This window comes from Leucoraja erinacea, chromosome 26, assembly GCF_028641065.1.
Source record: "Leucoraja erinacea ecotype New England chromosome 26, Leri_hhj_1, whole genome shotgun sequence".
Classification (NCBI taxonomy): Eukaryota; Metazoa; Chordata; class Chondrichthyes; order Rajiformes; family Rajidae; genus Leucoraja; species Leucoraja erinaceus.
Window position 1 is genome coordinate 14,169,507 of NC_073402.1, and position 1,153,433 is coordinate 15,322,939.

The 1,153,433-nt window shown below is 42.9% G+C and overlaps 10 protein-coding genes and 3 long non-coding RNA genes across 30 annotated transcripts in view; 4 read left to right on the forward strand and 9 right to left on the reverse strand.

Annotated features, from left to right (window-relative positions):
• The window catches only part of LOC129709670 (platelet-activating factor receptor-like), a 13,321-nt gene extending 11,126 nt beyond the window's left edge, over positions 1-2,195 (forward strand). Inside the window, exon 3 of the mRNA XM_055656172.1 lies at positions 3-2,195. Within this exon, the coding sequence (XP_055512147.1) occupies positions 3-1,032 (1,030 nt within the window). The 3' untranslated portion in view covers positions 1,033-2,195. The remainder of the gene's footprint in view (positions 1-2) is intronic.
• Positions 2,196-239,903: 237,708 nt separating this feature from the next.
• On the forward strand, positions 239,904-802,117 carry LOC129709671 (disks large-associated protein 2-like). The gene is made up of 14 exons (XM_055656173.1): positions 239,904-242,106; positions 410,954-411,031; positions 441,122-441,148; positions 627,303-627,380; positions 724,992-726,086; positions 757,551-757,771; positions 764,870-765,041; positions 769,075-769,312; positions 775,783-776,123; positions 784,295-784,389; positions 787,192-787,616; positions 793,817-793,908; positions 794,974-795,126; positions 797,489-802,117. The coding sequence occupies exons 5-14, from the start codon at positions 725,058-725,060 to the stop codon at positions 797,705-797,707; spliced, it is 2,985 nt and encodes a 994-aa protein (XP_055512148.1). The 5' UTR covers positions 239,904-242,106; positions 410,954-411,031; positions 441,122-441,148; positions 627,303-627,380; positions 724,992-725,057; the 3' UTR covers positions 797,708-802,117.
• A 16,269-nt stretch (positions 802,118-818,386) lies between these two features.
• smim12 (small integral membrane protein 12) lies at positions 818,387-822,041 on the forward strand. Of its 2 annotated transcripts, XM_055656175.1 has the most exons (3): positions 818,440-818,501; positions 820,751-820,794; positions 821,391-822,041. In XM_055656175.1, the coding sequence occupies exon 3, from the start codon at positions 821,396-821,398 to the stop codon at positions 821,675-821,677; it is 282 nt and encodes a 93-aa protein (XP_055512150.1). In that variant the 5' UTR covers positions 818,440-818,501; positions 820,751-820,794; positions 821,391-821,395; the 3' UTR covers positions 821,678-822,041. The 2 variants fall into 2 exon arrangements, with proteins under 2 accessions (XP_055512149.1, XP_055512150.1); XM_055656174.1 differs by lacking the exon at positions 820,751-820,794 and having other exon boundaries at positions 818,387-818,501.
• A 15,199-nt stretch (positions 822,042-837,240) lies between these two features.
• LOC129709675 (uncharacterized) lies at positions 837,241-839,063 on the reverse strand. Its single transcript, XR_008725541.1, has 2 exons — positions 838,902-839,063; positions 837,241-837,904 (listed from the first exon to the last, which is right to left on the reverse strand). It is a non-coding gene; the product is annotated as an uncharacterized LOC129709675 (long non-coding RNA).
• Positions 839,064-840,584: 1,521 nt separating this feature from the next.
• LOC129709674 (uncharacterized) lies at positions 840,585-853,810 on the reverse strand. Its single transcript, XR_008725540.1, has 3 exons — positions 851,252-853,810; positions 844,631-844,735; positions 840,585-840,624 (listed from the first exon to the last, which is right to left on the reverse strand). It is a non-coding gene; the product is annotated as an uncharacterized LOC129709674 (long non-coding RNA).
• A 25,057-nt stretch (positions 853,811-878,867) lies between these two features.
• On the reverse strand, positions 878,868-925,447 carry LOC129709676 (interferon alpha-inducible protein 27-like protein 2B). Of its 13 annotated transcripts, none has more exons than XM_055656180.1 (10): positions 925,292-925,447; positions 923,225-923,331; positions 922,090-922,215; positions 921,007-921,132; positions 919,878-920,027; positions 918,600-918,635; positions 917,756-917,905; positions 914,005-914,040; positions 880,999-881,148; positions 878,868-879,250 (listed from the first exon to the last, which is right to left on the reverse strand). In XM_055656180.1, the coding sequence occupies exons 2-10, from the start codon at positions 923,274-923,276 to the stop codon at positions 879,147-879,149; spliced, it is 930 nt and encodes a 309-aa protein (XP_055512155.1). In that variant the 5' UTR covers positions 923,277-923,331; positions 925,292-925,447; the 3' UTR covers positions 878,868-879,146. The 13 variants fall into 13 exon arrangements, with proteins under 13 accessions (XP_055512155.1, XP_055512154.1, XP_055512158.1 ...); XM_055656179.1 differs by lacking the exon at positions 880,999-881,148 and adding an exon at positions 913,167-913,328; XM_055656183.1 differs by lacking the exons at positions 878,868-879,250; positions 880,999-881,148 and adding exons at positions 909,428-909,855; positions 913,167-913,328 and having other exon boundaries at positions 919,878-919,973; positions 921,064-921,132.
• Positions 925,448-928,356: 2,909 nt separating this feature from the next.
• On the reverse strand, positions 928,357-936,344 carry LOC129709678 (interferon alpha-inducible protein 27-like protein 2A). Its single transcript, XM_055656190.1, has 6 exons — positions 936,190-936,344; positions 935,742-935,848; positions 933,560-933,586; positions 930,689-930,724; positions 929,860-930,021; positions 928,357-928,774 (listed from the first exon to the last, which is right to left on the reverse strand). Exons 2-6 carry the CDS (start codon positions 935,791-935,793, stop codon positions 928,686-928,688), a joined length of 366 nt encoding a protein of 121 aa, XP_055512165.1. The 5' UTR covers positions 935,794-935,848; positions 936,190-936,344; the 3' UTR covers positions 928,357-928,685.
• A 5,678-nt stretch (positions 936,345-942,022) lies between these two features.
• Positions 942,023-950,247, reverse strand: LOC129709679 (interferon alpha-inducible protein 27-like protein 2A). Its single transcript, XM_055656192.1, has 6 exons — positions 950,091-950,247; positions 949,643-949,749; positions 947,467-947,493; positions 944,588-944,623; positions 943,759-943,920; positions 942,023-942,436 (listed from the first exon to the last, which is right to left on the reverse strand). The coding sequence occupies exons 2-6, from the start codon at positions 949,692-949,694 to the stop codon at positions 942,348-942,350; spliced, it is 366 nt and encodes a 121-aa protein (XP_055512167.1). The 5' UTR covers positions 949,695-949,749; positions 950,091-950,247; the 3' UTR covers positions 942,023-942,347.
• A 2,953-nt stretch (positions 950,248-953,200) lies between these two features.
• Positions 953,201-967,727, reverse strand: LOC129709681 (interferon alpha-inducible protein 27-like protein 2A). 4 transcript variants are annotated; one of them, XM_055656195.1, is made up of 5 exons: positions 967,471-967,727; positions 959,866-960,042; positions 957,087-957,130; positions 954,530-954,691; positions 953,201-953,370 (listed from the first exon to the last, which is right to left on the reverse strand). In XM_055656195.1, the coding sequence occupies exons 3-5, from the start codon at positions 957,124-957,126 to the stop codon at positions 953,282-953,284; spliced, it is 291 nt and encodes a 96-aa protein (XP_055512170.1). In that variant the 5' UTR covers positions 957,127-957,130; positions 959,866-960,042; positions 967,471-967,727; the 3' UTR covers positions 953,201-953,281. The 4 variants fall into 4 exon arrangements, with proteins under 4 accessions (XP_055512170.1, XP_055512171.1, XP_055512169.1 ...); XM_055656196.1 differs by lacking the exon at positions 959,866-960,042 and adding an exon at positions 967,262-967,351; XM_055656194.1 differs by lacking the exon at positions 959,866-960,042 and having other exon boundaries at positions 967,471-967,722.
• A 5,564-nt stretch (positions 967,728-973,291) lies between these two features.
• Positions 973,292-980,818, reverse strand: LOC129709680 (interferon alpha-inducible protein 27-like protein 2A). The gene is made up of 5 exons (XM_055656193.1): positions 980,707-980,818; positions 979,982-980,026; positions 978,438-978,599; positions 975,091-975,252; positions 973,292-973,450 (listed from the first exon to the last, which is right to left on the reverse strand). Exons 2-5 carry the CDS (start codon positions 980,019-980,021, stop codon positions 973,371-973,373), a joined length of 444 nt encoding a protein of 147 aa, XP_055512168.1. The 5' UTR covers positions 980,022-980,026; positions 980,707-980,818; the 3' UTR covers positions 973,292-973,370.
• A 26,258-nt stretch (positions 980,819-1,007,076) lies between these two features.
• Positions 1,007,077-1,057,247, reverse strand: LOC129709682 (uncharacterized). 2 transcript variants are annotated; one of them, XM_055656199.1, is made up of 10 exons: positions 1,056,966-1,057,247; positions 1,051,967-1,052,084; positions 1,023,133-1,023,215; positions 1,021,839-1,021,895; positions 1,020,026-1,020,141; positions 1,018,479-1,018,571; positions 1,016,848-1,017,022; positions 1,015,523-1,015,632; positions 1,013,247-1,013,345; positions 1,007,077-1,011,375 (listed from the first exon to the last, which is right to left on the reverse strand). In XM_055656199.1, exons 3-10 carry the CDS (start codon positions 1,023,167-1,023,169, stop codon positions 1,011,112-1,011,114), a joined length of 951 nt encoding a protein of 316 aa, XP_055512174.1. In that variant the 5' UTR covers positions 1,023,170-1,023,215; positions 1,051,967-1,052,084; positions 1,056,966-1,057,247; the 3' UTR covers positions 1,007,077-1,011,111. The 2 variants fall into 2 exon arrangements, with proteins under 2 accessions (XP_055512174.1, XP_055512173.1); XM_055656198.1 differs by lacking the exon at positions 1,051,967-1,052,084 and having other exon boundaries at positions 1,056,966-1,057,244.
• Positions 1,057,248-1,081,894: 24,647 nt separating this feature from the next.
• sf3a3 (splicing factor 3a, subunit 3) lies at positions 1,081,895-1,114,496 on the reverse strand. The gene is made up of 17 exons (XM_055656200.1): positions 1,114,338-1,114,496; positions 1,112,079-1,112,126; positions 1,110,961-1,111,013; positions 1,110,396-1,110,501; positions 1,110,051-1,110,123; positions 1,108,860-1,108,951; positions 1,105,736-1,105,818; positions 1,103,098-1,103,236; positions 1,101,749-1,101,817; positions 1,100,603-1,100,670; positions 1,100,368-1,100,472; positions 1,097,553-1,097,622; positions 1,095,603-1,095,767; positions 1,093,302-1,093,412; positions 1,092,246-1,092,336; positions 1,087,964-1,088,019; positions 1,081,895-1,084,274 (listed from the first exon to the last, which is right to left on the reverse strand). Exons 1-17 carry the CDS (start codon positions 1,114,431-1,114,433, stop codon positions 1,084,197-1,084,199), a joined length of 1,503 nt encoding a protein of 500 aa, XP_055512175.1. The 5' UTR covers positions 1,114,434-1,114,496; the 3' UTR covers positions 1,081,895-1,084,196.
• A 3,692-nt stretch (positions 1,114,497-1,118,188) lies between these two features.
• Positions 1,118,189-1,138,476, forward strand: LOC129709686 (uncharacterized). The gene is made up of 3 exons (XR_008725542.1): positions 1,118,189-1,119,400; positions 1,131,871-1,131,957; positions 1,135,632-1,138,476. It is a non-coding gene; the product is annotated as an uncharacterized LOC129709686 (long non-coding RNA).
• The last annotated feature ends 14,957 nt before the right edge of the window (positions 1,138,477-1,153,433 follow it).

A 1,153,433-nucleotide genomic window follows, 5' to 3' on the forward strand; every position in this document is an offset into this window, starting at 1 on the left:
AGGGAGACAACAATGAACTCCAGTGAAAACCATAGTTTGATTACAGGAGCAGCTCTCAAGGCGTGTGATGCTTGGCACCCAGTTCAGAACTTCATCCTGCCTCTCGTCTACCTGCTGGTCTTGTTCATCGGACTCTTCAGCAACTTTATTGCACTTCTGATCTTCCTGCAGAATGCCAGGAAGATTAAAAAAGCAATTCGAGTGTACCTGATTAATCTCACTCTGGCCGACATCATGTTTAACGTCACCCTGCCGTTCTGGGTGGTTTATTATTTTAAAGGCGGAGACTGGGTCTTCTCTGAGGCCATGTGCCGGATGGCAGGAGTGTTCTACTACGTGGCCACGTACAGTGCCATCACTTTTATGATCCTCATTAGTATCAACAGGTACTGCACAGTTCAAAAGACAAAGCTCCCAATTCCTTTGAATGAGCCGACTGGATCTTTGTACACCTCCGTCTTTGTGTGGATGTTTTGGGTAGCGTGTGGCATTCCCGCATTGCTGCAGCAGCAAACAACAAGGTGGGGGCTTCACGCCACAAGATGTTTTGAAGAACAATCTGAAGGAAGGACATATGTGTACGCATCTTTCATTTTCTTCCTCATATCCTTCTTGTTTGTCATACTGAGCTACGTTTCAATTATGAAAGCTCTTTCCTCCCAGAGGAACATTCTGCAGGGCATGCATCGGAGGATGGCTAGATCAATGGTGCTGGGGATGCTCATTGTGTTTTTGGTCTGTGTTTTACCCTACCATCTTTCCCTCATCCCCTGGGAGTTAAGCAAGGCAAATACCAAGGGGACGCCTGGATGTGCTCCTCTTAAGGGCATAGATATAGTGCACAAATTGAATTTGGCTTTGTTGAGCATGAACAGCTGTGTTGACCCTATCATCTACTGCTTCTCCGTAAAGAGGTTTCGCAGAGAGTTGAAGAAGATATTCAGAAAACTGGCCCTGCGTCTGCCGTTTCAGGCACACACAATTGAGGCGTCAGAAACTCAAATCAGGTCAAATTCAGTCACTACTTCATAAACGTCAGGCAGATAATAAATGGTACAATATCTTAACTTATGTGTCAACAGTCCAGTGCTTTCACATAGACACAAAAAATGCTGGAGTAACTCAGCGGGTCAGGGAAGACCCTTCTTCAGACTGGTTGTTTTCCCCTTCCTTGCCTTTCAGTATGAAGAAGGGTTTCGAACCAAAACCAAATCAAAACAGCAGAGATGCTGCCTGACCCGCTGAGTTACTTCAGCTTTCTGTGTCTATCTTCGGTGTAAGCCAGCATTTGGAGTTCCTTCTGACACAGTCTAGTGCTTTACATCTTTTCACTGATGTAAACTGGGTGAAATTACTCTTCGATCAGTTATTGTAAAACATCTACTAGGCTCTCTCCAGTTCCATCCAACATCAAATGAAACATGATGACTCAAGAGACGATTGTGACCGTTTCTGTTATGATAAGGTCTATACGACGAATTTTGAGTCTCTGTTTTTAACCGTATGGAAAATGGAAACGGGGTAATGTTCAACGCGATTGCCAATACCTGCGCCAAAGACTAAAACTAAACCATGTCTGCCACATTGGTGGATTTCATGGAGCATTGGGTACTTGAAAATGTATGAGGGATGTTTTTGTGAGGAAGATTTGCAGGAAAAGTTCACAATTTTTAACAGAACATATGAAATGCCTAGTGTGGGGTTGTTTCTCACTATGGATCCTGACATAAATCTTCCATTCCTGAGAGTATTAAAATAAATTGCAATTATGTACATGACGCTGGTATTTTTCTCCATTTGAAAAAAATCCTTGTCATTTTGGTTTCTTTGGAAACTAGTTTGCAAGCTTAATTTTGTCACTTCTTTGTGCACAAACCATTTCGTGGATTTGTATTCTGTAATTTTATTAAATGTTGAAATATTTATGTTTATGTTTATACCCTTTTAAATCCTGACCTTGATTTTGCTTAGCTGTGGAGTTGAAGGCAATTAACACAATAATTGAGGCTTCCATTGTGACTGTTGTTAATGAGAATTCTACAAAGTCTTATTGATTGTGTGGTTGATGCATGTAAATGAAGGCTTACGCACAAAGTGTAAAATAAATCTGCTACTATTTATAGAAGACATTGGAGTCACAGAATAATTTGCTTCATCGAATTAGTGATGGTATTTTCTCTCACATTCACCATCCAGTCCACTTCCACTCTGCTGTTCACTCACCATGTGCCAAATATATTTCAAGCATCCAGTTAAATTGTTTTCGCCAGAGATTTGGCACTTTGCTTTAACAATTTCTGACATACTAACTGCCCTGTCCTGAATGTAATGACTGTTCCCCTTATTTTTCCTTTTTTTCCCCTCAGTTTTATTTTTATGTCACCATATCCATTCCACATAATCTATTTTACTTCTTCCCTGAAACTTCCCAAATTCCAGTGAAAAATATTCAATTTCTTAACTGTCCCTTGATTGCTGTAATTCTCAAGATTATAGGAACATAGAAAATAGGTGCAGGAGTAGGCCAGTCGGCCCTTCGAGCCTGCACCACCATTCAATATGATCATGGCTGATCATCCAACTCAGTATCCTGTACCTGCCTTCTCTCCATACCCCCTGATCCCTTTAGCCACAAGGGCCACATCTAACCCGCTCTTAAATATAGCCAATGAACTGGCCTCAACTACCTTCTGCGGGAGAGAATTCCAGAGATTCACCACTCTCTGTGTGAAAAAAGTTTTCCTCATCTCGGTCCTAAAAGATTTCCCCCTTATCCTTAAACTGTGACCCCTTGTTCTGGACTTCCCCAACATCGGGAACAATCTTCCTGCATCTAGCCTGTCCAACCCCTTAAGAATTTTGTAAATTTCTATAAGATCCCCCCTCAATCTTCTAAATTCTAGCGAGTACAAACCGAGTCTATCCAGTCTTTCTTCATATGAAAGTCCTGACATCCCAGGAATCAGTCTGGTGAACCTTCTCTGTACTCCCTCTATGGCAAGAATGTCTTTCCTCAGATTAGGAGACCAAAACTGTACGCAATACTCCAGGTGTGGTCTCACCAAGACGCTGTTGAACTGCAGTAGAACCTCCCTGCTCCTATACTCAAATCCTTTTGCTATGAATGCTAACATACCATTCGCCTTCTTCACTGCCTGCTGCACCTGCATGCCTACTTTTAATGACTGGTGTACCATGACACCCAGGTCTCGTTGCATCTCCCTAATCTTTAGGCACCTTTCCTAATCGGCCACCATTTAGATAATAATCCACTTTCCTGTTTTTGCCACCAAAGTGGATAACCTCACATTTATCCACATTATACTGCATCTGCCATGCATTTGCCCACTCACCAGCCTATCCAAGTCACATTGCAGCCTCCTAGCATCCTCCTCACAGCTAACACTGCCCCCCAGCTTCGTGTCATCTGCAAACATGGAGATGTTGCATTCAATTCCCTCATCCAAATCATTAATATATATCGTAAATAGCTGGGGTCCCAGAACTGAGCCTTGTGGTACCCCACTAGTCACTGCTGGCCATTGTGAAAAGGACCCGTTTACTCCTACTCTTTGCTTCCTCTCTGCCAGCCAGTTCTCTATCCACATCAATACTGAACCCCCAATACCGTGTGCTTTAAGTTTGTATACTAATCTCTTATGTGGGACTTTGTTGAAAGCCTTCTGAAAGTCCAGATATAACACATCCACTGGTTCTCCCTTATCCACTCTACTAGTTACATCCTCGAAAAATGCTATAAGATTCGTCAGACATGATTTACCCTTCATAAATCCATGCTGACTTTGTCCAATGATTTCACCACTTTCCAAATGTGCTGCTATCCCATCTTTAATAACTGATTCTAGCAGTTTCCCCACTACCGATGTTAGACTAACTGGTCTGTAATTCCCCGTTTTCTCTCTCCCTCCCTTTTTAAAAAGTGGTGTTACATTAGCTACCCTCCAATCCTCAGGAACTACTCCAGAATCTAAAGAGTTTTGAAAAATTATCACTAATACATCCACTATTTCTGGGACTACTTCCTTAAGTACTCTGGGATGCAGCCTATCTGGCCCTGGGAATTTATTGGCCTTTAATCCATTCAATTTACCTAACACCACTTCCCGGCTAACCTGGATTTCACTCAGTTCCTCCATCTCATTTGACCCCCGGTCCCCTGCTATTTCCGGCCGATTATTTATGTCTTCCTTAGTGAAGACAGAACCAAAGTAGTTATTCAATTGGTCTGCCATGTCCTTGTATCCCATGATCAATTCACCCGTTTCTGACTGCAAGGGACCTACATTTGTTTTAACTAATCTTTTTCTCTTCACATATCTATAAAAGCTTTTGCAGTCAGTTTTTATGTTCCCTGCCAGTTTTCTTTCATAATCTATTTTCCCTTTCCTAATTAAGCCCTTTGTCCTCCTCTGCTGGTCTTTGAATTTCTCCCAGTCCTCTGGTAGGCTGCTTTTTCTGGCTAATTTGTACGCTTCATCTTTTGTTTTGATACTATCCCTGATTTCCCTTGTTATCCACGGATGCACTACCTTCCCTGATTTATTTATTTTATTATGTCAAAATGCCTGGTGTTTTTCCTGGAAGAATCTTCACCTCGTGATCCAACTGGGACATGTGCAAATCCCATTATTTGTAAAACATTGCCAATGACCTTTAAAAAAAGTTGCATTAAGGTAGCTAACGATTCTCAGAGAAAGAAATCTACCATCCGTCCTTGGCTTGACCTCTAGGTGACTCCAGACTATTATGGTTGCACCTCATGTGTAGGAAGAACTGCACCAAAGTGCTTATCGGTTTACACCAAAGATAGACAGAAAATACTGGAGTAACCTAATGGTTTCTGAAATGGTCAATCAATTCAAAGGCTGCGATAAAAGCTGGCCTGACCTGTCATGCTCAGATCCCTCAAACAACTAAATTAAATACAGGCGAGTACAACAGAGATGAAGAATTGTTTTAGCTCCTGATGACAGAGTATTTGTAGTGACCATTGAGATATAACTTCCTACATTCCTCCTGAAAAAGAAAGATTAACATCATCGACAATCAAATAGTAGTTTTGGTTTGCAGAATAACATTTCAAAAATTATGGCAACCATGCTAAACTAATTGGCTCCTGATATTTACATAGAACATTGAAGGACACAGCACAGGAAAACATAGAAACATAGAAATTAGGTGCAGGAATAGGCCATTCGGCCCTTCGAGCCTGCACCGCCATTCAATATGATCATGGCTGATTATCCAACTCAGTATCCCGTACCTGCCTTCTCTCCATACCTTCTGATCCCCTTGGCCACAAGGGCCACATCTAACTCCCTCTTAAATATAGCCAATGAACTGGCCTCAATTAACCTCTGTGGCAGAGAGTTCCAGAGATTCACCACTCTCTGTGTGAAAAAAGTTATCCTCATCTCGGTTTTAAAGGATTTCCCCCTTATCCTTAAGCTGTGACCCCTTGTCTTGGACTTCCCCAACATCGGGAACAATCTTCCTGCATCTAGCCTGTCCAACCCCTTAAGAATTTTGTAAGTTTCTATAAGATCCCCTCTCAATCTCCTAAATTCTAGAGAGTATAAACCAAGTCTATCCAGTCTTTCTTCATAAGACAGTCCTGACATCCCAGGAATCAGTCAGATTTGTAGAACAGGTCCTTTGGCCCACGATATTTGTGCGAACATGATTTCAAGACCAACTCTTATCTGCCTGCACATTATCATATTCCTCCATTCCCTGCGTATCTATGCGACTATCCAAAAATCTCTTACGTGCCACAATCGCATCTATTGTTGCACACAACAATATGCTGTGCCAGAAACGTGACCAGAATTTGAGAAGGTATTGTCACTATCCAATGGAGCATCACAGATATGTATCAAACCTTTTCAATTTTATTCTTGAATCTTTAATCTATGTAAGAGTATAAAACACAAAGCATTGGCTGCTCTTAAACCAGTGGCTGCATCTCTGATCTGGTCATAGTTAGAGAAGAAGGAGTGCAGTTGTTGAACAGGAACAGATGGCCATTCATGATTCAAGATTCAATTTAATTGTCACATGTACCAATTAAGGGACAGTGAAATTTTGAGTTACCATACAGCCATACTAAGTAAAAAGCAAAAATACACACAGCACATAAAATAAATTTAAAATAAACACCACAGTGGAATCAACATTCCTCACTGTGATGGAAGGCAATAAAGTTCAGTCATCTTCCTCCTTTGTTCACCCGTGGTCGGGGCCTTTGAACGGTCCGCTGTTCAAGCCCTCTCGTTGGGATGCTCGAAACTCCGGGGTCGGGACGGATCGGAACACTCCATGACATGGAGCTCCCGAGTTGGCCGCTTCTTACCGGAGAACACAGGCTTCACTGTGTTAAAGTCCACAGGGCCAGCGGTCGGAGCTCCAACACTGGTCATCCTCGGCAAAAGATCCCAAGCTCCACGATGGTAGGTCCACGCTGCACCCGCGACTTGAAGCTCCGGGCTGGTCTTCAGGAAAGGCCGCACCACTCCACATTGTAGGCCGCAGGGTGGGGGGGGGGGGGGAAACGCAGATGTGACACAGGAAAAAAAAATCACATCTCCGTCGAGGTCAGTGACTGGAAAGTTTCCCCCAATTCCCCCCCCCCCCCCCCCCCCCCCCGCACTTCCCACATAAACATACCAAGAAAAATTAAAACATACATTCAAGACATACTTAAAATAATAAAAACAGAGAATGGATAAGAAAGACTGCGGGCGAGGTGGCCATTACCGGCGCCACCCGGTGGTTTGATGTCTGTGTTAATATTATTGGAACTACGGTTTAGTTTAGTTTAGAGATACAGCACAGAAACAGGCCCTTCGGCCCCACCGAGTCTGCACCGACCAGCGATCCCCACACATTAACACTATCCTACACACACTAGGGATAATTTTCATTTACACCAAGTCAATTTACCTACAAACCTGTATGTATTTGGATGATGGGACAAAACCAAAGATCTCGGAGACATCCCACGCGGTCACGGGGAGAATGGGTAAACTCTGAAACTCTGCAAGCGCTGAAAGGCACCAACTCTACCGCTGCGCCACCGTGCCGCCCATGCAGTATCTGCATTTTAAACAAGGGAGTAACATGAAGGAAATTCCTGCACGAGGGAAATAAATTTCTCCAGAGAATAATTAGTAACCAGAAAATCTGAGAAGACAATTCGGACCTGCCCCCATAAGTTTGAAATAATACAACCTGGATTAACGTGCCGCCCATGCAGTATCTGCATTTTAAACAAGGGAGTAACATGAAGGAAATTCCTGCAGAGGGAATAAATTTCTCCAGAGAATAAATTAGTAAACAGAAAAATCTGAGAAGACAATTCTGACCTTGCCCCCATAATTTTGAAATAATACAACCTGGATTAACAGTGACTGATGCTAAACAATACAATAGAGCAAGCGGAAATAAACAAAGCATGTGTGATGCCATTTGTTCTTAAGGGATGACTGGTTCATCAGTTTAATGCTTGTTGTTCTTACAATTTGTTTTGACTTGGACTGAAAATGATGCCTTGTGATATATTATTGCTTTATATACCCGATCCGTAAACTATAACTTTGAAAGCATCTTTATTGGTTGTTTCTTCATTGATGGGTTATTTAAAACACATTATGAACTGACTGGAGCAACTTTCTGCGTTTTTTTTGTTTTATTTGTGGTTTGAGGATACTTTATTCAAATCAAAATTAGGGGCGATAAGACAGTCAGAAAAAATCCAATAACAAAGAATAGGAGAAACATCTCCAGCCACAGACTAGTTAAGAGGATGTTGGATCCAGAACCAGTTGTTCCACTAGAGTTACAATACCATAATCTATCTGACATTGTGGAAAATATTCCATGTGCATCTTGCTCACAAAAGTAAATGTATGGTACAATGGCGCAGCTGGAAGTGCTGCTGCCTCACAGTGTCGGAGACGCAGGTTCGATCCTGACCTTAGGTGCTGCCTGCGTGGAGATTGCATGTTCCCCGTATGACTATGGTGGGTTTCATCTGGGTGCTCACATTTCCTCCTACATCCCAAAAGATATGTGGATTTGTTTGTTAAATCGCTGCTATAAATCCACCCCTAGTGTGTAGAGAGCGGATGCAAAAGCAGGATAACAGTGAACTGGTGCCAATAGGTGATCATTAGCTGCCATGATGGGCTGAACGGTCTTTTCCATACTGTATCTTTCAGTCTTTCAATAAATCTAATCTGATAATGATTGTCCTATCAGTGTGCTTTCTATCATAATCCAGTGAAGGAATATTTTTCAGAATATATCCAAGGACAATGTGGGAAGCTAGAGAATAAATGTCAGGAGCCCTGGCTGGGATATATCAATCATCGTTAGACACAGGTGAGGTGCCGGATGAATAGTGGGTGACTAATCTTGTACAACTATTTAAAAAGAGTTGCAAGGAAAAACCTGGGAAATATAGACGAGTGAGCCTAACATCTGTGGAAATTAATTTACTGGAGAGGATTTTGAGGGATAAGAAGCATTTGGATAGATGAAGGTTGATTAGCGCTTTGTAAGTGGGTGATCGTGTTTGAGTCTTTTGAAGAAGTAACCGGGATGGAAGATTGCAACCTTCACGTGGCCCGTCCTGTTTCGACGAAAGCAATCAACCTGGTGTGCACAATCAAATAAGATCAAATAGAACAAGTTGTCCTACAACTTTAGGCTGTGCACACCATACGCAAAAAGAAGAAGAAGTAACCAAGAACGCTGATCTGGGGAAGGCCATAGACGTTGCCTATATGGACTTCAATGAGGCTTTTGATAAAATTTCGGAAGGTATGGAAGGTTGCCCTGGCAGGTGGGATCACACGGCATCCAGGGATAGCTGGCTGACTGGATAGAGAATAGGCTTCATGGAAGGAAGCAGAGGGTGGTACTGGAAGTTTGTTTTTTGAACTGGAGGCCTGTGAGTCTAGATACTGAAAGGATGTTATTAGGCTGGAAAGAGTGCAGAGAAGATTTACAAGGATGTTGCCAGGACTCGAGGGCCTGAGCTATGGGGGAGATTGAGCAAGCTAGAACTTTATTCATTGGAGTGCAGGTGGCTATGCGGTGATGTGATAGATGTGTATACATTCATGAGGGGAATTGGTCGAATGAATGCACAGGGTCTTGTGCCCAGAGTAGGCAAATCAAGAACCAGAGGACAAAGGTTTAAGATGTAAGGGGAAAGATTTAATAGGAATCTGAGGGGCAGCTTTTTCACTCAGAGGGTTGTGGGTATATGGAATAAGCTGCCAGAGTAGGTAGTTGACGCAGGTAAAATAACAATATTTAACACTTGGATAGGTACATGGAAAAGAAAGGTTTAGAAAGGTAGACAAAGATAGACACAAAGTGCTGGAATAACTCAATGGGTCAGGCAGCATCCCTGCAGGGAAAGGATGGATGACATTTCTGGTCTGGGCCCATCTTGCTGTGCTTTGTTTCTACACTAAGATTCAGATGGGTATGGACAAGATAAGTGTGTGGCTGGGACATCTTGGTCGGCATGGACTAGTTGAGCCGAAAGGCCTCTTTCCACGCTGACTTTATGACTCTATGATACCACTGCAGGTGTTCCTCAGTGCCATATCTTAAGTCCAACCATTGGCAACTGCTTCATCACTGACTGTTTCCACCATGGTCAGGTCGGTGGGAGATCCCCCCGACATGGGTATCATGTAATCCCGTACTACCTGCTCCAGGGTTGGATAGTCGCTGACTAAACCGTCTTCCCCACCTGGTTTTCCAGGTGAAGAGGAGGCTGTGGACCCCAAGCAGGACCAAAAACAAGACCTGTCAAAGACGAATGAGCTTCTAGCGAGCCAACGGCCATTTACACATCAGTAGAAGTTGCGATCACTGTCGTACATAGCATTGTAAGGAATGATGATAAAGCACACACACCAAAATCCTATACTTTCAGTGGCGGATGTCCGCAGGAACTGGAGGACAGAGATGTGTGGTGCATCCATCACCGTTCCTGTTGGAAACCAGCATTACTGCATCCCTAATGTTTTCAGCGATGATGAATGAATAAATTCAGATGTGGGACATTTTGCGGATAATTGTATAACATTTAATTCCATTTGCAGCTCTACAGCAAAATCTGATGCAATAAGGCCTAGATAGACTACATTTAGGTATAGCCTGATTGGAAGGAGATAATATTGTGCCACAAAAGAGCCATGCAATGACCATTTCCAGCAAGGGAGAGTTAAATCACCTGCAACCTACATCCAAGTGCAATACCGTCTGTGAGTTGTCATCATCAACATCTTGGTGACAACATTTACCAAGAGTGCAACTGGACCAGCCACATAATTTTTATGAAGCCTCATTTATATAAACAAAATTAAATTAATGCAAAGATAATGGCCATGTTTTTCCAGCCATAACTTTGGCAAGTATTTTGTCAGAAACATAAGATGGTCATATTTTTCTGACTTCAATTGATCAAAGGGGTTGCAGCAGATGTTTATAAATAATTCATTAAACTTCAGATAGACTATTCTATTCAACTGGGCCTGCATTTTCAGCATATCAAAGTTCTGAAGCTGCTGCAGAGGAGATTTTGTAATATGCGGTCTCATATGTTCTTATGGCATCGAAGGAGGCAATTTCGCCCATCAAGTCTATGCCAGCTCTTTGAGTAACCTCATCAATTCCATTCCATCATTCATTTCCCAGCAATTTGTACTTTCTCCCATGTCTATCAACTCGACTCTGATTCTCCTACCAGCTGCCTACACTAAAGATGAACTCACAGCGGTCAATTAGCCTACCAGCACTTTTTGTGGATGTCTGAGGTAAGTCAAGACAAGTTGAATTTATTGTCATATCGTAGGCCCCCCTCGGTCATGACTGACCATGGGTGATGCATCCTAGTTGTTGGCTGCTTGCTCCAAACCTCGGCTAGAGCAGTGTCGCTTACGATGATGTGTGGTCAGATGCAAGCCTGGGCGATGTCATATGGAAGACAGGCTGTTGCTCATGCAGCACATCCCCCCTCTCCACGTCGCTGATCAATCCAAAGGAACAGCAGGGCCGTTACAGTTTGGCACCAGCGCCGTCGCAGGAGCTGCCAGAGCGAGGTTGTAGACAATGACAAACTGCCTTAGGGCCTCCAACTCCGGATGTTCTTGAGGTTTACTCCAGGAGCCTTTTCCATGACTGGATATGGCCACAAGGCAGTGGAGGTTTAAAATCAGAGTTTTCTCTCTCCTAGATGGACTGCCTTCCCAGGCTGATGAGCACCATCTACCCAAGACTCGTGGGGGCGGGAACGTCTACCTTCCCGTGCAGGTCTATAGCACCTGCCCACTGCCCATATTGTCATATACACGCTGAGGAACTGGTACAATAAAAATCATAAGGTCATAATGTCATACGTGATAGGAGCCAAATTAGGCCATTTGGCTCATCAAGTCTGCTCCACCATTCAATCATGGCTGATCTATCCCCCCCCCCCCCCCCTCCTAATCCCATTCTCCTGTCTTCTCCCCTTAGCCCCTGACACCCATACCAATCAAGAATCTGCCTTAAAAATATCTACTGACAGCCACCGCAGCCTTTTGTGGATAATAATTCCATAGATTCACCACCTTCTGACTAAAGAAATGTCTCATCTCCTTCATAAAGGAACATCCTTTAAATCTGAGGCTATGACCTCTAGTCCTAGAACTCCCATTAGTGGAAACATCCTCTCGACGTCCAAATCTTGGATGTTGTAGGCAAGAAATTCTTGCTGACAGCAGCATCACAGGCACATAGACTAAGATTACACACTAAATGTAATTTTTAAGTAAGTTATCCAAGACAATGTAAAAGGAAAAAGACTTCACAAAAACAAGACATAAGGGCAACACCCAATTAAAAAATAAGTCCATGGTGGAGCATGGGGGTGGTTGTAATATCCTCATGATCAAAGGGGTATCAAGCAAGTTCCATACAGACACCACTGGAAGTCAGGATTGGGGTGAGGTTTTTCTGGACCTGTCAGGCACTGTGCTGCAGAATATGGGTGATGTAGACATTTAATTACATGGAGAGTTTAGATAAAACAGTGCTGCTCCCTGTAAAGCAGAGAAGTGTCAGAGGAGACACTGGATGTGTTCAAAGTTATGAAACAAATTAACAGAAATTCAAAAGAAACTGCTTCCACTCGAAAGTAGACAAAAGGGGAGAACATCTGTCTGAGGAAGGGTTCTGACCCGAAACGTGAGTCTGAAGAAGGGTTCCAATCTGAAATGCCACCTATTCCATTTAGACAATAGACAATAGGAGTAGGCCATTTGGCCCTTCGACCCAGCACCACCATTCACTGTGATCATGGCTGATCATCCACTATCAGTACCCCTTTCCTGCCTTCTCCCCATATCCCTTGACTCCGCTATCTTTAAGAGCTCTATCTGGCTCCGCTATCTTTAAGAGACCCTTCTTCAGATATTGTGCAGAAGAATTTTAGTCCTGTAGATATTTTGGATATCTGAGATATCGTAAGAATTGGGGAAAATATAATTTAGATTAAATTGAAAAGCAGTAAAACCAAAGGTCTTGCAATTTTACAAGAACATTGTTTTTGAAAGTCAACAGAGAGGCGAATGAACTTATCATGCTAATTGAACTAGTGGGTTCAACGGCGGCTCAGCAACGCGCTGTGGAGAGCAGAGAGCATGTCAACGCACGAAAGAAGACATGGCCGTCCACTGCAGCCAAGGGAGTTTCCAGCCGTAACGTCTGACCATGACACTGGAATCTAGCCCCTGCGGTCGAGAGGATGTGGTTGCTTGTGTGCACCAGCCGTCCTGTTTCGACTAATGCAATCAACTCGATGTGCACAAACGGAAGATCAAATAGAACAAGTTGTCCAACAACTTTAGTCTGTGCATGCTACACGAATGAAGAAGAAGCCTCTCCACCTTAATCTCTCCCATGCACAGGTTGTTTTACAAGTGCACAACCATGCTATCGCCTTCTACAACGGGCCACTGGTCTCATGCACATTTTGTTCCACAGAGTTCTTGTAGTTATACCAGCGTTGTTTGGCATGTTTTGTCTCACCTATGTTTTGATGGCTGTCTTAGAGCTTCCATGTATATTATATTCTGCAGAGGCTGTCACTTATCATTTATAAAAGTGCAACATTTATCCTGTCAGAATAATACCCCAGGGAGTAAGTTGTTATAATCTTACTATTAAGTGTAATAAGCTAACAGCATTGCTACTTGGACAGTTTGATGGATTGATGAGGTACGACTCTCCGCAGATATAACGTGGCAGGTGGCTAGCGACATTTGATGGCTGGTACCACAAAATGAAAGAAACTAGTTTTGACGGAGCTTACATTTGAAAGGCTGTTGCCAAACATGATAGAACCATGGCCTTATTTCAGTCTCTGCAATCACAACAAAAAAATGCTGGAGTGGCTAAACTCCATTAACTCAACCAAAATCCAGTATGAAGAAGCATCCACATGTGTAACATGCCTTCCGAATGTACAATTGTGATGTTTAAAAGACGTTTGCATGGGTACGTGGATTAGAAAGGTTTAGAAGGAAATGAGCTAAACGCAGACAAATGGGACTATCCCAGTTATAAAACCTGTTTGGGTTTGGATGGGTTCGACTAAAGGGTCTGGTTCCGTGCTGGCCCATAACTCAATTATGACACAGAAGGATATTATACTGGTCATCAGGTCCACGTTGACTCCCAGCAGAGCAATCCCACCAGTCCTGCCCCCTCCCCCCACCTTATTTTGTGTTTTGTAGGATGAGGGAGAACCTCATTGAAGTGTACCGAATAGTGAAAGGCCTGGATGGAGTGGATGTGGAGAGGATGTTTCCATGAGTGGGAGAGTCTAGGATCAGAGGCTATAGTTTCGGAATAAAAGAACGTACCTTTAGAAAGGAGATGAGGTGGAGTTTCTTTAGTCAGAAGGTGGTGAATCTGTAGAATTCATTGCCACAAACGGCTATAGAGGCCAAGTCAATAGGTATTTTTAAGATGGAGATTGAGAGATTCTTGACTATTACAGGTGCCAGGGTTATGAGGAGAAGGCAGGAGAATGGGGTTGAGAGGGAAAGATAGATCAACCATGATGAATGGTGGAATAGACTTGATGGGCTGAATGGCCTAATTCTGCTCCTATAACTTATGAACACAAACTTATTTTCATTGTAACCCCGCAATTTATTCTCTCTCTTACATGCCATCAACTCCTCTTCTGATTCTCATTGCCAATGATCTAAAGCATGTGTAATATTTAGTAGTCAATTAACTTTCCTGTAGGTCTATGATTGAACATATAATGATGGAAGTGGACAGGTATTGTACATAATTAGATAGATGGATATATTCTAAAGTAATTGCGGATACCTTTGGTAAGATATAATCATATGAATATATATGGCGGCTCAATTTGATGGAACTTACTTAGGTTTAGGTTTATTATTGTCATGTGTACCGAGGTACAGTGAAAAGCATTGTTTTGCATGCTATCCAAACAGATCACATCTACTGTACATAGATAAAATCAGTTCTAATTCAAGTGCAATGGATAGAGCAAAGGGGAAGATACAGTGTACAGAATATAGTTTTCGGCCTTATAGCGCATTGTAGTGTATCACCACCTTAAATAAAGTCCAACGTCCTCAATGGGCTAGAAGTGAATTGAAAGTGCCCTAGTGTATGGACGGACCATTCAGAAGCCTGATAACAGAGGGGAAGAAACTGTTCCTGAGTCTAGTCTTGGCACTTTCCAACTTCTGTTACTTCTGACCTTCTGCCGGACGTTAACATGGAGAAGAAGACATGACCAACGTGATTATGTGGGCTGCTCTTCCGAGGTATCATGAAGTGTAGAAGGAAGCAATGGTGGGAAGTCTTGTCTGTGTGATGAACTGGCCTACATCTACAACTCTCTGCATATTAGACCAGGTTGATACATAGAACATAGAACAATACGGCACAGGAACAAGCCTTTTGGCCCACAATGCCTGTGCCAAACAAGATGCCATTTTAAACTAATCTCCTCTGCCTGCTTGTGATCCATATCTCTCCATTCCTTGGTGGTTACCAATGCCAATTTCTGATCAAGATGTCTGAAGTAATTTGGTGAGGCACATTACTACATTCCAACGGGATCTTTGAAGTTAGTGCAGATATGATATGCCATTTATTGTCACTATACATGTACAGTGAAACTGAAAGCTGCTCGTACTCAGTGCATACATACAATTTTACACAAAAAACAAGAAACAGAAAAACAAAACAGAAGGGAGATGGGGGGGGGAATAGGTGCACAAATTCTACGGCGCTACATACATATATACATATATACAGATGGAAGTCCGTGTTGGGCGGTGTAGTCAGTGCATGTGTGGATTTGAATTTATGGTAGATATAATTCTCGGGAAGCAGCTATTCCTGAGTCTGTTTGTCCTGGATTTGATGCACCTATAGCGCCTTCCAGAGGGCAGCAGGTCGAACAGTCCAAACGCAGGATGGGAGCTGTCTTTGGTGATCTTCTTTGCCCTGCTAAGGCAGCGGGAGGTGTAGATGTCCATCAGGGAGGGGAGAGGGCAACCAATGATCCTCTGCGCTGTCCTGGTTCCCCTCTGACGCCTCTCCCTGTCTGCCATGGTGCAGCTGCCATACCATGCTGTAATGCAGTATGTCAGCAGGCTCTCGATGGACGAGCGGTAGAAGGTCAGCAGCAGGTTAGAGTCCAGGTTGTGCTTCCTGAGGACCCTCAGGAAGTGCAGCCGCTGCTGAGCCTTCTTGATGACCGCCGTCGTGTTGTCCGTCCAGGAGATGTCAGCAGCGATATGGACGCCGAGAAACCGGAAGGTGTTGACCCTCTCCACACACTCGCCGTTAATGTGTAGGGGGACTAAGTCGGTGCTGTGCCTCCTGAAGTCGACAATGAGCTCTTTTGTTTTCCTGGTGTTCAGAGCCAGATTGTTTTCTGAGCACCAGGTTGTCAACTTCAGGACTTCCTCTCTGTAGGCTGCGTCGTCTCCCTTTGAAATAAGTCCGACCACAGTAGTGTCGTCAGCAAATTTGACGATGCGGTTGTTGTTGTGGGCCGGACTACAGTCGTAGGTGTAGAGACAGTATAAGAGGGGGCTTAGCACACAGCCCTGTGGGGAACCGGTACTCAACCTGCGAGTGGAGGAGAGGTGGGGGCCGAGTCTCACAGTCTGGGGCCGGTTTGTGAGGAAATCCTTAATCCAGGCACATGTGACAGTGGGGAGGCCGAGAGTGACCAGTTTACCAATGAGGATGTCCGGGATGATTGTATTAAAGGCTGAACTAAAATCCACAAAGAGCATCCGGACGTAGCTCTGCCCCTGCTCCAGATGGCTCAGCACAGAGTGGAGAGCTACGGTGATGGCGTCTTCTGTGGATCTGTTTTGGCGATAAGCGAATTGGTGGGGGTCGAAGTCTGGTGGTAGAGAGTCCTTGATGTGCTGGAGGACCAATCTCTCGAAGCACTTCGTGATTACCGGAGTGAGGGCAACAGGACGGTAGTCATTAAGGCTGGTGATGGGAGACTTCTTCGGCACAGGGACGATTGTGGCTGATTTTAGGCAGGACGGAATAACTGCCTGGGCCAGGGAGAGATTGAAAATTCTGGTGAAGATGGCAGTGAGCTGGTGGGCGCACGCTTTGAGCACCTTACCAGGGACTCCATCTGGGCCGGTAGCCTTCTTGGGGTTCACTGCCAGGAGCACCCGTCTGACATCGTGTTCCCCGACAGTGAGTGGGGTAGTGCAGGAGCCAGGTGAGGGTGGGAACAGGGCTGTAGCAGGTGAGTGCTGCTGTTGTGATGTTTCAAAGCGGGAGAAGAAGCAATTTAGCTTTTCTGCCAGCGGTGCACTCAGGTCTTCTGACTTTGTGGCACAGCCTCTGTAGTTGGTAATGTCTTGTATGCCCCGCCATACCTCCCGTGTATTATTGCTGGACAAGTGGGACTCTATGCTCCTCTTGTGGTCCGCCTTGGCCTTTTTAATACCACTTTTCAGGTCGGCTCGAGCAGCCCTGTACAGAGCTCTGTCACCTGACCTGAAGGCAGCATCGCGGGCTCTGAGGAGTGTGCGGACCTGGCTGGACATCCAGGGTTTCTGGTTTGGGAAAACCCGTATGTTTTTGTCTACCGTCACATTTCCGATGCAGAACTTGATATAGTCCAGCACCGATTCTGTGAGAGTTTCCAGGTCCTGGTGTTCGAATATGTCCCAGTTTGTCTGTGTAAAGCAGTCCTGTAGATTGGAGAGTGCATTTTCAGGCCAGGTTGTAACAGATTTTTATGGTGGGCCTGGCACTGCGTCTGAGGGGGGTGTAGGCTGGAGAGAGCAGGAGGGAGAGATGATCTGACTGGCCGAGTTGGGGGAGGGGGATGGCTCTATACGCGTGCTTGATATTGGTGTAAACATGATCCAGCGTGTTCACCCCTCTAGTAGAACACTTGACATGTTGGTAGAATTTCGGCAGTACAGTCTTCAAGTTGGCCTTATTAAAGTCCCCTGCGATTATGTGAACACCTTCGGGGTGGTCCCGCTGCTGTTCGTTAATGGTGTTCAGCAGGAGAGAGAGCGCCTTGTTTACATTGGCGTCAGGTGGAATATACACAGCCGTGACAATCACGACTGTTAGTTCTCTCGGTAGAAAAAAAGGCCGGCATCTTACAGACATGTACTCGAGGTCAGGGGAACAATGATTGTCTATGATTGTCCCGTTGTTGCACCAATTCTCATGCACGTATATACAGAGACCCCCTCCCCTGCTCTTACCGGAGTCCATAGTCCTGTCCCCGCGGAGCAGAAAGCGTCCTGCTAGCTGCATGCTAGCATCAGGTATCCCCGGGTGAAGCCAGGTTTCGGTGATGATCATAACACAGCAGTCACGAACATACCGATTCCCAGCGAGTTGCACTTCCAGGTCGTCCATTTTGTGAACCAGGGATCTGGCGTTGGAGAGATACAGGCTCGGTAGAGGTGGCTTGTGTGGCCGATTCCTTAGCCTTAGCAAAGCTCCAGACCTGCGGCCTCGCTTCTGCTTCCTCTCCCTCCTCCGTCTGCGCCGCCTCCTAGACCCGACAACAATCCACGGGGACCCCGGTGGTCTTGCTATGTCGCCCGGGATGTTATACTTGCGGTGGAAGGCACCCGAAACCGCAGGCTGACGCTGTACAACGATATCCCCGATATCCACGAGGTTCTGTCGGGAGTAGCGGGTGTAGCGGGTGTTCGCAGAACCGACTGCAAAGACGTACACGGACAACACAACACAACGTACACAAACAACAAAAAAGAGCACCGAGTCCGGGAGCCGTGAGCCGCTGCGACCGTGCGCGCCGCCATCTTGGTGTGTTCCATGATGTTCCATGAATGCAAAGTAATAGTGAGGTGCTAAGCATTGGATGTTTTTGCTGAGTTTGATTTGATGCATTTTGCGTGGACATATTCATGTTAGTGCTATGGATTCTTGGTGTAGTGTGTTATGATACGTTTCCATGTGATACATAGAATCACTTGGAGAATTCAACGGGATTGTTGATTGTTGATATTTCTTGAACCTTGGAAGGAGCTTGCTGTCAAAGCGAGATGAATTTACTGATGAACTTGCAAGAGTTCTCTTGAGGGTTTAACTGATTTATGCATAATAGAAGTTGCAAACATTTTTGCTGAGGTTTATGCTGATGAACTTGCTGAGATAAACTCTGATGTGAATCCCAAAAGACTTTGTCAGCCTTTTGACACATTGTGACATTTTCAGGCTTTCAAAGTGACTCACTTACTATTATCCTTTATTTAAAGAAAAAGCACATTGTCAGCTTGCAGATGGTGTCTGGAAACTTCACCAAAAACCACAACGCGCTCTCAAAATTAAAACCACGGTATCGCATAGGTTGAAGATCCCTAATCATTTATTTTCCATTTGTGATTCAACTCAGTATAGTTGCAGAAAAAAATAATCAGTGGATGAAAGACATTTCCTGACCAACCTTTCACGATACATCATATCCTCAGCTTCTTCTGGCACTTCCATTATAGTTCAGATAGGGGTTCGAACTTCTAGCAAATGAACTTTCCAATAAGTAGAATTAAAGTTATGATTATTCTGAACTTTTCATTATAATCATAATCTCATTATCAAGAGATGTTAACATTAATTAAAGATCTTTACAGTAATGGTCGACAGTGTTGAAAATGGGTTAATGTCATAGCCAATGGATCTTGCAAAATATTTGTATTTGAATAGATAGGAAACAAATGCTTTATACACATGAAATTGACCCAATGCTTTCTAAAAATTATATGCTTACTATGTGCTTATTAAAAATTATAATTTTAAGGACACAAGATTTATCAGCCTTGAATGTCAAATCTTAATTCATTAGTACACAAGATCATAGAAGCAAGGAGGTCCTACTGCAGTTGTACAGGGCCCTGGTGAGACCGCACCTGGAGTATTGTGTGCAATTTTGGTCTCCTAATTTGAGGAAAGACATTATGCTATTGAGGGAGTGCAGCGTAGGTTCACCAGGTTAATTCCCTGGATGGTGGGACTGACATACGAAGAAAGAATGGGTCAACTGGGTTTATATTCACTGGAATTTAGAAGGATGAGAGGATATCTTATCGAAACATATACAATTCTTAAAGGATTGTACAGGCTAGATGCAGGAAAAATGTTCCCAATGTTGGGGGAGTCCAGAACCAGGGGTCACCGTTTAAAAATAAGGGGTCGGCCATTTAGGACTGAGACGAGGAAAATAATGTTCGCCCAGAGTTGTGAATCTGTGGATTTCTCTGCTACAGAAGGCAGGAACGGGGTACTGATTTTAGATGATCAGCCATGATCATATTGAATGGCGGTGCTGGCTCGAAGGGCCAAATAGCACCTATTTTTCTATGTTGCTAATAACAAATAAAAGCACAAGTAGGTGATTTTGTGCCTCCACCAATATTTAATAAAATCATGGTTGATCTATTAGCTCATCAGCATTTTCCTGCATAAATCCCATTTACTTTAATTCCCCTAATATCTAAAGATCTATCCATCTTTATCTTTAATATATTGAGAGATTGCACCATAGCCTTCCAGGGTAGAGAATTTCAAAGATTCTAAAGGTTTTCAAAGATTAACGAGCCTGTGGTAGAATAATTGAACTTCCTTCTCTGTCCTGAATATGTGACCTTATTTTGAGTTGTAATCCCTGATACTACGAAAGGATGCTTCAAGGCTCCTTTGCATATCCTGCACTGGGAAGAAAAGGCATTACTAGTGATGATCTGTGTGTGCTTGGATATGTCACTGTAGAGTTTTATGAAGACACTTCCAATAACGGAGCAGAGTGTTGACAGCAGAATGAGAAAATGATTAACTATAAAACACTAACAAAAGTATGAAGAAGGCATGGAGACACACAACCATTTTCATGAGAACATTTTATTAGGATTCTGTAATATGTTAACTTGTAATTTACGATGATGTTCAATCTATTAAAAAAAATCGAAGCACAAACCACTTTGCCCTGGTTTTTTGCAAAAACAGCAAGAAAAATAATGGTGTCGTTTGAATGCTATCTCCCGGAAAGTCTGATCTGAAACTTCAACAAAGAGCAAACAGGATGGAGGGTGATAATCTTCTCTCATGTTTGGCACGTTAGAGTTTTATCATGATGTAGCTGGGCTGTTAGAACTCATGAGATCACAAACACAAAAACAGTTTTGCTGATTCAAGTTATAGCTCTCTGTGGCCTAAAACAGGAGACTAATTAGAGTGAGGAGTAATTGATGAAGCTTGGTTTTATTATCAATTTACTGTTAAGGGAAGACCAAATGATTTTTTTGATGTCTCAATCCTGGGGATGGGGCAGCTGGGTGTTGAGAAGGCTCAGTCAATGCATTCAAAACAGATCAATAGATTTAGGGAATGTAGACAAAAATGTTGGAGAAACTCAGCGGGTGAGGCAGCATCTATGGCAGCATCACCTCTAACATTTTTGTCTACCTTCAATTTTTTCAGCATCTGCAGTTCTTCATTAAACAATAGATTTAGGGAAGTTAGTTGAGTCCAGGTCAGGAAATTGTTATCAAAATGTTAGTGTCGGCTCAGCGACCAAACCAATGGAGCTGACTTGAAAGGTCAAATAAAAGATTCACCCATTTTCTGTGTCTTTATATATTAATATTGTTATTTTATTGGACTTGTTTTTTGTGTTGGTTTTGTTCTTTTACCTTTTATGCTGCTGCAAGTAAGAATCTCATTGTGTAAGAAGGTTTATGCCGAAGATAGATACAAAATGCTGGAGTAACGCAGCTGGGTCAGGCAGCATCTCTAAAGAAAAAGTGTCTGAAGACGAGTTCCGACATGAAACGTCACCTATTCATTTTCTCCAGAGACTAGACATTATGTGTCTAAGAATTTAATTGATCCGGTACATAGGACCAATAAACACCCTTGACCCTTGAGGATCTCCATCGAATTGGCTCTCGCCCCTTGTTCACTTTAAGGGTTGGACGGCCTAACATATACTTCAAACACTTCCATGTTCTTATGTTAAGCTTTCGTCTTCATTTACAGAATCGTACTTTTCTGTCACGCACCGTCGAGTGGTCAAGTAACTCGTTTTCCAATATATTTAAGAAGGAACTGCAGATGCTGGAAAATCGATGGTACACAAAAATGCTGGAGAAACTCACCGGGTGTTGCAGCCATCTATGGAGCCAAGGAAATAGGCAACGTTTCAGGCCAAAACCCTTCTTCAGACTGATGGGGTGGGGGGGGAGGGGGGAGGTGGGGGGGGAGGGGGGGAGGGGGGGGGGGGGGGAGGGGCGGGGAGAAGAAAGGAAAAAGGAGGAGGAGGAGCACGAAGGAAATTGGAGGAACAGCACTTCATATTCCGCTTGGGGAGTCTGCATCCTGGGGGCATGAACATTGAATTTTCCCAATTCTGTTAGTCCTTGCTGTCTCCTCCCCTTCCTCAGCCCTCGGTGTGGCTCCTCCCATCCCTCAGCCTTCAGGCTCCTCCTCCTCCTTTTTCCTTTCTTCTCCCTGCCCCCCCCCCCCCCCAACCCCCATCAGTCTGAAGCAAAGAGTATCTTTGGTCTAAAGAAGGGTTTTGATTCGAAACGTTGCCTATTTCCTTTGCTCCATTGATGCTGCTGCACCCGCTGAGTTTCTCCAGCATTTTTGTGTACCTTCGTTTTCCAATATATTCCCTTATATTCTAAAGTGAGCATAAAACTAATCACGTTACCACATACTTCTACGTCTTCGGCACATGACCACCCACATTGCAATGGTGTAAACCAGCATCTGCAGTTCATTCCTACACATTGCAATGCTGGAATTGCACCAATTTCGATCAATCCATATGTGGATTCAGGCTGAGCCTGTAACAATCTGGGGAGAAACAAGCATGGTTTTTTGTGCTTACATTTAAACACTAGATGGCAACAGACATCTCCGGTTGAGCCACATTGCACTAGGATTTTAGGGATTTGCTCTCTGATCCGAAAAGAGAGCACCGCCCACTTTCAGTCGGTGAGCCGGAGTCTCACACACGGGATGGGATGATTCACTGGGGAATGTCCCGCTGCAGCCATGGCGGCTTCCACCTCCTACAATGCCCCGTGACGCAGAAACCGCCCTATGCTCCAAACAGAGCCGCTCGGCATTGTGGGTGAGGTGTCTGGCACATGCGCAGTGCACGTTAGGTGTTGCAGAGGTCTGAGGGATTTCCCCTGGGATTCCCCTTCACCTGCTACTTGTTAAGACTCTGACCTCCAGCCCTGTGTCAAATCTGTTCACTGGCGGTGCGGGTCAATGAATAGAGTGGAGTCAGGAAACTTGGTAGTTGTAAGTAGGATTCATACTCCTCCCCATTGCTGCCCTTGGACTTTGTCTCTGGAGTTCAACTACAATGTTGGGAACTGTTTTCTGCACTTTGCATCTTTCCTCTTCGCTCTACCTATTGTACTCGAGTTTGGCCTGGTTGATTATGTATAATATTCTCTGATTTGATTAGACACAAAGTGCTGGACTAACTCAATGGGCCAGGCAGCATCTATAGAGGAAAAGGATGGGTGATACTTTGATTTGGGCCCCTTCTTCAGTGCAATCCCAACAAGGCAACTGGTTGAAATCTGATCCGTCTTTCTAATTCAGTTCATATTTCCTCCAACTCACCCACGCTCTCTCATACCTTCCACATCCCTCTTTATTTAAAGGTAAATAATTGGCAGTCTGCAAAAAGGGTCCCAACCCAAAACGTCATCCATCCTTTTTCACCTGAGATGCTGCCTGACCTGCTGAGTTACTCCAGCACTTTGTATCTAACTTCAGTATAAATCAACATCTGCAGTTCCTTTCTACTCAATAATAAACTTAAACTTAAACTAACGTCTGTCCTTTCATCTCTGGCCTTTGTCCACCATCTGCCTATCAACCCCCCCCCCCCCCCCCCCCCCCCCCCCCCCTGTATCAACCTAATTAACTTGCTAGGTGTCGTCCAGCCCCTCTCTCTTCCAGCTTTTTACCCTCTCCTCCCCAGTACAAGCAGTCTGAAGGAGGGCCCTGACCTGAAATGACACCTATCCTTGTTCTCCAGAGATGCTGCCTGACCTGCAAAATTATTCCAACAGCTTTTTTTTTTTTTTTTTGTAAACCAGCACCTGCAGTTCCTTGTATCCTCATTGACTCTAAGGGGGCTGAGATCAGAGTAATTGGAGCACTGCCTGACCTACTGAGTATTTTCAGTGTATTTTTGTTTCAGATTTTACAACATCTGCAGTATTTTACTTTCACATTTACAATGTAAATTGATTGATTAAAATAAATCGCTGACAATATTTTTAACTTAAGTAGGAATGGAGACACATGAGACTGCTGATGCTGGAATCAAGAAAAACACAAAGTACTAGAGGAACTCAGTGGGTCAGGCAACATGTGGGAATGGAATGACGAAGATTGATGAAGGATCCTGATCCAAAATATCACCTGTATATTCCCTCTCCAGGTGCTGCCAGACCCATTGAATTCCTTCAGCAAGATAAAAGGATTCATGGGCAAGAAATTGGTAGGTAGTGTGGAAATTTGGAGATCTGAGCAGAACATTTTGAGGAGCATTTTATGGCTCTTGGCCCATTGGAGTTTAGAAGCCCTAAACGTTATTCCCTTATCCCTTATCATGTATCTATACAATGTAAATTGGAGGAAACCGGAGCTCCTGGAGGACACCCGGGAGCTCCGGTTGCCGGTTGTACTCTGGGTCACAGGGAGAACTGGTCCTGTCTCTTGTCGTATAGATACATAATAAGGGAATAAAGTTCAGTGCAAGGTAAAGCCCTTGGTAGGTCCGTCTGCTGTAACCAATCTGCGTTATAATAGGTCTGTTAAAACGAGGGTTTACTGTGGTACAAAAGGGCCCAGAAATAGTTATGGCATCTCACGCATGAAAAATCTTAATTTTCAGTTGTATAATGCTGCAATAAATCAGCGTAATGCATTTCAATTTCCAGACATTTGTGTACAAACGTGTTTAAGGGTTGTGGATGAAAACACCTATGAGGTGAGTTGCACCAATTCTAAGCCAATGTAAAAAAAAAAGTGCCGTGTATCTCTGTGAAAGCATTGCACAACATCAGTGACAACACCGTGAGTGGCAGCCTCGCCAACAACCTGTCTTGTCCCTTTCTTCTTTGTTATTTTTAGTCTGTTTTATTTGTATGTTTTAGGTAATCTTTGGTTTTTGTATTATGTGGGGGAAACTTTTTAAAAATCTCTTTCCTAGACGGAGACGCAACTTTTTCCATGTCGTATCTCCGTCCACTCTGCGGTCTAACATCATGGAGCTGGTGGTCCCTTTGTTAGGGATCGACCTCGGGAACTCCAGCTGCAGGAGCTTTGACCGCTCCGACTGGGGGCGCCTCGATCTCCCCCTTGCGGGGGCTTCGATCGGCGACTGTGGATGTTTCGATCGCTCCGACCACGGGAGAAAAGGAGGAAGAAGGTAAAGGTTATTCACCTTCCATCACAGTGAACCAGTGGCAGCGCTGCCTTAGCAGCTGCGGCCCGCCTGCAGTCCGTCTGTTTTTTCTTCTTTTTTTTTTGTTTTCTTTTGTGCTGTTTTAGTTAATTTTAGTTTATTAGGTTGTGTATGTGTGGTGGGTGGGGGGGGGAGTGGCAGAAACAGGTTTTTAGTCTCTTCCTTCAGGGGGATGCAACTTTTTCTTGTCGTATCCCCCGTCTCCGTTTCCGTTGTGCTGAGGCCTAATGGCGGAGCTGGCGGCCTTGGGGTTGTGGCAGTGGCCCAACTTCGGAGCTGTGGCGGCGTTCCGGCAGCGGCGGCCCGACTTCGGAGCTGTGGCGGCGTTCAGACGTTCCGGCGGCGGACCCGACTTTGGAGCTGTGGCGGAATTCTGCCGTTCTGGCGGCGGACCCGACTTCGGAGGCTCGGCCGTGGGCCAGTGGACGACATCGTCGGGAGCTCGCTGGTCACAGGTTGTAACAGGTTAGTGACCTGTTGTTCCGGAGCTCCCGCGACAACAGCTTCCTCAGCGCAGAGGGAGAACAAGGAGGGAAGAGACAAAGACCTTAAGACTTTTGACTTCCATCACAGTGAGGAGATGTCTGGTTAACACACTGTGCTGGATGTTAAATTAGAGGTTTATTGTGAGTTTTTGTTATTTTTATTATATGTATGACTGCAAGACACAAAATTTCGTTCAGACCGAAAGGTGTAAATAACAATAAAGGATACTTTGACTTTGACTTTGACTTTGTGTGTGAGGTCACCAAAAGCAAGATGGATGCTGCCTGTGCTGGTGGCGACTCGGAGGGATTGCTGTGAGTGCGGTGGTATCGGTGTTGCTTTCTGACTGTTCAGGCGGCCAGGGACTGCAGGCACAGAGAGCAACAAACGATCGATGTAACTCTGGTCACATCACGGTGAAGAGTGTGTGTGTGGCCTGGACATTGGACTGATGGCTGTGGGTCTCCACTTTTGCTGTGCGCCTAGGGATTCTCACACGCCGTTGTGGTGGCTGTTTATGTTTAATTCGTATGTAATTTTGTTTCTTGTGTTTTTGTCTTGGTATGACGGCATGGTAAAATCAAATTTCAGGGGACCTCAGGGGACACGTGACAATAAAGGACTATTGAACTATTAAACATACATAGCAAGTAATCTGCAGATTTGCGAGGATAATAGAAAGATGCCCTTTATTATTCAATTTCTGATTTAAGGAGACAGGAGTAGCCTGAGGGAACAGAGAGATAAGAAAGGAACAGTGTTTGGCTCGCCTATAAAAGGGACTATAAGCTTTTAAGGCCCCACAATATGTCATTTGAGGAAATATACCTCTTTAAAGTAGTCTCCCACTCGGGACCAGAGAAGACACGAAGACTCTAAATTGGGCCGTGGAGTGTCAGCGTTTCAGATGCTAATTGGCTGGAGGAACTTTGCCAGTCACATCGAGTAAAAAGACAATGTTGTTGTTTATTCATGCATGAAGTGACCTTTTGTCATTTTGTTTGTGAATGTAAGTCCCTGTGGCTCTACAAAGATTCCTTTTGCTTGAGGAAGCCTCATTGATCTCCATGGCCTTTTGCTCCACAGCTGATACTCAAATGGCCTCTGACACTCCCAGATTCCAGCTGCTTTGAGACCTCATCAAACCTGACACCACCTCCCTTGATCTCCGGCCACCTCTTGACATGACCCCATTATTCTCCAGCTGTACAGCCCAGACGTCCTTCAACTCTGACCCTCTTGACATTTGATCCATGTGACTCTATGCCGCTCCGATTCCCTGTTCTGTTGATGTGTGGACTTGTAACCAGTCCTGCAAGGATGCATTTGCTCAAAACTAGCACCTTCCCATCCGTGATCTGATCCTCTTCCAGCCTGATATCCTCATCTTCAATCATTGTCCAATATTGAAGTGGACCACATTAGAAACATAGAAACATTGAAAATAGGTGCAGGAGTACGCCATTCGGCCCTTCGAGCCTGCACCGCCATTCTATATGATCATGGCTGATCATCCAACTCTGTATCCCATCCCTTCTCTCCATACCCCCTGATCCCTTTTGCCACAAGGGCCACATCTAACTCCCTCTTAAATATAGCCAATGAACTGGCCTCAACTACATTCTGTGGCAGAGAATTCCACAGATTCACCACTCTCTGTGTAAAAAATGATTCCAATCCTATCCTCAGACACCAATCCTGTTCTGCTGGTAGTGTACATTTAGAGTCATCGAGTCTTACAGTGTGGAAACAGCCCCTTCAGCTCAACTTGCCCACACCAGTGAACATGTCCCATCTACACTAGTCCCACCTGCCTGCGTAAAATAATGTACTAATTTTTGTGGTATGCGGGCATTAGTGGCAAAGTCAGCAATTATTGCCCATTGCTAAACATCCTGGGGAAAATGGTGGTGATCTTTCTCTTCCTGTTTAAGGCTCTCACACATTGTCTGTGTTCTTAGCATTTTGTGGATGTCCGGTTTTGAGCTACCTAATCTGGTTCATTGGTTGGACCATTCAGTATAAGAATCAGGAAGTTATGACCCAGTTTTATTGGACTTTGGTTGTGCCGAATTTGGAGTATTGCATACACTTCTCGCTGCCCCATTACAGGAAGGATTGGGAGGCAATGGGGAGAAGGCAGGAGAATGGGGTTAGGAGGGAGAGATAGATCAGCCATGATTGAATAGTGGAGTAGACATGATGGGCCGAATGGCCTAATTCTGCTCTTATCACTTATGATCTTATGAGGTTTTGGAGAGGGTGCGGAGGTAGTTTACCGAAATGAAGAAGGGTCTCGACCCGAAACATCACCCATTCCTTCTCTCCAGAGATGCTGCCTGTCCCGCTGAGTTATTCCAGCATTTTGTGTCTACCTTTGAATGTAACCAGCATCTGCCGTTCTTTCTTACACACAGTTTACCAAAAATGCTGTCTGGATTAGAGGGTAATAACTATGAGGAGAGATTGGACAAACTTGGATTGTTTTCTCTGGAGCATCGGAGGCTGAGGGAAGACCTGATAGCAATATATAAATTTATGAAGGGCATAACTAGGGTAGACAGTTAGATCCTTTTTCTCAGTGTGTAATTGTTAGACTAGAAGGCATAGCTTTAAGATGAAAGGGGCAACATCTTTTTACTCAGTGGGTGGTAGGTGCCTGATGATGGTGATGGAGGTAGATACGATAGTGAAGCTTAAGAGGCTTTTAAGACACACACATATGTAGGGAATGGAGGGCTATGGATCTAGTGCAGGCAGATGAGATTAATTCAGCTTGATATCATGTTCAGCATAGATATTGTGCACCGAAGGGCCTGTTCCTGCACTGTAGATTTGTATGTTCTGCGTTAACAACACAGTAAATAACTGCATAATAAACAATAATACAAAAATATATCAGTAAATAATTAGTAATAATAAATAAATATATTAGCTAACCATGCCATAATAGTGCTAGCCAATAAAAAAATCTAGTGCAACCTACACAAAGTCCATTGTAGTTTATTGCAGAGGTAGAGTTGTGGTTCGGGTTGAGTAGGATGGTTTAAGGCCTAATGGTTGTTGGGAAAAAGTTCTTCTTTAACCAGGAGGTAACCGTTCTCGGGCTTCATTATCTTCTTCCTGATGATGCAAGATGATGTGTGGCTAGGATAGTGTGGGTCTTTGATGATATTGGCTGCTTTCTTGAGGCAGTGCATCCTGTAGATCCCTTCAGTGCTGGGAGGCCAAGACCTGTGATGGACTGAGCAATGTTGACCATTTTCCGCGGTCACTTTTGTTCTTGGGTTTTTGAGTTACTGAACCAAGCCGTGATGTAACCAGTCAGGATGCTCTCCATTGTACACCTGTAGAGGTTTGACAGAGTATTCAGAGACCTGCACCTCATCCCAAGCTTTGCCAATAAAAACAACCTGCATTATTTTGCTCCAATATATTTATGTTGCTCCTGGGACTATTCCCATGGTTTATTCTTCAAAATGGCTGTCTATTACCAGTTTAGAACATATCATTTAGCTGCATGTCACTCCACAGTGTAATGAATCAGCTTTATGTTTGGAATGACTTCGAATTTATGAAATGTTAATTTGCTTCTTGGCTACTTCCCAACACAGTTAAGTCTTTAACTCCAACGTGTTAAGCTTGAAACTTAACCTACATTGTGAGACGATATTTTGGGGAGTCTACTTCTTAGTCATAGAGTCATAGAGTGATAGTGTGGAAACAGGCCCTTCGGCCCAACTTGCTCACACTGGCCAACACAAGTCCCAGCTGCCAGCATTTGGTCCATATCCCTCGAAACCTGTCCCTTTCTATGTACCTATCTAATTCCTTCTTAAAAGTTGGGATAGTCCCTGCCTCAACTACCTCCTCTAGCAGCTTGTTCCATACATCCACCACCCTTTGTGTGAAAAAAATACCTCTCAGATTCCTATTCAATCTTTTCCCCTTCACCTGAAACCTATGATCTATTCATCTCATGATCTTATACACCTCTATAAGATCACCCCTCATCCTCCTGCATTCCAAGGAATAGAGTCCCAGCCTACTCCACCACTGCCTATAGCTCAGACCCTCTAGTCCTGGCAACATCCTTGTAAATCTTCTCTACCCTTTCCAGTTTGACACCATCTTTCCTATTGTATGACACGGTGTCCAGACTTCAAGGGATACTTCAGGGATACGTCTGCATTAATCTGGAACTTCTTCTCCCAAGTACTATTAATAAAGAAATACATGGCCACAATGTTTAACCTATATTCACAGAAGTAGCAGCAACAGCAGTTAAAGTATTGGTTAAATATGTCTGGGCATTCCACAAACATTACTCATAAGTATTCCCAATTATAATGCCAAAGATTTTGGTTGCATGCTCTAAGAAGCAGCACACAGCTGATTTAAATTTGAAAGGAGGATGGTTGTAGGGGAAATTGAACGAGAGATTCTAGGACTTCATAAACGTCCATTCTCTGTAATTTGCTGAGGATGAATTTAAAATAAAGGTTAATTGAGGTTTTTGTGACATTTTACTAAAAACTGATAATTCATTTTTGAAGAGTTAAACTGTCAGCATTTCCTGCTTTACACTTCAGGGTTCTATTTATGTCTTTTGTTTTGATAAAATTGAAGTAGAAAAAAAATGTCCAGATTATATGAACAATGGCAACAAAACTATATTTTGATGTAGTTTTGTTCCCTACTCAACGAGCTCTGCAAAATAATTGTATATCCCTTAAAAACCCAACATTTCCCCAAATATATATCAGGAAACCAATTTTGGATGTAAAAAATAATGATAATATGGTCAAGAGCATTCATAAAATGTGAGATTAATCCAAAATCCAAATTAAATTTTGCGTCAAAATACTTATTCACAAGATCTCTCATTTTCAACATCATTGAGTCTTAAAGCACAGAAACAGGCCCTTCAATCTGTTGTGTCCATGCTGACCATGGAGTAATTATCTATGCAGATCAAATTTACCAGCACACTATGCCTTGGTGATTCAAATATTCATTCAAATGCTTCTTTAGTGTTGTGAAAATACCTGCCATCTACCATCTTCTCAGGTGGGTGTTGAGATTGCAAACACCATCCGGGTGAAAATAAAACTCTTCCTTAGATCACCTGGAAACTTCTTGCTGCTCTCCTTAAACGTAGGCCTTAAACTGTTGTGGAAATGTGTCTTATCTTCTTATCTGAACCTCTCATAATGTTGTACATCTCTCTCAGGCCCCCCTCTCAACCACCTCTGCTCTGAGGAAAACAAACCTGACCTATCCAGTCCATCCCAGGCAACATCCTGGTGAATCTTTGCGCCTTCTCCAATGCAACCACCTCCTTCCTGCACTGGGGCAACCAGGACTGCATTCAGTACTCAAGCTGTAGCCCAAGCAATGCTTTATAAAGCCGTGCCAAGACTTCACTGGTCTTATTCCCAATGCTTCAGCTAATGAAGCCAAGCGTCACAAGAGCCCTCTTCACTCCCTATCTACCTGTGCTGCAGGTGGATGGAAAAGTGAAGGATGTTTGGACTAATACTCCAGAATAAAATGGGCTAAGTTTTAGCAGGTATTGATCTGTAAACATTGTTCCTGCTAAAAAAAGGTTGTCCCATCCTGTTCATGCCGAAAGGCTTTTATGGTACGTGTTCAGTAAAATCTCAATGCCATAATAGCGTTACACTAGCAGTCAAATGGAGTCAACTCTGTACTTCCATGTTGCAAAGCCTTCAATCGGGTTTGAATATACTAATTTTCCAGCCATTCTGCTTTGAATTGTTAAGGTGCCAAACTAGCAGGCTAATCTGCCCATGGAGGATCACATATATGTTTGATCAATTTCAGCATTGAAATCAATCTACTGAAGTGAGTCAGTGGGTGTAAAATAACATAATTGCAGTGGGAAACCGAGCTCAGAGTTTGTCTTATCGACTAGACTCTGAATCAGCTCTTTCTATCTTCCTCCCCATTGAATTGCAAATGTTCAGCTTCCCTTCCTTGTTCCCTCATTCTGCTTCACAGATACTGTCTGCTGCCTAATCTGTCTATCACCGGTGACCTGGGTAAAAACAAACTTTGGCCCCTAAGTCTATGCGAATTGCTGTTGCATATCCTCTTTCACTCCAAAGTCCCTGTTACGATCCCAACATCCAAATTTATGCATATTGCCCCAGAACCTACTTATTTGTATCACTCCAATTGGACTCCCCTGTCACCGTACTGAAATTATTCTTATTGAACTCACAATTTACATCTAATGGGACTGTGGTCGGGCAATGTATTTGTTTTCAATTTTCAAAACCTGTCTTCAACTTTGATGGCATTGACTGCACCATCCTGCTTGATCTCCTGTTTATTGTTGTCCAGTCTGTGAGACCAGACTCTCCCTGGTTTCATTATCTGTGTTCGCCATGAAGGCCTTTGCAAGATCATGGCAAAGATCAAAACCCTGAAATGTTCATCACGATTGTCTGGCAACTTCCAGACTGTCCGATGGCCAGAGTAATGAATGACTGTGAATCCTCAGACTCTCTCTAGTTCCATTATCTATCTTTGCCGCGAACACCTTTGCAAGAAAAGCATCACAATTGTCTGACAACTTCAAGGCGGTACGATGGCCTGAGCATTAGATGTCTGAGAGTCCTCAGACCTGTTCTGTTTACCAATGGTGTAAAGCAAGGCTATGTGATTCTCTCACACTGTGTGATTTCTCTGCAATGCTCGCTGATGCATACGCTGATAAAGGAAATTGAATCAAACTGATTTACAGGACTGATGGTGCTGTTTTAACCAAAGGAGGCTTTCAACCAAAACCAAAGCGCGAGAAACCAACTTTACAGATTTCTTCTTTGCTGATGACTGCATTCAATGTCAGATCAGAAGCTGATATGCAGGAACGCTTGAACAAATTTGCCAGAGTCTGTGGAAATTTTGACTGTACATTCAGCACAAAGAAAGCAGAAATTATGCTCTAACTGCATCAAGCACCCCATATACTGAGCAAAGCACCATTGGGAATGGTCAGAGGCTTTCAATAGTGGACAAGTTCACGTATCTTGGCAGCACTCTCTCAAGATCAGTAGATGTTGGTGCCAAAGTCAATAACAGGAGAGACAAAGCCAGCTCGTTGATGGAGCCTGGCTGCGTTCCTCCAGCTGTTTATGTTTTGCCCAATATTTCAGCATCTGCAGTTTCCTGCTTCACCTCTGGAAGACAGAGCAGTAACGTTTAGGAACAAAGAGGAATCATGTACGATACGATACGACCGCTCTTTATTGTCAGACCGAGGTCTGAAATTTGTTTTTACATTCAGCCATACAATAAAATAAAGAACACAACACACAATAGAATCCAACATGAAAAATCCCCTCACAGCAGAATCAAAAAGTTCCCCACTGTGAGGGAAGGCACCAAAGTCAGTCATCTTCCTCTGATATTCCTGATGTTCACCCATGGTCGGGGCCTCTGGAGCCATCCACAGTTGCCGCTACAGGGGGCATGTCATTCAGGCATCTGGAACTCTGACGTCGGAACGGGAGGCCAACCTCAGCGGCTTGGACCTCTGAATCGGCCGCTTCCCACCGGAGCCCGCAGCTCCCGACATCCCCAGGCCGTGCCGGGCGGAGATTCACGCTGGCGGCCCTTGGCAAAGGGCCCCAGGGACTCCGCGATGTTGATGTCAGTGCCGCCCATGCTGGGAGCTCCGCGAACCACAGCTCCACAATGTCGACGCTGCAGGCCTAACGCTCCAGAGCTTCAAACGGCGAGCCAGGTAGGTATCGCCCACTCCGCCGCTGTCGATGCTCTGGTCCGGTCTCCGGTCGGAAAGGCCGCTCCAATTCAGCTGGTAGGCCGCGAGGAGGGGGGGCGAGGACTCAACTTGGAGAAATAGTCGCATCCTCACCAGGAAGTGACTTGGAAGCGGTTTCCCCCTTACCCTACCCCCCTCCCCCACATTAAAATAACTAAAGAAATCTCCCAAACAAACAATTTAGACAAAATAAAATTTTAAAAATAGATAGGAAAAACGGACAGGCTGCAGGCAGAGGCTGCTAGCAGTGCAGCGACCCCTTAAAGCAGAAGATGTCTTGTGCTGTTGTCATTCCCACCTTCCACTTTACTTGTGGGATATGGACAGTCTATGGCAGACATGCCAGACTGCTTAACCATATCCACGTGACCTGTCTACACAGAATACTCCACATTAAGTAATGAGCGGAGATTCCAGACACACACACACATCCCAGACAATCCTCCCCAACACTACACATCGTTCAAACAATCACAGTCAGGTGGGCAGAACATGTCAGAAGAATGTCTGATGACAGAATACCAAAGCAACTGTTTTATGGCGAGCTGGCTGAGGGCAAACGATCATGTAGTGGACAAATAAAGTTTCAAAGTCTCTCTTAGAACATCTGAGAAGATGTTCCAACATTGACACAGACCACTGGGAATAACAAGCATCGCATCATCCTGTCTGATGTGCCTGCACAAAATGCGGAGCTGGCTCATAGGAGAAAGATAGAATGGAAGAAGCAAAGTGGAAAATAGAATCTGAAAAGTCTAGAGCCATTAATGCTATAGCATCCCTATAGCAAGCCCAGAGTGGTCGCAGCAGCCACTCCTGTATACACCACAATGCTATAAATTAGATGTCCTGGTCTTACTCGTCAATGAGTGACAAAGAACAACAAGTAGTTCTGGTCTATATCTCTCATTTCCCTTTCCCCTGACTCTCAGTCTGAAGAAAGATCCCAAGCTGAAACGTCACCTATTCCTTTTTATTCAGAGATGCTGCCTGACCCGTTACTCCAGCTTTTTGTGTCTGTCATTGGCAGTTCCTCCCTACACAAGAGTTCCGGGCTTATTGATTAGGTCATTAACTCAGGTCAGCCCAACACCTTCCTTTCCTTTCAGCCCATTATCTCTGATGCCCTTCAACATTTTATCCCTGCCCCCCTCCTATTGTTTATTTCCATGCTACCTGTCTGCTGCTTCATCTCGCCTTTTTTTCCTTTTTTGGTCACGGGATTGAACCCTGATGACAATGGGGCCAAGAATGTAAATAAGACATTATCCCCATTATCCCCAGTCAAATTTTCTTTGACAATACTCTCATGAAATGCTTGGCAATCAAATCCTCTTCTCAAAGATCATCTCAAATGAAGTTGAATATGTTGTGCAACTGCACAATTAGGATGATCAAATAATGATCCAAAGCTAAAACTGAAAGTTTTAAAGGAAAATGAAACACTTTGAAGTCAGCAGCATAAATGATGTACCTAATCTCTTCCCATGGTTAAATTCTGTCAGACTGCAGTGAATGATTATTCAAGCAGCAACTCCCCATTGGTAAAATAAGCTGACAGTAGTGGTACATATATCTGTTCTGACGTTTAATATTCTAATTCATATGGCCACTTTAGTTTGGAAAGATAGGAATTAATAGATATGCAATAAGGATCTGTAATTAAGAATAAGTCGCGTCTGTATATTTTGAAGCATGAAAATACCTAAGCAAGAAAATAATCTTAGCAAAAGCCAGTTACACTGCGTTTTAACACTGGATTTGAAGATGGACAGTTTCATGCCTTTTCAAATACAGTTTCCCCTCTGAGCCTCCGACTAGACCTCGGTACCTCCAGGAGCAGCTGACCACAGGGACCGGGCAGGAGTGTATGGGTGGAGCAGCTCAGAGAGGTAAGGCGGGGCGAGCCCATTCAGAGATTTAAAAACAAATAACAGTAACTGTGTGTGTGTAGGTGCATGAACACGTGTAATCCAGCCTAGATGTAATAACGTGTGTGTGTGTGTGTGTGTGTGTGTGTGTGTGTGTGTGTGTGTGTGTGTGTGTTTGTGTGTGTGTGTGTGTGTGTTGCCATGTATCTGAGTAGGAATAGAATGGACAATTAAAGTGATGGACAAATGAAAACTCAGGAATACTACTGAGGGGTGGATGCAAAGTGCTCACCAGATCTGCGTCTGGTTGCTCCAATGTATAGACCATTATGCACACGGAGTACAGTGCTATAGATTGGAAGAAGGGCAAATGAATTGCTGCTTCATTTTGGACAATGCTTAAGTCCCCAGATCGTGAGAATGGAAGAGGTGAAAGGACAGATGTTGCTCATCCTTTGCTTTCATGGCAAAGCACCATAAGAAGGGCAGTCTCGTGTCAACCAAAGTTTTCCTCACTGTGTGTGTGTAGGTGTGCATGAACGTGTGTGTGTGTGTGTGTGTGTGTGTGTGTGTGTGTGTGTGTGTGTGTGTGGTGTGTGTGTGTGTGTGTGTGTGTGTGTGTGTGTGTGTGTGTATAAATGCTAGAAGCTGGAATAAAAAAACTGAATGCCAGAAGAACTCAATGGGTCATGTAGCATCCATGGAGGCTAAAAGTGTAACTTGATGTTTCAGGTCAGAACATGTACTTCAGAAAGGGGAGTAGTAAATAGAGGTGGTAGATCGGATCAGGGAATTATGAAATGAACAGTGCCTTTGCATTGCTTAGAGGGGAGGGGAGGGGAGGAGAGGGGAAGAATTCCCAGGAAATGGTGGCAATTATGCAAAGAAATGCTATAGATTTCTTCAACACACACTAAAACACCCACCTTTCCTAACTGCATTCTAATGGAAAAGATGGAGTACTAACTACCTACACTTCTCCTGATGGGAAGTCGAGAACTATCCTCTGAATTAGTGTCTAGATATTCCTGGTGTAGGTTCAACAAATCCATTCATTTCTCCGGAAAGGAGTGGTGCAAAGTAGAGGCGTAACATGTAGATAATTTACGTTTTCAATTAATTAAGTTAAACAATCTATTCATTTTTTTTTTTATGGCTCTTTTAAGTGTTTTTAGTTTTAAATATTTTGAAACATTTTTAATCGCTTGATTAATGTTAATAGCCTTCAAATTTGTGCATCAGAGTCCAAAGCTTTCTCCATTCATCATATGCCTGCAGCATCGGGGAATGGAAGAAGCATCTGTCTTGTGGTAAATACTTCAATGTGCTTAGATGTAGAGTTGTGTCCAACTCCTCCTTTCTGCATTTGGAATATCTAGCAGTGAACTGCTGCCTCTGCTCCCTCCCGAAGGAATTTGCCTCCAACATCGTGACCATGATCCACATCTCCTTCCTGGCAGTCATCAGCTAGATCTGGAGGAGCTGCACAGTATAGTCAATAAACACTGGACAGTGTGCTCCGATGTATTTCCATACATAGCCGGGGCCTTCAACAAGGCCACTTTTGAACATGACACTCCCTAAATACCACCAGCATGTGTCCTGGAGCACCAAATGCACTTGATCAATACTTTACTAGCTATCATGATATTTCTGTAGAGAAAGCTTGTTCGGGTCCCATTATAGGATGCGAAATATCTTTCCAGTCACATTGGAACTGGCTTTAAATAATAATATTACTGCTCAAAGATATGCTCTGAGAAAATATGTGCTGGGGAGGGAGGATAGCCGGAAAGCCACTGCCTGGATATTCTACGTTGTAATTATAAATCGCACATGGTTTGCAGTTTAAAATTTTATGTCTAATAGCTATTGAAAGCCGCATTGCTTGACTTGGAATTAATTTTGCAACTGACGGCCAAATAGGGCAAGATTAAAAAAAAAACAACCACTGCTTACTGAACAAGCATCGGGCAGAATAAATCTAGTCTTCTGGAAATGTGGAAAATCATCTGATCATTTTTTTTGTTTTTTGTTAAGTATTGTAGGTTGGTTAGAATAACAGTTCTTCAGGTTGAATCGGGGTGATGGAAGTGGTACAGTTGAAGAGTTGAATGAATACTCTTGTTTCCAACTACAATAAGGACTGCAATTCAAATTGGCTTCTGCCACATATCAAGGGAAGTGTGCAAGTTAAATTGAAAGGACTATATTTCGTTTAGTCTAAGTACTGAGAGAATTGGCAGAGGTTGTGCATGACACAGACGAGGGACAGCACAGTAGCGCAGAGGTACAGCTGCTGCCTAACAGCGCCTGACACCCGAGTTCGATCCTGACTGTGGGGTGCTGTCTGTGCGGAGTTTGTATGTTCTCCCTGTGATCGCCTGGGTTTTCTCCGGGTGCACTGGTTTCCTCCCACATTCCAAAGACGTGCGGGTTTGTAGGTAAATTGGCTTCTGTAAATTGCTCCTAGTTCCTTGGTTTCTTTATCCTCCAAAATATTCCAAATTGGAATTTATAGGATGTGAAGTGGGATAACAAAGAACTAGTGTACAAGTGATTGATGGTTGGTGTGGACATGGTGGGCTGAAGGACCTGTTTCTACGCTGTATCTGTAAAGCTAAAAACTAAAACTCTCTAGAATGTACCTTCACCAGTTTATTGAAACACAGGATTATTGAATAAAATAAAGTGCAAAATCATTATTGCTAGAAAGGGTCAAACTAAAATGAACCAGTGAATTTAACATGAAAAGTATCTTTAAAAGTTCTATAATTGATCAACTAGAAACAAACTAATCACAGGTTTTGGTTGGAGGCAAGAGACTTCAGAGGCTGGAATTTTGAGTAAAGAAATGCCAGTGGAACCCAGTGGGCCAGGCAACGCCTGTGGTGGGATATGGACAGATAATATTTTGGGTCGGGTACCTTCTTCACACTTCAGCTGCAGCCAAGCACCTCCTTTTTTAGCACTTTTTTGACCAGGTTACCCCTGCCCACAGATTGATCTTTTCCCAGCCCCCCCCCCCCCCCCCCCCCCTATCCTCCCATTACAACCATTTCTCTGGCTTTGCAATCAATTCCACAGCATTCCCTCTATGATCTCCATGCCCAGAATGGTGGTCAATCACAAAGGACTATTTACTGAGCTTGGACTAGCGGGCTAAGACATGAATTCCCACAGGTTAAATCTTGCTAGCATTCTGCACTTCACTAAACCATATCCTTTCCACTCTATACAGCATCTGTCAGACACAAAGTGCAGAAGTAACTCAGAGGGTCAGGCAGCATCTCTGGAGAAATAGGATGGGTAACATTTCAAGTTGGGACCGTTCTTCAGTCTGAGTTTGAAGAAGGGTCCCAATCCAAAATGTCACCCTTCCTTTTTCTCCAGAGATGTTGCCTGACCCACTGAGTTACTCCAGCACTTTGTGTCTATCTTTGGTAAAAACTACCATCCGCAGTTCTTTGTTTCTACTACATATCAGTTAAACTGAGACAGATATCTAGTATTTCTTCCTCTTCCTTAACTCTAATCAGAGGTAATTAACTTTTGCTCCATCCATTAAAACATTCCTGTGAACATAGTCAGTGTTAGTACATGATGCTGTCTTCCCTGTCTCCTGTTGTATACCTCTTAACCATTTTGTAACCAGAAATGCTCAATGTTCTGCCTATCTCAAGCCGAAGTTACATTTTATTATGCTATTATGCACTGGCAAGGAAGTCCGCATTTTTGTTTAACAAATTTACATAATAAGTCAAATCTCACTTTTACAGTCATCAATTTTTCCTCTTCCTTTTTTGTTTTCTCCTCTTTTCTTTATTCCAGTCTCTTTTTCTTTCTTTCTCATTATGTTTTCCTTCTCATAATTGCCCGCATAATCAATTTACATTAGTTATTCTCCCGTGAAAGCTATGGCATTGGTTTATTATGACAAATCTACTGAGAGACATTGAAGAGATTGGTTTTGCATGCTATCCAGGCAATTCACACATGAGTACAATCCAACCATGACCAACAGTAGTGCAAAGAGAAAAATAAAAAAAGTGCAAAATGTAACGTTATAGCTGTAGAGTAAATGCTGATAAAAAAAGTACCAGAGCTGAAAAGAGGTAGATTGGGAGATCTACCTCAGTAGATCCCTTAGTTTACGTGAGATCCGTTCAATTTTCTGATAACAGTTGGGAAGAAGCTGTTCCTGAATCTGGTGATATGTGGTTTCAAGCTTTTGAATCTTCTGTCCATCAGGAGAGGGGAGAAGAGGGAATGACCAGGCTGTAAACATTTCTTGATTGTGTTAACCTCTTTCCCAAAGCTGCGAGAAATGGAGATAGAATCGATGGGGGATGATGCTGTCGTAACCTTGCAGCCCACCCAGCATAATGGACTGGGCTGCTTCACAACTCTGTGCAATTCCTTGTGGCCTTGGGAAGAACAATTTCCATACTAAACTGATGCATCCCCATAGGATGCTTTCTATGGGTTAGGGTTAGCCTCTTGCTGCAGCATGTAATAGTGGTATAGGTCATGACATTAATGGGAGTGGGGAACGGTTCTTGGAATGGACTATCCAGCCCATGCAGGGGAATAGATTTTAGACTTTAGAGATACAGCTAGAAAGTGTCCCTTTCAGTCCACCCATATACTAGCACAATCTTACACACCAGGGACAATTTATAGAATCCAATTAGCCTACAAACCTGTACATCTTAGGAATGTGGGAGGGAGCCAGAGCACCTAGGGAAAACCCACACGGCCACAGGGAGAGCATACAAACTTCACACAGTCAACACCCATTGTCATGATCAAATCTGGGTCTCTGGCGCTGTAAGGCAGCAATTCTAACACTGCGCCACTGTGCCACCCAGATTAATGGGGCGTGTTTTAAGAATGATTCCAGCTGTGATGAATGGATGAAGAGTTTTGACTTGTTTTCAGAAGCTGGCTCTTTTAACATTTAAAAAACAAAACATGCAGTTTAGTCAGAGCCAGTCCTGCCATGAATAAACTTTGCTGCCGTGGTGGCCTGGACATTGAGACGCTGGGACGCTGTAAAGCATCAAGACACATCATTAAATTGTTGACCTCTGTTATAAAGCAACATGGTATTGTTGGTCTGTATTTAAGAGTTGATGTTCATTGATGGTGTTACCAGTTATTGGGGACATGATACAGTGGATCCCTTGATATAATTTTTGTAAGTTATGTTAAACGCAGAGAGCTCTAGGAAGAGACAGTTCAAGGGGGTTGGGAATTCTATTGTATACTTTCCATTGCATTACATTTCGCTTCTGTGACTTGAGCATTTTTTGAGTATTATTGTTATATCACATGAAAATATTCTACAATGATCTCCGAAATTTCACTTGTAAAATGAATGTGTTGAACAAAAATAGTCTGATCAATTCTGTAAACATACAGTATTTTCTGTATAGGTAAAACATTGTTCCTCAGTTTTGCAAATAGTGCATGTGTGTCAAATTTGGTTGTCCTTATATATTAGATGATAATGTTTCCTCCTGTGGAGATAATCTCTGTATGGTCTTTCCTTGTGATATCTGAGATCATGGCATGATCCAGGTATCAAAATGTTAAATCCGAGGAAGAGCAATTGTAAAGACCAATGCTTTGCATTCAGGAATGAAGGGCATTCCCAAGGACTGGTTTGGGGAGACATCAAAAATAAGGCAACAAAGGATTTTACTTAATGGATGACTACTGTACAACATTAGTCTTCGGGGTCAATCTAGGAGTTGTGGTGGTGGTAGGTGGGATTTGGAGGGAGAAATCTCTCCATTGGAGTTTTTAGGTTTGTATGTTTATGATTCAGATCAGATCACATGGGTGGCATAGCTGGTTGAGCTGCTGCCTCGCAGCGTCAAAGACCCGGGTTCGATCCTGGCCTTGGGTGCTGTCTTGTGTAGAGTTTGCATGGTTTCCCTGTGACCACGTGCAGTTTCTTGTGTTCTTGTTTCCATGTGGTGTTTGGAGGTTAGTTTGCTTCTACAAATTGCCCTAATGTGCAGAGAGTGGGTAAGAAAGTTGGATAACACTGAACTAGTGTGAACAGGTGATCGATGGTTGCCATGGGCTTAGTGGGCCAAAGTGGCTGTTGCCATGCTTTCTCTACAAATAAATGTTGTGTCTATCTTCAGATGACAATATCTATGCCAAATATGATGCCAAGATAAACTTATCTTATTTGCCTGCACGTGATCCATATCCTCTATGCTTTGCATATTCATGTACACTGAATTGCACTTTCACACAAACTTTCACAAATTTGCATTCATTGCAGACATTTACACTCATTCCTTGTTTTTAGGCACAGCTGTTTTCTTTTCACTGCCTCGTAGAATTTATGTGGAGTCTGGGTGGAATTAATGTTTCAGGGTTCGTGTCTATGTAGAATCTAAATGGAGTCTATGTTTTGTGTTGGACCCTTCTTCAGACTGGGCGGCACTGTGGCACAGCGGTCGAGTTGCTGCCTTACTGTGCTTGCAGCACCGGAGACCTGGGTTTAATCCTGACTGTGGGCGCTATCTGTACGGAGTTTGTACGTTCTCCCCATGACTTGTGTGGGTTTTCTCCGAGGTCTTCAGTTTCCTTCCACACTTTAAAGACGTACAGGTTTGTAGGTTAATTGATTTGGTAAATGTGAAAAAAATGTCCCTGGTGTGTGTGTGTAGGACAGTGTTCATGTGCGGGGATCGCTGGTCGTCGAGGCCCCTTTGGAATTGAAGGGCCTGTTTCCGCTCTGTATCTCTAAACTAAACTAAACTAAACTAAACCCAGTAAATCTGTCTAGGAAGCGGTCAGGGACATGGCGCAGGTTGGTGGCAGCGGCAGCTTTGGTGGTTCCGGCTTTGGAGAGAGGCTGGCGGGGGGACAGGTGGTGAACATTGGAGCTGCGTCTCCTGGCAACACCGTGGGTCTTGGCCTCGTGGTAGCAGGGTGTGCGGTCTGGCACGATCCAGCGGTGATGCCTGCAGCCTGCATGCAGTCGTGAGAGCAGCTGAGTCGTGGAGTCAGCGGAGGGGCCGGTCAGGAGTCAGGTAAAGCGTGTGATCCATGCTGGTGGCCAGGTAAGTGGGGAAGTGTTTATTCAAGGTGTGGATCCGGGAGAGAATGAAGTTAAGTTGAGGTCCATTGCAGGTCTGGGTGAGTGAGGCCTGGAGCTGCAAGAGAGTCAGAGCGAGGGCCTGCTGGTGCTGGTGGCTGTGACCATTGTGGAACACAGGACGTGGAAGGAGAACGACTGGGAAATGCAGTAGATTGAGTGCAGATTAGGTCCCATCCCAAAACGTCACCTATCCATGTTCTCCAGAGTTGCTGCCTAACCTGCTGCGTTACTCCAGCACTTTCAGACTTTTTGTGTAAACTAGCATCTGCAGTTCCTTGTTTGTATGATTTTGTGTGTTGTCCAAGTCAATGTGCCTGTGGATGCTAGAAGCAAGGTTTTCATTGTACTTGTGCAGATGATAATAATGCAGTGCAGCACGGTGGCACAGCACTAGAGTTGCTGCTTACAGCACCAGAGACACGGGTTCGATCCTGACCAGGGGTGCTTGTCTGTACAGAATCTGTACGTTCTCTCTGTGACCTGCATGGGATTTTTTCCCAAAAACTCCAGTTTCGTCCAATACACCAAAAAAGTACCGGTTTGCAGGCTAATTGGTTAAGGTTAATTGTAAATTGTCACTAGTGTGTTGGATAGCATTTGTGTGTGGGGATCGCTGGTCGGCATGGACACGGTGGGCGGAATGGCCTGTTTCCGCGCTGTATTTCTAAACTAAACTAAACTAAATTAAACTGAACTTGACTCGGTTTGAGTTGAAGGCTGAGACTGCGAGACTCCAAGCTACATGAAGCTTTGTGCTGCAACAAGTGACAGAATCCTTGTTAAGAAGTGAGAAGGACGGGATGGACAGTCAGCACACACCATGTCGGGCTGCCCACCCTCCAACCCAAATCCCCTCTGGCCATGGGCAAGGCATGTAACCCCATATATTGTTTTCCCACTGTAAAAAATATGTTTCAGAGGAAATTTAAGTAATCACGTAGCATGCCCTTCTAAGTAAATCCTTGCTGTCGAGTATCAGCAAGTTTGTGCGAATTTCTGAATGTCATAGTATCATTGTTCAAGGAAGGAGTTGCTGTGAAGAGAAAAAGGAAATGTGCTGTTTGCTACACAACAAGCGATCAAACAGCAACTTCTCATGAAAAATAGTCACATAATAGAGTCATAACCCATTGCTGACAAACCACCGAAGGCCATTGAATGAGGTTAATGAGATTTCTAGCTGTGCTTTGCCTCTCTGATAGGAATGTGAATAGCATTTACAGCACTAATCTCTGAGAGAAGATGAAACTCTCTTGGAAATACCTGTACTTTACCCAAAGCTCCACTATTGGACGCTCTGAAAATAACCGGAGCAGTGCTGTTGACACAAAATGTTGGAGTAACTCAGCGTCCCGCATCTCTGGAGAGAATGAATGGGTGACGTTTCGGGTAGAGACCCTTCTTCAGACCCGACCCGTCTCGACCCAAAACGCCTCCCATTCCTTCTCTCCAGAGATGCTGCCTGTCCCGCTGAGTTACTCCAAAATATTGTGTCTACCTTTGATTTAAACCAGCGTCTGCAGTTCTTTCCTACACAGGGGGAGTGGTGTAATGGCTAGGACGACTGTTATTCCAGCAACGAGGAATAATAATCGGGCAACATGTTTAAATGCCACCACAAAAGTAAGGAGATATAATCTAAATCATCTCCACTTTCTCTTTTATTAAAAGGAAGTCTCTGTGCCAACAGTCTCAAGTGGCTCACTGATACTCTTTAGGGAAACAAATCTGTCCCCTTGCCAACCTGGCCTCTCTGGAGACCCAGATCCACAGCAATGTTGTTGCCACTTTCCCACCAACATGCAAGTCATTCATTTGTACTAACACAAGAAGAATAAATCTGTTTAGACCACCTGACATAGATCTATCACTAAACTCACCGGCTGGCACAGTGGCGCAGCAGTAGAGTTGCTGCCTCACAGCGCCAGAGACCCGGGTTCAACTTTACTACGGGTGCTGCCTATACAAGAGTTTGGACGCTTTCCGCATGACTGCGTTGGATTTCTCCGGGTGTTCCGGTTTCCTCACATGTCCCAAGGATGGGCAGGTTTGCAGCTTAATGGGCTTTTGTAAGTTGTCCTGAGTGTGTCGGATAGAACTAGTGTCTGGGTGATCATTGGTCGGTGCAGACTCGTTGGGCCGAAGGGTCTGTTTCCATGCTGTATCTCTAAACTAAACTAAACCTGGAGAAATACCAATATGGACCAAGCTGGAGGCCATCTGGTTGTGAGGGTAGGAATAGGAGGATAAGGCAAATTAATATGTAGATGAAGAGCTGATGCAAGTGGGACAGCTTCTGCTACTTGGACCATTGGGATCTCTTCTGAACCAGAGATGACATTGTACAGGAGGGACATGTTGCATTTGAACTAAAGGGAGATCAGTATCCTTCCAGGAATGTTTGCTTATGTCACCCAGGAGAGTTTAAACTACTCTGACAAGGGGTAGTTTGTGTAGTTTATCAGATGAGAAAGTTGAAGGAAAAATAGTGGCTCAAATAAACAAGTCTGGCAAGCAGGTCAGGCAGGGATCGTGGAAAGTCACGAGGCTAAAATGCATTTACTCTACTGCAAGGAGCCTGACAGGATTTTGAGTACAAAATCATGAGAGGAATAGATCAGGAATAGATACTCTGGGTACATTGCCACTTGCCCAGAGTAGGGGAATCGAAAACCAGAGGACATAGGCTTGAGGTGAGAGGGGAAAGATTTAACAGGAACCTGAGGAGTAACTTTATCACACAGAGAGTGGTGGGTATATGGAAAGAGCTACAGAGCTAGTAGAGGCAGGTCGTATTGCAATTTTTAAGAAACATTTGGACACGTACATGGATAGGGCAGGTTTGGAGAGATGTGTGTCAAACGCAGGCAGGTGGGACTTGCGTAGATGGTTGGTGTGGGCAAGTTGGGCCAAAGGGCATGTTTCCACGCTATGACTCTAGGTAAGGTAGATTAACTCAGAGCGTGGGTTGGCATGGGATCGTGGTGCATCTGGTACAGAAACATGGTTGAGGGGTGGCAGAACTGGTAGGCCAACATTCTGGGATGTAGATGCTATCTGCGAGATGAAAGGAGGAGGTACACTTGAGAACAACATGGCAGAACTTAGCTGAGCTAAGTGTAGATCCCCTTAAGGATCACTGTGGTAATCCATGCGTGGAGCCACTGGAAAAGGGCTTCTCATCTGCATTTACCATGTAGAAGGACATGGAAACACATGACTTCAGGGGAGGGAATGGTAATATCCTGGAGAATTTGGAGGATGAGATGTACAAACACATAGAGGTGGATAAATCCCTGTAACCTGACCTTGCCAAGGAAATTATGGGAAGCAAGGGGAGATTAATGGGGTGCTGGCAGTGATTTGTATACCTTCAGTAGCCACAGGTGATCTGTTAGTTGACGAGAGGAATGCTAACGTGCCCTTATATAAGAAGAGCAGCAGGCAGTAATCGGGGCAGTACAACCGGTGAGTATAACATTAGTGGTGGAAAAGTTATTGGAAGGGATTATATCGGACAGGATTTAAATGCATTTGGAAGCAAGGACTGAATAAGGATAGGCAACATGACATTGCGTGGGGGAAATCATCTCATGAATATGATTTAGTTTTTTGAAGAGATGACCAAGAAGATAGATGAGAGCAAGGTGGTAGACTTTTGTCTACCTGGATTTTAGCAAGGCTTTTGACAAATTTGGCTGGTCCGGAAGGTTAGAACATAATGGGTCTAGGGTGAGCTGGCCAATTGGATAGAAATTGGCTTGGCAGTAGGAGTCAGAGGATGGCAGTGGAGGGTTGCATCTTTTAGTTTGGAGGCCTGTGACCAGAGATCAGTGCTGGGCCCTCTGTTGTTTGTCAAATGCTGTTTGAAATCTGTGCAGATTGTACTGTGAAGAGGCTTAACAAAACTGGGGTTTGGGCTCCAGAATTATTGTTGCGATGCATTACTGGGACAATTAAATATAAATGATGTGTAATCAGAGCTATGTTGGGGTGGTATGTGGCCATACAATATACCGGCATGCCAAAAAAAATTAAAGCCTTTTACATCTGTTGATTTTATACTTTGATTTAATGCTTTTTAATTATTAGCATTTTGAATCAGTAGATTGGTCATAAAATCAAAACAGAAGAGGATGGTATATTGTTGGAAAAAAATATTGATAAATGTAGCTTAATTTTTAATTGATATGCGCACTGTGCCTTCTTGTTGACAAAGATGCACTGAATCTGAACCTAACCATTTATGTCTTGGTCCTACCAAATCTCGAATACTAGGGCTGATCAGTTGTAGGTGTAGAACTGTACATGGTGGAAAGGGCCCTATTGGTCCACAATACCCAATTATCTACACACACTCCATTTTATTATCCTCATATTTGCCATAAATTCTCCCTAGATTCTATAACTCCACTGCACACTAACAAATATTTACAGTGGTCAATTAACCTCCCAACCCGCATGTCCCTGGGATGTTGTATTAAACTGAAGCACTCGAGGGAAACCCATGCAGGGAGAAGATACAAACGACAGCACCAGAGGTCAGGATTGAACATGGGTCTCTGGAGCTGTGAGGCACCAACTCTACTGATTGGGCAATTGTGCCATCTCCGGGGCCCGATGGGATGATAGCTAAACTGCAGTGCATCACTTATTGCCTCATTCTGCATGCTGATCTGCTTTCCCAAGAATCGTAAATATTCATAAATCCTACCAGAAACAGTGGAGGCCTCATTAAATAAGAACTGTGTGGGCTTCTGACATCAATTATGTAGGGCAGAGCAGGTTAAAGCTCTTTATTATGATTACCTGAAAATACCTTTTAAAATTCATGCTCCTTAAGTCCTTAAAATCATTAAATAGATAAATGGATGTATAAAAATCTAATGAGAGGCATGATCATATTGGGTTGTGTCACATGTTCAGTCTGGTGCAGTTGGCAAGTCCCTTCAATTGTCAGAATGATGGACAAATGAATGTCAATTCCAACCTTAGTTACTGAAGAGAGGCGGAAAACTAGTGTGAAATATTTCAATACATGTGCACAGAGGCAATTGCTAAATGTCATAAGGTCATAAGGGATAGGAGAGAAAATAGGCCATTCAGTCCATCAAGTCTACTCCACCATTCAATCATGGCTGATCTATCTCTCCCTCTTAACCCCATTCTCCTGCCTTTCCCACCATATCCTCTGACCCTTGTACTAATCAAGATGTATAGATGTGCTTATAATGTATAATAATAAGGTCTAACCAGGGGCCACACTATTGCTCGCCGCTACTGTTTCCACTCTGTATCTCTAAACTAAACTAAACTAAAATAAAAGACAGGGTCTTCTTCAGACCCAAATGACACTCATCCATGTTGTCCAGAGTGGCTGCCTGATCCGCTGAGTTACTCCAGCCCTTTCTGTTTATTTTGTAAACCAGCATCTGCAGTTCCTTGTATCCACAGTCATTTTGCTACATTTGTTTGGTATTAACACTTTCAAAGAGCGATCCATACTCTTTTCTTTCCCCATTACATTGTGATATACTCTCCTTTATGTTTTTACCCAAACCCTTTTTGAAGACTGCATCTGGAACATAAGATAATGAATTTCAATTTGCATTTTATTGTTTAAATATTTTTCCTTAATTTTACTGTTTCCGTACCAATCACCTTAAATGTGTGTCCTCCAGTTACCTTTGTTGTTTGAAATTTATTCTTTTCATTTATTATTTCTAAACAGCAAATAAATTAAAATAGCTCTTTCAAATCCTCTTCTGCACGTAAAACCTCTCACAACTTGAGAGTTCCAGACCATAGCTGATAATCTACATAATCAGCATTTAAAACATTTCTTTTATGAAGGATTATTTTTAATTTCCATAAGCATAATAAAAATTAACTTTAGTTTGTAGCGTTCAGTGATACAGCCTGTGGGAATATAAATATTCAGGCTCCCCACTGGTCTAAGTATACTTATTTAGTTATGGTTTTAAGGATACAGCTTGGAAGCAAGACCTTCAGCCCATGAGGTTGCGCCAACCAACAATCACCCATACACCAGTTCGATCCTGTACACTAGGGACAATATACAGAAGCCAATTAACCTGCAAACCAGAGCACCCGGAGAAAATCCACTCAGTCACAAGAAGAACATACAAGCTCGTTAGAAACAGCACCCTTAGCCAGGATTGAAACAGGGTCGCTGGCGCTGTAAGGCAACAGCTCTACTGCTGTGCCACTGTGCTGACCCATTTTAGAACTTCCTTCTGAGGTCTGGGGCTGGTAAGCATCCATTTTTACTGCAAGTTTTTGGCAAGATGATTGAGTTTTCACCACCTGGCGCATTGGACTCTGTCTGCCATTTTGTCTTCCTTGGCATAGTCCTCTCATCCGAGTCCATCACAACCTGGGATGCTGAAGGAATGAGTGAGGCAGCAACTCTGTTAGTTACGATGCTGTGCGCATTCTGCAGTTGGAAAGAAATTTGCAAGGTTTTGATGAAGGGACAGGAAGGAACTGTTACCACTGGAAGGGAAGGTCAGTAAGTACAGGATGCAGATTAACATAATTGGAAAAGCAACTAGAGATGTTCAGGAAGCAAGATGTTATCATTAGACTCACATAACTCAGGAAAAGTGGCAGAATTTAATTATATCTGAACTTTTTGAGGGAATTTGAACTTTGTGGGGCTATACGAAACAGCAAGGTTGGTTAACTCTTTGGTGAACTCTTTCAGAGAGCTCATTCTTGTACAATGAGGTAACTGACCTCCTTCCCTGTTGCATGGTTATATGAAAGTTCAATTTCTATTACACTTGATTGGTACAATTTTCCTGTTTTTCTTATTTGCTATACATTTATTAATATAGTGGTGATTTTTTGCGATGTGAAATTTTAGTTTATTTTTCGTTTAGTTTAGAGATACAACGCAGAAACAGGCCCTTTGGCCTACCAAGTCCGCACAGGCCAGCGATCCCCGCACATTAACATTATCCTACACTAGGGACATTTTTTACATTTATACCAAGCCAATTTACCTGTACGTCTTTGGAGTGCGGGAGGAAACCGATGTTCTCAGAGAAAACCCACGCAGGTCATGGGGCAAACATACAAACTTTGTATATACACGCACCCGTAGCTAGGATCGAACTGGTGTCTCTGGCACGGAAAGCACTGTAAGGCAGCAACTCTAATGCTGCGCCACCATGCCGTCCAATGTAGCCAATTTAAATGTAGCCAATATAAAGTACAAAATACAAATATGATTATCTTGGTAATGCAAACCACAAAAATATGTGCAGATATGTCCTTATATTGTTGTCCATCTTACTTCTTTCTGCAGTATTCAATTGAAATATCAAGTGTCCAAATGAATTTACGGATGGATATGAAATTGCTTTGGTCTGTCAACCTGATCCTCCTACCATCTGTTGCGGCCTTGTCATGTGTCTACAGGGAAGACCCATGGCCAGAGGCAATGCAGCTGGCAAACTCGAGATCCTCTACAGGGAAAAAAAAATGAAGGAGGGCAGGAGAGCTAATGAGGAATGACTCCACTTCCCGAGGCAGGCGTTGACCATCTGCACAGATGTAAAATGTAACTGAACAGCTGAAAATAGGCAAACAGTGGTAGTCAGTGGCATTTGTTCACCCTGCTCCATCTGCCACAATGGAAGAACCAATATGCCAAGTATCCCTGGAGAATAAGCAAATCAGGAAAAAAGCAAAGCACGAGAAAGGCAAAATAGAGATATCTTAGCTATAATTCAGAAATTTTACAGGACAGTCATTATCGTTGAATTTTTAAACATAGGCAACTAGTTTAAAATGTCTGAAACAAAGACTACCGGTGCTACCTGTATGGAGTTTGTACATTTTCCCCATGCCCATGTGGGTTTTTCCCCGGCTGCTCCGATTTCCTCCCACACTCCAAAGACATACAGGCTTACAGGTTGTTCTTCGGTAAAGATTGTAAATTGCCCCTAATATGTAGGATAGAGCTGGTGTATGGAGATTGCTGATCGGCGCGGACTCAGTGGGCCGAAGGGCCTGTTTTCACGCTGTATCTCTAAACTGAACTAAACTGCAGATGCTGCTTAATACACAAAACATAGAAACATAGAAAATAGGTGCAATAGTAGCTATTTGGCCCCTTGAGCCAGCACCGATGGCTGATCATCCAAATCATGGCTGATCATCCAAAATCAGTACCCTGTTCCTGCTTTCTACCTGTAAGCCCTAAGAGCTAAATCTAACTCTTTCTTGAAAACAATCCAGTGAATTGGCCTCCACTGTCCTCTGTGGCAGAGAATTCCACAGATTCATAACTCTATGGGTGAAAAACTTTTTCCTCAACTCAGTCCTAAATGGCCTACCCCTTATTCTTCAACTGTGACCCCCGGTTCTGGACTCCCCCAACATCGGGAATTTTTTTCTTGCATCCAACCTGTCCAATCCTTTAAGAATTCCATATGTTTCTATTAGATCCCCTCTCATCCTTCTAAATCCCAGTGAATAAAAACCCATCGATCCATTCTTTCATCATATGTCAGTCCCGCCATCCCGGGAATTAACATGGTGAATATACGCTGCACTCCCTCAATTGCAAGACAGTCCTTCCTCAAATTAGGGGACCAAAATGCACACAATACTCCATGGGTGGTCTCACCAGAGCCCTGTACAACTGCAGTAGGACCTCCTTGCTCCTAAACACTCGCTATGAAGGATAACATGCCATTTGCTTTCTTCACTGCCTGCTGTACCTGCATGCTTACTTCACTACCTGCTATACATGCAAAAGGATACGAAGTGCTGGAGTAATAGCCCCATTATTCTTGACTTAGCTCAACAGGAAAGATATTTTCTATCCTCCTTGTTGGTTCCCTTAACCACATTTAATACCTCGATACGATTAATTAGCCTTTCATTTAAATATTCATGTGAATTTAAGCCAAATACAGCATATCCATCTTCATAATCTGTCTCTTTTTGCTCCAGTAAACTCTGATCATTCATACTTGTGAACAAATTTGAATAGATTTACGAACAAACAATTGATTTGAAGATGTGATACTTTTACCTAAATAACTAACAAAAAAAACCAATCTTGCATTCATCTTTGTTAAACCAAGGAACAGATATGAAGAAGGGTCCCAACCTGAAATATCACCTATCCATGTTCTCCACAGATGCTGCTTGTCTTGCTGAGTTACTCCAGCACTTTGTGTCCTTTTGCATGGTTCTTTTATGTTTAGGTTGTCTCGTTTTTCAGATCACTTGAAATTATGGTCAGATCCAAGTTGAGCAATTAAATATTTGGTTATTATCTTCAAAATGGACTTCTTCATTAATTTCTGGGCAATTACGTATTTTCTTTAATATTCCATATGTTTACACAAATATTTACTGTTGCCAAGTTGGTTACATTATCTGGACATTATTTGCAAGATTCTATTATTGCCTTTCAAGTTTCTTTTTTTTTTCCTTCACACAGTCATGTCATGATTTTTTGTTGCTCTGTAAGTTCAGACTAATTTTATAATAAGCCTCCCTTCTAATTGGGGAGACCGCATAGGATGTTGAAAGAAAAGGACCGCAGAATTGATCTTGTTTAAAGTTGCTTGGGTAGAACAACTGCAAAAACATGTCGAAGAGTAATGACATTTACACTGTGCACAATACGGTGATGATCTTGGATGATTAATGAAAAAAGTTGTAAATGTTGAAATGAGAATTTAACTGGGAATATTTTTTTACCAACTTGAGGTAGGGCAAGTGCTCCCTTTCCCCCTCTCATGTACAATGCCTCCTCTTCTCCCACCTCCACACACTTCCCAATTTCCTCAAACTTCATTCATTTGAAGCTTGGCTTTATTTTAACTTCCAGGGCACATTTACGTTTAGCTATCCCAGTTGCCTACTTACAATTACGTGCAAGTGAAAACTGACCTGGTCTCTGGTACCAGTCTGGTGCAAGGGTTTTGGCAATGTCTCAGGAGTGGTGGTAAACTGGGGAACTCAGGTAACTTAGACCCAAACCTCTCAGTAAGAGCCCTCCTGCTTCTCTTGCCTTACACGCTCTCCACCCCCACCAAGGAAAATTCACCTCCTTTTCCACTTTCGGATGTTATACTCAGTTGAAATGCAACCAGGATCCTAATAAAGTAAAAGTAGAAAATGTTCTGATATGTTAACTACTTCTCTTTCCACAAGTGCTGCCCGATTTGCTGAGTGCTTTTGTCATTTTCTGTTTTTACTTCAGATTTCTAGTATCTGCAGTTTTTTGATTGTCCCATCGATTTATCGGAACTCAGCCTACATCTACAAAAGGGCTCAGTTAAGATTCCAGAAGACAGGAAGGAAGAACAGGCTGGTAGGTTTTGGAAAGCTATTTCAGCTGCACAGTCATTGTGATTAGGCTGGACAGAGGGGTTTAAATCAAATCAATGGTGTCTGAGTGACATTTTGCAAGAACTCCTACGTTTTTGTCACTGGATTAATGCTCTGAAGTTTCTATGGAAGCATATCAGACTGACCCTAAAATGAAATGGAATTACTTGCAGAAGCCAATCAGATTGAGATGTAATTCTGTGGAGCTTGGTATATTGATTTGATAGGTTTTCTGTCAAAATCCTGCAAGATGAAGGAGGATGGTAAATAAAAGCCCAAATGGAAATAATACGTTTGAAGGTTATGTCAAAAATGCTTCAATGTTAACAAAATGTAGACTTTGCCAACCTTGCAAATTTGCCTGAACTCTGAAATAGCACTTAAATAAAAGTCCCCAGCATGAGATGTGATTTACCTTGTGACCTTTAGGACGTTGGATCAGTTTTTACTGCTGTAGGGCATCTAGTGACATCTGCTGTTTGATAAACTTGCTATGCATTTTTCAAGCCAAGAAAACTTTGTTCATTTAGGGCTCGATATTAACAGCAAAACTGAGTAGAATACAGAGTTTCAGGTGGGAAATCTTGAGGTTGTGTTTTCCCTTTGTATCTGACTGTGTAACTGTACACCAAGGAATCTGGCTCATTTAGCCCTTTAGCCATGGTAGTTGAGGCCAGTTCATTGGTCATATTTAAGAGGGAGTTAGATGTGGCCCTTGTGGCTAAAGGGATCAGGGGGTATGGAGAGAAGGCAGGTACAGGATACTGAGTTGGATGATGAGCCATGATCATATTGAATGGCGGTGCAGGCTCGAAGGGCCGAATGGCCTACTCCTGCACCTATTTTCTAAGTTTCTATGTCTATGTTTCTATGTCCTCTACATTAAAAAGCTGTTTTTAAAAGTTTATTTAAATTAATTTATTTTGTATGTTCATTTTGCTTTTATGAGAATTTATTATTGTTAGTAATTTTAAATCATTTAATTGTGTTCAAATCTTTCCAATGTCTCTGATCAGACAAGCACCCGTCATCAGGATCGAACCCGGGTAACTGTAAAGCAACAACTCTGCAACTGTGCCACCGTGCCTGTTTGTGGTCCTTTGTTGACCCTGGCAGCCCGCTCTGCCACACGCAATAGCTAGGGTTAAAAGGAACTGAGGTCTTTGAAATCATTTGGTTTCAAAATGTACCCCAGGAAGGATGATGCCAGAGGACAAGCTAGATACACTGTGATCTCACCCCTTGTCATGGGTTGGCTTGGGGTGCATTGGCCCAGATCTCCTGTAGCATACTGGGAGCAACTTCCCATTGTATTTATAGGGAGAAACTTGCAGGATTGGGAAATATAGTGGAGGAGTCTGTCGGAGAGTTCCCGAGATGATCTATGGCCTTATCTACAGCTATACATCAACAGACTTGAAGTGGTGACCAAATCTAGACTGGTGAACAATACTGAAGATGGGTCTCGACCTGAAACACACCTACTCCTTTTCTTCAGAGATGCTGTCTGACCCGCTGAGTTACTCCAGCTGTTTGTGTCTACTTACCCCCAAACACAAGCTGTCATGTGGATGAATTCTTGAATTAAGTTACTTGCGCTTTGAGGTAGTCAGACAGCTTGTTAAGGTGACTGTTACATGCCTTGCCATTCAGCTGAGTATTTTAGCTCCATGCTAAAGGCACGATATTAATGCACAGCTGTTGTGTTGTCTCTAATTAGTTTGTATTTACCTGATGGTACAGGATATATTAAACGCATTTCAATAGTGAAGCAGAATGCTGTTTTTGCAAAACTACTAAGGCGGCGACTTTTGCATATTCAAATAGTATAGCACAGCTGGTGTATGTCTGCAATTGCTACATCAGTTATGCAATTCAGCAGTAGGTAATGATAGCTATGTGCATCGAGAGCAACAGCATTATCTGTATGTAGTTAGGCAGAACACGGCTTCTCATTCTGTGGAGAAAGTATACAAATATGGATTAATAGAGCACTGCTGCAGGCACAGTAGATCACAATCTATTCTGGAACCAGGGCATTCAGGCTTGAAATCAGGACAAACAGCATCCAAAATGTGGTGAGAGTGTGGAACACCTCTGGAAAAGGCTGTTGATGCTAAGTCATAGAGTTATACCGCCCAGAAACAGGCCCTTCGGCACAACTTGCCCATGCCGACCAAGATCTTCCATCTATACTAGTCCCGCCTGCCTGTGGTTGGCCCATATTGAGGATGGACACAAAATGCTGGAGTAGCTCATCGGGTCAGGTAGCATCTCTGGAGAAAAACGATGGATGACGTTTTGGGTCGGGACCCTTCTTCAGTCCCATTTCCCACTAAACCTTTTCTGTCTATGTAGCTGTCCTATTGCCTTTTAAATGTTGTTATAATGCCAAAGTTAAATGAAATTTCCAAATACGACAGGATTCTTAGGTAAGAATCCCAAGGGAGATGAATTAAAGTGTAGTTTTCGGAGTGGGGGTACAACTCAGCTGACTTCCAGTTAATTAAGGGTTCCGGCTTAAGTGGTTCCATGGTCTTATTCCTATCACACAAAGGTTAACGCAAAAACTGGTTCTCTCATCGGAATGCTTGGGATGTGATTTCTGTGACAGGGCCTCGATCCACAGCCTCAGTGGGATGATATAATTAGCAGTAATCCTCTTGCTTTAAAAAAAAAGATTTATCTACTCATGGAAGCAGCTGTACAGGAGAGTGATAAATTAATGTTGTACCACGACAAGGGAGATTCCTGTTTAATGCAGCATCATGTACGAACCGCAGCTCTTGTAGACTTAATTTTAAAGTAGGACGTGCTTATAAATTGTGCCCTTCGTAATCTCAGAATGCGTCAAGTTGTTTTCAACCCAGTGATATATTTATAATATTTTAATGTATGAGAAGTGGCAGCCAACTTGCGCACAGCAAGCTCCCAGGTGATTTAGCTTTTCCTTGTGATGTTGGTGCAGGGGCGGAAAACGCAGGGGGGCCAGAGGGGACACGTCCCCCCCATGTTTTGAGAGGTGGGGGGCATCCCCCCCAAGTTTTTGAAATCCGGATTTTAAAATCGCCGTTCTTAGCGCTGGATTCAGCCTCCAAAGCCTTGCGCGTGTGTGTGAGTGTGCACATGCGCCCGTGGCCGCCAACAAATTGTGTCCCCCGTCCCCTCCATGTTTTGATAGTGAGTTCCGATCTTGTGTTGGTGGAAGGGGTGTATTTGTGGGCACACAGAAGTGAACTCCCCTGCCCTGAAATAACTCTATCTGTAACTTACGCATTATTTCTAAGACCATTCTGTGAATAATAATTAAGCAGTAATATGTTGTTATCTGCAAACTTGCTGATAAGGACAGTATTTTGGACACAGTAAGTTCTGAAGAGGCTATTGGAAAGAAAATGAGAGTTGACATATCTGCTGCTTCTGTAATAATGTCAATAGACTCAAAAAGCTAGCGGGTCAGGCAGCACTGCTGGAGAAAAATAATACATGATGTTTCGGGTCAAGACCCTTTTTCAGACCCGAAACGTCACGTATTCCTTTTCTCCAGAGATGCTGCCTGTCCCGCTGAGTTACTCTTTTTGTGTTTATCTTCAGTGTAAACCAACATCTGCAGTTCCTTCCTATACATTCCGTAATAATGTACCTTTGTAGATACGGTGTTTTTCTTGATAGTTCCTGATTATTTCAAGCACCTTAGAGAGTGAATACGGAAGATCCTGAGACACCAATAGATCTTTCACCTGAGAAAGTGGTTGCACGTCCAGTTAGGACATCAGCCAAAAGACTGCACAGATGACAAGATGGCATCCCTTTGGGACTGTATTTAAGTGTTAGCTGAGAATATGTGCTTTGGAAGGGAGCTTTAATCCACACTTGTGCTTCAGGAACTACATTGACTCACAATAGAAACATAATGCAAAAGACAACGTGCTTACAATGGCACAACTGAGCAGAGTTTGGCAGAAGAATGGATAAGAGAATCAAAGTTTGCAATTGTAATGTATAATATTGATAGTGACTTATGCCCTAACTGAATGCCAAAATATTGACATTCTAAGAAATGCAGTGGGTAATTCTCAGATATATTAAAAAAATATGCAATGGGAGATAGCTGCTCTCTGAATTGTTCTTTTCTATCTAGACAAATTTTATAAGAGGATTAGAGATTCTGACCTGGATTTCTTAAGTGGGAAAAATAGAAAAATGACCTTAATGCAATTTGCTCAACATTTTATTTCTTTATATTAATATTTATTTTTAATTTTCCATTCATATCATAGTTGGGAGTCATAATCCTTAATAATGAGGATTTGCCTAATTAAGTTATCTGATGGCTGACTCTCTCACACTGGTTTGGTAACAGATCCTTCAGTTAATGAGCTCCTGGCACAGCTGGTAGCAGGCGAAGTAAGGAAGGCTCATAATACAATGAATAAACAGAGGAGTTTTTCTGTGGCACTTTCTATAAAATAATTATGGTTCTTTATGTCAAAATGGTTTCTTACTCTCCAAGGTTCTAGAGCAATCGTTGGAAAGTTGTGGATGTTATCATATTGGATTAAAGGATCCAATGGAGCTAAAGCAGGAAAATGGAATTGAGGTACAAATTAATAATAATCTACTTGAATTACATTGATGACATTGATGAGCCATGAATAGTTGAACTTAATCAATCAGAACAACGTAAAGAATTAAAAGATATTCACAAGAATTACAAGTCTGCTGGGTAGCGCCAGCAATGGCTGCCTCGCCAACAGTCTGTCTCGTCCATTCCTTGTTTATTGTTTTATAATATGTGTTAAATGTATGTTTCAGTGTTCTTTAGCTTGTTTTATGTGGGGGGTGGGATTTAAAAATCTCTTACCTCGAGGGAGATGTAATTTCTTTCCGTATTGTATTTCCATCCGCACTGCGGCCTAACATCAAGGGTTTTGTATATGTGCTGGAGCGATTTCAGGGGCTCCAACCATGGGAGCCTGGGGACTTTGACCGTGGAGCTCGCAGTCCCTGCTTAGAGACCGACTTCGGGAGCTCCAAGCCGTAGGAGCTTCGACCGCCATGACGCGGGAGCTTCGATCGCCCCGACTGCGGATGGTTCGACTGCCCTGATGAGGGAGAATAAAGAGGGAAGAAAATTGCCTTCCATCACAGTGAAGAATGTGGGGAATCCACTGTGGGGGATGTTGATGTTAACTTTTATGTAGTTGTGTGCCTTGTTGCTTTTTTTATTATGACTGTATAGTAAATCGAATATCACTGTACCTTAATTGGTACACGTGACAATAAAAGTCCTTGAACCTTGAACTATAAGTTTAGTTTAGTTTAGTTTAGCCAACCGAGTCCATGGCGACCAGTGATCCCCGGACACATACAATACCCTCCACGCACTAGGGACAATTTACAATTATACCAAGCCAATTAGCCTACAAACCTGTCGTCTTTGGAGTGTGGAGGAAAGTGGAGAAACCGGAGAAAACCCACACAGGTCACGTGGAGAACGTTCAAACTCCGTAAAAACAGCACCCATAGTCAGGATTGACCGGGTCCCTGGCTGTAAGGCAGTGACTCTAAATTGTAAATTGTCCCTAGTGTATGGGATAGTGTTCGTGTGCAGGGATCGCTGGTCGGTGTGTACTTGGTGGGTCAAAAAAGGGCCTGTTATCTCTAAAGTCCAAAAGCCCTTAAGAAGGGAAAGCACAATTCAGTATTAACCTCTGACAACTGAATGGAATGCATGCTGCATGCTAACTTGGTGCTGTTCATTGATGTAATTACTTCAGCATCCAGTCAGCACTGTTAGCCATGTTGTGGACTTAGCTAAATCCAACCTGCACTGCAGAAATCTAGTCTGCATCTCATAGAGTGGCAGCATTGCGACTGGTGCAGAAGCAGGCAATGATACTATCTGGCACAATGGAGAATGGCACAATGCAGGAATCGTGGTTTTCTTTACTGGAATGCAGTCAGATGAGATGATCAGGTGCCCTATATAGGGTCATAGAGTCATATAGTGTGGAAACAGGTCCTTCTGCCCATCTTTTCCACAGCGACCAACATTTCCCATCCACACTAGTCCCACCTGCCTGCGTTTGGCCCATATATATCTCTCTAAATTTGTCCTATTCATGTATCTGTCTACTTGTTTCTTAAACAATGCAATAGTCCCTGTCTCAACTACATCCTCTGGCAGCTTGTTCCATACACCCACCACCCTTTGTGTGAAAAAGTTACCCCTCAGATTCCGATTAAATCTTCACCTTAAACCTATGTGGTTCTCGATTCCCCTATTCTTGACAGGTGGGGAAGGAGGGAGAAAGCAAGGACTACCTGAAATTGGAGAAATCAATGTTTATACTGCTGGGGTGTAAACTACCCAAATTAAATATGAGGTGGGTTTGAGGTGGCTCCCCTTCCCAGCACTCCCATAAGCCTACTGTCCTCTACCTCTTCCTTTTTTTTCCCCCCCCCCCCCCCCCCCCCGACATCAGTCTGCAGAAGGGTCTCGACCCGAAACGTCGCCTATTCCTTCTCTCCATAGATGCTGCCTCACCCGCTGAGTTTTTCCAGCATATTTGTCTACCTTTGATTTTTCCAGCATCTGCAGTTCTTTCTGAAACACCAGCATTTTGGCAGTGCATTTATCATTTGTTGGCTGGTTTGACTCAGCCTACAAAGTCCGGGCAGCATTTGCAACACTGGAAGCAATTCAGCATCTGTCGCATTGAAACAGCAAGCCTATAGAACTGAATCTTACAACCCTTTGGTTCTCACCATCTAAATGCATTTGTTCTCCCCAGACAATTTTAGAATGTAACATTGATGAATATGTCATGGCATTTACAGAGTTGACGTAGAAAAGCTTTTCCCACTGAGAGTAGGGAAGATTCAAACAAGGGGACATGACATGAGAATTAAGGGACTGAAGTTTAGGGGTAACATGAGGGGGAACTTCTTTACTCAGAGAGTGGTAGCTGTGTGGAATGAGCTTCCAGTGAAGGTGGTGGAGGCAGGTTCGTTTTTATCATTTAAAAATAAATTGGATAGTTATATGGATGGGAAGGGAATGGAGGGTTATGGTCTGAGCGCAGGTATATGGGACATGGGGAGATTATGTGTTCGGCACGGACTAGAAGGGTCGAGATGGCCTGTTTCCGTGCTGTAATTGTTATATGGTTATATTATATGGTTATATTGTCTACATTCCTGAGGATGTTATCAGGATGGTTGTGAAGAGCAATATCAAACTTTCGGACTTTTCATAATGAGTTATAAGGGGCAAACAACACATTACTGTTAGATGTGTAGGAAGGAACTGCAGATGCTGGTTTACACCAAAGATAGACACAGAAAATGCTGGAGTAAACTCCGCGGGTCAGGCAGCATCTCCGGAGAAAAGAAATAGATGACGTTTCGGGTGGAGAACCTTTTTCAGACTGAAAGACTGAAAGAGGGAAAGTAGAGGTATGAAAAGGTACAAAACAAATCAGAGCCAGTACTAATGACTCAAGAATGGTGAAGGCCCCACAGTGGCCCTGAATAGGCAAATGTAGCCCATGGCTACATTAGATATTAATAAGGTGATAATTTTTATTGGCAGTTGACAAGACATTATGAAGGTCAGAAGAATAAATTGACAAGATTGGAATGTTCTTTTTTTTTCTGACAATATCTGGAGTGGAGCAAGCTGGTTGTTTCAAAACAAAGTTGAAGAAACAGAGATGCTGATCAGTAGAGGGAGAAAGTAGAAGCCATGTGAAACAGACAAGGGCCGGCAACATGAGTTCTTGAGCCTGCTCTGCCATGTCACTGGGACCATCACTTGTCCAAATGACTTTTGAAGTGAAAATAACTAATGTTGCCTTGTTGGGTTGAATGACCCGCATCTGTCCCGTGATATTCTGTGGGACAAGATTACATGGCACTCTGCAGAATGTAATTTCCCATGCTGAGGCCTCCAGTGTAATTGTGCTCTCTCATTAATTGCTGACTGCTTGATATATATCAAATCTAATTGTGCACTAATGCTGTTCTCCTATGAAATGAAAAAGGAAAACCTACATATGCAGGAAGTGTGAACTAAAAGAAGAAAATGCTGACTCCAGAGGTCAATTAACATCTGTTAAGGGGATGGCAGTTTAAGGTTTTAGGACTGCAACATTTGTCAGACCACTGCCCATCTGAAAGAAATACAGTGGAGACGAAGCTTGAGTAACATAAATGACTACTTATATTTCACATTTCCCAATTCATATCTTGTGCTTATATTTTTCCATGTTTGTTTCTATTATGCAGCATGGCGCAGTAATGAGGCACTCCCTGGCAACACCAACTTGGGCGGATAGCCAGGAATGGCACATGCTCTGGGGAAAATGTCCTCTTGGTTAAAGAGATCCCGGCATGGCTTTTGGCTCTTTAGACTTTTGAGATACAGTGTGGAAACAGGTCCTTCAGCCCACCAAGTACGCGCCAACCAGCTATCACTCTGTACACTAGCACTATCCTGCACATTAGGGACAATTTACAGAGGCCAGTTAATATACATACCTGTACGGGTAGGAATAGGAGAGTTAGATAGAGCTCTAGGGGCCAGTGGAGCCAAGGGATATGGGGAGAAGTAAGGCATGGGTTATTGATAGGGGACGTTCAGCCATGATCATAATGAATTGCGGTGCTGGATCGAAGGGCCGAATGGCCTCCTCCTGCACCTATTTTCTATGTTTCTAATAGGAGAACATGATCGGTGGCTGAAGAGTCATTGGAGACTAGAGGGACTCAGGTTCTTGGATCACGTCCGGGCAGAAGTGATCTGTAAAAGGATGGGATGTACCTGAATTTGAAGCGGCCAACATTCTGGTGGGGAGATTTGCTAGAGGCTCTCTAGATGATTTAAACTGGACTGGCAGAGGGGTGAGATCCAAAGTAGTAGCTTAGTTTAGTTTAAAGTTTAGTTTAGAGATACAGTGTGGAAACAGGCCCTTTGATCCACCAAGTTGGTACCAACCAGAGATCCCCGCACATTAACACTACCCTACATGCACTGGGGACAATTGTACATTTATACATTTAAACCGAGTCAATTAACCTACAAACCTGTATGAGAGTGTGAGAGGAAACTGAATATCTCAGAGAAAACCCATGTGGTCATCGGGAAATCGGACGACCTGCGTACAGACATCACCCCTTGTCAGAATTGAACCTGGGTCTCTGGCGCTGTAAGGCAGCAACTCTACCACAGCGCTACTGTGCCATCCACTGTGCTTTGTTGATGCAACTAAATTTGGTGACTTTGTGTGAGCAATTAAGGATGATCTGCACACGAGAAGGATAATGGGGAGGTGATTTTATTGAGGAAGCATACTGCTAAATCTGCAGTAGGAGGTGGTAGAATCATTGAGTCAAAGAGACATACAGCGCAGAAACTGGCCCTTCGGTCCAGCACATCCATCCCACTAAGATATCCCCTCCAAGCTGGTCCCATTTGCCTGCGTTTGGATCACATCCTTCTCAACCTTTTAAAAAATGTTGTTATTGTACCTGCCTCAACTACTGTTGTTGCAGATACTAAGAGCTGCTGTTTATTTTCCAAAGAAAATTGTAAACAAGATTAGCAATGATATTGCCATGTTCGAGGGCCTGAGTTATAGGGAGAGGTTTGGAAGATGAGGACTTTATTCCTTAAAGCAGAGGAGGTTGAGGGGCGATGCACAGCCATTTACCCCTCGTAGAGCAATCTAAAACCAGAGGACATAGGTTTAGGGTGAAAGGGACAAGATTTAGTAGGAACCTGAGGGGTAACTTTGTCACTCAGAGTATGATAGGTATATGGAATGAGCTGTGTGAGGAGATAGTCGAGGCAGGCACTATATCAAAATTTAAAGGACAACTTGGATAGGTACATGAATAGGACGGGTTTAGTGCGATATTGACCAAACATGGAACTAACTTAGATGAGACTTCTTGGTCGGCAGGGACGAGTTGGGCTGAGGTGACTGTGCAGTATGACTCAGCGAATCCATGGCTCTATAATATAGAAACGTGGATTTAGACTGTTTTTATGTTGTGAACAGCAGGACGACACACTTTATGTTTGCTGAGTGGATGATTAGCCTCAAGGTCCTTGTATTTGAGAGATAAAGCTGCTTCAAGTTCCTGCTCCAGATTGTTATCCATGCCTCCCTGCTGAAACTACGTAGTGCGAGGATAGCATTAGGCGCAGGGTACCCAACACTCAAATAGCTTGTCGATGTTCAAAGATTAGTTATATACTTCATGGCCCCCTATTTGCACAGAAATACAATCCAGCATTTTTTTGCAAAAGAGAGAGAAAATGATCTGAAAATGCAAAAGAAAAAAACAATGCTTTTCCTTAACTAGAAATGACAAAGATGGGAAAGATTACAAAAGAGAACAAAGTACATCAGTCGAAGGTCTTCGCAGGAAGCACAGTGGCACAGAAATCAGAGCTGCTGTCTCGAGGCTAATTGTGATCCGTTCACTCCTGATCTGGGCGTCTCTGTGTGCAGTTTACAGTTTATCCCTGTGGCTGCATAGGTTTCCTCTCACATCCCAAAGACTTGTGGGTTGATAGGAAAATTGGCAACTGCAAATTGCCCCAGTGTGTAGAACTGGGAGAATAAAGAGAATACTGGGAGAATAAAATGGAATGTGTTAATGAGTGCTTTCTTTTCGGCGCAGTCTTGATGGACCATGGGGACTGTTTCCATGCAATGCAATGCTGAGACTAGGCACTGAGGATGATCAAGTCTCTGTGTTCTGAGTTGACCGATGTGGGACTTGCAGTCTCGGCCAAGCCTGTGGCATGTGCTACTTGTCAGAAAAGGATGATAGGTAGTTTGGCAGGAATAGCATGACATCTCCCAATTAACTCTGGATGTCAATGCACTATCATTGTCAATGTGCTATCATTGCAATGACTTGAAATCCCACAGTATTCCTGATGCTCCTTCTCCATTTTGAGCAGTCATGAGCCAGTGCTTTATGGAAACCAGTGGAATCAGGGATGGCCTTAGGAGGTGCGGGGCCCAATTGGGAACAATTCTGGTGAGCCCCAGGTTCCCAGCCAAGGTCTGTCAGCCCTGTTATTTAATATATATTATGAAATTGTACACTAAGGTGCTATGGATTATACACTGTCTTAATCTCTCCTGCTCCCGTCTGACTGTCAGTACCTCTCTGCTGGCTCCCAACCTTTACCGTAGCTGCTAATTAGCATTAAACTGCATTATGTGATTGGACACAATGCCCTTGGAGACAGCGGCTGATTGGACGGGAGGAGACTGATTTGTTGATTGGACGGGAATTTTAAGGCAAGCTGGTCGGTGATTGGACGCAACCCCCTTAGAGACAGCGGTTGATTAGCCGCCAAATAACTGGGCACAAAAAAATTGACAAATAGGAAAACAAAAAAATCGGAATTCCGATTTAAATCTGATATAAGGTGTATCGATTAATTCTAGACAACAGATTAAAAAAAATAATCTAACCCTATTAATTCACTCAAGGTGTATTATGATGTGTTCTACAGTATGAAGTGTACAGCAAAAGTCGCACTTCCAGAGTGGTCTATCGTGTTATTTCTTCAGCGGACCATGGATTTATTTTAAAGGTAGACACTAAATTCTGGAGTAAAGAAAGCTGCATTACAAGGTGTAATGGAAGATGGGAATAAATTGAACACATCGCAAAATCTATTCCTTAACTATGGTTTAATAATAGCAAAAAAATTAATACTTAAATTTTGGAAGGGTACATCAATACCAATGCTTAAAATGTGGATTGCAAGTATGTTGGACATCGCTCATCTTGAGGAAATGCGATTCCTCCTAATGGATAAATCAGACCAATTCATAACGAGTTGGTCTCCATTCGTCGTTTTTTTGGAATCATATGGTGCAACACAATTGTAAAAAATAACTGTTTCAGGACTGGACGAGGGTTGGTCAAGATTATAAATAATGATCTCCTTTTCTTTTTTATTTTCTTTTCTTTTCACTATTTTCTCTCTCAACTTTCTTTATTTACTCGTTCTCTTTCTTCACACACTATATATTTCACATCTTTCTATCCTTTACTATCTAACTTCTTTTTCTTATTCTCATCTTTTTTCAATGTAACAAAAAAAAAAAAAAGAAGTTGTACATAAAATGTATTATGAAAATATATATTAGGCACTTTGGTGCCATATGACTGTACTTCTAATAAAATAAAATATTTAAAAAAAAAAAAAAAAAGAAAGCTGCATTCTGGAGAGTTGCAGTTGATGAAGTGAACTAACCCAACGAGATTGAGACATGCTATTAATGCATTACGTTTTTGCAAGCGGAAGACAGGTGGAATACTTGAGTATATTTGAAAAGCAAACATCACACACAATAGTGAGCCAGTGGTGTACTCCAGGAAGTGAGGAGTGAGTTTCAAGAAATTCTCAATGTGTCATCAATACATCGATCTACATTCCTCAGTAAATGTAATTGTGTTTTGACCAAGTATTAATGACGCCGTGTTCCTTTGAATAAAATTCACGGGACTCCCGTAAATTTTATTCAAAGGAACGCGGTGTCATTAATAGTTGGTCAAAACACAATTACATTTGGTGAGGAATGTGGATCGATGCATTAATGACACATTGTATAACTACGTGTTAATTACTGCCTGTTAACAAGTGTTAACAGTGGTAGTTAACACATTGTTTTTGTCTGATGGCCAGTGCAACGGTTTTTATCCATGTTTGTTTTTAACAAGGCAAATGTTTTTTAAAAGAAAATCTGTATTTAACAATGCAAATTCATATTTCCATGCGAAATATGGAAAATTAGCGCAGGGCTCCCTTAGGCGCGGTGCCCAATTGGGAGCAACCAGTCTAATCGCCTTAAGGCTGGCCCTGAGTGGAATTTTGCATTTTTTTAAAGGAGAACTTATAGAACATGCTTGGATTCCTTCTTCTCCTCACCTGGTAATTGCTTCCTATGATAGAGTTTGGAAGAGAGTGCCTGTTTTTGAAGTCTGATGTTGGGCATGTGAGGCTGCCCAAAAGAGTTGACTGAGTATAATTACACTGACACTGATGCTCGTTTGCTCATCCGGCCTGTGGAATAAGAGGATTCTTCTGAGACAGCATTTGTAGTATTTTTCCAAAGCCTGCAGATGCCTGGTAACTGGTTCAAATTTCGGAACCATATCGGAGGGATTCCTGATAGACCAGGAGCTTTGTGCTAGCTTTAGGATCTTGATTTTCAAGCACTATTGCCCTCAAAGACTGATACACTGTAGGTGATGGTAAACTTCATTTTCGATGTCAGCTTTGCTGTGACCTGCCTACTATGGTTGGGAACAATTGTGTCATTGACCAAATGTGAACCAATTAATCCTGTGGAATTGTCAGTTTCAGTTGACAATAACATTTTAACGTTTCTTCTCTGCTGGCAGCTCTGCGTTGTCAGAGCAGATGTAAAGATGAAAGCAAAGGGATTGCTTGGATTTTTGCCACTGAATTTCTCACATAGAACTGCACTGGAACAGGCTAGTTGATCCACAATATCTCTGCCGAACATGATGTTAAGTTAATCTCCACTGCCTGCAAGTGACCCATATCCCTCTATTTCTTGCATATCCATATGCCTATATGAGGCTTTTTAAGCTCCACTATGATATTTGCTTCTACCACCACTCCTGGCAGCGCGCTCCAGGCACCCAGCAAGCACTCTCTGTAAATAATTTACTGAGCACATCTCCTTTTACCTTTCCTCCCTTTGACCTTTAATCTATGTCTCCCAGTCATTGATATTTCCACCCTGGGGGAAAAGGTTCTGACTGTCTTTGCAATCTGCACCTCTCATAATTTTATATATATTTATCAGGTCTGCCCTCAACCCCCAAAGCCCCAGAGGCTTGTTCAACCTCTTCTGATAGCTAACACCCTCCAATCCAAGAAGCCTTTCCTTCCTAGCCTTTTCTTTAGAATTAGAATGCTTTATTGTCATTCAAACAAACAAAGGTTTGAACTAAATTTCATTCCCTGCAGTCAACACAGCAAAAAAAAAACCAAAACAGACAATTAGCACAGTTCCTAACAGACATACATCAAAGTAAATTTACAAACACCTCCTCACTGTGATGGAAGGCAAAAGTCTTATCTCTTCCTTGTTCTTTTCCTGCAGTCGGGCAGTCAAACTGCTGCATTGAGTCGATCGAGGCTCTTGATGTTAAAACCCCCGGCGGGCGATGGTAAGTCCCGCGGCCGATTAAGCCGCGCCGGACGATGTAAGGCCCTGCGAGGGGCCGATTCAAATCCCGCGATTCGGGGCGGGTGAAGTTGCTGTTGTGGGAGCTCCCGAAAATCAGTCTCCTACCAGGGACCCGCGAGCTGCGAGCTTCCGATTTTACCGTCCACAGGGCCTGCGGCCGAAGGCTCCGAAGCTCCGAAGTCGGGTCACAGCCGCTGTGCCACCACAGCCTCCGAAGTCAGCCAGTTCCGTGATGGTAAGTCCACAGGCTCTAAGACTGGAGCCCTTAGATCGATTCCGGTTGGAGGCCGCCAGCTCCACAATGTTAGGCCCCAGCGAAACGGAGACACGACAAGGAAAAGGTCGCGTCCCATTCAAGGAAGAGATTGAAAAGTCCCCCCCCCCCCCCCCCCCCCCCCCATCCCCCCCCACATATACACAACTCAAAATAAACCAAAAAAATACTCCTAACAAGCCAAAAGAAAAAAGACAGACGGACTAAGGCGAGCTGCAGCCACAAGGCACCGCCAACGGAAGAGGTTGCATGCTATATTCAACTTTCTATTTCTTTAATTCAATATCAGTTAGTAATTGATTTGCATGTGTTTTACTGTTTAAAAATATAACGAGACTCCAAAGAATTTCAACATTCGGTCAAGGTTGATGTCTAACATAAAAAGAGTGATATGCATGAAGCGCATGGGTTGAAGGGGTGTGGTCAGTAGCTAGATGTAATGAATTATACATTACAACAAAAGGAACAGCACAAAGAAGTGGACTTCCTTTGGTCAGAGGAACTGGCCACATCTATCCATCTCCCCTTTCTGATTTCTGCAGAGACCGTTCCCTCCGTAACTCCCTGGTCAATTCGTCCCTTCCCACCCAAACCACCCCCTCCCCTGGTACTTTCCCCTGCAAACGCAGGAAATGCTACACTTGTTCATATACCTCCTCCCCTCGACTCCATCCAAGGACCCAATCAGTCTCGACCCGAATAGTTGCCTATCCCTTCTCTCCATAGATGCTACCTCACCCGCTGAGTTTCTCCAGCATTTTTTGTCTACCTTCGATTGTTCCAGCATCTGCAGTTCTTTCTTTAGATCTATGAAAATGGCATTTACTTGTGCTGAAATTGTAGCCATTTTAGCCACCACAGTGGGCAAAAAAAACATTATAACTTTCAGGTACAGTGTCACATCAATCCAGGAATAGTGTTTAGTTTATTTATTGTCATGTGTACCGAGGCACAGTGAAAAGCTTTTGTTGCGTGTGAGCCAGCCAGCAGAAAGACAGTGATTACAGTCGAGTCATTCACAATGTGTACAGATACATGAGTATGGTTAAAATCAGAAATGTTGCTGTAGGAGTAGAGATTTAAAAGAGTGGGGCGATTTTGATGCTTGATTGCAGATCCCCTTCTGTGACTGGCTCGCCTGGGTCGGGCGCTATCTTCCACAAAGAGTGTTCACATTGTGGGAGAGGGGGGTTGGGGGTGGAGGGGGGAGAAGGATGTCATCTTTATTTTTCCTGAATTTTTCTGCTTGTTATCAGTGGGATTTCACGTTCTAGACACCAGATAATTGTCTGAAAGGTCCAGGAAGAACGGGTTGCAATATACAGAAAGTTTAACTGGTTTCTAAATGATACATTTGCATGCACTCAGCCATTAAGTGGTCTCTGCATTGTGGGTAAAATTAATGCTAAAAGCTTTGTAGTTCAATATGATTTTAGGAGAATGTGACATCAAGAGAAAGGTCAATTAATTTCTCTGGGACCATCAGGCATTTCCCCAGCCGCACTTGCATCCACAATCATCAGTCTTAATTGGTGCATCTGAATAGTCTGAGCAAAGGCCACTAAAGTGACTCACCTTTCAACAAGAATAATGTTTGAATTTGTTTTAAATATAGTCTCTCTGCGGGATGGAAAAAAACCGAGAGATACAGAAGTGCGGCAGTGAGATACTGTAAGTGGAAGAATATCCTAACAATGCAAAAAATAATCCCCTTACTGTGGTAACAAAAGTTTCTGTGCACCCATTAATCTCTGTGCAGTGAAGTGTCTTCACTCTCAACTAGAAATAGGAGAGGAAATGACTTTAGTGGAATGTTTATTTTAATTACGGGCTGTGACGTTGGATCTCTGATGCGATGGTCCACGGTTATTGGGCCGAGTACTCCCTTTTCAGTGTCGGAGGAACTGCAGATGCTGGTTTACACTGACGACAGACACAAAACACTGGGGTAACTCAGTGGATCAGGCAGCATCTATGGAGCAAAGCAGTGTGATGCTGCAGACTGAAGAAGGGTCTCAACCCAAAAAGTCACCTATTCCTTTTCGCCAGAGATGCTGCCTGACCCGCTGAATTACCCCACCTCCTTGTGATTTTTTTTCTGTGCAGCCCACAGCTGCAGCAAAATATTATAGGTGACCAAAACTTGAAATAGAACTGGAAATTGCTGACAACCCGTGCTGTGTCAACTAGCACCCACGTGGGGGGCAGTGTGGTTTAAAAATAAAAATAACAATTATGTTTGAACACAGTCCTCCATTATGTGTATGTTTGATAATAATGGAGTAGGAGTTGGTTTGGAAGTTTGATTATTAAGCTGTTCTCTACAAGAAGATCCATTCCTAATAGATTTATGAGGCTGCTTGCTTCTAAACAAACTCAGTAGCTGAAGGAAGGTGAGAATAACTGGATGGGGTTAAATATCTTTCCACTAAGTCGGGAACAGCAAATGTGGCCACACTGGGCTACCTAATTATCCTATAAAATGTACCGTGGTCTGAACCCTCCTCTCTCTCCTTTCCTCCTCCTGACTAACTGCCTCTTCCCATCCCATGACCAAACCTCCCATGTCCCACTGTTGGGAGGGAAATACGATACGATACGATAGAACTTTATTTATCGCAGAACGGAAGTTTGCTCATTGGAAAATCGGTAATTGCAAATTGCCAACAATCAAACCACAACAAGATACATGTAACATGAAACTAAAGCGACGAGTGGAAAGCCCGGGATTTAGGATGTGCAAAGATTGGGGAGGGGGATGGGGTCAGTCTACCCCAGGACAGAAGGGGGAGGAGTTGTACATTTTGATAACCACAAGGAAAAGGCATTCTGTGCTGCATCTTGATGGAACCAGTCTGTTGCTGAAGGTGCTCCTCAGGTTTACCAGTGAGTCATGGAGGGGGTGAGTTGTATTGTCCAAGACGCTCCGCAGTTTGAGGAGCATCCTCCCCTCCAAGGCCATCTCCAGTGAATCCAACCCCCCCCCCCCCCCCAGGACAGAGCCAGCCTTCCTGATGAGCTTGTTCATTCTGTTACCGTCCGTGGCCTTCACTCGCTAACCCAGCACATGACAATGAAGAAGATGGCACTGGCCACCACCAATTGATAGAACATCTGCAGCATCTTACTGCAGACGTTGAAGGTGCGGAGCCTTCTCAGAAAGTACAGCCGGCTCTGTCCCTTCTTATACAGTGCCTCAGTGTTCCTGGACCAGCACAGTTTACTGTCCAGGTAATCACTTGTAACTCCTTGGTAAACTGCACATCCACACCCTTGATGGAGACAGGGGTGCTCCTCTTCTCCTAAAGTCCACCACTAACTCATTTGGCTTGTCGGTGTTGAGCTGCGGGTGATTCAGCCCACACCACTCAACAAAGTTGTTGACTACACGTCTGTATTCAGCGTCCCCCCCCTCACCGATGCAACCCACAATTGCAGAGTCATCCGAAAACCTCTGGTGGCAGGAGTCCGAGTTGTATCTGAAGTCCGAGGTGTAGAAGGTGAACAGGAAAGGAGAGAGGACTGTGCCCTGTGGGGCCCCTGTGTTGCTCGCTACCATGTCCGAGACACAGTTCTGTAGCATGAAAAATAAAAGTGGGAATGGGGCTGATGGGTGGCTTTCCAGGGAGCCAGCATGGAACCAGTGGGCGGCACTGCCTCCTTCTGTGTCCTAATAACACATACTGTACATTCACTGCCTCTCACCCCTTCAATTTCCAGCTACACACAGCCCTCCCCACCCCACTCACCACCTCCCATATCTGGCAGTTTCTTCCATGGCCAACTAACCTGCTTCCCATCTACCCTTGCAATGTCTGGTTGTGATGGGTAACATTCAGTTCGATCTCCAGGAAAACCAGGTAGAGTTTGGTTTAGTTTAGATATACAGGCCCCCTTAATGTTGGAAGTTTTGAAAATTATAAGGAAGATGAGTAATTTGTAACCTGTTTAACCCAAGGCCTTACATACTCAGACAACATGGAAACAGGCCTTTCGGCCCGCCAATCACCCATACACTAGCTCTATCCTACACACTAGGGGCAATTTACAGAAGCCAATTAACCTACAAACTTGTACGTCTTTGGAGTGTGGGAGGAAACCAGAGTGGCCAGAGAAAATCAACGCGATCACAGGGAGAATGTACAAACTCCATACAGACAACACCTGTGGTCAGGATCGAACCCGGGTCTCAGGCACTGTAAAGGGGCTGTCCCACTTGGGCAACCTCATTGGCGAGTTTAGAAGAGTTTGAAAAAATGACATGTTGAAGACCTCCTTCGACTATGTTGAAGACCAGCTTCAACTGGCTATGACTAACTTCGGGAAAATTGGACACCGAATAGTGGAGATGAAGACAACCTCCTTTGATCTCCTTCGACCTCCCTTCGACCTCCCTTCGACTATGATGAAGACTATCGACGACTACCTTCGACTACCCTCGATTACCTACGAATAACATGCCGACCTACTACGACCTACTACGACTAAACCTACGAGTAAAAAAAGTATCGATTTTTTCCATGGCGACCTTTTTTTACTCGCGGGCATTTTTTTAAGTATTGAAAAAAAACACCGTGACCTAGCTGAGGTCTCGAGTACGCAGGGACCACTCTCGAGCATGAAGGAGAGTTACGAAGACCTCCTACGACTTCGTGTCGACCATGCTGCAAGTATGAGTCGAGGGAAAACTCGCCAGAACTCGCGGATTAGGTCGCCCAAGTGGGACAGGCCCTTAAGGCAGCAACTCTGTGCTGCCTTACTGGATTTTCTGGATGCTAAATCATCTCCAACATCTTTGCTGGATTTACCGCAGTGCAAGCAGCACATCACACCTTCTCCAGTTCCAGCGACTTTGATACCCCTGTCCTCCAGGGCTGTTTGTGAGAAATTGGGAGCATGAATAAGATGCATAATTCCTAAACTTACTATTAAGGATGGAGATCATAGAACGATGAGGTGTTTTCTTTTCAAACTTGCAAGGAAATTAATTGTGATGTGCCCTTGTTGTTGTGATGAGCTTGCAGTACATACCCATCATGAGCATCAGATCTATGTGTTAAGCATGGGAGACAGTCAAGGTTACCAATGTGCTGCACCAACAGGAACTTCAGGGTGGAAGAGGACACTTTGCATTGTGAATTAAAATAAATATATTCTCATAAATTTAACTGCCATTTGTCAAAAATGTTTGAATGATAATCAGAAGGAAATTAAAATACTCTTCTGCTGTGGAGGAAGGGAATTGGGAAAATGATGAATATAGTGAAGGATCTGTACTGGAGAATGAATAATTTAACAGGCTACATGTTGCCGATAACTGCTGAAAAATAACTGAGTAGTAGGTTCGAGCCATACACTAAACTAAAGTAATAATCCCGCATCTAACAATGAGTATCCATTTAATGCTGAATAATTAACAGCAATTATTCGTACTCAGTATAGAGAGTTTAGAAAGGAGTTCTCTATAGGTAGTTGATTGCAGAAAGCATATTTCAAATTGATGGCTTATTCCTGTCAGAATAATCAAGGACCAAGAAGCATATGTTGAATAAGTGAAACAGCTGGAATAGGCAAATTGTGAAATTGTTATTTTCACATTGAGTATCACTGGAGGGCATCATTAGCTGGTACAGTGGATGTGAACCATTGTATATCTGTAAGAGAACTTGACGAAGACAGGAATAACATCTTTGGAAGCTCCGTCAATGGATCTTGGTCTGTTTGATCCAGAAAAGCTGGATTGTTCATTGACATTTTTGAAGTATTTTCTCCTTTATTGACCCCAGTCTTTCTTTGTGCATGAGGCTAACCAAGAGAATAAAGGCTGCAGGAGTGTGGATGAGAGGAGCAGCAGGAATTCAGTCACAATGTCCAGCCATGTTAAATGCAGGGTTGGTTTGATAAACTAATTGGTCCTTTCCAGCCCACCGCTTGCTGACACTTATATGCACAATTTCTGACTTACTGTTTTATTTTGCATCACTTCTGTATAATTGTCTTCCTGTTGTGTGGTTTTGCTGCATGAAAATGTTGTCAAAGAAGACTAGTTTATAAGACAAACTCTGTAAAATGCAGATGGACGTACATGTTTAATGCTTTCAATGGGCTGTGCAGCACGGCAGCAATGAATAGTTCATTAGTGATTTCCACCATCTGCAAATAATCCATTGATGTTCACTCTACGGGATTCCAGTAGTAACTTGGGAAAAGTGTTGGATGTTTGATTCTGTTTTGTTATCTTCTGCTGCGTTAGGTCAAAGGTAAATATCATCACTCACATTTGCCCTCGTTGGGAGGGCACTGCAAAGAAATGAAATTCAGACTTTTATTTAGTTTAGTTTAGTTTGGAGATACAGCGTGGAAACAGGCCCTTCGGCCCACCGAGTCTACGCCAACCAATGATCCCCGCACACTAACACTATCATACACACTAGGGACAATTTACAATTTTGCCGTGATCAATTAACCTACAAACCTGTACGTCTTTGGAATGTTGGAGGAAACTGGTGCACCCAGAGAAAATGCACGCAGGTCACGGGGAGAACGTACAAACTCCGTACAGGCAGCACCTGTGGTTAGGATCGAACCAGGGTCTCTGGCGCTGTAAGGCAGCAACTCTACCATGGCTCCATAGTGTCGCCCCCACGGTGCCACGAGTTTTTAGCGGTGCAGCAGGGGACATGACATTGACAGATGACATTTAGATGCTTAATGTAAGGCCTATTCTTCGTGTATGTTTCAAGGAGTTGGTGAGATGAGAATGACTTTGAGCTTGCCCTCTGAAAAACATACACATGCACAACATCACTAACTGAGATTGGAGTGATACAGGTTGTTGTATCTGGAAAGTCTGAACAGATTCTAACTGTGGTTGAAACAGAGCCATTGAGTTGTAACTGTTCATCTCACACAACTGTGGTTAAAAAACTCGCATGACAATTTAAAACACTGGCACAAGATTCAACTAGTTAAATCAACATTTTCACAAAATGCTCCTTTTAAAGAAGTTTTAGTAATAGGTTCAAGTGGATGGTGATATATTGCTATGTCAATTTGTTTTCACACTTTAGATAAACAGCTGTGGCATTGCACTGGGGAAGCATAGCTCTGACAGATAAAGGGTGACTTTTATGTACCTCAAAGGGGGCTTCACCAAGAATGAAAAGAAACATAATATGATATGACAGCATATGGGCTGTATTGGTGGTTAACTGAACACATTGCGTTTGAGATAGATAGGGACTGCATTGTTAAAACAACTATAAAAGTGTTACACATTTTAATTCTGGGATAAATAGAAAAGGCAACACATTGAAGGAAGCAATAACCTACGATGTGTGAGAATAACATATCCTGTAACCAGGGATGAATAACAGACAAGGAATACACAGCTCCAAGTATAAAATGCTGAAATGACGATTTATATCATCCCTACTGTCTTGGTTCATCTATGCTCCTTAAAAATAATATGCTCCTCTTCTCTTAAGAGGTTTGGTGCAAATAAAATATGCATCATATGTAAACAACGAAGAATTCTGAAGTCTCACTAGCCCAGCAGTGGTATACAAATAATGTTTGGCTTTTTAGTGTTTTTGAGGCTGACCTAAAAGTTGTTGTTGATTTCTTCATTGAAGCCTATGACAGGTTGAATTTGACATTACATATCCACAGAAGTTTTTGACTAATGCACAGTGTACATGACAACCCGACTTCAGGCAAAAAGTCTTTGACTAATGTATTAATGCTTCTGATGTACAGTACTAACCTCTGACAATCAAAGTTCATTAGGAATCCCTTGGAAAACATTAAACATTTCCCAAATCTCAGGAGCCGTATCTCTGGAGGGTCTGCCAGGACTAGAGGGTCTGAGCTATAGGCGAGGTTGAGTAGGCTGGGACTCCATTCCCTGGAGCGCAGGAGGATGAGTGGTGATCTTATAGAGGTGCATATGATCATGAGTGGAATAGATCGGATAGATGCACAGAGTCTTTTGCCCAGAGTAGGGGAATTTAGGAGCAGAGGACATAGGTTCAAGGTGAAGGGGAAAAGATTTAATAGGAATCTGAGGGGTACCTTTTTCACACAAAGGGTGGTGGGTGTATGGAACAAGCTGCCAGAGGAGGTAGTTGAGTCTGGGACTATTCCATCATTCAAGAAACAGTTAGACAGGTACATGGATAGGACAGGTTTGGAGGGATATGGACCAAACGCAGGCAGGTGGGACTAATGTAGCTGGGACATGTTGGCCGATGTGGGCGAGTTGGGCCAAAGGGCATCTTTCCACACTGTATCACTTTATGACTCCATGTTTCTGTAAAATCATCCAAATCCTCTGGCAAGTTAACAGAACATTGTCACTATTTCCTTCCAGGCAAATATTCCCAGCTTTGAGGCTTTAGTTGCACTCAGTGGGGTCCCTTGGGCAAGTCCTGTCATTTGCATTCCAACCAGACCTTTAAAACAAGCACAAGTTCTACCATGGAAAGAGGTTATCTGGTGAATAAAGAAAAGGACTAGAGGACGTTCCCTGAAACAAAATGAAAAATATAATCCCTATATTAAGGGCACGGTGGTGCAGCGGTAAGAGTTGCTGACAGGGACCAGGGACCTGGGTTTGATCGCGGCTACGGGCGCTGTCTGTACGGCGTTTGTACCTTCTCCCCGTGACCGCTTGGGTTTTTTCCGAGATCTTCAGTTTCCTCCCACACTCCAATGATGTACAGGTTTGTAGGTTAATTGGCTTGGTATAAATGTAAATTATCCCTAGTGTGTGTAGGATAGTGTTAATTTTAATTTCCCGATTACAGCACCAAGTGGGCATCTGTGGCAGTGCCCTGGGATGGTTCAGGTCCTATCTGGCAGACAGAACCATGCGTGTAAGCCTTGCTGGCTTTGAATCCTCCTCCGCTCCCTTGGCATATGGTGTTCCACAGGGCTCAATTTTAGGGCCCCTGCTCTTCTCTCTATACCTACTTCCTCTGGGCTCAATTTTAAGAAGGCATGGCATCTCCTTTCACTTTTACGCAGATGATAGCCAGTTATATATGCCACTCAGGAAGGAAGACGACTATTCTCTAAAATCACTTCTGTCTTGTCTTGAGGACATTAAGTCCTGGATGGCCTTAAACTTTCTGGGACTTAATGAAAAAAAGACAGAGGTGATTTTGTTTGGCCCCAATGGCTGCCGTGAACCTCCCTTTGTTGACTTGGGTCCACTGGCATTGTCCGTAAAGCCAACAGTTTTAAACCTGGGATTTAGGATGGACGGTGATTTTAAACTAGATAAACAAATAGGCGCGGTGATTAAGTCCAGCTTCTTTCACCTAAGGAAGCTGGCAAAGGTGAAGCCCATTCTCGAGTGGCAGCATTTTGAAACAGTAATCCATGCCTTTATTACATCTAGGCTGGATTACTGTAACGCACTCTACTCTGGAGTCACACGAGCTTCATTGGCTCGTCTCCAGCTGGTTCAAAATGCTGCCGCTCGCCTCTTAACCGGAACTCGAAAGAGGGAGCACATTACGCCAATTTTGGCCTCCCTTCACTGGCTCCCAGTGCACTTTCGAGTTCATTTTAAAATTCTTTTATTTGTTTTTAAATCGTTGAATGGGCTCGCCCCGCCTTACCTCTCTGAGCTGCTCCACCCATACGCTCCTGCCCGGTGCCTCAGGTCAGCTGATCAGCTGCTCCTTGAGGTACCAAGGTCTAAGCGGAAGTTCAGAGGGGATAGAGCCTTTTCTATTGCTGCTCCGGCGCTCTGGAACACCTTGCCGTTGCACATCAGACAGGCCCCCTCACTGTCCATCTTCAAATCCACCCTAAAAACTCATTTTTATTCTCTGGCTTTCGACACTGGCTGAGACATTGCTCCTGTTTTTAGTGCTTTTAATGTCTTTTAATTTTTACTGTTTTATAGTCCTTTGTTTTACGGTTTTTAATGGTTTGTAATAACTTCTTGTCCATGAGTTCTCATGTACAGCACTTTGTGGCAACTGCAGTTGTTTAAAGTGCTTTATAAATAAAGTTATTATATTATTATTATTATTAATGTGCGGGGATCGCTGGTCAGCGCGAACTTGGTTGTCCCAAGGACCCGTTTCCGCGCTGTATCTCCAAACTAAACCCTTGGCCCGTAACTGCTCAATGTGGAAAAGATGCATTAAAGGTAAAACTTACAATCTGGTCTTCACCTGTAAGGGCATATAGAAGCCCACTGTAAATAGACGGAGTGCGTTCTCACACAAACTATCCACCCGCTTGATCTTCCAGCACCTTCTGCCCCATCTGGGACAGTTTGAAGATCCCACATTAGCTTTACCAGTCACCTCAAAATGCACAGAAATAAAATGGATGCAGGCCATCCGTAACCCCAAGGGACTGCTTAAGAACAATACATTAAAAAAAAACTGTTGGAAAGACATGATATAGTCAAAGCAAAGTAAACAGGGACCTGAGGGAAAATGTCTTCTGGGTTAGTTATATCAAAATCATAAAACTATTAATAAAAAATGCCTTCACAATTTCAACATTCCTGATCTACTGAGGAAATGTAATCTCAGGGTGAGAAAGGACATGGTCTGTGTTATTGCTTTAGATGAAAGGAAATAATTTGTTCAGCAGACTCCAACAAGCTGAGTTTTGTACGTCAGCATTCTGGTTGGCCAGGCAGTGGCTGCCTCTGTAAAATCACGGAAGAGTCTCATTTGCTCACTTCTATACAATTTCATTGGCTATTTTAGCCTAAGATATAATAAGCAGCTCAGTGGCGATATATTGAATGTCAGAAATGTCAAAGTAAAGACTGCTTTGGGAAGATAGGCAGCATTTCAAAGATTTGTACCAAAGCTTATCCTATTGAGGAAGGTGGCCTTAAAAGCTTTGCCTAATGAGGGGCTGTCAGTACAAAGCTAGTCAGAAGAAACATCAGAAAAGTCAATTTAAATGCTTCTGTTTTTGTTCCTTACACTTCAAAACGCTTCAAATACCCAAATAATACACTGGCTAATAAGCACCCTGTTAATGGCAATGTTCAGCTTAGGTGGATATTGCAAACATAAGAGCAGAAGAATATTCACCTTCACTGAACATTACACTGAAATATGAAGGGAAGCACGTTTTATTTGTAGCCATACATAATACATGGAGAAGAAGGGATCATTAATGGTGGATATTTGAGTTTCATGGTTGCTTGCATGAAAGTCAAAGGAGCTGAAAGGATACAAGAGTTAATGGGTGTGAAAGTGAGAGATAGCATGGAAAGACAGGTCTGTCGTGGATCTTCATTGCAAGAGGGGGGAAAGAAACTGGAAGTAATACAAAAACAGGACATAACAGGACCGGCAATAGATGACCTCAGGCCAGGAGGTTTGATATTTCCATCCTGGGAAAATGGTTATGACTGACTTCCCTATTTGTGCCTCTCATAATTTTATACTTAGAAACATAGAAACATAGATGCAGGATTAGGCCATTCGGCCCTTCAAGCCTGCACCGCCATTCAATATGATCATAGTTTATCATCCAACTCAGTATCCTGTACATGCCTTCTCTCCATACCCCCTGATCCCTTTAGCCACAAGGGCCACATCTAACCCTCTTAAATATAGCCAATGAACTGGCCTCAACTACCTTCTGTAGCAGAGAATTCCAGAGATTCACCATCAATGTTTTTCTCATCTCGGTCCTAAAAGATGTCCCCCTTATCCTTAAACTGTGACCCCTTGTTCTGGACTTCCCCAATATCGGAACAATCTTCCTGCATCTAGCCTGTCTCACCCCTTAAGAATTTTGTAAGTTTCTATAAGATCCCCCCTCAATCTTCTAAATTCTAGCGAGTACAAGCCGAGTCTATCCAGTCTTTCTTCATATGAAAGTCCTGACATCCCAGTCTGGTGAACCTTCTCTGTACTTCCTCTATGGCAAGAATGTTTTTCCTGAGATTAGGAGACCAAAACTGTACGTAAAACTCCAGGTGTGGTCTCACCAAGACCCTGTACAACTGCATTAGAACCTCCCTGCTCCTATACTCAAATCTTATATCAGATTCCCCCTCAACTTCCAGCGTTCCAGATAAGGTCAAGTATCTAAACGTTAGTGTAATTTACAAAACTGAGTTTTACCTCATAAAATAATCTTCATACATTGTTGTACCTGGACTGCTGTTTTGTCAAAAGTTACCACTTTCATTGAAGGTTATTCTATGTATAGCTCTATCTAATAAAGCTCTAATACTATTTTTTTCTATGCAAGTGTTTGCACTAAGGAACTCATCGACATGACAGTATGGTGGTGCAGTGGTAGAGTTGCTGCCTTACAGCGCCAGAGACCTGGGTTCTATCCTGACCTCGGGTGCTGTCTGTACGGAGTTTGTACATTCTCCCTGTGACCACGTCTGTTTTCTCCGGGTGATCAGGCTTGGTCCCTCAGATTCAGATTCAATTCAGAGGTACAATTTTAATTGTCAGGTTTGTAGGTTAGAATGGCTTTTGGAGCGACATGCAAATTGTAAAAAAGTCCTAATAGTGTGTGGGGGTAGGGGGGTGTGTACAGTCCCGATCGCTGGTCGGCGTGGACAGCGGTGGGCTGAAGGAAGCTATTCCTCGACATCTGCTGGTTCTCTAAACGGAGAAAGATATGTAGCGCCTCCCGGATGGTAGGAGGGTAAACAGTCCATGGTTGGGATGAGAGCAGATCCTTGGCGATGCTGAGCGCCCTCCGCAGACAAATCTTGCTTTGGAAGACTCAATGGAGGGGAGCGTGGACAGATGATGCGTTGATTTTCACCACCCTCTGCATGCTTTCCGGTCGGAGACAGAGCAGTTGCCATACCATACTGCGATGCAGTTGGTAAGGATGCTCTCGATGGTGCAGCGGTAGAAGTTCACCAGGATCTGAGGAGACAGATGGACCTTCTTCAGTCTCCTCAGGAAGAAGAGACGCTGATGAGCCTTCTTGATCACATTAGAGGTATTGTGGGTCCAAGAGAGGTCATCAGATGTTGACTTCCCAGGAACCTGAAGCTAGAAAACACGTTCCACCTCCGTCCCGTTAATGTGGATGGGGGTGTGCGTGCCGCCTCTGGACTTCCTGAAGTCTACAATGAGCTCCTTGGTCTTCTTGGAGTTAAGGGCCAGGTTGTGGTCAGCGCACCATGCTGCTAAGTGCTGGACCTCCTCCCTGTAGGCCAGCGCATCGTTGTTGCTGATGAGGCCAATCACCGTTGTATCATCTGCATGCGTGGTGATGGTGTTAGTACCATGTACAGGTGCTCGGTCATGGGTGAAGAGGGAGTAGAGGAGGGGCTCAGCACACAGCCCTGAGGAAACGCCGGTGTTCATGGTGAGGGTTGAAGAGGTGTGCTTGTCTAACCTCACAGACTGGTGTCTGTGGGTTAGAAAGTCGAGTATCCAGTTGCAGAGGGCGGGGTCGATGCCCAGGTTACTGAGTTTGGTGATCAGTTTTGATGGAATAATGGTGTTGAATGCTGAGCTGTAATCGATGAACAGGATTCTTACATAAGTGTCTCTGTTGTCAAGGTGGGAGAGGGCGGAGTGAAGTGCCGTTGAGATGGCATCCTCCGTACTCCTGTTTTTGCGGTAGGCAAACTGATAGGGATCCAGTGTGGGGGGTAGGCAGCTTTTGAGGTGTGCCAGGACCAGCCTCTCGAAGCACTTGGTGATGATGGGGGTAAGTGCAACTGGGCGGAAGTCGTTGAGGCTTGCCGCAGTCGAGTGTTTTGGCACTGGCACGATGGAGGTGGCTTTAAGGCAAGTGGGGACAACTGCTTGGGCAAGTGACAGGTTGAAGATGTCAGTCCAGACATAGGTCTAAAGAGGTACAGGCTTGTAGGTTAAATGGCTTTGGTGAAATTGTAAATTGTCCTTAGTGTGTGGGATAGGGTGTGTGTACCTCCTGATCGCTGGTCGGCGTGGACTCGGTGGGCTGAAGGGCCTATTTCCACGCTGCATCTCTAAAGTCTAAAGTATCTCTAAAATCTAAAGATATTTGCTGCTTGTGTAGGAGGATAGTGATCAAGCGTGAAAGAAATGGCTCTAAGTACAGATATTCCTTGATTTACAGATCTGTGCTGTAACGTCACTGACCCCCTTAGTGTTTGTGTCCTCTGCTTACAAATCTATCTTTGGTGTAATAAATCACACTCGGGGGCAGGGAGAAAGAGATGACGTCCAGTAGCCATTATTGTTATAATTGACCGACTTCATTCACCAAAGCACTTCCAGCATAATTTCATTCACTGCTGCCACTGCTAGCTATTGTAGAATTTGTAAGTGCAGGAGAATCAACAAAGATTGGTATGGGCTATTCTGCACTGAAATCAACATTGAGTGCTATATACCCCTCCCCCCTCCAACTCCCCTCCCCTCCCCACTTTTAACTTTCAGTCTGAAGAGGAGTTCCGTCCCGAAACGTCACCTATTCGTTTTCCCTGATCCGTTGAGTTACTCCAGCATTTTGTGTCAATCTTTTGTTCAGTTTATTGTCATGTGTACCAAGGTACAATGAAAAGTTTTTGTTGCGAGTTAACCGGTTAGCGGAAAGACAATGCATGATTACACTCGAGCCATTCACAGAGTACAGATACATGATAGGGCAACAACATTTCGTTCAAGACAAAGTCAGTAAAGACCGATCACAGATAGTCCGTGGGTCTCCAAACGAGGTGGATAGTAGTTCAGGAGAGCTCTCTGGTTTTGGTAGGATGGTTCAATTGTCCGTAACAGCTGGGAAGAAGGTATCCTTGAATCTGGAGGTGTGCGTTTTCGCTATAAATCTGCCCTTTGCTTCCAACACAGTGGGCACTATACGCTGACTCATCAGGATGTCAATAGAGCACATTAACGCTAAAGTCAAGATATAGAGGACATATTGGGAATACCAGATGCAGTAGATGAGGTGCATGTGTATCTCTGTCTCACCTGGAAGGCCTCTTGGGGTCCCTGAATGCAGGTGATGGAGGAGAGATAGAGACACTACATCTTCTGGGGTTGCAGTGGAAAGTACCTGGGAAGGTATGGTTTTGGTGCAAAGGGAGGAGTGAACCAAGGGGGAGACAATGAATAGAGAAGTAGATATGTGCATGTAGATAGTGTATGGAGTATTGTCACCGTGCAATTCTTTGTTTTGCGCACCATACACAAGGTATGCAAAGGGCCGCCACATACAGGCCGCCGACAGTTACAAAGTATCCATTACGGCCCCCAATTGTCCCTCTTTGGCCTCTTTCAGGAATATTTGTCCAGAAGTTACATAAATATTCATGCCCAGAAGCTGGACTGCATCCAGTTTGCTGAGCTGAAGATGTTGCATTCGTCGTGAATACACAATCGGGAACCAGCAAACAAAATTGGGCCAAATCCAATTTAAAGCGCAGGACCACTGGCTAAAATGGTTCCCAATGGGACCTCACTGAATACGTTGCATTTCCTGACACTTTGCTGTATAACATTCAGAGAAGGGCATAGCCCTTAAAGTCACATAGTTCACGGCAGCCACAGAGTCAAGCATGTCTTGGGGAGATAGAGATTGCAGGCGAGAGGCAGATAAATGCCACATTCAGTCAAAGGGAGATGCAAGACACAAGCTAGTTCAGTTTAGTTTAGCTTATTTTCACATTTATCGAGGTACAGTGAGAAGCTTTTTGTTGCATGTTATCCAGTCAATGGAAAGACTATACATGATTACAGTCGAGCCATCCACAATACACAGGTACAGGCTACAGTTTGGTTTATTGTCATGTGTACCAACGTACAGTGAAAAGCTTTTGTTGCGTGCTAACCAACAAGGAATAAGGGAATGACATAGAGTGCAAGGTAAAGTCTGATCAAAGATAGTCCGAGGGTCTCCAATCCGGTAGATGGTGGCTCAGGACGACTTTACCGAAGCCATTTAACCTACAAACCTGTACATCTTCAGAGTGAGGGAGCAAACCTGAGCACCCAGAGAAAACCCACGCAGGTCATGTGGCGAATGTACAAACTCCGTACAGACAGCACCAGAGGTCAGGATCGAACCGAGGTCTCTGGCGCTGTAAGGCAGCAACTCTACCACTCCATCATATGAAGAGCTTGGCTGGAATTGTCCCCTCCTACAGTGAAAAAAATGTTAGGATATTGCAAAATATTTCATGGTGATCAAAACACCACAATTTGTACCCACAGAGTTTAGATTCTCGTAGGAACAGTATTTATGCCGAGGTCTGAATTCTTCAGGCTTAAGAAAATACAGAGCTGTTGTAACAAGCTGAGTAATAGAATCAGGGATTCAACCAGTCATGTATTACAAGCTGTGTAGGTGGACCTGAAAATCGGCATTTGAGAAGATTTAGTGCATCAGTTTTGCATTTGGTGTGCTCAGCTGGTTTCAGGGATTGTAGTGTGGATTTGCGTGTGTTGAGGAATTTTATAATGCGGACTCCTTTGGAGAATTGTCTCTCTGTTTGGGACTCCTGTACATACCCGCAGCTGATGTTTGTTGCTTGTGCAGTTCGTGAGATGTAACACCTGTCCCTATATCTCCCCTCTCATCTCCATCCAGGGGCCCCAACAGATCTTTCAGGTGAGACGGAGGTCCACGCGCACCTCTGCAAAGCAGGGCATGATACTGATAGTCTCCTCTGTTTTTCTGGTTCTCATGTTCTCGCTGCCCTCTCAGCTCCATCTCACGGTCTCGGGCTGCAGGTGTCCTTGTCTTCGTCCTCCAGGATCTATTGCCTACAGAGGATGAGGATGTACTGCATAAAATCTTGCAAATCTTTTCTATTGTCTTAATACCCTCTTCACAATGTGGAGATCCAAACCACAATACTCTCACTGTGATGTAATCAACATGGCTGGAAAGATTAAGCCTAACGTCCCTGTTTTTATACTCAATACTTCCCTTAATAAAGGCTAGAATTGTGAATGCCTTATTAATTGTTTTCTACCCTGCCACATTCAAAGACGTGCACACACATCCCCAGTTCCCTCTGCTCCTAAAAAACCCTTCAAAACAGTATTGTTTATTCTGTATGGTCTCTCTTTATTCTTCCTTCCAAAAATGCATCACCTCACATTTCTCCAGCTAAACTTCATCTGCCATATATCAGCTTGTTTATATGTTGCTGCAATCCATTACCATCTACTTTGCAGTTTGCAACACTGCCAAGTTTTGTATCATCTGTAAATATAGAAATTGTGAATTTTGCAAGTGGTCTTCTCGGTCGAGTGCTGATGAATGGAGTACTTGAATTGATGTTGAACAAGACAGAACTGAGAAAGGCAGGCCTGGTTGCTTTCAATGTTACTTTGGCACAGAGATTGGGGAGCAAAAGTGGCTTTTTCACAAGGCTTTCAGCAAAGATCAACAAACAAGATAACAAGCTAGATGCAGGAAGATTGTTCCCGATGTTGGGGAAGTCAAGGACAAGGGGTCACAGCTTAAGGATAAGGGGGAAATCCTTTAAAACGGATAGATGAGAAGAACTTTTTTCACACAGAGAGTGGTGAATCTCTGGAACTCTCTGCCACAGAGAGTAGTTGAGGCCAGTTCATTGGCTATATTTAAGAGGGAGTTAGATGTGGCCCTTCTGGCTAAGGGGATCAGGGGGTATGGAGATAAGGCAGGTATGGGATACTGAGTTGGATGATCAGCCATGATCATATTGAATGGCGGTGCAGGCTCGAAGGGCCGAATGGCCTACTCCTGCGCCTAATTTCTATGTTTCTATGTCTCTAACTGAACGAAAAAGACGTAGTATGGTCATGGGCAGATTCATGGGTAATTTTCAGCCCCATTTCCGTAACCGCACCAAAGATCCCATAACGGATTAAAGATACTAGTGCAGAGACGGAAGCCGGTTACGGAAACATCCTCGTAAAAGTAAAAGTCTTTGGTAAAAATCTCCTCCTCATTTTCAGAATAATAATTTATTAACACAAACTGTTCCCCCAAAACATTGATTACACTGCGAGTCGGGTTGGGTTACTGAAATGGATGAAAAATAGGCCCACGTTCAGCTCCGTTGCGTATTACACATCGGCCCATTGCATTTAGAAGGAGTGGTCTATCTTGGTCTATAGGATCTTTGGTTTTCAGATAGATGAACTGGTGGAACCTGGATGAATAGGACAAGAAGAGAAGCAGGTGGTGGTACGATACAATACAATACGATAGAACTTTATTTATCCCAGGAGGAAAATTGGTTTGCCAACAGTCATAAAACAGAAAATACACAAAACATGCAATTAAAGTGGAAAGGATTGGGAATGTGCAAAGATTAGGGAGAGAGGGGGGAGGGGCTGGGGGTAGGGGTGTCAGTCCACCCCATAACAGAGCGGCAGGAGTTGTACAGTTTGATAGCCATAGGGAAGAAGGATCTCGTGTTGCGTTCTGTGCTGCATCTCGGTGGAACCAGTCTGTTGCTGAAGGTACTCCTCATGTTGACCAGTTTGTCACGGAGGGGATGAGCTGTATGCTCCAAGATGCTCTGCAGTCTGAGGAGTGGCTCATTCTAACTGAATGGAACATTCAGCACTAATGGGAGCAGGCCCGTCCTTCACAACACCAGGAATAGGTGGAACCGCAGCACGTAGTGGCACTTGGTGCTTGTGTACTCCAGCTTTCCACTCAATTTGGTGCAGTCACACATAAAGGCGACGATCAGAATGAGGGCTACATTGGGAACATTTCCCTCTCATCCCCCAGTGTTCTTTGGAGAACAGAACATCTTGACCCTATGGACACGATTCACTTCGGATGAAATTAAGAGGCTCAAGTGTCCGCCACTGTGCAGGAATGGTTAATGGGCCATATCTACACAATGGACAGCAACTTTGAAAGCATCTCGCATGTGATGACCTGTCCTGGTTGTTCATTCTCAGTTTAATAGTGCCAAAGTAACATTGAAAGCAACCAAGCCTCCCTTTCCATGTGCAAAAGCCTCTTATGCTCCTCATTCTCAGTGACAAAGTAACATTGAAATCTCTTTCCTAGTTCCCCCTTGATCAGCATCAATTCAAGTCCTCTAATCATAAGCACTCAACTGAAAAGATTGCTTACAGTATCCTCAATTTCCCTAAGTAGCCTTTTCAGTTGTTCATCCGTGGTCGGGGCCATAAACCCTCCGTAGTCGCCACTACGGACGGCCGGATGTACAGGCCCTCTAGTCGGGATGATTGAAACTCCGATGTTGGGACGGTCGATCACACTCCATGGCCTGGAGTGCCACTTTCTTACCAGAGACCGCGGCTTCAGGATGCTGTAGGCCGCAGGTTGGCGGTCGGGGCTCTTCTCCGGCGATCCCTGGCAAGGGTTCCCAGACTCCAGATGGCAAGTCCACGCCACACCCGCGGCTAGAAGCTATGCAGACCACAGCCCATGATGTTAAGTCACCGGGCCAGCGATCGGAGCACTACTCTCTGGCAAGCCCCAGCAAGGGTTCGCCCCACCCCGCGATGGAAAAATGCACGCTGCGCCCACTGCTGAAGCTCTGGGCTTGACTCCAAGAAAGGCCGCTCCAATCCAAGCTGTTAGGCCGCGAGAGGGGAGGCGGAGAAGCGACATGGAAAAAGTAATCTCTCCATGAGGAAGTGACCGAAAAACAGTTTCCCACTCCCCCCACCCATCCCCCATATAAGACACCCTGAAAAACACCAAAACAGACCCTTGGACACAATAAAAGTCGAAATAATGAACACACTGCTGGCAGGGCAGCCGACTCGCAGCGCCCCCAACCGACCTCATCCGTGTACAGTTTCCACACATGTACAGTGGAAACAAGGAGTTGCATATGCAAGTTTACAAAAGAAGACACAAGTTATTGGAGTAACTCAGCGAGTCAAGCAGCATCTCGGGGGAACGTGTATAGACGGATGTTTCGGGTCGGGACCCTTCTTCAGTCTGAACCTATCTATGTTCTTCTGAGATGCTGGCTGACTCGCTAGAGTTTATTTCATTTTAGTTTAGAGATACAGTGCAGAAACAGGCCCTTCAGCCCACCGGATCTGTACCGACTGGCGATCCCCGCACATTAACACAATCCTACACACTCTAGGGACAATTTACAATTATGCCAAGCCAATAAACCTCCAGTGACTCCAGTACATTGTGTCTTTTCTCATGCATGTGCAGGATGGTCTTGACTTGAGTACCCCAGTTATGTTCAATTATCTCCCTTCTGCCGAAGATTACTCAGTATCTCTCATCCCTCTGCTTTCACAGGTAACTCCCAGGAAACCTGAGAAACCTATGGAGGAAAGGTGATATAACTCTAATTGATGAGACAGAGAGCTCTTGTGCATTCCTGTGATAATTGCTTTTTTTTTTACTGTCCGTTGCTGTTCTTGTGACATCATAATTTGACGGATTTATGCCCGTGGAGTTCAGAGAGTTGTATGTAAATTGGGCCAAAAAACTTAAAAGCTCCTTCATGCGAGAAGCGAACAGAGAATAATTGGCTATGGAAGGAGAAAGACTTTGGCATTTCTTATCAAAATCTCTCACTTGTCTATCATGATTAGTGCGGTCAATAAGATGAGTCATGGCACCCACAATCCAGTCACTGCAGGCAGCTTTGAGCAGCATATTACAAACAGTCCACACTTCACTCAAGCTCCTTGAGTCACTAATATTTTACTGCCTGTCATGCTCGACAGCGTCTTTCAGGAGCTTAGTGAATGCTTATTTTTGCAGTTTTTATAGGCAATACTTCCAGAGAAAGTCATTCAATTGTCGTCCAAACTGACATGCCCAGAAACGTTTTGATGCTCTTTTGTAATGAAGATGAATTAACTTTCTATTGAAGTGCTAGATTATTTTGAGATGTAATGTGTGGAAAAATGAATATATTAAAATCTGCATGCAAAGTAACCCCCCAAAACTAATTCACATTAATATGTACTTGCTTTGAGATGAATGAAAATGGATATTGTGCCTGCTTTTTCTTGCTTTGATTATTTGCATGTACACACAGTGCACATGATCTTGCACACACAGGGAGCATACACTTGTACACATACAGATGAGGGTGTCAGAAGAGGTTTAGCAGAATGCTGCCTGGATTACAGGGTATTAGCTATACAGAGAGGTTGGACAAACTTGGATTGTTTTCTCCGCAGTGTCAGAAGCAGTGGGGAATCCTCATAGAAGTATATAACATTATGAGAGGCATTGGCAGGGTAGGCAGTCAGAATCTTTTTCCCCACTGTGGAAATGTCAAAAAGTGAAATGCAGATTTTTAAGGTAAGGGGGGCAAAGTTTAAAGGAAATATATGAGGCCGAGATTTCACAGATAGAGTGGTGGGTGCCTGGAATGTGCTGTTAGAGGTTGATGTGGAGACATACGATAGTGGCATTTAGGAGACTTTTGTGCATAGTACTATTGATACAGAGTCATTATATATCATAACAAGTACTTTAATTGGAATACATACAGAGACCATCAAAATGAGTACTGTAGGCTCAAAATCGTAAATTGAACTGCCTAACCAACAGGGCTGCCCGCATGCCACCAGGTGGTGGTGGTGGTGTGGAAACCTGACATGGATTATGGATCAGGTCATCAGCAGCAAAACCAGACACGGATCAAATCAGCAATACTGTTTGATCTATAACTTTTGCATAAGCACATGGATGTACAGGGAAAGGAGGGATATGGATAATATGCAGGTAGAGGAGATTGGTTTAACTTGGCATCATGTTTGGCATGGATATTATCAGCAGAAGGGCCTGTTCCTGTGCTGTATTGTTCTATGTTCTGGTCTGTGTTCTAATACATAATCACCTATGGCATGTTTAGAACAGGTAGCATGAAAATGGAAACTTAATAACCCCTGAATCAGTACTGCTGTGATTATGTATTAAGATCTTCACCCTAGAGTCATGCAGCACAGAAACATGTCCTTCGGTCCAGCTTGCCAATGCCGACCAAGGTGCCCCATACACACGAGTCTCACCTGTCTGCTTATGGCACATACCCCTCTAAATCTTTCCCATCATGTACCTGTCCAAATGCCTTTTAAATGGGTTATAATTTTTGCCTCAATTACCTCCTCTGCCAGCTCATTCCATATACTCACCGCCATCTGTGTGAAAATGTTATCGCTCAGATTTCCCCTCTTACCTTAAACCCATGTCCTCTGGTTCTTGATTCCCCTGGTCTGGGTAAACGTTTGTGCATCTACCCTATCTATTCCCCTCATGATCTCCCCCTCTGTAAGATCACCTCTCACCCTCCTACACTCCAAAGAATACCGTCCTAGCCTGCCCAACCTCTCCCTATAGCTCAGGCCCTCAAGTCCTGGCACCAACCTCAGTGCGACCATACTCACTGAGAGTAATGGGTAACATGTTATCTTGTTTGGGTTGATGAGCAAAAGAAGGAGAGATGCATTGAGGTGCTCATTTCTCATGCTAACAAAATCCACATTTGTTTTGTGATGAGAAATCGCAAGTGGGTTTCATTTTATTCATTAAACCAATTTACTATTTCACGATACACAGTGAGGAAGAACTGATGAAGTCCCAATGGAATCACCTCCAAGATTCAGTCTGTTCACAACAATTAGATGTGATCCCTGTACAGGCACACCATCCTGCTCAAGCATTCACTTCAGGCTAATACCTTCCCGCTTGTTCCTGTCGCTTTTAATCCTACATGTTCACGAAGGCTCCTCGAAAATGGACAGCATCAAGCAAGTGGTTCATCTCACCGGTAACCTTGCTCATATTTGTCTGGCCCTCATGGGAGTTTCTCCCTCTGGAGCAGACCTTTTACATGCGGGATGGATGGACCAAGCAGGGGGAAGAAACCTGAGATAGGAGTTAGTTTCACGCTGGATGTGACACTCATTCAATGCTTAATAATGTTGCAGCTCGGAACATTATTCCTCCATCCTGTGCGGTGCTAAAGTGAGGTAATCCTTTCAGTTTGAAAGTCACCTCAAGGAGCAGCAGCAATAATAGATTTCTTCAAGTCTGTTGACCTGGAATGCATGACATTGACAACATTATTGATGAGGCACAATTGGCTTTGCAGTAGTGGTAGCTCCTGCCGGGCTCCCTGCAATATCTCCATACACATGGTAAGATGCTATAAGAGCACATATAATCATCGCTTGTTCCTTGAAAGTAAATTGGCTGAGATATACAAATTGTTATTAGATAGGGATGAGGTGCAAGAAGACTGGAGGGTAGCTAATGTTGTGCCTCTATTTAAGCGGAGCTGCAAGGGAAAGCCTGGGTACTATAGACCAGTGAGCCTGACGTCTGTTGTAAGCAAGTTACTGAAGAGTATTCTGAGGGGTAAGATATACATGCATTTGGATAGACAGGGGTTGATTAGGGATAGTCAGCATGGTTTTATACGGTGGAGATCGTGTCTCACAAATCTGATTGAGTTTTTTGAAGATAGACACAAAGGTTGGAGAAACTCAGCGGGTGAGGCAGCATCTATGGAGCGAAGGAATAGGTGACGTTTCGGGTCGAGACCCTTCTTCAGATGAAGTAACAAAAGGTTGATGAGAGTACAGCTGTAGACATTGTCTATATGGATTTCAGCAGGGCAATTGACAAGGTACCACATGGTAGGCTGCTCTGGAAGGTTAGCTCGCATGCGATCCGGGGAGAGCTGGCTGACTGGATAGAGAATTGGCTTCCTGAAAGGAAGCAGCAGGAGATAATGAAAGGTTGTTTTTCACACGGGAGGCCTGTGACTAGTGGTGTGCCTCATGGATAGGTGTTGTTTGTGTCTGTAGCTGTTTGTGGTTCATATCAACAATTTGGATGAAAATGTACAAGGCATGATAAGTAAGTTTTGCAGATGACACGAAAGTGGATGGATTTGCTGAGGAAAAAAGGGTATCAAAAATTGCAGCAGGATCTTGATCAGTTGGCAGCTGGGCTGATGAATGGTTGATGGAATTGAATACAGATAAGTGAGTGGTGTGGCATATTGGGAAGTCAAACCAGGGCAGGACCTTCACATTGAATGGCAGGGCTCTGGGGAATATTGTAGAGCAGAGGGATTTTGGAGTGCAGGTACATGGTTCCTTGAAAGTGGCATTGCAAGTGAACAGTGGTCAAGTAGGCTTTCAGCACAATTATGCAATAAGTTTAAGGGGGGAGGGGAATGATTTAATAGGAACTTGAGGGCAGCTTTTTCACATAAAGCATGGTGTATACATGGAAGGAGCTGCCCGAGGTGTTAGTTGAGGCACGTATTGTAACCATATTTAGAAGACATTTGGACAAGCACATGGATAGGAAGGTTTAGAAGGATGTGGGCGAAGCTCAGGCAGGTGGGACGTGTAGATGGGACATCTTGGTCAGTGTGGGCACGTTGGGCCAAAAGGTCTGTTTCCATGCAGAATGACTCTATGATTTATGCTTGGTTCACCTGCATTTTTGCTTTCTGTCACTGGTGTACATGTTCACACAGCCTCATTTGTATATCAACATTCTCCAATCTTTCACCACTTAAATAACACTCTGACTTTCTATTTTTCTTTATAATGTAAGAAACTTCATGTTTATCCATGTTAATTTGCTTCAGCTATGTATTGACTCATTCTAATCTTGAAGTTTGACTCATCTTGAGGTTTGTCTGCATCCTTACAGTTCCTAATTAACCCAGATCAGTGCCATTTGGAAAATATAGAAATTATTGATAAATATTAGGGCTGGCATAGTGGCGCAGCGGTAGAGTTGCTGTTTTACAGCACCAGAGACCTGGGTTCAATTCTGACTATGGGTGCTGCCTGTACAGAGTTTGTACATTCTCCCTGTGACCGTGTGGGTTTTCTCTGGGTGCTCCGGTTTCTTCCCACACTCCAAAGAAGTAAAAGTTTGTAGGTTCATTGGCTTTGGGGTCTTTGCTGGTCGACGAGGACTCAGTGGGCCGAAGTGCCTGTTTCTATGCTGTACTTCGAAAGTCTAAAGCAAAGGCTATTCTGAATAGTTGGGTTTGAACATTGTCCCATGTAGAACTGGACCAGCCACTGACTGAAACCCAAAAAAACCTCCTATTCCTCCTGTCTCCTACCTGTCAGCCACCTTTTAACCCACTCATATATTACCCTCTATCTCACATGCTTTGGTTGTGCACACTAACCTATGTGGAATTTTAATAAAGGTTTTCTGTAACCCCAAATACACCTCACCCACTATCTTTCCCTTATTTATGTTTCCAGTTACATCCTCAAAAAAGCTCCAGCAGATTTGTCAAACATAATTTCCTTTTCATAAATGCAGTTTGACATTTGTCTAATCCCAATGATATTTTCTAAAGGTCCCCTTATTACATCCTGAATAATAGTCCAGCAATTTTATATGAGTCTGATAACCCTCTTTTTTATAAATAGTGAGATTACATTTGCTACTTTCCAATCTGTAGGAACTATTCCATAATTTGTAGAATTTAAGAGATGGTAGTCACTGTATCCATTATTTCTACAATTATCTCTCTTAGTACGGTAGTCATATGACAATCTCACTATCCCGGGATTCTGGTAACGCTCCATTATACAAGCACATACAGTGGCTTGCAAAAGTATTCATACCACTTGAACTTTTCCACATTTTGTCACGTTACAACCACAAACGTAAATGTATTTTATTGGGATTTTATGTGATAGACCAACACAAAGTGGCGCATAATTGTGAAGTGGAAGGAAAATGATACATGGTTTTCAAATTTTTTTACAAATAAAAAACTGAAAAGTGTGGCATGCAAAAGTATTCAGCCCCCTTTACTCTGATACCCCTAAATAAAATCCAGTGCAACCAATTGCCTTCAGAAGTCACCTAATTAGTAAATAGAGTCCACTTGTGTGTAATCTAATCTCAGTATAAATATAGCTGTTCTGTGAAGGCCTCAGAGGTTTGTTAGAGAACATTAGTGAACAAACAGCATCATGAAGCCCAAGGAACACACCAGACAGGTCAGGGATAAAGTTGTGGAGAAGTTTAAAGCAGGGTTAGGTTATAAAAAAATATCCCAAGCTTTGAACATCTCACGGAGCACTGTTCAATCCATCATCCGAAAATGGAAAGAGTATGGCACAACTGCAAACCTACCAAGACATGGCCGTCCACCTAAACTGACAGGCCGGGCAAGGAGAGCATTGATCAGAGAAGCAGCCAAGAGGCCCATGGTAACTCTGGAGGAGCTGCAGAGATCCACAGCTCAGGTGGGAGAATCTGTCCACAGGACAACTATTAGTCGTGCACTCCACAAATCGGGCCTTTATGGAAGAGTGGCAAGAAGAAAGCCATTGTTGAAAAAAAGCCATAAGAAGTCCCATTTGCAGTTTACCACAAGCCATGTGGGGGACACAGCAAACATGTGGAGGAAGGAGCTCTGGTCAGATGAGACTAAAATTGAAGTTTTTGACATAAATGCAAAACACTATGTGTGGCGGAAAACTAACACAGCACATCACCCTGAACACACCATCCCCACTGTGAAACATGGTGGTGGCAGCAACATGTTGTGGGGATGCTTTTCTTCAGCAGGGACAGGGAAGCTGGTCAGAGTTGATGGGAAGCTGGATGGAGCCAAATACAGGGCAATCTTGGAAGAATACCTGTTAGGGTCTGCAAAAGACTTGAGACTGGGGCGGAGGTTCACCTTCCAGCAGGACAACGACCCTAAATATACAGCCAGAGCTACAATGGAATGGTTTAGATCAAAGCATATTCATGTGTTAGAATGGCCCAGTCAAAGTCCAGACCCAAATCCAATTGAGAATCTCTGGCAAGACTTGAAAATTGCTGTTCACAGACGCTCTCCATCCAATCTGACTGAGCTTGAGCTATTTTGCAAAGAGGAATGGGCAAAAAATTCAGTCTCTAGATGTGCAAAGCTGGTAACCATATAACCATATAACCATATAACAATTACAGCACGGAAACAGGCCATCTCGGCCCTACAAGTCCATGCCGAACAATTTTTTTTTCCCCTTTGGGAACTGGTAGAGACATACCCCAAAAAACTTGCAGCTGTAATTGCAGCGAATGGTGGTTCTACAAAGTATTGACTCAGGGGGGCTGAATACTTTTGCACGCCACACTTTTCAGTTTTTTATTTGTAAAAAAAATTGAAAACCATGTATCATTTTCCTTCCACTTCACAATTATGCACCACTTTGTGTTGGTCTATCACATAAAATCCCAATAAAATACATTTACGTTTGTGGTTGTAACGTGACAAAATGTGGAAAAGTTCAAGGGGTATGAATACTTTTGCAAGCCACTGTATATCCTACCTTCGGTAAAGAGAGCAAACCAGCAGAGTAGACACAGTATAGTCTCACCAAGGCTCCTTATAACTGTGGTAGATTTCTTTACTCCTGCACTCAGAACCCCTGTCAAGAAATGTCAACTTAGCTGCCTGCTCCACCTTTGGTTCTTCTTCTTCCTGCATATGGCGTGCACAGCCTTAAGTTGTAGGACAATTTGTTCTATTTGATCTTATTTGATTGTGCACACCGGGTTTACTGCATTCGTCGAAACAGGGCGGACCACGTGAAGGTTGCAATCTCCCACTCCACACCTTTGGTTCCACTGGCACATACAGACCACCCAGATTCTTTAACATATCAACATTTTCCAGTCTTTCACCACATAACTAATACTCTGCCTTTCTGTTTGTCCTACATATTGGATGGCTTCACATTTTATAGACATATATTTTTTCTAGTACTCTGGGGTGCAGATTATCGGGCTCTTGTGATTTATCAGCTGTCAGCCCCATTAATTTCTGTTGTAAGAGGACATCAGTCTGCACTCTGTTGGCATGTTGCAGTTCCAAAGGAGCTTTCAGCTGCTTTAATGCAGCAGAAATCCGATCCCCAGCTGGAACATGAGGAGACTGCATGGAAACTGGGAGACTTTGTGTGGCCTTTGCCTGTGCTTCCAGAGTGCAGGTCATGGTTTCCTGGATTCACCCAACCTTCTGTGAGAGCTTGAAGATGGACCCTTCTGTGTTCCTTGATATCTCCTATATTTGAACAGGCAAGCCTGACAAAGCACTGACCATCCCATTGAGTATCGACATCAACTCTGTCCTGAAAGCTTCCCAATCATGGTCAACATGTGAATCCTCTGAGGTGATATGAATGTGTGGACTTACTCAATACCGAATCACGTCACCAGCTTGCCATGTTAGTTGTCCATGTCATCTTAGTCTCTGACAATGTGCCATGAGGTGTCAGGCACGGTGACTTCCAGCGTTCATCATCATTATTGTCATCACGTCACCACCTTCCTTCACCCTCCACATTTCCCTGCTGCCCTTGCAACTGCTGTATCTCCTTCTGCTGCGACTGCTCCGTCTAGTGATGGTCTAATGAAGCTGGGAGCTGCCTTCCTTTTCCCAGCCGTCTCCCTCGAAGAGTCTCGACCCGAAAAGTCGCATATTCCTTTTCTTTAGTGATGCTGCCTAACCCCGCTGAATTATTCCAGCATTTTCTGCCTTCCTATCCATGACAGCGATAGTATGTGTTGCTACTGTGGGGTGGAATGTGCCTTTAAGAGCCATTGACCAAGTCTGAACCCTGAATGTGACCCCATTGAGAACTGAACTGGTCACATTTCTTTCTGGATGTAAAACACCCTCTAACACTAGTGCACACTCGCCTTTCAACAACTTCACAATTTATTGAGAGATACCTGGTTTGACCAGTCCCAGAAAATACAATGCTGGCAGCACGGTGACACAGTGGCAGAGTTGTTGCTTTACAGCGCCAGAGACCCAGGTTCGATCCTGACTACGGGTGTTGTCTGAACGAAGTTTGTACGATCTCCCTGCGACCGTATGGGTTTTCTCCAGGTGCTCCAGATTCCTCCCACACTGCACAAGTTTGTAGGTTAATTGGCTTTGGGAAAAATTGTCGCTAGAGTGTAGGATAGTGCTAGTGTACTAGGATTGCTCATCGGCGCGGACTTGGTGCACTGAAGGGCCTGTTTCAAAGAAATATAGATAATAGGTGCAGGATTAGGCCAGTTGGCCCTTCGAGCCAGCACCGCCATTCAATATGATCATCCAAAATCAGTACACCAGTCCTGCTTTCTCCCAATATCATTTGATATAAGAGGTATATCTAACTCTCTTGAATACATCCAGTGAATTGGCCTCCACTGCCTACTGTGGCAGAGAATTCCACAGATTCACAACTCATTGGGTAAAAAAGTTTTTCCTCATCTCAGTCATAAATGGCCTACCCCTTATTCTTAAACTGCGACCCCTGTTTCTGGACTCCCCCAACATCGGGAACATTCTGGACTCCCCCAACATAGAGAACATCGGTTTCCTCGCTGTATCTTTGAACTAAAATAAACAATTAGAGTAATCATCAGAGTTGTTAATGCTCAGGACATCAGCAAGTGTGAGAGGGTGTGGGTGATGGAGGACAAACAGGACAAGTTATCCAAGTTACCATTCTAAAATATATAAACACAAGCACAAAGTTCTCCCCTTAACGTTAAGAATTTGCATAAATATCCCTCTAACTGCCAGTAGATTTAAGTTATGTATATGCCCCTGTGACGAATATTTGTAGAGTTTTAGGGCATTGTGCATTGAGATCCATGTAACAACTGACAAGAAACTGCTTCTTCAATCTATTTTTGTGAGGTTACCTATTACCAATTGCCTTGGTGACATACATCTTCTGGCACCTTGTCCTAATCTTCATAGTCAGCAAGGTAATTGGAAAGGTACACTGAAACACGAACAATAAAGGTCATGTATTCATGGCTGAAAATTAATTTCTTGTCAGAGATAAGAAGAACCAGAAATAACAGGACAAGGGTTGATCTGCTAACACCTGTATTGATCGCTTGAAGCAGAACACAATTCATTGAAATTTAGCTGTAAGTACAATGCAATAACTAACTAATTAATTATCAGCTGGCTTGGATAATTACAGAGTTGTACATACTATTTCATACAGGCTCTACAATTGTGAAGATATTTATGACCAATTAAAATAAAACAACAGTTTCAATACCTTTCCTCCAACATCCATGCGCCTTTTTTATATAGCTATACTGCATAAATTATTTTAGATATTTCTATTGTTGATGTAGCCCTGGCCAATTGCTAAAATGAAGGTTATTATACTGCCAAGGACATTTTTATGACTCTTTACCAGCAGTGTTGTCCAAAATAAAGCCGCGGGTCACATTTGTCACGGCAGCTTATGTTTGGTTTGCTGAAGAGTCTCTAATACCATGTTGTTCAAAAAATTCCAAGATATGATTTGCAATAGACCGAGCAGCTTTTTTGAAATCTGGTGTTTATGGCGTTACCGAGGTAGTGAAATAAGGAGAGGATCGTGTGGGGAGGCAAGGTAGGATGGAAATTGGGCAGATGAGGCGAGGCAATTGACCTCAGTGGTGAGATGCATTAGCTGCAATGAACTGGTGAAGAAGGTGCCAACCTGGAAGCAGATGGGTGCTTTTGACCCTCGAGTAGGGAGTCCTTTATCTGACATTGGAGCAGGATGCAACACATTGACCTGTGCACAGAAGTACTGACACTAATTTCAGTATATGGCCCTCTGCTTCAGCCTGAAATTGACCTTCAAAGATCATGAAAAATATTCATTAAGTAACTTGCTGATTTGACATAATTATCCCACTGCTTCTCATAAGATCAAAATCCCTATGCCTTGATATTGTACATTGGTGTAACATCTACTATGCTGGTGCCACTTTCTGTACCAATGGTTTTAATTTGTTTGCAGTTTCTGTGTATGGAAGATCTCCTTCCACAGTGTTTGGTCGGGCATTTGACTGTGTCCATTCCATTTGCTTCAATTTTGATCACATTGCTGTCTCTCCTTTTCACAAGGTGAGATATTCACAAGGCATTCCATTCCAGGAACTCAACAGATCACCCTTTGTTATCCGTGCCACCCTTTGATATAACATCATCACCTGGCACATCTTTCTCTCCTCATTCCAAAAAGTGTGTCCTTTTTTGACACACAGGACGAATCCTCGACCATCATCAACATTCTCTCCCTCGCGACACCTTGTGAGTGCAGATGATATTGTATCTTCCCTTTCACCTCCTTCCTCTCCACAATCCAGCACCTAAGCTCTCCTGGATAAAACAAAAACTGATGTGAAATGAACTTCAGCTGGCAGTTGAAAACTTCCGAAGTGGCTTCCAATAAGATGCTTTGCAAACCTTTTGGCAGCACTGTGAATGTCTGGGTGTCAATGCATTAGATTCATGAACGGATAAAAAAAATCATGGACTTTGTGGATCTTGTAGTAAGTCCATGATTTTTCTTAATAATGATTTTTTTTAATTGATAATACATGATTCGGCACACATAAATGTTGCACAGTGTGCAAACACTTCTTGGTCCTCATCTTGCCATTACTCACCTTCCTACATTTTAGACTCAATGTTGTGTGAAAGAATTTCAAGTCATACCCATTGTCTTTGTTGATCTGAGTAGCTCTCTTGGTAATTATGCAGGCGCGGGGAAATGTCGATGCTGGAGTCATGAGGAAAACACAAAGTGCTGGAGGAACTCCGCAAGCCAGGCAGCATTTGTGGAGAGAATGGAAAGGTGACGTTTCGGATCTGAAGAGGATCCCGACCCAAAACATGACCTGTTCATTCCCTCCACAATCTGACCTGCTGAATTCTTCCTGCACTTTTGTATTTTGGCTTGGTAATTATCCTGCTGCCATTTACAATTCCTTGAGGGAGAATTTTTACTTCTTGTTTCATTACCACCCCCAATAAATGTGATAATAATAAACCAATACCAATAGTTATTTTTAAATTGCTTCCATCTTTAATTCTATCAGAGACCCATCCTTTCTTTCTTTCTCTCTTTCCATTGTTGCATTATTAAATCTGCTTCGGTCTCTATGGATAGTACCTGAGCTCCTGAATAATTCTGGCATTTGGTTTTGATTTTGTTCTGCATTATTTAATTTGCGTAACTTAATTTGTAAATAAATCTAATCTTTTACCTTGTGTTCATTGGTTTTGTTTAGTTTAGTTTGGAGATACAGCGCGGAAACAGGCCTTTCAGCCCATTGACTCCGCGCCGACCAGCGATCCCGGAACGTTTACCCAATCCTACACACACTGGGGACAATTTACAATGATACCAAGCCAATTAACCCACAAACCTGTACATCTTTGGAGTGTGGAAGGAAACCAGAGATCCCGGAGAAACCCCACGCAGGTCATGGGGAGAACGCACTAACAAGTACAGACAAGCACCCGTAGTCAGGATCGAAACCCGGGTCTCTGGCATTGTAAGGCACCAACTCTACCGCTGCGCCACCATGCCACCCCAAAGTGGCATAGCTTGCTTCCAACTCTTCTTTCACAAATGAGGACAGTGTGGGTACCCCATGTGCTGCCCAGTAAGCTGTGTGATATAGTTGGAAATAGTACTCAACGCTGGGCGAAATAGTCCAAAATAAACAACTTGAAGGGCAACCAAATCATAATATTTCCATTTCACCATTCATTGGTGCAGTAAATGTGCTAACTTATGTCTTCATCATTAACTCACAAGATTGCACATTAACATTTCATAGAGGCAATGTGATTTTGTCTTATTCTATGACAATTTTAGTGTTTCCATGTAACATAGAAGAAGACCATTCAGTCCATCAACTCTATGCCAGTTGTCAAAGCAGGCCCATCAACCCCATTCCAACACTGTTTCCCTGTAATCTCTTCTCACATGCCCATCCACGTTGCCCCGAACTCCCGACAAATTAACTTATTGGAACATGTTTGGAATGAGGGAGGAAGCTGGAGCACCCAAAGGAAACCCATACAGTCACAGAAGAAACACAATCTCCACACAGTCGTCATCCTAGATCTGTAAAGTACCGCTCTGTGCACTGCACTGTATTATTATTTTCCTTACAAAACTCAATTGAGGTCTCTCAATGGTTAAACATTTTTCTATTGCATGCACAAAGTTTCGTTACTTTGCATTTTTTGATCAGTCTCTGAACAGGGTGTGTACAGATTGAGGTTCTTCATATATCACTGGTAAACGTACTTTATTTCTGATTCTTATGGCATGAATAATGCGCAACAGCAATCCTTAAAATGTTTGTTGGTGCTTTATTATTATTATTCACAAATTATATTGTGTTGGAAATCTGAAGTCAAATCAGAACGCTGGCATCATAAGACAATGTGGCAAGACATCAGCAATGAAAATAATTGGTTAGGATTTCAGGCATATAACCCCCTCCCACCCCACCCCCCCCCCCCACCCCACACACACACACACACACACACACACACACACACACACACACACACACACACACACACACACACACACACACACACACACACACACACACACACACACACACACACACACACACACACACACACACACACACCTCTCCTCCTCAGCTTGCACAATTAGTGTTAGTTTTGTGCTTGCTTCTTGTGTCTTGTTTCTTCTTCAGTCTTGTTTCTTGTGCTCGGAATCAGCATCAAGGCACCAGTATCTTTATAAGAGGTCGCTGCATTGTGGTAGTTTTATAAACACGAAGGAGATGAAATTTTTGGATAAGGTATTATCCAGATGTTCTTTAGCAGCTGACATCAAAGTGTTCCTTGTTCATTTTAATGGGTAAATGAGTTGCTTAGGATAACATCTGGATAATACCTTATCCAAAAATTTCATCTCCTTTGTGTTTATAGAACTACCACAATTCAAAATTGATTAAAGCATTGTTTTCACTCATCAATGTTTTAAATTTAAAGGCTAGCTTGCCAATTATAATTGCATGGTCAAACTGTTTTTGACAGGATGGTTGCGGACACAATGATATTGCTGATGGGTACAACGCTGGTATCACAGGCAGCATTTGGCTATCTGGGAACCAAGTGCTGCTCTCTATTCCCCTTGGTAAACATCTCCTACAGTGATTTCCTTATGGGCAATTCATCACGATATCATTCTGTGAAAGAGTCTAATCATGGACACACACAGCATGACAACAAGGTGGTTAGTAGGCCCATTTACATTTTCAGTGTTTGCAAGTAAGTGTTGCCTAGCAATGTTCGGCCTATGATAAATAGCTATTAATAAGAGCCTAGTCCAAATCCCAATCACATGAATTTGTAGAAATTATTTGATTACTTTCCAGATGTTTAAAATGTATTTTCCCTGTGTTTCTGGAGCAGGCAGCAACAGAATGCTTGGGAATTGAGGAAACAGAGAAATCATTCTGTGATTTTCTGATCCCACACTTTCAACGCAGCGTATTGTCAAAGGGAGTACAGGCATCAAATTATTAACTGAACTATTGCAGTCGCTCCTCCATGGCACCCTTTAAGATTGGGAGAGTTATGATACCATTGTCACAGCAGAATAGAAGGTTCATGAGGAAGGCAGAACCTGCAAGAAGTCTCAGATCATCACAATGTTGAAGCAGCTGAGCTTTTGCACAATATCTAACTGGAAGGTACGTGGCAAGGAATTCAGTATAACAAAATGTCATCCATGAAGATTATGGCTCAGCCATCTGACCATGATCATGTGAGGTTGGTTTGGTAGATTCTGTAACAGCGTAACATTTCTTGATTTATGTATTCAGCTATAACGCAAAATCATTCATTCATGGTTTTTTTGGGGCGATCAAAGGATAGTTATGGACAGGGTGCCTGTTTGGTTATTGGTCGTTCTTGGGGTTAACATTGGACATGAACCTATGTCCAATTATTTAACCTTGACATTTTGAGCTCAAAGATAGACACACAATTCTATAGTCCCTCAGCGGGTCAGGCAGCCTCTGTGGAGGTTTTGGGTCGTAACCTTTCGTCAGACAGATAGATGGGGGTGGGGAAACGGGTGTGTGTGTGTGTGTGGGGGGGGAGAGCTGGAGGCAAGACCCGAAATGTCACCCATTCTTTTTCTGCAGTGATGCTGCCTGACCTGCTGGAGGTACTCCAGCACTTTGTGTCTATCTGTGGTATAAACCAGCATCTGCAGTTCTTTGTTTCAACATTTTGAGCTCAGTTGGTTTTTGAATTGTATGTTTGTATTGCAACCACTGCATAATTCAAGACGGATTATCAGCTTTGTTTGTTGATATACTGCCTGCAGATGCATGGGATATTATTGATGAATAATGCACTGGTCAGTTGTACAACACATTGGCGACGCTGCACTCTTGCAGTGTCATGTTCAGTATTGTTCACCCTGTCCTAGGAAGGATGTTGTTAAGCTGGAATGAATAAAGAGAAGATTTACAAGGGTGTTCCCAGGACTGGAGAACCTGAGCTTTAAAGATGGGTTGGGCAGGCAAGGACTTTATTCCATAGAGCACAGGAGGCTGAGGGGTGATCTTGTAGAGGTACATAGGATCAGGAGGGAAATAGGTAAGGCACATGCAAAGAATCATTTATCCGAAGTAGAGGAACGAAGAACCAAATGCGATAGATTTAAAGTGAGAGGTGCAATGTTTTCACGCAGAGGGTGGTGGGTATATGGAACAAGCTACCAGAGGATGCAGTTCAGGCAGGAACTATAACAACATTTATAAGACTTTTCGAAAGGTACATGGATAAGAAAGGTTTAGAGGGACATGGGCCAAACGCGGGCAGGTAGGAAGCTTGGTCAATTTGGAGAAATTGGGCCGAAGAACTTTTTTCTAAGTTTATGACTCGGACTCTATGACTCTATTGACTAACTCAAAATAATGTTGCTGCCCCAATTTACTATACTGCTCCAGTTTCCAGGTGAAATGGGTCGCCATAGATGTGCAACAGTTTGCCTGGCCAAATAATGTGCTTTATCTTGGGGGACATGCACCATCTAAAGCATTCTATCTGGTAAGCTTGCCTTGGCAGCTTTCTTGATGGTTACAATCTCGAGCTGCATCAGTTTGTTGGTCTCATGGCTGGTACACACAGAGACTGAGCCTGGCTTAGTTTAAGTTTTAGTTTATAGATACAGCGTGGAAACAGGCCCTTCGGCCCATCAGTGATCCCCGTACACTTGCACTATCCCATGCACTGGGGACAACATTTACCGAAACCAATTAACCGACAAACCTGGACATGTGGGAGGAAACCGGAGCACCGGGGTAAACCCCACGTGGTCATGGTAAGAACGGACATACAAACTCCGCACAGGCAGCACCCATTATCAGGATCGAACCCAGCTCTCTGGCACTGTAAGGCAGCAACTCTGCTGCTGCACATCCCTCAGGATTCTGCCACCTTACAACCATGGAGCAGCAATATCCCCTGACAAGTGTTCCCGAACAACAGCCCTCTTCACACACTTGCCGTACCTGCAGAAGCAGTTATACATCTTGACCCATCAAATAATGTGATGCACAGTTGGTAGTAGACTTCATTTTGTGAAACCATACATATTTCGTACAGTATTTATAAAGGCCTGCAATACAAATCTCAGTTCCCATTTAGCTACAAACTGGGGGTTAACAGACAAATCACCTTTAATCTGTTATAAAGCAGACACCACTCTGTTTCTGCCATTTCAACAACGGAAGTGGGGATGTTCTACCATTGTCCCTCATCATTTATGCCCTGTACATTTCAAAGATCAAAACTCAGTTGCTTTAATCAGAAATGGTAGAAACACCAAAAAAGCCATTTAAAAAAAGTATACCAATGAATGAAACTTTACGCATTCAGAGTTTAAAAAAACATTAGATATCTACACTGTATTCCTCAGACTTGCACTTTCAGTGAATACCTTTGAACTTTACATGGTTAAATTATTGCAACTATCAGCAAACTTGGTCTTGATCTGTCACAAACAAATAATTGGATGTGTATATATTGCAAAGTAAATGCTATATACTTTGACAAACGACTTCTTTTTTTGGTTTGAATTTTAATTAATTTACTGGTTTATCCTAGTTGAGAAATATGTCAACATTACATAGAAACATAGAAAATAGGTGCAGGAGTAAGCCATTCGGCCCTTCGAGCCTGCATATGATCGTTCAAGATTATATTGGCTATTCATCCCAAATTGTAACTAGCTCATTCTAAGCTTCTCCCCAGTCTAGTTTCAGTCAATAAAATACTGAATCAAGCACTTGAACATCTAAACGTTATTTTGGAAAACACAATAACCGTTCCCCTCTACTATACCTAACCACCGCGGGTTCGATCCTTGTATCTGCTTGTTCAAGCCTTCCTAGCCTCGTGCAAGCAGAGACACTCCAAAAGGTCACGCAGTCCCAAGCTTTCTTCCAGAAGAACGACACAGGACCTCGTGGGAGTGGCCTTTTATAGGTCCCCTTGAGGGGCCGAATCACATAGGTGTGGTCTCTTTACCAACCAGAGCCGCTGGAACTGTTCCAGAGCCGCTGTCTGAAAAAAGCTCAGAGAATTGCTAAGGACAAACTGCACCCCCTCCACATACACCTGTATCTCCTGCCATCAGGCAAGAGATATTGCAGTATCAAAGCCCGGACTACAAGACTGCTACACAGTTTCCTGCCACAGGCTGTGAGGCTGCTAAACAGTCACTCTGTACTCACAGTCACCTGATTCTGCGGCTTGGCACGGACACTTTAATAACTGGCACTGGCCACTTTAATAACTGGCACTGGCCACTCAAATCAGCTGCCCCGGACATTTTTATGATTGGTTTTACTGTATTTTAACGTTGTTGTTTTACCTGCTTTTAACTATTTATACTGTTCCATCAGGGACTGGATTGTTTTTAGTGTTATTATGTGTGAAATGTTTTAAATTTCATGTGCGATGCTCCAGTATTCCCAGGGAAATGTCTTTTCATTTTGCACTGCAAGATGACAATAAAGGTTGATTGATTGAATAACAGATATCGATTAACACAGTACATGATAGACAGTTCCCTAACCCAATAATACAATCTTGAGTACATTGTATTTGAACAAAGCTTCTAGAAGGAAGCAAACAAGAATAAACATTGAAACATGTGCCCTGGGATTCAAACAGTTTCTCCAAGGCTCAACAGTTTGACCAATCATCGATTAACAGGATGACCATCTTGCAACAATATAATACACTATTTACAATACCCTTGCAGCGGTCCAATCAAAATTTAAGGTTTGCTTGCAAAACTGCTATACATTTTATTAAATTAAGAGAAACATTTTATCAAATTAAGAGAAACCTGGACCTTTACCATCCTGCATATCAATCTAAGCCTAGACTGGCTGGCGCCATTCAAAGCCTGTAAATTTTAGCTGACATGTGCAGGGATCCTCCATTTTATGGTGTCGTTAATTTGGTCAATATTAACAAAATCAGCACCCTGTTCCTGCTTTCTCCCCATATCCCTGGATTCCATTTGCCCTAAGAGCTATATCTAACTCTGGAAAACTCTGGAAAACAGCCTCCATTGCCTTCCGTGGCAGAGAATTCCACAACAGTCAACATAACAACAGTCACAGTTTGTTCTGAAACCCGTAATTCCTTGTATGTATACATACTTGGCTAATATAACGTGTTCAATTCAATTAAATTCAATTAATTGAAGGTTAAAGTTGTCAGATAAGCATGAGTGATCACGCACTGTTAATCAGCCTGCCATTAACATTTCGCATTTAAGGATCAGGAGTCAAAATTTCAGAGTTGAATTTTGGATGGGTAGAATAATGCATAGTTAGAACTAAATATGTATGTATAGTCCAAGCAACCAAAAATGCTTTTCTATCCCAGTTAGAGTGTCTTTACTAGTGTAAATATAATTTATTTCAGCATGGTTAAAGGAAACTTTTATTGTAAAATGCCTGTTTAATTATATTAAAACAGCTCCGATCTTTATCCAAAGGGGAGCTTGAATCATAATAGGTTTGGGGCATTATTCCCATTGAGATTTTTGATAATGAACTTGTTCGATATTTTTCTTTCCCGATATTTTCGGGAAAGAAAAAAATCAAGGCACAAAGTACAAAATTCTCAAGCTAACACAGAGGTAAAAAAGAAGGCTGCAGGGCTCCAACTTATAGTTAGAATAACAATGATTTAGTGTCCAACAATGGGGAGTGTGGACGACCCTTGACATTAAGGTGCATCAGTTAATACAGGTCAGAAAAAAAGTAACTATGTGACCTTGTTCAAATGTGAAGAGAAATGACCACAATTGAGCACAATCACATGCTCAATGCAAAGAGATGCAAATTTATAAACTGGCATATTCTTTTCTAATTGCGCCATTGCTTCTGGTGGAAGTATTGTGGACTGTATCTTGCAATCACTTCACGTTGTAGCTCGTGAAAGAAAATCTGATTTTTCTAATTGAATGCTTTTAATTTGTGTGAAAATCCAATTATCCGATCGGTTCTTTTGATTGAATAGGGCAAGTTTCTGAACTTCAGAAAAATGGTGGAGGATGTAAAACTTCCATTAGCAGTCTGGTGTGTGGAGTCCAAGATTTTAACTTTTTGTTAATAATGAACGGGAATAATAACGCATAGATTCTCGTGAATCTATGCTTTAGTGATGAGCTCCTTGGTTCTGTGAAATGAAATCCATCAATACGTTGAATTATTCGCTCTTTTCTCATATTTTATCTATGTTATTTATAACATGTAATTATAGCAATAAAGATGATCTTTGTGAAAGGATGACTAATAATACCACACTAAATTTAGGAACTGATTCTTTTCAATAAATGAAGGCCTCTTATTTACATGTCACAGATACCCCAATGTTGTGCATATCATAATCATAATAATCATAATCGCAATTTATTAACCAAGTATGTTTTGCAACCTACGAGGAATTTGGTTTACTAGACAGTCATACCAAAAAAGCATCAAGACACAGAACTACATAAAAAATTGACATAAACATCCACCACAGCGACTCTTCCACATTCCCCTCTGATTGAAGGCAATAAAGGCTTATCTCCTTTCCTCCTATATCTCCTAAATTTAAAAATAAATTATGAATGAACAAATTTAATAATAATATCAAAAATTAGAATTAGAATATTAGAATTATTAGAAAATAGAAAATTACAGCTACATTGCTCACACGGTTTTGTTTTAAATTGTAGGTTTGTGCTTCTGTCCATACAATGACCAGCAGTGTTAATAAATTGAATGAATTGTTTTTTAGGTTTATTGATCTGCCTGCACTGTGAATGACTTGAAGAGAGGGGGACAGAAGTGCACAACAAGAAGGATGCAGATGTGTAGCTGAATTCCAAAAGGAAAATATGAACAAAAAATGTTGTAGAGATTAATGGATTATTTTAATATCTTTAACATTTTAAGAAAAGTCATTAATGAACTTGGGCGGTCCAGCAATTGAGTTGATGCATTACAGCGTCATAGACCCAGGTTTGATCCTGACTACAGGTGCTTTCTGTACGGAGTTTGTACCATCTCCGTGTGACCTCTGTGGGTTTTCTACGGGTGCTCCGTATTCCTCCCACACTCCAAAGACATACAGGTATGTAGCTAATTGGCTTGTGTAAATGTTCCCTAATGTGTGTAGGGTAGTGTTAGTGTGTGGGGATCCCTGGTCGGCGTGGATTCAGTGGGCTGAAGGGCCTATTTCCATGGCTTGGGAGGAATACAAAACAGGTGCACTTTAAGCAGGTCAGGTAGCTGCGACATGAGAAACAAAGTTAAGGTAAAAAAAAAGTTCAACAGAGCAGCATTAGTGGGAAAACAAGCTTGGTTTAAGAGCAGACAAAGTGTGGATGGATGGATAATATAAAGGAATTTATTTGATAGAATGAAATCAGAGTTGCCCTGGTGATACCAGTTCACAGAGCTTTCTGATAGTGCTATTGGTAGATCAAAGTGCAAGCTTTTTTGAAGAGGGAATCCAGCAACAAGGTAGTGTTCCACGTTTACTTCTCCTTAGATCCACAAGACTTATATTTAGCATGTCAATGGAGTTACAGTGACGAAGAAAGCAAACCAAGAGAGATGTTGATGCTGTGAAATGCAAATAAAAGCTGCTACTGAAACCTGAAATCAAAAGGGGAGTGCTGCAAATGCCCAGAAGGTAAGTCAGCATCTGTGGAAAGAGAGCATTGAGTTAATGTTACAGATGAATAATTTTACAGCAGAACTGGACAGTTCTGATGAACAATAAAAGCAAGTTATTTGAAATTGATGTTTCATCTTAAAGATTGCAAAGTGGAAGATTAACTCAAGCTTCTTCCTCTTGCGTATGGCGTGCACAGCCTAAAGTTGTAGGTCATCTTATTCTATTTGATCTATTTGTTTGTGCACGTCTTGTTGATTGCATTGATCAAAACAGGGTGGACCACATGAAGGTTACAATCTCCCACCCCAACTCAAGCTTCGTGTGAGTTGATTTAACTGGATAGCATGCAAACAAAAACTTTCACTGTATCTTGGTATACATGACAATAATGAGAAATCAAACCAACATCAGTTTGTAAGAAACAGTGCAGGATGCCATAGTTGGAAAAGGGCAGAATGAGAATGGCAGTAGTGTGGCGGCTCCTAAGGGTTGTGCCATTATACTGCCGAACCCCTCGGCACAGGAGTGGCGCAGTCCGGAGGCGGTCCTTAGCCGGAGGGTTTAAAAGGCAGGGTTTGGGTGCCATCTTTTCCTGGTTTCATCTTCCCCTGAACCGGGAGGAATTAAAGTAAAGTGCTTCTCAAACTTCGGACTACTTGCCTCATTTTGAGACCCACGCACTACAGTAGTGTGGTTTGATTTTTTTTTCAGTGCAGCGTTGTTATTTTCAGTCCTGACATAGCAATGTTACAAAATTTTGAGATTTTAAAAATCAAGTCTGTAATTTATCCCATCAGATAAAGCATAAAAAGAAGTTTAATTTGACACCTAATTCACTTTCATATCTTTAGTATTAAAAAAGTTATGGCCATTTTCATACTCGGAAATTAGCATCTTGTTCCCTATTGCTTTTCCATTGACTTAACACAAAAGCTGCGATCGAGGACAGTCAAAAGCCCATAACTTTCTTAAAAATTAAGAGTACTGAAAGACATTTTCAGTTATTATAGATTGAAGCATTCTGAAACAAATATGAAACACTTAGATGACTTGAAATTAAAGCATATAATTAGTTAGTTACCTAATTGTAGCTAATTACAAAATTCAATTACTAGATCTAAACATCTATCAATTTCTTAAGAATAGATTAACATTTTTAAATAGCCTAAGTGTCCAAATAACATTCACACAAGAATTCACAATATAACATCATTTTAAAATCTCATTGTGATGGATTTATAGGCCAAATGGAAGGAATTTAATGTTTAATACCTGTAAATTAATGGCCATTTAAATCATCTTGCGAGTGGGTTTTTCTGGAACGCGATCATTTGGAACGTTGCTGTTTGCGGTGAATTTATACCCCATATCGGCAGGAAAAATACTGCCGGTTCCCATGGGACCTAAATCACCGTTTCGCAACTTAAAATGTGAATTAAAGGCATCTTAAGGAGCACTTTTATACATAAAATAAATGGCTTTCTTTTACCTCTCCCGTACCTGAACTCCGTCCCCGTTGTCGGCATTGACGACTTTTGAAGCTGATTTTAAAATTATTCCAGCGCTGAACTAGTCGGGCGATTAAAAAAAACAAAAAAACACAGAACGCCCGTCGGAACGATTCTTCAGCAAAAGCTTGCACTCCAACCAAATATATTCCAGGACAAGGTAGGAAAAAAACGCGTTTTAACCCCCCCTCCCCCCTCAAAGGCTCCAAAATCGCGCACACGGCCAGTGGAAGAATTGCAGCACCGCTGAAGGGAAGTATTGTAACATACCTACCTGACAGCTTTGTAAAAACAATAGGTCTCAAATGGAGTGGCCAGTTTAGGAGTGGCCATGGAATGGAGATGGAGGGAGATTTCACATCCATGGTGAAGATAAGTTGGTTTGGACCTGGAAACTGTCAAAGTGGCAGAGGCATCAGAGATGTTGTCAATGTAAGTGGATAGGGGCTGGACCAGGGAAGCAAGAGAGGAGTTATGGTACGGAGCAAGAACAGGCTGCACCAATAGGTCTGTCTGCACAGTCTAGCTTGTTCCCCTTTTGGAAGTTGATGATTAGTTCCTTAGTCTTGTTGACATTGAGCAAGCGGTTGATTATGTGGCACCATTCACCAGGTCAACTTTCTTCTACACACTCGTCACCACCCAGAATTCAGCCAACCACACTGGTGTTGTTGATGCATTTACAGATTTGTAGAGAAAAGTAATCCCAAAGAAATAAGATCTGTGACTGTTTGGATGACAATCGCAGCACAGTGGCACAGCGGTGGAGCTACTGCCTTTACAGCGCCATAGACCCGAGTTTGATCCTGACTACCGGTGTTTGGCGGTACGGAGTTTGTACATTCTCGCCATGACCTGCGTGGGTTTTCTCCAAGATCTTCGGTTTTCTGCCACACGCCAAAGCCGTACAGGTTAATTGGCTTAATAAATGTAAAATTGTCCCGAGTGTGTGTAGGGTGGTGTTAATATGCGGGGATCGCTGGCCGGTGTGGACTCAGTGGGCCGAATGGCCTGTTTCCTCGCTGTATCTCTAAAAATGAAACAAAAAAAACAATGGTTTGGTGTTCAATGATGGGGTCATGATCTAATATATCTGTTTATTAATGTACCCAAGACAACCGTCTCTTTTGGCAAAGTACAATTTGAACTATTTTAAAGAGAAAGGTGGTTTGATTGCATGCTGCTTGAACATCACATGAGCACATCTCACATTACTTGTTCAATGCAGCTCAAAATAATATCTTCTGAAATAAATCTATCTAATTTAGATTTGAATAAATCAATAGTAATCACTTCCACCAACTCCTTAGAGAGCATGCTGCATAAATTAACCGTTGGCTCAACAAAGTATTGATTCAACAGATTGACATTTTAGACAGTTTATTAATAAAACAGAGTGGGGCAGAGTAGAAGCATTAATATACATCCATTCAAGCTTACAATTATTTGATGTGGTTACTAGTTAGTTGATATGGAAATTGCTTCATTTTGTACTATGAGCAACTCTCTTACTGATAAGCAAAACATTTTCAAACAAAATGAAGTGGCGTGTGTGTGTTGTCCATACAAAAGAGAAATTGAGTGGTGATATATTTTTCAGGATTCTAAAAGATGAAATAATGTAGGCTATATTTCACCTTATTCATTTTAGTAGAACAAGAGGCTAAAGGTTAGTTCCAATGTCATCTGGAGCAGCAATGTTTCAGTGAGTGAGTGGCCAATCTCTGAAACAGGGTTCACAAAGTGTGATGGGTGATTAATATTTCCTACCACATGAAAATTAGATAGATTTTCTTCATAAAATTATAATTTGGTCTGTAGAATATAGCTAATTTGAGATGACGTGTTGAGTAACATGGTCGACCTATAGTTCATAAAGCTTTTCAGTATTTGGATATTTTTATGACTTGTCCAAAAAGTGTTGCAGACTAATTGATCGAGATTAATTGCTATGATTAGTGAACAGCTGCTCTATCAGTGCCTAATATGCCTTGTGGGGCAATTGAAGGCAAACCAATGTTTCTGGAATAGTTAATGCTGAATGTTTTAGAATCACATTTCCCCTGCTGTGCATGAATTCAAACTGATGAACCTTTTCTCAAAACTAATGATGGCTTTTTAAAATATAAAATAATACCACTGAAGACAGTCTGAAGAAGGGTCTCGACCCGAAACGTCACCTATTCCTATTCTCCAGAGATGGTGTCTGGCCCGCTGAGTTTATCCAGCTTTTTGTGTCTATCTTCAGTTTAAACCAGCATCTGCAGTTCCTTCCTACGCAAAGAATACCATTGTTCTTCCAAAGCCTGAAAAATAACATATTCTTCACCTTATGAAGACAGGATTCAGTGTAATCTTTAATTTATCAGAGAAGCACAGTGTGTCTTGGATCAGACAAAAGATTGATGAATCCTTTAAAAAAATGATTTATAAGCTTGCCCCACACGTTAAATAATTGAGTTGGAGGAGGAGGAGTATTGTTGGTGTAAATGTCCAGGACAATGTTTTTACAATCCCGGAGCATAGGTTTGGACCTAATATAAATTAATGGGCTGAAAAGACATGTTGATGTGAAAAGTGCCTTTTCATGCAGGGATCATCACGATCAAAATCCATTCTGTTTTCTGATCCTTATATCAGCAATTATTTTAATGAGGATATCTTTCTGGTAACCTGCTATTTATGGACGATATCACACTTATTAATTGTTGTAAAAAGAACTTCACAATCAGCATTCCTACCAAGGGCAAAGTCAAGTGTGGCACCCTTTAATATCATATTCCGCAGTGGCTTTTACCCTGATCAATCACCTCTTATTTTAATTAATGAACAACATTAAGTTTCTTGTCACACATTCCCATTGTAATTAAGTTTAAATATCTTGCTTCTGCAGGATTTTGGTTCCATTGTACAGTCCACTGGAAGCCGATGCTTAAATCTAAAGGGATCGTGTCTTTAAGGCTCTTATTACTCATGCAAAAAAGCAAAGCCAACATAAATTTAGAAATCGTGGACGCATTGGTGATCATTTTCCAATGTTCTATCGATTCAGGATCAGTTTCTGGGGTTTAGAGGGTACCTAATGTTATCCCACTTTTTAAGAAAGGCGGGAGAGAGAAAAAACTCAGGGAATTATAGACCAGTTAGCCTGACATTGGTGATGGGGACGATGCTGGTTTCAATCATAAAATCTGAAATAGCGCACTTTTGGAAAGCAGGAACAGGATCGGTCCGAGTCAGCATGGATTTGCAAAAGGGAAATCATGCTTGACTAATCTTCTGGAATTTTTGGAGGATGTAATTAGGAATATGAACAAGGGAGAGCCAGTGGAGGTAGTGTACCTGGACTTTCAGAAAGCATTTGATAAGGTCCCACATAGGAGATTAGTGGGCAAAATTAGGGCTCATGGTATTGGTGGTAGAGTGCTGGATAGAAAATTGGTTGGCAGACAGGAAACAAAGGGTAGGGATTAATGGGTCCCTTTCAGAATGGCAGGCAGTGACTAGTGGGGTACCGCAAGGCTCAGTGCTGGGACCGCAGCTATTTACAATATACATCAATGATTTAGATGAAGGGATTCAAAGTAACATTAGCAAATTTGCAGATGACACAAGCTGGGTGGAAGCATGAACTGTGATGAAGATGCTATGAGGATGCAGGGTGGCTTGGAAAGGTTGGATGAGTGGGCAAATGCAATATAATGTGGATAAATAAGAGGTTATCATGGCCATCCGAAGGGGAGGTGTGTTGGGTGCGACCGCACCCCCCTTTTTTTTCCCCTAAGAAAAAAGTCACCAAAAAAAAAAAAAATCAGAATTTTTTTTTTTATCAACGTTTGGAAACGGCCAGTTCTCTGTTCTCCCGTCACCAGGTGGGAGTGGCTGAATCTGAACCCAACGGCTGTAACCCCAACACCAGATGCCGCTGCGGCGGAGCCCGCTCCCCTCGCCTCCCCCCGCCGCCGGGGCCCAAGCCATCTTCCCCCCACACCACACCTGCTGGGCACACGCCACCCCCGCTGGGCACACCCACCCCCGCTGGGCCCACGCCACCCCCGCTGGGCCCACGCCACCCCCGCTGGGCCACGCCACCCCCGCTGGGCCCACGCCACGCCACCCCCGCTGGGCCCACGCCACCCTCGCTGGGCCCACGCCACCCTCGCTGCGGCCACGACACCCCCGCTGGGCCCACACCACCCCCGCTGGTTCCACACCACCGCTGCTGACCCCCGCTGGGCCCACGCCACCCCCGCTGGGCCCACGCCACCCCCACTGACCCCCGCTGGGCCCACGCCACCCCCGCTGGGCCCACGCCACCCCTGCTGGGCCCACGCCACCCCTGCCGGCCCCACACCATCCCCGCCGGGTCCACGCCACCCCTGCTGGGCCCACGCCACCCCCGCTGGGTCCACACCACCCTCGCTGACCCCCCCCCCCTGCTGGGCCCATGCCACCCCTGCTGACCCCTGCTGGGTCCACGCCGCCCCTCGCTGACCCCGGCTGGGCCCATGCCACCCTCGGTGGGTCCACGCCGCCCTCGCTGACCCCCGCTGGGCCCACGCCACCCCCGCTGGGCCCCACTGGGTCCACGCCGCCCTCGCTGACCCCCGCTGGGTCCACGCCACCCTCGCTGACCCCCGCTGGGCCCACGCCACCCCTGCTGGGCCAACACCACCCCTGCTGACCCCTGCTGGGTCCACGCCACCCTCTCTGACACCTGCTGGACCCCCACCACCCCCACTGGGCCCGCGCCACCTTCATCCCCCATGCCCGCTGGGCCCCCACTGGGCCCGCACCTCCTTCATCTTGCCCCCCCTCCCCCGCAAGAAAGAGGGGGGATGTGAGAGGGGGGAGGTGAGAGAGGGGAAGGGAGAGGAGAGAGATATGGGGAGGGGAGAGGGAAAGGGGGATTATCTTGAGTGAAATAGAAAAATTAAGGTAGGTTTTAGAGCTATTATATTTTCTCCTCCATATGAATAATATTAAACAATCTCAAATAATATCAAACAATTGGAACTGCTTTCTTTTCCTTGATAACAATACTGAAAAATATGAATTCCATAGTTTGTGACATAAATACACATTTTAATGGGATCATTATATACAGATGTAACATTTCCATTTTGAGATCTTGGGGGGGGGGGCTGGGGGGCAAATATGCGTCAAGCCGATAGCCTAATCGATAAAGTGCTGAGAAGAGGAATCAGAGCTGCCAAGGAAAGGTACTCTGAGAAGTTGAGGAGCAAGTTCTCAGCTAATGACTCTTCTTCCGTTTGGAAGGGCATGCAAGAAATCACCAGCTATAAGAGGAAAGCCCCCCGCTCTTTGGACAATCATCATCTGACGAACGACCTGAATGAGTTTTACTGCAGGTTTGAAAATCAGAAACGTAACCCTGGTACCCCTTTCCCAACAAACACAGCCAGACCCCAGTCTGCAAAGAATGGACCCTTTCCCACCCCCACCAACACTTCACACCCAATTACTCATTTTGAACCAGTACCTGCAAAGACTGGGCCCTTCTACACCCACCCCACCCCAATCATCTCTTCACACCCAATGACTGCACCTCCACAGACACCTCTGTCAAGCTTCTTAAGTTTGTGGATGACACAACCCTGATTGGACTGATCCAGGATGGGGATCTCTGTACTCTTTTCAGTTTGACATCTTTCCTATAACAAGGTGCCCAGAACTGAACACAATATTCTAAATGTGGTCTCACCAACGTCTTATGCAACTGCAACAACCCTGGTAACTCTAATGAACGTTTTTCCTTCCATTATTTATTATGTAAAAGAATATGTGTGTTATGATTGTGTTTATAAATTGTTTGGTAGTTTGGTTGTTTGTCTTTTGCACAAAAGTCCGCGAGCATTGCCACGTTCATTTCACTGCACATCTCGTATGTGTATGTGACAAATAAACTTGACGACTTGATATGACCTCCCAACTTCTATATTCAATACTCTGACTGATGAGGGCCAAAGTGCCAAAATACTTTTTGGCCACATGATACATGACCTTCAAGGAACCATGCAACCATCAACCATTCCTCCGCCCACCTGGCTAATTGATCCAGATCCAGCTGCAATCTTTCACAACCATCTTCACTACCTGCAAAACCACTCACTTCTGTATCATCAGCAAACTTGCTTATCTTGCCCTGTTCTGTGACGTTTCACAGAGTGCTGGAGTAACTCAACGGGTCAGGCTGGTTATAGAAGTTGGTAGGTCATGTTGCAGTTGCATAAGAAGTTGGTGAGGCCGCATTCAGAGTATTGTGTTCAGTTCTGGGCACCACGTTAGAGGAAAGATGTAATCAAACTGGAAAGGGTACAGTGAAGATTTATGAGGATGTTGCCAGGACTAGAGGGCCAGAGCTATAGGGAGAGGTTGAGTAGGCTGGGACTCTATTTCATGGAGCACAGGAGGATGAGGGATGATCGAATAGAGGTGTATAAAATCATGAATTGAATAGATATGGTTGAATGTTTTGCCCAAAATAAGTGAATCGAGGAGCTGAGGACATAAGTTTAAGGTGAAGGGCAAAAGATTTAATAGGAATCTGTGGGGTATGTTTTTCACACAAAGGGTGGTAGGTGTATGGAACAAGCTGCCAGAGGAGGTAGTTGAGGCAGGGACTATCGGAACATTTAAGAAACAGTTAGACAGGTACATGGATAGGACAGGTTCGGAGGGATATGGATCAAACGTGGGCAGGTGGGTCTAGTGCAGATGGGACATTCTGGGCCGAAGGGCCTGTTTCCACACTGTATCACTCTATGACTATCTTTCCCTCTCAAACCCATTCTCCTGCCTTCTCCCCATTACCTCTGACACCCGTATCAATCAAGAATCTATCAATCTCCTCCTGAAAAATGTCTATTGACTTGACCTCCACAGCTGTCTGTGGCAATGAATTCCACAGTTCACCACCCTCTGATTTAAGAAATTCCTGCTCATCTCCTTCTTAAAGGAATGTATTTTAATTCTGAGGCTGTGGCCACTGGTCCTAGACTCTCCCACCAGTGGAAACATCCTCTCCAAATCCACTCCATCCAGGTTTTTACCAGGCTGGGACAGACGTCAACAGCTTCCCACCGTGTCACAACGCTTGTGTCCTTTCCTGCATCACCCAAGGCAGCAGAGATGTTATAGGAGAGGGCAAGCACAGTAACAAAGTAGCTCACGATGGTTTGGGTAACATTCAGGAATGTCTATGCATGTCACATCATGAATATTACTGAAGAACGGTCTTGACCCGAACTATAATCTATACCTTTTCTCCAGAGATGCTGCCTGACCCACTGAGTTACTCCAGCACTCTGTGACATATCACCTATCCATGTTCTCCACAGATGCTGCCTGACCCACTGAGTTACTCCAGCACTCTGTGACATGTCACCTATCCATGTTCTCCACAGATGCTGCCTGACTCGCTGAGTTACTCCAGCACTCTGAAACGTCGCCTATTCATATTCTCCGCAGATGCTGCCTGACCCACTGATTTACTCCAGCACTTTGTGACTATTTTCCCTTCACCCATCTGCCCAAGCCCACTCTCCCCCCTCCTTTTCTATGCTCCTTTCCACCCATAAACCTCTCTCTGCCTTTACATTTCACTCAAATCTGCTCTACTTATCTACATGCATTTTTCTTCTTCACTTTTTAGTCATAGAATGATGCAGTGTGGAAACAGGCCCTTCAGCCCAACCTGTCCACACTGACCAACATGTCCCATCTAAACTAATCCCACTCACACGGGTTGTGCCCATATCCATCTAAATCTGTCCTATCCATGTACGTGTCCAAATGTCTCTTAAACATTAGGATAGGATCCCAGCCTTAACTACCTCCTCTGGCAGCTCGTTACATACACCCAGCACGCTTTGTGTGAAAAAGCTACTTCAGATTCGTGTTAATTTCTGAAATATTGGTCATAAATTTGGTGCAAAAATGCTCCAAAATAAGGCTCAGAATGGATCAGAGAGCATCTAAAACCTCAGACCTTGGCATCGAGGGACATCACGCTTCGCACTCGTGATGTGCACAGCGCGCATATTATTTCACATTAAGTTTTTTTGTAATCCTGACATGCCACCCCCCTTTTTGAAAAGCTTCATACGGGCCTGGTTATCCACTTCGGTAGCAAAAACAGGAAGGCTGATTATTATCTAAATGGTGTCAAGTTGGGAAAAGGGGAAGTACAACTGGGGGTCCTTGTTCATCAGTCAATGAAAGTCAGCATGCAGGTACCACAGGCAGTGAAGAAAGTGAATGGCATGTTGGCCTTCATAACAAGAGGAGTTGAGTATAGGAGCAAAGAGGTCCTTCTGCAGTTGTACAGGGTCTCAGTGAGACCATACCTGGAGTATTGTGCGCCGTTTTCGTCCCCTAATTTGAGGAAGGACATTCTTGCTATTGAGGGAGTGGAGCGTAGGTTCACAATGTTAATTCCCGGGATGGCGGGACTGTCATATGCTGAGAGAATGGAGCGGCTGGGCTTGTATACTCTGGAGTTTAGAAAGAGGAGAGGGGATTCTATTGACACATATAAGATTTTTAAGGGTTTGGACACGCTAGAGGCAGGAAATATGTTCCCGATGTTGGGGGAGTCCAGAACCAGGGGCCACAGTTTAAGAATAAGGGGTAAGCCATTTGGAACGGAGATGAGGAAACACTTTTTCACACAGAGAGTTGTGAGTCTGTGGAATTCTCTGCCTCAGAGGGCAGTGGAGGCCGGTTCTCTGGATACTTTAAAGAGAGAGCTAAATAGGGCTCTTAATGATAGCAGAGTCATGGGATATGGGGAGAAGGCAGGAACGGGGTACTGATTGGGGATGATCAGCCATGATCACATTGAATGGCGGTGCTGGCTCGACGGGCCGAATGGCCTACTCCTGCACCTATTGTCTATTCTCGATAAATGAAGCATCTCTATGCATCTCTGCCCCTGAATACATTTTCCAAATTTCTCTTCCCCTTTTTTAAAGAACAACTTGTCCCTGTTTGTATTCTATTCTTCTTTATCGCCAACACTATTCTTCCCACGAGACTTAGAAAGCGAGGTGCTGTCAGAGGCAGTAGCTGCACATGAAAGGGGGGTATTTTTTACTTTTGGAGGTGTGGCAGTTCAAACCTGGTTTGTTCTGTCCCTTTATCCACCTTCATGAACTCAAACTAGAATTTAATTTTGGACTAAATCATTCTCACATGATTCATTTTTTTATTTTTATTTTTTTAATTTAACCTTTATTTAACCAGGAGAAGTCTCATTGAGATTAAAAATCTCTTTTACAAGAGAGTCCTGGCCAAGACAGGCAGCAGCACAGATCCACAGTTACAGACAATAATTTTAAAACACCAGAGAACATATAAATAGAGTCACAGTCAGAACATCATCAAACAAAGCATGTGCAGACAGAAGAGCCCGCTTCAACATCATTAAGAAGGGATTTAAATCTATTAGAAACCAGCTCCTTAAGTTTTCGGTCCATTCTGCAGCTGGTTCCATGCAAAGGGAGCAGCATAACTAAATGTTCTTTTCCCCAGTTCAGTACGGACTTTAGGTACAGTTAGTAAGAACAAGTCCTCAGAGCGGAGCTGATAAGTTCCTGTGCTTTTTCGAATTACATACTTCTGCAGGTTTGAAGGAAGAACACCGAGGATAGTCTTATAAATAAGGAAATGCCAATGATGGAGTCTGTGGGTGGACAGGGCAAACCATCCAACTTGAGCATACAAAGAGCAGTGGTGCATGAGGGTTTTAAAATTAGTAACAAATCTCAGTGCTCAGTGGTAGACCATGTCCAAAGACTGTAGGCATTTTGAAGATGCATTTCATAACTCCGGCTACAAATTCCTAGTTGAATGATATTGCTACAGTTTGAGAAAACTTTGTGGTAAAGGACGAAGGCAATTAAAGAAAACTTTCGGAAAGTCAAGTCGAACGTTCAGAAAATCTTTGAACACGGTTTTGAATCAATAGTAGTCTTTGGAAGGCAGAACTGGGAAGAAAATTAATGAGTATGAGTCAAAATGAAAGGAATGGGTATCAGGTAACATGCTGGGGAGATTATTGTAATGAACAAGTAGAAGCAGTTTGGCTGTTTGTCTTTTCTGTTTACAAAGTTTTATGTACTTTTTCATGTTTTGGATTGTGCATGGTATTAATTAGCCTTGAGATACAAGGCAATTTCTTGAACTGCTGCCGTCTTTCAGGTGACGGTATTCCCACAATGATGTTGGGCTGGGAATTTCAATGTTTAATGAAGAAAAAATATTTTCCAATCCTGATATTTTGGTGACTTGATGGAGTTCCCATGATCTGCTGTCCTTGTCCTTACCAGGCCACAGATCATGGGTTCGGGAGATGCTGTCAGAGTAGCCTAGGCTAGTAATCACTGCATCCTCACCACCACAGAGTGCTGATAATGGAAGAAAGTAATGTATCGGGTGTTGGATGGAATGCCAATCTAACATAGCTGCCTTGCCTCGGATGGTCTTCAATTGTTGGAGTCGTCATGAAGCAAGTGTTAAGTTGTCCATTTAGATGGGATGGCGGCTGTTGGATCATTCTGGCAGCATATTCGGCCCCTCTCCAGTTTACTATCTGGTAATGGTGACCTGTAGGATGTTCTTCTTCTTCTGTCGTATGTCTTTTAGGCCTGCAGCTCCGTTGAGGCGAGCCAGGCCAACGTGTCATCGTCCAGGTCAATCAGACCTCGTTCAACATTCGCTGGCCGGTGTTTAGGGCAACTGGTGACTATGTGCTCCATTGTCTGTGTTGGGTCCCCACATTCGCACGAGGCCCCACCTCTTCATCGCTACTCCATAGCGTCCGGTGCCTGTCCTCAAGCGGTTGAGGGTTGTCCATTGCTTTTGGGGCAGGTCCTAATGTAATGGTGTAGGATGTTGATGATGGGGAACTAGACAGCAGTAATGATAGTGACTGTGAGGATGGATGGTTAGACTTTCCCCTGTTTGCCTGGCAATTTTGTGGTGTGGACAGTTAGCTAACCCTTATCAGGCCATAGTGCACATAGCATAGATATAGCCCCTTTGGTCTAACTCGTCTATACCGACCAAAATACCTGCATTAGGTCCATATTCCTCTAAATCCCCCTGTACCCGTCCAAATATCTTTTAAATATTGTTATTGTAGCTGCCTCAACTACTTCCTCTGGCAGCTCATTCCATATACCCATGACCCTCTGTATTTAAAAAAAAACTCCCCTCAGATTCCTATTAAGTTATTCTCCTCTCACCTTATATTTATACGCTCTAGTTCTTGACTCCCACACCCTCAGACACAATTCTCTGCATTCATCTTATCTATGTCCCTCACGATTTTATACACCTCTAGAAGATTTCCCCTCAGCCTCTTTAATTCCAAAGAATAAAGCCCTAGTCCGCCCAATCTCTCCATATAGCTCAAGCTTGGTTCCTCACAACACCCTTGTAAACCTTCTCTGCACTAATTCCAGCTTAATGGCATCTTTCTGATAGCAGGGTGGCCAAAAATGAACAAGATACTCCAAATATAGACACAAAAAGCTGGAGTAACTCAGTGGTACCGGCAACCTCTCTGGAGAGAAGGAATAGGTGACATTTCAGGTCGAGACCCATCTTTGGACCTTCTTATGAAGTAGGGTCTCGACCTGAAACGTCACCCATTCCTTCTCTTCAGAGAGGCTGCCTGTCCCACTGAGTTATTCCAGCTTTTATGTCTCTATCTTCTGTTTAAACTAGCATCTGCACTTCCTTCATATATAATACGCCAAGTTTGGCCTCACCAATGATTTGTATAACTGTAACATAAAGTGGCAACTTCTGCATTGAATTTCTTGCTACTTGCAGCATTCACTGCTTCTTTTACTGCAGATTTGGAAAATAGTCGAACAATGTACGTTCATCAGCCTGCATTGTCAGTTCTGTTGTCATTGAGGAATACAGCACAGAAACAGCCCCTTCACTCCAACGTGTCCATGCTGGTCATGAGAATCTGGCCCATATCCCTCTAAACCGTACCTATCCATGCACGTGCCCAAATTCCTTTTAAATGTAATTGCACTGCCACTTGCACTTGCTGTGGATGGTACAATCACATTTAAAAGCCATTTGGACAGGTTCTTCTTCTTGTCGAGCCCACACATAAGATTAGAAGTTCAGCCAGAGCTCACTTAGAACACACTTCTCGGCATCTGCATACAATGGTGTCTGTCTTGCTCTTGTTGTGCTTCTTGTGCGTGGTGGTGGAAAGATTGGTGGAAACAGGGCTGCGACGTGAACGCTCTTTCCTTGACCCCATTTGGACAGGTGCATGAATAGGAAAGGCTCCATATAACCACCACCCACTGTGAGCAAAATCTGCCCATCGACTCCCATTTAAATAGAAACATAGAAAAAAGGTGCAGGAGTAGGCCATTCGGCCCTTCGAGCCTGCACCGCCATTCAATATGATCAGGGCTGATCATCTAACTCAGTATCCTGTACCTGCCTTCTCTCCATAACCCCTGATCCCTTTAGCCACAAGGGCCACATCTAACTCCCTCTTAAATATAGCCAATGAACTGGCCTCAACTACATTCTGTGGCAGAGAGTTCCAGAGATTTTGTTTTTCTCATCTCTCTCCTAAAAGACTTCCCCCTTATCCTTAAACTGTGACCCCTTGTTCTGGACTTCCCCAACATTGTGAACAATCTTCCTGCATCTCGCCTGTCCAACCCCTTAAGAATTTTGTAAGTTCCTATAAGGTCCCCCCTCAATCTTCTAAATTCTAGCGAGTACAAGCCGAGTCTATCCAGTCTTTCTTGATATGAAAGTCCTGACATCCCAAGAATCAGTCTGGTGAACCTTCTCTGTACTCCCTCTGTGGCAAGAATGTCCTTCCTCAGATTAGGAGACCAAAACTGTACGCAATACTCCAGGTGAGGTCTCACCAAGACCCTGTACAACTGCAGTAGAGCCTCCCTGCTCCTATACTCAATTTTTTTGCTATGAATGCTAATAATAATAATACATTTTATTTTCGCGCACCTTTCAAATCTCAAGGACACCTTACAAAGATTAACAGAAGAGAAAAAAACATATAGTCGGAGAAAAATAAATAATAAGGACATCATCAATATACAAATTAAAGATAGAAATCGCTCCAAAGACACAAAATCAAAAAACACAATGTGAAGAGAGAGCAGCGGCAGCTAAAGCGCGCCAGCGTCCACTCTCCCTTCCGACAGCCATCTTGGACACAGACTAACATAGTAACTACATACAAAAAAATCATCCCCCCACAGTGGGAACCACTATGAAGGCACAGAGTCCTGTCCCCAACCCCAGTTCTCCCAAAAGTCAGGCCTATTGAGGCTCTATGGAGGCCCGATGTTCCTGGCCGTTCTGGCCGGGTGGAGTTGCCCCGGCGTCGGGAGAGTCCTCACAGTGGCTGGGCCACCTGGAACGGCCGCTTCCTAGCAGGGGATTGTTGGTTTCCGAAGCCGACAGGGACGCACCGGGTTGGAGTTCCCAGGGTCCCGATGTTAAAGTTGGCACCGCCCGCTCCGCTCCGCAGACCTGCAGCCCGGAGGTGTTGAACACGGCGGTCACAGCTCACTGGAGCTCCAGCGCGTCGATCCAGTGCGGCGACCCAGGCAAGGCATCCCCGATAGCGCTCCAGCGCTGTGCCGCCAATGAAGCCGAGGTGCTGGGCGGTCCCCGCCAGGAAACGGCGCTCCAAGCCCGCTGGTAGGCCATGAGGACGGGTCGACGGGGCAGCCCGGAGAAAAAGCTGCCTCACCGACCAGGTAGGGACCTAGAAGTAAGATTAACCCCTACCCCCCACATTAAGAAGTCAATTTCTCCTACAAACGAAAAACAAGACTTACAAAAAAACTGGAAAAAAAATGGATTAAACGGACGGCTGCTGGTTAGCAGCCGTTCCCCAAGATGGCTCCTGAAGAACAAGAACAACCTTGTGAATGCTAACATACCATTTGCTTTCTTCACTGCGTGCTGCACTTTTTTTCCCTGCTGCAACCTTTTCCCTCTTACCGTAAAACTACGTCCTCTAGTTTTAGACTTTGTGACTGGGGAAAATGCTGTGACTATCCATCTTATCTATGCCCCTCATTCTGTTAAAAACCTCTATAAAGTCACCTCTTAGCCTTAACGCCCCATGGTTGACAGCCCCAGCTTATCCATTCTCTCCTTGTAAGTCAAGCCCTTTAATCCCAGTGACATCCTTGTGAAACTTTTTTTTCTCCACTCTCTAGTTTAATCACATCCTTCCTATCGTACAATGACCTTGCGTTAGGCTTAGGCACCAACACGTAAGACGACTGCAACATGATGACCCCAGTCTTGTTTTCAGTATCTTGACCAATGTTATTCCCCACTCTATCTAACTGTGTCACCATTTTCAGAGCTCTATGCACTTGTGCCTCTACTTCTCTCAGTTCCACAACATGCCCTAGGGTCCTGCCATGCACTGTGTCTGTCTTGGCCCAATTCAATTTCCCAAAATGCAGGCTTTTGCACTTCTCTGTAACTAGGTTGATCTGCCAGTTTCTAAAAGCAAGAACTCCGGACGCTGAAAATGTGAAATAAAAATGTGAAATGTTGGAGTAACTCGCATGTTAGTCAACATTTGTGGATGGAACCAGTTGAGATTTTACATTGACCCTTTGTCTTTCGGGATTGTGGCGCTGTACCTATCTGCTGTTATTGTTGCTCCGCATCATCTCATGAACAACCTCGTGAGCTGCCGGATTGGTTCCACGTTTGTCTCTTTTCAGACGAATCCCGATGATAGAGCTGTACAACCTGATGGACATCGTTCCAATGTGAAGAAGGGACTTTCACTCCACAAAGGCTGCCCGGTCATCACTTTTAGCAACGCTATCGTTAACTGATGCAATGGTAATAGGTAATTGGAGAGGACGAGGTTAAATAAATGTATCCTTCATGTAGGTTTACTCACTATCCACTACACACCCGGCCCATTCAATTAAGAACTTTATTCAGCTATACAGAATATATTCTCTCCCTCTGCCAATTTTGATGGTTCTTCTAAATGTTGCTCAACACAAGGGGATTCCTGTTCCATCAGCTACAGAAGGCAATAGGCAATAACCAGGAGGAAAGTTCTTTCCTTGCATTTAACATGATGCCCTGCAACTTAATGTGCTATGGTATTAAAGTTGCGAACTGCCATGCGTAGTTTTTCCCATTGTACTAGCTTCTCTCGGGGTTCTTTTCTGTAGACGGCTTTGTAGGTAGCTAGGATTATACAAAAACTTTGTATTTTGCTCAAGATACCAGCATCTGCAGTCTTGTGTCTCCGTTTGATGGAGGAGACTTAGGCAAATAGATGGCAAGTTATGAATTTGTGAGTTACACAATATCAAATCTGTTGCTAGATTAACACAAAAAGCTGTAGTAACTCAGCGGGACTCAGCGGGGCAGTCAGCATCTCTGGAGAGAAGGAATTGGTGACGTTTTGGGTCGAGACCCTTCTTCAGCTGTGGGACAAGGTCCATTGCAGGAACACTTTTGCATGTTGAACATTAGTTGCCAAGTCGGTACGCATTGATTAATTATTGTCACATAACTGTTTTTATTCTTTTTTTAATTCTTTTTTTATTCTTTCCATAATTCTTTTTTTATCCTTTCACTATAATAGCTTGATACTTCTGAATTTTTTTTTTGTCCATTTCAGAGATATAAAAGGATGATCATGTAATATAAAAGGAACTGCAGATGCTGGTTCAAAGATAGACACAAAATGCTGGAGTAATTTCTAGGTCAGGCAGCATCTCTGGAGAAACTGAATAGATGATATTTCAGGTCGGGACTCTTCTTCAGGGGGGGGGGGGGGGGGGGGGGGGTGGGAGGGAGATGGAAGTAAGAAAAAATATCAGAACAAATAGGGGGCAGCACCAGAAGATATCGGGAAGGAGGTTTCATGATAGGCTGATTGTTGGTTAGGGGTGTGATCCCATGAGAGATACATTGTAACAAACTAGTTCAATTATGCTTAATGGAGAGGGGGGGGGGGAGAGTGTTTGTAGAAGTTACCTAACATTAGAGCATATAAAAGAACCACTACTTTGCTAGAAATCTGGACACATTGCACCTGGAAGGACATTGTTGAAAATCTGTACTAAGACTATTTTTTCCCACCAACACTCCAGATAAGTGACATTTTTATTTCCATATCTGCCAGAGTGGGATTTGAACATGTCTTTAGTTCAGCAGACTGCTAATGTAACCACCACATTACCACTGTATCAATTCTAACGGGTAGTGTCTTTTGTCATTCTCTAACTCCTTACTTTCAATTTTACTAAACAATCAGAATATTGAATTGGAAAGTCACAATGACCTTTGGTGCTGGAGATTTAATCTAACATTGATATACAGTTTTATTAGAATGATCTTTTCAAAGAGCTTTTATTTCATCTTGAATTTGAAATCAACTAAAAGCAATGCAGTGTGCAAATCATGGTTGCGTGGACTGCCATTTTGATTGGTCGGGGAAGAACTGACTGGCAAGTTTGATCTACAGTCATTGATTTGCACAAAATACCAATAAATAATGTTTATGTGGCTATTTAATTTTTACTTCATATTTCTTGTATTTCATTCAGAGAAAAGTGGCATTAATCAGACAAATGTCAAAGGTTACGGGGAGATGGCAGGAGAAAGGGGTTGAGAAGGAAAAAATAGTTAGATATAGCTCTTAGGGCTAACAGGGTACTTATTTTTGGATGATCGGCCATGGTCATATAGAATGGTGGTGCTGGCTCAAAGGGCTGAATGGCCTACTCCTGCACCTATTTTCTAAGTTTCTAGATCAGTCACGATCGAGTGGCGGAGTAGACTCGAAGGGCTGAATGGCATATTTCTGTTCCTAAGTCTGAATGTGTACCTACGTTTCTACCTTTGTAGCGTTCCGACGATTGAATGTGTACCTCAAGCACCAAGAAATGTAATTCCTGCGGCTTAAACAAAATGGCAGTGCTTTTTAACAACTGATACATAGCTCAGGACCTAAAGGCTATATGTTGCAGTCGATCTGTACTTTTAATTAAAACTATTTACAAATTATGCTTTGTGCCGCTTCTAAATATGTAAATTTCTTAATAAGTAATTCCTCGTTGCAACTACAAGGGGAAAAAAAAGGCCGGCATCTGTTTGGGAGCAGCAGGCTTGTTGGAGGTGGCTTTGCTGCAGTCTGCACTTTATCGAGTGCAGCCCCTGTGATAGATGAGCTGTTAATCTGAGCCCTGCACCTTCTGACAGTGGGCCAGAGGTTGCTCATCAGCTGAGCCCCTTTTGAGTTATTTTTCCAGAGTTTACTCACCAGCTTCATGAAAAAATAATTCAGTGAAAGGAGAAATTAGCAAGTAGGCATCCAGAGGGAAAATATTATGTGATCAGAATTCAGAGTACACCATGCAAACTACCAGGGTTGTATATTTCCTTACAATTTTGGAGGAGGGTATTTCAGTCCATCAACTCCATGCCGGCTCATAGAGCTACACCGTTCTCTGTTAAATTTCCCTGAAACCTTTCCTCAACTCATTTGCAACAACTACCTCCAGATCATACCACTCATCAACACATTGGGGACATTACAGCAGCCAATTAACCTGCCAATCTGCAGAATCACTAGGGGCGCTGCACTGGCAGCAGCCTCTACCTACAGCCTGTATGTCATTTCTATCTTTTTTTTATTTTTAGTTAGTCCAAAGTCTGTTTAAGGGGGAAACTTTTACTTTTCTATGTGGGGGAGGGGGGCAGGGTAAGGGGGAAACCGTCTCCAAGTCTCTTCCTGGCGGGGATGCGACTATTTCTCCGAGTCGCGTCCTCGCCCCCCAACCTCACGGCCTACCAGCTGGATCAGAGCGGCCTTTCCTGCTGGGGACCAGGAACCGGACCAGGGCTGCTACAGCGGCGGTGCAGTGCTGGAGTCACCGCGGAGCGGGCGATACCTACCTGGGTCGCCGTTTGGAGCTCCGGAGCGTTGGGCCGCTGCTCCAACATCGTGGAGCTCTGGTGCGGAGAGCTTCCATCGTGGAGTCCTGGGGCGCCTTGTAGAGGGCCTACAGCAGCAGTCTCCACCCGGCGCGGCCTGCGGACTTTGGAAGCCGCCAACTCCGGTAGGAGGGGGCCGACTCTGGTGTCCACGCCGCTGAGGACGTCCCGCAGCCCCGACGTCGGACTTGTATCATCCCGGCGAGCGGTCCTGGACATCGGGCCGCCCGTAGCTGCAACTGCGGAGGGCTTGGGGAGGCCCTGACCACGGGGAACAATGGAGGAAGAGACTGACTTTGGTGCCTTCCCACACAGTGGGGAACTTTGATTCTGCTGTGTGGGGATATTTTGTGTTAAATTCTATAGTGTGTTGAGTCCTGTTTATTTTTATTGTATGGCTGTATGGGAATTCATTTCACTGTGCCATCTGGCACATGTGACAATTAAATCTATCTTCAATCTATCTTGAAATCTTGAATCTGGAGATGTGGGAGGTCACCTGTTTACCCAGGGAACCCACATGGTCAGATTCGTGAAAAGAAAGAGATTAGTTAAAACAAATGTAGGTCCCTTGCAGTCAGAAACAGGTGAGTTGATCATGGGGAACCAGGATATGGCGGACCAATTGAATAACTACTTTGGTTCCGTCTTCACTAAGGAAGACATAAATGATCTGCCGGAAATAGCAGGGGCCCGCGGGTCAAAGGAGGTGGAGGAATTGAGTGAAATCCAGGTTAGTCGGGAAGTGGTGTTGGGGTAAATTGAATGGATTAAAGGCCGATAAATCCCCAGGGCCAGATAGGCTGCATCCCAGAGTACTTAAGGAAGTAGCTCCAGAAATAGTGGATGCATTAGTAATAACCTTTCAAAACTCCTTAGATTCTGGAGTAGTTCCAGAGGATTGGCGGGTAGCAAACGTAACCCCACTTTTTAAGAAGGGAGGGAGAGAGAAAACAGGGAATTACAGACCAGTTAGCCTAACATCGGTAGTGGGGAAACTGCTAGAGTCAGTTATTAAAGATGGGATAGCAGCACATTTAGAAAGTGGTGAAATCATTGGACAAAGTCAGCATGGATTTACGAAAGGTAAATCATGTCTGACGAATCTTATAGAATTTTTCGAGGATGTAACTAGTAGCGTGGATAGGGGAGAACCAGTGGATGTGGTGTATCTGGACTTCCAGAAGGCTTTCGACAAGGTCCCACATAAGAGATTAGTATACAAACTTAAAGCACATGGCATTGGGGGTTCAGTATTGATGTGGATAGAGAACTGGCTGGCAAACAGGAAGCAAAGAGTAGGAGTAAACGGGTCCTTTTCACAATGGCAGGCAGTGACTAGTGGGGTACCGCAAGGCTCAGTACTGGGACCCCAGCTATTTACAATATATATTAATGATCTGGATGAGGGAATTGAAGGCAACATCTCCAAGTTTGCGGATGACACTAAGCTGGGGGGCAGTGTTAGGTGTGAGGAGGATGATAGGAGACTGCAAGGTGACTTGGATAGGCTGGGTGAGTGGGCAAATGTTTGGCAGATGCAGTTTAATGTGGATAAATGTGAGGTTATCCATTTTGGTGGCAAAAACGGGAAAGCAGATTATTATCTAAACGGTGGCCGATTGGGAAAGGGGGAGATGCAGCGAGACCTGGGTGTCATGGTACACCAGTCATTGAAGGTAGGCATGCAGGTGCAGCAGGCAGTAAAGAAAGCGAATGGCATGTTGGCTTTCATAGCAAGAGGATTTGAGTATAGGAGCAGGGAGGTTCTACTGCAGTTGTATAGGGTCTTGGTGAGACCACACCTGGAGTATTGCGTGCAGTTTTGGTCTCCAAATCTGAGGAAGGACATTATTGCCATAGAGGGAGTGCAGAGAAGGTTCACCAGACTGATTCCTGGGATGTCAGGACTGTCTTATGAAGAAAGACTGGATAGACTTGATTTATACTCTCTAGAGTTTAGGAGATTGAGAGGGGATCTTATAGAAACTTACAAAATTCTTAAGGGGTTGGACAGGCTAGATGCAGGAAGATTGTTTCCGATGTTGGGGAAGTCCAGGACAAGGGGTCACAGCTTAAGGATAAGGGGGAAATCCTTTAAAACCGAGATGAGGAGAACTTTTTTCACACAGAGAGTGGTGAATCTCTGGAACTCTCTGCCACAGAGGGTAGTTGAGGCCAGTTCATTGGCTATATTTAAGAGGGAGTTAGATGTGGCCCTTGTGGCCAAGGGGATCAGAGGGTATGGAGAAAAGGCAGGTACGGGATACTGAGTTGGATGATCAGCCATGATCATATTAAATGGCGGTGCAGGCTCGAAGGGCCGAATGGCCCACTCCTGCACCTAATTTCTATGTTTTCTATGTTTCTATGTCAGAGGGAGAATGTGCAAACTCCACACAGACTTTGGTCACCAATTCTGTCTGATGCTCTTATCCTATTAAAATCATAATGTAGGTATGTTACAAAACCTACCTGAATCGTGGCTGAGCATCTGCCCTACCCCGTGTGTGTGATTTTGGCGCTGTTTAGAGGGGGCGGGTTTAAAATGCGATTTTTACTAGGCTGTTCCAATCGAAAATGTTCAGCCTAGTAAATCATTAACGGAAAATCGCTGAAAGACCCCGTCGCAAAAGGTATTATTAGTTTTTATGGCCTTGTATAATATTTATAGTAGTTTAAAAATCACTCTCTCACTCCGCAACCTCTCGCAGCCCCAGGGTTTTATAAAGCAAACAATTAAAGGTATGTACCTTATTTTTACACTAAATGGGGCTTGTATATAACCCTGTTTATAAAGTTTTCTACAGCGAGTAGTTCATTTTGGGCTCTTTATATCCCGCAGTATTTTTCTGGGCACTTGAGGGCACAAATCCAGTGCAATGTGAACGTTCTAAACCAGCGCTGGTGCGGAGAGCTTCCATCGTGGAGCCCTGGGGCGCCTTGTAGAGGGCCTACAGCAGCAGTCTCCACCCGGCGATTAGTTCACAGGAACCCACTAGAAAGCCGATTTAAATTGACTTTAATTTACAGCAAATGAACACTAAATTCCTTCCATTTGGCCTATAAATTGATGTAAATGAGATTTAAAAATCATGTTTTATTGTGAATTATTTCTGAATATTATTTGGACACTTGGGCTATTTAAAAATGTTAATCATTTATTAAGAAATGGATAGATGTTTAGATCTAGTAATTGAAGTTTGAAATTAGCTACAATTGGGTAACTAACTAATTATATGCTTTAATTTCAGGTCATCCAAGTAAGATTATTTTATATTTGTTTCAGAATGCTTCAATCTATGATAACTGAAAATTTCATTCAGTTCTCTTAATTTTTAAAAAGGTTATGGGCTTTTGACTGTCCACGATCACAGCTTTTTTGTCATGTCCATAGAAAATCAATAGGGAACAAGATGCTAATTTCCGAGTATGAAAATGGCCATAACTTTTTTATTACTTGAGATATGAAAGTGAATTAGGTGTCAAATTAAACTTATTGTTATGCTTTATCTGATGGGATAAATTGCAGACTTGATTTTTTAAATCTCAAAATTTTGTAACATTGCTACATAAAGGGCTTCAAATAATTTTAATGTAAGTTAACGGCATGATATATACTCGTTCATTATCAAACTCAATGAGTGAGAAGATAGGTACATTCTCACTTCAATGGGTGGCACAGTGGTGCAGTGGTAGATTTGCTACCTTACAGTGCCAGATACCTGGTTTCAATCCTGATTATAGGTGGTGTCAGTATGGAGTTTGTACACTCTACCTGTGACCGCATTGGTTTTCTCCGGGTGCTCCGTTTCCTCCACATTCCAAAGTCGTGCAGTTTTATAGGTTAATAGGCTTCTGTAAATTGCCCCTACCGTGTTGGATGTGAAACTGGGATAACATAGAACCAGTGTGCGGGTGATCATTGTTCGGCGTGGACTCAGTAGGTGGAAGGGCCTGTTTCCACACACTATCTCTAAACTAAACATTTTAGTAAATTAGGACATTGCTTAACATTCATAAGCATTCAGATTGATATATACCATTCATAATTCTAAATTACATTTGGCAAGCCTAATTTCCATTTAAAAATAAATGAATGATAGTGGTAAATTACAAAATATTAATGTTTAATGAATTTTGGGGGAAATAGAAATGCTTTAGAATTAAATGTCTTTGAGTAGTCAGCATGTCCACAATTATTGATACATCTTTTCCTATATTATGACTGCAATTGACAATGCTTATGAGAAGTGTAAGCTGATTTATCGATGTCAGGAACGTCTGTATTCTGCAGCTACCCAGATCATATTGCTCCACATACACATATAATTCTTCCATTTTATTGAATAATCACCATCGCACTACCCATGATTAAAATAATGGAATACGTACTATATCCGGTTATTATTACTAGCTTAATGTAAATCATATGGGAAAATATGCATGATGTTGGATTTCTGCATGCCAGGACATTCATAACCTGAGGAGCCCCTATAAAAGAAGGACTTTCAAACATTGTTGATGTAGTATTTTTTAAATGTTAGGGGTGACTGGTAGTGGCTGTTGTGGAGATGGACTGAATTAAAAGAAAAACAAATAAATAAACTGTCATCCCATGCTTTGTATTCTTGACCACACCTATATAAAAAAAAAGACAAAAATGTATAGTTCCGTTTTCTACAATCCTTCAGATTCCTAAGATGATTATAGCACCCCTGATTCCATCTTTCAAAATGATAAGGATCAATTTTTGTTTTGTTTTTGTGGGCCCTAATAGTGTGTCCATAACACATTAGGAAGAAAAATGAATGTTGCTAACAAGACCTTTATACATTTATGGGATTGCAGTATTCATTAAAATATATATTTTAAAGGCTTTACAATGTATGTGATGTTACACTCTCAGTGGATAAAATATGATCCTGTCCAAAGCTAATAAGGTTACACATTAAACACAAGGATCAGTATCATATGTGGAGAGCATGCAAACATAATGCAAATTCAAGGCTGCAATCACCGCAGTGGGCAGCTGTATCCAGCAAACCAATTACTGTATTCAAGGAAATGTGCCCTGAATGAAGAATATGCTTTCAGCTTGTCAAATTGGACACAGCGCAAATCAGTGAAAAATATAGAAAATTGTCAGTGGTTTTAAAGAAAGCAGGAAGCTGTGCATCTATTTGACCAAATTGGTAATATTTTACTTTCTAACTCAAATATGATACAATATGATACCATAAAACTTTATTTATCCCAGGGGGGAAATTGGTTTGCCAACAGTCATAAAACACGGTACATTTAAAATGGAGGTACATTTGAAGTTCAGCACACATTGTTGGCCAAAGGTTCTTTGTTTGGGTCTCATTATAGAATCTGAATATTTCTTGACAATGCAGTCTTGGAACAAAAAAATTGTATGTATTGTATAGAGCAGCAACGATCTGTTCAGAATGATAACTACTGTTGCAATAATACAACATGGTTGATGAAGTAAAACATCTGAAGATGCTGCACATTCAGGTAGAACCTGAATTTTACCAGCAAAACTGTTAAGATATGTGTTCAAAAGCTTAGATAACAAGAGCATTTTAACGGCAATTTCATGGAGAGGAAGAAACGCAAGGGGTATTCATGCTGTAAAGCTCCAGACCAGAGGTTCCAAAGTAATGAAAATGTGAGTGTTAGTAGTGTAGCCAATGTATGTGTGTGGGGCTGGAAAACATTGTTCAAATGGGCTGGTGGACGTTTATAGAGACACGATTCAAATTTGGTTCAGGAGAGGATAAGGGAACTTTGGTGTGGGGTAAACTGAAAGCTGTAGAACATGGAGATCAGAAGACTGTTGGAATGGCTGAGTACAGTAGAAACAATGTAATGGCCAGTGTTTGAATAGGAAATGTTCAGAGAAGGGCAGATAGAAGAATTGTGGAATAGCGTTTTCAATGAAGACCCTATAGAGTTGAAGAATGATCTCAAAGTCAATTTAAATATTGGTTAGAAAGTTGATCAACTTGAGAATACAGATGGATCCTAGGCAAAGGTTTTGAGTTTGCGATCAAAAGATTGAAAAAAAATAATGGTTTATCCAAGATGATGAACAAGCACCTGACGTGACAGAGATTGTGTTGATTCAAGGTAGATGGTGGAAAGGAAAAACTCAGTAGACATGCAGATTGAAGCAGGCTCCATATATTTGATTGAAATTTCCAAGGCTTTTCATCCATGGGAAAGATCCGAGGGCTAATCCTGTGTAATTCCAAAGGTAATTATGCAGACAAAACGTTCAGGAATAAACTGCAGATGCTGGTTTAAACCAAAGACAGCACAAAAGGCTGGAGTAATTCAGTGGGACAGACAGCATCTCTGGAGAGAAGGAAAGGGTGACTTTTCGGGTAGTGACCATTCTTCAGACTGTATGCAGAGGCAGAAAGAGAAGCATGTATGAAGATTCTTGTGATGAATTAGGTCAGATGATCAGCTGCTCCTGAGTGGGCCTAAAACTAAGCGGAAGCTCAGAGGGGACCGTGCCTTTGCTGTGTCAGCACCGAGATTATGGAATGAATTGCCTCTACACGTTAAACAGGCCCCTTCTCTGGCTGTTTTTCAATCACTCCTGAAGACACATCTATTCTCCGTGGCCTTTGTAGACCAGTAAGGTGTCGACTTATTTATTTATTTTATTTGCTTAATTTTACTGCGTGGTTCATACTCATGTTTTATGTCTTTTAATTTATTGTTGAATTTCGTATGTAATTTATGCGCCTCATGTTAGCTGTATGTTCTGTTATTCTGCCTGTTTTATGATGTCTTGCTTATTTTTTTTTTCTGTACAGCACTTTGGTCAACTTTGGTTGTTTTTTAAAGTGCTTAACAAATAAAGTTGGATTGGATTGGATTGATGTGATTAAAATCATTGAGATGTGGAAATAGTTTCCACATCTCAATTCTCAATTTTGAAGTGTATTTGAGTAATTATCAAACAGTAAGTTAATCAGAGTGAGCAGCTAACGTACATTGACTCATGCCAACTGAAAATACAAGTTAGAGATGTTCATCATAACTCAAATTAGTTGTAGGATTTCCAGATGATATAGGTTCTGTTCGTAAATACTATTCACAACACATAACAGCCGTGACGACAAATCTCTGTACTTGCATATTGATGGATTTAGCTGAAAGAATGTTAAAACAATGTTTGTGACAGAATTGCAATAAACGCAAGTCAGCTAAGAAGCACAAGTCAGATGTGTAATGTAATATACTCCACTTTCCTGGAAGGGTGCATTACTAACAACTCTGACGAAGCTCAATTTCATCCAATAAGATAGTAAGTCATAGGACCAGAACAAGGCCATTCAGCAGATCGAGTCTACTCTGCCATCAAGGCTGATCTATCTTTCCCTCCTAACCCCTTTTCCCCCATAAATTTTGACTCCCTTACTAATCAAGAACCTGTCAATCTCTGCTTTAAAAGTACCCAATGACTTGGCCTCCACAGCCTTCTATGGCACTGAATTCCACAAATTCACCATGCTCTAACTAAAGTAATTCCTTCTCATCTCCTATCTAAAGGCACGTTTTTTTTATTCGGAGGCTGTGTCCTCTGGTCCTAGACTCTTCCATGAGTGAAAACATCCTCTCCACATCCACTCAATTCAGGCCTTTTACTATTCATTAGGTTTCAATGAGGTCCCCCAGTTTTGGTGCTATCATCCATCATTCTACTGCAGATTGAGAGCAGGATGATCGGTGATAATTAGCCAGATTGTGTTTGTCCTGTTTTCTGTGAAGAGGACATACCTGGGCAACTCTCCACATTGTTGGGGAGATGCCAGTGTTGGAGCTCTCAGAGTAGCTTAGCTAGCAGCACACTTAATTCTGGAACACACTTTTTTCACTCTTGCATCTAGAATGTTATTCTTGGTCTTTGCTCTATTCAGTATTCCGAGCTGATACTCAGGATAACATGGAGTCTATTGAATTGCCGGAAATGGGTTTCTTCAATGGGGAACCCAGCATGAAGACAAGATGGATCATCCGCTGGCACATCTGGCTGAACGGTGCTAATGCTTCAAACTTGTCTTTAGCTCTCGTATGATGGAGGATTTGAGTGTTCTTCTATTAGCTGGATAATTTTCCATCACCATTCATGACTATAAATGGTGGAATCTCAGACCTTCGATCTGATCTGATGCTTGTGAGGTTCATTATCCCTGTTGTTTGCATGCTGTGCAGTACCTCTGTAGTCCTCTGCTGTAGTTTCCCTTGGCTGGCATATCAGTGGTGGTCTCAGCATGTCCTTCTACATTCCTCATTGAAGCAGGCTTGACAGCATTGACAGAGTGAGAGACATGCCAGTTCCCCAGATTGCAGATTGTGCACATTTATGCAGCTCTTTCATGTGCCACAGTGCCACACAAGGTTTCACAGTATGCAGTTGCCAGATTGAACAAAGTCTATCGCATTTCAGGCAATGCAACATGAAGCAGAGTGCCTTTGGTGTGAAGACAGGTCTTTGTCTAAAAACTGTACAGTGGTCAGAGCTGCCAGTGTTACCAAGGCCAGATGTAGTCAAGTAGATTTATCTCTCATGTTGTTCACTGATTTTCTGCCCACATTTAGTCTGGCCACTGTCCTTGGTTGTGAAGCCAGGCTTGGCAGTGGACATTGAAATTCCTCACCCTGAGTACATTCTGTGGCTTTGCCCCTTTCATTCCTTCTTCCAATATTATTAAACATGGAAGAGCACCGATTCTTTAGTTACAGGGGGAGGTATTTTTCAATTTTCTTTACTATGAATTGGCAGTAACTGTGAATCTTCAATGCCTGGAATCAGTGCTGAGCAAGTGTAATTCCCTGCTTTGTACCAGCATTCCACTCCCATATTCCAAAGACGTGCAGGTTTGTAGATTAATTCGCTTCTGTAAATTGTCCCTAGTGTGTAGGATAGAACAAGTGTACAGTGATCGTTGGTCAGCATGGACTCAGAGGGCCAAATGGCCTGTTTCCATGTTGTATCGCTCAATCCTGTAGTTACATAGAGCTAATCTCATTCATAAACTTTATTCATAACAAAAAGATACATACTAACAAAAAACACAGTGCTGAGCTCCTTACGTTCTTAGTGTCATCTGTTTATTCAGTGTTGCTTATTTTTGCACATGGTAGTGTAGTGTCAGCACAAATCTCTCTTTAATATATCCATAGCACCAGTGCCATTCATAGGCCTCTTGAGTGATGCCCCTTCTGTTGTTTGAGGAGTTTCCTCGCCAGCTGCAGTTTCTCGACAACTTGATGGAGAAGTTATCTGTTTCGCTCCCATTGATCCTTCCTTCCACAGGCTGTGAGGCTGCTAAACAGTCACTCCTCCTGATGCTCTGCTGCTTTTGCACTGACAATTTAATAACTGGCACTGAGTAATAACTCTGGCACTGGCTCAGGCCACTTAAATCAGCTGCCCTGGACATTTTATGACTGTTTTTACTTGTATTTTAATGTTGCCGTTTTTACCTGCACTTTTTTTTAAACTATTCGTACTGTTTTATCAGGAACGGGATTGTTTTTTTTAATCGTTTTTAATTTATGCGTGAAATGTTTCAGTTTTTATGTGCGATGCTCCGGTATTCCCTGGGAAGCGTCTTCTCATTTTGCACTGTACAACTGTTGCTTTGCAAGATGACAATAAAGGATAATAATAATAATAATAATAATAATAATAATAATAATAATAATAATAATAACAATAATAATAATAATGATAATGATTTGGACTGCATTTGAGATAAACACACCCCAAAGTCCTCATCCTTGTAATTGGGGACTTCAATCGTCAACCTCAAGAGCATGCCGCCAAAATGCGACCAGCATGTCTCTTGTCTCACCACCTTCGGCCACTGCTACACATCCATAAAAACACCAACCACTCCTTTCCCCAGCAACATTTCGGGAATCTGATAATCTAGCCGTGTTTTACTTCCTGCTTGCAAACAAAACTGGAACGGGAAGATACAGTACAGAAAGTCATTCATTGCTGGTCTGTGATAACAGGCAACATCCTGTGTGACTGCTTTGAGTCAGTGGACTGGTCCATAGTCAGGGAATGTGCGACCAGCCTGAATGAAGTCAATGCCTGGGGGAATGTGTGCCAAAGGATACGATCCCTGCGATCCCCAACTGGAAATTATGGATAAACCGTAAGGTTCATACCCAGGTGAAAGCTAAGACCACTGAATACAAATCAAATGATCCCGAGCGGTCCATGAAATCTTACTGCGATCTTCACAAAGCCAATGGGAATGTCAAGGGACAATACAGCACTATCATCAGCGATACTACCTGATTTAGCTTTGAAGTCCATTATAGTATTCAAACCTTTCCACAGTCGACGGGTGTCCGAGTGGTTATACTGGGACTCAAGTTCATCCCTGTATTGTCTCGTGATCTTCCTTATGGCTTTGTGAGGATCGTAGCAAGAATTCTTATACTGCTTGGAATCATTTAACTTGTACACAACAGTTGAAGACAAGGTAAATATTCATCAGGGTGAGGGTAATCTCTCTCTCTCTCCTCTACTTTGAATAGTAACTAGATGGAAAGCATATTCACCAAGAAAACCCTTCTTCAGACTGATGGGGGGTGGGGGGGGGGGGAAAGGAAGGAAAAAGGGAGGAGGAGGAGACTGAGGGCTGGGGGATGGGAGGAGACAGCTCGAGGGTTAAGGAAGGGGAGGAGACAGCAAGGGCTAGCAAAACTGGGAGAATTCAATGTTCATGCCATCCGGACGCAAGCAACCCAGGCGGAATATGAGGTGCTGTTCCTCCAATTTCTGGTGTTGCTCACTCTGGCAATGGAGGAGACCCAGAACAGAGAGGTCAGATTGGGAATGGAAGGGGGAGTTGAAGTGCTGAGCCACCGGGAGTTCAGGTAGGTTATTGCGGACTGAGCGGAGGTGTTCGGCGAAACGATCGCTCAACCTCCGCTTAGTCTCCCCGATGTAAATCAGCTGACATCTAGAGCAGTGGATGCAGTAGATGAGGTTGGAGGAGATACAGGTGAACCTTTGTCGCACCTGGAATGACTGGGCAGACATAGGGGGAGATGGGAAGATGTGGCATCTCCCCCTATGTCCCCCTAGGTTATAGGGGGAGATGTGGCATCTCTCCCTATAACCCACCTGAACTCCCGGTGGCTCAGCACTTCAACTCCCCCTCCCATTCCCAATCCGACCTCTCTGTCCTGGGTCTCCTCCATTACCAGAGTGAGCAACACCGGAAATTGGAGGAACTGCACCTCATATTCCGCCTGGGTTGCTTGCGTCCGGATGGCATGAACGTTGAATTCTCCCAGTTTTTCTAGCCCTTGCTGTCTCCTCCCCTTCCTTAACCCTCGAGCTGTCTCCTCCCATCCCCCCGCCCTCGGGCTCCTCCTCCTCCCTTTTTCCTTCCTTCTCCCCCCCACACCCCCATCAGTCTGAAGAAGGGTTTTGGCCCGAAACGTTGCCTATTTCCTTTGCTCCCTAGATGCTGCTGCACCCGTTGAGTTTCTCCAGCATTTTTGTGTACCTTCGATCTTCCAGCATCTGCAGTTCCTTCTTGATAACTTAATCCTAACACTGTCAGCCTTTGCAGTACGGTTAGCTGTGACTGTCAGCATCTCTCCTTCCCCGTTGCCTTTGATGACTGCACATCTCATTTCTCACCCTTTCAAGAGTATGTACGAGACAGAACACAACTCATTATTAGTGGGAAACGTCGAAAGCAATGCCTGTGGGTGCCTTGGCCCATTATTGAGCTGTCTAGTGAACTGTCCATTCATGTTATAATATTTTGACTATTTATTTTGATGATAGTTGTGGAGATACTGCAGCCTTTTGCCACATCCACCAAACCATGTGGATGACCCTATCATCCTTGAACGAATGGTGTTTTTAGTTTAGGGATACAGTGCAGAAACAGGCCTTTCAGCCCACCAGGTCTGTGCCGACTTGCGATCCCCAAACATTAACACTGTACTACACACACTAGGGGCAATTTACAATTCCTTTACCATGCCAATTAACTTGCAAACCTGTACGTCTTTGGAGTGTGGGAGGAAATCAGAGTTCCCGGGGAAAACCCACTACAGAGATGCAGCTGTAGTTATATAACATCCTTGAAAGAGATTGTCTTTTCTCATTTCTTCAGTTAAGCCCATACCGGACTGGATTGCATGGTTATACAAATAGTAACATAGTGCATACGGAGTTATATTTTGTGATATCTATTGCCTTACTAACACTACCCCCTCCCCACTACATACCTGCTACAGAGCCGCAAATAGCATAGCCCCTGGTGTTAGGTACGATTGATGCTTATTGCTTGCCGCATGTGTTTTCTTAAAGCCCGAGATGTTTAAATTTTAATGGGTTCTCAATGAAATATTAAGAGGCTCTGTTGGTCCCAGGCCTATTTATTTTACATTTTTTAATTATTTGTAGTTTTGTATATATTACACGTGTGGGCAGATTTCATCACAAGAGGAGAGCAATATTTCTCATGATGTCTTTGTGGGCAATCAAGATTTATCTCACTTACAATACATGCAGGCAGGAACCAATGGGTTCCTTTGTTTATCGCAGAAAAGGCTCATAAATTCTTACATTTAAGTCATGTTGTAATGGGCTTTTAAGCAAACTGCTTGTGGAGAGGAATTCTAGCCTACAAATTCTAGTTGCAACGGGGAACCAACAACCAGTCGTTGAGTCCGAGGTTGCGTGAATTGCAAACCTTTTGTGAGCTAAAAAAAAAAAATCTCAAATCAAAAGGATGATTCTGAAGCTCAGGTTGTGAGTGAAAACTGCGTTCTTCCTAGAATGGAGAAGACTTTTTGTAGAGGTGTTTAAAATCAGGATTGAGTAAAAATAGTCACACTTGCATTGCTGTGTTTGATGGGTTGCTGACTGGAGGGAACAGGCAACTGGAAGAATTTATTTTCATGTGATTAGGATTTGAAAGCTTGCCCTTGAATAGATCATGGAATCATTGAACATTGGAATGGGTACAGCAGGAGAAGGTCATGGCGACCATCATGATAACTCTTGCTCCCCGCCAAACTAGTTTCATCCTTTAATCTTTTCTCCATAACACTGCTTTTTTTCTCCCCTATTTATCTATCCGTTTCCCCCTTGAAGGCCACAATGAACCTACCTCTGCTACATCTGTAGCAGTGCACTCCAGATTCCAGAAGTTACTTAAGAAAGAATTTTCATCATGTCAATCTTATGTGTCTTTGCCTTTATGATACACCTAGAGTCTCTAATCTTCAACCCGTGCCCCAAAGAAAAGATCATCCAACTAATCAAGATCCCACATTTTGTATAGTTCAGTCTAATCTTCCCTCAGCCTTATCTTTTACAAAGTAAATGGAGTCAGCTTACCCTATCTATCTTTATGACTCCAGTCCCTCATCCCATTTCATCCTATTAACCACTCTTGTAAATCTTTTCTGAATCTCCCTAATATCCTCGCATCCTTTGTATAATGTGGTGACCTAAACTGAGCACACTATTTCATTCAAAGCCCAGACTGTTCTATAAAGACTCAGAAGAGGTTTCCTGCTTCTATACTGTATGCCATCATTGACAGAGCCCAGATGTATATGTATGGCTTATTAACCTTTCCCAATTGCCCTGCAAGCTTCAATAAGAAGACATATTTCCAGGTGCATTTGGTCCTGAATATGTTTCAGAACAACATCCATTATTTTATATTGCTTCTATTGATTGCCTTTTGAATGACTTATTGGGCCAAATGCTCCTGTTCTGTTCTGAATATTCTATAATTGCACCAAATATGCAAGGTTTCTACATGCAAACTACAGTCTTGTCATTATTATAGCTCCATTCTGCTGTTTTGCATTTATTGGTGCATTGATTGTATTTATGAGTACTGTATGTATACCGCTTACAAAACCACTGGTTTACAACACAACAAATAAGTCTGAATCATATATGACTTTATTCTGAGGTCACATAGCAATCGGCCTGCCTCACCTACTACCCATGGCCACTGGAAGATCAAGTGTTTGCCAGTCATGGTTCCCTCCTCACTCTGCTCCGTCCACCTTAACCTACTTAACCAATCTCCTGGTTGCTCAGCACTTTAACTCCCCCTCCCATTCCCAATCTGACCTTTCTGTCCTGGACCTCCTCCATTGTCAGAGTGAGGCCCAGCACAATTTGGAGGAACAGCACCTCATATTTCGCTTGGGCAGCTTACACCCCAACGGTATGGACATTGACTTCTCTAATTTCAAATAGCCCTTGCCTTCCCACTCTTTCCATCCCCTCCCCTTCCCAGCTCTCCTACCAGTCTTACTGTCTCTGGCATCCATTCTATCTCTGTCCCGCCCACTGCCCTGACATCAGTCTGAAGAAGGGTCTCAACCTGAAACGTCACCCATTCCTTCTCTCCAGAGATGCTGCCTGACCCACTGAGTTACTCCAGCATTCTGTGTCTCCCTCCTCACTCCGTTCATTATCTGCAACTAATATGAAACAAAAAAAAATTGGCCTTCTGCTTTTAGCAGGCTTGGCTGGTTAGTACACTAATACAATAAGTAGTGGATTTATTATCAGAAACTGTTAATTTATACTGGCTTCGATAATAGTTTATCATTGGTACATGTACATGATACAGTGCATGAGTACAATCAAATCATATACAAGTACAACCGGTAATGCAAAGAGAAAAAGTAAATGGGACATGGAAAATAGTGATGCAGCTACGGAGAGAGATAGAAAAGATAAAAAAGTGCAAGAGCTACAGTGTGGTAGGTTGGAAGATTGGGTTATACCCTTGGTGTATGAGAATCAGTTCAATAGTCTGGGAAGTAGCTGTTCCTGAATCTGGTGGTATGCTCTTTCAAGCTTCTGTATCTTCTGCCCAACAGGAGAGGGAAGAAAAGTAAGAGATAAGGGAAAACAGGGGTGTGAGTGATCTTTGATTATCATGGCTGCCTTCCAAGGCAATTTAGCTATGATCAACTCCAAACTCCTCATTAGTTGCCTGGTAAGTTTAAAAATTCAAAATGATTTTAGTCACTTATACCACTGTCCCACTCCCCACAAAGTCTTGTATTTGACTTTGGTATAACCTGATGTAGCGTTGGCCCTTTCTCTTGAATGTCTGTGCTGAATAAAGGAACCAAAATCACATGTGAAGATCATCAGGAGAATTATTTTCCCTCAAGCTCTAATTTGAGTAGCAAATGCACTTAAGCAGCAATAAGCAATTTGATGCCTTTTAGTGATTTAATTTTGGAAAAAGCTGATCACTGAACACTCATTGCTTACTGTCTTGAGCTATTTAGCCGTCTTGGAACGACATTACGGGTTTCTGAAAAGTACTGCTACTGGTATAATAGAGGAAAAGTAGTGCTACTGGTATAATAGAGGAAAAAATGAAGATGTAAACACAGTTATTAAGCGAAGCATTTTAGTCAGTTAAGCCGTAACTTCCAGCTGAAAGCTCTATTCTCCTTGAGATCACACATCACATTATATCCAAAAGTCTAGAGAATGAAAATAATTTAAAAATAAGTCCAGAAAATGCCAGGCCCATTCAGTAAATCAGGTTGCAATTGTGGAAAAAAGAAAAAGATTTCGGTTGGAGAGCTTCCGTCAGAATGAGGAAAAAGAGCAAACTGGTTTGAAAGAGAGCAAATGAGTTTGCTTTCAAATGCAGATGGAATGGCCAGGGCAAAGGTGATATTGTTGATAGGACGAGACCAAATGGGTTGCCACATTGTAAGAGATCATCTGCGTCTGGGATTAGTTTTGGTCGTCAAGTCTCTAGCTATGCAACAGCAAAGGCAATATGAATTGGAAATTTTGAATAGGTTTATCTCCTTTATGAGAAAAGCATTGAATGAAAGAGGCAAATTGATATCCCAAGTGTAGCTGAATTCACATGTTTGGAATGGTGTGGTACTTTATTTTGCACATGTACTGAGGTACAGTTAAATTCATTTTTGTATACAGTTCAATACAAGTATCACTATACATCAGCATTTAGATACGTCTTAGATAAGCATCTCAGATACAGTAAAAATGTATAGCAGGTGTACTCTGAGACATTGCCAGTTTGGTGCCATTTTCAAGTCCCAGTTGTTGTAAGTGCAGGGATCTTGATCTGACTATGAAGGACTGTTGTCCTGGTGGGTGTTTTGTGAAAAATTTGATTTCTTTTATTAAGACAAGTGAGTGATAAGTCATAACAGAACACGAGGTTTGTTGTGAGTATGCATAATTTTTACGTTTAATAATTAATCTGTTCATGCATTTAAAATAGCTATATTTACTTGTCATTGATTCCATTTTCATTCCATGGATATTATGGGATGTACGTATTATGAACTTCAAGTGATATCATTATTCAATGAGGAATCAGTAACGGCATGTGCTCAAAGGAAAACCTAGATGATCATAATCAACACTTTGAGCTTAATATGAAATTGGTGTAATGGCAATTATATACGTCTCTATAATACCTGTCTAATCTGCCATGTTAGATTATTAAGCAATTAAAAATAGGGAGGGTGAACCAGGAGTCATCTTTATAGTCCCTTGAGCCTGTTTCAAAACCAATCAATCGTGGCTGAACTCTATACTTATTTCATGTGCTCACCTACAGAATTTCATATAATCTTTAATGACATTGTTTAACGAGACTTAGATTTAAAACTAGACCAGCAACAATGTCATCTGTGGAAAAGAGTTCAGAATTCAGAATTTCTACCAGTCTGCTGGCTTACTAACATTCCTCGCAAATGCGCTGTCTCTGGTTGTTAGACAAAGTTCTGTCATCCCAAATGGCCAAAGCAACAGAAATCATTTCCCTTGTTGATGTTTTTGGATTCACACACACTGAGCTTCCTACAGTGTGGGTCCAGAATTATCACCAGGGCTCTCTACCCTGAAGTAAAACTTTGTGTAGCTTCATTGAAGTTAATTTACTGTTATTGGACGTGAAATAGCAGTGACTTTTCTGATTGTAACACCATTTGCATATTTAAAGAATGCTTCGAATGGTTTTTAACATAAAAGCCTATATAGGTAGTTAATATTTGCAAATGTACCAAGTTGGGACGAACACATTTGGAATCCAAGATATTACTGCTTTATGAATTCTATGGATCATGTTTTGTGAATTATCAAAATTATGAAGAGTTCAAGGGATGGCTAATGCTGATAATAATACACCCCAACCCCCCCCCCACCTCTCTTTCACATCTCACAGCTTATAGATTTACAGAGCCATCGGTTCTCTGAGGGCATAGTTAGTATCTGGGTCTGTGCATCACAAGCTGCCTGTAATGTACAAATGCCAAGCCCCATTTATATCAAATGTAAAATGTTAGAGTAACTCAGCGGGTCAGGCAAGATCCCTGGAGAACATGGATAGGTGACATTTTCTGGTTCAAACTCTTCTTCAGTCTGTAGAAGGGTTTCAACCCAAAATGTCGCCTATCTATCCTCTACAGGGATGCTGCCTGACAGACGGAGTTCCTGTAGCATTTTGCATCTTATACCTTGTAACTCTGCTGAGTAATAGGCCGATCCCACTTCGGCGATTTTTCAGGCGACTGTCAAGATGGTCGAAAGCACAGTGTACGGGAAGGGTCACGTAAGTCCTTTAAAAGAGGGGGGAGAATGTGGGGGGGGGGGAAGAAGGAGTGGAGACAACTTTTAAGAAGTCAGAGATACGCGGCTGTGAAGCTCGGCGGACATTAACATTACTGGTCGGTTATCCTTGGTTCTGAAAACTACTGCTCACGGTTTTTTTTCCCAATGAGCCAATGAAATTCACCGGTCAGCACCGGCTACAACCCACGACAACCTACGACCTCCTGGCAACCCACTACCACTGCACCTACGGCACGAGAATTCTCGCTACTCTCCATGGCGGCTTCATTCCGGTCGCCGCTAATTTTTCAACGTGTAGAATTCAGAATTTCTACCAGTCTGCTGGCTTACTAACATTCCTCCCAAATGCGCTGTCTCTGGTTGTTAGACAAAGTTCTGTCATCCCAAATGGCCAAAGCAACAGAAATCATTTCCCTTGTTGATGTTTTTGGATTCACACACACTGAGCACTTCAACACTTCAACATGTTGAAAAATTCACGGCGACCATAATGAGGCCGCGACTAGTTCACAGAATGCAGGAACTCCTCACGACCATGAAGTCGACTACCCGGCAACCACTCAAGAACATGTGACGACCATGTGGCGACCACATAGTCTCCTTCAGTCGCCTAAAAAGTCGCCTAAATGGGCCAGGCCCATTACTCCTGCAGTTTGTGTCTATCTTTGGTATAAGACAGCATTGCAGTTCCTTGTTATCCCATTTATATCAGTACAGTTTTCTGTGGTCTGAAGAAGGGTCTCAACCTGAAATGTCACCCATTCCTTCTCTCCAGAGATGCTGCCTGTCCCGCTGAGTTACTCCAGCATTTTGTGTCTACCTTCAGTTTTCAACCCTACTTGCTGACGGATATGGCTATAGAATATTGTAGATTATCAAACAAAGAGATGAGAAACAACAGAAAGCTGCCAGTAGAAATGCTGATGACATTTGACATGGCAGAAAGAGGAAGAGTGACCATAAATACAAAGGTTAACAACGTTTTGAGAGGTTTTTAGCAGCAGATAAATAATACAAGGATTGTCCTAAGATGTCACATGTGAAAAGCTTTTGTCGCATGCCAACCAGTCATGGAAAAATAACACATGATTACAGTTGAGCCATTCACAGTGCACAGATACATGATAAAGGGAATATCTTACATTGCAAGATAAAGTCCAGTAAGTATGATCAAATTTAGCCCGATGAGTCTCCGATGAGGCAGATGGTAGCTCAGGACTGCTCTCTAGTTGTTGGTAGAATGGTTCAGTTGCCAGATAACAGATGGGAAGAAACCGTCCCTGAATCTGAAGGCGTGCGTTTTCACACTTTATTCTGACTCTCCTTATTTGCGTTGATTTTGTAGTTTGGAGTATAACGAATGACATCTTTTGTTTCTCACTAGTCTGTTGTGAATGAAGCTCACACTCAATATAAACCACCAATTAATCCAGAACCAAGATCTCTTTAATCGTTCTGTGGTTAGTTATTTCATTTCAATAATAAAGTTCATGCTTTTCTGGATCTTCCCTCTTGATAAAAAAAAAACACAGGGTCGCTGCATGGATGGTTCATAAAACCTTTGACATGCAGTCGATGACATTTCCACCCACTTTTCCAGTAGATGTACATCACCATGGCGGAAGACTTGGAAAATCAATTGACCTTTTAAGCTAATTATTTTATCACTGCTCGTCCCTACCTCCTCTCCCAGCTATATCTTGCTAATGCAGTCCATTTCATAACAGAACGAACGATCAAATCTATTAGAAACTCTGCATTTCTGTTCAATTGATCGGGTGAGAGGAGGGGTCTGGTTAACAACATTAACAGAAGAACAGTGTGTAACAGGCCTCATTGGAACCAGTTATTTTGCACTGTGCAACTTGATTAACATAAAAACAAAAGTAAAATGTATTTTTCTCATCATGTAATCGGATGGTATCATTGCTTTTGTATTTGTTTCATTCTAATCTCTTTTCTAAACATCTCACTTTATTTGCTATCTATACACTGTATGTACTTCTGGAATAACTTGCTTTGTTATTATTTTTGTGTGTATCGAGCTACAGTGAAAAATGTACCATAAATAATGTTCAATTAACTGCATCAAAACTTCTCTACAGTGTCAAGTGATGAAGCCCATAAAGTATTAACAGTTGAAATCATCAAAGAATAGTTTTCCTATGTCCAAAAGGCAGAAATCATCATTTAGTTCTTGCTTTAGAAAAATCAATAGAAGGCCTTTTGAAACTGTTCCATTATATATTACAATATAACACCATGAGATATTGTAGTTTGTTCTGTGAGGGAAATGAATTGTGACAGGATGCATTAGAGAAATTGTTCCCAGCTAGGGTCTGCATATTGCACATCTAGATGAAAAGTTGTTGTAACATTTGACTTGCTATTACCCGCAGGGAGTTCTCATTCCTCTGTGTGTGAGCAGAGCCTTGGGCTACATAAAAAGGCAAACTCATCTGAACATGTGAACTGTACCAAGTAGATAAGGCCATTTAAAAAATAACATGATTTTTTTTTCTGGATGTAGAGATTAGGGTGGTTTAGATAAAATGGGGCAATCTATAAAAGTCTCAACCACATTCAATTGTGCAATTTTGGGGATTCATAAGGTCGGGTACAGAGACAGAGTTGGAGGTACTTGTTTTAGAGCGAGAGGCATCTGTTGTGGAGGTCTCAGAAGCTTATACAAGCCTGGTAGAATGTGGGTTTTGTGCCAGTTTGGCAGTCTTGATCTTTAAACATAATTTTCTTTGACTGACTAAAGGCTAAGTGACACGTTGAAAGTAGTGGTGAATTTTCTCATTAATGGCTGCATTCAGCAAGAGATGGTACTGGGGATATGGGATATGGTCCGTGTTACTTCTGTTCTGATGCACATAATCACTTTGCATTGTCCCCGTCAACCCAAGTCTACTTTAACACTCATACGCTCACATTGTAGGTTAATTGGCTTCTGTAAATTGTCCCTAGTGTGCAGAATAGAACTAATGTACGGGTGATCGCTGGTCAGTGTGGACTTTCCCTGGATATAAAGGTCAGTATGGGAATGGGAAGGTGAGTTAAAAAGGTTAGCAACCAGGAGATCCACCAGGCCTCGGTGGACAAAACACAAGTGTTCATTGAAATGGTCACCAAGTCTACTCTTGATCTCATCGATGTGCAGGAACATTAGATGAGGTTAGAGGAGGTGCAGGTAACCTCCTATCTCACTTGGAAGGACTCTTGGTGTCCTTGGATGGAGGTGATGAAAATAAGGGATAGGTGTTACATCTCCTGCGGTTGCAGGGGAAAACACATGGGGTGGTGGTTGGTTTGGCTGGGAAGGGATGACATGATGAGATGGGAAGATGTGACTGGTGGTGATGGAAATGTCGGAGTATGATGTGTTGGAAGCGGAGGCTAGTAGGGTGAAAGGTGAGGACCAGGGCAACACTATCCTTGTTCCATCTGGGAAGAGGGAGGGGGAGAGGAATTTTACTTCGGAGTCACGTGAGTGACTACGTGAAGAACCCCGCTAGGATGCATGCGTGTCATATCGCTACACGCATTGCAACGAGTCACAGCAGGGGGAACGACGTTCCCCTTAGCGGCAACATTTGAAAGCCGGGAACAGCAGGGAAGAAGACTCTGCATTCCCCAGAATTTGAAAGTCGGGAACAGCAGGTAAGAGACTGCGTTCCTTCCACTTACCTTTTAGGTGGAGACATGGACCGGATCCACGAAGGCTGCGGGAACGCTGGCGGGGGAGAACCGCAGAATTGCGGGCAGCCGGCAGCAGCAGCAAACGGCACGCTGATCTCCTGTAATGGGAACAGCTGTGCCCGACTTCGCTCCCGACTTCGCTCCCGCGCCGGCCCCAGCCGGTCGGGAGAGGAGCAGCCGCGAGCGACCAGTGCCCGTGTGCATGGGGGTCGGTTGGAGCGGCTGCAACATGCAGGATAAAGAGCAGCTGGGAGCAGCCAGTGTCCGAAAGCATTGGAGCCGGTTGGACCGGCTGCAGGAGAAATTAAGCAGCCGCAAGCGACCAGTGCCCGTGAGCACCGGGGTCGGTTGTAGCGGCTGCAGCATGCAGGATAAAGAGCAGCCGGGAGCGGCCAGTGCCCAAGAGCATTGGAGCCAGTTGGACCAGCTGCAGGAGCAGTACCCGTTGTGGGGCTGCAGAGTGGAAATACTCCAAAGTGGCCAAGCCACAGTGGGCAACTAATAAGCCCACAGCAGTACTCCTTGTGGAGCGGCACAGAGGTTCTCATTCTTCAGAGGGGAACACCGAGAGTCAATCCTGGGCTGGCTGCAGGAGCTGGAACAGGAGCAGCTTCAGGAGCAGCCGTGACGGCCAGTGCCCATGAGCATTGGAACCGGATGGAGTGGCTGCAGGAACTGGAGCAGGAGCACCCTCAGGAGTAACGGCTTCAGGAGCAGCCGCGATGGCGAGTGATCATGTGCATTGGAGCCGGTTGGGTGCCCGAGAGCATCGGGACCAGCTGGAGCGGCTGTTGGAGCAGGTAAGTGGCAGCTTCATGAGATGGAGACTAGTCACAGAGGGGCAGCTAGTAAGTCCTACAGCAGTACCTCTTGTAGGGCTGCACAGTGTTCTCCCTCATCAGAGGGGAGTATAGGGGGTCAATTTTGGGCTGCACTTGAACAGGGGAGCAGAACATACCCCTAGAACACTTTGTGTGCAGAAAACCTATGGGAAAACACGTACCATCAGGGAACTGCAAAAACCTGAATGTTCCCAGTATCAACCAAAACATGGTAGGGCAGGGAATTGAAACGAAAGAAAGTTCTAAATCCTAACAGCGGGACGGGATCGGTCGCACTATAAACAGAGACATGACACTAGATCACCAGGATGCACTGGCCTTATATGCTAACCTGGAACCTCCCAATCTCCAATATTAAAAGTTGGAGGCACCTTATCTTAACAGGGAAAGAACTTCATATAGAGGGAACTCTGGGGCACATTAAGGGACGTCTTAAAAACGACTTCCTGGGAAATGTGCTACCCTCATCAGACACCGGCACCTCAACGACCACGGAGGATGCCGAAATAGTAACAAACCTACTAATAGTAACCAGGGAGGTTGGTGGGAGATAACAGATCTATCTGTATGCATAGAATTATTCTACCGCCACTTAAAATTCAGTTATAAGGATATACCTTAGAATTATTCATTCCATTATCCTCCAGTTCAGCATGTACCGAACTGAATGTTCATGCTTAACGGGTAAGAATCAACTAGAGCGCATACTGAACTACAGTGCCCATATATTATAGGAGTTATGGAGGACATCCAACACGTATCACAGGAATTTGTGTCCTAAAGTTCCTTATCATAATTTAGAGGTGGTTGCCACTTCATCTTAGATTGACTAATTTGAATACTTCGTATTTTATATTAATTACAGATGGGAACCTTTGGTGCAACGAAGGTATTAATCCTAGGGTACTACATGGCAAGCATGGTATTAAAATATGCTTGCTATATAGTACTCATTGGAGGTGTCCACAGATGTATGTGGTCCACAACACAACACAACAGATCGTCTGTGGTCCACCGTTAACACACTTCACATGGCAGTGACTTTGCCGTAAGAAAGGGTACAGCCTTTATGGAGGCTTGCAGGGAACTAAACCATCCATCAGACTGGTAGTAGAATATTGGCATTAGGGGCTGTGTGACAGCCACATGATATCGGACCTTTACATAATCATAGTACAGAGCGTAACACGCGTCACTCAAGAAATTATGTGGGGGTCATTCTGACCGACTAATGAAGCAACCAACAGAGGCCACTATGGTACAAAAATGGTGGAACATACATTAGGCATTGTTCCTAACCAAACACAGTTACCCGTCTATGGAACCACATACTGATGGGCCTTGGATTGGGATGCTACTAATTCCATCTCCAGCTGTGGGGGAGATGGATTGCTCAGGAGGTATCACTACTAACGTTGGGCATATATACCTGGGGAAGTGAGAGCTAGTCATGGCTTTAAGTCATATTGTTTTGGGTTATATCACCAGTATGTTAGTCTACAAATTGACAACGCCACCGGGGTAGCATATGTCAACCATATGGGTAGAAACATATCGACACTATGTGACTATTGGCCAACACTATTTGTGAATTGAATTGAATTGAATCCTTTATTGTCAATCAGACTTTTCGGTCTGAACGAAATGTTGCTGCCTGCAGCCATACATGTAATAATAACAACACACAATAAACACAAACTAACATCCACCACAGTGAGTTCACCAAACACCTCCTCACTGTGATGGAGGCAATAGTCTTAGAGTTACTGTCTCTATTAATCTGGATTAATAGCGTATCCAGATAGAGATTGGATATCAGCTTCCAACTACCAGGGAAACTGAATTTAGTGGCAGACAACAGGTCACGCTAAGTCTAAAAACTCTGTATGGATGTTGGATAAAATATGTATTGCTGGAACAGCCGGTATGGAACACCAGATAACGACCTATTCACATCTATGCTCTTACCAGTTATCAAATTATGTTCTTGGGAGCCAGAACCTGGGGCAGTGGTTCAGATGTATCTTCGCTGATTGGGGGATCATTTATGCATCCCTCCCTTTGCCTCATCAGTCAGGTATTTAGGAAGAAACTATAGACTCCACGTCTCGAATTTTGATAATACCTGATTGCCCTACGCAACCATGGGTACTGGTGATATCAACATGGGTCAGAACCATACATCACCATCCATCATAGACCTAACTTACTGGGTCTTCCCGCAACAAGGGGAGTTACCCATGTCACTATTATATATTAACCTATTTATTTAGAGTTGAAAGCACCTCTTCTACACCTGGGACTGACGGACCGAATGCGGAATTATTTCAGCGGGTCACAGACGGTCCACCCAAACATCAGTACTTGGTATCATCTAGGAATGGGAAGTACTGTCACAACAATAATCATCACCCACAGATCTATGAACATCCCGTCTGTTCTGGAATTCCTGGAAAGCCTCCAATACGATGAGAGGCTCAGTCATAGTGCCATCAACTGCGCCAGAAGTGCTCTGTCAACTTACCTGTCGAAGGTACAGAGCGGCATTCTGTTGGGACAAACCCTGGTAAACAACTCATGAGGGGCATTTTTTAAATTAGTCCCCAAGAACCAGGTACTCCCAAATATGGGATGTGAGCATTGTACTGACCATGTTAAGAAACTGGTCTCCAGCTACAGCTCTGTTCCTACGGAAACTGACTATGAAAACAGTCATGCCAATGGTCCTGGTCACGCCACAAAGGGTCCAGTCACCACAGAAAATAAGGTTGGACAACATGATTAATTAATCTGGAATTTAAGGTTTACATCAGTGTAATAGTCATACAGAACAGACAGGGGTCAATACGCCTAAAAAACAGAATTCAGAGCCTACCCTACAGATGGTCGTCTCTGTATTATAACTCACTTACTATCATACATGAAGTATACTAAGATCATCAGAGGGAAGAAATGTCACTTTAATCAGCTACTAACAGCCATTCAAAACAGTGACAGTCCAGACCATCTCTAGATGGCTAAAACAAGTCCTAAATAGGCTGGAGTGGACACTAGCATTTCAAATCTCACTCCACCAGGGCTGCAGCTACATTGGCAGCTATGAAGTTCAGATTCAGATTCAGATTCAATTTTAATTGTCATTGTCAGTGTACAGTACAGAGACAACGAAATGCATTTAGCATCTCCCTTGAAGAGCGACATAGCAAACGATTTGAATAAAAAAATAAATAATAAGTGTCCAGGGGGTGGGGGGGGGGGGGGGTGATTGGCAGTCACCGAGGTACGTTGTTTAGTAGAGTGACAGCCGCCGGAAAGAAGCTGTTCCTCGACCTGCTGGTTCGGCAACGGAGAGACCTGTAGCGCCTCCCGGATGGTAGGAGGGAAGTACTGTCTGTCAGTATTGGACGTACCAATGGACCAAATCCTCAAGACAGCAGGATGGCCAACGGAGGAACTTACCAACGACTTTATAGCAAACCAGTCATTGAACCTGGAACATTTGCAGAAACAAATTTAAGTTCTGTAATATAATATACCCATAAATAGGGGCAATAATTGGAGTTAATATTTTTACTGTTGGATTTCAATATCGTATTGATGTCTAATGATGTTAACTCTATTCTCCCCAAAAGTCAAGGCAGATGTGATGCATGGGCTCGTTCCACGGCATGAAATCACAGAGCTTTAAAATCTTCACGTAGTCACTCACGTGACTCCGAAGTAAAATAGTAAGATTAAACGAGAACTTACCAGTTTGAAGTTTGATCTTTATTTTATGAGGAGGAACGTTGAGGGAACACGTGCCCTCCGCTCCCACCCTTGATCATAGTCTGAACTGGTATCTGTTGTCTAATCTTACTATGTTTAGTCATTATAGTTATCTGTGATTCCACACCGCTGCTTTGAAGAATGACACGCATGCGTCCTAGCGGGGTTCTTCACGTATTCCCTCAATGTTCCTCCTCATAAAATAAAGATCAAACTTCAAACTGGTAAGTTCTTGTTTAATCTTACTATTATCGGTTACAGAGGAGATGAGGTTGAGGGATCCATCTATGACAGCAGGAGGAAACCACATTTATTAAAGAAAGAGGTCAACCTAGAATGGACAACCTCTTCTGAATTTCCTTGTGATTCCGAATTGCTCCGTGATCTACTGCGTATTAAGTAGTCTTGTTTTGGTTTAAACCAGCATCCGCAGTTCCTTCCTACACATCTTGTTTTAGAGGCTGATCAAGGTGCTTCTAAAATGCTGCAACATCCACATGGCACCGGATTGTGGCAACAGCCTGCTCTTTCCAGAGAAGGTTCAGCTACCATCAAATACAATCGCTCTATTCTTTTAAATCTCTTTTCCATTGCGTTTGACTTTGGCTTGATTTAACTTACTTATGTTATATCTGATCTGCCTGAATAGCGTGCAACGCTTGTCACTGTACCTCGGTACACATGGCAATAATAAATGTAAAATGTGTGTTCAGCTAAAACTGATATTTGCCTGTATTTTAAAACTGCTAATAACGATTTGGTTACTTTTAAACAATGAGAAGCAATTATTTATTATTCATTGCTTTTGATTATTGAAAATGAATTGTACAAATACACATCCTGCTGAGCTGAGCACAGTATCACCAGTTAATTAGGTTAAGGCCCAGATTTTGCAATCAGTGAGAAAGAATGACACTCATAAGTGATCTTGAAGTAAACGTTCCAACTAGGATTTGGCAGGCGTTGTGGCATTGATTTTCCTCATTCAAATGTGGCTTCCATTCTGGTTCCATCCGTCAGCGATCTATGGTGTTCAGGAGCAGGATTAAGCATTGGGGATACGGTTGTATGCTAGCACTGTGATTAAGTCAATCAACAAGCAGCCAGATTTCATAAGTTCATAAGTTATAGGAGCAGAATTAGGCCATTCAGCCCATCAAGCCAACTCTGCCATTCAATCACGGCTGATCCATATTTTCCTCGCAACCCCAGCCTCCTGCCTTCTCCCCATAAACCCTGACACCCGCACTAATCAAGAATCTGTCAATGTCTGCCTAAAAAGTGTCCCTGCACTTGGCCTCCTTAGCCTTCTGCCTAATTCACCCGTGGAGATAGATTCAAGTTACAAGCAAGGACATTTAAATTAATATCATTAAAGAAGATTAGGATTTAAATATGAAATTGGTCTCAGTTCCAGTCAGGTCACCAGATCTTGGTTCTTGGTTCTTGGTCAAACCCATCTAATTCAGGGATGGAGATCTGCCACCCTTTTCTGGCCTGACTCCAGATCCACACTGACTCTTAGCTGCCTCTTCAGTTCTGGATCAGGTAAGGGTGGATAGTAAATATTAGGATATTCAACAGTGACCGCCTAGCATAAAATAATGATTTTTTTAAATTTTAACGAAGCTGCTCGACTAGTCAATCAGATGAAAGATTCTCAGATAGCAAAGCAGAGATTGAAGTACAGAATGTGAAGTTACACACAAAAAGCTGGAGGAACCCAGCGGGACAGGCAGCATCTCTGGAGAGAAGGAATGAGTGACGTTTCGGGTTGAGACCCTTCTATCTTCGGTTTAAACCAGCATTTGCAGTTCCTTCCTACACACCACAGAATGTGATGTTGGAATGGAGCATGATATTAAACTGAAAGCTGAAATTTCATAATTATTGGGGTGGAAAGGTGGACAGGCAGGGAAGAGGGACGTTGGTTTGCTGGTTGATCCAAGGAAGGCGATGGCTGCAGGCCAGCAGCAGCCTGGGGCTTGCATGGATTGGGCACTGCTGATAAGAACCAGAGTGTGGACTGGACCTTGAAAATAGTACCAGAACCCGGCGCCTCTTACACGCAGGCTCAATAAGCTATTTCTGAAAATCATTTATTACCATTTTACATGACTAAGTATTATTTTAGCAAACATTGACATGTCACATTAGTTTTCCGGCCCAGAGAAAGTTGTTTCACAGTAATTATATCTTTAAATGCAATTAACAACTTGGATACACTTCATCCATACAATGAGATAGTGGGTAAAAAGTTGATGTTCGCATCACTGATGCGGTATTGATTGCAACTGTGGAGGCGGCAACAGGTTCTCTGTGGAGGTGCAGTGTTCCACTGAAAGCAATTTTCAGATTTTCATGCTTGCTGCACATGAGCAGACACTAGAAGTTGCTGTCAGTTTTGCATGGCAACTGCATGGGCTGACAGCTTCACTGTTTTTAAAAATACCTATTCCAGACCATAATCTTTGCTCCTTTATGCCTATCTTATTTGAGTGTTGTGCATGCACGGACCAATGCTGACAACAGACTCCAAAACCTTACTCGTCGTTATTTTAGTTTAGAGATACTGCACAGAAACAGGCCCTTCTGCCCACCGAGTCCGTGCTGACCAACGATCACCCCGTACGCTAGCGCTATCCTACACATCACGGGGCAATTTACAAATTACAGAAGCACATTAACCTACAATCCTGTAGGTCTTTGGAGTGTGGGAGGAAACTGGAGCACCCCACGCAGTCACGGGTAGAATGTACAAGACAGCACCCGTAGTTTGGATCGAACCTAGGTCTTTGGCGCTGTAAGGCAACAACTCTACCACTGCTCCACCGTGCTGCCCCTGGCCTCTGAGGTTGTATTGCAGTGACGACAAGTGGAATAAATTGCAAGTTCACATTGTGGATTTATTCAATGTTGGAGAACTGTTGGCAGCATTGGAAATTGGCACAGCTCTGCAGGCAACCATCTAAAGGGCATCAGCAGAAACTCATGGCTCTGCCTGAAGTATTAGCTCTCTGAGCAGATGCTAAAGTCCCTTGAGACAAGTCATTCACATTTAATACAAAACTTATGCTCACATCATATAATTGCAGCCATTTTATATATCTGTAATGTGGTGCCTTTGCTGAAGCACGTTAAATAAAAAATCTGGACTTTTGCAGCCTTTACAATTCCACCAATTAAGAGCCGTATTTTCCGGAAATATTTTTGAAGTAATTAGAATTAATTAATTCTCCTTAAATATAATGTTTATATTGTAAAGATTTAACCTCTATGATAAGGTCAGAATGATGAAAGAGTTTACCTTGAAAAAGCAGAAAGCAATTAAATTATTTGTAATGTTAAAATGATTAATTGCCATGGAGAAGCAGCATGTGAAATTGTTCTGTATTCAATCATTTGTCACCATATGACCAAACCAATTTAGCGTTTGACAGCATTGGGCCTCTACTCACTGGAGTTTAGAAGGTTGAGGGGGACCTCATTGAAACTTACAGAATAATGAAAGGTATAGATAGAGTGGATGTGGTATGGATGTTTCCACTGGTGGGAGAGTCCAGGACCAGAGGTCATAGCCTCAAAATTAAAGGGCGTTCTTTTAGAAAGAAGGTGAGGAGGAACTTCTTGAGTCAGAGGGTAGTTAATCTGTGACTAACTACCCTCTGACTAAAAGTTTGTGGAGGCCAAGTCATTGGATATTTTTAAAGCAGAGATACACAAATTCTTCATTAAAATGGGTGTCAAGGGTTATGGGGAGGATGCAGGAAAATGGGATTAGGAGGCAGAGATCGAAGGCATGATTGAATTGTGGAGTAGACTCGATGGGCCGAATATTCTAATTCTACTCCCATGACTCCAAGTGAACTTGTGAACCAATTCCTTTCAGCCTTCCTTACTGACCTAAATGTGGAAGGTAAATGGGAGTGGCTGCCAGGGTAGGTAGTTGAGGTAGGTAGTATGACAGCATTTAAAAGTCACTGACAGGTACATGAATAGGAAGGGTCTTTTAGAGGGATTTGAGAAAATCGCAGGGAAATTAAATGGGTCAAATAGCTTAAATGGGCCAACTTGGGCCAACAAAAGGGCCTATTTCCGTGCTGTATGGCTCTATGTTGACCTATGAAGTGCAAACAGTATTGGCCTGAGCACCTAACCCTTAACTCCAATTGTACCAAGTTATTGCTGAGCAGATGCCAAACTCTTTATCCTTTCCTGAGGCAATGGGGGGACATTTTTGTTGAACATATATATGTACAAATATAATGTAGATCACTTGGTCCTCCTCAGCAAATAGATGTTTTTGCCTCCATAACCCTTTGAGCTTCAGAATCAAACCCGGGTCTCTGGTCCTGTAAGGCAGCAGTTCTACTGCAGTGTCACTGTGCCACCCTGATTAATCAATATAATTAGCAATGTATTTATTGCTGATCTGCAACCATCCATAACTTTAAACACCAAATTTATTGTCAACTTCTAAGTGTTTTCTTCTTCATACTCAACAGTATCCAGTACCATGGGATTTACTTCCCCAACATCTATTGTGCTTCTCCATCTTTAATTTTATCAATGCCTAGATGATCTTTGTACATCTTTCATTTAAATTCCTTTGCAGTTTGCTTCCTGAAAGCCAACTGCTTCCCACAGTGGGAAAATAAAATACAGCAGATGTTGGGAATTGAATAAAAAATGGAAAACACAGGAAACACTCCAAAAGTCATGCAGCATTTAATGTTTAAAGTTGATTATAGAGTCATGGACTGATACAGTGTGGATACAGGTCCTTTGGCCCAACTTGCCCACATCGGCCAACATGTCCCAGCTACACTAGTCTGAAATATAAATTCTGATGATGCTGCCGAGTGCTTCCAGAATTTAGGGCTACCTTTCTTTTGTCTGACCTTCCAGCGTGGTATTATCTATTAATGTTTCCGGCTTGCACCAAGCTTTTACAGACCCATTTATTTAGCATCAATGCAAATCAGCAATAATAGATAAGTCTGGAGATGGTGGGAGAGGAAAGGTCCAAATGATGCAATTTCCATGAACTTGCATAAAGAGTAAATTATTTTTAACACTCTTCTGAAAAAGATATGCAACAATCATCTAAATGATCATTCATTAGCGGTCACTCGGAACGAGTATGACTGTCCTCTCATGGAGGACGCCTGTGCGTGACTTTGTTTAACATGGGGAGACTGGTGCACAGACAGCCACCCCACGGTCCTTGGCAGATCTGGGTCAGGATCCAGTGGCATGATAAATTGGGAGTCATTCGTATTTTTTCAATTGTAACTTGAACAAATATACAACCATGGGAACTACAACCATTCTGATATACTGTGCAATTCATTGAGAGGTTATCTTATCTATAAACAGTGGCGGACTGGCCAGGGTGTCAGCTTGCCCGATGGCAAGTGGGCCCCTGATGAAGTGACAGCAAGTGATGGGAAGTGGGCCCCTGTTAAATGATAGCATTGTAGTTGAGAGTGGGCCCCCTTTGTCTCCTGGCAACCAATATTTTTAGACCCAGTCCGCCACTGTCTATAAACATACAGACGGATTTGTTGAGGTTGGATGAAAAAAGAATAACGCAAAGTGCTGGAGTAACTCAGCAGGTCAGGCAGTATCTCAGGAGCATATGGATAGGTGATGTTTCAAGTTGGGACTCTTTTCAGAATCCGAGTCTGAAAAACTGTCTAAAAAAGTGTCCTGACCGGAAATGTCGCCGATCAGCCTGAAGAAGGATGTCAACTAGAAATGTCACATATTGAGTTTGAAGAATGATCCAGACTTGTATTGTCACTTATCCATGTCCTCCAGGGATGCTGCCGGACCAGCACAGTTACTGCACTTTTTGTTTGTCAACCAGCTTCTACAGTTCCTTTATGTCCTCACAGTTTGGATATTGGACTGGGAAACGCAATTGACTGCTTCTGACTGATTATTCTGAGGGTGTGAATCCTAGTTTCACAGGGTGAGTCTCGAGGGTAAAACAACCCCCACTGCTATCTTCCACACGCAGCACCAAGGTTAGAAGAGGGTGACAATAATAATAAAAGTTAATAGATTTTATTCAGCGCTTATAATGAGTGGGGAATGTGGCCCTGTATAAAAACACCTGTTTGGAAGCTTCCGAGCAAAAGTGCTTGTAAGCATCAAATATTCTCTCTCCTGTGTGTTGTACAAACCGTTTTGGGCATTGATGGTTATACTCCCACGATACCACAGTGGGTGGTTATGCCATCAACAAGAAGGATGGAACTATCCATTGACCCTGAGATAGAAAATGAACCAATTCCAAAGGTGAGCCTGAGGAACCGAGGAATCAAACAGCAGGCAGGCTGGACAGGTCTGACAGACTGAGAGAGCAGCAAAGATGCAGACCTGAACACAGTGGAAGTGAACTCTGATGGGGTTAGAAACATAGAAATTAGGTGCAGGTGTAGGCCATTCGGCCCTTCGAGCCTGCACCGCCATTCAATATGATCATTGGGCTGATCATCCAACTCAGTATCCTGTACCTGCCTTCTCTCTGACAGACTGAGAGAGCAGCAAAGATGCAGACCTGAACACAATGGAAGTGAACTCTGATGGGGTTGATGGAGGTGGGTGTGAATAGGGAAGCATACTAGGAATAATTGTTTGGGACTGAGTTTACAAATAATCAGGTACACAAAAGTGCTGGAGAAACTCAGCGGGTGCAGCAGCATCTATGGAGCGAAGGAAATAGGCGACGTTTTGGGCTGAAACCCTCAGATAAATAAATTACAAAAAATCAGGATCTATCACAGCAGATTTTATTCAGGCTTGCCTGGTCTACCGAACTGTTAATGGCAGTGGATAACATCATGGACATTATATTCCCCTAGGCATTTTGAATTTTTTAAAGTCAATTTTCAGGAGTGCAGAGAGGCATCCTTTGTGTTTGCAGCACCAAGATCTGTCCTGATATGCCAGATGAGATGAGGTACAATTTGTGGAATATTTTTCTGCAGCCATAAAAAATTAATTAGGTTTTCGTGAAAGTTAGAGGAACGAGAAATCATGTTTCATATCAGTGACTAATTCATTCCATTCTGGAAACAAAATTAATATTCATAGCATCCGTTTCGTCTTGTGCACGTTTTTAACTCGAGCCAGGCTGGTCACAAGTTTGAAAGAGACATTAGGAATTTGAACACAACCCAAAACTGATTTGATATCAATGCGATGGTTCCAATGTATGTCTAATGCTGTATTTCTTTGCTCACATCCATGCAATGAAAATGATCATTGGAGTCTACAGGGAGTAGTATGGCAGGCACTGAAGGACTTTGCCTTAACTTCAATCTTCAGCACAAATCAATCGCTCAGAGGCCTGGGAGTGCATCTTCATTGGGAAACTGTGCAGAGGTCTGGAGTGAAAGATTAGCTGCTGGGAAAGGAAGGAGAATTTACAGCTGGAGACACTATTCTACTAGGAACTTCTTTCAACTCTCCCTCATAAGTTCCAGCCTCACAAGCTCCAGCGCAGGCCTACAATTGGGCTTAAAATTGCAACGGAAAATATGAATTGACCTCGGAGGCCAGAGCCAACTGCAATAAAAACAGGGCAATTTTCTTCATTGGGCCAGTTCTTCCCACCAATGGAGAGGGTGCACCACCCTGACACTTTGTTATAGACCATAGAGCAGTACAGGAACAGATCCTTCAGCCCACCTGTCCATCCCGAACCTGATGTCAAGTTAAACTAACCTCCTCCACCTGTGCGTGATCCATATCCCTCCGTTGATCCAAGTGCCGATCTAAAAGCCTCTTCAATGCCATTATTATATCTGTCTCCACCACCACCTCTGGCAGTGAGTTGCAGGCATCACCTCCCTCTGCGTAAAAAAAAAATCTTGCCTCACACATCTCTTTTAGACTTTCCCATTCTCACCGTAGAACAGTGCCCTCTAGTCCTTGACATTTGTACCCTGCAAAAATGTTTCTGACTATCTACCCTATCTATGCCTCTCATAATTTTGTATGCTTCCATCAGGACTTCCCTCAACATTTGACATTCCAAAGGAGACAATCCAAGTTTTCCAATCTCTCCTTATAGGTAATACCCTCTAATCCTGGCAGGATTCTAGTAAACCTTTGCAAAGCCTCTACATTCTTTCAGTAATGGGGTGACCAGAAATACACATGATACCCCAAATGTGGCCTAAATAAAGTCCTATAAAATTGCAACATGACTTCCTGAATCTTATATTCAATGCCCGGCCAACGAAGACAAGCATACCATATACCTTCTTTGCCACTTTATTTTTGTGTTTCCACTGCCAGGTACCTGTAGACTTGGATCCAAGATTCCTCTGTATATCAATGCTGTATAGGGTTTTACCATTATCTGAATACTTACTCCTTACATTCAACCTCCCATAGAGCAACACCTCACCCTTGTTAGGATTAAACTCCGTCTGCCATTTCTCTACTCATTTCTGCATTTGTTCGATATTCTAACATGAACTGCCACATTGTTCTGTTTTCATTGTTATTGAGGCATAGAGATCCAACATGGAACCAGGTCCTTCAACCCACCAAGTGCACATTAACCACCTATTTTTACGTAAATCCAGAGCTGGCCCATTTTATTCTCCACACGTTCCCATCAACTCTTTACCCAGATTAGACCGTCAACCACACACTAGGGGTAATTTACAATGGGCAATTAACCTGCCAAATGTTTGGGATGAGGGTGGAAACCGGAGGACCCAGAGGAAACCCACGTGGTCACATGTAGAATATGCTTGAAGGTCACCTGGACCTCTTCTTCCTTCTGCAACTCATCCAGACCTAGAGCGGATTGTAAGAAAGCAGATGCTGGTGCAAGCACAATAAGGTTATATGGTCATAAATGATAGGAGTAGAATTAGGCCATTCGGCCCATAAAGTCTACTCCACCATTCAATCATGGCTGATCTATCTCTCCCTCCTAACCCCATTCTCCTGCCTTCTCCCCATAACCCCTGACACCCGTACTAGTCAAAAATCTATCTGTCTCTGCCTTAAAAACATCCACTGACTTGGCCTCTACAGCCTGTGGCAAATAATTTCACAGATTCACCACCCTCTGACTAGAATTTAGAATTAGAATTAGAATTACCTTTATTGTCATTCAGACCTTACGGTCTGAACAAAATTTCGTGCCTGCAGTCATACATACAATAATACAATAATAAACAACAATAAACACAAATGAACATCCACCACAGTGAGTCCTCCAAGCACCTCCTCACTGTGGTGGAGGCAAAAATGTAATTTAAAGAATTGTATCTCCCCTTAATGCCACTCTGAGCCTCTTAATACAGCCTCATTTCAACTGCTGATAATCACTCCCATAACTAGGTGCTCTGTTGAAGAAATAAGTTAAAAGCAGGACAGTTTACACTGAATGCACTATTAATCTATTTTAATGACCTGGAATGGCAAAAGTTTGAAGATGCTGCATTCTGTAGTCCCTGCACTCATTTGCAGGTCTGTTCAATTGAGCCTACAAACTGAGATAAAATTGATAAACTCCTTTGGTAAAATCTCAAAATAATGAACACATGATTTACTATCTAAAACGATCCCTATTTGCTCTTGTTCTCAATGGAGATAAATACTTCCCTTGTACAAAGATTCTTTCCTTGTGAATATTTCAGTTGCATTGTACTCCGAAAAGCATGGTTGTTCTCAATGGTGAAATGGATAAATTGGCACAAATACTATTCTTCTATACAAAGAAGTAAACAAATACACCTTGTTTATTGCTGGTAGGTTGGAAGGAGCATCACATTTGCTAAAGATAATGGTGATCCTGCTTTTCTCTGAAATAAATAAGTTGCCTCTGATTTTCAAAGTCACCTCTTGATGCTTTATTGTGCCAAATAAACAGGAACTCTGACCATTTGGTACAACAATTGCAATGACTTGTCTCATGCTTCAAATCCCAAACCTGCTGAGTAAGCGGGAAGCTCACCAGGTCGATACAGCAATAACTATTTACAATCTTGTGGTGTTAAAAGCTTTATTTGGAACCCGCCACCCATTTGTATAAATCATACAAGTCATGTCTGCATTAAAATTGAGGATGGCACAGTGGCACAGCGGTAGAGATGCTGCCTTACAGCGCCAGGGACCCGAAATCAATCCTGACTACGGGTGCTGTCCGTACAGAGTTTGTACGTTCTCCCTGTGACTGCATGGGGTTTGCCTGGGTGCTCCGGTTTCCAGCCACACTCCAAAGACGGGCAGGTTTGTAGGTTAATTTACTTTGTAAACTTTGTAAACTTTTCCCTCGTGTGTAGGATAGTGTTAATGGTCACCGCTAGGGGGAAACCGGACCACCCTGAAAAAACCCCACTCACAGGGAAAACGTACAAACTCAGTACAGACAGCAACCGTAGTCAGGATCGAACCCGGGTCTCTGGCGCTGTCAGGCAGAAACTCTACCAGTGCGCCACCGTCCTGATATAACAATAAGATCTCCGCAGACAGCTGATGCAGGAAATTCACTGCACAGCCCGTGTGATCACCCAGCACACCATGAATACAATGATGTGAACAGGAATTAAATATTTGAACAAGCTGAACATTATCATGCTCAGTTCATTAATGAAAAGGTGCAGATAGCAGCTCTGAAATAATGGCCAGGAATCGCAATTCTGGAATTGGATAGATGGAGGAGGGTTGAGTTTCCATGGAGGCGGCTGGGTTACGACAGACTAAGCGTTGAATACTAAACTCCAAAGGGGAAGGTTTTTATCAGTTATGATGAAGTCGTGTGTAAATGTGAACAGTTATTACTGCAACAAAATAATTGTAATTAATAAAAATTGATCCTATAATTAATTCTGCAGGGCCCTTTGAGGAACAACGAGAAGGATATTAACCATTCTGATATTGCAGTGAATATTTTTTGACATCCATTAAACTGCTCAGCTTCTTTCCCTCATTCACCCACAATCATCTCCTTATCAATTTTCCAGGGACAGGTTCCACATATCAGAGTTAAGACAATGGTAACGAGTCTGCAGACTTTTCTGTCACAACCACCTCACCCACCCCAGACTCCATCCTCGAGAAACTTGTCCTAACTTTTCACACTTTCTATCCAGGCATATTCCTATCCAAGGCATATTCCTATCTACTCAATCTTGTCCACATGATGCATAAGATGTGTAAATTCCGCTTCTAGACTTACCCCCTTAGTTTGGTTTAGTCAAACACTAAGTCAAACTCTGGTTCCAAAACCTTACTTTATTGAAGAACAAACTGCAGGGACGGTTGCCGATCCACTCATGCAAGACAACAATATCTTGTGCAAACCGAACAGAAGTCACAATCAACTGCACACCCTAAAGAATTATCCACCCTCTTATACCCTTCCAAACTGAGGGCGTGACATTACTTGGAGGAAGCAACCCCTACAAATCAATCACACATGTCAATCACATTATACAGTTATTGACTGTTCCCTAACCCAATTACAAAGCATTCCATTACAATGTTTCTACAGAAGCTTCTGGAAAGAAGTCAGTTGACCCAAGTAATGCAACATTCTCCTGGGGAATATAAACAATTCAACCAAGGCTTCACACTTCAGCCAATCCTCAAACAGTAACATAAACATCTTGCAACATTATTAACAGTATTTACAATCCTTCTGCAGCCAGCCTATCATGTTAATGCCCTTGCAACACCTTTGGGTTTCTATGCAAAGTACTCATACATTTTAACAATAGTGAGGACATCTGGACCTCACCTTATCTGATAGTTCACTCTAGGACCAAGACTTCCAATTTGCAGCTCTCAGCTTTGCACAGAAATTGACCAAACAGGTTTTGCCAATGCAATTATCCTTCATTTTATATATCTCTATTTTAGCCCATATTAAAGGATGCAGATGAGACTTGGCAGTTAAATTGATCAAGCCTCATGGTGCAAGCATCAGTCGGGTTTGCGACATGGACTTATTCTTCACTCCATATAATCCAAGAATCAAGAGTATTTTATTGTCATATGTCCCAGACAGAACAATGAAATTCTTACTTGCAGCATCACAACAGAATATGTAAACATAGAACTGTAAACATTATAAAAAATGTAAAATGTATTGAAATATATGTGTGTGTGTGTGTGTGTGTGTGTGTGTGTGTGTGTGTGTGTGTGTGTGTGTGTGTACATGTGTGTGTGTGTATGTGTATGTATATGCATGTATATATATTAATATATGTATGTGCGTATGTATGTGTGTACGTATATATATGTGTGTGTATATATGTATATATATATGTGTGTGTGTATGTGTATGTGTGTGTATATATATATGTATGTGTGTGTGTATATATATATGTGTGTGTGTGTGTGTGTGTATATATATATGTGTGTGTGTGTATATATATATATATATATGTGTGTGTGTATATATATATATGTGTGTATGTGTGTGTGTGTATATGTGTGTGTGTGTATGTGTGTGTGTATATATGTATGTGTGTGTGTGTGTGTGTGTGTGTGTATGTATGTGTGTGTATATATATATGTATGTAAAAATGACAGAGATATTAATGTTTTTACAAAATTCCCCATTCTCTCTGCTGCCCCCGCTGGTGGCAGGGGGGAGGGACTATAAAACCAGGAAGTGGTGTGCCTCACTCACTCTTCAAGATGGAGGAAGGCAGAGGGTCACGTTTCTCTGAGCTGTGAATAACACTGAACACATGTGTACTCAAATGTAAGTGCCCTTAGTGATTCTAAAATGCTTGCAGAATGTGTCTATTGGTTCTAAAGTTTGCAAAAAAATGTCTATTGGTTCTAAAGCTTGCAAAAAAAAGTGTCTATTGGTTCTAAAGCTTACAAAAAAATGTCTATTGGTTCTAAAGCTAGCAAAAAATGTCTATTGGTTCTAAAGCTTGCAAAAAGTGTCTCTATTGGTTCTAAAGCTTGCAAAAAAGTGTCTCTATTGGTTCTAAAGCTTGCAAAAAATGTCTATTGGTTCTAAAACTTGCAAAAAAATGTCTATTGGTTCTCTAAAGCTTGCAAAAAATGAAAAAAAAATGTCTATTGGTTCTAAAGCTTGCAAAAAAGTGTCTATTGGTTCTAAAGCTTGCAAAAATGTCTATTGGTTCTAAAGCTTGCAAAAAAATGTCTATTGGTTCTAAAACTTGCAAAAAAATGTCTATTGGTTCTAAAGCTTGCAAAAAAATGTCTATTGGTTCTAAAGCTTGCAAAAAATCTATTGGTTCTAAAGCTTGGTCTCTCTATTGGTTCTAAAGTTTGCAAAAAAAAAATGTGTCTCTATTGGTTCTAAAGCTGGCAAAAAGTGTCTCTATTGGTTCTAAAACTTGCAAAAAAAATGTCTATTGGTTCTAAAATGCTTGCAAAAAAAAAATATCTATTGGTTCCAAAATGCTTGCAAAAATGTCTATTGGTTCTAAAGCTTGCAAAAAAATGACAATTGGTTCTAAAACGATTCATACTAGCGCTCCAGAAAGGCACTACTTACTGCAAATGGGGGGCATGGATGCATTGGCCTGAAGTTGAAAGGCACTACTTGCTGCAAACTGTGGCTTGAATTTGAAAGGCACTACTTACTGCAAATGGTGGCATGAAGTTGAAATACACTACTTACTGCAAATGGTGGCTTGGGTGTGGCTTGAAGTTGAAAGACACCACTTACTGCAAATGATGGCTTTGGTGTGGCTTGAAAGACACCACTTACTGCAAATTGTGGCTGGGGAGCTTTGACGTTGAAAGGCACTACTTACTGCAAATGATGGCTTGGGTGTGGCTTGAAGTTGAAAGACACCACTTACTGCAAATGATGGCTTGGGTGTGGCTTGAAGTTGAAAGGCACTAATTACTGCATGATGGTGGCTTGGGTGCAATGGCTTGAAGTTAAAATGCATTACTTACTGCAAATGGGGGTGTGGGTGCTTTGGCTTTAAGTTGAAAGGCATTGCAAATGGTGACATGAAGTTGAAAGGCACTACTTACTGCAAATTGTGGCTTGAAGTTGAAAGGCACTACTTACTGCAAATGGTGGCTTGGGTGCTTTGGCTTTAAGTTGAAAGGCACTGCAAATGGTGGCATGAAGTTGAAAGGCACTACTTACTGCAAGTGGTGGCTTGGGAGCTTTGGCTTGAAGTAGAAAAGGCACAATTACTGCAAATTGTGGCTTGAAGTTGAAAGGCACTACTTACTGCAAGTGGTGGCTTGGGAGCTTTGGCTTGAAGTTGAAAGGTACTACTTACTGCAAATGGTGGCTTGGGTGCAATGGCTTGAAGTTGAAAGGCACTATTTACTACAAATGGTAGCATTAAGTTGAAATGCACTACTTACTGCAAATGGCAGCTTGGGAGCTTTGAAGTTGAAAGGCACTACTTCTGCAAATGATGGCTTGGGTGTGGCTTATCATTGAAAGCCACTACTTACTGCAAATGGTGGCTTGGATGCAATGGCTTGAAGTTGAAAGGCATTACTGCAAATGGTGGCATGAAGTGCTGCAAATGGTGGCTTGGGTGCTTTGGCTTGAAGTTAAAAGGCACTGCTGTAAATCCACTTCCTGTTTGCACTGTATATTGATTTTAGATAAAACACTACCACTTACGGCTGTGATTTTTGACCATCTTACTCAGTCCCCCTCTGCTGAGCAGATGCAGAGAGTTCTTCCCATCAATCAAAAATAAAAGCGTTATTAGTTTTAAAAAATAATGTTGAGAATCTCACTCCTGTCAATCACTCCATGAAAGCCACACCTTTTCCAATGGGAGGGGGAGGGTGTGGGATATAAAATGTGGGTGTGGCTCAGTCTCTGCAAGATGGAGGAGAGAGAGGTCACGACTCACTGTCTTTAGTGGCTTTGCACCCTACTTCAAATGAAACTGCACTTGAATTTGGTGGCCTTATACCGTGCTTGAAATAGAATTTCAAGGATTAGCCGTGAGTCAACTACCAGCCCACCAGCCGTGAGTGAGTGAGTTGCCAGCACAACAGGCTTGATTGACTGAGACGCCAGCCCAAGAATCCATTTGGCGCACAATTTGCATACTAGCCCTCTGGAAACCAGTCCCTTCAGCCCATAACACCCATACTAGCACTCCAGAAAGCCCCCCCCCCCCCCCCCCCCCCGCCCCCCCCCCCACCCCCCCCCCCCCTCCCCCCCCCCCCCACTGTCCACCAATATTAGAATTGGTGGAGAGGTGGAATATTGCGCTGGATGACCAGCCCTCCTGTGTGATGCTGGGACCCAATGGGTCCCTCTTAGTCTAGTATATATGTATATATATATATGTGTGTATATGTGTATGTATATATGTATATATATATATATTCACACAAACATACAATACCCTCAAGTCTATGTAGTTCAGAGCTTATTTGGAAATTGTAGCGTTTAATAGCCTGAAGGCTGCAGGGAAGAAGCTGTTCTTGAAACTGAACGTTACAGTTTTCAGCTTCCTATATCTTCTGCTCCATGACAGGAGTGACATGTGTGTGTGGCCAGGGTGGTGTGGGTCTCTGATGATGCTGGCTGCCTTTTTGAGGCAGTGCTTCCAGCAAATCCCTTTGATAGAGAGGAGGTCAGAACCTGTGATGGACTGGACAGTGTTCACCACTTTTTGCAGTGGTCTTTTGCAGTGCACTTCCTTCCTGGGCATTCAAATTGCTGAACCAGGCCGTGATGCAATCAGTCAATATGCTCTCTACTGTACACCTGTAGAAATTCAAGCGCGTCTACTCTGACACACCAAATCTCCACAATATTTTGAGGAAATAGAAGTGTTGATGGGCTTTCTTTGTAATTGTATCAGTGTGCTGGGTCCAGGAAAGTTCTTCAGTCATGCACACCCGAAATTTGAAGCTTTTGACTCTCTACACCATCCCCTTTATTGATCCAACAGAATCCCACTACCACTTAAAATATACTTTTGCATTTCTTGCGGTGTGCAAGAGAAAATATAATATTGTTTTATTTCTCTCATGGTACAATCTATTTTTTCCATACAACAGACTTTCATACAATTCAGGTGTAGACTGGTATTAATTCTCCATTTCATTTCACTCTCTCTCCATAAAACCTCAGTAATGGTTGAATATTGTGTAACTGAATAATTTCTCATATTAGATTGACATCCTTTTGGCTCATTGGTACTGTATTTTAAAATTGGCAATCCAGGAAGACCAAACAGCTGGCATAATGTCAGTTTCATCTCTGAAGAGAAGGAATGGGTGACATTTCGTTTTGAGTCCCTTCATCAGTCTGAAGAAGGGTCTCGACCCGATACATCACCCATTCCTTCTCTCCGAGATGCTGTCTGTCCCGTTGAGTTACACCAGCATTCTGTGTTGATTTAAACCAACATCCACCGTTCTTTCCAACACATAATGTCAGTTTCTATCTGTTTGCAGTAAGGTTACATGATGAAATATATTTATATTCCTGGATACATTTAGAAAAGGATCAGTAATACAACTGGACGTTTTTATACCATCTCCAATGGAAAATTATTAAAATCTGCACTTGTTAAGCACTTACTTTCAACTTAGATGCTAAATAATAGTATTTTCATTATAAGTGACAAAATTAGCTGGAGAGTCCTGAAGGGTGGTTTAGATAAAGGCCGAGCAGTATTGAATCTCATTCCATATTTAGAACATCCAGATAAAGTACAACTTATGCAGCATTGTTTTATAATTAATCTATTTATTCCAAATGTCTGATATAAACAGAATACTTGCCATTATTCGAATCATTGAATCTTATAATAATATAACACAACAAGGCCATTCAGTCCTTTGTGATGCTCCTTGAAAGAGCAGTCGTCAGTTTCAGCCTATTCTCTGGGTGCTTGTAATTCTGTTGGGCTTGATCCAGTGTTTGGTGGACTTTTGATCCAGTGTTTCCTCTATTTTCATTTTGAAGTGTCTATTTTCAGTGGTGTCATCCAAATCACCACATGGAAGGAATGGGTGATGTCACAAAGTCTGAAGAAGGGTCTCGACCCAAAACGTCACTCATTCCTTCTCTCCAGAGATGCTGCCTGTCCCACTGAGTTATTGCAGAATTTTGTGTCTATCTGCTCAACTCTTCTTTGGTCCCTCATCTGATGAAGGGTCTCGTGCCAAAATGTAACCTATTCCTTTTCTCCAGAGATGCTGTCTGACCCGCTGAGTTACTCCAGCATTGTGTGTCTATCTTCTCTGGTCTGATATCACATCTGTTTTCTTTGATTACTGAAAAAAATTATAATATTAAAATTTATCATTGATTTTGCATATCTCTCTGAAATGCAACCTTTTTACCTTTCTCCACTCAGGCCTACGTGAGCTTTCAGTGGAAGTGGTGGAGGCAGGTTCGATTTTGTCATTTAAAAATAAATTGGATAGGTATATGGATGGGAAAGGAATGGAGGGTTATGGTCTGAGTGTAGGTAGATGGGACTAGGGGAAAATAATTGTTCGGCACGGACTTGTAGGGCCGAGATGGCCTGTTTCCGTGCAGTAATTGTTATATGGTTATATGGTTATATAGGAAAATGAAAACCAAGTCATAAAGGGGGTTATCAAAAAGGATGCAGTCTTGAAAAGATGTTTTCGTGGGAGAAAAAAGGACAATGAAGATAAACTGGGGGGAGGGGTGAGGAATCCCAAAGAATTGGGGCCAAGATGATTGGAGGTTTGCCCACAAGAGGAAAGGCCTGAGCAAGAGATACAAAGAACTCCAGCGATTTTATAAAACTCCAAGAATATACCGGCACAGTTTAGAGCATTCATCAAATTATCTTGGGGGTTGAAAGTTTTTATGTCGTACAGAGTGAGCAAATGCTCAGTCAGCAGTTATCATTAAAGATAATGGTTGTGCCATGATGTTTTGTGGGAGACGATTTGGGTATTTGAATTTTGATCACGCCAAGGCAAAGAATGGGAGTCACCACAAAAGAATGTTGGAGAAGCCATCCAGATAACAGTAGCAGGGATGAATGCTTCAGTGATGGATGGATGGAGTGCCAATTTACGCAGGTGGCAGGAAATGTTTCTGATGATCCATTAGATGCGAGGGTCTGAGGTTGAGTTCTGGCTTAGATTGGAAATGAAAATGTGGCATGGCATGCCTGACCAGTCTGAGCTTGTGCTTGGGATTGGGTGAGGCTTTGGTGGCAAGACAGCAGTGTACTTGTATAGGGGTTAGAAACAAAGCGTTCTGGCACCTAGATGCTCACCTTGACATGTTCAGACTTATCAATGGCTTGCTTTACAATATGTCGTGTTGCTATTGCTCCCGAGGGTAGTAGAATGCATCTTCTACTGTATTCATGAACTATGCCAAATTTTGCCCCTGTGGAGAACTCCAGCCGATGATTCTGCACTTCACCACAGTGTTCTGTACTTGTATGATAAATGAGGAGATTAGGAATTTTATATAGTCTCATCACAATAGGAATCGTATTGGAAGGAAATGAGACTGAGTGGGTTGAAGCACAGATTAATGACCACAATTGATTTTATCTTTCATGCTTAATTATTATCAAGAGGGTTTTGTTTTATGTTTTGGTACCAAAATCAAGCCCATTTATTGTATTACATATCAAAAGAATCTAATATTTTGTTTAACTCATAACTCCCTGTGGAGTACTGAAATATGCAATTGGCAACAATACTCAAATCTCCAAGAATTATTTTCAAAACGCAGCTTTAATCTTCCAGTTCATTTATTTAATTTAAATCTTGGAGATTTTATCCAACTGCCAGGGTTTCAGCAACATCCCTGCAGTATGCCCATACAAATGTAAAGCTTCAAGGAGCTCCATTGATTCTCCTGTGCAGGTTCATTGCACCCAATATGAAACAATCTGCCACCATGTTGCCCATCTCCTCAATCCCAGGTGGGAATAGTTGGCAGAGGGTGGTGGTGGAAGATTGTTTTTTCCCATTGGGAGACAGTGACCATGGATAAGTGCAAGGACCTTTGATGTTTGAAGTGCAAGGACCTTTGATGTTTGTGTTATTTCTCATAGACACAGATGTGAAAGTAGGAGGTAAGATGAAGCGGCTTGCAGATATTATGAAAACTTGTGTTGTGATGTAGCGGGGACTGTTGTCCAAGGCTGCAGTGTGATGTAAACCAGCAGGAAAATGGGGCCGAGCAATCGCAAATGAAATTTAATCCTGATGAATGCCAAGCAAGGGTAGGGCATACACTGTAAATGATAAGGCCTAGACAGTGAACAGAGGGACCATGAGACACTAGTCCATAAGTACCCATGAGGTAATATCAGGCACTAGTAGGATAAGGGTAGGGTGGTAGATATTGTCAGAATTGATGTTAGTAAGGTATTTGATGAAGTCCCCCATGGTAGGCTGATCCAGAACATTATTGATGTATGGGATTTACAGTTGATTGTATGGATTCAGAATTGGCTTACTAATAGAATACAGAGGGCGTAACGGTGAATAGACAATAGGTGCAGGAGTAGGCCATTCAGCCCTTCAAGCCAGCACCGCCATTCAATGTGATCACGGCTGATCATCCACAATCAGCACCCCGTTCCTGCCTTCACCCCACATCCCCTGACTCCGCTTTCTTTAAGAACCTCTACTAGCTCTCTCTTGAAAGTATCCAGAGAAACGGCCTCCACCGCCTTATGAGGCAGAAAATTCCACAGACTCACAACTCTCTGTGTGAAAATGTGTTTCTTCATCTCCGTTCTAAATGGCTTACCCCTTATTTTTAAACTGTGGCCTCTGGTTCTGGACTCCCCCAACATCGGGAACATGTTTCCTGCCTCTAGCGTGTCCAAACCCTTAATAATTCTATATGTTTCAATAAGATATCCTCTCATCCTAAATTCCAGAGTATACAAGCCCAGCCGCTCCATTCTCTCAGCATATGACAGTCCCGCCATCCCGGGAATTAACCTCGTGAACCTACGCTGGTCTCTTTCAATAACACGAATGTCCTTTCCTCAAATTTAGAGACCAAAACTGTACACAATATTCCAGGTGTGGTTGTCTGTGAACAGTGAATTTTCACAGGGATCTGTGGTGAGACCTCTGTTGTTTGTATATCTATATTACTAAAACTCGGTTCTTGACCGGTTTTGGCTTTCTGTGCTGCGGTTTCCGAGAGTACGCCGCCATCTACGGCCGTCACTTTTGGCCACCTGACTCAGTGCCCCCTCCGCCGCATGTGTGCCGAGGATTTTTCCAGTTGATGAAAATTGACAGAGATATTAATGTTTTTACAACATTCCACATTCTCTCTACTGCCCCTGCTGGAGGGAGGGGGAGAGACTATAAAACCAGGAAGTGGTGTGCCTCAATCAGTCTCTGCAAGTGGTGTGCCTCAATCAGTCTCTGCAAGTGGTGTGCCTCAATCAGAGCTTTGAATGACACTGAACAAATGTCTACAGCACTGTGAGTACCCTTAATTTGGTTTGAAAATGAAAATATGGTTAGAGGTAAAAAAGCACTGCCTGATCCTCCCCCCTGCCTCTCCTTCTCTCTCTCTCTCTCTCTCTCCCCTCCTCCCTCCATTAGCGTGAGTGCGGGGGGGGGGGGGGGGGGGGGGCTAGTTAGTGTGTGCCGCTGCATGCCGCCTCCCCCCCCACAACTGCACGTTGGGGGAACAGACCCAACGGGTCTGCACTTGGTCTAGTATTTATATATATATAACTGACGGACATAAAAGTGGATAATTCGGTAATTTTGCAGACGACACCAAGATTGCTGAAGATGCGGATTGTGAGCAAGGCTGTCAACTAAACAGCGGGATATAGATCAGCTACAGAAATGGATGGAGAAATGACAGATGGAGTTTAATCCAAGCAAGTGTGAGATGGTACAGTTTGGGAGGTCGAATGTAAAGGGAAAGTATTAGTTAATGTTAACACCCCTAATTGCATTAATAGACAGAAGTATCTTGGGGTCCAAGTCCATAGCTCCCTGAAAGTGCCATCACAAGTAGATAGAGTGGTAAAGTAAGCACAAGGTTCAATGATTGAATTATACTTTATTGTCACATGTACTACCAAGGTACATTGAAATTCTTCCATACAATCCGGTAAAATCACATGGCAAACTTCAAAGGAGATGGACGGGGCAACATTTTACACAGAGGTGGTGGGTGCCTGGAACACACTGCCATGGGTGGTGGTGGAGGCAGATATGATAGTGGGATTTAAGAGGCTTTTACATGGACATGCAAGGTATGGAGGGATAGGGAGGCAGATGAGGTGTGCAGGCAGATGAGGTTAGTTTAACTCGGCATCATACTCAACATGGACCACATGCATTTAACTTCAATCTCCCTGGCTGGGGTTTCGGGCCTCCTGCTAAAGCTAGCTGGCCGGACATTAGCCCAATACTATATGAAATGTGCTTTGTGGATTAATTGATGAGGATTGACTAATAAAACCAACGGGCAGAAGGTCATGTGCAAAATCTTCCCAAACACGAGAAAGTTCTTGTTCACAAAAGTGATGAAAATGAACCATTCCAAGTTCATAACTATGAAATATAGCAAGTGATTATTCCCTCAGGCACAGCCTTGACTGGATGGAAAGCTCTTAGCATATGGAATAAAAATTAATGAAAAGTCAGCTGTACATTAATTTATAATTGCTAGTTCTTCATTTTGAATTGCTGAAAAGAAATATAATAAAATCCTTCCTAAAAGGATTCATTTTTCTAGATTCAATCATTTCTCATATTTAGATTAATTGTCTAATTTGAATATAACCTGTAAAAGTGGAAGAAATTGTTAGAAATGATTAATCAGGTTGCATGATTTCATTGCATAAATAACACGAGCCAATGGACTATGCAGTTTTGCTCTGATTAAGCCAATTAGCTATTCCAAATGATTGAACACAGTAGGCACCCGATGTGACTACATTTGCAAAATTTATTTCCTGACATATCTGATCTGTATCTAATATCTGATTACATTAATACTCTCTGCAAGGTTGGAAGTGCTTCCTTCTGTGCATATGTGAATGTTACAACATTGTTTAATACAAACTATAGCAATATGACACAATCTGATGAAGGGTCCCGACCCGAAACGTCACCTACCCATGTTCTCCAGAGATGCTGTCTGACCTGCTGAGTTACTCTAGCAATTTGTGTCCCTTTGACACAATCCAATCTCTGTTATCTGCAACACCTAACAGTTGCACACCAAGCTTCTCTGTTACGTGCGAGGCGTTCTCTCCGAGTGCGGCCTTATGGGGTGTAGTAGTAGCCATGTCCAGCTTATTTAGGTAATTCCTCAACTTTTACTCCACTAAGTCCCCACACTTTAACCGAAAGTCCCCCACAAACTCATTCTACACCAACTTTCTCCCATCATTCCCAAGGTTGATATATTTTTAGGTATTGACATAATCACGGGACATGGGTAAATGCAGGACAAGGTCAGCCATTTTATTTAATGCAGAACAGGCATATGGGGTTGAGTGGCCTGCTCTTGCTTTTGTTACATTCTCCTCCTATATTCTGGTAAAACTGAAATGTTATAAGGGCTGGTTGTCGTTGACCGTGGAGGTAGTAAAGAAAATGGTTTCCTGAAAAATGGTATTGGCCAGAAAATAAAGTGATGTGCTTCATCCACCCAGCCAATTATCGCTACGTGAAACAATAAGGTTTCCATGTGATTGAAAAGGCAATTATTTTAATAAGTGTGGAGGAAGGAACTGCAGATGATGGTTTAAACCGAAAATAGACACAAAAAGCTGGAGTAACTCAGCGGGTCAAGCAGCATCTCTGGAGGGAACGAATAGATCATAGAAGAAACAGGCCCATCAGCCCAACTAGCCCACAACAGCCAACATGCCCCAGTTATACTAGTTCCACCTGCCCGCATTAGGTCCATATCCCTCCAAACCTATCCATATACCTGTCTAACTGTTTCTTAAATGTTGGGATAGTGCAGACTCAACTACCTCCTCTGGCAGCTTGTTTCATACACCCACCAACCTTTGTGTGAAAAAGCTATCCCCTCAGCATCTTTTCCCCTTAAACCTAATTCCTCTGGTTCTCGATTCTCCTACTCTGTGCATCTACCCGATCTATTCCTCTCATGTTTTTATGCACCTCCATAAGATCACCCCTCCTCCTCCTGCGCTCCAATGAATAGTGTCCCAGCCTGCTCAACCTCTCCCTCTAGCTCAGACCCTCTAGCCCTGGCAACATCCTCATCATTTTATTCTGTATCCTTTCCAGCTTGACAACATCTTTCCTACATCATGATGCCCAGAACTGAACACAATACTCTTAATGTGGCTTCACCAAAGTCTTATACAACTGCAACATGACCTCCCAACTTCTATACTCAATACTCTGACTGATGAAGGCCAAAGTGCCAAAAGCCTTTTTGACCATCCTATCTACCTACGATTTCACCTTCAAGGAACCATGCACCTGCACTCCTAGATCCCTCTGCTCAACAACATTACCCAGAGCCCTACCATTCACTGTGAAGGCCTATGTTAGACTTCACAAAATGCAACATCTCACATTTCTCAGTATTAAATTCCATCAACCATTCCTCAGTCCACCTGGACAATCGATCAGGATCCTGCTGCAATTTTTCACAATCATCTTCACTATCTGCAAAACCATCCACTTTTGTATCATCTGCAAACTTGCTAATCTTGCCATGTTTGTTCTCATCCAAATCATTGATATAGATGACAAACAGTAACGGGCCCTGAGGAAGCAACATTCCACCATCACCCTCTGCTTGTTTCCATTAAGCTAATTTTCTATCCATTCAGCTATCTCTCCTTGGATCACATGTGATTTAACCTTCCAGAGCAGTTTGCCATGTGGAACCTTGTCGAATGTGTTGCTGAAGTTCATATATACAACATCTACAGCTCTGCCCTTATCGACCTTTTTGGTCAAGTCTTCAAAAAACTCAATCAGATTTGTGAGACATGACCTCCCACGCACAAAACCATGCTGACTATCCCAAATCGGCCCTTGTCCATCTACATGCCTGTATATCCTATCCCTCAGAATACTCTCTAGTAATTTTCCGACTAGAGATGTTGACGTTTCGGATTGAGACCGCTCTCCAATAAGATGAGTTGAAAAGTTCCTAACTGGATAAGTACAAAATCACTGGCAGTTAAATTAGCTGTGGTCAGTTAAACTTCAGACAGTTTAAACAAACGGCTTATTTGAGATCTGTAGCATGAGATTTCCATTTTCACAACATAAGTTTCATAAGAAGCTTAGTTTAAGTAGTCGCTGAGCATGTTCTCAGATCTGTGCTTTGCCTTTCCACTATTATGTGAATGGGCAAGAAGGCTAATCTGAGCTCATGACAGGTCATGAATCAGAGCTGCATTTCAAAGGCTGCCTCGATGACTTATCCTCCAAGTGTTAGATAACATTTTTATTACTCATTAACTGTGTTCAAAAGGAGCAGAGCTGAGGGCTTCCAGTGGATTCAAATGCATTGTTCTCAGCTTGCCTCAAAGGGAATTCAAAAAATCAAACCTCCTGGATATTACTGAAATATTAGATTTTCTCTGGTCTCGTTCGGTATCAAGATTTGAAGGAAACTGTTTCAACATTATGTTGTCCACTTTAACCACTTCATTGCTGATATAAATTTCATTTTGTTGCTTTTCAATCGCATTGCTAAGATATTACATATAATTAAATTGGTTCCAATTTTCAGCCGAGCATTCAGGTGGAATTGTGGCGATAGCATGCTTAAAATCAGAGTAATAGCTTACTGCCCCATTTGCACTGCCCACCACCATCTTAATTGGCATCTTCAAAGCTCTTGGTCACTGCTCACATGCAGGAAAGTGTGAGTACCTCATTACACTTTGCCAACTGGAAACTTTTAAAATAGGATGCTGGTGAATAATTCATGCATGAGTAGACAGGGCATACATTACTTACATAGAAACAAGGAACTGCAGATTCAGATTTACATGAAAAAAAGACACAAAGTGCTGGAGTATCTCAGCAGGTCAGGCAGCATTTCGCATCCCTTGAGAACATGGGTAGTTAACATCTGGGGTTGGAACTGATGCATTATATACGTTCTGTCCCTTTGCAGTGGTAGCCAAGTTGTCATTTTAGAGATTAGTAACTAATACCACTCTTGGCCCTGCATCTGCATCCACACTGCTTTACATGATTACTGCATACAGTGAGAAAAGACAAAGAAATAGATTATTCAATATCTAGAGCCAAGAATACTTGGATGGCAGTAAACCCATGATAGATTCGTATGTGCAATTTTCCAGCTACACTATCGGCTTTCTGGGCCTTTCTCAATATACATAATCTGAATGGGCACTCATTGTTATTTTTGTACCTGGTGATAGTGATGTTATCTCAAGCAGTTCTGAGGAGATATGACAGCGTTATTGAGGATGACAATGAACTCTCGTACTGGCTCTGGTCTATCAGCATTTAGACACATCTAGAGGATCCGGCTGTCGTGTAACTGCCTTGAGGTAGCCCAGCGAGCGTTGGGAAAGAAATTCAAGGGTACAATGCATCTGGGAGCAAATGAGCAACCAGAGCTTTAGAAATAGAGATTCTGAATTTACAGGCACTGTCAATCTGATGTGAATGGATCTTAGAAAATCAACATCATTGGCAAAGCAGTTTTCATATTTAGCAGAATTTAGGATATTGGTCTGGCAATACTGGGTGGCAGCAGGTCTAACAATCGTAAATCACGCTATTATTGTCCCGTTTGAACGACTTCCCAAACATTCCTTTCTGCTTTAAAGCATTGTAGACCAGGATGCTGCCTGGATTAGAAGGTTTCAGCTGCAGGGAAAGGTTGGCTAGTGGGTGGTTGTTTTCACTGGAACATCGGAGGTTGAGGAGAGATTTGATAGCAGTATATAGGCTTATGTGAGGCATAGATAGGGTAGACAGTTGGAACCTTTTCCCCCGGAGTGGAAATGTCCAACACTAGAGGGCATAGTTATAAAGTGAGAGCGGGAAAGTTTAACGGAAATTTGCGGGGCAAGTTTTTTACACGGAGAGTGGTGGGGGCCAGGAACGCATTGCTTGATGCAGATACGATAGCGGCATTTAAGAGGCTTTTAGATAGGCACATGGAAGTGCAGTGAACAGTGGGATATGGATCATGTACAAGCAGGTGACATCAGTTTAACTTGGCATCATGTCCGGCACTAACATTGTGTGCCATTTCTGTGCTGTACTATTTGATGCATTTCTACCCTTGGCAATTAATATTGGGAAAATCATGGGTGCGACTGAATATTTTTTCTGATTATATCTTACAACTTCTGCCTGAAGTGTGTAAAAAAAATCAATTGGTTTGCTAATACATAAAGTGTATTTGCATAAATTAATGACTCAATTAAATACTCCAAAGTTCATCGCATCTGCAGTTTCCTAGTAATTTTCGAGATTCAAAACGGGGAAGAGTTTTCAATCCGAAATTTTCAAGTTCAACAAACAGCAATGGATTCTGCACAGAAATTACTTCCCTTTTATATTCATCACAAAAGAAGCTTTAATTACAGGTGTTGGTGTCCACAGGTTTTCCATGCTGTACGTGAGGCTAAATATCTCTTGGTCTATCTGAAATGACACTTGAAAGGTCAAGTATTTGCCTTTTATGGAGTCCCATGGTGAGTAAAATATCCAAGTCTTGCAAGGAAAGAGCAACATTTTTATTCTTCCTCTTGATGCACAGTTGCATGCTCACTTTACCAAGACAATTATTTTTGATTGTTGAGATTAAATTCTTTAACACTAACTTGAGTTTAGTGTTAAAGCAGATTAAGGCCTTTCAGTAAAAAAAATACATTGGGCCAAGGCACTAAGACAGCTTGCCCAATGGCCCAGTTTGCTCCTGTGTGCATGTTGCCATTTCCACAGATTACCACAGCTTGGAGCGTTTGGATTTGGTGCTGGAGTCGGTCACTTGGCCTCTGGATCTGCTCCCCCTTATCAGCGCCCCTCCTTTTCGAATGAAGGAGTTACGTATGCTATGTTCCAAACTAATGAACTGTTTCCCGATTCAGAGAATATGGGCAATGTAAAACCAACATGCCAACTATCTCACCCAAGGATAAGGTCAGTCAGCACCCAGAGACTCATCAGCCCACAGCTCCAACAGTTTTCTCAATTCCATTACCCTCACAATTGTAATTTCCTTCACTTCCTTCCTCCCTTCAATTTCCTGGTTTACAGATATATCTGGTATGTTACTATAGTGAATACTACGGCACTTTCAAACTGGAAAGGGAGCAGAGAAGATTTACGAGGATGTTCCCAGGACTCGGGGGGAGGGGGTCTGAGCTATAGGGAGAGGTTGAGTAAGCTGGGACTCTATTCCTTAGAGTGCAGGAGAATGAGAGGTGATCTTATAGGGGTGTACAAAATCATGAGAGGAATAGATCGGGCAGGCGCACAGAGTCTCTTGCATAAGGGAATCGAGAACCAGAGGACATAGGTTTAAGGTGAGGGGGCAAAAATGTAATAAGAACCTGGGGGGCAACTTTTTCACATAAAGGGTGGTGAGTGTATGGAATGAGCTGCTGGCGGAAGTAGTTGAGGCAAGGGACTATCGCAACGTTTAAAAACTTTCAGACAGATACATGAATAGGACAGGTTTAGAGAGTTGTGAGCCAAATACAGGCAGGTTGGACTGGTGTGGGTGGGGCATATTGGTCAGTGTGGGCTAAAGTCCTGCCTCCACACTGGTTAACTCCATGACTCTATGACCAAAACAAAATACCTGTTAGTTCAACTTTGTTCATTTGTTAATTCCCCTGACTCACTTAGTTGTGTACGACTGGTTGAGAGATACAGCAAGGAAACGGGCCCTTCAGCCCATTGAGACAACAGCAATCATTGCTCTCCTGTTCACATTAGTTCTATGTTATCCCACTTTTGTATCTCTGCCAACACACTAGGGGCAATTTACAGAGCCCAATTAACCTACAAACATGCTTGCAGATTGCAAATTGCAAACAGACAATACCCGAGTTTAGGATCGGCCCGGGTCTCTGGCACAGTGAGGCAGCAGCTCTACCAGTTGTGCCACCATGTTGATTCTCATGCAGAAGTACGGAACTCGCTGGAAGTCAGCTGCTAGCACAACTGATGGCCCCGCCCCACCTTTCCCCCCTCTTACCGAAGCCAATTAACCTACAAATCTGTACATCTTTGGAGTGTGGGAGGAAACTGGAGAACCCATGCGGTCACAGGGAGAATGTACAAACTCTGTACAGACAGCGCCCGTAGTCAGGATCAAACCCAGGTGCTGTAAGGCAGTCAACCTACCGTTGAGCCACTGTGTTACACACACTGTGTGACCACTGTTTTAGTCAAATAAAATCTAACTAATAAATAATGCTTTTCAATTTAGTTTCAGGAGATTAGAACATATAACTATTGAGCAAAAACTTGCCGGATGACGTATTTTCCTAAGCCAAGCTTAATTGATTTGTTTTATCACAAATTCATTTTGATAAGAATATTTCTCATAGTCATGGAGAGATACAGCCTGGAAACAGGTCCATCGGCCAACAAGTGTGCTTGAACGACCAGCCAACCTTTTACACTAATCCTAATGCGTTCTCCTGACATTCTCATCAACTGCACCCTGATTATACCACTCACCTCCACTTGGGGACAATTTGCAGTGGCTAATTATCCTAAGTATGCACATCTTGAGGAGGAAACTAGAGGTCTTGGGATAAAACCATTTGGTCACAGCAAGAATGTGCAAACTACACATGCATGGAGATCGGGATTGAAACCCATGAAGCAGTCGCTTTATTAGCTTGGCCACTGTGCTGCTCTGTATTTTTATGTAAGCGTGTCCCATCATTAATGTTGACATAAGAGTTTAATCTTAAATGTTAATTGGTTGCAAAAATCCCTCACAGGAATTTTGGCTTTAGGAAGAAAAGTATAAAGGATTTTTAATGCAACATAAACATTTGAGACCTTTTTGCTTCAAATTGGCCTTTGTCTTTTAAAATTAATATCACAATATCATTATTTTAGATCCCTTAGAAATGCCTTGATCTCAGTTGTTAATTTGTGAAGATATTTAAGATGTGGAGGCTGATTAAAAACTAATCCAAAATATTCATTTTGTTACAGATTTTGTAGACCCATGTTGATGAGGAATTTTCTCATAAACTAACAATTTTACTAACTAAACTGTATTAATTGGGCAGCATCTCTGGAGAAATGGAATGCTTGACCTTTTGGCTCGAGACCCTTCTTCAGACTGTCTGAAACATCAACTATTCCTTTTCTCCAGAGATGCTGCTTGAACCTCTGAGTTAGTCCGGTATTTTGTGCCTATCTTCGATGTACACCAGCATCTGCTGTTTCTTCCATCAAAAGTGTTGATTGTGTAACAATTCACCTAAGTAGAAAGTAACTCTTATGCAATATCCATTAGAGGCAGCTCATCCGTTGCAATTGGAGAAATAGTTGTGGAGTTTGGGGATAAGAATCGAGACGGGAAATGTGTAACAGCAGTATTGGCCTTTATCACAGGATTAGCGATGACAATTGGAAGAAGGTGAACTAAAAAGGATGTATACTGAACAATGTTTTAAATTGAAGTCAGAAAGTACTACCTTTAAAATCTTTAAATTGATGTTTGAGGAAGGACTAACTTCTGGCTCATTAAAGATGACTGGTTTGGCTGCTGAGTACCTGTTGATACTGACTGCATCTTCAACAATGCATGTAGGTGTAAAGCAGCACTGTGCAGCACAGACAAGTTTGCCATAGGAGCCTGAGAGACTAGATTCCGCATAAACAAAATGGTGCAAATTTTGAGAGTTTGAAAGAAAAAGTAGTGGACTTACCCAGCAAGTCGATCTGCATCCACGGAGACTAAAAAACAAACTTTGTTCTGATGCAAGGCTTTTTCAACCTGGAACATTAGCTCTGTTCCTCTCTCCATTGTTATCTTACTTGCTGAGTGTTTCCAGCACTCTCTGTTTTATTAGATTCCCCCAAATGGTATAGTAGCAATTTCAGACGTACCCCTTAAAGCAATTCCACCAAGAAATGTGGATGGAAGATTGCAACCTACACGTGGTCCGCCCTGTTTCGACAAATGCAATCAATCCGGCGTGCACAATCAAATAAGATCAAATAGAACAAGTTGTCCTATGACTTTAGGTTGTGCACTCCATACGCAAGAAGAAGAAGACCTAGAAATGTGCATCCTCCTCACCATCTAGAACAATGCACACTCACTTTACACCTGTAGAACAGGCACATTGATACTGGAAGCATTGGTCAGTCGGTGCAGGCAATTACAACATGTTGCCTTCTGCATCATCCTTCTTTCACTCCACCATTAGCCACAAATATTCACATAAATTACTTAATTCCCTCAAATGTAGACTTCACAATGGAAATGCCAACATTTCCCCGTAATTATTACGAAGACTTGCAACTGAACTTTAAATCAAAAGAACGACATTTGATCATTGCCCAAACAGTGTATGTAGGTCAAATGTATGGATACTGCTGTTTTTAGCATTGATGTATTTTTTCTCTTTATGATGCTGCCAATCCCCACTGTTGCCAGTTCTGAATTGTCATTTTCATGACAGTCTGTGAATGTTTAACCAACAAGGTGCCTTCAATTCCATTTCCCTGGGGAAATGAGTTTGCAAAGGATTTCTCTATGGATGGCAAATGCGATTTCCAGGCTACTGTGGTGTGTAGTAACATAATCTGAAGATTGATTCTCACCTTGATAAATGAAGTCGCAGACTATAAGCAACGCAATGAACATACAAATGTGCTCCACTCATTTTGATTCGGCTAGTTTTTATTAACATTACATTTTGTACCTTGAAGACCTTTCTTTTTGCAGCAAGAATTTCGGGAAGTAGTTAGGCTAAAGGAGTGCAAAAAAACATTCTGGTGCAAGACAGCCGATGTCATTGTGCATTGACCAGAGTCTGGAAAACCATAAAATGTGAAAGCAATGAACCTGCATCAGTGATGAAGGTCAAGGATAACAACACGGTTCCTAATGAAGTATTCTATGTGAATGAATGAAAATCACTATCGAAATGCTTCCTTTATAAATATCAAATTATCAACCCTTCCATCTGTCTATAATTTCACCTTTCTGTTGGTGCTTGAAGATTGTATTTAAAATTAATGGCATGGGACCTTATTTCTGGCTGAAGTAATGCATCTTGATAATTTGAGGCAATTGAATGTACACATGAAACATTCACTGTGACGAACTGTGAGACTCAAAACATTCTCTCGTTCGTTTAATTTATGCCATGTAATAAACTGGGCTTCCTTTATTGAGGCTACATGAAAACTGCAGGAACAGCATCTCATGTTCCATTTGGCTAAATTGCAACCCAATGGTATGAACATTGAATTTCCCAATTTTAAGTAACTAACCACCTACCCCTTCCCTTCCCTTTTCCCCACCCCCCGCCCCCCCACAAACATCTCCGCCCTCCTCCCTTGTGCCCCATTTGGACTTACACTTGTTTCCATGTTCTTTAGAAATGTTACCTGACACGATGAATTATTCCAGCACTCTGTGTCTTTTTTTGTAAACCAAAGCATCTGCGGTTTTTTGTTTCTAATAAGTATCTGTACTCTATATATATATATATATAAAAATATGTTGTCACTGTAAAATGTATCTAATTATGTGTGTGCTGTCATGTACATGCTAGGTTTCAACCAAAGAAGCTTGAACAAGCCAGACACATTTCTAGAGCTTTGTGTTTCTCGCATGTTTACACATTCCACAAGTTACTATTATTGTCATGGCAAGTTCTTCTAATTGCTTGCTCAACAGCACCCTGGAGACTTCCTCCACCTTTCCAAGAGCCATGAAGACTGGGCAGTAAACATGGCCAGATTCTCAGATTGTATTTATAACCGACAGGGATGGCACGGCGGTGTAGCAGTAGGGTTGTTGCCTTACAGTGCTTCCAGCGCTGGAGACCCGGGTTCGATCCCAACCATGGGTGCTGTCTGTACGGAATTTGAACGTTCTCCCGTGAACACGTGGGTTTTCTCTGAGATCTTCGGTTTCCTCCCACACTCCAAAGATGGCGTTAATTGGCGTTAATGACTTGGCATAAGTGCAAATTGTCCCCAGTACATGTAGGATAGTGTTAATATGCGGGGATCGCTGATCGGCACAGATTTACTGGAATGTACATGTATACCAAGCCAATTAACCTCCAAAACCGTACGTTATTGGAATGTGGGAGGAAATGGAAGATCTCAGAGAAAACCTACATGGTCACGGGGAGAACATACAAACTCCACACAGAAAGCATCCGTAGTCGGGATCGAACCCGGGTCTCCAGCACTGCAAGCGCTGTAAGACAGCAACTCTACCGCTGTGCCACCGCTGTGCCACCGTGCCTGCTGTAATGACGGTCTCTGCAATTTCACGAAAATAAATCAAATTAAAACTAGAGATGCTTGTTTGCACAAGCTCTTGCTTTTGGGAACAATTGCAGGTGCATCTTGGACTGGTGTTACAACATTTAAAAAGCATTTGGACAGGTACTTGGATAGGAAAGGAATAGAGAGATGTGGGCCGAATGCAGTCAAACTGCATTAGCGTAGATAGGCATCACAGTCAGCATGAATGAATTGAGCCAGTGGGCCCACTACGGTGCTGTGCAGATCTATGACCATCTACGAGATTATTGCATACAAAGTCTGTTGCATGGCAGGCAGCAAGATGGGAATTGAGTCAGAAAATGGTCTGCAGAGGGAAGCTTCACATAATTTTAAATGCCATTTTATAGCACTTAGGGCTCTCTGACTGGTAACAGAATGGATTCTCCTACAAGCTATTCTTAGTCCTTTCATTATATGAAAAGGTTTGAAGTGCCTTTGTGTTATTTTAAAGTTATTAACCTTTTTATTTTTGCATGGGTGAAAGGAAATTGAGTAAACTTACTATTCAGAAGGAGTTATAAATAAGGCCCTTCTACTTTAAAACTTAATTTGTTTCACTGTTGGAGCGGCAGAGTTCAGGACCAGAAAATGAACTGTTCGGGTTGAAAAGAGCATAAATGATGTTGACAGGTTTGTAATGAATGTATGAATATGAGCAGCTACGATTAATTATTTATGCCGTAATGAAAAGTGAAGACTTCAGGGGCTGTATCGCAGCAGATGATACGGAGGGAAGCCAAGTATTAAAATAATCACACTGATAGACTCACACCTGAAAGGACAGTAAATCATATCATCGCCAGCTACTAATCTGCAGAGTTCTCAAAACTCTCCATCAACTTTTCTCAGTCTTACATGGGATTTCTAGTGCCACATCTGGGTCCACAGCAAAGAAATTGATTAAAACTAATTGCTTTAGAAGACCTTAATTATCGGTAGAAATTGAGGAAGAAAGCAAACCAAAATTGTACAGTATTTTATCATCCAACAGTTTCTTAAATAAACGGATGTTTCTTCTTTCATGTTATTAGATTTTTTAAACTGCTTAATCATTAGATTTTTTAAACTCCTTGATCATTTGCTGCTATATATTCCAAGTCAAAAAAGTTAAAACATATACGTTTTTTATTAGAATTGCTGATTTTAAAAATGGTTAATTTTAAATAAAGAGCAGCGCAAGCATAAGTTTCAAGGCAGTTGGACAGCAGTTTGTAAATAACACAGAATGACAACATACTTTTTGTTTGACATCAAGTCGTTACCTGGATGGGCAAAATGCACAAATGCATCTATGAGTTTCCATCTAACAAGGAGAATCAATGGCGCATCTGGTAGAGCTGCTGCCTCATTGTGCCAGGGACACGGGTGTGATCCTGACCTGGGGTGCCGTCTGTGTGAAGTTTATACGTTCTCCCTGTGACCCCAGGGGTTTCCTCCGGGTGCTCCAGTTTCTTCCCACATGCCAAAGGCGTGCGGGCTTGTAGGTTAAATGGCCTCTGTAAATCGCCCCTAGAGCATAGGGAGTGGCTGAGAGAGTGGGATAACATGGAACTACTGTGAACCGGAGATCCAGGGTCAGCATGGTGTGCTGCAGGGCCTCTTTCCATGCTGTATATCTAAACCAAAACTAAACTGAGTAATCTGTACATCACGTGACAGTGAAAATGGTTTTGTTGCATCCTCAAATTCAGTAATGGTAGTTTCTAGTCCAGAAAAAGACACTGTGTTGCTGAAAGGTCATGTCTCGCATTGCTGTATTCAACCTTGCTCCCTTTATTGGACTTTGTGATGGTGTAAGTAGTCCTCGGGATTTAAGCAAAATAGGATATTTTTATATTGATCTTATTTTTGTACTTAAGCATATAATATATTCTTAGGAGTATAATATTATATACTTAAAAGCACATTGACCTAATTTTTACACTAAGGTAAAGCAAGGATTGCAGGATTTATCTTGAATCCATTGCATGGTGACGCAGCACTCGATTTGCTTCCTTACAGCACCAGATCTGAGTTGGATCCTGTCTGCGGGTGCTGCCTGTACGGAGTTTGCACGTTCTCCCAGTCGTGTGTTGTTTTATGGGTTTTCCCCAGTTGCTCCGGTTCCCTCCCACATCTCAAGACGTACAGCTTTGTGGGTTAATTGGCTTCCGTCAAAAATTGTGAATTATCCCTAGTGTGCAGGATAGTGCTAGTTAGTATAAAAGGATCGCAGGTCTGTGTGGACTCGGTGGGCCGAAGGACCTGTTTCCAGGCTGAGTCTCTAAACGAAACAAAACTGTCAAGCACTGTCAACCTGGAATCAATCCATACCCCCACACCTGAAGAATTGCTTGCAGATGTCCTGATCCTCGACTGATTGGAACATAGACTTTAATGGTGAGAAAGACGGAAGCCAAATTTGCAAGAATCCTCGATCAAATATTTCTTAAACGTCAGTAAGGTACTGCAGATGTTGGTTTAAACCAAAGATAGACACAAAATCCTGGAGTAACTCAGCAGGTCAGGCAACACATCTGGAGAAAAGGAATAGGTGACATTTTGGGTCGGAACTCTTCTTCAGTCTCTGATATTATATTAAATTATCATAAGGATTTGTTTTCTCTGCTGATTCTGATTAAAACTCAGGAATGGGTGACATGAAGAAGGGTCTGAAGAAGGTTATGGACCCGAAACCTCACCCATTTCTTCACTCCAGAGATTCTGTCTGACTGACTGAGTTACCCCAGCGTTTTGTGTCTATCTTCCTTAAGTACCACACTAGCCTAGCACTAGTTTCCAGCGTCACGCCAATTACACCCCGGAAAGTGTCAGACATCGAGTGCTACATTCAGCACCTCAAGCTTACTTTTTTGTCAGTGACATGTGTTTACTGTTTTCCCCAGGCATAATACCTTACAGGCATCATGCCACACTTCAACTCACGCTAATTGTCGGCTTGCATGTCGTGTGTTGTTTTATTGGCAATAGTAAAGTGATGTGGTGAGAGCCTAAATAGTAACAGTTTGTATCCTGGCCTGTGCCAACGCTGATGTACAATGGACCATTTGGAGACTGTACAAAGGTCAGTGGGCATTAATGTGATGCTTTACTCTCCTACATACTGTATCCTGCCTTTGTTGCAAGATAAGGCAATGTTTTCCAATTGCATTTTTCCCTTTTGCTCTCTGTGCAGCACTTTCTCCAATAATCCTGTCAGTGTTTTAATTCATCTGGTTTTCATTACATTGCCACGGTTTTATATTTTTATCGTATCAGATGAATGACAAAATGCATGAGTTTGTTCTGCCCCATGTGCCCTCTCCAACTCCTAGAACAATGATCGAAATAAGAGGACTACAGCTGTACGCATTTTGAACAATCACTGGGCTATGTCGTAGCCTGTGTCTCGCCAGACTCCTGTGAAAAGAAAAATAAGGATTTGGAATAAATGGCTAAACAAAAATATGATGAATATAGTGAATACTGGAATTGATTTAAAACTATTGAATGCCAAAAAAAGAATATGCTGGAAACATGTATCAGGTTGATTATCATTTGAAAGGGAAATATAAATAAGTATTTCAAGTGAAACCGTTAAGGGCCTGTCCCATCATTTGCGCGTCACGCAGGTGGCGCGCGAGGATTTTGAGAATCCCAAAATCCTGGGGTGCCGCTCGCTACCGCGCGCCACTGCCTACGTCACCACACACCATGCACGCGCAATGCACAACATGCGCACGACAGGCATGCGTTACGAAGCACGCGCCGAGCGCCGTGACACATAAATGATGTTGTGTAAATGACGCGCAAATGACGCCCAAGTGGGACGGGCCCTTTAGGTAGTAGAAATGTACAGAACCAGAGGAGACTTGCAATTCATCTGGTCGGTTTCAGGGCTGTGCAGTCGGAGTCGGGGCAATTTTGGTGCTGCTGTAGTCGACTCGGCTTCCTCACGGCATATTTCACAGCAAATGCTTGTCTGAATGAGCGTCTATATCTTATTAAATAAAATCTCTGTTTTCAGCGTATTTTAGCTGTAAAGATATTGCATAATGTGAATTTATACTTTGAATACCAAAACCACCAGAGGAGCCTTTTCGTATAGCACACAAATAAAAAACCCAACGTGGAGTAACAAATAGGATACATAACAACATAATAATATTCTCAGAGATGCAGGAACATAATATCCCAAGGCACGGAGGGGCTTGGAACAACATTATTTTTAATTTAAAATAAATTAGTATCAATTTACAAAGCTGCATTTCATATTCAGAATATGACATATTGTGGGACAAAATATATGGGGAAGGAGGAAAGGGTGCATTATCTTATGGCTAGACTTGGTAACCTACAGCTTTAGCCCACAGTTTAAGGTACAAGCTTGATATTAAGTCGTAAATCAGGCCAATTCAGCTACATCTTGAACATCTTGCAGGGCCGAAGGCTTCAGTATTCAGTAAGAATCAATTCTTTGTGATCTAATATAGAAAGAGAAGTTGCTTTGTCCATTGGCTATGGGATAATAAAGAGAAAGATTTGTTCCAGGTAAGCTGCCTCTGTTCTTCCTCTGTCTGCAGCAAATAGCATACTCCTCTCTTTCAGTGGCCCTTGAAAATAGAATGGTTTATGCCAGCACCAACTAATATATTTGTTGCTCCCAGTTGGGTTTCAGAGGGGCTTGAATTATAACCAGTGTCCTGCTACCAACTAAAAAAAGCCTTTGCTAGAGGAATGGCTCCCCGGTGTAAGCACAGAAAAGAGACGTAGGTATGAAAAAGAACCTAACATTTTCTGGGGATGTTCAACAGGTCAGGCAGCATCTCAGATGCTGAGAGAAAAATAAAGAAGGACCTCAGCCCGAAACACCACCGATTCCTTCGCTGCCTGTCCTGCTGAGTTTCTCCAGTTTATTTCTGTCTATCTTTGGTTTAAATCAGCATCTGCAGTTTCCTTCCTACAAATGAAGATTATGCTTCAGGGTGAGGTGCTGCCTGTGCTGATGACTGTTAATAGATAAATAACCTGATCAGTGACCATTACCTGAAAGGTTATCGCTGTTTCTTTCTTCACAGACGCTGCCTGATCTGCCGCATATCAACACTATGCTAAATATGGCCAAGAATTACCCAAATCATTGCATCCTGCTGCACTTTTTACGATGTTGCATGGACGATAACAGCTGCAGAATGCACACTTGGAAGCTTAATTTGATGAAGAAGTGCCTTCTGAAGACATCAGGGAGGTGAGTCAGCACTATTTGTACAGCTGGAGGTGCAAGGAATGAAGTAATTATTTTGTAGATTTTTTTTTCAATCCGCTGGACCTGAAGACTGCATTTAAATGTGTAGGAAGGAACTGCAAGATGCTGGTTCAGGTAGCCCCGGCATTACCCCCCTCCCACGACTCCTCCCCCACCCAAGTTGCATTAGCTTCTCGTTTTCAACCTACAAACAACTAACAACGGCCTTTCCTTTATCATCGTTACTTTTTTGCATATCTTTTATTTATTGTTCTTTATCTCTCCACATCACCATCTATACCTCTCGTTTCCCTTAGTCTGAATGGTCTCGACCCAAAACTTTTTTTCAATCTCTTACCTTGCCGGAGATTCGATTGTTTTTCAGATCTTACCGGCGATCGCTCTGCGATCTAACATCATGGAGCTGGAGGTCTTGTTCGGGACTGACTTTGAGCCCACTGCAGGGATGTGGGCACCATTGGAGCCGATCCCTTGCCTGTGGATTTCATCAACACGGAGCTCGCAGTCCCAGGTGGAGACCGATGTCGGGAAGCTCCAATCACAGAATGTTTCGATCAGCCCCGACCCTGGGTAGATCGCCCGGCGCGGGGAAGCTGACATTCCCCCGATGCAGGGCTGACGCCCGCTACAGGAGTCAAGATCACCCCGTCAACGAAAGGCTCGAGGCCCCCGACCGCGGGAGAACAATGAAGGAAGGAGATTGAACTTTTTTTTGCCTTCTATCACAGTGAGGAATGTGGAGGAGCCACTATGGTGGATGTTCATGTTAAAATGTCTTTTGTGTGTTTTGTTGCTTTTTAATAGTATGACTACATGGCAACTTAAATTCCTTGTATGTTGCAAAACATATTTGGCTAATAAAGTATGATTAAGGTTATGATTATGATGATGATAAGCAGCTCTACATACAAACCACTGACCATGGTGCTTAACATAATTACTTTTATAGAAACACAATAAGAAATGCTACTATTGCAATGTTTAAGGAGCATTTAGACAGGAACATGGATAGGACAGGTTTAGAGGGATATGGGCCAAATGCGGGCAGGTGGGACTAGTGTAGATGGGACACGTTAGCCAGTGTGGGCAAGGTGGACCGACAGGCTTGTTTCCTCGCTGTAAGACTCTATGACAATGAGCTGCTTCAGAACATTTCTTTACAGTGTACCCCCAATGCTTCAGCAGAACACTTGTTACAGAGAACATAGAACATAAAGATTGAACCGTATAGCACAGTACAATTAAAAGAGATGTGTGGTGCAAAGTTTTTACACAGAGGGTGGTGAGTGCCTGGAACGTGCTGCTGGTGGAGGCAGATATGATAGTGGCATTTAAGAGACTTTTGGATAGGCACGTGGAAATGCAGGGAATGGAGCGATATGTATTTTGTGCAAGCAGATAATATTTGGTTTTGACATTGTGTTTAAAGACATTGCGGGCCCTATCCTATGCTGTACCATTCCATGTTCTATGAATAGGCCCTTCGGGCTACTACATCCATGCCGAACATGATGCCGCGTTAGACTAATCTATGTTTTGCTCTATACCTTGATAGCCTTCCTCACTGTTCCCAACTCCACTAATGTTGGTGTCATCTGCAAACTTACTAACCAACCGATTTATATCTACATCCAAGTCATATATATATATATATATGAATCATCATCTACAATAGAATTATCTTTTACTTCCCTTTATAACATCCAATGGTTTAAATGGGGACCTTCAGATGCTTCAGATAACATTGCCTGCAGTGTTTGAGATAAAGAAGGGCAGGCTAAAGAGCTCCGCGATCTGGGTACAGCTGGCGGCGTCTGGCCCAGATGACTTTTAGAACAGAAGTGTGGAGCAAATGTGATGTCCACACTGTGAGCTGCACCTATTGCTGCTGCTGTGCTTCCCAAAGTCCATGATTATACTCCGAGATCATACACTTCCAACGATATTCAAGATATAACAGAGGCCTTAAGAGCTCTATCTTTATGTGAAACGACCAGACTATCCATCTTTGTACTCACTTCTGTGAATACTGGACAGTAATCCTTTGAGCTTCCAGCAAGACTATGACTGCTACTGACAAGCCCTTTTGATGTGTTCTGTCTGCAGTGCCGCTGATGTTGGTTATGTGGATCAGTGCAGGGTGGAAGCCACCTGTAGTTAAAATGATTATATAGGCCTTCCAATACGCTGCGCTACACTTTTGACAGGCATCCGAATGCCTTAAATAATGTCGGGTGTAAAGTGAATGTTTTAGGTGGACATTGAAAATTCCCCACAGCTGCCCCGACCACTCCCTCGTCCCCCCTCTCCCTTCAGGCAAGAGGTATTGAAGTATGAAAACGCACACCTCCAGATTCAGGGACAGTTTCTTCCCAGCTATTATCAGGCAACTAAACCATCCTACCAACAACTAGAGACCAGTCCTGAACTATCTACCTCATTTGTGACCCTCCCAATATCTTTGATCAGACTTTACTGGACTTTTATCTTGCATGAAATGCTATTCACATTATTCCCTTTATCATATATCTGGACACTGTGAATGGCTTGATTGTAATCATGTGTTGTCTTTCCGCTGGCTAGTTAGCACGCAACAAAAGCTTTTCATTGTACCTGTGAGAATAAACTAAACTAACAAACTAACTATTGTGCTTAAGAAGGAACTGCAGATGCTGGAAAATCGAAGGTACACAAAAAAGCTGGAGAAACTCAGCGGATGCAGAAGCATCTATGGAGCGAAGGAAATAGGCAACGTTTCGGGCCGAAACGTTGCCTATTTCCTTCGCTCCATAGATGCTGCTGCACCCGCTGAGTTACTCCAGCTTTTTTGTGTAACAAACTAACTAACTGTCTACGATGGGAAGTCAGGCTCTCCTGAAATATCACAAGTGTCGCTGATGCAAGGATCTGCTGCTCTTCCCTTGTGTGGTTGGTTGGTCTAGGTGGATCTATTTGTCCCATTTAGGAAGCATATCTGTATGCTGGGAGGGATGTATTATGCAACGGTATGTCTTCAGGAGGGAGATCATTCTCCACATACATTCTTCACCCACCCACTCTTTGAATTAATTGCCCAATTATAGGTCGCTAATTAACCCTCGTGTTTACAAAAAAGTGAAGTCAAGATTGCTGATCACATTAACGTCCATGCAATAGAAGTAATTGAAATCGCATGGATGATAAACAGTTCGTTGTCTCAGCAATTGTCACGTAAACAATGGATTGATGTAATTGAGGGTTGAGGAGGTTGAATGGGCTAACTACTGGGATGAGAGGGTTGCCCTAATCTTTAGACTTCAGAGATACAGCGTAGAAACCTGCCCTTTGGCCCACCGAATCCGCGCCGACCAGCAATCACCATGCACACTAACACTATCATGTTAGTGGGGACAAGTTACAATTTTACAGAAGTCAATTAATCTACAAACCTGCATGTATTTGGAGTGTGGAATGCTTCTCACTGAGGGCAGTGAATCTCTGGAATATTCTGCCCGGATGGTGTTGGAGCCAGATCATCTTGATTACTAAAAGTCCAATCTTGACCACTTCCTGTTGTTCTGTATATTGATTTTAGAAAAAACGCTGCTACTTATGGCTGCGATTTTTGGCCATCTTACTCAAAGCCCCCCTCCGCTGCGCAGGAAAAGAGGATTTTTCCCATCGATTAAAAATAAGAGTTATTATTGTTTAAAAAATGTTGAGATTCTTTCTCCTGAAGGCCACGGAGGGATTATAAAACCCGGAAGCGTTGAGTGCCTCAGTCAATCTCTGCAAGATGGGGGAAGCGAGAGGGTCATGTCTCTCAGTCTGAACTGTAAATAACACTGAACACATGTCTACTAAACTGTGAGTGTGGTTTTACTGACCTTGAGTGCCCTTATTGTGGTTTGAAAATGAAAATGTGGTTGGTTTGAAACAAAGCACAGCAAATGGTTGGTGGTGGTTGGTTTGAAACAAAGTACAGCAAATGGGTGGAATTCTAAACTCTAAACAACTTCCGGTTTGCACTGTATATTGATTTTAGATAAAACGCTACCACTTACGGCTGTGATTTTTGGCTATCTCACTCAGCCCCCCCCGCTCATCAGGTACAAAGGATTCTTCCCATCAATGAAAAATAAAAGTGTTTACAATGTTATAGAAGTCAATTAATCTACAAACCTGCATGTATTTGGGTTGTGGCTTTGGACCCTGCTTGAAGTGGTACGAAACTGCACTTGAATTTGGTGGCCTTGCACCCTGCTTGAAGTGGTCGGAAACTGCACTTGAATTCGGTGGCCTTGCACCCTGCTATAAGTGGTATGAAACTGCACTTGAATTTGGTGGACTTGCACCCTGCTTGAAGTGGTATGAAACTGCACTTGAATTTGATGGCCTTGCATACTGCTTAAAATGGTAGGAAACTGCATTTGAATTTGGTGGCCTTGCATCTTGCGTGAAGTGGTATGAAATGGAAATTCAAGGAATAGCCGCGAGTCAACTGCCAGCCCACCAACTGTGAGTGAGCTGCCAGCACATTAGGCTTGAGTGACTGAGCCGCCACCCCAAGAATCCATTTGGCCCACAATTTCCATACTAGCCCTCTGCAAACCAGTCCCTTCAGCCCACAACACCCACACTAGCGCTCCAGAAAGCGCCCCCCCCCCTCCACTGGCCACCAATTTTGGAATTGGTGGAGAGGTGGAATATTGCGTTGGGGAACCAGCCCTCCCGTGTGAATATGGGACCCAACGGGTCCCACTTAGTCTAGTTAAAGATATATTTAAGGTAGGTAGATATTTCACCAGGTACTATTGCAACCTTTAGGAAACATTTAGACAGATACCTGGATATGATAGGATAGGTTTAGAGGGATATGGGCCAAATACAGGCAGGTGTTGATGGGACATGTTGGTCGGTGCGGGCAAGTTGGGCCGACGGGACTGTTTCCATGCTGGATGACTCTATAACTCTATGATTATGTCTCTCGGGTGGATTTAGATAAATATTTGAAATATTGTAGAATCGAGAGTGATATGGAACTGGTACTGAAGAGGATCAGAGATAAGCCATGATCATATTAAATGGGCGGGTAGGCTTGAGAGGCTGAGTGGCCTAATGCTGCTTCGATTTTCTTGGGGTTTTGTGTGCTTGTGAATGGGTACTAATCAGTTGGGCCTTGATATTGGCATATCCACAAGGGTATCACACTGCTCTGGACTGAATGGAGACACAGGCTTCACTTTCCTCTATTCCTGGATATCACAGGGGATATCTTTCAGTGAAACCACATCTACTATCTTGCTGAGGCCAGATATTGTTGCATACAAAAGCCTTATCTCACAAGTGGCGACCCAAGACTGATGTCAATCTAATGTGGTAAAAGTGAATACATCTTAAAAGGTTACATCTAAGATATTATTAATTCAAAAGGTTACAAGATATTTGAAATGTCAAATGATAATACAGATTCAGATAAAGAAAACTGCAAAATATAGAAGGCAATGATTGAGTATATAATCCCAATTGTGGACATAAATTCATGTAGTGCTCCTTTTTAATTGCAGTCGTTCCATAGATAATTATTACTAGTTATTAGTTTGCTTTAGTGCTCAACCAACTTCTATGTCTCTTTCCATTTCATGTCCATCTACAGTAAATCCTGCTAACATGCTATTCATGAAACAATCACATTTGACAGTATTCTGCAAAAGATATGTCAGTGCCGTAATATTTTTTAAAGATTCTCTCACTTTTCTGAGTCAGTGTAACTATTTCACCTTGTGACTGTACCATGTCCTAGACATGTTCATTTGGCAAAAATCAGCATGCATTTCCACTTGCTCGGTATCTAACGTGAAAATAATTCCACACTAACTAGTATCTGGCGTCAAGTTATAAACCATCTTCCAGCTTCCAGCCGATCTTGCCCAAAGATTTAATCTTTGATTATCGTCCTTAATGGTCCTAATCAGATGAATTAAGTTCAAATAAAACCCGTAGGCATGGACACAGCAATCCCAAGAGAAATGCATTAAGCAATTGCTCTTAATTACACTTTACTGCCATTCTTTAGTATCTTCTTAGTATGTACTCACATATCATTAAATTGCCAAATAATGATTTTAGACCCATCTGATTGAGTGATCTTCCAGCCACCCATTTTAAACATGTCCTCAAACATAACAACCTGTGAAACGAGCAGGAGTAGACATTAAAGAAGGGTCTCGACCTGAAACGTCACCCATCCCTTCTCTCCCGAGATGCTGCCTGTCCCGCTGAGTTATTCCAGCACTTTGTGTCCATCTTAGGAGTAGGTTAAATGTGTAGAAAGGAACTGCAGATGCTGGTTTACACTGAAGATAGAAACAAAATGCTGGAGTAACTTGGCGGGTCAGCCAGCATATCTAGAGAAAAGGAATAGTTGATGTTTAGGGTCGGAACTATTCAAGTCTCAACACAAAATGTCATCCATTCTCTTCTTCAAAGATGCTGCCTGACCCGCTGAGTTACTCCAGCGTTTTGTGTCTATCGTAAGAGTAGGTGATTTGGATCCTCTCTCTCTCCAATTCCTCTACATCCTTTTTATAACATGGCAACCAACACTGCACCTAGTACTTCAAACATGGGCCAACTAAGAGTACAAAGTTTTCACAGCATTGATAGAACAGAAGACACTGGAACTAGTCAGCAGATTCCACACCATCTGTGGAGAGAGAAGTAGTTAACATTTCACATCAATGCCCTTTCATCATTTCTGAGATAAATAATGTAGAATAAAGGTAAACATGTTTTTGAGTGAAGACGTCCAAAGGTTACATAGAAGAAAGATAGAAAAGGGATTAAATGATGTATAAATATGGGCATGCACTGATTGAGAAAAGTGGCTTGTTTCTGTGCCATAGATTGCTATGCAATTATACAATATTGTGGGATATGACAATTTTAACCTGTCCAACTTGAGCCTGCACCTTGTGTGTACTCTGGTGTGGAGAGCTCCGAATCCACTTCCCTTCCCCATCAATGCTATAAAGGAGAACTACAAGACTCAGTGTTTGGCTTCTTATTCTCCTGCACGATATTAACATGAAATTCAGAAACCAGCCTGCAACTTTTCTCGAGCATATGATTAAAATAGTGCAGTCAGAACAAATGTTTGTTTTAAAATGTTGCAGATTAATTGAGGTGAGGTGTGTATAATCTGTGGTACATTAGAATTCAATGAATATGCAATGAATTTAATAGAATTGGCATAAGGAAAAGTATCTGATAGGTAGAATATCAGATCATGACATTCAACGCATTGAAAAGCAATTTAAAATCAGACCGAATATCGGGATGCTTTGTCAGAACTATGCATTTATTTATGTAATGTTCACATTTTACAGGGTCTGGGCAGACTTTACTTGGAATACTTACACAAGAGCACAATGCTCCAAAAAGCAATATCAAAAATGATTCCAAAGGAGACAAGAAGTGTATAAACTATAAATAAAAAAAGAAGCATAAGCTTTTGAAGCCAAAGAGTAGATCAAATATTATATTGCATTATTGAAATGAACCCGGTGAAGCCAGTCACGTAATTAAAACAAAGATACATTTATATATTTAAAGGTAAAATGAAAATAGGCATTGAAACATTTCTTTAGTCAAGTAGGGACAGACACTGTAAAGATTTTAGAAAGGTCTATTACTATTTTAGAAGTCTCTGAAGAAGGGTTTCAGCCCGAAACTTTGCCTATTTCCTTCGCTCCATAGATGTTGCTGCACCCGCTGAGTTTCTCCAGCATTTTTGTGTACCACAGATACTGTAAAGATCTATCCAAATATGTAGTTCAGTCACAAAGCGGTGATATACAGCAGAGTCATAGAGAGCATGAAAACCCTTCGACCACCAAGTCTGTACAGAAAATCAACCACTACTTTTATGCCAATCCAATCCTAACCCATGTTAGTCTCCTCCCATTCCCATTCACCTATCCAGCCCTCTGATTATCCTATTCATCTGCACAATACGGGCAACCTTTAGTGGCAAATGGATCTATCAATTTGCAGGTTTTTGGGATGCAGGAGGAATCGATGCAATGAAGCACAAATGGGATAATGGGCAAACACCACATTGACAGCACTGGATGTCAGGATTGAACCCAGCATCACTGCATCACTGCACCATCCTTTTGTTCAAAGCGCAGTGAGTTGAGTGAGTTCTAGAACTAGTTTAATGAACTTTCTCAAGTTTCTTGATTGTTATTATTCATTAATTAAATAATACTTGAACTTTCTTGTCTTCCAGAAGCATATCTCCCTTAATCTAATGTTCTTTGTTGGTTTAGACAGCCAATGAACAACACTGTAGTTTTTGTTTAATTTTCATATATGATGTCCAGAAATATTTACAATGTTTAACTGGAGTAACTGAATAGCTTGAACTACAGCTGGATCAAAATGAACTATTTTAGGAATTAACCTTCACAGTTTTATTTTTTCCTTTTAGCGTAATATACCTATTGCATTGCAAGTAAGATTCACTCACAGAATGTAATCTTTCTTGCTGCAAAAAACATCCTGTCGATTGTCACAAAAAGCTGGAGTAACTCAGTGGGTCATGCAGCATCTCTGGAGATCATGAATAATTGAGGTTTCTGGTTGAAACCCTTCTTCAGACTGACCCGAAACGTCACCTATTCCTTTTCTCCAGAGATGCTGCCTGACCCGCTGAGTTACTCCAGCTCTCCAGCTTTGTGTGTCTACCTTCGGTTTAGACTAGCATCTGCAGTTCTTTCTGACACACACTGCAGATATTTGTTCTGATCTTCGATATCCTGGCAAATTTACAAGCAGCTATTGCAATGATGTACGCACAACAACCAAAGACTTGCCTTCTCCCATCGGTCATGGCAATAGAGAATGCTGGGGCTGTTGCATTCTCAGCTTTCATGGATAACATCTGACAAGGGAGCAGTTCTTCAAGGTGATGTAGGTAACTATGTTTAGTTTAGTTTAGAGATGCAGTGCAGAAACAGGCCTTTCGGCACACTAAGTCCGCACCGACCAGCAATCCCCGTACACTGGTACTATCCTACACATGAAGGACAATTTTACAATGTTACCGAAGCCAATTAACCTACAAACATGTACGTCTTTGGAGTATTGGGTGGAAACTGGAGATCCTGGAGAAAACCCACACAGGGGGGTTTTCTCCATACAGACAGCCCCCTTAGTCAGGATCGAACCTGGGTCTCTGGCGCTGTAAGGCAGCAACTCTACCGTTGCACCACCATGCGGTCGCATGATGAATGTGGTGAAAGCATTGAAAAAGCTCTTGGTCCTGAAGAGCAGGCTGCATTGCTGCAGTGGGTGACACTGGCGAAGGCATCCCTAATTGGTGTTAAAGACCACTCTTTAGGAAAGGTACAGATGCCAAATACAGAGGGAGGTGAGTTTGAGTTGCTGCCAGCAAATGAATAAATGTACTGCTGTCAGGATCATGGTGGCCAGGTGGAGTGGATGGTGAGCAGCAATAAACTGACCTCATTTACTTTGCAAATTAGAGCAGCAGATGTGACACTTCTTTTTTTACGTTCTGAGGAGGGATTTGATAATCCTGAAACTGCTGTGCGTGTATAATGTACATTAATAGAATTGTTCTTTGCATGTGATTAATGTGGTTGAAGTCATATTTTAATTGCCCTCTCTAATTGCACAGAAAATGTAGTGGTTGCCGTTTTTTCAAGTACTGCAGACTGTCAGGCCACTGAATTTCCTGGAGAGTGTTCTGTGCAGAATTCCTTTATTTTGGCACAGTGATGTTTATTGACCCATGTGGTTAATGTTCAAATGGGAAAGGCATGTGATTCGGAGAAGAATAGTTGGGGTGAGGATATCTATCATCCAGTGGAACAGCTACAATTATATTTCCTTGACAACTGAAATCAGCTGTTGGAGAGTTTACTCACTGACTTCAGTTCTTGATTAATTCAAAGATAGAGACATAGAAACATAGAAAATAGGTGCGGGAGTAGGCCATTCGGCCCTTCGAGCCAGCAGCGCCATTCAATCATTCATGGTTGATCATCCAAAATCAGTACCCTGTTCCTGCTTTTTCCCCATATCTCTTGTTCCGTTATCCCTGTATCGCACTCTCTCTTGAAAACATGGTCTCCACTGAATTGGCCTCCACTGCTTTCTGTGGCAGAGAATTCCACAGATTCACAACTCTCTGGGTGAAAAAGCTTTTCCTCATCTGTCTTAAATGGTCGACCCTTTATTCTTAATCTGTGACCCCTGGTTCTGGATTCCCCCAACATCAGGAACATATTTCCTGCATCTAGCCTGTTCACATTTATGTTTCTATAAGATGCCCTCTCATCCTCCTAAATTCCAGTGAACGTCAGCCCAGTCGACCCGTTCTTTCATCATATGTCAGTCTCGCCATCCCTGGAATTAACCTGGTGAACCTACGCTGCATTTCCTCAATAGCAAGAATGCAGCAAGGAAACAAGCCCTTCGGCCCATCGAGTGCATGTTATCGCTCACCCATTCATCCATTCTGTGTTATCCCACTTTGGCATCCATTCCCTAAACACTTGGGGGTAATCTCAGAGACTAATTAACCTCCAAACACACACGCCTTTGGGATGTGGGAGGAAACCAACGCGGTCACAGGGAGAACGCGCAAACTTCACACAGACAGCACCTGAGGCTGTTTAAATCCAGATCTTTGTCATTGTGATACGGTGGCTCTAACAGCTGCGCGACTGTGTCACCGATCTGATAGGGTTAATGTGGTTCAAAAGCAACTTCAATATAAAATATATTAGTTCTCTGCGGGATCAGGCAACATGCCCCAGGTGGACTTCCGATGTGACAAGGTCTGGTGATAGATGGCAGAAATTGTGATGAGCATCACCAGGTTGGTTATAAGTATTGCACTATCAATTTTTTGAGGATGTGAGTTGGGAGACAGCTGGGAGCATTGGTATTGGTTTATGATCGTCACGTACACCATGTTTCAGTGAGAAGTTTTGTTTTGAATGCTATATAAATCATACCGTAAATGAGTAGAACAGGTAGTGCAGAAATTGAGTGTGTTTTTCACTTTTTTTCTAGGTTCCTCTTGTGTGCCAATTACGTTTAATTAAGTCCCTCCCCAGGTACTTTTCCCTGCAACCGCAGGAGATGCAACATCTGTCCCTATGCCTCCCCCCTTGACTCCGTCCAAGGAACCCAACAGTCTTTTCAGGTGAGGCAGAGGTTCACTTGCACCTCCTCCAACTTCATCTACTTTATCCGCTGTTCCAGGGGTGGATTCCCATATATTGGCGAGACCAAGCGCAGGCTCGGCGATCGTTTCACTGAACACCTCTGCCCAGTCTGCCTAAACCTGCCTGATCTCCCAGTTGCTCAACACTTTAACTCCCCCTCCTATTCCCACACTGACCTTTCTGTCCTGGGCCTCCTCCATTGTCAGAGTGAGGCCCAGCGCAAATTGGAGGAACAGCACCTCATATATAACTTGGGTAGCTTATCTCCCCCCCCCCCCCCCCCCCCCCTCCCCCGCCCCCCCCCCCTCCCCCGCTCCCCCCCCCCCCAGGCGGTATGAACATTGACTTCTCTAACATCAACTAGCCCTTGCTTTTCCTCTCTCTCCGTCCCCTCCTCCTTCCCAGTTCTCCTACCAGTCTTACTGTCTCCGACTACATTTTATCTCTGTACCGCCCACTCCCCTGATATCACTGAAGAAGGTCTCTCGACCCGAAATGTCACCGATTCCTTCTCTCCAGAGATGCTGCCTGTCCCACTGAGTTACCCCAACATTTCATGTCTATCTTCGATTATGACCAGCATCTGCAGCTCTTTCCTGCACATTTAATTAAGTGTTAGATCGAAAGAGAAAGTGCAGATAAAATAAGTGCAAGGGCTGCAAGAGGTAGACTGAGAGATCGGAAATGCATTTATAACTTATGAGAGGTCCATTCAAGCGCCTGCAGGGAAGAAACTGTTCTTGAACTCGGTGGTATGTGCTTTCAAGCTTTTTTACCTCTGCTGACAGGAAAGGGGAGAGAGGGAATAGTCAGGGTGTGAGATACCTGGGAAAGTTAAAGGTCAGAACTGGACCTAGGGTTGAGATTTTTGATTGGAGAAAGGCTAACTTTGAGGAGATGCAAAAGGATTTAAAAGGAGTAAATTGGGACAGTTTGTTTTATGGGAAAGATGTGGAAGAGAAATGGAGGACATTTAAATGTGAAATTTTAAGAGTACGGAATCTTTATGTCCCTGTTCGGTTGAAAGGAAATAGTAAAAATTGGAAAGAGCCCTGGTTTTCAATGGAAATTGCACACTTGGTTCGGAAAAAGAGAGAGATCTACAATAATTATAGGCAGCATGGAGTAAATGAGGTGCTTGAGGAGTATAAAGAATGTAAAAAGAATCTTAAGAAAGAAATTAGAAAAGCAAAAAGAAGATATGAGGTTGCTCTGGCAAGTAAGGTGAAAGTAAATCCAAAGGGTTTCTACAGCTATATTAATAGCAAAAGGATAACGTGGGATAAAATTGGTCCATTATAAAGTCAGTGGACAGCTATCTGCAGAGCCAAAAGAGATGGGGGAGATATTGAACAATTTCTTTTCTTCGGTATTCACCAAGAAGAAGGATATTGAATTATGTGAGGTAAGGGAAACAAGTAGAGTTGCTATGGAAACTATGAGATTCAAAGAAGAGGAAGTACTGACACTTTTGAGAAATACAAAAGTGGATAAGTCTCCAGGTCCGGACAGGATATTCCCTAGGACATTGAGGGAAGTTAGTGTAGAAATAGCAGGGGCTATGAGAGAAATATTTCAAATGTCATTAGAAACGGGAATAGTGCTGGAGGATTGGCGTACTGCGCTTGTTGTTCCATTGTTTAAAAAGGGGTCTAAGAGTAAACCTAGCATTATAGACCTGTTAGTTTGATGTCAGTGGTGGGCAAATTAATGGAAAGGATACTTAGAGATAATATATATAAGCATATGGATAAACAGGGTCTGATTTGGAACAGTCAACATGGATTTGTGCCTGGAAGGTCATGTTTGACTAATCTTCTTGAATTTTTTGAAGAGGTTACTCGGGAAATTGATGAGGGTAAAGCAGTGGATGTTGTATATATGGACTTCAGTAAGGCCTTTGACAAGTTTCCTCACGGAAGGTTGGTTAAGAAGGTTCAATTGTTGGGTATTAATGGTGGAGTAGCAAGATGGATTCAACAGTGGCTGAATGGGAGATGCCAGAGAGTAATGGTGGATGGTTGTTTGTCAGGTTGGAGGCCAGTGACTAGTGGGGTGCCACAGGGATCTGTGTTGGGTCCACTGTTGTTTGTCATGTACATTAATGATCTGGATGATGGTGTGGTAAATTGGATTAGTAAGTATGCAGATGATACTAAGATAGGTGGGATTGTGGATAATGAAGTAGATTTTCAAAGTCTACAGATAGATTTATGTCAGTTGGAAGAGTGGGCTGAAAGATGGCAGATGGAGTTTAATGCTGATAAGTGTGAGGTGCTACATCTTGGCAGGACAAATCAAAATAGGACGTACATGGTAAATGGTAGTGAATTGAAGAATGCAGGTGAACAGAGGGATCTGGGAATAACTGTGGACAGTTCCCTGAAAGTGGAATCTCATGTAGATAGGGTGGTAAAGAAAGCTTTTGTTGTGCTGGCCTTTATAAATCAGAGCATTGAGTATAGAAGTTGGGATGCAATGTTAAAATTGTACAAGGCATTGGTGAGGCCAATTCTGGAGTATGGTGTACAATTTTGTTCGCCTAATTATAGGAAGGATGTCAACAAAATAGAGAGAGTGCAGAGGAGATTTACTAGAATATTGCCTGGGTTTCAGCAACAAAATTGCAGAGAAAGGTTGAACAAGTTAGGGCTTTATTCTTTGGAGCGCAGAAGGTTAAGGGGGGACTTGATAGAGGTCTTTAAAATGATGAGAGGGATAGACAGAGTTGACGTGGATAAGCTTTTCCCACTGAGAGTAGGGAAGATTCAAACAAGGGGACGTGACTTGAGAATTAAGGGACTGAAGTTTAGGGGTAACATGAGGGGGAACTTCTTTACTCAGAGAGTGGTGGCTGTGTGGAATGAGCTTCCAGTGAAGGTGGTGGAGGCAGGTTCATTTTTATCATTTAAAAATAAATTGGATAGTTATATGGACGGGAAAGGAATGGAGGGTTATGGTCTGAGCACAGGTATATGGGACTAGGGGAGAATACGTGTTTGGCACGGACTAGAAGGGTCGAGATGGCCTGTTTCCGTGCTGTAATTGTTATATGGTTATATGGTTATATGGTTTGCATGATGGATTGGCCTGTGTCCAAAACACTTTGCAATTTCTTGGGGTGTTGGGGAGAGTAGTCGCCAAACCAAGGTATTATGCATCCTGATAGGATACAGAATGTCCTACTGTGCATCTGAAGAAATTGGTAAGAGCAATTGGAGACGTGCCAAATCTCTTTGGTCTTTGGATAAAGTTGAGACGTTGATGTGCTTTCTTGCCAGTGGTGTCAATGTGGCTGGGTTAACATTCCTCAGTGTTTTGAGAATTGGAAACATTTTGGTAACTTTCCATGTTGCCAGTAAATCCTATTATTTCTATTCCCTGAAATAGCTGGAGTTTTGGGAGGGTGGAAGCTGATGGATGGGGATTATTGTGAGGGAGTTGTTAAGGAAGAAAAGATGCACAGTAAGAAAGCAAGTTGGATGAAAGTTGGGAAGCAGTAGAACAGGGAATGGGGGTGGAAAAGAGTGAAGAGGAGAAGTGTGAGAGGAAGGGTTGAGAAAGAACAAGGTGGGAGGCCATTGACCCTAATTCAATGCAAAACAATTGAACATCTTGTGCTGTGATGCTGCCGTGATCTGTCGCCCTCATCATTGTTTTCACTCCTAGCTGCTTATTATCCTGTGGAGTAAATCACACTGGTAAGGCAGCAACATTTAATATGGTGTGGACTTACAGAGGAGAATAAATAGAATTTTCCATGAGTCATTTTGGACTAAAGATAGCTGTAGACATTTCCAATTTATCTCTTGCATTTAAGTTATAGCTTCTGTTGAAGGTAGCCTCTGGATGTCCTCTTGTAGGCTTTTAGAATTAATTGTCCACTAGTTCATAAATCTGGCCATTTAAAGTCTCAACCGCAATCAAGCTAATAGAGTTGTTGCTTCACAGCACCAGCAACGCAGGTTCAATGCTGACCTTCTGTGCTATCGCTGTGGAATTCCACTTTCTAGTTGTGACTGCGTGGGTTTTCTCTGGTTGTTTTAGTTTCCTCCCATGTTCCAATTAAGTTTAATTGGCCACGGTCAATTAACCCCTTGTGTAGGCGAATGGTGGAACAGAACCAGAAATAAAACAACACACCGCAGAAACAGGCCCTTACGTCTTTCATGACCCTGCTGATCATCAAGCATCTGCCGACTATACTAATCCCATTATCCTGCACTTGATCGCTAAGCCACTGCCTTCATTCAAGTCCTGTCTGGATGCTTCCTAAATATTGTGAATTGCAGAGAATTGTGGATGTAGCCCAATCCATCTCACAGACCAGACGCCCCACCCTTGACTCCATCTACACTTCCAAGCAGTGAGGAAAAAAAATCCCTTGACCTGTACAAAACCTATGACTTTGCCTAACCCATCTCTCTTCCAGCTTTCTCCCCTTCATCCTCACCCCCACCGCCACAAGCAGTCTGAGAACTGTCCCGACCAGAATCGTCGCCTATCCATATTCTCCAGAGCTGTGTTACTCCAGCAATTTGTGTATTTTTTTGTAAACCAGCATCTGTAGTTCTTTGTATTCTCAATGGCAACAGTGATGGTTTTCTGTTTACCTTTGGCTTGCTCCAAATACTGGGCTAGTAAGGATTTTCCTTTGGGAATGGCTGGAAATCAAAATGTTAGAAAAGTCTCCAGAGTTATGAAAAGACTTGTCATATTTAATAATGGTGGCAAAATGGAATTAATATTTCATCCCACAGATAAACAGACTATTTAAATTGTTTATGGCTGTGGTAACTTGAGCACTAACAAGCATTGGTAATAAAAAGTATTGCCAAGCGTTTAAAAATATAGATATTAAGTTAAAGTTTTACATTCGACAGGTAAAGAAAGAACAAATAAATATATAAACTAGATGGAAGTGCTGATTTCAAATGATTAAGGGTAAAACAAGTTCAGGAGCCCTCAAAATTCAAGATGGAAGAACCACATCACAGCAGAGACCGTGGGGTCAGCTCTGATTTGGTTGATCTACTTGGTCCTGTGAATGGGACTAGCCTCTATCTCAATGAGGAATTGTTTCCTTTCTCCAGGTAGAAGCTGCGTTTTGAAGATAGTGGTGACGTGGAGTATTGGAATCATTTGCAGAGGATATTTGAGAGCCATTAGTTAAGGTAAAGTTTACAGATTTAAATAATGAAAAGTTTGAAGTATTCCATAATTGTTTCTTATGATTTAATGCCTGAAGGTATATCACGAGAAGTTGCAGAAAGCCCCAAGAGTCAAAAATGTTTGACGGTCAAATGTACCGAGAATGGGGCAATGAAATTCTTACTTGCTGCAGCTTAGCTGGCCTGTTAACACAACATCACACATATACATACATACATAATAATCCATAATGCAATAAATTACTAACAGTAATACTAGGTAACTATAACTATAATAGTACAATGAAGGCACAATGCATAGCAGAACATAGCTGCTGAGATAGTTGTCAATATTGTGCATTGTTCCAGAGCCTGATGGTTGCTGGGAAGAAGCTGTTCGTGACCCTAGTGTAATGGTTTTCAGACACGTATCGTCTTACTGATGTAGTTGTCAAATGAGAGCTTGGCCAGGGTGGTGAGGGTCTTTGATGATGTTGGTTGCCTATTTGAGGCAGTGCCTCCTATAGATCTCGTTGATGGTGGGGAGGTCAGTACCTGTGATGGTCCAGGCAATGTTTGCCACTCTGTCGCCTTCTGCATTCCTGGATGTCCAAGTTTCTAAACCAGACTGTGATGTAACTGATTAGCATGATCTTTACTGTACACCTATATCAGTCTGATGGTGTATTCGTTGATATACTAAATATCCTCAACCTACTTGAGAAGTAGAGGCGTTGATGCACTTTCTTTGTGTTGCATAAATGTGCTAGGTCCAGGAGAGATCTTCAGAGATACACACGCCCAGGAACTTGAAGCATTTGACTTTCGCTACTGTCGTGCCACATAGTGATTATAGAGAATGAATCATTAGATATTTGTAAATTGTGGCTAATCAAGAGTATGTAACAGTTCAACTGGCAGCTTTTGGTTATAAGATGTTGGCTTCTAATAAACTGTTTCACACCCAACAATGCAAAGCCTTGACGTAACCTGAGCAATGAGCAAAACTCTTTTGATTGAGTGACCAATGGTGAGATCTGGTTCCTTCCAGCTGGATTGAGCACATACAACCAGAGAAACGGCTACAGTTTGGAAATCCAGGGGTTGCAGCACACAAAATGACACAGAGCTCGTGATTGCTCCAGTGTGGCAATCCAGTTTGGCAATTGTGAATGTGAGAACCAAGTCACAAACATTAAATGTAATTGTGAGAAATTGAACTCCTGGCTGCATAAAAAGACGTCATGAAAATACCTGTAGTGTTTTTTACATGAGGAGAAAATAAGAAGTGCCAAACTTAGATTTCAGAAATCTTAAAAAGGTTCTTGAGAAGGTAAGCATTGAATGTTTTATGCATTTGTCATTCATGGACCTTTAGAATTTTTTTGAGAAGGCATCACAAGTACCTGTTGGAGTTGATGAATGGATATGGGATGAGGTGGGTAAAAAAAAAGGAAATTAAGAGTGGGAGTTAAGTTCAAGTTCAAGTTACATTTATTATCACAGGCACCAATTGGTATAGTGAGATTTGAGTTACCATCCAGCCATAAGAACAGTTAAGGACAGATGATTATGAAAAGCTGAGAACGTGTGGTGGTATCTCTAGAATTCCCTTCTGGGACCACAGTGTGCTCACAAATAATTTGATTGATGGGTTGGAGAGAACAATACTCTAATTTACAGTTGATACTAAAATTAAAGGAAGAGATTGGGTAGATGCACAGTCTCTTGCCCAGAGTAGGTGAATCGAGGACCAGAGGACATTATTTTAAGGTGAAGGGCAAAAGGCTTAATAGGAATCTGAGGGGTTAACTTTTTCACACAAATGTTGGTGGGGGTATGGAACGAGCTGCCGGAGGAGGTAGTCGAGTCAGGGGCTATCCCAACGTTTAAGAAACAGTTAGACAGGTACATGGATAGGAGAGGTTTGGAGGGATATGAGCCAAGCATGGGCAGGTGGGACAAGTGTAGCTGGGACATGTTGGCCAGTGACAATAAACAATAGACAACAGGTGCAGGAGTAGGCCATTCAGCCCTTCGAGCCAGCACTGCCATTCAATGAGATCATGGCTGATCATCCCCAATCAGTACCCCGTTCCTGCCGTTCCTCCACATATCCCCTTACTCTATTGTCTATTTAAAATAAAAGGTTTGGGCATGTTGGATGGAAGAGCCTGTTTCCACACTGTATCACTCTGTTCTAAATAATCCAATGTACCAATGAAGATCAATGTAATATTCCTAAATGGGTTGAATTGACGCTGGAATTCAATGAGAGTGACTATCAGATGACTCATTTTACTTGAAGCAGTTGTTACTCAGATTTGAGGTAGGTAGCGTGATGTGGAAAAGCCAAGGAATTTGGAGGTTTGGCTTCAGAAGGTATTAAAAATGGCATCATGTCAAGTGGTTAAAATCATTAAAAAGTAAAGAGATTACTGCATTGCACGGCTAGAAGCTTAAAAGATAAAAAGTGAAATATAATGGTGGATCAAATTAAAACCTAAAAGCTCATAGCTGGAGTAGTGTGTGCAGTTTTGGCTGCCTATTATATGAAAGATGCTGCAGTAATGGAAAGGGTATAGAATATACTCAATTGGCCTATAAAAATCCAAAGGAAATCTTGGAAAAATGAGAATATTGACTAATTTATTATTTTTCATATACAGGATGTGGAAGTAAAAATGCCACTATTTGTATAAATAGTGTCTGAAGAAGGGTTTCAGCCCGAAACGTTGCCTATTTCCTTTGCTCCATAGATGCTGCTGCACCCGCTGAGTTTCTCCAGCATTTTTGTGTCCCTGCCACTATTTGTTGTTCTTGGGAAGGTGATAGTCTGCTTTAGTCATGAATTGCTGCAGTGATTGTTCCAATCTTTTGGGAAGGATTCTTACCTTTGCCTTTCTCGATGCCAGAGGTCAGCAACCACTTGGAGATATTGTGGAAGTCTCATTTCACCTGGGAACCTTATGAGAAAGTAAAGTCATTGGTGATGTGGTTTATACTATGCCTATGTGTAGGAAGGAACTGCAGATGCTAGTTTAAACCAAAGATAGACACAAAAAATCTGAGGTAACTCAGCAGGACAGGTAGCATCTCTGGAGAGAAAGAATGGGTGACATTTCAGGTCGAGACCCATGGTCAGGTTATCTTAGTACCAACTGCGCGGTTTTGTCTTGGATGGCATTAAGAAACCGTGATTGAAGATATACTCATCCATATAAATATCCCATCACATTTCCAGTGGGCGCTTTTTTGGGTGCACCTGATCCGCTCTTACTGCCATAATATTTATTTGACCGGTCTTGTTAAATTATTAGTCAATAATGAACTATACGATTTCATGAAATAATGAAAGGGTGGCACAGGATGGATAGGAACAGGCTGGTTCCAATGATTTAACCATAGAAAGCGTTTTATCAGGATGCATCGCAGCTTGGTTTGGGGACAGCTCCATCCAAGATCGCAAGGAATTGCAGCAAATTGTGGACGCAGCCCAGACCATCACACAAAATAACTTCCCCTCTATTGACTCAATTTATACCTCACGCTTCCTCAGCAAGGCCAGCAGCATAATCAAGGAGAAGTCGTACCTGGACAATCCGCCTTCTCCCTTCTCCCATCTAGAAGTGTGAAAATGCACACCACCAGATTCAGGGACAGTTTCTTCCCAGCTGTTATCAGGTGATTGAAACATCCTACCACAACCAGAGAGCAGTGCTGATCTACTATCTACCTCTCAGATGACCCTCAGACTATCCTTGATCGGACTTTGTTGGCTTTACCTTGCACTAAACATTATTCTCTTATCATGTATCCATACACTGTAAATTAATCAACAGTAATCATGTATTGTTTTTCTGCTGATTGGTTGTCAGGCAACAAAAGCTTTTCACAGTACCTCAGTACACGTGACAAAAAAGCAAAACGAATTAACTGAATACAAGAAGATTATATAATTAATTCTAAAGGATTTAGAAAATAAAAATATTCATTGATGCAGAGAGTTAAAAGGCTTTGGAAAGTATGAGTGTGGTTAGTGTTTGAACAGGATATCATATCTTTAATTTGAGGAAAATTGTAAGGAAAGATGAAATTACTTGATATTTAGGCTACTGCTTGAGGATGTGATAAAAATCAATATAGATGTTTGGCTGAACAACCTATTTCATGTTTTAATTTCCACATCATAAATAGCATATGATGACAATTTGTATCTTCAATAAACAATCTCTTCTAAGATTGTTGCCCACATTCTGATTCACACAAAGTCCCATTCATCTGTACACAAAAATGCTGGAGAAACTCAGCGGGTGCAGCAGCATCTATGGAGCAAAGGAGATAGGCAACGTTTCGGGCCGAAACCCTTCTTGATTCACCTAGCAGCTTGACATAGAATACATGAAATTTAGTCATGGTGTGATGCTAAAAATGTTGTTGTTCAGATCACTCATGAACTTTGCCCCTTCCATACCTTCTTCAAGCCCACAAACCTCTACTTTTGGCCAAGGTTCATCCTAATTGTCTTTGCTATTCCACCAATGTCTTTGCCATTCCACCAATCCTTTCCCTGGAATTATCTCCCTAAGCTTCCCTGTTCTCAGTCGAAAGAAGGTCCCGGCCCAAAAGGTCACTGATCCATGTTCGCCAGAGATGTTGCCTAACTCACTGAGATACTCCAGTACTTTGTGTCTTTTTATTGTCCTGTGCCTCATTGTCATTGTCCTCTTCTTTAGGCCTCAGCTGAAATGCATCAAACACTTGATCGCCTTGTGTCAAATTTTGACCTAATTATGCTCCTGCAAAATGCTTTTGAATGCGTTAGTGCAAGTTGTTTTTTGAGTATTATTTTTTTTTAATTGCGCAGATGAAGACGAGATAATAAATTGAATAGAGTGCTTCTGGCAGGATCATAAACAATTTGTTCTGAACATGGGTTTTCCGTTCACCTTGTTGAATTTACATTTTTTTTTAATGGATTTGTACATTGTGCAATCTTCCTTGTTTAATACATGTTCTGCTGAGGGTATAGCATTGTCTTAACATTCACATCACTTTCCTTTCTGGAAGATCCATGTCTGCGCAGGCCAGTTCTTTGTTGCTTAAAATGGGCAGAGTTTTCATTCAATTTTGGCTTCATTTAGCTTATTTTGTTTTTTTTTTTTAACTCAGACACACATTGCATGAGTAAAATTGCCACTGAAAATAGTATACTGTTCTCAAGCTTGAGTTATCCTGGGATAATTACTCATACCATCAATTGGAACCTTGCGGTAGACAGGAACAAAGGCTTTTGAAACGCTCCTATGGTGTATTACTGCTGCTTGGTAAACAGTACAGGAAATAATGAGACATCGACTTTCTGATATCACTGAAGATAGACACAAAATGCTGGAGTAACTCAGTGGAACAGGCAGCATCTCTGGGTAGAAGGAATGGGTGATGTTTCGGATCAAGACCCTTCTTCAGAGTCTGAAAAGTCAAGACCCAAAATGTCGCCCACTCCTTCTATCCAGAGATGCTGCCTGTTCCGGCATTTTGTGTCTATCTTCGGTGTAAACCAGCATCTGCAGTTCCTTCCTACACATTTTCTGATATCACTGATTGCTTAACTGATTTTTTCCCCCCAAAATAAACATGGAAAGAAAATCTCTAAGATTTTGTGTGGTTAATTGACGATTGGCAATTGCTCCTGGTAACTAGGTGAGTGATAGAATTTGAGGGGAGTTGATGGGAATATGGGAAGAATGAAATATAATTACTGTAAGATCAGTGTAAATGAGTGCTTTGTGTTGACGGTGGACCAAAGTGCTGTGTGGACCCAGTGCTGTGTGACACTGCGATTCTGAGAAAATTGAAGAGACTGGTTAAAATTTGTGCTCTGCCAGTTTGCAAGTGATGAATTTCTGGAGGAGCTTTGCCATTGCAATTATGACAGAAGACCTACAGGAACCCCGGAATAATGGCTGTTTTCCAAGGTTTCTGCAGTTCTGCTGATTTCAGCGAAGACAAGCCCAGAGAGCTCCCATGGGCACTCATCCCCACCCTGTAATGTTTACTGCATTGTGTACTTCATCCCAGCTGTTCCAGCTGAATTGTTTAGAATGGGCTGGTTCTCTTTGAGTTTTCCGAGTGGAATTTTGAATTAAGATGTTGTCACGGACCTATGTAGTTTTGTAAATAACATAGTTGAAAGGATTCTCAACAGAGCTTATGGAATGTAGAATAGATTAAAGCCGAGATCCTATGGGGTTGGTTCATAACTACTATTAATTTGCACTTGGTGTTTCTCCTGACTGTTCTGAAATGTATCTTTTTCTCCAAAAGCAAACACCCACATGGGGTTATTTTTCCCCACTGTAGAATTGTTAATTTCACTGCTGAAAAGATTTGTTGCTTCCCTCCTGTGTACAATTTCACCTCAGTCGAGCGATCGCACAGAATCCCGCTTCCCCTCCTCCGCCAGTTTTTGCTTGCACCAGTTCTGTTTCATCTTTTCCTGGAAGAGCGATATATATGTTTAATCGGCACTTCTCTTTGTGGAGGAGTTCGGAGCTGCGTCTGAGGTGCCTGTTGAGCCCATGAAGGATGCTATATCATGGACTGTTTGAACACTAGTGAATGGTTAGTCAATGTAGTCCCCTGAGATTATGATACTGATAGTGGTGCAGTTACTGAAGAAGTGTCCTTGTGAGTTGGCTCTTACCTTGAATGCCAATAATGGGGCTTTCTCACGGGGCGACTTGACGCAAGATGTAACCAGAGTGAAGTGGTCGTGTTCTAACACGATATCACACGATATAACGGGGAGTAGACAAAGAGTTCCCACGGGTACTCGGCATTTCTGTTATTTGTGCGAGTGACTTGTCCATCTCCCAAGCTTTCCCGTTAAATCTTGAATGAACATTATGAACTATGAAGAGTTGTTAAATCATCACGTGGCACAAATGATGTCACTTTTTTTTTCACACACTATAAATATCCTCCCTTGGTTGACTCCGTTTTATTGCCTGAGTTTAGGCTTGTTGCGGAGGTTAATGAATAAAATCTGTTTAAAAAATCTAGCGTGCCTCATTTGTTGATTTTCATGTTTGCGAAGCCCTTTTTTAGACAAATGTTGTTTGGTGTGATGCACCTTCTCTCAATATGTGCAAGAAGTCGTCTTTTTATATTGTCAAATAGGAATAAAGACTTTGTCTCACATTGACCGTGATGATTGTCTTATTTTATTATCTACTGAGAGGTGAAACTTTCAAACGTTTAAATAGCTCAGCAATTGAGGGACCTGAACACTCAAAAATGAAAAAGAATGAAAATGTGATTATATCACCTCCCTTCAACTATTTTGTGTTTCAGCATGAGAGGGATTATAACATTAGAGACATTCATCTTGTAGTGATGTGTTAATGAAGAATTGCAGACATCAATCTGATAGTAAAAAATATATTTATTTAACAATGAGGTAAACAAGCACTGACAATCAAACTGCTGAGTTAAAAGCTTTATCACACTTCAGGCTATAATAAAATGTGGAGCCTCCAACAGAAACAAAGTAATGCCCAAGAGAAAAAAACACACATTAACATACATTGAGATCACCTTTTTTACTCGCCTTCTGTCCCCTCTGTCCAGCTTCCGGGTTCACCGTTCGCAGGAGTTCCCACGTTAAACGCAAGAGTTATTGCGGATATCGCCAGGGCCACTACGTCCATATAATGTTTCAATGTTCAACCACAAGTGTACAAGCCACTCTTGGAGAAATTCAAGCTTGCTTGAATTTTCTCCCGAGTCAACAAGTTACACGAATACCTGCCGTTAGCACCACGGTGGTCCACGGTTAACGTACGAGGTTCCCACGATGTTCAACTCTGGTTACCTCTTGCGTCAAGTCGCCCCGTGAGAAAGCTTCTTAACAAGTCATTACACTGGAAATTGAGTTCCTCGGCAATCACTGCCACATGAGTTGCCTTTGTCTCCAACCCCCCCCCCCCGCCCCTCCTCATCAATGCCACTTTGAGCTTCCGGTCTAAGCTTCACCACAGTCTCGGTCTAAACTTGGATCAGACGTTCCTGAATTAGGTTAGAGTGACCATTCAAGACAGCAGGGCATCATTTGAGAAAAAGTGACATCAAGAAGCCCAGGTAAAACTGACATAAATGGACATAAAATGTAAAACATTCCAGTTGTTGAAGTCATACCCTGCATAAAGAAAGATGGTTGCAGGTGATGAGGTTAACCATCCCTTTAGGAATTCCTCAGAGATGTGCCTTGGGTCCAACCATGTTCTGCTGCTTCATCGAGGACTGAACTTTCAACGCAAGTTCATGGTGGGAATGAATATCCAAGGCTCAATTCCATTCACAAGTCCCCTGTGCATAGAATCTGTGACTGGATCGTGCAGGAGGGTCCAGGGAGTGTACAGGTAGTGTTCACAATGACAATTACCAGCACAGACCATCTCTAACAAGATTAAGTCCAACTTGATCTTTACTGGCATTAAGGTTCAAAAGAGTTTATTTTTTAACTTGAGCAATTCTTACTCGCTGCAGCTTTACTGGCACATTTGATGCAACAGCAACAATAAATATACAATAAATGATCAGTTATTCCAAGTAAACCAACCATGGAAGTTCCCAAAAACCAAGTGACGTAGAGCTACCATAATAGTGGCAAGTGGATAGTAGTTCAATGCTGAGGTAGAGTTATGGTTAGGGTTGTCCTGTGTTGTTCACAAACCTGCTGGTTGATGAGAATAAGCTATTCTTGAACCTGGGGGTAAAGGCCATCAGGCTCCTGTACCTTCTTTGGTGGTGGGGAGGTCACTATCTGTAAAGGACTGGGCAATGCAGTCTCCTTTAATATTGAGCACTTGAATTATTGAAACAGGCCTTGATTTCCACTGCCATTTGGTAGTTATATGAAATGAGCTGCTAGAGGAGGTCGTTGAGGCAGCCACTGTAATAACATTTAAAAGACATTTGGACAGGTACATGGAAAGGAAAAGTTAAAGGGGAATGTAGAAACAAACAACTGCAGATGTTGGTTTTGTACCAAAGATAGGCACAAAGTGCTGGAGTATCTCTCCGGGTCAGGCAGCATTTCAAAAAGATGAAAAAGGGTCCCAACCCGAAACGTAGGCTCTCTTAACTGGACCAGCCACAGAAATGCAGTACTTCAAGATCAGTCAATGACTCACACTTTGACATCTCAAAGGCTTTCCACCATCTACAATGCAGAAATCAGGATTGTAATGGAATATTCCCCACTTTCCTGGATAACTACAACTCCCAAAACATTTAAGAGGCTTGTCACCATTCAGCACAAAGTAATCCACTTGATTGTCAGCCCAAATATCACCCCAAGTATTCATTCCCTGATCCACTGACACAGTAGCTGCAGTGTGCACCATCTACAAAATCCTGCAGTGCGTACTATCGACAAAATACATTGCAGTTACTCGCATGGGCTACTCTGACAACTCCTTCCAAGCCAGCACTCCTCCAGCAGTGTGCTCTTTGCTCAAGAAGGTGAGCAAATTACCAATAAGTAATTAGGATAAGGATGGATCTACTGGGCTTATATTCACTGGAATTTATAAGGATGGGAGGGTATCTTATAGAAACATATAAAATTCATAAGGGAATGGACAGGCTAGATGCAGGAAAATGTTCCCGATGTTGGGGGAAATCCAGAACCAGGGGTCACAGTTTAGGAATAAGGGGTAGGCCATTTAGGACTGAGATGAGGAAAAACGTTTTCACCCAGAGAGTTGTGAATCTGTGGAATTCTCTGCCGCAGAGGCAGTGGAGGCCAATTCACTGGATTGTTCCAAGAGGGAGTCAGATATTGCTCATAGGGCTAACGGAATCAAGGGATATGGAGAGAAAGCAGGAACGGGATACTGGTTTTGGATGATCAGCCGTGGTCATATTGAATGGCAGTGCTGAGTCGAAGGGCCGAATGGCCTACTCCTGCACCTATGTTCTATGTTTCTAAATGGTATCCATGCCAGCAAAACCTACATCCTGAAAAAAAAATTAAAAACAAAGCGATATATAGAACGTTGTGTAAATTTACTGAAAAGATTGTCCAGGTCAATCTTGTAAAACTGTTTTGCATTTGAGTGCAAAGTATTCAGGTCTTCACTTTAATTCCCCAGCATGTTTATGTCATAGTCGTCAGCAATTAGTGCTTAAATTATAGAGTAAGGTCAGGCATTTAATCAAGTTTATCATCAGAGGACTGTATTCATTCCCAAAATAAGCTGTATTGATTTTTAAAGCATACAGAATAGAGAAACATTTACATTTATGTGATATCAGGTTGCTCCAAAACAATTCATGGTCAGTGAAGTGCTTTGGAAGTGTAATCACTGCTTTGTTGTAGAAAATACCAGCAGTAATAAGATAATGACCTGAAAAGTGTTTTGTTTGCAATGAAGGAACTGTCTATTGACTTTAGGAAGTGTGATGAAAGATATGCCCAATCGGCATCAGTGGTGCTGAAGTGGAAATGGTTGGGAACTTCAGGTTCCTAAATAGAAATATCATTAATAATTTATTCTGGACCAACCATATTGAAGCTATGGGCAAGAAAGAATACCAATGCCTTTACTTACTCAGGCAACTCAGGAAGTTTGGCCTGTCTCAAATGATTCTTGGCAACTTCTACAGATGCACCATCGAAACCATCCTATCAGATGCATTACAACTTGGTTTAGCAATAGATCTGCTCAAGACCACAAGTAATTGCAGAGAGTTGTGAATGTAGCCCAGTCCATCACCCCCCCCCCCCCCCCCCCCCCCACCCCCCCTCTACATCAACGTTTCACATTGCATTGGGAAGGCAGCAAACATCGTCAAGATCATTCACACCCTGGTCATTCCCTCTCTACCCCTTTCCCATCAGGCAGAAGATACATACGATTGAAAACACTTACTACTGGATTGAGGAACAGTGTAATTCCCACTGTTATCCGGCTACTGACCAATCTGCTCATAAACTATGGGTGTTGTTTCATAACAATTTACACGAGACATGAGTGACAGTTAATGTCTTCTTTTTTCACAATAACTTGTCAGACAAGGAGAATGGAAAAGCAAGAGACTGTTTTATCGACTGAAAGCATACACCCTCTTTCTATCATATTTGGCAGGGACATACGCATGTGCAGTGGGTCACGTACATTTGTTCACACGGGTGGGTATTGTGATCCAGTTTTCTGCCCTTATCCCCAGCAGCACAGCCTTATCACTTAAAAACAAGACATGCAGGTGCCCAAGTTTTTGACTTTGCGGGTCAGTATCACCAAACATCGAAGGGAAACTTAACTGCATTAACGTTCATTTCCCACAATACAAAATACTGCCCATGATCATGACACGATGGAAGGATAACTTAGCATCCACAATTCCCACAGTTATCCCAATGTCTCAACCTACCTCATGGCAACCATGACACATTTTTCAGTCTGCAATTTATCTGTAGCCGTAACACAATGTTCTACACTCCGTTCTATTTCTCTTTGCCCTACCTGTTGTATCTGTGTATGCCTTGATTGTACTCATGTATAACAGGGCTGCCAACATTGGGTGAGTGTTGGGAGTGAGAAATTTGCGAGAGAGCAAGAGGGGGGGGGGGGGGGGGGGGGGGGGGGGGGGGGGGGGTGGGGGTGGGAGGAGGGTGTCCCCCTCCCATTGGAATTGTGTAATATGGTGCATACTGCAGCGAGTCTTTTAACTTACACTTGAATACAATATATATGCTTTAAATTGGATTGGAGCGTTTTTGAAAGGGGGGAGGCTGTGCGATCACTGATCACTGGCCTTGGGGGTACCCGGTGAGGGAGTGGAGCAACTGAGTGGGGAGAGGGTGTGGAAGAAGGGTGTCCCCCCCTCCAAGGGTAGGAACTTTTTGAAATTTGATGTATTAAAATCATGTTTTAGTGCACTGTAGAAGTATGATTTCAATGTTTTTTGTATGAAGTATTTTTAAGAGGGAACTTTTTAAGGGGTAACTTTATCCACACAAAGGGTGATGGGTGTATGGAACAAGCTGCCAGAGGACGTAGTTGAGGCAGGGACCATCCCAACATTTAAGAAAAAGTTAGACTGGAACATGGATAGGACTGGTTTGGAGGTATGGACCAAAAGCAGGTGGCGTAGCTGGGACATGTTGGCGGGTGTGGGCAAGTTGCGCCGAAGGGCCTGTTTTTCACACTGTATCACTCTATGACAACATTATACCTCTACCATGCATGAATGCTTCAAAATCAAGTGATCGAGTTTTATTGCCATATACTCAAGCATAGAAACATAGAAAATAGGTGCAGGAATAGGCCATCGGCCCTTCGAGCCAGCACTGCCATTCAATATGATCATGGCTATTCATCAAAAATCAGTACCTCTTTCCTGTTGTTTCCCTATATCCATTGATTTCGTTAGCCCCAAGAACTAAATGTAACTTTCTCTTGAAAACATCCAGTGAATTGGTCTGCACTGCCTTCTGTGGCAGAGAATTCCACAGATTCACAACTCTCTGCGTGAAGAAAGTTTGTCCTCCATCTCAGTCCTAACTGGCCCCCCTTTATTCTTAAACTGTGACCCCTGGTTCTGAATGCCCCCAACATCGGGAACATTTTTCCTGCAGTTACAGTAAGTGAAAATCTAGCAGGCAAGTAGATGCTTTCTCCAACCACCCCCATTTGAAGTCCACTATCTTCCACTGTTTCTACCCAGTGCTTGGTACTTACTTCCAGCAGCCACTGGTTGTCCTCCAGGATGCACTCGAGCCGCAGCCTGATCCATGCCGGTCACATAGGCAAATCTCGAGACAGAGAATCTTTCTCCTCTCTCTCTCCTCTCTCTCCCCTCTCTGTCTCTCCTCTCACCCCCCTCTCTCTCCCCTCTCTCCTCCCTCTCAATCTCTCCACTTCCCTCTCTCTTCTCTCTCCCCCCCTCCCTCTCTCTCTCTCTCCCCTCTCTCTCTCTCTCCCACTCTCTCTCCCCTCCTCTCTCTCCCCCTCTCTCTCCCCTCTCTCTATCCCCTCTCTCCGTCCCACCTCTCTCTCCCCCCTCTCTCTCGTCCCCTCTCTCCTCCTCTCTCCCCCCCTCTCTTTCCCCTCTCTCTATCCTCTCTCTCTCCTCTCTCCCCCTCTCTTTCCCCTAACTCTCTCTCTCTCCCCCTCTCTCCCCCTCTCCTTCCTTCTCTCCCCCCTCTTCTCTCCCTCCCCCCCTCTCTCTCTCTCTCTCTCTCTCTCTCCTCTCTTCTCCCTCTCTCTCTCCCCCTCTCTCTCTCCCCCCTCTCTCTCTCTCTCTTCTCAATCTCTCTCTCTCTCCTCTCCCTCTCTCTTCCTCTCCCTCTCTCTCTCTCTCTCTCTCTCTCTCTCTCTCTCTCTCTGTCTCTCTCTGTCTCTCTCTCTCTCTTCCCCCCTCTCTCTCTATCTCATCTCTCTTTCGTCCTCTCTCCTCCTTTCTGTCCATCTCTCTCCCCCCATATCCCCCTCCCACCTCACTCCCCCCTTGCTCTCTCTCCCCCTCTCTCTTTCTCCTCTGTCTCTCTCTCCTCTTTCTCTTTGCCCCCCCCATCTCTCTCCCTTTCCCCCCCCTCTCCCTTTCCCCCTCTCTTTTACCACCCCTCTCTCTTTCCCCTCTCTCCCATTCTCTCCAATCCTCTACTCCCTCTCACACCCCCTCTCTCTTCCCTTTCTTCCCTCCCACCTCACTCTCCCCCCCTCTCTCTCCCCTACCTCTTTCCCCCTCTCCCTCTTCTCTCTCTCCATTCTTTCTCCCTCTGTCTCTCCCCTCTCTCTCTCCCCCCTGTCTCCCTGTCTCCTTCCCTCTCTCTCACCCCACCTCCCTTTGAGAGTCTGTTCCTTCGGCACAGAGACTCTCGCGGCAGCGGCGCTTCCGATGGCCCGGGACACTCGCACTGTCCGGAGCGCTCCATGGCCGAAGCTGCAGCAAGCGACTCGCAAGCCACGCAAACTCACCAGCCCCGGCTCCCCGCATCTGTATCCGCCCGCTGCTTCCATCCCTCCCTCAGCCCCGGCTCTCCAACACCCACGGACCATGCAGTTTATCCGAGTTGACATTTTTGTTGATTACAGAATTTCTCACAACAGAGCGTGAGAAATGTCTGATCAGCGTGAGGGCGTGAGAGTTTGCTTGAGGGCGTGATTCTCACGCTCAAAGCGTGAGAGTTGGCAGCCCTGCGTATAATATGTTTTGACTGGATAATACACAAAGTTTTACACTGTATCTCAGTTACAAAATTATAATAATAATTAATCAATAACAATACCATAAATGTGCAACTTTGACCCTCATTCTGTAAATGCCAAACAAGGCCTACATCATCCCTGCATCTCCCCAATCAAATCCCATAAGAATTCCATTGATTCAATGTCAACTTCTGTCATTCTTCTAAGCTATCGTGAGCCGGAGCAGCACAGTTGCACAGCGGTAGTGTTGCTGCCTTGCAAAGCCAGAGACTCAGGTTCGATCCTGACCAAGGGTGCTGTCTGTACAGAGTTTATACATTCTCCCGATGATGGCATGGGTTTTCTCCGGGTGCTCCAGTTTCCTGCCACACTCCAAAGATGTGCAGGTTTGTAGGTTATTTGGCTTCTGCAAATTGTCCCTAGTGGGTAGCTAGTGCTAGTGTATGGGGTCATCACTGGCCGGCATGGACTTGCAGGGCCAAAGGGCCTGTTTCCACGCTGTATCTCTAAAGTCTAAAGTATCAGCCTAACCTCTCCCAGGACCAACATGCTATCCTAGGAGGTGAATCTTTACTGCACCCCTTCAGCTGCAGGTACTATATATCCTTCAAGTAGAGGGACCAGAAATGTACCAGATGTTGTCTTACTTGGTCGTGATATAATTATGCTTAAATGTCCCAGCATTTGTATTCAAATCATGTTGCAATACAGGCCAACGTGTCATTTGCCTTCCTAATTGCTTGCAGATCCTGCATGCTAATTTTTAGTGATTTGCATACAAAGTTGCCAAGGAACACCAATATCATTTAAATAATACTTTGCTTTTCCATCAACACCCCCACCCACTAAAATGGACCAACCTTACATTGTTCCCCTTTGTATTCCATCTGCCATATTCTTACCCACTCATTTCACTTGTCCATGTTTCTCTGAATCCTCTCTGCACACTTCCCATCTGGTTTTGTAACATCAGCGCCCTTGGATATATTGTACTTGATCTCCTCATCCGAATCATTGAAGTAGATTGTGAACTGCTGGGTTATAGCATTGGTCCCTGAAACACCCTTACCCACAAGCCTGGCACGGTGGCGCAGCGGTAGAGTTGCTGGCTTACAGTGCCAGAGACCCCGGTTCGATCCTCACTACGGGTGCTGACTGGACGGAGTTTGCACGTTCTCCCCGTGATCTGAGTGGGTTTTCTCCGGGATCTCCAGTTTCTTGCCACACTCCAAAGACGTACAGGCTTGTAGGCTAATTGTCATGGTATAATTGTAAATTATCCCTCGTGTGTGTAGGACAGTGTTAGTGTGTGGGGATCGCTAGTCGGCGCGGACTCGGTTGGGCCGAAGGCCTGTTGCTGCGCTGCATATCTAAACTAAACTAAACTAAACTAAACTGAAGTAAACCTCTGATCCAAACATGACCTGTTTGTTTCTGCTCTCTATTTTCTCCCATTAAACCTGTCCTCTGTCCATGCTGGTATCAAACTTGTATGCGGATGTTTTGACTTTTTAAAGTTGTCCCTTCAGTAGGGCAATGCAGCACCTGGAAATATTAGGGAGACTTCACTGTGCTGAAAAAGGAGGCCATCTGAGAGGCCTTCAAATTAGACTAAAGTGCCAGGGTCTGAGACCCTCCCCTCCCCACCATCCTTTCACCTAATGTACAAGCGCTGGAGAACGAGGTAGTAGACCTGGGAGCAAGGCTGTTGTATCGGAGGGATATGAGGGATTGTTATGCACTCAGTATCATAGAACCATACTCATCCCCAACTCTGGTTACAGAGTTCCACCTGAGGGCTGATCCAAGCAACACATGTACCAGTCCCGTAACTACTCATCTGCCGTTCTTGGTGCTGGGATGTGTCCATTTGGTCCCATTCCTGCTCCCCCAACATGGATCATTTGGCCATTAAGTGCCGACCATTTTACCAACCGAAAGTGTTCTCTGCCAATAGCCTGACTGCAGTCTACATTCTACATTCTGCCTTAAGCAGACGTCAAGCTGGCACTTGAGAAATAGATTGCTGCAATCATACAAGCATGAAGCCACATATCTGGATGGCTTCTTCATCGCTGCTGGGAACTTCAGCCAGGCTAGCTTGAAGAAGTATCTGCCCAACGTCACCTTCAACACCAAACGATTTAACACACTAGACCACTACCATACCATCATCAGGAATGCCAACTGCTGCATCCCTCACCCATACTCTGGAAAATCTGACCACCTGGCTGTACCTCTTTGCTGTGCGTTCAGGTGTGGCACAGGAGAAGAGGACTACACAGAGTTGGTTGGGGGAAGGCAGAGGAGTGGTTACCGGACTGTTTCAAATTGGTGGACTGGGCCACGTTCAATAACTCATCAGTGACCTAAGTGAATATGTCATGGTCCTCACCGAATTCATTAAGAAATAAGTGGACAAGTACCAACTATTCTGAGACTTCCCCAAACTGAAGCTGTGGATGAACCAGGAGGTTCGTAGTCTGCTGAGGACTAGATCTGTGGTGGTTAGCACTGGTGACCCACATGATCAGGGTATGATTTCCTGAAGGTAGATACAAAATGCTGGAGTAACTCAGCGGGACAGGCAGCATCTCTGGAGAGAAGGAATGGGTGACGTTTCAGGTTGAGACCCCTCTTTAGACAATGTCTGAAGAAGGGTCTCAACCCAAAACATTACCCATTCCTTCCCTCCAGAGATACTGACTGTCCCACTGAGTTACTCCAGCATTTTGTGTTCACCTTCGATTTAAAGCAGCATCTGCAGTTCTTTCCTGCACATGACTTCCTGAAGGCCATGAAAAGGAAATTCCAGATCAAGATGGAGTCTTGTATGTACAGGTATGAACAGTTTATTTAGCTCTGAAGAACTTCCAGGTACATTACAGCTTTGGGAAATTAATAACAATTATTTCAGTAAAACAGGTTATTCACTACTCTCTTTCATTACTCTCTTTCATCAGAAGTTGAATTTCACCTGACCTAATTTAATAGTTTATATATAACCCAGTTTTTAGTTTTATTCCTTTTGATTTCAGTTCTCTTCATCCTGTGTCATTGAAGACACCGTGATTAGATTTTCCAATATGTTGTGTAGCGATGCTTCAGTTGGCATTATTTATGCACTTCTGTCCATATCTTTGAAACTGAAGGAGAGATGCATGATATGAGCAGAGCAAAGAGGGGTTTATGCCTTCTGCATCTGTCATGATTTATACCCAGGGAAGGAACACACATTGAGGACAGCTGCTGCACAAAAGGGCCAAGTTTATCTTTCCCCAGATATCGGTAAATCCTGCGTGAATGTAAATTTCTGCTCCAAAAATACATAATAAAATATTCTAAATGGCACCAAATCAAGGAATTAACAGTTATTACAAGGCTGGTGCTCGGCATCAGATGGAATATTATTTCTCAGGCCACTAGCCAAGAAGGTGATAAAGACAGGGCTTTACTCCAACATCCATTTTGCTTTCTCTCATAAAAACACCCAGGGTGGACCGCTTGCCAGTTTCGGCCGCATGAACAGTTGCACATCAGTTGCATTGACTGTCAAGATATTTTAAAGAGATTTTCTGTCATGCTGTTAGTAAACAGCATAAATAAGGCAGATTATAAACTCACATCAAGATCATGACCTAAAGGAGGATGCACCTTGGTCCAACAATCTTAGCAATTTGTGCAGGCTGCATGACTTGTCCATCAGCAAGATAGACACAAAATGCTGGAGTAACTCAGCGGGACAGGCGGCATCTCTGGAGAGAAAGGATGGGTGGCATTTCTGGTCGAGACACTTCTTCAGACTTTTCAGACATCAGCAAGCGTTGTTTTACTTTATCAGAAAGCATTTTGCAACAATTGCGTTAATTGGAATGGAACAATGTCAATCTGCTGTGAAATATTGTGCATCTTTTTAAATTGATAGCAGGGTTGGGTATCTATGTAATGTATCAGTTGAGCAGGAAAAATCAGTAAACGTTATCCACGCTATTCCCTTTATCATGTATCTGTACACTGGATGGCTTGATTGTAATCATGTATTGCCTTTCCGCTGACCAGTTAACGCGCAACAAAAGCTTTTCACTGTACCTTGGTACATGTGTCAATAAACTAAACTCAACTCAACTTTACGATCCAGAAATTACTGGACCCTTATCTTGAAAGACTAAATCGGTGCAGGAAGGAACCCATGGTCTGAAGGTGGAGGTGATTTTCAGCATATGATTTTCAGCATACTTTGCCCCATGAGAGCATCAATGAACATAAATAACTCCAGGCAACCTGATTCACTGAACCTTGGATAAGACCCAGGAGTAGGAGGGGATTGTAAGGCAAGGTGTAACAAGTCACTGTGCACCAATTATACCTGGAAGAAGCTCTGTGGTGCTGGGAAGAACACATTAAATGGCCTGACGCTGCTTCAGGCTGCTGCTCCAGATCCTTGAAAGAAGGCACACATCAACTCTAGTTCCACACATTTTTTAGGCCTTGGGTCATGAGATATTGGTTCCAGGACCTGGTGTTTCTTCTTTCTTCTACCTCCTTTACAGGTGTAGAATCAGGACAAATCCCAACCCGTTTGATAATTCGGAACAACACATCAGCGGCAAAATTGGACCATAGTCGTCAATTGTTTAATGGAGTTTAAAATTCATTTTTACTACAAAGATTAAAAACAAAAGTGCTTGCCCATTGACAAACCCCGGTCACTTGCCCTGCATTTGCCAAGAGTGAGTCAAGCTTTGCCCTCTCCCTGGTAGGGGCCTCTGTATATTGCCTGAAGAAACTCTCATGAACACACACACAACAAATTCCATCCCAACTAAACCCTTAGCACAATGGCATTCCCAGTCGATATTAGGAAAGTTAAAGTCCCGATAATGACAAACCTATTATTACTGCAACTTTCCGCATCTCCCTGCATATCTGTTTCTCTAATCCCCATTGACTGAGTTTTAAAGAATGAGGGAGGGACCTAATTGAAACAAACAGAATAATGTAAGGCTTGGATAGAGTGGATGTGGGGAGGATGTTTCCACTAGTGAGAGAGTCTAGGACTAGAGGTCGTAGCCTTAGAATTAAAGAATGTTCTTTTAGGAAGGAGGTGAGGAGAAATTTATTTAGTCAGAGGTTTGTAAATCTGTTGAATTCTTTGCTACAGAAGGCTGTGGAGGCCAATTCAGTGGATATTTTTGAGGCAGAGATAGATAGATTCTTGATTAATGCAGGTATCAGAGGTTATGGGGAGTAAGTAAGTAAGTCAGTAAGTAAGTAGCCTTTATTGTCAAAATTTTGTTGCCTTGCAGTCCTGCATATAGTACCAAAATGACAAAAACACACAATAAACACAAATGAACATCCACCACAGTGAACTCACCAGGCACCTCCTCACTGTGATGGAAGGCAAAAGTCTTAAGTCTTGGTCTCATCCCTTCTTGTTCCCCATCTGCGCCGAGGCGATCCAGGCTTCAGATGTTGTGACCCCACGGGCGATGGTAAGTAATGTCAGTCCCGCGGCTGAATCCGGGCTCCGCGAACGGCCGGTTCAGCTCCGTGGCCCAGGGTGGTCGAAGCTGCCGCCCTCCAGTCCAGCGGATGCAGCTGTTGTTGCGGGAGCTCTGGAGAACAGGTCTGCAACCTGTGACCTGCGAGCTCCCGACACTGGGCCCGCGGTCGGGTCGGGTGGCCGCTGTTGCCGGAACACTGCCCCAGCTCCGAGGCCAGGTCGCCGCTGCTGCTGCCGCTGCCCCAGCTCCGAGGCCGGGTGGCCCCTGCTGCTGCCCCAGCTCCAAGGCCAGATCTCCGCTGCTGTCGGAACACCGCAGCTCCGGAGTCGGACCGCTGCCGCTGGAATGCTGCCCCAGCTCCGCGGCCGCCAGCTCCGCCATCAGGCCTCGGTGGAGACGGAGACGGGGGATACGACAAGAAACGTCGCACACCCCCCAAAGGAAGAGACCAAAAACATGTCCCCCCCCCTCCCACCCACACACATACACAACCTAACAAACCAAAGACCAACCAAAACAGGACAAAAGAACAACAACAAAAAAAGAAAAAAACAGACGGACTGCAGGCGAGCCGCAGCTGCTAAGAGAGTAGAATGGGGTTTGGAAGGAGAGATAGATCAGCCATGATGAATTGGCGGAATTAACTTGATGAGCCAAATGGCCTAATACTACTCCTATTCCTTATGACTATTTGGCAGTCTTTGGTATAATCCCAACAAGATGATCAATCTTTTCTTATTTCAGTTTCATATATATCGGCTCACTGGATGATCCCTCAGTAATGTCCACTGCCGTGATGTTCTCCTGAATCAAAAGTGCAGCTCCTCCCATAGCAGCATTTGAAAGCCTTGAGGCCTTTTCTGTTCCGATGATCATTGGAAGAGGACAATAGTTGTCGTATTGTCCCTTTTATTCAGCAGCACTCGCATATACCTACTGTATATTGTAATCAGCAGTACAAACCACCCGACGACTCCATTACTTTTAATTGAAAACAGCAGGACCATTCTTGTTTCAGTCGCTGGATAGTGTTAACTACTTGCATTGCTTTGGTATAATTTCCCACTTCTGAATTCTCGGTCTCAGTAGAATATTTCTGCCAAAGAATAACATTTACAATGCAATAGAACAGCATCCTTAGTCTTACGAGGAAACTTTGGTCTTATATTAATATATGAAGTACCATAAATCTGACTTCTGCTCACTGTATTACAACGTGAAAATAATAATCTCTGGCTAAAAGCTAAGCAAAATAAGTAAATAAATACAGTCCCAGTAAATACAGAGGAAAGATGAGTTATTTCAGCTAGAAATTTATTGGCAATCATGACTTGTATCTGTCATTGGCACAGAAGAGACCAGCATGGGCCATCCATGTTCATGTTCAGTGCCAGGGCAGGCTTGAAGGACCTGGTGGTCTCCTCCGAATCCTGTCTTCTTGTGTTCTTGCATAATTACAGTGCACAAATTTTGAACAGGGACTTGTGAATAGTGAAATGCCTGGATAGAGTGGATGTGGAGAGGATGTTTCCTCTAGTGGGAGAATCTAGAAACTGAGGCCATAGCCTCAGAATAAATGGTTGTACCTTTCGGCAGGAGACGAGGAGGATTTTCTTTAGTCAGAGGGTGGTGAATCTGTGGAATTCATTGTCACAGAAGAGTGTGGAGGCCAAGTCAATGGATCAATTTTAAGGCCGAGATTAATAGATTGGTACGGGTGTCAGGGGTTATGGGGAGAAGGCAGGAGAATGGGGCTAGGAGGGAGAGATAGACCAGCCATGAATGATTGGATGGCGAATTAGGCTTGAATTGGGCAAATGCGCCTAAAGGCCTAATTCTGCTTCTATAACTTATGAACTTGTAAATAGGTGAGGTTTTAGATTTCCACACATTCCAAATACTTTATTTGCAAAGACCTAATATTGTGCAGTGGACCATCCGAGGGGATGAATGGGCCATGATTGAAGGGTGGGGTAGACTTGATGGGCCGAATGGCATATTTCTGCTCCTGTAACGCATGAATTTCTGAACAAATTGCTTGGATGTTTCCTTGACCTCTGTGGGAATCGTCAACAGGAACTGAAAGCAGGTGAGCCGAGACTAACAGGAGCCCTAAGCACATCACAAGTGTGATTTCAACACTGTCAAAATGCCCTTCAGAATTTAGATACTGAATCAGAAACACATATCTTGTGCTGGGATACGGTGCATTTGTTACCCATGTAATTAGGCACATAAACTAAAGCATTCTGAAGAGCTGCAACAGTCAATTCCTCAGTATCATTGTAAGTGCTTGCACCTGTGTCATTAATGGATGAACTACCTACAGGAAGAAGGTTTTCACAAGGCTTCTTATTCTGAATTCTGTTGAAATGTCAGGCTCATCAAGAACTCCTGCACTTTGCAAAGTAACTCCTCCCTGCCATCCACATTATGGCTTGAAGATAAAGTTTCCAATTAGGTTAGAATTAGATTGGTTAATCTGGGTAAGAAAAAAAACTTTATTGTTTGCAATTTATCAGGCCTCTGGCTCGTATGAGCTGCAGAGCAAAGAAAGATTCAGGATAACGTTGCAACTTCCCCTCAAGATGATATCTGTTGCTTTTTCTTCAAGACACATGCGACACTTTCATTACTGATTTCGTCAGCCATTGTGCCTGTGCTTCTACTTTTAGAAAATGTCTTTGAACCATTCCATTGGAGTTCAGCAATCAGGTTAGCAGTGGACTTGGGAAGTGAGAACTCCCAAAACCTATCTGGCCCCATTTAGGCTTTCTATTTGATAATGGACAATATTGCTGGGCAATTTCAGAGAACGATGACATTCCAGACAGGAGTCATATATAGCCCTGACCAAGGGGAGATTAATTCTTCAAGATAACACTGAACTACATCTGTCTTGTTTTATGCTCATTACATTTCAATAATTCCATGGTCAGTATTAGTGATATGAGACAGACTCTTTTTTAATTCCAGATGAACTTCTTTAACTGCTCTCCATCTCTGGTGTGCTTTAAACTCGTGTCTCAAGATAATTGATCTGGGCCTTTGGATTATTGTTAAGTATAATCACTGTACTCATGTACCCTTGACTACAATTAAATAAGCTACAAATTCAATCTTTGACCACCTTTATATGCAATTGCAGACAACCGCTTCATCCAGTTTGCTTATTTTAATTGGATATTTATTTCCCGAGGAATGGTAATGTGCATCCAATATAACTGTGCAATAAAGCATTTACCTGCACACCAATGTTATGACATTTCTTCCTACTATTTAATGACATTATTTACTGCAGCCCCCAATGACAAATTCAAATGCAGTCTCTTCAAACAGGCAGACAATTCCAATGTCTGTCCTCTTCTGTTAGAATATGCATCCCTTTCTCTGATGACCACAAAGACAGAGAGTAGACCAGAGCAGAAAAGGAGTTGTTGGAAGAATGGGATTTGGTGAAACCAGACAAATTGCACAAAACTCTAAGAGTAAGCTCTAAGACTAAGCGAAGAGTAAGCATGAGAAAAGATTGGTCATTGACATTAATGTTAATTAATGGGACGGCACGGTGATGCAGTGGTAGAGTTGCTGCCTTACAGCGCCAGAGACCCAGGTTCAATCCTGACTATGAGTGCAGTCTGTACGGATAGAGAGTGAAATGAGAGTGTGACCAGGGTGGTGTGGGTCCCTGATGATTCTGGGTGCCTTTTCGAGACAGCACCTGCTTTAGATCCTTCGATGATGGACTTAACATTCTCTGTTGCCAAGGAAGTGGCTGCCTAAAAACAGCAGGGAAGAAAGTGACCCTGAATCTGGAGGTATGTGCTTTCAAACTTTTGTACATCTTGCTCGATAGGAGAGGAGAGAAGAGGGAGTGACTGGTGTGAGACTGGTCCTTGATTACACTTGTGGCCTTGCTGAGGCAGCATGAATTGTTGATGGAGGGGGGTAGACACAAAATTCTGGAGTAACTCAGCAGGACAGGCAGCATCTCTGGAGGGAAGGAATGGGTGACGTTTCGGGTCGAGACCCTTCTTCAGACCCTTCAATGGAAGGGAGGTTGGTTTGCGCGATGGACTGGGATACATCCACAACTCTCTGCAATTTTTTGCTGTCTTGGATGGAGCTGTTCCTTAACCAGGCTGTGATGCATCCCGAAAGAATGCTTTTTATGGCCCACCTGTATAAGTTGGTAAGGGTTGTTAGGGACATGCCAAACTTCTAAAGCCTTCTAAGGAAGTAGAAGCATTGGTGTGCTTTCTTGGCCACAGCTTCAATGCGGCTAGTCCAGAACAATTTGCCGGTCATATTTATTCCTAAGAATTTGAAGCTTTTAATCCTCTCTGCTTCGCTTGTTGCTCAAGGTTTCAGTCTCTTGTCTCTAATGGGATTTGGTGATGGTAAATTCTGTCTAACTTGATTTCTTTTGTTTGAAGCAGCAGAGAATGAAATGCAACCGTTCCAGTGTACACGAACCTTCATAAGGTGTTTGATAAGCTGACACACAACAAATTTGTCACCATGATTGTCACCAGGGAATTCAAGGGACTGCAGGATGGGATACTGTCTAACAGCAGTGAAGGGTGTTATGTGAATCAAAGAGAAGCAAGCATTGCTTACTGGGTATAGACACAAAATGCTGAAGGAACTCAGCAGGGCAGGCAGCATCTCTGGAGAGAAAGAATGCGTGACATTTTGGGTCGAGATCCTTCTTCAGACTGGAGAGGGAAACTGGAGATATGGAAGTGTACAAAGAGCATGTAAGGTGTGAAAAGGACAGATCAAAGCAGGCCCAAAACGTCACCTATTCCTTCTCTCCAGAGGTGCTGCCTGCCCTGCTGCAGCATTTTATGTCTATATTTGGTGTAAGCCAGCATCTACAGTTCTTTTCTACACAATCCTGGGATCTCTTGCTGAGATCGCCAGTGGTGGAGCTCCATCCGGCACGGCCTTGTTGGCTTCAGAAGCCGCGGTCTCCAGTAAGGAGCCGGCCGTTCCAGGTGTCCCGTGCCGCTGAGAGGATTCTCCCGACGCCGGAGCACCATCACCTGGCGAGAACGGCCTGGAACATCGGGCCTCCATTGCGGCGACAGTGGAGGCCTCAATAGGCCCGACTATGGGTGGACATGGGGATGGGGCTGGACTTAGTCCCTTCCCTCATGATGGAAACCATTGTGGGGGGATGTTTTCTATGTTATAGTTCTTTATTATTGTCATGTTTGTATTCTTTTTTTTATGTGCTGCATTGGCAACAAGCATTTCACTACACCTAGGTGTAAGGGACTAATAAAGAAACCTTTGAACCTTTGAATCCTAACTGGGTGTCTGTACGAGGACCACTGCTTTGCTTCATATTTACGACTTGGACTTGGGTGTATGGAGTTCAATTTCCAAATATGCAGCTGACGTGAAACTTCAAATTGTGATGAACTGTGAGGAAGTTAGTAATAAACTTCAAGGAAATAGGCTAGTGGAGAGGTGGCAGATGAAATTTAATGCCAAGGACGGCACTGTTAAATTTTGGTGGGCGGAGTAAGAAGAGGTAATAAAATCTGGAAAGCACATTATAAAAAGGGGAAAAGATAAGAGAGACCTTTTTGTTATTCAATGTAAGTGGCAGGTTAGGCTGAGAAAGTGAGTCGAAAAATCCTGGGCTTTGATAGTGGAGGCATTTTCAGACACAACTGCAAAGTCGTGTCAATCTGTGTGTCATACTCAGGAAAATTTTAAAGGCCTTAGAGAAGGTGCAGAGGAGATTTACTAAAATAATTCTACCAATGAGGGATTTTAGTTCACTAGATAGATTTGAGAAGATGGCACACTGGTAGAGTTTCTCCATTACAGCACCAGAGATTTGATCCTAAAGGGCCTGTCCCACTGAACGAGGTAATTCAAGAGTTTCCCCTGATTCGAATTCGGAGAATGTCCGTAGGAGTTCGTGGATGTCTCGTAGCGGCTCGTACGAGTAACGGTAGGTACTCGTGAAATGCGGGAAACTCGTGACGTTTTTTCAACTCTGTGAAATATCGCCACGAGTAAAAAAATACTTGTGATGAAAATAATTGTTACTTTTTACTCGTACGAGCCGCTACGAGACATCCACGAACTCCTACGGACCTGCTACGGACATTCTGCAAGTTCGAATCAGGGGAAAACTCGGGAGAACTTTTGAATTACCTCGTACAGTGGGACAGGCCCTTTACTACGGGTACAGTATGTATGGAGTTTGTTCATTCTTCTTGTGACTGTGTGGGTTTCCTCTGGGTGCTCCAGTTTCATCCCACATTCCGATAATGTGCGGGTTTGTAGGTTAATTGACCTGTAAATTACCCCATATTGTGTGTAGGATGGCAATAGTGTACAGGTGATCGCTGGCCGGCAGAGACTAAGTCGGGTGAAGAGCCTGTTTCCATGCTCTATCTATAAATTAAACTAAACTAAGATTGGGAAGGTCATTGACCTGCAGCATTATTTTTCTTTCTCTCGCTACAGATGCTGCTCAATTTGATGAACATTCCCAACATTTTCTGTTTTAATTATTGGAGAAACTGAGTTGTCATTTTTAAATGAAAGAGATAGTAAGGAAATCTGATGGAGACATTTAAAATTAAAATGGCTATGGATAGAGACGATAGATCTCTTTGATGACTAAAAAAAGAATCAGAGGACATTGAACAAATCTGATTCGCAAAGGAAACAAAAGTGACAAAGGTGAAATATCTTTACACAGTGAATGGTTTGTGCCTGGAATGAACTGTCAGGGGGTGGGAGAAGAGGCAGGTTCAGTTATTGTATTGCTAATGAAGCTGCAAATATATTTGTAAATATTTGTAAATAAATAATTTGGTGAGCTCATGGAAAAGACGTAGAGATGGGACCAGTTGCATCAGTTTCACGAAGAGCCAGTAGCGATTCAAATGGCCAAATGGCCTCTATACGCTTCTGGGATTCTGGGATCACTCCAATATTCACTAATTTCTCCAACAATTGCTGGCGTAGTCAACAAAATAGCATGGCAACACTGTGCATAAAATCCAATAGTCAATCATGCCTCACAATATGCTGTATTGTATTCTTGTCACCAATGTTAGCTCTGAATATCCACTCATTTAGTTGTAGCAGTAACAGATTGCTTTTATTTCTAGACCCTCTGGTACATTGCTGTCAAAGAATAACATAAGTACTACAAGGGATGTATAATTGCTACAATGTGCTTCCTCCCAACAGGGGACCATCTAGTGTTTACTTATCAATATGCAAGTCCTGTACATGTCAGGTCGTTTGAAATTTATTTTTGGATAAATTAATCTTCTGTTCAGCATTTCAAGCATTATTTTTGAACGTAACATTTTTGAATATTTCTGCCTTTCATACTAGTTTGCAATTTATTCCCTGGAGGAGGTGTTCCACATTTTCAATCCTTCAATGAAAAAATGTTTTAAGTGTATAATGGAAAGAAAAATGCGGGAAACTGCAAGCCACTGCAAGGTTAAACTCAACATAGAGAGAGAACAAAGATATTGTGTAAAGGCAAAACTTGTCCTTATACTACTTCCCTTCCCTTCCCAATGTCCAGTACTCTTTTCAAATACTCTTTTCGGGTGAAGGAGTAATTGACGTGGTTCTCCTCAGGGCATCCATAGGGTCCATAGACTTGCTGCCCTACAGCACCAGAGGCCCGGGTTCGATCCTGACTACTGTACGGTGGGTTCTGTCTGTACGGAGTTTGTACATTCTCTCCGTGACCTGCATGGGCTTTCTCCGGGAGCTCTGGTTTCCTCATGTTTTCAGGGCTCATGATTTGGTTTCCTCTACAATGGGGAAAGCAAATGTAAATTGGGTGTCAAAGGGTCATAGAATCATATAGCTTGGAAACAGGCCCTTCGGCTCAACTTGCCCACACCGACAATCATGTCCCATCTACACTAGTCCCATCTGCCTGCCTTTGGCCCAGATCTCTCCAAATCTGGTAGACACAAATGCTGGAGTAACTTAGAGGGACAGACAGCATCTCAAGATTCGAGATTCAAGAGAGTTTATTGTCATGTGTCCCAGATAGGACAATTACATTCTTGCTTTGCTTCAGCACAACAGAATATTATAGGCATAAATAAAAACAGAACAGATCAGTGTGTCCATATACCATTGAATATATATATATATATATACACACATAAATAACCAGATAAAGTGCAATAGGCTATTAAAGTTCAGATTTTTGTTTGAGTTGAGTTTAATAGTCTGATGGCTATGGGGGGAAAAGCTGCTCCTGAACCTGCTTGTTGCAGATTCCAGGCTCCTGTACCTCCTACCTGAAGGCAACGGAAGGAATAGGTGACGTTTCAGGTCCAGACCCTTCTTCAGTCTGAAGAAGTGTCACCCATTCCTTCTCTCTAGAGATGCTGCCTGTTCCGCTGAGTTACTCCAGCATTTTGTGTCTACCTTTGATTAACACCAGCATCTGCAGTTCATTCCTACAGGTTCTCTCCAAACCTGTCCTACTCATGTACCTGTCCATTTGTTTTTTCAACAGTCCCTAACTCAATTACATCCTTTGGCAGCTCATTCCATACACCCACCACCCTTTGTGTGAAAAAGGTTACCCCTCAGATTCCTATTAAATCTTTCCCCCTTCACCTTAAACCTATGTCCCCTGGTTTTCAATTCCCCTACTCTGGGCGAGAGACGCTGTGCATCTATCCGTTCTATTCCTCTCATGGTTTTATAGAGGCCCTTTGGAACAAATGTATTTTGCAGAAGAACTGCATCTAATCTACAAACACGACTTGAGTTTCTTGTTGCATGTCGATTTATTTATCAGTTCCACTCCTATTTTGGCCTCTTTGCTTTTGTCTTCTCCAAAAAATATGCCCGAGATAAGAACAAGTGAGCACCACCTCATCTCCTGCCAGGGGCCATCGCTGTCTTCTACACTGAACACGGCATTAAATACATTTGGATAATTAGCCATTCTAGTCCTTTATCTCACACTTAACCTTTCAGCACTTTTGTCTCCTGAGGACATCCATAGGGTGGCATAGTGGCACAGCGGTAGAGTTGCTGCCTTACAGCACCAGAGACCTGGGTTCGATCATGTCTACGAGTGCTGTCTGTATGGAATTTGTATGTTCTCCCCGTGACCTGCATGGGTTTTTTCTGGGATCTCTGATTTCCTCCCACACTCCAAAGACGTACAAGTTTGTAGGTTGATTGGCTTTGGTAAAATTGTAACTTGTCCTTAGTGTGTGTTGGATTGTATTCTTCTTATCGAGTCCACACTACAAGATTAGAAATTGTTCAGTCAGAGCTGATCACACTTCTCGGCATCTGCGTACAATGGCTTCTTGCGCTTCTTGTGCTGCTTGTGCTTCTTGTGCGTAGTGGTGGAAAGATTGGTGGAAACAGGGTCGTGAAATGAACGCTCTTTCCTTGACCCCAGGATTGTATTAATGTGCAGGGATTGCGTGAACTTGGTGGGCCGAATGGCCTGTTTTCACACTGTTTCACTAAACTAAACTATCTCGCACTGCAGCTTTCAGCACTTTTGTCTCCTCAGGTAATTTCAGATTTCATTCATCTCCTCTCATTTACACCTCCCTCAGGGTTTCCTTTTGTAACTTGCCATGCTTTACTACGTTCTTCTGTTTATCATCAATAATTTTCTCCTGATCTCCACGCCGTTACACCCTTATTTCTCTGCTTCTCCACCTCCCCTGCAAATTCAAACGTGTTACTTCTAACATTCCCAAGTCATATTAAAAGGTTTCCTTCAGCTGGAGATCAGCTTAGAGATATACAGCATGGAAACAGGCTCTTTGGCCCACCATGTCAATGTCGATCACCCGTTCACACTAGTTCTATGTTACCCCACTTTCTCATCCACTCCCTACGCATTAGGGACAATTTCACAATGGGGAATTAGCGTACAAACCCGCACGTCTTTCGGATGTGGGAGGAAACTTGGAGCACCTGGAGGAAACTAATGTGGCCACAGAGAGAACGGGCAAACTCCACACACTTCAAGGTCAGGATGGAAACCAGGTCTCTGGCGTTGTAATCTGTGGCATGTTACTTTTTCCATTAGATGTGTTGTTTTTAATAGTGTTTATCATAATAAGTGGTTTTGGTAAGGAAAACAGCTTATACCTTTTTGTATATCTTAAAATACCTGGCAATTATCTAAAAAGGTACATAAATTACTATCATTATGGCTTTTGCAGTTCCAAAGAGAAATTCTTAATTGCCACGGGCACCATTTTAGTTGTCCTGTCAGGCTCAAGCTGTGAGTTCTTATTATCCCTCTAAAAGAGTTTTCACACCAGCATGACAATAGATAATAGATTTGGCTGAACTTCTAAAGTGGTGTCCAAAGAACAATTCACAGCATGGATCCTATGGCTATGAAGGTCACCAGGTATCGTGGCTTTCCTTGTGTAGGCCCAGAACAAGTCATCCATTTTAATATATGGTAGCCAAGTTATTAAATGCACTGAAATATATATATCTTTAAATTGTCCAAAAGTGAGAATCCAGGGAAGATTTCCATTTTGTGTATCACCAGGTATGCTGTGAAGAATTTACTTGTGTTCATTCATCCATACATGAAACAACCAGAATTAAAAATGGAATTGTATACCATCTGTATATTCATGAAATGAAACCAAGTGCATAATTACTAACATAGCTGCCAAATTCCCACGACCCTGCGATGAATCATGCATCTAGCTAATTTCAATCTAAGAATTTGCGAATGAAAAAAAAACAACTAGAGAGGAATGCATATAAATAAGCATGCAGTCCTTTTGTTATTGGGTTCAATATTCTGTGGTGGGTAAATTGGAGTTGTATAAATGTACATGTTATACTCTAATACCGAAGTACCTTTGACCTAAGTTGCACCATTTCATCATCACAGGTTTTCTGATGATTAAAGAGTGTGGAGAACTATTCAGCCTCCTGACTAAATTGGCAGTGGCTGGACAGTGCCTGTTTAAGCATGTACTGTGAGACATAAACTCGATTTATTTCTGTACATTAGTCCATTTTGTGATCTTAAAATGCACTCGAAAAAGATTCCACTCCTCAAAATCAGATTTAATTAACTATATTATATAATTGCTGCTTTAAAACCAGCTTTAGTTGGGTATCAACAAGGCTTTATTTGTTAACAAAAATGCTTGTTTCAAGGATACTAGGCAATAGGGTCTGAAAAAGAGTCTGGACCTGAGACGTTATCTCTTCCTTTTCTCCAGAAATGCTGTCTGACCCGCAGAGTTACTCCAGCTTTTTGCGTCTACCTTCGTTTCAAACCGGCATCTGCAGTTACTTCCTACACATCTCGGTGACATTATTTAGTCTTTTTTCAGTATGTCAGGTAACACAATTCCACCTGGAAAATTATTCCCAGAGTTATGAGTCTGTGGAATTCTCTGCCTCAGAAGGCAGTGGAGGCCGGTTCTCTGGATGCTCGAGAGAGAGAGTTAGATAGAGCTCTTATATATAGATAGCGGAGTCAGGGAATGTGGGGAGAAGGCAGGAACGGGGTACTGATTGTGGATGATCAGCCATGATCACATTGAATGGCGGTGCTGGCTCGAAGGGCCGAATGGCCTACTCCTGCACCTATTGCTTATTGCCTATTGTCTATTGATTGACTCAAAAAGCAATGCCCACTTCCTGTCTGGATATGGATGCACACATCCTGCCTACCAAACGTTGGATTTAGTTGGTCGGCTTGTAATGGAAAAATTATGCTGTCGATTAAAAGTAGTTTTATCAACACTACAATTTTGAATGCCATTGACAATCAGCACTGCAAAAACTAAAAATCCAGCAAAGTCACAAATATTTAATGTCTAGTTTTCCAGTGGGGAAACTTTTCCTGTTATAAAATCATCCGAGCATGAGAAGTGTGTTTAGTGGGATCATCCATTAATGAGTAAATATACTTTCTTGTCATACACATGCATAACTGATAATGCAAGAGATGACTCAGTGGACTCAATTGTAGTGACATCCATTAAGTTAATTTCAACAAACATAAATTTGAAGTTTTAAAGGCAACATTTCTTTCAGGTAGACAAAAATGCTGGAGAAATTGAGCGGGTAAGGCAGCATCTATGGAGCGAAGGAAATGGGCAACGTTTCGGCCCGAAACGTTGCCTATTTCCTTCGCTCCATAGATGCTGCCTCACCCGCTGAGTTTCTCCAGCATTTTGTCTACCTTCAATTTTCCAGCATCTGCAGTTCCTTCTTAAACATTTCTTTCACCAGTTTCAGCTAAATTTAAAAAAAAATGCTTTTAATGGGTGGGCCAGTATCTGAATAAGAATAGCCAGCTCATGTTTCTGGTTGGATTTTGCGTTGGTGAACATCTATGGAAAAATAATTAAGGACCCTAGAATGAGTAGAAGCTGAAAAATCAAAGGTTGTTTTGTGCAGAAAGGCTAAGGGGAAACTATGGTATTGTTAGGGACAGAAGATGAAATGTCAGATATAGAGACTAATTGGAGAGAAGCAAGTTGTAAAATAGACCATTCTCTTCCCTCTGTTCAACTCATTGGTTCATAGAGTGTTCCTTGAAGTCCCCGAGTACATTAGGTTTGCCGTTCGATTCAGGAATAAATGTAGATAGGGTTAAATAACGCGAAGGGAAGTGCTGCGGGACTTCACAGTGTGAATTACTGGTGAATAACCAATGAAATACTGAACTAATTAAGTTTTGATGATATTGGTGAAAGGGGGAATGTTGGCAAATGATCTCACATTTGAAATATTATAATGATGAACAAGGTGGGTTCTAGAGGTGAGTGAGATGGAAGCAATTGGAGAGGAGCAGACTCGCTCTGTTTACAGAAAGACACAAAGTGCTGGAGTACCTCAGTGGGTCAGGCAGCATCTCTGGTGGCAAATTATGGTTGAATGCTTCGGGTCGGGACTCTTCTTCAGACTGAAGACGTCTGAAGGAGTCCAGTCTGAAGAAAAGTCCCGCCACGAAATGTAGCTCATCCTTTTTCTCCAGTAATGCTGCCTGACCCGCTGAGTTATCCTAGTACTGTGTGTCTATCGTTGGTATAAACCAGCATCGGTAGTTCCTTGTTTTTACATTCGCTCTGTCTACACTTGTCTCACGTTTGCAATGACCAGCGCATGAAGCGAACAATATATGTCAATGATGGGGGGAAAACGCGCCATGCAGCAAATGATATTTGCAGCAAAAAGTTATCCCCTTTACAAATATCCCGTCTGAAAATTAAATACACCTGAAATTAAATAATGCCATTCTGGACTCACTGCGCGCCTGTATTTCCCCAGTAACATGTGATCCCGGCGGGCACTTTTGCTGACTGCCACAGGGTTGACCATGAAGCACTTTTTAAACAAAAACGGCACGGGTGATGGTGTGGCACACTTTAGACCAGGTACGGTCCAAATGATTTCAGCAGAGTTCACCTGCAGAGTGTAGAAGGAGCGACACAGAGAGGACAGCAAGAGCTGGGGTAGTTTGTGTGATAGTGTGTGTGATGGTGTATGTGCGGGGTAGTGTGCGGGGTAGTGTGCGTGCGTGTGCAGGAGTATGTAGGAGTATGTGTGTGCGTGCGCGGTGTGTGTGTTTGTGATAGTGTGTGTGTGTTGTGATAGTGTGTGTGTGTTGTGATAGTGTATGTGTGTGAGATAGTGTGTGTGGGGCAGTGTGCGGAGTAGTGTGTGTGTGTGCAACAAAAGAGGATGGAGAGCATTGCATTCTCCTTTAACCTACTGGGTTGCAGGCTGGGGTTTGCCTTCTGCTCCCCGACCACCTCGACATTAAGTGTCGCGATGAAATGCGACACGGCATCTGGCACGCCGCGTGCCCAATAAATAGATTAGACTTTGATGGAACTATTAGCTGTTATGAAAACCCTTTGCACAGGAGGATGTCCATATATGGCAACCCGAGCATCCGATGGTGTTGCTGGAATCTGGAATGCCTGCTTCTAACTCGGGAATGGATTCCTTAGCGCAACAATAAAGCCGTTTTAAAAAAAAAAATCCCCTCCCTCCAGAAGAGGTGAGCAGCAAAAAAAATAAAATATGCCGGTCGTTGTGTGTTAAGAGGCAAGTTAGCACCAAATGCCTTAGCGTTGCGCTGCTACCTTCTCCCAAGGCGTTGCTGCAGGGTCCAGAACGCACTCCGCTCCTTGTAATTCCAATGCCTGCTACTGTGAAACAGGGACCATCCGCTGCAGTGCAGCCGCAGAACAAATTGTCACCCAGCTGAAGTCAAACCATTCGGAGGTTAGGAAGACCTATTTTAGCGAGTCTCCCGAGGGAGGATTTGTTGTTCTGAGTGCACACCGCAGCCGGCAGCTACCCTCGCAGGGAATGAGATTGGGATTAGCCTTGTAAACGGAGGTTGGAGGTAAGAGACGGTCTCGTCAGTGTGAAAAACCCCTCGGCGTGGTACCCACTACCCATCCCATCCCCTCCCTCCCTCCCTCCCTCCCAGCTAGTATTTCCTGACTTGCTGCAAATTCCTTGAATAGGAGACTATAATGTTTTCTGCCGGCGCATGCACTTAGCGTTCGACAGCCTTTCAAATTATCTCCGTAGAAATGGAAGATGAGATTCAAGGTAGGCTTGTTTTTTCGCCTTGCCACTCGCTGTGGTGCTGTTCCATTGAGTTTTATTGTAGCGAGGATGCGGGGCGATCCGTAGCGCGATTAGTAAAGGATGGTTTAGCTGCAAACACCGCCAAAGTAGCTCCATTTGAAGGGATTGGCTGCATTGTGTTTGCTGCATGTCCCTTCAGTTCTGTAGTATAGTCACAGCACGGCACATCTATAATGAAACATCTGCAGTTAAAAGTGGGATTATTCGGCGGAATTTTTTTTTCTTCAAATTTAAAAAAAAAATCCAATCGAGCTGAAGTGATCTCTTTTCATTTCGGTAAGAGTAAGCTGAAAAGCAGATGGTGACACGTGCTATGATTCGATTTACTGTAGCCAGGAATTCAATGGGCTTCTGAAGCTTATGGTGATTCTCTTCTCTGTTGTGGAGTGAAAAGGAACAGAAGCAGAATTCTTTCACCCCAAATCATGCTTTTCTCAGACATCCACATATCGCCATCTCCACATTGTGCCTCTACTGAATGCAATAACCAAGAAATTAAATGGAGACATTGGTTTTGTGCACAAGATTTCTACTGAGAATTAATATTGTCACACCCTCTGTCTGTTCTTCTCATGTGCACAAAGGAAATTGAGAGGGAATATATTTTTGCAGAGATTACGAGCGGTGGCCAGAAAGAGTTGGTATCTTAAAAATAATAGTTATTGATTGAATTTGAAAACTAAATGATGAAAATTCTGAGGCATTGATATTGCAACACAAGTTTGTCAGGTTCGCAAGTGTGTTTGTGGTATTTGTGAAGAGACTACAATGTGGTACTGGAATATTAAATACCCCTATTTATAAGATGCAAGCTAACTTGAAAACATGGGGCATGAAGATTTCGTTTAGAGTTTCTGCAGCTGTTGTCACTTCGAGCATGGATAGGCTGGGAGAGGGGAACCTGTACGTAAAAACACTGGTAAAACTTTACTTGACAGTAAAAACTTTTACTGGTATTTCCTTGTTTAATTGGACTGAGTAAAGTTCGAATGGGAAATATAACACTGTAGTATTGATCAGATTTTGGGTGAGGTGATGTTATCCTGTCAGACATGTGGTAATGTCTTGGAAGGTACTCTGCCATCAACAACTGTTGAGCCCGCCACTGACAGCTGAATCCTTGTGTTAAACAAAACCAGTGAAAAATCTCCTAAATTATATACTTTTTGTTAACCTGCTCCCCGACGTAAAGTTCAGGATATATTAAAACAAACTTATGAAGCTAATGTTCCTTTTGATTACCAACATAATTATGGTAGGGGGTGGATGTGACTTGCCCTTCTGCTACTGAGGAACAGAGGAGGGAGATTTTGGTGAATGAGTTTATTGTAACGTGTGTAATGGCAGATTATTATATCGTTCGAAGAATCTTTCCTCTAGCCACTATGATTGAAGACGGTGGTAAGGAGATTATATCGATACGCATCCACAACCTCTCCAGAGACATTCAATGCCATCGAAGAATAAATCTTCTAAACAGTTTCTTAATTAATAGTATCTTTATTGTCATAGTAAAATCAGTGAGATATTCATCCAAACTTGTTGAAGTACATTTTGATCTTACTCGTAGTCAAACTAGTGCATGGTCGAAAGCTGTGACCTCTCCCCCACGCATCTTCAATACTAATAGCGTCTGCACGAGAATCCCAGCCGCAAACACGTCTCCAACTAGGTAATAAATCCCACCCACATAATTACAGGCAGATAAAATTTAAATGCAACTGGCTATAGTTATTCCATACTGAGTTAAGCTAAATGGCTACTACAACATGTACCGAGGTACAGTGAAAAATTTTTGTTGAAATGAATTGAATTGATTATTGTCACATGTGACAAGTCACAGTGAAATTCTTTTGCATATCCAAGGTATGCAAATAGTCGCCCATAAAGGGCGCTTACAAAATTACAATGTATCCCGGCACCAGGTTCCCCTTTGATCTCCACCCCCCCCACCCCCTCCTCATGGCAGTGCCCCCATGACAGGTTCTCCTTGGCAGTGACAGCCTCACTTCCACGTGGTCCACCCTCGTCCGTCGGTCGGTGCCATCATTGACCCGCAACATTAACCTCTCCACTCTCGCCACCGGGTCCTCTCCGGACATCTCGCTGGCACCGACCCAATGCTAACCAGTCAGCAGAAAGATAATACATGATTACAATCGAGCCATCCACAGTATACAGATACATGGTAAAGGGAATATCGTAAATAACATTTAGTGCAAGATAAAGCCAGTAAAGTCCGATCAAAGATGAGGTAGATAGTATGGGATTGCTCGCTAGTTGTTGGGAAAACGGTTCAGTTGCCTGATGACAGCTGGAAAGAAACCTCAATTATCAAACCAAAAGCTTCTGAGGACTGTGATGCATATTGGCGGCAATTGGGAGCCTTGATTGCACCCTGACAACTTCAAGAGGAGCTTGTTCTCTCTCCGCTTTCCACACCGAATATATTTTCAAGACTTGTGCTGCTTAGAATTGAAACCACAGGAGATGGATTCTTAATTTGCACTCACCTGTAAAGCTGATATTGTGGATCAGATATTTGTGATAGAAACAGTCAGGTTTAATGTTGGTTGTCTTCTAATATTGGAAATAGACAACTTCTTTCTTTCCATGTGTTGGCCTGCATAGTAACGCCTCAGCAATTACCTAACCTGTATCAATATGTCAGAGATTGTGGTGTGTATGCATGTGTGTGCAGATGATAGATCATGTATAAACACATTAAGACCGGTGCGGTGCATGACAAGTTTTTTAACCGGCGCCTATAAACTGGCATAATACTTTTCTTGGCAGTTGCTTTGTTCAAGTTGGCTACTAAGTTTACAGCATTTCACAGTGACAGTACCTCCAAAGTACTTCATTGGTTGTAATTCTCTTTCTGAAGTCTGGAAATAATGGATTATTTGAAATAACTTATCAAAACACACATGGAACATTGAAATATATAAGTTGATACGTAGGCAGTGGGGTGGTCCAGCGGTTAGTGTTGATGTCTCTAAAGTGCCTGTCCCACTTGCCGATTTTTTTCGGTGACTGCCGGCATAATTATTGTATCAGGTCACTGAAAAATGTTGACGTGGCTCGACGCGGCGTGAAGACGTGTGACGCGCGGTGTTTTTTCAAGTGTCGCAACATTTTTTGTCGCCGCTGGATTCTGAAATGGCGACACTGATATGACGCTGGCAGTCGCTGAAAAAATCGTCAAGTGGGACAGGCCCTTAAGTCAATAACGTCAGGACTGGATCCTCACTTTACATAGGTCTGTGCGGAAGTTTCACATTCTCTGTGATTTGTGTGGGATTCTATTGGGTGCTCTAGTTTCCTGCCACATTTTAGAGGAGCATTGATCGAAACAAAAACTGCCGCAGGAACTCAGTGGGTCAGGCAGCTTCTGTGGAAGAAATGGCCAGGTGAGGTTTCATGTCAGGACCCTTCTTCATGTCCCAACCCGAATCATCGCCTGTCTATCCCTCCACAGATGCTGCCTGACCTTTTCACGTGGTATTTTTCATGCTATGACTCTACGACCTGTTGAATTTCTCCAGCACTGTGCGTCTTGATTAAGATTCCAGCATTTGCGGCTTCTTGTGTCTCAAAGATGGGTCGGTAGACTTCGTGGTACCTGTAAATTATTCCTTGATGCAACGGAACCAAAGGGAAGTTGACGGGAAGTGAGAGAGAATTTGTACGTCTACGTAGGGATGGGAATGGTGCGGATAAGATTGTCCTGCTGATGGCTGACATGGATCCAATGGGCTGAATGGCCTCCTGTGCAAATACGTCAGCAGCTGTAAGATTTTACATGCAGCTATATTATGTTTGATCTCTAAACTTTTCTTAATCTCCATGTTCACAATTATTAAACTAACTGCCTATATACTGAAGAAGAGTCTTGACCCAAAACATCACCCATTCCTTCTCTCCAGAGATTCTGCCTGTCCCGCTGAGTTACTCCAGCTTTTTGTGTCTATCTTCGGTTTAGACCAGCATCTGCAATCCCTTCTTATACATAACAACTGTATTATTCCCTCCCATTTACACCAGTTCTACGCGACTCAGTTTTGTATTTAATTTCACTCTGGATTGTACTGCAGTGAATCACTAATGAACCAACCTGTTCTATTTTCCTGCTTTCAAAGTTGCTTTATGTTACTATTACAAATAATTTTGACATCAAAATGAGGGATGCATTATGTGTGCATGGCCTGGTACAATTAACTCTAGCCCTCTATCCCCACTTCAGAGTAAATACTTCATTAGTTGTGAGGATTGCATAAATATATATTTTTGGGTTTTGTGGAAGACTATATTTAACATCAATCACAGCGAGGTTACAAAGAATCCGACCCATTGTAGTTACAGTACGTTTACCCAATTTATTTATTTGAAGTTTCTGTTTCCTGACCTTTAATATTTCTCATACAGTAAGAGAGGAAGGGATTTTTTTCATAATCGTGAAAACATTTAATGACAATGTCAACTATGTACTCCTGCTACCATATTAATTAATCACTTCATTCTCCCAGTGAAAGTGTTTTAATGTTTCATGGGGCTGGAAAGCAGAAAGCGCGGAATATTTTCTCTGCTACTGTCCGAGCGAATCGCGCGTTAAAATAATGCTGCCTAGCAGATATATTGGCAATGTTGTGGGTGGTGTGGCAGTTGCAAAGCTTCTCGTTTCAATCCCTAGCACAAGTGACACCTGGTGTTACTCGCTGGAGGACCAGAATTCAGGTTCACTGTGGACAGAGCTGCAGCCTTGTCCTGGAACACCTTTCTCCTGTTGCTGAAAAAGTAAGGAGTTACAGTACTGATATTAGGCATCTGAAGAAGGGTCTCGACTCGAAAAGGCACTCATTCCTTCTCTACAGAGATGCTGCCTGACCCCGCTGAGTTGCTCCAGCATTTTGTGTCTATCTTCGGTTTAAACCAGCATCTGCAGTTTCTTCCTACAAATATGATAATTTAACATGCGTAGCTTTTCAACATTGTGTTGGCTAGAATTATAAATGAATGCCAGAAACCCCATATGTAACCGTGGATCTGAGATTGGAAGCCAGATGGAATATGAAAATAACTCCTTTTGCTTCCTCCACCATCTGTAAATTAGCTCTAATTAGACAAGTTTTCAAATACCCTCTAATTATAATAGAATGCCTCGGACACCAACACGTGGCCATCAAATAATCGTCGTTTTCAGTATCAGATTTTTCAGTACGTTCTTCGTTCATCTTTGCAAATGGAGAATACCATTCAATTTCAGATTATTTTCTTGCCATATACACCAGGGTGCAATGACATTCCTTGTTCACATGAAGTGCACAGAGTAAACCTAACCTGACTACTTCACACTGATGCAGATCAAAAAAGTGCATTGGCATATATACTTTCCAGAATAAACCATAGAAGGGTCTTGACCCGAAACGTCACCCATTCCTTCTCTCCAGAGATGCTGTCGGTCCTCCAGCTTTTTATGCCTATCTTCGGTTGAAACCTGCATCTGCAGTTCCTCCCTACACAGTAATGATAGATACAACAATAAATACAATGACACAAACAAAACAGCAGAATAGTGCAAGATTGAAGAACAATCTGAAATAGTGCAAACAAAAAGTACAATCGTGAAATAATTAAATATGGCAGAGTTAGAGGATGTGGGAGTACTTCTGGGGGGAAGGATGTGGGAAAGGTGATTGGTTCAGGAGTCTGTGCGGCAGAAACTGGTCTCAATCCTGGATATTTTAATCTTTAAAGCTCCTGTACTTTCTCCCAGAAGGTAGAATTGAGAAAAAGAGAATGGCTGGGGTAGCAGGCATCTTTAATGATATTTATCAGATGCCCCAGAAAGTATACATGCCAATGTGCCTTTTTATTCATTGCATCAGAGTGAGGGGTTCAGGTTCGGTGGCTGGTGATATGGTTGCTTGGGAACTTGAAGCAGTCGACCATCTCTACAGCAGCTCTGCTGATGGGGACAGGATTCACCCTCTTTCTTCCTCAGATCAGCAACCAACTACCTTGGCTTGCTGATGTTAAGGGAAGAGCAAGCTGAGTGATCTTGCACTTACCTTTGTTGGTGGGAAGCAATGGAGGGGTCAATAGCTTCAAATTCATGTTTGTGTCTATCAACGAGAGACGTTTGTTTGTGACGCGTTATCTAGCATGTGAACAGTAAAGGGACTGTCCTACTTGGGCATCAATTGTGCGTCACGCAGGTGGCGTGCGAGGATTTTGAGAATCCCTAAATCCTGGGGCGCCGCGCGCTACAGCGCGTCACTGCCTACGCCACCACGCCTCACCACGTGCCATGTGCGCGTAATGCACGCCATGCGTGCATCGTGATGCCTAAATGATGTTGCGTAAATGACGCACAAATGATGCCCAAGTGGAACACAAATAATGCCCTTAAGGTTACAGTTCATGTGGGCACAGAGCAGTGATGCTGAAATGAGGAGATCCACTGTATTGTTTCCAAGCCGCTGTTGTGCCATGTTATGTCAAGAACCATCATCTTTACTGATTTGAGAGGTCTGCCTGAAATGGCCACCATCAATTTCAGTGCAGAGAAAATATTTGGGTACTTTGTTAGTATGTGGGAGGCAACGGAACCCATATTTCATTTCAGCTATGCATCAGGCACTTTGATGAACTTGTGAAGTTATCTGAGGGAAAGTTATATTAAATCTGTACAGAACCTAGTAAGGACAGAGTAAGTTTCTCAATCTACAAAAAATGACACAGAGTTGGCTAAACAAAAGCTTTTAATGATACCAAAACTGACAGTGTAAAAACATCATGAAAAATTGAGGTGACTTTGGTGCTCACTCGCAAGACAAGATACTGATTAATATTTTGATAAAAGTCGTCAACGTCTTAATGGAGGACCGCAAATGCTAGAATCTGAAGCAACAGGCAATCTGCTGGAGGAACAGTACGGTCAAGCAGCATTTGTGGAGGGAAATGAATTGTGTATGTTTCGGGACACTGCATCAGAACAAAGAGTTGAGAGGATAGATAGCCAGGAGGAAGAGGAAGGGGGGTAATGAATAAGTGGATAGTGGGTAATTGTTCCACACCCCTCCCTGGCTCCAACTGTCCATCCTCCTTCACCCCTCCTCGGTCACCAACAGGCCCTTCTCAACACTACCCCTTTTGTGTTGCTGGCTATCTTCCCTCTCCACCTCAGTCCCAACGCAAGGTTTCAATCTGAAGTGTTAATTATCCCTCCTTCTACCCCTCTACCCCCCCCCCACCCCCCCACCCCCCGATGCTGCTTGCGTTCATCCAGCAGTTGTTTGTTGTTTAAAACGTGCATATCAGACAATGAGACATAAAGAAGATGTTTTCAAGTGCACAGTGTGCCACAAAAGACCATAGAGTTAAATCAAATAAATAAATCGAATTAGAAATTTGAATAAAATCTTTAACTACATGAATGGTAAGAATGTCGTCAAAGTGTCATACAGCATGGAAACAGGCCCATCGACCCAACTTGCCCTTGCTGTCCATTTCCACTAGGCCCATCTGCCTGTGTTAGGCCTATATCCCTCTAAGTCTTTCCTATCCATGTCCCTGTCCAAATGCCTTAAATGTTGTTATAGTACCTACCTCAACTACCTCCTCTGGCAGCTTACTCCATATATGTCCGCCACTCTGAGTGTGAAAAAGGTTGCCCCTCAAATTTTTATTAAATCTTTCTCTTCTCACCGTAAATCCATGTCCTCTGATTCTTGTTTTCCCTACACTGGATAAAAGATTGGGTGTATTCACCCTATCTATTTTCCCCATGATCATATATACTGTACCTTGAAAAGATCACCCACCCCTCAGCCTCTCCAAGGAATAAAGTCCTGGTCTGCCTAACCATTCCCTATAGATCAAGTCCTGGAAACATTCCCATAAATCTCTTCTGCACTCTTTCCAGTTCAGGGACGTTCTTCCTAATGCAGTCTGATCAAAACTGGACGCAATGCTCCAAATGCGGCTTCACCAACATCTTGGACAACCGTAACATAACATCCCAACTTTTATACTCAATACCCTGGTTAATAAAAGGTAATGTAACAAATGCCTTATTGACCACCCTATTTACTTTTGATGTCAATTTCAGGGAATGTAGAGTGTTTGGGGTACAAAGAATAAAAATATTGAAAGGTAATTTGGAAGTGTTGATAGGGTGGACTGCAAAGGCCATTAAAAAGCTTTGGAGAAATATAAACACTGTTGGGTTCAAAGGACTGTAACTGTCCTGTAAATTCAATGTAAACAATTCACTATCTCTACATCTGTGACTATATTTATGTTGGTGTGTTCAAGTGAATGGGGACATGATCTGCCTAAAGTGGCCAAGTTCATTACTGGTTTATCAAACAGCCACTCCAATGGATTAAGGAACAAATAGTTTTCTGTATTAAAATGCCTGATAAAGTGTTTGATTTGGATGATTTGTTACCCACACTACAATCATACTGGTTAATTGAATCAAATGTATGCAGCACACAAAAAAATCAGAATAGAGTCAAAAACATCTGAGCCGTGAAATTAGGCTGCATTATACCATTCCCTCTGAAATGTATGTGCTGATTTGCTATTTGAATCATGACAACCCATTTTTAATCTGAGTTCACAGGCAGGTGGTCTACCCAATGGTGTAGCAGGTGTCTGCTTGCAACCCGTGGACTTAAAGTCTCCAGTACACAACACCAAACTCCATTGGAATTGTGAGGGATTTTTTATATAAATGTGCAAATTGCATGTGAATTGTGGATAATCCCAATGGGTTACTCCAGCCACTTGGAGAGTCTATACAAATAAAGCATTCTCAAATCAACAGCAATACAGTCAGCCATGTCATCGGAAACACAGTCGCTGTTTCAGGGCACAGAGAGAACATTTGCGTTGGGAAGGTTTGTATTGTTCTCAAGTCTTGTGTGCATGGACACATAGAAACATAGAAACATAGAAATTAGGTGCAGGAGTAGGCCATTCGGCCCTTCGAGCCTGCACCGCCATTCAATATGATCATGGCTGATCTTCCAACTCAGTATCCCGTACCTGTCTTCTCTCCATACCCTCTGATCCCCTTAGCCACAAGGGCCACATCTAACTCCCTCTTAAATATAGCCAATGAACTGGCCTCGACTACCCTCTGCGGCAGAGAGTTCCAGAGGCTCACCACTCTCTGTGTGAAAAAAGTTCTTCTCATCTCGGTTTTAAAGGATTTCCCCTTTATCCTTAAGCTGTGACCCTGGACTTCCCCAACATCAGGAGCAATCTTCCTGCATCTAGCCTGTCCAACCCCTTAAGAATTTTGTAAGTTTCTATAAGATCCCCTTTCAATCTCCTAAATTCTAGAGAGAGTATAAACCAAGTCTATCCAGTCTTTCTTCATAAGACAGTCCTGACATCCCAGGAATCAGTCTGGTGAACCTTCTCTGCACTCCCTCTATAGCAATAATGTCCTTCCTCAGATTTGGAGACCAAAACTGTACGCAATACTCCAGGTGTGGTCTCACCAAGACCCTGTACAACTGCAGTAGAACCTCCCTGCTCCTATACTCAAAATCCTTTTGCTATTAAAGCAACATACCATTCGCTTTCTTCACTGCCTGCTGCACCTGCATGCCTACTTTCAATGACTGGTGTACCATGACACCCAGGTCTCGCTGCATCTCCCCTTTACCTAGTCGGCCACCATTTAGATAATAGTCTGCTTTCCTGTTTTTGCCACCAAAATGGATAACCTCACATTTGTCCACATTATACTGCATCTGCCAAACATTTGCCCACTCACCCAGCCTATCCAAGTCACCTTGCAGTCTCCTAGCATCCTCCTCACAGCTAACACTGCCCCCCAGCTTAGTGTCATCCGCAAACTTGGAGATATTGCCTTCAATTCCCTCATCCAGATCATTAATATATATTGTAAATAGCTGGGGTCCCAGCACTGAGCCTTGCGGTACCCCACTAGTCACTGCCTGCCATTGTGAAAAGGACCCGTTTACTCCTACTCTTTGCTTCCTGTTTGCCAGCCAGTTCTTTTATCCACATCAATACTGAACCCCCAATGCTGTGTACTTTAAGTTTGTATACTAATCTCTTATGTGGGACACAGCCTTTGTCTTCAGCTGCACTGTGGTAGAAAGCAGTAGGCGACAGGATGTACTTTCTGGCTCTTGTTTGGAGGGTTTGCCAATGGAGACCTGATTACCGTGAATGCACGAGTACATCAGAATATGGGTAGTCTGAAGTAGGTACAGTATCTGAACTCCTGACTCCCGAAAGCCTTTCTAGCATTTATAAGGTGGAAGACAGGAGTGTAATGAAGTGCTCTTGTTAGGATCTGCTGCTTCAGAAACACTCAAGATGCTGAAGATCATCAGGGATGAAGCTGTCTGCATGATTGGCAAATGGCCCACCTTGTTGTATGTTACCTTCCTCTGTCACTGTCTCTCTGTGGCTGTTGAATGCAACATCTACAAAATACATTGCTCAAACCTGCAGCAACTTATTTTGACAGCTGTTTGCAAGCCTGCAAGTTCTATCACATAGAATAACTTAGCAGGAATACCTGCTCCTTCAGACTTTGCCCCCTATCTTTACCACAACAAGATAATATGACAATTTGCAATGATTATCAAATGCTGATTTCCCATTGATTGTCCCAATGAGTGTACACGTAAAATAATAAAACAAATATTCTTTATCCTCCCGTGCTATCATCTTGCCTTCTTTCATGTTACTGAACATCCATGCATTTGATAATTTTTCACATGAGTATGAGGCCCATTTGTAGTCGTCCAATGACTTTGACATCCACCATCATGACGTGCTTCGAGAGGATGGTCATATTTCACATCAATTCTAATCTCCAACAGTGTTTAACCACCACAATTTGTCTTCCATTGTCACAGATCCATGGCAGACACCATCTCTCCAGCCCCACACTCATCCCTGGAACTTCTGCGTAACAAGGATACCTACGTCAGACTCCTATTTATAAACTACAGGTCAACCATGGATCCTTAACTTCCTAATACATAGACCACAATCGGTAAGGATTGGCGATGAAACATCCCACATGCAATGCTTCATTCTCAGCCCCTTACTATACACCCCATACTGTAGTAGGGTAGATCTTGAACGATGATGAGACAGTGATAAAGAGTGCAGTGATATATTATTAAAACAACAACTTCTCTCTCTCAATGTCAACAAAACAAAGGAGCTACTTATTAACATCAGGAAACGAGGTGGAGTACATGCCCTAGCCTCCATCAGTGGTGTTGAAGTGGAGGTGGTTGCGAGCTTCATGTTACTCAGTGTGTTTATCACTTAACAATTCATCCTGGTCCAGATGCTGTGACCAAGAAAGCACACCAATGCCTTTACTACCTCAGAAGGAAATTTGGTGGGTCTCCAATGATTGCAGTTCAAGGTCAGTTTATTGTCATATGTACCAATTAAAGTACGGTGAAATTCAAATTACTGTACAGCCATACCAAAAAAAGCAACAAGCCACACAACTACAGTGCCCTCCATTATGTTTGGGACAATGACCCATCATTTATTTATTTGCCTCTGTACTCCACAATTTGAGAATTGGAATATAAAAAATCACATGTGGTTAAAGTGGCATATTTTATTAAAGGGTATTTTTATACATTTTGATTTCACCATGTTGAAATTACAGCTGTGTCTATACCTAGTCCCCCCATTTCAGGGCAGCATAATGTTTGGGACACGTGGCTTCACGGGTGTTTGTAATTGCGCAGGTATGTTTAAATGCCTCCTTAATGTAGGTATAAGAGAGGTCTCAGCACCTAGTCTTTCCTCCAGTCTTTCCAACACCCTTGGAAACTTTTATTGCTGTTGATCAACATGAGGACCAAAGTTGTGTCAATGAAAGTCATTATGAGACTGAGTAACAAGACTGTTGGAGACATCAGACAAACCTTAGGATTGCCAAAATCAACTGTTTGGAGCATCATTAAGAAATAGAGCACTGGTGAGCTTACTAATCACAAAGTGACTGGTAGGCCAAGGACAACCTCCACAGCTGATGACAGAAGAATTATCTACAATAAAGAAAAATCCCCAAACACCAGTCCGACAGATCAGAAACACTCTTCAGGAGTCAGGTGTGGATTTGTCAATGACCATTGTCCACAGAAGACTTCATAAACAGAAATACAGAGGCTACACTGCAAGATACAAACCACTGGTTAGCCATAAAAATAGGATGGCCAGATTACAGTTTGCCAAGTACTTAAAAGAGCAACCACAGTTCTGGAAAAAAGGTCTTGTGGACAGATGAGATGAAGGTTAATTTCCTGATGGTAGTAGCATTATGAATTCTGAAGTGTATAATCAAATCCTATCTACTCAAGTTCAAACAACTGCCTCAAAACTCATTGGCAGGCGGTTCGTTCTACAGCAAGACAATGATCCGAAACATACTGCTAAAGCAACAAAGGAGTTTTTCAAAGCTAAAAAATTGTCAATTCTTGAGTGGCCAAGTCAATCACCCGATCTGAACTCAATCGAGCATGCCTTTTATATGCTGAAGAGAAAACTGAAAGGGACTATCCCCCAACACAAGCATAAGCTAAAAATGGCTGTAATACAGGCCTCTCATCTTCACCATGACGTCCAGCGCATGAGGGACATGTATTGGACCTCCACACTGTAATACAGGCCTGGCAGAGCATCACCAGAGAAGACACCCAGCAACTTGTGATGTCCATGAATTGCAGACTTCATGCAGTTATTGCATGCAAAGGATATGCAACAACATACTAAACATGACTACTGTCATTTACATGACATTGCTGTGTCCCAAGCATTCTGGTGCCCTGAAATGGGGGGACTATGTATAAACATTGCTGTAATTTCTACATGGTGAAACCAAAATGTGTAAAAATGGCCTGTATTAAATCTGTCAATGTGCACTTTAATCACATATGATTTTTCACAATTACAAATCTCAAATTATGGTTACAGAGGCGAATAAATAAATGATGGGTCTTTGTCCCAAACATTATGGAGGGCAGGGCACTGTACATAAAAGTTAATATAAACATCCACCACCGCGGATCCACCACCACTCTTAACAATTCCTACATATGCACCATTGAGAGTATCTTATACGGATGCATCGCGGCTTGTTTTGGCAACTGCTCTGACAAAGACCGCAGTAAATTTCAGAGAGTTGTTGATGCAGTCCAGCCCATCGCACCATGCAGCCTCATCTCTGCCCTATTCTCCCACACATGCTCATCAAATCCATCTACACTGCAGAAGGGTCTCGACCCGAAGCATCACCTATTCCTTCTCTCCAGAGATGCTGCCTGGCCCGCTGAGTTCCTCCAGCATTTTGCGTCTATCTTCAGTTTAAACCAGCAGCTGCAGTTCCTTCCCATACACTTCATGCTGCCTTGAGAAACTAGCCAACATAATCACGATCAGCACACACCCCGTCATTCCCTCTTCTCCCCATTCCTATTGGGCAGAGATACAAAAGCTTGAAAGCATGTCTCACCAGATTCAAGAACAGCCTCTTTCCTGGTGTTATCATACTTTTGGTCAGACCTCTGATAAACTAAGGATTATTTCCAATCTCCCAATCTACCTCATTGCTGTTTTAGCACTTTCTATTTATCTGCATTTTCTCCATAGCTGTAACACTATGCTCTGTTTCCTTTCTCTTTTTGTACCACCAATTGGACTCCTGTATGGTTTGATCGTGCCATGTGTGGTATGGTTTGGATGTCAAACAAAGCTGTTCACTGAATCTTAGTACACTCGGCAATAATATACCAATATGTAGTCAGAGCTGTATTTACACATCTTTTGAAACAAAAGTACAGAGTTTAAAATTATTCCCCAGCATGTAGTGGTTGCCTTCTGTATGCTTTCACTTGTCTTGCGGTTCCTGCACTGAGGTTGCAGCTAAATTGGTGCTTTGCTAAGGAAGAATCTGCAGATGATCTTGAAGGGTGACCTTGAGTAGCTCTAGCATTAGGTGGGATATCCTCAGAATGCCCCATGAGCATTGCCTCCTTATGCCAGTTGGCTGAAAGGTGATGGCAAGTGCATTGGCAGAGTGAATGTTTCTGCGGTATTATCATTTAACGCAATGTGCTCTTGAATTCAATGGTGTTAATGGAGTAAGCCGACTGCTGATAAGAACAGAGGAGTCAGTCGTTCAATGTGCTAATGCAGGATCGCTTGTGTTGGAGCCAAATTTGAAAATAATTGTGTGCAGTTTGAGTGATAGAACACCAAGTATCATGTTGAATTTTTGATGCAGGAACAAGGCCCAGCAAATCGATGCTCCATGCGAACCTTATTTTAGCTGATCAACGTATATTTGTTTCTATTTTCTGACCAATTTCCCGTAAATACATCAGAAAAATTGGCCACGCATTGACTGCATCTTTCTGCAGAAGTATTGACTGCGGAAGTCCGGCATGCTCTGCAAATATGCTGGGATTCTACAGGAACAGGAAGCTTTCATTGCAGAAGCAGAAATATCTAGATGATTATCACAATTTGTGATTCAACATGTGTCTGTGCATTGCAGCGTGCAGGAGATATTGGGGCTAGCTGAAGATTAAAGATCCTCTCCAGTGTTCATGCAATTTTCCAATGGCTCTATACAAAACACACATACAACACGGAACAACTGCTACATGTGCACATTCTGCGCCAGTGTGTTCCTGTGTTTAGTCATAGAGTATTACAGTATGGCAGCAGACCCTTCGGCCCAACTAGTCCATACCGACCAACATGCCCCATCTACACTAGTCCCACCTAGTGTATCAGATTATTGATGAAATACTATTTTGAATAATGTTGTTAAAACAAAACAACATTTTGAAAAGTACTAAGCAGAACTGGTAACATTTGTGGAGGATGAAATTGAGCAAGCTTTCATCGGAACATAAAGCCACATGAAACATTACATTTTAGGCATTCATTTCTTGTCAAGATTTATTTTACTTTCAATCTATAGTGAATTACAACTGCAGTTCTGGATTGCTATAATGTGTCTTGAGCTTATCAAGGCTGGGTAACTGGTTAGATAGTGTGTATAGTATAGTTCCTCCAGAAAGTGCATACATTACTTAAGCATGCAAAGTAAGCATGCAGGTACAGCAGGCAGTGAAGAAAGTGGAGAAGTGAAGAAAGCGATTGGCATGTTGGCCTTCATAACAAGAGGAGTTGAGTATAGGAGCAAAGAGGTCCTTCTGCAGTTATACAGGTCCCTAGTGAGACCACACCTGGAGTATTGTGTTCAGTTTTGGTCCCCTAATTTGAGGAAGGACATTCTTGCTATTGATGGAGTGCAGCATAGGTTCACCAGGTTAATTCCCGGGATGGCGGAACTGTCATATGCTGAGAGAATGGAGCGGCTGGACTTGTACACTCTGGAATTTAGAAGGATGAGAGGTCAGTGGGGGCGCTGCGAGTCAGCTGCCCTGCCAGCAGTCTGTCCATTATTTCACCTTTTTTTGTTCTTTTTAGTGTGTCCAAATGTCTGTTTTAGTGTCTCTCGGTATGTCTTGTGTGGGGGGTGGTTGAGAGAGGAAAGGGGGGAACTGCTTTTGGTCGCCTCCATGTCGCCTCTCTCACGGCCTAACACCATCGATTGGAGCGGCCTTTCCTGGAGTCGGGGTGGACCTTCAGCAGCGGGCGAAGCGCGGACTTTCCATCGCAGAGTCGGGCGATCCCTAGCCGGGGAACGCCAGAGAAGAGCTCCGACCACCAGCCTGCGGCCTACAACACCTAGAAGCCGTGGGCTGCGGAGCTTCTAGTTGTGGGCGCAGCGTGGACTTACCATCCTGGGGTCCCTCGTCGGGGATCGCCTGAGAGCTCCGGCCGCCGGCTTGCGGCCTATAACATCCTGAAGCCGCGGTCTCCGGTAAGAAAGCGCCGATTCGGGACCTCCAAGCCTCGTAATGTGTTATGGCCCCGACAATGGATGAAGAAGGAGGAGGACTGGCTAAACTTTGTGCCTTCCATCACGGTGAAGAATGCTGTGGTGGATGATTGTGTTATAACCTATTGTGTATTGTGTGTTCTTTTTAATTGCATCGCTGCTGGCAAATTCATTTCACTGTACCTTCGGGTGCATGTGACAAATAAAATTGACTTTGACTTTGAGGGGGGATCTTATTGAAACATATAAGATTATTAAGGGTTTGGATATGCTAGAGACAGGAAACATGTTCCCAATGCTGGGGGAGTCCAGAACCAGGGGCCACAGTTTAAGAATAAGGGTAAGACATTTAGAAAGGAGATGAGGAAACACTTTTTCACACAGTTGTGAGTCTGTGAGTTGTGAGTCTGTGCAATTCTCTGCCCCAGAGGGCGGTGGAGGCCAGCTCTCTGGATACTTTCAAGAGAGAGCTTGATAGGGCTCTTAAAGATAGCCAAGTTAGGGTATATGGGGAGAAGGCAGGAAGAGGTTCTGATTTTGAATGATCAGTCATGATCACATTGAATGGTGCTATTGGCTCGAAGGGCCGAATGACCTACTCCTGCACCTGATGTCTATTATCTATTACTGTGACAACGTGCTTAAATTAGGTTTTGTTTTGATGTTTTCTGTGTAATACATTGGTTTATTATGCTTTTGACTCTTCTTTCTGTGAAAATTAGCATTCATTTCTTCCACGTATTCAAAGATCAGTTAACATAATTGCTGCTTTGTGACATGATTTCTGAGAATTTTAATTAGTTAGTGAATCATTGGCTTAAAAATCAGCTCTGTCCTGCGTTAAGAAGAATCTCATAATTTTTTCACCCATTAACAAGCCTTCAGAAGTCATTTTTAGGCCATTTGGCCCATCGAGTGCACTCCGCCATGCAATCATGGCAGACCTATCATTCCTTCTCAACCCATTCTCCTGCCTTAATTAAAAGCAGGAGCTGTCACTTTGAGGATGAAGATTCCAAAAACTCATGACCCTCAGATGATAAAAATTACCTTGCATCTTATCCATTAATAAAGTAATCTAATCTAATCTAATCTAATCTAATTAGATGACTTTATTTTGTTTTGAACAGTGTTTCTTTGTTCCAGTTTCCTTTACAAGAGAACGTACTATCCACATTAATTCTACTGAGAACACTCAGAATCCTATATGTTATGGAAATGATGGATCCCACTTCACTATGATTATGATGGTTTTGCTGAATCAATCTGTCATTTAATTGTTGCAAGGCAGCATGTTACACAAATTGATGATGAATGATACTCTTGCCCAGAGTAGGTGAATCGAGGACCAGAGGACACAGGTTTAATGTGAGTGGGGAAAAGATTTAATAAGAATCTGAGGGGTAACTTTTTTCACACAAAGGGTGGTGGGGGTATGGAACAAGCTGCCAGAGGAGGTAGTTGAGGCAGGGACTATTACAATGTTTAAGAAACAAATGGACATGTACTTGAGTAGGACAGGTTTGGAGAGACTTGGGGAGGCAGGCAGGTGGGACTAGTGTAGTTGGGACATGTTGGTCGGTATGGGCAAGTTGGGCTGAAGAGCCTGTTTCCATGCTCTATCACTTTATCACTCTATATCGACTGTGAATGATGCCATTCACTGACCATATTATGGAGACCGTTCAATGTGTAAAATGTTATCTTTACTGCTCAATCTATTAATTGTATTTGTTTGAGTTCTACAGTGGATTTATGATATTTAGTCATGCTATAGGTATAACCAGTGTTTTCTTTGTGATGGTATGCATCAATAGTGTGTATCATATAACCATATAATTATATAACAACTACAGCACGGAAACAGGCCATCTCGGCCCTACAAGTCCGTGCCGACACAACTTTTTTTCCCTTAGTCCCACCTGCCTGCACTCACACCATAACCCTCCATTCCCTTCTCATCCATATGCCTATCCAATTTATTTTTAAATGATACCAACGAACCTGCCTCCACCACTTCCACTGGAAGCTCATTCCACACCGCTACCACTCTCTGAGTAAAGAAGTTCCCCCTCATGTTACCCCTAAACTTCTGTCCCTTAATTCTGAAGTCATGTCCTCTTGTTTGAATCTTCCCTATTCTCAAAGGGAAAGCTTGTCCACATCAACTCTGTCTATCCCTCTCATCATTTTAAAGACCTCTATCAAGTCCCCCCTTAACCTTCTGCGCTCCAGAGAATAAAGACCTAACTTATTCAACCTATCTCTGTAACTTAGTTGTTGAAACCGGCAACATTCTAGTAAATCTCCTCTGTACTCTCTCTATTTTGTTGACATCCTTCCTATAATTGGGCGACCAAAATTGTACACCATACTCCAGATTTGGTCTCACCAATGCCTTGTACAATTTTAACATTACATCCCAGCTTCTATACTCAATGCTCTGATTTATAAAGGCTAGCACACCAAAAGCTTTCTTTACCACCCTATCTATATGAGATTCCACCTTCAAGGAACTATGCACGTTTATTCCCAGATCCCTCTGTTCAACTGTATTCTTCAATTCCCTACCATTTACCATGTACGTCCTATTTTGATTTGTCTTGCCAAGGTGTAGCACCTCACATTTATCAGTATTAAACTCCATCTGCCATCTTTCAGCCCATTTTTCCAAATGGCCTAAATCACTCTGTAGACTTTGGAAATCCTCTTCATTATCCACAACACCCCCTATCTTGGTATCATCTGCATACTTACTAATCCAATTTACCACACCTTCATCCAGATCATTGATGTACATGACAAACAACAAAGGACCCAACACATATCCCTGAGGCACCCCACTAGTCACCTGCCTCCAACCCGATAAACAGCCATCCACCATTACCCTCTGGCTTCTCCCATTCAGCCACTATTGAATCCATCTTGCTATTCCTGCATTTATACCCAACAGTTGAACCTTCTTAACCAACCTTCCATGAGGAACCTTGTCAAAGGCCTTACTAAAGTCCATATAGACAACATCCACTGCTTTACCCTCGTCAATTTCCCTAGTAACCTCTTCAAAAAATTCAAGAAGATTAGTCAAACATGACCTTCCAGGCACAAATCCATGTTGACTGTTCCTAATCAGACCCTGTTTATCCAGATGCTTATATATATATTATCTCTAAGTATCTTTTCCATTAATTTGCCCACCACTGAAGTCAAACTAACAGGTCTATAATTGCTAGGTTTACTCTTAGAACCCTTTTTAAACAATGGAACAACATGCGCAGTACGCCAATCCTCGGGGACTATTCCCGTTTCTAATGACATTTCAAATATTTCTGTCATAGCCCCGGCTATTTCTACACTAACTTCCCTCAATGTCCTAGGGAATATCCTGTCAGGACCTGGAGACTTATCCACTTTTATATTTTTCAAAAGTGTCAGTACTTCTTTTACTTTGAAACTCATAGTATCCATAGCTACTCTACACGTTTCCCTTACCTCACATAATTCAATATCCTTCTCCTTGGTGAATACCGAAGAAAAAAAAATGTTCAATATCTCCCCCATCTCTTTTGGCTCTGCAGATAGCTGTCCACTCTGTCTCTCCAATGGACCAATTTTATCCCTTGTTATCCTTTTGCTATTAATATAGCTGTAGAAACCTTTTGGATTTACTTTCACCTTACTTGCCAAAGCAACCTCATATCTTCTTTTAGCTTTTCTAATTTCTTTCTTAAGATTCTTTTTACATTCCTTATACTCCTCAAGCACCTCATTTACTTCATGCTTCCTATAATTATTGTAGATCTCCCTCTTTTTCCGAACAAGATGTCCAATTTCCCTTGAAAACCAGGGCTCTTTCCAATTTTTACTGTTTTCTTTCAACCGAACAGGAACATAAAGATTCTGTACTCTTAAAATTTCCCCTTTTAATGTCCTCCATTTCTCTTTTACATCTTTCCCATAAAACAAAATGTCCCAGTTCACTCCTTTTAAATCATCTCGCATCTCATCAAATCGGCACCGTTTAAAATGTAAAACAAGTTTTTTAATTTTTTAGAATTGTTGATATTACATAAAGATTAAAGTGAGTGTTTAAAAATAAAAAGTATTAATTAAATTAGGCTGTCAAGCCCTTCAGCAGCTTATAGGATGAAGATCCACCAGAGATGCCAACAGCGAGAAATAACATGCTTGCTGGCACCTTTCTGTCTACAAAATAACACTGAGTGTAACAGTAATTGATAATTTTGCTATTAACACATCATAATTACTTTCTGTTAATGTACAAAGATAAGGTGGATAGCACAGTGGCGCAGTGGTAGAGTTGCTGCTTTACAGCACCAGAGACTCAGGTTTGATCCTGGCTATGAGTGCTGTCTGTACAGAGTTTGTATGTTATAGCTGTGATTGGGTGGGTTTTCTCTGAGTGCTCCAGTTTCTTCCCACTCTCCAAAGACATACAGGTTTGTAGGCAAATTGGCTTGGCATCATTGTAAATTGTCCCCAGTGTGTGTCGGAAAGTGTTAGTGTGTGGGGATCGCTGGTCGGTGCGGACTCAGTTGGCTGAAGGGCCTGTTTCCGCGCTGTATCTTTAAACTAAACTGAACAATTAAAAGTTACGCTTGCTTCCAGAATGCAGTGAAGTTTGAAACTGGAGCAGCAGGAGGGATTTATTTCTCTAACCCAAGTATTCCAGAGGAGGATTACATCTATCCACCGAGAACACATCACAATTGGACACTTTGCTAGAATAGGGTTTGGCACTATTTGATAGTCCAAGTTTAAAATGTTTCTGCACCTTGTGTCTATTTTTGGTAAGCATTTCATAAGATGTATGTTTGTATTGAGTTGTTCATGCGGGATGACCTGATGTGGCTGATCAACAAACTGTGATGTGAAGGCTATTATTAATACTAAGACCTGCAATTAACGTGGCCATTTGACACAGTTGACTGTGTACTCCTTGCTACGTTCTATACTAAAGAGAGCGCTGCTTATGTTCTCTACTATGCTTGCTATGCTTACTATGCTTGCTATGTTCCACACTACAGAGAGATCTGTTTCAATCGATGTCTTTACCTGTAGCCTGGATCACAATACAATTTCTCACATATTGTACATGTCAACATTATCTTGTGTGTTGGAAGGAAATCACGTGCTGTCATGATATAGACAACATGCAGAAATTTGTTTATGAACATTATCAGTTCCTCCCTGAGTTATTAGAAAGTTTTACCTATTTGCTTGATAAAGCTACTGAAGGAAAAAAAAGTTGTTACCTGCATGAGCAGCAGTTGTGAAATTTGAGAAAATAGCTCAAGCAAAAATATAGAAACTACAAGCAAGATTTTTATTTATTGACTTATTTTTCTTCTTTCCCAACGAGTGTATATTACTCAGTTACTCATACTTCTCCCAGTAGAATTGCAATTGAGCATGAGCAGCCATTTCTAGCTTCATTAACCTAACGTATGGCCAACACACATTAATAGAGTATTGAACGTCACAGGAAGCTGTTACTGGTTGAAAAGTGCCTGAAATATTGTGAACAGTTTAGGCCCACAAGAAGTTAGAATCTTCACTTCTGCCGCCTGTGAATGAATTCCAGGCTGGGGCATAATTCTATGATCTCAGCAATCTGTCAGATATACAGCAACAGGTTTCCTCAAAGCACTCTATTTAAAGAGCGGAGTTAATGGAAGAAACATCAGCATCTTCTCCCAATAAAAACAAGGCAATTTTGCCAATAAATGCAATGGGTGGAGGAATACGCCATACAAATTAGGGGCTTCATTTCAATCTTTCTCACTAGCAAACCAAAGGTTATAGAGGGCTTTGCTCACAACAATGCAGTCAGCAGGCTTTACTGGTATTTAAGAAGGAACTGCAGATGCTGGAAAATCGAAGGTACACAAAAATGCTGGAGAAACTCAGCGGGTGCAGCAGCATCTATGGAGCGAAGGAAATAGGCAACGTTTCGGGTCGAAACCCTTCTTCTGGTAATTGAGTTGCCTGATCATTCACATTCTGTTTTGGTTCTTGTTGTCAATATATGGAGCTTTGTGAAGTATGCCATGAATTGAATCCCTGCAAAGAAAGTAAATGTTTTAATTCCCCCTGTAAATGGGAATCTCAAATCTTTTCACCCTTTGGGAATATAATTAGAACGTTCAACTTAATCATGTGCCTGTTTACAGATACATTTCCTGAATATCTCCTCAGCATACACTAGGATGTAAAACTGACTGAAACTGATAGAAATCTAGACTGCACGCCAAACTTGTAGGATCATATTTATAATTTTTAGTATGACATTCAAGTTTCAAGTCATTGATGAATATTAGGTGCAAAATAACTTATCAGTTTTTCATATGACATATTTTTTAAGAAACTTGCACATGTGTTTCTATTGTTTGAAATGTGTGCCATTATAATTAGCCGTGATATTTAAGAGCACAGATTGAGGGTTGACAACAATCCTTTGTAAATTTTGCTTGGGTAGCTTGCTACCCAGCGATATGAACATTAAATTATCTGATTTTAAGTAACTTCTACTTGCACTACTTCCTCCCCCCCCCCCTTTCCTCCTTCCTTCACCTCAATTGTTTTACCAGTTCCATCATTCTCCACATTGTTTCCCTCGTGAGATCACACCTTCCCAAGCCAACAATGGGTTTACCGGACACCACCCTGCCTGAGGTCATTTGTCCTTAATTGGTCCTGGTCTTTTCCCGCTCCCAGCTCTTCATCCCACCCTCTACTTTCAATCTGAAGCAGGGTTCCGATCCAAAACGCCACCCATCCTTTTTCTTCAGAGGCGTTGCCTGACCCGCTGAGTTACTCCAAACTTTGTGTTTAACAATCCCGTGTTGGAAGGGATGTGTGTAACGTCATGAGAATTGTAGTTCCAGTGTCGGTGTGAGACCAACTGTGAAAGGAGTGGTTCCTGAGAGGACATCTGAGTGCCAGTGGTTTGAAGAAAACATTAAGAGAGGCTGAGGAGTGGGTCTCCAGCACCTCTGGATAACTGTGGAGGTAAAAGGGGATGTTAATATAAAGAAACAGATATGAGAAACTGCAGATACTGGAATTTTGAGCAGCAGGAGCATTTCAGTGGGCCAGGCTGCATCTGAGGAGGAACACGTGGCGTTTCGGGTCGAGACTCTTCTTCAGACTGAACAAGCGTCCTTAAAGAAACAAATGATTTGTAAATAGCAGCAGTAGAGGAGATGAATGTTTTTCATTCCTCAGCAATTGTGTACTGTTTGGCTTGTTGACTCAGTCATTTGGAGGCTGAAGTTGGTAGATATATAAGGTCTTTATTCATCCTGACAATAGACAAGGGTCGGAGACCCTCTCAGTCGAAACTCCATACTCAAAGTATATTGGGTTTTTATGTTTGTGAAGGCCAAACACAACAATAAACAAAGAATAACTCAGTGAGACAGGCAGCATCTCTGGGGAGAAGGAATGGGTGATGTTTCGGGTCGAGATCCTTGCCTGCACTTTAATCAGTCTCTGCAATTCAATGTCTACCTGACCCCTTTATCCCAACAATACCTGAGAAAGTATATTTATGAAAATATTTTCTCATTGGCAACTAAACAACTCAACTTCGGAGCTGCTAACTGAGCAGTCATCAACAGTCCCCGAGACTCCGGGTTAAGGGCATCCCAAGTGAAATCTATTAGTTCTCAAATGTGATGGCTAATTCGACCAACCTGCCAACAAAAAAACTCTTCGAAATCACCTTCATTAAGGCTGCGATAATCACAAGAATCGTTAAAAGAAAATCTACAACCTCTCAAGGGTCACGCAAGCTCTCAGAGTGGAGGATTAAGCTTGTATTAGTTACTCAAGCCCAAGGGAGGATAGGTCTAGGAAATGCTAAAAACGACCTTTCGCTGTAATCCCAGATAATGAAACACAAGCCACCTGTGTATCGTAAGGGGTAAATGCTACTGAGTCACCATGGTGCATGTTGTCAATCTACTGAGCCAGAATGGAAACATGTAAATCACCCATTAGGATAGGTCAAAGCTGCAACTCCTGGAACATAAAAATATCTTCACCCCTCTCTGCTCTTTAGTCCATCGCCTCGCCCAATCAAGTTAGTGATAAGTGTGTTTCACTGTTTAAACAAACATCTGCAGTTTCTTCATGCACCATAAACAAAGAATTACGGTTTCAATGCCTATAATTAACCTGCTTTAATATTTTGCGATTTGACAATTAAAATTGCAGAGTTATATTTTGAGCATATCGCAATTAGCAGAATCTTTTGAATATTCAAAGATAGGCACAAAGTGCTGGAGTAACTCAGCAGGACAGGCAACATCTCTGGAGAGAAGGAATGGGTGACATTTTGGGTCGAGACCCTTCCTCAGATTAGTCAAGGGAAAGGGAAAAGAGAGATAGACACTGGTGAGGATAAGACACCGGTGGGGGGAGGAATAGGGAGAGAGTGAGTGCAGGGGTTGCTTGAAGTTAGACAAATCAATATTCATACCGCTGCGTTGTAAGCTGCCCAAGCAAAATATGAGATGCTGTTCCTTCAATTTGTGATTAGCCTCTCTCTGACAATGGAGGAGGCCCAGGACAGAAAGGTCGGTGTGGGAATGGGAAGGGGAATTAAAGTGTTTGGCAACCGGGAGATCAGATAGGTTCAGGCGGACTGAGCAAAGGTGTTCAACTAAATAATCGCCCAGTCTCCCTTTGGTGTCGCCGATGTATAAGAGTCCTCATGTTGAACAACGGATACTGTAGATTAGGTTTGCGGAGGTATAAGTGAACTTTTGTCGCCCCCCACCCAATACTTTTCTGCATATCTTTCATTCATTTGTTCTATATACTGTATCTCTACATCACTGTCTATCTCTCTCATTTCCCTTTCCTCTGACTCTCAGTCTGAAGAAGGTTCTCGACCTGAAACGTCACTTATTCCTTTTCTCCAGAGATGCTGCCTGTCCCGCTACATTACTCCAGCATTTTGTGACTATCTTTGGTTTAAACCAGCATCTGCTGTTCCTTCCTACACTTTTGAATATTCAAGTACCAATGGTTGGCATGCGGGGTCCGAGCACAAAACAAGCATGCTTCTTCTTTTCCAGTGTTGAGAGATAGCTCCCTTGATATATAAAATGCAGGATATTAGACAAGACTGAACTGTGCATTAAATGACAGGGGTATGCCTTTAATGACATGTTAATACAGGTACAAGAAATGGCCAGTTAATGCCTTCCTTGATCTCATTATGAAGGTTTCAATGAGGGTCAATTAAGGTGAATGTTCATCTATTGTCTTCCCTAGTGTCCTTACAATGATGCAGAATCAGGCTCTCCCACACCTGATGACTAGTTCTGAACGCCATAAAGTATCATTGCAATTAAATTGTGAACAGCTTGTTTTCCTATTTTGAAGAATGATTCTTGTTTTAAATTAATTTCTCCCATCACAGATTCTACAAACTCCTGAATATTCTTTAAACACTACTAGATTGCAGCATACGAGTGAATTAACTGAGCAAAGGAATATACAAACCAAGATGATTCTAATACAATAATTGCACAATAATTTTACTAATTTTTTTGTGTAACTAAATAAAAGACAGACACCCATTTGTTAAATATTGCCTGACCTAAGAGCACTAACATTCCTAATCCTAATCCATTTTGATACAAATGTCCTTGTTTTGGAATATCTATTCCAATTTAGAAGCACTTAGTGCTTCTAGTTTGCTATCATTAGTGATAAACAGTAAACAGAGGATGGGTGGTGCCGTGTGCTAAGGAAACTGTCCTTTAATAGAGTATATATTTTGAAAGTAGTTCAGCATTAAATAACAAGGACATTTCAGCATAACATAATCACCTTAATTATTTTCTGACTGTGTATTTGTCCTACGATTTGACTTTTGAATGGTTTAAGAACCTACATGATGACGTGGAATGTCATGCTTATGGTTATTTGAGTTGTGCATGATTTGCCAAACGAATTCTGAACACCCATTTTGCAACAAAACTGGCTGCATACACTCAAAGCAATGTCATTGTTTCATCACCAGGAAACTTGTGATCTTCAAATTTGTCTTCATAAGGCAGACTTCTGCGGTGTCGAAAGGCAACTCATCTCCACCTTCTCAGGGCTCATTTGGAGTGCATATTAAATGATGGTCTTGTTGGTGATGCCTACATTTGTAAATAACTAAAAAATGTTCTATTTCCCTCAGCATGTTTTTTTTTAAATGCTTCATCTTCAGGAGGGAGTTTAATTAGGGGGCAAATGAAGTGGACAAGTAGGTTTTAAAAGTTGACAGATTTTTATGGATTGTTTAGAGTAGAAATTTTTCTTTTTCTTAATGCATCATAACCACAATGCAGCACTCCAACACTTCAGCTGGTTATATGTTCAACTTCTGTTGTGGAGTTGAACGAGCGATATTCTGATTTAAGAGGCATGAAGATACAAACTCAATGATACCAATCCTTCAATGTGGTTTCAGCTTCTCACAAGGTTGTGAAGAAAAACTCCCAAGAGCTGCTGATTGCAAGGTTAAAGTACCACCAATTTCCAGCACAGTGTTGCAGTGACAGAGAAAGGTGGGAAAGAACTCCCCCAGGATACTTTTATATTGCGGCAGCTTTTCATAAGAGTGTGTGAAATTGGAGCAGGAGTAGGTTATATAGCCCCTCGAGCCTGCTCAGTCATTTAGCAAGATCATGAGTGATCTGATCTTTGGCTCAACTTCATTTTCTGCCTAATTCCCATAGTCCACAAATCTCTCAGCAAAGGATCTTTTGTTGTCCACTGTCAGATTTGCACAGTATTCACAGACAAAGTGTTCAGATGACCCATTTGCAGCACTTGGCCCAGTGGTGCTCCTTCATCAGCAGTCATTTCCAGCGATGGTGGATGGCTGATTCCCATCTGTGTTTCCACATATTTCTGGTATTGAGAATAATACTTTCAAGGTCAAAGCTCAGCCGTTATCAGGCAACCAACTGTCCTCAACTACTATCTACCTCATTGGAGACCCTTGAGCTATCTTTGATTGGACTTTACTGGACTTATCATGCACTAAATGTTCTTCACGAAATTCCCTTTATCATGTATCTATACACTGTGGATAGCTCAATTATAATTATGTATTGTCTTTCTGCTGACTGGTTAGCATGCAACAAAGGCTTTACACTGTACCTCAGTACATGTGACAATAAACTAAACTCAAACTCATCTTTGTGGAAACCCTTTGAGGCACTAGCTTCATTTCGTGAAACAGAGAAATCAGTGGTTTGTGGTCTCTGTACATTTTGAAATGAAATCCATACGTGCATTTATGGATTAGTTGCACTCCACACACGATGACCAAACCTCCTTCATCCACTGATGGTATTTTTGCACCGATTGACTTTGAGAAGTTTCTTCCATCTGATGGGACTGCAATGCAACATCAACATATTGTTAGGATTGTCAAGATTAGGTTGACTCGCTGTGGAGAAGTGGGTTATCACATCATCAGATTGCAGTCGTTTTTGGACTGCACTAAACCCATTTCTTAAACAGTCAACCTCCATTTCATCTCCTTTGGTAGCAGTTGGTGCTGTGTAGTTAAGAGAGTTACCTGATTTTGCAAACATTTGGCATCATTTACTATAATATTTCAATATTCCTGGATATACTTACAGCTCATCAGCAGTTGTCACCAGCGACTGTGAATGGCTGATTCCCATCTGTGTGTTTCCATCCATTTCTGGCTTTGAGAACAATAGTATATTTGGATGCTTTCAAGGTCAAAGCCCATGAGTTGGGGCAGGACTATTGACATTGTTTAACTGCTTGAACTGGATTTCGACAATTCACCATCTATACAGTGTTGGCAAGTACTCATTGACCAGGAATGTCCATTGACCTCTCATGAGGAAGCCTACTTTTCCAGCCTTCTCAAACTCTCATCCAGATTCCACAGATGCTTGTCTCTCCAATACATTGTAACCTTGAGAATGCCTGCAATCCTTAACGCATTCTCAAGGCCACAGTATACTTGGAGACACAAATATGATATGTGGTGTATAATATGAAAAATAACTCTAAAATAGTTCTTGGCAGTCAGAAACTTCTCTAAACGGATCTTTTAATATTAAATGCTACATTTACTTGCTGGCCTTGTGTTTCCTGCATTCTGATATACAATTCTCATAGAGATATACAATGTTGAAACAGACCTTCAACCCTTTGTGTCAATGCTGACCATAATGCCTATCTACACTAATCCCACTTGCTTGCATTAATTCCATGTCTATCCATTCCTTGCTCATTCAAGTGCCTGTCAAGATACTTCTTAACTGTGTTATTGTTCCTGTCTCCAACACCATCTCTGGAAGCTCTTTGTGTGAAAACAATTATCCACCTGACATCCTTTGACTTTAAACCTCAGCCCTCTAATTTTAGACTACCTTACTATAGGAAGCAGACACTGGCTATGTACCCTATCTCTGCATCTCATAATTTTATATACCTCTATCATGTTATCTCTCAGCCTACCCAATCTGTCCTGATAATCCAAGCTCTCCAATCCAGATAATGTCCTTGTGAAACATTTCTGCATTTTGTGTCTATCTTTGATTTAAACCAGCATCTGCAGTTCTTTCCTACACACGTCATCCGTTGACCATCGAGTTTGATAATGTCAGAAACCTTGTGTGTGAATCAGAAGCTGCTGCATTGGAGCAACCTCACCCACTCTGCCACAGAGGTCAAAGTCCAATGGAATTACAAAGCATTACAACTGGTAGTATCTTTGGATACAGTGGATGACTGGGTCTTTTTTTGAGCTCAGATGTACCCAATGCACCACAGTGCACCAGTTGGCTTCCTGTTCATTGAATCACCCTCTGCCCAGTCTGCTGGAACAGTCTGCATGTTGGGGTCTATCCAGGCCTTTCACTATCGAGGTTTGAGACACATCGGCTTCCCTCACCTGGTTTAGCTGCCCATTCAAACCCATTGTCTGTGGTGTGGCTCAATGGTCATCTTAACACTCAAACACACAAAGCAATCACTTGGTGCACAGACAATAACCTCCTACTCAACACATCAAAAACCCATGAACTTATCATCGTCCTTAGATGTAAGGCACAACCCAAGACCCCCCTATTCATCTCCGGCGAACCCATATCCACCACTGACTCATTCAAATTTCTTGGCACTCACATAAGCAATAACCTCAAATGGAAAACCAATTCAGATCACATTTATAAAAAAGCCAACCAAAGACTCTTCTTTCTCTGTCAGCTCATGAAGTTCAGAGTGAGGAAACATCTCCTCATCCGATTTTACACAGCCATCATCCAAAGCATGCTCACTTCATCAATAACAGTTTGGTACAGCAGTTTAGACACTCGCTCCCGTAATAAACTACAGCGCATTGTCAACAAACCATCCAAAATCATCAGCACTCCCCTCCCATCAATAGAATCACTCAATCTCAAGCGGTCCGTGTCAAGGGTGAAGAAAATCATTTCTGATCCCTCCCACCCAGCTCACCACATCTTCCACCTGCTGCCCTCAGGGAGGCGCTACAGCTCACTGCCTGCCAAAACATCACGATTTAAAAACAGTCTCTATCCATATGCAATTCGAACTCTGAACTCTCTATGATAATATCACAAAGCCACCTTGTGCGTGTACTGTATACTGTATGTTGTTTGTGTTTTATGTTATGTTTGACGGGAATCAGCCTATTGTGTAACATCCTGTACTGAATATGAATTCCACCAGCTTGACTGTGTGGTCATTAAATAATCTTGCATCTTGAATCTTGAATCTGCTATTTTGGCAGCCTCCTGCACTTCCACCGGCTCCCACCTTTCTGAGTCATGTCAGATCCTAGCTTGGTGTCTGTAGTTGGTTGTTTTGTGGCAGAATGGGCTTAAAGCTGTGGTAGTCCTCTGGTTAGACACTAATTCTGGCAAGCACTGAGTTTGGAGCCTGAAATAGGCACTATCAAATTTACCCTTTTGTGGGCATTCCCCCAGGAATCATGAACAGCGGTAAAATAATGGATTCATCCAGCACTAGATAGGAAAATACCTGTACTTCATTCAGCCACATTTATATACGGCCAAATTATTAAATTTCTAACTGTAGGGACGTAAGATGAAGGATTTTCCTGTGTCCTGATGACAATACTGGACTGTAATGTTGAGATGTGGTCAGTTTTGTTTAGTTTCTGCCCATTTATGACAACCTGCTGGCATTTACAAGAAGCTTCCACCATAATATTGGGTGAACTGAAATTATGTTGATTCTTCAATGCTAAAACGTCCTATTTCCATTTACCCCGGGGTAAACCTCTGAACATTTGGAAAGCTTTTACGTTTTTGTTAGTGATGGTATCTTGACAATGTCTGATTCTTCCTAATTATCTGATGCTGCCAGCCACCTTCTTTGTGATCTTTGAATTAATGACTCTTAATAATGTTGGGCTCAGAGGTCCAATGTACTTACGTAGCACTGAGAAAGAAATGGTGTTAACAATGGCGAATGTGTTGGTGGGGGACGTAAAGTTGCTGCTGCTCCTCCAATTTTGTGGATTGGAGATGATGATGTTCTTGGGAGTAGGGAGACTGAGGTGGTAATTAAGGCAAATTCCTTGTAGGTGAATACTTGGCCAATAAACTTACTTACTTAATTAGCTGGGTTACTGTGGTACGCTCTGAATATATCATTCATTGAAGCCACAGTGTACAGCAAGTGGCAAAAAAGGACATTGAGCCTATCCATGTTCTCTAGAGATGCTGCCTGACTCGCTGAGTTACTCCAGCACTTTGTGTGTTTTTGTTTTGGTAAACCAGTACCTGCAGTACCTTGTGTCTCTATTGGCAAAGCATTGTTCACACCTGGGAGGCACTTGTCTTTTTAAACACTGCACTTGTTCAGGTAACTGTTCCATTAGATTCCCTACTTTAATCTTTTTTAAAGAGGCTTTAAGCCACCAGGAGATGAGCAACATTGTATCTCCATTCCCAGTCCCCGAGAAGCCAACTGGTCTTGAACCAGTTACAATACCGGAGATGCTGGAGATGAGATTGTTTTCCGGATCGTATCTCCGGTCGCTCTGGGGCTGGAGCCCTTGCTCGGGACTGACTTTGAGCCCCACCACGGGGCGAGGACTTACCATCGAAGCCGATTCCTTGCTTTGGATCGACGCTCCAACTGCGGCCTACGGACGTTAACATCAAGGAGCTCGCAGTCTCAGGTAAGAGACCGACGTCGGGAAGCTCCAAAACTGCTCGACGTTCGACTAGGCCTGATCCGAGGTAGATCACCCAGCGCAGGGGAGCTGAGATCCCCCCCCCCCCCCCCCCGATGCAGGAGCTTGATCGCCGTGACGAGGAAGCCCGCCGCCGGCTATGGCAGTAAGATCGACCCGTCAACAGAAGGTTAGAGGCCCCCAACCACTGGAGGACAAAGTAGGGGGAGATTGAACTTTGTTTCGCCTTCCATCACAGCGAGGAAAGCGGCGGAGTCACTGTGGTGGATGTTTATGTTAAAATGTATTTAGTGTGTTCTGTTGCTTTTATATTGGCATGGCTGGTATGGCAAATGAAATTCCTCGTATGTTGCAAAACATACTTGGCTAATAAAATATGGTGATGATTATGAATACGCTTGAGTGGATAACATTGCAAATCCACTTAAGCTTCAGGTAACCGGTAACCAAGAGGGTGATTTTTAGGAAGTCGGGACAGATGTTGCCGTAGGATCCAGGGCTTTTAAAATCTAGGCTTGTGCCTATGTAGTGTCTTGCATTATATTATCAAAGTGCAAACAGGATCTGATAAAAGGACGGTGATTGAGTATCTGCTTAACTTCCACCAACATTGTTCTAGGTTGATTCATAGCTCAGTAACTAAATATACAGTTCTCTTGTCCGCATCTGTAGTTCTCCCTACAGGTGGCCCTACCTTGAGATAGTTCACATGAATTTTTAATCCCGTGTATCGTGTAAAGACGATGCATTAAACGGCCAATGAGTCACATCATTTTCAAGCTGTGAATGAGATTTGGAAAAGAGAAGCAGGGTTCTATCTTTTGCAATGATGCCCAGGTGTAGAGGAATGCTGTGGAGACCTGCAGAAGCAGTTGTAGACTTTATAACTATTGCTTTAACGCTGCAAGTTCGATTTGTGGGAATCCACCATTTTGAAAACTTCACACTAAGCTGCAGGAGAAAGCACAGATCAAACAATATTTCATCCTTGCTTTATTCACGTTGTAATTGTCGCAGCCCATTGTTACTGTAGGTGAGGTCAAAGAAATCAGTATTGGGAGAGTCTTAAACATTAGGGTGAATTAGTCTGTATTACTCAGCTACTCATTGGATGAACGTAGACATTGGGCGAGGGCTGAAAGAATGATCATCTCTGCTTTGAATACACCTATGAATGGCAGCCTGGGTTTACCTCACAGAAAATGACCCAACCACTTTGAACCGGTAACTATGTTCCACAGGAGCATCCTCGCACTTCTGTTTTAGCTTTCCCTTAAATGCACCTATGCCATTCAGTTGAGCTCTCTGCAAATTTGGAACTTTCACACTTTAACCACTCTGAGTAACGATCCTGAAATTCCTGTCGGATTGATAAATGCCGCATGTTACCGCTCTGTCCTCGGGTGGACAAGAATTGGTGGCCGTGGTTTACTCTGCACTCTGGTATCTTTCTCATCGCTCTATTCTTGATTGCATTCATGTACAGTATTATTTGGGCCAGTGATTTTTTTCTTCAAATAACTTCACATTCGCTATGCATAATCAATGTCAACAAAAATTAATGAAGAGAATATTAAATAGAGTCTAAGTGCCCCCAAGCAAGGTTTAGTTTTGTGTTGAACTGATTTTATCATAGAAAATATTGCCACCATATTGTAAAATATTGCGAGCTACATTATATAGCTACAGTAAAAAAGCTGTGACGTTAATGATGTGTTATTAACTTGAACCAGTTTAATGTAGTACAGTCTATAAATGGTCCTACCACATGTCTCCATTTTTGAGAATGGCTTGCCGAGTTCAAGATAGCCAGAGATGATCAAATCTAGTACTGTGCCTGTAAAAGAAAGATGCTTTCTGTTGGAAGTCGATGCACACCAGGTGCATTATTGCTGCAGGAGATGCCAGTGTGCCAGGGAATGAGGCACTGATTTTTGGATGCTTCTTTACGGACATTGGTGGATGAAGTTAACGATGCAGAGAGATCCTTGAGCTTCAGGAATAGCGAGCTGTCAAAGCACACCGTTGAACGGTACAATGAGAAGGAAACTGTTGAGGTGAACGTGAGGAGTTAAGTCCCAAGTGTGTGATAATAATGACAAATGATGACAAATGAATTGTAATGACATTTGCAAGTAATCGGATTCATTTATGAACTTATGAACATGAAATTTAGTGCAAGGCAATACAGTTCCATCACCTACCCATAGTCTCAATCAATCAATACTCTGAACTAGGTATTGAAACAAAGAGAAACAGATGCTGGTTTATATCAAAGATACACACAATTTGCTGGATTAACTCAACGGGTCAGGCAGCATCTCTGGAGAAAAAGGATATGTGATGTTTCAGGTCAGGACATTTCTTTAGACTAGAGTCTGAAGAAGGGTACTGACCAGAAACATCACCTATCCTTTTCCAACAGAATGTTGCCTGACCTGCTGAGTTACTTCAGTACTTTTATCTTTAATCTTTAATACGCCAAACTAACTTCAAATGCTTCAACATGTCCTCACATGTTGATGATCAGCCTACACCTCTCCCACCACATCTCGCAATAACTAGCCGCATGTCATCTGGACACATTGGAAAGCCTTAATTGTCCCTTGTAGCAGAAGGAAGCACATTGGTGGCAGCATCAGCAGACAAGAGGTGTTCAAGAACCTAACTGTCTGCACCCACCAAGAGGAGAGAATGCAGGCAATAATGGGAGCCATGGTCTTAGAAAATATGGGATATCTGCAAGATAATTATGGTGGAACATGATATGCTGGTGTCAAATTCACCTTATTGACATTCCACTCATCCCTTCTCATTTTTGACCAAGAGGTAATGCAAACATCTTCACCCATTGCTTCCCAATCCCCTTCGCTCTGGAGAGATGCCTTGTCCACTATTGCCCCCTCATGTTAAAGTCCTCAAGGAATAACCACCCTCATCTATCAACTAAAAGTTATGGCAAAATGTAGTGGTTCACACGGGCTAAATCTCTACTGCAGGATATCCTGAAAAGTTTTGAAAATCTTAGCACTTCTACAATAGCAAACGTTGCACCAATCAACAATCATTCCTTATCCCAGCTAATCCCTAATAAACCTGCAAGTCATTGCATAGTTCAGGAGACAATGAACTGCAGGTGTTAGAACCTTGAACAGAACACAAAGTGCTGGAGGAACTCAACTGGTCAGGCATCATCTGGGGAGAGAATGGACAAACGATGTTTTGGGTCGTGACCCTTCTTCAGACGGGAAAAGGATCATAACCCAAAATGTCGCCTGTCTCTTCCCTCCCCAGATACTGTGTGATCCACTGAGTACCTCCAGTGCTCTGCATTACATAGTTCAGGGTGGGAGACAAAAGTGCTGGAGAAACTCAGCGGGTGCAGCAGCATCTATGGAGCGAAGGAAATATGCAACGTTTCGGGCCAAAACCCTTCTTCAGTCTGATGTGGGGGGGGGGGGGGGGGGGGGGGGGGGGGGGGGGGGGGGGGGGGGGAGAAGAAAGGAAAAAGGAAGAGGCACAGAGGGGGAGCAGTTAGAGAGGAGGTTGGAGGAGAACTTCAGGGTGGGAGAGGCTGAAGGTACTCACTGCTGTTGAAAACTAATTTCCCACATGTACCTGTTATATTGTGTTAGCGAGGTTGTTGTGGCAATTTGGAAGATCCTGGTACCAAAGTAGCATTGCATGTAGATTGCACTATGATCTACCTACTCCTAACATGTGCAAGGGATATGTTTTCAATTCCTTCACAAATCTGATGGCGACATATGCCAGATCAAAACCGCATTTACAATTTGTGCAACAACTTGGAAGCAAATCTGCCTGGATTCCACTGAAGCAAATTGCACAAAAGAGCCAAAGACTGCAACCATCAGTTTTGTCCAATGGTCCATATTAGTACAGCAAAAAAACAATTCTGATGTAAATGCATTTTCATTCTGGAACAGGAACTGGTTGCCCTATTAGTTGAAAGCATCCATCTCCCATTAAAATGAAAATGTTCTAATTTGTTCCAATAAGGATATGTCTTTCTGTCGTATAGTGAATGTCCCTAAGCATGTGCACATGTGTTTATGACTGCATAAACGCATTCACTCACTCGAAGGGACACAGTTCAGATAGAAAACGAAGTTCCTTCCACATTAAATATATGTCCCCAAACCACAAAGGTGGAAATTGGCCAGAGAACCTTGCGTTCATTCCATTTGTTATTATTCTGAGTGAGAATGGAAAAAGAGTATCTGATCTGAAGGCATGTTTTTTTTTGCTGTGGATTGAAATCCGCCAGGAATCCCATTGCAACTGCCAAAATGTCACTCCTTTGATCTTTGCCACCCTTGGGACAGCAGCAGACTTTCATCATATCTGTCAGAGCAGATTGGAAATCTCGATCCCAGAGGTGAAAGGGACTATACACTAAGCTAGCTTGCTTCTTTGGTACCCTGTTCAACATTTTGTCAGATCGAAAGAGATTTAAAGTTTAGGTAAGGTTTAGCTTGTTGTTGATCTCTGTGCTTGCTTTCTATTTTGTAGTAACTCATGTAGCTCTATTGAGTAAAGAGTGCCAGGTGATAAAGATTTTTTTTTAGCGTGGAAGGCTCGCTGAGGGCAGCAAATCTTAAAAGTCACAAGAGCAATGGGTTTTAATGTTGAGAAAAGAAGAATGCAATCAGAATTTAATATTTCTGGCGGAAACCTCTTTGATAACCTTCATCGAGGACTCAAATATTGACACATTTTTTCTTGCCGTTCTTGCTATTCATTTTGGAGCTCGCTCACCTTAGATCAGTCATTCTTAACCTTGTTGGCACCAGTGCGCGCATACGCGAACAAAATGCTGTATGTGGTATGTACCTTTGTTAGGTTCCTAAACATGGGCTCAACAAATTGATATGTTATTTGTGTCCACTTCATAGCCCCCGGCAAAGGCCCAAACGACCCCCAGATTAAGAACCACTGTCTTAGATTGTAACTTTTATTTTTGTCATTTCCATTTCATGTACCCAAGGTTAATATGGTGTACAGCTGGATCCAATGTAGTGTGGGGGACTTGCATGGTGTTTCCAATGAAAACCTCAGGGCGGCATTGTGGTGCCACGGTAGAGTGGCTGCCTTATGGGCCTGTCCCACTTAGGCAACTTTTTAGGCGGCTGCAGGAGACTATGCAGTTGCCACATAGTTGCCACATGTTATGGGGTGGTTGCCGGGCAGTTGCCTTCATGGTCGTGAGGATTCTCCCGCATTCTGGGAACTAGTCGCGGCCTCTTTATGGTCTCCGCAAATTTTTCGACTTGTTGAAAAATTAGCGGCGACCAGAATGAAGCCGCCATGGAGAGTTGCGAGAATTCTCGTGCCGTAGGTGGGTCGCCAGGTGGTCCTAGTGGGTTTCCAGGAGGTCGAAGGTTCTCGTAGGTTGTAGCCCGTACTGACCGGTGAATTTCATTTGTTCATTGGGAAAAAAAATGTAAGCAGTAGTTTTCAGAACTAAGGATAACTGATCGGAAATGTTAAATGTCTGCCGAGCTTCACAGCCATGTAACTCTGGCTATTTAAAAGTTGTCTCCACTCCTTCTCCCTCCTTCTCCCCCCTTTCCCCCCTCTCCCCACCTCCCCACCTCCCCCCTCTTTTAAAGGACTTACCGTACACTGTGCGCTAGCTGTCTTAATTACAGCGCCAACCTTCCTGTTCATCGCGGAGTGTGTCTGTATTACCTTGGCTTTGCACTGTGTGAATTTCACTCAGCAGCACTCCCCCTGCTTGCCCTGTCTCATGTCTGCATAACGGACTGGTAAAGGCAGCGATGTGTGTGTGTTCCACTCTGACAGTCGCCGTTCCAGTTGCCGGTTTCTCAGGCGACTGCCGGCAACTTAACAGTCGCCTGAAAAATCACCTAAGTGGGACGGGCCCATTAAAGCGCTTGCAGCGTCAGACCCGGGTTTGCTCCCGACTACGGCTGCTGTCTGAATGGCGTACATTCCCCCTGTGACCACGTGGGTTTTCTCCGAGTACTTCGGTTTCGTCCCACACTACAAAGATATACAGGTACCGTATGTAGGTAAATTGGCTTGGCAGAAGTGTCAATTGTCCCGTGTGTGTGTAGGATAGTGTTAACGTGCGGCGATCACTAATCAGTGCCGACTTGGTGGGCCGAAGGGCCTGTTTCCGCGCTGTATCGCTAAACTAAACTGAAACTTGGAAAGGAGTATTTAAATGGTATGCTCAAAACAAATCTTAATTGGCAACTGGAAAGTAGATAAATATCATATTCCCCTCATCAAAGATGACATGAGAAAATAAATTCCTTGACGTAATGTGTGGATAGGATCTTGAATGCATTCCCAAGGCCGGTCATGTGAGCGGATTTACTTGTGGCATTCAATAGGGAACTGGATCAAGATTTGAAAGGAAAATAAATTGCTGGACTTTGGGGAGAAGGCAGAGATTGGGACTTACTTGAATTGCTGCTATAAAAACCAAGCACAGACTGGGCAGGTTATAGCCCAGAAAGAAATCATACAACCTATCAGCTGATCTAAGATTCTGATTGTGTTCAAAATTCAATTCCAATACTTTTTTCCTCAGAAAGGAATTAGAATGCCGAAATACTGATTCTTTCCCTATCTCCAGGCAGATGACAGTAATTAGAATGTGTCTACATTTTGTGTCAAAAGCTTTAGGTGATCAAAGCTTCCTGTTTGATTCAGTTAGTATTTCTAATTTCCTCAAAAATAGATGTTGTCTCAACTTCCTGCAATGTACAGAGCCCAAAACATTCTACAGCGATTTTGTTGTGACGATAGTTTGCTTTTACTCATCCACTCTTCTCATCCTTTCGTGAAGTAAATGTAAATTACTCATTCCTTCTTCTTTCATTGCTTCTCCCACGCTGAAACAATACGTTTCAAAATGAAGATTGACACAAAATACTGGAGTAACTCAGCGGGACAGGCAGCATCTCTGGAGAGAATGATTGTTTCAAAATAACAGTTATCAGGTTATGTGTTTCCAAATTAGCCAAGAAATTAAAACGTGAGAGTTTCAGCAATGGCTGTTTATTTTTGGACTGAAGGTGGATTTCAAGTGGCACTCGGCCACGTCTTTAGTAGGATGAAGGTTGACATGTGGAAATATATCAATGATCAAGGTGGTTATGAATGAGGAGGAAATATTCAGGCTGGAGGAATGGGTGTACGCCCAGGAGATGGAATTCACTGTATAAAGTCGTGTCAGTTTCATTTTGACAGGCGGAATGAGCAGTGACTATATATTATAAAGAGAGAATAATCGCTGGGAGGGAATGTGGAAGGACAGCAGGAGCTGGAAAGGTCCACACTTTGACAGATTCAAGGGAAGTTTAACAAACAGGTTATAATGAACATTAAATCCCAGGGTTTATAGGTGGAGACATGAATGTTCCACGTTCAGGAATTTGTGCAAAACACAATTTTGCTTCAGAAGCATTGTGTTCTCTTCTGCGTGCTGTTTAGTTCAGTTTAGTTTAGTTTAGAGATACAGCACCGAGTCCGCACCGACCAGCGATCCCTGCATATTAACACTATCTACACACACCAGGGACAATTTACCTTCGTACCAAGCTTATTGACCTACAAACCAGTGCGTCTTTGGAGTGTGGGAGGATCTCTGAGAAAACCCACATGTTCACGGGGAGAATGTACAAACTCCGTACATACAGCAGCCATGGTCGGGATTGAATCCGGGTCTCTGGCACTGCAAGCTCTGTAAGGCAGCAACTCTACCGTTGCTCTGCCATGCCAACCTGTATGGAAGGATGTGATGATTGTGAAAGAGATGCACGAGGGAATTCCTGGAATAGTTCTTGGCATTAAGTTTCGTTTGATGGACTGGTTTATCCACAAACTGTCTTCATTGAAGGGTCAGTGATGAAAAGACTAACTGACGGCCAAAGTGGGACAGGCCCATGACCCAGACGCGACACAACGTCTCACCTCCAACAGCAGCTGAAGCAGGCAAATGATAGTCAAACTCGGCCTGGGGTTCACGGCCGTTGCGGTCTGAATCCGCCCCCACTTCTACTCCCAGAGCGGGGCCAAGAAAATTGAAGATAGACACAAAATGCAGGAGTAACTCAGCGGGACCAGCAGCATCTCTGGAGAGAAGCAATGGGTGACGTTTCGGGTCAAGACCCTTCTTTCAGACTGAAGAAGAGTCTTGACACGAAACGTCACCCATTCCTTCTCTCCAGAGATGCTGCCTGAGTCACTCCTGCATTTTGTGTCCATCTTCAAATGAGGTCACGCGCTCCAGAAGGCTGTGCGGGCGCATGAAATCGCGCGACCTTCGCGGGATGTCGCGCCTCAACGCGACCACAAGGTCGCGTAATTAGCGTGCCAAGGACACATAACTGGGACAGGGACTTGAACAACTTCAACTTACTGGATATGCACATCACTGAAGATCTACCCTGGGACCAGCACATTGACGCAATAATTTAGAAAGCCCATTAACACCTCTACTTCCTTGGACAATTGAGGAGATTTGGTATATCGACAATAGATTCTCTTGAACTTCTACTGATGTAGAGAGTATATCGACTACAGTGGCTTGCAAAACCTTGTAGGGGGCGCTGCTCAGTTTTTTCAACCTTTTTTAATTTTTTAGTATGTTTTAAAGTATGTATTTAATGTTCCTTCGTGTGTTTTGTGTGGGGGGTGGTGTGGGGGGGTAAGGGGGAAACCGCTTCGGTCGCCTCCTCCATGGAGAATCGCGTTTTTTTCAGGTCGCTTCCCCCGTGGCCTAACATCAAGGATCGGCGCGGCCTTTCCCGGAGACACGCCCGGGGCTTCAGCGGCGGGCGCAGCGTGGACTCTCGTTGTGGAGCGGGTGAGCCCTCGCTGGGGCTCGCTGGAGGGGAGCGCTCCGTTTCGCTGGCCCGGGGCTGCCGGCAGCCTGAAGCCGCGGTCTGCAGAGTTCCAGCTGGCGCGGCGCCTACAGCCCGGGATCCCTCGTGGGGGACCCGGGGGAAGAAGAAGCCATCACTGCCGGCCCACGGCCAACTTCTACCGCGGGTCCGGCATGGGCTCACCATCACCCCTGGAGGGGAGCTTCGACCGCCGGCCCTGCAGTCTACAGTGCTTCTGGCGGCGGCGGAATCCTTAAATCTCGACCGATCGGCCTACACCATCTTAAAGCCGCAGTCTCCGGTGAGGAAGAGCCGATCATGGACTGACTCTGGATTCTGGTCCTGTCCACAGGGGGGAAATGGAGGAGGACTGGCCAAATTTTGTGCCTTCCACCACAGTGATGAATGCTGTGGTGAATGTTTGTTTTACAGTTTTATTGTGGTTGTGTGTTCTTTATCATTGTACCGCTGCTGACAACCCAAATTTCCACCGACCCTGGTTGTGTGGCAATAAATTATATCTAATTATATCTAAAAGTATTCATACCCCTTGAACTTTTCCACATTTTGTCACGTTACAACAACAAACGTAAATGTATTTTATTGGGATTTTATGTGATAGACCAACACAAAGTGGCGCATAATTGTGGTGGAAGGAAAATGATACATGGCTTTCAAATCTTTTTACAAATAAAAAACTGAAAAGTGTGGCGTGCAAAAGTATTCAGCCCCCCTGAGTCAATACTTTGTAGAACCACCTTTTGCTGCAATTACAGCTGCAAGTCTTTTGGGGTATGTCTCTACCAGCTTTGCACATCTAGAGACTGAAATTTTTGCCCATTCTTCTTTGCAAAATAGCTCAAGCTCACTCAGATTGGATGGAGAGCGTCTGTGAACAGCAATTTTCAAGTCTTGCCAGAGATTCTCAATTGGATTTAGGTCTGGATTTTGACTGGGCCATTCTAACACATGAATATGCTTTGATCTAAACCATTCCATTGTAGCTCTGGCTGTATGTTTTGGGTTGTTGTCCTGCTGGAAGGTGAACCTCCGCCCCAGTCTCAATTTTTTTGCAGACTCTAACAGGTTTTCTTCCAAGATTGCCCTGTATTTGGCTCCATCCATCTTCCCATCAACTCTGACCAGCTTCCCTGTCCCTGCTGAAGAAAAGCATCCTTACAGCATGATGCTGCCACCACCATGTTTCACAGTGGGGATGGTGTGTTCAGGGTGATGTGCTGTGTTAGTTTTCCGCCACACATAGCATTTTGCATTTAGGCCAAAAACTTCAATTTTGGTCTCATCTGACCAGAGCACCTTCCTCCACATGTTTGCTGTGTCCCCCACATGGCTTGTGACAAACTGCAAACGGGACTTCTTATGGCTTTTTTTCAACAATGGCTTTCTTCTTGCCACTCTTCCATAAAGGCCCGATTTGTGGAGTGCACGACTAATAGTTGTCCTGTAGACAGATTCTCCCACCTGAGCTGTGGATCTCTGCAGCTTCAGAGTTACCATGGGCCTCTTGGCTGCTTCTCTGATCAATGCTCTCCTTGCCCGGCCTGTCAGTTTAGGTGGACGACCATGTCTTGGTAGGTTTGCAGTTGTGCCATACTCTTTCCATTTTCGGATGATGGATTGAACAGTGCTCCATGAGATGTTCAAAGCTTGGGATATTTTTTTATAACCTAACCCTGCTTTAAACTTCTCCACAACTTTATCCCTGACCTGTCTGGTGTGTTCCTTGGGCTTCATGATGCTGTTTGTTCACTAATGCTCTCTAACAAAGCTCTGAGGCCTTCACAGAACAGCTGTATTTATACTGAGATTAGATTACACACAAGTGGACTCTTACTAATTAGGTGATTTCTGAAGGCAATTGGTGGCACTGGATTTTATTTAGGGCTATCAGAGTAAAGGGGGCTGAATACTTTTGCACGCCACACTTTTCAGTTTTTTATTTGTAAAAAAAATTGAAAACCATGTATCATTTTCCTTCCACTTCACAATTATGCGCCACTTTGTGTTGGTCTATCACATAAAATACATTTACGTTTGTGGTTGTAACGTGACAAAATGTGGAAAAGTTCAAGGGGTATGAATACTTTTGCAAGCCACTGTAGTTGCATCATGGCCTAGTTCAGAAACTCAAACACTCAGGAATAAAGGAGTGTTACAAAATGGGCATTTAACTTTCGACCATTGAAGGGATCTATCAAAAAGGCAATCAGCATTGTCAAAGACCTACATGACCCTTGCCATTCTTTCACTTCGCTACTACCATCAGGAAGAAGGTACAGAAAACTGAAAACTGTGACCTCCAGTTTCAAGAAAGCTCCTTCCTAGCAACTATCAGGCTCTTGAACAAATCGAAACACTGACTAAACTATCAACTGTCTTGGTCGCAACAAGGACTTTGGGCTTTTTGCACCAAAATTTTGTTTTTTTTATTTATTAATTTATTCGTACAAGATTACCTATGAGTACTGTGTTTACAGGTCTGTTATCCTGCTGCAGGTAAGAATGTGATTATTCCGTTGGCGGTACAGATGACAATTAAACACTCCAGACGCTCTGATTTTGCTCTTTATTCCAGCGAAGGCTAAGAGATCTGGTAAAGTCGTAAATTTTTCTTTTAAACGCTGAGAAGGAGTAAAGGGAGTAAAGGGAAGGGATCAGCTTCCTTTTACTTGGAGAGCTGATAGCAACAGAAAACAAAGGCATAATCGATTGTAGATACTGGAATCTTGTGCAAAAAGGAAAGTGCTGGAGAAACTCAGCAGGTCAAGCAGCATATGTGGAGGGATATAGACAGACAAAGTTTGGGTTGGGACCCTTTCTCATGCTGTCTGATCCGCTGAGTTCCCCCAGCAATTGTTTACCGAACACGAGAAAACAAATTTCGAACAGAACCTGTCGGGGAATATGAGGAAATTATTTTTGTGTTATAACTTAGGTTAAGAATGGACTGTTCTGTCAAATGGTTGGTGCAGATTGCAGCACTCAACAGGAAACTGGGTAAAGGGGTTGTCCCACTGCAGCAAACTAATCCGCGAGTTCCCCTCGACTCGTACTCGCAGCATGGTTGACACGAGGTCCCAGGAGGTCTTTGTAACTCTCCTTCATGCTCGAGAGTAGTCCCCGCGTACTCGAGGCCTCAGCTAGGTCGCAGCATATTTTTCAACATGCTGAAAAATGCCCGCGAGTTAAAAAAGGTCACCAAAGGTCACTCGTGGGTTTAGTCAAAGTAGGTCGTAGTAGATCGGCATGTTATTCGTAGATAATCGAAGGTAGTCATAGATAATCTTCAACATAGTCGAACGGAGGTCGAAGGAGATCGAAGAGGTCATCTTCACTCTTCACTATTCGGTGTCCAATTTTGCCGAAGCTAGATGAAGCTAGACTTCAACATAGTCGAAGGAAGTCGAAGAAGGTCTTCAACATGAAACTTTTCTAAACTCTCCTATTAGGTCACCGCAGTGGGACAGGCCCTTAAGTACTTGAGGGAGTAAAATATTACAGGGATATTGGGAAAGAATGAACAGTGATATAGGCAGATTATTTTTGTTATAAGTGGCACATACACGTTGGTTTGCATGGCCTCCTGGTCTCTGCTATACTGCAGGTCCACCATCAATCTTCTAGCACCCTTATTTCCCCAGCCTTGCCGTATTATCTATTTTTGCCGGACTAACAGAGGTCACGGCTTTGGGGGGGGGCGACATACAGGCCTGCAAAGTCAGCCTTGGATGTCGGCAATGGGAATGGATCTGCCATTCCAACCAGGTCAGAGTTCCAGAATCCTGGCCACAGGTGGCCAATTTGCCCCGCTGATCAACCGCAGAAGTCCCGATGAGGTTGAAATTGGCTGCCTCACCCGGCCTAGGCTCAACATTTTCGGTGGGACTTCCGGGTGGATTTTCAAGTGCGCTCTCACAATTTTGTCCGGATTAAACGGGATGCGCGACACAGTTGCCGAAAAATCAGTAGGGGGCCTATACTGATAGAAAATATAGTCTAACAAATGTACTCGCTCACCACCTTTTAAGAGAACAATATGTAGTAAACTCTTGTTTATCCAATATTTAGGCATCTAGAATTTTTGTAAAACCAATAAAATTAGACATTGTTTATTTGTATGAAACTCAAACAACAAATGTTATTTAAAGTGTTATAACCATATAACCATATAACAATTACAGCACGGAAACAGGCCATCTCGGCCCTACAAGTCCGTGCCGAACAATTATTTTCCCTTCGTCCCACCTGCCTGCACTCATACCATAACCCTTCATTCCCTTCTCATCCATATGCCTATCCAATTTATTTTTAAATGATACCATCGAACCTGCCTCCACCACTTCCACTGGAAGCTCATTTCACACCGCTACCACTCTCTGAGTAAAGAAGTTCCCCCTCATGTTACCCCTAAACTTCTGTCCCTTAATTCTGAAGTCATGTCCTCTTGTTTGAATCTTCCCTATTCTCAAAGGGAAAAGCTTGTCCACATCAACTCTGTCTATCCCTCTTATCATTTTAAAGACCTTTATCAAGTCCCCCCTTAACCTTCTGCGCTCCAGAGAATAAAGACCTAACTTATTCAACATTTCTCTGTAACTTAGTTGTTAAATCCCAGGCAACATTCTAGTAAATCTCCTCTGTACTCTATTTTGTTGACATCCTTCCTATAATTGGGCGACCAAAATTGTACACCATACTCCAGATTTGGTCTCACCAATGCCTTGTACAATTTTAACATTACATCCCAGCTTCTATACTCAATGCTCTGATTTATAAAGGCTAGCATACCAAAAGCTTTCTTTACCACCCTATCTATATGAGATTCCACCTTCAAGGAACTATGCACGTTTATTCCCAGATCCCTCTGTTCAACTGTATTCTTCAATTCCCTACCATATACAAAATAAATATTGTGTAAGGGCTGTGCATTTGCGGGCTGATTAGCAGATACATCCTCTTTGAAAATTTGGCATTTCATGTAATGGTGAGTGCAGTCCTTCATTTGATTTGTTTTTGCTATATACTACAGGTATTAGTAAAACTCTCATCTTGACCACTTCCAGTCTGCGTTGTTTTTAAATTTGTGCAAAAACAGTACACTATATCGCTAGGATTTTTGCCACCTTATTCCTCTGCTCCAAGTGCACCAAGTTTTGTTCCGATTGGTGGAAGATTACAAAAGTTATGAAGGTTTAAAAAATCGTGAGATCAGCAGATTGGTCTTCTTGCCTGTCAGTCACCATGAAGGTAACGCCCCTTCCGGCACCCGCTGGAGAATAAAGCCCCGGAGTCGGGGCTGAGTCCATGAGCACGTCCAGAAGCCGCCAAGAATAAAGCTGAAGCAGCGGAGTGTGGGCTATGTTCCGTGGGCGGGAGCGGGCTGTGTGACAGGCGCTGGGGATGGGAGCAGCTGAGTGAGTCCGGAGCCTGGGTCGGGAACCGGTGAGCGCACTCCCCCCCCCCCCACTCCACTACACCCCCCCACTCCCCCACACCCTTCCCCCCTCCTCCACAAAACCCCCCCCCCCACACACCATGTAATGTTTAAATAATGTTTGAAACATTTTCATGCACTGCAATATTCATGCAACTGGCATCTCCCATTCCACACTGGATGACTGAGAGATTACTGTTGAATTTGCTGACAAAACAATCTACAATTATTTTCCAAAATCTTAGCGACAAAAAATACAGGTTTTGTGAATGTCTGATGTTTTGATTAAAAGCATTTGGAAAAGCATCAAACTCAATTCATTGGTTTAATGTAAATGCTATTAACTACACGTTTTGAGATTCTAATACTTAAAAATTAGAGTACGTGAGGAAAATAACTACAAGAGACATTTTTCACAGAGTGTATTATTGGTGATTAGTGGGGAAATATAATACTGTGTTATTTGTGACAGGCAATCATTGCAGATTAATGTTTTTATTAAGCAATGGAATGCTTAATGGTACCAATTTCCATCCACTGCCACCTCCTCCCTCAGTTCATTCATCAGTCATCAGCATTCTCCTTTACATTCCCCTCACTTTAATTTGCCTGTCTCTTACATTCTCACCTCTTATTTTGGTTGATACAGTTGCATAGCTGGTAGAGATGCTGTCAGACTGCACCGGAGACCTGGGTTGGACCCTGACCTTGGGTGCTATCTGTGTGGTGTTTGAATGTGGTGTCATGGTACACCAGTCATTGAAAGTAGGCATGCATTGCAGCAGGCGGTGAAGAAAGTGAATGGTATGTTAGCATTCATAGCAAAAGGATTTGAGTATAGGAGCAGGGAGGTTCTACTGCAATTGTACCACAGTTGTTACCACACCTGGAGTATTGTGTACAGTTTTGGTCTCCAAATCTGAGGAAAGACATTCTTGCCATAGTGGGAGTACAGAGAAGGTTCACCAGACTGATTCCTGGGATGTCAGGACTTTCATATGAAGAAAGACTGGATAGATTTGGCTTGTACTCGCTAGAATTTAGATGATTGAGGGGGGATCTTATAGAAACTTACAACATTCTTAAGGGGTTGGACAGGCTAGATGCAGGAAGATTGTTCCGGATGTTGGGGAAGTCCAGGACAAGGGGTCACAGTTTAAGGATAAAGGGGAAATCCTTTAGGACCGAGATGAGAAAAACATTTTTCACACAGAGAGTGGTAAATCTCTGGAACTCTCTGCCACAGAAGGTAGTTGAGGCCAGTTCATTGGCTATATTTAAGAAGGAGTTAGATGTGGCCCTTGTGGCTAAAGGGATCAGGGGTATGGAGAGAAGACAGGTACAGGATACTGAGTTGGATGATCAGCCATGATCATATTGAATGGCGGCGCAGGTGCCGAATGGCCTACTCTTGCACCTATTTTCTATGTTTCTATGTTTCTATGAATGTTCACCCTCTGACCATGTGGCTTTTTCCTGGATGCTCCAGTTTCCTCCCACATCTCAGAGATGTGGGGCTTTGGAGTTAAATTGGCCTCTGTAAATTTCCCTTGTGTGTAAGGAGTGAATGCAAATGTGGGATAACATAGAACTAGTATGAACAATTCTGGTTGGCATGGACTCGAGGGGCAGAAGGGTCTGTGTTCCTGTTGTACCTTTTAATCACTCAGTTGCTTTGTCTTGCTTTAATTACACCAAGAACCTTTGAAAACAAGCGGCTTGAAGGAAGGTGAAATATACAGGAATAAGAATATTTCATTTAGTTCTTTTGATCCTGCTACATCAATCAACAGGGTCATGATTGATTTTATACCTCATTGCCTTTCCTGCAGTATCCCATGCCTCTGTTATGCCTAAATCTACTCAATGACAAAGCATCCACTGCTCCCTGAGAAAGAATTCCAAAAAATTATAATCTTTTGAATGCAGGAATTTCTTCTTATCTGAATGAAGATGGGAACTGACCTGACGCATCACCTATCCTATCCGACCCATGGCTTCTAGAGATGCTGCCTGACCTGCTGAATTACTGCAACACTTTGTGTTCTACATGAGGTTCCGGAATCTGCAGTTCCTTGTGTTCTAAATGCTGTCTTCATTTGTCCTGACTTTTCTTGCCCGACCTTGGGCTCCCAGGTCATAAGGTCATAAGGTCATAAGTGATAGTAGAATTAGGCCATTCGCCCCATTAAGCCTACTCCGCCATTCAATCATGGCTGATCTATCTCTCCCTCCTAACCCCATTGTCCTGCCTTCTCCCCATAACCTCTGACACCTGTATTGATCCAGAAGTCAAGGTCAGAGGAGTCATCCTCCCAACTCGTTGCATATTAGGTCTCTGAAAAATATTTTCTATTATTTAGTTTGTTTTGCTAATCGCAAATTGGAGGAACAGCACCCCATATTTTGCTTGGGCAGCTTACAACCCAGCGGTATGAATGTTGATTTCTTAAACCACAAGTAACCCCTGCACTCCCTCTCTCTCCATCCCTCCCCCGCCCAGTTGCACCAGGTTCCGGTTCTCACCTGAGAAACAGCTAACAATGGCCTGTTTCCTTTATCATCGTTCATTTGTTCATTCATATCCTTCATTCATTTGTTCTATATGTCTCTACATCACTGTCTAAATCTCTTGTTTCCCTTTCCCCTGACTAGTCTGAAGAAGGGCCTCGAAAAACCAAAATGTTACCCATTCCTTCTCTCCAGAGATGCTGCCTGTCCCGCTGAGTTACTCCAACATTTTGTGTCGATCTTCTTTTGTTTCAGTGTAGTCACAATTCTCTCTCCTAAACTCTTGTGAACATCATCCCAGCTTATTTATTCTCCTAATTGGACAATTCCATCAGACTACAATTAATTTCGTGAATTTCCATTACACGCTCTCTGAGGTTAGTATTTCCTTCATTTAGTTCTGAACAAGAATGTATATGATCACACCAAAACTTCCTTACATTTATTTTTGTAATTGCTTGCTGAAGGTGCATAATTAAAGTTTGAAATGCACTTCAATTCTGTTGAGAGGACAAGGCTCACACAATATGAATAGGATCCAAAGTCTTCATTAGCAATTTAGCATAGGTAACGTCATTTCCTGTCTCCCTTTCAAGGTGGAGAATTGCACCTTTTCCTAAATTATAAACTTTTGACTTTGTCCTCCTTATTCTCTTAACCCTTTGTGGGTTCTTTGTAGAGTCCCCATATTTTACCCCGCTATCTAACTTGCTTCACCAGCAAAACTGGGTAAATTGCTCTCTCCTATCTCATCTAAGTCATTAATTCAGAATGTAAATAACTGGTCCAAACCCAGATTCTTGTGGTACCCCATCAGTTGTAGGCTCTCAATCCCAAATTCATCCATAAACCCCAAACATCATCCATAATTAAATGTTATCTTTAATCCAAATAGCTCTAGATTTGCATAATATTCTCAAGTGATATTGAATGCTTTTTGAATATTCCAATAAATTACATCTCTCAGTTATCCATCCTGCTAGTTACAATCTCAGAAAATATGGCTTTGTGTACTCCTTTCTATTTCTTAAATTCTTAATGGCGATGGATCAATTAAAATATCCCAATGCTTGGAATCTCATCAGTCTCTGCAGAGGAGTATTCCAGTAATCACTCACCGTAATCAACCCGGTGAGGTGCTCAAGTGGACTTTTGGCTTGTGGGGTCTCTGTTAAGAAAGTTGGTAATGCACACAGCCCAAGACCAATGGAGATTATATGAAGTACAAACTGGGTAAGATTGGGAATGGATTTTGGTCTGTGCAGTCAGATGGAGAGAGGTTTGTGGGTTGTGGGGGTTGATTATATATTGGGGTGGTGAGTAGAGGGGTGGGTGTAAGGCGTGTAGTGATGGTAGCAGGGGAGTGGGTGCAATATTGAGGCCTGCGGTGGTGTTTAGAGCTACTCCGGCATCTTCGGAGTTTAAGTTCCCCCGTCCCACACTTCGGTTTTTCCCAACTCCAAAGATATACAGGTTTGTAGGTTAATTGTCTTGGTATAAAATGTAAAATTGTCCCTAGTGTGTGTAGGATCATGTGGGCTGAAGGGCCTGTTTCCACATTGTATCTCTAAACTAAGCTAAAATAGGGAAAATGAAGTTGCATATTCAGATTGTAACAGCATGTGGGTGAATGGGTGTAGGTTGGGTGCCATGTGGTTGAATGGATAGTGGGAGATATTAGGAGTTAGATTTCTTGTGCTCAAAACCCTGAAATTGACCTTGAATCCATTACAGTTGGTTCTAATCCAGAATTCTCTAATTTGAGGAATAAGTAAACTGAATGATATGCACATATCCCCTGAGCTCTCCTCTCTGAAAAGTTAATATTTTCCTTCCTGTATGAATTGTTGAGTGTTTACAATATGTGTTCTTTTTTCAAGTTCTGACCTCAATTGCATTTTGATTCTGTTTTGTACTTTCACATCTATTGGAGGAAGTTGATTTAAATTTTAGATTTTTTAAATGTTTTTATTTTCCTGATAACTGATTCCCTTCTGTTGTCTTCTCTCGCCTTGTGTCTTGCTTATTCCTTTTGTTTATTCCCTGATCAGGAACCTAATACCGTGTTTTGTGTGCAGAATGAATATTAAACATATTTTAAAAACATTGTAAATAATTCTCCCTTTGACCTCGATTTCTCATACTCAAAACTCAGGAGTGGTGCCTGAAACCACAATCATTGCATGATTTAATCCAAAATTCATTCATTTACGAAACAAGTGACTGACTGATATAGACACAAGGAACTACAGATGCTGGGATCTTGAGCAAAACTCAAACTGCTGGAGGAACTCAGCGGGTCAGCCGGCATCTGTGGGGGGAATGGCCAGGTGACAATTCACGTCGGGACCTTTCTTCAGACTGAAGAAGGGTCCCAACCCAAAATGCCACCTGTCCATTCCCTCCACGGATGCTACCTGACCCTCTGAGTTCCTCCAGCACTTAATGACTGACATAGTTTCACTGCAACAATAAAACTTTGTGAAATGACAAGAACCACTTTATTTTGCGATACACAAATTTTAGTTCGGCAAAGAAGCCTGCAGTTCCACAGCTATTTCTGATCAATTTAGAATACATTATTGCAAAATAATTGAATTCAACAAGCTTGTACCTTTTAATGTATGAGCTTGAATCCAACTACAGACACAGATTTTACCTAATTCAAGAGGACAAATTTACGAGATCGGGATCTCAGGAGAAATAATGTTAAATGTTTTCAGGAAATTCATAACCCCTCCCTGCTAATCATTTGCTGATGCAAAAAAAAAAAAGAGGCTCTGAGATGTTGTTTCTGGGTTTGTGTCGTTTCCAGTTTTACCAACACTTTCTGTTAGAGTTTCTTATTCCAGCATGGTTGCAGCACCACGTTAAATATTGGGAGAAAATCCAACAGCGATAGTGACAGAAGGAAAGTAAAGAAGTGAGGACGATAGAAATCTGCTTGCCATTCTGGCAACATAAATAGTATTTGCAGATTCAACTGCACATTTGAAACTGTTTAAACAGTGCATATATTAATGACAGACACCCTGATTTGAACATGTATTTATAAAAATGATCATGGATATTCCAAAAACCTAGAAGCGTTTCTAGGTAAATATTAAACTGGTTTTCTTGTGGTTTAAATTTGTAGGGTGTGTACGTGTGCATGTGACAGGAGGCATACAAAGACTTAGGGCGGCATGGTGGCTCAGTGGTAGAGTTGCTGCCTTGCAGCGCCAGAGATCCGGCTATGATGGTAACTACAGGTGCTGTCTGCACGGAGTTTATATGTTCTCCCCGTGACCGCGTGGGTTTTCACCGGGTGCTCGGGTTTCCTCCCACACTCCAAAGACATAACTTGTTTTAATTGGTATGGGTAAGTTGTAAAATTGTCCCCAGTGTGCGTAGGTTAGTGTCTGGGGTGACCGCACGACTTTGAGCCAAAGGGCCTGTTTCCGCATTGTATCTCTAAAGTAAAGGAACTTGCTAAGTTTCACAGATTGTTGTGCAATTTGGTGAGTTAATAAGTCAAATCCACATTTACATTCCTAACTAAGGCATTCCTTAAAATGGGGATGGAGATTAAAAAATTAGTGTCCATCAAAATTTCCATTGGTAGAGAGCAGCAGTTGGTTTCCATCTCTTCTTACAGGAGTGGAGATACACGGAGCATGACTTTAAATTTTGGATTACAATATGAGAATACTGTGCCCTGTTTGAATATGCGTATAGGTTATCTTAATATTATTTGAATAACAGAATACATCAAAGTTGCCAAAGTCAATCAATACATCTGAATGGAGCACTGGAGTAAGTCATTGGGTCAAGCAGTATGTCTATAGGACATGTTTGGCCAATGATTCGGGTTGGGACCCTTCCTCTAAGTACTGCCTGACCTGACGAATTACCCCAGTACTTGGTTGTTCTATGCAACATTCCAGCATCTGCTGTTCCCTGTGTCTCCAATATATCTTAATATGCAGGACCCCATTGGGTTTTTTTTAGTGAACAGTATTGTTTCTGGTTTAACCAGAAGAAGAAAATAGAAACGTTTTGAGGAGCAGGAGGAATAATAATCATCCAGTTTGACACTTGAGCTCTGTGACACCAGCATTAAGTGGCAGCTATGTCCTGCTAGGTCATAAGGTCATAGGGGATAGGAGTAGAATTAGGCAATTCGGCCCATGAAGTCTACTCTGCCATTCAATCATGGCTGACCTATTTCATCCTCCTAACTCCATTTTCCTGCCGTCTCCCATAACCTCTGACACCAGTTCCACTGTTTGCATCATTGTATCCCTCTAATTACCGCACCTTCCCCAGCTAACAATGGGCCATTATGGGCTCCACTCTCCCTGAGGTCATCTGTTGCGGGCCCAAATTTGTTCTGACCTACAGTTTATCCCCTCCCCGACCTGTACTTCGAGTTTGAAGAAGCGTTCTGACCCGAAATGTACCCTATTTTTCTCCAGAGATGCTGCTGGACCCATTGAGTTACTTTTTATGTCTATCCTCAGTATAAACCAGCATCTGCACTTCCTTCCAGCACAATTGTATCTGTGATTGGATTTGTACTGTGGAGTCTGTTGTGCTTCTGAAATACAATGGTAAATAGCATTACCCATTTGTCATGGTCATAGGCAGTTGTTGCAAAAATGTTACTTAACATTTATAAAGCACATCCAACTATTTATCTATTTCCCTGGATAAAGTATCCAGCTATCTTGGGAAGTGCAAGTGAAATCATTTTTTGCTTCAGCCGTTTGCACCTCATTAAATTCCCATTACCATTAAGTCCTTTCATGGTTCTGGATGAATCTTCCCACGATTACATTATTTGAGGACAAATGAAGGAAATGATACTGCCTAATTGGCACTGCTTGTATTCTTTCAAATATCCAATGACAGCATCACTGCCTCCAATTACCGCACTCCCTGCTGACCCACTCCCACACCCACTCCTCCTTCTCTCTGCCTTCTGCGTTCCCAACTGGTCTTTTATCTTGATCCCGTGACACGTCATCTATTAAATACTTTGCCTCTGGCTTTAACTCTCTCCTGTGGATAGGATTTTTGTTTTGAAGCAAAGTTGCTTTAAACTTCATGAGTCCAGCATCCAGTACAGATAGTGGGCAAATTGTGTTAAGACCAAAGATAGACACAATATGCTGGAGTAACTCAGCGGGACAGGCAGTATCTCGGGAGAGAAGGAATGGGAGACGTTTTAAGTCGAGAAGACGTTTATGGTTCTTCAGAAGGGTTAAGATTCACTTCAAAGACTTCAGACAGGATGTATGCTGCCACTAGGGATGTATTGTCCATTAGTTGACCCATGAAGACAATGATACCATGTCACTATTGAAGGAAAAGCAATGTAACGGAGATCTGTGATCACATTTTTAAAACGCATGTAGCAAATTGGGTTAGGACTTAAAAGTCATGAAGGAAATAAACAAATAAGTCCAATTTCACTGTAAGGAAAACTAAAAATCTGCATCGGGCCCTAATTCTTCCAGTTTATTTTACATGTTGCAGAAATATAGATTATCTTCTGGCATCAACAAGTTACTTTGAATTCAATGTTGTTCTCAATGTCAGTCCAGTGGAATATAAAATCTAAATGGGCACTCAACGTGCTTAACTTAAATGGCACACAACCTTAATGTCAAAGGAAAGAGACGTGGAGTCACCTCAAGTTCTGCAGCTTAGAAAATAACCAAAAACTGAAGCAAGCTCCTTTGAAGGCATTTTTGTTTCTCGTAAAAATAATCCTCGTAAATCTTAAAGCCAACAAGCTCTATGAAGTACTTAGAGTCTTAAACAAATACATTATTAATACAATAATGTAAATATTTGATCAAAATTGGCTCTATCCTCACATTTGTCAGCTATGTTGGAATAACAGTTTTTATACAACATTTAGGCCATTGATCAGTGATTCCTCACATGGAATTGATAGCAATGAAACTGTTTTGCAGTTCTCGTTATTATTACTGGTATCCTTTGCAAGCTTAGTATTAAAAAAATGATTTTTTTCCCTTTTTGCTAATCCAGCATGAAGGACAAAATAACCTTGTTGAAGAATTTGGTCTAAACTGATGTCTGTTGTTGTTAAGCATCTTGTGAAGCAACAATATCTTGCTTTACTGTTCTGTGAGTAACCCATTGGGGATATATTGAAGGGAACCTTCGTGAGGATGAGAGTTTTTGTTTGACAATGGTGGACAGTTTTCTTTTGGACTGTTGTTTACCACATTCGTGCCAATCATTTGCAAGGAAGCCTGATGTTTTACTTCGGAGTCACTTGAGTGACTACGTGAAGAAGCCCGCCATGACGCATGCGTGTCATATCGCTTTCACGCTTGCGAAACGACAGGCGGGGTGGAGCGTTCCCCCGCAGCAGTAAGTTTGAAACCGCGACCTGCAGGTAAGTGATTTACTCTGCGGCAGTGTTTGTCCCCGCACTGTTTTACACAGGGGGGGAGCTGGACAAAATAGTGTCCACAAGTGCTGCGAGTGAAGCTGGCTGGGGAGGACCGCGAAGTTGCGGGAGCCAGCAGCAGCTGAAGGCACAAGCCCCATAAGGGATCAGCTGTGCCGATTTCTGATCCTGCGCCGGCCAGAAAACCACGGCCGGGCGGGAGACTATTCAGAATGGAGCCATCGACTTTTGACAAGTCGAAAACGGCAGGAGGCGGGGTGGAACGACGTTCCCCCGTAGCGACAATTTAAACCAGGACCTGCAGGTAAGAACTGCGGTCTTTTTGTGTTTTCCCATGCTGATTACAGGTGGAGAAACAAAGAAGACAAGGTCTGCAACAAAGCTGGTGAGGGAGGACCGCGGAGCAGCGGGCAGGCAGCAGCAGCCAGCGGCACTCGGATCACCGATAGTGGGATCAGCTGTGCCCGATGTCGCCTCCGCACCGGCCAGATCCACGCGGCCGGGCGGTAAGGCTAGACACAAAAACAAACAAGGTCGTGGACTCAGAGGAGTCCGACTTTGAACAACCGCGGGCGGCCAGCGACCGAGAGCGCTGGAGCCGGATGGAGCGGTGTGTGGAGCATTTGCTCCAACGTGACAGACTCCAGGAGATGGAGTCGGGTCACTGTGGGCCCTATTATAAACCCACAGCAGTACCTCTTGAAGGGCTGCACAGTGCTTCTACCTCATCAGAGGGGAACACTGCGGGTCAGTTCTGGGCTGACCTGGAAGAGGGGTCCGCAGAAGGAAAGACAAGTGTGCAAGGGGGTGCAGGAACGAGAGAACCTACTGGACTAATAAAAGGGACTCCAACAAAACCCACTACAGCCAAAGACAGCACCCCTACGCACCCACCAGCAGAACTGGTGAAAGCTCGAAGGCCCGGTACTCAAAACATGAGTCTTTTTTAGGACATGGCCCAGGCCAGCCTTCTTGGAAGATGCGGGGACCTCCAACGCCAACCAAACCGAAAATCCAGACACCAGCGCAACAACAGCAGCGGAAAACCTGCCACTGGTAACTATGGAGGTAGGTGGGTCTGGTTCCCTACAAAAATGCAAAGGGAGCATGGAGGTTGGGGGGGGGAGGGGGGAGATTACACTCTTTTCTGAATGCATGGAGCATGTTAACAACCGATACTTGCATCTTAAGCAGTATCCAGGGATATACAAAAGAGTTTATACACAAGTACAGCCCTCCAGTTCAACACATACCGAACCGAATGTTCGTGCTTTCTGATAAAGAAAAATCAAAAGCGCAAGCTGAACTGGAGCGGCTTTACGTAAAAGGTGTAATTGAGAAAACTCAACCCGAACCATTAGAATTCGTGCCCAATATTTTTATCAAAAACGAAAAAGATGGTGGTTGTCGCATCATAATAGATCTGACAAAATTGAATACATTTGTACAATATATTCACTTCAAAATGGAAACCTTTGTTACTGCTAAACAATTAATTTCCAAAGGTTACTTCATGGCCAGCATCGATTTAAAAGATGCTTTCTATTCAGTGCCTATACGAGGTGACCACAGATGTTACTTAAAATTCAACTGGATGGGACAACCCTGGCAGTATAAAGCACTGCCAAATGGATAATCATCAGCCCCAGGCTATTCACAAAAATTTTGAAACCAGCCCAAGCGTTTCTACGGAAACGTAAACACATGGTCATGGCATATTTAGATGACATACTCATTGTGGGCAAAACTTTGGAATTGGCCAAACAAACTGTAACAGCCACAAAACAGTTATTTGAAAAACTGGGATTTATTATCCATCCAGTTAAATCTAAACTAACGCCTTCCACTACTATGGACTATTTGGGGTTCACCATTGACTCAGTTCACATGTCGGTGACTCTGCCCAAGGGAAAGGCTAGAGATTTAATAGAGGCTTGCAATAACCTCATTGACATCAGCAAACCATCCATCAGATTGGTAGCAAAAGTAATTGGCAAAATGGTGGCTGCCTTTCCAGCCACACAATTTGGACCTCTACATTACCAAAACTTACAGAGAGCAAAAATACAAGCACTCTAAATTAATGCAGGTCACTTTGACAGACCTATGAAACTACCAATCAAAGCTAAAATGGAACTAAAATGGTGGATAGATAACATCTGGCTTTGTTCCAATCCAATCATTGTCAGTAACCCTTCCATGGTACTACAAACTGATGCCAGTGCACTTGGGTGGGGAGCCACCAATACCATCACCAGCTGTGGAGGTAGATGGACTGCTCAGGAGGCATCATTATTACTCACACTGGGCATAAACTACCTGGAAATGTTGGGTGCATTCCATGGCCTAAAGTCATATTGTACTGGGTCATATCACCAGCATGTTAGACTACAGATAGACAATACCACCGTGGTAGCATACATTAACCACATGGGTGGAAGCAAATTTACATCATGTGACAATCTGGATAATACAATTTGGCAATGGTGTATCCAGAGAGATATTTGGATATCAGCCACTTACCTACCAGGAAGTCTAAATCTAGTGGCAGACACAAGGTCATGCAAATTTAATGAAAACACCGAATGGATGTTGAATAAAAAAGTTTTTGCTGATATTACAGCAAAATATGGAACACCAGATATCGATCTATTCGCATCCAGACTTAACCACCAGTTATCAAATTATGTTTCATGGGAACCAGACCCTGGGGCAGCGGCGACAGATGCATTTTCGCTGCATTAGGGGGAAATTGTTTATTTACACATTCCCTCCTTTCTGCCTCATCAGTCGGGTATTAAGGAAAATACAACAAGACTCTGTGGCTGGTATTTTGGTAGTACCCGATTGGCCTACTCCTCCATGGTTCCCAGTGGTATTAAACATGGCATTAGAACCATGTATCACCATCCCACATAGACCAGATTTGCTACATCCCGTAACAAGTGATAGCCACCCATGCCATAAACATTTGAATTTTTAATTTGTAGAGTTTAAAAACACCTCTACTACAACTGGGACTGACGGACCGAACAGTGAACATGATCTCGACGGCCCAAAGACAGTCAACCAAAAAACAGTATCTGGTCTATATCAGGAAGTGGGCGATGCACTGCCATAAAAACAACATCACCTACAGAAACATGAACATCCCGTCTGTTCTGGAATATCTGAGAGGCCTCCACTATGATGAGGGGCTCAGTTACAGTGCCATCAACTGCGCCAGAAGTGCCCTATCGACTTACCTATGGCAGGGGACAGAGTGTTACACTGTTGGGACTCACCCACTGGTAACAAAACTTATGAGGGGAATTTTTAATACTAATCCCCCAAGGACCAGGTACTCCCAAATATGGGATGTAAGTATTGTCCTGAAGATGCTCAGCAATTGGTCTCCAGCAACAGCTCTGTCCCTACACAGACTGACATTAAAATCAGTCATGCTAATGGCATTGGTCATGGCACAGAGGGTACAGTCACTGCATAAACTAAGACTGGACAACATGACTTCCTCAACAGAAAATATTACGTTTCATATCTATGAGTTAGTAAAGCAGAACAGACAGGGATCAGCAGGGCTCAATATACAATTTAGGTCATACCCAACAGATGACCGTCTGTGTATAGTAAGACATCTGTCGCTATACATGGAGAAAACTAAAATCCTAAGAGGCAATGAGAAGGCACTTTTTGGTCAGCCACAAGCAACCACATAAAAGAGTGACAGTCCAGACCATCTCAAGATGGCTGAAACAGGTGCTAACACAGGCTGGGGTGGATACTAATATTTTAAATCTCATTCCACCAGGGCTGCAGCTACATTGGCAGCGATACAGTTGGATGTACCAATGGACCAAATCCTCAAGGCAGCAGGATGGTCTGGGGAAAAAACATTCCAATTATTTTACAACAAACCAGTAATGAAACCTGGAACGTTTGCAGAAACAATTTTAAGTTCTGTAAATTAATTTAAACCCATAAAAAGGGGTTATAATTTGTGTTAATAAATTTTATGATTTCAATGTTGAATTCATGTCCAAATTATGTTAACACAATTCCTCCTACAGTTATCAAGGCAGACGTGATGCATGGACTCGTTTCCACGGCATGAAATCACAGAGCTTTAAAATCTTCACGTAGTCACTCACGTGACTCCGAAGTAAAATAGTAAGATTAAACGAGAATTTACCAGTTTGAAGTTTGATCTGTATTTTATGAGGAGTTACAATGAGGGATTACGTGCCCTCCGCTCCCACCCTTGATCATATACTTAACTGGTATCTCTTCTCTATTCTTACTATGTTTAGTCATTACAGTTATCTGTGATTTCACACCGCTGCTTTGAAGAATGACACGCATGCGTCGTGGCGGGCTTCTTCATGTAATCCCTCATCGTAACTCCTCATAAAATACAGATCAAACTTCAAACTGGTAAGTTCTCGTTTAATCCTATTTATGGCCAAACCAATTTCTTGCCCTTGAGTGTCTGCATTACATACACCATTCTTCAATCTTGTTACTGATTTATCCTTCTCAGAATGGGAAAAAGATGGAGTGGACCCAGAATTTCCTATAAGTCTACTTCCAACAAATTCCACTGCTCCATCTTGTTGATCAATCACATGTCAGATGATGTCAAGCACAGGCATCCACCTGGAGGGGCATCCCACCCGCATATCCCTGCAATTAAGTTTGTGGCTCTGGGATTGGCATCATGTCAAGCCCTAATGAAGAAGCTCACCAGGAGGACAATCATATTCACCTTTGAGTGATTGCAATGATGATGATGATGATGATGATGATGATGATAATAGCTATCAAAATAAACCCTTGCTTTAACGGACTGCTTCGTAACAGATTTTGGTTACAGTGGACGGACCTGCCGATGCCACCCCTGCCACGCACTGCATCCCCAGCCGCAACAGCCCCAGCTTCTGATGCCACCCCACCTCGCAAGGTGCAGCAGTGACTGAAGAAGGGTCTCGACCTGAAACATCAGGTATTCCTTTTCTTAAGAGATGCTGCCTGACTCGCTGAGTTAATCCAGCTTTTTTGTGTCTATCTTCAGTGACTATTGCATTATCTACTTGATGTCCCTATAATTTTTGAGATGAGAGCACCAGATCCATTTTTTAACCAATCCATACTGCCCTCAAGAAGGTTGTGGTAAGTCACCTTCCTGGCGTGAGTAGCCGTGGCTCCACATGTGATGGGACTACTTCAATGCCGCTGACTGGAGAACTCCAGGATCTGGAGCAAGCAACAATAAGGAACCGCAATATACTTTTGAGTCAAAATATCATGTGACATTGAGATGGCAATGTTCCTGTGTGCCTGCGGCCCTTGTCCTTCTTGCTGGCAGAGAATTTGGAAGGTTTTTGCCAGAAAAGACTTGGCAAGTAACCGCAGGTTACGTTGCTGAAATGCATGTTGGCCCGTTGTTGAAACACACCAACATGGTATATCAGCAATGGATAAAACGCGATTGATTGATCAACCAATGTTGGGCTCCACCAGCTGGCCAGCCACAATCCAATGTCTGTTCCATCCTTGAGGTGGTCTTCTTGGGCCGTGCTTTGTCAGGAACCTTCCCCTCGACCTGCCCGCCATGTATGACTTTGCCCGGGGCATAGCTCCAGACGGTTTTGGTTTCGGGATCATAGGGACAGGCAAGCTTCTCCGCCACAACAAAGTGGTGGCCCTCGGAGAAGTTGTTTGGCTATATTTACCTAAATAAACACAAATTGACGTGAAATAAAACTTACAACAGCGTTAACTATTATTAGATCTGAAAATTACTATCACATTTTGCCTTTTTCTCTTGTTTGGAAAATAAATTGTAATTGAAAGGGTATTTAGGGAATTTTTTCCCCGCTGCTGTTCACATATTTTCTTAAATTATGTAGTTTGAAAATTGTTAAACCGCAAAGTGACCGAGAAGGAATGAGACAATACTGGAAGGATCGGAGGATTAAGAGGAAAGAGCTGTGGTGCGGGACTAATGATGTCAGTCTCTCGTACAGCCAGCAGAGATGCGATGGGACAAGAGGACTTCTTAACTCCGGGATTCTGATCTAGAAATGCATTTTGGGAATGCACTAAGAGGGGGAAAAAAGATAGTTTGCACTCCCTCTTCTTCCTTCTCTCATCAAGCACGCCACTGGCTTCAGGAACAGTTTCTTCCTAGCTGTTATCAGGCAACTGAACCACATCTAGAGAGCAGTCCAGAGCTACTATTTACCTCATAGGAGACCCTCGAACTATCTTTGATCAGACTTTACTGACTTTACCTTGCACTAAACATTATTTACATTATTCCCTTTATCATGTATCTGTACACTCTGGATGGCTTGATTGTAATCGTGTATTGTCTTTCTGCTGACTGGTTAGCACGCAACAAAAGATTTGCGCTGTACCACATGTGACAATAAAAACTAAACTCAACTCAACTCTAGACGTCTAATATAAATGTATGAGTTAGAATTAAGTATCCATTGTACTTCCGCCTGTGTTGCTTCAGGAGATAGAACTACAAGGGGAGAGAGAGAGGGGGGGGAGAGGAGAGGAGGGGGAGGAGGGAGGGGGGGGGGTCAGGGGAGGGAGGGGGGGTTAGGGAGGAGGGTAGGGATGGTGGAGGGAGGAGGAGAGGAGGGAGGGGGAGGAGAGGGGAGGAGGGGGGGGAGGGGGGGGGGGGGGGGGGGGGGGGGGGGGGGGGAGGGGGGGGAGGGGAGGGGGGGGGGGGGGGGGGGGGGGGGGGGGGGGGGGGGGGGGGGGGGGGGGGGGGGGGGGGGGGGGGGGGGGGGGGGGGGGGGGGGGGGGGGGGGGGGGGGGGGGAGGGGGGGGGGGGGGAGGGGGGGGGGGGGGGGGGGGGGTGAGGAGAGAGAGGGGGGGTTTGAGAGAGAGGAGGGGGGGAGGGGGGGAGAGAATGTTATTTACTTCAACCCAAACCCAAACAACCATTTGCAGGCAGTGCTTTTTTACCTCTAACCATATTTTCATTTTCAAACCAAATTAAGGGCACTCACAGTGCTGTAGACATTTGTCAGTGTCATTCAGAGCTCTGATTGAGGCACACCACTTGCAGAGACTGATTGAGGCACACCACTTCCTGGTTTTATAGTCCATCTCCCCCTGCTGCCAGCGGGGGCAGCAGAGAGAATGGAGAATTTTGTAAAATCATTAATATATCTGTCATATTTAATCGACGGGAAAAATCCTCAGCACACATACGGCGGAGGGGGGCTGTGAGCGAGGTGGCCAAAAATGACGGCCGTAGGTGGCGGCGCTCTTTCAGAAATCGCAGCACAGATCGCCAAAACCGGTCAAGAACAGAGTTTTAGTAATATATATAGATAGATAGATGGTTCATTTGAAGGATCTCTTTTGGCAACAGAATCCAGTTCAGGATACACACTTTAAACATCCTTGAGATAGACATTCATTGCACACACTTTAATAATAACCTGGGTACATTCCACTCTGCTTCTGAAATGTGGAGTTTAAGTCCTTGGAGAGGATTGAAGATGAATATCTACTCACACGAATGTTCCAAAAAGGTCAGCCAAAGATTACATTTCAAATTACCACTCTCTTTTAAATTACCAGCACTAATTACAAAAAATTATGATTAACTCCTTTTTATATTATGTCTCTTTCCCGTGTATATTTATTGCATAAACATTGCTTTGGAAAACTAAACAGGAGAGATTGGTGCACATTAATAGAAAATGTAATTAGTGCGTGCATTGGCCTTATAATGGTTTAGTTTCTGTTTCACCGATCCAAGAGTCAAGAGTGTTTTATTGTCATGTGTCCTGGATGGGACAATGAAATTCTTACTTGCTGCAGCACAACAGAATATGGGAAGATGTAAACATAGTGCATAACGAGGGAGGAGAAAAAAAAAGATAAAATTCACTGAATAGTAAGATTAAACGAGAACTTACCAGTTTGAAGTTTGATCTTTATTTTATGAGGAGTTACGTTGAGGGATTACGTGAAGAGCCCGCCAGCCCACATGCGCATCAATCTTCAAAGCAGCGGTGTGAAATCACAGATAACAGTTGCTGAACTGAACATAGTAAGGTTAGAGATACTAGAATACCAGCTGACCTTTATGATAGAGGGTTGGGAGTGGAGGGCACGTAATCCCTCAACGTAACTCCTCATAAAATAAAGATCAAACTTCAAACTGGTAAGTTCTCATTTAATCTTACTATTTTACTTCGGAGTCACGTGAGTGACTACGTGAAGATTTCAAAGCTCTGTGATTTCATGCTGTGGAAACGAGTCCACAAGTCATGCACTGTGTTAATTGACCAAGTGAAATTATAATACATTCAGTCGTGAGATAGTTTTGAAGCATGCTGATGCTTTATTAATAAAAATAAATAATAATGACCCCTAACACTCGGGGTAAATTATAAGACAGATTTTAAAATTGAATCCGCAAAAACCCCTGGCCTGGTAATGGGTTTGTCATAGAAAGTCTGAAAAGTTATTTCACTAGACCCCCCTGCCGCCGCAAGGATGTGGTCCATAGGAACTTCCAACCCCTTCGCTGCCGATGTTGATGCAGCCCTGGTGGAGTGAGATTTAAAAACATCAGTGTCCACACCCGCTCAAACCAACACCTGTCTTAGCCACCTCGAGATGGTCTGCACTGACACCCTTCTGGGAGTTTTTTTATGACTGATAAATAATGCCAATTCAGTGCCTCTGAGGTTTTTAGTGACCTTGATATATTGTAGTAAATGAGTGACTACACATAAGCGATGGTCCATGGGATATGCTGCGAATTCCAATTTGAGACCTGATGCCCCTGGTCTGCTCTGCTTAACTAACTCATACACGTAGAAAATTATTTTAATGGCAGATGTTACCATAGCGTCCAGTTGCAATTTATGCAGCGACTGGACTCGCTGCGCCGAAACTAGCGCCATAAGCATAACTATTTTATAAGTTAGCTTGACCAGTGACAGGGATGTTGCTGGAGCCCCCCCCCCCCACAAGTCACAGGGGCAATTCCTGCACTGTGCTCCCAGGCTTGTCCTGGTTCTCTTCCTCAGTATTGAATTCTCTGTCTTGTTTAACTAATCAAACAATTTCAACCCAAGGTTGTAACTGCTGCTATCTTGAACATCTATTAATCTCAACCCGAAAGATCGTCAATTCCTTCTCTCCATAGATGCTGCCTCTCCCGCTGAGTTTCTTCAGCATTTTTTGTCTACCTTCAAAACGGTTATGTTCAGGTGATTAATTCTTTAAAATGAGTTTCATACTCGAGTAAAGAATCTATTGTATCTGGAATCTTTTGTAAGTGGCAAAATTATAATGAATCTTTCTGGTGTGCAATGTCTACAGTTTTTGCACAAAACCCATTCTGAGTCTCTTCTTCCATGTAATCTCCATATCATTATACGTACCGAGAGCAGGCAGAACATTGGAAATGCATTAAAAAAAACACTTAATTTATCATTTAATTTCTAAGGGCATTTGTGGAAAAACTAATAAGATTAGCTCTCTGGAAGTTTCTATCAAAATAATAAATTTCAGATATGCATGTTTCCAAAATTATATATTGAAATTATTTTATTATAAGTCTCAACTTGCTGTCTTATGATTCCGCTAGTAATGTGTACCACTGAACTAACGTTATAAACAATTAATATGCTTTTGGAGATCGACACAAAAGGCTGGAGCAATTCATCGGGACAGGCAGCATCTCTGGAGAGAAGAAATGGGTGATGTTTTAAGCCAAGACCCTTCTTCAGACCACTGAAACGTCACCTATTCCTTTTCTCCAGAGAAGCTGCTTGTCCCACTGAGTTACTCCAGCTTTTTGTGTCTCTCTTCGGTTTAAACCAGCATCTGCAGTCCCTTCCAACACACTATTCTTTTGCACGTCCGCCAATTTGGGGGTGCTCGGTGGAAAAAGATATAACCAGGACACCATGACTTTGTAGCTACTAAATGCAGCAGCAGAGCTCTTGCCAATTTGATGCCGCAACGACTAATGAGGTAACTGATTTCATGGATGCAGACTTGTAGCACATCATGTCTGTCACCATATTGGAAAGGAGTCTGAAGAAGGGTCTCGACCTGAAACATCACACATTCCTTCTATCCAGAGATGCTGCCTGTCCCGTTGAGTTACTCCAGCATTTTGTGTCTATCGTCCAGAGCTGTTGCCTGTTAGACGTATGTTGGGTATTCAGTGTGAAAGCAATCAACTCATTTGTTACTAGTGCTGCCAAATCAGAGGATCTGAGTGTAACATGGCACAGCTGAATATACATTCAGCAGCATGAAGAAACATCCTGTCATCTCTATTTAAAGGAATCATCTACCATTTGTTAGTTGTTGATTAATTTCCATGGGGTGCTGCTTTGGTTTCACTAGTGTTTCTAGTAAGCAATTTCATGAAGACATGGTGCATTGGTAGGTACGCCTTAGAATAGAGTATGACTATAAATGTGAGCAGATGGCACACAGGTTGAATTAAGCTGCTGGAAGAGTGATGGAGGTGGATGAGAAGGGAGTCCAACGTCCAGAGGTAGCATCTGTGCTTTGTGTTGTTAAGATATGCCTCATTTGTAGCAACAATTCCACCTGCAGAGCAGCATGAGGTTGTCTTTGCTATTTGTTGCCAAGGTCACCATGGTCAGGAACATCTATCCATCAACTTCCTTAATGGCATTGACTGGAGAGATCTGTAACATATCGCAGCTTGCCGTTCAATGTTCTCCAAGGGGCATTAGATGCTCTCGATCTGTAGTTTCCCCCTCTCTCGTTTCTAATATCAGCAACAGAGTGACCATGTAACATTGCATGGCTTGTGAAAATGCTGAAAGCATGCACTGAGAAAAGGTTTGAATTGTTTAAGCTATATTTTGACCGGATGATATCCTCGCTACCTTATTGGGAAATAATGGGACAGGGGACCAAATCTTGATTACATTAAACAGGCTGTCGTTATTGTAGAATTGTAGTTAGGTTCAGCCACTCCAGCCGCCGAACCATCTATATCTTAGCCAGATCTGATGTAACTGGTACTGTTTAATAAAGACTAAGATATGAGGGGAATGCTTCATCAACCCTGTACTGAAGGAGGATGGTGGATATGTTGAGGATATTGATATACAAAGAGGGTGAAACATATTTCCGACATTGATCAGATGTGCTGCATGTATTCATTTTGGTTTAAAGATGCGGCATGGAAACTTTGGCCCACTAAGTCAGTACCGACCAGCGATCCCTGCACACTAACACCATCTGACACACACTAGGGACAATTTACAATCTTTACCCAAGCCAATTAGCCAACAAACCTGTGCATCTTTGGAGTGTGCAAGGAAACCAGAAAACCCACGCAGTTCGCGGGGAGAGCGTACAAATTCCTAGCAGACAGCACCCGTAGACAAGATTGAATCCTGGGTCTCTGGTGCTGTAAGGCAGCAACTCTACTGCTGCGCCACTGTGCCTAATATTGAGGAGTAATTTCCTCTGCTCTATGGAAGACAAGCTCACCTCTTTCCAAGGAGTACTCTAGAACAGGGCGTTAAGGTGGCGCAGCGGTAGAGTTGCTGCCTTACAGCTCTTTCAGTGCTGGTGACCCAGGTTCCAGCCCGACTACAGGTGCTGTCTGTACGGAGTTTGTACATTTTCCCCGTGGCCGCGTGATTTTTCTCCAAGATCTTCGGTTTTCTCCCACACTCCAAAGATGTACAGGTTTGTAGGTTAATTGACTTGGTATAAGTGTAAAAAAAAAATGTCCCTAGTGTTTGTGTAGAAACATAGAAACATAGAAACATAGAAAGTAGGTGCGAGAGCAGACCACCAGGTCCATCGAGCCCGCACCGCCATTCGCTCATGGCTGAACACTAAACAGACACACTTACCCACAAACAGTAGACACAAGACACAGAACACAAGACACTACCCTCCCCTTTATACCGCTATCACCCCTCTCCACCCCAAGAACCTCGTGATCTCCTGGGGGAGGCAAAAAACCGGATAGAAACACAGGTCCAATTCGGGAAAAAAATCCGGGAAATTCCTCTACGACCCCAATCTAGGCGATCGACACTTGTCCAGGAGATCACTCAGGTCTTACTATACTAACCATACCTAGGTCCATATCCCTGCCCTCTCCCCGTAGCCCCTTATCCCCTTGGAAACTAAAAAACCATCTATTTTAGTCTTAAATATATTTAAAGTTTCTGCTTCCACTGCTCCCTGGGGCAGTGAATTCCATAAATTAACCACCCTCTGGGTGAAGAAGTTCTTCCTCATCTCAGTTTTAAAAGAGCCCCCCCTTATTCTGCAACTATGTCCCCTAGTTCTAGTTTCCCCGATCATTGGGAACATCCTCGGTGCATCCACCCGATCAAGGCCCCTCACGATCTTATATGTTTCAATGAGATCGCCTCTCATTCTTCTAAACTCCAAAGAGTAGAGTTCCAGCCTAGTTAACCTTTCCTCATATGTCAATCCCCTCATTGCAGGAATTAATCTTGTAAACCTTCGCTGCACTGCCTCCAGGGCTAGTACATCCTTTCTTAAGTATGGACCCCAGAACTGTACACAGTATTCCAAATGTGGTCTCACTAATACTGTGTACAGCTGCAGCAAGACCTCCGTGTTTTTATACTCAATCCCCCTAGCAATAAAGGCCAATAAGTGTAAAAAAAAAATGTCCCTAGTGTTTGTGTAGGATAGTGTTAATGTGGTCGTTGCGGACTTGGTGGGTCGAAGGGCCTGTTTCCACACTTTATCTCTAAACTAAGCAGGTGTGTGATTGCTGCCACATCCTCTCTTTTTCCTTGTGGACATTCTCTATATAAAAAAAATGTTCAGACCAAGGTCAACTGTCCATTCTGATGAAAACCAAATCCTTTCAGCTTGAAAGTCTGTAGAACAAAGAGGGGTGCAGTTTGCATTCATATAAGGTTGTAATTCATGTTCTTCGCAGAAGACCTTTAGCAGGAGGCGAACTGTGCAAGGAACAGAAAAAAATATTTCAGTTATTAACAAAAAGTACTTTTAATTTTCCATATAAAGTGATCTAAACTGTACGTGCAAAATCCCATAGCTCTCTCGCTCAATCAGATAACAACAAATAAGTTTGACCATAATATGATTCCATTGACTTATCTGGGACTAGCTTTGTAGCTGGATTTACGTTTATTAAATTGATTGTTCTTTGTACTGAATCAAGGTTGGCTTTTAACTGGCGTTGACTGAAATAAATAATTAGCTTTATAAGGATAGATGCTACTATTGAGAGGAGAACGGATTGGCCTTCTAGTGACTAATCTTTCCTCCTGTAACATATGAAGAGCTACAATGGATTGCCACTCGCGATTGTTAACATAACCACCCCACAGTGGGCGTTAAGTTCTGAGTTTGTTTCAGCATGACCCTGCAAAGTAATTTCATTCAGAAAATTGTATAAAAATAAATAGATCCAAAGAGTGACGATCAGGCTATGATGTGGGTCAAAATGTGTAAGAAAGAGCTGCAGATGCTGGTTTAAATCGAAGGTAGACACAAAATGCTGGAGTAACTCAGCGGGTGAGGCAGCATCTCTGGAAAGAAGGAATGGGTGACGTTTCGGGTCGAGACCCTTCTTCAGAGTGATGTTGGGAGGGGGTGGGACAAATGTAGAATGTAGGTGGAGACAGTAAGACTAGTGGGAGAACTGGGAAGGGGAAGGGGATGGAGAGAGAAAGCAAGAACTATCTGCATTTAGAGAAGTTAATGTTCATACCGCTGGGGTGTAAACTTCCCAGGCTACATATACAGTTGATTTTATTCCTCGTCCAGGACAAAGTGGCTGAAAGCACAGGGAACCCAAATTGCTCTTCCTATTTTAAACTGCCATTAGCAAATGCAACAAGTTGACTTACAGACTGCTTTCAATGTAAGAAGAAATCTTCTCAAATACAAAAATGGACATACCTCCCAAACTAAGAAAAGTGTTAAATGAGGAGAGAAAATACATGGTTAACGATTGGGAGATCATGAGACATGCTAACAAATTGCTCAATACTGTTTTGTATTCCTGGTTTCAGAACTCCAGGCATTTTTACTCCCAAAGTGTAATATACTCCTTCATGCATACAATGAGTTTACACATGGAGCCATCTGGGCATGTGCAGTGACATACGTTCGCAGACAACATATAATTTAAAAACACTCTTGTAATTTGCTGCAAAAAATCCTGCAGATCTCAATTGCAGAAGCAGGCCTTGCATGCTAGATGAAAACCAGCTTGTGTTATCTGAGGACTCGATACATATTTGCTGCTGCTGAGAAGTGAAGACACAATATTGTTCCTCCAGGATTGTCACAAATCTTTCCATCTTCTTTGCTCCAATGCAATCACCTGCCTTGATGTTGTTATGCTGACAGCATCACCTGAACCCTTTGCCACCGAGGAGCACAAAGGCAGCAAACAAAGGTGAACACCATCATCTGCAAGTTCCTCTCTGAGTTGAACACCATGCTAACCTAGAAATATCTTGTCATTCCTTCCGCATCCCCAGGTGTAACTCTGGCAACTCAAACTCCAAGACGCAGGCACCCTCACTGAATGGACCACAGTTGCTCAAGAAGATGACTCACCATCACCATCTCAAGGGACGGGGAATAAATGTTGGCCTTTGCTGGAAAGGCCTGCACCTCGCTAAATGAGAAAGGAAAAGTCTAGACATCCTGCTCCTATTCACCTCGGCCCATATTCCATCATGCTCCGCCACTCCAGCTCACTCATCCCACAAGGGTGAAATTATTCCAAAGAACATCTCTAATTCTCCTGCTGTGAGCTGTCACTTCTTTTAAAAGATCCTGCCATAGGGGGAGATTGTGTGGATATCATAATTACGGCCATGATATCATTAATGCCAGTATTTTGTTGTCCATCAACAATTGCCTCTTGAATTTATGGTTCTAGGTGCAGAATTGGGCCATTCAGCCCATCAAGTCTACATCGTCATTCAATCATGATTGATCTATCTTTCCCTCTCAACCCCATTGTGCCTGCCTTTGTCCCATAATCCCTGATATCCTTGTTAATCAAGAATCTGTCAAACTCCACCTTAAAAATATCCATTGACTTGGCCTCCACAGCCATCTGTGGCAATGTATTTCACAGGTTCACCACCCTCAGACGAAATAAATTCCTTCTTATCTCCTTTCTAAAGGTACATCCTCTTATTCTGATTCTATGGCCTCTGGTTCTAGACTCTCCCACTAGTGGAACCATTCTCTCCACATTCACTCCATCTAGGCTGGATGGATAGGCTGGACTAGAGAGGAACAGCAGTTTTCCTTCATGGACTGGGGGTGATTTTGCATCAATTTCATGGTTTTATTTTCAATAGATTTGGACTCCGGATTTGTTAGCCATTATTTCCCAGCAGCTGTTGCAGGACTTGGAAGGGTATTTTGGGATTGAGAAGTTCAGTAACTAAACCATAATGTTAACATCCATAAGTCCTTTTCAGTGCATGTGCAAACAATTGGCCCCTGCATCCTCAGACAAATCTGGCATAGGCTCCTTGTGTAACGGCTAAAAGTCTAGGGCTGTGGGCTTTAAGAACATTTTCAAAAGAAGAAGGTAAGGAGCTGTTTAAGGAGGAAGATTTGAGCCTGAGAATTCAGTGGCTGAGGTCTAATATCTAACTGCAATGGTATTGGGTGCTTTTAGTATTGTAAGAGTTGCGATTGTTTAAGAATTTCCGGATTTAGGGAAAGGTGAAGTTCCTAGGTGTAAATAACAACAGGGGTGCAGCGGTTGAGTAACTGCCTTACAGCACAAGTGAGCTGGTTTTGATCCTGACTCTGGGTGCTGCTCTGGGTACAGAGTTTGTATGTTCACCCTGTGACTACATGGACCAGCCCCGCACAACTCCATACCCCTCCGCGCTTCTAAGTGGTACCGGCCCCGCATGGCCATACGGTGCCCGTACGCCTCAAGCGACCACGAGGTTGTGTAATTTGAGAGCCAAGGACGCGTAAGTGGGACAGGCCCTTTACAGAGCCAAAAGCATAGTCATACAGATGGGTGACGTTTCGGGTCAAGACCCTTCTTTTCAGTCTGAAGAAGGGTCTCGACAAGAAACGTCACCCATTGCTTCTCTCCAGAGATGCTGCCGGTCCCACTGAGTTACTCCTCCAATTTGTGTCTATCTTCAAATGACGTCACGCGCTCCAGACGGCTGTGCGTATGCACGTAATCGCGCCTGACCTTCGGCTCAACGCGACCACGAGGTCACGTAATTTGCGTGCCAAGGACACGTAAGTGGGACAGGCCCTTAAGGAAGTGGCTGAGTTTGAGGTGCAACGTTGAAAGTCCTGAGCTGCGTTCCCAGGTAGTGCCTGGTTAACCAAGCCCTCGTGCAGCATTTACTGGGGTAGCTCCCTATTCTCTGTCCCAAAAAAACTCACTGCAATGAATCTGTGGAGCCAAACAGATTTCAAACAGAACCAGGGGTCACGGTTTAAGAATAACGGGTCGGCCATTTAGGACTGAGATGAAGAAAAACGTGTTCACCTGGAGAATTGTGAATCAGCGTAATTCTCTACCACACAGGGCAGTGGAGGCCAATTCACTGGATGTTATCAAGAGAGAGTTAGATTTGGCTCTTAGGGCTAAAGGAATCAGGGGTTATGAGGAAAAAGCAGGAAAGGGGTACTGATTTTCGATGATCAGCCATGATCAGAATAGAATAGAATAATTTCTTTATTGTCATTTTGGATGATCAGCTATGATCATATTGAATGGCGGTGCTGGCACGAAGGGCCGAATGGCCTACTACTGCACCTATTTTTTTATGTTTCTATGTTTCTAATCACCAACCTGAGAAGGGAACTCACTTCATGCTGGGCTGATTTTCAAATCCATCACATTTCCATGGTTACCTTCTGGCACCATTCAGGCTTCTTTTCCTCTCTAAAGGTCCGATTGTCGGTGCAAACAGCGTAACGAGGTGCTTTTCCTTCTCCATTGAACTCTCCACTTGTAACACATTCACACAGCTTCTATGTGTTGTCTTTGCACTGTTCTCCCTGGCTTTAAAGAAAAAAGGACGCTGCAGATGCCTACAAACAAAAATGCAAAAATGCTTAAACAACGCAACAAGCAGATCCATTGGAAACAGTGGCGAAGCATTCCCTATAAACCCGGAAATGGAATCTGTCATTTTGGTTTGGTAATCCCAATAATAATGTATTTAAAAACCTACATGATCTTCCATGGGTTACTCTTCAGTTGTGATGCTGCTATGTTATTTATTGCTCTGCTCAGTCACAATGATAAGAGAGTGAAAGCTTATACATGTCAACCCCGTTTAATCATGCTATGCTAACAGTAGGGTTAGTGGAGCCATCTGGTAAATGCAATTAGTGCATGTGCACTCTAATGCTCTGTGTGCCAACATGCCTGATGACAGAACCTGTTAATGTAACTACTTAAGACAAATGCTGACTTTTGTCTCTGCTCTTGGCCCTGTTTAATATTCCCATAAATGTTCAGCGCATTTGAAAACTAGTCACTGGAAATCAAAGGTAAGGGCCTAAACATAGATGCCAGGTGGCGAGATATTGTGTGTACATTCCACTACAATAGATTTAATATGTGTTAGTTGTTTAATTACAATAATTATCCATTTGTGAACACAGAAATAAGACTTCACATTAAGTGAGCAGTGTGACATGGGGGATGTTTTCTTGAGGGCAGAGAGAAATAATTGCATTCATTCATTGGGACGCGATATAATGCAGCAGAGCAGCTGAACTATATGCACTGCTCGCATCCAGTATATTTTTGAAGATCTCCTGGGTCCTTTCGAGGAAGGATTAGAGAGGTTTATTAGCAGCAATTAACACGTTAAGTGCTACGCTACAATATGTAAAATATGCACCTCTCAGCAGAAAATCAAAGTTGTTTCCAAAGTTGTTTTGCCAACCATGTGGAATTGAAGTGCAATATTTGGTGTCCAGATAGTGACAAGGCAATGGCAATCATCATTGTCTTTGGGCGATTGGTGCAAGAAGTTAAGGAACAGCTGCAGTGTTAAATATAATTATCAAAATTTAGCATCAGTGTCCCAGTGCTCCATTTGTTGCTGAACAGAAAAGGCATCTCAAGCTACCCCATGCTAGTTTGTTTCAGGAGACTGCTCTGACCACACATTAACTTTAGGCTTTAGACTTGAGAGGTACAGTGTGGAAACAGGCCCTTTGGCCCACCAGGTCCATGCCGACCAGCAGTCACCATGTACACTAACGCTATCCTACACACTAGGGACAATTTACAATTTTACTGAAGACAATTAACGTATAAACCTGTACGTCTTTGGAGCGTGGGAGGCAACCGGGCCACCCGGAAAAATGCAGACACAGGGGGAACGTACAAACTCCGTACGGACAGCGTCAGTAGTCAGTATCGAACCGGTGTCTCTGGCGTTGTGAGGCAGCAACTCTACCGCTGTGTCGCCTTGGTAAATTTAAACTTTACCAAAGAAAGGTTACATTTTGTTATTACAAATAATACAACCCGTTATTAATGTTGAGTTTTAATAACTGGGTTTTTAATAATGGAAGAAAGTGTGCTGCTTCATCACAGGATCAGATGTTTTGAGGGAATTTTCTGACCATAATTTGCTCCTTTTATTGAATTCAATCTCTCTTTCCTTCTCCTCCTTCCCTGTTAATACCTCCTTTGGCATTGAATTTACTAACTTTCATTCACCATGCTTCACCATGCTTCTCGGTCCAAACCATTTTAATTTTCCAATTCTGAAATCACATTGGTGAAGGAAATACACAATTGGTCCCTAGATCACCAAGTTCTAGCTAATGATAGCCTCACATTTTTGGCAAATAAATGGACAGATATTTTGAAGGCCGAATGGTACCCAGGCAGGTCTGTCTAACAGTGGACTAGTTGTTGTGTTACAATGTTATCCAAGAACATTGGATGTAGGAGCAGGAAAATGCCATGTGGCCCATTGAGTCTGCTCCACCATTCATCCAGGCTAATTGGTTTAGATTAGAAATACAGCATGGAAACAGGCCCTTCGACCCACCGAGTCCAGCGATCACCTATACACTAGATCTATCCTACACATTAGGAACAATTTACAGAAGCCAATTAATCTTTGGAATGTGGGAGGAAACCGGAGCACCCGGAGAAACCCCACGTGGTCACAGAGTATAAACTCCGAACAGACAGGATCCGTGGTCAGGATCGAACCTGGGTCTCTAGTGCTGTAAGGCAGCAACTTCCGCTGTGGCACTGTGCTGTTACTAATCTTCCATCTCGCAACCAATTACCAACACTGTTCCCGTTTCCCATTATTTCCTTGGTAGCCAGAAATCTATAGATCTCCCTTGTGAATGAACAGAATGGTTGGGCTTTCACTGCCATCTGCAGTAGAGAATTGGAAGGATCCGTCACCTCATGCAGAGAGTCAAAGAGAGGAACAGCGTTCAAAGCAGGCCCTTTGGCCCACAAAGTCCATGCCAACCATCATTTACATGAATTCTACTCTACCCTACATTCCCATCAACTCCCCCCAGTTTCGGTCTCACTCGCGATGATTTACTGTGGCCACTTCACGTACCTCCCACATATATTTAGGGTGTAGGAAATGCCTGAGCATCCAAAGAAACCCACATGGTCACAGACAGAGTATCCAACGTTAGACCGAGGGTACCAGAGGACAGGATTGAACCCGTGCTGCTGGAGTTGTGAGGAGCCCGCTGTACTAGCTGTGCCACTGTGCCACCCAAAAATGAAGAAAACTGTCATCTCAGTCTCAAACTGATGGGCACCTTTTCCTCAAATCATGTTGGTCGCCTGGTCTGAGACTCCTTGTGGGAAACAACCTCCATCTAGCCCTTTTAACAAGTTTGTAAATTTTATTCTTTCTCATCTTTCAAAACTCTGAAGAATACTGTATCCGCTGAATCAATATTTGCTCACGAGACATATCCACCATTCCCAGTCAATTTTGGATTCGCAGATATTGTTGCAATACCTCCATTATTACCTTTTTCCCTTCTCACTCCATATGCATTTTGTAACTTTCTAGCATAGTGTGAGAAGTAATGGCATTATCCCACTTGGGCGATTTTTTAGGCGATTACAGGCGACTAGGCTGTTCCCACATGGTCGCCAGGGTGTCGCCTGTATGGTCATGAGTAGTTTTCTCAGTCGCCCAATGAATCGTAGCATTTTTCTGGTCGCCGCTGGATTTTGAAATGTTAAAAACTTTTCGGCAACAGTTGGCTTGACTCCAATGAGCGTTGCTTGACTTCTCCTGATGTAGGTGCTGTCGTAGGTTGTCGCCAGGATGATCTAAGTTGTCGCCGGTACTGACTTTGGTGAATTCCATTGGCGACTACCTACGTCAACCGGCGACAGGTACCGGTGACTGAATTTGTCTTACCTTGTCGTAGCTTGTCGCGGGTGGACGTAGTTTGTCGTAGATGTGGTCATAGGTGGACGTCCTAATGAGTCGCCGGTTGTCGGTAGCTTGCCGTAGCTTGACGTCGACGAGGAGGTAGGTTGTTGTAGACATTGTCGTGGGGGGGGGGGGGGGGGGGGGGGATGGGTCCCCATTTTTTCAGCGACCTGCAACGACTATGACAGTCGCTGGCAGTCGCCGAAAAAATCGCCTAAGTGGGACAGGCCCATAAGTAACAATGTTGAATTAATCTGAGTGGTGATTGCTGCAGGGACTCAAACGAAGAGAGTACAAATGGATAATGTCAGGGTATCTCGTTTCCACTTTGGGTGCACTGGACAATTGTAGCCCAATTACCTCCTTACCCTCAGGTGCTAATTCCACATGTTTCTGTTTAAACAGATTTGTCGAATCTTCAGCATAATTGGTTCCTGGGAGGTTATGCATTCAAAAAAAATTTAAATCAATTCTTCAACGAAGAAAATCCAGAACACTTTAAAGAGTGGTGACTTGTGAAAGTTTGATGAAGGCAGCTGAAAAAAAAAGTTTATTTTAAATGAGTGTCGATAAATCACCCAATCACAATGAATTTAGGAAATATACTGAACATTTTTGAAATCTATTCACAGTTTTAAGCCAGCTTCTTAGTTTGACATTCAAAATCTGTTAATGGGCGATACCCAAAAATTTGATTAATGGTTTGGATCCAAGGACCTTTAATGGGGGGCCACCATCGACTCCACAGTCAAAAAGGCACACCAGAGGATGTGCTTCCTGCGGCAGCTGAGGAAACACAATCTGCCACAGGCAATGATGGTCCAATTCTATACGGCCTTCGTAGAGTCTGTCCTCACCTTCTCCATCATGGTCTGGTTTGGCTCAGTCACAAAGCACGACATCCGGAAGCTGCAGCGAATCGTCCGAGCAGCTGAGAAGGTTATTGGCTGCAACCTTGGCTCCATTGACGAACTGTATACTGCAAGGGCCAGGAAACAAACTCTTTGAATCACTTCCCTCTGGACTGCGACTCCGGCCTGTCAAAGCTGCCACAGCCAGACATAAAAACAACTTTTTTTTCCCATGAGTAGTAGCTCTACTCAATAACCAAAAATCTGTAGCCTCCTTTAGCTCTGGTATTTTATTTAATTCACATGTTTAATCGATAATGTTTTATTATTAATGTTTAATGTTTTATGTGTCATTACTAACTGTCACTGTATGTCATGTTGTCACTTGCGGACGGAGCACCAAGGCAAATTCCTTGTATGTGAATACTTGGCCAGTACACTTATCAATTCATTCATTCATCCATCCTAAAGACATACACTCAAATTTAATTAATTATCTGTAACTCTGACAGGTGAAAAGTTCAACCTTTGGGTATGGCCATTTTTATAATGGGGCTTAATTCTGCCTTTCCTTTTAGAACTATCATGAGAGATTTGTGCTTCAACACTATGATCTGTTGTGTTGGTTCCACTGATAATAATGAGATGGTGCCAAAAAAGGATGCATTGACTGGGATTTTCAGAATTTGAGCCGAGAAGTGATTATTTAGTCCTGTTAAATTAAGTTAAATAGGCTCAGCATATTTGTGTAGTATTGTTCATTAATTAAATAGTGATGCCAATTAATTCACTAATGCCTGCTTCAAACAAAAATCTACTAACTAATCCAAAGACTAATTCTTACAGTTGCATACAATGTACAGTTGCTAGGCACAATTTTGACTACCTTTCAGTATTATGTCATTCGATATTTAACTCTTGAATAACCAAAGTAACAAAAACGCTAAATTTATGGGGAAAGGTACTAATTTGGTGAGAGGAAGATTAGAGCATTATTGAGCAAGAGCTGGGGAATATAAATTGGGAGTAATTGTTAGTGGATAAATATAATCTCATATATGGGTGTTGTCTAAAGGCTAGCACATGCTATGCCTATGCCAACAGGCTAAGCATTCTTAGGCCCCCTTGGTCATGGTTGACCATGGATGTCTCCAGGGTGTTATTCCCTATATGGAGGATGCCTGTGCCCTGTTTAACATGGGGAGACTGGTGCACAGCCAGACACCGCACGGTCCTTGACAGATCTGGGTTAGGATCCAGTGGCATGGAGTTCAAGACGACCGGAGACCATTTTCCGCTGCAGCTTTCATCCGCCTTCCCAGCCATTGTGACGCTCCAAGGTCAGCCATCGTCCTCCGCCAGTTTCACCGTTGAGGTCTTGGTTGGATTGCTTTTTGTCAGAGACCTCCCACTCGACCTTACCACCATGGGTGGCCCTACCAGGAGCATAGCTCCAGATGGCGTCGCTCTCAGGATCTCAGGCCCACGCAAGCTTTTACACCACAACAAGGTGACAATCCACGGAAGCTAAGCATAGCATATGCAGACGGGAGGAAGGATAATGATGGCAAGGTAATACCATCTGAAGAAGGGTTTTGCCCCGAAAAGTTGCCTATTTCCTTCGCTCCATAGATGCTGCCTCACCCACTGGGTTTCTCCAGCACTTTTGTCTACCCGCAAGGTAATAGATGGATGACTAAACAGGTTGGGAATTTGGTCAGAAAGAAGAAGGAAGCGGATGTAAGATTTAGAAAAATGAAATCAGGCAGGGCCTTTGCGGGAAAGAAATCAAGCAGGAAATTAAAGGGACCAGAATGGGCCATGAAATATCATTGGCAAGTCAGATTAAAGAGAATCCCATGGCTTTCACATTTAGGGAGGGTAACCAGGCAGAAAGTAAGGCTGCTCAAGGATAAAGGAAGGAATTTATGTTTGGAGTCAGAGGATATAGGCGAGTTACCAAACAAGTACTTTGCACCTGTATTTACCATGGAGATGGATATAGAGGAGAATGATACCAGTGTAGGGAATACTGATATGCTAGGGTGGTTTGAGCCCCAGAAGAATATGGTGTTGGGGCTCTTGAAGAGAATTAGGGTAAATACATCCCCAGGGCTTGATGTAACTGGAGGTTATTGAGAGAGGCAAGTGAAGAGATGACAATGGGGCTTGACGAAGCTCTTTGCATCTTCTCTAGCCACAGGCGATGCTCCTGAGGACCGGAGAGTAGCTAATGCTGTTCTTTTGTTTAAGAAGGGAAGTAGGGATGTTATGGAAATGACAAGGTAATGATGGCAAGGTAATACCATCTGAAGAAGGGTTTTGCCCCGAAAAGTTGCCTATTTCCTTCGCTCCATAGATGCTGCTGCACCCGCTGAGTTTCTCCAGCTTTTCTGTGTAACCTTATGGAAATGATAGGCTGGTGAGTGTCCTGTCAGTGGTAAAGAAACTATTGGAGAATATTCTTCAGGATAGGATTTGCTCTCATTTGGAAGAGAGTGGAGTAATTAAAGACAACAGCATGGCTTTGTACTACAATCTTGATTGAGTTTTTAGAGGTGACAAAGGTGATTGATGAGGCTGGGGCAGTGGATGTTGTTTGATTGATTGTATGATACAGCAAGGAAACAGGCATTTTGGCTCACTGAATCCACACCACCCATCGACAGTTAGTGGCAAGACCCTTAACAGCATTGATATACAGAGGGATCGTGGGATCCAAGTCCATAGCTCCCTGCAAGTGGCAACACAAGTAGACAGAGTGGTAAAGAGGGTGTATGGTATGCTTGCCATCATCGGTTGGTGCAGGAGCCAGGAACTTATTAGCTTTACAGGACTATGGTTAGGCCACATTTGGAGTATTGTGTGCAGTTATAGTTGTCCCATTGCTGTAAAGATATGGAGACTTTGGAGAGGATGCAGAAGAGATGTACCAGGATGCTGCTTGGACTAGAGTCTATTCGCTCTAAGGAAAGTATGGACAAACATTGATGGGTTTTTTTCTGGAGTGACAGAGGCTGAGGGAGACCTGATGGAAGTATATATCATTATGAGAGGCATAGATAGAGTAGACAGTCAGAATCATTGACCAGGGTGGAAATGTCAAAGACTAGAGGGCACAGCTTTAAGCTGAGAGGGGCAAAGCTGAAATATATTAGGGGCAAGTTTTTTTACCTGGAATGGTGAGGGTTCAGAATGCATTGCCAGGGGTGGGGTGATGGAAGCAGGTATGATACAGGTATAGAGATAGACACATGGATATGTAGGGAATGGAGGGATATGGATCGTGTATACATTATGTGTACATTGACATTGTGGGCTGAGGAGTGTATTCCTGTGCTGCACTGATCTATCTTCTCTGTCATAGTATATCGTTCTTGATGGAAAAGTACAGCGTTCACTCAGTGGAAAACAGAACCATCATCCACCAAGGTCACTTGTGCAAAACACAAAGTGCTGGAGAAACACTGGGTCTGGTGGCACCTGTGGAGAGAATAGATAGGTCATGAAGGTCCCAACTCTAAACTTTGCCTATCGATTCCCTCCAGAAATGCTGCCTGACCCTCTGAGTTCCTCCAGCAGTTTATGTTTTGCTAAAGATACCTTGTACTTTGGTTTCTTCTGTCACATTGTCCATAGTTTATATGTTGTGCACCAGTACCACAATGTTCCCGAAAGAATTACTGTTACTGATATCATAGATTTTCTCTGTTTAATGCTTAATTAATTCTGGCAAAGTGACTCTTTGCTGTACATTATGTCACCTGAGTTGTAAGCAAAAAGGTAGGTACTGGTCCAATGCACTTCTGCAAAATATAGATTGAATTGATGTGAACTTCTGCAAAATACAGATTGAATTGATGTGAATTATCTCCAGACACTGCACAAAGACCAGCAAGTATTGTTTCACATGTCTGAGTCAATAGTCACCCCTGAACTATCACAATTAATAAAGCAATTAGTAATTCCATTTGCTTTTGGAGTAATTTTACGAAGGGCAAAATGGCTGGTTGCCTTGCAAAGTAAATAACTGGATGAGACACCATTGCAAATTTATTTCCCAGGAATTCATCTCAAGTCAGTGATGCTGAGCATGGTATAATGGAAATATTAACGTTTAGTTTGCCTCGTGTAATTTGTGGCATGGGCATGCTAATGCTGCAATTTACATTGTACTGGATTTGAGGCATTTATATTTTTTGAGACCCTTGACAAAAATAGTCCTATGGTAGGTACAGATGGTACAAAATGAAATTGATGATGTTTTTATTCACTATTTACCTTTAGCAGAAGCTAATAGTTCAGCAACGTTAATTAGCCATGTTCGAATTACCACCCCGGAATTAATAATCAACCAACAGTTGAGTTTTTGTAAATGTCATCACAACAGCAACGTGTTCAATTAAACGGACTTCATCTCTCAAAACAAACCTCCAGATAATGTGTAAGGATACCACTCATGAACTTAATATCACTATTTTTTAATCTTTTTACTTCAACCATTATTCAATGGTTTTCATCCAGAAGTAAACCTTATAAAGCTTGATAATGTTTCATCAAACTTCATAAGGTTTGGTGAAATCCTTATCAATGTTATTTTGTGCCATCTGAACCTACCACAGGACTATTTTTGTCAATAGATTGAAAGGCTTCAAAGAATATAAATGCCTCAAATCTTATGTGTTGTAAATGGAGCTAAACAGTAGAAGTTGCAGCATTAGTATGTCCACGGCACAAATTGCAGAGGCAAACTATAGCATGTAACTACTTCCAGAAGTGCCAGCATTTGAGGGCCCTGGATTCATGCCATGCTGTTTGAGAATCTCAGGCAGTGAAATGAACACTGGATGATGCATTGAGGTGTTTAACAATTGGCTTTGTGTAAAAATTCCACTGGGCCACTCATAAAGACAGTGCTGTGAAATATAATTAGTCTGTAAGCCCCAGAGCATAGCCTTACACGGAGGAATGTACGCCAGTGACTACTCTCAGCATCTTCCTGGAATCATTTGTTCAGCACACTAAATTGGGCAAGTTTGTATTGAATTTGTTTCTCGGCCCTGCTTAATACCACCAAGGAAGGCATGGCAGACCAGTCAGACTATTGCGATCCTGATTGTTTCTGATTCTACACTGGTAGTTCTAGTCGGAGTTCCTTTGCACTTTATACTTAGTTATATAAGCACCTGACATGAATCATAATTAAACAATCCATCTCAAATTAGGTTTTTTTCAGAGATACCGCGTAGAAACAGGCCCTTAAGCCCACCAAATCTATGCTGATCACCCGTACACTAGTATTATGTGGGAGGAAACTGGTGCACCCTGAGAGAACCCATGCAGTCACAGGGAGAATCTAATGGGCCTGTCCTACTTGGGCGATTTTTTGGGCGACTACAAGCGATTGCCACAACATTTTCAACATGTTGAAAATTTTTTGGCGACAGTGATGACAATTTCTGCTGTCGTAGATGTTGTTGTAGGTTGTCGCCAGGTGTTGGAAGGTGAATTCCATTAAAATTTGGCCCTGGCAGTCGCCTGAAGAGTGGCCTAAATGGGCCAGGCCCATAAAACTCCGCACAGACAGCACCCATAGTCACGATCGAACCCGGGTCTCTGGCGTTGTGAGGCAGCAGTTCTACCGCTGCGCCACTGTTCCTGATTTACGTAATCTGAGGGAAATACAGCTTAGTAAATAAACACACTGGAATTCTAATATTTACTGATGGCTTTACATCCTGATGAGAGATTCAGCTCTTTTAACGTTGATGGGCATTACATTTGCGATGGCTGGTTTGAATCTCAATTACAAACTTATGGCTTCGGCTCATCATCCGTATGAAGGGTAAAAGATTAGTCTTAATAATGAATGAAGCAGGGATTCATAATACACATGATATTTATGCTTTTGAATAGTGGCTTTGCATGCTGCTTCCATTTGCCAACTGAATTTATAAAGCAAGTCGTTAAATTAAAGATTTATTTAACTAAGTGTAATGTACTTTTTTTGTGTAAGCTTTTCTAACTGGAAGTAAATGAAAAGTCATAAAATGTGCACCTAAATGAAAAAGCTAAAAGAACAGTATTTTAAACACGGAGCAATGGAAGCGCTTGAATTAAATTATTTAATGAGGGAACGTTTCATTCTCAAATGATAATTCACAAGCTGTTACACGAGGAGTGAACTATTAATAATGTGACCTGGTGTTTATTCAGTTGAAAAGCTAAAAATGTGTCAGACTCAACATATGTATATACCAGCACATAGAAACTAGGTGCGGGAGTAAGCCATTCAGCCCTTCGAGCCACCATCGCCATTCAATATGATCATGGCTGATCATCCAGAATCAGTACCCTGTTTCTGCTTTTTTCCCCATATCCCTTGATTCTGTTAGTCCTCGGAGCTATATCTAACTCTTGCTTAAACACATCCAGTGAATTGGCCTCCACTGCCTACTGTGGCAGAGAATTCCATAGATCCACAACTCTCTGGGAAAAAAGGGTTTTCGTCATCTCAGTCCTAAATGGTCTATCCCTTATTCTTAAAATGTGACATCTGGTTCTGGACTCCCCCAACATCGGAAACATTTTTCCTGCATCTAGCCTGTCCAATCCCTTACGAATTTTATATGTTTTTATAAGATCCCCTCTCATCTTTCTAAATTCCAGCGAATATAAGCCCAGACGATCCATTCTTTAGCCCAGTCGATCCATTCTTGTGAACACACAACTTCATATTAAAGTACATTTGTAGCATTTCAATTAAAATGTTTAAATAAGCCAAGAATTGCAGAGCTGTGGGATGGAGCTTCAGGGATAAAGGACCTATTGCTCTTGTGGAAAGTCAGCGTGTGCTCGATTCGTTAAACCGCTCTTTCTAAGCTGGAATAATTCTACTATTCTAATTACTGAATAATTATAATTCTTGTATTGAACATCTTGTTCCATTCTATTTCTAACTGTGAGTGACGTCCTCTTGGGTTTAACCGAGCTTTTGTTTCTGTTTTATAAGCGCGAGATCTCCCTTGGTTTAGTTCATCATAGGTCAGAGGATTTGCGGTGGCAGTGAAATATCTTTGAACAAATCTTGTCAGTCCATCAACTGGGCTCACTTGCTACAACCTTCGCCTCCTCCAGAAGAAAAATGTTAGTTCAAATCCTGCTCCGGACACCAGTAAATATTTTAGACCAGTACCTCTGTGTTGGATCAACGTCTTTAGAATGGGACATTCAATTTAAGATCCTGTCTGCTTGATCAGATCGATGTGTTGTGGTCTCATTTTCAACTTGAAGGATGATTGGGGTTGCCCTTATTGTGTTTTTTTTTTGCCAACTAGTCTTACCCAGTTGACACCATGACAAGAAATAATCAGATTGTATATTTGTTATAAATGATAGTCGGCTGGTGGCTATTGCTTCACAACAACCTATTTGAAAAATACATCCAGAACACACGATAAGAAGCGGTGTTCTTGGTCAACAGGAACACTGCATAGGGCAGAGATTCCATTATATCTATGAGACTTTTTTAAATTTTTGTAAATAGGGATGCAGAGAAATCAATCAGAGGTTAATTGTCTATAGATTGGCATCTAATTGTAAATCCCTGACTCGTTGCAGAACTGAGAAGAGACCTGCAGAAATAACAGGCTGTCCTTTTACTGTGCGTAATTTCCCTTGAAAGCTAACCCAGAAAACATTGTGTGACAAAGTATGATCGACATATCACAAAACATTTCATAAATTCTAGCCAGGAAAGTACTGTTAAAGCATCCAATTTATATTCCATTTTGTGCTTTCAGAAGACTTTTGCTGAATCTGTTGAAATGAGCAGTAAATGTAAAATATTTGCCATATACTTAGGCTGCCACAACCTTTCCCTGTTATGGTACCTTGAAAGATAAATGTTTTATTCTTTGCATGGTTTTTCTCTTCTGTTTGGTTTTGATGATACAACACAATAGTTTTCATTAACTTGCTCTGCAGAAAAAAAAGGCCCTGGCATTTACAGGTATGTATTATAATAATGTTATGTGCCTCACATTTTAAATTTATTTCAGATTGTGTTCATGTCCCAGAATTTGGGATGGGGTAATAAATAGGTGAAGGGAGGGGGTGGTAATTGTCCCATCTAAAGATTCCTTTCCAGCTATTGGATTGAGTGCAGGTGTTCCTCATCACAACAAGACACTGTCCCACGACAACTAAACCCAGCTGCAGTTCGACTCCATATTTCATGCCCCCTGCTGTGGTGAATCAATGAATCTATTACTTCGAAGATAGACACAAAAAGCTCGAGTAGCTCAGCAGGTCAGACAGCATCTCTGGGAAAAATGAATAGGTGACGTTTGGGGCTGAAACCCTTCTTCAGACTACTTCACCAGGAAGAGAATATTATACTCTGTTTACTCTGTATAATAAAATCTACCCAATGTCATTTGCAAGTTAGAAAATGCAATGGGACTGCACTAGAACAGAAAGCAAGGTTGGAGGTCAGCACACTCCAGAGTGCATCGCTGGTCTTGGTTCAATGTCAGCTTGATGAAGAACTTGAATAATATGTGAAAATGATACGTTCATGAAGAGAGAGAGAGAGGAGGTAAAGTGCGCACCTGCAAAGAAGAGAGCTAAAGGCAAACAGTGGAAAGAACCGATTATGCTCATTGCAAGAGCCAAGAGGAGCCCTGTGAGAGTGTGGTAGAATAAACCCTAAACCTGACCCTTGACTAGTTTATAAATATAAAATATTAAGACGCATAAAGAATTCCAATATGTGTGCTTTGGGCGGAACTTCATCATGTTATATCTGCATAAGGGGGAGCATTTTTTTTGAATAGTGGAAGAATTTGCTAACCCGATTTCCCTTTCCAGAACGGGTTTCCTGCTCACAGTGATAGGTTATTGTTCTGGAAATGAAACAAAATAAGCATTTAAGTTCTCAAGTCTTAATATAATACATGAGAAAATGTATATGAGTTTTGGGTATCATAAGTTCCTAAGACATAGGAGGAGAATTAGACCAGTCAGCCCATCGAGTCTACTCTGCCATTCAATCATGGCTGATCTATCTTTCCCTTTAAGTTCATCAGACATGGGAGCAGAACTATGGTAACAATACAGATACTATGCCCATTGGTGCTGCCTTATCTTATCCTGTTAATCACATTTTCCTTTCACAATGGTAATGGTGCTGTCTCAGATTCATTTTACCTCTTCAACCTTTTACTTGTTATCTTCTTCCCGTGGTTTTATTGCCTCCCAAACTCTTCCCTTATTTCTCTTAAGCAATCTCAAATTTACAATTGTTTGTTCATCTGAGAGGTGTTTAAGCTCATCATGTGCAGGGTCCAGTGACTGCAAGGATACAAACAAACTGGGATACTGGTATATGTAGGAGATGGTCAGCTTAAGAATTAACAGACCTTCCTTCAGGAAGGAGAGGAGGAATTTATTTAGTCAGAGGGTGGTGAATCTGTGGAATTCTTTGCCACAGATGGCTGTGAAGGCCAAGTCAATGGATATTTTTGAAGCAGAGATAGATTTTTTATTAGTATGGGTGCAAAGGTTATGGGGAGAAGGCAGGAGAATTGGGATAGGAGGGAGAGATAGATCAGTCATGATTGAATGGTGGAGTGGACTTGATGGGCCAAATGGCCTAATTTGCTCCAATCACATGACCTTATGTGGTACAGACTTTATTACAGATTCACGGATAGTGGAGTGTATTAATATAGCAGCAAGCAAATTGATTTTTATTTCTTAATTATGTGGTTTAGTTAAAATGCAAGGGTGAAGTAGTAAGCTTTCATCTGATTCCAAGGACAAGGCAATGAGTGAGTATTTATATGGCTGTGGAGAGTACTGACAGATGTGGGAAACTGGCAAGAAGAAAGAGTGCTGATATTGTTAAAGAAATGACCTCAGAATACACACTAGCCTGTCCCACCAGCATGCGACCTGCATGCGGCAAGCACTACCAAACCGGAAGCGGGGGCCGCGCGGAGGTCGAGTGATCCCCGTACAGGGCCGGTCCCACCAGCATGCGACTGCATGCGGCGAGTGTGACCAAACCGGAAGCGGGAGCTGCGCGGAGGTCGAGTGAGTGACGTGAAGTTCGAGCGAAGTCCGCGTGTGTCGTACGGTGTCAAGATGCTGCGTCCGGCGTCGAGACGTTGCATACGGCGTCGAGGCGGCTGCGGGCCGGCAGGCCGTTGCCGCGCAGAATTTCTGAACACGGCCAGTTTTTCGGAGCCCCGTGTGATGTCGGGACCAGCTCCGCACACCTCCATACGGCTCCGGCGATGGGACCGGCCCCGCTAGGCCGTACGGCTCAAGCGACCACGTTAGGTCACGCTTGCCGCATGGAATCGCATGCTTGTGGGACAGGCCCTAGACTTTTGTGTTTCCATTTGAAGTTGGACAGACAAGTCGTACTCCACCAGCTGGCTTGCACCTGTGTGCACTGAGTACAATGGGCTCAATCAGATCTTAGAGTCGTACATCACGGAAACAGGCCTTTCGGCCCAACATGTCCATGCTGGCCAAGTTGTCCCATCTAGGCTAGTCCCATATTCTCATGCCATTTGCCATAGTCGGCAGAAGATGACTCTGAAGTAAAGTTGCATTTGGTAAGGGAGGAGAATCAGTAGCTGTTCTGACAATTCAGATTCAGATTCAGATTCAATTTTAATTGTCATTGTCAGTGTACAGTACAGAGACAACGAAATGCATTTAGCATCTCCCTTGAGGAGCGACATAGCAAACGATTTGAATAAAAAATAATAAGTGTCCGGGGGGGGGGGGGGGGGGGGGGGGGGGTGGTGTGGTGGTGATTGGCAGTCACTGAGGTACGTTGTTGAGTAGAGTGACAGCCGCCGGAAAGAAGCTGTTCCTCGACCTGCTGGTTCGGCAACGGAGAGACCTGTAGCGCCTCCTGGATGGTAGGAGGGTAAACAGTCCATGGTTGGGGTGAGAGCAGTCCTTAGCGATGCTGAGCGCCCTCCGCAGACAGCGCTTGCTTTGGACAGACTCAATGGAGGGGAGCGTGGAACCGGTGATGCATTGTGGAACCGGTGATGCGTTGTGTTTTGTGCTTTGTTGTGCTTGATTTAAGGCATGTTATTTATCCCACATAGGGATAGATAATATGTTTTATTTGATAGTGGAAAATCCTGCTATAGATTTGGATATGCATTAGACAATTCTTAAATCTTGATTCCAGCATTCGATTACTGATATCAATGTGTCAAATAGCTTCGTAAAAAGAACAAATAGATTTGTTGTATGAAAAGAGACTAAACAGATTGGCTCAATAATCCTTTGAGTATTTATAAGAATGATAGCTGGCAAAATACATCATTTGTTATCGGGTTTGGTGGGTAGATGCAGGATTGAATTTAATCTGCCATGGAGTGCATGGAACCAGTTCTTCTTATCTTTCTCCCAAATAACCTAACCTTTATTGTGGGTCTATAAAAAAGCCTCTTTACCCAGAAAGTGACACATTTTGGAATTCTCAACCCAGAGATCTGCGGAAATACAGTTGCTGAGTTTATATGAGCTGAGAATAGTGAAAGGCTTGAATAGAGTGGATATGGAGAAGATGTTTCCACTAGTGGGAGAGTCTAGGACTAGAGATCATAGGCCTAGAAATAAAGGACATTCTTTTGGGAAGTAGATGAGGAGAAATTTATTTAATGAGAGGGTGGTGAATCTGTGGAATTCTTTGCCACAGAAGGCTGTAGATTTTTAAGTTAGATAGATTTTTGATTAGTACAGGTGTCAGAGATTATGGGGAGAAGGCAGGAGAATGGGGTTATGAGGGTGAGATAGATCAGCCATGATTGAATGGCGGAGTAGATTTGATGTGGGAATGGCCTATTTCCACTCCTATCGCATGACCTTATGACCTTTATTCAAGACAGAGATCAATAGGTTTTCAGACATTAAATAAATCAAAGTGTGTGGTGTTGGTGCAGGAACTGGGGTTAAAGATCAGCAATGATCTATTGCACAAGGATCTGAAAGAAGTTGCAAGCTGTCAGGTGCAGAACAGTGAGTCCGTCAACGTTGCAGAGATGCAGTAAGAAGCAGCAGTGGATGAAAAGTGTTGTCAAGCCCCATTTTGGACTGAATGGCCTGCTCCTACTTGCGCTTACACGATGGAGCAAGAAATTCTGGAAACTTTGCACTATAAAATCCAAAAGTTAGCTCATAAGATCATAACAAACTGTTCATTTGTTTTTCGTCTCACTTTATTACATTGACGAGGCGTACTTGTCCATTTAAAGATGGTTGCAAGATCTGACAGCTTTCTGAAGGGAGCGGAGCACAGATGGCTCTGAAAATGAGAAGCTTTATGCAATTTACAGCAATTTCGGCAGAGTACTTGCAGAAAATAACAATCACCCAAGGGCCTTGTGTTGGTTGCTGCTTCTTGCCTCATCTGAATAATTTATTGAAGTGGAATGCATCGTTAATGAAAGCTGCAGAAAGCCAAAACTGCGGCTGTGGGACTTGAATTCATTGTCCCTTGAATATAAATACTATCTGGGCAAAGAGGCCCATTTTCCCACTCGGATGGTGCACTGCACAATATTAGGTCTTTGCAAATAAAGCATTTTTAATGTGTGGAAATCTCAAACCTCACCTATTCGTAAGTTATAGGAGCAGAATTTTAGGCCATTCAGCCCATCAAACCTGCAATCGTGGCTAATCTATCTTTCCCTCTCAATCTCATTCCCCTGCCAACACCCTTACTAATCAAGAATCTGACAATCTCCACTTTAAAAATATCCATTGACTTGGCCTCCACAGCCGTTTGTGGCAATGAATTCCACAGAGTCGCCACCCTCTGACTAAAGAAATCCCTACTTGTCTCCTTTCTGAAGAAATGTCTATGGCCTCAGACCCTCGATTCTCCCACTAGTGGAAATATCCTCTCCACGTCCACTCTTTCCAGGCCTTTCACTATTTGGTAAGTTTCAATGAGATCTCCCCTCGTCCTTCCAAACTCTTATATAATGAATGTAATGCACTATCTTGAAGTTGGTGGGAAAAGCGTGTGGATGTTTTATTTGGAGCAGTGTGGCTTCAGATCATGACAGCACTTCTCAGCCACTGCTGCTTCTTAGTGCTTGCCTGCAGGATTAGTTGACCTACTGCTCTACATATTAGTGCTTGCAATTTCTCTCAGATTCTTTTGCAAATGTCTGGTGATTTTTTAACTTGAACGTGGTGACATGACGAGCACTAGAGGAAGGGCAGCCCGCCAATTCTGCCTGCATTGATGCTGCAACGTTTAGTTTAGTTTAGAGATCCAGCGTGGAAACAGGACCTTCGGACCACTGAGTCCGCACCGGCCAGCGATCCCCACACATTAATACACGCCTACACAGACTTGGGACAATTTACACTTATAGCAAATATACAAACCCAAGCCAATTAACCTACAAACCCTGTACGTGGGAGGATACTGAAGATCTCGGAGAAAACCCCACGCGGTCACAGAGAGAACGTACAAACTCCATGCAGACAGCACGTATAGTCGGGATCAAACCCGGGTGTCCGGCAGAGAACGTACAAACTCCATGCAGACAGCACGTATAGTCGGGATCAAAGTGTCCAAATACTCGTTGTAAGGCAGCAAACTCTACCACTGGCCACAAAAACCCCACCGGGTCACAGACAGAACGTACAAACTCCATAGCAGACAGCCTATATAGTCGGGATCAAACGCACTATAATCATTGTAAGGCAGCAACTCTACCACTGCGCTACCATGCTGCGCCACTGTGTTGCCCTGCAGTGCCAGACATTGAACTGTCCCTGACCCCAAACAATATAATTATGCACTTTTATTGAATTTTAAACCATTTTTATAGTGAAACCACATTTAAGTGAACAAAGGAACCACTAGGATAATCACTAAGATAAAACTAAGATTTGCAATTGCTTCGCCCAACGCCTCCGCTCGGTTCGCAATAACCAACCTGATCTCCCGGTGGCTCAGCACTTCAACTCCCCCTACCATTCCGAATCCGACCTTTCTGTCCTGGGCCGCCTCCATGGCCAGAGTGAAGCCCATCGTAAATTGGAGGAGCAGCACCTCATATTTTGCTTGGGTAGTTTACACCCCAGCGGTATGAACATTGACTTTTCCAATTTCAGGTAGTCCCTACTTTCTCCATCTTTCCCCTCCCCTTCCCAGCTCTCTCACAGCCCACTGTCTCCGCCTTTTCCTTTCTTCTTCCCGGCCCCCCCTCCTCCCATCCCCACATCAGTCTGAAGAAAGGTCTCGACCCGAAACGTTGCCTATTTCCTTCGCTCCATAGATGCTGCTTCACCCGCTGAGTTTCTCCAGCATTTTTGTCTACCTTTGATTTTCCAGCATCTGCAGATCCTTCTTAAACAAAACTAAGATAATTATGGCATTATTCCCTGCAAACAAAGACTAGATCTGTCCCACACGAATATACTGTCCCAGCATATCCACGTGCCTATCCAAAAGCCTATTAAATGCCACTACCAGACCAGATCTTCCCCACACAAATCTATCCATATCGCATTGACAAGAAAAGTGTGGTGTTGGGACCTCTCTTGCTTGCGAAATATATGGACGACTTGGACATAAATGTAGACAGGAAGATTAGTAAGTTTAAGACAACATCATAATTAGTGGAGTTGCAGGGCTGTGGAAGTTTGTCAAAGTCCACAATGGGATATAGATCAACTACGAAAATGTGAAGTGAAATGGCTGATGGAGCAAGTGTGAGGTATTGCACTTTGGAAGGTTAAATGTAAGGGCAGAGTATACAGTCAATGACAAGACCCTTAACATCATTGATGTACAGAAGGTTCTTGGGGTCCAAGTTCATAGGTCCCTGAAAGTGGCAACGCAATAGATAATGGTAAACAAAGCATATGGTATGTGTGCCTTCATCGGTTGGGGCATTGGGTGAGAGAGTCAGGAAGTCATGTTGCAGCTTTATAAGTCTTTGGTTACACCACATTTGGAGGATTGTGTGCAGGACTGGTCGCCCATTACAGGAAGGATATGGAGGCTTTGGAGAGAGTGCAGAGAGCTTTACCAACAGAGTGGTGGGTGCCTATAACGTGCTGCCAGGGATGGTGGTGGAGACAGATCCGGTAGTGGCATTTAATAGGCTTTTGGATAGGCACGTGGATATGCTGGGAATGGAGGATTTGTATCATGTACAGGCAGAGGACATTAGTTTAATTTGGCATCATGTTTGGCATGGACATTGTGGGCCAAAGAGCCTGCTCCTATGCTGTACTGTCCTATGTTCTATGAAAACGTATGCCAATGGATAGGACAGGTTTGGAGGATGGATAAAACTGGTTTGGAGGGATATGGACCAAATGCTGGCAGGTGGGACTAGTGTAGCGAGGACATGTTGGCTGGTGTGGGCAAGTTAGGCCGAAAGGCCTGTTTCCACAATGTGTCAATCTATGAGTCTATGACTAATTGGATCAACCATAAATTGCCCTGCTTGATTTTCCTCCATAAAAGACAATGGACAATAAAATTACTGGGAATGGGTTTTGAAGGAAGTTGTATAATTAACAGTTAAACAATTATGTAATAATGGGAAATATCAAAGTGCTTAGATAAAGTCCACATGGATTTATGAAAGAGAAATTTAGTTTGACAAACCAACTGGAGATGTTTGAAGATGTACCTGGTTGAATAGATAAGGATGAGCCAATGGATATGGTGTATTTAGATTTTCACAAGGCCTTTGAAGTCCCACATAAGAGTTTGCAAAGTTAAAACACAGGCGATTGATTTTAATTTACTTCTGTGGCTTGTGAATTGGTTGAAGGAGAGGAAACACAGTGGGACTAAATGGGACTTTTTCAGAGTGGCAAGCAGAGGCTCATGGATTCTGTCAGGATCAGTGCTTGGGCTCAGCTAATATACAGAAATGATTTAGATATGAAAACCTAATGTGATGTTTGCCGTTGATGTGAAACTGGGTGAGATGTGAAGAGGATGCAATGAGCCTTCAAGGTGATTTAGACAAGTTGAGTATGTTGGTATATATACATAACAGATGCAGTATAACTTGAACAAGTGTAAATGTATTCACTCTGGGGGAAAAACAGAAGGGCTGGATGTTACTTAAATGGTGAAAAATCAATGAACGTTCAGGTACAATGGCTAACATTGTACACCAAACGCTGAAAGTAAACATGAAGGTGCAACAAGCAGTCAAAAAGGCAGATGGTATTTTGTCCTACCTTGCATAAGGTTACTGGAATTATAGTGGCCCAAGTGAAACTACACAAGATATTGTGCGCATGTTTAGGCTACTCCAAGGATACACTTTTCCTTGGAGGAGTACAGCAACAGTTCAGATTTCAGAACTGCTATAGGACACTCAAAATGTAGAAACAAGGAACTGCAGATGCCACTTTACACAAAAGGACGCAAAGTGCTGGAGTAACTCAGCAGGTCAGGCAGCATCTCTGGAGAACCTGGATAGGTTACGTTTTGGATAAGGACCCTTCTTCAGTAGAAGGGTCTGAAAAAGTGTCCCGATCTGAAACATCACCTATCCATGTTCTCCAGAGATGCTGCTTGACCAGTTGAGCTACTCCGGAACTTTGTCTCCTTTTCTGCCATGGAACAGAAGTGATAGAGCTTAGATAAATTAGGAAGCATCTGATTGAAACGTACTAAATTCTGAAAGGGCTTGAGACACTGGATACATTTGAGAATGTTCTCCTCTGCTGAAGGTTGTGGAGTTCCAGAACTAGGAGTTTATGTTTTGAGTCTGAGGTAAGATATTCCTGATTGTAATGTAGAAAGTTTTTGTACTTGCAGAGTAATGATGTTGTGGAATTTGCTACCAGTGAAAGCCCTGGAGATCAAGTCACAGAATATATTTAATCTAATTCAAATTTGTACTACTTCTCCTCACGAAGCATTGGCAGAATATTAGTTAGAAACTCTATCCTAGGTTTCTCAATGCTCCAATAATTTTAATAGACTATCCCAAGTAATTGATTTCAAATGTGGCCATTCTTCTTAACTGTTATGGATTCTTGCCAACAGTTTTCTTTCCTTCCAGGATAATGAAAATACACCACACTGCTTTGCTGCACCAAGGTTGTGCTTATTGACGAAACAATAAACTTTAGCAAATTAGTCGTGCAACCTTAATAGTGTAATGTCCCCTGTAGCTTGATGCTGAGATAGGATTGTGTGAAGTGGTTCAGGAACCTGATGGTTGATGGAAGAAGATGATATTGAAACCTGAGGTAATGGTTCTTGTGCTCCTTCCCAGTGTTTGCAGCAAGACAAGATCGTGGTCAGGGTGGTGTAGACCTTTGATGATATTAGCTGCCTTTTCTGGGCCATTCTCATGGAAAACATTTGATGCATGTTCAGGAAGGCCACCGATGGAGATTACATGCTGATTCAGGGACTGCTGGTGTCCCGCAGGTGGTCTGAGAGATGATGGAGTTGAAGGCTTTCCGACCTTGGAGCAAGAAGTGCAGCAATCATAAATCAGCTCAAAATGTTCTCAGTCCACGGTGTAATGTTTATAAACTTTTCAGCAAATGAATTTATCTGAGTATTCAAGGTAAAAGGGGAAAGATGTTGAGGGTGGCTGAGAATTGTTTGATTGCAGAGAAACAAGAACTGCAAAGTTGACAATTACTTCAGCTTAGGGTTTTATCCCACGTTGGTCGTATGAAACACTTGCATGCCTTGACATGAATTCTATTGAAGGTAACAGAATTTCAGAAGCAGCGGTAACCGTGGTGTGCCACTGTCACGCACATTTGGCAATACAGACCAAATGTGAATATCTGAGCATTCATTTTTCTGAAGGACTGTACCTGGCCAAAAATTATCTATGTTCTGCAAGAGAAACTATGAATATTTCCAAAATGTCAGGGCTCTGTTTTTTTCTCATATAAAGCAACCAGGATCTCTGCCATCCCCGCCATTGTAACAGATAGAACGTACATTGTCAACAAATCTCCAGAATTAATGATCAGTCACTGAAATGAATCGCAAAACATGACCTGAATCATAATCTCTCTCCCTTGTTTAGTAAATGTAAATGAGGAATTTGGCCTTGAATTATTCAAAACTCCAATTTTTTAAAAATCCACAATAAGTTACAAGCATGTACTGGGTTTCAATTCTGGGTGATGCGTAATTAGGCGCATCTGTCCCTCACCAAACAAACACAGCATAGCACATTGTTACGGCTTAATAACCAAGGAAGTGCCAGCACAAGAAAGAAAACCTCTTCATCTGTGTAGTTAGAATTACTTCAGTGATTTCTCCATCGCATTGCTGACGCAAGCAGGTGTTTGTAGTATTCTTGTTTTTAATGATGTGTAATCTCAGGGGGGAACATTCTACACTTCCCATGCTAGGTGAATTGTGTGAGGAATTCTGCCCCCCCCCCCCCCCCCCCCCCCCCCCCCCCCCCCCCCCACCCCCCCACCCCCCTGGTATCAACCACCCACCCCCCCCCCCCCCCCCCCCCATGGGTGGTAATGTTCACCCTACCCCCAGGAGTGAAATGGCAACTCTCAAAAAAACCCCCCCCCCCCCCCCCCCCCCCCCACCACCCCCCCATCCCACACACCCCCCCCCCCCCCCCCCCCATTTAAACTTGAGGTAGTTGGACAAATGACAGTGAATCTCTGGAATTCTATGCCCCTGAGGGTGGTCTTGATCCAATATAAACTAAACTAAACATCAATGGACATAGATAAATATTTGAAAGATTGAAGAATTGGAGTTATAGGAGATCTGGCAGAGAGCCAACACAGCGGGTGAGGCTGCATTTATGGAGAGAAGGAATGGGCGACGTTTCGGGTCAAGACCCTTCGTCAGACCCTTCCATAGATATTGTCTCACCCGCTGGGTTTCTCCATCATTTTTAGTCTACCTTCAATTGTTCCAGCATCTGCATTTATTTCTTAAACAAGTCACCAAATGTGTTTGATTGACCAAGATGACAAGTCTAATCGCATCAGCCACTCCATAGACCACACCATTGGAGAGATGGAAATGTAAGGGACAGAAGAAAGGAGATGAAGAGCTGAGGTTAGCAACTAGCTATGAATGAAAAATCTAGCTCGGATAACCCTGGACTGCTTGGATCAATTTTAGATCAGGGATAAGAGGAACATTTCCAATTGTACTGAAGTTCACTGGTGTGAAATCTGTGTAGCTGGCTGCCAGCAATTTGCACATTATTAATGGAAACATATCAAAAAGGTCTATATTTTAAAGAATTATACAAATACAACAAATTAGAAACTGCAATTAAGATCAAGGTCTTAGACTGCAAATATTTATTGGGCAATTTTCAACAATAGATTGCGGCGAATGGCAAATGAATCTTGTTGCTTATAAATACAGATCCACGCCATTTGTCTAAAGTGAAATATTGCAAGCTGGAATTCTGCAATAAATGAAGACAATATTGGAGATGCTCTGAAGGTCAGATCACAACCATGATGTACTACCATATATGAATCCATGCTTTTTGCCTCGCTTATTGCTCGTGGTTGCAAGACCCACAGCCAGCGGAAATTGTCTACAGGCAGCTGACAGCTTTGTCTTAATAATAGGACTTAAATTGAGAGAGTGAAGTTGAGGCCGAGATTGATGGAGTTGTTTGTGCAGCCTCCAGGAGACCATTATTTCTTGTCAACGAGCTGCTCAGAATACCTCTGGTACACCGATCAGGAAGAAAAAAAATGAACCTTGAATCTGCCCATTGCTCCGCAGCTGTGAGGAGATCAAGGCACAGCAAGATTAGTTCTTAGATTGAGAACAGGGAGTACTCACAATTAATTAGCTGCACCCTCCTCTACTGCCCTATGTTGACCATAAAGCCAGTGTGGCTTTGTTGCGTATCGTTCGCTCGTGTGTCAGACTATGCAGTTCGTTGTTGACTTCTGTGTCTGAAATGTCAAAAGCAAAATAAATGCTTCTTTCTATATAAACAACTCTTGTCTGTATAGTATCTTTGTAGCAGGAACATGCCAAGACATTGGCAGTAGTGCTATTGAACAAATCAAATTGATGTTAAACCTTCGCAGGTGTAAAAGAGAAGATGAACAGAGACGATCGGTCAGAATGTTTGATTTGAAGGAACACCTTGTATAAAGAAAGTTTTTGTTTTAATGTATTTAATGTATCAGTTGTGGCTGTTTATTTCCCATTGCTATTGTCTTTAAAGGTTTAGGGAGTGAATTTTAGAGGCTAGGTCCATGGCAGCTGAGGGGAACGGCCTCCATTGGTGAAGAGGTTAAATGAAAGGATGCTCAAGAGGCCAAACGTGGGCGAGTGCAGATTGTTATAGATCTGGAGAGGGAAGCCATGGAAGGATTGTAAGCTAAGCATGAGCATTTTATGACCAAGGCAATTGGTTGTAACCAGGAACTCAGCGAGCATATGGATGGTGGTGAACGGGTAGTGCAGGTTAGGATGTGCACAGCAGAATTTTGTATGACATCTATGAAATGGATTGAGACTAGCCAAGGTTGTTTTGGACCATTAAGCTTGAGAAATACCTAGGATGAGGACTAGGACATTAGGTTGTTGCACAGATGACATGGACATAAAGTCTGGAGGTCAAATATGACATTGGGAATTGCAACAAAAAACTATATTTTGTTCCGTTTAATACAGTTGTTGGATATGGATGGGGTCAGTGAGCAGAGGGCAGTGTTTATGATGTGGGCTGAAGATGGCTAGGCAAACACTCAAGAAATTTAGGGACAGTGTAAGAGATGATGAACAGGTAAAGCTTGGTATCATCGGAATACATGTGGAAACAGACACTGTTTTGTCATGTCATTCTGCTGAGGAGCAGGTGTGGCCAAAGAAATAGGAATAAGCAATGATCGGCCCTTGGATCCTTGACTAACAGTGCAGAGGTGGAGAAAGAAACTACTGCAGGTCATTCTGGTTCAGTTCTGCTGGGCAGTGTTGGAAGATTTTATTTCAAGAATATCTTGCAGTGGAGAAAGATAAAGAGGAATATTTGTATCAGAAGGAACTGCAGATGCTGGTTAAACCGAAGATAGATGCAAATAGCTGGAGTAACTCAGTGGGACAGTCAGCATCTCTGGAGAGGATTGGGTGACTTTTCGGGTCGAGAATATTCTTCAGACAGGTTAGGGATAAGGGAAACGAGAGATGTAGACGGTAATGTGGAGAGATAAAGAACAAGGAATGAAACATAGAAACATAGAAAATAGGTGCTGGAGGAGACCATTCGGCCCTTCTATCCAGCACCGCCATTCAATATGATCATGGCTGATCATCCAAAACCCTGTTCCGGCTTTTCCCCTATACCCTTGATTCCCTTAGACCTAAGAGCTAAATCTAACGATCTTTGGAAAACAGATGCAAAAAAGTAACGATGATAAAGGAAACAGGTCATTGTTAGCTTTTGTTGGGTGAAAATGCGAAGAGAAAATATGTAAGGAGATAGCAGATATTAGTAGTAAGCACAAGGTAGTGATTGTGGGAGATTTCAACTTTCCACACATAGACTGGGAAACACATTCTGTAAATGTGCTGGATGGTTTGGAGTTTGTAAAATGTGTGCAGGATAGTTTTTTGCAGCAATACATAGAGGTGCCTACTAGAGGAGGGGCAGTGCTGGACCTCCTGTTAGGAAATGAGACGGGACAGGTGGCGGAGGTATGCGTTGGGGAGCACTTTGGGTCCAGTGATCACAATACCATTAGTTTCAATATAATTATGGAGAGGGTCAGAACTGGACCTAGGGTTGAGATTTTTGATTGGAGAAAGGCTAACTTTGATGAGATGCGAAATGATTTAAAAGGAGTGAACTGGGACATTTTGTTTTATGGGAAGGATGTAGAAGAGAAATGGAGGACATTTAAAGGGGAAATTTTAAGAGTACAGAATCTTTATGTTCCTGTTCAGTTGAAAGGAAACAGTAAAAATTGGAAAGAGCCATGGTTTTCAAGGGAAATTGGACATCTTGTTCGGAAAAAGAGGGAGATCTACAATAATTAGAGGCAGCATGAAGTAAATGAGGTGCTTGAGGAGTATAAGGAATGTAAAAATAATCTTAAGAAAGAAATTAGAAAAGCTAAAAGAAGATATGAGGTTGCTTTGGCAAGTAAGGTGAAAGTAAATCTAAAGGGTTTCTACAGCTATATTAATAGCAAAAGGATAACGAGGGATAAAATTGGTCCATTGGAGAGACAGAGTGGGCAGCTATCTGCAGAGCCAAAAGAGGGGGAGATATTGAACAATTTATTTTTTTGGTATTCACCAAGGAGAAGGATATTGAATTATGTGAGGTAAGGGAAACAAGTAGAGTAGCTATGGATACTATGAGTTTCAAAGTAAAAGAAGTACTGACACTTTTGAAAAATATAAAAGTGGATAAGTCTCCAGGTCCGGACAGGATATTCCCTAGGACATTGAGGGAAGTTAGTGTAGAAATAGCCGGGGCTATGACAGAAATATTTCAAATGTCATTAGAAACGGGAATAGTCCCCGAGGATTGGCGTACTGCGCATGTTGTTCCATTGTTTAAAAAGGTTTCTAAGAGTAAACCTAGCAATTATAGACCTGTTAGGTTGACTTCAGTGGTGGGCAAATTAATGGAAAAGATACTTAGAGATAATATATATAAGCATCTGGATAAACAGGGTCTGATTAGGGACATTCAGCATGGATTTGTGCCTGGAAGGTCATGCTTGACTAATCTTCTTGAATTTTTTGAAGAGGTTACTAGGGAAATTGACGAGTGTAAAGCAGTGGATGTTGGCTATATGGACTTTAGTAAGGCCTTTGACAAGGTTCCTCATGGAAGGTTGGTTAAGAAGGTTAAACTGTTGGGTATAAATGCAGGAATAGCAAGATGGATTCAGCAGTGGCTGAATGGGAGAAGCCAGAGGGTAATGGTGGATGGCTGTTTGTCAGGTTGGAGGCAGGTGACTAGTGGGGTGCCTCAGGGATCTGTGTTGGGTCCTTTGTTGTTTGTCATGTACATCATGATCTGGATGAAGGGGTGGTAAATTGGATTAGTAAGTATGCAGATGATACCAAGATAGGGGGTGTTGTGGATAATGAAGAAGATTTCCAAAGTCTACAGAGTGATTTAGGCCATTTGGAAAAATGGGCTGAAGGATGGCAGATGGAGTTTAATGCTGATAAATGTGAGGTGCTACACCTTGGCAGGACAAATCAAAATAGGACGTACATGGTAAATGGTAGGGAATTGAAGAATACAGTTGAACAGAGGGATCTGGGAATAACCGTGCATAGTTCCTTGAAGGTGGAATCTCATATAGATAGGGTGGTAAAGAAAGCTTTTGGTATGCTAGTTTTTATAAATCAGAGCATTGAGTACAGAAGCTGGGATGTAATGTTAAAATTGTACAAGGTATGGTGAGACCAAATCTGGAGTATGGTGTACAATTTTGGTCGCCCAATTATAGGAAGGATGTCAACAAAATAGAGAGAATACAGAGGAGATTTACTAGAATGTTGCTTGGGTTTCAACAACTAAGTTACAGAGATAGGTTGAATAAGTTAGGTCTTTATTCTCTGGAGCGCAGAAGGTTAAGGGGGGACTTGATAGAGGTCTTTAAAATGATGAGAGGGATAGACAGAGTTGATGTGGACAAGCTTTTCCCTTTGAGAATAGGGAAGATTCAAACAAGAGGACATGACTTCAGAATTAAGGGACAGAAGTTTAGGGGTAACATGAGGGGGAACTTCTTTACTCAGAGAGTGGTAGCGGTGTGGAATGAGCTTCCAGTGGAAGTGGTGGCGGCAGGTTCGTTGGTATAATTTAAAAATTAATTGGATAGGCATATGGATGAGAAGGGAATGGAGGGTTATGGTATGAGTGCAGGTAGGTGGGACTAAGGGAAAAAAGTTGTTCGGCACGGACTTGTAGGGCCAAGATGGCCTGTTTCCGTGCTGTAATTGTTATATGGTTATAGTGTGACTTGGGTAGGGGAGGGATAGAGAGAGAGAGCGAGGGAGAGAGAGAGAGAGAGAGGGAATGCTAGTGCTACCTGAAGTGAGAGAAATCAATGTTCAATCGCTGTAAGCTGCTTATGCAAAATATGAGATGCTGTTCCTCCAATTTGCATTTAGCTTCATTCTGACAATGGAGGGGACCGAGGACAGAAACGTCTGTGTAGGAATAGTTTATCTTTCACAGTCACATTGATCATGTTTGCTATTGTTATTCGTTCCGAAGTGTAAATGGAGGAATTTATATGCCAAGTTCAGATGGCCATGGGTTTAGTTCATAAGTTCATAAGCTATAGGAGCGGAATTATGCCATTCGGCCCATCAAGTCTACTCCTCCATTCAATCATGGCTGATCTATCTTTCCCTCTCAACCCAATTCTCCTGCCTTCACCCCGTAACCCCTGACACAAGTACTTCATTTACTTCAGTCACTTCAACCTTAATAATGTTTTGTGAATTAAGTTTGCAATTCTTTATTGGCATCTTTGAGTAGAGGTACTTGTCTAAAATGTGTTGCAACTTTGCTGCACATTGGTCTGGATTCTGCTGAGTGTGATCTGGCAATTGAATCACCCATTGCTCAGTTGACTGGTTTATATCAACACGGCCAAACTTAAAGGTTGAGAGTGTCCTGAAGATAATTGATGAGGCCTTGCATAGGGACACAGATGTGCAGCATAATCAGCTCATGCAGGTGGAATCGGCCAGAATAAGCTTTGGCCGCAAGTTACTGAGTAATTAGTTGACTTTTGACAAAGGGACATCTTGAAGAATGGTCTCGACCCGAAACGTTACCCATTTTCTCCGGAGATGCTGCCTGTCTCGCTTACTCCAGCATTTTTTATCTACCTTTAGCTCTGCTGCCTAAGAAAACAAGTTGGTTTTGAAATGATGTGATCTAAGTGGTGCAATGTTAAACCTCTGTAAGACCTCTGCTGCCCTGGTTGTAGTACATTATATAATGTCTGTAGTATATTATAATTTAGTGTTATAAATGCATCTACAAACTTTTTTTGACACGGAGAGTCTATCATTGCGACTCGGTGATTTACAAAGCCCCTGGAGCGCTTTTGCTCTCTTCATTGTCAATCTACATAAGTCATCTTGTCCTGCATTTCTCAATATTTACGTTTAATTTGTCATCAGTACGCCAAACTGCATAATTGATATAAATTGTTAACGGCATTTTCTGGCTCCTTAATCTGCAGGGTTATTGTATTTGCATTATTACACGGTTTATTTTTTCGATGGATTTCTGATTCCAAATTATGAATAACTTATGTTGTTCAGACAATGAAATTGTAATGGGCAGGGATTGAAGAGATGGGATTATCGCATGCCATAAGCATGTGGACCTCCAACGTTTGGAATAGATTCGCTTTCAAATATACAGAGCAACTAAAGAAAAGAAATTGATATAATGGAATGGTATCACCACTGGAAATTGTGAAATGCTGGCCGTTCAGATTCATCTGACAGCTACTACAATTGAGGCACGCTCGTCACTACTCATTGTGGGGAGGGACATAGTGAAGAAACCATTCCTTGAATATAGCTCATTGTGTCCATTTGCACTCCTCTTTCCATTATTTTGCTGTTGTCACTTAAACATCTGAAAATGGGCCATAAGTAAATATTATTTCTTACTCAAAACCATCACAGAACTTATATTGTCATTTTAATTTAATAAGCGCTCTATGTATTAGAGAAAAAACATTTTGAAATTTTGCAGTCAATTACGAGCTTTGGATCTTTCTCCTTAGGAACCTGAAATTGGTCCATTGTAGCTGCTATTCTGTGAGCAGCACTGCTGTTCCTGGTGAGGAACAGTTGCACTGATTAAAACTGAGTCAAGCCATGTCACAGAAACAGTGATTGAGGGACAAGGACAAATATTTAAGAGTTTATTGGGGTGAATAATGGCCTTGTCCATGGTAAATTTATTTAGAGACATTGAAATTCTGCAGATGCTGGAGAAGTCAAAGCGACTAAGAAAATGATGGAATGATCTCAGTGTCTGGAACTCCTCTCTAAATTATGTGTCTCTCTTGCAGCCCCATCTCCCCACTTTGGAGTTGGCTCTCGAAAATAATATTCTGATAGAATTTTCAGCCTTAAAATATTGGAATCCATTGAAGATGGTAAATAGCTCTTTCATCTGCTGCTAAAAATAGCCTGGTAATGCCATCATCCATCATGTTCCATGACATTCTTGCATCACAAGGTCAGAAAAAAAACCTTTTCAACTGAATCACAAGGTATTATGTTATCTTCAGGTAGCATTTGAAAATGAGTCGTCAGACCAAGAGTGTCAAGAGCAAGATTTATACTGCATGTTATTAACAAAGCAAATTTAAAGGGCTGTCATAATCCGAGGTTTGGAAACCGCTGGATGTGATTGGGCTCTTAATGAACTGGAATTCACTTGCTGAAACAGCAGTGGATGCTAATCAATAGTTTTCTTTACAAAGGTGTGGGATTTTTAGTTAAAAGGGAGACCAGGGGGTTGGAACACACTGTTCTTTTCTTTCAGAAAGCTGGAGTAGGAATAATGAACCAAATAACCTTGTTCAATGCTGTGAAATTCTCTGGGTCTAGGATACTGCACTGGGTTAATTAATTGTTTCATTGTTATCTGAAACACCCTCAATTAAATTAAATGTTTTCGTACGTATGGTCCAGTGTATTTTATAATCTCTTTCCGTGCATGTAAAGATGGGTCATCCGCATTGTTTTGCCAGTTGTATTGTGTGTATGGTTTTGTGGGTGAAAGAGCCCAGCAGGCATAATTAAACCCAAGGGCTTGGATTAGCTCAATCTCAGTTAATTTGGCCAACAAATGTGAAAACATTTAATCTTATTTGCATTTACATTTTTTATTTGCCTTTGAATTACTTTGAGCAGTCATTTGGAAAGATATAGGAGCTTCCCTTAATAATGAACCGTATTAAGGCCATGGCAGATACATGATTCAAATGGAGTTAATTGTCATCTGCACAAGTATGATGAGGTGCAGGTACAGTGTAAAATGTTGCTTGCTGTAGCATCACAGGCATCTAATATAGATTCAGACAAACATGCATAAGCAAGCCTTGTATACATTATACATGAATTACTTGTTTCTAAAATAAAGCAGACTGAAAAAAAAAGATATACGTGCAAAGGCATAATTAGTAAAAAAGCAAATCGATCCACTGCAAGAGATGGACTGCCATATTTGTTGCCGTGCTGGGATTAGAGTTGTCCAGGTTGGTTGAAGAACCCGATAGTTGTAGTTTAGTTTAGTTTTAGTTTAGAGATACAGCGTGGAAACGGGTCCTTCGGCCCACCGAGTCCACAGTGACCAGCAATCCCCGTACACTAGTGCTATCCTGCACACACTAGTGACAATTTACAAATTTTACCAAAGCCAATTAACCTACAAACCTGTACGTCTTTGGAGTGTTGGGGGAAACGAGAGCACCCGGAGAAAACCCATGCAGTCACATTGGAGAATGTACAAACTCCGTGCTGACAGCACCCATAGTCAGGATCAAACCCAGGTCTCTGGCGCTGTAAGGCAGCAACTCTACCACTGTGCCAACATGCCACCCAAAAGGGAGGAGATGTAGGAATGTTCCTGAACTTGATGGTGTGGGATTTGAGGCTTCAATAACTTCTGCCCGATGGTAGCTGTGAGAAGAGGGCATGACCTTGATGATGGGGATTCCTGATCAATGATGCCGTCTTCTTGAGACGGTGTGTGTGCTTCACATACCTTTGTAAAGGTAGGCGGATATAAACATCTGCGTTAAGATCTTAATGTGTTCCCAGCTGCAGCCCGTAGAAAATTAATCAGAGCATTGATTTTAAACTCATGAAGTCACCCGAAACCTATCGAAAGCATTGGATTGCCAGAGCTACAATAATGTGTAGGGTTCTGTATGTTCCACTTTCCAGAACAAAACAATATCATGAAAGGTTTGAAATGGTGCATTAAATGGTTTTCTGTGCTGTAAATTTTATTATTTACTGTATATGATCAAAAGCATTTTACTGTTGAAGAGTAAAAGGAGACTGAAGATGGGGGTAGATATTTGCCATTGTTTGTTTGTGATAAACAAGCCATTTAGTTGCAGTTGGCTGATGCTCATGGAAGTCAAAGAAACTGAATTTTAGAGCAAAGCTGATACTGAACACTGTGAATGGCTCGATTATAATCTTATATTGTCTTTCCACTGGGTCGGGTACTTTTCTGCGCTGCCGTTTTCCAGCGCCGCTGATTAGGCGCCTCAGTTTATAATATCTCTACTCATCACAACCCTAACCCTAACCTCTGTAAATACCTCCAGATAAATAAAAGTGTTCCATGCGTCACAATACTCCGGGATAATAATAATAATAATAACTTTATTTGTTAAGTACCTTAAAAACAACCAAAACTGACCAAAGTGCTGTACAGAAAAAAGAAAACAAGCAAGACATCATAAAACAGGCAGAACAACAGAACATACAACTAACACGAGGCGCATAAATTACATACAAAAATCCAAACAATAAATTAAAAAAAACATAAAACACGAGTACGAACCACGCAGCAAAACCAAGCAAATAAAGTTAATTCAACACCTCACTGGTCTACAAAGGCCAGAGATTCACCACCCTCTGCAAGAAGTTCCTATGCCAAGGATATTGCAAGTGAGATCAGCTGTATGTTAACAAGTTTGGAAATTGGTTTCCACTGGCCCACCGCTGTGGCACCCTAACCCTAACCCTAACCCTAACCCATACCCTAACCCTAACTCTAACTCCCCGAAACGGCAGCGCCGAATGGCGGCGCCGAATGATAACATTCCGCTTTCCACTGACTGGATAGCACACAACAAAAGCGTTTCACTGTACTTTGAAACATGTGACAATAAACCAAACAAAACAATATTGTACGGTTGGCATAAGTGACCAAATATTATTTTCTTCAATTTTCAAAGTATTCAATTTTATGAAGATTCTGTCATGATAAGAATTGGCAATCAGGGAGCATAAATGTGTAAAGAAATTACCAAACGAGATCTCAAGGCAATGTCGACTAGTAAAAAGAGACACATTCAAAGGGCAAATTTAGACAAAATGGTGACTGAGCATGAATTTTCCCTACCTCTTTGGGAAGATTCCCCATTTGCTAGATCCTTGTGGCAACAGGGCTAAACATAGGAATTTAGAATATGAATGATTTTGTATCACTTTTAATATCATTTGAGCAGTGTTTCCTCACTTCACTTCCGGCCCATATTTATTTCTAGACATTTAAATTGGATATGTAAATCTGAAGGAGGGTCCTGACCTGAAGTGCCCCCTTGCTCATTCCCTTCCCAGATGCTGCCTGACCTGCTGAGTTCCTCCAGCACTTTGTGGTTTGCTCAAGATTTAGCATCTGCAGTTTCTCGTGTCTTCATTTAAATTGGATAAATTATGTCAGCCCTGATAGAAGCAGCTAATACACAGTCTACAATTCTCAAACTAACAAGTTCTGAAATTCTCTGACATGCATCGAATGATTAATGCATCTCAAATAGAAATCTGAGTAATTGGCTCAAATAACTTGGTTTTGCAGGGAATGTGTTAGAGAGTATTGATGGATTCTCTTGCGGATCATAAGATTAACCACAATCGCATTATATTACACAGACAAAGGATCACACTAAACCTGTCACTAAACAAAACTTTATGTAAATAATGGCATCAATTTCTAACTCTACTGAGTCTTTCAGTGAATTTGACTGTGCCGATGTTTACAATCATGATAAGGGTGCTAAAGATTGGAGAATATCAATTTGTCCGAGGGACTTTGAGGATGTTAGTTGTTACACTGTTCATTTAATTTTTTTAAACAAAACCGTGGGGTGATTTTATTTGCTACTGCTATTATTCTAAACGTAATATTTGCAAAGTCATGGACATGAATGATTCCAGACTCAAAATGGAGATGGCATCAAAGTGATTGATTTAGATTTCTTATTCAGACCACCGTACTTCAGAGTAATTATTTATTCGTTTCGAGTGCAATTCTGCTTCAATCCATTTTACATACTAAGGTAAAAATCTGCGCCATCCTTTTCACATTCTGAACCGCGAATGTGCCACGTTGCACTCTGTGTGGAGGGGAGTGGGTAGAGCTGAAGATGTCCTGGTTGGCTTGCTCCTAGGTCTGGCCAAGCTGGCCATCCACGAGTTACAGCGCCAGGCAGAACAGGGCTCTGCCCGAGCTGGCTGCCTTCCCCTTTTCCGGGGCTATGTCCATGCCCAGGTGGTTTTAGAGAGGGACTACGCGCTGTCCACAGGTACCCTGGGGGATTTAAGGGACCACTGGGCACTGCGGGGGGTGGAATGCATCCCTGACAAGGATTGTAATATAGTTGTTTAATTTTCAGTATATTTGATATTTCAGAATATTTGTTATACTGTGTGCAATGGTGGTGGGTTTGTTGGTATTATTTTTTGTGTTGTACTTATTATTCTTGTAAATCGTTGATTAAAGTTATTTTTGGTTAATAAAATGTGCCAAGTGGCACATCATTTTGGTGTAGCTCTGTTTTGATTTTTTAATGAGCTTGTTGGATACCTATTCAAGAATGCTGCTGAAAATATTATGAAAGTGAGTCAGTCCTGCAGATCAGCATTTGGTATTGCACACAAACATGTTGTTCCACTGGAATAGTTCCCAATGGTGCCTTGTTGTTAATGTGTGACTTGTAGCACAGGAGAAATCCATGAATTGCAACCTGCGGTTGGTTGCTGGGTGATTTATAAAAACATAGAAAATAGGTGCAGGAGTAGGCCATTCGGCCCTTCGAGCCTGCACCGCCATTCAATATGATCATGGCTGATCATCCAACAAATTTAAATTTTAACTTCTTTTACTTGCACCTTCAGTGTATTTTTTACTCTAAGTACTATTATATCTTTAACTCTCTTTCTTTACACAATTTATTATATTTAAGTCATCTCACTGTTTCTTCCTCAATCCATATATTTAGCCCGTTTTTCTATAATGTCTGATTGTGTTGTTGCCAGTTCACCCTTAAAACTGTTTGGAGCTGAATGTTGAGGGGACAAAGTCTAAAGGGCCTGTCCCACTTGGTGGGTTTTTTTCGGCGACTGCTGGCGTCATATCAGTGTTGCCAAAAGTCTTTGACCGTTTCAAAATCCAGCGGCGATAAAAGAAATGTTACGACACTTGAAAAAACAGTACGCGTTATACGTCATCACGCCGCGTATTTATCGGTGACCTGATTTGTCAGTCAATGATGCCGGCAGTTGCCGAAACAAATTGCCATGTGGGACAGGCCCTTTACTAATGGTTTGCACTGTAGGTCTTCATTCCACTTCTTTTGGTTCTTCTGTTGATTAAGTGGAAGAGGAAGATCAACTATTCAATGCAAATAAATAAGTGCGATTAGGAAGCTGAGGTGTCTAAAAGGTCGGAGCGTTAGCATTATCAGAGTCTGGTCTCAGTTGCCTCTGGTTTACGATGGCTCAGCAGGCACAACTATCATATGTTAAAGGAAAACACAAATGGGCAACTTCCAGGAAATTCAAGGTCTCAAGAACGCCACAAACTGGATTGAAAGAGAGTCATCCTCGAATTTCAGGAACTGCCTGGGAAGAGGATGTATGGACATCACAGTTTGCTGCATCCTTGTAACGCAAACAGGTTTGGAGATGCTGTAGGGTGGACGTTGTTGATTTTCCTTTTATTTTCAATGGGGCGAGCAATGCCAGTTGGAGTGATGTCAAGGGTGTAATTTCATCACATGCTTCAGATGAGATAAACTGTGATAGGGACAAACTAGAGCAGCCTCTGACCACCATTTGAACCACAAAATGAGACTGCAACCTTGAAATTGTCTGATCTCATAAGGCAAACTATGATTCAAACTCTGATGGGTTCTGTTGGCTCCTGGTTTATTGCCTGCAGTTTATTGAAAGGTCAAATACAGATGGTCAAGAAACTTCCGCTGGCTTAATACCCACCACTTTTCATGATATAGTGTTATAAGGTGATTAAGTCAAATTGCTGAATGCATGGGATACTATGTAATGCATTTTTCTTTTTTAGTTTAGTTCAGAGATACAGCATGGAAACAGGCCTTACGCCCACCGCATCCATGGTAACCATCGATCACCCATTCACATGAGTTCTGTGCTTCCCCACTTTCCCATCCACTCCCCTCGCATTAGGGGCAATTTTTACAGAGGCCAATTTACCTCCAAATCCACACGTCTTTGGGATGTGGGTAGGAACCGAAGCGCGTGGGGGGAACCCACCTGATCATAGGGAGATTGTGCAAACTCCACATAGACAGCACCCGAGGTCAGGATTGAAGCCGGGTCTCTGGTGCTGTAAGGCAGCAGCTCTACCGGCTAATAAAGGAACTGAGATCCTTTATTGATCATCCTGGGCACAAGTGTCGATGTTAAACAATGATCAGAATATCTCAATGATCTCTTTTACGCCTCCTTGTTCTGTAGATCTGTGATCACAGCATGTGTCAGAGCTGCAAGCTATTAAAGTGACAGTGTGTAAAACTCCCGAACTCTGAAAGCAATCAGCTACAGTTATATAGGAAACTATACCCTCTTTTTATGATCCAGACAAGATTTGTGTGCATTATTTTAATTTTATAGTCACTTGCTCATTTTATAATTTAATTTGTTTTTTACGTTTTGTGTGATTTTACAGAAGTGTGCAGAATGTTAGAGTAATAGTGAGATCATTCATTCCAAAAGGGCTTCACAATCTTAGAGGAAATATTTTTTTATATTAGAAATATAAAATGGGCGGCAAGGTGGCATCGCCATAGCGCCAGAGAACCGGGTTCAATCCTGACTACGGGTGCTGTCTGTACGGAGTTTGTGCGTTCTCCCCGTGACCTGCGTGGGTTTTCTCCAAGATCTTCGGTTTTCTTCCACACCCCAAAGACGTACAAGGCTTGTAGGTTAATTGGCTTGGTATAAATGTAAAATTGTCCCTGGTGTGTGTAGGGTAGTGTTAATATGCAGGGATCACTGGTTGATGCAACCCGGTGGGCCGAAGGGCCTGTTTCCACGCTGTATGTCTAAACTAAACTAAACTAAACTAAAATACTTCTATTTATTTTCCACACGTAGAAATCTCTTTTCTATATGTGTGCTGTGAAACGCCTTCAGACAGCACCTGTAATCAGGATCGAACCCGGGTCTGTAACGTCGTAAGGCAGCAACTCTACAGCTGGGCCACCGTGCCACCCTCAACAATCTCTTCCACAATTATTCTCAACACCTTGTTGCTGTAGCCACAAACCTTGCTCGTCTTTTGATCAATTGGTCTTTTCTGGTGATTCCATATTTACAACAACTCAACTAAGAACAACCTGACGACCAAAGCTGCTTTATTATTTATTTCAGTTGCTACGTGAAAACCATTCCATAATCATTGCAATACCACTATCTACCAGTAGGGGTCAAGTTTGATGAAACGCCAGTTGTGCCAGTTTTTGATGAAGAACAGCCTAAATACCTAAGTTGTATTTGAATTATAAAAGGAAACAAAGTTGATGTTTCAGCCTCAAAGCAAATTGTGAGCAATGACTGAAAACATCTCAATGTTGTTCCCTGCTGTTTTCATTAAAATACAATTCATTCAATGGAAACCAAGTTTCAGTCTTATTCCATCATATTTTTAATATAAACATTTCCAGATTATTCAGACTTTTGGAGAAAACAAATAAAAAAGAATCTCATTATTACAACATTCATCATGGAAAAATAAGTACCTTGGCTTGCACTGCTGTTTCTCAGGTTATCTAAGCCTTGTTTTGTGAGTCTTTCATTCTTGAGAGAATATGAAGCTGATCCAGTGTCTCCATCTGACAATCACTGCTCAAATTATGCATAGCTGCAGGTCTGATTTCTGTGTAAAACATTGATACTACAATACTGTTGCAGTCATTTCTCCTCTGAGATATTTGTTCCTTGTGAGGACCATTTTTTAAATTCTTTCAATATACAGGTTGATCAAGTGACATCTTAATTATTTGAAGATCGATACAAAATGCTGGAGTAACTCAACGGGACAAGCAGCATCTCTGGATAGAAGGAATGTGTGACGTTTCAGGTCGAGACCCATCTTCAGACTCCTTTCCAATATGGTGACAGACATGATGTGCTACAAGTCTGCATTCATGAAATCAGTTACCTCATTAGTCGTTGCGGCATCAAATCGGCAAGAGCTCTGCTGCTGCATTTAGTAACTACAAAGTCAAGGTGTCCTGGTTATATCTTTTTCCACACATTTGCAGACATCCAAAAGCATAGTGTGTACAAAGGAACAAAGGACAAATGAGGGGTTCTTTGGTGTCTTCAAGTTTCATGAGTGTGCTCAAAACCTTCTTTAATAAATGTTACATCTCCAATGACTCCTGGGAACCCTTCTCCTTTGAGTGGAGAAGGACGATATGCGACATACAAGGAACTGGAAATGCTGGCTTATAAAAAAGACACAAAATGATGGAGTAACTCAGCAGGTCAGGCTGCATCTCTTTAAACATGTTTAGGTGATATTTTGGGTCGGTTCCCTTCTTCAGAATGTGATGGGGGTGGAGGGAGGATGGTGGAGAGAGAAAGCTGGTCGATGGCTGGAGGCTCGCAGCAACTTGGGGTTTGCCTACATCAGGCAATGCTCATCAGAACTAGTGCAGACTGGACTTTGAAAGTGTCACCAAAACAAGGATGCCTCTTGCACACTGACTCAGTGGACTACTTCTATACACTTTACTAATCAGGGGATAGGGCTTAGGCATAAGGAACACTCTACTGGACTATTAGTGAGAAAATAATTTCACTGTGCATTTGCACATGTACCAATCAAGCACCATCTAACAATGGACAGTGATGAGTTGAACTGAAGGGCTTGATTCTGTGTTGTACAAAAGATGTCTGCATCTGCAGTTCCTTGTGTCTAAGCTATTGAAGATGTTGGGCTAAGGACATGGTCCTGAGGAATTTTCATCCTCTCTCCTATACATTGTCTTGTCATTGCTGTAGATCCTGTCAACAACAGTGGTATCATTGGAGAACTTAAAGATGGAGTTACCATTGTACTTGGTCACAGATTGGTGTGCAGGGAATGGAATAAGGGCTAGGTACACAATCTTGATGGGTATCAGAGTTGAGAGGTTTCGAGAAGATGTTTACTTAAATTCTAACCAAATGACATATTTTGGTCAAGAAGCGCAGAAGGCAGTTGCAGATGAAGGCTCCAAGGCTAAAGTCCAGTAGATTAGGGGTGATCTTGTTTGGTATTATGGTATTGAAAGCTGAACTGTGGTCAATGAATAGCAGCCTGACATAGATTTTCTCATTGTCAAGGTGATCTAGAGCTGAATGTACTGCTGGATAGATGGCATTCTCTGTGGTATGGGTGACATTTCGGGTCAAGACCCTTCTTCAGACCATTCCTTCTCTACGGAGATGCTACCTATCCTGCTGAGGTACTCCAGCTTTTTTGTGTCCAGATAAAATACGAGTCGGTTTCAGTCTTGCACCTGCATAGCTTTTTCTTTTTGGAGTGAGCATTCAAAATGTAACATCAGGGATTGCAGTGTTTGACTTTCAAACCATCACCTCGATAAGAGCTCAGAGATATTACCTACAATCTATGCTTAGCCTTGCTCGGCAGGTGCGACACAATTATTGCCAATCCTTGGCTTTGGCCGATAGATCATCGGTGGCTGGAGGTTCAAAGCTAATTTAATTAAGTGCCTGCATCTTAGGACGCTGGTCAGCTGTGCAGTCACAGCAGGTGTGCAGACTAACAGACTTTGCAGCACAATTCAAAGATCACTCGCAGTGATACTGTATATCTTGATATTTTAGATATCATTTTACATCATTTTGTTATCTTTAGAAATACAATGATTGTGGCAGCAAGGGTCAGCCCTGACCTATATATCAACTGAAAGCAGTTCTCTGGATGGTACTAAAGCTGCCAGGCGCTTGCAAGAACATTCTGCTCACTCAGTAGTAACTGTTTCTCAGGGGCTGGGAAATTTATTGCTTCCTGCCTGCGATACACTTCAGTCTTGACCCACTGCAGGAGGCAAGCAGTAATCTGAAAAAATGGCTTGTCCACCCAGTGGAAGGGACGAAAATCAGGCCAGCACTACGATGGGCAGATGATTTTACTATACATGGGTAATGAAGGTGGTAAGGGAACCTCCAGGGTCAGGTGTGGCTGAGTGAAAAGATTCCATGTTCAAGCCCTGCTCCAGACAACTTGATTGTAATAGGGAAGGAATGCTGGCTTTCAGATGAAATGTTAAAATATAGTCTGGTCTTTAAGGCAAAAATGTGAAAATGTCCTTCATTATAATTTGAAGATGAATGGAGGAGCTGTTCTCAAGTGGCCTTGTCCAAAATCCTCAACTTTAGTTTAGTTTAGAGATATAGACCCTTTGCCCCAGCGATCCCCGCACACTAACATTATCCGACATTACGGACAATATTTTACATTTATACAAAGCCAATTAGCCTACAAACCTGTGTTCAAGAAGGAACTGCAGATGCTGGAAGATCAAAGGTACACAAAATTGCTGGAGAAACTCAGCGGGTGCAGCAGCATCTATGGAGCGAAGAAAATAGGCGACGTTTCGGGTCGAAACCCTTCTTCAGACTGATGGGGGGTGGGAGGGGAGAAGGAAGGAAAAAAGGGAGGAGGAGGAGCCCGAGGGACGGGGGTTGGGAGGAGACAGCTCGAGGGTTAAGGAAGGGGAGGAGACAGCAAGGGCTAGCAAAATTTGGAGAATTCAACATTCATGCCATCAGGATGCAAGCTGCCCAGGCGGAATATGAGGTGCTGTTCCTCCAATTTCCGGTGTTGCTCACTCTGGCAATGGAGGAGGCCCAGGACAGAGAGGTCGGATTGGGAATGGGAGGGGGAGTTGAAGTGCTGAGCCACCGGGAGTTCAGGTAGGTTATTGCGGACTGAGCGGAAGTTCCCTGAGCGGGCCGTGTGGGGCTGTGGAACGATGAGGTTGGAAGCTTGGTCGGGCAGGGCGTGGGAATGGATGAAGTCGGTGATGGTGCTAGATATGGTGGCCTGGTGCTCGTCAATGGGGTCATGGTCCAAGGGTAAGTAGGAGGAGGTGTCCGAGAGTTGGTGCGTGGCCTCAGCTTTGTAGAGATCGGCGCGCCAGACTACCACGGCACCTCCCTTGTCGGCTGGTTTGATAACCCAATCTGGGTTTTTGCGGAATCATTCAATGGCAGTGCGTTCAGAGGGGAGAGAGTGGAGTGAGACGGCCTACAAACCTGTACATCTTTGGAGTGTGGGAGGAAACTGAAGTTCTCTGAGAAAACCACGCAAGTCACGGGGAGAACGCACAAACTCCATACAGACAAGCACCCGCAGCCAGGATTGTGGGTGGTGGATTTCCTAGAGTGCTCCAGTGTCATCCACATTCCAAAGGTGTGTAAAGTTAATTGAGCCCTGTATATTGCCCCGAGTGTGTGGGTGAGTGGTGCAGTGTGGGAGAATCAAATATGTGATTGACGTTGGATTGGTGGAAATGAGTGGTTGATGGGCCAAAGAGTCTGCTTCTATGCTGAATAATATGCTATTCTTCAGAAGATGTGAAAATGGGTAATGTCTCTCGAATGTTCTGCCAGCTTTATTTAAGAATTTTTTTTTTTCTTCTTTGCTTTTATTTTGCAATCAATTGAAACAAGAATTGATTTTTTTCAGCTGGAATTCATTAAAATAATTGAGATAAATTAGGATAGTATAGAGATAAGGACATCTCAGACAAGCAGTTGCTGAAACTGACCAAGAAAGAATTTCAAAACCAATTAATTCACCCAGAAGAACGAGTGTATGTATTGATGAAAAAAAGAAACCATGGTAAAATGTCTGTTTAAATAATTCATGTCTCACTGTGACCCATTAAATTGACTGCGTGGAGCACAGTTAGCAAGCTGGTTTCCTGATTAAAAGGAAATTTAATGAGCAGAGCCATTTGCTTGAGACAGGTGTTTATATTCTCAGGTAAATAGCCAGTCAAACTTTAAGATTGATGAGCTTGGAAACCATGGCTAATCAAGGCAAGCACAATTAGCAAGTAATTAATACCTTGTTTGGAAAAAGCAGGATAATTGTTTCTCTGCATGTTGTATAATGGACAATTCTCTAATATTCCTGAACTGACATCAATCTAAAAGGCTGTGCTCCAAAAATCAAATAGTCCATTGCTTTTGAAAACATTTTTTAAAAAGCAATGCAGAGATAACGGTAAGTTTTGAAATGAAAGACATTATTTCATTAGATTCTATTTTAAGATTATTTTTGTTCCATATGGAAGAACATATTAATTTGTAGAAACAGGCCATTAAGTCTATCATTGCTAATTCATTTGGAAAGCAGTGACTTTGTTCCCATTTACTTCAATGGCTGTTCTGCTTAGAAATACAGTTGTTTGTTTCATGGGCACATCTGATCACAACGATTGAAACTGGATAAATGTTGCATTCACTGTAAGCAGGCTTGATCCATGTGAATTGTCGGTCTCATGTGGTTACCCTAAACTTTAAACTGTTTTGATTAAACATATGTTTAAGAAGAAACTGCAGATGCTGGAAAATCAAAGGTAGCCAAAAATGTTGGAGAAACTCAGTGGGTGAGGCAGCATCTATGGAGCGAAGAAAATAGGCAACGTTTCGAGCCGAAACCCTTCTTCAGACATATGTTCATTGCCATGTTACTTGAGTTCAAGTATCCTGCCAGAAACAAACCACAATCCTCTCTTGCTTCCAATGCCAAATCCCTGCAGATCAATCTTAGCTCTTGTACCCAACAGCTTCAGTACCAATGTGCGAGAAGGAACTTGCTGATGCTGGTTTAAACCGAAGATAGACACATATAGTTGGAGTAACTCAACATGTCATTCAGCATCTCTAGAGCCTGAAGAAAGGTCTCGACCCGAAAAGTCACCTATTTCTTTTCTCCAGAGATGCTGTCTGACCCGCTGAGTTACTCCAGCTTTTTGTGTCTACATTCAATGCCAAGGTCTGTGCTGCTAAACCCTTCACTTGGTCCTCTCCAAACACCCTGCACCAGCAATTCCTTCCCACTGTGTCAATCAGATCATCGATCTCCCTCCTGTATTCTGACATCACTACCCGTTATTCATCCAACGGCAAATTTAAAGATGGCGCTGGAGTTGTGTTTGGTCACACAATCATGGGTATAGAGGGGTGTTAAGCAAGGGATTGGCCATGCAGTCGTGAGGTGTCCTCATGCTGATGGTCAGCAAGGAGGAGGTGGTGTTGCTAATCCATAACTGATTGAGGACTCCTGACGAGGAAGTCAAAGATCCAGTTGAATCGGGAGGAACAGACACTCCGTTCCCAAAGGGTCTCAGCCCGAAACATCATCAATTCCTTTTCTCCAAAGATGCTGCCTGACTGCTGAGTTACTCCAGCTTTTTGTGTTTATCTTTGGTTTAAACCAGCATTTGCAGTTCCTTCCTACACATCCTGAAGTTTGATCATAAGTTTGGAAGGGATTATGGTGTTGAACATTGAGTTGTAGTCGATGAAGCACAGCTTGATGTACATATTCCTGTTGTCAAATTGTTCCAGTACCCGTGAGATTGCGGCTGTAGTCGAATGGAAGTGGCTGCAGGTTATTACTGAGGCAGGAATGTAATAGCATTATTCCCACCCATCAGAGAACCCTCACAGTCGACCTGAGTTCCACTGGTCGGTAGTCATTGAGGAATGTCACTTTGTATTTGTGGGGCACTTGTTATTCGGATGTCCTTTTAAAGTGGGTGTGGACCTCAGACTGTGATTACTAAATGGTGAAGATGTCCTCAAAAAGCTCCAGCCAGTTGGCCCACGCAGGCTTTAAGAACGCGGCCAGGAACACCCTGAGGGTCGGCCGGCTGTGAAAGATCTTCTGACGTCAGCTCGACATCAGTGATCACAGTGCAACCAGGGACTGTCAGTACTTGTGAAGGTATATTGTTGTTCTCCGTATCAAAGTGGGCATAAAAAACACTGAGCTCGTCAGAGAATGATTGTTGAGGTCGGTTGAGCTACTCGATTTCAACGTGAAAAGTGATGTCATACAAACGCTGCCCCCACTGCTGAGTGACTGTCTGAGACTTCAGTTTGGTCTACAAGTTTCTCTTTGTGTTCTCAATGGCTTTGTGTGACTCTGGATTGCCTGACACGAAGACCACAGATCTGGTCCTCAGTAGAATGCGGATCTCCTGGTTCATCCAAGGTGTCTGGACAGAGGACAGTCTTGAGCAAATCCAAACTGCTGGAGGAGTTCAGTGGGCCAGGCACCATCTGTGGAGCAAAGTGGACAGATGGCGTTTCTAGTTTGGACTGTTCTTCAGACAAAAGTGTCTTGCGTCGCCTCTCAGATGGCCTTGTTAGGAATATCTCCTCAAGTTTCTTTATGACATTCGTAACAACCATGGTGTATTCATTCAGGTCTGTTGTCATGTCCTTGAAAATTGCGGAGTCGACCAAGTCTAAGCTGTTGCAAAGTCGCTCCTCTGCCTCCCCATCCTGCTCGGTACAATCCTGAACGCTGCAGCCACGCTCCTCATTCATTGTCTATACTCGGGAAGATGGAGTACAGCCAGATGGTTCTATTTTCCAAATGTAGCCAAGGGTTGGAGTGAGTGCCATCTCTGATTATTATCCGAGTAGCAGTAGTTGAGAGTGTTTGATCCTCCGCTGTTGCAGGGAACATGCTGATGATAGTTTGCATAAGGAAAGGGAATTGGACGTGAGGCAAGAAATCACGTCAGTGGAGACACAAAGAATGCAGATGCAGGAATCTTGAGCAAAACGTGGTGCTGGATTAACTCAGCGGGTCAGATAGCATCAATGGAGGGACCCTCCTTCAGACTGTTTCAAACAACCTGGAGAATGGTACCAACTTGAAATCGCCACCTCTCCATTCCCCCCACAGATGCTGCCTGACCTGTTGAGTTACTTCAGCACTAAAATTACTTCAGTGAAACATTTTGTTCTGCTTTAATGTTGAATACAAAATAGCCAAAGGAGAAATTTGATAAAAAAAACTTCATTTGGTAAAGTTGTCAAAATAAATTAGAAAAGTCAAAAATGGGGTTGTATGAAAGGATTGATAAGGGAAGGCAAGCAAGGATTATTCTGTAAAATAAGTGCCGCACTGTGTACTATTCTAGGTAAGTGGCAATGCAATTCAGAGTACACTGAGGCAGTTATCGCTAAGAAGCAGGTAATTTGTGAATTAAATATTTTGCAGATCTATTGAATTGCACTCACACAGAATGACTTCTGCCTTTGGCACTTTGCCATGCTTCAGATAGTGCACCATTGACATGTATGGGGCTATGCTCCCACAGCACGGGAAGGAGAGGTGTTAGTTAATTTTATGCTGATTAATACCTGACAAAGTACTGATTGAAATAAATGAAAGCTGTGAAGTTCCTTTGCTGCTGAGATGTTGGAATTGTCAGACTACTCGCAGCAACTGGTCATGATTTGCCACGTGGTTCAAAGGGTTAGATTGCAGTTTTGCTTTGGGAGGCAGGAACAAACAATTCTGAAACTTCTTCAGAAGATTAATTATGGAAGAGAACATTGGTCATGGCCTACTGGGGCTAAAAGAGCCAACTTTCCTCCACAATTTCTCGGCTTGTAATTACGAAATTAATTGTTTTTGGCAACTTTCATGAACGCACAAGGCATTTCTGCTGCTTAGATCCTCGTCTTCACAGAACCACATTAAAGTGGTGGAGTAGGTTTGGGGATTTTTTAAAATTTATTTATTTATTCATTCAATTTTATTTTTATTAGAAGTACAGTAAATTACAATAATACACATCAGATATATCTTATTACATTTGTTGTACCACTTCGTTTTTCGAGCTTTAAAAAAGATAGAAATAAAAGAAGTAAGGAAAGTGAGCAAGAATCATGAAGGTGCAGGAAAGTGTTGGGGAAAGAAAGCCCCTTAGGGAAGAAATTAGAGAAGGAAGTAAAGAAAGGAAATAAGACCCTAGAAAGAAAAGAAAAAAAAAGGAAAAACAATCGCTCTATTGTAACACAAAACTCCGCAAAAAAGGATATACCAACCTTGTTTTTTGTTTTTTTTTTATAATTTATTTTATACCCCCCCCCCGTTACCAGATCCTGGTACCATTTATATTTTAAATTACTATTGCACCTTATGCTTGTAATAGTTCCATAAATGCAGACCACGTCTTTTGGAAGTGGTCTGCTTTGCCTGCTAGGAGGAGTCTCATCTCTTCCAAATGTAGTGTTTCGAACTGTGTTTGAAATCCACATTTTTATTGTTGGTATTGGAGCATTTTTCCAAAATTTGAGTATAAGCTTTTTTCCCATTATTAGCCCGTAATTAAGTAAGTTCTTTTGAAACACGTTTAATTCTGGGTTACCTTCTGATATTCCAAAAATGATCCATTCTGCTTTGGGGAAATTGATTACCACACAGGTCAGCACAGACCAGAGATCCAAGCTGTACCAGGTATTGCAGTTGTCAGGGATATTTGTGCAGAGGTTACATGGCAACTATCACCTCGAAATAGACACAAAAAGCTGGGGTACCTCATCGGGTCAGACAGCATCTCTGCAGAAAAGATTAGATCGAGACCCTTCTTCAGACTGAGGGATCTGGTTCAAATACACTTCTGATGCCCCAATGATTAATTCTGGTCAACGTAGACCTCTTGAACCTGGAGATATATGGGATAGCTTGTCAGGCCATGTCAGAGAGCAAACCCCAGCCTTATGTGCAACTGATGACAACTAGCATGATCTCAGAAGCAGACTCCCAATGTAATTTGAACCTAAACTTCATTGCTGTGCTTCTTGGGTATCTGCCAATTGGTTTCTGCCACAATATTGGCAGATCTGTGTACATCTTGGAAATAATTACCTATTAACCTATTACCTTAGTAGGAACTCAGCGGGAGTGGATGGAAAAGAGGGTAGATGTTTTGGGATGAAACCCTGCATCAGACCTAGAATGATGACGATTCATTTCCACTCACAGGTGCTGTTCTGCCTGCTGACCAATGTCCTCCATCAGATTGTTTGTTACTCTAGATTCCAGGGTCTGCAATTTCTTGTGTGTCTCCATAATTACTACCAACTTGATTCAGGCAATAGATTATTTATTTCTTTCTTTATTATTCTTTGGCAACTATACTGTGCCTTACTATATTTTCAGATGAGCTTCCTGGCAGTGTTTTAGAGCACCCCTTAGAAAATAGGTGCAGGAGTAGGGCATTCGGCCCTTCGAGCCACATCACCATTCAATATGATCATGGCTGATCATCCAAAATCAGTACTCCATTCCAGCTTTTTCCTCATATCCCTTGATTCCCTTAGCCCTAAGAGCTAAATCGAACTCTCTTGAAAACTCTATAACCCTTGGTAAGCGAAGGGGCAGCTTGTTGCTGTGTTTTTTCCTTTCTCTTTGTATTATGTTGAGAAATCTTCGCACTGAGCAAGAGCTGCTGCATGGCTATTATTTTGTGAATGGTGGTTTAATGCAGATCCAACCCACCCCACCTCAGAGAAGTAAAGCTTTCAAATCCAGTCAGCAAATCGTTGTTCGATTAAGAATCTTTAACACTCTGAGCTGCACAACATTGTGGGTTTCCTCTACAATTAATCCTGATCTATTAACAGGTAAAATGTTTTAGGGAAAATACAGGAGCATATTGTCCAATGGATATTTGTTGTATGACTTTTATCACGGGCTCTGCACCTCCAAAAATGCAAGGATGAGGTATTTGAATATAGTTGAAAATTAAAACTACAGGTAATGGACGATAAACACCAACAATAGCCACAAAGTGCTGGTGTAACTCAGCAGGTCGGGCAACATCTCTGAAGAAAAATGGTGGGTGACGTTTCAGGTCAGGATCCATCTTCAACGTCACCCTTCCTTTTTCCCCAGAGTTGCTGCCTGACCCGCTGAGATACTCCAGCAGTTTGAGTCCATCTTCAGTATAAACCACCAGTGACCATACAGGTAATGGAAGTCTGAAATAAAAACAAAATGTTGGAAACACTCAGCAGGGCAGACAGCATCATCAGAAAGAGAAACAATTAATGTTTCATTCAAAGAGCCTTCCAAAAATTGATCTGATGATAGGTGTTCGACCTGAAAAGCCAACTCTAATTCTCTTTCTGCAGATGCTGCCTGACCTGCTGAGTGCTTCCAGCATTTTCTGTTTCGCTTGCGAATGCAGACTCATTTATTATTCCCTTTATGCCAGATTCATAGCACATTGATGTGATGTCTCACCATTCCCGAAACAAAATAAACTGAAAAAAGAAAATCCTGTAAACTTGCGGCCCTGCGGGTTGCATTCGTTATGCTCAGTTTATTCCACGAGCAGAAGACAGATAATTAAAAACTTATCTGAAAATGTCTTAAATCATCAAAAACTCAGGCAGGCACTGTGTGTTTGGAAACCAGTACGGTGTGAACGTAGTTGAGAAGCTGATTTTAATTAGCTGTCACCAAGACAGAATCAACACTTTGGTCCAAAGCTTATTTTATTCACTACCCAATGCTTTCTGGGTCAAAATGCAGGTCAATAGAGGAGGCTTGGACACAAATTCATCAGGCTCGATCAGAGAATGTTTATTGTTAGAGAAAATATCTTGCATTTTATGGTATGAATGGCCGGGTACATCACCTGAAAGGGAAGGAGTTAACAAGTTCTGGGTCCTACAGGAAAGGGAGGGCTTTCAGCAAACTGTGCATGTACCAGCTTTTTGAAAGGATTGTCTTCTTCTTGCATATGGCGTGCACAGCCTAAAGTTGTAGACAACTTGTTCTATTTGATCTTACATGATTGTGCACACCAGGTTGATTGCGTTCGTTGAAACGGGGCAGACCACGTGAAGGTTGCAATCTCCCACCCCAAAGGATTGTCCAATTAGTCCCACTCCCCTGCATGTTCACCATAGCCATGAAAATGTTCCTTTCAAATAGATGCACAATTCCTTTATAAAGTTCCCATTTAATCTGAAATGCAGATCCGAACAACTCGCTGGGTTATTCTCATCTTCACCCACCCCCAAGATCTGATTCATAAGGGGCGGCACGGTGGCACAGCGAAGGAGTTGCTGCCTTGCAGCACCGGAGACCTGGGTTCGATCCTGACTACGGGTGCTGTTTGTACGTTCTCCCCGTGATGTTGTGGGTTTTCTTCAAGATCTTCGGTTTTCTCCCACATTCCAAAGATATACAGGTTTGTAGGTTTATTGGCTTGGTACAAGTGTAAAGCGTTTCTAGTGTATGTAGGATAGTGTTAATGTGTGGGGATCGCTGGTGGTGCGGACTCAGTGGGCCAAAGGGCCTGTTTCCGCGCTGTATCTCCAAACAAAACTAAATTATTTTCCCTGAAATTTGAGTCATGGTGTTTGATCATTTTTGCCAGTTAAAATCATTTCTTTTATCTACTTCATCCAAGTCCATCATAATTTTGAACACCACTGCTGAATTCATTATTCATCTTATCAGCTCCAATGGGGAATAATATTCATTCATGCAGTCTGTCCCAATAACTGAAGTTCCTCATCCTTACTTTCCATTGTGGTATATCAGTACTTCAATAGTATCTCAGAGATGAGAGTGTAAAAGGTGCTATAGTTTTAAATGTCTTTTTATAAAACTATTCCTTCTTGTATTTACTCCATTCCAAGTTATATGTCACCTGCAATCAGAAAGGTAATGCGTCAGCATTGAAGAGTTTCGCCTGTCAGAGGACCAAAGTCAAAGTCAAAGTATCCTTTATTGTCGTATGAAATTTCGTGCCTTGCAGTCGTCATACATATAATAAAAATAACAAAAACACACAATAAACACAAATTTAACATCCACCACAGTGAGTTCACCAGGCACCTCCTCACTGTGATGGAAGGCAAAAATCTTAAAGTCTTTGTCTCTTCCCTCCTTGTTCTCCCTCTGCGCTGAGGCGATCCAGGCTTCCGATGTTGTGACCCCGCCGGGTGATGGTAAGTAAGTCAGTCCCGCGGCTGAATCCAAGCTCCGCGAACGGGCCGGTTCAAACTCCAACCAATTAAAATGTCTCCAACAAAACAAATTAAGGCAGGTTTGCTAATGCTACACGGGTGGGTTTAAACTAAAAAGTGAGGGGGTGGAGTCAACAAAGTGGACGCGTATCCGTGCAGCCAAAGGGAAGCCAACAGGGCAGGGGGATGGGACCCAATGCAAGGAGACAGAGGGCCTGAAAAGGAGGACAGAAGTAGAAGGGAGATGAGAAAAACAAACCTGAAAGCTTTGTGCCTTAATGCGAGGAGCATTCCTAATAAGGTAGATGAATTGAAACGCAGTTAGTAGTTAAGGGATATGATATAGTTGGAATTACGGAGACATGGCTCCAGGGTGACCAAGGCTGGGAGCTAAACATGCAGGGGTATTCAATATTCAGGAAGGATAGACAGAAAGGAAGAGGAGATGGGGTGGCATTGCTGGTTAAAATGGAGATTAATGCAATAGCAAGGAGAGACATTAGCTTGGATGTTGCAGATTCGGTATGGGTAGAACTGCAAAATAGCCAGGGAAGTGGTATATAGACCACCAAACAGCAGTAGGGAGGTTAGGGATAGCATCAAGCAGGAAATTAGGGATGCGTGTAGCAAAGGTACAGCGGTTATCATGGGTGACTTTAATCTACATATAGATTGGGCCAACCAAATTGGTGACAGTGCTGAGGAGAAGGATTTCCTGGAATGTATACGGGATGGGTTTTTAAACCAATATGTAGAAGATCTGACTAGGGGGCAGGCCATCCTAGACTGGGTATTATGTAATGAGGAAGGATTAGTTAGTGATCTTGTTGTGCAAGCCCCCTTGGGCAACAGTGACCATAATATGGTGGAATTCTGCATTAGGATGGAGAGTGACACGGTTAATTCAGACACTAGGGTCCTGAACTTGAATAAAGGAGACTTTGATGGCATGAGACGGGAATTGGCTAGGATAGACTGGCAAATTCATACTTAAAGGGTTGACGGTGGTGATGCAGCGAAGATTCAGAGACCGCATGGATCAACTCCAGAAATTGTTCATCCCTGTCTGGCGAAAAAATAAAACTGGGAAGGCGGCTCAACTGTGGCTGACGGCGAGAGAAGTCAAGGATAGTATTAAAGCCAAAGAAGAGGCATATAAATTGGACAGAAGAAGCGGCAAATCAGAGGACTGGGAGAAATTTAGAACTCAACAGAGGAGGACAAAGGGGTTAATTAAGAGGGAGGAAAAAGAGCATGAAAGAATGCTTGCAGGAAATATAAAAACTGATTGTAAAAGCTTTTATAGGTGTGTAAATAGGATAAGGCTAGTGAAGACAAATGTAGGTCCCTTACAGTCAGAGACGGGTGAATTCATAATGGGAACCAAGGAAATGGCAGAACAGTTTAACGAGTACTTTGGTTCTGTCTTCACTAAGGAAGACTCAAACAATCTTCCGGATATACCAGGGGACCGAGGATCTAGTGGGAGAGAGGAACTAAAGGGAAATCCATATTAGTCAGAAAATTGTGTTAGGTAAACTTGTTGGGACTGAAAGCAGATAAATCCCCAGGGCCTGATGGCCTGCATCCCAGAGTTCTCAAGGAGGTGGCCCTAGGCAATGTCCTCTTGACTCTGGATCAATTCCTGTGGACTGGAGGTAGCCAATGTAACTCCACTTTTTAAGAAAGGAGTCCATTATTAAAGATGTTATAGCAGCACATTTGGAAAGCAGTGACGGGATCAGTTAAAGTCAGCATGAATTTATGAAGGGGAAATCATGATTGACTAATCTTCTGGAATTTTTAGAATGGGTAAGGGATAGTCAGTGGATGTGGTGCATCTGAACTTTCAAAAAGCCTTTGACAAGGTCCCACACAAGAGATTAGTGTGCAAAATTAGATCACATGGTATTGGGGGTAGGGTATTGTCATGGATAGAGAACCGGTTGGCCGACAGGAAACAAAGAGTAAGAATTAACGTGAGGATGCTATAAGGCTGCAGGGTGACGGATAGGTTGGGCTGAGTGGGGAGAAGCATGGCAGATGCAGTATAATGTGGATGAAGGTGAGGTTATACACTTTGGTGGCAAGAACAGGAGGAAGATTATTATGTGATTGGTGTCAGATTAGGAGAAGGGGAGGTGCAACGAGACCTGGATGAGCTTGTACATCAGTCATTGATGGTAAGCATGCAGCAGTCAGTGAAGAAAACCAATCTTGGTCTTTATTGCAAAAGGATTTGAGTTTAGGAGCAAGGAGGTCCTACTGCAGTTGTACGGGGCCCTGGTGATTGATTGAATTGAATGAATACCTTTATTGTCATTCAGACCTTACGGTCTGAACGAAATTTCGTGCCTGCAGTCATACATACAATCATACAATAATAAACAACACTAAACACAAATTAACATCCGCCACTTCTCCTCTTCTCCTCCTCTTCTCCCTCTGCACTGAGGCGATTCCCCACCGAACCCCGGGCGATGGCATAAACAGTCCCACAGCTCACCGAACCCCGCAAACGGGCCGGCTTAAACACGGGGTGGTGGAAGCTGCCGCCCTCCAGTCCAGCGGACGCGGCCACTGGCCCGCGGCTGAACCCAGCACTCAGGTCACCGACGCCAGAACGCAGTTCCTCCTCGAGCTGGGCCACTCCCAGCCCACCGGAGCACAGCCCCTCATGGGGAGCGCAGTTCCAGCCCCGAGCTGGGCCACGTTCCAGACGCCCGAAGACAAAAAAGTCCGGATTCAACCCCCCACCCACATAAACCCTCACGCGCAGTGCAGTCTCCTCCCTCGAGCTGGGCCGCTCCGATGGCGGGACTGAGATGAAAGAATGGGTCGCCATTCGCTGGAATTTAGACCACTTCCAGGGTCGAAAAAGTTCTGGTTGGGGGAGTCCACTCAGGGGTCACTGAAGAATGAGTGCCGTTGTGAATCTGTGGAATTCTCTCGAGCAGTGGAGGCCACGGGGTTCCGGTTTCACTCTTAGGGCTAACGGAATCAAGGGATGCCGTTACCACCCTTGGGCTGGGCCAATGGCTCCGACGGGATTTTCAGAGAGCCGTTTTGGAATTCTCCATTCTCGGGGTGTGGGAAATATAAATGGGGTTCCAATCCATCCGAGGTGAGCAGGATGGAGCAGTTTGCCCCGTTCCCACCCTTGGGCTGGGCCACTCCGATGGGAGTGCCACAGCCCCTCACGGGCGCTAAAGTTGCTACGTCACAGCGCCAGGGACCTGGGTTAGATGCCGACCACGGATCCTGCCTGCACGCAGTTTTCACATTCTCTGAGGGAACACATGGGTTTTCTCCGGGTGTTCCAGATTCCTCCATCATCCTAAATACGTGCAGGTTTGTAGTTTGATTGGCTTCGGTCACTTTGTAAATTGTCCCCAGTTAGTAGTATAGTGCTAGTGTAGGGGCTGATGGCTGGTGGGCAAGGACTCGGTGGGCCGAAGGGCCTGTTTCCGTGCTGTAACTCTAAAGTCTAAAGCATAGGATAGAGCTAGTGTAGATCAATGGTTGGTGTGGACTTCCATGCTCTATCGCCAAACTATAGAAGTACCCCTCTACCTCCTACACTGCAAGGAATAAAGTCCTTGACTGCTCAATCCCTCCCTATAGCTTAGGCCCTTGAATCTTGGCCACATCACCCTTTGCAGCCTAATACTCCAAATGTGGCCTCACCAACATGTTGCACAACTGTAACGTACCATCCCAACTTCTATACTCAATACCTTGACTGATGAATGTACTGAAAACCTGCTTGACTATCCTATCTACCTGTGATGCCACTCTCCTCTGCTCATCCTTCTTCTCTACAATCTCTGCAATGTCCCCCCCCCTCCCCACCTCCCTGCCCCTAAACGTGGAATTAAATTACATTAGTTACGATAAGCAAAGCGATGATGGGCTGAATGTTTGCTTTTCATACTGTCTTTTCTTTTATTTTTGACCAAGAGACAGTCGCCTAGAAATACTGCTGGCAATTATATTTGTTTCCCCAACGTGTGCAATAAAAAGATATGAAATACCTTCACATTTTGTTGCCGCTTTCCTTGGGCTTTTATTATGCAGTTTAATTGAACTGATTTTTTTTCTTGTGCGCTTATTAAAGTACTTAATTTAATTCTGTTGGCAAAGGAATGAAGTTGTAAACTCTGTGCAGAGGACAATGCTCCAGTATTTCACACCTATAGGTATTGCATAGAACATAAAATATAGAACAGGACAGCACAGGAACAGGCTGTTTGGCTCAGAATGCCTGTGCCAAACATGAAGCCAAGACCAACTTATTTGCCTATACATAATCTATATCCCTCCATCACCTACATATGTGCCTATCTAAAAGTTAATTAAATGCCACTGTTGTATGTGTTTCCACCACTAACCATAGCAACTTCCAGGAACTCATCACCCACTGTGGGGGGAAAAAAAAACCTGCCCGTACATCTCCTTTGGACTGTGCCTTTTCACCTTTAAACTATGCCCTCCAGCATCTGATATTTCCAACCTGGGAATTCCTGGCTGTCCATCCTATCAATGCCGGCATTGTTGGGAAAACAAATTGAAAACCAAAATGAAACTGCAGATGCTGGAAACTTGAAATTAAAAAAAATATGAAGTGCTGGAAGTACTCGGCAGATTGGGCAGCATCTGCGGAGAGCAAATTAGAGTTTCATCAGAACTGGTACAGTGAGAAAACGTGTGTTTCAATTTACTGAGAGTGGAAGGGGTGGGAGGAACAAAAACAATGTCTGTGATCGGGTGGGAATCAAGGTTGTCCATATAATGTTTAGCTTTCAGAGCCATAAGGTCATTTAGCGAGAGAAAAAGATAACTGAGAATGCTAAACACATCGGTTGTTGGAATTCAGAACACGGGACGGGACAGCGCAGTGGTAGAGTTGCTGCCTTACAGCACCAGTGACCCGGGTTTGATCCCGACTATGGGTGCTGTCTGTATGGAGTTTGTACCTTCTTCCTGTGACAACGTGGGTTTTCTCTGGGAGCTCCGGTTTCCTCCCACACTCTAAAGACATACAGGTTTGCAGGATAATTGGTTTCAGTAACATTGTAAATTGTCCCTAGTGTGTGTAGGATCGTGTTAGTGTGCGGGGATCGTTAGTCAGCATGGATTCGGTGGGCTGAATGGCCTTTTTCCGCCTGTATCCTTAAAATTTAAAGGAATGCTGGAAATAGCCATCAGATTTGACAAAATCTGTGGAGCGAGAAAAGCTGAGTTGATGTTGCAGGTGAAATATTTTGCATATGAACTGGCTGGTCCTGACCTAAACTAGAAAGATTGATTACATGAGTTGTTGAATTTAACATTGAGTCCCAGCGTTGCAAATGCCCAGATTGAAAATGAGATGGAGACACAAGGAACTGCAGACGCTGGAATCTTGAGCAAAACACTAGCAACACTTGCGGAGGAACTGCACAGTCTGAAGAAGGGTGCTGACCCAAAAGTTCCATTACCTCCAGAGACACTGCCTGACCCGCTGAGTCCCTGCAACACTTTATGCTTTGCCTGAAGATGAGGTGCTGCTCCTTGAACTGAGCTCGTGCTTTGTTGGAAGAATGTCGGAGCAAAAGAGAGAGGGAGAGAGAGAGAGAGGGCAGAGTGGGAGTGGGATGGAATGTTAAGATAACAGGGTGACCTTGGCAAATTGAATGAAGGTGTTGACCCAATTTGTGTTTAGTTTCGCCAAGTAGTAGATATTGTGTGCATTGAATGCACTATACTAAATTAGTAGAAATACAAGTAAATTGTTGCACTGCAGGAAGGAACATGTGGGTTCCTGCCAAGTGGGAAGGAATAAATGGCCAGGTATTAACGGGCCTGTCCCACTTAGGCGATTTTTTGGGTGACTACAGGAGACTGCCGCAAAATTTTCAACATGTTTCGGTGACATTAGCGACAATTTTTGCTGTCGTAGGTTGATGTAGGTGTTATTTTAGATTGGTGCCAGGTGTCGTAGGTGCTGTTGTAGGTTGTCGCCAGGTGAATTCCATTGAAACTAGTCCCTGACAGTCGCCTAAAGAGTCGCCTAAGTGTGACAGGCCCTTAACTCTTGTGCGAATACATGGGAAACTGCTGCAAGAAGGGGAGTGGCTACCATAGTGAGAGGTAGGAATTGTAAGGGGATGGAGACACCGTTTCAGTACTGAAGAAGCATCCCGACCTGAAATGTCTGTCCACCCCTTTCACAGATGCCGCCTGACCCCGCTCAGTTCCTCCAGCACTTTGCTTTCAGTGTTAGGGAATTGTCCCTTAAGAATGCTGTTGTGATCCCCGATTATGAACGTGTCACTTTTCTCTCCATTTAATTGAATATCTCAATTTACTGTATGTTGTTAAGCGTTCAGAAATAATCTGAAAGGCATTTCTGTCATTTCATGACTAATCAACTTGATTTCATTTTCTGTCACAGTCATCTTTGTTACCAACATTGAACTCCCTGAAGTTTAAATCATCCAATATTTTGGAAACTTTCTCGAGCTAAGGAGAATTCAGATTACTGCTAAAATATGGATCTGATGGTTACTCTTTATGTTCTCCAGTAACTTCTCCACTGCCTTCGGCGATTTATAAATATTTAATTTTACTTATTTTAATTGCTTTCTTCATCCGTACCAGTTAGCAGGTTCCCTATACACTCCCGACAAACTACCTTCACATTCCTTATGGATGAAAATTGATAGAAAAATGATGCCCATTAATCTTACCAGATTTAGAAAATATGTCTTTATAGTATATATATTTTTCCAAATAGAAAATATTAAACCAAAACATTTTTAAGCTGGTTTACTCCCACCCGCTGATGCATCAAATATTCTTCACTACAGGAGACGTGGGTTGTTGGAGACCATTGAGACACATACAGTGTTGATAGAGGTTTTCTTTTTAAGCATAGTTTGGTTCTTTTGCACCTCATATTTCTGTCACTTTTCATCCAGACCCTCCGGTAAGTTCCCCGTCCAATCCATGATCCTTTGATGTTCAACATCCAAATGTTCAGTCAAAACACACAAAAAAGTGTGATTGAATAACATTGTAAATGTTCAAAATATGCTCACAGATTAAGATCTCTCCATGAAGTAAAAATAGAAATTATTTAATTCAACTACATTTGTGGTTTGGTCAGTTGCACTAGGTTTACCTTTCCAAAGCCACACAGACAAGTTGAGAGGGTCATGCAGTCACACATTACAGAAACAAGCCTCTTTGGCCTCCATCAAGTATAATAAAATCAAGTCAAATAAATGGGATACTGATCCCATTTATTACCAAATGGTCTGTAGGTGACTATGGATTGGCGATAAGTACCATTCTAGATACTTTTAGAGTGAGATATAGCATGGAAAAGGACCCTTCGACCCACCGAGGCTACACTGACCAACAATCACCCCGTACATTAGCACTATCCTACACACTAGGAACAATTTACAAGTTACAGAAGCCGATTGACCTACAAACCAGTACGTCTTTGGAGTGTGGGTGGACACTAGAGACAACCCATGTGGTCATGGGGAGAACGTACAGACTCCGTACAGACAACGCCCATAGTTAGGATTCAACGGGGGTCTCTGTCACTGTCAGGCAGCAACACTACTGCAGTGCTACAGTGCCAGCCCAAATGCATCTTAAAAGCTGTGTGAGTTTCTGTCTCTATCATCTTCCCAGGCAGTGTGTTCTGGATTACAACTGCATACCGGGTGAAAAATGAAGAATGAAAAATGCTTATGAAGTTAGATATCTCATATGCGTAAATCACCGACCTATCAACAGGTTAAAAATTAATTTAAAAATAAATAAATAAGGGTGATGGTACAGTGTACGAGCTTGTACCATCTCAAAAAAAAGCATTGCACAGGACCAATGGATTGTTGCACAGTCAAATTAACAGATGGAGAAGAATCAATTGATCTGAATTTTGAAAGTTGTGTAAGATTTTGTTTTAAATTCATTGTAATCTGTGAAAGCCAGGAACAAATAGCTCTAGAAAGAATAACCAGCTGCATAAACAGAAGCAAGATTTAAATTAAAGCATCATCTTCTCCTTCAAGGATTACTGGCTTGCATTAAACTGATGTTTTTCTTGTGGAATTACCTCAAACTCAAATCAGATTAAATGATTAGTGGAATCAATTGGATCCTAAAAATGTCTGGGGAAGTTGAAATGTCTTTTGTTCGTTCTTTTCCTGTTAAGCATCTGGCAATATGACCAATCGAGTCATAGGGCTATACTACAGAGAAACTGGCCCTTCGGTCCACCTTGTCCATACTGACCTAAATGGCATACTGCGCTAGTCCCATTTCCCTGAATTTGGCCCATAGCCCTCTAAACCCTCCTCTCCATATAACTTTACATATATATATTAAAGACATAAGTGAATCAATTTGACTGGAATACAATACTTGGTTTTCCCTGTGTAAATAAACTGACAGTAAGTCAGCCAGGCATTAGGATTTTTGGTAGACAAATAATTCCTAAAATGTGTCAGAGCTGATTTACAGTATGTGTTATTTATGATAAAACTGTGTACAATTAACGGTTTAAAAAATCCCGATTGCCTGCTGTGCGAGTTTTTATCGAGACATGAATGCTGTATTATTATAATTATTACAGTTAGTTTGTAGATCCTCAGTGACTGGAGAGCGCCTTAATTTCTTGTTTTTTTTAACCAAGTTGTTCCAACATTGTGCTTTGGACATTTTTCCAGCTAATATAGAATAGGAACTGTAGTTGGTCGTGAAGAAGCTGACGAGAATGTTGCATCGGTTTCTCTTTGCTGCCTTATTCCCAGAGGATATTGAATATCTGAAAATCTGAGTAAAGACATTTTAACATCAAGTGCATGTGCTGTGATCAAAATAACCAAGCTCCTGTGGATTAAAAGCTGTCAACTGAATGCCAACACAATTCCATTATCCTGAAATAATTTTGAGTTTATCTTCAATACTTTGTTCTATTAACTCTATCAGGTAGTTCAATATTTTTTTAATGTATTATGGCATTGAGCGATATATGGCATCAAGCATTGGATCATTGATTTTGGTAACAATGTTGCTAGTTTGCAATTCCTCAGAGCAAAGCATGAAATAAATGGTTTGAGTTAAGTTTATTGTCGCATGCATTGAGGTACAGTGAAAAGCTTTTGTTGCGTGCTAACCAGTCAGCGGAAAGACAATATATGATTACAATCGAGCCATCCACAGTATAGAGATACATGATAAAGGGAATAAAATGAATAATGTTTAGTGCAAGATAAAGCTAGTAAAGTCTGATCAAAGTTAGTCTGAGGGTCTCTAAAGAGGTAGATAGTAGTTTAGGACTGCTCTCTAGATGTTGGTAGGATTCTGTTCCCTGATAACAGCTGGGAAGAAACTGTTCCTGAAGCTAGTGGTGTGCGTTTTCACACACTTCTATGCCTTTTGCCAGATGGGAGAGGGGGAGAAGAGGGAGTGGCCAGTATGCGACTCGTACTTAATTATGCCGGTGGCCTTGCCAATGCAACATGAGGTGTAAATGGAGTCAATGGAAGGGAGGTTGGTTTGTGTGATGGTCTGGGCTGCGTCCACAATTGTCTGCAATTTTTTGCGGTCTTGGATGGAGCTGTCCCCAAACCAAGCGGTGAGGCATCCCCATAAAATGCTTTCCGTGGCACATGTGTAGAAGTTGGTGAGAGTTGTTGGGAAAATACCAAACTTACTAAGCCTCCTAAGAAGGTCAGGTGTACTTTCTTGCCCATTGCCTCAATATGGGTGGTCCAAAGATAAGGTGTCGGTGATATATACTCCTTTGGAATTTGAAGTGTTCAACAGTCTCTACTTTGAAGCTGTCAATGCCAACCAGGGTATGTGTATTGGTTCACTTCCTGAAGTCGATCACTTTCTCATTGGAAAGCAGGCAAATAATCAGGGGTAAAGGCTCATAATGTAAAATCATCCAGCTCTCCATTGCAGAGAGCAACATTGATTTGGTACTGGTAGACAAAACTGCTGGAGAAACTCAGCGGGTGAGGCAGCATCTATGGAGCGAAGGAAATGAGCGACGTTTTGGGTTGAGATCCTTCTTCAGACTGATGGGGGCGGGGTGGTGAGAAGAAGAAAGCAAGAGGCAGAGACAGTGGGCTGAGGGAGAGCAGCATCTGCAGTTCCTTCTTAAATTGATTCGGTACTGAACTCTCCAGAGATGCCTAGGCATTTGGGATTTTGTGGAAACCGAGGCAGTGATATTTTGGGGTTGTTCTACCTTTACAATGTACTGTGGCATAGACAGAGCTTTTTGTCATGCATTTCTAGACTACAAATAAGTAGAATGTGTCTGTTTGTCATATGAACCAGATATGAGCCAAGCCTTATTTGTTACAGCTTTGTGGGTCCATTGGACACAACATAAACAAATATACAAGTTATCGGTTATTTTGAATGAAAATCAAACCATGATAGTTTTTAAAAAAAACAAAGTATGTAGAGCAACCAGAGTAGTGAAAAGTTTGTAGTGATTTAGAGTTGAGGTGGGGTTGTGGTTAGGGTTATGATAGGTTGCTTCTTGATCTTGATAGCTGATCCTGGAGGTACCAGTTCTTAAGTTTGTGCACTTTCTTTCCTTTGATGATGGGGAGGTCAGTGCCTGTGTTGGACCAGGCAAAGTCTACCTTTTTTTTTGCAGATTCAATCGTTCTAGAACATTTGAATTATCAAACGAGGCCATGGTACAATTTGTCTGTATACTCTCTACCGTTTCCCTGTAGAAATTCAATAGAGTATTTGGTGATATGCCAAACTCCTTCAAATGTCTGAAGGAGGAGAGGTGATGGTGAGCTCCCTTGTGATTGTATCAGTGTACTGGGCCCAGAACAGATCATCGGAGATGTGTTCTCACAGGAACTTGAAGCTGTTGACCCTCTCCGCCATCATCCCTCCAATGAAGCATAGTCCTCAGTTTTTACTTTCACTTTTTACTAAGTCGATAATCGGCTTTTTGATCTGTCACAGCACAACCAGATTATTGATCTCTGACTCGTCATTACCCATTGTTCATCCAATGATGGTATTGTGGTATTGTCCAAATTGATTGCGGCGTTGCAATTGCATCTGGGTATAGAGTGTAGAGCAGGGGACTGAGCCGCAGCCCGGAGCTGCACTTTGAATGTATTGAAGAGAGAGTTGGATATAGCTCTTAGGGCTATAACAGAATCGGGGGATATGGGGAGAAAGCAGGAACGGGGTACTGATTCTGGATGATTAGCCATGATTATACTGAATGGCGATGCTGGCTCGAAGGGAATGGCCTACCCCTGCACCTATGTTTCTATGAAGGTCAGCAAGGAGGATCATTTGCTAAACATCTATACTGACTGAGGTGTGCTGGTGAGGAAGTTGATGATCCAATTGCATAGGGCAAAACAGACTCCCAGTTCCGTGAGTTTGAAGATGAGTTTGGAAGTGATGATGATGTTGACGACTGGGCTCCACTCGATGATCAACAGCCTGACATACTGTATGAGCTTTGCTGGTTGAAGGATGACTGGATCGCCTGACTAGAACACCTCAGATTTGGTTTCACCAATGCTTCTGGTTGGGGAACATTCAAATGGTCTTGCTAGGAAAACGCACGTCCACACGATTCCTTTTGAAGTCGGTAACAACTGTGGTATATTCCCTCAGGTCTGTTGCCAAGTCCTTGAACATCTCCCAGTCTTCTGAATCCACACTGTCTCAAAATTGCTCCTCTGTCTCCCCTGACAAGTTCTATCCAATCTTCATCATCAGAGCTGCCGACAGGTATGAAGAAAGAGAACAGCCAGGTGGGCTGATTTCTTCCAAGTACTTGCGAGTGATAAACTCCTTTGATGGTAAATAGCAGTGGTCAAGTGTGTTTGATCCTCTGGTACTGAGAGGACATGCTCTTGATAGTTTGGAAGTTTGGTCTTCAAGATAACCTCCAACAATGACAGAGAATGTGTTGTGGTACATCATCTGGTGTTTGCTGACCACGATGAATGGTTCTTCAAATGCTACCTGAATGTCTGCCTGGGGCAGGACATGGACTACAGTTATGACGATGGAGGACAATTCCCTTGGGAGGTAGAAGGGACAGTACTTCACTGGCCGATTTTCCAGGTGTAGGGAGCAGGATTTGGATGACCATCATGTCCGAGCGCCACAAAGAGTTTGCCACAATGCAGATGCTGCCATCTCTTTAATTTCCTAATGACGCTCTCAGGTCCATGCAATAGATGGAGAAACGTTTGGGCTGGAGTACTGAGTGCGGAGAGCTAGGGGTGATCCATGACTTTGAAACAGAGTGCACAGATCTCCCTTGTGTCCCCTTCCCAAAGCAATCCTTCCCTTAATGGACTGGATGTTGGCCATGAGGTTTCTGTGGGTTGGGATGGAAGTCGTTCTTACTTGGAGGCTGCCCTGGCAACCATGTTTCCAGGCACAATGTATCCCCCTCCCCCAAAACTTTCAGGTACTGTACACATGGTGCCTGCACATCATGGACTCGGGATCTCTGTGTCTATCAAGTTGTCATAAAATCATTCATTCACCAAATGGTCCAGAAGACAAGGGCAGCATGGTGGCACAGCGGTTGAGTTGCTGCCACACAGCGCCAGGGACCCGAGTTCAATCCTGACTACAGATGCTGTCTGTATGAAGTTTATGCGTCCTCCCTGTCATCGTGTGTGCTTTCTCTGGGTGCGTCCGGTTTCTTCCCACACTCCAGACGTACAGATTTGAAGATTAGTTGGCTTTGGTAAAAATCGTGAAACTGTCCCTAGTGTGTAGAATCGTGCTGGTCAGCGCGGACTCGGTGGGCCGAAGGGCATGTTTCTGTGCGGTATCTCTAAACTAAACTAAACCATATGCCACAGGAGTAGAATTACTCTACTCTGCCATTCAATCACGGCTGATCTATTTTTCCCTCTCAAATCCTGTCAGTTGACTGATTTGTGCCATTTTTCTTAGTGTTAGGAATTTAAAATGAGTATATTTAAGATCATCGGCTTTCTGCTGACAAAATGCTGCACACTCAGACACCATTTCTATGATATAACTACGATATCTCTGTACACTTACTGCAGGACATTTTCTGTGTGTGCTGCTTCAATTGAATTGATGATAGGTTTTAGTGATAAACAATAGAATGCCATGTAAATGTATGGGTTTGTAATGCTGGCAGATAAGAACAGCCATTTAAGTGGAATCGATTAAATGTCAACATTTTTTTTGATTTCTTTTCCCACAGTAAGATCGGTAGTTTTAATAGCCTATTACTCACTCTTGGGTCTGATTTGGACTCAGCATATGCTAAAAGTGCAGATGCAGTGGCCATTTGCAATCTATTGGTTAAAAAGTGAAAAATCGTTACTAGCAATGGCATCGCCAAACAGAGTTTGCATTTGTGATGTTGTCTGATAAATGAATTTTACCAAGTCACCAGTCACCAAGGTTCCGCATGGTAGGCTGCTCTGGGAGGTTAGATCACATGGGATCCAAGGAGAGATACCTGAATGGATAGCAAATTGGCTTCTTGGAAGGAAGCAGAGGGTGATGGTGGAAGGTTGCTTCTCGGACTGGCGGCTTGTGACTAGTGGTGTGCCTCGGGGTTCGGTGCTGGAACTGTTACTGTTTGTCATCTACATTAATGATTTGGATGAGAACATACAGGGCAAGATTAGCAAGTTTGATACAAAGTGGGTGGTTTTGCATATAATGAAGATGGTTGTGAAAGATTGCAGCAGGTTCTTGATCGATTGGCCAGGTGGACTGAGGAATGGTTGATAGAATTTAATACAGAGAAATGTGAGGTGTTACATTTTGGGGTGTCTAACAAGGGCAGGGACTGCACAGTGAATGGTAGGCCTCTGGGGTGTGTTGTAGAGCAGAGGGATCTAGGAGTGCAGATGTGTGGTTCCTTGAAGGTCAAGAGTATTGAGTATAGAAGTTGGGAGATCGTGTTGCAGTTGTATAAGATGCTGGTGAGACCTCATTTAGAGTCTTGCGTTCAGTTCTGCGCATAATGTTTTTGGAAAGATATTGTCAAGCTTGAAAGGGTTCAAAGAAGATTTATGAGGATGTTGCCAGGACCAGAGGGTTTGAGTTATAGGGAGAGGTTGAGTAGGCTGGGTCTCTATTCCTTGGAGTGCAGGAGGATGGGAGGTGATCTTACAGAGGTGTATAAAATCATGAAAGGAATAGATCGGATAGATGCACAGAATCTCGTGCCCAGAGTAGAGTAGAATCGAGGACCAGAGAACATAGTTTCAAGGTGAAGAGGAAAAGATTTAATGGGAATCTGAGGGGTAACATTTTCACACAAATGGTGGTGGGTGTATGGAACAAGCTGCCAGAGGAGGTAGTTTAGAGAAACCGTTTAAGAAACAGTTAGACAGGTACATGGATAGGACAGGTTTAGAGAGATATGGACCAAGTGCAGGCAGGTGGGACTTGTGTAGCTGGGACATGTTGGCCAGTGTGGACAAGTTGGGCTGAAAGGCCTGTTTCCGCATCCTATCACTCTATGACTATGACCAGAAAAATTCCACGCGTTGAATAAATTATCATATCTCTACAGATGGGTGTACTTACTCTCACATTATTTAATAATTCCTCAATATTTTAGTTTAGTTTAGAGATACACAGGGATACAGGCTCTTCAACCTACCAAGACCACACTGATGGCTGATCACCCATTCTCACTAGTTCTATGTTATCACACTTTCGCATCCACGCTAGGGGCTGTTTACAGACGCCTATGAACCGACAAACCTAACCATACTCGCCAGTTCCTAATGGATCATGCTGTATTCTTATAAAGGATGCATAGCAACATGTGGACAATGATTTGCATTATACCATGTTGAATCATGGTTCCGAGATGTTTTAAACCAGCATGGCAAATGTGTTGTCGCGCCAAACAAATAAATCAAATGGCGTTAGCTATTTTTAAAACTTTAGTCAAGCTTTTGCTTTTAAATATTCCTATCATGATTCTTGCTTTGGTTTCTACCTGTTGAATTTTTCAGTGAGCATATGTGTTTGGAGATATATGTTGCAATATATTTTATTATTAGTATGTCCTATAATTATGATAGCTGGAATCAATGGAAATGTCTACGTAGAAAACTATTCCACATGCTGCTAAACTTTCCATTATTTTATATAATAGGAGTTATGCTATTTAAAAATGATGGTGTCATCTACAGCTACTCCATCAATAACCTTCTTTCTATCACAAGGTAACCTCATCTACTACATCCGGTGTACCCGATGTGGCCTTCTTTACATCGGCAAAACAGACTAGGTGCTTGTTTTGCCAAATACTTGTGCACAGTCCACTAGATCTCCCGGTTAATAATTATTTTAATTCCCCTTCTTTCTTTTGTAAAGTTATTTTTCCCTACTATAGTAGGACCATATTCACCATATTGCACATTAAGTCCCTTCATCAGCGGTATACCATGGCAGCATTGTGTGCCATCTAGGAAGTACACTGCTGTTATTCCCCTCAGTGACTCTGATAGTTCCTCTCCAACCCTTAGCTTCCCTACAGGGATGCCATTCTGACTTGGAAATATGTTGCCATTTCTTCATTTTTGCCGAGTCTAAATCCTTGAACTCCCTTCCCCACAGCACGGTGGGAGTTTTGGTACCCGAGGGACTGCAGGGCCGCAACAGTTTAACAAAGAAGCTCGCCACCACTGCCTCAAGTTAGGAATAGATATGAAATACTGGCCTTTTACTAATGATGTCTAGATCCTTAAAAATAATACGTGAAAAATAAGCGTCTACATTAAATTATTGGGGAGATAATTGCCAAATATTGAATTAATAGAACGTGGCTGCGAAACAGTGGGATTTAATTTAGGATAATGAAAGCAGTCCTAATAAAATTAATCTCCATTTACAGTCCCTTTTTCTTGCACAGTCTAAAGTTAAGTTGTAGGTCAACTTGTTCTATTTGATCTTTTGTTTGTGCATGTCGAGTTGATTGCATCGTTGTCTCTGTGCTTGTACGCTGCACAATGACAATAAAGTTTGAATTTGAATCTGAATCTGAATTGGTCAAAACAGGGTGGACCACGTGAAGGTTGCAATCTCCCACCCTTCCATTTATGGTACAAGTTCGTGATTCTGTTGTTTAAACTGTTGTTAAATTACGACAGGAAATATCCTCTACATTTTGTGGGTGAAGGGACGCGCTCTGCTGGTAGATTGGACGGTGAAATGGAAACATTCATGGAGCGCTGGCTGTACCACAGCAGAAGTACAGCTTCTAATCATCATTTCAACACTTCAGGAAGGCTGTAAGCGGTTCTGGAGGGAGGGGAAATCTCTTGATTTGCTGGATTGGTTCCTGGATGAGCAAATTCACCCACTGGAGTGGCTGGGATAGCTCTTGGGGCAAGGCAGGTGAGAAGAGATTTGGTAAAGGTAGGCAAAAACGTGGTAGATTGAAGGTGGAAAATAGTTTCCATTAGCGGCATTACTTGAAGATTTGGGGTGCAATTTCCAACGATGGCCAAAAAGCAAGTGCAGAAAATCATTTTTTGCAGAGAGATGAACATCTTTAACTTGGTGCCTATAAGGATGGGAGAATCAGTCTTTCAAAAAAGGATAGACACAAAATGCTGGAGTAACTCAGCAGGGCAGGCAGCATCTCTGGAGCAAAGGAATGGGTGATGTTTCGGGTCAAGACCCTTCTTCAGACTGGGAATCAGGGGAGAAGGAGTCCAGAGATATGGAAGGGTAGGGTGTGAAAACAACTGATCAAAGCAGATTATAATGCAGCATGATTCACGTGAGAGGAAAGGTGGCAACACAGCATACAATCAATAATATTTAATGAGGACAGTACAACTAGTCAGAGAACTAGGATAGGAGAGGAATGGAGAGAGAGGGAAAGCAAGGCTTACTTGAAGTTGGAGAATCAATATTCATACTGCTGTGTTCCAACACATCTTTCAAAAATGCAGTGGATATTTTTAAGGCAGAGATAGACACATTCTTGATTAGTGTAGGAAAAAACTTCAGATACTTGTTTAAATTGAAAGGAGACCCAAAATGCTGGAGTAACTCAGTGGGCCAGGCAGCATCTCTGGGGAGAAGGAATGGGTGATGTTTTGGGTCAAGACCCTTCTTTTTTTGGGGGGGGATAGGATGGATTTGAGGTATGGTCAGAGGCTTTAGAGGGCAGAGAGCCGGAAGTAATAAAATCAGAAATGGTGTGTGATATACAATCAGAAATGGTGTGTGATATTAAGGTCTGGTGCTCGTCTGTGGGGTCACGGTCCAAGAATAAGTGGGAGGTGGTGTCCGAGATTCTTGATTAGGGTGTCAAGTGTTATAGGGAGAAGACAGGAAAATGGGATTACCAGGCAGAGATCAACCATGATTGAATGGTGGAGTTGACTCGATGGGCCGAATGGCCTAATTCTACTCCTATAACTTGTGAACTTGTGAAAAAGGAATTGGATGAGTGCATGGGGGAAATAGTCCAGTGAACTCAGCTAGAGGAATCTAAAGTTAATTAATCATTTAAGCCATTGCTAATTTGTTGCATTCAATATTTTGTGTGGAAAGTTATTTGAAGATGTTCCTGAGTTCTGGGAGAAAGTTGATGTACATTTGTGATGCACATTTATAATTGAAAGTGTTTAGCGGTAATTAGGATTTTTTGTTTGTGTTTGTTTTGAGTTTCATCGCAAGGTTTGACATAGCGTAGCTTCCCAGATCTCCCCGCATTGCTACAGTCTGCAATGGTTGAAGGAGAGTGATCATGATGAATCAAAGGAACTGCAAGTTCATTCAAATTCCATTCACCGCACACAACTAATTGAAAGCTGCTAAACCCTTTCAAGGTGACAAGTTGCTTAGATTTGTCGCACAAAAAGATATTGTGTTCAGTATTATAAATTATTATTGCTGTTGCAACCGAATGTCATTTTTAAGTAAGATAGTTACCATGGAAATATCTCAAAAAAATGCTTTAAAATGGAGAACATGATTCTAGGAATATTTGTTCCTGACCTTTTACTTCCGTTTGTAAGTAGATGTAAGGTAACTGTAACAAATAGTTCTATGACATCTGTCCAGTTTTAAATCATCAGATTAACAGAAAATGTTGAGGCTATGGTTTGTAACATGAGATAATTAGTTGGAAAAGGAAGTGAGCTAAATAAGCCCAAGGTGTTTAACACACAAAGTGATTTTGGTGCCACCTGACATGAAGTGTCTTTGCCTTCAATTAGTTTTAAAACATGCTCCTTTCTCTCTGATGAAAGTGTCAATGCTAAATCACACAAATCCTTCAAGTTTTCCTTTAAGTCGATGTGTTTGTCAAAGTCGTAGTGGTGAATTGTGTCAACACATCAGGAAATTGCCTGAGATTTTAACCATTCAATAAACCCTGAAGCAGGTTTCAAAGTTACTTTGAAGTTGTAAAGCATTGCCTCCTCATTTAGGAATCCTACAAAACCTATATAGCAGGGAGCAAGCATTGAGTGCAATCTTTTTTTATTGGATTTGGGGAATAATGAGATATTGTACTCGTCGTTGTGGCATTACTGCAGTGACATGCCATTGAATTACAAACGTACACGTGCAAGTCTCTTTATAAAGTTTTTGAGTTTTGTGCGATGGATTACTTTTTTCTTTGTACTGCATCTTTGTAGTGCTTTATCCATCAGCAAACCTGTGAAGAGCGGTTCAATTTTTTTAAATGATTTTGCACATCTGCAGTCCTTTGCCAGTGCTTGCCCCATGCTGTTGCCTTCACTCACTGCCAACGGCACTTAACCAATAAGAATCCACATCAAATGTATTAAAAACAAATTTGTTGGGAGTATCGTCCCTGTTAGAGACTGGATCCCAATAGTCTTGTTGAATATTAACTGTGAAGACATGCACATTCAAAGCTAATATCCAAACTCAATGGTCAATGGTGCCTTTTTGTCACATGTGCAAATGCACAGTGAGATTATTTTTGTGCCCACAGTTCAGTAATGTCTTGCCATGCCGAAGCACAAGCCCCGATTAGCAAAGTGTACAGAAATAATCCACTCAGACCGCATGCAAGTGTCGCCATGTTTTGCCGCATTTGCAAAGTACATCCTGGTCCATGCTCTAGATCTTACAGAGCGCCGACAATCCAGGCGAGCTCCAGGCTGCTGCAGGACTTCCGTTGGCCACCTTCATCTGGATTGTCCAGTGAACTGACATCCTTCTCCTCATCCCATCCACTTTGTGCCCCGATGGCACCTCCCATAGCCAACCTTGGTGGAGGGGAGGGGACATGGAAAGCAAGATCCCAGTTCACTCTCCTTCTGGCCCTGCTCCTCGCGGCCATTATCTAGCTCCTCTCTGGCTCTCTGGTCTTCAGGAGACAAGCAGGGGCTGACTAGGCAGCATCCCCCTACAGGCTGCGGCTCGCTGGGGCTTCTGAGTCTGGCCGTGCGGCAGCAACCAACAGGTTGCTTTGTTGGTAAATGTTGGAAATAGTTAAAAAACAATAATCATTAGAACTAATGAAATGGCGAGGTCTCTGATAGGAACAGGAGACAAGCATTCAAGTGCTCCAGCTATTGAATAGTTGGTGAATAATCAAAATATCCAACACAGTGTGGATGGATTTCACCAAATGTCTCAAGCATTTCTAGTTAATGGAAAGAAAAGAAATATTTAAACAGATCCTTTTACAGCCTCCAGACATTTCACAGTCATGTTTGCAGAGCAGATAAAAAGCAGTGGAACAAAAATGTGTTGGTTTTTCTCATTACCCGAGTCAATCATTTATCTGTGTGGCTTGAGTTCCATTTCTCTCTCTTTGGATCTCTTCACCAAATATAAACAGCAGGCCAATAACCTCGAGGATTTGACCTTCTACATGAACTTAAGCAATTGTCACTGAGTTGAAATCTGTGGGTTGAAAGTGTGATGGATTTCACAGCGATTTGCCACCAGGTTCCAGTCCAGGGTGTAAAGACAGAATTCACTCATTAATTGGATCTTCATTGCTTTCTATTTCCAGGCCCCTGTCATAAGTTCATAAGCTCGTAAGTGGTAAGAGCAGAATTAGGCCATTCGGCCCATCAAGCCTACTCCACTATTCAATCACGACTGGTCTCTCTTTCCCTCTCAACCCAATTCTCCTGCCTTCTCCCCTTAACCCCTGTCGCCCTTACTAATCAAGAATCTATCAATCTACACATTAAAAAATATCCATTGACTTGACCTCTGCAGCTTTCTGAATTGAATTTCCTTTATAGTCATTCAGACCTTTCAGCCTGAACGAAATTTCTGTGGCAATGAATTCCACCCTCTGACTAAAGAAATTCCTCCTTTCAAAAGGAAAGAGTCACTTTCCCTTTATGGCTGGCTGGTAACAAGGATCATGCACATCACTCCAGATACTTTGCCTCTAACATTGTCCGTACTGAATGAGATACACAAAAGTTGCCTCCAGCATTAATTCCCGATGAGGAAAAAATCAAAGTACATTGGATCATACGTGCAAGTTGTATCTATTTCAAATGTTATTGTTTGTTTTTTAAAAAAAAAATAATTGTTTTCATTTGTGCCTGCTTTTATTGCTTTAAATTTATTTCACCCTAGCCAGCTGGGAAATACTTCAATTGAGCATTATTAGACTTTAGACTTCAGAGATACCGTGCAGAAACAGGCTCTTCCACCTCACCGAGTCCATGCAGACCAGCAATCACCTCGTACACTTACACTATCCTACACACTAGGGATAATTTCACAATTTACCGAAGCCAATTAACCTACAATTCTGTACATCTTTGGAGTGTGGGAGTAGAAAAGAGCATGTGTAAGAAAGAATTGCAGATGCTGGTTTAAATCACAAAATGCTGGAGAAACTCAGCGGGTGAGGCAGCATCTCTGGAGAGAAGGAATGGGTGACGTTTTGGGTCGAGACCCTTTTTCAGATTCTAAAAAAGAACACCTGGTCACAGGAAGAAAATACAGATTTTGCACAGACAGCACCAGTTGTCCGCTTCAAACCCGGGTCTCTGGCGCTAAAAGACAGCAACTCTACCACTGAGCCACTGTGCTGTTTGTTGCCTTGGTTAACCAGTGTACTCAATTTGAGATTAATAGGAAGGATGTCAGCTGTTAATTATCAATGAATACCTGAGACTTATATTTTCTTTATATGCTGTAAATGTATTTTCTTCGAACATTAAAAAAATTAATTCCGTTCCCTATTTTCCTTTTAAGGTTTACTCCTCCAATATTGTGCATTCGTCTGTGATGGAATATTGGCAATGAACCTCCTCAATCTCAGTCAGTCCTCATCTTTATGGGAGGTATAAGATTGAATCATCCTGTTAGTATTATATACTTTACTCATTCTTCCTGTTTTATGGTTGATGCACTTGCTCAGCCACAACACCCCCGCCAAGGTTAAAACTTCTCAAGCTGTTCCTGGGGAAATCATTGACTGAATTCAAATGCTCCGGCTGCCATTGAGAATTCATTGGAGATAAAATTAATATTCTTTGAGCAAGATTTGAAATTAGGTTTTCCTCCGCAGAGCAATGGATGCAGTTGGATACGCTTTTTGTTAAGGCAGTTAATGCTGAATTGATTAATAACTTTTAAAATGATTTGGATGAATATTCATCGAGGGACTGGGAGTGAAGATTATAAAGCTGAGCATTGATAGAGAGCCAATGTATGGAAGGTAATGGTTCTTGAACTGTTTCAATTAGGGAAGCGTCATAACATAGAAAATGATATTTTGAAATGAAATGTTGACATGATTTTATAATTTTTCTCTGGTCCATTATGAATTGGTAATGGGTGCATTAATTTAAGCAATGGAGGCCTTAATCTGAACATGCTAGTTATTAAGAGGGAAAGGCAGTATCTCTAGATAGAAGGAAAGGGTGACGTTTCTGGTTGAGACCTATCTTCAGACTGTCTGCAGTCTGAAGAAGGGTCTCGCCCCGAAACATTATTCATTCCTTCCATCCAGAGATGCTGCCTGTCCACTTGAGTTACTCCAGCATTTTGTGTCTATCTTCCACATAAACCTGCATCTGCAGTTCTTTCCTACACATGCTAGTTATTAGTTTTTAATCAATATATCTGCCTGTGCGACAACTCTTCTGTCGGTGAAACTACACCTTGTATTGTCGATGACAACGTTCCATGGTATTTTGTACAAGACGAAATAAACTGAGAGATTGTAAAGTAGTGAGCAAATTTGGGGGGAATGTTTTTAGAAACTAAAATATCATGGCAAGTAAAGTACTGAGGCAAAAAATCTTTAGAGAGGGAATTTAAAAGGACAGCACAGTGGGACATGGAATGTGTTAGAATCAAAGTGAGAGGAATGTGAGCAGTAACCGTTTGTAGTAAAAGAAGGAATGTGAAAATTAAATGCGGCTTCTGAAATGTGAATCGGTGGAACCAGAGAAGCAATGGAGATCTGTGAAGATGAGATAATGGATGAATATATAGAATGTTTACTGAATGAGTTTTCCCAAAAAAAAATTATTCCAATATTGTGTATTGTACAATATAAGCAATATGGCTTGCTTTGTATCTTATGTAAGGTTTATCTGCTAATGTGACTTGAAGGGTAAATTACATTCTGGAAAAATCTTGCAATATCCCCAGATATATTTAAATTTGGACAGATTTAAATGGGATTTGTTGTTGCAATTGCTTCAGCAGAGTGGAAGTTCCAGTAGAACTTAATATATAGAGCTGAAACTTCGTCCAGCGAATATCAGAGCCCTGCTTCTAGAACGTAATCCTATTTTCTTGATAATATTTGATCTATTGTCGATCACCAAGTCCTCCTTCTCCCTGTTCCTGTCCCGCAGAAGGTACAGAAGCTTGAAAGCAGCACCATACTAGGGAACAGCTTCTTCCCCTCCATTATCAGGTTTCCGAACAGGCCTTCCATGAGCTTGGGTAGACAAAAAATGCTGGAGAAACTCAGCGGGGAGGCAGCATCTATGGAGAGAAGGAATAGGCGATGTTTCGGGTCGCGACCCTTCTTCAGCATAAGCTTGGGTACTGTTTGATTCTGAGAGCTTTATTCAGCTGAGAGCTTTATTCTGCCCCCTGTATCTTCCCCTTTGCCCCATCTGATGTACATAAGTTTGAACTGATTGTATCGATGTGTGTTACATCTGATTTGTTTGGATAGCATTCAAAACAAAGCTATCCATTGTATCTCAGTACATGTGACAATAATAAACCTAAACTGCATTTGTAGTAAGATGACTCTGCCAGTAATACAGTATCAGCTAATCCAAAGCGAGAATGTTAGGGGAGGGTGAGACTGACACCCTGGGGCTGATAACCTTACACCTGGGACATGTTCTGGTTCTGAAGCACATCAAGTGCAAATGACTGTCTTGGGTTGTGTTAGTCACTGTTAGGGAGATGCAGCTTGTAAAGTGCATCACGAAACATCAAGTGAGGTGGCACCGATCCAGAGTGTGCAAGACTTTTTAACGTATCTGAGCAATGCATTGACAATAGATAGATAGATAGATAGATAGCCTTTTATTGTCATTCAGACACAAAAGTAGAGGGATTACGTAAAAAAGAGCTTGTGCAAGGGTGACCAGAAGAATGCACCAGAAGTCCAACTAAATACTTTCAAATCTACTGGATCTTCAACTCTTTACACATTCACCTTGAACTTTGTTTGAAACGTTCTAAGAAGGGTCTCGACGTCACCTATTCCTTTTCTCCAACGTTGCTGCCTGACCCGCTGAGCTACTCCAGCATTCTGTGTCTTATCACCTCAAACTTTCTTTTAATTTTCCAGTTCAACTCTAGTTTTTGTACAACGTTTCCCACAAATGAATCTTTACGTGCAGCAGCAGAATTTTTATATTAAAATAAGCAAAGTAGGGCAAGTTAAGTTTCTTTGGTTACATGTGCAGCTGGGGACATGCAGCAATTGTTATAATTGGCTCCTGTCAGCAGATTAGAGTAAGGACAGTCACAGTCACATATTAAGTTCTACATTGATAAAACGGAACAGCTTTTAGATTTGCAGCACATAATCTCCTTCATGGAACTGTTGCAGGACAGTTCAGGAAAAAATTGCCTATTAGAACATGGCAACTGAAATAACTGTAAATCGAACATGTTGGACCGGATCATGCTTGGATCTTGCTGATGACTACGAAGGCTCTACTTGTTTGGCCACTCATATCTGGGTCAGGTTAGTGCCTATGGACCGGTCCTGTGGATGGTGTGTGTTACGGCAGTGGGCTGGGTGGGAAACAAACCAGCAGGCTGCCATATCCTTAATCTGTTATCAGTTCAAACTCCATCTCCGATGTGCAAATCTGTGTGGTGTTCCACCATTAACTTTCCTTTATTCCCTAGTTTAAACAATTGCAATTCCAGGATATGGATGTGGGAAACAAATGGAACGTGAGTGTTTCAAAAGAGACAGGGAGTGCAAGTGTTAGTTTGCAGCTGAAGGGGGGGAAGGCTAACATAAAGGAGGAAACCCGAATGCAGTGAAGTTTGTTCTGTCTTTCAGCTCTTCTACCAGTATTAGAGTAATCACAGATGTAACCAAACAACTGGTATCCAGTAACTGCAGCAAATTTGTAACATTGACTGATGGTGAAGGATTGGGATGTTGATATTCTGGGCAAAATATTAATGCTGCTTTAGAAAGAAGAGTCCGTGATGATCAGAAACACCAAAGCTTTTTGTTATACAGTTAATGATGACTCCCTAACGCAGTTCATGCATTTGACTTAGTGGGAGAATAGATGAGACATTTTAAATGAATACAATTTCTTTTCATCTAAGTACATATTTGCCACAATGTTTTTAGTTTTGTGGCCAAGTCAAACAGAATGTACAGATGCTTTACATTTAGTATAAGTGCTTTACATTCCTAGTTAAGCCCCTGTCCCACTGTACGAGGTAATTCAAGAGGTCTCCCGAGTTTAAAAGAAAAATCAAACTCGTGGTATGTATGTAGCGGTTACGTCGGAGCTCGGGACTTCTCTTAGCGGCTCGAAATGCTAACGGCAGGTACTCGGGAAACGCGGTAAACTCGTGAACTTTTTTCAACAGTGTGAAAAATGTCCACAAGAGCACCGAGTACCTACGAACAGCCATTACCGTAATTCTCCAAGTTCGAATCGGGGGAAACTCGGGCGAACTCTTGAATTACCTCGTACAGTGGGACAGGGGCATTTCAATTCAATGTTATTTAATTTATGCCATTACCAAGTGTTAACATTACCCTCTCCTGCAGCATGTCTGCATCATTCTAAGTGAATCCACCTGTACCACAGCAATCTGCGCTCAGCACACAGTGATTGAAGGATTTGCTTCTGTTCTAATCAGAAATATTTGATTACTTGTTTTAAATGAAAAGCACAAGCTATATTCCTCCTCATAAAGATATATTTCTGTTCATATAACTTTTTGAACTTAAACTTGTGAATTTGGTAAGGTTTACAGTTAAATGTGGACTACTTCTGTTTTTGTTTATTTTGAAAGCTTCTCTGGTAAATCGGTCTCCAATTGTCAAAGTCATTGGTCACACAGCGTGGAAACAGGCCCTCTAACCCAGCTTGCCCATACCGACCAACATGTCCAATTTACACTGGTCCCACCTGCCTGTGTTGGCCCATATTCCTCTAAACCTGTCCTATCCATGTACCTGTCTAAATGTTTTTTAAATGTTGCGACAGTGCCTGCCTCAACTACCTCCTCCAGCAGCTCATTCCATTACCCACCACCCTTTGTGTGATAAAGTTAACCCTCAGGTTACTATTAAAACTTTCCTCCCTTACCTGAAACCTATGTCCTCGAGTTCTCAAGCCCCCTACTCTGGGCAAGAGACTCTGTATGTCTACCCGATTTTGTACACCTCTATAAGATCACCCCTCATTCTTCTGCCCTCAAAGGAATAGTCCCAGCCTGCTCAACCTCTCCCTATAGCTCAGGAACTCAAGTCCAGGAAACATCCTCCTAAATCTTTTCTGCACCCTTTCCAGCTTGACACCATATTTCCTATAACATAGTGCCCAGAACTGAACACAATACTCTAAATCCGGCCTCACCAACACCTTATATAACTGCAACATGACCTCCCAACTTCTATATTCATGATGTCCCAATGTCTATACTGTCATTGTTTATGTTATTTTTACGGGTTGCAGCCACCACTAGCTAGAATCCCTTTATTTGTAAGGCTGGAGCAGAACATCATGGCCATGGTACCAATCTTTAAGTGACATATAAATTAACCACAGAAGATGTGAGTTCCAGAGCTGTTAGATTCTTTCATCTAATATGCTTTTCCTTTGGCTAGACTTCAGGCATCTCCAACTGAAACAGATATCCTTCCCAGCCAATTTCCCTCTCAATCATTAGACTATGAAATGGACAGATGCTGCTGCTTCCTCAGAGTTCCACTGACCTAGGTTCAATCCTACCCTCTGGTGTTACCGGTATGGAGTTTGCGCCTTCTCCCAGTGACTGTGTGGACTTCTCCCATGGTCTCCTCCCACATCCTAAAGATGCAAGAGTTGCTTGGTTCATTGGCCCTTGCAAATTAGTTTAGGTAGGTGGCAAGAGAATTGGATGACGTTTAGGGGCACATGAGGGAATAGGTTACAGGGAAATTACAGTGGAATAGGTTGGTTCTGGGAGCCAGCATTGACATGATGGGCCGAATGACCATCTTCAGTCATAAGGAAAATAAATCTGGTGGTGCTGGTTCAGTACAACCGCTCACTTGTGCAGCAGTATTAGACTGTGCCAGCTGAAAAGTTATGTCAAACCTGATTTGACTGCCTGTGGAATGGTGTGCTCTTTGCATTAAAAGAAAGGGAATTCTCATAGAGGTTGAGGAGATACAAACAAGGTTACAAGGATACCACCAGAATTAAAAGACAGCAGGAATCAGAAAAGACTGAGTAGGCCGGGGTTCCTTTCTTTTGGAAGTGGGATGTTGGGATAAGTCTTTAAAATTGTGAGGGAGGGATTAGATAGGATACTTGTGAAGTTGTGTCAACTTACAGGAGAGTCTTAATATTATATTATCACAGTTAAAGTCAATGGGAAATGAAGGGAAAAATATCTTTACCCAGAGAGTGATAAGACTGTGAAATGTGTCATCACTTGTGACATGTTTAAGGGGATACTCAATATTTACATGAGGGAGATAGGTAGAGATTGCATAAGAAGGAACTACTGATGCTGATTTAAACCAAAGATAGACATATAAAGCTGGAGTAACTCAGCGGGGCAGGCAGCATCTCTGGGGAGAAGGAATGGGTGATGTTTCGGGTCGAGACCCTTCTTGGGTTCAACCCAAAACGTCACCCATTCCTCCTCTCCAGATGCTTGTTGTCCCACTGAGTTAATCCAGTTTTTTGTGTCTATCTAAGGTAGAAATTGCAACAGGATTAGATGGAAGTAGAGATGAGAGGTGGCTCATGGGGAGTATAAACATCAATGTTAACCAATGGAACCAAATGTCTGGGTATCTTTTTATGCACCTAAAGGTTGTCTCTTGTTCTCCAATAGATATCACAATCGAGAAAATCTAAAACAGCATATGATGCTAGAAAGACTCAACAGGTTGAGCAGCACCTGTGGAAGGAGAAATAAAATCAATGCTTCATATTTCAATCAATCAATGATCTTCCAGCATCTGCAGTTCATTTTTGAAATCTTTATTGTCATCTTGCAAGCAACAGTTGTACAGTGCAAAATGAAAAGACGTTTCCCAGGGAATAGCGGAGCATCGCACATGAAATTTAAAACATTTCACACATAATAATACTAAAAACAATCCAGTCCCTGATGGAACAGTATAAATAGTTAAAAACAGGTAAAACAACAACGTTAAAATACAGTAAAACCAATCATAAAAATGTCCGGGGCAGCTGATTTGAGTGGCCAGTGCCAGTTATTAAAGTGTCCGTGCCAAGCCGCAGAATCAGGTGACTGTGAGTACAGAGTGACTGTTTAGCAGCCTCACAGCCTGTGGCAGGAAGCTGTTTAGCAGTCTTGTAGTCCGGGCTTTGATGCTGCAATATCTCTTGCCTGATGGCAGGAGATCCAGGTGTATGTGGAGGGGGTGCAGTTTGTCCTTAGCAATTCTCTGAGCTTTTTTCAGACAGCGGCTCTGGAACAGTTCTAGTACCGAGGGCTAGGAGACGCCAATGATCCTCTCTGCTCCCCTCACTACCCTCTGCAGAGCCTTCCTGTCCGAGCAGTTGCAGGTGGAGTACCACGTATTTATGCAGTATGTGAGTACAGACTCCACCGTACCCCTGTAGAAAGTCCTGAGGATGTTGGTGGGGAGTGAGGCCTGTTTTAGTTTCCTCAGGAAGTGCAGTCGCTGATGGGCCCGTTTGACGGTCCCAGTGGTGTTCCTGGACCAGGAGAGACTGTCTGTAATTTGCACACCGAGGAACTTTATGCTCTCCACTCTCTCCACTGTGGTGCCACTGATGTTGAGGGGTATAAGCTTTGGCTGTGCCCTCCCGAAATCGACAACCTTTGTTTAAGGGCCATCAGAATTGGGTAAAATATTTTAAATTAGGAGATGGAGGAGGATTGGAGAGAACAAAAGGAGCATCTTTGATAGAGGGTTGCTGTGGTGATAAGCTGCTGCTGATGCCTTCTGGTTGCCTGGTTAATGAGAGAAGTTAAGCGAGAGGAAACAAAGGAACACGTAAGAAGTGCAAATTACCAACTTTGAAATTGAATTAATTAAAATTGCAAAATTCAACATTGAATCACAGATTTGAAGTGTTGTTCCGTAAGCTTACATCTCGCTTAGAACAGGGGAAATGGGTCAAAATCGGAGAGGAATGTCTTGGACCTTCAGTGAGAGTGGAACTCATCCGGCCATTCCATGGAACAGGACTGCAGGACTTAAACTTGTGGATTCATAAGTTCATAAATGATATGTGCTGAATTAGGCCATTCAGCCCATCAAATCTACACCACCATTCTATCATGGCTGATCTATCTTTCCCTCTTAACCCTATATGCAGGTAATAATGAGAGTATGCAGATTTCAAAAGCTGCTGTGATTGCAAGGGATTCCACTCACAAGCAAGCATTTGGTGCACTATCATGTTCGTTGCATCAGAATGTTCACTGCCTAGTATCCAGGAAGCAGTCACAAAGGATGTTATTTTGTGCCAGTCTGTCTTGAACTTAATAACTAGGTCATCAACATGTGCGACACAGATACTGGGGCTGTTCTCCATCCATCTGTTTCTTAATTCCAGCTTGCACAACACGCTTAGAAGAGTAACTGCTTATAAATTTCTTCCTTAATCAGTAGTGGAGTTGCATTTCTGAAAGGATGTGCTGTGTGTTGTCACGACAACATAGCGTGTTTGACTTCATCAACTGGGGATGAATGCCTTGGCAAACAAACGTATTGTGAAAGCCAAGCTAATTGCAGTAACTTAATGGAGCTGGCTGCTTCCATAGTTTGCTGACACTTCCACTACCATTGAGGAGTTTGGTTCTACATTGCAGAGCAGGTGGTACAGTTTTTGTTGCACAGTGTTGTAATCGTGCATTGTTCACCGTTAACAGCTGCAGAACAGCGGGAGGAAGAGGTGCAGGTAGCAGAAACACAGGAGGTAAAACTGAAGCAGGAAGAAAAGGTGAAGAGTGGAAAAGGTGGAGCCAATGTTAGGGAGTGCTGGATGAGCAGTCAAAGCATAACTGGTGAGCTTGTAAACCTCTCCCACCAAGAAGGACATATAGGAACACCACTATCTGCAGGTTTCCTTCCAACATGCATACTATAACATCGCAACATGCAACATCTGTGCCCTGCATACTGTTCTTATTGACCATCCTACAACAGCACTGTCTCAATCCCAGCCTAAGCACTATGAGAGTAGAGCTCTCACAAGAATGACTACAGCAGTTTACAAAGGTGGTTCATCAGCACCACTTCATGGGCAATTAGAGATGGCAATTAACGCTGGTCTTGCCATCAATGCCTAAATACTGACTTACATAAATATTTCCACAAATTATTTCTGAAGAGGGTCTCGACCCAAAACGTCACCTATTCCTTTGTTCCATAGATGCTGCCTCACCCACTGAGTTTCTCCAGCATGTTTGTCTACCCACAAATTATTTCTTACTTTCTGCTGACGATCATCTCAATGTGTAAATGATCACAATTCTTGGATAAAATGGAACACCTACATTTTTATACATTCACCTGTGACGAAAACTGAACAATCATCCACTAACCAGCCTTGTCTTAATTGATTTCTGACCATGCATACGGTTGCCTGACTCCTGGATCCCTGTTAGTAGGTTGTTGGGCTTTCAGTGAAGGTGTTCTTGGAGATCAAATTCTAACGCCGCAGAAATCGTAGCTTCAGAAATCCTAGCCTTCTCATCAAGGGCTGCAGCAGTTCTGGGCTGGTCTGTAGGCAACGGCAAGAAGCACCAGCAAAAGGCAGAGACAGAAGAGTGAGTGCTGTACTCCTGAGACAGGAGGTTTGAAGTTCATTAGCCCACTTACTCTCTGTGGTATTTGTGCCAGTACCTGAGCTGGTAGTTGCAAGTGACCATTGCCTTTACCTTTGTGCTGTTTTACAGCACAGATGGAAGCCCTTCAGTCCACTTTATCTATGCCAGCCATCAAGTAGCCATTCATGCCAAACAATAATGCTGTTGCTGTTCGGGCAATGGTTACTGAAAGGAGAAAGGCTCATGTTTGTGGGTATGATGAGTGGGAATGGGTCAGAATAGACAATAGACAAAAGGTGCAGGAGTGGGCCATTCAGCCCTTCGAGCCAGCATCACCATTCAATGTGATCATGGCTGATCATCCCCAATCAGTACCCCGTTCATGCCTTCTCCCCATATCCCCCGACTCCGCTATTTTTAAGAGCCCTATCTAGCTCTCTCTTGAAAGCATCCAGAGAACCTGCCTCCACCGCACTCTGGGACAGAGAATTCCACAGACGCACCACTTTCTGTGAGTGTGAAGAGAGTTTAGTTTAGTTTAGCAGCACAGAAACTGGCCCTTTGGCCCTCTGAGTCCGTACTGAGCAGAGATCCCCACACACCAGCACTATCCTACATATTAGATACAATTTACGATCATCACCAAAGCCAATTAACCTATGTGTCTTTGGAATGTGGGGAAGAAACTGGAGCATCCGGGGAAACCCACACAGTCACAGGAATGTACAAACTCTGTGCAGGCAGCACCCATATTCAGGATCAAACCTGGGTCGCTGGTGCGGTAAGGCAACAACTCTAACACGCTACCACCCAGAGTGATGTGTGCTTACAAACTCTGCTGATTGTAGATCAGAAGTATTGTGTGTTAAGGGAGAAGGTTGGGGAAGGATGCTCAAAATGATGTTTAAAGATGAGAATACCATCATTTTCATGTTGGTGAGCTTTTACTTACTGATTCTGGAATGGCCAGTCTGTTACTGCTTATTCAAGGCAATTAAATGTTGCCACCAAAGCAAAATTCTCCAGGAGCATTGGAAGATCATGGGAATAGATCACCAGGCCAATAAAGGAACAATTCAAAAGTGTCTTCAAAGCCACCCTGAAGAAATGCAAGAAGATAGATACAAAGCGCTGGAGTAACTCAGCAGGTCAGGCAGCACTCTGGAGGAAAAAGGATGGGTGATTCTTCTTCAGGCTGCCTGACCCGCTGAGTTAATCCCACACTTTGTGTCTATCTTTGGTATAAACTAGCAACTGCAGTTCCTTTCTACACATTTTGAAGAAATGCAACAACCCCATTGGGATTCTCTGGCCCGTGACTATTCAGACGGGTGAAGATGCATTCAGAATGGGATTGAGGCCATGCATTAGGAGCAGAGAGTTTATATATTAGCAGCAGAAGGAGCTAATCACTTCAAACATTATCCTTCCTATCCACCCTTTAGGCCACTCCCTGCTCCATTTGTGGTGAGTTTTGAGCCTCCTCATAGCCCCTTGAAACCTGAGTTGAAATAAATCTCCCTCAAACTCAAGGCGCTGCCTAAGAAGAAGGTGATACCCCATGTGTGCAGCTTAACCTATGAGAGGGTGGTAATATGCTGTAAGCATCATGCAACGGGTTGAATGGCGTAGCTGTGGTGGTTGAACGACTGACTGTGTGCGCATGTTGTGAGATGCGGCCATGAGACTGGAGCGCTATTTATTGCATCACGATGGAGTAAAGTACATGAAAGTTAAATCTCAATCCAGACACTTTGTTGTTAAGGGTTGTAGTGCAATGAATGAATGTGCAACTGTGAGATGCAGCATTTGAATGTGCATGGACTGAGGGTATCCTCTCCTCTTCTATAAGTGGTGCAGTTTGGCAATAATCAACCCTCACCCAGCATGGATAGTGCTAGCTGTTTACAATGTATTGATGTGCTCGGGCTAATACTGTTAGATCCACAAATTATGATGAGTGGCAGCATAAATTTCAAGTGTGCCCCACACCATATTAAATGGTGCAGGTTAATTGCGTGTTGTGATCTGAGCACTCATTTTCTACCATTTTCAATTTTAACCATCTTAATCTCTAATTGTTGTAGAGTGGTTTGTGCACTTAAAGGTATACATTGAAAGAGGCACTGATGCAGAATAATATGATGTACTGTACCTTATTTCTCTTGCCTTATAGGTAGGTTATCCAGACTACTTTGAGCATCACAATGCCAGCCTCAATCCATTTCATTTCAAGTGATGACCTGCACTTACTGTGAATGTAGCGAAGTGTAGCAAAGTACAAAGGGAGATTGGAAGCTGAGTACAGTTGGAGGCAAGGGAAAACTATTGATGATGCAGTTTAAAAGAGAGATTTTAATGATGTTTCTGAAAATAAGGAGTGATGTGACATAACAAAACGGACTCTAAGGAAAGATTTCATTGTGCTGGAACATGATGATTGAATACCCTTGCACAAATGGTCAGAGCTGAAAGAACAATTGATGCTGTGTACAGTGATACAAGGTAGGATATTCTGCTGGAATCAGAGAATCATTCAGCTTGGATCATTCAACCCTGAGCCTCAGTGTCCATGTGGCCCCCAAAAGCATCCATTTCATTAGAGCCATAGATTCATAGAGTCATACAGCGTGGAAACAGGCCCTTCGGCCCAACCTGCCCACACCACCCTACATGTCCCATCTACATAGTCCCACCGGCTGGTGTTTGGCCCCCTGTCTCTCTAAACCTGTCCTATCCAAGTACCTGCCTAATGCTTTTTAAACGTTGCGATAGTACCCGAAAATATTCTATTTTATTCGCCCCACATTCCTAACAACTTCCTTCAGATTCTGCCACTTACAGACACACTTGAGGGAACACGTATTGACCAATTAACGCCCCAACCTATATCTTTGGGATGTGGGAGAAAGCCCACGCAGTCAGAAGGAAACCATGCAAACTCCACATAGCACCAGAGGTCAGGATCAAACCTAGGTCACTGGATCTCTAAGCCAATAGACAATAGGTGCAGGAGTAGGCCATTCGGCCCTTTGAGTCAGCACCGCCATTCAATGTGATCATGGCTGATCATCCCCAATCAGTACCCCGATCCTGCCTTCTCCCAATATTCCCTGACTCCGCTATCTTTAAGAGCGCTATCTAACTCTCTCTTGAAAGCGTCCAGAGAACTGGCCTCCACCACCCTCTGAGGCAGAGAATTCCACAGATTTACAACTCTCTGTGAGAAAAAGTGTTTCTTCGTCTCCGTTCTAAATGACTTACTCCTTATTCTTAAACTGTGGCCCCTGGTTCTGGACTCCCCCAACATTGGGAACATGCTTCCTGCCTCTAGCATGTCCAAACCCTTAACAATCTTATATGTTTCAATAAGATCCTCTCTCATCCTTCTAAACTCCAGGGTGTACAAGCCCAGCCACTCCATTCTCTCAGCATATGACAATCCCGCCATCCCGGGAATTAACCTTGTAAACCTACGCTGCACTCCCTCAATAGCAAGAATGGCTTTCCTTAAATTAGGGGACCAAAACTGCACACAATACTCCAAATGTGGTCTCACTAGGGCCCTGTACAACTGCAGAAGGACATCGTTGCTCCTATAATTGATTCCTCTTGTTGTAAAGGCCAACATGCCATTCGCTTTCTTCACTGCCTGCTGTACCTGCATCCTTACATCCATAGATTGATGAACTAGGACCCCCAGATTCTGTTGTACTTCCCCTTTTCCCAACTTGATGCCATTTAGATAGTAATCTGCCTTCCTGTTTTTGATACCAGTGGATAACCTCACATTTATCCACATTAAACTTAATCTGCCATGCACCTGCCCAGTCCCCCAACCTGTCCAAGTCGCCCTGCATTCTCATAGCACCCTCCTCACAGTTCACACTGCCACCCAGCTTTGTGTCATCTGCAAATTTGCTAATATTACTTTGAATCCCTTCATCCAAATCAATGATGTATATTGTAAATAGCTGTGGTCCCGGCACCGAGCCTAGCGGTACCCCACTAGTCACTGCCTGCCATTCTGAAAGGGACCCGTTAATCCCTACTTTTTGTCTGCAAACCAATTTTCTATCCATGTCAGCACTCTACCCCCAATACTATGTGCCCTAATTTTGCCCACTAATCTCCTATGTGGGACCTTATCAAATGCTTTCTAAAAGTCCAGGTACACTACATCCACTGACTCTCTCTTGTCCATTTTCCTAGTTACATCCTCAAAAAATTCCAGAAGATTAATCAAGCATGATTTCCCATTCGTAAATCCATGCTGACTCGAACCGATTCTGTTAATGCTTTCCAAATGTGCGGCTATTTCATCTTTTATAATTGACTCCAGCATCTTCCCCACCACTGATGTCAGGCTAACTGGTCTATAATTCCCTGCTTTCTTTCTCCCGCCTTTCTTAAAAAGTGGGATAACGTTAGCTACCCTCCAATCCACAGAAACTGATCCTGAGTCTATAGTACATTGAAAAATTATCGCCAATGCATCCACGATTTCTAGAGCCACTTCCTTAAGTACCCTGGGATGCAGACCATCAGGCCCTGGGGATTTATCAGCCTTCAGTCTCATCAGTCTACCAAACACCATTTCCTTCCTAATGTGGATTTCCTCAGTTCCTCCGCCACCCCAGATCCTCTGGCCACTATTATATCAGAAAGATTGTTTGTGTCCTCCTTAGTGAAGACGGATCCAAAGTATCTGTTCAACTCATCTGCCATTTCCTTGTTCCCCATAATAAATTCACCTTTTTCGGTCTTCAAAGGTCCAACTTTGGTCTTAACTAATTTTTTCATCTTCACATACCTAAGTAAGCGTTTACTATCCTCCTTTATATTCCTGGCTAGTTTATCTTCATACCTCATCTTTTCTCCCCGTATTGTCTTTTTAGTTATCTTCTGTTGCTCTTTAAACATTACCAAATCCTTTTGCTTCCCGCTCATCTTTGCTACATTGTACTTTTTCTCTTTTATTTTTATACTGTCCCTGACGTCCCTTGTCAGCCACACCGCCCCTTACTCCCCTTGGAATCTTTTTTCCTCCTAGGGATGAACTGATCCTGCACCTTCTGTATTATTCCTAGAAATACCTGCCATTGTTGTTCCACTGTCATCCTTACTAGGGTACCTTTCCAGTCAACTTTGGCCAGCTCCTCTCTCATGACCCATAGTCCCCTTTATTCAACTGTAACACTGACTACTCCGATCTACCCTTCTCCCTCTCCAATTGTAGATTAAACTTGACCATATTATGGTCACTACCTCTTAATGGATCATTAACCACAAATTCCTTTATCAAATCCAGTTCATTACATAACATTAAATCCAGAATTGCCTTCTCCCTGGTAGGCTCTACTACAAGCTGCTCGAAGAATCCATCACAAAGGCACTCTACAAAGTCCCTTTCTTGGTGTCCAATACCAACCTGATTTTCTCAGTTTACCTGCATGTTGAAATCTCCCATAACAACCAGTGCATTACCTTTGCTACATGCCAATATTAACTCCTGATTCAACTTGCACCCTATGTCCAGGCTACTGTTTGGGAGCCTGTAGATAAGTCCCATTAGGGTCTTTTTACCCTTACAATTCCTTAGTTCTATCCATACTGACTCCACATGTCCTGTTTCAATGTCACCCCATGCAAGGGACTGAATATCATTCCTCACCAACAGAGCTACCCCACCCCCTCTGCCCACCTGTCTGTCTTTTCGATAGGAGGTATACCCTTGGATATTCAGTTCCCAGCCCTGGCCCTCTTGCAGCCATGTCTCTGTAGAGCAATGTCATGGAAGCATGTATAAATAAAGAAGGGAATTGTTGAAGACATTGTGTAAGGGATTGAGAGTTAGCAGAGTTTTGCTTGACACGGTGTCGGGGAGTGGGATTTTGTGTAAGATCTGTAAGATGCATTTGTCTGTGGAGTGATGTTTGGATGTGTAATAAAGATGGTATTGAGGAAGTTAAGGCTGTAGTCAAAAGGATAGTTGATGAGTTTTGAGTGCAGTGGATGTGAGTTGGTGGTCAACTAATATTATTGAAGTAGATGATTCTGATGACAGAATGGATGTGCGTCTTGAAGATGAATAATGATATGAAAGTTGCACATCGTCAACTCCTGCTAAATGAGGGTGGCACAGTGGCATAGCGGTAGAGCTGCCGTCTTACAGTGCAAGAGACCCGGGATTGATCCCCGGGCACAGCACATACTTCAACTTAAGCACCTCAACATATTAATTGCATATAATTAATTATAAATTTCATCATGCATCTCATATAAATGAACAGTGCACTTTTGGCTCATTGTACAAGTGGTGCTACATTCTGTGCTGAAAGGAGTCTCTGGTCATAGAGTGATACAGTGTGGAAACAGGCCCTTTGGCTCAACTTGCGCATACCGGCCAACGATGTCCCAGCTACATTAGTCCCACCTGCCTGGAGTCAATGAGGGACGTATCATTTTTGTCACTGGTGCATGGATACATCATAGGATGCATTTGTATCTGAATTGCAAAATCGTGCGATATAATAAATTTTGATTTGGTCGCAGAGCAACACAGTGAATATTTTAATTTAATTAAAACAAGATACAGGGACCAAGTAATTCTTCAGAAGCTGTTTTAATGCATTGCCTGAAGTGGCTTTCGTAAACTGTAGGACAGAAATACCATTGATTTGGGGTGTGATTCATGTATATTGATGTGATTGCACATCAATACTTGTCCTTTGGGCACTTGAAGCCCTTTCAGCCTGGTAAGTGACTTTGTGTTTTCCAATAGCATTTGTGGAGAATAAGCAGAATTTAACAGTAAGGATAATAACGAGCACTGAAAGCTTTTTAATGATGTTTGTCAATTGAAACTGATGGTTTAGGATTTTAAATGTATTCTTCTACAAACATGATATATTGTTATTAAAGTATAGATAATTGTTAAATGGACAATGAAGCCCATGCACATCCATAATAACTTGGAAGTCTATTTGGCGGTAATAATGATGCAATGTGGTGAGTGAGGTATACGAGTTGCTGTCCGAATCATGATGTATATTGTCAGCTACATTTTTGGCGGAGGAAATCTGTTAGATGTGATGCTTGATGCTGCAGCTCTGTGAAGCTTCTCACATTAATCACGCTCAAAGCTGTGTACTCTGATCTTGTGCCCAGTGAGTCCTGACCTAAGCTATTTGCTTGAGATTGATGCTGGCTCATTAATGACTGATCGTCGGGATGTCCTTGAAGCGTTTGTGTAGTCAGCCATTCCTTCGTCTGGCCTGCCTCAGCTCCCCACACAAGCAGTGTTTGGGGAGTGGCGGTCTTCCATTTTGATGTGCCTATCGTGTTTTCGAAAGCTTTCTTTGGTGCCACTCTAATGCCCCAGACCTCCCATTTTTCTCTCAATCTCTGAATGCAGGAACCAGCAGCGGTTGTTGCCGTTTTCCGAGCTGCACTGGACAAGGTCGACCTTCTGGGGCCATTGTACTGAGTGTGGTGATGGAGGTCCCCACTGGGCTTTCAGTGACAGGGCTCTGAGATTCTGATCTGGCACCCGACCAGTGATGTCAATGGGGGATAAACCATTACTCGGTTATAGTGCACAACCGACAATAACAGACACCATTCCTCTCTCATTGGCTGTCATAATGAGGGCTCTCTTAGTTTAGTTTAGAGATACAGCGCGGAAACAGGCCCTTCGGCCCACTGAGTCAGCACTGACCAGCGATCCGCGCACATTAACAATACCCTACACACACTGGGGACAATTTTTACATTTACATTAAGCCAATTAACCTTCAAACCTGTACGTCTTTGGAGTGTGGGAGGAAACCGAAGATCCCGGAGAAAACCCACACAGGTCACAGGGAGAACATACAAACTCCGTGCTATCAGCACCCATAGTCAGGATCGAACCCGGGTCTCTGGCGCTGTAAGGCAGCAGCTCGACCGCCGCGCCACCGTGCCGCCCTTCAATCTGTTGTTTGAATTCTGTGTCCCCCGCTTACCAAACCTCATGACAATGGAATCTGCTTGGCCATTTGACCAACCAAAGCCTTTATTATTCCGAATGTTTCCCGTAAACAGTCTCATGGCTTCTTGTGGTATCTTGCTCCCCGCTAAGTGACTGCAATATTTACTTGCATAGCAACCACGAGTAATTTATTGACTTTGAAGCAGATTGGGATGCTGGTGAAATGGGATAAGGGACCATGTAAATAATAAGCTCTGAGTTTTATTTCCTTGTTTTGTGACACAATTTTATTGGAAATCAGTGCTGAGTGATCAGTGGGTAGAAGTGGACAAAGGGTACAAAGAGAAAGGATTGTATCTTATCGCATTAGATTTTCAATAGACTGCACTCCCCCACTTTGGTATATTTTAATGACCAACCGGTAGTTAATGAGATATGAACGTTTTGACTATCTGTTCTGCTTCTGTAATTTAAAAAAATCAAACCGCACTTCAGCAAACATGTAACTGACATGAAAGTAGCCAAGAGTCTCATTAATGAAGCAGGTAGCTAACCCCTAATTATTTATATAGTCCATGTGCAATTATTAAAGCTGAGTCAGTAAAGGTCTGAATATTTGATATCTATGGTTGCTATTTGCATATGTAAATGATTGTTTTCTCACTCCTGTGCCAGCATTTATCTTGTGGTCATTAATTACAGAGGAGAGGGCAGGAAGTCTCATATTATGAATTGCAAGTTTGCTGTGTTGTAGAATTGTTTGGCAATTGGATCCCCATAGACTGATTACTTTGCACAACTTTCTGAGATATATTAATACTCAGTTAAGTTTATTGCTATGCGTACCGAGGTACAGTGAAAAGCTATTGTTATGTGGTAACCAGTCAGCTGGAAGACAATACATCATTAATTTTGAGCCAGTGTATAAATAAATACATGATACATGCTTTTGTATTATATCGGGCATGGATGTCCAAGAGATACTGCATGCATATGGGCATTTTTCATGATGGGCAGTACCTGTTTCTGTAGGAAACTTCTTAATTTTTTGCTTCCTGTGAGTTGTTTTTGATTTTAACAAAGTAATCAGAATCAAATTGTTTGGAATTCATTAACAGCATCAGGTGAAAGGCTTTTGTCAGTATGAGCAGCATTTCATAGCCAAGTCCAAAGAGCGCACAACTTAGCATTGTTGCTTCTTCTTCTTTCGTTGGCGTGCACAGCCTAAAGTTGTTGGACAACTTGTTCTATTTGATCTTCCGTTTGTGCACGTCGAGTTGATTGCATTAGTCGAAAGGGCGGACCACGTGAAGGTTGCAATTTACCACCCCAGCATTGTTGCTAATAGAACCCTTCAGGCTTACAACATTTTCTTTGGATGAGCAGACAAATCAAGTTTCCATCTTCCTTTATTGAGAATTTTCCCACTCACGGTCCAATGAAGAGTCTCAACCTAAAATGTCACCTATTCCTTTTCTCCAGGGATGCTTTCTGACCCACTTAGTTAATCCAGCATTCTGTGTCTATCTTCCCTTATTGGTAGTTTTGTTAATCTTTTAAGGAATGTATCAATGTTTAAATTGTAATCAACCTCCTCTGAATGGGAGGTAACCATAGTTGTTCGACCCCAAACACAAATGCACCCAATTTGGATAGCAGTAACAGGATCGGTCCGAGTCAGCATGGATTTACGAAGAGGAAATCATGCTTGACTAATCTTCTGGAATTTTTTGAAGATGTAACTAGGAAAATGGACAAGGGAGAGCCAGTGGGTGTAGTGTACCTGGACTTTCAGAAAGCATTTGATAAGGTCCCACATAGGGGATCAGTGGGCAAAATTAGGGCACATGGTATTGGGGGTAGAGTGCTGACATGGATAGAGAAGTGGTTGGCAGACAGGAAACAAAGAGTAGGGATTAACAGGTCCCTTTCAGAATGGCAATATACATCAATTATTTGGAATGAAGGGATTCAAAGTAACATTAGCAAATTTGCAGATGACACAAAGCTGGGTGGCAGTGTGAACTGTGAGGAGGATGCTAGGAGAATGCAGGGTGACTTGGAGAGGTTGGGGTAGTGGGCAGATGCGTGGCAGATTAAGTTTAATGTGGATAAATGTGAGGTTATCCACTTTGGTAGCAAAAACAGGAAGGCAGATTACTATCTAAATGGCGTCAAGTTGGGAAAAGGTGAAATACAATGGGATCTGGGGGTCCTTGTACATCAGTCTATAAAAGTAAGCATGCAGGTACAGCAGGCAGTGAAGAAAGGGAATGGCATGTTGGCCTTTATAACAAGAAGAATCGAATATAGGAGCAAAGAGGTCCTTCTGCAGTTGGTCAGAGCCCTAGTGAGACCAAACCTGGAGTATTGTGTGCAGTTTTGGTCCCTTAATTTGAGGAAGGACATTCTTGCTATTGAGGGAGTGCAGCGTAGGTTTACAAGGTTAATTCCCTGGATGGCGGGACTGTCATATGCTGAGAGAATGGAGCAGCTGGGCTTGCACACTCTGGAGTTTAGAAGGATGAGAGGGTATCTCATTGAAACATATAAGATTGTTCAGGGCTTGGACACGCTACAGCCAGGAAACATGTTCCCGATGCTGGGGGAGTCCAGAACCAGGGGTCACAGTTTAAGAATAAGGAGTAAGCCATTTAGAACTGAGACAATTAAACACTTTTTCTCACGGAGAGTGGTGAGTCTGTGGAATTCTCTTCCTCAGAGGGTGGTGGATGCAGGTTCTCTGGATGCTTTCAAGAGAGAGCTATATAGGGCTCTTAAAAATAGCAGAGTCAGGGGATATGGGTGAAGGCAGGAACGAGGTACTGATTGAGGATGATCAGCCATGATCACATTGAATGGCGGTGCTGGCTCAAAGGGCCGAATGGCCTACTCCTGCACCTAGTGTCAATTGTCACACATTCCTCTTTGCAGTCATCGAACTTGCAACCTAGAACAGTACAGCCCAGGAACTGGCCCTTCAGCACACAACGTTTGTGCCGTACATGAGCCTAGTTTAAACTGATCTCTTCTGCCTGTACCTGATCCATATCCTTCTATTGCCTGCACTTCCAGGTGCCAATCTAAAAGCCTCTTGAATGCCATGATTGCATCTCCACCATCACCACCACCCCTGGCAATGCATTCCAGGCCCCTACTTCATTTCATTTTATTATTTCATTTTATTGTATGACATGTTTTTATGTGAAGTACTTTGAGTCTGCCTCGTGTATGAAATGTGCTATATAAATAAAGTTGCCTTGCCTTGCCTTGCCTTGCCTACCACACTAAGTGTAAAAAGAAAACTTGCCCCACACATCTCCATTAAACCTTTCCCCTCACCTTATAGCTATGCTCTCTAGTTTTAAGGTTATAACCATCTACCCTATCTATGCCTCTCAAAATTAGTATGCAACTATCAGGTCTCCCTCAATTCTGATGTTCCAGGGGAACCAATTCAAGTCTATCTAGCCTCTCCCTGAAGCTGTAACCCTCTAATCCAGACAGCATTTGGGTAAACCTCCTTTGCACCCTTTCTAAAGCATCCACATTGTTCCTGTAATGGGGCACCCAGAATTGCATTCAACACTTTAAATGCAGCCTAACCGAAGTTCTATAATGATTCACAATAACTGCCTGACTCTTATATGCAAGACCCGTAGCATGAAGGTAAGAGTATGATATGTCTTGTTTACCACCCGATCCACCTGTGCTGCCATCTTTAAAAAAACGATGAACTTGGACTCTCAGTGCTCTCTGCATTTCAATCCAGCTAAGGGTATTGCCATTAAGTGTTTACTCTCTCCTTAAAGGCAACCTCCCAAAGTTCAAGACTTTACACTTGCATGGGTTAAATGCGATCTGCCATTTCTCCGCCCATTTTTGCAGCTGAACTTTATCCCGTTGTATCTTCTGACAGCATTCCTCACTGTCTCCAACAGTGTGTGTGTGTGTGTCATAAGATATCACTTTCATAAAGCTGACATATGTTTCCTGGCCATGTTTACAACCTACTTGGTCATCCATGAATCCCTTACCTTGCTGTTCTTATCCTTCCTAATTTGTAACAGGTTGCATAATAAACTGGTTGCTGCATTGATTTTCTTCTATCCACTCTCTTGTCGCCTGCTGTTATTAATTGGAGCATGGTCATATTATTTCAACAAAAGCGCCACTTGATCAAAGTAAACCCAGAGCAGGGAGAAATAAGATAACAACATTTATTCTCAGATGGTTTGAAATTCAGTAATAAAATACAATGGTTACAAATTCATCCCCATTCACTTGCATCAGCGCATTTCATTCTGCCTTCAAGATTCAATGCAATGAATCAACGGATTGAATTTAGGAGGCAGCCTAAGTTTGCTCATAGAGCAGATTTAACACTTCCGATTTGATGCTTATAAAGACTGTAACACAAAGGGTGCAGGGGACTAACATATATTATATCAATTGGGCAGAGATTTCACTTGGTGATGATGTACTTTCTGACTGTGGTAGAAGGTGGTTTTGGGGAAGCATGACATGTACTTTCTTTTGGAGTGTGCAGCTTTGTGTTCAATGGCTGTGGTTGAAAATAAATCGATCCTAATACCATTTAGAAACATTGAAACATAGAAAATAGGTGCAGGAGTAAGCCATTCGGCCCTTTGAGCCAGCACCGCCATTCAATATGATCATGGCTGATCATCCAGAATCAGTATCCCGTACCTGCTTTCGCCCCATATCCCTTGATTCCGTTAGCCCTAAGAGCTATATCTAACTCTTGCTTGAATACATCCAGTGAATTGGCCTCCACTGCATTCTGTGGCGGAGAATTCCACGTATTCACAAATCTCTGGGTGAAAAAGTTTTTCCTCATCTCAGTCCTAAATGGCCTACCCTTTATTATTAAACCGTGACCCGTGGTTCTGGATTCCCCCAACATCGGGAACATGTTTCGTACATTTAGCCTGTCCAAATAATAATTTTATATGTTTTATATCATTTTATATTTACATGTGAAAGACTCTTGGCAATCTTGCACCTTTTTTAAGAGACAGATTATGCTGGATGTTCATTTCCACAGAGGCAGTGCAATGCATGACTGTACCAGTGAAGCAGTCTGATATATATGGTTGCTAAGCACCAAGACGCTCCATGTTGGACATGTGCATCTTGCTGGGTGCCACGTATATCTCTGCTCACTATCTTGTCCAATAGACCCGATTCCCTTGTACTCGGGGCTTATTTCATTTAATCGGGGTAAATGCATCTGATATTTTTAGACGTTTCATTCACTTCTTTTTGCCAGGATTATGAAAAAGCTATTTGTAGCAGTTTGCAATAGTCAGTGACGTACATTACTGAACCTTATATTTATACTGTGAAACCTTTTTGGAGACATTTAATTTGCTTATTGCTTCTTGGATGTTTGATTCTGATGTTGCAGATTTCTTTCTCCATTCTTCTTAAATTTTATTATAAACGGAGTTTACAAAACTCTGATACTCGTGATCATTTTTTCTTTAAAGCACTCAAGGTACGGATATTGATAGAAAAACTTTAACTGTGATAAAGTGAACATTTCTAATATCATATCAGTGAAATCCTGCACTTTTGGTGGTGAATAATTCAGAAAGCACACTATGGTTTTATTTGAGTTAGCATGCCTTTTTAATAGCAAAATTAATTTTCAATTCGAATGTTGAATCCTCAAATCATCCTGATCTTATGTAACAAATTGATTTACATAGAAACATAGAAAATAGGTGCAGGAGTAGACAATTCGGCCCTTCGAGCCTGCACCGCCATTCAATATGGTCATGGCTGATCATCCAACTCAGTATCCCATACCTGCCTTCTCTCCATACCCCCTGATCCCTTTAGCCACAAGGGCCACATCTAACCCCCTCTTAAATATAGCCAATGAACTGGCCTCAACTACCTTCTGTGGCAGAGAGTTCCAGAGATTCACCACTCACTGTGTGAAAAATGTTTTTCTCATCTTGGTCCTAAAGGATTTCCCCTCAGGTGGGCGGCGCGACTCACGTCGCAGCGGCCTCTGCAGTCCGTCTGTCTTTTTATTATTTTTTGTCTCGTTTGAATGGAGTTTATATTTTTATTTTTAACTGGGTATGTGTGTGGGGGGCGGGGGGTGGGGAAACTTCTAAAATCTTTTCCCTGTAAGGAGAACCCGACCTTTTTTCTGTCGGGTCTCTGTTGTCGTTGGGGCCAAGCACCGTGGAGCGGCCTCCAACCGGAACGACCTGAGGCTCCAGTCGCGGAGCTGCGGACCTACTTACCATCGTGGAGCTGGCTGAGTTCGGAGCGGGTGGAGCTGTGGTGGCTAGTGAGTGGCTAGTGCCCGCCGGGGGCTCCAACACCAAGACCCGGAGCGTGGCCTTGCATCGCCCGGCGCAGCTTTAATGACCGCGGGACACTTACCATCGTCCGCCGGGGGCTTTGACTCTGACATCGGGAGGAGAATGGGGAGCAGGGGAGAGATTAGACTTTGCCTTCCATCACAGCGAGGAGGAGATGCGCTGTGATGAATGTTTGTGTAAATTGTGTTGTGTCTTGGTTCTTTTCCGTGTGTATGACTGCAGAAACCAAATTTCGTTTGAACCTCAATGAGGTTCAAATGACAACAAATAAATTGTATTGTATTGTAATTGTATTAAGCTGCGACCCCTTAACCTGGACTTCCCCAACATCGGGAACAACCTTCCTGCATAAACCTTATATTGAAGGTTTATTGTAACTGAAGAATAAAATGCCGTCTGTTAATATTTTCAATGTCACATCTTTTAAAATGAACTTTACCTGGAGAGTTAACTTTGTGCCCTCTGGAAGTTTAACTGGGTATATCATCCATTTATGCTTGATTCAATCCTCATGCATGGAATGATGTCATTCTCATGGAATGCTTCAAATGAAGGAAATTAGCCCAAGTTTCACTTTGGTTGCACCTTTCTGGGCCAAACTTGTTGAGAAAGGCAGGTTCTTTCCACATCTTGTGATCCCATGCACCAACTACCTCTACAAGGCACCAAGTCCCTCTCTACCAATAACTGCTGCTCTGCCTGATTTCTACCCCTATCTATCCTATGAGGCCCTGGCCCTTATCCCTGACCCTCCAATCCCTGGAAGGACCTAGTCCATGATGTCCCCCATGGTCCAGCATCCCAGACTCCCAATGGCCCAAACTATCGGTCAGAACCCTTGGTCATTTACCTTTTCATCCCAGAATCAGCCATTGATTCATGTCCGAACCTCCTTCCCCCATCCTTTTGACAAACATCACTTGTCCTTACACCCCCACCAACCACTCTTTGCTCCCATCACCAATATCCCTTGCATTACCTGACTTCAGGTGCTACTGAAGATAACAGTGGCTGGCCCACAACCAGAGCGTCATCAGTGTGCTGTAGCAAGGTCCATTAAAGATGGATCCCGACCCGAAGCATCACCTAGTCATGTTCTCCAGAGATGTTGTTTAGAGATTCAGCGCAGAAACGGGTCCATCGGCCCACCGAGTCCGCGCGGACCAGTGATCCCCGTACACTAGCACTGACTACACACTAGGGATCATTTACAATTTTTACTGATGCCAAAAAACCTACAAACCTGTACGCCTTTGGAGTGTGAGAGGAAACCGTCACACCCGAAAGAAATCCATGCAGTTACGGGAAGAATGTACAAACTCCATACAGACAGCATCCGTAGTCAGGATCAAGCCTGGGCCTCGTAAGGCAGCAACTCTACTGCTGTGCTACCGTGCCTCCTTGATGTAGATTATAATTCTAAGTAAATGCTGATATTTTCTCTTACGCTGGCCCATTGCTGACAAGGGCAGCATAATGGTCCTCTGCAGAATGCCTTGCTTGATCATTTCAGGATTCCTGTCACTATACTAGTTTTTAGCATTGAGGGGACCCTGTAATAGCCTTAGCACATTGTTCTCCATCTCAGAAATTCATTTCATTAACTTCAATGGAACTGAGTTTCAGAAGCTGAATATTACAAGCTACTACCATACAAATTGTTTTATGTTATTGAGTGTGGATGAATTTAAGGGAAGATTTTTCATGAATGATGCCCTGTGAAAAATTGAAACAATTAGATTACCTTCTAAGTATGTCTTTCTACTTCTGATTATTTTTAATATTTTATTTCAGCAACGCAGACTGAATACAAGGGGAGATAAATTAACATGAAATGATTCCTACAGCACGCTGGGATTTCATCCATTGAAGGTAATTCAATTTTGTCATATTATCAATATTTCATGCTATTTTTTTCATTGATACCATCACCAGTTTTCCTGTTGTATTTGAAACAATGGAGGTATTCAGAAGGCCAGACAGCACCTGTGGGGGAAAAAAAAACAGAATTAGTGTTTCAGGGACCTGCATCAAAATTGAAAGATTATTGATCTGAAATGTTGACTCTGTTTCAGATTCAGATTCGGATTCAGATTCAGATTCAATTTTAATTGTCATTGTCATTGTCAGTACAGTACAGAGACAACGAAATGCATTTAGCATCTCCCTTGAAGAGCGACATAGCAAACGATTTGAATAAAAAAATAAATAATAAGTGTCCGGGGGGGGTGATTGGCAGTCACCGAGGTACGTTGTTTAGTAGAGTGACAGCCGCTATGGATATCATTCTCCATAAACACTGTTAGAACTTCTGAGTACCTCCATTATTTTCTGTATTAATTCTGAATTCTGGCTACTTCAGATGCTTCTGTAAATCTCCTTCCATTTTGGAGGCAGCTGTAAAGAGATACATGTTTGGAAATTGATGGCATTGGACATACCACTAATTTTAGTCTATATTGAAATCCATTTATAGAAACATTGGCTGAGTTATTAAACCAAGTGCGTGCCCATCCAGTGAAATAAGTTAAAAAGACAAGTTGTAGGGCTTTGTCGAGGTACTTTAGACATTTGGGATACAGTGTGGAAACAAGCCGTCCAGCACACCATTCCGCACCGACCAGCGATCACCCCGTACATTGCACTGTCCTACACACTAGGGATAAATTATAAATGTTATCAAAGCCAATTAACCAAGACACTTGTACGTCTTTGGGGTGTGGGAGGAAACCAGAGCGCCCAGAGGAAACCCACCTGGTCACAGGGAGTTTGTACAAATTCCGTACAGACAGCACCCGTAATCAAGATCGAACGGGGGTCTCTGGTGCTGTAAAGCAGTAACTCTACCGCTGTGCCAATGTGCCATCCCTGATGCATCTTAAAAGTTGTGTGAGTTTCTGTCTCTACCATCTTCTCAGGCAGAGTGTTCTAGATTTCAATTGCATACCGGGTGAAAAATTCTTCCTTGGATCCCCTCTAAACCTGCAACTTGTTAAACTGCACCATTGTCCCTGCAGCATTGCCCATCCCCACACTACATTGCTCCTTCATCACACCCCTTAATTTTCTAATTTACAAATTAAGTATCCAATTCCCTTTTGAAAGTCATTCAGGAATTGCTTCCATCAAGTGTTCAGACCAACATTCCAGACACAATGATTCGCTGCAAGAGAAACATCGCCTCTCCTCTGATTTCTTTGCATTGAATCTGGATATAGGTTTAAGGTGAGGGGGAAAAGATTTAATATGAACCTGAGGGGTAACTTTTTCATACAAAGGGTGGTGGGCGTATGGGACAAGCTTCCGGAGGAGGTAGTTGTGGCAGGTACTATTGCAATGGTAAAGAAACATTTAGCTAGGTATATGACCGGTTTAGAGTGATATGGGCCAAACACAGGCAGGTGAGATTAACATAGATGGGACTTACTGGCCGGTATGGGCAAGTTGGGCTGAAGGGCTTGTTTCCACGCTGTAGGACTCCATGACTCCATGAATCTCAGTAAACTGATTAACACTCCTTCTGTTTAGTTGTCCTTTTGTTTATCAAACCTCTGATTATTGTGAATATCTGAATTAAATCTCTCTTAACCTTTTCTACTGCAATGAGAATATATCTATCCTGGTCTCCCAAATCAATTGAAAATCCTCCATTCATGGTCTTTTTCTTTTGATAATCTTAACTGCACCCATTCTAAGAAATTGAAACTCCCTAAATGTGATCATGTTTTACTAAGTCCCCGACGAATGATTTATAAAAGAATGATGCAACTGCCTCCTTTTAAATTCCATGTCTCTATTTATAAAGCCATGGCTCTGAATGCCCTTTATAAAAACCTCATTAGTGTGACCTTCATTTCCAAGGATCCATTGTAGCAGCAGATGCAAGGAAGGGGGCCCAGCTGTTGGTGATGATGGACCTCATTGATTATTATTAGTGTGTCAGGAACACCAGACAAACATCAGCAGATCCTTGAGTTTCTGAAGGCGCACAGCTGTCTCGGATATTTCAATACAAAACCTGTTACATTCACCTTGACTTAGTTTTGACTTAAACCATTTTTGTTGTTCGGCAAATATTGACACAAAATGCTGGAATAACTCAGCACATCAGGGAGCATCTCGGGTGAAAATTAAAGGATTGATTGATACTTTATTATCATATATGACATGACATGACATGACGTATAGGTACGTAGGTTAATTGGCTTGGTGTATGCGTAAACTATCCTCAGTGTGTGTAGGATAGTGTTAATGTGCAGGGATCGCTGGTCGGCAAGCACTTGGTGGGCCAAAGGGCCTGTTTCCATGATGCATCTCTAAACTGAACTAAACTGAATAAATTAATAATCAGGAATACTAAATAACTTGACCATAGTAGTATAAAATTGAAGTATGTACTGCAACCAAAACAAGTCCATAGTAGATCGTGCTAAGTTAGAGTTGTGCTTAGTGTTGTGCAAGATTCAAGAGCTTGATGGTTGCTGGGAAGAAGCTGTTCGTGAACCTGGAGGTTACAGTTCTCAAGCTCCTGTACCTTCTTCCTACTTAGCGAGATGAGTGTGGTTAGTGGTGTGGGTCTTTGATGATATTAGCTGCCTTTTAGGGGCAGCGCCTCCTGTAGATCACTTCAATGGTGTGATACCATACCTGTGATGGACTACCACTTCGTGAAGGCTCCTTCAGTCTTTGGGCATTTGAGTTACCAATCCAGATCATGATGCAACCAGTCAGTATGCCCACTGCGCTACATCTGTAGAAGTCCGATGTGGTGTTTAGTAACATTCAAAATTCCCCAATCTTCACAGAGGTGTTGATGAGCCTTCTTCATGACTGCATCAATGTGCTCGACAAGAGACAGATCTTCAGAGGTATACTGCGCTACATCTGTAGAAGTCCGATGTGGTGTTTAGTAACATTCAAAATTCCCCAATCTTCACAGAGGTGTTGATGAGCCTTTCTTCATGACTGCATCAATGTGCTCGACAAGAGACAGATCTTCAGAGGTATACACTCCCAGGAACGTGAAGCTGTTGATTCCCTCTCCACCAATCGTATCAATGAAGACAGGTTCATAGATCCTGGGCTGACTGCTGCGCTGCTTCTGCGAGTCGGAGGCTGTGCTGACGGAGGCGTTGCGGGTTCTGGGGACAGCGGCGCCGGGAGCCCGCGGATCCCTAGAGACTTTCCCTTCCTGAAGTCCTACTAACATGGAGAGCAAATTGTTCTTCTGGCACCATTCAATCAGGTTATTAATGTCCCTCCTTAAACCTCACTCATCATAATCCATTGTTAGTCCAAAAACGGTAATATCATTGGTGATGGCATTGAAGCAGTTTCTGGCTACACACTCAAGGGTGTAGACAGGGTAGAACAGGGGACTGAGCACACAGCCTTGAGGTGTTCCTGTGCGGATTGTGGTCGGACAGTGAGAAAATCATGGATCCAGTTCCATAAGGATAAGCAGAGGCCCAGTTCTCTGAGTTTAATGATAGGTCTGGAGGGGGTGATAGTGTTGAACACCAAGCCATAGTTGATGAACTACATTTTGACACGTGTATTTTGATTGTCCGAATGGCCAGTGGAAGGAGCCGTCGAGATCGCATGCACTATTAAATGGTTGTGGCTGCAGGCAAATTGTAGTCCAGCTCGTTACTAAGGCAGGAGTTCTTGTACATCAAAACCAACTCCTCAAAACACTTCCTCAAACAGATGTTAATGCCACCAGTCAGTAGTCATTGAGGCAAGTCACCTTGCTATTTATGGGTAAGAAGGAACTGCAGATGTTGGTTTAAACCTAAGATAGACACAAAAAGCTGTATTAACTTCAGACAAGAAGGGTCTCGACCCGAAACATCACCAATTCCTTCTCTCCAGAGATGTTGCTCTTAATGGGCACTGGTATTATGGATGTCGTTTTAAGGGAGGTGGGAACCTTGAACCTTAGTAATGAGGGAGAAACAGATTGGTGAAAGCTCATCTAGCTGAAACATTAATTCATGTTTCTCTTTTTCCTCAGCTGTCTGACCTGCTAAATATTTCCAACCCTTTTCTTGTAGTTAAGATGTTTAGTGGCTCCAGACTAACTTGGATTAACTTAATAAGGATGTCTACTTTAATAATAAACTCTATGCAATTACATTTTCCTTGCAAGGCCTTCATTTTTTATTTTTGTGTAATTCGAAAGACAGGATGACTTATTGTGCAGGTTAGGTTTAGCTTTAAGGTTTAGGTTTACTATTGTCATAAGTACCGAGGTAAAGTGAAAAGCTATGTTTTGCCTAATATGCAAACAGATCAGATATGCCATACAAGCAAGTTAAATTCCAGGACAACAGATAGAGCAAAGGAGAAGATGCAGAGTGCAGAATATAGTTCTCAGCATTGCTGCGCATCAGTTCCATAGTCAAAGTCTATTGTTCATAATGGGGAAGAGGTGAATAAGACGGTACCCTGGCTGATGGAAGAATCATTCAGAAGGCTGATAATAGAGGGCATGAAGCTGTTCCTTAGTTTGTTAGTGCGCTCTTTCAAGCTTCTGCATTTTCTGCTGGAGGTGAGCTGGAAGAATAGGAGAGGGAGTGACCTTCACTGGAAATGATAAAGCAATACGTGCTGTTGAAATATGTAAATAAATCCAGTTTATTTGCAAAATAATAACATTGATAGAATACTTTCTTTCCATTGAGCGATCACATTACAGGGGTTATAGGTGATACAATGAATATACTTTATGTTTAGAATGGCAAATCATGTATGAGTGGCCTAAGACGTGAAGCAATTATCACTGTTACTCTGTCAGCCTACAGCATAATCAAGGACCAGTCTCACCTGAGTCACTTCCTTTTCACCCCTCTCCCATCAGGCAAGAGGTCCAGAAGTTTAAAAACACATACCTCCAGATTTGCGGACAGTTTCTTCCCAGCATTCATCAGGCAACTGAATAGTCCTCTCATCAGCTTGCAGTCCTAACTTCCCTTCCCCACTGAAGACCTTTGAACTATCTTTAATCAGATAAAATTGGACTTTTTGCACTAAATGTTGTACCCTTTATCCTTTATCTGTGCAGTATGGATAACTTGATTGTAATCATGTATAATCTTGTATCACCTTATGTTCAGTGTTTTGAGAAACCTATTGTCATTGTCAGAGCTGGAGAATTGGTAAAAGGAGAAATAAATTTGCTGAGATTGGTTTCTTTTGAACAAAGAATGTGAGGCGACGTTTAATCGATGTACATAATTTTAGGAAAGGTTCGTCAAGCTAAGTAGGGATGACTTATTTCCCTTAAGAGCGAGGTTAATAACTAAAGGGCAACATTTCCCACCAAAGTTGTATGGAGATCTGGAGGTCACTATCTACAAGGTACCTGGATGGACTCAAGTCTAAAACCAGAAGGTGGGAAGTGGGAGTAACTTAAATAGTTCCGTTTCTGGCCAGCATGGGCAAGGTGGGCTGAATGGCCAAGATGAGCTGAAAATGGCCTCTTTTCCAATAAAAAATGCCTATAATTCCATCAAATAAAATCAGAATTTTTGCATAATTTAGCACAAATCCCAATTGTTTACCTGTATTAGAATATAGGCCACAATGAATTAAGAGCTAATTTCTTAAAGGTCCTAAAAACATCCTAAAAGCAAATTACCAATTTCTGATCAGCAGTTCTGTTTATTGTAGCAAATAATAGACTAAGCATGGCCTGTTGCAATATTTTGAAAATATCAGGATTGTGTGGCTCTCATTAAGTTAACACATTCATTAAGATTTGGTCTTCTTTGTGGGTAATTGCTATGTTCAGCTTCTATTCTTATCAAATAGCCCTCAGACATAGAGTTTACTGTTGCTGCAATACATTAAAGTGAGCTGTTAATTGAGCTTTTTTAAATAAATGTGTATGCAAATTTTATGCAGACATTTCAGGAAAATAACAATTCAATTCAATTCAACTTTAATGTCATTGCACAAATACAAGTATGGGTACAACGAAATGCAGTTTAGCGTCAGTCCGTAGTATAGTGCAATATAGAAATAAAAATACAGAATAATCAAACAATGTGGACGGAGAGACTGGAGAAGTCTATCGGCGGGACTCCGAGTTCAGCAATGTGATGGTATTATTGTAGAAGCTGTTCCTCATCCTACTAGTACGAGACCTGAGGCTCCTGTACTGCCTCCCTGATGGGAGGAGGGCAAACAGTCCATGGTTGGGGTGGGAGGGGTCTTTAATGATCTTCCCGGCCCGTCTCAGACACAGTTTTCGGTGGAGGGCATCCATGGCAGGGAGCAGGGCACCGATGATGTACTGCGCGGTTTTCACCACCCGTTGTAGTGCCTTCCTGTCCGCTACGGTGCAACTGCTGTACCATACCGTGAAGCAGGTGGTCAGGATGCTTTTGATGGTACAGCGGTAAATGTTGGTCAGGATCTGGGGGGACAGGTGGGCTTTCTTGAGCCTCCTCAGGAAGTAAAGGCGCTGCTGCGCCTTTTTGATCAGCTTGGAGGTGTTGAGGGACCAGGACAGATCCTCCGAGATGTGTACCCCGAGGAATTTGTAGTTGGAGACTCACTCCACCTCAGTCCTGTTTATATGGATGGGGATATGTCTGCCCCCTCTGATCTTCCTGAAGTCAACAATAATTTCCTTCGTCTTCTTGGAGTTGAGGACGAGGTTATTGTTGGCACACCAGGTTGTCAGGTGCTGGACCTCATCCCTGTAGGCTGACTCGTCGTTGTCACTGATCAGTCCTACCACCGTGGTGTCGTAGGCAAACTTAATGATGGCGTTGGAGCCATTCTTAGGGATGCAGTCATGGGTGAAGAGGGAGTAGAGGAGAGGGCTGAGCACACAGCCCTGAGGCATGCCGGTGTTCAGTGTTATAGTGGAGGAGGTGAGGTTGTTGACCCTAACAGACTGCCTAACTTGCCTACCATAACGGTCTGTTGGTGAGGAAATCCAGTGTCCAATTGCAGAGGAAGGTGGAGATGCCAAGTCCGCTGAGTTTGGTGATCAAGCTGGCGGGGATGACAGTGTTAAAGGCGGAGCTGAAATCAATGAACAGCATCCTGATGTAGGTGTTATTGCTGTCCAGGTGGGTCAGGGCAGAATGTAGGGCCGCCGATATGGCGTCCTCTGTAGACCTGTTGGTCCGGTAGGCAAACTGATGGGGGTCCAGTGTGGGGGGAGGCAAGCTTTGAGGTGAGCCAAGATCAGCCGCTCAAAGCACTTTGCAATGACGGGTGAGTGCCACTGGGCGGAAATCGTTGAGAATCCCTGTGGCTGATTGTTTGGGCACTGGCACGATGGTTGATGTCTTGAGGCAAGTGGGGACAACACCCTGGGCCAGTGACAGATTGAAAATGTCAGTGAAGACCAGGGATAGTTGTCCAGCACATGCCTTGAGCACCTGACCGGGGATGCCATCGGGGCCGGCAGCTTTGTGCTCATTCACTTTGCTTAGTGCATCTTGTACAGCAGAGGTGGAGAGACTGAGGGGTTGTTCATTCGGGGGTGGAGCAACTTTGGTGGCTGGAGTTTTGTTGTCCCGGTCAATAAGCTCCTTTTGTATCATTATCATAACCCAATCTACCTGGAGGTGAATATTTCATGCAGAGAATTTAAAAATCCTGATACTGTACCTATTTCTCTGGGTGGTTTCATGAGTAATTGAATCACCTGTTGTGAACTCAGCTATTTAAATCACAAATATCGTGGGTTCAGTCATCCTGTGACACGCTCTGTGGAGATTCGCTGATGAACCGTATCCACTTAGATTAGATACTCAAAGTCTTTTAAGTTACAAAGTCTTTAACTTAGCACGTGACATTACCCTCGGAGCCCGAACAAAGGAAAAGGAAGAGAATGAAGGAAATAAAATGATTTGGGTCAAACTTAGATATACATTTGTGGCTTTCAAGATAATTGAGTCCATATGTGATCTTAATTCAAGTAAAGTAGTTAATGTAGACAATGCAGTATACGTTTTCCGGAACAATGCTGATCTCAGGCACTGTTTGTGGGGAGTTTGCATGCCCTCCCTGTGATGTGTAGGTTTCCTTCATGTTTTCCTTCCACTTCCCAAAGACATGGGATTTGGCACATTCATTGGCCACTATAATTTGTCCTAGCTAGGTGTGTAAATGAGTGGTAGAATCTGGGAAGAGTTGATGAGATTAATGTTGATGGGAAGTTGATGATTGGCATGGACTTGGAGCACAACTCAAGTCTAAAAACAATCACGCAATTTTACTGTGACTCCAATACTTGGGTTGTAAAGCCTTAATTGCAAAGCCAATTTCCAGAAGATCGGAAATCATTGGCTGGAGATTAGAAAGTTGAGCATGATTTGATGAAAGATCTTAGTCCAGAATTCCTTCTCAGTGGTAAGCCACCTATTCAGTGGATTTTCAAGAAGAACCTGCTTGAAGTAGTGGCTCCAATCTGCACAGCGAGTCCTTGTTCAGTCTTGTAAATGTAAAACACTTTACATAACAGGGTCTGACAGGCTGTTCTGCTAAAGATTGGCGACAAAGTGAATGGCATGTTGGCCTTTATAACAAGAGGAATCGAATATAGGAGCTAAGAGCTCCTGCTGCAGTTGTGCAGAGCCCTAGTGAGACCACACCTGGAGTATTGTGTGCAGTTTTGGTCTGCTAATTTGAGGAAGGACATTCTTGCTATTGAGGGAGTGCAGCGTAGGTTTACAAGGTTAATTCCCGGGATGGCGGGACTGTCATATGCTGAGAGAATGGAGCGGCTGGGCTTGTACACTCTGGAGTTTAGAAGGATAAGAGGGGATCTTATTGAAACATATAAGATTGTGAAAGGCTAGACACGCTAGAGGCAGGAAACATGTTCCCGATGTTGGGGGAGTCCAGAGGCAGGGGCCACAGTTTAAGAATAAGGAGCAAGCCATTTAGAACGGAGACGAGGAAACGCTTTTTTTCTCACAGAGAGTGGTGAGTCTGTGGAATTCTCTGCCTCAGACGGCGTTGGAGGCAGGTTCTCTGGATGCTTTCAAGAGAGAGCTAGATAGGGCTCTTAAAAATAGCGGTCAGGGGAGAACGCAGGAACGGGGTACTGATTGGGGATGATCAGCCATGATCGCATTGATTGGCGGTGCTGGCTCGAAGGGCCGAATGGCCTACTCCTGCACCTATTGTCTATTGTCTAATAATAATAATAATAATATATTTTATTGTCATTACACATAAGCGCAATGAGATTTGGTATGCAGCTTCCAACCGATGTCATAACATAAATAACTAATAAAATTTGGATTTAGATATCCTGAGAACATGGATTGTAAAAGAACAGTAAAACAGTCAAAACAGTTCAACAGACTAAAGTGCATATGTGTCTGTTCGACTTGCCCACCCGAGAGAGACAGTCCAGGGGGGATGAGGAAGGGAGTGAGGGAGGTGAAGAGCTGGAGGCGAGAAAAGACCAGGACTATTCAGGGCCAGCCACAAATGACCTCAGGAAGGGCGTTGCCTGGCAGATCCATTGTTGGTTTGGGAAGGTGTGATCTCAAGAGAAACAATGTCAGGCCCGTACGAAGCTTTCCAAAAGGGGGGTGGCATGACAGGATTACAAAAAATTAAATGTGAAATAATGTGCGCGCTGCGCACATCATGAGCGCGAAGCATGAAGTCCCTCGATGCCAGGGTCTGTGGTCTGGGGTTTTAGATGCTCCCTGATGCATTCTGAGCCTTATTTTGGAGCATTTCTGCACCAAATTTATGACCAATATTTCAAAAATTAACAGGAATCCGAGAGGTAGCTTTTTCACACAAAGGGTGCTGGGTGTATGGAACGAGCTGCCAGAGGAGGTAGTTAAAGCTGGGACTATCCTAATGTTTAAGAGACATTTGGACACGTACATGGATAGGACGTTTAGATGGATATGGGCCAACCGGGTGTGAGTGGGACTAGTTTAGATGGAACATGTTGGTCGGTGTGGGCAAGTTAGGCTGAAGGGCCTGTTTCCACACTGCATCATTCTATGACTAAAAGGTTAAGAACAAAAATGAATGTAGATAAGTAGAGCAGATTTGACAGAGGAGTGAAATGTAAAGGCAGAGAGAGGTTTATGGGTGGAAAGGAACATAGGAAAGGAGGGGGGAGAGTGGGCTTGGGCAGATGGGTGAAGGGAAAATAGACACAAAGTGCGGGAGTAACTCAGTGGGTCAGGCAGCATCTGCAGAGAATATGAATAGGCGACGTTTCACAGAGTGCTGGAGTAACTCAGCGAGTCAGGCAGCATCTCTGGAGATTATATTTCGGGTCAAGACCGTTCTTCAGTAATATTCATGATGTGGCATGCATAGACATTCCTGAATGTTACCCAAACCATCGTGAGCTACTTTGTTACAGTGCTTGCCCTCTCCTATAACATCTCTGCTGCCTTGGGTGATGCAGGACAGGACATGAGCTTTGGGACATGGTGTGAAGCCGTTGCAGTCTGTCCCAGCCTGGTAAAAACCTGGATGGAGTGGATGTGGAGAGGATGTTTTCACTAGTGGGAGAGTCTAGGACCAGTGGCCACAGCCTCGGAATTAAAAGACATTCCTTTAGGAAGGAGATGAGCAGGAATTTCTTAAGTCAGAAGGTGGTGAACTGTGGAATTAATTGCCACAGACAGCTGTGGAGGTCAAGTCAATGGACATTTTTCAGGAGGAGATTGATAGATTCTTGATTGATACGGGTGTCAGAGGTAATGGGGAGAATGCAGGAGAATGGGTTTGAGAGGGAAAGATAGAGCCATAGAGTGATACAGTGTGGAAACAGGCCCTTCGGCCCAGCACGTCCCATCTGCACTAGTCCCACCTGCCCACGTTTGATCCATGTCCCTCCGAACCTGTCCTATCCATGTACCTGTCTAACTGTTTCTTAAATGTTGCAATAGTCCCTGCCTCAGCTACCTCCTCTGGCAGCTTGTTCCATACACCTACCAACCTTTGTGTGAAAAACATACCCCTCAGATTCCTATTAAATCTTTTGCCGTTCACCTTAAACTTATGTCCTCTGCTCCTCGATTCACCTACTCTGGGCAAAAGACTCAACCATATCTATTCAAATCATGATTTTATACACCTCTATTAGATCATCCCTCATCCTCCTGTGCTCCATGAAATAGAATCCCAGCCTACTCAACCTCTCCCTATAGCTCTGGCCCTCTAGTCCTGGCAACATCCTCGTAAATCTTCACTGTACCCTGTCCAGTTTGATGACATCTTTCCTATAACATGGTGCCCAGAACTGAATACAATACTCTGAATGCGGCCTCACCACCTTCTTATGCAACTGCAACATGACCTCCCAACCTCCATACTCAGCCTGACCCGCTGAGTTACTCCAGCACTCTGTGAAACGCCAAAGAACAGGGCAAGATGCTGATGATACAGAAGTGAGTGGTTTTGCATATAGTGAAGATCGTTGTGAAAGATTGCAGCAGGAACTGGATCAATTAGCCAGGTGGGCATAGGAATGTTTGCATGTTCTTTGAAGGTCATGTCGCAGGTATATCAGGTGGTCAAAACGTATTTTGGCACTTTGGCCTTCATCAGTCAGAGTATTGAGTATAGATGTGAGGTCATGTTGCAGTTGTATAAGACGTTGGTGAGACCGCATTTAGAATATTGTGTTCAGTTCTGGGCACCATGTTATAGGAAAGATGTCAAATTGAAAAGAGTACAGAGATCCCCATCCTGGATCGGTCCAATCAGGGTTGTATTATCCACAAACTTGAGAAGCTTGACAGGTGTCTGTGGAGGTGCAGTCATAGGTGTGGCGAGAGTAGAGGAGAAGGGAGAGTACGCATCTTGCGGTGCTCCTATGCTGAGCATTTGTGGGTCCGAGATATGCTTTCCCGTCTCACATGCTGCTTCCTGTCAGTCAGAAAGCTGGTGATCCGCCGACAGAGAGGTTCAGGCACAGTCAACTCAGAAAGTTTGGAGCGGAGTAGCTCTGGCACAATGGTGTTGAATGCAGAGTTAATATCAACAAACAAAATCCTCGCATAGGTCCTCTGGTGGTCTAGGTGCTGGAGGATGAAGTGTAGGCCCAGATTGACTGTGTCATCCACAGATCTATTGGCCCAATATGCAAAATGCAGAGGGTCCAGCAGGGGGATTGTGATATTTTTCAGCTTGGCCTGCACAAGCTTTTCAACTGTCTCCATGACTACAGAGGTCAGTGTGACAAGCCTGTAGTCATTAAGACCAGTAATCCTTACCTTTTTGGGTCCAGGGGCAATAGTGGAGACTTTGAAGCAGGCAGGGACAGTGCATCTTTGCAGGTGCTGGTTAAAAAATGAGTAATTGGGTGTGAAGTGTTGGTGGGGGTGGGAGAGGGTCCTCTCTTTTCATTACTGGAGTCTTGCCTTAAGTAGGTGTGAGGTGGTGAATGGGAAGGAGAGGGTGCAGGGTCAATTCTTTGCAGACTGGGGTCTGGCTGTGTTTGTAGGGGAGAGGGTACCAGGGTTACGTTTCTGATTTTCAAACCTGCAGTAAAACTCATTCAGGCAGCGGGGGTGGCGTGGGGCTAGCGGGGTCAGCGGGGGTGGCATTGGCCCAGCGGGGGGGGGTGGGGCGTGGGCCCAGCGGAGGTGGGAGGGCCCAGCGGGGGTGGCATAGGCCCAGTGGGGGTGGCGTGGGCCCAGCGGGGGTGGCGTGGGCCAGCAGGAGTGGCGTGGGCCCAGCGGGGGTGGCATGAGCCCAGTGGGGGTGGGCCCAGCGGGGGTCAGCGGGGGTGGCGTGGGCCCAGCGAGGTTGGCGTGGACCCAGCGGGGGTGGCATGGGGGGAAGATGGCTTGGGTCCCGGCGGTGGGGGAAGGCGAGGGGAGCAGGTGTTGAGGTTACAGCCGCTGGGTTCAGATTCAGCCACTCCCTCCCGGGGACGGGAGGACGGTCTCCTGTGTGGACGCTGGACTGGGTGAGCAGACACCGCAACCCCCCCCTGGGCCCGGAGAAATGGGCACTCCCTTGTCCTGAGGGCAGATTTTATTTTCCGACTTTTTTTTCTGATTAAAAAATATATATATATATCCTCTGGATTTTTCTTACTCTGTTGGGGAAAAGGGGGTGTGGTCGCACCCAACACACCCCCCCTTCGGACGACCATGAATGTGGAGAACTGTGGAATTTGTAAAAAGTACGAGGGAGGAGGAAGGGGTAAGGATGGAGGAGGAGGTGGGGAGGAGGGAAATTTGAGGTGACATTACTTATTTTCACTCTAAGTAAATCCATCCGCAAATTCTGTGCTCAACTTCATACCTGAATTCTTCAGCATAATCATAATTGAAAGCAATATACTTTTCAATCAGTTGAATGATGCCACTTTTTTTTAGTTCATTGAGCTCAAATGTTTTCAAAGTTATGACATAAAAGATTACAATGCAGTCTGTCATTAACAAGAGCAAAGGCAGCAAAGCACAGTTGAAAGAGAAATGCTCTGTTCTCCTTGTCAAGGACAAACAGCTGATTAGGTTTTAGGGACACAAAGAACTGTAGATGCTGGAATCAGCAGACTGAAGATGGATCACAGCCTGAAACATCATCTGTCCACACTGTCTGAAGAAGCGCCCCAATCCAAAATATCACCTGCTCATTCCCTTCACAGATGCTGACTGACACTCTCTGCTTTGAACAGATTTTACATGTTATAGCTGGAGATTCTCATGAAGTAAAATTTTGTTAAGGCCATTTTATGTGAAATGGTTTGGATTTGCAGGCACTTGATGCATTTTTGAAGATGAAACATTGTGGGTTTTCAACATTCACGTTGGAATAAATGAATTAATTTTAACTTTTGAAATCCATTATGAACCTTTATTACAAATAAATGGACAGTTATCCATTGTGAGGAAAATTCGAACAATGCAAATGTCCAAGTGATACTTTGATCCAAGATCAATTTACATTTACAAATGCCAAATGCCTATGGTGCACAAATGTCTGCTCGTGGCAAAATTAATGAACTGTCAGTTGTTTTTGTATGGTATCATGCAGAGACATAAAGGGCAAGTATACTTAAGAGAATCTTGGATTCTACTGGATGTGTTCTTTAATTTAACAGGAACAGGACATTGATCATTATTTTAATTTGGAGATACACAGCGGAAACAGGCCCTTCAGCCCACCAAATCCAGGCCGACCAGCAATCCCCGTACATTACCACTACCCTACACACACTAGGGACATTTTTTTTACATTTGTACCCAAGCCAATTAGCCTACAAACCTGTATGTCTTTGGAGTGTGTGAGGAATCCAAAGATCTCGGAGAAAACCCATGCAGGCCACGGGGAGAACGTGCAAACTCCATACAGGTAAGCATCCGTAGTCAGGATCGAACCCGAGTCTCTGGCGCTGTAAGCTCTACCAATACAATTCTGCCTCCATGCCACCATTAGTTTAGGAACTATGGACTTTAGGAACAAAAACGATGGGTTTAGGAACTAAAACCCATACAAAAGAATTATACCATATATATTTGCTATGGAAACATTGTGATGGAGATTTGATGTAACAATTGGTTTCAAACAAGTTGGGCCAAAAAATGAACATTTATGAATATTGATAGTTATTCTGAAATTTCAATGGCTGATTCAGTTCATAAAAATGTTAAAAATCTCCCAGTTTGACAGGTTTGCACAAATTTTGCTCAACAAATGCAAGTTGTTTTTTGTTGGAAGTGGTACAAAAGATTAAAATGGTGGAAGTCGCCATTTGGCTTCTTGCTTATCGCGTGTCACATCAATGCTTTTTCTCCCTTCAATCTGATTATAATTTTGCAGATATCCTGTGCTTCCCTTTTATAATTATATACCCCACCAGTTATAAACAGTCTGATTTTGATGACTAACTTTGTATGTGCAATCATTTACAGGAAGATAGACACACATAAAAATGGAGTAACTCAACTGGTCAGACAGCATCTTTGGAGAAAAGGAATAGGTGACGTTTTGGGTCGAGATCCTTCTTTATCACCAGGCCATACATAATATTTAAAGGATGTGGTTTCCCATATTAAGCCATCGGGTTCTCCTTGTGATGCGGTCCCTCCACATCTTTTTAAGGAGGTTTTCTCTAGTATAGGGCAGTCGGTTCTTACCATTATTAACAGCAGCTTGTGTTCTGGGGTTGTCCCCGTGAGTTTTAAACATGCGGTAGTGCAACCACTACTTAAGAAACCTGGCCTGGATCAATCTGTTCTGGCCAATTTTAGACCCACCTCGAAATTGCCTTTTATTTCTAAATTACTGGAGAGAGTTGTTTATGCTCAGCTAAAACTATTCCTGGAGGAGCATGATATTCGGGAGATCTTCCAGTCTGGATTTAAAACCACGCACAGCACGGAGTCAGCATTGCTAAGGGTTTTTAACGATATCCTCCTGGCTAATGATTCTGGGGATTGTGTGGTTCTTGTCCTGCTGGACTTGTCTGCCGCCTTTGATACGGTGGACCATAATATCTTATTACCTCGGCTACAGCAGTTAGTGGGCATCTGTGGTAGTGCCCTGGGATGGTTCAGGTCCTATCTGGCGGGCAGAACCATGTGTGTGTGCCTTGCTGGGTTTGAATCCTCTTCCGCTCCCCTGTCATATGGGGTTCCACAGGGTTCGATTCTGGGGCCCCTGCTTTTCTCGCTGTACATACTTCCTCTGGGTTCCATCCTTAGAATGCATGGCATCTCCTTCCACTGTTATGCAGATGATACCCAGCTTTATTTGCCGCTGAGGGGGGAAGATGCCTTTTCTGTAAAATCGCTTCTGTCTTGTCTTGATGACATTAAGTCCTGGTTGGCCCTAAACTTTCTTGGATTTAATGAAGAGAAGACAGAGGTGATTTTATTTGATCCCAATGGCTGCCGTGAACCTCCATTTGTTGATTTAGGTCCATTGTCAAGGTACGTGAAGCCAACAGTTGTGAACCTGGGTTTTAGGATGGACAGTGACTTTAAATTAGATCGCCAAATATGCGCGGTGGTTAAGTCCAGCTTCTTTCACCTAAGGAAGCTGGCGAAGGTGAAGCCCATTCTCGAGCGGCAGCATTTTGAGACAGTAATCCATGCCTTTATTACATCTAGGCTGGATTACTGTAACGCGCTCTATTTTGGTGTTGCTCGTTCTTCACTGGCTCGTCTCCAATTGGTTCAGAATGCTGCTGCTCGCCTTTTAACAGGGACTCGAAAGAGGGAGCACATATCGCCAATTCTGGCCTCCCTACACTGGCTCCCGGTGCACTTTCGGGTTCATTTTAAGATACTGTTATTTGTTTTTAAATCTCTGAATGGGCTCGCCCCGCCTTACCTCTCTGAGCTGCTCCACCCATACGCTCCTGCCCGGTCCCTCGGGTCAGCTGGTCAGCTGCTCCTGGAGGTACCGAGGTCTAGTCGGAGGCTCAGAGGGGATAGAGCCTTTTCTGTTGCTGCTCCGGCACTCTGGAACACCCTGCCGTTGCACATCAGACAGGCCCCCTCACTGTCCATCTTCAAATCCAGTGTTAAAACGCATTTGTACTCCCTGGCTTTTGACCATGCCTGAGGCTTTGCTTCTGTTTGTGGTGTTTTTGATGTTTCTTTATTTTACATGTCTTTTCCTACTATTTCTTTTGATTGTTATTTTTGGTGTGTATTAACTTTTTTGTCAATGATTAGTGATGTACAGCACTTTGTTGCAGCTATGTTTGTTTTTAAAGTGCTCTATAAATAAAATTATTATTATTATTATTATTATAATCCAGTAATAACTCTCTTGTATTTTACAGTATCAGACCTTGCTGCCTACCAGCCCGCACATGCTAATTACATAACAATCACACTTTTTAAAATTTGCTTTTGTAAATGACTGTGACATTATGAGAGAGCAAATGATTCTGAGAGAGATTTCAAATATTACAGTATTCATGAGTGGAAGCCCATTTCACATTGAAAAAATAAACTGCTTTTAAATGACATGCAAAGCAAAGCAGTTAATTTGTGTGCCAATGGTATTATTGCAGTGATGAAAGTCACATTTGACATGAATACTTGCACTTTCAGTCAGAAAATGGATAACTGGAGATGTCGTCACTTGTCATTTTAACAAAGATGTCAGCTGACATCATACAATGTGATTAATTTATAACTATTGCCTGAACAAGGAGATGATATTATAAACTTTGGAAATTGTTATTTTATTCGCCTAGTTCCAGTTAGAGGAATGAAGGAATGTTCAGCTTCGATTCAATGCTTGTAGCAACAGAGCCTATAATGGTTGAAACCTTTAACTTATCTGACAATAAAGAGTGAAAATAAGTTCCATCATTTTAAAGTTATTAATTACTGAGTTGTATAAACAGCTCAACAAATCATTGAAGGCAAAGGTGGTGATTGATGTCTTGGGGGACAAAGATCTGCAAGCTTTACTTAGTCTGGGTACTTGTGACTTCAGGACTACAAGGCAATTGACTCTAATCTGCCCTTTGAAATGGCCCAGTAATTCACTGTAGACAGGGTCAATATGGGATGGGCAAGAACACAGCCCTGCTAGTGATATTCATAGCCAATGAACAAATACATATATAAAAAATTCACACCTGTCAACATTCCATGTACATTTCCAACATTGAAGTTTTTTTTCTTTATATTATGATTTATTAGTGCATGATTGCTTTTAGACCCAAGGTTAAATTTTAATCTCCCTTGAAGCTTCTTTTCAAAAGTTCTGTCCATTGCTTCAGGCTTTATTTTTTTGCTTCTCCATGACTACATTGTTTTCATAGTCTTTTTGCTGCCGTTGTCCTGTTTCTGACCTGCTTTTCTTTTGCCTTCTTCATTTTTCTTTTCATCCTCCGTCCCTGTAAAACTCTACTCTTCAAACCCAGCATCTAACAAGATGGCTGCTGAAGAACTTGAGAATTGCAGCAATATGTTTCAGCAGTGGCTTGCCACTTAAAATATCGGGATCAACATTCTAACAGGCATTAACAAAAAACATTCTGATAGGAATTGAAAATTAAAAAGTAATTACAAAAAATTAAAAATTCACCATTTAGTGAATCCATTGCTTAGTTGTGGCTTGCAGACTCTTTTACATCCACTGGTTCAAATTATACCCCACCAAGCTCCTGTTCATTTTCTGCACCAATGTTAACTGTGTCTACTACACTCCATGGTGCAACCTCACCTGTTGAGTGTCTGTATACTTTCCTGTTCATACAAATCAGCTGTGAACAAGCACAACCTTGGTTTTCACTTTAAACCACTGCCCCCCGTTGAATCCTCCCCTCCCAATCTCACCCTTCCTTAAAATATACTTGAAGTCTCATTTACCACTTCTCGGAAAGGTAATTTATCTGAAGCAATTACTGTTTTTCTCTTTGCATGCACCGGTGTAAAATTTATGAATTTACAGAAGTTGGTCATTTGGCCCATTGAATCCATGCTGGCCCCAGCAGATCAATCCCTTGAGCTGCATTCCCCTTGTCTCCTTTCCCTGTAGCTCTGCTACTTATTCTTTCTCACAGATCTACCAACTTCCTGGATGAGTAACCTCAGTATTTTCTCTTTTTGTTGCTGCTGGATTGGACTCTGTGTCGATTCAACCATGCCTCTTCCAAGTGTTGGGGGCCTGACAGTTATCACATGACACTGAGCGGACTTTGAGATTGCTTCCAAGATGATGCCCAACCCAGGAGACTATTTGCGTGCTAGCCACAGAAACAGATCTACAAACTCGTATTACAGTCGCTCCACACTCTCAAATCTCTATTCCCACAACAACACTTCGGACTTTGCTTGCTTTACCTTGCACAAAACATTATTCCCTCATCATGTATCTATACACTGTAAATGGATCAATTCTAATCATGTATTGTCTTTCTGCTGACTGGATAGCACGCAACAAAAAGCTTTTTACTGTACCTCGGTACACGTGACAATAAATTAAACTGGTCAGGGATTAGGTGGTGTGCTGCAGTGGCTACACTCCCAGAAGCCTTGACTCCGTTCACATGTTTACTTTAGTTTAGAGACACAGTGCGGAAACAGGCCCTTCGGCCCATTGAGTCCGCACCAACCAGCAATCCCCGCATATTAACACTATCCTACATACACTAGGGACAATTTACACTCATACACTTATACCAAGTTAATTGACCTACAAACCTGTATATCTCAGAGAAAACCCACGTGTTCACAGGGAGAATCCATACAGACAGCCCCCTTTGTCAGGATCAAACCTGGATCTCTGGCGCTGCAAGCGCTGTAAGGCAGCAACTCTATGGCTGCGCCACTGTGCCGCCCACTTTTCCTGTAGTCTGGAGCCTTAGAACTATCAGCAACAGTCTCTGATGGAGACATTCAAAGTCTATTGAAGTAGATTTAAACAATTTTTACATGTATTAACATAAATTTTAAAATATTGCAAATTTAAAAACCCTGAAATAGTAACAAATATTTAGAAACTTCACGGTAATGTCAAATTAATCGCATATTGTTTTCCACAGGGTTAGCACCCCACCCCAATGATTAAGATGTGCAGGAAGGAACTGCAGATGTTGGTTTAATCCGAAGATAGACATAAAAAGCTGGGATAACTCAGCGGGACAGGAAGAACCTCTGGAGAGAAGGAATGGGTGATGTTACAGGTTGAGACCCTTCTTCAGTCTGCCTGTCCTGCTGAGTTACTCCAGCTTTTTGTGTCTATCTCCAATGAATGAGGAGGTGCTTCTGTCAAGTGGCCCGCCATGTACCTCTTTATTCTCTGCGGACCCCCGCCGGGCTGCTCTCAGTTCCCCCCTGCTGGGTTGCTGTCGGTTCCCCGCTGCTGTGTCCCTCTTTTTTCTCCACTCTCCGAGTTGCTCTTGGCGGCCTGTCCACCGTTTGTCTCAGCGGAGCATAATGGGAGTCTTCTGCCACCTCCCATTTCAAGAGTCCCTGCTTCAATGCTCAGGGTTGGGGTTGGGGGACTGGATTGCTTATATTCACTGGGACTTAGAAGGATGAGAGGGTATCTTATAGAAACATATAACATTCTTAAGGGATAGGACAGGCTAGATGCAGGAATATTGTTGGCGGAGTCCAGAACCAGGGGTCACAGTTTAAGAATAAGGGGTGGGCCATTTAGAATAATAGAATAGAATAGTTTCTTTATTGTCATTGTAACATGGGCCATGTACAACGAAATTTAAAATGTCAGCCAGTCAGTGCAGCATTCAAACATTTCTAAAGCTAACGAAACATCCACGGTAAAATAATAAAGATAAGCAAATAAATAAATATCACAGACAAAGCACGCATACACACCCAACCCTCCATCCTTCTGTCGATTTCACCGTTACCACAGTCCCTTAGTCTGTATCGCCCCTGCGTTCCTTGGCGGCTACATTTAGTGCTTTTATAGCAGTGGGGTAAAAACTGTTTTTTAGTCTATTTGTCCTTGTCCTTGTGGATCTGTACCGTCTGCCTGACGGCAACAGTTCAAACAGGGAGTGTCCGGGGTGGGAGATGTCCTTTATTATATTCTGGGTTTTTTTGGTGCAGCGGGAACTGTGTAGGTCCTCCAAGGTAAGGAGAGGGCAGCCGACAATCCTCTGGGCGTTGTCAATGGCCCTCTGGAGCGCTTTCCTCTGAGCCGCTGTGCAGCTGGTGTACCACACATATATATATATATATGTGTATATATACACAGTATGTTAGTATGCTCTCAATGGAGCACCGATAAAAGGACAGCAGCAGCCTCTGAGTGATGTTGTTCTTCCTGAGCACCCTCAGAAAGTGCAGTCTCTGCTGGACCTTTTTCAGCAGCGCAGTGGTGTTCACGCTCCACGTCAGGTCCTCCTCAATGTGGATTCCCAGGAAGCGGAAATCCGCCACCCTCTCTACACAGTCCCCTCTGATGGTCAGTGGTACCATGTCCGTTTTGTTTTTCCTGAAGTCTATTATTACCTCCTTCGTCTTTGAGGTGTTGAGGAGCAGGTTATTTTCTTCGCACCACACTGTCAGCTGCTCCACCTCATCCCGGTAGGCGTACTCGTCCCCCCCGGAGATGAGTCCCACCACTGGGACAATTTACGATTGAGATGAGGAAAAACCTTTTCACCCAGAGAGTTGTGAATCTGTGGAATTCTCTGCCACAGAAGGCAGTGGAGGCCAAATAACTGGATGTATTCAAGAGAGAGTTAGATATAGCTCCTAGGGCTAATGGAATCAAAGGATATGTGGGAAACATATCCTCCTTTGGACCTAAGACAGTAGACAGAGAGAGAGGGAGAGAGGGTAGGGAGAGAGAGAGAGAGAATGGAGAGAGATAATGGAAGAGAGAGAGAAGGGAGAGAGAATAGAGAGAGATGTAGAGAGAGAGTGGGAGCAGAGAGAGAGAGAGGGTAGAGAGAAAGAGAGAGAGAGAGAGAGAAGGAAGAGAGAGAGAGAGAGAGAGAGAGAGAGAGAGATAATGGAGAGAGAAGAGAGAGAGAGAAGAGAGAGGAACGATGGGGGGGAGGAGGGGAGCAGAGAGAGAGAGAGGCAGATAGTGCAGGGGCAGAGAGAGAAACATAGAAACATAGAAAATAGGTGCAGGAGTAGGCCATTCGGACCTTCGAGCCTGCACCACCATTCAATATGATCATGGCTGATCATCCAACTCAGTATCATGTACCTGCCTTCTCTCCATACCCCCTGATCCCTTTAGCCACAAGGGCCACATCTAACTCCCTCTTAAATATAGCCAATGAACTGGCCTCAACTACCTTCTGCGGGAGAGAATTCCAGAGATTCACCACTCTCTGTGTGAAAAATGTTTTCCTCATCTCGGTCCTAAAATATTTCCCCCTTATCCTTAAACTGTGACCCTGAGAGAGAGGGCAGAGACATAGAGAGAGGGAGAGAGAACGGAGAGAGGTAATGGAGAGAGAACGGAGAGATATAAGGGAGAGAGGAACGATGGCACGTTATAACGCGCAGCCGTCCCATTCTGACCGCCGCCAAACCCCCCACCGCACCATTGCGCCCTTCTTCATGGCGGCGCTGTGATGTCTTAGCTCTGACAATTTGAGGGATCTAACCGTTAACAAGACTAAGAGCAGCCCAGGCCGCCGTGCTTCCCTACTCGAATCTGAGCTTGAAAAATCACGTGATGAGCCTGATGTGTCCCACGGGCCATATTTTGGAGACTCCTGCCTTTCAAGAACAAAAACAAAAATGTACAGAAGTACAAAAATTGATGACTTTATTATTGTGGTAAGTATAGATGTATTTAAAAAAAATCGAATAACTTTCTAATGTACCAATAAACCTAGTTTCCCAATGACCATTGATGGGGGAATAGAAAATTCAATTTTCAGGACAGAATAACATCGACAGAAAACAATAATATTTCCTCACCTTTCCTTGTTATTGGGGAACCTGAAGAAAGACAGGTAGGGTCATCTACTACATTGGCGATTAGAGCAATTTATAGCAGAACAGTGAGCTATAGATGTTGATGTCGACGCCATGACAGTATCGAGGCAGCCCAGTAAAATGGCGCCAACAATCACTCATGACGTACTCTGCTTTTTTCGCCGAGTGGCGTATCTTGCTCCGCTCTATGATCTTTGGTTTTTATGTTCTTCTGCTAATGTGAAAGCAATGGGCCCTGATCATCATGTGGTTCAAAAATGCGTGCTGTGAATGAGGATGCCGTATGCTCTTGCTGCTCAGCCACTACAATGGGACACACATTGCCTGACCAGTTTCTGCTGTTCAGAATGAGCCCAGATTAAGTTTTACCTCTTGCTCTTAAACTGTAGAGTGTGTGCTTTTTTGTGTGAGACTCTTGATGTAAAAATTATATGATCACTAAAAATTAATAGCCTTGTAAAGCTGGTGGAATTAGGACATAAACATGATTTACAACAAGCAGTTTCAAATCTTGTGGCTGGATAAAATTAGAATTTTTTGCCCACATTGCAATGTAAGAAACTTGAAAATATTTCATGAACAGCTAATCCATTGCTCTTTCAGTCTGCTCCATCAAAGTGTTTAGAAATAAGAAAATTATGTAATTCATATTTAGGAAGAAAACGTCAAACATTATTGAGTTCAAGGCAAATGTTTTACAAAAAAATCAATGAGCTTTTGTTCCAGGGCTTTGCTTATCTATTTACTGAATCCTCTGCCACTCAAATACCACACTCTCTCCAGTAAGTGCGGTTAGTTTAAATTAATCTATGCTTGTGACTGTGTCAAATTATTTCAATATTTTGTTGTAGTTATCATGTTTATTATTAATTGTTCAACCTATACTCACTTTGAGTTGGGTGGCCATCTCATTCATGTTCTTCCATGAGGCAGTCTGTTATTACAAGGCAAGATCCAGCGTTATGTATGTTCAGTGAAGGAATGTGATCTAAAACCCATACACTAAACCTGATCCATCCCTTGTGCACAGATATTCACTGTTGATAAGGTTGTGCAGAGTCCTTTGTGTGGCCATTGAGTTATAAGCACGGAAACAGCCCCTTTGGCCCTTGTCCATGTCAAGCTAGAGGTCCATTAATGCCAGTGCCATTATCCGCGTGGACCAATATCCCACTAAAGAGGCTGCCCCACTGCCGCAACCTAATCTGCGAGTTCTGGCGAATTTGCCCTCGACTCATACTCGCAGCATGGTCGACACGAGGTCCTAGGAGGTCTTTGTAACTTTCCTTCATGCTCGAGGGTAGTCCCCAATTGTAATGTGTGATTGCAGATACACTTCCGGGGACCAGCACGCAGAGAGTTGTCTGGCCAGGGTGCCATCTAAGATGAGGTTTGTTTCTGCTTTCCATTCACAGTCATAAAGTCCTTTCACCCATCGAGTCTGCGCCAACCATCAATCATCCACTTACAATAATCCTTTATTCTCCCCACATGACCACGCTTCCCCTTTCAGATTCTACCACTTACCCACCCACCAGGAGCTATTTTCCAATGACCAATGAATTAACTGACCCACATGTCCTTCAGGATGTGTGAAGAAACCGAAGCATCTGGATGAGATGCACAGAATCATGGGGAGAACTTTCAGACTCCACACAGAGGCAGGCTTGAACTGAGATGCTGGAGCTTTGAGACAGCAACTCTACGTTGGGCCACCGTGTGCCCATTAGTTTCTGCCTTCCCTGGCACTTCGCTGCCAATTTTTCCAGGCCTCTCTATCTTAACTGTGAACCATGCATTCCTTATCTCCTCTTCATCTCCTTTGCCCCCTCCACCTGGTCAAGACCCTGACCATCAATCTTCTGATGTGACCTGATGCTTGAAGTCAAAGTATCACGGCCCAACTTTCCTCTTCAACAATTCAAGGTCCGACCTCCCTGTTCACCCATCCCCACTTCAACTCCCAAACCTCTTTCAGCCACACAGCCCCTGCTACTTCTCGTGGTCTATGAAATGCGGCCCATTTATTTCCTTCCAGTAGCTCGGCAATGGCTGTGTTTACACATGCAGGTCCTTTGTATCTTACGTGACATCTTGTTTCTTTGGCATGATAGGATATTCCCGGGGAAGCCTGCACACAAACCTTGCATTGTTGGTTTAATGTGGCTTTTAAAAAGTAGAAAAAAAACTTCTTGGCCTAAATATATGGGAAGATGCTTGTTGACCACGGGAGATTCTTCTTCCCTTTGGCTATCAAACTTTACAACTCCTCCCCCTTCTGTTGTGGGGTAGACTGAGACTGACTCCCCTCACCCCTCCTCCTCAATCTTCGCACATCCCCCAAGCCTTTCCACTCATCACTTTAATTTCAAGTTTCATGTATTTTGTGTTTTTATGACAGTTGGCAGATCAATTTCCCTTCTGGGGTAAATAAAGTTCTATTGTATCGTATCGTTTCAAGTTACAGTTGCATGAAGCGTTGCAATTCCAGTTGCTGCTGGACAATTTATGCACCAATGTCCAAATACCTGACAACCATGTGGAAGTGCTGCAGTGGCTTATCGTACAATACTTTCACCTAGGTCTGAGTGAGAAACAAATTGGTGATTGAAGGTTTGCACCCTGTCCATTATACTAGCTTGGATGCATTTCCATCAGTGCCGGTGGTCCATGTCTTAACTTGGACACATTGCGTCAAAGTTGTTTATAAAATAGGTTGGGGTAAACTTCACTGTGCCCTTTTTACGATGCTGGTTGATTTATCGTCTTTGAAGCCAGCAACATTACCTCAATTACTTGATAGATTTTCCAAATAAATCACAGCTGCTTTTACCGTCAAACTGGCAGCTCAAATCCAGTTTAAATTTGCAGCTTTTATTTCATTGCGATCTCCTAAGCACGTTTTAAACTTAGGTGCTAAGGAGATCCCAATGAATTAAAAGCTTGACTGACATCTTCAAATTCTCACTGCAACTGTTATCTATTCCCTTCTGCTTCAAGGAAACCTCCATCATTCCTACCTATCATGCCCATGAAAAATTAAGTGACCTATCTCAATGGCTACTAGCCAGTAGCTCCAAAATTGCCCCAATGTAATGCTTTGAACGATTGACAATTTCCACATTTGCACCAGTCTTCTGGACAATCCAGACCCTCTGCAATTTGCATACAGGAAACATAGATTTAAGAAGGACATCATCTTTCTTGCCCTGGATTTAGCCTTGGATCACCTTGATAATCAGGACACCCTATTTCAGGGTGCTATTCATTGACTACAGCCCAGACTTCGACACCGTAATTCCTGATGAATTCATCCCTAAACCTCTGGAGCTTGTTCCTAAGGCCTCCATCTTCAATTGGCTTCTGAACTACATGACTGCAGAACTCAGTCAGTTAGAATTAGTCCTGGCATTCTTCCACACTGATCCTCAGCATTGATGTTCCCCAGAGGTGTGTATTAGTGCCTTGCTCTAATCCTTGTACATCCATGGACTGTGTGGCCCAGTAAAAATGCCAATTCCATTTTTACATTTGCCAATGATACCATTGTGGTTGGATGGATCTGCAACAGCGATAAGATAAAGTATATGTAAAAGATGGAGAACCTAGTGTCATGCTGTCAGGAAAATCATCTCGTATGTAACCTCAGCAACGTGAAAGAGTTGCTTGTTGACCAAAGGATTTGCCAGGAGGAACACAACTCTGTCTTCATCAACAGAGCATCTTCAGAGATGGTCAACAACTTTAAGAAAATGCTGGAGTAACTCAATGGGTCAGGCAACATCTCTAGAGAACATGGATAGTGGCGTTTTGTGTCGGGACTCATCTTCAGACTGGAAGAAGAGATCCCTAATCTATTGAGTTATTCCAACACTTTGTGCCTTTTTTTTGTAAACCAGCGTCTGCATTTCCTTGTTTCAATGGCATCAAGTACCTAGGCATCCATATCACAGCAATTTGACCTAGGCTATGGTAGTATAATGGTTAAGTAAAGGCTTAGAGCTGGTTCATTGATCCAGAGATATGAGTTCAAGTACCAATGGAGCACCAAGAAAATGTTAACTCAAATAATTAAATAAATAAGAACTGAAAAACAAAATGTTGAAAGATTGGCACAGTGGTTCAGCAGTACTGCTGCTGTTTCACAGTGCCAGAGACTCAGGCTCGATCCTAACTATGGGCACTGTCTATGCGGTACAGTTATATGTTCTCCCTCTGACCCCGTGTGTTTTCTCCCGGTGCTCCGGTATCCTTCCACATTCCAAGGATGGGCAGGATTGTAGGTTAATTGACTTAATTGCCCCTAGTGTATAGGATGTATGTGGGATAACATAGAACTAGTGAACAGGTGATCAATAGTTGGCATGGACCCAATGAGCCGAAGGGCCTATTTCCATGCTGTATCTCTAAACTAAACTAAACTAAACCTGGTGTCGTCACACTGATGCAGTGATCAAGAAAGCACATCAGCATATTTGTCTGAGAGGATTTGTTATGTTTATGAGGATTTGCTCGAACGTCTCCAGATGCTCAACGATGTATCTCAGCCTTGTGTGGTAGCTGCTCTGCTCTTGACTATCTGAAACTGCAGAGAGTGGTGAACACAGCTCACTTCCTTCCACCAAATCCATCTTACAGCTAGTTGCATACGAAGGCTGGAAGTATCGTCAACAATGCCTGCCACCCTGATTTTCCCTTTTCTTGAAAGCTTAGAATTCGAGACTTCAGAACAGCTTCTCCCCCATTGCAATCTGACCCCTGGACATTCATCTTTTCACTCTATTGTCAAAGGGGCAGCCATGTTAGCTTACTCTTATCTCCACATTCAATTATTCTATATTCTTTTCCTTCATATTCTTTTGCACTACTCTGATTTTGCAATACAATCTTGCACCATTCTGCTGTTTTGCACTCATTGTATATTTTGCTGTATTTATCATTACTATGTGCATACTATTTACTCTGTGGACTTCAAGGAAGTTTATTGCACCCTGGTGCATCTGACCAAACTTTAATCCAGTGCAGCTCTTTAATTGTGTCTCCTAATCAAATTGGTCAAATGTCTGTAGTGTTAAAATGCTTCTGTGAAATGAGAAATAATAGATTCAGGACTACGGATAGCAGCAGAAGAACACCTTCAGTCCGGTATATTCACACCTATTCTTAGAATTATTTATTGATCTTTGCATGTTGCAATACTATTTTCCAGACTGATTTTTTGAAATTGATGTTTCTTAGTGATAATATCACCGCCTGTTCACAAAAAAAAAGTCTGAACCTTTTTGATGCATGATATTTGTTTTCAGCCAAAACATGATGAAGGGAGAGTAAGCCGTTAATCTGGTGAGGATATCATGGTTCAAGCAAGCACTTCGGCAAAGCCAGTGCTTCTTATTTCTAAATTCGGGCCATGTGGAGGTGCTCACTTGCACTAAGGCATCGTCTCATTAGATTAGTGGTGTACTGCAAGGGCAGTCCCAAAATCAGACATTTCTAATTCATTCTATATACATTCATCAGAACCACAAAACTGTGCCAACTCCTGGGTATCACTGGTTACCACAGATGACTGAAACACGGGATTTTCAGGATAACTTATTTCTTTTATTTTTGTTAAATAAAAACACTTGTGTAGAAAGGAACTGCTAATGCTGATTTACACAAAAGAAGACATATTGGTCGAGACCCTTCTTCCATCTGACAGTCAGGGAAGAGGGAGACACAGAGATATAGAAGAGCAAGGTGTGAAAACGAAATATCAAAAGGGATGAAAATCAAGGGAAACGCAGAATAGATCATTGTTAGCGATGGGAAGGAGACAACGAAGCATACAAAGATAACATTTATTCAAGGGGAAAGTCAGACTGGGATGGGGAGTGATGGAGAGAGAGGGAAAGCAAGGGTTACTTGAAGTTAGAGAAGTCGATATCCATACCGCTGGATTGTAGCATTTCTTCATTTTATATGAGGTTACTCTTCCAAATCTTGAGCACGGGATGTTAGCACTTTGATATGGAATTGAGAAAGTGGTGCAATTTTGGAAATGTTATTTTTGTTGTCGTTGAGATGATAAAGTATAAATTGCCTTAATTTTTAATTAGGACTAAAAGATCCAATGGCATTATTGCTTGGTTCTTCTCTTTGCATCCTGATCAATATCTGTCCAATACAGACTAAATAACCATTTGTCTTCATTTTCGGTGAAATCTTGCTTTGCTTGCACATTGAATCTGCATGAAAACAGTACATAGTACAATATTCTACATTGGAGACCATTATTTTCACTGCTGAGTAATGTAATATATTTAACGTTAGTCGGTATCACTTTCAGAATTGCAAAATATGATCACCAGTTCTCCGTATGATTCTCCAATGTTTCGCTGAAGAAACTGGAAAAGGGTCTGTCTGCCTTTGTAGAGAAAGCCTCTGTAAGAAATGCTGCTTTGCAGAATTATTCTATAAATTATCCTATAAACAACATATGCCTATCCTTAAATATATCAGTTTAACAAACAGCCTATCCTTAAATATAAAAGTGTATATTTTGTTTGGACTTTGGACTTTGTGCAGTCCAGGCTCTTTTTATGTCTTAAACTTCTAATTATTTAAGAGGGTGTTAGATGTGTCCCTTGTGGCTGAAGGGATCAGGGGGTGTGGAGAGAAGGCAGGTACAGGATACTGAGTTGGATGATCAGCCATGATCATATTGAATGGCGGTGCAGGCTCGAAGGGCCGAATGGCCTACTTCTGCACCTATTTTCTATGTTTCTATGTTTCTATGTTTCTATGTATGTAAGGAAAAAAGCTCCCGAGACATAGTTTCAGAGATTTGGAGTGATGGAACTATGACATGTAGATGATATTCAAAAATCAGAATACTAAGAGAAATTGTGTGTGATCTGTGTTGAACACGTGTTCATGAAAGGACAGGCCGCTAACCAAGCATCTGGGGATTCCGTGCTAAAGTGCACAGAGATGCTATGTGTATTTTGGATATTTGTTTAATTGTTTTGATTCTCATGCACTTCTTAGTGGGGGGGATATAAGATACCCAATATTGGTTCATACAATAATAATTGTAGCGTGTGTCTGCCATCCTTGTGGTTGATGAGTTGTTTCAGCATGGAACTTGTTTGAAGGATCTATCAGTCTGTGTTGGAAAGGACACTCTCAAAGTGTGATAGAGTCACACAGTGTGGAAAGGAACCCTTTGCCCAACTTGGTCACACCGACCAATATGCCTCATCTACACTCTCAGAAATATAAACAGAAAACGCTTTGCAAACACCGAGCAAGATCAATACTAGCGCTGCAAGTCCTGACGTCACTTCCGACAAATGGTCTTTAACCAGTAATGTCAATGCCGTTTCTCGTTCTACAGATGCAGCTTGTTGGCGAGTGTTTCTGTGGGTGTATTCTTGCTTGTCAAGGAAAAAATCCCGCTTTTGTCATTTAAAGTAATTTTTTTGTGAATAAATACAAAATGCTGGAAATACTCAGCTAATCAGGCAGCATCAGTGGTAAGAAGAACAGTCAAACTATGAGCTTTTGACCTGAAAGATTAATTCTGTTTCTCTTTCTACAGATGCTGCTGGCCGGCTGAGGTTTTCTGGTATGTTTTGCTTTTATTTTACACTTTTGGCCTCTACAGTTTATTGATTAAAAAAAACCTCTATATGATCGTCCTTCTTGGTAATTTATATTGTAGCTCTCCTCCACTGACTTAAGGGCCTGTCCCACTTGCGCGCCATTTACGCAACATAATTTATGGTGCGCGCATGGTGCGTGGTGACGTAGGCAGTGATTTTAGGATTCACAAAATCTTTGCTCGCCACCTGCAAATGACGCCAAAGTGGGACAGGCCCTTAAATGAATAAAGGAGAGAAAGTCATAGAGTGTGCAGAAGGACTTATCTTCTCATCTGGAATTATTGGTGTTCCAGGATGATTAAAGCTAAACTTCCTCTTCATGAAATTCTTACTTTGACCACATAGAGAGTTGGAAGCTCAGAGGAGAGTCTGATTAAACCTCTACGATATAGAGAAAAAAGTTTGAGAGCTTGATAACTTGAGATAGGTCAGGCATGAGCAGAGCGCTGCACTCCACTTCCCTTCCCATCCTTCTCAAATGACGCTGTTGAATGATAGGAACCAAGATAATGCATTTTAAAACGACGATGGGGAAGTGGAATTGACTTATTTTATTCATTGAAAAATGTGAAATTGTACTTCTTTGAAATCTTTATATAAAAAAATTGCAAAACATCTGAGATATTGAAAACCTTGTATCCCAACATGTAACTCTTGTGTATTTCCCTGCATTGAAAGATGCATTCAATGCCATGCAGCATTTCTTAAAACAGCAAAGGACAAAGAGAACACTGCCTGTTATGACATTGCTCAGGCAGCATTCTTGCTGCATTGTAAAGCAGCGGATACAGTGGTCATTCGCTCACATCTAATATTCTGGACATAATTTTGTAGCTTCTTCATCACTAGAACATGTGATTTAATGGAGATACAAAGAACTGCAGATGCTGGTTTCCAAAAATAGACACAAAGAGCTGGAATAACTCAGTAGGTCAGGCAGCATCTCTGGAGAACATGGAATAGTGACATTTTGATTTTTTTGGACCTTTCTTCAGGCAGATTGATATTGCTATAGTGCTACTGGTGCAGAGTGAGATTCTTGAAGGATATACAGGAGGTAATCATGCTACTGGTTGAAGTACAGTTTGGTATCATACAAAGTCTATTGTCATATGTCCCAAACAGAACAATTAAATTCTTAGTTGCTGCAGCACAACCGAATATATAAAAATACTGATCTGCCAACAATATACTAAATGAAAAAAAGTTCAGTATATATAAAAACAAACATTATTAGTGCAAAAAGACAAATCCAGTGCCCCACCAAGTCTTATTTGATGGTTGTAGTGTTTACTAGCCTGATGGCTACAGGGAAGAAGCTGTACCCGAACCTGGAAGTTACCATTATCAGGTTCCTATATCTTCTTCCCGATGGTAGGAGTTAAAGCAGTACAAAGTAACAAAGTTTGAACCCTGGCACCACAAGGATAATATTTCTGTATGAAATCAACGTCGAACTTTTACATGATGAGTTGATTGGGAGTAGTTTAGTTTAGAGATACAGAACGGAAATAGGCCCTTCGGCCTATCGAGTTGGGGCCGACCAACGATCCCCGCACATTAACGATCCTATACACACCAGGGACAATTTTACACTTACACTAAGCCAATTAACCTACATACCTGTACGTCTTTGGAGAGTGGAGGAAACCGAAGATCTCGGAGAAAACCCACACAGGTCACGGGGAGAAGTACAAACTCCGTACAGACAGCACTCGTAGGATCGAACCCGGGTCTCCGGCACTGCAAGCGCTGTAAGGCAGCAACTCTACCACTGTGCTGCCTAGAGTAGTAGGCACAGATATGACTGTACACATTAAATCAATGTAAGACATGAGTCTACTGAGACCTGGGTTTGGTCTGCCTACCACAATGGATCACGACAAGTAAGATGTGATCTTAACCATGCCAAAGCCTGTGTAAGTCTCTTTACTTGGGGCTCCCTATTGAAAAGTGTTTTGTCCTGTTTTCTGTAACTTATTCAAAGTCGTGCAGTTTGTTTGCACTGACTGTTTATTCCTGATCGAGACCAGTTCGCACAAGGATACGGCATCTATTGTCCATGACCTTGTGCATGTGCAAATATGCACCAGAGTAGAGAGAGGCACTGGGAATCAGATTTCACAAAGGTAATCAGTGTATGTCAGACCAAGATGAATCTACGGTTGTCAGCTGTCAGGCAGCACAAGATTACTGATTTTCAGAGGCTTGTGTTGTATATCAGCATTAAAAAATGAAGGAAAGGATGTAACAGCTATATTCTGTGGATGGGAATTATCAGAGAAATCCATGGTTTGCTTCTGGTTTGCATCAGCTGCCATCATTTCTATTTGCAGAAGGAGAGGAGAGAGTTGAGAAACCCATTGAAACCAGTGCTTCTGTGGAGGAAAGACAAAGAAGGGTGGAAAGCGAGGTGGCAGTGGAGGAGAGGGTGAAGAAGGGAAATAATGTAGGAGAGGAAGGGTGGAAGCAGGAAGTAGTACTTTCTGGGGAGAGATACGAGTTAGTTGTATCACCATGTGACAGGCAATGAGGATATTGTCCACATGAGTCTACTATTGCTGGTATTTTTAGTCAGAGCTTTCATAACTCATTGTTTACTTTTGAGGTACAGTGTGGAAACAGGCCCTTCGGCCCACCGAGTCTGTGCCGACCAACCCTCCCCACACACTAACATTATCCTGCACACACTTGGGACAATTTACAATGTTACCAAGCCAATTAACTTACAAACCTGTATGTCTTGGGATTGTGGGAAGATACGGATCTCCCAGCGAAAACCCACGCAGGTCACGGGAAGAACATGCAAACTCCACATAAACAGCACCCATAGTCAAGATCGCAGCTGGATCTCTGGCACTGTAAGGCAGCAACTCTACTGCTGTGCTGCCTAGTGTCACTCCCACTACATACTCCTTGTCACCAATGGACCAACCTCAGTCAGAAGGAAACTTAAAAATGAAACATTCAGATTATTAGTCTTAGACAAAAACTCTGATTCGAATTTTAGAGGCCCTTGGAACATGAAGGTTTGAACGGCATCTAAATGGTTCCACTTTGACACCATGCATCACAAGATTAACATAGAAACATAGAAAATAGGTGCAGGAGGAGGCCATTCGGCCCTTCGAGCCAGCACCGCCATTCATTGTGATCATGGCTGATCGTCCCCTATCAATAACCCGTGCCTGCCTTCTCCTCATATCCCTTGACTCCACCAGCTCCTCAAGCTCTATCTAACTCGCTCTTAAATCCATCCAGTGACTTGGCCTCCACTGCCCTCTGTGGCAGGGAATTCCATAAATTCACAGTTCTCTGGGTGAAAACGTTTTTTCTCACCTCAGTCTTAAATGACCTCCCCTTTATTCTAAGACTGCGGCCCTGGTTCTGGACTCGCCCAACATCGGGAACATTTTTCCAGCATCTAGCTTGTCCAGTCCTTTTATAATTTCATATGTTTCTATAAGATATCCCCTCATCCTTCTAAACTCCAGTGAATACAAGCCTAGTCTTTTCATAGATGTGGCTTGAAAACATAGACGTGCCTTGAAAGTCTCAATAACATCCCTCTGAACAACTGCTGCTGTCCAGGACTGCTTATGGATATGTTAGTGTTACAATTTTAGTTTTGCTACTGCTACTCTGAAATCTTCCTCTCGATTAAAATCAAGACCAAATCTCAGAGAGCAGTCAATTTGTGGAACAGTTCCCCTCAGGAGTTGTGCCAGGAGTTAGTATTGATTCATTTGAACTGAATTAATTAAATTTAGAAAATAATGTTACAGGATCCAGAATGAATAAAGAGAGGCCTGCATTTTAAGGCCTCTTGTGACATAATGATGTCCCTTTACAACTGGTGTAGACAGATTGGAAATGTAGGAAATATGCTACGCCACAGAAGACAGATTTTATTCTTTTGGATAAATATTGACTGGGACACCATCTACAAAATTATGCCATGTATTTGATTCTAACTTGAATTAAGGGGAGGCCTCAATTTAATTTGTCATTTGAAAATTGGCATCTGTAATTTATATGCGATTTGGACCAGGAGGGTATCAATAACCAGCCACAGCTTAGTGAATGAGTTGTGAATGTAGTGCACAGATGATGGTAGAAGGTAATTATAGTCATACAGCGTGGAAACAGGCCCTTCAGCCCAACTTGCCCATGCTGACAATTATGCTCCATCTGCACTATTCCCACCTGCCTGTATTTGGCCCCTATCCCTCTAAACCTATCCTCTCCATGTACCTGTCAAATGTTTCTTAAATATTCTAATAGTACCTGCCATTATTACCTCCTCCTGCAGCTTATTCCATACACCCACCACCTTTGTGTAAAAAAGTTACTCCAAGTTCCTATTAAATAGTTCCCCCCTCCCCTTATACCTATGTCCTCCAGTTCTCGAATCCCCATACTCTGGGCCAGGGACTCTGTGTGTTTATCCGATCTAATCCTTTCATGATTTTATACACCTCAATAAGATCACCCCTCATTCTCCTGCACTGTAAGGAATAGCCTGCTCAACCTCTCCCTATAGCTCAGGCTCGCTATTCCTGGCAACATCCTCATAAATCTTCTCTGCACCTTTACCAGCTTGGCACCATTTTTCCTATAACATGTTGACCAAAACTGAACAAAGTTTTCGAACTCCAAATATGTTTTCATATTAAGTCTGTGTTGGGGATCGAGGTTGATGGTAATGATCACTTAACATTTCTTCTGCGATAGCACTTTCCCACAAAGATTGTAAGAGGGAAAACTGGAGGGACTTTGGCCCTATTTTGGCTAGCATTATTTGTCCTTATTTGTCCCAGCCAAACGCCCCATACTGAAGGAAATATGTGGACACTAATTATTGTGGAAGGGAACAGCTTTCGTTTTGGTCATTAGAAATTTAGAATTTATCAAGCAAAAAAGGCAACTTACTCCCATATACTACCTACTCTGACAAAATATATTTGAAAAGCCTGCTAATGTGATATTAAAAGAATATGGAGAGTCTCACTAAATAGATGCAAAGTATTGACTTTTGACTGCAGTACTGTATTCAGCAGAATATGAGAGCTTTTACTATTAAGTATCCTTTGATGTTTTGAAAAGGTATATAGAGAATACATTAGCATGAGAATTGCATCTGATTCTCTTCATATCAATCTCATATTTAAGTGCAAATGATACCATTCCAGGATTTTAAATCCATTCTCATGAAACTGGAACATAATGTGCAACTGACACCTGAGACCCTTATGGGTAACTGGAATCTAGTATTTATCTGGTATTTATTTTAACAATAATGCTTAGTACAGAGTTTTCTTTGAACTTATTTATAAGGTCCAATTCAGGATGTTCTGATGCAGGATTTTATTCCAAAATGTCAACATTAGCTTTGCCTCCAAAGATACTGAGTTCTTCCAGCAGTTTTTTGGTCCAGATTATAGCATTTTCAGTGTCTTGTGCCTTTCAACAACTTTACATTGCTTCACATCTTCATTCCGTGTCGCTTCTTAATGGTCCTCTAAATGTTTAATCCTGCATGTTAAAGAGTTTTGTTTGAATTTTCTTCTTTGCCAGCTGGCACGCGGGGAAACCTCACAGCATTCAGTCTAAAAAGATCTAAAATATGTCCTTTTTAGCTGTTGTCTTTACCCTGACAATATAATCGGCAATTATTTCTTCCATTCCCTGGTTGCATGTGACAAGCTTTGTAAGTTTGAAAAGTCGCTGAAGCCATCACGTTTAAATGTCTTTTTAGAACCTTTACAATGTCCTTGGACGAATCCTCATCCATGGCTTGGTTTAGTTTAATTTAAGTTAATTTAGTTTAGCTCATTATTGTCACGTGTACGGAGGTCCAGTGAAAAGCTTTTGTTTGTGTACTGTCCAGTCTGAGAAAAGAATATATATGTAAATACATTTAAGCCATCTACAGTGCACAGGTAAAATATAAAGGGGACATCATTCAGTGCAAGATATAACATTGATTAAGTCTAATTAAAGATATTCCAATGAGGACCACAGTCCAACTGATGAGAAGGTTATTCACTTGCATGATAAAAGCTGGGAAGAAACTCTTCCTGAATCTGGAAGTATACATTTTCAAACTCTGTACCTCTGTGGAGAGGGGAGAAGGAGTAGTAACCTGGATGGGACTGGCCCTTAATTATGCTGATGACCTTGCCGAGGCAGTGTGAAGTGTAGATGCAATCAATGGAAGGGAGGTGTGTTGGAAGGAACTTCAGAGTGTCGAAGAACTGAAATTTCTAATCCTAGCGATGCCCAAAATTGAGCAACAGTCAGGATTGTCTCTCCCTCGTGCTCATTTTGATTAATTGGTGATCAGCAACAATATTCCATCTATGAATTGGCTATGAACCTCACCGTTCTCTCTACAGTCATGAGATTTAAAGTAGCAATTTAGGAGCACTACTGTCTTCCTAGAAAGATTTCAGGCAACTCAATTCCTAATGAATTGAGTTCTAACTGAAACTCTTTTGGCTTCATTGAAATCATTATTGCTCCCCAACCATGTGTCACCACATCTGCTGCAGTGTGAGGTTTCCCAGGTGACTATAACTTGGGCTATTTATAATTCTTAATATACTTTTGAAATGTTATACTGATGTCGGATGCTATCCTGATCAGTGATGTAATCTCAACATTAATAATGAATCATTATTCACCAGCCATTTAATCAGAATCCTGGCCCCCCTTCAAGGAAGCAGGTGACACTGTCCAATTTAGTCAGAATGGAGAGGGATAAATCAATGTCTTTAACATTATTCGTATTTTTCTATCACACATCTGATAATCATCTGGTTCGTGAATACAATTTAATAATGAGCTACATTTTATACCTCACTTCCATGCTGTTTTTAAAAAAAATCCCAATATTAACACTGCTCTTCCAATTGATGAAAGCGACCATTGATAACAGCTCCATAGCACGAGTGGCCAGGTATAGCTTTTCTCCAGGTGCTCTGGTTTCCTTCAACATCCCAGGTTGCTATTAACTTGGCGGGTTGGCAGGTTGCTATTAACTTGCCCCTAATGTAGATGAGTGGCAGAATTCGGGAATATGTGGGGAGATAAAAGTTAATGGGAAAAATAATGGGTCAATGAGATAATTCTGTGGGCTGACCTAGGCTACTGGCATTTTTCTACCAGTGATGGAGCGATGCAACGGGGAAAATAGCCCTTTGACTCACCAAGTCCGCACAAACCATCAACATCCATGGGCCCTCATCCTACAGTAATCTAACATTCTGCCATCAACTCCTCCTGGATTTCACCGCTCAGTTACACAATAGAGGCAAATACAGTACCAAGGCACACATCTATTGGATATGGGAGGAAACTTGAAAACCTGCAGGATGTCCCCAGTCACAGTGAAAACATACAAATTCCACAGACTGTACCCACATCGTGACTGAACCCTAAGGGTGAATCTTAATCCTAATTCTTATGGTGGTGTGAGACAGTGATTGCATGAAACCAATGTTGTAAGAAGACATGGAAATATGGTGAAAGTATATGTAGCTGCTGAAGATATGATCAAAGACTTGTATAAAGCTCCTTTTCAATCATGTGCAAACTTCAGATTATACAGGATGGGAGCTAAAATCCTGCCTTCCTATCCATAAAGTATCGTACATTAGTTACGCCAAGAACATGGGATAGACGTCCAATATTTGAGGCTGCTGAGGAAAGTTACATTGTGAAGCCTTGGAGCAATGGAGTGCCTATTTCACATTTCCTTGATATTTTCAGACATTGTTTTTGATTCAAAAGTTGTGCAGTGCAATTGGCAACTCTATTTTCAAGGTAGACATAGCAGAAACATAGAAAACATAGAAACATAGAAATTAGGTGCAGGAGTAGGCCATTCGGCCCTTCGAGCCTGCACCGCCATTCAATATGATCATGGCTGATCATCCAACTCAGTATCCCGTACCTGCCTTCTCTCCATACCCTCTGATCCCCTTGGCCACAAGGGCCACATCTAACTCCCTCAGCAGCCTGAAGAAGGGTCTCGACCCGAAACAGAGATGCTGCGTCATTTCAGCTATGAATGGCAATAATGAACAGAATGAGTAACTAACTACACAGTCGAGTTGGACAAAGTTGTATAAGGTGTTGAGAAGGAGATCATTCATTATCTGGTTTAAGTTTTTAGCTCATCACAGTATTGGTAGAAAATGTCGTACATGCGGTAATATTTCAAAATAATATTCTTTACAGGGCAGTATGCTTCAAATTTATGCAGTAGAATGTGCTTTCAGATGCAACATTTAGCACAACAGTGCATGTTTTTGAAAACTAGAGATGCCAAATTGACTCCTTGTGCAGAACAAAGATATAGTGGCTAATTGCCAGGGAGCATGAGCAAGAAGTGCAGGTGAGGAGGAGAGGGAAAGGTTAGAACAGAGAAAAGCTGCCACGTGTTAGTGAGGGTAACCATATGAAGATAGGACAGATGATTGCATGGCTGAGGAGTTGGTGCAGGGGACTGGAATTCAGATTTTTGGACCATTGAGATCTCATCTGGGGCAATGGTGACCTGTACAAGAGGGATGGGTTGCACCTGAACAGGAAGGGCACAATCTGTGGAATTCATTGCCACAGTTGGCAGTGGTGGCTGTGCAACCTGTTCTAGATCAGCAATGGTGTGAAATGTTATGGGGAGAAGGCAGGTGAATGGGGTTGAGAGGGAAAGATAGATTGGCCATGATTGATGGGCTGAATGGCCTAATTCCAAACCTATGGCTTATGAACTTATGAATCAGATGCCGCTATGAAGTCCAGTGATCTTGCTGCTTCATTTTCTTGTTCCATCAATGCCTGGCCAAATGCAATCTGTTGGAGATACGTTTTTGTATATGGTTGTGGTTTGGTGGACAATTTATAGTGAACAAGATGAAGCACGGTGAGGGTAGAAAGTGATGTTTATTTTGCTGTCAGTATGGATGTGGGGAAGGTGGGGTGTGAAAGGATGCATAGGTTTGAGGATGATGTAATTGTCTGTCATTTAGCCCTTTGACTGACCACAGTCTCAGAACCAGTTGCTCCACTTTGGGTGAGCATTGTCTCTGTGATACCTATCTCGACACGCCTCCTGCAGCCCTCCCTATCCCCTATTGTTCCACAACCAAGGAGTTCGTCAATGGGTTTTGCACAACAATGTGTTTGGGCAACGTGGCTTTCAAAGTTGAACAACTGGTATGTGAAATGGATGTGGTGTTGGTGAGGTCTTATCATTTTCAGCTTTTAAATGAATCAATTTATGGTGAATAGACAGACACAAACAGCTGGAGTAACTCAGCGGGTCAGGCAGCATCTCTGGAGAAAAGGAATAGGTGACATTTCGGGTCAAGCCTTCTTCTTCAGAAGGGTTCCGATCCAAAACATCACCTATTTATTTTATCCAGGGATGCTGCCTGATCCGCTGAGTTACCCCCAGCTTTTTGTGTCTATTGTTGGCTTAAACCAGCATCTGCAGGTTCTTCCTAACCATGGGTATGATTGCTGATTGGTGGAGTTTGCCATTGGTGAGAGGCGGGTGTGTGGTGCACTGCACTGTCTGTGGAATGTTTGAAGTTGCAGTCAGCGCTTCTGACCCTTCATGTGAATTCATTGAACTCCATGTGGCTCTGCATCCTCATTCCTGAGATCTACTTCCTGGCTCCCACTACTTGTTTTCCAGAGGGCCGTTTTTTTTTCAATTGGAGCAACTGATGGCCACTCTCTCCCATTCTCTTCCATGCAGTGCAGTTGGTTAAAGAATCACTGCCAAATTGACTGGGGCACCTGATAAATATTTGAAAACTAGAGAGCAGCTGACTATTGTTGTTTGAGATGTGGGCAGAAGCTTTGCTTTGACACCCATCAAAGGAAGCTGTGTTCTCGAGAGACCCTTTTGACTTGCATTACCCACTAAGAATCAATTTGCAATTTATAAAACAGAGGCCAATAAACCAATATAATTAGAAAGCTGTTTAAAGAAACCAAGGGATGCGAATTTGCTTTCAGAGTTGCAGTTCACGTTGAAACCAAATTAAATAAAACAAAACTTGCTGTCAGCACACGGAATTGAAAATGTCCATAGCCGCTTTTGAATCAGTCAATATTGACAGACACCTAGCTCTACACTTGGAAGACTTGTAGAAAAAAAGTTGGGTCTGCCCAGCGAAAAGACTTTTTATTATTCTCGGTAGTTGAACAATACTGCAGAAATAATTCTTCAATGTCCTGATTTTCTCTATCTCATTAACATGTATTGTGGGTTGGAGGGTGTCTTGACAAGAACATGGACAGGTGAGTCCAAACAAAAGAGTCAGTGAAGGGAGTGATCATCAAACGACATATTTACCTGTAAGAAAGTTAATGCCTTGTACTCCTCAAAAATGGAAGGGAGAAACCACAGTCCCCTTTGATTACCGTTGATTTACGCTCTAACTCTTTTGGACGAGTGTGAGAGATTTGCACCAAATGCATCTCAAATGCATTAAAAGAATTCTGTATTAGCGATGTCAAGGCAAACTATGCAAGGGCCCAAATCCCGGTCAAACTTTCAGAAGAATGCAATGTATGATGTTATATTTGAAACAGTTCCTCTGTATTGTGCAGAAAAATGTTTTGGTGCACAAAAGATTTGTTAACTCAATATGTCTTCAGGTTTGTCTGAATGTGGTCCAGATCATTTGAAGATGTAAGTCTTTTTATTCTGTATAAGGTGCAGCCAATTTAGGTACAAATGGCATTCTGTTTCATTTCTGTTATTCATTCAAGGGATATGATCATGCCTAAAAGTCGAGCATCTAAAGCTGGTGATAAGACAGTGGTGAGCTGACTTCTAGAACTACTACATGCAATCCGCATGTTGGGGCAGTAATCCTATCTTCTTGTAGACTATGGATTTTCCGAATTCTGATCCAACAAAAAATAATTAGTGTCATATTTTCAAAGTCAGGGTGGGATGTCTCACACATCCATGCAAGTTGAAAGTGTTCTGTCACATCCCTGTTTGTGCTTTGTATATGGTTTATAGGCTTAAGAGTTAGGAATTATTACTCTGCATAGGATGCCCATTTTTTATTTGCTGTTGTAGCTACAGTATAGTAATGGAGTCCTCTAGCACGGAAATGTGCAGAACATACAGCCCCATCTAAGTTGGTCCCTTCTTCTCACATTTGACCCATCTCCCTCTAAACCTTTCTTATCCATGCATCTGTCCAAGTGTATTTTAAACACTGTCATAGTACCTGCCTCAACTATCTCTTCTGGCAGCTTGTACTATATACCCACCACCCTTTGAATATAAACGTTGCACTCGGGTTCCAATTACATCTTTCCCCTCTCACCTTAACCCTTTGTCCTCGAGTTGTTGATTTGTCTACCCTGGGTAAAATACATTGTACATTCATCCTATCTAGTCCCCTCATGATTTTATACACCTCTACAAGATTCTCCCCTCAGCCTCCTGCACTTCAATGATTAAAGTCCTAGCCTGCCCAACCTCTCCCTATAGCCCAGTCCTTCAGGTCCTAGCAACATCCTCATAAAACTGCTCTGCATCCTTTTCATCTTAATTACATCCTTCCTATAGTGGAATGTCCAAAACTGAATACAGTACTACAATTGTGGCCTCACCAATGACTTGTAAAACTGTAACATAACATCCCAACTTATTTTCTCAATACCCTGACTGATGAAAGCCAATTTACCTAAAGCCATTTTTATCACCCTATCTATATGTGACACTGCTTTCAGGTAACTGTGTACCTGCACTCCTGGATCCCTCTGCTCTACAATACTCCCTATGGCCCTACCACTCACTGTGAAGGTCGCACCCTGATTTGGTAGTGTCCCAGTGTTTGGTACAATTGGCTATCTGGTTAATGGGAGCTATCCAACTCTCTCACTCCACTCTCATTTCCCATCTTATTGATAATAGGAGATTTTATAGTGATAATACCTTTGAATTCGAGGGCTCATGAGATAGTGATCGGGATTATAGTTGAACTCTCTCCAGCTGCAGATGGAAATTGCCTTAAGCTACTTGCGACCTGAATATTGTCCTAATTCCTAGTGCATTCACATGCATTTTGCTTCTTTATCAAAGAAGTAACAATGCAACTGAACATAAAACAATCCTTAGCATAATTCAGCATAATCAGAACCAAGCTTCACCATCACAAATTGCTGTATGTTTGGAAACTCGTAACTCACCCGCTCAACTAGTGGAAAACCTTGACTCCACCATTGCTGACCGAAATGAGATTGGCTAATTTAGCACTGCCTGAAGATTGGAAATAAAACTTGGGAATATTCTGGGCTACATAACCCAGCTGATCGTTAAAATGGACTAACGGACTACTGAGTGCAGGGCATGAGAGGAATCAGATGAAAATGTATGAGTCAAGAAAAAATTGTCATATTTCCTTATTGGAAACTGAACATTGGTTAAAGTGAATTTATTATTACTTTAGCACATTTTAAAAAGTCGATTATTGAGATCATTTATTTTATTTTAATATATTACAATGGTTCTGGGATTATAGGATGAATGGATATAGGCAGCATTACATCTATTTAAGTATTAATTATGCCAGGATGAGGTAACGATAGATATAGCACAGGGTGATTAACAAATAAATCAGTCTGACACATTAATTCTTCTAACTACTGACCTAAACCTCTCATCAAGTATTGCCTTTTGCCTGCTGATTTAATTGTGTGTGGCCTAACACCTTGATCCCCAAGATCAAGTCAGATTCTTCATGCCATCATTGATTGGTGACCACTCAGACAACTTCAGCATGGTGCCTTCATCATGGCTTCCCATTCACTGCAGATCTCTTAACATGGTGCTGATTCAAGCCCGATATATCTCCTGCAAGTTCATGCCGATCTTCGATCAACCATCTGCTGTCTCCTTTAGCTTGTGCCAGTATTTTTTCATTGTTTGATATGTTTTATTTATCATTGGGCATTATTTACAAAGCTGTCATTCATTGCCCATCTCAAATGACCCCAAAGTAGACTATTCTGCTTCAATGGTGGGTTTTGATGTGTTTTGCCGTATCCTAAAGCAATATAAACTGTTGCTATTGTTCAGTCCTTTCATTAGGCTTTATTACATGGCAATGATGGTATCTTCATTAATGGTTCAAGGAACAGTGTAGTTAGGGCAACCAAAGGTCTCCCAGGAAAAAGAGAAAAAGCAGAGATGGTGGGAAACACAGATAAAAGCAGAAAACACAGGAAACATCGAACAAATCAGGCAGCATTTGTGAAAAAAATTGGGTTAGTTTTCAGATCAGAGACTGCTTATAAGAATGTTCTGCAAGACTTGCTGAGTTTTTAATAGCAATTTCTGATTTTTATATCAATTATTTTTCTGGGCAGTTCCTGGACACTTAGCAAAAGAGTTAATGGTTTACACTTTCATTCAGAACATGAAACATTTTCAGATTCAATTTTAATTGTCATTGTCAGTGTACAGTGACATTTTATAGTAATGGTAAATTTTGAATTAGTTTTACACTGGAGTGGTGTTGCACAAATTGCATACATGGAGTCACATGTGGATTTGTTTGCTTTGTCAACACATGTAGAACATGTCATCTAGAGAGTTTTGATGTGGAAGTTAAATGGAAATTATGTACAGCTTGGCATTAGCAAACACTGCCTGCAACACATTTAGGCTTATTGTTTAAATTAAAGTAATTAAATAGAACAGTAGCTTTCTTGTCTCATGAGGAATCTACAGTAGGTGATGGATTCATGCAGGAGACCATTGTCAATAAAAAGAATAGTAATTGCTGGAGGCGGATTGCAGATCAGTGAACATCTGTGGAAAGAGAAACAGAGATAACACGTGTAGGAAAGAACTGCAGATGCTGGTTTAAATCGACGGTAGACACAAAATGCTGGAGTAACGCAGCGGGTCAGGCAGCATATTTGGAGAGAAGGAATGGGTGGCGTTTCAGGTCGAGACCCTTCTTCAGACTGATCAGTCTGAAGAAGGGTCTCTATCCAAAATGTCACCCATTCTTTCTCTCGAGAAATGCTGCCTGACCTGCTGAGTTACTCCAGCATTTTGTGTCTAACAGAGATCAAATTTCAGGTTGCAGACACTCTCTTTCCATAGATGCTGTCTAGCCTTAAGTCCTGGAGCCATACAGTATGGACACAGGCCCTTCAGCCTAACTTGCTCACATCGACCAACATGTCCCATCTATACTAGTCCCACCTGCTCGCCATATTCCTCCAAACCTGTCCTATCCGTGTACCTGCCTAACTGTTTCTTAAACTTTAAGATAGTCCCTACCTCAACTACCTCCTCTGACAGCTCATTCCATGCCCCGAACACCCTTTGTGTGAAGTGTATTTTATTTTATTTCAGATTTCCAGCACCTGCAGGTTTCATTGACTGCTATCAAGAACTAGAAATGCAGATCAAATATTACGTTCTTACACTTAGTTAATCATAATTGTATTGTTCCTACAAGGAGCAATAAGTAACAATGTTGTTGTTGTTAATTCTGGCTAAATTGGAGATACCAGGACACTGAAATTGAGTAAAGGCTTCTGGGCTGCTAGGCCATTTGGTCAATTTAAATGTGCCTTCTACAGAAATGGGACAAGCTGCAGAATGGTGACAGCTTGTCTGGAACCTAGATAAGAATTGCAGGAAGAGAATGGAACATCTGCAGATTCTTACAATTAGGTGTAAATTGCATGAAACGGATTGGATGATCTGGTGGCGCTGGTGCTAGCTGCCTCTGCCTTCAGTCCGGTACCTTTTAGTTTTTTTATTATGTTGAAGTGCGCTTCTGTGTGTTTTTTTAATGTCTTTATGTGGGAGAAGAGGGTACGGTAAGGGGGATACCATCCTTCAGTCGCTTCCTGGAGAGGACGCGACTATTATTCGAGTTGCGTCCTCGCCCCCCCCACACCCTCCCCTCTCCCCCCCCCAGCGGCCTACCTATGGGATTGGCGCGGCCATTCCTGCCGGGACCGACCAGAGCTCGAGCAGCGGCGGCGCAGCGCTGGATACATCGCGGGGTGGGCGATGCCTTACCGGGGATCACCGTTTGGAGCTCCGGAATGCTGGGCCTGCTGCACCGACATCGCGGAGCTGTAGTTCGCAGAGCTCCTAACACGGGCGGCGCTGATCAACATCGCGAAGTCCCGCGACTCCGCCCAGCTCGGCCTGTGGACTCGGGAGCTGCGGTCTCCAGTGGGAGGTGGCTGATCTGGAGGTCCGGTCCACTGAGAATGTTCTCCGTTGAGGTTCGGCGTCCGTGTTCCATCATCCTGGCGTGAGGGCCTGAGCATCGGGCCACCCGTGGCAGCGACTGCGGGTACTCGGGAGGCCCCGACCACGGGTGAACATCTAGGAAAGTCAGCAGGGAGTCTGGTTGGACTATGGTACCTTCCACAACTTTGGTGCCACTGTAGGGTTATGTTGTGTCATGGACTTCTGTGTTTGTGCTTTTTTAAAATATGTTTGATTTATTAATTATTTATTTTTATGGTACTTGACTGTAAGGAAAATCCATTTTGTTGTCTCTTATGAGATAATGACAATAAATTGAATACAATACAAAAACAACAGCATACACATTGTAAATATTGTTGCAAAGCTTTACTTTGCTAAATGTTCTTGATGGTTTCTTGAATATCCAGGCACATGTTGCATAATTAACCTCTGTTAACTTGCATCAAGAAACTTCATCAGATACATTGTATTAGTTACTGTATTATTGGGTTAGGGAAATGTCTATCATGTACTGTGTTAATCGATATCTGTTATTGGACTGTGTAGAGATCACCCCCATGTGGTTCAGCCCATCAAGGTTTGGGGACCTATGAAAGGTAGCTCCCACCAGGTCCTGTGTCGATCTTCTGGGAGAACGCTTACGACTGCGTGACCTTCTGGAGTTTCCCTGCTTGCATGAGGCTAGGAGGGCTTGGCCAGGCAGGTACAAGGAGGAAACTTACAAAATTCTTAAGGGGTTGGACAGGCTAGATGCAGGAAGATTGCTCCTGATGTTGGGGAAGTCCAGGACAAGGGGTCACAGCTTAAGGATAAGGGGAAAATCCTTTAAAACCGAGATGAGAAGAACTTTTTTCACACAGAGAGTGGTGAATCTCTGGAACTCTCTGCCGCAGAGGGTAGTCGAGGCCAGTTCATTAGCTATATTTAAGAGGGAGTTAGATGTGGCCCTTGTGGCTAAGGGGATCAGGGGGTATGGAGAGAAGGCGGGCACGGGATACTGAGTTGGATGATCAGCCATGATCATATTGAATGGCGGTGCAGGCTCAAAGGGCCGAATGGCCTACTCCTGCACCTAATTTCTATGTTTCTATGTTCTAAACCCACGGTGGTTAGGTATAGTAGTGGGGAACTGCAGGGGCAGAAAACCCGGGGTGCGGGGGGGCTAGAGGGGACACGTCCCCCCCCCCATGTTTTGAGAGGTGGGGGACATCCCCCCCAAGTTTTTGAATCCGGATTTTAAAATCTCCACTTTCCGCGAGACAGTGGAGGTGGGACTGCTGATCAAGGGCCCCGATTGGACGAGAGAGTAGTCGGTCAGCAGGCAATGGGGGCGGGACATGATGATTCAGCGCGATGATTGGAGGAGGGAGGAGTGGGGGGGATTGAGCCTCCGAAGCCTCGCACATGTGTGTGTGAGTGTGCGCATGCGCGCGCGGCGCATGTCCCCCCTGTCCCCCGGTCCCCTCCATGTTTTGATAGCGAGTTCCGTGCCTGGGGAACTGTTATTGTGTTTTTCCAAAATAAAGTTTAGATGCGCAATTGCTTGACTCAATATCTTATTGACTTAAACTAGACCGGGGGGAGGAAGCTTAGAACGAGCTATTTACATCGTTATTCATCTATTTGGTTTTGTAATACGTTGCTTTATTTTGCACACATTCCATGAGGTCTTAGCATTTTCTGTGTGTGCAAGGATGTGAAGATGTTTGGAAATCAAGAGTCTGCTGATAGTGCCAAGTATTCTGTTCTAAGACAGCCCAGGGGACTTCTCTGCAGTAGTGTTTGGCACTCATCATAGCTCCTCCAGCAAGCTTCAGTCTGACAACAAGCTCTAATGTTAGTGCTTTTAAAGATTGTGCATTATCCCAAACATGCTTTTGCAAGACAATTTTTATAATGGGGAAAATAGACACAAAATGCTGGAGTAATTCAGCAGGTCAGGCAACATCTCTGTCGAAAAGGAATAGGTGACATTTTGGGTTAGAACCCTTCTTCAGTCTCTGATATTATATTATATTGTCTTAAAGATTTGTTTTCTCTTCTGATTATGATTGAAACACCACAAAAATAATTTTAAAAATTTCAAATCACGATAAGATCAGCACATGAAAATAGGAGTTGATTTTGGTGATCGTGATTCAAGAAGGAAGTAACAAAGAAGAAAAAGCAAAATGTTGGAGCATCTTTTCATCTTTTGTAAATGGCTTCAGATTTGAACTTCACCCACTCCCTTCTAACAAGCTCATTTGCAGCAAACTGTTTAGCCAGAAACTCACCAATACCTCTGACAAAGTCTCATTATTTTGCTAGCTTGAAGAGAAGGCATTGGCGGATTATTTAATGGAGGGAATCATCTCACCTCAATGGGACATCTGCAGATATACATTTCAAATAGAAGGGGGAAAAGGTCAGAAAAAGCAAATAGCCCATTGCTTTTTGCGACTGTAGTCACTGAGAAAAGTTCAGAAGCAGACATCTCAGTTCTTCTGCTTTGTACAGCTGTGGACCAAAGCAAATGGACCCTCAGCAGCTTGCAAGAAAACAGATGAATAAATTGTGAATAAACAATTTTCAGGCTGGAACCCACCCACTTGGGATTGTAGCTAACTTCAAATTAGCACTGTGCATTGAGAATAGGACGCAATAAGATGAAAAGCAATTAGCAACTCTGGATGGCTTAGGCGCTAACATAATAGGTTTTTGATAAGATTTTGAAACCAGGCAGCAAATTGATGATGAGCAAAACACAGTGCTTATCTTCAGTTCAATAAATAGCTAATCACTGAAGTAAATGCAATGCTGACTGGGGTTCTTTGGTGTATATTAGTCTATGATCCTAGAATATTATTCACATGAGGTAAGATTTTCTCAGACTGATATGTGCACAAGCATTGTGACTGAAATTAATGGATCTTGAGGAGAAAGCACTCCAGTGGTTGAAGTTAAACCTGTTCCAAAGGAAAGTGGTTCTGGTTGTTATAGTTTAATAGTAAGATTAAACGAGAACTTACCAGTTTGAAGTTTGATCTTGATTTTATGAGGAGTTACGATGAGCGATTACGTGAAGAAGGGCCGTCCGTCTGCGTGCGCGTCAATCTTCAAAGCAGCGGTGTTAAATCATAGATAAAAAGAAGATCTGAGAATAGGAAGATTGAAGAAACTAGAACTTCCATGTGACCTTGATAAAATGAGGGTGGGAGCGGTGGGCACGTAATCGCTCATCGTAATTCCTCATAAAATCAAGATCAAACTTCAAACTGGTAAGTTCTCGTTTAATCTTACTATTTTACTTCGGAGTCACGTGAGTGACTACGTGAAGATTTCAAAGCTCTGTGATTTTACGCCGGTTACGAATCCAGGCGTCACACACTGAATGGATTGACCATGGATGCGTGTAATCATTAAAGCATTCAGGCATTACGTAGTTAAGTAAGGACACTGATGCTTTAAATGAAAGAAAGTTTAAAAAAAACGAGTTTCCCCTCTCAACCTTGGGGGTAAACTAAGGAACAGAACTTAAAATGGTACGTGCAAACACCCCCAGTCCGGTAATAGGTTTGTTATAAAACCGGTGGACCGTTATTTCATTCGTCCATCCTGCAGCCACTAGGATGTTGTCAAGAGGCATGTCCATTGCTCTTGCTGCCGACGTAGATGCAGCCCTGGTGGAGTGAGATTTAACCATATGAATGTTCACTCTGTTACCGCCATTACCCCCTTTGACCATCTGGAGATGGTTTGTGTTGACACCTTCTGGTCTGTTCTGAGCCTCTGTGATTCTCCATACTCTCAGATTGTGGTGTTAGTATGTTACCACACACACAAGCGTTGGTCCTCTGGATATGCCAAGAACTGGATCTCCATCCCTGGCATTCCTGGCCTGCCATGTTTATATCAGGTTCCTGATTGCGAATGTTATGTTGTTCATATTGGTGATCATGTGGTCCAACCGTAGCTTGCAGTGTCTGGACTCTTTGTCAGCATACCACCTTCAGGGTTAGTTATAGGCGGTCCCCACTGTCAAAGTAGGGTTAGTACCACGCTCACATTCCATGTGTCCATGTACCTTGGTCTTAGAGGTATTAGATTGTAAATTCTCTTCATTAATTTTGTTGTAAAGGGATGCGTTCCTATCGACCCGTGCCCTGCTTGCAGCATCAGATAGGAGGAAAGTGCGCCTCTAGCACTATTGATTGCACTATAACTTTGTTTATAGTTATAGTACAGAGTTGATAGGAAACTCCAAGACATCTGTTATCCGAACTGTGTTGTATTTGTTCGGACAGTCCTATGCCCTGAAAAAGCCTCCTCAGAATCTGCAGACCAACAAGTTAATACGTTCGTGTAGTGGATGGTTACTCCCTGTAACTGGGTTCGCTAGGAGGTCCCTGCTCTTGGGTACAGCCATAACTGGCTGGACTATAGTTCCCAAAATTTTTGGGGACCAGGCTTGAGTAGGCCAATGTGGCACTACCAATATGCCTATGGCTTAGTCTTGCTTGATTTTGGTCAAGCATCGGTTTGTGAGACAAATTTGCGGAAAGCATGCATAAACAATCCTCCCCAGTTGAGGGAGAAAGCATCCACTGCCTTTGCTCCTGGATCCTGCTTGCAGGACACATATCTGGGTAACTGATGGTTTAGTCTAGATGCAAATAGATCAAAATCTGGTATGCCAAATCGTGTAGTTATTTTGTTAAATACTGCCTGATTCAACATCCATTCTGTGTTGTTATTAAACATCCGTGATCCAGCATCTGTCACCGTGTTATATCTACCTCGTAGATTTCCCAAATATTCCTCTTGATACACCAGTGCCAAATGAGGTTCGACAATCTATCGTAAGATACAGATTTTACACCACCCTTGTTAGTGGATATGTGCCACCGCAGTGGTGTTATCAATCTGAATTTGAACAAGCACCGGTTGCATATTGCTACAGAACCCCTTGAGTCCAAATTGTGCCCCCAACAATTCTGGGTAATTGATTCCATGTGTTGGGGAATTACAGACTCCTGCTCATTCCATCTGCCCCCACAGCTCTAGACTGTGTTGGTGGCTCCCCATCCTTAGCCGCTAGCATTTGTCTGAAGAACCCTCGATGGCTTTCAAGCAAATTTACTTTGAGCTTTCTCACGTTCGTTATCCACCGTTGTTATTCAACAATGGCCTCTGCTGGCAATCCATAGTTTTGCCAATTTTGCCTGCATGGAATCTGAGTGTTCGTTCCTTTGCTCGCTGTAATTCTGGTAATGCAAAGGTCCGTACATACTGCTGGAAATGCGGCTACTATTTGCCAATTACACTGGCTGTTTGCCTGGTAGATGTCTAGTATTTGACTATCAGGTCATAGCAGGCTTGATTAATATAGTTGTTTGCTCCTAGGCAAAGTCACCAACATATTTACTGTTTTTGATAGTAAATTCTAGGTAATCAATTACCCTTGTAAGTGTCAATTTTGATTTAACTGGATGGATGAAGTAACCAATTCTATCAAACAGGGTTTTGGTTTGCGTTGACTGATGCTTCTGCCAATTTTTGGTGACTCCAAAATGAAATTGTCCAAATATGCCATTGCTATGTGGTTCTGAGACCTTTGTAGACCCAGAATTGGTTTCCGTAGTTTTGTCAATAGTCTAGGAGCTGATGTCAACCCATTTGGCAGATCCATACCATCCAGTTAAACTTCAAATATCTCCTGTTCTTAGTGAATAGACACCGAATAGTATGCATCTTTGAGGTCGATGCATGCCATGTGACCATATTATAGGAAGCTCCTATAAAACAGTAGTTAAACCGTAACAAAATTACTGTTTCTAAAAAACCAGTTCTGAAATTTCTTGTTATTGTCATTTTGAACAAGAACACAAGAGTAAATTACCAACATGTAACTGCTCCACAATCCCTTGTTTCAGTAAACCCAGACCCACCTACCTCCATGGCTACCGGTGGTCTTGTGGTAAGCCCAAAGGCCCCTGATGCGTATTCCTTTTCTCTCCTTGATTGGGAGTAGGACTGGTAAGGAGTGTGGATTCCATGTTTCTCTCGACCTCTGCTTGGGTCTGGTCTGAAACCTCATCATACTGAGCCTGCCTTGGAGGACAATTCTGGCCATTATTTTGAGTCTGCCTTGAAAGACGACTCTGATCATATTTCCGTGCCCAGCTTTCAAGCTACCACCGGATTCAGTGAACCGCTTACCCCCTATGGAGATGTGGGGTGTGTGTCGCCTACTGATGGTTTGCTTATCGTCATGCGGATATTCTGCCAACTGCTGGCTCTTGAGGCCTTATGCATGTGCTTCAGTATGTTCATACTTTAAATTCGAGATCAGTTACCTACTGATCATTCACACTCCCCTCCACTGAGAGTGAAGTTTGTAGGCAGCCCTGAAAACAGGTGCTGCCACAAGCCCCTGAGGATACCTGTGTGTGCTAACATGGCCCTTCCAGTGGACCTAAATGAGATTCTAGCTTTGGTCAGACTGAAGTGGACCATGAGCAGGAGACATTTGTGCAGCCCTGAAAACAGGTGCTGCTGCCTGCGGGTTCTCCATGATACCCGGGCTGTCAAGAGCTAGATTCCATCCAGGGAAGCACCCAGTGGAACCTGGATGATTGCAGAAGCACTTATTTTCTGTTTGTTTGTATGGAAGCTTATTATTCCTTTTACGTAAGGCATTTTGGTGTTGACTTAAACAGTGCAATATAAGTAAAACTTACTTACTTACTTCCTTTCTTCTGCTTCTCCCTGGGAAGGTCCCCCCCCGTCCCCCCCCCTCCAATAGGGAAGACATTGGGCTGCCCCAGTGCGAGGCTCCCGGCACCGGCACTGCTGTAGGCCGTGCTGATACTGCTCCCTCCTTTGGAGCAGATCTTTGTTGGAGCAACTTCTCCATAAGTTGCTCCATGTGGGAGAAGTCGTTCTCAGACCCTCTCCGTTGAGGGAGGGTATCCCTCTTCCCCGGACTCATCTGAGTCAACGGGTTCGATTGGACTTGCGGGTGGCATTACGTCCCGCAGGACAACCATGGAGCTCCTGCTCCCGCGCAAAGTCTCCTGCCGATTCTAATGTCGGGAACAAGACCGTCGCCTGCTATTTGGAAAGCCGCGGTCTTCAGCAGCCGACATCCACGCGGGCCGTCTCCTCGGCATCTGGGCTCTGAAAAGAAAACTTCAAGCCCGAAAGAAACGCAGGTAAGTGATTACACTTTCCTTACCTGCTCATCCCGACGGCCTGGGAGGCTCAGTGCCTGCGTTCAGACGTAATGACGCGCACTCAGACGGACGGCCCTTCTTCACGTAGTCACTCACGTGACTCTGAAGTAAAATCATCCTTAACTCTGAGCATCATTGCAGGGGTTGCTCATGGTCCTAAACTGAACCGTGTTCAGCTGCTTCACCAGTGACCCTCTTTCCATTATAAGGTCAACACTAAAGATGTTTGTTGATGAGTGCATTGTTTGCAGCTCCTCAGGAAATTAAGTGACAGCAGATACTGTGGAACAACACCATCTATAGACTTCCTTGGAAGTGTATAGAATATGAACGTCAAACCTAGAACAGTATAGCACAAGAACGGGCCCTTTAGCCCACAATGTCTGTACCGAACACGATGCCAAGACCAACTCTTAGCTGCCTGCACACAATGCATATCCCTCCATTCCCTACATATCCTTATGCCTACTCAAAAATCTCTTAAATCAACCATTGGACCTGCTGCAACCATAGCCCCTGCCAGCATCTTCTGAGCACTCGCCACCATCTGTCTAAAATAACTTGCCCCGCACATATCCTTTAAACTTTGCCCCCTTCACCTCTCTGGCATTTGATTTTTGTCATCCTTTGAAAAAGATTCTATCTACCCTCTCTATGCCTCTCATAATTTTATATCATTCTCCCAGTCCATCATCATCACTGGGTCTATGCACTGAAACTCCCTATCAACTGCATTTTGGGGGTATACCACTCGGAGGACTGATGCAGTTCAAGAAGGTAGCATACCTCCGTCTTGCCTTGCTTGTGAAGCCAACATTGCTAAAAGAAAATTAATTTTAAAGATGATATCTATCTATCTATCTATCTATCTATCTATCTATCTATCTATCTATCTATCTATCTATCTATCTATATATACCTGTGTATCTATCTATCTATCTATCTATCTATCTATCTATCCTGTATATATATATATATATATATATATACCTGTATATATATATATATATATATATCTTCTATATATATATATATATATAAAACTCAAATCCGTCCGTCCGCCTGCAGTACGGATCCCTTCCTGCCTTTCGATTCGTGCCCGATACTCGCAGATGTCCAATCGGAATGGCCTATGCTCGCAGATGTCCAATCGGAATGGATTCATTTGCATGTACGGCTGCCGGCTGCATTTCTTCCTTTGATTCATTGCCACGCCCAATCCAGACGCTCAACCTCCGAGATATTTTCCATTTCGGTAGAGATTTTGCTTTTCTTTCTAAGTATCCGCTCCTCATTTCATTTCGTCGTGTTGAAGTACATGTTTTTAATCAAATCCTTCTCCCCCTGAACTTTTCACTGCTGCAGCAGGCAGGGGAGGGCTGCAATCTTACATTTGGGAACGGGCTCAGTTCCAATGGAGGAGATGGGTGCATGGTGGAATATTGGGTTGGGGGATCACACCATTGGGGGAGCAGACCCAACGGGTCTGCACTTGGTCTAGTATATATATAGTTCTGTATTTCTTTATCAGGGCAAGACAAAACCTGTTCCCTTGAAAGAATATATTATTTAATTGCAAGTCATGAATGGAGGGAATCTATTTACTATTTCTAGTTAATAGATTTACAAAGGGGAAAAGAATAAAAGCCCTGTCCCACTGTATGAGTTAATTCAAGAGTTCTCCCGAGTTTGACCTGATTCGAACTCGGTGATTTACAGTAATGGCCGTTTGAAGGTACTCTGGGCTCTCGTGGACATTTTTCAACATGAAAAATTTTGCAAAATCTTCCCGAGCTTACCGCGTTTCTCGAGAGCGTTACGTCGAATGCCGTTAGCGTTACGAGCCGCTAAGAGACACCCCAGAGCTCCGACATACCTGCTACGTTCATTCTACGTGCTTCCACGAGTTTGATTTTATTTAAAACTCGGGAGAGCTCTCGAACGAACTCGTACAGTGGGACAGGGCTTTTACTTTCTTGTTCCTGCACTCTCAAATCTGCTTAAAAATTAATAACGTTGTTGCGGACAAATAGTCACTTCCACAATGCGGGAAAGGCAACCTACATGTAGCAAGTTCCTGCAAAAATTAAAGTTAAATCGAAGTAATCCAACTGAGAGATGCTGATTGAGAGGTAAGTGTTGGCAAGAACACACGTGTCCTTCAAATGTTGTGATGTGGACCAGAGAAATCAGAGGGGCCTCGGTTTAATGTCTCGACCAAGAGCTGATATTTTAGCATTCTCTCGGTGCAATGTTGTAATGACAAGCTAGAATTTTGTGCACAGGAATGGTATAATGGCAAAGGACAGCTTCATTCCTTCCTGCGTTCCTTAGAAAATGCCACTTCGTATTCCAATCACTGAAAATGTTTCTCTGAAGATAAGTATTCTGAATCTACATTACATACAATAGATGAGTGAAAATTCACATTTCTTCATTGCTGCATCGGAACATAAACGCAGAGGAGCACAGTTATTCATTTCACGTGTATGTTATACCTAATAACCCAATTAATTTGTAATAGTTATTTATATGCATATGAGATGCATAACGAACAGTTGTGGGAACTGATTTATACCTGTGTTCTAACTCTTCACAAATGAGTCATGATGAAATCTTTAGCAGAAATGTGCCTGTATGTAATCAAAGCATCTGATGGCCATTGAATCCTTAATCCTAAACATTCTAGGCCTTCTCTTAAAATACAGAAGAAGGTTATTTGACTTCTTTGCACTTGACCTTTACTGCAAAGGGATAAGAATTTAAAAAATGGGACGGTTTTGTTTCAATTGTCAAGATTGTTAGTGAGGCCTCACCTGGAAGTTTGCATACTGTTTTGGTCCTCTTACCTGAAAAATGATATGGAATTTGTGAGAAGGAACTGCAGATGCTGGTTTACAGTGAAGGTAGACACAAAATGCTGGAGTAACTCAGCGGGACATGCAGCATCTCTGGAAAACAGAAATAAGTGACGTTTTGTGTTGAGACCCTTCATCAGACTGATGAAGGATCTTGACCTGAAACGTCACCTATTTCTTTTCTCCAGAGATGCAGCCTGACCCGCTGAGTTGCTCCACCATTTTGTGTCTATCCAACTAAAATGATATAGGACATTGGATACAGTACAAAGGAGATTTGCCAGGCTAATTGGTGGGAGGCAAGGATTGTTCTGCCAAGCGAGACTAAATAGTTTGGTTCAGAAGGAACTATAGATGCTGGAAAATCAAACCCTAAATCTTTCCTATCCATGCACCCATCCAAATGTCTTTTTAATGCTGTTATTGTACCTGCCTCAACTACCTCCTCTGCTACCTTGTTCCATATACCTACCACTCTCTGAGTGAAAAAGTTGCCCATTAACTTCCTATTAAATCTTGCGCTTCTCACTTTAAATATATGTCCTCTATTTCTTGACTTCCCCACCCTGGGTAAAATACTGTGCCTTCACCCTAACTATTGCCCTCACGATTTTATACACCTCTATAACATCCTCCATCAGCTTCCTGGGCTGCAAGGAACAAAGTTCAGGTCTGCCTAATATCCCTCTCTATAGCTCAGGCCCTTGAGTCCTGGCAACATCCTCTGCACTCTTTCGAGCTTAATGACAGCCTTACTGACAAGTGATGGAAGCTGGATCATTAGATGTATGTAAACTGGATATATATTTGAAAGATTGAGGAATAGAGTGATATGGAGAAATGGCATTGAAGAGGCCAGCATAGATCAGCCACGATCACTTTCGATGGTGGGGCAGTCCTGAAGGATTTGAAGGCCTAATCCTGCACTCATTTCCCAGTAGCAGAAACAAATAACTAGAGATCCTGGTGTATACCACAGATAGACAGAGTGCTGGAGTAACTCAGCAGGTCAGGCAGCATCTCTGGAGAAAGAAGATGGGTGATGATTCAGTTCGGGACCTTCTTCAGAGGCTGAAGAAGGAACCCGATCCAAAGCGTCACCTATCCCTTTTCTCCACGGATGCTGCCTGACCCATTGAGCTACTCCAACACTCTGTTTTTATCTCAATTTCCAGTGTTCCCTCTTCCCTGTCCCAGCAGTTTGAAAGAGTTAGCCAATGTCTGTCCAACTCCCCTGCCCTTTACCGTTCTACAATTCCTTCATTTTAGTAGTTACTTCATGCCATATTAGGTTTTTTACTACTTCCACCATCTGTTAAAGCATTTCATATGAGAACATATCAAGTACTGACAGATAAAATCTCCTTAGTTCTGCCTCTTTTGTTAATTACTTTAAATCTGTGTCCTTTTGTTAGTGACTCTTCTGCCACTCGAAAGTCTTACTCTTCCATTTTGTCTGCTTGAATGTGCAGCATTTTGCTTTGTGGGTTGATGGTTCAGCTAGCTTTTTTATCTAATGGCATGGTTTGAATGTCATCCTTAAGCAAAGGTATTCTTTGCACTGAAAGCTTGCTTTTATCAGCATCTACTGTTGAATTTGCCAACTTCAGCTAATAATGGCTGTCTGCGTTTAGATTTACCAGCTTGAGAAAGGATAATCTGCAGCAAAGAAGCTGCTTTATCCCATTCGATGCTCCATGCCACAAAAGTATTGCTTCAGATCATTACATTTCTATGCAGAGTCCTCACATTCTTTCTGTTCAGATTATTGCCGACAAGTGAAAATCTATATCCAACTAAATTGTATTCCAGTGCACTTCTTACCTCCAGAATTATCACATAGATCATTCTTTCTACGTACCTGGAACATTATCATTTCTTACAATTAACTGTTAAGTGTTTTGCATCTAATTACATCGATTGGTCTTGAATGACTACTTGAGAAGGGAGTCTATCACTTAAATGAACTGGTAAAAGGACTGGCATGTTGGAATCTTTCTAATCAGATACCGATACATTCCTGTGAAAGTAGAGATTTCCATGACTATGTCACACCATGTTTGCAGCCCAATCTATAATCCAATCACGGTCTTCAATGAGCTGCATATAATATGAACGTATATAATAACTTTTGTCCATAGATGCCGGCCCCCAATTTGTTCTGGCCTTTTCTTGCCTCCAGTTTATTCCAAACCCCCACCTCTACTTTCAGTCTTAAGAAGCGTTCCGACCTGAAAAGTCACCTATTCTTTTTCTCCAGAGATTTTGCCTGACCCGCTGAGTTACTCCAGCATTTTGTATCTATCTTCGGTATAAACCAGCATCTGCAGTTTCTTCCTACATGTCCAGTAACTTTTGCCCAACTTGTTCGCAGTGTAGAGGAGGCATGTTTTGTTTGAAATATGTACCATGGAAGAGGAGCAAAAATATGAGTTTGCAGTAATGAAAATAAAGAAAGTATGACCAAGGCACAGTCGGGTTGAAATGAGGGCTGGTTGGTTTGACAGGCATAGTGGTCTCTTAAGCGTTCAACAGTGAACTTTCAGACACACCAATGGGATGGCAAGAATTTCCATCGCAAACTCAATCGACCCATGGACTTGAACTTCATCCAGGGGTTCTGCCTGCCTGAATATTTAAGGAAAGAAAATAGTTGCATGCTATTTGAGTTTAGGGATTCACGCTGCACTGCAAGTCATTTTGACCAGATTATGGACAGCTTCAACACATCCCACTTTTTTTAATACGCAGACTTTTATCATGCAATAATTTATGATGAAACATTGTTTAATAGAAAATATGACTTGTGTGTTCATAAAGCAGTGACTGGCAGATTGAATCAGGATGGGCCTCACTCAAAACTCTAGTTACTCAATGAGATACAAATCCAATTAATTTGCTAATTCCTCCGCTCCTTCAAGTAATGTCTAATTTTTATTGACTATAAAAAAATATAGTTACTGTTGTCACTATAATTAGTCACTATAAATAATCATTAATGCTGTTGCCAAATTCTATCAAGATTTGAATGGGAAATGATGGTGTTAAAAATAATACAGTTGTGAGTCTGGCTTCACAAATGAGGAGTTGCAAAATGACCAGAGGAAACTGCAGCAACAAAGGAAGATGAACATTTGCATTAAGAAGCGGTGAGGGTCGTGGAGTTTGTTTCTCATATTATTTCTTCATTGACAAGATGTTGACAACTATGCACGGTCAGACAGTCTAACCCAAACAAACATCTCTCATGTCTTATTGTTAGTCACGTGTGTGACTAAAAACATGAAAAATTGTGGAATATCTCTTCTAATTCTGAAAGCATGACAGTATATTGTTTTGTTCTGTAGGTATGACTCATATTTTTTTCGAAGTTTAGCAAGTGAAATTTTTATATGTTATGCTGACAAAGTTTGTTTAGGGTCAGAGGTTAAATATGGCGTGTGTGACCTCACGGAAGCATTTTTTTCATAACTCGATTTTATCTTGTGAATTTTAAAAAGTTAGAATGTTCATATCTTTAGCAGACGTGCATTGTAGGTATAAAAATAGCAATGGATAAGATGAATCTCTTTCAATATTTTTTAATGTATTACTTTATGCGATGGAATTCTCTGCCTCACTATGCACCGGCGGTGGAGGCCGGTTCCCAGAGTACTTTTGAGAGCGAGCTTGATAGGGCTCTTAGCGATAGCGGAGTCAGGAGATATGGGGAGAAGGCAGGAACGGGGTACTGATTGGGGGTGATCAGCCACGGTCACATTGAATGGCGGTGCTGGCTCGAAGGGCCGAATGGCCGACTCCTGCTCGTATTGTCTATTTTGCCGATGACACCTGGTCACGTGTGTGACATTTTTGGCTCACTTTCCAAAGAATGGAACCTAGTGACTGCTGACAATCCAGAGAAACCCAAAGAGCAAATGATATAAAAAAAGATGTGCGTTGACACTATTGACAAGTTAATGACAAATTTAAGAAAATGTCGGCTGTGCACTGTGCTTTTGGATGATGCCAATTAGTGTCATGTCATGTCCTGGACAGTTTGTGCCAGAGACTAATTTCTTCTGGGATTGTGCCTTTGAAGAGTGATAGGGATTCGTTAAGTGGTGATTAACTCTAAATTTAAACTGCAGGAAGCATTAATAGAGTTGAGGTGTTTGTACTATTTGTGACAGAGAACCACTCCCAGCAGAAGCAATGGTGTAAATCGTTGGGGATTGATAAGGATGTCAAGCACCAGCTCGTGTGCTGTCAGCAATACCAGTGAGGCCATGGGACCAAGTGATCCTATGGTTGCGTTTGCACATTTATACTCCTATCTCAGGACAGCAAAGCGCTCAATTAAATCAATGGTGAGCTGTTCCCATTTCTCTCCTGTTCATCGGCTTTCTGACAGAAGTTTCCAAATTATTGGCCAATTAGAGGCAAACCCATAGTAAGTTTATACTGTTAACTGCTTCATTGGGAACAGGACAATTAAAGTTAATTTGAAGACTGTTTTGTGCTGTGAGCATATACCCTCTGGGATCTTGATTATGACAAGCCAAACTTACTGCATTTATAGTGCTAAATAGCCTTCGTGGAGAGAGTAGATTGCTGTCCTATCTATAGAGATTGGAAGTGAATCCAAGTCCCAGAAGGAACATTTAAAAATACAGTGTTACTGGTAATGTGGAGTATCATTAATTCTATGTACATTTTTGATATCTGTGTGCAATTGTATTTTATTGTAATGCTCTCTACCACTTTGTTAATGGATCCCTCGTTAAAATATCTCAGTCACAAATCCTAAGTGCAATATTGGTGCTAAACTGTGGCTTTCAATTATAGCATGCATTATTTATCACGTTTGCAAAATAATAAATAGTCACAGTTTAGTATAAATGTTGCACCTTTGCTATATCAAAAGAGAAGACTTTTTTTTTTACATCATTTAATGCTGGTGTGAACAACTGCGACCAGACAAGAACTAAAATCCGGAGTAAGTCACAGGATCCTTTGATAAACACAAAAAGCTGGAGTAACTCAGTGGAAACGGCAGCATCTCTGGAGAGAAGGAATAGATGACGTTTCAGGTCCTTCAGTCTCAACCCGAAACATCATCCATTCCTTCTCTCCAGCGATGCTGCCTGTCCCGCTGAGTTACTCCAGCTTTTTGTGTCTGTCTTTGGTTTAAACCAGCATCTGCAGTTCCTTGTTGTACATGATCCATTGACTTTGCTCTGCTTTTCAAGCAGATCAAGTCTGATCCTATATCTCATTCTGCTTTACCTTCCTTTTGCTTGATGTTCTTTTGGCCAAGAGGCTATTGATGTCAGTCTTGAATGGAATGAACAACGAGCATGCTCACCTGTCAGAGTGGATCATTCTAAAGATTTATAATCAACTGAGTAAAGACATTTCTCCTTGGCTCAGCCATAAATGAACTTTTCCCTTGTTCTAGATTCTTCAACCAGGGGAATTTTCTTCTTAACATCATTACCTGTTTCAAGGGCACTCTTAACTGCTTTGATTTTAGGTCAGTCTCTTCTCTTGGAAAGATGCAACAACCAGGAATCCGTCTCAGGAATCTGGACATTAGTGTTTTGCGGCACTGTAGTGCTTCCTTACTCGATCACCATGGGTATCAGGTGGTTATTGAATCCAAATACACTGGCCCATGACAATCAGCCATTACACCATTTTTGTCCTCTCCTTTCTTAAAAATGTTGACACCTTGATGTGTGATACTGCAATGGAAATGGTGCTAATGTACTGATAATCTGTTGTCCAGCCCCAGGTAGCTCAGGTTGAGCTTGATCGTGTCACACCCACAGTGTAGCATTTTTATGTCTCAATTGCATGAGGTCAGGCTGCAATCTTGGGCATTCAAATCTAAGTTGTCCTCAGCTTGTTTAAGAACAATCAACACTTGCTTTTCTAAAGAGTGCTGCAACTTGGTGGAAATAGAAGAAGAAATGGTATTCTCTAAAGGCAGGCAACACAATTCATCAATTTAACATGGGACCAACAACGATCAAAATTATGAACTACATAGAGTTGGACAGTATGGAAACAGGTCCTTGACCCACCAATACATCTCCAACTACCAAAGACATATTTACTCCGATCCTACACTAAAACCATTGTAATCCTCCCTTACCCCTTGTTCGCATGTACCTCATTCCCCACACCTACAGATTCTACCACTCACTTACCCACTATGGGCAACTTAGGGTGGCCAATTGGAGAAACTCAGGTCTACCAACCCATTTGTCTTTGAGTTGTGGGAGGGAATCAGAGCACGCAAAGGAAACCCATATGGTTACAGGGAGCTCGTGCAAACTCTGCACAGACAGCAGCGGAGGTCAGGATTGAACTTGGGTCACTGGAACTCCGAGGCAGTAGATCTACTGGGAGCCAATGTGGCACCCATATGTCACATCATATCTTCAAAAATCCCTGAGAATACCTTGCGGAAATCTACGTCAGCGGAAAAAATTGACAAATATTAATTTTATGCTGGCTTAAAGAACTAAAAAGAAGTCAGCATTCCACAGATAGAGTTCAATTCAGCTTATTAAAAAGCCACAGTGGAAGCATGAAATATAATTGGAATGATCAATTTTAATTTCTTATTTACTGATGCTGTAAAGTAGAATGACACATTAAATTAAAAACCACAAATTAATTGTTACGCTAAAGCAGAAATAATTTTCCTCGGAAAGCATAGGCTGTTTTAAATAGACAAACATTGACTTAAAACATTCCTTCAATTATTCAAAAGCAGAAAATCACTGATGGTGCTTATCTTAATTGTCATCTTCACCATATTTCTTATGACAAAAATAATCAAAAGTGTCGATCTCATGCATGTTCTCCTGAAACATTAGGGGATATCTATAATAAATGTAAATACCCCTTCTCTATTCTCAGTATATATAAAGATAGCAACATGAGTACTTCGGAAAAGCCAGGTGCAAAAGGGCCACCATCTAACAAAATTCACCTTCCTTCATTCCAATAATCACATGGGACAAAGGTACGGGATGAAGTTGCAAAAAACCTTCGCTGTTCACAAAGGTCAAATAGAGAAAAAGTGTGACAGGTTTCATATCTTCTCATTTCCTCAAAACATTGAAGTAAGCCACAACCATTTCTCAGAGCAATCCCATCAACCTCATTTTTCCCTGTAACCCATTCTTTTATCCAAAAATAAATTGGATAGGCATATGGATGAGAATGGAATGGAGGGTTATGGTATGAGTGCAGGCAGGTGGGACTAAGGGGAAAAAAAGTTTGTTCGGCACGGACTTGTAGGGCCGAGATGTCTTGTTTCCGTGCTGTAATTGTTATATGGTTATATGGTTATATGGTTTTTCACACCCCACCCAGATTTTCCAAGCACTAACTTACACCTGGGCTAATTTACAGTATCCAGTTACCTTCCCAACCAACATGTCTTTGTGTTGGTAGACAAAAATGCTGGAGAAACTCAGCAGGTGAGGCAGCATCTATGGGGCCAAGGAAATGGGCAATGTTTCAGGTCAAAACCCTTCTTCAGACTGATGTGAGGGTGGGGGCGGAAAGAAGAAAGGAAGAGGAGGAGTCAGTGGGCTGAGGGAGAGTTGAGAAGGGGAGGAGAAAGAAGGGACTATCTGAAATTGGAGAAGTCAATGTTCATACCGCTGGGGTGCAAACTGCCCAAGCGAAATATGAGGTGCTGCTCCTCCAATTTACGGTGGTCCTCACTCTGGCCATGGAGGAGGCCCAGGACAGAAAGGTCGGATGCGGAATGGGAGGGGGAGTTGAAGTGCTGAGCCACCGGGAGATCAGGTTGGTTATTGCGGACCAAGCTGAGGTGTTCGGCGAAGCGATCGCCAAGCCTACGCTTGGTCTCACCGATGTAGAGCAGCTTACATCTAGAGCACCGGATGCATTAGATGAGGTTGGAGGAGGTGCAAGTGAACCTCTGATGCACCTGGAAAGACTGCTCGGGTCCTTGAATGGAGCCAAGGGAGGAGGTAAAGTGACAAGGAGGTCTTTGTGTTTCTGGGTACTGTGCAGTCTGAGTGTGGGGCAGTTAGAGATTCCTCTGTCTGGTAAAAATCCAGCATTGCATGAAACTATAGGGTAAATATCATGATGATATGTTTTTATAAGTTGAACTCCCATTAAGAAGTCACCAGATTTTTACAACTAGGGCTCTACAGAATCCTCTGGATTGTCTTCTAAACTGTCGAGGCAGAAAGCAGTCTAGCATATAGAAAATTGGGCAGCCTAGATGCTATCAATGAACAACTGACACAACGTAATTGGTTCAGAAAGATGGATGGTGGTGTGGCAGGAACGTGCAGTAGTGATCTCCTCAAGTGTAAAATTAACCCAATACAACTATGAACATTTCAAACTCAACACAAGCCTTTCTTTAGTTTAGTTTCATTTTAAATTTAGAGATACAGCATGGAAACGAGCCCTTAAGCCCACTGAGTCTTTGCCAACCCATACACTAACACTATCCTACACACCAGGGACTATTTTCAATTCTTACCAAGGCCAATTAACCTACAAATATGAATGTCTTTGGAGTGTGCGAGGAAACTGGCGCACACAGAGGAAACCCACGCAGTCACGGGGAGAACGTACAGACTCCACGCAGTCAACACCCATAGTAAGGATCGAACCCGGGTCTCTGAAGCTGTAAGGCAGCAACTCTACCACTGCGCCACTGTGCAGCCCTATTAGATATGAACTTTTTTAATATCCAGCATGACTCAAAGCCTATACAAGTTGTGGGGACACCACGAGATCAGGATACATTGTTGGGCTCTTGGTTTACAAGTAAGCAAGAGAGAGTGTGGATGATGGGGTGAAGGAAGCTCTCTGGATCCTCCCTGTCCCAAAGAGGAAAGCAGCTGAACCTTTTACAAGCCCCCCTGATATCATGACAAGGTTTTCCATTCAAGGGCAGGTTAATATATTGACAGGCCTCCATGCATGTATTGCCACTCCGCTCCTCTATTTATAGAAGTCATCCAGCTGAATACAGAACAAGTCTGTGCTGACCATCAAGTGCCCATTTACACTGATCCCATCTTTTATTTCCTTCACATCTTCATCAACTCATCTGCAATTCCAGCATTCACACACTATGGCCAATTTACAACGGCTAGTTAACTTACTAACATATACACCTTTGAGGAAACCGGAGCCACAAAGACATGGAAAGAACATCCAAACTCCAGATAGGCAGCACTGAAGGTAAGCTTTGAGCCTACGGTACTGGAGCTCTGAGGCATCATCTGGACTAGTTATGCCGCTATATTGTTGTTGGACTTCCACCAGAATCTGAATTGGGTTCAATTTATTTGGTTCAATTGTAGGTTGGCAGAAACTAGAGCAGCTCCATTGCAATTGCCCCTTCCTGTTCTATTCCTACTAGAAACATAGAAACATAGAAATTAGGTGCAGGATTAGGCCATTCGGCCCTTTGAGCCTGCACCGCCATTCAATATGATCATGGCTGATCATCCAACTCAGTATCCCGTACCTGCCTCCTCTCCATACCCCCTGATCCCCTTAGCCAGAAGGGCCACATCTAACTCCCTCTTAAATGTAGCCAATGAACTGGCCTCAACTACTCTCTGTGGCAGAGAGTTCCAGAGATTCACCACTCTCTGTGTGAAAAAAGTTCTTCTCATCTCGGTTTTAAAGGATTTCCCCCTTATCCTTAAGCTGTGACTCCTTGTCCTGGACTTCCCCAACATCGGGAACAATCTTCCTGCATCTAGCCTGTCCAACCCCTTAAGAATTTTGTAAGTTTCTATAAGATCCCCTCTCAATCTCCTAAATTCTAACGAGTATAAACCAAGTCTATCCAGTCTTTCTTCATAAGACAGTCCTGACATCCCAGGAATACTGATCCGTGGGAGTTCAAATCCATCTTATTCATCCCGGGATGTTTCTGGAAATGCCAGCATTTATTACTCATCCCATGAACTGGGAGTACAGTTAAGAATCAACCACATTGGTAGTACGGAAATACATGTGGAAGAATGGCCGATTACTTTGCCTGAAGGACATTAGATTTTAGCTACTCCAGTAGTTTTATGATTGCTGATGTTGAGTATACCTGAAAATATATTTTTTAAATCTAAATGTATGCAATTACTTGAATTGCAAGTCCCCAAATGTTGTGGTATTTAAACTCGTGTCTGTTGTATCAATGATACAGAAATTTGGCGGCTAGCCAAGGAGTTTCCCATTGCTCACTGTTAGACCAGGAAAGTGGATGTGCAGGCTAAAGCTAGTCCTGGGCTGTTGTTACTATGGCCTGACCCAGTGATCAGCAGATGGATCCATTAAGTCCACGGAATTCCCTGCTAAAGAACGCAGATGGAAAGGAGGTCAAAGGTCTAAGGTTCAAAGGAAGTCTTGACCTGACACATCTGCGCAGTGCTAGATGATACGCTGAGAAGAGCTGCAGCTCAGATGCTGGTGCATCTGAGTTTTTGCTCCATTAGTGGGATTTCTTTTCAACTCTGCAGCGGCATGGTAGCATAGCAGTAGAACTACTGCCTTAGTGCCAGAAACCCGGGTTCGATCCTGACTATGGGTGCTTTTCTGTACAGAGTTTGTATGATCCCCCCTGACCTGTGCGTTTCCTCTAACACACCAAAGATGTACAGGTTCGTAAGTTAATTGGCATGGTATATACATTTAAAATTGTCCCTAGTGTGTGTAGGGTAATGTTAATGTGTGGGGATTGCTGCTCGGTGCGAACTCGGTGGGCCGAAGTGCCTGTTTCCATGCTGTATCTCTACACTAAACTTTAAGCAGCCAACCCACTGACCCCTCTACCTCTTTTCCAGCTTCCTTGCTCCCCACCCCCTTCACTACAATCAGTCTGAAGAAAGGTCCGGACCCAAAACATTGTCTTTCCATTTTCTCCACAGACGCTGCCTGAGCCACTAAGTTACACCACCTCTTTGTGTTTTACTGCAAACACCATATCTTTAGGTTTATTGCAGAGTTTTGGATTTGATTTCTTTCTGTAATTGTACTTCTTTACATTCTCTGATGTCTGTGCATTCCGGATTTGTTTTCAAGTACATTGTTCAATCATGAAACATATCTCTATCCTCCCAATGAACAATGTAAATGATTCATGTACCTTTTTAAGCCCCACACTGTGAAGCATGTTTGTGCTTTGTTTCCTGCAAAAACAACACAGCTGTGCTCAAAACCCTTTAGTTTTTTTTTTTCGTTTTAGTGATACAGTGCGGAAACAGGCCCTTCGGCCCACCGAGTCCGTGCCGACCAGCGATCCCCGCATATTAACACAAGCCTACACACACACAAGGGACAATTTACATTTATACCAAGTATACAAACCCAAGCCAATTAACCTACAAACCTGTACGTTTTTGGACTGTGGAAGGAGACCGAAGATCTCGAAGAAAACCCATGCGGTCACGGGGAGAACGTACAAACTCCGCACAGACAGCACCCGTAGTCAGGATCGAACCCGGGTCTCCGGTGCTGCAAGCACTGTAAGGCAGCTACTCTACCGCTGCGCCACCGTGCCGGCTCGCTTGTGTGTTTTCACTTTCACTCTCGGTCTACTCCACCTCTAGCTGACTCACACTTGCTTCGCTTGCTTTCATTTTGCTTTAAATCTTCCCAGATGGTGCAGCTTTAAAGATGTTTGCTGCTGTCTCATCGTCAGAAGCAGTTGCCAGGAGCTCTCCCATTCTCTCTTTCATCTGAGCCATGGGACCCATGCAAAATGATACTGGGCTGGCATTCAGCAGAATGAACCCGCAGGTATCTTTTTCTGCCTTTTTCTGTGGATTTTCTGTGCAGCAGCAGATCTTTCACAGAGTCCATGAAGGGAAAAAATATATATTCTTAAAGATGCAGGATTCATTTCCACCTGCCCAGATTTGATTTCTTCTCTCCAGAGATGCTGCCTGTCCTGCTGAGTTACTCCTGCATTTTGTGTCTACCTTTGATTTTTACATTTTATGACCCTTGTTATCAATGTTTCTTTAGGGAGTATTGCTGGAGTTCTTGCGTTTTCACCAGACTATAATAGTTACAGGATGCAAAATTTTGATCATATAAAGTTACACATTTGATAATGTCAATACGCCCTTTGATCAAATGACACAATTGCCCATTCCATAGATAAATACACTGCAGGATCAAAGAAGTGTGAGTATAAATGTTTCAGGTTCTTCACTCTCGACCCGAAACATCACCCAATCCTTCTCTCCAGAGATGCTGCCTGTCCCGCTGAGTTACTCCAGCTTTTTGTGTCTATCTTTGGTTTGAAGCAGCATCTGCAGTTCCTTCTTGTACAGGATCCATTAACTTTGCTCTGCTTTTCAATCAGATCAAGTCAGATCCTAAACCTCATTCACTTTCCTGCTTTAGCTTCATTTTGCTTGATGTTCTTTTGGCCAAGAGGCTATTGATGTCAGTCTTGAATGGAATGAACAAGGAGCATGCTCACCTGTCAGAGTGGATCATTCTAAAGATTTACAATCAACTGAGTAAAGACATTTCTCCTTGGCTCAGCCATAAATGAACTTTCCCCTTGTTCTAGATTCTTCAGCCAGAGGAATCTTCTTCTTAACATCATTACTTCTTTCAAGGGCACTTTTAACTGCTTTGATTTTAGGTCAGTCTCTTCTCTTGGAAAGATGCAACAAACCAGGAATCCATCTCAGGAATCTGGACATTAGGGTTTTGTGGCATTGTAGGATGCAGAGTTTTGAACATCATATAAAGTTACATACTTGATTATGTCAAACGCCCTTTGACCAAATGACATACTTGCCCTTCCATAGATAAATAAACTGCAGGATCAAAGAAGTGTGAGCATAATTGTAAATCAAATCACAACTCCAATATTCAAGCCGACAGTAGGTATCTTGATATGCATGATAAACTAATTTTGGGGTTTTCCTCTTGCAGAGGCATTGAATAAATATAAAAGAAAGGTAGGAGGGAGACCTAAGTTGCTGGAATAGAGTTATGAGTTTGAAGAGAATGGAATGGGTATGAACAGGCTTTGTCGAGTCTGAATAGAAACAAAAATCTACAAATAAACTGAAGCATGCAGGAAGGAACTAACTGCAGATGCTGAAGCAACTCAGCAGGTCAGTCAGCATCTCTGGAGATAAGGAATAGCTGACGTTTCAGGTTGGAACCCTTCTTCAGAAATAAACTGAACTCTTGGCTACAGATTTACTGCAATGTGACATCTGCATTCTCCTCCCTACCTCCCTTACTCAAAAAAAGTTTTCTAACCTTTGAATGTAGTTATGTTTGCTTGTGATAAGAGCGCGTTACTCTTACATCGATGTAACCTAAACATGTGGTGGTACAGTGGCGTGGCAGTGGAGTTACTGCCTTACAGCGCCGGAGACCCGGGTTCGATCCCGACTACGGGTGCTGTCTGTACGGAGTTTGTACATTCTCCCCGTGACCACATGGGTTTTCTCCGAGATCTTCGGTTTCCTCCCTCATTCCAAAGACCTACAGGTTTGTAGGTTATTTGCTTGGTATAAGTGTAAATTGTCCGTAGTGTGTGTAGGATAGTGTTAATGTGCGGGAATCGCTGGTCGGAGCGGACTCGGTGGGCCGAAAGGTCTGTTTCCGCGCTGTATCTCTAAAGTATAGGTTATATATCAATTCCTGATGCAACAATACAGCTCCTCCACATTGCCAAGAAGGCAATTGCCATGGTTACATTTAACTTTCATCAGAAGCCTAATTTTGAAACACTCAAATCTTTATGTCCTTGTGCTCATTTTTTCTATGTAGGGCATCAATAAGCTTGGCGTACAGTAAATGCGGACAGAGAGAAAAGGGCCCAGGAGGTAATGTGGTGTGAGCAAATTATCTTAAGTCATCTGCCTGAGAAAGGTTGAAAGCTGGTGAGCCCTCTATAGGAATCACAACTGTTATACATATGTTGCAGTCTTTGCTACCAAATCTGGAGCCGCTCACCTTGTCTGGAGGAGATAACGAATGTAGACCTGCAAACAGATGTTCAGGCTTCCAGCCTGGAGCCCTGTGCTGCTGTTATTTAGTTTATCATTGGGATCAGTTGCCATGGAAACAGCCAATGACCTAATTCTCCCCAGAACTATATTTCATTTTTTTCTTTCCTCCAGTAGAGAACAAGACAGCGTGGAACACCAGTTTCTGAATGTAGTTTTGATGGTCAGTGTAATATCTCCTGAAAGTTATTGGCGGGCAAGCCCACTCTGTTCAGGAGGGGACTGACGTCAAGATTTATGATGGGTCCGAACCCTGACGTCCATGAAATCTCAAAGAAAGACACAAAATGTTGGAGTAACTCAGCGGGACAAGCAGCATATCTGGGTAGAAGGAATGGGTACGTTTCGGGTCGAGACCTTTCTTCAGACTGAGAGTCAGACTGGGAGACACAGAGATATGGAAGGGGAAGGTGTGATAACGAGAGAACAAAGGGGACGAAGGTCAAGGTGACAAGGAGACATAAAAAGATAAAATGTAATCAGGAGGACAGTCAGACTGGTCGGAAAATTAGGATGGGGGGGATGGAGAGAGAGGAAAAGCAAGGGTTACTTGAAGTTAGAGATGTCAATGTTCATACCGCTGGGGTGTATGCTGCCCAAGTGAAATATAAGGTGCTGTTCCTCCAATTTGCATTAGGCCTCACTCTGACAGTGGAGGAGGCCCAGGACAGAAAGGTCTGCATGGGAGGGAGAGTTAAAGTGTTTAGCAACCGGGAGATCATATAGGTCTCTCTGCCTCATTCCACTGAAGCCTGGTTTCTGGGGTAGAAGCGATCAAGCTGTTTCATTGTACAAAATCAGAGACATTTACCTCAAATCATTGTAATCTAGCAGCACAGAAATAGGTAGTTTCTGCCATCCACTGTGTGTATCGCCTCCTTGTAGACCAGTCTACATTCATTCTCACTCCTCTACTCTAACCCTGTGGCCCAACAAATTATCTTTGCTCAAGTACCTATCCAGATCCCTATAGACAGGCTTAATTGAGCCTTATTCCACAACACTTGTCGGCAGTGAGTCTCACTACTTTCCGAATACATAAGTGTCCTTCAATCTACACACAGGCTCTCTGATGCGGAACAATGAATTGTGACCAAAAATTTGAGAATTTAGTGTTCATAACTGGGACAGGCAGCTTCTCTAGAGAAAAGTAATAGATGTCGTTTTGGGTCGGACACTTCTTCAGACAGTCTGAAGAAGGGTTCCGATCCGAAACATCACCCATTCATTTTCTCCAGAGAAGCTGCCTGACCTACAAAGTTACTTCAGCATTTTGTGTGTAGCTTTGGTATAAACCAGCATCTGCAGTTCCTTTCTACACTCAATGTTAACACCATTCGGTTGTAAATTGTCACCTAAATGAAGAAGGAGCCCCGACCCGAAACACCACCCATCCATATTCTCCAGAGAGGCAGCCTGACCTGCGGAGTTACTCCAGCACCCTGGTCTTCTCTGTGAGGTCAAGATCTTTCTTGGAATGATATGAACGGATGCAATGGATTAAAGCCTCCAAATTTGTTAATCACAACAATAGAATGAGGGTTGCATTTTTCAGTTTTAGCCAATAGAAACTACAGAAATACCTTGAGGAAAAACTTAGAAAATTGTTCTTATTTTCATTGATAAATCCTGCCACATTGATACAGTTCTACTTGTGCACACTCCCATTGCTGACCATGGGTGCTGCCTGTATATGGGTAGTTTACACATTCTTTCTGATACCAGTTTTTCTTTATACATTCACTGTGGCTATGTGGGTTTGCCAATGGGTGCTACAGTTTCTTTCTTGCTCCCAAAGTTATGCTGATAGATTAATTATCTACTGAAAATGTTCCCAATGTAGATTTATGACAGGAGAATTGGGGAGTGGGGGGTTGAGTTCATGGAATGTCAGAGAGAATATGTTACAGCTGAATAAGCAATGGTATTGATGAGATTGCTCTGAGCTAGTACGGATTCAGAGGGCAAAATGGCCTTTGCATGAGAAAATATAAATATAGATATTTTCTTTAAGTTTCCTTTAAAATTGTCACAAACCGTTTTCAAAATGTAGATATAGATAACATACATAAGTGTACGTATAATAGTCAGGGCGTGATCAGGTTTAAAAAAAAGATTGGCAGAGTAAAGATGCGGCAAAACTCAGATGAAAGATAAAATATATTTCTGATTCCGAGAAAAAGAATTGAAGCTTTTATGGAAAAAAATAATTAAAGTGAAGCTTGACCGAATTTGTAATTGTTATTTTTGCTATTATTAATTTAGTTACACTCTAAGACCAAAATTTGATGTATCGCTTGAGACCTTTTTAAACAATATATACACAAAAGTGACAAATGGTGATAAAATCTGTACTGAAAAGAATTTGAAAAAGCAATTGCCTCCTTGAACCCAATAGGGTGGTACAGTGGCACAGCGGTAGCATTGTTGCCTTACAGCGCCAGAGACCCGGGTTCGATCCTGACTACTATTTGATATCTGTACGGAGTTTGTGTGTTCTCCCTGTGACCGTGTGGGTTTTCTCCAGGTGCTCCGGTTTCCTCCCACTCTCCAAAGACAAACAGGTTTATAGGTTAATTGGCTTTGGCAAAGATTGTAAATTGTCCCTAGTGTGCAGGATTGTGTTAGTGTACGGGAATCGCTGGTCGGCGCGCACTCGGTGGGCACAAGGGCCTGTTTCGTGCTGTATCTCTAAACTAAATTAAACCAAACTAAAACTGCACACTCGCTGCCAGTTTGTGTTGTGAGGTGGAGACTGCAGAAATAATTATTCTCTGACATGTTTCCCATTCTGACCAACATGTCCCATCTACACTAGTCCCATATGCCTGTGTTTGGCCCATATTGCCACTTGTTGGCATATCTTAAGGTCTGATAGCCTTTAATCAGACCTCGAATGATTCTGTAGAGCGATGTGTGCGAGTATCAATATCAAGTGTCAACAGCATCCAATAGCTTCCACACATGAAGTGCCCACTTCAAGTGAACAGATTTCCCACATCTCATAACCATGTATTCTGCTCCTCGAACTGCTACATCTCCTATCATTGTCACAGATCATCAGACCATCTCTGTCGACACCAGGACAGAATTACAAGCCAATTCCAGTTATTCTTTCCAAATCATAAACAATCAAACCCTGGCTGAAAACATATAAACATCCTCTGGCTATCCTTAGCACGCGCAGTCTGTATGCCTCTGGCAATCTCGGCTACAAAACACGCAATGCTTCATTGTCTATGTCTCGCTATTAGTGGCAACATTCAGCACCAGCTTTTGCCAGACAACATCAAAGACTTGAGCAGATGGTTTAATATCTCAATGGTTGAACGGTGCATTATTTGGGGAGACTGCATCCTGGTGGCATGAACATTGAATTCTCATAATTCTGTTAACCCTTGCTGTCTCCTCCCCTTCCTACCTCTCCCTCAGCCCTCAGGCTCATCCTCCTCCTTTTTCCTTTTTTCTCCGCCTCCCCCCATCAGTTTGAAGAAGGGTTTCGACCCGAAACTTTGCCTATTTCCTTCGCTCCATAGATGCTGCTGCACCCGCTGAGTTTCTCCAGTATTTTTGTGTACCTTTGTGCTTTATTATCACCTGTACCAAGGCACAGTGATATTCTTTTTGTGCATGTAGATCAGTAAAGTTATTGCCGTACCACCCCCCGATTAAGTACAGAATGTATAGAACAGCCCACTGGGTCCATGTGCAAGAGTTGCCAAGTTTTGGTGCCATTTTCAAAGTCCCAGCTTCTCATAGAGGCCAATTGCAGCCGTTGCCTCCATCCAGAAAAATGAGAGTCCTGCGACCTTCAGCCTTCGTGCCCTGGGGCCACCTCCCGCAGTCGACCATAAGGGCACGGATCTTCTTTCTATCGGCCCTTTGTTATAATGCCTGCTGAACTTCGCCGCTGTAAAGGCATTAAGGAAGGGAAGTGATGGGAATGTCTTGCACAGATCAGTGAGTTGGGGAGTGATATTGTTCTTGGGGGATATAATTTGTTCAGGTTTTCGCTGAAGTTGACTAGGTGTGAAACCATTAGATTTCCTACTGCACTAAATGTCAGTGGCCTCCTTGAGGACTTTCTGGGCCTCTCTGGGAAGAGAACTTCTGTTCTCCTCCGCATCTCAGCCACCACGACAGGCTGAGCAACTGGTCCTCTTTGTGATCTGTTGCGGCTTCTGACAAGCTCCCACAAGTCATGCTGAGTCAGCTGATGTTAGCTACTCACAGAACCAGGTCGAAGGATAAGACTGTACTAATGCTGAAGTGATACTGAGTTGAAAGTGTTAATTTTATGTTAGCTCTTTATTGGGTAAAATAGTGTACCACAATCCCAGAACATGTTTTTCAGTCCTTTCTGTCTAATTTACCCATGTTTAGTCTAGGTTAGTTAGAGATATAACACGGAAACAAGCATTCGGCCCACCTAGTCCGCGCCAACCAGCGACCCCCGCACACAAACACCATGCTACACATATTAGGGACAATTTACAATTTTACCAAGCCAATTAACCTACAAATCTGTACATCTTTGGAGTGTGGGTGGAAACTGGAGATCCTGGGGAAAACCCACACAAGTCATGGGGAGAACATACAAACTCCATGCAAATAGCACCCTAGGTCAGGATCGAACCCGGGTCTTTGTCACTGTAAGGCATCAACGTCACTGCTATGCCAAGGTAAATAACCAGATACATTCATATTCTGATAATCAGTAACTTGGACTAAAATCTATAAATCCAAACTTTCAAACAACCATATTTCCTAGCATCACTTCAGCATTTGTTTTTATCTTATGTGGAAATAAGTTCTGTGATTTCTAATACTTTAAAAGTGCAAAAGTATTGATATCTCTCATTTTTGGGGCAATGCCAACACATAAAACAGAGAGTATCAGAAATCAAAGGTACTTCTCTTTTAAGGGGCCTTCTCTTCTATTTCTACTTTCCACTTTCTCTCTTTCTTTTTTATTTTTTATATACACACTTCACGTTTTTCTACTCTCTACCATCTATTTTTCCACTTTTACCTCTTTCTATTGTTTTCTTTTTCTTGTCTTGCTTACTTCCTTCTCATAACATAAAACTAGAGGTTGTACATAGAATGGATTACGGTATCATATAGTTGGCACCTAAAATTAGGTTCCACTGTACTGTTTTGTACTGTATTAACTTCTAATAAAATAAACAAAAAAAAAAAAAAAAATAAACAAAACAAAAAACAAAAAATAAAAGAAATCAAAGGTACACAAAAATGCTGGAGAAACTCAGCGGGTGCAGCAGCATCTATGGAGCGAAGAAAATAGGTGATGTTTCGGGCCGAAACCCTTCTTCAGAAATCATCTGTGTAAATATGAACAAATTCAGAAGAAGTTAGTTTATTCAGAAGTTGCAATCCACCGAGTAATAATAGCTGCAGTTCAAGTCATACTTTTGAAAATACCTCTTTACTAAAGAAATTGCTTCAGATCCGAGGTAATATGCAATGAAGGAAAATTGAACGAGATTCCATTTCAGAATACTCAGGGAAGTGATGTTATTTTGAATAGATTTTCTGGTTTATTCCAAGTTGCATCTTCTAAACTTTTTTTTAAGATTGTAAGGGAAATTGAAGTGGGCTTATGCTGACAGTGGCTTCATGGATGCTCTTTAAACAAGCGATTTGCATGGATCTTCTGAAGCAAGCTAATAGGCCTGTCCCACTTGGTCGTCATATGCTCGACATGCAGATGGCGCACAAAGATTTGTACATCATAAAATCCTGCGACGCTGCGGGTCACTGCCTATGTCATCGTGCACCTTGCGCGTGTAATGCGTGTCACGTCGTGCGCCATGACGCGTCAATGATGTTGCGTAATTTACGTGCAAATGACGGCCAAGTGAGCAGGGCCTTAATTCTCTAAGTGAAATTAGTCTGGGCTCGTTACAACTCTTGTCAGACCCAAGTCCACACTAGCTTTAGGTATATTATTGTCACGTGTGCTGAGATACAATGAATGCTATGCAATCAAATCAGATAATTCTATACATAAATACACTCAAGTACAATAGGCAGAGCAAAAGGAATGATAGAGAGTGCAGAATATAGTTCTCATTATTGTAGTGCACTATTTCCAGAGACAAAGTCCAGTGTCTGCAATTAGGTAGTGAATTAGACAGTGCCCAGGCCTCTGGAAGAACCGTTGAGAAGCCAGATAACAGAGGGGAAGAAGCAGTTCCTGAGTCTGTTGGTATGGGTTTTCAAGCTTCTGTATCTTCGGTCCGATGGGATCAGGGAAAGAAGGAATGACCAGGTGGGACTAGTCTTTGATTATATGGGCTACTTTTCCGAGGCCGCATAAATTGAGTCAATGGTGGGAAGTCTAGTCTGTGTGATGGACTGGGCTTCCTCCACAACTCTCTGCAATTTCTTTCAGTCTTGTATAGAGCAGTTCCCAAATCAAAATGTGATGCAACCCGACGGTATGCTTTCTATGGTAACTAGACATTTGTAAAAGTTATTGGAGACATGCCAAAGTTCCTCAGTCATCTGAGGGATTAGAGGTGTTGGTATGTCCTATTGTTTGACACTTCAATGTGGTTGGTTTACTGACAGGTTGTTAGTAATAGAAACATAGAACATTGAAACATAAAAACATAGAAAATAGGTGCAGGAGTCAGCCATTCGGCCCTTCGAGCCAGCACCACCATTCAATATGATCATGGCTGATCATCCAAAATCTGTACCCCATTCCTGCTTTTTCCCCATATTCCTTGATTCTATTAGCCCTAAGAGATATATCTAACTCTCTCTTGAAAACTTCCAGTCCATTGGCCTGCACTGCCTTCTGTGGCAGGCAGCCTTCTATGGCAGGCAGCCTTCTGGGTGCCTTCTGGATGAAAATGTTTTTCCTCATCTAAATGCCCTACCCCTTGTTCTTAAACTGTGGCCCCTGGTTCTGGACTCCCCCAACTTCAGGAACATATTTCCTGCATCTAGCCTGTCCAATCCTTTAAGAATGTTATATGTTTCTATAAGATTCATGAGATTCAAGAGAGTTTATTGTCATGTGTCCCTGAGTAGGCATGACTAAGATCCCCTCTCATACTTCTGAATACCTGTGAATACATGCCCAGTCGATCCATTCTTTTTTCAACGTTTATTCCAAGGAACTTGAAGCTCTCAACTATTTCCACTTCAACAGCATCGATGCTGATTGGGGCATGTAGCCTACCACACTTCCTGAAGTCGTGGCTGCTATTAAATAAAATCATACAGTGTAGAAACTTGCCCAACCAACATGCCCCATTTACACTAGTCCCACCTACCTGTGTTTGGCCCATACCCATCTAAACCTAGTGTTTAAGAAGGAACTGCAGATGCTGGAGAATCGAAGGTACACAAAAAAGCTGGAGAAACTCAGCGGGTGCAGCAGCATCTATGGAGCGAAGGAAATAGGCAACGTTCCGGGCCGAAACGTTGCCTATTTCCTTCGCTCCATAGATGCTGCTGCACCCGCTGAGTTTCTCCAGCTTTTTTGTGTCCCATCTAAACCTATCCTGTCCATGTACTGTATATGTCTAATTGTTTCTTAAACATTGCGATAGTACTTACCTCAACTACCTCCTCTGGCAGCTCCTCGTTACATACACCCACCACCATTTGTGTAAAAATGTTACCCCTCGGGTTCCTATTGAATCAATCCCCCTCACTTTAAATCTATGTCGTCTGGTTCTCAATTACCTTACTCTGGGTAAATGTCTGAGTGATAATCCTATGTATTACCTTCACGATCTTATGCACCTCTCTAATATCACCGCTCATCCTTGTGCGCTCCACAGAATAAATCCATAGCCTGCTCAACCTCTCCTTATGGCTCAGGCTCTCGAGTCCTGGCAACATCCTCATAAGTGTTCTCTGCACCCTTTCCAGCTTGCCAACATCTTCCCTGTAACACGGTGACCAAAACAAACGTGAAATCATTTGACGCTAACGTCGTAATTATACTGAGACCACAAGGGTCTGTCCCGAATTCTTAACCAAATTCCATCAAGGCTTAATCATTTATATTTTCAAAAATGTAAACTTCTTCTTCATTTTTTATGATGATGATTTTTGTAATATCTACCAATTAAATATTAAAATGCCATGTAGGTATTTTGGAAAACTACAATTAGACTGTCATCTAATCCTGCTTCATTGCTTATACTGTCTTTACTTAATGCTGATTTCTGATTGCATATTGATTTAGTAAACAATATCTCTTTAATGTAGTTTGAAATGTTAGCTGAAATTGAATGTGTGAGTTTAAAGACTGTGATGGAGGGAGATAAGTATTACAAATTCATGAAAATGAAAATGACTCCTTTTTTTTAATTAGTTATTGTTATTGACGCTTGACTTTGGAATCTGGCAGTGCAAGAAAAATACTTTGAAGCTGTGTACAAGGAATTTCAATGAAGCTCGAGGTTATATCTCCTCCCCAGTAAACTGGAGCTGTCATCGCTCCTTGGAAGGAGTTAAACTATGATGAGAACATCAAGGGATAGGCAACTAACACACGTGAAGTTTCAGGGCCAAGACAAAGATGACATGACAGTTCAGGTAAAAGCACCATTAAAATAGAAAGACTTCAGATCCTATAAACTGCAAAGAATATAATTCTGACATACAAAAATAGCAAGGTTCCTAACTAATGGAAATATAAAACATTGATAAGAAATGTGTGTAATCATATTCTGATCACACGCCACAATATTTTATCATGCAATGTTATCTATAAGTGGTAATTTACAATTCTGTTGTGTATTGTACTAAAAATATTATTAAGGATGAGGAGTCCAATTATGGTACAATATAAAAATGTATTGCTAATTAAATTCACAAATGGTTTGCTATTTTTGGTCAGATTTTATAGGCCATCAAACACACAGAAGAGCTTGTCAAGCCTAGAAGTGGTATATTTGTGATGCAAGAGTAATTGAAATTATAAGATGGCACATTACCATTATTGCTTATGGTAGAGGAATGCACAGGAACATTGTGGGAATGTAGGTCTAGATCTTTCCCCTTCAGGGGTAGTTGAAAAATAAAATCTTTTAATGGAAGAGCTGGGAAGGGGATCGGTATTTTGGATCATTGTGGCTGTGATGTGTGTCCAACCATGAGATAACACACAACTAATGCATTATTCCTAAATTATGTATTTTTGGCCAATTTATTTATAAGAAAAACTAAAAATTGCTTCATCCAAGATAAACATTTTTTTTAAGATGCAAATGCATTGAGACAGATCCTCTGGGGCTTTATTACATGAGAATTATCACCAAAATGACATCAGAATAACCATGGATTCTATTATCTCTTTTCTCAATTACTTCTAGAACCTCCAAATCTTTCAGGTTTCTAGCCTGATTACTCCTTCATTTTCTAGTCTTATACTACACGATTGAAAGCACATGTGCAGTTGTTTAAATAGTTTTCTCTCTCCATAGTTGATGCCTGATCTGTAAAGTATTTCTAGCATTTTGGGTTTTTGTATCATATGATATGACATTGTTAACCTGCAGATTTAAAAAAAATCAATAATGTATAGGAAAGAGCTGCAGTACTGGTTTAAATCGAACATAGACACAAAATGTTGGAGTAACTCAGCGGGACAGGCAGCATCTCTGGAGAGAAGGAACGGGCGACGTTATATATTTGCCCAGACATTCAACCCCAGTTGTTTGCAACAACTATATAGATGTATCAACAGAGTGCACACAATTTATGCAACAATATAGAACGTTTAAGGCTACTGGTTGAGGATAGAACATAGAAAAAGTACAGCACGACTCATCTGCCTACACATGGTCTGTACCCATCCATTTGCAGCATATCAAATTGCATATCTAAAAGCCTCAAATGCCACCATCGAATTTACCCCCATCACCACCCCTGGCAGCACATGCCAGGCAGCCACCACTTTCTATCACTTTTAACCTATGCCCTGTAGTCTTTGACAATTCCACCCTGGGAAGAAGGTTCTGACTATCGACTCATATATGCCCCTCATAATTTTAGATACTTCTTTCAGATCTCCCCTCAACCTCTGGCACTCTAACACCATTCTTGTAAACCTCTTCTACATCCTCTCCAAATCCTCCACATCTTTCCTGTAATGGGGCATCCAGAACCGTACACAATACTAACCAGAGCCTTTTAGCACCTCATCGTGACTTAGTCTTATGCTCAATGCCCTGTCCTATGAAGGTGATTCTCACCATTCACATCAACCCCACTTCCCTCATTTACTCTTCCTACTTGTGCCCATCAACCCCCAGCCCCCTCCTCCCACTACTCTTGCCATCGACCTACTCTCACCAATTTGCATTTGACAGCTAATCTAGAAGAGTATCTTTGGAAAGTGGAAGGAAATTGGGGCACCAGTATGCAGTCACAGCAAAAATATAGACAGCAAAATCCCATTGATAGCAGCCAAGGTCAGGATGGAGCTGAGGGTTTTGTAGCTGTGTGGCAGCAGGACAATGGCTGCTATACCATTGTGCCACCTAGTTGTGTCTGTCATATTTCTGTGAACAACTGCTCAAGTTGAGCTATCAGCGTATGTATTACGGGGCTGTCCCACTGCGGCGACCTAATCCGCGAGTTAAGAAGAGTGTCTTCGACCTTCAAGCTCGAGGGCACTCGCCTGGAAAACCTCGAGCTGGTTCAACCGTCCGCGTTGAAACTGTGAGCTGGATCGACAGACCTCGCACACACACATGCACACACGCACACGCGCACACACACACACACACACACACACACACACACGCACGCACACGCACGCACATGCACGCACGCACACACACACACACACGCACGCACGCACACGCATCGCAAAGGCGGGGGCCAGGGAAAGCCCTGAAATTCACACCCGCGATGAAGAGGAAGGTAAAAGACGGCTGCCACAGTGTACGGTAAGTCCTTTAGAGGGCGCGGTGGGGGGGGGGGAGAAGTGGGGGAGAAGCAGTGGAGACACTTTTATGAAGTATAATAAAGTTTAGCGGGCACTTTACCTACCGGTCGGTTTTCCCTGGTCCTTAAAACTCCAATGAGCCAATCAAAATGCCCAGTCAGCGAAGGAGATTGCCTACTGCTGCCCTCGACTGCCTGTAACTAAATAGCGAACCCACTCCACTGCCTTACGAGTTATAAAGAACCACGCCAACCAAATTTTTCAACATGCTAAAAAAATTTCTGCGACTTAGCTGAGACTGCGAGTATTCGGGAACTTCCCTCGAGCATGATGGAGAGTTCCAGTGACCTCATAGGACCTCCTGGGTTCCTCGTGTCGACCATGCTGCGAGTATGAGTCGAGGGCAAACTCTTCTAAACTCGCAGATTAGGCTGCCGCAGTGGGACATCCCCTTTAGGGTCGCTTCTCCAAATGCAACTTGTCCTGGGTGTTAAGCATGAAAAATAACCCAAGAACAATAAATACCCTGAATAATCCCAAGAATAACAGAATAATCCAAAATAATGTATAGTTATAGATGAATACATTAGTTTAGAGATAAAGTGCGGAAACAGGCCCTTCGTCCCACCCAGTCCACACCGACCGGCGATCCCCACACGCTAACACTATCCAACACACACTAGGGACAATTTTACATTTTACACCAAGCCAATCAACCTACAAACCTGTACGTCTTTGAAGTGTGAGAGAATACCAAAGATATTGGAGAAAATCATTGCAGGTCATGGGGAAAACATACAAAGGCTGTACAGACAAGCACCCGTTGTCAGAATCGAACCCGGATCCCTAGGGCTGTAAGGCAGTAGCTCTACCACTGCTCCACTGTGCCACCCTACTTGATGGTCAGCATGTACAGGATGGGCCGAGTGTCCTGTTTCCGTGCTGCATGACTTGTGGTTATGACTCTTTAACAGATGGTTGTTTATTAATTGCTTCGTTTTCTGCATGAAGTCATAATAATGGTGCCCCCCGCCTGTTGCTTTGTTTAGTAGACTTCAATAGATAATTTTATTTCATGTAAGCTAATTATCAATACCACAAAACAAAATCATTCTAGTGGTAATGGAATAGAAATACTACCAACTGTGCTGCATTCAAGAAAAAATATATTGCTGATACTTGAAAGTATGAATAAATGAAAAAATGGCATGATTGACTGGCTTGAAACAGGAAGATATCATTCTGTTCAATGCATTCCAATAAGCCAAACCGTCAGTTAAATATATATCAAGCAACCATTTTGCACATTTGTACGAGTTAAGGAACCTGAAGGAGTTTGCAGAGAATTGATGTTTAGTTTAGTTTAGAGATACACGCGGAAACAGGCCCTTCGGCCCACCCAGTCGGCGTCCAGCGATCCCCACATATTAACGCACTAGGGCCAATTTTTACATTTGCCAAGCCAATTTATTTACATACCTGTACATAGAAACATAGAAATTAGGTGCAGGAGTAGGCCATTCGGCCCTTCGAGCCTGCACCGCCATTCAATATGATCATGGCTGATCATACGTCTTTGGATTGTGGGAGGAAACCAAAGATCTTGGAGAAAATCCACGCAGGTCACGGGGAGAATGTACAAACTCCATACAGACAGCACCCATAGTCGGGATCGAACCCAGGTCTCCGGCGCTGCAAGACAGCAACTCTACCACTGTACCACCGTGCCATATGGTCAGTATCTTGTTGAGAAATGATGGAGTTAGTGTCTAATAGAGAATTGGTGGGGTTAGTCATGAATTGATTAGTGGTCAATAACTAGTGGTTAATAGTCCAGAAATTGATGGGATAAGTTAATTTAAAAAAGCCCTTAGCTGCTTGAACACAGTGACATAGAAGAGTTTGTAAACTCAAAGTTACAACAGATAAGAACCAGTACCATGCTGTGAACAATAATTTCTTCCATGGTATGAAGGTATTGTATACATCCTGGTCAGTCTACATAGATAAGGAAGCCTATTTTTCAGCAGTGTGTTCAGTGTGAAAGTTGTTCCATGAATGTCCTGTGCCTATTGTCTGCTAGTTACGTTCAGTCAACCGTCTTCTAGTTGTAACTCCTTCGTTTTTTGTTTTGCTAGTTATGATATTTCTATTTTTCTATTTTCTATTTTCTATTTCTATATGTATTAGGTTCAGTTTTAGTTAAAGTCTGCAGATGTTTTAATGCTTTGCTCTGATAAACGCATCGTGCTTGAATAAAATTTTTTAAACGCTACGACTGAACTCGGCAAATCATTGAGAATTCAGTGATCATACAGACCCCCTTTGAATTTTGATCACAGTTCATTGAGAAGCTCAAATACAGAACAAGCCACAGAATGATAAAATAAATAATGTAAGGCAATTAAAGTAAACAGAACTTGTAAAGCTCCTCCGGAATGCCAATGTGGAAAGGGATAACCACAATCTGAAAATTGCAGTGTTTTTAAACTGTAATTTTCTCGGCCATGTAATTAGTTGTTCTACACAAGCATGTTGCCAACTGAATGTTTAGTCAGGTTGGTGATATTTTTAAATGTTGAATTCAGTCTTTGACACTGGTTGAATATTCAAAATCTTGCCAGTTCAACACCTACCATGTTCTTGAGCATTAATTTTGAAGAAACATTAATTAGACTTATATTTGCACGCTTTGGTTTCAAAGGATTTTCCCACCAGATAGCTCAAAGTGCAAAGTGCTGATGGCATTGTGAGGCCAACATGTCCTCTGAGACTTTGATAAAGGAGGAAGCAAGGCCTTTGATAAGGCTCCTCATGGTCGGCTGTTCTGGAAGGTTAGATTGCTTGGCATCAGGGAGAGCTAACTGTTAGGTTACAGAATTGGCTCCATCGAAGAAAGCAAGGGGTGGTGGTGGAAAGTTGTTTATCGGATTGCCTTAGGGATCAGTGCTAGGTCCAATGCTGTTTGTGTTTATATCGACTCAGCTGAGAATATGCAAGGCATGATTAGTAAGTTTGCATGTGACATTGTTGACAGTGAAGATGATTATCAAAAGCAGCAGATGGATCTTGATTAGCTGGGCAAGTGGGCTTAAGAATGGCGAATGAATTTTAATGCAGATAAATGTGAGGTGTTTCATTTTGGGAAGTCTTACCAGGGCAGGACCTTCACAGTGAATGGCAGGGCCTGGGGACTGGGGATTTAGGAGTACAGGCACAGAGTTACTTAAAAAGTGGCATGACAGCTAAAGAAGGCTTTTGGTATATTGAGCTTCATTGAAGGTAGAGAAGACACAAAGTGCTGGAGTGTGGGTCAGGCAGCATCTCTGGAGTGCATGGATCAGTGATATTTGGGTTGGGTCCCTTCTTCAGACTGATTGTGTTGCTTAAATAATGCTTGCAAACGTCACACCTCCTGACCCATCCTGAAAAATGCCACTTTATTTCAGGCATTGCTTTCCACACTTTCCCAAGCATCAGTGTGTGAATGCTTCATATAGCTCTTATGAATTTTGTTTATAACCGGGATTTGAGTGTTAAAGATGCCGTCGTTTAGTTTAGTAACTCCCAATGGGTTGAGAAGATGGCAGTGACCCATTAGCCCTAGCTCTGGACTGGAACAAGGCTTTAAATTACTCGGACTATTTTGCTTAAATCTATTCAGCAAAGTGACTCCACAAGTAAGATGAAAGTAAATTAATTATATTTAAACAAATTTAAATTTGTTATATTTAAATAATGGAATGGGCTTGTGCTGCATGCACATTTGATGCACTGCTCAATATTAGGCTCCGAAGAGTCAGAGTCATGACAATCCTATTGCCAATGGGTGGGTTAGTTTAGAGGCAGTGCTCATTGGGAAGGTCAAGGAACGGATATCTCAATAATATGGCATACCATTGTCTGGGTTAATCACATTCCCATCCCCTTCGACTATGAGATGAGTACTGATTAAAAAAAAAAAATCCTTTAACTTTATGTAGCCAAAAGCACCAGAATACTGTGTAGGAAGGAACTGCAGATCCTGGTTTACACTGATAAACACTGATGTAACTTGGCGGGTCATGCAGTATCTCTAGAGAAAGGAACAGGTGACATTTTGGCTTGCAACCATTCTTCACACTGAGAGTCAGTCTGGGTCTCAATGCGAAACGTCACCTATTCCTTTACCCCAGAGATGCTACCTGACCCGCTGAGTTACTTCAGCATTTTGTGTCTAGAGCCAGAATACTGGCCTGTTTGTTCTATCCCATCTCCTGTTTTTCAGCCTCAATCTGCATGAGTTGGCTGCTCTGTCAGTTGATATAAAAAAAACAATGACTATACCAAATGTACATGCAATTTTCTAAGGTTTTATTTTGAGAATTTCCTTGATTTCAGATCGTGCTTGTTAGTGCTTGAGCAATGTTGGATCTCACAGCATCGCGACCTTTCTTCTGCTGAATGGACACTTTTCTTCCTTATATGTAGCAAATATCAAGGTGTAATCTATTAGTGTTGTCAAAATCAATATTTTTCAGCTTTTGCCGTTAGAAAATGCTCAGCAAGAGTATAAACTTCATGTAGTCACAGCTCCTCTTAATGAAATGCATTACGTGGACTCCATCTATTGCACCTGTGTGACCTTTCATTTCCTTACTCAGCTGTTCTTGCAACCTATCTGAATGTCACTGTTAATGACCAACAAGTTAACGAGGCTTGCTTTTGACTCATGCAAATGGGAAAATGTGCTGATGCCCTTTGAAACTCACCTTGTTAGGAATCTGGGCTGCAACAAAGAGGAGAAACTTCCATTGCAATATTTGTCTCAACTTGCCCCACGGCTGAAAAGTTCATTTCTCAACCCAAGTTACCTGTTGGTCCCAGGGGTTGCTTCCTTGATGAAACAAAATGAGTCAAGATCAAAACAGACACTTTTATTTGTGGCAAAACAAAGGTTTAAAAACAAAAAGAAAGAAAGAACGGCATGGAGATGTGTGGAGAACTAGTGACTAATTCTCTTCATGATTTATGGGATAGTGAGAAAATCTTTGACTCCTGCAAACATGAAGGACATATATTGGCATGTACAAAGCACTTGGGAGATGAGAGAGGAGAAGACTCACTGGTTAGCTAACCACAGAAATGCCAATTCAATAAAACTACGCGCTTGTGATGATGTCAATGGAACCAAGGGATTCCATTGCTGAAAATCATCTCTTTCTTTCTGCATCCTCTTAATTATGAATGATTTTAATTATTCTTTGTTTAATGTCCTGTTAACTTAAAGAACTTGAAGTTGATCCTTCTTTTTAGCTTAGATCATAGATGTGCCAAATACAGTATCTCATTATCCGGATAAAATATTGCAAAAATGAATTATTTATGTGGCATATCTAGGAGAAAATTCAGATGGGCATAAATTATACATTTTAAAACCTTTTAGAAGAATGGGCGAATGGTTTCTCTGTGAGCTAAGCAAACTTTGCCGTGATCAGAAGTTTACTCCTGACAAATACACACAGTAAATCCTCGCAATAACAGACCTTGCAGGCAGGGTGGATGGAGGGGGGCCTACACACAGTTCACCAGCAACGGGAGGTGGGTTTTCACAGCCTCCTTGGCCCTACACACAGTTCACCAGTAACAGGCCCGCTACTCACGCCACCTTCATGCTGCTCACTCTCTCCGCTCCTGCAACTGGAAGCACGTCATGTGATGCCAACTCATTGAGTAACTGGCGGAAGAGATGGTAGGGGTGCGGGCGGTGCGACTGGACCCTCGTAGTATTATAGTATATATAATGGTCTGTTATAACTAAAATCCATTATATAGCGTAAGCGGTCCATTATTGCGAGGGTTTACTGTATAACAATGGTTCCACTTTACGGTGCCTTGGAATCAGATGAAAACCATGATCTGGTGCAGTATAATGGATTCATTAGGACTGACTGAAATGATTGGTTTGTGTGTTATGTGTATATGATAGGTAGCTGTTGATATGATCAAATGCAAAGAGAAAGTTGAGCAAGTATAATTTAACCTGTCACAGCCAGAAGTGTGATTATCCTCTCTTAGCATCTATATGAGCTTCAGCTCATGCCTGTCTATGAGATTAACCTAAACGTTTCTTATCAACAATCTGTCAGTAAAATCCTATTTAATGGGGTCGTTTCATGCATAAAAGCAGATGCTACTCACAAGTTATTTTTCTGCTATAGAATATAGTATCAGTTATCGCTGAAGTTATTTTTTCTTTCTCCGTCCCCTTCAAGCATACCAGAAAGCCCATTGTACATTGACTTCCTGAGGATACAAGTATAACTACAGAAGTGCAAGTCAGATGTCAATGCTTTGATTTTTCCTTGTTCTTTCTGGATATCTTTAATGCAAATAACACATTTTGAATATATCTCCCTGATGGCTTTTAAACTCTTTGACTGCTCATCACATGAATTTTCCAATATCCAGTCCAATCCGCGAGATTGGCACTTCTGAAAGGATTATTATTTTCTTTCAGATTTCTAATGTTCTATTGTTAGATTCAGTCGTTGCATGATTTCTTCACCATTGGGGATTTTAGATATAAACTTAGATCTAAACTACACTAAGCCCATTTAATTCTCTTACATTCCCATCAACTACCCCAAGATTCCACCATTCACCAACATACAAGGGGCTAATTGACAGTGACCATTTAAGCAACCAATTCATGTCTTTGGTATGTGGACGGAAACCCACAGCACCCAAGTAGGAACGCACGTGGTAACAGGTAGAATGTGCAAACCACACACAGGCAGCATCTGAGGCCAGGATTGAACCTGGTTCAATGGAGCTGCGAGGCTGCAGCTTTACTGACAACACCGCCATGTGGCTCCATCAGTTTGACCATCTTCTGGTCAAGTAGCTCACCTACAATCACTTCTTAGGTTAACACAAGAAGAACAGCTATTTGAACCAGTATGTAGAACTGCAACCCAGAAAAAAATCAGATACCCTCAGGAAATGCAACCAACATAATGGAAGAATGGAGGACTCTATTCCTTGGAATGCCAGAGGATGAGGGGTGATCCAAAAGAGGTGTACAAAATCATGAGAGGAATAGATCAGGTCGAAGCACAGAGTCTCTTGCCCAGAGTAGTGGAATTAAGAACCAGAGGAAATAGATTTAAGGTGAGTGGGGAAAGATTTAATGGGAACCTGGGAGGTTACTTTTTTACACAAAGAGTGATGGGCATATGGAATGAGCTGCTGGAGGAGGTAGATGAGCCAGGCACTTTCGCACCATTTAAGAAACTTTTAGACAGGTATATGGATAGGGCAGGTTGAGAGGGATATGGGCCAAACACAGGCAGGTGGGACGTGCGTAGATTGGACATGTTGGCCAGTGTGGGCACGTTGGGTTGAAGGGCCTGCTTCCACAATGACTCCATGTTAGTTCTCATTGCTATGGAATAGATTGACATTTAAAATTCCTCTGTGATTATATTGGATCCCATACATCCCATTGCTGGTGGTAATTTGACTGAAATTTCATAATGAATCAGTAATTGGCCTGTCCCACTTACCCGGCTTTTTCGACGACTGGCAACACCCGTCATAGGTCGTTACAGGTCGCCGACAATTTTCAACATGTTGAAAATCCAGCGGCGACTAAAACAAGGTACGACTCTTTGGGCGACTACTCACGACCATACAAGCTTCACCCCGCGTCATGTCGCCGGGTTGTCACCTGTATGGTCGTGAGTAGTCTCCTCAGTCACCCAAAGAGTCGTAGCGTCTGTCTGATCGCCGCTGAATTTTCAACTTGTTGAAAATTTTTGCCGATCTGCAACGACCTGTACGGGTGCCGGAAGTCACCGAAGAAGTTGCGTAAGTGGGACAGGCCCATTACACACATTCTAAGTGAGACTCGTGTTCTCGGTGAAGTTGGGAAGGTCAGTGGTCAACCTGCCAAGTAGGCAGAGGGTAGGCAGCTTGTGATGTAAACCTATGGACAGCAACATGGAAACAGAAAATGCTGGAGATACTCAGAAGGTCAGGCAGCATCAATGGAGAGAGAAACAGTGTTAACGCTATGAGTTAATGACCTTGCATTTAAAGCAGGGAAAAAGTTAGAAATTAAATGTGTTTTTAGTTGCTGGAAAGGGAAGAGTGTGGAGAGAGCCAAGGGAATATCTGTGATTGACTGCAGACCAAGAGAGATGAAACGTTAAAAATATTTAATTTCTCAATTTTCCTATTTCTATGGAAGATTAATGACCTGAAATGGAAACTAAAATTGCTCCTACATTGCTGAACATTTCCAGCATTATTTTTTAAATCTCAGATTTCTAGCATCTGTTGTTTTTTAGTTTTCAAAACCTCAAACAACAGTTCCTGTGCTCCTCCTATTTCACCTCACCAGCCTTCAACATTTCTGCCATCTCAAACTTGATCCCATCACCACCACATCCTCCCATTTCCACCGACCTCTGCTTTCCAGATGGCGGCTCTCTCTGTAACTCCTTGGTTCACCTGTGCAGCAATCCCAACAATCTTTCCGGGTGAGGCAGAGGTCGACGTGCACCCCCTCTTACCTCATCTATTACATTCAGTTTGTCCGATGTAGCCTCCTGTACATCGGCGAATCTAAGCAAAGATCTTGCAAGCATTTCAGCAAAGTGTTACACTCGGTCCGCCAAATCCCTCTGGATTGGCTGGTTGATAATTATTTTAACCCCCCTTCCCATTCCCATATTGATCGTTCTGTCCTGTGCCTCCTCCATTGCCAGAGTAAGGCTACATGTAAACTGGAGGAACAGCCCCTCATATTCTGCCTGGGTAGCTTACAACCCAATGGTATGAATATTGAATTCACCAACTTTAGGTAACTTCTAACAACCCTCCCTCCCCCTCCCTTCTCTCCCCCACATCCCCTGGACTCTCGCCTATATCTCCCCTCTCCCTCCCCTTCCACTTACATTCCTTCCTCTGTGTTCACAATTCTTAACTCTTCTTTCCTTTTGGCTCACTCCATTTATTTCATCTCTGACTTTTGTCCAACCATCTCCTATCAAACCTTTCCAAACCCCTCCTCCCATCCTCACCTGTGTCCATCTACTACCTACCAGGCTTCATCCTGGCTCTCATCTCTTCCAGCTTTGTCCACTCCCACCGCCTCCACAATCGGTCTGAAGAAAGGTCCTGACCCAAAACATAACCTATCCATCTTCTCCTGAGATGATGCCTGACCCACTTTGTGATTTTTTTTTTTGTAAACCAGCATCTGCAGTTCCACATTTCTTCACTTGCGTTGATGCCAGTATTGTTCAATTGTTCTCCACTGATCCAGCCAAAGTGAAGTTTTAAATGCACAAATGCAGTTTTTTTGCAATAAAAAGATTCGCTCCTCCCTCTGCAACCCCTAGCTTTAGAGCATAAAAAGATCCATAACTATGCATAAGTAATTGAGTTAATTTTTCAGCAAAGCAAAACTCTTAAGATCCACAGGAACCACAAAAGACACAATTTGTTTCATGCCAATGTGTGAGCATGCTCATAAAGACATGTTGGCAAATACCCAATATCCATGGGTACGTCATGTCCCCCTGGAAATGCGCCAGCCCATTATTTTTGTGCGATCACATTAGACCAAAGCCATATCCTATGGAGGCAATGGAGACTCACTGAACACTTTACACCTCATATTAGTTGAAGTCTGCACACCGGAGGAGAACAACATAGAGCTCTTGCTGCTACATTCAGTAACACCAACGGACCTCCCTTTCCGAACATCCTTTCTTCCCCATCTTCCATATTCGTTTCAAAGTAAATGTTAATGAAACTAAAGCAAAACTACAGGTGCTGGAAAGATTGATGGCATCTCTTTGCTGCTTAACTTGGTGAGATCCTCTTGGATTTACCTTTTTTTTGTTCCAGAGTATATGAGAAATGTATTGACAAATGCCTCTTGTTTCTCTCTTATCAGGGTGAACTTCAACCAGCACAATTTCTAAATTGTTTCATTGCTGGTTTATCTCGGCAATTACCATTGCTCTATATATGAAATGGTAGCAACTTTATGGCAATATTATCAACTCTTGCAATGTATTTCCTAAGTTGTGTTCCTTTTGCATATGTCGTTGTGGAATTTTGAGCATTACAATGCCATTTATTAAGCTTGGAAAATTATGTGTGAACTGAGATGACAATGTAATCTGAATGGAAATATTAGAAATGTGATAGGTAATATAGGTTTAGTCATAGAGTGATAGTCATTGAATGAAAACAGGCCCTTCAGCCCAACCTGCCCACACCGGCCACCATGTCCCAGCCACACTAGTCCCACCTGCCTGCATTTGGTCCATTTCCCTCCAAACCTGGCCTAGCCATGTACATGTCTAACAGTTTCTTAAATGTTGGGATAGTCCTCGCATAAAATAGGTTTATGTAGAAGTGTTAGTTACTGCTAGGTTATGTAAAATGGGTAACTGCACTGTTTATAATCACTTGGCCTATGATTTAGATTTATTGTGCCACCTACAACCCTTACCTTCATATTCCCCTTGTATTCCTATCTACTTAATTTCAAATGAATGCAGTTATCCTTTAGCAATGCATATAATCATGCTGTAAATAAGGGATTTCCTTATTGTCAATCTTTCATCAGTACAGGGAGACTATATGCAGTTTCTCCATAATTGAACGGCTGTGAAACTTAAAGGCTCTAAAATTACAGTTTGGGATTTTTTGAGGTATTGTAATATTTAAGATACATATGACTTCTGTATTAAACTCTTATTGTTAGTACAAGCATTGTGGGTCAGATAAAAATATATTATGAATTATTTTCCAAAAAGTAGCATACGAATTGATTTGCCTACTATGATGTGCTAACATCATACTGTGTGAGGGATCCTGGCTAGTTTGTCCCAACTCTGTTGGTGTGTCATCTTCACAAGTTACATTGTGCAAGAACCTGAATGCGTTATGTCGAGATCTTTTTTTAATGCATGATTATTTTTCGGGCTCCTTCGTTCTTAAGGTAACAGACCTGCACGTATTGACCACACTGCCACCCTTTAAAGGGGAAATAACCACTGAATCAAAGCACACCTGGAAAATGGAGAAACAAAGAACTGCAGATGCTAGTTAAGCCCCTGTACCGCATTCACGACCTAATTGGCGACCTCTGCCGAGTTTTCCCTTGACATACTCACAGCATGGCCGCCACGAGTTTGTAGGTGGTCGTAGGTCACTCGTCCACATGCTCGCGAGTGGCCTCCGCATACTCGCGGCCTCAAGTAGGTTACGCCGTTTTTTCCATCCTGATAAAAAATGTCCACGAGTTAAAAAAAGGTCAGCATGGAAAAAATGTATACTTTTTCCTCGTAGGTAGGTCGTAGGTAAGTCATAGTAGGTCGTGATGGTAGTCGTAGATAGTCGTAGGTAATCGTAGGTCAGTAACTGGCCCAAGAAAAAAACTACAAACATGACATAGTTTTATCATGTGATCATTTCCACTCGTAGCTAGTCGTAGTTGGTCTTGGGTGTGGAACACTGTGATCGAGGGGGGTCGTAGGAGGCTGTGGATATAGTCGTAGGAGGTCGTAGTCTTAGTCATAGGAGATCGTAGGAGGTCTTTTACTTTGGCGAGTCAACATGACCTTGACATTTTTTTCAACTCGTTTAGGGTCTTCTAAACTCGTGGATTAGGTCGTCCAAGTGGGACAGCCCCTTTAATCCAGAGAAAGACATAAAGTGATGGAGTAACTCAGCAGGTCTGGAACCATCACTGGAGAACATTCATACACTGATTTGCTGAGATTCTCCAGCACTTACTGTCCTTGGACTCCTGGAAAATGTGTTGCAGTTTGGGAGACAGTCACATCAGCCATGGCAGAACAGGTACGGGAGCGGACCCAAGACTCGACTAATGCCAATTAAAACACTTGTGGGATGGGAGCAGAAGAAATCAACTAACAACAAATCTGAAAGTCACACCTATACTGTAAAATAATGTGTCTGCATGTGTTTTTCTTTACAAGGGGTACGATTGCTACTTAACTTGTATTCAGCCAAGTGCAAGAGAGGACATGAAATGGAATATTAAGCTCCAGAATAGAAGCTATTTGCTCCCATTGTTGTTCATAGGAATGGTAGCAAGCAATGTTGAACACTCAAGGAATGATATAATGATTGGAGTGATCTAACTATCCCTAGCAGACACTGAATGTGCCACCGGCAGCTCTTTCACGCGATTGTACCCAGTGAAACTAGTTGAGTGTACACAAAGTGGATACAGTTCTGTGCCTCGGAACATGTTGAAGTACTCAGAATAACATCCTGGGCCACATTTTGCCCAAGTAAACTCCCCAACGATTTCTGGTTGCTTTTTGTGCAATGTTAAGTGAATGAAAATGAGTGAGCAGATCGCAGAGAAAAGCTATAGCAAACCCAAAGCTAAGTGCAGCAATCTCTGTGCCAAATTGGAATCAAGAAACACTGGGAAATGCTGGCAAGTCTTGTTTATACTGCCTCAAGTTAGAAGATTTGAGACTACCACGTAGGCAATTCCCAAACTAGCTGGTGAGTTCTGCTGATGACTACTTGACTGTGCTCGGAATTAGAATCAGTTGACTGGTGCAGAGCAAACCTGCTGCAATTCCCTAACCATGATTTATTCAGACATCTGTTGGAAGCCATCCAGATATAGAGTTCTGGGTGACTTAAAATCACAATTCATATACTGATTCTTACGTGATAGAGGCCTGGATAGAGTAAATGTGGAGAGGATGTTTCCACCTGTGAGAGAGTTTAGGAACAGAGGTCGTAGCCTCAGAATAAAAGGATTTACCTTTTGAAAGGAGATGAGATGGAATTTCTTTAGTCAGAGGATGGTGAATCTGTGGAATTCATTGCTACAGATGGCTGTAGAGGACAATTCGATGGATATTTTTAAGGCTGAGATTGACAGATTTTTGATTAGTATGGGAGTCACAGGTTATGGGGTGAAGGAAGAAGAATGGGGTTGAGAGGGAAAGATAGATCAGCCATGATTGAATGGCGGAGTAGACGTGATGGGCTGAATGGCCTAATTCTGCACCTAGAACCTATGAACTATGAACATGATATTAATGATCTTTATTGGTAAATTCATAGGTTATAGCTGATTATTTTCCTGTTGAACCCACAAGTATTTAGCCATTTATCTTGGCCATCCAATGATTAGACACTTGTCTCTGGGCAGCATTATGACAAAACATCCCTTTGATTCAAAACCAATAATTGTCACATCTATTCAAAAGTCATTGGACCTGGAGAAGTCATGGAGAGCCCCTGCTCTCCATTTGTGATCCCCTCTCACCTCTCACTACAGAGACTCATTAGTTTAGGAACTAATCGGTGACCCGCTACATACCTATATACCTACTGCTATCTCACTGCCTGTTCATTTAGAACCAATAGATCGATTAACACTTCTGATAAACATCCACCTGTATTTATCTTGCATTTTTGTCCTTGTGGTGACCCACGGCCCCTCTTTGACTTGGACATTCCCACATTAATGAACACAGCCCATGCCTATCTTTTAAAGAACAGTCCAGTTGGCTGTTTGTTCTTGTGTGTTCTCCCAAGTCTGTTAATTCATAAGGTGATAGGAGCAGAATTAGGCCATTCAGCCCATCAAGTCTACACCTCCATTTAATCATGGCTGATCTATCAATCCCTCTTTACCCCATTCTCCTGCCTTCTCCCCATAACCCCTGACACTCCAGTTCAATTTAGACAACCTGATCTGGCCTGTTTAATAGGTGAAATGTTAGTTCTTTAATACAATACAATACAATACAATACAATACAATACTGTTTATTGTCATTTGAACCTCAAATGAAGTTCAAATGAAATTTAGTTCCTGCAGTCATACAACAAGGAAAAAAAAGGAAGAAAAAAAAGACACACAATTAACACAATTTACGCAAACATCCATCACAGTGAATCTCCTCCTCATTGTGTTGGAAGGCAAAGTCATTGTCTCTCCCCTGTTTTCCAATCTTCTCCCGATGTTAAAGCCCCCGGCGGGCGATGGCAAGTCCCGCGGCCGTTAAAGCCGCGCCGGGCGATGTAAGGCCCCGCTCCGGGTCTTTTCAACCCCGCAATTCGGGCGGGAGAAGTTGCCGTTGTGGGAGCCCCGAAAAGCTGTTTCCCGCCAGGGACCCTCGAGCTCCTGATGTCACCGTCCACCGGGCCTGCGGCTGGAGCCTCCAAAGCACTGAAGTCGGGTGGCAGCTGCGCGCCACCACAGCTCTCCACGCTCCGAAGCTGGCCAGCTCCATGATGGTGAGTCCGCAGGCTCCGCGACTGGAGCCCCCAGGTCGTTCCGGTTGGAGACTGTTCCACGGTGCTAGGCCCCAATGACAACGGAGACCCGACAGGGGAAAGGTCGGGTCCCCCATACAGGGAAGAGATTTAAAAGTTCCCACCCCCCACATATACACAGCTAAAAACAATATATAAACTACAACCAAACTATACACTCAACAGGACAAAAATTTGTAAAAAGACAGACGGACTGCAGAGGCCGCTGCCGCGAGGCGCCACCAACTTCGATCTATATGTTAACCACATGTTTTACCAGTTGCATCCATGTTCCAAATGCCATAAAAATATACTGTACCTCACCAGAACCACACAGGAATACTGAACTCATGCATTCAGATGGCGGATGAAAGGACATCGATCAGATGCATTAACTCCATTTTGCTCTACTGATGAACTCAACATTTACACCATTTTCTCTCTTTGTTCCAAGTCCCCAGCAGCTTGTTATTTTAGCTTTTGAATGCCAAAGTTGCTGCTGAGCGGAAGTTAACCCGCAATACTCTTTCACTTTCCATGAGAAATGGACGCAGGTGCAGCAAAATCCATAATTCCCTCGGTTATGATTGATTCCGTGCTTGTTCACCGATTAGTTCCTGTGCTTGTCCACCTTGCTGTCAGATCCTATATTGATTGATTTCCGGGTTTTCAAAAGCCTCGGTCTTGAATATTCATCTCCCTGTTAAAAAACAAACACTGTACATAAATAAAATTTCATCTAATTTTACCGCTTATGACGAGGGGCCTTCTACCTGAAGAATTTATTTTTCCAAGGTGCCATCTGACCTGCCATCTCTTTCATTTTATGCTAACGTTATTTCATATTTCAACGCCTACACGGTTTTTGCTTTTCATTCCTATTGTCTGAGTTCTAAATGGTCAATTTAGAATCTGACGGTAGTTGATGGGAACATGCTGAGAACAGTTTATAGGAAAATTAACAGTGGAATGGAATTGCTCTGAGTGAGCAGAGATGGGCTGAAATGGCCTTTTCTTAGGTTTCTTACGCAAATATGAATTATTTCTCCAGAGGTTGTTCGCCCAATTATTGATTACATGGTTAGGGAAAATAGCCACTTGTTATCTACCCTCTTAAAACATGTATATGGTTAGCTTTCATATTTCTAAACTTCATTGTGAATTACATCTGCTTGCATAGTGCTCCGAATGACAATCATAAAAACCCCGCACTATCTCAGCAAGGGTTCCTTAATTTTGTCTTCAGCGTTTCAAGGGAATAATACTCCTGTCCGAAAATCAAAGGCACTATGGTTTAGTTTTCATTTAGTTTAGAGATACAGTGCGGAAATAGGCCCTTCGGCCCACCGAGTCCGCACCGACCAGCGATCCCCGAACATTAATACTATCTGACACACACCAGGGACAATTTACACTTACACCAAGCAAATTAACATACATACCTGTACGCCTTTGGAGTGTGGGAGGAAACCGAAGATCTCTGAGAAAACCCACGTAGTCACAGGGAGAACGTACAAACTCTGTACAGACAGCACCCGTAGTCGGGATCGAACCCGGGTCTCCGGCGCTGTAAGGCAGCAACTTTACCGCTGCGCCACCTTGGCCGCGGTTGAATGCTGATATATCCAGTGGAAACCCACACAAAGGAACATCCCTGATGCACTCTTACCTGCAATGTCTTTGTTTAGATGTAACCCGGTGAGCGGTTAAAATGTTAACTTTCCAACAAGAAGATGATGTTCAATGGTAAGGAAGGAATAGGACAGCCTTGTGATGTGACCAACAGGAGATATGCAGAGGCTCTGCCGATGCACAGTAAATATGCCCATCTCATCTGGAACTGCCTCCTGGAATTTACAATGTACTCAGTGAGTTGGAAGATTAGAAGGGAACCAATGACAGGGTTATGACCATATTTTTCACCTGATCCTCGTATGTCCTATGTCCATGTGCCAGCACCAGCAAATGACAAATGCACCAGGACCCTTAATCTTCAAGCAGCTGTTTTTTTTACCAACTGGCCAACTTAAAAAGAAGGGTCTTGACCCAAAACATCACCCATTCCTTCTCTCCAGAGATGCTGCCTGTCCCACTGAGTTCCTCCATCATTTTTTGTCTATAGCATAAAAATGGGTCAACTAAAAGATCTAAGATGACACCTGTCTGTGGCGACATGTTGCAAGGAGCACAGCAGAAAATAATCAAATATAGTAGTTCTGAGTTCTTGACTCTGGGAATATCTGTAATGTCAGTGCATTTGCTGCACATCAATATCTCAGGGAGGCTACAGATCTATTATTCAGCAAGGTGGTAACTTCACTTTATTCCAGGGCTAAACTTACAAAAGTTGACTTTTGATGAAAATTCACAGTCCATAAATCCTGTCTCACATGCTAAGTATTTCCAACATTTTTCAGTTTCAATTTCATATTTTCATTGTGTATTTTGCTTTTTTTACCACGTATAGACTTCCCTAACTTTACGAGATTAGGGGGAGAGGTTAATTCCATTTATTTTTTTGATATTTGCGCCAGTGTAAAATTGGTCTATTGTTAATATGCCAACAAAATCATGGGGTCAAATCTCACCGATTGTTATATTCGGCTTTTTAAATAGCAGTATAGCTAGGCATAAGGTTTGTTAGGGATTCGGCAAGAGATTCAAATAGCAGAGTCTATGACAAGTGGGTATCCCTCAGCATTTTGCATAGAAGTTGATTCCTGCTATTTGCACCATTTCAATGTTGATGGAGGGCAAGAGACCCTTTGGTTTACATGAAGGTTGCAGGGTAGACATATAGCAGGCAACAAGGAAAGTAAATTACTCCAATAAAAAAAATACTGCTCACATGTTTTAATTACTTGTAAATGTTTTGATTGCACGTAGTTATTTTTTCCTTAAATAATTTTTGGATTTTTTATTATTTACTTCAATTAATGGTTTTTAAATTACGTTAAATACTTGAGATTAAAAGCCATTAAAAATCAATTGCAGCTTTTATAGCTGGCAAATTCTCAGCCTAGCTTTACTGCTTTGCAAAAACTGTTAACAGCCGGGAAGGAGCATGTTTGCCAATGGATTTTCGGAGTGTTTCTGGTCAGCCAGAGCTCGCCCATTGAAGTCCGAGCTCCAGAGAACCATTGCAAATATCAAGCTACACCTGAACTGGTAAAAGCACAGTCATCGACCAACACGCCAATGGAGTTAACAGAGTTGGTGCATCACGTTCTGACCCTTTATTCTTTCATTGTGTGGAAAGCATGCAGCAATGATATTGGACCATGCACGGCAATGAGAAGAGAGTGCAAAACATCTTGCTTTAGTTTAGTTTAGTTTAGAGATACAACGTGGAAACAGGCCCTTTGGCCCACCGGGTCCGCGCCAACCAGCGATCCCCGCACATTAACACTATCCTACACCCACTATGGACAATCTTTACATTTACCAAGCCAATTAACCCACAAACCTGTACTTCTTTGGAGTGTGGGAGGAAACTGAAGATCTTGGAGAAAACCCACGCAGATCACAAGGAGAACGTACAAACTTTGTACAGACAGCACCCGTAGTCAGGATCGAACCTGGGTCTCTGGCGCTGCTTTTGCTGTAATGAATGAATGAATGTATAAGTTTATGGATAAGTTTATTGGCCAAGTATTCACATACAAGGCAGCGACTGTGACCGTCAAAACCAAGGGTAACAATCTACACAAGCAAAGTGCTAGAAATCCAAAATGCTGGAAATCCAAATTTAGACCAGATATTTTATTTTTTAAATCACAGGTCAGTCATCATTTATGGAACTAACTAACATTGCAATCATTCATCAGCTACAGTATGAAACAAATTGAAGATGATGCTTAAAATGAAAAAAATGAAGAAAGAGTGAAATGGAAGGTTTGTAATAAGGTAGAAATGAGGCTGGATGACAGAAAGTTAAAGTGAATAGTTATGGAATGAGTTGGGAACAATAGATGGGTCAATTTTAAGATTGCACCTTAAGTTTTCTCTTCAGTATTCTACCAAATGTAATTTCCAGGAAAATATTTGAAAACGGCATTGCCTTAATTAAATCCTTATTCACAAATGCATTGAGTTGCTGTGGCCCAAGCTAATTTCTGTTGATTTTGATTTGTTTTTATTGTTTATGTTTCACGTAACAAAGGAAACTTATCCACATTATGTTATAACATTATACTTATAGGCTCCGTAAAGGCTACTGGATCTTTAGAGGAGATAATGTAAAAAGATAAGGTAAAAAAATAGCTACCAAAACTTTAATCTTTTTTGAACAAAAATACTTTAAAAATACAATTTATACAACAAAAAACATTAATTTTCGGGTAATTATTTAAAGCATAACTTTTTAATGAATGTACTGAATCAAACCCCATTGTAAAAATACCCCTCCCGTTTAAAGGTGCTCAATGAAACTGATCATATAAAAACTCCAGTAGAAGCATGACATTTGCAGACTGTTACTTTGATTGAATGCTTTACTTCCTTTTCGGGTGATCATTCACTTTGTGCAAATTGACTGGCATCCAATGCTTTTGTCACTAAATCAAAGATGATAGTGCAGCGGTGTTAAGATGAGAAACATGCCAGTTGTTTAAAGGATGTTTTCGTAGTTCACCTCACTTATCCATTGTAAAAGCAGAGAAAATAGTCTATTTAAGTTCTGAGACACTAGGCAAACTGTGTGGACAATTGAAATGTCAACTGATGCAGCAGTGTGCATTCTCTTGAAGCACGGTTGACTTTGCATCAATTGGAACTGTTATATTTCATATTTAACCATAATCATTGAGCAGTAGTTGCTCCCGTACGTGCAAGTTATATAGTCGCTGTCAAGCAGCCACTTGTCACTGAGGTGAACAATGGATCATTGCTACTCATGATCACTTCATTACTGGCAGCTGTTCATTTTGAGCAAGTAGACTTGCTGACTATGGGACAGGCAGAAAGCTGGAGTAACTCAGCGGGTCAGGCAGCATCTCGGCGCATACAACACATCATCCTCTGACACCTCTAGTTCAGTGTTAATATTCCTGCCTCTCAGCTAGAAGCTTTAAGCGTGTTCTGTGGGGTGACAATTCAGTCCAATGCAAATGTTGGGATTGGGATGACGGATTGTGGTTGATGGATGTGGTTAGTAAATATGTGCGTAGGTTTCAGCTATCATGGGATCAATTTAGAAATGTTTTGGTGCTAAGACTACTCGTCACGGTTGCCAAGTGTTTATGTGCATGTGTACTTCCCATCATAGCACCAAGATAAACACTATGTTGACATGTTTGCTCTTGCAGCACTAATAATGGTCAAAGCTCTGTTCTAGTTTAGTTTAGAGATGCAGCGTGGAAACAGGCCCTTCCGCCCACAGAGTCTGCACTGACTAGCGATCCCCGCACATTAACACTATCCTACACACACTAGGGCCAATTTGACATTTACCTAGCCAATTAATCTACAAACCCGTACATCTTTAGAGTGTGGAAGGAAACCGAAGATCTCGGAGAAAATCCACGCGGTCCACGGGACCAATCCACGATCCACGGGAGAAAGTACAAACTCCGTACAGACAGCATCCATAGTCAGGATTGAACCCGAGTCTCCGGCGCTGCAAGCGCTGTAAGGCAGCAACACTACCGCTGCGCCAGCTTGCCGCCCTTTTTGAATTTGAATCATTTGGTTTCAGTGCTACCACCATCAAATCGTGGAACGAATGCCTAGTGTTTGAAGAGTTGCATTTGCTTCTGTCCTTACAGTGTGCTGTATTTTATTTCTAGAAAGGACTTTGATTATTTTGATTGTTTTTGAATCATAAATATTCAAAAGGGATAGGGGAAACATATCTGAGCAGCTACTGGTGGATGTCCATGCAATTGAATTTCTCATTTTGTTCACATCCAACCCATAAAGACTCATTAGGTATTACGATTTGCAATTAGATTGTTTTGGTTTACTTTCAATTTACTATTCCATTTGTGGACTATTTATCTTCAAGAGGTTTTTGATTCATTGTTAAATTCTTCACGGCCAACGCTACTCACCAACAGATTCTATTATTTTTGTGACAAGATTAGAAACAAAAATAATAGTTGACCTTTACAACTTTTTAACCATCTTCTTGTCATCCATCTTGCCACTTCAAAATGATGAACTCCGATAAAATCAGTTAGAAACCAGATATGAGCAAATGATTAGACAATATGCATAGAATATTGCAAATAATTAGACAATATGCGTAGAAAGGAACTGCAGATGCTGGTTTATGTCAAAGATAGAAAAAGTGCTGGAGTAACTCAGCGGGTCAGGCGGCATCTCTGGAGAAAAAGGATGGGTGATGTTTCCGGTTGGGACACTTCCCCTGATTCAGACTGAATCCAACCCGAAACATCATCCATCCATTCTCTCTGGAGATGCTGTCTGACCCGCTGAATTACCCTCATCATGTATCTATACATTGTAAATGGCTCGATTGTGAACATGTATTGGCTTCAGCTGGACAGCACACAACAAAAGCTTTTCACGGTACCTTGGTACATGTGACAATATACTAAACTGACTGAACTCAAGCACTTTGTGTCTATACTTGGACAAAGAGCACTGTTTCATTCACATGTCTTCATCGGGTCTTCTTTCTGAACTTACTGTTTCTAATTTTTAATAACTTGCATTGAAAGGTATTATTTCAAGTAGCATTTCCACTGATGTTTTCGAAAAGACACGCTTGTCTCTTTCTTGTAGCTTGAATATTCTGTCTAATTTTACAAAAGAGCCATCTCTGAGAATAACTTGCTGAGATGTAAAAGTAGGATTTTATTATGATAAGATGATTTTGTTAATTATCATAATCACACTAATCCATAACATTATCAGTAAGGCCTAATCAGATTCTTTCAGAAGTAGAGTTTAGCTTTGGGCACATTTTTTTAAATAATATGCTAATAAAGTAAACTTGCCTAAGGCTAGCTAGCTGTACAAAATGCTTAAGTATTCACATTTCTGTAGAAGTTTGGATATAAAATATGTTAATTACTGTGGGATATTTGACCCTTTCTATTAGCTCTTACATAACATATTTGTAATGTGAAATAGGCTCATCAAAAGTAACAGGACTTCTTAGTTGTGGGAACACAGATGTTACCAGTTAATGCATCTGTACAGTCCATAATGTGTAGGAAGGAACTGCAGATACTGGTTTACACCGGAGATAGATACAAAATGTGGGAGTAACTCAGCGGGTCAGACAGCATCTTTGGATAGAAGGAATGGGTGACGTTTTGGGTCGAGACCCTTCTTTATAACATGGATTGATTAGCATCTGCAACCAGTTTGCCATTGGGAGCCAGAGTGAACCGTAGGAAGAGCTTGGCCATGTTCTTCATCAACTGGCCTGACCTGTTGTCTGTTCCATTCACCATAAGGTCTGACTACCTGAAGGTGCGGGGGATTTGGTTTGGAAGGGCTGTGGGCTGAGGGCTGCCATACTTGGTGAAGCTGTGGCCCGTTCCCTACTCCTCTGCCTTGGTGAGCACCAGGGCAGTTCATCTGGGGACCAAAGACAGAGTGGGTCTGATGAGTCACAGGGCACGTCCACAGACAACAGGGTCCAAAGTATCCCTTTCCTGATGGCCACCTTCGTAGGTGGCTCCAGCAAGCTGCATGTAGAGCCAAAGCACTTAGGCATCTAATGTAATTACCTGCTGGGATACTACCTGGAAATAGACACAAAATGTTGGAGTAACTCAGCAGATCAGGCAGCATCTCTGGAGAAAAGGATTAGGTGACTTTTCGGGTCGAGACTCCTTCAGATTGGGTCTACCGAGGTACTAGCTATGCCCGGTATTGCGAAGGATGGGCCTGGCGCCAATGTCGCACAATGTGCCTGTCAGCTGGACATTGCCAGACCACCCATCCTTTGTGGAAACGTTCTTCCAGACCAATACCTTTGACCACAAGTCCATTGTGCAGTGGTCAGCACGGAACATCCTACAGCCACGGCAGGATGCGGACTCGATTCATCCAGTGGCATGGTTCGCTGTGTAGACTGCCCAGATTGTCTGCCAAAATGCTTCATCACCAGAATCACCAGCAAACACCAAGACCTCTCTTGGCTAGTGGTGAATTGGGCCCTCCCAGTCAGATCCTTCCTGTACCATCGATGTCTCACGGAGTAATGTTGTGGAGGCTAAATCTATCTGCTTCTTTGTTATCATCATGTTCTAGCTAGAGATCTGATCTCTTCCACACAGGAGGAGTTTAAATCTGAAAGTTCCTCGGGTCTAGCTGCCTGCCATCAGCGTACTGTTTGCTGTCTTCTTGGAGCAGACAAATTCCACTTGTAAGCAAATTGCTGCCCCCATTGAACAGAGAGATGACATCAGTGAGTAGATAGACACAGGGACCATACTCGTGAGCAGATGGACATCGACAGTAACCATGGGCAGATGGACACGGAAGCAGCACCCATGAACACGTGGACAAGAACAACACCCGTGATCACATGAAGACAGACAACACCCGAGAACACATGAACACGGACAGCACCCGTGAACATGTGTCGTGGTCCAAATATTCTTAATCAGGCAGAAATGCAAATAAAGTCAGTATAAACAGTAAAATCTTTATTTCGCCAGGTGGGTGTGGTAAAAACTCTTTACAGTATGCTGATAACAGACTATACAGAGAAGTCCCACACAAAGGGACACTGATTTCAGTACATGTATAGAAACCCCACTAATCGACGATTCAGCAATACGTTATCTACAAAGCATTGTACAGCCTCTTGCTTCTTACGATTGACATCCTTAAGATTGACAGCTTCTTAAGATTGACAGGTTCTTCTGACAGAGGAAGGGTTAGCCATATATGGTTATATGAGAAGGTTATATTTCTGCAGAACTAGCATTTTGCTTTTTTCTACATGAAGCACATCATAATCTTATAGAACAAGGGTTAGTCTGAATTCTCTCCTATGTTTATGTTATAGAGGAGACATTCATGAAGCTGTGCTTGTTATCTTGCTTATTTTATTGGAAAGGAGAACATCGACAGTCTGCTGACCTTGTAAATGTACTGAAAGCAAGGGTTAGTGTGTTTCGTTGGCTTTGCAATTTAATAGAAGATGATGAAAGCCTGTCTTACTTTCAGCGGAATACATTTTGTATCTTTAAATTATTATTAACTTCCACACATGGACAGGGACAACACCCGTGAGCACATGGGTGAGGCTGGCACCCGTGAACATATGTAAATGGACAACACTCATGAAGATATGTACATGGACATCACCCTTGAGCAGATGGACACGGACAGCATCATGAGCTGCAAAGAGATGCTACATTGCAGAAGATCAGCAGATGTGTGAGCACATGTCGGCTGCTTTCACTCCTAACCAGAGCAAACATATCCCCCTTTCTGAGCAGCAGAGATGTGAACTCCACCTCCCATAACTGATGCCCATGTGCGAAGCCCTTCTTAAATTGCAAGCAGAGAATTTTCTCTGAGCAGAAGAAGGGATCAGACACCTTCGACTCAGCATCTATCAGATGTCTCACTCAACTGAAGTGGAAACAATGGCAGTGTAGTGGTTTGGACCCGAGTGGTTGCCTTCTGTGGAGATGTCTCAGGAAGACACAATTCACCTCCCACTTGTACCATAATCAGACATCCCTGAATGCTTTATTTTTAGTTTGCCCCACACAACAACCTTACGCCTTCCCATCTAATACAATGATTTCTCATGGGTCATCAAGGTCACACAGTAATTATGTATGGTATGATCATACTCATGCGTGGTATGTTGTTCCTGGTTAGCATACAAAACAAAGTTTCACACTGTATCTCGGTGCACTTGATAATAATACACCTATAATAAACGTTTACCAATAATAAGCTCTCTCATGAAATTGCACCGTGCTTTACCATTAAAAAATATTTCTTCACTGCTGAAGACTAATGCTCTGGCCCTTCAAAGTTGCTTGATCATTCATCAAGATCATGGCTTATCTTTGGCCTCAGCTTTATTTTTCCTGCACTCTTCCCATTACCCTGTTGCCCATAATATTCAGAAACCTATTGAGCTCTGCTTTGAATGCACTCAGTGACTGCGCCTCTGGTGTCCTCTGAGGTAGAGACTGCCAAAGGTTCACCACCCTCTGAGCAAAGGGGTTTTCCTCATAGAGGCACAAGAGACCGACCACAGATGTCAGAATCTTTAACAAATGAAGGAGAGCAGCTGGAGGAACTCAATGGGTCCGGTAGCATCAGTGGAGTGAAATAGATTCCTATGTTCAGATTCCTTGGAGTAAAGGCCAATATATAATTTGCCTTCCGACTTGCTCCTGCATATTAGCTTCTTGTGACTTGTGTACAAGGACAACTAGATCCTTTCAAACATTAATGCTTCTCAATCTGGTACATGTGTCACATGTGCTATGTTATTCTGTCAATGAATATGTGGTACTAATCATTAGTACCTTACAGCTCTAATCTTCCAATGGTTCCGTACTTGTCATGGACACCTTTGAGGGTGGAACTTCTATGTCACACAGAGCGAGGGAGATTGCATGGCGAGATGAAAATCTGCTCTGTTTTACCCTTTTTGAGGAACCCTTCCTTGATGCATAGGATTAAAAACCACAGGATTTGATGAGAAAGAGATTGCGGCTTAATCAAGAATGTACAAGGCTATTGATTGGTGAATTATTACACATTAACGACACAAAGGTCATCATGATTAGTTCCATCTGGGTGTTCTGCACACCATTAGCTCTTTACTTTTGCCTTCTTATGGTTCACAACAAATCTCAATGAAGTCTGATGAGGATTTTCTCATTGTTGAATAAGTTCTACACTTAATGATATTAAATGTTCACCTCTCAATTCACCTCCCTATGCAGCGAAGGCCAGTCTGAGCTATGGACCATGTGTATTTCCTTGAACCACTGTGGCTGCAATGATGACCAGCCATATTGAGCAGTCCAGAGGATTCAAGATCTAAACCACTGTTTAGACCCATGGAGTGGAATTGATCCGTTGTATGGAGAGGATGTGAGGTTGCTGAGGAATTTATGTTTCGCAGATGGACACCTCTGTCCCTAATGTCCTAAGATCCCTGACTCATCTGATCAGCCAACTATGGCCATATGGATATCTCCAGTACCGGAATGATATCAGCAGTGTGGTTGCTGAGGGACCCATTGAATTAATATCTCGCAGTCTTGGAATTAAAAAAAAATAACGCTCAGGGTTAATTGCAGCAAATTCAGTGGACTTTTGAAAATGGGTGAACAGCCTGCAGTTAGTTCTGAAAATGCCCAGTCAGCTTCCCAATGTTTCAGCTGAGTGTGTTTTTAGACAGTGAGAAAAGCAGCAGCCTAGTGCAATGAGCTCCTCATACTGGTGGAGTATTGTAACAAGAGTATTGTGTGGGGCTTTGAGCTCTGATTTATGCTGATGTGAGTGATAATGGGTATTGTGTGATTGGTGAAGCCAGTACATCGGTACAACTCTTGACAGGAAAATGGCCTGCATGTTCACACAGCTGTGCAATATGTGCCCTGCCCAGTATTATAGATTCAGCAGATTCAGACACTAAATGCTGGAATAACTCAGCAGGCCAGGCAGTATCTCTGGAAAAGAAGAATAGGTGAACATTTGGGCCGAGACCCTTTTTTAGATGGTTATTGATGCAATCTATTCCAGGCGATTTTAACATTGGATTGTGTTACACTGGGGGGGGGGGGGGGGGGGGGGGGGGGGGGGGGGGGGGGGGGGGGGAGGGGGGGGGGGGGGGGGGGGGGGGGGGGGGGGGGGGGGGGGGGGGGGGGGGGGGGGGGGGGGGAAAGGGGGGGGGGGGGGAGTGGGGGGGGGGGGGGGGGGGGGGGGGGGGGGGGATGGGGGGGGGGGGGGGGGGGGGGGGGGGGGGGGGGGGGGGGGGGGGGGGGGGGGGGGGGGGGGGGGGGGGGGGGGGGGGGGGGGGCTCATAATCTGAAGCTCATTAGCTTCAGATTATGAGGAATGTGGCACACTACAGCCTTCCATTAACAACAGCAATACTTTCCTTCTATGGTACTGCTTTGGAATTTATTTGTTAAACACTCTGCAGCCAATGCATCTTCACAGAAGTGGGTTATGAACCATTTTGGCTAGCCTTTCCATACCAATGCTGAATCCATTGCTTTGTCCATATCATGTATTCTCATCCTAGGTATGCTGCTAGTTTTACTGTTTGTACCACCTTGTTATCACCTCCACAGCCATCAATGGACCATTGTGAACTCTTTAACTGTCAGTGCCAGCTCTGATTTGTTCTGTACCTTTTCATACCTCTAGTTTACCTCGCCCTAACTCTCAGTCTGAGGAAGGCTCTCGACCTGAAACATCACCTATTTCTTTTCTTTAATGTTTTGGTATTCCGTTTGATTCCAATGTTGGTTTTGTAATTGATCTCGATTGTACTTTGTCATTGACAGCTAAGTGCTTTTGAATGCCCTGAGGTCTTAAAAGGTTCTATATAAATGCAAATCGTATTGTATTTTGGAGGGGGGGGGGGGGGATTCTGGCCATTTTAGTTTGAGATATCAGTGAGCTGGGGAAGGTTAATTACTTTGCCCAAGCTACATCTGTACTCAGTCAAAGCTCGTGAGATGATTTAAAAAGGCAGTGAGCAAATTGCAATCACTTGTTAATGATATTGGAGTGATCAAGAATAAAATGGTAACTAATGCAGCAGTAATGAAATGGAATGGCAGATACTGGTTCATACAAAAGATAGATACACAATGAGTTCATAAATTCATATGTGATAGGAGCAGAATTAGCCATTCGGCCCATAAAGTCTACCCCACCATTCAATCATGGCTGATCTATCTCTCCCTCTTAACCCCATTCTCCTGCCTTCTCCCCATAACTCCTGACACCCATAATAATGAAGAATCTATTTATCTCTGACCTGGCCTCACAGCCCTCTGTGGCAATGAATTTCACAGATTCGCCATCCTCTGACTAAAGAAATTCCTCCTCATCTCCTTCCTAAAGGAACGTGCTTTAATTCTGAGGCTACGACCTCTGGTCCTAGACTCTCCCACTAGTGGAAACATCGTGGAGTAACTTAGCAGGTCAGGCAGCATCTCTGGAGAAAAGTGATAGGTGACGTTTTGAATCGGGGCCCACCTTCGGTCTGAAGAAGAGTCCCGACCTGAAATATCACCTATCTTTTTTCTCCAGATACACTGAGTTACTCCATTATTTTGTGCCTAAATTAAGTGTAGCAGTTTCTTTTTGCTCCTTATAATTGTGCTTATGGGCAGTAACATTCTTGCCAACAAGTTTGTATGAGGAATGCAGACACCGTTGAAATATAAGTAAATTATCTTATAAATTGTTTGGAAGAAACAAAAGAACAGTCCAATTCGGTGACGTTCTGAGTTTTCTTTTGCTCACAGTTTCAAACCCACTAGACTTTGTATCTCTGAGTGTATCCCAAGCCACTGCAGAATAAAATCAGATTTAAACCTATCGCTTTTCTGCAGCTGCTCACTGCTCAGTTAAAGCAGCATCAGAACTGCATCACAGCCTTGATCTAACAGTACTGCAGGGGTTTTCTGCTCAAACTGCTGTTCAATTTATGATGCCTGCAGGAATGAGAATGAATTGATGAGAGCATGTCAGTGGAAAGCATCTTACTTTGCTCCAGTATTCTTGGAGGGCACTGGTATTCCCGTCCAATCAATATTTGAACTACTCATACTGTTTGCCAGGTGATGCAGACACTTTCAAAAGAAATGTTACGTGCCTTAGCTTGATGATCAAGAAAAGTAACAAGAACTTTTAACATGGCAGGAAAAGCAATGATGGTAGTTATAAAATTACAAATTTGCATTGGATTGGAAGATTACATTAAAAACCAAACCCTTTCTGGTATTGATTTGATTACTTGATTGAAGCCACCAGGTCAAACTAAAACATCCTAAGCTCCAATTGGCTGGGAAACTGGATTTTGCAGTGGTTTTTCAACCAATCAAAGTTTACCTAATAGTGTGGATTCTATAGATAAGTAAGTTTATTATGTAACATTAAATTAAAAAACTGATACATTGAAAAAGAATCATCATTTCGAACTAAAAAAATGAAAGTACAAACAAAATTAAAGAAACACTGGAAGAATTACGCTGTTGAAAAAATCTATTTAATGCATTTCTATTCCTTATTCTTATACTTATTTGACGGAAATATAATTACTGCTAATATCTCAGCAACTTTCAATGTAATAATTATGGCCGTTATTTCACAGTAGCTATGAGGTGAACCATAGCAAAAAGTGGTGGGATCTTGTGTTTGAAGTTACAATTCCACACGTAATACATATTACATTGAATGGTCAGTACAGGCTTCTTGGCCGTGCTAGTCTGTGCCTATGTTTGTAGTCCACATCTAGTTCTTTTCCTCTTCACAGCTACTCCTTGTCACAGTGAGTTACTAAGTCTCTCCACTGTCTAGCTCTAGAACTCCCAAATTAAATTATTGCATTTACCATCTGACATTTACAGTTCCCAGCATGTCAATACTGATATGGACAGAAACTAACCAATTTTGACTTTTATTGATAATACCACAAAGATCAAAAACAGTTAAAATTATAACTTGGGGATGAATGAAGATTTATGGAGTGGTTTTCAAACTAGGAGGAAGGCAGCAGTAATGAGGGGATGGCAGAATGTGGAAAGGTTCACTGTAATAATGCGACAGATTGAAAGGAATGGTTAAGAAGCAGTAAACATCAAGCAAAAGTAGAAAAACAAGTGGCGACTCAGAAGCGTGAAGAAGATCCCAATAAACACGAGAAGCAAAGGGGGAGAATGGTGAATGAGTTTATATATATATATCTATATTACTAAAACTCTGTTCTTGACCGGTTTTGTGAATCTGTGCTGCAATTTCTGAGAGAACGCCGCCACCTAGGGCCGTCATTTTTGGCCACCTCGCTCAGAGCCCCCCTCCGCCGCATGTGTGCCGAGGATTTTTCCCATCATTGAAATATGACAGAGATATTAATGTTTTTACAAAATTCCCCATTCTCTCTGCTGCCCCTGCTGGAGGGAGGGGGAAGGACTATAAAACCAGGAAGTGGTGTGACTCAATCAGTCTCTGCAAGTGGTGTGCCTCAATCAGAGCTCTGAATGACACTGAACAAATGTCTCCACAGCTGTGAGTGCCCATAATGTGATTTGAAAATGAAAATATGGTTAGTTTGAGGGGAAAAAGCACTTCCTGCAAATGGTTGTTTGGGGGGTTATGTAAAATGGCACCCTCTCTCTCTTCTCTCTCTCCCCCCACATCTCTTTCTCCCTATCCCTCTCTCTTTCTCCCCCCTGTCTCTCTACCTTTCTCTCTCTCCCTCTCTCCCCCTCTCCCCCCCTCTCCTACCTACCCCCCTCTCCTCTCCTCTCCCCCCCACCACCCCTCTCCTACCCCCCTCTCCTCTCCTCCCTTCCCCCCCTCTCTCTCTCTCTCCTCTTTTTATCCCTCTCCTCCTCCTCCCATCCCCCCCCCAACCGTCCCTCCCCTAAAACCCCCTCCCCCTCCACACCCCCTTCTCTCCACCCTCCCTCCCCCTCCCCCTGCTCCCCACCTCTCCCCCCTCCCTCACCTCACCTCACCCCCTCTCAGCACACCTTCTCTCTCCCCCCTCTCTCTCTCCCCCCCCCCCCCCACCCTCCCTCCCTCCCCTAAACCCCCTCCCCTCCACACCCCCTACACTCTTCCCTCCACCACTCCCTCCCCCTCCCTGCTCCCCACCTCACACCCCTCTCAGCACCCCCTCTCTCTCTCTCTCCTCCCCCACCTTTCCCCCCTCGCCCACCCTCCCTCTTCTCCTCCTCTCCACCCCCCCTATCCCTCTTGCCCCTCTCTGTGTCTCTGTCTCTGTGTCTCTGCCCCTTCCCTCTCTGCCCTCACTCTCTAACCCCCCCTCCCCCCCTCCCTCTCTAGATGTGACTGCAAGTTGGGGGCTATGAGTCAGTAGATAGGGTGGTTATGGGGTAAAAGGAGCAAATTAATAATATTAATATAATATCAAGGGGAGTAATTAGCGTGAGTGAGGGGGGGGGGATAGTTAGTGTGTGTGACGCTGCATGCCGCCTCCCCTGACCTCTCTCACCCTGGCCACAAACTCTTTGAAGCACTTCCCTCTGGAAGGCGACTCCGGACTGTCAAAGCTGCCACAGCCAGACATAAAAACAACTTTTTTTCCACGAGCAGTAGCTCTACTCAATAACAAAATGTCTGTTGCCTCCTTTTGCTCTGGTTGTGAACTCACATGTTTAAATTTAAATGAAATGTTTAAATGAAATTCCACATGAATTTCATTCACATGTTTAAACTATAATGTTTTATTATTAATGTTTAATGTTTTATGTGTCATTCTTAATTGTTACTGTATGTCGTGTTGTTACTTGCGGGCGAAGCACCAAGGCAAATTCCTTGTATGTGTACATACTTGGCCAATAAACGTATTCATTCATTCATTCATTCATATAAAAAGCAAACAGACAAATAAATAATCAATAATAATGCAAAGCCAAAACATAATGCCCCCAAATCTATCTAATTCAGAGCCTTTTTGGAAGTTGCAGTGTTTGATTGCCTAATGGTTGTAAGGAAGAAGCTGCTGCTGAACTCTTTTGAGACTTGTTTTCCTTATCTCTATCTGCTCCCTTTTTTGGGTTTCTTGTCTACTTTATTGATCAAAGCTAATTCCGCTTTAATACTTCCCAGTTCCTTTTTGCTTCTATGTTTTCATGCTGCCTTTCATCTTATCTCTGCAGCCAGTGATTGTAATGTGCTGGTTCTACTTCCATTTTGTCTTTGTTCGTGCTGCAGGATCTAAGATTTCATTTCTCTTTAGATATTGGTCACCCCGCATGCTTTGCTACTCAGATCATGTCCTGAAGAATTACTGGTGCCCGCAGTTCTTTGGCAATGTCACAATCATTTCCTTTACACTTCGCCAATTTTGAGGACCCAGCTTCAAAAAAACATGCAGTATTTTGTAAATCACTTCATATTTTGCAATTTTATTTGTGTCAAAGGTGAAATGCTGAAACCTGTACTGTTAAGAGCTGTTAAGTTAATTGTATTTTATTAAGCTGCACAGTTAAGATTTAATACGTGAATTATTCTAAAATTCCCTTCCAAACACCAACCGGACTTTTAAACCTCTTTCTCTTTCAAGCTGAACAAAGATAAATGATTGGGCTACCGCTTAATTTTGGTCGTGCACTATTTTATTGTGATTTCCGCGAGGAAAATAGTCTCTTGATGAACTGTTTTCAGAATGATCAGAATCCCAGAGAAAAATATACCCCAAAGTAGTTAATGTCTAAGAAAATTAATTGTAACTGTTCTATATCACGTGGATTGATTTTAGGTGCTAAGAGCTTTTACTTACTTACAAGGTACCTTTCAAATGAATTGATTATGACCTCAAGCTTGGTGGTGAAGTAATGCAAACAGAAACACATTTACGTGTGGGTGTGTGCGTGTGTGTGCGTGTGTGTGTGTGTGCGTGTGTGTGTGTGTGTGTGTGTGTGTGTGTGTGTGTGTGTGTGTGCGTGTGTGTGTGTGTGTGTGTGTGTGTGTGTGTGTGTGTGTGTGTGTGTGTGTGTGTGTGTATGTGTGTGTGTGTGTGTGTGTGTGTGTGTGTATGCACACACACACACCCATATATATAAAGTGTGCATGACTTCACCACTAATCTTGGGGTCATAATCAATGTATGCATACAGATATAGATGTATAGATATAGATATATGATATATAATATATATGAAACAATTGAAATATGCATTATATGATACCTGGTACCATGTTTACGACGTGACAAATGTTTGTATTTTTTTCTGAGGTGGAATACTAATTTTCAGTCCCCATGGCACAGGTTTTCATTGATTTGCCGAAAATATTGTTCTTCCAGCTTTCCAATTGATTAGGTGCATTCCACTAGAAGTTTGTAGTGATGGAATGAATGATGTATGACTGGAATTGGCTTGACAACATGACAAACAATTGGAATACACACCCTCATCATTTCTGTTGCCTTCAAACCAGCACCACGTGGGCTTGGATCATCATTCATTTCTGAAATAAATTTGTCTCTGGGTACTTGATGAATGATGGAGGAGGTGCTGTTTCACTTTAATATTTCATTATTCAATCAAATTTATTGAACCCCATTATTATAAATTATGTGTCATTTAGGGAAGAAACAACACTGTCAACACATAAAACTATGGGTCGTTGAATGTACCACACTGCACAAAATATGTTGTGAGTTTTCTTCTGCATTCGCATGGTTTATTGTCTGTGAGAACAGCGTGTCGGGCATCTGAGTGAAATATCATGGGGATAGAGCTGTGTGTCAGGGCCACCCTCTCTAGACGGCCCTAAAATGTTTTAATATGAGAAAAGATCTATTAATTGGCTCAAAGGGTCACGAGAAAAGCGGTGTCGGAATCCAATCAGCGGCCTGAAATCCTCCACTAATTGATGCAAATTGAGAGATTATAGGGATAGTATAAATGCCAGAACTACTCAATAGAAGATGATACTATTCTCCGCCCTGTACTTCTTGACCTAGAAATTCCGCCTTAGCTCCAAATTCCTGTGCTCTACAAAATTCTACTTCAATTACAAAATACCCTCAAAGGAAAATGGTAGGAGTATCAGATTCTGGCTGAATCTGGCTATTGTTTACCCCCAACACCACAGCACTGGTCAAGAGAGCCCAGCAGCGACTACACCCTCTCCGAAGACTACGTAAAGCAGGTCTCCCCACTACACATCTACAAACTTTTTATAGGGGGACAGTCGAGAGCACATTAACCAACGGCATCACTTCCTGGTTCGGGAGCTGCAAGACGTACGAACGGCACCAACTTGACAGGATTGTGAAGACCGCCAGCAGGATTATTGGTGCTCCACTCCCTTTCTTGCTGGACATATACAGGAAGAGATGTATCAACAGAGCCATCTCCATCATCAAAGACCCCTACCACCCATCGCATCACATATTCTCCATCCTGCCATCTGGGAAGAGGTACAGGAGCATTAGCTGCAAAACCAGCAGGATGCTCCTCAGCTTCTTCCCGCAGGCTATAAGACTGATAAACGGACTTAGCCCCCTGCCAAAGTATCGCGCACCAACCACCAACCTGGACGCACTGCAGCAGCTGTCGATCGGAACGCCTGTTGATGTTTAGTAGAGTAGAGTGTTTAATTTAATTTGTTCATGATATATGTATTTTTATTTCTATTTACTTGTTGTTATTTGTACTGCACACTGAACGGACACTGCTTGAGCAACGTTTTTTTGTTTCCTCTGGGTATGTGAGTACTCAGGAAATAACAATAAAGAGATACTGATACTGCATTTCCACAAATGTCTGATTTCTCCCTTTTCCACCACATCCACATACATCTCACCTTTCCCATCTCATACCCCTGGAACCTGCATCCTTGTGGACCTCAAAGGTTTTGCCATGCGGCAGGTGGCTCTGTGGTGCATATTGCCTTCAGTTTAAGGTGCTATGAAATTTTGCAGGATTGGCCTCGTTCCCTATAAAAAAAACTCATTGGATGTGGAGGCTTTGGAGAAGGACCAGTAGAAGCTTCCGTGATCGCTTCCGAGATTAGAGGCTATTACCTAAAGGAGAGCTTGGACAAAGTTTGATTGTTTTCTCTGAAACATTGGTAGCTGAGGAGAGACGTGATAGTAGTATATAAAATTATGAGAGGAATCGATAGGGTAGTCAAGGATTAGAGGTCATAGATTTAAGGTGAATGAGCAAAGTTTGAAGGTGATGTGCGGGGCAAGATTATTTATATAGAGAACTAGACCAAGCGTGGACCCGTGGGTCCTGTTCCCCCAACGCAATGTTCCACCAAACTGCGCCTGCGCAACTAATGGGCCCGAACTGCGCTAGTGTGACTGCCGCATTCAAAGTTGTGCAGTTATTGAAATTAAGCTAAAGTTAATAAAGTGAATAGAGGACCCATGGAGCTGTTTGTAAAATAGAACAAAACTTACCCGTGGAGGCCAGGCAAGTACTTGCAAAAAAAAATTACTGATCTGAAAATCGGCAAAGGCCCCAAAGGCATGGAAACCGGGCCCACTGTACACGCGTGCGCGGGGTGTCATTTTGTGTCACTGTCGTGTCACCACCGCCATTTTTAATTGGGACGCAGTTGACGGGCCTCCCCCAACAGCGCAGGCGCGGCCGGCAAGTGGGGGCGCTGTTTTAAGTAAATTTATGTTTAAAATGTCAATAACGTGAAAAAAATATAACATCAACCTGAACGAAACTTGGCTAATGCACATCACAGGACAATGGTGAGTAAGGTAGGCCTAAAATTGTGTACCGTTTTGGCAGTGTTTCGGACACACACACACACACACACACACACACACACACACACACACACACACACACACACACACACACACACACACACACACACACACACACACACACAGTATGGTAATAGATAGATAGATAGATAGATAGATAGATAGATAGATAGATAGATAGATAGATAGATAGATAGATAGATAGATAGATGGCATCTAGAACGTGCTGCCAAAGCTGGCACTGGAGGCAAATACAAAGTGACATTTAGGAGGCTTTCAGTTAGTCCCGTAGATATGCAGGAAATGAAGGCATATGGGTTACGTGCAGGCAGAGGAGATTAGTTTAACTTGGCATCATGTTGGGCACATACATTGGGATCTTAGGGCCTGTTCCTGTACAGGTCTTTTCTATGTTCGATTTTCATGAGCACAACACCTGATCAATATAGGTCTGCAGGAACCATTGAATGTTTTCTTGTCAAAGTTTGCTGCTTTCATTAGGGCCAGGCTATCAAATGCATGGTTTGCTTTGAGTCCAATAAGTTTCTGTTATTGATTGTGTTACCCTGAGAGCAATATAGCGTGGCTATCTTCACGCAGGGTTATTCGCTCGACTGCCTCCAACTAAACCCTGCTCTTAATGCCCAATGCACTTCTGCATTCAGGATCTTATATTAAAAAAAAACAGGAATTGGCATTCAATAAAGAAGTGTTTCACAGCTACTGCAGTGGGCTCCACAAACAGATCTATTGATTTGAAAAATGTTGTTGATGGGGCTACGATGTGTGCCTGTTTGACACTAATTTCAAAAGAAATTAATTTACGGAGTGAAATGTCAACTAATAATCCAGTACAAAGAAGTGCTTGCTGAACAAGATTTGATTACCTACCTAATTACTCTTTTCCGCAGAAACTGCAGCTTTGGAATTGTACTGTGTATTGACAGGTGAGCTAACAGTTGGTGGCTTGCATCACACCAACAGGCATGCCATCAACTGTTACAGGTGTGCACTGACAACTACAACCTTCAGAACTCGTGTTATCTATGTGTAACCCATGGACCAGCACACAGCAAGTGACAGGAGCAAGTCCTGGTGGGTTGCGTGGAAGTTAGGACTGATGGTCAAAGACGATTACAGAGCCAAGGCAACAGTTCTTGGTGGAGGGTGTGTACCGCTGGGGATCAGAGGATCAGGGCCAGGATGGAGATCTGGGCATCCATTGGGAAAATCAAGAGTTCAGGAGGTTGGAGCCATCAGAGATTGGAGCTGTTGGGGATGTCAGTGCTCCAAAGAAGCGGAGAATCAAGGCTGCCGTGCTGGGGATTACTGTGCAGTTGGGTTTAGGGATGATTGGGGGTTAGATTGATGTGTGTGGGATTGGCTGCCGGGGCTAGTCATGATGGGGTTGGCAAGAAGCAAGTATGGGATTAAATGATAAGCACTGTCCTACAAAAACACGATAGTTGCTTGAGTGGCAAAAGACGGTTGTCTTCTGGACAATGTAGGCATTGACTATATGGAGAATGGTATAGCTTGAGTTACAAGTGTGATTGACAATTCCCAGCAGGGTGTCCGGTAAGCCATGCCATAACCCAGAAATGTAGCATCCATGTGGTGTAGCAATATAGTCGCTGCCTCACCTGTGCCAGAGACCCAGGTTCGATCCTGACTACGGGTGTTGTGGGTGTGGAGTTTGTACATTCTCCCTGTGACCACCTGGGATTTCTCCAGGTGCTCCGATTTCCAAAGACATGCGGGTGTGTAGTTAGTTGATTTCTGTAAATTATCTGGAGTGTGTAGGATAGAACCAGTGTTTGGGTGATTGCTGGTCAACACGGAATTGGTGAACCGAATGGCCTGTTTCCATGCTGTATCTCTAAACTAAACAAAATAGTTGAGTGCACATTTATTACCAGGCAAAACTATTTTCAACAACACGGCATTGCAATGAATTTCTCAATCCACGCATGTTTCATAAAAGCACACTCCTTCAATTTCGGTATTGTTGGAAGTTGATGAATTCTCCTTAGCTTTGGTTAAAATTAGCAATTTTGCCGTCCTTAACAAGCCAGCATTCTTGTTTCTACAGCATGAGAATTTCCTGACAAATTCATCTCTGGGGAAGCATTGAATGCAGGTCTATTACCAGAGAGAACAGTAGTTCAGCAACTCTATTATTGCTCTGGTGAGCAGTGAGTTCACAACCACCATAATTTTAAACAGCTGAATAAATCTGGTCATCTCTATCATAGTACCAGAAAGCTGCTAGTTTGGCCGTGTACATGATTAACGCGATGCAGTAAACAGGCCCCAGAACGTAACAGTAGTCCAGGTTCAATAACTGATTATTAAAGCTCTTTGTAATCACTGGAATTAAAAAAAATCCCCTCCACGCTCTAAGTATGTTCACTAAAAAGGGCTGGAAGAATGGAGGAAAAAAAGATGACTATTATGCCTTCTCTCTCAAGTCTCCTGACGTCTGTACTTGCTGGCCAACATCACTGTTGTATTGACTGAGGAGAGTAAAAGGAGATATTACAGCATGGAATATATCTTCAGAATGTATCTTCAAGTAAAGTAATATGCTTCATCTGTAATAGGTAATCCCTTTATTGGATGATTATAAAATAAATGAAAATAAGCTTCCTGAATGCATTAAACTGCTTGTAAATGATACACGCTACAAATAAAAACTAAGTGAGATGTATAATACAAATCAAGGCACTGCGATGCCTGCAAAAATAATAGTGCAATCCTTCCATTAAAAACAATGACAAGAAAAGTAGGAAAAGGCAATAAAGTGGCAGAAGTGATTGATAAGCACCATTTAAACTGTGCTAGCATCCAAGTCAATAGTGCCTTGGTTTCAATTTGTGAAATAAAGTTTGTTGCAAGAATCAGATTTATGTTATCTGATACAGATCAATAATGTAAAGAGACTTTCTGGATTTGCATTATTATGGGGTAGACTCTTTTGATTTAAATAACTTAATATATATTTCCGAAAATATTCCCAATAAATTTCAGAAATCCATTACGCTATAGAATGTGAATAATAACTTACATTATTGTCATAATTGTGGGTTAATTTGTAACTGTTTAAGTGAATTGCTGTGTTATTAATGTTACTATTTGCAACTGGATTTTTCTTTTATAAAGCTGATTGTGCAGTGGGAGATATCTCAAAGGAAATAAGGAACAGTAGGTGAGTATGACTTCAGGAAGGGAACAAGAAGAGAGAGTGTGTAGGAAGGAAGTGTAGATGCTGGTTTAAACCGAAGATAGACACAAACTGCTGGAGCAACTCAGTCGGACAGGCAGCATCTCTGGAGAGAAGGAATGGGTGATGAGAGGGAGGCTTTGGGGGGAGGATCAAGGAGAAGATGTGATCACAAGAAGAGGGAAGCTTGGGCGAAAGGGAACTAGCAGAAGAGGAACGTTTTGGGGAAGGGAACCAAAGGAGGATTAGGAGGAAGGAAATTAGGATAAGGGTTGGAGGGGCAAGGGGGGGGGTGGTTGCGGGGAGGTGGGGGAGATCAGGAAGGGAACCAGGAGTGCCAATGTGAAAGAAAGGTTTAATTGCTGAGATTGAGCTGATATCATGAATAGTCAAATAGTGAATTGGCTCATTTGTGTAATTGTACTTAAACTGTGTTTTGCTGTAGATTGCAATAGATCTGTAGGTACATTTTAACACATGTTAAATTCACAGTGAGTAGGTACTATGATTCTAATGCCTCACTAACTCATTGATCCTGGATCCATTCCCCTCCCTCTTGTGTTAGTCACAAAGAGTTAGCAATGGAAGCTTTTTTGCACAGATCCACAGGAATATCAATCCTCCGTTTCATCTGGGAAATACTGACGCAGTTGAGATTGCTTCATACATCTGTGTAAAAAGTATTTCAGATACATTTCACATTCTCGGGCACATCACAATTTTTATTTGAGGTGTTGTTCTGTTGGCAAATACAGCAGGCATTTGTATGTACAACGTAATGGAGATGAATGGCTGAATAGTCTATTTTTGGTTCAAGGAAGAGTATTGGCAGCACACCAGAGGAACTCCCCGATCTCTTTTGAATGTTGCCAAGGGATCTTCAGCATCCATCTGAAGTGAAATCAAAACTAAGGCTTCAAGTTAATGCTTCATCCAAGTTACCGAATCCCCACACTTCCTAATGACAGCGCAGAAGTGACAACACAGATCATGGGCTTATCTTTCTGAGTCTGAGACTGTCGTAGAATTAGAGAACATAGAACATAGAAGGTGGAAAGAGGCTATTCAGAACCATACATCAGGCAGTTCATTAAAAGAACAATCCAGTTTTATTAATAGAAAGGATACCATTCAACCCATTGTGCCTGTGTCAGTTCTTTGAAAGAGATTGACCCATTCCTTTGCTCATTCCCCACAGCCCTTTCAATTACATTTTATGTGCATAATGTTAGGATTTTAAAATCTGTTCCAATCAACTTTTCATTCAAAGCTATAACTCGTGTCATCAAAAATAAATTCTCAGCTTCACATTCTCTTCAAGATTTAGTAGGAACCTGAAGGGAGGCATTTTCATTCAGAGGGGCGATATGGAATGAGCTTCCATCCAGAGGAAGGAGTTGAGGCAGGTACAATAACAGCATTTAAGAGGCATTTAGACAGTTACATGGATAAGAAAGTTAAGAGGAATAGAGGTGAAATAAAGGCATTCTGAAGAAGGGTCTCCACCCGGAACATCACCTATTCCTTTTCTCCAGAGATGCTGCCTGACTCGTTGTGTTACCAGCATTTTGTATCTATCTTCCTGCAGACTCTATCTGTTCTTATACAGCTCCTTTGATATCATACAAGCCAAACCAACGCCTGACAGTGTTTGTACTGTCAGGGGCTAGTAATTGCTAAATAAGAAACGTGGAGTAAAAAATCATGAAGGGGATAGATAGAATGAATGAAAATAGTTTTTTTTTTTTACCCAAAGTAGGGGAGTCAAGAACTAGAGGGCATAGGTTTAAAGTAATAAAGGGAAAGATTTAATAGGAACTTGAAATGAAGCATTTTCATTCAGAGGGTGGTGGCTATATGGAACAAGTATCCATCCAGAGGATGTAGTTGAGGCAGGTACAATAACAATATTGAAAAACATTTAGAGAGTTACATGAATGAGAAAGTTAAGAGCGATATGGGCAAAATGTGGGCAAATGAAACTAGCTCAGATGGGGCCCTTTGTTGGCATGGATGAGCTGGGCCAAAGGGCTGGGTACTTTCTGTATGACTCTATGACTTAAATCATGAGAGGTCCATTCAATAGTCTGAGAAGAAGAAGGGAAGAAGCTGTTCTTAAATATGATTTTTATCAAGCTTTTGTATCATCTGTTCAACAGGAGTGGGAAGACTGGGGGGATGTGGTCCTTGATTATGTTGGCTGCTTGCCCGAGGCAATGGAGTTGGAGTCGATGGTAGGGGGGTAGGCTTGCTTGTATGGTGGTCTGGGCTATGACCAGAATTCTCTGCAATTTTCTGTGGTCTTGGGCAAGGCAGTTGTGAAACACCATAATAGGTTGCTTTATATGATGCATCAAATCTCCAGAGTGAGGATGCAGCGGAGTTGGTATACTTTCTTGGTCATCACATCAAAGTGGCTGGACCAAGACAAACAGTTGGTGATATTTACATATGGAAACTTGAATTTCTCACCAAATCCACTTCAGCACCAATGAATCAGACTGGGGCATGTACATCACCCCATTTCCTACAATCGAAGCCCAGCCCTTGAGCATTGGTGGCATTAAGGGGGAGGAAGTTGTTGCATTGACACCATGTTACTAAACTCTCTATCTCCCCCCCTGTACTCTATCTCATCATTGTTCAGGATCCATACTATCTTTAAACTTGTAAATAGAGTTAAGGCACAATTTGGCTGCACAGTCGTGAGTATGTAGGGAGTATAGCAAGGGGTTGAGAACATCCTCGCGGGGCACTGATGTTAAGTATAATGGTGGAGTGCATTTTGATTCTGATCCTTACTGAATGCAGTTTATGGGTCAGGAAGTCAAAGATCCAGATGTTGAGTACCAGATCTTGGGGAAACAAAATTAGGGAGATCAGGATTTATGTCATGCAGAACACATAACGGTAAATAAATTGTACTGTAAGCATAAAGCTATGTTGATGGGCAAGTGTCGTTACACTATTTCGTCACACTTTAAATTAGCCCTGTAGTGAGAGAATCAGATCATTCAATCTAACCTTGTGGAAATTTCCTTGCAAGATGAAATGACTTGGCTGTGAAGTGTACTTTGCCTGTGGAAGGAATGGGAATTAATTGATAACCTTTCCTCATTTCATGCTGCTTGGTGTCCTAATCTGAATTTATGTATTAACTTGCAGGTGATGAAATTCATCTTTGGTTGCCAGTGCTCAAGGCATTCGAAGGTATCAGCCAAACATCAACATCCACACATTAAATTTGATTGGAAATGAATGTGCGAGTGGTGAATAAAACAGACAATCTTTCCTCGCGCACAAAAATTAACAATAATGATCAAAAATTGTTTCTCCCTCCTAAATTTAGCACCAAATATCTCAAATGCCTTGTATGCTATAAACAGCTTTCATTTTTATATTTTGTTCATTCTATCCCTTTAAACATGTAGCCGTACACATATTTGAATCAATAGACTGTTTTCAATGGGCAATGAAAGGAATTTTGCTGTGCGTTTGCACTTTGCACATGTGATAATAAAGCTCCTTTGGACCATTGAACCATTTCACATGTGCTATTGCATCGATTAATTTTGTTTTTACAATGCACTTTATGTCTTCTGAGCATAACTCTGAATGTTTCTACTTACGCTGGAGTGAATAAACAGAATACCATTCTCTGACAACACTGAAGGGAGGATGTGGGCTTACTGGCCAATCACTGAGTTAAAGTCCCATGCCTCACTCCATGCCGGGGAGATGTCAGCCGTGACACTTCAATGGTTTTCAAAATCGGCAAATATTCGTTCTTCTCAAAGTCAATGATACTTTATTGTCACAGGTAGCTCGGTACAGTCAAGGCTTTGTCTTGCATACAACCCGTAAGATCGTATAGCAGACCTCATCTGGGCAGTACACAAGTGTTGCCGTGTGTCTGGCACTGACAAAGTTGCAAAAGGTTCTGCGAACAGTCCTGTTTAGTGCCTGCCACCCCCCCCCCCCCCCCCCCCCCCCCTACCCGCATCCCCCCCCCCTGGGACCACTGCTCCAACTCACCCCTCCGCTGGTCATTGTCGCCCTTCGTTCTTATCCCCCCCCTCCCCCTACCTGAGTCCTCCCATTATTCTCAATCGCCCCTCGCTGGGACCTCTTCATTCTTGGCGCCCCCCCCTTCATTCTAGGCGGTCCATTGCCGGGTCCCCCCATTGTTCTCCATGGTCCACCTTGCTCTCGATGTTACACCTCACTCCCGACGCACTCGACGGTCCGTCTGAAAACTGAAACTGTACTCAGAGTTACTGCTAAACTCAGGAGTCAGATAATACTGCAAACTGAAACTCGTGGCATTGCACAAGGTTTGCATGCACCTAAGGGCCTGTCCCACTTACGTAATTGTTTTCGGCGACTTGCACTCGTCATAGTCGTAGCAGGTGGCCAAAAAATTTCAAAATGTTGAAATTCCTGCGGCGACCAGATAAAGGTACGACACTTTGGGCGACTACTCACGACCAAACAGGCATCATCCCGAGACATGTCCGCACCTCTGACAATGGAGTCTCCCACCACAACGGCTCTGCCTGACGTCACTCTTCCCCGTTGAGTCTCAGCACCAGAGTTGGAATCACAGCCCTGGCTACCACTCAATCTTGTTTGATCTATAGTTACATGGTATCAGTAGTGTTGTGCTCTTTCTGGCTGTGTATCTAGATATGGTGCTATGACTGTCATGAAACCAATGCAATGCCCAGTATTAAAAAAGACGTGGCCATTTTTCAATCTGACAATTTTCCATTTATGTATATGGCGAGTAAAATTGTGTCTTTTTATCCCCTGCTACAAACTATTTTTTTCAACAGTCAATCTGCAAGGCCAATTGTTCAATGTTCTGTTGTCTTAGAAGTGTTTTATCATTTGCAACTATGTTCTGGAACCAAGGTCTCCCTGTGCTCATCTTGTGGGAGTTAACCCCAGCTGAAAATTCCATTGGTCTCACAAGGCATGCTGTTACATAAAATCTGGACAACCTCTGTGACAGATCAAGTTACGATTTATCTTCACAAGCTGCACAAATATATTCCACAAAATGCACTTCATTCAACGGTGCATCATCATCATTCTGATTTATATGTATGACCCGTTATCTTTTTTGTCAGTTTACAAGTTTTATTCTGTCAAAGGCCTCTTTCTGACTGAAAGAGATCTCTTTCCTCCCTCTTTATTTTTATTTTTATTTTATTTTATTTTATTTATTTTTTTTATTTATTTATTTTATTTTTTTTTTTAATTTTTTTTATTTTATTTTTTTATTTTATTTTTATTTTTTTTTTTTTTTTTTCCAAAACTTTTACTCCTAATCTCAGGAATTCCTTGAAATGGTTGATTGTTACATCAAAGAGAATCTGAATCAGGTTGATTAATGGCTTACACAAGGGATGTAATATCTTCAAGATAAACACTGTAACTGTCATCCGCAGCATCTCCAGAATATTTAATGTGAAATTTCGGGATTTGAACACAAATTCTCGACCCTTATTGAAAATTACAGGACGTGACTCTGAACGGTTCTACATCTCTTGCCCTATGTATGGTGCATAAAACTGTTTTGTAAAAGCTAAGTTTTACTGTTCAAGTTGTTTTCATTTTTTAAAGTAGCAGTGTTCAATGTAATGATGCAAAATATTTTACGTTCTGCTTTAAGTTCAAAGGAACTACCTTGTTAGGATATAATTTGTCTTATTTTGATGAAGGCCCAGTCATGCAGAATCTTCCAAATAATATCAAATGATTTTGATGGATTCAGGTTGTGAATCGAGGAATGTTTTTCAGTAATAGCACTAAGTAACACTCAGTTTTCATGCCAGCACAGAAGCACACCGGCACTGTACCTGTGTCTTTGATTTTCTTCTCAGCTTTGACCAAAATATAGTCTGTTCTCATTTCAAAGCATCAGCATTAGAGATTCCAGTGGTTTTGCCTGCGGTCCTCAGTTGAGCAGATTCCCAATTCTCAAAGTCCCTTTGTTTCCCAAACAATGTGTTTTCTTTGTCTTGATTTCAGCTCGGTGAAGTATCAGTAAAAAGAAGCTCATATCTTGAAACATCAAGGCAATCTCTTTTGTTTCAAAGATATGCCGTTGGGCTTCTAAAGGTATTGAAAGTATTTCCATTCTCCATTGTAATTCCATTGGTTTTACAGTAGATCTGTGAAAAAAATGTAAATACCATTCAGAACAACGCAAGGTACGTTTAAGCTGAATATGTCTGAGAGTGCTGATTTAGTTCAATCTTTTCTTTGTTGAGCATCTTTCCTATGGTTACAACACATTCAGATGTCTTCTAAGACATCTGAGACTTCTAAGACTAAGCCGTGGTCATGGAAGAAAGTATTGATCAAAATGGTCAATCTGATGGAGGAAAATATTCATTAGTTAGATTTAACTGCCTTGGTAAAGTTTGTTTATTGGAACACAATGCTTTTTGTAGTTTGAGTCATGAATAGTATGTCTTCAATATTCTGCAAATGACAATAAAACACAAACACTTTAAAATCAATCAACAATGAAAGTAAAGTCCACTTATATAGAACATGTTATGATCCCAGGATATCCCCAGGTGCCTCACAGCTAATTTGGGATGCCACAGTGATGCAGTGTAGAACTGCTGCTGCACAGCGCCAGAGACCCGGGCTTGATCCTGACTATGAGTGCTGTCTGTACGGAGTTTGTATGTTCTCCCTGTGACCACGTGAGTTTTCTCCTTGATCTCCCACATTCCAAAGACGTGCAGGTTTGTAGGTTAATTGGCTTCTGTAAATTGCGCATAGTGTGTTGATAAGGGTGATGGTTGGTCGGCACAGACTCAGTAGGCCGAAGGGCCTGTTTCCATGCTGTATCCCTAAATTAAACTAACTACTTTTGAAGTGTAAACTGTGGTGATTTGGAGGTAAATGTGCTGCCAATTTGTGCAGAACTGCTATACAATAAAAATGAAATAAATAAATTACTTTTAGCAATGCTGGTGGAGGGACTGATTTCATAGAACAAAAATGAGACAGTTAATTTGTTGAGGGTAAACGAAGGCATCATTATGTCATCCAGCACAGAACAAGACCTTTGATTCAACAGCCCTTTGAACCAACAGGCAGCCAGTTACACTAATCTGATACAAGTCCCAAACACTGCCATTCACCTACACGAAAGGGGATGGCTTACTTTGGCCGATCATCCTGACCAACCCGCATGTCTTTGAGATGTGAGAACGAAAACGAGCAGCCAGGGGAAAACCCTCTTGTTCACAGGGAAAACGTGCAAACTCCAGGGATCTCGGCCGTTTGCACCTTGCTTGCTGAAACTGTAAGGTTGTGCCACTCCAAAAGAGTACAACAAAAGGTACATTTGTTTTCCTCCCAAAATTATTTGGAGATTGCTGCAAAGGTTTTCAACTTAAAAAAGAAAATCTATGTTTAATCCCAGTGCAAACTCGATGAAGGCTTATTTTCTCATCTGTCAAAGCTACAAACCAAGATAGCTCATGGGAAAAGACAAACCAACCAAACACATTTCAGTTGTTATCCATGGCCAAATTGATTGCAGGTATGTTTGTAGTGGAGCATTACAATCACATCAAATATTTTTTGCCCAATACTTCACCCAGTTATGATAGAGAAATCCATCCATCTACCGTTGGGTGAAAAAGATCATGGCATTAATTTACTAGCGCCCGTATTCAAGCACCCACTGGCACCCCCTACACTAATGCATTATCTTCCTACAAACACGCAGGAGTAGATGCATTTGCCCCCTCGAGCCAGCACTGCCATTCAATATGATAATTGCTGATCATCTAAAATCAGTGCCCCCGTTCCTGTTTTTCCCCAAATCACTTGATTCCTTTTGCCCTAAGAGCTAAATCTAACTCTCTCTTATAAACATCAAGTGAATTGACCTCCACTGCCTTCTGTGGCAATGAATTCCACAGATTCACAACTTTCTGGGTGAATAAGTTTTCCTCATCTCAGTCCTAAATGGCCTATACATTCTTCTTAAACTGTTACCCCTGGTTCGGGACTCCCCCCAACATCAGGAACATTTTTCCTGCATCTAGCCTGTCCAATCCTTTAAGAATTTTATATGTTTCAATAAGATCCACCCTCATCCTTCTAAATTCCAGTGAATACAAGCACAGTTAACCCATTCTTTCATCATATGTCAGTCCCCCCATCCCAGGATTAATCTGGTGAACCTATGGTGCACTCCCTCGATAGCAATAATGTCCTTCCTCAAATTAGGAGACCAAAATTGCACACAATTCTCCAGATGGGGTCTCACCAGGGCCCTGTGCCACTGCAGAAGGACCTTCTTGCTCCTAAACTCCAATCCTCTCGCAGTGGAGGCCAACATACCATTAGCGCTCTTCACTTCCTGCTGTACCTGCATGTTTACTTTCAGTGACTGATGTACAAGCACACCCAGGTCACGTTGCACCTCCCCTTCTCCTAATCTGACATAATTCATATAATCATCTGCCTTCCCGTTCTTGCCACCAAAGTGGGTAACCTCACATTTATCCACATTATACTGCATCTGCCATGCATCTGCCCTCTCACCCAACCTATCCAAGTCATCCTGCAGCCTCATAGTATCCTCATTGCAGCTCACACTGCCACCCTACTTTGTGTCATCCGCAAATTTGGAGATGTCGCATTTAATTTCCTCATCTAAATCATTAATATATACTGTATTGTAAATAACTGGGGTCCCAGCACCGAGCCTTGTGGCACCCCACTAGTCACTGCCTGCCATTCTGAAAATAACCCGTTAATTCCTACTCTTTGCTTCCTGTCTGCTAACCAGTTCTCTATTCATGTCAATACCCTACCCTCAATACCATGTGCTCAAATCTTGCACACTAATCTCTTGTGTGGGACTTTGCTTTTTGAAAGTCCAGATACACCACATCCACTGGCTCTCATTTATCAATTCTACTTGTTACATCCTCAAAAATTCCAGAAGATTAGTCAAGCATGATTGTGTTTAAGAAGGAACTGCAAATGCTGGAAAATCGAAGGTACACAAAAATGCTGGAGAAACTCAACGGGTGCAGCAGCATCTATGGAACGAAGGAAATAGGCAACGTTTTGGACCGAAACCCTTCTTCAGTCGCCGAAAAAAATCGCCTAAGTGGGACAGGCCCATTAACCTATAAAATTAAGGCAATACACCAAATTTGGCAGCATTGCATCTTTATTGTTCTCACATTATAGTGGAGTGATAAGTTATGACCTTTGGGCAAGTGGTGGCCCTGTGGAAATAAAACTGGGATAAAGCCATTAACCATTCAACACCAAGTCTCTTCCCACTGAGTCTAAATGGAGCCATTTCTCAGACTTTCCCGAAGATCTGGATGTTAAGTTATTATGGGGGGAATTTCAATTTTGCAACTTATCATATGAATCCACGAAGGGCAATCAATAAAGACAAAATTCACAGCCCCCTTCACAGGTACAACCCACACCCATCAAAAATGGTTAATAGTAAAAATCTTAATTCCTTACAATGTTTTGTTCGAAATCTGACTATATTTTAAAGTTCTTTAAATTTACAGCATACTAATTTGGAAAGCCAAACAAAAACAGGGAGAAGAATGCATCATTAATCCATGCCAGTTGAATACAAGTGATATACAAGTGAAGCACTTTATGAAGTCCAGGGATCGTGAAAGGTTCCAATTAACGCAATGTCATTTTTCATTTCCATTTCTTTTTGCCCAGTCAGTATAATGATTTCTGCACGCAGCCAACCTTAACTGAGTTGTTGATTAGCTGCACATGTGTGCACAAGTCCAATATCAGTATCTTGCAGGTAAAGCTGGCAATCTGCACCTTTTAAATGGAAGCTGAAATGCCACAGTCAAACATAGAAACATAGAAATTAGGTGCAGGAGTAGGCCATTTGGCCCATCGAGCCTGCACCGCCATTCAATATGATCATGGCTGATCATCCAACTCAGTATCCCGTACCTGCCTTCTCTCCATACCCCCTGATCCCCTTAGCCACAAGGGCCACATCTAACTCCCTCTTAAATATAGCCAATGAACTGGCCTCAACTACCCTCTGTGGCAGAGAGTTCTAGAGATTCACCACTCTCTGTGTGAAAAAAGTTTTTCTCATCTCGGTTTTAAAGGATTTCCCCCTTATCCTTAAGCAGTGACCCCTTGTCCTGGACTTCCCCAACATCGGGAACAATCTTCCTGCATCCAGCCTGTCCAACCCCTTAAGAATTTTGTAAGTTTCTATAAGATCCCCTCTCAATCTCCTAAATTCTAGAGAGTATAAACCAAATCTATCCCGTCTTTCTTCATAAGACAGTCCTGACATCCCAGGAATCAGTCTGGTGAACCTTCTCTGCACTCACTCTATGGCGATAATGTCCTTCCTCAGATTTGGAGACCAAAACTGTACGCAATACTCCAGGTGTGGTCTCACCAAGACCCTGTACAACTGCAGTAGAACCTCCCTGCTCCTATACTCAAATCCTTTTGCAATGAAAGCTAACATACCATTCGTTTTCTTTACTGCCTGCTGCACCTGCATGCCTACTTTCAATGACTGGTGTACCATGACACCCAGATCTTGCTGCATATCCCCTTTTCCTAATCGGCCACCATTTAGATAATAGTGTGCTTTCCCGTTTTTGCCACCAAAATGGATAACCTCACATTTATCCACATTATACTGCATATGCCAAACATTTGCCCACTCACCCAGCCTATCCAAGTCACCTTGCAGTCTCCTAGCATCCTCCTCACAGCTAACACTGCCCCCAGCTTAGTGTCATCCGCAAACTTGGAGATATTGCCTTCAATTCCCTCATCATTAATATATATTGTAAATAGCTGGGGTCCTAGCACTGAGCCTTGCGGTACCCCACTAGTCACTGCCCGCCATTGTGAAAAGGACCCGTTTACTCCTACTCTTTGCTTCCTGTTTGCCAGCCAGTTCTCTATCCACAACAATACTGAACTCCCAATGCCGTGTGCTTTAAGTTTGTATACTAATCTCTTATGTGGGACCTTGTCGAAAGCCTTCTGGAAGTTTAGATACACCACATCCACTGGTTCTCCCCTATCCACGCTACTAGTTACATCCTCAAAAAATTCTAGATTCGTCAGACATGATTTACTTTTTGTAAATCCATGCTGACTTTGTCCAATGATTTCCCCACTTTCCAAATGTGCTGCTATCCCATCTTTAATAACTGACTCTAGCAGTTTCCCCACTACCGATGTTAGACTAACTGGTCTGTAATTCCCTGTTTTCTCTCTCTTTCCCTTCTTAAAAAGTGGGGTTACGTTTGTTACCTGCCAATCCTCAGGAACTACTCCAGAATCTAAAGAGTTTTGAAAGATTATTACTAATGCATCCACTATTTCTGGAGCTACTTCCTTAAGTACTCTGGGATGCAGCCTATCTGGCCCTGGGGATTTATCGACCTTTAATCCATTCAATTTACCCAACACCACTTCCCGACTAACCTGGATTTCACTCAATTCCTCCAACTCCTTTGACCCGCGGTCCCCTGCTATTTCCGGCAGATTATTTATGTCTTCCTTAGTGAAGACGGAACCAAAGTAGTTATTCAATTGGTCCGCCATATCCTGGTTCCCCATGATCAACTCACCTGTTTCTGACTGCAAGGACTTGCAGGCAAAGAGCAATGCCGTAAGGATGCAGGCCCTTCGGCCCATCAGATCCATGCCGAACAAGTTGCTTAACTGAGCTGGTCCCATTTGCCATTCCTGACCCATATCCCTCCAAAGCATTCATATCCATGTATCTGTCTGGCAACTTGTTTCATTTACACGCCACCTTCAATGTGAAAAGATTGTCCCTCAGGTTCCTTGTAGTTTAGTTTAGTTTAGAGATACAGTGCGGAAACAGGCCCTTCGACCCACCGATTCTGCACCAACCAGTGATCCCCGCACATCAATACTATCCTGGACAATGTACTCTTATGCCAAGCCAATTAGCCTATAAACCTGTACGTCTTTGGAGTGTGGGTGGAAACCGAACATCTCGCAGAAAACCCACAAAGTCACGTGAAGAACGTACAAACTACGTACAGACAGCACCCGTAGACAGGATCGAACCCGTTGGATCTGGTGCTGCAAGCACTGTAAGGTAGCAACTCTACCGCTGCGCCACCGTGCCATCATTTAACAAATATTTTAAATCTCTCCCCTCTCACCTTAAGTGTATGCGCTTTCATTTTTTACTCCTTACCCAGGGAAAAGGACTGTAGAAAAAGACTATACCTATGTCTCTCATCATTTTATATACTGTATGTCTACAAGGTCATCTCTCAGTCCCCCATTCTTCAGAGAAAAAAGATCGGGCCTATCCAGCCTCTCCTTATAGTTTATACCCTCTAGACCTGGTGACATCTTTGTAGATCTTTTTTGCAACATTTCCAGTTTAATGACAGGGTAACCAAAACTGTACACTGCACTCCAAATGTGGCCTTACCAATGTCTTGCACAGCTCTAGTATGTCCCAACTCCTGTACTGCATATCCTGATCTTCTCCCTGTTTTGATCAACCAAGTGTGCCAATTGTCCACCTGCCCCCCTGTGCCACCATCCTAATGGGACTATGAAGCTGCAACTCAAGGTGTTTCAGTTCTACGACACTCCATGTACTGCGTAGGGCATTCCCTGGTTTGTCCAACCAAAATGCCTCATCTTGCATTTATCTGAACTAAACTCCAATTGACATTCTTCAGCTCATTGGATCAGTTGATTGTAATTATAGATGAACTTCTTCACTGTCCACTGTAGCACCAATGTTAGTGTCATTGTCAAACGGTCACCTACATTCACATCCAAATTGTTTAGTTTAGTTTAGTTTAGTTTGGAGATATAGCGCCGAAACAAGCTCTTTGGCCCACTGAATCTGCACCGACAAGTGACCATCGCACACTAGCACTATCCTACGCAAACTAGGGAAAATTTACAATCTTACCAAGCCAATTAGCCTACAAACGTGTACATCTTTGGAGTGTAGGAGGAAACCGGAGCTCCTGGAGAAAACCCACGCAGGTCCATCTCAGCAAGGTAGTTAATACATAATATCTCCAGCACAATTTCCAGTGCTTAACATAGAAACATAAAAAATAGGTGCAGGAGTAGGCCCTTTGGCCCTTTGAGCCAGCATCGCCATTCAATATGATCATGGCTGATCATAGAGAATCAATACCCCGTTCCTGCTTTCTCCCCATATCATTTGATTCCGTTATATCTAACTCTCTCATGAAAACATCCAGTGAATTGGCCTCCATTCTTTGTTACAGGCATCTTTGTTCCATTCTTTGTTACCTCATCTGTTACAGGCATTCACCTTGCAGAGCAGTGTGCAAGCAGACAATAGCAGCGTGGAGTGGTGGCGACAGAGAATGGGCTGGCAGCTGAAATCCTTCCAAGGGCAATTTTATGTACCTGCTTATCTCCAACAGGGGAGAATGAAATGAAGTTAATCTCTCTCTGAATAAAGAGCGTCAGATGGCAGCAAACTGTACGATATAGTAAATATCTCCGTGCAATCTGGAAGGAGCCAGATGCATAAAAGTTAATTAATGTCACTGGTAGCCACTGGCACTGTAGTTTTTTGCTCTTCCCTGGGTTTGCAGTTACGAACTGCTGTCAGTAATATATTTCAGTTATCGCGTCTTTATTTGATGCACAAATGTCTCACGTTTTTTTCTTGCTGTGGTTCAGGCAGGAAAATTGTCTTCTGGATAGTCTAGGAATTCTCTCCTCTCCACCCCCTTCTGCATTTTTCCTCCTCTCCACCTCCTTCTTGCTGCAGTTTCAACAGCTGGGTGTGAGCTTGTTTTGTTTTCTCTTGCTGTGGTTGTCCTCTAATGGGAATGCCCACTGGAGCATCTGGTTGAAGTTGGTTTGTGCTCCAGCCTTGTGGTCAGCAGAAGCTCTTCCAAAGATAGACACAAAATGCTGGAGCAACTCAGCGGGTCAGGCAGCATCTCTAGAGAAAAGGAATATGTGACGTTTTGGGTCGAGACCCTTCTTCAGGCTGGGATGAGGGAAACTAGAGGTATGGAAAGGTTCAGGACAAATCAGAGCCGGCACCGATGGCTCAGGAAAGGTGACTGTGGAAGAGATGACAACGAAGGCATACAAACAGTGGAAACTAGCAGGACGACTAGGGTGCGGGAGGGACGAGGAGTTAGGGAATGCATGAGTTACTTGAAATTAGTGAAATCAACATTCATACTGCTGGGCTGCAAGCTAACCACGCGAAATATGAGTGCTGTTCCTCCAATTTGTGTGAGGCCTGACAGTGGAAGAGGCCCAGGACAGAAAGGTCAGTGTGGATTGGAAGGGGAGTTAAAATATTTGGCAACCATGAGATCACATAGGCCAAGATGGAATGAGCGTAGGTATTCAGTGAAATGATTGCCTAGTCTATGTTTGGTCTCATCTATGTATAGAAGTCCGCACCGAAAACAACGGATACAGTAGATGAGGTCGGAGGAGGTGCAAGTGAACCTCTGCCTCACCTGAAAGGACTATTGGAGTCTCTGGATGAGGTTGACAGAATAGATATAGTTGTTGCATCTCCTGGAGAAAGTGTGCAAGAGAAGTTGTTCCACACATGCCATACGATGTCCTATAGACATTGGCAACTTGAAATCTGTGGAAAGCACCCGACCTTTGTAAAGTCACGCCCATTTTCTGAAGAAAGTAACCAGAAACATGCTTGTGAGGAGCTAGTGATCATTTTAGACAGCACCAGATGAGGGACTCTGCCCTGATACTGAATGCAGTGGAACCCAATCTTGATTTCATGCTCATCACAACGTTAACCTTATTATCCTGACCCACCAGACATTGTGATCACTCAAGCCAAAAGGTCTCAAATCAGCCCCAAGCACATTATCAATTACAATTCATTCCATGATGTTGATTGTATCAAAACTGACCCCGATCATGAAAAACTGTAAAATGAACTGTAATCAGTAGTTGCAGAAGGGAACATTATTCATTATGAGCTGATAATTTATAATTTAGAAATGATACAGGCAATTTTTCCATGTAATATATTATAAAACAATTCCTATTAACCAAAAAATGGCTTGAAATATTTGTTTTTGCTGAAGAATTGCATAATTCCATTTATTTGAATAGTTTTATATTTTTTGTGAATATCCCGTACTGCATTTTAAGTGGAATCTGAATAATCTAATATCAAAATTCCTAACTAGGTTATATGAGAATTCTTCGGAGGAATGATGATCTGATCTTAGTCAGTTCTGCCAGCGATATACTATTCTATAGTTTAGTTTAGTTGTTTATTGTCACGTGTACTGAGGTACAGTGAAAAGCTTTTGTTGCATGCTAACCAGTCAGCGGAAAGACAATACATGATTACAATCGAGCCATCCACAGAGTACAGACACATGATAAGAATAACATAAATAAAGTTTAATAGTAAGATTAAACGAGTACTTACCAGTACGAAGTTTGATCAGTATTTTATGAGGAGTTACGGTGAGGGATTAAGTGAAGAACCCAGCTCTACTGCGCATGCGGCATACTTCGAAGCAGCGGTGTGAAATCACAGAATAGACACAATATTTGAAGTAAGATAGTAAAGATCACGAGACATCAGTTTATTAGTTTGATCTGTATAATGAGGGTGGGAGCGGCGGGCACTTAATCCCTCACTGTAACTCCTCATAAAATACTGATCAAACTTCGTACTGGTAAGTACTCGTTTAATCTTACTATTTTACTTCGGAGTCACGTGAGTGATTCCGTGAAGACTTCAAAGGTCTGTGATTTCAAACCGTGTAACAGTTTTTATTTCACTCACTGCCGAAGTTTATGAGGGAGGAAGTGTTATCGTAATCAACCAGTGGATCTGCTTTCAAAAGAAACAGAAAGGTATTTGTTAACAATAACAACATAAAAGAGCTCCTCTGAGCTTAAATTAATATTGCAGTTTGTAATATTCTCCTGCAATTATCAACGGTTTATAATAAAAAATGTTCTGAACGCCGTTCCCTTGACCATTCTGCTGTATTGAGAATGTGGTCAACCGGGATGTCCATTCGTTCAGCCGCTGATACCAATGCTGCCCTATTGGAATGGGATTAAATGTATTATTATCTATTCTGGCAGCTTTCAGTACCTGTTTGAGCCACCTTGGAGTGGTTTGGCTCGTACCCCGTCTTGGGTTACTGTGGTTGACCCATAGGCTTTCCTCTCCCTCTAAGATTGTGGGTTGTGTCTATATATAGTAGTAGATGGGTCACCACACTCAACCTGGACTCTGGTGGGTAGGCCCGGAATCCCACCAGTGAATTGGGCGTTCCTGGTCCATATAGCCATATAACGACTACAGCACGGAAAACACAGGCGATCTCGACCCTACTAGTTCGTGCTGAACTCATAATCTCGCCTAGTCCGATATACCTGCGAGTTAGATTTTACCAGACCTAAGTATGAACGTGATGCGTCTGGGGTCATCACCATGTTATCCAGTCTAGTTTATGGAGTGACCGGACTCTGTGAGCGTGTACGAGAGCCATAAGCATGAGCGTTTTTTAAAACATAGATTAAGCAAGCTGAGGGATCTGGCTGGTGCCATTCTTTGAGATATGTCAATATCACACCAATATCCCATACATGGGTATATACCTGGGTGTTTGGGGCTTATATTATAGTTGCCCTTCATAAGTTTACCTTCAGTGGATGGGATCCCATGCTCTGCTGACATGCTGTTTTAGATAAGCAGATAAGGCGCTCCATGCTGTATTTACGGCACTGTAACTCACTTTTAGTCATGGTGTAGATGTTCCAGGAACTCCAATACGTCAGTGGTTGAATAGTTCGGTATGTTGTCCCTGCGTCGTGGCAGTATTTTACCCATGTTAGCTTTTAGTGAATGTTCGCAGGGATGCCGACATGGTGGTAATGGTTCCTTTGGATAATCCCAGTCCCTGGTAAGGTCTATTCAAAACCTGCACCCAGGAGTTTGATGTTTCCCTGGCATGGGTGGCTTGTGCCTGATACTGGGTTGAGTCAGCAACCATGGTCCACTAGGGAAATCCATAGGTGACTCGCCCACCGTGTCGTGATGAACTGGGAACCATGGCTGTGTAGGCCGGTCGGGCACGTTCAATATCTCGGAGACAGATCCCATCTGTATTGTGAAGTGCCCGTCTGATGAGCAGAAGGGAGGAAGGCAAAGCAGAAATTCCCCCTTCCAGCGTGTAGGCATCTATCGCTGCTGCCTCTAATCTGGTTCCTAAGTCACATACATAGGTTACTGGTGATTCCGTCTTGTGCAACCAATTGATATCTGGCTTTCAAACTGCTTAGCAGATATTTTGGGTTTGACATCTATTCAATGTAATCATAAATTTTACCCCGTGACATGGTGTCTCCCACTGTGTTCTAGCTTCCTAGGACATAGGCAGCTGATAGTTAAAATGTCTTTTGACACACCATTGCCAGATTTGTTTGACCAATTTGTTGCACAATAATGATTATTATCCTCATATGGTTGATATAAGCCACCACCATAGTATTATCAATCCGTAACCACATATGTACGTGCTGCATTTGAAATGCATATGCTTTTTAGCCCAATAGGCGATCACCAATCCCAAGTAGTTGATGCCCGGTATGTGTAGTAACGATGTTTGTGAATTGGTCCATCTGTTACCTGTGCTGGATATGGAGTTTAGTTGCTCCCCAGCCTAAAGTACTGGCATTGGTTTTTAATAACCAAGTTGGGATTGGTGATGATAATAGGGCTGAAAACTATGCCAAATATATGTCTGCCCACCACCTTAATTGTGATATAGCTTCAGTGGGTACATTCATGATTTGATTATAGTGACCCAAGTATCTTGGCAAAGTAACAGTCATATGGACGGAATTATTATTGAAGCCCAGATAATCCTTGGTAGTTCAACGCTTCAATTCTGGTTCATCTGGGCGTGGGATAAACCTCAGCTTTAGGGAGCTGTTTCGTAGCTAGAACTGCTGCCACAGCTAATTCCTTTGTTTCCCCTAATATGAGGATATCATCCAATATATGCCATGATTATGCTTGTTTTCTTAATATTTTCATGGCCATTTATAATAGTTTGGGGCTGAGGTTAGACCATAGGGAATGCTATATGCTCCCATGGTTGCCCTAACCGGGATATCCATTATCCAGGAAAAATGTTTTAGGTATCTATAATGATCCTAGTGTATGGGTATAAGATAGTTAGCATCTTCCATATCAATGCTCCCCATAGGTATCCTTGAGAGATCAGATGTCTGGCAGTGACAAAAACCCGTCTCCATCTTAAAGTGTATATACTCAACAGATTTATTTAGTGATATTAGATCAATGATGATGCTACATTCACCATCTTTTGTAGTTTTGGTGAATATATTCGATACAAATTCCAATGGTTCATGTTTACTCCCATGATCCGTTTAGTAATGAGCCTTTCTAGTTCAGCTTGACCTTCTCACTTCTCTTTTTTAGAGGGAGAAAATGCCCTTTGGGCGCATTGCTGAACTGGCGGAATATGCCCAATTTGAATTCGTTTTTATCCTCTAATACTGTTGAGTATATTTTAGTTATTTGTGACAGCATCCCATGCTTTATCCACAAGTGTAAATGCCCCCCCCCACGTAGTTAGTAGAACACCCTTGTTTAATGTAAACTGGGAGGAACCAGACTACCTACCTCCATGTTTGTTGTTTTTTCATGAAGGCGTAGTTTGCTGGTATGCTGGTGCTGTCGGTGGGGCGGCGCATCTTCCCACGGCTCCGCTCTGGGCCCCGTCTAAAAAGAACTTTGGGGGTAATGTGAAGCGGTCGCCAGGCTTTCACCAGTCCTTGTTTGATATCGCTGGTGGATGCCGAGGGGTGCTGCCAGCTGGGTGTTGGATGCGATGTCCTGCTCGTTCCATGGCCTGCCTTCATGAGGCGCACAGGTTTAGCTGCCTCTCTTCCCGCAGCAGCGGTTTGCATAGCCCCATATATTTGGGGTTGCGGGCAGGTCTATATGCACCATTGTTCAGTCGAGTATCCCAAATTTGGGAACATCTTAGGCGTCAGCACCCTGGTAGTGCAATGGGATAGTCTCATCCTGGGAGAGTATAATCCGTGGAAAAGGCGAGCAAAGGCGGTAACATCTTGACCCTTCTGTAGAATTCGCTGCTTGTCTGCGAGTCTGCTGACCCAGCTGCCTGCGGATTTGCCTCTGGAAAGGCCTGCTCCTGCAGGGCTTTTGTTGGGAAGATGGTCGCGTGGAGGAGCCATGTAGTGGCCCACGACACCCAGTAGCTCTTCCTGATCCTGCTCCCCTGGCATACTGCTGTTCTCGTCCGCCTGCCCAGCGTTTAAGCCAGCCCAGCCCTGGCCTCCTTAGCTAGCCTCAAAAGAGGGAGCAAAAGGGTGTGCTAAATTGGAGGAGGCATAGCTCAAACTCCGCTGTTGCATCAATCCCTCGACAAGGGAGATGGCTAGTGCAATAGCACTGGGGTAGGAGTCAGCTCCCTTGGCATTCAGCCAGTGCCCCTTTTCTCCTGGAGGTGAACTCCAAGACCTCCTCTGGCTTGGGGAGACAGACATACTTATTTTTGCCTTCTCCAACCTGTTCCAGTTTTGGAGGAAGTTGGCTCCTGTAGAACCTGTAAATTGGGAAGATTTTTCTCTTACCTGCATGTAGAGGCTGCCTGCCGTTTTCCAGGCGGCATTGTGGCGGTTCCCGGGCGTTGATTCTCCTTGTCAGGAGTCTGCAGGGCTGCCGGTCGGGTTTTTAAAACTTCCCGCCGGTCCACTGCTGTTACCAAACAGCTGTTCAGCAGACCGGCATTAGCGCAGCTCCTTGCAGCGGTCCGCAGCGTTTGCGGTCCGGGTAGCGCTTTTTCCCCGTCCACTGTCGGCTCCACGCTGGAGTCGAAACGGGGCCGCTCACCAAGCCTCTCTACTTTGCTCCCCCTGGAGCAAAAACCACAAGGCCCGATTAAGGTAAGTACTTACCTCACGTTCCTTGGATGCGGGTGCGCCCGACTCCCGTTGGCCGCGTTCTGCACAGCTGTGCGTAATGCCGCATGCGCAGTAGAGCTGGGTTCTTCACGGAATCACTCACGTGACTCCGAAGTAAAATGCAAGATAAAGCCAGTAAAGTCCAATCAAATATAGTCCCAGGATCTCCAATGAGGTTGATAGTAGTTCAGGACTGCTCTCTAGTTGTGGTAGGATAGTTCAGTTGCCTGATAACAGCTGGGAAGAAACTGTCCCTGAATCTGGAGGTGTGCGTTTTCACACTTCTGTACCTTTTGCCCGATGAGAGAGGGGAGAAGAGGGAGTGGCCAGGACGTGACTCACCCTTGATTATGCTGCTGGCCTTCCCGAGGGAGCGTGAAGTATAAATGGAGTCAATGGAAGGGAGGTTGGTTTGTGTGATGGTCTGGGTTGCATCCATCATTCTCTGCAATTCCTTGTGGTTTTGGATGGAGCTGTTCCCAAACCATGTTGTGATGCATCCTGATAAAATGCTTTCTATGGCATTAACCATTGCGATGGATGCAAATGATGTTTTCCTCTCTCCTGTAACACTTGTTTAACAAGCTGGTGCTAGTTCAATATAGCCATTGCAAACCAAACCCTTGCAACTTGTTTGTAGTTGCTTCCCCTTGATACCAACAGCACACACTCTGCAGGTTGCAGAAGGAAATGGTAGGAGCCTGTGGAGATGACAAAGTAGGTTAAAACTGATTTTAATTTAAAAAATATGTTGCAAACTTCTATCCAATTCCCTAGCATGTGAGTTGTATCCAGCGCAGACAGTGCAGAATGCTTCACCCTGAGTGTGATGCAACATTTGTTCACAGGAAGAATTTTAGTGGAATCCCTAAAGCTATTTTCCTTCTACTAAGTCGATTACTTCATGATTACACTAAAATTATCCTCATGGCAAAAGCAGAACCAGAGAAAGGTGGTTCTAAACATTGGAATACATTGTGAAATGAGAAGGGAAAATGCAGGAGGTTTTGACTTCTTCAACCCATCTAAGGATGGCTGAAGAGTGCTGAAGTTTTAAAAATCTAATTTATCACTCACAAATCTAACAGTGAAGCTAATGGTTGTCTATTTTTTTTTTTGCTGTGTCAATAGTGATGTTCTGTAGTAATATGAACAACTCCTCTGTTTCTATCTTGGTCTCATACTACGGTATTATTTTTGAGCAAGTTCTCTCCATTGCTATTTTACTTCATTAAAATACAGCCTATATATATAAAATATGTGTATCGATACAAGCAGTAACCTGATATCTACAACTTGCATTTAAATGGTGCCCTTTATTCAGAATGATACAAACGGAACATTAGACCCAAATAGGACTAATTTTATTTGAAATCTCGCATTGCAGTCTCACACTTTAGATTTAAAGGGGAGCTCTTCTGTGGTCTGGGCTGCAGCATTATCTGCAGGAATTAGCGCAATACATGACAGGATCTTGATGCAGACAGGTGTGTACGATTATGCTTCCAATGTGACACTCAGCCAACAGCAGTACAGAGAAGGATTCCCGAGCTGAGCAGTCATTTCAACACATTTATCCAAGGGGCAATGTTTAAAGGAGATGCGCAGGACAGGTTGTTTTTTTTTTACGCAGCATGTGGTTAGTGTTTGGAAAGCGCTGTCTGTGGTGGTGGTGGTTGTAGCAGATATGATGGTGGTATTTAAGAGGGTTTTAGATAGTCATATGTGACATGCAGGGAATGGAGGGATATGGGTTATCTGTGGGTGGATAAGTAATGGTCTTGGAATCATGTTCGGCACTTATATTGTTGGCCAAAGGGCCTGTTCTTTTGCTGTACTGTTCTATCTTCTATGTTCTTAAGCAATATTTTTATTACTGTATTTGTGTGTCAGTACTTGCATTTACTTTCCCAGTCCCTTATGAACCTATTAGCAAATCAACAAGCTTAGCTGGAAATTGCAATCCTAAATTCAATAGCAACTCTGAACAAGTGTGAGGTGGGGGGGGGGAATCTGTGGTTAAAAGTGATTATTATACAGAAATAATTTGGAACATAACCAATGTTATGGCTGAATATAATTAAGGTCAAAATAGTTCTCACCAGTGGCTTAAATTATAAAATGCAAACAAATGGTGGGAAGAGAGGTCATGTGTAATATTACTTTAGACATTTTCTCCTTCAGTTTCTCCTTCAGTCCTTCAGTTTGTTGTAATTATTGATCAGGATTGCTCAATGTATTTTAAAGTATTTTTGTATCCTTAATGCCAAGAACTGTCCCTGCTATTCCATTGTTCTACAGACAAATTTGACTTTAAAGTCATGAAGTCTTGAGCTGTGACCTAATGTGCAATATTACATTAATTTGAGAACAATTTGTTAATTTGATTCATATTTAGAATAGCATCCTAATGAATCACAATACCAATCTAATGTGGGAACTAGATCCTATTATAGTTGAGAGCATTGAACATTTCCGGTGTGCCTTGTGAAATAATGCAATTACGTTGCCCTTTTTGGTGGCATTAGAGGTTATAAATCGGGATATACTCAGGATAGGTTTAGAGCACAGTTACAATGTCAATGATTGCTTGCAGGAGCAACAGTTTGGCATCACACCACCATTGTCAGTCACCCCTTACACCCAGAAACTTGGATAGAGTGGATGTGGAGAGGATGTTTCCACTAGTGGGAGAGTCTAGGACTAGAAGTCATAGCCTCAGAATTAAAGGACGTTCTTTTCGGAAGGAGATGAGGGGGAATTTATTTTTTCAGAATGTGGTGAATTTGTGGAATACTTTTTGCCACAGAAGGCTGTGGAGACAAAGTCAGTGGATGAATTTAAGGCATATTTGGATCAATTCTTGATTAGTACAGGTGTCAGAGGTTATGGAGAGGTAGGAGAATGGGGTTGGGAGGGAGAGATAGATCAGCCATGATAGAATGGCAGAGTAGACTTGATGGGCTGAATGGCCTAAATCTACTATCCCTTATGATCTTATAAACATGTTAACAATCCACAGCATATTTGGATCAATGCTTGCTTCACAATATATTCCAATGTGAGCTACTTCTAGCTCTTAGATTCATTTAAATAAATCAACTCCTTGTACATCGTAGTGTGTGTAAGAATCTATAATGCACTGTGCCACCTAGAATTAAGCCCCCACGTGTGGAGTTCCTGATTCCAGTGCACGGGACCCTTTTTTGTTTAGTTCAAGGTGATGTATTAATTAGCAGACCTTAAATGCACAAACAGAATGGTCTTAGAACCCACGAATTACGGCTCTGCTTAGAGATGGATTCACCCAGGCATGTCTACATCAACTAATGGACTTCATGTCAATGGATCTGCAGATCTGTGGTGGTGATTCTAATGGTTGAGATCCCAAGAAATCCAGGCAAAACAGTGGAGAAAACAAGTTACCATCATGAAGGACATCCCTCTGGTAGCAATTTCTCTGCAGAACTCTCCAGCAGCACAGTTGATTGATTCAAAACCTTTGAGTTACATAGGAACAGAACTTTACCCCAATATGCTGTGCTGTGAGAAAATGTCCATTCTGAAATCTCTACCATATTAACATTTAAAATCATTGATTACGAATGTAAGGAATATGAAGTGTTTGTATTTACTACATTCATGGTATATATTTAATATCCTGCCTGGTGTTTTTTTTTTCCAGAGTTTAATAATATTCCACGATACAGTTAATTAGCTCATAATGTAGGAAATTCCCTCTGTTCCAAAATTTAGTTGGCAGCCTTAATATGATTTTATTAAATTTGCCTGACCAAGTTGAATGGAGAATAATGATTAGGATTCAAAACGTGGCCCTTGGGTCATGAGTTAAAATCAGTTGCTGTTTAAGACTTCAAAAATGTAGGCCTGACATCCTTCATTTCCATTGAACATTCACTGCTGCTCACCGGAAAACAAAGTCAAGCAAATTGAATTGACCCATCTGCCCTGGTTCTCGAGAATTCTGGAGCGATTCAGTAAAATGTAGGATCATGCTAACGCAAAATGACAAATTGTAAACCAAACGGACACATGAAAGAATAGACCAGAGATTAAAGTTAAAAAAATGAGACCCAAATCACTGCAAGTGCAACCTATTTCACGAGGCTGCTCTTGAATCAAAGGAAATGGGTAACAATGGACTTACCTTTTGATTATTTTGTTGGGTCAGGTTATTGCTGATCTATTTTTTTTAAACTTATTCTCAGATTTCATTCTCTTTAAATTTAAGAAAGTGTGATGCAATGATTACACAATTTATTGACTTTCCTTAAACTGTCCCACACAAGAGATTGGAGTTATGGACTATTTTAATAGAGTGCATTTACTTACATGAGCAAGGCAATTTCCTTGTCAATTTGACGGAACTCCATCAGCATAAATACATTTATAAATACTGTTAAAGACAATACATCTACACAATATTGATGTGCCATCAATTAATACTGTATTGGCAATGATTCTTTAATGATTCCTTTCAACAGGATTGTCAACAAATTCCAAAATGTAATGTCATTTGATTTGTGACATGTGAGAAAAAGCAATAATTATAATCTACTGCTTCTGACATCATTTGATTTCCAAGAACCCATAATGGGGCCTGAAATGCTCAAGAGCAAAACTAATTTTGATGACCAAGTTTCTGAAAATTCTTCAATGTTTTATGGTGAACCAACTCACAACACACAGTAGATGCCAGTGCAGAGAAAACATGAAATGTTAGCCACGGTGGCGCAGCGGTAGACTACGGGTGCTGCTGTACGGAGTTTGTACGTTCTCCCTGTGACCGCATGGGTTTTCTCCGAGATCTTCGGTTTCCTCCCACACTCCAAAGACATACAGGTATGTAGGTTATTTGGCTTGGTATATGTGTAAATTGTCCCTGGTGTCACATTAGTGTTAATGTGCGGGGATCGCTGGCCAGTGCAGACTCGGTGGGCCGAAGAGCCTGTTTCCGCACTGTATCTCTAAACTAAACTAAACTAAAATATTACAATCAATATTAACATTTCCTGTATCTCAGACAATCATGGAAGGTCAGAAAGAGTGTGCAGTAACTTTAAAGAGAGGCACCAACATGATTGTGCTGTGTAAGCATACTATTTGCTATAAACATCAATATCCCAGGGGTCACAATTGACTAAATGAGTCAAATAAATACAGTGGCTGTAAGAACAGGTTCGATATCAGATGGTCGGAACTGGGCTCAGCAAATGGATGTAATCACAAAGAAGGCATGCCAGTGCCTCTACTTCCTTAAAAGTTTAGAGTCATAGAGTGATAGAGTGTGGAAACAGGCTCTTCGGCCCAACTTGCCCACACCGGCCAACATATCCCAGCTACATTAGTACCACCAGCCCGTGTGTGGCCCGTTGTCTTCCAAACTTGTCCTATCAATGTGCCTGCCTAACTGTTTCTTAAATGTTGGGATAGTCTCTGCCTCAACTACCTTCTCTGGCAGCTTGTTCCATACCCCCATCACCCTTTGTGTGAAAAATTCAGATTCAGATTAAATATTTTCCCCTTCTGCTTAAACCAATGTTGTCTTGTCCTCGATTCGCCTACTCTGGGCAAGAGATTCTGTGCATCTACCTAATCTATTCCTCTCAAGATTTCTACACCACTATAAGATCACCCCTCATCCTCCTGCGCTCCAAGGAATAGAGTCCCAGTCTACTCTACCTCTCCCTAAAGATTATGCCCTCTATTCCTGACCACATCCTCATAAATCTTCTCTCTATCCTTTCCAGCTTGACAGCATCTTTCCTGTAACATAGTGCCCAGAACTGAACCCAATATTCTAAATGCGGCCTCACCAACGTCTTATACAACTGCAACATGACCTCCCAACTTCTAAACTCAGTACTTTGACTGATGCAGGCCAATGTGCCTAATGCCATTTTGACCACCTTATCTACCTGCAACTCCACCTTGCAGGAGCTAAGCACTTCCACTCCTAGATCCCTCTGGAAACACACCCGGCATTGCCTGAAACATCAATTCCTTCCTCCGTTGCAGTATGAACATGATTGGAATTATGTTTAGCTTGGGTTTTAATGTTCTCCTTCACACTAACCTTATCCACATGCCAAAGCCACCAAGTTGATTCTCCAACATCCATTAGGGAGTTCAACAAGAAACAATAAGCAATTAGTGTGGCTTTTCAGTAACTGAAAAATACTTTGTAGCCCAGGTGTTCATCAGTTCATAAGTTATAGGAGCAGAATTAGGCCATTCGGATCCACTCTGCCACTCAAACATAGCTGATCTATCTTTCCCTCTCAACCCCATTCTCCATTATTCTCCCCATAACCTTTGCCACCCTTACAAATCAAGAATCTGTCAATCTCTGCTTTATAAGTACCCAATGACTTGGCTTCCACTGCTGTATGTGGCAATGAATACCACAGATTCACCACCCTCTGGTTAAAGAAATTCCTCCTCATCTTTCTAAAGATATGCCCTTTTTTTCTGCGGATGTGCCCTCTGGTTCCGGACTCTCCCCCTCGTGGAAACATCTACTCCACACCCACTCTATCCAGGCCTTTCATTGTTCGGTATGGTTTGCCACCTTTCACTGGAGCAACATTGAAGAGGGAGATTTCTCTGGGTATTACTGCAGAATCCTAGCAAGGAAGAGCCAACTATTTACATAGAGTCCACAACCCGAACATGGTGAGATAATGTCACCCCCCAAGTTATAGTGGGTCTCAATACATGTGCAAATTCTTGCAGGGGAGTGACGTGAGTGATAGGAGTAGAATTAGGTCATTCGGCCCATCAAGTCTATTCCGCCATTCAATCATAATCGATCTATCTCTCCCTCCTAACCCCATTCTCCTGCCTTGTCCCCATAACCTCTGACACCCGTAGTAATCAAACATCTATCTATCTCTGCCTTAAGTGATGCCACTGTTCATTTGCAACTATTGCCTGGATCATTTGGCCCGACATTTGCAATGACGAAACATGAATTCTAAAGAGTTTTTAATCAATGCTCAGTTCTGCTTTTGACACTTGAAATCAAAAGCTCTGATGTACATTGCTGACTCCAACTGGCCAAGGTATAATTAATGTATCAATGACATGAATAAGATTGAAGCTTTAAACAATTTAGAAAAGCCAAGCAAACAGATCCCCAGTGATAGAGTGTATTTATCTATTATGTGGGTTAAAGAAAAGCAGAGGATGAGTTTTGTGTGGTGCTGGTCATAATTAGAGAATCAATGAATGCTGAATTGGCCCCTGTAAATGGAGAACAGGATGGGAATAAAACAGATGCAGATACAATTATATTCTCATCAGTCTCCCATCAATATTAAGGTGTTCTAATGGGATTTATTATTAGGATTAAACATGAGTATTCTATGTATTGCAATAAAAGAAAGACTTGCATTATTTAATGACTTGTCACATTTCTCATAGACATACTAAATTGTTTTTTTATCTGCGATGGATTACCTTGGAGAATAGTAATTGCTCTTTGAATGTTGTGAACTAAAATGGCAAAGATCTAGTTCAGTTCATGTCATTGCCCTTTCAAAGAAGTGACTTGCTTTTGGGATAGCGTTCAATTTCTGAATAGCCTTTGGTAAAGTTATGCAGATCAGGTGCTTCAGCCTCTGCCTGAAATGATAACACAGCAGTCCAGCGAAGAGAGAAGCTGATGCAGAGCTCCAGTGCCGCAAGTTCAATCAAGGCTGCTCCCTTTGTGGAGTGTGCATGTTGTCCCTGTGGTCTTTCTCCTGCAATACAAATGTGTGCAGGTTGGTAGGTTAATCGGCTTTTGTAAATTCCCACGAGTGCACAGGTGAGAGGTAGAGTGGACGAATGGCATAAAATGTGATGAGCATTGAATTAACAAATAATCGGACTTTGCTGGCTTTACCTTGTACTGCATGTAATTCCCTTATCTTGTATCTATACACTGCAAATGGCTGGATTGTAATCATGTATTGTCTTTTTGCTGACTGGATAGCATGCAACAAAATCTTTGCACTGTACCTCGGTACACGTGACAATAAACTAAACTAATGGCTGCTTGATGGTCAGTACCTGCTTGATGGGCCAAAGGGCCTGTTTCCGTTCAATGTGGATAAGGTTATATGGTGGGGATTAAAACAAATTTTGCTATTGGATGACAAATGAGCTAGTGTGAGGAACCAGGACTATTGGCAAGAGGAGTTTGTTGGGCTGGAGCAAATGTTTCTGTGAACTTTTCTGGTAATAGATAGTGGCACATTTACTGGTTTAAATGCATGTTAACAATTTGGATTCCGAATCTAATTGGTAAAATTGCCATCTGAAAATTCTAAGGCTGTATATTGAGCTTTAAACTAAATATTGGAAGTGGGGATTGATTTAAACTGATTGACAAAGAATGGAGAAAGTTAAAGGAAAGGAGAGCACAGGAGAGTTACAGAAGTCCCCAGAATAAGAAATGGGGCAGGAAGTTTAGAAAGTGATAAAAGTCTAACATCGGGCAACTTGGGGATCATTTTGAGAAAAGGGGTGGTGATACAGAACCAAAGGTTTTATATTTAAATGCAAACAGTGTACGGAACAAGTGTGGCTGAGCTTATAGTGCACTTAGAAATTGGCAGGTACGACATTGTGGGCATCACAGGCTGAAAGAAGATCAGAGCTGGGAGCTGAACATCGAAAAGGCAGACAAGTGGGCAAAGGGGGTGAGGTTGCTCTGTTGGTAAAGACTGAAATCCAACCCTTAGCAAGAAATGACATACGATCAGAAGATGTAGAATCCTTGTGGGTAGAGTTACGAAACTGCAAGGGTAAAAAGACCCTGATGGGAGTTATATACTGACCTCCAAATACTCGTCTCGAGGCCCAAATTACATCCGGAAATAGAAAAGGCATTTGGGAGAAGCAATGTTACGGGTGATCATGAGGGATTTCAGTATGTAAGTAGACTGGGAAAATCAGGTTGATGCTGGAATTTGTGGAATGCCTATGAGGTGGCTTCTTAGAGCAGCCTGTGTTCGAGCCCACTAGGGGAAAGGCAATTCTGGATTTTGTGTCGTGCAATGAACCAGACTTGAGGCCACTATGGCTGGCAAAGGAAGTCAAAGATAGCATAAAAGAGAAAAAAAAAAGGCATGTAACGTGGGATGCCAGAGGATTAGGAAGCTTTTAAAAACTAACAGAAGGCAACTAAGAAATCAATAATGGGAGAAAAGACGAAATCTGAAGGTAAGCTAGCCAATAATGCAACAGGGGATACCAAAAGTTTTTTCTGATATATAAAGAGTAAAAGAGCGGACATTGGATTGCTGGAAAATGATGCTGGAGAAGTAGTAATGGGGAACAAAGAAATGGCGGATGAACTGAATATGTTTTCAGCCATGATCATAATGAATGGTGGTGCAGGCTCAAAGGGCCGAATGGCCTACTCCTGCACCTATTTTCTATGTTTCTATGTTTCTATGTTTTTTGTGTCGGTCTTCACAGTAGAGGACACCAGTAATGTGCCAGAAATTCAAGAGAGTCAGGGGGGAAAAGTGAGTACGGTTGTTATTACTGAGGTGAAGGTGCTTAGGAAATGGAAAGGTCTGAAAGTGGATAAGTCACTTGAACCAGGTTTCTGATAGAGGTAGCTGTTGAGATTGTAGAGGCATTAGTAGTGATCTTTCGAGAATCACTGGAGTCACGAGTGGTTCCAGAGGTCTGGAAAATCGCAAATGTAACTACTGTTTAAGAAAGGCAAAAGAAGGGAAATTATAGACCAGTTTGACTGACTTCAGTGGTTAGTAAAATTTCAGAGTCCTTTATTAGGGGTGAGGTTTTAGGGTACTTGGAAGTGCATGATAAAACAGGCTAAAGTTGTCATGGTTTATTAAGGGGAAGATCTCTCCTGATAAATCTATTGGAGTTTTCTTTTGCGGGGGGTGGAACATGAAGAGTCAGTGGATGTTGTTTACTTGGATTTTCAGAGTGCCTTGTGTAAAGAAGTCTCACCGACACATCTGGTCTCCAATTAGAGGCGTGGGTTCGTATCCCACTTCTGACACCATGTAAAGAAGTCTCACCGACACATCGTGTCTTTACTAATTGTTTATTGATAGTTCACAAGCATTGCTGTTCTAGCTGTACGTGGTCTGTCACCGTAGCTAGAGAGAGAGAACTATGGGTGGGGAGGTTGCAATTATACATCTAACAAGGGGAGTGGTTAGTAGTGGTGAGGTCACTATGTTAAAGGCACATGCACTAGCCATCTACACCTTGGATAAGGTTCGTCTAGAGGAGGTTTACGAGAATGATCTGTGGGATAATTAGGTGAATGCACGATGAGCATTTGATGGCTGTTGCTGCAGTTGCTGGAGTTTAAAAGGATGAGGGAGGACATCATTGATGCACACCAGATAGCGAAAAGCCTAGCTAGAGTGGATGTGGAAAGGATGTTTTCAGTAATGGGAGAGTCTAGAATCAGAAGGCACAGCTTCCGAATAAAGGGACTTAGAATGGATATGAGGAGGAATTTATTTAGCCAGAGGGTGGTGAATTTGTAGACTTCATTGCAAGGACATTGAATATCGATAGGTATCTAACTAGTAAGGGCGTCAAGGATTTCGAGGAGAAGGCAGGAGAATGGGGTTGAAAGGGAAAAGTAGATTCTGCTCGTCGAGGTAATTGAGGCAGTTACTATAACAGCGTTTAAAAGGCATTCAGATAGGTACACGGGCAGGAAAGGTTTAGAGGGATATGGGCCAAATGTGGGCAGGTGGGACTAGTGTAGAACGGCATGGGAAGTTGGGTTGAAAGGCCTGTTTCCATGCTGTATGACTATCACTTTAAACTCTTGCAGAAGATAAGTCAGTGATCTTTCTATAGCCAAAATAGTTGAGCAAACTCGGTGTATATTCATGATCCATTATTTTATTTTCATTCATGATGAGAAATTTTCAGGCTTTGATATGGTACAAAGAACATTAAACCCTGACCACAGGGCATTGAATTATAGGATACAAATTGGAAACACTTGGGGTAATTAAAAGTTTGAAAGGAGGTGACAGGGTAGGAATAAAGCATGGTACATCAGTGTAAATATTGTAGAAAAGGAAGAACTAATATTTATAGAACAATAGACAGGTCCTCGGGTATCTCCAAGCACTTCATGACTGACTGATTGCAATCGGAGCCACTGTTCCTGTGTAATCATGTGCAGGTGTTAGTTTGCTTTCCGCTGTGTGATACATATGAGATGAATAATAATTAATCTATTTTGATGTATAGGTTGAGAGAGCAATTTGGTCCAAGACACTCAAGAAAATTGCCTTTCCTGTTTCGTACACTGTCTGCAGGTCTTTTTATATGCATGTGAGTGCGTAGATGGTGCCTGACTTTAACCTGAAGTACAGTGCCCCTGGCAGTAGAGTCCACCTTCAATACCTTCAAACACTGCTGTAGAATATGTTACCAAATCCTAGATTTGGAAACAGTGCAACGGTTATATTACTGGACTGGTCATCCAGAGGTCTGGCAGGCCATCCAAAGAAATGGTTATTCAAACATTTGAATTCAGTTTGAAAATACAGGAAATTGCAAAGCAAGGGTCAATTGACATGACCACAATTGCTTCAAAACACCACTGGCTCAATAATTTTCTTTGGAGAAGCCAGCCTATTTCAACTTGCCTATATGTCATTCCACCCAATTTGGAACGGTGGCATAGCGGAAGAGTTGCTGCCTTACATCGCCAGAGACCCAGGTTTGATCCTGACTACGGCTGCTTGTCTGTACAGAGTTTGTACATTCTCCCTGTGACCTGCGTGGGTTTTATCCGGGAGCTCCAGTTTCCTTCGGCACTCCAAAGATGTACAGGCTTGTAGGCTGATTGGCTTGGTATAATTGTAAATTGTCCCTAGTGTTTGTAGGGTGGTGTTATTGTGCGGTGATCGCTGATCAGCGCAGACTCGGTGGATTGAAGTGCCTGTTTCCACACTCTATCTCTAAACTAAACCTAAACTGAACTAAGCCATCCCATGATAATGTGGTTACTTCTTACCTGCCCTCTGAAAATACTTAGCTTCATCAAACCATGACTATGGATTTGACTATAACCATCGCAAAGCAGTGGTTGATGGAAGAACAGCAGGGGATGGACAGTAATAACCAATATTGCCAGGATGCTTGTACATCTTTGGAGAATAATCAGTGGCACAGATCATGCTAACTGATCATGCTAAATGATTGGCATTGTTAGCAACCACCTATACTTCAGGATTAGGTCTTAAGGGATAGGAGTAGAATTTGGCCATTCGGCCCATCAAGTCTACTCCGCCATTCAATCATGACTGATCTGTCTCTCCCTCCTAACCCTATTCTCCTGCTTTCTCCCCATAACCTCTGACATCCGTACTAATCAAGAATCTATCTATCTCTGCCTTAAAAATATCCACTGACTTTGCCTCCACAGCCTTTTGTGGCAAAGAATTCCACATATTCACCACCCTCTGACTAAAGAAATGTCTGCTCATCCTAAAAGAACGTCCTTTAATTCTGGGGCTATGACCTATGGTCATAGATTTTCCCATTAGTGGAAACATCCTCTCCACATCCACTCTGTCCAAGCCTTTCACTATGTCCCTTTCACTGCTCCACCTCAGGACTCGACATTGAACCCATTTTGATGGAGTCACTGTGTGAAGAAAGGCTTGGCTTTTTAGCTTAGAGAAACAGCGTGTAAACAGGCCCTTCAGCCCAACAGGTCCATACCAACTAGCGATCACCAGCACACTAGCTCTATCATACATTCGCAGGACAATTTATGGAAGCCAATTAACCTACAAACCTGCACGTCTTTGGGATGTATGTGGAAACGGGATCATGCAGAGAAAACCCACGCGGTCACAGAGAGAATGGACAAATGTTGTACAGAGAGCACCCATAGTCAAGATCGAACCTGGTCTCTGGCACCTCTGGCACTGCAAGGTAGCAACTCTATCACGGCACTACTGTGTTGCCCTTAATTGCTATAAACTTTGATTTGATTTTTCAATAATGTCAATTATTAGATCAAATTTAAATTTATTTTAGGTTAGATCCGTTATTTAATTGTTTTAAATGTAATTTATATTTATTTGTAAATGTTGACATTGCCTTGAATAGCGTTTGAATGTCCCTATCAAATACATTTAAAAATAGTTGTCAAAGCCTTGGATGAGCTGCCAAAAACAGCCAGCGCTGTTGAGGGGACAGGGCCTTGAACACAATACCTGAGGTCTCGGCACCACGGGGAGTCTGGTTCACATCTTGGGTACGTAGGGTCAGCTCATTCAGCCATACTGAACAGGGAAAGATAGGTCCAGACAATGAAGGCACATGGATTGTCTGGGCTGCAGGCCAGCTCCAACATGGCCCAGCCCAAAAACAAAGCTCAGCGGAGAATTTATTATTACGGAGCCGAGTTGATATCATTATTTCAAAGAAACCTAAAGGTTGTTCCTTCAATTTAATTTTGCCTAGTCTGCCAGAGTTGTCTTCATGTGCTGAAGAAAGGCAGTTTCTCTGCCTCACCGTAGGAGTTACAGTGGCTGCCATCACCTGGTTTAAGCTCACTCACTGAAGTTTGTCAGGGTGTGAGTACTAGAGGCGTGATGTGTCGGCGGATACTAAAGACGAGGGACTATTGTAATGTAGCCTCAATGGAGATACTAAACCTAACTGATTCATATAAACAGCATGCATAACATACAATGTATATTCCAGAAACCCAGCTGGATCATTCCAAGGTTTGTACTCCATCAAAGCCTCAAGCCATCTTTATTTATATAACTCTATTAGCATTACCCTTATTTCATTCCCAATAATTTTCTAGCCTCCTCATAAATCCATCAATACTGTATGCATTTTGTGGTAGAAAAAATTCATATTCTTACCACCAGGAGTGAAGAAATTTCTTCCGACTCACTTATGTTATACATTTGTTTTGTTCTGTTTCTCAAGTGTAAGGTCTCCCTCTTCAACTCCCCCTCTCCCCCCTCTCTCATCAATATCCTTCCGAACATGAAAGGCTTGTGCTATATCACCCCCTGCACTTAATATTTCAAGAGAAAGAAGACCCGAAGCATTGCATTAGAGAAATAATCTTCAAGTAGTAGAGGAGAGAAATGTTCATAATAGAAGGGTCTATCACAGTGGCAAAGCCATCACCTTTAGAAAATCAACTAATTGATATTCCTATTATAAACTATAACTTCAATGCTAATAGAAGATCATTTTAAGTATAATGGCTCAAATGGGATTCAAGGTGAGCGAGCCACTTGTATACAAAATTGGGTTGGCGATATGAAGCAGGAAGTAATAGTGGGTTCACAAAAATGCTGGAGAAACTCAGCGGGTGCAGCAGCATTGTAATTGTAATTGTAATTGTAAATCTTTATTGTCATTTCCTGAGTATTCGCATACTCAGAGGAAACAAAAAAACGTTTCTCAACCAGTGTCCATTCAGTTTTCGTTACAAAATAAATAGCAATTAAAATTAAAATACATGTCATGAACAATTTAACCCTCTAATAACATTCAATAACATTCAACAGCCGTTCCGACCGGCAGCGGCACAACAGTGGCTCTGCTGCAGTGTGGGGGGTTTGTGCGCGATACTTGGCAGGGGGGAAAGTTCATTTAACAGTCTTATAGCCTGTGGGAAGAAGCTGAGGAGCATCCTGCTGGTTTTGCAGCTGATGCTCCTGTACCTCTTCCCAGATGGGAGGACGGTGAAAAAGTCATGCGATGGGTGGTAAGGGTCTTTGATGATGGAGATGGCTCTGTTGATGCATCTCTTCTTGTATATGTCCAGCAGGAAGGGGAGTGGAGCACCAATAATCCTGCTTGCGGTCTTCACTATCCTGTCCAGTTGGTGCCGTTCGTACGCCTTGCAGCTCCCGAACCAGGAAGTGATGCCATATGTCAGTGTGCTCTCGACAGTCCCCCTGTAAAAAGTCCGTAGATGTGTGGTGGGGAGGCCTGCTTTCCGTAGTCTTCGGAGGGGGTGAAGTCGCTGCTGGGCTCTCTTGACCAGAGCTGTGGTGTTGGCCGTGGACGTCAGGTCATCAGACAGATGTAGTCCTAAGAACTTCATGCTGCTGACCCTTTCCACATCAGCTCCGTCGATGTGCAGAGGTGCATGGTGATGTTTCCCCGCCCTCCTGAAGTCAACCACCATCTCCTTAGTTTTTCCCCCGTTAAGAATGAGGTTGTGGGATTTGCACCAACCTGTGAGCAGCTCCACCTCCATCCTGTACGCCGATTCATCGTTGTCACTGATGAGACCCACTACTGTTGTGTCATCAGCGAACTTGCTGATGAAGTTGTTATTGAGTCTGGCAGTACAGTCGTGTGTCAGCAGACTAAACAGAAGGGGGCTTAGGACACAGCCTTGGGGTGAGCCAGTGCTCACGGCTATGGTTTTTGATGTCCTACTGCCCACCCTGACTGTCTGCTGCCGCTGCGACAGGAAGTTCAGGACCCAGCTACATGTGCCAGCATCAACCCCCAACAGCTCCAACTTCTCCACCAGCTGCTGCGGGATGATTGTGTTGAAAGCGGAGCTGAAGTCTATGAAGAGGATCCTGGCATAGGTGTTTTTTAAGATCGAGATGTGACAAACACGAGGTCAGTGTGTGTTGAGACTGCGTCCTCTGTGGATCGGTTGGCTCTGTAGGCGAACTGCAGTGGGTCTAGGTCGGCAGGTAGACTGTTTTTGATGTGCTGCATAACTAGTCGCTCAAAACACAGCTTAATTACAAGGGTGTTAGGGCCAAAGGTCGAAAGTCGTTATGGCAGGCTGGATTTGGTTTCTTCAGTAGAGGGACGATGATCGCATTCTTAAGACAATTCGGCACTACTGCATCAATACTGGCTGAGTGAGATGTTAAAAATGTCTGTGATTCATCCTTCAGTTGCTCGGCACAGTTTCTTAGAACGCATCCAGGAATATGTTGTTTTGCCCTGCAGCTTTGCGTGGATTGATGCTGGCAAAGACCTTTTTAATTCTGGCTGCGGACAGCCTGAGCGACTGGTCAATATCCTGGGAGATGGCAGTGGTTGCACGTGTCTGGGTGCTAATTTTTTAAACCTCAAACCGTGCGTAGAAAATCGTTCAGTTCATCTGGTAGGGAGGAGGTTGTGTTCATATCCGAATCGGGGGGGGCTTGTAGTCAGTGTGGCTGAGCCATCCCTTTAGACAAGCGGCGTGTTCTTTATTTTCGAAGTGGCTATAACTTTTTTGCCCAGTACAGCCTCTTCGCTTCCCTGATCCCCCGGGATAGGTTGCCCCTTGCCAGTTTGTATGCTTCGTTGTCCCCAGATTTGAATGCCGCATTCCGGATTCTCAGTAGGGAACACACTTCCCCAGTTAGCCAAGGTTTCTGGAGCGAAGGAAATAGGCGACGTTTCGGGCCAAAACCCTTCTTCAGACTGATGGGGGGTGGGGGGTGGGAAGGAAGGAAAAAGGGAGGAGGACGAACCCGAGAGTGGGGGGATGGGAGGAGACAGCTCGAGGGTTAAGGAAGGGGAGGAGACAGCAAGGGCTAGCAAAACTGGGAGAATTCAATGTTCATGCCATCCGGACGCAAGCAACCCAGGTGGAATATGAGGTGCTGTTCCTCCAATTTCTGGTGTTGCTCACTCTGGCAATGGAGGAGACCCAGGACAGAGAGGTCGGATTAGGAATGGGAGGGGGAGTTGAAGTGCTGAGCCACCGGGAGTTCAGGTAGGTTATTGCGGACTGAGCGGAGGTGTTCGACGAAACGATCGCCCAACCTCCGCTTAGTCTCCCCGATGTAAATCAGCTGACATCTAGAGCAGCGGATGCAGTAGATGAGGTTGGAGATACAGGTGAACCTTTGTCGCACCTGGAACGACTGCTTGGGTCCTTGAATGGAGTCGAGGGGGGAGGTGAAGGGACAGGTGTTGCATTTCTTGCGGTTGCAACTGAAAGTGCCCGGGGAGGGGGTGGAAATGGCGGAGGATTATTTGTTGTATTTGCCGGCTGGTGGGATGAAAGGTGAGGACCAGGGGGACTCTGCCCTTGTTGCGAGTGCGGGGATGGGGAGAGTGAGCAGTGTTGCGGGGTATGGATGAGACCCTGGTGCGAGCCTCATCTATAGTGGCGGAGGGGAATCCCCGTTCCCTGAAGAACGAGGAGATTTCCGATGCCCTGGTGTGGAACGTCTCATCCTAGGAACAGATGTGGCATAGGCAGAGGAATTGGGAGTAGGGGATGGAGTCTTTACAGGGGGCAGGGTGGGAAGACGTGTTGTCCAGATGGCCATGTGAGTCAGTTGGTTTGTAGTGTATGTCGGTCAGAAGTCTGTCTCCTGCAATGGAGATGGTGAGGTCAAGGAATGGTAGGGAAGTGTCGGAAATGGTCCAGGTGTACTGGAGTGCCGGATGGAAGTTGGTGGTGAAGTGGATGAAGTCAGTCAGTTGTGTGCTAAAGGGATCAGGGGTTATGGATAGAAGGCAGGTACAGGATACTGAGTTGGATGATCAGCCATGATCATATTGAATGGCGGTGCAGGCTCGAAGGGCCGAATGGCCTACTTCTGCACCTATTTTCTATGTTTCTATGTTTCTATGTGTGTGAGTGCAGGAGGTGGCCCCAAAGCAGTCGTCAATGTAACGGAGGTAGAGGTCGGGGATGGGGTATTGAACAAAGATTGTTCAACGTACCCGACAAAGAGGCGCCCATGCGTGTGCCCATAGCTACGCCTTGTGTTTGGACAGTAATAGTGGGTTGTTCTTCCTATTGGAGGCCTGTGATCAGTGATGAGGGATCAGCACCGAGTAATCCTTCTTGCTTGTCATTCACATTAGTGAATGAATGAGAATGGAGGTGGCATGGTTAATAGGTTCGCGGATAACACCAACATTGGTATAGTGACAAGTAGGAACGTGGGCCAAAGGAATAGCAGACGGAATTTGACTGGGACAAGTGTGAAGTGTTGAATTTTGGATAGTTAACGAGCGCATGACTTATGCAATAAAAGGCAGGTCCCACGGAGAAAGTTGCAGAAGAAAGAGACTGAATAGTACAATGGCCGAGACCCCGGCAACACAGCTTAACAGTGTGGTGAAGAAGATACTTGGCACAGTTGTCTTCATTGGCCAAGGTATTGAGTACAAGAGTTAGGGCTACACGCAGCTATAAGACATTCATGCGCCCAAGATTGGAGTATTTTGTTTAGTTCTGGTGACCTAGCTGCAGGAAGATTGTTGGTAAGTAAAGCTCACAGAAAAGATTCACAAGATTCACAATACTGTTGCCAGGACTGGACGGTTATAAGGAGAGACTGGATTACACAAAGACTGTTTCCCTGAAGAGTTGGAGGCTGAACTTATCGGACTATATTGAACTTGATCTTGCCCTAAACATTATTCCATTTAACCTGTATCTGTACACTGTAGAGTGCATGATTGTAAGCACGTTTAGTCTTTCCGCTGACTGGAGAGCAGGTAACAAAAAAGATTTTCACTGTATCTTGGTGTACACGTGACAATAATCTAAACTAAGCTATACTTAAAAGAAGCAGATAAAATTATGAGGGGCATAGTTAAGGTGAATGTTCACTGTCTTTTCACCAGGCGAGGAGAGCTAAAACTGTAGAGATAAGGCAAGAGGAGAAAACTTTAAGGGGACCTGAGGAGCAAACTTTTCACACAGAGGTTAGTGGTATATAGAATGAGCTGGCAAGGGAAGTAGTAGAGGAGAGGTACAATTACAATGTTTAAGAAATGTGGATAGAAGTGATTTAGAAGGATATGAGCAAACAGGACTAGCTCAGATATGGACTTTAGTTGGCATGGATGTTGGATCAAAGGTCCAGTTTCCATGCTATATAAATCTAAGCATTAAAAAGACACCAGTCAGTAAACCTAAGCCTTTTGCCTTTATATCTGGTGGCTTACAATTCTTCTGCTATAAAATATAGAGATGCATTTGAACAGGCAAATTAGGATCAGAAGTAAGCCTCTCAGCCCCTTAATCCTGCTTTGCATTTCGTTAGATCGTGCCTGATCTGATTGTAACCTCAACACCGCCTCCTCTATACCTACACTAACCCTTCTCCGACATGCTTATAAAGAATTTATCTACCTCGGCTTTTAAAAAAATATCAAAGGTTCTGCTTCCATTGCCATTTGAGTAAGAAAATACCAACGGAATTTTAAGAGAAGAAATGTCACCTCATCTGCCATAAATATGTGGCACCTTATTTGTAAGCTGTTATCTCTGTTTCTGATTCTCCCACAAAAGCAAACAGCCTCTCCACTTTTACCCTGTTAAAAGTACGCAGGATATTGTGTGATTCAATCAAGTGCTTCCTTACTCTTCCAAAGAATAACATGTACAACTCTTTTCATAAAACTGCCAGCCCATATAAATCTTGTGAACTTTCCAAAAGCAAAGAACGTACTCGGATCTAAACTGGAATGGCATACAGTAGTCAACAAACCTTGGTGTTCACTCTCGCACAAACATAGCAATCTCTCAAAGTACCACAACCAGAGTGGTTTCTGAGTATGCTTTTACCTCTTCTTGCATCACATGTTAGTGTCCTTATGTCGAATGAGCCTCTTGCGACACTGAGATCTTATTGAAGCAAGCAGTCAGGAAGCAAACCGCAGAGTGCTGGAGTAACTCAGCGGATGGCGCCAGCAATTGCTGCCTCGCCAACAGTCTGTCTGTCCCTTCCTTTTTTGTGTTTTAACAGTATATATTAAATGTATGTTTTTAGTGTTCTTTAGCTTGTTTTATGTGGGGGGTGGGGGAGGAGGCGGGGACACTTTTTCTAATCCCTTACCTCGAGGGAGACGCAATTTTTTTCCATACCATATCTCCGTCCGAACTGCGGCCGAACATTGAGAAGTTGGCGGCCTTTGCTGGAGACCAACGTTTGAGAGCTCCACTGAGGATGCCTACCGGACTTTAACATCCGAGATCCCGCGATCCCTTTGCCAGGGATCGATCTCAGAGCTTCAACCGTGGGTGCTTGCGGACTTCACATCACGGAGCTCGCGGTCTCTAGTCGGAGACCGACTTCGGGAACTCCAAGCCGCGGGAGCTTCGACCCCAGGCTGCGGGAGTTTAGACTGCTCCGACGGATGGTTCAACTGCCCCGACCAGGGGAGAATAAAGAGAAGATTGGAATTTTTTTGCCTTCCATCACCGTGAGGAATGTGGGGAATCCGCTGTGGTGGATGTTTATGTTAATTTTTATGTAGTTGTGTCTTGTTTTTTTATTCATATGGCTGTAATCCACATATTACACTACCTTAATTGGTACATGTGATATAAAAGACCTTTGAAACCCTTTGAAACAGGCAGCATCTGTGGAGGAAATGGATAGGCAACGTTTCTGGTTGGGTTGCTATTTCAGGGAGGATTGAAGTGGGGGTAGAAAAGCTAGAAAAGAGAGGCTAGCAGGACAAAGCCTTGAAAATGATAGGCAGATCAAGGTGAAGGATGTTTAAAGGCTCGTGATAAAAATGAGACTAAAAGGTGTCAGAGGAGGAAAGAAGAGGAGTGAAATGTAAAGCCGGAGGGTGTAAAGCAATAGGTGGAAGTAGATGGGAGAAACGTGGATTGGTAAAGAATGGCAAGACTTTGGGGGAAGTGTGTGCTAACTGGAAAGAGAAGAGAGGGGGCGGGTGGGGTGTTACTTAAAATTGGCGACTTCAATGTTCACACAATGTTCAAACCCATACCAGGTACATGTCTCCACCTATCACTTGCCAGGCTTTGCCCTGCCCCCATTTATTTTCTAGCTTTCTCCCCCCTACTCCTAATATAATTCAGAAGAAGGGTCCCGACTGAAACATCAATCACTTCCTCCACAGACGCTGCTTGGCCCGCTGGGTTACTCTAACATGTTGTGTTTTGCTTAAGATTCCAGTTCCTTGTACTTCCAATTAGTTAATAAATTGGTTGACTGTACATATTTATTGTAACAACCAGCTTCAAACTAACAGAGCGATTGCAATGCAATGAATGAACATGGTCAATGAATCACCTGTTGAGCTCCCCATGCCAGATTTAAGGGATTAACCAGTTTCTCCCTGGTATGACATGATTGATTGTCTGATTAATCAAATTTGATTCAAATGTCATCCATCAGAAAGATATTTGGTGGAGTATTTACTACCTTTGAGATAACCTGCTTGGATGAATCACATATCCATTTTTGAATAAGCATAGCTCCATTCTTTTGTTGGTACCCCATTAAAATATATTTTGATGGTGAAAAGAAAATCTTCCTTCCCTGGAATGTCCGGAGATATTTGCTTTAGGTTTTAAGCAAATTTCAACCTTGAACGTCAAATTCTATGAAAATGTTTAGTTAAGTCTATATGTTCTCAAGTGATCCCCATCCAAATATTACCTTTGGGGAGCTCAGTGCAGAACATCACACATTTGAGGGAATATAGGTTGTTCTCAATAGTCTTTACGACTCATGTTCGTTTGCCAATAACAGAAAAAAACAGCGTGTTTGCTTTGCATACCTACAAGTTTCATTTAATTTCTCTTTCACGCCCATCATAGGTTTATTAAAAGGAAATTATGCTGCATAATCTCAGGGTATTGGGAATACCATTTAGAACTAAAATCAGGTGGACCTTGGCCCCCGAACATGATAAATCTGTGGAATTCTCGACCACAGGACGACAAATTGTTAAATATATTCAGGTCAGAGGTAGATATTTCTCTCATTGCTAAAGGGATCAGTGGATATTGAGGAAAGAAGAGACTCTGAAATTTCACTTCAAATCTCCCCAGTCATCTTTACTGGTCAATTCAGTGGGCTTATCAGAAACTCTTCCCAGAATTATTTATAGCACGGTGGCGCAGCGGTAGAGTTGCTGCCTTACAGCGCTCGCAGCACCGGAGACCCGGGTTCGATCCCGACTACGGGTGCTGTCTGGTACGGGTAGGGAGTTTGTACGTTCTCCCCCGACTTGCGTGGGTTTTCTCCGAGATTTTCGGTTTCCTCCCAGACGTACAGGTATGTAGGTTAATTGGCTCGGTATAAGTGTAAATTGTCCCTAGTTTGTATAAGAAAGTGTTTGTGTGTGGGGATTGCTGGTCGGCATGGACCCGGTGGGCCGAAGGGTCTGTTTCCGCACTGTATCTCTAAACTAAACTAAACTAAACTAAATGACAAAATTAGTCATTATTGATTAGATTCAGGCAGTATTGTATAAGCTGGACGTTTCCGCTGCATTTGGGTAGATCAGCCCATATTTGACAGTTCTTGGCATCGGTTCAATTCATACACTAAGTTGGGAGAAAAATTGATATATTACTGACACTAAATCTCACGTGGAATAAGCTCACTAAACCACTCAACGCAATTCTCAACCATCAGAATATTTTATCAGCCTGCTGATATGTGCAGCCTGTGACAAAAAATTTCTTTGTAACATTAATTCTAAAATAAAGTTTACATGTGTTAAAACAGTTCTAAATTGTAAACCCTGTGAAGGACAAAGTGACAGGAGCAGTTTATTCTTTGTGTTATTTTTAGTGAACATTTTACCAAAACGACAGAAGTGTAAGCAAATTTTAAAAACACTCTTTCTCGGACCATGTGTTCTCCATTCATACAATCTATATTTGTATGATCAAAATGATTTGAGCTCCACTTTTCCCTGATAATTATGAAATGTTGTCTTATTAATTACTTTCATTCAATCAGGAAACTAAACTAAAATTTTATTTGGAGTAGATAATCAATATATATATTTTTTATGTTTCTGTACATAAGACAGAACATTATAGACTGGTGTTATAGTGGGGTGCAACACTGCACTTAGTCGTGCAAAACGTATTGTTAAAATTGGAGACACAAAACCAGTGGGTCGCTGACACATAGTCGGCTAAATGGAGGGTCGTTTAGTCTTGTAACCTTTCCCTCAGCATCCATTATCAAGACATTTGGTATTTAATCTGATATACTTACAATAGGACAAATAGTGTTCCTATTCCACTGCGTGTCTTTCTCTGCGTGGGGAGAGACCCGAGGCATTCCCATCACATCTCCATCTCTTTAGCTATGCACGGCTGCTCTGCACTGCCACTCAGCAGCACTGCAGAGGCTGAGGCTGAAGCCCGGAGCCAGCAGTCCTGCTGCTTCTGCCCTCCTGCACCGCCTTGCAAATCCGGCTGTCCCGTCCGCCAAAAACCTTGGCCTTCCCAAAGACGTGCAGTCACTCAGCGACTCACCGAGCTGCTGCTGTAACAGATGGTTTCACAGCCTGTCATCGTCTGCGGTTAATACTTTTTCTAGGCAATTGAGCAGAAGAGCCAAACCAAACTGATGGACTTGTGTGAGAAGTCTGTGGCAGCCTGCTCTATTCAGGTACCGTGCATTGACATTACTTGTTAAAAGAATCTATGAATTCATTAGTTAGGGAATGCAATACTCTTAGAAATACACACGATCCTCTTTGCCTAATCCTTCGGGGAATACTAAAAGAGCATTTAATTCCTTGCATATTTAACTATGCTGCAGTTTCTTGTACTAAGTAATAGTTCTTTCTGTTCTCTCACACGTTTTTGCCTGTGCACTGACATAAGCCTCAGCACTAAGAAATTCTTAATGTTATTCGGTTGAAAAGAGAATAGTGCTAAACATCACCAGAAATGCCTTCAGCAATTATGTTTTGAACACGAGCCTTTAAGGCTTCAAGACATACACAGTTCGGAGACTCTTCAGATTGTGTCCCACAGACCGTTTGCCAGAATGCATTAATATTGTAAGAAAAAAAGATCATACAGCAAGAGCAACATTTTACCAGAGCTTTAAAATCATTTTTATTTTCAAATCAGAATATTCCAATGTTCAAAGTAAAGAGGGAGGGCAACTTTTATTTTGCAGAGCTGCATTCTCCTGAATTACATTTCCAAGTTATACATAGGAGCAGATCTTTGCTCTAAACCATGTACATTTTGTGGATTTTGACAACATTCATCCATTCATGGGTGCACCCATGAGACAGAAATCTTAACATCTGTTACGATGTTTTCAAACTAGGTATAATGTAGAGGAAGCCTCTGAGACGGCTGATTTACCTTCTTTTGGCAATTTCCGATATATTCCATTGCAAAGTGGGTTGCGATTACAACATACAGTATTTACAGATAAGGAAATAGCCCATTTGGCCTGAAAAGCTCATGTCATTGTTTATGTTCACACAATAAGGATGGGAGCAGGTTACAGCTCTGACTCTCCTTCATCTATCTGCATGTTCGTTATGCCCTAACTTTGTCTCAAAGGCATCAATGTGCTTTACCTCAGCTGCTTTTTGCTGTTGCAAGTTGCATAGTCTCGAATCCTTGAAGTAACAAAGTGTCTTCTGAATTCCCTATTGTATTTATCAGTGACTGCTTTGTTCTGGTGGTTCCTAATCTTAAGTCACTTTTGCACGTGAAAGTATCTTCTCTTACTGTAGGTACCATAGCAACCACTTTCTTAACCTTAAACTGTTCATCAGCTCGGCACTCAATCTTTTCGAGGGAAAATAAAGCACCAATTTGTTTATTCTTTTCTGGTGGACATGATATGAGTGCAATATATCTCTGCAGTTTTGTCCAGGATTTGAGTCCTTCTTAGACTTCACGCAAAACGCAATTATTTACAATATTCCAAATGCATTGTTAAAATAACTTTGCTGCTTTCCAGTTCTACTCTGTGCAGATAAACCCCAGTTTAATTGCTTTTCTAAATGATTTGTTCATTAAGCATCAAAAACGTTTGGAATTTGTTTACCTCGTTTTTTTATTCATTTATTCATGTTGTGTGTACCTTTGCCAAGCTGGTGACTGTGTTCTGGAACCATGGGTTGTCTGTGTGATATGGTTTAAGGTGCTCGCAAAATGCTGTTAGAAAAGAGTTTAAACGATTATGGAGATAAAAGTCTAAGCAAATGCACAAAATTTTAAGAAAAAAAATCTCAGATTTTTGGAGAAACTCAGCGGGTCAAGGCACATCTGTAGAGGGATTGGACAGATGACATTTTGTGTCAAGGCCCTTCTTCAGACTGAGGAAGTGTGGGGGGGGGGGGGGAGAAAGTTAGCTAAGAGAGATGAGAGTTGGTGCAAAGCCTGGCGAGTGATAGGTCGATACAGATGAGGGAGAGGGGGTGATTGGCAAATAGGTAGAGTACGTGACAAAGGCTAGAGATGAAAAGGAGACAAAAGGCTTGTCAGATAAGAAGATAATTGATGTGGAAAGCTGGACGAAGGGATATGCGTGGAAGGAAACATGGGAAAGAGAAAGAGGAGAGTTTAAAAAGGGAAATGGGCGATTCAGGGATGGCGTATGAATGCAAGAAGAGTGGAAAGCGCGATAATTGTAACACAAGCATGACATTGTGTGATAATCAGTGAACCTCCATATTTCAGATGGAAGATAAAACAGCAGAAGATGGTTGCGTGTGGTCCATAGACCTAAGTTCTTCCACAATAATATACTTAATCTCGGGTGTCTCACCTCTAACAGTTCAATGTGCTTCATGTGAGTGGTATTTTGGAGTGTTTTCCCTTTGATACATATTAGCTTCAGTTCCATATTTACATATTTTAACATTTCCATGTTTTTTCACATAGGATGATATTTGGCTTATTGAGCCCATGACCATCAGGTTTTCCTACATCCTATTAACCCCATAAACTCAATCAACTCCCGAGAGATACCAGCATTCACTCACACATAAGGACAATTTACAGTGGCCAATTAACCTACTAACCTTGCATTTTTGGGGTGCTTGAGGAAATGGGAGTACACAGGGAAGCCCATGTGGTCAGAGGATGAACATGCAAGCCCCATTCTGGCAGTAGTCAAGGTCAGAATTGTCCACCAGTTACTGCAGCAGTGAGGGGAGTGGCTGTATTAGCGGCGACATTGTGCCACCATGATAGTACACCGTATGGTATGGGTATTGTACCATATGCTATTGTACAGGTATTGCATTATATTGGTATGGCATTGTATTGTGTTGTATTGTACAAGTATTGTAGTCTGAAGAAGGGTCTCGACCTGAAACATCACCTATTCCTAATCGCAAGAGATGCTGCCTGTCCCGCTGAGTTACTGAGTTTTGTATCTACCTTTAATTTAAACCAGGACCTGCAGTTCCATCCTACACCTTGAGTTGTACAGGTACTGTACAGGTATTGTATGGGTATACTGGCATTATACAGGTATTGTATGGATTGTCATGTTGTACACGGGTTAGACAGGATTGCACATGGGTTACTGGTGCTGTGAGGGTGTGGCTGTACTAGCAATGAAATTGTGCTGCCAGGGTTGTCTTCTTGATGCCACTCTTGATCAAACACTGCTTCGGTTGCTAGGGCAGCACCTCACCTGTGGATCTCATCACATTTGCCTATTTTTGGAATCGGTGATACCAGCCAGTTGTTATTATCATGTAAGGTTGCACATCAATCACACCTTCCATCACTTTGTAGAAGATTCAGAATCAGCTAATTCCATTATAACCAGCCACATAAAGATTTACCTGCTCTGTGACATGGTCTAATTTTATGCCGGCTTGTCACATTCAACTAGAATATCAACTCAGGTTAAATATTGCCACTCCTGCTAAGATAATTGTAGGTTCAAGTTCCCTAAACTATTCTTGACCACAAAATCTAGATTAATATTTCAGTGCCATCCTTCAGATGAGATGATAATCCCATTAGTTGTAAGTAGTAGATGCAATGCCATAAGTTTATTTTTAAATTCTTGATACCTGGGCCAATATTTATACCTGACCCAATATCTATCCCTCAACCTTCTTTCCCAGATTTGAACAGCTAAAAACAACAGGTGCTGGTTGCTAGAAAAAAACTGGAAAGCAGGCAAGTCGTAATTTGAAAGCAAGGGAGTCTGTGATAGGATGAAAACCAAGGGAGATCGATTAGCACAGTGGTAGAGTTGTTGCCATACAGCGCCAGAGACCTGGGTTCGATCGTGATTATGCGTGCTGTCTGTATAGTGTTTGATAATTCTTCCCATGGTATTTTTCTCAGTGCTCCGGTTTCCTCCCACAATCCAAAGACATACGGATTTGTAGGTTAATTGACTTTGGTAAGAATTGTAAATTGTCCCGAATGTGTAGGACAGTGCTAGTGCACATCGATCACTGGTTGGCTTGGACTTGCTGGGCTGAAGGGCCAGTTTCTGTACTGTATCTCTAAATTAAACTAAACTAAGTAACACTGATGTGGTGATGGGAGAGAGAGCCTGGTGAAGGTTCTTCAATTACCATAGATATGTCAAGAGGAATTGTAAATAAAAGGAGGTGAATGAAGTGTGAGACATTGTGGTTGATGGAAATCTGAAATTAAGGAGAATGCTGGAAATACTCATCAGTTCAAGCTGCATTGGTTGGGGCAGAAAGATTCCTATATCTGTCCTTTTGCCTTTACCATTTACACTATCCAGAGATTTTGAAACTCCTTCCTCAGGTGAAAAAGCAATTCTCTTTTTTTCCATATTATCTTCCATATTTTCATTTTTTCTAATTTTCTCAATTTCAATTTTTCTCAATTTTCTTCCATATTGTGTGCTCACAAGTGGTCTTGTCTATATTCAAGCAACCAAGCATACATTGACTCACGGCATCATAGAATCCCTCTATTCAGTCAGCCCATTACCCTGAGCATCTAATGCCCCATCACTTATTCTCCCTTCCATTTCCATTCTGATCTCTCTGTGTTGGTGTCTTACTCAGCAGAGCCCAATGTAACAACAACTCGCCTTCTGACCAGGCATTACAACCCTCACGACTCAACACTGAATTCAACAATGTCAGACAATCTGTTCTGGACAATTCTGATGAAAAGTTCTTGATCTGAAATGTAAAACCAATTTTTCTTTCGCCTCGGATGCTACCTTATCTGTTGAGTATTTCCAACATGTTTTATTTTAATTTCCCTTAGACAGATAGGTCATTATCACTGGCTGTTTACCTACCGTTAATCATTTTGTGTCCATTATGATAATTGTAATTTTTGCAGTGTTTATCTCTTTTAGTGAAGCATTAACTGCACTGTATAATAATTAATAAATATCCCACAAATAGAATAAACTGATTGTTTTTTGAACTAGAGATGCATTTGGGGACTCAGTTATGATTAATGTCATATTATAGTTCATTATTTTAAATTGTCCTTCGAGGAAAAATAAACGATTTTGATTTTTTCAAGTTGTTTATGCATAAGATCAATGCAAGTCATTTCCTTCCAGTCATTGTTTGGTGAGCTGCTGTATCTCTGAACTGACAATATCAGCTTGGTCAAAGGTCCTTCCACAGAACTTTGTTGCATTATTTTGGAGAAATCTTTACATTGACGATCTTTACATTGTCCATTCTTGACCAGCAATGGAGGCTTTGTTTCCAAAATTTGTCATTTGTTCCTGGTCATTTTTATTCACAGTTTTATTCCTCTGGACTTTCTTGGCTAGTTGTGCAGTTAATTAAAACCGCTAGATTCTCCTCTGATCCATACCATAAAACTTAGCCCAAGTATCATTTAGTCTTTACAGTTTGGCAGATTCCATTGACAAGTGGAGTGAATGAGATGTTATCATTTACTGGTCAGGCCAGTTTGAGTGAGGGATTTATATGCTTCATGATGTTATGTGGTTTGACAAAAGCACAAACTGCCACCTGAATTCCAGCACTAACAAGACAGGTGACAATCTGCATACTGTCATTAATCTAAAAGGAGGCAGATGTTGACATTGGTGCCTTCCATGCCCGCTCAATGTGAGTTCTGGCCTTGATGGTTTTCTTCATTCTCCAGGGAATCAGCCACCAATGTCTAACCTCAGAAACCTGGAAAGAGTGCAGAGAGGTTTTATGAGGATGTTGCCACGACTTGAGGGCCTGAACAATCAGGAGGGGTTGGGCAGGCTAGGAGTATATTCCTTTGAATGTGGGAGGGCAAGAGGCGAGCTTATAGACGTGTATACAATCATGAGGGGGATAGAAAGGGTGCATGCACAGAGTCTTTTACCCAGAGTAGGGGAATCAAGCCAGAGAACGTACATTTAAAGTGACATGGGAGAGATTTAATATGAATCCGAGGGGCAACCTTTTCACATAGATTATGGTGGGTTTGGAAAAACAAATTATACAGAGAGGTCAGAGTGGAAATTGGAGGGAGAATAAATATGATCGAGAATTGGTTGCTCAGGGTCACAGGGTCGCTAGAGGGGGTAGTTAAGGCAGATACCATAATAACATTTAAAATACATTCGGACGGGTGCATGGATTGGAAGGTTTTGGAGGGATATGGGCCCAACGCAGACAAGTGGGACCGGCATAGTTGGGGCATCTTGGTCAGGATGTGCAAGCTGAGCAAAATGGCCTGTTTCCATGCTGTGTGACTCAGATGGTAATAGGGCCTCGGCATTTATACCTCATTAATGCGCTTAACTTTTGCTCATGCAGTTCTGCAAAATTCCTGCTGATTAATATTTAACAAAGCCGTGACTATTTCTAGAAAGCAACATTTTTAGCAGTAATTTTCCTTTTTATTTTACAATGGGAACATGACAGGAATGATCTTTATGTGTAGGAAGGAACTGCACATGTTGGTTTAAACTGAAGATAAACACAAAAAACTGCAGTAACTCAGCGGGACAGGCAGCATCTCTGGAGTGAAGGAATGGGTGACGTTTCAGGTCGAGACCTTTCTTCAGACATGCCCATTTTAGACATGGACATTGTCATTCACTATTTTGTACTGTCCTGCTTGATTTATCTAGGTCCTTTATTTATTGGCTACATTATCTGTTCAAACTACACCTATGCAAAAATAGGATTCTAGAGTATACTGTGGGAGAGGATTAACAGACACCACATGTTTGGTTAAAGTGCCAGAGTTTATTAGCAACAAACGTGCAGGAAAACATGGACCTATGGCCCATTCTTTCTCATTTATTTGTAAGAAGTTAAAGCTACAAAATACAGAAAACAAAAATAATTTATTGACAAATTTGTATATGCTAAATCAATGTCCTCAGGGATGTTTTGTCACTATTCCTGTCCTGATAATATTATGCAGGCAAGACAGCATGTCAATGCAAACATTCTTTGCAATGATTATATAATTTCAGAGGAAAATGATTGCATTAAAATGAATTTTGATTGCAGAAGTGTGATATTCTCTGCAATTCTAATCAGCTTTAAACTCTGCGTAGAAGTTAAATATCCATTTGAATTTCAATGGTCTTTTTGTTACAGGAGATGAACAATGTGCGTATCCACATACTGTATGTGTGTGTGTGGATGTGTGTGTGTGTGTTGTCCCTCTGCATTGTTATGCAAAGTTTACATAGGCCAGTTTGTGCATCAGGTGGATGTATTTGGTTACACAAAAAAAGCTGGAGAAACTCAGCGGGTGCAGCAGCATCTATGGAGCGAAGGAAATAGGCAACGTTTCGGGCCGAAACCCTTCTTCAGTCTGAAGAAGGGTTTCGGACCGAAACGTTGCCTATTTCCTTCGCTCCATAGATGCTGCTGCACCCGCTGAGTTTCTCCAGCTTTTTTTGTGTAACCTTCGATTCTCCAGCATCTGCAGTTCCCTCTTAAACACGGATGTATTTGGTTATTCCTTTTACCTATATTGATAGACAATTATAAAATGTGTGTATTTGTGAAGAATGTGTGCACTTGTATGAATGCGAGTGTATTTTTGTTGATGTTTATGAACGTGTTTCTTAATATTCTGTAGAATTGGACTTAGAATAATTGGTCAGTTGAATTGCAGTAAGATTAATTGCAATCTATCAGGCATTGTACAACGGTTCTCAACATGGCAGTGAACACTGATGATAGGCACAAAGTGTTGGAGTAGCTCAGTGGGTCGGGCAGGATCTTGGAGAAAAAGAATGGGTGACGTTCCCGACCCGAAACGTCACCCATCCTTTTTCTCCAGAGTTGCTGCCTGACCTGCTGAGTTACTCCACCACTTTGTGTCTATCTTCAGTATGTACCAGCATCTGCAGTTCCCTTGGCAGTGAATATTATGGGAGCAACTTGTGGGCGAGAGCCTCCAAGGGGACACACAAAGTCCCACCTGCGGCACGGTGGCACAGCAGTAGAGTTGCTGCCTAACAACACTAGTAGCACTGGAGATCCGGGTTCGATCCCGATTACGGGTGCTGTCCAAATGGAGTTGGTATGTACAGGTGTGTAGGTTAATTGGCTAGGTGTATGCATAAATTGTCCCTAGTAGTAAGATAGTGTTAATGCGCGGGAATCGCTGGTCTATGCGGATTCTGTGGGCCGAAGGGCCTGTTTCCACGCTGTATCTCTAAACAAAACTAAACTAAACTAAATCTCCATGGCATTTCATTTCAGATTACTTTCAGATTTGTTTCTTGATTTCAAGGGTTGTTTGCAGAGAAGTTCAGTCTAACTTAGTAATCAAATAACCTACCAACATGTCTTTGGAATGTGATTGAAAAACAGAGCACAGCATGGAAAAACAAGGGAGAGGGCATTCCAACCCCACACATTCCAACTCAAGCCCAGATCCCTGGAGTGACAAGGCAGCAGCACCAACCGCTGTAGAACTATGCCACCCATACAGCTTGATCGTAAGAAGAGATCTGGTGTCCGTGAAGCAGGGCTGCCTGTTAGAAGAACAAGAAGACACTCTGTCCACATGCGCATCAGGAAAAAATCCTTTTGTGCAGTTCCATGAGAGCAGTCTCTAGGAAGTAACTACAGCTGCTGGTTTACCATAAAGATAGACACAAAATGCTGGAGCAACTCAGCGGGACAGGCAGCATCTCTGGAGATGAATAGGTGATGTTTCGGGTCAAGACCCTTCTTCAGACTTACGTTTCGGGTTAAAACCCTTCTTCAGGCATTCAGATCTTGAAGAAAGGTCTGAACCCAAAACGTCACCGATACCTTCTCGCAAGAGATGCTGCCTATCCCGCTGAGTTACTCCAACATTTTGGGTCTATCTTCCATGAGAATAATGTTTGTAGAGACTCCCTCTCCAAAGATATGCCTTTTCTGTAACTGCAGACTGCACTTGCACTGACAGCAGTGATGGCCACAAATTACAATAACTCTGGGTCTTTCCAAGCAGGCACCTACAACTTATCACATTTAGCGGAACACCACTGCATTGGAAAGGACATTGAAGAGTTTTCCTCACGGAGAGACAAATTCATCTCCTTTCCTAGGATGGAAAACAGCAGGTAATGCATGTGTGCAGATTTGCCAAGGTTACCAATGGTGTGGGAATCATTGACAACGTAGCAATTGTCAGCAGCCTCGTGGGACCTCCCTTTTAACAGCCGCTGTCTGTCTTTATATACCATGGATAATTAGTCAGGAGTCTGCAAAATTTAGCTGTGTGGTAATGCAACAAGGCATTGAACGATGTGGGCAGAATTGTTTAGTTGATACAATCATATTAGTGCAACCTAAGAACATATTTTTTGTGAATAATAGGTGCATATTAATTTTACACTGCAATCCCAAGTGTCTGTTCTTCAATCCTAGAGTTGCCCTGGCCTCTTTGAGTGTGTATCAATGCTATGTGAATATGCAGAACTGCAATGGATATAGTGGAGCATTGGACATTGGTGCTTAAATGCAATATTGTTCTTGATTTATAGATCCACATAAAGACATAATTGATGCTGTTTGTCCCAGAGTCGGGGAATCAAGAACCAGAGGATATAGGTTTAAGGTGAGAGGGGAAGGATTTAGAAGAAACCTGAGGTGAATTTCTTTCACACAGAGGATAGTGGGTATATGCAATGAGTTGCAAGAGGAGGTAGTTGAGAAAAGTAATATAGTAACATTTGAAAGACGGACACAAAGTGCAGGAGTAACTCAGCGGGTCAGGCAGCATCTCTGGAGAAAAGGGATAGGTGACGTTTTAGGATTCTTTGCTTGATGTTGAGGTCTAAAGTGCTATTATTCTCTTGCTACAGTTTGTTTATAAAGGCAGAGATTGGACATCTATCAGTCCTGAGAACTTCAAATTGTGGAGCATTAGATCATCAAAACATAGCAAATAGGAGCGGAATTGGGTCACCTGCTCCTGAAAAGTCTAATTATGAGCTGTGGAGGCTAGACAAGGGAAGAAAGATAAGAGAATTGAATAAGTGTGAGAAGAATAAGCTAAAATAATGCATCTATTAGTGCTCAGTCTCTTAGGGGTGATAGAAATAAGATAGCTGAGTATTGTACTTGAAAGCAATGATGGCAAAGATGTCCAGAAGAAATTAAAGCAGTGACCCCCATGGAGAATCGTGAACCTATGTCCAAATCATTTAATATGACACGGAGGGAGAGAAAATGAAGATCAGTTGTTTATTGTGAGTTATCTCGTCTGTTACTGAAACAAAGAGGGTTTTTTTTTGTGCGCAGTGAATTATAATGTAAAATCTAAATGACTTGGATCATTGCTGCAGGAGAGTGTGGACAAAATGTATATGTACAAAGCTGCATGCTTCAAGACGCAGGTGCCATGCAATGGGCAAAGAGGACGGAAACACCATGACGGTATTGATGAGCATGGGTGGAACCAAGCGAAAAATTACAAACGAGATTTGCAAAATTGACCCTGGAAAGCAAATTTTCCAAAACACAACCCAAAACAAGATAAAGTACAGAGATTACAACATTTTTTAATTTTTGGAAATCTGAAATGAAAAAAACAGGAAGTACTGGAATTTCTTACCAGGTCAGGCAGCCTCTGTGGAGAGAAAAACACAGAAGTGACACATGCATAAACAATAAACGAAGACTTGTGAAGAGTTCAAAGTCATGAAGAGTTCAAAGTCTTCAGGGCTGAAGGCAGGATAGGAAGGTGACTATTAATCCATCAGTGGAAATAATATGCTCAAAACACAAAATATTGGATTCACATCACAGAGACGAGTAAGATAATTATTTGGATGCATATTTTTGGTCAGCAATGATAAATATGTTCCGAACAAAATGAAAGGCTAGAGGAAAAGCAAATACAATCTGATCCCCATCATGAGGGTGTCATTGAAAGATGTGATGGTGGGGATGACCTAGACTTTGTGCAATTACATTCGACAGATATGGCAAGTCAGCAGTTTGCTTGACAACTCTATTGATCCTTTACTTTCATTGCAATCAGTGTGAATTGATGTGGGGTTAATATTGGTGACAGTTTAATTTAAGATGATAGTGATGGAAGTGGATGAATATTTTCAGAAGCGGTCCGGTGACCACAGTATCTTGTGTTTTAAGAAGATATTCCAAGAAGATGTAATTTAAAAAAATGTAATAGATTGGAAAAAAAAGAAATATGTAGGAAGGAACTGCAGATACTGGTGTAAACCGAAGATAGACACAAAAAGCGGATCAGACAGCATCTCTGGAGACAAGGAATAGGTGACATTTCGGGTCAAGACCCTTCTTCTGACTGAGAGTCTGTAGAAAGGGAAATGAGAGATATAGATGGTGATATAGAGAGATATCGAATAACTGAATGAAATATATGCAAAAAAGTAACGATTTTCAAGTTTCATTGTCTGTAATTCGATTTCACCTAGTTCACAGCTAACGATGGCCTGAATCCTTTATCATCTAGATTCCTGCTTCTGGCTTCACATTTCACATACCTTCTGTCTTTATTCCCTTATCTTACACTTTTGACTTATCATCTCTGGCATTTGTCCAACTGTATGCCATTCAAAATCGCCGTTGCATTTAGCCATCTATCACTTGCCAGGCTTTGTCTTGCTCCTATCAGCTTTTGCCCCCCCCCCCCCCCCCCCCCCCCCCACACACATCAGTCTGAAGAATGGTCCCGACTCAAAACGTCGCCTATCCACATTCTCCAGAGACATTGCTTGACCCGCTGAGAACATCCAACACTATGTGTCTTTTCATGTGCAGTTGAATTATTTCTCTCTCAACATCCTTAAATGTAGTTTATGAGGCCAATTTATTTTTAAATGGCTTTTTCTAATGTGCCTTCATATCATTAGAGAAATACGACAATGTGTGAGGATGTTTAGATTGTTGTCTTAGCAATTGTTTAAGTTCCAAAAAGCAATGTTCTGCCATTGAAACAAAAGATTGCTGGAAATCTGTGGGTCAAGCAGAGTTGTGGAGAGAGAAAACCGGAGAGACATTGGGACAGAACTAAACCTGATTGGCATGATGTCTGAAACATCATTGTTAATCTCATAAGGTCATAAGTGATAGAAGTAGAAGTCGGCCATTCGGCCCATCAAGTCTACTCCACCATTCAATCATGGTTGATCTATCTCTCCCTCCTAACCCCATTCTCCTGCCTTCTCCCAATAATCTCGAGCACCCATGTTAATCAAGAATCTATCTATCTCTGCCTAAAAAAATATCCACTGACTTGGCCTCCACAGCCTTCTGTGGCAATGAATTCCACAGATTCACCTCTGACTAAAGATATTTCTCCTCATCTCCTTCCTAAAAGAACGTCCTTTAATTCTGAGACTATGACCTCTAGTCCTAGACTCCCCCAATAATGGAAACATCCTCTCTGCAACCACTCTATCCAAGCCTTTCACTACTCTGTACATTTCAATGAGGTCTCCTCTCATTCTTCTAAATCCTAGCGAGTACAGGCCCAGTGCTGACAAACACTCATCATAGCTTAACCTACTCATTCCTGGGATCATTCTTGTAAACCTCCTCTGGACCCTCTCCAGAGACAGCACATCCTTCCTCAGATATGGTGCCCAAAATTCTCAGGGAGTATTGAAAAAATATTAGTTTAGGTTGCCACAGTAGCAAATACCATTGCTGGAGTTAAGAACCAGTGTATTCTTGTCTTAAATTTGTCACTTGTGGAAATTGATGGGAGGGTGGTTCCAGACATGGAGATCAAGGAATCAGGAGGGGATCAGGAGAAAAGAGTGGATTTAAAGTATAGGACATATATCGTTGTATTGAATGTTGGTGAATGCTTGTGGTGCTTTAAGGCCTCCTCCTGCTTCTAGCTTATATGTTTGTGAATTGCCATCAAATTTATGTGGGGAAAAAAATCCTCTTTCCACAGGCCTGAGCTTGTTTGTCATGCGGTGTTATATAAACATATCCTGGTCAAAGCGGTAATGAGACTGAACTTTTCTATTGACAGGAACCCATGGCAGTATCACTTGGTTAAAACTGCCGTGATATTGCATGACGTGATTCAATTAAAGTGACATGGACTGTTAAATTGAACAGAAATTGAAAATCCAAAAGCTTTCCTTATCTACGCCTTTTTTTGCCAGGTCAAGTCAGTAAAAGTATTTCCTTATGTTTAGCTTAGTTTAGAGATACAGCGTGGAAACAGGCTCATCGGCCCACTGAGTCCACACCGACCAGCAATCCCCATACACTAATACTATCCTGCACACTAGGGATCATTTACAATTTTTACCGAAGCCAATTAGCCTACAAACCTGTATGTCTTTGGAGTGTGGGTGGAAACCGGAGCATCCGGAAAAAACCCCACGCAGTCACGGGGAGAACGTACAAACTCCGTACAGACAGCACCTGTCGTCAAGATCGAACCCAGGTCTCTGGCGCAGTAAGGCAGCATCTCTACTGCTGTCCTAGTATATTTGTGAAGAACTTTGGGTTATTGCGAAGTAATAAGGCACAATGTAAGTGCAAGTAAATACATTTATTTTTGGTAAACTGAACCATTTTCAGTAGGTCCTTTGACTCATGGCTATGTAACATGTCAGACAACTTAATTCCATTGAGTTAAAGCTAAAATCAATCCCCATTACAATTTAAACAAACATCTTTTTTTTTCAGGCACCAAAACTGCTTACCGTTAACTTGAGCTTTATTAAATGGATTTATTGGGTGGAGCAGGGTATGCAGTAGTTGGGAGCTGACCAATATTGACGCATGTGCTCTTGTGTTAATTTCCTAGCTTTCATCTTGTGTTGGTAGTGAAACGGCTCGACCTTTTGCAGATGAGCAAAGTAAAGGATAACAGAGCTTATTGCAGCATTTTGACCTTTGAAGCTTCATTAATGTCTTGACAGGCAGAAACATAATAAATATCCACAACTAGTTACGCATTGCATATTCAAATGGTGCTGCACGGTATGATACAACATAATGAAGGGGAATCTGTGATCAACCCTGTTCTTACCAAATACAAATGCTGCAATGAAGGAAGCTGGCCAGTGGTGTACAACTGATAAGTATCTCCTGTGTCAGTGTCATCCATTTATTGCCACTATCTTTGGTCACTCTTGTACTAGTTCAGAGGTAGTTGTGGAAAAGGAGATTATTTTCAACCCTGTACAGGTGCACAACCTTTTATCCGAAAGCCTTGGGACCAGACACTTTTCGTAATTCAGAATTTGTCGGTCTTGGGAATGGAATTTTTTTAGCGTAGACTTTAATGGCTGGCTCAGTGGTAGAGTGTTCGGCTCATATCCGCAAGGTCGCGAGTTTGCGCCTTGATCCAGGCAGTTACTCGGTCGTGAGTTTGAGTCTTCAATGTAGTTTTTTCTTGCAGAATAAATGTTTGTATGAAATGCAGTGTAGGAGAGGTGTACTGACTGTGTGGGCAGAACTTTGGAAGTGATTGCCCACCAGTCTAAAAAGCCGCTGTGTCTCCCTGTCCCTGGGATAGCAGGGGGCGATCAAACAGCACAATACCCCCCTCCCCCTCCAACTCCAGAGGAATCCGCTCCCCGATGGGCCGCTACGGCGACAAGTGGCAGTTTGCCCACAGCCCGAGCTGCGCCACCCCAAGAACACCTTGCACACCATCAGCTTCTGCCCCTACGTGTTCCTCTGGAGTTGGAGCGGGGCTGGGCTGGAGTTGCTGCTGGCTGTGGGTCTCTGGGATCTCCGTGCTTGCAGTGGGCCTGGGGGTCGCTGTCCCGTTGGTCCTGACGTCTCCGGCCACCCCCCTGGACTGGAGCTGAGACTGGGAACTGTACCGCCCTTGCCCCCTCCCTCTGCAACTGCAAACAACCCCACTCTCCTGCAAGGGCGGTACAGTTCCCGGAGGATGGCAGGTGGCCGGAGACGTTAGGACCAACAGGAACCCGCTCCCCGATGGGCCCCTACGACGCCCCGAGCTGTGCCCCGTCATCCGCAACCCAGGTTCCTCTGTAGTTGGAGCGGGACTGGGCTGGGCTGCTGTTGGCTGTGGGTCTCTGGGTTCTCCATGCTTGCGGTGGGCCTGGTGGTCGATGTCCAATTGGTCCTGACGTCTCCGGTGACTGCACTGATCTGCTGGCAGCCATCGCCGACTTGAAGACAGTGCAAAGCCCCCGCGCCGGTGCAATGAGCGGGGAGCTGGAGAGGGGAGGGAAGGGGTCACACACATGGCCGGGGAGCAGAGGGGTGTAGGTGGGATGAAACTGAAGGGAGCGACAATCTGCTGCTGCCTACACTGTGTATCGTGTCTACCATGGGAACTTTTTAACTTAGCGGGCAGGCAGCAGCAGATTGTCAATTATTAACCCTCCCGCGCAATATACCCTCACCTTCTCTTTTATGGATGAGGATTTAGTTCCCCTTTCTTCCAGGACCGACCGGAGGTTCCGCTGTCACCCTGCGGGCCGCCCTCGGTGAACGTCCTGTCTCCCTGTCCCTGGAATAGTAGGGGGCGATCAAACAGCACAATACCCCCCTCCAACTCCAGAGGAATCCGCTTCCCGATGGGCCGCTACGGCGACAAGTGGCAGTTCGCCCACAGCCCGAGCTGCGCCACCCCAAGAACAAGACGTTATTCTTGCACACCATCAGCTTCTGCCCATACGGGGAGCGTGTTCTTCTGGAGTTGGAACGGGGCTGGGCTGGAGTTGCTGATCTGGGATCTCCGTGCTTGCAGTGGGCCTGGGGGTCGGTGTTCCGTTGGTCCTGACGTCTCCGGTGACTGGCACTGTGCTGCTAGCATCGCGACGTGAAGACAGTACAAAGCCCCCGCGCCGGTGCAATGAGCGGGGAGCTGGAGAGGGGAGGGAAGGGGTCACACACATGGCCGGGAAGCAGAGGGGTGTAGGTGGGGTGAAACTGAAGGGAGCGACAATCTACTGCTGCCTGCACGCTGTTAAAAAGTTCCCACGCAAGACTCACGATACACTGTGTATCGTGAGTCTAGCTGGCAGGTAGCAGCATATTGTCAATTATTAACCCTCCCGCGCAATATACCCTCATCTTCTCTTTTATGAATGGGGATTTAGTTCCCCTTTCTTCAAGGACCGACCAGAGGTTCCGCTGTCACCTCTGCGGCCGCCCTCGGTGAACGTTTTCAAGGACCTTTCTTCAAGGACCGAAAAAATGTCGCTATTCGGAGGTTTTCGTTATTTGGATCGTCGGATAAAAGGTTGTGCACCTGTATTATCCCAATAGCCCAACAACAAAAGCTTTTCACTGTTAAAATTGTTTAAATTAAAATAAAAATTTGCATGTAGCAAAAGTAATGCTGTGGTTGTTATGGGAGATTTAAACATGCAGGTGGACTGGGAAAATCAGTTTGGTACTGGACCCCAAGAAAGGGACTTTGTAGAGTGCCTTCGTGATGGATTCTTAGAACAGCTTGTATTGGGGCCTACCAGGGAGAAGGCAATTCTGGATTTAGTGTTATGTAATGAACCGGATTTGATAAAGGACCTTGAGGTTAATGAGCCATTAGGAGGTGGTGACCATAACAAGGTACGGTTTAATCTACAATTGGAGAGGGAGAAGGGTAGATCGGAGATGTCAGTGTTACAGTTGAATAAAGGAGACTATGGGGCCATAAGGGAGGAGCTGGTCAAATTTGACTGGAAAGATACACTAGCAGGGATGACAGTGGAATAAAAAATGGCAGGTATTTCTAGGAATAATACAGAAGGTGCAGGATCAGTTCATTCCTAGGACGAAGAAAGATTCCAAGGGGAGAAAGGGGCGACCGTGGCTGACAAGGGACGTCAGGGACAATATAAAAATTAAAGCGAAGAAGTACAACGTAGCAAAGAGGATTAAGTAATGTTTAAAGAACCACAGAAGATAATCAAAACACAATACGGGGAGAAAAGATGAGGTACGAAGGTAAGCTAGCCAAGAATATAAAGGAGGATAGTAAAAGCTTCTTTAGCTATGTGAAGAGGAAAAAAATTAGTTAAGACCAAAGTTGGACCCTTGAAGACCGAAAAAGGTGAATTTATTATGGGAAACAAGGAAATGGCAGATGAGTTGAACAGGTACTTTGGATCTGTCTTCACTAAGGAGGACACAAACAATCTTCCTAATATAGTAGTGGCCAGAGGATCTGGGGTGACGGAGGAACTGAAGGAAATCCACATTAGGCAGGAAATGGTGTTGGATAGACTGATGGGACTGAAGGCTGATAAATCCCCAGGGCCTGATGGTCTGCATCCCAGGGTATTTAAGAAAGTGGCTCTAGAAATCGTGGATGCATGGTGATAATTTTCCAATGTTCTATAGATTCAGGATCAGTTCCTGTGAATTGGAGGGTAGCTAATTTATCCCACTTTTTAAGAAAGGTGAGAGAGAGAAAACAGGGAATTATAGACCAGTTAGCCTGACATCAATGGTGGGTAAGATGCTGGAGTGAATTATAAAAGATTAAATAGCCGAACATTTGGATAGCAGTAACAGGATCAGTCTGAGTCGGCATGGATTTCAGAATGGGAAATCATGCTTGACTAATCTTCTGGAATTTATTGAGAATGTAACTGGGATAATGTACAAAGGAGGGCCAGTGGATGTGGTGTACCTGAATTTTCAGAAAGCATTTGATAAGGTCCCACATAGGAGATTACTGGGCAAAATTAGGGCACATGGTATTGGGGGTAGAGGGCATAGTTGGCAGACAGGAAACAAAGAGTAGGGATTAACGGGTCCCTTTCAGAATGGCAAGCAGTGACTAGTGGGGTGCCGCAAGGCTCGGTGCTGGGACCGCAGCTACATACAATATACATCAATGATTTGGATGAAGGGATTCAAAGTAACATCAGCAAATTTACAGATGGCACAAAGTTGGGTGGCAGTGTGAACTGTGAGGAGGATGCTATGAGAATGCAGGGTGATTGGACAGGTTGGGGGAGTGGGCAGATGCATGGCAGATGAAGTTTAATGTGGATAAATGTGAGGTTATCCACTTTGGTAGCAAAAACAGGTGGGCAGATTACTATCTAAATGGTGTCAAGTTGCGAAAAGGGGAAGTACAATGGGATCTGGGGGTCCTTGTTCATCAGTCTATGAAAGTAAGCATGCAGGTACAGCAGGCAGTGAAGAAAGCAAATGGCATGTTGGCCTTTATAACAAGAGGAATCGAATATAGGAGCAAAGAGGTCCTTCTGCAGCTATACAGAGCCCTAGTGAGACCACACCTGGAGCATTGTGTGCAGTTTTGGTCCCCTATTTTGAGGAAGGACATTCTTGCTATTGAGGGAGTGCAGCGTAGGTTTACAAGGTTAATTCCCGCAATGGCGGGACTGTCATATGTTGAGAGAATGGAGCAGCTGGGCTTGTACACTCTGGAGTTTAGAAGGATGGGAGTTGATCTCATTGAAACATATAAGATTGTTAAGGGTTTGGACACGCTAGAGGCAGGAAACATGTTCCCGATGTTGGGGGAGTCCAGAACCAGGGGCCACAGTTTAAGAATAAGGAGTAAGACATTTGGAACGGAGATGAGGAAACACTTTTTCTCACAGAGTGTGGTGAGTCTGTGGAATTCTCTGCCTCAGAGGGTGGTGGAGGCAGGTTCTCTGGATGCTTTCAAACGAGAGCTAGATAGGGCTCTTAAAAATAGCGGAGTCAGGGGATATGGGGAGAAGGCAGGATCGGGGTACTTATTGGGGATGATTAGCCATGATCACATTGAATGGTGGTGCTGGCTCGAAGGGCCGAATGGCCCACTCCTGCACCTATTGTCTATTGTCTATTGTACCTACACGTGACAATAAACTAAATTAAACTAGATAGAAATGTTCTACTCCTTATACCTTAATCTTAAATACAACTCAACTACACCACAGGCTTCAAAGCATTCCTACCATCTCAAACATTTGCAATCTCCACCTTAATTGGTGACAAAAAGGAAATGTATGAGAGGAAGATTCATAAAATTAGTTTTTGCAAGTTCACTTAATAATATGCACAATGTGATGAAATTTCAACGTGGCTCCCCTTTTGAGTTAATGAACAGTCTACATGTCACATTCTAGTAACCTACATCTTAGGTTCCAATAGTAGTAGGATAACCAGCAATGAAATAATGTGAGAACGGTTGAAGCTGAGTCTGTGCCTCCGACAATTGCTTGCCAAGCCTGGAGTTAACTTTCAATCAAAACCTGATTTGGCAAGACCACTACTTTTATATTGTTTAAGGGTAAATTAACCCAGCAAGAAATGCTTCTAGTTGTGATGCATCAGTTTCAGGATCTTAAATTCTAATGTGCATGATGATCAAGATGTCTCCAAAACTTGAATAGAACGTGATAGAAATGCACACTAATTTCAAATCTCAATGTTCAGCTCGGGAGAATGATCAAATTATAGATCAGAGCATTTCTGTGTGATTTCAAGTCGGGCCATGTACAGTTGACGAGACCAGAGCTGGCATCCTTTGGTCAATTTTTATTCAGGGACCTGCAGAATGACTGAGAGGATTTAACAGACTAATGAGCAGAGAGCAGGAGTGGCAAGCAGTTCCAAGCCAACTTGAGTTCAATCTTTTCAGGAGTTTTCACCAAAATCTAAAAAATGATAGGAGGTGACTGAGTCATCATTCGTGAAATAATTGTAACACATGGACCACAAACAAGATGCTGATACAAAAACACAATTTATTTAATGGAAGATTTTTTCTTCTTGTTTCATATTTCTTAGTTAACTACCTGATTCTTGTGAGGGTGACTTGAGCACCACTTTGAGTGTGAGCTTTACTGGAATGGAGAATCAGAATGCACTTCATGAATTAACATGCGTAATTCAATTGAAACCCATTGTAGTTTTGATTTTGGTGTTGGTATTGGTTTATTATTGTCAAGGCATACCAAGATGCAGTGAAAGGCTTTTGTTTGTGTGCTTTCTAGTCAAGTCAAATCATACTACATGTATACATGAGTAAATTATACACATACAGCAGGTGGGGTAAAGAGAAAAATACCATAGTGATGAATATAGTTTTCAGGATTATAGTATTGCAGCTACAGAAAGAAAGTCCATTGTCTGCAATGAAATAGGTTGGACGTTTAGAATTACACCTTAGCTTATGGGAGAACCATTCAGTAGTCTGATAACAGATGTGATGAAGCTGTTTCTGAATCTGTTGATGCATGTTTTCAAGCTTTTGTACCTTCTTCCCGATGGGAAAGGGGAAAAGAGGTATTGATCAGGGTGAAAAAGGTTGGTTGCTTTCCCAAGAGAGCATGAAGTGTAAATAGTGTCAATGGTGGGGAGGCTGATCTGTATGATGGATTGGGCTGCTTCTTCTTCTTGCGTATGGCGTGCACAGCTTAATGTTGTAGGACAACTTGTTCTATCTGATCTTATTTGATTGTGCACGCCAGGTTTGATTGCATTCGTTGAAACAGGGCGGACCACATGTAGGTTGCAATCACCCACCCCATGGATTGGGCTGCATCCATAACTCTCTATCACTTCTTGTTGTCTCAAACCAGGTTGTGATGGATTCTGATAGTGTTGATTGCACAGTGCATCTGTAGAAGTTGGTAAGTTATTGGAGACATGACAAACTTCTTTAGCCTCCTGGGGAACTAGAGGCATTGTGTGTTTTTTGGGCCATAGCTTCACTGTGGTTGACCAATTGTTGGTGATATTAACTCCAAGGAACCTGAAGGATTGACCATTGTCCACTAAATGCCATGAATGCTAATTGGGGCATTTTCTCCACCTCACTGCCTCAAGTCAATAACTAGCTCCTTCTTCTTATTGCATTGAAGACAACACCATGTATTAACACCATGTTACTAAACCCTCTACCATGTTACTAAACCCTCTACCACGTTACTAAACCCTCTACCACGTTACTAAACCCTCTACCATGTTACTAAACCCTCTACCACGTTATTAAATCCTCTACCATGTTACTAAACCCTCTACCATGTTACTAAACCCTCTACCATGTTACTAAACCCTCTACCATGTTACTAAACCCTCTACCACATTACTAAACTCTCTCAACTCTCCATCTCCTTCCTGTGTCTCATCATTGCTCCTGATTCAGTCCCCTACAGTGGTATCACCTTCAAACTTGCAAAGAGAGTTTGAGTATAATTTGCCCGCAGTTTATAGTGAGTTGAGTAAGGGGCTGAAAACAAATCCTTGAAGGGTATTTTTTGCTCCTCATTTTTTGCTCCTCATCAATTCAGAAACCATTTTACCATTTTACGTAACAAACTTAATGTTTGATGTTAACCTTGAGTTAGTGTGTGAATAATCTTCAGAGAGCTTTGAATCGACCAGAGTTCTTGTCTAACAGACCCAAACTTGGCTTCAGCATTAGCTCTGAGGGACTTTCTGCACAGCTGGAGAATAATGCAGCTTTTTCTGCACAAATTCAGAATTCTGCTGCTGTTTATTTAACTGAAGGCAAACCCTACACCAAAGCTGCACTTTCTCAGATCTACGTTCATCCAACCTAAAGATGCCAGGCGCTGCAGCAAATTTTCCGATTTTATTCGGGATGTACTATGATCAAAGCTGCTTCATTTACTTCTGTAGCTGGCTGAACATTGATTGAGCTTGTCAAGAGACATGCCTGCTTGTCGGGATAATACAGATCCATGACGCTTTTGATATTCTGCTTTCTATTTGAAGCTCACAGTCACTTGGACGTATGGGATATACTGTATGTAAAGTCAGATTAAATCATAAACCTGCAGCAACAAAGTCTGAATGCTTTATCTCTGATATCCAAACTGGACCAGTTTCTACTCTTTTTACACACCGAGCAAGTTGATTTTGGGGATATTGAACCACTTCGGGGACTTTTGGTTGACCAGGCTTCCATGCTATGGCAACTAGTGATAAACATGCACCCGCAGTCCTCCAATACATTAATTTGAAAAATAAATACGTTTTAATCACATTACAATTGTACAAGATGTTGGTGAGGTAGCATTTGGAGTAAGTACTCTGTTTGGTTTGGTCACTCTGTAATTGGACGTCATTAAGCTGGAAAGAGTTCAGAGATATACAAGGATGTACAGGACTTGAGTGCCCGAGCTTTAGGGAGAGGTAGAGCAGGCGAGGACTTTATTCCTTGGAGAACATGAGGTGGAGGCATGATCGTATAGAGGTGTATGAAATCATGACGGGAATAGATAGGATGAATGCTTAGAATCTTTTATCCAGAGTTGGGGAATCAAGAAACAGAAGAGGTAGGTTTAGAAGAAGTGGGAAGGTATAGATTTAACATGAACCTAAGGGGGCAACCTTTTTACAATAGGGTTGGTGAATACATGGAATGAGCTGCCAGAGGAGGTAGTTGAGGCAGGTATTATAACAACCATTAAAAGACATTTGGACAGGTGCATGGATAAGAAAGGTTTAGAGAGATATTGGCCAAAAATGGGCAGGTGGGACTAGCATTGGTGATGCATCTTGGTCGGCATGAACAAGTTGGGGTGAAAGGCCTGTTTCTACGCTGTACGTCTCTATGACTATATAACCTAAGCAACCAAACTGTGCCAGCTGGAAAGAACGGTCAAAGGCATCACATGTGATGCAATAGTTGGTAAACTCAGCAGGTTGCATGGCCAATTAACTTTATCTTAATTTCATTGAACTTTTCTGTGCATCAGAATATACTGGAAATTGACATTGGTGGTGCAATGTTGATGATATGTGAGCAGGAATGTAAGTGACATTGGCCGGATGGTGCAGTGAATTTCAACAAGCCATCCGCTCTCCTTTATAGCTACACTGGGGAAAAAGCATCAAGGTGAAAGGGATATATGGAGGTGGAGTGAAAAGTGAAGTAATTGGCCTGAAGCATAGATCTAATTTAATAGACTGAAACAGGCTGTCAGGCTAAACTTGATTTTAGAGAGGTTAACAACATGAAGAAACTGTCTCAACTAACTTGACAAGTACAGAAAGGACACAAAATGCTGGAGTAACTCAGCGGGTCAGGCCACAAATCTGGAGAAAAGGAATAGGTGACATTTCGGGTCGAGACCCTTCCTCATCAGGGGAGAGGGGATACTAGAAGCATGAAAAATTTCAGAATAAATCAGAGCCGGCTCCGATGACAATGGAAAGGTGGAGCCCACAATGGTCCATTGTTGGCTGTGGAAGAGGTGATAACGAAGGGACATATGGATGTGAACAGTGGATCTAGTAGGATGACTAGGATAGAGTGGGACAGAGAGAGAGGGAATGCTTACTTGAAATGAGAGAAATCAATATTGATACGGCTGGGTTATAAGCATCCCAAGCGAAATGCTTTCTGTGATGAACTTGGTAGCAATGCAGACCTGAAGGGCATGAATCCTCAGAAGTACAGGATATCTGTACCTTGGACACATGATGCACCTTGCTTCTTTAGAGCATTCACAGTGTGACGGAGGTTGGAGAAGGACTTTCTGATGAAACTTCCCAGACATTCTTGTTGTGTCGACACTTGGCACACTTAAGATCTGCGGAAATTGTAAGACGACAATCGACAGAGAAGCAAAGGGACACAGTTACCCTGTACCTCCGATGATTTGTTTGCTCAGCTGGGAGGAAAATGATTTTCACATCTCCTAAACTGTCACCTGTTTATCAGCAGATGAAAATGGACAAAATGTCACCTTTGGCTGTTCTTATACAGAAGATTCTCATCTGTATTTGCATGAATTCTGGGCATTTTCCTGCAGCTTCTAGGTCTGCAGCTGTAGTAAAGCACCTGGATTATATCTTGCATTAAGAAAGGCAGAATAGGAATGCAATAAGAATTGTGCCCGATGACTCTATAACCAAACGACATGAACTATGGATTTTCTATCTTCAAGTAACCCACATTTCTTGTGTTCCTTGCTCTCACCCCTAGCCCCCTGTCACCCAGTTCATTTCCTCTCCCCCAATGGTTCCATATGCCCATCATCCCATTATGCCCATATATAAATGAGCTAGATGTCAATGTGGATGGGCTGGTGAGTAAGTTTGCCGACTACACCAACATTGGAGGAGTTGCAGACAGTGAGGAATGGTGTCAGAAGTTACAGTGTGATATAGATCTGTTGCAGAATTAGGCGAGAATGGTAGATGGAGGTTAACCCAAGAAATGGGAGATGTTGCGCTTTGGGAGGTTGAATGTAAAGTGAGAGTATACAGCTGGGCAGGATCCTTAGCAGCACTGAAATGCAGAGGAATCTTGGAGTCCAAGTTCATAGCTCATCAAAGGTGGCAGCACACGTAGGTAGGGTGGTAAAGAAGGCTTATGGTATGCTTGCCTTCATTGCTAGAGGCATTGAATACAAGAGTCAGGCAGTCAAGATGCAGCTCCCTACTACTTTGGCTAGGCTGCATTTGGAGTATTGCATGCAGTTCTGTCAGCTCCATTACAGGAAAGATGTGGCGGCTTTGGAGAGTGTGTAGAGAAGGTTTACCAGAATGCTGCATGGATTAGAGGATTTCAGCTACAGGGAGAGTTTGGACGGACTTGAATTGTTTTCTCTGGAACATCAGAGGAGACTTGACTGAAGTATATAACATTATGAGAGGCATAGATAGGGTAGACAGTTAGAACCTTTTTTTCCCCAAGGTGGAAATCTCCAATGCTAGAGGGCACAGCTATTAGGTGAAATGGGGATAGTTTAATGGAGATGTACGGGGAAGTTTTTACACGGAGAGTGGTGGGGTCTGGAACTTATTGCCAGGGTTGGTGGTGGAGGCCGATAAAATAGTGGGAGTTTAAGAGGCTTTTAGATAGGCAATGGAGGTGCAGGGAATAGAGGGATATGGATCATGTACACACAGATGAGATCAGTTTAACTAGGCATCACTAGGCATCAGACATTGTGGGTCGAAGGGCCCATTCTTGTATGGTTCTATTCTATCCCTCTCTCCTCACCTGGTTCATCCCTATCTGGTTCCACATCGCATTCTTGGTGCAATCTGCAATCCTTTGTCACCTCCACTTGTCACCGTACAGCCTCTGCCTCGATGTCCACTCTTCCCTCCAACCTGTCACTTGCCAACTCCTGTCCCAACCCTCCCCCTCACCTCTTCATACTGGCTATCATCCCTCTGAACATTCCAGATGCAGGGTCTCAACTTGAACAATCAACTATCCTTTTCCCCCCACATATGACTTTAAACTTTACTTTAGAGGTACAGAGCGGAAACAGGCCCTTCGGCCCAGCGAGCACGTGCCGACCAGCGATCCCTGTACAGCACCATCCTACACACAATGAACAATTTACAATTCATTAACCTACAAACCTGTACATCATGAGAGTGTGGAATGAAACCGGAGCACCTGGAGAAAACCCACCTGGTCACAGGGAGAATGTACAAACTTCGTACGGACAGCACCCGTAGTCAGGATCGAACCTGGGTCTCTGGCACTGTAAGACAGCAACCCTACCGCTGTGCCACTGTGCCTCCTTGCTCAGTCTGCTGAGTTCCTCCAGCAGTTTGTCCTTTTTTATATTCCAGCTTCTGCAGCCTCTTGTGTGTGCAATAAGAATTGAGGTGTCCTTTACAAATTCCAAGGAGGAGGAGTGTTGTGAATTGGCGGTTTTGAATTTGCTCTCTCGAAAACCAGTCCGTGTTGATTATAAGAGGGACGTTGAAGGATTCCACTGGTTTGAGGGCAAGGTTTAAGCAGTGTGGCATGCATCCCATCTGACCAGTTCAACAAGGTTGAATGCATACTTGGACCTCGTCTACTGAAGATGCATCGTGTCACCTTTCAACATTGGGTTGGATCCCTACTTGTGTTGCTGAACCACACAACAAATGTGGAAACAATTGAAGAAATAAGAAACTATTTTCTCAGAGCTGGAGTAACTGCTGCTGAATTAATGCGCACTTGATGCCAAGAAGTGCATTAGACAAAGCTACAGTCATGTTTTATATGTACATGACACTACCTCCTTTTTGGAAGCAACAAGCTACTTTGAAGCAGTCATGAGTTGTGCATCATTCAAATTAAACAATCACCCCTTCATCTGTTTTATGTGACATTAAATAATATTCATGAATCGCAAAATGTCAATCTCAATATTTAAAAAAACTTCTGTGAAGTTGTGAGCATTTTAAAAATGAATCAAAACTGTGTTTACTGGAATACACTTCATGATTCACTTCTCTACAACTGACCTAATCAGTTATGTTCATATTCACACTGTATTTTTAAGGAAGATATTAAGAACACTTGAAAACTATTTTCACCAACTTGAAAACAAAGCAACAATACAATTGTACAATCACGTGTGACTTCATTGAAAACGATTTCTGTCAATATAACAGCAGGGAAAATGATGATCCAATACATCTGTAAGGTGGAATTCAGATTTGAGGCCTGTGTTTGAACCATGCACAAATTAGTTGAGTAAAAGTCTGGTCTCAGCTAAGTAAAGGAATTATCTGTATTATCTTCTTGGGCACTGTGGTAAGTATGAACTTGGAATTTATAACTTCCACTAACTTAGTTTGAAGGACAAATAAAATCCCATTCAAGGGATCAAGAGCAGCTAGTTTGGCCTCTTGACCCTGCTCTACCACTTAGAAAAATGAAGACTGATCTTTGACATCTACTCCACTTTCTCACCTGATCTCCATGACCTGTGATTCTCGCAGTCTCCAAAACCATCTTGACTTCAGCCTTGAATGTTCTTATATTCAACAACTCTCTGCTGTGTTGAATTCTAAATACATCACAAAGTTCCAAAGCATTTCACAGCTATCAGATTTATTCTGTCACTTGTCGTGAATCGAGTAAACGCAGTGGCCAGAATCTGCAGGTTAGCATCCTCAAACGTGCAGATGAAATGACCAGTTTTCGGTGATCATGCAACTTTAATCACTCCTCCAGCTAATATGTGTAGGAAGGAACTGCAGATGCTGGTTTACACTGAAGACAGACACAAAATGCTGGAGTAACTCTGCGGGACAAGCAGCATCTCTTTGAAAAAGAATAGGTCAGGTTTGGGGTCGAGACCCTTCTTCAGACTGAGTCCACAAAGTCAGACTCTCAGATAGACACAAAAAGCTGGAGCATCTCAGCCGGACAGGCAGCATCTGTGGAGAGAAGGAATGGGTGATGTTCCGGGTCGAGACCCTTCTTCAGACTGGTTAGGGATAAGGGAAACGAGAGATATAGACGGTGCAGTGTAGAGATAAAGAACAATGAATGAAAGATTTGCAAAAAGGTTACGATGATAAAGGAAATAGGCCATTGAAAGCTGTTTGCAGGGTGAAAATGGGAAGCTAGTGCGATTTGGGTGAGGGCTGGATAGAGAGAGAATGCCTCGGCTACCTGAAGGGAGAGAAATCAATATTCATACCACTGGGCTGTAAGCTGCCCAAACGAAATATGAGGCGTGGGTTCAAATCCCACTTCTGACACCATGTTGTGTAATGAAACTCATACACAGGAGTAACAACTCATAGTCCTTTATTGTAACACAAGCAGAGGAAACATTACATGTTATCATCGCCGTAGTCAGCATCAAGTCTGACTGTGAGATGGCAATGTATCGTTATCAATAATCCGGGGTAGGGATGAAGATCCGGACTGGACTTCATATGGAATGTGCAGCATGCATAATATGTGTGGTGATAGATATAGTAAAGGTAGGCTAATATAGTTAATCTACAATGCTGTTCCTCCAATTTGAATTTAGCCTCACCCTGAGAATGGAGGAGACCGAGGACAGAAAGGTCTGTGTAGGAATGGGAAGGAGAATTAAACCAGTCTGAAGAAGGGTCTCCACACAAAACATCACCTATTCCTTTTCTCCAGAGATGCTGCATGACCCGCTGAGTTACTCCTGTATTTTGTATCCACCGCTGGCTAATATTATGAAATCATTTCTGGACACCCAAATAACTTTAGTTTAGTTTAATTTAGTTTAGATATACAGCGTGGAAACAGGCCCTTCGGCCCACCGAGTCCTCACCGACCAGTGATCCCCGCACATTAACATTATCCTACACGCACGAGAACAATTTACTCTTAGACCCAGCCAATTAACCTACAAACCTGTACGTCTTTGGAGTGTGGGAGGAAACCGAAGATCTCGGACAAAACCCATGCGGTAATGGGGAGAAAGTACAAACTCCTTACAGACAGCTCCCGTAGTCGGGATCGAACCTGGGTCTCTGGCGCTGCAAGCACTGTAATGCCCCTGTCCCACTTAGGAAACCTGAACAGAAACCTCTGGAGACTTTGCGCCCCACCCAGGGTTTCAGTGTGGTTCCCGGAGGTTTTTGTCAGTCTCCCTACCTGCTTCCACTACCTGCAACCTCCGGCAACCACATGCAACCTCCAGGAACTGCACGGAAACCTTGGGTGGGGCACAAAGTCTATAGAGGTTTCCGTTCAGGTTTCCTAAGTGGGACAGGGGCGTAAGGCAGCAACTCTACCGCTGTGTCACCGTGCCACCTGTCAAGTGTACAAGGTCTTAATTTTATTTTCCATCGGAAACACAACTCAGTCTGCCTCAGTCCGTCACTGTCAGAATTTGTCATTGGAGGGTGCTCTACCAAGAATGAACAAGATAAAATGAATGCTGTTTGGGAGCTAATTTAACTGAAACAGGTGCACTCTTGTCCCATGCTGGCTTCATTGATGAGCACACCATATATCAAGGACTTTGTGATTTAGAAGTCATTATAAAGGTTAATGTGGCACCAGATACAGCATCTGTTTACTGTAGGAGAGTATAAGAATGATATTTCTCAAATCTTAGTCCAGCCTAGAGTCCACCCAATTAATTCCCAAACATTTTTATATGAATTAGTGAGAGTAAATCTTCAGTTACAAACGATGATTGCAATTCTTCATATCATAACTTCACAATTGATCACCTGTTTAGTTATTGATTCCTTGTTACCACTTATTTTGCAAACACATACAAAGGACTTCCACATTGCTAGCAGGATCAGTGTAGCTACCATTCCCAATTCTTTGTAATGTTGAAGTGTAATCACAGGATCCAAAATAATTGCAGCAAAAACATTGTTAGAATAGAGTTTCCATCTGCTTCTCTAGAAGTTCCATTAACATCATTGTGGGAAGCGAAATGGTGAAAGCAGCACCACTTCACAGGTTCTGATTAGTTCATTACAAAAACAGCTGCTGAAAATGGATCAGATCTGTGTTATGACGGAATTTACAACCCTTTAATTTATCCATTCACAAAATCTGATGTTGCTGCCAAAAGCACCATTTACTGTGTAGGAAGGAACTGCAGATGCTGGTTTACACGGAAGATAGACGCAGAATGCTGGAATGCACAGAATGCCTGGCCCGCTGAGTTACTCCAGCATTCTGTGTCTCGCACCATTTATTGTTCATTTTGTTTGCCCTTGAGAAGGTGATGGCAAATGAGCTGCTCGCAAAGTCGCAGCACACTCCCACTGCTAAGTAAAGAGTTCCAGGACTTTGATCCAGCAGCAATGAAGCAACAGCAGTATATGTCCAATTCAGTATTATCTGTAACCTGGCCATTTATGCAGCATCATATCAGGTTCCAGCTTGTAAATTTGCTTTTGAATTGCTGCCATACAGCAATATGTGTAAAACATCATCCAATTCATGCTTTACAAAATCCTACAGAAAAATGAATAAAAGACTGGTTTGTTTGCTTCTGATGGGGGAGGAATGCCAGGGAAAGCTTTTTGCTCTTTTTTTTTAAAATATTGCCATGGTGTCATTAATATCCATCTGTGAATTGACTTGAAATAATGTATTGGAGAATGCAGGATTATCTTCGATATTGGGGTGGCACAGTGGCCGAAGCGGTGGAGTTGCTGCCTTACAGTGCCAGAGACCCGGGTTTGATCTTGATTATGGATGTTGTCTGTATGGAGTTTATATGTTCTCCCCGTGACCGCGTGGGTTTTCTCCGGTTGCTCTGGTTTCCTCCCACACTTCAATGTTGAACAGGTTTGTAGGTTTATTGGCTGGTAAAAAAATTCTAAATTGTCCCTAGTGTGTAGGATAGCGCTAGTGTATGGGACTCACCGCTCGGCGCGAACTTGATGGGCTGAAGGGCCTGTTCCCGTGCTGTACCTCTAAACTAAACAAAAAAATATGTATTGGACTTTTTAGTCTTAACCTCACAGCTATGATGCAAGTCCACGATTCCTTCCATTTGAGTCAACTTAATTATTGTTCAGTTGTGTTTGATTGTTGGCACTCTTGTTTCCTTGAAATTGGCAAGAACCATTGTCACATTCACTTTTGTACATAAGAACACAACTGGCAGAGTGAAACGTGTCAAATTTGTTAACAGGAAACAATGGGTCCCACTTGAAGTGAGGTGCAATTGTTCAGACCCTCTGCTATACAATTCTTTAGTTCAGCCATTACTTAAATTACATTTTTAAGAGTCAAGACAAGAGAATCAAGAGAGTTTTATTGTCATGTGTCCCAGATAGGACAATGAAATTCTTACTTACTTATTTTTACCATGTTTTTTCCCGATATCTATTATAAAACCAATATAAAACCAAAACTAACCCAGAACACGTCTTAAATAAGGTGACATACCAGACGTGCGTTCTTAATGAGATGTGAACCATTGGTTTGGCCCGTGCCCGTGTTGGGCACATTGACAAAGCTTGTTGCACTTGTGAATTATTTTTTAATCTGCTCGTGTCTTGCTTATAATTTTATCATGATTAATCGAAGTGTCAAATTGGAAGATTATGTGTTAACATCTATTTCAGGACTGCCACATTGCCCTTGAAAAGACATCAGCCACTGATTACCCGGTGGAGAAGTGATGGCTGGAATCATTCACATCTAGCCACAGTCACATTCACAGTTCCACTCTACATTTGAGATTGGTTGGCACAGGTGATATTTATTCACAGGTTCTCACTGACACAGAAGCTAATGAATAAATCTTCATTTCCTTCTTATAACTCTGGCGAAAAGGATAAGAATTTTCTGCATCATCACTTCTAACACTATTGTTTTATTTTTAAGCTGACCTAAGGGTTCACTTTAAGTGACATCAAAATATTCCAAAATACATTATATGATTGAAGCAATTTGCTTATGACTTATTCGCACCTGAAGGTCATTGACAAGTCATGGTATTAAATGCCCACGCCTCATTGTACCCTTAATTGAGCTGCTTGCTCAGGCAAATCAGAAAGAGTTAAGATTCAACCACATCTGGAGTTAGTTGTTTAGTTTTAAATGTTCAAAAAGACACAAAATTGTTGGGAGTGACTGGTCGGATCAGGCAGCATCTCTGGAGAACATGGATAGGTGACATTTCAGGTTTGGATTCATCTTCAGACTTACTGTGATAGGGTTGGGGAAAGAAATCATGAAGAGAGGCAGGACAGGACAAAGCCTGGCAGGTTATAGATTGAAAAACAAAGAACTGCAGATACTGGTTTATATCAAAGATAGACACAAAGTGCTGGAGTAACTCAGCAGGTCAGGCAACATCTCTGGAGGAAAAGTATAGAAACATAGAAAATAGGTTTTGGGTCCTGGTATCTTCTTCAGACTTCTGAAAAAGAAGGGTCCCGACCCAAAATATCTGAAGGTCTGTGCAGTTTCATTAAGATTTGTGCCGGGACCTCTGTGATATATATATATATATATATATATATATATATATATATATATATATATATACAGTGGCTTGCAAAAGTATCCATACCCCTTGAACTTTTTCACATTTTGTCACGTTACAGCCACAAACGTAAATGTATTTTATCGTGATTTTATGTGATAGACCGACACAAAGTGGTGCATAATTGTGAAGTGGAAGGAAAATGATACATGGTTTTCAAATTTTTTTTACAAATAAAAAACTGAAAAATGTGGCGTGCAAAAGTATTCAGCTGATACCCCTAAATAAAATCCCGTGCAACCAATTGCCTTCAGAAGTTAACTAATTAGTAAATAGAGTCCACTTGTGTGTAATCTAATCTCAGTATAAATACAGCTGTTCTGCGAAGGCCTCAGAGGTTTGTTAGAGAACATTATTGAACAAACAGCATCATGAAGCCCAAGGAACACACCAGACAGGTCAGGGATAAAGTTGTGGAGAAGTTTAAAGCAGGGTTAGGTTATAAAAAAATATCCCAAGCTTTGAACATCTCACGGAGCACTGTTCAATCCATCATCTGAAAATGGAAAGAGTATGGCACAACTGCAAACCTACCAAGACATGGCCGTCCACCTAAACTGACAGGCCGGGCAAGGAGAGCATTGATCAGAGAAGCAGCCAAGAGGCCCATGGTAACTCTGGAGGAGCTGCAGAGATCCACAGCTCAGGTGGGAGAATCTGTCCACAGGACAACTATTAGTCGTGCACTCCACAAATCGGACCTTTATGGAAGAGTGGCAAGAAGAAAGCCATTGTTGAAAAAAAGCCATAAGAAGTCCTGTTTGCAGTTTGCCACAAGCAATGTGGGGGACACAGCAAACATGTGGAGGAAGGTGCTCTGGTCAGATGAGACCAAAATTGAAGTTTTCGGCCTAAATGCAAAACGCTATGTGTGGTGGAAAACTAACACAGCACATCACCCTGAACACACCATCCCCACTGTGAAACATGGTGGTGGCAGCATCATGCTGTGGGGATGCTTTTCTTCAGCAGGGACAGGGAAGCTGGTCAGAGTTGATGGGAAGATGGATGGAGCCAAATACAGGGCAATCTTGGAAGAAAACCTGTTAGAGTCTGCAAAAGACTTGAGACTGGGGCGGAGGTTCACCTTCCAGCAGGACAACGACCCTAAACATACAGCCAGAGCTACAATGGAATGGTTTAGATCAAAGCATATTCATGTGTTAGAATGGCCCAGTCAAAATCCAGACCTCAATCCAATTGGGAATCTCTGACAAGACTTGAAAATTGCTGTTCACAGACGCTCTCCATCCAATCTGACTGAGCTTGAGCTATTTTGCAAAGAAGAATGGGCAAAAATCTCAGTCTCTAGATGTGCAAAGCTGGTAGAGACATACCCCAAAAGACTTGCAGCTGTAATTGCAGCGAAAGGTGGTTCTACAAAGTATTGACTCAGGGGGGCTGAATACTTTTGCACGTCACACTTTTCAGTTTTTTATTTGTAAAAAAAATTTGAAAACCATGTATCATTTTCCTTCCACTTCACAATTATGCACCACTCTGTGTTGGTCTATCACATAAAATCCCAATAAAATACATTTACGTTTGTGGTTGTAACGTGACAAAATGTGGAAAAGTTCAAGGGGTATGAAAACTTTTGCAAGCCACTGTGTGTGTGTGTGTGTGTGTGTGTGTGTGTGTGTGTGTGTGTGTGTGTGTGTGTGTGTGTGTGTGTGTGTGTGTGTGTGTGTGTGTGTGTGTGTGTGTGTGTGTGTGACTGTGGACATGCGTGTGAATGACTTGATTAGTAAGTTTGCAGATGACACCAAGATTGCTGGATCCGCAGACTGTGAGGAAGGCTGTGAAAATATACAGCGGGATATAGATCAGCTACAGAAATGGACGAATAAATGGCAGATGGTGTTTGATCCTAGCAACGTGCACGTTGCACCTTGGGTGGTCTACTTAAAGGGTAAAATAGACAATTATGGCACGGCCCTTAACAGCACTGATGTTTGGAGGGATTTTAGTGTCCGTCCATGTCACCCTGAAAGTGGTGACACAAGTAGAAAGAATAATAAATGCTTGCATTCATAGGTCAGGGCATTGAGTATAAGTGTCAAGAAATCATGATGCAGCTTTATAGAACTTTATAGATAGCATTTGGAGTATTGCATGCAGTTTTGTTTGCCCCACGACAGGAAAGATGTGGAGGCTTTGAAAAGGGTGCAGAGGAGGTTTACCGGGATGCCTGGATTAGGGGGTATTGGCTACAGCGAGACATTTAACAGACTTGGATTGTTTTCTCTGGAATACCAGATGTTGTAGGTGAAATCTGATTGAAGCATATAAAATTATGAGAGGTATAGATAGGATTGACAGTCAAAACCTTTTTCCCAGGATGGGAAAAAAAATCAAACAATAGGTTTATGGTGAGAGAGGCAAAGTTTAAAGGAGACATTTGGGCAAGTTTTTTACACAGAGGTTGGTGGGTGTCTGGAATGCACTACCAGGAGTGGTGGTTGCGACAGTTGTGATAGTGGCACTTAAGAGACTGTTAAATCGGCACATCAATATGCAAGGAATGGAGGGATATGGATTAAGTGCAGACAGAGAAGATTTGGGCTTGTCAACATGTTTGGCACCGACGTTGTGAGCCTGAGTGCCTGTTCTTGTGCTGTACTGTTCGATGTTCCAACTATGTATTGTATGAAAGAAATTATTTAACCAGTGAGTTTTCACGATAAACTAGTAATGCTATTGTTACCTTTATACGAGCCTTTTATTTGAAAGTTTCTTTCATTATTTGGCTTTATATTTCTTAACTGCTTTGGGGATTCCAATTCATCTCTCTCGATCAACGATCCTGTCGTCAGGAGTTATTCCAGACATTTAACTTTCTGGAAAATAGTTATGCCATTTGCCGATAGTGAGCAAAATATATGTGATCTGCAAAGGTGTAGTGAGGGAGAGGGTTGGGTGTGAGGTGAGAGCGTAGCTTATGGGAAAGGTTGGACCTGCAACATCTGTCGTGTGGACTATTGCTGTGAACATATTATTTCTAAATACATTCATGGGACCATTATACAAAGGGAAAAACATACTTCCTCTGATTCTGTTATCACCTAAGCATGACCTGTGTATACAATATGATGAAAGTTAAAAGAGATGGGGAAAGAGAAATAAGCAAAATTAAACTGTGAGTGCCAGCAATCTGTACTAAAACAGTCGGGGTAAATAAATAACAACCACAGCATCTCCAGTTGCAACATGCTTAAGTTTGATCAAACAATTTTAGTTGCAATAACAGTAACATTTTTGATTAATCTCTCATCCAATATGATATGGTTTCCTTTCCCATCCTCGATTTTCCTGCTGACTGAACAGTAAACACAATAAATGGGATCTGAAATAAAATGGTGTTGGTACAACCTAGACTTTTCAATTTAAGTATTTCTTTGCTTTTCCCATCAATTATTTGCAATTCAGGCATGGCATTCCTCAGATACTGCACTGCTGCAGAGTTAACCAATGCAGATGCTACCATTCTCAGTCTAGTCTAGTTTAGTTTAGTTTAGCCCCCAAGAAAAAAAAGTTTCAAAATGTAAGAGTTCAGCAGTTTAATTTTGTTTTAAGTTTATTTTCACAATCTCTCTGCTCTCAGGTGCAGTTCCTTCATATTGTACAGTGACACTGAAGCATTTTTAAAACCATCCATTCAGTCCATGTAATAGTCCATTCAGCCCTTCAGCTCCTGTTACTATCAAACATACGTGACATACAGTAGACTGGTTCTTCTTGTTGAAGGCAGGATTTAGACCAGTGGTTCCCAACGTGGGGCGTACGCCCCACAGGGGGGCAATTTGATTTTTAAGGGGGGCAATTGAGCGCGACTGAGGAGGTCTGGGTCCAAATTTTCGATTTTTATTTTTTTGGATTTTCCATCAGGTAAACATATGTAGTTTATGTTTCAGATGTTATTTTGAGTAAATAATTTTTTTGGGGTAAAAAAGGTCTTTATTGTGTAGTTATTACATAATCACCGCGCCATCGCTCTTCATGCACGTCGCACGAAGCGCGCGAGGTCATGGGAGAACCTTATTTATTGAATTGGATTTAGAAATGCGATTCAAAGAGCTTTTGCTAAGTTACCCTTATAATATCTATTTCCTCCGTTTTCTCTCAAGGGAAAGCAAGGGGGGGCATCAGGATTTTAGAGGTGATTAGGTGGGGCATGGCCAAAAAAAGGTTGGGAACCACTGATTTAGACCATCTGCAGATTGTCAACAGGGAACCAGCAGTGGCACTAGCAGCAGAGCTGCTGTTATATCACTCAGATGACCTGGGCTTGATCCTGACCTCAGGTTCAATCTGGATGGAGTTTGCACATTCTCCCTGTAACCGTGCAAGTTTTCCCCAGTGTTCTGGTTTCGTTTCACATCACAAAGACGTGGGTTGGTAGGTTAATTAGCTGCTGGTAGGTTAAGTTGCTCCTGTAAATCGCCCTTCATGTGTAGGTGAGTGGTACAGTCTGGTGATGTTGATGGGATTATTGGGAGAACAAAATGAAATTATTGTAGGATTAATGTAAATAGGTGTCCATATGATCATAATTGTCAACTAATATGTTTATGTGAAGTGCTTTTTGCTACTCAAATCTCCCGTCTCCATAGTCTCTACCTCACTAGTCCATTATGGGGTCTATTATTGAAGACCTTATGAAAGTGTGGATACATTACATTTCCTATGTGATCATTGTGTAAATCTGTTAATTCTGTCTGGAGTACCTCCTCATACTGTGGGTAGGATATTTCCTGAAATAGACACAAAATGCTGGTCATTATTAATTCAAAGTGAAACTGGCTAAATATCAAGTAAAACTAAACAATTGATTAAAAAAATATTGGTGTTCATAAGATTGTTCCTTTTCGATCAGAAATGCATAAAAGGACAATAGAGGGAGATCATTTTAAGAGTGAAGGAAAGAAAACGTTCACATTGTCACAGATCCCTGGCCTTGATGGTCCTAATGTGCTTTCATTGAATATCAGAAATGGAGTCCACCACAGAATATTGTGATGAGGGGAAATAAATCATCTTTGTGCAGAGGTTAAGTAGGCTGGGTCTCTATTCCTTGGGGCGCAGGAGGATGAGGGTGGTCTTACAGAGGTGTATAAGATCATGAGAGGAATAGATCGGGTAGATGCATATAATCTCTTGCCATGAGTGGGGGAATCGAGGACCAGAGGATATAGGTTCAAGGTTAAGGGGAAAGGATTTAATAGGAATCTGAGGGGTAACTTTTTCCACACAAAGGGTGGTGGGTGTTTGGAACATGCTGCTAGAGGAGGTAGTTGAGGCTGGGACTATCCCAACATTTATGAAACAGACAGGTCAATGAATAGGATAAGCTTGGAGGAATGTGGACCAAACGCAGGCAGGTGGGACTAGTGAAGCTGGGACATGTTGACCGGTGTGGGCAATTTAATTGTGCCTTGCGATCGTAGCACCTGTTTTACAGTCCAATCCAATTCTGTGCCTGCACTTTCCTTCTATGTTGTGACCAGAAGCCATGGTCTTCTCTTCCAAGACCTTTCCCATCGACACATTGATCATCTGCCTTTAAGTTTTGATCTCATTTGGAAGCCGTCTCAGGATGGGGTGTGACTTTCTAAGGAATCTGACTCGCATCAGAATTTGTGAGACCGTCCTAGAACTTGTGAGACCTAGTCCAATCTGAGAGAGAAATGGCTCCAAAACCAAGTTCACAGATCTTGGCATTCATAAACTTTGAAAAAGACAATGGAAAAGTCATAAAATATTATACCCTCTGCTTAAAAAGGTTCAACAATTAGAATCTATTTAAAACTATAAATCCTAAAATCACTGGGAACTTATCATTAAATCAATTTAAATCAATTTAAGCAAAGAAAAATAATGATATTTACTTTACATGTCCATTTTCTGCAGTCGCTGGGAAATCTGCAGAGGTTTACCTTTCTTCACGGGACTCCATGAAGGGTATCACAGTGGAGCACCATTGTCTCCATACCAAGAAACCAGTGAGCTGAAGGTCAGGACTTTCACCTTTGCTCAAGAGTCCAAGACTTCCACCCAATTATGTGGAAAAAGCCTGACAGTTGTTTTTGTTGTTTAAGTGGAAAGGTCTTGGTCATTATGCCTTGAATAAGGAACGCATCCATGTGTGGGCACTGAGATGAATGAAGGGAAAAGTCTTGCAAGTGAAAACCATTAAACTAGCCCTTTGTTCTGTGCCCTTTTCCACAGATTAATTTGAAGGGCAAAGCTCTCATATCTTTTCCAGCCTTAACCAGTGCTGTTTGCTAACTGGCAGCACAGCAGATTCATACCGACAGCTGAAGGAGTCTGACTCTTTGTCGTGCAACTGTTCCTGTTGCCCAAAGTATAGATTGGAATTCAGTTAGCAGCCTACCTTTACAGGCAAGTGCAATTTTACGTCAACAAGTAACACTGATCGAGGGGTCTGCTTTTCAGCATATTTCATGGAAAAAATATACAGAAGCAGCGATGCCCGTGACGGTTTACTTTTTTAAATTACATTTGACTTTGAAGTTCCAAGGCAGGGATGATCTACATTGATTATTTCTGAATGTAAATCTTTAGAATCTATTTCATTTAACTGCTGTGACTTTTATCAATGGCACGAACCTAAGGCACAAATATGCTTTAGGAACGGGTGCAGCTGAATGAATCTAACAGAGAGAACATATGTACAACATGTATGTACATATGCGGTATGTACAACATGGCTTCTGTAGAAATGGAAACTCCATGTTCTATTGAGCTTGATAATATGGACTTACTTAGAAGAGCTACTTTTTTTTCTTGCAATGGTCCATGAATGCAGGTCAGGTATAAACAATGACAAATACTGTTATAATAACCATTTATTAATCAACTTTATTTAGGACTCAAGGGAAAAAAACATGACATAAAATACATTGCATATAAAAACATTATAAAATACATATAAAATCTTAGTATATCACTTATAAAAGCATCATACTTTATATATTTAAAAAAATACAATACATGAATTAAAATCCAGATTAAAAAGAATGATCAATGTCCTTCAACGATACCAGTGTCTCCACAACTGGAATTCGTAGCACGGAGTGCTATACCTTATGTTTTGACAAGGCCACAATAATAATAATTTTATGAGTCATTTATCCTGCAAATTAATTAATACATATGATTTCATAGGATAGCTTCTGAAGTACTGACTCCTGAATCCACAAACATGTTATTAGCACTACACCATCTAGGATTCTAGGTATTGATTTGGGATTATTAAACTAAATCAAAACCAAAGTTCCTAACGGAAAAATAAAGTTCATTGTATTGTATTGTATTTGTATCTTCACTTCAAGAGCATTGCAATGATCAGATTTGGAATAACGCGGAGTAACGCTCGCACATAGACATATTGCCGGGCTGCAGTACATATTTTATGCACCTGCATACCATAATCTATTGATGCAGCCAGTGTGAGCTCCACTCTTGTACCATAGACTAAGGAATTAATGATGGGAATTAGAGAAAGGGCAAGGTTTCTAAATTATTATTTGAAATTGGTCTTCATGGTAGTAGGCACTGAAAATATTCCAATAGAATTAGATACTAGTGGATGGCGGCAGGACTGACATTGCAGCAGCCTCTGCAGTCCGTCTGTCTTTTTTTTTTGTCCCGTTGAGTGTAGTTTGTAGTGGGTTTTTTAATTGTTTTTAACTGTGTATGTGTGGGGGGCGGGGGAAACTTTTAAATCTCTTCCCTGTACAGGGGACCCAACCTTTTCCCTGTCGGGTCTCCGTTGTCGTTGGGGCCTAGCACCGTGGAGCGGCCTCCAACCGGAACGACCTGGGGGGCGCCGGTCGCGGAGCCTGCTGACCTACCATCGTGGAGCTGGCTGGCTTCGGAGCGTGGAGAGCTGTGGTGGCGCACGGTTGTGACCCGACTTTGGAGCTTCGGAGGCTCTAGCCGCAGGCCCGGTGTGCGGTGACATCGGGAGCTCGCGGGTCCCTGGTAGGAGCCCACTTTTCGGAGCGCCTGCAATGGCAACTTTTCCCGTCCGAATTGCGGGGTTGAACATGACCTGGAGTGGGGCCTTACTTCGCCCAGCGTCGCTTTAACGGCCACGGGACTTGCTAGCGCCCACCGGGAGCTCCAATATCAAGACCTAGAGCGCGGCCTTGCATCGCGTGGAACGGCCTTAATGGCCACGGGACTTACCATCGCCCGCCAGGGGCTTTGACATCGGGAGAAGAATGGAGAGCAGGAGAGAGACAAGACTTTGCCTTCCATCACAGTGAGGAGGAGATTCACTGTGATGGATGTTTGTGTAAATTGTGTTGGTGTGTGTCTTGGTTATTTTCTTATTGTGACTGTAGAAACCAAATTTTGTTTGAACTTCATTTGAGGTTCAATTGACAATAAACGAGCATTGTATTGTATACTCAAGAGTCTCTTTCAAAATTTCAAAAATCTCTATAACTAGAACAAAAAGTACTTGGTAGATTAACATGGCTAAAGCCTGACAAACCCTTGGACCCGCTGAGTTGCTCCAGCAATTTGTGTCTATTTTTACCAATAAATATACTTTATTTGAATTTTCAGAAAGCATTTGAGTGCACCAAGTTGCACAAAGTAGCTATTAGAAGAGAAAGTTAACTATGTTGAATCTTGGGAATCTTGACTTTCTTCCATGAAGAAAGATTGAGCCTTTACTCATTTGAGTTTTGAAAATTGAATGTTGACCATTTAAACATTTAAGATTCTGTGAGTAATTGGCGTGGATGGATGCTGAGAGATTGTTTCTTCGAGTGGACTTACTTGGAACTATGCAGTATCGTTTCAGAATAAGTGGTCATCAATTTCCACCAGAAATTAGGAGAAATATCTTATCTCAGTGAGACATCAATCTTTGGAATTCTTTGCCCCAGAAAGTTGTGGAGGTGACGTCATGCAAAATATATTGTATCCTACACACTAGGGACAATTTACAGAAGCGGGAGAATGTACAAGGGATTAAAAGACAATTAAATGATCAGGGAGTCAAGAGGTAATAAGAGAGAGCAGAAAAGTGGCATCAATGCTTAGAAATAATAATACTGAATACTAGAGCAAACAAGGGCATTATTGGCCTCTTCTGTTGGATTATTCCTGGTGCTCTTATACTCTTGTGTAAATTAGCTATTTTCAGACTGGCAGTCATTAGCTAATTGGTGGCAGAGGGATGAGTGCTAGACCTGGATGATGGGAAGGAGTATACTGTGGTCAAATCTGCTAATGATGCAAAGGCAGGCAGGTTAGCAAGTTGTGAGGAAGACACAAAAAGCCTACAAGGGATGTTAATAAATTAAGTCAGTATGCAAGATGTTGGTAGACGATGTGCAGTACAGGATAATCAGAGATTATCCAATTGATAGAGTGGATGCCAAAAGGTTGTTTCTCCAGTTAATATATCTAAAACTAGGGGGCATTGTATCAGAGTGAGAATTGGCCATTTAAGATGGAGATGAGGGGGAACTTCCTCATTGAATCTTTGAAATTCTGTTCTCAGATGTGAAGATAATGTATTTAGGAAAGAGATTGACTGACATTTAAACCACAAGAGAGGTAAGGGATATGGGAAGAGAGTAGAAAAATGGTGGTGAGGCCAAAATTAGATCAGTCCTGATCTTAGTGGGTGATGGAGAGGACTTTGGGGCTAACTGGCCTACTTCTGTTTTGTATGTGTTTAGTTTATTGTCATGTGTACCGAGTGAAATACGTTTGTTCCAGTCAGTGGAAAGACAATACATGATTACAATCGAGCCATCTACAGTGTGCAGATACATGATAAAGGGAATAATTATGAAAAATGTTTAGTGCAAGATAAAGTCCAGTAAAGTCCAATCAAAGATAGTCCAACGGTATCTAATGAGGTAGATAGTAGCTCAGGACAGTTCGCTGGTTGTTGGTAGGATGGTTCAGTTGCCTGGACAGATTGGAAGAAACTGTCCCTGAATCTGAAGGTGTGGGTTTTTTTAATTTTATACCTTTTACCCAATTGGAGAGAGAAGTGGGAATGGCCTGTGTGTGTGTGACTGGTCCTTGATCATGCTGCTGGCCTTGCCGAGGCAGCATGAGGTGTACATGGAGTCAATGGAAGGGAGGTTGGTTTGTGTTATCCTTAAGGGGCTGTTCCACTGTGACGACCTAATTAGCGAGTTTAGGAAGGTTTGAAAAAATGTCATGTTGAAAACCTCCTTCGACTATGTAGAAGACTTCCTTCGACTATGTTGAAGACCAGCTTCGACTAGTTTCGGGAAAATTGGACAGAATAGTGGAGAGTGAAGACGACCTCCTTCGAACGCCTTCGACCTCCCTTTGACTATGTTTAAGACTATCTATGACTACCTTTGATTACCTTCAATTATCCTCAATAACATGCCGATCTACTACGACCTACTTCGACTAAACCTACGAGTAAAAAAAAATATTGATTTTTTTCCATGGCGACCTTTTTTTACTCGCGGGCGTTTTTCAGCATGTTGGAAAATACGCCACGCCCTAGCTGAAAACCTCGACTACGCGGGGACTACTCTCGAGCATGAAGGAGAGTTACAAAGACCTCCTAGGACCTCGTGTCGACCATGCTGCGAGTATGAGTTGAGGGCAAACTCTTCTAAACTCGCCAATTAGGTCACCGCAGTGGGACAGGCCCTTTATGCTCAAATGTAAGATTAAAGTTGAATTAGTGCTGAGTACCAGTGAATTGAAACCTTAGATTCTGGACCAAAGAGAGCTGCAGAGCAGCACGCAGGCTTCAGGTTCACTGGTCCAACTTTACATTCTAACAGTGACAACTGATCCAAAGTATTTGACTGGGAAATAATTTGGGATGTCCTGAAGTTGAGGAAAAAACTTGAATTATATTTTCCTTTCCCAAGCTGAGTACAAGTATCTCACGAGTGTTGTGGTATTGCAGTATCGCTAACACACTGGATTGACCATAATATACCAAGGGTCGTTTAAAAATTCACTGCAACTTGTAGCAATGTTACCAAATTTTTAGATTTAAAAAATCAAGTCTTCAATTTATCCCATCAGATAAAGCATAAAAAGAAGTTTAATTTGACACCTAATTCACTTTCATATCTTCAGTATTAAAAACGTTATGGCCATTTTCATACTCGGCAATTGGCATCTTGTTCCCTATTGCTTTTTCATTGACTTAACACAAAAGCTGTGATCAAGAACATTTAAAAGCCGATAACTTTCTTAAAAATTAAGAGAACTGAAAGACATTTTCAGTTATTGTAGATTGAAGCATTCTGAAACAAATATGAAACAATCTTACTTAGATGACTTGAAATTAAAGCATATAATTAGTTAGTTACCTAACTGTAGCTAATTACAAAATTCAATTACTAGATCTATCTATCCATTTCTTAAGAATAGATTAACATTTTTAAATAGCCTAAGTGTCCAAATAACATTCACACAAGAATTCAGAATATAACAATTTTTAAATCTCATTATCATGGCCAAATGGAAGGATTTTCATGTTTAATACCTGTAAATTAATGGCCATTTAAATCAGCTTGCGAGTGGGATTTTCTGGAACGGGACCATTTGGAACGTTCAGATGCGGTGAATTTATACTCCCATATCGGCAGCAAATACACTGCCGGTTCTTCGGGGGAAAAAAATCACCGTTTCACAACTTAAAATGTGAATTAAATACATCTTAAGAAACACTTTTATACATAAAAATAAACTACTTTATTTAATAAAATCCGTCCCAGTTGTTGGCATTGACGGCTTCAGAAGTTGATTTTAAAATCATTCCAGCGATTAACTTGTCAGGTGAATTTTAAAAAAAAACACAGAATGGCCGTAGGAACGATTCTTTAGCAACATCTTGCACTACAACAAATATAATTCAGGACCAGGTCGGGAAAAAATCCCGTTTAATTCTGTGGCAGAATTGCAGCGCCGCTGAAGGTAGGTTTTGTAACATACCTCCAACTTGGCATTTTAGTGTACTGCATGGTTTTGTTAGAATGTGTATAAAATCGTTCCATTCAGTCGGGGAAATGCAATCTGGCAGCTGAGTGTAATATGTTAATTTAAGTGTTTCGCTTTGAGATACAGCGCGGAAACATGCCCTTCGTCCCACCAAGTCCGTATCGACCAGCAATCCCTGTACACTAACACTACCCTACGCACATTAGGGACAATTTTTACATTTATACCAAGCCAAACCTGTACGTCTTGGGAATATGGGGAGGAAGCCCACGCAGGTCACAGGAAGAAACTCTACCGCTGCGCCTCAGCCGCCTCTACCGCATATCATTGTTGTATCGCATGTATGGAGCTACCAACCAGGACTGGATTTCCAGGCAGATGTCTCTGTATTGGGCTGGTGGAGTGAATGGCAACCTACCTTCTACAGTACCCTCGGATCACGCCTGCAGTGTCACTACTCCCAGATAACTTTGAAACTCCTTGTGCTATAGCTTCCAAATGAGCACACCACATCGGCTGTGATAATTGTTCCAGAAAGCATACAGCCTGCAGCTTATTTCTAGCAGATAACACTAACTCTCCTTGTCTTTGTTTGCTGTCCTTGGGCACAAGCTCAGAATAAACGAGCTTTAAAGCTTATCAGGTAGATCCTGCAAAAAATAACTTGAGCAAATAAATAAATCCCAGTGCTTATGGTAACTTTTCTGAGTGATTTTGGCTTTGTATGGGATGGACCCGACAAATAGGATAGATGTGGAAATAAATATTTTGGATAATTTTTTTGGAGATACAGCATGGAAACAGGCCCTTCAGCCCACTGAGTCCACACCGACCATTTACAGAAGCCAATTAACCTACAAACCTGCATGACTTTGGAATGTGGGATGAAATCAGAGCACCCAGAGAAAACTCACGTGGTACAGGGAGAACGTACAAACTCCACATAGATTGCAACCAAGACTTACCTCATATGAACTATAGAAATTAGTCATGAAACTGATATGGCATTAAATCCAGATTTCATATCAGACAGGCATGCGAATATTATATTTCACTTAATACAATACTATTTTTGTTAGAAAAGCTGCAGACGATAATGTTTTCATTCATCCTATATATATATATTTCCTAATGATCCAGTCTGTCTTTCCCAACCTCTCTAGAAGGCATTCTTCTCGGGTTTAGTCACATAATTATTAATCTTCCAGAATCTTGCCTGTAATTCTTAATGTGTATACATTGACAAAATACATTGACAGTATATCTATATTTGAATGTGCAAATAGGATGTGAAGATATTAATCTACCAACAGTACCAATGGTAGATATGGTGTTCAAGAAGGCTTTTGGCACATCATCAGTCAGAGTACTGAGTATAGACAGTGTTTAAGAGGGAACTGCAGATCCCTCTTACTGGGCAAAAAGGATGTGAAACAGATATTAATCTACTGCAACAGTACCAATGGTAGTCCTATGCTGTGTTCAAGAAGGCTTTTGGCACATCATCAGTCAGAGTACTGAGTATAGACGTTGGGAGGTCATGTTGTGTAAGACGTTGGTGAGGCCATATTTAGAGTATTGTGTTCAGTTTTTTGGTCACACTGCTGTCGGAAAGATGGTGTCCAGCTGGGAAGGGTGCAGAGAAGATTTACTACGAGGATGTTACCAGGAATTGAGGGCCTGAGCTACAGGGAGAGGTTAGGCAGGCTTGGACTTTATTTCTTGGAGTGCAGGAGGTTGAGGGGTGATCTACAAGATCATGAGAGGATTAGATCAGGTAAATGCAGTCTTTTACCCAGAGTAGGGGAATCGAGAACAAGAAGACATAGGTTTAAGGTGAGGAGGGAAAGATTTAATAGGAACCTCAAGGGCAATTTTTTTACACAAAGGGTAGTGGGTGTATGGAACGAGCTGCTGGAGGAGGTAGTTGAGGCAGGTAATATCATAACGTTTAAGAGACATTTGGACTGGTACATGGATAGGATAGGTTAATAAGGATCTGGGCCAAGCTGGGCAGGCGGGACTAATGTAGATCGGGCATGTTGGTTGGCATGGACAAGTTGGGCTGAAGGGTCTTCAATGCTGTATGACTCTACGATTCTAGCATGGGTATTCAATTAATGACTAGACGTCCTTCCTCATATTATATGTAAAAATAGCTTAATTAGCACCTGAATTAGTTGCCAGGAAAGATAATTCACTATGGATTTTATGCTAGTTGTATGGCACTGCATTTACATGGGTTGATCATTTAATTTAGAAACTTGAATTAGAAACAGACTTCGAAGATCCTTCATTTACATTATTTTAAGAAGTTGTTTAATTCACTCTATTAACAGCTGCTCTGAGCAGATATTTTTGAGCTTGTTCAGTTAAGTTAATGGTGCTTCTGGGATGAGAAAGCTGGGGGAGTGGAAAGGCTGGGGGAAGAGATCATGATCATACTGATGCTGTTACAGTCAGCTACATATGCAGTGAATATGCAAGGAAAAGTACTTGAATTCTGAGGAGCAATTCTAGGAATCGTTCTACCGCAACCAGAGAGCTGTGTTGAACTACTGTCTACCTCTTTGGTGGCCCTCGGACTATCCTTGATTGGACTTTGCTGGCTTTACCTCGCACTAAACGTCATTCCCTTATCATGTGTCTGTACACTGTAAATGGATGGATTGTAATCATGTATTGTCTTTCTGACCGGTTAGCATGCGACAAAAGCTGTTCACTGCACCTCGGTACACGTGACAATAAACTAAACTTAACTGCATATTATTGTTGTGTAGGAATGAACTGCAGATGCTGGTTTAAATCGAAAATAGACACAAAATGCTGGAGTAACTCAGCGAGACAGGCAGCATCTCTGGAGTGAAGGAATGGGTGACGTTTCGGGTCGAGACCCTTCTTCAGTCTGAAGAAGGGTCTCGACCCGAAACGTCACCCATTCCTTTTCTCCAGAGATGCTGCCTATCTCGCTGAGTTCCTCCAGCATTTTGTGTCTATCTTCTGCATAATATTTTTTTCCAGCTCCCCTGCATAAGTTGAACATGACCAGAATACTCAGCAGGGCAGGCAGCATCGGCACAGGCAGTGATGGGAGAGACAAATTAACAGCTCAGTTTGATGACCTTCTATCAAAAGCAATAAAACTTAGAACCTGGCAGCCTTCATGCATGTACAGTGGGGAGGAAAGAAAAATGGGAAAATATTTATTGAGATGAAAGCCAGCTGAGATGAAATGAGAAAACGGATGATGAAAGGGGAAGTTGATGGAACAGGTAGGAGGACAGAAGAGAGCTCCACAGGGGTGTAATCATAGATTTTAGAATCATTACTGGCATCTGTTGTCCATTAAAATGAGAGCAATACTTGGAACCTGAAACTGCTGAATTCAGCGTGTGCTGGGTCCAGAGGGCTATAAAGTGGTGAAATAAAAACTGATGTTGTTCCTCAGGAGTCCATTGAGCAGTAGAACAGTGTGTGAGGCAAGGGACAGTGACCAGAGTGGGACACACTCGAAAAATCAAAATGTCAAGAGGCCATATGTTCAACTCCGCACTTGCAGATTGGGAAACAGGCATCCAATCTGTATCTGCTCTTCCCCAGAGTAGACATGATTGTAGTGTGAGCATTGAATACCACGCTGACTCCAAAAAAAACGTGCAAGTAACGTGCCGTTCCCTGTGGAACTCTAAACGGGGGGAAAGGGGAGCAGGCAGGAAGGTGTGCTTGATGCGGTGAGGTGAAAAGACAACAGTTACAGTTGCAGTTTTAACGGACTTCAATTTGCTTGCATTTGGAATGTTGTGTGCAGTTCTCGTCGCCCCATTCCAGGAAAGATGTGGAGGTTTTGGAGAGGGTGCAGAAGAGGTTTACCAGAAGGCTGCCTGGATTAGAGGGTACCAGCTATAAGGAGAGGTCTTCGATTATTTTCCTGGAGCTGAGTCTGATGGGCCGCCTGATAGAAGTGTATATAATTATGAGAGGCATAGATCAAGGAGATAGTCAGAACTTTTGTTCCCAGGTGGAAAAGTCAAAGAATGGAGAACGTAGATTTAAAGTGGCAGGGACAAAATTTTAAAGGGATATACGGGCCAAGTTTCTTACACAGATGGTGGTGGGTGCCTGGAACATACTGCCAGGAGTGGTGGAGGCAAATATGATAGTGACATTTCAGAGGCTTTTGGATAGGCGCATGGTTATGCAAGGAATGGAGGGATATGGATTAATGAAGTCAGAGGAGATGAGTTCAACTTGGCATCATGACATTGTGGACCGAAGGGCCAGTTCCTGCGCTAAACTGTTCTGTGTTCTATGTTCTAGAACCTTCTGAGTCAGAGGCAATGTCGCTGCCACGTGAACAAAGGCTCTCACAGAAGATATTTTGATTTAAAAAGTGGCCACTTTACTGAACCAAATGAGACAAGTGGTTGTACATTTATAATCCAATATTTTTGACATAAGTGGAGAGATCAGTGTTTGCACAACTTAAATTGAGCAATTATTTATAATAAATTAAAAAAGAGTAACTGTACTGTTATCGTCAATTCTGTAGTTACTTATGGTGAATTAAGTGCGCTGGTGATTGCAGGCAGGAGCTAGTGTTCAGTCAATGGTTTGTACCTCATTGCAGTGCGCTTCCCTTGTATATTTAATCACTTCCAACTAGTGTCGGATTACAGCTTGCTCTACTCAGCTGAAGCAGCATTATGTTAAGGTAATGAGAGAACGTCCTTGAAGAGATGGACACTAATGCTGCACCGATGCTGCATTCCAATGTGTAGAATGAGCCGCGGTGCTGAATGATGTTCGTCAGCTGAAGGATGTCGGGCATCCGCCGCTTCAGGAAAACCAATTAAAAAAAAGAAAGGAATTGTAGCGAGATAAATCCAAACTGAATTGCGGCAGAGACTGAGGCAGCCGTTACGCGAGGTGGGACGGCAGAGGAAGATTTCTGTCTGTTCACTCACCTTGGTGACCACAATGTTCTGCTTTAAATGAACGCTGATGGCAGAAAAGAGATAGTGGTAACAAACCCATTCTGGAAAGCAGAGGGGAACAGAAAGCAGGGTGGGGTGTGGGGGGGAGCGATGGAAACACCAGTTACTCCAGCATTTTGTGTCTATCTTCAGCATCTCTTGAGAACATACTGGTTGGGACCCTTCTTCAGACGGATTGTCCACATTGAATTACTATGAAGTACTATTCTTTGGAATTTGTGTGGATATAATAATTTCACATACCTTTTCATAGATATTTCGTACATACAGAAGTTTGAAAGTGCACACCACCAGACTCAGAAACAACTTCTTCCCCTCTGTTATTAGGCCTCTGAACAGTCCTTTCATAAGCTAGGGCACAGTCCAATTCTCGTCTACCTCATTGTCAACATTGAACTTTGTCCATGGAACTGAAGCGTTACAATGCTGAGAACTATACCCTGCAATCTATATCACTCTACCTATTGTGCTTGAGTTTGGCCCTTTTGTATTCATGTATAGTAATATCTGATTTGGTTAAAGCACCTAAAAAAAAGGCTTCTCACTGTGTCTCGGTCACGTGACAATAATAACCCAAAACCTAAATGTGTTTGACTCTTCCGCAGATAAGTTTTAAGAAAAGCTAATGACCTTGAATATCTACTCAGCTATTCATAATTTGCACACTATTTGTAACAACCTTGTTGAATGGTTACAACCTATTGAATTGTGTCAGCACCAAAAAGTTCAGAAATCTACAATGTACAGTAATATGCAATGCAGCTGCTTTTTAATTTTGGCGGTGAAACATTCAGAAAATGCATCTGTTTGTTGTTACTATGCTTGTTCTCCCCTTGATCGAGATTTTCGGTTTCCTCCCACACTCCACAAAGACGTACAGGTGTGTTGGTTAATTGGCTTGGTGTAAATGTTAATTGTCCCAAGCCTGTGTAATATAGTGTTAATGTGTGGGGATCGCTGGTCGGCACGGACTCGGTGGGCCGAAGGGCCCGTTTCTGCTCTGTTTCTCTAAATTCACTCACGGGTGACCCCAGTGTTCAATGCAAGATAAGTGTTTGCAAAACTTGGAACATTATTGTGTGTTCCTCGGCTAGTCTCGGGGAACATCCAGTTTGGGGGACATTGTGATCTGAAGGCAGAAAGTAGAAAATGCGAAATTGGAGCACGTAATGAGCCTGTCCCACGTAGGCGATTTGCTCGGCGACTGCCGGTGACTGTCGCAGTCATAGCAGGTTGCCGAAAACCCGGCGACTGGACCTCCCCTACGACAATGTCTACGTCAATGTCTACAACAACCTACCACCTTGTGCAGCAGGGTAATATTGGCAAGTTTCCAATCATCTGCGACCACTCCTGAATCACTATCACTATCACTGCCTCCACAATCTCTAAAGTTACCTCTGTCTGAACCTTAGGGTGCAGTCCATCTGGTCCAGATGACTTATCCACCTTCAGACCTTTCAGCTTCTCAAGCGCCTTCTCCACAGTAATCTGTTCTTCATGAGGGAGATTTTGCTCATTCATTGGTCTGGGATTAACTTTACTCACTGTTTTTTGCCCCGAGGATAATTATTTTGTTGAGCTACTTTTTTACCCTCTTCCCTTTCAATGAAGTGGCACTCTAGGCCATGTCAAACAGTAGCTAAGTCTCAAACACATGAGGCCTGAAGTCATAAATAGCCTTCCCCAATTCTGTTTGTATAAGTTCCATAAAGATTGAAGTCTGTGAATTCGCAGGTTCACAGGTAAGGTTCAAGAAACAGCGTTGTCAGGTTTCCTTGTGTGAAGCCCTGCTGTTTTATTCTATTGATCTATTGCAACTTCTCACAGCTACTGGCATTTAGTCTAGTCAATAGACAATCGACAATAGGTGCAGGAGTAGGCCATTCGGCCCTTCGAGCCAGCACCGCCATTCAATGCGATCATGGCTGATCATCCCCAATCAGTACCCCCGTTCCAGCCTTCACCCCATATCCCCTGACTCCGCTATTTATAAGAGCCCTATCTAGCTCTCTCTTGAAAGGATCCAGAGAACCTTCCTCCACCGCCCTCTGAGGCAGAGAATTCCACAGACTCACCACTCTCAATGAGAAAAAATGTTTCCTCGTCTACGTTCTAAATGGCTTACTCCTTATTCTTAAACAGTGGCCCCTGGTTCTGGACTCCACCAACATTGGGAACATATTTCCTGCCTCTAGCGTGTCCAAACCTTTAACAATCTTATATGTTTCAAGTCAATGGAAACTATGCCGCCAGCTCTTAAAGAGACATGCAATCAAACACCCAGCACTCCTCCAACTACAGACGCGCTGAAATGAGACAGAATGGGAGCTGGTGGAAGAGTGCACTCGACTTGCCAGAGGTGTCCTTGTGTAAGGGGACTATGGAGACCCTCCGGCCGTTAAGCGCTTCTCACAGGAAGTTGCTTTGTTCCCGACAGGATGCTACTTGGGAGAGCTTTCGGAGGGCAAGAGCCCCACTAATTTTGTGAAGATCCTCAAATTGGTTTCTCTAATATACATGCTAGGAAATTGCAACAATTAATGCCGTTTAGTTCCATGGGGAGTCCAAAACCAGCTGCAGTGTCTAGATAGCAAACGTCATGGTACATACTGTAAACAGGAAACTACAATCAAAAATCAAAAAGAAAGCAGTGAGAATCAAAGAGCCATTTTACTTCAAAACTTTGAACTGGTTTCTCTTCAGATAACACACTTGTCTTTCCCAGTAGAATTATAATCATTGTATAATGTGGTCTGATTATAAACTTGCTTAATGATACAAAATACTGTACTTTCCATTTTATTCTGTTTGTTCAGGGTATTAGCTGACTAGAATAGAAGGGTTTTCAAAGAGATCTATTGTTTGGCTAACTTGCAGTGCCTTGTCTTATCTTGCTCATTCAGTCTTTAAGGGATTAGAGATAGTCCTGCGGAATAAATCATTCTGCTTGTGGGAGAGTTTTCAGATACTTCCTGTGATAATGAATAATCTTCTTGGCCAATGCAGTTTCCTGTTCCTTGGTTTATCTTTGGAATTGTAAGGAGAATATCAATGAAGTCAGTCTGAAAGCAATGCAAGTTTGGACCACTTTTGGCATTGTACCTCTGAGTACAATATCCATTTTTCACTGCCTACAGATTAAAAGTATATCAGATTGTGGTAAAAATCATCTTTCCAGTAATTTTATCTGTGGAAGATATTAAATCGTACTCTTTGCTAAGATGAAAACCACCAAAGGATTATCCAACAACCAAAACATGAAAGAGGCTGAAAAATCTTAAGTAAATGCAGAATATGCTGGAAACACTCAGCAAGTCAGGCAGCATCTGTGGAGGGAGAAACAATGTGAACATTTCAGGTCGGACACTCTTCCGAAGAATAGATCACTGTTTCTCTTTTCACAGAAGCTGTTTTACCTTCTTAATGCAGCATTTTCTGTGGAAGGACTTTAGTTTTGAAGGAAACATCCATACGCATTTAATGTGCCGACGTTATCTTTTGAGGTTAAGAAAGAAGTGAGGTGAAGATCCGGACAAAAGAGAAGGTTTCTAGCTCTGGATAAAAATTGCACACCGTGTTCCTTAGTGGTTTTGTTCAGCCGGAGTAAGGATTGTGCCTTGTTGGTTTGACTTGGTATTGCTTGGGTTTAGCGACTGCAGAGGCAGAATGTCATATATGGTCTCAGAGACTCCAGCTTCAAGGCAGGCTTCATTCTGATTGAACTGTTACAGAGTGAAGGAAGGGCAGCATGGCTGCCTTACAGTGCCAGAGACCCTGGTTTGATCTTGACTATGGGTGTTGTCCGTACGGAGTTTGTACGTTCTCCACATAACCCGCACGGGTTTTCTCCAGGATCTCCAGTTTCCTCCCACACTCCAAAGACGTGCAGGTTTGTTGACTAACTGGCTTGGTAAATTTGTAATTTGCCTCTAGTGTGTGAAGGATTATGTTAGTGGGCGGGGATTGCAGGTCGACGCAGACTTAGTGGGTCAAGGGCCTGTTTTTGCGCTGTATCTCTAAACTAAATTAAATTAAACTAAACTATGTAGGCTGGTATTCTCTTCACTACCCCTCACAGTAAGGTTGGCTTGGTGGAATGCAACATAGTGGCTGTCTCGATACAGTCACCCTGCTGTACTCACATGTTGAGGCCTCACTCCAAGACAATTGTAAATACTAGGCAGAAACATGTATTTCAAAAGTGTGACATTTATACTGTAGATTTATGCTGTAAACTTTCAGAGTAAGTCTTGACCTGCTTATTTCAAAGGATTCCTTGGCCACATAAGAAATAAACCAGAATAATTGACCTTTTATTTATCTAATTGAAATTGAATATCAGCTTCAGCTCTGTATGGTGGGAACCAAATTATGTTCCTTTGATTCATCAGTGTGTGAGAAAACCAAATCAAATTAGAGACAGTTTATCTGACTGTTTACACTCACAGCTGCTATGCTCAAACAGTCAAATTAATCATCATTTTCACATGGCAATTGGTGATGCGTTAGGATTAGAGATATTCATGTTCATAAGTTATCGGAGCAGAATTAGGCCATTCGGCCTATCTAGTCTACTGCGCCATTCGATCTTGGCTGTCGTATGCTGAGAGAATGGAGCAGCTGGGCTTGAATACTCTGGAGTTTAGAAGGATGAGAGGTTATCTTATTGAAACATAAAAGATTATTAAGGGTTTGAACACGCTAGAGGCAGGAAAAATGTTCCTGTTGCGGGAGTCCAGAACCAGGGTCCACAGTTTAAGAATAAGGGGTAAGCCATTTAGAATGGTGATGATGAAAAACTTTTTCACACAGACAGTTGTGAGTCTGTGGAATTCTCTGCCTCTGAGGGCAGGGGAGGCCGGTTCTCTGGATACTTTAAAGAAAGAGCTAGATAGGGCTCTTAAAGATAGTGGCATCGGGGGATATGGGGAAAAGACAGGAATGAGGTACTGATTGGTGATGATCAGCCATGAACACATTGAATGATGGTGCTGGGTCGAAGGGCCGAATGGCCTACTCCTACACCTATTGTCTATTGTCTATCTATCTCTGCCTCTCAACCCCATTCCCCTGCCTTCTCCTCATAACCCGACACCCGTTCTGGTGCAATGGAAAATCATTACGATATTAAGGCGTTAAAGAAAATACTTTCCAAACATAAATATCAACAGTACGATACCTAATCAATATCTACAGTATATGTGGGAAAGTAGCCACAATAAACAATAAACAATTGGTAGACAATAAGAGGTATTGCTGAATGTTCCATATAACGTAAAGTGATGAAGAGTGCCGACCAGAAATGGCATCTATCCATGTTATCTGGAGATGCTGCCTGACCCGCTGATTTACTCCAGCACTTTGGGTCTTTTTTTTTGTAAACCAGCATCTGCAGTTCCTTGTTTCCAAAGTGTTTTTCACTCTTCGGTTAGAACACAACACAGGGTAGGTTTAGATGTATATGGGCCAAAACCAGGTAGGTGGGACGTGTTTTTAGATGGGGCATGTTGGTCGGTGAGGGTCAGTTGGGCCAAAGAGTCTGTTTCCAGGCTGTATGACTCTCTGACTGACAAAAAGGACCTTATAAATATGTTGTTATTTTGGGTGTGGCTTTCATCAAGTATCGGTACTCATTGTGTGTAGTTTTCCTTTTGATTAGTGTATGATGATATTCATATAAAGCTTAACAAAACTCTCTTTAGCTCCATGGGCTAACTTATGTTAGGCTGCTCTATATGTACAGTAAATATTTGTTTTCCTAAAGCATCAAGTTGGTTGGAAGTGATCCTTTTATTGACAGGACAAAGAGGATAATGTATTTATCATAACTATTGCAGAAGATATTTGGATCATAGCTTATTTATAACGCTTGATTTTCTGCCATTACATTGACAGAGGGAGAAGACAGGAAGAGGTTGCTCTCAATATTTCCACCGCTGCTGCTACTGTCCACATTTTCTGGGCTGCTTCATGGTATGTTGGAACTTTGCTGGTTTTTTATGTTCCAAGTTTTAAGCAATTCTAAGTTTCCATTCTGAAGATGAGTAACGCTATTGTGCGCATGTTTATTTCTGGCTGTGTGTGTGTGTGTTTTTTTTTCATGTGTGCATGAGTTGGTATATTGCTTTATTAATTAGACATAGCACTGAAATTCAAGAATCTGTAACAAACTGCAGGTTATTCACTTGGGACCGGTGCGGTATGATTAGCAACTCCACTGACTAACATAAAATCGCTCATGTGCTACATTAAGTCGGCAAAAGAGAAACATGGCAGCACATCTGTTCCAAGCTGGTATCCTGAAGATCAAACTATTTTGGAAAATAATATTTAGTAGGGGAAGTTTGTTGTTAATGTGTGACTGGCATGATATCTTAACTCGTTATCTTGGAAATTATGTCTGCTAAAGTCTATGCAAGAAACAGACAACAAAAGTTTAGCAATCACTATAAGATTTCATAGTTGGTTGACTGTAACAAAGATTCTGTGGATTTCTGGCATGCATTCAGTTTCTGCACTCATTGTAATCCTTCTTCAGATTCCTGTGAACTGCAGGTTAGATCTCCAGATACAGAGAAGCCTATTAACACTAGAAGATCATTCAACAATTCATTCACTCTACTTATGCAATGTTACAGCTATCGCAATTTACTCATTATTTCTCTGTACTTCAGGTTTGTGACCAAGGTTTTCAGACTATAGGATGCACCCTAATTGGCAGTGTGTTGCCCCCAAAAGAATGAGATGATACAATTTGCAGGATTTAAAAAAAAAGATAATTCTCTGTCAGAACGCAGGCATCAGACTCCACTCTGTTAAACCCCAGATATCAGTTGCAAGATCCTCTCCGTCCCTCCTTCCCAATGTGTTAACAGCCTGTAGCAATCGTGGCATGTAATAAAAAGGAACTGCGGATGCTGGCTTTTACCAAAGAGAGACACAAAATGCTGGAGCAACTCAGCGGGACAGGTAGCATCTCTGGAGAAAATAGATATGTGACTTCAGACTGAAGAAGGGTCCTGACCTGAAACGTCACCTGTCCATTTTCTCCAGAGATGCTGCCTGACCTGCTGAGTTACACCAGCACTTTATGTCTATTGGGCATGAGTGCAAGTGCAGAACCTATGTAAGATCTACTGGATTATGGCTGGAATAACCTTGGCTCTGACTTGCTGCTGTTAGAAGGATGGGACTGGAGAAAGAGTGAGGCAGTGGGGTAAGGAGTGTGCAGAAGGGTGAGAGGGGTAGGCGAGAGAAAGGGGAAGAATGGGCCACAAAAGTGATGGCATTTTTTCTTTGCCTCTCTTTGCCATCCCTGCTCATTTGACATGGACCCATCATGCAATATCTCAACCAAAACTAAAGCTTTGCATGTGTAACAAGCTGATTGAAAGCTATTTGGTTGCATAAGGCAAGTTGGAAAAAATGGGAATGCATACTGAAAATAATTTGATCTCTGGAGAGACTGAATCATTCCTTTCCTATTGTAGCTGTCTGTATAAACAGAATCGAACTATTGACTGTTGCAAAACTAACCAAGATTCACTTGACTTCTCTCAGAGGCAATTTGAAGAAATGTTTACCCAAAAAGGAAATGGTCTCAAAGATGAATAGGTTACCCAGACTCTGGAGCCAATGCAGTCACCATATGCCATCTTTCAAACGATGTTCAGAAAGAGAAGATTGAACTTCAGTGATGGTGCACTGGAGATCAGTTAAAACAAAAGGAGAACTTTTGGTTGGCAGTTTCTTTCAGAGTGTTCTTTCATAACTCTTCATTCTCTTCTTGCTTGGATTTTCTGAGATCTCAATGCAGAAAGCTGTTTGAGAATGAAAATCGTGCAATCTCAGAGAGAAGATTTTATAAATCTCCCCGCAAATTTTCAGAACACGAACAGTCGTCAAGTATAGCTTTGCATTTACATTTCTGGTTGGTGGATTTTGGGTGAAGTAAGGAACTAAAAAGACCTAATTCAAAAGTGGAGCTCAGAAATTTGCAAAGCACAATAGATCTCAATACTTAATCCATGTTAAGCTTGAAGGTCATCCCCACTGTACAGAGTGACTCACACTTTCATTTCTTTAAGGCCACATTTGGGAAAGTGCATTAATTAAGCTAGTCATGATCATTTGAAGTTAACGGCTGTAGTCAAGGAAAGATTAGCTTTGAAATTGTGTATCCTCAGCATTTGATATAACGTACCTGACCAGTTAGCATATTCTCCAATGCTAATGTAATACATTTCAGACGGATGATATTTTGAAATTTGCTGTTTTAAGATATACCATCAGACTGAAGACATACGGTATGCTCATTAAAATGACATTGGGTATGCAGTGGAACCATCTGAATGTGGACAGACTCGTTATAATTGGGGATGAATTGCAGGAACACATCTTGCCCCATCATATAATGGTAAGGGTATCTCTGTGTCCAGGGATAGAGTTTTGCAGCAAAGGGACTTTAGTGGCCAGTTTAGCCAGCAAGGCAGCTGCTGTACTATATCATCAAGGGGAAAGGAACTGAATGAACTGCATACCAGAAATCACTGGCATGCTATTTCATTATGTGTGTACACCACCTATTGCAGCAATATCAATTGAAAAAATACCCTCACTTTGTTGGCCTTTGCTTTTAGCAAGTCCAAAGCATCACCTGTTCTAACGGAAAAAAATATTTTTTAAAAGCAAGAGAAAGAAAATATTGACCGCAAACAATATTCAGTTTCTAATTTTAATGCCAAATTGGCAGAAAGCAGCTGCTGATAATATTGGAAGCTTAAAAGTTCAAATTGAATTGAATGTCCATGCAAATGTACATTGAGGGATTGTTCATTTTGTGTTTTTCTCTTGGTAAAACATCGCAAGATTATTATCAAATGCATTTTTCCTCCAGGCTATGCATAAAGTTGTTGGGACAAATGGCCAAACATTTTATTAGTGGTACGTTTAAATGGGGAAAAAAAACTGAGTTAGAGAGACGCAGGTGTTAAGAAAATAAATCTCAGCTGACAGTATGATCATTTGCAGAGGTACAAATTAACTGTAATTAGCTAACTGAGGTTGAGATGACCGTGGTTCTGGAGCCGAGGTGATGAGTTGAAGAGATAAACACAATAGAACCGCAGATGCTGGTTTACACACAAAAAAAGACAAAAGTAGACACAAAGTGCTGGAGTAGTCTGGTGAAGGGTCCCAACCCAAAACATTACCCACCCACGTTCTCCAGAGATACTGCCTGACCTGCTGAATTACTCCAGCACTTTGTGCCTTTGATTGATGGAATAGTTTTCACCATTTTGTCAATTAATTCCAGTCCAGTGAAGTGATTGTTGGCAGTGAGGTGCTGAATCACAGAGGAAAGTCCAGTGTAGGATTTTACCAATGATACAGTCTTAGATGGACATAGTTAAAGCACACTTCTGGTCACTACACTGTAGGAAGGATGTGGCGGCTTTTGTGTGGGTGCAGATATTCACCAGGATTTTGCCTGGATTAGAACGCATTAGCTACTGTAGAAGGAGAGATTGGACAAGCATGGATTGTTTTCTCTAAAATGTCCATGACTAAGAGGGCATCATCCTAACAAACAGGGTAAATCGTCAGTCTTTTCCCCCAGTGTGGAAATGTCAAATACTAAAGGGTATTTAGCTGTAAGGTAAAAGGGGAAAGCTTAAAGGAGATGTTTTGTAGTAGGTGGTAGGGATCTGCAATGCACTACCAGAGCAAGTGGTGGAAGCACTTATGATAGCGATGTTTATGGGGCATTTAGACAGACACATGAACAAATAGAGAACAGAGGGATGCAGACCATGTGCAGGCAGGGTCTTCATAGTGCTGCACCCTTCTTTGTTCCATAATGATTTTTTAATGACAATATGACCATTTTTATGATCAACATTATAAAGACTGATAAGATTACACTGCAACCATGGTAGATTTGAACTAATTTCTTTGTGAGGTTTGTCAAGGCAACTACTGAGTTGTTCAACTAATAATTTTGGCTTCACCACCACCTTTCTCTCAGAAAATTCAGTACACGCAGGTAAATCTCCTCCAAACTGTGCAGCTTTCACAACCTTTAAAAAAATGCAGTGTCCAAAACTGGTCATAATGCTCCAGCTGAATTCAGATGAGTGACTTGTAGCAATTTAACATGGCTTTCTTGCTATTGTAACCATCCCTTATTTGTGAAGATAAAGATCAGGTAAACTTGTTTAACAATCTTCCATCGACTTGCTCTGCCACTTTCAAAGATTTCCGTACATTTGGCTTTAACATCAATTAATCTGTCATTGGTAATGCTTTTGCGTACAGTCTTTTAGTTGATGTGGCTGTTGTATCAATCTAATGAACACTGAGAAAAAGCCTACATTATATTCAGCGTGAATAATGCAATTTATCAATTTCATTGATGTACAAGCTACAGTTATGACTAACATTCATAATAGCATTTCAATAAGCTAATTATTTAACTGAAGAAATCCCTTGTCAGATTCAGAGTGGGAACGGTACTGTCAAAAGTTTAAGAAGGAACTGCAGATGCTGGAAAAATCGAAGGTAGATAAAAATGCTGGAGAAACTCAGCGGGTGAGGCAGCATCAATGGAGCGAAGAAAAAGGTGACATTTTGGGTTGAAACCCTTCATCAGACACTCCTTTTCCTTCGCTCCATAGATGCTGCCTCATCAGCTGAATTTCTCCAGCATTTTTATCTACCTACGGAATTGTCAAAGTAACTTAGTGCTTTCAATAGGTTGATGTAATCTTTGGTTTATTCTTCATCATAAAGCACAGTATTTCATGCACCTCAGCCCTGGCGATGAACTGACAAGGAACAACAGATAGTTTTTATTTCTCCTGCTTTAACAATAAAGGATTCATTATGTTAATTTTCAGAATCTAATAAATGAGAATCAACATGCAATAAAGCAGCATGCAACATTTAGCATTATACAGATTGAAACATCAGCAATATTAGATGAACATCAGACAGAATGGAAGTGCCTATAATAAAGCGTATGGTATTTTATAGCTGTCTAACTCATTCACCACCAATTAAAAAGTAAAATGTATGATTAATTTCTACTTCACACTGGTTGCTCATCCTAGTTACACTTTACTGCTGAGGCTTGTGTAGATTTAGACCTGCAGAAGGTTGCTTGCAGCTGAGCCAGGGATATGCTGGGCACTAACTTAGCTTTGTGTGAATAAAATCAAGTGGGAAAATGGATGAAGAGTTGAACAACAGAATTGTGAGTAATTTATGTTAGAGGCAATCTTTGATACCCAAAGATGAGACTTGATTTTGAAAGAAATGTTCAGTTATTATAGATTGAAGCATTCTGAAATAAATATGAAACAATCTTACTTGGATGACCTGAAATTAAAGCATATAATGAGTTAGTTACCCAATTGTAGCTAATTACAAAATTCAATTACTAGATCTAAACATCTATCCATTTCTTAAGAAAAGATTAACATTTTTAAACAGCCTAAGTGTCCAAATAACATTCACACAAGAATTCACAATATAACATGATTTTTAAATCTCATTGTCATGAATTTATAGGCCAAATGGAAGGAATTTAGTGTTTAATTCCTGTAAATTAATGGCCATTTAAATCATCTTGTGAGTGGGATTTTGTGGAACGCTATCGTTTGGAACATTGCGGTTGCAGTGAATTTAAAGGAAAAACACTGCCGGTTCGTATGGGGCCTAAATCACCTTTTCGCAATGTAAAATGTGGATTAAGGTCATTCTAAGAAGCACGTTTGTATGTAAAATAAACGGCTTTTCTTTAGCTGTCCCGTACCTAAAATCCGTCCCCGTTGTCGGCGTTCACGGCATTAGAAGCGGCTTTTTAGTTTATTCCAGCGCTGAAATGGTCCAGCGATTTCAAAAAAAAAAAAAAAAATCACAGACCGGCAGTTGGAACAAATCTTCAGCGTTACCTAGCTCCCCGAGAAAATATATCCAGGGCGGTAGAAAACCGCATTTTAAACGCGCCCCCCACCCTCCCTCAAAGGCGCCAAAGTCACGCACACGGCCAGTGACAGAACTGCAGCGCAGCTGAAGGTAAGTTTTGTAACAAACCTAATATCATATTGGTTTAGTTTATTGGTTCAGGTAAAATTGTAAATTATCCCTAGTATGTACGATAATGTTAGTGTAGAGGGTGATCGCTGGTCGACGCGGACTTGGTGGGCCGAAGGGCCTGTTTCCATGCTGTATCTCTAAAGTCTAAAGTAAATTCTAAAGTCTAAAGCTTGCTTATCGCCCATTTTGTAGTTTAATTTGTTGTACTAGTTGTCGTCTTGTTGTTTTTAGCTTGTTCACCACTAATCCTACAAGGGATGTGAAGTTGTACCATGTCAAGAGCACTTCATCTTGAGTACATAGGAAAGTCTGTTGAATTTTCAATTGAAGTTTCAACTAACTGTATTACCTTTCCCCCCTACTACTTCCTAGCTGCGTCCAAGATTCAGGATTATGAGGTTGTCATGTGGAAAATGATTAATGCAATTTATATGTAGAGATCAGCAATACATACCAGAAGGCCTCTCTACTTGAAAACATAAATAATTCCAAACCTTTCAGAAGTAACACTAAACAACTTAAGTATTCAAGAAGTAAAAATATGGCATTAATTTGTCTTCACATATAATCTGCAAGAATGCTGCACTCAGCACCAACAGCAGCCTCTTTCAGCCAAGTACAAAATTTACATCACCAAGCTCTCGTGTCAATTGAGAACTGCTTTAAAATTATAACTATTCATTAAACATGTGAGTTACGACCTTTAACTGCCATCAAAAAGAGAAGACATTATTATTCTCCTGTCTGTGCTTATTCAATCTTAAAAGAAAATCCTTCAGAAAAGCAATTTTTATGCATGGTTGGTTTGTTCTCTCTGTCCTTGAACTAAACATCCCATCTGTGTTTAACAAGGGAGAAGTACTGAAGGTGGAAGCCTTCTACCCAGTACTGAGGGTTAAATACATCTTCCATCAAGAACAAGATTCAATTGTCCAGTGAAAAGTTTTTAATGAATATTCTCCCATCTAATGCAACACAATAATTCAAATTATTCTATCTCCGCTGCAAACTGAGGATCTCTCCAAATGTAGGAATATAATTATTGAGCTGTATTGATTGAAGTGCCTGGCCACAGTTGTGTTTGTGTTCAAATTACTCAGGAACGTCTTGAGACAATGGTACAATCATCTTGATAAGTACAAAGCAGTTTCTTTAAAACTTGATTGAAAGTGTTGTGTGTTAGATGCTGCTGATTATCATTAGTGGAATCCAATAATGCCACTGTTTAAGTGTAAGGACATTCTGCTTTGTGCGCTTTTAAAATCTACCCCCGAAGCTTCTAAATGGTTGCTCGTCCTATGAATCACTAACTACTATACAATTACACATGCCATCTTCAATGACAAGTTGTTTCATTATACAGTGTCTCCAATTCTGTATAACATTAAAATGAAAGAATGTTTGGGGTAAGTGCTTGAGTATTAGACATTGAAGGCTTCTTCAAAGGGCCGGTAGAAGTACCTGCACTCCTCCCAGCCCATGGACATTGGTGGGTAGTTGATAGTTCACTAGTGTAGGGAGAAACTCCTGTCTTTATCCATTGTGAGTTTGAACTGGATGTTTCCACGAGTGGCTGAGTCCAGGACCAGAGGCCGTAGCTTAAGTATAAAGGGGCGCACGTTTAGAAAAGAGATGAGGAGGAATTTCTTTAGTTACAGGGTGGAATTCATTGCCACAGATGTCTGTAGAGGCTAAGTCATTTGGGTATTTTTAAGGCGGAGATTGACAGGTATGGGTGTCGGGGGTTATGGGGCGAAGGCAGGAGAATGGGGTTGAGAGGGAAAGATAGATCAGTCATGATTGAATGGCGGAGTAGACTTGATAGGCTGAATGGCGTAATTCTGTTCCTATAACTTATGAACTTTTGAACTCTTGGGTAACGTGCGTCAGCAACAAATGACAACGTGACCACCCAGCTGCGCAATGAATTAAATGTTCAGTAGCCCAGGTGGCCGTTGCTGTGGAAAAGACAAGGACCAATGTGCATGGCATGCAAGGGTACAAACGTGCTGTGCTGATTCAAGATCCCATCTGTCTTGGGTGGAGGGAGATTTTAATATCAAGGCCAGTTTGTTGAAAATTCACCTCAATGGTTCCATGATTCTTTTATTGTCACGTGTACCAAAGGTACAGTGGAATACATTTTTTGCATACAGATCAGTGTGATTATTGCCATACAAAAACACAATCCCCGATTAAGTGCTGCGGGGATGGGAGGAAAGTTTAGCACCAAATGTTTTGTTTGGAGCATCCGTGCTGCAGTTTCTTAAGGGACCTTCTCCGTGTGTAATAAATCTTCTCAAACTGCCTTCTGCCACCTTCACACACTATTATTACCTGTTACTTTCCTTTGGCTAGAATTTGCCTGAATCTTAACTGATGAAAAAATTCCAATAAACACTGCTACTAACTTCCACTGAAATATCTGTACTGTTGGCAGCTTGAGTTGGCACTCAAGCCTTGTTTTAGACATTTGCAACCTGACCTACTTCTCCTCAGAGGTTTGCCGCGACTGTTAATTGACTACTCGCAGAGATATTGGGATTCTACTGGCTCTTGTCTCACTGGCTGGTGAGTTGGCTGCACCTGGCATGGTCACAGCTGACTGGGCACTGGCTGTTTCCAGTCACCTCATCCCATGCGAGTATTTATTGTGGATGAAGAGGTTTGCAGCTGCATGCCTCCTTGCCTGAAGGCTTGTAATAGGTTTTGTTGTGAGCAGCCAGAGACACCAGATTTTCATACTGTTTAGTTCCAAATCTGATGGCAGCTTTGCTCAACAAACCTTTTACGTTTCCAGCGCTAGTTCAAGGCTCCTTCATTGCTGCATATGGCTGTCTTAAGACAATTGCTGCTTCTTCCTTTGCAATGGAAGGCAAAGGACATAGGCTTAAGGTTTAAGGTGAAGGGGAAAAAATGTAATGGGAATCTAAGGGGTACATTTTTCACACAAGGGTGGTGGGTGCATGGAACAAGCTGCCAGATGAGGCAGTTGAGGCTGGGACTATCCCAACGTTTAAGAAACAGTTAGACCAGTACATGGATAGGACAGGTTTGGAGGGATATGGACCAAATGCTGGCAGGTGGGACTAGAGTAGCTGGGACATGTTGGCCGGTGTGGGAAAGTTGGGTCAAAGGACTTTTTTCACTCTGTATCACTCTGTGGCTCATTGCTTTGCTCCCACAAGGTGAATGTAGCTTTTGTTTTTTCACATTGCCTGAAAGGAACAAACTCGTAGTGCTCCCCAAAATATCTGGTAAGTAACAACCATTCTTACCGACAATCATTTCTAGACTGATGGGCTGTAAATGATGGAATTATGTGATCATATTATTGGTGAAAATGTTCTGATGAGATTCCTACTTTCATTAATATTTTAATGAATGTTTTAGCCTATTTATTTTGAATAATAAAAGCAGCAATGCAATTGCAGTTGTTTAGTGTGATGATGTTGCTCGTTGAAATTTTTATGGCTTCTCCAGTATTAATGATTCCTGCTTCCTCAGTCATCAGGAAAACGTGTTTAGTAGGAGTTATTCTGACCAACGTGGTGATTTATATCAACATAGATCACTTTTACTTTAGTTTAGTTTACAGAGCTACAACGCGGACAAAGGCCCTCAGCCCACCACGTCCGTGCCGACAAGCGATCCCCACACACTAACTCTATTCTACACACACCAGCGACAATTTACAATTTTACCTATCCAATTAGCCTACAAACCTGTTTGGCTTTGGAGTGTGGGAGGAAACCAGAGCTCCCGGAGAAAATGCTGGTAGGTCACAGAGAGAACGTACAACCTCCGTACAGGCAGCACCCGTAGTCAGGATCGAACCCGGGCCCCTGGCACTGTAAGGCAGCAACCCTATCGCTGCACCTGCGTGCCGCCCTATAAACCAACTGTAACCCAATCCTCCATTTTTGTAAAGCAGCATTTAGTCTTTACATCAAATATATTAAATCTATTGCTTCCTTAAGTCCATAACTTCATAAGTCATTGGAGCTGATATAGGCCATTCGGTCTATCGTGTCTACTCCACCATTCAATCATGGCTGATCTACCTTTCCCTCTCTACCACATTCTCCTGCCTTCTCCCCATAACTTTCTGCACCCCTACTATTCAAGAACCTGTCATACTCTGCTTTAAAAATACCCAATGACAGCCTCCGCAGCCACCTGTGGAGGCTGTCATTGATGTCCTTATTGGCACAACCATTTTGTTGTAAAATATAGGTATGTATGACACCTCGCTCCCATACTAATTCTCTGCAGTACATCATTTTTGCAAATGAATGTACAAAACCTCAAAAGCATTTCCGGAAGTGGTGGCACTGCCCTGCAGCTGTGGCTCGCCTGCAGTCCGTTTGTCTTTTCTTTTTTTTTTTCTTTTTTTATTTGTCCTGTTGTTTTAGTTATTTTCAGTTTATTTTAGTTGTGTATGTGTGCGGGGTGGGAGAAAATTATTTTTGGTCTCTTCATTCAGAGGGGAATGCGACCTTTTCTAGTCGTATCCCCCGTCTCCGTCTCCGTCTCTGTCTGCGCTGAGGCGTAATGGCGGAGCTGGCGGCCTCCAACTGGGACCGACCTCGAGGCTCCGGAGCCAGAGCTAGGACTTACTTACCATCGCAAAGCTGGCCGACTTCAGGGCTGTGGTGGCGTTGCAGGGGCGGCGACCCGACTTCGGAGTTTCGGAGGCTCGGCCACGGGCCCAGTGGACGACAACGTCGGGAGCTCGCAGGTCCCAGGTTGGTGAACTGTTCTCAGGAGCTCCCGCAACAACAGCTTCGTCCGCTGGACTGGAGCTTCGCAGCTTCGACCGCCCCGGGCCGCAGAGTTTGAACCGGCCCATTCGCGGAGCTCGGATTCGGCCGCGGGACTCGATTACCATCACCCGGCGGGGTCACAACATCGAAAGCCTGGATCGCCTCAACACAGAGGAAGAACAAGGAGGGAAGAGACAAGGACTTTAAGACTTTTACTTTGTTATTTTATTCTATGTTATGACTGCAAGGCATGACATTTCGTTTAGACTGTAAAGTCTGAATGACAATAAAGGATACTTTACTTTTTTTTAATAATAGATGAGGTGTCACTTGAGTGAAGCAATGATGAGCAAGGATAAATGACCAGCAAGTACATAATAACATGGGGGGCAATATGAGAAAAGAACACTTGTCACCCCTTATAGACAGAGAAATACATTGTTTTGGGGGAGTGTTGTCACAATTGTAACATCAGCAACACAGCCAAGAACGAGGGGGGACCTCATTGAAACCTACAGAATAGTGAAAGGCTTGGTTAGAGTGGATGTGGAGAGGATGTTTGTGGAATGACTGGGTATTGGGTAGACTGATGGGACTGAAGTCTGATAAATCCCCAGGGCCAGATAGTCTGCATCCCAGTGTACTTAAGGAAGTGGATCCAGAAATCGTGGACGCATTGGTGATCATTTTCCAATGTTCTATAGATTCAGCATCAGTTCCTGTGGATTGGAGGGTAGCTTCTCTTTAAGAAGGGTGGCAGAAAGAAAACAGGGGATTATAGTCCAGTTAGCCTGACATCGGTGTAGGGAAGATGCTGGAGTCAATATTAAAAGATGAGATAGCGGCACATTTGGATAGCAGTAACAGCATCCATCTGAGTCAACATGGATTTTCGAAGGGGAAATGCTTGACTAATCTTCTGGAATTTTTTGAGAATGTAACTGGGATAATGTACAAAGGAGAGCCAGTGGATGTGGTGTATCTGGACTTTCAGAAAGCATTTGATAAGGTTCCACATAGGAGATTAATGGGCAAAATTAGAGCACATGGTACTGGGGTTAGGGTGCTGACATGGATAGAAAATTGGTTGGCAGACAGGAAACAAAGGGTAGTAATTAACGGGTCCCTTTCAGAATGGGTGGCTAGTGGGATACTGCAAGGCTCGGTGCTGGGACCGCAGCTATTTACAATATATATTAATGATTTGGATGAAGGGATTAAAAGTAACATTTGCAAAATTGCTGATGACACAAAGCTGGGTGGCAGTGTGAACTGTGAGGAAGATGCTATGAGCAGGGCCTGCCTTAAGCCGATTTGACCAATTGCTCCCAATTGGGCCCCGCGCTAAAGGGGGGCCCCGCACTAATGTTACGGAAATACGAATTCACTTTGTTAAATAAAGTTTTTTTTTAAATTCGCCATCCATTTTTTTCTTTTAAACGAACATGTATAACCAAAGATCATCTAGCCAAACTCCACCATAGGATCTTTGTGTATAACAACCGCTGCACGGCCATCAGACACAAACGATTTGTTATCTAGTACTGTTAGCACTTCTTAACAGCAAGTACTTAACACGTTGTTATACAATGTCATCAATGCATCCATCCGCATTCCTCAGTAAATGTTATTGTGTTTTGAACAGGTATTAATGACGCCGTGTTCCTTTGAATAAAATCCACGCGGCGTCATTAATACTTATTTAAAACACAATTACATTTACCGAGGAATGTAGATTGATGACACGTTGAGAATTTCTTTAATCTCACCATCGTGAGTGAGGGCCCCGGACCGCGAGAAGGGGCTTCTTCCTGGTGTGCAGGTTAGTTGTTCACCTACCGACCCACGTTGTGTCTCTCTGTGTTTTGCTCTCTCCCTCCCTCCCTCTCTCTCTCCCGCTCCCCGTCTCGCTCTAGCTCTCTCACCCTGTCGCCTCGGCATTCCCGGAATCATTGACGTTTTGCGGTAGACAAAAATGCTGGAGAAACCCAGCGGGTGAGGCAGCCGCCTTGCCCGCTGAGTTCCAACAGCACTCTGTGTTTTTTGTTTGGCTCTGAAGTTGAAGGTTGCTCAGCGTGACGGGCATGGGCTCTACGGAGAGGGTTGCGGTTCTGGTAGAGACCCTTCTTCAGACAATCACAAGTACTCTCACTGATGAGAGTTCAGTTTAGTCTGAAGTGTCTTCTCTCCAGAGTCGCTGCGCTGCCTGGCCTGCTGAGTTACTCCAGCTTTATGTCTATCGTCAATTTCAGATAAATACAATTTCTCACGGGGGGCTTATAACGTCTCTAAACCCCTCTTGGACCCTCTTAACTCCTGTAAACCCTCTCTAAACCCTCTAAACACTTCTAAACACACCTGAACCCATCTGAAGCCCTCTAAACATCTCTAAACCGTTTAAACCCCTCTAAACTAGGCGGCAGGGTGACTTCGATAGGCTGGGTAAGTGGGCAAATACATGGCAGATGCAATGTAATGTGCATAAATGTGAGGTTATCCACTTTGGTGGCAAAAACAGGAAAGTAGACTATTATCTGAATTGTGGCCGATTAGGAAAAGGGGAGATGCAACGAGACCTGGGTGTCATGGTTCACCAGTCATTTAAAGTAGGCACGCAGGTGCAGCAGGCAGTGAAGAAAGCAAATGGTATGTTAGCATTCATAGCAAAATGATTTGAGTATAGCAGCAGGGAGGTTGTACTGCAGTTGTACAGGGTCTTGGTGAGACCACACCTGGAGTATTGCGTGCAGTTTTGGGCTCCTAATCTGAGGAAGGACATTCCTGCCAGAGAGAGTAGACAGAGAAGGTTCAACCAGACTGATTCCTGGGATGTCAGGACTTTCATATGAAGAAAGACTGGATAGACTCGGCTTGCACTCGCTAGAATTTATAAGATTGAGGGGGGATCTTATAGAAACTTACAACATTCCTAAGGGGTTGGACAGGCTCGATGCAGGAAGATTGTTCCCGATGTTGGGGAAGTCCAGAACAAGGGGTCACAGTTTAAGGATAAAGGGGAAATCTTTTAGGACTGAAATGAGAAACATGTTTTTTACACAGAGAGTGGCGAATCTCTGGAATTCTCTGCCACAGAATGTAGTTGAGGCCAGTTCATTGGCTATATTTAAGAGGGAGTTAGATGTGGCCCTTGTGGCTAAAGGGATCAGGGGATATGTAGAGAAAGCAAGTACAGGATACTGAGTTGGATGATCAGCCATGATCATATTGAATGGCGGTGCAGGCTCGAAGGGCCGAATGGCCTACTCCTGCACCTATTTTCTATGTTTCTATGTTTCTATGACTGCGTCCAACTGCTGTCTGGTTCGTTGATTGGTTTGCTAGATATGAACTGTTTTGGGAGAGAAAAATGCTCACGGCAGACCAAACGTGTTAAACAGAAATTGGTCAGATATTGAGCTTTACACAGCGAGAAATCATGTGAAATAATCAATGAATTTAATTTTAAATGAATGTATCTGCATGTTATACTGTTTAGTTTGGAGATACAACCAGATAGTCTGGGGGGCGCTGTCCTGTGCACGGCTGCCCAGCCAGCAGCTGTCTGTCTCTTCATCTTTTTATTTTTTATTTTAGTTAGTTAAGTGTTTTGTTTGGAGGCCTAGACTTTTTTTATGTGGGGGAGGGAAGGGGGAAACTACCTTTCAGGGTACCTACCTGTTCGGAGAGGCAGCTTTTCTCCAGGCTGCAGCTTCGACCCATCCTCGCGGCCTACCAGCGGGCCTGGAGCGGCGTTTCCTGTCGGGGACAGCCCAGAACCTCGGCTTCGGCGGCGGCACAGCGCTGGAGCGCTATCGTAAAGCGGGTGATGCCTTGCCTGGGTCGCTGCGCTGGAGCTCCGGTGTGCTGAGACCGCCGGGACCAACATCGCGGAGCTGCGGGACTGTGGAGCGACCAGCTGCAGGCAGCGGCGCTGAACTTTACACCGGGAGCCTGGGATCTCGCGACGAGATCGCCAGTTGTGGAGCTTCAACCGCCGCGGCCTTGTTGGCTTCGGAAGCCGCGGCCTCCAGTGCGGAAGCGGCCATTCCAGGGTTCCCAAGCCGCTGGGAGGACTCACCCGACATCGGAGCAACATCACCCAGCGAGAACGGCCTGGAATATCAGGCCTCAGTAGAGGCAACTGTGGAGGCCTCAATGGGCCCGACTATGGGTGAACTGGAGCTGGGGACTGGACTTTGTGCCTTCCCTCATGGTGGGAGCCATTGTGGGCGGATGGTCTATGTGTTTGAGACTCTCATTGGTGTTATGTCTGTATTCTTTTTTTGTGTGCTGCAAAATGGCAAAAAGCATTTCACTTCACTACACCTGGATGTATGTGAATGTGACTAATAAAATACCTTTGATACCTTTGATACAACCAGATTAGTTTGGAGATACAACCAAATAGTCCACTGAGTTCGCACTGACCAGCGATTTTTGTTTTCCTATTTGACAATTTTATTTGGCGGCCAATCAAACGCTGTCTCTAAGGGGGTTGCATCCAATCACCAACCAGCTTGCCTTAAAATTCACGTCCAATCAAAAATAGGTCTCCTCCCGTCCAATCAGCCACTGTCTCCAAGGGCATTGTGTCCAATCACATAATAAGCAGCTAAGGTAAATGTTGGAAGCCAGCGGAGTTACTGACAGTCAAACGGGAGGGAGCAGGAGAGATTCACACAGTGTATAATCCAAGATTCAAGATTCAATTTAATTGTCATTTGGACCCCTTGAGGTCCAAACGAAATGCCGTTTCTGCAGCCATACAGTACAAACAAATAGACCCAAGACACAACATAATTTACATAAACATTCATCACATCGCTGTGATGGAAGGCCAAAAAAACTTATCTCTCCACTGCACTCTCCCCCCCCCCCCCCCCCCCCGATGTCAGAGTCAAAGTCAAAGCCCCCGGCTGGCGATGGCGATTGTCCCGCGGCCATTAAACCCACGCCGGGTGGTGCGAGGTCGCACACCGGGTCTTAATGTTAGAGCCCCCGGCGTGCGCTCGCAGAGTCCCGCGGCCATTCCAAGTCGCTCGGGGCAGTGATGTCAGGCCCCGCTCCAGGAGCTCTTCAACCCCGCAACTCGGGCGGGAGAAGTCGCCGTTGCGAGAGCCCTGAAAAGCGGTCTTCCTCCAGTGACCCGCGGGCTCCCGGTGCAGCCTTCGAATCTCCGGAGGTCGGGCCGCAGCAGCGCTCCACCACCGCTCCACCCGCTCTGGACTCGGCCAGCTCCGCAACGGTGAGGTGAGTCGTCAGCACCAGAGTCCCCGGTCTTCTCCTGTTGGAGGCCGCTCCTCGTTGCAGCCCCAACGACAACGGAGACCCGACAGAAAAGGTCGGGTCTCCCGTGCAGGGAGAGATTTAAAAGTTACCCCCTCCCTCCCACCCCACACACACACCCCAACAAAAAATAACAAAAACTACATAGAAACATAGACAAAAAAATAATAAATCTGCGGTTCACCAAAATTGTTCCCAATTGGGCCCCGCACCCCCCTAAGGCCGGCCCTGGCTATGAGGATGCAGGGTGACTTGGACAGGTTGGGTGAATGGGCACATGCGTGGCAGATGCAGTTTAATGTGGATAAATGTGAGATATCCAATTTGGTGGCAAAAACAGGGAGGCAGATTATTATCTAAATGGTGTCAAATTGGGAAAAGGTGAAGTACAACGGGATCTGGGGGTCCTTGTACATAAGTCACTGAAAGTAAGCATGCAGGTACAACAGGCAGTGTAGAAAGCATGTTGGTCATCATAACACATAGGAGCAAAGAGGTCCTCCTGTAGTTGTACAGGGCTCTAGTGAGATCACACCTGGAGTATTGTGTGCAGTTTTAGTCTCCAAACTTGAGGAAGGACATTCTTGCTATTGAGGGAGTGCAGCGTAGGTTCACGTGGTTAATTCCCGGGATGGCAGGACAGTCATATGTTGATAGACTGGAGTGGCTGGGCTTGTATACTCTGGAATTTTGAAGGATGAGAGGCGATCTTATTGAAACATATAAGATTATTAAGGGGTTGGACACACTAGAGGCAGGAAACATGTTCCCAATGTTGGGGAGTCCAGAACCTGGGGCCATAGTTTAAAAATAAGTGGTACGCCATTTAGAACGGAGATGAGGAGAAACTTTTTCACACACAGAGTTGTGAGTGTGTGGAATTCTCTGCCTCAGAGAGTGGTGGAGGCTGGTTCTCTGAATGCTTTCAAGAGAGAGTTAGATAGAGCTCTTAAGGCAGGAACGGGGCACTGATTGTGGATGATCAGCCATGATCACATTGAAAGGCAGTGCTGGCTCGAAGGGCCGAATGGCCTACTCATGCACCTATTGTCTATTGATGTTTTCACCAGTGGAAGAGTCGAGGTCATAGCCTCAGAACTCCTTTAGGAACAAGACAAGGACATTCTTTTATGAACAAGATAAGGAGAAATGTATTTAGTCATCGGGTGTGAATCTGTGGAGTCACGTGAGTGATTCCGGAGTCACGTGAGTGATTCCGTGAAGAGCCCGCTCAGCACGCATGCACGGCATTATCGCCAGCATTGCAACAGGCGCTCCCGCTACGGGTTGAAAGAAACGGACCGTCAGGTAAACTCTGAGGTCGGGGTTTTTCTTTCACAGGAGGAGCCTTCTGCTTTCAGGCAGAGAAGAAAGGCTCTAGAACAAACCTGTCCCCCAAGCCACCCCACGGAGGAGCGTTACATCGGGGGGGGGGGGGCAACAAGGCGGTAGGACCGCTTACCCAGCCTCCGCTATTCTCCGACACCGCTTCCGAGCCCAGCCCACTAGCGCCTGAGCAGCGGGCTGGAAGTAAAGCCACGGAAGAGGCGTCCGAATGGTGGCTTCTGACTTGTCGGACGGGGACGTCTCTCCACCCGCCCGATCAAACTTCAAACTGGTGCGTTCTCGTTTAATCTTACTATTCTTTGCCACAGAAGGCTGTGGAGGCCTTGACAGTGGATATTTTTAAGGTAGAGATAGGATAGATTATTGATTAGTACAGGTGTCAGAGGGTATGTGGAGAAGGCAAGAGATAGGGTTAGGAGGGAGAGATAGATCAGCCATGATTGAATGGCTGAGTAGGCTTGATGGGCCGAATGGCCTATTTCTACTTCTATCACTTATAACTTTATTAAACCTCTGAAGTAGAACTTGAGCACACAACGTGATGACCTGAAGACAATATTAACCTTGGGTGATCGGGAAAAAGCTTTGACATGTTCATTTTCATGAACTGGAGAGCCAGGGAGGAAAATCAGACAAAAAAAAAACATCAGGCAAACAATTTAAACAAAACAAAGCATTTTCGATTTAATTTTCAAAAGTAATAATAATATTTGAAATAACATTTTTAAAATTTAAAAAACTGCTTTATAAGATCTCCTTTATAAGAACTCCTTTATGAGGGTTTGATGAAGGGTCTCGACCCAAAATGTCACCTATTCCTTTTCTCCAGGGATGCTGTCTGACCCACAGAGTTACTCCAGCATTTTGTGTCTATCTTCGATATAAACCAGCATCTGCAGTTTCTTCTTACACATCCTTTATAAAATTTAATTATTACATATTCTCCCGACAATATGTTTCTCACCAAGATTTCTGCTTGACCAGTGAAGAATCGCCAAGTTATATACAAAAGTGTTTTTTTTTCCTGGGCAGTACACAGTATCACAGATATCTAGTACCTGCTTGCCAGTCCCAGAGGAAATAAACAGTCTGCTCTACAATCAATGATCTTATTCACAATCCAATTGACCTTTCTCTTACAGTTTCACACTCTCAGCAGAGTTACCAATGCAGTCACACACATTTAAGTTGAAGCAAAATGACTTTTTTTTATAAAAGAAACAAGATAAACTACCCTAAATACCTTCAATTTCTGCCTGCAGCAAGGTCATTGTAATCTTCATCTCAAGGCAGGAGATGATTGAAATTAATGGACAAATATTCAGTAGGCTCCCGGGAGAAGGGGGAGGCAGAAGGAAGGGGAACTTGGAGGTAACGAGGAGTCTATATTCAGCCTGTTCTCTTAATGTTGAAATGATTAGTGATGATTAATGTTATTGCTGATTTTTATAAATGATATATGCAGGAAATGAAAAGATTATATAAAATTACAGTACAGATGCAATCCTTTCAGCCCAACCGGTTTATGCCTGTAGAGAGTCACAAAATGCTGGAGTAACTCAGCGGGACAGGCAGCATCTTGGGAGAGAAGGAATGGATGACATTTCAAGGTCAAGACCCTTCTTCAGTGACGTTCATGCTCCATTTGAGTTTTGTTCCACACTTCATCAAATTCTATCAGCATCATCCCCGTATTCTTCCACCATATACCAGTTTCTTGCCTTGTTGTAAATGCACTTGACTATTTGCCTCAAGGACTCAAGGTGCGGTAGCGGGAAGCACATACTCCCTCTCTGGATGAACACGTGTCTTCCAAATTCCCCGTTTGTTTCAGTGGTGAGTATTGTCCCCGTGATGCCCCCTGGTTTTGCTTTTCTTCACACGTTTTAATATCTATTATAACACAGCCTTTAATAATTTAGCACTGTCTTTTCAATAGGGGCCAGCAGAATCAAGGGATATGCCGAGAAGGCAGGCACGGGTTACTGATTGTGGATGATCAGCCATGATCACAATGAATTGCGGTGCTGGCTCGAAGGACCAAATGGCCTCCTCCCGCGCCTATTTTTTAATGTTTTTCTATGTTTTTAGTAGAGAGACAGATTGTTCTCCATGGTTGTATGTGTAATTTTGGATTCCTTGCATCGTTTCTGTCAAGTTATTTTTTTTCAGCCTCTCCAGGGCAGTTCCTCTGGGATTCCCCCATTTACTGAACCCCACTGACTGCCAGTGTGCAGAGTGGGGGTCACAGCCATAGTGAGACTTGGGCAGTGCCAGGTTGGGGGAAGGCTAAGGCATCTTCCACTGACATGAAAATGCCAAACCCTGACTCACCCCCCTTCCAGAGCTGCCCACAACTGGAGCTGGAGCCGCTTTGGGACCGGCTGTGGGCTCCGTACGTGTGGCCCCGCAGCTCGTCCACCCCGGCCAGCATGCCCTGCTGGTGGTGATGATGCCGCCCAGGCCACCTTCAGCACCACAATAGCGCCGGCTCTGTCAGACCGCCCGTACGCTTGCTGCAACAGCGGCCTACCAACAGTCCGACCGACCACTCGCAACACCCACCGGAGGCCTGGCCCAATGCTCACCACCCGCCAGAGACCCGGCCCAATGCTCACCACCCGCCAGAGACCCGGCCCAACGCTCACCACCCGCCAGAGACCCGGCCCAACGCTCACCACCCGCCAAAGACCCGGCCCAATGCTCACCACCCGCCAGAGACCCGGCCCAACGCTCACCACCCGCCAGAGACCTGGCCCAACGCTCACCACCCACCGGAGGCCCGGCCCAACGCTCACCACCCACCGGCGGCCTGACGGCCCGACAGCCCGACCAATCTTCTACAGCATCCATCGGCCTATCGACAAGCCCGACCGACAGACTGACTGATTGACCGACCGACCGACCAACTGACTGACCTACTGATTGACCCTTATCCTAACCTTAGCTCTACATTTGTTATTTATCATTTGTATTTAACAGTTCACATCATAACTTTATAAAGATAAATCAATTGAAAAACAAAATGATCAGCAAGATGAGCATTACCTTTATTCCTTGGAAACCTTGCTATTATATTGATGTAATGAGGAGGCAGCCATGATCCCAGGGTCCTCGCTGCCCAGCGACCATAAAACAAAGCGCAGGATTGGTCAATTTGCGTCCGACCTCAATGTCAAATGTGCATTGATCGGGCAATTACTACTCAGAAAATTTGAGATTTTTCACATATTTCTTAAAAATGTGCTGGTTTTGGTCTTGACGAGTTTCAGGTATGATTTATATAACATTTTTACACAATATGTTAAAAATTCAGGTAGTTCCGTTTGTTGGACCATGAACCTGAATGAAAAAGCTCCTTGGCCCACAGCCTTTCTAGACTTAAGCATATGCTCTCAAGTTATAGAAACCTCTATCCTGGGAAAAAGACTGTGAGCGTTCACTTTATTTATGTGGTACACTAGATGATCTCAATCGTCAGTCTCATACGCTCCAAAGGTAAAATCCAAGGCCATCCAACTTTGCCCCATGTCAAGTCCGCAAGCCCAGCTAATGTCCTGGAGAATCTCTTCTGCATCCTTTCCAACTTTGTGATATCCTTCCTACAGCTGACCAACTAGAATAGCACACAATGTATCAAATGTAGTCTCACCAATTAGTTGTGTGAAGGAACTGCAGATGTTGGTTCAAACCGAAGATATACTACAGCTTTTTGTGTCTTTCCTCACCAATGCCTCCCAATGAAGGCAAGCTTTGCAAAAGCCGTCTTTACCACACTCTCCACATGACTCACTACTTTCAGAGATCCATGCACCTGTACCCACAGAACTCTTTGGTGAACGACACTCTCCCAGGCTCCACCATTTACTGTGTAAGTCTTGCCCTGGTTCAACACCTCATTCTTGGTTGAAGATATTGTAGGTTGTGCTGATCTTGTAACAATAACGAAGATGGCTAATTGCAGCGCATTTAGTAGATTAGATATGTTGCAGCAGAGGTGTATTGGTGGTTGAGTGACTCTTTCAGATTGAGTCAGTCAAATAAGATGCTTTGTCCTGGATGTTATCAAGCTTCTTGAGAGCTGTAGTCAACCATGCAGGTGGAGAATATTCCATTACACTTCAGACATGTCATAAATTGTGGAACGGCTTTGGGAAGTCAAGTGGTAAGTCCCTTGTGGAATATAGTTTTGTAGGCACAGTAATTATATGGCGGGTCTAATTAATTTTCCGCTCAGGATTGAACTCGCAGATGTGGTTTGTAGGTGTCACAGCAATGTCATTGAATGTAAAGGTTAAATGGTTAGAACGGCACTTACTGCAGATGGTCTAGCACCAGTGCGACTAAAACATAACTTGCCCGGATATTTCTGAAGGTTTTGCTGTACACAGGCAAGACCTGCTTCTTTTTCTGAGGAGTTTGTAAAACAAATGAATCATCAGCAGGCATTTTTACTTCTGAACATATCATGGAAGGGAAGACACTGAAGAAACAGCAAAGTTGAACCTTGGACCCTGTCCTGAGGAACTCCTGCCATGAAGTTCACAGACAACTTCTCCAAACCATTTAGATTATTATTTTCCATATAAAATGTATCTATATTATATGTTGCCAACCTGGTTTGACAACTCAACGGAGCAGGAGCATAGAAATGAGAAACAGAGTGAGCAAGAGGGTGTGGAGAGAGGAGGAAGGACAAAGGGAGGAGGCAGCTTAAACAACCTATTTCCTGCTTGCTAGTCTCTGAAGAATCCATTGAAGAACAATTCCATTGACTGTGACCCCCTATTCCCAATTTATGGAAGATTATCAGACCACTGTGGAACTGCTAGCTACTTTACACTCCAATCCACACTGGCTGTGGTGCTTGATTGAGTGTCCTTTGTAACCTTCAGGCTTGTTTGGCTGTTGGTTTTGATACAGTGGTTATTTGTCAATACAAGGATGTGTTGGTGTTGGACTCCCATGGTGTTGGTCTCCCAATGTTGTTGGTCTTCCATGCGTGAAAGCACTCAGGCTTTCTGTCATAGAAACATAGAAACATAGAAAATAGGTGCAGGAGTAGGCCATTCGGCCCTTCGAGCCTGCACCGCCATTCAATATGATCACCTGCCTTCTCTCCATACCCCCTGATCCCTTTAGCCACAAGGGCCACATCTAACTCCCTCTTAAATATAGCCAATGAACTGGCCTCAACTACCTTCTGTGGCAGAGAGTTCCAGAGATTCACCACTCTCTGTCATGCTTCCAAAGAAACCATAGTTTTCATTGCAAGCCAAAAATTGCCAGGGTAACTCAATGGGTCAGGCAGCATCTCTGGAGAACACGGATAGGTCACTTTTTTCAGATCTGGACCTTTTTCAGTCGGAGTCTAAGGAAGAGCCCTGATCCGAAACATCACCTACCAATATTTTCCAGTGATGTTGCCTGCCCAACTGAGTTACTCCAGCACTTTGCATCTTGTTTTTTGTAAATCAGCATCTGCATTTCCTTGTGTCTATATTTTTCATTCTACATGCACATCATCCTTGTTTTCGTTTGCCCTTCTGTCTAAAGTCAAGAGAGTCCATGTCATGAATCAAGGGTGTTTAATTATCATATGTGCCAACAACAAAACAATGACAATCTTGCTTAACAGGACCATGACTGTAATAACGCACAGATTTAATAATCAAAGATGCAATAAATTAATAACAGCAAGATAAGGTAACCACAATAGTGTAAAACTGAGTCTGTGGGGCAACTAAAGACGCTGCCCATTGAAGATTATAGTTGCTAAGGTTAGTGTTGAGAATTTTCAAGACCCCGATGGTTACCGGGAATTGTTGTTTTCCAGCTCGTGTACTTTCTTCCCGACGGTAATAGTGTGGCCAGGATGGGGGTGGGGTCTTTGATTATATTGATTGCCTTTTTTGAGGCAGTGCCTCATAATGGTCCTTTCAATGGCAGGGGGGAATTCTGTGATGGACCAGACATTGTCCTCCACTCTCTGTAGTCTCCTTTGCTCGTGGGAGTTTGAGCTGCTGAACCAGGCCATGAAGCAACCAGTCTCCGACATTGTCCCCATTCGCTTGTGTTTTTAAGTCACTTTCACTTGCCAAACACCTGCCAGTTTTTAAATGCATTCACCCTGTAAACCACAATGAATCTCCCATTTAAGAAACGTAGTATTAACTAGTGCAGATTAGCTTCAAATGGCACTTAAATATTGGCATCTAACTGAAGCATCCTGACAATGAATAACATATTTAGGATAGATGCTGGGTAGGTGTATCAAGTCACCATGTTGGTTGATTATGAATTCCAATACAAATAGAGAAGAATGTCTAAAGGATTGCTTGTTCCCACCAGATTTAAGATTTCAGAACAAAGCAAGGTGTCCTAGTGAATGTGTGTAGTATGCTGTTCATATCTATGGTCTATGTTTCTTGTCGGCTGTTAGTGCTAGATGTGGAGATTCACATTACTTAATGCTACCATCTTGTGGCGACAAGTCTCTTTTTTAACATTTTATTTTGAAGTTACATGTAATTTAATAGTTTAATCTTTCTTTTAGTTTATGAGTGGAGAGATTTTGAAGAAAACAGGTAGTATTTCCTATTGACTTTATTTTTCCTATTATGGGCAGTGCGGTGATGCAGCGGTAGAGTTGCTACCTTACTGCGTTGCAGCGCCAGAGACCCAGGTTCAATTCCGACCACGGGTGCTGTCTGTATAGAGTTTGTATGTTCTCCCCATGACCACGTGGGTTTTCTCGGAGATCTTCGGTTTCCTCCCACGCTCCAAAGACATACAAGTTTGTCGGTTAATTGGCTCGGTACAAGTGTAAACCCTTGGCACGAGTTAATTAGCTAGGTACCAGCAATCACTGGTCAGCGCAGACTTGGTGGGCCGAAGGGCCTGTTTCCATGCTGTATCTCTGAACTAAACTAAAAAATAGCTGGTGTAATAATGGCAAATTACTTCCTGCAGGAGTGCTCCATTTATGTAAAGGAATCAGAAATGTACAATATTGTCAAAATCATTCAGGCCATTGTAGCCATGCAGATAGAAGTATGAGGTATGAGGTACTTCCAAAAGGACTCTTTGGCTGACCATCATTTTGTGACCAGGCTGATACATGGGCAGGTGAGTTGGGTGGGTGTAGTGGAATTTGAGATAGCAGCTTCTTCAGTACAAAAAAGCACCACAACATTTTTGGAAATATTCCGTTCAAATATTTCAAGCCAATCCATCAGAACCAGAAATGAGATAAACACCCAATAGGCCTAAATGTAGAAACAAAGAACTGCCAGATGCTGGTTTATCCCAGAAATGGAAGCAAAGTAAAAATGTAGTAACTCATTGGGTCAGGCAGCATCTCTGGAGAAAAACGGGTGACGTTTTGTGTCTGGAGAAGGGTCCAAAATTAAAAAGTCACATCCTCCTTCTCCAGAGATGCTGCCTGAGCTTCTGAGTAACTCCAGCACCTTGTGTCTAACCAGTAGGTCTGTAGACTTGACCAAGACCGTTCTGGTCAGTTTTCAATAGCACAGTGAGATCTTTTACAATGTGTCACCTCAACAGGTTGACACATTGGTGCAGCAGTAGAGTTGTGCCTTACAGTGCCAGAGACCTTGGTTCGATCCTGACAACTGGTGCTGTCTGTATGGGATTTGTACGTTCTCCCCATGACCTGCATGAGTTTTCTCCAGGAGCTCCGGTTTCCTCCCACACTCCAAAGACGTACATGTTTGCAGGCTGATTGGCTTGGTAAAATTGTAAATTGTCTCCAGTGTGTGCAGGATAGTGTTAGTGTGCGGGGATCAGCTGATCAATGTGGACTCGCTGATCAGCGCGAACAAGGATGTCTCCAAACAATGTAGCAGCCCTTCATATCTCTCAGTACATGCAGACCCAACTGCTTCAATAAGGTGCTTCTAAACCACATTGATATCTGAGAGATAGAACAGGATCATAGCAAAAGGATTTGAGTATAGGAGCAGGGAGGTTCTACTGCAGTTGTACAGGGTCTTGGTGAGACCACACCTGGAGTATTGTGTACAGTTTTGGTCTCCTAATCTGAGGAAAGACATTCTTGCCATAGAGGGAGTACAGAGAAGGTTCACCAGACTGATTCCTGGATGTCAGGACTTTCGTATGAAGAAAGACTGGATAGACTCGGTTTATACTCGCTAGAATTTAGAAGATTAAGGGGGGATCATATAGAAACTTACAAAATTCTTAAGGGGTTGCAAAGGCTAGATGCAGGAAGATTGTTCCCGATGTTGCGGAAGTCCAGAACAAGGGGTCATAGTTTAAGGATAAGGGGAAATCTTTTAGGACCGAGATGAGGAAAACTTTTTTCACACAGAGAGTGATGAATCTCTGGAATTCTCTGCCGCAGAAGGTAGTTGAGGCCAATTCATTGGCTATATTTAAGAGGGAGTTAGATGTGGCCCTTGTGGCTAAAGGGATCAGGGGGTATGGAGAGAAGGCAGGAACAGGATACTGAGTTGGATGATCAGCCATGATCATATTGAATGGCGGTGCAGGCACGAAGGGCCGAATGGCCTACTCCTGCACCTATTTTCTATGTTTCTATGATTCCTCCTCGTTTTACATGGGTATATTAATAAATTTGGCAACGCAGTGGTGCAGCTGGCAGAGGTTCCAACCTGATCTCGGGTACTGTCTTTGTGGAGTTTGCATGTTCTTCCTGTGACCCGGTAGGTTTCCTCCAGGTGTTCAGGTTTCCTCCCACATTCCAAAAGCTGCAGATTTGCAGCTTCATAGGCTTCTGTAAATGACTCCGGGCATGGAGGGAGTGGATGAGAAAGTGGGACAACATAGAGCATGTGTGAACGGGTGATCAATTATCGGGCTGGTTGATGGGCTGAAAGGCTTATTTCCTTGCTGTATCTTTTAATTCAATCAAAATCTATGTGTCCAAATAGTATGCAAATTTATAGAAGACGGGAATTCTAATGGCTTTGTTGATGTTGAACTCAGCAAGATCTGAGCAGATCTGATGACTTGGTGAAGAGCAGGGTTGGAACTATTGGGACTGAAAAATAGTACATTAGTCCCCGTCAATGGAATTAAACATGTTGTAGAGTGGTGTCAGCACATTGGAGTTCTTTACTGACACCCGTTACATTGAAGGCAGAATACTAAATGCTGAATAAACTCTATTCTGCACTTCACACTAACGATAGTACGAGAACTCTGAGGCAATTGATTTTAATCCACTCTTAATTCGTACCCGAAATTCCGCCTCAAATGAAAGAAGTTTAAAGATGCAGTTTGATTAATGACTCGGGGAACAGAGTGCTTACACAACAACAAAACTATGTTCATTTTCCTCTGTAATACATTTTGTTTTGGAACAGGTTTTTAGAACAGATTAAGTGTGTAATTAAAATTATTTTTAAGGCAAGCAATTCAAAACCAACTCTAATAGTGAAACACAATTATCCTTTTCCAAAAAGTCTTCTGTCCCTTCTTTGTCCCACTGAGAGCTTCATCCAGTCCATAGTCATTTTAAACCCAGTCCGTAGCCATTTTAAAGGGCCATACCTAACCATTCCAATTCATTTTTCTCACATAATAACTACATCCACAAATCAACCTGAAGTGGTTTCCAATTTCAGAATACCTTCCTGCAATCATAATTGCAGGAACGATAGATATCCTGTCCTAGATATTCTGTCCTAGGTCTCCTCCGTTATCAGAGTGAGACTAAACGCAAATTGGAGGAAAAGCATCTCATATTTCGCTTGGGCAGCTTACGGCCCAGTGGTATGAATATTGATTTCTCTATCTTCAGATAGCATTCCCTCTCTCTCTATCCCTCCCCCACCCAAGTCACACTAGCTTCTCATTTTCACCTAACAAACAGGTAACAATGGCCTGTTTCCTTTATCATCGTTACTTTTTTCGCATACTGTATATATATATATATACCTAGTGGGTGTAGGATAGTGTTAATGTGCGGGGATCGCTGGTCGGCGCTGACTCAGTGGGCCGAAGGGCCTGTTTCCATGCTGAATCTCTAAACATCAGTCTGAAGAAGGGTCTAGACCCAAAACGTAATAACAATAATAGTCTATGTAGTTCTGCGCTTAATGGAGGTAGCTGTGTTTAATAGCCTGATGGCTGTAGGTTGGAAAATAAAAATGTGGGAGAATTAACCAGTGCAGAGTACCTGCTCCATATTAATTAAAGCGAAAATTATTGTTGGAAAAGTTCCTGTATATTTATGGCTCTAACCTTTTCTTCTCCATGGAGATCGCTATATACGAGATCTCCCCTCTCTGCAGGATGTTAACATCTACCAACTAGACACCGCAGTGAGTAGCCCGCTGGGGTTGGTGGTGTCTGCAATTTTGCTGCTCTGGGTGCTGGTTGGAATGACTCCAAGCTGCAGAGCTCCATTAAACAGCAGTGCCCAAGAGAAAGGAGAATAAACCTGCATGAAGGCATCCTGGTGTTGAAAATTAATGTGCACTGTCACAATGCAATGACTTAAGCTATTTTGTTTGTCTTACACATCCAAATACTATACAATTAAAGCTTAGTGGTGAGTTTAAAATAAAACTCAGCTCAGGCATAACAACAATACTTTCCCAGTAACCCTTGTTGTTAATTGCATGTACCATATTCTTTTCAAAAAGGAGCATCATTATCTGTGGAAAGTACATAAGAATAGTTCACAATCCAGCAGATGTAATGATACCTCTCTGGCAGGTAATGCACAGCAGGTTGAACTTTTAGAATAGTTTTAAGGCCTTGGCTGTTTGATAGACCTTGTCCTAAAAGTTGTAGTGTAGTGTGAAATGGAAAGTTTGTCGGTGACTTGTGATTTAAATCTCAGTAAATCTTATCCAGAGAAACTCTGGAATGCGGATTTTAAATATAGAGAATTTATTTCTGGGAATTCCATACCCGATATACATACGAGTGCACAAACTCTCTCACGCACATTCTCACGCACATTCTCTCACACACACTCTCACACACATTCACACACACTTTCATACACACACATACACACACTCACACACTCACACACACTTTCATACACACACACTCACAAACACACTCTCTCACACACACACTCTCACACATCTCACACACTCACAAACACTCACACACACTGGCGAACGCACTCTCACGTGCACTCTCGAGCGCATTTTCACACACTCTCACACCCTCTCTCACACCCTCTCTCACACACTCTCACACACACTTTCATATGCACACACTCACGAACACACTCTCGTGCACTCTCAAGCACACTCTCCCACACACACACTCTCACTCACTCTCTCACACACAATCCTGAACATTTGCTATTGGCTTCAAGTAGTCTCCACTTCAATGATTTCCAGTAAGGTATGCCTGGTCTACTGATTGTGTCAAAGCAGATGTTTTTAAGACGTCTGCCCTCCTGCAACAATGCTTCATGGTGTCCTGCTTTGGATCCTGCTGGAATTAAGTTTGGTTTATTCTGAAAACACTACGTCTCCCATTGGGTCCCAGTCAATCACCCTTCTATTTTTCCCAATCACAACTGGGCAACACATTTGATAAAGTCCCTCATGGTAGGCTCATCAAAAGGATTAAGACTATTGGGATCCTATTGGGTGACTTGGTTGTTTGGATGCAGTACTGGGTTACTTATAGAAGAGAGAGGGTTTTGGTGGAAGGGTGTTATTCTGGCTGGACACTAGAGACCTGTGGAGTTTCGTAAGGATCTGTGCTGGGATCCCTGTTGTTGGTGATGACTTGGTAAATGTAAATGGGTTGGTCGGTAAGTTTGCAGTCAACACTAAAATTGGTGGAGTTACGGACAGCGGGGAAGGCTGCTAAAATATACAACAGAATGTAGATCAGCTACAGAAATGAGAGGAGAAATGGCAGATGTAGTTTAATTTTAGTGGGAGCGGGAGATGTTGCATTTTGCGAGGTTGAATGTTAGGGGGAAATATATAGTTAATAGCAAGATCCTTAGCAGCATTGATGTGAGGTGGGATATTGAGGTCCAAGCCCGTAGTTCCATGAAAGTGGGAACACAAGTGGGCGGTACGGTGGCGCAGCGGTGGACTTGTTGCCTTACAGCGCTTGCACTGCTGAAGACCCGGGTTTGATCCCGACTAAGGGTGCTGTCTGAATGGATTTTGTACATTCTCCCCGTGACCTGCGTGGGTTTTCGCCGAGATCTTCGGTTTCCTCCCACACTCCAAAGACGTACAGGTTTGTAGGTTAATTGGCTGGTATAAGTGCAAATTAACCCTAGTGTGTGTAGGTTAGTATAAGTGTGCAGGGATATCTAGTTGGCGCAGATTCTGTGGGCCGAAGGGCCTGTTTCTGCGCAGTATCTCTAAACTAAACTAAGTAGATAGAATGGTAAAGAAGGCACGTAGCATGCTTGCCTTCAGAGGTCACGACATTGCGTATAACAGTCAGGAAGCCATGATGCAGCTTTATTGTACTTTGATTAGACCACATTTGGAGTGTTGTGAGCTCGTCTGATCACCCCACTGCAGGAAGGATGTGAAGGCTTTGGAAAGGGTGCAGAGGAATAATGACAGTATTAGAGGATATTACCCACAGGAGAGGTTGGACAGACTTGGATTGTTTTCTCTGGAACGCCAGAGGTAGTGGGGGTGACCTGAAAGTATATAAGAATGATGAGAGACATAGATAGGATATGTGGATACATTCATCAGGTCTCTGCTCAGCCTCCGATGCTGCAGAGAAAACAATCCAATTTTGCCCAGCCTCCTCTTATAGCTAATATCCTCTAAATCTAGGCATTTAGGCAGCAACACCAGCAGAAGTGGCGGCGCTGCCTAAGCAGCTGCGGCTCGCCTGCAGTCTGTTTGTCTTTTTTCTTTTTGTCTTTTTTTTGTTTTGTTAGGAGTATGTTTTGGGATTATATTTAGTTGTGTATATGTGAGGGGGGGTGGACTTTTTAAAACTCTTTTCTGAGCGGGGACGTGACCTTTTCCTTGTCGTGTCCCCGTTTCGCTGGGGCCTAACATCGTGGAGCTGGCGGCCTTCAGAAGCTGTGGTGGCGCTGTGGCTGCGACCCGACTTCAGAGCTTCTGAGGCTTCAGCCACAGGCCCTGTGGACGTTAACATCGGGAGCTCACAGGTCCCTGGTAGGAGACCAATTTATGGGAGCACTCGCAATGACAACTTCACCCGCCCCGAATCGCGGGGTTATAATTGGTCTGTCGCAGGGCTTTTCATCGCCTGGCGCGGCTAAATTGGCCACGGGACTTACCATCGCCCACCTGGGGCTTTAACCGGGTAGTTTGACAGCCTGACCGCAGGAGAAGAACAGGGAAGAGATAAAACTTTTGCCTTCCATCATCATAGTGAGGAGGTGTTTGGAGATTCACTGTGATGGATGTTTGTGTGAAACTGTGTTAATTGTGTGTTTTGTTTGTTTTTTTTGCTGTTACGACTGCAGGGAACAAAATGTCATTCAAACCTTTGTTGGTGTGAATGACAATAAAAGACATTCTAATTCTATTCTGGTCAACCCTCTGCCCAAAGAATGGTAAATTTGTGACTGATGAGTGAAGGTTCCCCAGAATGGTTCCTTGGGTGTGGAGAACTGTCCTGTTAAGATAAATGAAGCGTTCTGAGCCAGGAGTCTAGAACCAGGAGTCGCAGTCTCAAGATAAGGGATCAAGCATCAGGACAGAGATGAGAAAACATTTCTTCAGCCAATAGCTGATAAATCTTCAGAATCCTCAATCCAAGAAGGCTGTAGAGGCTCAGTCACAGTTTAATCAGAGGCGGCACAGTGGAGCAGCAGTAGAGTTGCTGCCTTACAGCACCAGAGACTTTGATCCTGACTACTAGTGCTGTCTGTACATAGTTTGTACGTTCTCCCCGTGGCCATTTGGGTTTTTTCTGGGTGCTCTGGTTTCCTCCCATATTCAAAAGATGTACAGGTTTGCAGATTATTTGCTTTAATACATTTTTATTTTATGGGCGCCTTTCAAGAGTCTCAAGGACACTGTAAATGGTAAATTGTCCCTAATGTGTAGAATAGTGCTAGTGTGCAAGGATATTGCTGGTCGGTGCAGACTCGGTGGGCCAAAGGCCTGTTTCCATGCTATATCTCTAAAGTCTTAAGTCTAAGGAGTTGGAGTTGAGTTTGGTTGGAATTATGGTGGTGCTATAGATAATAAATAGGAGTCTGATGTAGATGTCCTTGTTATCCAGATGTTACTGACCAACATCCACTATAAACCCACTGACACCCATGGCTATCTGGACTACACTTCATCCCACCCTGCTTCCTGTAAGGACTCCATCCCCTACTCCCAATTCCTCCGGATACGTCGCATCTGCACCCAGGGCATCGGAGATGTCCTCATTCTTCAGGGAACGGAGGTTCCCCTCTTCTACCATAGATGAGGCTCTCACCAGGGTCACTTCTATACCCCGTGACTCTGCTCTCACTCCCCATCCCCCCACTCGTAACAAGGGCAGAGTCCCCCTTGTCCTCACCTTCCACCCTACCAGCCGTCACATACAACAAATAATCCTCTATAATTTTCGCCACCTCCAACATGTCCCACCACTTGCCACATCTTCCCATCTCCTCCCCTGTCTGCTTTCCGCAGAGGCCGCTCCCTCCCTGGTCAATTCGTCCATTCCCACCCGAACCACCCCCTCTCCGGGCACTTTCCCTGAGGTTCACCTGCACCTCCTCCAACCTCATCTATTGCATCCGCTGCTCTAGATGTCAGCTGCTCTATATTAGTGAGACCAAGCGTAGGCTTGGCGATCACTTCACTGAACACGTCCGCTCGGTTCGCAATAACCAACCTGATCTCCCGGTGGCTCAGCACTTCAACTCCCCCTCCCATTCCTAATCCGACCTTTCTGTCCTGGGCTTCCTCCATGGCCAGAATGAGGACCACCGTAAATTGGAGGAGCAGCATCTCATATTCCGCTTGGGCAGTTTGCACCCCAGCAGTATCTCTGATTTCAGGTAGCCCTTACTTTCTCTTCCCCTTCTCAGCTCTCCCTCAGCCCTCTGGCTCCACCTCTTCTTTTCTTCCCCCCACCACCCCCCCCCCCCCCCCCCCCCCCCCCCCCCCCCCACATCAGTCTGAAGTAGGGTTCCGACCCGAAACATTGCATATTTCCTTCGCTCCATAGATGCTGCCTCATCCGTTGAGTTTCTCCGGCATTTTTGTCTAGATTGATAACTGTTTTTTAGATTAGTGCAGTTAAGTTAAAAGTTCAGCCATGATCTTACTAAACGTCAGATCAGGCACATGGGAGTGACGGGGGACTGTTGCAAACGACCTACTCTTCCTGTTTCTTATGACTCCAACAAAAATGGGTTATCCATGTTTAAATTACTGTTTTATTCCTGGGCCTGATGACCCTCAGATGCATAATATAAGATTGTTATCATGGTAACAATCTGAAGAGGCCAGACTTTCCACCACAACAGGTGCAGAGTTAAAGCATTTCTTCAAGTTCAATTATTTCTGTTTCGAAAGTCCTTGTCTAATAGAAAAGCATGTTTCTTTTTAAAGACTGGTGTAATAAGCTGATCCAATGTTTACAGGTTCTGGTTTTCCATTAAAATATTAGAGGAGATAATTTGAACAGCTTACGGCATCTCATTACACTGTTTATCTAGATGATTAAGAAAATATAATTTCATGTTAATGAAATGACTTTGCTCTGGGACTTAAGACGGTCCTGCAATTTGGCGCTGTGTCTTGTAGGAAGACTTCTTTCCGACTTTTCCTTACACTCCCCCTGACCTCATCTCCTTGAGATCCACCTATGGCCACTAGATCTCTCCGCTCCCCCAAACTGCTGTCCATCCAATTTTCCTTCCAGACCTCCATGTCTGCTGTTTTTCCTCTCGTTCAAATCTGGTGTTAGTTCATTGTTTTCACGTGTAGAGGTAGGATGAGGACCCACAATCCTGTTTATATCAACGGGACGATGGTGGAAAGGGTCAATAACTTCAAATTCCTGGGCGTGCATATTTCAGAAGATCTTTCCTGGACCCAGAAATTGATTATCATCCCCTTCATTTTGCTGACACAGAGGGCGAGATTGTTATCTTGACAACCTGCTACTAAGCCCTCGATCACCATCTTATACTCTGCTTTGTCATTGGTGAAGATCTGGCCCACTACAGTGCTGTCATCTGAAAACAATGTAAATGGCGGCAGTGCACAATTTGGCCGCATAGCCAAATATAGGCTATATAGGGAGTATAGTAAGGGGCTGAGAGCAGTCTTGTGGTGTGGGGCGCTGGTGTTGAGAATTATTGTGGTGGGTATTTTAAGTCCTATCTTTACTGAATGTGATCTATGGGAAAGGAATGCAAAGATCGAGTTGCGGCAGGAGTGCAACGTCCCACATCCGAGAGTTGGAGTTGAGTTTGGTTGGAATTATGGTGGTGCTATAGTTGGTATATAGCAGTCTGATGTAGGTGTTATCCAGATGTTCCAGAGATGAGTTTAGGGCCAGGGAGATGAGGGGTCAGGAAGATTAGAAGGATGAGGAACAACATTGAAACTTACAGAATAGTGAAAGGCTTGGATAGAGTGGACGTGGAGAGGATGTTTCCACTCGTGGGAGAGTCTAGGACTCAGAATTAAAGTACATTACTTTAGGAAGGAGATGAGGAGGAATGTCTTTAGTCAGAGGATGGTGAATTATTTTCAGAAGGCTGAGGAGGCCAAGTCAAAGGATATTTTGAAGGCAGAGATAGTTAATTTCTTGATTAGTATGGGTGACGGGTTATGGGGAGCAGGCAGGAGAATGGGGTTAGGAGGGAGAGATAGATCAGCAATGATTGAATGCCCATGTAGACTTGATGGGCCGATCATTTATGACCTTGTGAGATGGAATGTACTCTTAATCTAATGCAGCTGTTGATGAACTGCAGGTTTCAGTTTAACACTCGGGCACATCACTATTGCAGCGTACTCTTAGCAAGCCTTCCTGCTGTGAGTCATGCAAAACGCTGCTTCCACTGTCTTAACACACAAAGTTCTGATCTCTCATCATGTCTGTGAACGGGTAGGTTAGATTAGTTTATAGTTAGCAATCCCTCCTGTGTCTAATCCATCCCCATCTCTGTCACCACTTCCAGCCCTATGGGCCTTAGACGCAGCTGTGCTTCTTTAAGTCGAGTCTCAGTCACAGGTCTGATGTAATTGCTCCACTGATGGTGATCATGTCTTCAGCTATTGAAGTCCAAAGCTTACCCTAAATCTATCTTTCCTTCTGTGCTCCTTCAGAAAATTCTTTTCAACCCAGATATAACTCGTTAAATGACTTAATCATATTATGTTTTTAACACGCCTGCAAAATGCCTGGGATATTTTGGGTGTTCGAAGTATTATTTAGTTGCAAGTTGTTGCAATTGGAGTATAGCACCAGATGCAGCAGGAATTTATGTTAACCGTTCGAAAAGCACGGCGGCACAGTGGCGTGACAGAGGAGTTGCTGCTTTTCAGCGCCAGAGACTTGGGTTCGATCATGACTACGGATTTTGTCTGTACGGGGGTTGTACGTTCTCCTCGTGACGTGCATGGGTTTATCCGCTATCTCCGGTTTCCTCCCACACACCAAAGACGTACGTTGTAGGTGAATTGGCTTGATATAATTGTAAATTGTCCCTAGTGTGTATAGGATAGTATTAATGTGCGAGGAGTGCTGGTCAGCGCGGACTCGGTGGGCCGAAGGGCCTGTTTCTATCCTGTATGTCTAAACTAAACTAGTAGACATTTCAAGGAATACCACTGACAAAGCATGCATTTCCTGCTTATCCCTAATTACCCTTAAAATGGGGAGGGGGTTAAAAGTCACCCATAACGATGATCTGGAGTTAAATACAAGACCAGGCTGGGTAATCATGGAGGATTTTCATCCCTGAAGGACATTAGTGAGCCTGATGGTTTTTTACAATAATCTGGTAGTTTCATGTTATTCTCACTGAGAATAGCTTCCCCCCCCCTCCCCCACCCCCCACCCTCCCAAGTTGATTTAATTATTTGAATTCATATTTTCCATCTTCAATAAAGGATTGAATTCATATCTTGGGGATCAGTGGTTCGGATCCCTGAAAGCTGGTGATCCCTGAGTCTGCATAGAGGCTCATAGAGGCTCATAACTCTATGTGGAGCAGAACATAGCTGGATAGGAGAGCATATTGGTGAATTGAGGCTGCAGTGTTATAGTCTTATCTCCCACATATGCTTCCATCTCACTGAAGGTGTCCTGCTTTATATACCCTTAGGTTGTGGGAAATTACTCATCCAATAAAGCAGATGGCCTTATATGAGCCAATTGGGATAATTTGACTGCAGTCTTGTCTTGGTAATCCAGTTTGAATCAGAAGATCAGGGCAAAGATATTTGTCTGCTGTTTGATGCTCCGTGCTGACTGCAAAGTTTCATAATATAATCTGGGTGTATTGGCCGGCATGTTTCAAGAAGAGTAACTGGTTTAGATCTCACCAGCACAGGAGCCAGGTTGGAACTGCTGATGCACAACAGGCAAACCTTAGGGGGGAGACTATGATGAGAATCAAAGCAAAGACCCTTCTTTCCATTGTCATTTTCACATGTGAGCCTGAAAACAAAAGTCAGTTTTGCAGAAACACAAAATCACTTTTTGTTGCATCTTACATGTGAATATTTTATATTGTAGGGAGGGAAAATGTTTTGTACTGAGTGGAGAAAATAGCTTATAAGTAATTTTAGATTATTGGTTCAACTTTTAATCATTACTGTGCAACTGTGTTCTTCTCTGTTTCTGTTTAAACAATCTGACACCAATGGAGGAAAAGTAGCTGGGAGGATTTACAGAAGTGTCAACATGTGTCAGAGCTGCATATAGCTGTCGAACACCTTTAATCTGTTTTCTTGACCTGTACCGATCATGATCCATCATCTTCCAATGTTCAAGCTCGTTCGCATCTCCCAGAAGTGAAGGCCTCAGTTCTCAGCACCCAGGGGTATTGTTTAGCTCTTCAATTGCATTCTCGGCACCAGGAAGTCCTTCACAACCGGCAGTGACACTATTTTACAGTGACAATCCATTGATTGTACTTGACAGGAACGTAATGGTTTTTATTTGCTGAATAATTGATGCAACATTTTATTACACAAAATGGAGAAACAGATTAAATGTTTAAGGCTGTTGAATTTAACGATAGCAAAAGGCACACAAATTGTGGATAATATCATAATTTATTCCTCACAGAATATGAGAATTAGAATAGTTATACAGGATCGACTAAGAGATATAATTTTAATTTTAATTTATATTTGGGTTTTCTAAACTCTATGTCTAATACTTGTGAAAGCATTTTTGTTTAATATGGTTGTGATCACACTTATGAATTTTTAAGCAGAAAATATCCAGCAGATTTTCTCTTAAACAACTAGTACATTTTCTAAGATCCATATTGATCATCTGCCTTGTCTGCATTATCGAATTCAAATTTGACCATGGGAAGATGATAGATTATGATTTGTGCTGGTCAGAACAACATCTCAGGGTTGTTTGTGCTGCAGCTCTACAACTGTATTCAGTTCTGATGCATGGCATCATCAATAATGATAACAGTGACACTGGCTGTTGGACTCTATTGTGTATGACCATATATTTTCTTTTCATATACTTCATTTCTCCTCTGCGCATTATTAATCAAGCACTTCTCTGTTATCAATGCCAGCTGAGTCCTCCCCCTGGATTATATGGGTGAATTTTACACATAAGGATAAGAATTTTACACATGGTGCCTATTCTACTTATCACTTCACTGCACTTCGACCTTGTGCTTTCCCTTGAATTTTCTAAACCTCCTCGCGTCTGAACCTTACTCTATTTATGTTCGCTTTATGGCACCTTTCACATCTTCAGTATTGTCCAAAGTTCTGCACAGTAATGATTTTACTTCAGAAACGAAGTCTTTGCCTGGACAAATGTAATCATCGACAGCATTGGAATCCGAAGGGTCCTTGACCTGAAATATGAATCCTGTTTCTCTTTCCACAGCTACACAGAAAATCTTTGGTTCTAATTTACCTTCCATCCCAAAGTGGCAAGTGGAAAGAGTGATAAAGAAGGCATATGGTATGCTTGCTTTCATAGATTGGGGCATTAAGTGTAAGAGTCAGGAAGTCATGATGCAGCTTTATTGAACTTTGGTTAGGCCGCATTTGGTGTATTGCATGCAGTTCTGGACGTCCCGTTACGGGAAGGAAATCGATTATTTGCTAAAGTTTCAGAGGAGGTTTACCAGAATGATGCCTAGATTAGAGGGTGGTAGCTACAGGGAGAGGTTGGACAGGTTTGGGTTGTTTTCTTATGAACATCGGAGGTTGCGAGAAGATCTGATAAAAGTATATTAAATTATGAGAGGGAAAAGATAAAGTAGACAATCAGAACCTTTTTTCCAGGATGGAAAAACCAAATACTAGAGTGTAAGGTGAGGGGGAGGAAGTTTAACGGAGATGTGCGAGGCAGATCTTTTACACAGAGGGTGGTGATTACCAGCAATTGTGTTGGTGTTGGTGGGTGAGGCAGATATGATAGTGCCATTTAAAAGAGTTCTCGGTACGTATGTGCATGAGCAGGGAATGGAGGGTTATGGATTTTGTGCCGGTAGCTAAGAGATTATCTTGTCATCATGTTCTGCACAGACATTGTCGGCCAAAGAGCCTGTTCTTGTACCGTACTATTCTATGTTCTATGTAATCACCTAGCTGCCCCTTCTTCCCCTCCCCCCCCTCTCCCTCCCTTCATTACTTTTGTTATAGTCTCAAACAGCTCGATCTTTGTGATGTTGCCTTAAGGGCCTGTCCCACTTGCCCGTCATTTACGCAACTTGGTAGCATGTGGGTTGTGTGTGGGTAGCGCGGGACGGGCGCATGGTGTGGCGTGGAGGAGTGTGGAATTGTGCGCGGTATTGCGCGCATCGCGCTAGGATGTCGTGCTGCATGAAATCTTTGCGCGCCACCGGCCTGTCACGTAAATGATGGCCAAGTGGGACAGGGTGACGTTTCGGATCGAATGGGTGATGTTTCTGGTCGAGACTCTTCTTCGGACTGAAACATCATCCATTCCTTCTCTCCAGATGTGCTGCCGGTCCCGCTGAGTTACTCCTGCATTTTGTGTCTATCTTCAATTTAAACCAGCATCTGCAGTTCCTTCCCACAGATTAATTTGGGCTGCAGCTTCCTAGTTTTCATTCACCTCTATTTTTGGATAAGGGCATTGCATCTGCAGTTTTACAAATTGCTAGCACCACTCAAGAAACTGGAACATTTTAGAAAATCATCATAAATATCATAAACTGTGTAAATATCATAAACTGGGTATTCAAATGACGTCACGCGCTCCAGACGGCTGTGCGGATGCATGATGATGTGCGTGACAAAGTCCCGCGAACGCCGCGCGTCAGACACTACTGGCCTGTCACGTAAATGACGGCCAAGTGGGACAGGCCCTTTAGAAAGCCTTCCTGCTTCTGCTTAGCATTGCACCAACACACTGACTGCAGCATGTTCAGTTGTGTTTCAGCTTCCTAATATCAATCCTTGAGGCAAAATCTCCACTTGTCAAATTATTGATCATAATAATCTAATATCCTGTGAGAGGGGTCAAGGTCAAGGTCTAATTTATTATTGAACTTGCCCGCTTTGAAGAAATAGCTTCAATCAAAATTTAGATTGATGATTAGTTTAGTTTAGATACAGCATGGAAACAGGCCCTTCGGCCCACCGAATCCACACTGACCAGCGATCTCCACACACTAACACTATCCTACACACTAAAGAGCCTGTCCCACTTACGCAACCTTTACAGGCGACTGCCAAAATGCGTGATAGGTCACCGAAATTTTCAACGTTGAAAATTCAGCGGCGACCAGAAAGACGCTACGACTCTTTGGAGACCTCTCACAACCATACAAGCTGTGTGGTCTTGGGAGGTCTCCTATGGTCATGAGAGGTCTCCAAAGAGTCGTAGTGTCTTTCTGGTCACCGCTGAATTTTCAACATGTTGAAAATTTCGGCGACCTATCACGGGTGCCGGCAGTCGCCTGTGAAGGTCGCGTGTGGGACAGGCTCTTAAGGAGAATTTACCATTTTACCATGCCAATTAGCTTACAATCCTGTACGTCTTTGGAGTGTGGGAGGAAACCAGAGCACCTGGAGAAAACCCACGCAGGTCACGGAGAGAATGTACACATGCCATACAGACAACACCCATAGGCAGTATCAAACCCGGATTTCTGGTGCTGAAAGGCAGCAAATCAACCGCTGCGCCACTGTGCACCATGCATAACCTTCAGTTCATGATTAGAAGCTTGTCAATGCCTATTGATTTGTACAAAGGCAATAGAAAGGTGTTTAATTAATTTTATATTGCTCTACATCAGCATTCAAATAGGGCAATCTTGGCTAATGGCTGAAGTTATTTTGCAATGAATATAATCAATCCTGTTAATTGACAAATGGAGCTTTTCATTATCAGCTTGATCAGTGCATGCATGTGAAGCTCCTGGGTGTAGAAATATCTGGAAATTAACTTATATTTTGCTTGAAAAAATAGCTTGAGTGACACTAATTGAATTCTCTTGCACAGGTTCCTAGCAGTACAGAAGCACAGGTTGAATTCAGGAAGAGAACAATTTTGTTGCAAGAGTAAAAGCGTGGAACAATTCCACTTTCCTAATGTTCATAACTGGCAGATTGAACTGAAGTTTTTCACGTCCAGTCTCCTTGGTCTAAGTTTCAGGTAGAAAACCCACCCAGTTTTACGATTCTTCAAAATGGGCACACAAATCAAACAACAATCCTTTATTGTTCTTAAATGGACACATGCAATCTTTTTACGTTAGTATTTAAATCATTTTGCCTTTAATTTAGCTGTATTCAACTGTAGCCGCCATTTAGACCAAGTGGATCACTACAGTTGAAAATCAAAAAAAAAATGGCAGATGCTAGAATGCACAAAATAAAAGCAGAAAATGCTGGAAACATTCATCCAGTTGAACAGGCAGCATCTGCGGAAAGAGAAACTAAGTGGAAGTTTCATGTCTCAGACACTTGCAATTCCAATATTTTCTGTAATCATTATGTTTGCCTGGGGAACATCAGAGACTCCATTTCTGGAATAAAATTTGAATATGCATTACTAATACAATCCTCAGGATGTGAAAGATGGCATAAAATGCAGGTTTGTTTATTTTAGTTTAGCTTTTCCCTGGCATTACCTTTGTGGTACATCAGCTACACAGTGTGAGAGACTGGGCTGAATTAGATAAATTGTTGCTTGAGCATTATCGATCTTTTTTCCCTCACTAATTTTTCCTCCCCACCCCCTTCCCCAGAACCCTGGCTGGCCTCGCACTGGTTCCTTTGCACCACTTCCACCAAAAATGTTTCAACAAGCTTTACAGTTCACAACTATATATCCCTTTAGGGCTCATACCTCTAGCCATTTTCCACCAATCTGTCTATCAGGTATCCCCCTCGCCCGAGGTCATCTGCTGCCGGCTATGAATTGTCAGGCCCACTCTTCTCTCCCTGTTTTATTTCCTGCTCCCCTCTGCAATCAGTCTGAAGAATGGTGCTGACCCAAATCATCCCTTTCCATTTTCTCCAAAGATGTTGCCTGACTCACTGAGTCCCAGCACCCTGACTCCCAGCATTTTGTGCCTATCTTCGGTATAAGCCGGCATCTGCAGTTCCTTGTTATGATATTTTTCTGTTAGCCTACTGTTAGAATGGACCCTAAACATTGATGGACCCGAAACACCTCCCTGTTGGACCATGCCTGAGAATAAAAATAAAATGAGTCAAGTCTTGCATCATGACCACCTTCACTTAAATCCTCAGCATAGGATAGCTGAGGTCCAAGCACTCAACGGAAATACTTGTCTCTGGCGACTACACCACAGATATTCTCCTGTGCTCCATGATGTGATCCTGGGGGGATGGAGTGAAGGCTTTTTGCATGAATGTACAGAGATGATTAGTGTATTGCCACACACACTGCTGGCTGCATCTTGTTCAGCTAGAGATAGTTAAGGTATGTTTTCAGTGTGTATTATTATTTTAGTCAATTGAAATGTGAAGATTTTCTATTGGGAAGTGCACATTTATATGTATATCCAAAACTGGCCTACTTAATTTACAATACTAAATTAAATGAGCAACCTAGTTTAACCCTTTACGTATTGGTTTTACCGTAAGGTGATCAGATGTGATCACAGTGGTGACACAGTGGCACAGGGGTAGAGCTGCTGCCTTAAGGGCATGTCCCACGCGCATGCGACTCCATGCAGTAAGCACGACCTAAAGGGCCTGTCGCACGAGCATGCGACTCCATGCGGCAAGCGCAACCTAACGTGGTCGCTTGAGCCATACGGCCGGTCCCACTCCGATCGCTGGAGCCTAATGGAGTTGTGCGGAGCTGGTCACGCGGGGCTCCGAAAAACTGACCGTGTTCAAAAATTCCGCGTGGCCCGCAGCCGTTTCGACGCCGTACGCACCACCTCGACGCCGTAAGCACCGCCTCGACGCCAGACGTCATGCGCGAACTTCCTGCGGACTTCGCTCGAACTTCATGTCACTCACTCGACCTCCGGGCGGCCCCCGCTTCTGGTTTGGTCGCGCTTGCCGCATGCAGTCGCATACTCGTGGGACAAGCCCTTTAGGTCGCACTTGCCGCATGGAGTCGCATGCTCGTGGGACAGACCCTTAACAGCGCCAGAGGCCTCGTTTCGATCCTGACTATGGGTGCTGCCTGTGCTGAGTTTGTACCTGCTGCCTGTGACCATGTGGGATTTCTCTGGGTGCTTTGGTTTCCTCCCACACTCCAAAGACATACAGGTTTGTAGGTTAATTGGCACCTGTGCATCATAAATTGTTCCTAGTGTGTAGGATAGTGTTTGTGTACTGGGTGGGCCAAAGGCCTATTTCCACGCTATATCTCTAAAGGACACTAAAAGGTGTCATCAATTGTCTGGCGAGCAATGAGAAACCATCAACATATGACAAATAATCTAGACCCTTGACCAACGGTCTCCTGATCGGCCCCCTTGCTTCACCTGCTCCTCCTCCATCATTCCTCTTTGATGTACCCGAGGCATGTCCCAAACAGATTAGCTTCAGCAGTGCTGCTGCCTCTGACTCTTGGAGCTGTTAGTTTTATTGGGCTGCTAACAGGCTCCATGGGGAAGTCAGAAGAAGCAGAAGTCAATCAAGTAAAACAATTCTCACTGCAAAGCACTGTTACCTTTAATGTTGCTTCATGGTTATGAACTTTGGGTCATTGTATCCAACTAATGCATTATTATCTTAATTTAGTTATGAATTCTGAGTGTCATTCTGAGAGTCCCATTATTAATTGCCTCCTGATGGTGGGAGTACAAGATCTTCTTGAATGATAGAAGCAGAGGGAAACACAGTAGATGTGATTTGACTCATGATATCCATTCAGCATTTTGGATGTTCCAAACATCTCTGGCATACACAGTCAAGTTGTAACTTCTGCTTCACCTTCCTAAATGGTTCTTGACACTTTTTTTCTTTGCCAATGTCCTTTCATTCTTACATGTTCACCCCTTGCATTTCCTTTCTATTCCTGCTCAACATTGGCCATTCTGGCCTCCATTTGTCAAACACTTGAGATCTACCAGCATTGGGAAACTGTACAAAAGAAAGCAATGTTGATTGTTTTAGTTGCGAAAATGCAACTCGTTCCACAATTTATTCCTGTCAATGGCATGAATACTATTGAAAGCAGAAGAATATGATCTTGAAGTTTAGTCTGGACATTGGAATCAAAAGGACTTTACACATTTTAAGCATTCTTTTGGTCTTTTATATTAATCCAGAATTTGGAAACTTCTATGGTCAAGAAATGGTTAACTTACAATATTGATGCTCTTGGTAGCTGCAAACGTACCCGCTTTCATATTTTAATACATTGTTTGATACTGGTGTTTTTTTACTCTGTTTAGTTGTAAACCAACATTAGGAGTTGACAGACTCTAATTTATAGTCTTGCAGTAATACCAGTGTAGCGAATGCAGTAATTAATGTTTCAGATAAAAGTACTCTCATATTGCTGTGCAATTACTGCCTGCAACCAAGTGTAAAATGACTTCCTGCAATCAAACCTCGGTGGAAGATTGGAGAGCCAGCTGTTGCTTCTTTTTCTTCAGCACTCTGATCCTTAACATAGTGTCATAGGTTTTAACACTGCAAATGTAACCCTGATCCACTCTCATAGGACATAGACCATACAGCACAGGAACATCCACCTCCAGTTTAAATTCCATTTGTAATATTTTGGAGGACCAAGAACCAAGAAACCAAGAACATACTGTAAGGTGCACACTGCCTGTGCCGAATATCAGGCCAAGTTAAATAAATATTTACATATTCTGTTGTGCTGCTGCAAGTAAAACATGAATTGTTCTATGTGGGACATAGACCAATAAAACACTCTTGACTCTTGATCTCTTTTGCTAGCATCTTTATTTGCACCTTGCTTCTTTCAGGGATATCGGATCCATATCTATTCCCTGCACATCTACGTGCCTCTTGAACGGCATTATCATACCTGGATCCACCACCACCACCTCTGGTGGCATGTTCCAGGCACCCACCACTCTGTGTTAAAAAAAAATGTACTGTATAACTTCTTTAAACGCTGACTTTAAAGCCATGCCCTCTAGTCCTTGATATTTCTACTTGGTGGGGGGTGGGAGTTCTCTCTACCCTATCTATGCCTCTCATTTTACTGTATATTCTTCTATCAGGTTCCCCCTCAACCTCTGATGCTCCACAGAAAACAATCCAAGCATGTCCAACCCTCCCCTGTAAGCAAACACCCACTAATCCAGCCAGAACTTTGCTAAACCTCTTCTGCATCCTCTTCAAAGCCTCCACATCCTCCCTGCAATCCTACACCAGCAAGTGCTATGCCGCCATGCCTGGCAGAAACCATGACGTTTAACTACCTGATAAAGAAGGATGCATAATCGGTGGGAAGCTTAACCTGCTTGTTGGTTTTATCCCAATCTCCAGATAAATCACAATCTAGCCAGCTCTTCTGCACTTCAGTAACCCAGTCTGCTTTATGAAATATAGTTATTACTAAATTTATGGAATCATGAAAGCAAAACCTGTCAGCCCATGACATAGGTTACTAATGCACCAAGCCTGTTAACATCCTAACTCTATCAATACTTTTTGAATTTGTTACACAGTAATTGAAATGGATGGATTACCCTGAAGAAAGCTGCACTGTTGGGAATATAAATACCTCGTTCACTCTAGAATAATTCTGGTTGAAAAAAATAGGGTATGATACCTGATTAAAAATATCAGGGAACATTATGAATATCCAAGCTTGTCATATTCTCTCTCTGGACCAGCTGCCTGGCCTAATGAGTATTTTCTGTTCTCATTTCAGATTTCAGGTTCCAATTCAGTTTAGTTTATTGTCAAATGCATAGAGTACAATGACATTTCTTGCTTGCATGAAGTTTGTAAACAGCAATAATAAATACCAGTGCAAAATAGTAGAAGGGTGCAAAGATTGTAATGCAATCTGACTATAATCACCATTTTCAGTGGAATTTTGATGTTCTATTCCATTCATTATACTGATTGGAATGACGTATTAAGATGGCAATAATATTTAACACTGGACCATTTACACATCAGGTTAACCCATTCCATCAAATTTTGACCAGTCCTAGTTTTCTTTATATTTTTCTATTCACTTCCTCAGATATAAGATGCATTAGTAGGTAATGAAACTAAAATGTCATAATGGATAACACTAAATACAACTGGCCATTTTTCAGCAAGAATGAAATTGCAATGAATATTCTGCTCTGCTTTCCAAATGTTTCTCTTGTCAGTTCACATTGTGAACAGATAGGTCATTATCCAAGCCTTCACAATTAGTTTACTTTAGTTTAGAGATACAGTGCGGAAACAGGCTCTTAAACCCACCTGGTCCGCGCCGACCAGCGATCTCGCACATTAACACTACCCGACACACATTGGGGACAATTTTTACATTTACCAAGCCAAATAACCTACAGACATGTACATCTTTAGAGTGTGGGAGGAAGCCAAAGATCTCAAAGAAAACCCATGGGGAGAATGTACAAACTCCGTGCAGCCAGCACCCATAGTCGGCATCGAACCCAGGTCTCTGGCGATGCAAGCGCTGTAAGGCAGCAACTCTAGCGCTGCGCCACTGTGCCGCCCACAAGGGTCACAATTCCCCACCCGTGAGCCTTGATAACTGGCATTGACAGCAACTTAACCATGACTGCCATGAGAGCCGTGGCTAATTCTCTTCTCAATCAATGCCCACATTCTTACAATTTGTAAGAATGCAATTTGCATTCTGTTCTCACCTTCTCCATCATGGTCTGATTTGGCTCAGCCAAATTTCATAAGGAGAGCAGTGAATAGCAATCAGTTAGAAGGCTGCAGAAACAGCTTTCAAATCCCAGTTCCACTGCATGCCTTGCATTCCACTAAAGTGCCAGCCTCAATCACAGGCTCAAATGTTAGTGGATGCTTGAGGCCACAATCTTCTTACTTGCGGGTAATTCAAAGTCATGGGATCAAGGTGACATGTTGGAAGTTTTTGCAATTCTATTTATTGTGGGGTGTAGCCCAGTAATGTTAGAGGGTGTGTGACCCAGGTCAATCTTGAACCCAGATGATGTCTGTGCGGAGTTTGCACATTCTCCCTGTGACCCTATATGTTTCCTCCGGGTGTTATGGTTTTCTCTCACATCTCAAAGACACGTGGATCAGCAAATAAACTGGTCACTTAGTTGATCTTGTGAAGATGGCTAATAGAGCTGGAGGGACCGACAACGCCCTTCCCCCTTTCCCTCCCCCCTCCCCACCCCTGATTATTTTCCGTACTGATTGTTTTTCCTTATCAATGAACATAAGGTCATGTGATAGGAGCAGAATTAGGCCATTTGGCCCATCAAGTCATCAAGTCTACTCTGCCATCCAGTGTTCAGCCAGTAAGATTCAGGCACTTTAATACAGTGCATGGGTCTGGAATTACTTCATATTGATGTGGGTTGTTTTGCTTTTGGGCAGTAATGTAAAATGGTTGATAGTCAATCCGCTGCCCTTTATATATCCCCACATCTTCAATTTCTATTAATTTTGTGGAAACGGCAATGAGATGAGATGTGAAATGTGTTGCTGATCATTACTACCGATGTCTCACAATGGCCATCATTAACAGTCCCCCCAGAAATCACTGCCATGCATTATCAACCTAGAGACTCTCGAAAAAAAACCTCTAAACCAAACCCTGCCATTTTGTTTTAAATGGGCAGTGTAGCAGCTAACGCAGTGAATGTTTGCCGGGCAGATATTGCAATAGTCATTCGTCATCTTATCTTCATTCTGTGATAACCCTCTGAGTATTGTCTATTTTAATAGTTGCAAGAAATATGGAATTATGAATAGCTAGCTTTAGGGTTTGTGATTGCTTTACAATATGTTCCGCGTTACAACCACACAGTTTGTATCATGTCTCAGTGTCTTTTGAAGTTACAGCTGCTTACTTCAAGCCGACATGTTTGGCTGCAGGATGTTTCTCAGCACTTGATCTGCACACTCGGTTAGTTCCCTCGCTGATAGGCCTTGCAAAATAAAAATCTAGTTCGCAGATCAATATAAAGCATATTTCAATAGAATTTTTTTAATGTGTAACAAATAATAGAGGAGTACTGGATGAAGAATGGAATGTTCTACTTATAAAGTAACAACCAAGCTGAAATTCATTTCTTGTAGAATTAAGACTATGTGTATGGGATAATATGTAGCCAGCATGAACTAATCTGTTGCAAATGATAAAGGGATTATCTTGAATGTACAGTATTTCTAATGGGGTAAAGTTTGGACTAGAATGTGCTACATACTAACAGGACAAATTATTCTCTGACAATAATTTTTGAAGCGAATTGACAGGGTCGATATTGAATTATTTTTTTCTTCATACTGTTGTCAAGAACTAGAGGGTGAGATAAGATGGATGTGCAGCACGACACAGAATTGCCAGTGTGTATTTCACTTCCAGTGGATCCAAGGTGTGTGACATCCTTGAGATAAGACCCAGCTTTATGCAACATTATCAAACAATATCTGACGTGAAAACAGAAACTGCTGGAGGCTCTCAGCGGGTCAGGCAACATCTATGGAAAGATAAATCTTTAACATTTCGGATCTGAGACCGTTTATCAAAAATCCAAGATCTGAAATTCAGAGTTCTGAAGATCAGCGAACTGTTGGTCTCTGAACTAAAATGGTAAATGTTCCACGGATTCTGCTTGACCTGCTGAGTTTTTTTTTGGTTGCATTTTCTGCTTTTATTTCAGACTTTCAGCATCTGCAATTTTTTCATGTAATATCAGTGTTGTCTATTCAATAATATGTGCATAATAAAGAGTGACTTAAATAGCTATACCATGGATCTGATACAGATTTGACAATTTTCCTTTTTTAGTTTTAACTCTCATGAAACAAAATGTAATCCTTAATTTGCTTTATTTCATTTTGGATTTTCACCGAATGTAGTATCCTGCATGTTATTTCGGCAGCAGGATTGTTTTTCTCTTTACTGTACTAATTCATCTTCCTTCATTTACACTCCTCCTGACAAGGTCAGCTGTGATTAACAGGCATTCATTATCCTCTGTTCAAGGCACCATGTTTTTCACTGGGTGGTCTCCATGCTATCCCAAACATTCCGGTTCTTCCTACCCTGCCCCCTCTGCAACTTACAATTCGCATTATCCACCTTCACTTAGGATAACTACTTTACCTTTCCAATCAGTACTTGAAGCCAGCAAGCCACCCATTCCAGCACATATCCAGACCTCCCCGTTCCCTGGCATTCATTAGCCTATCTGTAGTTAGCTTATTGAAAATCTTTTGAAAATCCTAATAACTCAGTTACTCTACGCCATCACCATAGCCTATTCTCTCTGTTCCTTTTTCAAAATGTTCAAAATGTTCAAAATGCTTGGTTTATCAATATTGCCCACACAAAATCTATGCTGGCTATGCATTGAAATGCAGGTGAGAATATTATAAAGAGGTGAATTATTAGTGCATTTAATATATTCAGTTTCTATACTTTAAATGAACATGTTATTGCTCACCTCATCATCAAATGTCACATTCACCTGTTCCCAGGTAAGATACCAAAGAAAAATAGATCAAAAACTGATTGATCTCAGCCTTGTTTATGCTCAGTCACTGAGCATTCACAGCTTTTGAGAATTATTTCAAAAGTGTCTGTATGAAGACGTTTCTCCTCATCAAAGTCTTTAATGATTGAGCGCCGAACCCCGAGATTTGCCCCTCCAATTAGATTCTCCTGCTAGAGGAAGCAGTGTCTCAGAACCTCTGCTGTCAGGACTGCTCCGGATTTTGTTGGGATCTCCTCTCACTCTCTCAAACCACCATGTGTACAGGATTTACTTCTCATGGGACAAATCTTTCAACCCAGAAATCAATCTAATGCATCTACATTGCACTTAGAATTTTAAATGGCTCATATTTAGCCATCTCAGTTGAACCACGGGGTGCAGGTGCCTGGTGGGTTTGTTGAGTTTTCGTGTCCTTAAGCTCTCTGATACTTTTGATTACACTTACGTTCCTTTCCATGATTAGATGCTTATCTCCCCTCCAGTGCCACAACCCTGATTGTGCCTGCAGTGAAATAAAATACAAAACATTTGATAACTGCATCAGCCATTTTTTTCTTCCCTTTTTTCCCTCTGCTTTTATCTCAAAGATTCACTTTAGCATTGCCGCTCTTATCCATGTTTGCATTGTAGAAGAGGTTCTTCTTATCTTTTTCATGTCTAAGTTACTGCCATAATCTATTTTCCTTCTCTTCTTTATTTTTTATAACAATTCATTGTCACTCTCAAAGAAAATAAATGAGAGCTCTGCAACGGTTTTGCCCAACGCTGTACTCCAACAAGAAAGGGCAGATTGAAGATGCGGCCACAGAGTGCCCCTCTTCATTTCAGAAGGGACTGTGATAATCAAAGGCGCAGGTCAACTGACTTTTTGTCGTGACTTAGACACTGCAGGCATTGATATTTAGCTGGGAAAAAAACTGGGAAAAAAAGAAACTATCTGGAAATGATCTGTTCCTGAAATCTGACCATTACTTTGAAAGCACTGCAGTACTCATTCCGAGATGAATGCTAAATGTAACACTCCAGATCATTCAGAAATAAAGGGGCTGTCCCACTTGGGTGACCTAATCCACGAGTTCTGGCTAGTTTGCCCTCGAATCATGGTCTACTCGTAGCATGGTCTACGCGAGGTCCTAGGGGGTCTTTGTAACTCTCCTTCATTCTCTGGAGTAGTCCCCTCGAGGCCTCAGCTAGGTCGCGGCGTATTTTTCAACATGTTGAAAAATGCCCGCGAGTAAAGAAAGGTCGCCATGGAAAAAATCGATACTTTTTTTACTCATAGGTTTAGTCTAAGTAGTTCGGCATGTTAGTCGTAGATAATCGAGGGTAGTCATAGGCAATCGAAGGTAGTCGTAGATAGGCTTCATCATAGTCGAAGGGAGGTCGAAGAAGATCGAAGGAGGTCGTCTTCACTCTCCACTATTCCATGTCCAATTTTCCCGAAGTTAGTCGTAGCGAGTCGTAGCTAGTCGAAGCTAGTCTTCAACATATTCGAAGGAGGTCTTCTACATAGTCAAAGGAGGTCTTCAACATGACTAGTCGTACACACGATTCTTTGAAAGGGCAAGCATTTTCCACTTCACTAGGTTGGAAACTGGATACAAGTCCTCTGCAAAATCCCTTGTCTCAAAAGCAGCAAACTTCCACAGCACCAATGTTATGTGGAAAGCTCTCAAGTTCACATCTTTGGGTGATCTGAGAGAGAAGCCAATGCAGGAATGGTAATTCAAAGAAGTTCACACACCTCACCCTGCCTTTAAAAGGACTACAAAACTGCAGTTAGTGTTCATGAGAAACATGAACCCACTGGCATTGTACTCTTGTGTTATATGATGACAGAACTATGCTTATCCAGACTATAACCTCTTATTTTACAGTTTTCCAGGCATCCTTGGTTCCAGAGCCTTACGGGATTATCCATTTTGCTAGATTTACAGAGGTCACAGCCACCAAGAGGACTCCAATGGTACCAGAATGGTGCCCCTAGGCCACTGAGGACCGTGTTTAGAACTAAACTAAACAATCCCATTCCCCTACCGTACTTCCTCGCCAATCTCTCGATTGTTGCATGACTCAGCTCCCCCGGCCAATCGCTCAAAAGCCTCTTAACGGACCCCTCAACTACTACACACTTTCCCATGCACTGACTACCTGAACCCCCTGTGCACTGTTTATCTGACACAGGCCTCCCTTGTGTGGCCCACAACCCCCCCCCCCCCCCCCCCCCCAATGGTCCCACCTCCCACCCACCCCGACCTCCACTAATCACAGCAACTGACCCAGGTTCCAGAAACTTCCAACCAATTTACAATCGACATCCACCTCCTGGCCTCTATTTCCTGCAGTGCTGTCTCCACTGCCCTCATGCTCCCAGTCTCAGCCTCTTCTGAAACAAGTCCACCACCAATTTTGGGGCAACTCCTTTAATCTGGACTAAATTACAAGAGCGCACTTGAAATCCCCCTCAGAGGTGTCCCCCCCCCCCCCCCCCCCCCCCCCCCCCCCCGAAAATGTGGTGCCTAGGTCAAACGAGATGGCCGATCTCAACCTCATCAGGACTTCTGCGGCAGATCGGAGTCAAATCTGCCCCCTGCGGCCAGAGTTCTACAAGTACGGCAGATCCGTTCCCATTGCTGACTTCCGTGGCCGACTCTGTGGGCCGTATCTCGGTCCTTCAGCAGCCAGGGTTCTGCTACTGTTGGACTCCTCTCGGAGGCCGTGACCTCTGTTGATCCGGCAAAACGATAATCCAGAATGTCTCTGGAACCAAGGGTGGTGGACCTGTATTCATTGTTCACTCTACACTGGCACAGTAGGACTCACCAACTTCAACACTCATTTAGTCAGATCTACTGCATCTCTAAGTAGTGACCCCATGGCCACAGTAATCAGCATACAGCAGCCAACCAAGCAACAATTCGAGGTGCAGAGGAAATTCTAAACACATAATATCCATTATATTATTAATCTTAAAATTACCATGAAATTCAGCACATGTGGTGGAATCAAGCTAATTTGATGTTATTTCACCCTCAGGGACATAACTTGATTCCTGCTGACTGTTTCAAACTTGTTTACAGTGCATGGGATTTGTGCTTCAACATGCATTGGATAATAGCTGAAGTTAATCTGGTATTCCATGTGGATTTGTCTGCATGTCTGTTAACAGTGTATAAATGCATACACTTAGGCAAAGATAAATACTCAGATAAGTCAGTGATTACTTCATTTGCATATATCTCCGTGCCAGTTCTTATAAAAGAGGATTATCGACTTGAAATGCGCTATTTCTATGAGAACAGGTGATTGTGAATGGGCCAACAGAACAAGCTTTGCTGCTTTTAGATGAGTTAATTTTCTTCTAACGTTATAAATGGATAGGATGTGTCATGCCTTTCTTATACAAGTGATGGTTAATTCCCATGGCATTAACAATGGAGAAAGGAATGAAGAGGGTACTTTTGTCAGTTTTAATGCAATAGGCATTGAATTTGACCAATGGCTTTTCTGCAGTTTCTCAAATGATTCTCAGGCAGAGGTGTAGATTGATCAAAAAGGTCGGCTTTACAGACAGTCGGAGGGAAGGAGAGGTAGGGCTGCATTGGATTTTAGGAAAGGAATTGCTGTGAACTTTGCCACCTGTAGATACAGCTGCTAATGCGGAATGTGCAACACAGCAGAACTGGAGACATGCTACGCTGAAGGACTGGGGGAAGGGTGCAGAGAGGAGCAGGCATGGTCATGGAAGAACTTTAAAGCAAGGATAAGAAATATGAAATTGTGTGCTGCTTAACCATGGTCATTGAGTCATACAGCACAGAAACAGGCCTTTCGACCCTACTTGTCCATGCTGACCATGCTGACCCCTTCTGGGCTTGTCCGTTTGCCTTTGATTTGCCCATATCTCTCTAAACCTTTCCTATCCATGTAACAGAGGATAAAGCTGACTTGTGAGCACAATGGTGATGGGTAAATAAATAGCATGAGTCAGGATTTGAACAGCAAATGTTTAGGTAAAAGTAAAAGTTGGTGGAAAATGGGAAACTCATTGAGATTGCACTGGTGCAGCTATGGGTGGCGCAGTAGCATAGTTGGTAGAGCTGCTGCCTCACAGCAACAGGAACCTGGGTTTGATCCTGCCTTTGGGCACTGTTTGTGTGGAGTTTGCATGTTTTCCCTGTGACCACGTGAGTTTCCTCCAGGTGCTCTCATTTCCTCCCACATCCCAAAGACATGCAGGGTTTGTAGATTAATTGGCCTCGATAAATTGCCCGTGCTGTGGCGGGAGTGGATGAGAAAGTGAGATAACATAGAACGCGTGTAAACAGGTGATTGATGGTTGGCATGGACTCGGTGGCGAGGGGCCTGTTTCCATGCTATCTTTGATCATTGAAATACTCATATCTATAAGTTACAAAAGCATGGAAGTGGATTTCAACAACAAATAATCTACAACAACATTGGGAGCAATGCGATCTTGATGAATCCTGTAAATGTGGCCAGTAATTCACTTCAGGCCCAATGACTGCACCAGAATTGTGAGTGTTTTGTTCAATCTTAAAAAGATATTTGGAGCATTGAGTCCAGTGGTGGCAGTCAAAGGCAATGGTGTCGATCTTCCCAATATTTAGTTAAAGGAAATTTTTTGTTTGTCCAGTATTGATTGCTAACAAACAAGTCGAAAATTTATGATTTAGGGACAGTAAAAGGTACAATTGAAGTGAAAAGATAGAGTGAATTGTCAGTATTCATGCATTATCTGATGTATCTTTAGTCAAGCCATTGAAGGCTAGCCATTGAGAAATAAGGATTTGCAGATTACTCTGTAGGGATGACATGATGGGGAACAATGAAAACATGAAAGAATGGACAACAGAAGGCAAGATCTGGAGACACAAGGAACTGCAGACGCTGAAATCTTGAGCAAAAACAAAATGCTGGCGGTAGTCAGCAGGTCAGGCGGCATCTGCGGAGGGACGTAGACGGCCGATGGCTCAGATCAAGACCCTTCCCAACCCATATCCCTCCACAGATGCTGCCTGACCACCTGAGTTCCTCCAGCACTTTGTGTTTTGATCGAGAGGAGAAGAGCTGCAGGGGGTTGGTGCTGTCAACTGTGTCAAAAACCGCAGACATGGTGAAGGGCTGGGAGAGATAATATTTCACAGATTCAAGGTCATAGGATGTTATTTCTGATGTTTCAATGTTGTATCAATCTGATATATATTTGTCACTATGCGGTACTTGGTATTAAATTATCTGCGCAGCAGCAACAGATATTTTAATCTAAAGGTAGGATGATCTTCTGACTTTAGTTTGGACTACTGGCTGTTAAATAACAACACAAAGGAAAGAGAGCTACTCTGTCCCCATCCATACCTCAATAGTAATGTAGCCAAATTTGTGCAAGGTTGTTGAATCTGAGTGCTCGAGGAGAGGGTGCATCTTGTAATGTTGCATTCGGATGAACGTCAGTGACCTTTCCCTTAAAAACTTCAAATTAAATTCAGAGTAAAACTTCTGCCAGAAATATCTAATTCTCCAAACTATATAGCTGACATTTTGCTGCTACCTTTGGCCTTTTAGTCAAAAGAATACTTTGATTTTAGTACATAAGCAAAATACCTATATTGTTCCTGTACTTTTCTAATTCTTTTCCGCCAAGACTGTTGAGATCTGCAGTTAGTTCCCTAATTGCCATTTGCTATACCGTTCAGCAGGCAATTAAGAGTTGGTTATGCTGCTCTGGGTCTGGGATTACAGATTGGGTAGGGAGCACAGAATCTCTCCCCGAAATCACACTGGTGAACCAGATTATTAACATCCGGATACTTTCATGGTCACTATTAATGATGTGGGCATTTTATACCAAAATAATTTCTTAATTGCTTTGATTTAATCTTCACCACTGTTACAGTGATGTTTTGAATTTGTGTCTCCTGAAATAAAAAAGCAGTTCAGGCTTTTTGAAACCAGCCCTGTTATGTGCAATATGATGGTAATCACCCACATATCCTCCCAATGTTTTATTCAGGAGCCTCCTAAACTTGAAATGCCTCACAATGAGCCCACCTCCTTCTCGCCTCTACTAATTCGTACAAAGCTTTCTTCAAATCAACATTTTGAGCAATCTCCTTCCAAACTTCCCAAACTCATTCAACCATTTCCACTAGGCATGGAGATATGATTACCAAATGCAGGTAAAATATAAAATTAGAGCCACAACTGCAGACGTTTACTATGAATACTGCCTAACAAAATTAATATAAATGTTAATTATATGTTCGCCCTGATTGTGTTAGTAAGTACATCAAAAGTTATGGGAGTAGGCAGGAGAATGGGGTTGAGAGATCAGCCATGATTGAATGAGGAGCAGCCGATGCACCAAATGGCCTAATTCTGTTCCTATGTCTTATGGTCTTATGATACATAGAACCAAAGATTACCTGTGGAACTTTTATTCTCCCCTTGCACTACATTTAAAACCAGAATTGATGACTATCCTTACATCCTAGCTGGCAATATTGAAACCCTACCCTCAAATAAGGTCAGAATAGGGAGAGTGGACAATGGAGGGGACGTGGGGGGGGGCGTGGTGGTGGACGGGGGGGGGGGGGGGGGGGGGGGGGGGGGGGGGGGGGGGGGGGGAGGGGCAGGTGGGGAAACTGGGGACGAGGAGAAAAAAGGCGCCGCGTAGTTTGTAACTTTGTCAGTGCCTTAGCTGGCTGCTATTTGTATAACAACATTTTCTCTGTGCCTTGTCACATTCCAATTTATTAAAGTGTTAAAGTATTAACATTTATTAAAGTATTCCAATAAAGTATTCCATTCCAATCCAGAAGAGTACCTTGATCCCTTAATCGTCCATATGTAAAATACTTCCAGTAGGAAACTGAATTCATTGGTCCTGGTTAATGACTGCCCAGCAAATTAAGCATGTGTAGAAAGGAACTGCAGATGCTAATTTATACCAAGTATAGACACAAAGTGCTGGAGTAACGCAGCGGGTCAGGCAACATCTCTGGAGTAAAAGGATTGATGATGTTTCAGGTCAGGTTTGGGTCTGAAGAAGGGTCCCGACCCAAAATGTCACCCATCCGTTTTCTCCATAGATGTTTCCTTGACCCGCTGAGTTACTCCAGCACTTTGTGAATATCTTCAGCAAAATAAGCAGCCCGTTTGGCAATCCAAAGGCTCAGTTTGTGCTCAGCCCTAGGTTGTTTTTACCTTGTGTTTTAAACTGTTTTGGAATTTTGCTCAGTAATAGAGTGAAGCTGCTGTGAAGAGATAGATAAGGAAGTGATTGATTGACAACACATTGTTTAATGAATAAATCGCAGTGAGCAGGGAGGAAGGAAAGTTTTTGATATATGAATTGGAATTTCAACAATGTGTCCAAGTGTAATCTGAATCTGATTGTCTTGAATTGGTTTCCTTCCGTGGTAATGGATCGGAATTTCCAATGCAACAGTGAGGGTGGCTGAATAGGTGGGTGCTGTTCATTCTCATATCAGTCCAGACAGGCAAGGATGGGATTGAGGTGTTTTCATCATCTCATTCTGACTGTTGCAGCTCATACATTTATTCTTTGGACATAATTTTCTGCACCATTGAATAAATCAGTGAATGCTCGAGTGGTTCAACTTTAAGTTGAATTTGTTGCAATATTGCTCAGTTATGCAGAAGAGGAAGGATGCTTTTTTTTCTGTCATAATTGTGGGGCAGCAGTATTTTGAAAGTGGGATTGGCTGTAACTCGGTGATAAACAAGACCAAGTCGCTTTGATTATGGGAGATTATGGAGAAGGTTGAATGTGTGTGTCGATGGTCTTTCATTCTGCAGAAACGATCCACCTCACCTCTCCTCCCTGCTCCATTATTGATGATTATAGATCTATGTCAAATTTCTAGCGGGATGCCGTGGCAAGGATAGACCAGCTGTGTAAAAATCTTTCCTGCATTTTATTTTATCACCAGGGTGTAGATTTTCAACTGAAATATGGTATAACATCCTCTCAATAATAAATATTAGGTTAGTGTTCATGAGTCTAGAGTGGGCCATAAACTCAGAGCTAAACAAACTAAGAAACAAATGGCCTTTCACTGACCCAAGTTTGATACTGCAAAATCCTTTTAAATTCAGATGACAATATTTCATTAAATGTCAATGATATAAACTTCATTGTATTTCAGTCAGTGCTCATCTGCAAAATTGGACTTACGATCTGTCATGGTTCTGTCTGCGGACATGGTTCTGCTTATTTTCCATAGTCTTGAATGTTTGATGAATTTGGGACAAGATAATTTAGGCTTCACAGACACTCATTCATTCCCCACCAGGCTCCAATCTGTCTGCTCTCCTCTTTCACAACAAAATATCCGTGGCGTTATTTGACATTTCCTAAATCATCAAAAATAAATCCATCACAGGGTGGGAGAAAACTTTGCAGAGTCATGGTCATAAAGTGATACAGTGTGGAAACAGGCCCTTTGGCCCAACCTGCCACACCTGCTAACATGTCCCAGCTGCACTAGGCCCATCTGCCTGCATTTGGTCCATATCCCACCAAACCTGTCCCATCCATGTACCTGTGAAATTGCTTCTTAAACGTTGGGATAGTCCCAGCCTCCACTACAGTACCTCCTCTGGCAGTTCATTCGATACCCCACAACCCTTTGTGTGAAAAAATGACCCCTCAGATTCCTATTTAATCTTTTCCCCTTCACCTTAAATTTATGACAATATATTCATCAAAAGGTTTCATTTTGATTTTAGTTTTTAACCAATACTAATTGGGAGACAACCCTACCTTAAGCCTACTTAGATAAAATAGTTTTGATGTTTTTTCACCAATTAAACTCCATGCCAACAATATATGTTAGACATGCCATGTTTACCCTTTCATTCAGCGTATTTTAAGATTGCCATAGATGATCTTCAGTGCAGTCTCCTGATCAATCCATTGTTTTGGGGGTTCATATCATGATTTTGATCAGCCGAATGATGATAATAGGTTTTAATGACATGACACAAATATAAAATCATACGTGTCATTGATCTGATCTTTGTCAATTGGCGGCAGACTACAGATCAGTTCAGTATATATGACATCCATTCTGTCCTTCCTTAAATATCTCATGAAATAAAATAGGCCATTTGTCTATTCCAACTCTCAGAACAAAGCCCATTTCCTCAGTTAGTTCCCTCTAATCTATTGTCACTTATGTGTCCAAGAATTCTGCCTTGATTCTCCAGCTGCACCAAGGGTAATTTATAGCAATCAATTGGCCCAACCTACAGGAACCTATCAACTTGCACACCTTTGTGTCTGCAAACCAGAGCTTCTGGGCAGAGCCCACTGAGGGAGAACATGCAACCATGGAGGGTTAGAGAGGCACCAGAGGAGGTTTACAAGTATAATCCCATGAATTATTGGGTTTACATATAATGAGCATTTGGGCCTGAACTGGGCCTGAACTCGCTGGAGTTTAGAAGGATGGAGGGGACAAACGTACTAACTAGTGAAAGGCCTGGATAGAGTGGATGAGGAGAGGATGTTTGAGGGTTGTGGGGTATCGAATGGCTGCTGAAAACTGCAGCTGGAAATCTGAAATATAAACAGAAAATTTTGGAAGAATTCAGCAGCTTAGGCAGTAACTGTGGAAAGAGGATCAATAAACGTTTTGAGGCTATGCATTTCTATTTCCACAGGTGCCATTTGACCTGTTGAGTCTCTTTGCATTTCTTTTTCTATCAAAACAGAAATCTCTGTTCATAATGCAGTTGATATCATCCAAGGTGTTGCCTTGTAATCCATGCCATGCTACCAAAGGACCACAAAGTAACTGTCAGGTATCTGTAACCTCATAAAGATTTGAGTTCTTATTTCTGAATGTAGCGTATTCTTACTTACTTTGCCGTGCCCAGTGGCACAGCAGGTTGAACTGCTGTCTCCCATTCTCCAGAGATGGTCTGGATGCACTTTTCTGCTTCACCCTGTGTCTGTGTGGTTCTCACAGGTGCACTGGTTTCATCCTAAATTCCAAAGACATTCTGGTCAGTTAATGGGCCATCGCTGCTGTGTGCTGATGGTAGTAGAATTGTGGACATTTATTGAGCATGTGAAAGAGAATGGAGTGTAGGGAAATAAGTGAGTGAACAGGATTGTCTGAGAGCTGGCATGGACTTGATGGGCCAAATAGTCTCCTTCCAGGTCATCTTTAAAAACATGAAATACCAGGCTTATCCTCATACGATTATTTCTAATTCTGAGAATCAAAATTCAACCTGCCAGTTTCCAGTATAAATGGTTAAATATATTTTCTGTGGTCCAGTGATAAACCAAAACGCATATATGTATGGAGTTAACTCCGACTCCCAGTATCTTCTGAAGTATAAATGAAAGGAAGAGCTTTGAAATATTCCTGGAAGAAGATGGAAAGTGGTTTTATTTGTGTGTCAGTAGACGCTGTATGATGGATGAGGCCAAATCAGAAACCTACCTTCTGCAGTACCATTGTAACAAACGCATTCTGTTCAGCGGAACTGCTGCTGATTAGATTTATACATTTCTGTTGTGGATTGTGAGGCTTCACAATGAATACCTTTTGTAAAGTAAGCATGCAGGTACAGCAGGCAGTGAAGAAAGCAAATGGCCTTCAGAACAAGAGGAGTTGTGTAGAGAAGCAAAGAGGTCCTTCTGCAGTTGTACAGGGCCCTTGTGAGACCACGCCTGGAGTATTGTGTGCTGTTTTGGTCTCCAAATTTGAGGAAGGACATTCTTGTTATTGAGGGAGTGCAGCATAGGTTCATGAGGTTAATTCCCGTGATGGCGGAACTGACATTTGTTGATAGAATGGAGCAGCTGGGCTTGGATACTCGGGAATTTAGAAGGATGAGAGAGGATCTTATTGAAACATATAAGATTATTAAGGGTTTGGACACGCTAGAGGCAGGAAACATGTTCCCGATGTTGGGGGAGTCCAGAACCAGGGGCCACAGTTTAAGAATAAGGGGTAAGCCATTTAGAACTGATATGAGGGAACACTTTTTCACACAAAGGGTTAAAAATCTGTGGAATTCTCTGCCTCAGAAGGCAGTGGAGGCTAATTCTCTAAAGGCGTTCATGAGAGAGTTAGATAGAGCTCATAAAGATAATGGAGTCAAGGGATATGGGGAGAAGGCAGGAACAGGCTACTGATTGTGGATGATCAACCATGATCACAGTGAATGGCAGTGCTGGCTCGAAGGGCCGAATGGCCTGCTCCTGCACCTATTGTCTATTGTAAGGGGACTACTATGGGCTGCCCATGTACATGGCTGCCCATGCACCTAGAGCAGCCAAAGTTCAAACCCATCAGCCCAACTTGCCAAAATTGATTTGGCTTCCATCATGAAAAGTTACGATAAAATCCAGAATTTGATACTGCAACTAATAAACTGAAGTTTGAGGATGCATTTATTGACAATGAATGCATAACTCATCTGAGGTAACTTGCTCATAACTTACTCCTGCAGCATTGCCTGGGATGGATGTAAAAAGCTAGATTAACTAAGGGGGTCAGACAGCATCTCTGGAGAGAAGGAATGGGTGATGTCTCAACCCAAAACGTCACCCATTCCGTCTCTCCAGAGATGCTGCCTGCCCCGCTGATTTACTCCAGCTTTTTGTGTCTGTCTTTGGTTTAAACCAGCATCTCCTTCTCCTTCCTATGGCATTGCCTGAGAGATCTACAGGTGAATATAAACAGTGCCAGCCACATTGTTATGGTACAGTCTCTGATCTAAGCTCCACAGCCAAGTGTGGAGTATGCTTTGCAATCTTGGCATTATCTAAGAAAATGTTGGGCTTAGATTCTGGTGACTTGAACTCTAGAATTTAGAATCATGTTCCTCTACATTACTAAGGAAGCACTGGGAAGAAATAATGCTTCAACTGGACGCTGGGATGGATCGGACAGATTTCATGGGGCTATTAAAAGCATATACGTTTGTTTTTTTCTGATATCTGAGCCAAATTCAAATTTCACTGTACCTTCACTGTACACGTGGCAATAAACTGACCTTGAAACCTTGAAATATTATCCTCAAAACAAAATTACTAAAACAGATTATCTCTGCATTGCCGCTTGTGTGGGCTTTCCACATACAAAATAACTGCTACTGTATGTTTCCTAGATTACAAAAGTTATTATGATTCATACCTTATTTATAAACTGTAAAATATTTAGAGTTGCTCTGAAAGTGGTGTGAAGGATATTATATGAAGAAAGCTTTTCCTTCTGGTGGAGAATTCCTCCCACAATAACTTGGGGAGATTCAGTTCAGTGCAACAGTGTGCACATATGTGTGTGCTTGATATTTTGCCCAAGATGTAGTTATTTTATGTAATATAAAACATTTCATCATCTGTCGACACAAGGAACTGCACATGCTGGTTTACAAAAAAAGACATGCTGTGCTGCAGTAACTCAGTTGCCAGGCCCCATCTCTGGAGAACCTGGATGGTGGACAATTTGGGTCGGGACTGTTCATTGTGCAACATTTATTCATCTTTTCCACATCAGTGTAAGGGTTGCACAGAGAAGTGACCGGGTAGTTTTCAAAAAATAAGTTACAAGATAGAGGATGCTCGGACCAATTTGGAAAGTGTGTTTCAGTACTCAATAAAGTGTCTTTATTTATTCCATTCTAGCCCTTCCAGGTGAGATATAGAGACAGAGATTGATGAGCACATCTTAAAACCTCGACCATTGCATTTGGTGGTCTCGACGTGGCTTTTGTTACTTTAATAATAATAATAATAATAAATTTTATTTATGGGCACCTTTCAAGAGTCTCAAGGACACCTTACAAATATTTAGCAAGTAGAGGAAAAACATGTAAGCGGAATGAAACAAATAGTAGAGACATGACTAGTACACAAATTAAAGACAGAATTCAATTCAAAACACAATATGAGGCAATTCAAGCACAGATGAAAAGGGAGGGGGACGTGGGGCTAAGGATAGGCAGAGGTGAAGAGATGGTTCTTGAGGTGGGACTGGAAGATGGTGAGGGACATGGAATTGCGGATCAGTTGGGGGAGGGAGTTCCAGAGCCTGGGAGCTGCCCTGGAGAAGGATCTGTCCCCAAAACTGCGGAGGTTGGACTTGTGGATGGAGAGGAGACCGGCTGATGTGGATCTGAGGGACCATGAGGGTTGGTAGGGGGAGAGGAGGTCAGTGAGATATGGGGGGGCTTTGTAGGTGTAGGACCAGGATTTTGTAGGTGATCCGGTGGGAGATGGGAAGCCAGTGAAGTTGTTTTAGGACTGGAGTGATGTGATGCCAGGATTGATGTGGGTGATGAGTCGGGCGGCTGCGTTCTGGACCAGTTGGAGTCGGTTGATGTAGGTGGAGCTGATGCCAAGGAGAAGTGAGTTGCAGTAGTCCAGTCGGGAGGAGATGAAGGCATGGATGAGTCATTCAGCAGCAGGAGGTGTGAGAGAGGGTCTGATTTTGGCGATGTTGCGGAGGTGAAAGAAGGAGGTTTTAATAACATGGCGGATGTGAGGCTCAAGGGAGAGGGTGGAATCAAAGATCACGCCAAGGTTGCGGGCCTGGGGAGATGGGGAGACAGTGGTGCCGTCGATGGTGAGAGTGGGGTTATTGATTTTGCTGAGTGTGGATTTGGAGCCTATGAGGAGGAATTCTGTTTTATCGCTGTTGAGTTTGAGGAAGTTATGTTGCATCCAGGTTTTTATAGCTGACAAACAGGAGTTGATATGGGAGAGGGGAGGGGTTGTGGGGGGATTTGGTGCCAAGGTAGATCTGGGTGTCATCGGCGTAACAGTGGAAGTCCAGGTTGAAGTGGCGGAGTATCTGACCAAGGGGGAGGATGTAGATGATGAAGAGGAGGGGGCCGAGTACGGAGCCTTGGGGAACGCCTTGAGTGACTGTGGCTGTAGCAGAGGTGTGGTTGTGGAGAGAGATAAAGTGGGATCTGTTGGAAAGGTAGGAACGGAGCCAGCTGAGTGCAGAGCCTTCAATGCCAAGGTCCCCAAGTCTGGTAAGCAGGATGTTATGGTTCACTGTATCGAAGGCTGCACTCAGATCAAGGAGGATGAGGATATTGAGGGAACCAGTGTCAGCAGAGGTGAGGAGGTCGTTGAGGACTTTGAGGAGAGCAGTTTCTGTGCTATGGAGGGGGCGAAAGCCAGATTGGAGGGTTTCGAATAGGTTATACGCAAGGAGATGGGAATGAAGTTGTGACACAACGATACGCTCCAGGGTTTTTGAAAGAAAGGGGAGGTTTGAGATTGGGCGGTAGTTAATGAGAGAGGAGGGTTCAAGACCAGGTTTCTTTAAGATTGGTGTAACAGCAGCAGTTTTGAAAGCGGAGGGGCCAATTCCTTGGGACAATGAGGAGTTGAAGAGATTAGTGAGGTAGGGGCAGAGAACGGAGAGGCAGGACTTCAGCAGGGGAGTGGGGAGAGGGTCGAGGGAGCAGGTAGTGGGTTTGGAAGAGCTGATGAGTTTGTAGATTTCAATAGGGGTGACCAGGTCAAACTGGGAGAGGAAGCAGTGTGGAGGAGGGGTAAGGAGGTCAGTGGAGATGTTGAAAGGAGGGGCCTTGGTAGGTGGTGGAGTAGATGCTGGGGAGTCGAGTACAGGGGATAAAGATTGATAGATGGTGCTGATTTTATCAGCGAAAAAGTGGAGGAATGAGTTGCAGAGATCCGGAGTAGAGGTAGGGAGAGTGTTGGCTCGAGGCTTGAGGTGGTTGCCCACTGTGGAGAAGAGGGTTCTGTGGTTTAGGCAGGGGTCGGTGAATATGGAGGAGGGTTAGGCAGATTTTGCAACAATGAGGACATCTTTGCAGGCAGTCAGGTGGCAAAACCAAACATAGACTGGGCAACTGTTTCACTGGACATGGAACCTAGAATAATGCAGCAACATCAACAGGCCATTTCACCCACAAAATTCAAAGATTCAGCATTCGAAACAGCTCCTTTGGCCCACCAAGCCCAGGTTAACTATCAGACATCCATTCACACTAGTTCCACATGATCCCACTTTCTCTTCCATGCCTAACTCCCCGTATTCATTCTGCAGGACCTCATCCCTTTTACTACATTGCAATTTATGGTAATGAGCACAATGACCTCTGGCTGCTTTCCCCCCTGAGAATATTCTGCAGCCACTACAAGAATCTGGCACCAGGGAGACAACACACCACCCTGCAATCCCGTTTGCTGTCACATAATCTCCTGATGGTCCCGCCTGACTAATGAGCCTCTTATCACAATTGCTTTGTCTGCTTTCATCCTACCCCACAGGACAAGCATACCAAATGCCCCCAACCGCCGTAGCTATTCCATTACAGTAAGAACACCGTAACTCTCTGCTCAGTCTCCTTGCCGAAACCTCAGCACTCCAATCGACACACATGCTTTCTCAAAATGGCGGCTCCCACAATAGGCTGCTCTGCCTGTCTTCCTTTCGGACACCACCAGGAGCCATCAGTCCGGGACACTAGCAGCAGCTTTTAATACCCCTCGCGCTGTTCCTCCTCTCAGCCGCCCACTCGCTCGTGAAACTGTGCCCCACCCCATCCCACCTCGCTTTTCCAGCTTTCTCCCCTCTGCTGCACTCTACGCCACACTCCATTGGCCTAACCCGTAAAGTCATCTGTCCATACACCAGATGCTTCCTGACCCGCTGAGTTCCTCCTGTGCTTTGTTGTTCCTCAAGGTTCCAGCATCTGTGGTTTCTTGAGTTCTTATTTACTATTGGCAGAAAAATAAAACGGGGAAGGCGGCTCAAACGTGGCTGACGAGGGAAGTCAAGGATAGTGTTAAATCCAAGGAAGAGGCATATAAATTGACCAGAAGAAGCGGCAAAATTTAGAACTCAACAGAGGAGAACAAGGGTTCATTAAGAGGGGGGAAAAAAGCATGAAAGAAAGCTTGCGGGGAATATAAAAACTGGCTGTAAAAGTTTCTTCAAGTATGTAAAAAGGAAACAATTAGTGAAGATGAATGTAGGTTCTTTACAGTCAGAGAGAGGTGTATTTTAATGGGAAACAAGGAAATTACATAACAGTTATTTGGTTCTGTCTTCGTTAAGGAAGACACGAACAATCTCCCGGAAATACTAGGGGACCGAGGATATAGTGGGAGGGAGGAACTGAAGGGAATGCACAATAGTCAGAAAATGGTGTTAGGAAAACGGTTGGGACTGAATGCAGATAAATCCCCAGGGCCTGATGGTCTGCATCCCAGAGTACTCAAGGAGATGGCCCTAGAAATCGTCGATGCATTGGTGATCATTTTCTAATGTTCTCTCGACTCTGGATCAGTTCCAGTGGACTGGAGGGTAGCCAGGGAAGGTAGCCAAGGAGGGCACTCCACTTTTTAAAAAGGGAGGAAGAGAGAAAATGGGAAATTGTAGACCAGCTAACCTTATATCAGTAATGGGGAAGATGCTGGAGTCGATTATTAAAGATGTTATAGCAGCGCTTTTGGAAAGCAGTGATGGGATCAGTCAAAGCATGGATTTATGAAGGGGAAATCATGCTTGACTAATCTTTCGGAATTTTTTGAGGATGTAACAAATAGAATGGATAAGGGAGAGCCAGTGGATGTGGTGTATCCGGACTTTCAAAAAGCTTTTGACAAGGTCACATACAAGAGATTAGTGTGCAAAATTAGAGCATATGGTTATGGGGGTAGGGTATTGACATGGATAAAGAATTGGTTGACAGACAGGAAGCAAAGAGTAGGAATTAGCAGGTATTTTTCATAATGGCGGGCAGTCACTGGTGGGGTGCCGCAAGGCTCGGTGCTGGGACCCCAGTTGTTTACAATATATATATTTAGACGATTTAGAACATCTCCAAGTTTGCAGATGACACATAGCTGGGTGGCAGTGTGAGCTGCATCGAGGATGCTATGAGGCTGCAGGGTGACTGGATAGGTTGGGTGAGTGGGCAGAAGCATGGCAGATGCATTTAATGTGGATAAATGTGAGGTTATCCACTTTGGTGGCAAGAACAGGAAGACAGATTATTATCTGAATGGTGTCAGATTAGGAGAAGGGGTGGCATAACGAGACCTGAATGTGCTTGTTGCATACTATGTGTCTTATTACTAAAAGAGTCATAGAGTGATGCAGTGTGGAAACAGGCTCTTTGGCCCAACGTCCACACCGGCCAACATGTCCCAGCTACACTAGTCCCACCTGCCTGTGGTTGATCCATATCCTTTTAAACTTGTCCTATCCATGTATCTGTCTAACTGTATCTTAAACGTTGGGATAGTCCCAGTCTCAACTACCTCCTCCTGTATCTTGTCCATACACCCACCACCCTTTGTGTGTACAAGTTGCCCCTCTGATTCCTATTATTTTTTTTTAGGTTTGCCCAGAATAGATGAGTATAACATGTTTTGTACTGTATCTTAACATCTAGTCTGTGTCATATAAAAGCTAATAAATTGTGCATGCCTTACTCTGTGTATATTATAGCATGTAATAAGCGTGTGTCATGTGTTGGGGGTTGGAGTCAATAGACGGGGGTGTGTGACCCTGTCAGCACTGTTTTAACTGTATGGCAATTTTAAGCCACCTTTTGTTCAAATAGGTTTCAAATAGAAGACATAATTTGAATCAGAGAGTCCACAGTGGTTGCAAATGTAGTAATGTTTTGCAATTTAAAGAAAGTAATTGAATCGGAGCATCCAACGTGTGGCAAATTGGAAAATACTGAAGAATCGCTGAACCAAAAAGTATTCCCTATCTGTGGATATTGGACAGGGATTTAATGGAGAGAGCACCAGAATTATTCACAGTAAACATTTCATAGTGAGAAAGTCATCATCACCTGATGATTTTTTTTTTGTGCTCATATTAAAATACACAGCTGCTTAATTTAGCTTAATGAGGGATTAACTAGTAAAGGGGTAAGGGTGGGCAGCATATCATGTTGTGAGTTGTCAGTGTAGGAGCCACATACTAAACAGTGGTAAACAGGGATAAACTCAGGAAAGTACCACATTTATATCAACAAACTATATAATGCAACTCATGCCATGTGGGATTGCCTATTCCACGATTCACCAATTTTTTTGTGGAATAACTGAAGGAGATTCAGTTATTCCACAAAAAGTGGTGGACACTGTCCAGTATCAGGGTACTTCTCTCCCCACCATCAATCTATAGGAGGCACTGCTGCAAAAAGGCAGCCAGCATCATCAAGAACCTACTACCCTGACCACACTCTCTTTTCACTCCTGCCATCAGGAAGAAGGTACTGGAGTTGCAAATCTATGATTGCCCAGGTTCAGGAACAGCTACTTCCCAATAAACATCGGGGCCTGGAATAATACGAGCACTAAGTACGAACTGTCTTGGTTGCTCTTGGGATTTTGGGCTTTTGCTTTGCACTAATATATATTTTTTGATATTTCTTTTGTTCATTGTGTTATACTATGAGTATTGTGGTTACAGACCTGTTATGCTACTTCAAGTAAGAATTATATTGTTCTATTTTTGAATCATATGACAATGAAACACTCTTGATTCTTGATATACCATAGGCCTGGCAACTATTCTGTCCACAGTAATCTGTGTCTTTACCTGAATCTTGGATGTCCCAGGTGCCTGAGCCCAGAGAATCAGGCACAAACCACAAATGATACTGCATATAGTTACATAAGGGCGTGTTGTACTCCCAAGGATGATATCTTTCAGCTGCAATATAAACAGAGATTCAGGTAAATACACAGATTTCTGTGGACCAAATAGTTGCCAGGCCTATGGTATATCAAGAGGCAAGAGTAAAAGGCCTCAGAGCAACATTCAAGAGCTCGGAAGTTCTCCTGCGTTCCTGGCCAATGTTTATCTCCAGAACCAGAAGCTGATATTTTGGCAGCTTACTTAATTACACGTTGTTATATGCAAACTGACTGCCATGATTCTCCATTACAATAATGCATTCCAGAAGTAGCACATTGGCTGATCAAATATTTTTCGAAATCAGGAAAGGTTGTATAGAAGTGTTTGTTATCTTTGTTTAAACTGCAAATTCATGATTTTTTTCAGCATCACGCCACAGTGGTCAAACTAATATTTGATAATTCATTGCACCTGCAATGTATATTGGCACTGTAGAGATTTGTGAAGAGCTTGTGCAGTTATTTTTGCAACTAAGCTCTCTGCAACACATCATCAAGTTCATGTTTCCACAAGATGTTCATTCAGATCCACACTGAGACCTTGGCTCATATGTAACTTCAAATGCAATTGGTGAAACTGTGGTGGTCTCTTGCACCAATGTTAAGCATAAAAGTGAAACAGCTACAACAGTAATGCAAAACTTCATTTATTATCTCCTCATGTATTCTCAGCAGAATGTGGTTGACATAAGAGATGTAACATCAAATAATCTTCCAATATTGTTGGCAAAGCAGTGGGAATGATGAATTGTGCTGACAAAGTATCAAGGACACTGATTGTTCTTTTGTACGGTTCTTCTCTCTCACTCTTGCCCATATGATTGACTATTGGGACTAAACTATTGTGTACTCCACCTTCTGCGACTCCTGCATTTCCTATGTTTAAGAAGGAACTGCAGATGCTGGAAAATTCCCCCAGTGGCATGAACATTGACCACCAATTCCAGGTAGTTCCTGCTTTCTCCTCCCCTTCCCGGCTCTCCCTCAGCCCACTGTCTCCGCATCTTTCTTTCTTTCTTCTTCCCCCCCCCACGCCCGCCCCGCCCCCATCCTCACATCAGTCTGAAGAAGAGTCTCGACCCGAAACATCGCCTATTTCCTTCGCTCCATAGATGTTGCCACACCCGCTGAGTTTCTCCAGCATTTTTTGTCTGCCTGCATTTCCTATGTTTCTCAGTTTACCCCCAGCCATTTACCCGATCCTTGAATGTAACCCAGGTCTCAGTCAAGCTTGCAGCTGCCACTCCTCTCTCCATCGGTGAGGGTGGCACAGTGACCTAGCGGTAGAGTTGCTGCCGTACAGCGCCAGAGACCCGGGTTTGATCCTGACTACCGGTGCTGTCTGTACGGAGTTTGTACGTTCTCCCCGTGACCTGCGTAGGTTTTCTCCGGGACCTCTGGTTTCCTTCCACGCTCCAAAGATGTACAGGTTTGTAGGCTAATTGGCTTGGTATAGTTGTAAATGTTCCCTAGTGTGTATAGGATAGTGTTAGTGTGCAGGTATCGCTGGTCGGCATGGACTCACTCAGCCAAAGGGGCTGTTTCTCTAAAACTAGAAAAACACTGAGCCCTTGGACAAGGGTCATAATTTTCTCTAGCACCTGAATCATTGGGCCCTGCAAAGGTTTGTTATGGCAACTTATGGCAGCTTCTAAAATGCCATATCGTCCGTCATAATGGTGCCCTCAAGTTTATTGACATTGCTTTTCCCTTCAGTGCTTCAGCAGGAACCTTATACAGAAAATGAAATATGTTGATTTTTGCTACAGGGGAAATCACAGTAGAAATACAAACACGAGTCTTGCTTGGAGGCATCAAACGGAATTTGCAGAGTGATTGTTTTTTCTATCTGTTTACAAATTTTCAACCATGTCTGTGTGTTTCTTCCAATTCCATGTGTTGTCTAACCTTCTATATGAGACCTTATCAAAAACCTTAAGAAAATCTAAATATTCTATGTTCAAGAAGGAACTGCAGATGTTGAAAATCGAAGGTACACAAAAAAGCTGGAGAAACTCAGCGGGTGCAGCAGCATCTGTGGAGCGAAGGAAATAGGCAACGTTTCGGGCCAAAACGTTGCCTATTTCCTTCGCTCCATAGATGCTGCTGCACCCGCTGCATTTCTCCAGCTTTTTTGTGTACCCTAAATATTCTATATCCATCAGCTCTCTGTTAACTATTCTGCCAGTCGTATCCTCAAATATCTCCAATGTATTAGTCAAGCATGATATTCTTTTCATATTGGTACCGACAACATAGATAAGAAGAAAGATGAGGTCCTTCAAAGTGAATGTAGGGAATTTGGCTCAAGGTTAAAGGGCAGGACCTCTCGTGTTCAGTCGCAGGATTCCACCTTGTGGTACACACTGATGATGGTAGGAATAGGAGGATTAAGCAAATGGATGCATGGGTGAGAGTTGATGCAGCCTAGTGGGCTTAGGCTACTTGGACCATTGGGATCTCTTCTAGGGCAAAGATGATCAGTACCAGTGGGACGGATTGCTTCTGAACTGAAGGGCTCCAATATTCGTTCAGGGAGATTTGCTAATGTTACTCAGCAGGGTTTGAATTAGTCTGGAAGAGTCCACTGCTGCTTGTCATATATTAATGTGGATGAGAGTCTCAATGGCATAATTACTAAGTTTGCAGATGTCACCAAAATTGGTGGTAGTGTGAACAGTTTGTCTCGGTTACAACAGGCTATTGATCAACTGGGAAAGTGGGCAAAGAGTTTTGTGAAATTAAAGTAAGGCAGGACGTACGCAGTGAATGGCAGGGTCCAAGGGAGTGTTATTGAACAGAGAGACCGAGGGTACACATACATAGTATCCTGAAAGTGGCCACACAGGTAGAGAGGATGGCAAAGAAAGCATCTGGTACGCTTGCCTTCATCGGCAGAGGCACTGAGTACAAGAGTTGGGCAACATATTACCGAATATTGGTTAGACCATGCCTGAAGTATAGTGTACAGTTCAGGTATTCACAGTGCAGGAAAGATGCAATTAAGCGAGAGAAGGTGTAGAAAAGATGCATATGAATGTTGCCTGTGTTGCAGGGCTTGAGTGATAAGGATAGATTTGATAGGCTGTTTTCTATGGAACTAAGGAGGGTCAGAGGAGACGCGAGAGTGATGTAAAATTATGAGAGGTGTAGAAAGGGTATATTGCCTATGACTGTGTCCTTTGGTGCTTAAAAGTAGAGTGTGTTGGTTTTCAGGTAAGAGGGAAAGGATTTAAAGGGGATCTGAAGTATAAATATTTCGCACAAAGAGTAGTTGATATTGGGAATGAGCTGTCAGAGATGATGAAAGCAACAGCATTTAAGAGGCATCTAGATTTGTACTTGAAAGAGCAAGGTATAGAGAGATGTGGAATTAATGTCGGCAAACGGGATTAGTATAGAGAGGAATGATGATTGGCAAATGAACAGCAGGATGGTTGGGTGGGGGGGACGAAGGACCTGTTTCATTCATGTGCTATGACTCCTATGTGCAATAACCATCTATGACTTCTTGATGATGAATCAATGCTGAGCCTCTCGACCCTATGATTTTCTTGGTATCCTGTTATTATATCCATTCTGGATTCCAGCGTTTTCCTACTACTTAATATCAATGCTAATATCAATCCTGTTTATATCATTGGGTCGATGGTGGAGAGGATCAAAAACTTCAAATTCCTGGGCGTACATATTTCCGAAGATCTTCCTGGACCCAGCACACTGATGCAATTATAAAGAAGGCACATCAGCGCCTCTACTTCCTGAGAAGACTACGGAGATTCGGCATGTCAAAGAGGATTCTCTTGAACTTCTACAGGTGCTCAGTAGAGAGCATGCTGACTGGTTGCATCGTGGCCTGGTTCAGCAACTTGAACGTCCAGGAGAGGAAAAGAATACAAAAAGTTGTGAACGCTGCCCAGTCCATCCCTGGCTCTGACCTCCCCACCATCGAAGGGATCTATCGAAGTCGCTGCCTCAAAAAGGCTGCCAACATCATCAAAGATCCACACCATCCTGGCCACACATTCATTTCACCATTGCCTTTGGGAAGAAGGTACAGAAGCCTGAAAACTGTAACATCCAGGTTCAGGAACAGCTTTTTCCCTAGAGCTATTAGGTTATTAAACACGACAACAAATAACTTCTGAACTACAACAGACTATTATTATTATTATTGCACTATATTTGTTTATTTATTGAGTATGTGTGCATGTGTATATTTATGCACTGACCTTTTTCTCCCGTTATGTACTTGTTTACATATTCTGTTGTGCTGCAGCAAGCAATAATCTCATTGTCCTATCTGGGACATATGACAATAACACAGTCTTGACTCTTGACTCTCTTGAGACTCACAGGTCACTGTGTCCCCCATATTATCGATATTGATCTGAATGTCAGTAAGTGATAATGACTAAATATTGATCTGAGTGACATTGAGAATTACATGACAATGATCTGATGGCTGGAGACTGATCCAAGTAACAAGGGGTGACAGAGACTTCAGGTTTATGTGAGTGGCAGCAGGTGATAATTACTAAGCATTGATCTGAATGACACAGAGAATTACCAGGCAATACTCTTCGTGGCACTGAATGAATTACTGGGAATGATTTGAGAGGCAGTGATTTATAATTACTGGGCATTGATCGGAATGACGATAACAATTATTTGAGATTGATCCAGGTGATTGGGTGATAATATACTTGGTATTTATTTGAATGATGCTGGGAAATTCTAAGTATCAATGTGAGTGCCCCTGAGTGAATTACTAGACATCGATCTGATTGGCACTGATTGATAATTACTGAGTATTGATCTTAGTGGCAATGATAATTTTGAAGTATTGATCGGAAGAACGGTGAATGACTCTTGGGTTTACTCTTGTGATTGATTTGAGAGCCATGATATTGGATGGATACTTCTGTGACAAACATGTTAAATGGGGCACCAACATATTTTAATGGAATTAAGGAAAACAACCCAGTAACTGATTCAATGTTGTGGGATAAAGACAATAATAGTTGGCATGGTGGATAATATAGGACAGATGAGTCTGAAGAAGGATTCTGACCCGAAACCTCATCTATCCATGTTCTCCAGGGATGCTGCCTGACCCGGTGGGTTACTCCAGCATTTTGTGTCATTTGTTTTGTTATAGCATAGACATTGATAATGAAGAGATATACACATTGAACATTATCGTTGTGATTGCCAGATTTTTCAAAGAGGGCGGCATGATGGCGCAGAGATAGAGTTGCTGCCTTACAGTGCCAAAGACCTGGGTTCAATCCTGACTATGGGTGCTTGTCTGTACAGAGTTTGTACATTCTTCCCGTGATCATAGTGCGTTTCTTCCGGGTGCTCTGGCCTCCTCCTACAGTTCAAAGACGTTTGTAGGTTAATTAGCTTGGTAAATTGTCCCTGGTGTGTGTAGGATAGTGTAAGTGTGATAGATGCAGCATTTCACAGGTATCACTAAGTGACTTTTCTTGTTATGGGACAGAGATCAGTGTAACTGCATGATGTGAGAAATATTACTGCAGTTGACAGTCAGTATTAAGTAGCAGATATCGCAGTGATTGACAGTGATTATCGAATGACTAGATATGGCCCAGTGTGACAGGTGTCATGAAATAGTGACTGCAGGGGGGCAGATATAACTGACTGATAGATTCTGCATTGTTTAACAATGATCATGAGGCAGAAAGCAAGTTTCATACGACAGATATCAATATAATTGTCACATGAGCGGTGCTGCTTTCTTAAGTTGAAGATTTATAAATAACATTGAAAATCCTGGAAAAAATAAATACGAGATATCTCACCAAAGACAGTTGGGATATCTATAAATTGTACTACTATTAACAGTGGAAACAGCATATAAGAACATTACAGAGAGAACGTCTTACTATACAGATATTATGATAGACATCCTAAAAGAGTGATCACATTTCAGAATAGTTGACATTTCTCTCCCATTTTGTGGAAGATGTGAAAATAATGTTCCTGCTGCCACTAAGAGGCTGATTGAGAATGTAAGCTTTATGATTCAGAGTTCCTATTTCATTTCAGTGAAAGGTCAATGTTTTCCTTGTCAAATATAAACTTTAAAATATACATGATGTGCACTAAATAAACCTTCTGTTGGTTGCAATTTGTTTGATTGTTAAAGTGCTCAAATTATTTCTGCTTTTTGAGGTTTTCATCAACTTTCACATGAAATAATGAGTTTAAATATCAGACACCTTGTCTACGAATGACTTTGTTCTTGAACAAAATGGCAGGCTTGCTGAAAATAGTGAGAAAATATCCTTGCTCTGAATATGCAGCATGTCATATCCAACATGCTGTGTCATAATTTAGTATTCATGTCTGTAGATCCCATGCTGTGAATTGCTGATGTTAGACAGGGCTTTAGAAGCAACTTAGAGCAGAACAATGTAACAATCCCAGTCTAAAGACCTGCCAGCTATTGCATGTTCAGCATGACAGTGGGTACAATGAAGCAGATATGTGAATAGATATGGAGAGAAGGAGTGGGTGACATTTTGGGTCGAGACCCTTCTTCAATCTGAGGGAGGATCTCGATCAGAAAAGTCACCTGGAGAAGCTTCCTTTTCTCCAGAGATGCTGCCTGATCCGCTGAGTTAATCCAGCATTTTGTGTCTATCTTTGATGTAAGCCAAATCTGTTGTTCCTTCCCACACCAGTGGATAGATATGTTGCACACCCCAATCACTGAAGGACATTGGCCCTTAAAGCTACACTCTCCTCGGTTGCCACAAAGCAGCGATGTACACTGAGGCAGCAGGGAGGAGAGGAACTAAACATGGAACGTGGCAACCCTCAAGTTCAGGTTTATTGTTGCATACACAAGTGCAGTGAGACACAGCTATAATGAAACATCTTGACTGCAACAGCACCACATGCACACAGACTCAGTCAACAGACAAACACAAAGCATACTTAAACTATATATAAATTACATGCAAAATTCAAAAACAAAGAAGACTACAAAAAAAAGACATGAACATCAACACATAATTAGAAAAAAAACTCCATAATATTGTTGTGTAAGTAACTGTTGTGTAAGTAACTATTGGAAGGGTTGATAGACACAAAGTGCTGAAGTAATTCAGCTGGTCAGGCAGCATCTCTCGAGAGAAGGAATGGCTGACATTTCGGGTCGAGACCCTTCTTCAGACTGAGAGTCGGGAGGGAAAGGGAAACGAGAGATATAGACGGTGATGTTGAGAGATATAGAACAAATGAATCACAGATTTGCAGAAAAGTAAGGATGATAAAGGAAACAGTACAGGTTGGTTCAAGAACCTGATAGCTGTAGGAAAGTAGCTGTCCCTGAATCTGATGGTGTGGGACTTCAAGCTTCAGTACATTCTGTCCTATGCTAGTTGTGAGAAGAGGGCAGGCCCTGCCTGTAGCGATCCTTGATGATCACATCTTCTCTCTCCCACCTAACAATGCCAATGAGAACAGGCCAATAGACTGCTAAGTTATTCAGAGGAAGATCTGAACAAGCTGTTGAAAGGAAGAAATCAAGGATAATTAGCTTACTTTTAATCTCCATTAGAGTGGAACGGAGAAACACTAGGCTTATTTACGGATCGAAACTAATCCATTCCATGAGCTACAGTTAAGGTGAGTCACCAATCTGAAGAAGGGTTTCGGCCCAAAACGTTGCCTATTTCCTTCGCTCCACAGATGCTGCTGCACCCGCTGAGTTTCTCCAGCGCTTTTGTTCTACCTTCGATTTTCCAGCATCTGCAGTTCCTTCTTAAAAACGTTAAGCTGAGTCATCTGATTAAGCATTAGATAAAGCAGGTAGACACTTTCAGAAAGAAGGGTCACCTTGAAATTCAGTTGTGCAGCATCCTATAAATAAAAAAATGTTACTTGCCGAGAGAAACACTGCTATGACTGTATCCTACACAGAACTGGCAGTGCATTCCTTGCCCTGATCTGACGTTATGGTGTCTGGGCATCACAAAAGGATTCTCTCAATCACAATCCCGATACAGAATCTCGACTTGAAACATCAACCGTCCCTTTGCCTCCATGGATGCTGTGTTCCTCCAGTGGCTACTATTTTGCCACATCTACAGCATCTGCAGTCTCTGGTCTTTTTTTAGTTTAGTTTTGAGATACAGTGTGGAAACATTTGCAGATGGAATCATGGTATTGAAGGCAGAGCTCTAGTCAACAAATAGGAGTCTAATGTTCTGTCACATTTGATACCAAAGATGTAAACCTACTTTAATGTAGTCTAACATTTTTATTCCAAGAAATGTACATCTGTCTACAGTTTTACATCAAGGTTTACTTTTTCTGAATTAGTTACTTGCCCGTTAATGAGGGAAATAAATATGTGGGATATTGAAACTTTGATGATTACTTATGATCAGAAATTAAATAGGATGGAGTGGGATGATGAGGCATGTGGGTGTTTGGTTGTGAAAGTGTTTTGGAGCAGTAATGAGGTTCATTATATTTAAAACCAATTAACTGTATTTTCATTCTGATTTTTCTGTAATGTGTGAATTGTTATCATAGTGTCTAATAATCTGTGATTCTGAAAGCTGGTTTCAGCATGTTTATGCAGTCATTGAAGTTGTATGTTTTAGCTGCTTTTGAAGGGCATATTCATGCATCCTTAATATTGCAGAACAAATCTATGTGTATTCATCTGCAATCTTTTGTACATTTCTGCGTGCTTGTCACTTACTGCAAAATCTGCTTAAGGCTGATCTGTGTTCATGCAATTTTTTGTTCTTTCTCATTCAGAGGATGTGGACAACAGTGGTACTGTCAGAGACACAAATTGCTGGAGTAACTCAGTGGGTCAGGCAGCATCGCTGGAGAGAAGGAATAGGTGAAGTTTCGGGTTGGGATCCTGCCTGACCCGCTGTGTTACTCGGCATTTTGTGTCTATGTATCTATCTTTGGTATGAATCAGCATCTGCAGTTCCTCCCTACACTGGTAATGCCAGCCTTTACTGTCCATCCCTATCTATCTTATGAAGGGTCAGTTAAGGGCCTGTCCCACTTACACAACCTTTTCGGCGATTGCCGGTACCTGTCGTTGGTCATTGAAAAATTTCAACATGTTGAAAATTCACCAGCGACCAGAAAGACGCTACGACTCTTTGGGTGACTAGGAGACCTCTCATGACCATACAGCGACCCCTGGCAACATGTCTCGGGTGTCGCAGGGTGTCATCAGGGGTCATGTCGCCAGGGGGTCGCCTGTATGGTCGTGAGAGGTCACCCACAGAGTCGTAGCTACGTTGAAAATTTTCGGCGACCTATGATGGGTGCCGGCAGTCGCTGAAAAGATCACGTAAGTGGGACAGGCCCTTTAAGTTGCAGCCATATTGAGTGAGCTCTTGTTTGGTGTAGGAAGGAACTACAGATGCTGGTTTACACCGAAGATAGACACAAAATGCTGGAGTAACATCAGCTGGACAGGCAGCGGCTCTGGGCGGAAGGAATGGGTGGCGTTTTGTGTCGAGACCCTTCCTCAGACTGAGCTTGGTCTTGTTTGGGGCTGGATGGGAAATTTAGTGCACCAAATGGGCTTTTATAATAATCAAGTTTCTGTGTGATACCATTTCTGAAACTAACTTTAATTCCATGTTTATTTAATTTCCACCTTACAGGGAGACAAATTCTTATCACTTAATTAACAGTTCATGCATCTGAACATTAGTCCAGTTTGATTACTGCTGTATTTCTTGCTAAATGTGAGCACTGACTCTAATAAATGTTAACTATAACCAACTGTTAACCTCTGAGGGGTGGCAGCTGATCAGGCCCACACTGAGTACAGACTCACCTCTCAAATTATTCCCAGTAAGCTTGTTTTTCTGCATTTTAAACATTTTTCCAGTAATTAGGGTGGGAATTTTATTTGTATTTTCAACACAACAATAACCTCTCTCAGCAGAGATGAAAATGCACACAACGCTAAAATGACTACTCAAAGAAAGCTTGCATCTCAGGCTGTTGCTGTGAACACAATATGCACTGCTGGTTAGGATTATTATAGGCCTGAAATTTTGAATGGTATTTAATCCATAAATGCCAAATCTGAAATTGGATTCTAACTGTCCTACTAACACTACATAGCATAGAGTTGTACTAAATTCCCCACAGCCTCTTTGGTTTCATTTTTTAGTCACAATTCCACATAAAGTTATTTCTCAGACCAGAGGACATTGGTTCAAGGTGATGGGGAAAAGAATTAACAAGAATCTGAGGGGTTTCTTTTTCACACAAAGGGTGGTGGTGTATGGAACAAGCTGCCAGAGGAGGTAGTTGAGTCTGGGACTATCCCAATGTTTAAGAAACAGTTAGACAGGCACATGGATAGGACAGGTTTGGGGGGATATTGACCAAGCACAGGCAGGTGGGACTAGGGTAGCTGGGACATGTTGGTCAGTGTGTGTGGACAAGTTGGGCCGAAGGGCCTGTTTCCACACTGTATCACTCTATGACTCCATGACTATCATTCTATTGAATGATGTCTAAAGCCTCATTCAAAACTGTTCAAATTACTTCCTCCTGCTCTAAGATGGGCAAGTATTGGTCAGTATAAGTACAGCTGTGGCCTGCTACTATAACTCTTTGACTTCCAGTATGGGAGGGTTTATAGTTTATAGTTTAGAGGCACAGCTCGGAAACAGGAGCTTCGGCCCACCCCGTCTGTGGTGACCAACGATCCTCGTACACTAACACTATTCTACATACTAAGGACAATTTACCATTTTTCCCGAAGCCAATTGATCTACAAACCTGCACGTCTTTGGAGTGTGAGAGGGAACCGGAGCACCCGGGGAAAACCCATGCGATCACGGGGAGAATGTACAAACTCCATGCAGACAGCACCTGTGGTCAGAATCGAACCTGGGTCTGTCATTTAAAGGCTACAACTCTACCACGGCACCATCATGCTGCCCCTTATAATTATATTTAGGGTTATGCTTGAGCTGAGGGTTACATCATTTGTTTTGCATTATTGCAATGAAAGATTCCGGTGCAGAAGAGTTGGTCTATCCGAAGAGCTGTTTGTCTTTTCAAAGAATTAAACTTGAACACAGAAAGAAATTATGTTTAAAAAACAAGACACTAAGTAACTCCGCAGCTCAGGCAGCATCACTGGAGGGCATGGATAGGTGACGTTTCTGGTCAGGAACGATGCTCCCATTTCTCTTCCAGCTTTATCTCTTCCGCCCCGCCCCCCGCCACCGTCACAGTCAGTCTGAAGAAGGGTCCCGACCCGAAACGTCACCCATCCATGTTCTCCATAGATGTTGCTTGACCCAGAATTAGAAGTAAAGATGTAGTACAGGGGCAGCACGGTGGTGCAGCGGTAGAGTTGTTGCTTTACAGTGCTTGCTGTTCCGGAAACCCGTGTTCGATCCCCACTACGGGTGCTGTCTGTACGGAGTTTGTACGTTCTCTCTGTTCCCTCCCACACTCCAAAGACGTATGGGTATGTAGGTTGGTACACAAAAATGCTGGAGAAACTCAGCGGGTGCAGCAGCATCTATGGAGCGAAGGAAATAGGTAAAGTTTCGGGCCGGCCGGCCCGAAACTTTACCTATTTCCTTCGCTCCATAGATGCTGCTGCACCCACTGAGTTTCTCCAGCATTTTTGTGTACCTTCGATTTTCCAGCATCTGCAGTTCCTTCTTGAACACTGGGTATGTAGGTTAATTGGCTTGGTGTATGTATAAATTATCCCAAGTGTGTGTGGGATACTGTTAATATGCAGGGGTTCACTGGTCAGTGTGGCTGAAGGGCCTGTTTCCGCACTGTATCTCTAAAACTAAAACAAGATGAAAGTACTCCAGCAAGTTGTGCCTTTTTTTTTTGTAAACTCACATCTGAAATTCCTTGTTCATCCCCCAATTTCTATGCCTGAGTTTCTATTTGTGATAGACCAACAGTGATGTCTGATAACTCATTTGCGGACTATGCACCTCTGGCTTAGTTTTGTTTTTTGACCATGTTTCTTGCATTTTTCGAGGGAGTTGGTTCAGACAGACTTTTATCCAATATTTGTGAATATTTTTAATATTAGCTGATGTTCAACACTGCTGCTGAATAATCTGATGAAGACAGGGACCAAGATGTTCCATAATGACTCTTCCCAATTATACTGTGAAACATAAGGTAATGGTCAGTAGAAATTCTGAATAAAATTGGCAAATTGAAAATATATTGATTGAAACCTCAGCATGACAAATTTTGAAATAAAACCTGTTAAGTTGCATATGTCTGCTTTGTACTGAAGGCTTATTAAAATCCTTTGTACTCGGTTAGATCTTCACACCGAATTAAGTATAACTTTGCTGATTTTCAGTACAGTCATGGCAGGTTAACATTCAGCCACATACGTATTGTATGGGTAGAAGTACAGGTGAAACACTGAAAAATACAGTATGGTATACTGTGGGTTAACTAGGATAAAATGGTCCTGCATCTATGCCAGAAATGCACAATTTTAATAATAGTTGTCAACTGTTTAAGGAAACATTTGAAATAATGATTGAGGATGGTTATATAATGTAAAGGTTTCTCGGTAAATCTAATGAAGAGAAGAATAGTATTTTGTCTACCTTTGATTTTCCAGCATCTGCAGTTCCTTCTTAAACACTTTGTCTACTCCACTGCGATATCTCCTCAAGGTATGCCTACTTTGAAGAAGTTCTCCTCCTCCCTCAAAGAAGGGGTTCGGCCCCAAACGTTGCCTATTTCCTTCGCTCCATAGATGCTGCTGCACCCGCTGAGTTTCTCCAGCTTTTTTGAATAGGTGACGTTTCAGATCAGGACCTTTCTTTAGACTGTTGTTTTGGGTCAGGACCATTCCTTAGCTGCTGAAGGATATCAGTCAACCTTAAATGTTGTACCTCAGGCGATCCTTGCTCTTTCTTAGTAAAACATGGTTTCAGTGAGAGTGCCATAACAGCATGTACCAGTGTGATGGTCAATCAATAGCGATGTAATATCTGACTGTGATAATGGGCCTCATTTAGGGTTTTTTTTGTCACGCTATATTAAATTGAAGTTTCAAAAACCAGTTTGAGATTCACCATCTGCATCTACTCCCCTACTGCCATTGAAATCATCTGATAACGAAGCGCATGTGGGTGGTTAAGCATTTCCCTCAAGTTCTGTAAATCATGTAAAACATCAACTTCAATGTTTCTAATGCTTCGCACTTTGTGGGTGTCTGCTGATTTCCACCTGGAGAGAAAAGCACCGCTCCTCCGTGAAGTCTTAATATTAGCCCAAACAGGCAAAGTTGTTGAGGATATCAGTCAAGCAGTGTTCATTACCTACTTAACAGTTTAAAGTGTCAAGCAAGCGATGACTGACTCCAGTCGCTATTGTACTGGTACTTTCTTTCCTTTCATTTTCTTTTACAACTACGAAGCAAAAGTGTCTAAATGCAATATGGCCTTCTACACTGAGAGGAGCTCAGCGTGAGTGCAGTGGGATTAATTATCCTTCTCAGGGATCTCCTGAGCAGCGTAATCTGTTTTAGCCAACAGCAAACTGCTTGCATTACATCTGTCCAAATATGAGATGTATTTCTCAAAGTAAGCTGCTCCAGTTTTCACATTTATTTATTTCGGGGGGGGGACCTTTTATTTTTCCTTTTGCTGTCGACACTTTCTTTTTAAGCTTCGGAGGGTTTGCATTTGACTTGCCAACACGACAAGTTTGGAAGCTCTGCCTAAGTAATTGGTGAGATGCATGGAAAAAGAAAGGTGAGTGTCGAGGCAAACATATCATTTTGCTTGTAGCTTTTCACTAGCACGTAAAGTATCAGAAACCTTTCATGTGTGAGGCATCAAAGTGTGGTAAAGTATGTAAAGTATGGTGCCCACAAACATTTGAAGTTATACCAAGGATGGACACAAAATGCTGGCTTAACTCAGTGTGTCAGACAGCATCTCTGGAGTAAATGGATTTTGGGTCAGGACTCTTCTTCAGACCGGATTGTAGTGGTGAGGGAGAGGGGACGAAGGGGGGGGGGGGGGTGAAGAAACTGGAAATGAGAAAAAATCCTGGAAAAATTGGAGCTGGCAACAGATTACCTCAGGCAAGGAGGTTCCTTGATAGGCCAATAGTTGGCTTGAGACGGTGAGATACATCATTGTGAACCGTGGAACTTGTTAACTGATGTTTAATGGAGGAAGGGGGGATGGGGGTGAAAGAGGGTGGTGGAGAAGTGGGGAAGGTGTCGGTGGGGAGGGGTTTGGAGGAGGGGTGAAGGGAGTTGTGGGTAGAGGTTACCTCAAATTAGAGAATTCAATTGGGTTGCAAGGTACCCAAGCAAAATATATGAGGTGCCTGTTCCTCCAATTTGCATGTGGCCTCTGTCAATGGAGGAGGCCCAGGATGTGTTCGATACGTGGGGTGTTATATTTTTAGTTCAGTTCATAAGGAACATAAACAGAAATGGAAATCAATTTGTGCAGTGAAGTCAAAATTCCACGTAAATTATGAAAGCATTTGTTGAAATGGGTCTTAACAAATAAAAAAGGAAAAGGGAAAATGTACCAGTCTCTAAATATTCTGATCATTGAGCTTAAGAAATAGGTTTGGATTTGACAGTAAACACAAAATGCTGGAGAAACTCAGCGGAACAGGCAGCATCTCTGGAGAGAAGGAATGGGTGATGTTTTGTGTCGAGACCATTCATCAGACCCTTCTTCTGATGAAGGGTTGCAACCCGAAATTTCACCTATTCCCTTTCTCCAGAGACGTTGGCTGACCCACTGAATTATTTCTGTGTCTATCTTTAGCTTAAACCAGCATCTGCAGTTCCTTCCTACACAATAGTGAACTGGTTGTCTGGTTACCATTTCCCCGCAAGTATTATTCCATGATTAAAAGACCTCACCACTCTTCGCTGTGCTGAGTTACTGCTTCACAAACTTTCCACTGCTTGGCAGGTTATATGAAAACAGTTGGGTATACTTAGCACATGTTGACAGTTGCTCGTGAAAATGAAAGATTCTGGCTAGGTTGTAAAACATGGAAATTCACATTTCTTTAAAGATAAGGTATATCATTAATAAAATGCTGCATTGGTATCTGGGTTTGTTATTAGCAACAAAGTCATTTAGGCAGAGATGGTGGGTGGTAATGGAGAATTCCACCTTAGCATTTCAGATACAAAACTATCCATGAAGCCAGATTTGTTACGCTGAATACCAGTAGATGTTTAACTTCCTGGCCTTACATGCGACCTTATAGGTTGCAGTGTCATCACTTGTAATGTCTAACCCGAATAATTTGATACATCGATATTATGCAGGTCACAAAATTGCTCTGACACTGCTGCATATTTAAGGTAACCTCTGTCAACGGTTTGGTAATTGTAGGTCTGAACCACTGCCACCATTGATTCTGATGTGATTTCATCATCTCTGCCCAACATGCACTTAATTGGAGTCCTGTAACTTTTGTAAGGACAAATGTAGTGAACTCTAAACAAAAACAAAAGATGTTGGACATGCTCAGTAGGTTAGGCCTCATCTGTAGGAAGAGAAACAGTTGACGTTTCAAGTCGGAGACCCTTCGCCAGAACTGAAGAGGAGACTAAAGAAGCTGGTGAAGCTGCAGGGACAGCAGAGGGGTGAATAAAAGCAGAATGACCATGGGAACCAAATACAAATCAGGGCAACCTGATCAATGGGAAGCAGGTAGAGAGTGAGGACATGGACAAAAGAACCTAGACAGAAGTATTTGAGAGTTGTCAAACGCAGACATGAAGAGCATAACCAGCAGTCAGGCTAGGAATGTCCCTCACTCCCAAGGAGGCAAAAAAAGGACGGAAAAATGAACAAGATGAGCTAATATTAAAGATGGATGATTGATACAAACTTGAAAATCAAGTTTTCTAAAGCTGCAGAGTTCAAATTGGAGTCCAGAAGCTGCGGTCCACCAAGACCATGCCGACCAGCGATCCTCATATACGAACACTATCCTACACACTAGGGACAATTTACAATTTTTACAGAAGCCAATTAACCAACAAACCTGCACATCTTTGGAGTGTAGAAGGAAACCGGAGAATCTGGGGAAAACCCTAGAAGTTACAGGGAGAAGGTACAAACTCCGTACAGACAGCACCTGTAGTCAGGATTGAGCCTGGGTCTCTTGCGCTGTAAGGCCGCAACTCTACCACTGTGCCACTGTACCGCCCCTCTGGTGCCATTTGTAATGTGTTTGGGTGAGATCAGTGAGACTGCCTTGTAGTGCTGGTAAGTTGCGTCTATAATAATCTTCAGAAAGCACCTGCCACCATCAATTGGTACATATAAATTTTACATTTTTGTTAAACCCAATTTATTGCAGATCCACACATAAATATACAGCAAGACCCCTTTAGGAATCGTAAGTCTGTGTGTACTGTGCGTGAACTCCTAGCTAGGATTCAGAAGCTGGTGGAGGATTCAGCAAGTGGGCATTTGTCATTTCTGACAAAATCTAAAGGGTTCTTGTCATCTAAAGATAAATGCATACATTAAGTTGCTAATGATGAGTTCCTAATAATTTTCTATATATAGTATAGACAATTTCTGGTGAAGATCCACGACCAGCATGATAAATGCTGTGGTAACGGACAGAGTCAGTGATGAAGTGCTGGAGCACTGAACTCACAACCACTTTTTTTCAATGGCTAGTATTGTGGAGACGATGTGCGCTGAGATCTTCATGAAGAGGATGGGACTGTTTGACTCCAACCCCCACTCCCCATTAGGTAGTACCGCAGGATGCCTGAATGAGGCAGAATGTGGCTATGGCTTGTTGTCACAGCAGTCCCAGCCTTGATATAGCTGGCCACTGAGCCTGAAATAATGAATCTACTTGCATCCTGTCATACCATGTAGATATGGGTCAGAAATTAACAGGGAAGATAAACACAAAGTGCTGGAGTAAATCAGCGGGTCAGGCAGCATCTCTGGAGAAAAAGGATGGGTGAAGTTTCGGGTCAGCGAAGAAGAGTTCCGAACCCGAAACATCACCCACCCGTTTTCTCCAGAGATGCTGTCTGACCCGCGGAGTTACTCCGGCACTTTGTGTCTATCTTTGGTATAAACCAGCATCTGCAGTTCCTTCTTACACAAATTAACAGGGAATATTGCTACAAGGAACTGCAGATGCTGGTTTACAAAAAAAAGACACAGAATGCTGGAGTGGGTCAGTTTGAAAGAGGGTTCCGACCTGAAATGTCACCTATCTATGTTCTCCAGCGATACTGATCTGCCGAGTTACTCTGGCACTTTGCAGCATTCACTGTTAAAAAAAAGACACAATGTCCCTGGCTCTAGTTGACTTCCTGTCATCACCCTGTCTTTCCTTACAAAATATAGACTGAAAGAAGGTTCCTTTAAAGAAATCCACTCTCTTAATACTTTCAGAGATTTGAAATTATCAGCGGCACAATACTTTGACGAACTAATTTTGACTTTCAAATCAATTTCTATAAACCATATAAATGTAGCAACCTTAAATGCCCCAATTTGTGAATATCTTCGGTTTAAACCTGCATCAGCAGTTCCTGCCTACAAATTACAAGGATATATATTTTTAAAGAAACATATAGACAGCTGCATGGATAGGATAGGACAGATTTAGAGGGATATGGGTCAAACGCAGGCAGGTGCGACATGTTGGTCAGTGTGGGCAAGTTGGGCTGAGGGGCCTAGTTCCACGTTGTATCATTCTATGACTCTATGTACGTGTTTTCTGGGCTTACATTTCATGGAATGAATGACAAGCCAGCAGTTCTTGCTGGTATATAAGCAGGTGGATTTCATTGGACTTAACCAGAACAGAAATGCTGTGGGTTTCTGAACAACCACAACCACTGTATGCCAAACACAAAGTGCTGGAGGGACTCAGCGGGTCAGGCAGCAGCAGTACTCTTCTTCTGTCCTGACCCGAAACATCCCTATTCAATTTCCTCCTCAGATGAGTCTGAAGAAGGGTTCCGATCTGAAATATCGCCTATCCATGTCCTCCAGCGATCCTGCCTAACCTGCTGAGTAACTCCACCACTTTGTCTTGGACTCGTGATTCCCGATCTGCACAATATGCTTGTCTAATGGGTGTCTACAATTATAAACAAAAGTTTTGAGCCAAAACCTTATTGATAACATCTCCATACCAAGTGCCATTACGTATCTGTCTCTGTACCTCCACCATTCTCTTTCTGAATCAAATGATGTTGATCCCATTTTATTTTGTAAAATTATTTGATGCAGCGCTATCTCAGGGCAGTGAGTTCCAGTTCACAAAATCTTTCATGTTGTTGCATTTGGTGCATTATTATCCCTTACACCGTGCTTGAGATCTGTGACAGAGCCTGCTGCGTACCTGCCTTCCCCAGAGCTGTACTTATTCCACCTGCAGGATGAGGAGTTGTGGCAGCATCGCTGCACGTTAATGAGAATACACAGCCAGCCTGGAATATGCATGAATGGAAAGAATCAATGCTGTCTCCCAGTTGGTCCCAGAGCCAATCTTCCCTGCAGCCAAAGAAAGACACATGGTACCGGCAAATATTACACTGTCGGTCAGAACGGATGGGTTGAGAATCAAATCTGCCTCAGCCAGCAACATGGTTATCACTTATGTCTTGAGGCCTCCAGCTCTGTATCTCCAGAGAAGAGGAATGCTTTCTGGTATGCCACTTATCTTCAGTCGTGATCAGTGGCAGGACGTTAATGCACCCGCAGTATTAGAATCATAGAACATGTGGGCATGATTAACATTCCAAAGTCAGTGTTCAGCAAGTGAAAGCCAAGGGATTTCCGACTCCAGTAAACAGTTAGATTACAGATATTGATTTGGCCGTGATCTAATACACACCTAATCGCCGGATGTGGTACATTGTGTTTGGAAGCACAAGGCGATTTGCAATTTATATTTCCCCACTGATTAAAGTAAATCAGTTTTTAAATTATTTCCAGATATTTTATCCGTTTCGGAGTGTTACGCTCTTATTGAAAATTAAATAAAGAGCTTAATCGATTATTCTTCAAATATTAATCCACACAGTGAGATGTGGGTGGTGAGAGTTGGAACAAGAGTTGCACGTTAACACAAAAGTTTTCTGCTGTAATATTTATTTCAAATGCAGCTGATGGAATGATGCCGAGGCAGGAGACTGAGAGGAATGGGTAGGAGTTGGGTGAGGGGTTTGCAACCCAGCATATGATAGGGTGGGGGGTGCAATTGAGCCAGGGATAGGCAGGTTATAGTATTCGAGGGGAAGCGGCTATTCCGTTAGGTTTAAAGGGATCATATAGTTTAGTTTTGTTTCGAGATACAGAACGGAAATGGGTCATTCAGCCTATCAAGTTCACACTGGCCACTCATTCACACTTACTCCATGTCATCCCACCTTCTCATCCACTCCCTACACATTAGGGGAAATTGTACCTACAAACTCACCACTCAAATTTCACTGCACCAATTGCTGTATGTGACAATACATGTCCTTTGTCCTTTATCCTATGTCTCTGGGATGTGGTAGGAAACTGGAGCACCTGGAGGAAACCCACATGGTCACAGGAAGAATATGCAAACTCCACACAGACAGCACCCGAGGTCAAGATTAAACCCAGGTCACTGTAGCTGCAAGGCAGCGGGCTCTACCACCTGCTGTGCAAAAGATTCCTTATAGCTAAAATCCTTCCCTCCGGCACACAAGGATTCCTCACAATTGGTCAAAATATAGAGCCTTGCAGTGGCCACTACTGGCATTGTTTTGGCATCACAACACGTTGCTGAAATGAAATTTATTTCCGCCTTTCTCCCAGGCCAATCATGGTGTTAGCCTTGCCTTCAATGGTCTGTAACTAATTGCAATGTAATCCTTTCCTTTTTGCATTGTTGGGGTGTCATTCACGCATTCTGTTGAATGGAAGAAAGAAGAATATGCCACGATGTAGAACTTAAAGACCACTTGCCTGCCCTCCTCTGACCACAACCCCCACCCTTGGCGCGTCTTCACCATCCCCCCTGACCTCCCCCTTTCCGATACAGAATGGTCTGTCTTCAACAGAGGCCCCAACTTTGTTCCTCTCCGCCCCCACCTCAACGAGTTCCGGATCTGCCATGATGTAGGGTTTAAAGAACATTTTCCTTGCGCTTCATCTCTTTTGATCTGTTACACTTTCTTGTCTCTGTAACTACCTCTCCCCTGACTCAGTCTGAAGAAGGGTCTCGACTGAAAATGTCACCCATTTCTTCCATCCAAAAATGCTGCCTGTCCCGCCAAGTTACTCCAGCATGTGTGTATCTTTGAGAAGAATAATGGTTTGCTTTGAAAATTACACTCTTTTATAATTTGTGCAACCTTCCAATGTGATTTTAGTTTGCAATCTAAAGCTTGATTAATGAAATTTTCAACATTAATGTTGATTAAGTAGCTCATTAGGCACTTGATAAATGCTAAAGAATCATTATTACAGATGCATCATGACTAGCTAATGTTTGCGATTCTCGCAGATGGAGCGTAAAGAAATGCATGTTTCAAGATGCTGATATTTTTATTTGAATTGAGGATATTTTTTTCTTTTTCCTTTTGACTGAGTGAAATATAGAAACATCGAAAAATTAGTGCAGGAGGAGGCTATTCGGCCCTTCGAGCCAGCACGGCCATTCATTGTGATAATGGCTGACCGTCCCCAATCAGTAACCTGTGCCTGCCCATATCCATTGATTCCACTAGCCCCTAGAGCTCTATCTAACTCTCTCTTAAATCCATCCAGTGATTTGGCCTCCACTGTCCTCTGTGGCAGGGAATTCCACAAATTCACAACTCTCTGGGTGAAAACCTTTTTTCTCACCTCAGTCTTAAATGGCCTTCCCTTTATTCTAAGACTGTGGCCCCTGGTTCTGGACTCGCCCGATGCATTCCCCAAGACTCTGAGAATGAGGATTTAAAGAAAGAAAGCCGTGTGTTTCAGGTGTTCAATCCATTATAATAATTTTGAAAGAGAAAAATGAATGATCTAAAACTAACTTGTTTTCTTGTAGAAACAAAGTAGAAACAAAAAGACACAAAGAGCTGGAGTAACTCAGCAGGTCAGGCAGCATTCCTGGAGAGTGTGGATAGTTGATGTTTCAGGTTGAGAATCACGTTGGGTCCAGCAATCTGCCTATCAACAACCACCAACCCCAACCCCCCCCCCCCCTCCCTCACCTATGTCATCTATTATCTGCATGCTTTGTCCTGCCCCTCCTCTCTTCCAGATTTCTCCCCCGAACACCACGTTACAAAAATTCTTGTAGGGTCCCGACACAAAAAAATCACCTCGCCAAGGATGATGCCTTAAGGCCCCTGTCCCACTGGGCAATTTTTTTTAGGCAACTGCTGCCGGCCGACTGTCATAGTCGTAGCAGGTCGCCGATAAAACGGCGACTGGACTAATGGGCCTGTCCCACTTAGGCAATTTTTTAGGCGACTTCCGGTGACTACGACAATGGAATTCACCAAAGTCAGCACCGGCGACAACCTACATCACCTGGCGACGACCTACATCATCTTGGCGACAACCTACGACAGCACCTACGTCAGGAGAAGACAAGCTACGACTAGTTTTGAACATTTCAAAATCCAACAGCGACCAGAAAAACGCTACGACTCTTTGGGCGACTGAGGAGATTACTCACGATCATACAGGCGATACCCCGGCGACCGTATGGCGACAGCCTAGTCGCCAGCAATCGCCTAAAAAATCACCTAAGTGGAACCTGCACTTTGTATCTTTTTTTACTCACTTTCTCAGTTCTAATGAAGAGTCCTAAATCTGAAAGGTTAACCATTTCTCTCTGCACGGATACTGCCTGTCCTGTTGTGTGTTTCCAGTTTTTCTGTTTTTATTTCAGGTTTCCGTCATCTGCAGTTTGTTTTAATTTTCCATTTTTTTGTTGTCATTGTTTTAAAGAATGCCTTGCTCAAATTGTTTGAAGTGTAATTTATTGCACTGAGAATTGCTGAAGTTACCCACCTATCATTGTGAGACAAGGATGGCAATATCAATGAGGATAGACATAAAATACTGGAGTAACTCAACAGATCAGGCAGCATCTCGGGAGAGAAGGAATGTGTGATGTTTCGGATTGAGACCCTTCTTCTAAAAAAAATATCAATGACGAGACAGGGAGACTGTGGAGGGCCCTAATAGCACAAGATCCCTGTAGCCCGAACGTGGAGACCTTACCGATATCTACAGAGTGGATGGGAACAATAAGCGGCACTCGTAGTTTTCTGCAAGAGGACTCACCTGCTCATTGTATGTTTGGAAAGAGATAGAAATGGGACTTTCTTTAAAATCAAATTAAGATGTGCAAACACATAAAGTCTTCTTAATAATAATATTTCAACTTTCCTGACAATAGAATTGTGCTGCCATTGAATATTTAGTTTGGTTTAGAGATACAGCGTGGGAACAGGCCCTGCTGCCCACCGAGTCCGCGCCGACCAACGATCCCCACACATTAACACTATCCTACACACACTAGGGGCAATTTACACATACACCAAGCCAATTAACCTACATACCTGTACGTCTTTGGAGAGTGGGAGGAAACCAAAGATCTCAGAGAAAACCCACACGGTCACGGGGAGAACGTACAAACTCCATACGGACCGCACCCATAGTCGGGATCGAACGCGGGTCCCCGGCGCTGCAAGCGCTGTGAGGCAGCAACTCTACTGCTGCCCCAACGTGCCGCCCTAATATTTGATTACAGATTTCTTTCGAGATACATCTTGCATTGTCACAATTCCTCATACATCCACAGCACATGCCTGAATATCTTGTTCAAAGTACAGCAAATGAGTGGACGTGATATTTTGGTCTCTGGATGTTAATTAAAGGAAAGGTGTTATCCAAAACTCTCGGAGAGTTAAGCTACACTTCAAATAGCGCGGGGGAATCTTATACTGACCCGGGAACACAGATGGGAGCTTGATGTAATCCCACATTTGAAAAATGCCACTTCCAACAGAGCAGAGCTTCCACAGTAATACACAGTGAAATGCTAAAGTAGATTAAGACCTGAAGGCCTTGTTGTGAAGCTTGAAAGCACTGTAACTCAAAACCGCTCACTATCGGCGACATAAAGCTGACACAAGTAAAAATTATTTTGTCATGTCATCTAAAGTAATTATATCTACCCAAAGTTAATTCAAAATCCTCTAAAAATTGGCATAGAGCATGTGAAAATGTCCACCACCTCAAATAGATTGTGCCCTCATCATAACATGTAGGTTATGCATGGTATCCTGTTATAACAATATTATATCTTTCACCTTCATTATGTTACCGTCCAAGAGGCTAATCAATTAGAGTATTATGACATGTCCGACCTTCGGCTCACCCTGTGAATAATTATCCGCATACAATAATAATTGGTGCTTCAAACCATGTATTAGATCAAGGCCGTTACTGGGAGAATGTGCCAAGAACGACACAAGGTGAGAGATAATTCAGTAAAAAGACTTGTTGCTTTTCTACCCTGTTTATTTAATTTGTCTGTAGGGACTTTTCATTTCCCTTTCATAGCTTATTGGATAATTGTCGGCTCGCAGTGATTTTATGGAAAGATCATTTAGGAGATTGATTCTGTTGAAGTAACAAACCAAGAAATCAGAGTGGTTTACGAATGATAACTTGAATGGCTGCTTCAAGATAGTTTTTCCCGGCCAACAAGAAAATAAAACGTCATGATCTTTGCGAGGTCCTGAATCCCCTTTGAGAATTCTATCACAAACGCACACCTTTTTATATCCTATACAATTCCACGGAGCATAAATTATTTATTCAATTTTAAATAATGCATGCAGTCGATGCCGGAAACAAACACTGAAATCACTCAGGAGTTCAAGTAACATCTGTGCCCAGAGAAACTGAGTCAATGCTTTGGGTCAAGGACCCTTCATTAAAGCTGGAAAGGTGAGAAAAGAAGAATGTTGCAAGCAGGCAGAGGGTAAAGACAGGGAATGCCTATGGTAAGGTGCAAGGTGCAAAGTTGCCACGGTAACAATCGCTTCGGAAACTAGCAGTTAGAAACCGAAGTGATAAAAGGAAATACATTTAACTGGAAACGTACAACTACATCTGTGGAAAGAGACAAAAGGAAGTGTTAACTGAAATTATTAAATTCAATGGTGAGTTCCAGGCTCCAATATACCGCCAAATGAAAAATGAGGTTTAGTTTAGTTTAGTTTAGTTTGGTTTAGTTTAGAGATACAGCACGGAAACAGGCCCTTCGGCCAACCAAGTCCGTGCTGACCAGCCATCCCCACACATTAACACTACCCTACATTAACACTCTATAGTCAATTTTACATTTACACAAAGCCAATTAACTGACACACCTGTACATCTTTGGAGTGTGGGAGGAAACCAAAGAACTTGGAGAAAACCCACGCAGGTCATGGGGAGAACGTACAAACTCCGTACAGACAGCACCCGTAGTCGGGATCGAACCCGGGTCGCTGACGCTGTAAGGCAGTAGCTCTCTACCACTGCGCCACTGTGCTGCCCTAATTAGGAACAACAACCGTGCTGTTCCTCAAGCTTATTTTGAGCATGATTAGAACAATATAAGAGACTGAGTGGTCACAGTGGGAGTGGGGTGGAGAATGGAAGTGATGGGTGACTGGAAGCACCATGTCTCCCTTGCAGACTACCTTGCAAAGTGTTCACCCAATCTGGATTGGTTTCTTCAGCAGGGAGCAGATCATGTCTTGAGCACTGAATGAAATACATTCAATTGGAAAAAAAGTCTGAGTGAATTGTTGCTTCACTTCATGGTGAAAAGAGATGAGATAACAGAGCAAGTGCTGCACCCCTGTGGTTGCAAAGGAAAGTGTTGAAAGAAGAAAAAATGGTGGATGACTTTTAATCCCTGTTGACAAAGTCGAGGGGATCATTGAAGTGTGACTAGTTCCCATTGAAACTGTAGTTCAAGCTCCTGGAGAGGTGCAGATGGCATATCCTCCCAACCCAAACTAATGCAACTCATCTGAGCAGAAAAATATTTTTCAGTCTACCAGAGTACAACAGCAATTTCCCTGCTGTAGGTCTGATGACAGGGTCAGAAGAAGTATCCCAATCTGAAACGTCGTCTGTCCATTTTCTCCATAGATGCTGCTTGGCCCCCTGTGTTCCTCCAAGAGTTTGTTTGTTTTATTCTCATTCCTCAGATTGTGGCGACTTGACCATAATCACAATTTCACTCCATCTGTGACAATGACAGTACATCAACATTGGATTTGTTATTAATGTATTAATTAATTAATTAATTAATTAGTTTAATGGCCATACAAGGAATTTGCCTTGGTGCTGCGCCCGCAAGTGACAACGACATACAGTGATAGTTGGGAATGACACATAAAACAATTAAACATTAATAATAAAACATTATTGATTAAATATGTGAATTAAATAAAATACCAGAGCAAAAGGAGGCTACAGATTTTTGGTTATTGAGTAGAGCTACTACTCATGGAAAAAAAAAGCTGTTTTTATGTCTGGCTGTGGCAGCTTTGGCAGTCCGGAGTCGCCTTCCAGAGGGAAGTGATTCAAAGAGTTTGTGGCCAGGGTGAGAGGGGCATCAATCCCTATTATGCGGAGCAATGCCCATATTAGTTGAGGTGTTGGCTCCAGTGTGTTGTTCTGGAGATACCCTTTCCATCCACTTTACTCTTTAAAAAAATATCCTTTGAGTAGGGATAGTTTTATGTTTTGGATAAATAATATTGTGTCGTCACTGGGCTATCCATTAGCCAATGAACTGAGTCGTGTATGGGTCTAACCTGCTCTGAGTTCCTGTATTTTATTTCATATAATGGGTACCGTGGTCATGTTGTTATGGAACTCTGCTAATATTCACAGATATTTGCACCATTATCTGGAAACATGAATTCAAATCACACCTTGATAGCTTTCTTACTTAAATAAATTTGAAAATCTACAATGGTAACTGCAAAACTCCAAAAATGTTCCAAAAACTCATCTGATTCGCTAAATTTTGTTTTCCTTACCCAGTTTCGCCATCTTGTAAGTAACTGCAGACACGCGAGCAATGTTGGCTTTTAATTGATCTTTTAACTGCCTTACAAACCTTTCAGTTTGAGGACAATTAGTAATGGATAATAAATGCTGGTTTTACACCCACACCCACAACCTGTAATGGAGTAAAGAAAAAGCTCTTTTTTAAGCGATGAAACCACTTATAAATCACAACACTTGACATATGTTTGTGTTTGTAGTTAATTAATTTAAATTATGGTATAATATTCCTATAAAAGCCAAGCATGAGATTAGTTTAGCTGTCCAGCCACCAGAAAACATATCAATCAGTAGCCGTATCGTATGAAGAGTCTGCTAAAAGCTTTGTTCTAACATCAATTGTTATTTTCTTTGCTTAAAATTTAACACACTTAATTATTTTGATTTTGAAATGTTGAGGAAAAGTATGGAATCGGAGAATTATATATGTTCAATATTATGTATTCCATGTTTCTGAAGGCAGAGTCCCTTATACTGGTGTAAAGGCTTGACTGTCAGCAAAACCTTGCCCCGGTCTAATCGTAGCACAATGCTGACTGGGGCATTTGTATTAGACTGCCTAATTACGTATGGCTTGGTTCCTGCTACCCCGCTGTGGCCAATGGGTCAGATTATCCAACCCATGGACCAACAGTTAAGAGATTCATTGCCAGTGATTTTTTGTTTCTGGTCAAAAATCAACTAATGTGGTGGAGTCCCTTAGACTTAGAGGATGGCACGGTGGTGCAGCGATAGAGTTGCTGCTTTACAGTGCCAGAGACCCGGGTTTGATCCTGACTACGGAGTTTGTACGTTCTCCCCATGACCTGTGTGGGATTTCTCCGGGTACTCCAGTTTCCTCCCACATTCCAAATGTGCTGCAGCAATGATTCTATTTCACATGAAGCTGAATATGCAGTCAACGTCAGCTTAGAATAATGTTATGTTTTAAAAAAAAGCCTTGAGTGAAAGTAACATGTGAGCAAATTACATAAACATTCTTGCAGAACATTCCAAAGGAATATTTGTGAATTTGAGCAGCGGGTGGGAGTTCCTCCCCATGCTGCTGTATTGGATATGTGTTGGAAATGAACCTCAAAAAATGCATTTTCTTCCCAAAATGTGAGAACTTTGTTTTAATTACCTAATGCCCATTATTGACTTACTGCTCCTGAACTGAAAAGGCAGCTATCCGCTGAGTTACTCCAGCTTTTTGTATCTATCTTCGATTAAAACCAGTATCTGCTCCTCTGCAATTCTTCTCACGGTATGCCTACTTTGAAGAAGTTCTCCTCCTCTCTCTGATGAGAGCTCTGCAACATCCTCTCTTCCTGCTCCCCCTCTGTGATTCCCCCTGCTCATTAATTTGTTCTGTCGCTCTCTATACCACCATCTGTATCTCTTAGTACCTCTTCCCCTGACTCTCAGCCTGAAGAAGGGTCTGGACACGAAACGTCACCTATTCCTTTTCTCCAGATCCGCTGCCTGATCCACTGAGTTGCTCTAGAATTGTGTGACTATCTTCAATTTAAACCAGCATCTGCAGTTCCTTCCTACACACTAAGAGTTAACCATGTTGATGAGCCAAGAGTCACAAAGGTCAGCAGATTTCTTTCCCTGAAGAACATTATTGAACCTGATGGGTTTTTGAAACAATCCTGTAGTTTCATGGTTGTCACTGGGGTCAAGGAAAGAGCGTTCACGTCGCGGCCCTGTTTCCACCAATCTTTCCACCGCCACGCACAAGAAGCGACAAGACAAACACCGTTGTATGCAGATGCTGAGAAGTGTGTTCATTTCTGGCTGAACAACTTCTAATCTTGTGTGTGGACTCAATATAAAGAAGAAGATGGTTGTCACTACTGAAATGAGCTTGTTTTTTAATTTCAATTCCAAATGTATTTATTTCTTTAAATCTAAATTCTGCAGCAGCTATGATGGGATTCTGTCTTGTTCCCCTTGATCAATGATCCAGACATAAACTACTGGTCCACTAAGTTAATCACTGCACTATCAAACGTATTAAAGTTTGTAAAAGCCCTATTGATACTACTTTTTATGCACCTTGACAATTGAAAGAAAGCACTTGGTATCATTGGCTGGCTGTCAGCTTGTTATCCTATTATAATTAAATGTATTAATTGTAACTTTTACAAATAGGAACAAGTAGTTTTATTAAATTAGTGGCAAGGTAAAGTAAATGATTATCACAGCTCTTGTATGGAACCTTCATAGACTGAACATTTTCCCAGCTCTTACGAAAGCAATTGGGATTTAGCTTCAGCATCTAGGTCATCAAATCAGATTTAATGTGACACCTTTCCCATTGAAAATGCGAAGGTATTTCGATTTATTTCACTGCAAATTTTGTAAAAATCTAACTCATGATATTCCAAAACCAAAAAACTGAAAATGGTTTAATTCTAGTATAATAGAGTATAGACACTAAGTGCTGGAGTAACTCAGTAGATTAGGCACCATCTCCAGAGACAAGGGATGGGTGACGTTTTGGGTTGGGACCCTTCTTCACACTGACAGAGTGTATTGGAAATGCGTAGTAGATTAGACGTAGAAAAGAAAAGGGTGAGCATTTTGCTACGATAACCTTTGTCATGATCTGAAATGTTAACTGTTTTATTTTACTCATAATTAGATTCCTTTCCAGACAAATGGAGACGGGCAGGCTGAGAACATACCCATTATCCAATCTCCTGATTTTCATTTCATTATTTGAATGAAAATGTGGTTATTTCCATAAATCAGATTTCAGGTCAACCCTGTGTCAATTAATTAATTGGAGTTGTGGTGGGATTTCTGACGTACCAAATGACTTACTATGCAGCATACAGAGTCAATTTACTCCATTAAACTATTACTCCATTAAAGTGGCAAATGGAATAAAGCAGGATAATTTCTCCAGAACAACGCAGTGAATGAAGAATAGTTGGGTATAATTATGTACATTAAATCAAGCTCAGTCACATCAGACTGCATGGTCATTAAGCTTGAACGGCTGGTAAATTAGCCAATCATCGCCACACAAGCTGATTGTACTATCATGACCATATGCTGCTTGTCCATAAAAAATATGGCATCTGTCCCACTAAATTACTTGAGTCTGAAGAAGGGTCTCGACCCAAAACATCACCCATTCCGTCTCCCAGTTTGAAGAAGGGCCTCATCCAGAAATGTCACCCATTCCTTCTCTCCAGCGATGTTGCCTGTCCCGCTGAGTTACTCCAGCTTTTTGTGTCTCTCCACTAAATTACCTTTTGGGTGACCAAAGGCAAATAATAGATATTTTTAAACTCTGAGAAATTTTAACTCCAATATATCTCCCTGAGTTTGATGAAGGGTCACGACACAAAATGTCACCCATTCCTTCTCTCCAGAGATGCTGCCTAACCCACTGAGTTACTCCAGCATTTTGTGGCTATCTTTATATTGAGATAATTTTAAAGATCCTTTACCAAAAGCCAAATATCAATTTTGCTTATTTGGTAAAACCTGGGTTGGGAATCTAATGCAGGCTTGATACTTCATTGTGATGCTGAGGGAGCACAGCATTGTGAAGAGACATTAAGCTAAGGCATTCTGCACATATCCAGTGGATTGAAAAGATCTTAACAGCATCCTCTGCCCCTCTGCTTCAGGGGGTTTATTAGAATCAGACATTACAAGGTCAAGCAGGAAATGTCAAATGAGTCTATAAACCTTTGAAGTGTTAATTTGAAAGCTGCTGGTGACTTGGAAGTCTGCAGTGAAATATTGTTGTAAAGATCACCATTGAGTTTCCACAATTTGGATGGTTCTAATAAACTTTAAAGATTGCAATTGCTCAATGTTTTCTGATATTTCTGTCAAGTTTTTTTTTGTAGCTTCATTTTGTATTTTTTTGAAATTTCAAGAACTACAGTGATAATGTTAACACGTTTTCATTTGTGGCTTTGAACTCTTTTACAGATGGTGAGGCTAGCAGTACAGAGCAATCCTGAAGAATGAAGGAAAATTGCGTGCTTTATTGACACAATGAAGGGATATAATGGGAGTCGGAGCCAGTCACAACATTCTTCCGCACACACATGCCATTGTATGCCTGAGGATAGCGATCACTCCCATGATTACCTACATCACAGCCAGGACCCGAGGCAGTCGTATTTGCTCAGTCCCACCGAATCCTGCTCCATGGACCATCACTACTGCGGGTCGAGAGGCACCATGCCCGCTGAATGCGTTGCAGCGCAGGTTAGCATGAATGAACAGATGTCGTCCAGCAGCACCTTTCCGAGGATGCACCACAACCCGCAGTATGAGTCTTGTGATGACTGCATGGCTGCCACCCACACGGCCAGCAAGATCAACCGGCTGCCCGCCAACCTGCTGGACCAGTTTGAGAAGCAGTTGCCCCTCCACCACGATGGGTTCCACACACTGCAGTACCAACGGGCAAGCTCGGCAGAGCAGCGGAGCGAGAGTCCCAGCCGCATCCGCCACCTGGTCCATTCCGTGCAGAAGCTTTTCGCCAAGTCCCATTCCCTGGAAGCCCCCTCGAAAGGAAACATAAATGGGACGAAGGGAGAGGGAAGAGGTGGTGACAGCTACCACCATCATCACCACCAACACCATCAACACCACCACCACCAGTCGAGATCAGCAAAAAGGAGTAAAAGCAAGGAACGCAAATCGGAGTCCAAGCACAGAGCCAAGATCACTGGCTGGTGGAGTTCAGATGACAACCTCGACAGCGACAGCAGTTATATGGTAACTGCCGGCTCCAGTAGGCACTCTATGGATCAGTCCACCCAATACTGTACAGAACCCATTGAAAGTGCCTTCAGAGATTTGACCATGAAGAGCTTAAAAAGCAGCAGTGAAGGGAAATGTTTAGCTTGTGCGGCCATGCCAATGCTGGCTGATTCACAGCACACAAAACGTGGTGCATGGTCTACCATGACAGTAAGCCAAGCCCGGGAGGCCTATCCCAGCTCGGGCCTGAACCAAGACAAACCAATGCTACAGGATATCAAGGCACAAGAAAGAGCTTATCATTATCTTCAGGTAGGTGATAAACCATTATGCCAGCTTTAGAAACAGGATCATCAACATGTACAATCCATGGAACCTTTATTCAAGGACATTGTATTTGAAGATAGACACAAAATGCTGGAGTAACTTAGATGAACAGGCAGCATCTCTGAATAGAAGGAATGGGTGACATTTCGGTTTGAGACCCTTCTCGACCTGAAATGTCACCCATTCCTTCTATCCAAAGATGCTGCCTGTTCTGCTAAATTAATCCAGCACTTTGTGTCCATCTTCGGTGTAAACCGAAGCTGCAATTCTGAACCGTACAGCATCTGCAGTTCCTTCCTGCTCATTGCATTTAAGTTGTACAGTTCTTCGATGACTTCTCCCAAATGCGTTTCAATTGCCATATGGTTGACTTTTGGATCCTCTGCATGTGAATACTAAATCAGCCAATCTACGCTTCAGACTCGTCTATTACCATGTTGAACTTCCTCTCGGGACCCACTGTGGCTCATCATCAGTGAGTAGAGAGAAGATGCTTGTTCAAAACTGAACCTGCGTACCACCTCATTAAACAGTATTTGCTAAAGGGGAAGTAGAGATTATTCAGTGATTAACCCCACATGGATGGTAATTGTGACACTCCAATCAAGGAACTGATTTTAATTGAGAGGCACAAAGTGCTGGAGTAACGCAGCAGATCAGGCAGCATCTCTGGAGAAAAACGATAGTTGCCGTTTTGGGTCGGGAACTATCTCACCCCTCCTTTTTCTCCAGAGATGCTGCCTGACTCGCTGAGTTACTTCAGTGCTATATGTGTCTATCCTGGGTATAAACCAGCATCTGCAGTTCTTTTCTGGCACTGATTTTAATTCCTCTACATCAAAATACACGTTTTTCAATGTGATGAACTTTATCAAAAGCAGGCTAGCTGACGTGCTATTCACTTCTACAAGGATCTAAAAGTTAATCATATGGTAACTTTGAATATTTTCCTCGTACTTTGCGTTAGTCCTCTGGCATTAGTTAAACAAAGAAGACCTATTGAACTTTACAACTTTGCAATGAAGGGAATTATATTGTTTGCATATTAGATGGGATTAATATTTTTTTCACTTAACTATTGCATATGTGCAGCTATGTTATGTAAACTGAACTGCTTAGATCAGAATTGAAAAACAGTCATGAGGTAAAATATTTTTAAAACGTATCAAAGAATGAATCTGTTAAAATGCCGAGGAAGTGCTTCCTTAAATGGTAATAGTTAATGAGAGGCAATATGCATGTCCCTATCCTGCGTAAACATCTTACAGGATATGTGGAAAATTACATATGCAAATATATTGTGTCTTGCATTTTTTGTGCTTATAATGTAGAAACATGCCAGGAGTACTTCAGCAGAGCAATGGGGAGAAATGAATGCAACTTCAAGGAGATACAGGAGGGAGAAATAAAGGCTGATTATTTATGGACGCTCTTAAGACAGGAGCAGAGTAAGAAATTGTGGGGCCCATAAGCACAAGTGGGAAGGATCAGAAAACTGTGTGGTGATTATGGACCAGGAGCAGGACTGGGTATTACAAAGGTCAGGATAGGTGAAATCTTGGAAATTATCTCAACAGAAAAACTGGACATTTAAAGTTAAGGGGGGTCGAGAGACAATTTAAAAAAGAGGAGTTTGTGTCCATAGATGATCCGAATTGAATGCAGGATACATTCGAAATTCATGCTGGATAGAACAGTGATGAGTCAGAGGCTGAAGCAGGCAGAGCAGAGGGTTTCAGTAGCATAAGGGGAAAATCTGGGTGTTATCAAATGGCATCACAGAGGTGGGGAGGAAATGGGTCAGAAACTCAGTCCCATAAAATCCCACAGTTACAGACAGGTAGCTTTGTATTTTCATAGGTTCATAAATTATAGGAGCCGAATTAGGCCTTTCGCCCCATCAAGTCCAACTACAGGAGCAGATTTCCATATTTGAGTATGATGTGGTGGTGATAATAGAAAGTTGACTTAAAAGGGTACAGGGGTGAGACCCCCCCCCCCCCAATAATCCTGTCTCCACAATCCTCCTTGATGGAGAATTCCAGAAATTCACAATTTTAACATCGAACATAGAATAGTAAGTACATCAGTGAAAATATTTCCACGCATCTCAGTTTCCAATGATTATCCCCCACATTGTCTCCTTGTTCAAGATCAGTGGAAACATATTAACATCTACCCAGTCCTACATTAGGTTAAGGTTGATCTTTACTCCTAATTCCCAACCCCTAACCCTCATGGTCTTATGTATTTTACTAAATCTACCCTTCGTTCTAATGTATTTTGCTGTTCACCATAAAACTACACATTCATCCCAGGAATTAGCACCAGTAGTGTTTAGGCCTAGTTTTGATTTTCTTTAGCCGTCTTTGTCACTAAATTGTCTCCAATCCCTGTTTCAAGCATTTTGAAGGAATGGTTGGTATGGTCTTTTCAAATCTGATTGATAGATGATCCTTTAACCCTGATGGACAGGTTAAGCTGCAGCAGAACAATCTACTTGGTTACATCAGACGCCTATCAATAAGCTGACAAGCATCACCTGGAACTGATCATTGCTTCAAGAACAAAAATTGTTAGCAAAGATCGTCACTTTAATGAGGAACAAAGTGCCTCATTTACAGTTAAACACCCTGCAGCACTGTTGCAATATTTATAGCCTGTTGTTAATTTGCTCATTCCAGAAATAGTCTGTAAAAAGATGGCAAAGAACGCTGCAATCAATTAGTGTGAATAATTAAGGTTCTCCATCAGTCCGTGCAGCATCTACTGGAGTGCCTTAGTGTTTTCCTTTTGTATGTTTGGCTATTTGATCCTGGCAAAGAAACACTCACTGTCCATTCACCCACCCCATGGAACAGGATGCATTATCCAACCTCCATTTAAATGCTTTTGCCACTGACCTTCACTCCCCCTGTCACAGCTGACATTTTCATTCCCCAGACCAGTAGTTCTTGGTGCTCTTTGTGAGTGAGACTCATAAGGTCATAAAGAATAGGAGTAGTATTAGGCCACCCGGCCCAAGTTAGACTCCCAAGTTAGTGCAACTAGTGCTGTGTCGTTTTGCGTTTTGTAATCGTATGTTAATTGGATTTAGCCTAAGACCTCCGTTTGGACTTTTACCAGCTGTCAGGGTAAGGATGGTTTCATTTTGCTAGACTGGGAAGGACTTGTGCAGGGTATGTAATGGAGGTACATTAGAAATAGGAAGCAAGAAAGGCTATCCAGCCTATTAACCATTTATTATGCTATTTCCTCCATTTTAAGATATAGCTAAATTTTGATTTGCTCTGATCTATTCATCTCCTCGACAGGCGGATAATACCACAAAGTGACCACATTTCGAAGCATTAGAAATTATAAAATATTCAGTCTACCTGTTTCATTGTAAATACTGCTTTCGTCAGCTTGCTTTTAAATTAACGTGAGTTCCACTACTGTTTTGGTGCTGTTTAATGAGCATCAAGCTCATTGCAGCATATTAGTATGCATGAAATCTGCACATTAACATATCTCAGCAATAAACATAAGCAGAGACTGTTTAGATCGCTCTGGTTCTGGAGCCACTAGCAGGCCACTGAATTTGGCAAATTTACTTTCCTGAAGTACATAAATGAACCTAAAACTTGTAATATGGCAATCCAATAGTTTCATTATTGACATGTACTTTTTATTCTGAATGTATTTATGTATTTGAATTCAAATTCCTTGGTAACCATGGTAGAATCCAAGCTTCCATCTCCAGGTTCTGCCCTCTGAATACTAGTCCAGGACGCTATCTGCTATCATGATGCAATTCGAGAAGGTGACTTATCACAATCTGCTTAAGTGCAGTTGATTATGGGCTATCATGCACTCACGTGGTATTCATATGCCTAAAAGCTGAATAAATATATTGATTAAAAAATCAAATAAAAATGGATGCAAATTGTTCATTTTCTCGATCACAACCCAAGACTCTTCCAAAATGTTGCACAAATTGTTACCAATCGGATGTCTCAGAGTTCCTTTATGGATCATACCAGCTGTCATTCAAACTCTTAATTGAAAATGTTCAATTAAGGAGATACTGCGTAAATATTCATAATTCATGACATGTCTCCGAAAATGGCCATTTAAACCAAAGTGACGAGTAGATAAGAGATTAGCTGACATGGAATAGATGCAAGATGGTCCATTACAAACCAGACGATAATACAAAAGAATAAAAAGCCAAACAGATGTATTACTGAACTTTGACATTCTCCCCTGGAATACAGATAGCGATGTACTGAGCCATTTAAAAGTGTTAACACGTACAGATCAGAGTGTTTAAACAGACATAGTTCTTGGATGAATATTATCAAAGAAAACGCAGAAGGTTCATTGGCACTGCTATGTAACCCAGAATATCATGAAGGAAATTGCTTCCTCTGATTTTTTGTTTTTTCTTCTCAAAATGCATACTTTGAAATTGGTCTTTGAAGTAACCATGACACAGAGCTTTTGTTCAACCATCTCATTGTGAATGGATAGCAGGGTTGAAGTACAGGTGTCACAAAACGTAAATATCCTGCAGAGCTTGGCTATATGTTTGGGTGTTGTCAAAGGTACATGCGGAAATCCAAAGAGGGTAAAGGGCAGATTGAAGGCCAAAGATAATTTCCCTAATCTGACATGCCATCTGCTGCTTTTCTGCTACCTTAAAATATACAAATTTCTTGCTAGTCCTCCTGCAAATAGTCGAAGGCAATGCTCCTACCCGCAGCATTCATTCACAAACAATATCAAATGAGTTATTTCTTGAAAGCACCAATTGCCTCTGAATCTGCTATTTTTCAAGGAGCTTGTCTCACACTCTCAATCCTGAAGAAAAAGCAAATACAGATCATTCTGCTATAATGAGATAGTTTTGTTCCAAAGAAACCTTTTGTTACAGAAAATCATATTATAAAACAATTGTGCCAATGGAGAAAAGGGATTATTAGGAGCTGGAGAGATTTAGTCACAATAATAAAGTTCGTTTTTTTTATGCAGGATTTTCATAAAATGATTTTTTTTCTTGTAACTTTAAGTTAATTTTGTTACTGTAAACTAAAAGTCCCAAAGACTGCATGTAACATTATTTACGGAGTACAGTGCATTGAGAAAGTATTCAGACCCCTTCACTTTTTCCATATTTTTGTTACATTACAGCCTTATTCTAAAATGGATTAAATTCATTTTTTTTAAATCATCAATCTACGCACAACACCTCATAATATAAAAGTGAAAACAGGTGTTTAGTAATTTTTGCAAAATAATTAAAAATAAATAACTGAAATATCACATTTACGTAAGTATTCAGACCCTTTGCTGTGACTCTCAAAATTGAGCTTTGGTGCATCGTGTTTCCATTGATTATCCTTGAGATGTTTCTACAACTTGATAGGAGTCTACAAGTGGTAAATTAAATTGATTGTACATGATTTGGAAAGGCACACACCTGTCTATATAAGGTCCCACCATTGACAGTGCATGTCAGAGCAAAAACCAAGCCATGAAGACGAAGGAATTGTCTGTAGACCTCCGAGACAGGATTGTGTTGAGACACAGATCTGGGGAAATCATTTTTTGGAGCATTGCAGAGACAGAGCTTGAGAGGACCTGCAGAGAAGAATGGGATAAATTACCCAAAAACAGGTGTGCCAAGCTTGTAGCGTGATACCCAAGAAGACTTGAGGTTGTAATCACTGCCAAAGGTGCCTCAATAAAGTACTGAGTAAAGGGTCTGAATACTTATGTAAATGTGATATTTCAGTTATTTATTTTTAATTATTTTGCAAAAATTTCTAAACACCTGTTTTCACTTTTTTATTGTGGGCTATTGTGTGTAGATTGCTGATAAATAAAATGAATTTAATCCATTTTATAATAAGGCTGTAACGTAACAAAATGTGGAAAAAGTGAAGGGGTCTGAATACTTTCTGAATGCACTGTATCATTGCACACGTATCAATGGAAGCGATCACTTGCCAATTTCAGTGGCAATCCACCGTGAAAGCAGCAGCTGTGTTCTTAAAAGACGGTGGTGTTTAATAGTAAGATTAAACGAGTACTTACCAGTACGAAGTTTGATCTGTATTTTATGAGGAGTTACGATGAGGGATTACGTGAAGAACCCACCCAGCGCGCAGGCGCGGCATACTTCCAAGCAGCGGTGTGGAATCACAGATAGACACTAGTTGAAGTAAAGATAGTGAAGACCAACGAGACATTAGTCCGAATTTGATCTATATAATGAGGGTGGGAGCGGAGGGCACGTAATCCCTCATCGTAACTCCTCATAAAATACAGATCAAACTTCGTACTGGTAAGTACTCGTTTAATCTTACTATTTTACTTCGGAGTCACGTGAGTGACTACGTGAAGACTTCAAAGGTCTGTGATTTCAAACCGTGTAACAGTTATATCACTCACTGCCGAAAGGTCATCGAGGGAGGAAGTGGTAGCTAGAGACCAACAAGTTTGTTTAGTTATAAAAGAAATATTTATTAACTATAACAAAAACAAAATAGCTCCCATGGGCTTTAAATCATAACTTTGCGGTTTGTAAAACAGTATCCGCAAAGACGTCCTGTTCCATCAGCGGTTTGTTGTAAAATCGTTGGAATGTCGATTCCCTTGACCATCCCGCTGCTCTGAGGATGTGGTCGAGGGGAACCTGCATCCTATCCGCCGCTGAGGTGGACGCTGCCCTGGTTGAATGGGATTTAAAAACATTAGTGTTAATCCCTGCCATGCTGAGGACCTGTTTCAACCATCTGGATAATGTTTGGCTGGTTACCCGTCCAAAAGGCTTCCTGTGGCTAACCCATAAGGCTTTCTCTCTCCCTCTTAGCGTTTGGGTAGTGTCTAGATAATGTTGAAGGTGGGTCACCACACACAGCCTAGGTTCTGGAGGGTAAGCCCGGAAGATCATCGGGGAGTTTGATGTACCTGGTCTACTTTGTTTTACCAACCCCGGCATAGTGAAAGTAATGGTATCTGGGGTGGTCACCATGTAGTTTAGATTAAGCTGATGGAGCGACTGGACCCTTTGAGCTGAGACAAGCGCCATGAGCATGAGGGTTTTGTAAGTGGCCTGTTCCAGGCTCAGGGATCCCACCGGAGGCCAACCTCGAAGGTGTGTGAGAACTACACTCACATCCCACATGTGAGTGTATCTAGGCGTAGGGGGTTTGGTATTAAAGATCCCCTTAAGGAGTCTGATGACTAGAGGGTGGGATCCCACACTATGCTGTTCTATCGGCATTAGATATGCGGACAGTGCGCTCCGAGCCGTGTTGATGGCACTGTAGCTCATCTTGAGATCATGGTGCAGGTGGGCCAGGAACTCCAGCACATCCGAGATCGAAGTCGTCGTGTAGGATGTCCCTGCGTCCAGACAGTACTGTTCCCATTTCCTGATGAAGGTCAGGTACTGTTTCTTAGTGGAAACTCGCAGGGATGCCGACATGGTGGTGATTGTTCTGTCTGATAACCCCAATCCCCGGTAAGGCCTGTTCAAAATCTGGAAACCAGGAGTTTCAATTTTTGGTGGCATGGATGGCTAATGCCAGTTACCGGGTGAGTCAATAATTGGGGGTGGTGTTGAAGGACCATTGGTGTCTCTACCACCATGTCGTGGAACATTGGGAACCATGGTTGGGTAGGCCAGTCGGGCACGACCAGAATGCCAGAGGCTGAGTCTGCCTGAATTTTCTGGAGTACCCGACTGATGAGGCAGAAGGGAGGGAAAGCATAGAAAAAGAAATTTCCCCAGTCCAGCGTGAAGGCATCTACCGCTGCTGCCTCTGGGTCTGGTTCCCAAGCCACATACATGGGTAGTTGGTGATTTAACCTAGACGCAAACAAATCTATATCTGGCGTACCATATTGCTTGATAATTTTAGCAAATGATTTTGGGTCCAACATCCATTCGATGTTGTCGTTGAATTTTCGTGACCTGGTGTCCGCCACTAAATTTAGCTTGCCTGGTAAATAGGCAGCTGATAGCCAAATATGTCTCTCGACACACCATTGCCAGATTATAGCAGTTAATTTTGTCGCATGATACTGATTTAATGCCACCCATGTGCTGGATATAAGATACTGCCGTAGTGTTGTCGATCATAATTCTAACATGCACGTGTCGCATACCAGATGCATATGCTTTTAGCCCATAAAAGGCGGCGAGCATTTCCAAAAAGTTAATGCCCAGTGAGTGTAGTAGCGATGCCTCTGAATTAGTCCATCTGCCACCTGTGCTGTCTTTGGAGTTAGTAGCTCCCCAGCCTAAAGCACTGGCATCCGTTGCAATGGTTATGTTAGGATTGGTTACGGTGATAGGACTGTGACTGTGCCAAATATTGTCAACCCACCACTGAAGTTCTAATTTGGCTTCAGCGGGTAAATCCATTTTGCGATCATAATGCCCCCTATGAAGGCGTAATGCATGAGTCCTTGCTCTTTGGAGATTTTGATAATGCAAGGGCCCATGTTGGGCAGCCGGAAATGCTGCTACTATAGAGCCAATAACTCTGGCTACATGCCGTATTCTAGGTTGCGGTGTGGCAATTAAATGGCTACAAGCTTCAATGAGTGAAGCTGTTTTGTTTCTGGGCAGAGTGACAGTCATGTGAATCGTGTCAATAGTGAAGCCTAAGTAATCCATGTTAGTAGTAGGCTCCAATATTGATTTATCTGGGTGGAGGATAAAACCCAAAGTTTCAAGGAGTTGTTTAGTGGCTAACACTCCTGCGACAGCTTGATCCCGTGTTCTTCCTAATATGAGAACATCGTCCAGATAGGCCACTACTAAATGTTTTAATTCTCTCAATTTCTTCATGGCCACTTTAAGAATTTTCGTAAATAGTCTGGGAGCTGTCGTTAAACCATTGGGCAAAGCTCGGTACTGCCATAGCTGGCCCCTCCAGATAAATTTCAGATATTTAAAGTAATCTTTATGAATGGGTACCAAATAGTAAGCATCTTTGATATCTATGCTTGCCATGTAGTATCCCTTGGAGATCAGTTGTCTGGCAGTGACAAATGTCTCCATTTTGAAATGTTGATACTCAACAGACTGATTAAGTGATGTCAGGTCAATAATAATGCGACATCCACCATCTTTTTTAGTTTTGAGAAAAATATTTGATACAAATTCTTGCGGCTCGTGTGTGGTCATTTCTATGATGCCTTTAGCCACGAGCCGATCAAGTTCAGCTTGTCCTTCTACCTTCTCAACTGCCGAGGGAAGGAACACCCTTTGGGGCATGTGCTGAACTGGCGGTTCTACGCCTGGTTTGAATTCAATCTTGTATCCACTAATACTGTTGAGTATAAACTGATTGTTAGTAAGGGAGCACCAAACATGCTTGAAGAACCTCAAACGTCCCCCTGTTAATACTACACCCTTTGTCTGTGTATGTTGACAGGAACCAGACCCACCTACCTCCATGTTCACTTGTGGGGTCGTTTCCGGTGGGTCTGGCCCAAGGTTGTCCGTGTTGGTGCTGCGGTGGGGCGGCGGATCTTCCCACGGCTCCGCCCTGGGCCCCGCTCTAAAAAAGAGCACTGGGGGTAGTGGGAGGCGGTCACCAGGCTTTCACCAGCTCGGTATCTGCTGGTGGCTGCCGAGGCGTGCGGCCAACTGGGTGTCTTCGCCCTGCTCGGTCCTGGCCCTGCCCTCATGAGGCCTACTGGTTTTGCCGCCTCTTCCAACTCCTTGAGCCTTTTGGGCAGATCCGCACCAAATAGCAGCGCCTGTCGTTCGGGCGCTGGAGCTTTACAGAGGCCCGCATATGTTGGGTTGAGGGCAGGCCTGATGTTGTCCCGCCGTAGGTTGTTTAGCTCGTACGTGGTGCCGCACATCAGTGCGAGGGCATCTTGCTGGGGTATGGTCAGGTCTTCCTCCCCAACTGACCGAGCAAAGGCGGTGACGGCTGCTGAGTGTAGCTTCAGGACTCGCTGCATTTTTACCTCCTGAGCCCTTATGTGCTGCCCCAGCTGGTTCCAGATCTGCCCATTTACCGTCTTGACCTTCAGCGCCTCGCAATTTTCGGGCGCGATGTAGTTGTCAAGGGCCTGCTGGACAGCCTTGTCCTGCAGCGGGTTGTTGGACAGCCTGTTTATAGTTGCCGCCATTCTGGGTGGCAACACCATCCCAGTTGTTGGTGGTGCCGCATATCGGCCCACTACACCCAGTAGCTCTTCTTCCGGCACGCCCGGCATGCTGACGATATCCTCCGCCTGCCCTTGGGATAGGCCAGCCCAGTCCTGGCCTCCCTTACTGCCCTCGAATATAGAGGGTACAGAAGGGTGTGGAGAGGAGGAGGCCAAAGCCCGTCCTCCTGGGAGATGCCGCATCTCCTCATTAATCATACGTTCGAGGAGCTGCCTCATGCAGCTCATCCGAACGTCTCCCCTTTTCGGTGGGGGAGAGTGTTCCCGTTCCTCCGAATCATCGGAGGACACCGGCCGGTCGGTTTTCTGTGTCGCCTTCCTCCCTGTGCGGGGCGTCGAGATTTGCAGCACTGGGGGCGGCTCGGTGTCGGGTGAGCGGGAGCGTTGAAAAAGCTCCTCCGCTGCGAGAGGCTGCCGTCCCGCTATGGACCCGTCCTCGGGTGGAGTAGGGCAGGCAGTCCTCCTGGCTGGTCGCTTGCGAGAGGCCATTATTCTCTCTAGCGCGACTCTGAAACAAAAAAGGCACTTACCTGAGGTCTCGTCTTTATGCTGCAGCTGGAGAGCCTGGCTCCAGCTGCTGCCGCTGTTGCACTGCTGACGTAATGCCGCGCCTGCGCGCTGGGTGGGTTCTTCACGTAGTCACTCACGTGACTCCGAAGTAAAATTACTGTGGGGAGGCTACATGGAAACATTTTTTCCAAAACAGATTTTTTTTTGCCTGCCAATTTCCAAAGTGATATTTAAGTGCACTAGCCCCAGTATGGAATTCCTTTTCTAATCAATTCATTCCACCTAATGCAAATAGTATCCTTTAATTCATCAATCAAGTTATATCCAATCGTGTAATGGAAACATGTGTTTTAGCAGAAGTACATGTATCTGACCTTATTCAAGGCATGTGATTTGTGCTATGGCCACTGGCTTTTAGCTCAAGCTCAAAAACGACCTCCTATTATTGTGAAAGCACCTTTCATTGAGCTCTTTCAGTCTACCTGAAGCAAAAATATTCTTCCAGACGTTCTTCAAAACATAACACGTAAACTTTGGAATCATGTTGGCCATTCCATTTCTGAAATATATCAAATGCGTCAATTTTGTTTTTGAAGTAGGATGTGCTTTATAATTTCTTAATCAAGTCAGTGTGACCTTGGAGACATAACAGACTGCAGATGATGGAATCTGAAGCAAACCCGCTATTCAGCGGGTCGAGCAGCATCTGTGGAGGCAGAGGGATGGTTAACGTTTCAGGTCGAGGCCCTGCGTGAGCACAAAGTGTGTAGAGGGCAGGTAGCCATATAGATAGGTGAGAGGGAGAGGTGAGACAGGGAGTGGCAGGCAATAGCTGGAACCAGGTGAGGAAGGGGATGGTAGGAGATGGGGGGCAGATGTGTGGTGGGGAGGGTGGAGGTAAAGACAGAGGCTGGAGGATGATAAGTGGTGACACAAGGGAGCAGTTGCTGAGCATGGAAGTTGGTAAGTTGAATCAGGAAGGGTAATTGGCAGATGGAACTAGTTGGCGAAGGTGAATCAAACTGGGTGACAGAGGGTGGTTTGGTGAACCTGACTGGATCAGCAGTAGAGAGTGAGGAGCACAGGCAAAACTCGATAATTCCATGTTCATGCCATTAGGTTGGAGACTACCCAGGCAGAGTATTAGGTATTGTTCTACTCATAGAGTCACAGTCATATAGTGTGGAAACAAGCTTTTCTGCCCAACTTACCCACACTGACCAACATGTCCCATCTACACTAGTCCCACTGGCCTGCATATGGCCCATATTCCTCTAAACCTGTCCTTTCCATGTACCTGTCAAATTGCTTCTTAAACGTTGCAATAGTCACTGCCACAACTCCCTCCTCCAGCAGCCCATTCCATACACCAACCACCCTTTGTATGAAAAAGTTTCCCCTCAGATTCCTATAAAATCTTTCCCCCGTCACATTAAACCTATGCCCTATGGACCTCGATTCCCCAACTCTAGGCAAAATACTCCGTGCATCTATTCTATTCCTCTCATGATTTTATACACATTGTATTTACAGATGCTAGTTTGGGTTTGTCCACACCTTGGCATTTGGGAAGACAAAGGATATACAGGTTGGTGTGAGAATGAGAAGGGGCCATGAACTGGGAGTTCATTAGGGCTAAGAATAATCTCAGATTTGTGCTTTTTAAAACAATTCTCATTCCATGTAGCATCCATCAATAAATTCCCCTCCTTCCTGGTCTGAAGAAGGGACACAACTGGAAATGTTACCTATCCAGGTTCTCCAGTGATGCTGTGTGTAGAAAGGAACTGCAGATGCTGGTTTATACTGAAGATCGACACAAAGCCCTGGGGTCACTGCTTTGTGTCTATCTCCAGAGATGCTGCCTTCCCCACTGAGTTACTCCAGCACTTTGTGGCTCTTTTAGTAAATCAGCATCCGCAGTTCCTTGTATCTCTATTTGATATCTCACTTGTACAACATGATTGCTTTCAACTTCTGTTTTGACAACATGAAGTGCAACAATAGAATAGTAGCTAGGTCCCCAAGTTCTTCCGAATCTTTAAATTCCCACCTAACTCTAATGGACAATTCAACATAAAATCTGTTGGTACACTTATGCAGAGCTGCCAACTCTCACGCATTGAGCGTGAGACTCGTGCATTTCACCAAATTCTCACGCTCTCACGCTGATCACAGAATTTCTCATGGCCTTTCCTGAGAAATTCAGTGACCAATGAGAATTTCAAAACTAATATTAACTGCATGGGCCGCAGGTGTTGGAGAGCTGGGGAGGAGGGAGGGATGGAGTGGCGGTGGCAGATGCGGATGGGGAGCCGGGGCTGGCGAGTGGCTCACTACAGCTCCGGCCATGGAGCCGTCTCAGTGTAAGAGTCCCGGGCGTTCGTCGGAAGCGTTGTGCCGCTGCCATGAGAGTCTCTGTGCTGAATTCGCCCTGATGACCAGCATGGACCAGGCTGTGGCTCGGTGCATCCTGGAGGACAACCAGTGGCTGCTGGAAGTAGGTACCAAGCACTGTGTAGAAGTGTTGGAAGATAGTGGCCTTCAAATAGGGGTGGTTGGAGAAAGCATCCTGCTTGCCTGCTATATTTTAAATCTCTTCCCTGTACGGGGTACCCGACCTTTTCCTTGTCGGGTCTCCGTTGTCATTGGGGCCTCCAACCGGAACGACCTGGGGGCTCCAGTCGCGGAGCTTGCAGACTCAGCATCCTGGAGCTGGCCGGCTTCGGAGCGTGGAGAACTGTGGTGGTGCATGGCTGCGCCCCGACTTCGGAGGTTCGGAGGCTCCAGCCGCAGGCCTGGTGGACGGTGACATCGGGAGCCGGTCCCCAGTGGGAGACCACTTTTCAGAGCTCCTGCAACGGCAACTTCTCCTGCCCGAATTGCGGGGCTTGAAAACAACCCGGAGCGGGGCCTTACATCGCCCGGCGCGGCTTTAACAGCCGCGGGACTTGCCATCGCCCGCCGGGGGCTCCAACATCAAGACCTGGAGCAGGGCCTTACATCGCCCGGCGCGGCCTTCACAGCCGCAGGACTTGCCATTGCCCGCCGGGGGCTTCAACATCGGGTGAAGAATGGAAAACAGGGGTGAGACAATGACTTTGCCAGTGAGGAGGAGATTCACTGTGATAGATGTTTGTGTAAATTGTGTTAATTTTGTGTCTTGAACGTAATAGGTTAAGTCCGGGGGGTCAGATATGGGGCTTTATGTGCGGGCCAGATATATTGTCAGTACAGAGGGGCTAGGAGCAAGGCCAAGTGTGTATCCAGAGTCAAGGTCTGGAATAGTACTAGGTGTGCTGTCAACGCTGGGACAATGGGAGTGTTCAGCACTGGGAAACTAAGCAGGTAAGCAGTATGATCAGGGTAGATTAGGGGACTAGGTGTAAGGCTGGACTCAGGATCAGGAATGAGAGAAGGTATGCAACTGGAGTCAGGGTCAGTAGTAGTACCAGGTGTGCAGTGAGACCCAGGTTGGTCAACATGGTCCAAGTGTTTGAATATAATCTGTTTTCCATACATGAATATACTAAGATCATTCATGTGCTGCACCTGTTGATCAGCCTGTTGCTCTGCTGTGGAATGTAATTTAGCCTAACTTTATTCATAGCTAATTCAATTTAAAGCATAAATATTGCATTCAAGGGTAAGTTAAAAGACTCGCTACAGTATGCACCATATTGCACAATTTCAAGCTGAAAAATGCAAAAGCTCCGTACCAATGGGAGAGAGGGCACCCTCTTCCCACACCCCCCCCCTCCTGCTTGGTTTTGCATATAATCCAGTATATGTATAGCCTAGCACCTGAACATTTGGCAACTAGTGCTTAATGGGTGCAATGCGATAAACAAGAACCTCTCTGCCAGGGGCAAGGGTGATGTTACCCAGGTTGAGATGTCTACAGCAGTGAAAGTAATATTTTTCTGATACAGTTGTTACAGTTGTCTCAAGAAACATAGCCTACTTTGTCCTTTTTTTTTGGCTGAAGGTAAAAGCCACTTTCTTGCTAATATGTGTATGAAGGAACTGCAAATGCAGGTTTAAACCGAAGATAAACACAAAATGCCGGAGTAACTCTGCGGGACAGGTGACGTTTCAGTCTGAAGAAGGGTCTCGACCTGAAACATCTGCTGTTCCTTCTCTCCAGGGATGCTGCCTGTCCCGTTGATTTTCTCCAGCATTTTTGTATCTAATTCTTGCTGAGATGCCTTACTGGCTCATACCGGCTTCCATTTATGTCTATTGTGTTTGGAACTCGGGATCTGAGTTTCTTGACAAAAGATTGGCTATGTGGGATAGAGGCAGAAAAAAAGGACAGTGGTGGCTTAATCACTGAATATTTGCAATGCAGATGTCAATAAATCTGTAGATATTATAGAATCAAGGGATACGGGGTTAGTGCCATGAAGTGGTGCTGAGGGACTGGTCTTTCATTGTCATGTGCCAACATACAATGTAATACTTTGTTTAGTGTTCTATCCAGTGAAATCAGACCATACATGAGTACAACAGGTATGCAAAAAGAGAAAGGGAACAGAGGGTAGAATATAGTGTTACATCTACAGAGAAAGTGCAGCAGAAAGGAGGTAGATTGGTAGATAGGGAATACATCCTTAGCTCTTGAGAGATCCGTGCAAGAGTCTGATAACAGTGGGAAAGAAACTGTTCTTCAATCTGGTGTACGCTTTGGTATCTTCTTTCAAGCTCTTGTAGGTCCTGCCCAATGGGAGAAGTGAGAAGAGGGTTATGACTGCGATGTGAGCGGTACTTGATTATGGTGACTGCTGTTGGCTTATGTTGTCAAAGACCAGTCACAATTTCATTTGATTTCAAAATAATTCTAATTGTCTTCCTCGTGCCAGATTAAATAACGACTGGCTGTTGATTGAGCAAAATAATGCAACATTCTCTTAGCCTTCCTGATTGTTGATCAGAACTGGTTGGAAGCAAAGTCAACCAGGATTTCTTTACACGTTTGTCTTAATTATTGTAATGCCTTTCATAGTGTCCGTGTGCTGCGTATTTTTTTCTACGTGATATAATTTAAAGCTCATACAACATCTTGTTCTCCATACTATATCTGACCAACAGATATAAAGGAATGAAACATGCAATTAATATCAGATTGAGAGAAATATGCCTGTTTGCAGCATTTGTACTCCAGTTTGCAGAAGGCAATTCAGTTAAAACAGATTTATCGTTACATCGGCTGGACAGGCAATTGAAGCAAATAGCCCTTAACCATTGTTCTGAAGAGCGTGATTAATGGGATTCCTACCCTCCAGCAAAGCAATCCTCAAGGAGAGCATTCATTCAGTTATTGATGATTGAGAGACAAATGGATCTCTCTTGTGTTATTCAAGCAGCCTCACACTCCGCCAATACTTCACAGCATTTGCTTCACCTCAGTCACTGCAGATTTGAAAATGAAAATCCTGAATATGCAGAATGATTAGATCAACAGAGCACCACCTTTCTCTCCAGCTGGCCTAACAAAGGTGCGTTTCCAACTGAGGAACTGGCGCTCTTTGCAATTTCCATCAGCAGTATCATTTATCATCATATACTCTGCCTGACAAACAATATTCAGATTCCTTCAAACGAAACATCCCTTGCTTTACTCCTGTGACAGAAGCTTATTACTAATGTTTAAATTAAATTACTTTGCTTAATAAAGGAGGTGAGATTGAGAACAGGGTGAGCCTACAATTTAATATCTTCTTAATTTTGAACTACTATAGAAGTGGCTTCTGAGCATCACCTGAATGGCAAGATTAAATTACATCTTATTATTCACTTTCTATCGACTGTAATTTTGTATTGTGTGTACCCAAGTCTTAATAAGCAGGAAATCAAGCTGAACATACACAAAGGTAAAGTGAGTTTGATTGGAGATTGTGAGAGATTAATCCACTATCTGCTGCCACCTGCCTAACATAGAAACATAGAAACGTAGAAACATAGAAGTTAGGTGCAGGAGTAGGCCATTCGGCCCTTCGAGCCTGCACCGCCATTCAATATGATCATGGCTGATCATCCAACTCAGTATCCCGTACCTGCCTTCTCTCCATACCCCCTGATCCTCTTAGCCACAAGGGCCACATCTAACTCCCTCTTAAATATAGCCAATGAACTGGCCTCAACTACCCTCTGTGGCAGAGAGTTCCAGAGGTTCACCACTCTCTGTGTGAAAAAAGTTCTTCTCATCTCGGTTTTAAAGGATTTCCCCCTTATCCTTAAGACCCCTTGTCCTGGACTTCCCTAACATCGGGAACAATCTTCCTGCATCTAGCCTGTCCAACCCCTTAAGAATTTTGTAAGTTTCTATAAGATCCCCTCTCAATCTCCTAAATTCTAGAGAGTATAAACCAAGTCTATCCAGTCTTTATTCATAAGACAGTCCTGACAACCCAGGAATCAGTCTGGTGAACCGTCTCTGCACTCCCTCTATGGCAATAATGTCCTTCCTCAGATTTGGAGACCAAAACTGTACGTAATACTCCAGGTGTGGTCTCACCAAGACCCTGTACAACTGCAGTAGAACCTCCCTGCTCCTATACTCAAATCCTTTTGCAATGAAAGCTAACATACCATTCGCTTTCCTTTACTGCCTGCTGCACCTGCATGCCTACCTTCAATGACTGGTGTACCATGACACCCAGGTCTCGCTGCATCTCCCCCTTTCCCAATCGGCCACCATTTAGATAATAGTCTGCTTTCCCGTTTTTGCCACCAAAATGGATAACCTCACATTTATCCACATTATACTGCATCTGCCAAACATTTGCCCACTCACCCAGCCTATCCAAGTCACCTTGCAGTCTCCTAGCATCCTCCTCACAGCTAACACTGCCCCCCAGCTTAGTGTCATCCGCAAACTTGGAGATATTGCCTTCAATTCCCTCATCCAGATCATTAATATATATTGTAAATAGCTGGGGTCCCAGCACTGAGCCTTGCAGTACTCCACTAGTCACTACCTGCCATTCTGAAAAGGACCCGTTTACTCCTACTCTTTGCTTCCTGTTTGCCAGCCAGTTCTCTATCCACATCAATACTGAACCCCAATGCCGTGTGCTTTAAGTTTGTATAGTAATCTCTTATGTGGGACCTTGTCGAAAGCCTTCTGGAAGTCCAGATACACCACATCCACTGGTTCTCCCCTATCCAGGCTACTAGTTACATCCTCGAAAAATTCTATAAGATTCGTCAGACATGATTTACCTTTCGTAAATCCATGCTGACTTTGTCCAATGATTTCACCACTTTCCAAATGTGCTGCTATCCCATCTTTAATAACTGACTCTAGCAGTTTCCCCACTACCGGTGGGGTCTGTAATTCCCCATTTTCTCTCTCCCTCCCTTCTTAAAAGTGGGGTTACGTTTGCTACCTGCCAATCTTCAGGAACTACTCCAGAATCTAAAGAGTTTTGAAAGATTATTACTAATGCATCCACTATTCCTGGAGCTACTTCCTTAAGTACTCTGGGATGCAGCCTATTTGGCCCTGGGGATTTATTGGCCTTTAATCCATTCAATTTACCCAACACCACTTCCCGGCTAACCTGGATTTCACTCAATTCCTCCAACTCCTTTGACCCGCGGTCCCCTGCTATTTCCGGCAAATTATTTATGTCTTACTTAGTGAAGACGGAACCAAAGTAGTTATTCAATTGGTCCGCCATATCCTTGTTCCCCATGATCAACTCACCTGTTTCTGACTGCAAGGGACCTACATTTGTTTTAACTAATCTCTTTCTTTTCACATATCTATTAAAACTTTTGCAGTCAGTTTTTATGCTACCTGCCAGTTTTCTTTCATAATCTATTTTCCCTTTCCTAATTAAGCCCTTTGTCCTCCTCTGCTGGTCTTTGAATTTCCCCCAGTCCTCCGGTATGCTGCTTTTTCTGGCTAATTTGTACGCATCATCCTTCGCTTTGATACTATCCCTGATTTCCCTTGTTATCCATGGATGTACTACCTTCCCTGATTTATTCTTTTGCCAAACTGGTATGAACAATTTTTGTAGTTCATCCATGCAGCCTTTAAATGTTTTCCATTGCATATCCACCGTCAACCCTTTTAGAATTAATTGCCAGTCAATCTTGGCCAATTCACGTCTCATACCCTCAAAGTTACCTTTCTTTAAGTTCAGAACCATTGTTTCTGAATTAACAATGTCACTCTCCATCCTAATGAAGAACTCAACCATATTATGGTCACTCTTGCCCAAGGGGGCACGTACAACAAGATTGCTAACTAACCCTTCCTCATTACTCAGTACCCAGTCTAAAATAGCCTGCTCTCTCGTTGGTTCCTCTACATGTTGATTTAGATAACTATCCTGCATAGATTCCAAGAAATCCTCTTCCTCAGCACCCCTGCCAATTTGATTCACCCAATCTATATGTAGATTGAAGTCACCTATTATAACTGTTTTGCCTTTGTCGCACGCATTTCTAATTTCCTGTTTGATACCATCTCCAACTTCACTACTACTGTTAGGTGGCTTGTACACAACACCCACCAGCGTTTTCTGCCCCTTAGTGTTTCGCAGCTCTACCCATACTGATTCCACATCCTCCAAACTAATGTCCTTCCTTTCCATTGCATTAATCCCCTCTCTAATCAGTAACGCTACCCCACCTCCTTTTCCTTTCTGTCTATCCCTCCTGAATATTGAATATCCCTGGATGTTCAGCTCCCAGCCTTGGTCACCCTGGAGCCATGTCTCCGTGATCCCAACTATATCATAGTCTGTCTCCGTGATCCCAACTATATATGAGGATATATGAAGAAAAATGATTCTGTAGTTCCTTTAGAGAATGATGATTGTGTCAGAAAGCCACATAACCACGTTTGTTTCATACATGCTGGGGATGAAGTTAAAATAATGTATGTGTTTTCCCACTTATTTGGTGTCACATTCTTGCCAGCACTAATATTTACTGAAAAGTTGTTATTTATAATGGGAATAGTCATCAGATTAGACAGAGCTGGGAGAAGAAATAGAAGGCCTTCTCTCAAGCACATCAAGCACTTGGTGCATGGATAAGACAGGTCTGGAGGGAACTGGGGCCAAAATTGGGCAGGTGGGACAAGTGTAGCTGGGACATGTTGGCCGGTGTAGGCAAGTTGGGCCGAAGTTCCATGTTGTCTCACTCTATGACTATGACACCATCCATCAACACTCGCCTTATGCACCAGCAACCACTTCCTATTCACCATGCAGACTCACATTTGCCAGTAATCGTTCTTGCATGCACCAGTACAAGCGAACACTTGTGATTACCAGCTCCTGCTTCCATCACTGCCTCTAGCTACAGGAGTGCACAAGGGCTAAGTTATTTAAATAATGTCCTGGAATTAAAGTGAACTGGGCTAAGTTATTTAAATAATGCCCTGGAATTAAAATGATCTGGGCTCACATTGGTGAAGCAGGCACACTGCCAGTCCCCCAATCATTCCCTCCTTTCACGGTGGCCAGTGGACAACAAGGTTATATATTGCAGCCAGATAATATATTTGCATGCTATAAGCATGACTGACTTGGAATGAATGAGTCTGGAGCAAGATTGCCTTATATAAAGTAATTTCAGATGAAGATTGAACTGCTTTCTGAAGAAATGATTTGTAGTTGGGTCAAGGCTTCCATATATTTGCAGATAAAACAGGTAATTGGAAAATCTGTGTACCATAGCCCATTCCAATCACACGGTCAGGAGAGAAAATCCAATAGGAACTTACATTTCACACTAAATGACGTTCAAAACTTTCTAATCACTCCTGCTGATATTTGTGATTGGGTCTACCCAACATTTAATGCACAGACTATTAAACGCAGTGTCTGAGCGTGGATTAAAACTGTATTTAAGATTCATACATTGATCAAGAATACCAAATAATATGATTTAGCTTGCAGTAATCTGCAAATACTGTAGAGTTCACAGCTAAAATCACAACTGCTTGAACTGAACAAAGCAATTACTTTGTAAATTGCACCCAATTTGCAGATATAAGCAGGACATTTGCCACGATAATGCTTACATCTCGCATTCAGGAATGGAGCCGGTGGGCATTTTGGACCGTGAGGATGATTCTAAATTGTAAGCTATGTGAGAAAAGTTAAGGTGGGACTATAATAGCTCATGTTTACCTGAGGCAGAAAGTACATTTCTGGTACTTGGCTGAGGTATGGAGATTGTAAGTGGACAGAGATCTAAAGGATGTCCACATGAAAAACCAGGGCAAAAGGGCAAAGGGCAAAACACTGAAAATTCAAGCGGGAATGGAGCATTTGCGATTGAAGCTCGGATGAGCGGAAGAGTTTTTTTTATAGCTATTTACAAGTTGTTTTTGGAAGTAATTAAAAATGTGTCTTCCTATTATAATGCAAACATTTCTTGCTATTATTCAGTTTACAGTAATCTTGTTATACCTTTCCTAATAAAATCAGTGAACCTAAAGAACACTTTGTTTTAATCTTTGGCTTTATGGTGCTCAGCTTTTGTGTAGTGAGGTGCCAGTCTACTTCCACCATAGCGCCTGATGTGTGTGCTGACAGGAGAGGACAGGGTAAACCAGACACCATATCAGTAAGGACTTTAACATGTATTTAGCCAATGCCTCAGGGATAGAATGCAATATAGATGGGTCAAGATGTGAGTCAGACTGTCATGCTGATTTGAAGCCAGTACTGCTCGATCGTCACTTAACCTGAACACATGTTTAGCCACAGGAAGGACATGCTGCCGTACTATTGCTATTAAAAGGATCATCAACTATTTGCAGGTTAGTTACTGACCAATTTGCACTATAGATGAACACGATTTTGATGCTTTTGGAGTCCATTAAAGTTGCCGGAGTGAACATGGGATGGTGTGGAAATTCTGATGGTACAAATACACTAGTCAAGTACTCCCAGATATTGGAGTGTTGGAAGACATAAACCTTGAGATGTAATATGTTAGCAAGAATGTTTGGGGGGATATGCAGAGCTTAGAAGAATAAGCGGGGTGGGGGAAAATTAGAACATCATGTAGAACAAAAACAGCCACTTAGGCCATGATCACCATTAACACTAATCCCATTTTACTATTCCCAACAATTCCTGTCAATTCCCCGCAGGTTCTCCTGCTCACCTATTCACTGGAGCCAATGTACTGTGGTCAGTTAACCCACCCACATGCACACTTTTGGGATGTGCAAGGAAATGAGGGCAATAGAGGAAATTGACCCAGAGAATGTACCATTTCCACACAACACTTAAGCCAGCATTGAACCAGGTTATTGGGGTTTCCAGACTGGTTGTGGGGGGGGAGAAAAATAGGTGAGGTTTCATATTGGGACTCTTCTCTAGTACCTCCCCCACCCCCCGCACACACACACACAATCATTCTGAAGAAGGTTCCCAAGCCTAAACATCACCTATCCATTTTCTCCAGAGATTCTGCCTGACTTGCTGAGTTACTCCGTGTTTAAGAAGGAATTGCAGATGCTGGAAAATCGAAGGTAGACAAAAATGCTGGAGAAACTCAGCGGGTGAGGCAGCATCTATGGAACTAAGGAAATAGTCAATGTTTCGGATCCAGACCCTTCTTCAGACTGATTCCAAAGAAGGGTCTTGACCCAAAAACATTGCCTATTTCCTTTGCTCCATAGATGCTGCCTCACCCGCTGAGTTTCTCCAGCATCTTTGTCTACCACTGAGTTACTCCAGTATTTTGGGTCTATCTTTTGTATAACCCAGGATTATGTTTATTTGTCAAGAAAGTGATTCACCAACATCTTTATTGAGACGATTACAGATGGGATATAAATGGTTCCCAAACCAACATCTCATGAATGAATTACTAAACAATATTTTCATATGTGTCTTTGCAATGGAACTGAGCATCTGGGCTGCTTATTTATTTATTATAAATGGTAATACTCAACATCTCAGGAAGCATCAGTAGATTGGGAGCAGAGTTATGCAGGTCTGATCTTTAGACTATACTTTGGACCTTAGAGATACAGCGTGGAAACAGGCCCTTCGGCCCACTGATTCCACGCCAACCCACGATCACCCAGTTCGCTAGCATTATCCTACACACTAGGGACAATGTACAATTTACAGAAGCCAATTATCCTACAAGCTTGTCTTTTGGGTGTGGGAGTAAACCTGAGCAACCGGAGAAAACCCATACGGTCACAGGGAGAACGTGCAAACCCAGTACAAACAGCACCTGTAGTCTAGACCAAACCTGGGTCTTTGGCGCTGTAAGGCAGCAAATCTACTGCTGTGCCGCCCTTAAACTGGTGAAGTTCAGGGCTATATCATAGAAACATAGAAAATAGGTGCAGGAGGAGGCCATTCGGCCCCGAGTCAGCACCACCATTCATTGTGACCATGATCATCTGATCATCCATGACTGATCATCCACAATCAGTAACCCGTGCCTGCCTTCCCCCCTACCCCTTGATTCCGCTAGCCTCAAGAGCTCTATCTAACTCTCTTTTAAATTCATCCAGTGAATTGGCCTCAACTGCCTTCTTTGGCAGAGAATTCCACAAATCCACAACTCCCTGGGTGGAAACGTGTTTTCTCATCTCAGTTTTGAATGGCCTCCCCTTTATTCTTAAGACTGTGGCCTCTGATTCTGGACTCTACCCAACATTGGGAACATTGTTTCCTGCATCTAGCTCGTCCATATCAAGTTTTAAACAAGGACAAAGGCAAAGAGAAGCTGGGAAGGAGCATGGAAGGTCTGTAGTAGGTTGGTGTGTAGGGCTTTAGTGACTAGGGGATCGAAATATTTCTGCAAACAGTACGGCGATGACAGTGGGCCAAGCAACTGCAAACAGTTTAGATGGTGGATCTGGTGCCAGTATCATCCACTTCACCTGAATAAATAAAGTATGACTTTACTTTTAATTATCGGCATAAAAATTGATAAAAGACCAGGACTTCTATATCAATATGGAAGGAATAATTTACTCAATGTCATTTCTCTTTTGGTCATTTTTTTTTTCTTCAGTTACATTGACATTGGCATCCCAGATTCCAAACATCCCAGGATGTCATTTTTTACCTAAGAAAACGTTGACAATTAAATTGAATTTTACTTTGATTTGAACAAAACATATGTAGTCCACCGGAGTATAATTTCTCAATTAATTTTACTCTCAATCATTTTACAATGCAGTGGATAGTATTCCCTGCCCACTCTTTAGGAAGGAAGTACTGCCCGTGAAGGGAATGCATTGGAGATTTAACAGATTACACCTGCGCCTGGTTAATTAACAGAGTGGGATCACAAAATCAGGATTATGTCCTCTGGAATTTAGAAACTTACAGAGTAATTTAATTTAAGTGTTTATGAAATGTAAAGAAAATAACAAGTTAAAAGTGAGTAATCTTGCCTGCTGGTTGGGGAGTCTCAGTATAAATTCAAGTACAACTTCTTAGCGGTAAAATTCAGCACTATTAGTGCACAAAGGGACTGATAAAGGTTTGAGACATTCTTCCTTGGAATACATTGACATTGCATCAATTTTTAGTTGCGATCTGAGTTTAATAAAATTTTGTTGAGCAAAGATGGTGAAGAAAATGGGATATAGGTAAATAGTTGTGTCACAGATAAGCCATAGTCTTATGGAATAGAACAGGTACGGAGTTCTAGTTTGGTCTACTGTTGGTGAGAGGGGCAAGATTTAAAGGAGATGTGTGGGGCAAGTTTTTTACACAGAGTGTAGTGTGTGCCCGGAACATGCTGCCTGGGGTGGTGTGGGGGCAGATACAATAATGGTGTTTTAGAGGCTTTTGGATAGGCACATGGAAATAGAGGAAATTGAGGTATATAGATCATGTGCAGGCAGAGGAGATTTGTTTAATAGTGTAGGAAGCTCCTTTTCTCCAGAGATGCTGCCTGGCCCGCATTTTGTGTTTATCTTTGAGATTAGATTAATTTGGCGTCATGTCCGGCTCGGCCAAAGTGCCTGCTCCTGTGCTGCACTGTTCTATGTTGCTGTGTTATTGAGTAGCACCACAAAAACAAATGATCTGGTTCTGAAGACATTGACGGCTGTGGAATATTCCTGTGTCCACATTGACCGCAATACTTGCAAAACTAGCTATAGTTCAAAGCGAAAAGATACTAGTTGCAAAGTGCTTTGGATGCCCTGAGTTCTTGAAAGGTTTGAAATAAATTGATTTATTTGTTCTTTTTATTATTGCGTTTGTGCAGATATAGCGAAATTTAACTAGGAAGAAAAATAGTGCACATAACACAGAGAAAGCACAACCTTGCAAACAATTCCGGTGCCTGAAATTAAAAAAATATATATATTCTTTTGCTTCAAAGAAGAGTGGACATGAATCAAAAGATGACTGGGCCAGTTAGTGAATATAATGCTTGAGAGCATTTTGTACTGTTGATGTCAGTGTTCATCGAGAAACAGTATAAATTAGATGACATACTCAGTGCAGCCTCACATAAAAATTGATTGTTTGTGAATTTGCAAAAAAAAAAAAATCATTGAAGCAGTCACTAAATTAGTTCACAAAGGCAATCCAATAGATGGATTTTAGAGTCATACAGCATGGAAAGATTACAAAGATATTTAGCAAATATATAGTTGTGGCCCAAGAAAATGTACTTAGAATTTCTGATTGAAAATTCATTCAAGAATTGAAAGGTGAACAGGCAGGATGATAAATAAGAAAGGCTTTGCAAAGAGCAATGTATGTATAGACATCAGCTCATATTATGCTACAGGGACCTAGCCTGATGCCACACCAGCCCATGTTTATTAAAAATTAATTGATTCAAAAATTAACATTACAAAGGAGTGTGGTCAGTTGACATCTACATGAAATATATTTTAAGCACCAAATGCAGATGAAATTATGGAAGGAGCTGAAGATGTAATCTGCAATCGATAATATGAGGTAATGTATGTCCAACATGGAGAACATTTCAGCTCAGCCTATTAACAAGAAAATATGAATTTCATGTGTTGGAAAATATCTCAAAGCTGTTTTGTTATCATTTAAAACATATTAAGTATCTATTTCTGCCTGAAATAATATTCAATTTTTTTTTTCACACTACCCTTTGAGGAAGAAAATACCACACTCAGAATCGTCAGTGGAAAAACTTACCTCATCGGTCAAATTGTGACCCATAGTTCTAGAATATTCCACACGAAGAAACTTCCCATCTATGTCCATGCCTCAGGTTTCTTATGCTTCAGTCAAAAGGTTTCTTATGGTTCAGGGCATCTCTCTTCTAAACTCCTGTAGATATAAGCCTGCGATAGATGCTAATTGCTCATCCCAAAGTTGTACCATTTAGCACTATTTTTAGTTTAGTGGAGACAGGCCCTGCAACCTACCAAGTCCGCGCAAACCAATGATCACCCATATACTAGTTTTATCCTACACACAAGGGACAATTTACAGAAGAGAATTAACCTACAAATCTGCACGTCTTCGGGATGTTTTTGAGAAGCTTCTTAGAATAAAGGGGAGGTCATTTAAGACTGAGGTGATAAAAAACTTTTTCACCCAGAGAGTTGTGAATTTATAGAATTCCCTGCCACAGAGGGCAGTGGAGGCCAAGTCACTAGATGGATTTAAGAGAGAGTTATATAGAGCTCTAGGGGCTAGTGGAGTCAAGGGATATGTGGAGAAGGCAGGCACGGGTTATTGATAGGGGACGATCAGCCATGATCACAACGAATGGCGGTGCTGGCTCGAAGGGCCGAATGGCCTCTTCCTGCACCTAGTTTCTATGTTTCTATGTTTCTAAGCACCAGGAGAAAAGCTGTGCGGTCTCAGGAAGAATGTACAAACTCCATACAGATAGCTCCCATAGTCAGGATTGAACCCGGGTCTCTGGCGCTGTAAGACAGCAACTCTACCGCTGTGCTAACTGCGCAGCACCACTGTGCGGTCCCTCTCTTTGCTGATGCCATAATTCCAATGTCTTAAATCAATTTTCATAACCTCAAGTATTGAGTTTAAGAGCAAATAATTCTTACTTCCATAAAAAGATCAGCCAACAGGTTGTAAGGCCGTTCATTCAATTTTCTGTGAGCTCACTCTCTGAATGTTTCTTTGTATATATTTAATCTGTAAATTGAAAAATTGGATTTCAAATATTGAAGAAGTGCCAACATCTGAATATTTTTGTCTGACAAGCGTTCCTTGTCAGTGTCACTGACGGGCGGTGATTTTAGATTACCTGCACAGTCAATAAATGGTGGCAGCTGGGACTATAAGAGGAAAACCCTTTGGACAGATGGCGAATCACGGAGATTGTGAGAAAACATACGGCCAAGCTGTGGGGAATAATACCAGTCGATTGTGTTTGGACCCGATTCAACAAGAGCTGGTGTTGGCAATACCAGCAGGAGTAAATAATATCAGATGTGTGGACTGTTGTACCAAGGATGGGGAATGGAACAGTAAACCGAAGGGCTTACTAGAGAGGGGGGAAGAGGCAAGTTTTCTTTCCTGCAAAGATACAAGAAATATTATTTTTTGGATGGTTATCAAGCTGACTAAGGTGGCTGCTTCCATTCTCACTCACCATGGCCGATTCTCTTCCCACCTCTGCTGTTTGCCACTGATGTTCCCAAGGTATCCACCCCTTGGCTTCTCCACATGCAATCCCTGGGTGACGTTATCCAGGTGCATCATCCTCCACATGCATCAACAGCACCTAAGTGCATGCCCCTTCGCTCCTCTGCCTCTAATTTATTTTCACATATTTCCTTGTGCCAGAAAAAGGCCATTCAGCCCACCAAGTCTTTGCTGCCTCTCAGAACAATCCCATCAATCCTATTTACACTGTCTGGAATCCATTAAGGGATGCAGAGAAACTCCCTCAAGTTAAATGTTGGGGGAGGAAAGAAGTCATTGCCTTTGGCCTTTATCACAAACTCCTTTCCTTACCTATTCGCTCTATACCGAAGACTTGCCCGCCGGTGAAGGCTGGAGTACACTGTTCACAGCCTCAACATGTATAGGAAGGAACTGCAGATGCTGGTTTAAACCGAAGATAGGCACATAATGATGGAGTGACTCAGCGGGACAGGCAGCTTCTCTGGAGAGAAGGAATGGATGATGTTTCAGGTTGAGACCTTTCTTCAGACAGACTCACAGCCTTTGCATTCTACTTAATAATTAACTGGGAGTCTGGCCCCATTATCATCTCTATCACCAGGGGAGTCTGCTTACACCTCTGGAATATTGCCTATCTCCTCCCCTGCCTCAGCCCATCTGCTGCTGAAATTCTCATCCCAATCTCTGACGAAGGGCCTCGACCCGAAACATCACCTCTTCCTTTTCTCTAGAGATGCTGCCTGGCCCAATGTGTTACTTCTGCACTTTGTGTCCATTCTCGTTGCCACAAGATTGGATTGTTCGTGACTCTTTCACACTGTTCACCCCCCCCCCCCCCCCCCCCCCCCCACTCTCAGCCATGGGTCCAATGTAAACCTCACATCTTCACTTCTTTTTAAGCTGTTTTCTAAATACATTTTTTTTTTAAATATATACTTGTAATCTATATAAAATCTGTATTTATTAAAATTTCACTTCCAATGACCGAGTAAAACACAAAAGACCAGCATCTGTTTATTTCAGCCAACCACCTTTATGAAGATGAATCATTCCATGCCATCATCACCTGTCTCTATACTTCTATAACCTGTGACTACACTACAATCGTTAGAGAAATCTCCTCCTCACTGAATTAAAGTAGTCTGGGCTCATGATCCTCTTTGCAGTTAGTTATAGAACAAACAGCAGAATAATACAGCACGGGAACAGAACTATCAGCCCTCAATGTTTGGGCTAGACGTATGCCAATCATATCATCAAGCACCAAGGTCCTAAGCTCAGAATTCCCTTTTCAAAGAGTTTCTGTCACCCCTCCCACCACCCCTACAGTGTTCCTTCAAACCTATATATTTCCTAATGCTTTTGGTTTAACATAGAAACATATAAAATAGGTGCAGGAGTAAGCTATTTGGCCCTTTGAGCCAGCACTGCCATTCAATAAGATCATGGCTGATCATCCAAAATCAGTACCCTGTTCCGATTTTTTTCCCCATATCCCTTGATTCTGTTAGCCCTTAGAGCTAAATCTAACCCTCTTGAAAAGATCCAGTGAATTGCCCTCCACTGCCTTCTGTAGCAGAGAATTCCACAGATTCACAACTTTCTGGGTGAAAAAGCTTTTCCTCGTCTCAGTCCTAAATGGCCTACCCCTTATTCTTAAACTGTGACCCCTGGTTCTGGACTCCACCCAAGTACTCTAAGAGTACTCTAAGATCTCCTTATGTGACTCGGCTTCAGATTTTGTTTACTCCATTGAGTTACTCCAGCACTTTGTATCTTTTTTTGTAAATCAGTGACACATCTACAGATCCTTGTCTCTACCCAATGGGTTAAATTGGCCTCCATCTTAGTTCTGAAGAAATATATAGAAACACAGTAACTTGCTTACTTTGTTAAGCCTTTTTTGCATTATTTTGTTTAATGAACAGTTGTTAGTAGATTCATTGAGAGAGTAATCACAACTGACATAACATTTATTCATTTATTCATGCACTGAGGTGTTGAGCCAAGCTATTTATTCCCGTTTACAGTGAAGTTTGACCCCACAACACATGTTGAACTCACATGCTATCAACTTTGACAGAAATTAAACGTGTGATCCTCTTCTTGTTTTGTATTATGGATCCTTTTAACTGCATCTCTGCGAGCCAAGTATGTTTGATTGAAGGGCAGTATTAATATAAACCTGGGGAAAACACAAGTGCCTGAAAATTACAATTACTTTAAATGGCTGTGTGCAGTTATTCAGCTTCCAAAGTATCAAGGCCATCTGTTTGATTTTAGACAGAATGGATTACAGTCGAATATATGTACATGTGGACTTCTGGAGAGAAGGAATGGGTGATGTTTCGGGTCACGACCCTTCACTAGTCTGACCCGGCGTGGGGGGTGGTGGGAGAACAAAGGGGGACCCCATGTGGGGGAGGGGCACTCTAGTTTTAGAATCCTCTGCCCAGGGGATATGCCAGCGTTTGTTTGTTTGCTTGTCCGTTTGTTCCGGTGAAGGCGCTGTGCGCACGGCAGCCGGACAACAGTCGCTTGTCTAATTTCATGTTTTTGTGTACCTTGTTGTGTCTGACTGTCGGCAAACCAATTTCCCTCCGGGGATGAATAAAGTTTTATCGTATCGTATTGATCCGAAACATCACCCATTCCTCTCCAGAGATGCTGCCTGTCCCACTGAGTTACTCCAGCTTTTTGTATCTATCTTCGTTTCTGCAGTTCCTTCCTACAAATATGTACATGTGCTGTGATTAACAAAACTCTTTGAGAAAAACAGAGCCAACTGAATCAGAAGCAAAAGAATAAATTTCACGTCAGTCAATTAGATCTTTATTTCTCAGGATTATTATTCTGGATATGCGCTGACTCGCATATTAGCACTGGTGAGCTTTGCTAATTTGCAATTGTAATGGAATAACAGATAACGTCTGTTTCCAGCAATTTTAAGCTGTTTTTTTTTAATGTTTAATTAGAGGGTTTCAAAAGTAAATTTAAACAATTTAAAAAAAGTCCAGATGTGTTTGCACTGGCAATGCCATAATTTATTTGCCATTTGTGGTGCCTCAAGAAGGTGGTGATAATGGGCCATGCTCTTGAACGACTATGGTGACTGTGTCGGACCAAATGATCCAGGATTGTGATTTAGTGACAATGAAGGTTATGTATTCAGATCGTGTATCTGGCAAAGAGTGGAGAGATGCTCCATTCGCCTGTGGTGACGATTATTTATGCCTGAATATCAGAAACGACCATTTGTCATGTCGCAATAGCATTTTGATGCATTTATAAACTGAAGGGAACGAAAAGGCATCTAAGTCATTGGATGGGGAAAGAAAACATGACCAGCTCCAGATCTTGTTGCAAAATGAGGACTGCACAGTGCATAGAGTTGGTAGAGCTGCTGCCTCACAGCACCAAAGACCTGGATGTGATCCTGACCCCGGATGCTGTCTGAGTGGAGTTTACATGTTCTCCCTGTGACTGCGCGGGTTTCCTCCCACATCTTAAAGTCGTGCAGGTTTCTAGGTTATTTGGACTCTGTAAATTGCCCCGAGTGTGTAGTGAGTAAATGCAAAAGTTGGGTAACAAAGAATCAGTGTGAACGGGTGATCGATGGTCAGCATGGACTTGGTGGGCTGAAGGGCCTGTTTCCATGCTGCATCTTTCAATCAATCAAACCTAGACATAGTCCATAAGTCCATTGAAAAATAGAGCACAGCCTAATCCAATGCATGTTGGTGAATTCATTTACAACCATCCGGAAAGATACATCACAAAATTAATATGTAAGAATTGTAGATGTTAGTTTATACTGAAGATAGATACAAAGTGCTGGAGCAACTCAGCAGGTCTGGCAGCATCACTGAAGAAAAGTAACAGGTGATGTTTTGGGTTGGAAAGATCCTTCGACAGAGTCTGAAGGAGGGTTCCAACCTATCCCTTTTCACCAGAGTGTGCCTGACCGGCCGAGTTGCTCCAGCATTTTATCTCAACCACAAAGTCAAGTGGTACTTGTCAAAAAAGGTGAGAGTCGAACAGGCTGCAATGCTACCTCAGAATTACAGTTTCAGTCGGTAAGAATGATTTGCAACAGTAGATGTAATGCCTTCTTCTCTTCCATTTTATGTTGGCTGTCCAGGTGCCCCAGGATGAATGGGGGAGCGGGTATCCAGGAGTGAACAAGGACGGGGAGATTCCTTGCCGGCGTATGCGCAGTGGCAGCTACATCAAAGCAATGGGGGATGACGAAAGTGGAGACTCAGATGCCAGCCCAAAGATGTCACCAAAGGGAGCTGCACAGCACGAGAACTATCTGAAATCAATCGCTGCGGGAAGCGGGAGTGAGAGGGGTCGCTCAAAGTGAGATTACACAGCCTGCTGTTGTGATAAACATGTCTGCATTGTCTTGTGCCACTTTGTTCATTTGAGTTTCATCGTATTCATTTCAGAGATCTATAACACATGCAGCTTAAACACTGACAAGCATCAGGAACGTTTTCTGTACCAGTATCCTAAAAGCAAACCTGATGGAAAAGCAAATGGATGCTATTTATTGCATCGATTAGCCCTGATAGGAAAGCCAGATTTAGCTGAAGTGACTGGGGAGCTCAATGGTGTGTTTCTATGGACCTCAGCATCTCCTTAGGTTGCACAGAGAGGAATTGTCCCTAGGGTTTTCACTCCAGATTACCAACAGTAACCTTTGTGGAGAGTGTGGGTTTGTGTCTGCTGGCATGAACATAAATGTGTCATATGTTTAAATTTTCAAGGAGATGCCTGGGCAAGTTTTCTACACAAAGAGTGATGGGTGGATGGAACCAGGGGTGGGGGTGGTGGAGATGGTGGTGGAGTCAGATGAGACGGTCCCTGGAGTTGATTAGCCATACAGTGAAAACTGTAAATTCATTATTTGTGATATTGCAGCCATAATGAGCTTCAAATTGTGCCATTTGGATTTTATTTCACGGTTTCATTAACATTCTTTATGGAAGCACACGAGGGTAATCTTCCATAAATCTACGCAGTGGGATATCGATAGGAATATAATTTTGTTTTCTTCTTATGTTTCTTTTCATTATATTCTTTTAACTAATATCTAGATATTCCTCTCTGAGCTCTCAATATCAAGAACTTCAACATAAAATAGTGTGTGATTGCGGAAATGTTATGATACATATCCACAAAACCTGACAGAGAAGGTTGAAGCATGTTATTTTAAGGGCAGGGGAGTTAGTAAAGGCCTGGTGAGTCTTAATTACTAACAAAAGAACTCTCCGATATTGAAATTACCTTTTATGAACATGCTATAATTCCTTAAGATTTTAATCATGATTAGAGGTTTCAGAATATTTAAAAGATGATTTTCCATTGACTACCTTTTATTTAATCTGTCCCAATGCTATCTTCCTTGCCTCTCTTTATTTTGCTGCCTGTGATTTGAAATGACTTGTCTCTCGGACTCAGGTTTCATGATACTCTGACCTGCTTTATTAAAGAAGTACACAACCTGTTGACTGATCGCCTGGATCCCTTCCACGTGATGTCATGTTAGTCTACATAGAACATAGAATAGTACAGCACAGGAACAGGCTCTTCGGCCCACAATGTCTGTGCCGACCATGATGCCAAGATAAACTAATTTCAGCTGTCAGCATTTGATCCATATTCCCCCCAGTTCCTGCATGTCCATGTGAACCATCTAAAAGTATCTTAAAAGCCACGACAAATCTACCTCTACCACACTCTTGTTAGCGCGTTCCATGCACCCATCATTCTTTGTGCAAAATGCAAACCTGTCCCGCACATCTCCTTTAAACTTTGCCCTTCTCATCTTAAAGTTATGCTCTCTTGATTTTTACATCATAAGATCATGTGAGAGGGGTAGAATTAAGCCATTCGGTCCATCAAGTCTACTCTGCCATTCAATCATGGCTGATCTAACTCTCCCTCTAAATCCCATTCTCCTGCCTTCTCCCCATAACCTCTGACAACCATACTAATCAAGAATCTATCTAACTCCACCTTAAATATATCCACTGACTTTGCCTCCACAGCCTTATGTGACAAGGAATTTCACAGATTCAGCATCCTCTAACTAAAGAAATTCCTCTTCATCTCCTTCCTGAAAGAATGTCCTTTAATTCTGAGTATATGACCTCTACTAGCCTCTCCCACTAGTGGAAGCATCCTCTCCACATCCACATCCACTCTATTCAAGCCTTTCACTATTCTGTGCGTTTCCACCCTGGGAGAAAGTTTTTGACTGTCAACCCTATCTGTGCCTCACATCAGTTTATATACTTTTATCAGGTCTCCCCTCTATCTCTGATGTTCCAAAGTAAACAATCCACGTTTGTTCAATTCCCTCTTGAAACTTATACACTTGAATCCAGGCATTATTCTGGTAAACCTGTATGTTCTCCAAAGTTTCCACATTCTCCCTGTAATAGGCTGACCAAAACTGCACGCAATAATCCAAAGCATCATGACTTCCTGGCTCTTATACTCTTTGCCCCGATCAATGAAAGGAAGCATAACATATGTGTTCTTTACCTCTCTATCTACATGTGTTGCCACTTTCAGTGGGCTATGGACTTGTACCATAAGATTCCTCTGTACATCAATGCTGTTAAGAGTCTTACCATTAATTGTATACGTTCCCCATATATTCGACTTCCTAAAGTGCAATATCTTACACTTGGTCGAATTAAACTCCATCTGCCATTTCTCAGACCATGTCTGCAGCTGATCTATATCCTGCTGTATACTTTGACTTCCTCATTCCAGCAATCCCCATGTCACCTGCAAACTTACCAACTAACCCATCTACATTTATATCCTTTGTGTCCTATGAATTCTTTTCACAATGGGCCTACTATGAACACGAATATACTGTGGACAATTCTAAGTGCCAAACTGTCCAATAAATCCATCAAGGGTTAGTTTAGTTTAGCGCAGAAACAGCCACTTCGGCCCGAGACCGTGCCATCCAGTGATCCCCATACACTAACACCATCCTACACACACACCAGGGATAATTTATAATTTTACCAAAGGCCAATTAACCTACAAACCTGTACATCTTTGGAGTGTGGGAGGAAACAGGAGAACCCGGTAAAAATCCACCCAGTTCACGGTGAGAATTTACAAACTTCGTGTAGACAGCATCCTTCATCAGGATCAAACCTGGGTATCTGATACAAGGATGTATGGTATTACTAGCTCCCCACTTCAGTTTACCTATTTTAACAATTTAAGTTTAGTAAAATAAAACACTGCTGGAAGTTTAGTTCCATAAATCTCATGTGGCAATATTAGGAACTGTTTTTACTTAATGACCCAGAAACAGAGCAGTTGTGATATCTTGGGCATTTTTTGATAATGTAGTACACTTCAGCCTGCATTTACTTCTAGGACTTGGTCCTCTCTCTCCCTAATCTATCTGTTCTCCTCATTTTGGGTACTAATGTCAGATTACCATACCGTCCACTGGAAAGATCCATGGTATTTTAAATGTAGCTTATATTCTATACTCCAGTACTTTTTGTGTTTGTTTATATATTCTATGAGCTGTCGCCTGCATTTTTGAACATCCCGCTGTCAGAATCTTGTTCCAGCATTCACTGTCAGTTTTCAGTTCAATCTGGGAAAATAATTTGTCTTTAACTAGTTCGATCTGCAATGGTGTGCGGTTGTGTGCCGCCACCTAGAGGGATCAGTTGAAAGTGCGGAGACTGGGGATTTCAGTCTTGGTTAAATTGTCAGGAAGTGATTCTTAATTCCAATACTTTACCATTTAGAATCATACACCCATTTTCTAATTTCAATTTTTGCTCTTTGCACACAATTTGAAATGAAACAGCGAGCAAATCTGTAGCTAACTCTGGTGAAAATAAGCAACACTGATCTGTTTGGACAGAATCCAACCCCGGCATTTTACAAGACATTTCAGTATTGTAAGTGTACTTAAGGGTGGCAGTAATAACATAGCAATCATCTGCTAAGGTTATTTTAGGAAGTGTACAGATGAAATTGGCCCATTCATCTGACATTTTACTTGACACTTTCTCCACAGGCTGAGGCTGCTTTAACATGCTTGAGAAGGTCTGTTTCATCTTTCCTTTCCATATCCAGTGCAGGAGAAAAAATATTCCTCATTTACATCTCCTCTTTCAAGCATTGGAAGGTGTCAAAGCCCTTTACAGTGGTCATCAATGTAATGTAGGGAAGTGGGGGAACCAATTGTGTGACACAGTGGCGCAGCTGGTAGAGTTCCTGCCTCTCACCGCCAGAGTCCTGGGTTCGATCCTGACCGCGGGTGCTGTCTGTGTGAAGTTTGCACCTTCTCCCTGTGACCATGTGGGTTTCCTCTGGGGGCTCCGGTTTCCTCCCAAAAATATGTGGGAGGGATGGTTAATCAGCCTTCTTATTAAATTATTATTATTATTATTATTCTGTAAATAGCCCCTAGTGTAAAGGTGGGATAAAATAGAACTAGTGTGAATGGTGAGCGATGGTTGGCATGGGGCTCGGTGGGCCGAGAGGCCTGTTTACCTGAAGATAAACACAAAATGCTGGAGTTACTCAGCGGGTCAGGCGGCATCTCTAGAAAAAAGTTGACATTTCGGGTCAAGACCCTTATTCAGGCCCTTCAGGCCTGTTGCCCTATAGTCTCTCTAAACTAAACTAAATAAACAAATTGGATGCAGGAAGTTCTTTGTAAACACCAATGTGATAGACCAGAGAATCTGCTATTTTAGTTATGCTCGTTTGGGGATAAATAATGGCCAGGACACTGAGGATAACTCCTCTGCTCTTCTATTACATGGTGCTTGTAATGTTTTACATCTGTCAGAAAGCTGATGGAACTGCATTTAATAATTTAGTTGATAGATAACACTCCCGGGTTAGCAACAAGCCCTCGACGCTGGCCGGAGGTGTTAGCCTGATTTATCTTCTCAAACCTCTGGTGCCTTTCTGACTCAGCAGCAAGATCTATCCAATTCTGATTTATGTTTCTGTTATATAACACTTGCTTCCCAGGGCAGTTTGGGAAACAAACATGGTTAACATTCACTGAATTTGCTGGAATGGAAAAGAGATGCTCACGCAAAAGTTGGACAAAACTTCTGACAATGCTGCGCTTCCAATATGATCATCATTAATTTGCATTGAATTTGCATTGAATTTGCATTGAATTTGCATTCCAATAAATCATGTCTAGGACCCTCATCGAAGAATTGTTATGGGATAAGAGTCAGGTTGGATTTGAGCTATGGAGTTTGTTGTCATAGAGAAGGATGGCTAATTTGCAGTTCAATAGAGGAGAGACAGCCAACAATCGCAGTGCACTATGTTCTATACCTCCATATCTAAAGAGTGAAATTTGCTGATCCATCTGATTTCTCATTCTGCCTCTGGACTAACCAATGAGTCCAAGAACATTCCAAATGCCATTCAGCTAAGAATATGAAAGTCTCACTAATTAATTTGAAGGATTGGAGACAGAAGGCTCGGAGAATGGTGATATATTTAGAAAGTTAAGACTGGGGGTGACGTGGACAGGAAATTTCAGGCAGTGGCATCCTCCTATTAACTCGTGGATCAAATACTTGGGTATGGGTCATTACCACTGCTAAAGGGCCTGACCCACTGTATGAGGTAATCCAAGAGTTCTTCCGAGTTTCCCCTGATTCGAACTCGGAGAATTACGGTAATAGCCATTCTTAGGTACTCGGGGCTCTCGTGGACATTTTTCCCACTGTTGAAAAAACTTCACGAGCTTACTGCATTTCCTGCCGTTAGCGTTATGAGCCGCTAAGAGATGTCCCGAGCTCCGACGTACCCGCTACGTACATTCTATGTACTTACCACGAGTTTGATTTTTTTTTTAAACTCGTTAGAGCTCTTGGGTAAAGTGGGACTGGCCTTTGTATATTTTGACCATGTTTGAAGCCCGAATAACAAATGTGTTGCACAGTAATTTCTATCTGCCTACATTTGGTGACAATGTTTTGGTCAGCCACAGAGAAAGTTAGATAGGTTCAAGAACAGTTAAACTGAATGCCTATGCTACTACATTGATTTTTTTTTTGCATGTAATGAATCGTACAGCACAGAAACAGCCTTCGGCCCACCATGCCCATACTGACTGTTGCAGCCATTCATACCAATCCCATATTCCTGTGCAACATTTATATCCTCGTCTGTCTTAGTGATTCAAATGCTTGTCTAAATGTTTCTTAAATGTTATGAAACTATCTATCTCCACCGCCACCTGAAGCTGCGCATTCTAGATTCCAACCACTCTCATTGTGAAAAATATGTCCCCTCAGATCCCTTCTAAACCTCTCACCTTCACTCTACGCACTCTTCTGGTAAAGTTACCCAACTTTGCTGCGAGATGCAGCTGTAGTTTGTTTCCTCAGCGTTTTACTCACGCTGCTCACCGAGTAAATCTTTAGATTACCGACCATGCTCTCTGAGTTATACTCCCCACTCCCATACACGGCCTGATAAAATGTTGGCGACCAGTATAACTTCTACCCGAAAGCCCCCATGTTATCAGTGAGGAGTAACAAACAGCTGTCGAGTATTTATCTCCACATCAGAAAGTAACGCCAGCAAGTACTCGGAGCCATTCACAAACCGTCAGTCAGCATTAAGTTAACATAGAACATAGAAAAGTACAGCACAGGAACAGACCCTTAGGTCCACAATGTCTATGCTGAACATGATGCCAAGATAATCTAATCTCATCTGCCTGCATATCCATGTATCTAAAAGCATCTTGAGCGCCTGCTAAAAGTAACAAGATTGAATTTGAGAAATAGAGTACAATGCATGCTTCTACCATATTGCATTGATAGTGCAAGCAACTGAGGAAGGGCTGTGTATGACACTGCCATTTGACAGTAACGTTAAACCTACATACTATGTCTAGAAGAGCAGGAGATATTTCCCGGTGCCCTTGCAAATAATGGTCCCTAAAGCAACACCACCAGAACAAATTAATTGCAGATTTATCTCATTGGGATTTATGTGCATTTTTGTTGCCATGCTTGCCTTTGAAATGATAGTGACAATGACAATATTACCGAAGCAGTTTATTGGCTGTAAAGTGCTTTGACCTATTCGGCTGATATGAAAGGCACTATATAGATGTAAAGTTTTACTGTTCCAAATTAATAACCTAGACAAATTAAAATGTTCAAAACAATTAACCACAACCATAACATAAAATATTGTAATTAATTTCTAACCAGAAAAAATTACGTGACATTGACTTTTGCCATTTGAACAGAGTTGCATGATAATGATCAATAGTCTCTTCCTACACTGTGCCTGATTCCCATTTTCTGTCGCCATGCTGCAGATTTGCCATCAACCAATTTCTTCCCCGGTGCTATTGCAATAAGTAATCTTTTGTTGTTAATATTTTTCTGCCTGCCCATACAGGTTCAGCTGCAAACACTGTTCCGATCCATATATATGTAGCCATTCCCATCTGCGAGGACAAACAGCAATGAACTACAGCCTGGATAACCTGCACCGGTCTAGTCTCCGCACTCCCTCCAAACTTCAAGCCAGGAGTCAGGGCTATGGTCGAATGCTCAACGCCAACAATCAGGTAAGATCAGGTATGACATTTTGCTTTTGACCATAAACCAGGCTGATGAGGTCCACGTCAATGGAGCTAACCTTGGGATAAATCCAGTTTGCAGCGGCCCTTCGAATGATAACCAACATAAAGGATAATGGAGATCCTGTTTAAACAGTTTGACATACAAGCTGCCATAGGAGACTCAACAAAACGTCTTGTATTATTTATTAACTCTGCATCTTTTCACCCCCAGGATCCAGTGGAGCATCCAATAAAAACAGACAGTCCACTCCCTTCTGATTGAAGTTCAGCCTGTGGTTGTTTTTCAGGCATTTTGGGCATGTTGTCAGTCTGGTAATCATCAAATATAATATTGTGTCAATACTAAGCAGTCAGGAAAAAAACGGCCAGGCAGACTCAGGGTTGACAGTGCGGACAGTAAAAATGCATTGCTTAGTACAGTAAATGATCCATCTATTGGCAGCCAAGTGATGTAGGCTACATTTATTTACCTGCCGCAAGTAACCGCAAAGCCGGAAAGTCTAAATGGAAGATGGGATTACATAGTCAACGCCAACAGCATATGTGTAATATCAACATGCAAACTGATCGAGTCTTAGTTCTGTGAGAGTCAGTGAGAGAACCATTGTGAGGCACCAACAATGATCCTTAACTTACAGTGAACTAACTGCTACGGATGCACCTGTTAGTTACTGTTCTAGTGGAGGTGACCTCTGTAAAGTTTTAGAGGAGCAGAGGTCAGTCTTCACAGGAGGGAGCCCTCTTTTACATTGGAAAAACAGACACAAAGTGCTGGACTAACTCAGTGGGTCAGGCAGCATCTCTGTCGAACATTGATAGGTGATGTTTCGGGTCGGGACTCTTCTTCAGGCTGATTGTGGTGCGGGGAGAAAGCTGGAAGGGAGGTGGAGGTAGGACAAAACCTAGCGAGTGATAGGTGGATACAAGTGGGGAGGAGGGGGGATGGGGGGGGTTACTGACAGGTGGTTGGACAAAGGCCAGTGATGAAAAGCCACAAAATATGGGATATATAAAGAAAAGGTGTGAATGGTGAAGCCAGAGGGAATATAGGGGGAAAAGAAAGATGGAAAATGGGAAATGGGAAAAGAGAGATGGGGAAGGGGAAGGGGAGATGGGGAAGGGGAGAGGGGTGTGAATCCAGGTGGGAACGTGGAAGAGAGAAGGGGGAAAAGTCAGTGGAGATGAAGGCGAAGGGGTTGTTCACAGGATAGTTACCTAACATTGGAGAATTGATATTTATACCGTTAGGTTGTAAAATACCTAAATGGAAATAGGAGGTGCAGTTCCTCCAGTCGTGTTTTAATCTGCATTATGTAGTGCACTGACAAATTCAATTATTATTTTCTTAATTCCGGCATTTAGAGTCACGTATACATTTATCACGGCAGTAGAACTTGCTCCTTAATTCATAAAAATCCTTCACCCTATTCTTTTAAGGAATGGATCGTAGGTCAGTAATACAAGGGGAAGACATGGTGCATCCCCAACTGAGCTGCTGTCTCCTCCCAGTGTATATTGTTCTCCGTTTCAGATGCAAGATTGCTGGAGTGCTTGTAATTAATGACACCTTTTACTTTCGGAACAGCAAGCAGCTGGGAATATTGGGCCCATTTTTCAGCTGGTTATGAGCATGACCGTTGAATTTGAACTGTGGACACGAAAGAATAATTATTTTCTCACCACCACAGCAGTGGATGCATTTGTGCTGAGCCCACTAATAATTCCTGTTGAAGGATGAACAAAGCAGCAACATGCTTTCATTTCTTCGTCGAATCTACCATCCGGATGTAGCTTTTTGAGACAGGTCAGCTTTACGAGGTTCAGGAAAATTTTTTTTTTTTTTTTTTTTAGAAGTACAATAAATTACAGTAATACACACCACATATATATTATTACATTTGTTGTACCCCTTCATTTTTTGAGCTTTAAGAAAGACTAGACCAAGTGCAGACCCGTTGGGTCTGTTTCCCCAACGGCGTTTGCGGGGGGGGGGGGGGGGGGGGGGGGGCTGCGGCATCACACTCACTTTAACCACCCCCCCAAACACACAGGTGGGGGGAGGGAGGGGGTGAGAAGAGGGGAGGGAGGGGAGAGGAGGAGGAGGAAGCGAGACAGATTTGGGAGGGAAAGGAGAGCGGGGTAGGGGGTGAGAGAGGGGGATGGGGAGAGAGATGTGGGGGATGGGGGGATGGGGAGGGGGGGAGGAGGGTGGGAGGGGGAGAGGGGTGGGGGGGAGAGGGAAAGAGTAGGGAGGGAGAGTGGAGGGGGAAGGGGGGAGAGAAGATGAAGAGTGGGGAGGGAGGGATAGGGGGAGTGGTGGAAGGGGGACAGAGAGGTAGGGGAAAGGGAGTGGGGGGAGAGGGAAGGGGGTGAGGTAGAGAGTGAAGGGGGTGGGGGAGAGAGGGATGGGAGGGAGAGGGGTGACGAGAGGGAAACATAGAAACATAAGATTCTATAAGATCACCCCTCAATCTTCTAAATTCTAGCGAGTACAAACCGAGTCTATCCAGTCTTTCTTCATATGAAAGTCCTGACATCCCAGGAATCAGTCTGGTTAACCTTCTCTGTACTCCCTCCATGGGAAGAATGTCTTTGGGCATTGGGCATTGTGACATCACGCGATGGAACGTTCACCAGGGGCTGGGGCTGGGGCTGGTGCAAAGGCATATGTAAATGGATCCATTCCGATTGGACATCTGCGAGTATTGGGCATTGTGACATCACACGATGGAGCAAATCAAAAGGCAGAAAGGCAGCCGGACGGACGGACGGCGGCAGGCACAGAGTTTTAATATATAATAGATAGATAGAAATAAAAGAAGTAAGGAAAGTGAGAAACAGTCGTGATAGTGCAAGAAAGTGTTGGGAAAAGAAAGCCCATTAGAAAGAGAGTTAGAGAAGAAGGTTAAGAAATAGATCCTAGAAAAGAAAGAAAGAAAGAAAAACAATCGCTCTATTATAAAAAACTGTGCAAAAAGGAATATACTAACCATATTTTTCATCCCCTGTTACCAGATCCTGGCACCATTTATTTTTTAAATTACTGTTGCACCTTATGGTTGTAGTAAGTAGAGGTTCAGGAACATATCGGGTGAAAGATGATATATCTAATTTTAAGTATTAAGTATTAAGTATTTACTTTGAATGTTTCTTTTGGTCTGCATGGACATCCACACCAGGTGAATCCAGACTAAAGCTTAAAAGCCTTTGTTGCAAAAGCATCTCTAATTATGGGTTCTTTGAAAGTTCCAGGAACTATTTATATTTCAACCATCCATCAAGGAAAGTACATTGGAAGAATTTTGCAGCCACAACTTAAGGACCTCAGCACAACCTGGAAATAATTAGTCATACTATTTTGGCAATCAGGGCAAGTCAATGAATACCCCAGTTTTGTACTATTCTCAATCAACCTGCATGGCTTGCAGCAGCCAGCTGTTTCACAGGAGTTTAAAAATAAATGTAAATCAGGAAGACTTACTCAAATCAACAACTCAACCCAGTCAGGAAGACCAAACAACCCAATGGATGGATTTTCATCATGGAAGGAAATCACTTCTGAGTGCCTTTTGTCCACGTCTCTCAAAAAGTCCACAGTATAAACCGGCCATTTTCTTTCTTGTAAACATTTGATAAATTATTTTATAAGGGCTTGACAGTTTTCTTTGACTCAAAATGGGCCAGGATTTGGCATTATAATTATTGAGATGACCCAGATTGTAGAGATGAGATGTTAGTGTGTAATCTGCTCTCCCACTAACTGCCCTCAAAATGTATTCACAAACTATGACTGGGAACTTGAACCTAGAGCACAGTATTGGTGGTGAGAGTTGGAGGTGGGTATGGAATAAAAAACATTGAATACGTTTTCCAAAGGTAAGTGTCTGGGTGAAGAAGAGCAACTTGCAGCTTTGATGCATCAATTATTTAGTAGCAGCATTGTTAAAATTTCAGCAAGATAAATCAAACTTGAAACAAATTTGCCTCCTTTAATAGGTAATGTGTTTACTTCATACAGATGGACGACGCTGATTTGAACAGGCAGTTCGAAGTGGTGTGTGAGTCAGTCTTTGGTGAAATGGAATCCCAGGCTGTGGAGGCTCTGGACCTGCCTGGCTGCTTTCGCATGCGAAGCCACAGCTATCTACGTGCCATTCAAGCTGGTTGCTCACAGGACGATGACTGCTTGTCTGTATTTTCCATGTCAGCACCCATGATGCCTACTACAACTGTCAGTGCTATTAAACCCAGTACATGTAAGTACAGACATTGAGCATGATGGTCCAAACCAGCCTTTGCTAATTGAAGTGACTCCAACCCATCCAATTCCACAGATCAATCCTTTAGACACATTTGGAGCTACTCATACTGGAAAGTGATACAGTGGCTATGAAAGTGGAGTTTGTCATACATTTCAATATTTATATGCAGTTTAAATAAGGTGCACAAGTTTCTTAAATATTTAGTCAACCTATGGGAGAACCAATTTTTAAATAGGATTCTAGATGTAAATATAGGAATAATGTAGATGTTGCCTGACTGAATTCATTAGTTTATAGCTTTCCTATTGCTCTTTTTTGTTTTAAATGAAGAACTTTCTCTATCAAACCTTATTTTCAGCCAGTTTTATTTATTTGGATATGCTGGATATGGCACAGATCAACAGCATTGCACTATCACTTCCCTGTAGTATTGACGGCAATGGAAGAAGATTACCACTGTTCTAAGAGCCTGCATCGCTACCTTTTATTCAGTTTCCACCAGTGTTTAGTTTAGTGATCAAAATATTTTCCACAAACTCATTCTTCTCAAAAGCAGTTCAGTGCAATTACATATCCCCCTTTGGTAAATGAGTTCCAACATTAAAACCACAATAAGATGTTTAATATGCCTTACTTTACACTCTATTCTGAATTCAGTCAAGCAGTCAAAAGTTGAGAAAGATTATATTCAACTAACACACGTGAGTCATTATACTGAGGAACCCAGTCGTTTATTGTAGTTTATCAAATCCTGAAAGACAAAGGCTGGAGTTGGTATGGTTATGAGAGGGACAGATTGGATCAGACCTAAGTGCAAAGATCCATCTACTCAGTAGTCTGTCACAAGGCATGATAAATCCCTCATGGCTTTGCTGCCTTAACCTTGCATCTGGACAAAAATTTAATCTGGTCAAATTACAGGTCAAACTACAGATGAACTTTGGCAGACTCAATTCATTTCCTTCTCGTCATAACTCCTTCGTAAAACTATTGGAACTCAGCTGATAATGATCTGTGGAGAGTTTACAAGGCCAACATTTTACACTACTGCAGTAAACAGCGCTTTTTAAAGATGTTGCTGAAGCAGGTTATAGAGTATCTGCCCCATTTAATCTGGAAGTGGATTATCTACAGATTGGATGTCTGAAATAAGACCTGTTATTGAACAAACGTACGCAGGAAAAACTCTATTTTTGAGGCAAGCTTTTTTTTGGCGAACCATTGACTGCACTTGATAAATTTCTAAAAAAAAATTCTTGAGATTATCAGTGCTCTAAGACTTCAAAAATATTTGCCTTGAAAGTCCCTTTCAGCCCTAATCATCTGTATGTAAAGACCTATTTTGTATGGAATGGAATGTAACTGCTCAGTTTTAGGGATGAATCTGGTTCCTCCAGATATCTGAAAGACACTTCACACTTTGAATCATACTTATGGAGATGTTTGTCTGTCAGATTTGCACTGAATCACGGCATTCACAGTACAGGTACAATATTCATATAAAATGTCCAAGATAAATCTGGCTGTATTCTTCCAAACCACATCCATTGCTGAACACACACAAGCCTCCTCTCTCCAACAACTGTAGTTTAGTTTAGAGCATACAACATTGAAAAAGGCCCTTCGACCCACCAAGTCCACACATGGACCATCGATAGCCCATTCATACTACTTTTTCAATTAGCCCCCCCTCCACATACATACACATACATACACACACACTATGCACATTTGTTTTCAAATTTACCTACAAACCTGCACATCTTTGAGATGTGAGAGGAAACCAAAGCACATGCAGTTACTGGGAAAGTGTGCAAACTCCATACCGGCAGCACCCGATGTCAGGGGCGATCCCAGGGCTCTGACACTGTGAGTCAGCAGCTCTACCAGCTGCGCCACTGTGCTACCCTTATTGTTCTAATCCTCACATCTCCCCACCATATCATCCAGCCAAGCTCTCTAGACTCACCTCTACTTAATCCCTCAAGCGTCTTTTACTAAAACAGCATTGTGTAGAGACTGATTACCACACCTCGCAGGAGGTGCCAAGAAACCCCTAGAAAATGCTAATAGAATGCATGCATCTTAGAGGGAGGCTGAGGGCTTGTTATGGAGAGTTTAACACCCTCACAGCACATATAGAGAAAAAAATAACAGAAAGAAACAACGGCAAGTCCACAGATAGTAGGAATGATCTTTCTACCAGTAATTTTCCTTTTGATACTTTGACTGTTCTAAACAGTTTAGTCAACTTTAGGCACTTTTGGGCAGAGTAAGGTGATATTAGATGGTGTTGTGATAACCAAGCAATAACTTCTTATGATTGCATCTTCATAATCCAGCTAAATTTATTTTTTCCATTAACTGCAGGTTAAGTGCAGAATAATGTAATTTGCATTGACTGTAATCTATGCTAACCTAAACCCCTGAGGATTGTAGTTCAGATCAACAGGGATCCAAAAAAAATGATGTCAACAGAAATATAGTAAAAAGGCCTGGCTCTTTCTTTACCTTACATTTTGCTAAATGGAAATCCGAGAGCTTTTAAGCCATCAATTTCAACCTGTCTAACAGGGATAAAGAGTGAAATTTACAGGATTATCGGGGAATGATTTCATAAAGAAGTAAATGCAATCATGCAACATTGCTAATATCTATATAAACGCATATGTATACGCAACATTAGCAAATTCCACATTCCATTTTGCATTGAGTTTAACTGGAGACAATGCACAGAGAATGTGAGTAATATTTTCCTGAAGCGTTCACCCTCAGCCACATGGGAACTGAATTGAATTGTTGCTTAAGTCTCTGAACAGCAATTTCCAGCAAAAGTTCCTCGCAATACTGCACTTGGCTTAAAATAGAACCCATCAAGACTATACCGAACTGTTGACAAGATCTCGGCTGCCAAGCTGGTTGGTGTGTCTGGAGACAGATTTTTCAATTAGAACGTAATCATAGGATAAGTAATTGTTGCTGTGGGAAATATTAATAGTTGCTCTGGGAACAGCTCTTTAGTTGTTTGTGTTTTGGATTATGATTGAAGGTCAAAGAGAGATCAGTAGGAACTGGCGGGTGTATGGAAGTTTCGAGATAGATCTTCCTGTTACCAGAAAGCCAAGGCTGAGAGGTAAATAAAATGCAAAGCCAACATTATAAATTGAAAGCATTTATTTCCCAATAAGCTGGATGTTTTATTTTACCCTTGCTGCTTGCTGGTAATAGCCACATTATTTTCATGATCATTGCATTTCATGACAGATATTATATGGCAAAAATGTTTGAAAATTTGAGAGCTTTACCAGAATTTTTGCTTTCAGATTCAGGCTTCAGTGTGGTCTGATGTTCATGATGTTGCTGTCACCGATGTTGCCTGAGAGGAGTTTAATGAGGTAGTAAGGACATTTATTGTGCAACATCAGAAATCAATAGAGGCCTGACTCACTCTTTCTTTTGTTGGTCTCTGCTATAATCCATGAAGAATTGTTCTCAGCAGTCCACCTGATTGTGATGACAACATTCTTGGATTAATAACTAGCGGGACATTCTTTGCCGTTTTCCAAAGGAACCAATTAGATTCATTCAGTGCAGTTCTCAATTTAGTAAATGGAGCTACCATATGAAATTCAGCTTTCAATCCTGCCCTTTGAATCTGAACCCTTTGAATCTGAATGTCTCTTTGATTTCAGCAGGATATGTGACTGAGTCAAAATGAATGTTAATAGTCAATGCAAGCCAAAGTCAAACCCAAATTTGCCTGATAATATTATGATCAAAGATACATTCTCCATTATTTAGAGCACATGCATTTATTTCTTTTTCCATCTTCTTCACATCTCATTCCTCTGATTTTGAAAGTATTGATTCATGTTGCAATCTCGTAGGAACAGGCGACTCTTATGTATAAGCCCAGAAGTAGTTTTGCCGGGGTGTAATTGATAAAAGGGAGCATCACAACTAAATCTTCTCTCTCCTGTCATTTTTCAGCATAACTTGCTCATTTTTTGGTTGCCATGAGAAGGTGGTAGTGGGTTTCTGCTATAGCACATTGTGCTTTTGATTAATACGACAAGAATGGCCTTGCCGATAACATGCGAGAGGATCAGGGCATCAACAAACACCTAGTGGCTCCACAGATGACAGGAAAATTGGAGAGCAAAATCAAGTCTGCTATTGAAAAATAAAACTCTCCCAACTCAAGTAAATGTGAATTAAATATGATCAGAGTGAATTAGCTGCAACTTTTGTGTGGTATTGTAGTCGGGAAAAGAGAATGGGCACCAGAAATTCTGCATTGTCCGTGACGATATTCTAGAGCCATACACATTTCCTCTGCCCTCAATGCCTTCAACTTGCTTTACCCTGCCTGCACCTCCACTCTTATCTTATGTTCTCTCCCCTATCCGGGATGGCATCCAGTGTTTATTTTTACCCTCTGTAAAGTGTTGAGAAACATTGAAGGGCAAAGGAGGCTGGCGCTGTAAAAGTGTTGATTTGTAAGATTTTACAATCTGAATTGATTTCATTTTTGTCCTTCACTCTTTTTTTACCCTTTGCCTTGACTTGCTGACACAGTATGAAATTCATCCCATTCAGTGTTGCGTTCAAGAACAAGCAAGGGAGACAAACATCAGCAACAAATGCTGACTGTACATTGGCATTGGCAATACATTCCTGCTTTTTCCAATAATGTCCTGAATTGAATTGAAATGAATTGAATTGAAAGATAAAGCATGGCAAAAGGCCCACCCTCGCTGACCATCGATCATCCATTGACACTAGTTCTGTGTTGTCCCACTTCTGCATCCACTCCCTATACATTAGGTGCAATTTACAGAGGCCAAGTAACCTATAAATCTGCCATCTTTGTTTTGTGGAAGGAAACCCATGCGGCCACAGAAAGATATGGAAACTCCAGATTGACAGCATCCGAGGTCAGGATCGAACTCAGGTCTCAGGCACTGTGGGGCAACGGCTTTACCAGCTGCATCACTGTGCCTGCTCAAATGGATAGGGGATTGGAAGCCAAAGAATGGGAATGGGAATCAGAAATGTAGCTATATCATGAAGTGAAGGTTTAGTCTGCAAGAAAAAATGTCCAATTTGGTGCAGACCTTAAAGCATCTGGACCGAATGATCAAAAATATATCTGGACTGATGGCCCAGTAATGCTGCCTGATTCATTGGGTATGTCAAGCCTCCTCACTTAAGTAAGGATATGTTTTCAATGGAGGGCATGTAATGGGTTTGCCACACCAATTTCTGGGAAGGCAGAAATTATCTTCAAAGAGTAATTAAACAAACTGTGTCCATCCCCTCAAGCATAGGAAAATAAGTGACAATCAACAATCTTAAGGGGTGCGGGGATCATGTTTCTCCCTGCATGGAGTATCTGGAATTTTGGGGGTCACTGTTTCAATATGAAGGATCACCCTTTCAGGAATGAAATGAGAATTAATTTCTTCACCCAGAAGGTTGTAAATCTTCGAAACTTTCTTCTCAAGGGGAGCGTGGAGGCTAATTCACAGAGTATAGAAAATGAAATTGCTAGATTTTTGGATGTTAAGGGAACCAAAGGATTTAAGGTTAATAATTTGAGGTAAACGGTCAGCCATTTTATTAGTGAATGGGAGAGCAGGTAAAGGGGCTACATGGGCCGTGCCTGCTTCTTTGGTTTATAGACAATAGACAATAGGTGCAGAAGTAGGCTATTCGGCCCTTTGAGCCAGCACCGCCCTTCAATGTGATCATGGCTGATCATTCCCAATCAGTACCCCGTTCCTGCCTTCTCCCCATATCCCCTGACTCCGTTATTTTAAAGAGCCCTATCTAGCTCTCTCTTGAAAGCATTTAGTTTAGTTTAGTTTGAGATACAACACACAAACAGACCCTTCTGCCCACCGAGTCCACACCAACCAGCGATCCCCGCACATTCACACTACCTGCCCTGCACACACTAGGGACAATTTTACACATTTACATCAAGCCAATAAACCTACATACCTATATGTCTTTAGAGTGTGGGAGGAAACCAAAGATCTCGGAGAAAACCCACGCAGGTCACAGGGAGAACATACAAAGTCTGTACAGGCAAGCACCCATAACCTGGATCGAACCCCAGTCTGTGGCGTTGGAAGGCAGCAACTCTACCACTACGCCACCGGGCCACACTATTTCTGTTTCTTCTGTTTCATAAATTATTACGTTTCTCATACTGAGGAGGACTACTCATGTACATTGCCAAATTGAACCCATGGCCTTGTACACTGCTAGGTTATATTGTGATGCGGTGGGCAAACATGGTCCTGAGTGTTTCAGGCTTCAGTATTCCTATAATAAGGAAACATATCCCCATTGTTGCATTTTCAGCCATTTTTGTGTCATTGTAAACAGTGTCATGCTAAATGTAAAACATTGATGTCCATCTTCTAATAAGCTTCTACCTTAAAACCCAATTCCAGCATTTACTTATAAGAAAGCTCCTCCAATTCCTCCACGAATGGCTACAAAACCAATTATTTCAGTGACAGCCCAGAGCAGCACAGAGTCAACCCAAGATGCATACTTGCAGAACGAGGTGAACCGGTCCACTTCCTGGTCAAAAGACATTAAATCCCAGTGCAATTCAACAGACAGTCTTGACAGTACCAAAGCACTGAATTTGGCCTTGGAATCCTTTGCCCCAAGTCGTTCTTCAATGAAGAGCTCTGAGGGAACTGGAATTAGTAAAGGCATCCTGAGTCGTGATGAACCAAAGTTACAGCCGCGCCAAAGGAAGTGGCGTTCATCTGTAGGGATACAGGTAAACACTTTCTTATCTCTTTAATTGAATGAGAATTGATACATTGCCTCATTTGGATTATTGTTTTATTGGAATGAATAAGTATGACCCACTTGATTTTCTCCCATCTTCTTGTTACTTTGGTGAGAGAGGACTGATGTCTGAAAGCCGGAACTGGGACAGGGGAAGGAGAAGAGGGAGTGTGAGTGGAAGTTTGAATATAGAAGGCCCTGGTTGGAACCTGAGAGGTAGAGGATACAGTCATGAGGTTGCACTTCAGCCCATTGGAGATGGAATCAGCTACCTTGTGGGAGCTTAGTATGAGGTCAGAACCTTAAGGTCATCAACAAATGGAGACTGACAGAAGTGAGCTTATCAAAGGAAGTATTACATGGGATCTTAATGGAGGCATATCTGATGAATACTCAGATCATACACAGGGTGATGAATACATGACAATATTTCAAAACAATGCAAAATGAGCTGGGTTTGGTCTTTATCGCCCTTTCTTCTGCAAAAATCCCAGTTCGTTTTTGTCCAATTGAATAAAATAGTGCTTTTTGTGATATATTTCCCAAATCAATATTTTTGCTAGTACAGGTGCACAACCTTTTATCCGAAGATCCAAATAACGAAAACCTCCGAATAGCGACATTTTTTCAGTCCTTGAAAAAAGGTCCTTGAAAACGTTCACGGAGGGCGGCCCGCAGAGGTGACAGAGGAACCTCCGGTCGGTCCTCGAAGAAAGGGGAACTAAATCCCCATCCATAAAAGAGAAGGTGAGGGTATATTGCGCGGGAGGGTTAATAATTGACAATATGCTGCTGTCTGCCCGCTGAGTTAAAAAAGTTCCCACGGTAGACTCACGATACACAGTGTATCGTGAATCTTGCGTGGGAACTTTTTTAACTCAGCGGGCAGGGAGCTGCAGATTGTCGCTCCCTTCAGTTTCACCCCACCTACACCCCTCTGCTTCCCGGCCATGTGTGTGACCCCTTCCCTCCCCTCTCCAGCTCCCCGCCCATTGCACCGGCGTGGGGGCTTTGTACTGTCTTCACGTCGGCAATGCCAGTCACCGGAGACGTCAGGACCAACGGGACACCGACCCCCAGGCCCACTGCAAGCACGGAGATCCCAGAGACCCACAGCCAGCAGCAGCCCAGCCCCGTTCCAACTCCAGAGGAAAACTGCAAACTAGCGGGAGACATCGGGACCACCAGAAGCCGTTCCCCGATGGGCCGCTACGGCGACAAGTGGCAGTTCGCCCACAGCCCGAGCTGTGCACCCTCATCAGGACACCGACCCCCAGGCCCACTGCAAGCACGGAGATCCCAGATCAGCAACTCCAGCCCAGCCCCGCTCCAACTCCAGAGGGGCAGAAACTGATGGTGCGCAAGGTGCGTCTTGTTCTTGAGGTCGCGCAGCTCGGGCTGTGGGCGAACTGCCACTTTTCGCCGTAGCGGCCCATCGGGGAGCGGATTCCTCTGGAGTTGGGGGTGGGGGGGAGGGGGAGGGGGGGGTATTGTGCTGTTTGATCGCCGCCTGCTATCCCAGGGACAGGGAAACAGGACGTTCACCGAGGGTGGCCCACAGAGGTGACAGCGGAACCTCCGGTCGGTCCTCGACGAAAGGGGAACTAAATCCCCATTCATAAAAGAGAAGGTGAGGGTACATTGACTGGGAGAGTACGAATCCCAAGACAAAGTTGAGTGAGCGTTCACCGAGGGTGGCCCGCAGAGGTGACAGCGGAACCTCAGGTCGGTCCTGGAAGAAAGGGGAACTAAATCCCCATCCATAAAAGAGAAGGTGAGGGTATATTGCGCGGGAGGGTTAATAATTGACAATATGCTGCTGTCTGCCCGCTGAGTTAAAAAAATTCCCACGGTAGACTCACGATACACTAAGTGTATCGTGAGTCTTGCGTGGGAACTTTTTTATCTCAGCGGGCAGGGAGCTGCAGATTGTCGCTCCCTTCAGTTTCACCCCACCTACACCCCTCTGCTTCCCGGCCATGTGTGTGACCCCTTCCCTCCCCTCTCCAGCTCCCCGCCCATTGCACCGGCGTGGGGGCTTTGCACTGTCTTCACGTCGGCAATGCCAGTCACCGGAGACGTCAGGACCAACGGGACACCGGCCCCCAGGCCCACTGCAAGCACGGAGATCCCAGAGACCCACAGCCAGCAGCAGCCCAGCCCCGTTCCAACTCCAGAGGAAAACTGCAAACTAGCGGGAGACATCGGGACCACCAGAAGCCGTTCCCCGATGGGCCCCTACGGCGACAAGTGGCAGTTCGCCCACAGCCCAAGCTGTGCCCCCTCATCGGGACAACAACCCCCAGGCCCACTGCAAGCACGGAGATCCCAGATCAGCAACTCCAGTCCAGCCCCGCTCCAACTCCAGAGGGGCAGCTGCTACTGGTGCGCAAAGTGCGTCTTGTTCTCGGGCTGTGGGCGAACTGCCACTTGTCGCCGTAGCGGCCCATCGGGGAGCGGATTCCTCTGGAGTTGGGGGTGGGGGGGGGGGGGGGGAGGGTATTGTGCTGTTTGATCGCCCCCTGCTATCCCAGGGACAGGGAGACAGGACGTTCACCGAGGGCGGCCCGCAGAGGTGACAGCGGAACCTCCGGTCGGTCCTCGACGAAAGGGGAACTAAATCCCCATTCATAAAAGAGAAGGTGAGGGTACATTGACCGGGAGAGTAGGAATCCCAAGACAAAGTTGAGTGAGCGTTCACCGAGGGTGGCCCGCAGAGGTGACAGCGGAACCTCGGATCGGTCCTGGAAGAAAGGGGAACTAAAAAGAGAAGTGGAGGGTATATTGCGCGGGAGGGTATATCGCCTACCTGGAAGAAACCGGACATTTTTTCCAGGATGTCGTCTGCACACCAAAGCTCATGTTTGGCGTCTCTGCTGCACACGGATATAAGAGTGTGAAAATGTCGCCTTAGGCCGCCTTAGGGCATGAAGCCCCGCTAGGGTGACATGAGTGCGGGAGGTGATTCAATGCTGCGGTCACATTTACAAATTCAGGAATTCATTCAACACACTGCATTTCATACAGACATTTATTCTGCAAGAAAAAAACTACACTGAAGACTCAAACTCGCGACCGAGGAACTGCCGGGATCAAGGCGCAAACTCGCGACCTTGCGGATATGAGCCGGGCACTCTACCACTGAGCCAGCCATTAAAATCTACGCTAAAAAATTTCCATTCCGAAGACCGACAAATTCCAAATTACGAAAAGTGTCTGGTCCCAAGGCTGTCGGATAAAAGGTTGTGCACCTGTACTGTTTTTCCGTCTTTCAATAAACCTTCAAGGCGAAATTCCCTTTGCATGATCGATCATACCCGAAAATATGTTGAATGAGAGTTATTATGACACGTTATTTCACAGTTATCAACCTTTTTCTCAAAAACACATATGAAATATTATACGGGACAAATTCTACCGCAGTAAATTATTCACGTAGTTCTTTTAAAGTCAATTGGCAAGGTTGTATTCAATATTCTACATTTAATTACTGCTGTGAAGCATATAAACCAACCTGTTTTAACTCCCCAACGTTTAACTTAATGCTATGTTGGAGCATGAACATGCGAGTATGCGAATGCCTATTGAGAACACACAAAGGGTGCTATGTTAATTAAACCTTCATTCTAAAGATAGAACTCAAAATCCTCTTCCAGCCAGTCACTCCTGATAATGTCACCAGTGTTGACCTTTCTAAGATTCCCTGAGTGAAGGTTCCTTGATTAAACGATTATGTACACAAATTGATGGGCAGTTTCCAATTTATTGCTATGCCAACAAGGCATGGTTGAAATAAGGGCAGGAGAGCTTCATGGGCTGTCTTGTGTAGTCACTCCTCAACTCTTCACACTGTGGGTTTTTTTGTTTTTTTTTATTTAATTCTTTATTTCGAACAGAATAAAAGAATAAAAAGCAAGTGTGAAACAGCATACAAAAAACAAAACAAGAATATTTATAAAGTGTCATAAACAATATCTATAAATAAATGAAATCGTATGTGTCCGAAAAGGAGCAGGAAGAAGCCAAAGGTTATTAATTCCCACCCCTTATTCAACTGCTTGTAATTATCTTATACAAATTTAGCAGCTATATGTACACCATATGTACACCAGCAGCTGTATGTACACCAAATTAGTTACATTTATACACTAATCAAATATTTACAAAGCCATACAAAAAAGAGAGAAAAAAATCGAGAATCGATTTGAATCGAGCTCATTAATCATAACCTCCACTCCTATCCATGGGCTGCACGCAAAGAACCAAATGAGCAAATATCCTATTGGCAGCTCCTCCCTTTCCACTCACACACTTTCTCAGGTATAGTATGATTTGAATGGACAGCACGGAAGATTTTTCATGGTATTTCAGTCATAAACAGTAATAAACCAATAACCATCTTAATATCTTGGACACATCTGGGGAGGCATACCAGGACCAAACAGCAAATCATTGGCCCAGAAAACCCTGATTACCTTTGACAAGACGATAGATACAAAGTGCTAGAGTTATTCAGCGGATCAGGCAGCATCTCTCGAGAAAAGGGATAGGTAACGTTTCGGGTCAAGACCCTTCTTCAAACTGAGAATCACGGGAGAGGGAAACTAGAGCTATGAAAAGATACAAAGAACAAATGAATGAAAGGTATGCAAATCAGAGCCAGCAACGATGATCAAGGAAAGGTGGAGCCCACAATGGTCCATTGTTGGCTGTGGAGAAGGTGATAACGAGTGGATACAAACAGTGAAACTAAGCAGGACAACAGTGAAACTAGAAGGATGCCAAGATTGGGGGAGGGCAAAAAGAGAGGGAAAGCAAGGGTTACTTGAATTTAGAGAAATTGATATCATACTGCTGGGGTTGTAAGGTTGCCCAAGCGTAATATGTATTGTTCCTCCAATTTGTGTTTAGCCTCACTCTGGCGGTGGAGGAGGCCCAGGTCAGAAAGGTCAGTAGGGATGGGAGGGGAGTTAAAGTGTTTGGAAACTGGGAGATCTCGTAGGCCAAGGCAGACTGAGACTGAGGCAGGACTCGTGGTGGACCCTTGCCCACAGGCTATCACCTATTTTTTTTTAAATATTTCTAATATTCAGAGACATTTAAAAATCATAAAAACGAATGAATAATTAAAAAATATTTGAAAATGTTAAAAAATAAAAAAATAAAATTGATTAAAGATGAAGTATAATGCTACGGGATAATTACGCATCAAGATAAATTAAAGATAAATAGATTCTCCTAATCTCCACATCACAATTTTGCATTAAAATTAATATGAATTCTGATTTTAATCCAAGATCATTGAAATGGATTGCAATAGCCTTTCCCCCATCCTAAGTCCTTTGTTTGCACTGCATTATTGAGTTTAAAGGATTGCAGAGCTGATGTTTATCGTTCTGCTGTTCAATGGCAATCATGCCTTGGTTCTCTTTGAATTATCACATGAGAGGATAACCCCAGCATTTCTAGACTCTCAGTCAGAATCCAGAGACAGAGCAGGGCAATCATCTAACCCAAGCTTGATGTGCTCATCTAGTGAGAAGGATAAACTTCCCGACTTGAGGCTTACCTACCAGGCAACAGTGGCACACCTACGAAGTGAGTCAGCCACAGCCAGAACAACCTGAACTGTTGCCATTAGTCGATAATAATTACAAGTCGAAAGCTCGGATGATTTGGCACATGGTAACAGGGTTACTTTCTGCAATGAACTCATTCTGTTAAAGATGGCAATTTCCACCACATGTAGTTTGCATTCTGCAAACCAACTACTGCCAGAGCACGGGTGGGAGTTTTACAAAGAAGTAGCCTTTCCCTCATCCAAAGTCCCCTGTATGCACTGCACTGTTGATTTTAAAGGATTGCAGAGCTGATGATTATTGTTTTGCCACTCAATAGCAATCATGCCTTAGTTCCCTTTGAATTGGTCACCTTCTTCCATGTCCAATAAATCCTGTGAGTAGAATAGAAAGTGCCAATATTGGCAATGATAATTTCATACACTCAGTGCAATTTTGCACAGTAGCAGCAACCCCCTCCTCTTTGAGTTAAAGATTCCTCCTTACCTTGTTGATTAACTTTGCTGAATATGTTCCCAGTGACTGGTTGTTATCCTGTGTGACTGCCTGCTTGTGTTTCGGATGAGTGTGAGACGCCACGGTGACTCCGTCGAGACTTCCACGGGTTACTTGAAAGTGTTTTAGGAAACCTACTTTCTATGTTTGTTCGAACGCGATGGCACAAGTCATATTGAATTGTTCGATTACATCACAAAATGTCATCGTATCAGTTAGACAGTGTGACAGCATGAAGCTGCCACACAGTAATTCTGACTGCTATCACATTTCTGCCAAAACAATGTCTATATGAAAGGAATATCGGTCGTGGGACTACTCTCTTTAATATTTTGAAACAGTGAAGGTACTTTAGTTGGTTCGTGATATCATAAGGAACTTTGTGACATCAGACTAGTCAGTGCAACATCATAAAAAATGCGTATCTGTTGCTTTGTTTTCCATTTGAATATATAACCAATGAGAGTTAAAAGCAAATTGCTCAATATTTCTAATTTTATATTCCAAGACTATAAGTTTTTATCCTGTAATGAACAAAATATATGCATTCCCAACCATTCCCAAAAGCACCATTTTTACCTCGATATGTAGATTTACACACGTACAGCACATTTTTATAACCTTAGGAAATGTGGAATAGTAACCCATGGCTGTATGTGAGTTTAGTTGTGAAGTATTTAACCATGGAGAATAAATTAATACTTTTTAAGAATAAAGTTAATTTGCAATAAAATTAAAAAAAAATACACTTCTACAGAATAGTGCAAATTCCTGTTATAACTCTCCGTTCTCCAGTTGGGCCATTGAGCATAAAAGTTAGAAAATAATCCTGTAGCTGTTTAAAACTTTGCTTAGACCACTTATGGTGTACTGGGTGCAGTTCAGGACACCGCATTATATGAAGGATGTGTACCCCTGCACCCTTTCATAAAGGTTGCAGAAGGGGTTTACCAAGATGTTTTCTGGATTGTGAGAGGCATAGATAGGGTAGATAGTCATAGTCTTTCTCTCAGAATGGAAGTCAAATAATCGAGAGCATGGGGTTTAAGGTGAGAGGAGGAAAATGTAAAAGAGATGTGCAAAGCAAGACTTTGACAAAATGGTGGTGGAAGCAGACACAAAGTTTAAGATGCATTTAGACAAACATATGAACAGACAGGGGAAAGAGGAATATAGCACATGTGTGGGCAGATGGGATTAGATAGATTGGTGGGCACAGATGGAGGGCCGAAGGGCCTGTGTTACATGCTCTATGTTCTATATATGCTAGGCCTACAGCTTGGTTCGTCATTGCTAACAAGGTGGTTTGTTATTGACTATTTAAATGAGTATCTCAACTACCTCTTTCACCATTGGTTTCAAAGAGATATTTAGGTTAGAAAGAAAAAAAATAGTCACCAATACACTTCTAAAATATTATTTTAAACCATATTTGCAGAGTAAAGGAACTGTGAAAGCTTATCAAAAATCTCAAAGCACTCAAAAATCCAAACTGCCATTCAAAGAATTCATTTCAAATATACACACTAAGGAATAGTAGATGCTGGTTTACACCCAAGATAGACACAGAATGCTGGAGTAACCCAGTGGGTCAGGCATAGGGTCTGATGAGAGGTCTTGACACCTATTCCTTTTCTCCACAGATCCTGCCTGATCCACTGAGTTACTCCAGCACTTTGTGTTACCACTAAATACTAGTGTTTAGTTAATTTCGCCCAGTGAACCAAGTTGTCTCCAGCATTTGGGGTTGTGCTGGAGGAACCTACTTGAGACTTGTGGATGCAATGGAACAAGCAACTAGATACACACTCTCAGGGTATAGATGCATGTGCCCCATATATCTACTTTCAATATCAGGCAGTTCTATGGTTTAAAATATTTATTCAAATATAGTTACTTTATTATTCCTGAAGAAAGAAAATAAAATAATCCACATTACAGTTTTATCATTGTAGTGCATGTGAATGCAAACTGTGCCATAAAATCTAATGTTTCCTAAGTTTGTTTTTTCTATTTAGTCACGGACAGTAAATGGGTTTCTTGTTCAGTGGCTATAATAAGATTTCACTCTGTTTCATTGCATCAGGTGGATAGTTCAGAGACTATGACTGATTCTGACACAGAGAGTAAAGGCCTTCGAGAATTCCATTCAATTGGGGTACAGGTTGAAGATAATAAACGGTAAGCTAGTCATCTTCATTCATTAGAAATGAATATTTATTTTATTGCTTGTGGAATCGGAGGATCAGATATCGGAGAAGGAAATAATTTGGTGCATTGTCACACTGAAGAAGGGTTTCCAGCCGAAACGTTGCCTATTTCCTTCGCTCCATAGATGCTGCCTCACCAGATGATCCCAGGGATAATTGTGTCAACATATGAGAAGCATATTATGGCTTTGGGTCTGTACTCGCTGGAGTTTAGAAGGATAACGGGAGATCTCATTGAAACCTACTGAATAATGAAAGGCTCAGATAGAGTGGTTGTGGAGAGGATGTTTCTAGGAGTCGGACCAGAGTGCACAGCTTGAGAATGAAACGATGTAGCTTTAGAATGGAGAAAGGGAGGAATGTCTTTGGCCAAGGGGTGGTGAATTGATGGACTTAATTACCACAGATGGTTGTGGAGGCCAAGTCATTGGGTATTTTTAAAGTAGAGATTGATAGGTTTTTGATTAGTAATAGTATCAAAGGTTACAGGGCAAAGACAGGAAAATGGAGTTAAGAGACAAAAATAAATCAGCCATGGGCGAATGGTGGAGCAGACTCAATGGGCTGAATGGCCTAATTCTGCTTCTATGTCTTAACATCTTATGATCTTAAGTACATCTGCTCATTTACCAATAGATCACCCACTGCTTTATTGGAGTCATTCAAAGCTTCTTTGCCCCAGAGGCCAGCATGAAATTCAGCTCAATCTCACTGTGAACCATAACCCGAAGCTGCATTTACTGGGTAATTAGTGTATCCTCTCAGCAAACCGTTTTCACATCCAACAGTGAAATAAATCGCCTATGATGTAGATGAATTGATTACATCCTTTGATTCTCCACAAACACAGAATCAAAGAGAAAGTTGCTCAATGCTCGATCAAGCCCTGCTGATTATGGTAGAACATTCCCAGAAGCAAGCACAACCTCACAGCTCAGATGAGAGATTTCAGAATTAGAATTCCACTTCCACATGTACATGACCAATACCCAGTACCACCTCCTTCATCCGTTCTATAATCTACAAGGCATTATTGGTTTCTCCTGCTGTTTGTCTAGTATTATGATCTGCACAAGCTAAAACTCCTCTGTTTAATGTCAAAAAAACTCAATCTTCCTGTCTGCTTTCTTCCCCAACTGCTTGCACTGCAGGAGCCTGAACTCCAGTAACCCGCTGAGTTCCCAAGTCAAATTGTTCAGCTGATTAACATGACCCAAATCCACCAGCTTTCTTTCTCCTGCAATGCATCGCCCTTCTCTGTCACTACCTGTTCCTGCCACTGTCAAATCTCTTCTCCCACCTCAGCTGCCTGATGTAGATATATTCCCCATTGCTCTTCCTAATTACTTCCATCACTCCACCTGCCACCAGCTGCAAGTAATATAAAGTACTAGAGTATTTGTATGTTGATTCGGTAAAAAAAAACATTTCAAATTGTCCCTGGTGTGTAATGCTAGTATATAAGTGCCAGTGACTAAGGGGTCGGCCATTTAGGACTGAGATGAAGAAAAATGTTTTCACCCAGAGAGTTGTGAATGTGGAATTCTCTGCCACGGAAGGCAGTGGAGGCCAATTCACTGCATGTTTTCAAGAGAGATTTAGATATAGCTCTTAGGGATAATGGAATCAAGAGATATGGGGAGAAATCAGGAATGGGGTACTGTATAGGATGATCAGTCATGCTTTGTTCCCATGTACCCCAGCATAAAGGGCTCAATGCCATCCAAAGTACTACTCCATTTTCAGTGGACACATGCCACGGCTTCGCATGAATCATTAAGGATGTTACATGTTCCCAGTGAGGTTTTGAGAATATCCTTAAATATTTTCCTCTGTCCATCTGGTAACCTTTAGCCTTGAAGGTGAACAGGATAGAGTTTGGGAACCTGGTATCAGGCATCCGAGCAATATGCCTGCCGAACAGAACTGTTTGAGTATAGTTAGTGCGTTAGTGCTGGCGATGTTAGTCAGAGAGAGGACATCAACCTAGGTTCACTTATCCTGCCAATGCAACTGGAGAGCATTGTGGGGCCAGTAAACACAAACAACTTTTCTGGCCTATATAAATCTATATGATCACATCTAAATAAATCACATCTAAATAAATCAGCCTGATATGTTTAAGAAAGAACTGCGGATGTAGGAAAAATTCAAGATAGACAGAAATGCTGGAGAAACTCAGCGGGTGAGGGATCATCTATGGAGCGAAGGAATAGGTGACGTTTCAGGTCGAGACCCTTCTTCAGACTAAGCCTGATATTATCACTTTTATCTCTCCTTTGGAACCTCTCCACCCCCAACATGGAAGCATGCACTTAGACCCCAATGTAAAATGCACCTATTTGGATGTTGAGTGATATGAGAATCAGATCAGATAGAGGACTTTCATGATCTCCATTAATAATAAGGAGCATACACACAAGAGACTGCATATGCTGGAATCTTCAGCATACAACAAGTGCTGGAGAAGTCAGTAGGTCAGGCAACATCTATGGAGGGAAGTGGACAGACGATATTTTGCGAATGAAGAAGGGTCCCGATCCAAAACAGAACCTTGTTCCTTTCCCTCTGCGAATACTGCCTGACCACTGTGTTCCTCCAGCACTTTGATTTTTAAATAAGGAATGGACATTTGGCTGAAGCAAGGAAGCAAAGCTTGTGTCCTCAAAATTGTGATCGAAGGGGTGGGACGTGAACACCTTCACAGAGCAGGACAGCCTCTGCAAGGTACTGTGCTGGATGCATTGTTTAATCAATTTTTCCTTTATTCTAGACATGCCAGATTTAAACGATCAAACAGTGTGACAACAAGTGTGCAGGCTGACCTGGAACTCGAAGGCATCCCGGGGGTGTGCGTGAGCACAGAGGACAAGGGCTTCCAGTTCAGCCAGCCGTTTGTGCGGCATTCCTCAGAGCCAGAGCAGTCCAATGAGTACACGTCGTTCAGAACTGTTCACACACAGGGACAGTGGGCGTACAGGGATGATTACCGGATGCGCTATGAGAGTGCTGACCCCCAACGCCAGGACCACTGGGGAGAATCCAGTGTTCACAACCACCCAGAACCCGGCAGAGTGTCTCCGTGCCACAGAGATGGCGACTGGTTTATCAAGTTGCTGCAGGCAGAGGTAGAACGATTGGAGGGTTGGTGTCAGCAGATGGAGAGAGAAGCTGAGGACAATGACCTACCTGAAGAGGGTGAGTTCTGGTCACATATTTAAGGGCCTGTCCCACTTGTGCGTCATTTGCGCGTAATTTACGCGAAATAATTACGCGTCACGACACACGACATGCTCATGGCGTGCATTACGCGCGCATGGCGCGTGGTGAGGCAGGGAGGGATATGCAGTGACACACGGTAGCGCACGGCGCCCCAGTGTTTTGGGATTCTCAAAATCCTCACGTGCCACCTGCGTTACGCGCAAATGATAAGTGGGACAGGCCCTTTAAGTGTCTTAGTAAAAGTGTTATTCTGTGATAACGATCATTTGCACTTGTTTCAAATGCCTTTCGAGATGAGAAATGAATCCCCTTGATTCTTTCCCAATATAACCTCTTTCATCTTATGTGTTGACTCAAGGAATCAAAGATGCTGGAATTTTGCGTTGAATACAAGGTGCAGGAATAACTCAGCGGCTCAGGCAGATTCTCTGGGGAACACGAAGAGAGGACCTATCGGGTCAGGGAAGAAGAGTACCAACTCAAAACGGTGCCTTTCCATGTCCTCCAGAGAGCCTGCCTGACCTGCTGATTGCACCAGCACTTTGTGTTCATAATATATGTTATTTTGTTGCTCTGACGAAGGGTCTCGACCTGAAATGTCACCCATTGCTTCTCTCCAGAGATGCTGCCTGTCCCGCTGAGTTACTCTAGCATTTTGTGTCTTTCTTTGGTGTAAACCAGCATCTGCATTTCCTTCCTACACATCACATGCTTTTGGGTGGGTTGACGAGTGGATATATTTTGATGCACAATGTTTCACAAATTGTGGTGGACAATCTGTGATACGTTGTGAAAGGGTGCGGATCTTTTTCTGTCCAATATCATCAGCTTGGGCAGCAACCTTTCCCTGAGTTTTATATCGTTGCGTCTTAATGAGTTTAGAAGTGTATAAAATAACTCCACTTTTCCCCCATTTTCCTATTGATATGCTCAGTTATTTTTCGCACCCTCATTATATATATAATCAACGGATGACAATCAAGCTGTTTCTGGCCATTTGGCCAGAATATTTTATTACCTGGCACAAGTTTGATGTATATATATCTCTCTACATCACCGTTTATATTTCTTGTTTCCCTTTCCCCTGACTCTCAGTCTGAAGAAGGGTCTCGACTCAAAATGCCATCTATTCCTTTTCTCCAGAGATGCTGTCTGATCCGCTGAGTTACTCCAGCACTTCGTGTCTATCTTTGGTTTAAACCACCATCAGTAGTTCCTTCCAACACAATATTAGTTTAGTTTTGAATATCAGCCCACCGAGTCCATGCCGACCAGAGATCACCAATACACTATTTCTATCCTACACACTGGGGATGATTTACAGAAGCCAATTAACCTACAAACCTGGAAATTATCTAGATCAAACACACTAAAATTAAACTGCGACATGAGAACGAGATCTTTTTGATGGGAATTTTGCCCAAATTTCCTGACAGTAACATTAGTGTATGCTGGAAGATAAAACTTTCCAAAAATGTTAAGGAATCATCGTAAACATCTGAGCCTGGGGAAAGTTTGGAATTGCACAAGCTTCTCTCTCTGATTATAGATGTGAAAATCAAACCGCTGTGCAAATGCAAATTTAGTGGAGGAGAGTATTTATTGCTGAATTGAGCTGATAAAATTATTGGCCGGTTCTCACGGTGCGACCTGACACAAGATGTCACCAGAGTGAAGTGGCCGTGGTCCAGCACGAGTTCCGCACGATATAACGGGGGGTAGATAAAGAGTTCCCACGGTACTCGGCAATTCTGTCATTTGTGCGAGTGACTTTCCGTTTCCCGATCTTTCCCGTTAATCGTGAATGAACATTGTGGACTGTAGTGTAGTTAATCACGTGGCACAAATTATGTCACTTTTTTTCACACACTATATAAATATCCTCCGTTCGTAGAATTGGCTCATTTGCAGACATGCCTATACAAAGTTGGTTCGAGTACAGGCTGGTTGTTATTTTCATTGACGCGCAGTATGCATTAGCGCAACATGTGCATCGAAAACGCTTGCGTGAAGGCAGAAGGGTGAGATTAATTAAAAAGAGAATTAAGAGGAAGTCTCACTGGGTTAAGCCCATGTTTCAACGGAGACCTCAATTTGGACAATATGAGCAACTGCTTAGACATGATTCCTACTTCAAACAAAGAGGGTGTAAAAGCTGTCTGCCACTACTTTTACATTGCAGCTGCAGGGAAAAGACAGACTTATAAGATAAATTAAAGGTAACTGCAAAAACAGCACTTTTACATCTGTAGCATTGTATGTTTTTAAATCATGGATAACATTAAATTGTTCTCCTGTACATAAACTAATATATTGTTATAGATACTCACATGAGCACCCGGGATACTCCGCAGCCTTCGTCTCCAGCAGGTTGCGCTTTGTCTCCCTATTTCTATAATCCTCTCTAGATTTGTCATAGAGAATCTCATTGCATTGGTACCACTCCAACAGTTCCCCCTCTTGTTCCCTGTTGAAGTTATATGGCCTTACCTTCTGCCATCTTCCCTTTATGTTATCGGCTGCTGAGGCTTTTGGGGAGGCAACAGCTACTGGGGAGGCAATCTCAAATCCACCTTGATCACCCTCTCCCTGCTCCAAGGAGCCCACAGGCAGTGGTATCTCTGGCATCTCCTCTTGCCTCTCCACCTGCCTCTCTTGCTGAGTCTCCCCCGCATTTACCTGCATGGCTAAAAACTTTCTGACTTTCTTTGACCCCTTTCTTTGCGCTTTTCTGAGAGGCATCTCTGCAAGTCTTACATCAACACTCTTGCAGCTGCAGATGGGACGAATTAGTTAACATGTTTTGGGGTTTTTAGAATAGGGAAGGAATGTAAAACAGTATGGGTTGGCATTTTGTCCACGAACGATGGAGCGAGGAAAAGATTGCTCTAAATTTAGTTGTTCGTTTTCTTTGGCGAGTACAAATCAAAACGAAGATTTAAACAAAAAAAATAGCAACGATGGATTCACGACGGAGTTATTGGGCAATAAAGGGGGCAGCTGAGTTGACGGGGGGCGGAGACAGTGTTGCATTCTATCGTCCTGTATCTAGGAGCTTGAGAAAGACCGTGTCCCTTGCCCATGATTACAATGCGTTCGCGTCTCTTTTACTTTCTCAGCTCACCAGCACAACTCCAAGTGAAGCTGGCCAGAAATAGCGTCTATCATTTCCTCGGGTGTTCGTCAAAGCAGTTTCAAAAGCACTGTTTATTCTCTGCCTCAGAAGACAGTGGAGGCCAATTCTCTAGATGATTTCAATATAGAGCTTTTAAAGATAGCAGAACCAAGGGATTTGGTGAGAAGGCAGGAACGGGGTACTGATTGTGGATGATCAGCCATGATCACTTTGAATAGCGGTGCTGGTTCAAAGGGCCGAAAGTCCTACTCCTGCACCTATTGTCGATTGTCTGTTGTGTATCGTCTATATGTTGCTCAATGCATCTCAGAATACACCCTGCCAGTATCATAATTGGATTCAGAGGAGAATTATACTTCAAAAATCCACGAGGGTGCTTTTTTGAAAGTTGGTTCGATTGACAGATCGCAGTCCTCGTTGAGAAAGATAAATGTCGATCACTTTCAGCTAGTTAACTAGTGAATGTGGGTTACCCGCAAGTGTCATAGATGCATCCCTCCCCACACTCCTCTGTGTCCCATAGTTCTGTTCTCGCTCCTCCTCCCCCCAGATGGACAAGAAAAGACTCCACCTCCCTGTCCCCACCTTTCACTCATGCAGCCTTTTACTGTGAAAAAGATTCTCAAACAATGACAATTAGGTGGGACGTCCTCAATGGACACATGGTCCATTGGTGATATTGAGATCACCTTTTTTACTCACCTTATGTCCCCTCTGTCAATCTTCCAGGTTTACCGTTCGCAGGAGTTCCCACGGTACCCGCAAGAGTCATTACGGATATCACACGGATATCACAATGGCATCTGCGTTCATACAATGTTGCAACACTCACCAAAAAGTGCTCAAGTTACTCTTGCAGAAATTCAAAAATGTTTGAATTTTCTCCCGACCTTACAAAGTTACACGACTACCTGCCGTTAGCGCCACGGAGGTCCTCGGTGGTCCATGAATGCCGTACTGTTATCGCAGGAGGTTCCCACGATGTTAAACTCTTGTTAAGTCTTGCATCAGGTCGCACCGTGAGAAAGCCCTTTTAATGCTGATAATCCTAATGTGTCATTTATTAAATTGGTTAAAAGATACAGCTTGGAATCCTTTGGCCTTTGGCCCATTGAGTTGACATCGACCATCAATCGCCCATTCACATCAGTTCTATATTATCCCACTTTTTACATCCACTCTCTACATGCAAGGGGCAATTTACAATCCAATTAACCTACAAACCCACACATCTTTGGGATGCGAAAGGAAACCAGAACACCCAGATAAAACCCACGTGGTCACAAGGAGAACGTGCAAACTCCACACAGATAGATCCATAGCCAGGATCAAACTCAGGTCTCCGGTGCTGTGAGGCAACAGCTCCACCACCTATGCCATCTTCTGCTCTTCCTTTCCCGGTTCCTTATAAAGGTGCATACTTTTCCTATGCTATTGTTATTTTTCACATCAATGAATCATATTGCCCAGTGGCATATTGCCCAGTGTCTTGCATGAAATGTTGATTGTGTAAATCCTGGATAAATCAGAGTTAGTATAAAGTAAAGGATTTATGCATCTACATGGGTTGTTAGCCTTTTTCTGTAAAAAGCCAGAGGCTGCGAGCTGGTGCCAGGAAGTCTAGGTCCTAGATATATCAGATAAGGTGAGGTCCAGAATTGTATGTGTTAAAATGTATGTGGATTCTGCAAATAAACTCCAAGGTGTGGTAGATGCATTGTTTTGATTGGATAGCTGCAAAGGGATTGTAAATAATGTTAATATTGTTGCTGAATGGTTGTACTGCAGTTTGATGATTGGCTGAAGTGTGAAGCCCTGGCTGAATTGTTTATATTGCCTGGGGAAATGTGTCATTATTCAGTTAGCTAACTTCTTTCTAGAAGCTTCTGTAGAAACATTGTAATGGAACTCTTTGTAATTAGGTTGAACTGTCAATAATACTTTAATGTAATCGATATGTGTGATTGGCTTGTAAGGGGAGCCACCCCCATGTAGTTCGCCCGTGCATGGTTCGTGGTCCGTTGTCGATCTGCCGGAAGGGCGCTTGGGACTGCGTGACCTTTTGGCAGTGTCTGCTTGCACGAGGCTGAAGGGCTTGGCCAGGCAATGACAAGGATCGAACCTGCGGTGGTTAGGTATTGTATAGGGGATTCGTTGTTTGTTCAAAAAATAAAGTTTAGTGGTCCAGTGCTTGACTCAGTGTTTGACTGAACTAGACTAAGGGGCGTAAGCTTTAGGAGCATAATTACAATAATGCAACAATAATTACATTTGACTTCCACTGTCCTAAATTAGCTTTCTAATTTGAATCTCACTCTTCTATTCTTTTCCAATGACTCAACAATTTGTCTTTCAAGTTTTTATCCAGTTCCTTTCTGATGGCTGCTGTTGACTCTACAGGCTTTCCCTTTTCAACAGTACATTCCAGATTTGAGAAAGTTGCTGCAACAAAAAATGTGAACAGATATTGACCTTGGTCTCCTCCTGGATCTTCTTCTTGCGTTTGAGGCAGCAGAAGTCTGCAGCAGGGCGATGCCAGCCATCCGGTTCGACATCCGTAGGTGCCCGCCCTAAAAAGGACGCATGCTCCGGGTTGGCGCCAAGCTGCGGCGCTGCTGCTGTCTCTGTTTGTTGTTGTCGCCTGACTGAGGTCACTTGGCAGGGCTCAGCACGAGGAGGTCGACAACATGAGCCCATCCTCCTGGATGATGTCTCTTCATTCCACTACTGTCAAGAAACAACCTCTTCAAAACATTTCACTTATTTTCTATCCCTATCATCTCACAGAGACAACTGGCAGGATGATTATTTGACCCTGCACTCTTCTGTCCATGTTACTGCACAACTGTGTGATATGTCTCCTTGTGGCACACAAGAGAGGCCTTCATAAAATCCGAGGAGTAGGCAGTCTGAACTCCCTTTCAATTGGGGGTTGAGAAAAATGTAGTTTTGGGAGCTAATTCGTTTATGATTAATGATTTACTGTTCTGGTGCAACATTTGTATTTAGAATCTAACGTACCTCTCCCTCTGTGTTTTAGTGCTTGAAAAGATCCGCAGTGCAGTGGGCAGCGCTCAACTTCTTATGTCACAGAAGTTCCAGCAGTTTTACCGACTTTGCCAGCAGAACATGGTAAATTGCCGGGGTGGAGGGATGGGGCATGTCCTGCTTAGAGAGGGGAGGGAATTGACTCTCTTTGAATTATTCTGTTCACATGCTGGAGAGCAGTTCTGAGCTACTATCTACCTCAGTGGAAAACCCTTAGACTATCTTTAATCGGACTTTGCTGGACTTTATCTTGCATTATGCATTATTCCGTTTATCATGTGTCTGTACACTGTGGATGGCTCGAATATAATCATGATTTGTCTTTTCACTGACTGGCTAGTATGCAACAAAAGCTTTTCACTGTGCCTTGGTACACGTGACAATTGATGCATTTTATTTTGAAGAAGCTCCTGCTTTCAACCTTAGAACTAGCTAATCCTTTTATCAGCTGAGTGTTTGATGATGCTGGGCCTGTACTCGCTGGAGTTTACAAGGATGAGTGGGGATTTCATTGAAACTTACTGAATAATGAAAGGCGTAGATATAGTGGATGTGGAGAGAATGGTTCCAGTTAGAGAGTCTAGGACCAGAAGGCACAGCCTCAAAGTAAAACGATGTACCTTTAAAATGGAAATGAGGAAGAATTTGTGGTGAATCTGTGAATTCATAAATTCATTGAATTCAATCTGAATTAATTGTCACAGGCAGAAGTGGAGCCATGTCATTGGGTATTTTTAAAACGGAGTTTGATAGGTACTTGATTAGTAAGTTAGGCAGGAGCATCTCTGGATAAAATGCTTAGATGATGTTTCATATTGGGATCCATCTGTCTGAAGAAGGGTCCTGACCCGAAACATCGCCTATCCATTTTCTCTGGAGATGCTGTCTGACCCGCTGAGTTACTCCAGCATTTTGTGCCTATCATTTCAACACAGTGTTTTTCTTTATAATAAAAACTGAATTGTCTTCTGGCATTAATGTTAAAATAAGAATCTTTCTTGGATGTCATCTTCTGCCTCCATGAGTTTCTCTTTCCCACCCTCTCAATAAAACATCAGGAGGGAAAGCCACTGAGACGCATTTATCGGCCAGCGCTTGTACTTGCAAGCTTTAGATTTTTTCCTGTTGTTGCTTCTTTTGTGTTCCCAGGATCCGAATGCTTTCCCTTTGCCTACCTCCCAGGACTTGGCAGGATTCTGGGATCTCTTGCAACTGTCCGTTGAGGACGTGACTTTGAAGTTTGATGAGTTGTTACAGATAAAGGCCAATAATTGGAAATTGCTGGAGGCTTCAGATAGAAAGGTAAGACGTGCATGAGCTTGGCATGTACAAATCTGCTCATGCTGATTTAGCTTACATTATGAGTATGGTCAAATGTGGCTTGCAGAGGTTTTCTCACCATAATAAGAAAATAAAATCCAACATGCACATACAAACTTCAAGTCATGGTTGCAGGGATGATTTTGATTAAAGTTTGTATAATTTCTGATCGAGAGACAATGATGAAAAGCAACAAAAATAATAAAGAGCATAAATGTATTTTTGACAATTCCAGACACATAATCCATTACTTAGTCATAACTTTTTACCACATAGGGTAATCCCCCCTTGCTAATAATATTGCAAATAGAAGAAAAAGTTTCAAAACTTTTTTTAAGCAGAAGCAGCCACAGATACCAACATTGATAGAAAAATCTGGTAATCTGGTGTGACATGAAGATCAATGGCAGTCGTAGTGGCTTTCCATCTACATTCTTGTAGTTAGGGCAATACATTAGGAGGAGCGACAGTGAATAAAGAGATGGCCGAATGGGAAATCAAACCTGCATACGGGAGCATGATTTTGTCAAAGGAGTATGGGAACCATTCCGGAAATCTGAAAGGGAACTACTGAGGAGGGCACTCCATTTATTTAATTAAGGCCTACTGCTGGTAGAGAAAAGAGTCAAGATGGAGCCCAAAGATGTGGGAATTATGGATGCGTGCAGGTGATAATGTAGGAACAGATTACTGTGGCAAAGTTATGTGGAGAAATCAAACGGGGGCCTAGTAATTTGGGAGTCAACTTTCTTAGCCTTTTGTGAATCCCTGGGTTTAGAGAGGATGGTGATGATTGCATTTTGATAATGATATCTCTCAGTGCAGTGATCTAGTTACGTGATGACCTCCTTCATTTTACGAAGGCACCTTTCCCATACTCATCATGCGTCAACAGGTTATGTGTTCACAAGCACCATTAAATTGGTTTAGCTCAGAAGCTGGAGCAATTTAGACAAATGTACAGTATCTACACAAAAGTGAAGTCATTTATGCCTCTGCTATTGTATTTTCTGCTCTTCCCAATCCTGCACTTACACTCGCTGCCACATTTACTTACTGATACTACCCCCTTTCCTTCCAAGCCCCGTACCTTTGCTCATGCACCACTCACTCATTCTCCGCACCCTCTGTCAGCTCCCTCAAATCAAACAAGACATATCACTTTTCTGGAGCCATTCTAGCTCTCCTTCAACCCCAGATCATGGTCTGCTTCATCCCCAGACCATGCCAGCTTCTTACCATCCAATGCTCATTCCCCAAACTCTTCAACCTGTCTCTCTCCTCTGGCACATTTGCTCACTTTTTTTCAAACCTATCACCATTAAACCCCTCTCCTGTGCACTGCTGTAAATTATCGACCAAGTGGAGACAAAAAGAGACAAAATTTCCATCCCCTCACTCAAAAATCATCCGACAATATGTAAAAGTGAAATGAATTCATTCATTAGATAATATTAAGGATGTACAGTACATATGTTGCTCTCCATAAGTTACCTGTCAGTGCACACCCATGCCAATGCACAATCACACTCATATTTCTGAGCACACTTCTTGTTTTAAGTCTTCCAGCAACTATGCCCTCTAGTGTTGTTGTGTTATTTTGCGGTATAACTGCATTTCCCTTGTAGAAACATCAGGTGCATTTTCACATTAAGATTGTGTATTATTCTGAATTTGCCTGTTATCTCTGGTGTGAGATTAAAGAAAACAGCCGTTCTTTACAAGGTTTCGAGGGTTTTCAAGATCAGTTTATTGTCACATGTACCAATTAATGTACAGTGAAATTCAGATTGCCACACAGTCATACTAATAAAGAGCAACAAGACACCCCCATGCTCAACGTGTGAATCTGAATAGGTAATCGCAAAGATAAATATTAGAAGAGTTATATATATCCCGTCTGGCCCACAAGACCGACACCATATAGTCACAATCTTCAGGGCCATTGTTTTCTCTCCTTATCCTCTGACTTGGCACACACTGACATTGCCATCTCCTCCATCGTTCTTGAATAGTTCAACTCCATTTGTGTTTTAATTTTCTTTCATTATTACGTTACCATCATGAGAATGCTTTTTTATACCCTCTAATCCGGGCAACATCCTGGTGCACCTCCTCTGCACTCTCTCCAAAATCTCCCCGTTCTATCCTGTAATGGGGTGAACAGAACCGCACACAATGCTCCCAATGCAGCCGAACAATTGTTTTATAAAGTGGCAGCTCGACTGGCAAACACATGAGTTGACTAAAAAAGGAAATAGACTGACACTGAGAAAAGAAAACAAAGAGGTAGACTGGAAATTGTACTAATGCAACTCATTATCCAAACTCTTTTTATTGATAGGATGAAATGAAGATGCCCCCTCCTATACCAAAGAAACCACCGAAGGGAAGGTTATCCCAGGCACGGGAAAAGTCATTGGAACTTGCAGACAGACAGAGGCAAGAAGCGAGGAAACGGCTCATGGCTGCTAAAAGAGCAGCTTCGTATCGACAAAACTCTGCCACAGAGAGTGCAGATAGCATTGAAATCTACATCCCCGAGGCTCAAACCAGGCTTTGAAGTCACACCACGCCGTTTGGCAGGAGCCTATCTTTAACTTCAACTTCACTTCTCATGTTCGAGGGAAGATGAAACCAGACTATGGGCATAATTTGAATCCTGCTGTCTAGCCTCAGTTCTAGCAAGCATTAACATTCCTCTTGTGTTCCTTTATGTTGTCACGGTGGACCAATTATATTTTCTTCAGTTTTTAATTGAAGCTGCAGTCGAACATATTTTGTGCACATGTTCTTTATAACGCATCTGACCATCAGTCACACCGAGGAAGCATAATGTGGTAAACATCCCACATTCATTCTTATTTTTCAACTTTTGTTTCACTAGGAAACTGTTTCACCAGGACTAAGGACTAAACACCAGACCTGTGACACAGTGAAATGTTCATCATTCACTTTCACTGTAATTAACTTTCTATAATGCTCCTTGCCAGTGATGTATTCTTAACGTGTTACATTTCACAGAGGCATTGTGACTGTAGCTGAATTTGTCTTAGGAATTAGTTTTTTTTTTAGAAGATGTCAGATTTACACACAAATCTGTGAGAATCCAAAAACCAAAATCTGAATTTCCATAGGAAATGGTTGGGAAAAAGCTGAGGTCAGTTGCTACTCGACTCAGTTATCCCTGGCTGTCCATAAAAGTTTTCATTTGGAGATTGGGGTAGGTTGATGGATTGAAAACCATCCCTTTGCTTCTGGGACCTGAGTCTGAATCCAGCGCAAACCCCCTATCGGAAAACAACGTGACTTTGGTGGCAAAAGACACGTGAGCGAACCATAGAGTTACCAAACATAAGCAGCTCATCTCTGTCTCTCTGTCCATGGCCGCAAGAGGAAAGCTGAACCTAGTTCTCAGTAAGCATGAGTCCACAGCACAAAACCTTGCCCATACCCTGCCGCTCACTCCTGCTGAATGAGTAGGCTGAGCTGGCGTGAGAAGGGCTATAATGCCAGGCCAAGGGCTGGCCCTTCAATGGGTCCAATTTCTCATGTTGCTAGGACAACGTAGAGGAAGGTTTGCTGTCCGTCTGCCTGTGGGTATATTTGACCTGGGAGAGATTGATTCTGACAGTGGGTAGGAACAAAGAGGGAACACGTAACCTCTTCAACACTGTTAGGCCTCACTTGAGCACAATATTGTATTAAAACAAATGTGAATTTTTAAAATATTATCATCCCCAAATGTTATGATTAAGATCAGATTTACCCTGGGCATCAGCACTTGAGAGTAAGGAATGCAGAGAAAGTCGAGATAATGAGAAGAGCATACTAAAATGGGGGGAAAAGAATATACCAAAAGCTACAATGGAAATGATGATGCAGAGAGAAGGGGTTGGAAGCTTCAGCCAATATGTCCAGGTTGCTGCTGTGACCTGGAAAGTGTGAAATGGTTGTATTTGCATGTTAAGGTAATGCCGGGATGCATAGACTGAGAAAAGTGTGTAATATGCAGTAGGCTGTATAGTGGCAAAAATTATTTGGGCTAAATCTCAAAGAGAATGAATGCGCGTTGTTTTGAAATTCCATAATATCAAGTGGCATATGATATTAAACAGCATGATAAGCAGGGTCACTAAATGCAATGTAAACACAATTTCTGTGAAGATAGTCATGGGAGGAGCAGCCAGCAGAAGGATTGCAGAGGTCCTTGTTGCCGAGACTGCTGCTGTTTTGAAACGGTAATGCTGATTATCACCGGGCAACTATTCTTACTGATGGAACTGATTTATATCAAAATCTTTCAGTGGACGGTTCAATCCTTGTCTGTATGGGAAGCCTTTAGCTAATTCTTCTACTCTGACTTTTATATCTGTACATGGAAGCCGACAAATGAATCGAGGCGAGTGTGATGACAACTGGCTTCTATATATAAAGATTTCTGCTGGTAGAGAATCGTCAATTGTTCTTCACATTCATTCACTATACAGATAGCTCTGAAGGGTCTTCCTGCAGGTTTTGTACCACATACTGAGTGGGGTATGACCCCCATGTACTTACATAAGTTATCAATCAGTTCCAAATAACACTGGACATTAATAATAATTTTATAAACAGAAGGCACTGGAAATACCTAGTGGGACAAGTAGTACTTGTGGTGAGCGAACCAGAGTTTTAGCAGTAGAGATGTGACCTCTAACAAATGGATTAAATGTATGATATACTGTATCACATGCACTGTCTCTAAAATTAACTTCCTAGTCATACAGCATGGAAGCAGGCCCTTCGGCCCACTGAGTCTGTGCCAACCATCCACCACTCACTTAGGTACACTAATGCCATTTTATTCTCTCCACATTCCCATTCACAGCACCCTGATTCACCTACACAGCAGGGGGGGAGCTTAAGGTGGCCGGTATCCCACCAAACTGCACTCACTTGGGATGCAGGATGAAACTGGGGGGGAAATGGTACAGTCAAATGAACAAGGAAATGACACATAGCCAGCACCGGATATCAAGAGTGAACCAGATTACTGGAGCTGTGAGTCAGTTTCACTGAATGTGCCACAATGACATCAGTCATTTGAAAAGCAGAGTTCAACGCACATGCATGACACATTTAAGGAGTCTCCATTCTAAAGTTTCAGGTATAATAACGTGACGTTCTGACAAAAGGTTAATGATCCAAAACTTTAACTCTGCTTCCGCTGCCACAGGTGCATCCTGACCTCCTGTATGTTTCCGGTATTGTTTGATTTTATATCGGATTTCTAGCATCTGCAGTATTATTGCTTAGGAATTGTGATTTATCTTTTCATGTCCACATCAAAATCATCACAGGTTCCAAATTTGATTGGCATCCTAAAAACTTGTCAGCCACTCGATTGCAAAGAGTATTGAGATGTGTGCCCTGTATTCAAGTTAGCAAACAAAATAACTCCGATCACCAACATAGGATCTGCAATGAATGTCAAGTATTGTGTTTGAATTTACAGAAAGGAATGAGCTTGATGGGCCCAATCACTTTCCCCTTTTGCTCTGTATCCGCTGTACTGTCAAACAATGGCATAGCATGACAGGATCCAGGGGTATCTCTTAAAATTATTGTTTCCCCAGATCCTGTCCGTCTATGTTGCCCTGTAGATCTGCATTGTATAAAGCACATCCTGAGGTGCCATTTCATTACTCTGTTTGGCTGAAAGATCTTCAGAACATACTTCAGAGGTCTAATAGAATAAAGCTAGGCTACTTGGAGGAACCAGGTTCTCAGACAATGCATCTAAAACCAGTTGTTTTAGTTTACTGTGTACTCTTCCAGTGTCTCAGGCATTGGCTTGGAAATGCACTTGTAAAGAAATATTCTTACCAAATATCTATTCATAGTTTTTTGTTCCATAAAATTAATTAGTTTCTCATCCATAATATATATCATAGCCTGTCAGGCAGTGAAGTTCTCAAAAAAAAATCCTCAATACTAGTATCTAGGTAGAACAAAATTATATCTAATGTAATGGTTTTTATGTAGCGGCAACCACTAATCCTTGTTTACAACATCATACCTGGGCAAGGAAGACTTCAGCTGAATACCACCAATGACTCTTCTTTAGCTGATGAATTAGTAATCTTCCATGTTTAACACCTCTTGCAAGAGCACATAGCAAGGGGGCAGAATCCATGCTGAGTGATGAGGGCTTTGGCTTCAGTGCCTACCATGAAGAATGGGTTGGGTAGCATCACCAATGATCATACTTGCCAGATCCTGAAAGACATAGATGCCACGACAATGACAAAATGAACCTTGCCCTCATTAAGCCATCTGTTTTGGATTTCTAATTCCATGCAATATTGGTTGTAATGTTTGTATTGTCTTCACTCTGGGTGTACTGTGCATTTTGTTTTCTGCTATCATCACCGTACCACATAGAATAGATTCAGAACTGAGCTTGCGGGTCCAAACTGTGTTCCACTACAATTTATTTAGTTCATGGGATGACAAAATGACGGGGCCCGCAAGTGTAAGAAATGCAAAAGGAATTTCACTGTGCAGTTGCATATGTGACAAATAAACCACTATTGAATTATTGAAGCCAGGGCACCAAACGGATCAATGAGGAGTATAAAAACACTTATGCATGCCCAGAGCAGCATAAGGTGAACCTGAAATTGAGATTTGGTGATGCATGCTGTATGCTTGCTAAATGGTGAAAGCAGCATGCAGTGAATGGAACGACGTGGTGGCGCAGCGAAAAAATTGCTGCCTTACAGCGCCGGAGACCCGGGCTGAGGTCACTCAATACATTCCAAGCTAGGGCTTTAATAACCTCCCAGTTGCAGTGCTGTAAATGGCAAGCTTGAAATCCCACGCAGGTCACGGTGGCGCAGCGGTAGAGTTGCTGCCTTACAGCGAATGCAGCGCTGGAGACCCGGGTTCGATCCCGACTTTGGGTGCTGTCTGTACGGAGTTTGCACATTCTCCCCGTCTCCGAGATCTTCGGTTTCCTCCCACACTCCAAAGATGTGCAGGTTTGTAGGTTAATTGGCTTGGTAAATGTCAAAATTGTCCCTAGTGGGTGTAGGATGGTGTTAATGTGCGGGGATCACTGGTTGGTGTGGACCCAGTGGGTCGAAGGGCCTGTTTCCGCGCTGTATCTCTAAACTAAATTAAACGTCTCTAGCCAAGTTGTTCCAGCGGAGCTACAGTACTGACATCTATCCTACAAAGTGTCCAAGATGTTCTGTACACAAAAAGCAGGGCAAATCCATTTTGGCCATTTACCATCCTATCAAACTACCCACAATCATCAGCAGATGCAGAGACTGTGTCCTTGATTGTGCTACCCATGGGTCTTATTAACTGATAGCCTGCTCACCTTGGGTTTCAAAGTGAAGATACTTGTTGACCACACACTCCTAAAATCCCTCGTCAAAAATTCATAGAGAATAGAATAAATTCATGGACGGGCTGGAGGTGGCAAATCGAATGCACGACAACCAAGTGGCAGGTGTGGACAATTCACATGGAGAGTGATTAACAAGCTTGAAATTCAACAGCCTTACCAGAAATCAAACTGGATCAGATAATATAACTATCTAGGTTGCAAGAACAGAAGAAAAGATGAGTAATCTGCAGTGAGTGACTCCTGACAATCTAAAATCATTCTCATATCTACGAGCACATATCAAGAGTTTGATGGAATGCACTCCATTTTGCACAGCTCCAGCAGCTCAAGAAACTCAACAATCAAGGACTGCGCAGCCCTCTTGATTTATATCCTGTCCTAACACTACATATTCATTCCTATTGTCACTATGCATCATGCAGACAGAATGGACCACCTACAAAATGCCCTGCAATTACTCGCCAGGGCTTCTTTAACAGCATCACCCAAATTTACAAACCTCTACAAACTGGAAGAATCCAGGGCATTATCAAGTTTCCCTCAAAGTCGCACATCAATGTGATTTTGAAACACATTGCCATTTTTCCATCATTTTTGAGAATAAATTCTAACTGTTGAATACATTTTCAAATTCACCCTTAACAGCAATGTAGAAGCACCTTCTCCATAAGGACTTTTGCAATTCAAGGTGACCATGACTTTCTCAAGAGTATTTAATGAAGGACATTAGATGCTGACTTTCCCAGCGGTTCATAATAAGTACTCAAACTGAAAAATGTACAAAGCTATAGGAAAAGAGCAAGAGGAACCAATTAAATATCTCTTTCAAAGAACCAGTATGAGCTTAATGAGCCAAATGATCACCTTTTGTGCAATGCTATTCACTTACTTAGAAGTTGGAATTAGTTTTAATAAGAGATATTTAATTATTTTAATAACTTGACATATTATAAAGTCGTATGAGGTTACATTCATAGCTGAACTTTTAAATTATTTTATACTTTGGGTTTGAGCTGTTAATCTACCTATTTCGTTTCAGATGAATTGTACAGTTGTGTACATTTTCATTGTTACTTTAAGTTTACTCCTTATTTCTCATTATTTTCAAAGCTGGCAGTTAACTGAGTTTTAATTGTTGACACTGCATGTCATTTGAGTCGAAAAAATAATTCAATGCCTGCTTCGAGCTAACTTTTGAGTTGGAAGTATATTCGCCACCTAATTGCCAGAGCTATAAATTAGTGTTAGGTTCTTAATGGTAGGGGTTTCCACTTAGATTGATTAGGGGTTTCAACCAAGAAAAAAAATACTGCTAACAGAATTATGTTTTGTGTTCAGGAATTTTACACCATTATTGATTAAAGGATTGTCACAAGCAATCTATAAAGGATCTGATTATTTAATGTTTGCAGATACAAATGAGAGGACCATGATTTGCTCTTGGCTCTGAAATTCAGTTTTAATCCCATCTGCTGTTTAAAAATGAATGCTGCTAAATAGTGTTTTGCACATTAAATGTTAAATAGGAGCCTTTATTAGTTAGAAGTCTGATGTGTGCATTAAACCCAGATGAACAGGGTTTCATGTACAGGAAACCAGGTGGAGAAAGGAAGGAGTTTCGAGTGGAGTAAATAATAGTAATCTCCTTTCATTGAAAGAAGCAGGACAGATCCATTGATGGAAATAACCTGACGTGAGCAACAATGGATATTGTAGCATATCTTCTTGTTGGTGGGTTATCGGGAATTGAACTACTCAATCATTTTCACAGTGGGGGTAAAATAAGTAAAATAACTTTATTGTAAATTAACTGTGATTTCCCCCTTTTTAAAGTTACTTATTTTAGAATCAAGCTTCAGTCACACACTGTATTATTATATGCATAAAGCTTCCGTCACATACTGTAGGATGGGTTAGCAAGAAATGCAACAATGTCAGTGCAAAATGATTTGAAATTGACGGTGGGGCTTAAGTGAATGGGATGTTGCAGACTCATTGCATCCAATGAAACATATTTTAACTCTCCTGTTAAGAAATATATTCCCAAACACTTTAATGGATTTTCTACTTTCTACCTTCTAAAATCCAGGTGTAATTATGGTCGATTATCCTATGTATCAATGTTAAACTGGATTAATAAAATGATGAGCTCTGTGTCACAAAAGTAAAAACAGCATTGTAATAAAATGACCAAAGGTGCCAAATGAGAAATCCCATACAGCTTAATCAAGGAGCTAGTTATTATTCTGCGAAATGTCATTGGGTCTTCATCACTGTTCTTTAGAAAAGAACGCAGACTAATTGAAACATTTTTTTTTCTATTTTTAAGAATGCTCTGACCGAGATTTTTTAATTTAAGTATTGCTGTGTAAAATGTCTTTCATCTTTTCAAAATTCCATACAAATGTTGTCATTTTATATGCATTCCGTGTTTACAAAAGAAGATAAAAATATCACATACAATATTACCATCCATATACAGAATGACTAAGTTTCTGAAGTAATTAACTGTCTGTGAAGTGCATTGGGAATCCCGCAGGCCAACAAGACCATACAAATGCAAGCTCTTTCCTTTTCCTTTTCACCACATGAAGCCACTGGGCAACATTGTAGGTTATTGGTTTCAGTGATTCTTATTCATTTTGTTCACTGTTGTTCTGCGTAATAAATGAATCCTTCTTCTATTTACATACATTATGTCTGTCCCTGTATTTTTCTGTGCAGAATTCCATTTGGGACTGGAAGAACTGAGAATGTTTATTCTTATCAAATGAGCCAACTATCAATGCGAGAACAAATTGAGGAAGTTGCCAGAATCACTGGGATACTCCGACACAGTGGGGGAGAATCTCATTGCCATATTAATGGAAATTTCTTGTACCATTGAGAGAACCTCTAGGTTGAAAATGTATATTTTGAAGATGAGCTAGGGTGCACAGTGCCAAGGAATTATTTAACTGATTACAGTGGACGCAAACACCTGGCAGTTATTTTTGCTACAAATAGGCCTTGGCTTTACAAAGACCATAGCCTCGAGGCTCAAAGAGCAGTAGCTTCAGATACCGTGTGAAGGAAGGAACTGCAGATGCTGGTTTAAACCGAAGATACACACAAAATGCCGGAGTAACTCAGCGGGACAGGCAGCATCATTGGAGCGAAGGAATGGGTGACTTTTCGTGTCGAGACCCTCTCTTCAGACTAGTCAGGAGGAACGGAACCAAGAGATATCGACAGTGATGTAGAGAGATATAGAACAAATGAATGAAAGATATTTAGATTGTTACATTTTTGCATATCTTTCATTCATTTCATTCATATATCTCTCTACATCACTGACTATATCTCTCGTTTCCCTTTCCCCTGACTCGTCTGAAGAAGGGTCTCAAGCCAAAACATCACCCATTTCTTCTCGAAAGAGATGCTGCCTGTCCCGCTGAGTCACTCCGGCATTTTGTGTCTGTCTTTAGTTTCAGATGCTAGTCATTGTATCTGCTATGCCTGGCTTTACCTGAGGGCTCAGCCACTGAACCTGCACCAAGATTTGAAAGCTTGGGATATTGTAGGTATAAACCCAGAGAGGTCATGTCACTGCCCTCTACTTCATTGTCTTTATGTGCAATGGGTGGAATTTTCCATGTGACTCCCTGGGTCCTCCGAAGCAACGTTTAAGACCAACATCTGCAGCTGATGTTCAAATCTTATTTTGGAGTTAATATACTAAACACGGTATAGGTGGCCAAAATGTGCATTTTCTATAATTCAATGCATTTAAACTAACCAAATTTTCTTGCATCCTGCAAATGCAAAGAACAGTGGAAATAACAGCAAATAAATTCATTATCAGTGTAAAGGATGCGGCTACACAGCCCTCACTGTGTTCTTTTGATCTTCAATTCCAGACAAAGGTTTGTTGAAACTTTAGTCGTTCATAAGTTTATAAGCATTGGAGCAGAATTATGTAATTTGGCCCATCGAGTCTATTCTGCCATTCAATCATGGCTGATCTTCCTTTTCCTCTCAACCCAATTCTCCTGCCTTTCCCCATAACCTTTGATGCCATTAATGATCAAGAACCTGTCAATCTCCGCTTTAAAAATACGCAGTGACTTTGCCTCCAGGGCCATCTGTGACAATGAATACCACAGATTCACCACCCTCTGACTAAAGAAATGTCTCCTTTCTAAAGTTACGTCCTTTGTTTCTGCATACTTATTGCATCAGTGAAACAGTCACAAGTTAATTTGTGGAATGTGGGCGTCACTGGCAGAAATAACACGCACTGGCCATCTCTATTACTCCAGATGTAGGTGGTTGCTCAGTTGTGATCCCAGGGATACACATAGCGCAGACCGAACTAAGATCATGGATTTCTTTCCTCAAGTGTATTAATCAACAAGTCATCAATTAGTATTGATAGTAGTTCCGTGGTCTACCACCCCATCATTGCAATATGTGAGGCTTTAGTTACAAGAACAAACTTGAGAACGAGAATTTTTGTTACAATATTTTTTATTTTTTTTGCAATCATTTCCAGAATCTATATCATAGGGAATGGATATCTGAGGTAAAAGAAAACAGTGGGTCTTCTGGCACACAGATGCTTACACAGGTGGCTGCAAGCAGTGTGCATTGATGGATGGTGACAGTATGGTATTTGATTGTATGGTGATAGTCTTGTTGAGCCGTATGCAAAAAATATATTTCACTCTACCTGGTACATATGGCAACAAAGAAACCATTGACCATTGGATATCAGGTGGGAAAGATTACATTTAGTTGCTTTTCAATGTCTTCTAGACAATCGGCCAGTGTACCATTTTCTCAAGAATGTAAGATGTGTAAGGTAATTGAGTGAAGGCATTCAGTCTTCACTATAATATTCGTTACAGTTCAGTAGCCAGACAATAATGGACATTCATTTTGCCTGGCCATCTGCCTGATGACACCTCAGCAAAATGCCTGTGGATTTTTTTCTACTTTGACTATGCTTCTGAACCTGCTCCATGGTAATATTTGACAATCTTCAGAAGAAGAGAAGAGCAAATGGAAGCATTAAAATAAGGTTTAAATGTCCCTGTAAGTGACACATTGAAACAAATTCCACCCACCCACCTTAATTAATCCCATTTAAAAATAATCTACTTATTAATTGGTGAATGCATTTCCTTCTGAATGCAAGGGCACCAATTTGTCAAAGTATTGAAGGTCAATGGAGCATGAAGGGCTCTGAAAACAGATATCATTGAAGTCATTCTGTAGGTACTTTTAGCGATTCCTATTGCTTTTATGAAAGGAAATGAGGCTGATTGATGCATTGCTATAATTAATAGTTGATTGTCACAAATCAAAATATTATTTCCTGCTTATATTGAAGCTTCTCAATAAACGGTTGCAGTAGAAACAGAACATTACTGCATATGAGCTAATTGTTCATTAAATAAACATCTCTGACCATATACAACATTGAATGATTCCTTAGAATTTATTTTTGTGCATTAGCATGATTTGTAAATGTGTCATGGAGTGCAGACAATGCTCAGGCTTTGGCCATTAAATACTTTGAGGAGACAATAATTCGACTGGGCATCACTGATAATAAGAGATATCCCGATAAAGTGGAAATCAGTTCTGTGAGATAGGTCATTGTCTATTTGTTTTAGAAAGTGAATTGTTTAAGATATATCAGGTGTCAGTCTCCTAATTGTTTCTTGGTATGTGTTGCAGTGATCAATACTGTATCTAAAGGCATTTTTCAACCACCATGGACGTTAACTGCAGAAACAGTCTTACCCAAAACAAATTACATTTAAACAGCATTCCATCCCTCAGAGTTATTTTAGAAAAGATTGTTTAGAAAAATTGATGCTTCCTCCCACAGAAACTTACTTTTAATATATTTTAAGGCCTTTCAAGATTTCCTTAGTCAGATCTCCAGTGACCACGCTTCTCACTGTTCCATTTGAAAGTACATAAGTTCATTAGTTCATGTGATAGGAGCAGAATTAGGCCATTCAGCCCATAGTCTACTCCGCCATTCAATCATGGCTGATCTTTCTCTGCCTTAAAAATATCCATTAAGTTGGCCTCCACAGCCTTCTGTGGCAATAAATTCCACAGAATTGGATTTTAATTGACTGTAGAAATAGTTCATAGTTTTGGTTTTAATTATATGCACCTCATATTCCGCTTGGGGAGTCTGCATCCTGGGGGCATGAACATCGAATTCTCCCAATTTTGTTCGTCCCCCTGCTGTCTCCTTCCATCCCCCAGCCTTCGGGCTCCTCCTCCTTTTTCATTTCTTGTCCCCCCCCCCCCCACCGATCAGTCTGAAGAAGGGTTTTGGCCCGAAACGGTGCCTATTTCCTTCGCTCCATAGATGCTGCTGCACCCGCTGAGTTTCTCCAGCTTTTTTGTGTACCTTCGATTTTCCAGCATCTGCAGTTCCTTCTTAAACACTTTGTATATACTGATTGATTGTTCGTACAAAATGATACATTGATATATATCTATCATTTGTACAATCAATATATATCAATGTATCCTTTTGTACAATCAATCAATCAATATATGCCATATATAAAATGTTTACATACTGAAATGCACAATACCTGTATATCAATATAGCTATGTCCTTATATTAAGGCTGTACCTGTCACTATAAATAAATGTAAAGATAGATTTGGTGACATATAGAGTATTTTGGATAAGATTTTTTATTGGTAGTCTCTAAACTGGCTGCCTATATTACAATCTGGACAGCTGCCCATCTATGTGTTTAGATGTCAATCTATCTATCTCTACAACAAGAACAACATCTCCTAATTTTTCACCAGTACACTTGACTGTTCTACAATTATTTACAGGCTAGAAATGAATTCTAACAAAACATGATTGCAGAGTGGAGACTCTTGTATGCAAAATTATAGTTTTAACCTTCAGCTTGTTTGATGCATAACGAATCAAATACCACAAATAATTCAACCAGAATGTCACCTCGTGTCGGAAATGTAGATTATTAGTAATATTGAAAAATACAGTTTTGTTTTTATGTTATTAGTTTGATTATCTGCTTTGTTCATTGTGATATTTTTGAAAAAGCACATAAAAAAAGATCTCTTCTGGATCTAAATGGATCAGCAATGTACTCAAATTACATTCTACATGACAGCTTCCTGTGGTTGACTGAAAGAAAAATGGCTCATTTTGCCTCAGTATTAAAATTATTAGATAACACAAAGTGTCAAACAAACGTTAACCAATCATTTCTAATTATGTTAAACCATAAATGCCCGTGAACAACCCTGTACATTTCTAGGTTTGGAAATAATGAACTGCAAATGCTGGTTTACAAAAATGGACACAAATTGCTGGAGCAACTCAGCGGGCCAGGCAGCATCTATGGAGAACATGGATAGGTGAGTTTTGGTTCGGAACCCTTCTTCAGACTGATTGTATGGGGGCGAATAAACCTGGGCACAGAGGAGAGGCAGGACAAAGGATTACAGGTAATAGGTGAACACAGACTTAGAGGGTTTTGATAGGCAGATGGCTGGAGCAAAGGCCGGAGATTAAAACAGAAGGTGTGAGACGCAAGGATCGAAGAGTTGCGAATGGTGACGCCAGAAGAAGGAATATGGGTGGAGGGGGAGGAGGAAGGGAGAAATAAGTGTAAGACCAGATGGGGCACAGGGAGGTGGTGGTAGAATAAAGAAAGGGTGTGGGAAAGAATGGGGAGGGGTGGTTTAGAAATACTGCCAGACCAGCTGACTTACTCAAGCACTTTGTGGTCCTGTACATTTTTCTCTGCTGTTGAGGCCTGCTTAAGAAGCTATCTTTTGCAAAGGTTCTCCCATTGTTAAAACATATTATCCATTCAACCCTCCGCTCCCCTAACTTTAATACTTTCTGCATAAAGATAAAAAAGCATCCTATTCATTGCGTGCATATTATCAACATTAATCAGAATTAACATCTTATGCATAAAAGTAACAAATAGCCCAAAATGTTAGAATACTCTACAGATGGAAATCAAGTTCAAGTTCAAGTGAGTTTATTGTCACGTGTCCCTGTATAGGACAATGAAATTCTTGCTTTGCTTCAGCACTCAGAACATAGTAGGCATTTACTACAAAACAGATCAGTGAGTCCATATACCATAATATGGTATATTTACATTTATATTATGGTATATGGACATTGAAGAGAAGTGACTGGCATGGGGGTTTGGACGTAGCAGAGATAGATGAGTTAAAAGGCTTTTTTCTGTGGCAACTCTAACGATCCTCAGCAAAATAAATATGGTCAACCTGAATCCAATCCCAAGGAGGCACAATTAAAAACTACAGAACTAATTGCTCCCCATTTGTTAATAATTGGCTAGATGACCCTCAGGAATATTTGATTTAGGACATAACAAATGAACAAAGTGGTCACTCTTACTGGGGATTTTATGCATGTTGTTGGGATAGAGGAAACATATTATTTTCCTGGAGCTTATCTTGAATTAATTAAACATGGCACAAGATATCTAGAGTGGGACTGTAATGCCCCTGTCCCACTTAGGAAACCTGAACGGAAACCTCTGGAGACTTTGCGCCCCACCCAAGGTTTCCGTGCGATTCCCGGAGGCTTTTGTCAGTCTCCCTACCTGCTTCCACTACCTGCAACTTCCGGCAACCACCTGCAACCTCCGGGAACAGCACGGAAACCTTGGGTGGGACGCAAAGTCTCCAGAGGTTTCCGTCAGGTTTCCTAAGTGGGACAGGGGCATTATTTTCCCAAGTATTAGAATACCAGATTGAGATTAATAGAACAATTCAGAGGAAAAGATTACAAAAGCTCCTTACAAGAATAATCAACTCAAACATGCATATTGTCAAACTCTTTGTCCCATTCTGTCTATTTTATACTAGAATTATGCAATAGTGTGCACTTCACAAGGGAATTGATACCCAGGCTGTTTGCATAGCAACAGTTCCTTGAAGGTGGGCATTTATGGTTGACCAGATAGTATTCACATTTATAGCAAAGGCCCTACCTAAATTGTACAATGGTTTATGTGGCTGATTGGTGATAAGACAGGTCAAATTGCAGAAAAGTGATGTTTACCTTCCAATAATTGTAGACATTTGCAAAATTTAGTAGAGCAATAGATCCAAATAGCCCTGCAACAGGAATGCTGGTGACCTTAGTCATCGCACCACACAGCACAGAAGTGCAGGGCCAGTGGGTCATTTAATCAGGACACTAGCAGTAGAAGATCACTCTTGCAAGATTTGCATTTTCCATGAATTCGCAATTCAAGTTAGACATTATTTATAGCATTACCCTCAACTCATTTAAAATAAATCTATTTGGCTATTCCAACAAGGTTTTCCGAATATTTATGTGCCTAAGTGGATCCATAGCTGTAATGAAGACAATATATAAAGTATGCGTGACGTAGTACAGACACAAATGATTGTAGTTGAAACAATTTACTGAATAGAAATATTTTATTATGAGTTCTCTGAGCTTAACAGGAGCTGGAAGAAATATCACAAATATAAATTGAATAAACTTATTTAAAATTATTTCTGCTGGGAAATATATCTTTGCAAAATTCTCAGCTTTTACACATTGCTGTTTCAAAAGCATGCACGTTGAAAATAATGACACAGTATGTTGTCAGCATGTTTTGGGTTAGCTTTCTTTTAAAAATATTCATTTGGTTGTTTGTCTTCTTTCATTAGCAAAGCCTTCTGACTTTGATCTCAATTTATTGAGAAATGAACCACTAAAAAGGATGCGGTTCTCAACATTGATTGACATTCTTTGGTAGGGTACATTACTACTTTAATTCAAATAGCAATGTTTATTTTAAATTTGGTCAATATTCCCTGCTGCAGTTTTCATGCAGTGATTGATGTGGGCTTCACTTGTAAATAGTGATCATTTTGAAACTTTGATGAGAAAAGTCTTTTTGGAAATGAATGTAATAATGAACTGTACATATATATTTGAATCTAATAGAAATAAGCTTCACATGTACCAGAAATACTCACTTTACAACTTTAGTCTTCTAGCTGCACATTTGTGGTCCTATTCAAAGTAGTACCAGCAGTAATACGTTTTCTTCTTATGTCTGTCTTTCTCTATTTTCTGGATGCAAACTGTGACTAGAATGGTTGTTGCCTCAAACACCGCCACCACTGTAACACTCCTCTTCAAACTGTACCTCCATCTCTAATATAACAGGATTATTGTATAGGTAATATTTTCACCATATTAATTTATGAAAGGTAATATATGTAGATAATAACCTTGAGATATATTCTTTGAAATTTCAGTTATATGGTTACCATGCTTATTGTAAGCTTTTTTGAGATTTAAACAATGTACACTGTGATGCGTTTAATTTCATAAGGATGTAATACTATTGATGTTGTACACATTTTTTATTATACTACTATTTTAAATGAATTCTGGTTCCATTGGGAATGTTTTTATGTTGCCTTTTATTCAGTGCTTTACAGAAATACTGGAAGAGCGTAAATATATTGGAAGAGTTATCAAGGAGTTTATTAGTAAACTATCATATAATATATTCACATCATTATTGACTAAATGTTAAGTGGAGACATCATTTCAATGCTCCTTGCAAACTCCCTGGGGCCTGATTTCCCATACTGCCATTAAACACATTGGGTTTTGTTTTCCGTGTTCTCTTTAAACTTGCCTTGTTCACGGAACAAATAATGTACCACCGCATATCCTAAAATGAGTGATATATGTTGGTTGTTGTATGAACAGAAGTTACATTCGATTGTCCAGAAAGTCTGCTGATCTGGCACTACCAAAGCCCTGAAGGTGCTAGTTTATCAGAGTTTTGCTGTATTTATAACATCATTTGGAGGAAAGGCCTTGTTCCCACTAAAAGTCCGTGGCTCGGTCTATAGCTTTTCCCTCTTCCGAAAAAGGGTCTCAACCTGAAAGGTCCCATCCATGTTCTCCAGCGATGCTGCCCAACACGTTGTGTTAATCCGGCACGTTGTGCCCTTTCCATATGGAATATGCGTACAACAATCTAAACAAGAATCAAAGAATACGTTGACAACAAAATGTAATAAAACAATTGTAAGCCCAGTGTGAACCATTAAATATTTAGATGAGCGCTTGAATTGTCAAGGCAAACAGGTTTAACACAACTAAATACTTGATGGTTGACCTGGTGGACTAAAGGGCCATTTCTTACATGTCTGACTATAATGTTTCTCTTTAAATAATACGAGACCTAATTTGATAATTGTGGTAAATATTTGGTAAATGTATCAGGAGCCTAATATTAAAATAAATGACAAATAACTGCAGGGAAAATGAGAAGATATTCTATCACAAAAGAAAAATCTGGTAGCGCAGCTGTAAAGTTGCTGCTTTACGGAGTTTGTACATTCTCCCCATGACCTGCGTGGGTTTTCACCGAGATCTTCGGTTTCCCCCCACTCCAAATCGTACAGGTTTGTAGGTTAATTGGCTTGGTAAATGTAAAAATTGTCCCTAATGGGTGTAGGATAGTGTTAATGTGCAGGGATTGCCGGTGGGTGCGGACCCGGTGGGCTGAAGGGCCTGTTTCCGCGCTGTATCTCTAAACTAACCTAAACTAAACTAAACTAAAGATCAACACTGTTGAGAAAAAAGATGTATCTTTCAGGTCGATGGCCTTTCATGAGAAAGCTTTTAGAAACATAGAAACATAGAAAATAGGTGCAGGAGTAGGCCATTCAGCCCTTCGAGCAGCACCGCCATTCAATATGATCATGGCCGATCATCCAACTCAATATCCTGTACCTGCCTTCTCTCCATACCCCCTGATCCCTTTAGCCACAAGGGCCACATCTAACTCCCTCTTAAATATATTTTGTGTAACTTATTTCAGCCCGATGGTTCTGATTCTGGAATGCACCAGTTAAAGCAGTGGTAGGATCAGATCAATTGGCAAGTAGACATATTCTTGGAGAGATCTAATTTTGTGCCATGAATGAGGAAGCATCTGGGGTGTGTAACTAACTGACTGATATTTTTTAAGATTTGGTAATCCCTGCTGTATGCTGGATTCTGTGATCCTGCCATTTATCAATATTTTCATAAATGAAAATAGAATGAATGTGATTAAAACATTGTCATTCACAAGAATGATTCAAATAAGCAGTGGGTGTCCTGAGGTATCCCAATTGGCCGGCATTTTGATTGTGTTTACCTAGGTTTAAATTTTACAAGGTACATTTTCGATATCAAAAAAATTAGACCAGGCACAATGTTTTAAAATGTGCAGTGAAATGAACATAGCACACAAAAGAAACATATTGATAAATTGCCTGCAAATAACATGTTCCTAACTCTTCCTAATATTTACAGAAAATAGGCAATACCAAATAATGATATCAATTAAAATTTTAGCCCAACATATTTTTATCAATAGAAATAATACATTATACAATTTTCAAAAGAATACGTTAAATTGTTTTTATCTTATCATAATAAATTTAAAACATTATACGTGCAAAATCTACTGCATTGTTTTGTTTAGAATGTTAATTGTTTGTGTTCTTAATTACACACATACTGGATCTTAACAAAATAGAGGACTGTAGCAAAAGGAACATAAGTAGATGTATAATGTCTGTAAATATGTTGATAAGTTCTCAGAGCAGAATTAGGTCATTCGGCCCATCAAGTCTGTACTATATTTTCCTCTCAATCCCATTTTCCTGCCTTCCCCTCATAATAATTAAAAATCTGTCAATCTGTGCATTAATAATATCTATTGACTTGGCCTCCACAGCCATCTGTGGAAATGAATTCCACAAATTCACCACCCTCTGGCTAAAGAAATCCCTCCTCATCTCCTTTCTAAAGGTAGGTCATTTTATTGTGAGGCTATGGCCTCTGGTCCTGGACTCTGCCACTAGTGAAAACATCCTCTCCACATCTGCTCTATCCAGGCCAATATAATCCCCCAACTGTCCATGGGCCTGCACCCATATAATTTAAGAGTGAATTGTGGAAGACTGGCCCAACACATCACCAACTCTTCTCTACTTCTTCTTCTTCTTCTTTGGAGTTTTACGGCATTCGGCATCCGCAATGTTACATTGCTGCCACCTTCTGGCTTCATTCCACAGTACTCATGTCTTTACATTATATCCTTTTAATAAGGCCAGAGGCCCTCAAGAAATCAAACAACTTTATCCCTTTTCCTTTCCCTCCACACTCTAGAATGTTCTTTACTGTTATTTTTGTCAATCCAATTTTCCTCATTTCAATGATCATAAATCCTCTTTCTGTTTCATATCTCCTACATACAATTAGGGCATGCTGAACTGTTTCTGGCTGATGGCATTCCTCACACAGCCCAGTAGGGTGTTTTCCCAATATTTTTAATGTGCTGTTCAGGTGAGTGTGTCCTATCCTCAATCTTGTTAATACTACCTGTTCCCTCTTGTTCCCCCCTCTTCTTTCTGTAATGCCCACTCTGTTTTGTAGCAAATAGAGGTGTCTCCCTTTTGTCTCCTGTTCCCAGTATTGTTGCCATTCCAAATTTATTTTCTTCCACACTATGTGTTTTCCTTCAGATTTGGATAGTTGTAAGTTTACCTCTATGTTACTTTTTTTTACAGCCTCCTTTGCTAATTTATCCACATTTTCATTCCCTAGAACACCAATGTGTGCTGGGACCCACAACAAAGTCACGCCACTGCCCCTCCTTGTCACTTGGCTTAATAGTAGCAGGATTTCATAAACTAAGTCAGGCCGCCTATGGGATGCACCAGACCCAATACTCTGGATTGCAGATAATGAGTCGCTACAAATTAATACTTTACATGGTTGCACCTGTTCCATCCACCGAACTGCCATCAAAATAGCGTACAGTTCCACTGCATATACTGTCAAATAGTTGTTTGTTCTTTTGTAAAGCTCAACATTCATCCCCTGGACTACCACAGCCACCCCTGTTGTTTCAGCTACTGGGTCCTTTGATCCATCTGTGAAAATTAAGAGGTGTTCCCTGTATCTATTATCTATATGGCTATGATATTCTGTCTTTAGGTCTGAATTTTTGTTCCTCCTTTTTGCCTCCCATATCTCCAGATCAACTTTTGGGATGTTCAGTAACCATATTGGCACAGATGGCCACAATACTACAGGGCAGAACTCTTTGTCCTCTACTCCCATGTCCTTTGCCACAACTCCTCCAACCCAGCCGAAGCTTCCAGACTGAGTCACCCCTCTCTCCCAGCATTCCTGTACTACCTGTTTTGTTGGGTGGTTCTCTCCATGATAGCCTGGTGTGCCAACAATAACCTCGTCCTCAACTCCAAGAAGATGAAGGAGATTATTGTTGACTTCAGGCAGACCAGAGGAGGAAGTCATACCCCCATCCATATAAACGGGACTGAGGTGGAGCGCGTCTCCAGCTATAAATTCCTCGGAGTACATATCTCGGAGGATTTGTCCTGGTCCCTCAACACCTCCAAGACGATCTAAAAGGCACAGCAGCGCCTTTACTTCCTGAGGCTCAAGAAAGCCCACCTGTCCCCCCAGATCCTGACCAACTTTTACCGCTGTATCATAGAGAGTATCCTGACCACCTGCTTCACGGTATGGTACAGCAGCTGCACTGCTGCGGACAGGAAGGCACTACAACGGATGGTGAAAACCGCGCAGCACATCATCGGTGCCCCGCTCCCTGCCATGGATGCCCTCCACCGAAAACGGTGTCTGAGACGGGCTGGGAAGATCATCAAAGATCCCTCACACCCCAACCATGGACTGTTTGCCCTCCTCCAATCAGGGAGGCGGTACAGGAGCCTCATGTCACGTACTAGTAGGATGAGGAACAGCTTGTACAATAATACAATCACATTGCTGAACTTGGAGTCCCGCCGATAGATTTCTCCGGTCCCTCCGTCCCCATTGTTTAATTATTCTGTATTTTTTGATTATTCTGTATCTTCTCTCTTTCTATTTTTTTTATTTCTTTATGCACAACTACTACGGACTGACGCAAAACTGCATTTCGTTGTACTCATACTTGTATTTGTGCGATGACATTAAAGTTGAATTGAATTGAATTGAATTAAGGCTTAGCCAGTAATTAGCCATTAGTTGTCTGTGGCGCAGTCTCAACGGCATCTCCCCAGTTTCCACCTGTAGACTCTTAGAGCTTCCGCTTGGACTTTGTCCAACTCGGACAACACTGACTTAGATGCTGACCCATAAGCTATACTGCCATACTCTAGTCTGGATCTGATCAGTGATACATAAATACGTTTAAGAGATAATACATCTGCTCCCCACTCTAAACCTGCCAAGCATCTCATTACATTGATGGCTTTTTTGCATTTTTCAATTATTTTTGTAATGTGGACCCTCCATGTTAATCTGGAGTCAAAATGAACCCCCAGGAAACGGAAATCTTTTACTCTTTCCAAATTGTTGCCGTATAGTTTTAACTGGACATCCTCTTTAATTTTTTTCCTTGTGAAAACCATTGTCTTTATCTTCTCTATAGAGAATTTAAAACCCCATTTACCTCCCCACTCTTCCACCTGGGCTATCCCTTGCTGTACTTTTTCCACAATAAAATCAATATTCCTCCCCCTTCTCCATAGGCTGCCATCATCTGCAAAGAGCGATCGCCCCATCTCTGGTTGAATGTTTGCAAATATATCATTGATCATAATTGCAACTCTTCTCTAGCCCTTGGAAACTGTGGCCATTGAGAAGCCCAGGGGAATGACGTCAATAACCTAGATTGACAGCTCATTGTCCAATGAGCGGCCGGACATCCCACGTGATTGGAGCAACGGCTGGCCAATGGGGGAGGCGCGGGGGGCGGGACATCGGCGCCTGGTCGCGGCGAGCAAAGATCCTCTAGTACCTTTGGCGGCGAAGGGGAGAGGTGGACGACAGGAAGGTGAGAGACAGAGAGAGAGAGAGAGAAGGTGGTGAGAGGAGAGAGAAGGGGGAGGAGGAGAGGGAGAAGGAGAGAGAAGAGGGGGGAGGAGAGGGAGAAGGTGGGGAGAGAAAGGAGGAAGGAGAGAGAGAGAGAGAGGGAGGAGGGAGAGGAGGAAGGGGGAGGAGAGGAGAAGGTGGGGAGAGGAGAGAGAGAAGGAGAAGGAGAGAGAAGAGAGGGAGAAGGTGGGGAGAGAGAGGAGGAGGAGAGAGAAGAGGGAGGAGGAGAGAGAGGTGGGTAGAAGGAGAGAAAGAGAGAGAGGGAGAGAGGAGGAGAGGTGAACGTGGGGGGAGAGAGAGAGGTGGCGTGAGGGAGAGAGAGGAGAGAGAAGAGAGGGGGAGGGGAGGAGAGAGAGGCAGGTGAACGGTGGTGAGTGAGGGGAGTGAGTAGAGCGATGAGAGAGGGTGAGAGGGTGAGAGAGGGAGTAGGAGAGGGAGTGGGTCCCGGGGGAGAGGCCTATCGGCCGAGGCTTCAGCCGGCTGACGGTGGCGGCTGCTCCCTCCCTCCCTCGCTGCTGAACTGAAGACGGGCGGGAGCCGGTGTGGGCGGGTCGTGGGGCCGACAGGGCCGCAGATCGACCTCTAGACGGAGGTCGTGGCCGCGGCCGCCGGCTCCGGGCAGCTGATCCTGGGGGGGGGGGAGGCAGATGCTCTGGACGCCGGCACCATCGCCTCCCACTCCAGCCCCGGCTGGGTAGGAATGATCGAGTCGTGCTGAGGGCACAAACACTCTGCCATTTTCTCGCAATCACTGGTTGTCGTCTGGAGAGTTGGCTAATCCAGATGTGTGTCATAGAAACATAGAAATTAGGTGCAGGAGTAGGCCATTCGGCCCTTCGAGCCTGCACCGCCATTCAATATGATCATGGCTGATCATCCAACTCAGTATCCCGTACCTGCCTTCTCTCCATACTACCTTTTGATCCCCTTGGCTACAAGTGCCACATCTAACTCCCTCTTAAATATAGCCAATGAACTGGCCTCGACTACCCTCTGTGGCAGAGAGTTCCAGAAATTCACCACTCTCTGTGTGAAAAAAGTTCTCCTCATCTCGGTTTTAAAGGATTTTCCCCTTATCCTTAAGCTGTGACCCCTTGTCCTGGACTTCCCCAACATCGGGAACAATCTTCCTGCATCTAGCCTGTCCAACCCCTTAAGAATTTTGTAAGTTTCTATAAGATCCCATCTCAATCTCCTAAATTCTAGAGAGTATAAACCAAGTCTATCCAGTCTTTCTTCATAAGACAGTCCTGACATCCCAGGAATCAGTCTGGTGAACCGTCTCTGCACTCCCTCTATGGCAATAATGTCCTTCCTCAGATTTGGAGACCAAAACTGTACGCAATACTCCAGGTGCGGTCTCACCAAGACCCTGTACAACTGCAGTAGAACCTCCCTGCTCCTATACTCAAATCCTTTTGCTATGAAAGCCAACATACCATTCGCTTTCTTGACTGCCTGCTGCACCTGCATGCCTACCTTCAATGATTGGTGTACCATGACACCCAGGTCTCGCTGCATCTCCCCCTTTCCCAATCGGCCACCATTTAGATAATAGTCTGCTTTCCCGTTTTTTACACCAAAATGGATAGCCTCACATTTATTCAGTCATGGTCAGGCTTTAGGTACCTAGTGGCAAAGTGACCTAGTGGCAAAATTCCATTTGGAATATTTTGGAGGACCAAGAAACCAAGAACCAGGGCAGTTGTATTCAACTTCCAAACCACTGAATCCTGCTTGAATGCAACAAATACAATGTTGGATCCAGGACTTTTTAGATATTTTATTTCAAATTCATTCCTTCAATGTTGACTATGTGCAGAAAGGAACTGCAGATGCTGGTTTAAATGGAAGACAGACGCAAAAAGCTGGAGTAACTCAGTGAGACAGGCAGCATCTCTGGAGAGAAGGAATGGATGATGTTTCAGGGTCGAGACCCTTCTTCAGACAGACCCGAAATGTCACCCATCCTTCTCGCCAGGGATGCTGTCCATCCCACTGAGTTACTCCAGCATTTTGTGTCAATCGTCAATGTTGAATCAGCTTATGCTTTGTTCAAAACAATATTTTGTTTTGACAGGATAATTCATTAAAAATAAATTTGATAGTGGCAGTCCTGTATGATACCTTGAGAAGCTCTCTTTTAAGCTCTGGAATAATTTGTAAAATAGCCACTATGCATTTAAACTAATTTCTTGCCTTTTTCTGCAGGGTCATAGTGCTATTAATACAAAACGCTCACAAGTCCCGTCCAGGTAAATCCCCAGAAAACGTTGCAACCTGAGCACTGCAATATAAAATATGAAATAAAAAGACAGGCCAACCAAGGACAATGTGTAGTTAAAGCCGGCATTTAACTCAACCATTCAGATATCTCTTAAGATGCTTTGTTAAGATTGCTGTGATCTGAGCTCCCACGAGGCAGAAGATGCCTGGAACCTCACAGCAATCAGCACCTCTAATTAATGCTTGTTCTAATGTATGTAACCTGAGCTGACCTGTATTTACCTCTGTTCTGAACTGAAGTATTTTGGCGAAGAATCCATCATGCCCTGGTCTGTTTGTGTCTAAAGTTATGCAGGATTGAGCATAGGTTCAGCACCATCTCTAATTTGAGAAACTGAAAATTTGGCAATATTCCAAAAATGGCACCTTTTGGAATTTAAAATTGGAAGGAAATTCATCCAATTTATTAAGCGGTAATTTTTTTTTAAGCTTTTGTCATTTTCAAAAGCCTTGGTGGCTTTTGATTATAGGATGTTGCAATATAGTTTATTGATGGGATTAAACTATTCTTCTCACATTGTAACAGGATTATTGAAAATAAACCTAAAATATTCTCTCTCTGCAGACATCATGTGGCCTGTTTTATGGACTGCCATCCGTGTATATGCTCCCTACATAACCTTTCCTTTGGCTTTCGTGGTTGGGGCAGTGGGCTACAACATAGAGTGGTTTATTCGTGGGAACCAACAGCCAGTTCAAAAGGAGAGCATTTTTGAATTGCGTGAAGAAAGGAGGCTTGCTGAGATTGCTAATAAAGATTGCACAGAGGTCTTAAGTTTAAACGATAAACTGGAGTTTGCACCAAGGGCTGTGCTAAATCGGAATCGGACAGACTCAGCCAGTCGTAGCTAGCCCATGACAATTGATGCAACGATGCAGCAACTTGCCTCTGAAGTACATACAACTTCTGAAGATCACTCGTTGAGCAATGTCATTGAGTTTGAACATCTGCCTTCTTGAGTTGCAGTACATGGTGAAAATTCCAGACTTTCATTCATTCTCCAGAAGCTGAGAACCAAGAATCTCCTGCGGTTGTGTGTTCAACTGAATCGCTTTCTTGATCACATGACCACTGACCCTTACTCTTGGCTTAGAATTTTAATCCCTTGAATGGCTCTTTTTTTCTTTTGATTTGAAATATCAGAATTCATGGTTGCTTGTGAATCTAATTAAAATGCATTGCAGATGAATGAGATTAAAGTTCTGTTGGCATGAAGCCCTGACTGAACAAAGTCGTATTAACTCTGAAAAGTTTTGACAAGCACATAACATTTTTGCTTGAGACCTTTGTTTAGAAAAAATGTCTTTAGCATAAATTATTTCTCCACAAACATTAAAGAAAATGCTTGCAATTCCCTCCTAGTCATTGACCTATATAGCATGGAAATTGGTCTTTTAGCCCAACTTGGACATTCTAACCAAATTAACATTTTGGGATAATCCCATTTGCTTGCATTTGTCCATTTCTCTCTAAACCCGACCTATCCATATATCTATGCAATTATCTTTTGAAATTCTTAATTGGATCCACCTCTATAGCTATAGACTGAGAGTTCACTCTATGCCGTTTATGATTATATACACTTCAATAAGGTCACCCCTCAGCTTCCCACACCCCAAAAGAAAGTTCCAGCCTCTCCTTACCACTTGGTAAGCCTAGTAATATCCTGGTGAATCTCTCCTGCACGCTTTCCAACTTAATGACATCCTTCCAATAGCTGAACGTCCCGATCTACACACAGAAGTCCATGCATAACACACTCCTTCATGTGCCCTCCAGTTTAGTTTAGAGATGCAGCGAGGAAACAAGCACTTTGGCCTTCCGAGTTGGCACCAACCAGCAATCCCCGTACATTAACACAATCCTATACACACTAGGGACAATTTACAATTTTACCAAGCTGTTTAAACCTACAAACTTGTACGTCTTTGGAGTGTGTGAGAAAACCGGAGCTCCCGTGGAAAACCCAAGCAGGTCACAGGGTGCATGTACAAACTCTGTACAGACAGCATCCATAGTCAGGTTCGAACCAGGGTCTCTGGCGCTGTAAGGCAGCAACTCTACCATTGTGCTGCCTGTATTTTATCTTCTATGTGTTTTACACTTGAATTCCATCCAAAGGATAGAATCAAGTACACAGGACAAGATGTTAAGAAGTCCCTTGTGCCAATAGGTGGTGAGCATTTCACGACATTCGTTGATTGTTGAGAGTGGTAGACGCTCAACATCGGTGGGGGGCAATACATATATCTTGGCCTGGGTAACCTTCAGGACAGTTGGGCACAGGACACATCTCAGTAGTGTACCCTTGCATCACTGGGTGTTTCGGCCTTTTAACACTACACCCTCCACAAGGGCGGCCCGCTGCAGGATGATCAGGCCTCAGCGCGTGTCCCGTGTCAAACGTCCCAAAGATTCACCCTGACGTACTTGGGGCCCAGCATGGGTCTTTCCGCTTGAGCCAAATCCACCGGCTGCTTCTTTCAGCCGCCTCTGAGAGTGATCTTATGGTCTTCCGCAGAGCCTGACCGTGGATTCCAAGCTCCTTCAGCAGTCTGATGGTAGATGACGCAACAAATCCTCTGCATCCCACTTCAACTGGATAGACTTTGGTGTTCCAGCCACGCTGCATTGCCTCTGCTGCAAGCTCTGCGTAGCGCAGCTTCTTACGCTCATAGGCCTCCTCAACAGAGTTCTCCCATGGAACTGTGAGCTATATGATGTTATCAGTCTTCTGTGAAGGGGACCAGAACACAAAGTCTGGCCTGAGGTTGGTGGAAGCAATTTCAGGTGGAAAAATTAGTTGACGGCCGATGTCCGCCAGCATCCTCCAGTCACGGGCCCTGCATAGGTTTCCTTCTTCTGATCTGGTGGAAGGATGTTTAGATGTTTTCTGTCCTTCTCGGACAAAGGTTGTTGCCCTTGGGGGGGGTGCTTGCTCTCGGAGGCAAGGAGTTGGTCGCACACCGCCTGTTCTCAAGGGCTGATGCCAGGCTTTTTAGTACCTGATTATGCCACCACGTGTATCTCCCTTGCGCGAGGCTGGTCCTTGCGCGAGGCCGCAAGACAGACCGCCTTTGCACTTCTTGCAGCCTCCTCGACCACCAATGTCCTCCGCTCTGATGTTGTGGCCTTTCGCCAAGTTGGTTTACTTGTCGTAAGGCCAAAGCCTCCTCTTCCCTGCTGGAATTGGCCCACCATGTCTTTGTGCCTCAGGGCTGATGAAGCTTGCTGTACTGCATCAGATGGTGTCCACTTCCGGCCAGTTACTAGGGGCGGCGCAACAGCACTGATGGTCTGGTCTCTAGAGTCCCTCAGTGTCATCTGGAGTCTTACTTTAGAACACTTGTATTCCTCTGTTAGACTAGTGAGAGGTCCAGGACCCCTTTGCCATATAGGCCGATGTTAGTTAGACATCGTGGGACACCGAGCCATTTCTTCACATATGAAGTTATGGTTCGCTCCATCTTCTCCACAGTTGTTATTGGGGCTTCATAAACGGTCAGTGGCCACATTGTCCGAGGAAGGAGTCCAAACTGTAGGCACCAGAGCTTCAGTTTCCCAGGCAGTACGGTCTGATTGATGTTCTCCAGGCCGTTGACAATTTCTTGCTTTAGTTGTTGCACCTGCTCTTTGTCCTTGAGACTTGTGTTGTACCATCTGCCCAGGCTTTTAACTGGCTGCTCAGACACTGTTGGTATTGGGTTGTCACCGATGCAGAACCTTGTGTCTTTAAGCACCTCCTTGACTATGGAGATGCTTCAAGATTTACTTGGTTTGATTTTCATTCGGGCCCACTTGATGTTCTGCAGCTTTCCAAGTAGCCGCTTGGTGCATGCTGCAGTAGTGGTTAGTGTTGTCATGTCGTCCATGTATGCCCTGATGGGTGGCAGACGGAGCCCAGCCCTGGTTCGTTCACCGCCCACCACCCATTTTGAGGCCCTGATGATGACTTCCATGGCCATTGTAAAGGCCAAGGGTGAGACTGTGCAGCCTGCCATGATGCCTACTTCCAAGCGCTGCCATGTTGTACTGAAGTCAGCTGTTGTGAAGCACAGCTGCAGGTCTTGGAAATAGCTCTTGACCAGTGTGGTGATGAGCTCTGGTACATGGAAAAAGGCAAAAGATTCCCAAAGGAGTTCATGGGGAACTGAACCAAATGCATTGGCCAGATCGAGGAAGATCACATGTCGGTCTCTCTTGTCCTTCTTAGCTGCTTGGATCTGGTGCCAGATCATGCTTGTATGCTCCAAGCAGCCCGAAAATCCTGGAATTCCTGCTTTCTGTACAGATGTATCAATGTACTTGTTTGTTACCAGATAGGTGGACAGCCTTTGTGATACAAGGCTGAAAAAGATTTTTCCCTCGACGTTGAGGAGACATATTGGCCGGAATTGGTTGATGTCTGACGCATCCTTTTCTTTAGGTATTAGCACGCCTCCGGCCCTTCGTCACGCCTTAGGTATTGTTTGCTTCTTCCAAACCATCCTCATGAGCTTCCATAGAAAGCGTAACACATCCGGTGCGTTCTTGTAGAGCTTGTATGGTACTCCGTTTGGCCCCGGAGCTGATGCTGCACTTGCTCGCCGGCAGTGTTCTCTACCTCTTTCCATCTCGGAGGGCTGGTGTCCAGGTTGAATTCAGGTGGTTGAATAGGCGGGATGTCATGTGGGATGACTAACTGCTCGTGCCTTTTCGTGTCTTGGTGAGCCTTTCCCAGGTGTTCCTCCAATTCCCGTTTTGATGTTTTCAAAGTTCCACTTTTTTCCTTTGCGAAGAGGTCTTTGATGAACTTGAAAGGGTCTTTGTAGAACCATGTTCTTGTGTGTTCATTCTTCTTGCGAAGTTTCCTCAAGTTCTCTGCTTTTCGCAAGGTTGCCAATCGGCTCTTGATGTCCTCTTGGAGTAGCATGAGACCTCTGCGTCAGTTGTTTTTTTCTATTGCTTTTTTCAACTGTCTCCTCTCTCTGATTAGCCTCTCGATCTCCTGCTGCCTCCTGAACTTGATTGGTGTTGGTAATTTCTTTCCACCTCTCCCTTTACTCGCCCCAAACTGTTCTTCTCCGTAGCTGTAGATTGTGTTGCCCATCATTTCAAGCTTTTCCACTGCTGTGCCCGCTTGTTGCTCCAAGATATGTATATGGTCACTGTTGACCGTCTCCCACTCTTTCTTTTCAACAGCTTTGGGCCATTTCAATCCAGGTTTGTGCCCTTTGATCTTACCCTCCAATGGAGGTCTTTGTAGTTGTTGCGTGGGCTCCTCCACCGGCATTTCTGTGCTTGTATCAATCACTCTCTTCAGTGACATGGGTGCTGATGCTCTGCGAACTTTGGTTTGAGTCCCGTCGCTGTGCTTCACTCGACTGATTTGACTGGTTGCTTCGTAAGAAGTACTGGTCAATGCGAGGCCCATGTCTCTGCTCTCTCAAGCACTTTTTCTTCCCTTGGTGGATCTTCAAGCCCTTCACTGACGTTATTTTCTCCCAACCACAAATGCACACCTGAAGTTTGTGTCCCGCAGCTGTTGTGGATGTCTCATGTGCCATGCTCTCCTTGACCGTAGTCGTTTCCGTTCCTGGGTCTGTAACTGTGTTATCAATCAGTGAGCCATCTTGCGCCCCCGCTCTCGCAGGCTCTAGGGGTATTTTCTTTAGTTTACTTTTAGTAGCATTTAGCGGGTGTCTCCAACTAACTGAAACAGCGTTGGGGACTGCTGTCTTGGGTAGCTAGCCCATGACGGCACCAGTGGGGTCTGTTCCCTCCTGTCAGCTGTCTCTCCAAGCTGTCACGTGGACTTTCCCATGTTGTCAGCTGTCCTTTCACAGCAGTCACTGGACGAGTCCAGATTATCAGAATCAAGTACACAGGACAAGATGTTAAGAAGTCCCTTGTGCCAATAGGTGGGGAGCATTTCACGACATTCGTTGATTGTTGAGAGTGGTAGACGCTCAACATCGGTGGGGGACGGGGCGGGGGCGGGGGTACGTATATCTTGGCCTGGGTAACCTTCAGGACAGTTGGGCACAGGACACATCATCAGTAGTGTACCCTTGCATCACTGAGTGTTTCAGCCTTTTAACACTATACACCCTGCACAAGGGCGGCCCGCTGCAGGATGATCAGCCCTCAGCGCGTGTCCCCTGTCTAACCGACCCAAAGATTCACCCTGACGTACTTGGGGCCCAGCATGGGTCTTTCCGCTTGAGCCAAATCCGCTTGAGCTTCTTTCAGCCGCCTCTGAGAGTGATCTTATGGTCTTCCGCAGAGCCTGACCGTGGACTCCAAGCTCCTTCAGCAGTCTGATGGTAGATGACGCAACAAATCCTCTGCATCCCACTTCAACTGGATAGACTTTGGTGTTCCAGCCACGCTGCGTTGCCTCTGCTGCAAGCTCTGCGTAGCGCAGCTTCTTACGCTCATAGGCCTCCTCAACAGAGTTCTCCCATGGAACTGTGAGCTCTATGATGTAAGCAGTCTTCTGTGAAGGGGACCAGAACACCAAGTCTGACCTGAGGTTGGTGGAAGCAATTTCAGGTGGAAAAATTAGTTGTTGGCCGATGTCCGCCAGCATCCTCCAGTCACGGGCCCTGCATAGGTTTCCTTCTGATCTGGTGGAAGGATGTTTAGATGTTTTCTGTCCTTCTCGGACAAAGGTTGTTGCCCTTGGGGGGAGGGGGGGGGTTGTTGCTCTAGGAAGCAAGGAGTTGGTCGCACACCGCCTGTTCTCAAGGGCTGATGCCAGGCTTTTTAGTACCTGATTATGCCACCACGTGTATCTCCCTTGCGCGAGGCTGGTCTTGCAGCCTACCATGATGTGTTTGAGGGTCGCTGGAGTTGGGCAGAGGGCACAGGTTGGATCCTCGCCGTACCACTGATGGAGGTTCTTTGGTGATGGAAGCACATCATAAGTCACTCTGATGATGAAGCTGATCTTGCTTGCTTCCATTTCCCATAGTTCTTTCCAGCTGATCTTCCTCCGCTCCACACCTTCCCACTGCATCCATTGCCCCTGTTTGGCAAGAGAGACCGCCTTTGCACTTCTTGCGGCCTCCTGTCGCTGCACCTCCTCGACCACCAATGTCCTCCGCTCTGATGTTGTGGCCTTTCGCCAAGTTGGTTTACTTGTCGTAAGGCCAAAGCCTCCTCTTCCCTGCTGGACTTGCCCCACGATGTATTTGTGCCTCAGGGCTGATGAAGCTTGCTGTACTGCATCAGATGGTGTCCATTTCCGGCCAGTTACTAGGGGCGGCGCAACAGCACTGATGGTCTGGTCTCTAGAGTCCCTCAGTGTCATCTGGAATCTTACTTTAGAACACTTGTATTCCTCTGTTAGACTAGTGAGAGGTAGTTCCAGGACCCCTTTGCCATATAGGCCGATGTTAGTTAGACATCGTGGGACCCCGAGCCATTTCTTCGCGTATGAAGTTATGGTTCGCTCCATCTTCTCCACAGTTGTTATTGGGGCTTCATAAACGGTCAGTGGCCACATTGTCCGAGGAAGGAGTCCAAACTGTAGGCACCAGAGCTTCAGTTTCCCAGGCAGTACGGTCTGATTGATGTTCTCCAGGCCGTTGACAATTTCTTGCTTTAGTTGTTGCACCTGCTCTTTGTCCTTGAGACTTGTGTTGTACCATCTGCCCAGGCTTTTAACTGGCTGCTCAGACACTTGGTATTGGGTCGTCACCGATGCAGAACCTTGTGTCTTTAAGCACCTCCTTGACTATGGAGATGCTTCAAGATTTACTTGGTTTGATTTTCATTCGGGTCCTCTTGATGTTCTGCAGCTTTCCAAGTAGCCGCTTGGTGCATGCTGCAGTAGTGGTTAGTGTTGTCATGTCGTCCATGTATGCCCTGATGGGTGGCAGATGGAGCCCAGCCCTGGTTCGTTCACCGCCCACCACCCATTTTGAGGCCCTGATGATGACTTCCATGGCCATTGTACAAGAGTGAGACTGCAGCCTGCCATGATGCCTACTTCCAAGCGCTGCCATGTTGTACTGAAGTCAGCTGTTGTGAAGCACAGCTGCAGGTCTTGGAAATAGCTCTTGACCAGTGTGGTGATGAGCTCTGGTACATGGAAAAAGGCAAAAGATTCCCAAAGGAGTTCATGGGGAACTGAACCAAATGCATTGGCCAGATCGAGGAAGATCACATGTAGGTCTCTCTTGTCCTTCTTAGCTGCTTGGATCTGGTGCCAGATCATGCTTGTATGCTCCAAGCAGCCCGAAAATCCTGGAATTCCTGCTTTCTGTACAGATGTATCAATGTACTTGTTTGTTACCAGATAGGTGGACAGCCTTTGTGATACAATGCTGAAAAAGATTTTTCCCTCGACGTTGAGGAGACATATTGGCCGGAATTGGCTGATGTCTGACGCATCCTTTTCTTTAGGTATTAGCACGCCTCCGGCCCTTCGTCACGCCTTAGGTATTGTTTGCTTCTTCCAAACCACCCTCATGAGCTTCCATAGAAAGCGTAACACATCCGGTGCGTTCTTGTAGAGCTTGTATGGTACTCCGTTTGGCCCCGGAGCTGATGCTGCACTTGCTCGCCGGCAGTGTTCTCTACCTCTTTCCATCTTGGAGGGCTGGTGTCCAGGTTGAATTCAGGTGGTTGAATAGGCGGGATGTCATGTGGGATGACTAACTGCTCATGCCTTTTCGTGTCTTGGTGGGCCTTTTCCAGGTGTTCCTCCAATTCCCGTTTTGATGTTTTCAAAGTTCCACTTTTTTCCTTTGCGAAGAAGTCTTTGATGAACTTGAAAGGGTCTTTGTAGAACCATGTTCTTGTGTGTTCATTCTTCTTGCGAAGTTTCCTCAAGTTCTCTGCTTTTCGCAAGGTTGCCAATCGGCTCTTGATGTCCTCTTGGAGTAGCATGAGACCTCTGCGTCAGTTGTTTTTTTCTATTGCTTTTTTCAACTGTCTCCTCTCTCTGATTAGCCTCTCGATCTCCTGCTGCCTCCTGAACGTGATTGGTGTTGGTAATTTCTTTCCATCTCTCCCTTTACTCGCCCCAAACCGTTCTTCTCCGTAGCTGTAGATTGTGTTGCCCATCCTTTCAAGCTTTTCTACTGCTGTGCCCGCTTGTTGCTCCAAGATATGTATAAGGTCACTGTTGACCGTCTCCCACTCTTTCTTTTCAACAGCTTTGGGCCATTTCACTCCAGGTTTGTGCTCTTTGATCTTTCCCTCCAATGGAGGTCTTTGTAGTTGTTGCGTGGGCTCCTCCACCGGCATTTCTGTGCTTGTATCGCCCTCTTCAGTGACATGGGTGCTGATGCTATGCGAGCTTTGGTTTGAGTCCCGTCGATGTGCTTCACTGGACTGATTTGACTAGTTGCTTCGTAAGAAGTATTGGTCAATGCGAGGCCCATGTTTCTGCTCTCTCAAGCACTTTTTCTTCCCTTGGTGGATCTTCAAGCCCTTCACTGATGTTATTTTCTCCCAACCACAAATGCACACCTGAAGTTTGTGTCCCGCAGCTGTTGTGGATGTCTCATGTGCCATGCTCTCCTTGTCCGTAGTCGTTTCCGTTCCTGGGTCTGTAACTGTGTTATCAATCAGTGAGCCATCTTGCGCCCCCTCTCTCGCAGGCTCTAGGGGTATTTTCTTTAGTTTACTTTTAGAAGCATTTAGCGGGTGTCTCCAACTAACTGAAACAGTGTTGGGGACTGCTGTCTTGGGTAGCTAGCCCATGACGGTCCCAGTGGGGTCTGTTCCCTCCTGTCAGCTGTCTCTCCAAGCTGTCACGTGGACTTTCCCATGTTGTCAGCTGTCCTTTCACAGCAGGCACTGGACGAGTCCAGATTATCAGAATCAAGTACACAGGACAAGATGTTAAGAAGTCCCTTGTGCCAATAGGTGGGGAGCATTTCATGACATTCGTTGATTGTTGAGAGTGGTAGACGCTCAACATCGGTGGGGGGCGGGGGGGATACGTATATCTTGGCCTGGGTAACCTTCAGGACAGTTGGGCACAGGACACATCATCAGTAGTGTACCCTTGCATCACTGGGTGTTTCGGCCTTTTAACACTATACACCCTCCACAAGGGCGGCCCGCTGCAGGATGATCAGCCCTCAGCGCGTGTCCCCTGTCACACTGTCCCAAAGATTCACCCTGACGTATTTGTGGCCCAGCACGGGTCTTTCCGCTTGAGCCAAATCCACCGGCTGCTTCTTTCAGCCGCCTCTGAGAGTGATCTTATGGTCTTCCGCAGAGCCTGACCGTGGATTCCAAGCTCCTTCAGCAGTCTGATGGTAGATGACGCAACAAATCCTCTGCATGCCACTCCAACTGGATAGACTTTGGTGTTCCAGCCACGCTGCGTAACCTAGTGTTGTCTTAATTCTAGTACAGCCATTTATAAATCCCATATCCTGTGGTGAATTGGTTAATCTATTTCAGAGAGTGAATGGCATTAAATGGGGCCAATAAAGGGAAAGAAGGTGGGAAACAATGGAAACTTTTACAACATGGACCAAAGTAATTTTATATCTGATTTTCCTAAATTAATTGGTGGCCAATTTGGGAAGCAAAATGTAATAAAATGCTGGAAATACTCAGGGAGCATTCATGGTGAAAGAAACTGCATTTCAGATCCAAGACCATTCTGCAGAAACACAGCTAGGTCTATGATTTTAGTATTAGGAATTGTAACGTATGGCTTTAAATGGCTCTATTGGTATATTGATACCAAAGCTTAGTGTGTACATCAAATTCATCATAGATATGTTCAGAAAATTGAAATGAAACTGGGTGTCAGCAGCTGGTTATAACAACATATCATTTTAATCGACGGAACATTGCAAACCAGCACACTTAAAAACTGAAGTGAAACTCAAATATTACATTACATAGAATTAAAACTTCTTTTCTTTCAATGCATTGTTGGCAAAGACAGGATCAGTTATATTGAGTGAATGTCATTCTGGTTATATTCTGAATGAGTTGTGTTATTTTTAGTTATTAAACCTTTCAGTTTTACTGTGCGATTTGCAGTCCTAAGCACTACTTAGTGATTAACACAGCAGTTTCTGAAATGGGTATTGTTGTATTTGTTACAACTTAGGACTGCATGATTCATGCAATAAATGACTTTTGATGTGACTGTCATCGTAATATTATTGAGGGGCTCCTGGTTGGGATGAAGCCTCTTAGAGTCAAACAGCATGGAAACCGTCCCTCCAGTCCAACTTGCCCACACCAGCCAATATGTCCCATTCACACCAGCCCCATCTGCCTGCATTGGGCCCTTATCCCTCTAAACCAGTCTGATCCATGTACCTATCTAAGTGTTTCCGAAACACTGTGATAGTACCTGCCTCAGCTATTCCACCGGCAGCTTGTTCCATACACCCACCACCCTTTGTGTGAAAAACATACCCCTCAGGTTCCTATTAAACCTTTACCCCTTCACCTTAAACCTATGTCCTCTGGTTCTCGATTCCCCTACTCTGGATAAGGGACTCTGTGCATCTACTCGATCTATTCCTCTCGTTAAATATACTGCTGATTACGACATCTCCATTTGCATGCAGAATAATGTAAGGCTGTAATTGAATTATTAGGCAGCAAATTTATATTTAATTTGAATTATGTGTTAATATATCAGTTACCTTTGTGTAATATTAAAACATACTCTGAAGAGCAGACTGATATCTAGAGAATGTAGAAAATGCATGCAAATCGCAAAATATAATGCCGTTTTATCTTAAATTCCTTACACCTTTTTACATGCACATAAAATTAAATAATGGACCATTGGTGGAGACAACGTGAGTACTTGTTATATACATAATTATAGACTCAAAGTAATTTCACTGGAGAATCTAGTGTGTACATGGTAATTTTCTGAAGGGTATCACATCTTGTTGCAGCTGGTTAGCTTAGAGGTTTGATTAAGGTGACTTGCAAAATACAGATAACGATCGTTTGTGTTCAAATCACAACTTTGATTTGACTGCAGCTTTTCCAATTATATTGATAGTGATATAAACCCCAGACAATTAGCCTTCAGTACTTTTCAGAGTGCGGTCAAATTGCTGCAATTATTGTTATGACCAGCTAAACTTGTGATAATCTGAATTCCTACCACATTTTTGTTGGTCTGCAGTGTAAATACTGCTGATGAAAGTCACCGTTTGTGCCTATTTTACAAATGGGCGCAGTAGAGCTATGATGGTGACACAGCAACTACATTTTCATGCAATGAATCTGGAAAATGCTTATCCTACTTGTACTGCCATGGACTTGATTAATCCAATTGTGTTTTAATTTAATTATTATTTTTTTTGCACTGTCTATTTCCTTTCACTGTGTTGTAGAATTTATGTGTAATTTACGCATAATTTATGTTTGCATGTTGTCTGAGTCCTTGTGCCGCAATCAAGATTTTCATTGTATACTGTACCTCACCGCAATTGTGCAAATGGCAATAAACTTGACTTGAGACCTACCAGTGCTTCTTAAACTGGTGAATGGTTCACCCAAGGGTGAATGAAATTATTTTGGGGCGAATGAAACTAAAGGGGTAAATGACTTAATTTATTCAGATATTTATACTCAAGGGAGAACAAGACGAAAATTACCAAAAACCATAAGAAAATGTAGTCGAGAGTGAATTAAATTTTGTGATAAAGACTCAAGGGTGAATGACACTGAAATAGTTTAAGAAGCACTGACCCCATAGACAATGAGAGCTGAGTTCACATGTCACCACAGCAGTTTAGTTTAGTTAAGAGATACAGCGTGGAAACAGGCCCTTTAGCCTACCGATCTGCGTCGACCATTGATCCCTGTACACGAGACCATCTTGTGGACCATCCAGCTTCAAACCAGGCACTGAATTGTAGCATTGCAATGTCACGCCCAGCATGGTCAATCTTGCAAAGTCTTTATAAACAGCTAGGGACTGATAGCCAAATTGGAAGAGCTGTCCCACAGACTAGTCAAGCCCTGTAATTGTACAGAATTATGCCTTGCAGGCTGCAAGAATACCTCCGTCCTCAATGATGCCAGGTTGCAGAAAGTGAGTGCTGAAGAAAAAGCTGAAGCAATCACAACCAAGGCTGTGATGAAGTCTGATCCAGGCAACCCCTAAACTGGGCATTGGTGAGTAATTTATTGAGAGGCATTACTTGATATTGCTGTCAATGTGGAGTGCTGAGGTTATATCCGTCTTGCCTTCTATGATGCCCGCAAACAAGAGGCATATCTCCAGCCAATTTGATTCGCTCCAAATTATACTATGATATGGCTGGGGGAAGAAGCTACAGAACCAGAAACTATTCCAGTAATATGGAATATCTCTGCTTCAGAATTAGCGCCATTTCAAGGTAAGCTGTTCCAAGACAGTTGTAACAATGGCATCTACCTGATAATGTGGAAAATTGTCCAAATATGGCACTTGCAAATCCAATTCAGTTAATTGCCACCCAATCAGTCGACCCCTCTCATTCATCAGCAAATGCTGGAAGCCTACATCGACAGCAATATCAGGTGATGCCTCAATAAATTACCCACAAATGCGCTGTTTGGGTCTTGCCAGGATCAGACTTCATCACAGCCTTGGTATAGACCCAAAGAACTGAATTCAATAAAGTGAGTGATTCCCCTTGAGATCAAGGTAGTATTGTGTTGGAGGGATTTGTGTGTTTGACCTGCGCGCTGAATTTGGATTTCACGTGGGGCCAAGATCAAGACAGCACACAAAAAAAAACTTGCACGGTAGCAGTAAATCACTCAGTTTATTCAGGCCTTGTTACAGTATATACTGGTGAGCTGTTTCAGTTCTGAGCTCAAAAATGCTCGACTGCCCCTAAAATCTGCCAGTACTTTATAGTATTCACATTACAAAAGTTACAAATGGATTCTGCAGTTTCACACTTAATTATCAAGATGCTGTACTTCATAATTGGGGATTGATCTTACCAATTATTAACATATTGGGATTAGCTTATTCTAGACCCTTCTTGTAGACAACCATTCCCCGTTGGATCATCTGTGTGTATATTGATTGCGGATCTAATACTCTCTCCCTAGTCTGGTTCAGTAAACCACTGAGTCGAACACTGGAGTCCGAACCCTTCTTTATTTGTATACAACACCACGGGGCCGGCCTCGGATCCACTCACTCGAGCCCTCAGCAGCCTTGTGCAAACAGAACAGAAAGAATGACAACCGACACGCCCCGACAAAACTATCACCCTTGTATACCCCGAAACAGTGGCGGGAAAACTAATGGCCACCACAAACCAATCACGGCACCTATTGAGTACACAGAAACAAAGTAAAGACATATTTGGTGAGATAACCCCTCTGGACCAATCATAGATGCCGTCGGGAAGATATAGAAAAAAAGTAGAAACATAAAACTTCCCTAACCAATCACAGACACGGGACAAGCGTCAGTGTATTGAAACATAACAAAAACCTCTTCAGGAACCCAGACTTAGTGGCGACAGGTGGGCCACGTGGGCAGAAGCTTCTTGGAGCTTCTTCAGAGGTCCAGACCTAGTGGGCACAGCTAAGTCACATGGGTCTCCAGCACCTTGCAATACATTGTCACCATCAGTGAAGTCCAATCTTTCACAGACACCTGCCATTTTGAAAAGTACCCAGTTCCCTGCATATTCACATGTACAGAAGGATTTGTGGACCCCTTATCGAAACATGTCTTTATGTGTTAGTTAGCATCCATCCTGAGTGAAAGTGGATTGATGAACTCCGTAAAGTTAATGTTTGTGATGGTTGAAGATGCTTGTGAACAATGTTTAACGTCCAACAATGTTAAGCATCCATGTTTAACGTGTACTTGATAAAAATCTACAGCCAGATTGAAAACAGACTTTTCGATGGGTTAGGCAGGAAATGCAATTGTATGAAGTAATGGCTGTTTATTTTTTTCATTTAAAGTTACGTACACAATGCTTATTATAGTTGTCAGTGTTGTTTCAGAAATAAACTAATTTATAAGGTGCCATAGTATTTTAGTGACTATTTTTTGATATTATCCTTTTAAAATCTTTTTATTAATTTTTTTCATAAACCAAAAAAAAATGATAAACATAACATTGATATTGATACAAGGTACACAAAAAAGCTGGAGAAACTCAGCAGGTGCAGCAGCATCTATGGAGCTCCATAGATGGTGCTGCACCTGCTGATTTTCTCCAGCTTTTTTGTGTACCTTCGATTTTCCAGCATCTGCAGTTCCTTCTTAAACAGTGATATTGATACATATGGATCAGGATTACATTTACAACAAGTATAATCCTAAGTATTAGCCCAGTGTCAAAATACACATTGGGTATAGTAAATATAGTTAATTGTTTAAAAGAGAACTTGTATATATAAAACCCAAAGATAAAAAGAATAAAAGGAAAAAAAGAGAAAAACAATACCCCCTAAACTAAAATAAGCAAAACAAAATCTGGGCTGCAAAGAATTTCAACAATTTAGATCTCTGTTTGTCGTCAAGTCCATTCCACCGTATAAAAGTAAAATAATTATTATAACGGTTGGAGAGCAAACAATTTATATTGTGTGAAAATATTGAATAAAGCTTCCCCAAGTCCTATCAAATTTAACCAAGGGTTCAACAAAGCCACTCCTAATTTTTTTCTAAATTTAAACATGATATCGTTTCAGAGTACCAATGGAGTGTGGTAGGAGGATTAGAGTATTTCCATTTAAATAAAATAGATCTTCTGGCAATTAATGTAGTAAAAGCAATCAACCGCTGCGCTGAACGGGACAGATGAATAGAATCTGACATTGGTAGCCCCAAAATTGCAGGAATAGGATGTAAATCAATACCTAAAACTACAGAAACAGTATCAAAAATGTATTCCCAATATTTTTCCAAAAGTGGGCATGACCAAAACATACGAGTCAGTGAAGCCACTTCAGAACTACATCTGTCACAGGTAAGATTTATATGAGCATAAAAATCAGCTAACTTATCTTTTGACATATGAGCTCTGTGAACCACCTTGAATTGTATCAGAGTGTGTCTTGCACACATTGAGGTATTAACTAATTGAAGAATCCTCTCCCATTTCTCTATAGGTAGAGAAATTTGTTCTCTTTCCCAATCATTCTTCATTTTATCAGATGTACCTACTTGTAATTTCAAAATCAACTCATAAATATTCGTCATTAAACCTTTCTGATGAGGGTTCAAATGTAAATTTTTTCCTGAGATTTCGGTTTGATGTGGTAACTATTTTTTGATATTATCAATCCAGTAGACATTGACAAATCGAGTCCAAAATTGAATTAACTGTGCTTTGGTAGGTTGAAACAACAGGCTGGACAATAATTTCTGATGTCCATTATTCCAATGGTTTAGGAGCTCATCTAAAATTCTTAATTTGGCATAGGTGGTGCTAACAAGAGGACCAATTCAATTCAATTCAATTCAACTTTAATGTCATCGCACAAATACAAGTATGAGTACAACAAAATACAGTTTTGCGTCAGTCCGTAGTAGTTGTGCATAAAGAAATTTAAAAAAAATAGAAAGAGAGAAGATACAGAATAATCAAAAAATACAGAATAATTAAACAATGGGGACGGAGGGACCGGAGAAATCTATCGGCGGGACTCCGAGTTCAGCAATGTGATTGTATTGTTGTAGAAGCTGTTCCTCATCCTACTAGTACGTGACCTGAGGCTCCTGTACCGCCTCCCTGATGGGAGGAGGGCAAAGTCCATGGTTGGGGTGTGAGGGGTCTTTGATGATCTTCCCAGCCCGTCTCAGACACCGTTTTCGGTGGAGGGCATCCATGGTGGGGAGCGGGGCACCGATGATGTACACCAATATAGGCAAGTACTATAAACTGGTTTAGTGTGTTAAAAGATTTGTCTCAATTGTAGACATACAAGGTTTCATGCACACCGTTTCATGTATTTTCACACACCTAGTAGATATAAATGGCACCTTATTTCTTCAGTTATCTGTAACAATGTCTTCTGAATTCATAAAATTCTCAGTCTCATGAAGAGGATGGTACACAAAAGGACACCAATGACTCCCAGCATTAACTTGGTTGAGAGAGCAAATCCTTCAATGCCTTAAGGAGAACAAAGGAAAATGATAAACTTTGAAGTTAAACCTGGTGCAAATACAAAGGTAATTTAATTGAGCCTTGATTTTAAGGTGTAAATTATTTCTATAACATTATATCCAATCCACCAGGGGGCAGGAGATTCAGCCAATTTCAGGCAATAAGATGCCATCAGGAGACACTTGAGGTGAACTGGATTAATTAATTGCATGAATAATTAAATATATACCTGTATATGAAACTTAATGCTAAAATTATCCTTTGACTATTTCTGTTCTTTCAAAAATCGTTAAAAGTGCAATTTCAATTTGATTCCAAATCAGGCCTAATTAAACATCATTAATCCTGGATGCTTAGCATAGTCTAGTTTAGAGATGAAGCATGGAAACAGGCCCTTCGGCCCACTGAGTCTACGTTGACCAGCGATATCCATAGACAAGCACTATCCCACCCACTAGGGACAATTTACAATTTTTACCGAACCAATTAACCTACAAACCCCGTGCGTCTTTGGAATGTGGAAGGAAATCGGAGCAACCAGAGAAAACCCATGTGGTACAGACAGCACCCGTAGTCAGGGTTGAACCTGGGTCTCTGGTGCCATAAGGCAGCAACTCTACGGTTGCGCCACCATGCTAATTTTGATGGGTGACTGTCAGCATGAACTTGGTGGGCCAAAGGGCCTATTTCCATGATGCATCACTCAATGACTCATATGACTCCTTTGTATATACGTCTGTAACCCTGTATCTTGGGGTATTTGATATCCCAGTTATGTGACCCAAATTCAAGTTTCAATTTCACTGAACAGCACCAAGAGAATTTCTGTGAATGGAATGGAGAGCTAGAAAATGTCTACTGTGATGTAGGAGGAACCAGAATCTCCCTGGCGTTATTAAATTCAACGACAATAGGTGTTTTGAGGTTCACAACTTTCAAATACAAAATAAAATATTTGGTTCAGTGGATCACCTCGGTATAACATTAAAACTAAATACTTTACCAATATCCTCAAATGTGATGATGACACTTTCAGGTGATATTGTTCCTCCATTGAAAAAAGCGACAATTGACTTTAATTTGTCAGCACAAGAACCAACCGCTATTCCAGTGGCAGTAAATCCAAATGCAGCAATGACATTCTCTGCAGCAAAAATAGAATAAACTGGAAAGAAGTATATTTAATTTATTTGCAAGCACTGTTATAATAGTGCATAGTGCATAAGCTGCATTCAGTCACACTTATCTGTCTATATCAGGGGTCGGCAACTTTGTTCTGCAATGAGGTTAGGACGCGTGTCTGTGAGCCGATGGCGGGCCTCATCTATCACGTATACACATGGATCCCGCCCCGGTTGGCAGGCAACAAATCACGTGTTCACACAAGGTAGACAAAAATGCTGGAGAAACTCAGCAGGTGAGGCAGCATCATGCAACCTTGCATGTCTCACTCGCTGTGTTTCTCCAGCATTTTTGTCTACCTTCCATTTTTCCAGCATCTGCAGTTCTTTCTTAAACGTGTTCACAGAAGGTGTGTGGCCGTGCCGGCTGCTTTGCGCAGGATGCGGTACAGCCAGAGGTCGAGCTCGGTGCTCGGTCGCGCTTGGCAGGCCGGATGATTACGGGAAGAAAAAAAATCTGCCTGCAGGCTGGATGATTTCAGATTACGGGCCCTGGGCCGTAGGTTGCCGAACCCTGGTCTACATCATCATATCCCCCTTAATTTTATGTTCTAATATCTTTATTGTAAATCTCTCACTTAACCCATTCTCCATTTAAGTGTGGATTTTGGTGGATTTAAGGGATTTAATTAGCTGAATTAACTATTCAATTCTCTCATGGAAGAATTCAAGTGCTGTTATCTAGATTAATTGAAACTCAGTTACTATTCACTTTAGCAAGTAATTATCTGAATAGATTTATGTGATAAATTGAAGGTGTTGCAATATTTTGTACTATTACATATCAGTCATCTGATAGAATGGCAATACACATATAATTCAGGGGTAATTAATGCCCTTGTTCCTAAAGTATGATCCTGTCTATGGATGAGCGGGCCCTGCTCCGAGTACAAGTACCTCCTGAGGGTCATAAATATACACTAAGCTTGTAAAACTAACTCTGGGAATGCTTTGTATTTGGGAAGAATAACTTCTCACAATGCACCTCAGCAGCTGTTGAAACACGTTATTAGAGAGAACTGATATTAACCGAGAGAATGGGGAGCACACAAAAAAGACAATATATATAAAGCAATAGAGTTGGTTTCCATTTATTGATTTCTTGGATTCATGTGGTGCAACAGTATCGTAAAAATTAAAAGTTTCAGGTATGGGTGAAAGATGATCAAGAATATAAAAAATAATCTCCTAGCGGCGATTTGATAATCTCCCTTCTGCTTTATTTTCTTGCTTATTTCTTTTCACTATCTCTTTTTCTCTCTTTTTATTCACACACACTAGACGCTCCTCTATCCTTTACTATCTATTTCTTTCTTATTTCTCTCTTAAAAAAAAAAAGGAAGTTGTACAGAGAATGTATTATGTTAACATAATTTTGGGAACCTGTAAAAAGGTACCACTGTATTGTACTTACTTCTAATAAATAAATACATTTTTAAAATTAAAAAAATATATATATATCAAGCAATAAACAAAAATATGGAGAAAGAAAGCACTTGCCTGCTACCAATCCCCCCAACGCAACCTGAATAATTAAGCCATCCACTGTAAATTAAAGGAATCAACATGGATAGTAAGCCACATGAAATAGAAAAGTATATACAAGTGTAATAGTATTATGATCAACTTATTTTCTTTTACATTAATTATGTTATTGACAATAATGTGAATTTATGGAGTGGCTGTTGTGAGAGTGGCTGTTGTTAAGGTACAGTTGTTGAAAAGCCGTCCTTGAGGTACAGTTGTTGAAGTACAGTTATTGAGGTACAGGTGTCGAGGTACAGTGGTCAAGGTACAATGCTGAAGCTTTGCCTCGAGACGCTTCAGTGAGGAGGCTGAGTAGCAAAAAGATAAGATAAAGTGAGACATCTTTCAACTTTCCCTTTAGCCTTATTGTAGTCGGGATGACAGTTAGAACACTGGTAGTTCCTCGTGCAGGATGTGGGAGATCAGAGAGACTTTGAATGTTCCTTTTGACTGTACCTGTAGCTTCGGTTGGACTCATTCAGGAGCATTTGAGTTGATGAGAGCATCACAGATAAGAGTTTCAGTGAGGTGGTCACACCTATGGTACACGTACCAGGTAGTTGGATGACAACCAAGAGTGGTGAAGAGGGTAGGCAGAGAGTGCATGATTCATTTGTGGCCATTCCCCTCAGCAATAGGTATACCTCGTGGATACTGTTGGACAAGTTTAAGGTTTTTCAGCCAGACTGTGGCACCACAAATGTCTGTGATGCTCAGCAGGGAAGAGGTGGAGTTAGGGAGAAATATAGTCATGGAAGTCTTGATAGTTAGAGGAATAGACAGAAAATTCTGTGGCTGTGATCAATATACCAGGATGGTGCATCTCCTCAAGGGCATTAGGATCAACTATGTTATAGGAAAGACTCGACTAAGTGGGGCCCGTTGGGTCCCAGCATCACACGGGAGGGCTGGTCCTCCAACGCAATATTCCACCTCTCCACCAATTCCAATATTGGGGGGGGGGGGCTTTCTGGAGCGCTAGTATTAGGTGTTGTGGGCTGAAGGGACTGGTTTCCAGAGGGGTAGTATGGGCATTGTGGGCCAAATGGATTCTTGGGCTGGTGGCTCAGTCACTCAAGCCTGTTGTACTGGCAGCTCACTCACTCACGGCTGGTGGTCTGGCAGTTGACTCACGGCTATTCCTTGAAATGGAATTCCATTTCAAGTAGGGTGCAAGGCCAGCAAATTTAAGTGCAGTTTCTTGCCACTTCAAGCAGGGTGCAAGGCCACCAAATTCAAGTGCAGTTTCATACCATTTCAAGCAGGGTGCAAGGCCACTAAAGACAGCAAGTTGTTACCTCTCCCTCCTCCATTTTGCAGAGACTGAGCCATGCCCAGACTTCTGGGTTTTATAGTCCCTCCCCCTCCCACCAAAAGGGGTGTGGCCTTCATGGCATGATTGACAGGAGAGAGAATCTCAACATTTTTTAAACACTAATAACTCTTTTATTTTTCAACAATGGGAAAAATCCTTGGCACCTGATGAGCGGAGGGGGACTGGGTACAATGGTCAAAAATCACAGCCATACGTGGTAGCGCTTTTTCTAAAATCAATATAAAGTGCAAACAGGAAGTGGTCAGGATTAGACTTTTAATTATATAGAAGACAAGGCAACTTTAATTAGGCAAGGCAACTTTAATTAGGCAACATAGCTTTAGCATTTCCAAACCAAAGGTAACGCAGCTTTAGCATTTCCAAACCCAACGCAAGACAGCTTTAGCATTTTCAAACCAAAGGCAACACAGCTTTAGCATTTCCAAACAATATTTTCAAACCACATGAAGGGCACTGACAGGTCAGTAAAACCACTCACAGTTTAGTAGACATGTGTTCAGTGTTATTCACAGCTCAGACTGTGAGACGTGACCCTCTCGCTTCCCCCATTTTGCAAAGACTGACTGAGGCACTCAACACCTCCAGGTTTTATAGTCCCTCCGGAAGGGGCGTGGCCTTCAGGAGAGAGAATCTCAACATTTTTTAAACACTAATAACTCTCTTGTCCTGCGCAGCAGAGGGGGACTCCGAGTAATATGGCCACAAATCACAGCCCTAAGTGGCAGCGTTTTTCGAAAATCAATATACAGAACAACAGGAAGTGGTCAAGATCAGACTTTTAGTAATATAGATAATGTCAAACTTGAAAGGGTTCCGAAGAGATTTACGAGGATGTTGCCAGGACTAGAGGTCTGAGCTACAGGGATAAGTTGAGTAGGCTTGGTCTCTATTCCTTGGAGTGCAGAAGGATGAGGGATGATCTTATAGAGGTGTATGAAATCATGAGAGGAATAAATCAGATAGATGCACAGAATCTCTTGCCCAGAGTAGGGGAATCGAGGACCAGAGGACATAGGTTCAAGATGGGGGGAAATAGATTTAATAGGGATCTGAAGGGTAACATTTTCACACAAAGGATGGTGGGTGTATGGAACAAGCTACCAGAGGAGGTAGTTGAGGCAGGGACTGTGACAATGTTTAAGAAACAGTTAGATGGGTACATGAATAAGACAAGTTTGGAGGGATATGAACCAAACACAGTCAGACTTGACTAGTGTAGGCAGGACATGTTGACCGGTGAGGGTGGCTTGGGCCGAAAGGCCTGTTTCCACACTGTAACACTCTATCACTCTATGATTCTATGTCTCTGAGCGGTTACAAACAAATTCTCATGGGGGAATGTGAGCAGCCAGGGGTTGTTATACATATTGGTACCAACGATATAGGTAGAAAAAAGGATTAAGTTCTGCAGAATGAATGTGTGGAATAGGGCAACAGATTAAAATCGATCTCAAGAGAAGGAATTGCTGGATTATTTCCAGTGCTAGTGAGAGTAGGAATAAGAGGATAGGGTTCAGGAGTTGCTGCAGGGTGGCAGTGGTTCAGGTTTTTGGATCAATGTGATCTCTTCAGGAGCAGATGTGACCTGAAGGACAGGAAGAACTGGTTGCACCTGAACTGGAGTGTCCAATACCCTGGCATGGGGAAGGGAGAAACTTGGAAAGGCTGCAGGTGTCACTGGATGGAAATAAAAGAGGAGATCTAGGAACAAGTCTTGCATCTCCTGTCGTTGCAGGGTAAAGTGTTTGGTGGGAAGGGATGAGCAAAAGCCAAGGAGTTGCCTAGATAGTGGTCTCTACAGAATGGGGTGGAGATGGGAGCATGTAATTGATAGTGGGATCACAATGAAGGTGGCAGAACGATGTGTTGGATGCGGAGGCTGAAGGGGTAAAAGGTGAGGACCAGTGGAACCCCCCTCCTCGCTACGTCAGCTGGAAAGGGGGAGTGAGAACAGAACTGCTGGACACAGAGGAGACATGGGTGAGGGGTCCAACCACAACAGCAAGGGTGAATCTATGATGAAGAAAGATGACTTCTTGTATCTCCTAGAGTAAAAAACTATATCTTGGGAGCAGATGCTGTGGAGGCGGAGGAATTGAAAGGAAGGGATGACGTCTTTGCAAGAGGCATGGTGGGAGGAGGTGTGGTCAATGTAGCTGTGGAAGTCAATGGGGTTATACTAGACATCAGCCGATAGACGCAAAAAGCTGGATTAACTCAGTAGGACAGGCAGTATCTCTGTAGAGAAGGAATGGTTGACTTTCCGGGTCGAGACCCTTCTTCAGACCAGAAACATCACCCATTCCTTCTTTCCAGAGATGCTGCATGTAGCACTGAGTCACTCCAGCTTTTTGTGTCTAGCTTTGGTTTAAATCAGCACCTGCAGTTCCTTCCTACACATTTCAGTTGATAACCTGTCCACTGTGATGGAGACAGAGAGATCGAGAAAGGGGGGATTTATCATCATTGGATGAATAATCTGGAATTCCTTACTTAACAATATTAGCAAAAACAATTACAGACTGAGCTCTCCAGCTGTTCAGAGAGAAGACAGCCAACTTTTCAGAGATAAATTCCACTATGTTGTCTGCCTTATCTTCCAAGAACTAATTTGAAAATATATACTCCAGTGACAAATAAGCAGATAAGTCATTAGTTCCCTTGCAGCAATAGACTGTAATATCTTACCTGCAGGGAGAGTGCAGGCCAGTAGTAGAAAAGACAGGCGATGCATTTTGATTTCACTTCCAGTTGAAATGACCAGTTAAGATTGAGAACAATTTCCTCCTGTTGCTGAAATGAAGAGAAGGAATACAGAGCATGTCAGGCATAGGTTCCATCTGACAGGACATTAGCACTCTCACAAATAAAATTATTGATAAAAATTTGCTGCTTTTCCTGAATATTACTTCTGATTGATCGCAGTTTGTGTCCCCGGTGTAATTATGAAACTTGATCTGAATCATTGCATATTTGCAATTCATTTTGGTTTCGTCAACCACATTAATTACATTGAACATAGGACATAGAAAAATATGACACATGAACAGGCCCTTTGATTCACAAAGTGCCGAACATGATGTCAGGATAAACTGATCTCATCTGCCTGCACATGATCCATTTGCCTCCATTCCCTGCATATCCATGTGCCTATCTAAAAGCCTCTTAAACACAACTAATGCATGGAAAATGTTACTTCATGTTTGAAGAAGCACAATGGGAATATTCTTGTCCTTTTTGGCATGGGGCCGTGGTTGCTTCATTGCTCTGAATTTCCAATTGACGAGATATGATTGAGAAAAACTGATGATTTTCCAAACACATAACTTGATCTTCTTGGTCTTTGGTAAACTGCAGAACATATGACAATTATGAGCAAACTCTTCTATTCTGCAGCATTAAGAAACTGAGACGATCTATCCACCACAAATGATTAATTGTATTAGGTTTGAGCCAAATTGTCAAATGCAGGATGTGTCTTAGTTACAGGAGATCATGTGCCAGAGCATATTTTAACTAATGGAGTACTTATAAAAACAGAAAATGCAGCAAACCCTTGATAGATCAGGCAGCATCAGTGGAGAGAGGGACAGATTAATGATTCAGGTTAAAGACCTGAATTCTTGGGCGAGAAATAAAGTTAATATCTCAGCTCGTAGACCAATATCAACAGATTCTGCCTGTTTAGTTTTCATTTAGTTTACTGCACGGAAACAGACCCTTCGGTCTACCTGGTCCACACCAACCAACGATCCCCATAAACTATTACTATCCTACACACTAGGGATAATTTACAATTCACTATTTTTACCAAAGCCAATTAACCTACAAACCTGCACATCTTTGGTGTGTGGGAGTAAACCCACATGGTCACAGGGAGAACGTACTAACTCCATACAGCCAGCACCCATAGTCGGGATCGAATCCGGTTCTGTGGCGCTGGAAAGGCAGCAACTCTACCACTGCGCCACCCTTCTCTCAAACAACGGGTTGGCTGAGGAGGCCACATATAGACCCCGACTTCGGATGGACTATGAGGGGGAGAACTGGATATTTTTAGTGCCTTCCCTCACAGGGAATTCTGCTGTGGGGGAACGTTTCTTGTTGATTTCTATAGTGTACTGTTTTTTTTTATTTTGTATGGATTTATTGACATTTAATCTATTCAATTAGTTTAATCAATCTCTGTAAAGCACTTTGGTTCAAAGTGATTTTGTTTAAAAGTGCTATATAAATAAACATTATTATTATTATTATTATAATCATTTCTCCTCACTTTTGGAATTTTGAAATAGGATAAATGTCTCTCACGCTTACCCCGATTTCCACAATTATTTACAGCACAAAAAATGACAATTTCAGCGGTTTTTAATGGGTAAGAAAGTACGCGTTTCGAGTATTAACAGTATATGCCGGAAGCTGCCATGTCCTCCACATGGATTGAGCTGATCCGTGCGTAACGCCCTTTGACCCAATGACCTTACGTGCAACCCCTCTATAAGATAACCAATATCTAATGGCCCTGTCACAGTGCGAGTCCACCCACAAGCGATCCCGAGTGAAAGAAAAAAAGCACTCGTGGTTGTCTACGAGATTCCAAGTTTATGTTTACAAGTTTAAACGAGTTCCCACGTGTATGTCTAAGTTTGCCGTTTACTTCTCATTTCTGCGATGTACCAAGTTCCTCTCCCGAGTTACCAAGTTCCTATCCCGAGTTACTCTTGAGCCAACAACGACTAGCAACGTGTGGAAAAATCATCACATGGATAAAAATGATGTCATGCAGTTTTTTTTAACTATAAAAAGCCTCCTGTGACCATGGACAGAACTGCCCCGATGATCATCTTCTCCGTGTCTCTTATGTAGCTGTATGCCTTTGTCATGTAATTAACCACTGTGTGTTTGCAAACAAAAAAAACGGGTTTAACCTTTTATCAAATCATTGCCTATCATTGCTACAATGCAATAAATGACATTTAAAGTACTTGGCTGTCAAAAAAAGCGCAAAACGTAAAGGTGTTTAAGAAACGGACTGCAGGGAGAACTTGAAAGCTTTTGTAAATCGATTAAATTCAGGTAGAAGTTGAACTCAAGATCTAAATCCCCTGAAAGTTAAGTTTCTTAACACAGAGTAGATGTTCTGCCGGAACGGAGTTGCTGAATAAAATCATCTCCCGTTTTCCTCCGTTTCTTGCATGACCTCGGCTTGCAAGCTTTATTTCACACTCCGTGGTCTGTGTAATGTATATAAGTGTAAAACAATAAACTGAACAAGAAGGCCCAGTGTTCTCCCCTGTTAGTTTAGTTTAGTTTAGAGATACGGAGCTGAAACAGGCCATTCGGATCACCGAGTCCGCGCCGACCAACGAACAAAAGACCTTGTTGCCTTAACGCCACTATTTTGGTTTCACTTGGTCAATCTATGTAACCACTTATGTCCCTAAACACTACTCTTCAGAAGGTTTTACATGCTACTTTGTAAGCACGAGCACGCAGATGGATGTCTGCTGGTCTACAGTTCATGAACTTTCCATCTTATGGGTCAAAACGGGCAAAGGATGTCATTTCAATATTTCCGTGTTTGCCGTTGCTCTGGGAAGCCAATTGGAAGCACTCAGATTGGTTTCCAATCATTCCTCTCCTATTTCCTGCTATTTAGGCAGCAACTCTACCGCTGCACCACCGTGAATGAAGGCCTGTTTTAAGTATCAAATAGAGGAGCTGGACAGCATCTCATACAATAAGAATATCCTGATTCAGTATTGAAAGTTATTCAATTTTAGAACTTAAAAAAACTAGGCAGGATCTCGGCCCCGCACTCGCTGCCATTGTGCAGCAAGGAGGTGGTGGCGGCGAAGCAACAGTGTTAAAGAAGGCAGCTCCATCCTGTGTCGAGGACTTCATAATGCAGAGAGCATTATAAACAGTTGCCGCAAAAAAAGATTTTGTGTGGATCTGGTATATCTGGGTATTGAAGGCGCTTCTGGTCTGCAGTGTGCAATAGTCACCAACATACACTGCATCTTTAGAAAGGAAAAATACAAAACATGTCAATCCCACTGGATAGGCCTCAGTCATGGTGCTGCACCACACGGAAACAGGTCCTTCAGCCCAGCTTGGCCGTGCCGTCCAAGTTGGCGTCTTGGGGTATAACCATATAACCATATAACAATTACAGCACGGAAACAGGCCATCTCGGCCCTACAAGTCCGTGCTGAACATTTATTTTCACCTAGTCCCATCTACCTGCACTCAGACCATAACCCTCCATTCCTTTCCCATCCATATACCGATCCAATTTATTTTTAAATGATAAAATCGAACCTGCCTCCACCACTTCCACTGGAAGCTCACTCCACACAGCTACCACTCTCTGAGTAAAGAAGTTCCCCCTCATGTTACCCCTAAACTTCTGTCCCTTAATTCTGGTCATGTCCTCTTGTTTGAATCTTCACTACTCTCAATGGGAAAAGTTTATCCACGTCAACTCTGTCTATCCCTCTCATAATTTTAAAGACCTCTATCAAGTCCCCCTTAACCTTCTGCGCTCCAAAGAATAAAGACCTAACTTATTCAACCTTTCTCTGTAACTTAGTTGCTGAAACCCAGGCAACATTCTAGTCTCCTATGTACTCTCTCTATTTTGTTGACATCCTTCCTATATTTGGGCGACCAAAATTGTACACCATACTCCAGAATTGGTCTCACCAATGCCTTGTACAATTTTAACATTACATCCCAACTTCTATACTCGATGCTCTGATTTATAAAGGCTAGCATACCAAAAGCTTTCTTTACCACCCTATCTACATAAGATTCCACCTTCAGGGAACTATGCACAGTTATTCCTAGATCCCTCTGTTCAACTGCATTCCTCAATTCGCTACCATTTACCATGTACGTCCTATTTTGATTTGTCCTGCCAAGATGTAGCACCTCACACTTCTCAGCATTAAACTCCATCTGCCTTCTTCCAAATGGCCTAAATCTCACTGTAGACTTTGGAAATCTACTTCATTATCCACAACACCACCTATCTTAGTATCATCTGCATACTTACTAATCCAATTTACCACAGCATCATCCAGATCATTGATGTACATGACAAACAACAGTGGACCCAACACAGATCCCTAAGGCACCCCACTAGTCACCGGCCTCCAACCTGACAAACAGCCATCCACCATTATTCTCTGGCATCTCCCATTCAGCCACTGTTGAATCCATCTTGCTACTCCTGCATTAATACCCAACAATTGAACCTTCTTAACCAACCTTCCATGAGGAACCTTGTCAAAGGCCTTACTAAAGTCCATATAGACAACATCCACTGCTTTACCCTCATCAATTTCCCTAGTAACCTCTTCAAAAAATTCAAGAAGATTAGTCAAACATGACCTTCCAGGCACAAATCCATGTTGACTGTTCCTAATCAGACCCTGTTTATCCAGATGCTTATATATATTATCTCTAAGTATCCTTGCCATTAATTTGCCCACCACTGAAGTCAAACTAACAGGTGTATAATTGCTAGGTTTACTCTTAGAACCCTTTTTAAACAATGGAGCAACATGCGCAGTACGCCAATCCTCCGGCACTATTCCCGTTCCTAATGACATTTGAAATATTTCTGTCATAGCCCCTGCTATTTCTACACTAACTTCCCTCAATGTCCTAGGGAATATCCTTTCGGGACCTGGAGACTTATCCACTTTTATATTTTTCAAAAGTGACAGTACTTCTTTTTCTTTGATTCTCATAGTTTCCATAGCTACTCTACTTGTTTCCCTTACCTCACATGATTCAATATCCTTCTCCTTGGTGAATGCCGAAGAAAAGAAATTGTTCAATATCTCCCCCATCTCTTTTGGCTCTGCAGGTAGCTGTCCACTCTGTCTCTCCAATGGACCAATTTTATCCCTTGTTATCCTTTTTCTATTAATACAGCTGTAGAAACCCTTTGGATTTACTTCCACCTTACTTGCCAAAGCAACCTCATATCTTCTTTTAGCTTTTCTAATTTCTTTCTTAAGATTCTTTTTACATTCTTGATACTCCTCAAGCATCCTATTTGCCTGCATGTGGCCCATAGCCCTCTAAACCCTTCCCATCCATTTATCTGTCATTAATAACCTCAAGAAAATATTAAGTCTACGTGAGCCTGCTTCAGTTTCCTGGGTACAACTCAGAGAGAAGTCTCCCCCCTTTCCAGGGTTAATCGCTCTGTTTATAATGCTCTCTGCATTATGAAGTCCTCAACAGGGAACCCCATGGGCAATCACTACCAAAGTGTATGCCCACACAGTCAGTACACCTCTCGTACACTTGTCTCTCGTACTTAGTCACCCCAACCACCCCCTCCCCCCACAACCCTCCTCTCCTCCCACACTCCCCTCCCCCCCCACCCCCCCCCCCCCTCCCCCCCATCCCCCCCCCCCCTCCACCCCCCACCTTTCCCTCCGAACTCCTGTCCCGTCTCGACCCCCTGGGAAACTGAAGGGAGCGACAATCAGCTGCCACGGATACAAATAATGTCATACACAAGAGACGGCAGATGCTGGTTGACAAAAAGTGAACACACAGTGCTGGAGTAACACAAAGACGCAGTAGAATTTTGGATATGTCATCCCATCACTCATTCCTTCTCTCCAGAGGTGCTGCCTGCCCGCTGAGTTAAAGAGTGCCCACGGTAGACTCACGAGTCACTACGGTAAACTCACGGATTACTACGTTCTTACAACGAGTTTAAAAATTTAAAATTTTTACTTCAAGAGTAAATTTGACTCGTGGAAATCTTTCATCATGTTGAAAGATTTTCAGGAGTTAACAAGTTTCCCGAGTACCTGCCTTTAGCATTACGAGTCGCTAAGTCACGTCCACGAGTTCTGACGTTCCCGCTACGTTAATTCTACGTGATTACCACGAGTTTGATTTGTTTTAAACTCTGGATCACTCGTGGGTGGACTCGCACCGTGACACAGGGGTTTAACCAAGGAATGAAAGAGCAGTATTACTCAGACAGGGCATGCAGGTCATGCCCAAGATCATACATCACAGAGATTGGATGTTTCTCTCTGAACGCCAAAAGATCAAGTATATGCAGCAGGCCCACAAAAACATGTTGAAATTTAACAATTGCTTAATTATTCTCAAATTTGTCTTTTGATGTCGAAAAATGTGGCTCATCATGTCGAAGCCGGGTTTTATATGATGGAAAAGTAATATAATTGGAAACTAAATTCTGAATCATTGCATCAACATGTTCTTGCTGCTAAACCCAACTCCAGAACAAAATAGCATAACACTCACCAAAGGATATGCTGCAAACTGCACGAAATATGACTTCAAGCCCAGGTTGTGCACAAACCCCACAGTTTGACTCCGGAAAATTGCATCGACAGTGGCATCTGGCACCGCGCCTGTGTTATTTAAGCCGGGTCTTCCGTCAGGTTCAGTTTCGTTTTCTTCAAGAGAGACACAAGAGGCTGCAAATGCTGGAAACTGAACTGAAACCTAGAGGAATTGTTCGAAAAACATCTATTCGGCTCTTTTTTTTGTTTTGGGATTTACAGAATACCCGAAGTATTTCCTTGTAACCTATCCTGTATGCAATGCCCCTCAATTCCAGCTTGATTTTTCTTCCACTTATGTAAGGAATAGTTTACAGCACCCAATTATCCTGACAACTAGTATGTTTTGGGATGTGGGAGTCTTGCTGTGAGAAACTCATCCAGTTACCAAAGAACATGCAAATGCCACAAAGAGGGCACCCAGAGTCAGAATTGAAGCTGGGCATTGGAGCTGTGAGGAAACAGAAGGACTATTTCAGCAGAACAAGATCTAAGACCAGTGCACCACCCCACTTGAGAAAAACCCGCAGTACAGATTTGATAGTACAGGCTATAAAACTGTACAACTCCTCCCCCTTCTGTCGTGGGGTAGACTGACTCTCCTCCCCACTCCAAATCTTTGCACATCCCCTATCCTTTCCACTTGTCACTTTAATTTCATGTATCTTGTGTTTTATGACTATTGGCAGATTTATTTCCCTCCTGGGATAAAGAAAGTTGTATAGTACCATATCATAACCACAGAGCGTAAATGGAATCCTACATGAAATTGCAACATAATTTTGAAAGCCAAAACCATGCTCAATTTAAATAGTGAAACTGGATGGTTGATATTGTAAAGACATGTCTTAACATTATTCGCAGTCAGCCTGATATTTCCGCAATGGAGCAACAAGAACGGAACATTTATTGGTAACGAGTACAGTCCTGCACTGATGACCGGAAACAGCTGCACGAGCATTAGAAACAATAAAAGGAAATATCACATGCTCTGTGATTTGCTGATCCAACAAAAGAGTTCAACATAAATTCTTGCTTTGGCCATAATTAGAATATAACTCTATAGGGACTTCTAAAAGTCAGACTCCAAAACTTGGTAAGACTTTTCTCCAAAGAGCAATTAACTCCTGATTTTCTGCGCTCTTCTTTGTTATTTTGTGAAAAGAGAGGTGTGATTTTGAGAATATATTTTACAAGTAAATTCACCTCTAGCTCTGAACTGTTGCCATCAAAACGTTCAAAGGCAAGTTTCAACAGGCAAGCTGGCTCTCCTTGTAGTGTAATTCTGCTCCTATTCTCACCCCGTTAGTCTAATTCAGTAAAACATTGAGTCAAGCACTGGATCAACTAAACTTATTTATTTCTCAACACAAACACACTAACCTATACAATACCTCACCAATACCGTGGGTCTTTGTCTCTAGTCGACCAAGCCCTTCAGCCTTGTGCGAATAGACATCTCCAGCAAGTGCACTTCTAGAAGATCGACACCGACTCTTGTGGTGTCCCCTCTCATATACTGTATCGGACCTGTGGCCCGAAATACACGGGGAGGGAAACCCCTACAAACCAATCAAATAAAGTTCATACAAAACATAAATTGACAGTTCCCTAACCCGATCACAAAATACCCCATTACTTTGTTTCTACATAAAGTTCCTAATGGAAGTCAGTTCCCCTAAGTAAAGAAGCATTTTACCAAGTGATATAAACAATTCAGGCAATTCCCCTCACCTTGACCAACCACAAGATAACAGTGCAAAGACCATGCAACATAGTTAATAGTGGTATTATATCATACCTTTCCCCAACCAATCCTGGTCGTGCATTTGCAGCAAGGCCCAGTTCTTTCTGCAAAACCCTCATACATATTAACAATTGAGGGGACATCTGGACATCACCCTGTACTTAGCTTCCTCCCAGAACCCAGGCATTCCAGAGCCATGAACCTCATGATCTTTGCAAAACGATGCCAAAGACAGAAATCCTCCTTTTGTCGGACACTAAAATTGCCAATATTATCAGTAGCCCCAATGAAAAAAGTTCCAACCTGATCTCTGGGGCCATCGGACATTGCACAATCTCCTTGTGGCTGAGTGTTTTTTTCCTCCTAATCTCCAGTTTACTCCTACAATCTAAACTCATGTAGATGGACACAAGATACTGGAGTAACAGCGGGACAGGCAGCATCTCTGGAAAGAAGGAATGGGTGACATTTTGGGTCGAGACCCTTCTTCAAACTGTTAATTCCATCAATAAATTGTAGATGCAGGTAAAAAATGGGTGTTTGATGGTCAGCATGGACTCAATGAGCTAAGGGGGTTGTTTTCTTGCTGTATCCCTCTATGAATCAATGACAGTTACAACTCCAGTTAATCCAGGTTCATGGATAATTAGGGCAGGACAAAGGACATTTATTGTCGCGTACATCAATTGGTGTAGTGAAATTTGAGTTGCATGATTTTAGAGAAAATGCTGCCACTTATGGCTGTGATTTTTGGCCATCTTATTGTGAGTCCCCCACTGCTGCGCAGGACAAGCAAATTTTCCCATTGATGAAAAATAAAAGTTATTAATGTTTAAAAAATGTTAACATTCTCTCTGCTGCCCCTGCTGGTGGGAGGGGGGAGGGACTATGAAACCCGGAAGTGTTGTGCCTCACTCAGTCTCTGCAAGATGGAGGAAGTGAGAGGGTCACATCTCTCTGAGCTGTGAATAACACTGAACACATGTCAACTGAACCGTGAGTGCCCTTAATATGGTTTGAAAATTAAAATGTGGTTGCTTTGAAATGCCGCACTGCAAATGGTTGTTGGTGGTGGTAACTGCTTTGAAATGCCGCACTGCAAATGGTTGTTGGTGGTGGCAACTGCTTTGAAATGCCGCACACTAAATGATTGTTGGTGGTGGCAACTGCTTTGAAATGCCGCACTGCAAATGGTTGTTGGTGGTGGTAACTGCAACTTCCTGTTTGCACTGTATATTGATTTTAGATAAAACGCTACCACTTACAGCTGTGATTTTTGGCCATCTTAGTCAGTCCCCCTCCGCTCATCAGGTGCAGAGGATTCTTCTCATCAATGAAAAATAAAAGTGTTATTAGTGTTTAAAAAAATGTTGAGAATCTCTCTGGTCATTCATGACATGAAAGCCACGCCCCTTCTGGTGGGAGGGGTGAGGAATTATAAAACCAAGAAGTGTGGGTGTGGCTCAGTCTTTGCATGATGGGGAGGGAGAGGTCACGACCCTGTCTGAGCTGTGAATCAACTGAACACATTGAATGGCTACTGAACTGTGAGTGTGGTGTTTACCTGGTGTTTTGTGTGGTTTTATGGGGGGTTTATGGTGGTTTCACCCTGCTTGAAGTGGCATGAAACTGCACTTGAGTTTGGTGGCCCTGCACCCTGCTTGAAGTGGTAGGAAACTGCACTTGAGTTTGGTGGCCCTGCACCCTGCTTGAAGTGGTAGGAAACTGCACTTGAATTCGGTGGCCTTGCACCCTGCTTGAAGTGGTAGAAAACTGCACTTGAATTCGGTGGCCTTGCATCCTGCTTGAAGTGGTATGAATTTGGTGGCCTTACACCCTGCTTGAAGTGGTAAGAAACTGCACTTGAATTTGGTTGAAGTGGTAAGAAACTGCACTTGAATTTGGTGGCCTTGCATGCACCCTGCTTGAAATGTGATTTCAAGGAATAGCTGCGAGTCAACTGCATGCCCACCAGCCGGGAGTGAGCTCCCAGCACATCAGGCTTGAGTGACTGAGCTGTCACCCGAAGAATCCATTTGGCCCACAGTGTCCATACTAGCCCTCTGGAAACCAGTCCCTCCAGCCCACAATACCCATACTAGCACTCCAGAAAGCCCCCCCCCCCCCACCCCACTGCACTTGAGTTTGGTGGCCCTGCACCCTGCTTGAAGTGGTAGGAAACTGCACTTGAGTTTGGTGGCCCTGCACCCTGCTTGAAGTGGTAGGAAACTGCACTTGAATTCGGTGGCCTTGCACCCTGCTTGAAGTGGTAGAAAACTGCACTTGAATTCGGTGGCCTTGCACCCTGCTTGAAGTTGTAAGAAACTGCACTTGAATTTGGTTGAAGTGGTAAGAAACTGCACTTGAATTTGGTGGCCTTGCATGCACCCTGCTTGAAATGTGATTTCAAGGAATAGCTGCGAGTCAACTGCATGCCCACCAGCCGGGAGTGAGCTGCCAGCACATCAGGCTTGAGTGACTGAGCTGTCACCCGAAGAATCCATTTGGCCCACAGTGTCCATACTAGCCCTCTGGAAACCAGTCCCTCCAGCCCACAATACCCAATACTAGCACTCCAGAAAGCCCCCCCCCCCCACCACCCCACTGGCCACCAATATTGGAATTGGTGGAGAGGTGGAATATTGTGTTGGGGGACCTGCCCTCCCGTGTGAACTTGAGACCCAACGGGTCCCACTTAGTTTAGTTATATATAAAAATCTGGAGAAATATATATGTGTGTGTGTTATATGATTTTATACATCTATTTCATATACGTGTGTACACATGGTATGCTAGCCTTTATAAATCAGAGCATTGAGTATAGAAGCTGGGATGTAATGTTAAAATTGTACAAGGCATTGGTGAGACCAAATCTGGAGTATGGTGTACAATTTTGGTCGCCAAATTATAGGAAGGATGTCAACAAAATAGAGAGAGTGCAGAGGAGATTTACTAGAATGTTGCCTGGGTTTCTACAACTAAGTTACAGAGATAGGTTGAATAAGTTAGGTCTTTATTCTCTGGAGCGCAGAAGGTTAAGGGGGGACCTGATAGAGGTCTTTAAAATGATGAGAGGGATAGACAGAGTTGATGTGGACAAGCTTTTCCCTTTGAGAATAGGGAAGATTCAAACAAGAGGACATGACTTCAGAATTAAGGGACAGAAGTTTAGGGGTAATATGAGGGGGAACTTCTTTACGCAGAGAGTGGTGGCGGTGTGGAATGAGCTCCCAGTGGAAGTGGTGGAGGCAGGTTCATTGGTATCATTTAAAAATAAATTGGATAGGCATATGGATGAGAAGGGAATGGAGGATTATGGTACGAGTTCCGGCAGGTGGGACTAAGGGGAAAAAAATTTGTTCGGCATGGACTTGTAGGGCCGAGATGGCCTGTTTCCGTGCTGTAATTGTTATATGGTTATATGGTTACACAGGAGTGCTGGAGAAACTCAGCGGGTTCGATTTTCCGTCATCTGCAGTTCCTTCTTAAAGATATATATGTGTGTATGTGTGTTCTTTCCTACACAATCTAATCAGTTGTATGGTATCTGAATAAAACCATCCTTAAGTCATACATCGTTTTTTAATCTAGCTCAAAACAAATTTTATTTTGTTATATACTTCACTTAGATAACCCCGCCATTACAGACAGATCTCATTTCACTCTCTGGCTATTGGGAAGACCAGACCCATTTTATTGTTGAAATACAATTCCATAGACCCATAAAAACATTAAGGAACATTCCAAGATTCCAAGAGCAAAGCCACTGGAATCTTCATATTGCTATTATTTTCTAAATACCGCAGTTGTGAGCAGTGTGATTAGATGGTTGCAAGAGTAATACAGAAATCAACTCAAACACAAACACTGCACATGAGCCATTTAAAAAGAAAAGCTTTTCAAAAAAACATTTAAAAAGACAATTAACAGAATCATAATTTGTTAACATATTAATCTTTATCAAAATGTAAAGGAATTATGAATGAACAGAATTATGTATCACACACACACACAAACTGTTCCCCTCAACGCCGAGAGGGATTTACAAAGTCGGGCCGGGTTACTGAAATGGATGAAAAAAAGGCCCATGTTCCGCTCCGTTGCGTACTACACGTCAGCCCATTGCATTTAGCAGGAGTGGTTTATCTTGCTCCGCTATAGGATCTTTGCTCGACACCATGAAGCACAATGCATCACACTTGATTAGCAGCCTATTATTCAGTCCCTTCACTGCTGTCTCACAGTGACTGCAGTGTGCACTATCAACCAAAATAGTAAGATTAAACGAGAACTTACCAGTTTGAAGTTTGATATGTATATTATATGGAGGAAGGTTGAGGGAGTACGTGATGAACCCCGCTTCCAACGCATGCGTGTCACTCTTCAAAGCAGCGGTGTGAGGTCACAGAAACTATAATGACCTAACATAGTAAGATTATCAAAGAGATACCAGTTTTTGATATGATCATGGGAGGGTGGGAGAGAAGGGCACGTATTCCCTCAACGTTCATCCTCATAAAATACAGATCAAACTTCAAACTGGTAAGTTCTCGTTTAATCTTACTATTTTACTTCGGAGTCACGTGAGTGACTACGTGAAGATTTCAAAGCTCTGTGACCTCATGCCGTGGAACGAGTCCGTGCTTCACAACTGTCTTGGGTATTGGGAGAAAGTATCATTAGCAATTTTAAACACACACGTACAAAGACTTGTTTGATATAACAAAAAATAAATTTATTAAATTGAAATCATAGCCCTGTAACCTTTCGGGCAAATTATATTATTGAACGTAAAATGCTTTCAGAAAACGATGATTGCTCCAAAACTGGTTTGTTATAAAGCTTTGGAAAGTCCTGTCTGATGACCATCCTGCCATTCTGAGGATTTGGTCTGTTGGCACCTCCAGAATTTTTGCTGCAGATGTTGCTGCAGCCCTAGTGGAATGAGATTTAAAAACATTAGTGTCTATTCCTGCCATCTTTAGGACACATTTGAGCCACCTTGAGACAGTTTGGGTCGTGACCCTTTTGTGCGGTTTCTTGTAAGAAATTAACAGAGCCATTTCCTGACCTAGAATGCTCTTAGTATATTCCATGTATAATTGGATATGTCTAGCTATACACAGGCGTTCGTCATTTGGATATGCCATAAATTCAATCACTTGACCCGATGAACCTGGTCTGTTTTGTTTTATTAAATCATGTATGACAAACACCAGTTTCTCGGGTGAGATGATCAAGGAGTCCAGGCTCAGTTTGTTTAATGACTGGACTCGTTGTGCGGTAACTAACGCCATGAGCATAACCATCTTCATGGTCAGTTTCCGAAGTGATAATGCTGTTATGGGCGACCAACTCCTCAGCATGTTCAAAACGACACCCACATCCCAGATTCTGGAGTACCTGGTTTTAGGGGGTTTTGCATTGAATATGCCCCTCATAAGTTTTGTTACCAGGGGGTGCGTTCCCACCGTGTGCCGCTCCGTTCCTTGCGATAGGTAATTGGAGAGTGCACTTCTGGCACTATTGATGGCACTGTAGCCTAACCGTTTATCACAATGGAGGCTTGTTAAAAATTCCAATACGGCCGGAATGTTCTTGGCCCTTTAGAAACATAGAAATTAGGTGCAGGAGTAGGCCATTCGGCCCTTCGAGCCTACACCGCCATTCAATATGATCATGGCTGATCATCCAACTCAGTATCTCGTACCTGCCTTCTCTCCATACCCTCTGATCCCCTTAGCCACAAGGGCCACATCTAACTCCCTCTTAAATATAGCCAATGAACTGGCCTCAACTACCCTCTGTGGCAGAGAGTTCCAGAGGTTCACCACTCTCTGTGTGAAAAAAGTTCTTCTCATCTCGGTTTTAAAGGATTACCCCCTTATCCTTAAGCTGTGACCCCTTGTCCTGGACTTCCCTAACATCGGGAACAATCTTCCTGCATCTAGCCTGTCCAACCCCTTAAGAATTTTGTAAGTTTCTATAAGATCCCCTTTCAATCTCCTAAATTCTAGAGAGTATAAACCAAGTCTATCCAGTCTTTCTTCATAAGACAGTCCTGACATCCCAGGAATCAGTCTGGTGAACCGCCTCTGCACTCCCTCTATGGGAATAATGTCCTTCCTCAGATTTGGAGACCAAAACTGTACGCGATACTCCAGGTGTGGTCTCACCAAGACCCTGTACAACTGCAGTAGAACCTCCCTGCTCCTATACTCAAATCCTTTTGCAATGAAAGCTAACATACCATTCGCTTTCTTTACTGCCTGCTGCACCTGCATGCCTACCTTCAATGACTGGTGTACCATGACACCCAGGTCTTGCTGCATCTCCCCCTTTCCCAATCGGCCACCATTTAGATAATAGTCTGCTTTCCCGTTTTTGCCACCAAAATGGATAACCTCACATTTATCCACATTATACTGCATCTGCCAAACATTTGCCCACTCACCCAGCCTATCCAAGTCACCTTGCAGTCTCCTAGCATCCTCCTCACAGCTAACACTGCCGCCCAGCTTAGTGTCATCCGCAAACTTGGAGATATTGCCTTCAATTCCCTCATCCAGATCATTAATATATATTGTAAATAGCTGGGGTCCCAGCACTGAGCCTTGCGGTACCCCACTAGTCACTGCCTGCCATTCTGAAAAGGACCCGTTTACTCCTACTCTTTGCTTCCTGTTTGCCAGCCAGTTCTCTATCCACATCAATACTGAACCCCCAATGCCGTGTGCTTTAAGTTTGTATAGTAATCTCTTATGTGGGACCTTGTCGAAAGCCTTCTGGAAGTCCATATACACCACATCCACTGGTTCTCCCCTATCCACGCTACTAGTTACATCCTCGAAAAATTCTATAAGATTCGTCAGACATGATTTACCTTTCGTAAATCCATGCTGACTTTGTCCAATGATTTCACCACTTTCCAAATGTGCTGCTATCCCATCTTTAATAACTGACTCTAGCAGTTTCCCCACTACCGATGTTAGACTAACTGGTCTGTAATTCCCCATTTTCTCTCTCCCTCCCTTCTTAAAAAGTGGGGTTACGTTTGCTACCCTCCAATCTTCAGGAACTACTCCAGAATCTAAAGAGTTTTGAAAGATTATTACTAATGCATCCACTATTTCTGGTTGGTCTAGGTTGTTGTCCATGCATCCACTTTGGTCTAGGTTGTTGTCAAAGCAGTATATGCCCCATTTCTTGATGTGTCCGAGGTACTGCTTCCGCGTTGACAGTCTTTGGGCGGATGTGATGAGATTCATAGTCCTGTCTGACAGCCCCATGCCGTGTAGTGGGTCTTTCAGACTCTACAAATCAACAAATCCATAGTCTTATGGCATGGGTGACTGCCCCCAGTCACTGGATGAATTAATAAATTTGGACTATGTCCAATAAGGGAACATGGTTCTAACACCATCCCCTGTATGACCGAATACCACGGTTGAGTAGGCCAATCGGGTACTATGAGAATCCCAGATGCCGAATCTTGTTGAATTTTCCTTAGTACCCGATTGATGAGGCAGAACGGGGGAAATGCATAAAAAAGCCATTTCCCCCAATGCAGTGAGAAAGCATCTGTAGCTTCTGCCCCAGGGTCTGGTTCCAAGGACACGTACCTTGGTAATTGGTGATTCAACCTGGATGCAAAAAGATCAATATCTGGTCTACCATATTTTGCTGTAATTTCAGCAAATACATTTTTATTTAACATCCATTCCGTGTTTTCGTTAAATTTGCGTGATCTGGTGTCTGCCACTGAATTTAGCTTACCTGGTAGGTATGTTGCCGATATCCAAATGTTTCTTTGGATACACCATTGCCAAATTAAATTTGCCAATTGATCACAAGATGTCGATATATTTCCACCCATGTGATTAATATATGCCACCGCGGTGGTATTATCAATTTGTAATCGTACATGCTGGTGCTTAATTGCTGAGCAATATGGCTTAAGGCCATAAAATGCCCCCAACATCTCTAGGTAATTAATACCACGTGTGTTAAGTAATACTGCCTCCTCTGTCTTCCACCTCCCTCCACAACTAGAAAACAGAATTAGTGGCTCCCCAACCAATGGCGCTGGCATCTGTTTGTAATACCATAGACGGGTTTTCAATAATGATTGGGTTGGAGCAATACCTAATGTTATGTTCCCACCACTGTAGTTCAATTATAGCTTCCGTAGGCAGCTCCATAGGCCTATCAAAATGACCCTTGTTAAATTTGAGTGCTCTAATTTTTGTTCTTTGCAAATTTTGATAATGTAATGGCCCATCCTTCTGGATCCCCGAGGCCGTGTGTTGTGGGTGTATACATCTTCCAGCATAAGGCGATACCTTTGAGGACGATGTTTGGACGTCTAGGTGAGCTCCAGATTGGCTTCATCGTCCAACTCCTTGACCTCCAAATAAAGGGTTTTGCTTGGAGGTTGGGGTTAATGCAGACCCGCGTCAATCCCGGTTGGATGTTCCAGGAGCATAAATAAATGGTTAGCACATTCATGCTGCTGCTGCCGGCTGCCTGCACTCCGCGGTTCTCCCCCGCCAGCTTTCCGCAGCCTTCATGGATCCGGTCCATGTCTCCACCTAAAAGGTAAGTGGAAGGAACGCAGTGTCTCTTACCTGCTGTACCCGACTTTCAAATTCTGGAACACAGTCTTCTTCCCTGCTGTTCCCAGCATTCAAATTTTGCCGCTAGGGGAACGTCGTTCCCCCCTGCTGTGACTCGTTGCAATGCGTGTAGCGATATGACACGCATGCGTTGGAAGCGGGGTTCTTCACGTAGTCACTCACGTGACTCCGAAGTAAAATGAGCTTAGGTTGGTTACTCACTTGTGCTGTTCCAGCAGTATCTCTAAAGCCTGTAAACCCCACCATCAAAAAAGCCAAAGGCAGCAGGTTCATTGCCACATCAGCAGTAGCAAGTCCCCCTCCTCAATCCCACATCATTCTCACTGACTTTCATTGCCACTGAGTCCATGTCATAGAACTCTGCAGCCACAGCACTGTAGAAATACTGTAGCAGTTCAACAATGCAGCTCACCACAATCTTTGCAAGAACAATGGTGGAATGGACAACAAGTACTGGCCTTATCAACAGCAAAGATTATAGAGGAGCTGCTCCTCTATAATCTTTGATCAACAGTGCCCACTAGTTTGAACAAATAAATTAAAAAAGAGGGAGAGGGAGTGCGCGGCCCGGGGAGAGGGAGTGCGCGGCCCGGGGAGAGGGAGAGAGGGAGTGTGGGGCCCGGGGATAAGGCCTAGTGTGTGTGAAGTTGCGGGGAGGTTTACAATGTTTCTTATTTAATGTCCCTTGTCTAGTCTGAAATAAAGTTCATCATTGGATCAGAAGAAATACAATTGTGTGTATGATTATATACATTTATATCACATTCATGTATGTGTGTTTTGATAAACATTTTATCCCTATATCACACTATATCACACACACAAACTGTTCATTGATTACACTGCGAGTCGGGTCGGGTCAGGTCGGCTCCGGTTACTAAAATGGGCAGGGAAAAATGCTCAGGATCCCCTCCGTAGCGTACTACACGTCAGCCCATTGTATTTAGCAGGAGTAGCCTATCTTGCTCCGCTATAAGATCTTTGGTCTTCACTATCCTGTTGAGTTGATATTGTTCGTAAGCCTTGCAGCTCCCAAACCAGGAAGTGATGCCGTAGGTCATTATGCTTTCGATGGTGCCCCTGTAGAAGGTCCTTCGATGAGCAGTAGGGAGACCTGCTTTCCTTAGTCTCCGGAGAGGGTGGAGCCACTGCTGAGCTCTTTTGATCAAAGATTTTAGAGCAGAGCAAGATGGGCCACTCCTGCGAAATACAATGGGCTGACGTGTAGTAGCTACGGAGGGGATCCTGGGCATTTTTCCCCGCCCATTTTAGTAACCGGAGCCTACCCGACCCGACCCGACTCGCAGTGTAATCAATGTTGCGGGGCAACAGTTTGTGTGTGTGATATAGGGTTAGATTCATAATTCTGTCAGTTCATACTTCTTGTCAAGAATAAAATTTGACTCTGGTAATTGTCTTTTTTAATGTTTTTTAAATCATTTCTTTTTAAATGGCTCACAAGCAGTGTTTGAGTTGATTTTGTAGTAACCGGAACCGACCTGACTCGCAGGGTAATTGACATTGCGGGGGAAGTTTTTGTGTGTGATATAGGGTTAGATTCATAATTCTGTTAGTTCATAATTCTGTTAATTCTTGTTAAAGAATAAAATGTTTATAAACACACATACATGAATGTGATATAAATGTATATAATCATATAACACACACAATTATATTTCTTCTGATCCAATGATGAACTTTATTTCAGACTAGACAAGGGACATTAAATAAGAAACATTGTAAACCTCCCCGCAACTTCACACACACTAGGCCTTATCCCCCCCCCCCCCCCCCCCCGCACTCCCTCGCCTGCCCCCACACTCAATGTCTCCCCCCCCTCCTATGCCCCTCTCCCCCTGCCCCCGGGCCCGCTCACTCCCTCTCCCCCGGGCCCCACACACTCCCTCTCCCCCGGGCCCCACACTCCCTCTCCCCGGGCCGCGCACTCCCTCTCCCCGGGCCGCACACTCCCTCTCCCCGGCCCGCACACCCCCTCTCCCCGGGCCCCGCACCCCCCTCTCCCCGGGCCCCACACTCCCTCTCCCCGGGCCCCACACTCCTCTCTCCCCGGGCCCCACACTCCCTCTCCCCGGGCCCCACACTCCCTCTCCCCGGGCCCCACACTCCCTCTCCCCGGGCCCCACACTCCCTCTCCCCGGGCCCCACACTCCCTCTCCCCGGGCCCCACACTCCCTCTCCCCCGGGCCCCACACTCCCTCTCCCCGGGCCCCACACTCCCTCTCCCCGGGCCGCACACTCCCTCTCCCCGGGCCCCACACTCCCTCTCCCCGGGCCCCACACTCCCTCTCCCCGGGCCCCACACTCCCTCTCCCCGGGCCGCACACTCCCTCTCCCCGGGCCCCACACTCCCGCTGCCCCGGGCCGCACACTCCCGCCGCCCCGGGCCCCACACTCCCTCTCCCCGGGCCCCACACTCCCTCTCCCCGGGCCCCACACTCCCTCTCCCCGGGCCCCACACTCCCTCTCCCTCTCCCCGGGCCCCACACCCCACAGGAAATATGAAACACAATCAGATACACTCAGCAGGTCAGGTGGCATTTGTGGAAAGAGAAAGAGTACATATTTCAGGTTAATCTCTCTTCACTAGAACTGGAAAAGTAAGAAAACAAATTGCAGTGAAAGGATGGGCTGGAGATGGAATGTTTGAGATAGGGTGGTGACAATGGTTAGCAAATAGTTGGTGCAGGTCAGGTATTTAGAGAGCGAAAAGTAAAAAAAGGTGTGGGGTTTTGAAACATTGTTTTGCAAGTAATTATATGAACAATGAGTTAGCAATTGCCGTTCAGACTTCAACTTTCAATTCAATTCAACTTTAATGTCATTGCACAAATACGAGTATGGGTACAACGAAATGCAGTTTAGCGTCAGTCCGTAGTATAGTGCAATATAGAAATAAAAATAAAAATACAGAATAATCAAACAATAATCGAACAATGTGGACGGAGAGACTGGAGAAGTCTATCGGCGGGACTCCGAGTTCAGCAATGTGATGGTATTATTGTAGGAGCTGTTCCTCATCCTACTGGTATGAGACCTGAGGCTCCTGTACTGCCTCCCTGTCCATGGGGGTGGGAGGGGTCTTTAATGATCTTCCCGGCCCGTCTCAGACACCGTTTTTGGTGGAGGGCATCCATGGCAGGGAGCGGGGCACCGATGATGTGCTGCGCGGTTTTCACCACTTGTTGTAGTGCCTTCCTGTCCGCTACGGTGCAACTGCTGTACCATACCGTCAAGCAGGTGGTCAGGATGCTTTCGATGGTACAGCGGTAAATGTTGGTCAGGATCTGGGGGGACATGTGGGCTTTCTTGAGCCTCCTCAGGAAGTAAAGGCGCTGCTGCGCCTTTTTGATCGTCTTGGAGGTGTTGAGGGACCAGGACAGATCCTCCGAGATGTGTACCCCGAGGAATTTGTAGTTGGAGACGCGCTCCACCTCAGTCCTGTTTATATGGATGGGGGTATGTCTGCCCCCTCTGACCTTCCTGAAGTCAACAATAATTTCCTTCGTCTTCTTGGAGTTGAGGACGAGGTTATTGTTGGCACACCAGGTTGTCAGGTGCTGGACCTCATCCCTGTAGGCTGACTCATCGTTGTCACTGATCAGACCTACCACCGTGGTGTCGTCGGCAAACTTAATGATGGCGTTGGAGCCATTCTTAGGGATGCAGTCATGGGTGAAGAGGGAGTAGAGGAGAGGGCTGAGCACACAGCCCTGAGGCACGCTGGTGTTCAGTGTTATAGTGGGGGAGGTGAGGTTGTTGACCCTAACAGACTGCGGTCTGTTGGTGAGGAAATCCAGTGTCCAATTGCAGAGGGAGGTGGAGATGCCAAGTCCGCTGAGTTTGGTGATCAAGCTGGCGGGGATGACAAACTCTTTGAATCACTTCCCTCTGGAAGGCGACTCCAGACTGTCAAAGCTGCCACAGCCAGACATAAAAAACAGCTTTTTTTCCCACGAGTAATAGCGCTACTCAATAACCAAAAATCTCCTTTTGCTCTGGTATTTTATTTAATTCACATGTTTAATCAATAATGGTTTATTATTAATGTTTAATGTTTTATGTGTCATTCCTAACTCTCACTATATGTCATGTTGTCACTTGCGGGCAGAGCACCACGGCAAAATCCTTGTATGGGAATACTTGGCCATTAAACTTATTCATTCATTCATCTGCATGTTCCTGAGTCTCCAAAAGAAAGTATGGAATTGACAACCTTTTCAATTGGTTGGTATGATGCTTTAAATAAAGTAGTTGCACAAGTTTTGTAAGAAAACAATAGAACGCACTTCACATATTGTGCAAACTATGTGGTAATATTGATTCCAGTTTAGAAACTGTTGTTAAGTTTTTGTTTTTCTTCAGAAATCTGCCCACATGCCCAACAACCCTTTGGCAGCATATCCGAAGATAAGTTTCATTTCCTATTTTCACAGAACAGCACTTTTGTAACTCTACTGTTTCTGCAAATTACCAAATATTTGTGGTTGTATTCTTAATACAATCCCCCCCCCCCCCCACCCAATCCCCCCCCCCCCCCCCCCCCCCCCCCCCCCCCCCCCACCACCACCCCCCATCCCCTGCCCCTCAGACGTAATTCTATCTGCCACATCTCTCCTCTGCATTTTACTCTGGTTACCTTCTGGCTCTGTGGCTTCATCTTAAAAACTATAACAATGCATGGTGATTACTGATATACAAACGAAAATGGCAATGATTATCATCCTTATAGACCAAGACGCCACAAATGTGGATTTGACATTAAGAGCGTTTGCCAGCATCATGAAGGCCTGTGTGGCGATGATTTGAGGAGGCACTGTGGTGCAGCGGTAGAGTTGCTGCCTTACAGCGACAGAGACCCCTAGTGTGTAGGATACAAAACTGGGGATAACATACAACTTGTGTACAGGTGATCGCTGGTCACACGGACTTGGTTTTCATGCTGTAACTCTCAACTAAACTGTCTTCATCCAGTTCAAAAGAGCTTGAGAAGCAACCAAATGAAACGTGACCACTGCTGAGGTCTTTAGAATAGGGAATGGCATCATGATTTATGTAGATATCCTTTGCCCACTCTCAATGTTGGAGAGCCAATAAGGAAAAGTTGTCTTTTACAGGTAAAACTGGTCATATTGGCTGCCTGAAAGAGCCACACATTCAGACTAAATTAAAGTTATGATTTTTCTCCCAAAGCCTGCCACCAGTTTTGCCCCAAATCTAAATAAAGGAAATGTTGAGGAGTTTTGCAGGAGATTGTTATCCATGGGGAGGGTATATGGTTTTGTTTGTTATCCATGGGGAGGGTATACGTTTCGGGCCGAAACCCTTCTTCAGACAGTGTCATGGGAAAGGGAAATTAGAGATATAGATGGTGATGTAGAAATATAGAACAAATGGACGAAAGACATACAAAAATGTAACGATGATAAAGGAAACCGGCCATTGTTAGCTGTTTGTTAGGTGAGAACGAGTGCAGGCAATGAGACTCAACAAGACGACTTTGAAGCTGGTATGACTTGGGTAGGGGTGGGATAGAGAGGGAGTGCAGGGGTTAGAGAAATCAAGTCATACCACTGGGTTGTAAGCTGCCCAAGCAGCATATGAGATGCTGTTCCTCCAATTTGAGTTTGGCCTTACTCTGACAATGGAGGTGGCCTAGGGCAGAAAGGTCGGGTGGGAATGGGAAGGGGAATTAAAGTGTTTGGCAACCGGGACATCAGGTAGCTCCAGGTGTACTGAGTGAAGGCATTCAGTGAAACCATCGCCCAGTCTACGTTTGGTCCTTTATTCCTATACCACATACCCTGGGCTTGGTCAGGCTGATACAATGTCATATGCGGGACACACACCAAACATTGTGTGGGTTCATTACTGTAAATGTGTACTCTAAACTGACCCACAAGTGTTGGTGAGTAGAAGATTCTGGGTGGAAACAGAGTTGATGGGAATATGGATAGAATAAAGTGTGACTGGTGTCAGATTAATGTAAACAAGTGCCTAAATGCTGGTATGGGCTGGAGCTTGATATCTTGACATTTCGTTCCACAACTTCATGCAACATCTGAAGGAGGAAATTTAAGGCACGCAATCAGATAGCTGCAGGATTTGAGTGTCATCTTCTGATGGTCAACCATTAATAAAAATGTAGATTGGATAAATTACTTATATTATAATCAGCAGCAATTTATCAATTATACAAGAGATGCTCGAAGACTTCAACTCGAAGGACATAAATTTGTTTTAGATTATAATTCAGTAAATTTGTATAAAAAGGAGGAAAATGATGGAAAATTTTATGTAACTATTTCCTTGTGTATTCTATCTGTGTCTGCACAAGATTGTTTACCAAAACTGCCTAGGGCACAAGTAATTGACAGGTCTCGGAGATTAAGAGTCTATCACAGAACTTGCAGAACGGCTATTCTTGCTCAGGTGTAATTTTCCACAGCTAAATGTTATTTCCTTTGAACTCTGAGTGTCCTTGTTCATTACCATTTGTCTGGATGCTTTTTGTCTAAATCAATGTATAAAAGAGATGGTTTTCAGCATTAGCTCAGAGAGGACTCCCACAGACACTTGGGCTCTGTGTGACTCTCTCTCTCTCACAATAAAGTTCGTTCAGTTTCTACCTCCGTTTTTGTAATAGTCTTTGTTGCAAAATTTCTAACAGGGATCAGCGATAGTGATGTCATTGAATGTCAGAGCATATTAAGAACAACATTGGGCGAGCGAGTCCAGTATGTTTTTCAAATATTGCACTGAGATAATGGAAGAGATCGACAGGAGGTCAAGGTCTGAATTCAAAAACCAAGGACATGCATGGAACACTAAAGAAAGTTCAGTATCTGAGGTTCAATTGACCAGATCCACGAATGGTGCAGCTGTTAGAGCTGCTGCCTTCCAATGCCAGAATTCAGGTTTGATCCTGACCTCAGATCCCGTTTGCACAAATTCCAAACAATCTCACTGTGACCGTGTGGGCTTCCTCTGGGTGTTTTGGTTTAATCCCACAATCCCAAGAGACTTGCGGATTTGTAGGTTAATTGACCTCTGTAAAACTGCCTCTAGTGTGTAGAGAGTGAATGGAAAAGTGGGATAATATCCAACTAATATGAACGGGTGAACGATGATCAGCATGATGGGCCAAAGAACATGTTTTCATGCTAGACCTCTAAAATGGAAGTACAATTTCCCAGATGTGGCAACACCAGTCTCAAACTACTCTAAGCTTCATACCGAGCATCTCCATTTCTCAAGAGCAACATCTAAAGCTCAGAGACACCTTGTATTCACATGCTTTCTATTAATACAGTCCTTAAATTACATTTCACACACTTATACACTCTCAGCCGATCAGCATTAATAATCTGAAAGTAGCAATGTTACAAAATTTTGAGATTTAAAAAATCAAGTCTGTAATTTATCCCATCAGATAAAGCATAAAAAGAAGTTTAATTTGACACCTAATTCACTTTCATATCTCAAATATTTAAAAAGGTATGGCCATTTTCATACTCAGAAATTAGCATCTTGTTCCCTATTGATTTTCTATGGACATAACAAAAAAGCTGTGATCGTGTGCTGTCAAAAGGCCATAACCTTCTTAAAAATTAAGAGAACTGAATGAAATTTTCAGTTATCGTAGATTGAACCATTCTGAAACAAACATAAAATAATCTAACTTGGATGACCTGAAATTAAAGCATATAATTAGTTAGTTACCCAAGTGTATCGACACTAGGGGCGCTGCACTGGCAGCAGCCTCTACCTACAGCCTGTATGTCATTTCTATCTTTTTTATTATTTTTAGTTAGTCTAAAGTCTGTTTTAGGGGGAAACTTTTACTTTTCTATGTGGGGGAGGGGGGCAGGGTAAGGGGGAAACCGTCTTCAAGTCTCTTCCTGGCGGGGACGCGACTATTTCTCCGAGTCGCGTCCTCGCCCCCCACCTCGCGGCCTACCAGCTGGATCGGAGCGGCCTTTCCTGCCGGGGACCGGGATCCGGACCAGGGCTGCTACAGCGGCGGCGCAGCGCTGGAGTCACCGCGGAGCGGGCGATGCCTACCTGGGTCGCCGTTTGGACCTCCGGAGCGTTGGGCCATTGCTCCAACATCGTGAAGCTCTGGTGCAGAGAGCTTCCAACGCGGGCGGCGCTGAACAACACCGAGGAGTCCTGGGGCACCTTGCAGAGGGCCTACAGCAGCAGTCTCCACCCGGCGCGGCCTACGGATATTGGAAGCCGCCGACTCCGGTAGGAGGGGGCCGACTCTGGTGTCCATGCCGCTGAGGACGTCCCGCAGCCCCGACGTCGGACTGGTATCATCCCGGCGAGCGGTCCTGGGCATCGGGCCGCCCATAGCTGCAACTGCGGAGGGCTTGGGGAGACCCTGACCCTGACCACGGGGAACAGTGGAGGAAGAAGACTGACTTTGGTGCCTTCCCACACAGTGGGAAACTTTGGTTCTGCTGTGTGCGGATGTTTTGTGTTAAATTCTATAGTGTGTTGTGTCCTGTTTATTTTTATTGTATGGCTGTATGGGAATTCATTTCACTGTGCCATCTGGCACACGTGACAATTAAATCTATCTTGTATCTTGTATCTTGTATCTTGTAAGTGTAGCTAATTTCAAACTTCAATTACTAGATCTAAACATCTATCCATTTCTTAATAAATGATTAACGTTTTTAAATAGCCCAAGTGTCCAAATAATATTCATAAATAATTCACAATAAAACACGATTTTAAAATCTCATTTACATTAATTTATAGGCCAAATGGAAGGAATTTAGTGTTCAATTGCAGTAAATTAAAGTCCATTTTAAATTAGCTTTCTAGTGGGTTCCTGTGAACGCGCTGGTTTAGAACGTTCACATTGCGCTGGATTTGTGCCTCAAATGCCCAGAAAAATACTGCGGGATATAAAGAACCCAAAATGAACTATTCGCTATAGAAAACTTTATAGACAGGGTTCTTAAGAAGCCCCTTTTAATGTAAAAATAAGGTACATACCTTCAATTGTTTGCTTTATAAAACCCTGGGGCTGCGAGAGGTCGCGGGTTTAGAGAGTTCAATTCAATTCAATTCAATTCAAAGCACTTTATTCGTCCCCGAGGGGAAACTTAAAAAGGCGCATTACAGTAGCTTTATAAAAAGGGACACAATCAACAAACATAAGCAGCGCGCATACTGCACAATCAACCAGCACACGCATTTCACAGACGCACTGCACAATCACACAACACACACCGCACATCAACATTCAACACATAGCAATAGTTTTAAAAGTGCTTCCTAAGTGCTTAAATTAAAAAGTGCATATAGAAGGTTATTTCATTTCATATGTTCATGAGTCAGTGATCAGCATTAAAAAGCTGGACAGCCCTGGGGATGAAGGTTGCCTTCCTCCTCTGTGTCCGGCAACCCGGACAGCGGAGTCTGCGTCCTGAGGGGAGCCACTCAAACTCAGGAAACAGGATGTGAGAGGGGTCCTGAAGAATCCTGCGTGTTAACTTTACAGACTGTTGGTCGCATAGGGCAGTGAGAGTTCAGACGGGCTGCTCAATGATTTTTGAGCAGACCTTGACCACATTCAACAGGCGGTTTCTGTTTTGCAGGGTGATGGAGTGGAACCAGCTAGTGAAAGAGAAGGTTATTACATTTTCAATGAATGCGTAGTAGAATGTAGTGAGAATGTCTTTGTTAATCCCAAATGACTTTAGCTTCCTGAGTAGGTACTGTCTCTGATGGCACTTTTTAAGGATTTCCTCTATGTTAGAGGAAAACCTTAGCAGGTTGTCGAAGGCTGTTCCCAGGTATTTGTATACCTCCACTATCTCCACTGGCTCCTGCTGGATGATAGTGGTGGCTGCCTCAGCCATCTGTCTCTGTTGGGGGGAAAAAGTCACAATCATGTCCTTGGTTTTGCTTATATTTAGCTCAAGACAAGACTTTTCACACCATACTATAAAGTCCTGCAGGGCTGAGCTGTGATGTTGTGTGTGGCTGGGAAGAAGAGACAGGAGAACAGTGTCATCAGCAAATTTTACAAAGTGGCAGTTTGGCTGGGTGGATCTGCAGTCATCAGTGTAGAGAATGAAGAGAAGTGGGGAGAGGACACAGCCTTGTGGAGAGCCAGTGAAGGTGAAGAGGGTGTCAGACAAGGTGTGGTTCACCAACACCCTCTGTGATCTGTTGGTGAGGAAGTCTATAATCCACAGAGTGAGTTGGTGGTTGAGGTGGAAGCGGGTGATGAGCTTCTCAGCCAAAATATGTGGCTGCATGGTGTTGAATGCTGATGAGAAGTCTACAAACAGAAGTCTGGCTGTGGCCTTGGGGATTTCCAGATGCTTATGGATGGTGTTTAAGATGAATATTTTTGCGTCATCGACACCCCTGCCAGCCTGGTAAGCAAACTGCAATGGATCCATCATCGAGCCAGTTGCCTTGGTGATGTGCTCCTTGACTACCTCTCCATGGCCTTCATGATCAGGGAGGTGAGAGCCACCGGTCTAAGGTCATTCAGGACCTTGGTGGTGCCCTTCTTTGGGATAGGAATCACTGTTGAGTTTTTCCACATCGCGGGGACTGTGCTGCTGGTCAAAGAGCCCTGGAACAGATGCTGGAACACACCTCCCAGCTGCTCAGCACAGTGCCATAGGGTCCGCCCACAGATGTTGTCTGGCCCTGGATCTGTTCTTTTTAGTCCTTTTGAGGGCTCTCACCACCTCTGATATGTTGATGTTGAGGCCGGAGTCATCAGGTCTGAGTGTGGAGACGATTGATTCTAGCTGGGTGCTATTGTCCTTTTCAAATTTGGTGTAGAAGGAGTTGAGATCATTCGGGAGTGAAGTGGAGCTGCTTCCTGCTACAGGTGCACAACCTTTTATCCGGAGTTCCAGAAACCGAAAAGCTCCGAAAACCAGCCTTTTTTTCCAGATGTCGTCTGCGCACCAAAGATCGCGTTTGGCGCCAAACTTGACCCAAAACGACCCACGGTCAACCCAGGTCTGTACTACTGTAGCGGCTGCCTCCTCCCTGGAGACCGGGAGACGCTTAAACATCTGTAAATCATTGCTTAAATGTTAGTCAGTTATTTTGGAGGGCTTTTATGTGAAGGGGGGGGGGGTGAAGGGGTAAACTTTAATTCTTAGTCCCCTACCTGGTCGGAGAGGCGTGGAGCGGTCAATGCCTTACCGGGTCGCCGTGCAGTAAGCTCCGCAGCGCTGTGGCCGGTGGGGCCGCGGGCGGCGCCGGTTGTAGCTCCGACCCGGCAACTCTACCCCTGGCTGCGAGGCGCTCCAAATCCAGCGCGGCCCGCGGCCGGACGCCCCAGCTCCGCGAATGTCGGGAGTCGGCGGCGTCGCAGCGCTGGGATACCAGCGGGGAGCGGGCAATGCCTTACCGGGTCGCCGTGCGGCAAGCTCCGGAGCGCTGTGGCCGCCGACACACAACATCGCGGAGCGTCGCTGGATTTGGAGCCGCGCAGCCAGGGGTAGAGTTGCCGGGGTCGGAGCTCCAACCGGCGCCGCCCGCGGCCGGACGGAGCCCCCAGCTCCGCGGCTCCAAATCCAGCGACACTCCGCGAATGTTGGGAAATCCAAAAATGTCCGAAATCCAACAAGTGTCTGGTCCCAAGGCTTTCGGATAAAAGGTTGTGCACCTGTACCTGAATGGGATTGCGGCTGGTAGAGACAGAGTTCACTGCTGCCATGTTCTTGAGGCCCTGCCAAGCCGCACGGAGGTTCCCTTTTCCAAAGGTCTGCTCCACTTTGTTCTTGTATTTCAGCTTGGCAATTTTTATGGCCCGCTTGACCTCTCTGTTTACCTCCTTCTTCTCAACTTCAGAACCGGTAAAAAATGTTCTCTTTTTCTTATTCAGTATGTTTTTTAGATCTTTAGTCACCCAGGGTTTATTGTTAGGGAAGATTGTGACTTTCTTGGAGGGGATAATATTGTCTACACAGAAAGTGATGCATGCTGAGACTATATCCGCTTGCTCACTGATGTTGGTGGAGGAGGATGTGAGGGTATTCCAGTCTGTGGTTTCAAAACACCCTTGAAGCCTGTCAATACTGTCCGGTGTCCACTGTTTGATGTCCTTGATGACTTTCTCTGTTCTCTTTACCACAGGTGTGTAGGCAGGAACGAGCAGTATGCTGCTGTGGTCAGCAGAGCCTAGGGGAGGGAGGGAGACGGCTCTGTAGGCGTCTGGGACTGACCCATAGCATTTGTCCAGTGTTTTCCCTAGACGGGTGGTACAGTTGACATACTGGTAGAATCCTTTAAGTGACTTGTCAATTGAACAGTGATTGAAGTCACCCATGATGAATTTGGGGGCGTCCGGAGATATCAGTTTGAGTCTGTCGAGCATATTTCTTATATGTTCCGTAGCAGTGGATGCATTTGCTCTGGGGTGGATATAAACCAGAATGAAAAACAGTTGTGGGAATTCCCTGGGAAGGTAGAAGGGACGCAGGGAGACAGCCAAGAGTTCAATGTCAGGGTTGCACAGTTCTTCTCTGACAACAACTGTTTTGCACCAGCGTGGATTGATGTAGAGGCAGACACCACCGCCATGGTGCTTGCCAGTCAGTTCAGTATCACGGTCTAACCTTACAGGAGACCCGAAGCCATCTATGTGCATGCTGTCACTGTTGTCACTCCCAGTCAGCCATGTTTCAGTGAAAGCAAGAATGGAAGCAGTCTGGTATTCATACATGTGAAAAACGTTAGCTTGCAGTTCATCAGTCTTGTTACGCAATGAGCGCACATTAGCAAGGATCACTGAGGGAAGTGCACGGTGCTTACTTTCTCCTCGCCTAAGTCTTGCTTTAATTCCACCCTTCTTCTTCCTCCCCCGTCTCGTTACCTTCTTTCTATTGTTGTGCAGGGTGCCTGTCCGGTCGGTTGGGAGTTTACATTGTAGCTCCTCCGGCAACTTGTCTATGGCAGGGGCTTGGTGAGAGTGTAATTGCAGCTGAAGTAAAAAGTCCCTGCAGTAAGTAATCCGTTGGTTATCCGGAAGAGTATATCCATATGATGCAGTGGGCAGATAATCCAAGACGAACAGTAGATGCATAAGAGTCCATAATGTCCATGTGAGGTCCATACTTTGGAGCAGTGAACGCAAGAAGCTAGCTGGCTAATTAACGTTAGCTCGTTGGTCCGGTGTGTGTGTGTGTGTGAGGTAGTGGCAGCGCCCGCACAACACACCACGAAAGTACTGAACTATACGGCAGCAATTAACCGTCAATCGACACCCGATGTACTTAAAACAAAAACAAACACTCTCGCACTCGTCCTTTTCCCCAGTGTGTACTCTCGTACTTAAAACAAAAACAAACACTCTCGCAACTCACGTAACGTAATGTATCAAAGAGACAAACATTCAAAGCTACTCTCTGCACCGACCGGTCGACCGCACGAGCAGTGATCCGGAAGCAATGGGTGTGACTATTATACAAGGCCATAAAAACTAATAATACCTTTTGCGACGGGGTCTTTCAGTGATTTTTCGTTAATGATTTACTAGGCTGAACATTTTCGATTGCAACAGCCTAGTAAAAATCGCGTTTTAAACCCGCCCCCTCTAAACAGCGCCAAAATCGTGCACAAGGGCTGGGGCAGATTCTCAACGACGATTCAGGTAGGTTTTGCAACATACCTACTGAAAGCATTGTGCTTCTGAGGCTGGTTAGCTCCAGAATCAGTGGACAATCCAGCCCAATATCATCAATGATTTAACATCCCAAGGCTCTTTGGGGAAGCAAAACATGGCTCTCACTTAATTTTTTTTCGCCGTTGCCAGCCGGGTAACCTTGGCAGCTTTTTAGGTTGCCGAATGACAGTTTACGTGGTCATTTAGGTGGACGTGCAGCAAAATTATAATACAGTATCTCAACTTTTTTTACACGTTGCAATGAATGCAATTTCTATTTTTTCTTTCCACTTGCAAACAAAAATGTGGTTGGATTATTCAGCGTATGATCAACCTATTGTCAATAAATCCTGGACCATGGTAACATATAATTATCATGACATGGCCATAGCATGATATGTGTCTTTGCCTCTTCAACCTTCAATCATCAATCTCTGTTGTGCCCAGTCACAGCAAGGTAAGTTGATAAAGAATTGAATCGATCTGTTTGATACCTTTGAAAGTAGACGCAGTAACATCAAGAGGGGAAAAATAGATACATAATATCCCTTCTGCTCTAGGATTTTGTAATTTAAAAGAAATAAAGAGAATGGAAGTGTCCTTTGATTTTCTTTTTCTTGTAACATACTTGTTACTGTTTTATTATTACCTGACCAGACCTATACCATACTTTTGAATGTACATAGTACTTCTTTTACTCTGTGCCCACTAAGAAGATGAGTCATGGAAGTAGGTGACTATATTGAATCAATCATGGAACTTGGCAAGTGTCCAGCAGGGCATTAAAAACGGCTGAAGTGGTTATTTATTTATTTTTGGTGGGAGGGGGGATATCAAAGTTAAATGAACAGAGACATTATATTTGTGAGAACTTGTGTAACTATTCTGCTTGATATTTAAACCATCTCCTGAAAAGCAAAGTAAAGACACAGCTGTTCAAATACTTCTAAAAGTCACTTTAATTGTCATCTGAGTCACTCTTGAGCAGAGAATCTTCCTCATCAGACTTGTCACTGTCAGGGTGAGGTCGCGAGGCAGATGCTGCAGCTGAGTCTTCTCCTGTGTCAGGCCTCCTTTCCCACATCCCTCCTGCACGCCACAAGTTGATGGCTGGCTGGGGATCAAAGTCCTTGATGTTATTGGCCTGCAGCATGATGAGGAGCTGGTCCTTCACCTGGTCGTCCTGGAGGGAACTTCTGATTGTGGTCTTCAGCTACTTCAGCCGGCTGAAGACTCGCTCAGCCTCAGCTGAACTTGCCGGTATGGTAAGGATGAGGTCAAGGAGGGTGCAGTTGTTGGGTAGCTCTTCTGGTGTGGGACTTTAGGAACACCATGCTGTATCACAACAACCCTTTCAGCAACATGGCTGTTACTTGGCACTACATGGAGCATTAGGGGGAGATTCAATGTCCAGATTTCGGGGTGGGTTTTTGATGAAAAAATGGGGAGGACTGGCAAGCGAGAGACAGAGACAGAGAGAGACAGAAAGGGCAGAGGCAGAGATAGACAGAGACGGAGACAGAGACAGATAGAAAGACAGGGACAGCGACAGGTACATGGATAGGACAGGTTTGGAGGGATATGGACCAAATGCGGGCAGGTGGCTTTGCAGTTTCTCTCCCCCTCCCGTGGGTTAGGGATTTAAGGGCCTGTCCCACTTGGGCGACATTTTCGGTGACAGCCTGAAAAGAGGTTGTCAGGTAGTGGTCGGGTCGTGACGCGTTGTGACGCATGTAATGACAGGCGGTGTCTCCCTGATGCCCCACGATTTTGGAATGTTCAAAATCCAGGGGCGACATTTGGGTGTCGTGCGCTGTGTCACACGCTGACGTATGCTGCCCTGTTAGTGACACCTGGTTAGGGTTAGGGACCACAGATGGGCTGTAAAATATTCTTCCTTCAATGCATGGATTTTAAACATTCATATATTACATTTAATACAATAAAATCAATTGTGCAAATGAAAAGATTTCTGAATCGTTGTTTTATCTTGCATTGGTCCGCTTCCAGATCCAAATCACCATCTCTAAATTTCCACAGGGATGGATTGAGTGAGTGTAGACTGAACTCCCTTCTACCCCTCTTCCCCCCTCCGTCCCCATCCCTCCTTCTCCAATCCCACCCTTCTTCCCTTACTCCCCTCTTCCTCTTCCCCGCTCCACTCTTCTCCCCCTCTCCACTCTCCCCCATCACCCCCCTCTCCCCACTTTCCCCGACGCCCCCCCCCCCCTTTGTGGACCCAGCCTGTGACAGCTAGATCCCCCTAATAGTACTGCACAAAGTCTACTCCACAACATCTGTTTTAGTAACATTGACTATGGGATAAATGCAGACTTTGGGAACATCACCCTCCCCCCCCCCCCCCCCCCATCCCCCCCCCCCCCTTGCTTTGCTTCAAAATGGGTGCTGGGTATTTAGAATTAGTGGCCGGAGCAGATGGGTGCCACTGGTACATTGAAACATTGCCTGCATCCAGTTGCAAAGCCCGCTGCCTCTGGGGGTTTGGAGAGACCACTGGAAGAGAGATCTGCCTCTGGGACAACTCATGGCCAACAGTTTAGTTCCCATGCAGAATATTGGGGGATCGAGTCCAGTGACTGTTTTACGTGGGTCAGACACTGACGCTCCAAAGTCGCTGAAAAAAATTGCAAAGTGGGACAGGCCCTTTAAGGGAACAACAGCAACAGAACAATTTGCAGCGGTGTCGAGCGCCAATCCGTTGCCTGGGCCGCTGGTTCACAAACAAGCAGCAACTCCACAGGGCAAGGCAGGGAACAAGGATAAGGTAGAAGTTCTCTGAGAAACGCCGGTAGTTTGCATCAGGCCGTCCGCTGTCCACATCAGCCAAACTTCCCTTCGCTTGCCAAGCCGGGAAAAATGACACGGCTTTTAGGTAGCCTGGTGGGACTTTAGGTGGCCATTGGCAACCGGGCAACCGTTAATTTCGAGCCCTGCAAGACCTACGGAGCCACATTCATAAATTCTAGGAGCAGAATTAGGCAATTCGACCCATCAAGTAAACTCCGCCATTCAATCATGGTTTTTTTTTAATATTTTATTTTATTAGAAGTACAGTCATACGGCAACAAAGTGCCTAATATATATTTTCATAATACATTTTATGTACAACTTCTTTTTTTTTTGTTACATTGAAAAATGATGAGAATAAGAAAAATAAGGTAGATAGTAAAGGATAGAAAGATGTGAAATATATAGTGTGTGAAGAAAGAAAACGAGTAAATGAAGAAAGTTGAGAGAGAAAATAGAGAAAAGAAAATAAAATAAAAAAGAAAAGGAGATCATTATTTATAATCTTCACCAACCCTCGTCCAGTCCTGAAAGATATATTTTATTAGATCAATCATGGTTGATCTATCTTTCCCTCTCAACCCCGTACTCCTGCCTTCTCCCCATAACCCCTCACACCCTAACATTAGATGTTAGAACAGTTTGTAGAGATTTCATCAACACCATATTAATGTTTCCCCAATGACTTCATATACTGAGATAGAATATTGTGATATAACTTTTTTTTATTTTGCATTCATCTAGAATCACTCTTGAACAGTAGCATTGAAGAAAAACGTGAATGTTAACAACATTTTTAAAAGTCTCCATTCGACCTCTGTCAATGTTATTGCAACAATTTGATGGGAAAGGGAACCTTGCCATGTTTATGGTGGTACAGGCAATTGTTCATCTTTGAGATTAACAAATAGTAATCTGATCATCCAGAACAGATAATAATTTTATTCGCAGGCTGGACCTCGCAATACCACCTTGCCTTCATAACAAACTATTCATCTGAAGACTTACAAAAAACTGATTTGGCAGCATTGCCAACACCAGCGCCCAAGCTCGCCACGACAGCCGTTGCACTTGAAGTTAATCCAACGACTCCTTGAAGAATAGAAGAAAAATATATTTGTCATATTTTCCCACGACATAAAAGGTTCCTGGGGACTGGAGGGTAGCTAATGTAACCCCACTTTTTAAAAAGGGAGGGAGAGAGAAAACGGGGAATTACAGACCAGTTAGTCTAACATCGGTGGTGGGGAAAATTCTGGAGTCAGTTATCAAAGCCAGAACTGAACTGAACTGAACTGAACTTTATTTATAGAACACTTTAAAAACAGCCACTGTTGCAACAAAGTGCTGTACATGACTAATCATAAACATAAAACAAAACAATAAAAACATTAAAAGACAGTAAAAACAATAAAAAACAATAGAAACACTAAAACAGGAGCAAAGTCTCATGCAGGGTCGAAAGCCAAGGAATAGAAAAAGGTTTTAAGATTAGTTTTGAAAATGGACAGTGAAGGGGCCTGTCTAATGTGCAAAGGTAGAGTGTTCCATAATGTCGGAGCAGCAACAGAGAAGGCTCTATCCCCTCTGAGCTTCCGCTGACCTGAGGCACCGAGCAGGAGCGTAGGGATGAAGCAGCTCAGAGAAGTAAGGCGGGGCAAGACCATTTAAAGATAGACGGAGTACAGTGGGGCAGCAACCACTGCAGTAACCGAGATGAGAAAATAATTTTTTACACAGAGAGTGGTGAATCTGTGGAATTCTCTGCCACAGAAGGTAGTTGAGACCAGTTCATTAGCTATATTTAAGAGGGAGTTAGATGTGGCCCTTGTGGCTAAAGGGATAAGGGGGTATGGAGAGAAGGCAGGGATTGGATACCGAGTTGGATGATCAGCCATGATCATATCGAATGGCAGTGCAGGCTCGAAGGGCCTAATGGCCTACTCCTGCACCTATTTTCTATGTTTCTATGTTTCTAAAGAGGACATTCAGCATAATTAGTTACGAGTTCAGAGACACAGCATTGAAACAGGCCCTTCTGCCTGCCGACCATCGATCAAACATCGTAAGTTTGATGTTATCCCACTTTCTCATCCACTTCCTACACACTAGGGGCAATTTACAGAGGCCAATCAACCTACAAACCCGCACGTCTTGGTTTTGCAAAAAAAAAAGGACACCGGGTGCTGGAGTAACTCAGCAGGTCAGCCAGCATCTCTGGAAAACATCAGACTGAAGAATGATCCCGACCAGAAATGTCACCTATCTATGTTCTCCAGAGATGCTGCCTGACACGCTGGGTAGTTCAGTAGTTTGTCTCTTTTTTTTGTGACCTAAGATGAATTATTTCCCTTCTGCTATATTCGGTGCTGAACTCCATTTCTGATATTCAATGACAGTGAAAAGCACATTCACGACATCAATGCCAGGGATTCAACATGAATGTTTTCACTTCTTCACTCTTAAAATTATCTCTCTCTATTCGTCCTTTTATGCCTTTTCTGATTTAAAATCAGCAATCTAATGAACGGCAACATTTTGTTATCAATTGTTTTTGCTTTTACTTGGTATTTTACCAGTTTCTCTTTGAATAAAAAAAATCAGAAGAAAAATTTGATTAGGGTGCCCACTCAGCTATATTAACTATGCTGCCAATTTCTGTTTATCAATATCCACATTTAATAACTAACTGAGGAACCTCTGATCCTCAAAAAAACATATCCATATACCTATACTTGTACCTGGAGGGAAAGCTTATGTCATTGGGCTAGTGATTACATTTAGAGCAATATGTTTCATTGTTTCACTCAATTTTCTTAATAAAATGCATAACATCATACCGACTGACTGCAAAGTTGCCACAACACCACCTGCCGCGGTTGCTCCTCCATACCAAGACATCATAGTTGCTGCCGCAGATCCAGCTGATATTCCAGCGGCAGTGAACCCAAGTCCCCCGACAACAAGTGGGGCAGCAACCACTGCAGCAACTGCAAGGTAGGACATAGAATTAGGTGATAAGAGAACTAAAACACACCAATGCATTTGGGCTGTTGGCTGCCACCAATGAGAATGAGAGTCAACCATATTTGGTGGATCTGGAGACCAGGTAAAAAGGGTAGATTTCCCCTAAAGGACATTGGTGAATTATTTATTTTGTGGTGATTAATAATGAGAACTAATAACTTTGATCAATTCCAGTTTAGAAACATAGAAACATAGAAATTAGGTGCAGGATTAGGCCATTCGGCCCTTCGAGCCTGCACCGCCATTCAATATGATCATGGCTGATCATCCAACTCAGTATCCCGTACCTGCCTTCTCTCCATACCCCCTGATCCCCTTAGCCACAAGGGCCACATCTAACTCCCTCTTAAATTTAGCCAATGAACTGGCCTCAACTACCCTCTGTGGCAGAGAGTTCCAGAGATTCACCACTCTCTGTGTGAAAAAGTTATTCTCATCTCGGTTTTAAAGGATTTCCCCCTTATCCTTAAGCTGTGACCCCTTGTCCTGGACTTTGACCAATGGGAACATCGGGAACAATCTTCCTGCATCTAGCCTGTCCAACCCCTTAAGAATTTTGTAAGTTTCTATAAGATCCCCTCTCAATCTTCTAAATTCTAGAGAGTATAAACCAAGTCTATCCAGTCTTTCTTCATAAGGCAGTCCTGCCATCCCAGGAATCAGTCTGGTGAACCGTCTCTGCACTCCCTCTATGGCAATAATGTCCTTCCTCAGATTTGGAGACCAAAACTGTACGCAATACTCCAGGTGTGGTCTCACCAAGACCCTGTACAACTGCAGTAGTACCTCCCTGCTCCTATACTCAAATCCTTTTGCAATGAAAGCTTAACATACCATTCGCTTTCTTTACTGCCTGCTGCACCTGCATGCCTACCTGCAATGACTGGTGTACCATGACACCTAGGTCTCGCTGCATCTCCCCCTTTCCCAATCGGCCACCATTTAGATAATAGTTTATTAATTGACTTTGAATGGAGGGACGTGAACTGTAATGTCTAGATCACTAACCAATTATTATAACCACTGTGCCACCATCTTTGAATGCCAATTGATAATGTGACATCCAGTTGAGGTGTAGTTATTGGAGTGCTAGGGGAAATCCAATTTGTCAAAGGGCTTATTCTTTAGATGAGATAAGGCTTCAAATTAACCATTTGCTTCCACAGTGCAACAGAAGATGTCACATATAATGAACAGCAGTGGACAGGGAGTCCAGCTCTGGGCAAAATTTCTCATGAAATAAATGCCACAGCACGTTATTTGTACATTTCCTGTTCATGAGCCATTTCCATCCACAAATTGGTTGCTACATCTGCTTTGGTAACAAGAGTGACTGCTTGTAAACATTTTGAGAAAGTTCAAGAAAATGTCACAAGGTTCCATCAATGTAAGTTGTTTATGTACCTGCTCCTGCAGCAACCCAGGCAGCAGTCGAGCAATCTGTAAATGCAAGGACCAAATACAAACATTAGTCAAGTATTCAATAAGACCAAATGCAAGATTCTCATTTTGACCTGGAGCGGACAAAATGTGTAGGAAAGAAGAAGGTTCTCGACCCGAAATGTGACCCAGTCGTGTCCCGCTGAGTTACTCCAGCATTTTGTGTCTCCCTTCTCATTTGATCTGATGGCTATACTTGTAACAAGTCGACCATGCTAAATTATGATACCTCCCTGCAGGTTTTTTGCAGGTTATTTCTGCAAGTACTTTTCCTCATGATACGAGTGTAAATAATGGCAGACACAATTAATGTATAAACGAGGAACAGAATAAAATGAGAATAAACGAGGAAGAAAAACTAAAACAGATTCTTAAGCAATTCTGTAAGAAAGGGGATCTAAGCTGCTGATAGTGATCTTACAAAATGTTCCAGATGCTGCAAAGTTTCTAATAGATTGGAAACCTATAAATAGAATACACTATCCATGAAGGGAGAGGGTAATAAATAGGTCAGTGTGCAGGATGGATAGAATACAAGAATAGACAAATCTTGCTCATTTTATCCAAGGCTATAAAAGTATTGACCTGGAGTTATTGCATCCAGTTTCATGCATTAAAGTGTCTCAATCTCTGATGAAGGAGTCTTATGAGGAAAGGTTAAGTATATTGGGTCTGTAGTCCTTTGTGTTCAGAAATGTAGCTGATCTTTTGAAATATTAAAGATACCAAGTGGCTTAATTTGACTAGGATGATTTTCCAGGTGAGGTAATCTCGAAATATAACAATGTCTCACACAAAAGGGTTCATTTAAGAGCGTTATGTGAAAGTTGTAAATCTACTTCAGGTAACTGAGAATGTCAAGTCAGGAAGTATATGAAAGGTTGAGAAAGGTTGAGAAAGAGTTTTGGACTTTATGGAGATAATGGGGAATCAAGAGTCATGAGAGTCACAAGGCAGTTTTCTCAAAACTATAACTTTAGGTACAAAACTTAATCAACATCACTTGCAGAACCATGTATCTTTGAACCACTCTGCTCTTTTGTATTCATTGTTGTTTACTTAGGGAGCTTCATGCAAACAAGGAATTTCCTTGCACCCTGGTGCATAGAACACCCGTACACTCGTTCCATGTCCTACACACTACGGCCAATTTAGAGAAGACAATTAACCTGTAGACCAGGACATCTTTGCAGCACAGACAGAAACCGGAGAACATGGAGAAACCCCATGCAGACACAGGGAGAATGTACAAACTCAGCACACAGTCAGGGGTGGAAACCGCTATCAAAACATGGGGGGGACACAATTTCTTGGCAGCCCGCGCACACTCACACACACACACACACGTGCCCGCACGTATGCGCACACACACACAAGGCTCCGGAGGCTTCAGCCGTGTGCCCTGTGGACGGTAATCTCGGGATCTGACCTGGCTGGTGACCGCCTCCGAACTCCAGCAACAGCAGCTTCGTCCGCCCCGAATCGGCCCATTCACGGGGCCTTTCATCGCCCGGCACTGCTTAAAATTGGCCGGCGGGGGCTTCAACATCGGGAGCCTTAATCACCTCGATGCAGCAGATTAATTTTAAGTCACGCCGGGCGATGAAAGGCCCCGCGAACGGGCCGATTTAGACCTTAGAAAGAGTCTGATACCCGCTTGAATCTTTGTTTTTCACCAAATTTCAAAATCCGGATTACAAAGCAAGGGGGGGATTGTCCCCCACCTCTCAAAACATGGGAGGGACATGTTTCCCCCCCCGAATGGAAGTTACCTTTTTCATACGAAGGCAGGCTTGAACCTATAAAAGGGCAAATTAATAGCAGAATTAGATCATTTTAATATTCATTTTTCATATACAAACACTCACGCCAATTATTTCCCTTTGTAACCAATTGCCTGATTGTGTTAACTTCTGGGGGGGGGGGGAGTGCAGATGCAGCGCGGTCAGTGACTCTGGGTGGGCGGAGGGACCAGACTGTGCCCACCCTCTGCTGCAGCTGACGGGGATGTTGCCGGGGTGGTGGGTGTGGTCGTGGTGGGGGTGGGGTAGGGACAGTCCATCTGTTCCCTATTCCCTATGACCCCCCAATCCTCTTTCTCTAGGCTGTGGGTGGGGGTGGGGGGGGGGGGGGGGTTTGGTGAAAATATTGATATTGTCCATCACAAATTACACTGCATCTTGGGTAATAATTTCTAACTGTTATCTACCTCACAAACTTTATTCGCAATGTTCTCCATTTTGATGGGTCTCAGGGATCTTAGGGCGGCAGTGGCCGGACAGCGCTGACCTTGGGGGGTGAGTCGGGGCTGACCCGAGGGATGCGCTCCTTCGGCTGTTTACACCTTGGTGCTCGGGTTCAGTGCAAAGATACTGGAGCATTTGATTCAGAGTGCTCAGTCACGCTCCACAATTATTCACAGCGCAAATATTTACAATTTTGGCGGTTTTTAACAGGTAAGAAAGTATACGTTTCGAGTGTTAACAGTGTATGCCGGAAGCTGCCATGTCCTCCAGATGGATTGAGCTGCTCCGTGCGTCACGCCCTTTGACCCGATGATCTTACGTGCAACCCCCCTATACCTTTTCTCAATCCTCCTTAGGACTATTTCCCCATTTAGGTGGTAATGTCGCCAACTTCAATTGTTAGTTCGTTTTTTCCCCTCTAACTTTGACTTTTGATGCTATTGTTTAGAGTTCAGAGATGAGGTGTAGAAATAGGCCATTCAATCCACCAAGTCCACACCAACTGTCGATCACCCATACACTAGTTCCATGTCCTACACACTAGGGTCAATTTAGAAAAGCCAATTAACCTGTAGACCAGGACATCTTTGGAGCGCGGACAGAAACCGGAGCACACGGAGAAAACCCAGACACAGGGTGAATGTACAAACTCAGCACAGACGGTACCCATAGTCAGGATCATTCCCAGGTCTCTGGCGCTGTGAGCAGCAGCTCTACCGCTGCACCACTGTGCCATCCTAATCGCTGAAGAATTTACACCCAAAACTCAAGCATATCCCACATACAGTGTGTTAATGAATGAAGTTTGTGGAGTTAATAATTTGGGCATCTGGAGTCTAGAAAATATCTAGTCCCAACTGCCTAAGCATTGCTTCCTTCTGTTCCCAAGTCTTTCATTTCTAAAAAACAAAGAAACTGTAAGATTTAGGAAACCTGAAAGGAAATTAGAAAATGCTGGAATCTCTTTGAAGGTCATGTTGCATCTGTGAAAGATAAATCACATTAATATTTCAGGTTGGAGATCTTCTGATAACCAGGAAGATTAAACCCGTTTCATTCTTCATACATGCTGCATGACCTGGTGAGTAATACCACCATTTTCTGTTTTTATTACATTTTTAAATCCAAGGTTCAAGATACCTATTCAGTATTTTTACAATTCTCAATGCAACTTTACAGCTCACTTAATTCTTAATAAAATAATTTTACTATTAAAGAGAGACTGTTCAGTAAGCTGGTGGCAGGATCAATGTTACACGGTATCTAGAACACTACAATTACCCATAAATGCTCAATTATTTTAAATCAATCAGGATCATTATATGCATTCATTTCTCACCTGTATTGAAAGCAGCAGATAAGAGCAACACAGTGTAAACCAGGTGCAGCATTTTTCTCAATATCTTCAAGGATCAATAATGCAGGATTCAATGCAATGTAATTTTCCTGTGTGAAGTAATTTACATTAAAAAAAGTTTTAAGCAAAGATTGTGTGTGAATTCTTCACTCAGCAGAAGTCAGCAGTTATGGGGAGAAGGAAGGAGAATGGGGTTGAGGGAAAGATATATGATTGTAGGATAGATCAGCCATTATGGGCCAACTGGTCGGTCGGTCTTTCTGTCTGTCTGTCTGTCTGTCTGTCTGTCTGTCTGTCTGTCTGTCTGTCTGTCTGTCTGTCTGTCTGTCTATCTATCTAGTCGCTGGGTGTGTGTGTGGCTGTGAGTGTGTGTGTGTTTCTGCCTGGCTGTCGTGTGGGTGCCAAACTTTGATTCGTTGCTACGCTAACACCACACGCAGAAAAGCCGAGATTTTTTTTCCCATTTCGGTAGAGATTTCACTTTTCGTTCCAAGTATCCACTCCTGATTGGATTTTGTTGTGTTTATGTACACATTTTTAATAAAATCCTTCTCCCCCTCCACCCCCCCCCCAATTTCAAAATGTAAAAAAAAACAGCTCTCACCCATAGAATGTTGGTGAATGTTCCATCGTGTGATGTCACAATGCCCAATGCTCGCAGATGTCCAATCGGAATGGACCCATTTACATATGTCTTTGCACCAGTCCCACACCCCTCTCCCTCCCCCTCCCCCACCCCTCCCCACCGCAACCTGTGTCGAAGCGCGTCATCACGTGTGTAGGGATAGAGAAAGAGGATTGGGGGTCAAAGGGAATAGGGAACAGATGGACTGTCCCTACCCCTCCCCTCCCACTACCCTCCCCACTATTTCCCCTCTCTCCCCCCACCCCTCTCACCCCCCCCCCCACTCCCTCCTCCCCTCCCTCCCCATCCCTCCCCCAACTCCCCCTCCCCCCCTCCCCTCATCCCCCCCATCCCCTACCCCTCCCCTCCTCCCCCACACCTCTCCCCCCCCTCCCTCCTCCCCTCCCCCCCTCTCCCTCTCTCCCCCCCTCCCCCCCCATCTCCTCCCCCCCCACCCCCTTCCCTCCCTCCCCCCTTCCCCCCCCCCCTCCCCACCTCTCTTCCCCCTCCATCCACACTCTTCCTCCTCTACCCCCACCCAACCCCCCTCCCCCCCCTCCTCCCTCCCTCCCCTCCCCCCACCTCTCTCCCCCTCCCCCTAACCTCCCCTCCCCCACTCATCTCTCCCCCCTCTCCACCCTCCTCTCCCTCTCCCCTCCCACCCCTCTCCCTCTCTCCCACCCCCACCCTTTCCCTCCCCACCCCCTTCCCCTCTCCCCTGCCCCTTCCCCCTACCCCTCTATGCCTCTTCCAACACTCCTCCTACCCCTCCCACCTCACTCTTCCCCTCTCTCTCCCCCCTTACCCCACCCCTCTCCTCTCCCCATCCCTCTCTCCCTCTTCCCCTCCCTCCCCTCTCCCTCATCTCCCCCCCCACCCCCCTTCCCCTACCCCTCTGTCCCCTCTTCCACCACTCCCCCTACCCCTCTCTCCCCCCCTCCCCTCCCCACTCTTCCACTTCTATCCCCCCCTCTCTCCCCCCCCCCTACCCCTCCCCCTCTCCCCCCCCCCTCTTTCCCCTCTCCCCCCCCCCCACCCCCTCCCCCCTCCCTCCACCCTTCTCCCTCCCTCCCCCTACCCCCCTCCTCCATCCTCACCTCCCTCCCCCCCACCTCCCCACCCCTCCCTCTTCCCCCCCTTTCCATCTCTCCTCTCTCCCTCATCCCCTCCTCCTCCCACCCCATCCCTCTCTCCCTCCCTCACCCCCATTCTCCCTCCCCACACTTCCCCCTCCCCTCCCCTACCCCATCTCCCTCCTCCCCTCCTTCCCCCCCCCCCCACACCTCTCCTCCTTCCCTCAATCCTCCCCCTCCCCCCCCCCCACCCTCCTCTCTCCTCCTCCTCTCCATCTCCCTTTCCTCACCACCCTCCCTCTCCTCCCCTCCTGCTCCCACCCTCTCTCCCTCTCCCCCCCCCCCTTGTCCCTCTCTCCCCTACCTCACTCCATCTCTCCCCCCGCGCCTACCCCTGTCCCTCTTCCACCACCCCCCCCCCCCCCCCCCCGTCTCCCCACTTTTCCCCTCCCTCCCCCTTACCCCACCCCTCTCTCTCCCCCCCCCGCTCTCTCTCCCCCTCCCTTCCCCCTTGCATCCATCCTCCTCCCCTTCCCCCCTCTCCCCCCTCTCCATCTCCCTCTCACCTCACCCCTCCCTCCTCCCCTCCCATCCCCTCTCTCCCCCCCTCCCCCCCAATCTTCACCCCCTCCCTCCCCCCCACCCCCTTCCCCTCTCTCTCTTGCACCACTCCCTGCTACCCCTCTCCCACCCCCCCCCCTACCCCCTCTCCTCCCCCTTCCTGCCCTCCCCACTCTCCCCCCACTCCCCACTCCCCCACCCCATCACCCCCCCCCCCCCGCTCTCCCCTCCCTCCCAAATCTCTCCCCCGTCCCTCCCTCCCCCAAATCTCTCCCCTCCCCTCCCCTCTCCCCTCCCCCCCTCCTCTCCCTCCCCCCACCCGTCTCCCTCTCCCCCCACCTGTGTTGGTGGGGGGTGGTTAGTGTGAGTGTGATGCCGCAGCCCCCCCCCCCCCCCCCCCAAACGCGCGTTGGGGGGAAACAGACCCAACGGGTCTGCACTTGGTCTAATAAACATATGAACGTCAGAGTTGATTCAAATTGTTATTGCATCTGGTTCTAACCTGACCTTGGGTTGTATCCGCATGGAGTTTACACATTCTCACTTGTTGTGTGGGTTTCCTCCCAAGTCCCAAAGCCGTAAGGATTTGTAGGCAAATTTGGGCACTGTAAATTGCACCTAGTGTGTAGTGAGTGGTAAATCTTTGTGGAGTTGATGAGAATGTAGGTAAATTAAAGTACAATTTGTGTAAATAAATAAATGTGTATTGATCAGTGCAGACTTGATGAGCCTGATTCCCTGCTGTATCTCTCCCTAATTTGCTGAAATAGGGTCTCAACCCATAACGTCACCTATTCCTTCGCTCCATAGATGCTGTCTCACCCGCTGAGTTTCTCCAACATTTTTGTCTACCTTCAAATTTTGTCTGGTCATTGAAAATACAAGTTCAAAAATTACGTTTTACACCATTGGTTCCAGGTGTAATGTATTTTTGGGAAATCCAAATACATCCCACCCTCTGGTTCCCCTTCATCCACCTCACGTCACATCCTCAATGAACTCTGGCAAATAGGTCAAACACACTTTCCATCTCAAAAAGACACCTGGAGTCTGCTCACTTCCACATATCCTCCTCAATAATGGATTCACGCTGTTTGCTAATTGCATATATTAGGCTGATTGGTCTGTCGTTTCATAATCATAATCTTAATTTATTAGCCAAGTATGTTTTGCAACATACGAGGATTTGGTTTGCCATAGCCATCGTGCGGCGCCCCTTGGTGGTATACCTTCAAGAGAGGTTAATTGTTGGTACAAATGGAACAATTAAATTAATGACACAATAAGTGTATTCCTTAGGTACACAAAAATGCTGGAGAAACTCAGTGGGTGTAGCAGCATCTATGGAGCGAAGGAAATAGGCAACGTTTCGGGTCGAAACCCTTCTTCAGACTGATGGGGGGGCGGGGAGAAGAAAGGAAGAAGGAGGAGGAGCCCGAAGGCTGAGGGATGGGAGGAGATAGCCCGAGGGCTGAGGAAGGGGAGGAGACAGCAAGGACTAACTAGACAACGTTGCCTATTTCCTTCGCTCCATAGATGCTGCTGCACCCGCGGAGTTTCTCCAGCATTTTTGTGTACCTTTGAATTTCCAGCATCTGCAGTTCCTTCTTAAACACGTGTATTCCTTACCTTTGTTAAGCCGTCGCATACAACACATAATCCCCCAAAATTTCCGCCACCTCCAACGGGATCCCACCCTCACTAGCCACATTTTCCCATCCTTACCCCTTTCTGCAGAGACCATTCCCTCCACAACTCGCGGGCTATCTCATCCTTTCCCTCCCAAACGACCCCCTCCCCATCCAGGTACCTTCCCCTGCAACCGTAGAAGATGCAACACCTATCCTTATACCTCCTCCCTCGACTCTGTCCTGGGACCCCAACAGATCTTTCAGGTTATGCAGAGGTTCACTTGCACCTCCACCAACCTCTGCTGTATCAGTTGTTCAAGATATACATTGGCGAGACCAACAGCAGAATGGGCGATCGTTTCGCGGATCACCTTCACTTAGTCCGCCTGAACTTACCTGGCTCCTGGTTGCTGGACATTTTAATTCTACTTCCCTGTTGCTACACAGACGACCTTTCTGTCCTCGGTCTCCTCCATTGTCAGAGTGAGGCTAAACGTGAATTGGAGGACCAGCATCTCACATTTTGCTTGGGCAGCTTACAGCCAGGTCGTATGAATATTGGTTTGTCTCAGTTCAGGTAGCCCCGACATTCACTCTCTCTCTATCCCTTCCCCACCCAAGTCACACTAGCTTATCGTTACACAGCTAACAGTGGCCTTTCTACATCACCGACTATATCTCTCGTTTCCATTATCGCTAACCAGTCTGACGAAAGGTCTCCACCCGAAATGTCACCCATTCCCTCTCCCCAGAAATGCTCGCTGTCACTCCAGCTTTTTGTAAACCAGTATCTGCAGTTCCTTCCTACACAATAACAGTGTAAACGTCGTCCCTTTTATAAATACACTGATGCATACGCATTGAATATACAAATCGCATTATGGAAATGTCATGTAATTAGAACCTAAATTTTGCCTTGAATCACTGCATCAACATGTCCTTGCAGCTAAACCCAACTCCAGCACAAAATAGCAAAACACTCACCAAAGGCTAGAATATGCTGCAAACTGCACTTGTAATCTGACTCCAAGCGCAGGTTGTGCACAGACACAGTTTGCCTCCGGAAAATTGCTTCGACTGCGGCTGCGTTATTTAACTAAACCGCGTCATTAAGTTCAGTTTCGTTTTCCTCAAACACACAGAAGGCTGCAGATGCTGGAATCTGAAACGAAACCTAGAGGAATTGTTCGAAGAACATTGGCTCTTGTTTGTTTTGCTTGGTTTCCAGCGAGAGTTGTTTGGGATATATTTACATCTCTAGTCACACAGAAATCGATTCCACCCCCAGCCTGACTCAGTTGAATTCATTTGAACTGGGATCTGTACCCCACGGTGTCTTTTTTAAATTTCAATAATAAATTTTATTCATGTAAAAAAAATACAAAACATAAATCCTGCAAAAAGTCTTCTCACTCTCTCAGTGTCTGTACATTCCATAGTGTCCTATTGAGTTGTGTTGGCACCCGAACAGAACCCTGGTTCGATCCTGACTATGGGTGCTGTCTGTATGGACTTTGTACGTTCTCCCCGTGACCTGTGTGGGTTTTCACCGGGGTCTCGGGTCTCCTCCCACACTCCATAAAGTCTTACAGTTTTGCAGGGTAATTGCCTTGGTATAATTGTAAATTGTCCCTGGTGTAGGATAATGTAAGCGTGCGGGGATCGCTGGTCGGCGTGGTCTGTCAGCCAAATGGCCTGTTTCCGCGTTGTATCTCTGAACTAAACTAAACCAAACTAAGAACACCATTGCCACACATGTGGTCCCTCTGGGGTAATCTCCCTTCCCTTGTTTGAAGGATGCCCCCACTGAACTCTACCCCTCAATATCCAGCAGAAAAACAACCCCAAACTGTGGTCTTTCCCGACAGTATTGCATTGGCTGCACCAAGCTTCAGTTCCCTCCCACTGCATGTATTCCTGCAGTCTTGAATGAGCCAATTAGCAATGTTCCTGCACCCAGCGTTAGATGTAAACTGTAGGGGCAGATTAAAGATCAGATCAATTGTGAGTTGAAGGAGCAATCGGGCTAAACCTGCTGGCTGATCCCCAGTACAGTTCTGAAGAAGGGTCTTGACCCAAAACGTCACCATTCCTTCTTTCCACAGATGCTGCCTCACCCGCTGAATTTTTCCAGCATTTGGTGTCCACCTTTGCTTTTTCCAGCATCTGCAGTTCTTTCTTAAACACCTGGCTCAGTTCAGTGAAGGTACAGCGAAAAAGGTTTTGTTGTGTAGAGAACATTTGTTGTTGTGTAGAGAATATTTGATTACAATTGAGCCATGTAACAGCACATAATCCTCCCAACATTTCGCCACCCCCAGCGGGATCCTACCATTAGCCAGATCTTCCTATCTCCACCCATTACCACTTTCTGCAGAGACTGTTTCCTCCGCAACTCCCTGGTTAACTTGTCCCTTCCCACCCAAACCACCCCATTCCCAGGTACTTTCCCCAGCAACAGCAGGAGATGCAACACCTGTCCCTATACCTCCCCCTTCAACTCCATCCAAGGACACTGACAGTCTTTCCAGGTGAGGCAGAGGTTCACTTGCACCGCCTCCAACTTCATCTATTGTATCCGCTGCTCCAGGTGTGGACTCCTATATATTGGTGAGACCAAGCGCAGGCTCGGCGATCGTTTTGCTGAACACCTCCGCTCAGTCTGCTAATCCTACCTGATCTCCCAGTGGCTAAACACTTTAACTCCCCCTCCCATTCCCACACTGACCTTTCTGTCCTTGGCCTCCTCCATTGTCAGAGTGAGGCCCAGCGCAAATTGGAGGACAGCACATCATATTTCGTTTGGGCAGCTTACACCCCAGCTGTATGACTATTGACTTTGTTAACTTCAAGTAACCCTTGTTTTCCCTCTCTCCATCCCGTTCTATCCAGTTCTAACACCAGTTTGACTGTCCCCATGATTACATTTTATCAGTTTGCGCTGTTCTCACCTTCTCCAAGCTAACAATGATCTATTCGACATTTTCCATGATCTTCATTTCATTTGGTCGCTTATACTTTCTTATCTCTGTAACTCCTTCTCCCCTGCAGTCAGTCTGAAGAAATTAACATCTTGTTCCCTATTGCTTTTTCATTGACTTAACACAAAAGCTGTGATCGAGAATAGTCAATAGCCCATAACTTTCTTTAAAATTAAGAGAACTGAAAGAAATGTTCAGTTATTGTAGATTGAAGCATTCTGAAACAAATATGAAACAATCTTACTTAGATGACTTGAAATTAAAGCATATAATTAGTAAGTTACCCAATTGTAGCTAATTATAAAATTCAATTACTAGATCTAAACATCTATCCATTTCTTAAGAATAGATTAACATTTTTAAATAGCCTGTGTCCAAATAACATTCACACAAGAATTCACAATATAACATAATTTTTAAATCTCATTATCATGGGTTTATAGGCCAAATGGCAGGAATTTAATGTTTAATACCTGTAAATTAATAGCCATTTAAATAAGCTTGCGAGTGGGTTTTTCTGGAACGCGAACATTTGGAACATCAAGTCAAGTCAAGTCAAGTCAAGTCAAGTCAAGTTTATTTGTCACATACACATACGAGATGTGCAGTGAAATGAAAGTGGCAATGCTCGCGGAACAACAAAACAACCAAACAAATTATAAACACAATCATAACACACATATTATTTTACATAATAAATAATAGAAGGAAAAACGTTCTGTAGAGTTAGTCCCTGGTGAGAAAGGCGTTTACAGTCCGAATTGCCTCTGGGAAGAAACTCCTTCTCAACCTCTCCGTTCTCACTGCATGGCAACGGAGGCGTTTGCCTGACCGTAGCGGCTGGAACAGTCTGTTGCAGGGGTGGAAGAGGTCTCTCATGATTTTGTTTGCTCTGGAGTTGCACCTCCTGTTGTATAGTTCCTGCAGGGCGGTGAGTGAAGTTCCCATAGTGCGTTCGGCCGAACGCACTACTCTCTGCAGAGCCTTCTTGTCCTTGGCAGAGCAATTCCCGAACCAGATGGTAATGTTCCCGGACAAGATGCTTTCCACCGCCGCTGCGTAGAAGCACTGGAGGATCCTCGGAGACACTGCGGTTGCGGTTGCGATGATTTCAGTCCCCCATATCGGCAGCAAATACACTGCCGGTTCATTCGGGGGGGGGGGGGGGGGGGCAATCACCGTGTTGCAACTTAAAATTTGAATTAAATGCATCTTAAGAAACACTTTTTTTTACATAAAAATAAACTAGTTTCTTTTACCTGTCCCCTACGTAAAATCCAGCCCCATTGTCGGCGTTGACGGCTTCAGAAGCTGATTTTAAAATCACTCCAACGATTAACGTTTTATCCCCGCCCCCTCCCCCACCCCCCCTCAAATGCGCCAAAATCATGCACACGGCCAGTGGCAGAATTGCAGTGCCGCTGAAGGTAAGTATTCTAACATACCTACTTAAGGGCCTGTTTCTTTCCAATTTTTTCGGCGAATACGGAGCGTCAGTGACTGTTTTACGTGGGTCAGACACTGATGCTCCGCAGTCGCAGGGACAGGCCCTTTACGGGAACAACAGCAACAGAACAATTTGCAGCGGTGTCGAGCGCCAATCCGCTGCCTGAGCCCCTGGTTCACAAACAAGCAGCAACTCCACAGGGCAAGGCAGGGAACATGGATAAGGCAGGGTCTCTCTGAGAAGCTCCGGCACAGTTTGCATCAGGCCGTCCGCTGTCCACATCAGCCAAGCTTTCCTTTGCTTGCCAAGCCGGGCAAAATGACACGGCTTTTAGGTTGCCTGGCGGGACTTTAGCTGGCCATTGGCAACTGGGCCAACATAAATTTTGAGCCCTGCAACACCTCTTATACATTCATAAATTCTAGGAGCAGAATTAGGCAATGCGACGCATCCAATAAACTCTGCCATTCAATCATGGCTGATCTAGCTTTCCCTCTCAACCCCATTCTCCTGCGTTCTCCCCATAACCCCTCACACCCTAACATTAGATGTTAGAACAGTTTGTAGAGATATCATCAACTCCATATTAATTTTTCCCCAATTACTTCATATACTGAGATAGAATATCAATCAATCAATCGAGCAGTTTTATTCGTCACATTGGACATAAAATGAATTTTCCAGCAGCGGTACAATGATATAGAACACACAAAAAAACACTAAACATTTAACACAAACATCCACCACAGCATTCATCGCTGTGGTGGAAGGCACAAATTTTGGCCAGTCCTCCTCCATTTTCCCCCGTGGTCGGGACCTCAACCCTCCGCAGCTGCCGCTGCGGGCATCCAGATGTGCAGACAGGTAAAAGTCCAGGTAAGTCCAGAATTGGCTCTTCCCCACCGGAGACCACGGCTTCAACTTGATGTAGGCCACAGGCCGGCGGTCGAAAATATTGTGATATCTATATTACTAAAACTCTGGTCTTGACAACTTTTGGCCCACTGTGCTGCAATTTCCGACAGAACGCCGTCACACCTATGGCCGTTATTTTTGGCCACCTCGCTCAGAACCCCTCTCCGCCTTATGGGTGCGGAGGATTTTTCCCATCGATAAAAAATCAGAGAGATATTAATGTTTTTTAAAAATTCACCATTCTCTCTGCTGCCCCTGCTGGAGGGAGGGGGAGGGATTATAAAACCATGAAGTGGTGTGCCTTACTCAGTCTCAGCAAGATGGATGAAGCCATGGATCACGTCTATTTAACAAAGGTCTACACAACTGTGAGTCCCCTTAATGTGGTTTGAAAATGAAAATATAGTTTGTTTGAAGTAAAAGGGCACTGCCTGCAAATGGTTGTTTGGGTGCTTTGGCTTGAAGTTGAAAGGCACTATTTACTGCAAATGGTGGCTTGGAGCTTTAGCTTGAAGTTCAAAGACACTACTTACCGCAAATGGTGGCTTAGGTGCTTTGGCTTTAATTTGAAAGGCACTACCTACTGCAAATGGGGGCTTGGGTGCTTTGCTTGAAGTTGAAAGGCACTACTTACTGCAAATGGTGGCTTGGGTGCTTTGGCTTGAAGTTGAAAGGCACTACTTACTGCAAAATGTGGCTTGGGTGCTTTGGCTTGAAGTTGAAAAGCACTAATGGCAAATGGTGGCTTCGGTGCTTTGGCTTGAAGTTGAAAGGCACTACTTATTGCAAATAGTGGTTTGGGTGCTTTGGCTTGAAGTTGAAAGGCACTACTTACTGTAAATTGTGGCTTGGGTGCTATGGCTTGAAGTTGAAAGGCACTATTTACTGCAGATGGTGGCATAAAGTTGAAAGGCACTACTTTCTGCAAATTGTGGCATGCAGTTGAAAGCCACTACTTATTGCAAATGGTGGCCGGTGCTTTGGCTTAAAGATGAAAGGCACTACTTACTGCAAATGGTGGCATTAAGTTGAAAGGCGCTACTTACTGCAAATGGTGGCTTGGGTGCTTTGGCTTGAAGTTGAAATGCACTACTTACTGCAAATGGTGGCTTGGGTGTTTTGGCTTGAAGTTGAAAGGCACTACTTACTGCAAGTGGTGGCTTGGTATCTTTGGATAGAGGTTGAAAGGCACTACTTATTTCAAATGGTGACTTGCGAGCTTTGGTTTCAAGTTAAAAGGCACTATTTACTGCAAATGGTGGCTTGGGTGCTTTGGCTTGAAGTTGAAAGACACTACTTTCTGCAATGTGGCTTGGGAGCTTTGGCTTGAAGTTGAAAGACACTACTTACTGCCAATTGTGGCTTGGGTGATTTGGCATGAAGTTGAAACGCACTTCTTACTGCAAATTGTGGCTTGGGTGCTTTGACTTGAAGTTCAACGGCACTACTTACTGCAAATGGTGGCATGAATTTTAAAGGCACTCTTTACTGCAAATGGTGGCATGGGTGCTTTGGCTTGAAGTTGAAAGGCACTACTTACTGCAAATGGTGGCGTGGGTGCATTGGCTTGAAGTTGAAAGGCACTACTTACTGCAAATGGTGGCTTGGGTGCTTTATCTTGAAGTTAAAATGCACTACTGCAAATGCACTCACTTCCTGTTTGCACTATATATTCATTTTGGATAAAATGCTACCTCTCACAGCTGTGATTTTTGGCCATCTTACTCAGTCTCCCCTCTGCTGAGCAGGTGCAGATAATTCTTCCCATCAATGAAAAATATAAGTGTTATTTGTGTTTAAGAGAGTCAATTTAATTGTCATTTGGACCCCTGGAGGTCCAAACGAAATGCCGTTTCTGCAGCCATACATTACACACAAATAGACCCCAGACACAACATAATTACATTTTACATAAACATCCATCACATAGCTGTGATGGAAGGCCAAAAAAAACTTATCTCTCCACTGCACTCTCCCCCCCCCCCCCCCCCCCCCCCCCCCCCCCCCCCCCCCCCCCCCCCACCCCCCCCCCCCGATGTCAGAGTCAAAGTCATAGCCCCCGGCTGGCGATGGCAATTGTCCCGCGGCCATTAAAGCCACGCCGGGTGGTGCGAGGTCGCACACCGGGTCTTGGTGTTGGAGCCCCCGGTGTGCGCTCGCAGAGTCCGCGGCCATTCCAGCCGCGCGGGGCAGTGGTGTCAGGCCCCGCTCCAGGAGCTCTTCAACCCCGCAACTCGGGCGGGAGAATTCGCCGTTGCAGGAGCCCCGAAAAGCGGTCTCCCTCCAGGGAGCCGCGGGCTCCCGGTGCCGCCGTCCACAGACCTGTCGTTGGAGCCTCCGACTCTCCGGTAGCAGCAGCAGCAGCAGCAGCAGCAGCGCTCCTCCACCGCTCCACCCGCTCCGGACTCGGCCAGCTCCGCGACGGCAACGGTGAGTCGGCACCAGAGTCCCCGGCTTCTTCCTGTTGGAGGCCGCTCCTCGTTGCGGCCTCAACGACACCTGAGACCCGACGAGAAAAAGTCGGGTCTCCAGTGCAGGGAGAGATTCAAAAAGTTTCCCCACCCCACCCCCGCCCCCCCACACACACACCCCAACATAAAATAACAAAAACTACATAAAAACACAGACAAAAAATAATAAAAACGCGGACAGGCTGCAGAGGCCGCTGCTGGCCAGAGCCGCGCCGCCTACCGGATTAAAAAATGAGAATCTCTCTCCTGTCAATCACGCAGTGTGATTAGATGATTACAATAGTAATACAGAAATCAACTCAAACACAAACACTGCACATGAGCCATTTAAAAAGAAAAGCTTTTCAAAACAACATTTAAAAAGACAATTAACAGAATCATAATTTGTTAACATATTAATCTTTAACAAAATGTAACACAATTATGAATGAACAGATTTATGAATCTAACCCTATATCACACACACAAACTGTTCCCCTCAACGCCGAGAGGGATTTACAAAGTCGGGCCGGGTTACTGAAATGGATGAAAAAAAAGGCCCATGTTCCACTCCGTTGCGTACTACACATCAGCCCATTGCATTTAGCAGGAGTGGTCTATCTTGCTCTGCTATAGGATCTTTGCTCGACACCATGAAGCACAATGCATCCCACTTGATTAGCAGCCTATTATTCAGTCCATTCACCGCTGTCTCACAGTGGCTGCAGTGTGCACTATCAACCAAAATGAGCTTAGGTTGGTTACTCACTTGTGCTGTTCCAGCAGTATCTCTAAAGCCTGTAAACCCCACCATCAAAAAAGCCAAAGGCAGCAGGTTCATTGCCACATCAGCAGTAGCAGATCTCCCTCCTCAATCCCACATCATTCTCACTGACTTTCATTGCTACTGAGTCCATGTCATAGAACTCTGCAGCCACAGCACTGTAGAAATACTGCAGCAGTTCAACAATGCAGCTCACCACAATCTTTGCAAGAACAATGGTGGAATGGACAACAAGTACTGGCCTTATGAACAGCAAAGATTATAGAGGAGCTGCTCCTCTATAATCTTTGATCAACAGTGCCCACTAGTTTGAACAAATAAATTAAAAAAGAGGGAGACTGAATGCGCGGCCCGGAGAGGGAGTGCGCGGCCCGGGGCAGCGGGAGAGGGAGTGTGGGGCCCGGGGATAAGGCCTAGTGTGTGTGAAGTTGCGGGGAGGTTTACACAACATATCACATTCATGTATGTGTGTTTCTAGACATTTTATTCTTTAACAAGAATTAACAGAATAAAATGAACTAACAGAATTATGAATCTAACCCTATATCACACACAAAAACTTTCCCCCCCCCCCCCCCCGCAATGTCAATTACCCTGCGAGTCGGGTCGGTTCCGGTTACTACAAAATCAACTCAAACACTGCTTGTGAGCCATTTAAAAAGAAATGATTTAAAATATATTAAAAAAGACAATTACCAGAGTCAAATTTTATTCTTGACAAGAAGTATGAACTGACAGAATGATGAATCTAACCCTATATCACACACACAAACTGTTCATTGATTACACTGCGAGTCGGGTCGGGTCAGGTAGGCTCCGGTTACTAAAATGGGCGGGGAAAAATGCCCAGGATCCCCTCCGTAGCGTACTACACGTCAGCCCATTGTATTTAGCAGGAGTAGCCTATCTTGCTCCGCTATAAGATCTTTGGTCTTCACTATCCTGTTGAGTTGATATTGTTCGTAAGCCTTGCAGCTCCCAAACCAGGAAATTATGCCGTAGGTCATCATGCTTTCGATGGTGCCCCTGTAGAAGGTCCTTAGATGAGCAGTAGGGAGACCTGCTTTCCTTAGTCTCCGGAGAGGGTGGAGCCACTGCTGAGCTCTTTTGATCAAAGATCTTAGAGCAGAGCAAGATGGGCCACTCCTGCGAAATACAATGGGCTGACGTGTAGTAGCTACGGAGGGGATCCTGGGCATTTTTCCCCGCCCATTTTAGTAACCGGAGCCTACCTGACCCGACCCGACTCGCAGTGTAATCAATGTTGCGGGGCAACAGTTTGTGTGTGTGATATAGGGGTAGATTCATAATTCTGTCAGTTCATACTTCTTGTCAAGAATAAAATTTGACTCTGGTAATTGTCTTTTTTAATGTTTTTTAAAACATTTCTTTTTAAATGGCTCACAAGCAGTGTTTGAGTTGACTTTGTAGTAACCGGACCCGACCAGACTCGCAGGGTAATTGACATTGCGGGGAAAGTTTTTGTGTGTGATATAGGGTTAGATTCATAATTCTGTTAGTTCATAATTCTGTTAATTCTTGTTAAATAATAAAATGTTTATAAACACACATACATGAATGTGATATAAATAAATATAATCATATAACACACGCAATTATATTTCTTCTGATCCAATGATGAACTTTATTTCAGACTAGACAAGGGACATTAAATAAGAAACATTGTAAACCTGCCCGCAACTTCACACACACTAGGCCTTATCCCCCCCCCTCCTATGCCCCTCTCCCTCGGGCAGCACACTCCATCTCCCCGCTGTCCCTCACTCACTCTCCCCGATGCCCCGGGCCCCACACTCCCTCTCCCTGGGCCCCACACTCCCTCTCCCCGGGCCTCACACTCCCGCTGCCCCGCTGGCCGGAAGCAAGATGGCGGAGCAAGATGGCGGGGACTGGTTGCTAAAATGGGTCCTATAATCACCCATGAATCTGCCCATGAGCGTACTACACGTTTGCGTGAGAGTAACCCATCTTGCTCTGCTATAAGATCTTTGCTTTTGATCACTGCTGTGGTGTTGGTCATAGAGGTCAGGTCATCCGCCAGGTGGAGTCCTAGGAACTTCACACTCCTGACCCTCTCCACAGCAGCTCCATCAATATGCAGCGGAGGGTGATGTTGTTTTCCAGCCCTCCTGAATCAATCACCATCTCCTTAGTTTTTTCCACATTGAGAGTGTGGTTGTGGGATCTGCACCATTCTGTGAGCAGCTTCACCTCCATCCTGTACGCCGACTCATTATTGTCGCTGATGAGACCCACCACTATTGTGTCATCAGCGAACTTGTTGGTATAGTTGTTACTGAGTCTAGCAGTACAGTCATGTGTAAGCAGACTAAACAGCAGGGGGCTTAGGACACAGCCTTGGGGTGAGCCAGTGCTCACAGCGATGGTTCTTGATGTCCAACTGCCCACCCTGACTGTCTGCTACCGTTGTGATAAAAGGTTAAGGACCCAGTTAGTTCGTTAGTTTGGCTGCACTACAAGGGCTTCTCTGTCCACTTCCAAAACTCTCCTTCATTGACTACATGCACTGTAGAACACAAGATGTTTTGATTTGGATTTGTTCCATTTTGCTGTTGTTTGTGAATTTATCTGACAATAAATTTTAATTTGGAATCCGATTCACTTCAATTTCTACGTTTGCTGTTCAATTGATTGTAAAAATAGTTTGTAGCTGTGTACCAGTGTTTGACAATTCAACAAATTAATTGATTTTTAACAATTACTGCTTAAATATGGGTATTCTAATGTCTTTGAAGGAAAAAGCTGCATATGCAGGAAATATGAAGCACAATCAGATATACTCAGCAGGTCAGGTGGCATTTGTGGAAAGAGAAAGAGTACATGTATCTGGTTAATCTCTCTTCACTAGAACTGGAAAAGTAAGAAAACAAATTGCAGTGAAAGGATGGGCTGGAGATGGAATGTACCCCGAGGAATTTGTAGTTGGAGACGCGCTCCACCTCAGTCCCGTTTATATGGATGGGGGTATGTCTGCCCCCTCTGACCTTCCTGAAGTCAACAATAATTTCCTTCGTCTTCTTGGAGTTGAGGACGAGGTTATTGTTGGCACACCAGGTTGTCAGGTGCTGGACCTCATCCCTGTAGGCTGACTCGTCATTGTCACTGATTAGTCCTACCACTGTGGTGTCGTCGACAAACTTAATGATGGCGTTGGAGCCATTCTTAGGGATGCAGTCATGGGTGAAGAGGGAGTAGAGGAGAGGGCTGAGCACACAGCCCTGAGGCACGCTGGTGTTCAGTGTTATAGTGGAGGAGGTGAGGTTGTTGACCCTAACAGACTGCAGTCTGTTGGTGAGGAAATCCAGTGTCCAATTGCAGAGGGAGGTGGAGATGTCAAGTCCGCTGAGTTTGGTGATCAAGCTGGCGGGGATGACAAACTCTTTGAATCACTTCCCTCTGGAAGGCGACTCCAGACTGTCAAAGCTGCCACAGCCAGACATAAAAACAGCTTTTTTTTCCACGAGTAATAGCGCTACTCAATAACCAAAAATCTCCTTTTGCTCTGGTATTTTATTTAATTCACATGTTTAATCAATAATGGTTTATTATTAATGCTTAATGTTTTATGTGTCATTCCTAACTCTCACTATATGTCATGTTGTCACTTGCGGGCAGAGCACCACGGCAAAATCCTTGTATGTGAATACTTGGCCATTAAACTTATTCATTCATTCATCTGCATGTTCCTGAGTCTCCAAAAGAAAGTAGGGAATTGACAACCTTTTCAATTGGTTGGTATGATGCTTTAAATAAAGTAGTTGCACAAGTTTTGTAAGAAAACAATAGAACGCACTTCACATATTGTGCAAACTATGTGGTAATGTTGATTCCAGTTTAGAAACTGTTGTTAAGTTTTTGTTTCTTCAGAAATCTACCCGGATGCCCAACAAACTTTTGGCAGCATATCCGAAGATAAGTTTCATTTCCTATTTTCACAGAACAGCACTTTTGTAACTCTACTGTTTCTGCTGCAAATTACTAAATATTTGTGGTTGTATTCTTAATACAATCCCCCCCACCCCCCCCCCCACCCCCCCCCCACCATCCCCCCCCCCCCCCCCCCCCCCCCCCTCCCACCCACCATCCCCTGCCCCTCAGACGTAATTCTATCTGCCACATCTCTCCTTTGCATTTTACTCTGGTTACCTTCTGGCTCTGTGGCTTCATCTTAAAAACTATAACAATGCATGGTGATTACTGATATACAAACGAAAATGCCAATGATTATCATCCTTATAGACCAAGACGCCACAAATATGGATTTGACATTAAGAGCGTTTGCCAGCATCATGAAGGCCTGTGTGGCGATGATTTGAGGAGGCACTGTGGTGCAGCGGTAGAGTTGCTGCCTTACAGCGACAGAGACCCCTAGTGTGTAGGATACAAAACTGGGGATAACATACAACTTGTGTACGGGTGATCGCTGGTCACACGGACTTGGTTTTCATGCTGTAACTCTCAACTAAACTGTCTTCATCCAGTTCAAAAGAGGTTGAGAAGCAATCAAATGAAACGTGACCACTGCTGAGGTCTTTAGAATAGGGAATGGCATTATGATTTATGTAGGTATCCTTTGCCCACTCTCAATGTTGGTGAGCCAATAAGGAAAAGTTGTCTTTTACAGGTAAAACTGGTCATATTAGCTGCCTGAAAGAGCCACACATTCAGACTAAATTAAAGTTATGATTTTTCTCCAAAGCCTGCCACCAGTTTTGCCCCAAATCTAAATAAAGGAAATGTTGAGGAGTTTTGCAGGAGATTGTTATCCATGGGAAGGGTATATGGTGCAATATACTCTGCACAAGACATAAGGAGCATTTTGTTGAGAATACCGTCAGTTTACTATGTCCAGAGAGAGCCCCAATGGTTGTGGACCAAATATGCTTTCACTGCCTTGCAATATTGCGTCCATATACCTCAATTTAAATTACTATTAGCTTTTACATCTGTGGTTATACAACTTGGTCCAGAAACAAAGTAAACAGTAGCTGAAGATAGACACAAAATGGCCTGGCAGAATAGAATGGCCTTGGAGATGCTACTAGCAGACAAGGGAGGAGTATGTGTAATGTTTGGATCATCTTGTTGTACCTTTATTCCAAATAATACCACACCTGATAGGTCAGTCTCCAGGGCCCTGGCTGGACTCACTTCACTGGCAGAGGAATTGGCTGAGAATTCAGGAGTCGTCACCTCCTGGACACGGTTCCTGGACTCATGGTTCGGGAAATGGAAAAATGTTGTTATTTCTGCACTAACCGCTTTCATAGTCATTGCAGGGGTACTGGTCTGCCTGGGCTGCTGCATCATTCCCTGTGGGAGAGGATTCCCCCAGCGACTGATTGAAACGGAGGTTACACAGAAAAGCTGGAGAAACTCAGCGGGTGCAGCAGCATCTATGGAGCGAAGGAAATTTTCCTTCGCTCCATAGATGCTGCTGCACCCGCTGAGTTTCTCCAGCTTTTCTGTGTAACCTTCGATTCTCCAGCATCTGCAGTTCCCTGATTGAAACGGCCCTCACTAATTCAATTCAATTCAAAGCACTTTATTCGTCCCCGAGGGGCAATTTAAAAAGGCGCATTACAGTAGCTTTTTAAAAAGGGACACACTCAACAAACATAAGCAGCACGCATACAGCGATAGTGATGTCATTTCTAAGAAAATGACTATGTTATACGAACTAATACCAACCAAAGCAGAAGAGAGACAATGCTATGAAATTGAATTGAGAGAAACATTCCTGACTGATTGAACCCTCACGAATGATCGAACTGCAGAAAGTCGAGAGAACATGTGGATCTGTGAAGAAACTTGGGGACTTCAACTCGAAGGACATCAATTTGTTTTAGATTATAATTCAGTAGATTTGTATAAAGAGGAGGAAAATGATGGAAACATTTATGTAACTATTTCCTTGTGTATTCTATCTGTGTCTGCACAAGATTGTTTACCAAAACTGCCTAGGGCACAAGTAATTGACAGGTCTCGGAGATTAAGAGTCTATCACAGAACTTGCAGAACGGCTATTCTTGCTCCGGTGTAATTTTCCACAGCTAAATGTTATTTCCTTTGAACTCTGAGTGTCCTTGTTCATTACCATTTGTCTGGATGCTTTTTGTCTAAATCAATGTATAAAAGAGATGGTTTTCAGCATTAGCTCAGAGAGGACTCCCACAGACACTTGGGCTCTGTGTGACTCTCTCTCTCTCACAATAAAGTTTGTTCAGTTACTACCTCTGTTTTTGTAATAGTCTTTGTTGCAAAATTTCTAACAGGGATCAGCGATAGTGATGTCATTGAATGTCAGAGCATATTAAGAACAACTCTGGGAGAGCGAGTCCCGTATGTTTTTCAAACATTGCACTGAGATAATGGAAGAAATCGACAGGAGGTCAAGGTCTGAATTCAAAAACCAAGGACATGCATGGAACACTAAAGAAAGTTCAGTATCTGAGGTTCAATTGACCAGATCCACAAATGGTGCAGCTGTTAGAGTTGCTGCCTTCCAATGCCAGAATTCTAGGTTTGATCCTGACCTCAGATCCCGTTTGCACAAATTCCATACAATCTCACTGTGACCGTGTGGGCTTCCTCTGGGTGTTTTGGTTTAATCCCACAATCCCAAGAGACTTGCGGATTTGTAGGTTAATTGACCTCTGTAAAACTGCCTCTAGTGTGTAGAGAGTGAATGGAAAAGTGGGATAATATCCAACTAATATGAACGGGTGAACGATGATCAGCATGATGGGCCAAAGAACATGTTTTCATGCTATACCTCTAAAATGGAAGTACAATTTCCCAGATGTGGCAACACCAATCTCAAACTCTACTCATAATCTCTCCATTTCTCAAGAGCAACATTCAAGCTCAGAGACCCTTGTAGCTTTCTATTAATACTCCTTAAATTACTCACACACTTAGCAAGCATTAATAATCTAAAGCAATCAGAGACAAAAAATCTCTGTATTATCACATGCTTTCTAATTACTACAGTCCATTTTCATAAATTACATTTCACACACTTATGGACATACCTAGTAAAAGATTTTTTACTAGAGAACTGAATGAAATTTCAGTTATCGATTGCAACAAACAAACATAAAATAATCTAACTTGCCTAGTAAAATCGCGTTTTAAAAACCAATTACTAGCCCCCCATCTAAACATTAACATTTTTAAATAGCGCCAAAAATTGCGCAATAAACAAGGGCTGGGGCAGATTCAAACTTCAATTAAGATCTAAACTATCCATTTCTTAATAAATGATTAACATTTACCCAAGTGTTAATTTAAATAATTCACAATAAAACATGCAACGACGATTCAGGTAGGCGCTTTTGCAACATACCTACCCAAAATGAAATTCATTGTGCTTAAAAAGCCCTTTTTAATGTAAAAATAAGGTACTGGCTTATACAACCCTGCTCCAGAATCAGGTGAGTGACAATCCAGCCCAATAATATTTTGCGTCAATGTTATTTAAACATCCCAAGCCTAGTAAAAATCTTTGGGGAAACAGCGCAAAACAGGGGGGCTCTCACTTAAGGTTTTTTACTGAAAGCATTGTGCTTCTGAGGCTGGTTAGCTCCAGAATCAGTGGACAATCCAGCCCAATATCGTCAATGATTTAACATCCCAAGGCTCTTTGGGGAAGCAAAACAGGGCTCTCACTTAATTTTTTTTCGCCGTTGCCAGCCGGGTAACCTTGGCAGCTTTTTAGGTTGCCGAATGACAGTTTACGTGGTCATTTAGGTGGACGTGCAGCAAAATTATAATACAGTATCTCAACTTTTTTTACACGTTGCAATGAATGCAATTTCTATTTTTTCTTTCCACTTGCAAACAAAAATGTGGTTGGATTATTCAGCGTATGATCAACCTATTGTCAATAAATCCTGGACCATGGTAACATATATTCATCATGACATGGCCATAGCATGTGTCTTTGCCTCTTCAACCTTCAATCATCAATCTCTGTTGTGCCAAGTCACAGCAAGGTAAGTTGATAAAGAATTGAATCGATCTGTTTGATACCTTTGAAAGTAGATGCAGTAACATCAAGAGGGGAAAAATAGATACATAATATCCCTTCTGCTCTAGGATTTTGTAATTTAAAAGAAATAAAGAGGATGGGAGTGTCCTTTGATTTTCTTTTTCTTGTAACATACTTGTTACTGTTTTATTATTACCTGACCAGACCTATACCATACTTTTGAATGTACATGGTACTTCTTTTACTCTGTGCCCACTAAGAAGATGAGTCATGGAAGTAGGTGACTATATTGAATCAATCTTGAATGGAACTTGGCAAGTGTCCAGCAGGGCAATAAAAATGGCTGAAGTGGTTATTTATTTATTTTTGGTGGGGGGGGGGGGGGATATCAAAGTTAAATGACCAGAAACATTATATTTGTGAAAACTTGTGTAACTATTCTGCTTGATATTTAAACCATCTCCTGAAAAGCAAAGTAAAGACACAGCTGTTCAAATACTTCTAAAAGTCACTTTAATTGTCATCTGAGTCACTCTTGAGCAGAGCATCCTCCTCATCAGACTTGTCACTGTCAGGGTGAGGTCGCGAGGCAGATGCTGCAGCTGAGTCTTCTCCTGTGTCAGGCCTCCTTTCCCACATCCCTCCTGCATGCCACAAGTTGATGGCTGGCTGGGGATCAAAGTCCTTGATGTTACTGGCCTGCAGCATGATGAGGAGCTGGTCCTTCACCTGGTCGTCCTGGAGGGAACTTCTGATTGTGGTCTTCAGCTACTTCAGCCGGCTGAAGACTCGCTCAGCCTCAGCTGAACTTGCCGGTATGGTAAGGATGAGGTCAAGGAGGGTGCAGATGTTGGGTAGCTCTTCTGGTGTGGGACTTTAGGAACATCATGCTGTATCACAACAACCCTTTCAGCAACATGACTGTTACTTGGCACTACACTGGAGCATTAGGGGGAGATTCAATGTCCAAATTTCGGGGTGGGTTTTTGATGAAAAAGTGGGGAGGACTGGCAAGCCAGAGACAGAGACAGAGAGAGACAGAAAGGGCAGAGGCAGAGATAGACAGAGACGGAGACAGAGACAGATAGAAAGACAGGGACAGTGACAGGTACATGGATAGGACAGGTTTGGAGGGATATGGACCAAACGCGGGCAGGTGGCTTTGCAGTTTCTCTCCCCCTCCCGTGGGTTAGGGATTTAAGGGCCTGTCCCACTTGGGCGACATTTTCGGTGACAGCCTGAAAAGAGGTTGTCAGGTAGTGGTCGGGTCGTGACGCGTTGTGACGCATGTAATGACAGGCGGTGTCTCCCTGTTGCCCCACGATTTTGGAATGTTCAAAATCCAGGGGCGACATTTGGGTGTCGTGCGCTGTGTCACACGCTGACGTATGCTGCCCTGTTAGTGACACCTGGTTAGGGTTAGGGACCACAGATGGGCTGTAAAATATTCTTCCTTCAATGCATGGATTTTAAACATTAATATATTACATTTAATACAATAAAATCAATTGTGCAAATGAAAAGATGTCTGAATCGTTCAGTTTTATCTTGCATTGGTCCGCTTCCAGATCCAAATCACCATCTCTAAATTTCCACAGGGATGGATTCAGTGAGTGTAGACTGAACTCCCTTCTACCCCCCTCTTCCCCCCTCCGTCCCCATCCCTCCTTCTCCAATCCCACCCTTCTTCCCTTACTCCCCTCTTCCTCCTCCCCGCTGCCACTCTTCTCCCCCTTCTCCACTCTCCCCCCTTCCCTCACATCCCCTTTTCCCCCTCTCCCTCCCTTCTCCCATCACCCCCCTCCCCCCACTTTCCCTGACGCCCCCCATTTGTGGACCCAGCCTGTGACAGCTAGATCCCACTAATAGTACTGCACAAAGTCTACTTCACATCATCTGTTTTAGTAACATTGACTATGGGATAAATGCAGACTTTTGGAACACCCCCCTCTGCCCCCTCGCCTTGCTTCAAAATGGGTGCTGGGTATTTAGACTCAGTGGCCAGAGACCATTGGGAAAGAGATCTGCCTCTGGGACAACTCGTGGCCAAAAGTTTAGTTCCCATGCAGAATATTGGGGGATCGAGTCCAGTGACTGTTTTACGTGGGTTAGACACTGACGCTCCGCAGTCGCTGAAATAAATCGCAAAGTGGGACAGGCCCTTTAAGGGAACAACAGCAACAGAACAATTTGCAGCGGTGTCGAGCGCCAATCCGTTGCCTGGGCCGCTGGTTCACAAACAAGCAGCAACTCCACAGGGCAAGGCAGGGAACAAGGATAAGGTAGAAGTTCTCTGAGAAACGCCGGTACAGTTTGCATCAGGCCGTCTGCTGTCCACGTCAGCTAAACTCAGCCAAACTTCCCTTCGCTTGCCAAGCCGGGAAAAATGACACGGCTTTTAGGTTGCCTGGTGGGACTTTAGGTGGCCATTGGCAACCGGGCAACCGTTAATTTCGAGCCCTGCAAGACCTACGGAGCCACATTCATAAATTCTAGGAGCAGAATTAGGCAATTCGACCCATCCAATAAACTCTGCCATTCAATCATGGCTGATCTAGCTTTCCCTCTCAACCCCATTCTCATGCCTTCTCCCCATAACCCCTCACACCCTAACATTAGATGTTAGAACAGTTTGTAGAGATATCATCAACACCATATTAATTTTTCCCCAATGACTTCATATACTGAGATAGAATATTGTGATATAACTTTTTTTTATTTTGCATTCATCTAGAATCACTCTTGAACAGTAGCATTGAAGAAAAACGTGAATGTTAACAACATTTTCAAAAGTCTCCATTCGACCTCTGTCAATGTTATTGCATCAATTGGATGAGAAAGGGAACCTTGCAATGTTTATTGTGGTACAGACTATTGTTCATCCTTTGAAATTAACAAATTAACAATATGATGATCCAGAACAGATAATTTTATTCTCAGAATGGATCATGCAAAAACACATTGGAATTGCATTTAGTGATAAACTTACACAAAACGCCACCCCTTCAACTTTGTAACACAATGTTCATCTGAAGACTCCATGATATATATTTTGGCAGCATAGCCAAGACCAGCGCCCACGCTCGCCAGGGCAACCTTTGCACTTGCAGTTAATCCAACGGCTCCTTGAAGAATAAAAGAAAAATATAATTGTCATATTTTCCCCGACATAGAAAGACTTCACGACTTATTCAGCATAATAAGTTAATGCCAGTTCAGAGATTAGTTTAGAGGCACAGCATGGAAACAGGCCCTTCGGCCCACCGACCATCGATCAAACATTGTAAGTTTGATGTTATCCCACTTTCTCATCCACTTCCTACACACTAGGGGCAATTTACAGAGGCCAATCAACCTATAAACCCGCACGTCTGTGGGATGTGGGAGGAAACCCATGTGAGCACAGGGAGAACGTGCAAACTCCACACAAACAACACGAGAGGTCAGAATTGAGCCCAGTGTCTCTGGTTCTGTGTGGCAACAACTCCCATTCCCCAACAGCCCATGTCCACATGACATTTGCTCCACAATTTTCCTGCCATCCACTAAGATCTGGAGCTTATGATAGATAGATAGATAGATAGATAGATAGATAGATAGATAGATAGATAGATAGATAGATAGATAGATAGATAGATAGATAGATAGATAGATAGATAGATAGATAGATAGATAGATAGAAACATAGAAATTAGGTGCAGGAGTAGGCCATTCGGCCCTTCGAGCCTGCACCGCCATTCAATATGATCATGGCTGATCATCCAACTCAGTATCCCATACCTGCCTTCTCTCCATACCCCCTGATCCCCTTAGCCACAAGGGCCACATCTAACTCCCTCTTAAATATAGCCAATGAACTGGCCTCAACTAGCCTGTCCAACCCCTTAAGAATTTTGTACGTTTCTATAAGATCCCCTCTCAATCTTCTAAATTCTAGAGAGTATAAACCAAGTCTATCCAGTCTTTCTTCATAAGACAGTCCTGACATCCCAGGAATCAGTCTGGTGAACCGTCTCTGCACTCCCTCTATGGCAATAATGTCCTTCCTCAGATTTGGAGACCAAAACTGTACGTAATACTCCAGGTGTGGTCTCACCAAGACCCTGTACAACTGCAGTAGAACCTCTCTGCTCCTATACTCAAATCCTTTTGCAATGAAAGCTAACATACCATTCGCTTTCTTTACTGCCTGCTGCACCTGCATGCCTACCTTCAATGACTGGTGTACCATGACACCCAGGTCTCGCTGCATCGCCCCCTTTCCCAATCGGCCACCATTTAGATAATAATAGAAGATAGAATTTTATTTGCCACACAACCAGGGTCGGTGGTATTTGGGTTGTCAGCAGCGGTACAATAATAAAGAACACACAACCATAATAAAATGTAACACAAACATCCACCACGGCACTCATCACTGTGGTGGAAGGCACAGAGCTTGGTCAGACCTCCTCCATTTTCCCCTGTGGTCGGGACCTCCACCTCTGCAGCCGTTGTTGCGGGCGTCCAGATCGTAAGGGACAAAGTCAAAGTCAAGGTAAGTCCAGGATCGTCTCTTCACCACCGGAGACCGCGGCTTCAGGTTGGTGTAGGCCGCAGGCCGGCGGTCGAAGATTTAAGGTTCCCGCCGCGCCGCAGCAAGAAGCACCGCAGACCGCAGGGCCGATGGTCGAAGCTCCCCTCCAGGGGTGATGGTAAGTCCATGCCGGGCCCGTGGTAGAAGTTGGCCGCGGGCCGGCAGTGATGGCTTCTTCTTCCCCCGGGTCCCCCACGAGGGATCCCGGGCTGTAGACGCCGCGCCAGCTGGAGCTGTGCAGACCGCGGCTTCAGGCTGCCGGCTGCCCCGGGCCAGCGAAACGGAGCACTCCCCTCCAGCGAGGGCTCACCCGCTCCGCGCCGAGAGTCCACGCTGCGCCCGCCGTTGAAGCCCCGGGCGCGTCTCCGGGAAAGGCCGTGCCGATCCTTGCTGTTAGGCCACGGGGGAGGCGACCTGGAAAAAGTTGCCTCTCCGTGGAGGAGGCGACCGAAGCGATTTCCCCCTTACCCCCCCCCCATACAAAACACACAAAGAAACATTAAAAAAACATAATTTAACACATACTAAAAAAAAAAAAAAACCCGCGGTGGGTGTGATCTGTGACGCGCTTTTGGTAACATAAAATGTAGTTGTTTCAAGTGCTTGATTCAGTGTTTTTACTGAAACTAGACTCGGGGGGGGGGCGGGGGGGAAGCTTAGAAACGAGCAATTATCAACATCTGCAGCTGTTGGTAGTGATCCCTCGGTTATATGCAATTCCAAGCTTATTTTGCTTACATTTAACACTAGCTTGGGCTTCGAAGCATGGTCCAAGTGACAGTCGTGGTGTCAAGCATAAGCACATTTAATATTTGTTGTATTTAGGTTTCTGGCAGTCCATGATGTATCAGAGACATGGGAGAGGAATAATGAGTGGGTCAGAGGTGCAATGTTGTATCATTATTACGTGACCTCAGTTTATCCAGCAAAATGGATAATCCGGAAAGACCTTGGAACAAAGGGTGCCAGAAAATCGGTGGTGGACATGTTTTTGCATAATCCCGGAATAATTAAAATCTGGATTTTATTCCTGCACTTAGTGTTTATGCACAACAGCAAACACTTACAGGAGCTGGTCAACAGGATGGATGTACAATGCAGCGTTCACTTGAGACCAGTGGGCAATGCTTTTGCATGTGTTTAGTGAAGGTGAGCAAGGATGAAGAAGTATGGAACTGCAGATGCTGATTTACAAAAAAATAGGACACCAGGTGCTGGAGTAATTCAGCAGGTCAGGCAGCATCTCTGGAAAACATCAGACTGAAGAATTATCCCGACCAGAAATGACAACTATGTATGTTCTCCAGAGATGCTGCCTGACACGCTGGATAATTCAGCAGTTTGTCTCTTTTTTTTCTGACCTAAGTTGAATTATTTCCCTTCTGCTATATTCGGTGCTGCACTCCATTTCTGATATTCAATGACAGTGAAAAGCACATCAATGCCAGGGATTCAACATGAATGTTTTCTCTTTATCACTCTTAAAATTATCTCTCTCTCTATTCGTCCTTTTATGCATTTTCTGATTTAAAATGAGCAATCTAATGAACGGCAACATTTTGTTATCAAATGTTTTTGCTTTTACTTGGTATTTTACCAGTTCCACTTTGAATGAAAAAAGTCAGAGGAATATTTTGATTAGGCTGCCCACTCAGCTATATTAACTATGCTGCTAATTACTGTTTATCAATATCCACATTAAATAACTAACTGAGGAACGTCTGATCCTCAAAAACCTCAGCCACATACCTATACTTGTAACTGGAGGGATAGCTTATGTCATTGTGCCAGTGATTAAATTTAGAACAATATTCAGCATTGATTTACTCAATTTTCTTAATAAAAAGCATTAAATCATACCGGCAGACTGCAAAATTGCCACAACACCACCTGCCGCTGTTGCTCCTCCATTCATACCAGCAAACAAGGACATCATACTTGCTGCTGGAGATCCAGCTGATATTCCAGCGGCAGTGAACCCGAGTGCCCCGATAACATGCGGGGCAGCAACCACTACAATAACTGCAAAGTAGGACATAAAGTGAGGTGTTAAGAGAACTAAAAATGTGTGTGATAACACACCAATGCTTTTGGGCTGTTGGCTGCCACCAATGAGAATTTAAGAGTCAACCATATTTGGTGGATCTGGAGACCAGATAAAAAGGGTAGATTTCCCCTAAAGGACTTTGGTGAATTATTTATTTTGTGGCGATTAGTAATGCGAAATAATGCCTTTGATCAATTCCAGTTTGTTAATTGACTTTGAATGGAGGGACGTGAACTGTAATGTCTAGATCATTAACCAACTATTATAACCACTGTGCCACCATCTTTGAATGCCAATTGATAATGTGACATCCAGTTGAGGTGCAATTATTGGAGTGCTAGGGGAAATCTAATTTGGCAAAGGGCTTATTCTTTAGATGAGATAAGGCTTCAAATTAACCATTTGCTTCCACAGTGCAACAGAAGATGTCACATATAATGAACAGCAGTTGGCAGGGAGTACTGCTCTGGGCAACATTTCTCACGAAATAAATGCCACAGGTAGTTATTTGTTCATTTCCTATTCATGAGCCATTTCCACCCACAAATTGGTTGCTACATCTGCTTTGGTAACAAGAGTGACTGCGTGTAAACACTTTGAGAGAGATCAAGAAAATGACATAAGGTTTATCAATGTAAGCCGTTTATGTACCTGCTCCTCCAGCAACCCAGGCAACTCTTGACCAATCTGTAAATGCAAGGATCAAATACAAACATTAGTCAAGTATTCAACAAGACCAAATACAAGATTCTCATTTGACCTGGAGCGGACAAAATGTGTAGGAAAGAAGAAGGGTCTCGACCCGAAATGTCACCCAATATTGTCCCGCTGAATTACTCCAGCATTTTGTGTCTACCTTCTCATTCTCAGTATCCCTACAAGCGGTTTGCTGAAACCGGATCAGGTCAAGGACCAAGCCGGCCATTCAATGTGCGCAGCTGGCGCACTCCAGCAGGGACATGGGCGAACATGCCTTTTCCCACCAGAACCACGGCACAGAAAATTCCACCGTGACCATGGAGGTAGGTGGGTCTGGTTCTTGTCGGAACATATTGAGTGAGAGTCACCTACAAGTTGGGGGGAGATTACACTTGTTTCTGAAGGAATGGTATGGGATAACATCAGATTTGTTTATACTGCACAGTATACAATGGTTTCGAATTGAATTCCTTCCCAATCTGCTTCCACCCACACAGCATAGACCAAGCTGGGCACTCATTTTCTCTCTAAAGAGAATTTGGTGGTTCAAGCTGAAATTGAAAAGTTATATAAAAAAGGGGTAATTGAGAAGGCAGTTTATCAACCTCATCAATTCATGTTTAATATCTTTCCTAGGCCAAAGAAGGATGGTGGGAGTCGAATCATCCTTGACCTGACGAGCCTAAATCCTTTTGTGCAGTATAAACATTTCCAAATGGAAACATTTGTTACTGCCAGAAATTGGTTTCCAGAGGATGTTATATGGCATGTACAGATCTAAAGGATACATATTACTCAGTGCATGTTCATAGGGATCATCGGAGATATTTGAAATTTAGCTGGATGAGGCAATTATGGCAATTTAAAGCACTGCCTAATGGTTTAACCTCGGCCCCTTGACTATTTACAAAACTGTTAAAACCAGTACTGGGGCTACTCCGGGTTCAGGGTCATATTGTAATGGCTTATTTGGATGATATCTTAATCATAGGGAAGACCCGGGAAGCAGCTGAATTATCTGTTTCAATTGTTAAACTCATGTTTGAGTGATTGGGGTTTCTCATTCATCCAGTTAAATACAAATTGATACCAGTTAGTTATTGATTATTTGGGATTCACTATTAACTCAACTCACATGTCAGTGACTCTGCCCAGGGACAAGAAATTAGACATGTGGCCAGCTTGATTGGCAAATTAGTAGCTGCCTTTCCAGCTGCACAGTATGGACCTTTCCATTACCAAGATTTGCAACGTGCAAAGGTACAGGCACTCAGGATACATGCAGGCCATTTCGACATGCCCATGCAATTACCAGCTGAAGCTATTGCTGAAGTGCAGTGGTGGGAAAGGAACATTTCAAGTTGCTCCTGCAAAATTCTGGTTGAGGAACCTTCAGTTGTTTTACAGACTGATTTTAGTGCCCTAGGTTAGGGTGCTACTGATACCATCTCTAGCTGTGGAGGCAGATGGCATATGCATGAGGCATTTATTCTTTAATCACATGGGATTAACTATTTAGAGCTATTGGGAGCATTTTATGAGCTTAAGGCTTATTGTACTACTACGAGTCACTTACATGTTCATCTTCAGATTGACAACACTAAGGCAGTGGCTATGTTAATCACATGGGTGGAATCAAGTCTTGTGATAGATTGGCTAATCTTATTTGGCACTGGTGTATTACAAGAAACATTTGGGTTTCAGCTATCTACCTTCCAGGTAGATTCTACATGGTGGCAGACACCAGGTCACGCAAATTCAATGACAACACAGAATAGATGTTGAATCATGATGTATTTAATGATATTGTTGTTCGGAATGGGATGCCAGATATCGATTTGTTTGCATCCAGACTTAAGCACCAGTTACCAAAGTATTTCTTAGAAACCAGACCCAGGGGCAGTAGCGGTAGATGCATTCTCGCAACACTGGGGCAGAATGTTTTTATATGCATTTCCCCCATTTTGCCTCATCAGTCGGTGCTTGCTCAAGATCAAGCAGGACTCCGCCTCAGGAGTTTTGGTGGTACCCGACTGGCCTGCACAGCCATGGTTCCCCCTAATTTTGGAGATAATAACACAGCCTCTTATGGCTGTCCAGAAACGTAGCGACCTACCGGTGCACCCTGTAACTGGGGATCAACATCCGTTACATGACCGTATTAATCTGTTAATTTGCAGATTCTGAGGAGGCCATACCTGGGTATTGGACTATCCGATCGTACCATGGATGTGATCACAGCAGCCTGGAGGGATAGTACCAAAAAGCAGGACGTTTCTCATGTCAGGAAATGGGAGGTGTTCTGTTCAAGGGGGAACATTACATATCATACGGCATGCATCTCAGATGTCCTAGAATTTCTGTCAACGCTGTATTTTGATGAAGGGTTGAGCTATAGTGCCATCAATAGTGCCAGAAGTGCCCTGTCATCATACTTATGGCTGGGATCTGTTGGATCTCACCCTTTAATATCCCGGTTTATGAAGTGTATTTTTAATTCCAATCCCCCCAGGCTCAGGTGTTCTGAGATCTGGGATGTGAGCGTGGTACTCACACTGCTTCGCCAGTGGGCTCCAGCCACATCTCTGTCTTTGCCCAAAATTACCCTTAAGGTGGTCATGCTCATGGCGCTGGTTTCAGTGAAACGGGTCCAGACGTTGCAGAAGCTGCGACTGGACAGGATGGTATCATCTGGGAATGACATTACGTTTTACATTTATGATTTAATTAAGCAGAGCAGACCAGGGGTGTCAGGGTTCAAGCTTATTTTGTCGGCATACCCAACGGATTTACGACTGTGTGTAGTGGCGCACTTGCAATATTATATCAAGGTCACCAAGAGCCTCAGGGGTTCGGAAGTAGCATTATTTATTAGCCACAAAAAGCCGCATATGAAAGTGTCGGTTCAGACCATTTCAAGGTGGCTGAAGCAAGTTCTGGTTTGCGCAGGAGTAAACACTGACAATTTTAAATCACACTCCACCAGGGCGGCATCAACGTCAGCAGCGAGGGCAATGGACATCCCTCTAGACCATATCCTCGCGGCTGCAGGGTGGTCAAATGAACTGGCTTTTCAGAGGTTTTATAACAAACCGATTACTGAACCTGGGGTATTCGCCCATTCCATTTTAAGTTCTGTTTCATAGCTTCCCCCTGGGAGAGAGGGGTCGCTATTGTTTTTCTTTTATGAATGAAAGCATCAACATGTTAATCTGTACCACGTTTCAATGCATTGCTCATTATTCACTCATCCTGGGTCAACTGATGCAGTGTGAGACGCCTGGATTCGTACCTACAGCATGAAATCACAGAGCTTTGAAATCATCACGGAATCACTCACGTGACTCCGAAGTAAAATAGTAAGATTAAACGAGAACTTACCAGTTTGAAGTTTGATCTTTATTTTATGAGGAGTTATAATGAGCGATTACGTGCCCACCGCTCCCAGCCCTCATATCATAAAGGTCATCTGGTAGGTCTAGTTCTATAATCTTACTATGTTACTTCAATTACTGTTATCTGTGATTTCACACTGCTGCTTTGAAGATTGACGCGCATGCGGACTGGCGGGGTTCTTCACGTAATCGCTCATCGTAACTCCTCATAAAATAAAGATCAAATTTCAAACTGGTAAGTTCTCGTTTAATCTCACTATTCATCCCTGCTTTACTCAATTTTCTTTATAAAAAGCATCATATCATACCAACACAGCGCAAAGTTGTCACAACACTACCAGCCGCTGTCGCTCCTCCATTCATACCAGCAACCATGGACATCATACGTGCTGCATCGGATCCAGCTGATATTCCAGCGGCAGTGAGCCAGGGTGGCCAGGCAGCAACCACTGGAGCAACTGCAAAGTAGGACATAAAGTGAGGTGAGAAGAGAACTAAAAATGTGTGTGATAACACACCAATGCATTTGGGCTGTTGGCTAAGGTAATGGCTGCCACCATTGCAAATTTTAGAGTCAACCATATTTGGCGGATCTGGAGACCATGTAAAAAGGGTAATTTCCCCTAAAGGACATTGGTGAATTATTTATTTTGTGGTGATTAATAATGAGAACTAATAAATTTGATCAATTCCAGTTTATTAATTGACTTTGAATGGAGGGACGTGAACTGTAATGTCTAGATCACTAACCAACTATTATAACCATTGTGCCACCATCTTTGAATGCCAATTGATAATGTGACATCCAGTTGAGGTGCAGTTATTGGAGTGCTAGGGGAAACCCAATTTGTCAATTCTTTCTTTCTCATTCTTTAGATGAGATAAGGCTTCAAATTAACCATTTGCTTCCACAGTGGAACAGAAGATATCACATATAATGAACAGCAGTAGACAGGGAGTCCAGCTCTGGGCAACATTTCTCACAAAATAAATGCCACAGCTCATTATTTGTTCATTTCCTATTTATGAGCCATTCCCACCTACAAATTGGTTGCTACATCTGCTTTGGTAACAACAGTGACTGCTTGTAAACACTTTGAGAGAGGTCAAGAAAATGTCACAAGGTTCCATCAATGTAAGCTGTTTATGTACCTGCTCCTCCAGCAACCCAGGCAACTGTCGACCAATCTGTAAATGCAAGGACCAAATACAAACATTAGGCAAGTATTTAATAAGACCAAATGCAAGATTCTCATTTGACCTGGAGCGGCCAAAATGTGTAGGAAAGAAGAAGGGTCACGACCAAAAATGTGACCCAGTCTTGTCCTGCTGAGTTACTCTAGCATTTTGTCTACCTTCTCATTTGATCTGATGGCTATACTTGTAACAAGTCGACCATGCTAAATTATGATACCTCTCTACAGGTGTTTTGCAGGTTATTTCTGCAATGTCCAAGTACTTTTCCTCATGATACACGTGTAAATAATGACAGACGCAATTAATGTATACAAGAGGAACAGAATAAAATGAGAATAAACGAGGAAGGAAAATTTCATAATTTATTCATAAGCAATTTTGTAAGAAAGGAAAATAAACTAAACTAGCCATTGGACATTTAAACGGTGCCATAGATGAGATAGTGAATCAATATTTAGTGTCTCTCCCCACATGGAAGCCAAGAAAAGCCTACCACAAATAATGGGGAATAAGAAGAAAAAAGGGTGGGTGAAGGTAAAACAATCATTAACACTGAAAAACAAGGGACTGCAGACGCTGGTTTACAAAAAAAAAAGACACCAGGTGCTGGAGTAACTCAGCAGGTGCGGTAGCATCTCTGGAAAACTTCAGACTGAAGAATGATCCCAACCAGAAAAGTCACCTATCTATGTTCTCCAGAGATGCTACCTGACCCACGGGGTAATTCAGCAGTTTGTCTCTTCTTTTGTGACCTAAGATGAATTATTTCCCTTCTGCAATATTCGGTGCTGCACTCCATTTCCGATATTCAATGACAGTGAAAAGTACATTCAGGCCATCAATGTCAGGGATTCAACATGAATGTTTTCTCTTCTTCACTCTTAAAATGATCTCTCTCTATTTGTCCTTTTAAGTCTTTTCTGATTTAAAATCTAATGATTGCCAACATTTGATTTCAATTGCTTTTGCTTTTACTTGGTATTTTACCAGTTCCACTTTGAATTAAAAAAAATCTGAGGTAAAATTTTAATAGGATGCCCACTCAGCTATATTAACCATGCTGCTAATTACTGTTCATCACTATCCACAATTAATAACCAACTGAGGAACCACTGGACCTCAAAAAACATAGCCATATGCTTATACTTGTATCAGAAGGGCTAGTGATTAAATATAGAGCAAGATTCTTAATTGCTTTACACAATTATCTTTATAAAAAGTATAAAATCATACCGACAGACTTCAAAGTTGACACAACACCACCAGCAGCTGTTGCTCCTCCATTCATACCAGCGAACATGGATATCAAACTTGCTACATTGGATCCAGCTGATTTTCCAGTGGCAGTGAACCCGAGTGGCCCGGCAGTAAACATTGGAGCAACTGCAAAGTAGGACATAAAGTGAGGTGATAAAAGAACTACAAATGTGTGTGATAACACAACAATGCATTTGGGCTGTTGGCTGCCACCAATGGAAATTTAAGAGTCAACCATATTTAGTGGATCTGTAGACCAAGTGAAAAGGGTAGATTTCCCTAAAGGACATTGGTGAATTATTTATTTTGTGGTGATTAATAATGAGAATAAATGACTTTGACCAATTCCAGTTTATTAATTGACTTTGAATGGAGGGACGTGAACTGTAATGTCTAGATTACAAACCAACTATTATAACCACTGTGCCACCCTGCATGGAATGGTCTACACCTCATGAGCGAATGGGGACTCTGAGTAAGATGGCCAAAAATCACAGCCATGTGCTGCCATTTTTTCTAAAGTCAATATACAGTGCAAACATGAAGTGGTCAAATTTAGACTTTTAATTATTTGCTTTTTCAAACCAACCACCACCCCATTTGCATTTTCAAACCAACCACATTTTCATTTTCATTTTTAATCCACATTAAGGGCACTCACAGTTTTGTAGACATGTGTTCAGTGTTCAGTGCACCTCATGAGCGGACGGGGACTCTGAGTAAGATGGCCAAATATCACAGGCATAAGTGCTAGCACTTTTTCTAAAATCAATTTACAGTGCAAACAGGAAGTGGTCAAGTTTAGACTTTTAATTATCTGCTTTTTCAAACCAACCACCAACACCACCACATTTGCTTTTCTTTTTCAAACCAACCACATTTTCATTTTCAAACCACATTAAGGGCACTCACAGTTTAGTAGCCATGTGTTCAGTGTTCAGTGATATTCACAGCTCAGACTGAAAGTCGTGACCTTGCGCTCCCCCATCTTGCAGAGACTGAGGCACGTCCACACTTCCGGGTTTTATAGTCCCTCCCCCCTCTCACCGGGACCCAACGAGTCTCACTTAGTCTAGTTTTCTTTATAAAAATAATAAAATCATACCAACAGACTTCAAAGTTGACAAAACACCACCAGCCGCTGTTGCTCCTCCATTCATACCTACATCGGATCCAGCTGATATTCCAGTGGCAGTGAACCCGAGTGGCCCGTCAGTAAACATTGGAGCAACTGCAAAGTAGGACATAAAGTGAGGTGATAAAAGAACTACAAATGTGTGTGATAACACACCAATGCATTTGGGCTGTTGGCTGCCACCAATGAAAATTTAAGAGTCAACCATATCTGGATATATGTGGATCTGGAGACCAAGTAAAAGGGGTAGATTTCCCTAAAGGACATTGGTGAATTATTTATTTTGTGGTGATTAATAATGAGAATTAATGACTTTGACCAATTCCAGTTTATTAATTGACTTTGAATGGAGGGATGTGAACTGTAATGTCTAGATTACAAACCAACTATTATAACCACTGTGCCACCCTGCATTAAATGGTCTACACCTCATGAGCGAATGGGGACTCTGAGTAAGATGGCCAAAAATCACAGCCATGTGCTGCCATTTTTTCTAAAATCAATATACAGTGCAAACATGAAGCGGTCAAATTTAGACTTAATTATTTGATTTAATTATTAACCACATTAAGGGCACTCACAGTTTTGTAGACATGTGTTCAGTGTTCAGTGCACCTCATGAGCGCTCGGGGACTCTGAGTAAGATGGCCAAATATCACAGGCATAAGTGCTAGCGTTTTTTCTAAAATCAATATACGGTGCAAACAGGAAGTGGTCAAGTTTAGACTTTTAATTATATGCTTTTTCAAACCAACCACCACCACCACCACATTTGCTTTGCTTTTTCAAACCAACCACCACCACATTTGCATTTTCAAACCAACCACATTTTAATTTTCAAACCACATTAAGGGCACTCACAGTTTAGTAGACATGTGTTCAGTGTTCAGTGATATTCACAGCTCAGACTGAGAGTCGTGACATCGCGCTCCCCATCTTGCAGAGACTGAGGCACGTCCACACTTCTGGGTTTTATAGTCCCTCCCCCCTCTCACCGGGACCCAACGAGTCCCACTTAGTCTAGTTTTCTTTATAAAAATAATAAAATCATACCGACAGACTTCAAAGTTGACAAAACACCACCAGCCGCTGTTGCTCCTCCATTCATACCTACATCGGATCCAGCTGATATTCCAGCGGCAGTGAGCCAGAGTGGCCAGGAAACAACCACTGGAGTAACTGCAAAGTAGGACATAAAGTGAGGTGAGAAGAGAAATAAAAATGTGTGTGATAACACACCAATGCATTTGGGCTGTTGGCTGCCACCAATGAAAATTTAAGAGTCAACCATATTTGGTAATCTGGAGACCAAGTAAAAAGGGAAGATTTTTCTAAAGGACATTGGTGAATTATTTATTTTGTGGTGATTAATAATGAGAACTAATGACTTTGACCAATTCCAGTTTATTAATTGACTTTGAATGGAGGGATGTGAATTGTAATGTCTAGATTACAAACCAACTATTATAACCACTGTGCCACCCGGCGTGAAATGGTCTACGCGTCATGAGCGGATGGGGACTCTGAGTAAAATGGCCAAAAATCACAGCCATGAGCTAGCGTTTTTTCAAAAATCAATATACAGTGCAAACATGAAGTGGTCAAATCTAGACTTTTAATTATTTGCTTTTTCAAACCAACCAGCACCATATCTGCTTTGCTTTTTCAAACCTACCAGCACCACATTTGATTTGCTTTTTCAAACCAACCACCACCACATTTGCATTTTCAAACCAACCACATTTTCATTTTCAAACCACATTAAGGGCACTCACAGTTTAGTAGCCATGTATTCAGTGTTCAGTGATATTCACAGCTCAGACTGAGAGTTGTGACCTCGCGCTCCCCCATCTCGCAGAGACTGAGGCACATCCACACTTCCGGGTTTTATAGTCCCTCCCCCTCCCACCAGAAGGGGCGTGGCCTTCATGGCGTGACTGACAGGGGAGATAATCTCAACATTTTTTTAAATTTTATAAGTCATTTATTTTTCATCTATGGGAAAAATCCTCTTGTCCTGCTCAGCAAAGGGGGAATCTGAGTAAGATGGCCAAAAATCACAGCCGTAAGTGGTAGCGTGTTTTTTAAAAACAATATGCAGTGGTGGTGGTCAAGATTTGACTTTTAATTATATAGATGCTCAATTATTTTAACTCAATCAGGATCATTATATGCATTCAATTCTCACCTGTATTGAAAGAAGCAGATAAGAGCAACACGATGTAAACCAGGTGCAGCATTTTCCACAATATCTTCAAGGATCAATAATGCAAGATTCAGTGCAATGTAGTTTTCCTGTGTGAAGTAATTTACATTAAAATAAGTTATAAGCGAAGATTGTGCACAAATACCTTACTCAGCAGAAGTCAGCAGTTATGGGGAGAAGGAAGGTGAATGGGGTTGAGGGAAAGATATCTGATTGTAGGATAGATCAACCATAATGGGCCAAATGGCCTAATTCTGCTCCTATACACATACTAGACTAAGTGGGACCCGTTGTGTCCCATATTCACATGGGAGGGCTGGTCCCCCAACGCAATATTCCACCTCTCCACCAATTCCAATATTGGTGGCCTGTGGGAGGGACGGGACTTTCTTCAGTGCTAGTATGGGTGTTGTGGGATGAAGGGACTGGTTTCCAAAGGATTAGTATGGACATTGTGGGCCAAATGGATTCTTGGGCTGGCAGCTCAGTCACTCACGCCTGGTGTGCAGGCAGCTCACTCACTCACGGCTGGTGAGCTGGCAGTTGACTCACAGCTATACCTTGAAATTCCATTTCCAGCAGAGTGCAGGCCACGAAATGGAGTTTCTCCAGCATTTTTGTCTTGCTTCAAATTTTGTCTGGTCAGTGAAAATATGTTCAAAAATTAAGTTTTACACCATTGGTTCAAGGTGTAATGTATTTTTGGGAAATCCAAATACATCCCACCCTCTGGTTCCCCTTCATCCACCTCGAGTCACATCTTCAATGAACTCTGGCAAATCGGTCAAACACACTTTCCATCTCAAAAAGACAGGAGTCTGGAGTCTGCTCACTTCCATATATCTTCCTCAATAATGGAGTCACGCAGTTTGCTAATTGCATATATTAGGCTGATTGACCTGTCGTTTCATAATCATAATTTATTAGCCAAGTATGTTTTGCAACATAGGAGGAATATGGTTTGCCATAGCCATCGTGCGGCGTCCCTTGGTGGTATACCTTCAAGAGAGTTTAATTGTTGGTACAAATGGCACAATTAAATTAGTGACACAATAAGTGTATTCCTTGCCTTTGTTAAGCTGTCGCATACAACACATAATCCCCCAAAATTTCCACCACCTCCATCAGGATTCCACCACTAGCCACATTTTCCCATCCTTACCCCTTTCCGCCTTCCGCAACTCCCTGGCTATCTCATCCTTTCCCTCCCAAACGACCCCCTCCCCACCCAGGTACCTTCCCCTGCAAACGCAGAAGATGCAACACCTGGCCTTTTACCTCCTCCCTCGACTCTGTCCAGGGACCCCAACAGATCTTTCAGGTTATGCAGAGGTTCACTTGCACCTCCACCAACCTCTGCTGTATCAGTTGTTCAAGATATACATTGGCGAGACCAAACCCAGAATGGGCGATCGTTTCGCGAATCACCTTCACTTAGTCCGCCTGAACTTACCTGATCTCCTGGTTGCTGGACACTTTAATTCTACTTCCCTGTTGCTACACATACGACCTTTATGTCTTCGGTCTCCTCCATTGTCAGAGTGAGGCTAAACGTGAATTGGAGGACCAGCATCTCATATTTCGCTTGGGCAGCTTACAGCCAGGTGGTATGAATATTGGTTTGTCTCAGTTCAGGTAGCCCCGACATTCACTCTCTCTCTATCCCTTCCCCACCCATGTCACACTAGCTTATCGTTACACAGCTAAACAGCTAACAATGGCCTTTCTATATCACCGACTATATCTCTCGTTTCCATTATTGCTAACCGGTCTGACGAAAGGTCTCTGCCCGAAATGTCACCCATTCCCTCTCCCCAGAAATGCTCGCTGTCACTCCAGCTTTTTGTAAACCAGTTTCTGCAGTTCCTTCCTACACAATAACAGTGTAAATGTCGTCCCTTTTATAAATACACTGATGCATACGCATTGAATATACAAATGGCATTATGGAAATGTCATACAATTGGAAACTAAATTCTGCCTTGAATCACTGCATCAACATGTCCTTGCAGCTAAACCCATCTCAGCACAAAATAGCAACATACTCACCAAAGGCTAGAAACTGCACTTGTAATCTGACTCCAAGCACAAGTTGTGGCCAGACACAGTTTGCCTCCGGAAAATTACTTTGACAACTGCACCTGGCGCCGCGGCTGCGTTATTTATCTAAACCGCGTCATTAAGTTCAGTTTTGTTTTCCTCAAACACACAAAAGGCTGCAGATGCCGAAATCTGAAACGAAACCTAGAGAAATTGTTCGAAGAACTTTGGCTCTTGTTTGTTTTGCTTGGTTTCCAGCGAGAGTTGTTTGGGATCTATTTACATTTCTAGTCACACTGAAATCGATTCCACCCCCAGCCTGACTCAGTTGAATTCATTTGAACTGGGATCTGTACCCCACGTTGTCTTTTTTAAATTTCAATAATAAATTTTATTAATGTAAAAAAAACATAAGTCTTGCAAAAAGTCTTCTCATTTTCTCAGTGTCTGTACATTCCATAGTGTCCTATTGAGTTGTGTTGGCACCCGAACAGAACCCTGGTTCGACCCTGACTACGGTGCCGTCTGTACGGACTTTGTACGTTCTCCCCGTGACCTATGTGGGTTTTCACCGGGGTCTTGGGTCTCCTCCCACACTCCAAAACGACGTACAGGTTTGCAGGGTAATTGCCTTGGTAACTTGTAAATTGTCCCTGGTGTAGGATAATGAAAGCGTGCGGGGATCGCGGGTCGGCGTGGTCTGTCAGCCAAATGGCCTGTTTCCGCGTTGTATCTCTCAACTAAACTAGGCCAAACTAAGAACACCATTGCCACTCATGTGGTCCCCCTGGGGTAATCTCCCTTCCCTTGTTTGAAGGGTGCCCCCACTGAATTCTACCCTTCAATATCCAGCAATAAAACAACCCCAAACTGTGGTCTTTCCCGACAGTATTGCATTGGCTGCACCAAGCTTCAGTTCCCTCCCACTGCATGTATTCCTGCAGTCTGGAATGGGCCAGTTAGCAATGTTCCTGCACCCTGCGTTAGATGTATACTTTAGGGGCAGATTAAAGATCAGATCAATTGTGAGTTGAAGGAACAATCAGGCTAAACCTGCTGGTTGATCCCCAGTACAGTTCTGAAGAAGGGTCTCGACCCAAAACGTCACCATTCCTTCTTTCCACAGATGCTGCCTCACCCGCTGAAGTTCTCCAGCAATTTATGTCCACATTTGCTTTTTCCAGCATCTGCAGTTCTTTCCTAAGCACCTGGCTCAGTTCAGTGAAAGTACAGTGAAAAAGGTTTTGTTGTGTGCTAATCAGTCAGTGGAAAGATAACATATGATTACAATTGAGCCATATAACAGCACATAATCCTCCCAACATTTCGCCTCCTCCAGCGGGATCCTACCATTAGCCAGATCTTCCCATCTCCACCCATTACCGCTTTCTGCAGAGATTGTTCCCTCCGCAACTCCATGGTTAACTTGTCCCTTCCCACCCAAACCACCCCATTCCCAGGTACTTTCCCCAGCAACAGCAGGAGATGCAACACCTGTCCCTGTACCTCCCCCTTCGACTCCATCCAAGGACACTGACAGTCTTTCCAGGTGAGTCAGAGGTTCACTTGCACCGCCTCCAACTTCATCTATTGTATCCGCTGTTCCAGGTGTGGACTCTATATATTGGTGAGACCAAGCGCAGGCTCGGTGATCGTTTTGCTGAAAACCTCCGCTCAGTCCGTCTAATCCTACCTGATCTCCCAGGTCCTAAACATTTTAACTTCCCCCTCCCAGTCCCACACTGATCTTTCTCTCCTGGGCCTCCTCCATTGTCAGAGTGAGGCCCAGTGTAAATTGGAGGACATCACATCATATTTTGCTTGGGCAGCTTACACCCCAGCTGTATGAATATTGACTTTGTTAACTTCAAGTAACCCTTGTTTTCCCTCTCTCTCCATCCCTCCTCCCACCTAGTTCTAACACCAGTCTGACTGTCACACTGATTACATTTTATGTTTGCATTGTTCTCACCTTCTCCAAGCTAACAATGATCTATTCTACATTGTCCTTGATCTTCATTTCTTTTGGTCTCTTATACTTTCTTATCTCTGGAACTCCTTCTCCCCTGCAGTCAGTCTGAAGAAGGGTCTCGACCCAAAACGTCACGCATTCCTTCTATCCACAATGCAGCCTGTCCCGCTGAGTTACTCCAGCATTTTGTGTCTATCTTTGGTGTAAACCAACATCTGCAGTTTATTCCTAAACACCTTTGATCACAAGCCTGTGAATCAGTGGTCCATCCTCCAGAGGAGAAAATGTTTGATTCTGTGGGACTTCTTCTGCAGGAGATGGTCAAAGTCAGAAATCAAGGGGGATCGAGAACCAGAGGACACAGGTTTAAGGTGAGCGAGGAAAGATTTAATAGAAATCTGAGGGGTATCATTTTCACACAAAAAGGGTGGTAGGGGTTTGAAACCAGCTGCCAGAGGAGGTAGTTGAGGCAGGTACTATCACAACATTTAAGAAAAATTTAGACAGGTACATAGATAGGATAGGTTTCGAGGGATATCAGCCAAACCAAGGGAGGTAGGTAGGTGAGGGTATGCTGGGCTTAAGGGCCTGTTTCTTTGCAATTTTTTCGGCGAATACGGAGCGTCAGTGACTGTTTTACGTGGGTCAGACACTGACGCTCCACAGGGACTCCACAGGGCAAGGCAGGGATCAAGGATAAGGCAGGATCTCTCTGAGAAATGCCAGCACAGTTTGCATCAGGCCGTCCGCATCAGTCAAACTTTCCTTCGCTTGCCAAGCTGGGAAAAATGATACGGCTGTTATGTTGCCCTGCGGGACTTTAGCTGGCTTTAGCTGGCCATTGGCAACCGTTAATTTTGAGCCCTGTAAGACCACTTACGGAGCAACATTCATAAATTCTAGGAACAGAATTAGGCAATTCGACCCATCCAGTAAACTCCGCCATTCAATCATGGCTGATCTAGCTTTCCCTCTCAACCCCATTCTCCTGCATTCTCCCCAGAACCCCTCACACCCTAACATTAGATGTTAGAACAGTTTGTAGAGATTTCATCAACACCATATACATTTTTCCCCAATGACTTCATATACTGAGATAGAATATTGTGATATAACATTTTTTTTTATTTTGTATTCATCTAGAATCACTCTTGAACAGTAGCATTGAAGAAAAACGTGAATGTTAACAACATTTTCAAAAGTCTCCATTCGACCTGTCAATGTTATTGCAACAATTCAATGAGAAATGTAACCTTGCAATGTTTATTCTGGGACAGGCTTTTGTTCATCTGAAATTAACAATCTGATGATCCAGAACAGATAATTTTATTCTCAGAATGGACCAGGCAAAAACACATTGGAGTGCATTTAGTGATAAACTTATAGAAAACCCCACCCGTTCAACATTATAACACAATTTTCATCTGAAGACTACTCAATAACTGATTTGGCAGCATAGCCAACAGTAGCGCCTGTGCCCGCCACAGCAGCCGTTGCACTTGCAGTTAATCCAATGGCTCCTTTAAGAATAGAAGAAAAATATATTTGTCATATTTTCCCACAACATAGAAAGAAGACATTCAGCATAATTAGTTATGAGTTTAGTTTAGAGACACAGCATTGAAACAGGCCCTTCGGCTCACCGACCATCGATCAAATATGGTAAGTTTGATGAAATCCCACTTTCTCATCCACTTCCTACACACTAGGGGCAATTTACAGAGGCCAATCAACCTATAAACCTGCACGTCTGTGGGTTGTGGGAGGAAACCCATGTGAGAACGTGCAAACTCCACACAAACAACACCCGAGGTCAGAATTGAGCCTAGTGTCTATGGTTCTGTGTGGCAACAACTCTACCAACTGGGCTACAGTACATGACTATCGATCCCATTCCCCAACAGCCCATGTCCACATGACATTTGCTCCCCAATTTTCCTGCCTTCCACTAAGATTTGGAACTGATTATAGTTGGCAGTTAACTCATCAGCACAGGGAAACTGGAAAACTCAGAGGAAGCTCACACAATCACTGGGAGAATGTGCAAGATTCACATTGACAGCAAGAGTAGTTAGAATCAAATGTGGCAGGTAGCAGCATTAACTTACGAGCAACTGTGCCGACTAAGCAACACATAACTAAACATATAGCAATACAGGTCCACCAGTGATTTTCCAACTATTGATGGTCCGGCACCTCCTTTAAATTACGAGAGGTGACATGATGTTCACTGGGCGGCCACAGATGGCGCTGCGTGTGGCGAATGCTCTTTCCGTCCCAAATTAGTTCTTTGTTTGCAGCTGTTGGTGGTAATCCCTCGGCTATATGTAATTCCAATCTTATCTTGCTTATATATAACAGTAGCTATGGATTAGAACCATGGTCCAAGTGATAGTCGTGGTGTCAAGCATAAACACACTTAATATTGGTTTTATTTAGGTTTCTGGCAGTCCATGATTATTCAGTGACATGGGAGAGGAATAATGAGTGGGTCAGAGGTACATTGTTGTATCATTATAACGTGACCTAAGTTTGTCCGGCAAAATGGATAATCTGGAAAGACTTTGGAACAAAGGGTGCCATAATAAAAAGCATAAAATCATACCGGCAGACTGCAAAGTTGCCACAATACCACCAGCCGCTGTCGCTCCTCCATTCATAACAGCTAACGTGGACATCGCACTTGCTGCCGCAGATCCAGCTGATATTCCAGCGGCAGTGAACCCGAGTGCCCCGACAGCAAGTGGGGCAGCAACCACTGCAGTAACTGCAAAGTAGGACATAAAATGAGGTGATAAGAGAACTAAAAATGTGTGTTATATACACCAATGCATTTGGACTGTTGGCAGCTACCAATGTGAATTTAAGAGTCAACCATATTTGGTGGATCTGGAGACCAAGTAAAAAGGATAATTTCCCCTAAAGGACATTGGTGAATTATTTATTTTGTGGTGATTAATGAGAACTAATAACTTTGATCAATTCCAGTTTATTTATTGACTTTGAATGGAGGGAAAAGAACTGTAATGTCTAGATCACTAACCAACTATTATAACCACTGTGCCACCATCTTTGAATGCCAATTGATAATGTGACATCCAGTTGAAGTGCAGTTATTGGAGTGCTAGGGAAAACCCAATTTGTCAAAGGGCTTATTCTTTAGCTGAGATAAGGCTTCAAATTAACCATTTGCTTCCACAGTGCAACAGAGGATGTCACATATAATGAACAGCAGTAGACAGGGACTCCAGCTCTGGGCAACTCATGAAATAAATGCCATAGGTAGTTATTTCTTCATTTCCTGTTCATGAGCCATTTCCACCCACAAATTGGTTGCTGCATCTGCTTTGGTAACAACAGTGACTGCTTGTAAACACTTTGAGAAAGTTCAAGAATATGTCATAAGGTTCCATCAATGTAAGCTGTTTATGTACCTGCACCTCCAGCAACCCAGGCAACTGTCGACCAATCTGTAAATGCAAGGACAAAATACAAACATTAGTCGAGTATTCAATAAGACCAAATGCAAGATTCTCATTTTGACCTGGAGCGGACAAAATCTGTAGGAAATAAGAAGGGTCTCGACCCGAAATGTCACCCAGTCTTGTCCCGCTGAGTTACTCCAGCATTTTGTGTCTACCTTCTCATTTGATCTGATGGCTATACTTGTAACATGTCGACCATGCTAAATTATGATATCTCTCTGCAGGTTTTTTGCAGGTTATTTCTGCAATGTCCAAAGTACTAAACTGAAACAGACTGGTCGCCAACTCGAACGACTTACAAATAAATGATCTCTCACAGGCCACCTTGAACCTTACAAACTTCACCTCACTGACTACAAAGATGCTCTAATTTCTGCAAAATCTGCCTACCTCTCCTCCATATTCACCGACCCCTGCCTAAACCACAGAACCCTCTTCTCCACAGTGGGCAACCTCCTCAAGCCTCAAGCCAAAACTCTCCCTACCTCTACTCCGGATCTCTGCAACTCACTCCTCCACTTTTTCGCTGATAAAATCAGCACCATCTATCAATCTTTATCCCCTGTACTCGACTCCCCAGCATCTACTCCACCACCTACCAAGGCCCCTCCTTTTAACATCTCCTGACCTCCTTACCCCTCCTCCACACTGCTTCCTCTCCCAGTTTGACCTGGTCACCCCTATTGAAATCTCCAAACTCATCAGCTCTTCCAAACCCACTACCTGCTCCCTCGACCCTCTCCCCACTCCCCTGTTGAAGTCTTGCCTCCCCGTTCTCTGCCCCTACCTCACTAATCTCTTCAACTCCTCATTGTCCCAAGGAATTGTCCCCTCCGCTTTCAAAACTGCTGCTGTCACACCAATCTTAAAGAAACCTGGTCTTGATCCCTCCTCTCTCATTAACTACCGCCCAATCTCAAACCTCCCCTTTCTTTCAAAAACCCTGGAGCGTATCGTTGCGTCGCAACTTCATTCCCACCTCCTTGCGAATAACCTACTTGAACCCCTCCAATCTGGCTTTCGCCCCCTCCATAGCACAGAAACTGCTCTCCTCAAAGTCCTCAACGACGTCCTCACCTCTGCTGACACTGGTTCCCTCAACATCCTCATCCTCCTCGACCTGAGCGCAGCCTTCGATACAGTGAAACATAACATCCTGCTCACCAGACTCAAAGACCTCGGCATTGAAGGCTCTGCACTCAGCTGGCTCCGTTCCTACCTTTCCAACAGATCCCAATTCATCTCTCTCTACAACCACACCTCTGCTACAGCCACAGTCACTCAAGGCGTTCCCCAAGGCTCCGTACTCGGCCCCCTCCTCTTTATCATCTACATCCTCCCCCTTGGTCAGATACTCCGCCACTTCAATCTGGACTTCCACTGTTACGCTGATGACACCCAGATCTACCTTGGCACCAAATCCCCCCACAACCCCCCCCTCTCCCATATCAACTCCTGTTTGTCAGCTATCTGTTCACCTCTGCCTATCCTTAGCCCCACGTGCCGTCCCTTTTCATCTGTGCACTAATTGCCTCATGCTGTGTTTTGTATTGAATTCCGTATTTACTTTGTGTACTAGTCATGTCTCTCCTATTTATTTCATTCCCCTTACATGTTTTTCCTCTACCTGCTAAATTTTTGTAAGGTGTCCTTGAGACTCTTGAAAGGCGCCCAAAAATAAAATGTATTATTATTATTACTACTTTTCCTCATGATACAAGTGTAATTAATGACAGACACAATTAATGTTTAAAGGAGGAAGATAATAAAATGAGAATAAACAAGGAAGAAAAACTAAAACAGATTCTTAAGCAATTCTGTAAGAAAGGGGATCTAAGCTGCTGATAGTGATCTTACAAAATGTTCCAGATGCTGCAAAGTTTCTAATAGATTGGAAACCTCTAAATAGAATATACTATCCATGAAGGGAGAGGGAAAGAAAAGGGAGGAGGGTTAGACTGACATCTGGTGTTGGTGACCATTATTAAGGAAATTATAAAAAATACACTGAGAAAACCATAATATGATAGGGCATAATTAGCTGGGTGGGGTTATCAGGTTATTTAAAGGCATTCATCAGAATTCCTGTAAAAGGTTGCTCCATAGGCTACTAACTTCAGGTATTGAGGGTAATAATTAGAATTAGAATTAGAATTAGATTCCTTTATTGTCATTGTCTGAACGAAATTATGTTGCCTGCAGTCATACAAAGAACCAATAAAAACAAAACATACAATAAACACAAATTAAACATCCACCACAGTGAGTTCACCAAGCACATCCTCACTGTGATGGAGGCAACTTATTAGTCCCCGTCTTTTCCCTCCTCTAGAAATAAGTGAATGTGCAGGATGGATAGAATACAAGAGTAGGATAATCTTGCTCATGTTATAGATAATGGGGAATCAAGGGTTATGAGAGTCACAAGGCAGTTTTCTCAAAACTATAACTTTAGGTACAAAACTTAATCAACGTCACTTGCAGAACCACGTATCTTTGAACCACTCTGCTCTTTTGTATTCATCGTTGTTTACTTAGGGAGCTTCATGCAAACCAGGAATTTCCTTGCACCCTGGTGCATAGAACATTAAAGTGAATCTGAGTCTTAAATCCGTTGTGCTGCTGCAAAGTGGGGAATTGCTTCCACATTCAGTCCGCCAGCTCTTGTATCAATGAACACATGAAAAAGGAAAGAAATGCAAGCAAAGCAAGCGCCTCCCTACAGCACAATTATTAACAGTTAAAATTAATACAAATGCATTATGTTGGGAGAAAGGAGGGTGAGAAGATGAGGGTTGAGTGGAAAGAAATGGAAGTTACCTATGTCAAACGAAGGTAGGCTTGAACCTATAAAAGAGCAGATTAATAGCAGAATGAGATCATTTTAATATTTATTTTTCATATACAAACACTCACGCCAACTATTTCACCAATCCCCCATTCCCTTGCCAGATGTGTTAACTTCCTCCAACACGTCGTCTTTTGGTGAAAATATTGATATTGTCCATCACAAATTACACTACATCTTGGGTAATAATTTCTAACTGTTATCTACCTCACAAATTTTATTCTCAATGTTCTCCATTTTGATGGGTCTCAGGGATCTTAAGCTTCCATCCGTGCTCATCCTCATTCTATGTGAATGATTTTCTTCCAGTCCTTTGAATTGTGCCCCTCTTGGTCACTTGTTAATAGGTAGGTTGCATCAGCAGTCGGGTCACGACCCCCGACCCGTACTGTTGCCATGCAACGCCAACTGGAGTACACACGGTGAACTGCAGGTAAGCACCTACCAATCTTTATAGTGTAACAGGTCTGTCTTCTTTCCCAGCATCTGGACTCCACATTGACTGATTCTACACTCGCAGACCCCGGGCTGTCTATCCCCACGGCCGGGGGGTGGGATGCGGGGGTCTGGGGGGGGGGGGGGGGGATGCAGATGCAGCGCGTCAGTGACTCTGGGTGGGCGGAGGGACCAGACTGTCTCCAAAACTGCTGCAGCTGACAGGGATGTTGTCGGGTGGTCGGTGGTGGGGGTGTGCACCGGGACCTTTCCGGGTTTTTGTTCCCGTATGTCTGATGCCAGGAGCTGCGGCCCCGCTCCATCCAGCCCTGTGTGTCGGCGCTGCAGACCCATAGCCCGTGACAGTGCGGCTGCACAGGGGGAAGGAGGGCGGAGGGCGGCAGTGGCCGGCCAGCGCTGACCTTGGGGGGTGAGTCGGGGCTGACCCGAGGGATGCGCCCCTTCGGCCGTTTACACCTTGGTGCTCGGGTTCAGAGCAAAGATACTGGAGCATTTGATTCAGAGTGCTCAGTCACGCTCCACAATAATTTACAGCGCAAATATTTACAATTTTGGCGTTTTTTAACAGGTAAGAAAGTACATGCTTTGTGTGATAACAGTGTATGCCGGAAGCTGCCATGTCCCCCAGATGGATTGAGCTGCTCCGTGTGTCATGCCCTTTGACCCGATGACCTTACATGCAACCCCCCTATACCTTTTCTCAATCCTCCTTTGGACTATTTCCCCATTTAGGTGGTAATGTCGCCAACTTCAATTGTTAGGTCGTTTATTTCCCCTCTAACTTTTACTTTTGATGCGATTGTTTAGAGTTCAGAGATGCAGTGTAGAAATAGTCCATTTGGTCCACCAAGTCCACGCCAACTGTCGATCACCCATACACTAGTTCCATGTCCTACACACTAGGGTCAATTTAGAGAAGCCAATTAACCTGTAGACCAGGACATCTTTGGAGCGCGGACAGAAACCGGAGCACACGGAGAAAACCCAGACACAGGGTGAATGTACAAACTCAGCACAGACGGTACCCATAGTCAGGATCATGCCCAGGTCTCTGGCGCTGTGAGCAGCAGCTCTACTGCTGCACCATTGTGCCACCCTAATAGCTGAAGAATTTGCACCCAAAACTCAAGCATATCCCACATACAGTGTGTTAATGAATGAAGTTTGTGGAGTTAATACTTTGGGCATCTGGAGTCTAGAAAGTATCGAGTCCCAAATGCCTAAACATTGCTTCCTTCTGTTCCCAACCCTTTCATTTCTAAAAAACAAAGAAGCTGTAAGATTCATGAAATCTGGAATGTAATGAGAAAATGCTGGAATCTCTTTGAAGGTCATGCAGCATCTGTGAAAGATAAATCACATTAATATTTCAGGTTGGAGATCTTCTGATAACCAGGAAGATTAAACCTGTTTCATTCTTCATACATGCTGCCTGACCTGGTGAGTAATACCACCATTTTCTGTTTTTATTACATTTTTAAATCTTAGGTTCAAGATACCTATTCAGTATTTTTAAAATTCTCAATGCAACTTTACAGCTCACTTAGTTCTTAATAAAATAATTTTACTATTAAAGAGAGACTGTTCAGTAAGCTGGTGGTAGGATCAATGTTACACAGTATCTAGAACACTACAAATAACTATTAATGCTCAATTATTTTAAATCAATCAGGATCATTATATGCATTCATTTCTCACCTGTATTGAAAGCAGCAGATAAGAGCAACACGGTGTAAACCAGGTGCAGCATTTTTCACAATATCTTCAAGGATCAATAATGCAGGATTCAATGCAATGTGATTTTCCTGTGTGAAGTAAATTACATTAAAAAAAAGTTTTAAGCAAAGATTGTGTGTGAATTCTTCACTCAGCACGCAGGGTCTCCACCTGAAACATCACCCATTCCCTCTCCCCAGAAATGCTCCCTGTCACTCCAGCTTTTTGTAAACCAGCATCTGCAGTTCCTTCCTACACAATAAGTGTCAACGTCGTCCCTTTTATAAATACACTGATGCATACACAATGAATATAGAAATAGCATTATGGAAAAGTCATATAATTGGAAACTAAATTCTGCCTTGAATCACTGCATCAACATGTCCTTGCTGCTAAACCCAAATCCAGCACAAAATAGCAAAACACTCACCAAAGGCTAGAATATGCTGCAAACTGCACTTGTAATCTGACTCCAAGCGTAGGTTGTGCACAGACACAGTTTGTCTCCGGAAAATTGCTTCGACTGCGACTGCGTTATTTAACTAAACCGCGTCATTAAGTTCAGTTTCGTTTTCCTCAAACACACAGAAGGCTGCAGATGCTGGAATCTGAAACGAAACCTAGAGGAATTGTTCGAAGAACATTGGCTCTTGTTTGTTTTGCTTGGTTTCCAGCGAGAGTTGTTTGGGATCTATTTACATCTCTAGTCACACTGAAATCGATTCCACCCCCAGCCTGACTCAGTTGAATTCATTTGAACTGGGATCTGTACCCCACGGTGTCTTTTTTAAATTTCAGTAATAAATTTTATTAATGTAAAAAAAAACATTAATCCTGCAAAAAGTCTTCTCATTGTCTCAGTGTCTGTACATTCCATAGTGTCCTATTGAGTTGTGTTGGCACCCGAACAGAACCCTGGTTCGATCCTGACTACGGTGCTGTGTGTATGGAGTTTGTACGTTCTCCCCGTGACCTGTGTGGGTTTTTACCGGGGTCTTGGGTCTCCTCCCACACTCCAAAACGACTTACAGGTTTGCAGGGTAATTGCCTTGGTAAATTGTAAATTGTCCCTGGTGTAGGATAATGTAAGCGTGCGGGGATCGCTGGTCGGCGTGGTCTGTAAGCCAAATGGCCTGTTTCCGCGTTGTATCTCTCAACTAAACTAGGCCAAACTAAGAACACCATTGCCACACATGTGGTCCCCCTGGGATAATCTCTCTGCCCTTGTTTGAAGGATGCCCCCACTGAATTCTACCCTTCAATATCCAGCAATAAAACTACCCAAAACTGTGGTCTTTCCCGACAGTATTGCATTGGCTGCACCAAGCTTCAGTTCCCTCCCACTGCATGTATTCCTGCAGTCTGGAATGGGCCAGTTAACAATGTTCCTGCACCCAGTGTTAGATGTATACTGTAGGGGCAGATTAAAGATCAGATCAATTGTGAGTTGAAGGAACAATCAGGCTAAACCTGCTGGCTGATCCCCAGTACAGTTCTGAAGAAGGGTCTCAACCCAAAACGTCACCATTCCTTCTTTCCACAGATGCTGCCTCACCCGCTGAATTTCTCCAGCAATTTATGTCCACATTTGCTTTTTCCAGCATCTGCAGTTCTTTCTTAAACACCTGGTTCAGTTCAGTGAAGGTACAGTGAAAAAGGTTTTGTTGTATGCTAATCAGTCAGTGGAAAGATAACACATGATTACAATTGAGCCATGTAACAGCACATATTCCTCCCAACATTTCGCCTCCTCCAGCGGGATCCTACCATTAGCCAGATCTTCCCATCTCCACCCATTACCACTTTCTGCAGAGACTGTTCCCTCCGCAACTCCCTGATTAACTTGTCCCTTCCAACCCAAACCACCCCATTCCCAGGTATTTTCCCCAGCAACAGCAGGAGATGCAACACCTGTCCCTGTACCTCCCCCTTCGACTCCATCCAAGGACACTGACAGTCTTTCCAGGGGAGTCAGAGGTGCACCACCTTCAACTCCATCTATTGTATCCGCTGTTCCAGGGGTGGACCTATATCGGTGAGACCAAGCACAGACTCGGTCATCGTTTTGCTGAAAACCTCCGCTCAGTCCGTCTAGCAGGCTACACAGCACAGCGTCATGATAGGACAAGAGACTCTGGTAAGAGCAGAGGTGGAGGGCTCTGTGTGTACGTGAATAACACCTGGTGTACAAACACAGTGATTGTGGACAGTCACTGCTCCCCAAACCTGGAGTATGCGACTGTTAAATGCAGGCCCATTTACCTCCCTAGAGAGTTTACTGTTGTCATGATAACTGCTGTGTACATACCACCGGATGCTAATGCTAACTCGGCTATCGGTCATTTGTATGGTAGCATTAGCAGCCAACAGAGCATATATCCTGACGGTGTTCACATCATAGCAGGGGACTTTAACCACGCGGACTTGAAGAAAATGCTGCCCAAATTCTACCAGCATGTTAAATGTGCTACAAGAGGAGCTAACACCCTGGACAAGGTCTACTCCAACATCAAGCTGGGCTACAGGGCTAGACCACTACCACACCTGGGCCAGTCTGACCATATGTCCCTGCTCTTAATTCCTGCATATGCCCCCCTCAGGAAAACCGCTCCTACTATTACAAAGACCATCACAACCTGGCCTGATGGTGCTTCTCAGCAGCTGCAGGACTGTTTCGACAGGACCAACTGGGAGGTGTTTGAACACCGGGACCTGGAGGTGTTCACAGATAGTGTACTGTGTTACATTAAAAACTGCATGGACACGGTCACAGTGGACAAACGCATCCGGGTCTACCCCAACCAGAAGCCCTGGATGACCCGGGAGGTCCAGCGGCTGTTGAAAGAGAGGAACACCGCTTTTAGGTCTGGCGACTGGGCTTTATACAGCACGGCCCGAGCTAACCTGAAGAGAGGCATCAGAGAGGCCAAATCAAACTACAGGAGGAAGATAGAGGACCACCTGGACAGTAATAACAGCAGGCAGGTGTGGCAGGGGATCCAGTATCTCACCAACTATAAGACCAACCTTGGAGCTGTTGAAGGTGACGCCTCGCTGGCAGAGGAGCTGAACCACTTCTTTGCTCGCTTTGAAGTGGAGCCACCCGAGACAGCCACATCACAGCACATGGTCCACAGCAGCCTAACCCTCAAGATAGAGGAGCATGAGGTGAGGCGCACTCTGCGGGCCATAAATCCAAGGAAGGCTACTGGTCCTGACGGCGTCTCTGGACACGTGTTGAAGGACTGCGCAGACCAGCTGGCTGGAGTCTTTACAAGGATTTTTAACCAGTCTCTGGCCCAGTCCACTGTTCCACCCTGTCTGAAGTCCTCCACCATAGTCCCCTTGCCCAAAAAAACCAACATCTCCAGCCTCAACGACTACCGGCCAGTCGCACTCACACCAGTGGTGATGAAGTGTTTTGAAAAACTGGTCCGGGGTCATATCACATCACTTCTGCCCCGAAGCTTTGACCCCCACCAGTTTGCGTACAGAGCAAATAGATCTACAGAGGACGCTGTAGCCACAGCTCTCCATGCTGCACTGTCTCACCTGGAGCAGCGGGGGAGCTACGTGCGGATGCTCTTTGTGGACTACAGCTCTGCTTTTAATACGATCCTTCCCCACAAACTGGTGGACAAACTGGGGGACCTGGGACTTCCACACTCCACCTGTACGTGGATAAATAGCTTCCTGACGGGTCGCAGCCAGAGAGTCAGAGTGGGCCATCATACATCCACGGCCCTCAGCCTCAGCACCGGCTCTCCACAGGGCTGCGTACTGAGCCCCCTGCTCTACACCATCTACACGCATGACTGCACCCCCGCCCACCACAGCAACACCATTGTCAAATTTGCGGATGACACTACGGTGGTGGGACTCATCTCCGGGGGGGACGAGTACGCCTACCGGGATGAGGTGGAGCAGCTGACAGTGTGGTGTGAAGAAAATAACCTGCTCCTCAACACCTTAAAGACAAAGGAATTAATAATAGACTTCAGGAAGAATAAAACGGACATGGTACCATTGACTATCAGAGGGGACTGTGTAGAGAGGGTGGCGGATTTCCGCTTCCTGGGAATCCATATTGAGGAGGACCTGACGTGGAGCGTGAACACCACTACGCTGCTGAAAAAGGTCCAGCAGAGACTGCACTTCCTGAGGGTGCTCAGGAAGAATAACATCTCTCAGAGACTGCTGCTGTCCTTTTATCGGTGCTCCATTGAGAGCATACTAACATACTGTGTATGCGTGTGGTACACCAGCTGCACAGCGGCTCAGAGGAAAGCGCTCCAGAGGGCCATTGACAACGCCCAGAGGATTGTCGGCTGCTCTCTCCTTACCTTGGAGGACTTACACAGTTCCCGCTGCACCAAAAAAACCCAGAATATCATAAAGGACATTTCCCACCCCGGACACTCCCTGTTTGAACTGTTGCCGTCAGGCAGACGGTACAGATCTACAAGGACAAGGACGAACAGACTAAAAAACAGTTTTTACCCCACTGCTATAAAAGCTCTAAATGTAGCCGCCAAGGAACGCAGGGGCGATACAGACTAAGGGACTGTGGTAACTGTGGAATCGACAGAAGGATGGAGGGTTGGGTGTGTATGCGTGCTTTGTTCGTGATATTTATTTAGTTGTTTATCTTTATTATTTTAAATTGTATGTATCGCTAGCTTTTAGAAATGTTTGAATGGTGCACTGACCGGCTGACATTTTAAATTTCGTTGTACATGGTTCATGTTACAATGACAATAAAGAAACTATTCTATTCTATTCTATTCTAATCCTACCTGATCTCCCAGGTCCTAAACATTTTAACTTCCCCCTCCCAGTCCCACACTGATCTTTCTGTCCTGGGCCTTCTCCATTGTCAGAGTGAGGCCCAGTGTAAATTGGAGGACAGCACATCATATTTTGCTTGGGCAGCTTACACCCCAGCTGTATGAATATTGACTTTGTTAACTTCAAGTAACCCTTGTTTTCCCTCTCTCTCTCCATCCCTCCTCCCACCTAGTTCTAACACCAGTCTGACTGTCCCCCGATTACATTTTATGTTTGCATTGATCTCACCTTCTCCAAGCTAACAATGATCTATTCGACATTGTCCTTGATCTTCATTTCTTTTGGTCCCTTATACTTTCTTATCTATGTAACTCCTTCTCCCCTGCAGTCAGTCTGAAGAAGGGTCATCGACCCAAAACGTCACGCATTCCTTCTATCCACAATGCAGCCTGTCCCGCTGAGTTACTCCAGCATTTTGTGTCTATCTTTGGTGTAAACCAACATCTGCAGTTTCTTCCTAAACACCTTTGATCACAAGCCTGTGAATCAGTGGTCCATCCTAACAGAGGAGAAAATGTTTGATTCTGTGGGACTTCTTCTGCAGGAGATGGTCAAAGTCAGAAATCAAGGGGGATCGAGAACCAGAGGACACAGGTTTAAGGTGAGCGAGGAAAGATTTAATAGAAATGTGAGGGGTATCATTTTCACACAAAAAGGGTGGTAGGGGTTTGAAACCAGCTGCCAGAGGAGGTAGTTGAGGCAGGTACTATCACAACATTTAAGAAAAATTTAGACAGGTACATAGATAGGATAGGTTTCGAGGGATATCAGCCAAACCAAGGGAGGTAGGTAGGTGAGGGTATGTTGGGCTTAAGGGCCTGTTTCTTTGCAATTTTTTCGGCGAATACGGAGCGTCAGTGACTGTTTTACGTGGGTCAGACACTGACGCTCCGCAGTTGCTGAAAAAAATCGCAAAGTGGGACAGGCCCTTTACAGGAACAACAGCAACAGAACAATTTGCAGCGGTGTCGAGCGCCAATCCGCTGCCTGAGCCGCTGGTTCACAAACAAGCAGCAACTCCACAGGGCAAGGCAGGGAACAAGGATAAGGCAGGATCTCTCTGAGAAATGCCAGCACAGTTTGCATCAGGCCGTCCGCTGTCCACATCAGCCAAACTTTCCTTCGCTTGCCAAGCCGGGAAAAATTATATGGCTTTTAGGTTGCCCTGCGGGACTTTAGCTGGCCATTGGCAACCGTTAATTTTGAGCCCTGTAAGACCTCTTACGGAGCCACATTCATAAATTCTAGGAACAGAATTCAATCATGGCTGATCTAGCTTTCCCTCTCAACCCCATTCTCCTGCATTCTCCCCAGAACCCCTCACACCCTAACATTAGATGTTAGAACAGTTTGTAGAGATTTCATCAACACCATATTAATTTTTCCCCAATGACTTCATATACTGAGATAGAATATTGTGATATAACTTTTTTTTATTTTGCATTAATCTAGAATCACTCTTGAACAGTAGCATTGAAAAAAAACGTGAATGTTAACAACATTTTCAAAAGTCTCCATTCGACCTGTCAATGTTATTGCAACAATTCAATGAGAAATGTAACCTTGCAATGTTTATTCTGGGACAGGCTTTTGTTCATCTGAAATTAACAATCTGATGATCCAGAACAGATAATTTTATTCTCAGAATGGACCAGGCAAAAACACATTGGAGTGCATTTAGTGATAAACTTACAGAAAACCCCACCCGTTCAACATTATAACACAATTTTCATCTGAAGACTACTCAATAACTGATTTGGCAGCATAGCCAACAGTAGCGCCTGTGCCCGCCACAGCAGCCGTTGCACTTGCAGTTAATCCAATGGCTCCTTTAAGAATAGAAGAAAAATATATTTGTCATATTTTCCCACAACATAGAAAGAAGACATTCAGCATAATTAGTTATGAGTTTAGTTTAGAGAAACAGCATTGAAACAGGCCCTTCGGCACACCGACCATCGATCAAATATGGTAAGTTTGATGAAATCCCACTTTCTCATCCACTTCCTACACACTAGGGGCAATTTACAAAGGCCAATCAACCTATAAACCCGCACGTCTGTGGGTTGTGGGAGGAAACCCATGTGAGAACGTGCAAACTCCACACAAACAACACCCGAGGTCAGAATTTATATATATAATCTTTATAATCTTATTTATATAGCACATTTTTAGTCAACTTGCATTTACCCCAAAGTGCTTCACATAATTACATTACATTTACACACAGGCAAAGGTGGGTGAAGTGTCTTGCCCCAAGGACACAACGACAGTATGCACTCCAAGCGGGATTCGAACCGGCTACCTTCCGGTCGCCAGCCGAAAACTTAGCCCATTGCGCCATCTGTCGTCCCACAGAATTGAGCCCAGTGTCTCTGGTTCTGTGTGGCAACAACTCTACCAGCTGGGCTATAGTACATGACTATCGATCCCATTCCCCAACAGCCCATGTCCACATGACATTTGCTCCCCAATTTTCCTGCCTTCCACTAAGATTTGGAACTAATTATAGTTGGCAGTTAACTCATCAGCACAGGGAAACTGGAAAACTCAGAGGAAGCTCACACAATCACTGGGAGAATGTGCAAGACCCACATTGACAGCAAGAGTAGTTAGAACCAAATGTGGCAGGTAGCAGCATTAACTTACGAGCAACTGTGCCGACTAAGCAACACATAACTAAACATATAGCAATACAGGTCCACCAGTGATTTTCCTGCAATTGATGGTCCGGCACCTCCTTTAAATTACGAGAGGTGACATGATGTTCACTGGGCGGCCACAGATGGCACTGCGTGTGGCGAATGCTCTTTCCGTCCCAAATTAGTTCTTTGTTTACATCTGCAGCTGTTGGTGGTAATCCCTCGGCTATATGTAATTCCAATCTTATCTTGCTTATATATAACAGTAGCTATGGATTAGAACCATGGTCCAAGTGACAGTCGTGGTGTCAAGCATAAACACATTTGATATTTGTTTTATTTAGGTTTCTGGCAGTCCATGATGATTCAGTGACATGGGAGAGGAATAATGAGTGGGTCAGAGGTACATTGTTGTATCATTATAACGTGACCTAAGTTTGTCCGGCAAAATGGATAATCTGGAAAGACCTGGAACAAAGGGTGCCATAATAAAAAGCATAAAATCATACCGGCAGACTGCAACGTTGCCACAACACCACCAGCCACTGTCGCTCCTCCATTCATTACAGCTAACGTGGACATCGCACTTGCTGCCGCAGATCCAGCTGATATTCCAGCGGCAGTGAACCCGAGTGCCCCGACAGCAAGTGGGGCAGCAACCACTGCAGTAACTGCAAAGTAGGACATAAAATGAGGTGATAAGAGAACTAAAAATGTGTGTTATACACACCAATGCATTTGGGCTGTTGGCTGCTACCAATGCGAATTTAAGAGTCAACCATATTTGGTGGATCTGGAGACCAAGTAAAAAGGGTAATTTCCCCTAAAGGACATTGGTGAATTATTTATTTTGTGGTGATTAATGAGAACTAATAACTTTGATCAATTCCAGTTTATTAATTGACTTTGAATGGAGGGACGTGAACTGCAATGTCTAGATCACTAACCAACTATTATAACCACTGTGCCACCATCTTTGAATGCCAATTGATAATGTGACATCCAGTTGAAGTGCAGTTATTGGAGTACTAGGGAAAACCCAATTTGTCAAAGGGCTTATTCTTTAGCTGAGATAAGGCTTCAAATTAACCATTTGCTTCCACAGTGCAACAGAGGATGTCACATATAATGAACAGCCGTGGGCAGGGAGTCCAGCTCTGGGCAACTCATGAAATAAATGCCATAGGTAGTTATTTGTTCATTTCCTGTTCATGAGCCATTTCCACCCACAAATTGGTTGCTACATCTGCTTTGGTAAGAACAGTGACTGCTTGTAAACACTTTGAGAAAGTTCAAGAAAATGTCATAAGGTTCCATCAATGTAAGCTGTTTATGTACCTGCACCTCCAGCAACCCAGGCAACTGTCGACCAATCTGTAAATGCAAGGACCAAATACAAACATTAGTCGAGTATTCAATAAGACCAAATGCAAGATTCTCATTTTGACCTGGAGCGGACAAAATCTGTAGGAAATAAGAAGGGTCTCGACCCGAAATGTCACCCAGTCTTGTCCCGCTGAGTTACTCCAGCATTTTGTGTCTACCTTCTCATTTGATCTGATGGCTATACTTGTAACATGTCGACCATGCTAAATTATGATATCTCTCTGCAGGTTTTTTGCAGGTTATTTCTGCAATGTCCAAAGTACTAAACTGAAACAGACTGGTCGCCAACTCGAACGACTTACAAATAAATGATCTCTCACAGGCCACCTTGAACCTTACAAACTTCACCTCACTGACTACAAAGATGCTCTAATTTCTGCAAAATCTGCCTACCTCTCCTCCATATTCACCGACCCCTGCCTAAACCACAGAACCCTCTTCTCCACAGTGGGCAACCTCCTCAAGCCTCAAGCCAAAACTCTCCCTACCTCTACTCCGGATCTCTGCAACTCACTCCTCCACTTTTTCGCTGATAAAATCAGCACCATCTATCAATCTTTATCCCCTGTACTCGACTCCCCAGCATCTACTCCACCACCTACCAAGGCCCCTCCTTTTAACATCTCCTGACCTCCTTACCCCTCCTCCACACTGCTTCCTCTCCCAGTTTGACCTGGTCACCCCTATTGAAATCTCCAAACTCATCAGCTCTTCCAAACCCACTACCTGCTCCCTCGACCCTCTCCCCACTCCCCTGTTGAAGTCTTGCCTCCCCGTTCTCTGCCCCTACCTCACTAATCTCTTCAACTCCTCATTGTCCCAAGGAATTGTCCCCTCCGCTTTCAAAACTGCTGCTGTTACACCAATCTTAAAGAAACCTGGTCTTGATCCCTCCTCTCTCATTAACTACCGCCCAATCTCAAACCTCCCCTTTCTTTCAAAAACCCTGGAGCGTATCGTTGCGTCGCAACTTCATTCCCACCTCCTTGCGAATAACCTACTTGAACCCCTCCAATCTGGCTTTCGCCCCCTCCATAGCACAGAAACTGCTCTCCTCAAAGTCCTCAACGACGTCCTCACCTCTGCTGACACTGGTTCCCTCAACATCCTCATCCTCCTCGAACTGAGCGCAGCCTTCGATACAGTGAAACATAACATCCTGCTCACCAGACTCAAAGACCTCGGCATTGAAGGCTCTGCACTCAGCTGGCTCCGTTCCTACCTTTCCAACAGATCCCAATTCATCTCTCTCTACAACCACACCTCTGCTACAGCCACAGTCACTCAAGGCGTTCCCCAAGGCTCCGTACTCGGCCCCCTCCTCTTTATCATCTACATCCTCCCCCTTGGTCAGATACTCCACCACTTCAATCTGGACTTCCACTGTTACGCTGATGACACCCAGATCTACCTTGGCACCAAATCCCCCCACAACCCCCCCTCTCCCATATCAACTCCTGTTTGTCAGCTATCTGTTCACCTCTGCCTATCCTTAGCCCCACGTGCCGTCCCTTTTCATCTGTGCACTAATTGCCTCATACTGTGTTTTGTATTGAATTCCGTATTTACTTTGTGTACTAGTCATGTCTCTACTATTTATTTCATTCCCCTTACATGTTTTTCCTCTACCTGCTAAATTTTTGTAAGGTGTCCTTGAGACTCTTGAAAGGCGCCATAAATAAAATGTATTATTATTATTATTACTTTTCCTCATGATACAAGTGTAATTAATGACAGACACAATTAATGTTTAAAGGAGGAAGATAATAAAATGAGAATAAACAAGGAAGAAAAACTAAAACAGATTCTTAAGCAATTCTGTAAGAAAGGGGATCTAAGCTGCTGATAGTGATCTTACAAAATGTTCCAGATGCTGCAAAGTTTCTAATAGATTGGAAACCTCTAAATAGAATATACTATCCATGAAGGGAGAGGGAAAGAAAAGGGAGGAGGGTTAGACTGACATCTGGTGTTGGTGACCATTATTAAGGAAATTATAAAAAATACACTGAGAAAACCATAATATGATAGGGCATAATTAGCTGGGTGGGGTTATCAGGTTATTTAAAGGCATTCATCAGAATTCCTGTAAAAGGTTGCTCCATAGGCTACTAACTTCAGTATTGAGGGTAATAATTAGAATTATAATTAGAATTAGATTCCTTTATTGTCATTCAGACCTTTCGGTCTGAACGAAATTATGTTGCCTGCAGTCATACAAAGAACCAATAAAAACAAAACATACAATAAACACAAATTAAACATCCACCACAGTGAGTTCACCAAGCACATCCTCACTGTGATGGAGGCAACTTCTTAGTCACCGTCTTTTCCCTCCTCTAGAAATAAGTGAATGTGCAGGATGGATAGAACACAAGAGTAGGAAACTCTTGCTCATTTTATAGATAATGGGGAATCAAGGGGCATGAGAGTCACAAGGCAGTTTTCTCAAAACTATAACTTTAGGTACAAAACTTAATCAACGTCACTTGCAGAACCACGTATCTTTGAACCACTCTGCTCTTTTGTATTCATCGTTGTTTACTTAGTGAGCTTCATGCAAACCAGGAATTTCCTTGCACCCTGGTGCATAGAACATTAAAGTGAATCTGAGTCTTAAATCCGTTGTGCTGCTGCATAGTGGGGAATTGCTTCCACATTCAGTCCGCCAGCTCTTGTATCAATGAACACATGAAAAAGGAAAGAAATGCAAGCAAAGCAAGCGCCTCCCTACAGCACAATTATTAACAGTTAAAATTAATACAAATGCATTATGTTGGGAGAAAGGAGGGTGAGAAGATGAGGGTTGAGTGGAAAGAAATGGAAGTTACCTATGTCAAACGAAGGTAGGCTTGAACCTATAAAAGAGCAGATTAATAGCAAAATGAGATCATTTTAATATTTATTTTTCATATACAAACACTCACGCCGACTATTTCACCAATCCCCCATTCCCTTGCCAGATGTGTTAACTTCCTCCAACACGTCGTCTTTTGGTGAAAATATTGATATTGTCCATCACAAATCACAGTGCATCTTTGGTAATAATTACTAACTGTTATCTACCTCACAAATTTTATTCTCAATGTTCTCCATTTTGATGGGTCTCAGGGACCTTAAGCTTCCATCCGTGCTCATCCTCATTCTATGTGAATGATTTTCTTCCAGTCCTTTGAATTGTGCCCCTCTTGGTCACTTGTTAATAGGGAGGTTGCATCAGCAGTCGGGTCACGACCCCTGACCCGTACTGTTGCCATGCAACGCCAACTGGAGTACACGCGGTGAACTGCAGGTAAGCACCTACCAATCTTTATAGTGTAACAGGTCCGTCTTCTTTCCCAGCATCTGGACTCCACATTGACTGATTCTACACTCGCAGACCCCGGGCTGTCTATCCCCACAGGCCGGGGGGTGGGATGCGGGGGTCTGGGGGGGGGGTGCCAATGCAGCGCGGTCAGTGACTCTGGGTGGGCGGAGGGACCAGACTGTCTCCAAATCTGCTGCAGCTGACAGGGATGTTGCCGGGTGGTCGGTGGTGGGGGTGTGCACCGGGACCTTTCCGGGTTTTTGTTCCCGTATGTCTGATGACAGGAGCTGCGGACCCGCTCCATCCGGCCCTGTGTGTGGGCGCTGCAGACCCATAGCCCGTGACAGTGCGGCCGCACTGGGGGAAGGAGGGCGGAGGGCGGCAGTGGCCGGCCAGCGCTGACCTTGGGGGGTGAGTCGGGGCTGACCCGAGGGATGCGCCCCTTCGGCCGTTTACACCTTGGTGCTCGGGTTCAGAGCAAAGATACTGGAGCATTTGATTCAGAGTGCTCAGTCACGCTCCACAATAATTTACAGCGCAAATATTTACAATTTTGGCGTTTTTTAACAGGTAAGAAAGTACATGCTTTGTGTGATAACAGTGTATGCCGGAAGCTGCCATGTCCCCCAGATGGATTGAGCTGCTCCGTGTGTCATGCCCTTTGACCCGATGACCTTACATGCAACCCCCCTATACCTTTTCTCAATCCTCCTTTGGACTATTTCCCCATTTAGGTGGTAATGTCGCCAACTTCAATTGTTAGGTCGTTTATTTCCCCTCTAACTTTTACTTTTGATGCGATTGTTTAGAGTTCAGAGATGCAGTGTAGAAATAGTCCATTTGGTCCACCAAGTCCACGCCAACTGTCGATCACCCATACACTAGTTCCATGTCCTACACACTAGGGTCAATTTAGAGAAGCCAATTAACCTGTAGACCAGGACATCTTTGGAGCGCGGACAGAAACCGGAGCACACGGAGAAAACCCAGACACAGGGTGAATGTACAAACTCAGCACAGACGGTACCCATAGTCAGGATCATACCCAGGTCTCTGGCGCTGTGAGCAGCAGCTCTACTGCTGCACCACTGTGCCATCCTAATAGCTGAAGAATTTGCACCCAAAACTCAAGCATATCCCACATACAGTGTGTTAATGAATGAAGTTTGTGGAGTTAATACTTTGGGCATCTGGAGTCTAGAAAGTATCGAGTCCCAAATGCCTAAACATTGCTTCCTTCTGTTCCCAACCCTTTCATTTCTAAAAAACAAAGAAGCTGTAAGATTCATGAAATCTGGAATGTAATGAGAAAATGCTGGAATCTCTTTGAAGGTCATGCAGCATCTGTGAAAGATAAATCACATTAATATTTCAGGTTGGAGATCTTCTAATAACCAGGAAGATTAAACCTGTTTCATTCTTCATACATGCTGCCTGACCTGGTGAGTAATACCACCATTTTCTGTTTTTATTACATTTTTAAATCTTAGGTTCAAGATACCTATTCAGTATTTTTAAAATTCTCAATGCAACTTTACAGCTCACTTAGTTCTTAATAAAATAATTTTACTATTAAAGAGAGACTGTTCAGTAAGCTGGTGGTAGGATCAATGTTACACAGTAGCTAGAACACTACAAATAACTATTAATGCTCAATTATTTTAAATCAATCAGGATCATTATATGCATTCATTTCTCACCTGTATTGAAAGCAGCAGATAAGAGCAACACGGTGTAAACCAGGTGCAGCATTTTTCACAATATCTTCAAGGATCAATAATGCAGGATTCAATGCAATGTGATTTTCCTGTGTGAAGTAAATTACATTAAAAAAAAGTTTTAAGCAAAGATTGTGCGTGAATTCTTCACTCAGCACGCAGGGTCTCCACCTGAAACATCACCCATTCCCTCTCCCCAGAAATGCTCCCTGTCACTCCAGCTTTTTGTAAACCAGCATCTGCAGTTCCTTCCTACACAATAAGTGTCAACGTCGTCCCTTTTATAAATACACTGATGCATACACAATGAATATAGAAATAGCATTATGGAAAAGTCATATAATTGGAAACTAAATTCTGCCTTGAATCACTGCATCAACATGTCCTTGCTGCTAAACCCAAATCCAGCACAAAATAGCAAAACACTCACCAAAGGCTAGAATATGCTGCAAACTGCACTTGTAATCTGACTCCAAGCGTAGGTTGTGCACAGACACAGTTTGTCTCCGGAAAATTGCTTCGACTGCGACTGCGTTATTTAACTAAACCGCGTCATTAAGTTCAGTTTCGTTTTCCTCAAACACACAGAAGGCTGCAGATGCTGGAATCTGAAACGAAACCTAGAGGAATTGTTCGAAGAACATTGGCTCTTTTATTTTGCTTGGTTTCCAGCGAGAGTTGTTTGGGATCTATTTACATTTCTAGTCACACTGAAATCGATTCCACCCCCAGCCTGACTCAGTTGAATTCATTTGAACTGGGATCTGTACCCCACGATGTCTTTTTTAAATTTCAATAATAAATTTTATTAATGTAAAAAAAAACATAAATCCTGCAAAAATTGTCTCAGTGTCTGTACATTCCATAGTGTCCTATCGAGTTGTGTTGGCACCCGAACAGAACCCTGATTCGATCCTGACTACGGTGCCGTCTGTACGGACTTTGTACGTTCTCCCCGTGACCTGTGTGGGTTTTCACCGGGGTCTCGGGTCTCCTCCCACACTCCAAAAAGACTTACAGGTTTGCAGGGTAATTGCCTTGGTAACTTGTAAATTGTCCCTGGTGTAGGATAATGTAAGCGTGCGGGGATCGCTGGTCGGCGTGGTCTGTCAGCCAAATGGTCTGTTTCCGCGTTGTATCTCTGAACTAAACTAAACCAAACTAAGAACACCATTGCCACACATGTGGTCCCCCTGGGGCAATCTCCCTTCCCTTGTTTGAAGGGTGCCCCCACTGAACTCTACCTCTCAATATCCAGCAGAAAAACGACCCCAAACTGTGGTCTTTCCCGACAGTATTGCATTGGCTGCACCAAGCTTCAGTTCCCTCCCACTGCATGTATTCCTGCAGTCTGGAATGAGCCAATTAGCAATGTTCCTGCACCCTGTTAGATGTATATTGTAGGGGCAGATTAAAGATCAGATCAATTGTGAGTTGAAGGAACAATCAGGCTAAACCTGCTGGCTGATCCCCAGTACAGTTCTGAAGGAGGGTCTCGACCCAAAACGTCACCATTCCTTCTTTCCATAGATGCTGCCTCACCCGCTGAAGTTCTCCAGCAATTTATGTCCACATTTGCTTTTTCCAGCATCTGCAGTTCTTTCTTAAACACCTGTCTCAGTTCAGTGAAAGTACAGTGAAAAAGCTTTTGTTGTGTGCTAATCAGTCATTGGAAAGATAACATATGTTTACAATTGAGCCATATAACAGCACATAATCCTCCCAACATTTCGCCACCTCCAGCGGGATCCTACCATTAGCCAGATCTTCCCATCTCCACCCATTACAGCTTTCTGCAGAGACTGTTCCCTCCGCAACTCCCTGGTTAACTTGTCCCTTCCAACCCAAACCACCCCAATCCCAGGTACTTTCCCCAGCAACCGCAGGAGATGCAACACCTGTCCCTGTACCTCCCCCTTCGACTCCATCCAAGGACACTGACAGTCTTTCCAGGTGAGGCAGAGGTTCACTTGCACCGCCTCCAACTTCATCTATTGTATCTGCTGTTCCAGGGGTGGACCTATATCGGTGAGGCCAAGCACAGACTCGGTGATCGTTTTGCTGAAAACCTCCGCTCAGTCCGTCTAATCCTACCTGATCTCTCAGGTCCTAAACATTTTAACTTCCCCCTCCCAGTCCCACACTGATCTTTCTGTCCTGGGCCTCCTCCATTGTCAGAGGCCCAGTGTAAATTGGAGGACAGCACATCATATTTTGCTTGGGCAGCTTACACCCCAGCTGTATGAATATTGACTTTGTTAACTTCAAGTAACCCTTGTTTTCCCTCCCTCTCCATCCCTCCTCCCACCTAGTTCTAACACCAGTCTGACTGTCCCCCTGATTACATTTTATGTTTGCATTGTTCTCACCTTCTCCAAGCTAACAATGATCTATTCTACATTGTCCTTGATTTTCATTTCTTTTGGTCTCTTATACTTTATCTCGGTAACTCCTTCTCCCCTGCAGTCAGTCTGAAGAAGCGTCTCGACCCAAAACGTCACGCATTCCTTCTATCCACAATGCAGCCTGTCCCGCTGAGTTACTCCAGCATTTTGGTGTAAACCAGCATCTGCAGTTTCTTTCTAAACACCTTTGATCACAAGTTTGTGAATCAATGGTCCAGCCTCAAGAGGAGAAGATGTTTGATTCTGTGGGATTCCTTCTTCCGGAGATGGGGACACAGGTTTAAGGTGAGGGAGGAAAGATTTAAGAGGAATCTGAGGGGCATCTTTTTCACCTTTTGCATCTTTTGATGGGTGTATGGAACAAGCTGCCAGAGGAGGTAGTTGAGGCAGGTACTACCACACCATTTAAGAAAAATTTAGACAGTACATAGATAGGACAGGTTTAGGGGGATATGGGCCAAACACAGGGAGGTGGGTGAGTGTGGGTATGTTGGGCTGAAGGGCCTGTTGCCAAGCTGTAAGACTCCATGACTAAGTCATTTGGGAGAATACCAAGAACACCATAACTCACACACAATCCCCGGCATTAGTTTGCTGTTGTGAGGGCACTCCTCGTCAGATACCTCATGCACAGCCAGTCTCAGTCCCATTGCATGCTGTGGTTTGTCCACCCTAATAATTGTCCACCTCTTTGTGGACAGTGTGTTTGGCAAGAAGCTCTGGAAAGGGATATAGAGGACTTGGTTATGATTAATTCCAGGTTCCTGAACTCAGTTGGGCTTGGTCATGTGTATTAGTCTATCAAACGTTACACCGGCAATATTGGGGCTGGATATTCTAGATAAAGGTGCTTCAATGATGAATCTGCTCTTGGCTTCCCAAAATCTGGACATTTAGGATGCAGTCATGGATAAAGGTAAATGGTGTTTATTTAAATATGTATATCTCAGAATAATTCTCACATCTTTAATTCAAGCCACAACAGTTCAAATTAGGTGTACTGTGTAAACAAACTATACATGAGAAGCAATGCCAAATGCTTCTAAGGTTGTTCATTGAAATGTGGCTTATAATATCAAAAAAATTGTAAATTAAACCAGTAGCAAGATAATTAATTCAGATCAGTAAAACTGAATGCTTTACATGTGGACTTTTAATAATCAAATACATTTTGGATCATATTCAGGGTTTAGGAAGAATGGTAATTTATCTTAGGTTATTTTCTCCAGCGTCCAAGCAATGCACCGGTTACAGCACCTCCAGCCCCGACTGCTGCATTAGCAATGAATGACAGTCCTGCTGCTCCTATAAAGGAAAGGGAAAAACAAATAAGAATAAACTGCAAACAAACTGAGACACCCTGAAATTATTAACAATCAACACCTTATTTCTGAGCAGCATAGGTACAATGCCACCTGGTGCTCACTCAAGAAGGCAGCATCTATCATTAAGGATCCCCACCATCCAAACCATGCCTGGGCAGGTGGTACAGAAGCCTGAAGTCACACATCACCAGGTGCAGGAACAGCTTCTTTCCTACATCTCTGCCCACTGGATTTGTTCGATTATCCTCTACCTACCTTTGCCTGCCTCCATAGCTGCTGCATTAATTTCCCCCTCCCCCTCCCCCTCCCGTGTAGCACATTTAAATCTCCATTCTAGGATATTGGGGGCCTACAGTTTAGGTGCAGGATTCCCATAAAGTTAGTTTGCAATTAACTCAACTTTGCTGAGGCTCTATAAGGCACAGGTCAGGCTGTATTGAGAGAAGTTTTGGGCCTCACATCCGAGGAAGGATGTGTTGGTCTTGGAGAGGGTCCAGTGGAAGTTTAGGAGAATGATCCAAGGAATGATTGGGTTAACAGATGAGTGTTTGATGGTATTGGGCCTGTACTCACTCGCTCGCTGGAGTTTAGAAGGATGTGGGGGAAGGATTGAAACTTACTGAATAGTGAAAGGTCAGGTTAGAGTGGATGTGGAGAGGATGCTTCTACTGGTGGGAGAGTCTAGGACCATAGCCCTAATATATTTTAAAGTGGAATTTGACAGATCCTTGATTAGTACAGGTGTCATGGATAAGGGGAGGTGAAGGCAGGTGAATAAGGTTGAGAGGGAAAGACAAATCAGCCATGATTAAATGGCAGAGTAGATTTGATGGGCCAAATGGCCTAGTTCTGCTCCTATAACTTATTAACTTCTTTCTTTTTCATTTACAGAAAGGCCAAAACAGATTATATTTGCACACTGTTGAAATTAAAAAGTAGCACAATTATATTATTTGCACAAGATACGTTTAGGTTTAGTTTATTGTCGCGTATAAGAGGTACAATGTAAAGCTTTTGTTGAAAACATTTTTGTAACTGTTGAGCATTTAATGGAAAAAGTTATTCTACATCAATTTTCAGCACAAAGGATTTAAGCAAGGAAGATTGAAAAATGCTCATTTCTTTTCATTGGACCTTACCAGCTGATTGAAGAAGAGCCACCATGCTTCCAGCTGCAACACCTCCTCCATTGGCAACAGCTGTGGCACCCATCATCTTTGCAGCGACAGAACCGGCTGCTATCCCAGAGGCGGTGAAGCCCGTTGCCCCTAAAACTACAGGGGCTGCAGCAATGAAAGTGGCTAGAGGAAGAAACATGCCATTTGATCAGAGTACATTAAAACAGGAGCTGAACACCAACCAAGAACACATGGGCATTTAGGCGGTACAGTCTATGCAATTTAATGATGGGCCAGGTAACACTCCACACAACATGCACTATTCACTGTGTAGGAAGGAACTGCTGGTTTACACCGAAGATTGACACAAAATGCTGGAGTAACTCAGCGGGATAGGCAGCATCTCTGGAGAGTAGGAATGGGTGACGTTTCGGGTCGAGACCCTTCTTCACTACTCACGTCTACTATGGGCGATTTGTCTCAACACTACGTTTTAGTGATCACTTCGGTACCAAATCAAAGGGGCTGCGCTATGGGCACGTTGTGGCTGGCATAAAGCTGAAGGGGCACATACACAGCACATTTAATCTCTCATCTTAGTATCTTACAGGACTTCCTCCCTCGACTCAGCAAAGCCTTTAATGAAACCTGTTCAAATAAGTAGCAAGAAACTGTGCAGTACAGACACTGAGGAGAAAGGGTAATATCTCTCTAAACAGCAGTCAGAAAAAGAAAATACTGAATTAGGGTATCAGTGTCATAAAATTCTATGCTCTGACTGTTCAGCTCACCCAAACCAATGTATCCACTTGCACTAATCTCATTTAGTCTCAGGTATACAAAAATGGTGGATAAACTCAGCGGGTGAGACAGCATCTATGGAGCGAAAGAACAGGGGACGTTTCAGGTCAAGACCCTTCTTCAGACTCATGTGGGGGTGGGGGTAGAAGAAAGGAAGATGCGGAGACAGTAGGCTGTGGGAGAGCTGGGGAAGGGGAGGGGAAGGAGGGAGAAAGCAAGGACTACCTGAAATTGGAGATGTCAATTTTCATACCGCTGGGGTGTAAACTTTCAAGTTAAATATGAGGTGCTGCTCCTCCAAATTGTGATGGGAATCTGGCCATGGAGGAGGCCCAGGACGGAATAGTCAGATTTGGAATGGGAGGGGGAGTTGGAGTGCTGAGCCTCCGGGAGATCGGGTTAGTTTAATCTTATTTAGTATCATTTTATTTTCCCACACATATTGTGTGGAAGTTAAAAGATTTAAACTTTACAAAATGGATTCAGCTAAAACTAAGATAAGCTCTTCACCTTCTCCTATTAAATTGCAAAGCCAGCAAAAAGCAGTAACCCTTGTTCTCAGTACACTAACAAGGCTAAGAAAATAATATAACATAAGCGAGATAACAAGTACAGCTTCGTGACTGTCTCCTCTATAATATAAACATTTAGAGGAGGTTCAGGCTCTTAGCACTAACCCTTGCTCTATAAGATTACAAGACTAAGTGGGACCTGTTGGGTCAGTGGGAGGGGGGAGGGGGCTTTCTGGAGCACTAGTATGGGTGTTGTGGGCTGAAGGGACTGGTTTCCAGAGTACTAGTATGGACATTGTGGACTAAATGGATTCTTGGGCTGGCAGTATAGTATATTTTATATTAAATGTATCTTAGATAATCTTGTATTGAAAATAAGTTATATCTTAAAAAGTCTGATTAGGCAATGGGCCCCTCAGGCCATTTGGTCACAGGTCATTTGCTCTTTCTCAATGTCGCATTCGTGTAAAGTGTTGTAATGACATGGCCCAGTATTTATGACTGTTTATGTACGTCCAAGACCACAAGGCTGGAATAATAATGGATTCTGTATTAAGTTTGCTACGTAATTACACATATGTTGAGATAAGAGGTGATACATTTGAGCATGTTGTATCTTTTATTTTGGTATATATTAGCAATGTTAAGCGATATATTAGCGGGGATTGATGGTCAGTGCGGCCTTGGTGGGTCAAAGGGCCTTTTTCCGCGATGTAAAGGGCCTGTCCCACTTGGGCGTAATTTGCGTGACGTGTAAATGATGTTGCATCGTGCGTCGTGACGCGTAAATGATGTCGCATAAATGACACGCAAATAACGCCCAAGTGGGACAGGCCCTTTACTCTAAACTAAACGAACTATCCCTTCATGTAATCCCATCCCCACTTTCCCCGTCCCCTCCACAGTCCCAAATCAGACCCAAGAACAAGTTCTTTCCTGGGCTTCCACTCAGTCAGAGGCCTCTGGTCATTCAGTAATCTAGAGCTGCCAAATATTCCTGCTGATCCTGAGCTGCAGGAAGAAGAGAGCATCGTCCGACAGAGGGCAAGACGTTTTTGTTCTGAGCAACCATGGTCACTGAACGGTGAAAATATAGAAGCAGTTCAGTAATGGTAAAGGATTCCACCCATTCCCCAGAACCTCAGAAATAAGAGGATCTATGTGCAGTTGTGGCTGGAACTACTCTACGAGTGTCAGATGGTCCAGGCCAATGAATAGGCCAACCCTAACCGCTCCCACAATGTTTACTCATTGATTCCACTCACCAGCACCAGCACCCACTAGAAGAACTTCCTTAAGAACCATGTCACTGTGAAGAGAAAAATAACCAATTTAAAATAAATCTTGCCTTGAAGTTGCGTTTACATACTTTGGAGAACGGTTTAAAGGTAACGTTTTTTTCCCCATGAGATACACCATGTAAAAGGGCTTTAGGCCCATGCCGACCATCTATGCCCATTCACAGAAGTTCTACGTTATCCCGCTTACGTTGCCCCACTGTTGTCATTTATCATGCAAGGTAATTGTATACTATAACATGTGCTCTTCAACAAACAATAATGTGGTCACAAACACATAATTTCTTATAATGTCAAAGATAGATACAAAATGCTGGAGTAACTTTGGGACAGGCAGCATCTCTGGAGAGAAGGAATTGGTGACATTTTGGGTCAAGACCCTTCTTCAGATAATGTTATTGAATAAGGAGTATGTATATTCATCTGGACGACAAGATCTACTCCCTCTCCTGGCACTCTTTGATTCATAGCAAAGAGAATAATTTATATGGACTTGAGGGAAGTTTGGTTGAATTTCTTATTTGAGAGATGTCAGGTTCAGCATTGAATCACCAGTACCCACACTGAGTTCTCAGAATGGATTCAAAGCTCAAGTGTGACTTGAATGTACAAGCCCGATTCACAGGTCCCTATCGTGACTAACACATCAGGAAACTAAACCTCTCTTTGTTCCTGCGGCTACTCAAAAATTAATCTTGTAAACCACATAGTCATTTTTTCCCCCCATTTTCACCTTCACTGCAACATTGGCAAAAAAAGTTTGTTTTGTAACCAAGTGCAAAAGAATGCCAGGTGAGTAGAAGCAGAGAAGGCCATGTCGTTTAGTTGGAACTAGGAAAGAGAAGAGTACGTTCTCATTATCTAGAAAGGTGGGAAATATTAAAATAATTTGATATTATTATTAAACACAGAAATGCTCGAAAAACTCAATAGTTCAGTTAGTGTTTCAGAAGATGGACTAATTTATGTCTCCCCCTCTTCCCTCACCACTCACTTTCTCTCTTCCCAACCCCTCTCTCTAACTCAAGTCTTTCTCTCTCTCTCTCTTGATGATCATGCGTTATTACAGGTGTACAACCTTTTATCCGAAAGCCTTGGGACCAGACACTTTTCGTAATTCGGAAATTTTCGGCTTTCGGATTGGAAGATTTTTAGCGTAGATTTTAACTGCTGGCGCAGTGGTAGAGTGCTCGGCTCATATCCGCAAGGTCGCGAATTTGCGCCTCGATCCCGGCAGTTACTCGATCGCGAGTTTGAGTCTTCAATGTAGTTTTTTCTTGCAGGATAGGAGAGAATAGGGAGAGTTAGGATGGGATCATTCTCTGCGAGATAATCTTAGTGCGGGAGACAAGTATAGGAGAGGTGTACTGACTGTGTGGGCAGAACTTTGGAAGTGATTGCCCACCATTCTCAAAAGCCGCTGTGTCTCCCTGTCCCTCGAACTACAGACGAATCCGCTCCCCGATGGGCCGCTACGGCAACAAGTGGCAGTTCGCCCACAGCCCGAGCTGCTCCACTCCAAGAACAAGACGTACCTTGCACACCATCAGCTTCTGCCCCTACGGTGAGCGTGTTCCTCTGGAGTTGCAGCGGGGCTGGAGTTGCTGATCTGGGATCTCCGTGCTTGCAGTGGGCCTGGGGGTCGGTGTCCCGATGAGGGGGCGCAGCTCGGGCTGTGGGCGAACTGCCACGTGTCGTCGTAGCGGCCCATTGGGGAGCGGCTTCTGGTGGTCCTGACATCTTCGGCCACCCCCCTGTACAGGAGCTGAGACTGGGAACTGTACTGCCCTTGCAGGTGAGCAGGAGAGTGGGGTTGTTTGCAGTTGCAGAGCGAGGGGGCAAGGGCGGTACAGTTCACAGTCTCAGCTCCTGTCCAGGGGGGTGGCTGGCGATTTCAGTACCAACCGCAACCCGTTCCCCGATAGGCCGCTACAGCGACAAGTGGCAGTTCGCCCACAGCCCGAGCTGCGCCCCCTCATCCGCAACCCGGGTTCCTCTGGTTGGAACGGGGCTGGGCTAGAGTTGCTGCTGGCTGTGAGTCTCCGGGATCTCCGTGCTTGCAGTCGGTGTCCCGTTGGTCCTGACGTCTCCGACCACCCCCTGGCCAGGAGCTGAGACTGTGAACTGTACCACCCTTGCCCCCTCCCTCTGCAACTGCAAACAACCCCACTCTCCTGCTCACCTGCAAGGGCGGTACAGTTCCCAGTCTCAGTTCCTGTACAGGGGGGTGGCCGGAGACATCACAGCCCGAGCTGCGCCCCCTCATCTGCAACCCCAAGAACAAGACGTACCTTGCACACCATCAGCTTCTGTCCCTATGGGAAGCATGTTCCTCTGGAGTTGGAACGGGGCTGGGCTGCTGCTGGCTGTGGGTCTCTGGGATCTCCATGCTTGCAGTGGGCCTGGGGGTCCGTGTCCCGTTGGTCCTGACGTCTCCGGTGACTGGCACTGACCTGCTGGCTGGCATCGCCGACGTGAAGACAGTGCAAAGCCCCCGCGCCGGTGCAATGGGCGGGGAACTGGAGAGGGGAGGGAAGGGGTCACACACATGGCCGGGAAGCAGAGGGGTGTAGGTGGGGTGAAACTGAAGGGTGCGACAATTTGCTGCTGCCTGCCCGTTAAAACGTTCCCACGCAAGACTCACGATACACTGTGTATCGTGAGTCTACTGTGGGAATTTTTTAACTCAGCGGGCAGGCAGCAGCAGATTGTCAATTATTAACCCTCCCGCGCAATATACCCTCACCTCTTTTAGGAATGGGGATTTAGTTCCCCTTTCTTCAAGGACTGACAGGAGGTTCCGCTGTCACCTCTGCGGGCTGCCCTCAGTGAACGTCTTCAAGGACCTTTCTTCAAGGACTGAAAAAATGTCCGCTATTTGGAGCTTTTCGTTATTTGGAACTTCGGATAAAAGGTTGTGCACCTGTATTATAATCATAATCAACCTTTATTGTCATCTTGCAAAGCAACAGTTGTACAGTGTAAAATAAGAAGACGTTTCCCAGAGCATCGCACATGAAACTTAAAACATTTCACACATAATAACAGTAAAAACAATCCAGTCCCTGATGAAACAGTATAAATAGTTAAAAGCAGATAAAACAGCAACATTAAAATACAGTAAAACCAATCATTAAAATGTTCAGGGCAGCTGATTTGCGTGGCCAGTGCCAGAGTTATTAAAATGTCAGTGCAAAGCCGCAGAATCAGGTGACTGAGTACAGAGTGACTGTTTAGCAGCCTCACAGCCTGTGGCAGGAAGCTGTTTAGCAGTCTGGTAGTCCGGGCTTTGATGCTACGGTATCTCTTGCCTGATGGCAGGAGATCCAGGTGTGTGTGGAGGGGGTGCAGTATGTCCTTAGCTATTCTCAGAGCTTTTTTCAGACAGTGGCTCTGGAACAGTTCTTGTATCGAGGGTAGGGAGACGCCAATGATCCTCTCTGCTCCCCTCACTACCCTCTGCAGAGCCTTCCTGTCTGAGCAGTTGCAGTTGGAGTACCACGTGTTTATGCAGTACGCGAGTGCAGACTCCACCGTGCCCCTGTAAAAAGTCCTGAGGATGTTGGTGGGGAGTGAGGCCTGTTTGAGTTTCCTAAGGAAGTGCAGTCGCTGATGGGCCCGTTTGACAATCTCAGTGTTGTTCCTGGACCAGGAGAGACTGTCTGTAATTTGCATTCCAAGGAACTTTATGCTCTCCACTCCCTCCACTGTGGTGCCACTGATGTTGATGGGTGTGTGTTTTGGCTGCGCCCTCCTGAAGTCGACAATCATCTCCTTTGTTTTGTCGATATTTAATGCTAAATTGTTGTTGCCGCACCAGTCCACTAGTTGTTTTACTTCCTCCCTGTACATTGATTCGTCATCTCCGCTGATGAGTCCCACCACTGTTGTGTCATCCGCAAATATTATGATCTTATTGTCCCTGAATCTGGCAGCACAGTCATGTGTGAGCAGGTACAGGTACAGTCAAATGCTTTGTTGTACATACAACCCTGTAGAATCATATGGCAGACCTCACATAGTACAGGCAGCATCTCTGGAGAGAAGGAATGGCTGATGTTTCGGGGCGAGGCCCTTCTTCAGACGCATAATTAAAGCTGCCTTGTTTATCGATGTTCTGCATGGCAGTGTGAAGGTAAATTGGGCACTTTGAACAACTTTGTAAATATTTAACTAATCGGACTGAACAATTGTGTAAACGTTAATCCGATTGCAAAGAAAGGTTAAATTGGTATAAGTACTTTTCATTCAAGAATAAAAAGAAAATTATAGAGGGAAAGAGAAATTAGATTGAGGGACAGAAAAAACTTATAAAACAATGTAATTTAAAATAATGTGTTTGAAGAACTTCTAATAAACAGGATTTTGACTCCCTGCAGTAAAGATTGAACCTTAGTGTCAGAGTGGATGTTTATTAGCGATGAACACTTTGTAATGAAAGTACTGTTTGAAAAGGACTGTACTGAAATTATTCAGAACGTTTGGTATCTACTTAAGGCGTAGTCTCGCCGCCGTCTCACTGCCGACAGTGGCGTTAGTCTCCCCGCCCTGGTACGCGCTACTTTGCGGGGCTGCTGGAAACGTGGGGGAGACCAAGATTCCAAATGTGACGGTTTGGACTTAATACTGTGCCTGCCCTCCGTCTGCTATCATTTCTCCTCAACGTCATAAAGTAACCAAACTATTATGTTGCCAAGATTGTTTTTCCATCTTCTTTTCCCAAAATAAGTTATTTTCTTCATGAATTTCATTTTTAGTTTAGTTTATCTACTCTCACTTGGTGGAGATAGCTTGTTATACGGTCATATGTAGTAATCAAGAATCTATCTATGTCTACCTTAAAAATTCCTCCTCATTTTCTTTGCTGAAGGAATTTTGACTTGACCTCCACAGCCTCTGCGCGAAATTCCAATTCAACTGATTGCTCAAACCCTCTGATTAATCCAATTCCTCCTCATTTTTGTTTGCTGAAGGAAATCACTTTACAGGCTATGACCTCTTGTCTTACAGCTAGCTACTCTGGTACACTAGTGGAAACATTTCTCTCCTCACTAACAGTAAAGTGTTTTGTCACCCGAGCCCATCCGATTTCGTCCTCCATAGCAAGCAAGATAGGCTACTCTTGCGAAATGCAATTGGGGTGACGTGTAGTACGCTAACTGGAGGGGATCCGTCCTGGGCATTTTTAATGCCCGCATACCCTATTTTAGCAAAAATGAGCGCTACCTGTGGGAGTCGGGGTAAGTGAGAGACATGTACCCAACTTCGCAGTGTAAGCAATGAAGGTTGCGAAGCGAGGGGGACTACAGCAGCTAAAGTGTGGTAAACATTGAAGATTTGGGATAAATTTGTCACTGCATTTCATCAAGCAAGGCATTATTTGTGTTTTTGTCAAGGTATCTAAAAATTCTCAGACTCTGGCTAATTTTTCTTTTTTTTCATTTTGTATGTAAAAACCCACGAGAACCATGGGCGCGATAAAATAAATCATTTTATCACTTTTTTTAGATGCCAAAGGAATCAAGTCACAAATAATGAACAGTGCAGTTGAGTTGATTTTGTGTTGTTAACCCTTCAGCTCTCACCGACCACCGACTCGCACTTTTAATTGACATTGCGCTTATCCCGAATAATTTTTGTGTGTGACATAGGGTTTTTAGAAGATCATAATTCTGTGGTAAGTTCATAATCGCTGTAATAGAACCTCATGGACATCGGTGACCAGCATCAGACATCCGTTTTGAGTGTCTTTCATCACACGCATAACACCCTAGACGACATAGCGAGACCATCGGGCTCTCCATGGATTGTTGTCGGGTCTAGGAGGCGGCGCAGACGGAGAAGAGAGAGGAAGCAGAAGCGAGGCCGTACGTCCGGTGTATTGCTCAGGCTAAGAAAATAACCACATAAGCCACCTCTACCGAGCCTGTATCTCTCCAATGCCAGATCCCTGGTTCATAAAAATGACCTATAATATGTATGCTGTGTAATTATCACCGATATAACACACCCCCGGGATACCATGCTAGCATGCAAGTAGCAGGATATTTCTGATCCAATAATGAACTTTATTTCAGACTAGAGGGCGGTACATTAAATAAGAACTGGTGCAACATTGTAAATAGAAACATTGTAAACCTCCCCTCGAGTACAAAGATGCCGGCTTCACACAAGTTAGGCTACTCCTGCGAAATGCAATGGGCTGACGTGTAGTACGCTATGGAGGGGATCCTGGGCATTTTTCCACGCCCATTTTAGCAACCTGAGGCCCTGATCCCCCGACTCGCGTGTAATCAATGCCCCGGGCCCCACACTCATAAATCTCCCTTCTTGTCCCCTGGTAATTGTCCCCATTTATTTTTAATGGCTCCAAACAGTGTTTGAGTTGATTTTGTAGTAACCGCCCCCGACTCGCAGGGTAATTGACATTGCGGGGAACACTTTTTGTGTGTGATATAGGGTTAGATTCATCCCTGTTGCCCTTGGAATAAAATGTTTATAAACCCACACATGAAATTATATCCCGTATATAATCCCGGGCACACCACATATTCTGATCCCTCTGAACTTTATTTCAGACCGGGCCATTAAATAAGAAACATTGTAAATAAGAAACATTGTAAACCTCCCCACAACTTCACACACACTAGGCCTTATCCCCGGGCTGCCCCGGGCCCCACACTCTCTCGCTGCCCCGGGCCCCACACTCCCTCTCCTCGGGCCGCGCACTCCTTCTCCCCGGACCGTACACTCCCTCTCCCCGGCCCGCGCACTCCTTCTCCCCGGGTCCCACACTCCTTCTCCCCGGGCCACACACTCCCTCTCCCGGGCCCCACACTCCCTCTCCCGGGCCCCACACTCCCTCTCCCCGCTGCCCCGGGGCCGCACACTCCCTCTCCCCTGGCCCCACACTCCCTCTCCCGCTGCCCCGGGCCGCACACTCCCTCTCCCCGCTGCGGATCCAATCTTTGGCCGGAAGCAAGATGGCGGAGCAAGATGGCGGAAGAAGATGGCGGAGGCAGGTTGCTAAAATGAGTCATAAAATCGCCCATGAATCCGCCCATGAGCGTACTACACGTTTGCGTGAGAGTAACCCATCTTGCTTCGCTATAAGATCTTTGATTGTCACGGCTGGGTATATTCCACCCGACGCCAATGTAAACACGGCGCTCTCTCTCCTGCTGAACACCATTAACTAACAGCAGCGGGCCCACCCCGAAGGTGTTCACATAATTGCAGGGGACTTTAATAAGGCCAACTTGAAGACTGTACTGCCGAAATTTTATCAACATGTCAAGTGTTCTACTAGAGGGGAGAACACGCTGGATTATGTCTACACCAATATCAAGCATGCGTATAGAGTCATTCCCCTCCCCCAACTCGGCCAGTCAGATCATCTCTCCCTCCTGCTCTCCCCAGCCTACACCCCCCTCAGACGCAGTGACAGGCCCACCATAAAGTCTGTTACAACCTGGCCTGAAAATGCACTCTCCAAACTACAGGACTGCTTTACACAGACAAACTGGGACATATTCGAACACCAGGATCTGGAAACATTCACAGGAATGGTACTGGACTATATCAAGTTCTGCATCGGAAACGTGACTGTGGACAAAAACATCCGGGTTTTCCCAAACCAGAAACCCTGGATGTCCAGCCAGGTCCGCACACTACTCAGAGCCCACGATGCTGCCTTCAGGTCAGGTGACAGAGCTCTGTACAGGGCTGCTCGAGCCGATCTGAAAAGTGGAATTAAAAAAGCCAAGGCGGACCATAAGAGGAGCATAGAGTCCCACCTGTCCAGCAATAATACACGGGAGGTATGGCGGGGCATACAAGACATCGCAAACTACAGAGGCTGTGCCACGACGACAGAAGACCTGAGTGCGTCGCTGGCAGAGAAGCTAAATTGCTTCTTTTCCCGCTTTGAAACATCACAACAGCAGCACTCATCTGCTACAGTCCTGCTCCCACCCTCACCTGGCTCCTGTACTACTCCACTCACTGCAAGGGAGCACGATGTCGGACGGGTGCTCCTGGCAGTGAACCCCAAGAAGGCTGCCGGCCCAGATGGAGTACCTGGTAAGGTGCTCAAAGCGTGTGCCCACCAGCTCACCGTCATCTTCACCAGAATCTTCAACCTCTCCCTGGACCAGGCAGTTATCCCGTCCTGCCTAAAATCAGCCACAATCGTCCCAGTGCCGAAGAAGTCTCCCATCACCAGCCTTAATGACTACCGTCCTGTGGCCCTCACTCCGGTAATCACGAAGTGCTTCGAGAGATTGGTCCTCCAGCACATCAAGGACTATCTCCCTCCAGACTTCGACCCCCACCAATTCGCCTATCGCACAAACAGATCCACAGAAGACGCCATCACCGTAGCTCTCCACTCTGTGCTGAGCCACCTGGAGCAGGGGCAGAGCTACGTCCGGATGCTCTTTGTGGATTACAGCTCAGCTTTCAATACTATCATTCCGGACATTCTCATCGACAAACTGGTCACTCTCGGCCTCCCCACTCTCACATGTGCCTGGATAAAGGACTTCCTCACCAACCGGCCCCAGACTGTGAGACTCGGCCCCCACCTCTCCTCCACTCGCATGTTGAGTACCGGCTCCCCACAGGGCTGTGTGCTAAGCCCCCTCCTATACTGTCTCTACACCCATGACTGTAGTCCGGCCCATAACAACAACCGCATCGTCAAGTTTGCTGACGACACTACAGTAGTCGGACTCATCTCAAGGGGAGACGAGGCAGCCTACAGAGAGGAAGTCCTGAAGTTGACAGCTGGGTGCTCAGAAAACAACCTGGCTCTTAACACCAAGAAAACAAAAGAGCTCATTGTCGACTTCAGGAGGCACAGCACCGACTTAGCCCCCCTACACATCAACGGCGAGTGTGTGGAGAGGGTCTACACCTTCCGGTTTCTCGGCGTCATCTCCGCTGACATCTCCTGGACAGACAACATCACAGCGGTTATCAAGAAAACTCAGCAGCGGCTGCACTTCTCGAGGGTCCTCAGGAAGCACAACCTGGACTCCAACTTGCTGCTGACCTTCTACCGCTCGTCCATTGAGAGCCTGCTGACATACTGCATTACAGCATGGTATGGCAGCTGCACCATGGCAGACAGGGAGAGGCTTCAGAGGGTAGTTAGGGCAGCACAGAAGATCATTGGCTGCCCTCTCCCCTCTCTGACGGACATTTACACCTCCCACTGCCTCAGCAGGGCGAAGAACATCATCAAGGACAGCTCCCATCCTGCATTTGGCCTGTTCGACCTGCTGCCCTCAGGGAGGCGCTATAGGTGCATCAGAACAAGGACAAACAGATTCAAGAACAGTTGCTTTCCAAAAGCCATAACCTCCCTGAACTCACACATGTATTGACTTCACAGCCAAGCCCCCGGACTTCCATCTATCCACCTACTGTAATTTGTACTATAACTGTACCCATACTGTATATAGGAATCCTATATATTCACTCTATTCATCCATTTTGTCTTTTTATAGATATGTATATAGCACCGCAGAACTGTCAGATTCAGATTCAGATTCAATGTTAATTGTCATTGTCAGTGTACAGTACAGAGACAACGAAATGCATTGTGCACCTTACCCCCCCCCTTTGTTTTGTTTTTGATTAATTACATGTCTGCACTGAGTAGGAGCTGCTTTTAATCTCATTGTACATGTGTGTAGTGACAATAAAATGGCATTCATTCATTCATTTGTAATCCATTTGGAGTAGCGTAGCAACAGTACGGGTCATGGGTCGTGACTCGACTGCCGTGAAACCAAAGATCTTTGGTGAAACCTCCCTATAATTTTGCGAAACTGGCAGCGGACTCGGGAATTCCACATCAGCCCTGCTTTCCCCCGGAGTGCCTTGTCTACAAAATCCTTCCTTCCTTCCTTCCTTCCTTCCTCCCTCCCTTCCTTCCTTCCTTCCTCCCTGCAAACTTGCTCAGATATTCAAGTTGAATTTCCCTTGTCAATGTCTGACCGTAACGGTTGACAACCCCCACCCTGCTCCCAATCCCTTTACTGCCCCGAGTGAATGTAAACACAAAATGCTGGAGTAACTCAGCGGGACGGGCAGCATCTCTGATGTTTCGGGTCTAGACCCTTCTTCAGACCCACCTATTCCTTCTCTCCAGAGACGCTGCGTGTCCCGCTGAGTTACTCCAGCTTTTGGCGTCTATCCTCGGTTTAAACCAGCATCTGCAGTTCCTTCATACACTAGTAAAAATGAATGATCGATTAAAAAAAAACAGGGTATTTATCAGTAAGCTGTTAGTAAAACCTCCACCTTAATTGCATCAATCTTATTTTTAAAATGTCTACATCACCTGCCGTGGTTGCTCCGTTTGTTTATGTTGTCTTTTGCCGACAGATTCTCTCATTCACTGAATAGCGCAATATACGTAGCAAGCCAATGGTACACTTCCGGGTCCGAAGGTTAGTAGTCATTATCAAAGATCTGCTATAGGATCTTTGGTCATTATTCGAGAATTATTCAAGATATCTGTGTTTGACTCTTATTAAAGTTCTGTTTATTCAGTAAATACTTTAAATTATTTTCTTCAGTTTCATTTCCTCTGAACTCATGTGACATCAGCGTTGCATTCAGTTATAGGGAGGTTTCACGGCAGTCGGATCACGACCAAAGACCTTAGAGCGACTCTTAAGATCTTTGGTCACGACCCATGACCCGTACTGTTGCTACACTACTCCAAATGGATTACACGCGATGAACTACAGGTAGGCACTTACCATTGTTTCCAGCGTAGCGGCCCCGTTAAAACCCGCTGAAATTGTCAATTTTTGCGCTGTAAAGAATTATGGAAATCGGGATAAGCGTGTGAGACATTTATTTTAACCTACTTCAGAATTCCAAAAGTGAGGAGAAATGACGGTAGATAGAAACAAGAGCTGAAGGGACAACAACAGCCAGAGTGCTTGGCGAACATTGGCCGTTTGCTCACTGTATTTCATCAACAGTAAGGCATTATTTGTGTTTTTTCTTGATTCCTTTGTATCTAAAAATTCTCAGAAGTGATAAATCTGGCTGTGATTTTTTTAAATCGCCCATGGTTCTCGTGGGTGTTTACGTACAAAATGAAAACGCATCTGAAGAAAAATTTATAGCCAGATTTATCACTTCTGAGAATTTTTAGATACCAAAGGAATCAAGAAAAACCACAAATAATGCCTTACTTGATGAAATGCAGTGAGCAAACGCGATAATTCCCAATATTTTCAATGTTTACCAAGCACTTTAGCTGCTGTAGTCCCTTCAGTTCTCGCTTCTCTATACCTTCATTTCGCTTCACGTTTGGAATTCTAAAGTTGGGTACATGTCTCTCACTTACCCCGACTCCCACAATTTTTTTCAGCGCAAAAATTCAACATTTTGGCGGTTTTTAACAAAGATCCTAGAGGAGCAAGATAGACCACTCCTCGAAAAACGCGTAGTATGACGTGTGTGATCGTCGACGCCATTTTTCGAGGCATTTATTGGGCTTCCCCCACACTGTCATGGCGTCCTTATCTAAATTCCATCTCACTGCTCTGCTATCAAGTATTCTAATCGTAAATCTAAACGACCCAACCTGTCATTCTTTAGGTTCCCCAATAAAAAAGAAAGGTGAGAAAATATTTTTATTATTTTCAGTCGATATTCTGTCGTGAAAATGTTATTTTCTGTTCTCCCATCAACGGCCATTGGGAAACTGGGTTTGTCGGTACATTAGAAAGTTATTAGACTTATTTTTAATAGTTTTTTACTCACCACAATAATAAAGACAATTTTAGCACTTCTGTACGTTTTTGGTTTTGTTTTGTAAGGGATTAGTCTGCACAATATGGCCCGCGGACACATCATGTCCAGTGACCAGGAGATGTTTCGAGCTCAGATTCAAGTCCGAGAATGGGCGGCTGTTACCCATTATATTCCTCGAACATAGGGACATAGCAAACAACACTCACATACATACAAGACATCACAAGCAAAGATCACAAGCCCGCTGTGAAGAAGGGTGCAATCAAATATTATATAACTCTGCTCTATCATCTTTGGGTGCAATGGTGGGTCGGGGGGTTCGGTGGCGGCGGCCGCAATCAAAGATACTAGTGGAGCTCTGCTCTAAAATCTTTGGTAGGAATGGGACGGCTGCGCGTTATAATGTGCTATCGTTCCACTCTCCCTCTCCCCCTTGTCCCTGTCCCCCTTGTCCCTGTCCCCCTTCTCCCCCCTCCCCCTTCTCCCTGTCCCCCCTTTCCCCTTCCCCCTCCCTCCCCCTTCTCCCCCTTCTCCCTCTCCCTCCCCCCTTCTCCCTCTCTCTCTCTCGATCTCTCTCTCCCCTCCTCTCGATCTCTCGCTCCCCTCTCTTCTCTCGATCTCTCTCTCTCTCTCTCCCCCCCCTCTCTTCGCGATCTCCCTCCCTTCCCTCTCTCCCTCCCTTCCCTCTCTCCCTCCCTTACCTCTTCGTGAGAGTTGGCAGCTCTGCTATGCCTTGGGTCCAAAAGAGGATAGATAGAAAATACTTAATGGTCTTTGTAAGAAGATTTTAATAAGCTCATCTACATTTAAGGTAAATTGACATATTAGAGGCAAAACGCATTTTCAATATACAGGTCTCTCCACACAACTGAAAACAATTGCATTTAAGTGATATATCATCCATTGTTCAGGCAAGTAGCACTAGGTTACAATAAACTTCCTACATATTCCAGGAATTCATCTCATAAAAATGGGAGAGGCTTAAATGCATTGTAAAATCATAAATCCATGTTGACTTGGACTAATCCTTTTACTGCTATCCAAATGCCCCATTATTACATCTTTAATAATTGACTCCAGCATCTTTCACACCACCAAAGTCAGGCTAACTGGTCTGTAATTCCCCGTTTTCTCTCTCGCTCCTTTCTTGAAAAGTGGGATAGCATTAGCTATCCTCCAATCCACAGGAACTGATCGTAAATCTATTGATCGTTGGAAAATAATAGAAACATAGAAATTAGGTGCAGGAGTAGGCCATTCGGCCCTTCGAGCCTGCACCGCCATTCAATATGATCATGGCTGATCATCCAACTCAGTATCCCGTACCTGCCTTCTCTCCATACCCTCTGATCCCCTTAGCCACAAGGGCCACATCTAACTCCCTCTTAAATATAGCCAATTAACTGGCCTCGACTACCCTCTGCGGCAGAGAGTTCCAGAGATTCACCACTCTCTGTGTGAAAAAGGTTCTTCTCATCTCGGTTTTAAAGGATTTCCCCCTTATCCTTAAGCTGTGACCCCTTGTCCTGGACTTCCCCAACATCGGGAACAATCTTCCTGCATCTAGCCTGTCCAACCCCTTAAGAATTTTGCAAGTTTCTATAAGATCCACTCTCAATCTCCTAAATTCTAGAGAGTATAAACCAAGTGTATCCAGTCTTTCTTCATAAGACAGTCCTGACATCCCAGGAATCAGTCTGGTGAACCTTCTCTGCACTCCCTCTATGGCAATAATGTCCTTCCTCAGATTTGGAGACCAAAACTGTACGCAATACTCCAGGTGTGGTCTCACCAAGACCCTGTACAACTGCAGTAGAAACTCTCTGCTCCTATACTCAAATCCTTTTGCTATGAAAGCTAACATACCATTCGCTTTCTTCACTGCCTGCTGCACCTGCATGCCTACTTTCAATGACTGGTGTACCATGACACCCAGGTCTCGCTGCATCTCCCCTTTTCAAAGTCGGCCGGCATTTAGATAATAGTCTGCTTTCCTGTTTTTGCCACCCAAGTGGATAACCTCACATTTATCCACATTATACTGCATCTGCCAAACATTTGCCCACTCACCCAGCCCTATCCAAGTCACCTTGCAGTCTCCTAGCATCCTCCTCACAGCTAACACTGCCCCCCCAGCTTAGTGTCATCCGCAAACTTGGAGATATTGCCTTCAATTCCCTCATCCAGATCATTAATATATATTGTAAATAGCTGGGGTCCCAGCACTGAGCCTTGCGGTACCCCACTAGTCACTGCCTGCCTAATGAAGAACTCAACCATATTATGGTCACTCTTGCCCAAGGGGGCACGTACAACAAGATTGCTAACTAACCCTTCCTCATTACTCAATACCCAGTCTAAAATAGCCTGCTCTCTCGTTGGTTCCTCTACATGTTAATCATATGTATAAATATATATGTATGTGTATATATATGCATGTATGTGTATATATGCATGTATATGTATATGTGTGTATATATGTATGTATATATATGTTTATATGTGTGTATGTATGCATATAAATGTATCCATATGTATGTGTGTATTTGTATGTGTGCATATGTATGTGTATACGTATGTATGTATGTGTATATATGTGTGTGTATATATGTATGTGTATATATATATGTGTGTATAAATATATATATGCATATATATATTATTACTATATAATTATATATATAATTGCCTTTATGGTTTATGTATATCATCTTACAAGACAAATAAATTAATAGTGATTATTTAAATCAAAGTTGCTTCTGATCCATGAGAATAAACTTAACTATCTCTAACTTGCCTCTCACACACAGACACACATTCATATAAATATATATAATATGTATACGTTAAATTTAATTTTGTGCAGTGTGTGTTAAAGCAATACAATGCAAGGGAAACTACGCAAAGGAGGGGGCTGTTCCCGCTACAAGATACTCGAGGATCTTTGCTTTGGATCAAAGATTATAGCGGAGCTCTATAATCTTTGCTTTGGATCACAGCGGGTGGCATACCGGAAGTCGCGTGTCGCATTGAAAAATGGCGGCCGTGACGTTCCGTCACGTACTACACGTCAGCCCATTGAATTTCGGAAGAGTGGTCTATCTTGCTCCTCTAGGATCTTTGGTTTTTAACAGGTAGGAAAGTACGCGTTTCTAGCATTAATAACATATACCGGAAGTGACGGATGTCTTCCAGTTGGATTTAGCGGCTCCGTGCGTCGAGCCCTATGACCCAGTGACCTTCCGTGCAACCACCCTATACTCTTGCGAATGCAAAGTAAATTGGTTGATAGCACAACATTTTTAAATGCTTCAAGGATGCTGGGCTGGGATCAATTATAATGGTTTCTCTCCAACCCGAAACAGAAGCTGTGTGGTCATTTATTCTCAACAGATAAGACTGCAGATGTAGTAACCTGGTGGAAAAGAGAGGTTCCTGTTGGAGGAACTCAGCAGGTCAAGCAGAGGATGGATGACGATTTGGATCGAGACTCTGCATCAGGCCAATGAGGGAGGGATGAGACGGGCTGGTAAGGCAACAGGTGTAACCAGGTGAGGTGAGGGGATGATGCTTAGTCAGATTGGGGTTGGGGAGGGGAGAAGTTTGAGGCAGACCCTACAAAGTAATCGGTGAATCAGTTAAGGTCAGGATATTAGTCTGAGGAGAAGCTATTTACTTGTACTCTGAGATCCTTCACCTCTACAACACTCCACATTGCCTTACTATTCATTGCCCTGGTACGACTTCCCAAAATGCAACACCTCACTTATCTGAATTGATCTCCATTAGTCATTCCTCGGCCAACCTGCCCAGCTGATCAATATCCCGCAACAAGTTTATAATCATCTTCACTCCAAATGTTACCACCTATTTTTGTGTCATCCACAAACTTACTAATCATATCTTGTACATTCTCATCCATAGCATTACATATCCATATCGTCCATATCCATACCTTTATTGTCCTCCCTTCTATTGTCTGCTTCTACACTTCACAGTGCCTCATAGCCAGGTATCTAGCATCATAAAGGACCAGTCTCATCCCAGTCATTCCTTCATCTCCCCTCTGCCATGAGGCAAGAGGTACAGAAGTTTTAGGTACAGCCATCTGAGAGCAATCTTTCCTAATTTTCACCTGAGATAGGTTTGGAAACTATGCCTCTCAGTTCTAGAACATCTCCTGTGAGAAGAAACATCAGAACCTCTCAAAATATTATGTTCCCCATCCCAGTAAGCAGCCGGGGTGCAAGATTGCAACCTTCACGTGGTCCGCCCTGTTTCGACTAATGCGCACAATCAAATAAGATCAAATAGAACAAGTTGTCCTACAACTTTAGGCTGTGCATGCTACACGCAAGTGGAAGAAGTAAGCAGCCTGAACAGTTACAGATGATTCAATGTAAGTTTTATTAATTTCAGAATTTAAGAACGGTAATTTGTTCACTTTTATTTAGGCCATTCTTCTCTTCAGAGTGCGATCGCTGCACCAACTAATGCACCTCCAACTCCAACTATTGTATTAGCAGCGGCAGACAGTCCTGCAGCTCCTAAAGAAAAGCAGGAAACAACAAATAAGAATGAACTGTAAACAATTTGAGACACCCTGAAATTATTAACAACCAACACCTCATCCCTGAGCAGCATAGGTACCATGCCACCTGGCACTAACACATGAAGGAAGCATCTATCATTAAGGATCCCCATCATCCAAGCCATGCCTTTTCTAACTGCTATCACTGGGCAGGAGGTATGGGACCACGAAGTCACACATCACCAGGTCCAGGAACAGTTTCTTTCCTGCATCTATCAGGTTCTTAAATCAGCCCGAATCCAAACTCAACAATGGAAATCTATTGAGGTTTGCACTACCATTGCAATTTTATGCACATTTTCTTTTTTTCTCCCACATAATATAGGACAATACAGGAACGGGCCTTTCAGCCCAAATGTTTGTGCCAAACATGATGCCGACCAAGTCTTATCTGTCTGCACATGATCCATTTCCCTCTATTCCCTGCATATCCATGTGCCTATGCAAAAGTCTCTTAAATGCCGAAGGGCCCATTCCTTGTGCTATACATTCTATATTCTATGATTCTCTGTACAGCTATTGTCTTCTCCATAATGAGTAGTGTGACCCTTCCCTTCTCTTTTGCATTCATTTTGTCCCATCTGAAATTTCTATGCACCCGCACATTAAGTTGCCAGTCCCGCTCTTCCTTCAACCATATTTCTGTGGTTGCTATAACATCATAATTCCAAGTGCTGATCCATGCTCTATGCCCAAATGATTTACCTGTGGGGTCTGCTTCATTAACACAAACACAGTCGACTCTGCTAGCCTTTCCATGATTCCTAACCTGTCTCTGCTCTGCCCACTGGATTTGTTTGATAATCCTCTACGTTCCCCAGAATGCCTCCACAACTGCTGCACTAATCTTCCCTTCCACCTGCCAATTGTGTTTAAAAACCTTCTGAGGAGCACACATAAATCTCTTACTAGGATAACGGTTACCTTCCATTTAGGTGCAATCTATCATTCTCGCTTAGGTCCCTCCGCCTCCAGAAGCAATCCCAATTATTCGCCTGCCCAAGCTCTTTAGCTAGGCACACATCCTGTCCACCTATTTAAACCCTCACAAGTGCAAGCAATCTTAAGATCACAAACAGAGAGATCCGGCTTTTAAATTTCAGTCTGCAGGACCTTATTCCGCTTTCTACCCAACCTCTAACTGTTGGTTCTCTCTCCCCTCATAATGTTCTCTACTGATCTGAGACTTCATATACCATGGAACCACAGTGGCACCAGACCACTCTAGAGTCTCATTCTCACCCAGAGAAGTGCCCGTCTGCTTTCTTCACTGATAACACTTTCCCACTTCTGCGGACCAAGACTTTTCATTACCCTATTATGTACCGAAGCTCACACAGCCTACTGGCCTTAGCTGATGTTATTCAGAGGAATTGTTCGTCAAATGATCTTAATTTTATATTTATATTTACAGAAAAGCCATAACAGATTTTATTTTTACGTTGGTGTAATTAAAATATACAGAATTAAATTCATTGCTATAAAGATACATTCTTGGTGTATTTAATATGAAAATGTTATTCCGCGCCATGTTCAGCACAAAGAATTTAAGCAAGGAAGATTGAGAGATGCCCATTTCTCTTCACTGGACCTTACCAGCCGATTGAAGAACAGCCACCATGCTTCCAGCTGCAACACCTCCTCCACTTGCAGCAGCGGCCGCACCCATCATCTTTGCAGCGACAGAACCGGCCACTATCTCACCAGCGGTGAAGCCCGCTGCCCCCAAAACAAAGGGGGCTGCAGGAATGAAAGCGGCTAAAGGAAGAAACATCCCCATTTGATCAGAGTACATTAATACAGGAGCTCAATACAAACCAAGAACACACAGGGATTTAGGTGGCACTATTTCTATGAAAGGTACATTCAAGCAATTTAATGATGGGTAAGATAGCACTCCACCCAACATGCACATTTACTGTAAGACACAAAATGCTGGAGTAACTCAGCGGGACAGGCAGCATCTCTGGAGACCTTTCGGGTCGAGACTCTTCAGACTTTGATTTATGCCAGCATCTGTAATTCTTTCCTGCGAATGCACTATTCACTTGAATATTATGGGAGATGTGCCACCAAATTACATTTTTGTGGTCACCTCAGTACCAAATCAAAGAGGCTGTGCTATGGGCACAAGTTGTAGCTGATATAAAACTGAAGGGGAACATTCACAGCACATCTAATCTCATTTTAGTATCTTACAGGACTTCCTCCCTTGGCTCAGCACAGCCTCTAATGAAACCTAAACAAAAAAGTATCAAGAAACTGTGCAGTGCAGAGACACTGAGGAGAAAGGGTTACATCTAAGATAGACACAAAATGTTGGAGTAACACAATGATCCGCTGAGTCACTCTAGCATTTTGTGCCTGCCTTTGGTGTAAACCAACATCAGCAGCACCTTCCTACACAAGGGCTACATCTCTCTGAACAACAATCAGAAAAATAAAATATTGAATTGCGGTATTAATGTAATAAAATTCTGTGCTCTGATTCTTCGGCCCAACCAGACTAATATGCATCCACTTACTCTAATCTCATATAATTCTCCCCCTACATAAGTATCTTACTGTATCTACTCTCTTCGGGTACCACTCACCTACAGGTAAGAGGCAATTGACGCTGGACAATTAATCCACCAACCTGCATGCATTGGTGATGTGGAAGAAACCTCCTTACCTGGAGGAAACCTATGGATGAAAAATTGACAAACTCCACGAAGGCAGGTCAGGACTGAACCCAATCTCTGCAGCTGTGAGGCAGCAGCTTTAGTAGTCACAACACAGTCCTGCCCACACTATTAAAATACAGTAAATAATTTCTAATACTTATGGCATCTGACCTTAGAATAGTCTTTGTTAAATGCTTTTGGCCTTCAAGTTAGAAGAATCCTGACTAATGCAGGGTAGAGAGAGGGACACAGAGGCACAGAGAGGGAAGGGGGGAGAGAGAGGGAGTGTGAGGGGGGCACGTCGTCAGAGGTGAGGGCAGTTTCTCGAACACAATAATCACTTGCTCCCGGCAGCACGAGCAAGAAGTTTCGACTAATGCGCACAATCAAATAAGATCAAATAGAACAAGTTGTCCTACAACTTTAGGCTGTGCATGCTACACGCAAGTGGAAGAAGTAAGCAGCCTGAACAGTTACAGATGATTCAATGTAAGTTTTATTAATTTCAGAATTTAAGAACGGTAATTTGTTCAATTTTATTTAGGCCATTCTTCTCTTCAGAGTGCGATCGCTGCACCAACTAATGCACCTCCAACTCCAACTATTGTATTAGCAGCGGCAGACAGTCCTGCAGCTCCTAAAGAAAAGCAGGAAACAACAAATAAGAATGAACTGTAAACAATTTGAGACACCCTGAAATTATTAACAACCAACACCTCATCCCTGAGCAGCATAGGTACCATGCCACCTGGCACTAACACATGAAGGAAGCATCTATCATTAAGGATCCCCATCATCCAAGCCATGCCTTTTCTAACTGCTATCACTGGGCAGGAGGTATGGGACCACAAAGTCACACATCACCAGGTCCAGGAACAGTTTCTTTCCTGCATCTATCAGGTTCTTAAATCAGCCCGAATCCAAACTCAACAATGGAAATCTATTGAGGTTTGCACTACCATTGCAATTTTATGCACATTTTCTTTTTTTCTCCCACATAATATAGGACAATACAGGAACGGGCCTTTCAGCCCAAATGTTTGTGCCAAACATGATGCCGACCAAGTCTTATCTGTCTGCACATGATCCATTTCCCTCTATTCCCTGCATATCCATGTGCCTATGCAAAAGTCTCTTAAATGCCGAAGGGCCCATTCCTTGTGCTATACATTCTATATTCTATGATTCTCTGTACAGCTATTGTCTTCTCCATAATGAGTAGTGTGACCCTTCCCTTCTCTTTTGCATTCATTTTGTCCCATCTGAAATTTCTATGCACCCGCACATTAAGTTGCCAGTCCCGCTCTTCCTTCAACCATATTTCTGTGGTTGCTATAACATCATAATTCCAAGTGCTGATCCATGCTCTATGCCCAAATGATTTACCTGTGGGGTCTGCTTCATTAACACAAACACAGTCGACTCTGCTAGCCTTTCCATGATTCCTAACCTGTCTCTGCTCTGCCCACTGGATTTGTTTGATAATCCTCTACGTTCCCCAGAATGCCTCCACAACTGCTGCACTAATCTTCCCTTCCACCTGCCAATTGTGTTTAAAAACCTTCTGAGGAGCACACATAAATCTCTTACTAGGATAACGGTTACCTTCCATTTAGGTGCAATCTATCATTCTCGCTTAGGTCCCTCCGCCTCCAGAAGCAATCCCAATTATTCGCCTGCCCAAGCTCTTTAGCTAGGCACACATCCTGTCCACCTATTTAAACCCTCACAAGTGCAAGCAATCTTAAGATCACAAACAGAGAGATCCGGCTTTTAAATTTCAGTCTGCAGGACCTTATTCCGCTTTCTACCCAACCTCTAACTGTTGGTTCTCTCTCCCCTCATAATGTTCTCTACTGATCTGAGACTTCATATACCATGGAACCACAGTGGCACCAGACCACTCTAGAGTCTCATTCTCACCCAGAGAAGTGCCCGTCTGCTTTCTTCACTGATAACACTTTCCCACTTCTGCGGACCAAGACTTTTCATTACCCTATTATGTACCGAAGCTCACACAGCCTACTGGCCTTAGCTGATGTTATTCAGAGGAATTGTTCTTCAAATGATCTTAATTTTATATTTATATTTACAGAAAAGCCATAACAGATTTTATTTTTACGTTGGTGTAATTAAAATATACAGAATTAAATTCATTGCTATAAAGATACATTCTTGGTGTATTTAATATGAAAATGTTATTCCGCGCCATGTTCAGCACAAAGAATTTAAGCAAGGAAGATTGAGAGATGCCCATTTCTCTTCACTGGACCTTACCAGCCGATTGAAGAACAGCCACCATGCTTCCAGCTGCAACACCTCCTCCACTTGCAGCAGCGGCCGCACCCATCATCTTTGCAGCGACAGAACCGGCCACTATCCCACCAGCGGTGAAGCCCACTGCCCCCAAAACAAAGGGGGCTGCAGCAATGAAAGCGGCTAAAGGAAGAAACATCCCCCCATTTGATCAGAGTACATTAATACAGGAGCTCAATACAAACCAAGAACACACAGGGATTTAGGTGGCACTATTTCTATGAAAGGTACATTCAAGCAATTTAATGATGGGTAAGATAGCACTCCACCCAACATGCACATTTACTGTAAGACACAAAATGCTGGAGTAACTCAGCGGGACAGGCAGCATCTCTGGAGACCTTTCGGGTCGAGACTCTTCAGACTTTGATTTATGCCAGCATCTGTAATTCTTTCCTGCGAATGCACTATTCACTTGAATATTATGGGAGATGTGCCACCAAATTACATTTTTGTGGTCACCTCAGTACCAAATCAAAGAGGCTGTGCTATGGGCACAAGTTGTAGCTGATATAAAACTGAAGGGGAACATTCACAGCACATCTAATCTCATTTTAGTATCTTACAGGACTTCCTCCCTTGGCTCAGCACAGCCTCTAATGAAACCTAAACAAAAAAGTATCAAGAAACTGTGCAGTGCAGAGACACTGAGGAGAAAGGGTTACATCTAAGATAGACACAAAATGTTGGAGTAACACAATGATCCGCTGAGTCACTCTAGCATTTTGTGCCTGCCTTTGGTGTAAACCAACATCAGCAGCACCTTCCTACACAAGGGCTACATCTCTCTGAACAACAATCAGAAAAATAAAATATTGAATTGCGGTATTAATGTAATAAAATTCTGTGCTCTGATTCTTCGGCCCAACCAGACTAATATGCATCCACTTACTCTAATCTCATATAATTCTCCCCCTACATAAGTATCTTACTGTATCTACTCTCTTCGGGTACCACTCACCTACAGGTAAGAGGCAATTGACGCTGGACAATTAATCCACCAACCTGCATGCATTGGTGATGTGGAAGAAACCTCCTTACCTGGAGGAAACCTATGGATGAAAAATTGACAAACTCCACGAAGGCAGGTCAGGACTGAACCCAATCTCTGCAGCTGTGAGGCAGCAGCTTTAGTAGTCACAACACAGTCCTGCCCACACTATTAAAATACAGTAAATAATTTCTAATACTTATGGCATCTGACCTTAGAATAGTCTTTGTTAAATGCTTTTGGCCTTCAAGTTAGAAGAATCCTGACTAATGCAGGGTAGAGAGAGGGACACAGAGGCACAGAGAGGGAAGGGGGGAGAGAGAGGGAGTGTGAGGGGGGCACGTCGTCAGAGGTGAGGGCAGTTTCTCGAACACAATAATCACTTGCTCCCGGCAGCACGAGCAAGAAGACCCCGTGAAAATGAGAAGCTGGTGGGGAAGGGATGGAGAGAGAGGGAATGCCGGGGTCACTTAAAGTTATATAAATCAAAAGTTTACTTATTGATTCTACTCACCACCACCAGTGCCTGCCAGAATAAGCGTTATTAAACCCATTTTTTCTGTGAAGAGAAAAATAAACCATTTAAAAATAAACCTTGCTTTGAACTTGTATTTAAATACTTCAGCAAATAGTTTAAAGGTAACGTTTTTTTTCTGAGATACACCATGCAAAAGACCCTTCAGCCCACTTTTTCCACACCAACCAGCGATCACCCGTTCACATCAGTTCTCTATTATCCAGGCAGGAATTGGCAGTGGCTTCAGGATTTCCACATTTCCACTCTGTGTGCCAACTTCTCCAGGCCAGTGAAAAAAATGACTCACTCAATGTATTTCAAAGAGAAATGTATTTCAATGTATTTCAAAGTTCTCAATGCTGTCAAAGAGAACTGGCCTCTGCCATTATAACTGCTGTAAAACCCTTTGCACAGAAGTTTAAAACGTCAAAGATTTTATAAAGGAAAAAAAAATTAAGGCATCTTTACATTTCATTTACTTTAACCAACTTTATGTGTTCCCATCTTTATATACCATTTTCTTTACTTCCCTTTTCCTTCCTTCATCTCCGCAAACCTGCCCAGATATCCAAGTTGAATTTTACTTGTCAATGTCTGACTGCAAAAGATGACAAACACACCCTGGTCCCAAAAAACACAGATATTTATCAGGAAGTTGTTAGCAAAACCTCCACCATGTAATTTTATTGCATAAATCTTAATTTAAATATTTTCTACATCACCTTTGGTACTGTTGTCTGTTGACAATAGGTTCTCTCAACATTCGCTGAAGAACCAATATATATAGCAAGCCAAGTGTACTCTTCCGGGTCCTAAAGTTAGTCATTATTCGAGACAATTATCAAAGATTTAAAGTATTTCCTTGTATAGAGCAAGAATGTGGATCAACCAGTAAATTATATTTGCAAATATCATACAGCATTCAAGACCTTAAATCTTCTATATTACTAAATATCTGATCTTGACCACTTCCTGTTGTTCTGTATATTGATTTTAGAAAAAATGCTGCCACTTACGGCTGTGATTTTTGGCCATCTTACTCAGAGTCCCCCTCCGCTGCGCAGGACAAGATAATTTTTCCCATTGATGAAAAATAAAACAGTTATTAGTGTTTTAAAAATGTTGAGATTCTCTCTCCTGAAGTTCACACCCCTTCCGGAGGACTATAAAACCCGGAAGTGTGCAGGTGCCTCAGTTCTCTGCAAAATGGGGGAGCGAGAGGTCGCAATTCTCAGTCTGAGCTGTGAATAACATTGAACACATGTCTACTAAAATGTGAGTGGCTTTACTGACCAGTCAGTGCCCTTAATGTGGTTTGAAAATATAGTTTGGAAATGCTAGAGCAGTGTTGCCTTTGGTTTGGAAATGCTCAAGCTGTGTTGCCTTTGGTTTGGAAATGCTAAGGCTGTGTTGCCTTTGGTTTGGAAATGCTAAAGCTGTGTTGCCTAATTAAAGTTGCTTTGCCTAATTAAAGTTGCCTTGCCTAATTAAAGTTGCCTTGCCTGTATAAGGTTGCCTTGCCTGATTAAATTTGCCTTGCCTGATTAAAGTTGCCTTGCCTTCTATATAATTTTGAGCACTTCCTGTTTGTGTTTTATATTGATTTTAGAAAAATGTTATCACGTACAGCTTAGATTTTTGGCCATCTTACTCAGAGTCCCCCTCCGCTCATCAGGTGCCAAAGATTTTTCCCATCGATTAAAAATAAAAGAGTTATTAGTGTTTAAATAATGTTGAGATTCTCTCTCCTGTCATTCACACCATGAAGGCCATGCCGCTTCTGGTGGGAGGGGGAGGGACTGTAAAACCTGGAAGTGTGGGCGTGGCTCAATCTCTGCAATATGGAGGAGGGAGAGGTCACGACTCGCTGTCTTTACTGGCCATGCACTCTGCTTGAAATGGTATGAAACTGAACTTGCATTTGGTGGCCTTGCACCCTGCTTGAAGTGGTATGAAACTGCACTTGAATTTGGTGGCCTTGCACCCTGCTTGAAATGGAATTTCAAGGAATAGCTGTGAATCAACTGCCAGCCCACCAGCCGTGTGTGAGCTGCCAACACAACAGGCTTGAGCGACAGCCCCCAATAATCCAGTTGGCCCACAATGACCATACTAGCCCTCTGGAAAACAGTTCCTACAGCCCACAACACCCATACTAGCGCTCCAGATAGCAGCCCCCCCCCCCCCCCCCCTGGCCACCAATATTGGAATTGGTGGAGATCTGGAATATTGCGTTAGGGGACCAGACCTCCTGTGTGATGCTCCAACAGTCTAGTATCTTCTTAAAGCTCTGTTTATTTAGTAAATACCTTAAATTGCCGGTAATTTACTTTTATTTTATTCAGTTTCATTTCCTCAGAACTGATGTTACATCAGCATTTCATTCAATAATATTCTTGCAAATACAAAATGAATTTTAAATGCTCCAAAGGTGCTGAGCTGGGATCAATTTTAATTGTTTCTCTCCAGCCTGAAACAGAAGCTGTGTGTTAATTTATTATTATCAACAGAAAAGACTGCAGATGTAGTAACCTGGTGTAAAAGACAGATTCCTGTTGGAAGAACTCAGCAGGTCAAGCAGCATCTGTGGAGACAGAGGACAGATGATGGATGATGTTTTGGGTGAGACTCCACATCAGGACAAAGAGGGAGGGTGAGAGGAGCTGGTAGGCGATAGATGTAACCAAGTGAGGTGGGGGGGGGGGATAATGTGCAGATAGAGGTAGGTGGGGAAGGATGAGGCAGACACTGAAAGATAATCAGTGACCAGATAAAGGCAGGATGGTGGGCAGATGGAGTTAGTTGGTGGAAGGAAACTGAGAGTGGGAGGACAAACAGGAGGGTGTTCTTAGAAATAGGCTAGTGCAATAGGTAGAAGGGTGATAGGAAGATGGAGTCAGTTGGGGAGAGAGGCGGCGGAAGATAGAGGAAGAGGCTGGAAAGTGAAATTATATAACTGAAGAATGATGGGCAGTTGTAACTAGATGGGTGGGGTGGTGGTGGTGGGGGGGGGGGGGGGGGGGGGGGGGGCTGATAGACTTTTGAAACAGAATAGTCCCCACATGCCAGTTTCGTACCAACAGAATCCATTCTGGGTGTTGGGGCAATTGCTATTGGAAATTCCAAGAGTTGAGGGAATATAGAATTGTTTAAAAAAAACTATAAATCCCTAGTTTCTGTATTAACAGACAGCACAGACAAACTGAAGGAGTTAAAAGCAAGTTTAAGGTTAATTGTGTGTTATGCTTTGTCAATTATTCAGATTATTTCAAACCCTGCTTCAAAAAATAAAAATAAAATACTACATTGCAGTTTGTTGTGAATCTGGCCTAAGTTACACTCCAGCAGTTACCTAGGATACCAAGTTGGCTGCACTGCACTATAAACAGCTACCCTGACGTCATTCTAAGATAATCAGATAAGTTTCATTTTCTGAGAACTAGTTTCGATTTTGATGAAATGCAAATTTCATTGTACCAGAAGTGATTAACTCAACATTAAACTATTTCAGCTTCTACAGCAAAGAACAGAAAATATTAAAGGAATATTGCTGGGAATTTTGACAATTATAAGGAAGACTAGACTAGACCCTGTCACACGGGAGGCCTGGTTCCCCACGCAACCCATTCCCCCAACGCAATATTCCACCACTCACGCATAGCCCCCAACTGCACAGGCGCGGCTCATTTCCCCTCATCCCGCAGCACTCCCTTCCCTTCCTCTTCACCCTCCTTCTTCTTTCCCCTTTTGTCCTCCCCTCCCCAATCTCTTCCTCACTTCTCCCTCCCTCTCCTTTCCACTACCCTCATTCACTCCCTCCCTCCATAACTCCTCTATCCTCCCTATCCCCCTCCTATCCCTCTATCCCCCACCTCCCCCTATCCCCCTCCCCTCACTATCCCTCTATTCCCCTCCTCCCCCACTCTCCCTCCCCCACCTTCCTCCCTCTCCCTCTCTAACCCCTCCTCTCCCTCAATCTCCCCACTCTCCATCCTCGACTCCCCAGCATCTCGAGGGTGCAGCTCCTTTCCTCTTAACCTTTCCTAATGTACGGTTAAGGTTAACTCTAGGGAAAGACAAAGATGGAAGGTTGCAGACATTGATTAATGATGGAGAAACTCAGCGGGTGCAGCAGCATCTATGGAGCGAAGGAAATAGGCAACGTTTCGGCCCGAAACGTTGCCTATTTCCTTCGCTCCATAGATGCTGCTGCACCCGCTGAGTTTCTCCAGCTTTTCTGTGTAACCTTCGATTCTCCAGCATCTGCAGTTCCCTCTTAAACATTGATTAATGATGGTTTATTTCAACTCCACAAGTAAACATTGTGTCATGAGGATATAAAACTCCTATAGTTTACTCTAGCTTGTTGAAGTAGTTTGAGTAATCTCAGATTGCTTCCCAATGTACATCTGTAAGGCCTTGGGAAAGTCCCAGCCTCAACTACCTCCTCTGGCAGCTTGTTCCATACACTCACCACCCTTTGTGTGAAAAAGATAACCCTCAGATTCCTATTAAATCTATTCCCTTTCACCTTGAACCAATGTCCTCTGGTCCTCGATTAGTCTACTCTGGGCAAGAGATTCGGTGCACCCATCCGATTCTACCTCTACACGTCTCTCAGAGGCTTTCTCTTTGCGTTAGGGGACCAGACCTCCTGTGTGATGCTCCCACAGTCTAGTATCTTCTTAAAGCTCTGTTTTTTTAGTAAATATCTTAAATTGCCGGTAATTTACTTTTAGTTTATTCAGTTTCATTTCCTCAGAACTGATGTTACATCAGCATTTCATTCAATAATATTCTTGTAAATACAAAATGAATTTTAAATGCTCCAAAGGTGCTGAGCTGGGATCAATTTTAATTGTTTCTCTCCAGCCTGAAACAGAAGCTGTGTGTTAATTTATTATTATCAACAGAAAAGACTGCAGATGTAGTAACCTGGTGTAAAAGACAGATTCCTGTTGGAAGAACTCAGCAGGTCAAGCAGCATCTGTGGAGACAGAGGACAGATGATGGATGATGTTTTGGGTGAGACTCCACATCAGGACAAAGAGGGAGGGTGAGAGGAGCTGGTAGGCGATAGATGTAACCAAGTGAGGTGGGGGGGGGGGGGGGGGGGGGGGGGGGGATAATGTGCAGATAGAGGTAGGTGGGGGTTTGGGATGGGGAAGGATGAGGCAGACACTGAAAGATAATCAGTGACCAGATAAAGGCAGGAGGGTGGGCAGATGGAGTTAGTTGGTGGAAGGAAACTGAGAGTGGGAGGACAAACAGGAGGGTGTTCTTAGAAATAGGCTAGTGCAATAGGTAGAAGGGTGATAGGAAGATGGAGTCAGTTGGGGAGAGAGGCGGCGGAAGATAGAGGAAGAGGCTGGAAAGTGAAATTATATAACTGAAGAATGATGGGCAGTTGTAACTAGATGGGTGGGTGATGGTGGGGGGGGGGGGGGGGGGGGGGGGGGGGGGGGGGGGGGGGGGCTGATAGACGTTTGAAACAGAATAGTCCCCACAAGCCAGTTTCTTACCAACAGAATCCATTCTGGGTGTTGGGGCAATTGCTATTGGAAATTTCAAGAGTTGAGGGAATATAGAATTGTTTAAAAAAAACTATAAATCCTAGTTTCCGTATTAACAGACAGCACAGACAAACTGAAGGAGTTAAAAGCAAGTTTAAGGTTAATTGTGTGTTATGCTTTGTCAATTATTCAGATTATTTCAAACCCTGCTTCAAAAAATAAAAATAAAATACCACATTGCAGTTTGTTGTGAATCTGGCCTAAGTTACACTCCAGCAGTTACCTAGGATACCAAGTTGGCTGCACTGCACTATAAACAGCTACCCTGACGTCATTCTAAGATAATCAGATAAGCTTCATTTTCTGAGAACTAGTTTCGATTTTGATGAAATGCAAATTTCATTGTACCAGAAGTGATTAACTCAACATTAAACTATTTCAGCTTCTACAGCAAAGAACAGAAAATATTAAAGGAATATTGCTGGGAATTTTGACAATTATAAGGAAGACTAGACTAGACCCTGTCACACGGGAGGCCTGGTTCCCCACGCAACCCATTCCCCCAACGCAATATTCCACCACTCACGCATAGCCCCCAACTGCACAGGCGCGGCTCATTTCCCCTCATCCCGCAGCACTCCCTTCCCTTCCTCTTCACCCTCCTTCTTCTTTCCCCTTTCCTCCTCCCCTCCCCAATCCCTTCCTCACTTCTCCCTCTCTCTCCTTTCCACTACCCTCATTCACTCCCTCCCTCCATAACTCCTCTATCCTCCCTACCCCCCTCCTATCCCTCTATCCCCCACCTCCCCCTATCCCCTCCCCCCTCACTATTCCTCTATTCCCCTCCTCCCCCCCTCCCTTCCCCACTTTCCTCCCTCTCCCTCTCTAACCCCTCCTCTCCCTCAATCTCCCCACTCTCCATCCTCGACTCCCCAGCATCTCGAGGGTGCAGCTCCTTTCCTCTTAACCTTTCCTAATGTACGGTTAAGGTTAACTCTAGGGAAAGACAAAGATGGAAGGTTGCAGACATTGATTAATGATGGTTTATTTCAACTCCACAAGTAAACATTGTGTCATGAGGATATAAAACTCCTATAGTTTACTCTAGCTTGTTGAAGTAGTTTGAGTCTTCTCAGATTGCTTCCCAATGTACATCTGTAAGGCCTTGGGAAAGTCCCAGCCTCAACTACCTCCTCTGGCAGCTTGTTCCATACACTCACCACCGTTTGTGTGAAAAAGATAACCCTCAGATTCCTATTAAATCTATTCCCCTTCACCTTGAACCAATGTCCTCTGGTCCTCGATTCGTCTACTCTGGGCAAGAGATTCGGTGCATCCATCCGATTTTACCTCTTCACGTCTCTCAGAGGCTTTCTCTACAGGTACAGAGTCTAAAGGGCCTGTCCAACTTGCCGGTTTTTTCGGTGACTGCCAGAATCATTGACTAATGTATCAGATCACTGAAAAATTTGCGGTGTGATGCGGAGTGATGACGTATGACACGTGGTGTTTTTTCAAGTGTCGCAACGTTGTTTTTGTCACCGCTGGATTTTGAAATGTTCAAAATCTTTTGGCAACACTGATATGATGCTGGCAGTCACCAAAACAAATTGCCAAGTGGGACAGGTCCTTAAGGATTCCTCATCACACTGATCCCAAATGAAAGCAAGTAATTCTGGATCCAATGAGACTGCATAAGAAGGAAACAAAGATAGATATAATATTATCCATTCAGCAATGATTGTAATTGAAAATGGCTTCTACCAGAATTTATGTCACTGGTGAGACACTTTTTCTATGAACTGTTCTACTTAAGGGCCTGTCCCACTTAGGCAATTTTACTGGCGACTGTCGTAGTCATAGCAGGTCACTGAAAAAACAGCGACTGGACCTCCCCTACGACAATGTCTACAACAAGCTATAACAACCTAATCGAAGTCAAGCTACGGCAAGCTGCCGACAACCGGCGACCCAATCCTATCGACATAGGACGTCCACCTATCACCACACCTACGGTAACCTACGTCCATCCGCGACAAGCTACGACCCTGTCAGCGACAACTGAGGACAACGCAGTGAAGAAATGTGATATCCTTTTGGCCTTTAAAACAATGGAATCATTCAGTTTTCCTATGAAACGGGTTGTAGGGTTCGGAGTCAAAACATTCTGCATCATGACTACATCAGAGGGCATTGCTCTTATTACAAGAAGAAGCCCAGAAATACAGACAAACTACCCAGTAAGCAGGTACTTACAGATGCAGTCAGGGAACTCCTTCGCCTTGGTCTCAATTAGTGAGTATTTCTTATCCTTGTTACGATAAAGTTGGCAGTTCTTATCGTGCAACTCAGGGTTTGCCTGATACCACTCAATGAGCTCAGATTCTTGTTCCCTGCTGAACTCATAGGCAAGTACCTTCCTGCCCTTCATCACCTCACTTGAGGCAATAGCGTCCTGACCATAATCTGAAGCAGAGTCTGGGTCAGCAGCAGCAGCAGTAGTACCTGTAGTCATGACAGGGCAGCCTGTCTGGGGTGGGGTGGTGGTGGGGACACGGGCCACCTCCCTGGTCTCCTCCTGGGCCTCCTTCTCCAGGGTCGACTCAGTCTCCACCTGCCCGGTGGGTGGGAGTGGGGGCCATGTAGAAAGGTGGTAATTGGGAAAGTTGAATCAATTTAAGGAGGGTGAAGAGATGAGGAATGGCTCATGATCTTGAAAATAGAGGGCAAAGCTATTGTGAATGTGAAATGACCTGATAGATATAGAAGGGGATATTAATTAGCAGCCTTAAAGAATTAACAATCAGTTTTCAAACAGTGTAACCCAAAATGTTGAAGGGATTGCAGTTGGACTCAATGAGCTCGCGTTTGGATCCCATTGCATTCCATCCCATCCTATTGGGTGGCACAGTGGCTCAGCGGTAGAGTTGCTGCCTTGCAGTGCCAGAGACCCGGCTTTGATCCTGACTACAGGTGTTGTGTGTGTGGAGATTATACATTCTCCCTGTGACTGCATGGGTTTTCTCCGGGTACTCTGGTTTCCTCCCACACTCCAAAGATGTACAGGTTCGTAGGTTAATTGGCTTGGGTAAAATTGTAATTTGTCCCTAGTGAGTAGGATAATGTTAGTGTACTGGCCGATTGCTGGTCGGCGCTGACTCGGTGGGCTAAAGGCCCTGTTCCTGCCCTGTATCTCTAAAGCACTGAGTGTGACTGGGGTCTGATATAGAAAAGCAAAAATCTGCAGATGCTGGAAATCTGAAGTAAAAACAGAAAATGCAGGAAATGCTCAGCAGGTCAGACAGCATTTGTGGAAGTAGAAATAGTTAACATTTCAGATTGAAGAACTGGCCTGTACTGATCCGATGGAGATTAATCACATTGGTGCCTGCAGTGTTTTCTGAGGTGATTAACGTTGCACTAGATATGAATAGCTCTCTTTATGTTTAATAGTCAAGCTGATAACATTTTAAAATCATGAACCAGATGTCATGGTTTACCTTTTTGCTCTGTATTATAACCCAAGCAAATGCTTCTTCTTATCAAGTCATCATCACAAGATTAGAAATTGTTCAGCCAGAGGTGAACACACTCCTCGGCATCTGCATACAATGGCCTTGCGCTTAGTGCTGGAAAGATTGGTGGAAACAGGGCCGCGACATGAACGCTCTTTCCTGGACCCCAAGCAAATGCTAATGGAACACCTGTCATACGAGATGGCGCCCAACGCAGGCAAGACTTTGTGTGCATGTGACAGAAGTGGATCTGCAATCAGACATTACAATTGCTCCACTCTTTTAAATCTATACTCCGACGGCAACATTTCTTACTTTCACTATGCTCTTCTTAATCTCCTCTCAGATCCATTCTCCAACTCTTGGGACAACTGGAGAACAGTCCTATCTACCTCATTGGAGACCCTCAGACTATCTTTGATCGAATTTTACAGGACTTTATCATGCCTCCTTCATGCCTATTATGCCTCCTGGCATGTAGGGCAGCAACGAAGGTCCTCCACTCCTGTCCGTTCTGGGCTAGCTTCTGGACATTACCCCAGGTCAGGTCCATTATTTTCATCCTAGCATCTGTCGATAGCCCTGGAAGTCCATCACGCCCAGCATTGTTGATTCCTTCAGTTGCTGTTTCCATAATATATTTGTTTTACGAGACAGGGTTGTTAGAAAGGAGTTGCAATTGTTTGATATTATTTGATAGTGTTTAACATTATTCAAATGGAGGAGAAAATAGCTCTAAAACCTACTTTAACTTTGCAATGTCACTAAAGATAATCCCCCTTTCCCTCTGCCCTCCACCTCTCTCCCCCTCCCCATCTCTCTCTCTCTCTTCCCCCCTCCCGTCCTTCCCCTCTCTCTCCCCCTCCCGTCCCTTCCCCTCTCACATTCCCCCTCTTTCACCTTTCTCCCTCCCATATAGCGTTGGAGGGCCCGCGGCGGGGAGGAGAGATGCGAGAGTCCGCGGGGGGGGCGAGAGGCGAGGGCCCGCGGGGGAGGGGGCGAGAATCCACGGGGGCGGGTGTCAGCTGCGCGGGGGGGGGGGGCGTGGCCCGAAGGCGGGAGAGGCGAAGGCCAGGCCGGAGCGGCGTCTGTTGTCGAGGTTACGGCCACTGACAGTTGTTCCCACTCCCGCCAGGCGACGGGACAACGGTGGCGTGGGCGGAAGGTGGAGTGGGCCCAGCGTGGGGGCGTCGGGGGAGGCAAGGGCCTGTGGTATTATGGAATAATAGTGTAAGGAATGCCTTTATTTTGTAGTAACCAGAAGGGGGCGCTGCTGCCAGTGGTCAGGCTGCAGTGACGGCATCCGGGCGGAAGGTGGCGCTGTGGGCGTAACCGGGTGTAGAGGGTTTTGGGCCCGGGCATGCACACGAGCCTGCTGCTGTTGTACAGAGTTGTTAAATAAAAATATACTCCGTTTACGTCGTCGTACGAGCCTTATTACAAGCATAACTCGACATGGTGTCAGAACTGGGAGACTTGTAAGCAAAAAAAAAATAAAGAAGAAGAGGAAGGTGTATCGTTTTGGCGGGAAATGGGAGACGAGCCGGCAGATATGGCGCAAGCTATACCAACTGCTACGTTCACAATACAACCTCCAGAGCCATTCGATTTTACCAAGCCTCAAGAATGGGAGCGTTGGATCAGGAGATTCGACCGCTTTCGGCTTGCAAGCAACTTAAACGCGACGTCGGCAGAAAACCAGGTGAACACGTTAGTGTATTGCATGGGCGATGAAGCCGAAGATGTGCTAAAGGGGCTAACGCTAACTGCAGATGAGAGAGGGTGTACACGGATGTCAAGGCGGGCTTTGATGCATTTTTTGTACCTAAAAAGAATGTAATCTACGAAAGAGCCAAGTTCAATCAGCGTGTGCAACTGCCAGGAGAAACGGTGGATTCCTTCATCACTGCTCTATACGGATTAGCTGAACACTGCAACTATGGACAGTTACAGAACGAGCTGATCCGCGACAGGTTAGTGGTCGGGCTGAGAAACGTCTCATTGTCAGAAAAGCTACAGCTAGACAGAGACCTAACCCTTGAAACTGCTATAACAAAGACAAGGCAGTCTGAAGAAGTTAGACGACAGCGGTCTGACTTAAGAGGAGAAAATAGCGGTGCTAGCAAGTGCTCAAATGTTGATGCTGTGCATGCTAAAAGCTACAGAAAACCCAAATCTCCCTCAAAGCCTCAGCCACAAGCACAAACACCAGGCAAAAATAAACTTAATACACGGCCACAGCCAGGTTCAAAGGCCTGTTATAGATGTGGAAAAATGCCCTCGCATGGAAAATTGGAATGCCCTGCTAAAGATGCTGTGTGTCACAACTGTGGCAAAAAGGGACATTATGGCAAAGTGTGCAGAAACAGTGCAAAATCTCTCAATGCTGTCACTACAGAGGAAGAAGAGAGCTTTTTCCTGGGAGCCGTGGATGCTGGAAAAGACCCATCGACGGTGCAGCTACAAGTGAGACAAAAAAAAGTGTGCTTTAAAATTGACCCTGGTGCTGATGTCACCGCCATGCCAGCCGAGGTTTACCATGACATTACAGGGGGGCATGATGTGAAGCGCCTGGCAGTGTCGACACGCCCATTGTTTGGGCCAGGGGGCAATGCACTCTCTGTCCTGGGTGTAGCCAGAGAAACACTGCGCAGAGGCAAAAAGACAGCCATAGAGAACATTTATGTAGTAAGAGACCTGCACACTGCACTGTTGGGAAGGCCTGCCATAGAGCGGCTTCAGCTTGTGTGCAGAGTTGACGGCATCACCTTGGAATCAGTGAAAGAACAATATCCGAAGCTGTGTAGCGGCTTGGGTCTTGTTCGGAGGCCATACTCAATTAAATTGAAGCCAGAGGCTGTGCCCTTCTCTCTCCACACGCCACGCAGAGTCCCTCTGCCGCTTATGGGAAAAGTGAAGGAGGAGATAGACCTTATGGAGAAGATGGGCGTAATCACCAAGATTGAGGAGCCGACTGATTGGTGTGCCGGGATGGTGGTGGTGCCGAAAAAAGCAGGTGATGTTCGCATTTGTGTGGACTTCACAATGATGAATGGATCAGTATGCAGAGAAAAGTTTATCCTGCCTTCTGTCGAGCACACTCTGGGCATGCTAGCTGGCGCAACAGTATTCAGCAAATTAGATGCCAACATGGGCTTTTGGCAAGTACCATTGACAAAAGAGTCTGCTAAATACACCACCTTCATCACGCCTTTTGGGCGCTACTATTTTAACCGTCTACCCTTTGGCATAACATCAGCCCCCGAGCACTTTCAAAGGATGATGATGACAGAAGTGACCGGTGGCCTGGAGGGGGTACTGTGTCATATGGATGACATCCTGGTCTGGGGACAGACGCAGGAGGAGCATGATGTGCGGCTACATGCGGTGCTAGAGAAGGCACAAAAGGCCGGCATTACGCTGAACATGGACAAATGTGAGCTCACACGCCACACAGTCAGATTCCTGGGTCATGTGATTTCAGCAGATGGAGTGAAGCCAGATCCAGAGAAGACGAGAGCAGTACAAGAGATGGATGCACCCAAAAATGTCAGCGAACTCAGGAGTTTTCTGGGCATGGTCAATCAGCTGGGCCGCTTCTTGCCTAAACTGGCTGAAAAAGACAAAGTGCTACGAGACCTGCTGTCCAAGAAGAACCACTGGTACTGGGGGACAGAGCAGCAGGCTGCCTTTGATCAGTTAAAAACAGAGCTGTCATCCACACCAGTGCTCACATTATACAACCCAAACGGTACTCTAAAGATCTCTGCTGATGCCTCTTCCTTTGGCTTGGGGGCAGTCCTGCTGCAGAAGAGCGATGCCATGTGGTCACCTGTGGCATATGCGTCCAGGTCAATGACACCAACAGAGCAGCGCTATGCTCAAGTAGAAAAGGAGGCATTGGCTGCAACGTGGGCATGTGAAAGGTTCAGCTGTTTCATCCTGGGAAGACCATTTGAGCTGGAAACTGACCATAAGCCGTTGGTGAGTCTGCTGGGAGGGGAAGCTTTGGATGACCTCCCACCAAGAATCCAAAGATTTAGGATGAGACGCATGAGGTACAGCTATACAGTCAATCATGTCCCTGGCAAAAGCCTGTGGACAGCCGACACCTTATCTCGTGAGGTACACCTGGGGGTGACAAAGTGCAGGGGCCGGGCCAAACAAACGGTATGGTGGCCAGGACTCAGCAGCCAGCTGAATGACATGGTGCTGAAATGTAGAACCTGCATCCAAGAGAGAAGGAACGTCAAAGAGCCGCTGATGCCAACGGAGATGCCAGACAGGCCTTGGCAAACCTTGGGAGCTGACCTATTCACGCTGAAAGACAAGACTTATCTACTAGTAGTAGATTATTTCTCAAGATATTTAGAAGTTGCGCTGCTATCACCCACAAGGTCCACAGATGTGGTGGTGCACCTGAAATCCATGTTTGCTCGTCATGGAATTTGTGAATTTCTTAAAAGTGACAATGGGCCCCAGTTCTCAGGTAGCCACTTTAAAGCCTTTGCAGCAGAGTATGGCTTTGTGCACATCACGAGCAGCCCCAGGTTTCCTCAGAGCAATGGGGAGGCGGAACATGCTGTACAAACCGTGAAAAATCTGCTAACAAAGGCGTCAGACCCATATCTTGCATTGCTGGCCTGCAGAGCACCCCTCTACAGAACGGCTATAGCCCGGCCGAGCTGTTGATGGGGCACCGCCTCCGCACTACTGTTCCTGCCCTTCCAACCCTGCTAAATCCAATTTTGCCTGACTACAACGCGCTGGAGGCCAAAGAAAGGGAGAAGAGGAGGAACGACGCAAGATCCTTCGACAAGAGGCACGGAGCGAGAAATCTGGAGCCACTAGTACCTGGGGAGGATGTGTGGATCACCGATGCACGAGTCCAGGGCACAGTGCAATCTACACACAATACCCCTCGCTCTTATATCGTCCAGGTGCCTCAGGGCACACTGAGGAGCAACCGGCAGCACTTGGTGCCGCTGCAGACCAACAGTGGGGTAGTCGACGCGGATGGGATAGTCAATGTGGATGAGCCACCGATGGGAGAAGTTTCACTTACACCAGAGCCAGCTCCACCAGTGACAACATCACCCAGCAGAGAGGGCCCCACCACAGAGACTGTGCGGACCAGGTGTGGGAGAGAGGTTAGAAAGCCGAAGAGACTTGATTGGTGATTTATTGATTTGTTTTCACGGTAAAGGAAAAGAGAGTGAAATGTGATGTGAAATTGTTTTGCTAAAACCTGTTACATTTACCTGAAACCTGAGAGTTTAAGTTTTGAAGAACACAGCCTGCTAAAGTAATAGTTCACAGTATGGTAACGTGTGAGTTATTTTATTTCTAGTTTGACTGCTTGAAACAGGGACAGATCAGGGACAGGTCTTCCAGCAAAAGGGCAGAATAAACCCCTTAAGACCTGCAGAGACAAAGGTAGTCCACCCTTTGTTCTCAAAGAAAGGGAGATGTGGTATTATGGAATAATAGTGTAAGGAATGCCTTTATTTTGTAGTAACCAGAAGGGGGCGCTGCTGCCAGTGGTCAGGCTGCAGTGACGGCATCCGGGCGGAAGGTGGTGCTGTGGGCGTAACCGGGTGTAGAGGGTTTTGGGCCCGGGCATGGACACGAGCCCGTTGCTGCTCTACAGAGTTGTTAAATAAAGATATACTCCGTTTACGTCGTCGTACGAGCCTTATTACAAGCATAACTCGACAGGGCCCGACGGGTTTAGATGCAGTCGTTCCCGATCCCGCCCGGCAACGGGAGAACGGTCTCTCCCCCTGGACTCCCGCAACGCAAGTACTTACCCAAAGTGGACACGAGGCTTCGAGGATATCTCTGATTGTGTGGAACAAAGGCTCCTCTAGTATCATTAGTGTGGAGTGAAAATTGATCTAATCTGATCCCGCCCGGACCCACTGCGCACGCACGGAGATACAGTGTCATGTTAGTCCCTAGTGCTTCACCGGCTTCCCCCAACGGGGCAACGCTGATTGCGCTCCAATTTTTTTTCCTCTGGAATTTTTCTTACGCTGTGAAAATAAATCATAAACCCAATGCACCCTCCCCCCCTCCACTCTGGCAATAGAATAGGGAATGGGTAAAGGAGTTAAAATGGTTAGCAACCGGGAAATCCAGTACGCCTTGACAGACCAAGCGTTTGGCGAAATGGTGGCTAAGTCTACACTTGGTCTCACTGATGTAAAGGAGGGCATATTGGGAACATCAAATGCAGTGTATGAGGGTGGAAGAGGTGCACACAAATCTCTGTCTCACCTGGAAGGACTGCTGGTGTCCCTGGATGGATGTGCGGAAGGAACTATGGGCACAGCTGTTGCAGGGAAAAGTAGGTGGGGTGGGGGGGGGGGGGGGGGGGGTGGGAAGGGATGAGTGAACCATAGAGTTGCGGAGGGAGCGATCTCTGCGGAAAGCAGACGGATGGGATGGGAAGATATGACTGATGGCGGGAACATCGAAGAATGGTGTGTTGGAAATGAAGGCTGGGGAGGTTTAAAGGAAAGGACCACGGGAGTTCCATCCTTGTTCCATCCAGGCAGAGGGGGAGCAAGAGCAGAACCATAGGACACAAGAGGAGATGTGGGTGAGAGATCCACCTACGGCAGCAGGGGCAAAACAACATTTACCAAAGAAAGGACATCTCAGCTGTTAGAGTGCTGAACAAGATGCTGTACACTAAGAAACAACCCATGGTCCACAGTCTTAGAATTAGCCAAAAGTGCAGAAAGCCAAGATATAAGCAGAGAGAACCGAATGAGAGGGAGAGTGGCAGAGCTTTGGTTCAATGTTTTATCTAAAGAGTAACATGCTTCACAATTTGTGGCTTTATTACTTTCCCTTTAAAAGGTATTTTGTACTCTATTATACAAAGCAGTCAAATGTCTCCTACTAGTTAAAGGTAACCAGTCAGTTCAATGGGAAACATATTGGAATCTCTGCTAATCAGGTAACTGGCTGATGTTTATTGTGCAACTTGGCCTCAGCTGGTGTGTGTTTGTCATCTCTTCCTCTTAATAATAAACCACGTTACTGAAACTCTTCCACAAAGCACAATTCCCTTCTGCGCTAAACCACTCCTGAGGGTAGATTCTGTACCAACAAGACTTGTGATTGCACTTAAAGAATGCTGCCAAAGATCACCTGGTCCACAAAGCAACGCACACTGTGATTGTTCACAACAGTCAAATCAATATAAATCACTATGTTAAGAGTCATTAACGTACACCAGGTGTGTTGTTAGGAACTGCAGATGTTGGTTTACAGAAGATGGACACAAAATGCTGGAGTAACTCAGTGGGTCTTTTTCACCTGTAACCCAGTCTTTTTCTCCAGGAATGTTGCCTGACCCACTGAGATGCTCCAGCATTTTGCGTAACATACACTGGAGATAGACACAAAAAGCATCTCTGGAGAAAAGGAATAGGTAACTTTTCGGGTGGTGACCCTTCTTCAGACTGTTCCAGGCTCAGCACCAGGCTCATAGCCTCCATGCTGCAAACTCCAACACTTGTGGTCTGACTCGGGCTGAAGAGATGCTGTCTGCCCCGCTGAGTTACTCCAGCTTTTTGTGTCCATCTTTGGTTTAAACCAGCATCTGCAGTTTCTTCCTGAACATACACTGGGACTGACTTCGCTCGTGTTGATGAGCTGCCAGCCCTAAATGGGAGCAGCAGCAGCAGCAGAGTGAAGCATTCGACTGTCACTCGAGCCGCAGATTGCTTCTCAGGCACCTGATGGGAAGTTCCAAACCGAAGAAGGTGGAAGCAGTTACATTGCATGTGTTTGGAGCAGATGTGACTTGAATATATCTCCCCATCCAGAGCTGTGAACATCTGCCTAGTAATCCATCCAACCAAATGACAAGAGCAGAGATGACACCGTGCACAAGGGCGCAGCGGTAGAGTGGCTGCCTTATAGAACCAGAGTCTCAGGTTCAATCCTGCCTCTACCTAGTTTCTATGTTCTCCCCGTGATAATGCAAGTTTTCTCCGGGTGCTCTGGGTTCCTCCCGCATTCCAAAGAGATGCAGCTTGTGGGTTAATTGGCTTCTGTAAATTGCCCCAAGTACGTAGGATTAAAAAAAAGCTTCTGTGCTGCACTTAAAGAATGCTGCCAAATATCACCTGGTCCACAAAGTACGCACACTTTGATTGTTCACAACAGGCAAATCCATATGTCACTATAAGTCAAAGATTTTTTTTCTCCAAGTAAAGTAATGAAGCATTTTCCACAAAATTAGATATACAAAATAGTCAAATATGAGAATGAGACATTTGATTTATTTCTTAATAGTCACAGGGTTATACAGCATGGAAACAGGCCCTCAGCCATAAGTTTATATTAGTTTCTTTCTTGCATGCCATCTAGCTGTTCCTTAACTGACACCAGCAGTCTGCCTTGAACACCCTGTCAGAGATAGGTGCATGTGCACACCAATATCTTTACCCTAATATTTTAATATACTAATATTCTCATATTAGTCTTTTATTTTGAGCAGTAAATCAAAGTTCATTTTGCAAAATCAGCCACATGAAGTCAGGAGTCACTTACTTTGCAGAGTTGCCGAGTGTACAGTAATACAATGCCCAGGAGCAGATCACTCCTCTGGGAGTAATGTTTTCATTGCTCATGTGTCAATTGAAACTTAAGTAAACACCTTCTGTACAAAGCAATTGAGATATCACAGTCATGAAACAAATTCAACACAGTCAAGTGAAACTGATCATGGGCCTGTCCCACTTAGGCGATTTTTCAGGTGATGGCTGGCGACAGTCAGAGTGAAACGCGCGCGCGCACACACACACACACACACACACACATCGCTCCCTTCATCAGCCCGTTATGCAGGCGGGGGACAGGACAAGCGGGGGGAATGCTGAGTAAAATTCACACGGTGCAAAGCCAAGGTAATACAGACACACACCGCGATGAACAGGAAGGTTGTGGTGTAATTAAGACGGCTAAAGCACAGTGTACGGTAAGTCCTTTAAAAGAGGGGGGAGAAGTGTGGAGAAGGAGTGGAGACAACTTTTAAGAAGCCAGAGATTACCGGTCGGTTATCCTTGGTTCTGAAAACTACTACTTAGGCTTATTCCCAATGAGCCAATGAAATTCATGGTCAGCATCGGCTACAACCTATGAGAACCTACGAGAACCTTTGACCTCCTAGCAACCCACTAGGACCCCCTGGCGACCCACCTACGGCACGAGAATTCTCGCTACTCTCCATGGCGGCTTCATTCTGGTCGCCGCTAATTTTTCAACATGTTGGAAAATTTGCGGTGGCTATAATGAGGCTGTGACTAGTTCCCAAAATGTGGGAACTCCTCACGGCCATGAAGGCGACTCCCCGGCAACCACACACAAACATGTGGTGACCATGGGGCGACCGCAGAGTCCCCTGCAGTCGCCTAAAAAGTCGCCTGTGGGATAGGCCCATGAGCAGTTATTCTGATTGTAATAATAAAAGTAGCCCTGATTATTGCCTGAAACTTCAGATCAAAGAGCTTTATATTAAAAAAAAGGATGACAATAATAATAAATATTCACATGTATCTACGATTTTGCATGAACATGGCTGGAAACCACACAGCCATGTGTTGCAACAACTTGCACTTTTCACCTTTACCAATACAGAATACCACTAGGTACTTAAGAAACGTCATTAGAATAGATGTTGAAGAAAATGGTCAAAGAAGCAGATCTTAAAGAACACTGGGCGCCAGGAACAGTGGCGCAGCAGTGAGTCGCTGCCTTTCAGCGCCAGAGACCCGGGTTTGACCCCGACCTTGGGCGCTGTCTATATGGAGTTTGTACATTCTTCTTGTGACCTGCATGGATTTTCTCCGGGTGGTCCGGTTTCTTCCCACCCTCCAAAGACGTACATGTTTATAAGCTAATTGGCTTGGTATAATTTTAAATTATCCATAGTGTGTGTAAGATAGTGTTAGTGTGCGGGGATTGCTGGTTGTTTCGGACTAGGTGGGCCGAAGGGCCAGTTTCTGCGCTGTATCTCTAAAACGTAGAGGCAAAAAGAAGGAGCGGCTAAGGGAGGGGTATTCAGCATCTGAGCGCGAAACGGCACACCATCAGTGCTGAAATGGTTACATTTGGTGAAATGCAAGTTATCAGAATAGGGATATAAGGGGCTGTCCCACTGCGGCGACCTAATCCGTGAGTTCAGAAGAGTTTGCCTTCGACTCATATTCGCTGCATGGTTGACATTAGGTCCGAGGAGGTGTTTGTAACTCTCCTTCATGATCGAAAGGAGTCCCCGCGTACTCGAGGACTCACCTAGGTCGCGGCGTATTTTTCAACATGCTGAAAAATGCCCGCGAGTGAAAAAAGGTCCCCATGGAAACAATCGATATTTTTTTACTCGTAGGTTTGGTCGAGGTAGGTCGACATGTTATTCGCAGGAAATTGAGGGTAGTTGAAGGAAATCGAGGGTAGTCGAAAGTAAAGCTCATTGAGAAAAAAAAGGTAAGTAAACCGACCAGTAATGTTAAATGCCCGCTAAACTTTATTAAATGTTGTCTGGCTTCTTAAAAGTGTCTCCACTCCTTCTCCCCCCTCTCTCCCCTTCTCTCCCCTTCTCTCCCCTTCTTCCACCTTCTCTCCCCTTCTCCCCCCCCCCATGCGCTCTCTAAAGGACTTACGGTTATGTGCCAGCCGTATTTTACCTCCCATCGCGGGTGTGAATTTTTAGCGCTCACCCGCTTTCCCTGGCCCCCACGTTCGCGATGCGTTTGTGTGTGTCTGTGTGTGTGCGGACAGTCAGTCCGGCTCACAGTTTCATTGCTGATGGCTGATCCAGCTCTAGGTTTTTCAGTGCCCACAAGCTTGAAGGCCGAAGACAGTCGCTGAGAAGTCACGTTAATGGGATAGGCCCTTTACCCCACTGGGGGGGTGCAATACGCTGGCAACCTCGCCAACGGTCTGTCTCATCTTTTTCCTTTGTTGTGTTTTTAATACGTTGTAAAATGGTGTGGGGGTGTTGGGGGACACTTATTTAACCTCTTTCCACGATGGAGATGCTACTTTTTCCGTGTCGTATCTCCGTCTCCACTGCGGCCTAAGATTGTGGAGTTGGCGGCCTCTTGCTCGAACCTTGGGAGCTCCAACCGCGGAGCCTGCAGACTTTAACAACGTGGAGCTTGCGGTCCCTGGTTAGCGACCAACTTCAGGAGCTCCAACCGCAGGAGCTTCAACCGCCCCATTTGCGGGAGCTTCGATCGCCCGGACATGGAAGCTTCGATCGCCGTCTGCGAGAGCTTCAATTGCCCTGACTGCGGATGGTTCAACTGCCCCATCCACGGAACTAAAGGAGGAAAGAAGATAAGACTTTATTACCTTCCATCATGTGAGGAATGTGGAGGAGCCACTGTGGTGGATGTTTCTGTTAAATTTTTATGTAGTTGTGTGTCTTGTTGCTTTTTTGGTATGACTATGGCAAATCAAATTCCTCGTATGCTGCAAAACATACTTGGCTAATAAATTACGATTATGATTATGAAAAAACTGGAGTAACCCAGGAGGGCAGGCAGCATCTCTGGAGAGAAGGAATGGGTGACGTTTTGGGTCGAGACCCTTTTTCAGAATAAAGGTTCGGTGGAAATCTCAAAGATTTATGGGGCTGGAGGAACCTCTGGAGGGCATGAAGGGCAAGGCCATGGAGGCGGTTTGAAAATAGGGAGGAAAATTTCATAACTATAACAGGTGCTCTAAGTACAACATCACTTCCGGAAAACATATTAGTTTTATGTTGCAGTACTTCACGACAAAGCTACAATGACATATACGATGGAGTTACCCAAAATGTTGACCGTTAAAATTATAAGCTGTTTTCCAAATTCTACTTCGAGGGACCATAATTTAAAACTGTTGTTTCAAGAACTTCATGCCAAAGTTACAGTGATAACATGAGACTATATTGTGACTCAAAACACCGACCATTTTGACGCCCACTGTGATTCTGCACTCTGCAGTAAGTATGAAAGCAGTTATGCTGTTACATCAGTTAATATGTGATACTAGGCCACAAACACAGCTGTTTGCATTTCAATCAACACAATGGCCCACACTGTCTGATCTCCAGGGAGAAGCCACTTTGTTTACTCAATGTACAGAAGGTGCAGAGTAGATCAGCCATGATCACATTGAATTGCGGTGCTGGCTCGAAGGGCCGAATGGCCTACTCCTGCACCTATTGACCATTGTCGAAAAGGAGATTCATGAAGGCTTTTTGGTTGAGGATGAAGAAAACCAAAGATCCTATAGTGGAGCAAGATGGACCACTCCTGCTAAATGCAATGGGCTAACTTGTAGTACGCAACGGAACAGAACGTGGGCCTTTTTTTCATCCATTACCATAACCGGACCCGATCCGACCCAGCCCGACTCGCAGTGTAATCAACGTTGCGGGGGAACAGTTTGTGTTAATAAATTAAAATTCTGAAAATGAGGAGAATATTTTAACCAAATAACTTTTATTTTTACGAGGATATTATCCTATGGGAGCTTTGGTGCGGAGACGGAAGCCGGTTACAGAAATGGGGTCTTAAATTACCCATGACCATACTACGTCTTTTTCGTCGAGTGAACTATCTTGCTCGCTATAGGATCTTTGAAGAAAACTGTTTCTTGTGTCAGGAAAGTCCTCAATTAGTCGATTTGTAGGGAAACCAGAGAGAAGGCAAGGAAGATTTTGTTATATCTCAAATTGTTAGGATTTGAAATTTGTGAAAGCATGGCAATAGGGCTTATAATAGTCACTTGCAAAGGGAATTGAAAGGGAATCAAGATCAACATTGCAGGGTTATGGACATGTGGAAGGCACATTAAACTCATTCTATAACTCTTTCATAGAATTAATAGAGCACAATGTGATGAATGTCTTTCTTCTGTGATGTATAATTTGGAATGCTGAAAACCCACATTTGCTGTTTTGAAGGACCCGTCAACATTTCCGGATCAAACAGCATGTTCATTGAAATAAGATGGCTGGTGTGACTGAGGAAAACCAAATGTTATGCTGTGTCACTTAATCCACATTTGCCAACCAAAGAAATCTTATAGTTTAACAACTTCTATAAGCCTGCTTGTGTAAGACTTGTTGAAATACATTTACTTTTTTCTTTGTCTTTTCAGTTTCTTTTTAAACAAAATACACTTTTATCAATTTATTGTCTTTTCCAAATGATTCGACAGCTAACATGGCTATCTAATTTTGGGCCTCGGATTTCAATAATAAGATTGAATTCTAACCATATTCTTAGAATGTTTTAACGGATTGTTCCAAACAAGAATTTCCTATCACCCCCTCACCCCCTCATCTTCACCATGGACGTCCAATCACTATACACCTCCATCCCCCACCACGATGGTCTCACAGCCCTCCGGTTCTTCCTCGACCAGAGAAGCAACCCATACCCAGCCACTGACACTCTCCTCCGCCTAGCGGAGCTGGTCCTTACCCTCAATAACTTCACGTTCGACTCCTCCCACTTCCTCCAAATACAAGGCGTAGCTACGGGCACACGCATGGGCCCCAGCTATGCCTGCCTATTTGTAGGTTACGTCGAGCAATCCTTGTTCAATACATACCAGGGCCCCATCCCCGACCTCTACCTCCGCTACATCGACGACTGCTTTGGTGCCACCTCCTGCACCCGCACACAACTGACTGACTTCATCCACTTCACCACTAACTTCCATCCGGCACTCAAATACACCTGGACCATTTCCGACACTTCCCTACCATTCCTTGACCTCACTATCTCCATTGCAGGTGATAGACTTCTAACCGACATACACTATAAACCCACTGACTCCCATGGCTATCTGGACTACACTTCTTCCCACCCTGCTTCCTGTAAGGACTCCATCCCCTACTCCCAATTCCTCCGTCTACGCCGCATCTGCTCCACGGATGAGGCGTTCCACACCAGGACATCTGAAATGTCCTCACTATTCAGGGAACGGGGGTTCCCCTCCTCCACCATAAATGAGGCTCGCACCAGGGTCTCTTCCATACCCCGCACCACTGCTCTCTCTCCCCATCCCCGCACTCGCAACAAGGGCCGAGTCCCCCTAGTCCTCACCTTTCACCCCACCAGCCGTCACATACAAAAAGTAATCCTCCGTCAGTTTCGCCACCTCCAACGTGACCCCACTACTCGCCACATCTTCCCATCTCCCCCCATATCTGCCTTCCGCAAAGACCGCTCCCTCCATAACTCCCTTGTCAATTCTTCCCTTCCCTCTCGGTCCACCCCCTCCCCGGGCACTTTCCCTTGCAACCGCAAGAGATGCAACACTTGTCCCTTTACCTCCCCCCTCGACTCCGTTCATGGACCCAAGCAATCGTTCCAGGTGCAACAGAGGTTTACCTGCATCTCTTCCAACCTCATCTATTGCGTCCGCTGCTCTAGATGTCAGCAGATCTATATCGGTGAGACCAAGCGGAGGCTGAGCGATCGTTTCGCCGAACACCCCCGCTCGGTCCGCAATAACCCAGCTGCCCCCCCGGTGGCTCAGCACTTCAACCCCCCCCCCACTCCGTCTCCGACCTCTCTGTCCTGGGTCTCCTCCATGGCCACAGCGAGCAGCACCGGAAATTGGAGGAACAGCACCTCATATTCCGTTTGGGGAGTCTGCACCCCGGGGGCATGAACATCGAATTCTCCCAATTTTGTTAGTCCTTGCTGTCTCCTCCCCTTCCTCAGCCCCCCTGCTGTCTCCTCCCATCCCCCAGCCTTCTGGCTACTCCTCCTTTTCCCTTTCTTGTCCCCCCCCACCCCCGCCCCCGTCCAGTCTGACGGAGGGTTTCGGCCCGAAACGTTGCCTATTTCCTTCGCTCCATAGCTGCTGCTGCACCCGCTGAGTTTCTCCAGCTTTTTTGTGTACCTGAGGTCCTACTGCAGTTGTACAGGGCCTGAATGAGACTACACCTGGAGTAGTGTGTGCAGTTTTGGTCTCCAAATTTGAGGAAGGATAGTCTTGGTATTGAGGGAGTGCAGCATAGGTTCACGCGGTTAATTCTCGGGATGGCGGACCTGTCATATGTTGATAGATTGGAGTGGCTGGACTTGTATACTCTGGAATTTAGAAGGATGAGAGGGCATCTTATTGAAGCATATAAGATTTTAATAAGTTTTAAAATTTAAAATAAGTGTTTGGACATGCTAGAGGCAGAAAACATGTTCCCAATGTTGGGGGAGTCCAGAACTAGGGGCCATTAAGAATAAGTGGTAAGCCATTTAGAACAGAGATGAGGAAAAACATTTTCACACAGAGAGTTGTGAGTGTGTGGAATTCTCTGCCTCAGAGGGTGGTGGAGGCTGGTTCGCTGGATGCTTTCAAGAGAGAGTTAAATAGACCTCTTAGGTATAGCGGAGTTAAGGGATATGGCGAGAAGGTAGGAAAGGGGTACTGATTGTGAATGATCAACCATGATCACATTGAATGGTGGTTCTGGCTCGAAGGGCCGAATGGCCTACTCCTGCACCTATTGTCTATTGACAAATCCCCAGTATGAGCAACTGAACATAATCTTTCCACCGCTCTGCCATCAGCCATTAGTCTCTGTTAATGTAGCATGGACATTACTGAAATTCATTCATCACAGGGACTATGACAGTAGCCTTGTCAGTTCACAAGATGATTCTATTACACATTATTTGCAGAGCAATCACAAATTGATTGATTAATTCATTCTCCACATGCAGCAAAATGCAAATAGACAAATGTTATTAAATGGAATAATAGCAACAATTGTCAATACTGTCTCTGCTTGCATTATATCATTGTCCTGCCCCGTCCCCTGACATCCGTTTGATGAAGGGTTCTCGACTCGAAAACGTGCCCATTCATTCTCTCCTGAGATGCTGCCTCACCCGCTGAGTTACTCCAGCATTTTGTGTCTACCAACAATTGTCAATAAATCCACATTAAGTGGGAGCAAACCAGAGCACCCAGAGGAAACCCACGAGAACGTGCAAACACCACACAGACAGCACCCAAGGTTAGGATTGACCCCAGGTCTCTGGTGTTGCGAGGCAGCAGCTTTCTTGAGAACAGTGGGAAATGCTGGAAGGACTCAGCAGAAATCTACGTGCTATAACTGCATTTAAAATAGTACTCAATAACATGATCAAAGCATATTTGTGTAACCAAAAGGATACTTAATTTGGCTAAAAAAAGTAGCAATAATAATTATCAGAGGAATAGGGACATAAAATCTTCCAGCACCCAGAAGTATTGTATATATACACATATATGCAGAGGGTAGTGAGGGGAGCAGAGAGGATCATTGGCGTCTCCCTACCCTCGGTACAAGAACCTTAAACTGGCCACTTTAATAACTGGCACTGGCCACTCAAATCAGCTGCCCCGGACATTTTTATGATTGGTTTATTGTATTTTAATGTTGTGTTTTACCTGCTTTTAGCTATTTATACTGTTCCATCAGGGCCTGGATTGTTGTAAGTGTTATTATGTGTGAAATGTTTTTAAATTTCATGTGCGATGCTCCGCTATTCACTGGGAAACATCTTTTCATTTTGCACTGTACAACTGTTGCTTGCAAGATGACAATAAAGGTTGATTAATTGATTGATATACACACATGCATACACATATATATATATATCTCAGAGGAAACTCAGACAACGATGAGAAGGCCTACCGGGAGGAGGTGGCTGATCTAGCACTCTGGTGCCAGGACCACAGCCTCCTCTTGAACATCAAAAAAACTAAGGAGCTGATCGTGGACTTTAGGAGGGCACATCATCCGAGGATGTACACACCATTGAGGATAAATGGGGATACTGTGGATAGGGTGAGCTGTTTTAAATATCTGGGAGTCCACATCTCTGAGGATATGACATGGACATCACACGCCGCAGCACTCATGAGTAAGACAAGGCAGCGCCTTTACCACCTCAGGCAATTGAGGAAATTCAGAGTGTCTCCGAGGATCCTCCAGTGCTTCTACTCAGTGGCAGTGGAAAGCATCTTGTCCGGGAATATTACCATCTGGGTTGGGAATTGCTCTGCTCAGGACAAGAAGGCTCTGCAGAGAGTAGTGCGTTCTGCCGAACTGTGAAGAATAAACTTGACTTGACTTGATATAGTCTACTTACCAAAAATATATTGTCATTTATAGAATATATTAAAAATGCTGGTAACGCTGAGTGTGATCATACAATTTACCTGCATATTGCCTTTTGTTTATGGTTATTATCTGAGGATACCCACAGCATAACATTTCTAATGTGTGTGTAATTTAATGTCAATATTTTTGAGTATTTGTTGATCATGCTGGTTGCATTGTACACATTTCTTGAGCCATACCCGCTACTTGGAACCCCTAATGGATGGAGACACACAAACTTAACCTGTCACTCCCCTCTCCACTAGGCCTTGACTTAACTGGAGAGGAAGTTGCAGTGTCAGCTTTGGTTATTACAATACTATAAAGCAGGACCGAAACAGGCCCAGCATAAACACAAATATTTTAGGAACCAATTAATCTAAAATGGCTGCCAAAATTGGGAAATATTTTGAATTTCTCCAAAACCACAAAAATGGAATCATCTTGTTAAAAAAAACTTTTTTTTAAATGTAGAAATAGCTGAAAACACCAAAACAATACAAGAAACTTAAGAAAATTTAATGCACTTAGGTTAATTAATTGATCTCCCAGCCGTTTGCATAGAAATGCATGGGGTTGCCAATCCTAATCAGACTGAGGTTGAGTGGGCAAATCTCCTAATGAAACTGTTGAAAAAGTGTAGGAAGTTGTCACTAGGCTCTGGGAGAACAGTTGGGAAATCCATGCTATGACGCTCTCAAGGAGTTTGGGACTTCTGCTTTTATGTATGTTCGAGCAAGAGTCTCAAGCATCCTCGTGGTCTTGGAGGGAGATCCATCTAGAAATACAAACACATCTCAAAAAATCCAGGACCATTTATTAAAGAAATAAAACAGCATTAAAATCCAGTATTATTAAATCTGGAAAAAACCCACACTGCAAACCATGTGTACTTGAGTTTAATTTTTATTAGAGCTCATTTAATAAAACATTGATGCCACATAGAGTCATGTATTGATGGAGATTACCTGAAACAAAAAGAATGACATTATCCAAACAATAGCAGGTAAGCAATTGAAGCCATCATGGGAAAAACAGTTCTGCTGAAAACAGTGTTCTACTGCGATTTTATTAGAACTAATTCAAAAATATCCATGATAAGACAATGGAAAAAATGAGTCATATTAATGTTACCTAGATAATATGTGTTTTTTTCTACGTTGATCAAAAATATTAGAAGGCCCTTTCACCTTAAATGCAGACTCAAGATATATTCAATAAAGCCATTTGCTGTGCTCAAACATTTTCTGCTTTTAAAATATTGGTAGCTTCTCACTACCAAGCCAATGCACTGTTGCTGTGGTTTTACAGTAATGCAACATGAAATTATATAGTGCAGAAAGGAATTGCAGGTGCTGGATTAAACCGAAGATAGACACAAAACGCTGGAGTAACTCAGCGAGACAGGCAGCATCTCTGGAGAGTATGAATGGGTGGCGTTTTGACTTCTTCAGACTGGTTAGTGATAAGTGAAATGAGAGATATGGATGATGATGTAGAGGGATAAAGAATGAATGAAAGATATGCAAAAAAGTAAGGATGATAAAGGAAACAGGCCATTGTTAGCTGTTTGTTGGGTGAAAAAGTGTTTAGCAACTGGAAGATCAGGTAGGTTCAGGCGGACCGAGTGAAGGTGTTCAGCAAATTTCCCTGTGATGGGGAATGAGAACAAGAAAGGTGAGGGTGGTGTCAGAGATGAGCCAAGTAAATTTGAGTGCAGGATGGAAATTGGTGGTGAACTCATCAAAGTCCATGAGTTCTGAATGGGTGCAGGAGCTGGCACCAATGCAGTCGTCAATGCAACGGAGATAATGTTTGGGGATAGGGCCATTGTACACCTGGAACAGGAATTGTTCAACGTACCCTACAAAGAGGCAGGCATAGCTGGGGCCAATGTGGGTGCCCATAGCTATGCCCTGGACGGAGGAAGTGGGAGAGTCGAAGGAGAAGTTATTAAGGATGAGGACCAGCACAGCTAGGCAGATTAGAGTGTTAGTAGAGGGAAATTGGATGGTTCTGCGATCGAGGAAGAAACGGAGGACTTTATGGCCTTCCTGGTGGGAGTTGGTGCAGATCTATAGTAAAGATGAGGGAGTGGTGGCTCGGAAAGCAGGTCATGAAAGAGATGAAGTGTATGTGAGATATCTTGGACATAGGTTGGGAGTGATTGCACCAGGGGGAGAGGATGGAGTCGAGGTACGTGGAAATCATTTCAGTGGGACGAGAGAAGGCAGAAACAATGTGTCTGCCAGGGCAGTTGTGTTTAAGGATTTTGGGGAGAAGGTACAACCAGCTGTGCGGGGCTGGGAAACAATAAGGTTGGAGGCTGTGGAAGGCAGACAGTCAGAAGTGATGAAATCAGAAATGGTCTGTGAGATTATGGCCTGGTGCTAAACTGTGGGATCATGGTCCAAGGATAGGTAGGAGGAGGTGCCTGGCCTCAGTGCGGTAGAGGGCAGCTCGCCAGACTACCACGGCACCTCCCTTGTCGGCGGGGTTGATGATAAAGCTTTAAGGCCTTCATGGTGGGGGATTGAGGTGTTGAGTGACTGAACATCCAGAGTAAAGATCAGGGAGTTGGGGCTCGGAAAGCAGAAGTCATTAAAGAGATGATGGGCATGTGAGATATCTTGGACATAGGTTAGGAGATTAATTAATTAATTATGTAAAATTAAAAGTTGCATTAGTGTTATTATCCATTGCCTCTTAATTAAAATGGAATGCGTCAAAGCATCAGCTCAGCTGGTACATGGTCAATATGTTTATTTTTATTACAAACTTGACACAGTCAAAATGACAAAGTAGCCGAGTCCTGAATGAGCAGGCTTCATGAGAATGACTTTTAAAAACACTTGGGAAACGCTTGGGAAAGGCTGTTTTAAAGCCTTGAAGCCACTGCTATTGTCAAATGTACTTAATTGGTCCCGAGCCTCACCTTATGGAAGGAGTAAAATAGTTGCAATCTTGCAATGCTAATAGCAAATCTGCTTTCAGTTAATTCTATGAGAGACTAAATCACCCCTTCAACAAAGGCAAAAAGTCTACAACTCTTATTCATTACCAATCTGAAACAAAATCATGAAATCACACTGCTCATGAAAATCCAATGTCATTGTTTAAGGAGAAAAAGACAGATTTCTGTTCCGTGAAGAATATTATTTCTCGTATATGCTTTATTCATATTCTATACATTACCTTAGCATTATACAAATATAATTCTGTTTAAATTTTATTACAGGCCAGTTAAACGTACATTTTATGGTTGAAGCAAACATCACAAGACAAGGGTTTAAACTGCGTATTCACAAACGAGCAGGGTGACCAGACCTTGCCAGAATCTGAATCGGGCATTGCTGGCTGGAGATGCAACGGCAGCAACAGTCATTCAGAGTTACATTCAAATTTGCTCGGATCATTTGGAAAGAACCTGTTCAGAACTGAGACGGCACAGAATGAACGTAAAAAATAATGCCAATTCATTGAATATACTTGTGGATAAGGAGAGTTAGCTGTAAATGCTGCAGAGTAGAAATTGTTCCCTGGTACATATAGAGGAACCCCAGATCAAAGGAAATGGGTTGGGTCCGAAGTAAAAAAGTGAACTTCATCTCGCACAAACATTTATTTCAATATTGATGAAGGTGATAATATATATGCAAGTTTTTCCAATGTGTGTGTGCTGAATAGCCTGTTGCAAAGAACTGTAAAGACCAGAATTTGCCTCTGGTTTATCATTATCTGCGAGAGGGATATTTGGGCAGAGAATAACCATTACTGGTTTCTGAATGCTGTGAGGACGCCTTTTGAACACCTTGATGTTAACTCTGTCAAACTGTTATACCTCCGCACCTCCTCCATTTCATAATGGACGTAAGATGCAGCAGAACTTGAATCTTTCTTAGGCCCATCGTCTTTTAATCCAGAAACATATAGTTATTAACAAAGAGCTAGCATTATTTCAACATTGCAATCTTACAGCACTGAACAGGCCCTTATACATGTATCACTTGACGTTACAATGACATTTTTATGAATATTTAAATGAATATTTAGATCCATTATATATATATATACTGCATAAGCCTTTTTCTGTATGGTTCTTCGTGCGTTCCATAACACAAGGCTATAGAGAAGAAAATTTGAGGAAAAGGTAATGTTTCAAATCTCTCTATCTGCAATCCATACTTTAAATTTCAAGCCATTGATATCCATTTCAATGTCAAATATCAACGAATAAACACTGGTTTCTCTGCTAGATTTGGCCTGTGGTTGATTGTATATTTTAAGATTGGTAAGGAGACAGTGTTAATTTTCTCACCCATTTTGTAACACCCACTGTACAACTTCTTGTTAAATCAGAAATATTGATTAAAAAAAATAGTTGTTTTCTTTTACAACTAGAATGTTTGCGTGGATATTTTTTAATGTACCTCGTTAAAGCCAATATAAATATTGGCCCCATATATTTTAAGATTGCAACATTTAACATTATAGAATTCCTGTGGTGTCTACAGAAGTACAGTAAAGCATTTGTGATTCTTTCAACATTTTTATTTTTTATTTTCCAGTTCTCTTCCCAGTAATTGTACTTGAAACCCTTGATCTTATTAGCGTTGGTGCTCATAGAGTGGGAGAATGAGTGAGAGAGAGAGAAAAAGAGGGGGAGAGAGAGAGGGAGCCAGAGTCCGTCAGAGAAACAAAGAGAACTATTACCTCAACTCAGAATTGAAACAGATATTCTATACTAAAATCTACTTGTGGGTGGACGAATCTGGTGTTTTAATTATATCAAGGGTAATAAAGTTTCACAGAAATATCTGCTCATTTCGAATACTGACATAAAAAGGCTTATGCAGTTTTATGCTGATGTCTGAATTATGCCTTGAATATATAAAGTCTGGTGTGAATTCCTGGCTACAACTTTTAAAAATGAAAGGGTGCAAAATGATTAGCCAAGGCAAAGATAACAATTGCATACACAATCATCTTCATAGACTGTGTCATGGTTGCGGATCCCACTAAATATTCCTGTCCATCTAATGTCAGGCAGGAGGACTCAGTATTTGCCGTGCAACACTCCTGGATACACGTTTGGTCATTGCTGTTGGATGAACAGCCAGATGTAATGTCGATGCAGTCGGCGTCGCAGCCACCAGTCCATTGGTTGGAGCTTGTCTCCTTTTCCAGCTGCCAAAAAAAGAATGAAATCAAGGACACCTATTTTAGCGTAGATTGCAGCCACTCGTCATTCTTCACAATCCGTACCGTAAATTTGCAATTGGTGAGCTAGCAGAATTGCTCGACATGCTGACACATCGCTGGCATCACAAATTGCTGCCATCACTGTGCTAAATTAAAAGTCCTCACAAGAATTTAACGGAATCTAAAAAGCAGTTATTAGAGGAAGTGACCACAGCTTATACATATGGACATGGATAGGAAAGGCTTAAGAAGGGTACGGGGAAAACACAGGCAAGAGTGTGACTTGCTGTCCGGAGCTGACCACACGGCGGCTCGCATAAGGCATCGCCCACTCTGCGATGGTGCTTCAGCACTGTGCCCGACCACGGGGGAAAATGGAGGATGACTGGCCAAGTTCTGTGCCTTCCACTGAGTGCCGTGGTGGATGTTTGTGTTACATTTTATTGTGGTTGTGTGTTCTTTATTATTGTACCGCTGGACAACCCAAATACCACCGACCGCCAAAGCTGAAGTTCTGGCCGGTCCCGGCATGAAACGCCGGCTCCAGTCCAGGTGGTAGGCCGCGCAGGGAGGGCTCTGCGAATATGCGGCTCGGGAGAAAACGCCACAACACATCGACCAGGTAGGGACTGAGAAATACAGTTTGGCCCCCCAGGTGGTAGGCCCCGAAGATGCGGCCCACCACCCCCCCTACACAAAAAAACACAAAAAAGATTAGACCTCCAAAACGAAACTTTTTAAAATACTAAAAATTAAAAAAAGGGTGAAAAGACAGACAGCTGCAGGTTGGGCAGCCGTACTCGACGGAGCCCCCCACGAGAGAGTTATAGTCATAAAGTCATAGAGCATAAATACAGTCCCTTCGGCCCAACTTGCCCACGCCGATCAAGTTGCCCATCTACCTGCCCGCATTTGGCCCATATCCTTCAGAACCTTTCCTATCCATGTACCTGTTCAAATATCTTTTAAATGTTGTGACAGTTCCTGCCTCAACTACCTCTTCTGGTAGCTCGTTACATATACCCAGCACCCTTTGTGTGAAAAAGTTGCCCCTCAGGTTCCTATTAAATTTATCCCCTTTCACTTAAACCTATACCAATCAACATCCTCTGGTTGTTGTGTCCTCTACTCTGGGTAAAATACTCTATCTATTTGCCTCATGATCTTATACACATCTATGAGATCACCCCTCATCTTCCTGTGCTCTAAGGAATAAAGTCCTAGCCTGCTCAACCTCTCCCTACAGTTCAGCCTTTGATTCCTGGCCACATCCTTGTACATCTTCTCAGCACTCTTTCCAGCTTCATGGAACATCTTTCCTATACAGGGTGTGCAAAACTGAACAAAATACTCCAAATGAGGCCTAACCACTGTCTTGTACAACTGACCATAACATCCCAACTTCTATGCTCAGTACCTTAACTAATGAAAGACATCATGCCAATGACCTCCTTGACCACCCTATCTGCCTGTGATGCCACTTTCAAGGAAATATATACCTGCACTCCTAGATCCCTTGGCTCAACAGCATTCCCCAGAGCCTTTGCATTCACTGCAAAAGTCCCAGACTGGTTTGACATCCCAAAAGGCAACACCTAGCACTTATCTGTTTGTTAGTTTTATATATATATGAAGATCTTTCATTGTGGGATCACCTTTGGGTCTCTCACCGAGAAGGCGGGAGCTTCTGTATCATCTATCAAAGTACAGATTTAGGCTGTTTATTTTAAGTAAGTTACTACCTTCATTAATAAAAAGGAGACATTAAAATAACAGTCAAAATGGTATCTTATTATATATTTGTTCATATCTCCTACATATATTTAATATTAATTTAACAATTAGATTGGTCTCACCTTGCAGTACAGCTCATCGGCAGCACAGTATTCAATTTGTGAAGTTTGGGATTGGTAGCAAGTATCTCCACCACAGTTGATCACATTGCACTTGTTGTCCTGCAATATGTTTTTAAAGAAAGGGTCTCAGCTTACTATTACAATTTACAGAACATGCATAGTGTTGAGTATTTCCTAGCAAGAGTCAAATCTTGCTAACATAATTCAATCACTAAAAAGCATAGGTGGGTTTTGCTGTTTTTAAAATCGCTGAGTAAAAATGTAACAAAACTTATTTTTAAATCCGTCTCTGAACTACTTGGAGATGTAAATCTATAGAGTTCATATGTTTATTTTTTATTAATTTACTTATCTGCCTTTCACACGATGACGTAGGAGTAAAAAGCTTCCAAGGGCCTGCACTTTGTATTTGTGTTATGCTGACCTCCCCAGTTCATCGCATGCACAGCCCTCCCTCCATTGAAAGCATCTACTGTACATGAGGCAGTGCGTCCCGAAACCAGCATCTATGATCAAGGATCTTCACCATCCAGGCCATGCCCTCTTCTCACCGTTGCTGTCTGGCAGGGGCTACAGAAGCCTGAGGTTGCACACCACCAGGTTGAAAATCGGCTAGGTGATGTCATGTTCTTGAAACAACCTGCATTACCCAAATCTGAAGAAAGGTCTTGGCCCAAAACGTTGCCTATTCCTTTTCTCCAGAGATGCTGCCTGAAGAAGGGTTTCAGCCCGAAACGTTGCCCATTTCCTTCGCTCCATAGATGCTGCTGCACCCGCCGAGTTTCTCCAGCATTTTCGAGTACCTTCGATTTTCCAGCATCTGCAGTTCCTTCTTAAACAACATGCTGTCTGATTCGCTGAGTTACTCCAGCTTTTTATGTAAATCTTCTGACCCTAATCTTACCTCAACAACAGAACACCACAGACCACCTCTTAGCCTACCATGGACTTGTCTTTTTTTTTCCTTATTATGTTTTGAGATGTTGTCTTTTCTTTTGCACAGTCTTCTTTAGCTTCGAACTTTTACGTGTAATTAATGTATGGGACTGATGAGATTACTCTGCTGGGAGCCACCATAGACCCAATGGCCAAATGCTTTCCTTGAATGCCAAATTAAGTGAGGTTCCAGCTTTGAATGGAAGTGCATAGATATTTTTATGCTGGGATACTAGGTTCTGAGCCGGTATGCAATGTTGAAGATTTATAGAGTCCAGATTCTGAATTAACTCAGTGGGTCAGGCAGCATCTGTGGAGGGAATGTATAGGCAATGTTTTAGGTCGGAATCAAATCCCATGTGTATTTGGTATTCAAGTGTGCCTGAACCATCATTTTCTTGGACTGGCCATAAACTGGTGGTGCAGGCGCATACAAAGTATCACTTTTCCATTTCCTCCGCCGATGCTGCCTGGTCCGCAGAGGTATTCCAGTATTGTTTTTGCTCAAGATACCAGCATCTGCTGCTCTGTGTGTCTCTGGGAGTCCAGATTCTTCTGGGGTTCATCCATATCCTATTTGTTTCTTGAGTATTGCATGAGAATCCTCAATGATGCAACCTGTGGGTTCAGTTTTCCTGGAAGGCCAGGCTGTTGGCCAGTTTGCAAGAATTATAGTGACGCAACGGTTTTAGGGATCATCATCTCCTCTAGTTTACTGAGTCCAGATGACAGCATTTCAATATTGCTCAAATGATGTACTGCAATGTTACAGTACTGATTTTACACTACTACAACAGTATTGGACTACCATAATGTCTGAAAAATTATCTTGGTATATTTTTATTTGCACAGAGGCAGCATTGGGATTCAGCCCAGTGTACTCGCTCCATTGAAATTATATCTTAGGACCATCTTCAGTCAGAGGGTGGTGAAACTGTGGAATTCCTTGCCACAGAAGGCTGTGAAGGGCAAGTCAATGGATATTTTTCAGGCAGAGATAAATAGATTCTTGATTAGTATGGATGTCAGAGGTCATGGGGAGAAGGCAGGAGAATGCAGTTAGGAGGGAGAGATAGATCAGCCATGATTGAATGGTGCAATAGACTTGATGGGCTGTTACCTATTACTAATGACCTTATGAGGAAGACTGCAACTTGCTCTGCTGCCAACCTATCATGCAGTGTTAGCTAACCAGTTGGATCAGACCAGACCTGACAAAGGCCAAGTGCCATCTTATTTGTAATTGCATTGGTTAATTACAGCATAAGCATCCGACTGTACTCCAGAATCTGGACTCTTTCAGCACAACATGGGTACAACCAGTAATTATGTATACTTACACTGCCTCTTGTTGTTGGAGCAGTTGTTGGTGGTGGTGTTGGTGTTGGTGTTGGTGTTGTTGTTGGTTCCATAGTGGTGTCAGTCATTTCAGTCCAAGGTTCAGTCATTTCTTTGAAAGTGCAATAACAAAATAATTTTGGTTTAAATCTATCAATCAATGGACCAGAATAAATAATCCTTTGCAGTAGGCAACATTCTTTGCTTCACTTATTCTGCACTGAATCAGGAAAAAAATACACCAAAGGCTTGGTAAGTGGTAAGGCTTGGTTGAATAGTAAATGAAGTTGACTAGTTTTCAGTGAGGCCAATGAGGTAATTTTGATAATAAAATGAACACTGCTCTGAGTTGGGGAGGAGTTTCAATTTTGCTTGGATGATGTACCTCAATATAATTCTGAAGCATGCTAATAACAACTGTATTACTTTTTGTTATAGTAAAATTTGTTGTGGTTGAAATCTGGATGCACCAGGTGGGGATGAGATAGTGCTTTGCAGAGAGAAGTGGGAGCTAGAACAAGATGGACAACGTCTCCAGAAACACAGGCACATTGCAATGTTCACCATTGTACCAAAATACTAGGAAGAAGTTTCCAGACTGATCTTAAGGGCATACAGGTGATGCTGAATTCTCAGCACGAGAATGAAATGAAGTTAAAAAGATTCTATGCAAATTTCTCTCATCCCAAAGGATGACTGTATGCAGGGTAAAACAACTGTCAGCTAATGAAAAGAATGGGATGAGAAAACAGCAATAATGTGGAAAATATTGCTTTTAGTCATTTTCTCAGTACTCTTTCTCAGTATTAGTTTAGTTTACAGATAGGCATGTAAACCGGCCATTCACACCCGAGTCCACACCAATCATTGATCAACCATTCACTTTAGTTCTATAGATCACAGGGAGAATAAGCAAACTCCACACAGACTGCAGCCGAGGTCAGGATTGAACCTTGGTCTCTGTGGCACAGTGAGGCTGCAGCTCAACCAGCTTTGCCACTGTGCTGCTGTTATATCATCATCATTATCATTGTCATCAACGGGCATGATGCCTTACAATGCTATGTACGACAGTGATGGCAGCTTCTATTGAAGTGTGGATGGCCGTTGCCTCGCTAGGAGCTCATCCGTCCTTTGACAAGTCTTGTTTTTGGTCCTGCTGGTCAGGCTGCACTTATAGCTGATAAGGAAATGGTAGAATATTCCTGACACTTTGGCCAGGGATGTTGCTCAAAGCGCTCAAAGCCATGACATATACAGTACAATTGAACCATTTGGCCCACGTTTTCAAAAACAAATTAATCAATAAAATCTACATGAACATTACCCATATCATAATCAACAGGTATTTCTTGAATTGTGCCATTTAGCATCAGGCACAGAGTTCCGTTACAACACTCCATTGTGCACATGTTGTATGTGGAATCCATGCAGATGTTTTCCGTGCCAGCACAGCTGTTACTGCAACCTGCCCAGTACGAGGAGTTGGAGACACTGTAAAACTACAAAACAAAATGGGCATTAACTGGAAAGAAAGTTTGTGAAATGAATAAAAGACCCAAGAAATGAAAAGATTGAAAGTCACGAGGAGCTTGAATGGAAGATGTTCAAGGACTCTTGAATCCACTGGAGATCAGGGCTCAGCTATTCAAATTGGAATGAGGAGAAACTATTCAACATCGAGTGTTGTAAATCCGTGGGCTTCCACCCCAAGCAACTGAGAATATACAGTTGTTGAGGATATTCAGGAATGCAATTTACAGGTTTTGGGGAATTTATGGGTAATGGGAAGTGAACAGTAAAATAGCATTGAAATGAAAGTATACCCATGACCAACTGAATTGTCAACCATTCTCAAGAGCTGCAAGCCCGTTTCTTATCTTCTAACATTAAAGGCTTAATATTTGTGAACTTGTTTGGTTAACTAAAAAATTCAGTAGACAGCATTTGAATGGTTTGGTTTTCATGCATGTCAGGGATAAACTTAATTCATCTGACTACAATGGGCATTTGGGGCGTTTAAAAGGAAGTTGTAGACATCCATAATGATCAGTCCATAGTTACTATTCTCAAGGTTTTCAACCTATTTTAACGGGCAGGAACTGCTCTAATTGGGCTGCCAGGATGTTTACGCAACATTCCAGCCATTTTAATGCCTTCACAGTAAAAGCTGTAGGAAAAGCAGACTATTCCAGGTAAGTGAGAGAATGTCAAAATTTCACAATGCGGTTGGGAACGGGATCCTCATTGGAAATGTCATTGCTGAGGTTGTTCCCTTCTTGTTATTGAGCTTCAAGGATCAGCCACTTTCCTACTCAATATAATGAACAAACTGGCTCTTAGTGGAGATGCAGATTCAAGTAATTTACAATGCCTGGCAGTAAATTTAATACACATTTGTGACACATTTCCTAAGGACCTCTGTAATAATGCAACAACTTAGACAGTGTTTCTGAAGATTCACTTATGTTCCTATGTTCTGTCATCACACCTAGTGGACTAACCAACATAAATGCTCACAATCAGATATTTCAAAAAATATTTTCATTTCATCTCCCCAAAACACCTTCACAAGTACTAACACTCCTCATTACCTCACACAGCTGACAATTGCCCAATAGTCAGATAGCTGCATTGTCCAATAGTAACAATATGCTGCTTGATTATAAGAAGCTACAAAATTGAGCTCAACTGCATATTTTCTACCAGAAATCACTGGAGAACCAAAAGTAACAGGATGTTTGGTTCAAGGTTGATTCAAGAGCTCTGTAGCCACAATTACAAGTGAGTTTAGCAAGCAGTTCACAGACCGGGAAACTGCGCTGGCAACATTACGCTGTTAGTAGCTCAATGCTGCAGCAATGCCGTACGTGGCATGAATGCAGGAGTGATAATAAGCACTTAAGAAATTTGGCTTGAATTTGTTCCAGATTATTTAAATAAATCACAGCAACCTACCTCACAGTACATGTGAGTCCAGGGACATTCCATCCAGTCATCCTGGTTTTCGTAACACATGGAGCCTGTGCAATTGAAGGTCTGACAGGAAAACTGTAAAGAATCATACATTGTTATTGTACTCATTCATTGATCTTGATGCCATTCTTACACAACTGATGTACACCATTGACTAGGAAAAGGATTGCTGTTAGATATATATGCCTGGTGCTGCTGGAAAGTCATATGTAGCAACAATAACCAGGATAGAAACTTTGAATACTGAAAAACTGATGCAGAAAATTTGCCACCATTACATTAATTAGCTAATCCTTTCAGTGCTTGTAGGTTGCTGGGTTCCTTCCATGTACAGTTCAGTTTCAGCTGGGACAGGGAACTATGTTCTATTCAAATAACATTAGAAAGGGAAAACAATGGCCATGAAATGTAAAAATCGGTGCAAAACAGGAGGCTGTGTAACTAACATGCAGAGAGCCGTGGGACATCTCATTCACGACATACACTCCCACCCAAAACCTTTTCCATATCTCCGCAGCACCCCACACCATCATTCCCACTGCATCCGATGACCTACCTGTATAATTACAATACTCAGTCTCCTTGCTTTTAATTTGTTCCATGGGGGGGGGTCAAGGAAATAGCGTTCACGTCGTGGCCCTGTTTCCACCAATCTTTCCACCACCATGCACAAGAAGGGCAAGACAGACACTATTGTACCAATGCCGAGCAGTGTGTTCAATTCTGGCTGAACGACTTCTAATCTTGTATGTGGACTCGATAAGAAGTTCCATGAGAACCAGGCAGTGTTGACATGAGGTGAGTTGTATGCTTTGCAGGGAAACTAGCTCTCAACAAGGTTCAGAGAGATTTTAATTTCTAGGTCTCTACATTACAGCCACATTCATGCCTCCGGCCAACAGTGAACATTACTCGAGCAGCAGGAGTGATGGTTCCAGTGGAAGTAAGCCGTGGCCATGGACGGAGGATTTTCACTCAGTTGGTGGTGAGGGAGATATACTAACATGAACAACCTTTAAAGGAACACATATCCCTTTACCATTGCTCAAAACACAAATTGCTGGAAGAACTCAGCAGGTCAAGCAGCAAATGTGGATGGAATAGACAGCCAATGTTTCTGGTTGGGGCACTTGGTCAAAAGGACTCTTTGGGAGATGGTGGCTTGATGTTCAATCGTGGGGCCATAGTCAAGGGGTAGGTATGAGAAGGTGCTAGAGAGACTGGCTCAACACAGCAGGGGTCAGCTTATCAGATGACAACTGAACCTCCCTTGTCAGCCAATTTGATGACAACTTTGGGATTGTTACCGAGTGGCATTTACGAATGCTCTTTGTCCAATACCAATCTGATCCACAATTACCCTAACCTCAGAAACCTCAACACTTGGTTTTCATTCGACAGGATCTAAACTATGAGTCTTACTGACAAAGGAAAGAAAATAAGATATCTCTTCCTTTCATGTATTATTTTCATCTCTGGTGTAAGTTTAGTATTTTGTCACATGAAGTGTTGAACAGATAATAACTTACATTTACAGGTAGTTCCATTTTGTCCGTAGTTCTGTTCCATACTGTCATATTTTCATAAGATTCAGTCGATGTCATGTTATCCATTGTCATATTGTCATAGGACATTGTTGTATTATCTGTGGTGAAAGAAAATAAATAGGTATTTTTCCAAACTTTCTGTCAGATTTGCTTCCTTGGAGTTGTTTCTGATTTCTGGTACACATTTTGCCACACTCTGTTTACTTATCAAGGCACCGATTACTGATGACAAATGATGTATTTTTCCACTTCAGTCATCCTAACTAGTGATCATGCCATTCCATACTGAAGCAACCAGTGATATCAACTGGAAATTGTGCTGACCAGTTTAATTCCTTTGAGCCGAGAGAATTGCTACAAAGTCTTATTGGAATAATTTATGGTTTAATGTTCTTATGCGAGATGTGTGGCACCTATGTAGGCATTCTGTTTTACACCTCTCCTGCTTTGCGTTTCCTTTGACTTCTCTTTGATGGGTTCCTTCCATGTACAGTTCAGTTTCAGCTGGGACAGGGAACTATGTTCTATTCAAATAACATTAGAAAGGGAAAACAATGGCCATGAAATGTAAAAATCGGTGCAAAACAGGAGACTGTGTAACTAACATGCAGAGAGCCGTGGGACATCTCATTCACGATGTGCACTTCCACCCAAAACCTTTTCCATATCTCCGCAGCACCCCACACCATCATTCCCACTGCATCTGATGACCTACCTGTATAATTACAATACTCAGTCTCCTTGCTTTTAATTTGTTCCATGGGGGGTCAAGGAAATAGCATTCACGTGAAAGATTTGATAAGCTTGGATTCATTTTGGAAAAGAAGCAGAGAAGAAATTTCTTCTGAGACTCTATAAGGCACTGCTCAGGTGAGCAAATTTGGGTAACATATCTGAGGAACGATGTGCTTGCTGGCTCTGGAGAGGGTCCAGAGGAGGTTTACAATAATTATTCCAGGAAAGAGCAGTTTAGCATATGGTGAGGGCTTGATAGCACAGGGCCTCTACCCGCTGGAGTTTAGAAGATTGAGGGGGACCTCATTGAAACTTACATAATAATGAAAGGTATAGATAAAGTGGATAGGGAAAGGATGTTTCCACTAGTGGGAGTGTCTAGGCCCAGAGGTCATAACTTCAGAATTAAAGGGCACTCTTTTAGAAAGGAGTAGAGGAGGAACTCCTTTAGTCAGAGGGCAGTTAATCTGTGGAATTCCTTGCCACGGAGGGCTGTGGAGGCCAAGTCAGGTAATATTTTTAATCCCACTCGGGACAATTTTTACATTAACCAAGCCAATTAATCTACAAACCTGCACGTCTTTGGAGTGTGGGAGGAAACCGAAGATCTCGACGAAAACCCGCGCAGGTCATGGGGGAGAAGGTACAACAGCACCCGTAGTCGGGATCGAACCTAGGTCTCTGGCGCTGCATTCGCTGTAGGGCTGCAACTCTACCGCTGTGCCACCATGACTGCCCAAAGAGTGTGAAACAGGCCCTTCATCCAACTTGCCTGCACTCGCCAACATATCCCAGCTACACCTGTCCCAACAGCCAGCAGGTGGTCCATATCCCTCCAAACCTGTCCTATCCAGTCTAACTGTTTCCTGAAGGTTGGGATAGTGCCTGCCTAAACTACCTCCTCTGGCAGTTTACTCCACCACCCTTTGTGCGGGAAAAGTTACCCCTCTGATTCCTATTGAATCTTTTCCCCTTCACCTTAAACCTATGTGTCTGGTCCTCGATTCCCCTACTCTAGGCAAGAGACTCTGTACATGACTGTGTTTTCTACTTTGCTTACCTCCATTTCCAGAACTCGCAACATTGCAGTATAATGCAATACAAAGCAGGACGAAACCTGTGGGAAAAAGCATCTGTGAATATCATCATAAAATGAATGCCTTCAGCTTTTATTTCTGGTGTTCTTTCTTTATTCAGTCATGTGTGGCTATTAAAGACAAATAGCTCAACTTTGTGTTCCCATAATAAATTGCAACTAACTGGGCAATAGTAATGAATAATTACAACGAATAATGTAGGAAGGAACTGCAGATGCTGGTTTAAACCGAAGATAGTGACTTTCAGCCTGAAGAAGGGTCTCGACCCAAAACATCACCCATTGCTTCTCGCCAGAGATGCTGCCTGTCCCGCTGAGTTACTCCACCTTTTTGTGTCTATCTTCAATTACAACAAATAACTGTCTAGCACTACAGGTATGCACTGCTATGTTTTATTTTAACCCCCGAGTTGCCAGGCAGCACAACAGACTAATATATATTATATTATATTATAGAATCACAAATGGATGAGATTGTTCAATGGTCTGTGCAAACCGGTATCTGCAGTTCACTTTATCTATATCTTGAAAGGCTTGTTCTTACAGCAAAATATTATGTTGACAAGAGAAAATATATTGCCAAGACAGAAATACCCATGGAGGGTATCCGTGTGACAGGGTGCCATTGTGGGGGCATCGAGAACAGAATAGCACAATTTTGTAGTCAGAGAGATCACGCATTTAAGAAGGAGTCGAGGAGTATTTTTTTCCTCACATAGCTCTGTAACTGTACGGAAACCTGTTCCAGCCGGCTGTAGTCAGAGTACTGAGTATATTCAGTGTACTAGGCATGTTCATTGTACTCAAGGCACAGAGAGAAATACATGCAGAGGCGTAAAGCATTATAAGAAACAGAAAGGCTAAAGGCACAATAAACTCACTTGAACTTGAAATGTTTAAGGTGTGTTTATTTTAACAAAAGCTGTGCACAGATATTTAAATGTTGATGTGAATTGAAGATTTTGCTGCACTGTTTGGCTTGTGCTGGGAGAATTATGTGAGTGGTGGGTTACAATGGTACTGATGGTTGAAGGTGTATTATGCGACCCAAGGATGGTGGAGGTGCTACGGAGTTTGGAGCCACTGGCTATGTGAACTTTGCAGAGAAAAGCTGAGGTGAGACCTTTCCCCATAACATAATTGTATCATAATTCTATAACTTTCCATAGGTCTATAATGTTTACATGCGATCCATCATCAGAAAACAAGTTAAAGGATTGTTTATCGACAAAAAAGTACATAAATAGAAGATATCTACCTATAAGATGTTGGATCTTGTTGGCTCTGACTACCATACTTCACCCCCTTAGGAACGCCCAATGGACAGGTCACCAAACAAATCTGAAAAAGAGTTAAACCGCTATGATTAATATTAATTGAAGCTTAAATACCTTTATGTATCCATGATACTGATGCTTTTCCTGATTTTTATATTAGCAAAGCATGGTTGGCCAGGCAGCCTTAGCCTGGATTTCCTATAGAAATTTCCTCAAGGAAATGAAAAGGTGTCACTAATACTTTCTCCACAAAATCCTTCATATTCGCTGGAAGAATAAGAATAAGAATAAGTATTGTCACTGTTCTCTCACAAGCCAATGCCCTCAGCATTGAGGCCCCAGTTACACTCAGGAAGTAGCACTGTGCAGCCCATGCCATTTGTAGGCCCTACACCAGACTCTTCAATCACACTCCATATTCCTAATTCTGCCATGGGGAGAGATTACTAGGGGGACCAGGGAAACAAACCAAGTGAAATGCTCAAAGCCTCTTTGGAAAGTTGTGGGAATTGCTGGCCCACAACCATTTGGGAATGGAATTGGGAACATCGAGTCTATGCATCAACTCACGCAGAACTGCATGTACTCCACATCACCAACTACCATTTCCCTGCCCGATAGACAGCTACTACTCCATGTGTGGAGAGTCAACTGATCCCACCCTAGTGATCCACTTCCGGCATCAATTAGGTTTGTTCTAACTAAGCTTCTGGTCAGTGGAGACCACAGACATGTCAAAACCACAAAACTGAAGACGAAGTATGTTATCCTCATTCCCGAGTGAAAAAGACAGAATGGAATATCAAGAAGAAATTTGTTCTTATGTTATAGATCACACGCAAAAAAAAACTGATGGCTTCATGTTGCATCAATGATTTCCCCAAATCCTATGTGTACTGACCGTGAAGCACTTTTGAGGGAAATTGATAAGAAAACATTGCCAAATCAAAATGATTATTCTAGACTTTAGAAGCAGTAGGCTGAATTTTAAGATACAGCCAAATGCAGATTGGGCCAACCTGGTACAGTTGGCAATGCATTAAAGATCAGTTCCAATTTGTCCATTTCCACATTTCCACATTTAGTTCTAGCACTCTGAGCTGTACGCAAGAAACTCCTCAGGATGGGTGGATTATGTTTCAATAAGTCAGCGGCATAATTGGTGCAACATTAGACAGGATTCTCAAATTAACCTTGGCCCCTTGGCTTTACAGAATTTGACAATGAAATCATAGTGTGCAAAATAACAGCCATAGCAGAAAATGAAGACATGTTTATCCCTTCGTAAGCCATGGATGTTGATAGTAACACCAATATTTTTATTATATTAATCCCCATATGCCTCAAGAGAAGCCGGTGGAAAGTCTCCTTTGCAAACCACTGGGGTATGTCACGGTATTCCCTTAGTGCTGATAATGCAGGAGGTTCAGGATTTAGTCAATTAAGCCAGAGGAGGCACAACATTTGAAGCACATGTGATGTAGCCACATCCCTCTCCTTTAAAGAACACACTGTAAAGAGTGTGTAACATCTACCGTAAGTTGAGGAAGAAGGTGGTTGACAGATACCAGTGTAAAAATCATCTCCCAGTGGGCTATTGCAATCTGCAATGCACCAAACCAAGTTACATGCTCTAACAGGCTACAAAGTGAAGCACTGCAGAATCGCTGGCAACAAAGCATGCTGTCCCGATGAACTAATTGCGGGTTTTGAACGTGGAATGATGACACCTGCCCCAACAGCCTGGGGTACACCAGTACTCACTGTCACCATTGCAGATGTCAGATCAGCCTTCCTGAGAGTGAACACGTGGATAGCAACTACCCCGATGGAGTCCCCGGACAAGTTCTCAGGACCCGCGGACCAACCGGCAGGGGTATTCGCGGACATTTTTCACCTCTTGTTGTTCCAATCTGCTTCTAAAGCACCACTGCCATCTCAGTGCTAAAGAAACACAAGGTAATGTGCCTCAATGACCATCACCCAGTAGCTCTGACATCTATCATCTGGAAATGTCTTGAGAGGCTGGTCATAGCGCACATCAACACCAGCATCTCATTCCACCTTGATCAATTGTAATTCATCTACTGTCACCCAGGTCCAGGTGCCATCTCCCTTGCTCTACTTCATCTCTGGAACATCTAGACGACACCTGTGGAAGACTCCTATTATTTACAATAGGTCTGCCTTCAACACCATAACTCCAACCAAACTCGTATCCGTACCCCTGAAGCTAGGACTCAGGACCCCCCCCCCCCCACTGGATCCTCTACATCCTGACCCACAGACTGCAATTAGTAAGGATGGGTGACACCACCCCGTCCTCAATACCTCCTACGTATTCTCCTCCTCAACAACAGTGCCCTGCAAGGTTGCACACTCCGCCCCTTACACACCCTGTACACTCATGACTTTGTGGTCAAATTCTGCTCTAACTCATTTACAAGTTTGCAGATGATACCAAAGACTCTTACCAATTTCCACAGATGCACCATGGAAAGCATCCTTCCTATACATATTCATCACAATTTGGTATGGAAACTTCTCTGCCCAAGATCGCAAGAAATTACAGAGGGTTGTGAAAGCCACCTAGTCCATGACACCAACCAGCCTCCCTCCCCCCAGCCCCCTTGGCTCGGAGTACTCTTCACACTCTTTCACAAAGCAGCCAGCATAATCATGGACCACTCATATCCCAGTCATTCTCTCTTTCCCTCTTCCGTCAGGCAAAACATTCAGAAGCTTGAAAGCACATCCCACCTAATCCAAGAACAGAAGGTAGATAAAAATGCTGGAGAAACTCAGCGGATGAGGCAGCATCTATGGAGCGAAGGATAAGGTGACGTTTTGGGTCGAGACCCTTCTTCAGACTGATGTGGGGATGGTGGGGGCGGGAAGAAGAAAAGAAGAGGCGGAGACAGTGGGCTGTGGGAGAGCTGGAAAGGGGAGGGGAAAGAGGGAGAAAGCAAGGGCTACCTGAAATTGGAGAAGTCAATGTTCATACTGCTGGGGTGTAAACTACCCAAGCAAAATATGAGGTGCTTCTCCTCCAATTTATGGTGGGACTCATTCTGGCCATGGAGGAGGCCCAGGACAGAAAGGTCAGATTCGGAATGGGAGGGGGAGTTAAGTGCTGAGCAACCGGGAGATCAGGTTGGTTATTGTGAACAGAGCGAAGGTGTTGGGCAAAGCAATCGCCAAGCCTGCGTTTGGTCTCACCGATTTTGAGCAGCTGACACCTAGAGCAGCGGATGCAATAGATGAGGTTGGAGGAGGTTGCAGGTGAACCTCTGCCTCACCTGGAAAGACTGCTTGGGTCCTTGGATGGAGTCAAGGGGGGAGGTAAAGCGACAAGTGTACCATTTCCTGCGGTTGCAAGGTAAAGCACTAGGGGAGGGGGTGGTTTGGGTGGGAAGGGACGAATTGACCAGGGAGTTACGGAGAGTGCGGTCTCTGCGGAAAGCCGAGAGGGGAGGAGATGGGAAGATGTGGCCAGTGGTGGGATCCCGTTGGAGGTGGATGACAGAAACCAATCAACCAACAAACCTGTACATCTTTGGACTGCGAAAGGAAACTGGAGCACCTGCACAGTGACAGGGAGAATGTACAACCTCTGTAGTCAGGATGATACCCGGGTCTCTGGCACAGTAAGGCAGCAACTCAACTGTTGCGCCACAGTGCCGCCCTAATTGTTGATCCCTCTACATGGCCTTGTGAGGAATCCACACTGCTGCTGCCTCCACACACCTGTGTAAGAGGATGTCAACGGGCGCACAGAGCAGGGCTGGCATCAAAGTAAATGCACTAGGGAATTGCTCAATCTGCATGCATCCGGTGGCTGTTAGTTGCATGGTTTAACCCACCTCAGCAACACGGTAGGATCTTGCCACAAGGTGCATACATAGAATCAAATGGGACCCAATTTGACATTGAGCCAAATTTTGTGAACAGGAACATTAGTTGTTGGAAGGTTTTATATTCAAGTTCAAGTTCAAGAGTTTATTGTCATGTGTCCTTGTATAGGACAATGAAATTCTTGCTTTGCTTAAGCACACAGAAAATAGTAGGCATTTACTACAAAACAGATAAATGTGTCCATATACCATGATATAAATATATACACACATGAATAAATAAACTGGTAAAGTGCAAATAACAGAAAGTGGTTATTAATAATCAGAGTTTTGTCCGAGCCAGGTTTAATAACCTGGTGGCTGTGGGGAAGTAGCTATTCCTGAACCTGGTTGTTGCAGTCTTCAGGCTCCTGTACCTTCTACCTGAAGGTAGCAGGGATATGAGTGTGTGGCCAGGATGGTGTGGGTCTTTGACCCACGCATATTTTTCCTCCACGTGTATAGCAGTGGTTGATGAAATGTCGTCACTGAGTCCACAGCGAACATGAAACATTTAGCTAGTCCAATCTCATTTTATATTCCCCACAGAGTATAGTACTCACCTGCACATTTGTGTGATTTATAGTGACCAATGAACCTACCGACTTGTGGCCTTTAGCACATGGGAGAAGCCAGCAGCACTTGCAGGAAAACGACTTCACCGAAGGGAGAAAGTGAAAACTCCACAGCGGCAGCACTGAATGTCAGGATTGAACCTGGCTCTCTGGGGCAGCCAGGCAGAAGCTCCACCACCTTTGGCTCAGTGCTATCCCCACAGCAAACCATTAAACATAACCCCCATCATTTGAGGGCTATGTAATATTTGACAGAAGAACTAAGGGTCCTAACATTGCTCTCAATCCAGGACATTAAATGTACAGAGCCAATAACTCACTCACACAGAGCGGGGACCTTGCGTACACTGAGATTGGAATTCATATGAAAGGAGAGTGAAACTCAATCGCAGATAAAGTGGATTCTGCAACACGGAGACTGGAACTCAATGACCAGAGACTGTGATCTCGATGCGGAGAGACAGTGTTTACCCAGAAGCTAGTCCAAACACAGATAACTATGTTATATGCACCGCAGAATTGGTTTTAAACTCAGAGAAATTAGAGCTTACACAAAGAGACCAGCACCAATAAAACCACTTGTGATTACACTTAGATTAGTTCAAGTTCAAGTTAAAGTTCAAGTGAGTTTATTGTCATGTGTCCCTGTATAGGACAATTAAATTCTTGCTTTGCTTAAGCACACAGAAAATAGTAGGCATTTACTACAAAACAGATAAATGTGTCCATATACCATGATATAAATATATACACACATGAATAAATAAACTGGTAAAGTGCAAATAACAGAAAGTGGTTATTAATAATCAGAGTTTTGTCCGAGCCAGGTTTAATAGCCTGATGGCTGTGGGGAAGTAGCTATTCCTGAACCTGGCTGTTGCAGTCTTCAGGCTCCTGTACCTTCTACCTGAAGGTAGCAGGGAGATGAGTGTGTGGCTAGGATGGTGTGGGTCTTTGATGATACTGCCAGCATTTTTGAGGCAGCGACTGCAATAAATCCCCTCGATGGAAGGAAGGTCAGAGCCGATGATGGACTGGGCAATGTTTACTACTTTTTGTAGTCTTTTCCTCTCCAGGGCGCTCAAATTGCCGAACCAAGCAACGATGCAACCGGTCAGTATGCTCTCGACTGTGCACATGTAGAAGTTAGAGAGAGTCTTCCTTGACAATCCGACTCTCCGTAATCTTCTCAGGAAGTAGAGGCGCTGATGAGCCTTTTTGTTAATTGCGTTAGTGTTCTCGGACCAGGAAAGACTTCTTCAGAGATGTGCACGCCCAGGAATTTGAAGTTCTTGACCCTTTCAACCATCATATTGTTGATATAAATAGGGCTGTGGGTACCCCTCCTACTCCTTCCAAAGTCCACAATCAGTTCCTTAGTTTTGCTGGTGTTGAGGGCCAGGTTATTGCGCTGGCACCATATGGACAGTTGCTCGATCTCTCTTCTATATTCTGACTCGTCCCCATCAGTGATATGCCCCACAATAGTGGTGTCGTCAGCGAACTTGATGATGGAGTTCGCACTGTGGTTCGCTTCGCAGTCATGGGTATAGAGTGAGTACAGCAGGGGGCTGAGCACGCAGCCTTGAGGTGCTCCCGTGCTGATTGTTATCGAGGCTGACACATTTCCACCAATACGAACAGACTGTGGTCTGTGGATGAGGAAGTCAAGGATCCAGTTGCAGAGGGATGCGCAGAGACCCCGTTCTGCGAGTTTGGTAACCAGTTTGGAGGGGATGATTTGGGTTAAATGCTGAGCTGTAATCAATGAATAACAGCCTGACATATGAGTTTTTGTTGTCCAAGTGGTCCAGTGCGGAGTGGAGGGCCAGCGAGATCGCATCCACTGTTGATCTGTTGTGGCGGTAAGCAAACTGCAGTGGGTCCAGGTTTTTGTCGAGGTAGGAGTTGATTTGCTCCATGATCAACCTCTCACAGCACTTCATCACCACCGGTGTTAGTGCCACTGGTCGATAGTCATTGAGGCACGTCACCTTACTCTTCTTGGGCACCGGTATGATTGATGCCCTTTTAAAGCAGGTGGGGACCTCAGACCCCAGAAGTGAGAGGATGAAAATGTCCATAAAAACTCCCGCCAGTTGGTCCGCACAGGTTTTTAGAACACAACCAGGTATACCATCAGGACCAGATACTTTTCGGGGGTTCACCCCTCTGAAGGATTTCCTGACATCGGCCTCTGTGACTGAGACTGAAATGCCATCACAGCGAATGGGGGATTGGGAAGGCACATCAGTATTCTCCCTGTCAAAGCGTGCGTAAAATGCATTGAGCTCATCAGGGAGTGATGTTACACCAACATTCGAGCTGCCTCCTGGTTTCGCCTTGTAGGAGGTGATTGCATTCAGGCCCTGCCACAGCTGCCGAACATCTGTCTCATCCTCCAGTTTGGAGCAGAAGTCCCTTTTGGCCTTTTTGATGGCCTTACCAAGGTCGTATCTGGTCTTCATGTAGGCCACTGTATCATTGGAGGTGAATGCCCTGTGTCTGGACTTCAGGAGAGTGCGGATCTCAAAGTTCATCCAAGGTTTCTGATTGGGAAACACTCGGAAGGTTTTTGTAGGGATGCAGTCCTCCACACATAGAATCCGTTCATAATGGTGGGCGGCTATCAGATGTCAGTAAGCATCTTTTAAATTTTGATCACTTTGCCATTGTTAGTTGCTGCACTAAACTAACATGACCCACAACTTAATGCATGGACATGCTCAATCGGAACTGTGGCACAGTGCAGCATGAGGTTACAATTGTTACTTCATAACTATGAGAACTTGTAGGTATTTGATGTATGTGCTGGGATCACGTAGCAAAGATATGCCTTAAAGTTCAGACAAGTCACTGTGTTGCCACGGATTGATTTAGTGTGAAGTTACTATATATAATAACAAGACGCATACAAATACTAGATTTTGACCAAGTGAAGTTATTCAGTTATAGGGCAATCAGTTGAATATTTAGGGGATAGACACAAAATGCTGGAGTAACTCAGTGGGACAGGCATCTTCTCTGGAGAGAAAGAATTGGTGACGTTTCCGTCTGAAGAAAGGTCTAGACTTGAAAAGTCACCCATTCCTTTTCTCCAGCGATGCTGCCTGTCCCGCTGAGTTACTCCAGCATTTTGTGTCTTTCTTCAATTTAAACCAGCATCTGCAGGTCTTTCAAACACACACATACAATATTTAGGGGAATTGCTTATGGAAATAATAAACAGGGAGATGTTTGGCAGAAAATAATGAACCAGTAAATGAGAACCAGCAAGTATTTAATGGGTAAGCACTTTTGATAAATGTAATTACATTTTTTAATGAGGCAACAAAGAAAATGGACGTGCCAACGTAATTGATACAGTGTGTATGGACTTTCAAATGTATTGAATAAAATACCACATATTAAAATTGAAACTCAAAATCACAGAAATGGTGATGATGTGGATACTAAATTACACGGATGTTAGCAAATGCTGGCTTTAAGGTGAAAAGAGACATTCATCCCGTTCTCAAGATTCAGTCCCAGGATGATTGCTGCTTTGATAGTTTTAATGACAGGGATAATAGATGGAACAGTGAAATCGGCAGACGTACAATACCTGGAACTGTTGTGGATGGCGAAGACGGGTTTTGACAGGATGCCGAGAAGCTAATATAATGAGAGAACTCAATACTGATGCTTGTTGAATGTACAAATCTGTGTGGAAATACTTTTCAGTAGAAAGTGTGGATATATGCTAAGTGCACAATCTTAAAGGAGGTACAAGGCCAGGGAGGTCTGATGATGGAAATGTGTGAAGACGGTGGGAGAGATTAGCAAAGTAGTTAATGAAGTAAATCATGATCTCTGATTGCCTTGGTATATCTTTGCTCTCAGATTCAGATTCTCCTTCTGCCATGCTCTATGAGATTGCAAGGCTAAAGGTGCCTTCCCGTGCTGGATGAAGCCACACACTGGTTACTTCCACTTTACCACATCCTCCCACCTGCATAAGGACAGTAGAGAAGAGACCCTCCCCATTCTCCAAACGTTGAGACCAAACACGTTATATTATCGTGCTATGTTAGAACATTGACATTAAAACATGCTGTAAATCTCGGAGAAGATTTTGGAGTGGAACAGTGGAGATGGTTATCGAGTTCCAGTGATCCAACTTCAAACTTATCCTTGGGTGCTGTCTGTGGTAGAGTTTGCATATTCTCCTTGTGACTGGATGGGGTTTCTCTCAATACTCCAGTTTCTTCCCCTATCCCTGGTGGTAGGTTAATTGGCCAATTAAATCAACCCTAATGTGTAACAAAGTTGTAGAATTTCCAATGAGTTGATGGAAATGTGAGGAAAATAAAATGGGTTTAGTGTGTGACCTACTTGATGCATGTTGATAGAATTCTGGTACATAATATATTGTTTTTTTAGTACACTATTTTTAAGTTGAGAAACTTCTTTTTTGGAAAAGGTCCATAAAATCATGAGGGGAATAGATTGGGTGAATGCACACAGTCTTTTTCCTAGAGTAAGGGAATCAAACACAAGGAAACATATGTTTAAGGTGAGGGGGGGGGCGAGATTTGACTCAAAGGTGGGGGGGAAACATGAGCTGCCAGGTAATTTTGGAAGTCAATATAATAAAAACATTTGGACAAGTACATGGATAGGAAAGGATTAAAGGGATATCAGCAAACACGGGCAAATGGAACTAGCTTAATTGGGTATCTCGGTCAGCATGGATGAGTTGGACCGAAGGGTCTGCTTCCATGCTGTACTATTTGTGGCAAAGTTCTTCTCAGGGTCACTAGCCTGACTGCCTCGTGGGGGGGGGCACCGTGAGGGGGGTTAGGGGGGGGGTAGTACAATGAACAATGGAGGACCCGGCATGGGAGGGGGGGGGGGGGGGGGCGGAGGGGTAGGGGGCGAACAAAGGGGGACCTGGCACAGGTAACTTTACAAAGCGCCCTATATGCGGACCTTTACATACCTTGGGCATGCAAGCAAAGAATTTCACTGTGACTTGTCACATGTGACAATAAAGCATTAATTCATCCATGTTTCTCCACACCTGGAGTAAATCTGATAACCTGAACAGACCAGTGTGCACGCCACCTTGTGGCTAAATCCAGGAGGTTTATTGGCCCACACCATTGCTCTCACCTTTGCACTAGAGGGAAGTGCACCAGACAATGTTTTCTGTAGAAATGCTCAGCAATAAGCAAGAAAATACATGAGCAAGTACTCTGCTCTTATCACTCTAGTGGGACAATGGGAATCATCAGCTCCTTACAAGCAAGCAGAATGGTCTGAAGAAGGGTCCCGACTGAAAACGTCACCTATTCCTTTTTCTCCAGAGATGCTGCCTGACCTGAGTTACTCCAGAATTGTTGTCTATCTTCGGTATACACCAGCAGTTCTTTCCTGCACAAGCGGAATTGTTCACTTTGATTGACGAGAACAAATAGCACCTAACATTAATGCCTCATTGTTCAATCACTAATTAATTTCAGATTGCTGAACATTTCAATTTATATCAACCACCTAACTTGAATGGCCATCAATTAATCTCATTAAGGGGACAGAGTGCAGGTTAGAATGGGGGAGGTGATGACCAGGGAACATTGCCACAGCCCTGCAGGAAGGCAGCGTTAAAGCTGCTCAAGCATCTGTAAATTTGAAGGGCACAGGTGGATGTTTCCAACTTCCCCCGGTGAAGATGGAAATTTATTTTATTACTTTGGGAAATTCCTGTGCGTGTCTATGAAGCTGTTTCAAGTTCAGAAGCTGAAAGGCAATGCACCAGTGTGTTCAGCATTTTCGCTATTCTGTATTATTAGCATCATATGGAGTGGACGTCAGTGGTGGGACAAAGTTGCTAAACAGCAGTGGATTCTCACAGAAGCTCCCGCTACCCAATTATTTGATAATTTTGAGACTTCATCGCATAAAGTTGTAGAGCATGGTAATGGACCCTGTTGGCAGAATTTGTCTGACCAAACTGGTCCCACTTGCCTGAGCCTAGTTCAAATCCATACAAATCTTTCCCATACATGTACCTGCCCATGAGCCTTTTATAAGTTGTAATTTGGCCTGTCTCTACCACTTCCTCTGGCAGCTCATTCCATATACACGCCACCTTGTAGCAGGTGAAAAAGTTGCCCCCGAGATCCCTTTTAAATCTTTCTCATCTCATCTGTAGCCGATTCCCTACAGTTCTTCATTCCCCATACCCTGAGAAAAGACTGCATCTTATAGAGGTGTATCATTTTATGGAAAGATACACGCAAAAAGCTGGAGTAACTCAGCGGAACAGGCAGCATCTCGGGAGAGAAGGAATGGGTGACGTATTGACTGTCTGAAGAAGGGTCTCACCCATTCTTCCTCTCCAGAGATGCTGCGGGTCCCGCTGAGTTACTCCAGCTTTTGGTGCCATTAAAGATGGTCTGACAAGGCACTTGCAATGAACCTTGTCCAAAGATGGTTGATATTCTCCGAGTGGACAGAACATCAAAGTGAGTTATTCTGGGGATTTCCTGCACCCTAGATGTGTTGAAGGAACCTTGCACATGTGGCAAAGAGCTCACATCTTCTCACGCTGTCCCCCACGACTAATGTTGGGTTGTTTCTACTCTAGGTCTATCGATTCTGAGGTGACTGGTGAGGCCATTGTGGGAGCTGCAAACCACAGAGGTGTAGGATGTGCTAGATGGAGGGTAGTTTGGGAGGTGCTGCATTCTTTCTGCTATTTTATGCTGAACCTCGCACCCTTGCAACAAATGGTTCTCAGTGCCACCGCAAAAGCTCCTTCTCCACTCTGAGTGGTCATGGCTGGCAATCTCCATGAGTCAATGGAAATGTTCATAAGATTATAAGACATGGGAGCAGAATTAGGCCATTCAACTCATCAAGTCTGCCCCGTCATTTGATCATGTCTGATCTATCTTTCCCCGTCAACCCCATTCTTCTGCCTTGCCCTAATCAAAAAAATGATCAATCTCCACTTTAAAAATACCCAATGACCACCTCAAAGCCATCTGTGGCAATGAATTCCACAGATGCACCATCCTCTAGCTAAATAAATTCCGCCTCATCTCCATTCTACTTCACTTCAAGAAGGCTTTGAGAATATGGTTTAATTGTTTCCTCAATTAATCTCGTAATCTCTTACTGTGCTGGCTGGGATTTGGTACAGATCTGGAGTCTAGTCCATACTTGTAGATCTTGTCAATATGAGCAACCACAGATCAGGGATTCCTTCTCTCCTGCCAATGTCATCCATTGTCTTGTAAGTAATTGAAAACTATAGAAAAACATTAATTGAAAAGGTTGATGTAATCAAGGCACACACGCTCAACTTTGGAGGAGTACAAGAGGTTAACGTTTAATGATTCATTCCCAAATGATGATATTAAAACAAACGTATCGGTTCAGAGCTGTAGATGTATTGAAATAACTATATTGTGAGTTTATTCGTTTTTGCAATATTTCAACCCAGGGCAGATCAGGAATATCTGTGCTAAACAATAAATACAATTTTAAAAAGTAAATAAAAATAAATTTGTTCTGAATTTCTAATTTTGTTCCCTCTCTTTTCTTATTCCTTCTACAGTGTTCTGGATTAATAACACCAGTTGCTCAACTGTTCTACAACCAAATCATCTCCAGAATGCATGATGCCTGTTGAACCTGGGAGTTGAATGAATGGTTGCAATACCTGGGGTAGTGATTTCACCAGGGGCACTCACTCTGCTAGGTACTTGTGTTGCGTATGGCCTTTGGAAGCAGTCTTTTCTTTTGCAGCAAGTAGAGAGGGAGAATTCACTGCGTAAAAAATCATGGCCATAACTTCATGTCTATCACCATAAAGCAGATGATGGAGCAGGTATTTGGTGTGCCATTGGATATTTTAGTTTCCGTATTGTCAGGAGTATCAAGTAATTTAATTAAACTGCCGATCTCAAGCTGTAGCCCTTTTTAGGACCGTTAACTAATGCAACTATAATTTAGTTTAGTTTAGTTGAGAGATGCAGCATGGAAACGGGCCTTTCGGCTCACCGAGTCTGCACCAACCAGTGATCCCTGCACATTAACACTATCCTACACACACTAGGGACAATTTACATTTATACCAAGTCAATTAACCTACAAGCCAGTACGTCTTTGGAGTGTGGGAGGAAATTGAAGATCTTGTAGAAAACCCACACGGTCACGGAGAGAATGTACAAACGCCGTACGGCAGCACTCGTATTCGGGTTCGAACCCGGGTCCCCGGCCAAGCAAGCGCTGTAAGGCAGCAACTCTACCGCTGTACCACCGTGCCGCCCTAATGATACCCTAATGATACCAAAACAACATATTCAAATACATTTTCTATGGGTGAAAATATTCCTCCATTCACTTACTTTCCTTCAATCCCATCTGCTATCAACAATATTTCATCATTCATCAGTCATTCAATTACTTGATACTCCTGACAATACAGAAACTATCTAAACTCTTTTTGCTAATCTTCATTTCATGCATTGCAATAGGTACTTTGATTTTGCCATTAACACGTCTTTGAAATTGAATATACCTACGTCCTATTGAGTTTGATCATCAACCAAGACAGAAAGCAAAGCCTTTGGTTTCATTTTACATAGAAAAAAATAAGCAGAATTGCATAAATTTTAAAATGCGATAGAACGGAATTTAACTTAATTAATCACCAAAATATATTAACGTCATTGTATTTTGAGTTGATGTTTTGAGGGGTGACTTCTTAAATATTGTCTCTATTCTATTCAAACAGTTTAACAATAAAAGCCTTGATGAAACAAGCACAAAACAAATCAGTAGGAAGGAACTGCTGATGCTGATTTAAACCGAAGATAGCCACAAAATGCTGGAGTAACTCAGCAGGACAGGCAGCATCTCTGGAGAGATAACTCAGTGGGTCAGACTGGAGAAAAGGAATAGGTGATGTTTTGGGTTGAGAAGAAGGGTCTCGACCCGAAACGTCACCTATTCCTTTTCTCCAGAGATGCTGTCTGACTTGCTGAGTTACTCCAGCTTTTTGTGTCTTTCTTCAGAAAATAAATCTGTACTGATACAGGGTGCAGGCAAAGGAATCTGGACTTGTGTGATGGTCACTAAATTATGATTCAAACTCCAGATATTTGCAGACTTTCTCTCACACCACTGACCTTCAAAGCACAAGCTTACATCATCTTCCCAGCTACTTTCCCACAACTATCAGGTTATTGAATCAATCTGCACACTCTAATCCTAACTTGGCAGCAGAACACTGCAGATCACCTCTTGCACTCCCATAGATTTGTTTTCTAATTGCATATTTCTGCACTAATGCCTTGTTTGTTTCCACAGTCTTTTTAGTTTCACTGTCTGGTGGAATTTACATGTAATCTATATCTTGTGTTTTATCTGAGCCTTTGTGCCCGTGATCTACACCGTGCCATAATTATGCATATGACAATAAATGTGACTTGACTTAAGATTGGAGCAATATATGTTGGCTTTGACATGATTTTCATGTCCCATGAATGAATGATTTAAAAAATAAAAATGTAAGTTCACTCATTTTCTTTTACATTTTCCAGACACCATTTATGAATCGGGAAAGCAAATTTTGATTTTGATAAAATTAGAGAATGAAGCATGTCCTTCTAACTTTCTTATAGCCTCAGTCATTCCCAAAAGATGAAGTAAAATAGCAAATGAGAGCATAGATTTCAGCTGTAGTACAAAAATTGTCCTAGATATACCATTGCGGTTAGCTGCAACCTTTGTGTTGGCTGTAATACCTTAAATAATTAACCATAATCAATTCAGATTCTTTCTTCTCAAATGTCTTGTTGTTGCCTCTGCAATGTATTTCAATCTCTCCTCAAATTTCCTGCATGAATCCTTCCAATTTGAATTGAATTTGAATTTCCTTTATTGTCATTCGAGATTTCATGTCATGCAGTCATGACAGGAAAAAAAGCAACAAAACACACAATGAACACAATTTAACACAAACATCCATCACAGTGAATCTCCAGGCACCTCCTCACTGTGATGAAAGGCAAAAAGTCTTTGGTTTCCACCTTCTTTCTCATGACACTCAAGAAGCAGGCTGTGGCTGTAATTATGGTGCACCTTGTGATGCTCCTTGTGATTCTCTATTCCATGGAGCATTTGCAACTACCTTTCTACAATGCTCTCCTTCGCCTTGACAAAATCATCTGAAGACACCGAAAGAACAATGATAGATGAACTATTGACCCCCAGCCCTTCCTCTCCATTTTTTTCTCGTCTTCAATTACTCCTCCACACTTGCTCGTAGTGCACCCTTCTTCAATCAAATATTAGGAGCATTGAAGCCGTAGTCCTTAGCCCTTACTGTTGCTTGCAGTTCTGTCTTTCTTTCTCCATTGACATTGTTCCAAGGTGCCCCCAGATACACCATTGGATTCTCATCCTATCCTCAATCTCAATAATCTGATTTCCACTTTTGTATCGTCAGCTGTGTTTGTGTCTGCCTTTTTCTACCTTCTGAAGCACAGCCCTACTTTGCCCCTCTTGAATTCTTTATTTCAGTGCGATCTTGACTATCTCCATAGACTCTACCTGCAATAAACTTCAGTGCATCCAAAACAATGGTCTGTAACCTATCTACATTTCACTATCTCTCCTATCACCACAGGATCCAGTGATCCAATTTTCTCCACAACCTCCTTGCTTCTGGAAATTCTTCCAAGCTGCAAACGTTCATCAACACATTGATTCTATCTTTTTGCACATTTCCTCATCCCTGACATTCATCCCACAACTGGCTGCTATCAATTTGTTGTCTCGATGATACCTTATGGAACCTGCTTCCTATCTTCTCCTCCACATTAATTTATTTTAGGGCTATCAACCTTTAGTTACCCATCTCAAGGTTCCTTACCTTACTGCCCCATTTTCTTTATAGCTTTGTGAAGCGCCCATGTCCAATTTATGAGTAATCAGTTACCGATTTAATTTGGTCAATACTAGACTTGAAAAAAAATACTGGATCCCCATTTGGCAGTGTTTCCAGGAAGTAATGAATTGGTTATGAGTGGATAATTTTATCAATCAAGCATGGGTGATTCTGAAAGTTTAACCCATTTGCCTCCTGTGACCTACCATTCCAACTACTGGTGGGACTCATCTCCGCGGGGGACGAGTACGCCTACCGGGATGAGGTGGAGCAGCTGACAGTGTGGTGCGAAGAAAATAACCTGCTCCTCAACACCTCAAAGACGAAGGAGGTAATAATAGACTTCAGGAAAAACAAAACGGACATGGTACCATTGACCATCAGAGGGGACTGTGTAGAGAGGGTGGCGGATTTCCGCTTCCTGGGAATCCACATTGAGGAGGACCTGACGTGGAGCGTGAACACCACTGCGCTGCTAAAAAAGGTCCAGCAGAGACTGCACTTCCTGAGGGTGCTCAGGAAGAACAACATCACTCAGAGGCTGCTGAATTTTATCGTGCTCCATTGAGAGCATTTACTGTGTATGCTTGGTACACCAGCTGCACAGCATTCCAGACCATTGACAACGCCCAGAGGATTGTCGGCTGCCCTCTCCTTCCTTGGAGGACCTCACAGTTCCCGCTGCACCAAAAAAAAAAACCCAGAATATAATAAAGGACATGGACACTCCCTGTTTGAACTGTTGCCGTCAGGCAGACGGTACAGATCTACAAGGACAAGGACAAATAGACTAAAAAACAGTTTTTACCCCACTGCTATAAAAGCACTAAATGTGGCCGCCAAGGAACGCAGGGGCGATACAGACTAAGGGACTGTGGTAACGGTGAAATCGACAGAAGGATGGAGGGTTGGGTGTGTATGCGTGCTTTGTCTGTGATTTTTATTTATTTGCTTATCTTTATTATTTTACCGTGGATGTTTCATTAGCTTTAGAAATGTTTGAATGCTGCACTGACTGGCTGACATTTTAAATTTCGTTGTACATGGCCCATGTTACAATGACAATAAAGAAACTATTCTAAACTATTCTATTCTGATTGAATGATTCCAGAGTTTTATCCTTGGATGCCCTATTCTCTGCTCTGTGTGCTCAATGGCCAAGACCACTCCAGAGCTCTAGTGAATTTGTGTAGAGTTTTAACTTCAGCATTGACTATCTCCGATTCAAGGTCAGTTTATTGTAATGTGTACCAAGTACAGTGAGATTCGAATGACCATACAGCCATACTAAAAAAAAGCAACAAGACACATAAATGTTAACATAAACATCCACCACAGCGGATTCCCCTGGTTCCTCATTGTGATGGAAGCAATTCAGAATTTGACACTATTGATTAAATGGCGGTTGCTTTAATACCTCTACTAGCTAGCTCCACCGTTGTCCTCATTTCGTTGTTCACTCTATAACAGTTGCAGTAACTCCATGTACGGATGACATTCTCAAGTTCAAGTTCAAATGTATTTGTCACATGCACCATCAGGTGCAGTGAAATGTAATTTACCATGCAGCGTTACAATTGAAAAAGGACACAATATACAACATAATTCAACACAGCCATCCACCACAGTGGTGGAAGACAATACAGCTCAGACAGTCCTCCTCCTCCTCCCTTGTTCACCCGTGGTCGGGGCCCTGACCCTCCGTAGTCGCTCTACGGACAGCCCGATGTTCAAGCCATCTGGTCGGGATGGTTCACCTCCTTACGGGAGCCAGCAGTTTCCAGATGTTGTAGGTCGCAGGCCAGCAGTCAGAGCTCTTCTCCGTCGACCCCCGGCGAGGGAACGCCCACTCCATGATGGAAAGTCTGCTCCATGCCTGCCGCCAGAAACTCCACAGACCGAGGCTCCAAGATGTTGTAGGCCTAAGGCCAGCGGTCGGAGCACTTCTCCGGCGACCCCCGGCAATGGGTACGCGATGTTAAAGTCCCCGCTGCGCCTCCCCTGAAGCTCTGGGCCCCGACTCCGGGAAAGGCCGCACCAAACCAGCTGTAAGGCCGCGAGGAGGAGGACGAAGAAGTGACGAGGAAGAAAGTTGCATCTCCGTCGAGGTAGGTGCCTGAAAACGGTTTCCCCCTATTCCCCCCACCTCCCCCCCCCCCATACAAGACAAACAGAGAAACACTGAAACATACTTTTCAACATACCAAAAAATACAAAAAAAGTCGAAACAACGAACTCGCTGCAGGTGGGTTTTCTTCACTATCCCCCCAGTTAGAAGTCACCAGAGGTCAGCAGATCATGCTCTTGTGTTTCAAGTTTCACGGTTGACCATTACTCACCATGCCTGTTGACCTACACCAGCTCCAGCTTGGACAACATCCTGATCTTACAATTCCCATTCTTGTTCTCACCGTCTTTCCCCTCACTCTATCAGTCACCTCCTCTAACGTTATTATTCTTCAAATAAGCTGAAAGCAAGAAAAGACCAGGAGCGGCAACAGATGACCTCAGACAGGGAGGTTCCCCGATAGGCTGCCAGTTGGCCATGGTCAGTGTGATCCCAAGGGGGTTACATCGTTGTGAACTGTGGAACTAGTTAACTGACATTTAGTGGAAGAAGAAGGACAAAGGTGGATGGGTGAAATTGAGTGGAGGGGGGAGGGAGGTGTTTGTGGACTTTTTGATTTTCTGAGCACCGTCATTCCATAGTCCACCTGGGAAATCACCTTCCAATATAGTTGGAGATATTCGCTATCCAGTATCTCTTTATTTGAAGCAATATTATTATTTTATGGTATTAAGATACTATATATTAAGATTTTTTTTGAAGCCATTCTATGAAGAAAATGTTTCAGCTGGTGTAATGAATTGAAAAAAAAAACCTTCATAGCATTTGAAGTCCGCTTGCTTTCTCCTGTACCGATTTTAATTTGTTTTTAGATTGGGAGTGTTCAGACAAGTCTTATTAATCAAAGAACAATGAAACAAGGAGTGAAGGAAGGCTCTGGTGATTGCAACTAGAGAAGAATTAAAGTGGAGAAGAAGTGATCAAACAGCACTAAGCAGCTGTTGGAGACATGGAGGCATCTGTGTAGATGCAGTTCTTAAATTTACTGGATTAGTGATCCCTAGGTCTTAAATTACTATTCAAATTAACAGGGTCATACCTTAACAGCGTTGGTGAGTGATTGAATCTGGGAGGTAGTTGATGGAATGCGAGTCAAGAGTCAAGTCAAGAGTGTTTTATTGTCAAATGTCCCGGACAGGACAATGAAATTCTTACTTGCTGCAGCACAACAGAATATGTGGATATGTAAACATTGTACATAACAGGGGAAAAAAAGAAAACGTTCAATAAATAACAAATATAGTGCAAATAATAATATATAGTCCTTTGCAGTTCAGAGCTCAGAGCTTATTCGTTGTGTTTAATAGCCTGATGACTGCAGGGAAGAAGCTGTTCCTGAAACTGGACGTTACAGTTTTCAGGCTCCTGTACCTTCTTCCTGATGCCAGTGGTGTAATGAGTGTGTGGCCAGGATGGTGTAGGTCCTTGATGATTTTGGCTGCCTTTTTGAGGCAGTGACTACAATAGATCCCTTCGACGGTGAGGAGGTCAAAGCCGTTGATGGACTGGGCAGTGGTCACAACTTTTTCGTAGACTTTTTTGTTCCTGGACGTTCAAGTAGCCCAAGCAGGCCACGATGCAACCAGTCAGAATGCTCTCTACCGTGCACCCGTGGAGGTTTAGGAGAATCCTCTTTGCCATGCCGTAATCTTCTCAGGAAGTAGAGTCGCTGATGTGCCTTCTTGACAATTGCATCTGTGTGCCGGGTCCAGGAAAGATCTTCTGATATATGCACGCCCAGGAATTTGAAGTTATTGACCCTTTCCACCATCGTCCCATTGATATAAACAGGTCATCCTTCCCCAACCAAAGTCCACAATCAGTTACTTGGTCTTACTGATGGTGAGGGCCAGGTTGTTGTGCTGGCACCATTTGGTCAGTCGGTCGATCTCACTTCTATACTCTGACTCATCCCCATCTGTGATTCGTTCAACCACAGTGGTGTCGTCGGCGAACTTGATGATGGTGTTCGCACTATGACTGGCTACACTGTCATGGGTATAGAGTGAGTAAAGCAGGGGGGCTGAGAACGCAGCCTTGAGGTGCTCCCGTACTAATTGTTCGTGAGGAAGAGCGGACAATGGAATAAATGTGTGACTGGGTAAATGGGTGATCAATTGCAGGTGGGCACTCAGCGAGATGAAGGGTCTGTTTAATGCTTTATAACTGGAATATGTAGAGCTGAGTATTGTAACCCAAATGCTGACCTTTCTTAACTGGTGTTAATCAACTGGTAAAACCCAGAATGAGATCTGACCCCCTACTGTACGACAGCCTAGGACATCCCAGACTTTTTCATTCACCAAGCTGTTGGGTGTAATTTACAGCAGCCCATTAGCCCATAACCTGCACCCCGTTGGGATGTGGGAGGAAACCAGGTGAAACCCGAGACAACATTCACAGAGACAACATGCACACTCCACACAGACAATATCGGGGGTTTGATTTGTATGGCTTATCTGTTTATTTGAATTACAACTACAAATGATGGAAGTAGCGACAGTTGTAGAGGGAATCAAGGCCAAAATGGTTGAAATTTTTCAAAAGTTAAAGCTAAATTAAGATCTCATGTGTTCATAAATTCTAGGAGCAGGATAAGGCTATTCGGCCCATCAAATCTATTCTGCCATTCAATCGTGGCTGATCTATCTTTCCCTCTCAAATCTCATTCTCCTGCCTTCACCCCATAACCCGTGACACCCTTACTAGTCAAAAATCTAAAAATCTGCACCTTAAAAATATCCATTTGCTGTCGCGACCCGAAATGTCACCCATTCCTTTTCTCCAGAGGTGCTGCCTGACCCGCTAAGTTACTCCAGTGTCTATATTTTGCCTCCACAGATGATTGTCGATGCTCAGTGCATTTCCTGCGTTAGATCTGCGATTTCCAGAAGCCACAGTATTCTGCTTTCCTTCATTGGTTAGGTTTAGTGGGCCATGGTGGAGAGGGGGAAAGACCACAGAGACTACCTCCGGAGCATGCAATCCTCAACTGGATCAGATGGGCAAAATATTTAGCAAATCTATTTTTAAAAACATTCGGTGAATGACACTGAGTCCCAGGGCCGTGGCATAACAACTGCAGAGAGCAGTTGAATCTCATTTCATGGAAACATCTTTCCAATTAGCAGAAATCACAAAGTCCGCTACATCTGCCTACATCCTCAGGGAGAAGTAGTAACCGATTACTTTAATCAGATCTAATGCACCAATGCATTGAATGCACTCAAATCAATTTTGCTTGCTGCATTGCTCCTGTGTAAGTGTGGATGTCACATAATTTTGTACTTGTTCAGTTAATGGCCTATAATGAATGACTGATACTTTATTGTCAGTGAAAAGCTTTCTTTTGCATACAACATAGGCAGTACACAAGCATCGCCATGTGTTGGTGCCGACAAAGTTACGAAAGAACTGAACAGTCCTACCTACTGCCTGCCGCTGCACGTGGCAGCAGGCTCCCCCCTCCCCCTCCACGCCTGCCCCCTGCCAGATCTCTCTTTGTTGTTGGTAGTCCTCCATGATTGTTCTCGACGACCCTCCCACACCGGGTCCCCCATTACTCCCGCCAGTCCACCACGCTCTCCATCCCTCCTCCTCACTCCCTGTTCCCGGTAGCTCAAGGCCGATTCGAACTCCACAATTTATCAATAACCAAGACTACTATTAGCTTAAGATAGATACAAAATGCTGGGGTAACTCAGCGGGACAGGCAGCATCTCTGGAGAGAAGGAAGGGTGACGTTTCGGGTCAAGACCCCATCTTCAGACTGAAGCTTATTGGTTTGCCTTACAATTCATGGAGACATTGCCAAATCAGGGATAGGACACTCGAATACAACTTGGATAGGGTTTAATTATCCTGTGGAGTTTGTCAACATATCAGTTTGTCTTGCATATCACATCTACAACTTTACATTTATATAGGCAATATAATGATATGATTGATAAGATTATTAGATTATTAGTTTCAAGCTGAGTAAAGCATTCTTAGCTTTACCAAAAGGCGCACGTCTGTGGGAGTGGAAACATTAAAGGAGGTGCCACCTTCCCTCAGCCCCAGAGGAGGATATCAGCCAAGCTTCTTGCTTCTGTTCACAATTCAGTGAGATGTTGAACGTTAACAGCGTATTCAAAAATCTGCAATTACATTGAGATATTGGGCCATTTGGACAAAGAAATTCATTTTGTTTTTAATGGGATTACAGCCCAGATCCACAGCTCCTGAGAAACAGAAGTAGCCTGGATAAGAGGTTGGAAGGTTGGGAATTAATTGGTAGACTATCGAAACATATGACCTTTACGGACTAATCAAAGCTTTGTGAATTTGGGGAATAAGTGTCAGCTCGAATGCACAGTATGGTTTACATTGTAAGTTGTTTGTCAAATAAAAATTAACAGAGGTTGTTTACTGTACAGTACATTAAGATTACTCAAGCGCAGATGGAACTCTGCTTATTTTTTTCCTTCCTGAATCCTCTGAGAATTTCAGTTGCCGTGAAGCTGCCGTGAGTGAAAAATATGATATCACCATCATGGCAGCAATAACAGGTCACAGGAGGCTCGGGGATAAACTCAGTCACCAAGGCAATCAGCACAGGAGCCATCACTGCATTTCCTCTTCTTGTGCAGGTGCCTTTGTCAGCTGATCAAGGAGCCAGGCATAGAATGCATCCACTACACTCCTGACCTCCAATAGGTGTGAACAACCATCCTTTCAATTGCAAAACATATCGAGAAGCACGATGGACTGATGCTAAAATGGACACCGAATTATGAAATGGTTGCCATTTAAAATGTTCCCATTTTTTCAGGCGTTCTTCCATTTAATAATTGACATGCTACTTCGCAATACATTTGCTCAAAGGTTAAAAATATACAAGCACCACTCTGGGGACTAATAGTTTATGAAAAATAAACCACCAACTGTACTCCTGGGTAATGTGGCCTAAACAGAAGTGCTTTGTTTTCCATATAATAATGGTCCCAAAATAATTCCTATATTTTTAAAAAACCCATGATTTTTAAATAAACCATGTTGCTTTAAAATGTCACTTTTTGATGCATTAATTACACGGGAGGGATACACTAGGGATCAAAGCTTATGTGGTTTGAAATATCTCAAACATGCAATTGAGTCCAGAATTGAGATGACATTCTCTCCCTTGCAACACCTTTTGAGTTCCAAATTCTAGAACAAGGATAAATTTTCCTCCGTTTCTATGGCCGATTAAATCGAATGGTTTCCAATGTCGTGTGAAAGACAGAACTGAAGCCGTTTCGTTGGGCAATATTTTACCACAAAAACACCTGCTGCTGCTGTTTGTTGTTACAAATAGTGGGCATGTGATAGATTGCACAAAATCTCAGCACAAGAAAACATTTCCATTGGTAGCTATTGGGTAATATTAACCATTGGGTGTGAACCACTCCATACATCGCACAAAAAGTGCAAAGAAACGGTTCAAAGATAATTGTTTCTCATTAATGAAAGTAAGTAACTGATACGTGGAGAGTCGTAAACCCAAAACTGGTTATCTAACAAAGCTTTTGTACCAAACAACTTAACATTCAGATCAGGATATTTATAACATGGGAATAAAAGCCAAAGGACTTGATACTACAGATCACCGAGTCACACAAATATGACTCAACAACCCTAGAGAATAGGAATTTCACCACTTTTATCACTTTATGGTAAGAATTTCAACCTTGTGCGAGAGCATGGAACAGGAAATACATTTATTTTTTGTTTACTCTAGAGATACAGCGTCTACCACGGAGTCCACACCGACCAAAGATCATCCGCGCACTAGTTCTATGTTATCCCGTTTTCTCATCCTCCACATTTACAGAAGGCAATTAACCTACAAAGTCGTAATGTGGTAAGAAACCAGAGCACCCAGAGGAAACCCACGCCGTCACAGGGAGAATACCTACAGCATCTGAGGTCCGGATCAAACCCTGGTCTCTGGCACTATGAGACAGCAACTTTATTACTGCACCACTGTGCAGCGGTAGATTTGATGGACTCTTTCAATATATAAACTTGTGCAGAGCATAGAATTATCACGTGTTTAAATGATGACCCTATACAAAACAGCATTTTGCTGAGATTCGAGAAACATAGGTTTAAAGTGAGGAAAGGATTTAATAGAAACCTGAGGGGCAACTTTTTTTTTTACACAAAGTGCGATAGGTATATGGAGAGAGCTGGAAAAAGGAGGTAGTTGAGACAAGCACTATCACAATGTTTAATGAACATTTAGTCATACATGGATAGGACAGGTTGAGAGGGATACGAGCCAAACACAGGCAGGTGGAACTAGTGCAGACGGGGCATGTTAGTCGGTTTGGGCAAGTTGGGCTGAAGGGTCTGTTTCCATGCTGTATGACTATGACTATCTAATGGCATTATGTTCATCTTGTGCTTTTACGGGACTTATTTCTTTCTAAAAAAATATATGATGATAAAACTAATGTGGAACGAGATCAGGAAAAACCTTTTCACCCAGGGAGTTGTGAATCTGTGGAATTCTCTGCCACAGAAGGCAGTGGAGGCCAATTCACTTGATGTTTTTAAGAGGGAGTTGGATATAGCTCTTGGAGCTAACGAAATTGAGATGTATGGGGAGAAAGCAGGAACAGAGTACTGATTTTGGATGATTAGCCATTAGCCATGATCATATTGAATGACAGTGCTGGCTCGAATGGCCAAATGGCCTACTCCTCCACATATTTTCTATGTTTCTAATGCTCACCAGCCCTGTATCTTATCCTTTTCCTTATGCAAACATTCACTACTGTTTCCCCATCTCATTCAACCCAACATTTTGAAATTGGGCACTGAAGCATTTGCAGTTCCGATCTCTAGAGGTGTTAATGCATTTGGTCAAATCAAATTAGCACCTTGGAAAATTAGCAGACAAATGCTTTTCAAATAATCTGTTCAGAGCTATCCATAACTACCCCTGCAGAACACAACTATCCCAACCCCCCCCCCCCCCCCCCCCCCTCCTTATTCTCACTAGCTTTACTCTCCACTCTGTCTTGATACAGGATCTTGACGTAAAACAGCAACATTTCCTATCCTGCACAAATGCTGCTCAACCCATTGAGTTCCTCTTGCTCCAGGGTCCAGCATCTGCAATATCTTGTGTCACCATAACTGTATGGTGTTTAGTTACAAATGGTTTTTAGTCATTCACTAACTGTTCTCTTTATGTTGGCTTTCCACAAGACTGCCCCTCAGTGCAAGAAGCTCCTGGGAGGCTGGTGGTGAGAAGGGAGCTCCCAGGCAAATCCTTCCTGTACCATCCAAGTCTTACTGTCGATGCACGCTGCCCTCAGGGAGAGGAGATGGTCAAGAGTCAAGAGTGTTTTATTGACATATGTCCCAGATGGAACAATGACATTCTTACTTGTTGCCGCACAACAGAATATGTATCCATAGTACACTGTAAACAATATGATAAACGAGAGAAAAAAAATAATAGTCTATTGTAGTTCAGAACTTATTTGAGGTTGTAGTGTTTAATAGCGTGATGCCCACCTCTTCACAGAGTGTGGATTTGCAAAGATGGTCTAGAGAAGGACGCCAGGGTCTTTGTCACAGTACATCCCGAACAGTTCAGGAATAGAGGACTCTCTGATTTACATGGACACATTCAGAGACAAACATCAAGTGCTGCTGGAATATCATCAACTCTTTGGTCAGCCTGAACCTTGTTGACCTCCCAGCACAGCGAGATGTCCTTCAGAGAATGTTGCCGACTGGCCCATTCCAGACTGCAGGAGTACGTGCTGAGAGAAGCTAGGTGCAGCCAACATCAAGGCTCTGTGGGGGAGGACCACTGTCTAGGATCCTTCTGCTCATGAACATTGAGGGGCAGAGTCCAGTGGGTCACTCCTCAAATATGGATAGGGATATCACCCCAGTGGCCACATGAATGACAAGGGTGTTTTCTTTGATGATAAGTATTAACTACTGAGTATGACACTATTAACTATATAGACACGTAGAATGTGCAAGGAGTTTTTGGACAGTTTTTGTTTTGTATATCTTTTGTATTCTGAGTACATTTTATTGTTTAAATTAAAAATGGTATTGCCTTGAGCAAGACATTCTTGAATGTAGAGACACTAAAAATGTATGAAGAGTTTTTGTTTTGCATATATCTTTTATTCTGAATAACGTTTAATCATGAAATTAAAAAAGAAGCTCTAGGGACGTGGACCCGGGAATGAGAGGCTTGGATTGAGAGCAGATTCTGGCAGGACAGGCCTCCAGCTAGGAGGAACATTCTGGTAAAGCCAGGAGATGGGTAGAATTCACATGGAAAGGTCACGTAATATGCATGGGTGACCTTGTAGGATGCTGACTGCATCTTTAAGCATTCCTTGTTTCTGAGTCCATTGGAGTTACAATTAGGGTCGCCAACTTTCCCACTCCCAAATAAGGGACAATAGGTCAAAATAAGGAACAAATTCCCGACTGCAATTCGTTGACCGACCAATCGGCCATGGCTGGGTGATGAGTTGGCCCGGGTGCTGGACTGCACACAAAGCCCAGTCGGCGGGCCAGCTGAGGAGTTTTGGTCCGCGCAACGTCTGGCACCCCATCCAACTCATGAACCGATGATCGTCCATGAGAAGGAGGGGTGGTGGTGTCGGCGGTAAGCGAAGATTGGACAGCTGGCCGGGCTGCCGACCGATGGGGCCATGGGCGAGGTGCTGTTGCTACACTCCATGGGCTGCTCTACGTCGGGACGGGTGAGGTGGGGCCGGACGTGCGCTCCGACCAGACAGTCCCCTTGACCCGTGTAGTAGCAGTCAAATACGGGACAAGGGCGGTACCAATTTAGCCCAATATACGGGATGTCCCGGCTAATACGAAACAGATGGCAACCCTAGATACATTGCTCCTGCAGAACCTTCCAAAATGACTTGCACATCTGACTTCCCTACACCAATCCCGCCCCCTCCACTGCACCCTCCCCCACTCCCACTAAAGCACTCATTTTCAGATGGCCCAATATCAGTCTGCCTGATTCCTAACCCCCCCCAACTGGTTACCGATCTCTGAATCTTACTTTGAAACTAAAAATTTGCTAGCTGCAAGCAGATGAAACCAAGGCCTTAAAATGACTATGACTGTGGAGCAACCTCAAAGAGCATGTGGATGATGGGGGTCTTACTGTTATTTTCCTGCATGTACTCAAAATAGGAATGATCCTTTCACCTGGGAATATAAATTCAGGATCCCTGGCTAAATAAATTAATATCTGGTTTCAGCTACAGCATCCGAAAAGTCTCACATAGATACAAAGAAAACAGCCACTGAGTTGGTAGAAAGTCGACATAGGAGAAATTTATGCAGGGAATTTTTGATAGTAGGTTCATGTAGCTAATGCTTCTGTATTCACGATGAATGCATAACATGTTGGAGGCAGGAGAATGGAGTAGTCATCAAGAGAGAGTCAAGAGTGTTTTATTGTCATATGTCCCAGAAAGAACAATGAAATTCTTACTTGTTGCAGCACAACACAATATGTAAACATAATACACCGCAAACAATATAATAAACGAGAGAGACAATTCATGATGAGGTATAGACTGTTGGAGAACGTTAAGTAATTGTAAAACATGCCGTGGAACTTTCTGTGGGGCAGAGTTCCAAAGGAGAGTTGTACGTATGTGGAATTCACGGAGAACATCAAGAAGAGTTCTGGAGTTGAGGGTGAACTCTGGACGGGGCACAAGTGGCAAAACTTCCCTGCAGTGAAGATCCTGCTGGAGAGGGAGAGGTGGATGTGAAAAGTGATGCTAGCGTCAAGTAAGTGGCTTTATTCATGAATGGGTTGAAAAGTGTAAAGGTTCGGGTTGAGATGGAGCAGTGCGAGGGTGGAAGGCCTGGGTCAGCCTAACCCCGTGGCAAGGGAGGAAGAGAGGTATTGGTTACAAGCCTCACCGGTTTGTAACAGGGCCTGATCTTGTCACCTTTCCAATGCTGAAGTCAATGAAGCTGACTATCAGAAATGAAATACAACACTGGAGATTGCATGTCTGCTGTGTGTAAAACATAGCACGGGGTTCTCGCTACCCCTGATGTCAAACCTGCAGCTATGACAGCTGTGGGGACAACAGTAATGGTAGAATGATGGAGGTCTATAAATTCATCCCTAGTCTTCCACACCAAGCACATTATATCGTAATACAAGCACATTCCATTCTGCTTCCAAATTAATTTCATGGACGTCATTGGCATGAATTTTGAGCATTGTCTAAATGCCAACATTGGTCCAACCACTGACATTGGTCCAACCATGGTGATTCTATCACCAAGAGGGCACGACAAAGCTTCTACTTCCTCAGAAGACCAAGGAAATTGGTTACGTCTCCAATGACTCGCAGATATCTAAAGAAATTCTTGATTAGTGAAGGTATCAGGAGTTATGGGGAGAAGGCAGGAGAATGGTGTTGAGAAGGAAAGATAGATCAGCCAGATTGAATGGCAGAATAAGCAATGAGCCCAATGACCTAATTCAACTCCTATAAATTATGAACTTATGAACTGCATCTTGCAAAGCATCCAATAGGGATGCATCACAACTTGGTATTGCGACTGCTCTACTCAAGACACCAAAGCTTTGCAGAGAAATGCAGTGACAAGGAAGTGCAGATTCTGGTTAACAGAAAAAGATACAATGTACTGGAGTAACTCAGCCGGGCAGGCAGCAACTCTGGAGAACGTGGATAAGCGACGTTTTGGGTCGGGACCCATGTTCAGTCCAGCACTTTGTGTCACAAATTGCAGAGAGTTGTGGATGCAGCCCAATCCATCAGGCAAATCAATCCTTCCTCTCCCACCACTATTAACTTTGATGCCATCTACACATCACGCTGCCCCGGGAAAGCAACTAATCTAATCAGCAACCAACCACACTCCGGCATTCCCATTTCCCTCCTCTCCCAGCAGGCAGATGATTCAAATGCTTGAAACCATGTTTCACCAGGTTCAAGAACAGCTTCTTCCCCCTGTTGTCAGTCAATTGAATGATTGTCTCACTAGCTAAGGATATAGTGCTCAATCTACCCCACACAAAATCCAAATCAATGAAGTCACTGTCTGTTTAAACCATAAAACCAAGAAACATTTTAATCAACAGAAGGATTCTTTCAATAAATAAGTTGGAGTCAACTCCTTTTTTGTCCAAGCAATCTCGGACATCAAAGTTTTTCTGCCATGCAAAAAGTCAACTAGGTAGTTTTTACTTACCTCTGTGATCTTCTGAACTGTTATTACCTTAGAACTAACCTTAGGAATTCCAATGCAATTCGACCTCAGGATGACAAACCAACTATACACATCTTTATCCTCGCAACAAGGAAATACTCTGCAATGCATCACAAAGTACACAATCTTTCACAAATATTTTATATGCGCATGTCTGAGGCAAATACAACACCTCCAATCCGACAAAAAGTTGGTGGAGTCTCTTGAATTATTAACATTGGCTGGCTGCGTGGGCCTCTTCAAAATACACAGAGTAGTGCAGAACTGAAGTAACAAAGATAGACACAAAGTACTGGAGTAACTCAACGGGTCAGTCAGCATCTCTGGAGAAAATAGATGGGTGACTTGTCGGGTTGGAACCCTGCTTTAGGCTGACTGAAGAAAGGCCTCAACCCGAAACGCCACCCATCCTTTTTCACCAGAGATGCTGCCTGACCCACTGAGTTACTCCAGTACTTTGTGTCTAACTTTGATATAAACCAGCATTGGCAGGTCCTTGTTTCTACTGAAGTCACAAGGATGTCAGTCGCTCTGGAAAGGATGCACACATCTGTTGGGTCATTATTTTAACAGAGAGCTTGATGGTTACTTTTAGTGACAGAAAATTGTAATAGAACAGTCCCTTATAAAAATATAACATGTTCTGAAGCAGAATGAACAATGGCATGGAGATTCATGGTTACATTTAATAGAGCGTTATTCTCATGAATTTAATGTGCTGAAATACTAAGACATTAAATAGGGTAGCAGGCATATTTTATTGTTTGTCTGTCCTGTCTTGAATGTTAGCGCCAAGATTCTAGGCGCCTCCATCTTGAATGTTAGTGTAACAGATAGGACTCTAGGTGACAAACCAAAGAATATGATAGCTACGTAAAGGGGCTGTCCCACTGCGGCGACTTAATCTACGAGTTTAGAAGAGTTTGCCCTCGACTCAAACTCGCAGCATGGTCGACACGTGGTCCTATGAGGTCACTGGAACTCTCCTTCATGCTCGAGGGAAGTTCCAGCCTACTCGCGGCCTCAGCTAGGTCATGGACATTTTTTTAGCATGGGGTTGCTATGTAGTTACAGGCAGTCGAGGGCAGCCGTAGGCAATCTCCTTCGCTGACCGGGCAGTTTAATTGGCTCATTGGAATTTTCAGGATCAAGGAAAACTGACCGGTAGGTTAAATGCCCGCTAAACTTTATTATACTTCTTAAAAGTGTCTCCACACCTTCTCCCCCCTTCTCTCCTCCCGTCGCCCCATCATCTGCACTCTCTAAAGGACTTACCGTTACTGTGCAGCCGTCTTTTACCTTCCTCTTCATCGAGGGTGTGAATTTCAGACAGCGCTCCCCCACTTTCCCTTGCCCCCGCCTTTGCGATGTGTGTGTGTGTGTGTGTGTGTGTGTGTGTGAGTGTGTGAGTGTGTGTGTGTGTGTGTGTGTGTGTGTGTGAGTGTGTGTGTGTGTGTGTGTGTGTGTGTGTGTGTGTGTGTGTGTGTGTGTGTGTGTGTGTGAGAGTGTGTGTGTGTGTGTGTGTGAGCGTGTGTGTGAGCGTGTGTGTGAGCGTGTGTGTGTGTGTGTGTGTGAGCGTGTGTGTGTGTGTGTGTGAGTGTGTGTGTGAGTGTGTGTGAGAGTGTGTGTGAGCGTGTGTGTGAGCGTGTGTGTGTGCGTGTGTGTGAGCGTGTGTGTGAGCGTGTGTGTGTGTGTGTGTGTGCGGTCGGTCGATCCAGCTCGCGGTTTCATCGCTGACGGTCGATCCAGCTCGAGGTTTATAAGGCAAGTGCCCTCGAGCTTGAAGGTCGAAGACACTCTTCTGAACTCGCGGATTAGGTCGCCGCAGTGGGACAGCCCCTTTATTATGCCATCTGGAAGACTAACCTTGAGGCTAAAGACCTTTAGTTGAAATCTCGCCACTGCACAAAAAGATGTTTAAGAAATCCAAAATTTAAACAAAAATAACCAGGCTGTGGTGGAAATCCATCCGCTTGATTAATGTCCTAAGAGGATGGAATGTTTACCTCATCTCCAGAAGCACAGATATTTAACTTCCTTCTGAAATAATCCATCAATGTAATCAAAATAATATCACAAATTAATAATGTCACCATAGCCAGACTGTCCACTCAGCATTCATCTAGCCACTGCATTTAATAATGACAAACCTAATCTAGTTGCAAAGCCCTCCTCTAAAAGGTTTGAGAACATCTGTCCCAATAGTGCTATATAACCATGACAAAATTGCCCGGTTCTTCTCAATATTGAAATCAGATGTATTCTCATTGTATCTGTTCAAGTAAGGGCTAGGAGACCACCTATGACCCATTCTTTACTGATAAACCATTACCCCTCCATGTTGACTACTAAACAGCCAAACATACTGGAATTTCTGTGGGAAATGGACTTTAGAGTCTACATCCAAGAGTGACTCAGTAATATCAACAGTGACCAAAGTGGCTAAGATGACTCTGCTTGTGGCAGATAATGTTCAAATCAATATGGGGAAGGAATTCTTGCTGACCAAGGCCTCATTGTTCTGCGTGCTACAGAGACAGCTATTGGCAAGAGTAGTTCTTGAGGTCCACTCAAAATGTAACTGGAGCTGCCTTTTAAAGTGCTGGACACAAGAAGAAGTCAAAAGCATTGATGAGCAACATGCCATTCTGCATTAAATATGTTACTTTCTGTGCAAGGCAATGTAGTGGAGTATTCGCCACATATCCAGATGAGTGCAGCTTCAATAATACTCAAGGCCAACACTAACAAACTCAACACAACCTTTTTGATTGATCAATTTACCCTGACAGTGTGATGGGTCCTGACCCGAAACATTGTCAGTCCGCATTCTTCCACAGATGCTGCCGAACCAGCTGAGTTCCTCCAACAGATTGTTTTTTTGCCGAAGGATACACTGGACAACATCTACAAAGTTCACGGCACCGAATCACTCAGGTATTTTGACAGCACTTTTCAAATCCTTCGCCACTCAGGACCAGGGCAGAAGTTCTTGATGTATGGAAATTCCACCACCTCCAAACACTACACGATCCTCAGGTGGAACTGGACTAACATCATTTCAATGTAATTTGGCCAAAATACTGGAACTCCTTCCTCAGCAATGCTAAAGAATTATCTTCACCACAGGACTGCAATGGGTCAAGAAGGCAGTTTGCTACCATTTTCTCATAAGATGTTAACCCTGTGAATGGGATCTCTCTGCTCTTTGTGGCCGGTGGAGTAACACTTCAGTAAACTGTGTGTGCCTTTCAGTGTTTGAATGTGAATGTGCCTGCATGCATCAATGTTCATCAAGATGGTAGTAGGATTGATGGGGTCCCATCAAAGCTGCTCATTTTTTTGTCAAAAACGAAATCACCGATATATTTTTTTTCAAAACCTTGAAATATGGCATCTTTGCCTGGGCTGGCCTACTCTAGATTCCAACTCCTTCCAAATGGATTTGGAGTGCAGTTATGTTACAAGAGTGTTTATCAAATTTTGAGAACAAATAATGACATATCTGGGACTACCAATTTATCTTGAATGAGTTCATTGAACAGCTAATCCTCGAATAACCATTGAAGATGTCCGATCTCCCCTGATTTTTGATTTCTCAGCTATTCTCACCAATACATTTTAACACTATTGCAGAAAGAACAAAAGTACTTCAAAAACTACACAGCAGCACTGTGCAGCATTTGTAAAATGCAAGTCGTTTCCCATTTGTTATTGAGTACAGTGCAAATAAAGATATTGAACTTCTGGATGTGCTTTGGCCAATTTCTGGCTATACAAGTCTGTAAAACAGTTTTAAGAGAAGAACGGTGAAGGAAGGAAGCCCCGGCATTAATTCCTGTCTCATTTTCCATTTTTTAGACAATAATCTTCACTGTCTGCCACCCGTGTCTTTATAACGGGGCTTTGCAAATGGGAACCTTGTATTTGTTCAGTAATAACCAACAATGTGAACAATTTCTTTGAAATTAAATCTTAATTCTTACTTTCCACCTCTCCCCATGCCAGTGGCTTCCTGATAGAACCGCGTCCCATTTACATCCTTCACCTTCCCAAACACCTTCCAGTTAAACATGGATCAAGAGCTTAATGAAAGAAACCTGCTGTAATGATTGCTGCATTGCAATTGATGAAATCGTCAATATGTGCAGCTGCTAGTTAATACACTCCAGAACACTGTCGAGTAAATCTTTAACAATATTTCTGGAAAACTGGCTGGAAAAATTCTGGAGGAGTGATGAAAAAAAAACAGTTTTATGGTGAGCCAGCTTGACTAGAAAAACAAGGACTGTACAGATGTGTTAATCTACGATTAGAACTTGCTGACTGGCCGGATGGATTACATCGCTTTTGAACATAATTTATTGATGTTGCATTAAAAATGAGGACATAGACAGAGACCATTTCATCACTTCATTCTAGCAATGAAGCATGTTTGTTCTCGGCAAATAAATACAGCTTCAATGAAAGACCCAATGCCAACTTTGATATCAAGTCAGCATTGACTGAAGAAATTTAGATTGCGATTCATCTTTGAACATAGAGTACAGCATATACAGCAGTATTGAGACTAATGGCCAGAGCGACAGATCGACAAGAGATTTGAAGTACACTTCAGGAGAGAAGCGATTCTTTAAATACCATTCAATTCTGGACAACCTAGTTCCCTGCCATCCATTAGAAGAGAAGAACTGCCGACAGTAGTATTTTATTTGTTAATCTCGCTGATAAAATAAACAGTACAGAATAATTGCATATGGGAACCCCTCTTGCCAGATGCGCACAGATCACTGTTCACCAGAATATTTAGCAATAATAATCAAATATCCATGCCCCTATAATGAAGCAAGAAAGTCCGCAAGCTGTGAGAATGAAGTTCAGTTCCACAAGGCTGCAAATTCAAACAAAGCAATTCTTCCCCGAGCCAAAGTATAATTTGGTTTTAAATGTGCACAAAGTATAAAGAATTTCATTAATTTACCTTGCGTTCTTTAAATAAGTCAGTCGTTGGAGGTTTCAGTGCAAATCACAGCGAAAATGTTGAGAATGAGTTAAGCCTGCAACCTGTGGTGTCCTGTCGGTGTACGTTGTGGAGGCAGAGTGCTAGAGAATCGTTCAGGTAACTTTCCCCCTGCCTATTTGGTGTCAGACAAGCAAATCTAATTTTACAGAAGTACAGGAAGTTCTCATCTGCAGCTCAGAGCAATTAAGCCGCACCCTCTGATTGGTGTTCACCTTTCATTAGTGATGAGGATGGTTCATCTGCTGAAGTGTTAGGATAATAAATCCACACTTTGATTCACTGAACGTGGAAGCTGCACTTTCATGAAACTGGCAGGTAAAATATGACCACGCAGTATATAATTAACAAGAAAAAAAATAGCTTAACAGGCAATGTAGATACATCTCTGGTAAAACTCTCAATTTGCTGCTCACCACTGCATCACAGAGCTCACCAGGGACTCTATCTACACAGAAATTATTTCACCCATTTTGATTTCAAATGGCACTTCAAGCACTGGGAGTTGCCTGTGTTGCTGCATTCCCACGTGCAGTCACCATTGACTTCACTCCTGTCCATGTGGGTTCCCTGTAAACACCAACATCATTTTTTAGGACAGGAAAGGTTTATACTCCCAATGTGCAGGTTGTTGTGGATTTCCTCATGGTGAGTGCTATGTTTCCACTTAATTGTTTCAGCCTGAATGAGTCCACAGTGCCAGACCCTTCCAGTAGTTGGCAATGCCTTGGGAGGAAGATGCCCATAGCTAGTGGTTGTGGAGAGAGAAAGAGGGGGATGGAGTAAGGTCATAAGTGATAGGAGTAAAATTAGGCCACTCGGCCCATCAAGTCTACTCCGCCATTCAATCATGGCTGATCTATCTCTCCCTCCGAACCCCATTCTCCTGCCTTCACCCCATAACCTCTGGCACCTGTACTAATCTAGAATCTATCTATCTCTACCTTAAAAATATCCACTGACTTGGCATCTACAGCCTTCTGTGGCCATGAATTCCACATGTTTCACCACCCTCTGACTAAAGAAGTTGGTTGTACCATCTACAACCCTGGACCATCATACCATTATAGGGGTGGAAGATTGCAACCTTCACATGGCCTGCCCTGTTTCAACGAATGCAATTAACCAGGCGGGCACAATCAAATAAGATCAAATAGAACAAGTTGTCTCGCAACTTTAGGCTGTGCACGCCATACGCAAGAAGAAGATACCATTAAACAGCTCAACCACATCAGCTGAGCACACATTGCAAGTACCAGCATAATTAAAGATAATTAAAGAGAATGATATTGGTCTCCTGAAAATAAGATTTATTTTTGTCTGCATGGATTATGCTGGGGATGGATGTTGGGGGAGTCCAGAACCAGGTGTCACAGTTTAAGAATAAGGGGTAACCAATTTTGGACTGAGATGAAGAAAATCTTTTTCACCCAGAGAGTTGTGGAATTCTCTGCCACAGAAGGCAGTGGAGGCCAATTCACTGGATGTTTTCAAGAGAGAATTAGATTTAGCTCTTAGGGCTAACGGAATCAAGGGATCTGGGGAAAAAGCAGGAGCGGGGTACTGATTCTGGATGATCAGCCATGATCATATTGAATGGCGGTGCTGGCTCAAAGGGCCGAATGGCCTACTCCTGCACCTATTTTCTATGTCTCTATATTTCTATACAGCATAGAAACAGGTCCACTGAGGCTCTGCTGACCATCAACCACTCACTAATCCTACATTAATCCCAAGTTTTTATTCTCCCTAGATTGTCAACAACAGATAGTACCACTCATTTACACAAAGGCCATACACTTTTGACAAGCGACACGATAGATCAGCGGTAGAGTTGCTGCCATACAGCGGCAGAGGTCCAGGTTCCATCCTGACTACGGGTGCTGTCTACATAGTTAGTACGTTCTGCCCATGACCGCGTGGGTTTTCCATGGGCATTCTGGTTTCCTCCCACACTCCAAAGATGTACAGATTTGTTGGTTAAATGGCTTTGGTAAAGATTGTAGTGTAGGACAGAGCTAGTGCACGGGGACCGCTGGTTGCCACGGACTCAGTGGGCCGAAGGGCCTGTTTCCATGCTGTACCTCTAAACGAAACTGAACAAAACTAGTGTGGGAGAAAACCAGCGCACCAGAGGAAAACCACAAGATCACAAGGAGAATGTGCAAACTCCACACAGACAGCACCCGAGGTCAGGTTTGCACTCCAGATCTCTGGTTCTGCCAGCTGCACCACTGTACCCAGTATGTCCCTGCTCAGCCTTCACATCCTCATCTCCCAGCCAGGAAGGGCTATGAGACAATTATCCTCCTAAAGATCCTGCAAAAGGCAGTCATGGTGGCACAGTGGTAGAATCGCTGCCTTACAGCGAATGCAGCGGCGGACACCCGGGTTCGATCCCGACAATGGGTGCTGTCTGTACGGAGTTTGTATGTTCTCCCCGTGACCTGCGTGGGTTTTCTCCGAGATCTTCGGTTTCCTTCCACACTCCAAAGACCTACAGGTTTGTAGGTTAATTGGTGTGTGTAAAAAATGTCTCTCTTTTCTGTGGAATTCTCTGCCACAGAAGGCAGTGGAGGCCAATTCACTGGATGTATTCAAGAGAGAGTTAGATATAGTGCTTAAGGCTAACAGAATCGAGGGATATGGAGAAATAGCAGGAAAAGGGTACTGATTCTGGATGATCAGCCAAGATCATATTGAAATGCGGTGCTGGCTCAAAGGGCCGAATGGCCCACTCCTGGACCTACTTTCTATGTTACTATGTTTCTGTGCTCCCAACCTTCAGTGGGCACCATTTTTCTTCAAGTTGGGAAGTGGAAAACTTCCACTATTGCACCCTTCCAATCGCCTTCAACATATATCTCTCCACATCTCTTTACCTTTCACTCCTCTCCACCCTTTTGTCACCGTTTTATCCCTAGCCTTTGTGCACGCATCTGCCAATTAAACTATGCTCATTTATATCCACCTAGTATGATATATTTAAAATCAGCTCATTGGAGCTAAAGTGGTCAACAAAGCTTGGCGTAATGGGCAAATTATATTTGGTGTGAGCTAGAATGTGGGCAGTAGGTTTTTGAAAAGCTTGAGTTTATGAATGATGGAAAATGGGACACGATGGAATATGATTGTTACACAAGAATGTTGAAATACTCTGCTCTTGACATAACAAGAGCACGTGAAGTGCACGCATTTTTTTTCTAGAATGCATTAATTCATAGGATACAGCCATCATTGACGACGCCCACATTTATTGTTCTTCCCTTATTGCCTATGAATGAAGGTGCATCTGTTCAGACACCACTACATTAGAGACACAAATAGGCCTGACGAGGCAAGAATGGCAGATTTCATACTCTAGAAGGCGTTAGTGATAGACGATGGACACAAAATGCTGGAGTAACTCAGCGGGACAGGCATCATCTCTGGAGAGGAGAAATGGGTGATGTTTCGGGTTGAGACCCTTCTTCAGACCAGATGTATTAATACTACAATCTGGTAGTTTCATGGCCACTATTTCTTTGTTTTCTTTTAAATTATAGGTTTAATTATAGAAACTTAAATTCCCCTTATACCACATTAGGATTGAACACGTCTCTGAATCACTGATACCACCCTCTGGACAGTAGTAATAAATCACATGTGTAAAGTCAAGTGAAACTGTGAAGACGGAAGGAGGTGACTTTAGTGATGAACTAACCCATATCAAGCTGCCTCATATTACAACATGATTCCCCTGCCCTACAATACCTCAAACCTGATTCAAATCACCCTTTCCTTGACAATTCAAGAGCTGTTCAAAAATGCATTTGCCTCAGGTGACATATTAAGATTCATCTCCCAGTTTGTGTTTGCCTTTAGTAGATTGTGCGTGAGATATTTTGAGCTGTTTTCGGTAGGAGGCTGGACTCGTGCGTTTCCAGTCCCCTGAGAAGAATTTGTTGAAGGATGGAAAAATCCAAGGGCAACCCAACTGGCGCTGCTTCCATCGGCAATCGATCGATTGGCCACTAACTCAGACCAGTAAAATCCTGCGGACGGTCCCTACCCAAGACCCATCTGGGGGAAAGAACTGGTAAAGATGGGCTTCAAAACATTGATTAAAACATTACTGCAAGAAGTTTTTTTAAAGCTAGTACTGCACTTTTGTTTTACTGTATTTTAATGCTTTGAATTGAAGTATTAAATGCTTTGAATTATTTATTTCGCAATAGCGGAGTCAGGGGATATGGGGAGAAGGCAGGAACGGGGTACTGATTGGGGATGATCAGCCACGATCACACTGAATGGCGGTGCTGGCTCAAAGGGCTGAATGGCCTACTCCTGCAACTATTGTCCATTGTCTATTGTCTATTGTCTATAAATGTAATATTAATTTTATGGCCAGCCTATGTATTCAAGTCTGAATCTGAAGAAGACTCCCGACTTGAAACGTCACCTGTTCATGTTCTCCAGAAATGTTACCTGGCTCACTGAGTTACCCAACACTTTATTTCTTTTTATGTAGACCAGTACCTGCAATTCCTTGTATCCCTTTGTATTTTGTTCTATAGCTCTTTGGAATGCTGTTAAAAATTAGTTTCCACTAATATCAAGTTTTCTTCCTTCAGCATGTGGGTGCAATATTACTACAGTGATGTATAAACTTTGTCACAACACACTATGTATAGTTAAACATAGATATAAATTAAAATCTATTCTGTGAAAATGCTTGAATTGAGCAGTAAAATATTGTAGAAGCCACTCCAACCCCCTCCTGTTAGATATTCTTATAGGATTTAACATTACACTGCAATTCTTAAAATCAATGATCTTTGTAACTTCAGATGAACATTTGAAAGTTATCGTATTTCCATTTTAATTTTAGGGCAAGAAAACTGAAACCATTGCTTTTGCTTCCCGCCACAAAGACCTTTCTGTTGTCACCAGCTGAGTCTATCACCCTGGCCATTGTCTCAGTCTGAAGCTGACTTGGCATTCTGTATGACCCTGAATGAGCTTCTCCTTCCACATTTGAGAATCCACTGTGTTATACAATGGGAAAGGGGCTCACAGATAGACCATGAACCAAGGCGGCACGGTGGTGCAGTGGTAGTTCCTGACTTACAGCGCCAGAGACCCGGGTTTGATCCCGACTACAGGTGCTATCTGTACGGAGATTCTACGATTTCCCTGTGACCTGTATAGATTTTCTCCGAGATAGTCAGTTTCCTCCCACACTCCAAAGACGTACAGGTTTGTAGGTTAATTGGTATAAATGTAAAATTGACCCTAGTAAGTAGGATAGTGTTCGTGTGCAGGGATCGCTGGTCAGCACAGTCTCGGTGGGCCGAAAGGGCCTGTTTCCGCGCTGTATCTCTAAACTATATGAATGTCAATTATTTTACCCATCTCCATGAATCCCATTTGCCCACATTAGAACCATATCCTCTATGCCTTGATTTTTTAAGCATCCATCGAAATGCTTCTTAATTGTAGTAATTGTATCTGTTTCCCCTACCTTGTCTGGCAATGCATTCCCGATATCAACTACTCATGTAAAAATGTGTTCGCAGATCCCCTTCATAACTCTTTCTATCATGTTAAACTTAAGCTTTCTTGTTTTTTTGATATCTCTACCATGGAGAAGAGTTTTTGATTCTCTTATCCAAACCTCTCGGAATCTAATATATTTCTATGACCTTTCAACTTACTTTACTGCAGGAAAAACCAAATCCAGTCTATCCAAAATCTCCTCATAACTAAATTCAATAAACCCAGGTAACATACAGGTGCATCTCCTCTGCACTTTCTCCAGAACTGTTTTCGATCTCCAAGAGTTACATTCACCCACCCGGCTTCACCACAAACTAATCTGTGGCTGTAAGTCTCATCCATACTTTTCTTGCCAGAGATTTGAGTAGACAATTGTCTTCCTAGCCAATCTTGCAGCTCTCTTCCTTTACAGATTGGACATCTGACACTACGCTGATTTGGAATGCGTTCCTTCAACCCATCGTTCATACATTGGCTCCCCGACAAATAACATTTCAAACGTTCATCTTTGTTTGATCCACTCATTCATATATCCTCTCATCCCCTCCAACTCTATGTAGCCTTGTGCAACTCCCTGCATTCAGTTAATTTTGGCGCTTGATAAATTCCAAATTTGCATTGCTCTATTGGCAAACAAATGCTGATACACACAAACACATACATTTGAAGGATTAGTGGCCCAATCAGCCTCTTGATTCTAGTTTAGTTTACAGATACAGTGTGGAAGCAGGCCCTTCGGCCCATCGAGTCCACGCCGGCCAGCGATCACCCGTGCACTAGTTCTATCCTACACACTAGGGACAATTTACAGAAGCCGATTAACCTACAAACCTGCACGTCTTTGGAATGTGAGAGGATGCTTGAACACCCGGAGAAAGCACAGGGGGAAGGAACAAACTCTGTACAGATAGCACCTGTAGTCAGGATCGAATCTGGGTCTCTGGCGCTGTAAGGCAACAACTCCACCACTGCAACCACTGTGTCGCCCTATTATTTCCTCTACCGTCACAGGTTTTATTCCAATCTCAATTCCATGTTCCTGTATACCAGCGATACTCTTTGCTCATCTGTCTACGTCTACCTTAAGAATATGCAATGCCCCTGCTTCCTTTGAGGAAGACAGTTCCAAAGGCTCACATTCTCCTGAGAGAAGAAAAAATGTTGGTTCACCTCTGGCTTGAATATATAATCTTATCTTAATTAAAACCTGGTGATGTCTCTGCAAATCTCACTGACGTTTCAGGTCTCCCCCTCTTTAAAACCCAACTCTTTGACTAAGCTTCCTGTCACTGTTCTATTATCACAGGTGTAAAATGAAGAACCTCGGGAGGTTTTGATATGTTAAAGGCACTGTTCACATGCCAGTTGTGGGTCTTGTCCTGAAGAGGCAATTTATACATTTTTCATTCAAAAGAATCTGTAATGCGTGAACATACAATGAGTTGGTCACCATATGTGAATGCTGTGTGTGTATATTCAGTGCGTTTCTGTGCGTTCACCATCAGCATTGGTGGTGAGAGGAGCAAGATTTAATAGGAACCTGAGGGGCAATGTTTTTACTCAGAGGGTGTTGAGTGTATGGAACAAGCTGCCAGAGGAGGGAGTTGAAGCAGTTTGCATAACAGCATTTAAAAGAAAATTGAGCAGATATGTGGATAGAAAAGTTTAGAGGGATATGGGCCAAACTTGGGCAAAAGGGACTAGAGTGGGGCTTTTTGGTCAGCATGGACGAGTTGGGGAAAAAGGGCCTGTTTCCATAACTTTATGACTCAATTGGTAATTTCAAAATGAAGTGTTTAAATTTTTGTATTATACTAAAATCCATAATTGTTTTCTTCTGAATATTAGCTCATTTCCTTATCCCTATAATGATTCACTGCACCATAATGGTCTCAGGTTTCAATGTCTATTTCCCAATCCAGTAAACTCATTGAACTGTGCAAACTGAGAAAGTCTTTTGTTAAATCAAAGTCATGACATTGATCGCTTAATAAGGGGTTTTAAGAGCAACGCTTTTTTTTCTGAAATGACATAGTTCTAAGAAGGCAAATTTAGTTTAGTTTAGAGATACAGCGCAGTAACAGGCCCTTCGTCCCACCGAGTCTGCGCCGACCAGCGATCACCCGAACAGTAATACTATCTTCCATACTCTTGGGACAATTTACAATTTTACCAAGCCAATCAGCTTACAAACCTGTACGTCTTTGGAGTGTGTGAGGAAGCCAGAGCTCCCGGAGAAAACCCACGCAGGTCATGGAGAGAACATATAAAGTCCATAAAGACAGCACCCATAGCCAGCATCGAACATGGGTATCTGGCGCGGTAAGGCACAACTCTACCACTGCGCCACCAGGGTTTAAAAATTGAAAACAATACATTATAAAAGCAAAGAATATAAAGAATAAGTAAAATGTGATGATTCATATGTGACATTCTTTCAGTGTAAATATATAATGCTAATAATGACTGTGCATTTGATATTTCCATGTTATTTTCCATTGGGATGTCTAGTGTCTATAGCTGGCATAAAGCTGCAGGACTGGGTGTAAAGGTATTCCACATCCTTGGCCTGGGAATATCTGTGCTCCATCCCCAAGCATAGGTCAGCAGCAGAGTGGGGGGTCACTGACAAGAGGACGGGAAGGATAAAAGAGGTTTAATAGCACAGTGTCAAAGCAATAATCTTTCCCTCAATGTCAACAAAATGAAGGTGCTGGTTATCGACAAGAATCAAGGTGGAGTACACACTTCAGTCTGTGTCAGTGATATTGAAGTGGAGTTGGTTGCGTGCTTCAAGTTTCTAGGTGTAAATATCACTAATAATTTGTCCTGGACCAACCATACTGAATCCACGGCCAAGAAAGCACAGCAGCATTTCCTCGGAATGTGAAGGTATTTCACCAATGCCTCCAACATGTCTCCAATGACTAACCAATGTTTATAGGTGCACCAGAGAAAACATCTGATTTTGATGTTTCAAAGGTTTCTTTACCATTATTTTTTAGTTGCCCTTTCTAATTAGTCTACATGCCTCCTCCGAGTAGCCCAGGGAATTTTAACTTTCCGAGCATTCATTCAATTCTTCTTTGAAAACGATTGCTTTCCCAATCAAAACAACTCACTGTATAAATGTTTTTTCTCTCATATCTATAATGAGTCCAGAGCCATTGATCTACCAACAGGAATGACAGCATTGATGTTCATATTGTGAAAAGAGGGATAAAGGAACAGTTTCAGTTTGTTTAAACTCTGTTAAAAGGATGGAAGTGCATAAAGCTTCAGGGTCACACTAGGTTGGATTTATTTCAATAATTCTGAAATTCATCTCAAGGTTCCTTTTATTTTACAGAGTGTTGTGCCTTAAGCCCTGACGCTTTGTTGCAACAACCAGCAATCTTTATCCTGGCCACTGCTAGCATTGGATTACACATATTCAACAATGGAACATTTCAGCATGGGAAGAGTGTCTACACACATTAATCATCCGCAATCGCCAGAGGGACCTTCCTTTATAATTTTGCACAAAAGCGATTGAGATGAATTTATTCTTATACAAATATTCCAACCTCTTTGCTTGAATGGTGTAATATAATGCTTGTCTCAAGAATAAAATCAGATTTCTACTTCAGCTGGCAAAAATAACAAGGCAAAGGCAATTCGTGTCTATCTTTAATGGATTTAAGTACGTTGAGAAACTAGTTAAAATTTGGTGGAAAAATCATGGGTAACCCAAACGGGGCATTATAAATTGTGAAGGTAAATAGGGATGAGTCTCTTCGTCAATTGTACCAACAACCAAGGTCTGAAATGGCTAAAATTGGGAGAAAAAAAAGCCAGCTGAACATAAAGGAATCAGGAAAAAAATATTTTGTGCGTTTAATTCTGAGAACCTAGAATCTAGTGGACTCAAGGTTATTATTCAAAGGCAAATTAAATGTTTAAAATGGAGACAGTTGACTGCCTAAAAGTAAGAGATTGATGCATCATAGGGGGATATTGTAGAAAGGCTGAGGAATCAGGTTTAAAATTATAGTTTTGCAAAAGCTGGAAGCAGGACTAAATGATAATATTACATCCTTGATGCAAGATATTATTATTTCAGTTTTACCAGCCATAAATCTAGTTTATTGTTGTGATAAATCACACTGTTAAATTTACAGATTAAGAAGCATGAAACTGGTATAGTCACGGTGTCAGAGAGCACAGAAACGGGCCCTTTGGCCCATCTCCTTCATGCCCACCCGGATACCCCACCTAAACTAGCTCCATTTGCCTGTGTTTTGCTAATATCCTTTGAAACTTTCCTATTCAAAGTCAAAGTCAAAGTAGTCAAAGTAGTCTTTATTCATTCAGACCTTTCGGTCTGAACGAAATTTCATGCCTTACAGTCATATATATATTAATAAAAATGACAAAAACACACAATAAACACAAATTTAACATCCACCACAGTGAGTTCACCAGGCACCCCCTCACTGTGATGGAAGGCAAAAATCTTAAAGTCCTTGTCTCTTCCCTCCTTGTTCTACCTCTGCTCCGAGGCGACCTGTGAGCTCCCGACGCTGTCGTCCACCGAGGTCGGGTCGCAGCTGCCGCCGGAACGCCACAGCTCCGATGTCGGGTGGCCGCTGCCACTGCCGCCGGAACGCCACAGCTCCGATGTCGGGTGGCCGCTGCCACTGCCGCCGGCATTTATCTGATCAAATGTATTTTAAATGTTGGCACTGTACCTATCTCAACTACTTCCTTTCGCAACTCATTCCAAATACCCATCACACTCTGTGCAAAAAGGTTGCCCCTCACTTTCTATTGGCTTAATGTCCATATCTGAATGTTATGCTTAGTGTTTGAATGTTAAACCCTTTAGTGTGGGACACACTCTTTAGGATGTTGTTGATGTGGAATTAGTTGTGATAAAATGTACCTTGCAGAATGGTATTGAACTACATGAACCAAGAACAGTCAGGATCCAATCATTGGTGTCTGATAAATTAGTGACCCCATACTACAATTGTCCTTAAAGTTTTCAGGCCAGGTTACAAATCCATGTTAATGTCCAGAGACCTCTGATACAAAGTATGCGGATATGGATAACAGAGAAGGCACTGAAAGGTTTAGTTATGCTCTCTCCAAGGATAAATAAATTTGGACTATATTTGGGTTTCTCCACAAAAATATCGCTGTTGGGTGAAGATATTGGCACTTGCATGTCAGCACTGTACATAATGCAGCACTTGCAAAATAACACAGGAGATAACAAGTGAGTGAAATAAATATTTTCCAGTATTATTTGTATAATCTGAAATACAGTTTTTTCTCCACAGTGGCCAATCAGTCTAAAGATAGACAATACCCTTACGCTCTTTAACTTCCAGACAATAGAATGATGCATATCTTCAGACCCTTCTCATTAAATCATGGAACCCTTCCAAATGACACTTTTTTTGCACAAATCCATATTCTATTTTCTCTTTGTCCAAACCTCTCCATATTTTTGAGCCTGGGGTAGATATTATCTGGGTCTGGAAATTCATTCACTTTTAAAGATGCTGGACCATAGTCTTGTTGAATCTGCAGAGGCTTGGAGACACAAGAGACTACAGGTGCTGGAATCATGACCAAAAATAACAGCAGGAGATACTCAAAAATGCTGGAGAAACTCAGTGGGTGCAGCAGCATCTATGGAGCGAAGGAAATAGGCAACGTTTCGGCCCGAAACATTGCCTATTTCCTTCGCTCCATAGATGCTGCTGCACCCGCTGAGTTTCTCCAGCATTTTTGTGTACCTTCAATTTTCCAGCATCTGCAGTTCCTTCTTAAGCAGGAGATACTCAATGGTCTTCTAAAGAAGGGTTTCTCCACCTCTTTTCAACCTTAAATGTCGTCTGTCCATTTCCCTCCACAGATGCTGAATGACACGCTAGGTTCCTTTAACAGTTTGTTTTTGTTGCAGCAGGGTAGGTATAATGGGCTAATGGCCTACTCCTGCTTCTGCTTCTTCCTTAGACCACATAAAATGCTTTACTCTCTATGTTTATCATCTCCAGTACTTCACATTCCTCCCCCTTAATGTCAGTATGCTTGTCATCTTCACTCTCTGTGAAGACAGATACAAAGTACTCACACACAACTATACATTTGTCATCTGACTACACTCTTAGGCAGCTGTTATCATCTCAATTCAGACCCATTTTTTCCCTTCTAATCCTCTTTCCCTTCACCAATGCAAAGGACATCTTGGGTTTTCCTTGATCTTACCTGACAACATTTTTTCATGCACCCTATCTGTCATCCTAATTTTTATATTCACCTCAATCTTCTACACACCCACAGGGATTATCTGATGTTGAACAATCAGTGGCTGGTGTACTCCCTCTATATTTGTACCCTATTCGCCCCAGTACCACATTGAGGTCTAGAATTGGGAACTACTCTTTCCCTTGTAATGATTGTGTACTTAATCTGAACATTTCCAAACACTTTTTTAAAATAATTCCCACAGTTCTGGTCCTCAAGCAGCTAGTTCCACATATTAATATCAAAGATAAAATTGGTATAGATTTGAAAGGGGGCAAGTTTAAAGGATTCTTTTTTAACACAAAGTTGTGGGCAAGTTTATTTACACAGTCGTGGACCTGAAATTCACTGCCAGAAGTGGTGGTGGAGGCAGATAGGACTGTGGCATTAAGAGACTTTCGGATAGGAACATGAATCTGCAGGGAATGGAAGTGATGTGGATTAAATGCAGGCAGAGGAAATTAGTTTAACATGGCATTTTGTTCAGCATGGACATCGTGGGCCGAAGGGCCTGTTTCTGTGCCGTACTATGTTGTAAATGATGTACTGATGTAAATTCTGCTATCTGTTAGACATGGCCCACCTTAGTTCTTTAAATCCTGCTCTATCTCCATCCTTTGTTATAATTTTGCTAAATCTAACTGAACTATTGTCACTGCCCTCATTACATTCCTTAACATCAGCAGTTTTTTCCCAGTTGCCAAGATTCATTTCCTGAACCAAGTTTCGAACTGTCCCCTCTCCTGTTGGCCTTGTCACGCATGAATTTGAAAATGATTACTGAAGGCATGATAAGATTTCTATTTCGTTTATGTCCTTTACTCAGGTTCTGTTCCACTCATTACTGAGATGTTAACATCACCTTGTTAATTCTGCTTCTCTCTCACTGGAAACTGCTGCGTTTCTCCAGCAGATTCTTAAGAGAAAGCCATTACTTTTATGTAAGGAATCAATAATTTCAGTTGTCATCTATTTTCAACTGGTAGGAAAATGAAGGATTATTTAAAGAAATTGAATAATATTTATTAACCTGCAGTGTCACCTGATATTTTAGAAGTCAGTGTAGAATTTAAATTTGATTGTACATATCCACGAAATACATTCATCATTTTATAGGCTAATTTAATCAGATTTTCTTACATTAGATGTGGCTTATTATTTTCTTTCTTGAATAACTTCATATAAACTCCAAATAACGTGTTAGTTGTGTTTTATTTGGCTGTATATCCAGCTCTGGGCTGCAATTTTTGGCTTCAAGTTTTACTCCTGAGACTTGAGCACAAGTGTGCAGGTTGATAAGTTAATACAGAACTGGCAAATTCTTTTGCCTAAGCCACAAGAACGAGGCTTTAGCTACTTTCTTAGGCACTATTTCAGAAAATGATTGGGAAGGTGCCCTGGACAATGTTTATCACAAATCAGAACGTGATCAATATCATAAGGATATGTATGGAGGCTCCTGCACCATTTGGCTGCTGTGTTTCCTACATTACAAGAGTACTTCTGTGGATAAAAGGTACTTTGGTATATCCCTTGGAGGTGAATGGTGATACACAAATGCAGGTTTTTCTCACTATCCTAGCACTGACTATAGTCTCTCCTTCCAAATAGAAGTAAAAATTAACTAAATTGAACTTCATATAATTTTGTTTCTTCAATTGATTTTAATTGTATATCAAGCCAGCTTTTCTCCTTCCCTCATTAAAACACATCTATACTCTGCCATACGGGAATAAGCGAGCATATAACATTACGACATTTGGTTAGCATAAGTCCACTCTACCTAAACCAGTTGTGAACAATTATGGACATTCTTTTTTTAGTAAATTCAGCATTAGAGTCATAGAAGTCTAACAGTGGAAACAGGCCCTTCGGCCTAACTTGCCCACACCGGCCACCAGGTCCCATCTACACTAGTTCCACCTGCTTACGTTTGGCCCATATCCCTCTTAAATATATCCTATCCATGTACCTGTCTAAATATTTCTTAAACGTTGTGTTTAAGTTTAAAATAATAGGTTTCACCTCTTAATGATATTTCAAAACAGTGCCAACATTTCATTCATGGATAGCATCAGGTCTAGAAATCGCTCTCACATTCCAAAGATGTGCAGTTTGACAGGTAATTAATTGGTCACTGTAAGCCTCAAAGGTGTAGGTCAATGGGGCATGTTGGGAGAGTTGATTTGAATACTGGGAGAATACATTGGGATTATCATTGGATTGGTGTGGATGGGAGTTTGATGGTCAGTGCACTGAGTAGGCTAAAGTCCGATATGAATCTATGATTTTTTTTTAATGGTAAGATTAATTTTATTTGAGTTTTAGTTCTGTTCCCAACACAAGTATAGTTTAGTTTAGTTTAGAGATACAGTGCAGAAACAGGCCCTTCAGCCCACCGAGACAGCACCGACTCCCACGATCCCCGCACATTAACACTATCCTACACCACTAAGGCCAATTTTTACAAATTTACCAAGCCAACGATCCTACAAACCTGTACTTCTTTGAAGTGTGGGAGGAAACCGAAGATCTCAGAGAAAACCCATGCGGTCACGTGGAGAATGTACAAACTCCGTACAGACAGCACCTATAGTCAGGATCAAACCTGAATCTCTGCCACGTTAAGGCAGCAACTCTACCGCTACACCACCCAAATTTGGGGAAGTTTTGTTGGAGCAACAAGTTCTATGGAGAGTGTAATTTTAATGGCAATGCACCACTTGGAATGGGAAGCCTTCAAGAATACACATCTGGTTAGAAGGTCGATTGCATGGTGGAGTCCCCTAGGTGATCAGCAAAACACCCAGTCTCCCACCAGTGGCAGATTGTGTCCCTTGCCAAGCTGCTGAGGCTGGGTCTCAGTGACTCGACTCCCATTTCAGAGACATGCACTCCATCGTGTATCTCTTGTCATCTAGATGCCTCGGGCGAAGGGCCTCTGACTGAATGAGAGCTGTAGTCAGGGTCTCCAGCTCTGTGTGGGACTCAGACTGGATGTGAGGTGCAGGAAGGAGGGAATGTTGGATGTGTGGTCAGCAGTGCAGTGTATCGATCTCATAATGTGGGGGAAATTAGTGCACCTTAAATGTGGGTAAAGCAGGCTGCAAGGTTAATTTTCCAATATCTTATCGATAAGCCATTTCTCCGAGGTTAATGACAGGGACATCCCTTGGTGAAGTTTCTCAATCACGAGATGGGGGAGGGTATGAAATATCGCCCACTTGCTGGAGGCCCAGTCCATTGACTCAGTCTGGAGATCATTATTAGACATCAACGTGACCACAAACAATGAATGAATCTTTCAGACACCCAATCTGTGGCGCAGCGGTAGAGTTGAGGCCCTACAGCACCAGAGACCAGGGTTCGATCCAGACTGCGGGTGCTGTCTCTAGGGATTTTGTACATTCTCCCTGTAACTGTGTGAGTTTTCCCTGGGTGCTGCAGTCTCCTCCCACTCTCCAAAGACGTACAGGTTTGTAGGTTAAGTGGATTTGGTAAAGATGGTAAATTGTCCCCAGTGTGTAGGATATTGCTGGTCTATGGGAATCACTGGTCGGTGTGGACTCGGTGGGCCAAAGGGCCTGTTTCCTTGCTTTATTTCTAAACTGAACTCAACTAAACCCATCTGATCCAGTCTTTAGTGACTGGAGAAAAAAAACTATCTCAAATGCCACATATGTTCTAAATCTCATTCCCATTGCACATGTGACAAGAAACTCAACTAAACTAAACATTTCCCAGCCTTAATATAGAAATGCTCAGGTTTGTATTTTCACTGGATTTCAATGAGCGTTCTCACAGTGAATAAATTATAGTTTGAAGAAAGACACAAAATGCTGGAGTAACTCAGCAGGACAGGCAGCATCTCTGGAGGGTAGGAATGGGCGACATTTTGGGTCGAGACCCTTCAAATAATATTTTGAATTGTGCAATCTGTTTACTTAACAGAGAGTGTCACTGTTTTATTGTACAACTATTGTGGATATTATTTCCCTCAGTCCCATGAGCTTTGGTACATCACACACTGAAGCAGAGAGCACACATCATTTACAGGTATAGTTTTAATCCCAGAAGTGTGTACCATAAAAATAAATCAAGTTAGTTCCTTTGGAAGACACGATACACCAAAGGCACTGTACAGTGGGGAGCTGGAATCGCCTGAAGGCCACAGTAGAAATCCCAGTGTACAGCCTCTCACGAGCTTCTGAATGTAAATACAAACAACATTTTATTGCACGCATTTTCAATGGTATTTCTAAAGGCATTAGGAGATGACATCTTTTAGCAGTATCTTTTACTAATGGTACTTAAATTGTGGAGTATGGTTCTGTGGTCAATGTTAATCCATCAGGAACAGCTCCACTGAACATTGAGTACATGTCAAATAGAGCTTGTCCATCCATAATTGAAGCTAGCTGTCTCTTATCATACATAACAAATCAGAATTTTATTTCTCAGCAAAGAACCAGGCTTTTTGACCCATCAGATCCATGCCAGTTTATGCTTTGTAAAAGCCATCCCAGGCCCTTCTTTACCTAATGCTTACATTACAATTAATTTCCCTGAAATCCATTATGTTATGCAGTTCAACTTTTCCCTATAGTATTATAATCTACAATCTAATAACTGCCGGATAAAGCCATTTCCCCTGAAATCCCCATTAGTTTTATCAATGGCCAACTTATAGATGAGTTCTTGTTCTGCTTACCCCTACAAACAGTAACCTCTTTTCTGCCTTTATATCATCAGGCTCTTTCATATTGATGATTTGGTTTGGGACCTTCAATCTATGAAACTTTGAAACACCAGCTCTATATTTTCTTCCACAGATGCTGCCTGACTTGGTGAGTTCCACCAGCAGTTTGATTTTTTCCTCAAGACTTTAGCATCTGCATTCTCTTACGTCTATGATTAATTCTCCATTATTCCAGATAAACCAGACCTAGATGCTTCCTTTTTTTTCTTTCTATCCAATCGTCAATATCCCTCAACATCCTGGGTTCCATACGTGTGTTCCCCATGTCTTCCGCCCTTTCAGGTGTTGTTAGGTTTGGGGACATAGCCTAGCGAGCATCAGCAGCTCTGGTGCAGGAGGGGAGAGGAGGCAACACTGCAGCCAAAAAATATGTGCAAAGTTCAACGAGGGCTCTTATTGGTGAAATGCTAGGAATTCTCTCTCCTTGTCCACCAGCTCTCAATCATGCTGCAAGATCAATGTCATAGGCAGTGATTTCGAGAGTGGTTTTTGGTCCATTAATGCGTTATCCAGCGCATTTAATTCTGCGATGACAATGAGAATTTTTTAAAGCTCGCTTCATAGGCTTTTGCTATTTTTGTTTGTTCCTGTTGCTGATTGACCGGGGATTCAGTCGCCGTCACGCCTCCAGGACCCACGTGGCTATCTAGCCACAATTAAACGTAGCTGCACTCATTAATTTCACTCATTAACTGTAAACTTTGGTTGTTTGTGGATTACTTCAAGTGCTTATGGCTTGTGAAATACTGGCGATGGATGGGCTCTTTGAGTTCACCCACGGTAGTAGTAGCCTCAGTAATGTACATCTCTGCATACTCTTAAGGGGCGTTCAGTCTTGTAGACTGTTACTACCTGTATAATCATAACATCGCTGAGGTCCACACACATTCGCTTCTCAGAAAGAAGCAAAGAGGCTCGAGAAAACCTCCAGGAGCCTCGACTTGTCCTTGGCCAGATACATTGATTGTAGTGATCAAGCCCTTCCTCCCAGTGAGATCATACCCCTCAGGAACCTTTTGAATGCCTGTTGGATAAATAGAGGGAATTCTGAAGGATAGATGGAAAATCACAAAGGGGAGAGTTCTTTTTCTGAGCCACATGTGATGGGCCCATTGCCTCTCTCTGATGTACGATGATGAACCATACTCATGACTTCTTAAATAATGGAAACTTTTGATAGGGTAGATACATTAAAATATTTCCATTCATGGAAGATCACAACTGGAGGCTATCACTGACGACAACCATGGAATCCACGAGGGAATTCTGGAAACTTGATTTGTAATCATCACCAAATTAATAACACAAGGGCAGAAGAAAATACTGTGCGCATCCCATTTTACATTCTTAAATTGAAATGCATACATTTCAGGTAGCACAGTGGTGCAGCTGGTAGAATATGGTAACTCCCCTCCCAGTCCCACACTTACCTTTCTGTCCTGGGCCTCTTCCTCTGTCAGAGTGAGGCCACATGCAGATTGAAGGAGCAACACCTCATATTTTGTTTGTGCAGCTTACAACCCATTGGTAGGAATATTGATTTCTTGAACAAGTAACCCTTACTCCTCCTCTCTCCCCTATCCTAGTTCTCCTACTAGTTTCACTGGTCTCCTCCTGATTAATTATATTGTTTATATGCCTCATTGTCATATCATCCAACAATGAACTATTGTACATTCTTTTCATCATCGTCTGCTTTGATCTGTTCTTTTCACACCTTACATGTTCTTTGTACTCTTCCATATCTTGTTTCCCTCTCCCATGACTCTTCCATAACTCTTAGTCTGATTGAAGATCTCAACCTTAAACATCACCGATTCCTTCTCTCTTGCCTGTCCCGTTGAATTACTCCAGCATTTTGTGCCTATCTTCGGTGTAAACCACCATCGGCAGTTTCTTCCTACACAGTAAATGCACCTGGTAGTGGAGTTGAATTCATTGCAGAGCATCTTGGACTATTCAGCTCACTCTCTCCATAACACACTGGTCAACCTGAGGAGCACCTTCAGCAACAGGCTGGTTCCACCAAGATGCAGCACAGAACACTACAGGAAATCGTTTTTCCCTGTGCCTATCAAACTGTACAAGTCCTCCCCCTTCTGTCGTGGGGTAGACTGACTCCCCTAATCTCCCCACGCCCTCCCTGTCTCCCCAATCTTTGCACATCCCCAATCCTGGTCTTTCCACTCGTCACTTTATGTTTCATGTATCTTGTTGTGTTTTATGACTGCTGGCAGACCAATTTTCATCCTGGGATGAATAAAGTTTTTCGCATCGGATCATATCATAACTCAGCAGGACAGAGAGCATATGTGGAGAGAAAACGGCAGGTGATGTTTTGGGTCAAAAACGGTCCCTGTCTGGTTTCTGGAGAAACACAGCAGGCCAGAGATAACCATATAACCATATAACAATTACAGCACGGAAACAGGCCATCTCGACCCTTCTAGTCCGTGCCAAACACGTATTCTCCCCTAATCCCATATACCTGCGCTCAGACAATAACCCTCCATTCCTTTCCCGTCCATGTAACTATCCAATTTATTTTTAAATGATAATAATGAACCTGCCTCCACCACCTTCAGTGGAAGCTCATTCTACACAGCCACCACTCTCTGAGTAAAGAAGTTCCCCCTCATGTTACCCCTAAACTTCAGTCCCTTAATTCTCAAGTCATGTCCCCTTGTTTGAATCTTCCCTACTCTCAGTGGGAAAAGCTTATCCACGTCAACTCTGTCTATCCTGACCTGCGGAGTTCCTCTAGCACTTTGTTTTTTTACTTAAGATTTCAACACCTGCAGTTTCTTGAGTTTCCTGTGTTATAGACCTGACTTGTGTTGTCACTTAGTTAATCAGATATGGCCGCAACAAGTTTGCTTTGGGATACGTGCACTCAGAGAGTCAGCCCTCATAACACTAATTACATGTGTCTGGGTTCTCTGTCCACAGTTTAGACCATCCAAGCGAATTACTTTGCCCCAGCAAAATGTTTGAACATACAGAGATGTCTCGTCATTTACATTGTGCTCCATTGTAAAGGTGTAATTCAGAGGAACCATTGTCAGGAACAAAATATCAAAGTAAACTATGTCATTATACTTATCAAAATTGTATTGAATCACCTACTGTTATATTTGACCTGAAGAATATATAAATCTGGTGCATTTTGAGTTTGGAAGCCTCGCTTACAGGGTCCCCAAGAGAATGACTACTTCTCCTGATGAACAAGGTCCATCATGTCTACAACTTCAGTGTCTCTGAGTGACTCAGTCTAGTCACAACAAAATCTACCAAATTTTCCAATGTCCCTTTCGAAGTGGTTCAGAAAAGACTCACACAGCCAGGCTCAGCTCAGGGCATTAGTCTTTTATATTTGCTTCCTCTCAGTAGGCTTAACAGTCAAATTAAGATAATAGCTCTCCGGAGAAGACCATGCAATCGGCATCCAGAGATATCTTTACACTCTTCACAATGAATGGAAAGTTTCCACACTAAACTCTTACCGTGGCGAGACAGATAGTAATTTTCCAGAGCTGTCATCCCATATTCTGAGCTATAAATGTAAGGAAGCAGAATGTGCGGCAATTACCGATGCCAGTTAGACTTTAGATTTTATACTTTAGAGATACAGCTTGGAAACAGACCCTTTGGCCCACTGAGTCTGCGCTGACTAGCGATCAGCCAAATACCAGCACCATCCAACACACTGGGGCAAATTTACGGAAGCCAATTAACCTACAAAACTGTACATCTTTGGAGTGTGGGAGGAAACCAGAGAACCTGAAGAAAACCCACGTGGTTACAGGGAGAACGTACAATCTCCGTTCAGACAGCCCCCATAATCAGGATTGAACCCGAGACACTGGCGCTGTAAGGCAGCAACTCTACCGCTGCACCACTGTGCCACTGTTCTGCATTCCAGTCTCTGGAGAAAGATCATCCTCAATTATCTCTGGTGTCCCAATCCCAAGGGGGAATTTCCATCTCCTCAAAGCCCTATTGGGGATTTATAGATCAAAGAGATCAATGCAATAGATCAAAGCAAAATCAATCAGCTTCACAAACAGCTACTGCAAAAACAAACAAACAAGGCGTAACTGAAGTGCAATCCAAAGAGCCGATAACATCCCAGGGTGGCCTGAATGTGTCAAATGCCCCCAGAGACTGAAAAGGGAAAAGTAAAGCCTTTAAAAATAAAAACACAGAAAAGATAAGAAAACGTGTTGGACAATGATGGTACTGCGGGAAAATGCAAACGGTAAATAATGTATGACAATGATCATTTAGTTTAAGCCTTTAGTGAAAATTAGCATGCAATTTTTTCAAACAAATCTCATTAAAATTCAGCGAGTTATATCTGCTCTTCATTTATAATGTTAAAGTTGGTCAGTATGTTAAACTGGATTATTTTCCCCTCGATCTTTCCCCTCGAAATATACTGAACCACCTTGCTTCAACAAGTTTATTCGTCACCTCGGGCAACTGACTCTGGTCCATAGCCTCTCACTCTCTTGGAGTTCCAAGTGTTCCCCAGAGCAAGTGGATTACAATAGGCATAATACAAGTATATAAGCAGTGGGAAGCAGAAGCAAATTTGGCGCACTTTCTTGGTCCAAGCATATCATGACACGGTGTGTGTGTGTGTGTAAAGGCAAAGGTCAGGTTCCTCAGGCCAAATGATCGCAAGCGCATGATCTCATTATCACCAGTGATCAGGTTAAATGACTCAAACTATTGGCTCGCACATTATCACCAATGATCAAGTTCCTCAAAATGAGTGACTAACTTCATCATCACGGCTGAAACAGAACCCCCAGCATTTTTCCACTCAACGCTGTAATCTTCCACTAACTTACACAGCAAAAACCAAACTCGTCAAGTAGACCAATACACTGTCTATTCTAAAGCACCTGCAATGCATGCAAGTCTGGAGAAAGCAAAGGAGAACAATTTATCGTTTAAATATGTATTTATAAATATGTATTTATAAATATATATTTATACATATTTAAATATATTTTTCCAGGTTTGTTCAACGGTATGTTTAATATTCCAGGCTTTGTATGAGAGCGCCTGATTTCATTTGCAGTGATAAATCAACCTCTAATAATATCCTGACAAAATGAGACGTGTCAATGAATCATAGGAACAGAGTCAGAGACAACAGCTCCATCGATTTTCCCTTCCCCACAACCTGGGTGCCTGTAACCTGTCTCAACATCACATGATTGATTGAATGATCTAACATCTCCAGGACTCAGGGAGTGGATGGTTTTTAACTGATTTTGTTTTCCTTTTAAAATAATTTACTCACTTTACACATAAGGTTGAACACGTGCCATTAGGAATAATACGGATCAATCTTACTTAATTCTGGAAAATTAAATTCAAAGATTCAAAGTGTCATCATTGTAAGTCTTCTGCAACCTTGACACTCTGCAGATTTTCACATTGCATTTATTTTTATCCAGGATATTTTGGAAAATACTGTTATCAATACTGTTACAAATGATAAACTCTACTTTGGTTTATTATACCCCTAGAGAGGCACTAGTGACAGAGGATCATGTACCTGCAAAGCTAATGTAATCTAACAATACCAAATGCTAGTGATCCCATAACAAACACTTTCATTAATCCAGGTTTACATCATTGTCATACTTGGAGCAACAATGTAGGTCTAATATCAGGTACTCATTAAATATTTACTTTGTTATTATTCTTCTAGAATAGTTACGATCATGTGTATTTCCAACATTCTCCGTCTTATTTCACCTTGAAAATAATACTTATGACTGAATTATTTCCCATGATTATTTAATTTCTAGCAACAATATTTTAAAGTAAAAAAAAAAAAAAACTTGATTGAAGACTAATATATATATTTAAGCAGCAATGTTAGGCAGGAGTGTGTGTTGTTACATCTGAATATACTGACTGTAGCAATTAAGGTCTGAATATTAATCAAAAACATAATGACATGTGACTAGAGCATTAATATCAAAGCAACTAGCCACGTGAGACCCATGTGAAATGACTCATGCTTTCATCCATCTTAACTTATTGGTCTATCACCTGGCTTAACTGGGAGATAGAGCAGAAATCCTGCAGGAATATTACCAAAAATCTATTCCAAAACCTGCAAATCCATTTGACTTAAGTGCTGAGGTGCATGGATGCATTTTGATTTTCTATTTAATTTTTTTTCAAAGGAAAACATGAATTTAAAAAGCAAAAATACGTTATTCATTTCAAACACAGAAGTTATTTCAGGGTTAATGTTTCAAATGGATTAACTCTCCTGTGAAACAGTACACTAAAGCTGTGGTTAATCATTTCAAAAGTGTGCACATATTATAGCTGATTGAACATACTAGGACAATTGTTGCATAACTCTCATGATATTTGCAGACAACCTGTTTCAATTTACTCCCAAGTCTGGCCACCACTCTGCTTGCAACAGGACCAGAAGAGCAAGCATTTTAACATTCATTCTAATGACATTGGAGAACAACAGTAACAGGTGGAAATCATTCAGTGCTGTAAGCATTCTTGGTCATTTTTATTAGTTCACAGCTAATCGGTACCTCACATATTTACCTCCCCTCCACCCATAGCTTTCCATTATAAACCTTATAAACGTGTCAGTGTCAGTTTTGAAATATTTAAAGACCCAGAGGCAAGGATTAGTCAAGGAGCTTGGTGGGACATATGTAGATTTCAAAGACACTTGTTAAAATGTCACCATGATACAGAGTATTTGTTGTTAATCTATGATTACAACATAGTGTGTTTTACAAACAACTTTTTAATCATAGATCAAACGAACATTTTAACTCAAGCACCTCCTCTGGCAGCTCGTTCCATACACCCACCACCCTTTGTGTAAAAAAGGTCACCCCTCTGGTTCCTGTTAAATCTTTCCCCTCACCATAAACCTATGTCCTCTGGTTCTCGATTCCCCTAGTTTTGCAAAATGTCCACTCCAATTGCAGAGGTCACTGAACTTTGCAATTCTAGAGATAGTGTATATATCTGAAGAAGGGTCTTGACCTGAAATGTCACCCGTTCCTTCTCTCCAGAGATGCTGCCTGACCCGCTGAGTTACTCCAGCATTTTGTGTCTACGTTCGATATATCTGTTGGGTTTTGTTCTAAACATCGAGTCTTCCATCAGTCCAAAAGGGATATGGAGAAATACAAGGATTACTTGAGTGAATAAAATACTCACAAAGTATCATAAATACATACAATACGATAGAACTTTATTCATCCCAGGAGGGAAATTGATCTGCCAACAGTCATAAAACACAAAATTCATGAAATTAAAGTGACGAGTGGAAAGGATCGGGGATGTGCAAAGATTGGGGAGGGGAGTCAGTCTCAGTCTACCCCACGACAGAAGGGGGAGGAGTTGTAGTTTGATAGACACAGGGTAGAAGGATCTCCTGTGGCATTCTGCACAGCATCTTGGTGAACCAGTCTGTTGCTGAAGGTGCTCCTCAGGTTGACCAGTGTGTCATGGAGGGGGTGAGCTGTATTGAGGAGCATCCTCCCCTCCAAGACTACCCCCCATGAAACAACTCGTCCCCAGGACAGAGCCAGCCTTCCTGATATGTTTGTTAATCCTATTGGCATCCGTGCCCTTCGCCCTGCTGCCCCAGCACATAACAGCGACCATTGTATTGTTATTGATCATGGCTTAATGCTGTTTGAGGATCCAACACAACCGATATTGCCAGGGTTCAATGCATTTGAACAAAATGCCATGTTTAAATGTTCTCCTTGGTGCACAAGTTTATTCAGAGTTCTCAAAGGAGTTAGGGGTGAGGAAAGGGACACTGCAATTGTCGTTTCCTTAGTAGCACCAGATGTGTTGATGTTTCCAGTGACATTACTCGTGGGAGGTATTAAAATAGTAATTGAATGCCCCTTCACAGCTGCTACACCAGAAGGCACAGCACAGGAGGCCGTTGATCGAAGCCTTTCCTTTTTTGGTTAGCAAGTGCAGAGATGCATGCTTATATAATTAAACAAACCTCCCAGAGGCTTACTGTGGACTGCAGGCTCTACAACTCAATTATTTCAGCACAATTTCCAGGAAACATTTTTTTTTGTCAATGGAATCTCAGTGACATCTTTAATGGAATGCAATAGAATAGAAAAAGTAAACCCCAGAATGATTGATCAGACAGTGCCCTCCATAATGTTTGGGACAAAGACCCATCATCATTTATTTATTTGCCTCTGTACTCCACAATTTGGGATTTGTAATAGAAAAAAAGAATCACATGTGGTCAAAGTGCACATTGTCAGATTTTATTAAAGGCCATTTTTACATATTTTAGTTTCACCATGTAGAAATTACAGCTGTGTTTATACAGTCCCCCATTTCAGGGCAACGCAATGTTTGGAACACATGGCTTCACAGGCGTCTGTAATTGCTCAGGTGTGTTTAATTGCCTCCTTAATGCAGGTATAGGAAAGCTCTCAGCACCTAGTCTTTCCTCCAGTCTTTCCATCACCTTTGGAACCTCTCATTGCTGTTTATCAACATGAGGACCAAAATTGTGCCAATGAAAGTCAAATAAGCCATTATGAGTGAGAAACAAGAATAAAACTGTTAGAGACACCAGCCATCATTTCTCCCATTCTTCTCTGCAGATCCTCTCAAGTTCTGTCATGAGAACATCTGCAGACCATGTCAATTAGGTGCAAAATGCATAGAATGGATTGGATGGCTGCAAACCAGACATACACCTTGTAAATAATGTTGCAGAGTTTAACTATGCAGAGTGTTGATTGGATGAGGTATTGAGCCTTGTCTGGGTTTCTGGCAGATCAGGGTAAATGTTTCTAAGTTGGCTTCCTTGCGAAGTCCGGTTTGAATACAATGTATTGAGCTGCTGTATTATTGGGTTAGGGCAATGTCTGTTGTGTATGGGGTTAATCGATATCTGTAATTGGATTATTAAGAGACCACTCCCTTGTGGTTCGGCCCCTCGAGGTACCGGGCCATATAAAAGTCCGCTACCACGAGGTCCAGCGTCGATCTTCTGGGAGAGCGATTGGGACTGTGTGACCTTCTGGAGTGTCTCTGAGCGAGGCCTAGAGGGCTTGAATAGGCAGATACGAGGATCGAACCCGCTGTGGGAGAGGTACAGTAGTTGAACTGTAATGCGCTTCTGTAAAAATTAAATTTAGGTGTTTCAAGTGTTTGATTCAGTGTTTTTACTGAAACTAAACTGTGGGGAAGCTTAGAAACAAGCAATTATCACCCTGAAATGGGGGGAATATGTATAAACACTGCTGTAATTTCCACATGGTGAAACCAAAATGCCGAGGATGGGTGGCATAGTTCATCATCATGATGTTGAGCACAAACTCTAATTTTCTGTGCTATCTTGAATTCCTTTCAGCAGTGTTGGTGCATGTTGACAGCTAGTTTCACGAGGTTTAAGGCAGAGCAATGCAAAGAGGCCAGAAATTTCATAAGATCATAAAGTGATAGGAGTAGAATTAGGCTATTCGGCTCAGCAAGTCTACTCCGCCATTCAATCATGGCTGATCTATCTCTCCCTCCTAACCCCATTCTCCTGCCTTCTCCCCATGGCCTCTGACACTCTGAAATTTGTGGTGATTTACAATTTATGGTACGTTTCTTCCTTGCCAAAAGTTATTAAATGTTATGTATAACAGCAGTATACACAATAAATGTCCTATTATTTTATCAACAAATACCCAATTCTGCTAGTCTCTCTTGTTTTCACATTATCTTCCTTGGAATCTTAATTCCTGTTCACTCCATGTATCTTCCATATGACACAATTTATTGACCATATGACTTCCTTGTCAAATGGCACAAGAGGAAAGAGGCACGCTACTCAATCTGGAGCATGTTTTGCATGAATTAATTAATTTTTCCTCAAACTATCAGGATGGTAGAGGGGAAAGGCAGGGAGGAATCTCTGCATCAAGTTGGGAAGTTGGAGCTGGGTGGGCTTTCAGGTAGCTGTGATCGAACTACAATGTAGATAATTGTAACAAAAATATGAAGAAAGCACTAAAGTAATAGTACAACAGATAAAAAACATTTAACACAACAGAAAGGCAAAAAAAAAACACAATTTGCTTTATTAAACTGTAAAAGGATGCCAGCTTCTAGGGAGAAAAACAACTAAAATAAAGACTTAAACTATTTATTTAAATGATATAGCATTGTTTATTATAAATTACATTCTGCTTTGACAAACTTGAGATCCATCTATAAAGGTTTCACACCCACTAACAAAAATGGTTCTAATCCCTCTGCTCACCCGTTACGCTTGTTTTATGAAAATACAAAGCAGAATGCTGTATATCATTACACTGAGATTTAGAATACTGACAATTACTAAATGAGATTTAGAATACTAAACAATTACTAATTGCATTAGATCTGGTTCTCTTCAAATTCCTTTGAATTAAGCTACAGACTTTGGGGAATACAAGATCTGTTCTTAAACTAATATGACTGGAGAAAGAAATTAACTAAGCTTTTAACATATGGATATCACCGAGCATGAAAAAGACATCTGGATGAAGCAGTAGTTCGTTGGTTTAGAGTAAGCCTTGTCTTTTTAAATCTTCGTAGGTTTTCTTGTTAACTACATTTCCACTTGAATCTTCATATTCTTCCTAAAGTGCAAAATGTTAATTTGCTAATTAAAACAATGCTTTCAGAAAATGTACTACTATTATAGTGTCGGCAATAAACTACTTTCAGATAGGAATCAACATACAACGATATAATCCACACCCCTTCAATGATCATCTGCGATAAGATTTTGAGGATGAAAGATAATCAGAAACAGACCAAATAAAATGTGATCTGACTATCTAGCGCAGGGTATTTAGTAACTTGGGGATTTTGTTGTACATTAAATGCATCATATAAATAAGTTGGTGTTATTTCAAAGGATCAGCTTGACTTGGGAATATTCGCACCCAAGTTAAACAGATTTACATTGGTCTCCAGGTCATGAGAAACATGGCACCAATGCAATACTACGGAAGTGCCCTCAGAGACGTTTTTTATATGAGACATTATGGGCCCATTATACCATTTCAGGCCAGATTAAAGAGTTTTATGGCATTGCTGCCCTGAATAAGTAGTTCCTCTTGTGTTCCAGCCAGCATTTAATATTTTAACAACGTGGTAAACAGCTGATCGGGTCTGATGAAGGATCATCAACCTGAAATGCCAGTTGTTTCCACAAATGTTGAGGATTTCCAACAGTATTTTTTTAGATTTCAGACTCCCCTTGTCTTCTGCTAATGGTTTCCATATTACAAACAGTGCAAACTGGTCAATTATTTAATCGATAGTCACAGCTGTGCAATAATTAGTGGCTGTGTTTACGGACAAAACATTAGGAACTTTACTTTAAAAAACATCGTCAGACTGGGCATCGAGGTCATTAAAAGTACCATATTATCGCAAGTCTGAAAACTATTTTAATCTCCAAATTGATAACACTGACAAAGGATTGATAAAACAGCACAATGCTTACAGAAGGCACAACATGCTAAGTGTGTTACAATCTCATTTCCTAAAACCTACAGAAAGTATTAATGGTATGGCATAATTTCCCTGGAGGACAAGAAAACAACGTTTTCCACTGTGTCTTTGTACACATGGCAATAATAAACCAATACCAACACAGACAATGATTGCAGGAATGCCCACTGGATACAAGATAGTTTGTTGTGTAGAGTTGGCAAAAATGAATGAAGCCATGATGAATGTGTGTTACAATCTCATTTCTAAAACCTACCAGGGAAAAAAAATGTGGTAATGGTATACGGAGAGAACGAATAAAGACCTGTCTTCAGAAAAAAAGACAGGAAGAAGCGGAGACAGTAGGCATTGTGGGAGAGCTGGGAAGGGGGAGGTGAAGGAGGGAGAAAGCAATTTCTCTAAAATTAGAGAAGTCAATGTTCATACCCGCTGGGGTGTAAACTACCAAAGCAAAATATGAGGTGCTGTTCCTCCAATTTGCGCTAGGCCTCAGTCTGGCAATGGAGGAGGCCCAGGACGGAAAGGTCAGAATGGGAGGGGGAGTTGAAGTGCTGTGCAACCGGGAGATCAGGTTGGTTAGTCCAAACTGAGCGGAGGTGTTGGGCGAAGTGATCGCCGCGGTTTTCTCTGGAGCGTTAGAGGCGGGGGTTGGGGAAGACCTGATATAAGTTTATAAAATTCTGAGGGGCACAGATTGGGTATATTAATCTTTTTCTCATGTTGGCAAAGTCAAAAATCAGGGTGAACAGCTCCAATTTGAGGAGTATGTTTAAAGGAGGTGGCAGGGCAACCTTTCTTTAGAAAAATACAGTGTAGTAGGTACTGGGGAAGGTAAAGGGGAGGGGGGGGCAGGAGGATGTGCAGAATCAGACATGATAGTGGTGTTAAGGAGACATGTCGATAGGCACATGAATATCCAGGGAATGGAGGTTGTGGATCACTTGCATGCAAATGGGGTTTGCTTAATTCAGCACAGATAGTGTGGGCCTAAGGGCCTGTTCATGTTCTTTCCTTTTCATTTTAGAATGCTTAATCCCATCTACTGCCCTTTAAATCTGGGATTGCAAGCATCGTATACTGTGGGTGAATAGTAATAGACCTCAAGAAGCTGGTGGAACTGGAAGACATTGTAGATGAAATTTAAGCAGAAAGTTGCCAAGTACCGCACTTCATTTTTCAAAGGCAGAGTGGGATAGCAAATATAAAGCAAACAGGACTGGCTAATTTTATATAAAGACAGAGTGCAAGAGCATGGAAGTCAATAGAAACCTTCATAAAAGAGTCATGTCACAGGTGGAGTACTGATCTAATTCTGAGCCTCACATTTTAAGACAGACACAAAGGCCTTCAAGGGTGTAGAATATATTTGCCAGAAAGATTCCAAGCATGAGATGAAGAGAGAATGTTGAAAGAGATTTGAAAGAAGAATTTAAAATCATGAGGTATTTAAATTTTTTGACACTTCCAAAGGGAACGGGGATAACAGATTAAAGAGGCACATGAAAAATATTATGGATACAGCGGTTAGGATCAGGACTGCAATGCAGTAATGCAGGTACAAACAATCCTATTGTTCAACAAGGGACTGGCAATTACATGAAAGGAAAATACTGACAAGGTGGGTAGAGAGTGGCCAGCCAGATTGCACTTGGAAAGACCCAACCCAGACTGGAAGGATAATAGGCCTCCTGTGCAGTGGTAATAAATACTTTATTGGTTTCACCACAATAACAGGCAGTATTATTTTTCTTTCAATGTTCTCCTTTCACTCCAACACCGGTAAATTCTATAGAAAAGTTTGCTGATTAAAATAACTTACTCATAATCTTAGTCACAGAGCCACACAGCACAGAAACAGACTATTCAGCCCAACCTGTCCATGCCGACCCATGCTAGTCCCACCTGCATGTCTATGGCCAAAACCCCCAAAATATTTCCCATCCATGTACTTCCCCATGACTTTTAAGTGTTGTTATAGTACCTGCCTCAATTACCTCCTCTGGCAGCTCGTTCAATAGACCCATTGTGAAAAAGTTGCCATCAGGTTCCCATCTTTCCCCTCACGCCTTAAACCTTTGTCCTCAGGCTCTTGATTCCCCTACTCTACGTAAATGACTGTGCATTTACCCCATGTATTCCCCTCATGATTTTATACAGCCTCCTATGCTTCTAGGAATATAGTCCCAGCCTGCCCAACATCTCCCTATAGTTCAGGTCCTTAAGTCCTGGCAACATGCTTGTAATTCTTCTCTGCACTCTTTCCATCTTAATATACCAGGGTGACCAAAATGGACCGCAATACTGAACAAATGCAGCCTCACCCATGCCATGTACAACTTTAATATAACATCCCAACTTTTAGACTTAATACCTTGGTTGATGAAGGCCAATGTACCAAAAGGCTTCTTGCCCACATTAACACCACTTTCAGGGAATTCTGCACATGTATTCCAAGATCCCTCTGCTCTACACCATTCCCATGGCCTCTATCATTCAATGATAAGGTCCTACCCTGGTTCGACTTCCCAAAATGCAACACCTCACACTCATCTGTAATAAACTCCATTTGCCATTCCTCAGCTCACTTGTCCAATGATCAATACACTGTTATAATTTTTGGTTATTCTTTCATTGTTTGTGCGTCAACTAACTTCACTCTAGAGTTCCGGTATTTTCTGTTTTGGGTTCTCTTTGTTACATGTCTGCACTGCTCCAACTTGGACCATACTCAACTAATTCAATAGCAGGTTTCAACCAAATGGTATGGGTTCATTCACAGTTCAAGTAGCTCATTTACAGCAATTACCTCTGTGTCTGGCTGCCATCTCTCTGCTGCCTTTGAATGCTTGAGCTTTGCCCACACTAATTGGGGGGGAAAAAAAAGAAAGTTGTTAATATTATTGTCTAGGTGTATCTAAAGTACAAGTTCTCCCTACTGGACAAATCACACAAAATGCCGACCTGTTTACCAAACCCAAGGCTTGTTTAAGATTATTTCCACTAAAATGACAGAGTGGACAGATAACTTAATTCTTGTAAGCAAGTAAAGATTAAGAATGACCTCTACTAAAATTGACAGGAATATTGAGGTTTCCCATCACTTCTCTTACGAGATTTCAAAGTCACACCATCCGTTGTGCATTTTTTAGATCTACTGTGTGGAAGAATTGAACTCTTAGTTTAAAAAGTAGACACCAGGAGCAAGAGTGGTTAATAATTTTGTATTTAAAATATGTAAATAACAGTGTGATGGTCTAGTAAAATAAAAGCCAGTCATTTATCATTATTCTACACAAATTGTAGTAAAATATGGAATGTAACTCTCAAATCAGTATTAAAATTCCTGAATTATGCAATTATCAATGAAAAAACACGGAATGCTCTTAAGTTAACAATTACATTGTCATCCTAAGATTGGCACTGCAGTAAAGTATTACCTTTCGGCATAGAATGCAATAGCCGGCAGTCAAAGTGGGGACTGTTCAAACTGCCCCACTGCCCAATATCTTAACCAGCAGATACCACCCCAATACCCAGGCCAGGAGTACAGGGCCATCGCATTTTGAAGTCCGGAATAAAAGTCCAAATAGCAACTAGTCAGTTGTGTCACAGAACGCAGGCCCCATCCGCTAAAATGTGCTAACACTCTTTGACAGAGGACAAAGCTAGTGGTCAAAGCTATGATTTACTTTATGTTTTTAAATATCATTGATATTAAGAAGTAGTAAAATTGGAATAAAACATTTAATTTAGTTAATTAAAATTAAACCTTGTAAATATTAAAGCAAAATAATTAAGAAAACATTCCTACACTTCCAGATGGACAAACTTAAAATCCCTATGGAAAACTCATTTTCATACCTTTCACCTGTTCTGGACTAGTGCAGAATAGGAAAGCAGCCCTTAGTGTCAAGAGTGCAGTAAGTGCCTAGTGATTGAATACTGACATTTCCGTTCAGAACTGCTGCCCACAATTCAGCCAAATATCTCAACTACAATTTTTAGTTTATTCAGAGGCTCCAGATGCTGAACTTTGTTGGTTTAATCGGCTCATTGCACAACGTTGAGCTATCTCGGGATCTCAGAGCCCTAGTGAAATGAACACTTTAACAAGTGCAATGAGGAGGAAAGTCTTATGACTGTACAGCAGTGCATGAAAACAGTTTACAATAGGATGGTGTTCCACTTGGGCAATTTAGGAAAACACATTCCAGGCTGCTGCTGTTGCAATTTACTATTTGTTGTATTTGGATGTTAACTAGGAGATACGAAGAATACTTGTCTGACAATGATAACCCGCCATATACAGTGCAATAATAAACATTTGAACATCAGGGAGTAAATGATCCAAAGCAAATGAAATAAATGTAACTGTAAATGTGACTAAATTCTTTAGCAAAAATATGGAAAGACAGTTGTGCTGCTGCATTGGTGTATAGGGGGATCTTGGGGTCCAAGTCCACAATTCCCTAATAGTAGCAACACAAGTAGATAGAGTGGTGAAGAAGGTCTATGATATTGCTTGCCTTCATCGGTCAGGGTATTGAATATAAGAGTCAGCATGCTGTGTTGCAGCTTTATAAAACTTTGAATAGGCCACAAATGGAATAGTTTACATAGTTCTGGTCAGCCCTTTACAGGAAGAATGTGAAGGATTTGAAGAGGGTGCAAAAGTGGTTTATCAGAATGCTGTCTGGATTCGAGTGTATTGGGAGAGGTTGGGCAAACTTGGACTGTTTTTTCTGAAGCTATGAAAGTTTATTAGGCCATTCGGCCCATCAAGTCTACACCACCATTCAATTATGGCTGATCTATCTCTTCCTACTAACCCAATTCTCCTGCCTTCTCCCCATAACCTCTGACATCCATACTAATCAAGAATCTATCTATCTCTGCTTTAAGTATATCCACTAAATTTGCCTCTACAGGCTTCTGTGGCAAATAATTCCACAGATTCACCACCCTCTGTCTAAAGTCCTGGAAAGGAACAGGCCTCTTGGCCCACAATGTCCACCCTGAACACGATACCAATTTAATCTCCTCTGATTACTCTCGATCCATAGCCCTACATATTTATGTTCCGATTTAAAAACCTCTTAAATGCCACTATATCTGCTTACACCATAACCTCTGACAGTGCGTTCCAGGCAACCTGCCACTCTCTTCATAAAAAAGCTTACCTCACATATCTCCTTTAAACTTTTTCCCTTTACCTTAAAGCCATGCCCTCTATGGTTTGACATTTCCACCTTGGGAAAGAGGTTCTGACAGTCGACCCTATCGACACCTCTCAGAATTTTAAATACTTCTATCCCCTCAACCTCCAAAGCAAACAATCCAAGTTTGTCTAATCTCTCCTTATAGCTAATACCCTCAAATCATGGGAGCGGTCTTGTAAACCCCGTCTGCATTTCCTCCAATGCCTCAAATCCTTCCTATAAGGGGGTGACCAAAACTGCACAATCCTCTAAAAGACTAAACAAAGCTTTTATAAGTTGCAGCATGCCTTATTCAATGCCTCAAATAATGAAGTTATATGCCTCCTTGACTACTCCATATACAAATGTTACCACTTTCTGGGAGCTATGGGCTTAGACCCCAAAATCCCTCTGTACATCAATGCTGTTAAGAGTCTTGCCATTAACTATATACTTACCCCTTACATTCAACCTCCCAAGTGCAGCACATCGCACTTGCTCGGATTAAACTCCATAATATCTCCTTTCATATCTGTAGTTGATCTAAATCCATCTGTATTCTTTGATAGATTCCTCACTGTCTGTAACATACTAATTTTGGTATTGGCTGCTAACTTACAAACCAACCCTTTGCATTTATATACATCACAAACAACAGAGGTCCCAGTAGATCCCTACGGAATCTACTCGCCTCTGGCCAGAAGTACACCCTGCCAACACTAGCCTGAGCCTTCTATGGGTACGTCAGTTCAAAATAAAGCTACCAAGTCACCATGGATTCTGTGCATCTTAATCTTCTAGTCAGCCTACCACGGGGGATTTTATTAAGTGCTTTACTAAAATCCATGAAAACAACACCCTACCCTCATTGATTACTTTCATCACTTTCTCAGAACTTTCAGTAGTTATTAAGCCACTTATTGCATTCAAAGCCATGCTGACAGTCTCTAATTATCCCATTATCTTCCAAACGCGAGGAAATCCCATCACAAAGAATTCTCTCCATTGCCTCCCCACTGGCTCGAGGTTTACCAGCCTATAATATCATGGATTATGTCTGCTTCTCTTTTTAAACAAAGGAATAACATTGGCCACTCTCCAATCCTCCAAGACCTAATCTTACCTCTTCGTTCTTGCCTTTCTCAACATCCTGGTATAGATCCCATCAAGCCCTGGAAGATTTATCTACCTTAATACTTTTCAAGAGACCCACCACCTCCGCCTTGATTTCAGAGTGTCCTAACATATTAGTATACCTTGAACCGATGTCACTATCCTCCATGTTCTTCTCCATTCATACAGATGCAAGTGCTCCTTTAGTACCTCGCCTACATCCTCTGACGGCATTAAAAATGTCCTCCTTTATCTTTGAGTGATTCTACCTTCTCCCTAGTTACCCTCATAATTTTGTGCATTATAACATTTTTATAATGTACTTTAAACTATTAAACCAATTTCATCGACCCACTGCCTTTTACCAGCATTTCCTTTCCATTTGAAAGTGACCACAAAGCACATAGTCGCACTGCCACAGGTAGTACAATCCTTTCACTTTGCCAAAAGCCACAATAGGTCACAATAATGAAATAATTCCCATGAATTGTTAACAGTATAGACATTCTGACTGCATGAAATAAAGAGAACTTTTTAAATTGACAAGTAACGATGGCAACAGAATTACTAACAGATTCAATAAGTTTTAAACAGCAAGTTTGTAATTAAAGTCAAAAGATTAGTGCCATTGCATGAAAGAGGCAACTATGGACAAATGTAGACAATCAAAAGAGGGAGATTATAATTAATAATAATAGCTTTTGCAAATGTTTTGAGTTAGGAGAACGTACAATGGAATTTTATTCAATTTTGACAATAAAACAAAAGAGCACTTACAGGATACTGCATCCTCAATTTGGGTAACATTGGCAAAATGTGCCGTGTTTGGGATTCCGAGACACCTCATGCCATGAGCATGACGCCACTCCTAAAAATGGTGAAAAAAAAATACACAGGCATGTGAATAACAGAAATAAACACAGAAATATGCGGCATGTTGTTCGGCATGGGAAGTCGGGCCGAAAGGCCTGTTTCCATGCCGTATGACGCTACTTCCCCCCCCCCCCCCCCCCCTCTCTTTATGACCATCAGGGACAGGTTATTTTCTGTATATTTGTTGCTGTGATTTAGTTTTCAATTAAGTTATAGAAAGGGTAATACATTCAATCACTGTGTGTGTGTGTGTGTGGTCAGACTTTCATACTTTTATGCCTTCATTTCTCTCTGAATATTTTCTATCAAGCCTTATATGTGTCAGTAACTCAAAAACGTCCACCATACAGTCATGACCTTGCACCAAAGACAGTTCATGATAACACAACTTTACCTGGACAGAATATGAAGTTAATGACCTGATCGGGTCACTGAAAAAAACAAGGCAAACTTCAGTAAAAGGCTTCTCTGGGCAGGTTTACATATTGAACATAGTGAATAGATGGAACGTACTTAAAACAGATAGCCAGATTACTGCAACTCTGATTGTCATCCACACAGAGTCAACCACAAGATCAAAGTCCCAAGCAGAAATGTCATCCCTAAAGAGAAAAATCTCCTGTTTTCAAACTTGTAGGTCAGTGTAGCCAGTGTAAAGTTGGGACTGGGGTCACGGGACATAAAAAGAGCCCACCTTATATACCTTCAGAGTAATATATTAAATTAATTTCAACCTCTGGGTAATAAATTTACCAATCTCAAAAACCCTTGGGGGGAAAAAAGTAATTTGTATGCAAGTCAGTCATCGATTACAAAACATTTAAGATAACTCTATATGAGTTAACAAGATGTAGCAGAAGGAAATAAAGTACACAAGCAGAAAAGTAACCTTGAGAACTATGCATTTTTTAAACAATATTAACGAGTTTACACTCTTGATAAAAACGGTCTTATTCTTACAGCAAAGTGGCGTTGGAATGCTTTGGGTCCTCTGTAAGTGTAATTTCCACAAATTTCACAGTTGTAGTTGATGTTCAAACCATGCAGCTTGTACAACCAGTACGGAATGGGCTGGAAAGGAATTACAAAAAGTGAACATTTCTTTGAAAAGACAAAAAACTTAGTGAGATGTGCAAAAATTGATGGATGCTGCCATCTGCTGGTGATTAGTAGCACTGCTACCTACTGATAGAAATTAAGATTTGTAAAGAATAAAAACTAAGATCAATGTGAAAATTATACAGAATTTGTGTTAGTCCTGAGAATCTCAAATTTAGGAAAAACAAAAAAAACTCTGATGCTGCAAATCGGAAATAAAAAGAGAAAATGTCAGAAACATTTGAAGGTCCTTCAATTCGAAACACTCTCTTTCTCTATTTCCACAAATGTCATCTGATATACTTTGTATTTCAAGGATTTTCTTCTTTTTTTATTATAGACTCAAGGTTAGCTCAGTTTGAATAAGGAATTTAGAGGTCACTATCCTGAAATGTCCTGATAACAAGGAACATGAAATCTACTTTTCTGTCCACAAATGCTCGCTGATGAGCTAAGTATTTCAAATTGAGTTGCAAAATTAACTCCTGGTGCTCCAACAAATATGAATCAGTCCAAAAGTTCAATTCAAACTACCAAATGCATCATGAAGCTGTTAAAAGTTGGAAAGAGAATTGCTTAAAAGGTCATAAGGAATAGGAGTAGAATTAGGCCATTTGGTCCATCAAGTCTACCTCGCCATTCAATCATGGCTGATCTATCTCTCCCTCCCAACCCCATTCTCCTGCCTTCTCCCCATAATCTCTGACACCAATACTAATCAAGAATCATTCTATGTCTGCCTTAAACATATCCAGTGACTTGGCCTCCACAGCCTTCGATAGCAACGAATTCCACAGATTCATCACCCTCTGAAATTTCTCCTCATCTCCTTCCTAAAAAAACGTCCTTTAATTCTGAGGCTATGATCTCTCGTCCTAGACTCTCCCACTAGTGGAAATATCCTGTTCAAATCCACTCAATCCAAGCCTTTCACTATTCTGTAATATTTCAATGAGATCCCCTTATTCTTCTAAACTCCATCAGGTGCAGGCCCAGTGCTGACAAATGCTCATTATAGGTTAATCTACTCGTTCCTGTAAACTTCCTCTGGACCCTTTCCAGAGCCGACACATCCTTCCTTATATATGGTACCCAAAATTGCCCACAATATTCTAAATGCAGCCTTACCAGTGGCTTATAGAGCCTCAACATTACATCCCTGTCTTTTGTATACATGCCCTCTTGAAATAAATGCTAGCATTGAGTTTGCTTTCTTTGCTGCTGATTATGTGTGACTTTCAGATAAAGTAAGATTTTAAGAACGAGGTATTCTTGTTAGAGATTCAGATTCAGATTCAATTTTAATTGTCATTGTCAGTGTACAGTACAGAGACAACGAAATGCATTGATAGCAACGAATTCCACAGATTCGATAGAGGACCAGCGTTGTATTGTTAGATATGCTGAGAAACAATATCCAGCTATAATCTTTGTTTAGTTGAGATACTCAATTTTGCCTCCTGTTACCTGGGCGGTGGTAAAATAACGTCATCATCATTAAGGTGCCTGCTGTAAAATGACATGTTTAAATGTTTCCTTGGGGGTTGGAACGGTAACAGCAAAGCCTACCATCCCCCACGTCCCCCTCCCCCCCCCCCCCCACTGCGCGCAGTAGCTAAGCTTTAATTTTATAAGTTGATTTGAAAGTCACAAGTCTCAAGTTTTAAAAGTTCAAATTCGAAATTCCCTTTCCATGAACTGAATTTTCGACAGGATCTAGAATTATCTAAAAATATCGTGAAGAAGGTATGTAGGAAAGAGCCCAAATCTGGAACTGCGGTACACTATTTCAACGTGACAGCATCCTTTATTCAAATTACAGTGCACATGACACTATTTCAGGAAGATTCAGTATTAATCAATTATTAAATATTTTTTCCTTCTATTCAATTGAAGCAAAACTCTATGGGACATGTTTTGGTGCTACCTACAGTTCAAATATTCATCACAAAATTTATTTAATTAAAAAATCATAAACGTGGACGGATGAAAGGATCGATAGGAGCATCGCGGGATAACGTTAACAAAAATGTGCAGGAAAATTAGCATTCAGAATCTAACCACTATACAGCTCTTTAGAATTAAATTTTAATTCTAAGTTATCACCAAAGTGCATAAATGTGAATGGCCAATGGATCTTTCAGCACCTTGGCTTATGCTCACCTTGCCATCCCAGCCCAGTGGCAGGTTCTTGGGATTGTAGATGATTTCATTTTCATCATCTTCACTTTCACTTTCACTGATATGCTCCTCTTCTTCCTCCTCCCGCTCCTCTCCAGTCCGGGCTTGTTTGCGCTGCACATTTTCTCTGGTGAGCTGTCTCTGTTCCTGTGGGGCAGGAGAAAAAAAAAGTCACAAGACATCAGAAGGCCACAGATACTTTGCTGCATTACAATAACAAAACTAATTTGGTCAGTGTGGCAAACTGCAGAATCCTTTGTGAACGTACAAGATCAACCGTCAAATTTGACATCAGATAAGCAGAAATCTGTTGTAGGTTGCTAAATGTTATAAAATATACAGACTTTTTTGGGCAATATCCTGATACAATGAAAAGTAACCCATACAATATATTATTTTAAAATGGTCAATTTATTTGCAGTTCATTTCAATTACCAAACAATTTCTCTTACCCCATCATGAAAATTAAAATTGCCATTAGCAAGAATTTTTCTTTCTTCAGAAACAAGGAATGCATGATATAATAAACACCGCAGTAGTATAGGTAGTGCCACTCCTTCACAGCTCTGGTGATCCAAGTTCAATCTTTTCCTCAAATGCTGTTTCTATGTAGTTTGCATGTATATAGGTTTTCCACAAGTGCACCAGCTTCTTCCCTCATAGGAAAACTATTCTAACTAGCATTAGGTATAGCATGAAAACATGCCCTTCGGCCCACAATGACCATTGATTATCCGTGCACACTAGTTCTATGTCATCTCACTTTGTCACCCACTCCCCACACACTAGTTTCCATATTTACTGTCACAACTTGAATTGCGACAATGGTATTCTTATTTTACTGTGATATGTAGCAGAAGTCAAGGCAACCACTATATACAAGCATTTTAAAAAGTACACCATCTCCAAACCAGTGTTATCAACAATAGCAATTACATTTTAAAGCATTAATTTATCCAGGAAGAAGGATCTCGACCGGAAATGTCGCTTGCTCTTTCCCTCCACAGATGCTGCTTGATCTGGTAAGTTCCTCCAGCAGTTTGCTTTTTTTTGCATTACAACTTATTTTTCCCGAAAAGAATGGTTTTCTTGGAAACTATGTTTTAGGAAATGCAGCTGAACAAGAACATAAAGCCATTGTTTCGTACCTTACAAAAACAGACACTAAAAACCTCACCATCAGCCCCACCTTATCGGCCAATTTGCCAGCATCTCCGTTTGCTTATCATAAACTCTTTATTTTCTCAGGATATCCAGCACAGTGGCACCAAAATACATCCTCACTGATGCCAGGTTACCATGCATAACGCATTTTGTTAAGGAAGGCAATGAGCATGACTGGGAAAATGGCCACAGCAAGCCAATAGATGCTGGGCTGAGCCACCACAGGAGCTGCTTCTACCCAAGGACTAGAGACCACAAGCCTGCCTCACTATCAGCCCAACTTGCACTCCCTGGGCAAGAGACCTACCCCGTAGCTCAGTATCAGCAAAAACCGCAGGCCCAGTATCAGCCCCATTCTCAAGGACAGACTCAGACCACCTGACCCTCATCCACCTTTCCACAGACAAAGACTCAGGACCCAGCATACAGCACTAGTTTTTTCATATGTAAACAAGTTGATGGTATTAAAATAGATCAATATTTCACCTTTCAACTGGTTTACAGGGGCAATCAGCTTAAAAAACACGACAATCACATTTATTTGCATGTGAGTGCAGGGATCTGTGCAAGATTTTATTAACAGTAAGTCACTTCTGCAATTACTTCGAAATTATTCTCTTTGATCCATCAGAAGTAAACCAGTGTCCCTCCAGATGAATCTGAACAAGTGGTCAACTATAGTTTATGAATAGTGGCCATAATAAGTTAAAAATCTTTCCAATCAGACAGATAGACCAGGCAGATGTGCAATAGCCTCAATCAACTCACCCCAAGGATCTCTATGTATTCATACACTTGAGCTTCAAGGAAAGCAATTTCTTTGTTGCGTTCAGAATCCCTACAGTTGGTGGTGGGGAGGGGGGGAGAAATGGCGAAAGGGTGGAAAACAAGAATACTTAATGAAGATGAAAATAAATAATTCAAAAGACCATATTTCTTGTGATTATGTGATGCAAACAATGGTATGAGGCATATAATGATACACATGTCCAAGTCGCTGGCATTTCTATTTCAATTTCTATTTTATGCATATAATATTTCACAGCAGTGATAATTCTTTTGGTTTTGTTCCAATTAAATTGAGAATTGTTGGCATGAAATAATTAATTACTTCATCATTTTCTATAATAAGTATTGTCAAATACAGTATAGTTATAACAAGAGACCAAGAGATTTGTTGACTGCATCAGGTGTCTTACAGCATGCTTTCTCTTTCGGGTCTTCATGATTTGATAGGCAAAACACACCCAACCTATTATGTTAACTGAATCTGCGTAATGCAATGCACAGAACTGCTATCATGCTATCCAGATATCATATGAACATATCAAACCATCTGTTTGAAAACACAAGTGGGATTAATAAATAGTAATTGGTACATTTATTTGCACTCTAATATTGTGTGGGGATGCGCAATTGCATCATGTCATAAAAGTTAATTTCACAGATAAATCCACATTATCACTGATTTAAGCACATCTAGTGACTGACACATAAACATTCCATGATTAGATTCTTCTTTTATTATGAAGAAACTGCAAAGGTATTATAGTAGACTGCACTTCTTTTGTTGGAAAGGAGCGTTGGGAATAAAAGATCCTGCACAAGATCAGCCCTATGCTCACGCTTTGTGTGACAATAGGATTAATAACTTCGACGTGATGTGGTGAAAATAAATTGCCTGTCTGCATTTTTTTGCTGGTGTTCATGCATAAATTGTGTTCACTTGCATCAGCACCAGCACGATATTCATGGTCAATAGAATCGTAGTATAGCTCATCGAAAACAGAACAAAATATTTTCAATCGTGGATAAAAATGCTGGAGGAACTCAGCGGGTGAAGCAGCATCTATGGCGAGAAGGAATAGGCGATATTTCGGGTCGAGACCCTTCTTCAGACTGATGAAATAATTTTCAAAATAAACTAAGGAAAAATATTCCTAAATTTATCAAATGTCATTAATCTGAAATGCAACTATGTTTCAGCCTCCCCAGGCACTGCCTATCCCACTTTCAGCTTTGTTCTTTTATTTAGGAAAATATTTTATTTACAGCAGACACTATCTCACTTAAAATCAGTCTGAAAGGTTCCAACTCAAAAGTCACCTTTCCTTATTTTCCAAAGATGTTGCCTGACCAACTGTTACAAGTATTTTGTGTCTTTTTTTTTGCACACCAGCATCCACAATTCTTTGTTTCTACATTTTTCTAGATTTTCTTTCGAGATATTTAGAGATACAGAGTGGAAACAGACCCTTTGGCCCACTGAGTCCTTGCCAACCAGCAATCACCCCGTACACTAAACTACACACACTAGGGACAATTATACAACTGCTGCGCCTCTGTGCTGCCCACTAATATATATATTTAAATAATAATAATTTTCCCCAATACTATTGTTATTAGTTTAATAACCTTTGCTATAATAGGCACAAAAACCCAAAGATTAGTGGTAACAATTCTCTACATATAGTACAACTATTCTGGTAGCATCTGTTCCACAGACTTTTTCAGTGAGCTACAGGGCGGCTGCGGTCTAGTATGGGAAACTAGCGGGATCAGATAGACTGTGCGCCAATTTTACACCTCACTTGACTTTACTTTTCAGTGAAGTCAATATCAACTAAAATCAGGCAGGGTTTAAAATTAGCAAATCCAATTCCATCAATTTCACTGGAATGGTTAGATTAAATCTGCCTTGTCTTTGGCGACATAGAAACATAGAAAATAGGTGCAGGAGGAGGCCATTCGGCCCTTTGAGCCAGCACCACCATTCATTGTGATCATGGCTGATCATCCCCAATCAATAACCCTGCCTTCTCCCCATATCCCTTGATTCCACGAGCCCCTAGAGCTCTATCTAACTCTCTCTTAAATCCATCCAGTAATTTGGCCTCCACTGCCCTCTGTGGCAGGGAATTCCACAAATTCACAACTCTCTGGGTGAAAGAGTTTGTTCTCATCTCAGTCTTAAATGGCCTCCCCTTTATTCTAAGAAATGAACCATGAACAATTTCATTAGAAGACTTAAAAAAGCAGACACAAATCGAGTGCCATGAGAAACAGCATTTGAAAATGTTCAGGGTAAAATAAGGGAAAGTAAAGGCAAAGTCATGGTAAAGGTCATTAGCGTATAATGTCATAAATTATAAGTTTTAGGTTTGCACTATAAATGGCATACAGAAGCAGAAGTCCAAGAGTCGCCGCTATTGATAAATGCGGAGAAGGACATGTCCTGCCTGTGCAGAATCAGCAGACACGTGATATTGTAGAAGCTGGAGCAAAAGAAACCCAACAAATTGCTGAAAGGACTCAGTAGGGCAGGCAGTATCTGTGGAGGGAAATGGACAGTCCCCGTTTCAGATTGTACCCTTTACCTGAGACTGATGAAAACTGGAGATCCTGCATCAAACAAAGCAGGAACAAGATTCAGAGAGATGAAGAGGTGTTGTGGTCATAGGTTTTGACATATAGTACATATTTTGACAACTAAGGAAATGTTGAATCAACTTAGAAACATTGTCAACATGACTCTTGTGTATTTTCACACTAATTCAGATATCAATTTTGATATGTTACTAACTTTTTGGTGCCTTTGGATTTAGATTTTGCAAATAGTGAAGGATCTAGTGCCTCCAAAGATTTCCCTTTGGTGCTGAATAACCTCTGAGCTCTCTCTTCTAAGGTTCTGAAATAAAAAAAGTAATGTTTTACAATTCAATCTTAAAGCATTCCCTATACATAAAAAATCCCGTAATACCAAAACTAAGCTTTTTTTGGTAGCGTTAATTCTCATGAATGTTCAACAAAACACTTACCCTCCGCATTTCAGACCCAAAGCCATCAAAGCAGATTTCAATCTGTCCAACCCCAGGGAAGCCAATTCCTGTCATTTCAAGCATAATGGCAGTTATGAAAAACATCGAACATAAAAGGTTGACATAAAATAAGTGTTCTTAAAATTGAGATTAATACAATAGTAAGAATACAAGAAAATAATTTTCAAATGGATCATTTTCAGGTCAGACTGTGACAATAATGGCATTGTAAGGATCAAAGCTAGAGGTCGAGCTGTTTACAATTGGTATTAGTGGCTTACATGAAAGGATCTAGAGAAATATATAGGCAAGTTTGCTAGCTATTCAATATTTAGGGAAATTCAAGCTGCAATGTCCCCAAAGAGAAAGTCGAAGTGTGAGGTTAGTTGAGAAAGTATGTCGAAAGATAACAGAAAGAGGGGATATTTCATACATTTCAATATACATGGGGACGTGTTTCATTTAATGAAGAAATAGAAACATTTTTTTTAATTGCAGGGAAAGTAAATGTTGTTCAACGACATTGGTATACCAGCGTACATAAAATATATGTCATGCAGGTACAACATGCAGACACAGGTTGGTGCAGAAGAGTAAGTAATTATTGGACTACGTCCCCAAGGAGAGCTCTACTTGACACAGTGTTACCTCATTAGATTTATTTCTGGGTTGAGGAGCTTGTCCTAATAAGGAAAAATATCGAGCACCATTGCTCTCAATTGACTGTAGGGGTTTAAAATATATCCAGATCGAAACAAAACATAACATTTTGAGAAACTAGTGACAAGAAGGATGCCAAGGGACAGTTTCCCCAGGGTGAGCCTCAAACCAGGATACCTGGTCTCAACACAAATTCTATGAGAAAGCTGAAGAGATACGTTGAAATTTGCATAAACAATCAAAGCATGGACCATGAATTTTTGTAAACATTTAATGAATTTTCCTAATGAGCTGAAAATAAGCTTCTAGCTATTAGACTATACTTAATGGAAAGATAATTGTGCTTTTTTCTTTGTAAATACTTTACAGAAAACAAAGATATAGGAAAAAAATTACAGAATTGTCAAGCGCATTCCAACCCGATATATTAATGTAATCTTTAAAATGGACTGAATCAAAAAATAACTAATTAAAAGGAGAACCTACTTCCCAAGATGAAAAAGCCGACAAATCCAAGTGAGCTCCTGCATGAGTCAAGGCACTGCTTGTCTCTTTCTATCAAAAGAAAAATAAATTAAATTCAATGAAACCAAATGACGCCAAAATATGAAGGTATTCCTAAATTCACAATGCAACATCAACAGGATACACTGCGTGATGACTTTATTCAAATCTATAAATTGTGCCACAATTAAATACACTCATTTAACAACAGGACAGATCAACAAAATAATATTTAGACTGCAGAGTGGAAAATGTTTTGAATATCGTGTCCAGGTCTCAGCTGTGCGAGAGTATTCAAGCTTATCCATGCTGCAGTCAAATTATTCAGCTCTGCGTAGAATTTTAATCCACCTTTGCCTACCCATAATAAAACTAAGATTTTATTTGCCCATTCAATGATCACAAAATTCAGTTGAATTCGAGATCAAGCAGCTGATTTTGTAAAAAAGTAGAAATAAAATTAACCTTATATAACAAATAAAATAATGTAGATACTGAAAACATGAAAAGGACTAAAACATATTGGGAAAACACTCAGCAGTCTGACAATATTTTAGAGAAAGTTAGGTTAGTAACTTATTTTCTGCAGTTCTAACAAAAAAACATTAATTGGAAATTATCGTTTCAATATTCTTCTCAGATGTCCGATTTGTGAAACCCTTTACAGAATTTCTGTACTTTTATTAATTAACCTTCAATTGGCTGGGGAAAGTGAATGTGATAGAACTGAACTGGAGAGAAGTTCAATCATTTCTTGCCTATCTTTAATTACCACCAAAGAGGAGATAAAAGAATAACATTGGAATGGGGTACAATCAATAAACTTCTCCACACACCTCTCTGGACCAAGTGTATGCGGCCAAAATGTTACTCAAGATCAGGATTGGGGATAATGTGGGAACAAATTACTATTACTTGAGCAAAACACAAAGTGCTAGAGCAACTGAGTTACGTTGCATTTGTAGAGGGAATGGATAGGCGGTATTTCGGGTTGGGACCCATCTCAGACTGAGTTACTATTACTTGATTGGTTTTTCGGGTGTTCTGCCATCTTGAGTATGACCATGGCATTGCAAATTGTAAATGTCAGAGCTGTATTTCTCTCCCAGGTTTTCCAACTAACATTTAACAACTAGCATGGGAGGTCAAACACAAAAAAACAACTTGATACCAATTTTCCTTGCAGCAGTTAAGTGAAAATGGCACCAAAAAAAATCAACACCGTTAGGCGTTGTTGCAATAATCAATAATTAACTTGTTTAAATTAATCTGACAGTCATCTGATATGATATACACCAATGTAATTACAGAATAATTTAAATGCTACATACTGGCCAGCCAGGAAATGTGCCATTATCCCATTTTTTCTCAAAGTCAATTTGTATTTTTCCAAACAGCTCATTCTGATCCAATAACGGTTTCACTCGGTCTCCATAATCCTGCAGATAATCCAGCAACATTTCCAGATACCTAAAGGAATTACAAACTGCCTTTAATATAATCAACAAGGATTTTTAATTGCATGCTTATGTCCTTTAAAGTGTAAGAACATCATATTAAATAAGAAGTGGAATGATTTATATTTGACTTAGTTCAACCAAAATAAAACACCTGATTATGAAGTGCCCAGTTGATTCAAAGGGCTGATGTTAAGTGAGAAACGTTGTGACTCAATTTCAATTATTAAGCTAATTTGTTATAAATGGACAAGACAATTCACTTAAACCATGTGTAATGATTGTAAAATGACTGAACAGAATTGCTAGATGCTGACATTTGGACCACCCGACAAATGTGTACTCTATGCATCTGGTTCCCCGATTTACTTCAGTGCACGAGGGAGGAGAGATTTGGATGCATTTTCTTAAAATATACAAACAGACAAATTTACAAAACTGGGCATTTGAAATTAGACAAACTACTGTCTAATTCCTGACCTTCCATCTACCTCATTGGAGATCTTTGAACCATCTTTAATCGGACTTTAGCAGACTTAGTCTTGCACTAAATGTTGTACCCTTTATCAGTGCACTGTGGACGGCTTGATTGCATTCATGTAAAGTCTTTTCTTTGACTGGATAGCATGCAAACAAAAACCTGTACCCCGGTACACATGACAATAATAAACTAAACTACTGTTACCAAGTATGTGATTTACATTTCAACATCCCAAAACAATTTCTTAAAACAACTTAATAAAAGTATAATGGAGACACCCCAGAGACTCCAGATGATCTCTCATATAATAACACAGCCACTACTTGGTGGTCATATACAAAAGTATACATTTCTAAACATGTCCAACTTATAATGCAACATTCTAGAAGATAAGAGCAAGTAAGCAACAACCAGTAATTGAATCCATTCTCAATGAAAATTAAATGTATTTGTAAGAAACAACTTTCAACTATATCCCACCTTTTACATCAGTGTCATAGTTTACTTCACAATTAGTTAATTTGATGTGAGATATCTTATAGGCAATGTTTGTGTCAATGTATATATAATTATGCCTAATTAAAGTGACCAGCAACATCTATTCTCCGTTCAGCAGTGACAGACGTTCGAGCTCCATACCACATGTTGCTGCAGAGGTGCTTCAGTTTATCATCTCATCCAAAAGTGGAACTTCCTCAGTAATGCTCACATCTCAAAGTGAAACTTGAGAGCAGTCTATTGTTCAGAGACTTGAGACAACCCGAGACTAAACATAAAGTTCCTCGTATCTTCCTTTTATTATCTACCTTTCACTTAATTTTCATGAGGTGATGAACATTAAAAAAAAAGCATGGATAACTCAAACAGAGGACACACAAATACAATTAAAATATTAATATGCTTGAAATGGCAACTTTAATGCAAGGAAAGGAAGTAGGAATAAGTACTTGTAGATGATAAATGACCGCTATTTCATTCTTCCATTATACAAACTACTTAACATAATTTCGATTATGTGGCTTTTCTACCTGAAAAAACAGAGTTCTTAAATTACATTTATCTGCAAACCCAGCATGGACTCTATACATAAAATTAAACAAATGCACAGGAATGTTGCGCCTCTGCTATGTCCTGCAGAGCAGTTTATAATAAGCTGCTTAGTTAAGAGATGAGTTTTGAAAAAAAGCCTTTATCTCATTATCTCAGGTTTTTAGTGCCGGTGCTGTGGCTGGGGCTCGCCTGCAGTCTGTCTGTCTCTTTCCCTTCTTTGTCTTATCATTAATGTTACATGTATGTATTAGTCTATTTTTAGTTGTGTATTATGTAGGGGTGGTGGGGAAACTTAAAAAAAACTCTTTCTTCAACGGAGATGCAACTTCCCGTGTCATATCTCTGTTCGCGCTGTGGCCTAACAACGACGAGCTGGGCGACCTCCAGCTAGGATCGACCTTGAGGGCTCCTTGTGAACTCGCGGAACTGGCTGACCTTCGGAGGCTGTGGTTTCGCTGCAATTGCGGCTGCGACTCGACTTTCGGAGGCTTCGGCTGTGGGCCCCGTGGACTGTAACATTGGGAGCCCGCAGGTCCCTGGTTGGCGACCGACTTTTCGGGAGCTCCAGCCACAGCAGTTTCGTCCGCCCAGAATCGCAAGGCTTGAATCGGCCCGTTCACAGGACCTTTCATTGCCAAGCGCAACTCGACCGCGAGATCTTCCATCGCCTGGCGGGGGCTTCAATATCGGGAGCCTCGATTGCCTTGACGCACCAGTTTGACTGCCTGACCACGGGAGAAGAAGCATAAGACTTTTTTTTAACCTTCCATCACGGTGAGGAGGTGCCTGGAGGAGTCACTGTGATGGATGTTTATGTTAAATTTATGTAATTGTATGTTTTGTTTGCTTTTTATTGTTATGACTGTATGGTAATGACATTTCGTTCAAATGTTTTTGAATGGCAAATAAATTCAATTCATTAAGGAAGCATTTACAGTCCAAACAGAGGGTCAAACATTTAAACTATAATTGATTACTTACCGCTTATATTCTGTGTTTTTCTTTTCTTTTGGAATATCAAAAAGTTGATCAAATGTGATGAGGTAGGTAATATAATCAGATTTCTAGAAAATAAAACAATTATTACATGGTCTTTTCAGAAAAGAGATAATTTTAAAAAGTTCTATTTCCATGCTGAAAATATTATTTATTATATGAGGACATCAGCGGTGTGCAAAATGTTCTTGGCAAAACTCCTGACTCAATGATTTACCATGTTTTACTGAATAACAACTCAAACTGTAACTATATATCAGATCCAAAAATGTAGCATGTGGTTTATATCCATGACCGAAAACTTCAGAACTTTACAGATTGAAAGATTGGTTGGTTTCCAAAAGATACAAGCCTATAGAAGAACAATCACTATCTCAGCAGAAATAGACATAAAAGGAATTCACAATAGTTTGCACAGCCTTCACTTGAGGTGGAATCTAAATGCTAAACAGAGATTAAACCACGTGCCACCGAGGGAGTAATAACCAGATCTTAAGTAGCACATCAGTCACAAGATTAACTACTTTCGTGCATGTAATTTAACTATTTTTTACAGATGACAGAAATATTGAATTACTTTTAAAATCCTTCCTCACACCATTGTGAACTCAATGATAACAAAATGCAATCCATTAAATATTTAACAATTGGAGGCACGAGACTGCAGGTGCTGCGATTTGCAGCAACAAAAAGAAACAGGAGCTGCTCAAGGAACTCATCGGGACAAGCAGCATCTGAGGAGGGAAATGGGTAGTTACTGTTTTGTTATAATACCCTTTATCTAGACTCATTCTTAGCAATTTATTGAATGAATTGGGCAAGGTAAGTGTCAGTGGGTGATCTTTTGGGACCAGCGACCACAATTCTATTAGCTTTAAAAGTAGTTATGGAAGTTATAGACTAAGGAACTTGTGAAAGTGGAACTTAGGAATGGAGATGTCTTGCAGACAGTGCGTCCGAAGATGCAAAGATGCAAGACATAGATACATTTCCTGAGTCTATCAGATATATCCAAGGACACTATGAGATGCTCAAGAATAAATTGCAGGAGTCCTGGCTGAGACATACAAATCACCATTGGACACAGGTGAGGTGCCAGATGGCTGGTGGGTGGCTAAGGTTGTGCCCTTTATCTAAATAAAGGCGGGCTTCAAAGGAAAACCTGGGAACTGTAACCAATTGTACAAGGCTAACATCCGTGGGATAGGAAAGTTACTGGAGAAGATTCTGAAGGATAAGACTACATACATTTTTTTTAACTAGGGGTTGATTAGTTACAGTAAACATGGTTCTGGGTGTGGGAGATCGTGCCTTGTGAAGTTTATTGAATTTTTTAAATAAATAACCAAAAACGTTGTTGAGGGGAAGGGCATAGACTTCAGCAAGGCATTTGATAAGGTTCTGCATGGTAGGCTTTGCAAGATTAGATTGTATGGGGTCCAGGGAAAGTTAGTTATCTGTAGACAGAATTGGCTTCATGTAGGAAGCAGAGGGTGCTGGTTGTGGAAGGTTGTTTTTCAGATCAAAGGCCTGTGACTTGTGGTGTGCATCAGGGATTGGTGCTGGGCCCATTGCTGTTTATCGTCTATACCAAAGGTACGAGGTAGGATTAGTAAATTTGCGGATGTCACTAAAATAGGTGGTATATATGGGTGGAGAAAGTGAAGATGGTTATCATGATGGTTATCAAGAATTATAGTGGGATCTTCATCAGCGGGGCAAAGTGGGCTGGGGAATGGCAAATGGAATTTAATCCACATAAATGTAAGGTGTTGCATTTTGGAAAGTCAAACCAGCAGAATCTTCACAGTAAATGGTCGGGCCTTGGGAGTGTTGTGGGGCAGAGGGATTTAGAAGTTTATAGTTCATTGAAAGATTCGTCACAGGAAGAAAAGGTGGTGAAGAAGGCTTTTGGTACGTTGGCCTTCAACAGTCAATGAATCAAGTATAAAAGTTGAAATGTTATGTTACAGTTGTATAAGGCATTGGTGAGGCCACACTTGGAGTACCATGTTCAGTTTTGGTCACCCTGCTGTAGGAAAGATGTTGCCAGGACTCAAGGGTCCAAATATAGGGAGAGGTTGGACAGGCTAGGACTTTATTCCTTATAGCGCAGAAGGAGGGGTGATTTTATAGAGATATACAAGTTCATGAGGGGAATTGATGGGCTGAATGCAGTCTATTTTTCCCTGGATAGGGCAATCAAGAAATAGAGAGCATTGGTTTAAGGTGACGGGTAAGATTTAATAGGAGGTCAATCGACAACATTTTCACACAGAGGGTTATGGGTGCATAGAACGAGTTGCTAGAGGAAGTAGTAGAGCCAGGTACAATAACAACATTTAAAAACCGATTTGGACAGGTGCGCAGATAGGACGGCCATGGTGGTGCAGCGGTAGTTACTGCCTTACAGCGAAGTCAGCGCCGGAGACCCGGATTAGATCTCGACTATGGGTGCCGTCTGTACGGAGTTTGTACATTCTCCCCATGACCTGCGTGGGTTTTCTCCGAGGACTTCGGTTTCCTCCCACTCTCCAAAGACGTACAGGTATGTAGGTTAATTGGCTTGGTAAATGTAAAAATTGTCCCTAGTGTGTGTAGGATAGTGTTAATGTGCGGGGATCGCTGGTCGGTGCGGATGGTGGGCCATAGGGCCCGTTTCCGCGCTGTATCTCAAAACTAAACTAAAGGGATATGGGCCAATCTTAGATAGAGCATCTTGGGTCAAAGGGCCTGTTTCCTTTGCTGTTTGGCTCTAATCACTAAAATCTCCCCCTGAACTTAGATAATATGTGCCCCTTTAAATGGGCCAATCTTAGTAGACCTCCAATTGGGTCAAAGGGCCTGTTTCCTTTGCTGTTTGGCTCTATATCATAAAATCTCCCTGACCTTATAGATAATATGTACCCCTTTACACGTGATTTGTCCAGGCTGAGTAACCTCCAATTTTCTTGCTAGTGGAGCTTGCAGTATAGTGTCTACATAAATAATTATTTTTGTAAAGTGCTGCAATTCACTGTTCAACAAAAAAACAAGTAGCTACCCCAATGTTCTTATCTACTGTACCATTATTAGCTTCACTGGGATTTTTCATACTTGGGTGACTTACGTCTGAGCCTTTCAGGTTAATGTATTTGAGGTAACAGTCATGAAGGTCAAGATAGCGTCCATATCCTTCCTCATCCGTGAACTCCACTAGATCTAGAAGAGAATGTAGAATTAAATTTTATTTACATGTATTTTAATCACAGGCAAGAAAACGCCTTTCATGAATAATTATATTAAAATATATTGGATAGATTCTTAAAAGTAATTGCATTATGATATTGTGGGAATTGTGTGAAGAACTGAGCTGTTCTTCCATTTTGTCTTTCAACATGGGCAGCACTTCATTCTGTGGGAAACAAACTTTACTCCAGTGAATGTATCCTTCAGAGCTAGGCTAAACATGTCTGCCCATATGCCCAGCGTCAAAAATAAGTCTGCTAAACACAATGAAGAGCTTGTGAACACAATGCTACACCTAGACAAATTAATCTTCATACTTAGATAAAGAAGCCTGATTTTCAGTGGAAAGTTAATGATTGCCGAATCACAATAGTTAGCCCTGTAAACAAGTGTACATGACTAACCTTGTTTATATGCTATCAAAAATGATATAAAAGCACTGCATGCTTTGAATCTGCAGAACAGCCTCTTGCTTGAGTGTTCTCCTTGTCTGACAATTTATTGCAAATAAAGTAGCTACAGTTTTTATAGTCACTTATGTCTCGCGTAAATTATTCCGACAAAGAGATAAAAATTAAGTTAAAGATATGTGAAAATAACGCTGTTTCAATTATATACGGTAAAGCTAATCACCATGCCATTCACAACAATTACAAGCACAAGGTCCACAAGTAAATCAACCTATCTGTAACAATAAATAATTGATGCATCAAGTAGGTTAAGCCGTGACGTAAAGAAACAGTTTAACAATTGGAAACTGAAGCAGTCACATACACACACATATTCATATTTGCAGTAATTTTTGTGGAACACATTCATGCTTAACACTTGTGATATGTAATTAAGCATTTAACAACAAGATAATAACAAATAAAAAGCCTCCACACTTGGACAGAAAGGGAAAAAAAATGTTTTCAAAGCACTTTATATTTCAGAGTCATTCAAGGTAGACATGCAGTTTTAATGTAGCCATTAAAGACAGTTAAATACATTTGAAATTGATTCTCCCACAGGACTCAGTGGTAATGCTATGCTACCCAATTATTACATTAAAAAAAAATTGTAGACTTACTCAGTGCTTCTTCACCTGGACTATCCCGTGTCTTCATTAAGTCCTCAAACTCTACTGACATGGGTATACTTATCTGCAACAACACAAGAGAAAAGATAATTTATATCACAATAGTTTCTATTAGGTTATTCTTACAAACATCAATGTATAGTTATTCACTTAATTAGAAACATTTCTATATACTTCACTACACATTCAATTTCCAGCTTAAAAATGATCAATAAAAGAATGATGTGGAATTGTAAACTGCACACTATGGCTAACAAAGTTGATGATGACATTGTTAAAAACGTATTCCTTAATCTATTTCCCATCAGTGACTCATTACTGCGACAAGTTACAAACCTCATTTGGGTGTTTTCTGTGGAATTCTTTGATCATTTTCAGCCGATTGTAGAATTCTGCAAACTCATTGGGTCCTGAAATAGCATTTAACTCATCTTTTCTCATACTGTCAATAAAACAAAACCATATCAGTGCAATATATGTAAGTGCAAAACAAAACAAATAACAGTAATAAACATATCAGTGTACCATTGTCAGGTTCGAGCATAGAAAATATCAACCACCAACTCAAACAGATCATTATATTTAAAAAATTGGATTATATAGTTTAATTGTTATGCAGCTAACTATGGATAGTCACCTACTCTGTCAAACGCATAAAGTTGAAACTGAGCAGAACAAAACTTATAAGAAAACACTTTTTAAAATGTCGGTTTAGCATAAATTGGAGAAGCAATGCATTTTTTTTAAATAAAATTGATCAACGCTATCATGCATGCAATTAAACTGGCATGTGACATTCTGCCAGTTTCAAACTGTTTCAAAGAAGTTGCATTATATTGTCATTAACTACTACAATACTTGCATTAACAGCTGAAGATCTTATGGCAGTAATAGCACATACCTGTCTTTATCTTCGTACAAGTCTCTTGAATTTCCAGAAACTTCCATGTATCTCTGGAAAATAAATTAAGACATGTGTTTAATGATGCTGAATAGGGGGGCTGTGAGCTGTATTGGAAGAAAAAATAATTATAACTCTCAGAAACAATATTTCCAGCGATTCAGTTTGTTATAGTAACACCATTAAACAAATTCTTAATTCTAGTCTAACTCTCAGTATTCCGTGTTAAACCATTCTAATTTCTGCAAAGAAAAATTCCAACAAAATCGCAAGAAAAATCATAGAAATTGGTTGTTTATAATATAAAATTAAAATATTCACCAGAAGTGTTCTGTTCAAAGGGTTGCAATTCTATTTTAGGTGAGAACCCTGTTTTAACACAATACTTAAGGAGTAAAACATAACTCTTGTTTGTGGTTTTCAGGTTATTGTGATATTGGAAACTCCCGAGCTAACCACTTTTTCTTTACCGAGTCTTTTCCACCCAAAGTTCACTTTAGAACTGTCATCAATTCTGAATTTAAGGATTCTTGTGAAAAATATAAAAACCTCGATCTGATGGAGTTCAGCAGCAAAGCAGAAACTGTGGTATATTAGACTTGGACCAAAATTAACAAGGCCAATCAATCCATTGACGATCCTCCGTTTGCTGTACTGGATGCCATTGACGATCCTCCGTTTGCTTATGCCAGCAGACACATATCAGTAGCAAAATAGGACGAGGAAGGAAAAATGGTTCCTGAGTCTGCTTTTGTTACTTACCTGTTGAGCGAACCCTGCAGGAAAACATTTACTCCATCTCTACTGAATAGTCATGCCATATTTACATGTGGGAGCTTTATCCATACCCAACAAAGCAACTTATCTCAGGATGAAAAGAGCAGAAAGAGTATGTTTTCATAGAAAGATATCCCAAATCGTTAGATGGTTTACTACATTGGATAAAGTTTTTCACCTTTGAAAGAGGGAGGTAAAATGCAGTGCACAATTTAGAGTCCAAACGAGGCACTTGATGAAAATCTAGAGATCTACACAATTTGATTGTCAATGTAAAATACAAATAGCAGTATTCTTAGAAAAAAAACAAGGAAAAAGAAAGTCACAGGGATCCTACTTACATCAAGCACTGCTCTAGCACGGTGATCAGAGTTGATTTGGTCCCGAAGCTAAGGAAATATAATAATTAGTAGGTTTATTTCGTGATACAACACATTATAAATGTCTTAAAGTAATAATTAGTTATGAACGAACGTTACTAAATTTTTGATTATTATATTTAGCTGTGTACTGATTACACTTATAGGACAGTTCATCTGCTGCAAATAAGAATTTAATTGTTCCTTTATCGGCACAAGTACCAATTAAATACTCCTGACTCTTGAGGGGAAGGGTGAAATTGTGAGGGAAATGAAGGACACAGAAAGACCTGATCAACTGCTGCCAAACCACACCTCAAGTGGGAGAGAAGAAAAATGAGAAACCATGGCATGGAAGGAGGCATTGTCATAGTAAATGAATGTGAGATAAACAACTGGGATTGTAGTTTGAAAGATAGACACAAAAAGCTGGAGTAACTCAGCGGGACAACAGCATCTCTGTAGAGAAGGAATGGGTGACGTTTGGGTCGTCTCAAGAAGGGTCTCGACCCAAATGTCACCCATTCCTTCTCTCCAGAGATGCTGCCTGTCCCTCTGAGGTACTCCAGCTTTTTGTGTCTATCTTCAGTTTAAACCAGCATCTGCAGTTCCATCTTACACATTGTAGAATGGAATGCTTGCAGAAAGCAGTGTAACAGGGCACATTTCTGCGGTGGGAATAGCTTCAAAATTTGTCAGTCTAGTGTCTAGGGTGCAGCAGCCAGGGTCTGGGACGGGAAGTGCTCAGTACCCAAGGTCACTCCATCCCCGCAGGTATGGCAACCGGGGGCAGGTGGCATCGACAAGGCCGTTCCGGGGTCCGGGGTATGAGTTGGAGAGAGGGATGAGATGGGCAGGATGGGGCAGAGAGTGGGATGATGGTAGCTGGGGCAAGTGGGGATCCGGGGGGGGGGGGGGGGGGGAAATGAGCTGGGATGGGATGAAGCTGGCTCGGGGGATTGCCCGCACTAACCTGGGAGATAGATACAAAGTGCTGGGATGAACAGCGGGACAGGCATGAGCTGTAGAGAAGGAATGGGTGTGATCCGGTTCTAAACCCTTCTTCATACTCTTCACCTCCAATTTATGATTTGTTTTTGAGAATTGAACTGTCAAATATTAAATATTATCGATTGGAAATGTCACACATTCCTTCTCTCCAGAGATGCTGTCTGTCCCGTTGAGTTACTCTAGCACTTTGTGTCTATCTTCGATGTAAATCAGCATCTGCAGTTCCTTCTTACACAGGCTCTACCCTCACTCCATCCCCGGCAATGTAACCGCCACCTGAGCATGGCCGTTCCGGGCTGGGATGAGTTGGAGTGGGATGAGCTGGGCTGGGATGAGCTGGGCTGGGATGAGCTGGGATGGGATGGGATGAGTTAGAGTGGGATGAGCTGGGCGGGGATGAGATGGGATGAGCTGGGGTGGGATGAACTGGGGCGGGATGAGCTGGGCTGGGATCAGTTGGGGGGTGGGATGAGCTGGGGCGGGATGAGCTGGGACGGGATGAGCTGGGACGGGATGAGCTGGGTTGGGATAAATGGGCTGGGATGAGCTGGGATGGGATGAGCTGGGTTGGGATAAATGGGCTGGGATGAGCTGGGACGGGATGAGCTGGGACGGGATGAGTTGGGCTGGGATCAGCTGGGGGGTGGGATGAGCTGGGTTGGGATGAATGGGACGGGATGAGCTGGGACGGGATGAGTTGGGACGGGATGAGCTGGGGACGGGATGAGCTGGGACGGGATGAGCTGGGACGGGATGAGTTGGGAGTGGGATGAGTTGGGATGGAATGAGGGAGTGGGATGAGTTGGAGTGGGCTGGGATGGAGCTGGGACGGGATGAGCTGGGTTGGGATAAATGGGCTGGGATGAGCTGGGGCGGGATGAGCTGGGCTGGGATGAGCTGGGCTGGGATGAGTTGGGCTGGGATGAGTTGGGCTGGGATGAGTTGAGTTGGGACGGGATGAGTTGGGACGGGATGAGAGCTTGGGACGGGATGAGTAGAAAGGAACTGCAGAAGTTGGTTTAAACCGAAGATAGACACAAAATGCTGGAGTAACTCAGCTGGACGGGCAGCAGAGAAGGAATGTGTGACGTTTCGGGTCGAGACGTTTCTTCAGACACTGACTGGGACGATGAGCGGAGGCTGGAGGCCTGAAGCGCCGCTGCCCTTTATTCACCGGTCACCAGGGGCAGAGCCGCCTCCATGGGCCCCGCGTTGCTGCGAGATCCTCACCGAGCCTTTCTTCACCATCATCTCCTTCACCATCACGTCCATGAGCCGCTCCTTCTCCTCGTGGTAGCGGCGCTGCTGCTCCAGGATCGTCTCCATGGCGCCGCCGGACGGGAAGAGCCGCAGCGTCAGCGACGGACCTCACTCAGCGGCGGACCCGCTCCCCCATTGGCCGGCTCGGGGCAGGCTCGCCTCACCTCACCCTCCGCCGACACACGGGCACCGGAGAAAGGTTCCGCCTGAGTCCTGGAGCAGCTTCCCTGCCAGAGAAACCACTGGAGACTTGCCACCACACTGACAATCAACAATGTTGCTGAGTAAACCAACAATCAAGCTGCCAACTCGATGGTAAACTCTGGATGGTCTCCTTCATGGAGGTTTCAGATATTCCAAAACCTTCCTGTCCAGAGTAGGGGAATCGAGAACCAGAGAGCATAGGTTTCTGGTGAAGGGGCAAAGATTTAATAGGAATCTGAAGGGTAACTTATTCACACAAAGGCCGGTGTATGTAACGAGCTGCCGGAGGAGGTAGTTGAGGCAGGCACTATTGAACCGTTTAAGAAACAATTAGATAGGAACTGCAGATGCTGGTTTACACCAAAGACAAAATGCTGCAGTAACTCAGCAGGACAGGCAGTATCTGCGGAGAGAAGGAATGGGTGACGTTTTGGGCCAAGACCCTTCTTTAGACAAAAAGACTTCTTCTGAAGAAGGGTCTTGGCCCAAAACGTCACCCATTCCTTCTCTCCGGGGATGCTGCCTGTCCCGCTGTTGCTACAGCATTCTGTTTCTACAGACAGGTACATAGATTGGGCAGGTTTAGAGGGATATGGACCAAATGCAGGCAGGTGGAACTCGTGTAGATAAGACATGTTGGTCGGTGTGGGAAAATTGGGCCGAAAGGCCTGTTTCCATTCTGTATGAGTGTTATTATGTGTTAAAAATGGAGCCAGTAGACATCTTATTGTTCCTGTGGTCAAACCTCTGGTTTTGTCCAAAGAAGACTCCAGATGGCTGGAAATTGTCCTTAATTCCTAGTAAGAAAGTTGGGAATAGGTAATCCATTTCCAGAACTGTTAGGAAGCTTTGTGTGGAAAATTATTTCATCATAACTAATTGAACTGAGTTAGAGAAGCAGGCAACTAAACTAGAGTGAGATATGGAATTAATGTTATAGCAATGGAACACAAAGGGAAATCAGGAAGCGATGTAGAATACAGGATTAGGCTATTTGATCCTTTGTGCATTCTCTCCCAATTCATACAATTATGGCTGGTCATCCAAATTCAGTCATAAATTCACTTTGGACCACTGCTACACGCCGTTCAGGAAAGGTTACAAGGCCGTTTCACTCCCTCCCCTAGGAACATCTGACCACGCTACCATTTTCCTGCTGCCGTAGTATAAACAGAGGATAGTTCAGGAAGCGGTAGAGACGAGGGACGTAAAGCGGTGGTCCGACCAGTCAGAGGCCATGCTGCAAGATGCACTGAGCGATGTCGACTGGAATATGTTCGAAGCAAGTTCCAGTGACGTCAGTGAGTTCGCGGAAGCAGTCACAGATTTCATCGGAACAGTAACCGACAACATCGTCCCCACGGTAAGGGTAAGCACCTTTCCGAACCAAAAACCCTGGGTAGACAGGTCTGTCCGTGTGGCCTTGAATGCTCGCACCGCTGCCTACAACTCGGGCCTGGCATCAGGAAACATGGACATCTACAAGGCAGAGTCCTACCGACTGCGAAGGGCGGTGAAGGACGCAAAAAGGAGGTACAGGGACAAGATGGAGTCACAGATGGAGCAGCAGGACACCAGATGCTTGTGGCAGACTGTAACCAACTACCGGAGCACCCCACCCTCATCCGTAAGTGCCGGCACCTCCCTAGCTGATGACCTGAACTCCTTTTACGCTCGTTTCGAGATGGGCAACACCACCCCAGGTCTGCCGACAATCGACAATACCGCCAGCGGGCTGGCTACCGAAGCTGAAGGGAGGAATGTGCACACATTCTCGCTGTCCGAGCACGACGTGAGGAGGGCTCTGACACGGGTAAACATGAGAAAAGCTGCAGGCCCCGATGGCATCTCGGGGCGAGTACTCAAGCTAGCTGCGGTGCTCACTACAATATTCAACCTCTCCCTGGCCAGGTCCGTGGTCCCTGCCTGCTTCAAAAAATCCACCATTGTACCGGTACCAAAAAATGCCTCCCCAGCCTGTCTGAATGACTACCGTCCGGTGGCCCTTACTTCGGTAGTCATGAAATGCTTTGAGAGGCTGGTGAAGAAACACATCTACGCCTTCCTCCCTCGGAACATGGACCCGTTGCAATCCACATACCGTCTGAACAGATCCACGGACGATGCGGTCTCCCAGGTTTTGCAAACCGCTCTCTCTCATCTTGACAGCCAGAAGGGGGGCTACGTGAGGATGCTGTTCATAGACTTCAGTTCAGCCTTCAACACGATAGTCCCCACCAGACTGGCCGGGAAGCTACTGGAATTGGGGCTCAACACCTCCCTGTGTGCCTGGGTCCTGGACTTTCTCACCGCCAGGCCCCAGGTAGTCAAGATGGGAGGGAATACATCGAACTCCCTCACCCTGAGTACAGGATCGCCCCAGGGTTGCGTCCTCAGCCCCCTATTGTACTCCCTGTACACACATGACTGTGTGGCTACGTTCAGCTCCAACTCATTAATTAAGTTTGCTGATCACACTGTGGTGGTGGGCATGATCTCAGACAACGACGAGAAGGCCTACCGGGAGGAGGTGGCTGGTCTAGCACTCTGGTGCCTGGACAACAGCCTCCTCTTGAACATCAAAAAAACTAAGGAGCTGATCATGGACTTTAGGAGGGCACATCATCCGAGGACGTACGCTCCATTGAGGATAAATGGGGATACTGTGGATAGGGTGAGCTGTTTTAAATATCTGGGAGTCCATATCTCTGAGGATATGACATGGGCATCACACGCCTCAGCACTCGGTAGTAAGGCAAGGCAGCGCCTTTACCACCTCAGGCAATTGAGGAAATTCAGAGTGTCTCCGAGGATCCTCCAGTGCTTCTACGCTGCGGTTGTGGAAAGCATCTTGTCCGGAAACATTACCATCTGGTTTGGGAATTGCTCTGCCCAGGACAAGAAGGCTCTGCAGAGAGTAGTGCGTTCGGCCGAACGCACTGTGGGAACTTCACTCGCTCCCCTGCAGGAACTACACATCAGGAAGTGCAACTTCAGAGCCAATAAAATCATGGGAGACTCCTTCCACCCATGCAACGGACTGTTCCAGCTGCTACGGTCAGGCAAACACCTCCGTTGCCATGCTGTGAGAACGGAGAGGTTGAGAAGGAATTTCTTCCCAGAGGCCATTCGGACTGTAACTCCTATCTCACCAGGGACTAACTTTACTGAACGTTTTTCCTTCCAATATTTAATATGTAAAAGAATATGTGTGTGTTTATGGTTGTGTTTATAATTTGTTTGGTTGGTTGTTTGTTTGTCTTTTTGCACAAAGTCTGCGAGCATTGCCACTTTTATTTCACTGCACGTCTCGTATGTGTATGTGACGAATAAACTTGACGACTTGAAATACTTTCTTCCTGAAATACTTGATCTCTTTAGCCTGTATAACTATATCTAACCTCATGCATAGGAGAGGATTAGATGGATATGGGCCACATGTGGGCAACTGGGACTAGGTTAGATGTGGCATCTTGGTTGGCATTGACGTGTTGGGCTGTTTTTGAAATATAATTTAGTTATATATATAATTTAGTTATAAATATAGTTTTGAAATGTTTCCGTGCTCTGAAATATATTTAATGATTTGGGCCAAATGGCCTCCTTCATTGGCCTAACAAGTGAAATAATGTCTTAATACAGGGTACAGTTATTGGTAGATGTGGTAATATAGTGGTTAAGTTACTGGATGAGTGCCAGAATTCAGGATATTGATCTGGAGAAAGTAGTTCAAATTCCACCATGGCAGCTGAGGAATTTAAATTCAAGTAAGTGAATAAAATTTGCAATGTTCATTTAAGAAATGCAATTTCATAAATGAAATCTATTAAACTATTGAGCTGTTATAAAAACTCATCTGGTTCTACCAGAGAAGGAACCCTGCCATACAATGGCACAGTTGGTAGAGCAGTGGCCTCAACACGAGAGACCTGGGTTCAATCCTGACTTAAGTTGCTCTTGGCGTGGAGTTCGCATGTTCTCCCTGGGTCTACATGGGTTTCCTCTTGGTGTTTTGGTTTCCCCCCACATCCCAAAGACGGCGGGTTTGTGGGTTAATTGGCGTCTATAAATGCCCATGATGAGTGGAGAATTGATGAGAAAGTGGGATAACATAGAGCTGGTGTGAACGGATGATTGATGGTCAGTATGGAGTGTGGCCGAAGGGCCTGTTTCCATGCTGTATCTCTAAACAAAGCTAAACTAAACCTTGTCTCGTTACTGCTTCCTCGGTTCAAGGGAAATTAGTGATGGTCAATAAGTGCTGACATTGGCAGTGATTTCCATATCACAAAATAAATAAAAAGCAAATTGCAGTGATTATCAAAGTAAAACTACTGAAAAAAATCCAGTTATCTAATTTTAGTATGGTCTTCTTTTCCATATTGGATGCATCATAGGGGGTTATACACTGCAGAAGTAGACCTTTCAACCCACCATGTCCACATAGACCACCAAATGCACATTTATCCTAATCCCATTGCATTTGATTTGTCATCTCCCATGCCATGGAGATTGAAGTGGTTTTCCAGATGCTTCTTAAAATGCTGTGAGAGTATATACCTAAACTATTCTCTCAATCATTGCATTCCAGATTCCAACCATCTCTGGATGAAAAAAATCATCCTCAGAACCATTCTAAATGGTTACCTCATTCCATCCAAGGACGTAAGAAATTGCAGAGTGTTGTGGACGTAGCTCGGAGCATCAAGCTAACCAACCTCCCTTCCGTTGACTCCATGTGTACTTCAGGTTGCCTCGGCAAGGCCACCAGCATAATCAAGGACGAGTCTCACCACGGTCACTTCCTATTCTCTCCTATCAGGCAAGAGGTAGGTACAGAAGTGTGAAAACGTATACCAGCAGATTCAGGGATAGTTTCTTCCCAGCTGTTATCAGGCAACTGAACCATCCTATCACCATCGAGAGAGCAGGTCCTGACCTATCATCTACCTCATGGGAGACCCTCAGACTGTCTTTAATTGGACTTTACTGGGTGTTACCCGGCACAACACGTTATTCCTGTTATCCTGTATCTGTACCCTGTGGATGCTGGATTGTAATCATGAATTTTCTTTTTGCTGACTGGATAGCATACAACATAAAGCTTTTCACTGTACCTCAGCACACGTGACAATAATAATCTAAACTAAACATACCTATGAGAGTTTTGGATATGTCTGCCAAAGTTTCCTACACTGTAACCTATCCATGCCTCTCAGAATCTTCCATACCTCTGTCAGGTACTGACCGTCTATCCCCACCCATCACTACTAACGTCCTGCACTTTCGGGAAAATGCACTCAGCTTATTCAGTCTCTCCTCATAACTGAAATACTCCCACCCAGGCAACATCCTGATGAATCTTCACTGCACTTTCTCAGTATAAGTGTGTTCATCATATGCTGTAGTGACCAGAACAACGCACAGTACTCTGGCACTAAGACTACACGCAGCAAAACATATTTGTAGGATATTTAACTATGAAATTATTTTAATATCTGTTTTCTTTTGTCAATTCAACCAAATTCCTGTGATTGTGGTGGGGACGATCGCACCACAGTTTAGCTGGTGGAGGACGGTCCAACCATAGAGAACTGCTCCAGCAGTTCCAAATTAAACTGTACAAACATAGACATTCCATTGCTGCTGTCAGTTTTATGGTGTAAAAGCAAGTGAATACTGATTGTTTCATGATGTGTGCAACCATTACACCCAGGCAAGACTGTGCCGGATGCTTATTTTAGTTTCTGTAACTGTGACATTTTTGGCATTGGCATTACACTTTGTGTGGTCAAACATGAGATCTGTGAAGAATTGAACAAACTTTCCTCAGATTTGAAAAAGAAACACACACAGCAGGATCCAAGGGCTAATTTCCAGTTTAACTGTTTGGTGTGAATGGGATGGAGACAGCCTCAAAAGGAGCCCATTGTAAATGCAAGTGAAGGAGAGCCGTGGAAACACTCTGCAGGTTCAACAGTTCTGCTGGAAAAAACATCTTGGAATAACTTACCAGCACTTTCTGTTCATTGTCACGGCACAAGCCGACTTGTTCTGGCTTCGCTTTTCACTAAATCTGCAGTTGGTTCAATAATCACTAGATGGCACCAGATTCTTTCATTTGAAGAGTAATTGTGACAACTGCTGCGCTGAAGATTTGTCCCCATTATAAGTAAGATTATGAGCTCTATCATTGGGAAAATATTACCAAGCGGGCAGAGTGAAACATTCAAGGATGTGCTCAAAGCCTCCTTGACAAAATACAGCATCCTTACATTACTTTGGTAATCCCTGGCCTACGACTGACAGGGAGACGCACACTCGGCCGTGGCAATTCCTCCTCATATCCTTTCTAAAGGTATGTCCTTTTATTCTGAGGCTGCGCCCTCTAGTCCCAGACTCTCCCACCAGTGGAGACATCCTCTCCAGATCCATTCTGTCCAGGTCTTTCACTATCCGGTAAGTTTCAATGAGGTCCCTCCTCATCTAAACTCCCACGGGTACATGCCCAGTGCAGTCAAGCACCCACCACCCAATCATCCTCGTGATCATTCTCATAAAACTCCTCCGGATCCTCTCCAATGCCAGCGTATCCTTCCTCAGATATGGGGCCCAAAACTGCTCACAATAATCCAAATGCAGTCTGACCAGTGCCTTCTAAAGCCTCAGCATTATATCCCTGTTTTTATGTTCTAGTCCCCTTGAAATAAATGCTGGCATTGCATTTGCCTTCCTTACTACCAATTCAACTTGCAAATTAACCTTTTGGGAATCCTGCACCAGCACTCCCAAGTCCCTTTGCACCTCTGATTTCTGAATCTTCTCCCCATTTATAAAATAGTCTGTGCCTTTATTCTCGCAACCATAGTGCATGACCGCACACTTTGCTACACTGTATTCCATCTGCCACTTCTTTGCCCATTCTCCCACCCAGTCCAAGTCCTTCTGCAGACTCCCTGATTCCTCAACGCTACCGGCCCCTCCAGCTATAGAACGAGAACGTAGAGTTCATACCTAGGGAGTGCAAGTCCTAGTGCCAGACAGAGAGTGGCACCTCACAAACTACCCGCCACTGCCCTCTCTCAAACCCAGCTGTTGCTACCCCATCTGTGGAAGAGTCTGTGTTTCCCACGTTAGCCTCATCAATTAGAACCAACTAAACCAGAATGGGAAGGAAGACTCCCTTGATCTTGAGAGTCTGCCTAAGAAGAAAAAATAATTCAAAGATAGGTCTCCCTTTCTGTGGTGTCTTTACAGTTCCTTTCAACGTGTCTCTGGATGACTTACAACCAATGAAGTAGTTTGGACGTGTAGCCACTGTGGTTATTTGAATACTGTAAACCTGTAGCAGGGAGATGGTGAATATAAGCCAAGATGTTGGATCAATGTTGACCCATGATCCATGCAAAAATCACACCTAATAGCTGTTTCCGTACAATTATGACCTGGGCTCGATTGCAGAACAAATGACTTAATGAGTGTCTCTTCATATTGGTATTGATCTATTGTTGATATGTGTACCATTACTAAAAATGTATTTGTGTGGTATCCAGCCCATTTATACTATACATGATTCCAATCAAGCCATGCTTGTACAATAGGGTGTGCAATGAGAAAACTCCAGAGTGCACAATGTTGTCTTACAACACTAGAGTGTACAATTACAGAGAAAGTGCAGGTGAAAAAGGAGCAAAGGCCGCAATGAGAGCTGTGGACTACACTGATAGCTTATGAGAGGATTCTTCAGTATTGTGATGACAGTGGGGAAGTCGCTGTTCCTGAATCTTATCGCACTTGCTGTCAAGCTTTTGTATCTACTGCCCAACAGGAGAGCTGAGAAGAATGAATGACCAGAGTCTAAATGGTCTTTGATCATGTTGGCTGCTTTCCCAAGGCGATGTGAAGTGTAGATCAAGGCGATGAGGTTAAGCGGGCATGTATAATGGACTGGGCTACATCCACAATTCGCTGCAATTTTTTTGTGGTCTTGGGCAAAGCTGTTCCCAAACCAATTTGTGATTCATCTCGATAGGAAACTTACTACGATGCATTTGTAGAAGTTTGGAAGAGTCATTGGAGATACACCAAACTTCCTTAGTGTTCTGAGGAAGGAGAGGCATTGGAGTGTTTGCTTGGCCATAGCTTTAGTGTAGTTGGTCCAGGACAAATTATTGGTGATATTTAGCCGTGGAATTTGAAGCTCTTGACCATCTCCACTTAAACATCATTAATGCTGACTGGGGTATGTACACCACCTCTATTTCCTAAATTGAATAACTTGCTTCTTTGTCTTGCTGACATTAATGGAGAGATTTTAGTCTTGAAACTAAAGTCTCTATCTCCTTCCTGTATTCCAACGTGTCACTGTTTGAGATCTGGCCCACAACAGCTGCAAACCTGTAGATAGAGCTAGAGCAGAATTTGGAGTGTCTGGGACTGGCTGAATGCATCTGTCTCCTCTCCAGTGAGATCCACACCAGATTCCCAATGCCAGGAGACACAATATAACCCATGCTGTTATTTCTCCCTGTAACACCAAAATCTTCATCCCTCTCAGTACCAGTCTCGGAGGTGGTGCTGTGGGGTGACAGATACAGTGGGATGTAGTGCTCATCATTGTTGCCATCCTGTTGCTGCTGCTGCCTTATCTCAAATGACCCGTCCCTGCTTCTCCCCTTCCTCTGCTACCCCTACATTCTTCTTGTTTCACCTTCTCCTCCTCGTAAGTAATGTGTTCTTTCCTGGCATCTCATTTAGAGAAAACAGATGGTAGTTGTACTTGTAAGCTGCAGTAAAAACATGACCATGTTGATGCAGCCTCACGGAGGGTAATGATGGTGTGTACGGTGACCAAATTGAAGTGGATGCAGTAATCAGGATGTGGCTTTGTAGGTGAGCAAAGCCAACAGATCATGAGTGACTAGGGAAGAACTGCAGATGCTGGTTTAAATTGAATTCATGAATTTTAAGAAGTTTATTGGCCAAGTATTCACATACAAGAAATTGAAGGTAGACACAAAATGCTGGAGTAACCCAGTAGGACAGGCAGCATGAATGACTGTAGGTGCAGCTGTTGTTGGGACTTGGTGCCCATTCTCAGGATGGTCTCCACCATCCCAGTTTAGGTATGGACTATTATGCAGGTGGTCTCCATCTACATTCTCCCTATTTTTGTCTGAATGCAGCAGATGAAGGATTAAAACAAAATTACACATTGAAAGGCTAAGTCCATTTCAAAGAGTAGTTTTGTGTGTGTGTGTGTGTGTGTGGGTGTGTGTGTGTGTGTGTGTGTGTGTGTGTGTGTGTGTGTGTGTGTGTGTGTGTGTGTGTGTGTGTGTGTGCACTTGTGTCTCTGTTTATGTGTGTGCATTTATGTGTATGCATGCATGTGTGATATATGTGTCTCTGCATATATTTGTGGTATATGTGTTTTGTATGCATGTATGAGTAGTGTGTGCATTAAATGTGTGTGTTCATGCATGTGTGGTGTGGTGTGTGTGTATCATGCTTGTGTGCATGTACACATCTATGTGTGGAGTGTGTGTATCTATCATGTGCGTGTATGTATGCGTATGTGCATGTGTGAATGTGTTTGTAGATGAGCTGTATTCAACTGTTGCATAGCTTGCCATCACATATCTTGTCAGATCATAAATTTCCCCCCTGCATCTCTCCACAGTTCTGGATTGCCTCTGTGGAGAGAGTGCGTTGGTCACCTCCTGCTGTGCTCTTCCATTCACATCGTTGAATAATTTTCATCTGTGAGGTCCCTTTGCCTATTTAGTCCTATTTAAATATGCAATTCTTGATGCAAACACTCTGGTTATATTATTAAACAATTTCATGTGATCTTTTGCTGGAAACCTTAGTGGGTGATGGTTTTAGATGCAACATCCACACTGCATCAAATAAGAATGAAAGCTGAAATTTATCGGTAAATTTTGTTTAGTGAGATTGAGTGAAGAATGAATTTTGCTGATGTCAACAGTCCTTGTTTCTCCTCAATGCAAAAATATATTTTTAACTCTCAGACTTCTCAGTTTAACATTCCAATAAACAGATGGGCATCACCTCTGGCAGTGTAGCGCTCCCTGACTACTAAATTGCTGCACTAACCTAGAATTTTGCATTTAAGTCTCAGGAATGTGGCTTGAACCCGCAACCTTTTACCTCAGAAACCAAAGTGTTATGAACTGAACTACTGCCATGCTTCCCGTTAGAGCGCTCATAAATATGCACCAAAATACAATGGCAATTTCCTTCATTGTCTGTAATAGTTCATAAATTGCATATTTAAAGTGGTTCTGGGCAAGAGTCCCGATCCAACTCCCAGTGAGGTTTAAAGCCAAAAGTTGATTTCACATGTCACAAGGGATGCACATAAATAAACGTGTGAGGACTGAAGAATGGAAAATATCTTTTTGTTTTTGATTTGATTGATATCGGTATTGAAATGTCTGAATTTAGCTTTAAGTCTTATGGGTTCCATTAGAACTTGGAGTTGCTGATCAACAGCAAGATTCTTGCCATTGCTGCCTGACCCACTGAATTACTCCAGCAATTTGTGTCTATCACCACCACAGGACTTGGCAACAGTTACAACTGGGTTCCAGCTTTGATTCTAGAGTGGGAGGCAGGGCATTGCTGAGTCCAGCGACCCTTCCAAAGAGCGTTCCCTCATCGGAGTTCAGAAATATGAAAAAGTGATTTATTCAGAGCAGATTTAATAGGGTAGATGCCTCCGCTCTTTAGGGAATCTAAATGCTCTACATGGCATAATTTCAGAATCTGATGTCATCCTTGTAACATGGACGTCTTCTGTCAAAAATGTATGAATGTTTGTAAACTTCTATCCAAATAGAGTTGTAGAGGCTGTGTGATTGGAAACAATTAAGCTGAGGCTAATTTTTGAAATAAAAAAGAATTGAGGGTTATTGCAATCAGGCAGGAAAATGGAGTTGGCTAAGATCAGATCAAACTGAATGGTGGATCAAATTCAAGGGGCTAAAATTGACTACTTCTGCTTCTATTTCTGATGTCCCGAAGTGTTGGCATATTTGAGTGTTGGGTAGCAATGAATATGTTGCCACATTTCTCACATAACATGCTGATTCCCACTGGCACACAAAGAATGTGTGAAAATTGTAGATTCTTTACAAAAAAGAAAATAGTTGAGGGATAGAAATCCCATGTGGTGCACTCTCTGGGATTGCTAGCTCCTGATGTGGACAGATGAATTGCAATGACAGAGATCAATAGACATATCCTGTTTTAAACCTCCCAGGGTAGAAACGAGGAGAGAGAGAACATTTTGATCAGAGCAAGAATAAGCTCACCCCTAAACACAGACTTTGGCTGTTGGGCTTCCATCTACAACTGGCTTCTGGGTGATTTGACTAGAAGACCAGTCAGTTAGAATTGGTTATAGCATTCCTTCCATCCTGACCTTCAACACTAAGTCTCCCTCAGAGTTGTGTGCTCCGTCCCTCGCTCTATTCCCTATACACCCATGATAGTGCAGCCATGACAATGCCAACCCGATCTTTAAATTTGCCAGTGATGCCCGCACTGTTGTCAGCCTGATCTATGAAGCCCATCATGGAGAACAGCTAGCTACTTGTGTGTAGCATCTCTTTGCTCTTGGAGAACTGTGAGCCACCGATGGATAACAATCATTGGGTCCAATCTGCTCATGAGTAGCACCCATTTGCTCTTCTAGGAGATCGAGCTAACAATGCTTTTACCTTGCTGCCGCATGGGGTAGCATAGTCCAGACTTCAGGCTGCATTGGAGACATCACAGAGGCAGGAAGGCTTGGCATGGCCTCCATCTTGCTTGTCATCTTCTCCAATAACATTATGATGGGATTGACACCAAGGCTTTGCAGGGAAGTGATCTCCAGAAGGAGGTGATGGTCTCCTGGCTCCTCACAATATGCTGCAAGGGAGGTGGTGAACAGTCATCATCACCAATCACCAGCATTTCAAGAAAGCATCCTAATTATGGCTCTTGTCTAAGTCCTCTGGGACTGGCTGAATACTTGTGCATGTTCACAAGGATTCTCTTGAATTTTTAGAGAAAATACTCTGACAGGATGTGCCTGGTATGGTAACTTAGTTTAGAGATACAGCGTAGAAACAGGCCCTTTGGCCCACCGAGTTCACACCGACCGTCGATCCACGTACGCAAGTTCTACATTGTCTCACTTTTGCATCCTAAACACGCGGGGCAATTTACAGAAGCCAATTAAGCCACAAGCCTGCATGTCTTTGGAAAGTGGGAGGAAACTAGAACACCCGGAGAAAACCCATATGGTCACAGGGAGAATGTACAAACTCTGCATAGACAACACTCGTAGTCAGGATGGAACCTGGGTCTCGGGTGCTGTGAGGCAGCAGCTCTAACTCTGCTCTCAACATCCTCGACCAGTAGAAAATCCATTACAGGCTCTTCTCTTCCTTCCATCCAGTCCATCTTCAGGGTGCATCACATCAGGAAGGATGGAAATATCATCAAGGATGATTGCTACCCTGGCCATTCCTTTTTTCTCTCCTCTCCCTTTGGAGAAGATACAGGAGCTTGAAGGCCCGGCTATTCCGCCTTGAGAATTAAAGGTCGTTGTTTAAGGAAGGAGATGAGAAGACATTTCTTTAGTCAGAGGGTGGTGAATCTGTGGAATTCTTTGCCACAGAAGGCGGTGGAGGGCGTCAATTGATATTTTTTAAGGCAGAGATAGGTAGATTCTTGATTCGTATGGGGGTCAGAGGTTATGGGGAGAAGGCAGGAGAATGGGGTTAGGAGGGAGAGATAGATCAGCCGGTAGACTTGATAGGCCGAATGGCCTAATTGTACTGCGATTCCTTATGACCTTAAGAATAGCTTTCTCCCTGAGGCTTTCGCCTCATGAGCCAATCACCTCTTTAACACCCCTTTGCCGCAGGGCTGACACAGACTCTTACGCTTAAATCTACTTCAGTGTTTGTTCTGTTATTGCACTTTAATCTTATTTTGCATTCTGATTCCCACCGCCACGGAAAGAATGTGTGATATACCACTCAGATTTTGCACTACAATCTTGTCCCATTCTGCTATTTTGAACTCATCGTCGTATTTCTAGTTATATTTGTCATTAGTGTATGTTCACTCTGAGCTTCATGTGAATGAGGAATTTCTTTGCAACCTGGTACATGTATCAAAATGAACTGAAGATAGACACAAAAAGCTGGATTAACTCAGCAAGTCAGGTAGCATATCTGGAGAAAAGGAATAGGTGATGTTTCGGGTCGAGACCCTTCTTCAGTCTGATGTTATAAGTAATAGGAGCAGAATAAGGTCATTCGGCCCATCAAGTCTACTCCACCACTCTCGACCCGAAACGTCACCTATTCCTTTTCTCCAGAGATGCTGTATGACCCGCTGAATTACTCCAGATGTTGGTGTCTGACTTCAGTTTAAACCAGCATCTGCAATTCCTTCCAACATATGACAATGAACTAATCTTTGATCTGAAATGGACCAATATAGGACCTTGAATTTTTGGGAAGAACAAGAGAAAAGAAATAACAGCTGCTGTGGTCCAAACTTTTAGTGAAGCAGGTGTCAGTCATCACATCATTGATGTGAATACACCATTGTTAAAGTTACTCAGAATTGTCTTTAGTGTTAATTTTTGGGAGATTCAAACTGCCTATTAATCTTACTTCAACCATAATGTTGGCAAGAATTTCTGTTTTTAACGTTTGTCAGCAGGAATTTGGAAATTGCAGGGCAGAAAGTTTAACAGACGCCGGATCTGGCTCTTTAAATGAAGACTGGTATTGTCAAATGAACAGCCAGTCTTGGTTTGATTCCAAAACGCACTGGTTTATGCCACAAAAATGCTGGGAGTTTACAACTAAAATAAATGTTAAAGTAAGTAAAATAGACAGACAAAATGAAAACCCTAATCTCCTGGATTGCAATTGAAGGTTTTTGAAGGAATTGACGGAAAACACACACAGTCTGGTAGCCAGTCCTGCCCTGTTCTCAGCAGTGAGGTGCACAGCGGTAGAGTTGCTGCCATACAGTGCCAGAGACCCAGGTTCGATCCAGACCACGGATGCTGCCTTTACGGAGTCTGAACATTCTCCCTATGACTGGTTTCCTCCCACATTGCAAAGACGTGCAGGTTTGTAGGTTAATTGGCTTCTGCAACTTGTCCATAGTGTGCAGAACAGAACTACTGTACCAGTGATCACTGGTGTGCAGAAGGGCCCGTTTCCACGCTGTATCTCTAAACTAAACTAAACTAATAAGTCTGCAATAATTTTCTACTGGTTTAACAACCAAATTAAAATACAAAGTGTTGGAGGAATTAAATCAGTCTGAAGGGTCCCGACCCAAAATGTCCTTCACATATGCTGCCTAACATGCTGTTGTCATAAGGGAATATCCTATTCTCTTCACATATGTTGCCTCACCCGCAGAGTTCTTCCTGCCATCAATTTGATTTTGTTTAAGATTCCAGCATCTGCGGTTCCTTGTGTCTCCATCTCACAACCATATTATTTGGCTTGGAGTTACCATTATTGCCAATTTGCTGGTGGATTGAGACTCAATCTTCAAAGCCTGTGGTCTTGATTTTCTTAAAAGATTAATTTCTATCATTAGCAACTGGAACATGCCTAATTGGGATTTTTGCTTTGAGCCTCTCTCCATTTGCTTTAAGCCTCTCTCCATTGCCGATACATAAGACTGAATGTCATGACCTGCAAGTCTGATCTAACCTTCGTGCAATTTTCTCAAAGCATTTTATTCAGTTTCTACGATTTAAATGTCAAGGGATTTAGACGTTGCTGCCAGTGCAAGCATTTATTAGGCATCCCTCTTTGTTTCTGCATCAAAGATGGAATTAAGAGTCAGCTACATTGCAGGGTGTGGAGTCATCTACTACCCTAACCATGTGTGGGTAACAGATTTTTTGTCCCCCTGTAAGCCACTAGCAAACAAGTGTTTTTATGACAATCTGGTAAATTGGTGGTTACCATTACAATAGCTGGTATTTTTTTTTCTAATTCCTGATGTACTTAACTATTTAAAATTAAAACCCCTGTCTACATAGTGAGAAAAAATGGTCTAAAACTGTGTTTAGCAACTGTGCTAACAATATTGTATTGTTCTCTTATATCTTATAGGTCATTTGTCATCTGCCTTGATTATCATATCAGATCAAAATTTCTAGACTGCTACAATAACCAAGAATAGTCTTATCAGATTAATATGAAAGTTAGCCAGTTTGTGGCTTGAGACTGCTACAATAACCAAGGTTAGGCCAACTTTGAGTCTTACAATTATGGCCCGTACAACACAAAGGCATTGAATTAATAGGAAAGGAGTAGAGGGTCAGTCTAGCCAGGAAAATTAGTGGCATTAGGTACTACCTAACGAGGCTCTGTGGAAGTTATGTTGCAGCTGTACAATATATTGGTTAGGCACTGACCACAACACAACAATCTTGTGCAGTATTGATCAATGCATCACAGTCATTGGTATTCTTATTCAGGTGAGATATTAAACTAAGGCCCTGAGTACGCTTAAAGGTGAATGTAATAGACAGAGTGGATATTACTCCTGCTGCCAATATTAATCCCTCAATTTATACTTTAAAATAGCTGTTTGCAATTATAATGTAATTTGTAGGAGCTGATGTGCACACATTAGCTTCCATGTTATCGACATGGCAATACTGACTATGCTTTAAAATTGGCAGCAAGCATTTTTGGATGTTACATAGAAAATAGGTGCATGAGGAGGCCATTTTGCCCTACGAGCCAGCACCTCCATTCATTGTGATCATGGCTGATCGTCCCCAATCAATAACCCGTGCCTGCCTTCTCCCCATACCCCTTGATTCCACTAGCCCCTAGAGCTCCATCTAACTCTGTGTTCTGAAAGTTTAATTGTATCTCTCTCTGCAAAATGTATTTCCATTGGAGCTTTTGACCATTGGTGTTCCAATAACTTTCCCAAATGTCTACATGTGAGATTCATGCCCATTCCAAAGACATTTGGCATTAGTGGGCAACACAGCTGGACCCTTTTATGTTCCAGCATGACAAATTCAGATGGTTATCATGATCTGGAGCAGGAATTCCATTTCTTTTCCATTACTCCCAGCAAAAAGATGCAACGTGGGCGTCACCAGCAAGATGATCAGAGAGGTTGGCGGTGCTTTACCGTCTTGGACTGTCAAGGTCCAGGTGACAAATGTGATACTCACAACTGGGCTGAGAGTCCAAATATAACCCCTGAGATCCAAGACCCAGAATCAACCAGGATTCAAGCTCAGGATCGTCTGGTCCGAGTGACAATTACATATGTTACTCTGTCACTGGAATATGTATCTGTACAACTGGAAACTGAGTCGCAATGGATTATGGCCCAAGCATAATATTATTCACAAGGCAACAAATTATAACTCATCATTATTCCAAAAAGTAGTAGTTCAGGTATAAGGATTGATTTAGATTTTGAGGTATTTTAGTTTAGAGATACAGACGTGGAAACAGACCTCTCACCCATTCACACTAGTTCTCTGTTTTCCCCACATTTTCATCCACTCCCTACATATTAATAGCAAATCTGCAATGGACAATTAACCCACAAACCGGCATGTCTTTTGGATGTGGGAGGAAATCAGAGCCGCGATCACGGGGAGAACTTGCAAACTCCAAACAGACAGCGCTTGAGGTTGGGTTCAAACCCGGGTCTCTGGCGCAGTGAGACAGCAGCTTTACCAGCTGTGCCACAGATTTAAAAACCTTAGGATTCACTCCCTTCTTCTGCTGAAAGCTGTGCTCATTATGGTATAATTCTATGAAGACCAGTAATCTCCCCAAGTCAGCATTCTACATAGTTGATCCAATATAGTCTACAACATAGTCTGTTGTGCCAAGGTGGACCATGACACTCTCTGTGCCAATCTTTACAGCAGGAGTGAAGTTGGAATTGTTAGGAATTGGAAACCTGGTGTCGGCGACCCCTCCCCAAAGATACTGATGCTGGATACAGTGGCCAGCATGGCTCCATTAACAAAATGTGCAGTTATCCAATAAGCCACCTGAAGGTGCTGCTGCTCAATAAAGCATGTGAGCTGGACAAACGTCATGAAAACTACCCAACTGCAGCTAGATTAACAGTCCTCCAATCAAGTTCTCCTTTCTAGGTGTTTTATGACATTGCAATGTGCGGCTTAGTAACTTCAAGCTCATCTTTTTCTTGATTTTTATGATTTGTTCCTCTTTATTAATTATTATTTTAGCTACTGCTCCGAATGTGATCTGAATCCCATCCTTTAAAGTTATCATTGGCTGTGGAAACTCAAGAAACCGTGTCAGGACAATGTGGGGTGAGTAAACTACACCATGCTCCAGAATAGATTATTCCTTTATAACCAAACATCCTATAGCAGAGCAAGATAGTCCATGACGAAAAAGCCATGGTAGGGTCATGGGTAATCTTTAGCGCCATTTCCGTAACCGGCTTCCGTCCCCGCTCTAGTATCTTTGCTTTGGTCATGAAATCTTCATACACAAACCATCTTTTTGTTTCTCAGCTGCAGGTGATCATTTTGATATTCCTTCCTAGTCTCCCTTATTAACTTTGAACGTACAAAATAACATCAGTCTTTTCCTTTGTGGAATCGGTGACTATGAGTCATACAGTATGCCACACATCTAATGTCACATCTTCACACTTCACATCAAACACTGGCGGCAACAGTTTCTAAAACATAGGTTATTTAGTGCTAAAAAAAAGTACAAAGCTAAAGCATTTTAGTGCTAAAAAAGTACAAAGCTAAAGCATTTATCAGTAGGATACAGTGTAGGAAGTGAGAGCACAGAAATAACTATTAAGATGCTGCCTTCCCCACCTCATGCAAGATGAAGTTCAGGTCTCCAAATCTCACACTCTTTCTATTTTGCTTTAGAACACGTCAAGTTAAGTTGATGGACTAAAATGTCAGAGCAACTCAGTGGGTCAGGCAGCATTTCTGGAGAACAAACTTGTGCGGCATGGTGGCACAGCAGTAGATTTGCTGTTTTGCAACGCTTGTAGCTCTAGAGACCCAGGTTTGATCCTGACTACGGGTGTTGTCTGTACGGGCATATACGTTCTCCCCGTGACCACATGGGTTTGGTCTGAGATCTTCGGTTTCCTCCCACACTCCAAAGATGTACAGGTTTGCAGGTTAATTGGCTTGATATAAATGTAAATTGTCCCTAGCATGTATAGGGCAGTGTTAATGTGTGGTCGTTGCGGACTCAGTTGGCTGAAGGACCTATTTCCACACTGTGTCTCTAAACTAAACTAAACTAAACTAAACCTGATGGTTGTAGGAAAGCAACTATTCCTGAACCTGGTGTTAGGTATTCTGGGTTCTGTACCAGATGATAGCAGCAAGAAGAGTGGAGATCTTTGAAAATAAATGCACCTTGCTGAGGCAACATCTGATATAGATGCTTTTGATAATGAGGAGGGTGGTGCCTGTGAGGAACTGGGCTGAGTCCATTACTTTCTAGAGCCTCTTACATTCCTGTTACAGCAATTCCAATGTAGAGGAATGCAATGTACCAGGCCATGATGCAACCAGCCACAAAACCTTTGGTTTCGTGTCACTAAACATATAGTGATATGAAGCCAAAAGAGGGTTGTGCTGAAGACATGAAGAAAGTGTTAGCATACCTCAATAGAATACTTCAATGAAACTCCTTGTGAGTGAGATGACCAGCAATTTTGCTCCACTATTACAAAGTCTAGTCACAGTTATGGCACATGTGAGTAATGGATCATCCTGATTAAAGCCTTTAGCTGCGATTGTCCCAACTTGTATGAGCACCACCAGGAAACTCCTTCATTGACCTTAACACCATTGACTTTTAACACCACCAAAGAATATTGGGATGTTTGCCACATGGATGAGCTATTCGCACAAGCTCTCTGCAAGAACAGCCTGCTTTAACAGGGTTTATTGCTTCGCTGTGAAGGTACCTGGATGTGTCTCTCGCACTGGCATCTAAGATGGACCAGTCTAACAGTTCATCAATGATAGTAATGACACAAAGAATATAGTTAGCACTCAAGAAAGAAATGAAGCCGGAGATTAAATATGGATTGAATCAATTGCTATGTGAAAATTCATTCAAGCATCGGGGAATTAAAAGTGAGCAGAAGTTTAATTTATTCCAACCACCCAACTCCTGCTTTCTTACCTTGAATGGTCTTAAATAAGTGTGAGAGTGCCTATTATAAGTGGGAAGAATTTCATGAATTCAACTGTGCTCCAATACCTCAGGCAGTTCTTGTGTGAGCTTAGCCGGCAGACTGCCACGCACGTTCAGGTGTAGCAACTAATGGCCGTGCACACAGACATTTTAGAAGGGGCTATTGAATAATAATCGAGAGAGACAGAAGAATGCTTGCTGCATTTTGTCCTCTCTAAAATCCAGGAGACCACCATCATTGCGAGCACAACCGACTAATTTTGCAACCAGGTTTTTCCTGGTTTAATTGACTAAGCCCAATGGAATTGGGAATTCCATTCATTCTGGGAGGTGTACCAATTAATATAGTAAGTACATCCATAAATCAACAAGCCTCTACCAAGCAGAAACTGGGAACCAGAGCCAGAGCCCAGGATGGTAACGCAACTGTTACCCAGCGAATGGTCTTGCCACATGCTTGTAATTATAATGTTTTCATACTTCAGACTGGGTGGCTGAATTTTTCAATTTCCACACCTGCTGGGCTCATGGTGTGTTGCATTCACTTAAATGAACAGAAAAATCACAGGCAAAGGGACTGAGATGCTGGCCAATAAGTTTTCATCAAGCCACATCAATGAAAGTCAGGAACAATGGACTGAATTGAATGACATAAGAGGCAATTGTTATGTTACGGACAGAAATATGCTTAAATCCAACATTTTAGTAGAATTAATGACCCAACTCTCATTCACCCATTGACTTCACAAGAAAGAAAATGGCTATTTAAAAAGGTCAAACAACTTTACCACACACTCAGTTCTCTCATTAAGTCATTACCATCTGTAAAGCATAAATATAGTAAGAATAGATTCATGGAGAATTGGAATCTAAGATGTGGGCAGCTGAAGTGGGAGATTTTCTGGTTGCAGGAAATGTAGAAGAAGGCCAGACCTGCATTGATGTGAGAATATGTTTCAATATGCTTTTCCTTCCCTGATAATCAAAACGTTATAAGAAAATAAACCATGGTCATCTTAGATTGCTGAAACCCTGCATCTGTGTATAAGACGCACCTTGGTGAGCAGGAGAAAGATTAATGGATGTATTAGTGACGGAGCATCTGCCAGAACCATTTATGCTTTCTGGATCTGTTCCAAGATCTGATGTACATTTATGAGGATTTGTTTTCTAGCTCTGGCATTTTTGCTTCTTGGAACATTCAGTTTAACTGTTCAAGGCCCAAATTCAATCTACACTCCCAAAACTACCCCTATCCTATCCTGGCATCAAGTTCCCCTTCGCCGGCTCCACCTTTGCTGAACTGCGATCGTCTGCAGTGATAGTTATTCTTGTAGAGATTTAAACTTGGGCTAGGAATTCAGGTGGTGAATCTGTGGAATTCTTTGTCACTGAAGGCTGTGGAGATCAAGTCAATGGATATTCTTAAGGCAGAGATAGATAGATTCTTGATTAGTAAGGATGCCACGGGTTATGGGAAGAAGGCAGGAGAGTGGGTTTAAGAGGAAGAGATAGATTAGCCATGATTGAATCTCAGGAGCCACTAAAATTAAACAGTTAACAGCAGCGCAATGCACGGGTGGCATAGTGGCTCAGCGGTAGAGCTGTTGCATAGATACCACCGGGTAGCGCTTCGATGGCAGCTTCGTCGACAGTCTGTCTGCCCTTTACGTCTTTTCTTTGTTATTTTTATTGTGTTTAAAAAGTATGTGTTAATGTTCTCTAGTTTGTTTTATGTGGGGGGTGGGTGGGGGAAACATATTTACAATCTCTTGCCGGATACGCGATTGTTTTCCAGATCGTATCTCCGGTTGCTCTGCGGCCTAACATCGTGGTGCTGGAGGCCTTTCTTTGACTGACTGACTTTGAGCCCCACCACGGAGCGTGGACTTACCATCAGAGCCAAATCCTTGACTGGGACGCTCCAACGCTGCGGACTTTAACATCAAGGAGCTTGCAGTCTCAGGTAAGAGACCGACGTCAGGAAGCTCCAAAACTGCACGACATCCGACTAGCCCTGACCCGGGGTAGATCACCTGACGCGGGAGAGCTGAGATTCCCCCCCGATGCAGTGGCTTGATCGCCCTGATGAGGAAGGCCCGCCGCCAGCTACAGGAGTAAGATCGTCCCGTCAACGCAAGGTTTGAGGCCCCCGACCGCTGGAGGACAAAGAAGGGAAAGATTGAACTTTTTTGCCTTCCATCACAGTGATGAATGTGGAGGAGTCACAGTGGAGGATGCTTATGTTAAAATGTATTTTATGTGTTCTGTTGTTTTTTATTGGTATGACTGTATGACAAATCAAATTCCTCGTATGTTGCAAAACATACTTGGCTGATGAAGTATAATTATTATGATTATGATTATGATAACAATGCCAGAGACCATTTGATCAGATAGAGTGCCAATACTTATATAAAGTACTACAAAAATTTAACATGGGAGAGAATGTTATAACATGGGTAAAATTATTATATGATAAACCGATGGCAAGAATTTTAACTAATAACATGTTATCTCAAAAATTTCAACTATCATGGGGAAATAGGCAGAGATGTGCATTATCACCCTTGCTATTTACCCTTATGATAGAACCCCTGGCTGAAAGTATAAGAATTCATCCGAATATTCAGGGCTATAATACCAGGGACTCAAAGAATAAAATCTCATTATATGCAGACGATATACTTTTATATATTACAAAGTCACAAACGAGCATACCAAATGTATTAAACTTAATAGAGAAATTTGGGTCTTTTTCTGGATAAATAAACTGGAATAAAAGTGAAATCATGACATTAAAACCTCAAGAACCTCAAGAACCTACACACTTATTGAAGTTCCCCTTTAAAATCGCAACAGAAAAATTTAAATATTTGGGTATTCAGATTACTAGAAAATATAAAGCATTATTCAACGCTAATTTCATACCTTTATTAAATAAACTTAATACGCTGATTACATTTTGGAACACACTTCCCTTATTATTAGGTAGAATAAATTCAATAAAAATGATCTTCCTACCACAATTACTGTACCTATTTCAGTCTATACCGGTATATATACCAAAATATTTTTTTTTAAATTACTCTAATATTACTAATTATATTTGGGACTAGAGATCACATAGAATCACAAAAAAACACTTATGTAAACCAAAAGAGGTCGGGGGACTTTCACTTCCGAATTTTATGTATTATTACTGGGCAGTGCATATTAAGAATATGATTTATTGGTTGGATAGTTCTACCCAACAGACAGAATGGATAAAAATGGAGAAAGAGGATTGCCATCCTTGTAATATAGGAACGATCCTCTTCTCCCCAAAAAAACTGAATAACACAATATATAAGAAGAACCCAATTATATATGGTACAATAAGAATTTGGAAACAAATAAAATTATCATTAAAATTAAGAAATCTATCATTGTTAATCCCAGTAACGAATAACCCTTTATTTAAACCATCTCTTATTGATATGATATAACCAATGGGAAAGTCTCGGAATTAGAAGGATCGAGGATATGTACGAAATGGGAAACCTACTATCATTCCAACAACTACAATTAAAATTTAAATTGAAAAACAACCAATATTTTAAATATCTTCAGATTTGCGATTTCATGAAAAAATATATACAAGGATATCAAAAAATAACCTCTGAAGTATTGGAAGAAGCAATGAATATTGAAGCTGACTCACAAAAATTAATATAATATTTATATAATAGTATTCTAAATATAGACCTACCATCGACAGAGGTACTTAGAGAAGAGTGGGAACGGGAACTAATGATAAAAATCTCGAAGGTTACATGGGAAAAATACTTGATATATATTCACAAATCTTCAATTAATGTAAGACATAATCCAAATCAATTTAAAATTGTACATAGATTATATTATTCAAAAACAAGATTGAACAAAGTTTATCCAAATATATTCACCACTTGTGATAAATGTCTAGCCCAAAATGCAACTATAACACACTCCTTAGTTTCCTGCATAAAACTTTATAGATTTTGGAATGATATTTTTGAAATATTTACAAAATTATTCAAGACAAGAATGGAACCTAATACTGAAATGATTATATTTGGCGTAATGGAAGATGGGAATAAATTGAACACATCTCAAAATCTATTCTTTAACTATGGTTTAATAATAGCAAAAAAATGAATACTTAAATTTTGGAAGGGTACATCAATACCAACGCTTAAAATGTGGATTGCAAGTATGTTGGACACCGCTCATCTTGAGGAAACGCGATTCCTCCTAATGGATAAATCAGACCAATTCATAACGAGTTGGTCTCCATTCGTCGTTTTTTTGGAATCATATGGTGCAACACAATTGTAAAAAATAACTGTTTCAGGACTGGACGAGGGTTGGTCAAGATTATAAATAATGATCTCTTTTTTTTCTTTTTTTTTTAATTTTATTTTATTTTTTCTATTTTCTCTTTCTCAACTTTCTTCATTTACTCGTTTTCTTTCTTCACACACTATATATTTCACATCTTTCTATCCTTTACTATCTAACTTATTTTTCTTATTCTAATCTTTTTTCAATGTAACAAAAAAAAAAAGTTGTACATAAAATGTATTATGAAAATATATATTAGGCACTTCGGTGCCATATGACTGTACTTACTTCTAATAAAATTTTGGGTTTTCTTCTCCCTGTGACGGCGTGGGTTTTCTCCGGGTGCTCTGGTTTCACCCCACAGTCCAAACATGTACAGGTTTGTAGGTTACTTGGCTTTGGTAAAGATGTAAATTGTTCCACTGTGGAAGATGCTGTTAGTGTATGGGGTGAGCAGTCAGCATGGACCCAGTGGGCCGAAGGACCTGTTTCCGCGCTGTTTCTCTAAATAAAGTCTAAAGTCTAGAGCTAGTTTAGTTTAGAGATACAGTGCGGAAATAGGCCCTTCGGCCCATCATGTCTGCACCAAACAGTGATCCCCGCATATCACTATCCTACACACACCAGGGGCAATTTACACTTATACCAAGCCAATTTACCTACAAACCTGTACGTCATTGGAGTGTGGGAGGAAATCGAAGATCTCAAAGAAAAGCTATGCGGTCACGGGGAGAACGTACAAACTCCACATAGACAGCACCCGTCTCTGGCACTGCAAGCACTTTTAGGCAGCAACTCTATCGTGCCTGCGAAGAGGTCACCACAGAGAAACAACAGCCCTCATCTGCCCAATAAATATGAAGGATCCAACTGGTAGAGTATCTTAAATGAGTGGAGATAGATATAAGATTAAATATAAAAGATTCACAAGCAATTTTTGATGCACATAGGGATAAAGAACGGTAAAATACAGCATGGGTTTAGTGATTGATCGAAAGATACAGCTTGGAAACAGTCCACTCAGCCCACCGCGTCCACACCCACCAACGATAACCCTGTCCACTCTAGTTCTATGTTAACCAGTTTTCTCATCCATTCCATACACACAAGGGAGAATTTACAGAGACCAATTAACCTACAAATCCACAGATCTTTGGGATGTGGGAGGAAACTGGAACACCCAGTGGAAACTCGAATGTTCATAGGGAGATCATGCAAACTCCACACAGACAGTACCCGAGGTCAGGATCGAGCCCAGGTTTCTGGCACTGCGGGGCAGCAGCTCTACAAGCTGCACCATTGTGCCGCAAATTGAAGTAAATCTGTGCCAACATTTATAGTCAGATGATTGAATGAAAGGCAAATAAAGGGATGTGGGAAAAGAGGACAGCTGTTATTGTAGCTGCCATTCATGAGGAGAATAAATAATGTATTTCACCTGAAGCATTAGCTCTCTTTTTCTTCCCATGGATGCAGCCTGCCCTACTAAGTATTTCCAGCATTTGTCTGTTTTTATTCTAAGCAACATGTGGACTGGTTGGGCCAAGTTTCCCGTTTCAGTTAACTTCTACGTAACCACACATGGAAGAATGTTATCTTGCCGAGAGAACCATGCAAAATCAACTTGGCACCAGAGGCAAATAGGTCATTTCTCAGCATAAAAACCACAACTGACATCCCATGAATGCCCAAATCCACTTGAACCACAAGGAACTTCACCCCTCTGGAGAAGTGTCCTGATGAACATTTGTAAATCATCATTGAATTACCTTTTCAGGAGTTGTGATACATTTTCATTTTATGCACTTTCTTGCTTTCTATTACACATACCTCTTATCCACTTATAAAGTATGGGAGATATAGAATAGGAAGCTGGGTGACAACTTGAATGATCTCCAAAAGACCTAAAGCTCAACGCAGCACAGAAATGCATTCCCAATTGTAGCATGTGTAGATGCAGTTGAGACATCAACAGGGAGACGTGTAGGAAGGAACTCCAGTTGCTGGTTTAAACCAAAGAGAGACACAAAAAGCTGAAGTCTGAAGATGTGTCTCAATCCGAAATGTCACCTATTCCTTTTCTCCAGAGATGCTGCCTGACCCGCTGAGTTACTCCAGTTTTTTGTATCTAGCTTCAGCAGGGAAATGACTGGAGCATTCATTTCAAATGGTGGTTGTGAGCAAATATTGGCCAGGACTCCAGTAGAGTTCCAATGCTTTTCTTGGAGAAAAAAAGTACAGTAGGATTTTGGTTTTGAGATACAGAGCGGAAATAGGCCCTTCGGCCTACTGGGTCCATGCTGACCAGCGATCCCCGCATATTAACACTTTCCTACAACCACTCGGGACAATTTTTACATTTTCCAAGCCAATGTACGTCTTTGGAGTGTGGGAGGAAACCGAAGATCCTGGCGAAAACCTACGCGGTCACGGGGAGAATGTACAAACTCCGTACAAACAGCGCCCGTAGTCGGGATTGAACCCAGGTCTCCAGCGCTGTAGTCGCTGTAAGGCAGCAACTCTACCGCTGCTCCACCATGCTGCCAGATCTTTTATATCCACCTTATGATGGGGGTTTGGTTTAATCAAGAAAGTCAATGCCATACATGAGCACTGTCAGCCTACGCTATGTATTCAAGCCTCTGGAATTAGACAAGTCAGGAGCCGGTTATTACTGTTGGTGATCTTTGACAACGAGAGCTATTTCAAAATTCTTGCATTGGCTTTGCAATATTCTGATAATTCTGCCAACATTGCTTTTTCCCGGTTTGTCCTCTTGTTAGGTCCACTTTTGCAGAGAATGAAGAGCAAAGGAAGCAGCAATAGAAAAGCAAGAAAGCTACATGGAGACCAAACGAAGACTGTATGCAGGATTCCCGTCCACATAACACCACCACTGGGCCAGGAGAACATTCAAATTACTGAGCAGCGGTGTATAAACAGTTTACACTTCTCCAGGGTGACAGAGTGATGTCATCTACAATAAGCCTTAAAGCTCCTTGCCAAGCTACAAGCTTAGCCTACTGCAGTCAAAATCATTGGATCAGCTCCGAGTATGTTTGCTTCTGATCCTTCCAGACTACCACAGGGGATATCAGTAGCATCATTCAGTCTGCTGTTTTGCTTGTGGTAAACAAAATACAGCAGATTGATTCCCAGCACACACAAACCACCTTTGCCAAATTTCAGCAAGAAGAGTTTGAAGTTTCGACAGATTACAAATTCCCCTCACTCCACCTCCATCTCACCCCAAATTCAGGGCTTCATCCATGGGACAGCTGTTATCAGGCAACCAGCTGTTATCAGGCAACTAAATCATACTATCACCAACTAGAGAGCAGTCCCACACTCCTATCAACCTTATTAGAGACCTTTGAGCTATCTTTAATCAGGCTTTACTGGACTTTATCTTGCACTAAACATTATTCCTTTGATCGTGTATCTGTACGCTGTGGATAGCTTGGTAGTAATCATGTATTGTTTTTTCACTGACTGGATAGCACGAAACAAAAGGCTTTTCACTCGACCTTGGTACATGTGACAATAATACAATACAATACCATTTATTGTCATTTGAGCCTCAGTGAAGCTCAACCAAAATTCCGTTTCCACAGCCATACAAACAAAAACAATTTCCTACAGACATACACACACAATTTAATTCACACAAACATCCATCACAGTGAACCCACTGTGATGGAAGGCAAAGTCTTTTCTCTCCCCTGTTCTCCATTTCTCTCCCGATGTCCAAGCCCCAGGCGGGCGATGATAAGTCCCACGGCCATTTTAGGCCGTGCCGGGCGATTTACGGCCCCGCTCCCGGTCTAAAAGTCACAAAGTTGGAGCCCCCGGCAGGCGCTGGAATGTCCCACAGCCATGAAGCCGCGCCGGGCGATGTACGTCCCCGCTCCGGGTCGTTCCAACCCCGCGACACGGGCTGGAGAAGTCGCGTTGCGGGAGCTCCGGGAAGCGGTCTCTCCCCCCGGACCCGCGAGCTCCCGATGTCCCAGTCCACCGGACCTGCGGCTGCGTTGCTGGAGCCTCCGAGCCCCAGGAGTCGAGTCGCAGCAGCAAGTCACCACCGCTCCCCACGCTCCGAGGCCGGCCAGCCCCACGATGGTGAGTAGTCCGCAGCTCCGCAGTCTCCCGAGCCCCCGGGTCGTTCAGGTTGGAGGCCGCTCCACGGTGCTAGGCCCCAACGACAACGGAGACCCGACAGGGAAAAGGTCGGGTCTCCCGGACAGGGAAGAGATTTTAAACAGTTTCCCCCTCCCCCCCCACATATACACATTTAAAACCAGTATTAAAAAAACACCAACACTACATTTAACTAGACAAAAAATAAAAAAAAGACAGACAGGCTGTAGGGGCCGCTGCAACGGGTGAGTCGCGCCGCCAACTAAATAATAAACTAAATAATAAACTAAACTAAACATCACCTTCTTTGGTTCTGCTGGAAAGTTGAGTGTTTCTGCTTCATTATGATACAGCTAATGAACACGCACCATCAGTGGCCTGTACTCACTTCCTGACAACTACCATAGTTCTTTAATTGATCGAAAGATACAGCATGGAAACAAGCACTTTGGCCCAATGAGTCCATGCCAACCATTGATCATCCGGTTCACACTAGTTTTATGTTATCCCACTTTTGTATCTGCTCGCTGCACGTTAGGGGCAATTTACAGAGGCTAATTCAAGATGGTGGCCAGCCCTTTAAGATGGCTGCGGAGGCAGGGAGAGGAAAAGAACGATGTTGGTGAAAGGGCTGCCGGCTTACCTCCCACGCCCTTGGCGATGCTCTTGGTTAGTTGCGGGAAGCACCGAGCGGCACAGAGTCTGAACAATGACCATCAGAGTTGAAGGATGGTGCGTTCACAGGCCGATGATGAGGAAGCATTGGAGTCGACCAGTTGGCAGAGTGGAGGCCTTGAAGCTGCCTTTGGCTCCGTTAGACCGTGCGCCTCTCCAAGTGCGCAGAGTGGACACTATCTGAAGCGGTGGAGTAGCGGAAGAGGATATCAACACATCACCTAGCCAAGCGACTCCTGCAACTCTGACCCAGTGCCACCGCCAAGACAACAGGCCTTTATGGCCAAGTAAAAACTCCAACATTTAAAAAAAAAGTTGAATGGTATAGGATAGCGCCTAAAGAGTGGTGACTCTTTTGTACTGACTCAGTGTGGTCTACAATCCTACACTCATACTTGTACCTAATGATTGTGCCCAATATGTAATGGGATTGTATGCAAAAAAGAACTTCATTGTATTTAGGTGCATGTGACATTAAGGTACCATTGAAAACAATTCCATGCATCTTTGGGATGTGGGAGAAAACTGGAGCACGTGGAAGAAATCCACATGGTCACAGGGAGAACGTGCAAATTCCACACGGATACTACGGAAGACTAGGATCGAACCCGGGTGTCTGGTGCTGTGAGGCAGCAGCTCTACTAACTGCACCACTGTGCTGCCATCATCAAATTAATCATTCTGTCCTCCCTCCCATACCCACACTTCATCCCTGCACAATAATGCAGTGTGGCTGTCTTATTGGGGACAAAACCAAAGCAGAACTCACTTGGCTCTGGGAACAGCACAAGACCAACCTCAACATGGCACTGTCCACAGAACCTCAATGCCAGAGGGAGACAGGGCATTAGATGTAATCATTTGACAAATGACATCATTTCAAATGTTTGAACAATTATAAGAGATCCATTACCACTTAGAGATCCATCTGATAATTTGAGGAACCATAATCATCCAATTATAAAAATGACTTAATACAGAGACAATAGTTTTAATTAAAGAGCATTTCTGCTTAACTTAAGGAGGTGTGTCAAAGTATCACCCAAATATCTCCTGTCTCTAAGATAATATTTCAATAGTTATGGAACTTGTGGCTTTGTAGCTCACCACAGGTGATGTGGCTCTTGATGTAACATGTGAATTCAGACAATTGCTGCACTGCAGGCAAGTTATAGTGGGGCAGTTATGGTGGATAGTAAATGACTGAGTTTACAAGTGTTATTACGAAGGTGCTTTGATGATAATGTTGAGGTTATAGACATTAAACTCTGATCTTCTCAACCTTGAAATCATGGTTTCCATGGTTAATCGAGAATCTACATTAGTAGCTATGCTGCTGTCTAAGACACTCATTTTTGCTACCTTGTTGTCAAAGCCCATTCTTTGATAGAATAAATAGAGCTTCATCTGCACAAAAGGAATATGAGTATTTACGATGTTTGCCGATTAGAGTTTCTCATAAACTAGATGTGTACAGCTGGTATTTCAGTTTCAGCAGTACTTTGCCAAGGGCCTGTTCTGTGATAAACAAGGCCTCTATCCTAAAATGTCAAAGAAGGCATTCTTACACCCACTTGTCATCTATGTAACAAAGTGTTCTGTTAGCACTCGGCCTGAACTCTTTGCTGTCCTTCCTCGCATTATTAACAGTACAGGATAGGCCTGCCAAACGATCGCTATTTTTTCCAGAACTGCACATTTAAATCGCAAAAGAGAAAAAATAGGCTTGCACTTCCTTAGCATCTCTCACGTTTGTTGTAGGATCTCCGAGACTACTTTACAGTTCATCAAGTACCTCTTGAGATATTGCCCCTGTTCAAATATGGTAGCCATTTTGCACTCAGAAAGCTTCCATAATCAGCAATTTAATTGACCAAATAATATATTTAAGTGATGCTGATTAATTGAGAGCTGTTGGTCAGGCTACCAGAGATAACTCTCTACTTCATTGAGTTAGACTGATCATGGCCTCACTGGCTATCCAATGATAAATACATATTTTCAGGACACAGGGAACTGTAGACACTGGTGTTCAAAAAGGACACAAAGTGCTGGAGTAACTCGGTGGGAATATGTAGAGAGGTGAAGACAGGTTTAGACAGATCACATTAGAGTTGAATAGTCCATCCACAATCAATAAGGCATAGCTGCTTAAACAAAGCATTCACACCGCAGTAGCCCAGGAAGAAATCGCTGCCTCTAAAAGAGAAGACAAAGGGGTGTAATTTTGGAGGTTAATGACAAAATGGATGTGTTCAAAAGAAACACATCTGAAAAATCCTTGACCATGGATTTGTGGCAACAAGTGGGTCATGGATGTTCAAAGGTACACAAAATTGCTGGAGAAACTCAGCGGGTCCAGCATGCATCTGTGGAGCGAAGGAAGTAGGCGACGTCATGGCCGAAACCCTTCTTCAGACGGATGTTCATCTGGGAGCAACAAGAAAGAACCAGACTGAGGACTGCTGATGAACCCTTGAAAAAGAATAACTTCAACTGTATGACTTAAGGTCAATGGTGAAAAAGAGAAGCAACTACTCATCAACAGGACTCCATGATAAAGAATCTGAAGCAGGATCTTGAAGACGGAGTGACTCAGCAGGACAGGCAGTATCTCTGGAGAGAAGGAATGGGTGAAGTTTCAGGTCAAGACCCTTCTTCAGACTCAGTCAGGCAGGCACTATCGCTATCAAAATATGGAGGGGACCGGGGGACAGAGGGGGACACAATTTCTTGGCGGCAGTGCGCGCATGCGCACACTCACACACATGCGCGAGGCTTCGTTGGCTCAATCCAGCGCTAAATGCAGCTCAACTGCCTGTATCGCCGTGTTAACCTACAGCCCTGCCTGGACTGATGGGACACCAGCGCTGCTTCTCCACGCTGGCTGTAAGCCTGGGCCATATTTCTCGCAAGTCCAGGCAGGGCTGTAGGTTAACCTGGTGGGACAGGCAGAGTTGAGCTGGGTTTTGCGCTGCTTCTTGGCACTGGCTGTGGGCCTGGGGGCGCCGCGCCCGTCTGACTCCCGACCTCTCTGGCCACCCGTGGGGGGGGGCACTCGTGTGGGGACGGGACAGCGCTGGAGAGCCGGTATCTATCCTGACTGTGGATGAGGCACGGGTCTGTGCCGAGTGTGTTTTGGCACGTCCCCTCCTCCAATCACCGCGCTCTATCCTCAGTCCCCCCCCCCCCCTTCTTCTTCCTCTGACCGACACATCCCTTCCTCCAATGATCGCGCTGAATCATCATGTCCCACTCCCATTGCCTGCTGACCGACGTCCCTGTCGTCCAATCGGCGCCCTTGATCAGCAGTCCCACCCCCGCTGTCTCACGGAAAGCGGAGATTTCACCGGGTTTTAAAATCCGGATTACAAAAACTTGGGGGGGGGGGAGTGGGATCGTCCCCCACCTCTCAAAACAGAGGGGGGACATGTCCCCCCTGGCCTCCCCGGGATTTCCACCCTGCAGTCAGGGAACAGAGTGACTTCTTCTTCTTCTTTTTTCGTGTGGCGTGCACAGCCTAAAGTTGTTGGACAACTTGTTGTTCTATTTGATCTTCCGTTTGTGCACGTCGAGTTGATTGCATTAGTCGAAACAGGGTGGACCACGTGAAGGTTGCAATCTTCCACCCCGAAGAGAGAGACGTAGAGATATGGAAGGGTAAGTTGGCAAAATGACAGACCAAAGTGGATGATGATCAAGGGAAATGCAAAATGGTTTATTATTAGCTCACTGCAGTATCTCACTGGACTAGATGAAGTATTTATCTCCAAGGGCATTTAATTGACAGGAGACCTTGGGGCCAAATTAATATGTAGAGAAGTGAAGACAGGTTTGGACAGATCACAGTTATAGATGGTGCATTGCACATTGAACGATGAATGTGAGAGAGGTGTGTGGGGATGAGGGAACACCTTCCCTTGTGGTGGACAAACTACTTATGATGTGTTTTAAATATGATTTGCTTTTGGGTATCTATTCTCCAAAGTAGTATGACCCCTAATTGAATTTTATTTGGCACTATGGGCCTGTCGCACTTAGGCAAATTTTTAGGCGACTACAAGCACTAGTTGTCGCCAGGTTAACGTAGATTGTCGCCGGTGCTGACTCCATTTTTCTTTGTTGCTAAAGTAATGATTTCAAAATTTATGTCGAAGTGGGGTCCAGTCGTCGGTTTTTCGGTGACCTGCTACGACTATGACAGTCGCTGGCAGTCACCTAAAAATAGCCTAAGTGGGACAGGCCCATTACTCTTCTCCGATCGGTCTTCAATCCAGAGGCATAAGATGGTGGTTCTACTGCTCGATTAGAAAAACAAATCTGCTCTATCAAATAGCAATGAAATTTGAAAAGCATTGAGTACCGTAGTGTTTATAAATGCAACTCAATAATTTCAGTCAGACAGCAAGGCAACAGTGTGAGAAGGTCCCAGATCCCATCAGTAAATGTAGACTGCAGCTTTGTGATTCATTACGGGTTAAAATATGATACTAGATGTGCTGATGGAAGGGCCCGAATACTTTACCTGTTCTGGCATTGGCAGCTGCTTTCAGACTTGTTCAGACACTCCAGCTGCCATCCTGGAAAACAATTATTACACTTATGAAGAAGAAATCCAGAGTGAGCAACCCTTAAAATGACAGCTTGGATTATTTCGATGCTTAAAACAGTTTAAAGGGATGGGAACTTGGGTAGAGATAGAAAAACAGAGCAAGGCTATCAACTCCACAAACTTTCCGACCACACAGTCAGATCGCAGCTGATCTGTATCATAGCTCCAGCCTAGGGCTGAATTGCCTGTAAAATATGTACAAAATCATTTGCTCCTGTAAACCAGATTCAATCCTGACATTCGGTGCTATCTGTCATTCTCCGTGTGACCACATGGATTTCCACCAGAGTGCTTCGGATTCTTTCCAGTTGGGGAGTGAGTTGGCCACTGTGAATGGCTGCTGGTGGAGTGGGTGATAAAATCTGAAGGAAATGCCTATCTTTGGTGTAAACCAACATCTGCAGTTCCTTCCGACAATGCAAGCAGGTGTTTGGTTGTTAGCATGAACTAGATGGGTCGAGCAGCCTATTCCTGTATTTCATGACTCCTTGGCTCTGTGCAGGAAATGTTGTGGCTACTGTACACATAGCAAACTCCCACAAATGCCTCGTAACATTAAATTCTTCTATCATGTCTCCGATGTTCTAGAAAAAAAACCAATCTAAGTTTGCCCAACCTCTCTTTATAGCCAATATACCGTCTTCTGCACCCTTTCCAAAGCCTCCACGGACTTCCTGTAATGGGGCCACCAGTACTCCAGATGCGGCCTAAGCAAAGTGCCATAAAGCTGTAACGTGACTTCCTGACTCTTCTACACAATGTCCTGACCGATAAAGGTAAGCCTAACAAATGCCTTGTTTTCCACTCTATCTACTTGTGATGCTGCTTTCAGGAAGAATTGCCACTTTCAGGTTTAGTCAATTAGCTTTGAGTCTAAATTTTCATTTCATTTTATTGATTCATTCATTTTATTGAAATATTAAAAGTGTCCTTGAGGATTATTTGATAATAATTGAGTTGCTCGATATTTATCCTTCATCCACCATTACTCAAATAGATTATTAGTGCATTATTAATCTATTTTATTTGGTGAATGTAATCGTCTATGAGACATTCAAAAAAATGTAAAAGGTTCAGAAAGTAATATATAAACATATCTTTCTTTCTTTGCACAATCTCTGCATGTTGCTTCTCCCAAAATGCATAACTATGTTAAACTTCAATGTAAGGCACAAAAAGCTGGAGTAACTCAGCGGGACAGTCAGCATCTCTGGAGGGAAGGAATGGGTGATGTTTCGGGTTGAGACGTGTCTTCAGACTAAAAGACATGGGAACGAGAATGCCTTTCCTGTGACTCAGCCTGAAGAAGGGTCTCGACCCAAAACATCACCCACTCCTTCTCGCCAGAGATGCTGCCTGTCCTGCTGAGTTACTCCAGCTTTTTGTGTCTATCTCAGTTTAAACAGCATCTGCAGTTCCTTCCTATACACTTAAACTTCAATGTCACGTGACTGCCCATTTCACCAGTGTATGTTCTCCAGCTCATCTGTAAACGTCACATGTTTGCTCTTTAGCTCAGTAACATATAACAAATTTTATTTTCAAAAAGGCCACATGCAGTTTACATCATTTTTATTTGAAGTGAATCCTGCTGCTGAAGATTGTTTTATTGCTGCCTTACAAATATATCTGTGCATTGAAATCATTCATTTCAAGTAGAATGCAAATTCATTGACACATGCAAAAAATATTCTTGCAAATTATAGTTAAGAGCTAAATTCATAGGTTATAGGATCAGAATTAGGTTATTTGATCCATCGAGTCTACTCCACCATTCAATCATGGCTGATATATCTTTCCCTCTCAATCACATTCTCCTACCTTCTCCCTATAATCCCTGACACTCTCACTAAACAAGAATCTGTCAATCTCCACCTTAAAAATATCCATTGACTTGTCCCTCTCAGCCGTCGGTGGCAATGAATTCCTCAGATTCACGACCCTCTGACTAAATAAATTCCTTCTCATCTCCTTTCTAAAGGTACATCCTTTTATTCTGAGGTTATTCCACTCTCCCACTAGTGGAAACATCCTCTCCACATCTACTCTATCAGTTTATCTAACGGTGTAACTATTTAAAATCTGCTATGAAGTTTGTTGCAAATGTTTGGACAGACTCAGATAGGGTATGCTGCAAACTGTACTGCTATATTTAGGAGGATCACGTTGTTAATCTTTGACACAAAGACCTTGGTGTTTGTGTTTTGGTTGCAAAAGATATGCCCATGGGTAGAAAAACATTTGAATGGACGAAATGTGCATATTTGGTCAAAATAATGCAATTGGGATTGATGAGCAGTGAAAGATTAAATTTTGTTCCAACAGGAAATTGCGGGCTGCTCTGAACATTACAACTGTATAACAAAGTGAGATATGTACGAGGCCAATGGATGGTGCATGTGATTTTGGGGTGGGTATCATCAGCAATTTTGCCTGCAAAATAATTGTTCCAAGGCTACAATGGAATATTGAATTTTCCTGCTGTTTTGTAGTTTCCAAATTGTAATTTTCTCCCACTCTTTGAAATTCAATAACTTTCTCTTGATTATGTAAACACGGCCTCCAGAATCCCTAAAAGCACACTTTCCAAAAGGGTCATTAGACAGAAAGAAAAACAAGAAACATTAGCTGATGTTTCCCTCATCCAGATGTACTGAGCCTGACTGAAGCTTTCCCCCAACCCCAACAGCTGTGACCCTGGCTGACATCAACCACAGCACAGTCCAAGGACGTACGTCACACCACCTGTTATGAGTTGTACATCACCTTTGGAGGTGTTGCATTTCTCTGTCAAAGTATCAGTGCGCTAAGTTTCCACCACACTCCTTTGAATCTTTATTGAACCCCAATTCATAAGGTCATAAGTGATAGGGGAAAAATCAGGCCATTCGGCCCATCAAGTCTACTCCACCATTCAATCATGGCTGATCAATCGTTCCCTTCTAACCCAATTCTCCTGCATTCTCCCCATAACCCTGACACCCATACTAATCAAGAATCTATCCATCTCTGTCTTGAAAATATCCACTGATGGCCCGATGGCCTCCTACGGCAAAGAATTCCACAGAATTCCACAGATTCACCACCCTCTGACTGAAGAAATTCCTCCCCATCTCCTTCCTAAAGGAACATGCTATAATTCTGAAGCTGTGACCTCTGGTCCTAGACTCTCCCACTATTGGAAACATTCTCTCCACATTCACTCTATCCAAGCCAAGTTCTAACCACACTTTCAATAAAGTGGCTATAATCACGTACAGCATGTCAAACAACTTCATAAACGAGCCTGCCGCTCTTGCAATTATTTCCTCTCACGATGCATTCCTATCCTTAATTAGTTTTGCTAGAAACGAGCTCACCTAGAATCATATTTTTACCCGATGATGGATGAAGAAGCAAATTGCTTCTTATGCTTATTATAAGACCTGTATGTGGATAGCTATTTATTTTAATAAAGTGAGTTATCTTCATCAGAATTACATGTTCCTCCCTGTGCATTGAGCTACCTATTTGGTCTCAGTTGCTTGGAATGCTTTCAATGAATACTGTGGAATGCATCTTACCGAAGCCTCCCCAGTGTAGTAGTTTTGATTAATACGAGCAGCAGAAGCCCAAGTGCAGACCCCTATGGAGGAGAAACCCCAAACTATTTATCATTTCTATTTAATTGATTAGATTTTTCATTTCGGGCTTCTGTTTTTAATGTGATGTCCTATGGGTAAGGCATAACAATGTAGCATTAGGGATGAAACCTTTCCCTATGTGGAATTACATATTACATGCTATCTGCACACACAAAATCAGGCCAATTGGTCTCCACCACCAAATATAAATTCTTCTTCTTATCTAGTCCACACAGATTGGATTAGCAGTTGCTCAGCCATAGCTGAACACAATTCTCGGCACCTGCATACAATGGTGTCTGCTTTGTGCTCCTTGTGCGTGGTGGTGAAGATTGGTGAACACAGGGCCGTGACGCGAACACTCTTTCCTGGACCCCACCAAATATAAATCATTATATATTATTATATTATACAGAAATTACACATAAATTTTGCAAGTCAGTAAAAAGTAAAATACCGTGCAATAAACGTCATTAGTGCTGAAAAAAACAACAAGTACATGGTAGTGCAAAAGGGGGTGCATAGTGTTCCATTACAGAGGTAGGATTAGGGTTGTGCAGGTCAGTTCAAGAACCTGATAACTGTAGGAAAGTAGTTATTCTTGAACCTGGTAGTGTGCGATTACAGGCTTCTGTACCTCCTGCCCATAGGTAACGGCGAGAAGGCGGCTGTTTCATCCCAGATGTTTGGGATCCTTGATTAGAGATGTCGCCTTCTTGAAACAATGCCTGAACCTTCCTGTCCTGTCCCTACCTCTATTAAATCCAAACTGTGTGGATTTGACATCAAAGCAGAAAATGATGGAAACTGCCAACAGGTTAAGCCATGTCTGTGGAAAGTGATATGGAGTGAATGTTTCAGTCTGAGACCCTCTGTCTGAAAATTTCATTTTGAAAGTGTCTAAGTTGGCTTGCATTGGTGTCTTAATGTCTTTTAAGGTATTAACCTCCCATCTGATCCAAACATTCTTAAGATGCCCATCCAGCATTTTTTTAAACATTGAAACATAAGGAATCCTTTCACTTTCAACTGTGAAATGCTACATTTAAATATCTTCCATAAGATATAGTAGAGATTGACAGATTCTTCATTAGTAAGGGTGTCAAGGGTTATGGGGAGAGGGCAGGAGAATGGGGTGTGAGGGAAAGAGATCAGCCACGATTGAATGGCCTAATTCTGCTTATGCGACATATCAGAACATTTATTTTTGTCACAAACCTAAATCACAATGTTAAATCTGACATAAGTTTATAATCAGGGCACATGAATTCTCCTAGCTTCAGATTGTTCGTTGTATCTCGATTGCCTTGATTAGTGCATGAGACAGTCTTTAGTGTGAAGATTAATGCATGAGGCAGTGATCAATGGGATGATTCATGCATGAGGTAGTATACTAGGAAAGTAAAAGGCAGAGCAGCAAATGGGAGGGTACTTACTGAGAGAGAGGGCAGCCAAGGGCAGCAAAGGCCAGCAGGGCAGGTCCATTTATTTAAGATTTCCCTTTAGTTCCCGAGGAATTAATTCCATGTGAAAGAAACAGATATTGCTTCATTCATTGCTACTAAACAGATTAATCACAAATTAAATCAAGAGTGTGTAAGAAGAAACTGCAGATGCTGGTTTAAACCAAAGATAGACGCAAAAAGCTGGAGTAACTCAGCGATACAGACAACATCTCGGGAGAGAAGGAATGGGTGACGTTTCATGATGAGATCCTTCTTCAGAGCATACGTTTAATTCTAATCATGATTCTTGAAACTTCAGGTAACCATTTCATAAACGACGATGGATTGCTCTATGGCACTCATTTTGAGGCAATGCAATCCTTTGATGATTTAATCTTGAAGTTCACAATTTTTTCTCTGTAAAAACATCAAATAGCAGAACAAGCACTGACCTGTTGCAGACATTCTGATCAGAATGTGAATGGTGGTAATAATAATAAATGACTACATGTTTCAGTCAGGATATGTACTCTGACACTGACACCGTTTATGTCAAATGTCACGGGTGCTAACTTGGGATTTTTATGTCATAGAGTCATAGAGTGATACAGTGTGGAAACAGGCCCTTTGGCCGAACTTGCCCACACTGGCCAACCAGCCCCAGCTACACTAGTCCCACCTGCCTGCGCTTGGTCCATATTCCTCCAAACCGGTCCTATCCATGTACCTGTCTAACTGTTTCC

Bases quoted from the DNA above. Each gene is read 5' to 3' on its own strand.
- LOC129709682 (XM_055656199.1), bottom strand. From the start codon at position 1,023,169: ATGGTAGTCAGAGCCAACAAGATCCAACATCTTATAG. The intron at 1,020,142-1,021,838 runs GTAAGCAAAGTA...CTTTCACCACAG, and splicing joins TGCGAGTTCTGGAAATGGAG to ATAATACAACAATGTCCTAT. The intron at 1,018,572-1,020,025 runs GTAAGTTATTAT...GATTCTTTACAG, and splicing joins AAATGGAACTACCTGTAAAT to TTTTCCTGTCAGACCTTCAA.
- LOC129709676 (XM_055656177.1), bottom strand. From the start codon at position 923,276: ATGCTGCACCTGGTTTACATCGTGTTGCTCTTATCTGCTTCTTTCAAT. The intron at 917,906-918,599 runs GTACATAAACAG...CCTACTTTGCAG, and splicing joins CTGGGTTGCTGGAGGAGCAG to TTGCTCCAGTGGTTGCTGCC. The intron at 913,329-914,004 runs GTACATAAACGG...CCTACTTTGCAG, and splicing joins CTGGGTTGCTGGAGGAGCAG to TTATTGTAGTGGTTGCTGCC.
- LOC129709678 (XM_055656190.1), bottom strand. From the start codon at position 935,793: ATGCTGCACCTGGTTTACACCGTGTTGCTCTTATCTGCTGCTTTCAAT. The intron at 933,587-935,741 runs GTGAGAAATGAA...GCTCTTTTATAG, and splicing joins ATCTGCTGCTTTCAATACAG to GTTCAAGCCTACCTTCGTTT. The intron at 928,775-929,859 runs GTATGATTTTAT...CTATTCTTAAAG, and splicing joins GGCAACTTTGCAGTCTGCCG to GAGCCATTGGATTAACTGCA.
- LOC129709679 (XM_055656192.1), bottom strand. From the start codon at position 949,694: ATGCTGCACCTGGTTTACACCGTGTTGCTCTTATCTGCTGCTTTCAAT. The intron at 944,624-947,466 runs GTAACTTCCATT...TTGCATTTACAG, and splicing joins CCTACCTTCGTTTGACATAG to ATTGGTCGACAGTTGCCTGG. The intron at 943,921-944,587 runs GTACATAAACAG...CCTACTTTGCAG, and splicing joins CTGGGTTGCTGGAGGTGCAG to TTACTGCAGTGGTTGCTGCC.
- LOC129709680 (XM_055656193.1), bottom strand. From the start codon at position 980,021: ATGGGTTTAATAACGCTTATTCTGGCAGGCACTGGTGGTG. The intron at 978,600-979,981 runs GTGAGTAGAATC...TTCTTCCTTTAG, and splicing joins TCTGGCAGGCACTGGTGGTG to CCGCTTTCATTGCTGCAGCC. The intron at 975,253-978,437 runs GTAAGGTCCAGT...TTCTTCCTTTAG, and splicing joins GGCTGTTCTTCAATCGGCTG to CCGCTTTCATTCCTGCAGCC.
- smim12 (XM_055656174.1), top strand. From the start codon at position 818,402: ATGGGGGAGGCGCGGGGGGCGGGACATCGGCGCCTGGTCGCGGCGAGC. The intron at 818,502-821,390 runs GTGAGAGACAGA...CTCTCTCTGCAG, and splicing joins GAGAGGTGGACGACAGGAAG to ACATCATGTGGCCTGTTTTA.
- LOC129709671 (XM_055656173.1), top strand. From the start codon at position 725,058: ATGAAGGGATATAATGGGAGTCGGAGCCAGTCACAACATTCTTCCGCA. The intron at 776,124-784,294 runs GTAAACACTTTC...TCATTGCATCAG, and splicing joins GTTCATCTGTAGGGATACAG to GTGGATAGTTCAGAGACTAT. The intron at 787,617-793,816 runs GTGAGTTCTGGT...TCTGTGTTTTAG, and splicing joins CAATGACCTACCTGAAGAGG to TGCTTGAAAAGATCCGCAGT.
- sf3a3 (XM_055656200.1), bottom strand. From the start codon at position 1,114,433: ATGGAGACGATCCTGGAGCAGCAGCGCCGCTACCACGAGGAGAAGGAG. The intron at 1,105,819-1,108,859 runs GTAAGTCACCCA...TTTATTTTCTAG, and splicing joins TTAACCTGAAAGGCTCAGAC to AAATCTGATTATATTACCTA. The intron at 1,092,337-1,093,301 runs GTAAGAATAAGA...CACCATTTTTAG, and splicing joins CATTCCAACGCCACTTTGCT to GAGTGGCGTCATGCTCATGG.
- LOC129709681 (XM_055656195.1), bottom strand. From the start codon at position 957,126: ATGGTTCTTAAGGAAGTTCTTCTAGTGGGTGCTGGTGCTG. The intron at 954,692-957,086 runs GTGAGTGGAATC...TTCTTCCTCTAG, and splicing joins TCTAGTGGGTGCTGGTGCTG to CCACTTTCATTGCTGCAGCC. The intron at 953,371-954,529 runs GTAAGGTCCAAT...TTTCCTTTATAG, and splicing joins GGCTCTTCTTCAATCAGCTG to GAGCAGCAGGACTGTCATTC.